At 40.4% G+C, this 1,153,433-nt stretch overlaps 2 protein-coding genes and 2 long non-coding RNA genes across 23 annotated transcripts; all 4 read right to left on the minus strand.

Moving 5' to 3' along the window:
• Window positions 1-97,481: 97,481 nt before the first annotated feature.
• Window positions 97,482-436,938, minus strand: ADGRL3 (adhesion G protein-coupled receptor L3). Of its 20 annotated transcripts, none has more exons than XR_008972358.1 (25): window positions 436,739-436,938; window positions 378,552-378,572; window positions 377,619-377,832; window positions 322,013-322,122; window positions 281,541-282,341; window positions 249,319-249,399; window positions 206,162-206,467; window positions 203,942-204,045; window positions 195,494-195,679; window positions 191,652-191,690; window positions 178,672-178,855; window positions 177,729-177,851; window positions 175,521-175,729; window positions 174,676-174,852; window positions 163,861-164,070; window positions 163,127-163,347; window positions 155,655-155,721; window positions 154,182-154,273; window positions 139,888-139,914; window positions 136,439-136,607; window positions 133,492-133,617; window positions 130,822-130,918; window positions 115,034-115,107; window positions 113,037-113,165; window positions 97,482-99,226 (listed from the first exon to the last, which is right to left on the minus strand). XR_008972358.1 is itself a non-coding variant. In XM_057411061.1 (25 exons), exons 1-25 carry the CDS (start codon window positions 436,791-436,793, stop codon window positions 106,853-106,855), a joined length of 4,569 nt encoding a protein of 1,522 aa, XP_057267044.1. In that variant the 5' UTR covers window positions 436,794-436,938; the 3' UTR covers window positions 104,782-106,852. The 20 variants fall into 20 exon arrangements, 18 of the variants coding, with proteins under 18 accessions (XP_057267058.1, XP_057267061.1, XP_057267044.1 ...); XM_057411061.1 differs by lacking the exons at window positions 97,482-99,226; window positions 115,034-115,107 and adding exons at window positions 104,782-107,658; window positions 109,556-109,573 and having other exon boundaries at window positions 174,676-174,849; XM_057411060.1 differs by lacking the exons at window positions 97,482-99,226; window positions 115,034-115,107 and adding exons at window positions 104,782-107,658; window positions 109,556-109,573.
• Window positions 436,939-436,941: 3 nt separating this feature from the next.
• On the minus strand, window positions 436,942-613,052 carry LOC130600069 (uncharacterized). The gene is made up of 3 exons (XR_008972360.1): window positions 612,156-613,052; window positions 525,486-525,552; window positions 436,942-436,997 (listed from the first exon to the last, which is right to left on the minus strand). It is a non-coding gene; the product is annotated as an uncharacterized LOC130600069 (long non-coding RNA).
• Window positions 467,896-470,283, minus strand: LOC130600070 (uncharacterized). The gene is made up of 3 exons (XR_008972361.1): window positions 470,183-470,283; window positions 468,833-468,927; window positions 467,896-468,166 (listed from the first exon to the last, which is right to left on the minus strand). It is a non-coding gene; the product is annotated as an uncharacterized LOC130600070 (long non-coding RNA).
• Window positions 613,053-997,564: 384,512 nt separating the features above from the next.
• LOC130600089 (uncharacterized) lies at window positions 997,565-1,004,747 on the minus strand. The gene is made up of 15 exons (XM_057411118.1): window positions 1,004,520-1,004,747; window positions 1,004,184-1,004,309; window positions 1,003,806-1,003,903; window positions 1,003,302-1,003,422; window positions 1,002,905-1,002,985; window positions 1,001,840-1,002,166; window positions 1,001,486-1,001,708; window positions 1,001,021-1,001,127; window positions 1,000,451-1,000,600; window positions 1,000,092-1,000,246; window positions 999,572-999,719; window positions 999,057-999,188; window positions 998,581-998,751; window positions 998,156-998,311; window positions 997,565-997,882 (listed from the first exon to the last, which is right to left on the minus strand). Exons 1-15 carry the CDS (start codon window positions 1,004,745-1,004,747, stop codon window positions 997,565-997,567), a joined length of 2,541 nt encoding a protein of 846 aa, XP_057267101.1.
• Between the last annotated feature and the right edge of the window lie 148,686 nt (window positions 1,004,748-1,153,433).

The following is a 1,153,433-nucleotide window of genomic DNA, read 5'->3' on the forward strand; positions in this document are numbered from 1 at the left end:
AAACCTGAATCTTACACTAGATTCAGATATATTGAGTAAATTGAGACATACCCTTCTTTGCATCAAACACAAATTTATACCTGGATTTTACCTTACCCGGTGTTTTCAAACTAAAAGCAAAGATCTTAAGTGAGTGTAATCATCTGAAAGTCTACTGGAGACACAGAGATGGTTAGAAAGCAGAGTCACATACATTATAGACCTAGGAGCTTTTTTGTGTGAACTTTGGTCTCAGCGTTAGTACAGATCTTATATTGTGTTCTAACAGTGGGAAGAGAGGGGGGAGAGCTAGTCAGCATTTTCTCCTGCCTCTGGGATAACCACAAACTCCTTATAATTGTGTAACACTTCTAAAATCATCCCATCCATCTCACCCAATGTTATTTTTGAATTTCCAGCAAAAACAAAAAAAAAAACAACAAACCAACCATAAGGACAGTTTAGCACTCCCAAATTTCACTAAAGCTAGTAGCTATATGGTGCTCTATTTAAAGGAGAAAAAACACTCAGCTGTTTCACATTGTGCTAACCATCAACATGATCACGTGGAGCAATCAGTAGGGGCAATGCTCTAGATGAATTATAGCCTTTGCCAGGTAATGCATTACCTGGCATTAAAGAGAGGTCTAGAAGGGAGCTTAATTTTATAACTCAGGGTAGCCTGAGAGGAGGTGGGGAAAAAAAAATAAATAAAAAATTAGTGTTTTACCAGTTTTGCTACTCACAAAACTGTTTATTCCAAGATGTGCATCCATAAATAAGAATTTCAATGGAAGGTCTGATGAGCTTTGCTATCTGGACAACCTTAGGCAAAATGAGCTTGGATAGATGTACTCAGTTCCTAAAGGGCTCCATTTGTTTGGTTTTAAGCTGAAATGACCTGAAATTAATTTTCTTTTTACATTACTGAAAAACTTCATTCTGTATTCCAAGAGGAAATGCTGCTCGTTTGGGAATGAGACTCTGCATCTTCCAGGCATAACAAAAAGATGAGTTGTAGGCTTTGGGAACTGAGCATACCTGCAAAAGCAGCTCTGGTAGCCTCCATGTCCATCCCCACCCTCTTTTGCTCACAGCTCTGCAGGGAAGCTTCAGAGATGTTCAAGACTGCATAAAATAAATGTTTTCCCTCCAGCTTTTTAATTCATTCATTTTATTTAATTCTTTCTATTTCATGAGGTTTATTAATTTCACTCCCGCCACTCCTCACTGGATGAATTTCTTTCAAAAGTTAAGCATTAGTAGTGTTTCTTCAGGAAGGGGGAATTTTATCAGCTATTGCAATGATTCCTAGGCCCTACTGCTCAAAACCTAGCATCAGTATTTGTATTAACAAAAACAAAACTCAGTTGGAAAGTTAGCCATTCTGTTAACAGAAATTACAACATGATTTTGACATAACTAGAACAGAACTGTAGCTAAAAAGCTTATCTATATAATGAGCAAGAATGTTATAGAATTATGCCATTGCCGTACAGAGTTGAATTTCACACTATATTGGCTGCTACGTCCAGATTAACTATTTTCTCATTTCATGTATTTTACAGGGACTCACACTGCATGTCTTAGGGCTTTACTTGGAAATAAAAGAAACCTTTATTTATATTTTAATAGAAAATATTAATAAATCTAGTTATAAGAATAAATGCTGCTAGAAATAATAGCAATTGCTAAGAGCTGGACACGACTAAAATTTTTGATCAAGAAGTAGAACTTAAATTCTTCTTCCTACCTGAGCTAGATCTAAATTACAGCATGTAAAGACAACATGTAAAATTACAATGTGGAAGAAAATAAAGGAAGAATGACCAGAAGACAAGAGAGAGCATCCTAGTAACGTATCACATTCACATACATTACGCCACATACTATTTTACTTCAAGCTCTCCCAGTAATACACACGAAAATAACTTCAGCAGAAACTCAAGATTAGAAACATGTCCCATTCCTGAGCACAGTAATATGCAGAGATCATGGCACGAAAGTTTTTGCTTGACTTTTTTTATAGATTCCGCATTGAAGTGTTCTTTTCTGTGGACTGGGTAATGGACATGGCACTGCTGCATTGATAAGCATGATACTGTGTAATGTACAGGAACTCCCAGGTTTAGCCCCCCCGGTTCAGTTTCTGAGGTCAGTATACAGAAGAGTCATCTCATTGCATCTAATTTTGGGTAGCTCCATAAGTGGATGAATAATAAGCTGGGTTTTGAAATTCTTTTGGGCTTCCAAAACTATCTGATGGATTTAGATCTCTAACTTTCCTGGATGGCTTCAATAATAACCTTCCAAAGATAGTGAAAATGAAGTCCAATTCTAATGCAGTCTACTTTATGTGAGAGCAACAAGTTAAAGCATTTTTTCTTTTGTTTGGTTGATTGTAGATTTCAACTTTGTAGAGGTGTGTCACACTTAAATGCATTTGCAAGGTCTGCTTTAGTGTATGTAACTCAGAGATGGTGTGTTAAAACATTAACAGTGGGGAAATAATTATTACTTATGAATTAAGATTGAATGATTTTGACTTCAGGGAAAAAAAATATGACCATAATAGAAAATCTGGTTCCAAATGCTGTGATATGACTATGATCTCTGAGGTTGCAGTGTGCCTTCCCAAAATAATTACTTTCATCTCTCATCTGGAGGGAAAAGTAATTGGTTTATGGTACATGATCTACAGGGTTCTACTATGTATGCTATTTCATACTGTGAGTACTTAGCAAACCTACATGGCAACTTTGTGCTCAGCAGTGAAGATATCTCTGCACATCCATGCAAAATAGCACAATTATCTTAGGAGCAAACTGTCAGGTAAAGCAGGGGAGCTGCTATTATTTTTTTATGATAGAAAAATGCTTCTCTCTACCAGTACATTTCATTTTTCAATGAAGATCGGAAATTCCTCCTTGGAAACCAGTGCTAACGGTAATCCTTTTAATTAAGCAGTATACAGAATCACATAATTTCTGCGTTCTGCACCTCAAATCAACTGAGCACTTACGTATTGCATTTCTTTCATAACATTTTCACTTTCTCGGCTGATGCTTCAAAAGAATTAATAAAAAAAGAACACTACCCTAAGAAAAGGTACCGATAACACTTTAAGGTCAGTTTTCAAGCCACAGCATGGAATGAACTTGACATCCATTGTGTCAGTGGAGGTCTGCATTTTCTCTGTACGCAGGAGAAAGATGTATGTTGTTTTAATACTAGACCTTATTGCTGATTTTATTAAGATAATTTCACAGTTTTTCAGAGGGGATGGGTCTTTCTCCAGTATTATTACTCAGTAGCTGATAGAGGGAAATGTTATCAGAAAATGTCAAATGCCAATAATGCAGAGTCAATGTCCATTATATCTCTCACTTTTTTCCACTACAGGATAGAAGTAAACAAGTTTGGTGCCCAGTCAGGACTGTGAAGTGTAGGAAATACTGAAGGTAGCTTCAGGGAAGGCAGTGGTGAGATTGGCATAACGACAGAGAGGCTTTTCAATGAAGTGGAGCAGGCTGAAGTGATGCTTGGAAACCATGAGAAGTATCATGTCTGATTAGTGTGGCTGTGCAAACGATGTAATGAGACATTTGAGAATGAAACTGAATAGGGGTTGGATAAAAGATTAGTAATCAGCATGTCTGTCATCTACCAGAGGCCCAAGAGAGTGCTGCACAAGACACTCATGTCGTATATATCAGCAATGTCCAGATATGGAAATACAAACTGACATAAGATGGTGCAGAAATGCTGAAGATGTCAGTTATAGGGAGTAGCCAAGCAGCTGGAAAGTGGAAACATGAGAATGAGGCAGGAGCCCATAGCACCTAGAAGTCCACTAGTACCCGAAACATCAGTAGTTACCGCCATGACAGAGCTCAGACGTGGACAGGAGCCTATAATGGTAAATTAAACCCCAAGACAACTTAGCCATTTAGGGGTTCAGCTGTATCAGTGTGGAATACATAAAAGGTCCCTATATCTGCATTTCACATTGGAACACACTGTTGGTGGCTTAGGAATCCAGCTGCCACTTTGATGCCAGCTTACAGCATGGAGCTTTACTTCCACTGTCTTATGTGCAATCACTTGCCCAGATTACTGTTTTCATCCCAGGTGCTAAAGACAAGAAGTTGCCTCATCTCCTCTTCCTTCCCCTCCCTATTTCCATTGTTGTTTTGAGGTGCTATTAAAAAAAGTAGAGGGAAAGTTCCACTTTCAGAGTTATGGTTTTAGGCTGTCTGCAATGTTGGGAAGTAATAGACTTATTTATGTACATGACCACTTTTTTTTTAAGATTGCCAGCACAGACATGAGAGCTGGGAACTTGCTGTATCTCCTCAAAGTCAAACAAAGAGCAGTGTAATCCCATGACTCCACCAACTGGGACTATGTACACTTGTTGTGTGGCCTGACTGTTGGAATACAGGCATGGCTCAAGGTTCAAGTTTTCACAAACTGTCTTATAAGAATACAAAATTAAAGAAGCATGAGGGATGAAGGGTGAGTTTTGCACAGAGGTTACTCAGAGAGGCAAGTGTAAATTGCTGCTCTGTTAGAAATTTCAAAGTAACAAGGATGTCATCATTCATTCACTAGCCAAAGGAAATGACCGAAAGCTGACAAAAAACATCATCCCATTGCTCTTCCAAGACTGTGAATCAAAACCGATAGTAAGTTATTTGGTGAGAGAGGGAATACCTTTATTAATATTAAAGAAATTACACTAAGACCTCTGTCAAAACTCATCTGATGAGGTATGACCAGACCTAGCTACAGTGATTCATATCTACATATCATACATATCATTCATATCTAATGATTGCACAGAGTAATAATCTCATTGTAAAAGGCAATCAGACCCTTGTTCACTCTTATCTTTTCTTCATAGTTGTACTTACTAAGAAAGGATCTGTCTTTGATCATCTTTTCCTTTGCTGCCCTTTAAGTCATTCCATTACAGGGCCAGAGTTTCCTGGCCATTTATCATTTCACCAGATCAATTTTATCTCCAGTCTCTGTTGAGATGTTACAAACATTCCGTCAAACATTTTTTTGCCATTACAGTAGTTACAATGCTGTGCATGAAGATGCTTGGGTGTTTTTTTTAAGAAACTGCTGAAACAGCTTTTTTTTTTTCTTTGCCTTTTTTTTTTTCTTAAGGTCTGGAAATCTTAATTGAATTTTTCATTAAAAAAAAAAAAGAAGGAAAAATATTGATTGAATCTAGTTTTGTCTGCATCTCCAAGAAGTCTTTTTTAGTGCAACTTTTCAACCTGATTATTTCTCCTGAATTGCCTCCAGAGCCGGGGCTCAACCCATCTGTTATTGCTGAGCTCTTTACTATCTCTATTTCATTTACCTCTCTACCTCTTCTGCTTTTCAGATTCAAGCCTGACCTGTAGACTTTTTGAAAGAGAAGCGTATTCCAATAAAATAAGTGCCATGTGTCCTGGGTTCAGCAGTAGCAGTCATTTTTCTCCTTCTTGGTAGCTGGTACAGTGCTGTGTTTTGACTTTCGGCCTGGGAACAGAGCTGATAGCAATGTTTTGGTTTGGCCAAGGACTTTGTGAGCCTCATGCTCTGTCAGGGAGGAGGGGAGGCCGGGAGGAAGCAGAGACAGGACACCTGACCCAAACTGACCAAAGAGCTATTCCATACCACAGCACGTCATGCCCAGGATGTAACTGGGAGTTAGCCGGAAGGGCTGGGGGACTGCAGGGTTGGAGGAGGTATCGGTCGGAGCTTGGTCGGGCTTGGGGGGCGAGTTATTGGTCAGCTGGTGCTGAGGTGTTGTATTCTCTTCCCTTGTTATTTCCTTTATCATTATTATCATTGGTGGTAGCAGTAGTGATTTGTGTTATACCTTAGTTACTAAACTGTTCTTATCTCAACCTGTGGGAGTTGCATTCTTTTTGATTCTCCTCTCCGTCCCTCCGGGAGTAGGGGGAGGGAAAAAAGGGGGGGAGTGAGTGAACGAGTTGCCTGACTGGGTTTAAACCTTGACACCATGATATAATAGCTTTCTTCTGGGGAAGACTGACCCCTGCGTTGTCTCAGGGAAGCACAGCTGTTCTGTTCACAAAGGAAACTCACTCCTTCATCAGTGGAGAGCTGAAGTTCAGTGGCTGAGCTTTCCTTCAGCATTCAGATTTACCTGGGAGACGGTATTACTGACATTCTGATGATGAGGGTGGATTTCAATATTTAGCAGTGATAAGTTTTGTCTGGTTGGTTGGTTTGTTTGTTTGTTTTCTCCACACAGATGTAACTTTGCGGTTCAGTGGCACAAGGGGAGGGCCACTGGTCCTTCCCCATCCTATGCCAAGACTGCTTCCCTTGCAACTTGAGCACATTTTCCAAGAGGTAAAACAAATTTAACACAAAACTTCATACAGAGGTCTCATACCTTTTTCAACCAAGCCATGTCCTCATCCAGCAGGTACAATTTATTCTACTTTTACAGTGATGGTATGGAAATGAAGAGACACTAAGCATTCACTAATTGTGCTGTAGCTCTTGGGTACCTAATAAAAGACATATGTGACCAGATAGTCACAGTGCTTTTCAGGCAGCTAATTCCCTTGCACATGGATTTGCAGTGCTGTTAATGAGTGAGTCATTAGGGCAACATCAGAGGCCTAATTGAGGATCTCCAAATGTTAATGCCAGAGCTGCTAGACTGTAACTGGTTTCAGCTAAGAGCTTTAGCAGAACTTTTTCCTCAGCAGCTGAGGTCTAGGAAGAAACACATGCTGGGCTGTCCACCTTCCAGCTGAAGCTCCTGGAAATAAGAGGTATTTCTTATATCTCCAGATCAAACACTTATTGTGTGGTTTGGACGGGGTAGGTGAAGATGTCTTGGTCTAAGTCTGGATATCATGGCAAATGATTCATGTTCCCAACGGGGTAGAACCACACGTGTTGCTGCTAGCATGCAGTCCTGGGACATCACAATTTGCCCTGTCACTAGAAGCCTTCTTTGGGGAGCTTGTGCCAGAGAGGAACCCATACATCCATCATATTCAGTGTGAACTGACCCTGTTGAAAAGTGGGGCTGTCAGTTTTACTCAGGGTCAGTCTCAGCACTGTGCAAGCCACAACACTACATTCGAGTCATCTAATTAGATACCTTTATTAAATACAACCACAATTTGTAAATGTAATTGCATTGCTTTGATTTTTACTGTTTTAATAGTAATTCACGTAAGTGACTCCTATCCAATTGACAGGTGTATAGAGGTCAAGCGTTATTCAATTCAGCCTGTTCAGTTCAATCAGCATTCAGTTCTCTTCAGTGAAACCTTCCAGTAGGCTGGCCAGGAGCTGTGAGATGAAATTGTGATATTAACTGCCAGTCTTCTTGAAAGAGGTCTGAAACACCTGATTAGCAAGACAGAAGGCAGCAGAGAGCTGAAGAATCAAAACTTGTAAAAGCTCTTCTTAAATGCACAGTGATGTAGCTACCAAGCATCTTAGTAAAACAATAAATGTTATTTTACACGGATCCAAAAATACAAAGGATCCAAGGAAATGTTTTTCCCAACTGAGTGGGCATTTCCCAGGACTTGTTGGTTTTATTACCTCATCTGTACCTTTAGCTGTCAGCAAAGTAGTGCTGAAAGCTCCCTATTTAAAGCAGGTCATAGCAAACAGAAATTTACTGTCTAGCCAAAGCTTATATAAATTTACTGTGGGCAAAAGCTCAATAAAAGCTTATAAAAGTGGTACCTGTGGCTTCCAAATTAAGACCGTTTTCTCTAACTAGCCTCTTTTTTTCCCAATTTTTCCTTTTCCCTCCATTCTTAAAAAAGTAAAAAAATAAAAAAAGCAACAATATTGTGAAGGCCATAAAATCCATGTGTCCATGTGCTTATACTGAGCAGAGATCTGACATTAAAATTTTGCTAGAAGAGAAGTACAAACTTCTAGTTCAACTGGAAACGGAAACCAAGCATTCTAGAGTTGACTTTGGTGTGATTCTGAGAAACCTTATGCATTTGCCTGGCATTAATTTCCGTATGGTTATATTCCAAAACAGTCTGTCCTCCCCTTGGAAGTTAATTCCCAGCATAATTGTTCTTTGTTTACAAGCCAGTTTCTGTTACCTCCTCCAACTAACAGAGCAAAACCTCATTTCATCTTTTCGTCTGATAGAAGTCTTACTGAAAGCAGCCAACACAGAACTTGTTTATGGCAGATGCTGTCCTTGTCATTAAATTATCATTGTAAAGAGCAGGGGCAGGCAATATGTTTGTTAATGTTAAGCCACTGCAAACAAAAGACTTCTTCTAGGACTCCTCTGTAGCAGAGGAGCTCTAAGCTAATCATTTTAATAAGTAGCTTAAGAGGAGTGAATAGCTCTAGTAATTAGAAATGGTCTGCAGAGCAAATAACATGCTGCTTCTGTGCCCTGTCCTGGGCTCAGTGTGTTATCTTGACTCTCAACAAGCCCAGTTCATCTAACCTAGCTTTAAGCTTTCTCTACAGCATAAGGAGGGCTGTGTACAGAGAATGCAAGATGAAATCCTCATTTAACTTTGGTTAAATGAGGTTCAGATTTAAGAGCTTCTCCTAGTTGGATGCATCTGGTCCCAGGAGCATCTCAACTCTCCCATTCTGTGAAAGGATACCTGCTGCAACTTCCCTTGGGAGCATGAAGAATAAGTTGGGCAGAAACCCACAGCCTGTGCCAAGCAGAAGCTCTCCCCTTTATTTTTGGCAAATTAACATGTCAAAACAGTTGTTCTGGAAGACAGCAATATCTAGGGATCAGAAAGCTAGTGGGTGGGGTAAACATCTCCTGAGAGATGAACATCCAAAACCAAGGAATTTGTAGTTTCTAAATGGGCAGTCCCATTTTCATATCCAAATTAAGGGGCCTAATAATAAACGTTTCAGATCTAAACAGTGTCCTAAGTGCTGCACTGGGAATTAATTCTTAATTTCATTTACCTGGGCAAGAGGCATGGTTTTCTGGAGACAGTGCCTTAGACAGATCCTGCTCCTAGGTAAAGATTTGTTATGGAAAGTTTCCCTTTGTCCGTTTGGCTGGCAGATTTGTATATGCTGGAATGAAAAACTGCTTTGCACTGGGCATGCACTGTTGTTTGCCTCAAAAGAAAGGTGAACTTGGCTTATGGCACTCATGGGACTTATTTGCACATCTGTTCTCAGTGGCAGCTTTGTTGTCTGAAAAGGTTACAGTCCTTCACCTACCCTCTTGCTCCCTATTGGGGCAGCCACTTCTGCTCCCTGCTGTGGATCACCCACCTCCAGATCTGTCAGCGGAGGCACTCACTCCCTGGCTTGTCTCAGACAATGCTAATACTGTACTTAAGCACAGCTTGAATAACCATGATTTGCTAATCATATTTCTCTTGGCTAAAGCAGGGCAGAGGATATAGTGATGTCCAGGAGGGAGATGGAATTGAACAGAGTAGGACTGTGATCTCTGTGTACAGTATTTGCAGCCCAGTGGGGCTTCCTGGACACACACTCCTTCAACTTACATACATTTCTCTCTACAAAGCAGTGAAAAATCACTGTGATTCCAAAATAGTCCCATACCCTGACTTAACTGCAGGAGGGGAAAAAAAAGTCTAACTATCAGGACAGGTAGCTGAATCACTCACAGCTTACAGCCTGCAGGGATGAGCATGGACAACCAGGGAGGCTCTGTCTGCTCCTAATACACATTGATCTACTCACTGCATGCTGAAAACCTTCAGGCTTTTATTCTGTACCACAAAGCAGTGCAATCATTTAAGTTGTACCAGATATTTACCCCCTCCCTGTCTCTCTTCAGTGACATGAATAGTGTTATAAATGCAAAGAAAATATCTGTGAAAACATGGTGTCTCACAATCAGTGAAACCCAAACTGAACTTAATAGAGCAGGCCTGGAAAATCTTCAGTAACCAGTACTCCATAAAGGCATCATACAGAGGCAACATACCTGTAATATAATATTTTGAGTTGGCTTGTTTATTTTAGAAAAAAAAAAATTATCATCAAATTACTTGGAAATGTTTACACTGAAGATGATTTTTCTCTCTATTTATTTGTTGTTTGCAAAATATGGTCATCTTTTCTCTTAATGTAGAGAACCTGATATGTACCTGCAGCCAAAACTAATGATGCTGACCAAAAACTATTCAGTGAAAATGTTTACAGGACAATAAACAATCAAAACTGCTGGAGAAATTCAGGACTGTTAAGCTACAGAAATTATTGATCAGCTGGGATTTAAGTAGTTGTTAAGCTTAATTTAAATACAGGAAGAATATCACATTTCATCAGCTTCCATCTTCAAATTTAAGAGCTTCTCAAGTCCTCATTTATACTTAAAATGTCACTGGCACATATATTAAAGCTGACAAAATCAATTTACCGCATCAAGATATTCAAGTTCATCTCCTTATTTTCCCCAATCATGTTAATTTTCCTTCAGCATTCTTTGTTAACAAAAAAACAAACAAACAAGCACTTTCTGTTCATTAGTCTGAAGTTCTTACACAATCATTTATGTGCACTTATGAGCATTGATGGCATTCGGTTCAATTGCACTTTAAAGTCCCCAACATATCTCATCCTCTGGACACTGTTTGTCTGTATCTCACTAAAAAGCCCCTGTAAAACAACCTGCCCTCCATAAACACATTTCCTAATAGGATGCTCAGAGTATTTTGAAATATGTAGTCATCCAAAGTTTAAATAATAATTAAAATTTAAAAAATAGATGTGAGCTTTGTCTGAGACTCCTGGGCTTTAGTGTTCAAGGTAAGTCATACGTCCTTTCCCACCTTCCCTTAGCCATAAGTAGAAACTCTGGGGAAGATGACTCACATATTTTCCAGCATTCTCATTTTAATCCTGATCTTTTCCCTAAGGAAAAAGGAACTCCCTCCACTTGTGTCTGCTAAAGAGAGACAGCAGACTTTACCTCATGGTTTAATTCTTTTGGAATGCTCCAAAGAAAGCTTAACACTGGTCTTCTCCTTCTTCTCGTGGCCCAGGGTTTCTTGAAACCAGTATCCTAAAGGCATCTGCCACCTCCCTCAAATGTGTCTGAAACTGGCCAGTTCAGACAGATTCCTGTGAAAATACAGGAAAGATTCAGGCATAGAAAGCAATTTCACACCAGCCATCTAAGAAAAAAAACAAAAAAGGTCTCTTTTTCAGAGTCCTTATCTTTAGGGAAATATTATTTTTCCCACAAGCATATCCTCAGACCAGACCAGCCATCCCAACAGATGTCCTAAGAAAAGCAAAGAAACCTTTAAAATAGTGTCATTTCATCACCAAGTCTTTCCCTCTCCACACACACTAGAACAATCACAGCACCTTGCAACAGCTGAAATGCTGGACTGTGTCCCTTACTATTGTTAAATGGCTGCCCTCTGTTGATTTTAACTTGCTGTCATCTGCTTTAGTCTAGTCTTATTTTCAGCGCTGCTAAGAACACAGTCTGGTAAAAAGCTTTGGAAATTCCCTATGGTAACACAGCACTTTTCCATTCAGCTATCATATCTGCAGGTATAAATCCCAAAGTTTCTACACTGGCAGTCATGAGCACTCCACAGCCATGCCTGGCATCCCAGTGCCCCCTCAATACCTTTTCAGGAGGCTGCTCACTTTCTTCTGTTCCTTTCTGCCTGTACCCCTACCTTTGCCAAGACTCACCTGGCTAGTGCAGGGACCCCTGCTCATCAATTCTGAGGTTTTCTTTGGCTTTTCCTCCTTCAGGAAAAAGGGGCAGTTGCAAAGGCAGCAATCAGATGGACTTGAAAATAGGTTGTTCTTGGAATTTTTCACCCTCAAAGATGTGTAAAGTAGGTTAAGCCTACTTACGCATAGATTAAGGCATACAGGGGACCAGTGGGCATCTGTACCTTCCATACCTCATACCATGCATTGCTTTGAGCATAGACCTAATTCTAAAGCCTTACATTCCATCCTGTGTCCTATTAACCATGCCCATCAATCCCTATAGCTCAAAACACTAGTGCATTCCCATCTTTTTCTATCACCTCTCAAGTGTGGCTCCTCCATCATAGACTATGGCTCTCCAAAAAATTCACTCCTGTCTCAACCATGAGTCTGCCCCTTCCCCTTACTTCACAAGCCTTGCCAGGACCTCTCAGTCACACATTTAGTCTGATGGCAGTGTACAGGTATGTGCAGGCTCCATGCTTCATAGTTCCATGCTGATGGGCTGCTTTGGCCTTCTGGATGATTCCCAAGCAAGTGAGAGAACACAAAGGGCACAGTTTGCTTGCAAAGCTGCTGCTAGTACGCTAGTACAGGCCAGTACGTTTCATTTACAAGGGGAAAAAAAAACTAAACAAAACAAAACCAAAAAAAAAAAACACACAAAAAAAAAAGAGGATCTTTTCCTCCTTTTTGCTAATATCAATTCTCTGCTACTCCCTCCCACATTTATTCAGGGCTTTTCCTGCTGTCTCAGAAACTGAAGCTCATTATGTTTGGTAGATCTATCTACATGTGTAAAGATAAGCACCAACAGAGCTGCTCATACAATCAGCACCCTGAAGAGATGAGATCATTTCACACTTGGTGTTTGCTTCCTGTTATACTCAGGAATTTACAGTGGCTGCTGGCCACTATAAATACTGAATGACAAGAGGTGTTCCTCATATTTTACTGCAATAGCCACTGCCATGTTTTTGTCCTAAAAGTAATTTGATTTGTTGCATTGACTTCAGTGGGTTTTCACTTCTAATTAAATGTTCTTATGATGGAATGATGCAATTTTTTTTGTTCAGAAACTGGAGCTGAAAAATTTAATTCAGAACAGTTCTGCTGAAAAAAACCTCAAACTCCAAAACATGCACTTTTTCACTCAGTCCCAGCAACTAAATCAGGGCACAATCTTTCCTTATCTAGAATGAACAATATTATGGAAGATCTTTTTCCTTTACTTTTAAACAGATAAGATGAACTGAGCTAAACCAGTAGTAAGCTTTCTTCAAATCTCAGCCTCCATGTTATTATCCATTTTTCCACTTCTATGCAGATATCCAGGTGAGGCAAAAATAGTTGTCTTTATCTGAAGTACAAATGGAGTTGCAAGGAAGAAGTAGTAATATTAACAAACTATTCAAGCCATGAATAATAAGCAGCATAAATGATACTTTCCTGTTGGCAAAATAATGTTTCTGATCTTGGTTTTCAGAATGTGGCATGCTAGTGGAAGAGGCACATAGTAAGTAAACGTGGACACACTTGTTCCGTTTTGGACCTGAAAAAATGCTGTTTAATTAAATAAGAGGAAACTATTTCATCTCTAGTGAGTGGCTGTCACTCCCTCTCTTGTGGTCGTTCTTATTTCCTTTTGCCCTTCCGATTCCTTAATAACATGATCGTGCCGGTGTTAGCAATATTCCCAGTATATTCAATGGAAATACTAAGGAGGTCTATATGTTGCTATTAAGATTAATTGACAACATTGCCCCTGATGGGCAAGTAATTATCTTCTTAAGGTTTAGTTGTCTCAGTCTGAATACTTATCTTTATCCAACCAGTAAAATCAAGGTCCCACTCTATTGTTTTCTCCCACAGAGAGTGATTATTTGATAATACGGTTTCAAACACAATTTCTTCCTAAATTATCCTATCCATTCCATTATTTATTTTCTATTATCTTGAAACTCCAAAAGCCTAACTAAAAACATTAAGTGCCAAATTCACTGTAAGTTTAGAAACTCTGACTGACATCTTTAAATCCCTTTGATGAGATTCTGTGATGTTCTTCTGTCTTTTCCATTAACTTGGAGTGGTATAGTGGTGATAAAAAAATCTGGTCAGTATTTGTCTTCCAGATGTTGTGTAAATACAAGCATCTGTATTTCATCTATACTACTTTTTTCTCTCAGTAACAATGCACATTTTTCTTTAATTTTGTAAAGGCCATGCTTACTTCCTTTCCATGCCACAAAGACCCAATCTGTATACGTAGAGAATTCACAATTAAACAAAAAATAAAATAGTCTGGAACAGGTACTAGCCAAAGATCCTCTTGGGGAATTAGTTATAGTTATATTATCAGGACAGTCAGGTCTCTAATGCTGCGATACTGTCATAGTAATTCAAAGCTAAGCTACTTTATAAATATTAAATTCTTAAGCAAATAGAAATTCACAGTATACTAGTTTTGAAACATTACTTCCACCTGTCACTTTGATCCTGAATGCACAATCTGAATGGCAAAGGACTTTTCCAATATGAAGGTGCAAGTGTCAGGATTTTCATTGTAGCTCTGTATAAGAACAATTTTTGTTGCTCTGTTTTTCTTCTAGAAGATATGTAAAATGCTTTCCTCTGAGAAACATCTTCTGCTCACAGGAAGAGATCTGCAGCCCTGTTCTGTTGTTGCACGTCATAATTAACATCTAGCATGTAAGTGCTAACAAAAATAAGCAAGAAACATTTCCTTATTGTCCAAGAAGGTCCCATTTGAAGCCAACACTCTCTGTTGGCCAAAGCTCATTATCTGACAAGGCCAAAAAGAAAATCCGTTATGTCTGGCTAGCATAACAGCAAGGAGGCTAGAGTATGCATCCTGCAAGAGTGCACCCTTGGCCCTGTTCATTAGACTTTGCTTAAGACAAGCCATTGCACAACAGGCATAAAGACTGGCATATCGGCAGTTTGAGAGCTTTACAAAAAAACCTACAGCACCATCCCAAAAACAGAAAAAGGAACATTCCTGTGGAAATGTACTTTCAGCCTTCATATGCATAATTACTCATAAAGGGACCTCTGACTTCACTGACTAGTGCATGAGTACCTGCCTGCAGGCCAGCTCTTAAAACCCGCATAGCACATGTGCATTTCTCTAACAGAACACCTGGGTGTAGATAGTTTCTTCTTGTCCATATATTCATCCTGAAGGGCTGAGTATATTTAGCTAGGTTGTGCTGAGTGAAATTGTTTGTTGGTGTATTAAAAGCTGTGAAATAATGCCTTACAATTTCTTCTTCTAAGGGGTGAGAGCCCTCCTCATCTTGCAAATGACATCTTGCAGAGAGCCAAGAAGAGATCTGTGTGTTCAACATCTTGTAATAACTTGAAATCTTTGCATCAAACTAGCAGCTTTCTCAAGAGCAGGGTCATTGTACTGACACAGAAGAGAGCAAAGCTCCAAGCTATCAAGCAGAATACAAGCAGATTAGGAAGAAATTAAATTAATCAATATGGTGCCTTCTTGGTCAAAAGTTCACTAAGAGAGAATGGAGCTGTATGATGCACCCATCTCCTTTTAATTGGCTTGGAGCTGGTTCCTACCACACTCAAGCAGATGTGGTGTCAATAGAAGTCATGCAAAGGCAGAAACTTTTAATTATTTTAAAACATCTTGCTTCATCTTGAGGAGCTGTGGTTAGGACTTGTCAGGGAGAGAGACTTAAAAAAAAAAAAAAAGAAAAAGAGAGAATGGGCTAATATTTGCTGGAATAAATCTCTGAGTTTGCTTCTAAAACATTTGTGTACAGTGTTTATTAATGCAAAAGGTTAGCTGTGCAGCAGCACATAAGAAATAAAAATGCTGTAAACATTTTTGTAACCATGGGGTTTTGCAGAAGCATTATGGATTACATGGGATTTATTTACATCCTTTTCTTAGCTCAAAAAATTACATCTGTCTAGAGAGGGAAGAAAAGAGGCATTATACAACTTATTACAAACCATGAAACAGCTAGCTGTGTATTGGATATTTGAACCATTAGTTATAAGGCAGAAGTAGAACTGGAATACCTTCACATATATATGACAACCCCTAGCTCTTGAGCAGTCATCACCTCTCCTAGATAACTGATAAAGAAAGAGCAGCTGAGAGAGTTAAATCTGTTTCTCACAGTAAGTAGAGGCTGTGATGGATAACATTGCTTAGGATCATTTTCATTACACTGAATCTTCAAAAAAAACATCAGCTTTTGGGAAGAGAGGGACATGCACTTTTGCTCAGATGCAATTCTGCTCTCTGATCCTTTGCACCCCACCTGAAAAGGGCTGAGCGTGGCTAGCAACTTAGGGCAGTTACTGTTACTTAGGGCAAAGAGGTATTAGTAGGCTGAGTCCTTCACGGCAGGGAAAGTCCAGGAGGCAGAAAGGGACTTTGGTTCTTTTTGTGACCAAAAAGTAACAAAAAGTTGCTAGGCAGAAATGAAACCCTCTTCAACACCCTATACATGGCAGGAATATTTGTATAAACCTTGTTTATTGAATTTTAAAATGTTACAGTTGTAGCTCCATGTCTAGCAAAGCCTAAATGCTGAGAGTAAAAGCCCTGTGATGTGTCTGGTATCTGCGCCTTTAAAGTCATAGTGCAGTAAATCAAATCTTAGAGATGATTCTGCCATGGAACTGAGCACAGCTCATGATATAATGATGAGCATCTTTAGGTATTAGCATGAACCAAAATGTGCCTCAAGTGCATAATTAAAGAACAACCTTCACTCTACCATTCTATTAAAAGTGCTTCCTATCACTGATTTGATATTTCTCTCAAATATTTTACCAACCCAATTGTGAAATTAAGCCATAACTGATTCTCTCTGGTAAAACCCAGCTCCAAATCCTACCCTGTCCTAATATCTATAACCAATAGGCTGTAAAGAGTGTTTATTGTTGGCATAACTCAATTCCCACTGGTGTTAACAGGGAACTTTACCATTGTGTTCAAAAAGAGATCAATGAAGCTAGTGCAGTAAACTTTGACAAGTACCATCTTACTTTTGTTTTCAGTCTTATGAAGCGAGAGAGAGAGAGAGAGCAGAGGAAATATTTATTGCTTATCAAATATTGATTTATTACAATACAAATTCTGGCCAGTTATAACTATTTGCCTACTGTGTTTTTTCAGAGCTCTTTTTGGTACCTGTTCCTGCTGGGATTTAGATTAGCACATAGAAGTGTTTGTTAGCATCAGTATTTCTTCATAGCGCTAACAGGATCAGTTCAACACATTTCAGTACACGTGTGAAGAGCTGCTGAAAATCATCCTAGCAAAACATTTCTTGAAAAAAAAAAAAACCACAAAAAACCCACAAAACAAATAAAAAACAAACAAACAGAAACAAACAAAAATAAAAACAAAAAAAAAACCCAAGTTTGTGCAGGAATGGGGAATAACAGATACAAATTCTCTGATAGATAGAGCCTAAGTAACTTTGCATAATTAATGAGCACTTGCTGAAAAGTCAGTAGACTTTTTCTTATGACAAACACCCTCTTTTCAAAACTCAGAAGTTATCTGTAATTTTTTTCTTTTTGGTAGAATGATTTAGACCTGTATCCCACAGCTAAGTCTCAATTCTGCAAACATCCATACAGACACTTTTAGGCAACATGGACAGTCTTTCTGCAGTCTGTGGACTGTCTTGCCTATCCAGATTGTGTAGAAGATGCTCTCTCTTCCCTATGGGCTCACCATCTCGGCACCATATGAAGTTGCCAGCTGTGCTGATGCATCCAGATGGTTCTTAGATGATTTGGAGATACACCCAGCAATTTCCAAGTCAAGGCTGGTAGCTCTCACATCTGTCCAGAACACAAGTGTCCTTCCGAAGATGACCCTGATGACATGCCTCAACCTGGGCCAAGAGTATCCCTTGCCTTATGTGTTGAGTCTTAGGATGCCCTTAAATGCTTGCAGAATTAGGGTGCTGCTTGCTAAAAAAACATAACTATTCTGAAGGCTTAACTGCTTCATACTATAAATAACTGGTTTCCTTTTTCCTCTGTGACTGGTTTTGCATTTCCTTAAGCTTCTCATTTTAAAACAAATACAGAGGAAAACAGTGTGTTTGAAGGTGACAAACTGTACATAAGGGAAAGGCATGTGCAAAGGCATGTGCAGTAGCACAAGCTATTCCTGAAATGCTTTTCTTAGTTTAATAATAAATAATCACAGCAGTCAAAGCACACAGATTGCATTAACAAGCACAGGATGACATGGAAGAATGCTCAGGTTTTTGGCTGCTGAGACTCAGTTACACAAACTATTTGCCAGAACTGACAGCTAGAGGGAAGATGGGGAGGGGCCCTCTTGGGTCTTGTGGGTCATTCACCTAATTCCTAACTACTGCAGGTGCCCCTATTTTTAATGCTCTCTTGTTTTGACCCATTTTAGTTGATATGGATTCTGGAATTTTGTGGTAAAGATCATTGTCAGGCAGACAGAGAGAGAAAAGTCCAGTGACTGGAGCCAAGTGAGGATTTTTTAACCCAGAGAAGGACACAGTACCTTGACCAAAGTGCAGCTGAGACCAAGAGTTTGAGCAAGACGGATGGCCTGAAGGTAGTCCAGTGGTCAGGAACATTTGAAGACCATCAAGCAAGAAGCAAGGCGAACACTCAGAAGCAAGTCTAGATGGAAAGAAACCATGGAGTATACAATATAACCAAGTCCAAAATAGCAGACAGGTAAGCCAGTCATGAGAGAGATCGAGCCTCCAGTAGCAAAAGCAAGAATAAAGAGGGATCAACAGAAATGCAGCTGCAACCAAGTAGTCAGTTGAGCAGCCAAGAGAAATTGTGCTTGACTCTTGATAAAGGAAATTTGGTCAGACTTCCAAAGGACAAGAAAGAGAGTATTTTAGGTTCCCAGATTCTTTGTTTCCTCAAGTCTTGAAGTTTTGTAGGTCAGGGCATAAGTGGACAGCTTCAGGCCACTTTGGACAGAATGTCTGTTATTCATGACAGCAAAGGAATTGACCCATAAGGACCAGGCTGTATCACTCTGGTTAAATTTTAATCCACAGAATTACATTGCTGTTCCTCTGAGTTTTCACTGAAGGCAAACACACCAGAATGCACTTTTATTCTGATCCCACACCTTCTCACAGCCTTTCCGGTCTGAAAGAGCTTGACAGCACCCTGTAGCTTCTGCTCCTAACTTGTCTCCTTTTCCTCCTTTCTTTCTTTCCTTTCTTCCAGCTCTGGAATGCAGTGATGCCATTTTCTTTCACTCCACACATATGCCTTCACATTTTGTTGGGCAGAAAACTGTGCTGGCATTCACATTGAGTTTGTTTTATTCAGCTGTTTTCCAGCCCCATATGTATGAAAGCTGTTTTTCTCTCTCACCTCTCATTCTGATGCTTATGTATGCCTCTGCTCTTCTGAGCTGTGCTTCCTTTATGACCTGCTGTTCAGTCGGAAAGTTGGCAGGTGTTTGCTGTGTTCATATGAGGAATATGTCTCTTATCTTCAGCAAAACTGCCCTGGAGATATTTGTTTAGATAGCTACTTTTGCATGGTTTTATCTATCGTTTGGGTTTATTCAGGAAATACAGATTATAGCAACGGCGCACACTGCATTATAGTATAGTTAAAACAATATTGTAGGTGTGTGGAATACCTATGAACTTGTTTCATTCCCATGAAGGCAAAGGGAGGATTTTCACTAGTGCTGGACTGCCTTCTGGGTCTGGATTTCTCAGCCTGTTAGAGGAGCTAAGGGGCAATGAAGGGTACTCACCTCAAACAACAGAGCCCCTCAGATAAGGAGGGGAACACCTTGGAGAGGGAGTGAGAAAGGCAGGAATTTTTTGCCTCCAGGAATAAATGCTCAGAGTGATATCATATTCTGACATTGTGATAGCTGCAGCTGGAAAACATTCTGTTGCTTTTTAAATGTGAAAGTCATTGTACAGTTATATTTTATAATCATGTACACCTTACATTTTTAACATTGCCAGGAAGACTGTTTAAATATCTTAGTGCAGAGGGAGTGTCTGCAATAATCCTGTCTCCTGAAGAGACACAGCCCGCATAACTCAGGATGGTCTTTGCTGCCAATTCTCCTTTTAACAAATGAATTCTCATCTGCGGGGGGTGGGGGCTGTGCTGGAGAAACTTCAGAGAGGGATAAGAAGATGTATCTCCACCAGCGTTACAGCTAAATAAAATTTGGTACAAACTCAGTCTAACTTAACAAATACGAGTTCCTTAGTTTTGTTAACTAGTTTGTCAGTTATCATAGTCACACATACACGTGTATGCACACATGGTGCTTTGTGTATTTTCTTACATTTTTAATTACTGAGAACAGAAATAGTACATTGAAGTTCAGATTCTGCAATCAGTGCCTTTTGCAGTGATGTTTCCCCCTACTGATTTCATACTGTTAATGTTCAGTTGTAGCTTCATGTGTATATGAAATAATGTATCTGCACTATTGTAAATCAGATTTAGGAAAGGCTTTGAATATAAAGTTGACCAGACAACAAGCCTGTTTGTATTTCATGGTAGCTCTGGAAGTTTTGAGCCAGGGTAGAGCATAACCAGACCCCACTGGATACTTCCTGCAAAAACTGAATCCCGTAGTTTTGACTTCACCACCACCCTGAATGAAATTAAAGATTTTCTGGCATGCAGCCTTATGGCTACAGCATTCATCTAAGCTGCACATAATCTTTCTGTTTCTTAGTCTGAATCAATGCAATTTTTCACCCTGGATGACTGCAACCCAGAGGACAAGGGTAGAAACCTGCAAATATTTATTTATTTATTTATTTGAAGACAAGGCAAGTGTGCCACAAGTTTAAGAAAACAGAAAGATGCCGAAATATCACTAAGAGCAATACACAACTCGGAAAGTTTGTGGTGTGACCTGACATCATATTCTGGCTGTGATCAACTCAATCAGGAATGTTCTTACCATGGAATCTGTAGTCCTTGTACAATTTAGCTGAAGGCACCTCCTGTAAGCACCAAGGGTGGTTATAGGGTTGCAGACCATAAAATAATTTCTATGATATAATGCAGGCACCAGCTTCTCAGCTGCAGTAAACCAGCATAGCTCCATGCATTTATACCAACTAAGTATCCAGCCCAAGGTGTTCACCTGTTTCCATTGTTTACAAAGCTAGAGGATGAGATGCAGATATCTTGAGGATGGGGTAATACATGCTATATTAAGTATGAGTAGTCCACAAATGCTTGTTTGTATCCCTTGTGTATTCACTTAATGGCAGATCTACAGTGTCTATTCTGGAGAGGACCCAACTTTGACAAATTTCCCTGGCCATGACTCTCAGCTGTGTTCATCATTTCAGTCAAAAGCAACTATGCTCTAAAAGCTGCCAAAGTTTGTTGGGAAAAAGATGCCACATTCCGCCTTAAAATAAGTTACACAGAATGAAAATACAGCTCAGAGATTTCATCATTTGTTCATGTTGTACAGACAGGAGTTCTTAGCATGCTGGAACAGAGCTTAAAGTAACACAGTTTTACAAAGAGTAAATTAGAAGAAAATGGATAAAATTCTCTCATAGTTCACTGTTAGAGAATAATCATACAGCATCTGCCTTCATGTCTACAGCTGCATCACAATGAAGGACACAATCAATCTCTCAAGTGTACATTGCTGGCATGGCTTATAATCTCCTACCTCTCAAGCTGATCCTTCTGCCTCTGTTAAGTAGTTTTCAATTGACATTGCCTGTTCTTTTTCAACACTGTAGGAGCTTTTGATGACATTGGCTGTTATGTGACTTCAAAATCCAGATCTTGTTTAATATGAGGACAATCTGATTTTTTGATATATTTTCTTTCGCACTTGTCCTTAAATTGTACAGGCTTTTAAAAATGACTTAGACCCCCTTAATGGAGATGGATTTCTCTGGAGTTCCAGTCTGTTCCTTTAAAGTTTAGAAAGCATGGGCCAAGAGAAAAAGGAGGATATTGCACTACCGAATATCTACCATTTCTGAAATTCACCCTCTCATTTACTTATATAGAAGTGAGGTGATACTGCCAAATAGTTTCCAAATCTCATTAATTCAAAACTTTGCACTTTAATCTCATTTTTAATGGGCTCTTCTGTCTGTGAAGCACCAGTAATCTTCCCTCACAATTTAACCCTTATTTTACCTCACACATTTATTTATTTAATCTAGCTGGTTTCTTTTGAATGCCACCTGTTTGAGGAAGGTTGTTAACCTAATACAGTTAATATATACAGTTAATACAGGTAATATTGCAACTCTGGAATTGGTAGTAAGTCTTTACAGACTTTTGCCAAATATTTGCTTTTGTTGTGACTCTGTTACAAAGCTCCCTGGCAGCTTTCAAGCAGCCTTCATTTATATGTTGGGTCACAAAAACAAAAGGCAGTTTCTATAGGAACATCCTTCAGCTCCTAAATATGACAAAGCCTTGGCTGAAGGATGCAGAAGGTAACATCTCCCTACCATCTGTGCAAAACCAATTTTGTCAAAGACAGCAGACCTAATCATCTGTTCATGCTCCTCTGTTTGCATGCACCACAGCATGCATGGGTGTGAATGGCCGCAGGATCTGGCATGTGACTACAAGTACAGGTATGTATACAAGCATCTGTCAGAAGCCACCCTACTCCTCTTTAAGGTTATAATAGCCCTGAAAGAAAAATATACAAGGGATATTGAAAGGCTCCTTTCTTCACCCCCATGCCTACTGTTCACAACCGCAATCTTGCAACTCTCAACAAGTAGTGTTACCAGCAAGGGTTAACTGGTGTTCAGGAACGTTCAGCTGTTGTCCGGCTGGTGTAGCAGAATAAGGTAAAGTACGGTCACTTAATCTTCAAAGGCCTTTTTCTACTGGTCATCACAAAAATATTTAAAGTGTTGACAAGCAGGAATCAAAAGACTGATTCAGAACGGTGGGACAACCATAGGCATATGTTTAAATGTCCTCCTGAACCTGGGCCTAAATATTTGCAGATTCAATCTGAGCTGATTAGTACCAATAGCCATGTTAAGTATCTTCTGAGCCCATAATAAGTTCCTCCTTAATAGTGTGGCAAGGGACTAGCGTACACTCACTCCTTATTCAAACATTTATGAAATTATTTTGATTCCAGAACTAATTAACTGGACTGTATCTTAATCATTCCTACTAGTATCATACAGACGTAAGCAAACTATCATATGATTCCCTAACAGCCTGATATATTTCAATTTTAACATAACTTAATAATTACAGTACCAATTAGTTAAAATGTAAGTAGGAAAAAACATTGGATGGAGACATCTTAATTTAAATATAATCCATTAAGTAAAAACTGTTATTCTAATTAGCGATAATGTAGTACAATTAGGAAATAAAATTTGATTGGTACATTGGAATTTAAACTTAATTAGCAACTGCTATTCTAATTAGTAAATGCAATAGGTTTCATGCAGTGTGTTGTATGGGTGAAATGCATGTACAGTAGAGATGATAGCGAGAAGAAAGGCACAAGGACTGCTGAGGTGAGTAGTCTGAAGCAGAGGAGTTCAGCCAAAGTCAAGACCAACCTGAACTAGCTCTGACCTTAAAGCAGGAGAGGTTCAGTCTCGCTTGAAAATCTTGACATGAAGGACAATTCGCCGTCACCTTCAGGCAATCTCTTCCTGTCAATAATTACTTAGAGTGCCCAGATGGAGTGCTTCTCTTTGACATCAATAATTTGCTGTTTCTAGATCTGGACCAGTAAATTTTGACAACCTAGGGAAAATAACTGTGGAAGTCAGCTGCTTTGGAGAGCTCAACATTTTGAATTAGGAAGATGCAAAGCTGTCCTAGACACATAGGCATGAAAAATACCACAGGTCTACATTCTTATAAAGGGGAGAAAATTGGAGGAAGGTGCTTGAGACCAAGCTCAAAAAAGATATTACATTTCTTTCAACAGGGGAAGAAAGGGAAAATAAAGAATTGTCTGTTCTTTTTGCTGAACTAACCAGCTAATTCCAGCATCTCTTTCATGAAAAAGAGTTCATTTAAACCCCTTGTTATGTATGCATACTTAATACCATTCTCCATTGTATTACTTTGCATTTATTGACACTGAATTCTGTCAGCTATTTTATCAGCCAGTCACTTTGCATCTTTAACACTTCAGTGGTAATTTTAGTTTTGTGTTTCTGGAATAGCATATAACTGCCAGGGAGTTTTATTGTTTCCCAATCACCCCTTTTGCAATCACATGTGACTATACACAGCATACCAGGTCCTAACACTGATTGCTACTGGGTGTCCATTGTATAGACTGGCCATTTATTCTTCACTTCATTACTTATCTTTTAAGGAAATTAATTAAAATAATACACAATAACAATATAAATTAATAAACCTTTTCTCTTGTCCCATTAAAGCTTTAAAAGACTTTGGTGAAAGAGTCTTCATCAAAAGATTTTCAAAATCCAGTGCTTTGTATTGATTGGATTCCCTTTATTAATATATATGTTGCCACAGAGAGCTTCAATAGATTTGTATGATAACAGCTTTCTTTTATAAAAATTACACAGATTTTTTTTCTCCCACTTTATCATATTTATCCAAAATCTACTCATTCAATTCTTACTTACAGTTTACACCAGATGCTCCCAGACTTTACTTCAAAAACATGTATTTGCCACTTTCCATTCTCTGGTACCAAGGCCTATTCACGGAGTACATGAAAAAGACATAGCTGGTAGGTCAGCACTTCCATAGTTGAATTCTTTTACAACTCTTGTGTGAATATTAGTTAGCTTTTTTAATTGATATCTGTTCTTCTTGATAATTTATTTGGAAACCTTTTCTGTCAGAAATTTAATTTTGTCAGAAAAACACCCCAGAAAGAGACGTTGCGATGTGGGAAAGCTCTCTAGGTTCCATCAAATGATTTTTTTTAAATGTCTTTTTATTACATAGTCTGACCTTTTCTTAGTGCCCTTGATTGTGCCTCAACATTTATTATCCCTGCAGAGTAGATGGATATTCTTTTATTTCTGATACATTTGGGAGGTAGAAATTATTCTTTTGCATTTAGCAACATTATCTCCCCAGCCAGCCTTCCTTTTTTTATGAAGGGTGGGGGAAATTCTGCTTATTACAGTTTATCATTTAAGTTTCCAGAATTTGGGCATGTCTTTTGCATGTGTGTTGATTTCTGTCTTTCTCTAGTGGCTTCTTTTACTACATTGTTTAACTGTAATCCCCGCCCTTTTTTTTCTCTTGTTGCTAACACACATTTACTCTGAGCTCCTACCTAAAGCATTTATGTTCTAATCCAATAATTTTATCCTTTTGACTGCTCCCTTTAAGCATTTGTTTCTGTAAGGTTTGCCTAGATGGCTAGAGTATAAGCTTTATCATCCTTCCTCATTTTTTAATTCCCCCCTTTGAAGTTAAAAATGAAGAAGCACGTTTTCTGTTCATGGATACAAAGGTGGAGAAGCAAAACACTAGCATAGATCTGCCATGGTCAGTGTGGATGTTTTCACTGCTCAATGTATTCACAAATGGGTTACACCAATATAAATCAGGTAATTCAATCAAGATAGGTTTGAGAAAATGACGGGCAAGTTAACCACAAATGGCTCCCTGCAATGCTGTTTTCAATTTTACAAAAATGTATGAGGATAAAAAAAACACCAGAGGGAAAGAAAAACCTCTCAAGTTGAGGGCTAAGTCTGGTACGAGAATAAATATATTTAACTAAGTAATGAATAAATTAAGGCTGGCGATTAGAAGGTAGTTTATGTCTGTCAATGACAGATTTTCAGCCAGAAGTGTAGGCAGGAAAACATTAACTGGCTTTAATAGAGGGATCTGTAAATCCATGGGAAAGATCATAACACTCACTTTCTTTGATAGCAAGGACTTAATTTTCTGAGAAAGACCTTTCATAGGTGCCTCAGGATGTTTTGGTGTCCTTTTCTGTTGGATTAAAGGATCTTGAAAAACTTTTGTGCTTGTTTCCCAACTTGAAAGGTGATTCAAGAAGAGAGTCCATTTTGGTAATGATCTTGGCAGCATTATTCACCACTGTGAGGAAAAAAAAAATAATTAGAAAGACTGCCTCTGTTCGTACAAAATCTGCCACTTGAAAATTTCATTTGATGTTCCTGGTTCGCTCCAGCGTTATAAGAGCAATCCACTTCCCCCTCTCCACCAAACTCACATTTCTATAGATTTCTCACATACGTCCCCCCAGACACCTCTTTTTCCACACCAAAGACCCTTAGGCCATTTAGTCAACCCTTACAGAAAGCTGTTCTATACTACTGATAATCCTTATTGCCTTGCTTTGGATGCTGCCCAGCTCTGCTAGGTCATTTTTGAGCTAGACAAACAGGAATTGCACACAGTGCTCAAGATGTAAAACCACCATGCATTTAAACAGCAGCCTGGGGGTATTTTCTGTTCTCTTTCCCTAATAATTTTTAACATAACAACTAACAAGGACTGAGCAGATGTTGAAGCTCTAAGACCTCTTTCCTTACTGGCAGCAGTCACTTTAAAGCCCATAACTACACATGCAAATGTTTGAAGGTTTTTTTTACCCCGTGCGGGGCTGTTGTTTCCAATATGATTTTCACATCCTGCAGAAAAAAATGGCTTTGAGTCACTCCAATCTGCAGAATATATTTTCCTGCCTAATACGTACCAGAAACCACCCACAGAGACATCCAACCAGTACTCCAGAGATCTCATCAACCTCAATTTGGGATATTTCCCTCACAGGTTTCCATTCAAGAAAGTCATGCAAGCATATGCTTAATACCATTCCTGTTAGCTAAATATTTGAGCACAAAGGTACCATTACACACCTAACAAATCCTTTTAACTTCAGCAGGACTTCAGCGTTTGCTTGAACTTACATATAAACTTTGGTATTTTGCCAAGTGAAGATTTCTTCTCTAACAAAGTTTTTATTGAATAAATTAGTTAAACAAACCCACATTTCCTAAACTCTAGGCTTTCACGTACTGGAAATAGGTTGACTAGGTGCGTGACTTATGGATGCTGAAGTTGCCCATCAGAATTATTTTATGACAGCCAGTGCAAAGACCGCCTTCTTTGTCCTACAGCTTCTCAAGACACGAGTGCCTCACCTCAGCCAAACTTTGCTAAACAGGAGACAAAGTCCAAAGGGAGTTCTTGAAAACAAATGCAGTAGTGGCAGGCCACTGGCACACACGTTGCTTTTGCCCTATTTGAATTGAGATAAGACATTAGCCTCTCTCTTGTAAAAGCCTCTCTAGCTTAATGCCATGGGAGTCCTGTGAGGTGCATGCACATAAGATTAAATGCACTTGTTGTTTTGAAAATGTAATTATTGAGGTTTGGATTTTCTCTGATAAATCAGTCTGAATGCTGCCAACAGTTCTGCCTGCCCTTTACCTGGGAGAAGCAAGAGCCATTTCATATGACACTTTGTGTTTTACTGGGGAAGTATTTCTTCCTAATCTTTCACTGCCCAGGATGTGGAAAACTGCACCCTGCCTCGGGACTTGTAGTACAAAGCAGGGAGGGGGTCTTCCTGCAGGGTGTCTGAGTGGTGACAGGAGGTAGGCATAGAAAGCACAAAAACATCACCAAGCAGGAAGGTGTTGCTATGACTGTCAGCTGGCAGCCTGCATTGGGTTACACATGCTTGTATTTGAACAAGCATTGCCCTGTCTTACCAGTTTTGCACAGTGCCTTCATTTCCAAAGTCCTCTCCAAACACTCATTTTGTTGTTTTTGTTTTTTTTTTTTCCTACTATATATTTTTACAGCCTCTAATACAATAGGGTTTGAGCCACTGACTTCAGCTTTTAGGTAAAAATCATGATCCAAAGACCTAATGGGTGATCAATATGTCCCTGCCAAACTAATAAAGCTTTTCTGCAAAGCAGGGGCAAAGGTAAGCAGGGGGTAAGGAACTTGGTTAGAGTCACATTACCTGACTGTTCTGAGCTATACAAATTTCATTTCTCCTCCATTTGCACTTTGTCTGCAGATGGACCTGAAATACTCAGTGTTCACAGTGAAAGGCTTGTACCATTAGGGCCTAGTGGATAAGTAGTGTTTGTTCCTAGAAAATGATGGTCATGTCCTCCAAATGCCCTTTGCTGCAATATATTTTGATTAAGCATCCTGAAGAGGCCCGTGATGAAAAGTCAGCCTGTCCTCATGCTGCTCTAAACACTACAAGAACATCTCAGCTAATTTCAGCTGTCAAAGAATTAACTACCTAGTCACAGCAGTCACTCAGGTACGTTGTGCTCAAGGGAGATTCGGGGCTCAGGCAGACTTCATTTTCCCCCAGAGCTACCTGCCTTTCTGCAGGAGAGGGTGATTCATCCTATCCTAAAATTGGCACATAAACCAGAGATTTGCATCACCCCCTGGTAATACTCTTCTCTCCTCCTCAGCTCTTGATGGCTCTCAAGGGAGCCCATACACCTAGCACTGACCGGTCCTGGAGCCAGGTAGCTAAAGTCATTTAAGATAAATCCCAAGCAATGAGATTTTTCCCTTCCCCAAGCAGCCAACCATCTAAATTGGGAAGTACTTCAGAAGAAAGCTTTGCTGCTGTCAGGTCTGCTCCTCTGTGCAAGACAAATGTCATGCTTTCCTACAGAAAGGGCTTGCAAAGTAATTGCATTTCACACAAGATTTTCTGTCGTTGTCCCTGCTGAGCCGTGAGGGGATGTTCTCATTTTAACATATGACAGAGAGTGGCTTTGGCATGTTCTGTGCAGAGTATATTTGACATTTTAATTGATGCCATTTGTTAATTAAGGAGGATAAATGATGACAGGGAGAGGGGAGGAGATCTGATAAAGAATGAATAATAGCCTTGTTCAAAAGCAGGTAATGAGATACCGAGTTAAAAATATGTGAAAACTTGCAAACATGTCTAAATATTTTTTCAGACATCAGGTACTCTCTGTCTTTTTCTTATCTCAGAAATGTCAGGGAATTAAATTCATTGGTGACTTACAACACACACTCTTTACCCAAGGATTTATTAGCAGAAAAGGCCATGCATCCCTGGGTTAACCAACATCTGGTCTCCTGCCATGGAGTGGTTTAGTGCTTACCATTCCCTTTGTCTTTACTCACTGTTACCACAGCTACCACCAAGGCAGAGGACCCGGCTGTGTCGCTGCCAGACTCAGCCTGCCCAGATGGGTCTGGAACTCAGCTTTGCCAGGCAACAATGACTTCCCTTGGTGGTAAGGAAGAAGAAAGTAGAGTCAGTGACATGATGCTCAACACTGATCTCTGTTTCACAAGCACACCAGCTGTGTTTGGGGCTTGTTTTCCCTAAATACTGTCTGTGTGCTATGCAAAGCCCCTTAATAGAGAAGAAAAGAGCAGCGTCTGGAGGGTGGCTCTGCAGAAAAACAGATCCAAAAAAGCCCTGGGTTTAGCTACTTTCCACACAGATGTACATTTAAGCATAGACTGGAGGAAAAGTCAAGCAGAGATTGGAGAGGAAGAAAATCAGTTTGCTCCAACTGATGCAGTGAGTAGGGAGAAAAGGCTGTCACATCAAAATTCCCAGTGCCAGTCCCTGGCGAGCAGAGACTTTCCAACCTTGCTTTTCACCAAGCAGGGCTTTTAACACCTATAAAGAGGCAGGCTGTCCTTCCTTCCCGGGTTCACCTAGGCTTTCCTGCCCAGTTTGAAATGCACATCTGTCTCTACCTCCTTGGGACCAGGTTTGACCCAAGGATTGTTCCACTGCCATATTGCATTGCCCAGGCTCACCTCCGTCTTTCTGATTTCACCCTTCCCCCTCCTCCTCTGCACAACCTAGGAGAAGCACTGATACCTATGTCTTTATTTGTACAAAATATAGCATAAGTCCTTGTATCTGGTACAGCCTACGCATTTTACAGAAGTATGAGAGTTATTTTCTATGGTCTGTAATAGGTACAAGATATATGTCTCCTAGGATAAAAGGTGAGAGTTTGCAGAGGGTCTCCACATTCAGGAGAGTAGCATTTTTGGAGAAACTAGCAGAGCACCCAAAAAATCTTGAGCTCCTGCTCTGGCTGTTCTAGGGAGTCTGGTCTACACATTCAGTGTACCTCCTTCCTTTTCCAGCTCTCAGTTTCCCTTGGTAGAGGCAGGGGAGAAGGCAACAGTGAGCATCACTGCAAACCTGGGGCTCTGAGATGAGCATCAGCAGTGGGGCAGTGGCAGGGATTTCCACATGCCAGTATACTGCAATATTGCTAGAAAAGTTCACTTTCAGCTTCCACTAAAAAAAACAAAACAAAAAACAGTCTGTGAAAAGTTTGGGGAGATGAGTAATCCCAGCTCCAGATTGGTGCAGGCCGACTGTTTGTGGGGCTTTTTCTTCTATTTGCTTTAGGTTATTTACTCAAAGTATTCATTTGTTTACCCTGTTGTTTTCCACTCCCTACATCTGTTCATTTGTTTAAGTATGAGCCTCCTCATTTTCTACTTCTATTTCCTCTCATTACAGTGGAGCATCTGCTTAGCACTTACAAAAAAAAAAGAAGAAAGAAAATCAATCAAAAATAATCTTCTACCATGGAGTAGAAAGTTTTCAGAAAGTATGAGTGAAAAATGATAATTGTCTGCATAACCTCTTATTATTACTATTTCTTTAGGCTCTAGTTTAAACACAATTCTGGCTGCCCTTAACAAAAATTTTTGTCAGGAAAAAACAGGGACAATAGCCTAAGAGAATACCAAAGAATCAGCCTTCCCTGAAAATCAAATAAATAAGACTATTGTCTTTCTTGCCCTTCTGCAAGTCATTTCAAAACCACTTTTGAGATGGGGATAGTCTGCAAAAGTTTAGGGGTTTTCCTGCTAGCTAGAAATCCCATGACACGGTGAGCCTGGCTAGCTGTGACCCAACTGCAAAACCTCTGCAGAAAGCTTTAATTGGAACGTTTCTGCACTGCTCTGTGAAATGCAACATCACTGTCACCTCCTTCAGCTCCCCTTCCTTGCCAAATCCTCTCTCTCCTTCGTTGATCAGCAGCTGCTATGGGCTCTTCCAGGCTGTGCCCCTTTCCCTCCCAGCAGGAGGGGAACCAGGGAAAACATCCCCGCACCCCTCTGTCTCCCTGCCTGTGCAGCAACTGCAGCTGTCACCCTTTCCACTCTTTGTGCTGAGGAATCTCATCTGACCGAGTGACATTCAGAGGAAATTGTCTTGCTAATTAAAAGAAACACATGGTATCTGAGGAAAAGATATCAAGAGTGCATAAAGGGGTGACATGAGGCCGAGTGTCCTCTGGCTGACTAAAGGCTGCAGGCAAGAGTGATTCATTAATATAATCAAGTCACACAAAGTTTCATCATAACATTGGGGAGCTTTGCACGAACAATTAAACTGAGTAGTAGCTAGATGAACCTGTCAGCTTCTCCAGCCACTGCTTAACTTGCCTCCATGTCCAAGTGCAGGTCTAGGAGGTGATCCTATTGACAGCAATCTGTCACGACTGACTGTTGCACACAACACATCCCCGGCTCAGTCTGACCCTCCTCCAGCTTGTGTATTTTATTCTGCATCTGCTGCTTTCAAGGAATTTTGAACAGCAGCTCATTAGAGATTTCACCATGCAGAGGTGTACGGAGTGAATTATTATTGGTATTCTAAAATAATAAACCCACAATATTCTATTTGTTCCCTAGGATGCAATCACAGTCTGCACTAAGTACATATTTATTACTGACATACTTAATGATACAAGTTTAGAGAAAAGCACCTGCTCTAAGCTGCACCTTCTGAAGTTCAGGACAGTGGGACCTTGGAAGGATATGCAACTACATAGCTCACCCCTCCCCTCCTACCCATTTGGGTCACCACAGGCACAGGCTGGCTCGTGCTGGCACAACCCTGCCCCTAGCAGCTTTTGCAAGTTGCAACATGCTCATGTTGGCTCCAGAAAGCCCTCAATATGTTTCTTCACACGAGCAAGGCATCACTAAACAGGACTGAAGAGGGAACCCTCAGAACTACATCTTTGTGTGTTTTATTGCACCAAGTGGGACAGTTTTGGCCTTTTAGTTTTCAGCAGTCTGGAAAAGCACAAGCTCCCTTTTACTGTCTCTCACCAGTGCTACTGCTATCTGATAGATCTTTAAAAAAAGATTTTAAAGAAACCTGCTCCCCAGCAACATTGCTCAGACATCGTGGAGTTAGGAAACCCTAGTGCCTACATATGAGTAGTCAGAGAGCATTCGAGTTGAGTTGCAGGGTGGATCAACACCTTGTGAATCAAAATAAACAGCAGTTGATCCTCTATGCCTGTTCCTGCCTGTTTATTCAGATGTTTTTCTCCTCTCACTAGACATAAGAGGGGAAAGAGTTTTTACAACACAAGATAATATTTGCTACATTAAAGTACTATTCCTCTAATTAGCGGAAATATTCACAGCAGTGAATAGAGGAAAGCTTTCCCCCCCGCCCTATTCTGCTGTAAAGATATGCTATCATTTAGAACATCACTTAATTAAATACTAGAAATGAGGACACTTTGGGATTGAATAATTTTTTTTATCCAACAATTCTTCCTAGTGTTTCAATATTGGCCAGAAAAAAAATCTATCCTTGCCACAGTCATCAGGTACTTAAGTGATTTTTTATTTAGTTAAGTATTAAAGATGAACTTTGAGGAAAAAATTAATTCGTTGCTCTCCAGTGTGGGAAGCTCACAATGAATAATTGTTCAGAAAAAAAGGAAACAATGACAAGTCTTTGTAAAGCCCAACATCTGATCTTGATATCGTCTATCATCCTTTACAAAACCCTAGCTGACACAGGAGGTATATCTTCTCTATGTTAGCATTGAAAAGCAAGCTGAAAGTAGGATTTTCAAAGGCACTTACTTCTTGCTTCTCTCTCTTGATTTCCACTGAAACCACTGGTAAAAATCTTTATTCCTTTCCGGGGCATATCAAGCACATCCTAGCACCCCACTTACATAAAAATCAATAAATGCTTGTTTGTAATGTCTCTACTATGTCAGGTCAATGATGGGGAGACCTAAAGGTCATCTTGATCAGTTCAATCCACTGGGCATATTCCTCCCTTCAAGCTGCCTCTTTAGCCCACAGAACAGCTCTTCTCATAGTGCCATTTGCTTAGGAAGCAGAGGAAATCCTGCTGGTGTCTTTTTCTCCTTTAAGCTTTGCTCCAACTTAGACAGCTATAGAAGAGGACAACCAGGATCCTCCAGGGCAAGAGAAAGGACCAGTGGGATTGCTTTGGCCTGCTGCACAGCATGAGGCAGCACCAACTTCCATGCCACGGGCTTGGCAGAACTATCAGGGCCAAGTTGGGATACTGCTGGGAGTCAGCTGCAGGAGTTGGCAGAACATTTGATGGCTGGCCCATGGGGCCATCACTACACTTTTTTAGACAGCAGGGGCATGAGCCAGATCTGTTGAAAACTGATAACAAGACTTGTATTGACGTGAGGAATAGAGGATTTAATACACACCTGGAACATTAGAAACCAGGGGATAAAAAACAAAGACCATCTCAGGCATCCGTTCAACCTTCGTTTTAGACAGCAGCTACTTGTCCTCATCCTCCCCTTGCAAGTGTTTTATATGGATCTGGCACAAGGATGCTGGGCCCCATCCCTGCTCCTGCATCAGCAATGTCCTGCAAGAAAGAATGACTGAAGGAAAGAAACACACGTGAGACCACCTTAGCTGGAAAAAACTCTGGTAGCACACCACTATGAAAGTGCTTTTAGGAGAAAGTTGTGGCTTTGGCCAAGTGCTGAAACCAGGTTAAGCAAAGATGAGGCTGTTCTGCATCCAGGAGATCATTATGTCTATTAAAACCTAGATTATCTTGTTTTGCTCAGTGGCTGTCTTACAGTAGCTAGCATGCTCTGGGGACAGCACTTTTCCTACCAAGAAGGAGAAAGGAGGAGAGAAGGGCACAAAAGAATCAGTGGAGAGTTAACACACAAGGAGATCACAGTTTCATCTTTAGCACCAAATAAGAGCAGTTTTGAAACACATGAAACATTTTGAGCCTTTTGCTACACCATCTGTTCTGTCCAGCTAAGTTCTCACATTAATTATCTTTATTCCTTGTAATTCCCTTAGGGAAAATCTAATGAGCATGTTTAAATTTATTAAAACCATCACAGGTTTTCAAGAGTCTGTACCAAACATTTTCTGCTTTATGCACCTGATGATGGGGAGAGAAAATCAGTGGTAATTGCAAAATATTTTTTCTCATCTCTGTACACATGGCAGTAGTGGGTATTGGTGTTGCAGTGGTGTCTCGTGCATGTCCACTGCAGTGTGCCAAGCACTGTACTAGCACAACATATTTCTCCAGAGAGCTTGTGTCAAAAGATTAAGAGATGCAGATGGGGTTACAGCTGGTTTAAAGGCGAAAAGGATGTGAGAGAAGAACAGCATCCATGGAAGTTCTCAGCTGCTCTCCCATTAACTAAAGTATATAAGCCTGTTCCTAATTTTTAGCACAGACAAATTTACCAGGCAGCCTACGAAGGCTTCAGCCATTTGGACCACATCTCTCAAGATGACAGAAAAGATTTTTTGGACTGTACAGATAAACAGAGGGAAGCAGAGAACAAGGCTAACATCATAAGGAGCCAGGGGATCCACGATAGATGTCAGAAGGACTTTGTATTCCAGGAGTTTTCAAGTTGTTGATCTTTGACAGCAGCGCAAGAAAATAATGAGATTATTTCCATCAAGTTTGTGTTGTGTTCTTCAACTGCATCAAAAGACTGGATTTTTAATTATAGAAGAATGACTCATTTGTCCAGTCTGAATTATCACTTTCTGCCTCAGTTTCCCTATTTTATTTAAGGAATACCAAAATTACTTTTTTTTTAATCAACAATGGAGATTACTTAATGTGTATAAAAGGGCTGTATGCTTTATTAGAGCTATCTCAGTCTTGGTTTCTATGGGGCAGAGGCATAGGAAAGCTGAGCAGAGCCAGGTTTTTCCAGCCAAAAGCAAACATAGAGACGATTTCTCCTGCAAAACTCCTTTGCAAGGTTAACATACTCCATCGAGGCAACCACTCTGTACTGGCTGGTGACACTTCTGAATAAGCTTACTTCTCCTTGAAGGGCTTGCCAGCCTAATTCATGTGCCTAAACTGGCAAAACCCACTGAAGTGTAAGCAGGCCACCTAGGGTGTTCAGAAACCCATTCCTATATAACTGGTTTCCGTAATGACTCACACACACACAAGCGCAGAGCATGGGAAAGCTTCACCCTCAGGTTTGTTTGAGTGCCTATAGTTTTTACCTATGAACAATAAAACACCTCTTCATTTTATATTTTTTTTTCCTTCATCCTCCTCCCTCTTTTGAATTATTCAGGCAGGGAAAAAGAGGGATCTGGTGGAGTGCCATGGGCTAGAGGATAAAAATCACATGCAGAGAGAGCAGGGACATGCAGAAATGCCATATGGAGAGTAATCAAGCTGTAGTGACCTTCTCGGGCTTTATCAAATATTCATGGGAAGCAGGCTCATGGGGATACAAAACTAATAATAATGAACCTACTAACATCCCAGCACCTTCAGCATCCTGGAACATTCTGGTTCCCTGTTCCAACAGCATTGCCTCCCCCCTTACATGCCAGATGCCTGTCAGCCCAGCAGATCAGACCCAAACCAGGCCACCTGGGGGGCTTCAGCCCTTTGTTAATACTTGGAGATAAAGCAAAGAAAGAGGGTGCAATGCAGTAGGGGATTTCTTTGCATCCAGGCCTTTTTAAATAGAGGGAAGCAGACAATGTCAGACCTTCAGGGAGGCCTGGAGATCTGTGGATTCCACCTAATTAAAAGATAGAGGCTAGCATCTTGCAAAACCAGTGTCACATTTTTTACTCTTGCACCTTGAACACAGACCTTGGGTATTTTCCAGCCTCCGAGGATCATGTTCATTAGGTTCTTTCTGGAGATCAGGAATGGAAGGTGTTACCAAGTTACCGACCTCAGACATGAAAGAAGTCATCTTATTAGAAGCCAGCCATTCAGCCATAGCAAATTACATTTCTTGAAGGATTTCAGCCTTGAATTTTTGTTCCATAATGTATTTCAAAGGAAAAATGAGACCTCCTATAGAGATAGGTTGAAGAATGAACTATGCAAGACACAATGATTTTTCCAAAGGACAATGATCTACTACATTGCATTGATGTGATTACTTAGGAAAGCTAAACACACACAAGTCTTTGCATCATCTCTGCTTTCAGCTTTAATCTTTTAAAAATGAAGGAAAAATGGCAATGTTGTCACTGCTTGAAAGACAACAGCAGTATCTTGATTTTGGTATTCTTTGCTTCTCTTTGAACTGTTTTTTCTTTCTCCTAGATGCTTCAGATCTAAAAAAAATATGTCTTAAAATAATAGATGTAATTAAACAGAAGTGAAATAGAAAAGAAAGAGGCAAAAGGAAAGTTGTGTAAAGACTGAGGGTAAGGATAGCTGGACATCAACTATTAAAAAACCACCTGGTTCCCAATAAAAACAGAGTTGGCAGCTTTAAGAAAAGGCTTAAATGTTGCAAAAAAACCCCAAAACAAAACCAAACAAAAAAAACAACCAAACTTGGATCACTTGCAGTGACTATCTGAAAGTGAACATTACAGCCATTTCCAAGAGGTTTGGAGAGCACCACGAATATTTACAGCTATGTAGTGGCTGAGCCAGATGGCTTGAGCCATTGTCCCCCAGCCTTGTCCCACTGGGGATTGGACTTTTTCCAGGGTGGGAAAAATTATCTAGCAGATCTGATGCTCCTATTTCCCCCTATACTTTCAAGTGGCTCTTGTATCTCTCACTTTCTCAGGCTATAATATGTTCCTGCATAACTTGAACAGTAGTGCTTTTTAGCACAGAGATCCATACCTTGTGCTTGGGAGGCTGGGGCTAAATATGTGCCATGGATAAGCTGCATTTCTCCTGTACTTTCAACCACCTTGTTTATGCTTAGCCCATTATTCTAGTATATATGGACATACTTCTAATATTCCAGACATTTGAACAGGTCCTGCTGCTAATAGAAACCCCAAACAAAATAAAGCAACAGGGATAAAAGCAGAAAAGGCTTGTTTTCTTTGCCCACATATGTAATTGCTCCAAAAAACCCACGTTCATTTGTGATTTATTGGTGAGTAAATTGGTATTACAGTGCTGGGAAACATTGAGCAAGGAAGGCAAAGAGAAGGCAAAACAAAGCTCAGCTCTTTGGCTACATGAGAAGGAAGGCTTGAGGAGAGGGCAGATGCAAAGGGAAGATAGTAGGAGAGGATGGGGATCTATGAGGTACCAGAAATGAATAGAAAAACAGAAGCAAGAAGGTAGTTGGGTAACAGGGACAATGCAATAACACATCATTGTTGATCATGATGTTGTTTTAACCCATGGGGTGTTTCGTGCTTTCTCATTACCCAGAGCAATTTTTCCTCACAAGCAAGTACAGGCATTTAGGCACACATGTACGTCCTAACTCAAGAGCAGCATCCACGTTATTAGAAGTGGTCTGTATCTTTGGACCAGCACATCAGCAGCCATGTTATAACATCATGCTATAATTCCTTACTTTACTCTAGCCAGCTTGTCTTCCCTCTCTCCCTACCTTGAGGTCTCCCAAGCGTAGCATATATGCTATATATACATATATATATATACACACACACCCCCCACCATCTGGCCTCTGGAAACACCATGCGCTTTGGTTTTAATTCAATCCAAACTTTCCACTTGCTTTGGTGTTCTTTGCTCAATGACACAGTAAGAGTAGCTTCCTGATTACCTTGCTACATTGTTTGTAATTAATTTCTCTCAGGAGGATTAGAGCCAATATTATTACCAAATGCATTTCTTAAGTATTGACTCAGCATAGGTTCCAAAAAATACATGCGATTTATTTTCTCCCTAGGGAGTAGACATTTGTAAGTAGCAGATTACTGACATGCTGCAACCAGAAAGCAAAACATAATAGCAATTAATACAGCGTTGTGAATGAAAGCCCACTTGCTGCAGAAACCTATCAATGGCAGCAATACAACAGCACCCATGTCATGAAATCTGCCGGAGGACTCAAAATACCAAGTAAGATTAAGACTAAGAGTGTGGGATTTAAACTTGCTGCAGCAGAGGCTATCCTTTTATTCCGCCTTTGAATAGCACTCAGCAGACAGAGGTCCTGCCCTACAACGGGTGCTTTGAGCACCAGCAGTAGGGATGAAGCATAATGCACAGACATGAGAAAGCTTTGTGGGTATTTCAGAGGAACTGAGGCCTCTTGATGGGATAACCCTCAGAATAAATTTCATTTTTTCTTTAAGCCCTCATTATTTCAGAGGAAAAAAATGAGAGGTGTCTCCTGTCCTGCCCCCTAAAAATCGTAAGATTTCCCTTTCCCCCTGCTGTTTATATTCTTTCCCTTAAAATTCCATCAAATCTGTGAGATTGTACCTTCTGTTGAGATTGTCCTTTGGCAAAAGTAGCTTTTCCTAGGAAAACTAGCTTCTGGAGAAGGCGTATTTTTTACCAGCTCTGAAGTAGTAAAGCCAATGTCTACTGCATAATCTAATATACCTTATAAGTCACTAATCTCTTACTATAAAGTGCAAAAAACTGTCTTACAGCCCTCTTTCAGTTCAATAGCAACTCAGCCATGTCCTTCCCTGCTGAGCCATTCTGTGAAAGGAGTAAAAGGTCTTGGTTAATCAAAAAATACTCACTGAATTTTCAACCCAAGCCACAAGTGTTTGCCAGAAACATCTTTGTGAGTACAGAAACAACCATAGCATCACAGCAAAGCTTCAGCTTACCTTGCCTCACACCGAAGTCTTCTTCAGCTGCAGCATGCCCACAAAGAAGCCTATACTACTTCAGCCCTTGCTATGACTACCCTCAAAGCTAGTTGCACTATACAGGTTTGGCTTTCCATGCTCCCCTTCAACACAGCACTAGGTCACATCCCAGGCTCTTTTGTAGGGGTCCTCAAGGAGCTAGTTTGTGCATAGCACATCTTCCTCCAGTTTTACCCTTGCACACAGGCAATATAGGGAGAAAAGGGCATTGCAAGATGCCTGCCAGCTGACTCAGTGGACTTGAGTCCTGTAACCCTCAAGCCTCTCTCCCTCATTAGCTCCAAAGACAATAAAAGTGAATGGTGGCAGATCATGGGGATGGACAGGTCACCCTGAAACCCAGGAGCTCAGCAGTGCTGGGAAAAGCCATGTTAATGAAGGTTGGCAAGTCCCTGCTTGTGGATTATTTGAAGATCAATTTCTAATTGCCAGTGCAAGTGTGACCTCAATTGCTTCTCAGACAAAAACAAGATATTGTGCAAGAAAAACTGCTTTCACTGAGAAGCTATCAGACAATGCTTCAGCTCTTCACAGCAGCACATGGACAGCAGGGCTGAAAAAGGATAAAACAGATCTGCAAGAAGATGGGAAGCATCCCTCCATCCCTCTCCTTTATTTACCCAGCCGTAAAACAGCACTTAAAACTTAACTATATGAACAAGATAATTTTCAGATGTCCGTAAAAGATTTTACAAGCCAGCCGCACATGGGAGAGAGGAGCTGGAAAAAATGCATGATTTTTTGTTATCCCATTGTAGCTCTTACAATTGTTTCTAAGGGTTAGCACAGAGCTGGTGGTAATCAAAGGCTCTGCATGTGGGAAGTCTGAACTTTGCTGAGATTTCCCTATGGATATCCCAGTTGTTGCAGCATCCAAACTTTCACTTAAGGAAAGCTTTTCTGCCTTGTGAAGATAACTCAGCATAAATTGCTAACTTTCTGAGTCCACGGCAGAGCTGAAATAACCATGCTAAGAGACATAGGGATTTTCTAATTCCTATCCAGCATAATGAACTACAAAGTTTTTGAAACCTAATTAATAGCATCAAAATGTCAACAGCCTTAACCTTTTCAGTACTGTTTGCTGAAGTAGAACATCCCACTCCAATACTTGCAGCCTGCAATTGCCAGTTTCCTTTGATAAACCATGCATTTGTGAAAGGAAGACGCACTAAACTACGTGGGCTTGGATTATGAAAAAAAAAAAAAAAGTAGTGCTTGGATGGCAGGGATAAGTGAACTATTCACCTTGAAATTATAACAGTAAGGTTGATTATGGTAGTGCCAATTTAGAAATAAAACAGGAAGCTTCTTCTTCCCCTTTCCTGATCCAAAAGCCCACTTTTCTTCAAGCTGTCTTTCTTCTGGTAGCAGGATTGGAGTCTGTCTCACAATCAGATTTGTGAAGTTCTTCTACTTTCTTTTTAAAAAAAAAAAAAATATCTTTAGTAAAAGTAATGAAAAAAGCTCTTTGAAATACTCACCTAAAACCACCCAGCTTTTGTTAGATTACACTGACTACCATCAAATTATAGTTATTAAATCAGGAGCTCTCAGAAAAACTTCTGGCTTTTGGTCTTAACTGTTAGTGCACTACCTGGAACACACCTCTGTATGCAAGCCTCTTTTCCTGTCACCTTAGACATTGGGATTTTGGGCCAGGTAACCCTGTGGTCTGTCCCAATAGGATCATTTTTCAAGACATATTGAAAAAAAAAATAAAATTAAAAAAAAAAAGTCAATGCTAATTTGGCTCAAAGACTTTACCAAAATGCTTAAAATTGTTATTTTCCACTTGCTTTAACTGAGTAGATTTTCCATTTTATGATGTCTTGGCTATGGCACATTCATTCACTTTGTACTGCTTGGTAACAACTGTAGCTTATTAGAAGCGCACAAATATAAATGCTTCTCAAAGTGTAAACTGCAAAGAAGAGTGAACATGGGGTCCTTATGAACAGTTTAAATGAAGTGTTATTTATTGCCAAACAACTTGGCTGCTTGCTTGAAAGTCTTTGCAAGATGAATTTCTGTATTATTAACGCAGAGCAAGAGAGTTTCACTTGCTTCCACAGAACTGTAACCCTGAATATCTCCCAGCATCAACAGCACATTTTAAACTGTAATTTGTACTTGTGAATGGCTAACGCTTGAAACAACAAGTTGGTCTTCGTAGAATCAGGAAAACAAGGCAAAAATTACATGGTTTCAGAAATAGTGGATTTTGGGTTCTCTGTGTAATTGATCTTTGATGCCAGCAGTTGGAGTCATGCTCTTGAGTTTCCTCCCTACAGTTTAAAAGCATCTTCCTGGCTAGGAGGACCCCAAAGCTTTGGGCCTCTGTGGTCCTAGCTCCTGACCATACTTGCTGCATTTCTAAATGACTATAGAAATACATGGGGATCCTTGTGGGGATGTAGGTTTCTAAAGGATACCTGTGGTTGGTATTACTGTAGATCTCTGCTCTCCAAGTGGTAAAGCTATTTCTACACTGGGTTCCTCTGACTTAGATGGAACTTGATGGTTCATAATTCTAATTTTTTAGTTTTTCTTTTTCTTACCCCTCTAGCAAGTAGCTATGAGGAGGGGAAAATGACTCATGCTTTGTGATGCATACTTCTCATCTTATCCTAGAGAGATACCCACATTCTTTTGCAGAAACAGTTTGACACTAATAATGTCCAGCTTGTAACGTCCAGTTTATTCCCTCATTCATAACTGAAAGAAGGCACATTTCTCCATGCATTCACTAGGAGATGCATGCTATTGTATCAATTCCAGGTCAATTTTATATACTGGTGCCTAAAATTTCTTCCAATTAGTCTCAGTTTTAATAAGGAAATGAGTAAAAATTCAGCATACTAAGACAAAAAAAGAACTTGTATCAGATGCAATCTATGTCAAATATGTAAGTTACCCCATATAGCCCCATTTAATAAATATAACTGTATAATCTGATTGCTCAAGTCCAATTATTTTAAATACTCCTAGCAATCAATAGAGATTCATGTCTATAAACCTATTTGACCCCTTTGCTCAATGAGGTACGATTACACACGTAACAGCTTTCCATTAACCTTTAACATCAGTAGGAATTAGTGATCAAATCTGACATTCAAGTGATGGAAAGTTGCCAAGCCTCAAAACAACAACAGAAAAAAACAAAAATGAAAAACAAACAAAACAAAAAAAAAACCACACCAAAAACCCTAAAATAAAAACAAACACAAAAATAAACACCAACCCCCCCCAAATAAACAAACAAACAAAAAAAATCAAAACTCCCCCAAAATCCATATTCAGAATGAACCTAGCACAGCAGCCCTTTTAAAGAAGAAAAATTTACCTGACAAGGTGGTTATTAAAAGATAAGAGAGGCTTTATTGATCTCTCATTTCTCCCTACTGAACCGTTGTTAATTACAAATGTTAAGAGGAAAAGTATTCAAAGTAAGCAAAGCTTTTCAATATTAACCTCAATAAGGGAATTAAGCAGCAATACTTTGCATGAAATTGAAGATCACTAATGGGTCAAAAAATGCAATTCATTCTTGCTCTGAGCAATCAAGACTCTCACATGACAGACTGCTACAACTTACTACAAGCCTAGTAATTGCGATCCATTAACTGCGATAATCAGAGTCTGACCCCAGGGACTAGCAATACCACAATCCCATTGGATTGCAGTGGCACCAGGGCAGCACCCTCCACCAACCAATCTGTCCTTTAACAAATCCAAGCCAACGATTCATCCTACACACTTGAACAAGGCTAAGTCATTTAAACTGCTTCTAGAAGAGCAAGGGGTTAAATTCATCCTGAGGCTATCCTGTTGAAATAATGATAAAGTTGAAGCAGTGTTAATTAACAACTACAAGAGATTCTTTTCCTATTAGCAGTAAAAAAAGCTATGACCATGAACAAGCAGCTGTATTTCAGTAGTATAACTGATACTGAAAGTTCCCAGTTTAGCCTCTGAAATCCTCCTTAGGCATTGCAAAGCCCAAAAGAAAGTGAAAAAGAGTAATTATATTCCTACAGGGATAGGTATCAAGAGCAGCTGCTCAGGGAACAATGAAATAAAATTGGTGAAGAGATGCAAAGCCTGGAGTAACAAATATAATCTTATTCCCTACCACAGGGCAGTTAGCTTTTACATCATACAGAATTTATCATACCTGATTCAAAGGTGCAGTGATGCCAATAATCTGCCTTAAAACAGAATCCAGAACTATATGGCTTGAAAGAAGACAGAAACACACAGAAGCTATGAAATTACAAAAAAAAAAATAAAATTCCTAACATCTGGAAAGAAGAGAAAGAACAAATCTGTAAAAGCACACTGCAACGTAGGAATACTTCTACAATTCTTCATACTCACTCCTGAGTTCACTGCATGAAGCTAACTCACCCTCTCTCTGAGGACTACAGCAGATGCCAGAACTGGGTTCAGTGTGAAGAAATAGGTGTCTGACCTCAGCAGAAGGGAAGCTCTAATCAGTGATTATTGAAAATGCCAAAGCAGCACTTGTGACCACTAAAGGCTTCTGCTAGTGCCTTTTCTCTGTATGACCATGAGTAAACAGAAACATGAGGGAAACAGAAAGGTTTTTCTTTTTAGGTTGGTGATGACACCTGGTGAAGGACTTCAGTGACACACATGGGGTGAATCTGGAATGATTTTGTGCTTGGTTTGACTGTCAGAGATGAAGGACAGATGCAATATACATTTTAAAGAGTTTTACGTTTTGAGGGTACTTACAAACTGGCATGTTATCACACCAAAACAGCAGGGTGAGTTCTATGAATATAAACCATATAAGAAATGTTAACCTCTAAATTAAGAACAAATTAACAGCAGCTACCTCATATTTGAGTGCATACTTTACGTTTCGGGTTGAGCTGTGTACACCAGATGAACATTTCTTGTAACTTGATCCAATTACTTTCCTCATATTGCACACAGATTAAACCCTTAGGTTTCTGTCTTAAAACCAGCTTGACAGCTCACTCACTAGCTGATGTGCAATGAGCTTGCTCTGTCCATTCCTCAGCGCCCTAACAAAGCCTCACAGTCTTTAATACTTTTATCCTCACGTCACCCTTATAAAGAGAAGCTATTATTCTCTCTTTGCACAGGTGAAATAAAATAAAAAAATAAAATAAAATTAAATTAAAAATTTAATTTTGAAGAGATAAAGGGTAGCCTGTCAAGTCTTTTTAAATTAATGGGAGTTAGACATGCAAATAAATGGGTGAATTTGGACATTAAAGAGTCATCTGCTGTCAGGTAGTAATTCCTACTGCTGTGTAGCCCACAGCCACAATGAGACTACAAAGTGCACGCTGCCACGTTGTAACTGGTGATGGTGAATTCCTGGAGCAGTTGTCCATGACCATGGGAAGTCAGGGACATCCTGGAATAGCTTGTACCATTTCCAAGTAGTCCAGGAGAAATAGATCAGGGAAAATCTAGACTTTTTCTCTGTGCAAACCTAAGTATTTCTGAGGTGCTTTATCTCAGGTTTTAATTCTGTATTTTGCTTTCTTGAAGCTGTTGTTTAAAACATGAAACGCTGCTTAAAATATGCACACGCATGTTGTGTTTGCAGCAGCTTACAATAAAACCAATGGTGCCCTTGAAGACCACATCTAAAGATTTCTTGCCAGTGGTACTTTAAAAGAAGACAACAAGGCAACAGTACTGGAATTCTGCTGTGAAACAATTATATATCTAGTATCTTTTGTCTTCCTCTGACCCTGATATTATGGGCTTCAATATACTGGAGATCTCTACAATTCAGTGACATGAATAAGTAAGCACTATTTCTATCCAGCTCCAAACAGGTAGATTATATAACCTGCAAGCCAGCGTCAACCTGTATTTGAGACGATCATCAGTAGGCTTTGGTCATGGAGGTATTCTTGTTGATGTTCAGAAAAGGTGCAGCTCACTACAGTAAACTGTGCGTGAAATCAAAGAGCTGTTTTACATCTCCCTAGCTCAGTGCTGTTTTGTGTATGTGACTAACTCCCTTATTAATTTCTTATCTCCAGTGCCCCAGTTTCATCTCCCACTACTTAATTGTCTCCCTGCCAGTCAGTTATGATTTCAGAGAAGTCTTTCTTAATAGTGTTTTCTCTTTTGAGATCAACCATTTTACAATGGGACAAGTGGGGAAACAGACACAGGGTGACAGGAAGTCTCAAGGGAAAAACAACTGAAAGATCACATTAAAAAAAGTTGTTTAAATCATTCATTCATTTCATACCTGACTGCTTCTCTTCCAATAAGCAATCCTGACATGCCAGAGATGGGAAAAGTTCTCATTAGGTCTCATGTCCCTTCAAAACATAAAACCTGTGTCACTCAGACATGATTTATAAAGAGCTATAAGACAGTGTAAATGCCTTGGCACAACAGGATGCTCAGCTACATGGATAGAAGCACGTGTAGAAATCATGATGAAAGGACATATTGAAACCTTCCCAGAATTGTCTTCCTCCCCCCCGCCCCTTTCCCTTCCCCCGTTGCTCGTAAGTATAATGAATTCCTTCTACAAGATCTGTGCTCTTCCTTCTTGCAGTGTCTGTAAGGGTACCTTGTTCTCTCTCTTCCTCATTGCTTTTCTTGGAAAGGACAGAAATTTATTGTGCACAGGCAAGAACAAAGGTGCCTAAGGAAACCTTTCATACACATTTGTGCTATTTTGTTTCTCCCAGTTCTGCATGTTTGTTTGCAGATTCCAGAGGGCTGCATTCATAGTTTATTTTTATCTTGTTTCCATGGCTTGTAAAGCCACAGTACCTCATCCTGCCAGGTAATGCAGAAACAGTTCTTTAAGGCATTTTGCTTCCAATCTGCTTTGTTCTTTCTTTGTGCTGTGCCCTTCATCCCCTACCAAACTGGTTTCTGGCTCATAGGTAGTCAGATTCAAGTACTGGGCACAACACCTTGGGAAGTCCCAAGATTTACACTCCTTATTATCTGCCTTTTGTGGCTTGTGATGCTGTGGAACTGCAATAGGGCAACCCAAGCTGTCTAAGGCATTTCACCTCCCCATCTATCTCTACTAACTTACCCCTTCCTAGCCTGACTGATGGGTGTCATTCCTGCTTTGCATCAGTGTAAGGGAAAAGAGAATCAGGCTCCAAATCCAATGGAGGCTTTGGGGTCTTCCAAAAAGTACTAACTGCACAGCGATTTTATTTGCAAATCAGTCACACAAGTCTAACCAGCTTCTAATTAAATAGTTGCTTTAGTATGTTTTGTCCCACCTAAATATGTATTATAATTAGGGAAATGACCAACTGAAGTGCAGGAGTAAGTGTCTCTGCTTGTTTTTATCCATGCTGCATGACATTTAGGTGGGAAACAGCAAATACATGTGTGGTGCAGCCTGCAACAGCTCCAACCTCACCATGGAGGAAAATATCCTCCTCAAAAACAACACACAGGGGCAGGTTTGCCCCACTCTCTGCAGTCTCTTTTTTGTCTTAGGGATCCAGTGCCCCAAGGACAGCATTTCCACTTCTCTCATTGTGTTTTATAATAGGGAAAACAGATGAGATTAATCTTTTGTGCATGATGAAAACAGTGTCTTGGGTCCTTGCCAGCATCTACCAAGGACGCTCCAGGAACAGCAGTTCAGCACTTGGGCAATGGGGTCAGGACATGCTTACGTAGTTCTGCCAATGCTGAAATCTGTCCTGCAGTTACACTGTGACTGCTGCTGGCTCACCTTGACTGGGAATAACTGGTCACTGTGCTTATAGGGGTGGAGAAATGCTACTGTAGCTCCCCTATATCTCCAAAAGTACAGGTCTCCAGGGCTGGGAGCAATTCTTTATGACTAGTAGCAGAGCAAAGAAAAACAAACTAGTTTTAATCTAACTGCATTAACTATAACAGGGAGCTGCTTAGATGACTTCTGGACCACACAGTCCTACTAGTTTCTTCCTGCTTTCTTCTCAAAATCTTATGCCATAAAAGCTTAACCCCTGAGGGGTTGTCCATTACCCTGTATTTTAAAGAGCAGAGCCTATTTGCGTGAAGATCCCAGCAGGATAGGAAGTCACAATTTCCTGTGACTTGCCCCTGTTTAAGTACCCAAAGAAATTCTATCTAATCTCATGAAGCAGTACTAAGTGAGTCAGAGGCCATGACATGGGTCATGGACTCTGATCCAAGGATGTAAGTTGAGGTCCCTTCTCAAACCTGCTGCTAACAAGGGAAATGAAGGTGCAAGAAATAAGACCCAGTAGAAACTCTGGACTGCCCCTGACATGGCCAGTGCAACTTCTATTAAATCAAGGATGCACCCACTTACTTCAGAATCTGGCCAGCACTCTTTGATAGCCCTGCTCTCAAGAGAAGGCATTTATTTCACCTTTGTTTTTGTCTCCTTAAAGGTACCAGCAGTGTTTTTCAGTCTGCAGAAAGGTGTCTGCACAGAGTAGAGAGGCAGTATTTTGTTCTGCTGGCCACTAACTACAAAAAGGAGGGATGGTTGCAGCTTGAATGGAAGACAAAAAGCAGGAGGTGACAGCTGCGCCAGCCTCTCTTCCTGGGCTCCATGCCTCTGTGGTATTTGTTGTCAGTGTGCAGCATCAGCAGCTGTGATGAGGAGTAATATGGGAGAGACTTCATTCTTATCCACTGTCATATATTTGAATGGGAAATTGAGTCTCTTCCTTTCATCTCCATTACCAGAAGGATTTTTGTTAAGCTGGCTATGAATTTCAGACAGCTCATTTAACATTCTCCATGCGGGTATTTCAGTCCCTCTTGCCCTTGGTCCCTCATTTACCTCCATCTTCTACTTAGTGTTTTGAAAAAAAAAAAAAAAATCAGATGCAGAAGCTCATATATTGGAGCTAACCTACTTGGCTGATGTCCTGAGGCCACAATGGATGACAGTGGTCCAACAACAGGGAAGCTGAGGATCAGCTCTGAGATCCATCTTCAGCCAGTTTGAACCATACAAACCCCCTTTGATGTCCCACAAATGCTTTCCCCAGGGGCAGTTTTGTTCTCCAGTGCACTACCAAGACACTTTGCTATTTTCCTTGCAATGCCATGTCCCTTTAGGAAGCTGCTCTCTATCAAAGACATCTCTTTCTTCCCTTGCTAATTTGTATTTAGAAGCTGGTTGAAGGGGCAGAAAGACTGGGTTTGGGAACAGGGACCTGGAATGTCTGGCTTCCTGGTCTCAAGCCCTGCAGCGTCTGGACAGAACAGGAAGAGTAGGTTCTTAATGGCAGCTCATCTCTTTGAGAAGCTTTGTACCTGCTCTCCTCAGGAACGGTAGCTCCCAAATGCTCTTCTCCAGTCTTCACCACAAAGCTGGAACTCTCCATGTCTCCATACTAGTGAGCCATTTTAGAATGAGCAATTCAGTAACTTACACCTGAAAAATCTCTGACTGATTTATTTTGGATTAAAACGTTAAAGAAAACTTTGATGCAGTTTTAAAGGTAATTTTATTTATATGAATGCATAAAACATTTGAAATAGCAACCTCCAGGAACTGGGATCTCCAGTAACTGTATGCAACACTTCTAGTAAGAAATGCATTGGTTCCATACAGTTTACACTACAATACAGCATTAAATCAAATCACATTTGCTAAAAAGATCACAATCTCAGAAATGAGCTGTTGAGTGGACTGCAGGAACAACCCTTGCTCAGGAAAGAATAGACCAAACCTTTGAAAACTGGGCCCTGATGTTTTCTATTGGCATTGCAAATGCGACTGTAATTGGAAGCTGTCAGCTCCCAGGTAACAGTGGCAAATTAGGGTGATGAACCAAGGTAAGAAAGTGAGGCACACTGAAATGGAGACACACTTTGCCGCCTGCAGGCAGACACAGTTGTATATTAAGGCTGCAATGCAGAACACTATTTATAACAACACTCATTTGGAAAAATGCGTAATACTACCCCAGGTAGCTTTATGTTAAAAAAAAAAAAAAAGAAGAAATAAAAAGTGTGAGTGGTATATTTAGCTGTTGAGTTCCCTTAAAGTTTCTTCTCCTCCTTTCCACCCCCAATGAATTTTCCCTGCTGCTCTGCTGTGCCTTGCTCTATGGTGCTGAGCAGGTACCTTCACATCCAGTTTTACTTTTTGCCCTCCGTCCTTTGTTTGTGCAGTGCATAATGCAGGCCCTATATTTTTTCTTTGCCAAGTTAAGAACTTGCATCGGGATGATGGCTCATTTTCCTCCAAAATCTGTTTTGAATCCATACTCACACACATATAGAAGCTTGTAGTTTAGGCTAGTGTATATCTCACTAGGATCCTGGTTTTCTGAAGGAGGATCTGAGGGTTTTGATGAGACGTAGCTCTATAGAAATAAAATAGGTATACTTTATTATGCTGCTTGAAGCATTTTCTTTCAGTACTTGCTCCAAAAGGAGTCTGCCCATTGTATGATAACTGTGCTATGGATGGATCACCTCTGATTCCTGCTGCAGGTGAAAAAACAAGTCAGCAGACAAGAGAGATCAGAATGGGCCAGTCACACTACACATATTACCACACAGACCAAGACATCTGTTTTGGAGTCCAAATTGTGCCTCTGTTGATATACAACACACCTTTGATATATACCCACTTCTCTGTAGAGGTGCCTTGCCCTTTGCATTAACCATAGAGGGAGACTAAACGACCAGGGGCTAGAGTATTATTGAATAGCTAATACCAGGGGAGATGGCTCCTACTGTTTTGGCCAGGTCCAAGGACTCCTAAACCTAAATGGGATCTTTTCTCTGGCAGTTTGGGCTCACACACTAGTAACATAGTGCAGTCCCATCTGTTTAGTACTAGCTTTGCATTGCAGCAAGTGCTTATGTGTGGAATGAAGCAATGGAGTCAGGATTTAATAGGGGAACTGATTGCCTGGGCAAAAATGCTTTCCTTCTTCTTGGGTGACACCCAATGGCATGTTCAGCCTGTTTTTTTTTTCTGGCTGGAAAAGCCCCTCAACATGGTAAGGCTATATTTACAGAGCAAAGCTAATCAAAGTGTACTTTATTAGCAACAATAATTACTAATCACTTAATTTGTTATTTACTATCACAGGACCTGTATCTACCAGCCACTGTCATCTTCTCCCTAAGGCTGGCATAGGTCAGGGATGTGACTCTCATTTTATATGGTGGTGCTCTAATACACTTCTCCTTACTTACACTGATTACAACTAATTAAAAGCTTGTATCATAGAAAAACCAGATAAAATACACTTTAAAGTTATTCCAGAGCTTATGCCAGCAGTACAATAAAAGCCTTCCTTCCAGACCATGTTTTAAATTTAGAATGAAGAGTATTTCCTGCAATATGTTACTATACCAGAAATATTTTTGCGCTTCCCTGTTTTAAAGGGATTTATTAAGCTCAGGAAGATGTCCAGCATTTAGTCAGTTTTATCTCACGTTGGTTACATATAGCTGTTACTGGGTTTTATCGCTGTACACCAATTTCCTGTTTAATTTAAAATATATTTTCTTTAGCATGTTTTATTTTAAAGATGACATAAACTTCCCATAATAGAGCATGCTGGTTGTGAAATAAATTAATAAATATATTTAAATAAAGTCAAAACATCCTCCCAAATGCATAAAACCACAATAACTTCTACCATTACTGATTTAAACATCAAAAGTTACAGAGATTTCTGACAGCTTTCCTCGATTCACTGACATTATTTATGTAGTGCATATTTTATAGCACTTGCTGCTACTGAACTGAGTTTCAAAGCATTCAGCATGAGCCACATCTGCCTGCTTGTGAGAGGAAAGCGCAGCCTATACAAAGCTTGGTTTATGGGTATTTTCCACCATAGCTCTCATCAGGTTCATGGTTGATGATATAGCCAAGGGCAAGCACAAGCTAAAGAAATAAGTTGCTCAGTCTCTGATCAACACCATTCAGAGTTGTTCCACTTTTTTCTTGCTGGACAGAACTGAGGCAGGAGGAGGTACTCCTTTTATACCACTACACTAAGAGTCCCAGGAAAAAATCAACCTGTGGCATCTTCCTGCCACGTATCCACAACGGCAGTAAAACCCTCCAGACTTATCTGAGATGGACATCCAACTTGTATGCGCTTTGGAGGCTGCTGACCTTATCTACAGATCACTGAAATCAGTATGATGCTTCTTATCATCTCCAGTGATGCTTCCATCAAGTTACAATACAGAAGAGTGGTGCTGATTAAGGAAAAGTAACAAAAGCAGCAATTCAAATGGCATAATCTACACAGCTCCCACTGCATGAACATACTGCACCCAAGAGATCCGTTGTGTAGATTTTGTGGGTGGGCATAATTCATACAATTTTTTCCTTTAGAATTTGTGTTTGGTTTTAGTTCTGTATCTTTTTCTTGAATGTCTGAAAAGTTTTGAGGTGATGTATACCGGGTGGATGTACACATGTGGGTAGACTGGCAATGCTGGCACAATACCATCTTGAAGATGTACTTCATGATTGTATTCTTTCCAGGACCCCCACATGGTCAGTCCATACCATCAGAAAACACATCACCAGCAGCTTCCACTAGAAAAGAGTCATCTTTCTGCCTTGCACTATCATTGTGATACTGAAAACTATGGCACTGAGACAGTGCAGTTCTGAAGGATATTTAACAGACTCCAACAAGTACTAATTAAAATTACTAATTGTTGTCGTATAGAAGAGGATCAAAAGCCATGGATGGCAGTACACAAAAGAAACCCCCAAACCAGCCTCAAATTCCTCCTTTGCTTTAGTAGTTTGATACAGCAGAGCTCATGCCCATCCCTGATGCCTTGCAAAGCAATTCATGTTCCTTCAGAAAGGCTTCCTCCCCCTGGGAGGCACCTGTCTTCACTCCTGCTACAGATGATACAGCAGACCTTGTCAGACTGGGGAACAACCAAAATCATCTGAAACAGATGTAAGGATCCACCCCTGTGTCTATTCACAATGAAGAGGAAACAACTAAAACCAGGTTTTTCAAGTGTCTTATATGCCATTTTTTAAGCATAAGTGCAAAACATGCTGTGGGCTGCCCATTTTGACAAGGGTGAATGTACCTTTGCAAGAGCAGCTAGGAGCCTTGCCAGCTCTCTGGTGTTTCTCACAGCAAAAAGCGATTGCACTGACCCTCCTGTGCTACTTCCTGCAGAGCATCCCACTGGGAAATATCGTTAATGTAGCAGTCCTGCTGAGAGAGAAACCAGTGCTGATTCACCACACAGGAGCAGTGCCTTAGTGTCAGGCACTTCTATCAATGGCTGCAAACTACCCCTTCCAGTCTGATTTTTCCCTGGAAGGGGTAGTTATAGGCTCTTGCTGTGCGTACCCTTACCTTTCCACCCAAAGTCCACTTTTCACCCTCTTGTAATTTTTATCTAAACACAACAGATTGAGCTCTCAACAGGCACTTAGATCCTATGAGTGTGTGACTGAGTTAGGTTGTAGATAACGAAAAATTCCTCTCTCTCCTTAGCCCCTGGGGAAATGTCTAATGAGCTTTATTAAGCATCAGCATGAAAAGAAAAAGGCACTGGAAAGCAGGTTTTATTACTTCCAGCATGTGCAAAAATCCTAGTTTAAAATACTTATTTGCAATGATCTGGCTGAGCAGCCCACTCTTAGAGGGACTGCAATGTCAGTGGATTAACTGTCACAGGTCCTATGGATTATAGAGATTCTCTGCCTCAGTGAATGGAAATTCTTTTGCATGCGAACCTTGTCTTGCCTTTCTCCATGCAGAAGTAAGAGGCTGGGATTTGCAATGTGATGACAACTAAGAGATGTTTCTAAGAAATCCCTGATGGAATTCATGGCTTGTGTTCATTTGTTCTGATCCAGCAAAGGTCTTTACCTGGATAAAAGGCTGATTGGGCCTGATGGACCATCTGCACATATCTAAATAAAAGCAGGGGTCCAAGGTGGTTGTTCTGCACACAAGACATTTCTGTGCACATTAGAAACTCCAATGCTGCCTGCATCTGTAACATGTCTGTGAGTGGAAAATAAGACACCTAGTCATACACAAGATATCTAAATATTAGAATATGATGATGAAATGAATGTAAGGCTGGGTTTATCAAAAGTCTATTACAGGCAGATGCTCTGCAGACTTCAATAAATACTTTGCATTTCACTTCTTTTCAAATGCAGCTCTGTAAACACTGAATAGTCCCACTGTTACTGACTGGCTCACTGTATTTATAGAAAGCCAGATGTTATTTAGCTGTGCTGGGATTTACTGAGGCAGTCTAAGAACCAAGTGGGCTGTTCTGGTTTTGGGCTTTCGGTTTGTGTTTTTTTTCGTAATTCCTAACAACTAGATAATTTAAGTTTAGTTGCATCAACAACCCCAAATAAAAGGGCATCTACTCAAGGCTCAGCAGCACCAGTAAGACACAGAACAAGGAGGTGATGCTTTTTCTAGCATTTTTTTTTCTTTAAGTTATGTGATTTGGAAAACAGAGACTGGAGTTAAAACAGGAACAAATACTCTAGCCCTACAATGATTCCTCATAAGTCAATCTACCTCCTCTCCCAGTCTTTCCTGCTTTAAGCACAAACTCTGAATAGAGCATGTGCCCCCTCAACAGATACATAGCAGTGTCAGGCATGTTGGTGCTCTATTGTTGTCAATGCTGGTTTTGACATTGCTAAGATACTGATAATAATCATAGACTTCTTTCTACCAATATAACTGGCTGTGCTTGCTCTCCATATATTCGCTGAGAACAGGGTTTTGGTCCTCATTAGCTTTGGGTGCTTGTTGTCATGTCTCTCTCGTATTCTTCCAAGCAGCTAGTGCCAAGACTTAGAGCAGAGGCAAGGAAGAGACAAGAGAATATGGAAGAATAAGCAAATGAACAGCAAAGAAGAGGTAAGGCTCCTGTTTAATTTTCTCCCAACTGCAAGAGAAAAGACTTGCTAAACAAAAACAAAAGTCTGCTAGCTCTGGCGTGGGCTGGTTCTCCATTTTAGGTGTTGCTTTGATAAATGCTGATGACAGACTGATGAATACCAGCTTTAAATCTCTAAATCTTGACTGTACAGGACACTGGTATTCACCTTTACAATCCTCAGAATGGATGGTAAGGCTCCATGCTGCTGGATCTGCAGCCACACACAGTGGTCAAACAGCATTTTCTTTGAGATGCTGCAGTCTTCCTAGCACACCACGGCTGAACTAACTCTGCTGAGGCTACGGCTAATCTAGGCAGCTTCCAAAAAATGCCTCTTCAGCCTGAAATGCTCTGTTATCTGGGAGGTAAAGTTGCTCCCGTTGATAGTGGGAAGCCCATTAGCTCTCCTCATCCTTCTCACACCCATGGGGAGCAAGAGGCTAAGGTTTTGTTACTTTTGACAATGTTCTGCCAAAGCTCTTTCTCTCCCATTCAAAACTGTAGCAAATTTGGCTTTTCAGGCAAAAACCTCCAGACTTTTGTTCATCCCGATGAGGAACTCTGATCTGGTTGAGAAGGGGCTTTCATTTTGAGAGAGATACATTTTCTGTGGAAAGGAATTATCACCACTTACAGTTTTTTGTGGGGCTCTTTACAGCAGGTTGTACTCTTTTGTTTGTTGGTATTTCTTTTGCCTCCTCTAAGAGGTCCCACACAAATATGCTTATGGCATTTCATCCCTTCCCTCAGCCTTACTGTCAATATTACTGCTTTTTCTCAGTTAGTGTCTGGCTAGGTATGTGCAGAAATACAGCCCGCCTCCCTCTGCCTTCCACAACCTAAAGTTGATTTCTTTCTTTCACCTAAGAAATGTTCCAGCAGATATTAGCATGAGGTTGACAAGGCTGCCTTTCTTTTGTGTTTACATTGAATAAGGCAGAAATCCATACCTCGGTTCTGTGATATATGTAGCTCACACTATCAGTGTGTCAGCCTGAATTTAAAGAAAATACATGATTACATCTCCTAGGGGATTTTGAAGCTAGAAAACGGAAGGCCATCTGTTCCCAAATCAAGGAGAAACCTGATGACAGGAGCAGTGTTTGCCCTGCTGCCTTCAGTGTCTCATTTTGCAGCCTGTCTTTTCTAACATGCTTTTTCTCTGTTCCTTCAGACTGTGGCATTCAGGATTTTTGCTCACTCCTCCTTTGGTAGTCAAAGTACATTGGCACCTCTTAACACACTGTGTCTACCCCATGGGAGAAGGGTGTCAAACAGTAGCCATTCTCTTTGGGTTCAGAAGGTGCCATACTCTGTTAAATGACATGCTCACTCTGCAGGTGAAGACACCAAAAAAATAGTTCAGAAACCAAGAAGAAGCAAGGCGAGAAAATACCATAAATTCAGAGCTAAAGAGCCTGCTGCCCTGTTCAGCAGAATAGTATTTTCCTTGTCAGGCAGCAAGTCATCATCTGACAGTTTCATAACAGCAGCTATCAATGGTTCATGCTCCTTATTCCTTGCCTTCTCCCCATTTATGATCAGCTGATTTTTCTGTGCCGTGCAAAAGAGTCTTAGGCAGATGAACCTGTTTTAAAGAGCCTGGTTTCCAAATTTGAAACACTCTGTTCATGCCCCTATGTCTGCACTTAGACCTAAAACTGGCACTTAACACCCACTGAAAGGTAAGTGCCAATAGGCTTTCTGAATAACTAATCAATGTGCAGGTGTTTAATTGCTGAATTAAGAACCTGATTTTGAAAACTGAGCTCTAACTGACTGTATTTCTGTAACCAACTTTAGTACTGCCTTTGGAGGTTCAGAGTGGGAAAAGCGTCTAGCTACACAGGACAATTTCCGAGCTTTTTTAAGTGCTCAGTCCCATTGCTGTGCCTCTACCTACCCCCAAATTCCCATCCCATTTTCTCCAGATGCTCTCCTTTCTATCTGCTCAATTCCAGAGGTGAAAATGGCAAAGGGAATAACAAAGTGCAGCTTAAGCCACTCATAACTTCTGCTCCTGAAAGCCTTCTTGTGGGTTCCTGTGCTTCCGAGATTACAGGAAAGTTGGGTAAGATGTATACTTAGAAGTGCTGCAGGTGACTAGCCAGGGTTCATACCTCTGTTACCATTTCAGGGTTGCTGTTCACTTGCTCCAAGTGACTCGTTTTTGCAGTAAGAGTACTCATGATCGAAATCAAAGCTGGAAAAGGTCAACTGAGAAGAAGAAGATTTTTTCATGGCAAGAACCAATGAGCAAGAGACATGTAAGAAAACATTGTGACTTCCCTCCTTTTAAATTCATATAATCAAGACTATTGCTCTTCATGGAAATTATGTTTTAAGTAAAGGAAGGATGCCAGGATCAGATATACGAGCAGCAGGATGAAATTTTCTGCCCTATGTTTCAAAAGGGCCTCAGTGGATGATACTAACCCTACTCTGGCTTTCAGATTAATCGTGTTAGCACTCCGCTGTAAAGGACAAATGATTCTGACCCCAAATGGTTAACAATTTCAACATTAAATAGCACAAGACTTCTGATGCCTTTGTGTAACAAAACTTAGTGATCTGCCTATGGAAGTTGGTTTGTCCAAAGATAAACTCTTTCTGGAGACATTTAATGTTAACAGGAAGTTTTGAGAGAAATATTAATTCTTGTGGTCCAAGAGCTAATACAAATAGATTAAGGGAAAGGAAGGAAGTTTTTAGAGAGAAAAATGGTGATGTAGGTAAGAGTTCGTACTCTACAACAAAACTTTTAAAACAGCTGTACAGCTGAATACAATCTCAGGATACAGATAAAAAGGCTGGGTTTTGGATTTGTTTTTTTTTAATATCTTTTTTAAGGAAATGAACTGGAACAGGTTTTTTTGGCATGGAGTAAACACGTTAGGAGAAAACTAAACTCCAAGTACCAGAGATGGAAGTTCAAAAATCCCTGTGCATCTTTTCTACACATTCCTACAGCAGACTGTATTTTCCATGTTGATGAGCATCATAAGTGTGGTTTGAGAGTTGTCGGGTGTATATGTTTGCTTTTGTTTGTGGGGCTTTTTTCCTATTTAAGTACTGATCAAATATTGGCCGTTGCTGGCTCATAATGCAAATCAGCAGCTGAAAAACATTACCTTTCCAACTCAGCATTTTCCTTTCCACCCACATTCATAAGCCTAAATTTGTCAGCATCTATGTCGGTAAATGTCCAGACTTCAAAGGGTGGAGGTCAGAAGCATTCTTAGATTTGTTACACAATAAGAACAAATGGGGTAATTTGCATACTTAGATTTACGAATGCACTTAGATATACCTGAGTGAAGCAAGACCTCTGCTCAAGTTCAGGGCAGTACAAGCCAGATGTTAGAAATGTTTTCTTTGTGCCTAACCTGAATGCCTCCTGTTTCAGTATAAAACTAGCACTTCTTGTCCCATCCACCATACACAGGAAACTGATCTCCCTCTTCACAATGGCCTTCATATCTGATCACACAGCATAACACATATACAAGGCATGAAAAAAGAAATATGGGTCCAAACTAAGTTCTCAGTCACCTCTTTAAGCAACACAATTAACACATGTAATACTTCTTATAGTAGAGGATCTTTCTCCATCAGAGCCTGTGAGAGTATCCACATTTGGCTCTGTATTTATATTATTTTCTTCTAACCTTCTGTTTTCAAACATGAGTCCTCTTTTCCCTTTTTAAGTCATTCTTTTCAAAGGCCACTGTCTCATGCTTTACTGTTTTGTACAATTGCCTTTCTAAGGAACAGTCAATAAATCTGCAGTGCTGTTACAGATAATTTTTCCCATTCTATACAGCTCCGACTCAACATCCCAAAGGATTGCCTTACCCTGCAACTTGGCTCATCCTTCCAGCAAACCACAGCTCCCTCCTTTTTTTCTTTTCTTCTCATGTTGAGACTGCACTCCAATTCTCCCCAAGAAATGACTTCCTGAGATCTCCTGAATGGAAAAATTATGCATTGGCTCACCAGGAGGTGGTAGATGTATCTGAAAGAGAAACTGAAGAAAACATCTAGCCGTATACGGCACAGGTCCAAAAAATTGGTACCTGTCTTCCATGACTTCTGGTGAACCCTTAGGATATAATCCCAATTTCAACCACTAGACCCAAAATTTTGTACAAAATGACCCCTTAGCACACAAAATAGAATAAATTATGCAGGTATTAGAGGTACATCTTCACAGAGGACATGTGGGGTGTTATCCTGGATAGCAACAGCAAAACCCTGCCCAGCCCACTGGCTATTGTCACAACTGTAATGAGAATGGCATGAGACCAAATCAGGTTCAGTTATCACTGACTCGTGCTCCTCATCTAGTGAGCAGTCTATGTAGCCTCCTAATATCCTTGGGGATGAGGTTAGATGAAGGGGCACCGTTATGGTACAGTTCTTCTGCTGGGCTGGTGAGGTCACACCAGTCTTGCACACAGACAAGCCTTTTATCTTTGGGTCCCAAAGGGCTAAATCCTCATTCCTTTGTTCTATGTAAACTGTTCCTCTCAAGCATCAGCTGCATGCTTTCCACACTGCTGCATGCTTTTGGCAGTTGCTTAGCTCCCTGGTACAGACTTAAGAAAATGTTTGCCCCTTTGCTTTAAAGGTAAGTAATGATCATAATAGCAATGAAAAAAGTGTATAGTTTTTACAGTGCCTTGTAGATCCTCCCTGCTTTTCTAAGTTTTTATTTTATTTATTTATTTTATTTGTATATCATACAAATAACAAGTCCATTACATTTAGTAACATAACATTTCCCATCTTGCTGAAATATATGCTGAAATATATACTGAAATTATTCAAAGTTATTCTATATTTTTGCTGCTATTTATTTTCTAGCAATTTTCTATAAAGTATACAACTTCTCTTTATTTTCTGTAACTCACTTTCTGCACAGTACTTATTGTTTTAAGTTTAGCTCAGTCTTACCTCACATCCATTTAACTTTTCCGCAAGTTTCAGAGCAGAGATATCATCTATTCCCTTTATTCCTTACACAGATACATCTCTCTGAGCAGCTCAGTGAAGACTCAGACAGTAGCTAATTCAACCTTCTGGGTCCTCTGGAGCTTTGATGTGCTGTCAGAGCAATGGGAAAGCCATGGCTAATCTGAATTTGATAAGGGATTTAATATCAAGCTCAGATGAAATAAATCAAATGAAAAAAAGATGGCATCAAACACACATGGTAGAGAGATCATGGGGGGTTAATTGGCAACCTTTCCCTTTGATCATGATCCAAGCATCACTGAACCTAAAAGCCAGATGTTTGGTTTGTTACCTTTGGAAGAGGCAAGGGGTATGTGCAGTCATTAAAAAATAAGTCATGATTTTTTAAGTGCTACCTATAATGTAAGAACTTTTAAAACTTTCTTTGTAAAAGTCTACTCAAAGGCTTTTGAAATCAAGCAGGCCACAGATGAGATGAATTTAATGGATGATTTGGGTTGTATGCAACTTCTACATCAAAGTTCTCTTCAGATAATAAAACATTGACTACTTTCATTCTTTTTGGTTCATATTTTTTTAATTTTGAAACCCAACTATTCTTGCCAGTAAGAAAATTTTTAAAGCATACATGTGGTAGCATGCACCTAGTTATATTCTGAAGACAGACATGGAGGAAGAAAATCTGCTTTGTGGTCCACCAGCAACACTTCTGTGCCACACACAGTGACATGCTTCCCTTTAAATGACTCACCTGCTGCTCAGTTCTGGTTTTCACCCCTTCTTACAGTTGACAGTTATTAATACAGTGACTGGCACTCCTCTATAGGAAGAATAGATGTTTATGATTGTAGATGGGACCTAAAATACTGCTGGATATATAAACAGATCTAGTCCAATGAAGCAAGATGCAAAGAAAGGAGCAGTGCTGGAGAAGTATATTAGATATCCCACTTAGCTTTTTTAAGTATCTCCAATCTGAAGAAACCAAACACACTTCTCAGGTTAAATATAAGCAGATAACACAATATTTTGCTCTCCAGTTTTCAAAGTACCCAAGCCCTTCAACATGCAAGTCCTGCAACCTAAATGAGCCTGTGGCAGATGGAACTTAACAAGGGCCAGAAGTTCTCTAAGTCCTGCAGCTGGAGGTAGACAAGTGACAGTCAAAGCATCTAGTTCCAGTGCTGACCACTGACATATATCACTTAAATATGACCACTCCATATTTAAGCAATATATGCTTGTTTTCTCTGGACATTTTAGTTGCAGGTGTTTCTCTGAATCACAAAAAAAAAAAAAAAAGCAGTTACTATTGAGGCAGGCTCAATAGCCATAATTCTAGAAAATATATAGGTTAATTCTGTCCTCAGTGTATGAAATAGGGGAATTGAGAGGCTGCCTTGGATTGCAAGTTCGACTTGTGGCATCACTGCCAACCTCCTCCCATGTATTTTTGCCTGCTCTGGAGATCACCCTAAAAAGAATTCAACCATTACCTTAAAAATTCAGAACATGTAGCTGATAACTTCTTGTAAATAAACACATGCAGTGCATCTCAGACTGAACAATCACAAGTTTTTTGATGAGACAGTTACAAAACAGCTCATATTAAATGGAAGAGTCATGCTTATCCTCCATAAAAACATCTCCTAGATCTTTTTAGAGGTCTGAATACATGAAACTTGGAGTGGAAGCCCCAGTCTTTTCATGGTTTGCAGCAGCAAAACACCGGTTATAAGATATACCCAGACAACTCCTAGACAAGCCTGGATAACAATCTGAGCTTCTGGTGTTCATCTGAACTGAAGCACCCAAACTCTTTGATGTTTTCTCAGCAGTAATTATTTAAACATCAATGTTAATTGCCTACACAACACATGGAACTGACACTACATCAAGGACTCAGCCTGCCTGCTTTGTAGCTGGATAACTGGGATACAACTGCTTTGCCATTCTCCTTACTATTGTCATCAGGCCAGACATGAAATAAAAGCAGTGACACCACTATCTCTCCTCCCCCCACCAAACAGTCTGTTGCGGGTGCAAGTCAGATTACATACTTACCAAAGAGAGAAAATGGACTCAACTGGCATCATGACAGAAATCCACAGACAGTAGTTTGTTCCTTTTAATTATTAGCTTCAAAAGATAAATGCAGGGACATTAAGGGAGGCTTAGAAGGTGTGGCACAAAACCTTTATACAGGCTTTCACTGCAGGGACCAACTTACAGAAATTAATACAAACTGGAAACAAAATAGTACTTAACAGATACAAAGCAAAATAGCCAGGAATCAGGTTAGGAAAATTAAAGCCCTGACAGAACTCAATCTGGGCAGGGATATTAAGATCAACAATAAAAACTTCTGTAAGTACATTGGGAATAAAAGGAAGGCAAGTGAAACATGGGCCCCCTCCAGAAGGAAATGGGAGACCTGGTCATGTGGAACATGGAGGAGGCTGAGGTGCTCAGTAACTTTTTTGCCTCAGTCTTCACTGGCCAGAGCTACAACCACACTGCCCAAGTCACAGAAGACAAAGGCAGGGACTATGGGAATGAAGGACCATCTGCTGTAGGAGATCAGGTTCAAGATCATCTAAGGAACCTGAATGCACATGTCCATGGGACATGATGAGATGCATCTGTGGGTCCTGAGGGAACTGATGGGTGTAGGTGCTAAAGCATTATCCATCATATTTCAGAAGTTGTGGCAATTCGGTGAAGGTCCTGCTGATGGAAAGGGGGAAGTATAACCCCCATTTTTTAAAAAAAGGGAAAAAGGAAGACTTGGGGAACTACTGGCCAGTCAGTCTCACCTTGCTGCCTGACAAGATCATGGAGCAGATCCTCCTGAAAAGTATACTAAGGCACATGGACAACAGGGAGGTGACTGGTGACTGCCAACACAGATTCACTAAGGGCAAACCATGCCTGAGAAATTTAATGGCCTCCCACAATGGAATGTAAGTGGATAAGGGAAAAACCACTGATGTCATCTACCTGGACTTGTGCAAAGCATTTGATACTGTCCTTCATTACATCCTTGTCTCTAAACTAGAGAGGCATGGATCTGACACATGGACCACTTTGTGGATAAGGAATTGGCTAGATGGATGCACTCAGAGTTTTGGTCAATTGTTTGATGTCCAAGTGGAGATCAGTAACGAGTGGTTTCCCTCAGGGGTCAGTGTGGGGACCAGTCTTGTTCAACATCTTTTTTTGCAACATGGACAGTGGGATTGAGTGCACCCTCAGCAAGTTTGCCGATGACACCAAGCTGTGTGGTGTGGCTGGCATACTTGGAGGGAAGGGATGTCATCCAGAGGGACCTTGACAGGCTCAAGATATGGGCCAGTACAAACTTCATGAAGCTCAACAAGGCCAAGCGCAAGGTCCTACACTTGGGTCGGGGCATTCCCAAGCACAAATATAGGCTGGCTGGAGAACGGATTGAGAGCAGCCCTATGGAGAAGGACTTGGGAGTGGCAGTTGATGAAAAGCTTAATATGATCCTTCAGTGTGTAGTTGCAGCCCAGAAAGCCAACTGTATGCTGGGCTGCATCAAAAGGAACTTGGCCCCCAGGTTGAGGGAGAAGATTCTCTTCCTTTACTTCACAGTACTGAAAAAAAGATGAAAGGACAATAGGATTCTTCCTTCCCTGCAAAGTAATTACAGCATTAACACCATGAATCACACCAAAGCTAGATCAAGCTCAACCAACTCTAACAGCTCAGCAGCCAGCACAGTAACCTGGTGTGCCACATACCTACAGAGAGAGACTCCACAGCTCCGACAGGTTCCAGGTATGCATGCTTTATATGTGCTTCTGGGTGAGATGAGAGCATTTTAACCCACAACATACTTATGGTTCATGTTCTTCATGTGTCTTCCCTGTGTTAACTTGATGGAGGATGTGAATCCACAATAGCTCCCAGTCTGAAACCTCTTCAGCAGCTCAGAATGAAGGGATGCTCTGCTCACATCAAGGCCTGGCCAGTATTTGATTACCCCCACATGCGTTTTGTCCCTTTGTTCATTTACTTTTGCCAGTCTCAAGTCATCATTCCCCAAACCAGAGCACGGCTGTGGTAGCAGAGATCAGATAAATGGTTTAATCTTGATCTGTTTGTTTTAATAAACCAGACTGGGTACAATTACAGTGTGGTTGTGTTGGTTCTATGAAAAGAATGATGCCTGGCAGCAAGAGGTGAAGAGATGGGAGGGAGCCCAGGATATGGAAATAACCAGCTTTATCCATAAAGCTGCAGCATCCACAAGCACAGCCTGGATCCTGCCTTGCAAGCCCTGTGCTCAGCCCTGCCTAGCTCAACATGGCAGATGAATAAAGCAAGGAATATTGAAGCTATTTCACCTCTTCTGCAGGGATTGCAGGAGGCTGGCAGTTTGACTCTCTTCAAATAACCAAGTTGATCTTTTGCACAGGGATACAAGGTTTTGACTCTCTGGGATTTAGGAGTCTAAAATCCCAGTAATTTATGTGTGCCCATGAAGCAGGGGGATGCAAGCCTCAGGAGATTTTTACGTTTCCCTTAGACTGCAAGGAGGATGGCAGAGATCCTTTACGGTGTAATCAGCTTCCCACTTCTAGGAGAAGGGCATGGAGGAACCGGTCCAAGATGCCCAAAGGTCATCAGAAAGGGTAGTTTCAACAGCCAGACAAGCCAGCAAACTGTACCTCTAGACTCTGCTTAAATATAGCCTAATAAACTACAGCAGCTAGCACTGGAACTTCTCAAAGGCCTCATTTTCCTGCAGAAAGGCAATGTTTCATTTAATCAGCTAGTGCACCAGCAACATTACCCCCACTCCAGAGCACTCCAAAGACAGTTTTAATTTCGAATAAGAACAGCATATACTAGACCTACACAACTACCTCTGGCCAGCCTTCTTCCAGCTTGAGTTTGGATTTTGGTTTTTTGAGGCTTCATTGTAGTATATCCCTGTTTCTGCCCCCATGTCTTCCTTAATGCACAGCTAAGGAAAAGCAAACACATGCTGATTGCCATGCTAGCTTTCTTCCAACACAATATTTGTTGTGAGCCAGATCTGGACTGTTGCAGGATGGCAAAGCAAACTCCAGACAGCTGCTACTCATACCATTCCAGAAGCATGGGGAAGGTTTCCAAGGGACAACAAGGACCTTGCCAGGAATGGCCTGAACACCTTGACACAATTTTGTGGTGATACAGATGAAACCCCTTTAACATTGGACTGGCTGTTGTAAAGTTTCAGGTTTGTGTCACTTTTTCATATACCTTTTCTCCTGTTACTAAATCAAATTTCCAGGTCATGGTGGCAGCCTCTATTTAGATGCTTAAAACGCTTTGAAGTTCTATTTCTTTTTTTTTTTTTATCAAGCTCCAATTTGGGAGGATTTATCTCATCTGCTAAGGTCTAATAGCAAGGCAGCAAACCCTCCAGCCCTGAAGCTGGCCTTACTTTGATGTCTCACCTATAGTGCCAGTGGCTGTTTAGCAAGTAGCCAGTAACTAACTGCATTCATTTTCCGCAGCCTAGGAGAAATCCCAGCTTCACTTTACCATGGAAGCATAGGTTTTAGGCATATCTTTTGTCTCTCTTTAGTTTCTGGTGTTTAGCACTGCAAAGCCACTTAGTTCTTCTGCCAATTGACTTGTGTCTTCCGGCTGCAAACAAAAGGGGAGATAATTTAAAGTGTTAGCACTTAATTTGCTACCTGTAATGGTGTTTGCATCACTGGAAGCCAGTGCCACAATGTGGCTTCAGTTTCTCTGCCCATGATAAATACGAACCACATGCACACTGAAAGGAATACCTGTGTGTGTTTTAGCAGAAAATGGTATCTCAGCCCTTTGTTATTCTCCTCATGCTTTCCCAGTACACTCAGTACATGTTTCTCCAGTACACTCACTGAGTAATTACAGCTATACTACCAGGCTGCAATCCCTAGAAGTTTCAGCTCTAGGAAAAGAACTGCAGCTAGAGGCATGACAGGTAACCTGCACATCTGGTCCTGGAGAGTCGCTCCAGGAGGGGGTGCAGGGGACACAGAAAGCCATTACTGCTTCTGGCACGCAGGCTGAAGGGAGTCTGGAAACTTGTCCCCAGGCAGAGTGGGTGAAAAAAGGAAAGCCTGGGAAGCGCCTGAGGTCTCAAGTAAGGTCAGAAGAAAGTCATGTATAAAATACGCAGTTTTCGAGCCCTAAAATTTCGAGCCCTAAAATTTCGAGCCCTAAATTCACCCACTCATCCTATTTAGGAGCAGGAAACCGCCATCTGCATTTGCTATGAGAAATCTGTTCACTAGACCTCTGCCTCTGTAAGAGGAAAAACTTTTATTTACTACTCGGCCAAAAATGACACTAAGCCCAGAGTCATTAATTGCCTACTTGCTGGTCCATGCTTGCAAAAACAAAGCAACCTTCTACCCAAAAGGACCAAAATCCCAGACAGGGATAGCTCTGACTTATGCAACTATTTGCTGGATCAGGTGCTCATAAAACCAGCATAAACACATCCTCACGTCCCCCAGATGATTAAAGCGAAATGTAATTCCATATATGGCAAAGAGATCCTACAGCACACAGATATGGTACGAACTAGTGAAGTCACGACCACATTTATCTGCCAAAGTTTGCTTATAGTCAGGGAAATGGACAATTTAGATTTCCAGAAGGATGAATCTGCTTCCTTCTTTTGGTTAAATATCTCATATATTACATGCCTAAAGTTTGCTGTTAATATCTCCTTTGGAGAGATACAGTCCCTGACAGGAAGATAGCACCATCTGAAATAAAAAAACAAAACCCCAAGCTTGAAAAGCTAAAGGTAAGTGGAGAGGGTGTCACAGAAAGGTAAAATGCCCTCTCCAAGATATCCAAGAAACTGGTAACTGTGCCCATTTATTGCCTGTCTGCTCTACTCCCTCATGCTGCCTTTCAGTATGAATCAGCCATCTGGCTTTACCTTTGCTTGTGCTTTGCTATGTCAGAGGAGCTCAACTCTACCGCGTGTGCAGAGCTATATTTAGAAAGGAAATTACTTCAGCCCTGTCCAGCCAAACAGGCAGGAGAACGGTTTCTGAAGACATCGCTCCCGCACAATGGGATAGGGATGGCAGAACTGACACTACTGCTGGGCATGCTCCATCTGTGACCTCCAGCCCTGCCAATGCCTCACCTGCAGTGTTGTGGGATGGAAACCCAACTGTAACAAAAAGCAGAAAAAAATGGCAAGAAAGGGCAGGTATTGCTGTGTGCTTTTCCAGAACACTCAAGGGAAGAGGCAACTGCTCTGCATCTTGCTGCAGCCCTCACTGTCTAACAAGCAGACCATCCTGCTTACTCTCTGCAGTTCAGCACATTCAAAGTCTTTTCTTAACAGTGGCTACCTGCTGGGACTATATCTTGTGGTGTCACTACACATGCCCTGTCTTATGAAGGTTTTCCCATTCCCTCAAACGCTTTTGGGCCCCATCACTCTCCATCTCCTTTTTAATCTATGCAGTATAAGCACCATTTACCTGCACCTCACTCTTAAAGGGGGTTGAAGTATTGTTTTGGAGCAAGAGGGGAAGAGGAATAGGGAAGAACAGCAAAGCAAACTCCTGCCAAGACAAGCACAATGCCAACAAACAAAAAAGTTGTAGATGTCAGGGTGTATTTGCCTGTGAGACTTCACTAAAGATTACCTTTTCTTGTAATCTTCCTGTTACAGTGAAATAGCAACTGAAGAGGATTGTCCTGCAAGTTTTTCTGTCTTTGCCAACAGCTAGATGATGTCTTGAGTCTGAAACCCAAAAATCACATCAAACAGGATCTGAAAGTCTTTTTCTCCCATTATATGGAACAAGTTCTTTACTTTGAAAAAGATATGCAATCAAGAAGGCAACTGTCAGTAGACATCAGATCAGGTGATAAACTAGGGTCAGCAGCCTATGTCCTTGTAGATACTTGCCCTTCCTCCTGATGGAGGGGACAAGCAGGGTATGATCATGGCACACCCTTGATACCCTGCCAGAGCCCAGAGACAGAGTCTTACGTGAGTCTTTCGAGAGTGAATTGCCCAGTTTATGTGTGCAAGACTTGAAACAAGAGGAATTTCGTGATCAGGGAAAGAACAATGTGATATTAAAGGCAAGGTGAGGATCATCCCCACTGGGGATTTTAGAAACTCCCTCATTTGGGGTCAGTAGGAACTGCTACTTGGGACTGTATTCCCCACACACTGTCTCTATTTTCCTTCTGACTCTGAGGTGGTTTTTCCTGTCTGCTTGGGTTGTAAATGCTCTGGGACAGGCTAATCTCTGCATCTTCTTTTTCCAGAGATGGTGCTAGAGGTCCATTACCTTAGTGCAAGCGACACCTAGACCCTTCTTTACAGGAAGCAGAAAATGCCACACTTCAATAAAGTAACAATAGAATAATACTCCCTGGTTCTTATTATTTTGTGTGCAGACTCTGGCCATCAAAACCTATTAGTGTGAAGTGCGTTAGCCTCGAAAGTCATAGCAGACCAGACTAAGCAGATGGCCAATAGCCTCACTGCACTAATTCAGCCTTGTCTAGTATCTGCCAAAGAACTGTCAAGTCCTCTTTCCCTTAATGCCTAAAAAAAAAAAAAAAAAATTCAAAACCATACCAAAATAACAGGTACAAAGAGGTATTTATCTTTTTCTTAAGCACAAGGAACGTCATTTTCCCTCTCCTTTTAATCTCTTAAATTCACCTGACTGCAAAACTGAAAAGGCTACAGTAGCCTCAATCATGTAACTCTTCCTATAGTTTCTCCTCCTCTCCTCAAACAGCAGATGTCACTTTCCTGTGGAACAACAAAGCTTACCAGATTTTGAAAAATAATTATTCATAAGGACAAATGAATATTTGCTCTTTTGTTTTTTTTCCTTTAAGTGGTTCCCAATGTGTCTCCAGACAAACTATTGTAGGTCTGAACTCAAGAAAACACCATGCCCTCTGCAATGACTCCTCTCAGGACCCTGCTGCAGACCAAGTGTGACCATAGAGTACATGATATCCTTGAGGCTCAGTTTTCATCCATAACCCTTAAGTACCCACTCAAAGTCATCAGGACCCATAAACTTTGCCTAAATTTCTCTCTTATGAAGGGAACTTGGCCTCGGGCACTTCTCTCCAGAAACTCCTGCCTGTGAATGGACTTCAATTCTTTATATCGTTGCCCAAAGCTATTGTGTTTGTTTTAAAAGCTGACAGAGAATCTCCTTTGTATTATTAAGGTATATTAACCAATGTCAGGACTTGAAAGGTGCCATCTAGTTTGTGAGTGATTATTTTGTTGGTTTTGTTTTGTGTTGGGATTTGTTGGTGGTGGGGGTGGTGTTAATATGTCTGGGTTTTTTTGTTTGTTTGTTTTTTTTCTTGGAAACCCAGCCAAAGATGAGTTTAATGGGAATGCAACCCAGAAGGCACTATACCTTTAGTGGGCTGACATTAAAGCTTCTCCTGCATCACCCTTAGGGTTTCTGATGGGGGTTGATACTCAAACACAGATCCTCAGATGTGTGGCCTGCTCTCAAATACGAGGATCACTTCATAACTTTAATATTAGCCAGCTGTTCAAAGCATGATGCAGATATCCAGCTTCATGTCTCCTTTCTGCTTTCTTGGTGACCATCACAGCTTGTCTGAGAAGATGGGTAGCAAATTCTAAGCCACCAGCATTCAAGGTTAGTGTCATGCAAAACCACACCTCAAGATGCTTGGAAGTGAAAGCTGCCAGTCTGAAGAACTAGTTTAATTATTTAATCAAGTTGAAAGAAGTTCACAGGGTTTTTTCCCCACTGAATTATACATGCATGCTTATATTTTAAGAATATATTTGTTACTAAAAGATTATTTATTTTTTTTAAAAATCACATCTACCTGTTATCATAGTATACCATTACAGAAAGTATGTCTGCAGGGTCAATTGGCATCTGAAGTCTAACAAAACCCCACATTGTCAGTCATTTTCATTGAGCTCTAAATTGATTGACAAATTGTTCATTGCACACAGACATATCTACCTTTCAGAAAAGAGAAGCAAGTGTAAGATGGTCTCTGCTGATTTTTATGCCCAGATCATTTTCCTCCCCAAAAATGTATTGCATTCAAAGAATCCCACACAAAGAAACGTAATAAAACGCTACTTCTGCTGACTTGTATAAAAAGCCTTTTAAAAGGTTCAAATTGTGATTATAGAGCTGAAATGTTGCTAGCCCACAAGTAGTTGGGAAAAATATATATAAATTGCAGTTCAATGTTTTACAACAATTATATATTAGCTCTTGAACTGACTTGCAATACTGACAGATTTATTGCAGATTCAAATTAATATACCATAGCTGAATCTTACTGTTGCCATAACTTTTATTCAAAAGTCATATTTCCAATGGCAGCAACTATACTTTCACTGTTGGATAATTTCTGCTAAGTAAAATAAATACCCTGTTAGATTCAATGTTTTTCCTATAATTCAGCTAAGAACACTACTACTCAGCACTGAAAGTTAAATTGATCTTAGAAAGAAATTGTGCTACCATGTATTTTTGCCCTTCGGGGGCTGGAGGTAGTAGTAACTTCATAACAGAAAGAGGGCTGGAAGATAAAAACAATATATTTTTTCTGGGCTGGCAGCTGTTGCCTGTTAACATAAATATAGATCATGTTTCTGGGTCACCTCTGTAGGATCCTACAGGTTTTGGAGCAGCTCAGCATAGGCAGGCAGTGCCACCTACTAGCCTCCTGGTGCTGCTGGTTGTCCTTTGGTCAAGCTTTGGGTGTAAGCACACTGTTGAATGCAACTTCAATACACGAAGTTACTCTCAGCCAGTTACACCTCTATAACCAACCATGCACATATTTGCACTTGATCCCAATGTTAAAGGTAAAATGAAGGGCATTGTGTGAGTCATGTCAGCAACTCTGGGGTCCTAGTGATCATTGCACTTTGTGTGCAGATGGAATCCCTTGTGATCATTGTGCTATGTGCAAAGGGTATGTATGATAAGTGTCCCTGTCAATACCACAGTGAGGAGGAAGAAGAAACAAGGGAATAACTCCCCTTGGTCAACCGCAATATTATGCAAAGAAATGTTTTGTTCATTGTTTAAATTGCATGAATGTTCTTAGAAAATGGGGGGGTAGGTAACTTAGAGATATGTCCTGTTACAGAATGTTGTGAAATCCGTGCACTGAACAAATAAACACATAAGGAGTGGAATTTATGGGGGCTAAGATGGCAGTCAGACTTGTGATAGACATAATGTTTCTTCAGCCAGAGACAAGACCCCAACAACAGGTGGAGAAGCCCAGGAAAAGAAGACAACAGGAATGGCTGAAGAAGCCCGGGAAAAGAAGACAACAGGATTGGCTGAAGAAGCCTGGGAAAAGAAGACAACAGGATTGGCTGAAGAAGCCTGGGAAAAGAAGACAACAGGATTGGCTGAAGCCCAAGAAGCCCAGGAAACCAAAAAGTATAAGAGACTATCCCCAGAAGTTCCCGGTGTGCATCTCCAGCCCTCCAGAGACTCCCTGGCGCACCCAGTGCTGCTTGCTTATTGTCTCTCGATATTAATTATAATAAAAATCAGCTTAAACAGATTGGCTAGCTTTTTATAAAAATTTGTCGTGGTTTAAACCCAGTCAGGTAATTCGTTCGCTCACTTCCCCCCCTTTCTTGCCCTCCCCCTGCTCCCGGAGGGACGGAGAGGAGAATCGAAAAGAATGCAACTCCCACGGGTTGAGATAAGAACAGTTTAGTAACTAAGGTATAACACAGATCACTACTGCTACCACCAATGATAATAATGATAAAGGAAATAACAAGGGAATACAACACCTCACCACCAGCCGACCGATAACTCGCTCCCCCCCCGAGCCCGACCAAGCTCCGACCAATACCTCCTCCAACCCTGCAGTCCCCCAGCCCTTCCGGCTAACTCCCAGTTACATCCTGGGCATGACATGCTGTGGTATGGAATACCTCTTTGGTCAGTTTGGGTCAGGTGTCCTGTCTCTGCTTCCTCCCGGCTTCCCCTCCTCCCTGGCAGAGCATGAGGCTCACAAAGTCCTTGGCCAAACCAAAACATCTCTATCAGCTCTGTTCCTGAGCCGAAAGTCAAAACACTGCACTGCACCAGCTACCAAGGAGGAGAAACATGACTGCTACTGCTGAACCCAGGACACAATTTTACCTGGGTGGAGGTAAGAGCACAAGTATGAAGAGTGATTACTGTTATATATCATGCAGTGACATGAGTTTACTGCATTTAAATGTGTTTCTATTTAATTTTCCTCTGAACATCTTAGTGTCTTTTTGTAGCTAACATAAGCTCACCTTCTTATTTGCTTTTTGCCCTCTGTCCCTGACAAGCAACTTTGGCTTTAGGATTTGGCTGCTTTTGGTCTGCAAACTAATACTTGGAGCTCAAGATAATTCCCATGGTAAAGACTCACTTCATTGAGTCTTTATCATGAAGTGTATTGAGGCGTGACAATGCCTATTTATTTCTAAAAGGAAACAAAACTTAAACTTTGAAAGGTACATCATACTCATGAGAAGCTAAAGCCTTCTAAGGACCCAGGTTAACACAGGGTTAAAAACTGATGTTAGAGTTCACCTAACCACAGCTGTTACATCGTGATATGCATCATACAAAGGCTAGCAATTTGACAGAAGACGCACTGAAGTCATAGTTTACAAGGCAAAGTCCACTCTCCTCTCAATAAGCCAGCTCATCCACGCCTTGCATCACTTGCACCCTGCAAAGGAAGTATTTGGAAAAGTATCTAAAGATCTCATTTTTCTCTACGTAACACACAAATTCCAGATGACATTCAAGTCTCACTGTTTAAGCCCTCAGAAACTAAAATACTCGAAGTCATCAGTTGTTCAATAAGATTGATTTGTTCTGAATGGAGGGAGATGGTTTTGGGGTTTTGGGTCAGGTTCAAATGCATCCAGCTTCTCCATAAACATAAAATAATGCTATCAGCATTTGACAGTATTTCCAAGCCTGCAATTAAAATAGGTGCTTTGTCAGGAATGTTTTCCTTTGTTTTCACTGTTAACATCATTACCTTGGACCAATGCTGACAAAGGGAAATTTATTATTAAATTTGGAAGATGACTTCATTATAACCTTGTTGGTCTGTAGATAGTTTATACATAAGTTACCACACACATATATCAGCCACTCTTTACAATTTGTCAACTTCTATGTCCCATATATCAGTACAGATGGGAGAAAAGAGTTATGTCAAATGTCCCTTGCTTACACAAAAAGTTCATACTGAATTTGATGTTTCAAATCACATACTTGACAATTTTATTGTTGTCAGTGATAAGGGAAAAACCTCAAATGAAACCAGTGTCCTTTTCTGTCAAAGACAAGGGTATCTTGTGTCTTAAATGCCATCACAGGCAGGAAATTGCCTGCCCTGGTTTCAAAGAGAGATTTCTGGAAGAAAAAGGGAATGACTTCTTGACAAACTGCACTCTTTTTGAAAATTGTCTGTCAATCAAAGAAACCAAATCTATGATTAGATTTTAACTCTTTCAAGTTAACCTATTATTGTCCACCGCATATTTTGGCACTTTCTTTAGGACAAACAATGTTATTTATCAAAGAGTAGTTTAGGCTGGTTACGAAAGTTTTTTGACTGATGCCACTGATTTGCCAAAAGCCTTTTTGATTGTTTATTCACCACTTCATTATCTCTCACTCCAAACGTGCTCATTCCTCTCAATGCTCAAATAAACCTTTGAATTGATTCAGAAGCCTGGAAAGAGGAAACAGCAGTGTTCACAGCTCTTCGTAGAGATATGGAATTACAGGATGCAGAGCCAGCTGGTGAAGGCAAAACTCAATAGCATAAGCCTGGACAACAGGAATGCTCAGCAGGGAGGCCATGCACTAGTATCTTCTATTATAAAAAACAAAAAAGAAGGATCCCAGTACAGGGGAATAAGATGATGCGTGTTTGCTTTGTGATTTGCAAGAGTATAGGTCTCCCATTGACACCTGCAGGAGCAGCTTTAGTGCGGTCCTTCTCTGAACATTTGCCCCTTCTGTTTAGGAGTTTCACAACTCTTGTTCCCATAGACATGGGTTTCAATATTTGTGTTTGTACAGTACCTAACACTTTCACAGGGGTCATCCCTGGGCATGACTGCAAAATAGGTTTAAACACTGAAGGTGGAAACTGTGAAGGTGCAGAAAAGATAACAGGGAACTTCACATCAGCCCTTTCCACTGGAGACTGACAAAACTACATACCAAGGAAGATAGCCAGGAGATTTTTTTTCCAAAATGACACAAAATAAGATTAGGAAATTCTAAAATCAAAGGTAACCCAAGAAAGTGGCATGTCATACAGTGCAATGTAAGACTTTAACAAAGCGAAACTAAGATCACCGAGGCCTGGGATAAAACACTTGTGCAGCCCTCCAGAGTTGCAACAGTAAATGCATTATATAATCTCCTGCTTTGGGATTTAAAGTAATCACTGTGATAAAATTAGTATAAAGATCAGGTTCTCCAGTTTCAGCCCACTTCTCTGTCTCCCAAGGCAGCTGCGTAAACCATTCAGAAGACATTCAAACTGCTGGGAGGTAGGTAACTTAAACCTTTGCACAGCACATTCTGGGCCTGATTGGAAGTAGAATTCCAGCCCATGCATCATTTAGCTACTCTTGCAATTTTTATCTCAGTTGCTCTCCACTCTGAGACCACATCTGGCAATATCTACAAATGTTCTCCAGTCATGAAAATGTGATGAATACCAGGGATTGCCAAGATGATTCATATTAAATCTAACAGCTTTATAATAGTCAATAACCTACCTGTCAGGTCAGGATATTTTATTAAAGACCATACTAAAAGCTTTTCCCTAATATTACATTATCAAATATTGTAGGTGGGCCACACTATGGAAAAAAAGAATGTCACTTCTTCTGTCTTCGTACTGAAGTAAATACATATATATGTAGGGGAAATGTGCATTAGTTAGAGCTGCATACTTCTGAAACCACAACACTCTCCTGGCACACACATTTGCATTTCCCCTGCTTCATGCACTTTGATTTCTGGGCTGTGCTGCTGCTTACACCTCTGTGCCAGACCTGGTCTGGGACTACCTGCTGCATAAGTTCCTCTATTTCACCCTCTGCCAAGTAGATTTCCCCACCACTACCACCTCCCTATAGGGTCCGATTAATCTCAACCAACACCAGCTGCTGACTATATGCTACCCTGAAGCATCTTAAGCTAGTGGTAGTCAGAGAGACAAGCATGGAAAGACAGTTAACTCCTTCCACTTCAGAATCTGCATGATAAAACCCATCTTCTCCTCCCTTGAGACTGCATTGCAGACTTGAACAATGTAAGGAGCAATTATCCCAAGGGAGCCTGGCAGCCAATTAACCTGGGTGGAAGAACTGGACATTATTTCAGGAGAATGGAAATCAGGTACACTGACATTAAGAGTAATAAATACAAAACAGAGACTAGGCTTAGGAGAGGAGGGTGCACATTTTCAGCTTTGTAGAGTAATGCAATGCAGATGCAAGCAAAGCAATGAGCTGCCCCAGCTCCTTGCTCCTTTCCTTCAGGAATTGCCTGAGATATCTCCCTCCAAAGTGTTTTAAAGAACAGAGGCAAACTGGGGGACCAGGAGGCAACTGAGAGAGGAAAAAACAACTTCCCCAAGGGGCTCAAATTCTCCCCCTGCCAACAAGCATGCTGGAGCAGTGAGCAAACACCTGCAAATCATTCATGGGTCATACAAACACCACAATATATTACATTATACTCACAACGAAACAACTGTACACTACAAACCCAGGACAAAGAAACTGCTACTTCTTACTTTGCAAGCAGCAGACCATAGGCTTAGGCACTATGGTTATCAATCAGCTTTGACTTGCAGGTTTTGATACCACTACAAGGAGGAGCAAAGGCAGATGCTATTTAACACCACTCACTAACATAAAGGTTCACTCAACCTGCATAATGCCTGGAGGAGAAAAGTACTCACCCCCACAGACTCATCCAGCACATAAACCATTTCCCAGCACACCCATACAGCTAGGACCGGGGTCAGAGCTTAAATGAATGCTGTGGGTGGGTGGTGTAAGTGAGAACCCAGGTGAAGTTGAAATGGGCAATTAGGGGTTATTGATGCCATAGGACCTTAATTGCTTTCTGTATATGGTGTTGGGGCTTCGTACAGCTTGGCTGTTTGAGGCCAAAATATGGCATGAGAAGCTGCAGAATCCAGCATTTCAGGAGGGAGCGGCAACGTTGTTGCTGAGATTTAGCCGTCATGGTGAGCTCTTTCAGTGTCCCAGAGCACGTAACTTGCTGCAGATTGGCACCTAGAGCAACGTGTGTGGCTCTTCCTGTCAACAACTGTATTATTTCCATTTAATAAAAGCATTGTTTCTGATTTTTCCTGATGGCCAGAGAAGGATAGCCCATTTCCCTCCACCAGACACAGACAGCATGTAGGGATAGGCAACAGCAAATGCACCTGCAGAAATTAGACACGGGATACAAATAGTAAAGTGACAAACAAAAAGAAAATCCCAAAGCTGTTTTCAGTACCACTAAGCTGTGGCTTCTGCCCCTCCCTTCTTGTTTGGTCTCTGCAGATCTCTTTCACGTGCTTTGCAGAAATGCTGTGTTTTGAGGGCTAAGACTGTAAGGAAGAAAGGAGAAAGGAATGTCTTTCATTGAAAGCTGCAGCTGGGTTCTGTTATATATTGCAGGCCATGGCACCAAATTGTCTTCCTGACTGACCCCAATGTGAGAGCTTGCCTGGCCCAAATAACACTGGGCATGAAGCAGCACAAAGCTCATTTGGAAATGCAGGTGTTGAAACCGGGCAGGAATGGAAAAGGTTACGGCTCCCAAGCCAACAAGTAAAAGAGAAAGTGCCACCTGACGCAGCTCCTCAGGATGCTACCTGAAAGCTGGCATATGGAAGCCTGCAACTCTTTCTGTAGGTACACACATATGAGCATACGCACACAAAATCCCCTTTGTGTCATTGTGAGCAGGATGGGAAACACTAAGCAGAAACACTAAGCTTCTGTCTGAAAGGACAGAGCTGTTAACTCTGCAAGTGCTGAGGGTGGGACATAGGGGACAGAGTAGCTATTTCACAACAGTATTAAGGGGTCTTGCTTTGCTGCAGACCCATCCCACATTGTGTTGGGATCATGAGCATCCAGGCTTTTTGTAGAGGACTGATGTCCTGCCAATGTGTTGCCACTGCCACAGTGCCAAGGGACACCTACATCTGCGGAGAGAGGCAGTATGGGGAGATGCAGAGGTCTACATGTACTTGCTGATGTCACCTAGAGATTTCAAAGGACAGGTATCACTGCAGAGATCTGCAGAGGGTCCTCACTGCAGAGGATAGGACACGAATTCATGGCTATGGCAGTTGCCTATTGGAGTGTGGTGTAAGGTGTTTCCTTTGCTGACACAAAACTGAGATACTTGTGCTTCCAACCCTACGTGCATAACTCAACCTCTGTAAAAGTCCATCTCCCAGGGTGCCCTCTTCAGTAAACACGGAAAGAAATACCCCTCTATGGAGAGGCTTCAAGCAGAAGCTGGAAATACATGAACTAAATACAATCTAAAGATCATTTTCCACTCCATCCCCCAAATGTAACAGCAGAAGGCTTGGCTTAGGGCAAGGCTCCTCTTTATTGAGCAAACTAGACCCCAAAAGAAGCTGTGTCTGGATGAAAGGCAGATGTTTGCTCCAGCCATCTGGGGCCACTGATTCAAAATGACTGTCCATTGCTAGCAGAGCAAATCTCCACAGCAAGAAACCTGCAAACGATTCTAATGGGTAGACTTTCAGAAGCACCCAGCAAGTCTGGATGCTATGCTGGGTCTGCCCTGCTCTTGGTGGAGCAGTGCACTTGATTGCACTTCTTCAGTCTTTAACAAGGGGAAGTAGTAAGAGTTGATTTTCTCATTTGAACTCCTTCTCAAAAGGAAGAAGCAAATATGTTCTGAATTTACACCATGTATGCAGCCAAGCTACAGTATGCTCTTTGTCTGGATTAATCTACCTGTTCCTACCTTTGCTCTCCAATTCCTTCTCTCCCTGAGCTGCTATATGGTATTCCTCATCATGCCTCAGAAGCTATGTTCCCATCTCCTCTCTTGTCCAAACCCTTTTGTAGCATTGCTGGACACATGACCACAAATACAAGAAGCTGTGCTGGTGCTGGAGGCCCCATCTCTCATTTAGCCAGCAAGATTTATTTGCAGTATGTTCACAGACCACCCACCCCTATGCAAAACAGCATGGCATGCTCCTTCCAAATGAGCCATCAGAACTCACAGGAAAACAGTGATTTTAGTTTGCCAGCAGCTTAATTTTCCCTTGTTTCAACAGTATATATGGAGAGTAATTATTTCTGGAAAGCCTTTTCATAGTCCATGGAGTATTAAATAGGCAACACTGGATTCCCTTAGTTTAGATTGCTTTCTCTGTCAAGATAAAATCCTGTGCTCAGTCTCCCTCTACCTCTTATTCATTTCGCTGGCTTTAGCAAACTGCTTCTCCCTAATTGACCAATTATGACTACTGTAAGTAAATCAATCATCCCTCTAGAGGTGGATGCCTGCATTTATTTATCTGGATCAGGAATGCTGCAGATAATGGGTCATTAAAAATTACGCTTTCCAAGCCACAGATATCATGCACCTGACTGGCAAAGTATGAGCTTTTAGATAAGAAAGAAGGCTTAGGAGGGTCAATTAGGTTATAATTGGCTTGGATCCTAGCCCTATCATACACTGGCTTTATTAAAACCGTATAGCTGGAGACAACATCTTATCTTTGTTTCAGCACAATTATTTTTAAAATGGGGCTGCAGAATCTGGGGATTGCCGACACATGATATCCACTACCAAGAAATCTGAGATTATCAAACCCTTAAACCCATCAGATTATAAAGCTAAAGGTCATCGTGGAGAGAAGATAGAGAAGACAAAAAGCATTCTTCTTCTGCCAAACTAAGCTCAAGCCTTTGCATAACGCGATTGACTTCTGAAATAAAACACCACAGGTCTGAAAGGAGCCAGCCAGCCCCAAGTTACATGAGCCCTGCAGCTGAGCCATTCCTCTTGGTACTCAGATGGGGTTTCCCTAGCCTGGAAATGTACTGGCAACTCCAGGAGTTTCCCAGAGCAATCTCCTGTTATGAGTGTTTGTTCTGGGGAAGGACAGAGAAGCCCCTCTTAAGTCTTTCTCAGGCTGATTTTATCAGCTCTCTCTCTAGACATCTGTTTTCAAGCTAGTGAAAGTGAAAAATGTGGCTGTAATGAAATTGGCCAGCAAGCCCAAAGGCAAGGAGCTGTTCATACAGTTCTGTGGTCCCCAGTGCAGACCTACAGGACTTTCTTTGACAAGACCTCCAGGAGCAAGTTTCCTACTTGTTTCCTTACTGCCCAACATCTGGTTTTGCTGAAGGGTAACTTTGCCCCCCCCCCCCCTCCCCCCCCAAGAATGAATCAAGCATCCTTGATCTGTGGGATCTGGCAAGAGCATTACTCTTGATTTCTTCTGCAAGTTGCTTTGCAGATGTCAAGGTCAACCCTTAGGTATTTCAGATAACAGGGAAGCCAGATTGCTTGAAGGGAGGCATCCAGAATAACATCAGAATGAGTGCACAGCACCTGGTGATCAGCAGCATCATCTTTTTTATTGTGCTGTTGCTCTCACACCTCATCTTTCTATGACAGGATTTGTATGAAAGGCATGGGAACTGGGAGCTCTTGAATCCCAGCCTCATTTCTGCTCCTCACCTGCCATTTGGCTTGGAACAAGGTATTCATAACTTTATATATCGACTTTTGAAGGTATCATGAGGACTCATCAGACACATGTTCATAAACAATGGCTTCTACATGCAGTGTTATGTGGTTTACAGCCAGCATAATGCTAAGCTTTGAGAGCAACAGCAACACAGCTCTTTTGATGCACCCAAAAAGTCCCGATGGCCACTGCAGGGATGACTTTTGAGATGGCTGATGATCAAGATGCCTTCCAAATAAATCCTCCCCTTGGAAATTAGCTCTAGGATGGATTTGGAGGGTTGCCTATGTTGCTTTTACTCATAAGCCTCCCTCACCTGCCCCATTTCTTACAGGCTCTTTTCATACTGGGGAAAGGAAGGGAAAAAAATTGCAAAAATTTATCAGCTTTTTGTCCCTATAAAGTGCAAAAATTTGTTGAGATCTTGTCCCCATTTAATTTACCCTGAATACAAATGCATGCCTTAGAAATCAGAGCAGTGAGGAAAAGAAATCCCTCCTTTACAGGGCAAGCAGCTATTTTGGTAAAGCATGCATTCATTGAATAAATTTTCTGTAATAAATGTCTACCTTTTACCATATATTTTATAATCTGCCAGCTACATCTTACATGTATGTGCAATAGCCACATAGTTAAAAAGAGAGAAAATGCATACATTTTTCACTCACATTTAGCCTGAAGAGGCTTCGTAATTTATTACTTCAGTTCACTGCTGCTGTGACTGAGAGCTGGAGAAAGGGAAGCCTCCAAGCAGGGATCATGGGAATATAAAGGGAATTGGCACTCAGAAGGAGCTGAGAAAGTCTTGAGCTTGTGGCCTCATTTTGACTCCTATCAATGCCAAGCGTAAAATAATAGTCTGATTCAGAGCTAAATGCCATCTAGATTTCCCACTGAGTCCATTAATTCTCTTCTTTTATTGTGGCAGAAAGTATTAAATACCTCATGCTAGAATCAGGGTTTCATGCAGGATCTGTATTCCAATTACACAGTATCCCTTCCCAGTTCAAGACACTGTATTGATTTGTTTGGGGGTAGGGGAGATTTTTTTCTTTTCTTTCTTTTTCTTTTTCTTTTTCAAGTTAAAAGAGTAATTTATTGCTTTCTTTACCCTGTAATTCAAATTGCAGATGTTTTTCTCAAGCCATTTCCTATCAGAGCTGGTGCATTAGCAAGGAGAGTGGCTGCTTGCAAAGGAAATATGTAAATAGTGGACCTGTTTTGTCCAGTCAGATCACCTCTCTGCAATCTTTGAGGATTATCATCAATGATGGATTCTGAAGTGACACCTGCTAGAGGTAGCCTAGCTAATTATTTGCAAGCTTTCCCGTTTCTGCTGAAGTTCTGGCAACCAGCCTGCCTGTAAAGAATGACTCCGAGCTGTGTTTCTGCAATAAAATGCTTCTAGGAATGACATAAACTGCTTTTTCTAGCCAATGCAAAAGACATTTGCCTCCCTATCACCACAAAAACAATATTAAGCAGCTGACCAGCACTCCTTTCTCAAGGCACTTCTGTCACTGATCAGCAGAATTTAATAACATACAGATTTAATCCCATGGACTGGAGCTGAGCTCCCAGCAGAGACACAGGGTGTACGGAGGGAGTGTTTTAAAATTCAAGTTCTCTCACAGGCAAGGGAGCAGCTGCAGATGATATTCTGGGTTGAAACATTTAGTCAGGACCAAATAAGCAGATTTGAAAGGATAGTGGCAAATTATGCTTTAAATTTTATTTTTCACTCAGTGCTGGAATCATTCTTGTAAGCAGCCCAGGTAAGAGTTCCCCTACCAATATTTTTTTTTTCCATTTGCCAAAGACAAGAGTCTTGGATGTGCATTTGAGACGTGCAATGAGAAGGAATAATCTGGCTGAAAGGATAAGCAGTTTATCTGATATCCAAAAAGTCAAGAAAAAGCATCTTTGGGCTGCGCATCACCAGCTCCTGTCAGAGTAGGGCAGAGTACATTGGTCTGGGACATCAATGAGTTACCCACCAAACGGACTTTTCCCATTGCATTGGGTTGTGTAAAACAGCAGCTTCACCGTCCCAGGCTTCATGTTCCCTATTGGGAAGGGAGGATACCCTTTCGGTGGTCCCGTTGTCCCAGGCTCTTAAACTGTATGCTTCCAATGATGATGGGAATCCTCCATGTCTCTTGTGTTCCACATCATTTTTTTTCTGCACACCATAAAAAAAGGTCATACTGACACTACAGTAATTCAAAACAACAACCAACCACTAACCATTCTCCATAAAATTGTTTTTTGGCTTGTCATGGAGGGTGCTTGCTAAGCTGGGAAGAAGTATGTGGTTATTCTGCAGTATTAATATATATGTACATAAAACCCAAAAGTTGATCCTATAGGACAAGTTTCCTCAGTTGCTATTTTATTGTTTTTCCCTGTCACTTTGGGAGAAAGATTTAGTTAAAATTATAAAATCTGCATAGAAAAGGAGTAGTAAACAAGTCCCAGATGTCAAATTGAACAGCTGGGTATAGGAAAACACTGAAAGCTTAGAGTCAAGGGCAGGCAACCTAAAACCCCAAACAAGCAAACCCTATTGTGACCATGCTTCTGGGTCTTGGGAAATTCAGGTGCTGAATAAAAATAGAAGAGAGGGCTAAGAAAATTTACTCCCAGTAGAAATCAAATATATACAGTCAGGTGAGAGTACAGTCAGGTTCAGGCACGTTTCCAGGAGACAATACACAGTTTTAGGGCACTTCATAGCAGCCTGCAAACAGTGCAGCCCCCCCTCATGAAACAAAGTGATCTACTGTAAATGGCATCTGTCGTGACATATTAAATAAAAAAGCCCAAATGACAAAACCAACCAGAGATAGTGGCAATGACCGTGGTGAGCTGCAGTAACCTGTAACCCTTCTGAGTCATGTATCTTTCACAAGAAAATACTTCACTAAAAAAGTCACCAGGTGATGAGCCAGTCCAGGGAGATCCCACAGTGGTGATCCGCAGGATTATGCTAGGAACACCAATCAACAGGCCAACTGAAAGCAGAAGGGAGCATGCAACCAGTTCTATGCTGGACCTTTCCAGCACCACCCGTGTAAGCAAGGCAGGGCCCAGCCCTCAGAATCATGGCTTGGTTGGATTAAGGTAGTCAGCGTGTTTTAGCAGCATTTGGCTATATCTAATGACAGTAACTGCTGTCTCCATTGCAAGATTTCCACCATTTATCTTAGAGAAAAAACAACACCTCTTCACAACCCTTAGCTAAAAGTGGATGCCTCCTTCTTCTGCATGCACACCTGCTGTGCAATCACCTCTAGTCCCCCTTGCTTATACCTCATGTCTGCCTTCAGCACCCTCTAAAAAGGGAGAGGGCTTCACTGAAGGTGCTTGGCCATCTCCATCCCTTCTTGTGCTTTTCTTTCTGTAACAGGCAATAGGGATACTTTAGGGAGGAAAAACACAGGTTTCTGAAAACTTTCAAGATTTTCTTCACTGAGCCCTTCACCCCACAGGATCCTCTCTCAGGACTTCATCTTGTAGTCAGGCTATCTGTGCTCTTCTTACTGCTTCCAAAGTTTTGTTGGTCTCTTCTCAGTCTCCATCTGCTTGCAAATACTGCAGCTCTGCCAAATACTAACCACACCCCAGTATTCGCTGCCAGAACCCAGCTGACCCTCTTCACCCAAATAACTTACCATCTCTCCAGCCTTTCAGGTGACCTTGTTTGAGGTCACAGACTTGTTCTTACAGACATCTTATTGCAAAATACAGCTGACGTCCTCCTACCTAAATAAGGGTTCAGTGGGACTTCACCTTACCTGTAGCACACAGGAGAAACATCTCTTTTCACTTACATGAATACATAAATAAATTCCAGAGTGATGCTATTTTAAAGTTTGTTTTAATGGCAAAACAGTTTGCAAAACTGACATTCTCAACCAAGAAATGCTTGGTCCCTTCTCCTCCTTACCCTGTAACAAATGTTATGTCAGAAGCAACACTAAGCCTCCAGCGTTAGGTACAGCACAGTGTTTTGTACCCTTCTTTCCCACAGCTGAAGCTCCTTGGCCAGACTGAACTTCCCGGAGCAGAACCAAATGTCCTTTTTTGGCTTGGAAACAGGCATCCTGGAGGAAGTAGACCAGCCCACAGTCTATATTTATAGGAAGGAGATGTGCACTAGAGAAGAGTGAGACAAAAGCATTCCAAGGTACCACCAAGGATCTGTTTTAACCTGAAAAAAAAAAAAATTAAACCTCAGATTGTTTCCGAACTAACACAATTTTGGTATTTTTTCCTTCTTTTCAGGATCTTAAAGCCTATCCTTATTACCTCTTCCCTTTCTGGGAGCAGTCTGCTAAAGCTGTACCAGAACTTCCACATCCCTTGCACTTACACAGATGTTGAAAGATCGCTGATCTTTTGCAACCATTTTTGGTTTTCGTATGAGCTTGTGTTCTAACAGCATATAATGGTCTCTGATAATTTCTCCCCAAAGAAATAACAAATTCAGCTTTCTTAGTTATTTCAGCAGTAGGTGGCACTGCTGGGACTGAAACCTGAAAGGAAAAAAACAGGATGCAAAGTTTGCTCTCAGAAAGGACTGTCAGGATCATAATTGTTATAAAATATACCATACATGCAGGTTACCCTAATAACCACGTATTGATTAAAAATTGTTTCCATAATTGGACTTTTAGTGCATGGAGTTCTAAAAGCTTTGCACGTGCTCTGTCGGGGAAGAAAGGGGAGGTTGCATGACTGCAAGCAAATGGGCATGGTACTAGCAATTAAATTTTGATTTATATATTATTTATGACAACATATACCTTACAATTAAGCTTTTTTTTTGGAGTTTCTAACTGTATTACAAGGTAATGAAGGAGCTTTCCATTGTGGGAAGCATTTGATATATGGCCTGAAAAATATCCTTGCTCTTACATAACAGGATTACACTAAATTCTTTTCTAGTCCTAATCTCTATTAGATATTGTTATAAAATGCTGTTACACATTCTTTAAGGCATGAACATGTGTAATGCTCAGAGGGACTGAAGCTGTTAACTGAATGTGCTGTATTTCTTTGAGGAAAGCTGTGGGAAAGCAGGATTCCTATGATCAACACCATCAGAAAGTGAGGTGGCTTCTCATTATGAAAGTGGGCTCATCCCAAACATCACAGGAGGCCTGCCTTTAATTTCATATTCAAGTGATTCATCATTGCCTGGTCTTTAAAGCAAGCCTTTCCAGCAGCTTAGTTCCAAAGCTGCAAGGCCCTCTTTCATTGTTGCTGGTAATTTTAGGGTGATCTCAGTGATACTGATGTGCTTGCTGGTGTGCTAGCAAACCAGGCTCTACATCTCATAAGAGCATTTCCTTCTTTGCTACTTCAGCACTGCAACCTGGACTTGAAATTAGAGAATGAATTGTATATCTGAGAGGGGGTGGGCTCTCTGCTGGAAGGGCAAGAGCTAGATTTTGAGTTTAGCGGAGATGTGGAGACTGTCATGGCCAAGGGAGGCTCCATGCAAGTGCAGCTCCTCTGTCACAGGCAAACCCTAAGGGTGTGTGGTGGGTTCACATCAAAAACCCAAAGCAGTGTCATTGCCTCCTGCATCTTCCATTTGCATACGCAAGAATACCACAACCAGCCAAATCTGTGAAGTCCCAGGGATGAACTCATACATGCTTGTAGCTGAAGAAACTTGGAAACTGCAGCTGCCATTAAGAAAAATGCTCTAGCATGTCTCACTTCAATGATGCTTGTCTGTTCTTTTGATTCCTGTGGGATTTGGGCTTTGGGGCAGTCAACCAAGACCTCTGGTCGCACATAACAACCTCAAGCTCGTGGAGATGTGTATGCTTGCTTTGCAAAACTATACACCAAAGCAGAAGAAAGTACAATTGTATTTCTTGGGTGACATGGTCTAGTGTGAGGCGTCTCTGCCCATGTCAGGGGGGGTGAAATTAGATGATCTTAATGTCCTTTCCAACCCTAATGATTCTAGGATTCTCTGTGGCACAGTTGTCTATAAGTATCTATGCTAGTTCTTGGTAAGCAAGCATTTGCTTAGAAGAGATGATGAAAAAGATTAAAAAGCTGGGAGAAAGAAAATTAAAAAATACTGCAGAACATTTCTTCCACAGCACAACTCTGCCTACATTTTCAGCTGCAACATGTGTGAAAACAAGAGGCATCATGTTACGGGTATTAATCCTGCACTGATCAGGGTTTTAGCCAGATATACCATATGCACTCACAAGCACAAGGCTGAGCAGCTTGATCGATTTTGGGATTGCTCATTTCATATCTGTACCAATATTATTCCACTGCTTCTGGTGCTTGTCCTGTTTCTGAGGCAAGCCAGGCTGCTCAAGAAGGCTCGACACTTTGTACCAGCTAGGAAATCCAAGGTGTCATTCTTGTGTTATGAATATTACTCTTATTTGACTTAAAATTAAAAAAAAAACCAAAAAAACAAAAAACCAAAAACCACCCACCTCTCAGAAAGAAAACCCACAAAAAAACCCAACCAACCACTAAACCAAATCACAAATATAATTTCGGGCACACCCTGGTATCTTATGTCACCATGCCAGCACGAGTAAAAAACGACAACAAAAAAATCCTACAGAAATTACCTTTGAAAATAACTTACCATTCCCTCTTCAACCTTTTAGTCTCACTTTGTTTTGGTTGAAAAGCAGTAATAGAAAGTCAGAGGTGGGAGGAAAGACATTTTTGTGACAGGATTGTGAAATATGCAACGGCTTGGGGAAAAACACTTCTTGCCAGTCTCATTGGTATTCAATAACTCGGTGGGTTTTTCCTCTTTTATGTACACATATACATGTACAAACACGCAGGTAGTGCCAGGACAATGTTTTTTTTTTCTGAATTTACAGCACATTTCTTACTTTGCCTTTGTCATCCTTGTTGTTTTTAAATAAAAATCATTATCCTGACTTTTCAGTTGCGAAGCAGATCATGCCAGGAATGTAAAGATGATGGCACCTCTTTTCCTGTGATCTTAAAATCAAAAGTTAAGTGTTATGCCCTTGAATTTTGTTGTGCTGTAAGAAAATAAAGAGTGTAGTGTTGTTGCCTTGTTCTGGTTTGGATTTCCCCTGCTTCTAAAGGAATAAAGGGACTGAAGCTTTAAAGGCAGTTGAGTATTGCGGAATGGTATTATTGTTGTTCTTATAGAACTTTTAAAATCTTTTAAAAGATTTTAATGTGGTTTACTTACTTCCATCCATCTCCCACTCTCCTGCTCTTCTGGCTACCCTATAATTTCAGGACATTACCTTAGGCAAGGCAGAGATAGCTTCACTAACTGTTGTTCGTTTTGTTCAGAGGTGATAAACTAAATAGAGACCTGAAGCAGCAGACAGGGTTTCTGGGTGTGGAGATTCAATCACTTCTTTTGCTCCCATTTATCAGACTGAAACCAAATCAGGCCACTTAACTGGCTGCCAAAACATGAACTTGTGAGTCTATATGTATATATGTATTTTTAATATTGGGAGACAGCTTAATTTTTAGCAGCATTTTAAATTAAACAAATATTAATTTCATGGTACCCTGGAGAGGAGAAAATGAGAGTAAAACCTTTCTTTTTTAATTTACAAAATTATATCCTAGAAATCACTGATTTTAATGGGGTTATTCCTGTTTTCAGGAGGAGAGGGAAGTGGTAGGATGCCCAGAGTAGATATCCCTAATGGGATTTTTCTTACTGTCCACAGCATGTGCTCTCTATGAAGCAATAGGGAGGTGGGAGGGAACTGTTGACTATATGGGGAAATAAATGTAGCTACAGATTTTGAATTTGATGACAGATATCACGGTGATCTCATCTTCACTTTTAGAGGATATCCTTTTATGCACCTACTCCTTCCTATCAGTAAGTGTGATTTAGGGTGACTTCAGCACAAATCAAACCCACTTTTGCAGCATGGTTCAGGAGTCTAGCAATGATGAGCCAGATGTTGCTGTAGGTATGAGACTAATGGTTGTGAAATCTTTGAATCTACCAGTGGATTTGCACAGGAGCACCAGGAAAAGTACTGCAATCTTGGGATGAATGCTGGAGCACAGACCAAAAGATATTTGTGTTACTCAACTACTCTATCCCCAGAACTCATCATTTTACCCCCTCTACGTTAACTGTTCAGGAAGAGCCAAGACAAATGAAGATCTAATTCCTTGAAACAATTCTACAGTGATGTGATCTGCAGTGCTAAAATGCTTCTTAATGTTTTTTTTTTCAAATTCATACATGAACACTACCTAGCTCCAGAGTCATAATTAAGCTAACGGCCAAGCAGAGCTTGGCTAGGTCATAGATTCATTACTGAAAGATCAAAACTGGGAGTAGCACACTCAAAGGAGATGCCATATGGCATCTGAACCCACAGCTTTGCATATGTTGGGCAGTAGATGGTCAGAGTGCAGTCATCACACTGATGGAGAGGTAGGTACCAGCTGAACCAGTCCATCCCAGATCTGGAAAGCTTTCCTATGTACCCATATCTCCTCTTTGCCTGAAAGGATGTGACAACATTTTTAACATATCTACATAAATATATGGATAATAGATTTATTAATTTTGGTATAAGCAACAATTCACGGAGAAGATCTAAGCAAAGCAGGTACTAGGCTTTTGCTGTCCACAGCTAATGATCTTCTCCCACAGACACAGTTATAAAACCAGATGGACCCCCCACTGCCTTGACCCAATTCAGCTTTTACTATCAGTGGGGATTTTATCACTGATGGCAAACAAGAATACAGCTACATCAGTGCCATGAGTTTTTACAAATCTTACTCATGCTAAACTCAGGCACAAGTCCTCTCCATCTTATTTTCACAGGCACTGGGAGATATTCAAGAGGCTGAAGGTCAGGGATGTTTTTTTTCTTTTTTGCCCTGAACCACTATTAAAGAACCTAACCATTATACTCACAGAAGACCGAGTATCTGATTTTGCTTAAGATGAATAGCAAAACTTTGAGCCTTTGGTTTATCAGTTTGTCTCATTTCCACATGCCCCCACATCTGTAATGAAGCACAGGATAATACACCATTTGCATCCATCACCTGCTGGCTGTTATGGCTCTTGCCCAACCTATCTAATGATCCTGGCACCCAGCCTCCCCTTCACTACAGTAGGCTCTTTTGTCACTTGTCAGCTAATTAGATCTTGCAGACAACAAGGACTAAAACAATTATAGTTTTTATTTTTTTTTTTAAAAGGCACCAGATGTTGACTGCATCATATCCAAAGGGATTTTATGGCATCCTCGGCATGCTCCCAACGGAACGGCATCTGCAGGCCTCCAAGTGATGAGATTTCATTAATTCTTCAATAGGCTCACATTTCTTGCAGGGGTTGGATTTTTCTTAATTTCCTCCACACAGTGCAACAGATATCAACAGAAGAGGATTGCTGTTCATGCTACATCACAGCATTTCTCAGCAATTAGGGCAAGCTTGAAGCAGCATCAATCAACACGTGATTAAAAGAAAGAGGGACACCTGCCTGTAATGTATTACCATTGAACACCAACCATACACCAAGGCAGTGATCCCAGGTCTCCTGATCTTTCCCAGCTCCCCTGGAGCTCAGCAGCTTCTGTGCTCTGCATAGAATAGTTGGTTTATCTGCAACTCAGACCAAACGGCATTGGCTACCATGTCCCAGTCCAAATTATTTATTAAGTTAAACAGGTTGGTCCTCAAGCAGTATTCACACCTCTGTTTCAGGCCAGGGGAGACTGAGACCAGACTCCTTCCCACAATACCTGCTTCAGTAGGACCTGAAAAGCCAACATTGCTCACAATTCACTCCAGTGGTGAAGAGGCCTTTAGCAAGGAAGCCCTTTAAGTCTGTTCTGTATCCAGTGGCCATGATTCTGCAATGAAGGCAGCAATATTGTTGGCTTCCACAAAAAAAGCCACAATCAAACAAAAAAAGTCCCCCAAAAACCAGAATGAAAACAAGTAGTAGGTTCAATACAAACTTTGGATGTCTTATGGTGTTTTCGTCCTATTTGCCTCCCAATTTCCCTTTGACTTTACATATATGGGTTTTCGTACTTCTGCCTAGACTTTTGTCCAAGAGAAGGATGGAAAAAAATGTAACCAGAGGATAAACACCTCCTGATGGATGGATTGCCAGACAGCTCCCAGAGATAGAGATCTGTGTTTCCTGAGAGTGGCAAGAAACAGAAAAAAGAGTGATGGCATCCTTAACGTGAAACATGTATACAGAACGGGAATTGAGGGATCCAAGAGGATACAGTTAGGTTCACACACACCTTCCCAGTGGAGGACTGCTGACTAGTTAACTAAGATTTTTAATTAACTTATTACAAACTCATAGTGATTAAAAAAGATATTTGGTGGCTGGAAGAATTAAAGCTTACCTGCCCACATTTCTTTTTCCTGATGCAGTCTGACAACTGATGGGACTCCTACAGTAGAGATAAATATTTTCCTCTCCCTCTATAGTTCCCAGCAATCTCCTTCATTTCAGCACCTTCTTTCCATCTGCCTCTGACTCCAGCCAAGCTATGTCCACGAGGATCCTGTAGCAGTGTAGAAAGCCTAGAAATGTAATATCTATATTTAGTCAGAATGCTACCATTGCCTACCATAAAGAGCATTTTTTTCCAACACATCTGTAGACAGACTTTGTGGAGTTAAAGAGAGAGCTGTTATACATTTGATCCACAGGTTCTCCATAGACATAAGCGTCTCCTAGCAGATTTTCCTTGAGCAAGACAGACAGACAAAAGCTAATACATGAGCCACTTCCAGGCAGGCTGTGAGTAGTCTAGATGAATCACTGTTGTTTTAGAAGATGCTTCAGTGGTAAATGTAGTTGGATGTGCCTGAAGGAGGGGCAGCATAGCATCTGGGACTTGGCATGGTGCATTTTATGCTTTGTACATTGGACTAGGAGAGAGATGATCCTATGTAGGCAAGTTCCAGGAGAGCAATGTAAAATAAGATCTATATTGTGAAAAAGCTAAAACTCTGCGCAACTCATGCCAGGGACCAAGCTCACATAGAGCTGCCTTGGCACATTAAGAGAAGCAATGAACCAGCTATGCTTGGCTTCCAGAACCAGGACCCTAGACAACCTTTGCTCAGCAGATGGATATTTCAGGAGACTCAAGCACTACCAAGTTTTCCCCTGTAAATGTTTAGTTGGTGTTCAGGGCTAACTCCTGGCACCCTATTTCATTTAGAAGTAAAAGACTACTGAAACACTGTGGGCTCATGCACTTTTCTTCTGAAGAGGCTGTGATGGGAACAAGCCGGAAAGCATCTTCCAGAGCTTGTATTTCATTTGTGTGACAGCTTGCAAGGAAAGCAGAGGGCAAGAGACCAGCAGCTTACCACCAGCAGCTTGTGTTCACCAGGCAAGCTTTACAATGAGAAGTTAATAGTGGGGAAACGGAGAACTAAAAATACTCTGAGATGCAAATCCCTCTCAGCTCAACATGAGAGGCAAATCCCTCTTAGCTCAGCACTTCAGATGTCAGTTCTGCTGCTTTTCCTCCTCCTTTTTTAAACCTTATCATTGGTCTAATTGGGAAGTTATCTTGTGTCCTCAGCTGATTCCAGGTCCCATTACCTAGGCTTCAGTGTGGTGAGGAACACCTCAGTGTGAGCAAATTCACAGTCACATGCAAATATGTATCTGTGAAGCAAGCCCAAGGACCATCTATCCTCTTCTTCCTGAACACCACAACGCCATAGGGGTGGAGGCATTTGAGATGATCTGGTTTCAGACACTTAAAAGCACAGGTGCCCAAAGATCTACAGTAAGTAGATATAAAAGGCTCTTTCAAGAGCAATTGAACCCAGCTGGTTTCAAACCCATCTCAAGACAGCATTGCTAGCCCTCAGGAGTTGTACCACTGAGTAACAGAGTAGGGGCATGGTAGTCCTCATCCCCCACCTTACATGCTCCCAAGTTCAGTAGGATCTGCAGGATGCTGTGACTCTCCTAAGGTCTTGCCACTTCATCCACCTGCCAAAGCAAGCAAGCAAAATCCTATTCTTCAGGGTAAATCAAGAAAAAATGAAAGTAAAATTAACAGCAATAGTGATTTTGATGGAACGGTGCATTGCTAGCAGTGTTATTGCATCCACTGAGTTTTACAATGTATACACAGTGTGCAATAATGTAATTAGATTTCACAATGTGTAATAAGGATTTTTAGGCAACTTGATGCCTGAGAATTAGAGAAAGGAATTGGTTCCCACTACAGACCTGGCAAAAATCTTGGACCAATACTTCATACCTGACAGTGCATCCATGGGGTCTCAGGCCTGGGCTATAATTCAGTAAGGATTATAGGCTGGAGAGCAGCCTAGGGAAGGGATTTTATTCCTTGTGTCCCCAAAGATACCCCTGTACTGCCTTCTGCCTCATGATTTTCTGTGTGGACAGCATTACCAGATCTCAAGGGAACCCAGTGCACAGCTCCTCCCTACACCTAAACAGCCCCAAATGCACATAGGAGAAGAAAACCCTTTTTCTGAGTAGGGAACATCTCTGTCTCTCTTGGAGGAGACCATTTAGGAGCTCATGAACTCATGAACTTGCCCAAGTAGGAAGTACAGGACCAGCGCATCCTAAGATTGAAGAGGGAAGGTGAGTAACCATGAAGCCAGGGGCTAAATAGGAGCTTTGCTGGCCCTTATTAAGGAAGCAGAAGAGAGAGGGATCTTGTAAGTCCTCTTTGACCATCCAAATATCCTCTCCCTAGAGGAACTGCACTCTCAGAGACACTCATTATGCTTGAGTTCAGCCACTGATATGCAAGTCAGGTGATTCAGAGCCTGGCTGTTTACCCCTTAGAATAGATGTGGACAAATATATCCAGCATCATGTCTCCTATTTTTAGCTTTGAAGACCTCATCAAAACACACATGGCACAAACAGAAAAAAGGGCACAGCATCGTCCAGTTCACATGTTCAGCAATGCAGCAGAGAGCTGCAGCAGTAATGCAGCCAAACTGCCAGCTCTGGCACATCCAGCATAGGTTTAACCCTGCCTGGCTGATGGCATCACACAGCACTGCAACTTGCTCTTGAAAAGCTAATTGTGAGAACAAATATTTTATGGCTTCACAATAAATCATTATTTAATTTTCCCTCTGTGCGGGCTTGTTTTAAATGCCACTTGCTCTGTCTCCACTGTTAATGGGCACGAGTTGACCCATTTATTCTCTGTTGCACTTTCTGCAGAAAATCATGGCTTTACTGCTAAGGTACAGAATATTAGAGCCACAATTTCATTGGCAAATTTTTTGGTTTTTTGTTTTTTTTTTGTGAATCCATTAGTATTTTCCCCAAACGGTTTTTCCTCTCTCATCTTGGTAGATTAGAGAATTGCTCCTTAGAGCTCCATCCTCAGCAATGTTTGAGGCCAGGTTGGACAGAGCCTTGGGTGACATGGTATAGTGTGAGGCGTCCCTGCCCATGGCAGGGGGGGTGGAAAAAGATGACCTTGAGGTCCTTTCCAGTCCTAGCCATTCTATGATTTTATCCTGTCTGATATTCCCTTGGCTTGAGTGAAATATATATGAGATGATTCAGGAGTTTGAACTCTCAGTTCCTAATACAAAGTCTCTGCATGTCTGGGGACCTAAGACAGATATTTAATTTTAGATAAGAAATACTGGTGACATCTTTGATTTCTTTGACACCTTTGATTTCTTTGCTGGATGCCTGTGCAGCTGGCACATGGTGAAGCTGTTCAGCCATAACAGCCTGATCACATTTAGGAAACTGCTTAATATTTAGGTATAGAGCAGTGGGCTGCCGCTGGTCCTCCTGGGTGGTGCTTAGCAGGAGTGCACACTGGAACTTTTAACCCTGGCAAAACCATACAATAATGTATAAGAAAGGGTAAAAGATCTTGAAACTAAAACTAGGTCTTCTAAAACAGTTTTGTGCAGCTGCTGCATCCCCTGGGCAGCAAAGCTCTAAGCAGAGTGTGTCAGCATGAGGGTCAGCTACCCTTGGTCCACATGCTACCTTGCACATGTTGATTTATATCCTGTCAATACACATACTGGAGAGGTTGAATTTAGACTCGCCATCAGTGACTTCAGCTTCCCAGGGCAGCAGATGCCAGCAAGTTCATCCAAGCAGAACGAAGCATGCACACGACAGCTTCATTTCTAACTTTACAGCTTTAAAAAAAAAAAAAAAAAAAAAAAAAGCATGCCTTCATTTTATTTTGAAACATGACTAAGTAAAAGCTCATATGCATGAAGGGGAGCTTGCTTGGGGGAAAAAAATCATATTCCTACAGCAAAACCTTTTAGTCAAGGCTATTTTGATGACATTATAGTGACAAATTTTCAGCCTTTCCTACAATTTTATACCTTCCTACACAGCAGTTGTTATCCAAAAAGATCTAGGAGAGATATTAGCATGGATAAATAGGGCATAAGATAGGAAATAAAATCTAATTGCTGAAATGTGAGGCAAAATGCAGTACTCACGTGTCAGCAGAAACAGCACACAGGGTGACGCACCAAAGGGTACAACAGGTTCTTCATCCTTCAAAAACTGTAGTCAGTCCTAAAACATGTCCTAAAGGTTAGTTCAGCCTTTCTCTAGTTCAGCCAGGAGTTATAAATTTGCTGCAATCTATGCAATCTATTGCTTTGGTCCGCATAGAGGAAACTATTCTAGCATCCTCTGAGCCTACTAAGGGGCATCTACCACCTCATAACACCCAGACATGTTGCTGTTACTCCTTCAGTTAGGGACTACAGTTAACATCCAGGTGGGCACAGAGCTCATGAAAGCAGCCCCTAACCTTCACACAACACACTTACGCTCTTATTTTGTTTTTGTTTTTTTTTAGCCCCTGTCAGCTGCATCTCCTAATTGCCCTAAATGATTAATGAACTGCAGATTGTGGAAGTCACAGTCAATAGACAGAAGCTGGATGAGAAGAAATAGTGTGAGCCTAGTTGTGAGCATCCCAAATGCATGTCTAACCCAACAGCTATAGCCTTTCTCAAAGAAGGTAAAGCCTCTCAGCTCCAGGGCTGTGGTTTGATGCATCACCACCGCCTCAGGTCAGAATCAGTACACAGCATACTTGAGGATGGTGGGTTTTAACATCTGTCTTCAAGCCTGAAAGCTGCAAAATCGGTGCATATATGAGCTTCCACTTATATAAATAGCTCATAAAGCATCCCTAACTTTTCAGTTTGTACTGATGTTTTTGATTTGTTTTGAGTAACTGTGTATAAAAAAAAACAAAACCAAACCCACAAAACACAGTTTAGGGCCCTTCACATTAGATCACAATCACAGGCTGTTCAACAAAAGTGACTAATAATGTAGTTCTGTGCCCCAAGAAAGGATGAGTGCTAGTCCTAGGTGAAATGAGGTTGCTGAGGCTCAGCTGCACTCATCACATTTCCACATCACTGACCAAGACAGCATCATTTGATCTCATGCCCCTACCTAAGAAGTTTCATATTGAAAAACCCAAACAAATAACAAAATAACCCATAAATCTCTTTACTTTGAGTGTGAATTTGCATTATGGGGGATGTGCTTGGCTTTAAATATTAACCAGCCGGAGTACAAGATGGATTCAAGGCAGAATGGTGGTAGCCCTTCTTGGTTTGCTCATGGGAGACAAGAGGGGTTTGCTCTTACAAGCCATGCACTGGCCACAGAGATAGCATCAGCAACGTTACCCATGTGCTGTGAGTGAAGTCGTAACACCTCTAGAGCGATGGGTTCAGTGGTTGTGAGGCACATGCAACCCCCAGTACCCACCTCTTGTGAGCTCCCACCCTTGAAGCTATAGCCCAGGGTGCTGACATGCAAGTTTTACTCCCCTTTAGCACTGCCAGCTGGTAAGTGATTTCCTGCTCATACCTAACACTAACGCAATATTTTACCTAAAAGAAAAAAAAAAAGTTTAAAAAAATCACAATGACATGAAATATAAGTATGGCTGAAGACTCAACAGGGATGTTTCTTTGGTTCCTCAGCGAGCCAGCAATTATTTTTGACCCTGTAACAAGAGCCTGTAGATATAAGGCTTTTTTGTTGTTGTTAAAATGGTATAATATTTTACTGAGGTTTGTTGTACATCATCTTACTGGTGTATTGCATCAGAGTCCGTGGGTTAATCCTTTGCTGGGTAATGAGGCATTGCCTTTAACTACATTTAAGACTTTACCTCTTCATTTCACCTCATAACACCACCTGCAGTATTATCTATGGTGAAGTGCAGCACTCAACTCATCTTCTCTGGACACTACTTATTATTTTATGTGCCTTCAACATGTCACTTCTTACGTGCCTCTGCACTAAAAATATTTCTAAATGGCTCCTAACAGGAAAGTCTCCTCTTTCATTTAATTAATCTTTTTAGTCTATCTATTCCCTGGTCTCCAGGAGAAGCAGCATGGTCCAAAGCAACCTTAAATTGGGAACCTGGGATTAGGCCTCCCTGGATTGTTATTCTCTTAAGTCCACATTGTAGCCCGGCTACTTTTCCAGCTGCAATGCATGGTGAACAGTGCTTCCCTTGCACCTTTGAGCAGGTTTTCCTCAATCTATTGCAGGGTGTAAGGGCCAAGCAACCAAGTTACAGCTTCACTTATTTTACCTGGAATTGGGATTTCCTCATAAAGGAAGGAAGCAGAACTCCCCATACTGGCATATCCATGCACCAGGCCTTGCAGACTGGCATCACTTGGTCCCTAGGCATTGGCCGATGGAGTTCTCCTGCCCCTCGATCCAGCGCAGAGCCACAGACGGAAGGTGATGACACCTGCCACATCATAAACCATGGTGCTCCTGCTCTTGTGCTGGGTGGTGGCTTCTTGTTGCTTTGTTCAACTTGCAACAATGTCTCTATATGTTAGGATATTTGTGTTGACTTTGACACACTCCCACCCAGATCTCCTGTATTTGGGTTATATTATTTTTTATAGTAAATATTGAAGGAGCTAATTGCAATTACCAGAAAGCATATACAAGAGAGCTTGTTGATTGCCAGTAGACAAAGACACTTCGGAAATCTTGGATTTTGCTATAGATGACAGCCTATAAATTTTAAAATAGAAACCACGTTATCGTTTACAATTTCCGTTTGCTAACAAATTCTGCTAAACAAAATTGGTGGCTGATTAAGTAAACATTTATACATAAATAAACCAGTGAAGATCTCTTCAGTTATTGAGATGCAGCCAGTTCAGTCTCTTGTAAATAATACAGTGATGAATTCTGGCATTACAGTGCATGATAAAGATACCTAGGCTCAAAGTCTTAGGCAAACTAATCCATACGCATGAATCAATCAGTTCATTTTAGTTATACCAGTGTTATATAAACGCCACTAAAATCAATGCCTGAAAGACGTAACAGATTAATAAGTCTTATGCGGTACATCTGACTGGGATGCAAATCTACAGCACATAACTTCATACTGAACACAGCTATAGGAGTAGTTTGGATAAGTCATTTTAATAGAAAACTCAAGGGCAGGCATGTAATGAGGAGACATGGATGAGAAAAATCTGATGCGTTATTAATTTCAGACAATGCTGATTTCTTTTTCATAATGTACATTTTATTAATGCTCTCCGTGATAGCTTTTCATACGGGTTCATCACCAGGAGTACAGTAATTACATTGTATTAAGATTTGTTCCATGCCTGAGGAGTAAGGAAGTCCAGTTAAGATACGGAAAGCAGGTGAAACGTCAATCACTATTGATTTGGGGCTGGATTAAACCTGGGAACAGATGGGGAACACAGCAACTGGGTGGGTTTTGTAACCTGGCACCTGCCAGACCTGCTCTTCTGTGACTATCTCCCTCCCCCTCTTTACTGGCACACTTCTGCACGTAACCTGTGCACCATCAATACTGAGGCAGTGGACAAGATTCATCATTTTTATTAGGACTTGGGGTCAGCCTGTCTCATCTTTGCAGCCATCACCATTAGTTACTGGGTGTCAGCCTCTCTGGCAATGGGGAGAGAGAGAGACATTGAAGATTGTCATAAATGCCTCCAAGAATAACTCTTCTAGTCATACAGCAAGGGTTTAAGGTGCGGAATGATGGGATTGTCCGGAGAGAGAAACTAGTAGTGACCCTCTAATGAAAAACAAACAAAACCCAGGGGATTTCTGCTTTTCTGCGACCTAGTGAAAAACCAGGGAATTTCTGCTTTCCTGCAATTGTAGCCCCCCTTTTAATCCCCTGCAGCTCCCCAGACCTCCCCAGGGTCAGGCATCCTCGGGCTCAGGACTCAGCACTGCTCACTGGGGCTCTAGAAACTGTAAGGATGGTTCCCTTGAGACTTTAAAAGATCGTGAGCTTTCAGAATTTTTGGAGGTATTTATTTTGCTTAATATACTGCCTGATTTTCAGAACATTTCTGGCACAAAGATGGGGAGGGTTGTTCATATTTTTCATTATTTTTCTCCCTGTTAAAAAAGGATGACAGCCTGTAGTGGGCAGAAACCTGAATCTCCCCAGAATGATGGCCACTTTGTCTGGGGACACCATACAAGCCTGAAGAAGTGGGCAAAGAAAAAGGTGTCTACCTGTGGCAGACGAAAGCACTGTGTCTCCTGAGCACCAATTTGATAAATAAATAAATAAATGGTTTGCTAAATAAATAAATCACTTGGCAGTGGCAATTGTTAGGTGTTAATGGTAGCAGCAGCCCCACAAAGCCAGATGACAGAGGAGGTATTCAAGTACACAAGAGGAAAAGACTATCCCTGCACCTCACCTTGAACCACTCACTGCAAGTGAATCAGCACTCTGGATGCCCAAACGTCTCTGGGGCAGCTTTCAATTTCTGTTTATCTCCCATTTCTTTGCAAAGGTATAGGGCACAGTATTATGTTAAATATGTGCAACAGCTGGTTTATGCTATCTGACTTTTTAATAGGGAGGGGTCACTTCCACCTTGGCCCTTCTTTCTTGCAAAATGCCAGGCCGAAGAGAGGCTTTTATGTCTAGAGAAAATTATTATGTGTTGTTTTCAAAAATACCCTTTTCTTTCTTAATTCCCCCCCCCCCCCCCCCCAAATTTCCCTCTGCTGCATGAATCCACAGGGTCAGACTCAGAGTAAATAAAGCATAAGTAAGCTTTGAATTGAGAAGGATAAAGGGGAAACCCCAAAGTTCTTTTCCTGCTTCCACCAGGTACCAGGCTGTGGCTACCAGCATCCAACTTAGCCCTGCTCTGTCAGGAGCATTTGCAGATGCCCACTGTCATGTCATGGTGGGACAGCGGATGATGAATCAGTGTGAAGCAGAGATTTATCAGCTTTTGCTCATCTAACACTGTCTTCCCAGCCTAGCCCGCCTTGCTCCCCAGATTGATGCAAACACTACTCTGCACTCATGCTAATAAAGCTGGACCTGGCAGTGTTACTTGTGACTTCTGAAATGTGTCTAGGCATATAAGACATACACATCCATACCATCTCTTCTTCTCTCATGGACACAGGTACACAGACACAGGGACCTGTGCTGGCTGGCAGCCACCCAAGCAGGGCATGATCTTGCACGCTCATTTGCACATATGCCAAGGAGAACTGCATATAGAGGCTGACATGACAGATGTCTTCCATTTATCCTGCCCAATAGCTGGCCCAACACCATTAACAAGTCTTCAGGGTTTCTTTCTCTTTTTCTTTCTTTTTTTTTTAAATTAATGCTAAAACCCTGAGGGGACCCACACCGATGGGGTTTGCATCCCTCTGGTGATTTCTGCCCATCCCACTTCCCCCACCCCTGCATCAAGTGGCCCATGACCACTGTGGGCTGTAGCTGAGTATTTACACCAGTGGAGATCGTGGGTGCAGCGAGTCTACCCTGTTTACAGGAACAAAGGAGAAACATCTGCTGAGTCCTCTCCTGGATGTGTCTGTCGTCTTTCAGGTGCCTCCTGCGCCAGCCACGGCGGCACAGCTTAGCTCCAAAACGCCATGACAGCCTCCACTATGCAAATGCCATGGTTTCCCATATATCCATCCCAGCTGAGCTGATTGAGAAACGCTATCTTCAATATACTAAGGCTCATTTTTTCAAAAAAATATCTCTATTTACACAAGACAATAAAATCTGAACAGCTTCCCCCACAAGAAGTTTTGCAATGAGGAGCCACTGCTGGACATGTGCGCCGGTCCCCACTTAAAAGTGACAGCTCCACTCAACAGTACTCTGCTGACAAGTTCAGCTTCTTCTGGTATAAGGATTATTTCTTTGTCCCTGTTTTCCTTCCCTCATTACCTCTCCACACAGACAGGTTTGTATTTACAACAGGGACCTGGATCCGTCAGGGTTGCCTTTATACAGCCCAGGTTGTGAACATGGAGAGGGGCTCAGGATGGGGGGGTTGTGCATGCTCAGCCATATTTAAAAGTTTTCAAGTTGCAAAGCCAATGTTTGGAGTAGACGAAACCAATTTCTTATTACAAAAGACATTTTTCGCCTGTTCTGCTCATCTTAACAAAAAAGCGAGTGACCAAGCAGTGAGGGCACTTCCCAAGGTGCTGCCATGCATGAGGCATTGGGAATCCCAGATGGACTGTCTTCTCCTCGGGGATGTAAGGGTTTGCTGAAGGTTTTGGTTGAGGCTAGTTTCTCCGGTCTCTCTCATTACATGATCCCAATAAGGGAGGGGTAAACTGAGGCACAGAGGAGCTGAGGAGGTGCACTGTCATGGGCTTGCTGAGGCAGGCTCGTTGGGTGTCATCCCTAGATGACACTGTCTTCCATGGTCACTCGCCTGAAGACTGGTTCCTGCTTGGGCGTCCTTCCGCTTTCTGTGAAAAACAAGGGGAGAGCAAGTAAAGCCCCAAAGCAGGACCCTGCAGCAGCCACCAGCTATTTTTAAGATCATTTCCACCCTCAAAGCATAGGAAGCCTGCTCTTGCCTTGAGAAGGAAGGCTTGTACAGAGCAGGAGAATGCATTTATGGGCCAACATCTCATCAGGAACCTCCTCCCACCCTTTTTGCTGAAGCCAGTGGTACAGATTTGCCTGGCTGTGGCCCCACATCAGCCAGTTATTTATTAAATGGTGTGAGGACTAGCAGCATTGGCCACTGGTGCCCACTGCTCTCCAGACGAAGGGCAATGCCGAGGCGACTCTGCTTCTCTGGGTTTGACCCAGCTCAAGCAAGGACATGTCAGAGTCAAGCTGCAACCACCAGCTTGTACCAGCTTATTTGAGCAACTGCATTCTTTGTGATCCCCCCACCCGTTTATAATAAATAGTTAGTATAAATGCAAAGTAAACAGATTTGTTTTGCTATCACACATTATCTGAAGGGCACTTCACATCCTGAGTGCTCTGCTTTACAGCTGCCTCTATAATCACTGCAGCCCTGGGGAGGAAAACGCCTCCTTTTACACGCGCAGGTCGGGAAGAGGCAGCCATGTGCAATCTGGGGTGAACACATGCAGGCTTTTTTATAAATAGTATTTGAGGGAGAGGTTAAGATAAGCTGGACACATTCAAAAAGAATTAAGAGCTGTCCTGGTGCCATTTTCTAAGCATAAATAATTTCACCCCATCTCCTACCCACCCAAAGGCCAGCAAATCTGTGTTGCTCTGCACATCAGCATAGAAAGAGCACCTTCCAGCTTGGCTATTTCGGCTTTTTTTTTTTTTCCTGAAAAAGAGGGACTTTCATCCTTGCTGCTCATCTCTCCTTTTTTTTTTTTTCCCCAAGCAGCGGGATGCATTTTCTCCTTTCATTTCCACTGCTGGTAGCTTGGCGGGCTGCTTTGCATTGCAGCACAAACTGCTAGCAGCTAAAAATGCCTGGGTACACAGTGTGTCTTGGGGAAAAATACTCAAAAATCCCACCTATTTAACATGAAGCACTCTTTCTGGCTGATAGGAACATCAACTTGAGCAATGAGGCCTTTCGTCTTTATGTACGAATGGTTGCAACGCAAGCAAGGAGAGTGAGGTGAAAGTGACCAAAGGGCAGAGCTGAGGCACTTGCACCAAAAGAAGCTCATCTATTTAGCAGGGAGGGAGCTTCTCAAAAAAAGGGCTGCTGAAGTCCTCGGTGGCAAACCATAAAATCATCTTTCCTGTTTTTTTAAGGTGAGGAAACTAGGAGCTGGCCAGAGCTGCAGCAAGAGCTGCATCTGACAGCTGCAGCAAGGCTTTAGCCTGCCTCAAATTGGCCTCCCATTACAGGCTAATCCAGTACAACCTCATGCTTTTCTCTGGCTGCCTATGGAAAACACCTGAGAAATTGCTTTTGGCACATTTCAGCCAAAGGATGAAGCCTTGCCAGAAATTAGGGGCTTTTTCCTTTTAACTTCCCCCTGCCCAACGTCCGTTTTCCCACCCCTTTCTTGCATTTGTACAACTAAGTGCTAAGAGATGCCTGGGGTGAGGTGCTGCTGCTTCCCGAGTGGCGTACGCAGGAATCCTCCACCCAGTTTGTTGAGAGCTTGCTTATTAACATTCATCTCTCAAAAACATATATCAGTGGATGTTACTGCAGGCCTGTGCATGCTGCAAGGTGAAGCCTTTACTGTCCATGGGACACAAAGACTGCAGGGCTTATGCCTGTACTGAGCCGTCTTGCCATGAGGACTTGAATTAAACTGCCTGAGATGCCTCAGAGAGAAGTGGGAGAAGACACGCTGAAAACATTTTTATTACGGATGTAATTTACCCATCGAGCATAGTGCTGCTGGAAACAACCTTTCCAAAGTTGTAACATAAGATGCAGTTGATTACAAGCGGCAGTTGGAGATACTGGGTCATCTGTACAAGTACTCCCATGCACACTAGCTGAGAAGGTTGTGAGCAACTGTGTTTTTGTCTTTCAAGTTGTAGTTTGGGGTTTTAAGCAACACTGTCAAAATATCAAGCATTTGCTTCCAGCACGCAATAACCGCTCTGCATACCAGTATTTTTGGTTTTATTTATTGAGGTTTTAGCTTGGTTTTTTACATGTGTACAGTGTATTTAAGGAGTAGAAAGATAAGAAAATATGTGGAAGGTGAAGAAATAAAAAAACCCCAGCAAATAGGTTGATTGTTTTTGTTGGCATTTTGCTGGAGAAGGCTATCATCATCTGTCTGGTGCACCAAATGCAATCAACAGTAAGCACCTGTAAAAAGCTAATCCAATGCGAAAAAGGTAGATTTCCAAGCTGTCCTGGCTAGTCTCAGCATCAGACAGACCATCCCAGCTGATCTGGGATGACATATGATCTGGTATATGATCCATGCATACCTAGGACTTCCCAAAGCCTCTGGAAGAGAAAAACTGACCCTAAACCAGCTGCCTGCACCCGGCAGTATGACTCTTGGTGCAGAGCAGGAGATGCTGCCGCTCTCCCGTGGGTGCTCCTTCAGGTACTCTCCCCTGACCACACTGCTAATGTCCCTGCTGAGGACAGCTATGCTGCCTTCCCTGGGAGTATTAACCACCAATTTCATCTGGTTTCAGCTTTATGCTGCAGGATGTTCTCCATGCCTTTACTGGAGAGCCAGAAACAACATGACATTTATATAATGTTAATGAGCACAGACTATTTAAACCCTAAAATATTCATTAAATAAAATTTGCATAGAGTCTAGCTGAATGCAGCAGGTAGCTAAAAATAAAGTACTTCTAAACATATGAAGGAAATCAGGGTGCGACAGATGACCAAGCCAGTGCTCTTAGACTTTCCTGAGATAGCTTTCTAATAAGATGAGCTATATTTTTATCCCCGTCGTCTAGCCAAGTCTATGGGGCATTACATTCTTTATAAACTAGTGAGATCAAGAGCATAGGGGTATGTGTGAGAGAGGCAAGGTGGCTACAGAAGAAGGAAGGGGGATACAAGCAATAAGGACACACATAGAGATACACAAGAACTCCCTAGAGATTGGTGCCTCCTACCGCCACCAATCTTTCCCCCAGCCCTCTGAAGCATCTCATTGCTCATTACCTGGTGGCAGGGAGGAAGTAAAAAGATTGGTTAACAACCACAGATTTCATGGAAGTAAACGTAATCAATAGTCAGAAAGGAGCAGCACCATGATAAGTAATATTGCTACACAGTGCCTCTAAAGCTGTGATGAATACCCCCATCCCCAGCTACCGTCCAGCCTACGTAGTCTTTCTTTGCATGTCTTTTCCCCTGCAGTTCTCCTTCACATGTTTTGGGAAAAATTTTACAGTCTCTTATGGCCATTACTGCATTCAGGTCTGGAGTCTCCAACATATGAATGGCATGGACTGGCTGGAGGGAGTCCAAAGAAGAGCCATGAAGCTCCTCAGAGGGCTGGAACAGTTCTCCTATGAAGACAGGCTGAGAGTTGGGTTTGTTCAGTTTGGAGAAGAGAAGGCTCCAGGAAGACCTTATAGCAGCCTTCCAAAACCTAAAAGGGGTCTACAAGAAACCTGGAGAGGGCATGTAGTGACAGGATAGGGATAATGGCTTGACACTGAAAGAGGACAGATTTATACTGAGACATTAGGAAGAAATTCTTTACTGTGAGGGTGGTGAGGCACTGGAACAGGTTGCCCAGAGAAGTTTTGAATGCACTGTCTCTGGAAGTGTTCAAGGCCAGATTGAATGAGGCTTTGAGCAACCTGATCTAGTGGAAGGTGTCCCTATGATTCTATGGTTCTTATAGAAAATGGGCAAGCACAGAAGACACCACTATATTGCCAGTTACTTAAGAATTTTATCTATAGAGCTACTTATCAACAAACAGAAACCTTCACCATGCCCATAATTAACTCTCTGACACAACAAAAGTCTGTTTTCAAGGGGAAAAAAAGTGACAAAAATAATCTTGATCTTGCTTCCTGCCTTCCTCCCCAACTAAATTACAGTCTTAAACCATTTTTGGCTTAATATAATTAATAATATATATTTTCCTTCTATTTTGTGATTCCACTGTTTCCAAAACTGTAAGAAGCACCAACAGTGAATCCTGCGGTGCCAGAACAGCTTGGGGACAGAAATAATCAGCTTGAAAATAAACAGGTTTTTTTTTTGCAATCAAAGCACTAATAGGCATGTTAGGCTGGCAGAGACAAGCTCGAGCAAAAAGGGATGGAGAAGAGCAGAAAAATATCCTGTTTACTGATAAATCTGAAATACATAGAAATGCTGGGGAAGAACGACCAGAGTAAAAAAAGTCAAAGATTTTTCAATAGGACACAATCATCTCAAATCATCCCAGCAAATCCACCACTAGTTTATTCTTGCATAGTTTCGGGCACTCTGGTAAATGCCATGTTGATCACCTGCCTCCCATTTTATCACAGCAATGTTTGATATGGTGTCTCTCACCCTCTGCATGAATTCAATCCTGCCATAACCCTGGAAAACTTTTTTTTGGGGTCTAATACAGTAGAAGAGTTTTAACTTTCTCCACAATAAGAAGTACTTCATATGTCAAGTCTTAAGAGCCTCCTTTGGGAGGCTACATAGACTGGTATGGCCACATGGGACTGAATCATGCTTTGCCTGCATGCATAAGTCTACCATGCACTACCCAGCTCCATCCCTGCTGGCATGGAAAATAAAATGAAATGACGAGACAGTATCAAGAGCAAGAACACGACCTGGCTGGCCAGTGGATGTTTTGCTATGAAGCTATGTGATTCCCAGTCTCCTGATGGGAAATAACTCCTTTCACAAAACCTAGACCTGGGAAGAGGCACAACTGTAGGATTTCTGACCAAGCTGTAATCAGTGCTTGGTCAGAAATGAAGTTTTCTTCCCAAGATGTTTTGGTCTGACTGCCTGTCTGCAGGAAGGACTCAAGTGACTCAACCAGACTCTTCTGTAGGCCACGAATACCACCAAATACCACCAACCCCTGGGTTTTACCCGCACCAAGTCCCTGCTGAGCAGAACTGAGCAGCATCACTCTGTGTGAGGACAACCCTGGGACAGAGGTGCTCTGCTGCTACATTTATTCTCAGTACTGGGAATATCTTGTCTAACACAGGCATCACCTGCCTCTTCCAAATGTTCTGGCTTTTACCCAGCTTGATGGGAGTCGGATAGAAGCAGTTTGGACAGAGGCAGCACCAGACGCCAAAGGCCAAGTCACGGGAGGGTTTTGTGAAAAATCACGGGCTGAAAAATCAGGAAAAAGCGTGTCCGGAGGTGATTATTTTCACTGTCAATCTTTCTAGTCTATTTTGTGGCCTTCTATATCCTGACGATGAATCCTAATTGCTCCCAAGGGATTTGAAAGGGGAAGCTAAATGAGAGTGGCAAAGTGCCAGCGGGCAATCGGCAGTCATGGGATTGGGAAGGGTTATGTAGCCTAGGACAATGATGGTGCTTTGCATATGCTCGGAGCAAGAAAATAAAGAGACAGCAAACAATGACTGAGGAGGCCTAACGGGGACTTGTTTTACTCTTTGACATGCTACCAGCAGTTTTTTAATCTCAGAAAAAACAAACTTAAAAAAAAAAAAAATTAAAACATTACAATGATTAAAAGGTACGACACATGAAATACTATACTCAATCCGCGTGTCGTTGGCTAGTTTATACAGTAGGCACAAAACAGACCTAGAATCACCTGCAACAAGTATCGATCAGTGTTGTTCTCACCCCTAAACAAGTACTGTTAGCCTGATATTTCTAGTCAGCCGCAGCTGTGTAACCTTTGTGCTTAAATTGCTCAGCTTAGGCCTCCTTTCTTTGGCATTGCTCACCCATGCCATAAAGGAGTGGAGACTTGTACTGAAGACAGTAATGGAGAGATGAACAACAACAACAACAAAAAAGGAGAGATTAATTGTACAGTACATACATACAGTATCTTCTAAATCGTGATCAGTTGTTTATTGGTTGGCAAACAAGCTTCACTTTTACAACAAATATTAGTAATGAGGTCATTCAACTGTTGAGACCGTACAAAATGGATCATAAATTAAAAAAAAATAAAAAATAAAAAAAGAAAAAATAATTATTCATACTCCGTGCTGCTAATTTACCTCCAGAAAGCCTATGTTAATTAAAAATCCTGTCAAATAAATAAATTTCCTGTTAGGAAAAATAATGAACAGAAGACTTTTTTTTTAATCACTGCAAAGTACTTTTTAGCTCACTACACATCAATCAGTTTTCTTAACCACTGCAGTACAAGTGCCTAAACCGGGGACCAGATTGAGCCGTGAAGGCTCTTTGCTCCTCCAGGGAAATGGCCATCTCCTGTGGAAGCCCTGCTATGACAATAAGATGAACCTCTCAGCTCCTGGATGCAACCCTACGGCCTGGCTGAGGGGCTGCTTGCCAAAGACGCTTCACAGGATTATGTCACGATCGGTTGTGCACTGTCAATGGGGAAGTTTGCCCTGGTCTAGTCTGCCAAGAGGTCTGCCAGCAATACGCTGGCTGTAGAAAGTTGTACAGCGAGGAAATAAAAAGACTGCCTTGGCTGAAAAGAAATGGTGATGGTGTTACTAAAAATAGTCCTTATAAAGTGATGTTTGTTTTTTTTTTTTCCCAGAGATTTTTTTTTTTTTACTGGGATGGGGACAGGATGAAGGTGAGGAACAGTGGAAGAGGCAAAACAAAACCGAAAAAAAAAGGAGGAGTTATGAAAAACCTTGCTCCTACTGGTAGACAAACTTACAAGACCAGCACAACAGAAAAAAGTTATTTTTTTTTTTTTCCACTACATTAACAGGGACGCAAGTTCTGGAGGAACAGAAAGCAGACTATATGTGCAATGCTAGTATCTGTACATTACATAGAAATTGTTCTCTTCTCTTTATCTGCCATTAGTTTTTATCATCCGTTAATACAGCAAAACATAAAATATGCCTTTAGCACAGAATTCTAGGATTCCCTTCCATCTCATTAAATTTTTGTTTTGTTTGCTCCCACAGCAAAGGGCGCTGCAGTGAAACCAAGTTGTGAGTGACCAAAACCCATGAGGTGATCTGGATTGGTAAGAAAGAGTTTTGCTAGCTTGTTTTTGTGCAGCGCTCCCACCTAGATGAGTCATCGCTACTAGTTTTAAATGCACATTTTTGGCCTTTTATTTTTTCTTTACTTTTGTTTGTTTGTTTTTGCCTTTTTTAATTTTTTTCCTCTTAAATCAGGTCCTTGGTATTAAGAGCAACACAGCATCAAGGATTGTTTAAACAAACACGGCATAACTTGAGAAGGCCACAAAGCGTGCCGTTATCTATCTCTTTCATTAACATAATGAAGTCTATCTGGAGGGAAGGAGGATGGGGGGAGGGGGGGGGGGGGGCAGCAGTTACTGTCCTCTCCGGGCCGGCCTAAAAATTCCAGTAAAAAAAGTCCAAGAGTTTCCTTTCGAACAGCATGAAGATTTAGGAGTACACACAATATTACCACTGTTTGGATTAACTCAGAACAGTAAACCGAGCGTTACGGAGGGGCTTTTTGTTGTCTCTTTGCTTAATTTTTGCTGAATCTTCTATAGACTAGTGACCAAGTGAGCAGGTCCTTTTGCATTGCCGTCCGGGGGGGTTCCCTCTTTGTTTGGTGGGACTATAAAACCGTCGCTGCTGCCTCGACCTAGCTGGTAGTAAGTGTGTAGCTGATGGACGTGGTTCCTGGAGCCAAGGTTGGGCATACTTTTGTAGTAAACATCATCAGCGTCGCCACCATTGCTTTTGGCTGGTGGGGGATCGGTCTGGGTGCTGGCGGTGACACTTTCCGTCATGGGCATGCCGGCCAGCGCGGGCATACTGGTATAGAGAGAATCCCTGTTGGGTGACTGGAGGTCGTCCGTGTGCTCGTTGGTCAGCAAGGGGAAAAAACTCTCACTGTTGTCTTGCGGGATGCACCGCCGGCTGTAGAGGTGGGGCTGGTGGTTGTCCGCAGAGTATACCCGGGGGGGCAGCAGCGGGGCATCCGACTCCTCATGGATGAGCTCCAGGCCCAGGCTCTCCTCGTGGGTGAAGGAGGTGGCGTCGTCCAGCACAATGGCGTCATCCTCACTCCCGCCGCCCACGCTGTTGACAAGTTTGTTCATCAGGTTGCGGCTCTGCTCGCTGGAGCGCTCATGGTTGTTCAGGTAGGAAGGGATGTAGTTGGAGGTGAGTTCCTTCAGAATCTTTTTCTCGAGGGCGTTCTCGGTGTGGTTGTACCCACGATCAAGGATTTGCACGCAGTTGCTGAGGTACTCGCCGCTGGCGATGCTGTAGCTGTTGCTGTGATTACCATTCAGTGGTAGAGTATCCGTGACACTTGTATCCCTGGCATTGTTCAGAAGCCCCTCTGAAAAACATTACACAAGAGAGGGTGACTTGTACAAACAGGACACTCACGTGGGATGTGCACACTCAAACCCCCTTCCTAGGCTGCCATGGCTGCAGGGGCTCGGCAGCAAGAAGAGTGTTGCAGCCAAAATAGTAGGGCACAGCTCCAGCTAACCAGCTTAAGGTCTTCCCACCGAAAAAATGGAAAGAGCTGTCAAGTGTGTGACTTGGTGTAGCAACAGCCAGCAGGAAGGAATCGCCTGTCCTGGCCAGTACCTCCTGTGGCTCTTGCACTTTGCTCTGTGTATTCCTGAGGGAGCTGAGGAATAGGTGACTCTGGACTGGTCTAAATCACCCTTGCTGGGCAGGCTGCCAGAGGAAAGGCGTAAGGCCTGAATGGTGGGATTCAGAGATGAGCAAGGTGGTGGCACAAAGTGCTTCCCGGCCCAGGCTTTTTTAGGACAAGGCTAAATGCCCTACCTCTCCTGTAACAAGGGCATGGCCAAAATTATTTTTCCACACTGGCTGGGTGGGGATTTTATAACACAATCTATGTTGGAGGCAGCTGCTGTGGGGTCCTGCAAAAAATGTTTGAAATAGCTCTCATTTGACTTGCAAAACAGTGGAAGGTACAGCAAGTACCATCACTGTCACAGTACAGCGATCTTGGGGGAAACTGCAAGGAGTAACAGAGTCTTGGTGTGCCCTCCAACTAAATGCCTATTGCATCTCCATAGGTGTCTCAACACTGTCAACATAAGGCTGTAGCTTGGCTCTTTCCCAGCACGCTATGGGACAAGGTGGGGAAGCATTCTGAGAGCAATGCAGCATGAGTGGACAAGGGAGAAGAAAATCAGGCCCAGCAGTTAAGTCACCATGCTTTCTTTTTTGGGATTATTGGCCTCATTGGAAGGAGTACAGGCGCGGGGATTCATGAAATAATGCATCGACCTTTCAGCTAAAGGCTTTGGTCGTTGCCAAAAAATGGCAAATAACTCCCAGCAAGCTGTGATGGATTAGAGGAGCCATTAGCTGACAATTTCAGATGAACAGTTGCTCATACCATGCTGGTACATGGCATGTGTACCTTCTGAAAATACAGGATTCGGTCTATATCTGCGATGGATTAGTTGCTGCATGTCAAGGGCTGGAATGCACTGCTGCAGGCTTTCTTCTTGCTTTTGAGTGAAATGCCCTGAATGTGTCTGTCACCTTTTAGGTTTCTGAAGCTTAGAGGGTGCTGCTATATATTGAGTTTTTCAGCAAATGAGGGAGCTATGCCAAAAAATAAACTAGCCATCACAGACATAGAGCAAAGCTGCTGATTTTCACGGTGGAAACTCTCCAACTGTGTCACAATGCTTGAAGAAAAATGAAAAGTGTGCACCTGGGGGGGAACTGTAGGTAATGGGTGATGGGTACAATAGCATTTGTCTGATGGTCATGTTGAGTGACATATGCATTGAGGTGCTGAGTGCTGTGCTTCTGCTGCCAATGCATAGATCTGGGGATTGGTGGAGAAATAAAATGGAGGCATCACAAGTAAGAAGAGAGTGAGGTCCGCAATGAAACACACCATATAAAAATGCCATGACCTTGCAAATAAAAATGTGAAGTGTAAAAAAAAGCATACACAAAATTATATGAGAAATTACACTGGGTAAACTATACCACAAAAATGAGAAATAAACAAAGAAAGCATCATCTAATCTCATATATATATGTATATGCATACATATATATATACACACATACATACACACACATACACGTATATATACATGTATATTCATATTCTTTTGATTTCAAAACTGAGATGAATTTCCTTTATTAGCTACATCATCTATATGTGATGCAATAAAAGTGAACTAAAAAAAATTACATTTGATATGCAATGTTTAGCTTTACTCCCATACTTGTCTCTCTGTAGGGCTCTAAACGACAGCATGAAGAAAAGGAAAGAAAAAACAACAAGTAAGCTTACAGCGACAGTAGGAGAAACATGAGTAAAAAGCAAATTGATGATGTGCAGAAAAAAGAGTTAACAGAAATAATTTCCACTGCCCAGAATACACGAATTTGTTACATGGTTTATTTCAGGTAAAAAATATTGACATTTTAGACAGAAAATTATTTTACGCGCAATATTCAATAGACTACATTTTTATTTAAAAAAAAATCACATTTAAAACGTTTTCCAATGCCATTATAAAACATTCATTGTGCAACACAAATCAAGAAATAATGCCTGGAAATTTAACAAAAGTCTAAAGCTGGTAACGGTCATGCTTGAAAAGACAGGCACTGTCAACATCACTTCCAAAGTCTTAAAATGAATGGGTTTACTTACTGTTAGTTATAACAACCCTTGGAATTTGAAAACTAAATCCTTTTCCTTACTAAAAATGTTTTGCCGTCCATCCTTCGCAACAGTGCTTTGTAAGAGTATGACTTTGCTCATCACAGGGCTGCTGGCATTTTATAGACTTTGATAAGTCTGCTCTTTTTTTTTAATTGAACACATGGCAAACTACATAGACTTTGCAGAAAAAAAAGAGGAATAGTAGTTTGAATAATGGCATTGCTAAATGAAGATATTGAGAAGAAAAGGTTAAAACATGAAGAGCCAGGGATGAAGATGAAGAGCCAGTGAAAACTCTTAGCTTCCCACTTTGCAATGATCTGTGGCACGTTGGGGTTTAAGCAGAGCCCTCTAACAGGATTGACGTTTTCTCTTAAAATTAAATCTCATGAAAGCAGTTAGGCCATTTCAAGAAACTCCTGTGTTTGAGAGACCGAGCCAGCGGACATCCATCAGCTGCCAACAGCAGTGAGTGTTTGGTACGTTCTGCAGAGTGTCAGACTCCTCACCTAACATTGCCTTCAACCTCTACACTCTGTGTCTATCGAAGAATCTCTTTTGCCACTGGAAAATGGGACTTTGGCCTTTTAAGGTCTGATTCCCTGTGTGTTCCCAAGGTTTATTCTTAGGGCTCCACAGGCAGCTTCAGCTTGAGCAGAAGGTATCTTAAAACACGTAACTGGGGAGGGAGAAAAGGAAGGGCTGGATCAGATCAGGCCCCAGATTTCTTATAGTGTCTTGTCTTGTCAGTGGCCATCACCAGAACTGGTAGATGCAGGTACAAAAAAAAATCATAGCCTTAGTGATGTGGAAATGAGTTAGTTGGATGATGTTAGCTAGCGATGACCTCACCACATGCTGATCCCAGCCAAGGCACACCCAGAGGTGGTGACAGCATCTGCTTTTACAATGAACTATCATTGCTTTAGCATGCCTGCTGATGCAGCATCCTTAAAGCCCAAAGAACTTCTGTGAGGCCATTAGGACCCGGTTGGTTTTGCTAACTTTCATTTCTGCTTCAGGATTTCCTCTGTTCAGTGTTTGTAGCTGTCCAGGGACAGTAACTAGTTTGCAAAGCAATAGCTATACCAGTTCTGTGGTAATTATTTAGCTTGCAGCCTCCTAAAAAGAATGGGTTGGGTTCTGCTCCCTCTGAAGTCAATAGAAAAGCTCCAGAGGATCAGTCAATGGGATCAGTACTGGTCCCACTCTTTCTTCATCTCCTAAGGATGAAGCCTTGGTAGGTTTCTTGGTTATCCATCTGGCTGTGTTCCACTGAATAGCACTTGCAAAACAATTACACTACATTGTGGAATAAAATGTTAGCTCAGGTAACTGTATCAGAATCTATCCTTAAAAATTAGAAAAACACAAGATTATTAAAATGCACATTCAATATTTTTGTCACATTTTTTACCCAAATCACGCGGGCTTGGTTGAGGCACCCAGACCTGAAAATCAGGACTTCTCTTAAGCCTAAATTCTGACTCAGCATTACCTGTTGCCACCTGATTTAAAAGCCCCCCAAACCTCAATGTTATCATGCAAGAAACTATGCAGAACATCAAAGCTTATTTCAACATCTGCGGTACACTGAAGTTCTTAAAATTCAGAGCATTTTGTGTTTAACAGTAGCCCTTTTTAAAAAAGTGTTCTTGGAAGCAAATTTATTGCACCAAGGTACCATAGTTTAGGAAATTAATGAACAGTAAAAAGGTCAAACACATGTGCTTTCCTTGTGCTTTGAATGAAAATAACCAGGTGATACAGTTCAGTATCTATTTCTACTGTAAACAATATGCTGCCATAAAATACAAAGGGCGTTTTCCTGCTTGCGTTGTAACCATCATTATTTTCCCTTCCTTAGAGATCCTTTACTGGAAAGGGATGCCTTCACTGGAAGCTGACAGCTGACAGAGTACTGACATACTTGCGCTTGAAAGCAGTGTTACTCTGTAACGATTCAGCCACCTTGCAAGTAAGCCAAAAAAAAAAATTTAGCAATCCCATGGAAGTGGCAGAGCAAGACGGAGTCACCAAGAGACAGGAGCTGGCAGAGTTCCACACTCCCCAGCTCCTCCTCAGGTCCTGCTTAAATGCATCTGCCTCTCCTTCACAGAAGCATTAGGACATCAGCTTACAAACATGGTCCCTTCCCACAGCCTGAGCAGAGACAAACATGTAGGTGACAAGAGACTGATTTCTACAACAGAAACCTGCATTAGCTACAACTGACTCTGTTTATTTTCCATTGCTGAAAGGAAGATATGCAAGAGCTTCTAGTCTCCCTCTGTCTCTTCTACTCTCTTCCTTTTTTTTTAAATTTGTTTCTAGTAGCACATATAAAATGTATTAATGCAAACGGCAAAATATTTCTTACAATAACTAAGCTCTGCTCTTTGGAGGTGACCCATGTTTCTCACTTCAGCTATTATTTTTCTTAGAGAGCAAGGGCAGTTTTGCTTTATTTTGCTTTTTTTTTTTTTTTCCTGTACAAGCCAGTGTGCAGCTGACCACATTTCTTTATGCCATTTCAAATGAGAGTAGCTTTGGTGGCAAAGGCCATTTTAGCTTCACTTACCTTCAAAGGTGTTCCTGTTTCTGAAATGAATGGTTTAACAGGGAAATGTGCTGATAACAAAGAGTGGAATGGATACATCCAAGAAAATACACACACAAGACCAAAACAACACAAAAGAGAGGAGATTGAGGGAAAAAAAACCCAAAAAACAAAATCAAAACCACTATGAATTCTTTGAGTAGAACTGACGAGGGTCTCTCAAAGTGAATTTGATTGCTCATGGAAAAAAAGCCTCCAAAATACGGAAAGATGCATCGAAATGAAAAGAAGGGGAGGGGATCTTTTTTTGTGCCCAGTTCCAAAAAAAAAAAAAAACCAAAACAAAACAACAGTGTGTGTGCATGGGAGGGAAAAAAAAAAAAAAAAGGAAGGAAAAAAAAGAAAGAAATGGGCCAAAAGAAGCCACAGAAAATGGAATTCTCACTAGAAAAATTAGAGAGAAACTCCAGCACACCTTGTGCGTTGTACATGCTGACAGAAGGGTTGTTATAGACCGCCGTTTCCCCGAGCAATGTATTATAAGGGTTGTTAGTGCCATGAGGACGAAGCAGAGCATTGGTTATAAGATGATTAGCCATGGCTCCTGGAGCAGCCCAATAGAAAGAAAGAGAAAAAAAAACAAAACAAAACAACAAAAACGGTCAATCAGGCAAATGTGGTATTAAAAAAAAGGGAAAAAGAACATTCAGAATGACAACAGTTGAAATAGTCCTGATTACAAGCAGCCAGCTAATTAGACTTGGAAAACTGTATGCCACTAAAGCAGAACAGATGTTACTGACAATGCACAAATCCAAACCAATGCAAAAGAAAATGTATTAGAAAGCAGATAAGCTACATTTATGGTGGTTCCTCAGTTGCTTGGAGTGTAAGCAAGGCTATGCTCACATGCTTGCTACAAAAAAAGAAAGTAAGACAGCAGCCTACACAATGTGGGGGCAAAAACTCTCTGCAAAGTGCCAGATGAATGAGAAAAAATAATGACTAACAGAAACCAGCACATTCGACTCCCACTATTGGCTAGGATAACTTATATTGGCCCTTTGCAACATATCTACAGTCAAAAAGCAGAATTAAAAAGAAAAGATGGAGAATGCAGACGCTCTGAAGGCTCTTGGCACTTATCAGAGGGTAGCATATTTTCATGTTTAAGAGGACAAGTTTCACTTCAGCTACTGCTCAGGTATCACCATCAAGCAGATCCACAAACACTCAAATCCATCCTTGAAGGCAAGAGTACCACCGCTCTATCAGGCACTTTGAACAGGAGCAAGAGCAGCCACACACATTTGAAGACTCTCCATTTCCCTGTAACCACCCTGTTTCCCCACTCCTCGACCTCTCTGCTGTCATTTCCAAGCACTCAGCCAGCAGTTGTCCTCCTGCTTCAGTTTATCCCTTGGAGCTGCAGCCTTTGGACTTGTGTTTTTCAGGATCATCACAGCTTGGCAGGTGGCTGCCAAGACATACCTTGATTCCTTTGCAAGCATCAACCCATGAAGGAAAGCCTTCTCCCCACCTTTTACATGACCCATTAAGCCTTTGCTCCAAATCTCCTCTGGGAACCAAAGAGATGACCGAATCAAAAACCAAGACCATTCCCACTATCATTTGTAGAGACCTAGAGCAGCAATACTTAAGGGCACACCATGGCTTTTACTTCCAGTGTTAAACTGTTAAGACAAAAACTTTCCACCAGGAAAGTAAGTCTTTGGCAGGGCAACTAGAGATAGTCACCACAGGGGTGTCAGAGGGCTCATGATACCTGGCTGTCACTAACGCCTTATATCCTCAGCCCAAACAACCAACCAAAAAAGCCAGTCCCCATATGCAGCAATCCTGGCAGGGATGCCTTCACCAATGGCTGTGGTCTGGAGACCCTATTTACCTCTTTTAGGGGTAGAGGTGGCCCTGTGGAATGGCACTCAGTCTTTCCAAGGCATGTGGGAGTCTGGGTACAATCTCTTCTCTGCAACTCATTACCTGATTTTTATTTCAAGGCAAACTCCATTTGTTTGCCTTGAATGGAGTTGCTGAGGATATATAAGCCCCAAGGGTCTCTGGATGGTACAAATCCCCTTAGTGACAAGCTCTCTGAAAGCTCACACCTACTAATTATTTAAAAAAAAACAACAAAATAATCTGGCCAAACCTAAGGCTAGATGGAGGCCTCTGGAGCTGCCTCCGGTGGTGCTTGAATGTTGGCCTGGTTCCATTTCCTGGGATGGTGTTTCTCCATGTCTGTGCAGGCAGAGGAGAGGGTAAACTGCTCTCCTGCCTCTCCCTCATCCTCCCCCAGCCTTTCTCAGCCCCAGGCATATGGCCTTACTGGATCACTTAATCAGGCTTTTGAGCACAGAACAAAATAGAAGGCCGTACTGTATGGGGGCTGCATGCCAGGGAGGCTCCTCAATACATGCAGCTGGGAAAAAAAGACTTGTTTTCTCTCACCTGATATTTTTGTTTATGCTGATGGAAAGCAAGATGAGCTGCTGTGTTTGGAAATAAGGAAACAAAGCTGTCTCCTGTAAGAAAACATTATATGAATGCTTAACTAGGCAAACTTGAATTTAACTAATAGGTTTTAATCAAGCCAGGTTATAAAAGATTCAAAAAGGGACTCACTTTTATTCAGGTAACAGGAATGTCCAGAGTTAATGTCAGCCATAAATTCAGAAGTGATATAATCCTTCCATTTGAGATTTAACCCAATCTCCAACTAAGTCCCTTTGAGATTGAATATGGAGAAGAATATACCTGCCCACATGGTCCTGAATGCTTTAGCTTGAGGCATTTTTAAATGGCAACTGCCAGAAAGAGCATCTCACTCAATATATCCCTGGCCTGATCTTGTATAGTGATCCCTAGCAGGCGGGAACAAGCTGATTCTACCACAGCTGGGCAGGTTGAGCTGTTTCACATAGGAAATGCTTTCACAGCAAGACAAGAGAGGAGAAGGGACCAATCTGTGTCAGCACTTAATGCTTTGCTTGCCCATGTTCACCAGGGTGATGGGCTTTGAAATTCGCACAAAGCTGGCTCTTTCTGGCTGTTAGAAACTAAACTGTTTCTGACAACTTTTTTTCACAGATCTATGATCCTGACTATAAACTTGGAAAAAAAGTTGGAAATACAGAGTAAGTAATTTTTTGCTCTCTCAGGTATGTAAAAGAGGAGGCTTGGTAGAACTAAACAGTCACTCATTCCTATATGCAGCTACTAAGCAAAAGCACGGCATCTTCTGCTGCCTTCTCTCTGGATTGCTAAGGGTGTTAAAATTTTTAAATTTAATTATCAAAATACCACTTTTGATGGTAGTGCTGAGTAATTCTCCTGATGCAAACTCAAACCAAACCCACAGCTAACATATTCAGATATCTTTCAATACTTTCAGAAACCAAACAGGACCCTAAGCGCTCTGCAGCACGTTCCCATTATGGTGGGGTGGCCATGGCAAACTTCACACTCTTTTCAGGTCACAATAAATATTACCTTTGGCATCTTAAAACCAAAAGGATATGTACCTTGTTTTCATTAATTTGGGTCCTTGCTCTTCCCTAACTGCTTTGGAGCTGCAACATTCCCAGGCTCAAAGGATGCTGAGAGAGAAGGACTGCATTCAGGCTCCAAAAAGCCTACAGTTAAAGCTTTAGGTAAAACAGTAACACACCAAACAAATCTCCATTATTGGGTTTCTCCTTCCCAGGAGGGAGAAAAAACACCAGCCATCCACTTAAGAATTATTCTGCCTTTTTCATAACATTTTATCATTGCTATAGCAACCAACAGGATTATTAGGATGAGCAGATTAGGTCTGCAGACGAGGCATAAGCAGAAGGAGCAGGTAGACTACCAGACTATGACCCTCTTTGCATGAAACGGCATTGGTAATAAACAGCCAACACAAACCCAGTAAAGCAAGCATGGGATCAAAGCAGCATGCTTTCCCAAAATACCACATGAGAAAGAAGAGAGGTGTATCCTGCAGTCCCACATGTGGGGGTGCAGCAAAGGCTGGATGCTCAAGTTCTGAATCCAAGGGTAAATAGGTATCTGAGGACCCAAAAAGCAGAAAGAGCAGCACTGCAGGTGCCCATCAACTACCCTGAATCTCCTCTCCAGCAGAGTACTCTCAAGATGTGACCCTTGGCAGCTGCCTGGCTCAGTGCTGGTGATGTGCTTGATATCCTCAGCAAGCAGCAGTTGTTCATCACTTATTTTTATTTATTCACTTATGGCTGGATCTTTGGCTCTCAGCATCTGTGGTGAGACACATATTTATCCCAGCAAATCTCACAACCCTGTGGCATCCTTGATTCCCTATATTTCAGCAATAATACTCCCAACACAAATCCTTCCTTTTCCACCTCCTGAAGCATCCGAGCTCAGCACACAGCCACCACTCTATTTGCTTTAGTTAGGATGACTGCCTTCAATTTGGCTGTGTTGAAACACCTTCAGTTCTGCTAGTTGAAGATACCCTCCTGACAGCAAATGCTCTCCATTTCTACATCCCTATCGTGTTGTGTACATGTGGGAGCATGAATTTGGAGCTGGAAAAAAATTGAGGCTTCAGACCCACAGGTTCACCTGGGCATCTCCTTCTTCTGTGTGATGAGATCATCACAACCAGCAAACATTTAAGAGAAGAAATCACAGTTATAAAAAAATATTCCCTACAAGCACACCAGTATAATTACAGTTTCAAGTCCCCTTGTTTCCCCTGATATTTAACCACAGCAACCAGGCCAGCTCTGATACCCAAAATTACATTCAAATTTAGGTTTCTGGCAATGCCAGTGCTCAGTTCAAGGTTTCCTGATGCTGGATTTCCTCAAGTGAAGGATTTACAGATTGTGATCATGAGAAGAAAGAAACGATGCTTTAACAGAAGGCAAGTATTAGCTGGGTAACATGCATATCATCCTGTCCCTTTCACAGCACAGGGGATCCTCATGATCCAGTTACCAAAGATCTGTCCTTTCTTACTGGGTTTGAAAGGCTATGAGAAGCCTGTGCATCCTCAGGATGCATAGGATCTCAGGGGAAGATCTAGAGAGTTGCACTTTTGACTTGCAAACTGAGAAAATCTGACAGGGAAACCAATCACGGCAAAGAAAACAAAAATCCCACATTTTGACCATTACTGTAACCACACAGAGAAGATTCAGATAACTACAGTTAGCTGCTTTGTGTGCCTGTGAAAGTAGGCATAGTTTTAATGACAGCATGCAACCAAATGGTACCTTTTTCTTCTCTTTCTAACACAGAAATTGATGTCCTTGATGCAGGACAACACTGAACATAGAAATAATTTTTGGGAGAATTTGCTATTATGACTGTAAGGGAAAACTGCACCTTGTTAAACAAAAGTGTGATTTATCCACTCACTGAAAGCAAATGATAAAAATGATGATGACAAGCACATGTTGCCAGACCCTGGACTACATCATTCAGGAAAAAAATGCAATTAATCTTTTGTGGGCAGTTGGCTGACAAAGCCACACAAAGGCATTTAGGTTAACTTGAATCATCTGCATGGTCTACTGAACAAGGTGGGAAATGGATCCAACTGCTCCTCCAGACCTTCTGAAAAATGATGTCATTTAGTCTGGCTCTACCAGGCTGAAATGGCTTGAGCAGTGCTCCTTTAGCTGGCATCATCTGTCCACATAGGTAATAACATCCTCGTGTATCCTCTTCTTTGAATTTGGGTCTTTGCAATTGTATGCCAAAATTAGCTCTATCCTGCTACATGCATTTTAGCAAGGTGGAAACTCACTGAGGATGAGGAGATTTGCCCTATTTCCCAGCGGATGTGCTAGATGTACAGTTTTGCTGAGAAAGGGGACCAAACCAGCTAACGTTACACTGAATGGACTAGTGAATCAGCTGAATGCTTTAAAAATGTCCATACAAAAATCAGTATTTTCCAAATGAAATGTTTTCGCTTTTTGTTCCAAAAGGGCACTATCTGTAGGAAAGCTGACTTTGACTTTTTCATATGATGTCATCTTTTCACTAGAGTAGAAATAAAAATAAATCACTTAGAAAAAGCACATCTGAGTTGCAACAAAATATTTTATTGCCTTTGACCCAGCAGTCCCAAAATGTAGGTGTCGGTGTGATTTTTTTTGCTTTTTTTTTTTTTTTTTTGCTTTCAGAAGAAACAACCAATACCAAAAGCATGTACTGCTGTGTTTTCGGTCAACCTTCATCTATGTGTCTTCTCCCCATTTTGCCAAGCATGCAGCTCTCTTCTCACAGGAATAGGGCACAGTGCTATACTCCTGCCTGCTCTTCTTCCCGAATCACCCAACTTATCTTACTGTTCACAGCCATCATAAATCAAGTCCCTCAGCTTCTCACGCTTCATATACTTGAATTCAGACCACCCTGCAGAGACAAGCTACAGCCAGAGAGAACATGGACCATTCCCTAAAGGTACTGCGATGTCTATCAAGGAATACAGTTTAGCTCAGACATCAATGGTATGGTTAGCAACGAATTCTCTCTTAAGTGTCCGTTAAAAAAACTCCACAACACATGCTGCCTTACTCTAACAAATAACCCATCTGAACTCAAATGTTACTGGAGAAGCCCCTCTGCCCTGATTTCAGTTTGCATATTCTGTCTGGTTCTGTGTATCACTTAGCATTAGCTTACTTATTCACTTTACTCCCAGGGAAAGAAAATACATTCAAAGTAGGTTTGTAGGAGTCTAAGCTCTAATGTTCTTTGTGATTTTCCTTACAGTGTCCTTTTCTGTGTTACACGCAGAGTTTTCAAGCATTTAAAAAATTCTGGTCTTCCATGTTCACTTGCAATTTATTTCAACAATCAATTCAATTATGAAAAGTGAAATCACACATATTTGCTGGAGGACAACAGGTATTTTCAGATCTTTTCCTAGTTCCCTCCAACAAATGCTCTGACGCTTAGATTTATTGAGCTGTGTTCCTATAATAGCCAACAGGATTCAGTTAATAAACTTCAATAAACCTCCCTATTAAATTTCTTTCAAATAGGTTTGTTGTCACTTGCAGCATCTAATCTATTCATTGAGAAGCTATTAATACTGACTTCAGTGAAATGGAGTTTCAGCAAATGAGGTTGTTAAGCTCTGGGCTATCTTCTGCCAAATGAAACACTCCATGCTTTTATGTAGAGACAGGGGAGGGAAAGAATTTCTTTGCCCCTTTTTTCCTTCCTTTTTTCTGCAATGATTTCAGATGACAAACCTCTCTGGATTACAATCTAAAAACTACGTTCAAAACACACAGCTAGTCTACACCAATTTATAAATATTTGCCTACTCACTGATTCCCTCTCAACTGCCTGGAGCAGAAACATTGGCCCAGGATGTGATATTTCTTTTTACCAACACTACCCCCTTCCAAGGATTTATATCTCACAGTACCTTCACTATACAAACATGCATGATCCCTAATTTTTTCTGCTTATGTTTATTTCTCATTAGATCTTTTATCCAAGATGTGGAGAGCTCTGCCTCTGGTAGAAATCAGACCATACTTAATAGGAATCTATACAAGCAGCCATGCCTTCTTTCTTCCTCCTTCACAGTCATCATATTACAATTGCTCTGCAGCAATACTCTGCTGGATCTAATACTCCCCAAAGCCTGCTCTGATTTCAGAAATTGCCTTGCCCTTACTTTTCTTCTTTAAATCTGATCCACCTAATGACTGAACTTCCAATTATATGGCTGTCAATCCTAAAATCAAAGCCAGTTCATAATATCTCCCAAAGGAAGAATGTCACGTCACTCACTGAAATCGCTGCAACAAATCTCAGCTAACTCAGTTCTAGTCTGCAGAGAGGCAAAATAAACTAGAAGACAATCGACAATGGGATTCATTTTGCATGTAGGCAAAAATAGGAATTAAATTCCCTAAGTTTTGATCCTCAATGCAGAAAATTGTAATTTTCCTGGCATCAAATGTATGGCTGATTTAAGAAAAAAAAAAAGTAAGGAAAAAGAAAAAAAAAAAGGCTGCTGAATTTCCCTTACAAACAGAAAATACTCTGCTGTCATCCCCCTGAAATTTCTCTCTACTTCACATGTGATTATCAGGATGGCCCATTTTGAGGCTAGATGCTGATATTTAGCCAAACCAGAAGCTGCTTAAGATGGTTGCAAATATTTATGGATTGCAAACAGCGATCCCTCACAGCTGATCATGTGCAATTGCATGTGGACTATTCCCTCCAAATATGCCCTCCATCTGGACAAGTGACCCCAGGAAGGGGTATCCATAGGGTTAGGGGAGAATATGTGTAGTCTGTAGGGTTACAAGAGGGAACAGAAGAAGCAGAAGGGCATGGTGGATGAATTCAAATAGCTTCATCAGGAAAATGCCAGTGGTGGTGAGATGGAGAGTGGAAGGAACAACCTCCTGCATTTGGTAAAGTGGAAATTTCAAAGTTCTGATATAAATTGTCCACACTACTTCTTCTGCAGGCTCTCCCTAATGTTGTGAGCACTGCTACAAGCATCTGTGGTGCTGGGACAGCAAGCACTCTTGAACACTGATCTCCCTGGTAAAGAGCAGAAGCCACAGCATTCAAGAAACTGTGACTGAAGGAGATGCTAGAAAATAGCCGGCATGCTAGCTCTGGATGATGCCACACAGATGCTGCCAGGGACTCCTACCCTACTTCTCGACCACTGATTTCCACTAAACATATAGGAGGCACTTACCTCTAAAAACTATTATCACCCTCTAAAGAGGCAGCCTGGACTGAAATGGAATAGAAACCAAACTTCTAAATGTACTCTAGAGGCCTGAGGAAATTGGCATTGCTCTTGCTGTTTGTGGCTAAACCGGAGGCCTGCAGGTTCCAGGACTGAATTCCTTGAAACAAAAACTAAATTTCTCAGGACTGAATGCTTTGCTTGCCACTGGGAAAGGAGATGCTTGAAGCAGAGATTGCTACATCCCTCAGGTTCATGCAACACCTTGCCCCTAGTGACTTTGCAATGGTAGCAAGGACAGTGTTAAGCATCAACACCTCTCAGCAGTCTTCAAAAGTATAGGTTCTGGGGGAAAGTGCTGTGTCTTAGATTTAGATCATAGATTTAAAGCAATGATGATGAAGAAACAAGATTTGCATATTGGCATATGATGGTCTCTGGACGTCCACAGGCTGCTGCCCTTATAGGAGCCACGGGCTCAACTTTGAGAAGTCCTCTGCATTTATTGTCCAAAACTCACTTTTTCTGAAAATAGACCACAAAGGATTTAAAGCATCTCCAGGAGGAACTCAGATTTAAACAGACACACCGCTTGCTCCACACCACATATGCAGTCACACAGTGATGGTACCCACAAGAGCAAAGCGTCTGAAGGAAACAGCCAACTGCAGGCACCTTGGAGTATGTTGCACTAACCCCGCACAGTACCAAACCCAGTACCACAGCAGGAACAAGAATATAAGAAAAAAAAGTGATCTGACAAACTTGAAAACATGTTTAAAAATGTCAGTGGTCATCACTAATGCCATCTCCCAACTTGCACAGCCAAAACTTGCAAAGCTAAAATGGAAAAATCCTCACACCCTAAAACCATCTCTGAAAGACATGACACAAAAACTGACTGACATCACAAGAGAAACTGGGGCACTGTTTGCTGGAACTATAAAACCAAAACAAATGGAAGGAAAACAGAGAAAATATTTACTATTCAATATCTTTAAACCACAAGAGCCATAGGTGTTACTCAAAGCTGGTAAGAAGTGTTTAGACAGATTGTGATAGATCAGTTGATGGCGCCCTTTGAATATCTTATCTAGATGAGTAGAGGCGTTTCCACCTCTCCCAGATATTGGCTGCTTGTTTATTTGTTTTATATGCAACATAAATTCAGCAGAAATCTGACTGGTCATATCAATCCATCAATGACTGAACAAGCACCTTAAGAAAGACTGACACATGACAATGGTAGCACTTCCATGGTCCAAATTTCCACCTGCTTTCTGCTTTACCTAGTTATTGGCAGCAAAGGGTCAGCATCACAAATGGGCTATAATGAGCAGCAATCACTCTTTGAAGTGTACCAGGGATGGGGTTTGAGATTCCCAGGGGAATCTTGACTTGATTTTACTTTTTCCATTTTGTTCTTTCCTTTTCTTTCTCTTTTCACCTCCTCTGCTTGTCTGTCCTTTTAGTCACACCAAACTGTACCCCATTTTCACGGATGTATTGCCAAGTTATGTCCAGATCATGACACCCACCACCCCTGCAGAGAGCTAAACCAAAGCATCTTCATCTTGCAATATCGAGATGCAGCCCCTGTCTCTGAGCCCTAAGGGAAGATTTGGGGAGAGTGACCCAAACCTGACTCACTGCACTGCTCCAGCACTAACCTGCAGCTCCCATCTTCTGGAGTGGCAGTCTTCTACCAAAGGAGGAATTTCACCTTCTACCGTGTTTTCTAAATAACTGCTTCCTGAAAATGTAAGATAATATGGCCACCTGAAGATAATTTAAAACTTCACCCACCCTTCCTGCAACACACACAGTTGTTCCTGCTGAGTTAACAGCACAGATACAATTTCAGCCTGGAAATCACAGCTTAATTATATTTTTGAGTGGGTGGGAGGAATTTGAGGGAAGATTTCATTTAGGAAACAATCAGGTCTCGGTTGGGTTAGAAATCAGGATATTAATGTTCTTCATTTTAATTTTCCTCTCTGACTCAGATTCCCACTGTTTGAATTTGAGCTCAATTTGTTCCGTTCATTATGAAGAAATCCACATGAATTTGACATTAAACTGATTATCTCTGAAAACAGTAGCAATAATTTCCCTTTTTCCTGTGTACGTTTCAGATTAAATCTTTGTGGTTGATATAAAAACGCAAGGGAGAAATAATAAAGCAAAGGGAAATCAAGTATTTATTCTGGAATGCTACTTAGAAGCTGAGGCGTGCAATGGCACTTGTGCATTTGGGAAGGAAAAAGCAAGTGGCAGGGGCAAACTATATCCCCATTTCCATTTCCCATTTCAGCTCATTTGCATGGGAACAAACAGGGAATGAATATGGCTTTCCTAGCCAGGAATAATATCTGTTGTGCCAATACTGGGGATCTTAGAGCTCTGTGATAACTTTATGATGGGGTTTACTGGCAAAGGCAGGCCCCCTCATGAACAGACCCTCAGGGCCACAAGGATGAATTCATATTTAAGACTCACTGTCCTGTAGTAAGAACTGCCAGAGGTCCTAGGCTCCAATCCTGCATCAGCTGTTGGGATCATGATGACCCGTGATAGGCCTTAATAGCCCTGATGAACCCCTGGGGACCTACAACCCCTGCTTGGTCCTGAGCACCCAGTCCTTGCCTTGTGTCTGTCTCCTGGGTGGAGCTTGGACCTGGATTATAACCCATTTTCCAGCCCTGTCTCTGCCAACATCTCCTACTGCTCTGGGCTGGACCCTAGACATGGTTCATCTCTTTATCTTGTCTGCGGCTGTGGATGGACCCTGCAACCAGCATCCAGCTCTGTTTGCTGGCTTAAGCTACTGTGGGACCACACCCCATTAGTGAGGGCATGGCTTGTGCTTGATTTCCCCTCAGCTCCCAACTCTTCTCCCTCATTAAACAGAGGGAGTAAGCTGCTCTTACAGCTCCCTGCTGTTTCTCGTCCTTCAGACAAGAAGGTCCCTCCAGGAGGCCTCTGTGGTTGAGCATGGTGGGGATGATCTGCAGTACTTTGGGTGTGATGGGACATAGAGCATATATGTGCATAGCCAAGACAAGAGGCACACATACTCCTGTTTGTATAGCAAGACTGCTAATGGAATAAACTATTAAACTTGCTGTCCAGTTTGCAAGCCATGACTCTGAGCATTACAGTGGGAGTACAGCACTTGAGGCACAAGGCAACAGAATTCTGGAGTAGTTTCTATTTTCAAAGAAATCTGGTGGCTTTAGTCCTAGTCTCTTTATCTCCTCAAAGAGGAAAAAAAAACCCTAAAACCCCAAACATTAAGACACAGTAAGCTTCACCACAAATTAAGATAATGTTCCCTTATCTGTTAACTTGAATGGCTATACATAGCTCTATCAGTGCATTTTCCTATAACAAAGCACTGCCTCATACTAGTGACAAACTTTCTTTGTTTCTGCTGCTCCCAAGCCCCAACAAAACCAGGAACACTCCTTTCTTTAACAGATAACTTCCATTTTTTTTCTCTGGAAAAAAATATCACACCCTGCCCCAACTTGAAAACCTGAAGACTAACAAAGTACCATATAGCTCATGATGATTTCTTTTTTCTCTCCCAGTTGTCTCACATCGAAAGACAGTAATTACTGTATTATCTCTCACTTAAAAATAGGCTGAAGTCACATTGCTGTTTCTGCTATTACTGCTTGCTTACAAGGCTGTCTCAGCTGAGCGCTTTTGACAATCATGGTCTGAAGGTGCCAACAAACCTGTCCCTCATGTTCCTGAGGTGGCCACTTGGACATACTCAAAGCTCAGGCCTGTGCTGCACCATCAGAACCAGCAGTGCTCATGCTTACAGTGGTCCCTTGCAATCAACTCTTGCCATTATCACCATTCTGAGAGACACCCTGTTTTCCCTTGCTGCCTCCATCCACAGGTACAGCACAGGTCCATGATTAAATTACCAAAGCACAGCAGAACTAGAATAACAGTAATGCTGTTAACTGCTTTTAATCGCTAGCTCTTTTCCAAAACTGTCCTTAGCTTAAGTACCAAGACTGCTGCTACAACTAAGCAGTCATCTTTTCCACATTTCCCTCATGAGCCTAACACAAAGGAAAATTGTCTGTTGCTTTCTCTTTGTACCTTCTACTTTTCAGCCTTCAAAATAGTGTTTTAGCAAACAGTCCATCCTACATCCATCCCTTGTGGTCCAGTTCTTCAGCACTGCATCTGAGCGACTTTATCAAGACCACTTTACACCAAACACCCTATAGGCAAAGGGAGACTTCTTTTTTCTATTCACGAGGTAATCAGCTTGGTTCAGCTTCTACACCCTTGCAGATTTTCAGCTCTGGGAAAAGATGCAGAGAACAGGGTGGACGTGAAATAGACAGCAGAAACACCCAGCCAGACCCACAGTGGGAAAAAATTGGGCAGGGCTGTGGAGTAGGAGTGCAAGGAATTACCTGTGATTGTGAAAAAGGTCCACCAAGGTGCTTGGTGGCAGTCAGCACTAAGGGGAAATCCTGCCTGACCACTTTGGTGGCCTTCTATGATGGGGCTATGAAACTGACGGACAGGGGTAGAGCACTTGACATCATCTACCTGGACTTGTGCAAAGCATTCAACACTGTCCCACACGACATCCTTGTCTCTAAATTGAAGAGACATCAATTTGATGGATGGACCACTCTGTGGATAAAGAACTGGCTGGGTGGCCACACACAAACAGTTGTGGTCAATGGCTCAATGTCCAGCTGGAGACCAGTAATGAGTGGTGTCCCTCAGGGATCAGTGTTGGGACTGGTCTTGTTCAACATCTTTGTGGGTGACATGGACACTAGGATTGAGTGTGCCCTCAGCAAGTTTGCTGATGACACCAAGCTGTGTGGTTCGGTTGATACTCTGGAGGGAAGGAATGCCATCCAGAGGGACCTTGACACGCTTGTGAGATGGGCTGATGCCAACATCATGAAGTTTAACCATGACAAGTGCAAGGTCCTACACCTGGGTTGGGGCAATCCGAGGCACAGCTATAGGTTGGGCAGAGAAGAGATTCAGAACAGCCCTATGGAGAAGGACTTGGGGGTGCTGGTCAATGAGAAAATGAACATGAGCAGGCAGTGTGCGCTTGCAGCCCAGAAAGCCAACCGTATGCTGGGCTACATCAAAAGGAGTGTGACCAGCAGGTCAAAGGAGGTGATCCTGCCCCTCTACTCTGCTCTTGTGAGACCTCACCTGGAGTATTGTGTGCAGTTCTGGTGTCCTCAACATCAAAAGGACATGGAACTGTTGGAACAAGTCCAGAGGAGGGCCACGAGGATGATCAGGGGACTGGATCACCTCCCATATGAAGACAGGCCGAGAAAGCATAGCAGCCTTCCAGTATCTGAAGGGGGCCTACAAGCGTGCTGGAGTCGGACTCTTCATTAGGGATTGTAGTGATAGGACAAGGGGTAACAGGTTCAAACTTAAACAGGGGAAGTTTAGATTGGATATAAGGAAGAAATTTTTTCCTGTAAGGGTGGTGAGGCACTGGAATGGGTTGCCCAAGGAACCTGTGAATGCTTGTCGTGGTTTAAACCCAGTCCGGTAACTCGTTCACTCACTCCCCCCCTTCTTTCTCTCCCCCTACTCCCGGAGGGACGGAGAGGAGAATTGAAAAGAATGCAACTCCCACGGGTTGAGATAAGAGCAGTTTAGTAACTAAGGTATAACATAGATCACTACTGCTAGCACCAATAATAACAATGATAAAGGAAATAACAAGGGAAGAGAATACAACATCTCACCACCAGCCGACCGATAACTCACCCCCCAAGCCCGACCCTCCTCCAACCCTGCAGTCTCCCAGCCCTTCCGGCTAACTCCCAGTTACATCCTGGACATGACGTGCTGTGGTATGGAATACCTCTTTGGCTAGCTTGGGTCAGGTGTCCTGTCTCTGCTTCCTCCTGGCTTCCCCTCCTCCCTGGCAGAGCATGAGGCTCACAAAGTCCTTGGCCAAACCAAAACATCGCTATCAGCTCTGTTCCCAGGCTGAAAGTCAAAACACTGCACTGCACCAGCTACCAAGAAGGAGAAACATGACTGCTACTGCTGAACCCAGGACAATGCTCCATCCCTGGCAGTGCTCACGGCCAGATCAGACAGAGCCTTGGGTGACATGGTTGAGGTGTCCCCGCCCATGGCAGGGGGGTTGGAACTAGATGATCTTAAGGTCCTTTCTAACCCTAACTTTTCTATGATTCTATTCTATGATCATGGGGTGGACTGACATGCTGCTCATTTGACAGTAGAAGAGGAAATCCACAGCTGTTTTCTGTTCCCTTCCTCCTGATTTCAGTGGTATAATAACCCCAAATCCACATCATTAGCAAGCTATAATGAGCAGCAAGGGGAAACAGAGCCTGAAACAAACATTTTGGACTAAGCTGTAATTAGATGTTACCTTAAGGAAATATCTGAAATGGTCCTGTAAGTCTTTGGAATCAAGTGTGAGTACAGTTTTCATTACAGAACACATTACATCAAGCAAGTTTGGGGTCATGCCCAAAATTCCAGGTATAATAAATGAGAATAACAAAAATAACATTATGGCCAGTTACTTTGGGGGTGGGGGGAAGGGATGGGGAGTAGGTAACAGAGGATCTGGTGCTGAAAAAAAGCCATAAGCAGTGTGGTATCTGCTAAATTGGAAAAATTCATATTACACGTATAAAGGAGGGATGCACTAACACAGGTAACATATTCCCGACCGACACTCAGGAGCTTCATAGAAGAAGAAGAGCGGATGGGATGCTGGTTATCATATAGTAATAAGGATAGGTAGAACAGTCTTGCCTGGGACCTTATCAAGCAGCAGGGGACCAAGAACACTGTAAATGATATAAGGGAAAAAAAGGCTTAAATTGGAAAGAACCTCACTTGGAGCATGTCTCATTGCTTTCTGCTTTCATGACAGAAAAAAAAACAACACCTCAGCACTGGCCCAAGTCATTGTTGGGCCAGGACCTGAAGGATGAGATAATTCCATGGAGGAAGGATCATTTTCTCCCTGTTTTATAAAGGGGGTTAATGTCTAAAGGCTCTTGGAAAAATACCAGTGCAAAAAGAATGTTTTATGTGGGGTAATACAGATACTTGCATGTGAAAGGTGCCTAGGCTGGGAGGTCTGCAGAGGGACTTTTGAACAGGTATGTGAGCCTGTTGTGTCATCCTTGGACAGGAAAGCTACTAACCGCATAATTCAAGGCTCATGCTAGACTCTTTTGAGTTTTTACCGCACACTTGTAAATAAAATATTAATGAAACAGATACTTTAAAGCTTGATATGTATTAAAAATTAAGAGAAAGACAGGAACTGTGAAAACTGCAATGCCCCATTGGTCTGTTCAGGCTCCAGCTCTCTCTGGAGAGATTGAAGAAACAACGTGTGCTCTATGTAAAGCCCTAAGACAATGAACTTTTCAAATGAAATAAACAGGATAAGGTGTGAAATATCTGGGACCCCATGCAGTTGGGATTACTGTAGGTGTCAGGTGTATTTTCCTACCAGAACTGACCACTTGTTGCTTTGGAGATACTAACTCCCAATGTTTTAACCTCCATTTTGTAAGAAATGAAAAAAAATGACAAATCTTGTGCCTGCCTGTGTGAAAAAGAGGGAGGATGCCCCTGTATAATAGTACAACTTATTCAAGTAAGTTAAGCGTCCCACCTACAAAGGCTTTCCTTCCAAGACAGTCAACAGGCTGCTTCTGTAGTCAGTGGAGAGATTAAGACCCTTTGGGTGATTCATCTCATCCAACGGTACAAAAGGAAAATAGCTAGATGAAATCCACTTTGAAATTGCTTCCCCCAGCAGCTCTTTTCCCAACGGATCTTTAAATAACAGGCACATCTAGTAACAGGCTCTCACCACATTGAAATGAAGATTGCCCACTTGAAACCTCTTCACAGCTTTCCCAATTTATGGTCACACTTGCTTCTGCACATGGAAAAAAAACCCTTAAACTGAAATAGGAGAGATGCCTCTCTCTTGCTGATGAGTCCAGAAGATCCTGTTTTGACCCCCTTTGTAGCCTCAGCTGCATTGGAGAGCAAGTCAACTTCTGAGCTAACTAAAGGAGTGAATGTTTCATGCATGACACATTTTGGTTTGCCACCAAAATGGAGTTTATAGATGGCCAAGAGAAACAAGGGTTCTTGCTGTAACCTTTGTGCAACAACCGATCCCCCTCTAAATTAGCCCTGGCTGTAGCTGTCCAGTCTCTGATGCAAAGACAGAGAGAAATACAAAGGCAATGCATGTGGATAAATCAGCCTTTTTGCAGTAATGGCATCTTCCAGCCCTCTTTATTAATGAATCTTCAATACAAGGTGAAAAACCACCAGAGTGAGTTGAGGGAGTTAACATCTCCACTGCCTTCCCCTTTTCACTGATTCAGGAGATGTATATAGTGTTCAGAGAACTGAATCGTATACCCCCAGTTACCCAGTACTCAGTATTACTAACAGCACAGTCAAAATTAATAAAGCCTATCCATAGGCAAAACTCATCCTAAAATCAGTGTGAATTCTGAGTGAATAAAGACTGAATAAAAACCAAAATTCCAACTCAATTCTCAGTTGAGCTTTGCAGTCCAACCATCAGGACTGGAAATATTTTTGATTTTCACCATCATGAGAGAACACCTGGGCCCAGTAATCCCAACTCTATTCACTCTTCATTCCAGCATCAACTGAGTATATACACAGAACAGAATTTGGCATCTGGCTGCTCAAAGCTAAGCCATAAAGTAATTGTACTGGAGGGGAAAGAAACCAATCCCTGAGGCTCTTTTCTGGTATTCCTTTACAGTTGTTTTCCTGCAACTCCCTGGACAAAGACGGGTTTTAAAAAACCTGTTCAGATTTCCTTCTGTTCCAGGCACCACATTTTGTTTGGCATATATGTTTCTGATAGCCTTCCTTCTGCAGATGTCTATAAAGTTCACATCAGTCAGTTCTGCAAACTAGATACATTAACATCAACACAGGCAATTTTCTTCCAAGCACAGTTTTTTCTCACATCTATGCTCTGCTGCTCATTTTTGGTTCCATAAAGATGACACTATTGCTACATATCCAGGACACTCAGGATTCCTGTGATGCTTAACACAGTCTGTACAATGCTGTAACAGCCCATTTTCACTATTAGCAACAAGGCCTGACACCTCAGCAGCTTCTGGCTGTAGCAGTTTGCTGACGAAAAAGGGAGATTTCTTTTTCATTTTATTTCATTTATCCTTTTTTGCTTTTCCTAACTCCCTTCCAGAAATTAGGATTCTTGAAAATGCATGTGTAAAAGTAAAGAAAAGGGAAAAAAGCAACAATCACCAAAATCCCTCCTCCCAGTTATCACTGTGACTTTTCTTATGTGGGAGAATGGGGTCCAGTGCAATTTGAGGTAAGGAGGAAGGGGCGGGGAGAGAAGCAACACATTTCCTACTCCTTAAAGCCAACACAAGAGTTAGAGATATGAAAAATTATTTATAATTACCTCTGTTGAGTGAAGCTGAACTGTTTATATCTCCAGTAATAAAGGAAGACTCGGACTGCTTTCGAACTGTGTCATTCCACATCCTACGAATCCGGCTCTGAAGAGGGATTGAACCACAGCAGGTAATGAAATTTTAGCAGCTGCACATAGGTTTCTTTCTGGCTCACTAAAGTTGTCTATTGGCATGTCTAGCTCAGGATGAGACTTGTTTCTAGCCAGCTGTAAGCAAGCAGTTGCTATTTGTTATAACACACCTTGTACATGCCAGACCATACCTGCCTAACTTCATGACACAAGCTCCTGGCTCAAAGATGCACATAATTGAATTGCATACATCTAAACTAAAAAAAAAAAAGGCAATAGAAATCATATACAAGATAAACCCAGATGCATGCAACCTATAGATTTACCAATACAGTACCAAAGAATGGGAAAATAACTGAGACACAGGAACATTCATGCTTCCTATTCTATCTCAGATAGCTTGTGTCTTTATTTTTCATGAAGTGTAACAGAAGCCTTCATCTGTGTCTTGGTGTCCTTGAATTAACAGAAGTTTTCTATAGGTACTATCCATCTTGGGGAATATCAGGAGAAAAAAAATCCCCACGAATGACTTCTGTTCCCCTGCTGAAAAATCTGGACTGGTTTTACCATCTGTGGCATAGTTTCTGCTGCTGGGGAAGCAGCGTCCTGAATATGTTTGCCTTCTGCTTTGTTTCTCAAATACACTGTGAAGTATCTACCTCTGTGGCTTTTATGCCACTGTCTTGCTTCTTGCTTATTCTTGCAAAAGATCATAAATTCAGTCAATACGCATCTTGCAGGCGGTTCAACCATGTGTCCAGGGAAAACTCTCTCTCACTTAATCTCTCAGAGTATGATGGATGTGTCCCACAGCTGTGTTAAAGTAGTGTTAGTGGTCTAGGGGATTGGGACGGCTGGTTTCCACTGTGACAGACCATGTCTTTCCTATTTGCTAAAAATCCAGTGCTTCCCATACTGGGATCCTAACCACGCAAGATCTTCCAGTGCTTATTCATGTTGTCACAGCTGAAAAGTGCCCGCTAGTCTACTCATTAACCATGTAGTAATGGCTTTTCCTAATCATGCATTAGCCTTCTACAAATGGAAACACAATGTAACATGAGGCCCATGGACTTTTACAGCAATTATTTTTACCTGGACATTTAATCTATTGTATTTCTCTGACATGACCCACTGTGGATTAATTATTATGTTTCCTAAGTGCTTTTCAGAGAAAAAATGGATCTTAGGAGTTTTCCTCTTCATGGACTTCTCTACTCAAAAGCTTGGAGTCAGATGTTTTTAACAACTCAGAATGATTTCCATCCACTCTCCATCACCTGTGTGAGGTTTCTCCTGCTTATGATAGGTCTCAGGCACTTCCATCCTTCCAAGAACAAGGCTCTGCAGGCAAAATAATCTGCCTTGGTACCTCAAACCTCACCTGCCATGAAAGGATTGCTGCCAGGAGACTCAGCCCACCCTTAAAAGGGCTTGTTTTCTTGTGCTGAGACTGCCAAAAGGGAGGGCCTATTAAAATCAACTCCTCTTAGAGAAGAGAGCACCTAACCCAGTAGCTACGTTAGGTAAGCCAAAAATGTTCAGTGCTGCTAATGTTACTGGATATAGTGAGTTTTAAACATTATTGATTACTGTGGGATGTGATGGCCTCCTGGTGAGAGGCTCCATATTTTTTGCTGGCTTTTTTTGCCCTGCATAGCATCCACACCTATGTAAATGCCAAAGTGGAGCTCTTGGACGACATCTTGGAAAATGCTGAAAATAAATAATAATTTGCTCCAAGACATAAATCACAAATTAGGTTTTCCTGGGAGGTTATAAACTGTTACTCGCTGCATGTCTTTCATAATTTAATAGTGGAACTGCCATGTATAATTACTTTCATTAGTAATAGTGAATAAATTTGTGTTTGGTTTCTATTGATTAAGAAGTAAGCTTCTTCATTTTATATGAACTGTTCATCCATAAATCTGCATCTGTATGTTCAAGCTTCAAAATTGCTAAGTGCACAAACTACATAAAACCTGAAATTTCAGGTGACCAAGGCATAACAAATAGAGTAACTTAATAAAATAATCTGACCACAATGGCTTCTCCTAAGATGTCTATAAACAAAGGCAAATTGAGTGAGGCAAGGAATTGATCAAATCACTGATCGCCAGAAAGCAAGCCTTTTCACTGTAAGGACCATTGCAATTCTCTTGTAGTCTTCTTTTAGCAAGAAAAATACTTGGTTGTTACACCATCATTCCTGTACGCAGCAAAAGCAGTGACAACCTTCAGCTCATGATTAAAGGATGCACTGTGATGCAGCATAGCAGACAAAACGCTCCCAGTTCCTGATTCCCATAGAGAGCAGGCAGAACAGCTCAGATGATGACCACCCACCTGCCTCTAGAAGGCAAATTTGGACTTTTTATTCTCATCACAATTATTTAGAAGGTTTCTGGAGAGGCACTAACTGCCACCAGATCCTAAGGGAAGTTACTGTGTTGAATTCAGGTCCAGGAAGGAGGGCAATCTCTGTGGATGCACTGGGGAGAGGCCAAAGGCAGCATAGCCACGAAGGATATCGGCATGGTGGTGCGAAGGATCAGGGTGTGAACAAGAAAGGTGAATTACCTGTGAACCTGTGGAATATCTTCCAGGTGTCCGTGACCCTGAGGTCTTTCCTGAGCCGATAGAGCTCTCTGTACTTTTCCCACTACAGCAATGTGTGCGCAGGCATTTTCCATACTCTTTACGTACCTAGCCAAAGAAAGAGCAAAGACAGTTAGGTCCTCCTCCAGCCCACTGCCTTCCAATTTTTAACACAGCCCTTGATTTTTCCTCAGTGGTTCATTAAAACAATAGCTGTTGCAGTGTGTGGGGAAGAATTACACCTTGCAACTGAAAGATCTTGATACATGAGCTACACCACTTATGATGGTGTAAGGGACAGCTTTTATGCAAGCAAAGCTGTTTGTTGACACCAGTCAGTTGTAGCTTCCTCTGAGGCACATCAAAGGAGCATAGGAGATACTACAGATACACTATTTATGACTGAAAATTAATATCCTCATAGATTTGATATAAACTAGCATATTGGCTCATCAAGGTACTAAAAGTTATTGCTTCTGGCAGGGGACTGAGAAGAAGAATTCCAAGAGAAACATATAAAAACTATTGATTTTTTTTTTTTTATTTTATATTATATCTTGCAGTCAAATTTAAACTCCAGGAAACTATAGAGCTAACAGCCCTAGAGATTACATTCCCAGTGCACAGGGGTGGTTGGAGCCTGCTTTCCCACATTAAAGTGCAAGCCAGTCATGTTTTGAATGGGCATTGCAGTCAACCCAGGCCAACTCCTTGTTTGGAGTAAAGCTGTACCACATTCTTTGCTTTAGGGGAACTTCACTGATTTGTGCCAGGGCAGGATCTAAGCTTTGACTGAGCTTCAGGTGCAACTTCTTATGGGCAGCAATACCCAGAAACCAGATGGGCCAAGACTAAAAATGAGCAGCCTGTAATGAAAAGCTAAAAGCAGGTCACATTGGCTATTGTAAAAAAAGCCCACAAAAAAAGCCCCTCAAATCCATGCATGTCCAAAACACCAGTTGACATTCCTTGGAGCATGCAGTTAGCTGTGAAATTCTGCCAGACTATCTACGAGCATTTCAAAACTGTGTGGAACAACTGTTTAAATAGGAAATTACAGCTTTTTCATTAGGCTCTTCCTTAAGCGCCTGAGACAAACACAATACCATGAGCGTCCAATATGCTCGAGTGCCTCATCAATCCTTTGCTGAGAGAAAATAATTCAATTGCTTTAATTAGCCACCCACTGTTTGCCTCTCTGTAGCTTTTTGGTGATTTTCTAGTCCATGATAGATAGGAAAGGAAGGGATTTTTTTTCTCCCTTTCTCCTCTCATATAATTCCTCCCTCAGCTCTTAGGTCAGAGAGATGCATCTACCCTACAGCAAGGAATCAGCTGCGTTCTTCTTCCCTCCATGGAGCCATATATCAGAAGTGATCCCACAGTCACCAGGGATGGTTTAAGGATGTAGACTGGCTTGAGACAGAAAAGAGAATGGTTCTTCCATGCCATGTGAGCACCCAGATAACCAAGGAGCCTGCAGTACTGTGTTGAGATGCTGGGTTATGGACTGATTCTTTGAGAAGTGCACTGGAGACAAGAGCATGGATCAAGGAGAAGGAATAAAGATTTCTTGTCAAAGAGGCACCTGCAGGTTTAACTAGTGATGGTGTTGCTTCCTACATTCTTATTATCATGTTGCCTGCAAAATTTCTTGCTGAAGGTTTTGGAAACATCATGCTGTTGCACCTTGATATAGTTTTTAAGCAGTTGCATCTAGATAAAGCTTTATGATGCACAAATTTGAGATGAAATGACAGGACAAAACTCTAAAACCCAAAAGTCTTCCTTTGGTTTCAAGAATGACATCTTTGCACAGCTCTGCAAATCCTTCTATAGGCATCGCTCACAGAGCTCACCTGCTACAACTAATTTTGCTTATGTTTTCACAGGTCAGCTCTCCCCTCCCTGTATACGAAAGCATGCAGCAAGCCTGGGGCTCCTGGATGGAGAACAGACCTCAGCATGGCCCTGACTTTATCCAGTAAGCTACTTCATCAAGTAGCTACTGGTTACACTGAGAAACTGCGTACCATATGTATCCACTTATAAACTCTTCCCTCTGTTTATATCAGATAAAGAAACTGCCCTTTAAAACAAAGATGTACATAAAAAATTATCAGCAGATATGCACAGAACTGAAGAGCTCTGTATTGCCTAATTTTAGTGAAGAATAAAATGGTTCTTAAAAATATTAATTACTGATTGTCAGAGACTGTAAGTTTGATGTGCATATACACAGATTTTATTTTTATTTTTTTACCCCAGAGTTTAACTAATTTACTCCACTATTATCTTGCAAATGTTAATTGGGGCATACTTCAAGTTCCACAAAGAAGCACTTACTGTGCTTGCTTTGAGGAAGATTTCCAAAAGTTCACATTAGGACCAAGTAATAAAAAAGCTCTTGCAGAGCACAGGTCCTTCAGTTCTTACAAAAGTGGTAGAAGCAGCCCCTGTTACATACTATCAGCCCATATATGCTGCTGTAGAGAAGAGTGATTTCCCACAGGGATGAAAATGAGGACGTAAAGCTCCATTTTGCTGTGAGCACTCAGCCACATGAGGATTTTCCGGATGCTTGTGGAGTGCTCCCATCTCAAATTAGAATATGGGAGAGGAAATCTGGCTTATAGCAGGTAAAGCCCTTATACGGGTTTGCTACTGTAAAGCCCTACAAATTGTCAGCTGCCTTTTCCCTTGCTCATCGCCAATGCCCAGGCTGCTGAAATACCACTGCCACATATCTTTGTTATCACTTCATTCCCTTGCATCTTGCTGGTTTCCAGTCTAAATACCACGCTTATTAAATATATGGAGATAAATCTGTGTAAGATGAATTCAGGGCACACGGATGATGTTACACTGTGGTTGTTAGGCAACAAAAACACCCCATTACCACCTCTTCTGCTGCTGGGAACTGTCTTACCTTTTTCTGGAGGACACAATGGAAAATGAATATAAACATTCCCTGCAGAGAATTGAATATGGTGAAGAGATACGCCATGATGACTGTGCTTTCATTAATATACATGAGTCCAAATGCCCAGGTGAGTCCTAATAGGCAGAGCAGGGCTATGGCACCTATAACCCAGGACCTGTTAGGAAAAACAAGAAAAAGAAAAGAAAGTGTTTGGTTTTTCATCTACAAAAGAAGGCACATGTCTACAGGCAGGAAGACTTTGCCCACGGTTTTAGCAAAAAGCAAAGAGCACATTAAAATGTAGTGAATTTTGTCTTCAAGCTGGATACAGTTTACAAATCTTCAAGCTTGGAGAAATATACAGAAATGGAAGTGTTATGAGCATAGATATTTATCATAACCAAAGCATATTTGTAACCACAATGTTTCTATTCTTCCCCCATCCCCTGCCTTTTTAAATGCAAAAGCAGTGTGTATGTAAATGACATGTAGATGCTATTTCTGCAAATGGCAGGAAAAGAAAATAAACCAACCAAAACAACTCTAAATGTCACTTTTTTAGTGTCCACTGGTTTCACTGGGGCAGGAATGCCAGCTGGATTAGCTTCTTTATGCTTAACACCAAGACACACGTATTGCTGCATTTTAGCTAGTCTCCCATATGCCTTTAAGCCAGATAAACAACTACAAGCAGGTGGGCAAGCCCTCACCACTTGCCAGATCGGCTCTGCACAAGGAGGCTCTGTGTGATGCTGCTTCACACTTCTTCCACCCTGTGATGAGGGGAAATATATATACACATCTAGGCACTCGCACACCACATTTGCTAAAACAGTAGCTGCTACCACACTTCTGCTCAGAGAAAAAGAAAGGCAATCCTTCTTCACATCAGTTGCAAAACTAACATTATCTCTTGCTCCACCCCAGAAGGAATGAGGGAGTAGGGGTGCCGCCACTACTTGGCCCCAAAAGTTGTTCAAGCGAACATGGGTAGCCTGCAATTTCTACTTTCTTTCTTTCAGGAACTTTCTGGTTGGAGTAACAGTGCTGGGGGCATGGGATGGCTGTGCACTTTCAGGAAAGCTGGAAGATCTTCCAGGATGGCAGGAGAAGTATCCCATGCTACTCTGCTAAATAACTCATCTGCTAAATTAACATCTCACAAATGGATCTTCCAATACCAGGGCATGAGATGAAGTGTGACAAGCAGGGAAGGAACTGGGTCATTCTTCTAGCCATCTCCCTAGTTTCCACACGCTACATTACCTATAACTTTAAAGGAACTGCTGCTGCACAGGGGAGGAAATCAGCTTCTAGCTGGGAAGCACAGCGGGAAGCGCGCAGCAAGCAGCACCATGAGCATCCCTTTACCCTTTCCCTTAAGGCCTTGATTTTCTTGTCTTCCCCTGGTAATGTTAGGTGCAACATAAAAAGGAATACAACTATATCCAATCTTTGCACCACTTCCTCACTGTTTAACTCTGTTTAATTCTTTGGTTCCCCAAAGCAGACGAGCCTGCAGCCAGTCAGCACCTCTCCCTCCTTGTCCATCCCACAGCAGCATGAGGTGCTGCAGGAGGGCTCATAGGAACAAGGACCTACCTACATTTATTTCCAAGCCACTTCAGCCTTGAAGAAACTTGTCCAGGGTTATGGCATATTTGGGCTTCCATCTGCTAAGCAGAGCATGGAGCGAGGGGAAGAAAGATGAAGCAGTAGCAGCTTAAGGGAAAAGTAAGTCCTGCAGAGGTCAGGCTCCACTATGGGGACTCCATGGCAGCTGCAGCCTTGAATCCTTGTCCTTTTAGCAAGGCTTGCCACAAACAGAAGCACACCAATGTTGCATTTATGTTGTTTTGTGCTTTTTTTTTTGGTCTGGATTTTTTTTTTTTTTTAAGGTATCAGAATGAAAATACAGCATTAAGTCTTCACTGAAGTTTATAAAACATAGGTTATTTAACTACACAACCAGAAGAGCTCCCTAAGGTAACCATTTAAAAATCACTATTATGTAGCTAGCAGACCAGAACCGCTCCTCTGAAGCATTTCCAGTCAATCCCGCTAATAAATATTTAGCATGAGGCAAACTAAAAATGCACTTTCAAAACCCTTTAGAAAAGTAGCCACTAGTTAAAGTACACAACTTTAGCTGCTTGTTATATTTTTTCCCCAAGATCCCACCATCAGTGAGAGCACATTATCATCTTAATTGCACACCAATTTAAAATATACAATATTTTACGCCTAAAAAAGAACAACAAATTAAGTGAAAAACATTTTTTTTTTAAACTCCCCTTGCTTTTAGAGCCTTTTCAAAAGGACCCCCAGAATATCAGAAAACTATTCTGCTCTGAAGCACAGCCAGTTCTTGAACCTGATTAAAGAACCTTTGGCTGCAGAGGTGTGCAGGAGTGAAACAGTTATTTAGTGGAAATATGCTACCTTCAGTGATGGAAAGGTATCTGTGGGTTTGAAGACCCTCAGCAGTGCAAACTGCACGCGTTACAGTGTTGTGCTTCAGAAAACAAGACCTGGAGATAAAGAGGGCATGGAGATTACTATGAATAGCTCCATCCCGTATCCGCAGAAATGAAAAGAACCAAGCGATGAAAGAGAACATGGGAATGGTGCCGCAAGAATGAACACAAAGGACTCTTCACCAGAAGAACAAACTGAAAGTCTACTGCAAAGTTGATTTGCTTTTATTTGTGCTACTGTGCATTACTTTTTGATTGCAGGAGAAAAAACATGGATGCCCTAAGGTGCGTAATTTCTAGGCATTTTTGGCTTTCTTCTCAGTTTTTATTGGTGCAACTTGTGGTTTTTGTTTTGTTCTTTGTACAGACTTGCTGTTGCTTTTCATAGTTTTTCTTTCCTGTAGTGCAATTTTATAGCAATAAAGAAACAAAACCATCCATATTTTGGTGTAATTGAAAATCAGAGATTTACAATTAGGGACAATTAGGTACTCCCAATAAGTGCAGACAGAGTCTCCAATGCACAGAATAAGATTTACTTGCAGTGCTCCCGTTAACTAGAATTGGAATCATGGGGATTACCATCCATGTCATGTACCTTTCTGGAAATTTACTTATGTATTTATGTTACTATAAAGCACTCTCAGTAACAAGAGCACAGTGGACCAGAGGGTTGGTATTGGTATAACAAGTCTGTACTACACAGGATTAACTTGGGAACATTCACCTTGAGTTTATGTCCAATCAAAGAATATAAAGCCAATAAGGTGACAACTGGTTGGCAATACACATGCAGCACATTTACTCTGCATGTTAGCTGTATGCCTGACCAGTTTCCCTGTATTTCCTGCACAGTTTGCTCTTCTGCCTCAAATGCGAATGACAGAAGCTTTAATGATTTTTCAATATTGATCTGACAGCTGGTTCATGAGACCACACTGATAAATGAAATTTATCAGCCATTCAGGTCATTCTTACTTGATGAAGGGTCTGTTATCCTCATAGCTAAAGAATGCATAGACATAAAGACAAGAACACCAACATTAGAAATATAACGACATAGAGAATATAGCTTACTGCTAGTTCCCCTCCCTTCTCCCACCAGCCATCACCAAAAACAAAGGCAGACTGTCATCAAGTGCCCCTGGTACAAACCAGCCAGCCTGGCTTGCTGCCCCAGGGAATTGAAACATGACCATGGACACTGGCTTCATACACAGAAACAAGCATCATTAGCTGCAAGCTGCAGCTACCCCTCATGGTTCTGATCACGCAACTGACAACTGACTTTGAAATCTGTTTTAAAAACTATGGGTATCTCTGGAGAAGATGAAGTTTGAAATTCCAACATAGACACCACAGAAGGCTTTCACGCATTCAGGTAGCAAAACTTCACCATGCCTCCAGCACTCTCCACCTGTGCTGCTGTAGTGTATCACAGAAACCTCTTTATTGCTGCTTACTTTTTCTTAAGTGTAACTCCCAAGTTACTAACTCCTGAGCCAGACTGCAGCATTACCTTCTTTTTGAGATAACGGCATTAGGATCTTCTAAAGCCCTGGGTGACAGAAAGCATTAGTCTATTTACTCCCATTTCACAGGGAAGGACAAAGAAAGGACTCTGCCAAGCAACAGTGCAAAGCAGCCTGCTGCAGTGAAGAAGCAGCCATGATGAACCACTCAAAATATGCTTTGCACTTTTTGCACAAAAAGTCCCATCTTGACCCCTGGCATGGTCACAGTGGGTCTTTAGGAAAGGGAGGGAACAGTTGTCAAATGCATTGGATTTGGCCACGCTCGTAACACTTGCCCTGACCTCACCCTGAGCAGCAAGATACAAGTAGAAGACAGACCATGGGGGACAAGGTAGCCATCCCCACATCACTCACAAATAAGCAGCGCTATCTGAGGATAGTGGTCAGTGGCTCAGTATCTGGGTGGACACCAGAGACAAGTGCATCTCTCAGGGGTCCATACTGGGCCAGTACTGTTTAATATCTTCATCAATGATATAGACAGCAAGACTGAGTGTGCCATCAGCAAGTTTGCAAATGACACAAAGCTGAGTGGTGCAGCTGACACGCCGGAAGGAAGGGATGCCAGCCCAAGTGACTTGGACAGGCTCAAGAAATGGGCCCATGCAAACCTTATGCTGAAATTCAACAGGGCCAAGTGCAAGGTCCTGGACTTGCATTGGGACAACCCCTGGTATCAATACAGGCTGGGGATGAAGAAGTTGAGAGTACCCCTGAGGAGAAGGACTTGGGGGTACTGGTGGAGAAAGATTGGACATGAGCTGGCAATGTGAACTTGCAGCCCAGAAGGCCAATCACATGTTGGGCTGCATCCAAAGGAGTGTGGCCAGCAGGTTGAGGGAGGTGATTCTGCCCCTCTACTATGCTCTGGTGAGACCCCACCTGCAGTACTGGAGTCCTCAGTACAGGAAAGACATGCACATGTTGGAGAGGGTCCAGAGGATGGCCACATAAATCATCAGAGGGCTGGAATACCTCTCCTATGGGGAAAAGCTGAGAGAGTTGGTCTTCTCAGCCTGAAGAAGACTCCAGGGACACCTTACTGCAGCCTTTCAGTTCTTATTAAAAAGGGCCTATAAGAAAGACGGGAGAAACTTTTTAGCAGGGCCTGTTGTAATAAGATGAGGTGTAATACTGCTAAACTAAAAGAGGGAAGATTCAGGCTGGACGTGGAGAAGAAATTTTTTACAATGAGGGTGGTGAAACACTGACACAGGCTGCCCAGAGAGGTGGTGGATGAGCCATCCCTGGAGGCATTCAAGGTCAAGCTGTATGTGTCTCTGACGAACCTAATTAGGTTGAAGATGTCCCTGCTCATTGTAGGGGGGCTGGACTAGATGACCTTTAAAGGTTCCTTCCAATCCAATATAAACTATTATATGATTCTATAATCTCAGCTTGAGCACCTACAACATCCTTGGGCCATAGTCCTCCCTGCCTCCACCCCCTTCTCTCTTCCTCTTTTTCCCCCTCCCGCCACTAACAGCTCCCTGCAGCTCCTCTTCAGCATCCCTTCAACTTCCCTGGCTGCCACCGCTGCAGGGATATCCCCTGGTTATCAGCTGCCACATGACAGCTGCTTGCCTTAGATCTTGTGCCACATCTGCTAGCCACATGAGGACATCTGAGCTACCCTAGGGCACTCAACGGCAGTAACACAAATGCAAAGCACATCAGCATTAGGAAGGAAAGAGGAAGCAAGTGTAGAGAGCAGCTGGCTCTACTGAGTTCCTGCTTCCAAGACACAGCAAGGAAAGCTTAGATCCTTTGGCTTATCAAAACACAGGCTAAGGCATTGTAACCTCGACATCTACAGTGTATCTGGGGAGCCACCATGAACACAGAAAGCCGTTGGTATCCCACGTAGCTGCACTAGCAGGGACCTCCAGCCCACCACAGCTGTGTAGCATGATGCTGGTCAAATCGCTCTTCTTCTCTTTGCCCTCTCATCCACTCAGCCTGCAAGATCACCAGGGCAAGCTCCCGTTATGCTTCCGGCACATCTAGCACTGCAGGACCAGCAGCTCCCTCAGGATGCAACAAAATTAAACGAAGACATGAGACAGTCTGGAGTTCTCAGCTCAGCAATGTGGGCAGGAGCAGGACATGAATTTCTATTACTGTGTTCACAGGCACTGAGATTTTATGGTGAAGACTTTACTGTTGAAATGTCACCAGTGGTAGCTTATAAAAAGAGAGAATTAGGGAAATTTTTTACTCTGTAGCTGCTATCCAGGCTCTCAGAAAGTTTTTCAGTGATCTGTAATAGCCTTTCTTCAAGGCAGCTGAAGGCTCTGTTTCATCTTTCTACAGACAAAATGTAAAATTGGCAAACTCGGATTACCTTTTAGCTTGAGGCTAACACTTCAAAGAAGCTCATGAGAAAACCGTCAAAAAGACCAGTGCAGTTTTTACCCCCTTTTCAACCTGGATGTGCATAGGACCCACCAACCAAACAAGCAGGTGCCTATGAAGTGAGATTTTCAAAGATGCCTAACTCCCAAACACTTCAAAACCTTACATATAGGGCCAGTAGGACATAGTCTTTTATATCCCTCATGAAATACAGATCATTCCTTTTCATTTTAACAACTCAAGTGTTGTAAGAAGCTTAACTCTTGTGCTAGCCACGCAATTCGTGCCTGACAAAAATTATTCAGAATGGGGTTTTCCTTCCCCTTGTAAAGTCTGTGAAACCTATCAGTGCTACAGTAATACTGTGTCATTCTCTGTAATACATAAAAAAAAACATCACTTAGACAAGAGAAAAGCCTTGGAAGAGCCTTAGCTCACAGGAAAATAGAGCTACTAACTGGAAAACTGAGATTATATTCACGAGTGGTTGAAGCAGAAATCTTTGGAAAATCTAGTCTAGCACAGCTTGAGATGCTACATCTGAAGTGCTTTCTCCAGATGTGGATATATTTTTCCAATTCCTAACAGTAAGGGATACAGCCCATTGAATTTAAACTACATGACTGTGATCCCTCCATAGTTAATGTGAGTCTGGTACCCTCAAAGAGCAATTTATTCCCTAAAAGAACAGGTATTTAAGGTAGCTGAGGCTTCGCCATTCCCTGAAGAAATTCCGTTCTCTACTGTCTGCTGAGGAAATCTGAATGATGGCTTCGGTGAGGGCTCCGCTTTCAAATACCTGAAGTTAAAAAGCCCGTCTTTTTAATGTGGTTGCATTATTCCTTTAACCGGCAAAATGTTACCTCACCTCCCTTGTGTTTCTTCAGAGCCCAGATGATGAATAGTGAATGGTCTACCAATCCATATAAATACCTAATTCATTTTCTAATCTTAAAAAAGCCCTGACTTTACCTTGGGGCAAAGACTTCTTAAGGTTAATTACACATCATGTAAAACTATTTCAAAATCTTATTTTAGATGTCTTTCAATTTCCCAGAGTACTTTCTCCTTCAGTGATGAGAAAGCATCGTTCGTATTACCTTCTATATTCCTGTGACATTTCCAGACCAATACATTTTTAAAATTTGTTAACATTACCCTCTGACCTTATTTAGATGCTTAGGGAACTTCAAATCCAATGCACCCTAAGCTCATGAACTCCTTTCATGCTGCCTATTCTTTTAAAACCACAACATGTGCCTTTTTGAAACAAGGCAGCCAAATTGCCAGAATTTACATGGTGCAAACTACTTCCATGTATGTAGATCAGCAATATCCTGGGTTGCTAAAGCCTTCTTTCTTTTTTTTTTTTCCTTCGGCCGGAAAAGTTGAAATTTAAGGTGAATTTAAGGCAAGAATTCACCTTTACACACAGATCGGTCCTAAAATGCTGCTGAACAAAGAAAGCCTGTTATCAAAAAGCAGCTATTCAGGTCTCATTTAAAAAGAATACTGTCTGGTAGCCTTACATTTTGAAAAGAGGGTTCTTTGGCTTTTTTTATATTTAAAAAAGTGTGGGTTTTGAGCCACATTTCAGAGTAAAACTAGGCCTTTAGTAAAACTCTTCATAGCTAATCAACTTCAGGAGTTATCATTTTATTCAACCTTTTATGGTTTAACTTTATCTAACTTGAATTTATCATTCTTTTGACAACTAAAAGTATTTTCCCATCCCTCCAGCAGCAAGAAAAGGCTCAAGTAAGCACATGAACTTAGTGCTCAGGCCCCAAAATAGCACAGTTTAGCTAGTAAGCAAAAATGCCAAACTGAGTACACAGGACCTTTAGTAGATGTTACAGGTGATGAAACCCAAATAAAAATAGATGGATGATGTGCCCCCTAGAAAGCATTTGGAAAGACCCATGGAATTCATTTTAATATGGCACAAATAAAGCTGAGAGACAGACATTTCCTGCACGCAAGCACAAGAGAGAGACAAAATAAAGCGTGCTATTGTGTCTCCCCGCTGCCTGCCAATATAAGGCAGCACGGATGTTTGTTTTCTTTTCCCTTTTTTTTTTTTTTAATTTCCAGGATTAGAAAAGATTGATTTATTGAACTGCTGAAAATCTACAGGAAGGAGTTGGAAAGTCCAGCACTCCCCTCATAAAGCAAACGAGTTCATCGCTAATTAGTGAAGGAGCATCTTCATGGTGAGAAAAATCAATTGTAAGCAATAAAGGAGTGCTTAAGGGATTTTGCCTTCTCATTTTGTGACAAAGTTACCACCTTGATGGCATGAAGCCAAATGTATTCCTAATAGTCTTCCTTAGGCTGCTAGTATTTATCCTGCACCTCTTCAAGCTATCCTTTCCAAGTCTTAAGTTCTGACCCGCACCATCTTTGACAGGAGGTGACCAGTCCCCTGGAGACCTCTGTAACCACTGTGGGAGGCAGCAGGCCTGTCACAGCTTCATTTGCAAGAAGAAACCCCTGACTTTGCATGTCTCAGCTGGCGTCCTACCTCTAGCATAAGGGAAACTTTATAGACTGAAAGCCACTTTTGAATTCCACCAGTAGCTCTGAAAATTTTATTCAGATAAATGAGGCCAAACCTTCCTTGGCCCTATGTGATGCCCAAGCCCAGGATTTGGGGCAACCTATGCCTGATTTTTTTCTGCCAAAGGCAATCCCCCTCAAGTCATCCAGGGAAGTTTTGGCCTGCTTTTTTTTGAGATTTGTTCTTAATTACTGAAATTGGAAAGAGCAATTCTTTTAAGCTCATCCCATTTTCTGTAAGTAAATAATTGCACTCAGAATTACTTACTCTATTTCATTCCTCCTAACTTTGCAAAGGCATGGCATGATTATTCAAGCCACACTGATGTGTAACCACATCAGTCTGTTTCCACATGATACAGAGTCAGGAAAATCTTTAGTCACATTTGTGCTATCCCAATAGCACCAGCAGGGCTTATTGGCAAAATACTTTAAATGTATGGCCTTTTAAAACAATAATAATGATTTATGGGATCACAGGAAGACCTTAGGTATTTAATATCTTCCAGGATACTCTCTCAAAGCAATAACGGCTGATTGATAGTTGTTGTTTTTTTTTTAATTCAGAAAGGATGACACCTGTCAGTGGGAAGATTACTGCTTTATAATCACCATTCAACATTACCACAGTCATCACAAACCCCATAGATAAACAAGCAAAATCCAAAGCCAAAACAGATATTAACCAAACCCTTCTGTGAAAAATTCAAAGAGCAGCAGATTACAACGAACAAAATTGGGTACTGCTGTCAACATCACTGGGTGAAAAAGGCACCCAGAAAGAAGTGCTATCTCAGATGTTTTTGCAGCATCGGGAGGGTTTCTGCCTCAGAGATGCTTACAGACTGCACTCTGGCAAAATATAAATGTGCCATATCTTTTCTTGGTAGGAAGCATGTAAGTCATTTTGTGCCAATTCCAGGTGATTTTTCTGGGTATGTTTTAGGCTTCCTGTTCAAAGTTTGTTCATGCAGAGATGCAGATGAAGGCTACACAGGAGCAGTGGCAAGCTACCCAAGGACTAGGAAGCATGACACTTTCTTACACAGGATCTAGGGAGGTGCTAAGCTGACCATCAGGCTTGTGAAGGCATAGTACTCTCAAGGTCGTATAAATCACAAAGATCACAGCCTGAGCTCCCGTACAAGGAAAGTGAGGCAGGCAGTTTCTAATGCCCAGCTCAGTACTCCATGGGTAACATTTGAACTTTGCACAGGGGGAGGTTTTCCAAGGGATAGAAAAAGCTATGCCTCACTTTCAGAAGTGCCCAGATTATTGGTCATTGTTGCAAAACACTCCTGTCAAATTTTCTGGTGACAGAGAACACACTGCCTTCATGTCCCAAGCAGCAATAAAACACACAATTTCTTATCCAAACCTGGCTAAATTTAGAAATTTATCCAGACCCAGCTAAATGGCTAACCTGCTGTCTTGGCCTCTCTTTCTCTTCCCTAGGATGAGATTGTCCTTTCCTGAAAAGGGAATCCAGGGATGATTCCTCTCCAAAAGGCATTCCTGGATCTGCTGTTCCCAGAAGCCAGGGGAGTCAAAAAAACACTGCATATAACACAGCTGGTGGGGAAGGAGAGAATTTCAACACCTTATTCTTGAACAGCCCACTCAGTCTTTCTATTTTGTTAGTAAGGCTGTAAGAAAATCTTAACAGAAAGCTCATTCTTTACAGGCACTGCTATTTTATTTAACATTATAAGTAATGGCCAGTCAGGATTTAAGGTAATGTTTAACAGAGGTTCAGTGTGGCTCCTGTAAGTGTTTGCATTCACTAGCTTTTGTTTCAAACCCTTTGTACCTCATCCTTTACATCTCTCTTGCCAATACACACAAAGCTGCATGGGTGCACCTCCTCTCCCTGCTTGCTGCTCTGAAGAAGGAGTCTGCCTTTACTTCACCAGGACCTGAGAAAGTAGAAGGCCAGGATTGGGCCTTCTGCACCAAGATGCTGCACTGGACATGCTTCAAGAACTGGACCCCTTCATTTTATCATGTCCTTGCTGTGCACTCCCAAGCAGCTGCAAACCCAGAAGTAATGAAGATTAAAGTGCTGCTGTTCTGCAAGTCAAGTCCCCAGGGTGAACCCAATGAAATACTCAATTCCAGACCCTCTGGCATCACAAACTATTTTAAAGTTGCAGTGTCTTATGCTTAAGCAAAAAAAAAAAATCTGGAAACCAACAGATGAGTTGAAATCCCACCAGAAAAAGATGAAATAATCCTTATTGTCTCCCTACTTTCACTTGTTTCTAAAATGACTATAATAAAGCACAAATTAATCTTCCTTTAGTAAAAGGATACCTGTTACAAATTATTGTTCCCCATTGGTAATGTAAGATTTTCCTACCAAAAGAGAAGAAATCTTGCATTTTCCAAAGCCTAACTCGTTCTTCACTGCTCCAAACCTAGGATGTTTACTTTTTCGGCATTTCAATCAGCTGAGTAAATAAAAGTAGACTGGTAAACCTCTGTTCCTGCCAGCACAATACTGCTGTGTTCAATCAAGGATTTAATTTAAGCATTTCCGCAGATGATTTTTGGAAGTTCTATTTAACCTTTGTTTTCAATTTTCTACCTAACTTTGAAGGCTTTTTTATGACTTAAGAAACCCACAGGACTGAAACAACAAGCTTATCTGGGGGCTGGGATTAGTCACGTCTCTTTAAATAAAATACGTATGTTGAAGCAAGAAAATGAGCAGATAATCACTTACACCCATACAACATATGGGAAGAGTGGGATATGGCAATGGTTTGCAAAGGACGCATAGTTTCAAAAAGGGTTTCTCAGTTTTGGGCCTGATCCTCCTTGCCCCTTGCTTTCCCCAGCCTAGGTCACACTCCCTAGAAGAGCCCGGACTGGGCTTTGTGAGATTTTATATAGTAATAATTAAAGTTAAGTCTTTGCATTTGGCTCCAACTTTTGGCTCTTAGGTTGCACATTCTCAGATTTATTTCTGTAAGCCTGTGAGCAAGAGACTCCTATGGAAAAAAAAAAAACCAAACCAAACGTAAAAATTAAAGGAGAATGGTGTAAGCTTTGTTTCAAGTCAGAAACTTGAGAGAACATATACTTTTTAATTTATCCATTAAATCAAGGCCATGTGCCTTTAGCCCCAGACCTTTTGCAGGTCCCAGCAAGAAGGGACCATTTGTAAGTAGCAGCCAGCAAGCTGAGGAAGGCTCATTTTGGTCATCTCGGGATTGATTTATGAAGGCCGCAGTGCAGGACATTTCTGCATCATCCCCATTAATGGGATTTCAGTGTGTGTTCTTATGACTCTGACCACAACACTTAAACATGTTTTCTCCCGTGTGTTTGAAATAAATACGTTTTTTCCAGGGAATTTCAGGTTTTTGATATAGTGCTTATTCTATTGTTGTAGAAGATGGCATGGGAGCATATTTCTACAGGAGGGAAGAAAGCTGCAACAGTGATTAATGCCAAAGAGTGCCTCTTTAGCAACAAAAGCTGCTCCCAGCTAAGACTCTTGGTCTTCCTTTCTGAAAGAAAGAAAATTAGATTTCCAAGATGACTTTCCAGTGGGTTTCTACTGCACTGGATGAGCTATTCCAACAAAACTCAGACTACAGCCCAACATGCTCCTTTCTGAAGAGGTCCCCAAGAGTTGTGCTTTCTGAAGAGCATCCAGGTGGCTTGTGGCATGAGTCAAGCTGCACCCTGGCTAAAAGAATAATGTAGTAAAATGGGATAAAAAGAGAAGCAAGCTGACAGAGACCTTTGCCTCCTGCCTTCTTTCTATTGGGTTCACACCTGTAGTTGGCAGCCACAGCCAAAATGTTGCCCTTCCAAAGTAAATAAAATAAAATCTCATTTCCACATACTGCAGTGCAGAAGAAAGTCAGGAAGTCTGGTCTGGCTGGGGGAAATGCTAACAGAACCCACCACAGTCAGACAGCACTTGGGTGCCCACAGGAACTTCAAAGGAATGGTTCTCCCTGTAAGGAAGAGAAAGGATGGCTTCTGGTCTCTGCTAGGAGAAATCAGGTTTCACCCTCTGCCTTCCAGCCATTTGGAGATGCCTTTTCTAACTTTAGGCACACCAGCTGCTCGGCCCCATTAATGGATCCTTTCAATCTGCTTGTAAGACTTGCCTTTTGTTCACCAAATAAGTGCTCTACCCACCCAACTTTCTACCAGTTTTCCACGTAAGTAACTAATGCATTCTACATTGCGCATGATAACAACGTACAGCAAAGACAGGACCTCAGACTTCAGCAGACATGGTGGAGAGCACACCTGGATTATGATAAGTTTAGTCCCTCTTTTTTTCCTTTTGAAAACATCACAATGGCATGAACAAGCAGTATTTGAATGTCTGCAGAGAAGCACCGCACTGTCACACCACACAAAGGCATTTGGGGAGGGGGTTCATCTGAAACCCTCCATTTTACACAGAGAATGGGGACTAAGCATCTGGAAACATGTAGATGGTTTGTCTTGCTGCGGCATCTGGCATGGGTAGGATGAAAACCTGGTGTGTAGGGACGACAAGCAGCCACAGTACATGCCTGACCACCCAGAAAGGAGTTGATGGATGGAAAACTGAAGAACTATTTTGGACTATTCGTATATAGATGTATTTTCCTTTGTCACATAAGGCTTCCTACAGGAATGTGAATATAAAAAAGATTCAGTGTAGTCCTGTCTAAGACAGTCTGAGACATTTCACACATCTAACATCTACCCAGCACAATGGAAAAGCGTGAAGGAGAGACTGAGCTGCTCAGCTTCTAAAATCACTCCACATGGCAGCAACCTCCGGTAAAACAGTCTCACAGCTGCTCTAAAGTATTCCAGCTAGTAACGAGTCCTTGCAAGTAGCCATCTGCTAGCAAGAGTGCATCAATATCACATTGATACGCCTATACTCTCCAGCTTGCAGGCTACAGATGCAAACAGCACAGCAGGCTTCTGCCATCCAAAAAGCTTGTGTAGTCCCTGGCTTGAAAGATCTGTCTTCCCTGCAAGCTTGTAAGAGCTGGGGGAATCAATACTCCAAAAAGATGTCTTCTCAGTTACATTTGTTGACAGTTAATCAGTTTGTGCTCACGAACAATTCTGTGCAACCTCTGCATCCCACTTACGCTCTCCTAGACCATGAGTGAGATACAAGTGATGTGGGCAGAGCTACTAAAGGCTAAACAATGTTCCTCACTGCCCACCTCTGCTTACTTATGTTTGCCAACAAGGCATGAAGAGATGAAAGAGAAATGACCAGAGTGGACGTCAAGCACCTGGAAATGGCCATTGGAAAAGGCTGCAAAGGAAAATCCCCTCCCGCCCGGTGTTTATGGGAGGAATATGGGCACACGCCACTCAAGAGGCAGCCATTTCAGCATCCTTGTCTGTGTAGCTTCATATTAAAGATGGATTTAAAAGTCAGAAGAGATTCCCACCCTGACTGAATGCTTGAAATTTCTTTTTTAATGTATTGAAGGAAGGAGAGAAACTGAACTTTTTCAGGGCCCTAGATAAAAGTGTGCTACTTTTGGTGATGGTACGTGCTGTGAAATGGGAGCTAGTCTGCCCTCCTGGCATCAGCAGCAGGCACAGAAACTTTTGCATCTCTGAACAACATATCCCGTGTATATAAGCTCATATCTTCTGTCCACATGTCTCAAATCAGGACAAGAGCATGAACCTCACTGTCAGCAGGAGGCAAGCCACTGAATCGGCTCGATATCAACCTGCCATACAAGGAGGATGCTCTTGGCATAAGGGGAAGGACCCACCCTACTTCCCGCTTGAAAGTGCTGGGCTATGCTGGACAAGTTAATATGGGTAAAGAATAAACCAGCTCTGTACCAGAACATCAAATCTCTTGTTCAGTAACCCCTGGCTAACCAGTGCTCCATCATGGAATGTCAGATTCTCCCATTCTGGCACAGTAACCAGGGACTGTTCCTGAAGGTTAGAGAAGTTATTTTTACAACTTTGCACAGTGCATACAAATCTTTCAGCCACACAGCATCTGGTTCAGGCACTGCCCTTTGAATGGCTTTTCTGTTGGTGCAGTAATTAAAGGTATCCCAGGTGACACCTGATCCCTTATCAAGTTCATTAATTTAAGTGGAGTTATTTGTTTCTCTATTTTCTATACTTCATAATGTATTTCTAACCTTTAAAGTGACATAGGCAAGCACCAGATTGCAGGGGAGCTTATTAACAGCCTATTAAAATATTTTATGGTCTTTATTTTTACGTTGCCATAGGGAATCAAGTATTTTGCTGTTGTTGAACAGGCTCAGGATTTATGTTGCGAGAGCTTCACCACAGCCTAACACAGAACAGTGCTAGGAAATTAACTGGGAGAACAAATTCCCATTCAGCTCTCTGTTGCCGTAAAACTGTCATATGCAGATGGCACCAAGGGGCCCTGCAATGCAGGCCCTTGGTTTGGTTTAGTCTTTTAAATATAAACTGATAAGACAAGATGCAAGGCTCTGGGGCCATGCTGAGAGCCAGCAAAGGCAGTGCATGTCTCGAGAAACAGACCTGGGTGTCTTTTCACCAACTGTATAGACCCATGGAGGTAAGCTCAAAAGGACCTTGCGGTTCACCTGTGAAATAATGTGGTCTGTGGCTTTTTATTCTAGAGCTGCTGAACGTCATTCACATTTTGCAACTGAGTTAGAACCAATGACTTTGGAAGAAGACCAAGATCTTACCTAGAACAAGACTACAATTCTACCCAGAAGACGACTGCAATCTTACCGAAGAGTTTTCCAGAGACTGCAAACCCCTCACATCCCTAGAAAAACTCCCTCAAAGCTCCCTTCTCTATTAAAGATCTACGCTTTCTCCTAGCTCAAGCATAACTGATACTGAGACAACACAGAGATTTAGGCTGCTTAGGTACTCAGAAATTACAGTCAAGTCCCTTCTGAAATTATTGCTTTGAGGAACTTCCTAGGGTGAGCTTGGGGTCTTCCTGAGTTTATATTAGAATTTTCATACTTTTTCAAGCATAAAAAGTCATTTGCAATGAAGCAACACATTTGGAAGGGTATCAGCAACATACTTAGAAGTATTTAAATTGCTTGTGTTTTCAAAATGTTTTAATGAAGTCAAATCAGAAATAGACACTCATCTGCCAAAGGAGCTATAAATTATTTCACAATGACATTAGAATTAATGTAACTAGCTGTATAAATTCCTGGCATTTTAAACAACAATTCTAGAGATTAATGCAAGCAAGATTATACTGTAGGCAATTATTATTTCTGTGTTTAATTATGTGGGCTTTGTTGTTATCGTCACACATTTTCCCCCCTTTTTTTTTAATTTCAATGTCATACTGCAAAGCTTTCCAGACAGATTTTGATGGGTAACCTTATAAAGGCTGTTCTCAGCAAGGAATCCCATAACACTAATGCATGATGGGTAGTCACATTAATAAGTGTTATTAAATGTACCATTTCTTTAACACCTCATCCAAGACCAAATGAAAGACTATCATGCTGGCATCAGTACTGGACATCCAGGAGAAACTGCTCCTCTAATTTCATCTATTAGCTTATTTATGGCAGGAGAAACAGAGGCACACTGCAGAGCAGCCTGGCCACAACCTTGGCAGGGACAAACATGGCGAACGAACACCCTGCAGTTCCCTGACCTCACTGAGGTCTCCTGTGCTTGTGCAGGCTCTGGTTCCCTTTCCTCCCAAACCTTGAAGAAGTAGCTACAATTAAGAAACTAAACTTTCACCCAAAGGCCCATGGCAGGCTGTGGCATGCCAGTGGCACTGCATTCTTTGCCTGCTGGGTAAATTTTAAGGGGGGATGGTGTAATTTAAATTAAAGACACATCTGCGAGAGCAGCTCTGCTGTAAGAACAATAACCTTGCTGAGAACTGCCTTGCAATTCTGCAATTCAGTCATTGCAACAGCTTGTTTGTTAGGCAAGCTCCCCTTGTGCCTCTTCAAAAGGAAGAGAAGGGAGAACCAACTTTCAACCATGTCGTACAACACTCCTCTTTCCTGGGTGGGCAAGTAAAGCACTGACTTCCAGCAATTTCCTCCTCCTGAAGTTCATTAGATGGTTTTATTAATTAGCAGGCTCCCCATCTTATCATGCGTTGCACCTGAAATCCCACTTGTATTTTTGAAGTGAGTAATTAAAGCCAGAGGTACTTGAATAAACAGGCACTGTGGAGACTAATATTCTATCAATATAATGAAGTAGCTTGCTACACAGTAAGATGCCCAAGCTCAGATATTTAGCAAGTCCAAGGGCAATACATGCCTTGCCTAGCAAGCACATCCTCTGATGTGGGCACCCCCAGGTAAACTCCCAGCAACCTGTTGAAACTAATCAGATTCTGGAGAGAATTTGGATCATTAAATCTGTCAGGGGCCAAAACAGAAAATAAGTAAGGCTGCCACCCTCAGAGCACAGAGAAATAGTAATGATCAACAATTTCAACACCTTCCCTGTAAAGACTGAAATAATTAGCCAGTAATTATCAGGCAAAATTTCCTTCTACACAGAGGGACTAGGAGGTTACCTGCTTCAAGGACAGCAAATACAACTTTGCTTCCTTCATGGAAAATTGAATGGAAAATGCCACCACTGGTGGCCAAGTCCCAATAAAAACAGTGCTTCATTATCAGTCACTTGTTGGTACCTATTAAAAAACACTCTGTAGTACCATAAAAACACATATTGTTTCTGTTATCACTGCTGCCAGCAGAGTTGGTTCCCTGTATGATCCTCAGAAAAGAACAGGGGCATAAACAGCAGAAGACTGAAACAGGAATAGAGAAATTAAAAAACCCACCAACTTACTTTATATTGTCAAGACATCCAGATTCGGGTTTCAGTATGGCAGTATGATGAAACATTTTATAGAGAGCAATCCCAAGGAAGATGACATTAAGCTGCAATATGGGGTAAAGGAAAAAAAACTGGTTACATGACACGACACAACATGATGGGGAGAAAGTCAGTTTCTTCTCTGTAACAGATGAATCGCTGTAGGAAATTAGCTCTCACTGCAGTTTTATAGCAACTGAATTACAGAAAATTGCCGAGCATTTTATAAGGTGAGCTGGCCTGTAGACTGCAGGACTGGTGATGCCACAACATTATGAAAGCTGTGGTGCTGCATATGCTACTGATACGAGGCTGGTTCCAACATCAACTGTAGTGCTTCAATGTTACAGACAATGAAAAATATTTGCTGTAACTATTTTTCTGTGTCTTAGAGATGGACAGTTGTGAAAAGTCATTTCAAGCATCTTGCTTAGCTAGCCCCCTGGTAATGAAGCACAAAAGCATCTTTTTCTGTGAATATATGGTGTAACAGGGAAGATGGGCAGGGAAATCATGATATTTGAAGATACTTAGCACAATGCAAAGTTGAAAAATTAAAAGGAAAAAGAGTTTGATTTGTTCTGTGAAAGATGCGACAGTGTTTCAATGCCTCAATGTTAAACAAGTCTGCTAGCTCTTGGAAAGGAGTTCCCCCAAAAGCCCAGGCCAGGGTTTGAGACATATCAGAAAGGGAAGATACCTTTTTATGAATGAATTGCTTAAGGGGAAAAAAAACCAACAGCTGCAGCTGGTGGCATTGCACCCCTCATCTCACACCCTACACCGCCCCCTTATGTGAAGGGCTGCTGAAATAGCTCCCAGTTGCAGAAGAAGCAAGGACAATGTCTGCATTGACATGAGAGTGCCTGGTTTGCTGTGTTAGCCAACCTGCAGTCTATCCAAAACAAAGGATGGTTTATTTAAGCCATATTGCAACGATTAAAGTATAAGAAAACTCCAGCTGCCTCTAAAGTTGGGTTGTCTACCTTGTTGCTGTGTTAGCTGATATACTAGCAATATGCTAACAATGAAGTTAGATGAGCTTCAACTTCTGCCAGGAAGGAAAAACCCCCATCAAACCCCTCTTCCAGTTATATTTCGTTTCCCCAAACCCAGATTATTGCATGTTCAGTACAAAGCTTTGCTCTGGAATGCAAAAGCAGGGCAGCGAGGGACATCAAAATAGTTTGGCAATTCTAAGTGCTCAGCAGTAGAAACAGAACTCTGCAAAAGCCCGCTCTGAAGCTCCCCAGCCCATTTTGATCAAGTATTTTGCAATGCCAAGAGCCTCTCCTAATGAGGGTCTAATTGCTTGTGCCAGGTGGGGTCAAAGAAGAACATGCCTTTCTCAAATTAATCTGTGTAAATTAAAGATAAAGCGTGAAAGGACAGCAAAAGTTTTATTTCTTGACCTGAGAGATGGAGTAGTTAATTAGGAGTTCTTACCATAATTATCAAGGTCGCTGGTCCTATAAAGCTCCAAATGAAGTAGGTGTCAAGTCGGAGCCAACATCTGTAATGAAACACAGGGGAAAAAAAGCATTCAAGGACTGCACCCAGGACATACATCAAGAGTGAGAGAGTGACAGAGAAGAATGTGAGCAGCAAAACACACCGGTGGGAGACAGGAAATATTACATTGCTTGTTCATTTAAATGCTGAATTATGTGCCCAATTTCTGACAGCGCTATTGATGGAATAAGATAATTACCTCTGGAGGAAGCAGGGAGAAAATGGCACAAGGCATGGCTGCAAAGGCTTTCTGCATCTGTCAGAAAAAAATACTTAGAACTGTGGGGATTTTTAAGGAAGAGGTCTGATAAGGATCCATGGAGCTTCTTCTTTGCTTTATGCACCTCTTTTCTCTCCAGCTCTGATGCAACACAAGCTGTCTGTCAACTGTCAAACAAGATGGCATTTCTCGAGCAAGCAGATCAGAGCAAATTTGGTGAAATAGGAAGCACGATTTGGGTAACAGAAGGCTGAGGTTTAATTAGGTTCAGCAACTTCCCCTTTAGAGCGTTTTATTTCCCTGAACCTCCGGAGCATTTTGTTTCCACTAATGTTTCGAGGGTTGCATATGGTCTGCGCTATCACATGAAGTTGATTCATGGCCTAAAACTAAATTATTAATCACTTAATTTCAACCGCATTTAATACTCCCCACATTTTTTAAGGCCCCTGGGAAATTACATTTCCATTCCTAGTTCATTGCAGGCGACAGGAAGATAAAATGGAAGTGACTGGTTACAAGACAGACGAATATAAATTCCAAGAAACTTTTGCACGATGTTTAAAATAATAATATCTTGTCGTGTTTGCAGTGCTGCAAATCACAGCTCCATTTATACACAGAGGACTGAGAAAGCACAAAACCACTCTTATACTAAACATCAGATGGAATTTCAGAATTAGGCAAGAGAAAGGACCTGTATATATGAATTTATCATGGTGGAAGAGATAGCAGCTCTCACAAATGTCAGTTCTAGCGCAAGAGCTGGTATTTTTTTTTCCCTTGCAATGGACTTTGCAGAAGGCAGAATGGTCTGTGCCCCACAGAAGAGATCAGCTTGCTGAGAGAATAAAACATGTCCGGAACCTCTCTGACTGGGAGCTGCCAAAATATGAATAAACTAAAAAATGTAGAGAAAGCTTCTCACTTGCCTCCCTGACCATACAAATTTCAGGTCTCATCAGTGTTGGAGACCTATCAATCTATATATAATAGTTGTGCCACTATTTGTCACAAATTAAAATGCCATCACTTCCGCAACCATCAGTCCTGAACTGCCTCTGCAGCTGTTCGTCCAAAATCATCATGTAACAGAATCAAAATCTTAATGCAAGAGGCAAACAGGCTTTCAGAGCAACTGCAGGGAAATCTTGTTTCCTCTTCAGCTGCTGAAGTTCAAGGTGATTCAGATGAAACTGGTATTGGAACCACATGAGTGTCTAGAAGCTATTTGAGTCTGATCTATTACAGGAAAGGGTTTATGCAACCATGACATCTGTGTATCACCCATAATAACACCTGAAAAGTTGCCCAATTGCAACTAGATTTTACAGAGGAATAGAGGTTTCAAGGGTAATAAAGTCCCAGTAAAAAGTCCTTCCCTCCACCCCTGAAAGAAGACATCTGCATAGCAGCAGTTCACACAATTACATGGAATTTCAGATTTTATTCCTCCCTTATTCCATAGGAAAAAAAAAAAAAAAAGTGTAATGGGTTCTTATGCCTCAGTTGACACTTACAAATCAGGGAATACCCAGACCCACAACTTTTTTCTACTGATAATAAGAGTGCTGATGTTTGGGAGAGGACTCAGAGGTGGGGTTTTGTTTGTTTGTTTGTTTGTGGTTTTTTAATTAAAATAAATTGAACTTTTTTGCCAGTTTAACTTCCAAAACATCCCGTGCCCATACTTCCACAGGTGTCAGGAGCAGACTGTATTTTAATTGCCAAGAAACTTGGTTTTCCTTCAGCACAAAGAGTGAGCCAGCTCTTGGAAAGCCCAGTGAAAAGGAAAGACATAAACCTACTCTTTACTCCTTGAAGCATGACGGCCAGCCATATGGTCACATCTGATGCAGCTGTTTCTGAATGCATATAGATTGGGATACAGGGAAAATCAGTGAAAACTGAAATACAGCATGAGGGAAAAGCTGTGCTAGGCTGAGCAAAAGAAGAGTGAAGCAACTGGTTTCCTTCTCAGACAGCTAAATGGATAAAATTTTCCACCCCATTCCCCTAAAAAATCTCTTTGGTTTTAAAGCACAATTCAGGGCAAGAGATGGATGCTGTGTATGGGAAACACTGGAGGAACCAGGTCCTGCCCTCAGAATAAGCAGGGGACAGGCACAGAGCAAAAGGTCCCCTTCCAACAAGAGATGGCTTCATCTAAGGAAAAGTAGAGCTTGCAAAAAAACGGAGAAAACCTTTTTTTTTTTTCTCCCTCCGCACACTTTAAAGAATGTGATGTCATTTCTATTTGAATAGAAAAATCACCTTCCCATAAAACTGTCTATGAGAGTCTTAGGTGACTAAGAGGAAAGCTGCCTCTAGTCCTCAGAAGGACTTAAAAAAGCTGGGTTTTGTGGTCATCAGTGAGACAACTTTGAACACATTTAAATCATACCTCATTAAAAATGCAAACTAAGACCAAAACATCAAAACACAGGCATCTCACCAATTGTGTTGAGGAGATGTAAATTACTAATCAGACAAGTGCCACACTGAGCTTTTCTTCCCTTAAAAGACAAAAAAACACATGCACAATGAGCTGAATAAATGAGCTTCTCAAAACAAGGAAGCAATCAGGCAACTCACTTCCCAAAGTTGCTAATCTCGGGCTGAGTTACTTCTGACCCCCCATGCACAGCTGCACCACGAACATGGACTTACCACATTACAAGTTTAGACTCTGCTGCCACTAAGCGAACGAGCTGCTTCAGGGCAGAGTGGATTATCTGGAAATCTGTGGGTGAAGGGAATGCTGTTCAAAACCCCATTGCTTATTCCAAGAGAAAAGCATATTCAGTGCTCATAACAAGCTCTGTGGTGCTGCTTTCCTCTACTTTTTAATTTCCTCTTCCACAGTGACAAGTTGCCATATTCACTTAAAGCTTTTCTCAAGTAATAAAGGCTACAAAGGGTTTACTCTATTTTCTGCATGAAGAGAAATCAAATACTAAACTATCCCTGGTGTGCATTAAATATAACCAATAAACAATCATTAGCTGCCATTGGACCGTAAAATTTGAAGACCCCTAAACACATCATGTTGTTCATGGGAGCTCAGCAGTTTGTTTCACATGGCTATGCAGCCTCCTTGTCTGGGTGCTGTAATGGAATATGTATGCACGATGCCTTTCAAGGGTGCAATATAGTTTCTGCTTTAAGCAGTCCAGGGTCTACATTGCTCATGCTTCCTCCTCCAAATAAGCAGCACAAATACTGAAAATAAAACAAGTTCAGTGGAGCCACCCAAGACAGACCATATTGTTAGAACCTATTTTCCAAGCGACATTAACATGCATAAAATGTCGGCAGCTGGCTGATGGACTTGGACGCTGTGCACATTCACCAGGCTTTCATTTTGCTTTCTGACAGGTGGATTGCTTACCATGTATATCCTGCTTTATAGCATACCAAAAGGGCAGAGGGGGGGGAACAATAAAGAGATTCCTGTCACGATGAATTTGATCACCAGTGGATGAATATACCTATGTTTTCTAAAATATATTGAGCCATTCAAAGCATAGATGCTTTCCTCTGAGATTTGTAAGAGGCACTGAGATGAATCCCAGGACAGTACAGGAATATGGAATGGATTCTTGCTGTAGATTTTGGATAGTCTGCTACCTGAGTGAGTCCTTTCAAAGGGAGGCTGCTAAAACCTTAATCCAGCTTTTACTGAATTTTAGACACAAGTTATTTCCAAACACTAACAACAACTGCAAATGCTATTTCCCCTCTGCATTTCACAGCACTGCTCATCGCAGTGCTTGACATCAGATCTGACCAGGAGATGGATGGATTTGGTTAACACACAGGACTAGGCAAGTGTAACTGTCTAAAACTGCAATTCCAGTATCATCTTTTTTTTTTTTTTGCATGTCTAAAACTGCAATTCCAGTATCATCTTTTTTTTTTTTTTGCAGCAAAACTTGAGATGTCATTTAAGACTCAGCATCTGAAGACCTGGCCTGTAAGAAACGGTCACTTGAAAGTTCACATGAGCATTAACAGAATTGCTCAGGCAGTGCTGGGGGTCCACACTGTCTACAGTGGGGCTTTCTGCTTTTCACCTCTATTTTAGAAATTACAACCAGAACAAGGTGAGATGCAATATTTCTAATTTATTTGGGGGAAAAGGGCCAAACAGCTTGCTCACATGAATAGTCCATACTGGCCTGAACGGGATGATCTCTTAATGGAATCACTACACTGCTATTTGGTTACAAAAGGAAATCAGTCACCTAATATGAATGGTTTGAATTGCTTTTAAACAAAAAGTAGTAAAAGGATCAATTCCAATCATTAGAATATTTAAGTGTAAGAGAGTATCTTTACTGTACAGCTACTCCAAAATGCCAATGTGAATACTAGGATGGGATGCTTCAGAAAATCACAAGCACCAAGTAATGAGCAAAGAAACAGACAGAGGAACAGCTGCTTGTTCCTGGCTATGTAATGGGGACATGTGTTACAGGAGGGTTGGATTTAAAAGGAAAATGAAATCAACAAAACCTACATTGGGTGTCTAAGCAAATCATTCTGAGATGTATGAATGGTGGCACCAAATGCCAGGCAAAAAACAAATAACACTAACAGCTCCATAAGTCCTGCTTAAACAAATGCAATAAATAATGGAGGAAGGCAAGTAATATATTCCAGAGGATGTTTTACAAAACCTGGCAAAACCAAGCAACTTCTTGCAATCAAATTATGTATGCCTGGCATATAGTTCACTACAAATTCTAATCAGTTCTACCCTTCTAATAACATTACACAGAAAAATACATCATCATCCATCAACCAGATGGAGCATGATAGTTATACAAAACATATTGTATGTTTTTTATTTTCCACTAGAGGAACACGATAAAATTTTGCACTCTGGAATTAGAGATTATAAATAAATATTTTTGGTTCTGCAAATCTCTGTAAATATTTATCTGCAAAGTATTATACATACATGTTTAATAATGAAAAATACTACTTTATACTGTGGGAAGGGAGAGATTTTACTGGCACACACATGGGACTGATGCCTCCTCAATACAAAGATAGCAAAGTTTTGTTGTTTACCTCCAGCAAATTTCAGCCAAAGTTTCTGCCTCTATCTCCCATACCATGGAAACATTTAGACACCCAAAGCCTGAAAGTAAAAGGCAGTGTATCCCATGGAATATGTTTATTTTGCTGTTCTTCAGAAAGGTCCATATATTCATTTAACAGGAACAGAAACATTTCAGCACTGCAAAGCTGCCATGATGCTTTGCAGGAGCTGCGGTTAGGTGTGATGTGTTCCCACTCTCTACATCCACCTGCTGTGTGCCACTATCTCCCACAATCTACACTGGTATGTCAGCTGTCCATACAGAGCATCAAGAGGGACTTTGCAAAGATGAGGGTGGATGCAAATCAGCTGCTGTCTCATGTCCAAAGTAATACCCTGGACTTGTGGATGTCCTTTTACTATAAGAGAATGAAGTAAGACATTTTCAACACTCAACAGTTATAGTGTACTGGAAGAGAATGCAGTTAGTGCTAGCTTTCATTGCAAACTAGCTGCAATGTTGGCTTTTTTTTGGTAGGCAGCCCAAAACATTAAAAGAGAAGTAAAAAAGATCACTCTGGTCCTACAAGCCCTGCAACGGTAACATTGGAGAAGTTACAGGGTGAACAGCAGGGAAAGAAGCCACTGAAACACCAGACTGTGAACCAGACCGGGGTGGACACAGCTCCAGTGATGGCAAATCTGCAAGAGCATCCTATCTGGATTTCCAGAGAGCTGGACTCATGGTTCTTCAGCTGTAACATGTTTAAGGCTCAGTGTGCCCCACACAGGCCACTGTGAAAAGATAGGTCTTCCACAGAAACACCACTGTAAGAATAAATTTCTCTAATGGTATAAGACAGGATGTTTGAAGATCTGATTCAGTGGAAGCCTATATATGGCTTAAGAGGGGATGTGAATGAAAGAGTTGGTTGGGTCAGAAAGCGGGCAGCAGCTGATGAGAACAGTCTTCTCCAAAAACTGTAATCAGCTGTTGTGTTACTTTTTCTTTGCCCCTTAAGCCTGACAAAGTCAGTAAAAGTACTTTGTATAAACTAGTAGAGATCCTTGAAAACTTACTGTCTTTAACTGTGTGTGCCATTTCCTTTCCACAAACTATGACATTTATACAAATTCAGGTTGCTATTCACCTACTCATGGGAGGAACATGAGGCAAATATCCAGCTGGGATGCAAGCCTACCAGCTGGCACAGTAATGGGTCATGAGCAGTTCCACTGCTCTACAGATTTGCTTCTGCAAGGGATCAGGTTGATATATATCAATAAAGTTTCAGGCAAAAAATTTGCAGTTGAATTTAAGAGAATATCAACTAGAGCCATGGGCTGACCAAACCTATGCTTAAAAAGATCTTTAAAAACACCATCAGCTCATTGCTATGCATTCCTTCAGATTGAGCCCTTAATTCAATTAAAATGACAGGGGAAAGGCAGCCCAACAACAGAAAGAGGAAAAAAAAGTAAATAAAAAACTCCACATTGTTATAAAAAAGTAAATAAAACACATTGTTAGTGCTATTGTAACAAAGCTGGCAAAGAAAATCAAAGGCTTGATTTTCACTGTGTTTTCCATTAGACACTGTTGCATGATCATCTGAGCTGTGCTTTGATACCAGCTTCAGCAATGTTGAAAACATTTAAGAATATTCATAATGATAAATGATGTAACTTCCAATTTGCAAAGAGTCTAATGCACTCCATGGTCATCACCTATTTTGTGTGCAGGCTTGGTTAATTTGACACAACACTTAAAAAAAAGAGGAAGAAGAAAGCAATGTTTCATTATCTAAATGAAAAATACTCTTTGGTTAGAGAAGAAGGACGACCTTGCTGATTCAGTACCAAATTGAGACTTAGGACAGCCACCTCTGCTGATCTTATGCAATGATGTGATAAAATTTTCCCCAATTGACATCCCCAAGAAAATACCTTTGCAAATGTTTTCATAATGAGGAATTTGTCCTCTATTATCATGGAGTGTGTTAGAGACACAAAGATAAAGCAAGGCATGCCTCCTGGCTGAGCTGTCTGCACAAGCTTCCTTTGTCTGCCAGGTCTCTGGGCTCTTTGCTTTCCTTCTCCTCCCATCTCTCCTGACAAGTGCCAAATCCCACTCACACTTTGTCTGTGCCATAGCTCCTGTAGTCCACCGCTGCTGATACAGCCACAATCAGTGCAGGCATGCCATAGCCAACCAAATAGAAGTACTTCCTCCGGGAGTGTTCACTCTCAAAAACCTCCACGAGCATGATGTAGAGCTGCACCCCCTCCAGGAACATCCAGGTGAAAGCTGCCAGGAAGAAGAAGTGCAGGAGGGCAGCAAAGACGGCACAGGCAATCTGCATGCGGATTGAAAAGAGCAAGGGAAGGTGTTTGTACCATGCTGAATTAATGCAACAGTCAGGATTACTCTTACCGGGAAGTTTAATAAGAATGAGGGAGTTCTTCTCCAAAGGAAGAACTTTTTTTTTCACTTGGAAAATGTTTGTGAACTACTTTAAAATAAACACATATCTGCATCTATAAATTACATTCAAAGATAGAAAGGCACGTATGTACACAATCTGGCAAATCAAAATGCAAAGATGTACATAGTATAAATGCACTTTTGCAACCTTAATAAACATAACACCTATTTTACAAATAATGCACATACAGCCTCTGAAATAATAGTAGGCACCATGTATGGTGGGGAGTATATGACTCCCCACTAACAGCCAGGGGCCCGACCCTTCAAGAAGTCATGTACTGAATTAAGGCAGTGCTGGAATACATCTCACTGCATGGTCAAACATCCCATACGCACTGAGATGAGAGCCTATGGCAGGAGCAGAAAGTGCTTTGGCTCTTACCGGTTGGTCAGTCCGGTTAATGCCAATGAGGAAGAGGAGTTCTGCCACAAAGAGGCTGATGCACAAGTTTTTGTGAATCGTGTTGCGGTCACTCTGAAGTCCACGGAAGAAGCAGAAGGTGAAGATGCAGATCAGGAGGCAGACCAGTGACAGCAGGATGCCAACCCATGTGATGAAGTCCAGGAGCAGGTCATGGACTGCATCGCTGTGCTGGAAATAAAACAAACAAACAAATCATCAGTCGCATGCGATTTCTAATCCATCCCAGACACAGAGTGAGGTTTTGTCTGAGGCCCTTTCCCAAATATTTGTATCCAGTCACCAAACTGTGGCAAAGGGGTCCAGTAGCAAAAAGACTAAATGGACCTACACTTGAATCCCTCATCAAGAAAGCTGCAACCTGAAACACAGATTCCAAAGCATCTGGCAAACTGCAGGTACTCTGAGCAGACTCAGACCCCAAAATATCACAGAAACAATTATGCTGCTGTTGAAAATACCAAGATGTCACAGCTAGCCTTATGTGCAGCTCCAACTTTAGCAAATATGGCAAAGGAGTGTGCACGCATAGTATAAAGAATCATCGAACACTGTGATTCCAGTGTAAAAATGTTTCCTGCTAACAACATCGTGCAGATTAGAACCACAAGTCCATTACAACCATTTACCAGCAGTGAAAAAAGACTCTCTTTAAATGTTCACAGAGACATATAAGCTTAGAGCCTTTGGACAGAAAAAGATCACTTAAATGTCTTGAGGTTTTTTTGTGTTTTGTTTTGGTTTGGTTTTTTTCCACTAGGGAAGGCGAAAGAAAGTTGAATTTTTTTTTTTTTTTTCAAACCCTAGAGCTGTATTTTAAAACTCCTGGGAAGTCAGCCTGATCTATGGAATGCTACCCAGAAAAAAAGACAGACCTTTTAACATCAATTTCCTTTTAAATTGTAACAGAATGGAGATTTTAAGACAGCCCCAAAAGTGAGATTCCCTGTGATGAACTTGTAACATGGTTTTACCCCAAAGCCATGCAAATATGGCCACTGCAGTGACAACATCAAACAACCCAGCAACAAAGTTTTGCAAGGGGCAGCATAGGTGTGCCTTAGTTCTGCTGATAAAACACCACTGGATTGCTCCTGGGCTTACAACGCACATCTCTCCCAGAAAAGAGGAGGGCATTCTGGGACCCTGACACCAATGGTATCCCACCTCTTTATTCCTTATTCAGGCTGTAAAGCTTGCCCATAACCCTCCATGTTTCCACCAGATGCAGTGAAATTAGAGATATCATTACTTATTAAATGTAAATGAGAAATACGTCGTGATATGTGAGACGGCTGCTCAGAGCTAAGCAGTTAGAGTCAGTGAGCTGAGGAAAAGATTGGCTGGAAATCTCTGGGGGCTTTTCAAATAGACTGGACAGGCTTGAAACCCAGCTTTGTGGTCTTCCAGGCTGTGCTATAAGTGGTATTCACATTCCTCTCCACCTCTGGTATTTTGATGACTTAGGCATTATGTAGGCTGGCAAATACAATAGTGCCACACTTCAAAAAGCCAGGACAAACTGGAAACATTTTCCTCCTTGTGGGATAAAAGCTTATGACAGACGGAGGGAAAAGGTGATTAATTTATCCATTTTATTTGCCTGCTTGCCAATGATAAAGCCACATCAAATGTCAGTCCTTTCCTGATATACACTCTGCTATGTCAGCACCCGCGAGAAACAGCTCAAACCTTTCAGCTCTTTGGCTTTATCAGCATGAGTGATAGGCATCAAATAATAATGAAAGATGGGGAGTGACTTTCCATTCCATCTCTTCCATGCTGGAAGTTTTCTCTCCAGGGAGACTTGGAGGTGGAGAGATGAGGGCTCCTTTCCTCAAATGCTCTTGCAGCTCTTCCTGAGTATTTCAAATATCTAAGGAACTAGGGATCACAAGGCCAACAGAGAGGCAAGAAATCATTGTGTGCTTACTGTAGATCATGACAGAAATGCCTGTTCTAGCCAGCTCCTTCAGCATCACCCAGAAAACTGAGAAGAGGAAGCACACGTCATTTTCCTGGCAGCCACACATCTGTGTCATTCCAGCTCATCCATCCCTCTTAACTCAGTGCAAAAAAATGTTAATGCAAAACTTGCACCTTGCAAATCATTCTTTCTTTTGTCTGATGCTGCTGGGGAACAGCAGGAGAACATCTCCCTGAACAACCCTGCCAGCTCACCTGATTAGATCACCCTGACAGGCTGAAGTGACCAAAAGCTCTTGGGCTGGGTGAGTCAGGCAAGGCAGCTAATGTGAGTTGACGCAAGGAAAAAGAAACCAGGCAGACTTTGGCCAGATGGATCCATCCCATCCAGATGTGGCCAACAGCACAGATTCATCTATCACAAAACAAAGTCAGCTTGGCATAGGGTCTTATTCCCCTACATGAGATGAATCTCTCAAGTCTCAGCTCCTGTAATATGTCCCTGCTGACCTTAACACACAATGCAGGAATTAGGGGTTGTTTTGCTCCTGGAGAGGTATCCTGCCATCTAGGTTCATGGTCTTTCTCAGGGAAAGGCCATTTGCCCACAAAGCTCAACATGCTTAGAAAGAAACAGAGTCTTCACTGCTGTATTATTATTCACTCTTACTACTCCTCTTTTTAATATTAATTGCAATGATAATACTTATTTTATGTACATAATACCCATCCCTGGGGTGCTGGGAAACAACCATAAAAACAACTTCTCTCTAATTACAACCTCCCTCCCAAAACTCAACAAACTCACAAAAGAACAAACAAAACAGAATAATAACAATAAACTGGGAACAAGAGCAATTTAAAAAACACCTCAGGGGAAAAATATGAATTTGTAGCTTTTCTAGTAAAGCCCAAGACTGAGCTGGATTTCAAAGGCTGAGTGTGCTCCATCCTGTTTGAGATGCCCTATTTCAGTTGCCACAGCAGAGACGATGGCTCAGGGAGGAGTTGATAAACACTGGCATTCTTCCCATGGCAGTGCCAGCTGTCCCCAGGCCAGGCACATCCAGAGCTTTAACACCAAGAAGTCCAACAAAAGGGAATTCGCCTGTTGCTGAAGACTGAAACTACACTGCCATAGGCCACAAAGCAGAATATTATGGGAAAAGGAGGAATTGTGGTAATCACTTCTCAATGACGCGAGAGTATCCTTCCCATCACCTGGTTGCCATCACAAACAAGGGAGCAACGTACCTGGTTTACACAGTTGGTATATTCCAGGGTCAAGTATGATAAACAAGATTTCATACCTGGGTTGCAAACTCCAAGCGTGGTCCCCCATCTGCAGAGACATGCAAGAGGTGCATATTCCGTGCTCTGACCAGTAGTGTTCAAGTACTCCCTGACTAAGGATAAAATAACTGATGCACATACCAGCAATATCCTTCCAGCACCCTGCAACCCTAGGGTCCCTAAGGCATGCAAAATACATCTGAGACCACCAGTGTATTGATAACAGTCAACTCTTGCTTCTTCATAACCTCCCCAAACATCTGGGCAACTAGAAAAGCCCATGGGAGATACCAGACATCAGTCTAAGGGACAATTTCCTGAGAGCATCAATCAAACACCTCCCTGCCCAAAATCACCGTGGCTGTCAAGACCATGAAATGTCATGGTCTTGTCATGGTCAAGAATGCAAGCCAATGAGTTTTGTTACCACTAAGTTACACTAGCTTTAGAGGTAAACTGACATGCAGATTACTTGCAGCACAGGAATGACTTATTGAGTAATTGAAAGAAAGAATCCACTTCAATGGATGGGTTTCTATATTAAATACCCTTTACATTTATGATTTAGGCATGAGCCTGACTCCAAAGCCCAATTAAAGAAGATTTCTCCAGTTTTGGAAAAAAACCCTACTTTTGCTCCAGTGGGGCCAAGAGCTGCAGGAGGAGAGCACCGATGGAAACCTGTGCAGGAGGACTTATGGGAGCCCTGGTCACAACCACAGCAGGGTGGGCAGGCAGCCTAGATATTATTTGGGCTGAGAAAATCAATGAGCAGCTCTGTCAGTGCCTGTAAACCAGAGCAGAGCTAATAAAAACAAGTCCCAGGGAATGTCAGCTTATGACAGAATGGCTCTCCCTGAGATGAACAACCATTTCCTTCCTTATTAAAAACATCAGTAGAAGAAAACAGCAGCCAAACCGAGCTGCCAGCAGCCTAGGACCTTTGCCTAATCTGTCCCTCCAGGAACGGAAAGAGTAGTATGTTTGGGAGTGAAAGAATAAGCTAGCAGTAAATAAAAACACAGTGCCATCAACTAGCTCAGATATGACCATTCAGTCCCTGGTGGGAGCTGGCAGTGTGCTGGGCTGGGCAGAGACCCAAGTGGGACACGTTTGAACTCCTGCATGTTGCTGATTCTACTCCTTAGATTTGTAGCTGTCTGGGGCCATGCAGGCTCCCTCTGCCCTTTTTCCCCCACTGCTGTTCTTGAGGGAGGATTACTGCAACAATCTGGCTGCAATGCTTCATGGCTAATTGCAAAGGGCTGCTTAAGAGGTAAATGTTTTTGCAGATATGCCAACATCAGCTGGACTACAGGGACCAGGAAGAAACCCCAAGGGCTCCTGCAGAATGTCTGGGCTGGATGTGGCTATGCAGGCATGACAGGTTTTGAGGGGGCTTTCTCTTCCCTGTGGTCAAGAGGGATATGTGCTGGGGAGATCCCACTCATCATCTCCCTCCTCTCAAGGATTCACTGAGGGAGGCAGGCAGCTCTGCTCCACAGCAGACACAGCATCTACAGATCTGGTACATTTCCCCTCTATGTTCTGCAAAGGTGATTCTATCATAAAGAGAGCTTAATTCCAACATGAAGCCATTTCAGCCACACCTGAAGAGTCTGCAGCATCACACTCTTCAAACTATGACCATCTGATATAAGGCTTAGATCCCTGAGCACTCCTGCAAGGTGGTTTAACCACCTTTTCTCTCCTTGCCTTAGTCTTCAGAGCTGTCTTCTTAGTCTGCACAGGTCACACAGACCAACTTCCTCCTCCTCTGTCTTTGTCAGCAAGATGAAGGCCTCCTAGCAGAACCCTTTCTCTCAAGCTTCTCCCCTAAATGCAACAGCCTTCCAGTGACTGTTAAAAGCAGCAGCCAGCAGAAGCCACAGAAATTTCCATAGCCATAATAAAGTGGTATGGGGGTAGGTGCATACAGAGAAATGGGTACAGACCTTACCTTGCTATGTCTTACAAACTCTGTGTTAGAGTGTAGAGTTTGCAATACATAGTGAGGTGAGGGCATGTAGCAAGAGCCCAGCATTTCTCTCATAATCACCTATACCCAAGGATATCACTGCAACTGAGGTGTAGTTGAGGACAGACTCAGCTGTGGACAGGAGGAAAGGCTTGAGACAATAACTGCATCAATCATCCTGCCCTCCTATGCTGCCTGGATTTAGCAAGGCAGCGCAGCTCTGCTTACTCATAAGACATCTCTGACCCAAGACATGAGCTATGGCAGCTGTGCAAAACTCAGTGTAGACATCTACCCAGCCAAGCTGCCAGCTTGTTAATTTGAGTTCCGGGAAAAAATCTGGTCACAGCATTGTCAGTTTCTGCTGTTGCATGGATGGTTTTACCCAGCCTGGTGCCAGGAGACAGCTGGTTCATTGGCTCCACCACACCACGGCCTCTACCTTCACTTTGGTTCTCACACTCACTCTGCTGTCAGCCAGAAAGGAAAAGGGTAGCAACAAGATACGAGGCAAGGCTAAGCACTTGCAATAGGAGCTACTTGAATTGTTCATTTTGGGGCAGAGGATCAGAAAATACTGCAGGGTGATGCTGTCCCCATGCTCTGTGGCACAGCTCCTTATGGTGCAACTAGATCTGGCTTGCAGATTGGAGAGTCGAAAAGGGCAATGCTAAGCAAATATGTACCCTTTAGACTAGGGGGAATGAATGGGTTCACAGTTCTCTTTCTGAAGCCAGGCTCTAGATGTTTTCAGGTTGGACACCCAAAAATGGCCACCTGAGAAGATCTGGGTCAATGCTTTGAGAAACACATGTACAAGGACCAGCAAGACATCCAGCCCTGCAGAGCTAGCAACAGTAAGACACAACTAGGGCTCAACCAAAACCAGCGTGTGTCAAACTAAGGGTGGGCAAGTCAAGGAAGCCCCCTGAGTGACTTCCTGCCCACCTAGACAAAAAGCTTAAGCACTGCTAGTAGGTACAACACTGAACCAACCTTTGTAATGGTTTAAGCCCAGCCAGTAACTCAGAACCTTGTAGGCATAGATTACTTGACCTAATAGGTATATTTGACCTAAGGTACAATTAAATGTGCTGTTTACAACTCCTTATTCTTGGAGTTCACAAAATCTCATATTTCTGTTTCTAACACAAGCTCCATTACTGCTGTATTTTGAATTTTAAAATCTGACTGAAGACAAGCATATTTAATAACTTTTACGCTTAATTAAAATAATTCTTATTAAAACCACATTAGAATAAGTTACTTTTTGCAATGTGCAATATATCTCTTTTTTGTTTGTTTATTTTTTTTTTTAGTGTTAACCTCTTTGATTGTACAAAACAATTTGTCTTCCAAAATTCATTATATGGCAGTTTCAGTAATTTAATTCTGCAGTTAGGGTGGTTTTGCAATCCTGCACCTACTTCTGGTTTCATCCACTATTGGCCAATCCCACAGTGCTAATATATGGATAAGCCAGCACTGCAACAGCTTCAGCTTGCTCTTTATATCTGAAATGGCTGTATTGCTTTAGGCAACAGACCATTGCATTCTATTTAGACTTCATATATTTTTATTCCCTTCTCACCTTACTTTGCCTTATGCTTCCTTTCCCCAAATAATTAGCAAGGTGTAATGTGTTTATGGTATAGAATAACATCTGAAAGCTTCCAGTTAATTGCTACAGTTAAAACACACACACAGCCCCTCCTTGTTTTACTTATTTTTAAAAGAAGAGTAAGCTCTGGCATTCACTACATACTGATAAGCAACATTTATCTACCCTGAGGTACCTTTGCTTATTCTGTTTTGGATGATTTTTTTAATTGTATTTTTCTCACCAGCTCTGAACTTGTTTTCTGTCTGCGTATTTTTCCCCATGGTACATTTAAGATGCATCTGCTATAACTAATATGATGTAAAGAGCAAGCTTATATGAAAAACAGCTTATAAATTTAGAATAATTCTGCAGCAATCACATAGGTAGAATGGCTTTTTTAAGAATGGCTTTGTCCAACAGCATGGAAACCATTATATTTTTATAGCATTTAAGGATTTTACCTAATATCCTCCTGATTCAAACAAAAGATAGATATTTAACATAGATCTCATCTATGTTAAATATACCTCATAATATAACAAAATATCGGTAAGATCATAATAATTTTCCTGTAACACAAGCCAAACAAACTTCTTAGCTGAACAGTGATTTGATTCCGAGTCTTAAAATTTGTTTCCAAAGAGAGGTTCTCATTTTCCCTTGTAAATTGTCCAAAAGGACAACAAATGCTGCAGTTCTGTAACGAAAGCCAGCCCTTGCCAGGAAGATGCATCAGCAAGATCCAGCTCACAGGTCATTATGGTCCTGCTGTCTTCTTCCCATGCTAACTGGAGCTCTGACAGCAGCCAAAGGGGTACCTTCAGGTGCGGGTCCATCGCTTTTCCCAACACCTATACATCCCGCCCATTTGCACAACAGGCTTTTTATCTTGGGCACCATTATTTACACCACTGAAATACGTAACTGAATAGGAAACTCTAGGCCCAACTAATTTAAACAGGCAGGAAGCATATTCAAATTAAAATCTCCTCCTCTTAAGACTGGCATTGAACCCAGAAAATTCTGCTCTTGAAGCACACCAATAAATCCCTGCCACCATGGTAAGGTAATGTAATTTTTTGCCCCTTTGGACAAAGACATATTGCTGTTTCATGCTAAAGAGCCAGATGACCTTCAATCACCTCCTCAGCAGTGCTACATTCCAGCTCCACCTTGCCACAAAGGTTCTGCTAATAATTAATTAAATCCGAGGTCATACCAACACAGAGCAGCCACCAGGGTCTCCTCCAAAGAACACAGTCTTTGCTATCCTGCCAAGGAGGGAGATCATTCATGACCAGATGTGACATTTGTCAAATTGGTGCTGGCTTTTGATTAAGAAGCAGGACACCAATGTCCACTTCTCACAATGCCTGGTGTTTGGTCTCATTAGGTAGGGTGCTTACACCAAAGGATGCTCCCTCTATCCAAAAATCCAACAAACTGAAGTCAGTAAACTACAAATCTTAATAACAAGAGAAAATTGTTTCTGTTGCAAAAGTACCATAATATTATTAATTATTATGTGTACAACAGTCCTCCTTAAAGATCCTAGTCACTGGCTGGAACACTGCTTTAAGAGGTCCTGCACCAGCATGCAACATTCTTTCCTCATGGATCTTTCCACCTCCAAGAAGGCAAAAAGATCTTTGAGGCTAGAAATGCCTTTTTGTACAGGACACAAAACAACAAAATGGCTCAAAAGCACGCTTACAAGAGATGAGAGGGAGTCAATAAATGACAACAACCACCATTTATTTTTAAACCTCCACCTTTCCAAAACAGCAGGTATTCTGCTGCCAAGACTTCAAAATCAACTCATTGCAACAGCAGAAGGAATGTCATACAAGCCACTTCCTAGATTTGCCAAGCCATACGGCCAGTTCCACGAGCAAAACAGAGTAGGATGATGCTACTAGGAAGAGCAAGGTGATGAGCAGCTGGAGGGAGGAGTTGCAGATGTTTGCAGGATACACAGGTACCTTTGTCCTCAGACCAGGATGATTGCTAAAGCAGACATGCCAGAAAGCTATCCAGTTGCATCACAACAGTCAACAAAGTGGAGGCAATTTGGCTCTTAGAACAATGATACTTTGGCTGCATCCAGATGATAAAACATGACCTGAAAGTCTTGAGGACACTCATTAACACCCAGGAACACCCACCAGCTAACAGCACACTGGCTCAGCATTTGAAAAGCTTCCAGCTGCAGCTCTTTCAAACCTGCTGGCTGAGCACGGACAAGCAAGGATCTCACATTCTCTTTCTGCAAGATAAGATAACACCAGCACTACTAGTCTAATGAAGTTTGAGTGAAATGCCATGCAGACAAGGCTGACCTGGTTGCGGTTTGAGAAGAGGCTTGTTCCGTGCTAGCCTGTATCTGCACCCTGCAGTAGGGATCGCCCTCATTCACATCAGTGGAGTGGAAAGCTACCTGCATTTCCCAGGTACAACCTCCGACTTCAGTGACTCAGGTATATCTGTTAACTCCAGGCAGCTGATAATAAGCCAAACACACATTTCTTTTGAAAATTCAAGCAGTTTTAGGAAACTGACAAAACCAGACCTTGACTGCATAATGCCATTAACATGTAAACTTGTGCTCTGAATAAAACATTTCTTCAGACATCTCCCAGGATAATGCCACAGTCATTTAATGGTATGTCTCCTGGACTGATAGTCCTGCAGAATGGAATGGATACATCATCCCACAGCAGCAGCAGATCTATCCTGCCCCTCTCCACTGGACACAGCTGCTGTGGCAAATGTGCTGCCAGGCTCCCATTTCTTTGTTTTTTTTTTTTTTTTCCTAAGCTTTGGTCACGCATGATGGTTCTTTAATATATACATTTTATTGCAACCCTTCACATTCCTCTTCAGATTATCATGTGAAAGAAAAATATACGAAGGAGTGACACTGGAAGAATAGTTGAGAAAAGATCTTTTAAAAACATAATAGCTGCTGCAGTTATGCAGCCATGAAAGTAGCTCCGAAACCTTCTGTCTGCATGGAAGACACTAGATCTATATTTGATCTATATTTAGCTCAGAGCCACGCATCCTGCTGTAGTGCCAGGCACGTGAAAGGGAGATACTGCAACACAGAAAATCACTAGGGCAAAATGTTTTGGTCATCAGGGCCTTCTCTTTTCTACAGCAGCTGAGACTGTTCTCAACCAAAGACAGCAAAGACAGCTCAGGAAATGGAGGATCATCCCAACCGTTCTCCTATTGAATAAAATCCCACATGTGCACGTCACTCCCCAAGCCACTACTACCTGAACTTCTTTCAGGAGTACATTCTTTAGCTCCAGTGGGGATAGTCATGTCAGAAGCCAGAATTACACCATGGACCTAAATGCAGGCAACAGAACTAGCTAACCATTTAACTTTGGGTAGATGTACAGGACGGTATAAGGGGTTCCCTTTTATGTGTAGCTTGCTGTCCCATAATGAGATACAGAGAATGTACTTTTTGTCCCTAGCTGGAATCTGGAAAATACTTTTGGTTCCACACATGCACCTCGCACAAACATGTACAGCAGTATATCTGCACCTGTTGCTAGCAGGACACACAGATTGCACCTCACGAGGCAGGCTCTGCACACTTCTGTCCCAGCATTCAGGTGCCCTCTACTCCCTGGTGCCACAGTGAGGGACCCACGAGCAAAGACCCAGCTAGGACATGTTCTGCACCAGTAAGCAAAGGATGTGGTAACAGCTAATTCTGCTCACTTATCATCCTCAGCTTAGAGCCGACCATGGCAGTAGCTCAAGACAGGCTTTGCATTGGTGTGACTATCTCCTGTTTCACCATATAGCAGAAGGATGCTTTATACCAGATGGTTTCTACTGTTAGTTACAGTCACACAGCAAATTCCCTGCTCAGCTTCATTTGCAGTAACAAAATGATGTTACATTGGCCACTTTTCCTGCCCAGTACACTGGCAGCCTGGGAATTGACAATGCCTACCTTAACTTCCACATGTGCCATCAGGACCGCAAAGTTCGTTAGGTGATTGCAGGAGCATGTGGTGTGTGTCTTGTTAGTTGTCAGGAGGCGACACCCCTGGGTGGACCAGTACCCTGTCATTGTACGCTTTGTATAGCTCCAGAATGAACAGTTTGGATTGAAATTTTCTTCTGACTGCTGCAGGGAAGAAATGAATAAATGCAGTAAAAATGATAGGGTTTCATAGATTTCTAAATGCACTATTTATTTTTTTCCAGAGGCACTCGGTAAATCTCACCCTTTAATTTTGGATAAACAGTCAGCAGTGGTTTTATACGTCAAGTACTACTTGCTGATACCAACAAGTTAGATTGTTGCTGCTCTCTTTGCTAATGCAAACTTAGTTCTTTGTTCTTGATTAATTTCAGCCATAGACTAAATCCAGCTCTTCAAAACCAGATTGATTCATTTGCATTGCAGAACAGAGAAATTAATTGCTTTAAGCAATCAACTTTTGCAATGACTGCGCTTGGCTAACAGGAGGACTAGCTGTCCTCTTTCACTGTAATTCCACTTTCCTCTAATATCCCCTGCCACCATGATAAAATAATATTATGGTCTAATATATTGGTAGTTTTTAATTACAGAATGACGTGTGTCAGCATCTGAGCAATGGGCATCAGTTTGAAGGAGGCTCTACTTTTATTAATGCAGCATAAAAGAGATTCTTCATAAATAACACAAAGTGCAAAGGAACAAATGTATAATTCAAAATCTAATCAAGGACTACTTGGGGCCTCACATGAGCCAACTTTTGCATCACTCTGTTTTAGGAAAAGAAAAAAGTACTTTTCAAACTCACTCACCTTGATGTGCTTGACAGTAAACACCACGGGATCAGCTAGGTAAACCTTATTGCTGAACTCTCTGTTTATTGCTGCCGTGATGACAGGGGAGTTGACAATGACGGAGTGATTAGTCGACATTGCTTCTGTTCCCAGCTTCATGCTGGCATTCTCCGTGGAGAGGTAAGTGCCCAGGTTATTGTACAGCACAAAAGCTACCCTGATTTCACCTAGAAGAGTAGAGGTTAGACATCCAGGTCAGTGCACTGGTTTGGTGGTTTTTTTTTTTTTTGGGATGAAAAATATCTCTCTTAACCAACTTCAAAACTTTTATGAGAAAATGTGAAAGGACCAAGATGTGGCATATGGAAACTCACCTCCTGTCAATCCTAACGAGCACCATGAGGTGCAACAAGTGGTTCATGGATAATAAGGGCAAGAGCTGCCCCTCTTAAACTTCTATAAGCAAATAGAACAGCAGAAGACAGACAGAGAAGGTGGGCTTGTTTTTTGCATTAGTAGGTGTAATTAGCTCCAGAGAAGAGAGGCCAGGTGGCCCATTTCCCACCTGACATAATACTTTGGTCTCCAGGCTATGTTTGGGAAACATGTTTCATTCTGGCCTGCTGCACAGAGGCATTATAAAACTATAATTTAGTTTGTTAATTAAGACTACCTCAGAAATGTGTGGGTACAAATCTGGGAGAAGGAATCCAAAATTTTCCAACAACTCCAATCTCATATGAAGGATAAAACAAAATTGCAGAAATTTCATTTAGAAATGTACTTTTTTTGTTAATTGGCCTATCAGATATCCCCTCTTCCACAAAAAAAAAAAAAAAAATCTTCAGTGAACCTGCAGAAAACCCAGGCTACCAGCCAACTGTTTTTAACTGAAATCATCCAGTTTGCCTTCTGTTTTGTATATTATTTCACAAGCTATAAATAAGAATTGAATGTGATTAGTTTGCCTTTATATGTATCAGCTGGGGGGAGGGATTTTTTTGTTTCTACAGGAATCACCCCAGCTTCTGAGGAAAGTAAAGCACTGATGACTCCAAAGGTTCCTCCCAACCTAAATCCTTCTATGATAATTTTATTTCTAGCTCTTTGACAACCTCCAGGTGGGTGCCAAGCTGGTGAAAATGGATGGGGCTCTCCTGATATGACTACATATCCAGTGACACCATGCTTAGAAATACAGACTTCCCCTTCCTCACTGCCATCACTGTTTCTCTTTCTGTAAAACTCTCCAAAGCCTGCTAGTGGCTCCTTTCCCACTGGAGTTTTGCTACGTATCTTGGATTTTACACTGTCTCTAAAGAAGCACTTCTCTTTAAATTCTACATGCAAAAGTACCAAATTCCAAGAAAGCCGATGGCAGAATTTTCTTTCTGAACCACCAAACTTTTTTCTCAACAGTTGTCAGAAATTATTGGCAGTTTTAGTGTACCTGGTCTGACTATAATACTGCCCAATCATTCCAAGTTTTGCCTGCAGTGACCAAAGCCCCTGCTAGAGTGCCTTCCCCTGGTACACAGGTTGAATTTTAAAGGAACTCAGAAAAAGGGGCATGCTAGGCCCATTAGTAGAAAGCCTGGGAATTTGATTTTGGTCTGCAGCAGAGCTGTAGAGATCAACAAATGTGTACAAATTCCTGGTCTGGAAATAACGACTTGGCAGCATGAAGACCATTCACATGCAACATCAGCTTTAATTTATGCTATATCAGGAGGTTCATAAGATTCAGAGAGAAAAGCACTGAAGATTTAGACTCATAACTGTTAATCAACCTCTTCTGACATTTTGGCTCATTATTAATATTTGCTACTATTGTTTCTTCCCTCTACCTTTTTCAGATATTTGTATAGTGCCCCACTGTGAAGCAGTTTACTCAGACAAGCCTCTTAGCCCATCTGAAGCTTCCTACTGCCACAATAGCAGTTAAAAGCACTTCTCTGGACTCAGCACTGTGCCCCAAGCACATTTAAGGATCTGATGCGTTTTTACCAGCACATAATACTTTTGAAGGCTGTGATTCACTTAGTAATATAATACACCCCAAATCAGTCAACTTAATTTGCAGTCAAGGCATTAGCAACTGGTGCTACCCATTAACTTAAATATTAACATAGCAATTAGTACCATTTTTGAGACTGGCTAAAAACAAAACAATGCCTAAAGTATAGCTGACTCATGAGGCTGGAATGGCTGGAGGTGGTGACCTACCGTTTCGACCATTTTGTTTCAAGGTATTTGCTGACAGCTGAATGGCACTCCCATGGCCCATGTTCTGGGGAAACTTCAGATCCTCCAGATTCCCATCTGTGCTTAGTCTTGCAACTTCCAGCTCTGTTTGCAAGAGAGATCAACACTAAGAAAAATCTCTACTGAAATAATCTTTGACAAGATACTTCAAAGCTACAAAATGATGTTCCAGACCATCTGAGAACAGAAGATTCTATTTCCAATACTTCAAGCTAGATTTGGTTTGGGCTTCTATTGCTTTTTAAATCTTTGCCCTGAAGAAATTTTAAATTTAATTAAAAGAAAAAAAAAAAAGTGCAAATAAATTCTACTCTCTGTGGAAGACAAAAGACAACCAGTTCTTGTAAACAAGAACCTCAGGATATTGAGGACAATGGTTAAAATGAAAATCTGAAAACGCTAGTTCTTTGCCACTGGCGATTGGTACTTTCAGTAAATGTTATCAGTGCTCAGGATCTGTATTCATTGAAATAGAAAGAAGAGTTGTTCTCATTTAACATATGCACAGTGGGAGTGCTGTTGCTTTCCATCATGCTTATTTTTTAATTAAAATCAACCATCAGCTGAATAAAGACACAAATTTGTAAGAAAGAAACACAATCACATTATGTTGAAGAATCTTCCTGTGAAGCAGTGCTCTCATTGCTCTAGTGCAGACTTTGCCCTCAAAGCCAGGGGTAATAGGGTCAGGTTAGGTGCCCATTTTGCATGGGATTTCAAGGGCAGAGAGCTGCTTATTCCTTTAGGCTCTTTTGGAAAGACTTTAAAGTCCTTCAGAAAGCGGGCCAAGGCATATCTAGCAAAACTGCTCTCCAGTTAATCGAGGGTCCAAGACTGAAGCCAGGTTTCCCAGCCTTTACTCTCCTTCCATCTGCTGTCAGTATTTATAGGATCTGTCCCTTACGGATGTTGTCAGTGTTTTCCCGGACGATGTCGGTCTTCAGCAGGTTATCAGCCAGCACAAAGGCACTGTCCTCCACAGTGTCGAGTAACTTGGTGGCTGCGCGCTGCTGTTCACTTGCATTCAGGTCCCTCCATGCATTCAGAGCCTGTGGCTGCAGGAGGTTGTTCACTGTCTCCACCATGGCCTGCAAGGGAGAGAGGTCAACTGCGAAAGAGTTCTAGCAAACCTGAAGCACCACTGAGACCACTGACATATGCTCAGTCCCATCCTCCACACACATCAGTTTATAGGGAGAGGACAGCATCTCATTTCCCCACTCACTGGGGCAGCCTGCAAAGGAGCTAGGTATCATTTGTCCCATCAGATGGGAGAGGGAGGAAATACTAATTTTATTCTAATTGCAGGCTGGGAATAGTGCTTTTCTGCTTCTGTGATCAGTAGCTCTGGGCTTGGAATAAGAAGGAATTAAGGGTTTGGGTGGGGGAACAAAGGGGAGATGATGAAACCATTAAAGAAACATGAAGGAAAATAGATTTCAAAACCTATCTGTGAAGCAGGTTGCTGCTTCCTGCAGCAGCAGAATTCAAGAGTAGATCAGGAGCACCTAAGGAAGATATCTAGTATCTGCAAGGGCTATGCTCCTTGGAGCATTTCCCACCACATAACCTCTGGCAGGCAGTCATGGAGATAGAGAGATAGCTGAGCTCATCCCGAGAAGCAGCAGGTGACCATAGAGATTAAGTTAAGACACTACATTTCAAATTGCTCCATTCAGAAAGGAGTCAGTCCTGCACTAACAACTTCAGTCCCTCCTGCAGTGCACCTCCTGCCCTGGGCTGCCACGCACAAAGAGCTCTCCCATGGAGAACTTCCCACAGGTTAATTTGGATGCATATCCAGGATCACATGAAACCATGCTGGCCCCATGATGGCAAAATTACAGCAGCAGAGCCTACCCAACCTGAAGGTTTTGCTCAGCCTAAAACCCCCGCTTAGTTACTAACCAGAGCTGACTCAACTACCTTCCAGCTATCACTTTAATGAGACCAGCTGTACCAGTTGGTAGAAATGACTGCAGAAGAAAACGAAAAATAAAAGGTACTGATCATGCTTTCTTCTGCTGGTTAGTGTCTAGCCACCAGGCAGGCCTGCCCCATGAACAAACACCTCCACTCCTCCACTGCCAGCTAATACAGGATTTCAACATGCTGCAAGCCTAAACAATGCCCCATGGTTTCACTTTCATGGAAGTACTTCAGTATTTATTCCTGACAGTATTTCTGAACCCACCTGTACAACATGACATATGAAAAGAAGATATGGCATAGCACGTTCTCCAGCAGCCCTCAGGAGAAGTGTCACAATGGCAACACATGGCACGGAGGGCATCCTGACTCACTCACCAGTCATGGTCAGATACAAATGTGCAATGGGAGAATATAATCACATTCAACAAGAATTTGATTTTATTGCTAAATCAAGGTGACCTTACAAATTTTTCAATTACAGCAAGGTTCAAGAAGAAGCAAAGACAGCTAGACCTGCCACTGCTGGTGCTTTTAATCCCCAGCAGACATTTCATTTAGACATTGCAATGTGCATCTTTATCCTAACTATATTTGAGGTCGGAAGGTTTCTTATACTACCATGGTTCTTATTGGAAGGCTGAACCAGAATTGGGCTCCTCTGACAGTACAAAGCTCCTATTCTCCAAACTACATTTACTCATGATCAATTAACTCAACTGTTCTTGTGCCATAGGTCTCCTGTACCTTAAAGAGAGCTTCCCTTCCCTGGCACCTACTGCCCTGGTCCTTTCATTAATATACAACATTTCTCCTGAGCTTCACAGCTTGGTTTTCCAAGGTATGGAGTAACCCATGCTTCAACCAGTGAAGCAGACCAAACAGGCTGAAAATCTTGCCCTCTAATGCTACTGCAAAAATATTTTTGCTGTCAAGCCTTTACAATCCAGGACTGGAATCCCTTTCTCATTTGCTGTAAGTGGAACTTATTAAGCATAAATCAATTTCTTGAACTGATTATTAAACTGATTTTCCTAAATAGACTATAAATCATCTTAACACATTTAATATGTGCACATGAAAAGCTGACTGACTTTAACAGTGAAGATGCAATACTAAAAATTCACAGCATTTAAGTGAATTTTCTTTTTTTTTCTTTTTTTTTTTTTTTTTTCCCCCAGTGTTTTAAAATCTGAAAGCTTGATCTCTGTAGCTCTTAATAAAAAAATTCTGTAGTTCACTTTGGTAGCTTATCTCATAACAAGCAAAAGGAGGTAGTATTCTTTTCCAGTGATCAAACAACTTGACTATTTTGCTGTGCAGGTTCTACACAACATGGTGTTTTCTTGCAAATATCTTTTATCCACAGAAAGCAGAAAATGCGGATTTTTATTTTCCTCCCCTTTCAATGTTATCCTGCAGACTATGATTTGCCTTACATTCATTTAGGTCAGCTGTTACTGGCGTCTTTAAATCTCCTAAAACAACTTCCTGGATACTTTTATCAGTATTCGAATGGTGGAAAGAGTGTTTGCAGCATATCCATCTCCTGGCTCTGGATAGAAAGGTAATGCCTATTTGTCAAAACATGAAACAGATACTGAAATATTTGTGTTATGCTGAAACATCTGCTGCAAAGTTTTCTTCCCCAGAAAAATTATTCTAAATTATCAAATGCATTTTTTATTTTCTAATGTGTGTGCATGTATGCCTGCATAATTTGGGCCAATTAGGCCTAATGTGCCACTTTCCACAAAATATGTGTTCCCCACCCAACAGACAGTGGTGCTGGTAAGCCTTCATCCTCTTGAAGTGACTAACCTGAAGCCAGCCACTCCACATCACTTTGGATGTGGGATGTGGGGTGTGGGGTCTGATGCAAAAGCTCCAGAAAGATTTCCAAGGACTTTGGGTCAGGTCCTTAGCACATATCTGAACAAAGCTAGTAGAATGTCTTCATTGGCATTATATTCAAGATGAATTTAGTCCGTAGCTTTTCCCAGAGGGTCACTTCCCTCACCTGTCTCAGTGCATTAATCAAGTGTTCCCCACACTTCATTATGGCTGAGTGCTGCCGGCTAAAGCCAAGGAGATGAGGTGCTAATGAAATGTTTGCATTTTGGACAGGAGCTGAGGTAGGTGTTTAAATGAAACAAAACAGCTCTTAAAGCAACAATGTCTCTTGAGACAGAGATGTCAGCTGGGAAAAGCTGGGCAAGGAAGCGGGAACCATGGGAAGGCAGGCACACAGGACAAGGATCAACCTGTGTCTGCATTTAAGCTGAACCACAGTGGTTTAGGTGGGTTTGTCACATGCTCCAAGGACACTGTGGTCTGATCAAGCTCTAGAATAGAAGAAACAGTGTCAAGCTCCCAGGAAAGCCTTCTCAATGACCAGTGGTAGAAGGGTTAGGCCCAACAGAAGCCCTTTGAAATGAAGAAGGCGTGAGATAGGTGTGCTTGGGAGCCGATGGCATGACAGATTTTTCCTGAGATCCCTGGTGATTCTGATAAAGACGGGGACTTTCAGAGGAAGCTAGGAAAGTTCTGACCTGGTTGCATCCCACCTCACTTCAAAAAATTAATACAGCCAAGTCAGGAGCTCAGACACCCTCTAGTTTCCTTGCCCCACTGAAAGTATAAAGAACTACAGTATTATCCCCATTTACCTGTCCAAAGGCACATGAGATTACTCATCTCTGAAGATCCCAACATCTAATAAAGGGTATTGCTTGTCTATGTCACTGAAGACCCCATCCTTGCTTACCAAACTAAAGGACTTCCTCTGCTGTAATTTTCTTCTCTTCCTCTGCCTGATTCCTCCCCTTTTCTTAATGCAGCTCAACAGGGTAAACAATTTCCAAAGCAGCCTTGTGAGCCTCACCCAAAACAAAAATGTGGGGTTTGGAGCACAAACGTATCTTAACATCATTCACAGCATAGCACTACTCATAGCACCTTGCTGGGCCTTAACAGATAGGCAGCACAAGCACCCATATGCCCAGAGAGGAGGACAACAGTAACTCAAATTACATCGAGGGAAAGCTTTCACAAGATATAGCTTGCTTGTTTGTAACCTAAGATCAAAGGAGGGAAGAAGGGTATGGCAGAAGGGAGCCAAGAAGAAAGATTTTCCATCTCCCTTTCTATCCTGAGATATGTAGATGTAGCTGTGTGATGTCAGGGTATCTATACATGCAAAGCCAAGCCCCCTAAATACAAGACTGTAAAGACCAATCATCCTGGGTCAGAGAATATTAGACTCAGTGGACCTTTTATGTATCTAGCAGTAGCTACAATTGGACATTGAGAGAAGAGCAAGAACATGCCAAGCATAGAAGACAAATCCCATGATAGTGATCCCTTTCACATTATGCAATTATATAGCACCAGAGAGTGTGCATTCAATGTAAATAAACGTTAATAAATTGCAGAGGGAGACATTTTTTCCCAAATAAGGGCATATGCTCGTAGTTTCTTGATTCTGTCCTGAGGTTACAAAACAGAAACAAAATGTAAACCTTCCTTCACAGACACACAAATTGGTATTAAAAGATGTATTGTCAAAAGGCAACTAATTAGGAGCCTTACAGTAATTATATATTACTAAAAGGCCAGTTGTACAGATCTCATAGATTTCCTTTGTGACAGCTGCTTCATTCCATAAAACTAAATTTTGCTTGGTCATTTATTTTTATTTTCTCCCCCTCTAGAAACAGTTGGTGAGAATATCCAGCTATGTGACACACAGTTTAAACCCGGGAGGGAAGTATATATCCAGTGACACCACATCCTCTTATTTCTTTCACTGTATCAACATACAAGGCACTGCTCTTTGACAGAAGCAGATTCTGTAATGTAAGACCTGTCTTTAACTGGGAATCAATGCTGGAAATCACTAAGAGATATTAGATGTACTCACTGCCAAATTTGGGACCAGACTGCATTGTGCTATAGTGCTTAAGCACTGTAACCCTAACCTTAGAAAACTAGCAGGTCTCCTGGAGTTAGGACCTCTCTAAACCTTTATTGTTCATTTTGGCTTCTCACCAAGCAGCTGATGGAAGAACAAAACCCCTCAAAAACTTATTAGAGGAGAAAATACTGCTTCATGACAAGTGAATACCAGCAGGCCCTACAGGTAATATTGATTGAATCCTTCTGCTGTGTAATTTTCAAATATGCAGTTTGTCCTTCCTCACAAAGGAGCACCTCCTTAACAAGAAATTGAACACACGGTATATATTATTTTGCATGGAATCTGCATCAAGGTCTTATGTCCTGTAGAGCTTTGGGAGAATGAGGACAGTGGCACAGGGCATTAAAACATCACTTTTGCAAATATATGTCTAATTAAAAAAATCTGCATTTTATAATTTTTAAAGCCCTGTCTCATGCTGCTAACACTTGTGTTCCTTGATCTCACAGGAATATTTCATGCAATGCACTTTCAAAAACTAGGATAGAAGGAGCTACAGCAACAAGGCTGTGCTTTGCATCAGTAGACTAAAATCATGGCTGGTGCTCACACATCTACCCCTGTACCAAAGGTATTTGCTGGCACAGCCTTATTAAAAAAGGTTTGCCCTCCATTTCTGAGAACAGCAGCGCTACGACTTTAGAGTGCAATCACACAGACACAAACTCAGGCCGTGATTACCATCTGAGGCTCTGGTCCTGCCTGAGGTCTCAATTACTTCCCCAAAAAAGCGCACCGTTATCTTTATTAGAAGTATGTAAAAACAGTACTAGCCCACTTTTTTATAGCAGCTTGAGGTTTTACAGAAAATCAGCAGAGGAAAAAAATCTTGAAAACCCTTTTGGTTCCACAGTGCAGTGAAAATGAAAAACTCACCATAGAACGGAGGCACTGAAATGTGGATATGGTTCAATGATCACATCATGCTCCTTTTTCCTACTCAAAAGCAGTGCTACTTTAAAAAAGTTTACCTGCTTCTTTGCTTAAGAACAGCTGGTTTTGTTCTGTATTCATATGAAACCCTCACTGCCAAAACAAAACCTTTTTTTAAGCTATCAATATTTGCAAGCCTCCAAACTAATTGAGTTAAAGGCACAATCAACACCACTGCTGCCAAGTTCTGCTGGAAGTTGTGTGATTCTTGCCTCTGGCCAGAAAAGGAACCAGTACAAGAGAAAGTTCCATTAACTCCAAATGTACCTGTTGGACTCAGAATAAGCCCTTTAGAGGAGAGGACCAGCATGAAAGCATGGACCTGGGCATGCAAGCTGCTGCTTCTAGCAGAGTTATTGCATTGAAAGGGCCCACCAAGCTCAGGAAATGACATTTCTTGTTAGAGTGACAAATGAACAGCACCCCTATTCCACTACACAAGGGTCACCAATCAAACTGGAACAGTCATGCACTCTCTGAAACTTCAGGTCAAAAATAGATGTGCATGCCATTTCTTCAGCTTCCTAAACAGGGAAAATGTCAATTTGGCTAAAAGATGCCATTAAATCCTACTTCTTAGCTGAGAAGTGCCTTCAAATCTCTATGACAAGGCTCTTTACCCTCGGATAGCTTTTCACCTTGTCATTTATTCTTTTAATTCCAGATAAAAATATGTCTCTGGTCAAAGCATAAGTGGAGACAATTTTTTACAAGGAAGCCCAGCCACTGTCTAAGGCTTTTTACAAAGCAATAAGGTCATCACAAAACAATTATAATATTCAATGAAATGGACAAACACATGTTTAGAGTGAAACTATCTGAACTGCAGTGAGTGCTTAAAAATAACATTAGAGTATCTACTGCCAATCTCTGCTTCTGCCCTAAAAACCAAGACAGAAGCGCTAGCCTATATCTAGTACCAGAGTGGTTATTGGAAACTGCTGGTATCACTTTTGGTGAACTGAACCAAAACCTACTACTGATGGCAAACACAACAAAAGGGAGAACTTCCCTCAAACTTGCAGAGGAATTTCTAAAATTGCCCCACAGATTGAGAGCAAAGATTCTCAAGAAAGAACATGCAACCTTCTCAACTCTTCTCAACTCTAGCTGTAGCTACAGGGACTGTACTGACTCAGAAATGGCCTGAATTTCAGTAGCACTGAGAAATCACTGCAGTGAGAAGAAAGGCACTGACCTTTATTAAAATTATGCCACCTACAAAAATTTTAACTATGGAATTAATGGTCTTGCACTAGGTATGCAAGATTTGCGATCTTGGCCTTGAACTACCAATAATCTCCTAATTGGAGCACACAGAAAAATAGGAGGTTTGAGAAAGAGAACAAGGTTACAAATTACAGGTTATGGTTTTGCTTTGCTTAGTATAAAAGGAAGAATATTTTAAGGTCGGAAGGCATCTGTAGGACTGGAATAAAAGGAATTGATTGGGAAGAAGGAAATAACATATTATCTATTTCATCTAATGAGATCCTCCCCGCAGAATAAGCTGAAAACTGCATTTATGAATCATCTGTATTTGCTGTCCTACTGTTTGGGATTTGAGAAGATACAAGAAACTGCTAGAGTAATTACTCTGGGGAAGTGAGCAAAGCTGTAGTAAGAAAGGAAAATGGCTTGCAAATGAGAAATGCCCCTTTGACAGAATATCCATAGCCTTTAAAGGAACTTCTAGGGAGTCCATGAGACCCAACCTTTCCTCCAACATTCCAAATCAAAGGGAACATCTCCACTGACCTCTACTGCAATTTATACTGAGACTTTATACCAGTGACACCAGATTCCAGGACTGACTCAGCCTAAAGCAGAGAGCTTACTCACATAGCAACACAGAAAATGCTAGATTTTTTTCCCAAGTTTTGCTATGTTACATGTGGGCACACAACCACAGCTGTAGCTCAGTTGTAGCAGAGGAGCAGGCTGCCACCTTCATTTTTAGTATTTTTGTGAAGAATTTCAGAGCCTGGTGAAAACCCAAGGCTGCTGCTTTGATCCTATTCTTCTTTAACAACAGGCTCACTGTGGTAGAAACATGCAGGGTGGGGATTTCAAGTTTTGCTCCTGCTGACACAAATCAAGGGCAGGTTTCTCAAACTGTGAAGTATATTAAATTCAGAGTTTTAACAAAGGGCTACCAAACCATAGAATCCCACTGTGAGTCACACTTCTTTCAGCTGTCCTTTTAATTATATTAAGTGAAGGTTTTGGGCACATTGATGCTGATGGGCAAACATCTCAATCTCTTGAAAAAGCTGCTAGAAGTACTCCCTGTAGCTATAGTTAATATATGACATTGTATGTGCACTGCTAGCCAATTTATTCCAGCCACTTTAACAACGATACCTGGCCTGACAGGCTGTGCAGAATAGCACCAGGAGTCAAGCAATGCGCAAATCATTAGAAGACCCTGAAAGTTGTTTGACATGCACTGCAGAGATCTTTGTCATAGAGCCAATTAAGTGACCAAACAAGGAACTTGAAATTCCTCATTAATTTGGCCCTTTCTATATAAATGGATGTTAGTTTTTCATGTCACGGGCACAACAAGAACACAAGCAAATGCAGCATCATTCAATTTATGCTCCCTTTCAGAGCTAAAAGTTTCTTTCATTTAGTCTTCACAAAGTTGGGACCAGCCATGCAAACAAGAGAGAAGTGGGACAAACAGAATTAATCCATTTTAAACAGTACTGCCTAAGTCCCAGATGCACCTTTTATCTGCTGAGAGCTACTAGGTTAGCAAAGAAAAAACAAAGTCTCTCCTACTCAGCGCTAAACTTAATGCCTTGAATCCTCTGAGGAAAGCCTTTTATTTTTTGCTTAGTACAGCAATTCAAACAGCCCATGTTACAAGTGTGAAACATTAGAAAACTTCCAAGAGAACCAGAATGACAACTCTGACTGCAGACACCCACCACTGTCTGCTACCTGGAACCTGCCAGCAACTCAGCACTGGCTTCACTGGCGGCTCCGATAACACCTACATCCAGAAGCTCTTGTGATCTTCATGGAGCAGATGGCACATCCATATCTTGGTCATTTGCTGTACAGGCAAGCCCAGAATCACAAAAGAGGGCAAGCTGATTTACAGGACAGCCTGGAGGATGGCAGGAACAAGAGCAGCAAACACCAGTAGTCCAGGAAAACACTGCAAAAGCAACACTTTGCTGCCTCCTTCCACCCTTACCACAAAGCTGCTGAGCTGCTGCTCAGGCTATCTATTGTATCCACCAGCCTTCAGCTTTGAAGTCACCAAGACTGGGTTCAAAAAATAAAATTAAAAGAAACAAAAAAAATAATCCCAACCTCCCCCCTTCCCCCCCCCCCCCCAAAAAAAAAAAAAACACAACCCAACAAACAAACAAATCAAAAATAATGGGAATCCTGTGAAGTTTTTGTCTTCTGAGATCTGCATCCAAAATGCAGCATGAAATTTCAATTGGGAAGAGGCCGTGGGCTGGCACCACAGTGAAATTCATTGGCCTCAAAGCTCCAGCCCACAAATCCAAGCAAAGCAAGGAGGTGAGCTCAGATTTCACAATCAGGTGCACATATGTGATAAAAAGTCTCTACGTGGCTGTATGTGGTATGAGCCTTTATTAATGCTTGTGTTTTCAGCTACTAAATCTTACAGCAATATTCTCTTATGTTAAAGTTTTCTGTGTTAATATGGCCTCACTGTCTGAAATATCTGAGTACTCAGACTTTTTCATTTTTTCTTTACTATCCCATCTCCATTCCCAGAGGGCAGGATAATTGTACCCACGGCATTTTAAACTGGGGAGCTGAGAAACAGTGAGTACATGCCACTTGCTGAAGGGTATGGAGAAAATTTGTGACACCAAACCCAGTTTTACAGCTCCCCAGAAAGACAAACATTTTGTGTTTCCTACACCTTCAGTGCTTCAGTTTAAAGATAAACTCCTTTGGAAAATGAGCAAATATCAATTCTGAAAAAGTTACAGAATATTCATTCTGGCTTTCACCACATACCAGTCACTAAACGAAGCTATGCTAATCAAATGCGTCACCCATTGTGACTCATTCTCCCACACGATGACTTTTCTATCCCTTTCCCAAAATAGAGTGTAAGAACAGTACACTGCAGAAAGGTAGGCATGAGAGATGTATATCACTGCTGTCCAAAAGGTCACACATATCGAATCCAACCTCTCCTTAGCTAACGAAGCATCTTTCTAAGGCCACTCAGTCCAACTTGGATATCCACCTTGGTCAGCCCAGACTAAGTTGACTCTTAGCATCATGAATTAAAGTCCACGTAGCTTTTCTTACATACCACAGTGATTGAAAAAATCTCCCATCAATTGCCTGGTAATATATTAATATCTATTTATCACATCACCTGTCAGGTTGATTTGTGTTGGATTTTTGAGGCAAAAAAGATCATTTACCATACTTGCAACACTAAAGGAGCAGCATTTGTAACCTCTACCTCCTATAAGTAAAATCCCTGCGTTTTTAACTCAACCAATACTGTGACACTGCACAAATTAAATCAATATTTGTTTTAATTATACACTTACACAGAGAGATGAGATGGTAATCTGATATGGCATTCCCAGCCTCATATTTGAATAATTCACGAAATTTCCAGATCCGTTTTACATATTTATTTATATTCATTTATTTTATGCTTAAGAGGACTTTAGACCCCAAACACTACAGGGGCTGTCATGACTACATGAATTTGTCATCCCACAGAAAACAGTAAGACTGCTTTTAGCAATTATTATCTTCTCAAATCACCCTCCTCCTCCCAAAACCCCCACCTTTTCTCAATTGCATTTTTGATATTTACAAATGATGGACATCTCTCATGTAAATTTTGTACTGCACTATCCTTTGTCTAGGGAACGCAGAACTGAAAGTACGTGTCCAGCCCCATGAGAAAAAAATCAGCCATGGATGCTCGTCACAATAATGGGATACGCACAAGGAGATCGTGTCAGCAAGGTTGAAATCTCTGTTTCTCTGCCGACAGTGGCATATATCCCTGTTAATTCCCATTTCACATTGACATGAAGTCCAGGATTTCACCATTTAAAATCTGTTGAGAAATCTCTGCCAAACTGCCTTAGCCAGCCCAGACATTCCACTGACTGGTAAAAGGACAAGTGGCCTGTAACAAGAATATTTGCAGTTACATTTAATTGCTATTACAAAGTCTCCCTTACGAGATTTTTAGATGACTTTAGCTAGATGAGTATCCAAAAGGAAATACCCTGTATGAAAATATGTCCAGATATACAACTTTACCTCCATGTAATACAAAGCAAAGCTGGAAAGGTTTAATTAGATCATCTAAATCATTCTTCAAACCCTCTGTTACACGACTGTCCTCTTCAATAAATATATTTACTAGCTTTGTCCATATTTATACTAAACATTTCAGGCAATGAGCTTTCATCAGTTTTGTCTACTAAAGAGGTAGGTGCATGATTAATGTTCAAACACACAAGTAGCCTTTCCAAGTGAAAAGCTAGAAGTCCTTGAAATTAAGGGTAAGCTGAAGTTTGTGAAGAATATACAGGACTTATTCTACCAATGCCAAGCCTTTTGTAGAGTGTATGAAATTCACTATTCACTATTGCTTGAAAGAAGACAAAAAGACCAGGAGCATGTGTTGACTCTTTAAAGTATGCCCGTGAAGCTAAACCTATGGGTCAGGTAGCACCAAAGGTCCCCAGCTGGACTGTAGGGTTCATGGTCCAACCAGCCTCACATTTCCAGTTTTACCAGTAGACAAGATAGCTAGCTTGGGAGTGAGTGTTGCACTGTAAAATTTCCTACGTTCCTTCAAATGCTAGTTACTTTCTTTGGGATCTTAAGAGAAGTCACTCCAGACAAGGGATGTGCAATTCCTTATCTTTATCCATTAACGTATATGAAGGGAAAAGGTGAACTTCTCTCATGACCATAATAAAAGGGATGACAGACAGCCTGCTAGAACAGAAGGTTACTGTTTTTTAATGTCCTAGAAACCAAAAACATCTAATCCCCCTCCACTAAATGAAATATTGACTGAAAAAAATAAAGTCAATACCAACTGTAGGAAGTTGAATTTTTCAGGAAAATACGGGTATAGACAGCTCCCTCCAGAAACGTGTGGTTCATTTTTACATCTCTGCATGTTATACATACACACATAAATAACAATCAACCACCCATAAGTAAAACATCAGTGTTCATAAGCACAAGACTGAAATTAGAAAGTAAAACGTTCACATTTCTTAAGCAGCATTAACTTACCGATAGTATACAAACAGGCTTATATAAAAGTCTGGAGCAAATGCTCTAAGGCAAGGTGACAGGATAGATAACATAATCCAAGGCCCCACTTTTGAAAAGCCTACAATCAGGTCTTTCCAAAGTGCTGGAGCTTGACTTTGTTCATGTTTTCACAAAGTAAGCCTACAAAAGTTGGGCCACAGCTGGGTGAACATTATGGGACACTATGTTCCTAATCCTATATTTAGTTTGCAGCACTCTCTTCCTTCCCACATCCCTCTTTGAGGACACCCTGCATTTCATTATGATCCTACCTCCTCCCTCATGCTGAGTGTTACCATTTCAAATTGTTTCTAAATTTGCAAGTGTAAGAGGGGAAGAAAGAAAACTAAGGAAATGCAGGTGGCAATGGTATGAGTGATATGTCGTAAGCAAAACCTAGCTGGTCTGGAGACACCTCTTTCAGCTGGAGTTTTGCATTCTTTACTTCCATGCATCCATACTGTTCTGCATATTCCTATGGCTGGATAAGTCTTGTCAGATCTCTCCTGTGCTTTTTCCCACTTTCTGGTTCAAAGGTTTTGCCCAAAATTTTGTCAAGTCTGAGAGAAAATGGGCAGGTGGGAGGATATGAAGAATGAAATTATTATCCTGCAACCTTAACCTTAGAACTTGCTGCCACAAAGATGGTAATAGACAGATTATTCACAGAGACAAGACCCATTTCACAATCATTCAAACAACTGGACACGTATTAAAACCACAAGAAATACCTGGACATAGGCCCTGCAAGAGCGCTCCCTTTTCTGAAGCTGAGTCCATAAAGACAGCAGATTAAAGACGGAATAGAAAAAACAAGTTAGTGACAGAACAAGGGAAAAAAAAAATTGAAGAAAACGCCTATGAAAAAAAACCGCATTTGTCTCTTAAACAGCTCCTGAAAACCAACCATACCAAAGGAAGCATGCAAATTAGACAGCAGTGCAAGGCTGGAAGGACTGGCTCCAGAAATATGTGTTAGTCCTTTTTTTCAGTGAAGTAAAGCACAAACCGGCAACTTTTCAAGAGCAGCTGTTAGATGGTAGGAGACACTGAAGTCAAGTAGAGATGTTCAAGAGATGATGTTTTCCTTAACAGCTTGGAGATCACACATGATATTTCCAGGTCAAAAAAAGGCTGGAAAGGATGGGGCTGATGGTGTTTTACATAAGGAGTGGGGGCTCTGCAGTCAGACAGGTGCTGATGGCACAGTGAGGTATAACCAAGCTTTGGATGAGCAGGATCAATTCCAGTGAACAAAATGTATGCAGGACTGCATCCTGACACAGGATGGACTTCTATGGACCCATCCTGACACACCTTCTCAGGTCTGTGGCTTAAGGCAAAACCTATAGCACTCCAGCTTCACTGCTGTGAGCTGCTTAAAGCCAGCTCAGGCAAATACCAAGTGTGGTAACATGCTGCACCAGAGGACAGAGCATTGCACAGGCCTCCTGATAGCATAAAAGGTCACTGAAGAGGATGGAACAATGACATGGGAATCTGATCTAGTATTTCTTATTGAGGATATTCTTTCCCCTTTGGATTAAACTGCTTCTCCAGGAATGAATTTTCCAATCCTCTCATGCCAGTTGTGCTTTCTTTTGCAATTCCTGGGCCTAAATGGTTTATATGCTGAGCAGCTTTTCCACAAAGAATACCACCTTTTTCATAGGAGCACGGTTAGGACTGTACTTTGATGTGCACTTGCAAGCCTCCTGCCTGGCAAATGCACTTCAGTGGGTCACGGAATCCAACAATCATTTATTTATCTCTCCAGGACTTTGCAGGCAGTCTGCAGCAATGAGCTAGAATTGGTGAGCTCTGCATTGGTACAACTAAACCTTGCATAATCAGGCTGCTTAGAGCCACTGGCCTGGCTATGTTTGTTTCTGCTGACATGCCTGGGTTGGAAATTGCACATCAACAGAGATTCAGGGTAACTTCTGTTCTCAACTCACAGCAGTGCAATCTCTTTAGTACAGCTGAGAAACAAATTTGTCCCTAAGAGTTTTGAGGCTCTGAAATAAACAAAATACACCCAGGTATCACACAATGCCTAATTTCAATTTCTAATTCATCAATTTGTAACAGTAGAAACCTTCCTTTGGGTAAACCTGGCCAGTACTAAGACTTTACAGAAACAAATGGAGATCAAAGAAAACCTTGCTGAAAATTATAGAGGTATTCACTTGGGGGTCTTGCCATTCTGCAATAGAACAATTATTACCTTAATTAAGCCTGATCCAGTGGAAAGCATAAAGCTTTTAGTGACAGAAAAGTGGCTCCTGCAAGATGATGGCTTTCAAAAATTCTGATTATGCCAGTTTATTTCAATTCATTGTACATCAGCTTAAAAAAAAAAAAAGCAAAAAAAAAAAAGCAGTACAAACCAGCACAGGTGATTACTTTCAGATTCCCAGCACATTTCGTTTAATGATTAAAAGAATATTTAATGGTTAGTGCTTACTTTATTTCTTCTTTCTGACTCAACAACACTCTTTGCAAATGACTTTTTCGCTTTTATTTTGAAAATACTCTTGATCAGTGAAGAGGAAAATGGAGGAGTAACTCTGCTGCCTTTTGTTTGCCCAATAGTACTTCCAAGTTGAATTCATGCATTCTTAAATGAACACAGCGCAGTTGCTCTTCTAAAGAATTAAGTGGGGAATGAGAGCAAGTAAATTACTGAGCCTGTCATTTGGATCACTGACTCGCATCGCTGTTTTGCAGGACTCCACACGGTCCAGAATTTTAATGCGGAGTGCAATTGATTTGTATGAGCTGCTTGTGCAAAGCTGATGGGGGGGGGGGGGGGGAGGGAACCTGCAAGGGGGATTCCAGGAGTGACAGCCGAGCTGATGAATGCTCTCCTTTGTCCAGACTTCCCCTCCCCTCATTAACTTATACCTGCCCCTGTGATACAACCCCATTTCATATAATCAAAACAAATACTGGAAGGTGGGATATAAAAAGATGAAAAACATGTGCTTGCAAAGCTGAAGTGACAAAATGTTGGGTGTGGCTGAGGCATATTCAGAAGAGCAAGCAGACTAGAACAGTGAAACCCATTAGTAGGTGACATTAATTGCTGGTTTTACCTGATATTGTCAGACATCACCATCATTTCAAACAAAGAACCATGGGATGATTATAACAAATAATGTTATGCTGATGTAACAGTTAATACAATTATTACCTACATTGTTATAAAATAGCTGGAAGCAGCACTAATTAAAAGCATCAGGATAACCCAGTTCACAGCACATGCAAAGCACATGAGATGCAGGACTTCAGTTCCCAAGCGGCTGTTATCTTAAACAATCCAGAAGCCCTTTGCATTTAAAACAGCATAGGTCTACAATAATAACTTACGAGAAAAAAAAACACTTTATGACTCTAAAAAGTATTTTTCTTCAGAAGATACACAAGAAATTTCAGGTTTAGCTGGGATAATTTATTTCCTGTATAACCTTGGGAGCAAGTTCTGATCTTACATGAATGCCAGGGCTGTCGGAGCCAACTATGAAGCTGAAAACAGTATTTTGTGTCTTATTTTAACTGGGTGGCCAATATAACCATGTGCTCATAGCCACAGGGTTCAGTTGCTCTTTGTTCTGATGACTAGGCCTTTACTATTCACTATCTCAATCATATATAAGTCCTATCCCATGCATTTACATGAGATTCTGTGATGAAGAGGGCCTTGAACCAAGGAAACCCTGAACTTTAAACGCATTCTTACAGACTCCACAGCCTGTATTTCCTCCCAGTATGGGAAACTTCTAATACCTTTAGTGTGGAACCATTCCATTTAACTCTGGAAATGTCAAAAGGACTAATAATAGTTCTTCTCAAACAGGGCACAGAAAACACACCATCATCATGCAGTAAGGTGCTTCTGGGTTAAGTCACAGGTCATCACTAAAAGGCCCTCTAATATTAAACCATCCAGAAGACCTTAGGTGTAATCATGATGGTATCTTATGTGCCGTTGGTAAATGGTTCTCCAGCGTAAATAAATGCTTCTTTCTGCTTTTATTTCTTTATATTAATGCATAAAAGTGTTCATTTGACCTTCACATCAGCATCTTATAATGTTATGGGATGAAAAAAAAAATTTAGACTGTCTCATGAGGCTTTAAATATTCAGATTTTGTGGATCTTATTATATGGCATTTCACAGACAGATTCAGTACTGGAAATGCTGGACAAAATTCTGATCTTATTCACACTGGCACATGTCCAAAATAACTGCTGTGGCATCACCTGAGTCATTTTCATACTGAGCTATGAAAGCTGAGACCACAATGAAGTACCTGGAGTTCATACATGTACACATTTAAGGGTACATATTTCCCAGGAACAGTAGTACACTTGGCATTTACAACCTTTTTGTTTCTCAGCAAAATAAAATACACTGTAAACAAAAACCTGCCAGGTACTCTTTTGTCTACTAAGAAAGAATCACTGCCCTAAAATGGCAGTCATTCAGCAAGACATTTATAATAGCTCTCCAGGGAGAGCCAAACCCTTCTTCAGCCTCCTGGCCCTTCCCAAGACCATTTGTCTTTACCTTATTTAAGCTGCGTGCAGCACTGTCCTTCCCACCCGGAGTCAGGTTTCGAAGCTGCACGTCAAGCAAGTTCACCAGCTGGACCATGGCAGACACAGAGTATGCGATGTCACCAGCATACAAGTGGTTTTTTGTGTGCTCTGCAAGCTCTCGGGCAATGTTGGCAGCCATCTCCCCCGACTTCATCTGCAGTTAAGAAAGCAGAAGAAAAGGTTGTCCCTGGCTGTTAGTATGATGTTATTCCAGTCCCTTCCAGCTCCAGAATGTTACACAAATCAACTCCCCAGAAGAAGAAGAGAAGAGAGAAAGAAAAGAAGTTTCCAAGAAGAAAACTACAGCAAGGCTCTCCATGGTTTGATCATGTAATTGTAGAATCATAGAACTGTTTGGGTTGGAAGGGACTGTCATGGTTTAAACTCAACTGGTAACTAAGTACCATGCAGTGGCTCACTCACCCCCTTACCCCTTCCACAGGAGGGGGTAAGGAGAATCAAAAGAAGGTAAAACCCACAGATTAAGATAAAAACAATTTAATAACTGAATCCAACTATGTTGAACTATATAGAATCATAGAATCGTTAGGGTTGGAAAGGACCTTAAGATTATCTAGTTTCAACCCCCCTGCCGTGGGCAGGGACACCTTACGCTAAATCTGAAACACAGTATAATACTACTACTACTACTACTAATGACAAGGGAAATAAGAAGTGGAGATAATATAAAACTAAAAACAGAAAAGGAAAAAACCCAAAACCCAATAAGCACAAGTGATGAACAATACAATTGCTCATCACCTGCTGGTCTATACCCAGCCCAACCTAAGCAGCGATTAGTCCTTTCTGGGTGACTCCCCCTCGTTTATATACTGAGCACAACATGCTGTGGTATGGAAAACCGCTTTGGCTAGTTTGGGTCAGGTGTCCTGTCTCTGCTACCTCCTGGCTTCTTGTGCGCCGCCTCATGGTAGAGCATGAGAGAGTGAAAGACCTGGATCAGGGTAAGTGCTACTGAGCAACAACTAAAACATCGGTGTGTTATCAGCATTGCCTCCGGACTCAAGCAGAAACACAGCACTGCACCAGCTACTAGGAAGAAAAGTAACTCTATCCTAGCTGGAACCAGGACAATAACTTGAAAGATCATCTAATTCCAACCTCCCTGCAGGGACATCTTTTTTGAGTATGGTTTAAACACAGGTGGCTTTTCCAGCTATGGTCACCACATGGGCTTCAACACAACAACTGATTTTCTTACAGGGCATTGCTGGAATTGAGGGGCTGCTGCTTCTTTGCACCACAACAGATGTAAGTAAAGATGACACTGCATTTCACAAGAAGCCCATGCTAAGGAAGGCTTCAGTTAGCTTGTCCCCTTATCCTACCTAATGCCACTTGAAAAAAAAAACAAACAACCAAACATGTAAATAGTCTCTTCTGTTAAGAAAGAGAAGTTTCTGATTCCAGAAGATTATTTCATAGTGAGAAGATGACTTTTGCTACAACGGCTGTGCGAAAAAAAAGCTATTTGTAAAAGGAACAAAAACAGATGATAACCCAGATGAGCAAGATAAAAATATTCACAATTCCCATCATACGGATTTAATAATCAGGTGCTAACTTACCACTTTGCATTTCTTCGTATTTGCATGCTCCTTAACCCACTAGCCACTACATCTATAACAAGGCTAGTGATTCTCAGCACATAAAAGCATGTTAACTCAGGAGCAAAAGGCTTAAGACTTCAAAGGTCTGCTGTAAGGGAAAACCAAGTAGGCTGTTTGGCTGAATCTATTAAACCGCTTTTATTGTTTAGTTGAGTCATAAAACTTACAAATCACCTGCAGAGAAATTCACTGCACAATTATTTGGGAAACTCTCCCCTTGTGACTTTACCCCCTTTCTTGCTCTGTTTTGCTCTCCTTTTCTGGTGGCCTTCTCTTCTTCTGTGCCATGGAGACTGAGAACAAGGCAGCTTGTTCCATCTCCTTTCTACAAGCAGCCCACTACGAAAACACTATTGCAGGTTGCTGGGCTTTTTTTGTTATATACCACTCTGTGATCTGGAATGAGTATCCATAGGGAATATGTCAAGGATAAGGAGAAATTGCACAGGATGACATTTAAATGGAGCTCCCACTTCTTTTTCAGGCTCAGTGGCCAGCTCTGCTGGGTTCTTCATATGAAATTTCCAATTGTCTTATTTTCCAACAGTTAGAGATCAGATGTTTCTCATGTTCCCTCAATTTCTGGTGCTTATTATACAGCAAGATTCTAGGGAAAGATTGCAAGCTGAGTTTCTACCTCTCTGTAAATCAATTAGCTGAGTTATAAATGAATAACTTACTTTCATCGATTTGACAGCGACAGCCAATCTGATTTAATGAAATATAAGTGAAGATGTTCATATGCTCATCTTCAGAGAATTAAAGCATATGATGATATAGAGGAGATAAATAAAAGAGATAATGTGTTGTTCTTCCCATTAGAGCAATGATAACATATTCAAAACTTGAATTATTTCTTCCTTGTTACACACAAGGCTAATGCCATAGAAACCAGATCTTATTCTTACAGCTGCCTGCTCTCATAAGCAGCTGAACAAAGCCACATATCAGCATAGAAGCTGAATTTTGACCTCTTCTATTGGCACTCAGAACATTAAAGAATGACTGCATCAAATCCCTTTATGTAAAGAAATCAATTTCAACATTTTCCTGCAGTTCATCACTGGAGCTTAGCATGTATGTAACATGGTGTTTCTGTAAGCCTTATAGAAAAGTGCAGGAATGCAATGGTTTATTACAGATACATTAGAAAAAAAACACCTTCTACCCAATATTTGATGCATACATATTCTCTTGGACCATGCACCTAGGCAAACTAGCATACTCAGAGCAAATTCGTCAGCTGCTACAAAGACAAAACCAAGAGTTCCCTGCAATAAGTTCTTGGTGGCATTTAACTGCAGGCTGCCATTCTTCCTACCTGTCAGCAAAAGTGGTGTGGATTCGTCACTAATAAACTCTTTTCCTTTTACCCTGAACTGATCCTAAGACCTGCAAATCAGAGGAATTATAGTGTGACCGAATAAACACCCCAAATATAGGCAACAATGGAAGAAATGCCTGAGAAAAGGCACATTAAAGCTCAAAATCTGTGAACCCCAGGGACACAGAAGTGTTTACCCAAGCTCATTTAATGCACCCAGGTTTCCTGAAAACAGAGATGTGCCAGTCCCTTGGGACAATGTGTCTGGTTGACAGATGATGAAGCTACTTCCTAGCACTGACATTCATTTCCACACTTATTCATTATCACCAGAAAAAGCAGTTACAAGTCTCAACAGTGTTGAGACACTCTTTCCATTCTGCCTGTGTGGATAATGAGAGGGGCATCCAAAATGATGGTCATATGACATGTTAATGCTAATTTCCCCAATTCTTTTGAGCATTTACCACCAATATTGAAGCATCTCCCATGCAGACCTATCAAATCCAACTTCTGTTACAAGTCCCAAATGTTGGCTGAATAGTCCAGGCCTAAGATGTATGTCTGGTCTGTCATAACACTAGGACTGAGCACCTTTTTTGATTAATTCTACATAATGCTCAGCAAAACTCACTGGTGCCCAAGAGGATGTATTGCTAACTTCCTTCCCTTCTAATAAAACACCTCTCCACATCTTCCTCATCACCATTGCTGCATGGAAGACAAGCCCTTCATAAGGTTTTTCTTCCAAAACGTAATACTCTTTAACTCAAACAGTGACAGAGTCAGACAGGAACACAGGCACAATCCTTGGAGGTTCTTCAAGGGTCACACTGTCACTGAGAGGTCAGCAAGAAGTAGGGAAAAAATGTACAATTAACTGAGCTTTCTACTCAGAGGTTCAGAAACAAAGGGAGCTAAAAATAATACATCTCTTTCTGATTTGAGTTTTTTTGTTGTTTTTTTATTATTTTCTATCTTGATTATGAAAAAAAGATTTAAAAACAAACAAGAAAAAGTATTCTGGGATAAAATAAAACAATCTGTTCAAAATAAATTGGATTTCTGGTTATTTTGGATGATTTCTCCTCCCCCTTTTACAAATTGATTAAATCTAGTCTTGGAATGCTAATTTGAAGGAAAGAAAAAAATGTTCCTTGCCAAAAATGCCAACACACAAAATATAGTTTTCTAGCTCTGTCAAAAAATTTGCTCATCTCTTCCATTTGAACAGAATTCAGGCCAGACTTACAAATCAGCATTGGCATACCTGAAACCACGCTGTGCAGCACTTTGCTAATATTTTCACAGTTTGTACCACTATCTTGTGTCTTCTTATGAATGAAAAGACTGTGAAATAATAGTTGTTGAAGAGGGCATACATTTCTGCCTGTTTCATATATGCCAAAGAACAGAAGCAGGGAACCTTTTCTGGGAATACTAACAATGACCTCCCCCATATTGCATTGCTCCCTGTTTCAGCCCTACCTTTCTCAGAAGCAAATGACTGTGGAAGAAGACGGTAGAATAAAAATGAGAAAAAAATGAAGGAAAAAAAAGTATTTACTGAAGAAAATTCAGAAGAAACAAGAAAGATACTGGGAAGGGAGCAAATGTGGTCATAAAGGCAAAAATATTTTCCTGCAGCCTGAGGCTGACTGATACGAAAAAAAAACAAAAAGATGTCATGAAAGATTGAACCAGGATTTTTAAAAACAGTGATATACAAAGTGGACCAGTCAGCTGGAAAGGCCATGGAGTCGACGCTATTTTCTGGAGGTACAAACATCTGACAGGTTTTATCAGGCACCAGCAGCTGCCAGCAGCTGGGAGCAAGGCTGAAAGAGGGGCCGTGGGCTAACTTCTGACACTGTAAAGCCTTCATGGCCATTTTCTTTCCCTGGCAGAGGTTTCATTGCACATGTGTACATTCATAGAAAAGAGTCAGAACATATCTACCATCCTCTTTTTTGGACGATGAACATCCTGTTCCATTTAACTTTGTTTTTTTCTCTTATCGGATGATACCTAAGGCTATAACTAACTAGTTATAAACGCTAGTTATCCAACAGGGTTTGGCTGCTGCTCTTCCTACAGTACAGCTGAGCTAGAGAACACTGAAAAAGTGGGTTTGAAACTATGGTATTCAAACAACTTAAACTGCATTTAATGTCCCTCTAATAACTCATCAACTATAGCATCTGCTTCATCTAGTACATGATGGCACTGTGGAAACATACTGTCAAAATCAGCCTGGATGAAGGATTTCACTATGGTGTCATCAGGACTGCAACTTCACCCTCAGGCCTCGACATGATCATGTGGTGATGTTCTCCACAAAACCCTACTCCCTCTGTCAGACACAATCTAGCAAATCTACAAGACCTGATGAAGGTACTTTGTACTTTGACCCCTAAGGTTTATCTGCTCTTTGTGACTATATCATCTATGCTGTTCAGGAGGGCAACATGAATACGGTTGGCATGTGCTTTATGGATGTTTGAGGCTTTTCATGCATTCATTAAGGACAAAACACTTTCTGTTCTGCCTTCTCTCGTTTAGAGGCTTGAAGCATAGCACAGTGGTGCCTCTCCTCCTAGGAAGCACCCACAACTGAAAGCTGCAGCATGGAAAAGATATTTTCATGCAAGTCATACCCTGCGCCAATGACCATAGTGATGAAAGGAAGAGGTAAAACAAAGAAGCTGAGACCGAATGTATGACCTCATGATCAGGACAAAGCAATGTATCCAAAACTGACCTTTTTGCTTCCTTTTACTGCTTGACTCTAGAAATAACCCAGGCAGCAGTGCATTAATTCAATCGCACTGGTAAGTTTATTCTCCTGCTATGTTACAAGGGCACGATAGGCACCAACAATAAAGTTAAAGTAAATGTCAGGAGGCCAATGAATTGCTGAAGCAGACATTTGTTCTGATCTTCCATCAAGCACAATAACTCTAATGGAAGCTAATAGAGGGTTGTAAAACCTAATACCATGATGCAAGCAGGCAAACACCCAATGTACGGTTTGAACACAGCAGGAGACAGAAAAGCAGCAAGTAATAATCCTTACTTCACTTAGAGAGACATGAAAGCAAGCACAGCATTTTCCTTCCATCCTCTCTGGCTTGGCTGAAATCTCTCCAGGGGACTCATCACCCTTCTTTCTGAGTAGCTTGGTCCCAGCAGGTGATAGAAGAGGGTATTTTTGGGAGACAAAGCAGATTAGGAATGAAGACAGGTATGAACCCTGGCTGACGAAGTAGCATTTCCAGCCATTTTGTAAGCTGTGCTGCAGCCGTGAATGCTGTGGGATAGACGGCCAAGGAGGACCCAGACACTGAGGATACAGGAGAGCTGAGCTGCAGGGTGTGATCACCCCCGAAGTATGGATGGCTTTATGCTTCTTCTAGCAAGAAGTGGAGCTGGCTTTGCTGAGAGGAGGAAGGCTTTTCAGCTTTAGATAGGTGCTGGAAAAAGTCTACAAGCTCGGGGCAGGGAAGCGTCCCATCAACAGCAAGGATGTGAGAAACCAGTGCCTGATTTATGTGTGGATCAGTCTTCAACTCTAAGCACAGTGACGATTTCCAAGCCTCTTGCTTGGGCAGGGAAACCAAGTGGTTATTGATTATTTCATTAGTAATTTAGAATGTGTTTGCTCTAAGTATCTTATTGAATGCAAACCCCAGCACATGCCCATAGGCAAGCCTGGCAGAACTTTCCTCTCAAAAATCACTCCTGGAAAGTCTTCATGTTTTTCTAGCAGCTCTCAATAGAGGTTGGGACATGTATTCCAAGATCCTAGTGGATTACTACTTAGGCATCAAATATTGGATCCAGAGTCATTTGACAGTTTCCTATAGTCTTCCCACCAACTGGTGGAAGCTTTCCAAAGCTGAACATAACTAAATTCCTCCACAAAAATAATAACAATTAAAACAAACTGACTATCTCCAGTCCCAATTTTAACCTGCTGGGCATTTCTGTAAACCTGGCATTTCTGTAAACCCAATTGTAGCCTGCTTTGAAAGCACATAGCAAATTAAATGGGGGTCATTTCTTACACAAATGATAGCTGGGGTTTCAAATAAAATAAGCCTAACCTTGATGGAGATTTCATCAGTGCAAGCTATTATTTCCCTCTGCTAATGGCTAACTGCCTAGACATCTTCACCGAGCAGCAAAAGGTCTCCCAGCTGCCTTCGTGAATTATAGCTAGCGTAAGTAATATTAACCCCTCCAGGATAAGTACGTGGGTCATAAAACAAGAGCTGCACAGCTGCTAATATCAGAAAAGGCAATTTTTATTAACCAGCTAGCTGAGTGCATGGCAGGAAAGCTGCCCACCCTCCCACATGGGACAGAAGGACCACAGGCTTTTTAATGGCTGTGCCATGTCACAGCAGCCCCATGTTAATGAATATCTTCCTTCGCCTTTGGGGAGGGAAAGGTATAAATATATATGGTGCGATATAGTGATGATCAGGGGTGTATGTGCTAGTGATTCACAGGTTGTTGTACCTCAGTTAAGATGGGAAACAGGCAGGAGAAAGCCAGAGAGTCTTGTCTGTAGGGTCACCCCGTCCTGTTCACCAGCAAGCACTGGCTCTCTGGGAGTGTTGTGTTGCTCCCACACAGCAGCACAGCTAGCCTGCAATGCTGGGACTCACTCACTCTGGCTAAAGGAGCGAATAAATCCCCACAGATTGCAATAATAAGGATTCAGCCCACAGACTCTGTGGCATAAACACACATCTGGTCTTCTTTTGTAATAAAATCAGCTGAAAGCACCACTGTGCATTAATAACAAAAACGTTCAACATATTGATATCAAATAAGCTCTGCTTGTCTTGAACTTCTATTGTCACATGTTAATGCACTTTAACACTGAAAAATGATGAAGTGTTATAAAATATTTATCAAGGGACTTAAGAGTCAAAAGATATGCATTACTGCAGCACTGCTTTTTATTCCATCCGTTCCTTTACAGGAACTAAAAACAGAAAGTCAGAAGTGCAATGCAAACATTTCATATTGAGCCTGCCTTTCTTTGGTAAAGATTTCTCAACTATAGGGTTTATCCTGTGCTTGCATGGCATGAGAAAATCCTTGGGGATGCGTGAAAGGGAAAGCTTCCTTCTGCAATAAGTTGGTATTTTCCACATGACCACCCACCTCCTCCCCTCTTTTCCTCCTTTTCTTGACACAAACAAGAACCACTGTTCACTCTAGTTAAATTCTGCTCTACAGTCCCTCTCCTTTGCCTTTCCTCACTCTCTTTGAATTAATTTCCATCACATATTTACAGTCTTGCTTTCTTCTTACAATTCTTCATTAGTTCGCATGGCTCATGCTTTATGTGTTTGTCACTTTGGGTTCCCTGTTGTGAAAACAACCAGGGAGCTCAGGAAGGTTAGTGCGTAGGCTCAGTGTAGTCAACGCATAGGAAGGGTTTTACCTTCTGAGTGATGTGGTTGATCCAGGGAGAAGAACAGTTGCTGAGATCAGGTCCTTGGGGCTCCCAAATCCCATCTGGCGCAAGACACCGGAAGGTTGCAACACCTGGAAAAGGAAAGCCATTGCGTTCAGTGTTACCAGTTGCATTTTGCACCCAAACCCCATGTTACAGGCTTCATTTCACAATGATAGACACCTCATGCAAAGCATGGGAGCTTAGTAGTGCTTAGAATCTCAATAGGATCCTTACGACTCATTTCAGTGTCCTAGTCTCCCATCACCTTAGCCTTAAAAGACCCATGAGGTAGCGCAAGGACATTATCTCCATTTTGCTGGAGACTACGGACAGAGGTTTTTGCCTTAGGCCAGGCAGGAAAGATGCCAGGGGCTAACAAATCAAAGCTGCATCTCAAACACTGAGCCAGCACCTTAAGTGCTCTGTTCCACCGCTGGTGCCCTGGGCTCAGATCCTGTACCTCAACTTCCATGCTGCTTTATGTAGGTTTTACTGCTCTGAATCATCATTGAACCATTTGAGTGGAAACACACAAAAATTTAAACACTGTGAATGCCAAGATGTAACATTGTGCTTTACTGTCCACCTGCTGCTGTCAAGAGGGACTTCATAGGAGAGTTTTGTTTGGCAAGGGCCCCCCCCCAGATTCCTGCTGCAAAAGACAGCAAAGGACCTCGGGCCTTTCCAGACAAAGAGAAATACATCTGAAATGGTGCAGTTAAAGATCTTTAAAAAGCAAGAAAGTCTGAATACGTAGATTAGAGTCTGCGTTATTCAAAGTGCAGAGCCAAACTTTTCAGCAGAGGAGTGAATTACAAGGCTAGATCTGATGGTAGCACCGACTGAAATCAGTGAGAGTTTGCTTATGCCTTCCAAGGGAGCTGGAAGAAGCTCACTGCTAATATACCACAGCTTTTAACAAGTTGCATGAATCACTGAAATTAGAGATGGGGAAGGCTTCTTGCCATCCTCTATCAAAAAGCTGGGTTATCCTCTTTTTTCCTGAGCTATTTTCATCCAGCTCTCGTGCCTAGAAAAGGGCTCCCTGCATCCAGCCTTCCTTTTCCTCTTCTCCTCTCCATTCCTTTCCACACTTTCAGTGCAGACTCTCCTTTCCCCTCTCTGGAAACCACATAACATTTTTGGCATTATTTTTACCAAATGGGTCTGGAAAGGTAGCAAAATTGGTGTTTACCTATTCTCACGACTGCTATCTTTCCATGCCCATCATACTTTAACATGTATTTTTATCAGTGTGACCTCTCCAAATTCAGCAGGGAGTCAGTATTCATATACACAGGTGTAAATTTAACAGAGTCTCCTCTGCAAGCCAGATCCTTTCATCTTTTATTTTCATGCAATTTTCTCCAACTTATGATTCCTTCTTGGCAAGCAGCTTTTCAGCTGGACACCAAGACTCACTTGAAAAACAAATACTTTTAGAAACCTGCATTTGTTAAAATACAGCAAACTGAGCCATATGCCAAACCCCATTCTTTATTCGACTATGTTTTCAGTTGGACAGAAAATTTCAAAAAGCAATCTTTTGGAAGAAAACAACTGAGGGGGAAGAGTGAAGAAAAAGACAAAAATCCAATAAGCAATAAACCATTTTGAAAGATTTGGCTTTGTTTCCCCCCCTGCTTTCCCTGCTGATCACATTGTCTGCAGGCTGAAAAATCACTCATGCTGGTTCAGGAGTGCTCCAAAATGCTGGCCACAACCTTTGAAATGAAAACAGTGCAGCAAATAGCTTCAAAATGTAAGTTTTGTTTATTTCTTCCTTCCCTTCCCTCCTCCACTCTCAATCAAGCAAGGCATTGGACATCAACACATCAGCCAATGAGCCCAGGATCTACAAATAAAGGCAAAACCAGAGATAGCAGGCACATTGCACATAACTTCTGGAAACAGAAGCTTTTATAGCAAAACAAGCTCAACCCTACAAGGTCATTGGCTTGCACTCTCTTTTGGCCAGAGCCTGGGATGCTAAAGATCCTGCACAATGTCCCCAGCACATTTGGGGCCCAGCCAGCTGCTTCCCATAATTCACCAAAGCAATGCAGACCTAACAGAAGGCATCAGTGTGATCTACTGAGGGAAGCATGTGTGCCAGAGGGGCCTGTGAGTGATCCTACTCCACACTCACAATATCCCATGGGCAAACAGAGGCAGCTTGCTGTGTTCTCCCATCCCTCAACTCACCTATAGAGCCCATAGGACATGGCTGCTTTGCCACCTGTCCCTGCCGAGTTCGAGACCACGTAATATCACGGGCTTCCATGGGGTCGCAGCTCTCTGCGCCAGCCGGCGGCAGCTGGGAGGAGGCAGGCGGGAGGTGAGTGGTCATTTCATTGGGGACATCAGCCATGGGTGATGGCGTGCTGGTGCTCCTGTTCCTCCTGCCTGAGGCCGAGGTCGTGGTGGGGCGGCTGCTGCTGCTGGTGACCATCCGTGCTGTAGTGCTGGCAGTGGTGCTCCCTGGGCTTAGAGCCCCTGATGTTGACACTCCTGGAACAAAGGTGTAGTTGATTAAAAAAAAAAAGAAGGAAAACAGAGATTCAAGCCTAGGTCCCAGGGATGTCCCCTCCACCTCTGTGGGGTGTAGTTGGAACTACAGCTAATGCAAGGCTTGCTTCACAGACACCTTTCAGATCGAAGCTGGAACACAAAGCAAGAGATGCACACAGGGGGATAATGACTGCTGGAGCACAACCGATTTTCCAAAAGCACTAGCATCTGATGAAAATAAAGCAGAACTTTATGCCCTCACCATTTTTCTTCCTGGCATTTTAATGTAAAAATCTTATTTTCTATCTTTTAGGGAACACCTATCACAGAAATGCTTTTAATTTTTTAGTGTTACTGAAGACCCAGGTGGTTTGGATAGAAAAATATTTTCCATGGTGTAATAAAAAAAGCACCACGTCACAAATCCATTCCCAAAACAGCAGTGCACAACAGGATGAACATAAGACTGTTCTCCAGAGCAAGCCGTTCATTTTCCCTCAGGTTCATGCCTTGCTGCCTCATCCCAACAGCAGCGCTTGGTCCCTTGAGCTGTAGGCCATGTGGCAGTTGCAAAGGTGCATGTCAGCCTAGCCAAATCCTCCAGTTTAATGCTCAACAGGCTATTTAATTTAAAACCTGTGATGAGCAGTCAAGCAGCAAAAGGTGGGGAACCTGCTTTAGAAATGCATTAACCCATCCTACAGTACATGCTACAAATACATCCTACATCCTATAACCTACAAACATCCTGCAATAGCTCCCCTAAATACTGCAAGTAGTGAACACTGAAGGATGCCTACCTTACAATTACCTTAATTTGCCTCCTATTTAGACCAAGGTGCTTGCACAGACTGGAGCTTCCTGGGGATTTCTTTATGCCTTGAGCTAAAATCTCAGGTGGGGAAACGGAGGTTGGCTACCTCCAATTGCTCCTCCATTGCCCAAGCTGTGTACAGCTTGTGAAGAAGCCTGCTTCTCCCATCTCTTTTGCCTCTCCCAAAGATAAGCACCTTCCTGCTTCTCTCAACATAATGCTTTTGCTCCAATTAAATGCCAGATATTCACAAATGGCCCCTCAATCCCTGCCTGGGGAAACACTGGGCCTGTCTGGGAAAGACAGGTAAGGAAGCCATATGAATAGGCTTTTCTGATCCTTGTCTGATACTATTCTCTCCTTAATTCCCTTACCACAACATTTCCCTACCATCCCACCTCTTTGAGCATCAAAAATCCTTCAGAGTCACAGTTGCTCCATGCACAGTAACACGAACTGGAGTTTCTATATTAAATACAGGCAAGTGTGAACTCCAGCCTAGCCAGAAATTAAAATGTGAAAATCACCCTGTCACCCCAAGAACCAGCCTCTTAACTATCCAGCTGTGTAAGCAGGCTCATTCTGCAATCTCCTGAGAATGGAGATTGTCCTCTCTTCTAGGTCCAGTGAAGACAACCACAGTCACTATTTGTGCAATACTAGTAAAATATTATAATGTTATTAGTATATTATAATGCATGTATATAATGACATTCCTGTCACTGGAGTTCATTCAAACCAATTCATTTCAAACACAGAGAGGCCTGCCTTTAATGTAAAATAGAGGGTTTTGTTATTTAAGTAATCTAAGTCCATGGTGCTGTGAGTAATTCTGCCCCAGAGTAATCAATAACGCAGCAGTTGAAACACACACTTACTCTGGTTTTAGGTAATTTTACTCCAAGCCTGAGACAATCTCCCTCAAACTTTAAAATTCAGCAGCATCATACACACGATTTTCTGAGGGATCAGTATTTTTTAAGAAAACATTCAGTTTAAAAATCTGATCTTTACTCTCCTTGGGAAAACCCCAGCCTCAAAAAGGTGAGCAACAGCGCAACTCCAACAAGTACAATGCAAACCCCTGCAGACATTGACAGATCCCTTCTAGGTTTTTCTCAAAGTTGTGCTAGATCAACAAGAAGTTGTGGAGAACTTTTGCAGATATTGTTTTTGCAGATATTTTACAACAGCAGGTACATGAGTATGTATTTTATTTCTTCATAGTAATGATTAGCCCAGTAGATAGCAACCTGCAAATTCTCCCATTCACTCATGCAGTAAGTTCTTTTCCATTTGCAAAACAACCTATGCTTGTACACTACAGGCAGAGGTACTAAGCAGATACAGCAGATTTAGTTGCAAAGCCAAAACTAGCAAACCTCCCCTTAAAATAATTCTTACAGTCATTTGAGAGCATATAGAAACATATCCTGAACACCCTGGAGTTCCCTTTGATCCACACACAGGGAGGCTGCATTTTTGAGTCTAGTTTTCATTGACAATCATTGAATATCTCTTGGCATGTTGTTTTTGGAATAGCTCTGGCAAGTTTACTGTAGCAGCAAGACAAAGGGATTTAATGGCATTTTCCTTCAGTCACAAAAAGAGAGTTGTTCTATCTTTGATAAACTCCTTGGCACTAGAGTTAAAATCTCTTTGAGGGCTTGTTCTTCCAGGTTTTCTCTTGTTCAACTGGGCTTTCTTGCTGCTTTTAATAATAAATACCTTAGCTATTTACATAGGACAAATTATAAGAAGACATAAAAGAGCTGCCATGAAGTGGCCTAACAGAGTGAGATGAATGGGGTACCACTGAACTCAGTTCAAAGGTCTGATTATTCAGCAAGTCAGTTTGGTAATGAGCTCCAGCAAACATGATCACCATGCGAACACCACCCAGTTTCACCTGCCCCAGGCAGCACTGTTGCCGATTTTGCTCACAGAACTGTGTGCTTTAAAGCAAAGTTAATTGGTAAGAAGGGAAAGAACAAGACATCAGGATCATTTACATATAAATGATTCTCAAATCCAAGCAAAACCATGAAAAGACGACTGCAATCTGTGAAAAATTACCTAAATCTGACAGCACAGAACAGAGATCAAACCTCCAGCTTAACTCAGGCTGCCAATAAACTGTGAATTTTTAACTCAGGTAAAACAGCATTGCAGCAGCGCTTTAGCAGAAGGATTCTTCAGATAATACTTCATAACACAATCTTTGCTCATAGGCAAGTGCTAACCTTTAAAAATCATCAACACTATTACAACTAAAAATGTATAATCTCACTAGTACAACTAAAAATGTAAAATCATCAACACTATTGCAACTGAAATATACAGTAAATAAATTCTATTTTTACTACTTGTTTTTACCATGCATTGCCATAACAAGACTTCTAAGACAGCTTTTGGATAAGACTCAGTTTTTACTCCTAGGCTTCAAATCCAAGACATTGCAGACTTCCATTCCATGATGCACAGTACTGCTATAGGTGTTTCCACAGGCTGTGGAAACACCTCTTCCCCAGAAACACCCCAAAGTGGTATTTCACTTTTTTTCTTCCCTGTTCTATCTAGAGAGCTGGCACTAATAGCAGAAGGTTAAGTTTTGCCATCATTCAGCCTAGAGCTGCAGCTATAAGAAAAAAGAAACAAAACCCAAAGCATTTCCAGCATTCCCAGGGGAGTAATTGCAACTCCCAGAGAAGCCTCTCTACTCCCAACACATTGACTAGCAAGAAAATGAAATCATTATTTTTCTTTTTTTCCTTTTACTTCCCAACCTTTACACAGAGCTCAGGCTTCTGGAGGAGGAATTTGGGTGGAAGGAAAATCATAGGAGAGATTCACTCATAGGGAAAAATCTGTCCTCCTCACCCCCTTACCCATGTCCTTGTTTTCCTCTTTCCTGGCCTAACATGACAAGTGCACTACTGACCTAAGACCAGCGCTTCAAATCTGCTACCAGGAAAATCCAGCCCACGTATCATCTTACCTTCTACTTTGCCTACCTCTTCCTGGTGCTCCCAGACATGGGAGACTGCTTTCCCAGATGACTTTGACTAGTGTTTTCCTATTGCAAAAGCAGCTTTGATTTCAAGCAAGGCTACTTGTGATCACTACTAAGCTACCTTGTCTCTCATAGTTTTCTTCTGGCACCTAAGTATCCAGCCTATGATCCAGTGTATTCAATAACTGAAAACCCTTTTTAAGAGATGTCATGTGTTTTCTGCCCCGTGAATGAAGATAACTGGCTGCCCCTGGAGCACAAATTGCAGACAAGATTTCCTGAGTGAGGTTCACTGGCTTTTGCTAGGTAACAGGTGACAGAAGACACCTGTCAGGCTCTCCCCTGGGGGTTGCAATCCAACGGTTTTGCCTGATGGCTATGAGCCAGTGTTTGCTCACATAACTGGAAAGAGAGGCAACGCTCCAAGTTTCATGCAAAAGGACCAAGCAAACCATGATGACTTCACTGTCCAGAGAGTTCTGCGCTCCTGAGCCTGACACTTAAGCAGATGTGCTGAGGTGCCAGTGGCCAAGAGTCTATGCTGCAGGTGGTGCAATGCTTGAGCAACTGAGGAGTTCAGCATCTCAATCATTTGGATACAGCAATCCCTCTTGAGCACATCTAGGCTGCATTCACAATTATTTACACACATTGCTGCTGTACTAAGACAAACGAACATTGCTGGTTCCAGTAAGGCTGTGAGAAACACAGAACCTGAAGATGCCTCCCTACCGCTCTGCTAGTTTTGCCCTTTTCATATCTGTCAATCACATCCTTTGCTTACAGGGAAAAAGCACCCCCTTTTATCGCTTTTTCTTCTACTGAAAGAAGGTACAAGTTGTATTTACATAGCAAATAAGAAGGTTTAGGCACCTCTTGAAAGAAACAGCACAAAAAAACCAAAACCCTAATACAGTTGGAGGATTATATCACAGCTGTTTTTCTTTTCCCTGCCACATAAACATACCTCATGGGAATTAGCTTTCTACAAGCATTTTCAAAAGCATTTCAGAACATTTTGTGAAACTCCATAGAAAAGAATTACTATTTGAAAATAAATATACTCCAATTTTCATTTCCTCTTTTTTGGGGGAGTGACTTTTCACTAAACTCACAGCAAGGTGACAGAAAAGGATGACTGAAGTCAAGAAGCATGTATGTTGAACCCTGCACACCCGGTACCGTCCCTAAGAGCTGCATAAACAGGTATCCATCAACACAGCTGTTAAAACACTGGTGGACTGCAACATTATACTGAGTCTACACTACAAAAGACATCACCCTGCAAAAACGTTTCATGATGGCTGTCTGGAGAAGACCAAAAGCCACATGCTAGTGCCACCCAGGAACTGTGGGCCAGAGAATCAACAAGGTAAGATTAACCCCTAAATTATGTACAGCTCCTTCCATGTGTTTGAGAGAAACTGATTTATTTTTACTGCAGGGGAAGGCCAATCAGGCTTCACATCAAACAGCTCTCCCCTGTGCTCACACACGCCATTATCTGGGGAAGCTGAATCAGAATTGTGTGCGAACGTAGAAGTTCACACAGTGATTCTGGAGAGGCTGGAGTTGTGGTTTTTGTTGCTGCAGCTTTATTGATTGAGACTGACAAAAGACTCACAAAAAACATTGGTGGGAAGAAAAAGTTAGGTAAGCGCTGGCCCCAGAGTGTTCAACATGGCATGTTGTTTTCAACAATGGAATAGATATGTAGCTCTTCTTTTTTCTCTCTCTTACCCATGTCTGAAATAGCAGAGGAGGAGGATGCTGCATCTGAGAGAAGAAAGATCCATCCCCTTGTGGACTGCTGCCAAATGGAAAAACCCTTTCTGTTTTTTTTTTTCCAACCTCTTTCAATAGCGGATCAGTTTTTATGCCCAAAGCTACTCTGCCCACACGTGACTACACTGTTTGGCCTGGGCAGATGGTGTGGTGGATTTGATGAAATGTTGAATTCCCTGTACTAGGGGAAAACCTACAGCGGTGGTCCAAGACATCATGTAAACTCAGCTATTTCAATGCACTTCAAGCTGGAATCACTTAAGACTCTGAGTTTTTCCTCTGAATCTCAGTTTGAGTATTTAACATAAAACAACAAAGAATGAGAACTGAAGTGTCCATAATCATTGCAACTGGCTCAAGTCCAATCAATCTGCCCCCAACTCTTCCTTTCTCATTGCACTACAACTCTCAGCAAGATAATTAACACATTCAAAGCAGCCACCACATGGGACCAATTTCCAACAGCCAAAAAATATGTCTAGCAGAGCTCCTTTGAATTAAAACTCTATAGTTCTGACAATGATCAACTGTTTATTACACGTGCCAGTTTGCTATGGAAAGGTCATTCTGTCAAAAACATTCTTGCTATTATTGCAAACTTCCAGGTTTTACCTGAAAAAAAAGAAGAACCCAAGCAGCAGCCTGTTTGTGTGGTTTTTTTGGTTTGGTTTTTTGTTTTGTTTGGTTTTGTTGTTTTTTTTTTTTTTCTGAAATATCAACTTTTATGCTTTTGTGGGACTTCTGTGTGTGTGTGTGTGTGTGTGTGTGTGTGTGTGTGTGCGTGTTTAAGCACTTCATACATTTTTTGGCTGTTAGTGTCAGGTCCCCAGTTTCAATGTCATTTGAATAAAAGAAGCTACTTTTTTCTTTTATGCTTTTCTTCTCTGACCCATTCTTCTCCAAGAAATTACTGTATCACTCATAAAATAGCTTACTTCAGAGACATCAGACCATGTTTTGCAGGTTGAAAGAAGTGATCCTGCCCCTCTACTCTCTTCTTGTGAAACCCCACTTGGAGTAGTGTGTACAGTTCTGGTATCCACAACATCAAAAGGACATGGAACTGTTGGAACAAGTCCAGAGGAGGGCCACAAGGATCATCAGGGGGCCAAAGCACCTCCCGTATGAAGACAGGCTGAGAAAGTTGGGGCTGTTCAGCCTGGAGAAAAGAAGGCTGCATGAAGACCTCATAGCAGCCTTCCAGTATCTGAAGGGAGCCTATAAGGATGCTGGAGAGGGACTCTTCATTAGGGATTACAGTGACAGGACAAGGGGTAATGGGTTCAAACTTAAATAGGGGAAGTTTAGATTGGATATAAGGAAGTTCTTTACTATAACGGTGGTGAGGCATTGGAATGGGTTGCCCATGGAGGCTGTGAATGCTCCATCCCTGGCGGTGTTCAAGGCCAGGTTGGACAGAGCCTTGGGTGACATGGTTTAGTGTGAGGTGTCCCTGCCCATGGCAGGGGGATTGGAACTAGATGACCTTAAGGTCCTTTCCAACCCTAACTATTCTATGATTCTATATTTCAAATGTCACTGGCATGGGGTTACAGCACATTACTATATCTAGCAATACCAGGAAATTAAGAGGTACAGCACAGGAGCGTCAGTTGTTGTCTTCACTATGGTCATCTTCTATGAGAAGACAGTTCCTAAAATCTTCAGTTTTCCTACTCGGGACCTCTCACAAATCCACCTTTGTGAAACGCTCATACCCTCTGGTGCCCATTCAATGAGGGCACTAATGCCACATTGCTCTTTCCAGGCTTTGCAACTGATTCTGAATGTTCAGTCAGAAGTTTAACTGGACCATCATGCACAAGACATAAAAACTGAGCATTTTATTCAGTATCATGCTGTAATGCTTTTAGCAATGCAGAAGAACCATGCCCATAGGAGGCATGGTAAACAGGAAAAGATTACAGAAGAGCTGATCTAATAGACAGTAGATCAGGATTTATTACAAATGGAGTAATCTAATACATTTGAGAGTTCAGTTCAAGAGCTATATTTAGGCAATCTTGCTTCAAATAGCTCTAGTTCTCAAAAAATGCTGTCATACATTGTTACTTTGACTTTCTGGATTTGGATGTATAAAATCTGACTACTACAATTTTTTTCTCTTTAATGCACATGTTATTTCATAAAGAAAAAAAGAAATCTTACAATCTCTTTTTAAGGGCACACCAGCTGCATATTATTACTGAATGTATGGAGTGAACTTCTAACCTCCTAAACAATCTCTGTCCCCTGGCATGGTTCATATCTATCAGAACCAGTGGTGCAGATCTTATACACTGTCTTCCAACCTGAATCCTTCAAACTCTATTAAAGAGAAGCCTGTTAGGAATTCCCCAGTATCCCATTGTTAGAGAAATCATTTTTGATTTCAATAACAGCTGCTGTCAGTTTTTTATTCAGAACATGTTGGAGTGCAGACACATTAGCACTACACTTAACGATTTTAAGAGATTTACTGGAGGCTGAGATTGCCAGGTTTGTATTTATTTTTTAACCTTTTAATTAAACCACATATATGTTTTATCCATGCAAGCTGAAACATACATTTTAGTTTCTATGGAGAACAAGCACATGTGTAGCTGCTAGGAGGGGAAACCAAATTTTCCTATCTGTAGCTTCATCTAATGTATGTTTTCTGCCTTTTGCCTGCACTTTGCATCTTTAATTGTATAACTTGCATGTGCTCTGTTGAGGCAGTGCCAGATGGAGCCAGTACTTCTCCAGCAGTTCTCCATCTCTGCATTTGCAATGAATGGGAGCAAGTTCAGGAGTCATAAAATGATTATTCACACCCTAGCATTTTCTGAGGGCCACAGACAGCTTATACAAATATCCAAAACATTTCTTCAGTTGTGAGCTACAAACACAAGTTTAATAACAGAAAACTATCATCTTCAAATAGCCTCTGTTCATCTGTCTGTGTAATATCTCCAATCTAGATGTTAGTCAGCAAGATGGCCAATTGCATTTGGATAAATGCCTTGGACTCTTAAACATATCATAATCTGCCTGTGAAATGGCTGGATAGTTGCTTTCCAATTTGTGAAATGGTTCAAATGCTGTAAATAAAAAAGAAATTGGACAGCTTTCAAAAGGACAGATTAGACTTTCCAATTCTCAATGATTCGGTGCTTCTAAGCTACACTCCTGTGATCTCTATTAATATTTAACACCTGATTGTGTTATGCTGTTATCCTGAGGAAGAGGGCATAGTACAACTGAACCTAAAACCACAACCCACTGGAACTACAAGAAGTCAGCTCCCTGGCCCCACAACACGAGTGTGCAAGAGGTATAGGTGGAGAGGCGGGTGGTAAGCTTCCTGTCCCTGCTTTCTCCTGTCTAGTTTGGAAGATTAAAATCACACAGGCTGCTTTTTGCATTTAATACGCATCTCCCTTACACCATGTGTACCACACCTTGATCTCAGATGCTATGAGGCTTGGGATTTGAGGTCCCTCCCAGTTTTGTATACCATTGTTGGGCTTCCAAAACATCCCCAATACCCACTGTTTTACATGCAAACACATTCTGGGGGTCGGCTGGTCAGCTAAAATAAAAAAAGGGGAAAAGGAATAAACCACAAAAATTGAAGGTGGAGCTAAGGTTACTTATACCCTTCTTTCTCTAACATGTTAGGATTGATTTCATCAGCATGCAGGTGGTACAGCATTCCCAGACATGAATTGGAGACCTGAAAGCAGAGTTTGCTGTCTATACAGTAGATGTTATACCCATACTGTACTTTTAGCATCCTCTAGAGCAACAAGAATGATAAACCTGCCAGCAAAAGATCATCTTTTGTTTTTCACCAAACCCATCTATTTTCTCCTCTTGCTCAATCCACTGGTTATTTCAAACCTCATTCAAAAAACTAAATCCTTCTCCAAAGCTGCCAAAGTGATCTCTCTCCAGACCACCTGCTTCACTCAGTCTCTGACTGCACTGGATTCTATGTTATTTATTTCTTCTATTTATTCTTGCTCCTACAAGAAAACCAGCCTGAACTATGCAGAGAGCTGACCACTAAAACCAGCAGAAATAGGGAGATGCTGAGAACAGATGTTTATTCTCATCTTTTGAGCATGCTCTGGTGCATCTCAATGTGTATGTGCAGATGTTGAGACCCCTCCTGTAAATCAGATGGCAGGCACATCTTGTTTTGGAGCTTGGATCAGGTCAACCCTCTCCACAGACGTGCCAGTGATTTGCCTTCTGCCCCTGGAAGGGAGGAAGGGAACAAGCCTGTGCTAAAAAAAAAAAAATCTTTCATGTAAGCCAATCCTAAGAAGCTGACAAAACTCCATTGTGAGTATATCAATATTGAGCTACTTTCAGAAATAAAGCCGTTTTCCTAACAAACCATAAAACACTGTTTAGCTCCCTTCCAAAACTCTTTATTACTTATGGAGAAATGTCAATACTTTGTAAAGCTCAATTCTAATAGCTGTATTCATGTTGGCTCAGGGATCTGCCTAAACAATACTTAACTACAGAACTGGTGTCTAAATTTGTTTTATAAATATCTGATGCTCTGCGGAAGGCTTTAGCAATGAGAGCACCATTAATATTACGAAAAACACATTTGCTTCAACAAAGCGGATTTATAACAAATAAACTGTGAAACATACAGGGCTTTTTAAGGTGAAAAGAACTGGGTAACATTTTCAAGGTTCTCTGGTCTTCACAGTACACTTCAGTACTTACGGACACAGGCAATTTGGTATACTCTTAAGTCCACACTAATGTCCTAAAAAGCCTGGCATGCAAGCATCCCTCACCTGTGTCCCAAAGGCTAGTTTTTTGTTGAGGGAGGACACTGGGGTGCTAGCAGTGATGTTGAATATGCATTCATATACCTCAGCATCTCAAGGAGATGGCAAAGATCTCCAGCCTGAAGATATTGCCATGGTTAGTCATCTCGGCTGAAAAGTCACAGCAGAAAGCTCAGAAGTAGGAAGGAACAGCATCCAAAAATCAGAAAAGGATTCAACCTAACTTGCTTGGCTGTGCATCATTAAGGGATACCAGCTCCCATGCAGTCAGCTTTGGCTGAGACAGAGTTTCAAACTCTATGCAAGGGGTTGATGACTGTATGACAGTACATAAGTCTAAGGTGGAAAATTCTTCAACACTTATTTCTAGCATTACATTTGTCAGCTTTCAGATTATTCTTGTCAATGGCTAGTTCAGACCACCACATTGCTATGTAAGCATGTTTTCATTGTGAAGCAGAGGAATATATCCACTGACCTTGTAGGACCTCGAAATGGGCCCACAGAAAACAAAAACATAAGAAAAACTTGCAAGAAAGTTAATAGTAGCACTGAAAAGCAAAATATTTTAGGTCAAAGCTGTATGATTGCCTCCCCAGGTTTGGCATGTGGTTTTGCATGCAGTCAGGCACTGAAGTTTACATGCCCAGTGGAATTACTGGTCCAAACCAGAGTCACCAAATGTACAAAGGAAAATCCAGTTGCTGCTGTGCCAGAGCAGGGATTTTTCATTATGTACTCTTGGCCTGGAAGCCTAAAAGGCACCAAATCCACTTGGGCTACCAACAAAGGCATTGAAGATCCTCAGAAGCATCAGCAGAATCTGAGAAGTTGGAAACTGGCAAAGAAAAGCAGATAGGATGACAGAGAAATGAAAAAAAGTAAATTGTACCATTTAGAGATTTTTAAATGATGCAGTCTCTGTGCCTTTGTATATATACACCTATACAATTCAATACCCAGTATAGCTGAAAAGCCTCTATGTGGTACTTTGAACAAAAAAATCATGTCTCTTGTAAAGAAAAAAAAAAAACAAACCAAAAAAAAAGTATATTCAATATATGAAAAAAAAGAGGAAAAAGAGGAGAGACAAGAAAAAGTCTGGCCTAGTCCAGTGTACATACTTTAAAAAATACACCTGCTGTCTAGCTAAATATGAATGTATCTTCATATGACTATAAGCTTCAAAAGCATAACAGAAGACTGGGAGGGAAAAGAAGAAAAAGAGCAATCTGTACCTGACTTTAAAATACAGCATAGATCCTTACATACTTACAGATATTTAAGTATCAGATAAAACTACTGCTACAATGCAGGGCTAAAGAGCTGCTGTATACTTCTAGCACATGGCCTAAACCTCATTTTACAATTCTCAAACGTAACATAAAATAAATACATCAGTCTACGAGTCTGTTTCTCCTCTCTTCAGCAACAAATATGTTGAAATGTTTTTGTTTTGTACAAAGCAGATACTTTAGTACACATGTTGAGACCTGTAACGTTATTAGCCATGAGCCTTTCACATGCATGCATCAAGTGTTTCATCAACTTGCAAGGAAGAAGTATATTAGTTTTTCCAGTCATTCCAGCACTTTACAGGTACTAAACCCCTTAAAACCCTAATATTTTATATTATGCAGCCAGAACTCATTTTACACTAATGCTGACCCAAAATCTAGCTCACTTATGTAATCAAAAGCAACTCTTCTTCCATTAGCTTAAATGTAAATGAGAAAAAGCATGCAGCTGAAGCAGACAGAATAATTTATAATGAGAGGAGATGTCAGGCCAGGAATACTAAAAAAAAAACAGAGCATAGCACTGAACTCATTTGGAATTGAAGGAAGTAACAGACTTTCTATTATGGTGGTCAGGCTTGAGATGGGAAGGAAAGAAGACGGTCTCTTATGATAGACTGTTGTGGTCAGCAGTAACCAAGTCAAGAAATACTGAAACCTTCAAATAAATCATAGACACATAGAATCATGGAATGGTCTGGGTTGGAAAGGACCTTCTAGTTCCACCCCCCCTGCCTTGGGCAGGGACATCTCACCCTACACAAGGTTGCTTAAGGCCCTGACAACCTGGCTTTGAACACTGCCAGGGATGGGGCAGCCACAGCTTTCTTGGGCAACCTCTTCCAGTGCCTCACCACCCTCACAGTAAAGAATGCTAGAGCCTGACTGACCACTGATTAGAAACACAGAGTTGATTGGCATGCCAACCTGGAGCTGCTCAGCAAAATAGAAATTACAAGTGTATGCACTGCAGCGGTAAGCAGCTTGCTTGCTCTGTTCAGCTGCCATTGAGATTGTTCCAAGGCAGAGAAAAATGTGACTTTGCTTGAAGAGAGAGAAAAAAGAGAGATTAGATTTAAAAATCTGAGTCAACCAGCCTATGGGCAGAAAAAAAGTTAATCTCAAAAGCTGTTCAATCTGCCCAAGACCAGAGGTGCTCTTTGTAAGTGGGTCACAACACTGATGACAGCAGGAGCCTACAGGTTCCTGGAGGGCCACTGCATTCACTGTATCAACACTTCCACGCTCAAGCCTTGGCTGAAAATGCCACCCAACAGCAAGCAATTTATGACTTTGTCTCCTGAAAAACAGTGTCTCTTACAGCAGATCTCTGGGGCACAAAAGAAACTGCAAGCCTCTCAACTATTTGCTCACCTTTCCTTGACGTGTTTAGTTGGTGCTTGGAAAGATTTAAGCCTTTCCATGGATAACTAGAAAATCCACAGCTACAGTATAGATGCTAAGAACAAATTGGTGGGGAGAAGTGGAGGAAAATTCCACCCTAACCAGATAACCCGATGTCCTTGTTTGCTTCTCATCATCATCACAGCCCACAACACACTCCTGGGAAGTGCTGAGATGTGCCAAGGATTAACAGTAAAACAAGAGAAGGACAGGGAAGGCTTTGATCCTCCTGTGCTATTGTATGAGGAAATTACAGGGTAATGCAAAAGAATGAGCCCTTCTTTTGATTCACATTATTCCCAGAGGAATTTCCTGCAAAGTCTGAAGCTCAGACAAGGTATTGAACTGAAGGGACCACTCTTCCCATCTTCTATCCCAAGCTCAGCATGTCCACACTACATTTCTGAGTACAACATACAACTCTAATCCTCTTGGCAGCAGTCACTCATACAAGGTCAGTCCCCCTGCTACAAGATGTCTTTCCAAATTAAGCTATTATTTTTCCTTATTAAACTTCATATTTGAGCTAAAACAGTGACACTGATTCAGTTAATCTATTGCTGTCTGTAGCTCTGTTCAGAGCAGAGCTCACAGAAATCTCATAAGAATCTGAGATGTCCGGTCAAACAGACTCCAATGAGGCAACAGCTTGTAACTAAGGGAGATACAACTTTATTTCAACAACATGCATCATTTCAGCTCCAGGGGCAGCAATGTGAATTATGCTTCCCAGGTGAGATTTCCTCTTCAGTAATAGCAATATGCATCCTGTATGAAGAGACTCAAGAGCATCTCTAAGAGCAGCCTACTAATACACTGTTTACAATACAACACTGAGACATGCTGACCCAACACTTATTTGCCACACACAGTTTTCAGCCCACCAGTGGCTGCTGTTCTGGTTGGGGATGGGGATGTTCTTCCCCAAAAAGAGCTATTATTTATTTCCATTCCCCACCACTGAGGGAAAGGGGTGGAGATAAGGAGAAAAATCAGCTCTCGATCCAGTCAGCTTTTAAACATGAGCAAGGACTCACTGGACAACAAGTCTCACTAAGCAACTTAGGCTGAATATGGTCTAATAAAAAGGAAATTTTAAATGTGCGCAAATAAAACACAAAAGGAAAGAACTGATTCTAAAAGCAGGCATTAGATTTCTTTTCTCTCTTGCATTCTGAGCAAATATTGTTCAAGGATGTTTGACAATCTGTTTGCCAGCTGAAGCATGCATGACTCCAATAAGAACATAACAGAAAATTTTGTGCCCCTTTCTGTCAAGCTGAGGCAACTCCACACTGTGGTGTTTGTCTAAATGAAAAACAAAATAATGGCAGAGCTGACTCAGGCCAGCTTAAGAGCATGTTGAATGAGATGGGATGGAGCTGGGGAACAAGGGAAAGAGGATGCAGAAGGTGTAAAATGGGAATGAAGTCACACACAAGGACCAACCTGGTATAACAATTCCTTCCTCCTATGATTAATATTAACTTGGGCCTTTCTAGGTTTCTTTTTCCTTTTTGATAGCATCTAAATCTTAGCCTGGGTGGATGAAAGCAGTATAAACTAAGCCAGTATCACTGAACATTTTTCTTTTGGAGACGATTTCCCTGCAGGGATCCTCCAAGTGGGAAATGCGGTGTTAGATTGCCTTCATCAGCCAACAGGAACATTGCGCCATCGAGGCCAAGCCCTCACAGGTGATTGAATACCTGCTGAAATTTCAGCCTAACATTCAGAAATCTCCCACTCTCCCTGTTATCCAGATTTCTCTCCCTGCACATTGAATAAAATCTCATTCATGTGGAACGTGCATTACAGCTTTCTGGGCACAGTGCTGGCTTACCTCCACTAAAGGGGACATTAAATCACTATTTTTAGCTCTTTTCCTCAAGCCAGGACAGATCCAAAACTTAATCCTGCCTCTCATTGCCTACAAACCATTTATATATCTGCCCCTTCAATAACAAGCTGCTCCTTCCAGTTTCATTTCTCCATTATTTTCCATTTGCTTTCCTTTCCCAGAAGAGCTTCTACTGGCAAACACAACCTGACCTGGAGCTTTCCTCAGCCTCACATCCACCTCTAAGCTCCCTTATCTCCCTTATCCAGAAAGCAAGGCTACTGCCAATGATACCTTCTTTACTTGACATCTGACACCTTCCTTACCCCCAGGTCCAGTGGCCATAACTTACAGTGTGAGGTGGTGCCTTCAGTTTTCATTTATAATTTATTTTAAGGATTACTTTGGAATGAAAGGTACCTGGAGATGCAGCATGCTACCACTTAGGGATATTCTATCAGAGAGAAGAAAAATCAGACCTGGAAGAAGTGGGAGATCACCGCTTGCTAATCCTGCAGCGACCATGTCCAGAGGATAAGACAACAATGGATTAGACCTGCAACAGCTCCATGCTTTACCATGGCAGGAGCTCACTGCCACCATCACCAACCCTTTCCTGATTGCTACTGACGGGACAGTCATGGAAACTAGGACAGCCCAACAAAGTTCCAGATTAGCTTCAGTGGTATTTTCTGCTCGAGCCAAGCCTTGCCCCTTGTCTGCTTGTAGGTTCCCCAGGAACACTGAGTCTTGGCTCTGTCAGAGCTATAGGCCTTTATAAATTGCCTTCTTTAGGTACATCTGTGAAGGAGGGGCACCTATGGGGCCTGTCTGTTCAGGGCTGTGGATCCAAGCACAAGTCCCAAATAGTCCTGACAAACCTTTCATATTCCAGGTAGGGTTCTAATGGACGGAAGGAAGCCCACCTGCGCACTGAACACAAATTAAGCTCTTAACACCCCCAGCATTTTCTAACATTTATAAACATCTTTCCTTCTACAGAACCCAATGCAGCAAAGTATAGGGAGGGGAGATATAAAGCCTTCTTTCTGGCTGATGTGCTACATCCCAGAGGTAATATTTGTTGAATTACCACTTTCTCCACCTTTGGGGAGTCATAACCAGTGGAGTATCGCTAAAGTCTGATTGCAGGGTGGAAACAACATCCATTTTCCCACTCCCAGAACCACGAGATGAACTAGCTGTGTTTGTGTGTATGTATTTGTCCATACCCTTCTTTCTCCACAAAACAAATTACAATTTGGGTTAACTGATCAAACACCACATGAAAGAGGATATTATAGAAGATTTGCACTTGAAACACCTGTCTCAATATAATCTGTATTGTTTAAAAAGTGCTTTTTTAAAAAGTAGACAAGCAAAACCAAAACTGATACCCTTAAAAACATTTGTGATTTGAGCTTCTCTAAGTTAGGTGTGCTCTCTCAGGACTGTAGGTAAAGATCTGGTTTTGCCAACAATAACCAAGAGTACTAGAAAAGAGAAAAGTAAATTATGAGACACTCAATCCTCTAATAACCCAGACTGAAGCCAAGGGCATCCTTGATAGTGGAATACATTTAATCGAAGAACAAAACTTTCCAATTGACTGCTGACAATGTAACAGTTGTGTCAGCAAAATTTCCCCTGCTGCCTCTCTCTCCATACCACCCTGCCATGCAGAAAGATGGGAACACAACAGAGTCCTGTTCAAACCTTCGTTGTTGCAGGGCATCCTCAGTTTTCTCTGAAATATGCATTCAGTCCACACCATCAGTGGTGACCAATGTTATTCAAGCTGCTGCAGACATGCAGCTGGCATTTGGCAATGGTGCAAATGATGATAAGTAATGATTTTATGAACACAGCCCATTATCTGGGCAGACAGTGGGAGACGAGGATAAGGATTTGTCTTACCTCATCCATGCAGAGAAGTTTTAGGTTTCAGGAAAAGCAGCTGGATATTTATTCCAGGTCTACAATTCTGGCAGTAGGAAGAAGTATTAGGGAAGACAACACCATTGCACACCCCACATATCACAGCATCTTCCACGAGCTCTCAGATAAAGAAAGGTCCATTTTATTCCCAGGCAGGTAGGCCAAGGATGTAAAGAGCTATGGAGAGCTAGAAAAATACTTCAGCCATTGAAAAGTGGGGCAGCTACCGAAATGCTGTCCTGAGAGCATCAAGAAGTTGTGACAGAGATGTGCCAAGAGAGAGTCAAGTGTGTGCTCCTTGGGGAACTCCTGCATCATGGGTCAGTGAAGGAGCTTGTGAAGCAGTCACAAGTTGAGGCTCTTTTGTTGTCTGAAATTAGTCCCTTTGAAATGTTCTTGTCCTAACTAAATAAAGAAAATTCTTCGGGCTGAATATTTAGAAAACCATTGTCTCATTGAGAGCAAAATCCAGGGGAGCTGCAAGAAGAATGGGCTGTCCCCAGTAGTATGGATAGAGTCCTTTGCAGCCACTGCCCTTAGTAGTGAGTCAAGTATGACCTTGCAGACTTCTCTTTCCCTCAGTTTTTGCACTTCATTATTTTTCCCATTGGAAAAAAGAAAAAATGCAAATACAATGGATGAGACATTTAGGTCAAAACTTTCAGAAACAGGATCCCAGTGTCAGTCTCTAACAAGTGGCCTGAGAAAGCAGTATCTCCCACTCCCTTCGAAAAGCACTGGCCTTTTGAGTATCAGATTATTTAGGGTGATCGATCCTTTCCTCAAAGTTTTATTTTCTCATAGCACAAACCTCAGGAGTCCAACCTAATGAAGTTGTACATGTGGCCAGAACTAAGAAAACCCTACAAGAATAAGGCCCCCATTTCACTCAGGCTAACTGTGAAATCCTGAGTGCACCCTGATGAGCACTGAATTCTCTATTTACATCACACCTCAAATAACTATAATTTCCAGGAAACCACAAACATCCTTTTCACACATCTACATGAATAAGCAATTCTGGCATGTGCTCTTCCAAATCTCAATCTGGAGATGCCCCTCTACTTGACAGCAGAGGGAATCCAATGGATGGTTTAGCCCATCACACTTCAAATAGCTCAAGCTGGTTGAGATCCCTCACATGGTCTGCTACCTCCATACACATCTCTGTATCTGCTGGACAGAATTAGAAGCTGGGCCAGTTGCTATTACAGCCAGGTTAGATTAGCACTCATGGATAGAGCAGTGTTGCAGGACTAAACAACTGCTTCAGATTTGCTCTGAAAAACCTGAAGAACACCTGCACTGCCTTATTTCTCCCCTCTCACTGTCAAAGAGCCCCATGCCAGCCTACATGTACCTTCCGCCTCCCATTTCACTGTTAAAGTTCCAAATCGATTGCCTTGGTGCTCAAAAAAAAAAAAAAATCTCCTTTCTTATCAGCTTTTGAACAAATTTCACTGCTGGAGATAGAATTTCTATCCAGGTATTTCTGAATTGCTCTGAACAGTATATTCTATACGTCTTCAGAAAATGATATGTAAAATGGAGCACTGATGCATTTTGCATTTGGAACTGAAAGAGATTGATACTTATTGAAGTATTTTGATTTGCCTTTTTTTCTATAAAAACTGTATTAATTATTAGCAATAATACCAGACATTACTTAAGGAAACAGACTACCACATACCAAACTTATTAACCTGGTAGTGCAGAGCACGGCAGCACACAGTTCCCAGTTAAGTATAGCTTTAAAGCTTAGGCTTAAGGTTATTTAAACCAATGCTTAAGAGCGTAGGCTGAATTAATTTCTCACAGTATCACAGTATGCTAGAGATTGGAAGGGACCTCGAAAGATCATCTAGTCCAATCTCCCTGCCAGAGCAGGAACACCTAGATAATGTTACACAGGAATGTGTCCAGGCAGGTTTTGAATGTCTCCAGGGAAGGAGACTCCACAGCCTCCCTGGGCAGCCTGTTCCAGTGTTCCGTCACCCTCACCGAGAAGAAGTTTCTTCTCAAGTTTAAGTGGAACCTCTTGTGTTCCAGTTTGTACCCATTACCCCTTGTCCTATCATTGTTTGCCACTGAGTAGAGCCTGGCTCCATCCTCGTGACACTCCCCCTTTATATATTCTCAGCCACACTCAAACTTTTAAACTCTCATTCACTCACATCCTCCCCAGGAGATAAGAAAAAGCCAGATCAGCACCAAAAGATGAGGCAAGATTAACACAGGGATCCAGCATACCTCCCAAGTAGCATCTACCTAGGAACAGAGATCTGCTGACCCCAGGTCTCACTATAGAGGACAAGAGCATATGAAATGCATTTTGCTATACACCACAGAACAAATGAAATCATATGTAAGGGATCAAATGTTGCAATAGCACAAGGCAGGTCCTGCTCTATTTTTGTGCCCATCAGCTCAGTCCCAGCAAGGAGTGAATCAGACTTAATCTTTTGTACAAACTCCACCAAACACTGTTTCAATTGAAAAAGGCTTAAGGTGAGATCTACTTTTCTCCATACAAGCTCCTGTCACAACCACTGTCAAGATACCGGCATACATTTAAACGTGAGACTAAACATGAAGTGTGTTGTATTTCTTTTTAAACACAATGAAATATTCCTTCAAAAAGGAATTGTGCCATCCTACATTTTAATTCAGCTCCGGTTCATCTACAAGAGGCATCTTCTTCCTCTGCAATCTCACTGTGCTACAGCTGTTAAGGCTACCATAACACTACACACTGATACTTCAATATAAAGCTAAGTCACAGAAAGCAATAAGAAGGAAATAAGTAATAGAAATAGTCTCTTAGTGAACAAGGACCCTGTTCCTGAATAAATGTCCTCAGGAGCAAGGACAATATGTGATGAAAACCTAAGTTGTATAAAACACAGCTAATTTGCTAAACTGCCTCAGAACAGACTGGTGTGAGTTTTTTGTCTTTTTTTTTTTCCTAAGGATTTCCATGGAGATACCGATGTCTCTCACATAAAGCACTCTAAAAACTAATAATATAATATCTGCTGCTTTTACACCTTCCCAAAACACCTGACACACAGCACTTCATCACCTGTGCTGGTCTTCCAGGTGCTGGAGGTGACAGTGCAACCTTTTGGCTATTTGATGCAATCTGTGTCCAGTTTTTGCTATTTCCAGGTTTGTGATTTTTCTCTCAGCTGCCAACAAATTTTCAAACATGCGATATGCTACAGATCTTGTGGTCTGGATTTCTTCCAGCACTCCACTAACATCTGCCAAATTCCTGTTAAATCCAGCACTGGTGGATGAGCACTTACCAATGGTGTGAAACTTAATGCAAGTAACTAGTGGAAGCTTGGGAGCAATTAAATTTTAATCAGAGATAAGTTCAGTTTTCAGCATTGTGTGTTATCTCTAGTGTCTAAATAGGTAATATCTATAATAATCCTCTCTTCTTGTAATCAGCAGCATCGAGCAGCAGAAAGAGAGAAAAGTAACTGCTTCAGAAGTCCCCTTCCCAAGAAAGCCGCCCACCATATTAATAATTTCTGCAGCCTTTCTCTCTGACATGCCATCTGTATCCCAAATGACTAAGTTGTGTTTTCTAGGCAGATCCAAACATCTGCCCTTCTCCTGGCTGTATCTCCTCAGTCTCCTGCTTGAGATGGCCCCTTAAGACTGGCTCTGCTGGCAGGGCTGCTCATCTCACTGCTCTCCAGTGTTTCTAGGCCAAAAGAGCAAGGCTAATGCTTCCTTTTGAAAGCATGTACAGGTTCCTTCCACCCTCCCAACAGGTCACTGAGTGAGAGCTGGTTTTCGCCTGGGTTCTTGGCTTCTTCCTCCCGCTGTGCCTAGGGCAGTGGGACACCCCCAAACCTGCTCCAAATCTTTTCTCTCCATGGGCTATGAATTTACAGATCTCTTGCCAAAGGCTGCCTAATCCACAGCCTTTCCCATCCTTGTAAACATGCAGGATGAACACAACAGCTTCTCATAAAATAAATCAAGCCTTTCTACTTCTTAGTAAGTGACAGATGCAAGTCACGGTCCTTTTACTATGCTGCCACTGTGGGATCAAAGCTTTCCCACTGTTCATTCAAGTTCAGAAGTCCCCTCTCATGAATCTAAAGACTGTTTTTGCATGCAAAAAAATAGGACCAACATAGCAAGCAGAGCTCAGCACCCCTCAGGCTGTTCTTAACGAAAAATGTACAGCCCAACACAAGAGTTGGTGGCTGAGGTCTGGGAGCCATTCAGGGAAATGCAAGGATCCCTCCAAAAAACATTTTCAGTACAAAATCTTTCTTTGAAGGCAGCCATGTGATCAGAGCCAGGCTTCAGGAAAATATAAAAGGCAGCAGCAGGCTCCTTGGCCTCAGAAGGCTACAGAGAAAGCAGAAGACATAACAGAAGCTGGGGATTTTTTTTTTTTTTTTTACTGCTTTGCAAGTGAAAATATCCTAAACACACTCAGCAAGTGTGTTTAGGATATTTAGTAAGCAGCTTGGGGAAGTTAGATGAACAGCTGCCTGGAACTAATTCATCCATTTTCCTTTCTGTTAATGAATACAGACAATGGAAAATCAGTAGATGCAGAAACCCCACAATTTTTATGGATTTATAGACTGATTTTCTGTACCTCATCTAGTCATTTTTATGCCTGTGCAAAGTGATGCTACAGTTGGTGTAAAGTACTACTGGATTATCATAGGGATATTTTTACCCTCCATTTTTACTGGTGCGGCAAATGGCTACAGGTGTCAAAGGCAAAAGCAAATGTGCAAAATGTGTCCTTTAGCAGAGAAAAGGAATATTCAGCAAAACTAAAAATGAAATGAATTTGCTATCCCCACTGCTGTCTCCAGTTCAAATAACATGCAGGGATATGTACTACTTTGTCTCCAGTAAACTGTTTTCCTCTTCACCTCTGCCCCAGATTTTTCCCATTTAAAGTGGTGTGCAACAATCAGGATCTCTTTAGAGAAAGGCAGAAGAAGCATCAGTCCCAGTTGCAATTCTGCGCTGAAAAGCTTCATTCTCTCATATTTCTCACCCAGTAAGACCTGTACCACACTATACATTTCTCTTGGTACATTACAGTTTGCAGGGCAAATCCAGCTGGATTAATGATAAAGTGCACTGGGCTCAAGGAGAGATTGAACACAGAATGAACAAACGGTCTTCTGAATTGCACAGCCTCTCCTGAATCCTAGTTAAAGCTTTTTTTCCCTAAAAAACACTGTGTAGGCTATGAGGAATATCTTCATAAAATGTGTGTGCAGCTATGAAACAATGTCCTTTCTTCAGTTAATGCAAATTTTAAGGCCATGGTCATAACGACAAGACAGCTATTCCCATGTGCAAATGCAAAATCCTTTTGAAGCTGGATATATCCACAGTTCAAAAATACACCAAATCCCAAGTACCACTAAGAGAAAGAAAAGGGAAATTTAATTTCCAACCAAACCAGCAAGGATAATGCAGCCCAGTACGATGCCATAACATTATACACATTTGAATAAACCACCTCTCTTCAAAAATGCAAATAGAGACTCTACGTCTTCCACTGGCTCACAGACTTTCAGAACAGGAAGGCATCACGGCATCATCTGCTTTGATCAGCCAGTACTGTTACAACCCACATGCCAAAAACTCAGGCACTGTCCAATCAGTTTCCTTGTGTCACTGCTGAATCTGCCTGCTGAGAAAGCAGCAACTCTTAGCAAAAAAATGGCTCACAAACTTTTATCTTTGATATAGGCTTTCACTGCACTGAGTTACCACAAAGCTACTCTAGCTAAACCTCAGAATTATTAAGCAGAGCACAGGCTCATTACTGATCTTATTCAGTGTCATTTCGGCATGCATGCAGACAAAACCCATAAACAAAAAAAAAGCCCCCCAGAAACTGTAGGTCAAGAATAAACAGACAAAATCTTCACTTGAAAAAGAAGAGAAAATCCCACCAATTTTCCAGGTGAAATTATCTATGTCTGTATTTGCTATCTAGAATGCAGTGAATACCAGAGTCTCCAAAAACCATGGCAACCAAAATATGTGAGCAACTTTTTTCTTTCTTTTTTTTTCTTTTCTTTCTTTTTTTTTTTTTTTTCTTTCTTAAATAGTTTTTTCACATGGCTGAGACTCCTGCTTTGGTTTTTAAAATAAAAGGGTGGTGACTAGAAGGCTCCAGCCTGGAGTGCGCTTGCTGGATGAGCCATGCATGACTTCAGGGCTTTGGGAGATTTTGCACCATGTTACTTTGTCTTTTTTCTACCAATTGCATTCAATTCAATCAAAGACTTCAGCTATCCCTCACTCTCAGCCAGTATGATCATCTGTGTGCATCCACCCTTAGAAAAAGTTTTCCTATCTGAGAAGTAGCCATATCCAACAATGTAAGGTATTTGGAAAGACCTTCTCCCCACTCCCCATTCCCCTCCCCCCCCCCCCGTATAACTTTCTTTTACTTACAATTTTTTACCTTTGTCCACTTAAAGAAAAGGTACAATACTGTAAAAGAAAAGCAGAGCAACAACCTGCATTAGGGCAAGAGACAAGAGAGAGTAGCAATTTATAGCTCTCTCCCTGAAGCAAGGGTAGATATTGCTGCCGTTTAAACCCACTTCCACCTTGCACTTTCCACCATTTCCTGTTACTTTACAGCCCAGTACCTGACTTGAAGAGAAGCCTGTCTCCTGCTGCCTGGGAACTGCCTCATACTTCAAGGCAATGTACATCTTGCTATGGACTAAATTAAGTTGAATAAAACCAATTTCCACCCTGACATTATTCAAACATTGCCACAACCAAATAGAGTAGAAAGCCAAATGAAAAAAACAAATGCTCAAGTGATTTCATAGATTAAAATCTCCACAGATTTGAACTCCTCCTACTGAAGACGGATGCCCTATAGTGCATTATGGTCTGTGCACTGTAAAATTCTGCAAGTTTTAGCGATATTTATGATTTTAATTATCATGTACTATACTTCCTTATGCAACAGCTTAAATCCCACAATGTGACTATTTTTTTCCTGTAATACCATACTTCGGGAACAGACCTGGCTAAAAGAAGCATTAAGAGTTACAGCTTCAGTAACCATGCTGCAGATGGCTATGGTTCACCATTGCTTGGTGCTTTTACTGTAAGTGTGTGAAGCACCTTTGCCTTTTGAAAGGTGCTGTACAGAAATGTCTCAACTATCCAGTCAGCAATAGCAGCTTCTTTAAAGATTTCTGATAAACTGCATTCATCAGCCTTTAAGTGAACACCAGAAAAGAAAAAAAATCTTAGTATCTTTGGACCTAGTAAAAGGTCCTCATATTTTATTTTATTTTATTTTTATTGTATTTATTCTTCACTTGTGTGGCTTTTGGCCAGCTGCCCACAGAAGTCCTTCCCTGTCTCCTGAGGTGGCAATTGAGTGGCAGAAGAGGTTTTTTTGCTAAATTCTTGCTGATCTGACAAGCGACTTGCAGTCCCTGACTCTGACCCTCCTCATCTAGCATAGGATCACAAAAAGCCCCCTTTGCAACTCACCCCAACAGCCCTGACACAGCTTCAGGAAACAAAGCATATGAGCAGATGCATCCGTGTCATGTAAATACAGAGATGCAGGTTAAAACAAACCTCTAAGCAGCAAAGTAAATGTACGATGTGCCTCCTCCTCCCCACTAACAGCAAGGCGCGGGGAAGCAGTAGCTGCAGTACCACCCTGAGGACACAAAGAGCAGAGCCAAGGCTGCATCTCAGCCCTGTCTGTAAACTGCAGGGGGTAGTCCCCATCCTTTTCCTTCCCCCCCCCCCCCGGACGCCCGCTTTTTTTTTTTTTTTTTTTTTTTTTTTTGGGGGGTGTGTGTGAACAAATGGTAAGTCTGTGGAAATCAGAGAGCAAAGGGAAGATCAAAGAGTGCAGGTAGCTAGATCATTATGTTTCCCAGCTGGGGCAAGAGTTTAAGCCTCCAGGGCTTACTTGCCAAGTTATTTTAGAGTTGTGCCAAGAGAGCTGTGTCCTCTGTAGCTTCCTGGCATAGGAACTGTTGCGAAGCAAAGCAATGAGGTTTCCAGTGCTGCAGGAGGGTTGTCAGGCTGCAGGACCCACCAACTACACAGACATCTAGTTAATTCAAGTGCAATTACAGTCAATAAATCTGCTCATTACTTATACCTCTTTAGCACTGGAATCTGAAGGATGTTGGTTTATATATCCTATGGGGGAATGTGAGGATTTAGGGGCAGAAGCTGGATTTACTATCCAAATAATAACTTGGAGGCTGAGGCGCTCACAGACCACTCTCTCTCATGTGGCATCACTCCAGAGGTGGTCAACGCCTCTGGGATGAAGTTCTACATGGGCTTATGCTGGGGATTGGGCTGGAAGAGTGAATCAGAAAACCAGCCTAGAAATACCACCACATCCCTGGTGGGATTTGGCTAGAGAAAATAACAGGACTGTAACTGTAGCTTGGACTCTTCACTAGAAGCCCTTTTTGCTCTGCCTTTTCTAGCAAGCTGTAGATGGATGCTTTGTCTTACCTCATCCTGCCATCCTTGAAATAGGGAGGTACCAGGTGGTGAATACACTTCAAATGCTGCCAGGTAGCCAAAAAACTAAAGCTCAGTCCCTTCACAAGATGCAGTGGCCAAACACCCGGAGTTGAAACTCGTTAATGCAACCTGTCCTCATCTTACATTGACCACTATGCCCTAAAGCCATCAGGAGACAGGTATTTGACAAGTGTTTCTGACCTAGCACTACCTGGTTAAATGTGAGCCCTTTCCAGGCATGCTGGGTGTGAGTCTGTACAACTGTTCAAGTCCACTCAGAGTCTCAAACAGCAGTGCTTGCAGCAGCACAGGCACTTCGCTGTTTGGACTGAACCTACCAGAGAGGGATGCTGCCATGCTGACCTGACAAGGCAGGGGGGACAGGTACTACTATCTCTTAAAGCACTAAAAAAGCATTTTGGATAAAAAGTCACCTCAGAAAAGTAACCTTTATGTCTGGATATGCTCAAAGATGCAATTTTGGTTTGGGGGGGGGGGGGGGAAGAACTTACCTTGCTCAGCATGCACCTCTCTTTCTCCATCCTCACTACTCACATAATATGGTCAAGAGGTTTCCCAGAACCTCTTGCACTGCTGGATGCAAGTTGTACTATGTAGCTGTTCACACAGCTCTGCTTTTTCCTATGTTTCCTTTCCTCACACATTTTTCTTCTATTGAATTTTTGCAAGACTTGTAGCTTTGAGCTAGCTACAAATGAGGGTAAAATGCTTTGTGCTAACACTCTTTCCTTCCTTGCCATAGAATCATAGAATAGTTAGGGTTGGAAAGGACTTTAAGATCATCTAGTTCCAACCCCCCTGCTATTGGCAGGGACACCTTACGCTAAATCATATCACCCAAGGCCTCGTCCAGCCTGGTCTTGAACACTGTCAGGGATGGAGCATTCACAACCTCCATGGGCAACCTATTCCAGTGCCTCACCACCCTAACAGGAAAGAACTTCCTTCTTATATCCAATCTAAACTTCCCCTGTTTAAGTTTGAATCTGTTACCCCTTGTCCTGTCACTACAGTCCCTAATGAAGAGTCCATCCCCAGCATCCCTATAGCCCCCTTCAGATACTGGAAGGCTGCTATGAGGTCTCCATGCAACCTTCTCTTCTCCAAGCTGAACAGCCCCAACTTTCTCAGCCTGTCTTCATACGGGAGGTGCTCCAGTCCCCTGATCATCCTCGTGGCCCTTCTCTGAACTTGTTCCAACAGTTCCATGTCCTTTTGATGTTGAGGACACCAGAACTGCACACAATACTCCAGGTGAGATCCACAAGAGCAGAGTAGAGGGGCAGGATCACCTCCTTCGACCTGCTGGTCACGCTCCTTTTGATGCAGCCCAGCATACGGTTGGCTTTCTGGGCTGCAAGTGCACACTGAAGCCAGCCCATGTTCATTTTGTCATCAACCAACAGCCCCAAGTCCTTCTCCGCAAGGCTGCTCTGAATCTCTTCTCTGCCCAACCTGTAGCTGTGCCTGGGATTGCTCCGAGCCAGGTGTAGGACCTTCCACTTGGCATGGTTAAACTTCATGAGGTTGGCATCAGCCCACCTCATAAGTGTGTCAAGGTCCCTCTGGATGGCATTCCTTCCCTCCAGCCTATCAACCGAACCACACAGCTTGGTGTCATCGGCAAACTTGCTGAGGGCACACTAAAACTCACTGTCCATGTCAGCGACGAAGATGTTGAACAAGACTGGTCCCAACACCGATCCCTGAGGGACACCACTCGTTACGGGTCTCCAGCCTGGCATTGAGCCATTGACCACAACTCTTTGTGTGTGGTCATCCAGCCAGTTCTTTATCCACCGAGTGGTCCATCCATCAAATTGATGTCGCTCCAATTTAGAGACAAGGATGTCATGTGGGACAGTGTCGAATGCTTTGCACAAGTCCAGGTAGATGACATCAACTGATTGACCCCTGTCCATCAGTTCTGTAGCCCCATCACAGAAGGCCACTAAATTGGTCAGGCAGGATTGCCCCTTCGTGAAGCCATGCTGGCTGTCACCAAGCACCTTGTTGATTTTCATGTGCCTTAGCATGCCTTCCAGGAGAATCTGCTCCAAGATTTTGCCAGGCACACAGGTGAGACTGACTGGTCTGTAATTCCCCGGGTCATCCATTTTCCCCTTCTTGAAAATGGGGGTTATATTTCCCTTTTTCCAGTCGTCGGGAACTTCACCTGACTGCCATGATTTTTTAAATATGATGGCCAGTGGCTTCGCAACTTCATTTGCCAGCTCCTTCAGGACCCACAGATGGATCTCATCAGGACCCATGGACTTGTGCACATTCAGATTTTTAAGATGGTCTCGAACCAGTTCTTCTCCTACAGTGGGCTCAAGGTCTTCGTTCTCACAGTCCCTGTATCTTTCTTCCAAGACTTGGGTCGTGTGGTCAGAGCCTTTGGCAGTGAAGACCGAGGCAAAGAAGTCATTAAGAACCTCAGCTTTCTCCAAATCCTGTGTAGCCAGTTCTCCTGAGAGCTTCCTGAGGGGGCCTACATTCTCCCTAGTCTGTTTTTTATTTGCTATGTACTTGTAGAATCCCTTCCTGTTATCTTTAATACCTCTAGCTAAGTTTAATTCTAACTGGGCCTTAGCTTTCCTAACCTGGTCCCTAGCTTCCCGGACAACATCCCTGTACTCTTCCCATGCCACTTGTCCTTGCTTCCACTTATTATAAGCCTCTTTTTTCATTTGAATTTTCCTCAGTAGCTCCTTATCCATCCAAGCAGGTCTCCTGGCCCTCCTGCTGCACTTCCTTCTGGTTGGGATGCAACACTCCTGAGCTTGTACCAGGTGATCCTTGAATATCAACCAACAGTCTTGGGCCCCTCTGCCCTCTAGGGCTGTATCCCATGGAACCTTCCTAAGCAGGTTCCTGAAGAGGCCAAGGTCTGATCTTTTGAAGTTCAGGGCAGTGAGCTTGCTGCACGCTCTTCTCACTGTCCTGAGGATCTCAAATTCGAGCATCTCATGATCGCTGCATCCAAGGCTGCCCTGGAGAGTCACATTTCCAACGAGCCCTTCCCTGTTGGTGAGCACAAGGTCAAGCACGGCACCTCTCCTTGTCGGCTCCTCTATTACTTGCAGAAGGAAGTTGTCTTCCACACAATCGAGGAACCTCCTGGATTGCTTGTGCCGGGCCGTACCGTCCTTCCAACAGATGTCAGGGTGGTTGAAGTCACCCATGAGAACAAGGGCCTGCGAGCGTGAGGCTTTTCCTATCTGTCTATAGAGTGCTTCATCTGCAGGTTCTCCTTGATCAGGCAGTCTGTAACAGATCCCCACAGTAATGTCTCCCATAGCTATATTCCCTTTAACCCTGACCCACAAACTCTCTGTGGACTGCTCACCTGTCCCTAGACAGAGTTCCATCCTTCCAGCCTACCCCTAACATAAAGGGCAACTCCCCTTCCGCGCCTGCCAGGCCTGTCTTTCCTAAAGAGCCTGTAACCTTCCATCCCACCATGTTTCTGCGATGCCTATTACATCATACCCCCATAGATGTGCACACATCTCTAATTCCTCTTGTTTGTTCCCCATGCTATGGGCATTTGTATAGAGGCATCTGAGCCGAGCTCCAACTGAAGCCATCTCATTGGCTGGAGCGGCTGGGATATCTCTAAGTTGCTCCGAGCATTTATTATAGGTTCTGGCAACTGACTGGGTGTGTTGGAATGGAATGATGCTCCCCTCCCCCAACACATCTAGTTTAAAGCCTCCTTGACCAGTCTGGCAAGCCTCCTACCAAAACTGCTCTTTCCCTCCCAGTGTTCTTTTAAAACCCCAAAACACACCTCTGGGAGCATGTTTTCTGGATGTAATTTGTAATCGTCTGTGCAAACAGAACAGAAGGAATATGCTAATTTCATTAGCTACTGATTGCAAAAGTCAATACTCCTTGATCCATTTGTGCTATTTCTCATCTTGCCAATTCTTCTTGGGAAAAAAAAAAAGTCAAAAACTATAAAATGTTTTATCCATTTGTGCAGGTTACCAACAATGATGTCCAGAGAGCAAAACTAACAAAAGTAGTTTAGATTACAATCACATTTCTTTTCTGCATGGAAATGATAGGACGTGTATTGGTTGCTGATTTCAGAAATACGTGAATATGAATTATGCTGTGTCAGTAATATTTGACCAGTTCCACAACTACCTCTTTTCCTGCAAACCTAGAGCTTCTACAAACCCAAAAAGACCATTTGCCATTTCTAAGAATAGTATGTGAAAGAAACAGCCACAAGTTTAGAGAGTGCCACAGTTAAAATATCCCTTTCTACAGAAAATAGATATAGGTCTGAATGCATGAAATGACTAACCACACAACCAGAACAAAGAAACAACAATAAAATCTGGCCTCTGGGTGACAAGCAATGGCTCCTAGGTCATGCCCAACATTTCCAATTGTTTAGAAGGAGTAACCCTTTATTAATACCATACCACAGGACAGTGAAGGACCACATGGGAAGAGCAATGCCTGGAGGTACGGCCCACCCCATTGCTCCTAACAGAATTACGCTGAGTAAGGGGGTCTTCATTTAACTATTCATTCACTATGTCATTATTTTAGGTTTTCCACAAAAGCTGTTTCAGTTCTTGCTCTTGTGTTCACTTCCATTTGCCAGGGCAAGCATGACATTCAAGTGAGACAGACTGGCAACCCTGATCTGAGCCAGCTTCTGTGCCATCAAATGCTGCCTGCTCCCCAATACTGCATCTCAGCAGCAAAATTTAACATTGCTATCCTAGTTTATTGCAATATATATACTTCTATACAATTAACATGTGCTCTGCATGTTCTACAGACACTACAGCAAAACGTCAGAGACTTCAGGCACTCTGAGAAATCACTATGCCAGCAAGTAGGAGAACCTACCTCCAGTGACGAGGGCACACTGTGACTGCGTGTGCAGGAGCTCACTGCTTCATGGGGACTCACAAAGATCAATTCGGACCTCATTAAATATTTAGGATTTTAATTTCTCAGTGATTTCAATAGGTAGGCAAGTATCAAGAGAGAAACCACAGATCTCTGTGTAGAGTCAGATGGGAGTTTTAAGGGTCTACACAGCACGAATGGCTCTAAGCAATTGCATTAAGTGAGCACAGTCCCAGTGCTACAGCAGAAACTTCAGGTCTCTCCAAGGAGCCATTTCACTGAAAGCAGAGGAGAGTTGACACAGCAGCCCTGCATCTGAAAGGAGGGCCTCGAGATTTCACTGTGAGCAAAAAAATCCCTTCTCAGTAGATGAGGATCAGCACCTGTCATTCTCTAGTCAGCAGCCTTTGTTCTCTCCAGTAATGAACACCTTTGTAAAAAAAGCTGTAGATTAGAAAAGGAATTAACCTCCAAACAAAGGAGAGGCTTAATTAAGCATTGAACTAAAAGGAAACAGAAGGGAAGTATAATAAAAAAAAAAAAAGGGAAAAAGACAAGATAGCTGCACAGACTTAATTCCAATTTCCCCTCTTGTAGGTCATTTTAACCAATGTAATTTCCTTTCTGCATTTTAGCAAGTTTGTTACTGTGGCACTGCCCATTACAGAAGGGTTTTTGTTGCTTTCTACTCGCTTGTACCTTTTTTAATGCTTTGCATTACAAGCCCTCCATAAAAAAAAAAAAAAAAAAAAAAGGCAAACCAGATTTAAATTAGACTTTGGGAGTACGCCATTTCATAAACTTCTCCCCAGAGAGCTTCAGCTAATTAAACAAATGATTGCAAAATACTCACAATGTCAACCCTGTCAGCTTATATGCAAAATATCTACACCAAGCTGTAGTTATTTAACCAAACACAATGTAGAAGAGCAATGTGCTTTAAAGATAAGCACAAACTTAAGGGGGTACACACTTTTTAAAACTATGGGTAGATTACGGAGAGGCCAAAGACTTTGAACATCCCTGCCTATGACCTTGGAAGCCAGCAGGTACAGCTATGATGATCTGGAAAGAACAGGACCTTAAAATCTGGGTGGATAGCCTGAGGAGACTTCCACAGATTAAAAAAATGGATGAATGTACTGGGCTGTTCTCAACATTTGGGTTGAGCTCTGAGCTACTGCCCAAAAGGGCAGGTTATGAGTGGCTAATAATGCTGAAAGAAATCTCTGATTTTTTGCTGTTAAATTGCAGCATCTTGGTGCAAAAGCTGGAAAGAAGCAAGCAAGTAGGAATTGGTGCCTGGGGTAGGAAACTAGTAATATAAACGTTATGTGATTAGTCCATGCATAGTTCCTGGAGGTAGTGAAAGTCTCAACTGTCCAAAGCTAAATGATTTTAAATCTCTATATACATTACATAAAAGCATAGCTTAAAAACATCATTTTTCCCTTCCCATCATTTCCGTCTCATTTTGCCGCCTTCTAAACTATGTGGCTTGCCCAGCATGCCCTCTATGCCCATCATCTTTGAACAAACCATGCAAGCTGTATTTATTTTCTGGTACTCCTCTCCCATCGACCTCATCCCCAATCCACATCCTGGTAGCCCATCACTCTTCCCATTTTCTCTTTACAACACACACCTCAAGTATGAAGTACTCACTCCCTCCCAGGGCCAACTACTCCTTTCCCTCACACTATATTTAATTTGCCCAAGCGAGTGACACTTCCCAGGCCTTAGCTTCTCAATGGATTTTATGATCAGGTGCACACAATGAGGTATAACATAAATTATTACAGTCTTGTCTAGGAAAATGTAGTATTAAACTTTTCTAAAGCCCTGTTAAGGGTCAAAGAACCCATTGTACAAGGTTTGAGCAAAACTGAAAATGAGGAGGGAAGAGACAGAAGGCAAAAAAGGTGGCTCTGCTCATCATGGCAAGGTCAGAGACTGAAGCTGATGTTAAAAAAAATGTAACAGGGTTAGGATGCTGGCAAGCCCCTGATGGGTTTCCCAGCTCTGCTTGAGAGATGCTGCTTGCTGGGGATCTGGCAAACAAGACTGACATCAGCTTGCTCAGTGCCCCCTGATTTAGAAGCTGAGATTAAGAGGGGATAATTCTTACTGTACCAATCCAGGTGCAAAACCAGCTCTGGTATACTGCATGTTTGAAAATGAGAGACACAGTAGTAGGAGGCAAAAACTACCTATTCTCACGCGCCATGGCCATGATAACCCTGGATACTCCTGAGGACACCGTCCTGGTAAAATCAGCTAGGAGCAAGGCATGCCAGAATTGAGATGAGCTCCCACCCATCCAGACGTCCCTCTTCAAGGCTGCTTCATGCCTTGGCAGACGTATTAATGAGAAAACAGTTTTGAAAGGGGAAACTCAGTTCAGAACATTCCTTTAGGAGGAATGCCAAGATCCTTCTTTGTTTATTTTACTTGCTGTGTAAACATTTTTTTTAAATACTAATCAATACAGTCTGTAGAGCGTAGTTTTTTAAATAACCAGTATGGACGTATCTTGCTCATGACTCTGGCCTTTTCTTTAACTCCAAGCACGTTGCCATTTTATTTTATATATTTTGCTGGCTACTTCCTGATCATAAACTCTTAGTCAATCAGCTTGGATGAATCAGAATGTCTAAAATCACGTAATAGACACCAGCATTGGAAATGGTCAGAAAATGGGAATTAAGGCTGAATGCTCTGTTTAAATTATCAAAACACATTAAGGCATGAGAAAGCTGAGAAATATCTCACTGAATGTGTCTGGTAAGAGCATTCAGTTTGCTTCTTCCAGGCTCCCTCTTAGCAGCACTGGTTCCAGATCTGCTGAACGATTTTAAAGTTCAGTGAACAAATTCTTTCATTTGTTTGGTTTTCTCCCATTTTCTGTGTGAATTCTTCTCAAATTCAAGCTTGCTTTTTGCCTCTAAATATGAGTGGCAATCTGCAGATACTCTAATCAAAATGGTGCATTAACTTCACTCCCCTGCCCCTTAACTTCTTCAATGTACAGAACCCAGTTTACATAGTTATGATTACAAAATATTAACATAATGTACCTCTTCCTTAGCAACAGCTATAGTGTCAGAGGAATGCAGCCCATAATGCAGCTTGATCTAGAAGCACAATAAAATATAAATAAGCTTGTTACACTTCAGTAGCACACAGGATTCCGCTGTGAAGGGCTTTCATGATTTTAGAATCCTCATCTTCTTTTTACTCTCCACCACAGATTATTTAGAAGAAGATTTATGGACACACATTCACTTTTATTCCAGAAAATGAAACGTAATTGTTTACTCAGTAACAGCACTATTTTGTTGCATGTCTACTACTAAATTTCTGGGCATAATACAGACAAGGACACACACACACATCTGTGCAAAGCAGTGCTCATAATGAAATAAAGATGAAAAAGGGACTTAGAGACAATCTCAAGTCTCTAAGACTGCCATGAAAGCATCCTTAATTGTGGTCATTCTTTAATGAAGAAAGCACGAGCAATTTTCTCCAAAATATACTTGCTGCAAATTAACTCTTTATCTAGAGCCCTCTGTAACACCTCCTGTGTACCATATCTGCAAAAAGAACAGCGTCCTCAGCTGGGTAAGGGCAAAGTTTTCTCCTTACCCCAAGACCAGCTGGTACTCTCTATCCTTGAAAGCTCCCTGGCCAACAGCCCATGTCTGTTGCACCCTCATGCATGCTCACCTGCTAACCTGTATAATTATATTTAAGCAACCTTAATATCTCTTCTCAAAGGCAATCAAGGTCTTTTAAATACTGCTTCTTGTGAGTTTTCAAGGAGAATGAACTTCTTCAAACCAATCTGAAGGCAATAAAAACATATTTGGAGCTAGAGGATAGCAATCCTTGTCTTCAGAGCAAATATTCCAGTTATCCAGCCAAATTTACTTGGCTGAAAGACTTAAATCATGATGTCTTTTATAGGGAGCCAAGATATAATCTTAGCAACAGGGATCCATAATATTTATCTATAAATCAGTGTTTGGTATGCATTATTAAGGCTGGAATTTCCAAAAGCATCTTTCAAGAGTGAGGTACCTAATTCATGGGCATAAATTTCCCTCTGAATGGATTATATCACACCAGTAGAATTCCTCTGTAATAACATACAAAGGGAAGGACCAAAATTCAACAGTCCACCTTAAGGAAATTCAAGAGCCAAAGCAATCTCTAAACTCAAACATTTTAGAAAGCACTATACCACTGACTGGTGGAAATCTCCCATTTCCAGCAATTTCTGATTCAATCCAAGATGATTCCAAGAGCCAACTGCTGCAAAAAAACTGCCTGCCTACAGAAAATCCCACTGCAAAGCTGAAGAGTCATCAAGTGAACACAAAACTCTTCTACTCACTGCTGTCAACAGCAGTATGTCTGAGCCTAACCTTATTTGCTTGTATGGGAAATGAGCTGCTTGCCTTTCTAGAGAGGCATGGCTTGAGTCTGATGAACTTCAATGACAGCACACTAAGCTTACTCATTGACTAGTAAGATATTTCTACATTCTATTGGAAGGCAGTGAAACTACACCACTGAATAGCACAGGCCTCTATCAGTTGCTTTTCCCAACTTGTCTTAAACCACAACTTACATTTCTTTCTTAATGTTGATCTGCACCATACACACAGTAAAAAATAACAAGTATGAAAAGAATTAAAGAATTACAACAATTTTTTCAAGAAGAAGATGCTATAGATGTAACATGATATTCCACCACTGCAAATACTTTAGCATACATGCCACTTAGAAAGCCAAGTCAAAAGTCTATTAAACTTAAATATTTTGTTGGGCAAACATACCATTCATTCTCTAGCCTTAAAACAAATTGGTACTGGCATAAGAAACACTATAAATGGTATCAGCTGGATAATTTTTCATCCAGATTTATACCTATGGAAGAATAAAACAAATATTACCCCTGTAGTTACAATAAAATAAAATAGGTTTTCTCATTAAGTAACAATATACCAATAATATACCAATAGTGCAATATCAGAGGTGGCTTCCTAGCGGCATTACAAATAAATCGTCTTCCCAAATTTAGAACATCCACTTCTCTACCAGGTTTTAAACCCAAAAGAAGGCCATATATTAAAAAAAAAAAATTAAATAATAAAAATGTATAAAATGTATCTTTTAAACAGACCCACAACAACCTGATCTTTTGAATTTGTCCTTATTGCATTTGTGAATCCCCACAGACTCTGCATAGAACAACTGGGATCCTATGTCCTGCTCTAACACACACGTTTCCAAAGGACTCCTCTAGAAAAACACCATTGTCCTATCCTCCATCCTTTCAGGTGATGATGACACACTTCATCACATATATCATGGAGCACTTCTATAAATTGGCACCATAGGACATAACACAAGAAAAGATGCAACATACAGTAAAGGATGCAAGCAGCATGGCTGCAGTGGCAGATAAAGACTTTCCAAGGGCTAAGCTCTTCAACTGTGGCAGAGGGCTCTCATAGGAAGTGTTACCTCACATAGTAAGCCTTTTTAATGTCTCTAACAGGTAAAATTAAGACCGGTTATGCCTCTCAATCAAAACACTGCAGACCAATCCTATTAACTTTTAAACCAGAATATATCTTAGGAAATCAGTAGACCTGAAATTTGATCTCTCCTATGATTTATTTGCCATCTTCTCCCATTACACAAATATAAATATAACAGGCATTTTTCTGCAGCCCTGAAATGATCCAGAATTAACAACAGATGACAAAATGGACCATGTACCAGGAGGGGGAAAAGTTACAGTAAAAGCTTCTTCCCATTAATGGGGCCATTCATTCATATGGCCACTATTCCACAGGGGAGCTGGACATAAATTATGTATTTGACATCTAGTTATAGACGATTATATCTGACATAATGAAGTTATAATGGAAGGAGTTTGCACATTGTTTGGTTATTAAGTGCCCATTTCTTGTCCCTGCACCAGGTGCAATGGTGATAGGCCATACAAATCATCCAGAAGAAATGCCAAAATGGGCTCCCTTACTGATAAAGCACCACACATGTTTATTAATTTAACAGCTTGTCTTATGTCTCCCCCATCTGCTCATTTAAAACAGTTATTTGCCCTATAAATATTTCAGGAAAAGAAGTGTAGCCAAAAATTAGTCTGGCAGAAAAGAGGGAAAAAAAATGAGTTTGAGAAGGGTCTCATGCTGTATTAGGCACTGTGCTCTTTTTTCCACATTGAATTGGTTCAGCAGCTTTTTTTCAAGCTGGTAATAGGACATTCAATTTAGATTAGTGATGCTTGAGGGTGCTCCCACCACAGCTGACTCTGCTTTCCAGCTGTTGTCACTGTCAGGTGGGTGAAAACTTCCACCACTGATGGCAAGTGGTACAAGCCAGCGCAGTGGAAAATGAAACCCACTGTCAAAAGAATCTCCTAGGTGGATGTTTACGTCCATTTTGAGCTTATCAAGTTGTATGACTGCTTCAGACAGACTACAAAGAATAACATTTCAAGGTATCTTTAAATCAGTTCAAGACAATCTCCCACAGCAAAACTCCTTTACAAGGCACCAGCTAGCTGTTAAAAAAAGCCAGCTAAAAAGTGGTTTGGCTTGGTTTTAGATGATTAGGAATAATAGGAAAGGTGTTAAACAATGCTCAGACTGTGTTGTGTCATGCCCTTCTCCCCAAATCCTTAAATATTTCCAAGTTTAAATACTTTGAACAGTTCCCACCAGCATACAGGATTAGCACTCCTTTTTGAAAGACTGTTAGCTCCAGCTTTCTGCTAGCGCAAGCACTGTTATCTTATAAATAAACAGCAATGCCCCAAGGTGCCCCTCTGCAACAAAAACACACATTCCAAAGAAATAAGAGCAACAGTTCAACACCATAGTAAAAAAGGAAAACAGCAAATGGCATGCAATTAACTCTTTCTGCCTATGCGTAGCTACAGGATGCAAAATGGTACCTTGCTGATGATAACCAGCAAACAGGTGGACTGCAGTCTGGCTGCAAGATTTGTAGGAGCTCTGGCTACTTCAATTACGATACTAGTTATCACCGCCCATAATACCTAATGAGAAATTAATAAATACAGAGCGTGGCCAATGTTCAAAGCTGCTGCGTCACATGTTTATATCAGAGTTCACCCCTCCACCGTCTTTACAACCCAAACAAGCTCCATAGATAGCAATATATTCCTGCATCCACATCTACCACACTGCTCAAAACTCACCCTGTCACTACACTGAGCTGTTGGAAGACTCATCTCAGGCCTGGAAACTAAGGGCTTGAGATGAATCTGCCCATCATAACAGAAAGCAGAGTTCAAATGAAAAAAAAACAAAACAGCAGAGCGACCCAACAAAGAAATCTGTACAGATTTCTTCAAAACACGACAGCTGAAAATTCACAGTGCACATGAAACTTGTAGTCATTGGCCAACCTTTCTATTGACTGTGCATGTATGTTGAATAGTTATCTTTCACCCAACTGGCGCAACATCATTTACCTGTGTGCCTCATATACTGTGCTTGCCATGTGGGATGAGAAAATGGTGTGTGTGTGTTGCTGGCTTGCTGCAATGAGCACTCACACCTCATGGCAGAGGGAGTGAAATCCTCTGGTGGGCAGTCATGAAGAGGAGTCCCTGAAAGCAGTCATACTTGGAGAAAAGGCTGAGCAAAAGCACAGAAGAAAACCCTGTACACTACGAAGGAAGAGAGAAACACTACACAGTACCCCAACATTGCACAGAGAAAAACGGAATAAGGGTTCCTGAGCATGGGGGACCCCAACAGACCTCTGGTGCATGGTCCTCTCTTGGTTCAAAGGCACTGAATTGGCCACTCCTCTGGACTCTCTTGTCCAGAGACAATAATATTGCCGTAAGAAGCTGGAAATATATAGATGTAACTAACATTAAAAGGAAGCAGCAGGATGAATAAAAGCAGGACCTCAGAGAGAAGCAAAAGGACACTCTAAAGGAGTCTTGAGCTGAGGGAATGGCTTTCCCAGGGGTACTAAAGCAGAAAATGAAAAAGCCTGGAAAGAGGAGGTTCCTAGTCAGCATCAGTCCAGAGCAGGAGCTCCTCAACAGCACGCACCTCTCTTGTAGCATCGGGGCGAAGGAGAGACAAGAGAGCTGGAGTCTTAGGGCCTGGCAAGCATGGGGTGTGTGTCCCTGTGTGTCAGCTTGAATTAAGGCAAGGAGTGCCATTGGGCCTCATTGCCCAGCGCTGTCCTTTCTCTGGACCTGGGAAGGAGGACTGGGCCTGTGTAATGAGACCAGCTGTCAGATCCTCCCACATCATCATCTGCAAAGCCATCAACCCTCTCTGGGACCTCCGGGAGGAAGAAAAAAATAAGAAGACCCAGAATGTGTGCATCCAAACCCCTGCTCTATTTCTGGTAATAAGATTTCACAGTCTTTCTAACATCCACAAACAGTTCTCCTTCAGATGTTGCAAATGCAAGGAGAGAGAAAAATTGCAGAATGGATCTAGCTTTTGACTGAAAACACAAAGGAACATACCACTGAGCTGGAGAAGAAAGGGGGGGAAATCCATAAAGACCTCTGTCTCTCTCCCTGACATGCTGCCCAAGGGGTAGGGAGAGATTCTGTGTCTATGGAAGCTGAAGCTCACAGCTGTGATTAACAGGAGAAAAAACTCCACAGTGCCTTAACTGGGGCCGAAATAACCCCCTGTTTACAGAAATTTGCACATAAGGGTAAGAACCTTCCACCCCTCCTTTACTATTTATTTCTAGAACTGGGGAACAATACATGGCTTTGCTTGCCAATTCATGTTTTGGAAATGTACTGACTTCAAGCATATCAATCTCCAAGACAACTACTCCTTGAGCTTCAACTTTGAAGGAAACCTTTGCAAATAGCTAGCTCAACATGAGAGGAGAGCTCCTCAGACTGTCTAAACACTAGGTATATATTTCATGTTCAATATGATTCCACATATATACTGAAATCTGATTCTATAAAGCTTTATAAATAGCGTTAGTGTGTGGATTCAATGAGTTTAATTCACTTATTTGCTGTGCTTTAGTACCTGGCAGAATTAGAGTCCAAACGCTAAATTTAATTTATTGCTATGCATGATAATTCCATAAAATCCCTTTCTAAGCAAGAGTATCAGCATTTCCCTCTTCTATAAAACTCCTTGCTATTGTCAGTAACCACTGGTCCATTTTTAAACACAGGTTTAATCTTCAGTCTATGAGATCACCACTTGAGGTCTCAGCTACCCCTGCAATTATTTTGCATGCAGATGGTGTAAACAGTTGCATAAAAATCATGTAATCACATCCAGATTGTTAGACTGAGAGGAGGTGTAAAAATAATGGTTAACAGTGCTTCATATATGGAACTAATTTTAAAACACCCTCAAATTAAAAAGGGACTAGGGAATAAGAAGAGTCTTGATAAAAAATGCTGATTCAGGGCCTCATTTCTATCAAGTGATTTACAGCGTCATTACTGCATTACTGTACAGAGCAGTGGTTCAGAGTAATTACCCCGTAATGCACGATGACACTAATGTACTAGCAAACTACTGAGGTTTATACTCTCTTCACTACCAGCATCAGGGCTCTGAAAAGCAGGTAAAAATGCCCTGCATGCATAAACGATGTGTGTAAATGTCACCAGTGATAAAATTTTTAAAAAGGAGAAGGAAGAGGCAGTTACAAGTAAATCTGCCAGCTGAGCATTGCAACTGCACAGACCCACAGGAGCACTAAAGCTCTATCGTTTTTTGATAAGCCGGGAAGGAAAGATGCTTTCATATCCTTACCCCTTTTATATCTCAGGTTTTCAAGTGGTTTAGAATGAAGGTGAATGGAAGTCGTGGACTGCCAGGAGATTGTATGTGACCAACTCAGTTCACGACAAGACCAGATTTGGAGAGAGGACTGTGAATCCTACCCTGGCTCTATTTCCATTTACTACAATTAAAATTATATGGTGGCTTCTTTTTTTTTGCCACTCCAACTGCAACATTGACCTGCATCTGGTGCTCATCTCTGTGTAAGGGGCGATGCAGAAGGGAAATGAAGAGCATCAAAGCAACAGCCAAAAGCATTAGTGATGCATGATGACTGTCATAATGCTGCTCTTTTTTTAGAGTTCCAGCTGTTGGAAATGTGAAGAATCAACGAGAGCTTCAGGACAGAGATGGTTTTCCCTCCTTTGCTTAAAACAGCTCTTGCGGTTTTGGAATGAAGCTCTGAACATGACCTGAGCATGTCGTAAGGTGTCAGAAAATTCAGACAAACCCTTCATCACCCTCACAGACTTAGGAAAGAAAAAGAAAACACCCATAATTATTACAACATTCCAATGGATTTTAGGCACTGAGGTTGGAAATGAGGCAGCAGATGCAGAAGTATTGCTACACGTGCCAGCTCTTAGGGCTAGAGGAAACGCTTGCTCTTTCCCCAGAAGACAGTAACGATTAATACATTTTTAACACCCCCTAGTCACCACCTGATAGATAGATGCCTTCAGAGCTGACTGCCTCCCTGGACTTCCCCTATTAAGTTACACAACAGGATCCGAGTCCTTTTACCAGCACGTAGCAGCAGTAATATCAGCCCTTCCACTCTGAGCAGCCCTTTCTTTAAGAATCCTCATGGGGAGGTGATGGCCCTGGTGGAAGCAGTTAATGTAGCAGTTTACATCGGATAAATTCCATTTTACCTTCTCTGTACATGCTGCAACTGTTCTGCCTGACCCACTTTGCCCTACTTCTGGTGTCAGCACCATTCATCTTGCAGAGGTAGCTATGCACTCATACAATGGCTCTTTTATCTTGGAGACAGCAAAGCACAGCTTTCTTGGCTGCTGCAGTTCCACCATCCTTGAGTCTTCCATTGGCTGGCTCCAGATCCCACAGCAAAGATTTGCCTATTCTAAATAAGCTCTGAATCATCACATCCAACATCAAAGACAGACTTGAGCAAGAAGGTCCTGGAAGTCATAACTGTCTATGCCTTAATGGAGTGTTCTGCTAAAAAAGCAAGGTAGCAAACTCTACTACAGAACTGGAAGTTATCAAGTGGTCTAGAAGAATCTGAATGGAGGTTGTGGACTGCCAGGAGATTGTTTGTGACCAGCATGACTCACAAGAAGACCAAATTTGGAGAGAGGACTGTTAATCCAGCATTCTCACACTGAATCTCCACCACCCAACACCTGGTTCAACCTTGCAGAGGTGCAAGGGGAATCTCCAAGGAATAATAGTGCTGAGGCTTCTTCTGTACAAGAGTCAGTTCCTTAGGTTTTGTTACTGCATCAGCTAAGAAAGCACATTCACACTTACAAAGGGAAAAAGCCCAGTAAATGTTTACTCAATCAAGGTACAGATCTAGAGCATCCACATGGATGCTGGTGGAAAAGCTCACTCAGAACTAAGGGAGTCTTTCATGCCAGAAACATTAACTTTATGCTTCAATTAGCCCACAAAGCCCTTGGGCTATTTGGAGGAGCAGGGTTTACAGTTGCAGCTGCAATTCACCAACACAAAGGTTTTTGTCTCCCAGAATGTAAAAAACGGATAAAGAAGTGAGATTTGGAAAACAGCTTTCTTCAGTGCCTATCCTGATTAATCTTGCATTAACATGCTGTATTTTTGATCATGAACACTTAGAGAAACGTGCACACAAAAACATACTTGCAGCCTTATAGTGTTAGGGCAGAATGACAATAATCACTGCAAAGATGTCCTGGTTTCAGCTGGGACAGAGTTAATTTTCTTCCTAGTAGCTGGTGCAGTGATGGTTTTTGGCTTTAGTCTGAGAACAATGCTGATAACACACTGATGTTTTAGCTATTGCTCCATAGCACTTACCCTGATGAAACACCTTTCAGTTTCCCACACTCTGCCAGTGAGGAGGGGCACAAGAACCCAGGAGGGAGCAGACACAGGACACCTGACCCAAACCAGCCAAAGGAGTATTCCATACCACAGCACGTCACGTATATAAACTGGGTGGAGTTACCTGGAAGGGACTGATCGCTATTCGGGGCATCTGAGTATCAGTTAGTGGGTGGGTGAGCAACTGTACTGTGCAACACTGGTGTTTGTTGTTTTTCGTTTGTTTGCTTGGTTGGTTTGGTTTGGTTTTTTTTAGTTCTCCTGCCACCAGTCCCCTGTGCCTGTGCACTGTCATTAGGAAGGAAAAGAGGAAGGCAGAGGGCAGGTCCAAAGGTATACCTATACCTGTCCCTCCAGAAGCAATGGGAACAGCAAAATAGCTTGTGAACAAGCTGATATGTTCAAAGCTATGTAATGGGGCACATGAGACATAGTCATCTCTCATACAGTCCTCTTGCAGGAATTAATTTGCTCCTAAGAGTGTCCCTGGATGGAGGGTGATAACTTTACCATGGAGGCTCTGTGGAAAAGTGAGGCACACTCATGCTTATGGCAGGTTTTTGCAATGCATGTGCATGGAGACTGTGTCACCGACTCACCCTTGGATGGCGGCCTCTCCAGATCCGAATCGAGGTGGATCGGTGGGGCAATGTAGGAGACCTGCCCATGGTGAGCCTGCCCTGTGGACAAATAAGTGTTTTAGTTTCACTGTTTCCTATCTATCAGGGCTATAATGAAACATAAAGGATTTCAATGGCATTGGATTCAAAGCAGATTTGCAAGTATTTTGTTTGGTTGTGTACTTTTCACAATGAGCTTCCATTTTGGAGATCCCTGATGAAAGGCTGAAAACACTCCCCTTTCTTTTGTTATTTCCATGAAGACATGGGTACTATGCTGACCTTTAGTTATACCTCCTTTACAACTACCACATATATTTTGCATGATGTTCTCTCAAAAGGCCATATGCTACAGAAGACAACCAATTTCACACAAGGACATTCAATCTGTTAATCTCACTCTAAGAGGGAAGCATTTCTGTGTCACAGCAATTTTTGAAGGAAGCATGGTATGAAGTACAAATGCTTTTTTTTTTCCCACCTGCAGAAGACACAGATATCAGTTTCAGAGCTTGCATTGCTTTCACCTGGGTGGAAGCTTTTTGGTTCCCAAAACCACCATGCAGTTTCCCAGTTGCTAAGGACTTAATTCTTCTCCAGTAATTTAGAGGTAACTATATTAAGAAACTTCTAAATATAAACTTATAAATAAACTTTTTCTTTACAATAAAATGTTGTTATAATTCATCTATTTACTGTAACAATTTACAGGGTTGTTAATCTCTTTTTCTAAACACAGAAAGTTAATGACACATAGATTACGATAACAGTTAGAGTAACCTTCCCATTTCAAGTAATATTCGTGCTGCAATAAAAACAGTTGATTCCTCTTACGAGACACATTCCAAATAATTAATACGGCTCCCTGTTGACACTTGCTGTTGTTGCTCCAAGCAATTTCGAAGCTAGCGTCAAGGCAGCACAGCAGCGGTACAGTCTTCGGGCTTCTTTGTAAATGACGCCCAGGAATACCACAAGTGCAGTATGCTGGTGCACATAATACATTGAAAACATCTCTTCAGGGGGATGAAATATTAATGGAAAAGGGGGAAAAAAAAAAGTGTGTCTAGGCAGGATATAATTACTGCTTTACTCTGAGGCTGACTCAGATAATTTACATTATTAGCCATTACAACAACTGGACGCTATTCAAATTTAAAATCTACCAACACATCATAAATTCTGTATTTGCTTTTAAGTGCTTTAACATGGGAAATCGGCTTCAGACGAACCCATAGCTAATAGTGAGTTACAGTGCATTCTCCTTCTCTTTTACATGTTAAAAATCCATCTGATGTCATTAGTGAGCACAGGTCATCATTTAATAGCTGCCCAGTTCTGCAGTAGAAACAGACAGATGGCCTGCTCTCACTTTAAGCTGCTCAATGTGCAGGATCAGTGCCTTATAACCATAAGACAGGCTGTATCAAAAATACTACTGAACTGCAAAATAGCTGAGGTTTGCATGGAACTTTGGTAATCACCCAGTCCAGCCCAAGGGCAACAAGAGCCTATGGCACATGTCCAGGCTGATTTTTAGTATCAACATGCATACAGACTCTACAACCTCTCTTGGCAGCCTGTACTGGTGCTTGGCCACTCTCACAGGAAACAAACAAACAAATAAACAACTTTTTCTTACATTTAAGTACAATTTCCTGTATTTCAAATTGTTCCTCTTGTACTGTCAGTGGCTGCCTCTCAGAAGAGGCTGGCTCCATCTTCTTTATTTCCCCCCACATCAGGTACTTACATATATCAGTAAGATCCCCTGGACCACATCTGGTCCTGGCTGGACAGTCCCAGCTCTCTCAGCCTCTCCCCACATAAAGGTGCATCAATTCCTTATTCATCATTGTGGCCTTTTGCTAGATTTGCTCCAGTAAGCCCCTATCTCTCTTGTACTGGGTAGCCCAGCACTGGACCCAGCACCCAGATATGTCTCATCAGTGCTGAGCAGAGGGGCAGGATTACCTCACTCGACCTGCTGGCAATGCTTTGTCTAATACAGCTTAAACAGCCTCTTTTTCTCTATGGGCCCATTGCTAGCAAACGGGTTTGGTTTGGGATTTTTAGGCTCTTTTGTTTATTTGGTTTTTATCACCTTGTCTTCATGGGACCAAGTGATCTCAAATACAAAAAGGAATTGGGTTAGGCTGGAGTAAAGAATATACATACACAGTATATAATACTACAAAACATCTATGAGTTTCTCTAGACATTCAGTAATAACTATGGAAATTTATGAATGTTTTATTAAAGCTTTTACCTAATATGGAGAAAGCAGGAGCATCAAATGCTCTCTTCTGATAAACGAAACAAGTTGCAGAAAGCTTTTATCCACTTGCTGCTGATGTAAAACACATTACTTCCAAGAGAATATTAAACTTGACTTTGGTTAGACTGTACACTTCTCACAATGCTAATCAATCAGATTTTGGGTTTAGTATTTTGTCTATAATAAAGCAATGCAAACAACTGCTGTGTTTCATTTTCTGGGCATGAATGCCAGCTTAGTTGCTCTTCAGACTCATCACAGTCTTACTGTACAAGGAACAAAGGCTCTCATGGCCCCAGTTATACATTCAGGATCAAGATACCTTGTAAACCTTCTTGTTAATCAACAGAATCACATTATTTCTTTGGTTTTATTATTACTGGCAACGCTGACACCTGAGAGGGTTGAGGGAAGAGAAGCAAGGGGGGTGCTGTGCTTGAAGCAAGACCTAGCAGTGGGACTGATACACAAGCACACAAAGAAAACTCCGAGTCAGGAGGCCAAACTTTAAGATCAGAGCACTGGTCCTTCTGATTTTAATGGTATTACAAGTTTTGCCACTGACTCCATTAAAAAACAAAAAATTTTACCAAAGGGACCTATGCTAGATTTTGAGGCTGATAATCACTGGTGCAACTCAAGTTGGTCACAAAGACTGACAGAAGAAGTTTTGCCAAGTAATGCCAACTCCCAGTCTCTTGCAGTTTCGCCCTTTTGCTTACTGCAAGCCCCAGGTCTAGGAATGAGTGACTCCAATGTCACCCTCTCCAGTTCCAGCAACTGTAGAAAAACACTTGAAAAGAGGAATGTGAAAGCCTTAAAGAAAAAAAGATGGTAGAAACACTCAACATCTCCCTTTCCAAACTGTCCTGTCCTTCAGCTGCTTTTTCTGCATGCTGGGTCTGAGCTGTCAATGGTGCAGCACTGGAAGGTGGGGCATGGCCTCCCTTGCCTGAGTGACCCTCTCTCCAGCTGCCAGGCTTTCATTTCTACCCGCACATCTATATATCCATTAGCCTATTTGACTGACCGCTCTTCAACCTGAAGAGCTGCCCACACACTAAGCAATGCTGGCCAGGTATAAGTGCGTATAGAAGAGGAAACGGCTGGTGTCAGGTCCTTTCATAATTTTGCAGGACACTCCAAAAATAACTGCATCTCTTTAAATAAGTGGCTCAGATTTAGTTATTAAAAAAATAAACAAAAACATCTTCTGACAAAATACCAAAGGTCAAGATGTCTCTGTTGCTAATGGGAAGTTGAGCATGCCTTGTCTCATAACAGCTTGCACAGGCTTCTCCAAATCCCACCCTGACTGTAGCCATCTGGTGTTTCTGCGGCCGGCTCTCAGGTAAAAAAGTAAAAGAGCAATGAACGTAATCATCAAAGTAATGTGTGATAAAGTTGCCAGTTTCATATCTAATTGCTAAGGTTGGGCTGTTTCCCTTACTGTTCTTGCTGGCAAGGTCTGGCCATCAACATGGCCAATGCCCACTGACATGGCCATGGCCCCCTGTGATTGTCAGGAGTAGTGCAGAGAGGGCCAGAGGCAACAAGGACTAATAGTGGAAGACAATCGTGGGTCAGTTCTTGTCTGCTTTTTTTGTATCATACCAAAAAGATTCAGATCTGGCCAACACTACATAAATGTCAAAACCAACTCGGGTGAGACAGGGCAAACAACAAATATGAAGTGGTTAGCCACAAACTGCCCATCTTCTGCTCATATCACCTCTCTCAACAAGGACAGTGTAAAACATCCATAGTAGTCAGGCAATATGCACATACTGCAGCAACGTGAAAAGAATCATGTTTGGTAGTAGCAGTTTTTTGAACAATAGGTATGACCTTGAAAGACTACTTGGTAACATGCTCTTCCTTGGGTAAGGATGTTTGCGGATTAGAAAAAGTGCCTGGCTGGCCATTAATTTCAAGCCTGACATGAGAGATACAATGCACTTTTAAAAGCTAATAACTTAGAAGAACAAAGATAATGTTTTGTGAAGATTGAAGGAAACATAATAGCTTGGCCTAAGGGATTTTTTTAAAGGGATCTGGATGCTCATAGATAGAAAATAAGCAACCACACATCTTCAAAAAATTGCCCCTAAGTGATTTAGCCATCTATAGATGCCATGATATAAAACTGCAGGAAAAAAAAAAAAAAAAAGTGAATACATGGACTAACCAAGGAAATTAGCAACAAAGCAGTCTCATCTGTTCATCTATTAAAAGCACTTCCCCCTGATTCTTTCCAGAAACATACACACTGTTAGTAGCATCTAACTGGGGAAACCTCCCTCTTGAACCTATGCTGAGTTTCCAGTGTCCATGACATTTGTCTTTCCTAAAGCACAACTTCTATCTTCATGTGTGCACGTGAGAAATCTTTCTGCCTGACCCTTGCTCATTTTCTCCCTGAGATTTTACTGTGCATTACAGAGAAAACCTGAATAGATTGGACACCCACAGCAAAAAAGACACTAACATCTTGTAGGCAAAAAATAAGCCTTTTTTAAACATTTGATGAGAGACCTCCTCAACATCTTGTGAACTGTCTTCTAAAGCTCTGGTGCTGACAATGCCACCAAAATACCTAAAGCCACCAGAACAGTTGGTCCTTTCTTTCCCCCACTGCTCCTTTGTTCATTGTCGAGGGTACTGTGGTGGGCATGGACAGTTGTGCACCTAAATCGCAGTTCTCCCCTGTGCCAGACCCCCCTGAGAAACCACCAGGAGATACATTTTGAAACAAACATGCTTTAAACTCTTTGCCTCGAGTGGTGAGAGTCTCCTTTCTTTACTGTCCTCACGTGGCGATGATCACTGCAACACATTTTTTTCTGCCACATTATACTGCATCTCTTACTCAGTTTTCCACTCATTTTCCAGCCTCTTTTGGTATGTTTTTGTCTTCCACGGGCTCACCAGTTCTAAAGCTCCTTCTTAGACGGTCTAGCTAGCATTTCATGCAGGTAATTTAATTTCATTTTGTGCTGGTACCTCTGACCATTCACTGACCTTTATCAGCACCTCCGAATACAGCCACCTCCACAGACTCAATCCCACATTCTGTTTGCCCACACGCTTGGATCACTAATGAGTTAATAACCGTGACACCGCACATCAATTTCCGAGACTTTGATTTCAGTTCTCAACATATCTTTGTTTTTCTCTATAACAATGGGATGGGCACACATGAGGTACGCTGAATATATATTCCAAGGAAAAGTTCTGGGGAACATACGTATTTTACCAATATCTTTACAGATCAAATATAAATTGAATGCTGTGGCCTTTTATCCCATGTAACTGAAAAAATCATTTTAAAAGCAGTCCGGTTTGTGATGATCTGATATGTAAAACAACACTACTTTGTGGCCACATTTCTGTAATCCTCTGTTAACAGGATATTTGCAAAAAAAAATCTAATTTATTATCTAACTGAAGACTACATTCCACTTTGTTGGATTGCAATTTCCAGGATCATTACTCTCATCCTTTTCAATTTCCAAAGTTAGCACATTTTTCTTGTCCTTTTTTCTCCACTCACGAGTCTTTTTGAACTCCATAATATGTAGGGATATATAAAAACATATGGAAAGAGAAATTAAAAAGCTGGTAGGTTTCCTAACAAATTCTTTTGACATGCCATTAAACAAATTTAATTCAGACCTATTAGTCGGCATTTATTCAGACTTCTTCTGGCAGGCTTTTTTTCTGCCTTTCACCAGTGACTACCTTTACAAACATAATTTCATCACTGCCCACCCTTTTCCATTTTGCATTAAAAGCTTTTTTTTATTTTTTAAATAAAGCTTTTATAAAGCCATTCCCTACCTCAGACATGTTAGAGTTAGCACTGATTCTGTCCACCACTTCATTTATTCATGGACTTTTATGGAGTACCTCTCTTTCTTTTGTGCATCTCTCTTTCATCTTTCATTGCCCTTTTAACTCCTTCAGGTAGCAGCAACTCTCCCACTCCCTCTCCTTCTCTCCCTCCCAAGGTTATTTTGATGTCCTTCCCTTGAATCTGTGCATGCCTCTGAATACAAGAAAACCCTCTTTCACAAAGGGCACTCTCTGACTACATTATCACTGCTTTCTTGTCATTTTGCCACCTGTACTTCATACCAGAAAACATTGCAAGCTTAAAGTAACTAAAGAAGGAAATATAGGGTACTGCAAGCATGACTGAGCATGGAGGGACTGCTGGCTCCTGGTCATGGCTGCCTTCTGAAAATGGAGGTCACAGAAACCAGCAGCCTCAATGGGCATTGACAGAGAGACTACAGTTCTGAGCAAAGCCATCATAACAAGCAAATGTTTCTTCTCCCATACTATTCTTGACAGCGGTAAAGTTGTAATATTGGAACTCTATACATTGTTTAGCTATACACTGCTTTTGAAGCTGTCATAAAATGTAAATAATAGCAGGTCTTTCAAATGCCCATAGTGTGTGCTCATGCATGCCATCTTACAGGTGTAATTTAAAGTCAGAGTGTGGAAGATTCAGGACTGCTCTTGGCAGAAAACTCATTAAAGGATGCAGGGAGAGGGGTGAGCTGAAGAGATGTTTGGCTAAATCCTTGTCACACATGCATCTCGTGTTTTAAAGTAAATGCAAATCCAAAAGCAGCAACTGGCAGCATGCTTGTGTGAGCAGAAAGCGTGATAAAATGAACCAGTCTTTTTCAAGGACGTACTATTCCTGCTTTGACTCTGTCACAACAAACAACAGCCTTAACTGCGAGAGGAAGGAAATCAAAATGGCCTTTTCGATGACCAAACTGTTCCTTATGTGACAGCCATTACCTGGGAAGGCCTAAGATAGGTTTCAAGTACAGGCAAAAATAAGGACAAAAATAATGTCAAAGGAACGGGTTAAAAACTGCCTGAGTACTACAGCAGCTGAAGCAATCGGAGGCTTTTCATTAGTGGCAGCTGCATATTTTCAAAGGAGCATTCAGGACTCAGAAACTCACATCCCAGCTGAAGTCAGGGGTGAAGAAGCTTCTTCAAGTCACACAGAGATTTCTCGTTTTGCTGTGCAAACATTGTAATTTGTGTTTTGTGTTTGGATGAACCTCACCCCTCTGTTAAGGACTTAAAACATTTGATTTAGCAGCACCTTGGCTCCAGCAATGCTCTGCATCCTCCAGCACACGGCTCAGAATTTACCCTGCGGTACGAGAGCCTGGTATTAGGGCTGAGGAGGAATAAGAAAGAGGGAAAAAAAAACAGGAAATATTTCACACATGCCATTATAATTAAATAATGTTAAAGACCTCCTATCTTTCCCCCACATGCCAGCACATACAGTGAGGCCATACCCAGGTCTGGCTTTCCCCTGTGCCTAAGGCAGGGTGCTGACCTGCAGGGCTGCACATTTTTTGAGCTTTGCTCCCTGAAAACCTGCCTGGCAGGCTAAAGAAACATGACACATCGTATTATTCTCACCCTCCCAGATGTGCTTGCTGTGCTATGAAATACAATTTACCAGTCACCTGCGCTGGAAAACAGTGGGGAGGAGGATAGCAATTTTGGTGCAGATGAGACGGGTATTCAGAGCAATGCTGTCCTCAGAGCCCCGCAGCAGATGACAATTATTGGTAGCCACAAACCACCCAGAGTGAGTTTAGCAACGGTGAATACAGTAAACCACGGAGGTTTTCTTGGCCACCTCTCAAAGATTTAATCTGATAAGAGCAGCTCTGTGCCAGCTCCTGCCGTCCTTATTCTGCTCTTGTCCCAGAAGTCAAACAGGATGTTTCCAAGTGCCCTAGTGGGTCAAGCCCAGACTGTTCTGCCTCAGACAAGGCTGAAAAGACTTGGGATGGAGAAGTCAGGAAGGGTTTTTTGGGGGGAAACCTAGCCAAAGGCATTCAATCCATCTCTCACAGATGGAAAATGGTTCCTTACATTGTTTTGAAAGGTATCTCCTCAGAGTCACTCACCGCTCCCTCCCAGAAGCTGAGCAGCAGATGTCATCATCGAAACGTTTGATCTGTTTTCCCTTTCTGGGTGGGTGGTGGTGGAATCCTGCTGCCTCCCTGCCTTGAGATGTTTATGCCTTATTTTTTTTTCTGTATTGCTTGCTCTTTTCTTTATGCTTGTGCTCCTTTAGGGCCTGCCCTTTGCTGCTGTGCTCTCACTATCACCCATGTTTCTTGTCTCCCCCATCTCTTTAGCTGGGCATTCTCAACCAAGGGTGCAGAATAATATTATAGCTAACCCATTTCACAGCACTCTTCGTTCCCATGGGACATGGACAGGCATTTTCATCCCCTTCTGTGCAGCAGATTTGTCAAGTGACGCACACACAAGGCAAGCTGGAGCTGATCTGATGGAAAATGACCCACCAAACCCAGTAATTACTTGTTTTCCACTGGCTCGATGAGCAGAAACAATTCAGGCTGCCATGGCAGCAGTGCCAGATCTGATGCACAGGGAAGGGTAAGAATAAAAGAGCCAGGGGTGGGATACGGACAGCTATCAGTTTAGCTGTAACTTAAAACTTTAGCTGGGAATAGTAGTGGCATTGTATCTGGACATCCCCTTCATCTCCACACCAGACTCTCTCCCTACCTCAGGGAGACTTGCACCAATTACAGCCTTTCTTCACTGCCTTTCAGACAGCTTTTAATCCACCTGCCAGCATAATTTAGAGAGCTACATCTCGCAGCTCCAGGTCAAGGGTTTTAATGAGAGCCAAATGCATTACAGCATGCTTGCTCCTCACAGGCAGAGCCTGGGACACAACCCTGTCTTTCTGTTACTTGTGCCACTTTTGTTCATGTAGAAAGGGAAGCAGTGGGGAAAACAAGAAATCAGCCAGTAGCTCTTGCCATGCTTAGCTTAAATTTCAATGTCAAAGCATCTGAAGAGGTTGTCAGAGAAATCAGCTGAGATACTGGGTTATGTGGTAGGAGACACATCTGAAGCAGACAGGTAGATCAGTAAGTCATACATCTGGAGATGGTAATTGAAGTGTTTTGTGGTTTCAAATATTGTGAGATGAGGTCCAAGTATTTGTCACTCTCACTTTCCTCCATTTGTGAGAGCCTATAGCAGATGTCCCCTCCAGTTCTGCCTTTAATTTCCAGCCTGTCTCTACATGGGTAGCATGGTCTCCATCCTCATGTCATACTGATACCTCTGCTGTCATCTTCTCTCCTTCTCCTCTGACAAGAAGGTGAAACTCCACCTCCACTCACCTTCTACGTGAGAGTCTCTCTCCAGGAGCTTGTGATTGCAAGCCTCCAAAACCCAATTTCACCACATGGGCCTTCTTCTCTGGCTCCTGACACAAATCCTCTTGTCCAACTCAATGAATTGCATATTCCACAGCTGCATGACAACATACCACACACCACACAAACCTTAACTCCCGTCTTCCATGGGTTTCGCTGACTATTCCTCACTGTGACTGCAACCCAGACAATAAAGCATTAAAGCAGTCTTCTTTGTTACAGGTATTTTTTTTCAACTGCTCTCATTAAGGAAGTACAAAGAGATGAGTAATTTGTTTTCCAAGTGGGTCAGTGCACCCTAACTTCATTAATCACTTCTTTTAATGTGCAATGGGAGCCTTGAGACAGGCAGTACAGCCTGCCCGGCTCTGCTTCCAGCTTGCAGCCAAGCTTCAGCTACAGTGCAGAGTCCCTGCAAGAGGGGATAGACTCCATCCCAAAGCGAGTGATCAAGCAGTAAATGAGATTAACATTATGTTATTTGATAAAGAAATGAAACAAGGGTTGGTATTTTCTCCATGCCTTAAAAGAACAGTAACCTAAGCCACCTCATCTTCTTTCTTTTTTTCTTTATTTCTTTCTTTCTTTTTGAGATACTATAAGGTATGTCTCAGCATGAAGGACAAGGCCGCCTGTAGAGAGATTTTGACAACTCCCCTCTGAGTGCTAAAATGCTGCCAGCTGAAAAACTGAGCTGTTTGGGCAAACTGATCCAACTCTGACAGACTTCCTCTCTGTTTTCATGTTTTCTCTCTCAATCAAAAGCCCCCTAAAGAATCCATGTTTTCAGTTCAATCTCAGAAAAGGAGAAGATGGGACATCACCTACTTTTGACATGCTGTACGTACATCATTAACCTAGCTGAAACGGAGAAACTTGAGAGAAGGAGATGAAGGTCTCAAAAGTCTCTTGCATCTCCCCACTGCATGCGGATAGAGGATCTGAATACAGCAGTTTCCCTAACCCATATATAGAAATTGCAATATGGACTTTCTGACTGCCAGCGAGGACAGAGTCAATACATTTTCCATGCAGACAGCAATAGTATAGGAAACAAAGCTTTTAGGCCTGAGTTTATCTCCAATGCCAATAACAGACAAGCTGCTAGAACAGTCATCCAAAGAAAACCTTACTGGGATTTTTTTTTTTTTCTTCAATAATCATTAAGAATTATCTCCCCCTTCCTCAGCCCAAAGAAAATGAAATCTAAGCGTTTTTAAACCTTGTCCCTAGATATGAATATATCTGTAACCTTTCCACATCAGCGACAATTTTGAATACAATTTTTGATGGTCAAATCCTGGGAGCACTCTTACAGCTTTATAGCAAAGATTAAGCATGCTCCTGTCACAGTAAAAAGAGCATAGATTTCTATCACCTTGATCGGGAACTCCAGAAATCCCTAGTACTATAAGGTGAGGCAGTGCCGAGCAGCCCAACAGTGCCTTGCAAAGCCAATTTGGGGGTGAGTTAGTTTTGCTCTCTTTTCACCTTTGTGTGTAACACAGCTTTACAACTCAATGACCGATGTCATGCTTGTTGGATCTTTCTCCACAGCTTTTCTAGCCAAGAGTCAAAACATGGTGATGTTTTTTTTATTTTTCCTCTTTACCTATCCGCTGTAGACTGAGCTGTGGGAACCTATGCTCAATTCAGCCAGCTTAAACAAGCTTGTTTTGCGTTTTTTTAGAGTCATGCAGAATTGCTGATTATAGATTTAAAGAGATTTTAAGTCTGTAGCTTACCAATTTTTGTTTTGGTGAAATCAACTGTGGGCTTTATAAACTTCATCATATCCCTTTTCATTGCTTCACAAAGACAGGAATGACACAGGAGGTTTCACCATCCGTTCCCTTCATGATGCTGTCCTACACTTACTTCTTTCTACAAAGTGAGGGACTGAAGTATTTTTTGCAATGGGTCAGAAACTGCATAAGCTCACTGACTCCAAAATAACTGTGTGCAGAGCACAGATCCATACATTAAGCACCATTCTACAGACCAGATGTTTCATACAAGATCAAATATAATTTTTTGGTATCAGATATTCTGCATTTGGAACCTAAATTCTTTAAGGACCTTCAAGCATATCTCTGGATTATCTTAGTTCCCACAATTGGTTACTGTAGGCTTTTGGATGACAGTTTTGATTATAAGTCTGCACGCTGCCTAGAACAATAAGATCCTGATTGGTACTTCTTGAATAATACATATTAATTCTCACCCAAGCCTCCTTCGCACTGTATGAGTCATGCTGGGTGTCTGTCCTCTGCAAGGGCAGCAGACAGGTCTGCAAAAGCACTGCTCTGTCTTGCTAGTGCTGGGGCAAGGGTCCTGAAGCATTGCCAAATTTCCTGATCCTACTGATCTAGCTGCATACATGTAGAGGGAAGAGGCATGTTACACTACATCATTTCTGATGCCTGGCCCCCAAAAGGATTATGGGAGACATACAGCACAACTAAAAATGAGACTGTGGGGTCTAAAAAGTACACATAAAGGTGGTGTGTTTCAGCCCAGTTGAAAACTCTTTCAGTTCCTTCTGCCTCATGGCAGTGAAACATGATGCTATAAAATTAATAGACAGCTTTAGCTGCTGAATATTTTCCTCTGCAACAGACAATATCCAAACTGTCCTTAGTCATACATTCCATCGTCTCTGAAACACAATCACCCAATACCTCAATACAAGAGAAATATTTTTTCTCTTTAGATCTACAACCCCTTAGTTGCTTTAATGAACATACAGATTTACATACTCATATATGTTAGCCCTGACTACCATCTCAACCTAAACTTCCTCTAACAGACTAGCCCTTAACCTTGCATTTGGATTTCTTAAATGATCTTTCAATTAAGGAACTAACAAGCTACAACTCTCTGACCAACCTAGCCTCCGTCAGCGACATGAAGCTCTTCCTTCACCCTCCTCCAACTCAAGCAAGGAAGAACACCTGAGTGACATGGGATTCACAACAGTTCAGAATTAGCTTCATAGTGAGAAATGGTAATGACTACCTTACTGCTGAGGAGCCCGGAATGGATACATGCTAGTCTTTCCTGGATCAGGGAAAGGACAGAGCAACTCTCTTTAATCCTTCCTGTTTAAAGTTATATTTAATAGCATTTAGTGGCTTTAGTGTCACTCAAAGAGAGGTATCATTTATGGGTTAGTTTCTTGGGATTGAATAGGCAGTCTCAATAATATTGGCCATTCTAGCTCTGACTGACACGATAGTTCCAACTGAAGTAACACTGGCTGAACGGCTCAGTGACCACTACAGCAAGAATTTCATGACAGAAGATAGTATTTTGCTTTCAGCAAGCTGTACTACAAATGAGCCCACTTGCTGCAGAGGGGTTCCTGGAGCAGCAAGATCTACTTAAAGAATAAGAAAAGAGATTAAAAAATCTTTCTGGTGTAGAAGTAGTTGTGACCTCACTGTAGCAGTGCCGCCTTCAGAGCAGCATAAACTCACCTTTCTAAAAGCAAACAACAGCTGAACCCTGGGCAGGCTTCATCCAAAAGTCCACCTCCTTTCTACATCCCCTGCAGATGGAGGGGGAACACCACTGAGGAAGGTAGCTGTGCTGCTCTCTACGCCAGTCTACTATTTCAAAGTGAGTTAAAGCTCCTTTGTACAGGCAATTTCTTTGTGAAGGAATTCAAGCTTTCATTGTCCTTCCCTCCAGGGATAACTTAATTACAGATGAGGTTTCCTTCCTGAGTCACTGGATTTTAGGAATTGTGCTGTTGTTCTTTCGAGGCAAGTCAAACAGAAGCAAAAAGGGACAGTAAATATGGGGGAAAAAGTCCCTAAAAAGAAGAGATAAACCCTGATTTATCTACGAAAAGGACAAGTGTGCTCACCTTCACAGCAGGTTGGAGACCCTGTCAAATCCTTTATTACTATGTTCAGGGAGCAAGTCCTCTGAAAGCTCTTCCTTTGCAATGAGCCAGCCAAAACAGTCCAGTTAGTTTCATACAGATGAGAGGCCAGATTGCAAATTACCTGTAGCTTAACACAAAGGTGGCTTTCTGCTGAGGATAAGCAGAGGTTTAAAAAACACTGCAAAACCTAATTAAAGGGTGAGACCAAAAGAAAGGGGTGATTGCAAGAAAAAGCGGGGGCAACAAAATACTTATGGTGTGGACTGAGGCTTAATACACTTCCTGCTTTACAAGCTGGATGAGAAGGGAAGGAGGTTTTCCCCAGGTACCTCCGTCAATCTGATTACAAAGGTTACAAGTGACTGGAACAAGCTTAGAGTTCCCAGGACAATCAGAAAAAAAGAACCTGAAAAATCCTGTTTGTCAGGTGTCTGAAATGAAATGACATTGCTCAAAAGCTGGGAAAACATTTCAAAGTCAACCTCAAGCACGTACAAGTCAGCAGAGACACTCCAAATTCTGAGATCCTAATATTTTTAACCCCAAAACAAATAAAACCCACAAGAAATAATAAATATTATGGATTTAGGCTTTTCCTCACTGTGCCTCAAGGTCTTCAGGAACAGTGTTTTAAAGCTTCTTTTTCTACTTAGAAATGCAAAATATTTATACTTTTAACTAGAACTGAAAATCCTGCAATCAGAGGATTGCAATGCAGAGGCTGAGGCTTTGGAAAAAAAAAAACATCACTGAGCTCAAGAACAAAGTCCCTAGAGTTGACAGCCCTGAAGGCAAAACGTAGAGTGGAAGCAAAAAAAAGTGAAAAATTGTACTGGGGGGGGGGGGGGGGGCATTTATAAAATGAAGTAGAATATATCCCATATATCCCCAGACACCCACTTCCCCAGTGATCTGGTAACAAAGTCAGGCTGCTGGACTTAACACTGGAGCAGATGAGCACTCATGCTCTCTTCCACTAGCTCTGCTGGGGATAACCTCCAACAAGAAAGTTAATGATGAGTTGGGAATGGGAAACATCATTAAACAGTCACGAGCACTTGGGCAGCTCAAGTCTGCTATGATTCAAGTAGTCAGTCATAGATTTTAGCTGTTCATGGTGTACACCAAACACATGCACAGGAATACTGTGACAGCTTGAGTTTTCAGTAGGAGAAATCATATTTGAAATAGCATGGCAGGCTTTGATTAAACTGGCAATTAAGCAAGCAAGGAGCAACATGCCCTGGGGTTGCAGAGATGACAAACCAGTTTCAAGACAAACAGCCAAATCTTTAGGTTGTGCAAATGGCTGCAACTTCACAGCATTCAGCAAGGCTGCACCTTTCCATAACAGCTGTGTATCTGGCCCTCTTCAGCCTAGGAGAGGACCGTAAACATAAATGGTAATGAACTGTATTCAGCTGGGAAGAAGCCATTGTGCCGGAAGGACAAACCTGACACTTCACAGTGATTTCTAATACAACACATTTGGGATTTGAAATACAATGAAGGGCCATCAGCAACAACCCTTATCCATGTCAGCCTCCTCTCGCAGTTGTTGGTAGTCTTCTTTACTAGGGACAGCCAGGCAAAAAGGGAGAGATGGGAAGACAAGCAGATACCTGGTATTACCCTTACCAGAAGCTGGTAAGGGTCTTCAACCCTGTTTATAAAGTCTGGCTCATTTAGATGCTTTTCTGAACTAAAATAATATGATTTAGTGAACTGATGTGTCTGACATTTTCAATGGGTGCAGGGCAAAGGAGAGCATAGCGATTCTATCGTAATCTCTCAAAGTTGATGGTCATCTACCAGAATTTCATCAATAGCGACCTCCTGTTGAGCAGGAGGTCTCTAAGATTATAAATTAGGGTCGTCTGAGGTCAGCAGTCTTACTGCTCAAATTTTAACTAAGAAAATTGTCACAGACAAATTAATGCACTGGAAACAGCAGAACTTATCAGTATGTATAACTAAAGGATAGGCTGCTGTCAGAGATTATGCAGACACACTTTCATGTCAGCAAACCTTTTTTCATCTGATCCACATCTCCCAGTTTCAGACCAAAGGTCCGGAATTCAATTTAAAATACTATCAATACAGCAATAACATGGGCAGAAAAGAGCAGGTGATAAACTTACTGTGGGGTGCAATGAAATGAGAAAATACCATGACCGTCTGAGGGTGCAAACTATGACTTAGCTAGAAAATGGTAAGCATCCAAGCATTCAGGAGAGACTGGTTGGAGAAGGAGTGCCAAATGACGTCAAGCAGAAAAATAAGCTTATACTTATAGGAAAGCAGGAAATTCAGAAAGAAATTCAGTACAGTTCAGGAAGATGCAGGGCCTGGATCCATCCCTGCCTCTCATTCAGAGAGACACCCTGTAAGGCACTAAGGCTAATATTTAACCAAAGTAATCTCTGCTTAACTTAATGGCCTCGTAAAAAAGACCATACTCAGTTCTGCTAGCCACATCTTTGTCATGTCTCTACTTCTGGCATTTGACATTTTCATGCATGTCTCAGCTCCCCTTGCTGGTTTGTCGTTAGCATGATGCACCTAACCATCACAAAATCTGGCACAAGATTCACCCCCTGCTAAATGCCAATCCCTCCATGCAAGCCTGAAGCTGAATCTCAGCCCTTCCATCTAGCAATAGAGATGAAATATGTAGCTTCACATTAGTATGTAATTAAACACTGGACAATCCTAATTAACTGCGGGTATCAAATGCAGCTAGGGTGAAACATGAAGGTTTGCTCCCTGTGCACAGTTAAGGTATTGGTTTTTCTATAGACAAATATATCACCTAACACTGAGATTCACGAAGATAAAAGATTTCATCCCAGAAGTGCAAATAAATAAATCACCCACTAATTTGCTTGTCGTGCTTGCTCCTTTTCCTCCACAGCAAAATGCAGGAGTATTATACCCTGCCCAGTAACCGGCAAACTTAAGACTCTCCCTTGTCAGTTCAGCAAGGACTGCTGAGATTTTCCAACAATTGCCACATGCAGAGGAAAGTTATGAGCTATGGAAAAGGGCAGAGTATTAAACTGCCACAAAATAGGTATAGTTCCAGCTTGAAAAGATGAGGAACATTCCTTGTTAAACCCCCTTTAGGTAGCTAAACCACATTTTCTTTGCTTAGTCTAAAAATTCAGTGAGTGCAGGGTACAGGGCTCAAATCAACAAGAGCTTTATGTTGCTCTGCAGGGCTGAGGGGCCATAACATGAGGCCAGACCAGTATTAGTCAGAAAATCCACCCTCCTCAGAAGGAAATTGTAATGTTAGAGGATCTATTTTTAAGATGACCTGGAACAAATCTTCCTTTTTCAAATACATTAAAACAATGTGCAAAATCTATCTATATATATACATACACACATGTATTTCTCTAAAATGTGCACAACTTACTGTCAACTTACTTCTTCCAGCAGTAGCTTCAGATGACTGTAAGCTCAGTGCGTGATTTCAGCTGCTAAAAGATTAAGACTGAATAAATAAACATCTCAGAGATGCAAATATGGCTTTTACCAAACCAGTAACCATCTCATAGTCCAGAGAAGGCCACATGAGAAGTGAGACGAGGTCTTTCTGGAGAAGAGTCACTTCCATGGGACATGACCATTGACTTCAAGTAGGGTTTTTAATCTGTGGAAATTCAGAATTGGGGCCAACTTTGACCTTGAAGTACTGCTCATACAAAAGGCACCAGTGTTTTTCATTAGATAATGAAACCAGGTATATCAATCCAGGCAGGCAAGATGAATTTTTACTTTAATGCTTTGAAATTGCTTTAAAGATTTTCTTTTCTAATAACTGGATCCGGTTTTTAGGCATTCAGTACAACAATCTTTATGCTGTTAATAAACATGTTTTTCTAATGAATATCTCTTGGTAATCTTGCCTGTAATTCAGGAAACCCAAGCGAAGCCGAGATAAAAATATGCACATACTAAAAGCTCATATTGAAAAAAAAAAAAAAAATCAATTCAAAGTTAAATTACCCATTTTAAATTTCAGTATAAAAGCAACTAAAAATACTGAGTTCTTGAACTTCAATTAATCTTTAGCTATTAAGCCAGAAGGGAAAAAGATTCTTTGGAGTATCAGATAGGAATCTGCAAAGAGCTCAGATCACTTTGCAGACGAACTTCACCATCACTGAAACTCCCCATTCACAGCTCCACTGGGCTGGTTAACTCATGCTTGTCTTAGACTCCTTTGGGTTTCTTTTTTCCAGGAATGTGTGTGTGACTGCCTGCATGCATGTGGCATACATTTTCCAGCTTCTCAGGGATTAATTGGCAGAAGTGCTTGTCATGGTTAAATAATTTTATTTAATTTGCACCGTGTGAAGATATTTGGATAAAAGGAAAAATAATTAAAATTTAATTACTTTTCCCCCCCTTTATAATGAGAAACAGTTGCATTCCTTGGAGGCTCAGCTGGGAATAGAACATCACTCAACTTTATTGTTAAATATGCAATAATAATAATAATTAAAAAAATAAAAATCAATGATCAATTTCTTCTAGTAGAAGAGTGACAAGCCCAGGATAGGCAAAAATACTGTATTGTTTTCTAGAATCAACAAAAACTAAAGTTTATAAAGGTACTGAGGGAACAAAATAACCTCAACATCTAAAGCACTTTCTTACAGGTTTCTAAATAAACAAATAATGTTTTTACTAAAAGGCTGGAAGTCTAGAAGATGTCTCTTCAATGAATCACTCCAGCTATGGAAAGGGCCACCTTTAATGATAGGCCAGAGCCTCTGCCATGCATGTTAAGGAATTTCATAAAACTTGACAACCTCTCCTTTTTAATAATTTCAGGCAAAAGTACTGGATTGTTTTATGTGGTTTCCAAGCAGAAAGAAAGGCTAAGTCCTCCTCTCCCCTTGATGCCATCTGTCCTTAAAACACGGCCATCGAAAAAGCAATTGGTTTCATTAAAAAAAAAAAAAGAATACCTTGAAGGGGGCAGAGGAGATAAATCAAAGATCTGGAGATGTATTATCATCTTTATTGGCAGCTCTGTGCTACACAGAGCTTCTTCTCTTGGAGCCCCTGGCCCTTTGTTAGCTCCATCTTCAAACTACAACTGTTTAAAGACCACACCTGCAGCCAGCCAGAAGCCTCAAATTTCCCTGTCTCCCTGTTTGGTGTCAACAGCCTCAATCACTTTTTGACTTGACCTACAATGGCTAACAGGCAACTTCTGTGTCAAGATACACCCACAGAAGTGCGTGGTAATTCTTGGCCAGCCTGAAGCTGCATGATAGTAGATAACCTTCCAAAAGACCAGTGACTCTGCTCCTTCCAAAGATCTCACCTCTGTGGCAAAGAGGTTCAACAGGCTCCTCTAAGCTTCTTGAGGCTCCTCTAAGCTTAGGTTGTGTTGCAAAGTGACTTTGGAAGAATCAGGTTAGCACCATAATGCTAAACCAGTCTCTGCAGTCCATGCACAGAAGCATTAAACATCATATCAGCAAGTTGTGGATAAACCTCAGGCATGCACACGCTCATGTCTGCTGCTTCTGTATCCCACAAGGTTTCCAGGGAAGATGACTTAAAGTAATGCACCTATGCATGCTGTATTTTTAAAGATTATTCCTTCTGCAGATTAAAATCAGCTTTCAAATCAGAGTAGGAAGAGGACAGTAAGGTCACTGTAACAAAACCCTTATCTGGAGAGGACCAGCTTTTACAGCTTTATATCTACTCACTAAGGCATTCATTACTGCTAAATGTCAACTAACTGTAGAAAGAAACTTTTTATATAAATTCTCTCAAACTAGAAGTCATCGGGGGGGGGGGGGGGGGGAGGGGATTAAATAAAACAGATAAAGACCATGGTTCATCAAGGTAATGCTTACTACCTTCAATGTGCAAATAAGGTGGCATAGAAATCTGTAGCTCAAAACTTCCATTTGTACTACCCTACACCATCTGTCCCCAAAGACATTGGCAGAGTCATTTTGGATAATTTGAATCTTTTTTCTTTGGTTACAACTGATGCATATGCTGCCTACTATGTTGGGGTGATGACTTCCAAATATGCACAAGATCATTGTGGTCACAAATTATACTGTAAATGCAAGAGAGGACTTCCCTAGCCTTCCTTGATAAGTGCCCATTTTAAGCTTTTTTCTCTCCAATGAAAAAGTGATAAAAAGGGAGTAATAACATGTCTGCTACCCACAGTGCATAATCTAATGAAGCTATAGACTTCATAAAACCTCTCTCGGATGGTCAATAACAATAAATAAATGCCTGAAGGTGAAGTTTACCCAAAATATCATAAAACATGCTGCTAGAAGGAACAAAACAAATTTTGACAGCATAGTATTTCAATTCAAATTAAGACATTATATAGTGCAGCCAATTTATATTTGCATATCAAGAAAATGACAACCTCTTTCTACCAGATTTTGCCAGTACATTTTGACATGAAAAATCTGGTGTAACAACACTCTTAACACAATTAATGGTTATTTACACAATTAATGGTTATTTACAAAAGCACTTCTTGTATCCTCTAAAGTTCGCTTCCTTGCAGCATCATCTTTTTTTTTACCCAGTGTAAATACAGGCTCCTATAAAAAGATGGTGGGAAATAAAAGGCAAAAAACCCCAAACAAACAAGCAATCATTTGGAATTAAATCTTCCAATACTTTATGGAAAAAAAAAACAACCTGCTGGAATGAGTTTTTGCCCTTTCCAATGGACAGATGTTCTCATCAATGAGAAAATTAGAACTTGATGACAAACTCTGAGGTTTAAATGTCACTCCCTACCACTCTGGTTCAAATAAAAATGGAAGTGGCATTAAGAGAGCAGTGTGCAAGCTCTGCAGACTGGCAATTTCTCCTAATTAAAAAGCAGAGTTTATAGACACTTTTAGTGACACTCATAAAGTATGCATCTGAAAGCAGAATACTTTATTGGGTTTACTGCCCAGAAAGCTATTTTCTCATTGCTAGTGAATTATTTGCTTTCCCAGCTTATTCAGGAGTTTCACATTCCCTGTAACAAGTTTCTAACAGTTTAAAATTAAAAAAAAAACAAAACCAAACCTAACAAAAAACCCTCAGACCCATCAGTAACTCCCTCAGAAGGCAACCTCCTGAGCACTGTCTGAGTAAAGTGCAAAGCACATCCAAGAAGCACATATTGACTTTTACACATGTTGCAAAAGAGGCACAAAAAGGACTCGCTGACCAGGCAGCACAATTTATAATGTGGGTATTATTTTTACCTCTTTAACACCGGGAGAGAATGCCCACCCAAGAAAAGCACTCTGTGAAGTGACACACTGATTGTCTGGGTGCCTTTCTGAAAGGTACACTTCAGTTAAAAGTCAAGTCATTAGGCTCCATACAAGAGGAAGCAGATGAAATCCAATCGAACGCATTACAGAGGTCAGGCTAAATGAGCTAATGGTCCCTTCTGGTCTTAAAAAATCTATTAATCTAATTTAATTCTCTGTTCTACTCTTCATACCAGAGTCAATTTAAACTCATTTATATGAAAAGAACACATTACAGCAGCCCTACACAACACACCATGTTCTGACTATGCAGTTTTAGGTTACTCTAAAGCTTCATTTACTTCCCACAGAGCTTGGGAGGAGGCTTTGTTTATACATTAGAGCTTATATTTACAAGCAAGGCACCAGACAGAGGCACCTTTCCTAACTCAACACTGGATGAATCTGCACCTTAAACTACATCAGTTAACTAGAAACTTGCTAGGGAACTTTCCACCTTGGCTTGATTTTCAGGTACTGGTGTTCCTCACTCATCCCAATACCTGCCTGGTGAGGAGCACAACATTTTTATTGATAGAATCTGTTCCTGTCACTCCAAGGATATTTCTTGTGAATAACTTGTAACATGCTCAATATCGCACCAAGAAAACACTTGGCAGTCACTGTCCAGAGAGAAAAGCAAGCACTTACATGGAGAAGGCCAGAAATACTTACTCCTATTAGACCCTCTAGTGTATACATAAACTCCCGCCAAGCAAATATATTTTACAACCTTTCCCTCACAGAAATATAATAATAATTAAAAAAAAACAACCCACCCTTCTTTTCTATGCAGCCTTCCCTCAATATTTCCCTCCTTCTGAAGCCTTAGTGTTCACATAAACATTACCTGCCATTTGCTTAATTCACTAATATCAGAGAGCAAAACATCACGTGAATTCAGGCTGACCAACCTTAGCAAGCCACAGCATCCTTCATGCACGCTTTGGGCAGAGGAAATAATTTAACACAAAGAGGCAAGTGAATGAGAGGCCAATACACAGGGCTCACAGGAGCTCTTCTTCACATGGTGTGTTGGAAAGACCCTATGAATGGACAGGTGGCATGTCTGTACTCGATACCTTTACTTTTTATCTTTGCTTGCAGCACACAGACATTCCTTTTCATTTCTCCATCCCAAATATCAACAGATGAAAAAGAATTGTAGAGCTACCTAATGCCCCATCTCTCCACTGGCTGTGTTAATTTATTCCAGCTATCTGAAGGAAGTATGAATGGCAGCCCAGTAAGGCAGCTCAGACTGGCACAAAGGCACCTGATTTTCCATCTTCTGTCATGGCCAGCGTATAATTTCCATAGTTTTCAGCTCTGACATTTCATTGGTTTTTCCCCCTCCTCCCTTTTGAGTCTCAAGCAGCTGGTACTTTGTGAGAACACAGAACTGAGGAGCTATGTAACACAAAACACCCAGTTTGCTTATTCAGTGCCAGTCTTTTTAAACTGAATCCCATGTTTTGGTGCCTTAAGACCTGTTTCCTCTCAGCACATTTTAATCACGCAAAAATCCTATTTACAGTGAAAACATCCCATTACAGCAAACGAGCACTACACTGTTTTAATGGACACGTCATTCACCTAAGCCTTCATCATCTGCTTTGCTCTCTAATCATGAACACACCCTTAAAAAGTCTTTTCAACATAAAAATGTAGGGCAGATACTGCAACTCAAATTCACATGGATATTCGCTGTTTATTCCAGCTTACAATTTATATCTCATCTGCAGATGCTTTAGACATAAAACAGGAGGTCAAAAAGCCTCTCGCTGGCAAAATGCAATTCCTTCTAGGGGCAAACGTAAATTCACTGTAGACTCACTCCTGAAAACCCTGAGTCTAAACCCCTATCAACTTCAGAGGATTTGTCTGAATAATGGCTGAGCTGAAACTCACCAGGAACTTTGAGATTTTATTCCAGAAACCTTTTAATTAGATCAACCTTTACTCATGCACACCTGACACACACAAAAGAAATGGACACTGGTTTAGTCTTGCTTTTTTTCAGAACACAACTTTCTTGATTTAGCATAGGTACAAATGCCAAAATGCACTTGAGAAGGTGTTATTCAAAGTACCTATTATTCTCTGTTTTTTCTGGGATCTACTTAGTTTCCCCTGTCAGGCTGTTGACAATATTACCAACTAGCATTTCCCAGCCTTTCATGGCTGGTATCACTTCTCTCCACAATGTGGAGATCTTCAAAGTAGCTACCAAGATTCTTTTTGTACCTTCAACATAAATTTCCTTCCTATCAGCAACCCATCAAATCCAACCCTACCATGAGTGTTCAGCTGGACTTGTGAAGATAAGGTTGACCTTTTCATTCCTGATGTATACCTTGGATACTTTTTGATCAGCACAGTCATACCTTAGGTGTCTGGAAAATTGACTTGCTGCCACATCTGAAGGATGGGGAGATGCTAAAGGCATCATCACACCTGCCTGAAGTCAAGGCAAGGCTCTTCATAAGGGTTCAATAATTTTGTAACTTACTCCTGAAGAGCTTTTTACTCCTCTTTAACCTAAGTATAAAGGCCAGCTGTATGAAGAGCATCCAATACATCTTCTGCTTGCTTTGACACTAAAGAAGAATATGGCAGGGCATCCACATCTGCTCTCTTGGTTAAAAGAAAGAAAGAAAGAAAGAAAACCTGGCATAGCAGCACTGGAGAGTGAGGGCGGCATCAAAAAAGTTAATTAGCAACACTGAGCTAGACTTTAGGAGACGAATCTTAATAAGTGCTGCTAAAAATATTACAGTAGTCATTTCTAGAACAAACACAATCAGTGACAGACGAGAGAGGAGAGCAATACAGACCCATGAGCTGCCATAGTGGAGATATTTTCAGTGGGAAGCAGGAATAAAGGCTTCTCATTTAAAAAATACATTAGCAGAAAAACCAAGCTGGAGCGTGAAGAAAGCATCTGGGAGCCCACGTCCCAAGCCAGACTAGTGGCTCTGCTGCCAGGCCAGAGCAGAATTGCAGAGAACAGAAGGTGTTTGCACCATATGTGACCAGCATTGAGGAATCAGGTACACAAATATAATGTAAGCTGAGAGGGTAATGCCTTGAGAAAAAACCTGGCAGGTTATGCTCCTGCTTTTGGGTGGGAGAAGAGGAGCTGGCAGAGCCAACAGCTCAAAAATGGAACAATCCTGGATTCTCTCAAGGTTTATGCCCCTAAGCCTGTGCAGACTCCCATCACTGCAAAAAAGCCAGCAAAATCCACTTGTCAAGCGATAAACAGTGCACTCATTACTAAAAAACATGTTTAAAAATACAATGCTAAAAGCTGTCTATGGTACATGATGCAGTCACTTCCTCCTGTGAAAAGTGCCCTTGCACATTTGCTATGTGTCGCCTCTCGCTCTCTGCCTCTGGCAAACAGCTCAAACCAAAGGGCTGGCACACTCATGGCTGGGTTTGGTGCAAAGTATGTGCATCAGACTGATAAGCTGCGTGGATGTCAGTGTGACAACTCTGGTGGTCTTGAACTTAATGAAACAACAATTAATAGCAACTTCAGGCTGATTCCTGAAGTTGAAGATCTCGCTGGAGAAGAGGAAAAGACTATCCTTCATATGCACTTAATGCTTTTATCCACATGCAATCACTGTTATCTTCAGCCATACATCTCATGCTTGCTGCCAGGAACAGCCGCCTCAGCTTTTCCGACATGTTCTTGGCAAGGTGCTTTCCCCCTCCTGGCATCTGACAGGATTATGAAGTGCTGAAGTCTCTGGCCTCCTTTTGTTTTGAAGCTTGAAGTGAAATTTAGCTTAATCATTTTGTCTCTTGCTGCCCTTCCCCTGCTTCAAGCATCCTGGCTGCCCACCAGCCCAGTTCCCAAGCACTCCAGCTTGTAAGTCTGTGCGAACAGGACTCCAGCCCATGGCACGCAGGGTCTTAGAGCAAATTCCTGTTTGGTTTGCTATGGTAACAACTGATTCTAAAGAGGATATAACACTATCTCAGTTTAGCTCCCAGGTGTGTTAGGCATGCTGTACACGGAAGTGGTGGAGTCACCATCCCTGAGAGTGTTTAAAAAGAATGAACGAGGTTTTAAGTGACATGGTTTAGTGGTGGTCTTGGCAGTCCTGGGGTAATTGGCTTCATGATTCTAAAGATCTTTTCTGACCTAGCTGATTCTATGATTTTCTCAAGCTGGCTCGAACAGGTGCCTTATAGTTGGAGGAGTGACTTGAGGAAAAGAAAGGCTCCTCCGCCTTCATTCGGTGAGGCTACCTCCTGTTCTATAGTCCTACTGAAAGAAGTACATTTTCATTTAGGAAGATGGAACAACCACATATTTATTCATACTGGAGAGGCACTGAAGATACTCATGCTGCGCTAAGCAAACAGTATTACTATTCATTAAATGCTCCACAAAGGGAATGTTTTTAAGCTAAGGAATCTTGCACTTTTAAAGGATTTTTTTGTGAGAAGGTAGAAGAGCTCAAACTCCACCTTTCCTGACCAAAAAAAGGCAGAAATACCTAATTTCAGAAAAGTGTCCAGTAATATGACACTTTTTAATATTTTTTTTTTTAATCAAACACTGCTTTAGAAAGAGGGAAAAAATAAAACAGGATAAAAATAAAGAGGCTCAAAAGATAAGACATCAAAATGGGGAACAAACACAATGCTGGATCCCAGCATGCTCCAGGGTAGGTGAAATATCCTCCCTTTCTTCTAAGATTAAGGTACTGGCTGAACAGAAAATTTGGCTGAGATGCCAGCTTTGCTATAAAAGATGTGCCAGGGACCCAGTCATGATACGTGTTCAGCAGAGGCTGCTGAGAGCACACGCTGATCTCTCTGAAAACCTCCAGCAACACTGCGCAACCAGCAGCTGTCACTGTAAGCAATGAAGAGGAACAGGAGCGAGAGAGCTAGGGATGCTCCTAGATGGGAGGAAAGCAACTAGAAACTAAAAAGCACAGGAGAAGCTGCAATTAAACACTCAGCACCCTCCTAAAGAAGGCCCTCGTCAGACCAGAGAAGCAGCTCATGCAAAAAGCTCAGCTGGCCTTTTAAAATGCAGCCAAATTTAACTTCAGGTACTAAGCATGGCTTATTGCAATGGGATCTTGAAGCAGTGTCAATTCATATCCTGTGCACAAGTGGGATTTAAGATTTGGCAGCCCTTTTGATGCATTTCCCAAGGATATAGGGCGCTAAGGGCGAGCAGAGCAGGAAGCTGCTTTCAGCTACCTATTGGCACGTGACAACTTTGAAATGTTCATGATTCTCTGCCCACTATCCACATTACTCAGCTGTCAAAGAGAAGGCCTCAGATTTATGATGTGAAAATTACATTTTAACGAGGTGTCATATGTGTTTAAAGTTCTTATTCATCACCATACTGCCACATCTTTTACCCAAGACACAAATGCTCTTAATTAGCATATTATAAGGACAGAAGGTTCACCTTATCTGCATCGTAAAACTGTTCTAGAAAAAAAAAACAAAACGACAAAAAAAAACAAACAAAACCCAACAACCCAACCACCTTTATCGAATAAAATGGTTGCAATCACATGTCAAGAGAGCATCCCACAATATTTAACAGAATCCAGAGAATAAAAGTTTGACATATGCCCTTCATACCACATTTGCTTACTAGACTGGCAGTCCACTGTTAATATGCAATTTATTGACACTTAAGCACAATGAGGCTGTTTTAGAAGCTTTATATCATATCACTGTCTTCCTTATGTATTTGGCATATTTATTTATTAACTTCATACATCTATTAAACACCTCAAATTGTAATACCTTGGTCTCTCGGACATAATTTAAAACACCTCCTTGAAAATAGGAGCTCTGTATTTCCCATGCCACTGGGAACAGCTGTCAGGACATACAAGTCCCAAAGATGAACAGAGGGATCTTTATCCTGGTTCAAGTCCTTCACTGATAAGCTATGGGACAGTCACTAGTCCCTCCTCCTGGTCTAAACGTTCAGCTAGCACAACCCAAGCTCCTACAGAAGAGCTGCTGGCCCTGGCATAGGGAGCCTAAGGCATTTAAAAGACAAAACTTTCTTCTTCTTCTGGTCTTTCTGCTGATCAGTAACATCCACCTGGTGCCCATCCAGGAGTCATCACTGCCCAGGGAGGTGCAGAAATGCAAAGCCAGGAGATATGTGTTTGTGTGCAAGCATGGTGCTGGGAAATGGGATGGGAGCACTTTACCTTTTAGGAGATGAAGATTTGTTGATGTTTGTCTTGAATTTGTTTACACAGACTTTATCACAAGTGGATGATGATTAAAACAGGTAACTCTGGTGAATATTAAGACTGATTAAGTCGTGGAAAATTCTGTTAATAGACTTTTGTTTCCCTCTCTGCACATATCTACTGGGACACAAAAAAAACAAACTGAGCACTTTTGTGGGTTCAAATTATTGAAGAATGTAATGCAAAACACTACTAGAGTTGCAGAGCTATTCTCACTATCACTTCAAATTCGCAAACCATTAGCAAATCTTTCTCCCCATTTTTATAAAGGGAGAAAAGGAAGACCCAGGGAAATACATGTCAGTCAGTTCCACCTTGGTGCCTGGCAAGATCATGAAGGAGATCCTCCTGGAAATTATGCTAAGGCACATGGACAATAAGGGGATGACTGGTGACAGCCAACATGGCTTCACTAAAGGCAAATCATGCCTGACAAATGTGATGGCCTTCTATGATGGGGCTTTGATAAGGAAAGAGCAACTGACACCATCTACGTGGACTTGTGCAAAGTGTTTGACACTGTCCTGCATGGCACCCTTGTCTACAAATTGAAGACACGTGGATTTGATGATGGATGATGGACCACACAGTGGATAAGGAACTGGCTGGACGGTTACACTTACAGAGTTGTGGTCAACAGCTCAATGACCAAGGTGGAGACCAGTGATGATGGTGTCTCTCGGGGGTCGGTGTTGGGACTGGCACTGTTTTGTCAGTGACATGGACAGTGGGATTGAGTGCACCCTCAGCAAGTTTGGAAATGACACCAAGCTGTGTGGTGCAGTCAACATGCTGGAGGGAAGGGATGCCATCCAGAAGGACCTTTGACAGGCTCGAGAGGTGGGCCTGTGTGAACTTCATGAAGTACAACAAGGCCAAGTGCAAGTCCTGCAACTGGGTTGGGGCAATCCCAGGCACAGCTACAGGCTGGGCAGAGACTGAATTGAGAGCAGCCCTGAGAAGGAATTGGGGGTGTTGGCTGACAGCTGTATGCTGGGCTGCATGAAAAGGAGCATGGCCAGGAGGTCGAGGGAGGTGACTGTCCCCCTCTGCTCTTGCAAGACCCTACCTGGAGTTCTGTATTCAGCAGTGGCATCTCCAAGACACAAGAGGGACACAGACCTGCTTGAGCAAATCCAGAGGAGGCCATGAAGATGATCAGAGGGCTGGAGCACCTCTCCTATGAAGACAGGCAGAGAGAGTTGGGCTTGTTCAGCCTGGACAAGAGAAAACTCCAGGGAGACCTTAGGGAAGCCTTTCAGTAATTAAAGAAGGCCTACATGAAATCTGGAATCAAGGATATATAGTGATAGGACAAGGGGGAATGGTTTTGAACCGAAATAGGGTAGGTTTAGATCAGATATTAGGAATAAATTATTTACTCAGAGGGCAGTGTGGCACTGGCACAGGTTGCCCAGAGAAGTTTTGGCTGTCCCATCCCTGGAAGTGTTTATTAAGGCCAGGATGGATGGGGATTGGAGCAATCTGGTCTAATGGTAGGTGTCCGTGATTATGGCAGGGGAGTTGGAACTAGATGATCTTTAAGGTCCATTCAACCCTGACTATTCTTCAGTTCCATGAAACTCAAAAGCATCTACAAATAAATAGCACAAAAGCTCAGGAGTATTTATGGAAAAGCATCCTCAAAAAAACCCTACTTTTAAGGCCAAACAGCATAAACAAAGAAAATATGCTTTGAAAGCTTTTGGTATCTTCAGGTTCACTTGAAGGTAGACATTAATGACAGGTTTCCTGGAATTTGCAGGCACTGAGGACTGCTTGCTTTCAAAACTGGTTTTGGGATAAATGAAAACAACCTCAGACAAGAGAAAGAAAAAAAAAGAGAGCGTGTCAAATCCTTAAAATGCAGCTTTTCCCGTTTCTGAGAAAAATGAACAATTACTTTTAATTCAGTCAAGAGAGCTAAATTGCTTTTAGGTCAGTTGACTCCAGCATTGTGCTTCACTTACGACTTCAGAACATTTTGTCTTCCCTGGTACCTTCAGCTGCTACAGAAGTTGAGCACGGAAACTCCAGGGTTTGACACTCACTTACTCTGAGCAGTAAAAGCTGACTTTTTTAAACAGTGGGTGAGAGAAGTTCTGAGATAGCGCAGGTTGCAAATATGTTCCAAACCTACACACACAAACAGACCTTTAATTAAAACTCACAGAAAATGTTTCATTACTGTGAAGAGCAAGAGGATGGGATCCCTGCCCTTCCTATAAGCTAAGTGATTTCTGCTTCCTTCCATTTTCCCTGGATAGTTTGGAAAATGACTGAAAATGCTTGATTCTAAGTGAACTGGAGGCCCCAGCACCTGTTTTTCTTTTTATTTTAGATAGCCCTGAAATGTATGATACTTGAGATTTGAAAAATGTTTCAAACATGTTACTGCCTATTTAGATAGAAAAATATATTACTTCTTTTGTTAAGATCAATGTTTGGTTTTTAGAGCTCTTCTCCTAAAACTTCACACTTAATTGTCTTTTAACAGCCAATTTGTTCAACCTATCAATTTTATAATCTTTCTTTTATTTTCTAATTAAGCAAATATTTTTTTATATATTTTACTACTCAAACTGTAACCCTATGGAAAATGGCCACACTGAACATTGCCACGCTCTAAACAAACACTGGTAACTTTTGGAAGGGGAGAGGGGAAACACATACCCACACTCCACTCTGTAAAAAAATAACTAAATAAATAACTAAATAAAATATCCTGGTCCTTCACTGCTTTCCTAGTGTTTCATTGGCTCCTGTTCTGCTCTTTGGTGCATGAGCTGGGCTTATGCCAGCCATGCATTTAGAATTATATAGAAGTCAATGCAGCATGAAATTTGGTGCTAACCAGAAAATGTGTTGCACTGAACTTGGAAAAGAAAGAGTCACACAGACCTGGTCTCCTGGCTCCTTTCTGAAAGAAATGAAACCAACAAAAAAACAAAATACAAAACCCCAAAACAAACACCCAACTACAATCAAACAGGCGTTATTCACTTATACAATTCAAAATCAGTGTTCCTGTTTGACTGACTCATAACGTTCCCCCTAATCAGGCTGTGAAGGTAATGGAGCAATAAACTCCCTTTGTAAAGGTATTTTTCTTCACTTCGAAATACCTCGGCCCATTTGAGATGTCTCATCAAAAATTTCACTTGCTCTCAGAGCAGTCCTCTCAAAAGTCCTCTAAACCCATAAAATAGTGAGGTAATGGGATCCTTATAAATTTCTGCCAAAAAGGAAATCTTGGCAATTTTCAGAGAAGAGAAATGCATGTAGAATTCAGCTTTGTCCCCACATTACAAAGCTATCAAAAATTGCATGAAAGAAACATCAGAGAAGGCTAACCAGATTCTCTGACACCAAATTAACCCCCTTATGTCCACCACTCAAAGCCAAAAACAGCTTCAGCTTTCCATCTGAGGCACTGGGGGATTTTAAATTCTCATCCAAACATGAATGAAATGCAGGGGCTTCAAACAGTGACAAATCAAATCCTTGCACATCAGCCCTCTTCCAGGTTTTCACCTGCTTTCCCATCAAACCAGCTTAGACTGGGAAAAGGGGGAAAAACATTTCCTTTTTTACAGGAAAGCATAAAATTCGGGGTTTTCACCAATTATGGCTTTTTTTTTTTTTTATCTTAAAGAGGATATTACTGACAAGAGTCACCACAGGAAAAAGCAGCAGTAGAGATTCTGATGTAATACCTAGAAATATTTCACTGAAAATGAGAGAAACTCCATGAAATAGAAGGGATGCAATTGATTTTCACTCCTCAGGGATAGCTCACAAATTGCTCTGCTTCACTCCAGTACTCAGAAAGTACGTGCTCATCATTAAGTTGGGAGAATGAGTATTACTTCATTTTTTGCTCATTTGAGATCTTGAAGAGGTCAACATCATTGAAAATGTCCCTGCTCTTCTCTTAACACTCACTCAGTTTTGTTCATCTGCCTCTTCAAGATTTCCTTCTCTTCTTCCTCACACTTTTGCATAAAAATGAGAAAGTCACTGCCATTTTATTACTTTTATTCCACCCCTCCCCTGGATTTCATATCCACAGTTTCTTTCAGCATCTCTTGATCCATTTTTATACACATAACAGGCTGCACACAGGAAAAAAAAAAAAAAATTCAGCACCAGAAACCTCTCAACTTCTCTTTTGCAACTTGAAGCCCTGAATCGATTCATCCACTTCTGAGTTTCTGGATGAACAAAAAGAATGTTTTGGGAATTGTCATTAAGAACCAAATAGCTTACGGTACAAATGACCTTAATTCTTCATTTCCTTTTACTTCTTCAGCTTTTCTGAAGTGCACAGTCCAGCATAGAAACTACCTGATAACTGAGCAAATGCTGTTTAGAAATTCTTGTACTGTCATATGAATTTGACCAGAATATAGATTAAGTCATGTTACTAATACAATGCCAACTGTGAACATAATACTGGCAAAACAATGAAGAAGTTGGTGAAGATAAAGGAATATAACTGAACTAAGCAATTACCAGCATAATTTCTAACAGGAAAAAGGGTGGAAAAGCTGGGAATCCTCTAGGGAACGTTCTCTTACAGAAAGTATAGTGAGTCATAGTAAGCCATCAAATGCTTTGAAAAAGAAAGAGAAATTTTAAATAACCCAACAATCTGGAAGTTTTTGTTCTCAATTCCTCACTCAACTCTAGACACACACTACTGGGTGCATGCCCACATATGCAATTAGCTTTGGCTTCCCTGAACACCTGAACTTGCTCAGCTTAATAGAATGAAGTCATTTAAACTGGCTGGCATTTTTCCCCTGTCTGCAGTGATAGTATCTTCCATGCTTTGTTTTGCCAAAATTCCTGCAGAAGGGAAAACAATCTGATATACAGAGGATAATTCCGTTGAGGAGAAAAGACTGCTATCCCTGTGATGCAAACAACAGCATGGACATTTGAAGACTGTTTCAGCTTGTTTACAGGTAACGCATAGCAAACTCTCCATTTCATTTCAAACTAAGTTAAAAAAAAATATTCTGCACATGTTAATGTCTTAATATCCATAATAGGCATTGTGGTGGGATTTAACTTACAGAAACGTAGACGTACCAGTGAGACAGAAGTCTAATTCAATTTTACACCCTATTTGCAAGAAAGATAGAAAGCCCGATTCAGATTGTGGCTCAGTATTAAAGGACTTACCTGCTCTGCTGTCCAGTGGGCCAAAATCCAAGGAATATTTCACAACATGATAGTTGTTCCATACATAAAGGAGGTTGTCCCGGGGATTATAATCCACAGCAGCAATATACTGGTAGGAGTTTGGAAAGGGTACATCCACCATGCTATCCTTGCTTTGGTCAGTGTTATATATGTAGTCTATTTTATTCCCTGTGGCTTCATTGTCATCATCTTCATACACAGATTTCACCACATACAAAATCCCACAGATCATGAAGGCGTTAGAAGCTGACCTCTTGTCATAGGCAGTATCCCACGTCCCTTCAATCCTTAATGTGTAAGGGTTTAACTGGCTAATGACTATTTTGCCATTATTTTGTTCTGTTGCATAGATTACCCACAGCCCGTTTTCATCCACAGCCAAGTCTATATCAGACTTGCCTCCCCAGCGGTAGGGAGAGGTGTCATGATAATTTGCATTAGCTATGATAGCCTCCCCGCTTTTTATCCTTGTCCGCAAGTCAAACTTGACTATGTTCCTGGTTCGTTCCTTGTTGAAGAACAAAGCCCCATCATACACCACGAACCCTGTGCCATCCACCCGGTGAGGGAGTTTGTAGGTAGTAGTTGGTCTCCCAGCAATGAAGTCATCCTTGGAGGAGTACTCCGTCAGTGTGTCCGTCCGGTACGGTGTCCAGGGCATGTAGTAGATCTTGTCAGATGCCTGCAGAGGGTCCTTGCACCAGGCACCAGATTGGTGGTCAGATTCAAATAAGTGTTCGCTCTGGTATACTCCTTTCAGCAGTCCAGGGCAAAGAAAAACTGTTGGAGGGGAAAAGAATTTAAAACAAAAGAAACCAAAGTTACTGAGTGGTTGGCTCAAACATCTCAACAGCTTCTAGCTCTGGAGCAGAGGATACTTGAGATCAGAGAAAACCCAAAAGCAATGCCTTGTAGCTGGAGACTAGCCGTCCCACTGGCCATGTCTCTAGAACAAGATTTGCTCCATCAAACTGATTTTTTTTCTCCCTGCTTTTTCTATCTGCTGTGGCTCATTTTCTTATTGCTTTTCAAATCTGTTTTTACAGGTGCACTTACTTGGACCACTTGCCTTTGTAAACTCTGAAATTAATATGTGCCCCCAAAGAATTTCTGGCTTTGTATTTCCATTATATTCTGCAGTGAATTTGTACCTACTAGGTGAAGGGGTAAACTCCCAAGGAATTGATCCACATATTTATTTGAACAATCCACAGAAAAATGGCCTAGAAATGAAAATAAGAGAGAGAAATTCCCATCTTTACAGCCCAAGCCATATGAAATATTTAAAGGGTACCAATAGCAAAGCAGAGGCGAATCCCTTAGCAACTCAGAAGAGCATTTAAAGCAAAGGGAGTGGGGAGAGTGGGGAGGAGGGAAACATCCGTCTACAGATCTGTAGTATAACTAGAAATGAGGCTTTCAAAGCTGCTACAGGACACACAAAACATGCAGTCCACGCAATTAAAAATGAATGACGTATGGATGCTGAAAAGAAAAGACAAGGAAGGAAGGAAGAAAGGAAAGAAGGAAGGAAAAGAATAAAGTTCACCGGAGAGGAACCCAAGGTCTAGATTTTAATCAGTTAAAAAATGTCCTGTTAAATATAGTAGTAATTCAAACTTAAAAACATATACCTTCTATTGTTACATGAGAGGAGCACAGAGGAGCAGTTTGACTAACCGGAGTGCTTTGCTGCTCAGACTTCAGGGGGGCTGAGTGGAGCCAGGGCATGCCCAGCACCTGGGAGGAGGCTCAGACGGTGCCCAGCTAACCTTGGCATCGCGGGAATGCCAACGCCAAGAGGTCAGCCAGCTGGACGGGGAGACAAAAGGAAGGACGCTGTGGAGCAAAACTGGCTCGCTCAGCCCTTGTCATCCCCAGTAGCATCCTCCTGACCTGAGGTGCTTCACACGCTTCAGGAGGAGAATAGTGGCTGGTTATTTGTCATGCTAATCTCCATGAGCATGAGTAGTACAATAACCATGACGATGGAATGGGCAGCAGGGAGGCATGAAGAGGCATCCCACCACAGGCTTCTGGTAGCACAGGGCTGGCAGATGGGATCCTGTGTTCGTGCTCCCTGGTTGGAGCGTAACCAATTATTTTCAGAAATGCAGAAATTGGTAATATCCTCTGGAGAGTGAGACAGGAGGAAAATAAGATTTAGTAACTGGTGTGAAAGCATATTGCTCTATTGGAGTCTAAGTAATCACCCAGAGTTGCTGATAAAGCGGTGCTGTTTCCAAGAAGCTTTTATGGCATAATTAGATATACTTATGCACATACATATGTATGCACACTTTCCAAATTCTTTGGGGCAGGAAAAGAGTGAGTTATCTAAACCTTTGAACAGAAATTTAATGGAAAAAATGTGGCACTGGTAAAAAAAATTCATCAAAAATGAGTTATCTGGTGAAGTTGAGCAGCAGAGATACTAAATAAACTTTAACAAAAAAGTAGTGAGAATTAATGACAAAGTATTTCAACTAAAACGTTAAACTGTTAAATAACAGCCTATACATAAGTAATATATATAATTTGAAAGGTATTTAATTACCTTTTTGTTCCACTTCTATTGTAGAGAGAGAGGTAAAGAGAGAAAGGAGAAAAGAGAATAGATTAATGGTACTGTATTGGCCAGGTACTTTTCTTCACCTCTTTCATATGAAAAGGAAGCTTTATTAATTTACTTTAGTATGTGAACATTTTACATATATGTATAGATAAAGCCTTTCCTCTGATATACACTGGATAATATGCAGACAAGCTGAACAAAATACATATAAATTTTAACTTTACAAAAATCTTTCAGAAGAAAAAAAAAAACAACACCTGGGACATATCAAGCCCCAAAATGAACTTTTTGAGATACTTGTCAGCAGCAGCCTTGGACTGGTTTCATAAAGCAAAATGAAATACCCATACACTGAAATATGACTGATACAGATTTATGTATAGAATAAAAACTCTAGAGAGAAACTTTATAGAATATACATCTTCATATATTTCACCAAAATCCTGTAAAATAGAGATCCCTACTTTAAGCAGGAGAATATTGTCTTCAGACATTAATATATTCCCTTATGACACAAACAGACAATTTAGAGTAGTTAAATGAAGCACATTGTTAGGTTTTTGTAGAGTCTTGCTTATGTTTCAGAGAAACAACCTTCAGTAGGAATTGGGAAAAAATAAAATTAAATACTGTCATATGATTTACAAGATCCCAAAGACTCGCATGTTAACAAGTTAAAAATACCTAAGCACTATTTAAAAAGCCCAACCCCATAACTTGCTGGATATTTTTATGTGAATTATTCACCATGCATAATAATGCTGCTGAAGAGGCTGCATCCCTTTGAACAAAGACCTTTGCAGTCAGAATAAATAAATTTAATGCACTTACTAATTGCTAAATGCTCAGTAACAGTTTCTGCAGCTAACAACCTCCTGCAAGAGGCCTTGGAGCCATCATCCAAAAGTCCCCTGCAGTTGTGCACAGACTCTTTCTTCTTACAGCATCATGGGGCACCAAACAGTTTCTGCACTCCCAGCCTTGGGGTTTGCTATTTCTGCAGGGCCTCTTCTCCAAGACTGTAGGAGAAGGCAGGCCTCATAAAATATCACTGAGGGAGAAGCAAGAACTTGCCAGCAAAACAGTATGGTTTTGACAGCTGAGAGATCTCTGCTCAGAGAAGCGAGACAGGAATGCAAAGGTATGCACATGCATTTTGTTTTTACTTGCACAGAGTTCACCCTGGCCTCTTCCAGACTGAGGCAGTTGCCAAATGACTGTCCTCCGGTGCTGGGACTGCAAATCCCTTTGCATTCAAAAGTCTCATTCATTTGGATGGGAAACTGCAAGCTCAATGGAAGAATGATTTCAGGCTAAGACTGCAAATGCATTGACTAGACATGTAGATCTGCACTTTGCCGTGCAGGGAGGCACACATCCGGAGCCAACTGCAGCTCCCAAAATGAATGTTTCCAAACTTTAACAGTCTTTTTTATTTGGGCTTTGAGTCTACCTCATAACAAGTTAAGGTTAAAGGCAAATGTTTTCACCATGTGGCTGTCAGGGCTCTAAGGAGCAGAAATGACACATTTCAGTGCAAGCACCTGGTTTTGCGAGGGAAAGAACCAGCAAGATTAAAAAGCACCAGACCCAGAAAATGAAGAAATCCACACAGAAATTGCTCTCCCCATTCCAGGCTGTGGCTGGCCACAGTTAAGTAAGGTATGCAGAAAAAATTAAATGTCCTTGGCAAAAGCAAGAAAGCAACATGACAGATCCCCAAATGCATGGCTTCACACTGATTCTTCTGGCTGATGGTATACTGTACCTCTGGCAGCCTAGAAGGTAGTAATTTATGTTTCCAAACGAGCAAAAGCTTTTGTAATACACTAGAACAACAGTGTGATATTGTAAAGCAGGAAGAGAGGAGCTTTTGCAGGAGATAATATATTTGCGACCAGCTGAGCTGAGTGACCTGAAGCACTGATTACCGTTCTCCTGAATAGCTCATATGTGTTATTAGCAGTCAGTGCCATATCCAGCTCTCTTACAATTCCAGACATGGTATGTGTTTTGGTGACCTCCTGCACGGTGCTTTCTATTATATGTATCACAAATACGTATTTCGCTCCTGCTGATTTAAGACTTAATGCTTTTGAATTTCAATAATTATTCAGCTTTTATCGGGATGTCATATTATTCAAACAGGTTGCATGGGAAGCATAGAGGATTTGGCTCATTGAGCAGTATTACAAGGAAGGGTCTAATTAGGGTCTGACTATCCCTTCAGTTCTGCAATATCACTGCAAAACCATCTTCATAAAGTACTGGAATTTCTTTTTTTTTTTTTTTAATTATGCCCAATTACAGACAATTGTACATCTCTGCAATGCCTGTGCCAGTCTATAGAATTTAAATACTGCTTATAACACAGAAGGCATCTTACCTTCCTGCAGGGATCTACAGAAAAAGCAGACATACACATTTATTTCTCTTACAATGACATCTTCCACTCCTGCTATCGCTGCACTGGAGCAGAACAATGGTATTTTACCTCAATTTCCTATGCCAGCTGCAGGCCAGTGCCATTGGCTTCAACAGCACCAGAGGCCCAATGGAAGTCAAGAAACATTTGCCAGGTTTGAGGGGAGTTACAAACAAGACTTTCCACGTAACCTGATTTTCTGCTGTTTCTTTGTACAGAAGAAAAACCAACACCAATGTGCGATCATAAGCCATTAAGCCTACTCCTGAGCAATCAGGCAGATTTCTGTCAGCCATTCAGAGAAATCACACAAACAAATGAATTACATACTCTTAGTACTGATGGACTAAGCCTCTGAAAATACACTTTAAATTTTTGGCACAATTAACACTTGAACAACATTAACTGCTCATTTTCTTACCACCACATTGAGTTGCACTCAACTGTTTAAGGCATAAGCATGGAGTGGCAGAGTCCTATAGAGAGCTCTCTCCCCGACACTGCTTCAAACCCACAACAGCAGCACAAAACTACTGGCAAAAAAAAATTGTCTTAAGGTCCTTTCCAACCCTAACTATTCTATAATTCTATGATCTGAGTAGGGGTGATGTTAAAATTGTGAAAGTAAGTAAAAAGTTGTGCCCTGTACTTTGACAGCTGTTCGTTTTGTGGACAAACATTTAATAGCAGAATAAATGACATCCACTCTGTTCCTGTCCTTCAGAGGTCAAACTGATTTAATATTCAGAGACTCAGTGTTAAACACATGGTTAATGACAGTACAGAAGGACCAAGAAAACAAGGTTTTGAGGCTGACCTTAGCAGACCAAGACACAGTCCCTCAGCCATGCTGAGGGTGCTTCATGCCAGATGTCATTTACCACAGCATCTCGCCTCCACCAACCAGCTGGACCAGAATGCATGGGGAGGCAAAGCTGAAAAGATTCATGGCACTAGGGAACCAACTAGGGAGAAACATTCCCAAAAGGCACAGTACTGGCCTTGTGCCCTGCCTGGATAAATGACCCATGGTGCAAGATGGTGACCATTGTATAGCCGACCCACTACTTGGCTCTGAGCCCTGTTGTTCCAGGCTCAAGCACTGAGCTCCCTTTAATAATTAAATGAAGTCTGGAAATTGCCTTGGCACCAGGGCTCCTCATATAAGGATAGTCTGGGATCTAGAGCTTTTCTTTTTCTCTCTAATCCTTAGACCCCAATCTCCTTGGCCAGCCTTGTGCTAACAGGAAATCACAACTCTCTCAACCTTTGACTTGAGGGCCTCCTTATAGTATCCACAGAGAGCTCTTCCAATTTGCATGTTTATTTCCAATACACGCACCCCCACTTACCATCTGTGGGTTTTAGGTTGAATAGGAACATGTTTTGGAAGCCACAAACCTAGCAAGGCACCCCAAAGCACACCCATATAAAGTCTGCTTGGAAATGAAGGCACTCTTTCAAAGACAAGGACTGGTTGCTGAAGACTCAGTGTTCCCCTACTAAAAGAAGGTTAAAGTAAACAAGAGGCATGGTCAAAATTCAGGGCACCAAAGCACATGTTGACAACATACTTCCTTTTAGCTATTAAATGAGAAGGCAGTAGTCTAGGCAACTAGGCAATACACAGGAAAGGGTGGCATCAGCTTCACAGCATGTCCAGCATGGTGGATCACTGACGACAGGACTCCATAGTCAGTGCTAGAGAAACTGTCCTCTAGGGTGTGGGAAAATCTGCTGTTGGGCAGGATGCATTCCCAGCCACGCTAATAGTAATAGAAGTCCTGAGCAGTTTCTCTTTTCAGCACCTAGAATTTAAGAAAGTTGTTGAGGTCTCTGAGAAAATACAGCAGTTGACAGATCAGAGGCAACATCAGAATGGAGCACAGGTACCGTTGGAGTGTCATCAGATTCTCATTTGTCCCTCTGGCTCCCCATCCCAGGACCCATCCTGTATGCATTTCAAACCCATGGTGCTCTATTATCATGAAACTCAACTGTCAGAAAACAGAGGTGGTATGTAGACAGATCTGAATTGGGAAACACAGTTTAAGGAAAGCTGAACTCTGTAGCAGCCTGACCTAAGAGAAATTTATCTAAACCCAAGGAATGAATCACAGAATGGTTTGGGTGCTAGTTCTAACTTCCCTGCCATAGACAGGAACACCTTCCACTAGACCAGGCTGCTCAAAGCCATGCTAAAATACGAAAAAAATCTGAGAATACTCTTCTTTTATTAATTTGAACTTAAACGGCACTCAAACTCCCACATACAATTTGCTAGAAGCACAGTTAGCTAGCTTGGCATTTATATGACACATGCTGTTTTGGCAGCCTAAAGTTCAAAATGCTACAGAAGTACCCATCTCTGCTTAATTTTCTTCTTTTGACATATAATTAAAATGACAAAAGAGACCACATAGCCAAGCTCAGCATTCACTCTGTGCAGCACAGATGCAAACCAAAGAATATACCACCGTTTCTCTCATCCCCATGGTCCTTCTAGGAAAGCCTGGAGCCCTTCTGTTGCACAGGTGGGTGGTCACTGGACCCTGAATGCCCTAATAACAGAAACACAGTCACATCCACTGAAGCAAGCTGTAGCCAGGAGAAGGTCAGATGACATTTTGCCTCTAGACAAAGGAAAAGCAACAGCAACATGACGGTCTTTGGTCTCAGTCACTTCATTGCAGCTATTCTTGCTTACAGAAGACATGGTGACCAGCCCCCATCCCCATCCTCCACACCAAGATGCCCCCAAGCCAGAATTTACCACTAGTCGTGCTAGCCTCAGTGAAACACTCATTACATGAGCTTTTCATGTGAAAAAAAAATTAACATGCAATAGGGGAAGCCTTCTTGGGCCTTGGCTCAGTAGTAAACAGAGAATGAAAGAAGTAGGTTTTCTAAGACTACTTTGAAAATACATACTGTTGCTATCTTCCCATTTGTGCCACCTAATCCCACTTTACTATGATTTTTAAGTATTTGTTCCCTCCTCAACATGACAAGTTTTCTAGAAATCATTTCCCTTCCTTTACAGAGTAAGAACAAATACGTAACAGACTGCACTTTGTGCCACTGCTTTACCTGGGGGATCTTCACCTGTAGCAATGTCAAGTGTGTACATGCACTTAAATAGGGAACAGAGCCCTGGCTTTGCAGTCCAAGAGCAATCTGACACTTGAATATAAAGCACTCAGAGCTTCATTCTCCAGCCAAAGGAATGAAGAAATTATTTTTATCAATTATATTGCACTGAATTAGCTTTCTCATGGCTGCCAAATTTCTGTTAGGAAAGAACTACACACATTTCGAGACTCTCCATGGCAGTTCTCCACCAGACCAAAACTATTCTGAAAACTAAGTTTTAAAGTTTATTTAGGCTTAAATGATTATAATGGTGGGACCCACTCAGTCTGTAACATTATTTATATTTCCAAGAAAATTTAAGGTTTCAATAAAAAGTGTATTTCCCTCTTCTTGACTGTACATACCTCTGTGTGCACATTATACTCCCTCACATAAAGCTGGGAGAAAGAAAAAAAAACAAACTTTATTTATTGCACAGGAAAAATGCTTGCCTTTTACAGCATATGAAGTGCTAATCCTTTATTTAATAAAAGGGAGGAATAATCTCACTTGCTCCATTTCCAAATTCCATTTTACATATAATACCCAGGCACCAGCAAATTAAGGTGCTCTACAAGTAACCTGCATTACAATTGCTTCATGTAACACATTCCCAAAATTATCACCTCTTAATTAATTTCACTGTGAAGTACGGATACTGGAAATGTCAATAATCCATAAATGCTTTCACGAACCACAGCCTAAATTAAATCCTTAAGTATGGTATCTATAGATCTGCAGAAATCAAAGCTGTCGTTTTTCGTAAGTGGATTTTTTTTTTCCTTACATTTCCATTCATCTGATAAATTCATGAAACCTTTCAAACCATTAATTTGGGCTTCCTTAAAATGTCAGTGCTTTCAATCTGCTTTTTAATACATAATAACTAAATGTAATAGATGTTCGCTAAAATAATACTAAAGATTATTAATGTTAAAACACCTGTCAGTGTAACTTACAGTCATCAGGACCCAGGAAACCACTAATATACATTAACTCTTGTCCACTGGAGGTTTCTCCGAGATGAAAAAAGCTAGTTTCCTATAAAATTGCCCAGTGTATTACAGATCAAACTTCAGGTTATTTGGGAGGAGGCCATCTTTTTCTTAAACATTCATATAATGGATGACAGGCATCAGAGGCCTGAGCCATCAAATGGGCTCTTCCTCAAACCCAAGAAATAACAAATGCTTTTCCATGACGCTGTCCCCTCAAGGTCAATTTTCTAAGAACTTAAATACTGTGATCTCATTTTCTAATTTTAGGTATCAAAGCGCAAACACACAAAAATATGCCTTTAAATATTTTGTTAAGAGAAAAAAGAAAAATCGGTCCTGCAGAAGGCCAGTGAAACTTTGGGATTCTGAGTTTTGGGGTTAAATCCCTTTCATGTGTCCAGCCCTGCAGAAGCTGCTGCTATTCTGCAGAGCAGAGATCAGTGAGAGAGTTTTTAGCTTTGAATGGTTCTGCAAACATTCAGATTTCCTGAATTTCCACAAAAAAAAAAAAATCTATTCTTTCTTTGCCTCTTTCCTCTTCTTATTATTCCAGGTAGCAGTCACAGTGACTGGCTTCTCTGAAGAAGCAGACACTTCATCAACTTCAGCAGATACTGAATGTGATTGTGCTGCACTTCTGAATGTATTATTCCACGAGGTAAATATGTTTTTCTCAAGTAAAGATAATTCACTTAAGATATAATGAGTCCTGAAATATACAGCACTGAGGGAAGGGGGGGAGGAAGTAGCAGCAAACATTGTTATATTCTAAGTTCATCTTCAGAAGAAATATCTGACATTTTAATGTGCATAAATCTCTTCTGTACTTGAGATTTTAATTTCAGAGAAGAGGTGTTGGTTGACAGAAAGCTCATTATAACCCGGCAGTGTGTGCTCACAGCTCAGAAAGCCAACTGTATATCGGTCTGCATCAAAAGAAGCGTGGTCAGCAGGTTGAAGGAGGTGATTCCACTCTCATGAGACCCCACCTGCAGTGTCCTGTTCAGCTTTGGTCCCCCCAACATGAGAGCGATGTGGACCGGCTTGAGTGAGTCCAGAGGAGGGCCACAAAGATGATCAGAGGGCTGCAGCACCTCTTCTATGAAGACAGGCTGAGAGAGTTGGGCTTGTTCAGCCTGGAGAAGAGAAGGCTCCAGGGAGAGTTTTAGGAAGCCTTACAGTACCTAAAGGGGGCGTACAAGAAATATGGACAAGGACTTTTTAACAAGGGCATGTAGTGACAGGACTAGGAGGAATGGCTTTAAGCTGAAAAAGAATAGATTTAAGTTAGACCATGCAGGTGGTGAGACACTGCAACAGTTCTCACCAGAAGTGTTCAAGGCCAGGATGGATAGGACTTTGAGCAACCTGGTCTAGTGGAATCTGTCCCTGCCCACGGTAGGGAGGTTGGAACTAGGTATCTTTAAGGTGTCTTACCAACCCAAATCATTCTATGATTCCAGAGATAAAGGAACATGAAAAAACAGTTCATCCCTGTATCTGGGAAACAAAAAGGTTGTTTATGCTAGTCAAAGTGTGTTTGCCAGAGCACTGGCTCACCACAATCACAAGCAGAAAAATAAGCCGGACAGAATTCCACTGTGACCCTGTAGCTAGTAACATATACCCCTGCTGTCACCAGTTTATACAGAAACCAGCAGTAACTTCTTAATACACTGCAACTCTCGCAACTTGTTATGCACCAGAATTTTTCTTTTAAATTTGTCAACTAAAAAGAAGCAGCAAGATGAGTTAGCATGAGAGAGGAAAAAAAGGACCATACAAGTACTGTGTGAAATTCAATTACAGCTACAAGTCATCCAGCCAAACTTTCCTTGGCAGTTGGCCTCTTATTGTTTCCAGCACAACAGCAGAAGAGTGAGCTGCCTTTAAATTATAGCAGAATCAGCCACCTGAACATCATTCTCCCATAATGAAGAAAAGAAAGGAAGAAGTGAAAGCCCAGATCCAGTAAGGCAGGTAAGGGCTGCAGGGCTGACCCTCTGCAGTGCTTTTTCTTTAGCAATACAGCCCTATGGCTGGGATGAGCAAGATGCAGAGATCTGGTGCCTCCAATGGAGGTGTGAATTAAACTTCAGCCAGGCTGTGAGTGAGCTTCATTATAAAAGGGGAGAGAGGCATTACTGTTCATTACTTACAGCTCCAGGTCTAAAAAGGTTAAAAGAAAAAAAAAAAAAAAAGGAGAGCCAAGCATTTTCCAAGAATGCTTATTTAATGGTGCCTCTCTGGAAAAGGTCTGGGCATAAAATAACTACTAAGATGCGTCTCCTCTCCATCAAGGCAGGATTCTGTGCACACAAAGGCGGGCAAAAAGGTGCTGGCACCAGGGCTTGATCCTCAAGAGCTGTTGAGTGTAGCTTTCCAGGGCAGGAACCTAATTCCTGGTGCTGCAAGCTCGGTCTGGGAGGACTCAAGACATGGGGCATGGAAGGACAGACCGACAGAATGGTTAAAATACTCGCAACGAAACAGGTGTTTTGGAAGTGACTTTGTCTGGTAAAATCTAATCCCAGAGAGCTCTTGTGAGTACGTTTGAGTCTAGGTTTTACTGCCCTTGGTCATTTAGTTCATGTGTAACTGGGTTGGGTAAACGGACCCAGGCAACCACCCTACTTTCTCCTCCTGGAACATAAAATACATGGAAAGATGACATGGCAAATAGGCAAATCTAGCTAATTAAGAATTACTATTATTTGCACAGCTCTTTACATCTTCCTTGCCAAATGAACTGTAAACCTTCCTTGCCTGAATTAAAAAGGAACAAAAGCCTGAAGTTCATTAAAGAGTCGTCCTCGTTCAGGCACGAGATAAATCTGAGATGTCAAAAGCCTGACAGAGCCATCAAGGCAAACATTAGGTGTCTTGCCTTAAGCAATAAGCAGGAAGGGAAAAAATGTCTTAGGTGAGGGTATGCTGAACTAAAGCTCTGTGTCTTTTTGTCCAATTTCTCTCCAACGAGGAATAAGCTGTTTGTCATCCTGCCAGCTATGAGACTAGCTATAAAATAATGGATTCCACAGGCCCAAATGAGGCTAATCATGATTGCCAAGGCATGTCTGTGCTGTGAGAAGTGAGTGAAAGTTGATACTCTTCAGAGAAAACATTTTTTGAAAAGCTCTTTGCTCTGGAATAAGCCTTGGCACTTATCTCATCTCGGAGTATCTACCATATTTCTTGTTTGATTCCAAGGCATATTGATGACACCAGCTGCTATGGCTGAGTTTCCTTTAATAATGCTTTGGTAGGTAAAACACTGCTTCTTTTAAACCACTGAGAAAACAGCAAGGGCAGGATTTTGTCTCAACTGACTCTCTCAATAGTACTTATTCTTAAGTGTCTCCAACTGGATGCTGTAGTAAAATGCCCATCAAAATATAAAAAGGATTTTCACAAAGCCAAACAACAAATCAACGCTTCTTTTTCTTCCTCCTCTCTGAAGTGGGGGAACACATTTAAAGTAGCTGGAAAGGTGGGATTTTACCACAACCACTTTGGAGAGCAAGTGAAGTCTAAGAGCTGTTAGACTTCTTCAGGAACTGGTCCTTTAGAACAAGATTTTAAAACCTGATGTAAATTTTAAAAAAGTCTTCTATCTAAAGGAAGAAGAAGAAATAAAAAAAAAAAATAAAAAATAATCAAGGTGTGACTTATAGCATCTTTAGGTTTAAGTAATTAATGCAAGTGTGCTGTATATGTGCGTGGGCACATATGCACACTCACATGCAGAGGAGTGACTTCCAACATTTTAAGATTTAAATAATTAACCCAAGTGTGTGACACACGCACATACACTCACATGTGTAATGTACAGGTACTGGCATAGTTTACACTGTCAGGCACATTCCCGAGTCACTCTAATAAAAAAATGATTCTGCAGTAATCTGACACTCGCATCCCATCTATAACCCACTAAAGCAAGCATTGCAAAAAACTGCTTAGGAGTCTTCATTTCATCTTCTCCTTTACTCCACCTTGCAGTACTCAGAGTCAACAAAATCTCAACTGCAAGGCAGATGTTTCAGAGAAGATCATGCCTTGCTGAATTGTGAAAGGCTCCCAGGTCTTTTCTCCAGTTCATGCTCCAGACATCCTGGGGAAATGGGAGAGATTGTGTGCATGCCTATGCAGTGCAAGACAGGCATAGCTGCTTCCTCAAGAGGGACAGACAAGAAGGCAACATGAAATGTGCTGGTTCTGATGAATGTTAGAGTGTCCTCAAATCACAGCTGAGCAAATTTCTCTCTGCTATGCACAAGCATCCTCCTTTGCCTCTGTTTCACACATTTCCCTTCCATGCCAAGCACCCATTAATCACTACCTACCTAACAGCACAGAAAACCCTCACATATATGCAGAGCTGACCAAGAAGCAGAAATGAAGCTGGGAGTCCCTGCAGTGCTCTTGACAAGACTGCGGCAAGCAAACCTGCCACCAGCTGAGGCTGCCACACAAGCAGACCCTTGACAGGTTGGTTCTGGGTGTATTTATTTAACCAAGCACGCAGGTAAAAGCATTGAGGGAGAGCTTTTAACAAATGCATGCTCTGAACGTAAGTGTAATTAGAGAACGCTTTACAGATTTCAGGATTTGGCTCGCCACTGTTTGAAACTCAGACTAAGAATCATAGAATCATAGAATAATAACAATATAATTTATACTTATTTTTTAATGACTAAGTACTGATATAAAGCAGGGACCTAGCTGGAATGAACTATCACTTTAAAGGAATACATCCGAGACCTTTAATTTGCATTGGTATATTCAGTGAAGTAAAAATATTATTCTGCTTGGGAGAACCACAAATTACAGCACTAAAATATATGTGGTGAATACATAGAAATTTGGTACTATTTGCAATGAACTGAATATTAGGCACCACTAAGATCTATCTCTTTCATCATTAATGAAAAAAAGACTATTTCTAATGTAAAGTGCAAGAATTTATGAAGGTCCAGAGAAATTTTTGTGTGCTTTTGCGACAGCTTAACTTCTAATACGTTATAATAAAAAAAAATAGGATCCTGAAGCTCTCACACAATATTTACTGGTGCACATTATTGGAGCGGTCAGTGTGTGGTGCCCTCTCTCTATTTCATAGCCAATGCAGCATTTTCCCCATGGCATCAATATATTTAAAAAATAAAATCTTGCTAGAGTAAAAAAAAAAAAAAAAAAAAAGGTGACAATATAACACACTCATTTTGCTATAAGGTAATTCAATCTGTCTACTTTGGTGAGGCTTAGTTTTTACATTGAACAACGCTTATTTACCTTGCTTACTTCAAAATGGAAAAAGAATTAAGGGCAAGGTTCAGTTTCCAGCTCAGCTTTTAGTAATCTGAAAATAAGAAATAGAGCTAAGAGACTCTAGAGATCTAGGGCACAGAGCTAGATGCCAAGGCTATGCTTCACATAAATGCTCTTTATTTTGAAATCTCTTAACAATTTAGATGAGGTAGAACTGCAAGAAGCAAATGATAACATTGCCAGAGGTTCCCATAGGAACATCAGTGGGGCCATGCTGGTATGGTGGCATAGAGGGCAGCCCTTTCCTTTCATTGCGTGCTGCTCTCTTCTGCATTCAAGACCTGCTCAACACATCTGATGGGAGTGTGCCATGGCCTGAGCCCATGAACAGCACAAGCATACCTTATAGCATCTCCTAAGAGAGGCTTTTGAAGATTCAGGTTCGCACCAAGTTAATAAATAACCTTGGGGGTGGGAGGGAAGGGCTTCTGAGAGTTAGACCGAAAGTGAGCACAATTAGGTGACCTAAGGCTGGTGAGTTGAGGCTGCACTCAGAAGTGAGTTGAAGTGGAACAGTTCAAGAAGCATCACCATTAAGAAAGACTGGTATGGAAACACAACCTAGAGACCACACAACAGAATACATCTCAACTAGTAGCCACCACAGCTCATTGCTAACACAGCCTGCATTTTCCACTTTCACCTCTTAGAGAGAGGCAACAGTTTCTGATGACTAGCAAAACACCAACATGATAACACATGTTCCTGGCAGTAACACAACATTAAAAATTCAGTTCATACTTAGGCAAACCCAACAAAAGTTTAATCAACTGTTTGACCTCAACAGGTGCAGGAAAGCCTAAGATGTTGTGCATCTCCATCACAACTTGAAGGCAAGAGCAGTGCTTCAAGCAAGTGGGGTAGCCTGCTCTACTGCTAGAAGGAGATTCTGTGGCATGGTATTTCACAAAGGCATACTTCTATAAAAATTTAAACTTCCGATGCATTACCACATTCTCATTGAGCTAACGCACAAAACAGAAGGAAGAAGAATAAGGTCCCCATGATGGCTCTACCTAGGTTGACTGAAGTGGAAGGCCTTATCTTTAGCTCTAAAGACAGTCTAAATTAGCAGGTGACCAACCCTGATTTAAAGAGAACAGATAGCAGTTTCAGAAAGACAATAACCCATACCTTGGTTCAGCACCAATGTTCTTAATGGCTGATAGTGCATGTGACCTGAGACATGGAGAAAGGATGGAAATGTAAGTATTACTTTGGCTGAGAGACTGATCTTCTCTGAAAGCTAAAGGATGGGGTGCCAGGGGCTCTCATCAGCTGGTGCTGCCTGTTCTGGTGAAACACTCAAATAGGGGAAGGGAAAAGGTAGATGGATTGGATGGCTCCAGCGCTGCATGCTCTCAGGCAACTGGGAGACACAGCTGGCATGGGGGGGCGCGGGGGGGAAGAGAAGGAAGCAGCAGCAGGGCTATCCTGTCCTTTGGTGCGCACTGAGGTTTTGATGATCTCAGGCCAGATCACAGTAAAGGAGCTCACTGTTGGGCTGTGCATCCAGGCTGGTTTGGCTCACAGACTAGGACTTTTCTTGTGATTCACGATTTCAAACATCAGAACACATACCCTTGAAACACACCACTGGAGAGGAATACAAAATAGGCACAGAAATGCCACTTCACATAGTATTACGGGGTGCCTCAGAACAAAGGAAAAACATCCCTACTCCTGAAAGAATCCCCAAATCCCTCCTCTGAAGGCATATCCAGAAGACGCCATGCTTTTTTGTCCTCTCCTTATGTGACCACATGTCCATCTCTTCCAGCCAGAATTTCTGCCACTCTCATTCCCACAGCTGTGCAGCAAAGACTGAATTCCTCACGACAGCTGTGAAATCTATAGGTAATGACAGACCTGATCGATTTACAGGAACCCCTGCTGCTGAGCTGAGCTGCTAAGCAGTTTATAACCCCAGCAGATGCCTCTGTTTTTAAGCCATGGGGAAGCTTCTAGGCAAGACTATGGCATTGCTCTTGTTATTGCCAAGAGGCAAGAAATGTAAGCTGGAAGCTTTTATCTTTCAGAGGACCTCTTTGACAGTTTGTAAAATACACCTCCAATTGACGGCTCCTGGACTCTCCAGTTAATGCTATGAGTAGGTGTTACACTACTCCCTCCAAACCACACCTGATCAAGTAATATCTGTTTTACAGGTAAGGAAGCCAACACAAATACCAACACCCTGAAGCCCTGGCACAGCAAGGATCAGTGACCTGGCACAGCTGGCCAGATATTTAATTCACTGCCCATTAGCTTACAGCAATTCTCAGATCACAAAGTCTCTGGAATACCCCAGCTTTCAGGATGGCAAAATGGAAAAACAAACAAACAAACAAACAAACAGGGATTTTACAGCTTACTCCAGCTCATACAGTGAAGTCAGAGGAAAATTGAACCAGGTACTCATGGCACAATCTGTAGAAAATTAAGTGAAATGAAACTGTGTTTGACATATGCACAGCCATGCATGAATGCAAGGACAGGAGAAATATGTTCAATGAATAACTGAGATGACAAGTCTAGTATGTTACAACTCTTCAGAGATCTGGATGCCCCACAATATATTTTTACTTGCTAAACAAGTCTCATTCCTTCCTGAAGCACGAGTGTAGCCAGGAGAATGCATCCATAGCATAAACAGCAACAGAACATTAAAAACTCCTCTTATTTTCTCTATATGTATTTTGAGGTGAAGAAGGAGCTGTAAACTATTTGTAATTTTTAAAATAAACTCAAACACCACCAAAATAGGCATTTTAAAATTATCTATAATTTCCATCCAAAGCAACATGCCACTTTGGGTTAGAATTGCAATTTTAAGTTCTTCTCAGAAAATGTATTTCACTGCTTACAATTCTGGTCATCTCTGCATCACAACCAAATATAGAGAGACAATACCACCAGGCTCATTTTCCTAAAGAAAGGGATGAAACAATCACTTTGCAACTCACATCCAAGGAAAAGAAATACTAATTTTAAAACTATATATTCTCAACTTTTCACGCTGATGCCATTAAGAAAAGACCTTCAAAAATGAAAAGCATTTTTTATACTTTCTCAAAGTTAGAAAAATAATATGAAGACTAGATGAAATGCAAAAGAAACCCTAAAACACTTGGTTTGCCATGAAGAAAGCTGGCTTTTTCACGGATGTACATAATTCCGTTCCTCTTAATCCTATTGTAGACACAAGTCTCACAGATGTTGCAAAACTAATTCTCTGCACACTCCTGTTATGCATACTGGGATTCAAAACTTAGACAAAATTGTGGATCAACAAGCCAGTGGCAGTATTTCCACTGTGGGTGTGACTGCCACAACAGCAAAGATACCAACTGAGAAAATGTCCTGTTATTTCTCATGGTACTTATCCTATAGCAATATCCCAGGGCCAGAGCAGAAATAGGCAGCAGACCACTGCTAATGTGAGAAAAAAACTGTTCTCCCAATAGCCTGCAAGCTAAGCAAACAAAACAGTCAGAGTTAATTAAAGATTGATTAAGATTCCCATTTGGGAACAGTGGCAGGAAACTATTACCTGCTTTGCCCAAGCAAGCCGTGGCAGAGCTGGGAAATGGTGCCAAATCAGGATTTCAGCACGTTAACCATAGTCCAAAATCAAATATGAAAACCTGCAAGCATAACGAATGAAAAAGATGCTTTCCTCAAGGGATGATGACTCCAAATGCAGCTGTCGGCATCCTTCCAGTGTGCTGTGTGTAGCTTGGCAAGGACACCTTGCCTGGCTCTTTTTAAGGATGGTTGGGGGATCACAAGATGGTAGCCTCACTTTAGAGAGATAATTTTTCTGTTTCTCTAGTCCCACAGGTTCAATGTTGTGAACTTCTATGGATCGTGTTTGCACAGGAGAGGATGCAGTGGTCAGATTTGGATGTTGACGTCTTTTCAGTGAACTCAAAGCTATTTTCTCTCTGTCTTGCTACCTGCTTGGATGCCTGTCAGCGGCTGTCAGCAGTCTAGTTGAGAGTGAGGAATGTCTGCTCATGGGGAGATCTGCTTTAAAAAACTGAAAAGGTTTGCTATGTTATAGCATTGTTTTCAGGTGTTGACTTGCCAACTGGCCAAGCATTCCCTAGTGACAACCTCTTCATAGCTCCAATTCTATGGCTGGGTTCATCAAGCAGCAGGAGGGAGAAAAGCCTGAAAGTAATGCTCCTCTGTCTTCCTCAGCTTGTCAAAAGCCTGTTTCTCTTCCTCTGAGCTGGGTCTGGCCTCAGTCATTACAAGGTTAAACACCCAGAATGGGCTGCACTTTGGCAAGCCACTAGGAGATTAAAGCTGGTGCACAACACAGCTGCTCCTCTTTTACACAAGTCCGCTCCAAAGAGCAAAGGCCATGGTCTGTGCTCTGGACAAAGTGCCAATTGCCTTCTGGATGCACTTCAACCCATCATGATGTTGGCAACAGCTTGGAAGCAGATCCCCTCAGCACCCTGTTGTCAGGGCAGCTGTCTTTGCATGAACCTGCTGGCAGTGCCTATCCCTGGAGTGGGGAGGCGACAGCCATCATCTCCAACAGCCAAAGCTGCTGTGATGCCACCAGCACGGTAACCAATCATGAATGAGATCTGAGGCAGAAGGGAACAGGCATGCTGCTCAATCGGCACCAAACACAGGGAAACAGTGTGGGGCTGGAACCACAGCCCCTATGGCAAATGGTCCAAGGGTGCTGACATCCTTCCCTTCTTTAACAACAGAGTACCAGGGCATATGGCACTCTCACTGATGCTCCTTCTCCCACATTCCTGATATCTGCACAGTATAAGGCTCTTAGACTGCAGGGTGAAGTCAATCTGGAAGTGGCTTTGCACATACATACATGCTGTGTAGGTATGCGAGACTGACAGATGTCAATTTGGCCACAGGGAAGGATACTTCCTTAATACCAACCACCAGAGCTGCACCATTTTGCATTTTTGCAGGCTCTTAATTTAGGTCTTACTCTTTTCTTTCCTAGCAATGCCAGAAGAGGCCAAGGATCACCAAGATGCCACCTTCAAAAACATGGACCAGAACCATGAGACAATGGAAAACACAACAGTAAAAGCTGGAGCTCAGAATCACTGCAAGACTGTGTAGGGCTGGCATTGACAGTAGGGGAAAGCAAAATGAGATGTTTAGGTGTTTCAGGAAAATAAATGCCAAGAAAAACAAGTATCAGTGGGGCACAGCTAGTTAGGCCCTCTGTTATGTTCTCAGCTGTGCCTGGCCACAACTGCAAGGGTAGCCTATTACAGTGACACGTGTGATATGTACACAGTGGCCTGGGAGTCACAGGACCTTTGAATTTCCTTACTGTAACGGCAAGAATCTGCCTATTAGATTACACAAGAAGTCAGTGAATACAGGCTGTGAAGACCGAGATAAAAGGAAACACCAACCCTTACCTGCCCTTCCTCCCCCAAGAGACAGTATGAGATACAATTCCTTTCAGGAAAGGGTTAAGCAGGTCTGCAAAGCACATCTTGCTACCCTTACTTGCATGGAGGATAAATGGAAAGCATATGGTGTTTGGAAAGGACTTTATGTCTGAACAGTGCAGTCCTTGGGGAGAAGCCCTGGAAGCAGCTCAGCATGCTATTTTTTGTTGCTTTCTTTGTTAATAAATCTAAAGGGGACTGGGCTTTGTATGCAACATAGTCTTTATTTATAGAGCAGGTCAGGGAAGGCTCCTGCTCACAAAGTCAGTAGTGGAAAATGGCATTGCTGTACACAATATCATCACGCCAGGGACCTGAGTGTGTAGAATGCTGAGCTTGTTGACTGTAATCAGAATTTCTGCTTTGTCTTCCAATCTTTAGCCATATAATGGGTATGTTTCACAAGAGGAAAACTGGGATGGAAAATAGCAGCCAACAGGTTAGGGCACAACCAGTTTTCCTCCTGGACCATCAAGATTCACCCAAGTCACACCCAGCCAAACACTGCATTTACAATCATGACCTTCTCTGGCAATTACAGCTTGCTTCTGTGTTAAAATGTTTCATCCAGCAATGATTTCACAGGTCCATGAAGCATTCCTGATTAGATTTGCAACACTGTTACACATGAGGTCCCTTGTACAGAACAGTTTCCACACAGAGAATGTGAGAATCGCTACTCAGCAGTTCTCAGAAAACGTTTCAAAGGAAAATAAAAAGACAAAAATCTTATTTTATATGAAAAAAACCCTAATTTTAAAGTGCTTGGAAATTCTTTTTTATAAAGGGTTTTATTTTTTTCACATTTGTGCATTTAAGCAAACGTGTAGAAATGCAGCTTTGTTAAGAGTAAAAAAAAAAAAGAAAAAACACAATTCCCAGCACCATGCACATTCAGGAACGGTAAGCTAAAATTAAATTCATCTATAGCACCATCCTAGGCTAATACCCTGCAGTTTGAGGGGAAACAAAGGAGGAGTTGAGAGAGTTTTCAACTTCTCCAGGATTAATTCTATATATTAGAGCTGGAGAAGGGAAAGATGGGTGGGATATATGTAAAAAACCTTCAGTTCATGTCAAAGTCCTATATGTAATATTTTAAAGAAAGAAGGGGAAAGGGGAAAGACATACATTATGACCAACCTGATTAAAATAGGAAAAAATGTTCACTGCATCCGTTAGTTTTTCTAAAAGTAATACCCAGGAAACAGAAGAATGGAGATCTCATACCTATGGAATAGAAATGCAACTTGCCGCACCAACACCACACTCTAAGGCCAGGACTCTGTTTCCTACCAGACAACAGAAATATAACACAAAGGACTCAGGGCATTAGCAAGAACTGAACAGGAATGTCAAAAAAACCCTGCATGTCTTGTCCCCTCCACACCTGATGTTGCAACACTTCCAACTGAAATATAAAACACCTAGACACAACTGGCCCAAACAATCCTATTATGAAGAACTCATCTTCCCCTAGAATGCTGTATGGCAAGTCACGGCATTCATTGTAGTGGGATCATCAGTATCAACTGAGTGATCTGGAGTGCTTTGGAGTGACCCAGAGCAAAGGTTTTGCTTTGGAACACTGACAAACAGCATTCAGATCCAATCTGGTTACTCTATTTCTATGTCTTTCAGCTGATATAATTCAATTCTTTAAAAATAATTTACCACTAAAAGTTTGGAAAAGCATATATCTTACTGTCAAAGATGCAGAGGACCCAAATCAGTGGGACTTTTATTATTTTATTTGGTCAATTTGCTTAAGGACAATGAAATCCTAACATGAATACCTTTGGTAAAATTCTACCCGAAACACATAGACATAGGATTTGTAAATGTTGCACCATTAGCAGCTAAACAGTCAAGGATAAGCTCTTCTGGATAAAAAGAAAATGTGTTTCTGAAAGTTCTAAATAATGATTACTTCACACTAAATGGAAGAAGATTTTTATTTTTTTTAATCTGTTACTTCACTTGCAAGGTTTACCTGCCAAGCTTGCTATCTTTCTCACTCCCATTTTTACAATTACTCAGTCGCCTGAGCAGCCAGGAATGGTGCAAGGCAGTATACAATGTCCACTGCAAAGCACCTTCAGTAGGGTAACCATCAAGCAAGGCTGCATTAATCACCTCTTGAAGACTAAACCCTACAGAGACACAATTGGGGTTTTAAAACACTTAACTATTTCCATGTGCCTAGCCCAAAGTATTCAGAGCTTTTAGTTCAATTGCAGGCTGCAGGTACACAAAACAGAGTATTTATATTTCCAGCAATTCCTTGGTATCAAATATTTTTGAGTCCAGGACAATCACATTTGGAGTCTGGTGGACCATGAAGTTGGCAGAGCTCTTCCACTAGGTACTGGACTAGTAAGAAAGCTTTGCCTCTGCACAAGCATAACAGATAAGCAATCTTTCTGAGAAACTAAACAAAGTTTTCTTTGGATTTAAGCTAAAAGGATAGCTCTAAGGTTGAAACAACAGTGCTAAAATTCTGTTTTCTGCTCCACCCCCATACGAGGGCAGGCAAAAGCCTGCCCAAATACCCAATGCCAGCATCCAGCACTCCCAAATTCACGCCCACATATTGCACTTTTTCTCAACTAGAAAGGTGAGCAAAACCAGTTTTCTTTGTATGTTGTCCAGAGCATCCCACAGTTTGCCATGCATTCCTGGAGACATTGAAAGCCAGACTTGATGTGGTTCTGAACAACCTGACCTAGTTGAAGATGTCCCTACTCATTGCAGGGGGGTTGGACCAGATGATCTTTGAATGTACCTTCCAACCCAAACTACTCTATGATTCTCTATAGAGCTGCCATATCACTACAAATGTTTCTGCTGCAGCACTGGGTGAAGAGAAACATGGGGATGCTGCTACATTTTAATTAACATGTGAAAGAATTTCTGTTTTTTCAAACAAAATGTGTTTTATACAAGAAATATTTGCATCTTCATTTCTTTAAATGGAACTAACAAGCTACATACATAATAAAACCTAAAATCAAAGGGAAAAAGTATCAATTTTCTCCTAGGTACCTCCAATTCAATATTTTCTGTAGCACATTGTTCTCTGGAGCTTTAATGCCTATGCTTTTAGAGACCAAAACCAATCACTGCTATGTTGCTTGAAAGAAAACCTGCAGGCTGTAAAAAGAATGCTCTAATTGACTTATTTTGTTTTATGAAAAACTGTCCCAAAATTCTTTATGAAATAAATTGAATTTTCAAACTGTCTATCGTATGTGCAATTGTTTCCAGAAATTAATTTTTACAACAGTGATACTGCACAGAGAACTCAGATACAGAGCTTGCTTGATGTTTTAAAACTAATAGTGGCAGTAAAAATGTCAGTCTGAAGAGGAAATAACAATCTTGGCTTTTATTGCTAATTTTTCAAAATTGTATTAGGACATTCATTTATGGACAGAGTTAATCAGGAATCATATAGCTGTAGGTCAGAGCAATTATGTGCATCTAGAAGCAAGTCCATAATTTCTTAGTATAGGTTAAGAATAGTTTTACAGAAAGTATATACTGTTAGTCTCTAAGAAAACCATATTTCTGTTTATTTTTAGATCCATTCCACATACGCTTTTCATACTGGAAGTCTCTGAAATTCATCACTACGGGCTTTATTTAGAAACAGAAGTTACTTTCACTTTGATGCTTTCTTACCGATCATTAACTACCACACAGCTGGCAAAGAAATCAACCCCCTAATTGTCTTTTAAATGCAATAAACACATAACTGGGTCATATTATTGCTGTGAATCATCTTTAGCCACTTTTACATCATGTAATTTCTAGAAGAACTGACACTACCACTCTCTCCTCATTCAATATTGGAAACTGTAATTGGCTACTTATTTGACTTCAAGCAAACAGTGATATAAACCAGACAAACTCTCACCTCTTGACCCTATTGATTAACCAAGGTGAAACACACTGTAAAAAAACCCAACAACCAAAGAGTACTACAAAAGCCATGTTGACATTAAGTATGGATAATTCCTGGGAGGGAACTGCTTTTGCTGGTGTGATAAGAAAAACTTAAAAAAAGGCTGAGTTGATTGATTAATAGTAAATCCAATGATCTACAAGCCAGTATCCTCCCAGAGACTCTGCTTCTGAAAGGTGAGATCTACTGGTCAACAGCAAAGAGCAGCATTTGGATTCAAGAGGCTGGATCTTGTAAAACCTCAGTTACAGCTGTGCAGATGTATTTGTTAGACTAAGTGGGAATGCAAGAAACAAAGTGAAAAGAGAATAGAACGGGAGAGGAAAGGTGAACTTTCTATTTCTCTATCCTTGAAATCAGGCAAAGAGAAAGGAGAACAGTAAATCTGCAGATATCTCACATCTCTACACTGTTTAACGGCATTTATACACTTAACTTCCATGGACTCTGATACATGAGAAAGACAGCAAACCTTGGGTACCTGGGTCTTCTTCCCATACATCCTGATTTGCAAGAGGTCTGTCAACCTGCTTAGATATATGCAGCCTGCAAAGTGCATGGCAAAGATAACTGACTTTATATTAAATACAGTAGCTGAGTGCTGGACAAAAAGCATCATGACAAGGATGATCACAAGCGGTAGAGAAGGAGAATGAAAATGCACATCTTGTGCATCTTTAAGCAGCAGGACTTGGGTAGCAGGAGGGTCCCTCCTACCAAGGTTGTCATTGGTATCTAAGTCTGTTTCTCCTTGCTCTGAGCTCTAGGGAAGATATATTCTTTAGATCTTGTGTGACTCCCACCACATGAAGAGGATCAGGCATGACCCACAAAGCATTGAACCCCACCACAAAAAGAAAAAAAAAAGGCTTTAAAATGGAAACTTTCTGCATCAAGATCTGACCAACTTCAAGATACAAGGAATTTGTCCCACTTGGCAAAGAGCTCTGCAGAATTCCTCTAGTTTAGTCTGATAAAAGTGAAATAAAACTATTTCTTTTTCCATTAAAATAAATATCAAAACTAGAGCTTGAGAAACTTCTTGGTTAACTTTGGAGCTTTGTTTTGATTTATTTATTTTCTTTGCCTGAAGAGAGGGCTGTGTAAACGCTGTACTGTTAAGGGAAACAAGTTCAAACTTTACATAAGGGCTTTTTGCCCAGTGTCTCTTGGCATGCTTCCTTGGGTTTTAGATTGCTTTGTATGGTGAAGCATTACAGAATAAGATAACACTGTTATCTAGGCACTAAGGAAGGGCTTTGCACTAAAGAAATAGAGCCAACATTTCTTTTCAAGGAGAGCAGAGAATGCATTTGAATAAGCACTAAATTCAGCAGGGGAATAACTAATATGATTGGTTATAAGGACACAGAAATGAATATTTTGCTGCGTTATGAACGCTAAGTGTGAATTTTAAAAAGCCAGAGGAAGAACATACATGCTTTCTACTCCCAGTTTCAGCCAAGAAGCTGTAGCAGTTTTATAAATCAGAAAGTAAGCAAATGGCTATGATTTTATTTTTAAATGGCTGCTATCACAAAATACCTTTGGCTCATTTATTCTGGCACTATGTGCCTTAATGATGTATTTTGCATCATAGCCAAATATTTTTGCAGCATATTTCGTAAAAGCAATGAAGATTTTTAACGGACTGTTCTCTACCAAATTAAGCACTGATCCTGCAGATGCTTATACAGTTTATTTGTTTCCAGATATGGCATGTCCATAGACTTTCATGTCTATAAGTAAAAATAGGCACACACTCAGAGAATGTAGCCTCTGAGATTGTTGGTCCAGTTTCTGAGGACTGCTGGGCTGCAGTCATTTAGATGCAAATGAATTACAGCATTGCTGTCATCTGAATTGCTCTTCAAGATCCAGGCTTCTATTCCACAACAACCTTTCACTTGCTGTATTTAGAGCAATTGTTTTATTTTTAAAAGAAGCAATGCAACAGATGTAGATTGAAAGGAAAATGGTCTTACTGAAGGAACACACAGTATTTTTTTTTGCGAAGCCAGGCACCTGAAAAAACATCCATCAATGTCATCATGATACACCTTGATTTCAGGTTATCAGCCAGGTCCTTGCAGTAACACTGTACAAACTTGAAACTTCAGGTAAGAAGCTTTGCAAAACTTCACTGTCCCACATCCTCTTGGGAAAGGCTGATTGATAGCTGTGTTGCAAACATGAATTACACCATTGCCAAGACAGGTGCAACTCCCACCAAGCTGAGAAAGAGCAGGATTCTCTTACACCGGAATTGATGTCTGCTCACAGTTTTCCATCATGTAGTATTTCATGGTCTTCATTTTCAGGTTATTAAAATAGGATGTTATCCAGCAAGTGGAAGGGAAAAAGGGGTCAGGGAGCTGGTTCCTGTCTCAGAAGGGACAGCTAAAGCTGCTGAGCAACATGTGTTTCTCATTTGAAACATATCACTCATTCTTAAAAACAATAATACATACCATCTGTTGTAGCCATTCATAATTGATAAGTTTTGGGCTGAGTTTGACTGTGAAAACCCATTTCAACATGAGTATCGATATACAGATGAAGAAGTGTTGCAAAGCAATTCATCGGAGATTTTCTTTCCATACATTATAGCCAACAATGGCCAGCTGTCTCTGGGCACACAAATGAGACCCATTCATTGAGTCATTGCAAAGCATCAGCATCTTCCTGTGGCAAAGACAGTTTAATAATCTGGCACTGTTTCCCTCAAAGTTAATAAACAAATTATTAGATCTTTCAGTGAGTATGAAGAGCAGTTGACTATGTTAGCAGAGCTATTAAAATGCAAGGATACACAAGGCATATTTTAGGATGAAATGTTTTCATTTGGAAGTGACCTACAAGAACCAATCTAGTCCAACTGCAGGACCAGTTCAGAGCTGATCAAAAGTTAAGGCATGTTACTAAGGGCATTGCCCAAACACCTCAAACACTACAGGCTTAGGGCATTGACCACCTCTCTAGAAAGCCTCTTCCACTGTTTGACCATCCTGTCAGTAACATTTCCTAATGTCCAGTCTAAATCTCCCCGGCATAGCTTTGAACCATTCCCATATGTCCTATGGCTCTCAGTGAGAAGAGATAGCACCTCCCTCTCCACTCTCCTCAGGGAGCTGTAAAGAGCCACGAGGTCACCTGTCAGCCTCCTTTTCTCCAAATCAGACAAGCCCAGTGTTCTTAGCCACTCCTCATAGGACATGGCTTCCAGCCCTTTCACCAGCTTTGTTGCCATCCTCCAGACAAACTCAAAAACCTCCACATCCTTCTGAGATTGTGTAGCTCAGAACTCCATACAGTACCAAAACTCTGGCACACAAACCTAGTACAGTTAGCATCATCAGTAAATTTACTAATAGTGCATTCAACTCCTCCATCAAGATCTCTGATAAATATATTAAACAGAACTGGCCCTAAATTTGGGCCCTGAAGAATACTGTTCATTGCCAGTCACCAGACAAATGTAGCCCATTCACTACAGACCTTTGATCCCTGCCTTTTTCACCCAGTGCACTGAGAACCTGCTCTTCTCACATTTGGACAACTTGTCCAGAAAGATGCTGTGAGGGACAGTATCAAAAGCCTTACTAAAATCCAGAAAAAAAACTACATCTATGACCTTCCCTTCGTCCACTAGGTGGATGACTTTACTGTGGAAGGATACCAAATTAGTTAAACAGGACTTTCCTTTTGTGAACCCACGTTAACCGTGCTTGATGATTGCACTGTCCTTTTTCCAGGTACAGAAGTTAAGAGTAACAGTTCTGTAGTCTTCTGTGTCTTCCCTCACACTCTTGTAAACTGGAATAATATTGGCTGGTTTCTAGTCAGCAGGGACCTCTCCAGACTCCCAAGACCTTTGGTAGGTGACCGAGAGGGGTCCTGCTGTAATGTCCACTAGTTCCTTCAGTGTTCGGGAATGAATCCCATGAGGCCCCATGGACTAGTGAACAGTTGATACAGCTGATCCATTACAATTGCAGTGTCCGCAAGTGGAAAGTCACTGTCCCCACACTCATGGTCCTCTGACTCAGAGAAGCCCAAGATCTATCAGTATTATTAAAGACCAAGTCAAAAATAGCATTGAAGGTCTCTGCGTTCTCTTTGTCTCTATTAGTCAGGTGACCATCTTCAAAAATTATTGGTCAAATATTTTCTTTAGACTTGTTATCTGACACAACACGGGCCATTTTGAACCCTAACTGAGGTTTAGCATTTCATGCTTTCTTCTGCATATACAAACCACAGCTCTGTAATCTTTCTTGTATCAAGGAAAAATATGAATGACTGCTTTGTGTACTCTAGAACTGGTTTGAGACTTTGATAAGCATTTAATTTTTTCTCTGAAAGGACATGAGAAAACAAAGCAGCCCTTTTGGAGAAAGAAATGCCTTTCCTTTGCACTGGAAATATGTCTCCCTATTATCATCACTGCACCACAAACGTCTCAACTCACAAATCCGAAGGCACAGACCCAATAACCAAAGCTGCATTGATTCTAGCACTGCCCGATTTCATTCTGTGTATCCAAATTCCCTCCAAGTCAACATGAAAATTCCCAAATGTTTCAGTGGGCTTTCATCAAAAGAATATGCAGAAAGAAAACTACTAGACCTTTATTTAGACTGTGTAAAACAAACAAAAACACAAGGAAAAAAAAAAAAAACAACAAAAACACAAAACTTCAAACCTTAAGACATTACTTCATTACTTTAGCTTAAACGTGACAATTGAACCAGGACATATTTTTTGAAACACTGACTTTTTGTTTTCAAAGTACTAGCAACAGAATGTAGATTTGTCACTTTATGGTAATTACTAATATCCTCCCCACCGGAGTCATCTGGAACATATTTAATTATTGACTTCATTGAAAATGTAAATGGCACATGCTCACTCTTCTGAGCAAGTCTTTAAATGGACAAAAGCCCATTTGTTCCTTCTTTGAAAATCCAGCCTTAGCACATAAAATGACCCCTAAATTAAGCTTCTGTTATTTGTGTAGAGCATACATAAAATGTAAACATGCAAGCTGACATTCATCAAGCATTTAGGCACATGCTTTGGTATAAGTGCCCCAGCAGTCTAAATGGGAAAAACCCTAGTGAAACCAGGGGTACAACTGCGTCTCGTACAAATATTAATATGGCAAATTTATACCTCTGTTACAGCTCGTGCCTCTGCATCTCATCTCCTAGACAGCATCAAAGCTGGCTCAGGTGTGCCTGTATGGACTGCAGGCAATCCCCGCACACACACCCCACCATGTCAAACTTGTGGCAGTACTTGGATACCATGATATTTTCCCTGCTACATTTTAATACTCGATGCCTCCATATTTTCAGCTTTATACTGAGTATTGACTAACAAGTCTTTCCCTTTTCAGGTAGTGCCAACCCAAGCATGAATACCTAAAGCAGCAACATGATACAAATGCAATTATACTTGAAGCAGGACTAATTTCAGCCTATGATAAAAAAAAAAAAATAAAGACCAGCAGGAATGATATAGTGTAATTTCATAATGAAGAGAGCCACTTGCCACTCCTTTCTGCTCTCCCAAGCAAGGCTGGAATATCTTTCATCTTACATTTTCACTGGTTTGTGCCAAGTCTTACCAACAACAATAGTAAAAAATATACCTCCAACTTCACCTATGAATTCTTTCCTGATTTTTCTTCTCCTTAGGGTCAAATTTTCAAACACAAGTCTGCACGTGCTATGTGGACTTTACATTCCCCCGACCCTTTCAGTTTTGCCACAGAAAAGTTGAACCTATGTTACTTTTAAGGTCACACCCAGAATAACAGTTATATGCAAAATTTGTTGCTTTAAATAGGAACATAGGTGGAATAACTCCAAAGTGTTTCATATATAGACATTAAAGGCAGATTTCCAGGGGAGCTTAGCTTTCATGAGGGCACCTAATGGGCTCATTTTCAAAATCCCACAGAGCACAGTATCTCCCGTTCTGTTTAGCAGAACCATTATTTTGCAAGTCTGAACATCTGAGGTTTTGGAAGCTTTCAGGTGTGTGAGTGTGTGTCTGTGTGGTCCCGCAAGCCTCTGCAAAAGCTTAAATTGAAAAAATGCACGATTATTAATTTTTAAAGCAAAAATGACAAAGGCTCTCCAGGGATAAAAAGAAAGGACTCAGCTGGATTCCATAGTGACGTGCTGGCCCCAGCCTCTGCTAAACTAGTGTGCGCTCCCCAGAAAAGGAAAAGACAATAGTTTCACTCACAGAGACCATTCAACACACACAAGAGAGAAACCAGGTAATGAGGTGCAGCTGAATAATACCTTCATAAAGCTGAGAGAGAAACCAGGTAGATGTCATCTGCAACGTAAATTAAAATTATACATCTCTGAGGATTATCAGTGAAAATTGAGATCTGGAAGGGAATTTGCTTTTGATATTGGAAGGGATAAATACCCAATGTAAATCCTTTTATGTGGGCCTGTAGAGCGGAACAGAGAAATTAAAGGTAAATGAGATTAAGGCATTTTTTAAAACTACATTAGACATATTTAAGTTACCCATGGAGGGGAAAAATACTTTGGAGGAGGAGATTAGTTTAGACCCTCAGCAATACATTCATCTGCAAAATCAACTGGAATAAATCTTTTATAACCTGAATTGGTTGTCACGCCCCAAAAGCAAAACATACCCCCCCCCAAAATCCTTAAGAATATTTCTGCATAGCCTGGCAATCAGCCCAGGCAAGTGACACGCCATGTCACTTTTTTGGTGAGGTTTGGGGTAGGAAATATGCAGGGTATAAGTTGATTTTTTTATTGTTGTTGCAAAAGGATGCACTGGGGAGAACCCCTTATCCTTGGCCTCCTACGAATCCTGCTCCTATTTAATTCCTCTTGGAAACAGAGACAGAAGCTAACCAAAATCAAATGCTACATGCTCTGTGTTTCTTTCTCCATTGCCAGAGACTGAGGTATATACAACTGCTGTGGTTTCATGCAGGCCTATATTGTTATTAAAAGTCGACTGGAAATGTTGTTAGGAAGGAAAGTGGAGGAAATGAGTAAAAAAGTAATACATTCAGATGCATTTGGCTCTCTTCCTGGGAGCCCTTTTAATATAAAGAAACTCAACAAAGTTGTATTTTTAGATCTGGAAAGATGTGTTTTCATATTTCACACACTAAAGGGATTTGCCTTAGTACACTCAAATTCCCCCATCCTCCTCCCCTCATGTGCTAGAAGAAATGAACTTCAATCCTCAACTTAACCACTGGATACACATATTCTCTTCTCCCCATTGGCCAGAATAAAAACCAATAAATGTATTTCATTTCTTTTGTGGATTTATAATAGCACCTGGCAAGGATGGTCTTAATCTCCTTACACTGCTTGCACCAATGAAAGAAAACTTTGTAGTGTTTCTTGCAAGAGAAATGAAAGTATAATAGGAATAAAATATGGAAATATAAATATTACCTCCACGTAGATGTGTTATAAAATGTATAAAATCCATATCAATGTCTCCAGAGGGTACTTGGCATAATAGCACAATTTAGACAATGGGTTATTAAAGACGGAAAGAAAAACATTCCTCTTAATGATGACAGAACTGTTCAGAGACAATTGGGAAGTATGGGGTTATGTTTAGAAAGAAAATAGGCGGCAAATATCTAGCAGTAGACCTGTTAGAAAGAGAAAAATATATGACTTGTTATAAACGACCTAAAGCCAGTGGTATCTTCCCATCGGTACTGCAGACAAGCATGTTTGCAGGGGTCAAGCTGCTTTGTTTTATCAATGTCTTTATTAAGCAAACACAGATCTATTTCAGACATTAGAAAGATGCTCTGCTATTTGGATCTGGAACCATCAGCTGCTGAGGTGGGAGGATTGCAGCTTATTAATATATTGAGGAAATCACCAGAACTTTATTCTTCTTTCTTCCCTTGATTTATTAAAATTTCCATTTTAGCTCAGACAATATCAGTTATTTACTACGCTAGAATTGGGTGCAACAAAAATGAGTTTCTCAAAAAAAAATAATGACTTCAGATAGCCTCAAGTTACTGGGAACCTTACCCAAAGTTTGCTGATGCCGAAAGTTTCCCTGTGATTTAATTACCTTTGATTTACACTCAAAGAATGAAGGCATTCAAGCAACAGATCGAAAGATTCTAAGCAACTTTTAGTTTAAATGGCTAAATCCAAACCGACAATGCACTAAAAGTTCAGCTGCTGTGGGACAAGACTGGAAAGGAATAAACAATGTACAGAAGTCACACAAGGAAACAAGTTACTCTCTTATATTCATAATCTTCATGAAATAGGTTATACTACTCACCGCAGTTTTCCACCTTCAGCTTCCATAATAAACCAATTATAGAGGCCCTAGGAAGAAATGACGGGGCTCTACATGAAGGAAAACATCGAATGTGAGAAACACATATCTATGGTAAAGTCTTTGATCCTTAGTCTGGATCTCTGCCCTGAAAACTTTGTGAGTGTGATGTGGGGGTAGAGATGTGAATTTTAACTCTTGCTCTGCCACAGAGACCTTTTCTGTTCTCTAAGAAAAAAAAAAAGACACCTTCTCCCAGCTGTACTTGCTTCAAAAAATAAGAATAGAATTCAACATTAAACTACAATCATGTATTCCATGCTTCCCATATTCCCCTCATATTCAGCCTATGTATTTTACTCTTGCAAACTTGTCACTGGCACCCATTTAACTATCCACCTACTTATTAATTAGAAGAGAAAAAACCTAATCTACTCAATTACATCTATCAACAGAATACTCAGACTTTCACACCAGAACCAGTCTATTCTGGCTGTTTCTCTCATCTACGTTCAATGTGTCCAACATGTCCAAAAGACGCTCAATTAACAAGAAATTATGTTCTGAATTTTAGAAAATAAAATAAATAAGTAAATAAGAAATAAGTAAAATAAAAATACATCTTTTTCACCCTAAGACTTGGTGTTCAGACCATGAGTGTTTGATTTGTACCTAACGTAGCCCACCACCATGCCATTCAGATGCCTGTCAATAGAGCACGCTGCTGGCTGCTCCACTCGTAGTTCATCATATAACGAGTTAATGCAGCCTCCAGTTAAAAAGCACCACTTTGTGATGTTACAAAAAATTATTTTTCTTCAGAGTGAAAACCAGAAAAGTCTGGAGTTAATGAAATTCTTACAATAGGATCAAGAAAAAGGCATAGAGGAGTATTCAGAGGTGCAGGGCATCTTTCTGTTTACTTGTAAAGAAGTTAACATCTACCCTGCCACCTCCTGCAACACTTGATTTTCACTGTCTTTGATGCAAGTTCTTCACAAACTATGAAGCTTGTAGATGTCCACCTTAAAGGTCAGAGCTCATTTTAAGGCTTACCTCACTTCCATAATTAATTAGGAGTGCAATTTTAAAATAAGATCGTCAGAAAAGTGATTTTCAAACTTTCATATGACTGAAGTTACACTTACTCACTGCAATGAATCTTCCATATCAATCTGTGAGCGACCAAGTTACTTTTCTAAGTGGTATTTATACATGTCCATCAAATCATGTCCTTACAGACTTTGACAGCAAATGTGCAATAAAACACCCCATGATTAGCTGACAAGTTCATAGGTGTCCAGGCTATGAACAGATTTCAACTCTTCCATTGCAACATTTCAGATCTAATATAATTAGGTAGAAGCACTGCGGTGACTTTTATGATAAAGATAGCATGTACACCAAAGATACATGGGAACATAATCTGTTGTGTGTGAAGACACAATTTTCCCAAGCAATGTGTGCTGTAAAGACTGAATGCATCAGTGAACAGAGGCACTTTGATATTTTAAGCCTGGGACTGGGGAGCTGTGAGCAGCAAGCTAGTTCAGCAGGTGATCAACTGAACACTCATAAGAGAGCAACAGAGAAAAGATTAATATTCACACAAAGGCTCATATTGGCACAAGTGGGAGACATGAAGAAGTTTCCCACACCTAGAGGAAAAGACCAAGATAATGGGAGCAAGGAGGAGCTGGCTTTTCACAGAAGCAGGCTGGAAATCATTGATGGAACAGGTAGTGGTGGCCTTCATACTATGGAGGTTGCCTAACATTTATCTAAGTCTTCCTCAGAGGAAAATCCAGTGTTTTTGTTGACAGCAGACCTTTAAACCATACTGGCACACACGCTTGAAACCACCTTGTTCCTTTCATTTAAACCAAATTAATCTCAGATTCAAAAATTAATCACGTTGTCATGTATCTCACTGTGTCTCATAAAAATAGCATTTTTCCCTTATCTCAGGCTACTTTGAAGTTTTCAAACACCTTTATTACCCTGAGCTCTCAACACTTAGTTTTGATTCCTTCTAGAAAACTATGCACACACCTACACGGATAGCTCAGCCTCCAGGTTCACAAAGCACCATAGGATCAAGTTGTTTTAGTTAAGAGTGTTTTCCAACTGGCTGTTGTATAGATGCACTCTCCTTACAAGCACACCGTGACAGAGGAAGTAACATGTCCTTCATTTCTGCCTACGTGGATAAACAATCCACAAGCAAAGGTAGGAATTTCAGCAAATACAAAAAAAGTGGGTCTTTTGTAATGCCCAGGAAATTGTATGCCTTGGAAGAAAGGCAATTTGTCAGCAGGATACAAAGTAAAGATTCCTTACTAAGAAATAATCATAATGGCCAGTTAGGTCTAGTGGGTTGTTGCTTTTTTGGGGTTGTTTTGCGGGGTTTTTTTGTTGGTTTGGGATTTATTTCTTGTTTTGTGATTTGTTGGGTTTTGTTTGTTTGTTTTGTTTGCTTGTTTAATTACTGTTCCTGGCCCATGCACACGAACCATTTATTTGACTAAATAAAACAAAGGATGCCTCCCTTCAGGGAGAAATTCATTCATTACTGATCAAAGTGCCAACAGCCAGGTTTAACCCCTTGGGAGCACTTGACATTTTCAATGGTGGGCCTCAGGGGACCAAGTTCTCTTCGGTAAAGAAATGAAAAAAACACAAACAAAACCCACAAAAACCCAGAATGAAAGAAAACTGGAGAAGCCACAAGCCCATTTGTTTAACAAAACACAGCACTGCTCTCTGTGGGCAAACACTGCTTCACAACCTACATGGAAGGCGACAAGAAAAGGCACACAGGGAAAGCCTGTAAGCCACATAATGGTCTTACAGCACTCCAGAAATAATTAAGAACCATATTCATGGGAAAAGTGGTCTCATTAAATTGTTTTCAGATTGCAATTTTCTCCTAGCTTTTACCCCCTCTTTCCCTTTCCACCAGCAACGTTGGAGCAATGAAAATATCAGTTTGCTGTCTAGTGCTTGTATTCTCTTAAAAATGTCATTATTCAATTATCTGTCTATTCACTGGCCCTAAGGTCCAGCAGAGCAGATATTGTGAGCCTTCATTTAATGTTTTTAAATGCACTTCAGCCCACTTGTGATACAATAAAACTTTATTGAATTCTGTTCCCACATCACACTTACCATCCCTCACTTTTATTGATATGTGAGCCCTTCTACTCTTCTGTCAGCAATAAAAGGAGTATTTCTAGCAAAAAAAAAAAAAAATGACCTTTCCTTCCATCAATACAGCAATTTGAAAATGTGATTTCAGGTTCAATGTTTAAGAAGAAAAAAACAAATCTTAGGAAAAGAAAAGATGAACCATGCTCAAGTGTTGTTTTCCTTCTCTTTTTTAGTATTAAGGAAGGAGGAAAATCTCTTTAAGGAAAGAAGCAGGAAAATCTTTGTAACATTTATTAGCCTGTTTACCCAGAAGAATGGAAAGGAAGGATGATTCACCCTTCCTCAGAAGCCAGGAACATTTTTCCCTTGCAGGAAACAGCCCTTTGAAGAGATCTCAGATTAAAAGCTGATGGAAGACTTGTCGCCTGGGTGCGAGGCAAGTTATCATCACAGTGAGATATATGCCATGCCTGAAGCACCCATCTCACTCCCTCCTGCTGCTGCCATCCTTTCTGTCAATGCAGCAATGGGCTTCTCCTCCTTGAGCCCCTACCTTTTTTCTACTTTGTCTTGCCCTAAACTTTAAATTAAACTCTCTATTAAAAAACAGAGTGTTTCTGAAGGACACAACGCACAAGTTACTCCCTGAACTCTAAAACCTACAACCTAAGGGAATTGAGAGCTCAGGAAAAACTGAAGGTAAACTTGACTCAGCTAGCTAAATCCTCTTTCCAACATTATACTTGGATCCTCGTGAGCCTGAACGGTTGTCTCTAGGGAGAAATGAAAAGAAAAAGCACTCTAAAATACCTCTGTATTTTCAACTCACATATTTTTTTTATAACCAAAATAAAATCTAAGTGCAGACAATCCCTAAATTTCAGTCAAAGCCAGTGGGAGATTGTTGATCATCTATTGGAAAAATCTCCCCCGTTCTGACTTAGGGTGTCACCCATGAAGGGCAGTGCTGCTGCCACAGCCCATAAAGGGCGTGTGCTCAGGAGAGTGAAGGAGGCTCATCAGCTTTTAGTGGGTTGCTATTTCTCTTTATACACATCAGAAATGCATGAAGGACCACTAAAACAGGGACAGTTTGAGCTGTAAAGTGTTGTGTGCATACCAAAGCTGTATTTGCATTGCAAAAACCCATATGTTAGTTCACATTTATCAGATTATCAATATAAAATCCTGTTGCTTACAGTAACATTACAAAGGTGAATAATTACACTCCTAGATGCACTGGCACCATGACAACAGGACTGTACAAGCACCTTAGAAGATACTGAAGTGTTCTGCAATGAGTGTTGACCTAGCTTCACAAAATGACCTCCACCACTGCTGTTCTCATTACCCTGTTCCTTTACTGCTCCATAAAGGAAGAAGGGAAGAGGGGAAGGATGCACTAGGAAACAAAAACTGCATACTGGGTCAAAGGAATACTTACAAAGTGGGGTTTGTCACACTTACTCACAGTGCAACACAGCCTAAAATGCAGTTTCAGACATCTCTCTGTAACATGGCATGTGTCCAGAGCTCTGGCAATGGCAAACTGCAGGTTTGCAGTAGTACATATTTAATATAAAACCACAGAAAAGCTTTCTTGGCCAGTAATGATTAAAAGAAAATATAGCTCAATAAAATGGGAGTAATAATTTCAGAAGAAAAGGGACAGTATTTAAAGCAGGTGTCGGAAAAATAAACACCACATACCAAGGCCTGCTTTGATAAAGACAACATTAATTTGACTTTTCCTGATACCAGAAAAACAGGACAACTGATGCCACTGAAGCCTGTCAAATTAAGCCCTGTACCTTTTCACCTGCTGAAATCACCTGCTTTTCACTTCCTTTTCATTGTCAGAGAGCAGGAAAAGAAGTCCATAGGTCTTAAATAACTGTCCATTTTTGTAGACAGCATCTGCCATCACATAAACTGCCTAGAAGATAAAGAAAATGAGGAGAGGACCAGGCTACCTGCATAATCATTTGCTGTCTTCCCCACATGTCCAGAGTAACTGTAGCCTCATGAAACTCCTTGTCAGGGGTATCTCTATTGAACAGACAAGAATGCAGCGTGAAGGGTGATATAAAGGACATTTTAAAATATATGAGCTACTGAGGTTTGGTTTTCCCCCTCCTGAGAGGAAAGGGGGATGCTTTCCTCTTGAAAATGATATGAGTTAGTGGTGTAAGAGTTAATAAGTGAATCCAATCACAAGAGGAGCAGGCTACCTAATGGAGTTTTAAATCTTCCATAATTTTTCTCCAAGGGAGTGTATACACTAGCACTGCATTGAGCGTTAAGTGCCTAAGGTTAGTCATAACAACATCTGTTAAAGATGACTCCTAAATGCTGCTCTCTTGAGATGCGCACTCACTCCCTACTGCTGCTGAGCCAGCAACTGTCTCTCTCTGTCCATAAGGAATAATTTGAAACCGTAAGGAGTAACCCATCCGACCAGATGAAGCAAGCTGGAATTGCACACAAGTACAAGTGCCTGCTGAAATATTAATTCCTTTGTTATGCAACTGCTGTGTTTCTTCAGGAGATGGCCATATGGCAGACACCACCATTCACTAAGGGCTCAGTGCACACAGCCATTGAGGAAATGCCAGCAGCTAAGGAAGGTTTCCCCCAGCAGTGAGAAGTGCTAGGGAGCCATTAGAGCCCACTCCCCTCCCCCAGCAAAGCACCACGTAAGGCAGCTTTGTGTGGGCAGCAACGCTAAGAAAGCTGAACCTGGAAGGACTTACACTGAAGGCATCAAGGGGGAAAGAGATTTCATACACCAGGCATAGCTTTGGTCCGACCATACCCTTGCTGACCTCCTTTTCCAAAGCTGACATGTTCCCCATTGCTTGGATGGCTTTTGTTTGTGAGGCACTCCTGGGGAACACCTGCAAAGCTGAGCTGACCATTTTCAGTGGGAAGAAAACGAGGTGGTAACAAAGCCAGGCAGAGACTGAGGTAGGAGAAGAATATAAAGGAGCCCTAGGTTTCATGCTCCACGTTTGCAGATAAAGGGGCACAGTTTGCCTGAACACAACCAACCTTCCTGGTGCTACACTGAATAATAATACGCTTGTGCTTAACAAATTGTTGACCCTAAATTTCATAGCCAATGCAGATCAACAATCCCTGGAGATGGGATCCTACTTTACAAGGTGCTCACCCCTTGGTCCACTCCCCTCTTCCATCCTTCCACCCCCACCTCAATTCTATTCACAGAGGCACTACATTTAATTCATCAACAAATAGAAAAAACAGACATCAAAGCTACTAACTTAATAGCAAAAGCAATGTGGCTTCTTGTTGTTTTCCCCTCCACATTCAGATCATTAAAACATACAGAATCCCTACTGTTCATTTGGTACTGAGCAGCCTCTCACAAGAGTTATTTTACATCTTGTACGCTGGACCGATTAACACCTCAGGGCATAATATTCACATATTACCTTTCTCACAAGGCACCACTATTTCTCTTTATTTTATATGCAACAAAAGCTATGGAGGGGTACTAGGTAATGATTATTGCTTTACCAGCCCAGTCTCAGGAGGGAACAGAATATCTCATGCACATTAAAAAACACAAGGAAATACAACCTGCTGTGATGAGCAGAAACCGATCTCCCCTCACATTCCCCACAAGCAGTCTTGCTTGTAAAATGAAAGACCTAATTTAGAGTGGAATACCTCCACATGGGTAACTGGGCATGAGCTCAGTAGGGTAGACCCTGAGCCCCTGATATCACTTTTTCCATGGTCATGATGTCACTGATGTCACTCTTTCATAGCAGGCACCCCATAAAAAATATTCTATCACTGCATTTAGAACGATCACATTTTTTGTTTAGAAAATTCAAATATGGACACACCGAGCACCCCACCAGCAGAGAGAAAGAGTCCCTCAGTAGAGAAGGTCCTCCTTTTTCAGACAGGTAGTCTTAGCTGCACCCATCACCATGCAGTTCCACAAACGCAAAGCCCCACACAGACTTTCCACATTGCAGCAGCAGGCAGGCAGCCACCTTCTGCATGAGAGATGGGGACCACCCAAGGGGTTCTCAGTTCTCACTTCCCCTCCAGACAGCATGCTTGTCATTTCTCAGCCACATCTGCTCTCCTGCAGCTCATGCTTGAGGCAATGAAGAAGATGGTCCTAGCCCTTGAGCCAAACCTTGCGTTTCAGCAAATTGAAGTCTCCTGCTGCTCTCTCAATACAACTCTGTGGTACAAACATGTCCGTTCCTATACCTGCTTTATTATTTTAGAGGTGTGCTATGAGCTTTGGCCTACCTACACATACTGTTATTCACTGCTCAGCACTTCATAGCTGCTAAATAAAATGTGCACTCCTAGTATTACTGTTGTTATTTCTTTTTTGAGGTATGCCATTTTTGACAGTAGGACCATAACTACATCTAACAAATTCAGTTCCTATAGAAAGCAAATTCTGAGGTACGCTTGACTTTTTGTAGCTCTGACATTTCCTGTTTAGTGTATATTGCTGTAATCCCACATGACTGTCTGTCTACCCTCAAAACTTCAGGCTAAATGACTTGCCTGTGATTTGCCTTCATAACTTTGGTAGCTTATAAATTAGTATTTTCTATCAGCAAACATCAGATTTCCCAAAACACTAGCTTTCTACCTCCTCAGAGGTACAATACAGTATTTAAGGCACTTATTAAATGTCACCAATTTCATGGATATCGGTCAGTCAAAGCATGTCAAAGCTATATGATTACAAACATAAAACTCTGTAAAGAGAATCTATAAGCCAGCAATAGTGCTTCATTGTTCTGGTCGGCTTTCACTAACAGGGCTTACCAAGTATTTTCCAAAAGGCAGTATGTCACTGTTAAACTGTATAACAAGGAAAGCATGGAACACTATGAGCATATTTCTAACCTAAGCACAAACCTTGCATAGAGAACAATTTTTCAGTTTCATACGACACAAGTGGATTGTCAACGAGCGTTTACTTGCCCTTGGGCAACAAGAGACAAGCTCAAGGCTGGCCCAGTCTCCACAATAACTCAGATCTCTATTAAAGAAACAAATGCAAATGTATCAAGATACATACTGTAAGGGACACATTCATACTGCACTTCCAGGTACTTGTATGTCCCAGGGCAAGGGTCTGGAAACACATCAGGGCCAGCGACAACTGCACATTGGGTCCGATTACTGCATCTGAAAAGCAAGACAAAAAGAGAGTCAGAAAACAGTCCAGACAGAAGGACAGGTCAAGAGGTTGAGCAGCCCCTCCAGCATCAACAGGACTGAAGATGCAGAAGCCAGGACTTTAGCATCAGCTGGGGAAGCTCGGCAAAAGCGGTAGCAAATACTAATGTGTTCATCAGCTTCTTGCCAAAAGAGAAGAGACATAGTGGCACAACCCCTTCCCCTCCAAGCCGTCCTTATATACCAGGAGATTATTTCCAAACTGAAAGGAATGTTTAAAAAAAAAAAAAAAAAGAAGAAAAAACCCCAAACAACCAACAACAAAAAATAAACAAACAAAAAACCCAAACAAAAACGTTATTATAGGTATGTGGTTCTCAAAAGTTTTGAAACACTAACTCCATAAAAGTGACCTCAACTAACCTTAAATAACAGCATCCCACCAAACAAAATGCAAAGACTAAATCAATGACATTTATGGCAAAAAAAAATATTGTATATTTTATAGCAAGTATAATAAATGCATGCTATAAAATATTTCTAAAGGTGTTCCCACAAAAAAGTCATCTTGAATAATCTTGTTTAATGAAAAGCAAAGATAAGAAACAGCTACACTTAAGTGGGGAAAAAAAATACAGTCAAAACCAAATAAGCTGTCTAAACCACAAAATAGTAGTTTTACATACACAGCCAACACACATTAGTTATAAATGTCTAAGTCTTATTCCATCATTCTGCCCAGCAAAGATGCATCTCCTGAGATGATGTATTTTTTCCAGTAGGCAACATTATTTTCTCTGGAGGTCTTGCCATGCAACACACAGAGAAGGAAGTTATTCTGCCCACTCAATGAGTATCTTTCAGTTTAATAGCACACACACTGAGGTTGGACCCTCCAAGGTGCTTTCCCCCTGTGGCACATGTGACTCATAGCCATGGGTGATTGATCTGCTTGTACACAGAAAACCACATTTGCCTTGCTTTCATGTTACAAGCACCTCTCTATAAAATGTTTGTGTATTTTGGGAATGCAAAAGCGCTTAGTAAAGTGAAGTTCTATGGGGAGAAATTCTCTGCTTGTTTGTTGCGAGCTGGGATGGGCTGGGAGAGTGGACAGGGGGAAGGAGACAAAAAGTGTTTGAATTGTATGCTTTTGCATGCCAGGAAAGGCTAAACCATTAAGGGCTAGACAACTGCATTAACTTTCTCTAAGGTACTTCCTCCTGTAACCCTGACCCTCCTCTTCTTCTGGAAAAAAATTGTGACAGCCAGTGCAGAACTCACTTAGGTTTGCAGTGGAAATGCTTTATGTTTACCTGAGGCTACAGTCTGTCAGCCTTAATGCAGATTTTATTTGAGCCCATAAATTAAAATTGATTCATTACTGAATGCCTTAAGCTTCATAATTTCTTTAATTTTATGGGAAGATTAATAAGAGCTGATAACACTTACTCACTGGGCTGCTTTGCTGGATAACAGATAATCCAGAGGGCTGCGACATTCTCATATTTTCTAGTCAAAAATGACAGTTATCACAAGTGACTAGTTTTATAATATACACAGAAAAACAATTTCATTAACAGAAATGATAACTTTTGTCCTCACCCTTGCTACTTACAGACAGGTGGCTTGGCTGGGATATCACAGGTAGCTTAGACTTTGCAAGTGGGCAGTCTTCCAGGAGAGGCTTTGAACATCATCCAAAACTTTACTTTCAACAAAAATCCTTTACTGGGCTCAATGGGCCTTTCCAAAAGCAACTGCACTGGCCTACTCAATTGTACGGACAGCCCTGGCTGGCTTGTAAGGGATAGCTCTGGCCACATTACATAGAATAAGAGCAGTGAATCAAAGAGTCATTTAAAAATTACGAGTCTGGATCCAAAATTATGAGGAACTGTGAGGGAGGGGAGAAACAGACACATTTAGGGCTCATCTGCATGTGTTTTCAATCTCCTCTCTTTTTCACACTCATTTCATATGGGCAGCAAAACTGTTTCTGGCACTTGGCATTTTGAGCTTCCTTTTACCACACCAGGGTGAAACATGCAGGTTCCAGCACACTTAAGGGAATTTCAACTAAAAATCTTAGGAAAAAAAACCCTACACCTGTTCAACTAATTGTTACTGTCAGACATTAAGCTACAAAAATTTTAAGGGGGGAAAGTGATTAAAAAACCCCACTCATTAAAACTGTTTGCTGTGCTTTTGCTCATACTTCTTTTCCCCACTTTCACAACAGCTTCCCGATCCCTTCCGTTTTGTCATATTAATTTCTAGACAGATTAAAGGCCCAGGTGACATGAAGTCACTCAGAAGAAGTGACATAGACAAGGAGATATGTAAAAGAAGATTCATTTGCAGCCTTGAAAAGGGAAGGAAAAAAAGAAACATGTAATTATACCTTATTCCATTCCAGAAAACCAACCCACAAGCTCTGCTTTGCAAATAATGTGCTTAAGCATTAAAGCTTGGGATTTCTTGGTGCCTGGGTCTTAGTAATACTTGCACCAAACCTTTTTTTTTTTTTTTTTTTTTTTTTTTGGGGGGGGGGGTTATTTAGTTTTTTGTGTTTTTTTGTGGGAACAGGGTTGTTTTGTTTGATTGCGTCTGTTTTCCTTTTTCTCTTGTTTGTTGAAGGAAGACCTTTACTAACTACTGGAGTTATAATCTGCAGTGAGAAACAGCACTACACTGACTCAAGTATAAATCTGTCTCTTCTATAGGAAAGTTGCAGAAACACTACTAAGGTCCCTTAACTTTACACTAGAAACACAGCCCTGCATCTTACTAGATTCCCCTCCAACAGGGCAGGAAATGTTTGCATCACTGGCTCTAGCATAACTGTACTCCAAAAAATCTACACTCACCATTTTTACATCCATCTATACCTGTTATTGCCTTTTGACAAGTGTTTCTTATTTCAGGCACTGACTCATCAGCTCCTTCAAACAAAACTGCTTCTCTTTTCCCTGTTTTGCTCTCATGCTGCAACCTTCCAAAGTGACCAGTGGCCTTTCAGGGTACTTTCTCATTCGCCATATGCTCCGACACCAAGAAAACAGGAGAACTGTGGGAGGAATCTGTGAACCTGGGGGACCTGCTAGATAATTTTATGCCTATTAAAGAAGTATCTTCCATTTTATTGAGTTTGCACAACATTTTAAGTGCATTCCAGAGACAGAGGAATTAAAGGAGCCTCTCAAGTAGTTTTAGTTCCCCTTATTTATCATGAAATCTGATGAGGAATTTATAGAAATCCTGTTGTTTGGGCTTGATTTTATTTATTTATTTATTTTTAACTTTGAAGTTCTTATTTGTATCTGCAATAATTCCTCTCTCTCTATTGCTTCCTAAAGTGCAAGGTGGCACATGAAGATAGAACCTGCTTCTCAGAGACCCTGCACACCTCAAGCTACCTCCCTAATTGCTCCTGGGATTTGTGGACACTTTGCCTGGACCAGGAGTGTCCACACAACTCATCAGAAATAATCTGTTATGCTGCCACAGCATTCAGTCTGATAAAGCAAAAAGACTGCTGCATTTCCCATTTCCTAAGGTATGGAAAATGCAACTTGACAGTACCCAGGTTCCTCTGTAAACGCTTGCACTGTTGCAAAGTGTGCTCAGTTAAAAAGCCAGTATCTCACATTCATTTTGCCAAGGTATAGATGCCTAACAAGGCTAAGAAAGAGATCAGAAACCAAAACATAACCCAAGATCTGCGTTATCACCACAACCTGAGACAGTGACAGCAACATGCATTCCTGTATGTTCAGGAAAAGAGAACACCCCAAACCCTGCTAAAAAGCAGTCTGAGGTACTTAACAGAGTTTAAGAACACAACATCTCATAAATATAAGTTCACATTAGTCATGTATGTGTTTTGGAGAGGAAAAAAAAACTACCTCCTGGCAAAAGCATAAATTGTCCCAGTCACAAGGAAAAGAAAAAAAAAAGGGGGGGGGGGGGGGAAGGAGGGTGAAGAAACAAACAAAAAAAGGGGTTCTTTATGCTTTCTTTGCAGCTACATTTATTCCCACTTATTAAGGTACCTGTTTTTTCATTAAGATTTAGAAAAATATTTATCCTAGAAGAGAGGTGTCAATCCAGTGTAGCACAGGCACTGTAACAGCAAACATGGATTGTTTCAGCAGAACTTCTCCCAGTTCCAGTGGAAAATGACTTTTAGGAGTTTTAACGCAAAACACTAGTAATAATTCATGTGGCATTTGTTTTGCATTTATACCAGTGGAGCTGAAGGAAGCATTTGAGTTCTGAATGAGCTGCAGGGCTCCATTCTGCTTGTAAATCTCAGTTCAGACTTGAAAAAAAAAAAAACAAAAAACACCCAACAAAACAAAAAGAAACCCAAATCAACCACAAAAAAAATACAAGAAACAACAAAACAACAACCCGAAACTTCATTTCCCTTCAGCAAACTTCCGTTCCTTCAAACAAGCAACATTTTTATGATTTTTAAGTGACAAGGTCATCCTGTGATAGTGAATGAGAAAAACTTGAAGACATAAACAACTGCTTATTCCTGCTCTGATATCTTTGAGTTTTTTGAGTGCTGACATTGTTGATATATTTAACAAAAGGGAAATAAAGGCAAAGTAATAATTTGGCAGGTGATGTTTATTTTAAGTCTTTCCAGGAACTTTGATAGCACAGACATATCAACAGCATCAGGCTAGACATGTCTGGGGCAATATGTTTGCCAGGACAAAAATGCAAAGGCATCACACAATAAGAGATCAATTCCAAATAAAAGCCTTTCACAGCATTAATAATCACAGATGCAATACCAGCAATCACCATCCAGCTCCCCCTCCAGGTGGGACAATTTCCCCAGAGAAGAAAAATGGGTGCCAAAATCATGGGGGTAGGTGTTCTTTGTGCTATGGACACCAGAAAAGCAACCAGAAATCCATGCACAAGAAGCCTACAGTCTCAAACATCCATTTCAGCCCCAATGCACCCTCTTTCTCCTGGTCCTTATCCTGTAGAGACAAGCCCTTCTGAGGTGGAGCGGTACTTTCTGTGACACCATGGATGGAAACTCCTTCAAAAAGGATGTACTGGAAACAACTATAAACGGGAATGCCACCTGCTCCCTTTGAATAGGCAATCAGACCATGAGCTTGGACTTGTGCAGAAAGCACTGAGCTGCCATATCCATCCCTCACTGCTGATAAAAAGCCCTGCTCGTAGCTGATGCTACCCTCCACCTACAGCAGCTTATAACAAGGGGTTCTTAATTAATAACTCTTAATGCCAACTAAACCAGCTCACCCGTATTTATGGGCATCAGCGGCCAAAACCCAAAGATACTCCTTCCCTCTCCCCTCAACTGAAATACCTACTTTACATAGACTATTTTTCTTTTATGCAAAGAAAAGGCAGCTATCATGTGCCTAGGCATGTTAACCTAGCCAAGACATCAATATCTAAGCCTCTTTCTCAAGGTCTATTATACTTTCCTAATGATTTTACAGTAAGAGACAGACTTAATTCATTATCCTTCATGGCAACGCTGCAAGACATCCTTTTCCTTCTCTGGAACACAAAAATCTCTTCTCTGAATGACTGCTTTAAGAAAGAAGCTGTCACAGCAAATAAGTCAGCCAGGAGTATGTTCTCCCCTGTCAATATGTGATATTTCCAAATCAACCCTTTAGGAAGGGCCAAGAAGAAAAAAAAAAATAAAATTAATGCCCTGGAGAAAGTAAACAGGAAGCAAAGAGAAACTTCATTCATGAGCATAGTTAATGTGATGGGTTGCAAATAAGGGGAGCAAGAAGGAAAAAAAAAATAAAAAAAAACAAGCAGAGAAGAGAAGCAGTGAAGGGTGGAGAGAACAAAACTGCAAGCCATGAGAAAAGCCTTAGGTTCACCACATTTGCTTTCAATAATGTACTGAACAGAAGCAAATCTAAATCCTCTACCTGTTTAGCTTCCAGAAACAAAGATTTCCTCAACAGAATCTTTTTCTGCCTCTGCAAAACCTTAAAAGCAAAGGATCTAATGACAGGGAGAGGAAAATCCAGTTTCTCTAACATTCTCTTCATTATGAATGGGCCTTTTTATTGATCTTTCAGAGCATGGAGAAGCTGGCTTTCCAACCTCTGCCACAATATAATTATCTGTAGTGTTTAATGCTAGCACAGACAAGTCCCACTACACACTGCATTTTGTTGTTTTATTGACAGGTTTTAATTATTTATCCAGGTGCTAGAGCTGTCAGATAGGCTGCTTCTTGTGTGATCAAACTAATACAAGGAGAGGCAGAGCATTCTAATTGCAGTTTCAACAAGTACCTTTACAGAGATATGCCAATGAGATACATATAAACTGCTATGGTTATTCTAATACCATAGGATGCTTGATGGGAAAAAAGTCCTCTTTCTATAGTCTCAACCCAACTCACTCCTCCAATTATTACTTTATATTGAGCAAAGCAAAACTGAAGAAAAACAAACCACCAAAACCACACTAAAACCCCAGCCAGCAAAACAGCAGGAAAATCCTGCAGAGCCAAACCAAATCTGCGCTGTAAAGGTCACAGAGGGGACTACCTTGATATATTATGGAAAGCCTGGGAGCAAGATGGAAAACAGGCCCTGGAAATAATTTAAATACTAGTTTTACATATGAAAGAAGAAAAAAAGAAAAAGTAATTACATTGTTTCAACACATTGATAAGGCCCTTAAAATTTAACAACAAGAATTTAACAGCCAATTAGCAAGATTTAAGATTAGTGGGCCCCAGATGTGTAGGGTGTCTGAGAAGCAGGTTCTGTCTTCACATGCCCACCTTGCACTTCAGGGAGCACTACAGAGAAAGGCATTACTGCAGACAGAAATAAGGAATTCAAAGTTAAAAAAAACACAAAAAACAAAACCCAAACATATTTAACGACAACTTGGGGCACCACTGCATGTGGTGCATCTCCTTCACTGTCAGGGACTCCCGTTGCTCAGGAATCTGAGGTCTCGGGCAGAATCTGCCAGCTGGGCTGGTCATCATCCTCCAAAGGAGTGTGTCCCCCTAAGCAGTGAAAGCTCTTTTCTCTGTGCTTTGCTATGTACTGTGTCTTACATTTTATAATTTCCTTGGATTTCTTTCTGCCCTATCTATTTGTGATTAACACAATGAGGAGGGGAGATTAAATCCCCAAAGGCAATGAATGTGTACCCCAACAGGAGAACCTGTCAAAGTGCCTTGGGCTAATGTGCCTGGCTACATCATCCTTGCGGCAGCAGGGAACCCAAACGCAAGCTTGGTGAAAGAAACACTCACTGTTAGCACAAGAACAGTACAATGATGGTCTGTCCAAGCATTTGGATATATTTGGACAAAAGGTTTGAGTCAGCATGGAAAGCAAATTTGTAGTGAGCGTATCTAAGCAGTCACAGCGTCGCTCCTGCTGCAAGACAAAAGCAAGGCCAGTTTTGCATTGTAGGCTAACGTCTTTTACTGGATGCTGGTCTGTAGGGCTGAAAACCAAACCAGGGAAGCCTTAAGGCTGTAAAGCTCATCTTTTAAAGATCTACAGAACTACCCTTTTACAGGTACTCTACTTCTTCCAACTCTATAAACTTCTGTAGCACCCTAATAAAAATCCACTTTAAAAAACACTGACAGGATATCTGGAGAGGAGAGTAAACACCTAAAGCAAACCAACCAATAAAAGACTCGTCGGTTTAGCCAGAGTTAGCACTAGTTAAAATAACAGTGAACAGAAAACAATCTGGCTTTTAATTTGGGTTAGAAGGTCAAATTAAAGCCTAGAGGAGGTCTGGGCTGAATTTCAGCTGGCGCTCCATATTACTTTGTCTTCATTGACATTTTAACAAGTCAAGGCAAGTTAGAGCCCATTTTTCCTTCTTTAGTGCAGCTACCCTGAGCTGGGATAGCCACAGCAAGTGGCAAAACATTATTTTCCCTACAGTACCTCTGATGAATGTTCAAGACCCTTGGTTTACCATCACTTACCCATCCACCAACTCCACAATACCTGGAGCCCATGCTGTGGCAGACACCAAGGCTCTGTAGCCCTGTAGCACTGTGAGGTACAAATATGCTTCTCATCACTGGCTGAGCAAAAACCAAATCTGAACGTGAACATTTAGAAACATTTAAAATGTGTTAACAAAAAAAGAATAAAAAAAGATCTTATGTCCTGTTGTTAAAGGAAAATCAGTATTATTTCCACTCCATCCCCCTGCCACATTTTCTTAAAGTAGAAAGAATTATGTTGCCCATAAGACCCACAGTGCTGCCATTTACTGTCACCACTCAATACCCACGTCCCAGCCACTGACTGATTCCTCAAAAAGGAAAAACTGACATCAGAGAATATTGTCTTTAAAAGGGTAATCTGTATTCATGGGCTGTAGGTTTAATATATTAGCTTTTCACCTCTGTGACTAAGGTTAAAGAAAAGTTTTGGGCCAAAATAATTTGTACTGCACTCCATCTCAAATTTGACATAATAATTGAATGACTGAATGAAACAAAAGTGAATATATCCAAACACCATGGGAGGTTAAAGCTGGGGAACTTCCTGATGAACTCAGGAGTGAACCAAAGGCATCCACGCAGCACTACTAAAACCCAGAGCAACCTCTCTCTTCATCACTCTTGCCAATGGCATGATACTGAGGTGATTTTTAGTAGAGGTCCATAGAGTTTAATTAAGGAAGCAATTACCCCTCAGCCTCCTAGTGTTGGTGTGCAGGGGTAGCTTCCCAATTAAGTGAGACATAGGATCAACATGTGACAAGTTATGCCTTTAGCATCATGGCTAAAGCAGTTCAGACAAAAGGATAATATTAGAGAGGAAAACAAACAGCATGCCAGAGTAGCATGTTATTAATACAGCATCTGATAATGATGTCTGACTTTGCATAGCACCTTGTGAAAAGGAGTCCTGGTCCCTGTCTGTGTCTCAGGCATTAAAACAGTACATAAAATAATCAGAAACAAACCAAACTTTCCCCAAAAAAGTAATCCTGAAATGAACTAAATATGGGTTTGATATTCAGAAGGTATTTTATTTATTTTATTCCAACATAGCCAACTCTGCCTCTTTGATCTTCATCCCAAAGTTTGAATAAAGGCAGCCTGCACTTTGATTCTAAGCTCAAGAGAAAGCAGTGTCACAAACCCTTCATGCATGCACCAGCCCAGCACTGCCCAGCCAAAGCTTATTTGGAAGTAAATGGTAATGAAAAAAAAACATAAAACAAACAAAACAAATTCAAAAAACACCCCTAGTTTAGACGTATTATGTGACATTTCCATTATTAATTTCCTCAAAATGTCTAACCCTAGCACTGAACTTTCTTGGCTGCATACAGCAACACGGGAGGGGTTGGAGAGATGCATTTTTGAGAACATCTGTCCAGCAGCTCCAGTAAGGCCTGCTCACACTCTGCTCAACACTTAGCTGACTTCTCACCACCCCATTCCCTCCTCACTTCTGGTGCAGTTTTCAACATATCTATGTATATATCAATCTCAGTTTTCAGCTATATATGTCCACTAGCTCTTTTCCTGCCTCACCCTTATTTGATCACCATACTGAAAGGGACATTACTTGTTCATTACATACCTTATCTGCCTTTAAAATATACGGTTAAAATATATACAGTTTTGGCCAAAATTACTATCCTGAGAAAAAGTCTGATAGGAAAGCAGCCTTTGAACATCTGTGGGACAACAACTGACAGAAACAGAGCAACAAGGCTTCCACAAATCCTAGCTATCTTTGTGAAGATGTAGAAAATACTTTTGTTAGTGGAGGATTGCCTATTTCATACTACAGAGCCTGCCTAATGCTGTACTCACAGAATCAAGTTTGTTGCATACAAGAAAGCTTCCTATGATGATGCTAAGCTCAAAGGCCAAGTTTTCCAGAAAGGCTCTGCCTCCTACCACAGCTGAATTTTTCTGAAGAGCTCGGTTCTTCTTGGAGGAACTACAGAAAGGGCCAGCTGTTTCAGCATGGCTTGCTATTCCTCTGTTCTTATGGACAGCAGTGAAGCTGCTGGCTGTTAAGCATTTTCAGGCAGCAGGCTGTATTACAGTGCCTAACCACTTTGGTAATCCAACCCAGATAGATCTGCAGGAAAAAAAAAAAAAAAAAAAACAACCCCAAAAAAACATGCCTGCACAGGAGCCTTAGGCAGGGCAAAAACTGGGAAATCCACATTCCAGAGCATGGAGCATGTCTCCGGCAAATCAGCTTTAAAATATGTGACTTATGCTGCTCAGACATACCAGCTGAAGTCCAGGGAGATGGATGAAAGGGTAAAGATGCAGGATAAATTCATCAGATGTCTCCATAAATCATTTCTATAGTTCACATTTGTTCTCTGTCTTTCATTACTTACATTTCTAAAGCCACTGGGTGCCCTGGTGCAGTGGATCTAATAAAAAGGAAGATAAATTTTAACATCCATTTTTGAAACATCTTAAAATGATCTAGCTTTCTTCTGAATGTTAATGGCAAGCATTAAAAGAAACACACTGTCTCAAAACAATTCACTGGGCTGGAAGCAAAAGCAGAGTTCCACTGTAGCCTGGAAATTCACAGTCCTGGTCCCCCCCACACCCAGCTGGTATAAAAGATCTTATTTCTGGCCCTAATGTTTTGGCAGCCCTAACTTTGTCACCAAATCCAGCCATCGCTTTGTGCAGACCCTCTGACTCAGGAGCAAAATTCCATACTTGAGAAGAGGAGGAAATATTTTTGGAGATTGACAGTTTGGAAAAGAATCTGAGCTGTGTGACAGCTGTTTGGAGACGTGGGATGCCAGAGGGGTCCCAGTAGAGCATACAGTATTACACGCATGCACACGCACAGAAAATCATTAAAGTTTCTGTCTCTAAAGTTTCACATTTAATGAAAGAAAGAGAGGGAACTATCTGGAGAATTCTTGGGTTATATTAACAGCTAATGATACTCCCTTTGCCAAGAGCGCAGCCCTGGGAAACTCACCGACAGCCATGGGGGAAACCGCGAAAAAGTCAGTGGGTCCAGGCAGCATGGCGAGAGAAGTGGGGAGGAACGTCCTTCCCTTTCTCCCTGCCATGTCCCTAGGGGGGCTGGGAATCAAGCAGGGAGCCTGCTGTTGCACGGCTGGAGTGAACATGACAGAAGCAAGGACCTTTATAGCAGAGTTTAATCCATCGCAGGTTAAACAAAACAAATGACTGCACAAGTGAGCAATTAAAGAGCATTCTATGGCCAGCACTCAGAGACCCTCACCATTGATTAATTAGGTTCAAAGGGCCAAGACTAACCTCAGAGTCCCCTGAGAAAAGAGACCACTTAGCCCCATTAAAAGAAAATAAAAAAAAAAAAAAAAAGAAAAGAAAACCAGCATTCTTATTTAACACTTGAGCATTAAACAGCTGCTAAAGCAGTGAAACAATTACTTGGGAGTGACCTACATTCAACTGTATTGCTTTATTACATTCAGGAGAAACTTAATTAAGCCTCTGTTACTTAATAAAGCAAACAAAGTCCTCCATTTTATGACAAGGAGCTGCACTGCTACAACCACGTGAAGCTTTTGCATTGGGCAACGCGGTTTTCCAAGAGAACCTGGAACTATCACATTTCTCCTCTATTGCATTTGAGGGATAAGAAGATACAGGATACTTTTATGCATTAATGCTCCTCGAGGCAGGCTAGCTTGCTCTTGCTAACACCAGTGGAGAGGACTATACCTGATCTGTGATGAAACACTACTGTACCTGTGCAATATGGTCTACTCCCAACCATATCACAAGCTAGCTTATTAGTACTTCAGCTTTGCCAGGAGGAAGGCATCAACTATTCATTTTACTGCAAGAAGCAAAAAAGCAACCTGTTCCGGGGGAAAAAGCCAAAACAAACCAAAACACCACAAACATACTGCTGGCTGTATAGTTGTTCTTGCTTATGGGCCTGATCCACGCCCCTGAGAATTCAATGGGTGAAGAGTTATTTATAGTCCCCACTGACCATTAACAGGGTCTGAGCTGGGTAGTGGGAGTGTACAATTGAGGATACACCTGTTAAGAAAACATACAAAAAGTTTTGCTCATTCATTGCACCAAAGAGATTTCCAAAATGTTTCACCCAAAGTCTCCCTCGAATCCGAAGATTTTCAAAAATTGTTAATAAAAACAACCACCCCATACACGTGACTCTCACTCAGCTACACTAATTCATTGTGACTGTGCCAAACTTCTCTACAGGATTGTCAACCACACACTATATCCTCACCACCCTCCTCCCTAAAATGCTTGTCTTGCCCACCTCTTCTCCTGCCTTTATACAAACAGCTCCTCTGCTCTGACTTATCAAAAGATCCAGTTTTGGGAAGAAAATCTGTCCTCAGCCTTGTACAAGCAATGAAAGCAAACACTCACAGCTGGATGGAAACAAACATCGGCTGCCCAGAACCTCTGGACTTTAATTGAACTGGCTGTGAATGCTCAAACACTGGAAGCTCTGATGAGATCATGGGAAAATTTCTTTTCCATGAGGGAGAAAAACCCCAAAAGTGTCCCTTGCTGAGCAGAGGCAGTGGACAAGCAACTCTTCAGCACTGACATCACTGCCAGAGCATGACTTCTGAATGTACCCTGGCTCCTGCTGTATTTTCCCAGCTAAGCCAACTGGCTTTTGGTCCTACAGTACTCTGCGCTGGATGCAGAGGTCCTTGCATCAGCTCAACAACTCAGAGAAATTAACTGTTGATAACCCTGTGACATGTCCCAGGCTTAAAAGTCACAAGAAGATCTGATGTCCTGAACCCTACCAGTACTATTAGTAAGAAGCATATTGGCCTGATGATGCCTTGTTCCTTGCACCTACTTCATTCCTGCTCTCTGCAGTAGTTCAGCACCACAGATTTTGTTCAGGATCTGAAGAGATTAATTTAATTCTATGGGTGGCTGTATGCCCCTAGTTCACATCCTATGGCAAAATGCCCTTATGACGGTGAAGTCCAACCTCTTCTCTTTGCAATGGGCTCCACTTTTTCTGAGTAATTGGGGAAGCATTTTGGTAGTTGATGAAAATGGCATTCTAGTTTTCTAGTGTACATTGGACTGCTAGAATAAAATATTAGGCAGGCTCTGCTGTTATCTGGCTTGGTGAATAACTGATCAATTAATGTACAGGCAACAGCAGCAACAGAAAAAAAAAAAAAAAAAACAAAAAACCCCACATTCAGTTCCATGTAATTCCATTAAAATTGTGGTGACTTCAAAACCTGCAACACTCTGGTAACCCATTTTGCAGTCTGGCTATAATAGGGAGCAGTGGTGAAAGGTATTTCAGATGCTGGAGAGTAAGCAGCCAGGGGTGAGGACATCTCAGCTCAGCTTCAGAGTTAAAGAAACTCTTCACCTAGCCACTACTGCTAACACTGAAGGCAGGAAAAATAACACATGACTAAGAGCATTTTATTTTCTTTGTATGTAAACAAGCTTGTTAAGTCACATGTGGCATCCAAATTCTTCCTCCTTTTTCTCAGTGCACCTATGGAAAGTTGTATCTTCTTCAAACATCGAGATGATGCTTTTACTTTACGTCGTAAGTGCTTTAACACCATTCATCTCACCACAGCCTTTTTGACATGTGTGTATAAATAGCCAGTGCCTCTCAGTGTACTAAATTAGCTGGTATAGGCATATGGATGGTGCTGAGAAACAGCTTAGGGCAAACAGATTGACAGGCAAACCACCCTGAGATATTGACCGACTAGGACATTCCCTCTGTCCCAATCACCTCATCCTACCTGTCACTCCCTGCAACCATACAGCCTGGGAAAGAGACACTTGAGTTTTGCAGCTAACAGGCACCTATCTGCTAGTGCCAGAGCTTGGGCTTGATCCTGAAGCCTCTGCCTTTACAAATACTCTGACAACTCCTTCAAAAAGCCAGCGAGCCTCATCTCACTTATTCCAACATGACTGAGTAAATAAATAATGCTATTTATGCACTGCATATCGTTTGTCAACCCATTTGTCATATCCAATCTTTCATTGCTCATGCAGTAAAACTATGTGGGATTTTATTCCAACCTCCCTTGCAGGTGTGATGAATGCTTTATTTATACAGCAGCATTTCATCTCACAGAACTGTTACTATGCATATACAGGCCTTTAAGTCCCTGTGTGGTGTAAGAAGAAAGTGTAAAGAGAAATGAAAACTAGAGGCAGCACTGTAATTAAAGCCAAGGTGAGAATCACGGATGGCTCAGCTAAAACTGGGAAATACCTACCACTTCAGAAGAGGCATTCACTCCCCATCATTAGGCAAGATAAAAAAAAAAAATAGATCCATTCTCAAATACCTTCGTAAAGGGTTGATCCCTGCTCAGTTTATCAGAGCACCCATGACATCAGTACTCTATCTAGTGAGCACATTACTTCCAGGCAAATCACCTCCCATTGACTTCCACTGATCAAAATTTTGGTCAAGGACTGAAACGCCTGGGAGCAGATGTTGCTACCAATAACTACAGCTGAGCAAGCCATGAATAAATTCCCTTTGGCCAGTGTCTTCTAGTGGCCAGAACAGAAGACAGGGAGCAGCAAAGAGGCCTCTACTGTGATTTCTGCTGTGAGGCAAAGTGACCTTGAGAGGGGAATCTCTGCTCTTTTGAGATGACCTCTCTGAAAAGTCTTTTGAGAACCACAGATTTAAAAAAAAAATAATTACTTTTGCTACTATTCACTGATGTATGAAATCTGCTACCCAAATTTGCTGAGACCTACAGGATTTCCTCTGGAAGTAAAGCACCATTACAACGGAAGGCATCAGAATCTGCCTCTGGTTGCTACTTCGCTTCACAGCCACCACAGTAATGCTTGAGTTTTACTCACCCATCCCACCCCACAGAGCACACCAAATGCTTCCCTGGTTTACAGGAGCTTCACAACCATTTGACTCAAGACAGTTTGCAATAAAAAAAGCCCCAAACCAATCCTGCTGTTTCCTGGAAGAAACTGCCTTAACAGTTTTTGCCATGAGGGCAAAATCTCATCAACTGCTGAATGATCTTCCTAGCAACTTCGAGTTTCTTCAGGTAAGTCTGCAAGAGCTAGCATCAAGTCTCGTATTTTTGAGAATGCAGGGCAAGGAAAAGGTAAGAGAAACAAGAGAAACAGCTGTAGACCAATTTTGTATACCTTGATATCAAACCTTGCCTTCCTCCACTTCTTAAATTTAAAGGACCGGGAGGGGGGGGGTGGGGGCAAGTTGGGGGTTGGAGCTGGATGCATAAAGAACTTTGTAAACAGACATCAGACTCATGTTTATTGCCTAAGCAATAAAAGATTAGAATTGACAAATGGAGAGGTTTTTGGAGACACAGATGCTACAATCATTTTAATATAATTTGGATTTCCAAATCAGTAATTACTCTATCACATATTTATAATTTTGTAGATGCTACTAGAAATGCTGATGTCTTTTTCTATGCATAGCAATGAGCAACAACAAGGGCTGTTAATATAAAGCCTGTAATGTTTGTATTCATATGTAAATAGGCTATGTAAACGTTTTAGACATTTCTCACTAAAACACTGAGTTCTAATCTAAGTGGCTCCATTCCTAAACTAGAAAATCGCACTCTGCATAGAAACTGTTTACTAGTCTGTCAGCAAAGCCGCCAAAGCAGTGAGCTGAATTTATAGGGGGATTTGCATCTCTCCGTTAGGCACAATACTAGAGTAATTGGAAACCTATAAATGGCCAGATATGCAGGTTGATATTTTGAAAATTCCTTGCTTACACATGGAGGCACACACACACACAGCATACGCACCTGCTGTGTATACATACGCACAAGCACAGGTACCTTTTGGGGAGACTGAGAAATGCAGTACTGTGATTTAATTAAACTGATGCAAACCCCTGTTTAAGCATGGCAGAATCAGTTTAGCTTCTACCTGCTCCTAACTGACTTATGATAAAACTGAATAAGGCACATTAAGACACCAACACGTTTCCAAGCAGGAGTAAGTTACAGAAACTCCAAATGATGCTGGGGATGGAAGAGCAATAAAAAAAATAAGAGGGCTAAAATGCTCCAGGGTCACCCTTTTCACCTTAAGAAGTTACTGTTTTTCTTCCCTCCCCTTCCACTCAAGCTCCCATAATGGCAGCCTTCATGTCCCACCTGCTGCATGAAAAGCTCAGTGGAGTGGTCCTTGAGGCTTACACAGGCCATTTCTAGCTCAGCTGGAACGTGGATACACCATCACGGTACTGTCCTTTACAGGACCCAGGGTCATAGAATCATAGAATAATTTGGGTTGGAAGGGACGGTCAAAGGTCATCTAGTCCAACCCCTGCAATGAGCAGGTACATCTTCAACTACATCAGGTTGCTCAGAGACACATCCAGACTGGCCTTGCATGTCTCCAGAGATGGAATATCCACCACTTTTCTGGGCAACATGTTCTAGTGTTTTACCACTGGATGTGACCAACCAGCCAATTCCTCATCCACCAAACTGTGTTAGTCTATATGATTAACTTGCATTAACTTCAGTGAGATCCATTCTCAACCCTAATGCAGAGACTCACATCTTGAGTGTGATTTTTCTCTTAGTGTCTCTGACAAATCACATCCAGCCTCAGCTGTTGTCTTCTTCCTGAACGTATACATTCACAAAGATTATTTAGTGCCAGTGAAGGCTTTGGAAAGACAGCTCAGAGACCCTCACAGCTCCACTAGAGCACATGAGTAACTCCCATTTGTATAGGAGACAATAGAAGTCTTCTCTTCATCAGCAAAAATGAAATGGAAATGACAAGAGAGCAAACATCCTGCTGTTGCTCCAGCAGCTTTCAGCATCTTCTACCATCTAGGGATAGTATTTTCAAGATCTATTCAGTCCTTCAGTTTTGATGAGGCTGCCAAAAGCTGCCAGGAATAACCACCATTTTGACCTTGCTCTCTCCTGCCTTCCCTGCTTCTTCCTCCCTACTTTGAAGCACTCCCATGCTGCTCCGGGAACATCATTAACACCTAAAGAGCCAAGGTACATTTACAGCTCGTGCATTTGTAGCTTTACTCATCCTGCCTTCTCACCCACTGCCTTAAAACAAAGCAAAGTTACATCAGTCAAGTTACAAAACAACAGAAAAAGCTTGACATCCATAGCCAAGCAGTTGAATTATTGCCATTTCCCTGGTGAGCAGCAGTGATGTGGGATGACCAGTGACAAACAAGACAGTTTCCACTAGAAACAGGACAGGGGGAAGGAAAGTAGACAGCTCTGCAGAAAAAGCGTAATAAATTTCCCCAGGCCACACCTTTGTCAAGAACAGTTATTGACACATGTAAAATTAAGAGGACTACCAACTAAGTGAGTAAATCTATCCCCACTTTGTTTGCAAGGGAAGAAATTCACCCCAGAGAGGCTCTGTACACTGGAACAACAATACTGGTTTCAGCAGTTATTTCAGTTCACCAGTGCAGGAACACTGCAGTCAATCAAACCCACTGTGGTTTTGCACCTGCTATTATCTTTGTGCTAAGGAGTGCTGGGATGGCCAGCGCTAAGAAACTGGGTCATAGGCTGCTTTAGGTTTTCTTTCCCTTTTAAAGGGGACACTCTTGAATGTGATAAATGGTTAGCACTCTCTTGTGATGATGTCAGTGTTAAAATCTGGTTGCATCTAAAAAAGAAACTAGGGGAGTGAAAGTAATTTACCTGTTTACCTGAAACTTTTTATGTCAAGTCAAATAACAGACAAGCACTTATAGCCAAATGAAAGCTATTTCCTCCTGTTTGATGAGCCTTCACCTATACATTTTAGGAGGAAAAAGTAAATAATAAGCCATATGGCACATGAGTTCAGCAGCACTGATTGTCTTACACCAGTATGTTACTTTATTACAGTGGTACACTTATCAAATCTGTCTTGATTTCTCATTATCTGTGTCCAACAAGAACAATTACTTTTACTACATCAGACCAATGAGACACACCCACTGTGGAACCAAAGTGCCTCCTTTGCTCTGAAACACAACTCCTGACCTGATGAGTTTGCAGTCTAGCCTTGTTGTGGTTTAAGCTCAGCCATAAATCAGAACCATGCAGTCTACTCCCCCCCACCCCTTTCTTCCCCCCGCTCCCAGAGGGATGGGAAGGAGAACCAAAAGAATGTAACTCCCATGAGTTGAGATAAGAACAGCCCAGTAACTAAGGTATAACACAAACCACTGCTGCTACCACTAATAATAATAATGTTAAGGGAAATAATAAGGGAAGAGAGTACAATACCACCCGTCGATACACAGCCCGACCGAGCAGTGAACCATCCCTTCCGGGTAACTCTCACTTACATCCTGAGCATGACATGCTGTGGTATGGAATACCTCTTTGGCTAGTTTGGGTCAGGTGTCCTGTCTCTGCTTCCTCCCAGCTGCCCCTCCTCCCTGGGAGAACATGAGAGTCAGAAAGTCCTTGGTCAGAGTAAACATTTGAGCAACAACTGACAACATCGGTGTCATCAGCGCTGCTCCCAGGCCGAAAGTCAAAAACACAGCACTGCACCAGCTACTAAGAAGGAGAAAAAAAAGACTGCTACTGCTGAACCCAGGACAAGCCTGCAGACTCTGCAATAGCCTTGATGATCAAAATGATGCTCTGAAATCAGAACAGCATCCAGGACCCATGTGCCATCCAAGAAAGAGGACTTTGTCTGGAGGAGCCAGCCTCTGTCCAAGGTCTGCACAAGGATCAAAGTCAGCAAACTGCTTTAACTGTCCTGTTAAAATTATTACAAATGATGATCAATTTGGTTTAACATCTGCATTTAATAAATATAATGTTTGCTTCATAAAAACCTCTTTTTGGCATAGCCATATCCAAACTAACTCAACAACACTGTGAAGTTAACAAGGCTGATAAGAGAAAGTGTTTGCTTGCACAGCTTGTCTTATTTTCTCTGTAAAACCAGCTACACTGGCCAAAAAGATCATTTGCTAACAAGTCTGTGATCAAATTATGAACCCTAGTGGAATGGCACAGTTTCTTCCTATGCTATTCACCACGTTGGCAAAATGGTCCAGTGCAGACCAGACTGCAGATCAGTGTTGAGTTGTTTTTAGAGACTTTCCCTCATATCAGGAAATTCTTATTCAGTCTTTGACTCCTCTGGTACCAATATACCCTTAAACATCCACTCTTAAGACTATCCCTCCACATTACTTCATGGCATAATTACAAGGGCACAGAGCTGGAGTCTCCCTTAGCATCCACTCCTAATCCTCTCACACTGTCTGCCTCTTTCTCCATTGCCCTCCATTTCAGGCAAATCCCAATTACAACAACGCAAAGGGAACCAGACATCTTTGTTCAGATGCAGCCTGAACTTCATCAACATAGAGACTGAGTGCTTTTATTTGTCAAGGCCTCTGCTTGATTTTTTTTACTATTGAAGTTAAAAAAGGACCTAAAATGTCTGTAAGTACTTCACCAACTAAAAAAAATTAAAATGGCCTTCTGCAAAAGGTACTAAGAAACTCCATTCTCTCCATCTTTCAGTTATAGCTGATATGCTTTCTTGCATATGAGATACTGCTCCAAAAGAAGTTTAGGTCCCCATTGATTCATCCTAAATCAACTTGGCCACGGGTGGGAGAGAAAGCAGGAGTGAAAACTGAAGCAGGAAAAGGTTCATAATTTTGCACCATGCTTCAGAGGGCTGCGAAGGAACATTTGTCTTGTCAACTCATCTGTTTAATCAAAGAATTTTAATCAAAGTGCAGTTCTAGAAACCACAGGCTAATGTGGAGAAATGATAAGAATAATTAAACCATTCAAATAATCTGTAGCTCGTCTGTCATCGGCTCCTAAGTATGCTAGGGGGGGTGAGATAGTTTTTATCTTGCATATTTAGTGAGCTGGATCCTTAGCAGGTCTCAGCCAATAAAGAACCCATGGAGCTACCACTGATCCCTGAGGAATGCAGAGCTATTAGCTCCAAAGGCTGTGCCACTCCAGTTTCCATGTGTATTCAGACACTTGCACGCTTCCACAGGAACAACCACCATGTTGTTTCTTATCAATGTAGCTGAATCTAAATAGTTGCCAGAGCTAAATATATTTTAGGGACTGTTTTCCCTTGGAAAATTACGAATTATCAAACTAAAATGTTGTGTGGGAATGTGTTGCTTCATGTTGTCATTTAGGAAAAAAAGCTTTTTAGTTTAAAATTTATTTTACATATTTTCATTCAGATTCATTATGGAGCTTTTAAAAGCAAATATTCTGATTCAATAATCATTTATTTAAAAAAAAAAAAAAAAAAACAACAAACACCTCCAAACAGTTTTTTTGGACAATTTTAAAATATTTGATGTTGTGTTGGTTCAGAATTGCTTTATATTGTCACCGCAATGGCAGAAGCTCATGCAACACAGAATAATCAGTCTCCATTAACTCCAAGAGTTGGTTCTACTTCTTCACATCTTTCAACTTCACGTGTAAATATGTAGCTGCTCTCCAGCAGCTAAATGCATTCTCAGGAAATATAATACAGCCCTTTTCCACCAGCTTACAAGCTACCTCGAATTGACATGAGATTACTATATGGGTCCCTCAGAATACATGTATAGACATTTTTTAGTCACTGCAGAGGCACTGATCTTCAGTACCTCACTAGCCAGCCAAAGACCTTCCTTGGTCCCTAATTCTGGACATTTACAGTGTTTCAGAGGATTGGACAAGCGTGAGCATTAAAAAGCAAAACCAAGCACATACAAGATGCTGACTGTACCACAGTCAAGGAGGAATTACTCAGCAAGAGACAACCCAGCCTTCTTCATGAAGCAGATTCATGAGAAAGGAAAGGGACTACTGGTTGGCTCAACTGCATTGTAACGTCTTTTAAGATGAGCAGTTTGTATACAACTATGCAGTTAGTTCACATAACATCACTCCTCTTTTGAAATAAGAAGTTTCACAGAGTGATTTTGTCCTCTAAGAAGACCCTACACTCCTCAGCTGCAGAAGTACTAGGGTTCCAGCAGTCAATGGGACAGCCATTGCTGTTCAGACCTTGCTTGCGTTGGTATTGCAATAGCTACTTCTGAGGCTTACAATGCTGCTTCCTGTTGACATTGCTGATCTTCATTCAGCTGCTTTTTGAGGAAGGGCCCTTGATCAGAACATAGCACTTGAATTCTGCAGGGCTGAAGGGAGCTAAGTATTTGCCTGTGAGCAGTGAAAGAAAATGGGAGCAAAAGGAACTTTGCTGCAAAGGACCTAAACTTACACATGCTCATGAGGCTGAGAAAGGATGGAAAAGTCCAAGCTTCAGGGCATTGCTACAGTGTAAGAGATGTCCTCTGTAAAGTAACCTTCAGAAAAACCTATGAGGAAGGGTAAAGTACATTTGTTGAGCACAGAAAGCTAGGCGATGTTATTACAAAGAAAAAAAAAATACATATAAAAGAGGTTAAAGTGTTGTTCCCCAAAAAGTATTTCCCAACATTGTCAAGGAAGATTTGGAAACTACACAAGTGGCCACAGGAAAGGTAAAATGATGACCAAGGGCATTTCTCCTACACTGTTTAAAGCAAGAATTGTAGCTGCAGAAAATTAAGCTCTGCCAGTAATTCAGGAGATCCAGAAAAAGAAAAAAAAAACACTTCAAACAACGAGGTGCCCCCTTTGAGATACTGGAGGGCTGCAGCAGTCACAAGAGGACACAGAAATCTTTATTATTTTGTCCAAAACTGTACTCATAATCAATGGGATGGACATTTGAACTTACGCCTCCAAACAGCAAAGCTATGAACCAGTGGGAAAACCAAAGTATAGCCAAAGGCAGATTGTTACCTTTTTAAAAGCCAGTGCTGCAACTGTTTGATTACAATGGGATTCATTTTTGCATCTCAAGTCTATCCTTCAGTCATCCTTGTGAATTGGAAATGTGCTGCCAGGACCAATTTATTATCTAATAAGTTGCAACAGCTGCTGCTGTTTATTATGAGAGGCTACAGCAATGTTTACTCAAACATTCAAGAAGAGCAATTTCACTTCCCACCTTAGAGTGCTCAGGCACACACTGATATTGATGCTACCCAGCATCAAGTTAAAAATTGCACATTAGAAACATGAGCTTCCATTTGTTTTCCCCCTATGCTTTATCACCAAGGATCAGATAAATCAAAGCAATGACTTTTTTTTCTTTCATCTGCTTTTAAACATATTCTACTGTATGTTGTTTTTTACTTGGGTCAGGAGATGGCTATATAATACATTAGACATTTGCTTCTGCAGACTTGGAAAGGGATTTAATCAGTACATGAATGAGGCTTAAAGAAACAGAAAGCTTCCTAATGCAAATGCAGCTGTGACTGATAAGAAGGACAATGGACAGAAATCCTTGACTTGATTAACTTAGTGACCTAGAAAGAGGGATGTGTCTCATTCCAGCAGGGCAGAACAGAGAAACACTCATTAACTGTTCCCTTCGTCTGAAAGGATCCGCAGTGCTCACTTCCGCACCCAAAGGAGCCATTCACCAGGAACTTGGACACACTAGGGAAGCCTTTCTTTCAGTTTCTGGCTGTACAAAGTCGAACAGTGGGACAGACTTCACATAAATAAGTGTCTTTTTCTCTCCCCCTCTCCCTCTCTTGCTCCCTGTTTTGGCTTTTCAGAGGTTTCAGCTGGTCCTAAACCGCATACAGTAAGAAAGATTATTTCAAAAGGACTTAATTCACTTTGATGTGTTGTTTTGATGTGATGTCTTTTCTAAGGACACATAAGAACTCTTAACTATTTCATATCTGCAGACATACTGTGTACATCCGCATTGTAATTGTATGGGAAAGAGAGCAAAACTCAGCAATACTAATCTTAGACCTTTAAAAATATTTCTGATCTACCTTACACCTCCAAAGCTCTGTGGACAGCAGCTTATTAAATCTCTCAACACTGTTCTGACAGAGATGGGTTAAAAGTAGTTATCACCACTTTTCACAGGTGGAAAGAGAAACATGATATGCTGCAAAATTTAGAGGATACAAGCATTTCTTTCTCATGGCTTCACATGTACACCCCAAAGCCCCAAAAAGCAGCTTCGCTGCATGGGCAGAAGGGGTCACAGACTGAAACAGGGGAGTTGGGGCACCGAGAGAGATGACATGAACACAGAGCCTGTCTCCTGACCCCAAGTGCTTGTGCCACATAACAATAATGCCAAACAACACTGACATTTTTACGCAGAAAGAAATGGAGCACAGAGGCCTTATAAAGAATCAATTAGATATTGCAAGAGAATGCAAAATAAAGGCAGGGCACACATAGAGAATATCAAATGAAGAGCAGAAAGGAGCATTTTGTTCCAGGGCTGGCTGACATCCCCACCTGAGCTATCACAGGGCTGATCAGCACACAGGAAGATGGGAATACAGAAGCTAACAGAACTGGAAAAGAAGCCAGATCTTTCTTACCTTGCCACTGTGGTCCCATTCCTCAACATAACAGAGGTTTAGAAAACTAATTAACATTCTGAAAGGAAAACTTGACTAAAACAGCAGATTTCCAATTAGCTACAGATAGTGCCAGCAAGCTGCTTAAGAATCAAGGCTAATTCCACTGGTTGCACACAGGGTGTGGGCCCTGGCTGAGTAAAAAGCAAAGATAGCTGGACTCTTCTTACTATTTTTCTTACTACCCTTACTTTTGTGGATAAGAGGGCAAAAAGAGTGCATTAGCACTGGCTTAGATGGTGGGTTTGCAGCATATCTCTCCAAGGATCCTAACAGCGTTTCTTGAGAATTAAGATATGCATGTCTCTGAATGCCTATATGAGCCTAATCCTTTTTCCTTCTCTCATCTCAAAACAGCAATGTACAAAAATAGCATACAAAGTCATGAGAGCTTACCTGAGCCTCAGCCCTGTTTGGCTAATATCAATAAGCACAACTGACGCTTGGCTAAGGATTGCAGCAGCAGTAAGATAAAGCTATGGGAAGGCACTTGCAATGCCAGGACTCTTCAATTCATGGAGCTCATCCACAGTCCTAGGCAGGCAGAGTGAGAGTTAAACATCTTTGATAATCAAAAGGGCAACAGAGACCTTCAGAAGTGTCACCACTGTGCCCTATCTCAAAGAATTGGCTGAGATTTCCAAAGCAATTTCAACTTCCTTTCTCCCACTACAGCCTACCATCCTCTCCCTTCAAATTACTTCTCATAATGGAAGTCTTCTCTTCGGGGTGTGTGTCAAAATTTCCCTCTGAAGCTTAGATGTATTTTTTTCCAACCATATCTGAATCAGAATAACATTCATAAGAAGTGAGGGCATAGGATATATTTAATGGAGAACTAGAGCAGGAAATAAGAGTCAGTCAATAAAAAGTAGAAGGCACTAAAACTCAGCAGAGAGACTGAAGACCACCTAAGCACAGCTCAACGCAGTTAACAGGGAAGGAACATCTCAGCTGCTGGGTAGGATGATGCATCAAGGGCAGAATGAGATCTGTGAAGGAGAGGGCGAGCTCTGCAGAGAACAAAGCACACAAAAAACCACAAGTCCTGTCGACAGGGATAAAGGAATGGTCCAGAAGCGGGGTCCCAGGAGGAGGGGGGAAGCAGGAGATGCCAGCTTCTCCTGCCAGCCTTTGAGGTTGGCACAAAGTGATTGATGGTGGACATATGAGATATATAAAGCAAAGGAACTGCAAGGAGAAGAAAGAACCAGCTAATTTACCCATAAGCAACTTAAGAAACTTAAAATTGTGCTAGGCTCAGGAGCCAGACAAAAATAAGGAGCTTTGACTTCACAGGAAGATGCTCAGGCAAAGACAACCTAGTTTCTTCACAAAAAGACTCTGGAAATGGAGGCTGCTAGGAGGAACACAAGGAGTGGTAAAAAACACCAAGACAAAACAAAAACCTACAAGCAAAACAAACAAAGAAAACAAACAACCCCAAACCAAAACCAAACAAAAAAACCACGCACAAAGTGTAAGAAGAAAGCAGACAATGAAGGAAACATGATCTAAAAAGGGAGCAGGGAGTGGAATGCCTGAGATGAAGCTGAAAGCAAGAAGTGGCAAAAGAAAAAGGGAGGAGAGATTCATAAGTTTGGAACAAATCACTTAATTACAGATGGAATGAATAAAGCTTTCACCTGAGCCCCACTTCTTAATGCAACTCCCAGATAGTTTGATCTGTGCCGGCCAATAAGGAGCTAGCTAGCTCAAAATAAAAGGAAAAGACAAATTTTCAAGGGCTTAAAAAAAGTCAGTATGTGGGTCTATTCCCACTGGTAAAATTCATGTGACTACATCTAGGCAGGTCCAAGGCATGCACAGTTAGCAGGCAGGAGAGGCATATCGGACCTTGGGAGGAACAAGTCTGTAATTCCAGGGAAGCAGCTGACAAGAGAACATGGAGACAAACACCAAAACACACTGCCAGAAATAGAATCTACAAAAAGTGGCTTCTACAGGCCAAATTAGGGACACAGGGCCAGGCCTGATCAGAAAAGAAGTCTAGAACTATAGCCCGAAACTAAGGAGAAGAAGCAATTGTATCCCAAAAGAAAGCTCAACTGTTGCTTAATTCAAATGATGGAAAAATTGTAGGAACCTCTCTAAGATCACCTTGTCTATTTTTTTTTCCTTTTTTTTTCAGCAGGAAGGCAGAAAATACGTTATTAATTGAATTAATAAAATCCTTTCTTGACTCTAGTCAACAAATTTCCATTTAATTTTTCTGCCAGTCTGCAACCCACAAGGCATGAGAACTCATTTCTGGACTTGGCTTGGCACTAGATGTCAGAAGTAACTGCAACAGCCTTTTAAATTACTTTAATCTGTTTTGAGACCACATTCAAAATCAGTTTCCTTTAGTATCCCCACACAGATAAAATAGTGAATCAGGCTTCAGCCTTCAGTCATATCTGTGAAAACCTCTCTTCCAGGATCTGCTAACATAAGCCTAATTCAAAGTCTGGAGGCTTAAGATTTGAAAATGTGCTGAACGTTCGGGTTCATCCTCTGCCCATTTACCATTACAAATCATGCTTGTAGTGTTGCTCAATATTGTCATGAGTGTGAGTGTGCATTGCTAAATTACTGACTGCAGCAGCTTTCACACATAATTTAGGATGCTGTATTAATAGCATAATTGAAGCTTGCAGGAAGCATGTGAGAAGTGCCATCTTTCTTATAATAAGAAAAAGAAAACATCAACAAAGCACTGGACAATCAAGAGCAAAAAAAATCTTACTTTAGCACTGCAACTCTGTGTGTGCAGAGCATTAATTAACCTCTTTGTCCATCATGGGATTCTGCCCTTCAACTAGGCCATTAACCAAGCTCCAAAAAGGATGCTAGCAGTTCTCCCTTCCCCTCCTTTTCCTTGCCCCTCATATGAAGACCCCTATACACAAAGCAGGAGTGAAGGCTCTTCCAAAGCCCATCATGGGTAACAAAAGGTGGGAAGAGCAATAGACAGCAGCTTTTCTCAGCCATTTTAAAACAATATAACCTTTTTTTCATCACTACTTCCCTATGTCAACCTGAAATAAGAAGCTCCCTCCCTGTTCAATGACGGCTATGGGATTAAAACAGAATTAGAATTACCTTGATGTGACTGTCACACACCATTCAAATTCCTTAACCTGAAGTAAACTCAAAGAAAACATTTCTTTAAAAATAAAAAGATGGTCAGGAGGGGGAGACACTGAAAATCAGTGCCCAAAAAGAATCTCAAAGCTGTTGAAAACAAACCAATAACAACTTACAATTTGCATGAAGGAACACACTGTCAAACATCAGCCCAAATTTCCAAGAGCTACAAAGGGACTCGGGAGTCCTGATAGCATGGGCTGGAGAGATAACTTCGCAGCTGCACAGACATGGGCAGGCTGCCCGTTCTGGCCAACTGGCCACTCTAAAAAGGGGATGACACAGCAAAATGATGGTGAGGGGGTCTCAAAGACTGATGCAAATAGCTAGAAAAAGCATGAAGATTGTCTTAACCTTGCATTTTGTACAAGCTAGCAATTTAGTAGTGTACTTTTTGCAGCTGGGCCTCTACGGTACAAGGAGATGCAAATTCAAAGGAACTGCCAGAACCATGAGCCTGCATGAAATGCTGCACTTTGTTAGACTTAGGTCTAGGTTTCCATCCAAAAAGAGAAAACCTGATGTTCAGGGAAGTCCAAACAGGAAGCTATCTCTTTCCATTTGGTACAACCATTACAACATTTCCATTAATTTACCTATGTTAAACGGGTGTGTTCACATAAAAGCAAGTAACAGCAGCATTGAAAACCACACTGAACATTAAAGGACTCCTCTCTTTAGTGGTCACTTAACTCCGCAGTCCAATTATAATAATTGTTTATTTTAAGAACTAAAAAGAATAGCATTAGTAAAATAAATCAGGTTTCTTTTCACATAATTATTTTTCTGTTTTCTTCAATGACTTATATGCTTATTGAAATACCGTTCCTAACTACCTATGGGTAGATAGTTAATGATTTTAATAGGAACAAGGCTCCAACCACTATGTTCAGATGTTAATCACATCTGTATAAAACCATATTCCTAATAACAGAATTTAATACTGTACATATTCACACAGAGCAATATGTACAGGGATATGTTAATACTAAGTTCCTAGTTTGAAGTACAACTTTACTTACTCTAGAGGCATATATATATAAATGTGTCCACCTTTTTTTTTTAATACACTTATGAAAGTACACACACATATATAAACACACAGTATACATACACATATACACATCTAATGCACAGATATAACATATTTAAAATGATGCCATTCAGCAAATGAAAGAAAAGAAGATTCTGAGTATGACTGAAAATAGGGTAATAGCACATTTTAAGACCTGCTTTTTGCTTAGTTTTCCTAGAAATTTTGTGTGGATGACTGAGGACGGCCTGTACATAGACAACACTGAATGCAGGCATGTCTGGATATCTGGTAGCCCAGCTAAAGCTACTGTATGTCCAGAAATCATGGCTGTGCACACTGTCAGGCACTGATGAAACCTCAACGCATATGCACAAAGGGCCCAGTAATTTAAGAAGACGTTAGGTTTAAGGTACAGCCAGCAAGGCAATCCATGTACATTTAAATGCTCTCTTCCACAGAGATTCCAGTTGAATTTCTGAGCAGGAAAGAATCAAGCAGACAGCCATGGACCTGAAGCTAGAAGCACTGCTTCAAAGACACCGCTGACAGAAATACAGTAACTCTAAGATTCAAGGCAAGGAAATCCTTGGTGCTACAAATACTGACATTTGTGTTCATTTTCAATCAAAAAAATACCTCTTTGTGCAAAAAGTAAAAACAGAACCAAATACAACATCAATTTAAAAGTATATAAATCAATAATTTTAAAAATTAAAAGAATTATCAGATTTACTAAGTTAAAATAGACTGGAACACATATACTAGGATATTTCTGAGGCAAAGCATCTGAACAGACTATACCACAACAAAAAAATCCCATATATTTCTTTAATGTGGAAAAAACTCAGCTAAAAAAAAAAATCATATGCTCTCAATATTGGACATTCTGTGCAAAGTATTTCTCATTTCCCTCTCCTCCTTTGCCTGTCAAAATGAGGAATTGGGAAGCGTTTACCCAAAGACTGGCAGAGTCTGTCAAAGATTTAACAGTGTAATTGATGAGAAATCTAGTGTGTTTAGACAGCACTGACTGAAATCAGACTCTACAACATAGCATGCCAAAACTCTTAGGCCATTACAAAACATTCCCAACAAAAGCAGTCCAAGTTCTGGCAGCTTGTAATGACAGCTTGCTTGGATACAACCAAAAGCATCTTCTTCCCAAAGATACAGAACATTGATTCATTCTGTAAAGTATTAAAAATGGGTGCATGGCCAGTAAGATATCAACGACATGGAAAAGGAGACTGTTAAGCAACAGAGGCATATGGGACAGTACCGTCACTATCACCAAACAAAGTGGAAAATACCATGGTTCTTCTGATGGAAAAAATAACAAGGAGGTAGAATTAATAATGGCATTACTATCTATAAAGCTTTCCAACTACAACAGATGTCAGATCGTTAGTATTCTTGATTTAGACAGCTTTGATGGTAAGGAGAAAACTGGAAGCTGTGAGCAGAGCAACAAGCAGTAGTAAGATCAGGTGTATGCAAATAAGTAGTTCTCCCAAAATGAAATTTTAGTCAAGTAACACAAAACACACCAGAAATATTGTGAATATTGTAGAAAGTGTAACTCTTCACAAGGGCATCTGCACACTGCTCTCTTGCACTGTATTGACAATTTGAGTTACTCAAAGTACAATTGCTAACTCTATTGATATGTCCACCCAGACATTCCTCAGTGTTCAGGAGCTCTAACAAGACGCAGCAATTCCTGAGAAATATGGATTAATACCATCACCAGTTAGTAGGAAGATTTCAAAATAAAAAGTATATTCGTTAACACAAGAGGCTACTAGCATGGGTAATATATAAAATGTGGTATCAACAAATGCTTGTGATTGAACTGTCTAAAAATGTTTAGATTAAATTTCCTTTTACCATGAATGCCTGGCTTTTGCATGCTAAGCTATGTTATATTTTTCCTGTTTTTTTTTTTTGTTTCGGTTTGTTGTTTTTTTTTGTTGTTGTTTGGTTGTTTTTTTGTTTGTTTTTGTTTTGTTTATTTCTTTTCCTTAAGACATCTCTAGACAGAAAAAAGGTTTACAACTCCAAGCTCCCCAGAAGGCAGCTGAGACTATTTACTGGGAGACAAGCTATCAAAGAAAAGAAACACCCTAGCCTCCAAAACAAAAAGAGTACAGAAAGTAATTATTTCATCATCCTGACTTTTTTATTAAATGGCTGAAAAGGATACAGAATTTACCTGAATCATGTTTTCCTTACAATGAACCTAAACTGACTGCTGAGTAGTACCGCCAAACACAGACGCTTAAACATCACACATTAACCCCTTTAAAAATATTACATTGATTTAAGAAAGACAAAAATCAAAAAAAAAACCCCAAAACATAAAAAGAAGCTATATCTTCCTGACATTTTTAAGCACAATTTTTTCCCACAAAAATAAATACTTTTAATTAGCCAGTGTAAAAATATTGTTTTAAAAATCAGAATAGTCAAATATTACATGTCTTCATCAGCTAGAGATTAAGGAGAAAAAATTACCAGTTTGCTAACAGTGAAAACAAAATCACTGGTACTGGAAAATTCAGAAAGCTGCTAGACGTGTTTCTCTCTTTTCTGCAAAACTGGGGTATCATTAAAGCTGCCCTTCTACAAGCGATGGCACTGATCCTGCAAATAGCTTGCAAGGGCTTCCAGGACTAGGGTGGATGAATTGAAATAATTTCCTTTCTACAGCTTGTAATAGCAGGATCATCTGTATTCTGCACAGAAGACAATCCACTGCAGGCAGGCAAACAAATTAGATATTCTTGGGGTTTACAAGCTGAGCCTGTTATTTATCATTAGCAACTGCAGTAATTATGCTGCAAATGGCCACCTGCTTAAATTACCCAGGTATTTGTGTTCCAGTCTGACTACCGGGAAACCTAGCCACATGAGGTTTTAAGGAAGGAAATCCACAGTTCAATAATTGAGTTTGATCTTATGAAAAAGAGGAATCCTTGGGAAAAAAAACTCAAATACATGCAGACTGAGGAACAACTCTGCATACAAACCGCTACCACATACGCACTTGCAGAGAATGGCCACATTCTACATACTTCTCTGTGGATTAACAATTTTGTGTTAACTCCTCATTTAACTCCTGATCTTCCTTCTGCTTCCCATCCCTAGCTGCTCTCCTCCATGCCCAGCACATCTGCCTTAATTCAGAGCCACTCCATGATGTGCTACGGCTTCCTTGCCTAAGCTTAAACATTACCATTCTGTCACACACTTATTTTTGCAATGCACTGAGGATTTACCTATCCCACTCCTGCTCCCAAAAAGACCCTGTCAGATTTCATGCAGAAGTCATCTGCACACATGTCATTCAGACCACGTGGCATCTCTGCTCAGAGAGCTGACTTCTAGAAATGGATTCTAGGAAGGCTGTGATTCAAAAGTTTTTAAATGCACACTTGTTAAATAGCTATTTCAAAAACATCAACAAAAGCAAAGGATATTGAAATTAACTTACTAACTTAGAGTACAGGCCACATTTACCATTTCAGCAATTCACACATGCCTTCAAAATGTGAAGCTGGAGGATTCCGAGCTCACTGACAGGTGACAGTGGAAAGACTTCAGGTTTTCAGTTGGTTTTGGAGAGCGATGGATTTTCCTTTTGGATCAGAGTAGCTTGTTGATTATGCTTTGTATATTAGCATCAAAATACTGCAGATATTTCAAAACTGTACTGTGCTAGTCCATTTGACAGCATTGACAGTCTGCAATATTTTGGCTGTTAAATGAACTACATTTCTTCTACTATGTATCTCACGGAAGGGAAATAAAATACCACACTGACTTAAAAAAAGAGGGGCATGAATTTTTGGCACAGACGGCAGCCTGATAGGCTATTAATAGGAAATGCAGCCTTAAATAAACAGTTAAGATTAGCGAAGAGCTTCTTGCCATATTAACAACTTTCATTTTCTTAAGGCATTGCTGTGGTATCTCCAAAGAAGTTCTTGTCTATAGAACTGAAGTGTTAAGCCTTTACTCTTGTTACTACTAGCCAGTTTTCTTGGACAAAAGCTTTAGGGCAAACTCCCTTCCACTGCTGGAAAATACCCATATTTAAAGGGTTAGCGATTTTATAGCATGTATTTGTTGCCAACTCTGTGTCAATTTGCTTTCCAACTAATTTAACACATCTTGACTCTGAAGTGTTTTTTATTTTCTCCCCTGCTGATATCACAGTATCAGAGATCAAAGGCTTGTTCCCATCTTCCAGCTCATGCTACATTCAAGTAAATTGCCAGATATGTTACAGAAAATTTGCAGCACTCACCCAAACATGGTCACAGGCAACCCAACAAAGCTCTGAACATAACACTAACTCAGGGGTACTGACAAGCTGGGGTTGGAAAGGCAAGCTAATGAACTATGAAAATGTGTCTCCTGTACCAAGCAGGCACTTAGACATGTGTGGGCTGAAAAGGAAAACCCAAAGTCCTATGGGGGTAGGGAGACAGGTTGCGAGGGAATAAAAGGGGAAAAAGAAAACAAACAACAAAAAACAAAAACACAACAACAATATACAGAGGGCTTCTTTTAACTTGTTTTAATAAAGCTAGTAAAGAGATTTGTAAAACTTTGGCAGGTCTACATGGTTTTTTAACCTGTTGTTGCCCACACGTGTAAAGAAGGACTTGCAGAATGCACAGAATAGTAAGCAAATAACTAGTACAGATCAGGTCAAGCATTTCTAGCTCACCTTTCTACCCCTTATCAGCACAAGCTAATCCTCCTTTGGCACTGAAATAAAGAAATACAAACAGAAATCCTTTTTGCGTTGGCTGCCTGCCTGGACTATAGTGTCTGTAAATTTTCATTGAAAACCCTGTTGGAGTGAAAAAGAATACAGTGAAGACAATTCACTGCTACAACAAGTGACTTTTGTTACAAAACATACCTGACAGTTCAGCTTTATAAGCTACATCGGAGTTAAAAAACATATGTATATACAACAAATGGTAATCAAGCACAGAAAACAGGGAATAGTTGGGTTCTTACTTGGAGTTTTCAAGAGCACTGAAACTAAAAGACCTGTGATAGCAGTGAAATTGCACATGGACAATGAAAGAAGGGAGAAGTTTCTTCAACTCCATTTTAAGTGTTTTCTGGTGCACACCAAAACCATGCCCTCTCCTCAGCATTCTGAGTAACTAGCTCTGATATCTTGAAAACATAAATAAATTAGCTGTGCTGTGGGATTAAATCAAGCCAGCACCATGGGCTGGATCACAGTGTGGATCCCATGATACAGAGAGTTCCGCACCAAGATAACAAACAATTAGCAAGAAGTATCTAAACCTCTAACAAGAACAAAAAACCCTCAATGGAGAAAGCATACACTACATACATCAGAAAACAAAACAGGCTGAAAGCACTAACTGAAAAAGCTTCAACATCTGTTTATTTTAATTTAAAGCATCACAGAAATTAAAAAGTTGCTAGTTTAAGATTGCTGTCTTATTAAGTGCCATTGGAAGACTATTCAGGACCTTCCAAGTGCCCTCCCTTCTTCCACCCCCACCATGCAATTAGTGTGTCAAAGCAATTTCAGTAATACTTCTGCAAGCCAAAAACTGGTTAACATGCAAGAAGGAAAGAAAATGTTCCAAAATCATCATGGCAAACTCAAATGGACTACACCTAAAAATCCTAGGTGGCAAACCACCAAATGCAATTTTTGACCACTTCCCACTGATTTTCATGCCCTACAGCTTCAAGCTATTCAAGATATGTACTACCTATCATATGAATTGGCTAGATGAGTGGGAAATGATCAGTGTCAGCAAAATTCCTGGTTAGGGGCTGAACTACCCAGGACATTAAAGAGGCAGGACAAAAGTAGAGTGAATCATATAGGGTGACTGATAATTTATTACAAGCTGTTTCTTCCACTTTTTTGGGAAGGCTGAAGTGACAAGCATCAATGATGAAAGAGAAACAACTCCAGAGACAAATCTCGACTGTTACTGGAGTTACAAAGACAACAGCTTGAAGACAAAGACACAGAATGAAAACTGCCAGAAAACAACAGCTAAGCAAGGGATAAATTCAGGTATTTAAATTAGGTAGTGAAGTAATATTTTTTTCCCCTTCCTCCTTTCTTACCCCCATTTTTACTAGCATAACTATGTTGGCATCATTAACCATCCTTCCTGTTGTCTACTGTCCCTGGCAGATTTACCAGTTGTACTGAATTTGAAAAGGTGACCAGCAGACAGTTGTTTTCAATTAAGTTTATAAGGGTTTTTTAAGTCTTTTCCCAATAAATAGCAATTGCATGCATCTTTCTTATATAAATCTGAAATATCCAGCTTGAGGTTATATATGACAGCGGTTGTGTTTCCTGGACCAAACCCTCCAAGCCCATCTTTAAAGGGCTCAGTAGGCAGAAAATAATCAGGTCTCACTGGTATTCCCCAACAAATCTCCTTTGCAAAATGACATGCCTTCTCCCTTCCAGTTATTAATCCAGAGACAAAAACTGCGCCACCATTCTTCTAGAGTTAAGGTTGTACAAACAGTAAATGCCAAATCCCTCAAAACATTGGAGAGTCCCAAGTATCATTGCTAGAAGCACACAGTAAAAACAAGTTGGTTTCAGCTGCATTAGTCACCTACTCAGCCTCATTTAAATAACATCATCAGACAAGTCTGTCTTCCAGACAATTCTTGAACATACACTTAAATTATGTGTGGGTCCATTCCACAGCTAACTGCATCCTTACTTACTCCAGTGTTCTCATAAGTCCACTTTTCCCAGTGCTGGGTCTACAAAAACAAGGGACCACTAGTGGTTGTATTAAGCAGTAGCAAAGATTTAGAATTAATCTTATAAACATGAATAAAACATAGCTCCTACTGTATTTTATATAGTTCCTACTAATGTTGAGAGCAGTCTACCCAAACAGAGCCAGCCAACTCAGGCCATAAAATCCACCTGAAATTCTGTCATCAGTAAAGCAGGAGGTTGTTTGAACTCACAACGATGCCATCTGACCAATTTTAATTGCTGCTGTTCTTTCATCTATTTGCTCCCTTGATAGTCTTTATTCTTTTAAATCCACACACAATCTTCCTACAGCTTCGAAGTCAGGCATTTCAAAGCCTCCTCCCCAAGTTTAGCATGTGCCAGAGCTGACCCTGTGCATTTTAGCGCTGAACACTGATGCAATGAGAAAGGTTATTTTACCCACACATCGAGCATGTGAGGGAGCTTTCTTTTACTGGGAATGGCCTGTTGTCACCTTGGCTACAAACCTCCATTAACCTGACTTGGGAGATGGTGCTAAGCTGCAGTCCCTGCTTCTTAAGCTTTTCTTCAAGAACTGGGAGCTCTGCATCTTGATAAAATGACACAATACCTTCCTCAAGAATGAAAGTGATTTTCTAGCCTTTGATTGCCAAAAGCATACTTGATAAATTGAATGGGAAGGCTTAAAAAAAAAAAAAAAGAAAGGAAAAAAAAAGGAAGGGTGGTGACTGAGAATAAGAGATGTTAACAATGAAGCTCTTATGTGAGGAGGATTCAGGTCATCAATTTTCCTTCACTATGAATCAAATACTGTTAACAACATGGAAGCAGCCCCACGATAAGACACACAGACACGCTTGAGAAATTTAATGCTTTGCCCCTCACTGCAGAATTTACAGCATTTAATCAACCAAATGGAAAGGCAGAGGCTCTTATCAACTGGAAAGTGGGAGGCATGATAGGAGAGCGGGCTGGGATAACGAATGCGCAGTGAAGTCATAGGGATGCTTGTGAAGCCACTCCAGTATCCAGGAGACGCTGAGGTTTTCTGAGATAATTAAATTACAGCTCCCCCATGGGCACAATCTAATTTGGAATGTGATGGAAGTAAGGGACTGCCTTCATTTTCTTTCATGCCCCAGGACACTATCAGTGAGCCGGATGCCTGACGATCCGAACCAAGGTTTGCATCAGTATCCATGAGCTTTTATGTCTTCACCCAAAAGATACCCCCCTCTTCTTACTCAGGTCCTCTCTCCAATTTCCTTTCCAAAATACTTTCCTAGAAATTCTCTCTTGACCATCACACAGACTTCCATCCCTGCTATCACCCCATGTTATACTGACCAAATTTGTCCACTTCCAGGATGAGCCTGCTGCATGCCTTGCGCTCTCAGCTTTTCCTACATTCAGTTTGCTAGTACACAGCACATAGCAAGTAACACCAGGAACAACCTCCCGATAGACCCACAAAACACCCCATGCCAACTAAACTGAACCATCCAGCATTGTAAATGATTTCACCAGGATTTCAGGCACATCTCCCTCTAAGGTGCTTACAGCATCTTGGAAGCATTTTTCAGTCAAAATTTCTCTAAGAGGCAAAAGTTCTTGTCAGGCAACAGAGCTATCTGATACAGAAGCAAACCTTTATGCACAGAGACATCTTCATTAAACAATATGAAGTACTTCATTAAAATTTAGACTTTGCTAATACAGACACTGACATTTTTCCCTGTTACCCTTTTAATGGTGGTGGAAAGGATTCCAAGTGAGCATTACAGATTACCCAATATATTTTTTTGTCATTTATTGAAGTAACCATGTATTTTAATACACAAGAATGTCACAAACACAGTTTTCTAATATTTCTCAGAAACAGGATTTTACTTACTGTTCACAAGCAACCTGCCCCATATAAATTAATGCTAAAGTTAATATATGACACCCATTTCCACATCAAGTAAGCTGTAAGCAGAAAGCTGAACAGAAATGACAGGTTATTGGCAGTAATAGCCGCAAACGGCTATACAGGGGACTTCTCCCTGCTCACAACACTCATCTAAACATTGATTCAGCACACAAAAGCATTCTTCAGTAACCTGAATGGGACCTGCTAGTACATAATTTTATTACGTTAGTTGAATCATACCATCTTTTAGCTTCTGAAGAGCCAAGAGACAAATATATTCCTCTGGAATCTACAGTGTCAGTCTCCCCAACACATTCTTTCCAGAATTTGTGTTGACAAGCATTTCATTATTTCTGTTGATCCGAAGCATACATAAAAATGGCTTGCAGAGGAGGAAATTCTTTGTCCTTACTTTATGCAACAGTTGCCATTCTATAAGATCAAAAACCTGGTGACTTTAAACTACAGAGAAAAGGGACAAATTACAACTTTTCATAAAATGTAGCAGACTCCTGTCACACCCATCTTTTCTATCCAGTTTAGTCTTAGTAACTCTCCTTGAAGATGCCAAGCTCTGCTGCTACCTTGCTACAGTCAGGCGACCCAGCCAAGGATCTGGGAGAGGTTCCCTTCCCACTGTGCCACATGTGAGCAGCTGTTGTCAGCGACATCAATGTCCCACCTTGTGATCGCCTAGTACAAATTCATCATCTCTAGCATAGGAAGGATCCATGCTTTTCCCACAAATGCATGCATTAACTTGTGAAGAAAGGGCAATGCTGGACAAAATCTCAGCCCACAGTCTTTGTATTTCATGACTACAAACACAGTCCTCCCTTAACCCTGGCGGGAACTGCCCACAGGGCTATGATCTCAAGGTGTCATTTCTCTCTTGACAAACTGAAAGAACAGTTTTTATCAAGGAATAGCATAAGCAAGCAAACAAAGATTAAAAATAATTCTTATGCTGCATTCACATGTCAATCAATCTACTGTATCTACGTATAGATCTAGACACACTAACAGGCAATCAACTTTGCCATCACAGGAAAGACTTCTAAAAGCATTACTTCTTGTTTCAGAAAACAGAATTGACTGCACACCTCAACTGAGGGAAAGTCTGTTTTCTTCAGGTTGCTTCTGAGAAAGCATAAAAGTAACAAAATTGTAGGAACATAAGAAATGCCAGAGGCATAGACCATACAACTCAGCTCCTACTGCCCTGCTGGAATTCTTATTTGTCTGTCACCAATACAAGCAACAGGGGTACATTGAAATACAATTATTACAACTTAGTTCTTCACATAGATATATGCTTTCCATTTTAGGACAACAGAGAATAAGAATTTTCCCAACAGTCCACCCATTGCATGTTTCAGGGTGGAATCAGGATGAGGAGTGGAGGGTGTGAGAAGCTGCGTCCTTTTCCTCTCTCTTGAATTTGACAACAGTGTGTCTGCACTGGAGAAGGGATCAGAGCTTTCAACCATGCCATTGTCCGTCAGCATTTCTGCCTGTGTGCCTACCAAACTGCTTAATTTTACTGTGTAAGAGCAACTTGAGAGACAGCTTTGGGACTATATGCAAAAGAATAGTTTTGACTTGCTCACAAGTATCACAAAATACTTGAGAGCAAACTGCACATTTTATGATTTTCAGAACCAAAGAGAAAATCTTTACCATATTATTATTAGTAATCTGCAAGTGTCAAAGGTAATTAAGCAATCACTCAGAGACATAGACTATCAGACAATCCTGCTGTCATCAGCAAAGGCATCAAATACTTCTGCTACAAAAAGGATCAGCAGAAACAGAAGGATCAGTGACACCAATTCATTCCAAACAACTTTCAGGAAAGTAAATGCCACGGACAGGCAGAAAACGAGAGATCTCTCTACACTGAACCAATATATAAACCTTAAAACAGCCAGAAGGTGTTCATACTGAGAAAAGCAAAAGCATAGCACTGACAAAGCAGCTGGTTAGGAGAACAGAAACCGCCGCTACTTGCTCCAAGACTGCCTAAGACCCCTAACACAATACGAAGATGCAAATAAAAGAAAATAAAAAATAAAGAAAAAAGAGTGAGAGAATGGAGAACAACATGCATAATATTATATCTAATGAAGCCTACTAAGTCAGTGATGGCAAGGATCAGAGAGGAGAGAAGGCAAGAATTTGCCCTGAAGGCAAATTTTACCACAATTGACTGGTTCAGGACTACTTGTGTCCTAAGCACTACTCTGGTTTAATCTCCATATAATCAATATGGACTGCTGAATACTCCAGATTTTGAAAAGAAATTCTTTATAAAGATTAAAATGTGTAGTGATAGCATGTATTTGCACACAGCGTAAGTGGAAAAGTCACAAGCAAATAGTAGAGATGACTTCTGATGTGACTCAGTCTAACAAATGCAGAAGAAATCATTCCTTCCCTCATGGTATAAATCCTTAGTCCTCAGTGTTGCTGAGGACACATTAACAAAGCACTATACAATCATAACCAGAGGATCAACTCTACCCCCACCAACCATCTGAAGGCTTCTTTTGGAAATGGCCCTGTTTCTCCCCACTTACTTAATGCAACTTAAGTACTCCTTTGTAGATGTTTTGACTTCATAGCAACTTAGAGTAGAAAGCCTTCCCACACCTACAGCTTTGGCCTCCTGAAAGGTACAAGCAATAAAATACAGTTTGAGATACAGCCATTCAGGATAAATTCTCCTTTGGAAGAGATAAAAAAATTCATTCTCTTTCCAGAGTCAAGCTGGAGCAGCCAGGAGTATTCACATCTTTCTGCTATTAAGTCAATTAAGCAGGCAGTAGGGATTGCTGGGTAAAACGCAGCAATAAGGATTGCTGGCTAAAATGCAGCATGTATTTGCGTGCATGTAAAATGCAGACTCAACGAGTCTTAAAATGTCCTTACAAATACAGCAAAAATAGACCAATAAAGTATTTTGTAATGACTATTTATGTGTGTACAGCAACTCATTATTTCAATTCTACGCATCAGGGATTTCTTGTTTCTTTGCTCTACCCCTTAAATAAATCTAAATAAATCATACATTTAAAAAAAAGTTTATGCATCTATAACAACAGAAACAAATTCCATTTAACATCCAGCTGTCAAAGCCAGCCCTTCTGTCACTCTTTATTCAAGTCTGCTTTACATAATTCATGTCATCTTAATTATTTCCTTCTCTTTCTGGGTAGGATACACTTAAGGATGAGCCACTTGCAGCACAGTCATTTCCTTTGGAGATGATACGACTGCATGACATGAACACTCCCAAAAAAATACACCAACGTTTTAAGGTCTCCAGGTGGGGAATTATGTATATGCAGAGCCTATCATGATGGGACAGCACTTGATCAACATAGTACAGCAATAAAAATAGCAGTATATACGCATAATACTGTGTTTTTATCTAGACATACTGTGCTATTAATAGCCTCGCTTTTTGCTCCTTTAACTCCTTTACAAACAGATGCTGTCAGACATTATGGGAAGCAGAAGAACAGAGCATTAGCTCAAACCATACAGACATACATTTTTTTTCTTTCTCCAAAGTCCCCAAAATTAAAAATTCTTAAGCCTCAACCAAGGTCCTTCTAATCCTCCACCATTCCATGCCACTAGTCAGTTAGAAGAAATTACAGAGTTTTAATCACACGTATACTAAAATATGTCTAAAGCAATACAAGCATCACTCTAGAAATATCCTATCCTTTTTGCACAGGATAAATAATTTAATCGTTTTAAGAGGTCTAATCTATTAATGCCTGGAGAGGCTTTAATTTGGCCACGAAATTTCAAGAAGTTATGTTTGTCAACTCAATATAGTTAACAGCCATAAATCAGCTTCCTCGCTCTACATGACTAATGAATTTAATACATGGTGAAAAAAGCCAATTCATCGAATTACTCTAAAACATCCCTCATTCTATCACCCAGCGTGTTACTCTTCCTTCGTTATCTTCTCTGTGGCCTCCTGAAATCCACAGCAAGGGACCTCCAAAAGTGATAGGCTGGATACTGCAAACATTTACTCACAAGGATGACCACTGTGACTCAGGAAATGTTCTTGGTTGAACTGAGCCACTAGTGAACAGCAGTGCTTTGAATTACCCCAGAACCTCCAGAATCAGGCTCTTGATGCTTCAAAACACCATTAGAACATTACTGACCACAACCAATGCTTTCTAGGCTATGGATTTATCCAGCTGTGTGCCCTGTGCATACAGTCCTGTACCTTCCACCCTGTTACGCTGTTCAGACTGCTTTGCACACCACCTCAAGTTAATCAGAGCCTTAGCGAAGCATGACCGCTTACTTAAAACTGAGCTGAAATGGCAGGAAATCCTCCATGCTCAGGGTTTTTGCCATCTCAGAGAGCAGACAAGGCCAGGAATACAAACATGGATTTACCTGCTAACGCTGGCAGAGCCACACGCACAGCCCAGCAAAAGCCAGGGACTCCACCTCATAAGGAGCTAGGAAGACCAGAGGGATTTAAGACAGCCACAGAACAAAAGCCTTGTAAAAATATTAACTTAATTTTGCGCTGGCTGACTGTGCAACCTGAATAAAATTCTTCTCCAGTTATGTGGCATACACACTGAGATACAGATTTCTTATTCAGTGCAAAACCTGAATGTGAAGGTAGCCTATCCATCCACTTCCCATTCAGGTAGTAGGGAGTCAGTGAAAACAGAAATTGCCCTTCCTGGTGGTGATACCCCCAGAGAAGGCATTTGCTGTATTAAACACAGCGGATCCTCAGCACTTGCAAAATCAGGGTGATCCAACTGCAGTAGTCAAAGTGCAGCTCACCTAGAAAATTTCAGGACCTAGACTTCCACATAGTCTAATAAAAGTCCCTGCAGCCACATGAAAAAAATAAAAAAGATACAAGGATTACTTAGAAATAAGCAACAACAGCACAGGTTTCACAATTACAGAGAAAACACAGTGATTACCTAGGAGCAAAAGGTAACTGAGAAGCTCCTATGGAGAAAGAAAAAATCTAGCAGATGTAAAGCCAGGAGAAAATAGAAGTTATTAAAGCAAGAGTTACAGCTTTCTCCACTGCCTAATGATGAGAGGATAATAAGATGATAATAAAGCTTGGATAAGGAAAAAAATAAGCAGTTTGAAGTCAGAGGCTAAATGTCATATTATGGAGAGGCTTCCCTTGGACCCTTTGCCTACCACAGCCTTACACACCATGGGAAAAAGTGGGATATATGGTCACAGCACAAGTTCATTGATTAGGAATCATTGAAGTTTGGAGGTGCCAAGCTGAAAGTCACACCTGTGTGGCATATTAAGACAGCAGTTTTTCAGCATTATGCATGGTGGAGCAGCACAGACTTAACAGACATCTGAGGCAGTGCAACTTTCTTGTTTGTTTTGCAGTTTCAAAAAGAAACAAATGACCAACAAATATATACACACACACACACACATATACCCCATTAACAACCTGGATTTGCTAGGATACTGGAACACCTTTGGGGGCTTCTGGATGTTGATACTGGGTTTAATTCTCTGAAGAAATGATTAGTTACTTCTACTTTCTTTCTTGATTTTAGATCAGTTCTACTCTGTACACGCAAGGCAAGAATTGTGATGCTTTCTTTTTATAAAAGGTTGTCCTTTGCTATATTTCTGGGCACATGTTGCTGTACTTTCTCATATGCACATCCCTCTCTGCATATATGCAAACCTATATGTATATACGAACATGCCAAATATTGTGCATTAAAGAAATGTATGTATTTAAAACATCCTACTGTATTCTGTCTGTTTTGGCAATAGCCATCTGGAAGAAGAAAAAAACGTACAGAAGAAATGCTTAATATAACCAAACTACATTTTGTACACTTTTGTCAACCTACAGAAAGTTTACCTGCTACTTTTTGTTCTGCAAGCAAATTAACCATTACTGCACTAGCTTTATCCAGAGACACCCAGGCTAAATCACATAGGAATGTAGCAAGACCATCTTGCTTTTCAGTATATTTTTAACTGTCATAGAAGACAGGACAGGTATACTTTTATCACTGTTACAATGACATACCCCTGCAAATCTCAGTCTCTCAAAATCTTTTATTTTCCAATGTAGTCAAAACATTTTTGTACCATTTTGTTCTAGTTAAGCCTTCCCCTGGACAAGGTCTGGGCAACCAATGGCTGACAGTGGCTCCTCTTGCAGCGCAGGGATGTCAAAATTACCCAGTGTTTACCTCAGGACCTCATATTCACAAATAACTACACCAGCCATTCCTGTTGCCAATGCTAAACACATCTTTAAATTAGCACCCCAGCCACTGTGGCTTTGTTTCTCTTCTAGATGAGCAACACTGTACTGGGACCAAAGCCTTATCTGTCCTATAGATGTCTTCCTTTCCAGAACAGACTTAATAAAATCTGAGATAGTCAAAAAGAGATGAGCTCTTGATTTCACATTCCTCTTTCACAGCTGTCTTATTCCTGCTGAAACAGTAGAATTAAATGCATGGAAACACTTTTAAGAATTCTCTCCTTCATGGAAGAAGAAAAAATGCCCAACATACTCAGAATTGAAATCAGAACCAGAAGGGCCTTGATTCCATATACATGTTATCAGTATGGTACACATTTGAAAATCGTGTGGTACATGCCAAACTTGAGGTTGTTCTCCTGGGAAGAAAAAGATTAAGATGTAACCTTGGGTCATAAGAGGTTACACAATCAGGATTTCCCATAGCAACACTGAGGAAATTAAATTAATGGTGAAGATGCTCAGCTGCTGAAACACAAGGAAACCCTGGAAGAAACTAACATGATTAAAAAACCTGAATTAATTCTTTTATGCAGAGCCTCAAAACACAGATTTGGCAGGTATACTCCTCAAACTCATTTATTCATTCATTTTAGTGGCCATGCTTTTCTTAGTGAATTGTTCTTTACAAGTCAAGCAGGCATGTAAGAAAATGCCCAGTTCTCACATATTTTAATACCCATTCTACAGTCTCAAAAATGAAAGTTTTGAACTATGTATCTGTTTCTATGTGTGTGCATCTGTGTACATTTCCAAAGATGACAGCTGAAAAAGGGAATATTTGTTTTTAATCTCTTAATTATGCTTCCCCCCCACACACCTTGATGCATTAATTTGACAGCTAAATGTTTCTGCTCTTGCTGACGGGTGACACAACAGAGCCTATCAGAGTCCCAATTTTTTGGCACCACCTCACTCCTACTTTATGCTTGAGGCTACTTCCCTTCTGACTGATTCTTAATTTGAATAAGCTTTCACTGAAGACTGTATCAGAACAGCAGCAAGTTAATCTTATTAAACCATGCTAGTTTAAAAAAATCAGAGCTTGATGTCAGGCAGGCTGTTTTCAAATTGGTATACTTAAGATCCAAATTAGATCATGAGCAAAACATTAAAAGGCACTAGAGCCACTTAAGAGCGAACTTCCATTTCCAAAAGAAATTTCTGGACATTGGGAACCTAGGACGTATGCCAGTTCAGTGGGAGTAAGGCTCCTGACTGTAGTGAGTGCTTTCCAGTGTTTTAAATGCTCAAAATGTTAAGCTACAGAGAAAGGCTGTAAAGACATAAGCATTTACCACACCTATTGTCAATACTAGCACAAATACACTGGCCCTACTGAATCATAGAATCATAGAATAGTTAGGGTTGGAAAGGACCTTAAGATCATCAAGTTCCAAACCCCCCTGCCACGGGCAGAGACACCTCACACTAAATCGTATCACCCAAGGCTCTGTCCAACCTGGTCTTGAACACTGTCAGGGATGGAGCATTCACAACTTCCCTGGGCAACCCATTCCAGTGCTGCCTCACCACCCTAACAGGAAAGAATTTCCTCCTTATATCCAATCTAAACTTCCCCTGTTTAAGTTTTAAACCTTTACCCCTTGTCCTATCACTACAGTCCCCAGTGAAGAGTCCCTCCCCAGCATCCATAAAGGCCCCCTTCAGATACTGGAAGGCTGCTATGAGGTCTCCACACAGCCTTCTCTTCTCCAGGCTGAACAGCCCCAACCCTCTCAGCCTGTCTTCATACAGGAGGTGCTCCAGCCCCCTGGTCATCCTCGTGGCCCTTCTCTGGACTTGTTCCAACAGTTCCATGTCCTTTTGATGTTGAGGACACCAGAACTGCACACAATACTCCAGGTGAGGTCTCACAAGAGCAGAGTAGAGGGGCAGGATCACCTCCTTCGACCTGCTGGTCACGCTCCTTTTGATGCAGCCCAGGATACGGTTGGCTTTCTGGGCTTGCAAGCCCACACTGAAGCCGGCTCATGTTCATTTTCTCATCAACCAACACTCCCAAGTCCTTCTCCATAGAGCTGCTCTGAATCTCTTCTTTGCACAACCTGTAGCTGTGCCTGGGATTGCTCCGACACAGGTGTAGGACCTTGCACTTGTTAAGTTTCAGGAGGTTTCTACTCCCACCCAAAGTCTCCTGACAAAAAACACCTTTGGGAGAAGCTGGGTCAACACTCACTGAATCTGCAAGCTGATGCAATGAGATGCCTTTTAAGCACTATAAAAGAAAATTTCCATCCTCTTCCTCTCCTTTCACTCTATAAAGAGTACTTTTGGTTTTTAAATAATTAACAAATGTTTACAACTTCAGTTTCACTTTAGCCACCTCTTAGCATAGAAGACTGAAGTCATTAGATATGAGGAAAGGGATGCAATTCACCCTTTGCTTGTCAATCCACTCACATGAGCAGTTTGCAGCGAAGTAGGTGGCTGCTTAGTTGTCCTTAGGCCCCCTTGACTTCCAGCAACTTAGTGAGATGACCCACCTGGTACTTTTGCCATCTGGATGCCACCCAGGCCATAAAAACAAAGTTTGTGGACATCTACTGGAACGCTTGTCCCTGTGCTGGCTTCAGACAGCCCCTGCCACATATAGGGTGTTACACAAGCAACAAAGTGTTTCCTGGATTGCAGCCCAACACCAGAGACATTAGCTTCATTGTTTAGTGCCTGGCTTTAACTCTTTACATCCAGCTACCAGAGCAACTAATCAACCAAATCTGATTTTCCAGAGCTCAGTCTAATCCACTGCATTGAAGGTGACCTATGTTCTTTGTGTGTATGTATAGTTAAGGGGGTTGGTTTGTTTGGTTTTTTTTTAAGGTATCTTGGTTACGACATGCCTGTGGTCAGCTGCCAACAACCTTGCCAGTTATTCAAAAGGGTGCCAAGGATCACTTCTGACACACGCAGATTTTAGAGAGATCCTAAAGATTTCTCCCGTGCTCCCCCAAATATCAATAGTGGATATTACTCATCTGCCTTTGTACATGCAATTCTCTATTACCCATGGGAAAATAACTCACAATACCAACTTGAGCACATTTTCAGTCCACCAACATGCCTGAGGATGGTGAGTGATTCAGATCCAGCCACCTGCAACAAGCACTGTGTTCTTTGCAGAACTAACCTTGCTCCCTCTAACCCGATGGTTGCTTTTGTATTTTACTCCACATATTTGCTAGTATGTCAAGGACATCAAGGACCAAACTTTACTTTCTGTCAGTGTTAGCTGGGCACCGCTGTAATCATTTAAGTGGAACAATCTGTTCCAAGTGACCAAGAGAACCAATAATTTATCAGGAACAGAATAGGCATTTTGGGGAAGGACATAATTATATTTGTGTGGTTTGTAATACTCTTGAGTCAAATAGGGACATTTCACATAATTCAAAGCCACTTGGGGAAGGGAAGAGAGAAAGCAAGCTTTCCAAAGCAGAAATAGCCTCAAACTCTCAAATTTATCACAGACATTTTTTTTTCTGCCTCCTCTGTTATTTGATTTTACTTAAAATAAAGAAAACCTTCAGCAATTGAGTAGGCTTCCCAAAAAGGGATGGGGAGGGGGGGGAAGAAAAGAGCAAATAATAATCAGAAGATAACATCTTGCCTTGATATAGGTAGATGATGCAGCCTGAAATAGAATGCTGTACTGTTCATCTTGTCTCAAACATGGCAATGCCAAATTAAAGGGTATTCAGAGAAAACAAACAAAAAACCTTCACACACTTTTAGCAAGAACCCAAACCAACTCCTATAAGAAATATTTGAAAGATCATAACTTCCTCTCCTAAAGGACAGATAAGTTAGAAACAATATAAGAAACACATATAAGCTAATGAACAGAAATGGAAAAAAAAAAAAAAAAAGTAGCTTGGATGCCTCTGTTCTCATAGTCTGAGGAGGGATGGCAATAAAACTAAAATCTGACAAAAAGAAATAGTTTTTCACATGATAAGCTACTATCGTACTGGACTTAGAGCTCCTAAAAGTCATCATGATCAGAGACTTGATGAGATTCAGAAAGGATTTGGCCATTTATATCTATAAAAATATCCAGCAACTGCAATTAATGCTAACAAAGAAAATCTGGACAGAATATGAAAGAACTTGGGCATTGCAGCGAAAGCCCATCTATGTAAGGAATCAGGATGAAAAAAAGCATGGGGTAGCAGGGATGCCACATCCTGCCCTGAGGCAGGCAGGATAGGGCACAGGGACAGACTAGTGACTGCATGGGTAAACTCTATTTCCATTCCAGCATCTTTTCTTCTGGACAACTCCAAATCCTCCCTTCTTCCCTTGCATTAGTTGTATGGCTTTCTATGGTTCTCTTGCCCATAACTCCATCTCCATTCCTCACTGTGTCTCTGCAATAAAGTTTTTCCTTCCTTGTCACAAGTCCTACTCTGGGTAACAGCATGTAATATACTGCCTACTAGGAACTGAGTGCTACGGCTGTAATTCAGTCTGGAGGTTCTACTATTGCCTGTAAACTACTCACTGTCTCCCAGTTTACGATGTCAGCAGGACTCCACCAGAATGAAGGGTTCTACTGTAAATAACTGACACCAATGTATTATCTTATACATAATGCATAGAAGATGGCTCCAATAATAAATTCCATATCCTGCCTTTCCTTTCCATTACAGTTGTGACCGGCCATCTTTTATGCATTCTGCTTACTGATACATAAAATCCTTCTCCTGAATCATAATGGCAGCAAAACCTTTCCTTGGGTCACTGCTTCTGATAAAAGCTATTCATTCCCTCTTTTCCCCAAAGAGATTGAAATAAACTTCAGCTCGACCCACTAACAAAGCTCACACTTAAATTTAAGGACCATGTTGATGATCCAGGAACATTGCATGTGTCAGTCCATATTTTTGACACTGGCAAGTGAATGATTTGTGCCTAATGCCCATCTTTTGCCTGTCTGCAAGCTGGTATCAGCAGGGTCATTACGTAAAACTGCACTGTGGATGCCAAACTGCAAGCATACAAAGATAAGTGAGGCCTGCAGACAACGCTTCCAGCCCCAAAGAGGAGTACAGAAAATCCAGGCATACACACAGAATGAGTGTGGTTTAAGCCAGCAGCAGCTTTACACATCTTGGAACTGAATATGGAGTTCAAGGTCCAAAGATTCCACAAATGATGTAGTCAAAACTGCTGAATGAAAGCTTTGAAATATCCCAGAGAATAGACAATCCCCTGTGTACAAACCCAATTTTGACCTCAGGCACAGACTAAATGAGCTCTTTTGTACAAGAATAAAAAAGAAGCAAAAGAAACTGATATAGATGCACTACTTCAAAGTCATCTTACCTCACAGCATTTTAGCCATTATTTCTAGCCAGAAGACTAACTGGAGAAGGATCATGCATGTATCTTCTTACTCAAACCAAATTATTCCTTTGTTATCTTAAGATAGTATAAATCCATTTAACCTGAATAAACCTTATACACCATCTTGCAATTCTCTAAATCACTTTAAGCCTCATGACAAAAAGAGAGACTGAAGACCAAACCCTGTGATGTCCTCATAAGGCTGTTATTTTCAGGCAGACTGAAGATGTAGTAAGACTGAGTAGAAGAATCTTCTATGTTCATCGCTTCAGCAATTTAGGCATTGAGCAGGAGTTGCCACAGGCAGAATGCAGATACCTGGATTTAAATTTTGCTCTTTGGGCACCTCAGATAATGGTTTTCATGGTACAAACCCATGTTTCAGCAAAAACAGAGAGCAGTACCAAAGGAGCTAGAGCTGCATCTTCTCTGATCGCCTTCCTTGCAGTTACAGGAAAGCTTCCTATGTGCTTGCACTCACCCCCTGCAACATGGTAATAAATGCAGTATTAATGCCAGCGGACATCTCTATCAGCAATGTCTCCATCTTTGTTTAACACTTCTTCTCTGTGTACAAATTAGTAGCTGCTATTCTCAACAAGCTGCAAAAGTTCAGAAAAAATAATAACAGAAGTATGTTTCACATAGGTCTTCTCCCACTGGCAAAAGCAAACAATGCAGCAGGTTGCCAGGAGCTGGCCAGTCCCTTCTCTCTGACAGGCTGGAGCCAGCCACTTTCACACTAGTAAAGTAATAGATGGAGTAATAAACCTGAATTTTCCCTGCATGGTTTTCAGCACATCATGTGTTCAGCACTTCTGAGGCCACTTCAAGACATGATTTATCCAAGAGATTATCCCATGTCTTCTCTTTTTCAGTTAAGGCCAGTGAGGGGGAAAAAATGAAGCTGTCTTAGAGTACAGTCATGAATAATACCTCCAGCTTCCTCCAGCCTGAGTACTACAGGAAGGCCTTTCCCTTTGGCCATGAAGGCCACTGGTTGCCCATTGCTTTCTCAGCTTAAGCCTGGATTTTCTCAAATGACAGCACATTGAGTTTGCATGCTAAAAGGGAACAAAAACCAGCAGCCACAGCAAAACATAACTGTCCATTTATTTATTTAAGTGTGGTGCTTTATAGCTGGCCACAGGTACTAATTGGTACCCAGAGAAGCCTAAAGCATTATTTTTGGTCTGCAGAGCCTTCCATAGTTTGGAACCTAATTGCCTTCAGAAACTACCGTCTCCCCTTCATCTGTTACCATGGTAGCTGCAATCAGCTGAGATGCTTGGGCTGACAAGCCCTGATTTACTAGGGTACCAAAGCAATTCCAGGGGGCTGTCCCTCTTAGAATTTACTCCTCTGCTTGGGTCTGAGAGCATTTTCAGGAAAGGAAGAGTTAGGATAAATTAAGACTGTACAGGCTCGGAAATAGCAACCTTTTTTAGAGTGACTCAAAAGCTCAGTGCACATTGCTCCACTAGCACTTACTGGTGTTTTTGGTGTTGTTTGTTACTAATAGTACATGTGCCCTTGTCGCAGGGTCAAGCTGCCGATGAGATTAGTAGACTTTGTTTCATTTTAAAATATCTTTCTGCATGGTGAGAAAATAGACTGTTTAACCAGGTGATAAGACTTGTTTTCTAGCCTCTAAAATCAGAATTCAGGGAATGTGAACTACAGTATTTCCTGTTTATTTCTCCTGGTTACACATTAGTATTTTTCCATATTGATGTTTTTCATATGGAGATCTCAAAAGTGCCAGACTTACGCTTCCCAGAAAGAGAAAATCCTAGCTTCCCATTGCAACATCTCAGTCTTTTCAGAAATGCATTTTCCATGCCATCTCTGTGATAACATATTTAGAAAAATTAGTACTATCTTGGCACTTTTCACAAAATGTACTCGGAATGTAAGGGAAGGTGGAGCGGTTCTTATCAAATGGGGCATTCAGCATCCAAGTCAGAGGTGATGGCAACTTATCAGCAGAGGGCTGTTTCCTGAGAAATATGCCATTAATTTTGCAGACACAACTGTGCTGCAATTCAGCTGAAGCCTGCTCATCCAGTCCTACTGACAGCCTTGTTATTACAGAGCTTCCAGGTCTGCAGCTCTCCTTGTCCTGCACATCCTCCCACATGCACCAGGACAAGCTACTTAATATAAAAAACACTATGAGAACATCCCAGAATTGGTATGATCAAAATCAGTGGCCACTTAAAAATGGTTAACGTGAATTACCCTATCTCTAAAATACAGATAACCCTGCCTCTCCATTTCCCAGCGCAAGAGCAGATCACTGGCATTTGAAAAGTGCCTTGAAAATCACAGGTGCTGATAAGCATCAATAACAGCACACCATGAGATGCAATATTATTACAATAATAATGGCACTCATTTTGCAGACCTGCATTTTTCAGGTTATCATCCAAAAACATTGATGAAACACAGCCCTTCAGGAGATTAAAAAAATCTTTGCAGTGTAATGCAAGCTGGTTCATAGGATCTCTATATTTTAACCAGCACTGTGCAAAGTGCCTGCTGCCGTCCTTCTGACTACCAGGACAGTTGCGACTGCTCCTCCTCACATTAAAGGATCAAGCCCTCTGAATCATGAAACTAAATGGAAAGCAGCTGACAACAGTCTTACACTCTTAACTACTCTTTTTTTTTTTTTTTAACTCTAGGTTTCATCAATGATGTCAATACTGAAACCACAGGGACAAACCACACAAATTATACTCAAAGGAAACTAGCTCAGCTAAGTAACTGCAGTCCAACATGATGGCATCTAGTAACTCCCAGCTGTGCCTCCCAGAGCTACTAGAAATTCTGTATCTGCTCAGTCAGCAGAGCAGTCCAGCAGAGCTGCAGCATCCACCTGCCAGGTCCTGAGGTGTGCCACACAAGGGTGCTTTGTGTGGGGCAGACACCACCATAACCGGCTGCAGCAGAGCAGAGGGTACAAGTCCCGATGCACTGTGCAGGCTACACATCCTCCTCTGGAGGAGCCACAGCTTCTCTGTCCTGGAAGCAGCAGGAAGCTCTGGGCAAGAGGTGTCTTTCCTGTGGGACACAAAATAGGTCCAGTGCTTTCTTGAGGGAAAAAGAGCTGAGCAGTTTTCAGCCCTCATCTCCAGGCCAGAAGTGGCAACAATAGCACATGAGCTATGCAACACTCCACTGTGGCAAGAGGCAAAATTTGCCCCCTTTGCAAATTGAGCTGAGTTGTTGAGATATGAGTTCCCAAGCAAGAACTTTCTACATTTTCTACCTTTCAAATGTTGAAAAGGCAGAAAGATTTTTGTTTGGATTTTAGAAACAGCTGCTGAGACCTGTGAACACTTCCCCCCTTGCTCCTCTGTTACACCTGCTAGTTTCCTCTTACTATTCCATCCCTCCTTTCCTTCCTCCAGCTTAAGAGTAGCAGACTACGGCTGGGGTAGATGACAATACCTTTACTGCTGACATTGGGAAAGCAAAAGGAAAGCCTTGATCTCACATTTAAGGCAAAAAGATGTGCCTGTTCTGTGTAGGTGTACCTATATGCCAGCCATTCTACTCGAACTCTTCCCCCCCCCGCCCCCCTCATTTTAACATTCAAGGTTAAAGCCTACAGGAAAGGATAAGGAGCTTAGTAAAACAGGCTGTTGCAAACTATGAAGTTAAGCACAAAGGCGGTTCTGACAGCAGACAGATCTGTGAACAAACATGTTCCACCTGATCCACCCATCTTCTTTCCATTGGCTTCATTCAACCCAGGAAAACTCTGTCTTCATTCCACAAAATGCTGGAGCGTGAGCTTCAAAAAGCAGCACGTGCTGGCATGTTTGTCTGAATCAAGGAGGAAGCAACTAAATGCTTAATTCCCTCACTCACACCGCAACCTTAAATTTGGGTGGCAGTTTTACGAGGCGACTAGCTCCACCAAATTGTAGTGAAAACACCAGCACGCAAAATGTAATACACAGATTTTGTCTTCCTGAGCTGGGCATCTTCTTGGTAGAAAGCATCCACAAGAAATTCAAGGGAGCACGCTGAAAACTATTTTTTGTTCAGGGTGCTTTTTAATAGACTAAACGACAGTGTTAGCACTATGAAAACAAAGGCAACTCTTATGGGAATAAGGAGGCTGTTCTTATTGTTCACCAAGAGCCCTGGCTGCTTGAATGGATGATATGTTAATTTTGTGGCACAGTTTCTCAGGGGAGGACATAGTGAAGTCTTCCATGGTACAGTGCACACAGATTACAACAGGCATGGTTAGAATTGCTTGTTAAGGCCCTCGAAAAGAGGCTTCTCCAAAGCAAACATGCTATGAAATGCATATTTCTCTAACCATATCAGAAAAAATTCAGCCCATAAAGCACTCTGAGTTTTTATAGGCAGCTGCTGCTCAAATGCTTGAAGGAAGAAATGGCAAGTAAGAAACAAAACAGGCCACAGCAATATAATTTCCTATAAAATAGGCTCTACAAGTTGTTTAAATGTTTTTTTTACTTCAAGCAATATTCTCAAGATTTGTGAGATTTTTCAGGGCAACATTTGCATTAACTCCTTTTGTCCCCCTTTGCTCAGGAGGCTCCGCAACCACACCATCAGATTTATGCCTTTCCCTTTCAAAATAACCCCATGTATTCATCCACAAAATTAATTTAACCAAACATACTGAAGAAAGAAACACACTAACTCACCTGTTCAATTTTCGTTTTTATTTTGGGGTGGGGAGGTTTGTGTGTGCCCACTGAGGGAGTAACTGCTAATAACTATTATAAATGCGCTCACTCACAGCCTCAGCTCACATACTGACAACATCTCTGTCTTTTCTTCCCATCTTTCCCTCTCCCCCGCCCCAACCCATGCCAAAGTGTGTCTAAGTCAGCTGTACAGCGTAGCTGATTAAAAAATGCCAACAGTTAGACAACTTACTCTAAAATCTACAAGGCAACTGTGCATCTACAAATGCAATAATTAATCAATGCATAGTAAGAATTTACTGTACATATTGTTTTTATTTGCATGGGCAGACAGCTTCAATTGCCATGCAGGTTACACTGTCATGAGACTCTTTAGTTCCCAGTAGCTGCTTTCCCAACCTGCAGCATTAGCAAAGACGAGCTCATTGTATTAAAGCTTTAATTCATCTGCAAAACCACCCAAATACTGCTGAATTTATTAATTTCACAGGTAGAGGCTTTTAGAAAAAAATGCCACAGTTAGTGCCACAATTACTAGCCTGTCAAAATTCTCCTTTTAAAGTACTTTTTTTCTGATGCTCAGCTATAAGGCATACTTCGAGCTGGCAGACAGGTTTGCATCTGAAGAACATATTTCATTTTAATGGTTTTATTTTTAAATTGTTTCAACTCTTTGAATTAATGGAGATTAAAAAAAAAGAGATGAGATTGACATAAAATGCAAAGTAGAGTATTTTTCTTCTTTTAACCTGCTTTTTAACTAAAATCAAGTTATATTTATTTTCAAGAAACTCAATAGTACCCAATTAATAACACGACTGCACTCTTTGTGAAAATTGATAATCAAATAGCTTAAATGGAAAAAGCCACCACCCTTTCTTGAGCCTGGCCACTGATAAACAGCACCAGGCAAGGACTCACAGATATGAATATTCAGTCAGTAGGGATTTGCTTTTCCCTTGCAAGAAATTTCTCCTTCAGTGGCCATCCTCTACAGCACCATTTCTGCCCAAATGGGAAAACAGAGATGCTTTAACCCACAGAAGCACTTCCCTGCTAACTCTCTGCTAAGCCATTTGAGCCTGCAGTGATGGTATCTGGAGCTGAGCAATCAACGTGAGTTTTCATCCTAGCACCATGGGCACACGCATGATTATGTGCCCTTCCTGACAAAAGGACTAATGTTTGTTGCAGACTTGCTACATGTGGTGACAGATCAGAAGATTGCAGAGCTCTGCATTTGGCTTGGAAGAGAGTGCCTGGAGGACATTACTGCATACATATAAAAATATTAATACTTTGTTCTCTGTAATGGCCCACAAAGGGGATGACATAGTTTTATTCTGCCAATATGCAGAGGATTAAGGGTTTCTGCTTGAAGCCACTAACAACCTGAACAGAAGAATTACAGTAATTCCACTAAAACCATGCCAAATCCAAGGGACTGGCTGATGGCGTGTTCATTTGTCTTGAAAAATGCAACCAGTACAATCCTACAAGCGGGACTTCAACCAGATAGTCAAGGAGGTTCAACTTAAATAATGGCCTTATAAGAACCATTTTTCACAATACCTCTCAGCATTTTGAGATCTAAATCCTTGACACAGAGCAGTTCTAAAGGGAGCTCAAAGAATAGCTGTTAGCATGTCAAATATAGATGAAACTCATGCTTTCTTTTGTGTTGCTCCCAGAACTCCATTTTTAGTGCAAAGTGTCTCACAGCAAACAATAGCAAGATACTCCACTGAAACCTTGCACTGCTTCAGCCATTAGGTCACCATGCAAACACTGTTGTCATGAGTTCAATTAGCAACAGTTTGTCTATGTCAATACAATTATTAATACTCCGAAATACTCATTTTGATTACTATTTAATTAAAAGCCAAATGTACTGAATAATTATTCATGTGTAGTTATTAGGAGTAATGCACTGAATGCAATTACATGTCAAGCACTTGACTTGTTCTTCCCACAACACCTCTTGTGCCAGAAAATACCCTGAAAAATTCAGCAACAGTTAAAGGCTTTCCATAACCACGATACCTCTAGGTTGGAATAAATTCTTAGGCCCTGGCTCTGCAACACAGGAATCTGTCCACATGGCATATGTCTTCGTTACCATTTCCAGATGCAGCAGTCACAGTTAGTAGTAATGGTCATTATAGAGAAATTAAGCAAGTCTTCTGCAAAACCAGTGTGAATGCAAATTCTTGACTGGGAATTCAGATCCTCCCTAAAACTAAACCTGGCACCACAAGGAATGATGGAAACTATTTTTATTTTTTTGTATTTTGATAAATGTAAATTAGTCTGAACAAATTATTAATTGTTTAAAGGCGATTACTGGCCATCTGTTTGAACACAGTACAGAAAACAGTGAATATGTATTTGAGAGACTCCACTTACAAGTTCACTAGGGGTTTTGATATTTAGGTATTTCAGAGGTAAAACTGGGATGCAGTGAGTATCAAGATAACTGATTAGTAGTACTTACAGCAGTTATTATTTATATTGCATGACGCTAACCCAACTCTTTTAAACCCACAGTCAAGCAACGACAGCTTTAATTCCATGCACATACACAGGGACTAAGTACCTGCATTTTCTCATGCACACACACAAACTGGTGTGTACATACCAGATTAAAAAAACAAGTCAGCAAACAAAGAATATTAAATACTATACCTTTGAGTCATAATCTTATAGGCATCTGGCAGATAACAGCGGATATTCTCCATCTGAGCAGGATCAGAGTCACAGATTTTATCATCAGTCCTCCCATAGTTGGCACTTTCAATCATGATAACATCTGTTCCCGGGCAGCGAAGCTCTATGGGGTAACTCTCACAGGACAGCTCCCTTCGGACCACAGCCATGGGGACCGGGGCACGGCTGAAAGCTGCAAAGATTAACACAGAAAGACAGCAAACATTTACTTTCCACACTGAAGCAAGAATTAAAAGCAGAATGACATTTAGCAGCATGTTTTATCCATATGCTGTACTAAGATAGTTTTGGTATCTTTGAGATATATGGTCTGCAGAAATGAGGTCCTGGGCTTGCTGGCGGCCCAGAGAAATCACTTCTCCACATAGCAACTTGATTTGTTCATCTCAAAAATAAGCTAATGATCCCTTTTAAACAGAGCTTTAGAAATCAGCAGCAACTATGGCATTGTTATTACTTCTACTTACCAGGTGAAAAAGCTAGTTGGCTTTGATAATACAAAATTACAGTCCTGTGTTGTACCTGATCCACCGGGAGAAATTTTCTGACAACAAGCAATCCAAGCACCAGGATCCCACCTGCTCAGCAAGACTGCATCTGCCCTACTACAGATGTAATAACATCTGCATTGCTCCTGCACCTTTTTCTTGATCCTTAGAAAGCACGAGACTAATGGCTTTTGCTGTAGCCTGCAGCATGCCGGCAAATGGCCTGCAGGTTCTGGCAACTATCCCAAAGTTTGGGCCCTGCAGTGATATTTTCTATGGAAAGGCCAATATATAGGACACTGAGTGATTAAAGTTCAGTCTCAGCTTTGTGTCGGATCTGCCTGGATGTTCAATAGTGTCACATACTTGTAAAGTTAATTTAAAGAGCTCTCAGAAATCTTACCTGTTTTAAAAGAAATCCAGGCTACAGTTTGCAAAAGAAAAAAGAAACACACTTTGAGAAACCTTAAAAACAAAGCCCTAAAGTATTAATGAATAAACTCATCACATGACAAAATGCAATAATATTTCCGATCTTTACAGCCTCTTTGATCTAAAGGTCTTCAATAGCTTAAAAACTCGAATGCATTAATCCCCCAAATATCCATATGAAGTATAGATTGTCATCTCAACAACAGAAAATTTCACAGGAAATGCACGGTGAACCTGGGCACCAAATACTTTGATTTACCAGCTGAGCATATCAGCCACGAGCTGAAACAACAGCCCACCCTTTTCCTTTCCTTATTGCCCAAGAATGAAAAATCACCCACATCAAAAATGTTTCCAGCTGTAGGGACAATGTGCTCTTTCAGCTCCATTTCGTACTCCTTACAACCATAAAACTAAACATAAACTAAGCCTGTATCCATGTGATGGTCACAGAGCAGTCAGGGAAGGTTCAACCCTGTAACAGATCAAGGGTCCATCTGACACCAAGCATCTTTCAAGAACTCACTACCTCCCAGCCCCACTATAAAACCACCAAAGTACGCTCCCCAAAACCAAAAATCCCTTCCATTGTGTTTTTGTTCTGTCACATAAAACTTCCCCATGTCATATGCACACTGGGTTTGCTTATGGAAATAAAAGCATACTGATGTTTCTCAGTATACCCCTTAACTGTATCAATGCCGCTCTGTCTAGCAGACAGCAATCCGACATCTACTCAAACTTCCATGAAGCTTTCTATTATTGTCAGTTGTCTCATTTAGATATATATTATTGAAAGATAAACACTCTCATTTTTGTAAATTTGCAGGGATCACTCTAATATCAATCAGATCCTTGCCAATGTGCCAGAGTTCTGGACTAATCACAAAAACCCCAAGACAGATATGCAATTATTCCTGAATAACAGCTTCTAAAATTACATAGCTTTAGGGTTTGGATCATATAAGATGTCCTCCTTCCCCAAGATCAGAGAAACAGCTTTGCCCCGAGCTCATATTGCACCATACATTTTTGTAATGCAGTAAATTATTACTGTGCCCACATTCTCCTGTTACAGAAGGCAGGAAGCCAGGATGACAAGTGCAAATCTCTGAAATGCAATACCTCATTCTTACCCTTGGTTTAATGTCACTAATAACGACAAGGTGAGTGAAGGAAGAAGGAAGCAAAGTTAGAAACAATAGCTGATCAAAGTGAAGATCATCAGAAAAGCAGTCACTAGGCCCAGCAAATTTAGTCTCCCCTACAAACACTATCAAGAGGTTTTAAGTCTGTTTAAAAGACTCTGTCCACAACAGCCCCTGCTCTGCAAAACAACAGACTCTACAGCAATGGGGGGTAGTTTACATTTGCCTGCATTATCTTTAGCATTCACAAGCCCAGTTAGGAGTTGAACTCTAAAAAGTAATTTCAAGAGAAACAAAGTTTGTCCAAAATGAACACTGAAGTCAAAGCAAAGGATCTGATTCTACTCTCAGATACTCATCTGAACTAAGATTCACACTCTGATGCAGTTACTTTGAATTTACTGAAATGTGATTGGAACCAAAGCTTCTAAAATATCTTCATATGTAGGCCTGTATGAATTAGTAACACATTTTTCAGAAGAATTTAGAGTTGAAAAATGCAACCATAAACAAACATCTGATGCCAGGCTGTTGATTTGGAAAAGAGCTTTGGTGAGCTCTCTTTCTGAGCCTCTACTGTACTAAACCTGAGCAGACTGGTGACACAGGAGGCAGAAGGTTTCTAGCAGCTTTTGGCACAAAACTGATGACAAGTGCCTTCCCTCCTCCTGCTATATGCATAGATGACTTTTATTTACTGCCAAGAAAATGGCAAAATGAGGTTTACAGTCAATACTAGCTGTTTGGGGTTATTGTTTGGACCAGTCCTTGGACAATTTGGATACTTTTCTCTAGAAGGCTAATGTAGACTACAGAAATGGTAAAGCCAATTTCTAACACTACCTTACTTTTTACCATACAAAACTTAAGCCTCTGACTCACATGCCTCAGAAAATATTTTTATGTTAATTCCTATACATTTTTTGCAGTAACTATTCTATATTTTCAAAGAAAGCAGACATTAAATGTGGTGGTTAAGGAAAACCTCACTTAAAATCACAGAAACTAACTTTCTGAGAATTGACTCATACAACCTATTTAATTGTATTTATCAAAAGCAATCCTGTACATATGCAGCTAATCTTAGCTCTGGTGTTTTGTTGGAAATAAGACATTAGGAAGTCCTACCAGCAATATGATTTTATTAAAATAGAAGTTTATCTGAGGAGAAAGATAGCTGCCTAATCTCACAGTAGCTCTGCCAACAATGACGATATGTTACTTCAGGCTTCTGGTGGAGGATTTCACAGTTAATACAAAAAAACAAAGGTTTAGTAAAAACTGTTATATGTTTCTTAACCAGGTGTGAGAACACATTTCTTGTATCTTGGGCAGCTCTTACTGTACATGAGACTTTATAGCACTGATTTACTAAAATTGCATGAATGTCAGCCCCCAGTACTCCCCAGAAAAAAAAAAAAAAACAAAACAAACCCAAACCAAATACTCCTCCCCCAAAATAAGAGCTCATATACTGCTTCTCATTAAAGAATCTCTGAACAGATGCAAATATTTCCCGATGTGGCTTTACTGGTATTCACCTTTTTGTTTCTCACATAATCACTCAATTGTTTTCCATCAGAAGGACAGCTTTGTTTTACAGACACCTTACTACAGTATAGAATAACAGAATAGTTAGGGTTGGAAAGGGCCTTAAGAACATCAAGTTCCACGCCCTCTACCATGTGCAGGCACACCTCACACTAAACCATGCTGCCCAAGGCTCTGTCCAACCTGGCCTTGAACACTGCCAGGGATGAAGCATTCACAACTTCCTTGGGGAACCTGTTCCAGTGCCTCAACACCCTCACAGTAAAGAACTTCTTCCTTACCTAACCTGAATGTCCCCTGTTTAAGTTTGAAGCTGTTACCCCTTGTCCTATCACTACAGTCCCTGAATCATGTATCACGGAGTCAACATTTATTTGCTGGTTATATGGCATAAAAGAAATGTGACACCCTGGACAAACTGTAGGAATAGTTAAATACTGTAATACGACAGGAGAAAGCAATGGTGTGCTTTCCATTCTGCCATCCTTGACCAAGTTCAGTTGCTGTGCATGGCTTTTTTCTACACATATCTGCAGTAAATATTCTGAAGGGAGATTAGAGGTTGAATCTTTATCTCCTTGTAAGCACATTTCTTGACATCGCATCTCTATATGATAATCTTAAACAAAGATTTGTTTGCCTTTTGTTATGAAATAATATACATCAAAGCCCATCCATGACATACACAGCACAATTATATTAATTCATTAATACACTTCCCTCTCCTTTGGGCAGCTCCCTACCTTTGCAGTTTTTTGATGAACTCCTTATTTAATCTCCTAAATAAGTGACCTAATTGTTGGCTTTAAGTCAAGAGGAGCTGATGGCTGCTCACTACTTTGGAAAACAGGTGTCTTTTTCCAGGATCCTATGTGCAGACAGCCATCTAAATGCATATGGCAGAACTTAAAAGATTTCGAAAAGTGCTCTTTTTAACATTTAAATGTGTGCCAATTTGAATTTTCTAAGTGCAGCCATTTGGTGGAAAATCTTCCTTCTGAGCTTTTGCAGGGCAAAGTGAGAGCAGAGGGTGAAACAGCAACAGATAATGACAGTATTTTATCTGGGTGATTTAGAACTTCTTTGTCTCTGCTAATTTCAGGAGCTGGAAAATTAAGTAAGTCATCAAAATCTTGTGCTTTTTCCCCCCTCCCTTTTGACCTCAGAACATAATTGCCTCTTGTCATGCCTGCAGGGCATGAGCTTGTAGTTATCACTGTGTGCTTAATCAAATGCTGAAATAGCCTTTAAATTATGTGTCTTCTTGGCTGCTAGACACTTGTTGAGCACTGTTACATTTAGAGGCATGATGGTAGTAGATGTACTTTTAAAAGAAAAGTGTGGGATGATGCTTTTAATTAGGTTTTATATGCAATTTTCCCAGAAAAAAAAATCATGTTCTGGCTCACAATTTTCAGGGTGAAATTTCAGTGCATGTTTGAAGGTGGTGAAACAAAAGCTGGAAATAGAGAGATAATTATTTTCACAAGCTCTGCACATGATTGGTCTGCCCAGCTAACTATGTGATTTACTATTCCCAAAGACAAGTACAATATGCTGGGGGAAAAGGTTTGCTACTAATTTGGAGGAATGTTTCTGTGTTTGTAATTTTGCAGCACTTAATATTCCCACAGTTCACCTTGACTCTGTGGGGAAAAAAAATAACAGAAAGTAACAATAATCCCTTCCTCCCCTTATTCTAAAGCTTGCTCAGATATGAGTACAAGCTGAAATCTCTTTCAGTTGTTGAATCAATAGGCCTTATACGATTCTGTCACTCCCTGAAAAGAAGCACAGGCTTAAGTGCTTTTCTAAATCAGGGCTCTACTTTTCCCTATTAAGATACAAAGTCTCATTAGTGCATTCATTTACAGTGTGCAAACACTGCTCAGTGCTTCTTTTCTGTCTCCGTTTTCCTTAATCCAAATTATACCTGGTCTCTGATCTCCACAACAGTATCAGTAACAAACAGAACTCAGGTTAAAGATAGCGACAACAAACATTTATCCAATGTACGATACTCCCATTCCCCAGTATTTTCACTGCTAACAAACATCACTCTTGTCCTGACAAGCTTAAAAAAATATCTTTGCTGGTTCAAAGTTCTCTGAAAAACTGTAATTAGTATACAAATATGGAAATACTATTCTCTCTCCCACTTTCTCTACATATGCTGACAGCAAATTAAATAGCAAAGAACTCTGTGTCTTTTCTAGGGTGACGGGGTGGAAAAGCCTTTCTTCTGCTCTTAGCCTGCAGAGAAACTAAAGATGCATTCTATAGACAACAGCTAGTGCCAAGACATTGCAGCAAATGCTTGCAACATCCATACCCAGCTCCCCTGGGGCAGAAATGAAGAGTGAAGCAGACTGTGGCCAAATGGCTGGAATCATCAGCAGTACAAGGATGGAGCTGGACAATGCTGGTCTCCACTCCCAGCTTTCCCCTCTGTGCCTCGGTCAATTGCTGTCTCATCTATAAAAATTGGAAAATTATCTCATCTCCTCCATTAAGCACTCCAAAATCTGCTAGGGAAAGCAAGACAACTAGGTAAGTTCCTCCAAAAGTGAAGAATTAGGCTTCAGAATGGGTTTTCCCATGTGACTCAAATACCCACATTTCCCCAGCCTATCTTGGTCTCTCTTATTTTATAGAAGTTATGAAAAAAGAGATAGTAATTGCAACCTTCCTTTGGGCACTTTCGTCAGAAGCAGTGATTCTCCTTACCTGGCAAACAGCTACCCATGAACAGACTTCACAAATGGCAAGAGTATGCCCTTACCGGATGGGATGGAGTACACAAAAAAGACAGAAAAGAGACACTCTGCTGTGCAACACCCCAGCCATGGCAATCAAATTAAAGCTAAAACACCCTTTATGCCCTTCCTTGTACATTTTATGTAGAGATTTAGGTCAACTACCTTATGGTTCCATAAATTGCTTAATCTACCTCCATTATAACACTGAAGTGACACTTGCTGGGGATCTGCTCCCAGGTTATGTGAGTGAAAATACAATAGATATTCAGCAGCATGTTTATATCGGACACCTTCCCCCATGATGAAGATGATACACAAGAGAAGGGTGTAGCAAACAGAGTAGGTTTGTCTATATGGGCTCCCAAACCCCCACACAGACATGTCCATTTTCCAAGGTGACATAGCCAAGGATGCCAATAGGAGCATAACAAAAAAGCCTAGCCAAGTCTAAATGGCACATCTCTGAAGTAAGCCTTTGACCTTAAACACCAGCCTCCCAGAAAGTATCTTTTATTTCCATGCAGATCTCCTTCTTCCACATTTCTAGATACCCTAGAGGTCAGCTCTAAAAAGGGCAATGCAGGAACAACTGGCTTTTTCCACCACCCATAGGCAGCCCAGAAAGCCAGACGATTAAGCACCAGACAGCTACATCCTGGGACACTTCTGCTGCTCTCACTCACTGATATTCCTCAGTTCCATGCCATGCTCAGATGGTAAATACCCTTCTTCTCTCCCTTCACTTTCCCAAACCTTAATTCAAAGTATGGAGAGCTATTCTCATTAGTAAGAAATAACAGATTTTCTTATGCTCGTTAAGTATTAGATCGGCTCTTCCTATAGCAGTAAAGAGAAAATAAATTCACTAGAAGAAAGAGGAAGTAGATACATTTGCACATAAGGATGGGTGTTTTCAAGGGAAATGGGTCATTGTGAAGAAAAGAAGTGAAATGATAAAAGAGCAAGACCACAGAAACCAGATGGTAACTATGAATGGAATAATCCAACAGTAGGAATTGAGAAACAAGAAGGCAGACTGGCCCAGGGAGATGCGGGGTTGAACTGAACTAGACTGGGGGGGAAGCAAGCAGTACAACAAGCAGTACCATGCTCTCTTTCTGTTTCCCCATTCCCATCCTCATTAGCGAGTGATAGGAAATAACTCAGAGAATTGCAAGAAATGTTCTTTCGACAAGCCTTCTTACAAATCTCTCACTTACAGAGAGGTGAGTACCTCTGCAGCTAATATTTACGCTGGAGCTCACTGCAAGGCAAGGCATCACTACGGGTTGCCATTACCCTCCATACTTTTAAGGAGGCAGTGGTCTACGAGAAGCCAAATCTACCAAGTCACTGTTGTTGAAAGGAGAGTGGGTCTTGCTTCCATCTGCCAAGCCTATATCCAGTCATGGTTAAGTTGCTGGACCTGCACCCAGTTCTGGTGCTTGCTGGACCGGCACCCAGTTCTGGTGCTCGTTGGACCACTTTCATGAGGCAGGTAAACTCAGTGGTCCACAAAGAAACTAAATGAGGGAGGAAGAGGGGAGAAGAGAGATTTCCACTGGGCTGGCAGAGTCTAAACAGCTCAGAAAAAAGGTTAGCTAAGGTCATAGAAAAGAAGCAAAAGATTTTAGAATAAAAGAAGTAAGGCTGAATTTAATGTGCTTTTCAAAAAATACATGATGACCGATCTTCAAATCAGAGGTCAGAAGCACAGTCCCAAGCTCAAGCTAAATGTTACTTAATTTAATTAAAAGCAGAGGCAACAGGTTAAGAACAACAGAGATAAAACGTTATCTCTAAGGGGAAAGTTGAATACAAGTGCATTAATATTAGGCCCCATCATAGGAAAAAGGTATTCCCAAGTATCTTTCCCTTCACAGTGTATCATCTAATTTGTAACAACATGCACGCACAAGAAGATACTCAGGTACAATTGCTCTTGAAATTCACAGGCTTCCTTCACATGAATTAACTTTCAAGTACAGGAAAATGGTGCACAGATAGGGAAAGCACCTGAGGTTAAATCCCTGCACTTCAGTGCATAAGATATATAATCAACCCCTATGCTAAACTTGCCCTCCAGCCTAACAGTGATGTTACTTAAAACATCAAGGTTTCAGAACCTAGTTCTTAACACCAAGACATTTGTGTTCTCAATAAAAGAAGCTTTAGGTTCTGTGTCACAAATCTGCATATCGTAAATGACACCAGCGTCTTCAATAAGGAAGGCCATGCCATTTATTACTTGCCTGAGTTACTGCTGTTACAACAGAAACTTAACTGGCTCAAAGAAGAAAACCAAACCAACCCCAAAACCCAAATGTGAAACAGTGAAGCTTTGATATTGCTGAACAACCTTGAAGTCTCAAATTCAATGCAACACAAAATAATACGGTGAAGCAAGTAGAATTTGAGTAATAAGAAAATTCACCCAATTTTAAATTACTCTGCTGTAGCTTTTTATTGTAGCCATTAAGATCAGTTTTATTAGCCAGTAAGGTTATTTTTTTTCCTCAGATAAAAACTTTTATAAACTACTATAGTAGATAAAATTATAGAGGCAGTTAGATAAACAAGTATGAGATCATTAAGTAAAAAGAATCTATTTGGTTTTGGACTTCATATTAGATCGCAAGTTCATTTAATATTACACTTTATTATTGTTTCCATTTAAAACAGCAGCTTAATTTTTTACCCTTGCTAAAATAAGGCAAATCTGGAATAGCTTTCCTGTTACCAGCAGAGCTTTTTTAGGTATGTCAACAGATTGGGCTTCGGTAGGATTGAGTGGTATCCCCAGACAGGTAACACTTAAGTACTGAAGACATGCTCTTCTCCATCGTTTGCACCACTGTGTACTGGGAGGTGGCAGCCCTGAGATACAAGCAAGCAGGATGAGGATAAACTGGAGGAGACCAAGACCCAAATGCATCTTCAGAAGTCAGAAATGGTCTGACATGGAGGATGGCTGCATACAACAGAGCCCAGATCTGACTTCTACTTCACCATAGGAGAAAAAAAAACAACCAACGAACAACCACCACAAAACACAAACAAAGAAACCCCCCCCCCCCAACCACCAAAACCCAACCACCACCCCAAAAAAAAAAACAGCAAAAAAACAAAAAAATCCTACCAAACACCTAAAAAAATCCAAACCAACCAAACAAGAAGGAGCTCAATTGAGCTCAGCAGATTCAGAAATCCTTTTTAAGGTTGACACAAATCAGACAGGTTGTATGTATTTGGAGCTTTGCTGAAAAGCAGAGTGACAGCAAACAGTAGATTCCTACTAACACCTCCTCAAAGCTGAAGTTTAATTTTGATTTATAGTTCCCTGAACAGCCTCTGAAGGAGAACGCTTCTGCTCTGGCAGAAATATCTGAATTATTACAGGAACTTATAAACAGCAGAGTGAGGATTACTTTGTGTTGTTTATTGATTTGTTTATTACAGCAGTAAAGCTACTTTAAGTTTGTAATGCCCAGAAAGATAAACTGTGTGAAATCTGAAGAACTGTCCAGAGAAAAAGACAAGCAGAAAAAACAGAAGAATTTTGCCTTAAGTATTAGAGCCTGTCATTCAAATACCTGTATAATTGTCTGTGGACTCAAATGTTTATCATTTAAACCAATTGCTTTACATCACTGAAGGCCAAGAATGACTCCTTTACAGTTAATTTTACAAAAAATTACCCAAACCTCGAAGAAGCCATCTTCAGGAAGTAATCTGGCTAAACTGTAGGTTGTTAAATAACTAACTGTGATTTTTCTTGGTGTTTCAGCCATCACAGCTCCTTTGAATTTCTGCCGTAAATAAAAACAGATAATTTGTTATTTTCACTAGCCATAACTCTGTGAAAGTTTTGTAAAAACTCTGTGAAAGCTTTATAAAAAAGCCTGAGACTGCTTTCAGATCTTGACTGCTCCCAGAATTGCAGACCATCATATATATATATATATATATATATATATATATATATATATATATGTGTGTGTTTTATATATATACACACACTTCTATAATTGCATGATGTATATGTATCAGGCAAAATGAAAGGTGCAGTTTTCTACACAGAAAGATGAAATTTGGGGTCCCCTACGCAACACATCTTAAAGGTCACTGATTTTTTAGAAACCAGTGGGTGCTTATCGGCACGATCTGCAAGTAATCTATGAAGACAACCCAGTCTCCAACTGCTGGATGGCAATTTCCATAGCATGACACCTATGAGCTCCATCTCAGAAGCAGAGGCATGGAGATCTAATTTCCCTTTTGCTGATGTGTAACAGTAGGCTGTGGCAAGCCATTTTTTGCAGCCCTCTGAATCACGACTCTCCCCAAAGCCCGCAACGTAACTCTCCTCTGACCTCAAAAGACCAGAGGTTCCACCTCATATATGCTGACAGCTAAAACGAAATTTGCAGAAGCATATGCCTTCATGTGATCAGTGGCCAGCTTTATTCACTTCCCCCCAGTCTTGAAATATAGAACAACATGAGAATTAAATTTGTGGGATGAGCTCGAACGCACACACTTCCTCGAAGTGGAAACAGATTTCAAGTAAGAGCAGATTTTTAGAGAAATCACATATGTTTTTGCTTCCAGATACACCTTCCCCTCAGTGGAAAATAACTAAACATTAAAACTAATGAATTAAATTAATTCCACAAAATGATTCACTTACTAGGAAACAACTAAAATTCTGAATGAAGTTTCGTATTGCAATGACCTGCTCGCAGTGAACACCATGATTATTTTTCCATCTAATGCAGCCTGTGCAAACATTGTTCCAGAAACACTATATACATACATCTGTGTATATATACACATCTAAAATACACATGCACACACAATACTACTCATTTCAAGGTGAGCCACAAAAAAAAAAAAAAAGAAATAATGCTCACCTGTAAGCTCCTAGAAACACTCTGAATGGATTAACTGTTCCCAGAAAAGTCAGGTGAACAGTTTCAAGAGCTCCTGGGATTCACAGCAGGGAGGCGGTATTTAACCCACAGCAGCACCAGGACTGCCATTGCAAGCCAAGACAGCTGGAGCAAAGCAGCATGGCCAAACTTGCCTTACAACATTTTTATCTGGAAAAAAAATGCTCTTAATCCTGCCCTCCACACCCCACAATTTCAGTTTAAAGTAATGAGGGAACACCAGGATACACATTTCCACTAATTTTCCACTCCAGCCTTCAAAAGCTGTTAACAATAGTCTACAAAGCATTTTAAAAAGCAACAGTAATAAGTATGAATAGTCACAGAGACATTGTGCTCAGTAAAACAACCACCCAGTATGGGTTAAAAGGCAACCCTGTTTTATGAAAGTCCCTACAGTGCTGGATATTATGATTTATTACTTGTCCTGTGGGAAAGCGTAGGGCTCCTTCACAGTCAATCCTTGTGCACGAATGAACAAAAAGAGGGTCTGTGCCCCAAAGGACATTTTAAGGAGAAGAGGAAATTCATGCAGATTAGAGACAGGAGCTACAGTAGCACAGAAAAAGATAGTCATCCACCATGGGTAACAAACATATGCAGATACTATATTTGAGAACACAATGCTCACCAGTTCAATGAAAATATGCATTTTTAAAAAACAACCTAACTTGCTTCAGGGGAAAATAAAAACCAAACAACCCACTGCAAAGAACTATGATGAGTGGAAGGCTTTTTTCTTTTTTTTTCCTTCCTCTTTTATTTTTTCCATTTTTTTTTTTGTTTGTTTGTTTCAAACACAATCACTAATCTTGTTCCAAATTCTCCTCCTCGAAGAGGTAGATGAAAGAAGTAAATCTTTTGCTGATCTCTCTGGCAACAAAACCCTGGATCCAATTGCCCAGCAAAACCAGTGAGAGGTATCAGGGCTAAAGGCAAAGAAAGGTTTTCATCAAAATAACTTGATGAAAGGCTCCATTCTTCCTTCCCCTCTAGATATAGGGTCATAAAGAGCAGGTCTTTTTCAAGCCCCAGACAAGGCAATGCTGTGTGGACACCAGAGGATGCCCAGAGGAGGCCTTTGGAGAATCAGAATGCCAGTTATTTCAGGCACACCTGAGCACTGCAGCTCAGCCACATAACAGCACCTGAGGCACACAGTTTCCCTGAGCAGTGAGAAGAGATGCAGGATCCAGAACCCCAAACAAAGCAGTGCCTGTAGGCCAGGGCAGATTTAGGAGACCTTGAATAACACTGACCTTCGGCTTGCAGGGTCCTGGCTTTGACCTCCCAGGACAGAAGATGGTCTAGCCAGCTTCACTCAAATTGTTTGAGTTTGGCTGATGGACAATGCTGAGGATGCCATCACATCCAGGGCAGGAATCCTCAGGACCCCAGCCTAGGGTTAGGAGTACCTTCCAACGAGACTGGTAGGCAGACAGCCTGCAGGCACCAAGACCCCCACTCAGCACTAACCGATGGGATGACACTTACCAAACCCTTCTATACTGTTTCTCCTGAAAGATTTCTGAAGGATTCTTCCAAGTTGAAAAAAGCACCATGGAGAGGTTTCCAGAGAACTGCTTCTAGGAGATTATTAGCTAAATTTTTAATGTAATTATGATACAGTACATTAAGGTGCACTTCCTAAATAGCAACATACTATCATCTAACAAAGGATCCATTTCAGTCCCTTTTTCCTATACCTGTAATACCCATTTCCTTCTGTACTTATTTCAAGCATTGTTCCTATAGTTAGTTATATTTCACATCTAGAATTTTCTGCCTTTTCCAAGAAAAAAATACTGCATATTTCCATCCTCTCGTGTTTGCTGTTCATATTCCAGGAAAGCATCCTGCTGTCACTGTCCTCCAAGGGTACTTTTGGAACACAAGTTAAAACTTTCATGAAAGAAATTGGACTTTTCTACTTATGGTTTTCTCATTCTCCTCATTATTATGTCATAAAGCATGTGTAGGATTAAAAAACTGTTTTTCAGGAGCTGCGGGAAATACCTGGGCAAAAAATCAAAGGTCACTGAGCAAGCCGGTTCTTGAGCCCATCCTCTCATGTAGTTTTTCATGCAATATTTTTCCTTACTGCTTTTGACAGAGATGCTAACACATGGGATGTTGTGCTTGTAATGGGTTACCATAAAGCTCCTAAATCAGATAAGAAATGAGGAAGACCTACTCCTAAATATGTCTCAGCAAATTTTTCATTGCATTACTATTAGAATCATAGACTCATAGAACAGTTAAGGTTGGAAAGGACCCTAAGATCATCTAGTTCCAACCCCCCTGCTGTGGGCAGGGACACCTCACACTAAACCATCTCAGCCAAGGCTTCGACCAGCCTGGCCTTGAACTCTGCCAGGGATGGAGCATTCGCAACCTCCTTGGGCAACCTATTCCAGTGCTGCCTCACCACCCTAACAGGAAAGAATTTCCTCCTTATATCCAATCTAAACTTCCCCTGTTTAAGTTTTAACCCTTTACCCCTTTGTCCTGTCACTACAGTCCCCAACGAAGAGTCCCTCCCCAGCATCCCTATAGGCCCCATTCAGATACTGGAAGGCTGCTAGGAGGTCTCCACGCAGCCTTCTCTTCTCCAGGCTGAACAGCCCCAACTTCCTCAGCCTGTCTTCATACGGGAGGTGCTCCAGCCCCCTGATCATCCTCGTGGCCCTCCTCTGGATTTGTTCCAACAGTTCCATGTCCTTTTTATTTTGAGGACACCAGAACTGCACACAATACTCCAGGTGAGGTCTCACGAGAGCAGAGTAGAGGGGCAGGATCACCTCTTTCGACCTGCTGGTCACGCTCCTTTTGATGCAGCCCAGGATACGGTTGGCTTTCGGGCCTGCAAGCGCACACTGAAGCTGGCTCACGTTCATTTTCCTCATCAACCAACACCGCCAAGTCCTTCTCCGCAGGACTGCTCTGAATCTCTTCTCTGCCCAACCTGTAGCTGTGCCTGGGATTGCTCCAACCCAGGTGCAGGACCTCGCACTTGCCATGGTTAAAGTTCATGAGGTTGGCATCAGCCCACCTCACAAGTGTGTCAAGGTCCCTCTGGATGGCATTCCTTCCCTCCAGTGTATCAACTAAACCACACAGCTTGGCGTCACTGGCAAACTTGCTGAGGGCACACTCAATCCCACTGTCCATGTCACCGACGAAGATGTTGAACAAGACCAGTCCCAACACTGATCCCTGAGGGACACCACTCATTACTGGTCTCCAGCCGGACACTGAGCCATTGACCACAACTCTTTTGTGTGCGGCCATCCAGCCAGTTCTTTATCCACTGCGTGGTCCATCCATCAAATTGATGTCCCTCCAATTTAGAGACAAGGATGTCACATGGGACAGTGTCAAACGCATTGCACAAGTCCAGGTAGAAGACATCAACTGATCTACCCCTGTCCATCAGTTCTGTAGCCCCATCATAGAAGGCCACCAAATTGGTCAGGCAGGATTTCCCCTTAGTGAAGCCATGCTGGCTGTCACCAAGCACCTTGTTGATTTTCACGTGCCTTAGCATGCCTTCCAGGAGAATCTGCTCCAAGATTTTGCCAGGCACTGAGGTGAGACTGACTGGTCTGTAATTCCCCGGGTCATCCATTTTCCCCTTCTTGAAAATGGGGGTTATATTTCCCTTTTTCCAGTCATTGGGAACTTCACCTGACTACCATGATTTCTCAAATATGATGGCCAGTGGCTTAGCAACTTCATTCGCTGGCTCCTTCAGGACCCGTGGATGGATTTCATCAGGTCCCATGAACTTGTGCACATTCAGGTTTTTAAGATGGTCTCGAACCAGATCCTCTTCTACAGTGGGCCCAAGGTCCTGCTGGAAAGCTCATACTGTGAGGGCACCAATAATACATTGATGCCTTGGAAAGTAATATAAGATCATAGTCCTGACTGGTAACGTGCACATTTGAAGGTTTTACTCAGGATAGCTCCTTGTAGATGAAAATAACTCACACAAAATTAAACAGAAACAAAGATTTAAGCTTAAGAACACAGGCAGTAAACTGAGAAGTTTGTTTCCAGATGACAAAATCCCCAACTCTCCAATCATGAAAAAAAAAGCTTATTTTGTTAAACAGTCTGCCCTCGCTTAAAAAAAAAAAACCACAAACATGCATGAGTAAAATCTCAAAATACAAATGAAATAAGAGTGAATTATGAAACTAAGAAAACTCCTGCAAAAATTTTAAAGCAGCAGCAGTATTTTTTCAATAGTAAGGTGTACAAGCCAATGAAATCAACCCCCTACAAATATTTCATAACGCACTCTTATCTGTACTTGGAAAGAAGCAGACAGATGTATCTATAAATTCACTGTGATAAAGAAATGCTTTTTATTCTATCAGATATTGAGAAAGATATAATATCAAACAGCTCAGTATTTTTCATTCTGCGGAATTAGATATCTTCTACCTGGAAGTTCAGAATAAAACCCCACAACGCTCTTTGGAAGCCCTTGCTGGCTTTCAACTTGATCTGGGATACTGGCACATTGCTACTAGAAAGCCTCGGGGGGGAGGAGGTTGGGAGGTGGGAAATCAAGGCTATAAAACCATTAAAAGTCCAGCTGCACACAGAAGAAAAATTCTGTCTGCTGTTGCTTCTTAAAAAGTATTGTAAATATGGAATTGCCATCCCAGTTGGACCAGTTTTGAAAGTTCATCTAGAACCTCATCAGTTCAGTATGAGTCAAGACACTTCTTGATGATCTGAAAGAAAGTAAACTCAAAGCTTGCCAAATTTGCAGTCAGTACAAAAATTGATGAAATGTTAAGTAATGACATGGACCTTGTGGTTTTGTGGATTGATCTATACACCGAACAGAACGTGCATTAACACGGACAAATACAAGTCCACATAGGAATACAAAAAGTGTTCATTATGTGAGACCAGAGCTTCACAAGCAGTCACTCTGAAACAAGACTGTTTTCATAATTGATAAGAATTTTAACGCTACACAGTGGCTCAAAGGGCAAACATCATCTCTGTGAGTATTAGGAGGTGAATAACAAGCAGAAGTGGGAAGATGAAATCACCCTGCACATGGTATTAATGTGTCCATTACTGAAACATGTACACTGTGGTGTCTAAATTTCAAAAATATTATCAGAAACTTTGCAAGGGTTTGTAAAATAAGTTAAGAAAATTAAAAGAAAATAAATAAATAAATAAAAAATCAAGTACAGCCTGGAAAGCCAGTTTTACAAGAAACCAAAGCTACTTAGTCTAACTAGTCTGAAAGACCATTACAGTCTGCAGGTATCTACAGAGGAAAGATATTTCTGACAGTAGGGAGCTCTTCAATCTATCAGAGAAAGGCAAGCAAGATGCAAGAGCTGGAAGCTGAAGCCAGATAAATTCAGGCTAGAAATAAGGTACATACTTTTAACAGTGTAATTTATCATGAAACAGTTTACTTAGGTATATGATGCATTCCTTATCAGCTGAAGTCCCTAAATCACGACTAAGTATTTTTCTGGAAGATATGTTACAGCTCATACAGAAGATACGGGAGCCTGATTCACAAATTACTGGGCAAGTTATCTATTGTGCAAACAGTCTGGACTGTTGATCATAGGACTCTCTTTACTTTAAAGATCTATGAAGATTTGGGAGAAAAAAATAAACAAGAAGAGAGCGGGACATTTGGCAGCATGGAACCTGCTGAATCTATCTTAGAATAAAAAAAGAAACAAAATAACAATGAAAAACCCTCAGTCTGCTTTTATGCGGATACCTGCTGTGCTCATCCATGCAAAGAATGTTTGTATCTTATCTTTATCTACTGGTCATGAATAGACATTAAATGTTCCAGGACAGTTTCTCTGAATTCCTAGGAATAAAAAACGGCAAGGAGGAGTAAGGGAATTGCTTAATGCAAACCAACAGATGGGATTTCAGTCAGAGGCTTGCTTTTTTTTTTTCATAATGAACCATAATCTCTGTAATCTAAAATATTTTTATTTGCTGCAGTGAGACAAAAAGACTGTAGGCACGGCATGTGAATTGTTTTCAGCCATTCATTGTTAGAAAATGTACTTCTTCATTGCTGAAGACTCATTGCTGGACCCTGGACCAGTCAGCCACATTTAGGAGGATAGATGAAGGAACAGGTAAGACACTACATTTTGTTGCGTTTATGTCATTTTTGTTGTTTTTTTGTTTGTTTTTTTTTTTTTTTAATTCAACCTTCCAATATGGTTATCTACTAAATTATTATAATTCTGCAAAGCCTATTCACTGCTCTCTAGGAAGTATTTAGCTACATAAAGTCTTTGCTGTGGACACCCCACAGTACAAACCAAAGGCAGAGGTGTTAAGGCTTCTGGTATGATGTAACTGGGATGAGTTGGGGGCATTATTTTTCAAACCCTACTTCCCAGTCATGGTGCTGCAAGTGTCCCCAAGCCTAGCATGGTCCCATAAGCCCTCTTTGACTGCGCAGGTAGCCACATTAGATATGGGGAGTTGCAGAGAGCCAGCAGCATTGCATAGAAGCAGGGGCTCCATTCTGCTTGCAGCTCTGTACCACAAACTTGTCCACACCACACAGGCAAAGCACATGGACACAGTATTACTATACAACACCATGTTACATTATACGATATACCACAACATGGAAAGGTGAGCAATTCAACATTAAGGCACAAAGCCAAGAAAAATGTAAGCTACCTGGAAGCCTGGAGCTCCCAACAGTAACTGCCTCATATATTGCTTATTATTTTGCTCAGGTATGTCAACCCAACATGCAGGTTTCGGCAAAATCAGAATCAGACATCTACTTGTGACTTCTCAGCATGCTTATATTCCCATAATATTTTGCAATATAAAACAGTGACTTCTATTCATACATATTTCCATTTGCTATTTAGGTTTATTGCATATTTAAAATAGATGGATTTAAAATGTAGGCAGCTACATATATAAGCACTCTACTTCAAAGATGTACTTCATCTTTAAATAGAAGCAATCAATACACACAGTATATAACCTAAACAAATTTCTATTATGAATCCTTAATGGATGCATGCTTTGGTCATTTTTATTACTAATATATTATTGATTTACAGCATACATTACCACCTTAGGCACTGAGATTTGCTGGAGTTCTTACATCCTGTAAGTAGTTTTAGTCAAAATAAAAGCCAAAAGTCAATAACCCATTTACTACCAGCATAGCACCTCTATAGAGCTAGATATTTTAATAATGGTCTGACTCTCACACTGGAATAACTTGTCTTAGAGTGGCATCTATAAGTCATCATTATTAATGTAAAATTATCCACAAGGCCTGCCTGCTTATCTTTCACTCTTCTTTATTGCCAAAATGCTTCAGAGTCATAATTTGGAAGAACACTGACAGACTAACCTTGCAGATCCCTCACAGGGCAGAGTTTCTCTGAAATCAAAGCACCCACTTAGGCTCTTCTGCTCTGAATCAAGGAACAGTTTCTCTTCATTGCCATTCACACCAGGGAGTGGTGACTGACTCCTGCAGTTGCCCAGGAGAAAGGGAACCAAACAGCTTTCTTTGATATTAATATTAATATCAGCAGGCAGGGAGAAGACAGCATGCCAATCAGTCCCTCCACTATCACGATCAACAGGCTGCAGAGAGCACATCAACTGTGACTCGGTGAGACTTTAGGAGAAACCTACAATAAGATGGGTACATCATAATATTGCCACACAAATCAAATCCAAATGTTTGTTTACTGCTATAGAGATAAATGAAGGGGAAAAAAAGGGCTTTGGGTTATAGTTGCTTGGGCGAAACAATCCTACATTGTTAACTTACAGATCTACATTACACAGACACAAGAGCATACACATGCCTTGCCAGGATATTATCAATCCTTGAGCAAGTTGAGCTTTATGTCAAAAGCCAAGCACAGGAATGGCAGAGATGCAGTATCACTCGCATCATCAGTTCTTCAGCAGCTCAATGAGATGACTCTCCTATAATCTCAAAATCATCTATTTCCAGAGTAAATCCAAAATAATACATTACTTTTTTGCTTTTAATGTCTGTTAAAAGATGGCAGTTAAAAGGTGGTATTAAAAAGAGATTTTTTTTTTTAACTATTTCATATGAGGACAAAGGAATAAAACACAGACAGAGTATGAATGTTTTGCCCCCTTTTTACAGAAGAAGAAATAACTGCAATAGAGACAACAGTAATCAAAAACACGCCTGAGAAAATAACAGCCACAAAAAGCAAAAATCATATCAATTGCTTAGGCCTCTCTGCACACAGAAGTTAAGTGAGGTGAAGCGAAACAGTTTAATTCACTGAACTGACTAGAATTAAACAAATAAGCCATCTAAAAAGTGGGAGATAAACTCAAACCTTGGCTTTAATGCACACTGTCACAACTTTAAACTGACCTTTTTCATCCACTATCCTGTTTCTAACCTAAAGACAAAGTGCTTACCCCCTCCTCTTTCATTTCTTTCCCATGTAGGGATGGCTCCCAGCACATGATTTGCAGGGGATGCTCAGCATGAGCAAATTTAGAAGTTGGCTCAGTCCTGGTCCTTGCTCCAACACAAAAGAAGACAGGAGAGCTTCATCAGCATGTTGAGATATCCCTGAACATAATAAGAGCATGAGGAGAAAACATCACATCAGCCTTCCCTGCCTTGACACCACCTGATTGTGTCTCTCTTTGAAGAGAAAACTTTGAGAACCAGCCATAGGGCTGTGCACAAGGCCATCCTAGCAGATACAAAGCCTGAGAGATCCAAAACAGACCCAGTGGAGGCTCCTCCAGGCTATGGTAGGGCCCTTGAGAGTCCCGAAACAAGGCTGTCCTTTTAAGCAGTACAGGAAAAAGCTCTCAAAGGCTCAGATGACATCCATAAGGCATTTGTACTTCCATCCTCATTCACTAGAGACAACAAGAAAATAAGAGCAAACAAAATTATTCTGACTGATGTATGTTAATAGATCTGTCACACATGGAGACAGTTCTGGAAATTATCCCTTCCTGACAGAGGCAACCCCCATCTGGTATGGCTTGGGTCCAGCACCCTTAAGTTAGAGGGCAATTCCCATTAATGTTTACTGCACCACCATCCCTGTTCAGCACAATCACACAGAGCACAGTAAATCCAGTAAACAGAGTTTATTTCCATATATCTTGTGCCAGGCAAGAACACAATAAAATATCATGCTTCTAAAATTAAACTCTCTTTATTAGCAGAATTAAATAAAGAGGTGTCACAACTTCGCTTAACTTCAAAGCCATAGGCAGAAGTTTGCAGCAGTTGTTTCAATTAAATGCGTTATTTACCCAGATTCACACTGAACAACAGTCTGTAAGGCATACCAGAACTGGAAAGTAATACTCAAACAATATCTCCCTCTCAGATTGTTAAACACACAGGCAACACTGTTCCATTAAAATATCTTCCAAACAACATAAATACCTTGCAAAGATATTTTTTCTTTTTTTTTTTAAATGCAATTTAAAACAGCTATGCAAAACAAACAAACAGAACCGATAGAAAACCTTTCCTTTCAGCCCAACCAAAAAAGCTTAGCTGGATCCCACACAGTGTTTCTGAGGCTTTTTTATTTCCTTCCCCCCCCCCTCCCCCCCAGTTGATTCAGCCAGCAAACCAGGGCAGAGAGATGGTGGGTAAGAGATGAGGAGGCTGGAGGCTATCAGCAGTGGAAAACAGGGTGAGCCTGCCCATACTCTGCATCATCCCCTCTTTAGGAGCACACAGACCTTGACATAGTACTTGCCAGAGATCATTTTCTGCAGCATCTTTGTGCTTCTACATTATGAATGCCATCAACAACCACCTTAGAATCACAGAATAGTTAAGGTTGGAAAGGACCTTAAGACCATCTAAGTTCCAACCCCTCTGCCATGGGCAGGGACACCACACTAAACCATCTCAGCCAAGGCTCTGTCCAACCTGGCCTTGAACACTGCCAGGGATGAAGCATTCACAACCTCCCTGGGCAACCTATTCCAGTGCTGCCTCACCACCCTAACAGGAAAGAATTTTCTCTTTATATCCAATCTAAACTTCCCCTGTTTATGATTTAACCCTTTACCCCTCGTCCTGTCACTACAGTCCCTAATGAAGAGTGCCTCCCCAGCATCCCTATAGGCCCCATTCAGATACTGGAAGGCTGCTAGGAGGTCTCCACGCAGCCTTCGGTTCTCCAGGATGAACAGCCCCAACTTTCTCAGCCTGTCTTCATACGGGAGGTGCTCCAGCCCCCTGATCATCCTCATGGCCCTCCCCGGACTCATTCCAACAGTTCCATGTCCTTTTGATGTTGAGGACACCAGAACTGCACACGATACTCCGGGTGAGGTCTCATGAGAGCAGAGTAGAGGGGCAGGATCACCTCCTTTGACCTGCTGGTCACGCTCCTTTTGATGCAGCCCAGGATACGGTTGGCTTTCTGGGCTGCAAGCGCACACTGAAGCCAGCTCATGTTCATTTTCTCATCGACCAACACCGCCAAGTCCTTCTCCGCAGGGCTGCTCTGAATCTCTTCTCTACCCAACCTGTAGCTGTGCCTGGGATTGCTCCAACCCAGGTGTAGGACCTCGCACCTGCCATGGTTAAACTTCATGATGTTGGCATCAGCCCACCTCACAAACGTGTCAAGGTCCCTCTGGATGGCATTCCTTCCCTCCAGGGTATCAACCGAACCACACAGCTTGGTGTCATCAGCAAACTTGCTGAGGGCGCACATCTTCATGCATGGAAGCCTTTCCAGTGCAAAAAAGTGCTCTCAGAAATACCGTAGCAACTTCATGAGGTCAGGAAGCTGAGGAACTCATCCAGGTCAGGTTGACATAACCCAGATCAATAACCATTTTTGTCACTAGATAAGCAGGGAAGTATCTTTTTTCCCCTTAGTAACAGCAACAGCTTCTTTTCTGCATCCTCATTAATACTTTTGGACTAGACCAACTCCTCAGTTTTCTTAAGGGTTCTCTTGATGCCACCCACCACCCATCAATGATGAGCATTTTCATGCGATACAAGAATTTCTCTATCAGCATTAGCAGTTCATCAGGCTACATGCTTCAGAAGCCACACAGACATTTCACAGATGGAAGGAGTAGGAGACAAGGCTGAGAGAAAAGGCTTCTTTTTATTTTTATCCTTACCTCGCCCTGTAGACATTCCTCTCCTTCAGTTGCACCCTCACATTACATTCAAATACTGGACAGGGCCCAGATATCTGCTTTGTCCCCCTGCTTCGTGGTATTCTCTGGTGTTGTCCCAGGATTAGACCCATGCCACACTACAAGTGGTATTGCTGTATGTCAGCTGCACAAGCCTCCAAGCAAAAACCTCTCTTCTTGCATGGGTTTGTTATCACAACATCCCTGCAATTTGTCTGCTATCCACAGAATGATTGCACTGTATCTCACTAAGGCTTGGTCATGTTTCCCTAGGCTTATATTTTCCACTTATCCGCGTGGCTGGGATTACACAACAGCTGTTTTGGCAATCCAGAGCAGACTAAATGGGTTGTTGACTCACAGCATAGCTGCAAATATGGCAGTTGAATGCTTGGCAACCTCCTGTACAAAGACAGTAAGTCCGTACCTTCCACCCTCCAGGTTCTTGCATCCCACATGTGGGGATTTGCATTAGGTTTTCAGCCCTCCACTGGGTCTTTCAGTTAGCTTTCTCTACAACCTCCCTCATCAACCAGCATGCATCATGTGGATTCACTGCCAGCAAGTCTCTAATGTCTCCAGAAATTATGTGCTGGAGCCAGAGTTGGCAGCTGTCTAGTGGAGTAAACTCTGCCTTTTCCTGTATCTTGGTTCTGGGCAACGAGAAGCAGTATTGCTCTGCCTTTGGAAAGACACTTGCAAACCCCAGGCAGCTTTGCAGTGTTACAAGCAACAGCTTCTCAGTCATACCTTTGTGTCAATTGTTCTCCCATAAGTCAGTAAACAAATTCTACAGTTGTTTTTTCATCTTTATCCATCAAGTAAGACTATGCACAGACTCATATCTTCTTCTCTCTCCACACTGCTCCTGCAAGGATTTTTTTTTTTTCTTTTTTCCAAAATGCCTCAAGAATGTTTGAGATCTTGCATACAGTGCTTTAATTTAGTTTGATGGTGACAGTAGTTTTCTTTTTCTTCTCCTTTTAATCACACTCATGTTGATATATGGTTGGCAGCAGTCCTGCTGTGAGCAGGAAGTTGGACTACAGATCTCCAGTGGTCCCTTCTAACCAGCACTGCTGCAAATTCATGCCCATTGTGGGTCTCACTGGCACCACCATACTTTATACTTATATTAGATAATACCCCAAATTGAACAATTAGTTTAGGAACAGAATTAGCAAAGGTAGAGCTACAAATATAGCACACATCCTGACTGCCTCTCTCTTGCTTCTCCTAGCCTGGCTTCTTTCCTCCCTGGCTTCTTTCCTCCCATCACCAGGGAGGTTGCTATGGAGATTCCTTCAGAAACAAAGAGAAAAAGGGATGCAAGAAATACAAAGCACTGAGAAGGACATGGAAGAGAAAACAAACATATCTTTCATGTTAATAAATCAATTTTCCCCAAGTCTTCACCTAGAAACTCACTGATGAAGAGCCCAGACCCTCAAATGCTCCTGCTCTGCAGGCACATTCCACATTCCATCATGCTGCTTGGGGTCTTTCCAGTGCTGGGAGACTCCATGAACAACACCCCAGCAATACACAATCCCTAAGCAGGCAGAATTGGTACATACATGCGTGCACACATGCAAAAAAAGTTGGCAGATGACTTGGTGCCAATGAGATGAAACACAGAGACAGCATTTCTGCACATAACCTCTCCCCATACAGAGAGCTCGCAACCCACAATATCCCACTGGCACTGCTTTTATGCAAGGCCTGTCTTTGATACAAGCCAGCTACCCAAAGCGAGGGAAACATCAGGTCAGGATCCTGCATGGGGATGGCTGGAGAGTACATCAACACTAATGCAGCATAGCACCGCACTACATAATGGGGACTTCTGCAACTCATAGGGCCGCATAAAGCTGGGGAAGCTGAAATCAGCCAGTTGTTGCTATTGAGAAGCAAAATATATGCCTGCCCTGATCTTACAGCTTCTCTTACATGTCAAATGTGATCCTGTGGCCTCACTGCAAGTGCTCCTACATACTTACAGAGGCTGCCATAAAAATAGCTCCTGCAATCTTGTCAAAAAGTCTGCAATACAACTTTCATATGTATGTGCTAGGTGGCTTATGGCTCTAGGTGGGTGTTCTTTTAGTTGTGGCTGTAAACCTGTTCTGTCTCAAAGAGACTTTTTACCCCCGCTTTGAGCTGTTGAGAGTGCCTTAAGTGATCAGTACTGCCTTTCAATATTGTTCTCTGGAATTCCCATGTGGCTCTCTTAGTAGGCAAGAGAGAGGGAAGTGGGCAAAGCAAGGAAAGCGAAGAAATAATACAGAAAAAAAGCAACCACACAGAAAATACAGTGACAAATTACAGCAGCTCCATTCACAGCAGTATTCAGGGATATTCAATGATCCTGCAGTCATCTATCACCAACACATTAACAGGACAGAGAGAAGCAAGGTCTAAAAGAGATTAGAAAATAGGTACTTGTAACTAAAATGACTGTTCCAGTTTTCCAGATTATGCCTTACTTTAGCTCCTCAAAACAAATGCCACAACCTGGTGGTTGTTAGGTGTTTTCAGTTTCTCTGGATATTGACCTTGTTATCTTGACTTATTCCCATCATACATGTTGATAGAGCAACATAAGGACTTAACTAGAGTCTGAAAAATGCAGTCTCCAGTCCAGGCTATTTTACACACTAATGCAGGCTCAGCTCCTTGAGTGTATTTGACATTTTTCTGCCTGCCATATAATAAGTGACAGAACAGTACTCCTGCCCTCATTTTATACACCAAGGACTGAACGGATTACAGACCAGATCCCCAAGAACTCATTATCTCATTCTACTTAGCACTTGGCAGGCCACACCTGGAATACCGTGTTCAAGTTTTGGTCCCCAATATGCCAAAAAGATGTGGCAGGCTGAAGAGGGTCCAGAGAAGGGGCACAAACATAATCAAAAGATTCAGCAGCCATGTGCGGAAAGGCTGAGAGAGTTGGGTTTGTTCAGGCTGGAGACAAAAAGCTCAAGGGAAGACCTTATCACCATGTTCCAGCATTTAAAGGGTGGCTAGGAAGAAGATGGACACTCCCTTTTTACAAGGAAACACCCAGAAAAGATGAAAGGTAATGGGCATAAGTTACTACTGGGAAATTCTGACTGGACACTAGAAGAAAGTTTTTCATAGTGAGAACAATCAGCCATTGGAATAATCTCTCCAGGGAAGTGTGGATTCCCCAGCGCTGGGCACTGGTAAGATTTGGCTGGACAGGGGGATGAGACATGTCTAGGTCATGCTTTGCCAAGACAGGCCGGACCACAGGATCCCCGAGATCCCTTCCAACCTTGTATTCTATGACATGATTCTATGGTATGATCGCTCTAATAAAAATTAGTATGAAAGTGAAAAACGGGGGGAAATTAGAGCTAATTAACATAAGTCAACTTCCACTCAGCTGCTGTTCAGAGAAAATCTGAAGTTACATGTGTTACTGTCTTCTCCCCTGCATCCTGTTGTTCTATTAAGATATCATTACACCAGCATAAAAGTTATTTTCCAAACCAAAGCTTCCACAGGCTTAATGCCACTTTCCCTGAATTCTGTGTTAAAAGTCTCATTAACTTCAATGGTAGCATTGAAGGGAGGTGGTAATGGCAGCAAGGGAGAACACATCTCACATGCTAACCTTCCAACTAAAGCTAAAAATCACTGAGGGAAACTTTTCAACAGGAACAAAATACATTACCTGCCTCCATCACTAAAGCCTAAGGATTCAAACAGAACAAACAGCTCTTCAACACCAATATGCAATCACAGTCAAGTGCAATCACAGCAGCATGGCCTGGCTTGTCATTAGCACAAAAGCAGTGGAAATGAGGGCTGGCTGAAGACCTCAGCTCCAGTATATCCTTATACTCTGCTCTGGCACAGTGTTAATGCTGTTTCACATAGGAACATGACGTGTACAATATTGTTGCATACAGGTCTGTATTTCTGCATCCCTCCAAGTTACTGACTTTTGAATCAAGGAAAAGAAATTTTGCTGATCGTTAATTTCCTACATGTTTAGTAAGAATAGTAACAAAGCAAAGAGAGAAACCCTATGAGCACAGAAGAAGCTGCAGTTTTAGCTCAGCCGATACCAAACATCACAGCAATCCTTTTCTAAGGTACCATCTTCTAGCTCCCACAGGTGGGTACATATGGCAATAAGCAATACCCAGTTAACACAAAGACTGTATTCATATCTCAGAATATTCCATCACATCAGAAGAGCCAGTCCACACGAGAATGGGACCTTGTTCTGCTTTCCAGTCACCCAGAAAATCTTTCACAATCCACTTCCTGCTTCCAACCCTGCAAGAACCAAAACCCTCTAAATCCCTTCTTCCTGTATGTCAGCCAGCATCCTAGGGGTTAATTATGAAATAAATATTGATCAAATCCTGTCTATCCCACACCCAGACAGATGGTGCAGCTGTCAAACAGCTCTGTCAGTGCATAAGAAGAATTAATTGTGCTACTGGTCCTGCTGTAAGCTCACAGCAAACCTACATTTTAAGTCAAATGAATTTCAAGACTTCATTTTCTTCTTGCCATTTTAAATCACCATTAAAAAAAAAAAAGATACAATATTTCTGGAATATAATAAAGCACTATCCCATGATCTCTAGCATGGCTCTATTAATACACATCACTCAGCTTTTATACCTTCTCCCATCAAGCCTCACGCAAGACCCACACAATGATTCAAGATAGGTTTGCCCTCACTCCATCACACACGCCAAAAGTTCTTTTCTACCACATTTTAATCGAATCTATAGGCTGCATAAAACTAATAAGGTATTACCTTACACAGTAGACTGCCATTTAAGATTTGCCTAATAAAAGACACAAAAAGCTTAGCAAGTACCATGATTTATAATGACATTTTACAAGCATTTTAAAAATGTATATAAAGTATATATACAATAAACTGAAAATAAAAAGCTGTAGTGAAACATAGTAACAGCCTGGACAAATGCAATCACAGGGCTATTTCAGAAAGTAGCTGCAGAGGTCCTCAAATAATAGTCAATAAAGAACCATCGAAGGAGGAAAGTCACTGAAACTAATCATTATTGGACTAAGATGACTTCACTGCAGTTAGGAAATAAAGCCAAAAAGAAACCTCAAAAGTCACTTTGCTTAGCAGAAGTTGCCAAAATCATGTGACATAGCGCAGCATCCAGCTGAAAATAATGTCTAGGCCTGAATAACCCATTACTCTTTCTCCCTCTCTCCTATCCTAAGAAACATGGGAATTGCAGCTTTCAGGCTGCTTAAAGATTCTTTACAGTTGTATTTTAGGGTGTTACACCTTCTAAAAATTAACAAAGATGATCTTTCAAAACTGGGAGATGGAAGGAGGAGAGGAGAATAAAAATTAAAAAAAAAAAAAAAAACAAGAAGGAAAAGCAAGAGAACCACTACTTTCCAGCCTAGTCCAGGATATCATTCCCTAGTCCAGGAACCCCAGATTATCAGAACATTTCTGCCTACACCTCCATTTGGGCATGAAAGTTACATGAATTACACTTACCTCCTTACTGTCTGCAGGACAGGCACACAGGAGGTTCCTCCACTGTGTGAAGGTGAGGGCAAAATGACTTAGGGGCTAAAATCCTAGCCTACAAGTCAACTGAAGCTTTAAAAGCTATGCCCCAGTTGTTCCAAGCCAGTGAACTGCTGACCCACAGAACAACAAGACTTGGAGGGTGCACAGGACCTGCAACTTCTGCGCTGCAGAAATTTTCATGGCAGGGTTATTGCATTCTGACATGAAGAGAAGCAACACACATTTGAAAAACAAAAAGCAAACAAACAAAAATAACAAAAAAAAAAAAGAAAGAAAAGAAAAGAGAGGTTTCTTCCTTCTATTACTGTCTAGTGTCCATTTCACAATCTGGTTTAAAAAAATGTAGGAATGATGATTAAAACCTATCATGTTTCCACTAAAGTGAAAACTGGAGGATCTACATCCGTGCTGCTGTCTCCTGTGTCCATTAGCACAAAGGGGTAGCTTCAAGGCTAGTGAGCTGTGGAAGGCCAGAAACTACCTCACACAGCAGGACAGCCCAGCATGAGCAGAAAGCACCATCAGTGGCAGAACAGCACTTTTTGGAATAGCAACTGCTGTCTAGCTCTGGAGATCACACCAAGAAGATGAACCAGAGAGCAAGGGTTTGAGGAAATCAGCCTTCCCCTATATCCCTGCTTGTAAATGGGAGAAAACAGCTGAGGCCAGCCTGCCAGAGACCTAAAGATTACTGCATCTGGCTATATTTCAGCTATCTTTACCTGTAGACCCACCTGAACACCACATGCAAGGTGGTGGTGTCTTTGTAAAGCCTTTTTTACATTTCTTAAAAGGAACATGTTCTATCTACTTCTGGATGGAAAAAACAAGTTTCTTTCTATGAAAAACATAAGCATGCATCCTACAAAGCCTGCCATGTGTACAAGTGCTTTCCCCACACAGGAACAATTTGCAATTTACCCAATGTAGTATAAGTGTGTTCAATGACAGACAACACAATATTGCAACAAAAAAGTTCGCTGCTACTTCCCCAGATTTAATTTTTTTCCCACTACAAAGAAAGTGTGCAATCCTACCTATTTTTATGTTTTATTTAAATGATAAGTTAAGCCATCAGCATCTTCAAGTCACACTATTACTTGGTAATACTAAGAAATTAGAAAACCCCCACAGAATCTAAATTTTTTGTTCTAGCATAACATGCACCTGTTTCTATGCTTTCCTTGACACACACGTGGATTAAGAAAGTATGCTTGTCAAGCTGGTGTTGTTCAGTATATATAGACCCCAGAAGAGCTGGCTGAGAAAGTTCTGATGAAACTTGTTCTTTCATCAGAAAATAGTAACCTGTCAAAACTAAATCTGTTCATGGGAAGAGGGGAAACGCTGAGAAATCTTTTTGGGAAAAGAAAAATACATTTAAAATAAAAAAATCCAAATTGCCAAAATGTCCAACTTACACATCTTCTAAATGCAGAGATTAAACTAATCTTGAATGTCATTTCATTTCCAAGCACGTATTAATCTTTTTCCAATCAAAAAAAAAAAAGCTGATATTAAAATGTGATGCTTCCAAATACCATAAATTCAATATTTTCACCGACGAGTTCTCATGCTGTTTTCCCCACTCCCAAATTATACACTGATTAAATGTGAGAGACTAACATTTCAGTCAGGATGGGAAAATTTTCCTTTCTTTTTCCCTCAAAATCATTTTGGCATGATCAATAAAGTTGTTTTTTTTTTTCTTTTGCTCTTCTTAGCAGGTAAGGAGTCTATACTGTCACAGTCACAGCTACAACCATACTCTACTGAGATCCTTTGGGATTAGGATTTTACAGAAAAAAAAACAAACAAAACAATCGACAATAAAGGCCAAATACGAGAAATAGAAGATAATATAAGGAAAACCAATCATATTTATCATAAATTATAATTTCTTAGAGAGCAACAAGAAAAGAAACCCCATTGCCTATGGCAAAATCTTGCTGAAAATCATACATTTTAGGAACTAGCTGCAACACTGGAAGGTAAATCTCAAAATTTCAATTTTTTTTTCTTGTTTTGTGGTTATTTTTTCTTTTGTTTCTGTAACCTTTTTGACAACAACTGCAACACAAAACAAATAAGGATTCAGGTGAAGCAGCTTTAGCAGCAAAACCATCAAAATCTTTTTCCTCTGATCTAAAATTAGCACTGCCATTTTCACCCCATGCTTCTGACATTTGAGACATCTGAAAAAAAAAAAAAAAATAAAAACCTTTCCAGCTCCAGCTTTGAGTCAAACTCTGACTCCAATGGGAAAATCTGAAATGCAAGCATCTACCTGGTCATTCCCCATCAGGACCAAATGGAGAAAAGATAGCACTATTAGGAGCTCGCAGAATTTTATTCCCTTACCTGAAAGTTCTTGTCAGGTCAAATGGTTTCATAATTTCTTCCTGCATTGGGATCTCACCTAGTTGCAAAGTTGTAAGTTAGGGCACACTGTAACTCCATCATTCAAAAGTTTGCCAGTATGCGGAGAATGAGCTAGTAAAAGTGTAGTGATCATCACACCCATTAAAGCTTAGCTGAATAGCTGGATTTATGATAGCCATATTAACAACTTACTGTCTTTTTTAACAGAAGGCTGGATTTATGATAGCCATATTAACAACTTACTTTTTCAACAGAAGAACATGTGACGTGGCATAAGCAGAGCTGACGTTGAGTATCTAAAGACTAGTTTCTGTGGGTGACCTTTGAGGTGGACAACATCAGCGAGCTGTGGCATGGGAACCAGCTCCTAAGATTGACAGCAATGGGCAACTCCAGCAGGTCACAGCTGCTGCTCACTCAATTGCTAATGAAAACCTGAGTCCTGGGTTATTAATGTTACTGTTGATAAACTCTTCCCTATGCTTCCCCCCACAGCCATTATTGCTTTTGTGATAGCTTTGAAGTTACAGTCAGTGCTATTTATGTGATGAGCACCACATTAAAGCTGTTTTTAATAAAGGCATAGCTCTATATTCCTGCTGGTTACCTCTGTATTGGCTCAGCAACACCCCCTCCAGCTCTAAGACTACTGTGACTCTATAATACCAGCTGTGCCAACGCATTTGGTTTAAGCTAATTACTCTGTACTAGCAAGTCTTCTGCTTCTGTCAAGAGAAAAGACAAAGTTTCAAACTCATCAGAAGAATGAGATCACCCATTACTTCAAGCTTTGCCTAATACATACACAATGCCCTTGCTGCTTTGTGCTTTGCCTCGGGCAAAGTCCAGAGGCTTTCTTTTAGCTAAGCACAGGGCAGAATCACTGAAAACTCCTGGTTTTATTAATAGCAGCCTATTAACTAATCAACACCATAAAATAAAAAGTAAGCAGATTTCAAACTTTATTGAAGACATATTTGGCATGTAAAATCATCTGAAGCACAGATACTAGTTAAAATGAGTATATCCTAACTTCCACTTGTGGAAAATCACATAGGCCATAGGTGTCTCCTTAACATCATTTACCTCTGAAAACCTGCACATCTCCAGAGCCAGCTGCAATTTCAATTCTTCACCAATTGCACTCCCTGGCTGCAACAGAAGCCTGCAAGTGTGATTCCACTCTGACAAGCAGCTTTCTTTTTTTTGTTTGTGGCTTTGTGTTGCTTTCCTTGTTTGGTTGTTTTTTTTTTTTAATATGTATTTTGTGTTGTTTTGTGTTTATTTGGGACTGCGGGTTTTTTGTTTGGTTGGTTGGTTTTGTTTGGGGCTTTTTTTGTTTGCTTTGTTACCTTTTTTTTTCTTTCTTTTAGGAAAGGCATTACAGAGCTCTAATTTTACCATCTCTGTAAGTTCCATATTAAATGTGCACAGCATACACACACAAAGGCTGCAGGTTTTCAGGGTTTCTTCAAAAATGAAAACAGAAAACAACAATGCCTCACTGCCAGACCCCAGAAAAATTAGCCTGGAATGTGAAATCAGCCCAGGATACATCTTTTTTGGCATATCATCATAAGTAACAGAAATTCTTCAGGCAAATTAAACCACAGTTGTTGCTGTGCAATTTGATGGCATTTGTTCAAGCTGCACAAATGTAACTCATTATCTATGTAGAAAAAAAATTAGTAAGCCATGTTTTTTTTCCAACACAGCAGAGTTTCTTAACTCTAATTTGCCAGCAGGAATTTTAAAAATAGAAATATAGCAATATTGTTGTCACCAGGAAAGTGACATTAAAACACAATAACTTAGTCAAGGCAGGTGAACACTTTGCCATCAAAAAGGCCCTTTTTGTTCAATGAATTACTGAGCAAATGAATAGTGAAGCCTCTAAGAGCTGGGCAGCTGGTACAGAGAATGCATTTTCTTCCTCCTTGCCTCTGGAGGCAGAGCCCACCATCTCTGTCATCTGCCGAGACTACTGAGCTCAAAGGAAAACATCTCCATCATGACCTCTGGTACAATACTGACATTACAGGAAAACCCAAACCCATACATAGTTTAGAGCTGGTATTTTTAAAATGTAGTTGCTTTGTTGAATGTCAAACATAGATATCCACAAGAGTACTAAATTTTCTGATATCTTATTTACTTCCTAACTTCCCACAGATTTCAATGTCAGTTGAAGTGCTTAATTACTTTTCTGGATTCAGCTGTAGCTCCCTTAAACCTCCCTAAAAATCCCCACCTGAGTACGAGTGGTGTGACTGATCAGTAGGCAGCTCATATTGCCTGTGTACAGCTGCCCTTGTGCTAAGGGATTGCTGCTGAAAAAAAACAACTGATAGATGCAGGGAGTCTATCTCCTTTCAGGCTATGTGCACAGCATCCCCAAACTCCCTCTCCAGCAATGCAAGCCTTTGCAGACAGAGCAATGCTTGTGTTCACATTAACATACCTAGCAGTTAATATCAGAGCCCAGTAACTTTTCCGCACACTACCCTCCTGTTGCCCCAAGCACACCTATAAAAAAACGTTAGGCTCAAGTTGAGGCCAAATGCCTACCCAGTTAATGTAGCTGTCATTTATCTTAATGCTTTTGACATTAATATGGCACTCCAGCATTCTGCCAGTGATATAATGCCAATAGGATCAGATCTTGTTAAGCAGGGATACAAGGACCACTGTTTCACGATTTTTTTAATGACTTTCAGTATTTCCCCACAATTCAGGCTGTTTCATCAAAACTATACAAAAACTAACAGTTTCAACAAAGGCAGAGTTTAGACACTCTGCTGTTCTCTTCCCCCATTACCATCACAACTGCATTGCCATAAATGTCCATGGCGCCTTCCCAAGTGAATAAAGATGACACAGATGACATACTCTATGCCCCGGAGAACTTAAGTTCTGACACATCTTGAGACAAATGGCAACAGTTCAAGCATGAGAGGGCAAGGGGTCATCCTGAAGATGAAGGCAAAGAGTGATGATAGAGCAAAAGGGTAGAGAGAAAAATAAGTTGGGGGAGGAAGCTTGGTTGGATGGGGTTTTTTGGTTGGTTGGTGTGTGTTTTTTTTTAACTCCTCACAAAAGGTGGCTTGGAAAGAGGAGGTGAGTTGGTAAGGAAGAAGGAAGAATGATTCAGTGATATATAAAGGAGGAGTGAACAAGAATCGCTACCAAAATGCAGGAAGAAAAAAAAAAAAAACAAAAACAAACAAACAAAAAAAAAAAAAACAACAACTAGTGAAGAGATTGATGAGAAGAAACAACTGTTGTGAACGTGGAGAGCATCCTCATGTGTCTCACTCAAAATGTAAAGACAGTTTCAGAGAATCCACAGTACATTTAACTCCTGGCACAAACGGTTTACAGTGACCTTGCGTGTGAAGATTTGTTTAAAGGACCATGAGCTTCTAACATTTAGAAGACAAAAAAATCTTTTGGAAACAATATAACTGAAGTCCATTGCATTCCCCTTCCAGTTAACTCCAAGCCTCATTACTTCAGTTCTTTCTTTACCAAAATATTTACTAAGTGCATCAACACAGATGGAACCAGAAGATTTATTTTAATTAAAAAAAAGAGCAAAAGAGACCTAAGCACACTGTTAAAAGCCAATGCTTTTCATGGCTTCATTAAAAAATAAATTTTAAAAATTCACTTTTAGTAGCTATTGTAATAGAGCTATTTTTCATTGACTCGGTGAAATTTCTTTCACGTTCCTTTTACTATGAGAGTGAAATGTAAAAGCAGGTCTAATTTTTCTAAAGCAGAGATTTCCTCCAATAAGGAAGCAAAACAACTAAATTATTTAACTTCCATGTATAGGAACATTGAAAGGAAAATTAAATCATTAGCCTTCTTCAGAACAGGAAAAAAAGCAATCTCTAATCAAATACTTGCTTCTTCAACTATGAATGTTGACTAATTATATTCAGAAATACCCAGCAAGATTATTAGGAGAATAGGAGGCATTTTCTAACACTTTCAAAATTGAACTTGTATGTCTTCCAGGTCTTTCTGCACTGCCCAGTTCCTTCCAACAACTAATACCTCCCTGGCTCTTAGAGGGCATCAAATCACCATGACCTTTAGTCCTAAGGGATGAGGTCAGATGCAAGCTACTGGTGAGTCCCCCCACCCAGGAATCTGAACCAGGTACTAAAGAGAAAAGAGCCACAGCATGTGAAAGAAGCTAAACCAGAGAGTACCAAAGATGCACATTTTATTTTCCCTTCTGTTATCTCCCTTCACGCCTGACATTCAAGAAAAGAAGCCAACATGATGCACATGATACACCACCAACACAACATGGGCCGTCTACCGCAAAGCTCGAATAAAACACGTTTCAGAAGCTGCTTCCCAGGAATCCAGGCTTCCCGACACTTACCATGCATATAAGCTGCTGTTTACACCTATTCATAGAGTGTTTCCTTGTCCCAAAGTTCCAAACAATGAAGCCCAAAGCTTTGAGCTAATCTGACACTTGCTGTACAAAGGAGTGCTAAACTGTAACTGCAAAAACCTAAGCAGAATTAAAACCTGTTTTCCCCCCGAAGGAAGAGTAAGTAACACAAACAAAAGGCTATTATACTTTAGATAAATATATGAGGGATTATGATTTTCTTTTAGATATAAAACAGAATGAAAACATAATTTGTTTCAAGGACAATAATTCAAATAAGCAAAATTAGAGATTCTGTTTCATTAGATATCCATGTCTACATTTCACTGCAACCTATTACACACAGAAGTCTAAAGCCTTCTATTTTTCAAGGAAGTGTGAAAACATGCAAGTTGTATTTCCAAGAAATTATAAAAATATTCTCATATTAGCATTTTCATCCCATCCTCCTTCCAGTCCATATCTCAGAACAGTACCAGCTACCTAAACAATGAGCAGAAATTTTCTAAGAGCAAATTCATCTGTGCATTTCAACCCAGGTATGCTGATGTGGAAGACAGTAGGAACTGTCATTGGGAAAGTTTTGCTGGGAAGGCCAAAGGGTGACAGGGCCCTAACAAAGGGAGTCCTTTAGAGGGATGCCAAGAGGGCATGGAGACACAGCACCCTACCTCCATGGTACTTGTAGCTCTGTAGGAGATATAGACCAGACAACTAGTTGCTCTCCAGATCATCTTCCCTTGTATCCTTCAGGGATTCTGGTTTGGTGCCACTCGGTGTAATGTCAACTGTCACACCAAGGCCTGAGAGCAGCTGTCAATCAGCAGCTGCAGGGCACAACTCAGGCAGAGCACAGCAAAGCAGAGCCAGCTCCACATACCACTGGTGACACAGGTTTTTTTTTGAGTGAAAAACAAGTATCTCCTAAGTACTGTGTGTGCAGCACTGGGACCTCCTCCAAACCAACACAGGATTGCCTACCTGGGCAAATATACAGTCTGTGCAAGCCAAGGCACACTCCTCTAAAGTATGGATGCAGGGCAGTGTGAGAATAAAATGTATGCAAGACAGCAAACTGGGGAGGAGAAAATAAAACAAAAACAAAAAAAACAAAAAAAAAAAATCAATCCCAATGCTAAGATTACAGTCATACTAGAGGATTAAACAAGGCCAGGACACTACCACAAACACTAGTACATAATCATCCACATACAAACTCTTCCTGGCATGGTTTTCAAGGTCCAGCAACAACTTTCTTCCAACATCTAGGTAAAGCAACAGGCTTAGGGCATACCAAGGACCATATTCTGCAAGTCAACTGGAGGCAGGGACGCTGTCTTGGAGGGTTACTTTTGTATGTACAGCTCAGCCAAACCATCCATCTCAGAGATACAGAAAACACTAGCATAACCAAACTGGGGCAAAGCTTCTAGTCACAATTCACGTGCTGGGCAAAGAACAGAACACACCTGAATCTCATACTAGTCCCCACAGTTCTGCTAAGTGCTTGGATACTACCATAGCAAAGACAACATAAGACCCTGAAGAGCACAAAATAGGTTTGTTGTCCTTAAAAAGGGGTGATCCAATCATTCGTGCCCAAGAATGAACAAAGCAATTTCTGAGATTAAAGGATCTAAGAGATACACTGTGGAGGGTCTGGTTGAACACAGCTCTCAGTCAAGCAAGAAGACAAGCTAAAGCAGCCTCAAGATTATACCAGCCATGCACTTACAGCATTTATATTCCGCTTATACAAGGGAATTGTTTTCAACAGGTCCTTCAATTATCCTTCAAACACCCCCATGTAATGGAGCGAGAAAGGTTAAAGTTTCATTCCCCCAGTGAATTCTCAATGTAATTTGACAACAGTAAAGCACTGTTCTTGTTCATCAGGTTAAATACAGGCCCTGCCACATAACCGGAGATGCTGGGGACATCAGGCTCCCTAACAGTCCCCCACACATATTTTGACATTACCTCTCTTTGTGCACGTGTTTCTTGCAAGAGATGGTTTGCAACAGCTTTTATAAGACAGTAGCAGAGTTAACGCTTGTCTCCGCTTCCCCAAGCATGAATTATACCCATTGCCCCATCACATATAGATAATGTGACCCAGAGCAATGCTTTGAAAATTTGGAATAATGGCTGTAATCCTCACAGTTTGATCTTGTGAGACTTGAGCTGCCCAGAGCTCCCATATAAGCCATCCAGCAATGAGATTACTCTGTTTCTGGCAAAAGACGTTTTATAGCACCTCACAGTACTGAGCTCTGCCGGGTCTTTTGTATCAGTAGCCATGCGATGTTGCTTGTCTAAATCACTAGCCAAAATCAAATCATACCAAATCATGCACTGTGTGACAGCCAAACAGAGCCCTTCATCTCAAATAATATGACAGCAGTGCATAAAAAGCAGGAGTGCCAGTGAAGCATTTTAAAGCACATTTTCACATTGTACAACAGCCACAGGTTAGGAAGCCCTCACCAAGGGCTCATTTCTGCAGACTTCTGCAGCATACCATGGTACCAACAAGGAGGAAAGTCTGCATGACTGATTGCTTGCCTGTTTCCTGCCACCCTATGCATATATCTTCACAGAGCTGACGTAAGTGGAGAGTCCCCTATGCAGTTCCAAGAAGTGCCGGAAACAATGCTATCAAGAAGAAAGTAGATCAGCACTTAATCAGTTGCCTTCATCCCAAAATTTCAGCTTCTCCTGCAGACCCTCTGCTCTTCTGAGTAGCCTGACTGCAAAGAAGCACCCTTATTAGTGTGCAGAAGAGGGTCTGAGCCCAGCTTCTGCAGGATAATCTTCTCTGTACTTGGAAGTAGCAAAAAAACACATAAATGCATAGACAAAAGCAAAGTTGCATTTTCAAACAGAAATAGCAAATCTGAGACTTCTAAAACAAGAGGTGGAAGAAAGTGTCATCAAGGACACATCAAGGCTCAAATCAGCACATAAAAGCAGCTTTAACCTGACAATTAGCCTGAAATAGCACAAGATCCAGCCACAAAAACCACAGATGTCATACTGAGTATCTGATGTTGCAGCTCCTTTACCCCCTTTGCTACCTGACCGAACAAAGATAAAGCTCAGCTGGGCATTTGCACTCACACAGTGACTGCCTCTCCAAAATGCATGGCAGGCACACAGCCAGGTCTCTTTCATTCCTGGGTGAGACAGGTGAGACAAAGGCTGCCGCCCTCTATTATTCGATACTAGAGACACAAGGCTTAAGGCTGTGTGTTTCTGAAGAGTTATTCATATGTGAGTACAGTAACTGTGTATAATCTTCCATAATAATATCCACAATCAGCAGTAGCATTGATATTAATTACTTAAGTTCAAATGCAAAACATAACGAGATGCTGTAATTCCATTTTCTGACAGCTTTACCTTGAACATTAAATATTACTCAGCTTACAAAAAAAAAAAAAAAAAAAAAAGAAAATCACTTTAGCACAGTCATCTTAAGGGACTTGCATGTTTTAATCATCAGTTTTAATTAGGCTAAAAAGTAGAGGATAAATCAAGGCCCTTTTTGAGGCACTCTCAAAAGGCACAAAAAAAGGTTCCTGTCTTTGACTGAACTGCACATTATGCTAAAGTGTTAATGAGAACAAACGAGAGTAACTGAAATCAGTCTCCTGCTAATTTTCATAATTTGTAGTGGAACATTTTTCTAATTAATAATAGACTTCTAGAGACATCTATGTTGACAAATACACACATGCCACACTCCTTTACCTTTCTGGCATTTCTCCTCAGTGCTGATGTACATGTAAAGATGTTTTCATACCTTTTTTCCTACAAGCTGGTTAGCACAGAAAGCTTGCATTTTCCCATGAGCCTTCTAATTGCACCGCACTGTCCCAGTGTTTGGGAGTCTGCATTAGAAGATAGTGATATTTCAAGACTGAGGAAGTTAGTAACAACAACACAGTTCTGAATTCAGTTACACACTCAAACAAGTGTATTTTGCAGCTGGGTGTACTATAGAATTTTTAGGAAATACTACATTAAAAAAAAAAGTATATTATTCAAGTTTGAATTTCTCTGTCTTTAAAGTCTACAGCTTCATTGTGTTGCTTACATGCCAGTGGCCATCAGTTGACACGCAAGTTAGAGTCAGACAAAGCTATCAAGTGTTATCATGGAAGGGTGTGTTTGTGTGCCTTTGGCACCCAGGGACACTGGAGATCATTGCTTGGACACTGCAGGTCATGAAAGCTTTTGGGGCCTTCTGCTGCTGCCCATCCATTCTTCTGGCTAAGTCATTCCAGCCAACTTTATCTTACAATAGGACTATAAGAATGTTAAGAAGTAAAGGGCAAATCACTTCATAAAATGGAAAACCCACCAAGGCAAGGCACCTGAGCACTTGCCATCTTTCTTTCCCATGAGTCTGACATGACACGAGTAGTTGTTCTGCTTGTAAAAGCTGTCTTCCTGCACACACCAGCCTTACCTTACCATTTAAAAGTAACTTACATAATAAGCAAAGAAAAAAATTTACCTTTGCTCCTCAGATGTATTTGATTCTAGCTACCACCAAATTATAATCTGCTTACTGTGTTCTAGCACGTAGCATAAAGAAAAAGTTGCCTTTTATCCACTACTTGTTATTTATACATTCTGCATACCTTTGCTCTGGCTCCCCAAAACCTCCTATACACTGACATTAAGAAATGGCATCAAACACTAGTAGGGCGCGGCATTCATTTACTAAACTACCCCATGGTGTCAAATCCATTGAATATTCCTCAAGTGTTACTCACATCAGCACAGGCCTAAATTTGAAAGCCACTGCCTCACCCTTCTAAGACAGGCAATTTCATTTCATTTTAATTTATTTTAAACCCCTGTAATCTCTCTCAAAGCTCATCACTTTTCCTAGTTGTTCCAGCCCCCTGACCCAGCTCATATTATTGCCACATGTACCAACAGCACTTCGAGGAGCAGCAAGAGTGACAAGCAGTTAGCATGAGAGGAAGGAGCATTCTGAAGATGAGTAGGAAGGCAGCAATGGAAGAAAAGGCAAAGAGCGTGGAAAGTAACTGAAGGCTTAGGACTTATGCATGCAACAGCCTAAGTCTTACTAGCTCTGTAAGGGAGAATTCCCTATTACTTAATGGTATCCCTACTGTCAACCTCACATGTCCTTTACAGCCTAAACCATTATTCATGTAACTCAGGTTAAAAAAGATGTAGGCAGTGCCTTCAGAGAAGTAAAGCTCTCTCCATTAACCACAACCCCTAGCACACAACCTTCATTTTTATTAAGTTAAAGAGCAGGATAAATCTCACAAGATGCAAACAGAAAGCAAAACAAACTCTACCACGAGAACTGCATAGATACACACATCGCTATTTGTAGTCACCTAAGACAAACTCTTACTTGTCTGAGAGGCAGCAACTTTTAAGTCATGTCCTCAAAAGGCTCCCTGCACTACACTGAGGGCAAACCAGCTTTTTTTTTGTTATTATTTTTAAACAGAAGTTAAAAGCCTAAGGTGATAACTTATTCCCACACAGTAGATCTTTTAAGAAAAAAACCCTAAGTATCACAAGGCACACAAAATAATATCACAAGATATAAGTCAACGATGCCAACTTCAGTGATACAGGATGAGTTTTTTCTACCTAACACATGGTAAGCTTTTTTTCATTTAAATAGTCTAGTCACAAAAAAGGACTTCTAAAGTCAAGTACCTTCCTGAGTTTATTTTGAAGGAATCTAGGAAATGATAGACTAAAACATTATTAAATAAAAGAAAAAAACAACCAACCAAAAACACTAAAAAAGGAAAAAACAAAACATTTAATTTGGACTCATAATGCATTATAGTTTCTTTCAAGCTGGTTTTAGTCAAGAGTTTTCCTCCTGGTTAGAAGTTTCCCCTTATTTAGAAAATCAATACCCTTTCCCCCAGATGACTTAAAAGAAATTTTTATTCTTATACTGCTCAAATTTCTGGTCTGGACATCTAATATAAAAATCACATTTTTCACATGGGTTTGTTTTACTCCATCCACTGAGGACAAATGAAATGTAAGAGGTTTCCTGGAGTCCTTACAATGATGAGCTTTCTTAACAAGAACATATTGGGTAAGTCTCCACCAAAACTCAGCCAACAGCTGGCTCGAATGGGAAAAATCATGCTGCAGTAGGAAAAATGTCAAGCCTTAAAATAGGATTATTTTTTTTTAAATCGTGAGTCAAGTGAATTATTTCCACTGTGAAAGTTTTTAGCATTTTTGTAGAGTGTCTTTAACATCAAGAATTTAAAAAAACTATTTGCATCTTAGTAGGAATCCCATTTGTGTAGACTGTTTCCAATGATGACCCTCCTTGATGATCCAAAATTAAGCAAATACTTGATAAGAACCATTGAGGGCAGAATTTATTTAAATATTTTTCCTGGATGAGGAAATATATTGAACATATTCAAAGATCATTCAAGGCTGGACAAGGCTTTGAGCAACCTGGTTTAGTGGAAGGTGTCCCTGCCCATACCAGGGGTTTGGAACTAGGTGATCTTTAAGGTCTCTTCCTACCCAAACCATTCCGTGATTATATGATTATAATTCTCCACAAAGGTGGGAAGGGAGCAGGTGATAAATTAGACTTTAGTAAGCACTAGGATGCAATGAATAACAAGGTAGGGTTTAGCCATTTTTGTCTCAATTCCTCGAGAAAGACTGTCCCGATACCATGCGCCTCTCCCATCTTAAAGAACAGCTGTTGCTCCTCTTTAGATACCATTCTGTAGCAACACTCTATTCACCAGGCACAAAAGTATCACCTCAGGCAAGGAATGATGCCAAAGTGTTATTCCGAGAAGTACTGCCTCCTCAATTTACCATCATCCAAGACCAGTCAGAGAAAGTAGGCAGTCCATTTTGAAAATAGATAGATTAATCAATGAATGAATAAACCCTCTTAGCCCAGGTGAAAAGGGGGAGAGTTTGCCAGGTCATTGAGAGTTTTACAGCTGCTGACTTCACCCCTCCCTGGAGAAAGTACACAGTGACCAAGAAATGTCCCCATTATGTGTTCAGAAATCTATCCCCATCCAGCACATGGTGTCGTGCCCATTCATGTTGCTGCCATGCAGTATCTCCAAAGGCAGATTTACAGCATCACTGTGATAATTCCTTGCTTCCTGCTCACAGCTAAGTGACCTTTGAGAGAGATTGTAGCTGTAACAACAGTTGCAAAAAAAATTACTCTGTGATAGTAGTGTTACGAAACACAGATGATTATTCCCTCCTTGAATTCTTCACTCTAACTTCTGCTTTTCACTTACTAAAATACTGCTTGCATCTACAAGAGCCAACTCTGAGGTTTCAGTACATACCATGTAAGAGTAGTACATTGTTACCAAAAAAGGAGAGCTACCCACATTTCAGACACATTCACTCACATTCCTTATGTGAAGCGGCCAAGTGGAAACCACAGCATCGATAAAAATACAGTGGAGAAATGTTTGCAGGAAAGACAAAACAGTTGATCACACTACCACCACAAAGCAGATGGAAATAACAGCAAATTGCAGAGAGGAATAGATGTTGGCATGAGGAAAATTAAATTAAATGAAAAATGAAATGTACTTAGTACCTAGCCTGCAAAGATATTGTGCTAGATACTCTGCAATTACCCCGCAAGCAGTCTTTGGCTCTTAAGACTTCAGAGTACAAGTTGTGCTAAAGTTATAGCACCTCAGCAGTGGGGACCATTTAGTCAGATTCATCATACTAAGGACACTTGGCTTTTAACATTTCCTAAATTCTCATTATTGCCGTTGCAGATTTAAGCTTGTACTAGCAGCAGAATTAAAGGTGGAATAAAATGAAAATAGCACAGGATACAAATACTAACAGTACCAAGCTACATCCATAAGGTACACAGCCTACCAAGTGTCTGCATTGCAAATCAATGTTGATAACGTTGTACACCTGTGAAATTTAAGGCATTCAAGTTATAATCCAAAAGGAATACAAAAGCAGTCTCAACATTATAAACCAAAACCAAACAACAACATTATAAACCAAACATTATAAACCAAACCAAACAACAACAATGACAACAACAAACAAAAGTGTATAAATACATTATGGTGTTTAAATTAAAAGAAAAAAAGAAATACAAAGAAAAATCAAAGCCTGGGAGGAATTATTTTTTGGAAAACACAAGAAGTATCAGTTTACTGCTAATTCACTGCGCTGTAAACTCCTGCCCAAATGCAAATAAACTCTGGGTCCTTTAGGTCAGATAATTGAATTTAGTACTTATAACCTTCTACCAATAAAAGGCATCTGTCACATTTGCAATATGGAGATGAAAAGCATTTGAAAGTTAAATCTGAAACCCCAGACTGAAACAACACTGCACTTTAATTTAAACACGTTACACTGCACGGTTATTATTAAGCTCTTCACTCACAGCGCAATTTAAGTGCCATTTTGATATTCTGTTTGAACAAAGAGGTGTCAAATTAAGGAAACTGGTGTCAAGTCCAGAAACTTTGTGAAAATGAAACCCTATCTATAATTATCACCCTATAGAGTTTCATTTCAACAGCATCATTACCTGATTTTAATGGTGCCATAGCATTTGCTTCTTAGACCCCCATCTCTACAAAAAGACTTCTACAGCATCCTTTTTCTGCTCAGCCACGAGTCTTATTGACAGATTGCATGCAATCAGCAGCTAATACCATAAAACAACTCATGCTTTCATGGTCATGTGGAGCACATGCCTGTATGAGGTCCGTGCAGTGCTAGACTGAAACTGCATGGATATACCAACAGCCCGCATCTCCCTTAATGCTCGCTTTCCACATTCAAGGCCAGAGGTGACTACGACCCCTACAGTTCTCCTCCTTGCTAATGCAGAGAAGAAGTTGGCCCAGCAGTTGCCATCCACACAAGGAAGCAGCAGGCAGTGATGAAACAATTATATACCAGACAGGATGACATTTTTTGCTTGTTTTGGCTTGTTCTCCAAGGGTATCAAAGCTAATATGAGCTTGCAGAGCATATCTGCTGGACAGTATCCCCTAACCACTTTTAGACTGTTGTCCATTTGTCTGTCTGGAAAAAAGGACAGAGAGGATAAATAATTCAGCTTCAGAGTTTCATGGAAGCTAGCAGCCTGGCAGTGGAGACAGACCCTACTACGTTGACCCTACTAGCTTCTCCATTGAAGGAAAGAAACCAAAATAGAAATCAGTCTCTATTATTTCCTTTGCCCGTGAAACAAACAATCTATCTTTTCAGAATGGTAAAGTTCAACTAGCAACTCCCCCAAGGACTCCACAGAAATTTCTTCAGATTATTTCCTATTTCCACACAGGGACAGAAAATTTTCTGACTTTTAAGGTCTTTTTGCACTGGACACATCAGAAAAAAATCCTGATGTCACTGAAGCTGCAGGAGAAGAGATAAGATGCTTTCTTATGTTCCTTTCTTCCTGCTGAAGGGACAGACTGTGTGTGCCATGTCAACAATCTTATTGTCACATAACCTCCTAGTGAAGAAATAAATTATTTACTACAGCTCTCAATTTGAAAAGGAGTCAATTACTTAACTGGCCATTAATTAATATTCAGCAAGGACCTACATGAAGCAAGGTACTGTTCTGAACAGCACAGCTCTTGAAACAAAGAGCATGCTTTTAAACCAGGTATGTCCGTATTCAAGCCAGTACCTTGCTTCACTGAACATCTATTTTAATACATAAGCAGTTACATTTGCTAGCAAGACATCCTGTTGACACCTATTCAATCCTGCCCCACTTTGGCATGACAGCCTTGTACATTCTGCAGGGTTCGAGTGCTCAGATTTATTCAAACAATTATAATACACTGTATTACAGGGCATAAGGCAAAAGCTTTGTTTCCCAGAACAAGGTCTGAGAATGCATTCTATTAAGGTCTTCGCAAACAAAGTTACCCTGGAGACCGCCTCTGAGGAACAGTGGCAATTCTCCACAGATCTTCTGGATCTGGTATCTTAAGGTGGGACAAGTGTTGGGTTCTCTGTTCCTTGTTTGGGAAGTGGGAAGAGAATGAAGGTGAGGGAGGGAAAAAGAAAGTCAATTATAATGCAAGTTATTTAAGGACCTTTATAATGAGAAGAGTCTTCACTCCCCCTACTATACAATAACACCATTTTACTGGCATGAAATACACAGCTTTCACAGTTCATTCATTTTCTTTGCATGATTTTCTCCTAAGCTTTGCTTAGAACTCCATAATCTAATAAAGGCAAAACTTGATTAACCTCTCTGCTCAAGAACTGAGAAACTTGTAGTCTCTGCATACACGGTCTTGATTTTGCACAGCTTAAGTGATCAAGTCTGGCACCTCCTTCCTTTGCCTGCTGAGGAAAGGTGGGTCACCCCAGAAAAAGCATTTCTGACAAAGAGTGCAACCAGGAGAAAAGAACACACACCTGAAGCCATGGGATTTGCAACTCACCTGGGACATCACAGGAAAGTTGACTCAAAAGACCTTTTTTTTTTTCAATATCAAAGCTACATATTCAGCTTTATAAACAAAGGTTCCCCCAGGCTTCCCCAGAAAAATATCTTTGCTGTAACTCTTCCGAGAGCTCTAACTAGCATTACTATTACTTCCTGACTCTAACTAGCTCTCTACCCACAACTTTAATTACCGTTTCTATTACTTTCCAGCTAATGTATCTGGCTACTATATATCTTACATATGTATTTGGCTTCACACATAATGCTGTAGCAGTTTAAGCATTATTATTGTATAAACACCAATTAATATATTTATAAAAAACTGAAGAACATTTAGCAGCTCTGCATTTACCATCTCCATAAGATGTTCAGATTGTTATATCCTAGTGTAAATCATTTAAAAAGAAAAATCACACACTGAGGTGAAGTGCACTAAAATGGTCTCAGCACCTAAACTGGTTGTGAGTCTAAGTCTCACAGAGGTTTGTATCTCACAGGTCTCACTGACTTCAAAGTTTACCCTTTTTAGTGCATTTCATGAGTGCTAGACAGATTGATCCTGTCTCCTTATATCCACTTTTTTGTGCCCTAAGCTGGCCCTTCTTTAAGCTTCTCACTGTAATAGCTTTCTAGGGCAATACTGGATATGCCAGCTATCCTCAGAAGTTATTCTTGATTGCATTTTGCCAACTGGCCAACGAGGGGTAATGAAGTTCACCATGTCGGCACTCTCCCAAGAGCTGGAGAATTTACATCTGTCAAATATTTACTATCCAAAAAGAAAGAGGCTCTGTTTGTGCAATGAGTAAGGCATGAGAAACAGGGTTGTCACCAGATGTTCCATAGCTGCATAACTTCAAGATGTGAGTCTAATCAATGTAGACCCTACATAATTAAGTTACTATACTGTGCAAGAACTGCTGGCTGGTTAGAGGAGAAGGACCACAATAAAACACCTCAGTAAGAGAAAAGCAGGAAAAGCTCAGATATTATATAGTTAAACAGGGAACAGTCAGAATTACCAGGGCAAAGAGTGCACAGGACAAAGCATAAATCCACATCAAGACAGGCATCAAAATAGAGCAGTCCCTCCTTCTGGAGTATGCTAGGAAGTTTTTGTCACCAACGTTACAAGTCACAGCAGATAGCAAATAGTCTAAACCATTTGGGTTTCTACTAAACAGGATCCCCGTCCCCATTTTTAATTCAGTTCCCCAAGGACACTAAACAGAACATACAGGTTCATCCATTTTGTTCCTCATCTCTTTCATTTTACTGCCTTACACCCCTTTAAGTCTCCTGTGAATTCAGGTACCCAGGTACTGCAATAAGGACTGCAGGTGTCAGGATGCGCTTGCCAGTGCCTCATGGCAGCTGCTCTGTGTCCAGAGAATTAGAAATGCTAAGGACTCGCACAAATACCTTCTCAAATAACAGCCCATCAGCTCCCAAAATATGCCTACAGACCTGTTTTGTCAGACCAAACATTAAGGTATGCAAGCACTTTTTATTGGTTATCTGATATTGTAACACATGACTTCCAAGCACTTTCGTCAGCAGGGCTTTGAGACACTAAGGTGTCTGATGATGATACAGACTCATTACATATTTGGCAACAGACCAAGAGGCTTATCCCCCCCCCCATTAAATTAAGGAAAACAACTAAACATTATTAGATTTCTTAATCCTCAGAATTTCCCCAGAGTAATATCTAATAGTAAGATTTTTAATTTTTGTGCAATAAGATTACGAACTGTGATGCCAGGCCAAATTTCGAGCCGCATCAATGAAATGAAGGCATGTTAAAAGCTCCTTGCTTCATTCCAAGATTAGATAGACCAGCTCCCTATAGGTTTAAATACACAGCGTGAAAAATACATTTAAAGCATACACACATATGCATATATATATATATACACACAAAAATAAACTCAGTGACCTGCATTTTCTTACAACTATTACAAGTAGGCATCTTCCTTAAAACATGTTACAAATTACAGACAAATAGAAGTCAGCAGCGATGCTAGCAAAATACTCTTTTAAGTAATAAATAGAATTTAGCCATGAATCTGTCTTAAAAAGTACAGCCATGCCTCCACTGGAGGAATAAAGGGGATTCCTGCTTACAGTAACACCTGTCAGCACCAGTACTGAATGCTCTCTTCCAGCCAAGGAGCAGACATGTTAGGGGAAGGGAGATAATGTATTTTGAGACATACATGGCAAGCAGCAGCTGGTTACTACTAGCCCCTGGCTTTGTGAAGCACCACTATGGTGCTCCCTGCCTGCAGAGACACTGCCATGCAGGTTAATTGATCCACAGCTTGAACTGTGGAGCTAAACTCCCAGCCCCACTCCAATTCAACACAACTAGCACAGCTAGTTTAACTACCTTGCTTATAAACTGACATGCGCATTTTCCCCTTCATCCCTCAAGAATGAGAGGTATTACACAAGACTGACATACAAAAGCAAGTTTTGGTTTTGTCGTCTGCTCTTTTGATACTAAATCAACCCTTACTGCAGCCTCCAGCATTTCAGTAACAGAAACAAAACAGTGCAAATTAAAAACTGGAGACAGATCTTCAGCAACAAGAGCTGCAGACAGGGAGAAGGAAAAAAATAGCCCTCATTTAAATCAGCAGTGTTGGTGACTGCTAATTGTTCCTAGAAAAGCTTGAAGGAGAACAGTGTCTCAAGAGAATAATGGAATAAGGACCGAGCACAACCCCGCAGGTCTTGGGGCAGGGGAGCAGCCCACAATCTGGTCAACTCACTGTAAGCACTAAAATCTGAGAGAAGGTTATACAAAGACAAGCCCAAGCTACAATCACTTCCACATTACAGTCCAGCTTTCCCCAAAATAACCCCTCTGGGCTGAGCAGAACAGATTCAAAATGCATTTATACGGAACCACTGACTTGCCATGGGATTTGGATCATACCCTAAAAACTCAGTATTAAAATGCAATTTATTTATGGCTCCATGTTCTGGAGATTTAAGAACAACTGACAATTTGACTGAGCTATTAAAATCCATCAGGTATCTCAGTTTCTACAGATTACAGCATAGGAGGGAGTGATGATACACAAATTGCATCTTTCCAGGCTCTTCCTCTGCCTACTGTAACTTACAGACTGTCTGGGGAGGATTTTTAGCATCCATGAATCCTACATGAAACTCACACCTCAAGATGAATAACAAGACACTCAAACCTAACAGGCACTGCAGAAAACAGCCCAACACAGAAAAGCACAAGTAGATATATAAAAGTAGATGTTCCTCTAATTATGATTCCTTGAGTTTAAAGTATGCATTCAATACTGCAAAGTAACTAAAACCCCACCAGTCCAGACCTACACTCTGTGGCAAGCAGATTGCAGCATCTGTGTGGTGCTGGCTAAAAACCCATTGAGCATCCCACAGCTTTGAGTGGATTCATGAGAGAACAGAGATATTCCTGCTAGGCACTGGGAGGGATATTCAGGGTAGGGCTGCCCAACATCAAACAATCTCCTAGAATCGGGGAAATTCAAAGTGGGAAAAAGCTTCTGAACTCTTTGACATGCTTTTAATTTCTTCCTTTCCCTGAGCATCTTTCGCAGATGAGTTCCTTACTGAGCAGCAGGAAATCTCTTCCAAATTCAACTAAGACCACATTACCAAACAACCAAGTCAAGAAATCACGATCACTAAAGGAACCAAGTGAACATCAGTGAATATGCCATGCGGTAATAAACATCAGATGGCTCCAGGATTCATTTAACATGACTGTGGAGTTCATAAAATGGATGTTAGAGATTTCTTTTAGGGTATCAGCAACTTCATTTGCAATAAAGAGCTTCTGCTTTCTGTTCTTGCAGGGCAAAGGGTGCTCTTCCTAACAGAGGAAGACAGCAGATTTGCCCAATTATTCTGGAAGCAGCTTAGCAGCTACCTGGAGGAGGTAGTGCGAGATTGAAAGTGGCCTTAATTCACTCCCTCAATCTCACTCTTTTGTCATTTTAACTTAAAGTACTTCAACATGCCCAAATTAAATGGATGAGAAAATGAGAGAACCCTCAGAAGTAGTTTGGTGTCCCTCACCCCCCCCCCCCCCCCCCCCCCCCCCGCTCCAATGGTTTAATCTTAGCTAAACTTATTAAGAAAAGAAATAGAAGTGACATCCCATTTGTGGGTATTTCCACATCCAGAAAAGAAATGCAGTAGCTGCATTGGAAGAATGGGCACATACAGCTTTTGTGCTTTTGAAACCTGGCCATGGCTTCCCATCTGCATTGCTGGAAAGGGTGGTTCTGCTGTAACAGTACACAGCTACTTTGCCTGTGAAGCTGTCTTCAGGTCCTGCACTGCTCCAAGGACTGGCAAAAAGATGCACAGCCCCATTTATCAAACCACATTACACAGCCCAGAACAGAAGGCTCTCTCCAACCCCTGGTATCTGTCTGTCAGCTTCATCCCATGGAAGCTTTATCTAAATGCTTAGCATTACAAAGTGTTAGATGAGATTAATAATCAGCCAAATAGAGCTTCATTTTCCCACTCAGGTAATAACACAATATGTGAAAACAAACAGGGAATGGGTAGGCAATCATCTCCCCTTTTCACTGGGATGAGGAAAAGGAAGCTGCTCACTTCCACTTCTCTACTGCACCAGAATCATTCAACCTCACCTTGCTCCACACCAGTCCCTTTGGAGTATCCTGCATGTCCAAGAAGACAAGGTACAAGCTATCTTCTCACATGCAGAGATAGCTGCAAACGTGAAAATATTCCTGGTGCTCTGTGGTAGCTCTGGGTATTGGCTAAGGGACACCTGTACCCATATTAGTCAGCTTTGTCCCACTATGTTTTCCAGTCCTCGTTGCTTGGTATTAACTCCAAAATGATTTATTAAAAGATTATTTTGATGTGTTTATTCAGAAAGTCAGGCAGGGTTGTTTCTGTTTGTTTTCCATTTGTTTGCTTGTTTTTTAAAAAACATCTACATCTAAAGCCAAACTATAGAAATTGTTTCACAGACACTTACCGCTTATATGGAAAATTATCATGTTTTTCGCTTGGGCGGCTATAATATTCTATAACCCCAGGTATCCACCAAAAGTGAAATAGCCCTGGCCCCATCAACACAGTGATCAGTTAGAAGCTGATAAGCACATGAGTAAAGCTTATTTAGATAGTAAGTACCTTGGAAAAGCCCACTTTTAATAACTGCTACTTACTTGTTCTGCACTTAGCTATAACAAGGACTAGTTGGGGGATAGGATCAGCTAACTGTGTTTGCTAGCCAGGGACTACTGCAGGAGAGACACACCAGGATTGGTTTGGATGAATAAACTCGACATCATCCTCAATCCCAAGAGGAAGAAGCAGTGCCCCAGAAATCCTGTCATGTCAATGAACAGCATGCCAAGCATACAGCTGCTCCTCATACATGTCTTTAAAAACAAATCACTGGGAAGAAGGCTCTATCCTGTTAACCCTTAAGCAACTTTAAGTGGATGGGCTTTGCCTTTTGTCTTCACCAAAAGAGTATTAGAGGTTTGTATAAAGACAAAGAAATACTGAGAAAGATTTAAGGCATTCATGACCCTTTTGTTTTTCCTCTCCAGTACCACCTAGGCCACTTTCCAGGTTAGCTTATTTTTCCCAACATGCCAGCAAAGCAGGTACACTAGCTTGGTTCCTCTGGTGCTCTTCCACACTGCCACAGACAACCTATCTTCTCTATTCACCCAGCACTCACTAGGACTGAAAACAAACACACCGGCTTCAAAAAGAATGCTTGACATCCGCATCTGTATAACCTGACCTGGAAAAATATTAGATGTCTCACAAGACTGCTTGGGAGCTAATGTTTCCAGATCAAATCAAGACTAGGTCAGGAACAAATAAACCTAGTCATGCTACCTAGCAAGTGCTTGGTAGCTGATACGAAATGAATAGTTAGAGCTCGGTCAGTTTATCAGACAGCATGTCTGCACTACAATACCCATTCATTACCTAGGGTTAATAACTGCACAAATGCAAGATTTTTGTATTGAGCAAAACTCCTTATCTCCCATGGCGATTTATCCCTCTTCGTGACAAGATTTGTGTTGTACTTTTCCATTCTGTTTTTCAAAAAAGTAACTTTTCTGAAACAAGTTCACTAACAAAAACATTTTTAGAACCACAGTAAAATATAATGGGAATTAAATTATGGGTAATAATTCACACCTAGCTGCAGAGAAGCCAATTTGGCCTTCATCTTTGTGCCTGGATGTACTGGGCGTGAATTACTACACTGTAATTCACATGCTGTCAGGTCTCATGAATTAATTAATGCCACCAAAGAAAGAAAAATTTTAAAAAAAAAAAAGAGAAAAAAAGAATCAGAGCATACAGAATTGGTCAGAGAACATAAACTGTCTTTTCAGGAAACTGGTTACAAATGAAACAAGCACTGAGGGTTATAAGCCTGCAGGGTAACACAACTCCCCATTCCTATTGCTGTGAGAGCAAGCACATTTTCTACTGCTGTAGCTCAGAAAAAAATCCGGATACCTGCCACTGTATGTCATACATGTTAAGAAGCCTACAGGAAAGAATAACTTCCATGCAATTATTTGGGCCCTAGTCACCTTCTAGCTACCTTCTATAGTTCAAATCTTTTAGCTCCATCTTCATTTCAACTACAGCTGTGCTCAGAGCAAAGGGTTCCATGCTCCAAGGAAAGCGTGCTTTGGTACAAATGGCAAATAAAAACAGTAGATGATCTTGTTTCCCTCCATAATGCAGGAAGGTGCTATGAGCAGACACACTAGCCAAATACTGAAAGAAAAAAAAAAAAAAATAAATGCAAACCAACAACAGAAAAGCAACACCATTACCAGAAAATCTCCTTAAAATCTCCTTCCTTAATTAGTGTGAAATTTAGACATTCAAGAAGTGGGTCCCCACACAGACCTCTGCACTGCTTAATGGCTTAAGTGAGAATTTAATGGTGTATAGAGTCTTTGCAAGGTTGAATTTCACCCTCTATCAGCTTATAGATTGGTCAGTCATCAGATGGGGAACTTAGTACTCCTGATTTTAGCACATTGCTAGTAATGAAAGCACTGTAGTATATACCCAGTACAGCTACCCTCTTTTATCACAGAAAAGCCTTCCTCATTCAGTAGTTCCACTACAGAAAAGGTGGCACAGGTGCAGGTAATACAAATTGCCAAGAATAGCAAATATAAATATTTCAAGGATGATTAATCTTATAAAACAATGAAGTTAGGCAGAAGCCTGGAAGTCAGCTTGCCTATTTCACAACTAATAAAACACGTTTCTTGTATTTCATTGTGACTTTATAAAGAGTATTGTAGTAAAAGACAATCATCCACCATTCACTAGCTAACATAACACTTGTACAAGTATAAAAGAAACACAGTATGTATTTTAAGCAGCGACAGCATTTCCACAGTATTAAAATAGTAGTGAGGCAAATGTTCAGCTCACATTAAGCAGCACTCTGTCACTGAGGACCAGCTTGCTCACATCATATATTCCCGCCTGTAAAGATAATGCTGCTTGCTTTAACAGAATCATTATCACCAGGCAACTACCAGCACTGTTCAGTAACAAATATTTCCACTGTTCCCACAGAAACTGGCTCAGAACCTGGAGCTGCTAATGTCTAGAGAAATCAGCTTGACCTTCGAGCACTACCTTTTAACAAAGACACAGCCCTCCCTCACCACAGTTGTCTCCCAGAAATATCAGGAAGATGGTGCAGAAGAGCAGAGGGTGAGAACAGGACAGCAGACGAGGCTCTCTTCCTTGCAGCTGCAATGACTTGAAAGGACTTCAAATTTCATTTTCTACTCTGCAAATGATAAAGTAGTTCAGCCTCATCTTGAACTAATTCTCATACAGAGAGACAAGACAGCATCTGTCCCTAAATGCAGGAAGGTCACTTCACAGCTATGCTGCATAAATTCTTGGAGTCAGCTTGGGTTCTGGAAGTTCTGATTTAGGCCAGCAGCAGCTGTAGCCCTGACAGTTTGGTGCTGTCAAGCATCAGTAGGAGGCCTTAAGCTTCATAATAATACTAGGCTCCAGGACTTGTCAGGCTTTGTATGAACTCAACCTACTGTAGCTTAAACTTAGCTCTGTGTCCAAAGTTATTTAAGAAACCTTTACTACACCTGCAACTTCTCTAGGATCAGATATCTTTCATCTAGCCTGTACTAGCTGTAATAACAAACCTACCCTAATGTCAGATACCTACTGTTTGTCCTGTTCAGCCAGGTTTTAGTTCTATTTCCCACCTTGTTCTGGCTTCACTCTTGCTTAGCTTTGGGCACGTGGTCGTAGCCCAAAAAAAAAAATCACATTGTATATCCAGAAAAAGATTAAGAAACCTAAGTAATCATAGCAATGACAAACTAACCCCATAGATCATCAGGAGGGCACAGTCTGCAATCAATTATCAGATATAGGGTTAAAATAGATGGAAAATAATGCCAAGCAGAAACAATACCAAGGAGGAACCAATCTCAGTAACTGACATGACACTTTGCCCAAGTGGGAACCAGGACGATGAGAGCTCACTCTCACAACACAACTACAGGCTGAGAGCTTAGGATCAGATAAAACAGATAGATCACTGTCTCTGTTGATTTTATTGCATTTGTAATCATCTCCAACAGAAACTGGGCAATTTGGATTACTGCTCTGAGTAGTAAGTGGTTGTCCATTTTTGGATTAGACTGCTAAAACATTAGAGTAACAACAACAAAATAATTCTTTGCTGCCTGTCATGAAATTATGCATACAATGGAATATTAAAAAAAATAAGCTTCAAACAAAAAGTGATAAACTGATCTGATAGGATGATAAAGATCTTTGCATACAACAGGGTTTCAGCTCTCTTCCAAAGCTTAAAATTGGTTACTTGGAGACATGCAAAACCTCACCCCACAGTGATCACTATGGTATCCTTCCTACGCTCCTCTTAAGAGCATGTATTTTTGAAGCCTCTTATTCCTATTATTATTTTTGTCCAGCAGTCTGTGAGTTTTAAATCTCAACTCTCAGACACATACGAGCATGACAGTAATGTGACAGACAGAGCAGGTGTATGTCTCTCCAGGCTCACAAACTGAGCTACTGCCTGTCATGTCAGTCTCATTTCGGGTGAACTTTGACAGTATTCATTTGTGGGTAACAAGAAATCTGCTTTGTTTGGGGTCAAGGGGAGGAAGACTGAGGAAGATGAGAACAGCTGCTCATTCCAGAAAATGCCTCTGGGAAATCCACCCATTACAGGCAGAGAGGATCAGGTTTCTCAGGTGTACATGGGGGAGCCCAAGCCAAGGAACACTTTCCTTCAGACGCTTTGGGAAAAACTTCCAAACAGGAGCAAAAAGGAAGTAGCAGTGCAAAAGCCCTGCTCGTAGGCCCGTAGGCCAAGGATGCCAAAACCTTTGGGTTTGTTCCTGTTGATGTTTTGATTGTGAGTTTTATTTTTTTAATTCCCTGGTATTGTTGCTTTCTATCTTGACTAATCTGATCTCTTTCTATGACAAGGTGACCCACCTGGTTGATGAGGGAAAGGTTGTAGACACAGTCTATCTGGACTTTAGTGAAGCATCTGACATTCTCTCCCACCGCATTCTCCCAGATAAACTGGCTGCTCATGGTCTGGATAGGGTTAAAAATTGGCTGGATGGCCAAGCCCAAAGAGTGGTGGTAAATGGTATCACATCTAGTTGGTGACCAGTCAGTAGAGGTTTCCTTCAGGGCTCTGTGTTACAGCCAGTGTTGTTTAATATCTTTCTTGATGATCTGGATGAAGGGATCAACAGGCTTGGGGAAGAATGGCTGGAAAGCTGCTCAACAGAAAAGGACCTCGGGGTGCTGACTGACGGCCAATGGCATCCTGGCCTGTATCATAAATTGTGTGACCAGCAGAGCAAGGGCAGCGATCAGCCCAGTGTACCGCACCGGTGAGGCTGCACCCCAAATCCTGTGTTGAGTTCTGGGCCCCTCACTACAAGAGAGACATTTTGTTGCTGGAGCAGGTGCAGAGGACAATGAAGCTGGTGAAGGGTCTGGAGCACAAGTCTGATGAGGAGCAGCTGAGGAAACTGGGCTTGTTTAGTCTGGACAAGGGATCTTATAATTTTCTACAACTACCTGAAAGGAAGATTGAGAAAGTGGCTGGTCTGTTCTCCCAAGTAAGTGACAGGACAAGAGGCAAGGGCCTTAAGCTGCACCAGGGAAAGTTTAGACTGGATATTGGGAAAAATTTATTCACTGATAGGTGATTAAAAATTAGATCAGGCTTCCCAGGAAAGTAGTTACAGTCACTGGAAGTGTTCAAAACAAACATGTAGATGACTCCTTTAGTGACCTGGTTTAGTGGTGGATTCAGTAGTCCTGGGACAAAGGTTGGACTTGATGATCTTAAAGGTCTTTTCCAACCAAGTTGATGGTATGATTCTATGATTAATTCTAAAATTTTGTATAATAGGTTTACATTTTTCCAGCAGATGGATTTACGGGCTTTGCCAGAACGTAGAAGAAGGGATAGCTTTCTGAGGGCTTCCCCACTGGTTCAAGTCATATTTTCTATGCAAGCTGTAAGCTATTTTCCATTTAATTGAAAGGCAACAGTAAATAAACCATCCACTACCTGAATCTGCTGTTACTTCAAGTATTTTCATGTGGTTTCAGGGGTTTTTGTGAGCTATGATTCAGAGCAGTCCAAGCAAAACCAGAGTACACTGCTTGTGCATCTGGAGTACAGCAGATTAACATCATCACCAAGAAATTGCAAGGATTTGTGACTTTTTCCCCTTTCATTATTTCTACAGCTTATCAACAAGATGACATTGTACCAGGGCAGTATCCTGAAAGATTACTTTTCATCTTGCAGATCAGTCTTTGACTCCATACCTGTCATCGCAACCTAAGATATAGAATATACCCCAAGAAATCAGATAGCTTAAAAAAAAAAAAAAACACACAACAAAAGAACAAGCAAAACTACAAAAACAAAAAAAAAACAAACAAAAAAACACAAACAGACAAACAAAAAAACACAGCAAATTTATGAGATCACTGGCCTAAAAATCTGTCTATAATGTAGCTACCACTACAGATGAAGCGACTGTGTCAGGAAACTCAAAAAGGGAATAAGACGCACTAATGTCAGTCTGTACAAGTAGATTGTATCAACTCTGGCAATCACTACAGTGAAGGAGGATTATTAGAAGGGGAAAACAAAAATAGGGCTTAACTGGACTACTTTTGTATGCAAGGTGAGGATGCGGCATGTGTTTAAACACACATATACTGTCTTCAGAATAGCAGGAACCTCTGCATTGATATCAGCTTAAAATTCACTTTATGCAACCTTCTGTGGAACTTGCAGGAAGAGGGGCAGCAAGGAAGAGCACCTGAAAGCCATCATATATTCAATCTCTGATTTCAAAGCCTTGGAAGCCCCATTAGACTATTTATTCTGACCTTTGATTCAATTTTGATTTTTATGCGCATGTCCTTCAGTCTCCATGGGAGATTGGATGGGTTTAACTGTCCAGTGGTAGCTGGTAGGAACCATACTCATCAAACATCACACAGCTAAATCCCTTCATTTAGTGTCAAGAACATATCACCCTCAAACAAGATACATGCTCAGTACCTACTTCCCCCCAGAAAGGTAACAGGCCAAGATTTTGAGATAATAGTTGCATCCTGGCCAATCTTGAGATCAAAACAGGGAGAATCAAACCAAGACCTTTGGCTCTGACCAAAGACCCTTACTCTCCACCGTCCAAAGGTGATCTTCTACTACACTATGATTAGCAATTTACGGGATCAGATAACACATGCATTGGTTATACGTCTGGTGGTCAGATTTACCACTACTTACTGCTACAACCACCACAACAGCTACCTTGTAGATTTACTTTGCAGAAGAACATACAGGGTAGAAATATTTCCAGGCACCTAGTTTCTGCAGCTCTGGTGTTTGCTCATCTGTAGCATAATACAACTCCTAGGATACTTGTGACATTTTCATTTACTGCAACTATCAGGCAGGCTCTTCCAGCTACAGCAGCATTGTGAAATTAAAACAGAACTGCCAGAGGCATAGTTAAATTGTTAATTGCTTTAACTGTTGATATTGTTTAATTATAAAGATTTACAAAACATTTGCCATCATCCTTTCCTGAAGAAGAATGGAGAGCACCTTTCCTAATAGCTTTTTCATTCCACCCCAATTGTTTGGCTCAGTTTAAACATTAATTCTTATTTTCAAGTCGCCGAGGAATTTTACTTGAAGAATAATAGTACAGATAACCTTTGTGCCCAAAGGTGTTAAATGATACAAGCAGATAGGTTGTACTCTATAGATACATTCAACTAATTACGTGTATCTAATTTTTTAACGTCCTCCTTTGCTGTAAAATATTGCTTTAGTATGCCTTAGAAGATACACAGTGCATGTAAAGCAGAAAAAATCTGATGAATATTTTAAAAGCAGGGGCCCACAGCCTATGTACAAGGAGTCATGTTATTTATAAACATGCTCCCACTGACCTGTAATTAAAAGATTCTTGGTGAAGCTCACCTTACATTTAAGCATCAGAAAAATCAGGCAGCTGGATTTTCCAAACCTATACTCTGAACATTGAGCAACCATCACTCTGTACATAGGATCTCCTGAACCCTTCATCACTTATGAAACCTGACAACTTACTTCTGGGGCCTACATTTCCCATATAAAAATCCCACCACCCTGGGCCTCAAAATCTTACTCCAAAAAATAAACACATCTAATTTCATTTAACACTTTCCTGGCTACTAAGATCACCACTTTTTATTCTTTAATTTTTCTCCTAGAGCTCTGGACTAGGTTTGAGCGGCAAGGTTTTGGTATTGGCTGGGAGGAACAGAGGGTGCTACAGGGGACGCTTCTGTGAGAAGCTGCTGGAAGCTTCCCCTATGTCTGACAGAGCCAATGCCATCGGTTCCAAGATGGACTGGCTGCTGGCCAAGGCCAAGCCCATCAGCAATGGTGGTAGAGTCTCTAGGACTGCAGCCTAGCAGTGCAGCATGGGGCTACATCTAATGACTCCGCATTGCTGATCGGTTACACAGCGTGCCAGGCTAAGGCAACTCTACTGGGTTTGGTTCTTCTCAGCTCAAGGTCACCGAGGTTTTGGGATTCTGTCTTTCAGCAGGGCATGGAAAAATTCACTCCAATGCTTGAAATCAGAGTCTAATGTGATAGTAAGATCCCACGCTGGAACTGTGGCTAAAGGGGGTAGGCAGCCCCTTACTGAATGGCACTCACAAAAGGGAAATCCATTTTGATGTAGAGGCCAGGAGAGACAATCTCAGTGACACACAGCCAACAGAATAGGTCTGAGCATGAGGAAGAAAGTCTGCCTTAACACAGCAGCTACACTTGGTAACAGAAATTTTTGTTGTGTGACCAGTCCATTGTTTCAGGATGTAACTGATAATAATGTAGCCTGGGAATTCAAAGACCTGGTATAGAAGCAGCGAGAGAAATCAACATCCTAGAAAAAAGCTACACCATTAGATAAAAGAGACAGGCAAAAATCATTACTATTTTTTATATTCTCTTCCCTTCCCAGAGACAAATTTACATCATTTCTCACTCACCATGGGATAACGGTGTTAAGAGCATTGTGAAGAACAGCAGCTGTGATGACCACATGACTGTGAAGGAGGGCTTGAAAGTATAGCAGCAAACAAGGGTTCAAATAAAACAAGGTGAATGTCCTCCTGCACTTGCTTCCAACACTTCAACTGTTGGCCTTCAATTCACATCCAAAAAGGAAGAAAAAAAAAAATCCCCCCCCCCCCCCCCCCCCCCCCCGAATAAAAAAAAATCCCACAGCCAGTATCCAGAGTCTGAGACCTACAAAAAAGAAAGGAAAAAAAAAATGCGGTTAGTAAAACAATATGATACTAGTTTTCAATCAAGTATTGCTGCATTTCTTTGCTGCCAGCAGCTGTAAAGGCAAACATGTCTTCCTCCCCCATGCTATTCCTACAGACGTAGGCATATTCCTACCTATAAGAGGGATTAAAACTTGTCACTGTGCAGAGAGACAGTCTGCGCACCACTGAGGTTCTCCCTCTCTCAAAACAGGGCTTAAGACAGCAGAACAATGATGCACACAAGTTGAGAGTCCCCAGGCTCAAAAGCTGATTAGTAAAACCAAGTCCATAGCTACTGCATCGTGCGCAATCATGAGACTTCTAAAAGAGGCTGCAACTCTCCTGAAAATGTTTGTGTGTCTATAAATCACAAGTCAACGTAAATTCCAGTGCTGAAATAGGTTTAACTGGTGCCTAAGCTTTGTGTTGATCTCAAACACAAGTAAGTTTCCACCCCAGCCACTTCTTTTCCAACCAAACCCTTTGTATACAGAGAGAGGGGTGGCAGTGTAAAGAGTAAATGCAAGCTCCTGAAAAAGCACACTTGTCATCCCACTGGTAAGTGAACAGACTGCCAACAAGAGGTTGTTTTTCCACTCGGTCTAGGCCATAACTGTGAGCACCTACAGGAAGCGCAGTACTTTAGGAGAAAATTTGACTTGTGGCAGAGCTGCACTCCATGGCCTACCTCTTCCTTCCCCTCAAACAGAACCCTTTTTCCAATGTAAGTACACACATCCACACCAAAATGACAATCCCACTTTTTCTTTAACTTCCAGCACAACAGGCAATGCAGGTGGACACACAAGCCAAAAACTATCTATGCAAACATCGATTACATATCCTGAATGACTTGAGCAGAAGTTAAGCCAATGCTTCCACAGAGTGGCTGGGCACTACTGCACATTTCTGCTAAGACCTTTCATTCCCTTTATGTATTTCCCTCATGCCTCTGCTGAGGCTGACACTGAGATGCCAGGCAGTGGAATTCGTAATGTGGTTTGGGAGTATGTCTGTCAATGATATGCCTAAAAGCCTCTCTTTTTCTTTTTTTTTTTTTTTTTTTTTGAGTCCAGTATGGCTTTCAATCACAGTCTGGACCAGTTTTTGAACCCAGTAGAGCCCAAAAGTCACCCTTACCCTATAGCTACCCTATAGACTGGTGACTGTCTGTGATTCACTCAGCCACTCCTAGTCAATTTCCTCAGTTACTCACTGTGGAATTAAAAATAATGGTCTTGTCCATCCCACACACTGATAGAAAAGCAAAAGGAAATCTGAACAGATGCTTGAATAGAAACATTCACTCATTTAATTGGAGAAAGTATACCAGCCTCCCATCATTTTAATCTCTCAAGAAGGGGCTAGGTGGCCACAGTGACTCAAACTTGGCAGGAAAAAGAAATAACTATACAGAGTTAAACCACGGCATCAGTTTGAGACTTAGCTCCCTACTGGCTTTGAAATGATGATGAAATATGAGGAATTGAAAAGTACTTTGCATATCTGTTTTGAACTCCCTAGACTCTGCAGCCTTCACAGCACTGGTCTAATTAAAAATCTCTCCAAAAATCTCTGATCAACAGAAGTTATTCTTCTCTGAGCAAAGAAGCCGGTTTTGCCAACTTTCATTCTTACCCAAAACCCAGCTTGAGCCAAAAAGCTATACGAAAAAACTGTGCTGCATGTCATTGTGATGTGGGTATAACTCCAAAACTCTGGAATGACAAAGTGGCCTTTGTCTTACTTCCTATCTTTGCAAATCAGCAAAATCAAACCCCACACTTTTCAGAACCAAAGTCTATAAGGAAGCTTCATTTTTTTTTTCAATAAATATGTCTGCTTGCACTGCCAAGATTTTATTCTCCCACTCTCCTCCCCAGTCTATCCCTGCGATTTTTTTCATTCAAATATAGCAGTTTCCAGAGGTTTTTCTCAGCTCTGTAACAGGAGTAACTAAAGAGCCTGAGGTCAAGTGACTTCTTTATAGACATCCTAGAAAGTAAAACTTTGTTTGAGCTGGGACTAATCAGAATGGTCACCGATAATATTTAAAGCCTGTTTTCCAAGGGGAACAAGATTCATTAATATTTTAAATTATACATTCTAAACAGCAATTTTTTTTTTTTAGGCTACAAGTACACATCAAAGTACACCACTGGCCATTATTTATGCATGCTTTTTCTACAACATCACCTGTAAAGTTTTAAAAGTGAGAAGCTTTTTGTTCTACAAAAACACAGACAGAGACAGGGGAAACCCATCCAAGTTTAGGTACACTGCCCTGAAGCAGGAGCTCAGCCAGGCAGTGAAGGAAGAGAGGTTTGTTTTCTGATTTTTATTTGTTTAAAGTTCTCAATAACCTAAATCTGTTTGAAAGAGATAACATTATGTTGCAGTAAAAAGGTTTTTGGGTGTAAACTGAAGAAGTCAGAAATTAATTATACTATCTATCCCAGAGAAGGGATAATTGTTAGCAAAATATTTACATAGTGGCCTTTAAAATTATTTTTATCTGTCTGTGTATCCCTACATGATAGGATTCAATGATTTTTACGTTTGTTTGTTTTTGTTTTTGTTTTTTTTCCCCCTATCATCTCATGGCCTGGGCTGAATGAGCAAAAGAATTTACCTGCCCTCTGCAAAGTCCAAATACCAATTTTGGGAACTAATGTCTTGTAACCACCAGAATCATAATTAAACAAACATTTTCTCCTACTGGAAAGAGCATCATCCAATCACAACGCTTCTGTGCAAAACAGAGACAGTAAGAGTAGCTCCACATTATGCACCATTTATTCTGGCTGCACATCTGGCCCAGTATTCCCAGCCCTACTTTCCTTCCTGACAGAGTAGAAAAAGCCACCTATACAGCCTGTCAGGTTGTGCCTGCACACCCTGGCTGGCACAACCTTACGCTTAAGCCTGTTCTACAAAGACTTCAACCACGCAGGCTTAAGCTCATGCACAAATCTTAACAACTCCACAAGGTGCGTGGAGAAATGCCAAAGTTGTTTAACAACATGGGGCACTACTATATTAACCAAACACTCTGTAATGCTACAGAAGTCTGGGTGGTTTCGCATTTCATGTAATCAAATAATCACAGCGTGTTTATGAACTGTGTACCGTCAGGGGGACAGCTAGATAGGAAACGAACGGAGCAACCCTTTTTCTTAATGGTCACATGACCCCTCTCAAGCAGCACTATAAGATGCAGAAAGGGGCCTTCAAAACAGAATTCACTTAATCTTTGGGCTACCTCCAGGTAAAGTACAGCTAAAGAGAGAAACTAGAGTACGTATTTGTGAACTGTTCTGTGCAGAGTGTTACATTTTTTGATGCAAGAAGGAAATATAACATCACAGTGAAAAATTTAAGGGCTACACTCGACCTAAGGGGTTTGGGCTCCAACCAGAAAACAATGCAGCCTGCACTGATTTAAAAGAAAGTTCTGCTTTACTGACCTTTCTGCCCAGAGGGCTGCCCTGACACCCTCATGACCTGATCTGCTGCCAAGTATCACCCAAACCACATTTGCATGGTGGCCGTACCAAAAAAATCCAACTCAAAGTAGTACTGACAGAATAGAAGGAAGCCAAAGGAAACTAGAGCCTTGTGGTGAAGAGATTAGCTACTGAAGTATTCATCAAGGCACTGTGCATAATACAGCATTTTAGATACACTGACAAACTCAACATCTACCCAAGCCTGTTCTTCAGCAGTTGATGTCAAGAAGCACAAAGAGCATTTTCTGAGCTCATCTGTTGACAGTCTACAGGGAGGGTGAAAAAAACAGTTCATCTGGCGAGTGAACAGATAGGCTGAATTGAAAGTAGAATTTACAGCAGCACAAGCCAAACCTATCAGAAATCTATTTAACTACTGTCTTCCTGCAAACATCAGCATTTGCACCTGCACAAAGCTGGACATTACCATTTTCACATGGCAAAAGCTACCTGCCTTCTTCAGGTATCTAGTATTTTCTAGAAAGTTAGAGCATAGCCACAGGAAGGGCAAGAATGTTTTACAAGGGGGTTCATTAGCAAAAGCCAGATAGAAATTCCCCGGTTTTCTTTTCTAGTTTTAGTTGCAGCAGTTTTCTACCCACCCCTGGAAACGCACATTGTAAGACTAGCTTAAACAAATAATTGATGCAAGGATTACTTTGTATTTAACAAAAAACTTATCTCCTCCTTTGGCAGAAATTGCTTACTAAGTAGAATATAAGTATGATGTTTCTAACAAACACTGATTAAATCCACTATTTACAAGGGAAAAGTTCGGAAGTAATTAAACTCCTTGAAGCTGATGGCTCAAGCTGGAACCATGGATGTAATTCCCCATTCTCAGCATCTGCTACTTGAGACAATTTATTCCAGACAACATTTTCAGAATTTCTCTAAGAGGGGGAAGATAAACAACCCCAGAAAGGAAAAAGTTAACATGAAATCTCTGCAAGTGTAAATTAACTGCAATTTAATGTTAGAAAATTTCTCTAATGTTAGAAGACGTCTTTAAAAGAATGAGCTGTATTGCTACTCCCATCATGAATGGCTAAACAAAATAGTTGCTGCAATACATTTGATCATGAGTTGTCGACAAAATCATTTTTTTGCTGTTTTTGGTTTTCCCCAACATTATTAAAGAAAAGCTTTGCCTCTTCCACCTCCACCCTATTTCAAATCCTTTCCCTGTTAGGTATTCAGTATGTGGTTCCACAGTCACTTTGCAGTGGCACACACAGTGCAGCAACACAACCTGCCATGTAAAAGGTCATGCAGACATTACTGACAGTGTAATGCAGGGGGAGCAGGGCAGGAGCAGACTGCACTCCTGGTATTTCAAGAGAACCACATGCACTTTCACTCCTAGCCCCTCACTGAAGTTACTGCTACAGGGACATGGTTATTTATGAGCAGATTTTTCCATAAGCGTATTTATGAAGTCAGGAACATGGTTTTGAGACACAAACTGAATTGTCTGTAAATTTTTTATCTGTGCCTGCATTTAGCCCAGGAGAAGGTTCATTCTATACTGCAAATGCTTATAAAGTCAGAGTTCTAACAGAGTTCAGGAAAATAGGCTTTTCAATTCTCAGTATATCAAGCGGTGGGCATGGCTTTTGACTCTTCGTTTCAAGTTTTAATTTTGCTAGATGCAGTGTACTGGGAGAGATCCAGTGAGCCTTCTTAAGGTGAGTGGACTTGCCAACTTGTGGTTCAACCTCCTCTCATGTATGTCCAATTTCTGTACTGCAGACCCTGCTCCCATCCTCTGCTGGGGCTGTGAACTCAGAAGGAAATTCCTCTACCCTCTCACCCCATATGCACAAAACTACAAAGTATTTCTAAGTCCCTATATCCAAACAAGGTTCAAAATGAGCACTTGCACCTCTGCCCCTGTATTCCTGTATATTAACACTCATTTCATCCATATTGTTTGATAATCTAAGACCATTCTGCCCATTTTTCCTCCTTTATATCTTACCTAGCAGTCTGAAAAGTAATTTTAGAAATCTTAAAAGCAAGCAGCAACAGCAGCAATAAGTTTTCATTCACCCTAGATTCTTAGGTATCACTGCAGTGCTACTTAAGCTCCCCTGAGAGAAGCAGCCAAGGAAGCAAGGAACCACTGCCAGCTCAAACCAAGTCTCATCAACCACTAGTTCTGGCTATAATTCAAAGTGACAAAGAACTCTTTAGATGCACTACAGGATTTGCTGAAAAATAACTCTCAAGTGTTAACTGAGTTAATTCATTTCAGATTAATCAAGGCTTTGATAAGAGCATACCCAAATACAGACCAGCTGAATATAGTAGTTAGTTCTTTTTTCCTGTGTAGGTGAAATGGAGGCTTTTGTGCTTTTCCAAAGGTCAAAGAGGGGGATGAAGCTATCGGCTGCTTGTTGGTTTTCCCATTCAATCCATGATTAAAGCAATTTAAGCAGAAAATGGTAACCAAACTAGAACTGAAGCTTTCACACATCTTGGGACTTTACATGGGACGATGGGTTGAAGAAACACCTTCGTATACAGCAATGATAACAGTGTTCTGCAATTATACCTATTTAATATGCCATCTTTCTCAAGCATTTTAGTTTGCAGCATATCCTTACAAAGAGAAAATAATACATAGGCAAATGCTTCACACAGTATTGCCAATACTTATCATTCCATTGCAAAACTCTCAGGATGTAGCAGCTCCTTGCAATAATAAAATTTCAGCTTTCTTTTCAAGTAAGTTTTTCCTTACAGAGAGATGCTGAAGACCCATATGCAGCTCAGTCTTAGTAAACTGGTGGTAAATAAACATAACTCAACATATTTATTTGATTTGGAATTTGCATGACTTTTAATCAAATCTCATAATTTTTTCTGTGAATGATTCATGATGTTGAAAGCCTGGGTTTGACAATACTCTCATAATGCTTATTTGCATTCCACAGAGCCTTTGGCAATTCTCTGTGACAAACAAAACGTGTGGTGCATGCATTGAAAGTGCAGACAAGCATATCACCAGGGTCAGCATAATTTTAACTTCTCTTTGCTATCATTAGCAGAGCTTATATTTTGAGGTATCACCTCTCTCACCCGTACCAGCCCCATTTATTAAAGTGTCTTACCATGGCTGCAACTGTGACAGCACACATTATGCATTGGGTCTTACTTCAGCGTGAGGAAGTGACAGCACCCCAAGGAGAAAATTAGCAAAAAGGATGCGACATAAAATTCCAGGAGAGTTCAAACTACTACATCTTTAAGTGAAGTGTGATACTGGGACCAGAGGAGGAGAACTGGTTGCAGCTTTTAAAATAATTTTCAATATTCATTTATCCACCTCATTTGTCCCTTCACACTCTGTCTCCTTCATACCACCTCTAATTTTCCCTCCTTTTCTCTTTCTGGCAAGAAAGAATCTCCTTAAGTTCCATTACCCAAAATTGTCCAGCAGCTGCAGATATAGAGGGAGAGAAGCGTTTAGTGCCATTTGCCATCACAGCACATTGGATTTTGAGGGTGGGTTTTCTTCCTGGAGGGTGTAGGGGAGATCAGGTGGGGGCCATTCCTTATCTGCCTGCAGCTCATCAGAAGAGACCCCAAAGCCCAGATGGGTGGGTTACATCTCCCCACATACCAGTCAGGAACCGGAAGATGGTACACAAGCTTTCAGAGTTGTTTGCTCCTGAGAAGCAGCATACGCCAGAGAAGACACTGAAAATCACAGAATTAGCTAGACTGGAAAAGACCTTTAAGATCAAGCACAACCATTATCCCAGGACTGCCAAGTCTTATGCCCACCTCTTGCCATACTCCTCCATGGGCCAGATGGTCCCAAAGCTGTTTGGACATGAATATTTAACAGCAGTTAAAGACAACAACAACAGAAAATTGAGCACCTTTGAGCTGAAGTGGAAAGCCTGGTCTTTCTATAATGGCTTGTTTCATGGCACCCACAGCAGCTGCGACCCAACAGAAAGCAATGCATGAACCAAAATACCAGCGTCGCAACTGCATTTGTCACAGGAAGTGGTACTTTTGAAAATGCTGGATTTCATCAGCCCTTGACTTACTCCAGCTCTAGTCACTACTAGCATGTATAACTATATGCAGAAATAAAACAGGGGAAGAGTACCACTTGAATGAGCAATTGCATTGAAAATAGCAGCAAAGTTGTAATCTATTTCCTGTCTGCAGACTGTGTCTCCAGTGCCTTTTTATTCTGCTCTTGATTACTGTTCTTTTCTCAAACGGATAGTAACAGGTATTACTTGTTTTGTACTCAGAAAGTGTAATTTCCTTCACTTTTTGTGCTGATTAGGAAATTAACAGGCAGTATAAGCAAGGTTAATTGCCTTTTCCATTTAAAATGTACTGCTCTTGAAAGAATTACAGTAACAGGAGATCACCTATACACAAGAGTAATGACAAGAGATCACCTATACATACAACTCTATGCACACACACACACTACTAAATGAAACAAATTTTTGATGAATTACATTAATGACAAAAGCCAGGTGAATAATCCATTTTTACAAGAAAGTTATTCAGGAAAAAGTTAAGTTTAATTGTCTTTCAGATCTGTTATGATGTAATAAATGTCTATTAATGTTTAGCAGCAAATTGGGTTTTAATGATCATTGCTATTTTTGGCTGGTGGGTGACATGTAGTTTAAATATAAATCAGATTTATGTTTTACACCAGGATGACTTTCTTGGACGACTCTCCTTGACTTAACCTCTTCACACCCCACAAGACATTTAATATAATTCTATTTCTAATAGACTAGGAGCCAATAGGATCGTATTTGCTACTACTGATGTTTTCAATGAGAAATAAAATCAATGAGGTTTATGCTGAAGATAAGTGTGATTAGTTAAATGTAAGTGGCTTGGAAAATATTAGGAAGGTTACATTATTTAACCAAATGATGCAAATTAAGAAAGAGTCTGAACAGTAGTAAAATCTATGAAAAATGCCTGACCTCTCTGTATTGGAGAAATCTTAGAATTTGTTGGTTTGTAGGCACTCTCAGAAATGAGTATTACTAGGTAAGAAACTTTGTCTCATTTTTCAACACAAGCAGTCAACTTTAAGTAGTCATGCAAAAAAATAATCAAACACCTAGAGATAAACAAACAGAAATTGAGGTAGTATGAAAAGCCCAGGTACATGAGGCAAAGCTAGTACACAGACCGACTGAGAAAGCAAGAAAGCACATTCTGCATCATAACAAACAAAAAAAACAGCATTCTGCATCCTAACAAACAAAAAAACAAAAAACAAACAAAACAAACAAACAAAAAAAAACTAACAAACCAAAACAACCAAAAAAAAGACAACCAACCAACCAAACAAAAAAGATGTTCATGCAGAAAAATAAATGTTGCACCTAATTTTTTAGGTGTGGTATTTTCCAATGAGCTACACACATAGAAATAATAGAAAAAGCAACAGGCCAAATAACAGAACAGGAAGTATTTACAGTTCCCTACAACACATGCCTGTGTAATAAGAAGAAAAAGACTGTTTTTCCACATTTTATGATATTAATGACTTCTGTTGCACTTTAATCGAGAGTCTAACGTCTTTGATCTTGGGGGGGTGGGGAGGAGGGGAAGGAGGAACGGGCTGGAAAAAGAAAGAGATTTAATCATCACACTCATTTTCCTCATAGATACTTCTGTTATTATTTATACTCTGCTAACAGAGGTCACCATCTGACCCAAAGCTTAGCTATGAAAGGTCCTGGACATTCTCACAGTAAAACACAGGTTTCCCTCCACCTTCCCCTTTCCTCCCTCATATTATCCAACCAATAATGGAGAAAACCACACGTGCAGAGAACAGAAGTGCTGAGAGGTAGCAACTGCTGCTTTCCACGTGCCTGTCAAACCTGAAGTTAAGCATCAGCCAGTAAGCGGACTATTTTCCTGCTGACTTTGATAACAAGTAGTAAATACTCAACATTTCCTTAATCCCTGCAGAAGCAGCCCTTCCAACGAGGAACTGAACACAGACCAATCTCCGACAAAAATATTTTCCACCCCCACTTCCTCTCCCCCCTTCCCCAATAATTTGCACTTGACTTAGTTTTGTCCCTGTCCAAAGGAGTATTTTGGACATCTTTTAGGTGAGCAATGAACCCAGTCTATTCTCAAGCTACTACTTCAGCACTGAAGCTCCATTACAAGTCAGATAGCTAAGCTCCCATCAAACCTTATGGAAATGAGGACATCCCTCTTATTGCACTCACAACACTGAAGGGTAAGATTACAGCCAGTCTTGTATAAAATGCTGCTGAGCTCCTTTCTGTTGAAAGCATAAGGGCTCAGCTGTATGTGAAGGTACTCTGGTGGCACCTCAAGCCAGCAGTCCTCCCTGAAATGTAAACTGAAAGACTGCAAGTTCTTTGGTGTCCTCCCTAATGAGAAGCATCATACAACTATGCACAAGAGCTATTGGCAATCCAAAAAGGACACTGTGCTACACTCTCTTGGTACTACAAAGGAAATATTTCATACTAGAAACTCTGGATGGCTAAAGTATTTATATACTGCAGATAACACACACTTCTATTTTGCCTTTTGAAGTGAAACAAATGCCAGCTATGTCCAGCTGAAAGTACAAGAATTAGTTAAGATCTTTCTTGTAAAGGATCTAAACAGAACATTTAAGCTGCACTGAAATTTCAACAGGACTGCCAGCTGAAGCCTCTGCTCTCACATCAAAACCTGGCATCATCAAGATTCATGTGGTGACCAGTTCTTCTCCAAAGAGACTGGACACTAACTCTTGCAAGAGGTATTTTTAGAGGCAGAACACTTTGTTTTTGCAAAAGGAAAGGTTTTCAGCAGAACGGTTTATCCAGTAAGCGTGTGTACTTTTTAAAGGGTACTACAAAGTTTCTGAACGACAAAATATTTGAGTGGCTTAAAAGGCTACAATTAATTCTGAGTGCTTTCTTGCAGAAATTAATTGTGAGGACAATCAGGACAAACATACTTTTAAAAATAATTGTCTTGGGCAGCTGAGTAAGGAATAAGACACACTTCACTTATTTTCATGCCTCAGCTGAGGATCAGTAGCAAGCAGCCAAAAGAGAAAATACACTTATTTTGAAATTTGCCAATCTAAAATGTGCCTGCCTTGGTAAACTTCAAATTAAACACATTCCTTAATGGCTTATTACATAGGTACAGTCAGTAAAAGATCCATGGGAAAATTGAAGGCATTTTTTTACCACAGAATGTTACATACAGTCCAAGAAAATAATGCAGTATCATGCAAGGGAGCAGGGTAACCACAAAGTAAACTTAAACTTTCTCAGTGCCTTTTTCTCTCAAGTAAACCTACTCCTACTTGACTCACACTGAAATTAAGGGATTGAAAATAATATTTTAGATAAATTATTGCAGGACTGGCACAACTGTATTCAACACTCTCATTTGCAGTTTGCCAGACTTAAGCAGTGAACTTCTACAATATTTCACATTTTTAAGTACACACTAAGCTTACAAGAGAACAATGCAAACACAGTCACAGGCATCTGAAAATCAAATTCAGACAGACTGAAATGGGTTGACTGTACCACTGAGACTCTGCAATGATCTTACTCAGTATCCACTGTTACTAAGAAAACAGTAAAAAGTCTCATTTCCATATACCTTAATTGTAATAGTTGTCGAATTTGCAATAACACCTTTATTTATGGTGGCACATACAAAGTACAGAAATCCTCTTCTGATTTTCTTCTTAATGCAGTGCTTCCACCTAGAAAAAGCAAGATGTCTCAGTAGCTGAGGAGAAACATTTAATTGTAGAAGTCACATTCAATTCCAAAGAAGAAATTAAACACCTCTGGCAACTATAAGGCAAGATAATTAATCTGATGTATGGGCTTGTCTCTTGTGGCATTTTTCAAGGGACTCTATAAATACCCAAATATAGCTATGTTTGATATGCAAGATTAATGGGGGGGGGGGGGGGGGGGGAGGGGGGGGGGGGAAAGGGAGGAGGAAGAAGGAGAATTCTGGTATCTCCCGGAGTGTTTCCTGTGAAAGGAAGACCACATTTCTCATCCTCTGCAGAAGCGAGTTTCAAAAGCATTGCTCTAATGCTAGCTCATTTGAGCTCACTGGCAAAATCCTACTGATTTCTGTAGGAAGGACACCACCTTAACCCTAGCAAGGAGCAAGTAAAAACTTCCTAAGATAAAGTCATGGCTGGAAGTGGAACTGCAATAAAGTATTTCATTTGATTAGCTGAAAAGCCATTCACAGTAAGCAACAAATTACATTTTACTCTGACTTATTTTACTGTAAGAGGAGTAAGCACTCTATAAACTAGATAAATAACAAAGAAATCAGCCCTAAACATTTTGCTAAAGCAATTGCTCCTTTGTTCAGTTTGTCCTCCCTATAAGGGAGATTCACAAGGGTAAAGCAGAACACTGGGCTTCAAAAGTAACCAAAATTGGCAAATTGTGAAGAAAGATAGACAGTGTCATTGTTTAGCACTTGGCACCAGTGTGGATCTGAGCAAGCAAGAACACAGATTGCCTGTGATGGGAAATCTATCAGACCTAACAGAGCCAACTGATGGCTAAAACTCTAACATTAAGATCCTTTCATTCACTGCTTACCTTACATTTACATAGAGTTTTACTTCCAAAACAAAGAGACTCCAAATAGGCAATGGCTGAACTGAAAGAAAACTGTATTTCAACTAAGAGAAGGTCAAGACTTTCTGCTAATCCAAACTGCCTAGCAACCAAAAAAAAAACAAAACAAAAAAAAAACACAACAACAAAAACAAACAAACAAAAAACAACAACCAAAAAAAACAAACAAAACAAAAACCAAGAAAAAAAGAAAATAAAAGGAAAGCAATACTAAGCACTTTTCCATTCACGCTTTGACTGGACTGTAATAGAAACAGGGATAGAAGATGGGAGCATGTATCCTAGGGTCAAGAAGGGGTAGGCTGCTTCCTGGCATTGGTGTCCTTTCCAGCCACATAATTTACAATGCCTATAGCCAAAGCATATATTCTGTTCAGATGCAGCCAGTATAATTCAGCAGCATATTATACACAAGCCCACAGAGCAAGATCTCAGCCAGGCCTGTCTCATTATGGAATAAAACAGAAATAGCATTTGTAAATTGGATGCGATCACCAGGAACAGTTTAGCATCAAATGTTTCAGAAATCTATGTGTATAAAGCCAAAGCATGGCACGCTAGTAGATTTCAGGCTGTAGAAAGCTTTAGGGTGAGGAGTAGGGAGAGACCAAGTGGAGCACAGTTTGCCATCAGAACTTTATTAAGGAATTTATGCATGATTTCTTCCTCAGGAATTAAAACCACTGATGTGGGTCTCAGATCAGCTAAGTGAAGGGGGGGATGGACAGGGACCCAAACAAGCTGGAGGGAAGCAGCAATGCTTGGCAAAGAAGTCCGCTAATTTTAGAGGTTGAGACTTTACCCGCAAGCAATCTTGTTGAATACCATAGTCACATATTGACAGCAGACAATCAAAACACCTTTTTATGGAAATTAGACTGGGAAGCTTCTAGGAATTTTCTTCCCTTTCTCAACAGCCCTTCAAAAAAAAAAAAAAATAATTTTGAGATAAACTTTGTTCACTCCAAACACAAGAAAATTAGGTGCTTTTACAAGCCTGAAGTCCTTACAAGCCACACCACCTGAAGAGGAAGGAGTTAACCATCTCAGAGGAAGGGAATCACCCTGGGTTGCCCAGAGGCAGAGCCTGATTTGATCCTGAGGCATTAGAGGCCTTTGGATCACATAACTGAGGTACAGCTGGAACTTCTCAACCAACCTGCATGTATTAGGGATATCCTGGAAAAGTTGCCTTCATCTCTACCTTGAGAATCAGGATTATGTACAGAACAATAGAAGATACAGATTTGCTGTTACCCCAGCACTGCTTGTCCAAATGACATTTTTCTGATTTTTGTTAATGTTTTCCTGAAAATAATCAAATTATCAATATTTTTTAAAACATTTTTTCCTATTACCCAGTTAGAAATTTCTTTTCTGATAATGTTCCATTTTGTGGCATTTCATTTTAAGAAACTATGGTGCTCTTAGCAGATTTCAGTTGCGTTGAAACATTCTGGGCTGGTACACAATTTTTAGTTTAAAAAAGTCAATTTGCTGGAAAAAATAGTACTTCCTGGATTATATTTTTTTTCCTCTTCAAATTTGCCAATAATTTAAAGTAATTTTCTCTTTACTCATTGGAGATGTGTCCAGTGTGATGACTCAGATCACTGTTGCATAAAACAGTCATACCATTAGGCAGTCTACTATGAGCTCAGAGGAGAACCAGGAGGAATCACCATTCTCTGCTGAAAGGCCCTTCCTGACCCGGATTACCCCATGATATTTCTATCACGCTTCGCTCAGTAGAAGGGCAAGTCCTTTCTGCCCCATCCTCCTCCAATGCAAAAGCCACATACATTTTCAAGTGCACTTTTTCCACCTATCAATTATATTTCAGCACATATACCCTTCACCTCCTAAATACCCAGAACCTCCACCCCACTGGGCTCAGTCCCAAGCCCACTGTCTTTTTGTCCAGAAACACTGCATGAGTTCAAGCCTTTCATTACTTTAGACCAGCACACCACTGAAAGCTAATGGGTCGAGAGTAGTTGAGAACACAGATTTCCCTGGCATTATATGCTCTTTATTGAGTAATTAGAAGTCAACCACAATTAAACTGTAACAGCTAGCCAAACAGTGGGTCTGCTCCCTGTTGGCAAACTCAGCAGTACCAGAAGTACAGATGAACACAATGTGCTCTTTCGTCCATCACTACCAACTTCAGCATTACCCAGGCAAAAAGGTGGGGAGTAGGGAAGAGAGTGAGAGAGCGAAGGTTCCAGCATTGCCATCCTCAAGCACCACACAATCAGTTCAAGCACTTTCCTCTGCAAGACTTGCATTTCAGCTCCCTCTATGTACTTCAGTTTCCCACCTAGTGCCTTGAAACACATTCACTAATGTTTAGGTTTCAAAGAAGTGAGGCAGAGACTGAAGTGTTTTTTCGCTGATCTTTCTCTGACCTAATCTGGGTCTAGCTATTCTCATCTAGAAATGACTGGTACTGGAAAGGCAGCATCAGAGTCTCCCCTACCAGGCATGACAGAATTATACAAGCAAACACTCTAGACCTAAAAAGCTCATGTCAGGAATAACTGGAATTAAGGACTGTCTGTTAAAAAATAAAAAGGAGGAAAAAGTGGGGGAAAAAAAAAGAAAATAAAAGTAAAAAAGAAAAAAAAAGTATGACGGTGTAGTACTTGTGATCCATAGGACCTCCTTGTTCCTTTTTTCCCCAGAAAAACACTGCCTTTCCTTGCAAAAATAGCTAGAATCTTTGATTAATTTCTGAATACTAATCTTTCAGTCAGGAGCAGGATTTTATCCAGTTTAAGTGAAAGTGTCAGTCAGACTTGTTCACCATACCTAATGAAGCCATTGTCACATATATATAGTTTCAGGGAATGCCTGCAATGCACACTTCAAGACTATACCAGGACTAAGCCTTCCTCATAGCCCTCCAGCATCTCTATCTCTCATCACTTAATTTAAATTGGCAAAGTTCCTGCGAAATGCAGCAAGCTCCAACACTTAAAACATGTTCCTCTATCTTCTTAACCAAGCAATGCCTGAAGAGGTTTTCCCAAGTTAAGAAAAAGGACAGAGAGGAATATTCAGAAATACCACAGCATGGTTATCAGAGGCAGGACAGAAACAATTGCAGAGATAATCAGCAAAGCAAGAGCTCATCTGCACAAAGCCAATAATTGTGTCTGTGAGGCTAGCAATTCCAAAGGCAGTCTGCATGAAAATCAAGTGAACTAAAAACACGCAACTTGTACCTCAGTGGTGTAAAGCAAAGCTATCCTGTAGCAACAGTGAGAAAGCTCAATCAATACTGTTCAGGGCCAATACTGGTAACCCACTAACTGAACGAGCAGCAGTGTGAACCTATTGATTCCGTAGAGCTATACTTCCCTACTGTTTTCTTCACCTTCTGAAACATTCATACTGCCTTGCAAAATGAAAACTGAAGACTGAAATGCATAATTAATACTTCCTAAAAACCTGAAGTCACACTTGGATAATTACAAAAACCCTGGTAGCATGTTCTTCATTACACGTTTGTCAAAATAATTTATGTTAAGAACAAAAATTATTTTTTAAATTATTCTGCTACAGATTTATCGGGCTTAACACTTACGACAACCTCGGGCAACTCAGCAAGGCTACCTACATTGGTTCCTGACATGCTCTGCCCAACTGAAAACTTCTCCTGCTGAGCACATGGAATCGAAGACAAAGCACATCACTATGCAGAGACAAAACCAGCTGAAATTAATGTATGAGCTTATTTTAACGTGCACCCAGAGATAGAAAAGCCTGTCAACTACTGAAGGCTTGCATATCCTTCTTCCTTCCCAGCCAGGTGAAAGGCTTCTGGGGATACACTTACATTCCCCTCCTTTCCTGCTGCTCCCCTGGTCTCTGGGTGAAAACTGGGGCAGGATTAGAAAACAGCTAGGGGATAAGCACATCAGTAAAACAATAAATACCAGCTAGACAGCTCGGAGGGTCAGGAGATGTTTAGGAAGATTACAAGTTCAAAGACCACAGCAGCAGCAAGTACTGACAGAACTTCTGTCAGTACATCTCCTTCTGTAAAAGATATGCAAATTGCATATGCATATATTGTACATTTATACAATTTTCCATACAAAATTTTAATAATCTTTACACTTTATTTTATTTTTTAAAAACACCTGGACTTTGAAGACATGAAGAGTTCCTTACTTACTAGTGTTTTCCTACCACAGAGTGCAACCCCAGAAAGTGCTGCGGTCAACAGCTTCAGTGTTCTGTCAGAGACCTCCAAAGGGACTGCTTTAACAAGTCAGAGATTTGGGGAGGTTGGTAGAAGTGGCAGGGGTAGGAAGGGGCTGTACAGGTCCCACACACCTGAGTGGCATCTCAGGGCAAGTCCTGCCTGGTCACTGTGGCTGCCCACAGCCCTGCTCCCCTCTAGGTCCTGGCAAGGGTGGCACCCTCAGGACACTTGGAGCTGCTCTCTGTGGCACACCATGCCCAGGTGGAAGCCCATGGCTTCCTCCCCAGGCCCCATGGCAGCCCCTTACCACAAGGTTTCCCTTTGATGACCCCCAAGCAGCAATTCCCTAACACCCCCAACCTCCCCCAGCTCAAGCCCCACAGTGACCTACTGGAAGGGCCAAGTAGTCCCACAGCAATCAGGCATGATTTCTCCAGCAGCCCCACCTATGCCCACAGCACAAAACAGTCATCCTTACTGGTGCCCCTACATGGAACCCACTGTCAAAGCTCCCAGTCACCCAGGAGAGGAGACACAGGTTCCTAATGCTGCTTTCAGACCCCAATCTAGGTCATATTAAGTGCATCATTAAATTGCTAACACAGATTTAATGTCAGTCAGTCAGGAATAATAGTTTGCAGAAGACTCATTATCTGAGACTGAGTACCTTGAAGCAAACAGGGAGTCTCAAAGTGCCCCAGTAGGTCAAAAAGTGAGCTGAGAACATGGCTGTTGTCCTTCACCAGGTGGACCCCAGGCTGCATTTAAGCAGTCAACCAACACCTACAGAAATAGTCTAAAAACAATGCAGCCTTTTCAAAAGGTAGCCCAAGGTCTACAACGCTTCCCCCTCTCCTCCAAAATAATCAGATTTATACACACCCTTCACAGAAATGGTCCAGCCATTAAAAGTAACTTTCTTAATGTGCATCAGTAAAAGATGTAGTGCTACAGAGACTAAATAGGACTTGCAGAAAAGAAGCCATAAATCTCTGTCAGCCTCTCAGAAGTGAACACTTAATACAACTGGCTTGGAGTACTTCACTTCTCGCTCAGCCGAGGTACCAATTATGGTACCACTATGATAAATTTTAATCGTTGTTAATGGCTCCCCCAATTTATTTTATCCCCTCTCTGCACTAATAAGCTGTATGCAAAGTCTCATGATTCAAATACTTCCCCCTTCCAGCTGAATAAAAAAGTCTTTTGGATTTGAACCTGTAATACTGCTTGCTGACCTATTCAAAGGCATATGGAAAGGACTCCAGATGCTTGGACATAAACAAAGTTTAGGTCGGAAAGTACAGTTACAACGCATCCAGCAGTCATTTGGTTCTCTTTTACTGACCTGTCTCTACTCCTGTGCTTCCTTGCTTCTCCCCTGCTTCATCACCACCCTCAGAGCTTTAATTTCCTTAGCAGCAAATGAATACTTCCTTTACATATTATAAAAGATGGTGTAAAACCAACCCATTGTTTAGGACCACAAACGCAAAGTTGCCTACTAAGCATCCACCACCCCTTTAGTTACTAGGTTGGCAGTAATTTAACAAGCAGTTTTACAATCTCAAAAGGGGAAACATGCCTCATGCTAGCGAGAAACCTCCTTACTTCTACAAAACTAAGCACAAATCCAGTCTCCTTATCCCAGCAGGGCAAAGGAAACCAATAACTCAGGCTCAGCAAAGCAGGACTAGAGATACTCCACATCCATACATCCTGCAGACAACAGAAGCATATCTCTTAGAATAAACACCACTTCTAAAGCAACAGTGAAGGGGCTCAGTGACAATATGCAAAAGAGATTCAGGTAGCCTGGGCAGATAAGAGTTCCCCCAGATGAGATCAAGGGTCATGCAGAAGTGTTAAAAAGAAAAATCAAAACATCTTGAAGAAATTCCTCCTGTCCACCTAAGTCAGGGAACTCACTGCCATAAAAGGGTGATGAAGCCAATTCACAAAAGCATCAAACGTTTTTACCTTAGCCCCTAATCCTCAAAAGCACACAAAATCTTTGTGACCAGGTTATCCTGAAGCCATCTATCAAGCAATCTGCAATCTACAATCTTTTTGCTGCTCAAGATCTAAGGAAATGAGAAAGTAAGTCACACAGAGAAAACTCTCACATTTGCAAGTAACTTGGAAGCAAACATATTTTGACTAAATTTTGCCATCATCCCCAAAAAAAAAACTTGCGACAGAAATCATCTAAGCAAGACATCAGATACAAGTTCTCTTCTACGTTAATGACTAATGATAAACAAATAAGCAAGCTTTTATTTATTTGTTTTTCTCTTCTCCCTCCTCTCCATCCTATCCACTACCTACATTCTTTCCTGGCTAGTTCTAGATTATTTCTTCCTGCTGTATACCAAAACTAAGGGAATTTAAAGCAAAAGCCACTTTGAAAACTGTTTGAATTCCTGAAGGTACAATGGATTTGAGGTACAGTATATTCCTTATCAGTCTTTGGACTATCTGTCTTTCCGATCTCCAAAACTACAAAGAAAATGCATTGCTAAATAACCCCAGTGCCCTTTCTGCAGGAGAACGCTACACAGCCACTCAGTTACTCCTCACCCCCTCTCCCCTTCCCCCGTGGGGTGAGGGAATGGGGGAGATAATCAGAAGGGCAAAGGTAAGAAAACTTGTGGGTTGAAAGACAGTTTAATAAGTAAAGCAAAGTCTGCATATGCAAATAAAGCTATATAAGGAATTCCTTCACTGCTTCCCACTGGCAGGCAGGTGTTCAGTCATTCCAATCACGCATCACAGCTACTCGGAAAGACAAACACCATCACTCCCAATGCATGTCCATCCGCGTTGCTTCCCCCACTCCCTTTCCTTCTTCCCCCAGTTTTATATGCTGGGCATGATGCCATATGGTATGGAATATCCCTTTGGGCAGTTGGGGTCAACTGTCCCAGCTGTGCCCCCTCCCAACTTCTTGTGCACGCCCAGCCTACTCACTGGTGGGGCGTTGTAAGAAACGGAAGTAGCCTTGAATCTGTAAGCATTGTTTACCAATAATGAAAACATCATCCCTCGTATTTTCAGCACAAATTCAGAAAATAGCCCTTACACCAGCTCCTATGAAGAAAATTACCCCAGAAGATCCTGTCATCCACAACATACCCTCCCTCCATGACTGGCAAAATCTTCCCCATGACAAAGTTTGATTCCTGAGCAGTTTAATCTTTCACAGAGTGTTAGAGGCCACCATGACAGTGGGTACCTTCTGGGCCCTGAAGCCCTGCAGGGTTTTGGTTATGAAGCAGCACCACCTTATTCTGCATGTATAGGGGTCAATTTCAGGGTTGGATCATGGCAGTGGCTGGGAAGGGAATGGTCCCATAAAACACAGCAACACATTCCCTGGGGGATTTTCTTTTCACTCTCTGCCTACAAATTGTGCCATATGGATAGCTGGCAAAAAGGGGAGGACAGATGTCTGGAGACACTGTAGTTACTATGTTAACTGCCTGTGAGCTTATTCATCAAAAGGTGATCACCCTTTGTTCTGGTAAGAATTTATTTTAACTTTCTTTGCAGCTTTGAGAGGTTGACAGCAAAACACTATTACACAGTTCTCAAAAAGTACCAAGTGATTTGCAGCCTGATTAAAAGACATGGCTCTTGGCCTGAAATACTAAACATTAAGCAAAACCTACAAAGGCAGAACAAAACTAAATTGTGACAGCAGCAGAAAGGGAGATGAATGGAAGCCCTCTCTGTAGCCATGCAGGCTCTGTTCGGGTTTGCATACCCATGTACTACACTGGACCAGGCTGGATGTCACAAGTATTCACAGCTACACAAGCAAGAAAGTGCTGTTACACCAAAAAGAAGCTTCTTTCTCTGCCTTCAGAGAAAGGGGATGTTTGGAGCATCTGAACAAGCACAACAAAACCACTCACCATTTTTAAAAGAGAGACTTGGATGTGCAGGCTTTAAGACAGAAAACAAAACCCAACGAACACAGAAGCTATTTGCTTTCCAGCAGTGTTTCACAGAGAGAGAGCTCCCATGAGATGTCCCTTGATTCAACCTGGAGTTAATTTCCTGTGGACTAGGGAGAACATTAAATTCCTATGTGGTTCTTGGTTATAAGAAAACAAAACTGGAAAACTCAATCATTTAGAGACTCTCTTTCAACAGTAAATCTGATCTTGGGGATCGCATCCTATGCGTAACACTTCCTGTGGAGGATTAGCCATCATCTCTACAAATCTGAAGTCTCACAAGCTGAAGATGGAAATTCAAGTGAGACTTAGGCTCACACAGAGGTTCGCAGCCCAGAAAGTATCACCCTGTTTGGAGGGGAGTCAGAGATACAAAGCAAAGTCAGCTTCATCCAATTCATAAAATGTGAAGCAGAAAACAATCTACCTTGGCATCACCTTCACCAGAACATTGGATGGACTGCAATAGTAAATCAGTCGTCCAGTCAGAGAAAAGGGAGAAAGGAGAAATTAACTATCCCTTTTCCCTGGAAGGCATGTTCTAGAGGGAACCCTGAAACACTACTCACAACAGAGAAATCTCAGAAAACAGCTGATCGAGTAAGTTGGCAAAAAGGAATGGAGCTGGTAGTATTTTTCTCAGGTTTGCTACCAAGCATACACATGACCTGGACAGGCTGGACTGATGGACAAAGACCAATTCTATAGGAGTCAACAAGACGAAGTGCCAGGTCCTGCACTTGGACCATAACAATCCCATGCAATGCTGCAGGCTTGAGGAAAAGTGGGTGGAAAGCTGCCTAAAGGAGGAGGACCTGGGGGTGCTCAGACCATGGCTGAACATGAGCAGCTTGTGCCCAGGCACCCAAGAAGGCCAACAGCATCCTGGCCTGTATCATAAATTGTGTGACCAGCAGGGCAAGGGCAGTCATCATCTCCCTATACTCAGCACTGGTGAGGCTGCACCTTGAATCCTGTGTTCAGTTCTGGGTCCCTCACTACAAGAGAGACATTGAGGTGCTGGAGGTTCAAAGAAATTCAACAGAGCTGGTGAAGGGTCTAGGGAAAAAAGTCCTGCAAGGAACAGCTGAGGGAACTGGAGTTGCTTAGTCTGAAGAAAAGGAGGCTGAGGGGAGACTTTATCACTCCCTAGAACTACCTGAAAGAAGGTTGTGCCAAGGTGGGTGTTGATCTCTTCTCTCAAGCATCAAGCAATAGGACAAGAGGAAGTAGCCTCAAATTGTGCCAGCTGAGGTTCAAACTGGGTATTAGGAAAGATTTCTTCACTGAAAGGGTTATCAAGCTTTGGAACAGGTTGCCCAAAGAAGTGGTGGAGTCACCATTCCTGGGGTAGATGTGATGCTTAGGGCTATAGTTTAGTGGAGGTCTTGCTAGCATTAGGTTGGACTTGATGATCTTAAAGGCCTTTTCCAACCTAAATGATTCTATGTAGAAAGGCTGTTCTTCAGTATAGCACACCTACCCAGTATCTTCACCCAACTGCTGTTAAAGGGCTATGAACTTTTACCCACCCAAGTATGGCTGTAGAAAGCAGTGCAACAAGAAGGCTGCCTCTGTAGAAACAACCTTCATTAAGTCAGAGGGGTAGAAAGACCAAAGGAAAATAAAAAAGGCGGGCAGGGGGCATGAAGCAGCCATTGTTTACATAAGTACCATTATTTCTTGAATGCTTTCTACAAAGTTCTTTCTATTACCCTCCTCCTTGGAAGAGTTTATAATTTACATTGTAAGGGGAAAACAACTGGAAAGTACACTAGCAGTTCAGGGAAAAAAAAAGGCTGTAAAGTTCTCAAGATAAAACATAATTTGCCAGTCTGACATCTCTTTCTTGTTGATGAAACTGCATGCCTGCTTTTAACACCAAAAATTCAGGTCAGTCACTGTCCCTCATTCAGTGCCACAGCCGCTCTGAAAATACACATCAAAGCACTAGCTTAAAAAGCAAACTGTCAGGCACCACTGCAATGCAGGTCAAGCACATGAACAATTTTCTTTTTTGCCTGTGCAAAAGGCCACACTTATTCCCCCAAGAACACAAATCCCAGGCACCTGTGAGGAGGCAGATAGAGCAGGCAAGCAAAAGCTGCCATCCCACTGCCCCACATAGTGATGCTCTCAGCACGGAAGTGGGAAACATGTCACCTCCCACAGTAGCTCATTTCAACAGGCAGAGGGAATGACCAGCGACATGCTGAGCAACAGCACTCACATGCCGACCGTTCTCTCTCCTCCTGACTGCCAGCCTGCACAGCCCATGAACATGCAGTGATCTTCCCAAGACCCTTGACACGAGAGAGCTGTTAAATAGGTGCTTTTCTGAAGGAAAGGAGAACTTACGAGCAAAACAGAGAATATGATAATGAACTGTTCACAAGGGCTTTATCTCCACAGGGGAGGGATTTGTTGGCTTTAAACTCTCAGCTAGTGGATGATGAAACACCTTTCCCTGGAGTTTACTGGACCAGCAGCAAATAGTGTGCATGTACACATGTGTGTTTTTAGTGTGCATGTACACATGTGTGTTTTTTGTTTGTTTTTTGTTTTTTTTTTTCCCGAAGCTTCTATTCTTTTACACAGGTTTAAAGGTACCCAATATATATTGCACCTAATGCAGGAACAGCTGAGTATCAAATTCAAGACCAAATTTCATGTCTTAGCCTTTTTTTTTTTTTTTTTTTAAAACCATCCAGCACCTCCATTTATCTGCTCATAACATATACCATCAGAGAAGCATGAACACAGGACAGGAACAAAAAGAATTTGTAGTTATCAAAGGATCAGGTTCCAGGAGCTGGCAACTTCATGCCTGATGCTGTAAAAAAAATACAAAATTGGTGGGATAAATACAGCCTATGCTGCCTTCACACTTTGTTCCTTCTCCACAGCACTATACCCTAACACACCAGAGTTGCTTCTGTTTTTCAGACCACTACTCTCCAATATTACTGCCTCAAAAATTGGGAATTATTTTGATATTTATTATTTAATAATACTAAAAATATTATTAAATACAATAATGTTATATTTAATTTAACAGTATAATTATTTTAAAAGGAGAAAAAAATACATACACATGCATACTTTAAGGACTGACTGGACTGTCTTTTTTTCCTTTTAGGCTTACCATGTGTGGAGAAGGGGAGGTGTTTCCTCTTACCAGAGTGGTCTGATCTTTTTTTTTCTTGTTCACTCCATAGGTCAAAGACCAAATCTGAAGCTGCAGTTCTCATGTAATAATGGGACTAAAGGAGATGAGATATTTCAAAGACAACAAAAGAGAGTTTCACAATGAAACTGATGGAAGAGGCAATTCCGAAACAGTTGTTTTCAGCATCTCCTGCCACCAGCAGACACTGCTTCTCTACTCTTGTTGTGCATGTAGAGGCACAAAACCCTTTACCCAGCCACCATCCTTTTTAGTGAGCATATGACAGAGACTCGGCTTCCACAACAAAGCTGGAAGAACCCTCCGCTCTCTTAAGAAGCTGCTCATTAAACTGTTCAAGGACAAAACAGCCAATACACCCAAGTACCAAAAAATTGCCTTAGACAGACAAGGATTTAGCCTGAGTAGATCTTCTTTCATCATTTTCAAGTGCTGTGTTACAGCCTCATTCAAACTGCATTCTGCCACAATAGAAAAATACTGATAGATATGAATAAATGGGGAACTGATACCTAGCTGAAAACAATTTTTTTTTTTATCTTGGCCATCATAATTTGTAAATTATAATAATACAATTTAACAATAAAAAGCCCTATTTCTTGAGACTCAATTGCTTCTATTATGACTGAAGGAAGAGTGTGGGAATTGGGCCAAAAGAACACTAGAAATGGCCTGCAAACAGAAGAACAATTCTGCCTGTTGTGACAGCTACATGTTCCGGCCCATGTCAGGGGTTTGGAACTATATGATCTTAAGGTCCTTTCCAACCCAAACCATTCTATGATTCTATGATGCAGAGTTAGCCTGCACTGCCCAAAATACTGTATTCTGAAACAAGTTATCTTGTATTTCATTCCTTAGTAAATCTGTGCACATACTTAATTCCATGCTAAGCAGGATGTAACTGCTACAGGTGAGTAAATTATCTCAAATTATTTCATATTCCCTGCAGGAAAACTGTAAATGTGTGCCCGTAGACCACAATGTACGGGTACAGCATTATCTCAAAGTAATTTGCCCATGAATCAGGTATCTATCTGCAGGTACAGCCTCCATGAGAAAGCACACCTTAAGTTTCTGAATCAAGAACTGCCCTCATCAGGAGTGGTGCAAAATGTAAAATCAGTGCAGAAATGTTGCATTTTGCTGCAATAGGACCAAAAGCAGCCTTTTCCAATTAGTGAGCAAAGCACTTTAATTATGGCACTACAGTTTCAACACCAGATGAAGGGAGAAGAAAAGAAAATAAAGAAAAAAAAAACAAAAAACAAAACCTGAAACATATACAGTACAATTATTAGTAAGAAGTACAGTGATGCTAGCCAGAGAAGCAAGACCCCAACAATGTCCATCTTGAGACATGCTGCTTACACATGGACTGTTGGCAGCCACACTAAGGAGAGGAGAGGGAAGAGTGCCTTGACATAGTTTTGTTCAGACCTAATTGTTATAACAACATATTCCTGAGTACAAGCAAGGGTGAGGATAACAGCAATACTGATAACTACCTACAACTCAGACAACAGGAATACAGAGAAGCATCTTGAAAAATAAAAAAAAATTGTGACATGCTGGATGTTAAAATGGATGAGCTAATAATCTCTCCTAGCTGTAACAACCTTTAATTGCCACATCCAAAACACCAGGCAAGTAATTCTCCATCAATTACATATGATCAAACAAGCCAACAAGGCACACAATGGTTTTAAAGATGGAAACACAGGAAGTTATGAGACTTGTGCCAGGCAACAGAAGAAGTCACCATCTCTCAAGCAATCCTCTAGAATACAGTTCCCCTTATTCCACAGGCAACTTACTTTGAGTTTATTCCTCATTCAGATTACCTTCCAGTATTTCTGCTCCATTTTTTACCCCTTGCAACACACATGCTACCAAGATCCTAACAATTTTAACAAAATGGTCCGAGGAACAAAAGGGGAAGGTCAGTGTCACCTGACCCATCGCTTTGGGAACTTTTCAGGGGGAAGCACAACTACACCAAATTTCATCCTACCTGTGTCAGTCAGGTTGTTTGCATTGCCTTTGCTTGTGCCATGTTATAAGGCACCTCTGAGAAGGGTAAAGACAGGTCAATAGGACTGTTCAGTTTGGACTCAGTAGCTGCAGAAGAGAGCAGCCCTTCTGGAACTGGTTCATTCTTGGGGGCTAAGTTACAGTCACCATTATTTCAGCCTCCCGGACAGCTCAGCAGGCCAGAATGTAAATTAAAAGATTAGAAATAGCGCTAAGCAAGGGTTTTTGTTACTGCCTCTGAGGCAGCACTGTGCTGACCTGCATTCAGGTTTCACTACCAATCTCGAATTCAGCTCAAGCACCCAAGTTCAGGGAAATGTCAGCACCACCCCAGTGAGGGCTGTGACTTGGGATAACCATTTTGCCTTTCTCACGCTACCAGGGAAGTATTTACGACTTCAACTTGAAGCCAGATATAAATGGATTATTTTGTACAGTCTTAACCCAAGACCTAACGTTCATGCAAAGCATTCAGAGCAGCAAATCAGCATTCTCTGAGGGAAGAGAGGGGTACATGATCACAAACCAGTTAGCACATGCAAGCTTCAAAATTGTTTTCTTCAAGTTAAACTTCATGTCAAATTGTGCTGCTTGTTATATTGCGATGAAGTAAAGCTTTCTTCTTACCCTGCTTGGTGATGAGAAGTTGTATGGGCTGTGGGGCAAGGCAAGGAGCTGGGATTTGGGAATCTACATTCTGTAATTCATGGTATGGCCTTGCCCAACCAGTCTGACATGCTTGTGCTTTTCACTACTTCAGCTGATAAAATTTATATGTTTACTATAAACTAGACTTTTACTAAGTTTACTAGTAAAGTTATAAAAGTTTACTTTTAAACTTCAAACTGATTCCCTGATTTTTCAGAAAAGTTCTCTCAAAAGAGAACTGGCTTACCATGATTAAAAGATTCTCCCCTCCGCCCCCCTTCTTTTTTTGGGTCTTCCAGTTGCAGACCAAAATGTTTTCTCTGGAATAATTTCAGCTGAATGAAGACTTCAGTTCTGGCTGAAAGTCTTCTTGCCCTAGGTGGTATAACTTCAAGTAGGAAGAATGGCACTTTCTACCCCGAAGAGCTCACCATTTCCATGTAAAACACGTCACAGCTGACAGCAGGACACCAAATAAACTACAGTGACTAATCCTGCCTTCCTACAGAGACAGGTCATCAGAATAATAGATCATTTTGCAGGACAGGGCTCTTCACAGTCCTGACTGTCTTAAAGTATGGCGAGCATCAGTACAGCAGCTTTGAATTCCCGGTCATGAACCCACCAGTTTCTGGCAAAAATAAAAGAAAACAAGCAAGACAGCTGAAACCTTATCAGTTTTGCAATAAGACAAATGCTAAAAAACAGACGTCTTAATGCAGTGTTTCTCAGACCAGAGGGGAGGGTTTCTTGCTCTTGATCCTCCCCTCAGGATTTTTTTTTACAGAAGAGCTGTGAAAAGTGGCTGGTTTGAACAAAGGAATACTTCACAATTATCCAGAAGCCTTTAGAAAAGGCTGATGTTAAATGTCACATTTTATGCTACTATCTCACAGGCCTCAAGGAAGAATGGGGCTTATGTCAGAGCCGGTATTTGTTTTTCCTTCCGCAGAGATGCACGCTTCAGTGCAAAGGCTTCTCTCCGAAAGATACATTTGAGTGAGACAGTGATATGAAAAGGAGAATTCCTTGAAGATCCCTCTCCCCCTTTTAATTACAGAGTTTTAATATAACACTGAGGGTAATAAAACCAGATTATTTCACCAATACTCAAGCTGAGCAGGGTTTAGCACAAAACAGCTCTCAGCAAGACCCATGGGATTCAGAAAACTAAGTTGCTGAATGCAAGGGAAGACTGCAGGATCTGGCTCAAAGTGAATTTGTAGAAATAACAGCCTCATCTCTTCAGAGATCATTTAATAATAACACCACCACCGCCTCACTGCTTGAAGGTGGCCAATCTCTGCTTAATAACACTGATGTTCTGGGAGGCAACCTCTGCTGAGCAAGGATTCAAAACCTCCTAATTCTTTGGCACTCACCGCCTCTCTTTCCCCACCACCTCCAAAGAGTTGGGATTAGCCCCCCCACACTCTCTGTACCTGCCCTGCTCCTACTGCTGTCTTTCCACCTAGGCTGCCAACATCTAACCTTGCAGACAGGACCAACGACTAACATACCAGTTTGCAAACACAACCAGACTTGCAGCTCTTCCCACAGGCATTTACCAATGTATTTTAGGAAATGGCTTGCACAGATGGCAGCAGGTTGCTGGAAAGCCGTTTAATCCTCCTCCATGTGCTTTGGAGACAGCATTATTCTTAGATTGCGCAGCATTGCCTTGATCTGTTGTACCAAACTACAGATATATCAGCCTTGGTATTATTAGATACTGGCAGTTTGCTCAACAATAACAACAACAAAAAAAAAAAACAAAAAAAAACAACCACACAAAAAAAAAACACCATCAAACAAGGGCACTTTTCCTAAGCATTGGTCAGTATGAGTGTGCACCCCTTATCAGGAACACCAGCAGAAAAGCTCTGGGACGACCGAGCAGGGATTGCACCAAAATGGCAAGGGTTGGCCTGCAGTGATCTCTTCCAGACACACTCCCATAGAAAGCAAAGAACACAATGGCCACTCAAGTAATGATGATCATATGGCTGCAGCTCATGGCTGGCCCTGCAGTAAAGTGCCACTGCTCATCTAGGGACAAGCTCCATGGGACAATCCCCATTCTGCCATCACCCTAGCTGGTTTGGGAATAACATAAGCTTCATCCGCTCCCTGAATCACCTAAAATCTACTTGCAGGCCATTAGCTGAACCTCAGTAAGGGACTGGACTTCCCCTGCAACAGAAGCACCTACAATCCTCCAAAGGTCAATTTCTTCCACTGCTTGGACAACATGCAACCTGGTTAGCAATACTGTTGCTACCCAGGAATGTGTCTCAACACTCAAAACCAGAAGGAGCCGATAGCAAGATACTGATGCCCTTTCAAGTTACACTGCATCTCTTCCTCCGGGGGATTCAACCTGCACTGTACAAGTCTACAAAATCACCCATAAAACAACCCCCACCCCCCAAAAAAATCTCCTTCCAAGCAAGACATTTACCACAAAGCCTCCTTTAACAACCTGAATTCAGAAACACATAATAAGCACTGGAGATGGGTCAGGAAAAGGACAGGAGCACAATATTTTAAAGAGTGGGTTAAGTACAGTTGAGATAAGTACAGTATATTCAACACTGCAAAAAACATATTTCTTCCAAGAGGATCCTTAAGACAGCTACCTGAGATGTTACACCTGGGCAGAGCCACCTGCGGCAGTCTGCCTTGAAAAGATGAGATGGTCAGAAACCAACAGCATGAGGAAGCAGTTATGACAGAATAGGATGTCATAGCACAAACCCTGGACATCTCCTAAATGCCATCTGGAAACAGCCATTTTTTATTTTTTTAATTTAACAAAAAAGCCTTCCTGCCCTAAAAGTCAGAGGAACCAACACAGACAAAGGCATGCACTAGGCACTCAAATGACTCAAACGATCTAGCTAGAAGGGTATATTCATATGACAGCACATCTGGTTAAACTTCTTCTCCAAAAAACTTTTGCAAATTTTAATGTAATTACAGAACAAAAATTTCTAAGAGAAGATAAAAGGAAAAACAGAGCAAAGGCTAAATTGAAAGCACTACTTTAGAAGAAGCCGTTCCCTCTCCAGAGTCAGGCTGTTTCCCATCACTGCCCATACTTGGTGTGGCATCCATTGTTGGCCGAGGGTTTAGGTCAGGGCCCATATATTGGGCTGATTTTGTCAGCTTGTAACTGGGAAAAAAAAATGCACATAATTTTAAGTAAGATAAGCCACATATTTTCAAAAATGCCAAAACCTCAAGGTACAGTCATATTTCTATCAAAGGTGCAACTAACATGTGCCAACATACCAGCAGCACGTTTGATCAACCTGACTCAAGTGCCAGAAAGAGTGACAAAGGATCCTTCTTCTGCCACAACTTCACTGGTATTGCTATCATGACAGACTTGATCAAAAGTAGGTATCACACTGCAGTTATAATTACAATTTTCAGGACTAGCATGTTTCTGCCCCACAGACTTTCAATGCAATTTAAGATGCCACAGGAACAATTTTCCTAACTAATCCCACCTTTGAAGGTGTTCAAGTTATGGAGAAGCCAAACTTCTGATTATTTTTAGTGGAGCAACCAGCCCTGATGGGTATGCAGCCACAAACTGAAGGTCTGAGGGACTCTGCTAACTCTGAAGGAAAAGATATCAGATCCTTTCCTGAATTGTCTGCAGCCACTGGAGTTTTCTGCTCAAGGCTCGCCTCCATGTGCTGGTCCAAGAGCTGTAGTGCCCCTGGAACTGGCTTGCAGGCAGACCTGGCACTCTGAATTCACAGGCAGCAGTGCCATCAAAAGGATAAGAAAAAAGAGCATCTCCTTTATAGCTCAGAAATGCTCCACATAAAGAAAACACAAAAGAGAAACCCCCACCACACCAACCAACCAACCAAACAGGCTGGCTTCTAGATTACCTAGGCAGCATCCAGAAAGCTGGCTTGAATACCCTAGTGATGTGTCACTGGTAACCAATCATCTTCTGCAATTTCCTGCTTTCTTAGCTATTGAGTCAAAAGAGCATTTCACTTTGGGCTAACAACGTGACATTGACATCTGCAGTAAGATCGTCTTGTTACATAGCTGGCAGTCACAAATCTAAACACTGCCACCCAGTACCTCTGCTTGCGTGTGGTACCTCAAGCTCATCTCCTGCTGCAACACTTGCTCTTTATTGGAAGCTTCTTGCATTTTTCTGCTGGCAGTCTTTAAGACATAGCCAGGACACAAAGATTAATCTCATCATTTGATTTTTTTTATTATTAATTATCTCCTGATAAGCAGTTTTACCCCCAGCTCCTTTCATAAGATTAGTTATTGCCCAGCCCTGCCCTTAATTCATCACATCAAATGTGATTTCTCATATCACGTTCTGACAAGTTGAAGATAAATTCACAAACGAGTACTGCCTCACTGCACATCTGCTAAGCTTGAGGACAGCAATCAAGATGGAGAACTGACAGTCTGACTTGAAATTAGCTCCAGAGTTAGCCCATTGTCACAGGAAGGAATTCTGTGCTACAGGAAGAGATGCTCACATAAACTGGCTGTGCTGAGCCCCTTGTAATGGCACTGGTGAAACGATGAGGTAAAGTGCAACCTCCTGATCTCTGAGGAGAGAAAGTCCTCTTCTTTATCTTTCCACTGCCTTGCTTCAGAGCCCAAAAGAGTGCTGCTTCAACTATCACCTTGCTATGCTTCAAAGTGACACTGAACCCTCACTCTGGTGACAAAAGAGGAATTTGCCAGCAGGGATTATAATGCAAGCAGCAATGGCCACAAACAACCTAATTTTCCCAAGAGACAGGCCGTGTATGTTTTTTGTTGTTCAGAGCCATCTGTGAGGAACTGGATATTTGCAAATAAAAGGAGATTAGGACAAGGCATTAATCCAGCGTCTGCTGCTCATTCATGCTGTCCCCTGAAAGAGAGCCCAGATACAACATTTAAGTAATAATGCTCAGTTCTGAGCTGCTAGTAAATTAAAAAATTAAGATGATAATTAACAAACACAAAAAGTTAGGATATTGTTTTTTATAAAAGGCCTCAGGAAGACCATAAGACATGGAGCTGTTAAGGAAAGACCAAGATTCCCTTTAGGGAAGGGCAGCTCACCCTCTCTTTTGCCCATCTGTGCACTAACCACCAGCAGAGAAGGCATGATTTGGCCAGGAACAGGGTGGAAACAAAAATAGCAGTATCTTATCCAGAAACCCTTGCTTTTAGGAGGCATAACTTTTTGAACCCTACTACAGCAAAAAATGGCATCCACAGCTTTTACAAAAAGCTCTGCTCTATGTACCACAATATGAGAAAGCAAGGGCATCAACCAGCAAGCTCACTACTTTTTATAGGCGTTTTCTTAATATCCACAGTAACTATGCAGCTGTCAGTGCTGCTTTTCTGAAAGAAAAAAAGAAAGAAAGAAAGAAGGAAGAAAAAAAAAAAGGCAAAAAAGCAGCTTGAGGAAAAACATCCAGTTCAGTAACACAGATGAAAAGCATTTCATCTCTAGGTATTGTCTGTTATTCTACTAGCAGCCACTTTTCACAGAAGATTTTGCTTGACAGAGCTGATAGGCACTCACCGCTGCTCAGATCTGGGGGTTGATACCTTTCAGATGTAGCTGGTGCATTTGGTGTTCAAAGGCATCAAACACGTGGCACCACCTGCATCCTCTGCCTTGGGAAATCGAGAGCACGTTTCACATTGCAAACACTGACTGTCGACCAGTGCCATCTGATTCTTTCTATTCAGTGTTTTTTCAGCTTAATTTTGTTTACTTAGATGAGAAAAAAAGACGGTTCACGAGAGGCACTTCTCACAGCCTGCTTAAAGCATTGATGAGTTGACATACATTTTCATCAACCCAGGTCTCATCGCTTTATCTTGTGTTGCACTTCTTTAGCACATAGCAACAACCTAGCTCAGTAAGTGCTGCCTCACAGTGCTTCGTGGATCCCTGTTCACAGCACCCCTGCAACCTGGACTAATTCCACCTTACTAATACAGGAACACCTTATGCTCAGCAAACCAAACTTCCCTGCAACCAGCATTCATTTCACTAACATCTTGGAAAACACAAGTTTGTTTTTCAGGTGAAAATTCAGTTCAGATTTCAGGCAAAAACCTGGAGAGTTGGGAAGGACACTCAGGTAGCACCTCAGAGAAAAAAAAAAATGCTCTTTACTAATTTCTGTAGGAGACTTGAAGGGGTTTTAAGAACACGAGTTTCAAGTATCTGGAAGAGCTGATAGCTGGTGTCATCAGCCCCATCACTCCATACTCACCAGGGGTAAGGGGACAGAGACCCAGCATAATAGGGTGACTGCAGCTGATGAAACATGGTGGGGAGACAACATGATAGCCATAGAAGAAACTTGGGACAAGGGATAGTTCTGACCAAGTGACCCCCTTTTTCCAAGAGGTGTCTCACAGACACATATATGACAGGCTTCCCCGCAAGCCAAGGGGGCTGTCCACTGTCAAGCCAGGCACTGAGGACACATGTCACTACCCACCCTTATCCCAGGAACCATTTTGGCCCACCATCACTCAGCTCTACTCCTCCTCTATGATCTTCAATTACAGTCCCCAGCTCCAGCCCTCCTGGCCTCCATAATCCAGCCATGATCTCCCTTCTAGAAGGGCAGCACTTCTTTCTTTTCCCCAGACCCATCCCCCAGCTGAAAAACCCTTTAATTCCCATTCACAACCAAGTCCAAACAGTGTAACTGCCACACTGGATGGGGCTTTGAGCAATCTGGTCCAGTGGAAGGTGTCCCTGCCCATGGCAGGGGGTTGGAACTAGATGATCTTTAAGATCACTTCCAACCCAAACCATTCTATCATTCTATGTCAGCACTCAAAGAAAAGTAATTATCTACAACAGAGCACATCTCTCATAGATAAAAAGACTGCAAGGAGGTAAACTTACTCCAACAGAGTATGACCACCTCCTCTGAGATAGAGTTGATTGCAATTCCTGGAGAAGCTGTCCTTAAGACATAACAGCCATTTATCACCTCCCTCTTCAAGTGTTGGTGAAACCAGCCCAAGTATCACTCAACAGAAGCAGTCTTTTAGCATCCAAGTAACATTAAACCCACCCCTGCGTTGTCATGTCATTAGCTTAAATCAGTTTTACAGCCAGTTCCTCGATCAATAAAATGCAGAAACATGACTGCAAAAAGGAATTAGCATCTGTAATCCCATGATTACATAAATCCCTTTGGTCAATCAGTTATTAATGGCTGTTATATTTATTGGGGTTTATAGCAGGCCTACAAACCTAAGCCATTAGAAGTAGGCACCAAAGAAGGCACTGTAAAAACAGCTATTTCATTACTTACTTTTCACAGCAAGTGCTGACAGAATACAAATCTGGCTTGCTCTTCCTCCTGTTAGCAAGCCTACTAATGAGCTTGCCAATTAAGAGCCAATCTGAAGACCTTGGAGGGGAAGCTGTCAAGAACATGAACTCCCATGCCTCTGAGGAGCAGCTGCAGGACTCATGACTACAGCCATAGCCAATACTTCTCACTGACACCACCCACTGACCCCTTTATCTCCCACAGCTCATTCTTCTCACCTAGGGAATACTAACACTTGTCACACATGCATATTATGTCTTCTAAGGCACGGACATTGAAAATAAACACACACCAAAGAGCAATAAAACCTCCCTTGTTTCTCAGTATTTTAGAGGCCTTACTGGAACGTGCACAAGCTTTAAAGTAATAATAAGAAAAGAGTCACTAATTACATACTATCATGTCTACCTAATTATTTTGGGATACATTTTGTATTTTTGGATGTGTTTCTATTTAAGGAATCAAGGCCAGTTTAGATAAGAGAATCTGAGCTCCTAACTCCCTTTGGATATTTTTGTGCATGTTCCTCCCCTCACGAGCAATCAACTTAACGTAGTTTAGGAAAGGGAAGGCAAAATCATAAATACTACATCAGGCAAAAATCTCCTGTAACAAAAGCTTTATGGCTTTCAGTGCATCTAGCACCACAGACACATTCAAACTGATGCCAGCCACAGTACACACCACTGCGACAAATGGACAGGGCGCAAGCATAGAAGGGCCACAAGAATCTGTCACAGCAGTCAAATCTTTAAGCAGCTATTTCCAGTACAGCCATCTGACTACCTTGCCCTGTCATGTAAGCAGACAGTTTCTTTTCAGAATGACTCCACACCTCATTTCTTTGCTCTTTTCTTCCTGTCCAGTCATTCAGCAGGTAACTAACAGTGGCATTTCCAACAGAGAACTGCAACCAACACACTTCACCCCTGAAGAACCCCAGAGGCTGCACACAGAAGTTAAATTTTATTGCAATGCTCATGTCCAGGGGACTGTCAGGGGAGAACAAGAACTGGGCTCCTGGTCTAGGTTTTCTTCCAGATTTATTAATCTCCCATTTATTTCATCACACCACAAAATCTAGAAATAACCCTTAGCAGAAAGCTCTGTTACCAAAATAAAGCCTCTAACAAATGTTAGCCATAGTTGCTCTGAAACTGTATCATTGTGCTGAAACTAATTATGAGAAAACTGTAGCTTAATGAAAGTTTGCTTTAATATGACTTACGTTATTCATAAGTTTGCTTTGGACAGCTTCCAAGTTTTTTAAATTAAATATTAGCAGTCTGTTAGCCTATCAAACAAACCTAAGAATGTCAAGTTAGTATTTTAATAGCATTTTTTCTTCTCCTCCCAGCCTAGGTTTGGCTTCCTAATTGACTTGCTGCTTTAAAGTCAGTAAACTCAAAAGTCTGAGGAGATGTCACACTTTAATGGTTTAGGAGTATGCACTTTGGGTGATTGATGGATCAAACGTGTGCTGAGGAATGCTGCAATGTTTCTTTCATCATTTCTGCTTCTTACAGGGCTGAGAACTGGACTATCTCTAAACCTCTTTGCTGCTAGCAACAATAATAAAATTATCTCATTCATTATAAATGTAAAATCCATCTTCATGTCCTGAAGGGATGTTATTGAACTGACATTACTGCACGAGCACTGACAAAGGTATACATGCAAATTTAGCACTTAGGATGCTGTTGAATACATGCAGCAGGCATGCTGGGTTCTCTCTGGCTCATTACACTTCTTTCTGGTTATTGCCAGCCCCAACCTGCTTGGCGAATGAGATATGGAAGAGCTGCATAGATACAGCAGTGACAGGTCCTTCAAAAATGTAGGCAAAAAATGGGATAACATTCACAGATGAATGAAAAAGTCTGATGCATCAATTAAGGATTGCACATCTGACAAAAGGCACAAACGTAGATGGAGAGCCCTTATAAAGCAATATTTAATATTTTTTAGACTGCTTTTCAACTATAATTATTTACTTCCAGTGCTGCCTAATCAAGTAAACGACTGCAATGTTTCTGATGTCAAGATGAGGGTCGAAAGGTAGGAAACATTTCAAAATAATACATACGCTCTCCAAACTGTCTAATAATAATAGGCTATGCATAGGCTCATGTGCCTATACCAAATTTGCTAGTTCAAGAACAGTATTTCTGACTGTAGGCCCTGCCAGTGGGATGTGAAAGTCAGGTTCTCTATAGCACTGACATCACATTTGTTAGAGGCTTTACATATAAAGCTTACCTAACAAATCCACTGATGATGCACAAGCCAGAATAAAAGCCTTCTTCTCCAGAGCAGGGAGATTCTCCCAGATTAAAAGGCAAGCAGAAAAGGCACTGAAACTCACTGAGGTCAGGTAAGGGGCTGACACAAGTATACACACCTTTAGGGCAAATCTGCCCAGTGGCTCCCAGAAAGAGAGGACTGCAAGAAACCCTTGGAATGCAGAGTCTAACACAGAGAAACATAATAATCAGAGGAAGAATGGGGCAGGAGGGATCAAGAGCACTTCCAGTACCCTTGGGGCCTAAAATAGTAGAGGATTTGTTAAATCCCAGGGAGTGGCCTTGGCTGTATTGGGCAAAGAAGGATTAAAGCAAAGCCCTGGTGGTGCTGGTAAGTCTGGAGGGGGTGGTAGTCCCCTTCCTTTCCCCAGATGTGGGGAACACAACTTATGGTGACAAGCAGGTACCCCAAACACGTTCATGCTACCACTAGGAGCTGCCAGCATGTGCCAACCAGAGAGGGTTTCAGCAACTTGCATTTTGGTTACTGCATAAGTATCTGTTATTGGTGTTGGCTGGGCATCTGTCTTTGCTCTTCACCCCCACAGCTCCTTCAAAGTCCCCTGCAGGCCTAAAAGGAGACATTGGGTGCTTTATTCTATAAAGACCATCCTCATATTAGGATATGAAAGAATGCATGCCTCAAACATGCATTCTTTCATATCCTGATAATTGTTTTTGCATATCACCCATGGCAAAAAAAAGAAGGAAAATGTGCTGTGTTACATCCAGTCTTGTGCTGTATCTGTCCTATGTATCAGTGGCAAGGTGAAATCACAGGTGCCAGCTGTCATTTTTTGTCTGCTTTCCTCACTTCTAACTTTTGCCATCTGTCTTGCATAGCTTTGAATTTTAGACATCTCTCGGACTGCGCATTTATCCTCACTGTAATAAGAAGTCAGCAACACTGAATCCCCGCCTTGCTCTATAGGGGCAGAGAAAACTAAGCAGTGGTAATACAAGTATTGCCTGAATAGGTAGGTACATGCTTCAACTTTTGCTTTAGTAAGGAATCAACATCAGAGCCACCCAAAAGCATAGTATTTCCTCTTATTTTTGGGTGGGGAGATCGATTCCATCTGTGTCCACACTGAAGTACTGATGACATTTCACAGGACAGCCTGCAAGTACAGCAGGAATTCAGTCACATCCAAGGAGAGCTTTGATGGCTCACCCTAGCCAGGGCCATTTGCAAGACAGTCATGCAGTCCTTTGTTCCTCATCTCTTTTCTTCAAACCTTCCTGTTATTGTGTCCCTTCCCCCTCCCATCCTCTGGCAGGGATGCTGAATGCTGATGAGACAATACTTGATCCATCTTCAAGCACTTATTTTCAGGCAATTAACTTGGCATCATAGAAGCACTTAAGAAACCTAGCTTTCCGGAGTGGGAGACAACTGACTAAAAAGCTAAGCAAGGTAGTAAATTATTGTCAAATGACTAAAAGAGAACAGGAAGGGGGAAATATAAAGAGAAGCTAAATTGATAGAAGACATTTGCCGGTGTCAGACCAAATCTGAGATCTGACAAAAAGCTAATCTAACAGTTTGAGCAACCATTAGCATGAGTTCAATACTGGCCACTACCGTTTGTGTCTATAACAATTGAGCTTTGCCATTCAATGGTGGATGCTTTCTTTTCTAACATCTGATTGTATGTCACCAATTCATCCTTTAAATAATTAGCCAAGGCAAACCATCCATAGGTTTAGCTGGTCAGAAAGACTTTGAACATTAATGTACGCTATCAGTGGTCTTTCATCACTATGCTATAATACTTCTTTTCTACTTCTAGAGGCAATAGTTTACACATTATCAACACTGTACTTATTTATGGGGTCTTAAATTCAATACAGGGGAGCAGCACCAGATTCAGTAAACCAGAGATTCCTGGTCTTCCCTGTGGCAGTATTTTCCTGTCCCCAAAATGACACTTCAAAGATGCATTTGCATTTCTTCCCCCCAGTGCCAACATCAGGGCTGTCTGTAGCACTCAGGAACCCACAAGAAAAGCCAGTCTGGTACTGCCCAAGTAGTTCCTTACTGCTGGGCACCTGGGTCTTCCCTCCCATTCCCTACTCGGATTTGGCAAGCATGGGGATTTTTTGGAGATCAGAAGCATGTTAATTTTGCAGGCACAGCTTCAGATCTGAAGTGAATAAATAAATATCAGTCTTTCCACACATAGCTTACAGCTACTTCCAACATTTTTCAGTGGATCTCACTGCAGACACGGCCATAAGAAATTTACAGACACTTTCATCGTAAATTGCCCTTTAAGTGGGCAAAAAAGAAAAAAAAATAATTCTTCAACTTGCAATTTATCCTACTGGCCTCCTCACCTTGTACTGCTGCTGTCAGCAAGTAGAGCTGTAGCTCCAGGACATCAGTGCAGCACTCTGTAGGCATACGTACTTTCAGAAAAAAGGAAGAAGAAGGTAGGGACAGACAGAGAAGTAAAGAAATTACCTCATTCCCCATGTCTTCAAAACCTACAAGATTGTTTCTTTTGCCTCAATGAATTGACAAAGCTATTTAAAACCAGTGTATGAAAGCCCACAAGGTGCATATAGAAGAAACCTTCAATCCTCTATTCACTAACTCACACAAAGCAGGGATCCCAAATGCCCAGTAAGCTTAGAGTTGTAATTTATGACTTATTCACATTAACTATTCTGTGTTATAAATCAAGCTCTCCATGTTCTAATACTTTATAGAAATACATCAACTCATGCACAACAGCAACTTACTTGCATACATTTACATAATTCCTTCAAACAAAATGTATATAGGAAAAAAAATAAAACCATGCAACACTGCAATCCTTTCAGAAAAGGAGTTTAAATGCAGCAAACCCCAAAATAAAGGCAGGCAGTACTCTTAAGAGAAAATACTTTTAAGGCAGAAGGTCCAAGTTGGGAATACAGCAGTTCCAAGGCACAAGGGCAAACTGCAAGCCACACCCTTTATGTATTGTAACATACAACAAACCCAGAGTTAGGCACATAAGAGATGAAGTCCAAGCCAAACAGTCCTCCTTTCCCAACCTGGTTGTTTTCTTTCTACAAATAAACACCCTACTGCCACCTGATACGAGCTGGTATCACTTCAGAGATACAAGCACAAATTCTGAAGAAGTACCTGGGTTAGCTGTTTTCACTGAGAAATTAACTTTTAGGGGTAAATATTATTGGCTGCATGCTAAGCAGCTAAATAGTATTCAGGAGAAATTATTACACGTTTCCCTCTAACACCACCAGCCCCATCATGCACACCTGTATGAACTGGCCTTCAAGGATACCAAGTCATGACATGGATCATCCATTGCCTAGCCCAGAGCATTAGGATAGGACAGCAATTTAGCCATAGCCCTTCACACACTCTCCCAGACTTCAGCAATCCAAGAACCTGAAATTAAGCAACACAAAGTTCTGCAAGCAGACCCTTGCAAAACTAACAGTTTTCATTAGCACTAATCCAGCTGCAAAAATATTTATCAATGCTCCATTAATGTCAAATGAGCCCTGCAAGCAGGTTTTGTTAAGAGATCATGAGATACTTGAAAGGTAGGGTAGTTTTTTTTCCTCTCCTGTTTTGGTTTTCTTGGTCCTTCTGTCCTCCCCTTAAGTACAAAAGCTGGTAGCAATTTGCAACAATTTACAAGGTACGCACATACTTACGTGCCCGTGCTCACACACAAACCATAGAAGTCAGTGAGTCTCCTTCACCCACCACAAGAATCTCGACTTGATCCTTTATGGTCAAAATGGGATATTTGCTGACTAATCCTAATGAAAGCCTCAAGCAAAATATTTTATACAGGCAGATGTTTCTCCAGAAAGGACACAGCAGTCATTATATACAAAAACAGAATCAAGTTCGGAAACGTTTAAATCTCCCTGCCCTGGAGTCCCAAGTAGTACCCACCTACAGACTAGATCCCCTCTGTGTACCAAGTCTACTTTGCCATTGCCCCAGACAGGAAGCAAGGTATTTCAGGCCCATTCTTTAGCTCTTAGGGACTCACATAAGGCCCCATTCAGGAAAGCATCATGAATGTCACAAGGTGAGCTACCTTACATAATTCAAGCCTCCAAACTCCCCTACCTACATGAACTAAAAAGGACAGAGCTCTCTGCTTCTTATCATGGGCTCCCTGCAGGGCAAACCAAGCATTTCCTCACCTTTCTTCGAGACAAATGGATCACATAAAGCCTCTGTTCACACCTCTCTCTCCTCCACTCTCACATACATCATGGTGCTGGATGCACCAGCACCACAGTCTGTTCTTACCTATGTGATATTCAAACATGTTTTACCGAGAAGAAAAAACATGCACCTTCACCCCGTTCATTTGGGGTTTCTACCTTCTCAGAGATGCATTTTGCCAAGGAGCAGACTTAAGTCACCCACCCAACAGGAAGAAAGACTTTGCTAGGGAAACCAAACAAAATGGAGCAGAAGATGGCAGTCGCACATGGACTTAAACCCACAAAGCCTCAGAGCAGGACTGAAAACACCATTTGTCTTCAACACAGGCTTTGTAGTCCTCATGAGCCCAAGAAGAATGGATTTCAGCATGTTAAGACCCTAACAGAATACCAAAAGAAATGGCATGCCATGTGTGGTACTATGATCTTCTGGTTTACCAGAGGATTTTGCAAACTGTCCCAACCCTTTCATGGCAGATTTATGAAGATTATAATGGACATCTACACTCTGTTGGGAATTTTCAAGTCTCTCAACCTGCAAAGACAGACTCATAGGCTTTACAAGTACTGCCAACTGGCCTCCCTAGCTTTTAAATTTCATGAGCCCTGAAATGAACAACTAACTCATGAAGATTATAAAACATATCATTTTGCTAAAGCAGTTTGTCAGCTCAATAAAACCTGAAACAAAGGGCTCATGGAGTATTTAAATTTCCATTGGAGGTGATGCTTGCAGAGTTTACAAGGTGTATCGACAAGCTCAGACCTAGACACATTTTGTAGTCTCAGATTTGCAGAGGTTAGGAAGAGCCCATCATGACCAGCACAGAGTTTATAGCCTGCAAAACTTACAACATCAGCAGGGAAACCAAACAAAAAATCCCTAAACTATGAAGTTTGTGTATTGCTTCTGTAATGACAGGGGACCTCAAACTCACCAAAGAACATTCTGAGCTGATACACAAACAGAAGATAGGGCCTTTGCCTTCTCCTTAGATGGTGCAACCCAGCACTTTGCAAACTCTGGCACCCAACCCCTAAAAGTAGTTTCCATGTACTCTTGCTCAATGAGAAAAACAGCAGTAGATTAATGTACACTTAAATAGACCTGGGCCTCTTGTGACTATTAGAAGACATTTTACATATAAAAGAAACTTTCCTGAAAAGGGCTTCAAAACCTCCATCAGAGCAGCACTCTCTTTTCCCCAGGCTATTGCCTTGGTCAAGAAAGAAACACGTCATACCTTCAAGGGAAAGCCTTCTAATTCCAGTCTCCTTCCTCCAGGAATTGGGGGCAGTGAAAGAAAATTCAAATTGTTTTGTGGTTTTCCTGCAAAGTTTTAATGGCTTCCTCCAGGTTGTCCACTCGGTATATAATACTCAGAGCTACCCAGGTGAAATTCCCAAGAGTTCAACAGGATTTATAATTGCATTGCTAAAATGGTTGGTTCTGCTTAAAGGGCCCATGCCAAAAGCAAGTTAGAGGTTTTCTGATTAAAGATATTTCAATCGGTAGATAGAAATTTAGAGATTAAAAGGCAAAGTGAGGAAGTACACAGCATTTCCACATACTGTGGCTAGTTAGCGTCTAAATGAACACCTGGGCACAATATAGGGTTTAATTTTTAATATCCTCACTGTCATGCTTCTCAAGAGTTTTCAAAATACCACCTATACATCTTTGTGGAACAGGCAGGCTGGGGTGACTCACATCTTTGTAAACACACATTTTAAGAGACCATGATTCAACATAGCTCAAATGTGTCAAAGGAAGAAAGAAATAGACTACTATCTAATGAAGTTCAAATAAGGAAAGCATTTAATTATGCATACTTCTTCAATGGTTTGGACACTGCTTTTAAAGAAAAAAAAAAAGGGTCATAACTCAGAAGTTATTTACTCTTAATGAAAAACCACAATTGTTGAAGCTGTTTCCAATATGTTTAAATAAAAGAAGATGAGCTGAGATTTTTCCCTTCAAGAATAACACTCAGGAAATTACATCCCATGCAACCCTTCCCCCTCATCTTTTTGTCAGCAAATCCTATAAACCTACAAAATGCCAGGAATTAAAGCTAAGGTTGGCAATCTGTCATTGACATATGTTCCTGCCGTTTCCCCCCACACACACACCAAGTCCTGAGATCAGACTACAGTTTTAGCCTTAGTGTGGAATTTCTTGGCACCAGTTAGTATTTGGTGACTTTCGCTCTCCCTCTTCCTTTTTTTCCCCTTCCCCTACTCTAACCAACAGCCACAAGCCAATTTTTCAGGAACCCTTGGGGAAAAAAATAACATGACCCAACTTGCAGGAACTTGGAAGCACTCTGCTCACGTAACATCATGCTCTGAAGCAACACCATCAGCTTCCAGCACGACACCAGGCAGCCCCATGATTCACTGCCATGACAGAATAGTTTCTTCCCTTTGGGAAGCCCTCAGCTCAAGCTATTCAAGCATTATTTACAGTTTCAAGTGTTGCTTTATTTATGGCTTAAATTCTCCCTGTTGAAAAGACAGAGAGACTGAGTAACTTATTAGGAATGTTCCTGGGAAATGGGAGAAAGGGGGAAAATGAGATCATTCATAACTCCAGAAACATTTACAGCTTTTATGCAAAATTTAAAATTGGAGCATCATCCAAAAAAAAAAAAAAAAAAAAAATCAAACCCAACTGAAACAACCTTAAACTGGTAGTTTGCCAAGCTACAGGTGGGTTTTGTAAGGAGGGAGACGATTCCAGCTTTCTTGTTTGGAGAAAAGAGGAAAGCATGACTTCTGGGAAGATTAAATACTTGAAGTAGATATATTTACACAATATGTGGGAAGTGTGAACAGATGCTACCTAGGAGGCCTCTCTCATGACAGCATCTCCAGAACACAAGAGGGTTTTTCATTTAGATTCTGTTTGTATGAGGTTTTGGTTGGTATTTTTTTCACAAGAAATAAAAATATTTTTTAAAAGCTGATTTGCAGTCAGAAATATTGGCTTTTAAGGCTTTCCAAATACATCCATTAAAACTTTCTTGGAAAATTAATTGAAATAATCAGTATTGTTTTCTTACCTGTAAATTTCCAATACTGACTGACTTGTTTTGAGTATTGAACTTAAAACCACTGGGTGCCATTTCAAGCAGTGGTAAATACAACTGCTCTCACTGACATCTATCTCAGTTACAGGTGCTCCCCATTGCTGCAAACTCAGTCCAAACACTGGCCTGCAATTTTGCCTGCAGCAGAGGTTTTCAAATCAATGGTAGGGAGATCATTTCTTGCAAAGATACCCTAGGATAGGAAAGGCATGATGAGACTCACATGAGACCAGAAGGGCAATAAAATAACTGGAAGAATTAGTAAGAACAAACAGGATGCACACCACAAATTCTTGTATTTAGGTCATGATAAAGCAGGGCCCACATCAGTGACAAAGAAAAATAAAAAAGACAAATTATATCATTATTTGTTTGGTTATAGAATCACAGAATGGTTTGGGTTGGAAGGGACCTCAGAGATCATTTAATCCCAACCCCACTGCCATACGCAGGAACACCTTCCACTAGACCAGGTTGCTCAAAGCCCCATCCCACTTGGCCTTGAAAACTTACAGGGATGGAGCAGCCACAGCTTCTCTGAGCAACCTGTGCCAGTGTCTCACCACCCTCACAGTGAAGAATTTCTTCCTAATGTCTGATCTAAATCTCGCCTTTTTTAGTGTAACGTCATTTCCCCTTGTCCTGTCACTACATGCTCTTGTAAAAAGCCCCTCTCCTGCATTCTTGTCAGTCCCTTTAGACACTGGAAGGCTGCTATAAGGTATTCCCAGAGCCTTCCCTTCTCCAGGCTGAACAAGCCCAACTCTCTCAGCCTGTCTTTATATGATGGGTGCTCCAGCCATCTGTACAGATTTGTGACCCTCCTCTGGAATCACTCAAGCAGGTCCATGTCCCTCTTGTGTTGGGAGCACCAGAGCTGGAATCAGTGCTGCAGGTAGGGTCTCACAAGAGCACAGTAGAGGGGCAGAATCACCTCCCCTGACCTGCTGGTCATGCTCCTTTTAATGCAGTCCAGCATATATTTGGCTTTCTAGGATGCAAGTGCACATTGCTAGGTCATGTTGAGCTTCTCATCCAAACCAGCTCCAAATCAATCCATCATTCCCATCTGTCCCCAGTCTATTTTTAAAGAATCAAAGCAGGCATCTCCCCTTATATGCTTCCATTAAGACAACTTTTAGGCACACTGGCAGCTCATATTGACCTTTTCATCAACCAACATCCCCAAGTCCTTCTCAGGGCTGCTCTGAATCCATTCTCTGCCCAGCCTGTATTTATGTTTGGGATTGCCCTGACCCACACACAGGACCTTGCACTCTGCCTTGTTGGCACATTCCAGCCAGTTATTAACATAAGAGCGACACCCCCTCCTCGTCTCCCCAGCCTGTCTTTCCTGAAAAGCCTGTACCCTTCCATTCCAACACTCCAGTCATAGGAGGCATCCCACCAGTCTCTGTGATGCCAGTGAGGTTGTAGACCTTTAGGCGTGCCCACATCTCTAACTTCTCTTGCTTGTTTCCCATGTTGCGTGCCTTAGCATAAAGGCATTTCAGTTGGGCTCCCGATGATGCTGGTTACAGCTATAGGCATCATCATTTCGTGAAGAGTTAGCAGCTTTCAAGTAGTTGACTTCCAGAGAGTCCAGTTAAACATAACCTTCTCTGCCTGAGAAATAAGGCAGAGAAGAGTAAGATCTATTTCATTTAATGTGATTTCAGCTAAATCTGAAGAGTTAACAGCCAAAGAGCTACATATTGATTATACCATTTCCATTCTGATGGAGGACTTCAAAATAGCACCCAGAATCCAATATTTTCCTTGATTGCATTAAGTTCTTTTACCAAAGGTTTTCTGTTTATTTTTATTATAAAGTAGCGTACTCACAGATATGCCTTCCAGGTTATCCCAGGCATTTATCTGCCCACACAACAAATACACATGCACAACCATATTCCCATGAACACAAACATTCATTCGTCCATATATGCTCCCCTTTCATACCCTTACATTAGGAAAAAAAAAAAAAAAAGAAGAAAAAAAGAAAGAAATAAAGAAGACTGAATTTGTTTCAGTGTCTCAAACCAGCAAGGAAATCGGACATGCTATGCTGTTTTCAGGTGCTCAGCTAGACAAGAGTTACTCAAGGCAACTGATCAGAACAGTCATTCATGCTGCTTTGCGAGAAAATAGAGAAATAAAAGAGTACGATATGCACACACATGAATACCATATACACCAAGGAAAATGCCTGGTTAGATAGCCTCTTCTACTTCTGATGCTTCACAGTGATTTAGCTCTTGAACCCTGAGGGCTTGTAGGTAGATACGCAGTTTTAATACTCTCCCTTAGCTCATTAAAAACATCAATCAGAGGAACTCTCTTCTGAAGTTGAGTGAGCATCATCCACATTTAAGTAATCAAAACTGCTTCCCACAAAGGTCCATGTGGCATCTATCCTTGTGCATGGCCAATGCAAATGCTCATTCATCATAACTAACTCTAAGAATTTGAAAGGTATTTTCTTCCATCTTACATCACTGCAGAAAAACTGTAAGGGGAGAAAGAACATCCCAGGATGCTCATAAATCAGACTGTTTTACTTGCCATCTTTGTAAAAAAGAAAAAAAAAAAAAAAACAAAATTAAAGAAAAACCACACCAGAAATAGCATGCTATTCTTCTAGATACCCATAAGCTGACTATGGGTATCACAGTCATATGCGTATAAGGTTGAGCCACGGACAGAGGGAAGGAAAAAAAGAAAAATTGAAAAAAAAAAAAAAAAAAAACAACAAACCATGCAGCAAATTCACAACTGAGGCCCACAGCTTAGCTTCTCAGCTGCAATAGTAGTTTTTGATAGGTGAAGTTTTCTTGTACTTGATATGGCTCCTTAGAGTAACAAGCAGTAAAGGGTAAAAAAAAAAAAAGTAAAAGAAAAAAAATAAAAATCAAAGAAACCTTCTTTTGGATTCATGAAAACAGCTAAGTGATAAGGACTCATAAATATACTCCTGTCCACTTCTTCCATCAGACTGTCAGCCATGAGATGCCTGGAATATCTGTTTGCTCTTTGCTCTTTCAGTGGTTTTCTGCAATGCAAAACTCAGACCAAGAACCATGCTCATGACAAAATAATATAATTATGAAAGCTACAAACATGGATAAGCACCTACACGCAGTTCCCAACTAAAATGCTTAAGGCAATGCCCAAACCTATTTGAGCCAAAGTTCCAAGCAAAATTTTGGAAAAGCAAGAGGAGAAACTGTTATGAGAAAAATGCCTCCTCCCTCTTTTTACCCTTAGTCAACAGAGCATGGCAGCACTACCTGCTCCAGAAATACCCCTCAATCCTGCAATTTGAAACATCAATATTTAGGTCAAATTTTCATCACTCTGCTATACATACTCTACACCCTATAATGCGAGGTACCTCAACGGTACAGCACAAGTCAAAGCTAAGAGCAGAAATAGCAAGACAAAAGCAATAAATTATCAATCATCAAATCCAGCTCATTGTTTAACACTGTTTTTTAAAAAAGTGTTCTGAAACCCGCATGACCTAACTCTGGTTTGGCACAAGGATAGAAGCCTAATTTCTAGCCACTTGAGCAACATGTTCCTAAGATCCAGGCTTGCTCTCAACATCACGTTGTCTCCGTCTCTCAGCTTACACAACTTTAACTCAATGCACAGTTCCAGCCCTCAGCAAACAGATGCCAAAGACTAGGGATTAATCTCAGCTTTCATTCAGTCTCCAGGTTCTCTTAGGGGAACCGCTACAAGGAAAGCCGAGTGGGTGTTAGGGAACAGCACACCTGAGCTACCATGACCTGCATCTGGCTTACTACTCCTTGACATGCTTTTGCTCCTTCCTAATTTGATTTTAAAAGTTCTTACTTAGGGATCCTTAAAGAATTAACAACATGGGGGAGAGAAGGGTGGGTAAGGATTTTAAGAACTAGCATATTTCCTCCATAAGAATTTTCAGCTGTCTCTCAACTTCAGTGGGGCTAGGTTTTAAAGACAAACACAAGTTACTTATAATTCACTGGGAAAGCCCCTAAGAGAAAAGATCTTAAAGGCACTCATTAACTCAAAATAAAACATTAACCTGCTCTGCATGGGCAGACCAGAGCACATGAATTGTGGAAGGAGTCCAGTGAAAAGGTGGCACAGAAGCTGCTGTTCAGCAAAGACAAGGGAAGGAACATTGTAAGCTACATAAGTATCACTAAAGAGACAACGTCTGTCACGTACTGCTTTACTTCTCCCCTGGCCTTTTAAGAGTAATTTTTCTTTTGTTTAAAAGAACTCATCATTCACTTGGCATATTAACATCACCACTTGTTAGAGCTCCCACCTATGGCTATAAATCAGATTTTCTCTGACCTTAGAAACAGAGAAGACCTGGGCTTTGCTACTGCTCAGACAGAAGAATAAATCAGAACCCTAAGCACCAAAGGCAAAAACCACTGTTGGTCAACTAAGGTTTGCTCAACTGTGGAAAGGGTGGGCAAAGTCTAACAGTGAGCAGCAGCCAAAGACTGGATGAGAAATGGTATTGCAAACACCATTAGTCTCCAGGTTTTTATTACAGACGTGTCACTAATTAAGCGATTAATGCCGTTAGAGTTACATCAGCAGCAAATCACCACAAAGACAGGCTTGTAACATGAGTTTCATCTGTGCATCTCAGTTTCAAACTTTGACTCACCACAAAGTTGCCATTTGAAGGCGATAACCCCACAGTGCATGAATGCCAAGCACCAGCTCAACCTCAAGCATGAATTCAGAGTCCCTAAGCCAGCCTCTTTAAATAAATCACACACAAACTCATGCCCAGTCACCTCCCTGTTTCAGAGCCTAAACAAGACACCAGTTTGTTTAATGTGTAAAAATTAAGCCACTCCAAAATTAATTATAAACATTCGCCTCAGCTGAAATTTGGCACAACAGTCAAGAGTCAGATTAAAACTCCAGCCTGTCCAGATCATTTCTCCAACTTAAGAGGTTAATACCTTGGCATATTACAGGTGATATGCTCATCTCATTCCACTTTGCGTTATGTAAATTGCCGATTTTATTCAGTGTCTTGGCTGGGAGCAAAATGCCATACATACACTTTTGCTACTGTACAGCACCACACAGAACCCAAACCTAAGCATCCTCATATGGATAAGCATGCAAAAATGGGATAAGAATTTTCTTATTTTAATACGTATGTGTATGACTATACACATATAGAGAGTAGTTTTTGCAGATTGTGTTATTTTAGGCAATTCCTTGTCCTGGCTTCTTATGTATCAGGAACATAAGCTAAAAATGTTTTTGGACCTTTCCCTTAGAGAAATAAGAGGAAATTTCACTCCTGTATTCCACTGTGTTTCTCCAAATGAGAATACTTTGTAGACTTAGGAGTCTACAAAACCAGGGATCTGTCTTTTAAGTTTCTGCCGTGACAGAGTTCTGTCAAATAAGGTAACTCTTCTCCCACCTTTTGTCATCTTGCCTGCTGAGAGCTGTAAGTTTTTCAGGATGGAAACAGTGTTTATAACCAAAACAGGGGTACTCACCTTCACCAAAGTAACAATCACTAGCTACTTTGAGTACACTTTGAGCTATGGATATAACTTTCATAAAAATTTAGAAAGAATTAAAATATTCTACTAAAGACAGTGTATTGCACAATGGCCTTGGGAAAAGGAAAGGGAGTGCTCATAGAGGACTTGTCTATACTAAAAAGTAACGTGTTAGAACATGATGCTTAACGAGCACTATTAACAGCTGGAATCAGCTTTCCACACATGGTATCATCTGGCACTGCTCCTACAATTTTTTTCCCCCATGATACTTGCACAGATTTACACCAGACATTGACCTCCCTATAGGGAGCAGCTGGCTGAAATCATTAGTGCCATCTGAGAGTACAGTACTTCAGGACAGTTGAAACAAAACTAACCTTCGCATATTTCCTCAGAAAAAAAAAAAAACATGAAATAATTTTCAAACACTCTTCTAGACCTAAAGTTTTGCCAAGCTAAACCAAGAACTACAGAAGAAAAATTCACACTACACCTGCAGGAGTACTGGCTCTTAAAAAAAATGAAGTGCTACAGAAAACTAATCAAGCCAACATACGGTTTTACAATCAATGGCTTAGGCTTATATAGAGAGGATATACGGTGGCACCACCTAAAGACTGTCCCATTCTGCCAAGCATTAACCCTAGGTATAGTATTTCCAGCTCTTTGCAATCCACAACCACGTGTATTCCATCCTACCTCCTTCCCAACATATCCAAGACAGAGTGGGGTATAAGGAAGAGGAGGCATAGTCACCACCTTTGCAATTCTTGTTAAATTAGACAAAACCACCGCAGGACTCACTACAGGAAAGACATTGAAGTGCTGGAGTGGGTCCAGAAAAGGCCAACAAAGCTGGTAAAGGGTCTGGAGAACAAGATTGTGTTGTCTAGTCTGGAGAAGAGAAGGCTCAGGGCGGACCTTATCACCCTCTAAAGCCATCTGAAAGGACGCTGTAGTGAGGTGGGGAGTTGGTCTCTTCTCCCAAGTAAGAAGAGATAGGACAAGAGGTAATGGCCTCAAGTTTCTCCAGGGGAGGTTTAGACTGGATATTAGGAAAAATTTCTTAACAGAGAAGGTTAGGTATTGGAACAGACTGCCCAGGGAAGTGGTGGAGTCACTGTCCCTAGAAGTGTTCCAAAACCATGTAGATGAGGCTCTGTGTAATATGGTTTAGTGGTGGACTTGGCAGTCCTGGGGTAATGGTTGGACTTGATCTTACAGGTCTTTTCCAACCTAGTTGATTCTATGATTCTGATGTGCTTCCTCAAGAAGCAAGTTGAGGACAATAAAAATAATAGCATAATGTTGCTTGTTCTTTCCCCTCTTCCCCCTCCTCTCCAAAATTTTCCTCAAATTAGATAAGAAGCTTCTATACAAGAATTTTTGCTGGAAGAAAAAAAAAAGAAAAAATTTTGCCAGCATTCTTATTTTCAAGAACAAGTTTATCCACTCCTTGCAAGTGCTGCAGAGAGGTCATGACACAAGACTTCAGCCTGAGGGCCAAGCCAAGCAAACAATAACAGTCAGGGAAGGTCTGACATGTGCTGTTCACAAGCAGGGAGCTACAGAATTTCCCTCCTCCTCCTCCATCAAAACCCTGTCCTACATTTCCCTATGCCTTGTGAGTCAAAACCACTTTCTCAAGGCAACAGAAAAAAAATCACCCAAAGCAAGGAAAGTCCTGCTACGTGCAAAAGAACAACCACTGTAGATATTCAGGTTAGTTAAGATGGACACGTTTTTCTTTTCCTTGTGGCAAAACTGTTTAAATGTGTATGGCAGGGTGGCTGGAACTAGATGATCTTAAGGTTCTTTCCAACCCAAACCATTCTGCCATTCTATGAATGGTAGACTGATAGTCACAGGAAAAAAACATTATTCCTTTTACTTTTCATGCACTACCTTACAAGTCATAAAGAATAATAAATTCAGACTTATGTCCTGATAAACAAAACCACAGCAGAGTGCAACATGATTTCTCCTCTTTTGCTGCTGTTTACCTCAGCTTTCTTAATTCATGCCACATTTAATCTACATATAGGAAGTCCACATTTGTTTCTAATAAGAGAATGAAAGTAATGAGATGCCAAGAAACAGTTTCCTTAAGCCAGAGACTTCAAAGGTGAGTCTGGCAGCTTGTCCCACATTTATTGTTTGCATCAACCTTAAGAGTTTCTAAAGAACAACTGCCCATTTAGAATAATTATAAACTGCAACTTAAACTGGATGACATATGAATGTATGATAAAACACCTACACCATCGTCCAAATTTCAGTGTCAGCCCTATATCAGAGAACACATAGCTCCAGATGCTGGATTAAAACTATAAACTGAAAATGAGCATATAATTCTTTCAGCTAATGCAGAAGGGTCACACTGCTTAATGCAAAAGCGACATTAAATGAAAGTATGGACTACATTATCTTAACATACAAGCTTCAGCAACAGGTATTTCTAGTGTGCCTATCAGCTACATCTATTCTGGAGCAAGAGATAGCGTACCCAGTAAAAAAGTAATTCCACTGAGGAATTATTCCCCCTCCCCTTCCCCAAGTATTCTTCTGAATTACAGCAGAGGTGGGAAAAAAAAGGAATACATAAGGGAAAAGAAACAAAAACACCCTGTTTGTTGCTTGTCTTGCAGAATTGTACTGCTTTTTCATAACTTAGTCCTGCTGCTTTGGAATCCAGCACAAACACTCAGGTAGGGGAAGCCCTTAAAACAAGGACCATAGTGGCAGATAAGTATCAGGGCCCAGATTCAATACTAAAAATAAAATGAAAAGACACTACCTCCACACCAATAAGCACAACACAAAAAACCTGCAAAGTCCACAAAGTGCAAACATTGAGGCAAGCAAAACATAATAGGCAGCTAATTTGTGTACCACAGGCACCATTGCTAAACACAGAGTATACCTTCTAATTGATACAATTTTTTAATGTGTCTGTGTGCATGTATTTACGAACATACACACAATTTATTGTTTATCATCTTTCAGCACACACTCTGAGTCAGGAGATACAGGGAAATATGTTTGAGCAGTGTTTAAAATGACACCCTTTACAAATGAAACCATCTAAATCCGGTGTTAGAGAATTAATGAGCTTCTCATGTAAATCACGCATAATTTACAGTGGAATTTGTCCTTGTGCCAACAACCACTTGTGCTGCATTATAATGAAAGCAGGGCTTCAGATACATGACGCTATCTGCAGCCTCCTTGCGTCCTGCCTCTGCTTTTGCCTGAATATCCAAAAGACTATAAACCCTTTCAAAGTGCAGTGACATGAGGCAGCAAATAATACAGTCTTCATCTCCCGTTTCTCCTTTCCACCTCAGGCTGAAGAATATTACAACCACCATCCAGAGACACACATTTTAAGAGCTATTAATTTTCATTTAAGAGCACTTTAAGTTCAGGCACAGCCCAGTTCAGGGTTGCATATCTGAGATGAGCATTAAGCCTTTGTAACACTATTGAAGGCATTACCTGTGTTCTAGGCAAAAGAAGGGGCAATGACAACTTCAAGGAACAGAGGAGAGCAGAGGGGACTATGATATACCACTCAGGCATGCATGAGAGACGCTGCCAACAGGCATAGACCCAAGGCCATGACGCAGACACACCAGTCTTCACTCAAACCCCATTTCTGTCAAGTAATAAAGTCTGAAAGACCTCACAAACACCAACTAACAAAAAAAAAAAAAATTTTTTTTATCTTTTAGCAACCACTAAGCCACTGCCTCCCATACCCCCACCCCTTCCAACATCTTCCCCTTATCACCAGGAGAATCTTAACAAACCACTGCAAAACAGAACTCACACTAGCACCCAACCTGCCTGTCCCCTACCAGGAGAAGAGCTAAATACCTCCCTGTGCACAGATGGGGCCACAGCTGGGATCCATAATCCATCAGGGAACAAGGCAGGGCTGGGGGCCCAAATTCAGAGCACATGGGCAGCCCAGCCAGTGAAATCCCACTCACCTCCTGCAGCGCCAAAGTAAATCAACTTCTTGTCCCCTTCCCCTTCCCCTTCCCCTTCCCCTTCCCCTTCCCCTTCCCCTTCCCCTTCCCCTTCCCCTTCCCCTGGACTACAGCCTGCATGTACTGTTTGAGGTGTGCATGGAGACCCAGCAAGGCTCCCAGGATGCAGGAATGGGAGCAGCAGTGTGGGGTGCATATGGAAATGCTTAATTGTCCTTCCATCCCAAAGCCACAAATACAAACCTGCTTCTGTATCACCTTCACAATCTCTTCTAAATGTATTTACAAGGGCTCCCCTGTCTGTTCCTTTCTGTTACTACAAAGCATTCATATTTGATGCTTGTTCAACACAAAAAGATATTTGCCTATCTTTTCCTACCACTTTGCTTAGTAGCCACGCAGAAGAGCTCGTTAATAAATCCCCCAGATCTCCAGGAAGGAAGCCCATATTATAAAACCTGGAGGGATCACACTGGCTGCATTGTGCAAGGCTGTGCAGATGAAGCAATAAAACCAGTTTACATTTTTAAAACAAAGGACACATTCTGCTCATGCATGCTTATGGCTCTCAGTAGGGGTGACCATCAATGCTGATGGAAGTAGAAGAGCAGCATGTGGAGGAACATCCCCAGTAGCACAAGTGAGGTATCTGGGGTGTCAACAGTCCAGTCCCAGCAGCTGTAAGAGCCTTCTCAGTTGCTGCATTTCCCCTGACTTGTGCTGTTGCTGATGAAGCTCCCATCCACAACTGCTGGTTGGGTCATTTATTATTATCAAACAAGGCAACTAGATTTAGTGGCATCATATCTGGATCCCTCATTGCTAGTGCCATCACCTTACCAGTCCAATCCAATCACCTTTACTCTTTCAAGATTTTCTTGCCTCCTTTTCTCCTTTCAAGCCTTTTACTCTGCCAGCCTGACTGGTCAGTAACTTTTATTAGTACCAGTCATTAAAACATCCAGCTCTGAGACAAGACCATGTGCCTAGTAAAGCCAAAAAACCTCTATGCATGGAGTGCAACATATGCCCTAGGGACATTAAATGATAGTGTACCCACAGCTTAAGTAGAGGTAGGATTTCACCTGAAGTCCCTGCCCCTCAGATTTAATTGTTAAAGTAAATGAGAATTTCCCATTTCACTATTAGTTTTAATACCTGATATTCAACAGACATGAGAGTACACCTCTTCTGCCACTTTCTTCTCTATTTCTTTGTTTTTCTCTCTGAGTTGGCCCAGCAAAACCTATGGGGGTTTTCAATGGTGAACTTGACTGTGGGAATGAAGATGGCATGATCTGTGCTTCACTTTGCACAGCAAATTCAACATAAGCAGATGCACACCTTGAAATTCATTGTTGATGGGCTGATGAGCATCAACATCAAAGCTGGTGCCAAGTCCTCTCAGAAATCCTACCAGCCTGTCCTAACTGAGCAATGGCTGAACAAACTTCTTCCATCCACCACTGCGACGTGGGATTTTCTTCCAGTTATGTGATATATAAAGGTATCGTGCAGGCTGGAAGCAAAATGTCCAGACACCCCCCTGGGTGTGAAGTGAGTCCTGTAGTCATTCAAAATACTCATTAAATAAAACTATAGAAATAATGGCCTCTTTGTCTATGGGTGGTCAGAAAATAATGAATTAAAGCTCTTAGTAGCCCTGACTTCTCCTTAGCTCATCTCAGTGGTCATTAATTGGTCATTACTGGTGGAGATAGAGGCCTCTAATGCTTCCCTGTAATGCAGCATTGCCTGCACATCTCCACATTGTTCTACCCTTAGGGGGGATTCATGGCAGACAATAAAAGTGTAATATCATGCCAGATATTCACAGACATCCCCCTGTAAAATAAAACCAAAAAGGAAGAGAATCCCTGTGAAATGGTATCTCAAAAACAGAGCTGGTAAAGGTGGAGCAAGCACCTCCTTCCTCCACTTTGCAGCCTTTCTTCAGGACCTGTCCACTCTTCATTACACATAAGCATAATTAACTCCTGCTCTGGTATTCCTCCTAATGAAAATTGTTTGGGCAGCCCAGAATTGCAAACATTTACATAATGACTTAATTTTTAGAATCAATTAGAAATTTTTTAGCAGTCTTTCCATCGCCAAAGTTCTGCACCATGCCAGGTACTTCGTACAGCTTGTACAGGTGCCTCCTTGCCAGCTCTAAGCAAGCTTCTTGGGACTTGCAGAAGGTGGGTAACGCTCCTTCAGCTTTAAAACCAACCAAATTACAAATATTGTGGCTGCATAAGAAAATTAATTACCCTGCAGCTTCAGCAGAAAATTACCACATTTAAATTAAATGGGGGAAAAAACAACCACCTAACCAAAGAGACACAGCCCACACCACAGCAAGTTATGTCTGTTAAAACAAAAAGCAGCTCTCCAGCTCACCCAGATTCTGAAGTGTAACCTTTTTTGCACATTTCCCAAGGAAGTGAGAGCAATGCTTTTTTCGGCTCTCCTATTTGTTTTCCCTCCCCACCCTGTACCTCTGAACCCACCGGTTGCTTTCAATCATGTTTGAAAGAAGGGTAGAAAGATGAATGATATCTTTTTTTATGATTTGTGAACACTGGCAGCTGGACAGAGGCAGAGATGCCAATCAGCCCTCTGCCTTGGGAAAGGCAGGTAAAATTCAACTGTTACACAGAACTTGAAAGTGAATGGGTGACTAATTAGTAAATGCAAGCAAGAAAAATTAAAAGCTAATGTTTCACTCAAAAATGAAAACAACAAGGTTAAACAAAACAGGAACTACGACACGCTGCACACAAGACCTCATGTTAGAATCAGTCTGAGTGCAATAATGCAACTCAGAAAACCAGACTCCCTGCAGCTCAAAATGATGCTGCTCCTGCACTGGGAAGCCCAGCAATGCAGCTCTCCTTCCCTCCAGTAATGTTTTATGACAAAGATATTAACCAGCTTGTGAGAAGCAGCCTGGAGGGCATTTTGTCCCCCACCTATTTCCTACCTCCCCCGATTTTTTCTTTCCCCCTCCACTCCTCAGGGACACCGCTGGACCCTTTGCTATGGGTGGCCCTGCTTATTCTCTGCTGCGGTTCTGCTTTACATGTGGTCCCAGAAGGTTATTCAAGCTCACTAAACCCAGGGTACAGTTGGATTACTAAGGCTGTGCTGTACATGCACAGATTTTCCTTGCTGTGCCCAAGAAGGCACTCACAGCTTTTTTAATGGAGCTCACAGCTCTGTAAAAAGTTTGAGCCCTTCCTCTCCAAGGACTCACAACTGGGTTACTGCAACATCTTCTCCTGTGGGCTGGCAGAAAACCATCTTGATGTATTTGGGTTTATAAAAAGCTGCCATGAAGATCCTTTCCACACTTTGTTGCTTTGACCACATCCCACTTTTATGTTTTTCTTCCGTGGTTACCTCTACATCACACATCCAGAATAAATGCTGTGCTTCTAGCTGAAAGGTTTTTCTTTACGTTTTTCTCCAACTTGAACATCACCTCTCCTGCTACCAAGACATAGTTCTACTCTGCCACTACTACAACTATTTTCCCTGAATTTCTGTATCCAAAACCCAAACAAACATGCTTTCTCTTACACTGGCATGCAAAGAAGTTCCACTCATTGCTGAAAACTTCTCTCTGATCCTTCTCTGCAGCCCTCCCTTGCTGCAAGGCAGAAGATAGACTCCACATCTGTTTTTATTATATGCACTGAGTGTGGCACAAAAACACCCCTGGCCTCGTAACTGCCACTAAAAACAACACATGCAGCAATATTTGCAGCCATAGTGCGTTTATATGGTAGATTTTTAATTGATCTTGCTTTCTGGCATGCTGAAGCAGACAGCTGATGTGGGTCACTGTCCACAGCCTCCCTACACCCTGTCTATAATGGCACCCTACAGTGAGGGGGCTCCAGAGCAGGTGCCCCTCTCTGCTCTGCAGTCATACAGCACCTACTACATCTGGTCCTGGCCAACACCTGGGGCTCCCAGATGTTACAGGAACTGGATAATATTTGGATAATAACAATAACATGCTCTGTTGTTTGTATTGCAGCAGCATTGTGGTCATCAGCATTCCTTACGTGTTACTTCAACTTGCCCCTTGCTATTTCTACTTAGCAATTTTTTTGTTAGAGTCCTAGAAAACCTGACTTCCCTTAAAACCATTGACAATCCAGAGGAAAGGCTTGAGGTGGGAGCCAGTTGCCATTCCCAGCAGTTCTCAACCTTCTTCCCTCCAACACATTTTCACATCCTTGCCCTCTTCCAGCTGGGTCACCTCCTGCCCATCAGAGCACTGTTTATTTTCAGCAGAAGGCAGAAGAGTCCAAATTAATAGAAAACAGGTAGGTTTCTGGTTTTCATCAAAATCTGCAAGGTTCTGGATAGTGTGGACGAAAGAAACCACTAGAAAAGGAGTTGGCAGTACAGCAAAGCAAAATTGTAGTGATGCTCGCAGGAGTGAACCCATGAGACTCAAGTGCTGCTTCAAAGAGGGAAGTATCCCTGCATCCTCAGGGAGCAAGCAGCCAGTTGAGGGGAAAACTGGGGCTTCCCCGTGTCCCTCAGCTGAGCCTGCTGGTGATCAGTGCATTCAGTTTTGGAACTTAGAAATCTGCAATTCAGCAATGAGTGTGAACTCATGAACCAGGATCCAGATGTGTGCTGAGTGAGTAGAAATGCACTGTTTTTTTCCAAAAGACGCTTAACTTCATTGAGGCTTTTTTAATTATGTCTTCTTAGAAGACTACTGTAATTTCTTTATATGTTTATCAGCAGGGATGAGATACGTTGGATGGCTCTATCAAATTTGGTATTGAATTTGTAGGTATTATTTGAAAGCAAAAAGAAACATTAGGTTTGATATACTGCGTTCCTTCAGCTCCTTTGAAAGCATTGTAAGGAAGATTTAAAAAAAAAAAAAAAATAAGCCCAGAAATTGAAATTATTTTTTCCCTGCACACTGTATATCTTGATGCGCTATTTGGCATTCCAAACCTCGCGTCTGCAAAGAGAATAAAAGAAGACAAAATGTTCTGCAAATGCAAATATACAACTCTACATTAAGCTGAGTATCTCGTGATATCTCTATATAAAATGAAAGCAGTGCTTCAATTCCAGCTCTGGAGTATCTGAACGACACAGAGGAAAAGCAGTTCTTAAAAAGATCTATTATTGAGCAGTCTGCAGGATGACACACCTGCTTGTTAATATATAGGAAGCTAGGAAGGATGTGGCTGTGAGTGATGGATTCTGAAGTATTGCCTATGTACACCAAATCACATCGCTCTTTGGCAACAGAAAAACAAAGGTCTCAGAAATCGAATGCAGGAGAGAGAAGTTTTAACAACAAAAATATAACAGTAATAATTATTAGCTTCCATTGTTTCTGCAGACAAAAGGGCAATCACTTTAATTCCTCAGCATCTTGCCAAGTCTCTTAACTCTAACAATTAGCACGCCAAATGAATATGAACCAGGATGCAATTACTGAAGAGACAGGGAAAGGAGGGGGAGACAAGGGCAGAACGATTGCTCAAATTATTCCACTTTAAGGAACATCTCAGTGAAACCAGCTCAAGCACACTATTAACTGAAGTAAAATGAGAAGAAAAACACTGTGGAAGAAGATATGTGAAACTAGATCCTTCCCGTTCTCTTTCCTATATGGGCTATGTGTGGGAGAGAACTATTCCTACACCCCTACCGAGGATCTTGTGTTTTCCACTACTGCACACACATTTCCTCACTGCAATGTTGATGGGAACTGATAAAAAACAAAGTGTTTCTTCTTTTTTCTTCCCCGCTGACGTCTATCTAAGACATACGTATATCTCACGTCACCAGCATCCTCAAATCTTAACAATTTCTTTCAACCCCAGCTCAGGGTTTAAGAGTAATTTTGTACTTCCCTTTTCTAATACAGCACGTACATATACATTACACACATAAGCATGTGCGTGATTATATAAACCTTCCCAACCAAAACATTCAATACACATTCTTCTTTCTCTGGGGAGCAGATGAAAGAACACCTACAGATGTGCACCGCTGGAAGCTATTTGGAAACTGCAGCAATAAGAGTAATACCAAGAAACGACTGAGAGAAAAATAAAACCACACGAAACCAAGGCAAAGTGGTATGTCCACCCAACACAGCCAGACTGATGAAATAGATTTGCTTTCAGTTAAAAATTACCTCAGAGGGAGTGCTATCAGTCCATATATGTGGACACATAATACACTTTTTTTATAGTGTAAAAACATAAGGAATTAAAAACACAAGGAATTAAAAACACAATGCGGTTCCTCTAGAAACCCTAACTGTGAACTTCCTGGCATAGCTGCAGCCAAGTCCCTGCCTTAATCATGCATGTGTTTTGCATTATTTTTTATTGACTTTTCAAACTCAGGAGAAATTAAAAGAAAATCTCAGTGACTAGTCACACGACTGATCTTTCTGGGCTCATAATCCCACAGACCTTTACAAAACAGTCTTATTTTAAACACCTGGGTAATCTTGTTGAAGTCAGGGAGATTACTCACAGACATGAAGTCAAAGATGTGAATCACCAGGTATCCCTACTGATAAACAAGGCAGGACTCCCTTAGAGACATTCTTTAAATGCAGAGCCATAATGGTGACTTTTTTCTTTTCCTTTTTTCACATTTTTTTTTCAAGAGGAAAGCTAAAATAAGAAGTGATGCAAGCACAGGATGCATCGGCTGCTAATCTCAAGTCTGCAGAAAATCAGGAATACCTCAAAGGCAACTGGGGAGCCTGGGATGGGATGAAATGTTAATGCAACCCTTGCTTGACCCACAGTTGCAGTGTAACTGCTAAAGCTATAATGGATTCTAGCAAATCATTAATATAACCTGCAGCGTCTTTATGGAGACTCAAGCAAAATACAGGAAGGACACCAACTAAGTAAGCATCAAATGAAGGATTAATTTATAAGGAAGCCATTCTAGGAGGAACCAGACCAGGCTATTTCCATCTCCAGTGGGATCATGTCTACCTGTTTCAGCTGAAGGGAATAAACTCCAGCAATAATAATTCTGTTTAAGGTCAGTAAATACCAGTCTGCTGCCCTGGAAGAGACACATGTTCTACAGAAACCGTTTTTTTGCTGATCTCCAATTCAAGTGTGGCCCACTTCCAGCCCTGATTCCTGTTTAAAGTCACATGAGCCTGGTTATAATATTTCAAGCATCCAGGTTTGGGTTCTTTAATTGCAACTTTCTGTGACTTCATGATTTATTCATGTCAGGATGTACTCAAAAGTCTAGCATATCGCTGTGATCCCTGCACAGCATACTGTTAGCTTTAAAATTTCATAAACCACCACATACTTGACAAGTTGAAAAGTTAACAAGGGTTATAAGGCGGGGGGGGGGGAAACATGCTGAGCTCTGATCAGCTAAGCCCCCAGAACTCCAGGCTTTTCAGAAGTGCAGCACACAGCTTGCTATTAAAAAGGGAGACTATTACAATATTGGCTTTATGGACTGTTTCCCCATTCTTCAGCTAAGATAAAATACATGTCTCCTTTTTAATGAATGCCATACTTACTTCATACATACTGGCTGTAAACTATCAAATAGGATCTCTGTCTAACGAATAAATGAAGTCTTGCTCACAGCTTTTCCCAAAGACCTCTGAAAAGAAAATGGCTTGTGAGGCCACTCACTCCTACATAGGCATATGAGCAGTTAGGAGCTACCAAAACCTGTACTTCAGCCCCACACAAATCAACTGTCATCTCCACACTGAATTCAGGGTACTCTGGGGGAAGAGAAGAACCTTACACTTTTGGAAATGAAGGATCCCTTACCTAAAAGGACTATTTGAGATATTTTATTTAAAAGAAGCTGCCCCTTTGTAGAAAAGAAATGCCAGAAAATTCAGCCTGGAAAAGTTTCTACAAGGGTAAATCAACGTTCTCAGCCTACAACCAGTAGAAAAACATTACAGGCAGGCACAGACAATGTCAGCAGAACAAAAATAAATACACAAATATGACCAAGATACCTTGGCAACATTATGCACATTAAAGTTGTACCTAGATGGACAGAGACTATTGTTGTATTGGGTTTTTTTTTACATGTCTACTCAATTATCCCAGCCAGTTTTTGCGCATTCCCCCTGATTCCCATCAGTGATGATGCAGTTCTCACATGCATGCTTAGGCTCAGTGTCAACTACCGCAGGTCTCCCTCAGAGACAAAGGGGATTTGGCTGTACACATGAATGGCCAGATGAAGTTTGGAGGATGACAAAATTGCCTTTCAACTGTTTTTTAAGCCAATAAACAGCACTTTCAGAGCAGCTTACCATTTCAGTTGTCCTGTGAATGGACTTCTTCAATGGGCAAGCAACAACAGTAATTCGCTTTCATCCCAAATGAAACAAAAGGATCAAAGCGAAACCAGAAACTATGTGTGTACGGCACCAGAATATTTGATTACTCCTTCGGAAAATATACCTGCATTGCATGAAAAATCTCCCAGCAGACCGTTCTGCTCCGTGTTTTTATTTTCCAAATGCAAATTGAATTTAAGCGGCTTTGCAAAGCCTGTTTTGTTAACAAAATCAGAAAGCCGTGTGATGCAGCCCTGCCTCTCTTTTGCCTGCACCAGCAAGGATGGCTCAAATCTGCAGGATGGGGCAGGGGGGTACACACAGGCAGGGGGTGATTTGGTTTCTGCACCGAACTCAGAACTTACACAGGCCAATGAGAAATTTCAAGCTTACCTGGTGAACACTGAGCTTACAAGCAAACGCAGATTACTGCAAGTTGGGCTGCAGTGGGCTCTCCTTGAAGAAGAGCTTCTGCAAACTCAGAAGCATAATTTAATAAAATGCAATGGGTTTCAGGCTAATCATAAAACTTGCCGTGATCAGAAGACTGAACAAAATTGCTTCTTCTCGTCCATTATGTCTTTATTTTTGATTAGGGAAACAAAAGCTGGGAATCAAAATGTCAGGCTTTTTCATCCCTGACGGGTTCCTATGGATACTGAAAAGGAAGAAAGTGCCTTGATTCTTGTAGAAATAATTAGCATACCTTCAGGGTGTAAAATAGGTAGAGCCATTAGCGGCAGTCAGACAGCCCACACTTGGATGCAGACTTCTGGAAAGACCCTTTAATAAAAAGCTGAATCTTATCACTGCATTGATTTCTAAGATGAGTACATAAAAATGCATTTATTTCATGCACTTGCCATGACATTTCATTACTTTCCAGAAAATGATAAGCACTGGCTCTTGTTTCTTACATGCTAAAATGTACACCACACTGCACACTGGCTCTTGTTTCTTACAGGCTGCATTTTGAAATATGGATTAAAAACCTCCCCAGGCAGAAAGGGTAAAGGAAATACATGACTCAATGTGGAGCTTTATAAAGCTAACTGGCATTACATGTAAATTTTCCTCATGCTACACTCCCCAAACTCTTGCCCTCTTTCTGCTGAGGTCATTAAAGCTGATGAGTTTAGTTTCTGGTAATTTCTATTCCCATATTTCTAATCCAAAAAATAAAAGGCTGATTAAAAATCTCTGATCCTTTCTGAAACAATACTCACTTGCATCAGCCCCTGTGTTTCAGCAGCAAGCCCGCTGTCATGAATACTCTCACCATAAATCTGTCATCACTGGTTGACTCTCTCCAAGTGCCATTTGCATGCAGAAATAAAGCCACGACATTGGTTTACTCATTTAATTACTTTAATTTGGATGTCAGTGACATCCAAAAGGCCAAAACCCCATCTTTGTTGGGTATTCCTTTAGACATCTGTATATGAAGTTCACTAGAGTAAGACAGTCTGATTTCTCCTTATCCAAGTCAAAACGTGATTGTGGTGGTGGTGGTGGTGTTTAAGGACAAAACAAGCAGTTAGATCACTCTCTAAATTGTCAATACAGCTGCCTTTCACTGGGACTACTGCAGCCTATATGGATAAGATGATTAATCACTTCAACTCTACCAGCTATTATTTCTAATTAAAAACTAACCCATAAAACCCTATTTTATCACTAGGTCTGTGTGGTAAATAAATTTAAGCGGCCAGTAAAACACGAAGGAAATTACCTTTAAAAAATTACTTTTCATTTCCAAGTGTATCTTCCTAATTAAAATGGCAGTTTCCCATACGTGTCCCAGCAGCACAGTATGCAATAATTTAAAAGTCTTTGAAAGCACAATTCTCAACAAACCCATTAAAATAACTTCTTGCCATCATCTGTTCAATGGAAACTATAGCATTTTAATATTATACCATGCTTCTCAATGTTGACAACTTTACTGCTTCTCTCTTTCCCAGCCAGGCAGTGAAGATTAAAGCACAAGTAAAAAGAAAAAGCACACACTTCCTAAACAGGCAACTTTATACATATAGATTAAATCCCCACCCAGTGCTGGTGACAGATGTGAATCTCTATGGGTAATTATATCACCCTTGCCTTCCAGGCCATCTCAAACCTAAGAGTGGTACACTGGGGCTTCCCCAGCAGGAAAAAAAGCCCCTTTTTTTTTTGTAGTGCAGAGAAGCTGCTTCGAAGCAGCCTCTTAGGGTGGGACTGCCAGGCCAAGATACTGTGTGTGGTCAGCATGAAAATGCAGATGTTAACAGCCTTCAAATCATCACTTCACATCTAGCATAGCCATAACTTACTTTCTGTATAGAAGGAGCTGTTAAATAAACTCCTCTCCCTTAGGAGCCCCAGAAGGGCACACTCCAGAGAAAGCAAAGCAAACTCTTCCATTCCTGATGGAGCACATGGCAGAGAAATGCAGCCCTGCTCTTTAGTATGGTTTCAGTTGACCAGGACAGAAAATGGAACCCCAGATCCTGAGATGTATTTTTCGCGGTTTGACTTTCCAAAGGATGAAGCAGAAGGACAGTGCTGGGCACAGGCAATGTTTTCAGTGCAAAGGAAGGAAGGAAGGAAGGAAGAACAGCTCAACTGAGACATGAAAAAAGGCAAATGCTGCAAGCAAAGCACCAGCTGAACTACCATCTATAAATATTTGAATTATTCTATGCAACATTTCAGAACATAACAAACAGAGAGCACTGGGATTTATATTAAAATTATCCCTCTGTGCTGGTTCCTGTATGTGTATATGAATCATACATATTCTTCTTCAGATGCACTTCATATAAAATTATAGATCATATAAAAAGCTAAGGACCAGTGTTTCAAAAGTACTCAGCATCAGTTTAGATACTGTCAGCAGAGAGGCTGCCGGAGAAATCAGTGATATTTTTTGAGGACAGCAAGGATGGCAGAAACCACCACCACACTTTTGAATTTTGCTGATACACAGCCTGGGTGTTAATACTTTTCCAAAATCAGGCCACCTTACTTAGACTCTTAAGTGTGTGCTAAATGCACTTGAGAAAACCTGACCCTACATGGCCAGTCATACCTACACTGACTGTTCAAAACCACAACAAAGCCATAGCTTAAGATCTAGCCCAACTACAATGCAGTTGAAACATTTATAATGTGCCATATGTATTACTAGTTATTTATTCTTTAGTACAAACACTTAAAAAATTAATTACATGCTCTGTCAGAGCTGTCTAATATATAGGCAATCTCAACTATAAAACACTCCTGTGCTCTTTTCTCTAGCCTCCCCCACCCTTTGAAATTACCTTCAGATGTTTATTAACGGACATTAATGCCTCTGAAATCTAGCAACAGCAAGAGGTAAAGTGTTGCACTCAGTTCAGTGCCATGTATTTAATTCTTGCATCATTAACCAGTGGCCACTAATTCTACCCTTAAAAGACAATGCAATTTTATGGGACTTTTCCAGAGACTAATTCTTCTAACTCTTACCACTTTGGGAGGACAAAAAAAAAACAAACCCATCCAAACAAATCTATCCTGAATTGCAATTCTCCAACTTGTGGTTTTACAAGGCTGCAAGTGCACTGCTATGAGAGTTTACAGCGTGATACTGAACAGACACACAGGAAGAACAGCTTTGGAAGTCTCATCTAACAGTATCACTTCCACTGAGCTGCAGAGATCTCCTTGGAGGTAACCAGCAGTCAAATGCTAGAGCATATTCACAAAACCACACTGGACAACAGGGCATGGGAAAACTGGTTTGGAGATATATACATATATATATATACACACACATATATATATATGAACTAAGAAAGGAAAATAAGACCATAAATATAAGTAAAACTTAACAGATGACCTTTCTAGCATAAGATTTGTCGAAAATGATCTCTACACCTTGGAAATTATGCAGGAGAAAATGAAGACAATGCATTTAGCAAGAGGTGTTTTCCCTGTTTCATTAACTGCAGGGTGATTACCAATCAGTTGTGAAAGTTATTAAAGCAATTTGTAACTTTAGGCATCTAATGGCATTTATGTAGGAGGGAACTGGCAATCAGCAGCACCACCTAATGCAGCTTGAGGTGTTTCTGGTTTTTAATATATCATAAGCAAATTACAGCTGTGCCTCTAACAATACACCGCATCTGAATCTGGCTTTTAGTTTGTGCTATTAATTTGCACATTTTAAGCTGGCTGGAACTAACAGCCAAGGATGGTATAAGACCATTTCTCACCCTCCTTGCTTGCGCTTTTTTTCTTTTGATACAGAGACAAGAAATTCCTCAACAACTTGTTTTGCTCTAGAATAAATAAAATTACTCTTGAACATGCAGAACTTCTTTTAATGAAGATCTCTACTTCATTTACAAAAATATCTTACTCATACTAAAGTAAGTGAGACTCCTTAATTCTCTCATTTGGAACAAGATGTAGTAGAAACAAGACCTGCATCATAACCAGATGAAGGGTTGCTGTAACAAGAATGCATGCTTTATTCCACAACCAAGTCACTGAATCCACATCACCCAGATATTCCTCTAGCTACTTTTTATTCCCCCCCCCCCCCCCCGACAGACTTTTCATCCTCATTAATCTCATGAGTTACTGAAGACTATTGCAAATATGGACATAACCAGCCAAACAGTCACCTTTGATGCCAGCTATTTCATGGTTTCAGCAGACAATTTTAATGACTCAAAATACTTTATGGTATCTTCTTCAATTTCCTTGGTAAAATGTTTGCAGTGACTTTAAACTTCACTATGCAGGGAAATGAAAGGCTAACATTTCCTTAATAAGCAAACTTCACCAGAAACAGAAAGAGCGCTTCACCATACACTGTCTTAGTATCATAGCTGATCAATGTAGCAAACACAAAATGTTTATAGAAATCAGTTACCCAAGAAGAGTTTTTTTATTACTTTTTAAGTATTGAATATTTCTGAATACAAAAATAAAATAAACACCACATAAACCTGCCCATAATTGCCCATTACAAACTATTCCCACCTATGAGACTATAGGCCAATATGTTCTCAGTTCAAGCCCTTTTGCTAAGAAATAACTGAAATCTCAGTTGTCTGACATTTAAATATAATACTGACTTTTGAATTGCTATTTTAATGGTGCGTTTAAGCAATGTGATACATACGTATTGTACAGAAATTAATTATTTCTGCCATAAAAAAGAAAAAAAAAAAAACAAAGCCAAAAAAAAAACATTATTGCCTTCCCCATTTTCTAATATTTTTATTTTTTTTTTAAACTTCCAGGTGTGAAAGTAAATCTGTCTTCCTGTCTTCATTTTTACAGACTCCAGCCTATGGGCATTTGCTAAGATATGTGTCTTCATTTTTGATACCAAGTACTGCTTCATTTCTGAAGAAGGTTTGGAGAAAGAGTCAATCAGTTCTACATGACTCTGAATCCTCAGAGAGATGACTTAGGTATTCAAATAAAATATGATCAACTGAATCAAATCAACTGAAATAAAACCTTCAAACAATTACTTTTTTTCATCAACTTGCCACCAACCAAGGAGATCTGCTAGCTTTTGATACCTTTGTAAAATGATATCGGCTTTGGAATATGGCTTCTATGATTTAAATCCTGAGACCCTCAACTCTCCCCTCTTTATATTCAGCAGGTTTAGGTGCCCAATCTAAAAGTAAGGTGAAATTACTGACTGCAAGATGCTGGTTAGGATCAGGGTCCACACGAGCATTTAATCATGCAGGAGACTGAAAAGTCCTCCTTGTATCCTGGCATTTCTAGATTTCTCCATCTCTCCATGTCCTGCAAGGATAAGCAAGATTTTTCCCTTCAAGGGCTTTCATTCTACATTCACCAAAATAACCCCCCAGTTTTACTGCAGGAGGTGCAGAAGAAGGTATAGTGGGACAGATACTAAGTTGATTTGAAAATTACTGAGAAAGGCTTTTTCTCCCTACTTAAAACTTACTTCAGTAAGTTTAAAATTTGAAATGTTCAGGTCAGCTAATCCCCTCTGGGGCTTTGCATTACTAGTGAAAGTTATGACAGCAAAAAGACCTGGATTTCAAGCAGTTACAGACTCATTTGTCTGGAAGATGAAATGGATGGGACAGCACACAGGAGAAAGACATTTCAGAAAAAAATCAGTTTTAATACCATGACACAGGTAATATTGCAAATCCACTCTGCTGTTTCAGCCTCCTTTTTTTTTGGTTTACATGTGCACTGAAACATACTTGAAACATTTCATGAGTATGTATGTGTAGGTAGAAGATACCCACAGAGTATCTCAGTCCACTGGCCACAGAGGGAAGTTGTATTGGGATTTTAAAGAAAATTGGTGGCCATCCCTACACAGGCAGAGCGACAACTGCACCGCAGGAGAGAAAATAAGGGAAGCATCCTCCCAGCTGTAACTCCAATGAACCAGGACATGACTGAAGGGAAAAAAACACTCCAAACAGTTCAGGGGTTTTCAGCTGTTGTGACATGCAGCAAGCCTGGTCTGTAACCCACCACCGTGTACTGCCTTTCTCCTCCTTGCAATTGCTTCCCATCATGAAAACCGCTGAACCGAGCTCACAGCCTAACATGTACAGTTCCAGTTATCTAACAAGCCCGTCCTCTGGGACAGAAAAAAGGAAAAAAAAAAAAACAAAATGAAACAAAACCAGAGGCATATGAAAAAATATTGTGAAAACTAAGAAATAATTAGTCAATTTTCAAAGAGCTATGCATACAGCACTTACGTATGCATTCCTGGGAAGAAACACATACATAGATACAGATATATGCAAAAAACTGTAAGACTTTCATTCTGGGCATTTTCTAACATGCCTTTTACCTGTCTTATACAGCAGTCTTTTTATTTGTACATTGTGCTTATTTATAGCCTTCCCTTCTGAAAAAGGAAAAAAAACCTGCCTGTTCTCTGCAAGAAGGGTTAATTGTTTAAACTTGTCACTTTTTCAGAAAAATTACAAATCGGGCTATGAAGCCAGCAAGAAATAAAAGGAAGCAAAAAAAACAAACCAAAACAAAAAGTCTTACATGGGTAGGCCATTCCAGCAACCTCTGTCACACTCAAAGTACTATCTCTTTTTCACATTACATGAGAAATCTAATTAAATGCATCAAGGGGGAAAGGCAAGAAGCTCTCAGGCTGACTATGTATGACCTTTCTTCCTTCAAGGTGACAAATAAACAAACAAGTTGCTAATCATTGTCTCAGCTTAAATTTGCACTTGGAAAAAAAAGAAAATATCAAGTTTTGCTTAGTTTAGATTACGGGGAAAGCTGTGAACTCACAGGAACTATATAGCTTGGCCTGACTTTGTTTTGGCTTTTCATGTGCAGAAGAGCATTCTCTCAGAACACTTTCACCAAGCCCACAGTTTGAGCATTGCTGTGAGAGCATAAGCATCCAGCTCTGACCACCTCCACTCTAACCTGCCCATCTGAAAATCACTTGATACATGATTCAGCTCGATTAAGACAGGGTAAATATTGAACAACTGTTGAACATCACTTTGATCTGATGGGATAAAATTGGACTTGTCTTATCACCAAAGGAAATTTAGGGAAATAGAATAATTCAATTTAAATTTTGGAAGAACCCATCAGAAGACGTGCCTTTTGGTTTGGTAATGCTCCTGCATGCAAACATTTGGGAATGTTCCCCTGATACAAAGCACAGATTATGGTCACCTAAATGACTGCTTAGACCATCCTCTCTTGTTAAAAACCTCTTCTGAGGTTGCCTCAACCATGCCTCCTGAACATTTCCATATGCGCATGTGAGGACTGGGGCAGCAGAAATTGCTCATCCTTACAAGCCAGCGCCCTCTTTCACAGGACTGTGTGGGTCTTGTCAGTTGAGGTGACATCAGGCAGGCCATGCAAGAGCTCCTGCCCTGAGAGCTTAAGGCTGCTTTTACTCTAAAGTTAGGATGTTTTCTTTCTCAGTCTAAACATGAACACTATCAGGGCACTTACTTTTAATCCTATTCAGGGAAATTCTCAGCTTGATCAAGATGATGGCAAACCTCCCACCATCAGCTTGAAAGAGGGACAAGATTTACCCTTAAAGAATTCAGCAAAATTAAAACCACCATGGGAAACTCTGAAAACCTTCAGGAATTAGAAGCACAAATCCCAGGCTCTTCCCCTGCATAGGTGTGCTTCAACATTTCATGTACTCAATCTAATAGATAAATTAATCAAGGAAATGGTATTAAGCCACGGGAGCTGCTGAAGTATTCTATTCATCTAGGAAAATAAAATACCTTCCTTATTCAAATGGCTTTTTTGGACTTCTGGTTTCATAAAACCTAAGCTTTGATGACAGCATGTAGCTTAAGCAAAGCTCCTGGGAGCCTCTACCCTTCTTCCCACGCCAGAGCTGGCTCCCCACAGCACAGACACATGATTTTTGGTGCAAAGTAGCATGAAGATTTGCTGAGGCAGGAAATCTAAAGCAAAGAAAGGGAAGTGTTCCCTTAATAGCTATTGATGTCTATATGGTGCAAGTCATTGGTCACTGTCATGATTTTTTTTCTAACATGAGCTGCAGCATCAAAAGGAGATTCATTTAATACAAATGGCGTGATCCACCTGTTCACCCTTTGGCTGCAGTCAATATGCAGCTTTCAGGAGCCATGTTATGGGTTTTGAAGAAGGACATCCCACTGGAATGAGCATGGATGTCCTGCTCAGAAGAACACCTGCACCAACACGGCCCATGCCCAGGCTATCTGAGTATTGACTGAAAATTAATCAAAAGCAACATGTGAAGGCACAGTGAGAAACATGTGGGAGGAAATGCAAATAGGAAGCTATTAAAAGAAATCAATGCCACAAACACATGTGAAATTATTAATGTTTCTTGCACTGCCACCAGTTGTTTGCTGGCTTTATACAAGCTCACAAGCTCTATTTTGACTGGTAAGACAGGTTCCAGCAGCCCCTTTAAAAAAGTCAAGTCCAGGGTCACGAAATAGTTGCTCAAAATATAATCTGTCAGCTGCAGCCTAGAAGGTGCTTTTAGAGCCATTAAAAAAAAAAAAGAAAAAAGAAAAAAAAAAGTTATATTGCAGGTTCTTTACAAGAAGTTGGGAAGGAGCTTTTGTTTGGCAAGACTGTATCAAATTATTTCTTTCTTCCTTAAACTATGCGGTGGTACTTAAGCTACAATGAGAAACAACCCCATGCACCTTTAAATATTTTATTGTTTGAATCAAAATGGCTCTTCTGTGCCTAAAATGGACTGAGGTTTATTTTTATTGGGAGATACTGCAACAAATCTTTCAGAAATCTTTTATCAGCATTCCACTTTGCAACATCCCCACCGTAAATTTTACCGTGAGGAATTCATTACATAATTGGATGTGGCTCTACTCAATTTATTTTCTCTTCCTGAGGATCCAAACGTAATTCATGATTCATGTATAAATTATACACGGGAGCAAGTGATCTGAGTGCAAACTGCATATTGCATTAAAGAAGACTGCACTGCTCAACTTCAGCATGTAACATTTTCATTTTAAAATGGAGAATAAGTATGGGAAAGACCTTTGAGCTTTCTTCAATACATAAGAGAGTGAAACACTGCAAGCCCAGAGGGTTCAGACTCTGTCAATCCAAAGCAATGGAAAAGAAAAATGTACATTAGTAAATATGTAATTTATATGCAAACTTCAGTTAGATCAATCCAGAAAATAAGTTAATCAAGACAACCAGCCAGCATGAGCTGGCACTGCAGAGTTATATAGCTGGGGGAAGGAAGGTGGGGAGATATTTTCTATTTTTTCTTTCTCTCTATCTCTCTTAGCAGGTTGGTGCATTGTCCAAGAAAGCAAGTCCAGGCTTCTAAAATGGGTAGAGTAATTCAGGGATAAGTTTTTAGAAGTTGTCAGCTTCAATAGCCAGGGACAATTTTTGAAAATGTGCCACATATGGCAAGAATAATGGGACTTCCTGAATCCTGAGCTCTTCTGAAAAACTTTTACACCCTTAATCTTCTAGCTAGAAACAATGTCTTCAGCCTGCAAAAAGGCAAGAAAGGTCCTCTGACTTTTTATCTCTACCCTGGTCTTTCCAGAAGGGCAAAAACTGAGCTAGCTGGAAAAGCTCCACAAATTTCAGCATTTCATCAAAATTCCAAGAAGAGAAATTATTAAGCAAAACCAAAATTCCCCAACAAGAATCTTAAAGGGATTATTTCAAAGAGATTGAAAACAAGTCAAAACTCTTGGAAAGAGTTTTTCATCAGTTTGCCCACTACAATGGACATTGAAATGATTCATTTTCTCCTCTAGCCTATGCTTTCTTGATAAAATATCTCTGTGCATTTACCAGCGAATAGCATGGAAGTCACACAGCTGTAAAGTATCTTGGGGAAAGCAGTCAGGTAGGGAGCTCACCCGGCTGGGGAAAAGCCACACTACCTGGGAAGGACCACCTAGCTCAGGATAGAGTAATCCAGGCTTGGAGTGATGATATTAAATTTTTCTGCATGGTCTATACAATGAGTGGTATTTCTTTTCTTGATTTTTCCTACCTCCAAAAAAACAATTTGACATTTTCTGCAGCAGCCAAATCCTCTTCCCTTTCTACCTTTCAACTACCAGAAAACAGTTTCAGCTCACAAGCCTTAGCATTGTCTCAATGGGAAATGGCTGGAGCTGAGGCAGAAATGGACATCTCCTCACAGAGATACCTCATCTCATTGCCAGTGAGCACTTTCCTCACCAGGGCCAGGGAATCCTCCTGGTGGGATAGGGACCTACAGGCTCCTGGGGTGACATGGTGCCATTTGGCACAGCTAGAGGGACTCAGACCTGAGAGACAGACAAAAAGAAAGCCAGAAGAATATAATGACCACATATTTGCTGAAGCACTGAAAAACACCTAAGAGGGCTTTAAAGCAGGCAAGTAGTAATCGGCAATGGTTTTGCTCAAACAAAACCCATACAAACCCTTCATTTTCTCACAGAGCTGCCTATCAGTCTCACAGGGGACTCTAGAAGGAGACAGATTTGAAGAGACAGAAGTTAGGGATGGGAAAGGAGAAGCCAGAAGACAGTGACCCAAATACCTACACTGATGGAAAACAAGAGACTGGGAAGATGGGAAAGTCTCAGTATAGAAAAACTCATGGAGGATGCTCCATCCACCTACAGCAGGGGAAAAATAGGTTTTGGTGGTTTAGGAATTCATTCCAAAGCATCCTTTCAGGGCCTGATTCATCACTTACTGAACTCGATTTAACCATGTTAAGTGTAGAAACATATAGCAGAAAATAGTTACTTATGGCTTTGTAAGACCGAAAGAGAGCATCAGGTTTCTTTTACCTGTACAAACTTTTACCTACCCTTCTCAGAGAAAGTCACAAACTGAAATATTAACCAGTCTTTCCATAAGAAAAGATATTTATCACTTAACAATCCTGACCTATTTAGCTTCCAGCATCCAACACTAAAATCTACGAAGGTTCTGACAGTCAGAAAACAACTCAATGCTACCAGGTACCTCTTCAATAGCAAATAATTTCAAACATGGGTCATGCTGTTCTCCAGACTCCAGTCTGGAGCAGAAATGAGCTTGTAGAGTCATTAAAATGCCAATGACCTGCCATTGAAATGCTAAAAGTGCCATTACAACTACCAGGGGCATAACTTACTATTTTGTGAGTGAAACACCAATATAGAAATGTTTTGAGAAACCAGCTGGGGGCTACTGAAATACCAAAGTCTAATCAAGGTAAAAAAACATCCACAGTATTATGGCCATGGGCTGACTGCAAGGTTCTCTGCTGCAAACCAAAATCAGAAACATTCTGCGATAAAGGAGAATAGAGATCTCATCTTTCAGAGTAACTTTTGGAAAGTAATGACTATTGATAAAAGCCACTCCTTCCTACTTCATAAATGAAAAAAAAAAAAATCTGGTTAAATATACACACACACACTCACCATAAAAAATACTCCAATTTCTTATCTACAAGCACTGGGCATAATCTCTATTATAAATCAGACCTTTATAAATAAATGTAGAATTACAGAGTGTTGATAGGAACACCAGCAAGCAGTTTGACTTAGAAGATTTCAAATGAACCAAACCATGGCACTCAGATCGTATTAAAGCAATTTTTCTATAGAAAATTGGGCTTGCAATTCTCAAGCTCTGCTGTAATAAACCACCATATACTATATTTGTATGTCAGCTGATTCCAGGGACTGATTTGCTGTATATGTTTGCAATTAATTGGTAATGATATGCCAGTGACATAACTCTATGAGTACACAGGCTAAGCTTACCTCTTAGAGAACAGCATTTAAAGTGTTCTTCTTTTCATATTAATCCTACATGAACTTTACGTGATTTATGGTTACTTAAAGTTTTAGAATTCTAAAAATTCTTTGTAGAGTGAACAAGATGTTAAATCTTCATTAAAAAAAAAAAAACCAACACAAAAACCCTGTTCTTAAGCCAGAGAGACAGCACTGTTGATTAATAAACAAATTTTCCATCATGTCATCTTTGAAGGATAGTTAAGGAAAACTCTCTTAAGAAACATACTTTTGAAATATTACTGATGCCTGAATTTCTTTGATTTTCCTCGCTCTCCTTTCACTGCTTCCACTCCATAAAAGCTTCTTTACATGTTTCAGAAACTGTCTTATTAAAGAAAAAAAAAATGACATCAAGCTGCTAAGTAAATCTGTCCCTTTCACTAAAATTACAATTAACAAGCTATGGGACTGAAATCTGTCCCTAAGGCAGACACATGAGCCCAACAAAGTTAACTGAAATAGCTGCTGTTGATCTCAAAAGCACCAGAATTTGGCCCACTGTGAACTGTACAAGAATTATTTAAGAAGTAAGTCAAGTAAGTCACTAGACACCCATCCAGAAATCAACCATGCTATTCAAGGTTTACTCATGCTATATCTTTTAGATAATATGAGAACAACTTTAGCTATTCTTAGATTGGGAATTTTTATGGCTTCAACAGTATCACCTTATGCAAAGCCAACTATTAAGAAAAGAGCATTAAATATTTAGACAGCTTTGCTGGCTTGCAAAATAAGCCAAAATTAGTGCCTCACAGTATTGCATTCCACTAACATATTATTTTAAAGGTCACTATGCATAGCAGCAACCCCTACATCTGGTATGCGGGCAAGTCGTACATTCAGTTTGGTGGAAGAACAAGCAGTTTTGGCTACTGACATGAATTTACGTTCTAGAATCTGACACTCCCTGTTGAATTACTCAATTGTTTACCCTCCTCTTTGTCATCTTCCCTAAATCCTGGTAGACACGAAGCATCTGCCAGGAGATTATGCTGAAATTAGCAGGCAAGTCCCATGGAGGAGCTAGCTCTCACCTACAATGGCTCCAGCTACACAGTACAACCACCACCTTCACCAGCTTTATTTGCTCATCAGCCAAAGAAGAATATACAGTCTGATTAGAGGTTGCTTTATAAGAGAGTGTCAAAATATAACTTTTGCCTTCCAGACAGACAGAGATTATTTATTAGCATTATTTCTCTCAAAAACTATCTTCTCTAGGAAATAATCTCTTCTCTCTTCACTTCAGAGAGTTTACACGCAGCTTTCCAGGATGTCTCTAAAGTGCAAGCAAACTATTTACATTCCTGCCATATGTCTATCAATATCCTGCAGCTGTCTATCTAATTTTCAATTAGATACCAAAATTCTGCTTGCGCAACCATTTGCATGCTTCCCTGACTGCATGTTTTTAACACAGATAAGTAGATTGTTTATTTTTTTTTTTTATTTTATTTTTTTAATTGGGCCTTATTTTTTCTCTCCCAAAACCCATATAAGTCTACCATAATTCTCATATTTTAAGCAGTCAATGCCTTCGGACAGGTCATCAGATTACATCATACCCTACTTCTTTCTGAACAAACTGGTAAGACACAAGCCACACAGCAAGAAAGACAGCCCTCATCCATAAGACACTAAGTAAAGTTGTAGTTTCAGAGGTCTATAGACACTATAGACATCAAAACTTCTTAAGTTCAGGCATGTGTCATGAGTTGACCACCTAAATGCAACAGCAGCACTCCTCAATTAGAGCCATGCATGAACAAGCCTACCCCATTGTAATAGGGCCTGCACTTCCACTGCCTCCGTGGCACTTCTGGAGTTAGATTCAAGACTTAGTCTCCAAATTCCCCAAATAGAAACCTTTTTATAGCTCAAAATCAAGCTATAACTAAGCCAATATGTAAACTCCATCCATGCATTTGTGTGTAGGCTGAAAGGCACTTGCAGCATAGAAAAACCTCTTGGGAAAGTCTGTGGATGAGCACTGGAGTTTGTATGTGTGTCTTTTGTGTTATGAGTGGATGATATAAAGGACAGACAAGTTTTTAACTCACATGGTACCCCTCAGCATTGCCTTGCAATTGTCATGCAAAGGGGGATGCATTTCTGCAAGGCCTGGGAAAAACCTCAGTATATTTGTCTCAGAGATGTATGGCTGACAAGTATTTTTCCAGAGCTCCAGGGGAAAGTAGGGGAAAAATTAATTTCCTAATCCAAAGAACTGTAACCTGAATTAGTATTACAATTAAATATAGTTATCAGGAAAAAAGCTAATCAAGTTTTCTTTTTGGTGAAACAATATTCTAGAAAGTCATTTTATGTTACTTAAAATAAGTTCAATGAAAAGAAAAATCCTCACTTCCCTCTTATTAAAACAGAGTAAGAATTACAGTACTAAATGGAAGTCATTTTACACTAAAAAAAAATTATCAATTCTGCAAATATCAAGATGACATCCTGGCATTTTCCAAATTATTTTTGTCTTACATCCACTCAAAAGAAAATGCCATTAAAATTGACAAGGTTTAACAAGCAATTTTGTTTTGAAGAAACAGCCCTCTCCAAGAGAAAATGGTTTGAATGGAATCTTTGGGTTTGTTTTTTTTTTCCTGTTTTGATCACTAGCTAATTATTCAAAGACATAGGAGTTCTCTCATTCTGGACATATGACATGGATTATAGTGGAACCAGCTGGAGATTAGATTTCTAACTCACATATGGAGCTCATGACCCTCTTTATGAATCATCACACCATTTGTTTAATATTTAATGCAACTCTTAGTTACACTGAAGAAAACACTGAACAACGGGGGCCCATAAAATTAAAATCACATAGCAAAATCACAGCTACTTGCAAATCCTCTCTTCGTTGGGAGTTCATCACAAATCTGTCTGATCTAGGTTCATTAAGTTTATTTTTTCACTCCTGAGATGGTATGATATGATGGAACACTAAAATCTCATATAAACATCTCCGATTACAGCTTGTGAGCCTCAAGAGATCCAGCCTTGCCTTTCATGCAAGCCTAGGCATGGTAATATCTTGAGATTAAAAAGAAATATTTCTGAGCATGTTAATCTACTAAAGTCTTAAGAAGAGTGGGAAATTAAAACTCTGCAGCTCTAGATAAAATTTTACTATCTTAAGTGCATAGACCATGGTCCATGGAAAAGTAACTGCCTTGGTCACGATCGCTCTTTCCCTGGCTGGTTAACTCACCAACTTGAAAAATAAATTTGGAAAACTATCAGTAGATACCTATGGATCTCAATGAACACAAACCCACAGTCAGGGACATTTTAGCCTTCTATTTTGCAAAAGCAAAAAGAAATTTATTTTTTCTAAATGCATTTGCACAGCTTCTAAAAATTATCATTGTGTTAAGTGCTATTGAGTTGTGCAAGCAGTTTAAAGCTTCCCCCCCCCCCCTTCTCATCCGAGCAAGGTCAGCAAAGTCAAGCCAAAACCCAGCTCCCATCCTGTCAACCTGAATCTGTCTTTTGTTCAGAGACCTGTTTCTACTCAATAGGAAGACATGTCTCGCCTCCAATTGCCTTTCAGGACAAAGCACAGATTCGTGTCCAGTCCCTGACAGACATCCAACAAGCAAAAGATCTTTACAGACACATTATTTTCTGGTATAACACATCCCTCTGCCTTCCCTTTTGGCCCCACCAAAACTCACACCAACTTACCCTCACAATACCAACTAATCACATACCTCCTTGCCCCTAGATGCCTATTTTGACCTGGAATTAGTCGATACAACATTACTCAAGTCATATAAGTCTTGTGTGGTTCACTGCTAATAATTCAGCATCTGTCAATGTGATCATTTAAAGGTCCCTTTTAATAAGGACTGGTTGAGCGGATCCAGTGTTAGAATATTGTGAAGAATATTGTATTCGCTCAAAAGAGGTGCTCTAGGCAAGTCTCAAAGTGTTGCTCACCTTATGCCAGGCAGAGTTAGGTGTGCAGCTGGAAGATGTTGCCAACCATGCCAACGTGAAACATGCTGCTGCTGCTCCTCAGCTGCCACTCTCTTCCTGACTGTGCAGAGCCAGTGGCAGGGGATGTGCAAGCACTCCTCGTCCACTCTGGCACAGGTTATTGTTGCCCACACTGAAGGCTCCTGAGAATGTCCTTAAGGACAGATGAAAGGCTTGCAACTTTCATAGTCCTTTTTGCAGCTCCACTGTCCTTTTTCACTCCTGTCAAAGCCAACATCCACATGGGCAAAATGGTTTTGCATATTTGCAGAACAGAGCACTCTGCATCTCCAAATGTGCATGTGCCACAAGCAGTTTACACAAGTGAAAAGCATGCTACTGCAGCCCTGACTTCTGCACAGCCTCTCTCTACCTCAGCACTGAGCATCTGCAGAGCATTTGCCTGGCTGTTGACGTTATTGTCTCTGCCAGCTTGAACCAATCTGAAAGGGTGGCTGTGGGCACAGGAATCCCAGGTCACCCATCTCCATAAACAGGCAGCAGCTGCAGAGAGGTACCCTCTCCCCTTGGAAACACCAAGTACCTGATCAGCGGAAAAAGCAGGCTCCTAAAGAAGATTTTTCTCCTATGAAACCACTTGTGGTGGGCCTCTTTGCCAAATTATCTATGTATGCATAAACCTCCCAAGCCCAGCAACATTGTCCTTGCCATCTCTCCCTGCTTTGCAGTCTGCATAACTATTCCAGCAGCACTTTCTTGTGTGCTCCCCAGCAGAATTAATTAATGTTTGCACAGTACTTTGAAGATGAAAGTACTAAGTGATTGCTAAATATCAGACCAGATTCCTAGCTGGTTTAAAAAAATGACATTTGCAGCATCTGGCATCTGGGCCCACGATCAACCTGTCTCATTGGAGAGACTCTGTAGAGAATGTGAAGAAAAAAGAATTACAAAAACGAAAAAAAAAAAAAAAATTAGAAAAAGAACATATAAAAGAATGTAGAAAAACAGACTGAAGTAATAGCCTTTACACTCTTCTCAGAGTTCCTATTTCTGCAGGTGAAGAGTACAAATCTGTAGAGCCATGACACCGTTCTCCTCCAAACCTCCTTAAAACTCACCTCTGCTGAGAAGCCTACAAATCATTCGGCGCTGATTAGCCAGCTGATGTACTGTGACTTCTGCACACTGCACTTACCATAACCATCCTGCCCTTAATGCTGGCCCACCCCATCTGTTTACTCAATGTGCTGCTTTTTTCCTATCCTCTACCTTAAGCATTTGAAGGGCATTTTTCTTATATATAGCTGTCAGGCCCAGCCCAGGGATATACAGATGCCAACGACATGTCTTTCCAGTCTTTTACAGGCTCTGTATAAAATGGATGTGCAAAAGTCAGTCTCAAAGGATAAGCCTCAATAGGTTTAGATCCACTTACTGAGATGTGTGTGTTCCCGTATAAAACCATTGATCACGGAAAGCAACCCAGGAGGTTTAACTCATACACGTTATACATAAAGCGGTTGTGTACCTTTCCAAAAGGCACTGTGCTCCTGCAGTTTAAGGGCTAAACTTACTGATTATACTAGATTTTTTTTTTATTTTATAGCAGGAATGGATATTAAAATTGCACAAATGTGGTCCAAGAGAATGTTTCATCATAAAATCAGTCTGTTACCTGAATAAACTGCAACAGTCAGAAGGGGACACAAAGTGACTCTTTAAATATTATAAAGACTGTCATGAATGCTGTCCTCTGGGGGCTTGCAGTAACACAGCTGGTGCTGAGAGAAGAGGAGGCAACAGAAGACTGCATGCACCTCATGCTGGGACAGCATGGCTGATAGGAGAAGCACCTCCATTGGCTGGATGTGTGCAGGATGAAGCACTAGCAATGAGCAAGATCATCTGATGGTGAGGTATTAGAATGAGTCACCTCACTGACTACAAAGGGGCCAATGCTGCATGGCTTGGACGCAGCCAAATCTCTCATCACATCTACATGATCTAGGAGTCAAACTCAGATTCACTTCAAAAAAACACAACTCCAGTTATTTCAGTAGGAAGCCATGCATGCAAAGGGTGTCAATACTCTTTCCACTGCCTCACTAGACCTTATGTTTTCAACTCCTTAACTAAATCAGTTGCATGAGCTATTCACAGATATACAAGAGGAAAGCCCTCTAGCCTCTTCCCAGTACAACAGCAAAACTACTCACTCGAATGCCTAAAATAGTACTTGACTTTTAAGTATTGAAACAAAAATGTTACACCAAAAATATGTTCTCATGCTGTGAGACTCCAGTGAACGTTACAAATCCCAAGGATGCTGCCTTTGCAGCAAGCTTTTTTTTAAAGAAACTCATCGGTAAAACCGATGAGAAATTTGGGCCAGCAACCTTAAGGTTTTCATCTGCACTCTCTCAGTGCAGCAGTACTGCTCAAAACTTGAGAAGATGCTCCTACCTACCCAAACACAGGGAGTCTGCTCATATACGCACACTGCCAGTAGCGGAGAGTCATGAATGCAACCACGGGGGTTAACTTGCAAGCCTCATGCCTTGGGCACAGCTGGGTATTTCCCCATCTGGCTGCAGATATTTTTTACCCTTCCAGTCTGTCTTGTTCTCCTGCTTTCCAACAGAAGCCTCTCTCCACTGAAAAACATCCCTTCCGCCTCTTCGGCACGACTTAGGCTGATGCTTTGCACTCATAGCCTTTAATCTCTAGAGAACTGGGATGAGATTTTCAAAAGCACTTAGTGTTGACCTACCTCTGCTCCAAATCAGTCTGATCATATTAGGTTAACTATATTTAAGTTTGGCCGTGTATATTTTGTCATAATAAACTTACCTCGAAGGAATGTTGCTGCTCTAAAACAAGATTACTAGACCTGTGACTATACTTATGCATCTCAATCAGGAATCTGATTTTCCAGTTACAGTTCTGTGGAATTATTTTGAAGCATACTGAATATTTAGTACTAGCAGAACAGAGGTCAAGGCAATTACATCCTGTATCTTAAAACTAAACAGTCCCCTCTAAATTCAGTGTTAAAGAAGTGCTGCACTGGAGACCTTAAAGTTTAAAACTCCAAAAACTAATGCATAAAATTCATAGAAATCTCAAGCCAGCCAAAATGTGCTTCCTCCCCTCCCCCAGCATCTGTGACCACCTCTGGACAATCAAGACCCAAATACCAGTATAGGACTTCATATTTTACCTCATCTCTTTTTTTTTTTTTCTTTCTTTAAATGTTAGTCAGAGAGTGTTTCTCAACAGTCCAAGAAGTGCCTGGCAGCTGTCACCAGTTCTTTTCCAACACACAAATACTGGAAAACCACTTCTCAACTTAGTCCATATGGCACCTCCAGAAAGACAAGAGTAATAGTTGGAATGTTTTGGCCATGAAGCTCATACAACATAGGACTAAATGTATCTTTACAGACCTGTTTTTTGTTAGGGTTGTTTCTTTTTAATTAGTATGTTGAACCTGCTTTTGCTGCATTTTCTCTTTTGATATATATATATTTTTAACTGAATCCATAATTAGCCTATCTAAATGATTGACAGCGAAGGTGAAGGAACAGCCTGTTAGTCTTGACTGCTGGAGTAATGAATAGCGAAGCTGACATGTTAAATTTCTTCACCTCCAATTGGAATTCCAAATTATAGACTTCTTTTACATTATCATAATACCAAGTTCATCTTAAAAATAGAATGATTCCTTGGGGGTGTATTTATAGTGAAAAAATACATATCTAATGCTGTACTTAGCATATCTTCATATTTTAATATAATTGGATTGATTGTTCCAATTTTGTTCTTATTTTTGGAAATTAAAAAGCAGAATCAGATTATCTTGTATTTTTCAAAGGGTCCATCATTTTGCTTCCATAGGACATTCTGAAAATTTGAAAAGCTGTTTGTAATTTAACGTATCCTCCTGTTCTCCCTACAGCTACTTGCAGGTTTCATCTTCCCAGCTTGGCTAAGGGCCACTTTGTCAGTCTCTACAAACTTTGCAGGGAGTAGAAACGAGATCTGATGAAGTCTATGAAACTGAAGTTTCTACCCCATAAAAAACCCTTAATTTGGCCTTCATCCCTAAGCAAACAAGTCCTGAGAAACAAATCATCAAGTTCAAATTAATCAGTTTTTGTGAGAGCAAACGCAGCCCATCAATAAAAGCAAAGCAATAAAACACAGGGAAATGCCTCCAAGCCAGACACAGTGCTTTTAAACTCTCCAATTTATTTTGCATGGTAGTGAGAGAAAAGAGTCCTTAAAACTTTCAACTAAATGAGACTTAATTCAAATCATGCTGTTACTAAACCTCAAGGCCCAGCTTCTAATAGTGGGTGCAACTGTCTGTGGAACTGCATCATGGGATGCCAAGAGAAGGGGGCTGCTGGGGAAGGGGTAGATACAGTCACCCTACCACTGGTCCTCTCCTCCATCCCAAGGTAAACCCAGGCAACAAATCCCTTGATCTGCCCAAACACCTTGGTAGCATCTGGGGTGGTTGCTAAAGCCACGATGGAGCAGGGTCAAAGGGAGATACCTCAGCCACAGTGCTTTTCATCGTCTATATCTTTAATATATACAGCCCTGTCAGCAATGCTCCTTCCTACTGACTATCCCTCTGGAAAAAAAAAAAAAAAAAGCAAACAGCCTCAAGCCATCTGCACAAGGAATTCCCCTAGAGCTCAGTTAAATGCTGCTTGCCTTCAGTTACATTGGTGTGCCTCAATCTTATGAAATATTTTCAATTTCCAGAACAAATTTGACACAGGGAAAGACGAAGGGACAGGGAAGAACAATACATTTCTAATAGAAATTGGCACCATTTCAGATTTCTTTCACCTCAGCAAAAAATCCTCAAGACATAAATACATGTATCTTGTTAAGTTAGGAGGATCTCCTAGCAGTGCAATTAGCTTTCATAGGAAATAAGGACATGTACTGTCTTGAGAACAGACTCTCGGGCATATATAAGCATGTAATATTGGGCACACTTATCTCAAATGAAGGAAAGCATTTTCATTCCCAGTGTTGACACTGAAAAAGTGGTGGTTTAAATGCTATATTAGTACTGTATTCCAAGGGACCTTAGTACCTTCTCTCAAGAAGCAAGCCCTTGCATCAACTCCCGCAACTCCCATTTCACTGCTGAAGAAGAAGTGCTGCTGGGGAATGTCACTTGCAAGGAAGGAGGCAGCAAGACCCACAATAGTGCAACGAGCTCATTAACGAGCTGTGCAGCAGTCCCATCCCATCGCTACATACTAGAGGTCTGGAGATCACCCTTTACTTTGCAGCCCTACTCGGTAGGATGTATGTGGATATACCTGCACATTGCCTACTGCTCTGTGGATCAGGCAAAACCAGCTTTGTTTTATTTCAGTTACTGCGGGGTTGGTACATTGTAACACATCAATCAGTAGGATGGTCTTCATTAGTCTGTTCCCCATCATTTAACATGACTATAAGCCATTGCCAAACAGATTATACTGACTATTCCATTAATATCCTGTGTTCAGCAAACGGGGAGGAAATTTTATTATTCTGGTAACTGTTTAATGTTTGCCACCAGACACACAAGGCAAATGTGTCCAGGAAATGCTTACTTGCCCAGTGTCACCCTATTCATTTGCAAGGAAGCCACAAGAACTAACTGCAAAGAAAGCAGAACCACTGCACAGAGTAAGAATAAGCTAATAAATACTGCCGCCACCATATCCTAGTATGCAAAGCAATGTTTTATTACATGCTTTAAAATTAATACATACTGTTTTGTTGGCATCAACACACACTCAAAAGGCCTGATCCTTCACACTCCACAAAGCCTACACATCAACAAAATCAAATCCCTCCATTGGCACTTCATCACTCTCATGAAGGCACACAATGAAGCACCTAAGCACCCACCATTCATGCACAGCCAATATTAAAAGTGGTATGAGTCATTTTTTTTCCTGTCAAGAACAGTTTCCTCAACCGGCTCCCAGAAGCCATGTTTAATTTCCCTACAACAGTTTTTCCCTGTCTCCTGTTTCACATAAATGTAAGGCCTCAACCATGTTACTGGTCTTAATTTAAACAAACACAACCCAACAATAAAAAATACACACACACACACAAAAAAATAAAATAGCCACTTTAAAAAAAAACCCTGACCCTAATATTTGGATTGCAGCCTTTATGTTTCCTGTTGGCTTCTTCTGCAGCCCAAGAAGAAGCATCATTTTCAGAGCATGACTTGCATCACGGATGGGCAAAATCACCTTCTGAGTGTGTCCACGTTACTCAACCAACCAGAAGAACAAGGCTCTTCCTGCAGATGCCTGCAGAGAGATGCATCCTCACCATCTGGGACTCATTTGTGACTTCCCTGCTTTAGGCTGCAGGTGGAGTACAGAAGAATAGCAATGGCAACACTCAGATCTACACAATTTCCAGCTTCTCTTCAACCTACCCTGTTTAATATCTGGAACATCTAATAATTATTATTAAACTGTAAACTATAAAATACATGGGAAAATGCACAAATAAACTGACACATCTGTAGCTTAGCCCCTGGTCTTCAGCTGAGTTCAGCTTTACCATGCAAAGTTCGACCCATTCAATATATACATGCTATAACTGAGCTTTGCAAAATCCATCAAGCTGCAAGCCTTGGCAACAAAAACAGCTCAAGAGATGTAAGCGCCAATCTGAGAAGATACTCCCCAGGAATTAGATTTTGTAAACAAACATTTCAGCTAATTGCATTCTTGTTCTCAGTGCATTGAAGGCCCCATTTAGCCAAAGCATTTGTCTACAGAGTTTAGTTTCTTCCACTTAATGAACCCTGATCCTGTCTTAGCCTTGGCTGGTATATCATCAGGATCAACATGAAATGCTAATGGAGAAAAATGCTTAATATCACTTCAAGTGTTTAAGTTACAACCACAGCTATTAAAGCAAATCTATTTTACCTGTTCCTCCTCTCCGGTGAGACAGATTTAAAAGTTTCCGTGGGGAGAAGCGATTCATAAAGGGCTACACAGATCAGAGAAGAAAGCCTTTCACCATTAATTACAAGCAGCATTTTCCGAACTAAAGCTGGTCATTTTGCCAGCACAACACATAATTAGTGAGGCTCGTTTTATTTTGCCACCTTCACAAATTAGTTCACTTTTTAAAAAGCAATGTGGCTGCCTCCAGCAGCAGGGATAACCACACCAGCCAGCCACAAAAATAAGGCTTCATGCTCTGCTTGTCATCCATGGCAGAAAAATCCAACAGGTTTCCCAGTTTTCAGACCCCTTGCTGATTCAATGCAGAAATCAGTGTTGCTTGCTGTGACATCTGTAACATAAGTTTTTGCAACACACCATGTAAGATGATCTCTGCAGTCCCATGAATCTTAATTTTTCACAGTGAGAAAAGCTTCCTCATTTTCAAACTTTCCCACTGCTAAGCCAAATCACAGGATATGAAAAAGCCACAGCAACAAGGAGGAAAAGGAAGCTTCCTGCCCCTCATCCCTGCAGAGGGTCCAGCCCCAATTTCATCTGTGGCATCCTTGCTTCGGGTCATCACAGAAATAGCAGGAGGGGATGATGCGCTATAAGAGATGCTGGCCTTCACTCACCAAGAGAGAACACTCTCAGACACTATCTGCATTTTAAAGCAGGACTGCTTCTTTCTTCCCATGGCTCAGACAGCCCCTCAACTTCTTTGAGGAGCAAATCTTTGCAGCAGAGGCTTCCAGTGGACACACCTGACAAGATCCTGGTTTTGAACTAGGTACCCGAAATACCGACTGGAGCCCCCAGCACTTGCTAGACAGAGCATGCTGCTTGCAGCTATCATTGGAAATGCTGAAGTTATCCTTATGCAGATTTTAAAGGCCACTGTTTATGCATGTAAATTCTGAAGGGCATTAGCGGCATCACTGACACACACTGACAGCCAGTCCAGCTCCGGGAAGGGAATAAGCAGCAGCGACTGCCTGAATAATTGATGTGCTTTTACTCTGCCCCATGGCCCTGTTATTACATTGCTCACTCTCTTCAACTGCCTGTGGTTTCTAAATTAATTAGAAATCTTAATGTCATGGCCAGCCAGTTTAAAAAAAAAAACAAAACACCAAAGATACCAAGAACAAAAGAAGAGAGTGCTTCTTGTGCCCTTGAGCCTTGGGATATCTCACTTTGGCCTGGCCATGCAGGTAATAAAAGCGCAGTCTCGGTTTCTGAAGCTTGGACCCCATTTACTGATGCTAACAGCAGCACAGCATGAAATCCACTCCACCTGCAGAAAACCCCTATTTCATGGGGGTGAATACCTCCATCAAGGTCACTTCTCCCATAAGGTGGGGCAAAGCCTTTTCAAGGGGATGGCATGTGTGCAGACCAGCTAGCGTCTCTTCAATACAATGAAATACATCTGATACATTCCCAGCCCAGCCATTGCAACCTAGTACCGTGCAGTACCATATGAAAGGATGCCGCTGAAGTCCAGAGGAATTACAGTCAACAGAGCTAAATTACTCTTTGGGATCTCTTTCACAGGCTGAAAAAAAGTTGCATGCAACCCCTTGACCTCAGAGAACAGGAAAAGCTGATAAATATGACATATTAATCAAAAATAACAATGAGTGGCCATTTTTTGCTACATACATACCCTTAAATTCTTACAATACTGTGTATGCTTAAACTTTAGAGCAATGTCTGTAGGTTTTAAGAAACCCAGTGGGAATAATTCCCCTGTTTGAACCACATTGCATTAAAGTGTGGGTAGTTTCGTTTCAAGTCCTTGGAAAGCACTTAGCCATGATAAATCCGGAGGTACTTTTACTTTCTTACTTAAAAAAGAAATACTGATTTTTTTTTTTTAAATCACCTTAGAAGTGTACCAAAAGCATAAATAAACACAGTTGGATTCATTGAGATAATTTTAAATTGCACAGGTAACTGAGACTACTATTTCACCCTCTTATATAGAGCAGTGAAATACCAATGAAACTCAATATTGCAGCACAGTGTCTCTTTGCCAGCACATTTCATCATACTGTAATCTCCAGGATGCTGAGGGGGAAACCAACTTCTGTTATTCACCTTGGGAAATTCATGATTTTTAAGAAATCGGATTTTTCAATCTTCTTGAAATGACCAACCGAACTTAAAGCGATATTTGACTCCCTAGTAAAGTTATCCTACATCTCCCATACATGTTAAGTGCCCAAACATGAGAGTCCCAGGGTAGAGATGAGATGGTGATGGTGACACAAGGCTTTACAGAGTATTAAATGACACCATAAATTCAACAAAATGAATCCCATTTGTTAGTACAAATGGAAGGTAATTCAAAACACTGTGAGCCCAAACTGCAACTGAGTGTGGTCCTCTAAAAAGGTATTTTGATCAAGTATTTATTTGCTCCTAGAACTTCTCCCTCTATCTACTAATTTTCCTCTCCTATCATAATTTCGCATTAAACTGATACATGCACAGTCCACCACAAAAAATAAAAATACAGAAGAATCAAAGCAAGTTGCAAATTTAAGCCCTCTCAGTGTATTTCCACATCCCTCCCAAGAACTGAGGTGGAACTTCCATTTGTGGGGTGGGAAGATGGGCTTCCAGCAAATTTTAATGCTGATACATGAAGAAGGCAGCACTGGTCTACCCGATGATTTGTTTGCATTTGTCATCTTGGGTTTACATACTGCCTCTAAAATGCACATGCTAATCGTTGGCAGTATGGCACCGCAGATGCAGAGAACAGAAGACGTCACTCACATGCATTTTTCAATCCCAATCAACGAAACAGACTGTCTTGTAAGAACATCTTACATGGTCACACAAAAGCTTTCCTGACCCCTGCAACATCCCCTACCTGTATCTTTTACATCTGTGTTTTAAATCTCACTATGCTTGCTTTGCTATACTCAAATGTACAGTCCTTCACATTATGTATTTCCTTCCATAGTCCATACTGCGACATCCATATACATCTTCTCTCACTTTGAAGTTATTATATTAAATATTACAAAAAAAAACAACTGAAAGGCTCAGCTCATGTAGGTTCCTCTAGGTTATCCAGAGTAATAATGAAGCCACACAGCCTTTAAGGCAGACATGGGGTCCTGATCCCTCTTCTGGATCACCATATAGCTGGAAGGACATACCAGCTGAAGCAGGACTGCCAGCCTTCAACATGACCATGCCCTCCTAAATTCTACATTGTTTCCAGAAAGAAGCAAAGTGCAAAACCACAGAAGGTTCTCCCACAGGGGTGCACGCCTCTCAGCCTTGGAAAAAAGGCGGAAAAAAATACAGGAGACGGGAGCAGTACAGAGCAGCACTACTTGCTTTCGTTGCTGCTTTTTGGAGCCTAGTCTTTCAAGATGCAGCCCCTGGCAATGTGGCTCATGAAAGTTTGATGAACAGCATTTTGTTTAACACCAGCAACTGAGCCACAGCCCTTTTGAGCTGCATTGCCCAAGCAAAATGTCATGACCCAAGAGGATCAAGAAACTTGATTGCAAGGAGCAGGCTCGCAGGCAGCAGAGGAGCTCATGACCTCTGAGGCAGGGTGCACTAACCAACAAGCTACTATGGAACTGAAACATGAGGAGGCTGCTGTAGCACTGATAAACACTGAACTTCATTCAGTACTTGACCACCTGCTGCAAGGAAGTGCTAAGCCATTTTGCAAATGTAGGGAAGTCCATAGCTTTTTCCATTGGCACATATAAACCTTGATTTTCCTTTTTCCCCTCTTTTACCTTTTTCACTTCTACATGCACAGCAAAAACTCACAGTGTGTTATTCCCTAACATTTTGCTCCATCATTTTTATGTTCTGCTGCTTTTGTTCCCCTGCTCCCTTTTCCATGAAGGAATATTCTCAAAAACAACCATGCCTGAGTAACCGAAAATACACACTCATACGCAGAGATGGTGCTGTAGGCTCACACAGTGTCAGCAGGTTTAGCAGTTTAATATTTTAGCATAGCTAAGAAATGAGGCTAGACTATATGGTCCAGTAATTACCTTTTCTTGTTCTTCAGGTGCTAAAAATCCACACGCTATTTTTTGCAGAGTACTGAATTCAGCATTTCTGGAAACAAAGATAAAAAGAAAAAAATTAAAAAACATTTACACTTGCCCCTGAGGACTTCTAGGCACTCATGAACTTTCTGCTATACATGCATTTGAGGATACAGCAATGAAAAAATGGTTTTGCTCAACAGATCCGAGTTTTAAAAGCCTGTAAGAATTTTTAATCTCTATGAAACACATCTCTGTATGGGAAGACTGAACTAGCACATAGCTAACAATGGCTGGATGAAAAATCAGTGGAAGCTATCACTGCCAACTATAAAAAAAACTTACCTTAGAGATACAAGTAGTTATCAAACAAATGTGAAGGTACATGAGTATCTTCTTCACCATAAGAGAGTCTGATGTGATCTGGAAAAACGACTGTTATACTAGAGGATCTACCAGAGATTTTAGAGGTTGCTGCACCAGAATAATAAAGAAACACCTACTTTGAAAAGAATGTAAGGTTGTTAATTCCTATTCCTCAGCAGTTACATCTTAAATTTCCTCCATCCCCTTATATCTTCAGTATTTTCTTCTAACTTTAGTGTTAGATGCTAAATGTAATTGGAAAAAACATGAAATGCATAGATATTGGTCTACTTCCTGGAATTGCTGGTTTTCTTAGGATTAATTACACATAAAAAATTGCTCCTCACAGTTGGGATTTCTACAGGTAGATAGAACTTTGGTGGGAATCAGTTTTGTCTGAGTGAAGCTGGGTGGCACAGGACTTTGGAGCCATGGGCCACCCCAATTAAACATTTAGAAAACAGAATTTAAAAATATAAAGTTCAAAGGAAATAGCAATGAGTCCTCCTGCCTAAATTTTGCTCTGAAGATTAATTATAAACCCAGATTATTTTCTGCAGCCTACAAGGGAGAACACAGGTCATTTCATTTGGAAGAACTGTATTAAAACAAAAAATTATAAAGCCTGATTAAAATAGGATTCAGTGTTAAACTGGGGACAGTTGCTTCACTTGCAGCAGTGAGCTTCTCCCTAGGCCTTTCCCAGCTGGGGGCTGGGGCTGCAGCACAGTTTCCCAATACTGCTATGGTTCCATAGCATCCCTGGACCATCCTATAACTTAAAAACTTTGCAGAGCCAAAAAGTGGTCCTAGGGCTCTGGTTTCACAGCTCATCTGATCCATAATGGTCCTACTTCAATTTTTGATGGCAAAAAAGGAAAGTTTTACCCCAGCCTCTGTGCACTCCTTGACACATACTCCCTTTAGAGTACGAAAAGAAGGAGGCTGAGGCATTGGTCCCAAACACATAATTCATCTTATTTATGTACTAAAGGAGCAATCACTTGCATTCAGTAACCTTGGAAGTCAGACGAGTAAATTAAAACTTAAAACAAGGCTTGAGAGTCCAGCACACATGGTGCTTTTTGAGTGATTTCTCTGTAATAGGCAAGTATGGATGTTCTGGAAGAAAAAGAGACCTATTCCAGGTTGCCTGTCAGCAGAATTGCCTCTGTACCAGCTATTATTTCTCACTGTACAAATGAAAAAGTCCCCAGATGTTAACGGCTTTCAGCCTTGGATTTTGATCAAATATACACAGTTTCAGTAGGAAAAAACATTTTTACAAGTGCAGAGCAGATGAGGCAACACCTCATGAGGGCATCCATATACTTTATTTCTAGGAAAAATGCCATTTGTTTAGACTAATCTACCTTCCTCCAAGAAGCTTTTGGAGAATAACTGTGATCTGGCGGCAGCAATATAGAGCACAGAAATTGTGGTTTGCCTAGTCTGAAGAAGTTAATGTTTGTTACCCCATTACCTTGCAATGGCTTTTTAAATGAAATTAAATCAAGATCTTTGTTTCATTTATGATACCCCAGATTTCACTTCTGCTTGGAGTATAAAGGGCTAGAGATAGCACAACATATAGTGGTTTATGGCTCTTCTGTGCCATTTTAGGATTCAGCATATGCTCTCCTCCCCATTCACCTTTATCATAATGTGAGTGTACTGACTGGTAAATCTTTCTTTTTTCTTGCCTTCCTTCCCCAGATGCCAAATGTATAACCTTGAGTTGGCCTCTGCCATATGCTATTTCTATGCAGATTTCAAATATAGTTTGGGGAATTCTTGTTCTTATTAAAATCAGAAGGGAACAATACAGGGATTCTTGTACAGCAAAGATCTTGAAAATACTTGCTAGACAGTCAGTGCTCACTGGCAATGGGTGCACTACAGGAACTATAGCCATTTGGTGTTAGCCCTAAAAGATACAATAAACACACTAAAGAAAGGGACGTTGCTTTACTTCTGACTCCTGGGTAATACAGCAGTACAACACCTACCCCATATACAAGGGAAGATTATTTTCGATTTTTCTACTGATTTCCTCACCACTTGACTAACCCACTCCTGTCTAAACCCTACAGTACTTCCTCTCAGAAAACATTTATCAGTTCTTATCTAGTTCTGCCCCAGTTGTACTGTGCCTGGACAATCTGGCAAGTGGTTTCACGTGAGATTCTAACAGAGAAGGGAAATCACCTTCTCTCCTTTGCTCCACCTGGAGTTCTATCTATCTGCAGTGTTTACCTCAAAATGGATAACATAGATAGTTCAACACAGTTCACCTGTACTAATATGACTGCTGGCATTCATACGGCTAAATATTTCTGAACTGTCTTCTATGGTGAGTAATGCATCCACCCAAATAGGACAAGGGCATACTGTTGTGCATCAGCAGATGCCAGAAGAAGGGCAATTAATCTGCAAATTGGTGTCATGTTGCACCTCCATCCCAAAAAGGAAGCTGTTATTAGGGAGAGCAACAATAAACACTTTCTGTTCAGCAACAGCAAAGGTTGAGAGGAGGATCCAATAAGATGGGACAGCTCACCCTTAAGCAACTGTCTCCACTTCAAAAAGCCAAGCAGTTCAACTTCAGCCATTAATAATCACGGCAGAGTGACCCAAAAAAAAAAAACCAAAAGGTTTAAGCAGGAAGCTTGTGAAAAAGCCTTGTTTGCATCAAGCATATAGTTTCTGGTTATGTTCAAGTAGAAAAGTGCCCAGCATTGTGCTTTTGGAAATGAAAACCCATATGGTGCAGCACAGCATCACTCCTGGGTGTTAGCAACTCTGCATCAGCCCTATGAAACCAAATCAGCAACTTTCACCTACAGTGACTTAATTAACATGTACGCTACAGGTCTCTTCAAATCCTGCACATTGCCATCCTCCACTACCAGGCTCTTTTGATGAAAGTGACTAAAGCTAGCAATTATAATTTAGAGATGCCCCTAGAGGCTTTGGCTAGGCTCAGACTTCATTGTTCACGGAACACAATGCAAAGAAATCTCTCTGCCGAAGAACTCCAAGACAAGGCAATCAAGGAATAGCAGAAGAAAAGGCACAGAGACAAAAAAATAGTTATTCAAGGTCAAACAGCAGGCCACTAATGGAGCTAGAACAAAACTCACCTCTTCTGTGGAGAACTCATGAGGCCATGTTGGTTTTCCATTACTAAGCTGATCAACTAATAAACTTTATCAATTGTCAAAAGCAGATTAAGTAGTTCATAGTGTTACCTGCTGTTCTGTGGTTGATCATGTGTTTCAGTGGTGGCTTTCCAAACAAAGCTAACTATGACAGCAAAAATGTTACTTTCCCTTCACCTCCCAAGGAAATGCTTCCTATACTCTTTTGTGCACATTACTGACAAATCAATTTTTTTATTCTTCCATCAATGCTTTCAACAAAGAGTGATTGCTCAAGCGCCCTTCTCCACCTTGCAGTTCCAGTTTTTTAAGGAATGGTCAATCTTGATATGCATAATTATAATTGCAAATGGATCGTTTTATCTTGTACTCTTCCATTTTAATGGGATTATATACCGTCAGATCTCTACAGTAACATTTAAAGCCAAAACCTCCTGTGACATTCATATGTGATTCGGATATTTAAAAATATTTATATGCAACTAGTGATATTACAAAAGGTTAGATTTCAAACTACCTGGCCCACTTATGACACCATAAATCTGACATAGTTTTCACTGATTACTAGTAAAATCTTTCCAAGGCAGTACAATTGGAATTTAATAAATTCCTGCCATATAGTTCATCAGCAAGAGAGTGCTTCTGTTGTGCTTTGTACAGGAAAAGAACAAAGCACGAGTGTGCAAGGTGAATGAAGCTTTTAGTCTTTGCAAACAACTTCAGTGCATAAAATATTAAAAGCAATGCTAAACTAATCTCTGGCAAGAACTGCAAGCAATTCACTGCAACTCGTATTACGAATGTCTTTGGTTTACCATTTAAAAAACATTAGAGTCTACCATTAGGGTTGTGTATCACAGAGCTGTACATTAACCTCTGTAATTTTCCAACATGGTATATTGCAGTAACACAAATTAGGCTATCTGGCAAAAAAAAAAAAAAAAAAAAAAACCAAAAAAAAAACACACACAAAAAAAAACCAACCAACCCTTAAAAAGATGCATTATTCAAACAGAGCAGACAGCAAAGCTCCTCACTCCTTCCTGCCAAAGACAGCAGGAGAAAGTCCAGGCCTCTTTTCCTCAAAGCAAATGGTAAAGTCCCATTAATTTCCCCTTGAACCGACAGATCTGTAGCATCTGGGAAAGGATTCAATCTAAATACATTGCAGACAAAACAGATGAATGATCTGGGGGAGAGGGGTGGCCTGTTCCCATTTTAACACTTCTGCGTAACAGGAACGGAGCAGGTCATTTCTGTACACTTGAAAATGCTTTGTGGCCTTTCAGCAGGATTTTCCCTTCAGCAGTTTTTTGCCTTCTGTTTCCATTTTCTTTTTGTTCATGGGTCTAATGGCTTTCAGATCTGTTGAGTGTACAAAAAGCTTAAAGCCTACCCTTGCCACCAACAAATGGCAAGCTAAATTTCCACCTACACTCTATATGGAAGTTTTCACAGAAAGAAAGACATCTATTCTAGGTACAGAAAAACAATCATAATAAAATGCTCATCATGTTTGCAAATTATTCTAATTTCCAAGATGAAATTTTTCCACTCATAAATACATCTAGCAACTAAACCAGAAAGATTAATTTAGTTTTGTAACAGTTTTCATTTTTTTTATTTTTTTTCTCAGTATGATGAGAAAGAGACTTTTAAAAAGATGCAAAAAAACAGGGAGTCAAGAAAAAAAAAAAAGGAAGAAAAAGAGGACATAGCCCAGCACTAAGCCAGCAACACTCACCTAAGGCGTGTTGCAGTCATGCTTCTGCTCTGCATCATGCAGAACACGCACTTAAACCTCTCCACTTCCCCTACGAGGCCACTGGGATGCTGCTCCTATATAACTACCTGGCTCCCTTCCCTCATTTTCCACTTCTAACGTATCAAACAGAACCTCTGAAACTCCAACCAAACCCATACACTCTGTGAAATATATTGAGTTTAAGGAGAAAAAGGTCAGCTTCAACTGGCTCTAGCTCCCAGTTTGCTTAGGTTAAGCAAGACATTTTGTTCCTCTCTTTGGAGCAGAAAGCAGCCATTATTTCAAGCTGGCATCCTAGGGATTTTTTTTCCAAGCAATATACTGGTCCCAAGTGGTTTTAGAAGCAAGCAACCACGCAGCTACGTGAAGCCCAGGCCCTGGTACTGGAAGACTCAGAGGGTTCCCCGCAACAGCAAGGCATTTAACGTGAAAGGAGAAGGGAGCCTGGAGTCCTGCCAAACGTAATACTGGTTACATGTGCCACAGCAGGATTTCTTCAAGTAGGGGCTATTACACTGGCACACCGCTGACCAAAGTCTTCTGTTTCATGTAAATTCTCCCAAAGACCTCAGGAGATAAAACTGATTAATCCTAATTAAAATTAAAATCAAGGAAAAGACACAGTCTGTTGAATCTACTTGATGAATCAAAAGCCTCCCTCATTTCTATGTTAATTGTCTTTTTACAAATGTGTAGTACTGTCATACACACAGAATAATGTTTTCTTATTTTTCTTCACTTGGAACATCACAGGCCAGACATTAGAAAGCACCCAGAGAGCCCTCCTGCATTACACAGCCCCTGCAGAAGTGCTTAAATGGATGCTGAGTCCTTTCTCAGACTTCTCATGTCTTTAATAAAAAAATCACAGCCTGCAGCAATGCGACAGCCCAGACACTGCAGCTAGGAAAGACCAGCACTGGGCAGCACACAGCACCTCCCGAGCATGCTGAACAGTATAAAATGCCCCTTAATACTGGGCAGGGAATATGCAAAGAGTTAAATTCAACCAACATAAACCCACCAAATCGCTGCTCTCAGTTCACATGAGTCCGATAACACTTTGATGAAATAACACAGTTTGAATTTCTTATCAAAAGGCTACTTGCACATAACACTGTACCACAGTAAGGACATTTGGGAAAGCAATCAACCTGCAAAAACATTCTTGAAGTGCAGAAATGCAGAAAAGACCCTTTCAAGGACAGTTCAAATTAGGATGTGAGTGATTTAAAGATGAATGAACCAGTACACTGCTAACATCATCTGATTAACAGGTGGGATGCATCTGGCACAGGAGGGTCTCTTTCTTTATATATACGTATGCAACACACTAAAAAGATCCGGACTCAATTTTTATCCAGTCAAAATAGTATGCTACCTATAGCTGGAGGTGGAGGCAAAGCTAACCTAAGATAAGTTGTAAAGACACACTGGACAAAATCCAGAATTGGCTGCATTACTTGCTTAGACACCATTTATTGTGGTTACATTTTATTATACAGTAGTAAAAAATTACAAGGCAACATCCTGTGTTATTTCCCACTGGGGTAAATGATACAGATGTACTATTAAATCTCAAAACCAGCACCAGTCTGCCAGGCTACATTCCATTTGTGTCTTTATAATGTGTCAATAGGCTGACATTTATACCTTCTGATGGTAAAGCTATTTATGTTATAGACATTTAAATGTGCCATAAAACGCATAGCACTACACAACCCTAGAGCTCTTCCAGTCTTTACCAAAACAACACACACAAAGCAAAAATCCCACCAGACACCAGCATCCAAACCTAGGGCATATTGGCTCTAGTTTTTCCATGCTAAGTCAATGTTATGAGTGGTTTTCAAAATACCCTTATAAAAGAGGGTTAACACAACCTTTCTCCTGCGCATTCAACCCATAGTTAGTTTTAATTTTAAAACCTAAATAATAGGTTTGTGTTTGGTGTGTAAAATGATGTGTTTGGTGATGGGTTATGCCCAACCCTCAAGCTGAACCGAAGGCCACCAGACAGCCCTATCCTGACACTTGCAACTAAAAACAGGAGTTGCAAGATGTCTACCCCAGGTCTGCAACAAGTGTCAACCACAGCTGAGGAGGCACTTATGAAGGTCCACCACAGCCTGCAGCCCAAGGGCATGCTGAACCATGTAAACATATTGGCAAAGGAATGGTCCTACAGGGATCTCACTGAACTTCATGGAGACCAGCTAGGGATGGTCACTGGGAGTCACAGACTATATGTGAACTAAGACATGATCTCAACATTGCCACTGACACCAAGGGTTTGAGAGGCATCAAGTCCAATAACGCTGTGTTAAAATGAGCTTTCTCTGCTTAGCCCTCACCAGTTCCTTTGAAAAGGCCAACCTCGTGAGAAATCAAGACAAAAAACTCACAAATCTGCTATTAAATGTCCTGCTTGTGGGAAACGTCAAGATAAAAATGTGGAAATTAGCATACAGTAATTATCTTAGCCTCATTGATAGTCTTCCTTAATGCCATCCCCCAGATTTTGTTAATGTGAAATGAAGTAAATGGCTCTTAGAAACACAGGGAGGAGAAACAGACTGGGGGACACAGAAATTCATCTTTGGTGCTAGACGGTCACAGTTAAAAAGTCCATCCATGTTCTGATTACAGTGGTAGTGTGAGCCAGAAGCAGCCTGGGGTCACTGGAAGTGGTGACTGGGGATTCGTAAACAGCAAAATATAATGATTTTGGTCTAAAACCAAGGAAGCCCCAAGGCTGCTGTTGAGGCACTTCTTGCACGTATCAAGTTCCTTAATAATGTAAAAGATAAGCAGGTAAAAGCAAAGGAGCTCAAAATTATACAGCTTGGAAGAGGATGCTGAAAGGAAGGCTACATGCTCCAGTTACTATCCCCTAAGCAACTGGCATGTGAGGATAAGGAAAAGTTGCAAACATGCCATGTCAATAGTTTTCTGCAGGGATCACATCTTGAAACTATTAGTTGAAATAAGAGCCACTGATACTTCAGGGACTTGCTTAAAAAAAGTCCTTAAAAGAAAATTACCATAGAAAACAAGTTTGTGTTGTTTTTTTTCCAAAAACAATGTCAGAGCATAATGCATTAGAAACACAACTGCATCAGAAAAGGCACTAGGACTGCCCATGCTTAAGCTGCAGGCAAGAAAATGCCAGGCTGAGACACTTCATTACAGTGCTTGCAATCAAAGTAAGACAGAAAGTGGCTGCTTCTCCACTCTGACAAGTTTTTAATTGCATCTAGAAATTACCTCCTAATTTAAATTTTATTCTGAGATTGTGTCTAATAGAGGCTGCTCAAGATGAGTTTGTCACACTTTCAAATAATTATTATTAATGTGGCACTAACATCCTTCACTGGAGTTTATGCTACCTAAAGTGTCTTTCAAAAAATGTCCTTATCATTAAACTTAGCATTCAATATGACTGAAATGCATAATTATCTTGACCTTTTAATTCCAAGTGTCTCACCAGTCACAGTTCCTCCTTCATAAGGAAGCCCATATTTTTTTCTATTCCAGTGATATTAGTAAACACCTTTACAACTGCAGAGGAATACCTTCCCATTTTAGAGCATGATTAACACACATGCACAACCTTAGATTATATTCATATACAATGCAGGACTCAAAGTTATTAACAGGCTGCACTGTCTCAAGGCAACACAATCTGATCTACAAGTCCCAGGATGAACACATTTTCTTAAGCATCCTCCATGACTTTTAAATGAGCTTCTACAAGCTCATTTTGTGAACTCTGCAACCTGTCAAGGAAAATACCACACACAGTCCTGATGCACTGAAGGATCATCAACATTGGTGGCACTGGCAAAGCATGGGCTTTGGAAATCCTGTGCTGACAGGATATGAAGTCACCAAGGAAGCAGGGAGTCTTTATACAGACACACTCACAAATTCAACTATCCAATGATCTGCTATCCAAATTCAGTGAGAATCCCTCTAGAGAAAGATGAAAATGTAAAAAAAGGGGGTTAAAAATCCTCCTGCTCCCTCTAACACATGTAATAAAACTTTCCCAAAAGAAGAGGCTCCAAGGAAGATGCACAGTAATGCCCTGCCTGAATTTTCTCTTGTTTTCTGAAGGGGCAAAGCAACCCACAAGTTTTAAACATGGATAAATGCAGCTAATCCAGACACTAAAGAATTTCTGTAAATAATTCTGGAAAAAAAAATAAAAAAGAAAGAAAAACTGAAATGTAGCATGAAAAAATACATGAGAGGAAAAGTCTTACCAGTGTCTCCCCATACAGTTTGTATGCAATACTAGTGTTCAGTATCTTTTTCCTAAGAAGTGAAATACATATAAAGACAGGCATATAAAGACATCTCTGGCTACAGCTCTTTTGGAACTGACTTCAACCATCTTTGGTTTATTACCCGAGATAGCATGATGTCATCAGAAGACTTTGAACGTTTTTTAAGACCTTTTCCAGTTATTCTTAAATTATTAGGTGTGAATATGTGCATGTGTGTGGTATTTCTTTATTTCTGCAACCAAGTGATAAACTGCAGTGCCACAAGATAAATTGCATTCAGTTTACACATTTGACCTCCTCACTTGAACTCTGTCTGCTAATCCATTTCAGCTGGGGCTATTTCTAATATGCCATACTTCCAAACAGCTTTCAAACAGCTGTAGGGGCTTTTCTTGTGTGTGTTTTAACATGGATTTCACATTAAAAATATTTTCTTCTTTGCACCAGAAAGCGGAACAGATTACAAACAGAAAGACCATGGCTCCTAGCAGCTCCAGCACTGAGAGTCTGACAATGTCCCAAGCCAAAAGTGAGCGAGAACTGCTTTAGGCATGCAGCAAACTTTTCTGATGTGCGGCACTTGCACCTTTAATGGTGTTCCAAACAACATCTGTCACACACCTGCAATCCCATTAAAATCTTCAGGAGCTTTCCTCCTCCAGCACTCTGCAAGAGTTTTAATGAAAGTTTAGACACTCAAGCCTGGCCTTCATGTGCATCACCCCATCTCATGCAGGTGAAGCATCACCCCACCAAAGAGGTCTCCTCATAGGCACACAATTAAAACAGGTGCTGTGCCACTACCTGCTCCAATCCAGTCGATTTGTATAATCCTCCCTTTTCAGTAAAAATTCTGGAAATAATAACAAATGCCTCAACTTGTGCATTGTGGTATAAAAAGGGTAACCAAGAATCAAATCAATTCTGGTTTTTCCTTTCAGGACAGATATATGTGTTTTAATTGCTGTTGATGTTAGCTTCCCAGAGGCAGCACATAACCAGCTCTCACTAACACACGTTTTCTCTGTGTGTTTGAGAGGGTCACTGCTTTTCAACAGCTTTTTATTTTTTCTTTACTTTTTACATTTTCTTGCTTAGTTTCACCCTAATTTTTTTTTAAAGGCAAAGTTTTGTTTTCAGTTAGCCAGCATAAGCAAATCATCTCTCAACTACTCACCACAGTTTTTCACAGAAAAGACAAGAATAAGTGTTTTAATAACTTAACTTGCTTAAATATCCATGACAAAAGAGTTCTGTTGCAAAGCTGCCGCTTGCATTTGACACACCTGACCAAATAGCAAAACCATTGTTTTCTCAGCTTCTTCGTGAATCTCAGGCGATATGGATGCTCCTGGTAGCACTCCTTTTGCATTCAGTTGACAGGTACATTTCCTGAGTATTGCAAAGCATCCAACTGCCCAGTTTAACCATGTGCTAACTGCACACATGCTTTAAAATATCAGGATTCACTGGTGCATGCCTCCACAGCCATACTTAATACAGGGCTTAAACCTTAGCATTACTGCTGCAGAAGGAAAATAAGCCAGCCCCCTTTTACCTTCAAATAATTGAAGAGTCTCAGCAGCATTCAAAAAACTAATGTGGATGAAAATTAAGGATGTGGTGAAGAGCTCTCCCAGACTGGGATCTTGCTGTATTTTTCCAAAAGAAGTTTGATGGCATCAGATATATAAACATGACTGGCTTAAGCAATTAGACCTGCATTTGCTATAAACTCCACAATCAAATATTCATTCCATTTTGCAATGTCACCAGTAGCCTGTCACAAGCAAAGACAAGTTAAAAATGCAGAAAAGCATTCCAGGAAAGCTTTTTTTTTTTTTTTAAATGAGTACATATTTCAGTTACAGAGATACTCTGAATGAGATGGCTAGGGAAAACTTATTGCAGGAACTGGCAGATCTCTTGTGTAGTGGTCCCTTGATAACAAGTGCATCAGCCCCCAGGATGACAATTCTGTACCCCCTCTAAGCCCATGTTATAGATACTTCCAATTTCTAGAAAACTGTACTTATTTGGAGCTAATAGTTAGAATTTGACTATCTTCTAGGCGTATTGATTTTGGCTGATATTTTTTCCATGAGTCAAAAAAATTATTAGTCACTTCTGAATTAAAAACAAACAAAAGCATTAAGAAAAAGCGCACTTTACTCAGACGCTCCTTTAAAGAAGTTCAGCACAAGGAAGTCTCAATGAATACCACAGTTTTATTCACAGTTGGCTTGGTTTTTGATATAAGAGAGGAATCATCAACTCTTAAAATCATGAGATTCTACTAATGGTTTGTATCTGATACAAAGAAGACAGACCTCTAGTAATTAGAACAAAAAAATTGTTTTAAATTCCCCTTCTTTTTGCATGAATTGTTACAGAGGTCATTTGGCCAAAAAGCATCAGCTGCTGAACATTACAGAGAAATCTGTCTATCCCTGTTCCTGCTGGTGCTTCTTCATTGATATGGAGAAGTATATACAGAGAAATAGAGATCAAAACATTCTAACAGAGTAAGAATAATGGTTGAAAAGACATCAACCATTTGACAAAGGATGGCTATAATTGTTTAAACACTATGAAAACAGAAACAAAAGCAGAAATAAAACCAAAACCAATGCTAGCCATTTATCAGACTATTGAGAGGCAGTGTGTTTTCATCCAGTATAAGATTAACCAGTAAAAACTCCAAACAGAAAAATGTAGCAATGTTTGTAGACTTAGGACTGGGGAATACCCTTGTCTTGACTAACTGGAATAGCTGGAGAGACACTAATGACCTAAAAAAATAAGAATGGGCAAACCCATCACAATTTCCAGATGCCAAACACTGCTCCATGCCAGACATCTGGGGGAAACTGTGACAACTGAAGCAAGAACCACCCTGAAAGGCAATCTGTATGCATACCTGACCAGCATCACAAGTCATGTTCAACATCCTCAAATTCTAATTTATTAAATATTTGCCAGGTGGAATCTCCTAGAACTTATCGAAGATTTTCACACCTATTCCCACATCTGGAACAAGTGACTCAAGTAAGCATCACATTAGGGCAATAAAAATTGTAGCAACTGGTCTGAACTATGATACCAGCAATATGCGATGGCTGATGCATATTTCTCAGGTTCGTTTTGAAACACTGTAAGAGGTCCTGCTGCCCTCGGTGCTAAGCAAATCCTAAGCCATGGGTAGACCCAGGTGAGAAATGTGAGAAGCTGCTTGCAGAAGCCCTTTGCTCAGTGCCAGCAACACAAGGATTTCTTTCTAACTCCTATCTTCACAACCTCTAGATTATATCTCTATTATTCACATAGCACAAGCAGAGAGAGCATGGCAAGAAATTTGGGCTTGCAGTGCTAAACAAAATGTGTACAAACAGAGTTGCCAGGAAGGTGCATTTTTGCTAAGCAGTGTCTGAGAAATAAATTATAAAGAACTGTAACTACTGCCTATTAAGAGACAGATTTATATGATAGCTAAAGCTTTCATAGTTTATGAAACAACATCTAATAAAATGGCACAGCTGTGATTTAGTAAGGTGTTTAAATTCATCATTGCATATATTTTGTATTTCAGACTGGTCTTCACTACCAAGTCATATATTGTCTTTGCCTGATATATGCATCCTTTTTTGCATATGTAATGAGCTTATCAGTTTCCAGTCGAAAAGAAAATTTTAGAGCTATCTTCTTCTAAGGTTTGCACTTAAATATGCCAGATGACTTGTTCACTGTACTAATATACACAATGAATTCAACAAGGTGAAAAACGTTAAAGGCTGATATTCGGTGCAGCAGAGTAGGAAGATGAAGAGCACAAAGAAATTTGGGACTGTCTCACCCAGCAAGGCTTACTGGGGCTAGAGAAGCACCCCATCACTCCAAAAAAAAATAAAACTCCTTATATATTTTTATCATTTGCTAGAACCATATAGGTGATTGCACATGAGACCTTGATCAGGCAGGCAGCATCCTCACTGCTGCGAACACACATCTGGGCTCCTGCAGCCCAGAAACCCCCGAGAAACAAGGCTGAGGTTCCCAAACCAATCCTAAAGCCAACTGTCTTCAGACACCTGGATAAAGCAGTCTCATCTTCTGGTATGCCAAGGCTCCCAAACCAGCTTTCAACATCTGCAGGTGGCCATTGGAGACTTACAATGTCTGAGATTCAGGAAGCTGCATTTTAAAGCCTAACTTTGGGCAGCATTCCCCTGAATCCTGGCCCAGATTCTCCCATTTCCAGGCTGGAAGGGACTGATGGCTCACCTGCTCTGGGTTTCTGTGTAATACCATCCATAGTATTTCAGCTCTCTGCATACTGAGTGCAGACTTGTTGGTCAGTCTGTGCCCTGCTCCAGAAAGTGGAAAACTAGAGGTAACTCCTGTTGCAAACAAAACTCTTAAGGTTCAGGCAAGAGCTACATCTAACTCTGATTACCTTTCTCAGTCTCATCATACACATGTTTTACTGTAGCTACAAAAGGAAAGGAATCTGCACGATTTGCTGCTGTAGTCAAAATTGGATATTAAGACAGTCAGTTGAACTGCAAGATTTCTTTATTAATGGAATCTGTCCCCCTATTTTTCATGAATATTTAAATGAAGAAAAACAGGAAAACACTGCAAAAACTGTCCAGTTGTGACATTTCAAAAACAAAGCCCAAACCAAATTTCCATTGGATTTAATTCCTGGTGAAATCCAAGTAAACATTTGGACAGCATCTCTCACTTTCAGAGAACTGTGCAAAGCTAATGTATAATTTGTGGTTCTGCTCAGCACATCTGCAATCCCCTGCTTCCCAAGCATTCAAATGCTTCAGCCTGACTTGGATCCTGCACCCAAGGTTTGCTGAGAGCCACCCATCACCTGAGCAGTGAAAAAACACAAGCTTTTCAGAACAATGACAGCATGACAGCTCTGGACACTGTGCAGTAAGATCCCATTTTGGGTCATCTCTGTGTTTCACAGAAGTTTCCAAGTCAGAGTCAATTCACAGCCGAGATTTAAATAGCATGGCTCATAAAATACTATTCAACCCAGCTAACCAGGAAAAAAAAGGAGAAAAGGGAAGGAAGGAAAAGAGGGAAGGAAGGGAAGGGCACATAAATTAAAAAGCTTTACAGATAACATCTCCTGGACCATTTTTGCAGCTCCTCCTTTTTCCCCAAAATAACAGAAGACTTACTATGCTTATCCTCAAAGATGCTTACAAGTCAGCTCGCTTTTAGTTATAGCACTTTGCAGAGTAAATAATCTTAATTGTCTTGCACGTTGCTGACTACATCAACAGGAAAACAGCAAGGGATACATCACAGAAAGCAGCTGGTATATCTTTCATCATAAGGGATGAATGAAATTCAGTGGCTACATTACAAGGAAAGAGGATCTAGTAACACTGTAACACAGGAAACAGTTTCTGATGCTTGGGCAATTATTTTCCTTTCCTATCTATGTAGCACATAAATCTGTGTCCAACTGGGTACCCAATCCAGTTGCTTAAGATGGGACATTGGATCATAAAATCAACCACTATTGACCCTAGAGAAGTCATATGTATTTACATTAACTTTATCATGCCAAACGGTACACCTGCCTTTCTGAAAGCTGCAGTGCTGCTGGTGTTTCCTGTGGGACTTAAATTAGGGACTGGAGGGGATGGCAGGTGAAGCACAGGCCCGTGTTTCTAGAAAAAGAGTGAAAGAAAAAAATAATCAAACCATGAGAGAAACCGTTTGATAGCCTTGTACTGCAATCAGAATCAAACAGCTCTGAGGCTGTCACTGGAATATTAAGCAATAGACTTTGACAGTGGGGAAAGTCTGAATGTGCTGCAAGGCCTCCAAGTGTCCGATGGCAATCAAGAAGTCTGGCATTTTTGACAGCAGGCAGGAAAACTTCTGAGCAATGCCCTGTGCTCACCATAACTTTCTGCAAACATCAACCCTCAGAGTGGAGTACAGGCACAAACATCTTTCCAGGAACTCCAAATGTCAAACAAGCAATTGTGAGCGTGAGAGGTAATGCTGCTGGGTGTGCTCAGTGCTCCTCCTGCAGCTTTCTTCCTTTTGGCCAATGCAGTGGTTTCCCCTTCTTTTGGGGAATGGGAGATGAAGGCAGCCTACTTGGCTGAAAGCTCAAAAGGGAAAACAAAATTCTCAGAATTGATCTGCAGTTATCACACAGCAACACTCCTTTTTCTCCCATTTCCTCTCCTGACCTGAACCACATCTTGCGCATTCTCATCTACCACGGGTTCTCATTCTGAAGTCAAGAGCAGAGGTTCTCACTCATCGCCATGAAAGCAAAGTCTAAGATGGGAGTCTATAGCTATCGGTCAGTACTTTTCCTGTTATAAAAACTAAAAAAAACACTGAATATGTGTATACACAAGCAATGGGAAGAAAAATGCCATTTTTACTTCTCATGAAATGGAAAATAACACTTTGCTTCACAAGGACGTAATAACAGGATGCCTGTAAGGTAAGGTACAAACATAAGCAACAAACAAATCAACACTATAGATCTCCAAATGAGCTGAAGTCTTCTTCTAATAAAGCTTTAAAACATGATGCCTTCCTGCAAACTAACCAATAAGCCACTTCTTAAGAGAGGATAATAATGTTCTTCTGCACTGACAGCCTCCTTCCTGTCAGAGGGGAGGCTGGCAGAGAAGGGACACTTGGTAGTGTGTTCAAGGGCCACAACAGGTCACCTTCTGGCAGGGAGCCATGAGCCGTGAGCCATCCACAGATAACAAGACCTTTTAGCCTCCTAGACTGGAGAAGAGAGGATGCTTCACTTCTAAAAACATTGCTCTTGGTTAGTATTTCTCAGCCTGAGGCACCTGCACACTTGCTCTTGGTCCGCAAGCTGCTCCTGGCTCAGCTTCAGCTTCCCACTTCTCATTGCCAGACGGCAGAGGCAGAACTAAGAACACGTTCACTACTTCCCCATACCACAGCTTCCTAGGATGTTGCACCATCTTGAAAAGAAGCAGTTGGCACAAGGCACAGATTAATGGAAAGTGAGGCTTATGTATCAGACGCGTACCCATGGCGGCACTTTTTCAGTACAAGGACAACTAGCTTCAGCTTATCATCTGTTCCCCTTGCTTAAGGGCAAAAATATGCTACACTGCATGACAAGGCCAAGCGGGTGTCTTTGATAGCTACATTATGCCTAAGCCTGGAAATGAGGCAATACAAGGAACACATATTTAAGAGGAAAGACTGAGTGTTTTTTGGAATGTTCCTCTCCTTTCCACCACCTCTACAACGACAAAAATCTCCATAAATACTAGTAAGGCAGGAAAAAGGAAAAACAAAAGGACCTTGAACCAGACGCTTGCTTCCAAAGTCGACAGAAACTTTTTGTTCCTTTTAGCTATTTCATTTCCTACGGAGGAAGAATTTACTGGAACAGGGAGTGGGTGGCATTGTACTCCTCTGCAGTGAAATTGCACCAGGTTGGATGGGACTTTAAGCAACCTGGTCTAGTAGAAGGTGCCCAACCCACCTGTCCATGGCAGGTGGGTTGGAGACAGATGATCTTTAAGATCCCTTCCAACCCAAACCATTCTGGGATTCTATGATTCAATTTTTGAATCCCACAGGCAGCTTTTCCTGAATTGGATTCAGACTGATGGCTGAATTCCTGAGGCAGAGAACCTCACAAGGGACTCCACTGCAGGAAAATGAACTTGGCTGTGCAAAGAAAAAGCATACTCAGCATAATACTGTGGAGCTAGGAAGCACGGAGAGCCCAGAAGGCAGATATAGCAGCACCCAGCGAGGTGACAATAGGCGAGTGCTGGGAGACACTGAGTGCTCAGCAATATTTCAGTGGGGAGCTACCAGTTTCTCTATTTCAGCCCCCAGGAAGGGGAATTAATTCTTATCTCTGACTTTCGCAAACCGGACACTGGATGCTGGCTATTTCTCATGCTGCCAGATGCCTTTTGTTCTTCCCTTCCAGTCCTTTGCATCACACTCTCATGTGCTCAATGCACACACTTCAAGACCTTTCTGTCTTTCTGTAAAGATCTGAGCTGTCTTGAGGCAGGAGACGCTGTCAGTATTCAAGCCTTCCCAGTCACTAACAGCATCCTTGTCTGGTTTGGGCTTCCCCATTGAACAGAAGTGAATCTGAGAAGCTGAAGTGTGAGTTGAACTTCCAGAAAGATAAATATTGTCAGAAAGCTGAAATGAGAACCCAGGATGTCCACTGCAGAAGTTTAATGCACATAAAACCACGACTGAAGTCAGGGGAGCCCATGCTTTGAATAAACAGAGTACAATACACCCTCTCTATGTAGGCAAGTCTAACCCCAAACCTCCAGCCAGCAGGGAGAGTTCTCCAACCTTGACTTCCCAATTTGCAGAGCCACCCAAGTAAATAGATCAGACAAATATTTTGCAATGGTAAGAAGAAAACATATTAATCACTGCTTCTGGAGCACAGCGATACATCTGCAACAAACAGCACAAAGGAGTCACAAGGATGTTAATAACCATCATCTTCAGCATTTCAATATTTTGCAGGAAATAAAATATGAGGCCAGCAGCTGAGAGAATTCAGAATGCTATGAAGCTGCTCACTGAACATCTGTTGTCCCTCTGCAGACTGGTGGGACGGGGTTCAGGAGATGAGGTTACACAGCAATGCAGAAGTACTAAGGAACAGGGTTGAGATGCCCAAAGGACACTGATTTCAGCCTTTCTTAAACTTGAGCACTGGCCTTTCAGGAAGCATTTCAGAGAACATTTACGCTCTGCTACCAAGCAGGTTAACCTTGCTGAGGGGGACTGGCTTCAGGGGAGGGGAGCCCTGGTGTCTCCTTTCTGCAAGCATTGGAACAGATAGGAATCCCTTTTAATCCTCTCCTTGGATGTTACAGCAAGACACAGGTTTCCACTTAACCCCTTACGCTATTTGGAAATACTGCAAACAGAAGCTGGAATGCAGTACTGATGTACAACCCAAAACTCTAATGTCTTCAAAGCAGTAACTTCCTTGGAGGAGAAAGACGGCTACAGGTGGCCCCATTCCATGAAAAGCAGGAAGAAAACATGAAACTTCACTCCTTTACTCTAGGTCAGACCCCTAAACCAGGCTCTGGGTGCCTGCTCCTGCACCCCCACTAGTACTAGCAGGGGCATGTGGTGTTCCCCAAAGTGAGCTTGTAAAATACAGCAACTGGCAAAACCAGCAGATCACTTTTCAAAGCTCAAACAGTGCCGCAGAGGTGTCTGCTTATTTCTTGCCCTCTTGTAACTGTGCCAAGGAGGGTGCAGTGAATGTCAGCTACATGATACCATTGCAAGCTAAGGAATTTGTAAATAGTTTACTCAAATTTCCTAGCTGATATATGCACACACACACATACACACACATATATATATACACACGTATATGTATGTATGTACATACATATTATGTATAGATATGGCATGAAATGTGCTTAGGACTAGGATACATAATTGCACAACAGGAGGCATCGCTGATTTTGTAAGTACCATCCTACAAAACTAAATCAAAAGATTTTGATATTCTCCTGTCAAGTCTGCAACTTGACCCTGATATTTTCATGCCATTGACAAAATGGCTTGGTTTGGGGGTGTTTGTTTGTTTAGTGTGGGGAAAGGCAGAGTCAAAAAACAAACCCACAAACAGCAAATCTTTGAAGAACAGAGGGGAAATGCAAGGTGAGCAATGTAAAACCAGATACACTTTCAACCCTTCCAGTCCATATGAAGCTGCTATTTATAACAACAGCTGGTTAGGGGAAAAGAAAAAAATAAATTAGGCAATCAGGTCATTTTTAGGATAAAGGGTGGCCCTTTAACTACAAACAAATCCTCTTTCCACCAGTCATTTCACTTGTCTTCGAAGACTGCAGGGAGTGCACTAAAGAGAAACACAGCATTTCACCATTCACTCAAAATTATGTTTGTTTGCTTGTTTACTGGATTATTTTCAAGGGCTGAAATAAATGCATAGACTGGCTAAAGATTTACAATGAATTTCTTTGCCATCTTGCCACATTTAAGGCCAGAAAAAAAAGAAGGGGGGTTTTCCTTCTTTTTTTGGGGGGTACAACTCTACTCTGACAATCTGATAGCATGTTGTATTGCCTCAGGCAAGGATACACTGTAGTAGTTTAGGAGAAATAAACTGCACAGTATCATCTTACAACCACCTAGGGTCAGTCTTCTTATTCAGAACTGATAAAAAAGATACTGTAAAAAAAAAGATACTGTAAAAATTGAGATCAGCACAAGGATGCTGATCTGCTACATCATAAGATTGCAGACAACTTCCCATCAAGAGCTCTCCACCTTATTTCCTGCAGGATTTCCAATAGGCCTGGGGGAAGACTGGCTACCTCACCTCCTTGCCCAAGGAGAAGGGATACACCCTGAAGGAAGTGACAACTTGATGAAGAAGCCTTCTCAATGCAGCTGGTGGGATGCATTGACATGAGACAGTGCTTCACACGGCACTCGGGTATCCAAAGGAGAGGCGGCATCACTCAAGATAGTAAGCAGCATGGTATGCAGTGTTTGACTACACGTAGCATCTTCATGGGCTTCAGAAATAACAAGCCAGCCAAAGTGAAGAGTATCAGCAAGAATGCACCAAGAATGTTGGCTTTTCAGTGCAGAGCTACATCCAGCCTGTCTCAGCACACAATTTGCAAACAACATGCATGCAGCATCCTGCTGGTTTTCCTGCACTTACAAAACCTCCTCTGCTTCTGTCCTTTAAATCCTGCAATTGCTTCCTGCAGCCAAAAAGTGAAGATACACTAGGATCAGAAAAGTTGAGCCTCCAAAATTCTGACATGGATATCAGAGTAAGATTCAAAACATAAAAATCATTGCTGAAGGATATTTTGACCTGAATAGCCATGCATTTTCTCACGCATTTATAATCCTTCCAACGAGACTGAGGGGGAAATAAAAAGAAAGCATGAATTGGAACCATTGAAAAATTTCATGTGATTTTTCATTACTGGAATTACCTTGATCACTGATGACAAAGACGTTGTTTCCAGAAGGTGAAATAGGAATATCTACTAAAAAGAAAAAAAAAAAAAAACAAAAAAAAAAAAAACAGAAAAAGAAGGTGTGTGCGCTAAAGCACCATTCTGGATTTGAGCCATAAAAACTTTGAATCAAGTAAGCTCACAGGATCTTACAGTTATGCTCATCCTTTACAGGTAAACAACAGGGATTTTCAAACTATTTCTAATAGGTTAAAGAAAAAGCAGTTGTGATTCAAAATAGAGAGTGGGGGGACACACACGAGATTTACTTGATGTTTGGAGAACATCATGTGTTTACAACACTGCTCTCCACCCCCAACAAGCACACATTTTAGCACCGAACAGTTGGAGAAGAAAAAGTTGTCAGTGAAAGTCAAACACAGACATGCAGAAGGCTTCTTTTTTCTCTCTCTTTCTTCTTCTCTGTTAATTTGGGAAAGAAAGGATTCATCTTTTAGACCCTGGGATTAAATAGTCAGATCCAAGCTCCTCTTTATCAAAAAAGCTGCTACCCAAGGAAATCACAAATCATCAAAGAGAAAATACTTGGCTGTTTCTCAGAAGGGGACCATGATCATTTCCCTTGTCCTGAATAAAAGGTCCCTGATCCCCTAGGCAATACCAGCCATGCTGTGCTCCTACATCACCACCAAAGTCATGAAAAGAAAAACTGAAGAATCTGCCAAAGAGTTAACAGGGCGGCACACTACCTCCACAATATTAGGCAGCGCCTTTGGCCACCAAGAATATGTACATCCTTTTTATTGCCAACTTATGATAAAGCAAACGTATATTTTAGCCATTCCATCAGATGATGGAGCTCTGTTTAATTAATCTCTAATCACTTTTAAACTGATACATTCCTGAGAGTCACTGGGGCCCTGCTGGTTGTGGCAACTGGCATTTCTACAGAAAGCAATTCTGAGAAACAGATTAATTTCCTTTAAAAAAAAATTAAGAGCCACTCAGTCTAATATATTTTATAACCATTCCCCAGAAAGTCTAATTATAGATTTTCAAGCAAGTATTTTACGGTTTTGTTCCAGTATATCCGTTCAAGGATGCAACTGAGTTTTGCAGAAGCTTCAACAATGATTCCTGATGGCAGAGTAACAGCTTAAACTTCTCAAGGGCATGCCAGGTTACTCTTCTTTCAGTTTTTTTGCTACTCCACTAAATTTTTAATACAGCTTCAGCAAATAATGAGTTTACAGACTGGGACTGTTCCCAAGTCAAGGTACCTGAAACTGGTAATGAAATAAAAATGCAAAATGCCCATTGGCTGCATAAGTTATGTATCACCTGTCAGTTGTTGCACAGACTAGCAGTCACGGGAGACAATTTCAAAGCTGATATGGTAGCTTTACAGGCAGAAAAAGGGTCAGCATGGCAATGGAGATAAAGTAGGAGGAAAGCAGCGTGCAAGGTATCATTCATTATTTTACTATTACCATAGTACTCAAAAATCTCAATGGAGTCCTAAGCTCCCACCCGCTAAGTACTACATACACATCTAGTAAAACCCCTTCTGCCCTGAACAATATATATTCAATATGTCTGAAGACAAAGACCAAGCAAGAGGCAGTAGCACTGTCCCTGTGGTGCAGATGGCCGATCAGGGCAGGAGGAGGTCATACACCTTGCGCAAGGTCAGATGAAAAATCAATGGCAAGCGATCACAGGTCACTTGAATTGTAGTCTGGAGCCCACTGTAAGGCCAGCCCTCCCCTCTCTGATGTCTAGGCCAGCACTGCTAAATACTATGGTTAAGTACTTTGTGCATCCTCCTGGAACGCTGCCCTCTGCTATCATGAGTTGGTAATTCAGAAAGAAAAAGGAAATCATCCCTCCAAATGCCTTGAAAAAAGGGAATTTCAGAGCCATACTCTGATCCCCTTCAAGGATTTTAGGGCCCCACAAATCTACCAGATAATCAGATACCAAGCACAAAGAAAATATGTCCCTTAAGGGATGCAAAACCTTGTAATAACCTCCATCATCAATACCTCTCTAGTTTGTAAACTGCAATTACAAAACTCCATGCAGCACTCATAATTCACTCTTCCCCCCCCCAATTACATAAAATCAGGAAGGGCCCTGTTTGTAAGGGCACAAGCCATTAAAACCAATGATCTGTGACAGAAGGAGAAAGAAACTCTATGTGCAGTGCTCCCTGGAGAAGTTTATACCAGCTCAGCAGGATGGCTTGCTAGAGGAAGAGCAGAATTACGCCTAGCAGCATTATCCCTGGCCCCTACATGCAAGACCAAGCTACATTCTCTAGTCCCATCAACTTTATAACTATTGCTACCCTGCTCCCCTCTGGAACAGTGGAAGATGGTAAGTCCTTATACTTTATGGATTTGAAAATGGACACAAAATCAGTTAAGTTAAAGCCTTACCTGCTGGAAATATGTTTTGCTGGAAATATTAAGATTTGACTGGCACCTCTATAGCAGTTTTCTGTGCTCACTGTAGATCAACTGGGCGTTTCATTTACTCTAGTGAAAAGGTTTTTCAGAACTACACACCGCTTGTTTATTAGGATCATCATAGCAGAGAGTACATCTCATCATTTTGCTTTTCTGTCAATCAAACCTATCTAACACAGAGGTTAACAGCTGACCCATTAATGGGATAAGAATTCCTAATCTATCAAGAATATATGCCAAAATCTATTCATTAGATCCTCTGCAAGCCTATATATTATTTACATTTGACATAACACACCATACAGCTTTCTTTTACTCAAAATCATTTCTAGACTCACATTGCTCTTGAATGGATGAAGATAGCTACAAAGGCACCACCAGAGGAACCAGAGAGTCTGTTATCAGCTCCTCATGAGATAAATCAACACAGCCACTGACCTGATTTCAGCAGTGCTCAGCTAATTTTCATCAGCTGAGCACCAGGCCCATCATCAATAGCTTTAGAAATGAGCAAGCAGATGCAAAAACTCATTTGGCTTTGACAAAATGACAGCAAGAGGCTATTATGAAGGCTTCTTACTGAGGGTTTAAATTTGAAACCCCACAATGGGTACCAGGCTTCTGCACAGGGTCTGTGGACCAAGGTCTTGTGTACACTATGGCACAGGGGTCTTCCAAAGCATGGTTACCAGTATGGAAAGGGTTTGTCACATAGGTAATTTTCATGTGCATCCCAAGGGACCAAGCTGGGTGGACAAAGGACAGAAAGGGGTTAAAGTGATAACGTACTCCTCTCCCTTCACTCAGGTTACCTATTTTCCACCCCAACACCCATCCTACAGAGTTTCAGCCCAGAAAGGAACATGGTCATCCACGCTTGTTTGTTTTCATAGTTCTGGAAAAGGGAAAACAATCCAGATTCAAGTAAGAAAATAACTTCCATATTTAAACAGCTACACATATTTTCAGCCTATTTCAGGAGCACAGGGAAGATAATAAGGAGCTCCACTTTCCAGGCTTACCATGCTAAGAGGATAAAAAGAGAACTCTTGTTAATGCCTGTGCCTAGATAGTAGAGCATTATGGCTTGGATTCACAAAGGGATTTAGGACTCTTAAGTCCCACTGAAATCAGGAAATGAATGGGACTTAGGCTCCTCAGGGCTTCTGTGAGTCCCAGTCCAAGTGCCTCCTCCTTTTGAAGCCAGTGCGAACAATGCCATGGCATTAAGCAAGGGCAGAGACTGCCCACAAAGCTTTAACTCTATTAATAAAGACTAGAGGTTAACTGGTAACAAACAGGCACAACACCCCTGGTGAAGAGACTTTGGCCTGAATGTCTTTAAAGCTTCCAGAGCACTCCATCAAACAGAGCTGAAGCAAACTCCATACCTGTCAATGAGAGCTTTGCAGTGAATTAAGATTTCAGCCCAAGTCCTTGAGTCAGAGGCAAAAGAGCTGCTGCTGAGGAGACAAACTGTGCCATTAGCAAGCTTGGGCCATGTACTGTTACTGCCTAAAGCTCTTCAGGTAGGCAGGCAACAGTGCACAGTGATGTGTTTTCACCAACAAGCCTTACTTTAGTTTTCTCTGATTAAAACTTGGCATCCCCTAATCCATACTAAATTTAAAAATTAATTGTGAAGTTAATACAGTTATGGTACTTGCGCCTCATTCTATATTGCTATTTTAAATACACTTTAATAAAGATCAGTGGCATGCACTCTTGTAGCAGGAAACAGGGTTTCCCAATACAGGTGTTATCAGTGTAAGTGAAATTTCCACACTGGTGAAGTGAGAAAAAAAAAAAAATCTGCCCCACTTTCTGTACTCCTGTACATGGGTTAAGACAAAAAAAAAAACTCCCAACAACAACAACAACAAAAGGCATTATCTAAGCAAGTGTAAAGTGTTTAAATATTATTAACTGCTAATAAGCCCTCCATTGTGCCAGTGCAATATGTCCTTTTTGCTTTTACAGCTCCAGAAAGCTTCATAATGTAAGACAAAGGCATCCCAACTGGTGACCCAATGGAAACCACATTTACACAGTGATTCCCTTTCTAATCAGGCACTCAAAGTCTTCAGCTCCTCTTCCCTGTATTCACAGATCAAGAGCTTGTATATTAAGCCTAATACAGACCAACGAGCGCTCAGCCCCACCTGTGGCACTCTTCTGTTTTACCTTGACCACAGTAGGTATCCAAGAGGACCATGCCACAGCATTTTTGACAAATGGTCTTTCCTTAAAGAGCAGCTCTGAAATCTTCCAGTGCATGCTGCAGAATATTTGATGTGGGGTCAGAAAAGATTCATCTTTGCTGCAGCAATGCTATCTCAACCCCCAGAGCACTCAGCTGAAGCTGCCTCTACCTAGTCAGGAGGAGTGGAGGAAAAAAAAGTAAAAAGGTGTTAGGTTTGGGTTGTTTTTTTTTTAAGGAATCAATAAACACCAGCACTTCATCTCTGCTCAATTTAGCCCTTTCTGGGAGCATAGATAATTCCTGATGGCAATTGTCGAAAGTGTCCAAATTCAGACAGTCTGATAGCCCTTTCAGTCGGGTCAGTCCTGGCAGAGACAATAATCAGGCCTCCCACGACGAATTTCATTCAACGAGCAGTGCTGATTACGGGAGTGGTTTGAATCATCGCACAGTATTGACTGAAGATCAATTTTCAGCTTGAGGTATTGTGGAGAACATAGAGAACATATAGTACACAGCTAAGCTAAGGCAGGGAGTAGGAATTCAATAGCCTACCCAACCATGTCAAATAAAAGCCTGCACAGATAGATGCTACAATTCCTACCCCCTGAAGTCCATGTTTTTAAAGGTACATGCTATGATGAAACAGCACCCCTGAGGAACTATATTTCATCACTATATTTTGCTACATCATTAAAATTATCATTTCATTCCTCCCCCAAATTTATTTCGAGCAACGTGCTTTGCATTACAAAAAAAAAAAGACAACTTGTCCAAACAGCTCTTCTTTTGATTCCATCTTCCCTTCAATAAAATTTTCTGAGCCAGGTAACAACTGCCCTTCCTGCTGCAGGTGCCTTGTCTCCCAGCGCTCCTCTGCTCTTCTTCACCTCCACCCATGTCAGGCACCACAGCTTTTAGCTCTGACCCCACACCAGAACTACCTTTGAGAAAGGAGAACAGTTGGTGATGCTATGGTCCTTGTAGACCCCATGTTGCCATGTGTTGCTGATCACTCTAATCCTTCATGCTTTTAAGAAAAAATTCCTAGCTTTGAGATGAGGAAATACAACATGTCCTAAAAATAGTCAAAGGTTAAAAAAAAGCTTTTGAGGAGGGATTCCTTTCCTGGTAAGGCTCACTGATACAGGTATTACAGGATCACCAGTTCTTCAGAGCCCTAAAACTGGGGCTTCATCCATCCATCCATCCATCCATCCATCCATCCATCCATCCATCCATCCAAATTAGGCTTTGCTTTGCTTCTCTGACCCATAATGCCTAGTTGTGTTCCTCAGTACACAAGAGCAGATGCTGAGATCCAGCATCACTGCCATTGTGGAGGGAGGAAGCAAGGTGGGAAGAGAGATGTGGAGCTTTGCACACATGTTCCCAAAACTCCACAAGCACCTTCTGGACAGGACAATTTGCTGCAGAAGGAATGCCTGTACAAACACATGACTTGACAAGCAGGCTTGCTAATAGGAGGCTTCAACCTGAACAACACATCTATTTTACTTGTAGGGGAAGAAACTGAGAACCAAGCACATGTGGGATTTGGTCTGTTTGCACTGAAAAGTTACAGTGACTGCTTAGAGTGACCATTTTTCAGGTGAGCAACAATAGAGAGTTTTATCTTGTAGAGATCAAGAATTCTTGACTTTTCACTGAAGATTTTTTTATGCATCTATGATTTACAAAATCTATTTTGCAATTTCCACAGAGCTCAAAGAACAGCAATACAATGTATCTTAAAAAGAAAGACAAACATGAAAATGGTTAATCTAAAAATCACATCCAGTCACAGAAATGTAAATTCAGTGACAATGATGAAACTGCTCACATTGAATAACACACATTGTAACAAGCTGTAGTGTAGCAAGGAAGCACGGATTTCCATATATCTGCTTTCCCACCGAACGATCCAGCCTAACACAGAAAATAATAAACCAAAAGAAATTCCCAGCTATAACAGGTGAAATTCTGATCCTTCACAAATCAACATCTGACTTGACTTCCCACATCACAGGTAAAAAGCAGGAGTTTATGCACATGGGAGCATTTCAGCATCCTGCGTAAGATGCTGATGCTTCTCTTTATTCTCTCATCCTCTCATTTATGCTTGTTTTCTTTAAGCTATTTAAGTTCTCTTACTTACACGCATATTTTTTTCCAACTGCAACGTCTCTCAAGTCCTCTTTGTGCTCTCTCCAACCTTTTTCCTCTGTCTTAGTAAGTTAAATATCAAATCAAACCTAATTTGGTCATCAACGGGTAAAGAAATATCCCAAACAAATCTAACTATATGACAAGAACTACCAACAGCGTTTAAAAATAGGGAAATGACAGAAGATTTTTATTTATTTTTTTTATTTCTATTTCAATCTGTCAAAAAGAAGATATAAGGCAAGGACCAAAATAAAGTAACCACAGTAAAAATAGTGCTGAATGATTGAAACAAGACAGTGAATTCACTCTTTAGAAATTCAGCTTAGAGATACCTCATCTACATAAGTCCTCAAACGATGTATGCTAACAAGATAAAGTGTTAAAATGCATCTGAGTTGCAAACAGGTGTAGGCATCCTGCAGTAACAAAAAATTACTGCGGGATGACAGGGCCCGCAAAGTTGAATTCTATTGCTTTAAAGGAGAAGAAGATAAGAGTGCTGCTAGGAAATTCAGGTTGCTATACAGTAAAGTATAATGTCTGCCCACCAGGATCAGAGGTCCCTCTTATTATTCTGCTATTGTCGTGGCCACGGCATGCCAAATGAATTAAGGAACTTCACAGCAGCTTAGAAGTGGAAATAATTTCAGTTTAATAATAATAAAAAAAATATTAAAAAAAGACATGCCCAGGAGCTTTACAAATCACAAAATTCCTGGTAAGTATGAGAATTTTACCTCCTAGTTTTACAAGTTGCCTTCTGCCCTCAAGAAAAACAGGTAAGATGTTCCTCTTTTTCTAACCTCCGTCAACTATACCAGGCTTTTGCAAAGATATGTCCCTGCCTTTGCTTCCAGCTCCTCCATTCTGCAATGTTTTATGTTATAGTATAGCACTTTTCCCAAGGTTTCCCCATGGTACTGTAATGCACCACAATTCGTGATTTTTATACTTCTCTCTAGTATAACAAGTATCTTTAATCATCCAGTTGTTTGCTACAAAAACAACTATTCCTTTCAGCATGCACAGGAATTTGCCATCACAGTATTTTTTTTAAAAATGCTACATATTTGCCCTCTAAAAATGAAACCTCTTAAAAGAAGCCCCAAGTTGGACTTCTAATAAGTGTGACCCATAAGATCTCCAGTCCCCTGGAAAAATCACAGCCATGACTCCTAACTTTAATCCTTCTGAATAATAGCTTTTATCTTCTGCAAATTTCATCCCCAGCTGGTCAGTTCCACTATCCAGCAATAAAATACTAAAAATATGATTTTTCATTTCTGAAACATGAAAGTCTCTGCTAATTGAACAAACCCAATCAGCAATCCTACAGACTGGCCAAAGTTCATTAAAATGACAAGGGGTGAGATAAGAGGAAAAACTCAACAAGGCCCTGTTTCTATGTGGAAAACTTGGTGCCAGTCAAAACATCAGCACTCAAGGGCACTTAGAGACTGCGAAAAAGCTGTGGTAGCTCCAGATGTACAATTTAAGCAAGTTGTTCTTCCTGCCTTTACCTCTGCACCTTCTCTGTGACATGATTAACAGCTAGTCTGACAAAGCTCAGCCAGCCACAGTTAAAATACCAAAACCATTTGGCCCGTCACTGAGGAGCACTGAGCACCTCCAAAACCTGTTCTGTGTTAACATCCATGCCTACTGATGGATGTCAGTGCTCTAGGCTTCAACCAATCAAGGGTCCATCAATACTTCCCTGGAAAAAGCCTTCTATCCTGCAGCACAAGAGTTCATTTGAAAGATTTTGTGTTGATTGCTAACATGTGTCCTCACTTACAATATTTTATTTCACGGTGAAATTCAGATGCAGCTATGATTTCAAGTTTTAAAACACTGTAGTGGTGGATTTGAGTGGATAAACAGACTAAGCATAGTTAAGAGTCCCACTGGGAAGTCTTAAAAAGACTGATTTATGAATATGCAAACACTTCCATGTCACTCAATCCTGATAAACGCCAGTTGCACAAGCTCACAAGATGAAGGCAATCTGATACTAAAAAACAAAGCCACAAACTACAAGAAGAGTAATTTACAAAAAGGAATTCTATCCTGTGCAGAAATAAGCTTCCTTTCAAACATGTTGCTGCTTGGGTTCTCCCGCTTTTTTTAAGACCTCGTATATCATTATTTTGCGACCAGTTTTCTCCTTATAGTAGTTTCAGACATCTGCAATTTTGACATCTGCAATAAACTGACCTATGTACTCCCATCCTTTCCACACTAAGTGGCATAAGTAGAAGAAATGGGAATTCTTTTCTTTCCTGACATACACAAAGTCACACAAATAAAAATACTACTATAACTGAAAGCAAGGACTCACTGCTTGCTTTGTTTGCATGTAGAAAGCTTATCACAACTAAAAATACACCTCGCTTAGTAACACTAAAGATATGTTGCTGGTGAGCATGGGGTTTGCAAAATTATCTTGCTGCAGCTTAATGCTGAACTCAGCAGTAAAAGTGACATCGTTACCTTGGTGGGTGTGGGTGATTCCAGGTGTAGCCTTCATTGGGAATGCACGCTAACAGGGAGCATTCGGAGCAATCACCTCTCTTACAGAAATATATCACTAGAAGCTTCAAATGCAAAACAACTTTAGTTATTGACAGCCAGGGTGCGTGTTCTCTGTGACAGGAGCTTCTCATGGTAAGAGATGCCAGAAAACCCCACTACGCATGCCAGCCACCAGGAGAGGGGATGCGCCATCAGCGTCTCATCAGGGCAAGAGACAGGGCTAATTGGAAAGCTAAAGATCACAGAGTCCCTGTCAGCACATCTGCTCCTGGAAGCAAACAGACTAAATAAATGTAGCCATACTGGTCTGTGAGTAAAATTAAGGCTCTTAAGTGCCCTGGACTGTGAGAATAGGGTGGGTTTGCTCCTTTGAAATCTACACATTTAATTTCTACATCCTCTCTCATTAGCCTGGTTTGAGACCACCACCGCAGGGGTATTCCCTCACTTGGACAAATGTGCATAGGCCATTTTCAGAACTGCTTTTTGGTTTGCAGAACAAACACAGAGCATCATTCTGTAATACCTGGCAGCTTGAGGAAATCAGAAACAGGTTTGGGAACAACTCAAACCAACAGGTTAAAAGAAAAGCAAGCAGTCTACGGAGCCATGGCTCAGTGAAGGGTGGCCCAACATTGACACCCTGAGATCACTGGTGACAGACAAGGAAGCAGCAAAAGGAATCTAGTCAAACCAAGAATACTGCCAAAATTAAAACCTCCATTATTGAGTTCTGCTGGTGAAAACTGAACCAAATGCTTTCCAGGTGATTTATGGCCAAAGCTTGTCCTCTCTGGTCTGAGAAAAAAAAAGCAGTCTGAACAAGGTTTTAGTTCAGTTTTGTTCTTTTCTGAAAACAAAAATAGTGCTTGAACTTAAACAGCTTCTTGAATTGAAAGAAGGGGTGTGATCCGTCAGGCATCTCCGAAGGATGATGGGCTAACAAACAGGAGCAAGAGTGAAACAGCCCTAGAAGCAAGTGCTACAGGATGCAAAAAAGGGAAATTTGAATTTTTTTCAGTTATTATTTAAAATATATTAGCTCAAACAATTACTTCCTTCTTGATTATTGAAAGACTATTATTTTGTGAAGTTGGAACAATAAAATATTATGATGATGTTTTAGACAATGTGAAACAATTATCTTTCCTGATTTAAAACATAAGCACCTTTTTCTCAGGAAAATAACTTTCTCTCTGGAAAATAAATAAGTAAGTAAATACATAAATAAATAAATCTACCACCTGAAAACATAACTTTATGATCAGGAGAAGTATGTATGATGTGAGGACCAGAACCTATAAAAACAGTGACGATGGGTGAGCTCAAGTACTTGAATGTGAATGTACCAAAAGTGCAGACCCTAGAAAAGTAGGGGTTTGTGACCTGAAAGCACAACCCCTGCCGAACAGCTTCTAGACCACAATACAGGAGGTGCTACACTAAAATAGTGCCTTCTGTCAAAACAGAATTATAGCCAAGATGCTTTATTAACAGAGACACTAACAGACGTATGCCTTTCCTCCCGGAATGAAACAAGTTAGCAAAGACCACTAGTTGTGCTAAGAAAAGGTGTTTCGTAATGGCCAAGAAGCAGAAATATAGAAAACGAAATCCACACCTGCACTACAGTGAACTTTCTTAGCAACAGCTGAGACAGAGGAGGCACATATAAATCCAATGTAAAAGCAGATGTAGGAAACCAAAGAGAGGATCAAAGTCTATATGACCAAATTGCAAAAGTCAAGAAGTCAAACCAGCACCTTTTGATTCAGCTGGTATCTAAATCTAAGGCAGGTAATGGAAAACTATTGACTTCGGTAAGTAAAGTGCAAAATACAAGATTAAAAGGAATTTTTTTCCCCTCTAACATGAAAACTCATGCCCTGAAGTAATCAAAATGCATTTAGATGCAGGAGATCTGGAGAGACAACTTAAAGCTTGTGCGTGAAGGGGGCGGTCAGGGGAAGAAAGGAGAATACCTGCTTTTGTGAGTATCTTTTGCACACAAAAGACTAATTAAACTGGATGTAAACATTCAGAGATGCTCCTGAAAATAAGAGCAAGGCCTTCATTTCTCACCGCTTTAACGGAGAAGAAAATAGACACGACACCCTGACAAGCATACTTTTTGCTGATACGGCTGGAAGAGGCAGACACCGTACCAGGAAGTGAGATTCAGAGCTGGGGGAAACAGCAGAGGAAAATAACAATTTAGGAGCAGCTGCTCCTCAGAGTGGCAGCTCTCCCCTACCTGAAGGACTCGGCCACATCTGTGCACAGCAGCAACAGCTGCTGTCTTTGTCAGGGAAAACGGATGGTGAAGCGCAGGTAAACCAGGGGACTTGCTACCAATCGCTCTCGCTCCTTCTTCCCTCCTCCCCACACCCCCTGCCCTGTGCTCAACTATTTCTCTGGCAGCTCTCAGCTTTCTGAAATTCAAAGGATTGCTCATATGCTGTGCTGTCACCCAACAGGTATGGATTTTAACACAGTCCTCTTTATATGCCTTTAAAGAGTTTATTTCTTGCATGCTTATGGCATGTCCATTCTAGTAATGTGACTGGCAGATATGTTCTTTACTCCTGCACTGATAATAAGTTTAATTCATGGGAAAGTTGCTGCACACTTTCCCACTCTTATATTTTGTGTGATACGCCACTGTAACCCTGGATCGTCTCAAAGAACCCCAGGAAGCGGACCTTGGAGGGCATGTGAATGGAGAAACTTTTTTACACGATCTGTGAGCACGGTCCTGACTGACAGGTAGGTTTGCCAAGGGGAAACCAAATTCGGGGATATGCTAAAAAGGTTTCAGGGTCAGGATTCCATGGGCAGGTTAAATGCTGAAGGAGGGAGCTTGGCTCCACACAGGCCCCTCAAGGAGGGATGGGGGGTTCTCCAATCCCCACACCTACTGCCTCTCCACCTCCTGGGGTGGAAGAGCTGCAGGCTGTTGCAGCAGTTGCCTCTTTTCCTGGTGTTCCAGGGACAACGAGTCAAAAGATTCAGTTGCACCAAGGGCTCGTGGCTAAAACAAAGCTATCAGCAGCCTAAATAATCAGCAAGCTCCTTTTATAGTCAGCAGAGATTGAGCCAATGTAGTAAGAGGAATCAGGAAATTATTCATCTGATCCAAACAGAGGTGTCCACCAGCAGGTACAAGAAGCAAATTGCTTGCCAAGAGGACAGGCCAGCAGAAATTATGCTTGTCCTCAGCCTCTACATAACTTGTGTAACTACTGCATATAGATGTACTTATGTTTCTTCTCGGACTTGTGTTTAATTTTGCAAAGAGGGCCTCAGCAGCTGAGGAACTCAGACTAAGAGGATCAGGCATTACTCTTCATGCCCAGCCTGCACTCCCAGCTTTGAAAATGTGAACTGAACACTCAGCATAAAAGTACCCCTCTGCCTTTGCAGACAGTGTATGCATGAGGCTCCGCCAAGCCAACACAATACTGAAACTGCACCAGGGTGCTGGACAAGGTCTAGGAAGCTATGGCACAAACAGGCATTGCTTCCATTTTTTAGGGAGCTCATATCCAAAACCTGAAAAAAAAAAAAAAAATAGCTGGAAAACTTGCAAAGGAACTTTTCCTCATCAGAATCTATTACCTTTTTCCTTTTTGTACAGAACATATCTAGCTGTAGTGCAAGACACGTTTAGATTTGGACACGCAGACTACAGCCCATCTCACTTTGCAATGTTCCTTTAGTGTCCTGGAGAAGATAGGAGGCGATTTTTACGTAGACTCACAAAGGCTTCCCAAAAGAAGAACTGCTGGAAGAGCCTTTTGCCTATCTCTACTGGTGAAGCCCAGCACTGACTTCAACCAAGAGGAAGCATTACTCACACTACCTCTCCAACTCTCCTCCAGGCAAGTGCCAGGGGAAAAAGGGGCTTTTCCCACCTCATATGCAAGCACCATGGTAAAAGGCACAAACCCAGAGAACAGAAAAACACTCATAAAAGTAAAGATTGAGCAGACAAATGAGTATGAGGTGAAGAAGCCAGGGGGTGATTAAGAGCTACTTGACCAGTATCCAGGCTGGAGCTGCTGGACATGGGGGCTGGGGCCAGAGCCATCTCAAAATCACCAAACCATACCCTTTTGAGATGCTTCAGCGGAGAGCATCCTCTGCAGATAGGGAGTAGGGAGGTGTGGAAATGGAAGGAATAAGTGTGAGAGCCAAACTGGCATGTACAGAGGGTGTGGAAGGCGGAAGGAGAAGGCTCTTTGCTATGTGACAATTTAGGAATGTGGTTCATGAGGCTGGAACAAGCCTGTCATTTGGGCTTAGAGTTCCACAAGAGCTTACAAAGCTCAGATCTCCAGCACCACTACCACCACCAAAATAAAAAAAAAAATAACCTGCCAAATCATGTGGGTAAATAACTGGTAGCTCTATTTAACAGGATGCACAGGCTAGGGCTAAGAAAGGGCTCGACCATAACTATGAAGCGGCCACAGCATGGTCATGGTAAGAAATGGTGGAGACTCTGTGGATCAAAGCTTAGCTTCAGGTTGGAAAGGCAATGTCTCCATCTGCAAGGGACAGAGGAGATGGCAGGTTACAAGGGACTTCTTTTGCTGGCCTACTATTTAAAAACAAATTATGTCATTTGAAAATACAAGCTTTTTGTGCTTCACCAAAAAGAACAGCAACCACAAACACAATTTAAATGCTTTTCTTCTCCCTTTCATTTTTGTTACCCAGTGTAAGGAGTGAGGCCAGCTGGGTAGGACAACGAGAAACCTTTGTCCAGACCTTGTATTCGTGCCCAGAGAGAAAATCCTTACAGAACCTTTTCAGACCCAATCTTAAAATTGGCTTATATCATCCTTTGGGGAACATGCATTTGCTTTCATATAGTCCTCATGCTCACCTAAATAAATGAATAAATAAATAGGCAAATGAACAAGTAAATTTTCTTACTCACATCTCCCATAAACATCTAAATTACTTCCCCTAACAGAGTGAGCTGCTTCCACACAATCAATAGCGTTTTTCAGTTGCATGTGGCACTGTCTGCGTAGGCAGGAAGAGTTCATCAAAAGGTGGCAACCTCATGCACAGTCTGGCTGATGCATAAAAAGCTATACAAGCTATATATACAAAGCTATATAAAAAGGTTCCTGAAAAGCCATAGGCAGTTTTCCTTTGCTCAGCTGAATCAGCACGTAAATTCCACTTAGATGAACGAGGCAATGAACAGGCATGGTATATCATCACTTCAGATTGTGGGACAGCATGACATCTACATAAAGCCAGCTTGGATTAGCCAGCTGCCAGGGAGATTGCAGCACTGATACCTTACACTCAGATGGGACATTTACATTTGCATACATCTGCACAGGAAGCTAAAGCAAACTGTTTGCACAGGAGATAGACGGAATAATCCCGCTTTATTTTGTAAATTACATTCCTTATCCTAATTAAAGTGGAAGAATGAAACATCACATTATTATTAGCTCCTTGGACGCACTCACTAGGAAAAATAAAATGGTTGCATCAAAAAACATAAACTCACAGTGCTGGTCACTTATTTGCAATCCTGCTTCCACATCACGAATAACCACTTTACTTGCTGGGCTGTGTTATCTCCAAAAGTCTACACATATATGCTAATATACCTGCAAAGGCATGACAGGTTAGCACCTCAAATCCTCCTGTCAAATGACTGGAATACAAATAAGATGCCTGAGAAGTAAGAGAACATGTTTAAAACATGTCCAGAAATTGGTCAGAACCTAAGTGTTTGGCTGTATCGAAACATCCTTCAGAAGAACATAATTTCCTGAATGCCCAGGTTCATTTCAACACAGATGCTGAGCTACACTGATCACTGACTTCCAGGCAGGGATGTGTCAAAAAGCAGAAGATAGGCATATTGTTCTGCACATGCAAAGACCTCTATTTATTATTTTATTATTATTTTAATGCAGAAGCAGTTGTCCCAGTGCTTATTATTTGGCTGAATGAGCTGAAGTGAGACTCCCCGGGCAGCTGCTGACATAATGAATGATTGTGTGGTGAAGCCCAGAATGTGAATGATGAAGAATTTTGAAAGGCTCTGGAATTTGTGAATAACAAAAGTAGCTACAGTCCCCAAAATCTCACCATTTGTTCTCTGCAACAAAGGAGGACTCAAAGGCCTTTGTTTAACAAAATGATTCAAAAACAGGATATGAAAGGAATTAAGGGTTATCTCTACCGGCATAATACAGCAAGCAAATTGTGTCCCCAAGTAGAAAGAGTTATGAATGTATTCTGTCAAACATATTGTTAACTGAATTACTACAGTCCTGTTTCTTTTATCCCTTTCCAGTACTGTTACCATGTTTCCTGTGTCAGTAATTCTCAAGGTCTTAAGACCTTTCAACCCAGACTCTGTGAGGGGGAACTGCTTATTCCATGGGAGACTGGTCCTCTGACATGCAAAGTGGATACACCCAACCATGCAACCCCCTTTCCTCCCAGGGTTTCCACCAGCCATTGTCCCTTTGCTTATCTCACTTCTTCGAGAGTATTAAAAACAACTACAGCTAGATTTCCCTTATGTAAATATTCCATTTACACACAAAAAAAAAAAAAAAGATATCACAACCCTATTATTGGTGTCTCCCGTATAGGTCAAGATCTTGATGATGCAAGGCATTGGATGGGCATAAGAAAAAAGACAACCATACCCCAAAGCAGCTGCCCTTCCCCTCAAGGGGAAACCAGCTTCCAGTTTCAGACCACTTACTTTGGGGATTGTATATGAACTCTGCAAAAGACAAGCAAACGTGACGAAGATTCATGCTGCACTAACAAGTGCTATCCAAACAAATATAAGTTCAATTAAAAGACTGTTATGCAAGCAATAAACCAAGAAGTCTGCTGGATAAAGAAGTGGAAAGCCAGCTCACACATGAAAGCTGTCAAGCATGAGAAATTAGATAGCAGACACAAGCAATGCTGATGCTGAACTCAAGAGGTGGGCATCATAAATCAGAAGGACAGCATTCCCGGTCGAGGGGAGGAGGGAGAGACACCCATTGGGGGATGCATCTGGCTTCGCTCCCTTCTCCAGCTGTTTGGACCCTCACATGAAGTGCTGGGAAAGGGTTTAGCACACTGCAAGCTCCATTGCCCACAGGACAAGCTATGCCTAAAACTGGCCATGACGTACTTGTAGGGTAAAGGGCACCTCTGCAGAACCATTATGTCAGTTATCTTTTCTAGCATTTAGTATTCATTCTACTAAACCATGTATTTCCTACTCTAGCAGTCGAATTCAGTACTGCCTGTGGCGTCTCTCCTGTCAATCGCTATAATGCTGTACCTGCAAGCAGTGCAACAAAAACTGTTCGTGCTACTCTTAACTGCCTCAAGTCATTCTGAATTTGGCAATCCTTTCAAAGAAACCAGGGTTTCACCTTGGGATGCAACTCAGACCTGGAAGAAAAAGTTGTCTTGACATTAATTTCTACAGGTGCCTCATCATGTCTCTCTGAGGAAACACTGATTAGACTACAACAAAATTGAAGCAGGAACCTGTGACTAAAAAGCATCTTCAGCTCCTGGCCCCCTTCACTCCCCTGGACAGTATTATTACTTGGAGAACAAGAGAGATTCATCAGCATATCTTTACAAAGACTTTAGTGCACCTTTGCTGACATTGGGTTCTGGGTTTTCATGCTGAAAGTTATTTTTTTAATGAATGCTGAAATTAGAACTAAATATTCTAATTCCAGGAGCTGCACCAGAACTATTAAAAAAACCAAACGTAATTCATGATAAAAAAAAAAACCGCAAGATGTGACAGCAACACTGAGAAGTTGCCTAGAGAATACAGGATGAAGAAATCTGCTATCAAATTGTCATGCCCAACATGAAATAAAGCCCCTACAAAACAATACAGGCTTGAAGAGGTTGGAGAAATATGCTTTCCGAGTAGTGACGTCTCTTGAAATATGGTTTAACACCAGTTATTAATTCTGCTGCCTGGCATATTTGCACCATTACTTCTTCTGTCTTGGCTACAAATTCAAAAGATCGCGCTCAAGCCTGACATCAAACTATAGAAACACTGCAGTCAGAGTTCACCCGTCCTGCACGTTCAAAGGAAAGCCTTCTGATGTCTACTTCTGTGTTACACTAAAGAAAACTCCTAATTCCAGTCCCAGGCCTATTATCCCTCTTTGTCAAACCCATTTTACCCTTTTGCTTTTAGAAATGGTAAATTATGGATAAACATATATGGCATAGCAGTGACTGTATTTTAGCTGCTGATTTCCATTGCTCTTACGCATTGAGCTTCCAAAAAGGCTCACTGGCTCCAGTGGAGAAGCAAATTTTTCACTCTTTGCTTTCTAATATTGTCAGAATGGTAAATAACAACACTAGAAATACTGAAAATGCAGGAACCTGACAGCAAGCAAAATAATAAAACACAGGAGCAGATGCCCACACACAGGGCCACTCCCCCCAGCTAGGGTAAATCACTACACTGGCACAATCTGACACTGGATACACTTGGACCACACCACCATGTTAAGATCTCATGGCATATCCACCCCCAAATTTGGCAGAAATACTTCAGTGTGCTGAAGCAAAGGCATCTCTCCACTTGGTTCTGCCACATTTAAAATTAAGACCATAATAGCTCATCCAACAAGGGCACCACAACCTTCAAACTGTGACTGCTTTTAAAGCCCTTTGACATCCTTCAAAGGAATGTTTTGTAGGAAGAAACCGTTGGGGTTCCATGCTATTGGCAAGTGGGTCTGCTCTTATTATCCCAGCACCTTCAGGATCTCATTGGCACAGCAATACCAACAGGAAGATGGGGTCCCTGCACCAAAGAGCATCTCCTTGATGAGATACAAAGGAATGGAATAGAGGTAGTGGTAGCTTAGGGAAAATTCAAGCAGAGTTAGGCTGCCATGCATCGTTAGGCAGGAATGCTCGTGTGCCTTTCCCAGCATCACCCTGCCCTCATCCTGCCAGCATACAAGAACTAAGTTTGGCCCCCAAATTTTCCAGCTGCCTCTGATCTCAGTGGACATTAATGTGTGGACAATAGGCTTAGCCCCTGTGTCCCCACTGCGGTGCCCTGCAAATGACCTTTAATTGGCAAGGGACACAATGGGAGACAAGGGCCGATTCAGAGCCACTTCTGCCGAACATGTCACTTCTTATTTACACTTGCCAAAGCACAATCGCTGCTTCTTCTGAGCAAAAGAAAAGGTTATGAATTTACTTCATCAGGGGTCCATAAGAAGATGTGGATGGTTTTCAGGGGCAAAACGAAGCTCCAATTAATCTGTGTAACTTCAGTACACAAACATAGCACCCATGGGGTAGGGGGGAAATAGATGCTTGGCACAGAAGAATACCCTGGCAATATGATTTTATTTCTCCCAAGATATCCAAGGATGGCATTTTACATTATGCACTACAAGTCTATCAAATTTTGTGTTATAAGTTAGAACTCTCAGTAGTTTTCAGGAACACTAAAAAAAAAAAAAGCAGAATCTTATGTTTTTAACCCTCTGTCTTCTAAAATTTTACAGCTAAATAAAAAATGGCAACAAAATTAACTCTGCTCCCTGCTGAAAACAGTCGACTTTGCTGTACTTCCTTCTATTGGAAGCGCTATTCCCCAAGCCCCCTGGACCTTTCTAGGTCTATTTCCCTAGCATCTCCAGAGACTTTCTCTCTCCTCCCTCCATATCTCAGGTTGAAAATATTAAACTCTATTTAAAAAAAGTTTAAAAAACCCTATTTAAAATTCAGCTCCTAAGTGATGGCCATGAATAGTCTAACCTCAACATTGTGTGACTGCATCTCCTTTAAAACAGCCATAGCCTAAATGAATGAGAAGCAGCAATGCTCCCCCTGGGAGAAGCAGCAAGCATCTTTTCCGCAGCCCAATCACCATTTAATTATGGCGGCTGCAGAACACATTTTGAGGTTTGGTGCATGCTCTGAAAAACTGCAACATTTGCTCACACATAAAACTTTCCCAGAAGTAATACAATGCTAAATTAACTATCATTTCTTCAAGTGGGCTGTTTTTTCTTTTCTGCTGATGATTTTTATGTTCGTGGCACATGTTAAAGGTAGCCTCACCATCAGGTATAGTGCATCAAAATGGAAATGTCAATATGGTGAAACAGGATATGTCACATTAAACAACATCATTATGTGCATTTATACTGCAGGAGGCAGTGACCACAAGATGCAATTCAACTGCAACTTTATCTGCACATTAAAAACTTCTAGCAAGTCAGGTATCATGGCAATGTTCTGCATAAGACAGCAGCACACTGGCAACAGGATTATTGTTGCCAATTACTGGCAATTAGAATGATAATTTCTAAAAATGTTATATTTCAAACTGCAAGTTATATTTACACAGCAGACCAAGAACAAGATAAATTCTGGAAATAGCTTTTGCCTTAAAACATTGGTGTTTAAAGTTGCCCAACTTGTACAAATACATGCTTCATGCTTATTAAAGTTTCAAGATTCTTATCATAATTATGCCTCAGCTATGTGCACATGGGACTTTAAAATTATCAAGTAAACATTCCTTTCCTGCATGTCATCTCTAGTATCCACCAAAAAAGGCTACCTTGTAGTCTACACCAGTGTCAGTCTATGTACAGCTCCAAGATATGAAACATTTTGGTTTCTTGTCCAGTACAACACAATCAGTATTTTTCACTGGTATCTGACTTAAATACATGCATTTCTAGACTACTTGCTCCCTGGATACAAATCATTCCTAATTAAGGCTTTAAAAAGCAGACTTCTATAACTCAGATTTAGTCATCTGATCTTAGAATTTGGGGAATTACAGCTTTGTTCAATACACAAAACTACCTTCAAAATGGGCTTGAACAAACAAGTTTTGATGAGAAATGTCTCAGCCTTTCAGATCTGCAAAGCAGGGAAGGGTTTATTTAACCCTCCACCAGTACCCACCAGCTCAACCACCACCAAGATGGGAAAAAATACAGCATATTTCACAGGTAGTCCTGAAAACAAGAAGCCCTCACTTAGTGCCAAGGTTTTTGCTGGGAGCTGGTAAAGTGGCAGTGACCTTAAAATCTTGTTTCTTTGATCTTCCCTTTACCAACACTGCTCACCCACACAACATCATTAGCCAGCAATTAAGTTGACCTGCCATGGGAACAAGCCTTCTCTGTCCTCGTCCCTGTCCTCCTGGCTCACAGTAGTTTGTTCATGTCCTAGATATCTGCAAAAGCTGTTTTCCTAGCAGAGCAAGGTTAGCAACAAGCTTCACTGGGAAGTTCTGCTCAACAGTTCAGCAGGTTTCAGGTCATGGCACTTCCCTCCCGTGCCTCCGTAATTTTCTCCTTTCCTTAAGGACTCTGAGGGCTACTGAAATCCCAGTGACCTGTTTATCTTTTCCGAGTGTAGGAACAAAAGTATCTAAAGGAAAACAAAAAACTATTTTATTGCACAGTTGTGTGAAGAGATCCAACAGGACTTCTATTGTACATAGATACTCCAGTCCAGCTTAAGCAGCTTTTCACTTGCTTTCATGAGTAACATAAAACAACAACAAAATCATGCTACCAAGAAACATGCATCTTGCAACAACATTACCTTTTAACATTTGCAAATAAATAGAATTTTCTAAAAGAAATTACCAGATCCTGCAGGTATAACATCTAAGTGGGAAAGAAAATTCTGAGAAAACTTCACACACAGACAACTGTGATTATGCCTTAAGAGGGGGAGGCTTAAGGATAGGAGTACCACTTGCTAACCTGCATACTAACAAAAAGATTCCTAGAAAGCCAAGGGCACTAAAAACCAGTGAGAAGGTGGCAACATTTTTCAGTATTTTATTAGCCCTGGGGAAGCACAAAGACACTCTTTCTCATTCATGTTTTTTAATCCTTGTACCCCAAGCCTTGGGAGGAAGGCAAGTCCTCGGTTTCTCTTCATTCAACTGAAGTAATTAAGCTAAAATTGTGCAGGGCTCTTGCATTGCTTGGCAATTGTGCTTCCCACCAGGCGCACCACATTACATTAATGTTACGACTATATACATAATTTCCATGGCTCAGGAGGTGCACAGCCAAGTGAGAAAATCCTCTGATGTACTCAGGGCACCTACATGACTTGGTGTATCACCTTGCCCCAACTCCTCACCTGTAAACCAGCATAACAGGAAGATTTCCATGCCAAAATTTGTGAGGTGCTCAGCTGTGAAAGCAAGCAGGTCAAAATAAGCAAGTAGACAAGAAACGGCTCCTCCTATATCTAGAGATGCTCAAATTTCTATTTCAGAGCAATATGATTTCCTCATTGGTTATAAGTTAAATTTTCTGTTGACACTTCATGAGTCATGTCAGGCCATTCAGAAACATGAATAGAACACTAAACTAAAATTAAGAAATAATAATTACTATGATTATTATTATAGAAGACAAATAATCATATATTTTGACAGTGATCATAACAAACCCATCTCTTTAAATATTGGCCAAGACATGAACAAGAAAAGAGCAGCTGTCCATATCTCATTTTGAGGAACAAATAAGTTTTAATAGCATCTAACAGAACCATTACCATCTTCCATGCAAAAGCAAAGCAGCTTCAAACCCAAGACATGCCAAAATTCAGGTGTCCATCTCTTTTCACAGTAAACCAGAGGGCAGTAATAAAAACAGGGCCAGCTGATACTCAAATTACTCACAAAAAGAGAACTGTATTTAAACCAAAGAGGTTTATTACTTCTTAGGAGGGAAAATTACAATATGAATTGTTATTTATCCACCCAGATGGTTAAAATCAATGCAAAATATATTAAAATACTGCACTTTATTTGATGGTGGAGACAAATAAAAAAAGCATACCTGCACAGCAAGCACCCTTTTACAGATTGCTCTAGCATCATCCTCATGATGCATCACACACGTGTTTAGGAAACTACAGACCTAAGCAAAGATTTACTGTATCAACTCTTGGGGAGCAGAGTGCCATCCAAGTTGAATAGCAAAAATGAAAAGCCATCTCAGTGCAAGCATCTCTTGATTCCAAATGGAGCAGAAAGCACAGCCGGTGATCTGCCAAGGCCTCCAACTCCTTCATTCACACAGATGGGATAACAACAACCAGAAGAATCATTAGAAAGGTCAAAAGCAACCTCACTCAATAAAGCTCATGCTACTACAGGCAAGGTACCAGTACATCAAAATTAATAGATTGATTCAAAACTCTCACTGCTGTAGAAAAGCTGGAGGAATGACCAAGTGATACTTTTTGAGACATGAGTCTGATTTAGCTAGAATCATACCCATCCCAACTCAGGAAAGATCTCAGGTCTGTGCTCAGCTCCAAAGCCTTACGGCAGGGAAGGAAGAGCTGAAGCCAGCCCTTGAGGGACACATTGTCTTTGGCTCCCAGGGTAAGACAGATAACACATAAACTCATCACCCACCTTAGCAATAAACACAATAGTAATAGTTACCCTTGGGAATTTTACCATCTTGGGATCAGTTCAGACCAGAACAGACATCTGCCCTGTTTTTTAAAGCCAGCATGTAGTTTAGCCTTCAGCTATACAGCTTCATATTCCTATTGAATTCAATCGCAGTTTACTACTTTAAAACACACTTTTGCTATCCATTGAGATTTCACAGCAATCAAACTGATGCCACCAGTCTGGAAGATAAACCAGAAGTGCTATAAAGTCACTCACTGAACATTTACTTGAGACTTAAAAATGGCTAAGAGAAATCAGGACCCACAGCACAGCAGCAAACAGCCTCTTCACAGAGATGCTGGCAGCATCCCATGGTGAAACATCAAGCCAGCGAATCCTTCCTGAACTAATTGTAGTTTTTTCCACCTTCAGAGCCCCTTCTTTGGGGCTGGCAAGACTCCTTCCCCACACTTCAAAGCTGCAAGACCTCACAGATGCTGTATTGGGTTTACACTGGCCAGCAGACCTAATGTATTGGATTGACACTGGCCAGCAGCCCACAGATTCTCACACCTGCCCAACAGACTCCTGCAAAAGCTGGGCTTTGCTCCAGAAGCTGCTATCTTTAAAACCATTTCAAAGAAAGTATTTATTTAAGTATCTGAAAGTTTTCCCCTTTGAAGAAACCCCACGGAGGGGCCAGCAAGGTCTGGAGGATCTCTCTAAATAGTGTTGGTGAGAGGTGGTATAAGTGTGTATGTGTGCTTAAGAGGTTTGTTATCTCTTTTACATCACCCTGTATTTTAAGACAGGAAAAATTGCACAGAGATGCTTTGAGAAAGAAGCAAAGCAAAAGTCTTGAGGAGCAGAGAAAGCTAAATTTAGCAGGTGAATCCCTAAGCTTTCCTACGGCATCTCCACACATGCTAGCTGGCAGCAGTATTCAGAAAACAAATTCTTAATTCCTAAATTTAAGATGTAAAAGTTGTTTCTCAATTTAACGTGTAACAACTGTAAAATTCTCCTAGGAGCCAAAGCAGGCTTTCTAGGTCGAATTTCTTTCACTACTTTTATGGTTTTTTTTTGTCTTTTAGATTGTTCCAGCTTTTATTATTATAATGTTCTTTTAATTGCAAACCACCAGGGAATTTCAGCCCCTCTCTGGATGCACCACATGAAGCCAACTGCATTATCTCCTTGGTGCACCTCTATTCCAGGAAAGCAATGCTTTAGAAATATTTTTACAGAGCTTTTTAGTAAGTTTAAAATCACTGTCACTAAGACTGTGATTCAAGGAGATGGTGTAATCCAGGGTTGGCACATGCTTAGCTTTAACCCTGTCTTGAGGTATCCAGCGAACCCAATGGAAGATTAATGGAGGTGGAAAATGATAGTCATTATCTATATCACCACTTACAGCTGGTAAATTTTCTCAGGCATATTTCTTTAAATGCTTTAATATTAGGGGCAGATTTTCAAAAGACGCATCTCCCATCTAGACTATTTTTAATGGTTTCTCTGGCTGGACCCTGTCAGCAGCCAGGAAAGCAGGTTATACACAGAAAACAGACAGGAGAGGATAAATAAGGATTGGTTTAGGAAGGAATAACTTTCACGCAAGACAACTCTTAAGCAGAAAAAATTCCCCACGAGGCACCATTCCTTCTTCCAAAAGTACGTCCAGTATTTTGCTAAATAAACCCTTCTCAAACATACTTCTATGAGATTTACCACTGTTCCTACCCCAGAAGTACTGGTCCATGCAAATAAAAAAATAATAATTAAAAAAAAATGGATGGAAAAAGTGCATATCAAGCTGGCAGCTGCACCCAAAATTGAAACCAGAGAACTTTCTACATTAATGGCTTTGCAGACACAAACCTTGACCTGGGCATTCAACAGTAGCCTCTGTACATTTAAACAGCTGAACACGAGGCAGGATCACACCTTCACAGCAAACAGGCTGCAACCAGCCTCAGAGAAGAGCCTTGGATCAATCTGAGTGCAAAAGTCAGATAAGAATTGATCTGCCTGCTTGCCTAAGGAGTGGTAATACACACTTTATTAACAGTAATGCTTTTCTTCTCTTTGGTCTTTGTCATTAAGATTTCTATATCACTTCAGGTAAAAGCAGCTTCTTCTGTCATGGTTTCTACCACAAAACAGAAAAGGCAGTGAAAAATGATTCTCAGACAAAGAAAGGGGACTTTAATTTGTTTTAAATAGGAAACCCACAATCATTTCAGGTTATCAGCAGCACCTAAGCAACTTAGTAAAACAAATCCCCATAGCTTCCAAAGGTGGGTCTGCCTTCAAAGCTGTTAAATGTGATTGTCAAAAGTACTGCAATGACATAAGCACACAAATCCCACTAACTTGTAAAGTGCACTAAGTGCTACCAAAAAGATTTTTAAAAGGCATGTAAGCTCCTATTTCCCACTGAAATCAACAAGAATTAGCCACAGACTTTAAAAAAATATTCCCCAAAGGCAATGCAGAATTAAACTTCCATGTTACTTGAAAAAGGCTTTTTCAAAATTCATAAATTATTGGACCTTTCAGCTCCTATCATTTAATGGATGATAAAAAACAGAAAGAGATGGAAATAACAAAACAAAACAAAAAACCTCCAACATTTTCTTTTTTTCTAGCAATGCTTTTCTTTGCATTCCTGATTTTCAGAATGGCACTGAATATAACAAGGAAGCAGAAAGTAAAGATAAATAAGTAGAAGCATTGATAAAGCAGCTCACTAAGATACTTAGTAAAGTATCTAAATTTATAATTGCTGCTAACATGTTTTACCCGTATATTCCAGGGTTTCCTTATTCAATCTCATTAACCCAGAAACTCACAATGCAAAGACTCCTATTGAAACATCCCCTTTCATAGTCAGTAAAGAAAGAATGGAAACTTTCAAAAGAGGTTTGTGCTCCGTGTTTTTTTTTTTTCTTTGATATAAAAAGAAATACACCTATGCAAGATTTCAGGACGTCATAACACGTAGGGTTTAAATGGGGCATACTGTCTACAGCTGAGAGGATCTAAATACCTGGTTGGGCAGCACAACCTACATGGTTAAGTCTGTGATTTACACAGAGGATGGAAAATCAGTGTATGGCATCTACTGAGTTTTTCCCAACCTTCAGGAGTGTCTGCAAATCCTGCCTAACAACTGATTGCAACAAGAAATGAATACCTCAGTAACTAGTAAGATAAAGTGTTTCAGCTCCTGGAAAACTGGTTTGGTGATTGTGTGATACTGATGCAAAGGAACTTGGTGCTCTTGATATTGCAGCAGTAAATATGGGGGTGGGGGCTTTGTCTCTAAAACGGGACGCATTCCTGGCTAAATGCTTGCCCTGTGGATATGCAGGGAGATGAATAAAGTCAAAAGTCCACCAAAGCTCAACTGGCCCAGACCAGCACAACTAACATCCCTGAGTCAATCTGGGAATGGCATGGATGAGCTTGCACCCAGCCTCCTTAGGTTTAGTGCAATAAAGTACAGACCTGGAGAAAATGGAAATCTACCTCTTGTGGGAAATGACTACATTTGCTGGATTTTGAAGAAAACCCAGTCTAATGTTTTAAAATACAGTGATACCTGTATGAAAGCATGAAACAGTTTACTGAACCAGTTGTAAAATCTTTCTCCACTTAAAACACAAAATAGGAAGATTTTCCATAAGTACTCTGGAAAAACAGAAAACTAAACCAAACAAAAAAAAACAACAAACAAAAAAAAACAACCAACCAACCAAAAAAACTAACACAAAGCTATCTTGGAAAAATTGAAATCTACGTTGTACTGCCAACATTTCTGATTTACTCAAAAAGACTATTTTATGATAAAAGAAAACTTAAAGACCCACAGCACTTTTGCAAAACAGATGCCTTCTTTAACAATATTAGATGCTAGGTAGTAAATTTGTGCTCCGTTTTATTACTTTTAAGGTTAAACAACAGTTATTACTTTTAAGGTTAAACTTGCTTTTTAAGTCTAAACTGAGACTTGAAGTCCAAAATTACTGCTTTTAAAGTCCAAGAGTACAATAGTTTGAGATCAAAGTCCCTGCATCAATTTGTTCAGAATATTCTTTTTTACTCTGAACCTATCAAGACTGAGTAGTTTTACATATTTGCGTTCCATACTAGGCAAGAATACAGATCTTGCAGGAGGACCAGTCTGGGCAGAAAGGCAGAATGGTTTACCGTGTTAAAGTGAAAACGAGGAAGAGAATGTGCCCTGGTCAGGATTTGCTGCATAAGCCCTGGTCCCAGTTAGCAAGGGATATTGCTTTATTTCTTCTTTCCCCTCATATTCCACTTTTTTTGCTTCTTGTGCACACAAATGCTTGGGTTTATTTTTTCTTTAAAAAGAAATGCGGCTTTCTCCCCATTTCTTCTCAGCTTTAAACCATTTCAACTGGACCAGCACCCAGAAGTGCACAAATGCTAGCCAATGCAAGACATTTCCAGGGCAAGAGAGCTCACATCAGCTTCTCTGCTAGTTCATGCAAAGCACTGCTGGTGTGCAAAATGCAATGGCTTTCCACTATGCAGTACATGACCTTGTGGGGCGGTAAACATGGCTAGCCTAATGGCTTAATGGTTAATGTTTTATATTCACCCATGTGGTATTTAAATGTAAGGAAAGCAATGCGCTGGAAGAACTGGAAGAATGAATAAAAGGCTTTTTGGCAGAGCAAGAAGGAATGATCCCAAAGCTACACAAGAAAAGGCTTTGAGGTTTTGCACCTACTGCTGTCCAGGAAATACACAATTAGAGAGCCAATGTCATACTAAATGCACCTGCGACACCAGCCTGCGTGAAGGACACCAAGGCAGATATTCCTTACTGTGGAGGACCTCTACTTCTGTGCAACCTAGCAGCAAGCTCTCTGGAAAGCCAACCCCAGCGTGCGACCACACCAGCAAGGAGGAAGCAGTCAATTCAGCAGCATTCATCTCTCACAAACAAAGAAATCTGATCATCCCCAGTAATTTCCTTAGGATAGATTGCTGTAGAAGCCTAGTGCAAAATTAACTGGTTGTTCTGTCAAAGCCATTAGGCAAAGACTGAACTCAAAGAAAATTATGTTCACTGATGTCTTCATATTTACTTTAAAATGCAGTCATTTTGACAGGCTCATGAGGTAGAAGATCTCATTTTATGAAGGTCTTAAGGGACAAGAGGAGCAGAAATATAACATGCCGCTGTCTCAGTCAGCAGAATGATCACAAAATTACTTTAGAACTGACTTTCAAAACTACAAATCTAGTTATTTTGAGTAATTTCAGCCTTTAAAAAAAAAATACATGGTGCTTCAGGTTGACCAAAAAAGCAACAAACTTGATAAGTATGATTTGGACAATTTTCCTTACTCATAAAATAATGTTTCTGCTCACAGCCACCTTCATTTCTTTTTATTCAAGGGCGACTTGAGGAGAACAGCCTACTGACTAGACAACAGAGCACAGACTTCATTTTTAATCAATCCACCCACATTGCCTATCTCAGAGTCTTTAGCTGGAGCAAAACCCAGGAAACTGAGAAGCAAGATAGAGAAATAACCTTCTTTTGATGCTACAAGTGAGCTCCATGTCCTCAGTGCCCCCAGCGCAGCGCACAGCACAGCAGAGAGTTCTCCTGTGATATGACTTAGGGTACTACCTACCATCGACAGTATATGACATGTAATGCTACTATAAAGCATGAACAAATTAAAAATTGAGAAGGAACTGGCATAACTTTTTTCTAACTTGAAAAAAATCAGGTTTTGGATTGTCAGGAGAAAGCAAGAATGAAGGACAGCCACAGCATCAACTGCATCACCTTGTAACATGGGGTATCTAAAAGCTGCTCTGCATTACTCTAGAAAATGAGCTACGTCTGCCCAAAAGGCTGCAAAGAGTCTTGCTGAAATCAAGATTCACCACCAAATCTGGTTAAGACTCACTGGGCACCAGTCTAGGTTTCTTTAACCTCTCTACTCATGATTTTTATCCAGAATAAGCTAGACATCTAAATTTCCAAAATTTACAAATACTCCACTTGTAGTTAATTGCCTGCCTGTCATCAAAGGCATGCAGCAGCACCTTTGTGGGATAACACAGTAAAAAGCTGAAATGACGACAGGCCAACATAAAAAGATAAAAAAAGGAGAGACCAACATTCATACCAGTGAAAGGCATAAGTGATTTTCAGAGCTGCTCCATGAAAGCACCTTGCTAATGATGCCAGGATAGAGCTTGAGAAAGGTTCACCTTCCCTGTGGAGCCAACGCTCCTGCAAAAGGCATGTTTCTCATACAGAAGATGGGAAATACACAGTTGACTGCCAAACACACAAACAAGGGCTTAGAGAAAGCTTCTTGAAGTAACTGGCTTGGAAATAATCTCTACTCTGCAACTCCCATAAAGTACAATTAGAAAATAACTTGGTGCAATACCAATTCCCTGACTGTAATTACCACATTCCTCAGCCCTGAAATTACCATAGAGCTAAGAGTCTTGTTTGCACACAGGTGCTCTGATAGGGGCCAACACAATAATGACAACAAAACAACACTCTCTACAGTGAGGGTGGAAAAAATACTGGCACAGGCTGCCCAGAGAGGTGTTGGATGCGCCATCACTGGAGGCATTCAAGGCCAGGCTGGATGCAGTTCTGAGCAATCTGACCTAGTTGAAGATGCTCCTGCTCATTGCAGGGCGGTTGAAGTAGATGAGCTTCGAAGGTACCTTCCAACCCAAACTATTCCATGACTCTATGAAAACCAGGCTGCCCTATGCTGTGACTTTCCACACAGATTTTACTCCTGCAGAAAAACTTGTCATGAGCACAGCACTGGCTTCACTGATAAGAAGAGGCTTTTTTCTTTTTTTTTTTTTTTTTAGTGATTTTTACTGTCCTGGGTTCAGCAGTAGCAGTCATTTTTTTCTCCTTCTTAGTAGCTGGTGCAGCGCTGTGGTTTTGACTTTCGGCCTGGGAACAGCGCTGATAACACCGATGTTTTTACTTGCTGCTTAGTAATGTTTACTCTGACCAAGGACTTTCTGAGCCTCATGCTCTGCCAGGGAGGAGGAGAAGCCAGGAGGAAGCAGAGACAGGACACCTGACCCAAAATAACCAAAGAGGTATTCCATACCACAGCACATCATGCCCGGGATGTAACTGGGAGTTACCCAGAAGGGCTGGCTTACTGCTCGGTCAGGCTAGTTATCGGTTGGCGGGTAGTATTGTATTCTCTACCCTTGTTCTTTCCTTTATCATTATTATTATTGGTGGTAGCAGTAGTGGTTTGTGTTACACCTTAGTTATTAAACTGTTCTTATCTCAACCCGTGGGAGTTACATTCTTTCAATTCTCCTTCCCATCCCTCTGGGAGCGGGGGGTTGGGGAGAGACTGTATGGTTCTGATTTATGGCCTGGCCTTAAACCACGACATTACCTATTTCCATTTTCAATATTTAAAATCTAATTACTTTAAAAAGAAAAAAAATAAAAACCAAACAAAATTCCACCTTTTTCCTTCATTAAATTCATTAGTTTCTTAGCTTCTGCTTCCACAGCATTTTCATTTCATTTTCTACTCTTTACTTGTTTCTGATGGTATTTTTAAATAACATAGTCTCAAATACAAAAAAAACAGCCTACAAAAAAAGAGGCATTTAAGGACTTCCACTGTGCTTGCTAACATTAAACAAGAACCATTCAACTAATGCAACAAAAGCAATACTGCCCGACTGCCGATTGCCTTTAACACATCAAATCCACAAGAACGGCTACTTTTTCAGTCTGTCCACAACATTTTTCCTTCCTCAAGCCCTTTCAAGGGAAATCCCACAGCATTACAAGCTGAGGATTTACCCCAGGAGAGAGGGGTGGGACTAGAGAGGGGTGGTACTAGAGAAGGTCACTGCCTGGGGTCACCCATGGTTGGCAGGGACAGCAAGAGCCACTGTCCCAACAGGGCCAGGAAGAGCTGGGGGGAAGCAGAAGCCAAGGACCCCTGGACAAGTTTAGTTGTGGACAACAGAGATGCTGCTGGTTTATATTTGAGGCAAGAAAGAGCTATTTCTGCAAGCCCCAGCAAGCCCCGGAATTTAAATCCCTTCCCAGGAATCCACAGCACGTGCACCCCGCGCTGCCATGACGTCAAGTACAGCCTGAATTAATTAGGGACGAAATAATTAGACAAAACACATCTTGTAAAATTATCAAAGGACATCTGATATCTGAAGCACGCAAAATGTTACAATAACTGCAACATCTGCATAACCTGTCAGAAGCAATAGAAATAAATGAACACTGCTGTTATTAATGCTGAAATTGTCTTTAAACCCATTAAAATCACTGTAGCCTCAGACCCAGAGAGGAGAAAGGTGGTGTACGACATCTGTGCTGATTACAAGGAAGAGGAATCTGGTCAAGCTGGTAGATACAACATTTCTAGCAGGCAGAGTGCTCTAAAAATGATACTATTTCTGGGTGAAAATGAATAGGATTGGGCTGTACCACAAAGCTAAAAACAAATTGAGGGAGAAAAAAAAGTCTTGAATCTGGATTTCCATTTTGATCAAACCTAAATCCCCCCCTCTGAAAAAAGAAAGGTTTGTTTGAGGTTTTTTTAAATCTGATTTCTAATAAACATGTGAGTGTGGTTTGCTATAAAGACATGATTGGCAAAAAAAATAAAAAGGAAACCCAATGTAAAGCTTGTGGTCAGAACATACTTGGTCTTGTAATTAAGATTGACTTTAGTGGCTAAATCTTGATTTCGGCATCCTGCTTCTTACCAGAAGCAACCACTTAAACCTGCTGATTAACATCAGCACTTCTAATTGCCCAGAAAGTGAGCCTGTCTTAAGTTATCACCCTGGGACCTACAAAACAAATACACAAATCTGGGTTATTACAGAGAAGACAATGTCCTGGGAGGGGAGAATGTTGTGCTGGTTTTGGTCACACCCAGATTTTGCAAACACATATATGCAATGCACATACCCAGGTATGTAAACAATAATTTGGAAATGAAGAGTGTGTACATATTCTGTACATTGAGTATAGGCACTAAGCTATCAAGTAAAGGTCCACCCTCACACCCCAAATGACAGTCTAGTCTGACCATCCACCAAACACTGAGATAGGGGGAGATGCTGCCGCTTTACCCAATTGAAGCGAGCGCTTCAGGAGGCTTCCTCAGAGCACAGCAAATCCATTCTCTAAGAGTCATGTTTTGATGAATGCTGAACAACAGGGTAAAAATGTGACCAGCCAGGAGTGCAGAACACATGGTGGGATGATTTGGATGGCCCCTATCTCCTGCTTTGAAGACAAACAGTGGTTGCAATGCCCCACACTGGGATCTGAGCTGACTCTCTCCCTGCCAGCAGGGCAGCAAAGCATTAGAAGTTGCTAGTTCATGAAATTTTTCCTTCCATCAGAGGAGTCAAACCCAGGTAAATCCTCTTGCAGACAAAAGTGCCCCAAAATATTTGAGGAAGAATTGCAGCCCCATGAGACTGACAGAGCTGCACCTGTCCATAAAGCAGGTACCCACAGAGCTTTGTATAGGCTACACCTGAAGCTGAGCTCCCATATGGGTGTTTAAAAAACTGTAAAGGAAAGAAAAAAAAAAAGCCCAATAAAACAGGTCTGAAAAAAGAATTGTGTTTTCATTATTGTGAATTTTCTCTCTCCCCCATAGAGGGGGTCTTGTTTCAGACAAAACAAAATGGGGAAAGGAGGCAGGGGGCAAAAGCGGCTTTGCAAGTAACCCAGCTTGGACAGGAGAAAAGGTGATTTTTTTCAGAGTTCAAATCTTTGCAGTGATTCACAGCACTGCTTTCTTCACAGTCAGCAGCAGGCTGCTTGCTCACCAGCTCTTGCAAGCAAATCGGTTTGCTTCTGGAGCAAAAGCAACTGCGGGTTCTATTCTGTAGGAATCCCCAGGACTCAATTTTTGAGGCTGATTCTCTGTACAGGAACTGTTTATTATCTAAATAATCTTCAGGGGCCTACACATCCATCCTCACTTCAATGACACAACTGTATTTCCACCTGCAGCCAGGATGTTTGGGATACATGTGTGGCAAGAGAGCTTGGCAAAGACAAGTCGTCACCCAATATTTTACAGCTATCACTCCTGATTAGTAGCTTATGCCACTGCCAAGCTCTTCCTTTTAATAACATATTTACCATTTGATACTGTGAAGATCCTCTAGCATGTAATTAAGTCCAGGAAAGTCTTGCAGGCAGCAGTAGGATCAAACTGATACAGTGCTATGTAAAGTCTAGCATGTAGATTATACAGTTTGTGTGTATATATAAATATATATATGCATATAACATCTTCATTCCTTTGCACACCCATGCTTTCTGAACATATTATAAATAGCAGCAGATCTTGAAGCACTGCATACATAGAAACACTATTGATGTAACATTTTGCATGTTTATTTTCCATGGATGTTTGTGATAAACTCTGCAGGGCATTTCTTTTGTACCACTGTTGAGAAAATATTATTAAATGGAAATAACACCCCCTCTTGCAGGTGGCCTGCAGATTTCGTATTCTGTTAAAAGATTATTTACAAGTTAATTTAGAAAACAGGGTAGGAAGGACAGATTTTAGTAATTTAATTAGAGCTCTGATATAGCACAGTCCTCCTTTTGAAGTTTTCCTCTTTTCTAAAGAGCTTGCTGACACTAGAGGACAGGAATGGGCAGAGACTGCAAAATCATTCACAAAAATCCCAGTGACTTCTGTGAGGTCAGTAATTCATTTATAGCCTAAGCAGCAAAATATTCAGTTCCTGTCAATTGCAAACATGATCCTGGACACAAAGAAATGCTTGTGCATATCATTTTTAATAAGAATTCTCCCAAACTGAGTTTACAGGATCAAAAGTTAAAGGCCAAAATATCACTTATACGGTACTGCAATTAATTATGCTGCAAAGAATAAAATCACAGTCCTTATTACCACTTGATGAGACCAGTGAAGTTGACTCACCAGTGTTTATTTAAAGTTGAACACTAGCTTCTGATTAAAAATAATATAATATGAAGTGAGCTGAAATGTCAGTCATCATCCCACACCTCATCTACAGCATCACGGATTAGAATTTTAAAATGGGACACAAAGATTTATCTCCCTGCACACAGTGTGGCTGTGGAATGCGTTTGGATACCAAATCAGCATTCATGGCCTTTCCTCCAAAATTCTGTAGCTTTTTATTTATCAAACAAAAAAACAGGTGAAAGAGCCACACTGTGCTCTGGCAATGAAGTGACCCATGGCCACCCACATAAATGCATCTACACACACCTTTTCCTCCCTCCTGAAAACAGTTATACCCTCTTTCACTGACTCAATGAGAATAAATTCAAACTCCTGCCTCTTATTGAGGGCCAACCATCACATAGCCAGAAATGCCAGTTTTCAACTCTGTGCCATCACCCAGAATGCCCAACCCTGCCCATTGCAGCACCTCCACCTAGAACAGCACCCCTCCTTATCTTCCCTAAAGCTTAGGCAAGAAAAGACACAGCCATTTTCCTTCCAAGATAACTGTGATCTCAGCCTTGTATGAAGAGAAAAACACACTTTACCACCACTCTGCAGGGAAACTCTCAGCTGCACGTGGACTTGGACTGCCCAACACATCCTCAGCCAGCCTAGACAGCTGCCAGGTTTCAGGGTTCATGCCGTTTGCTTCGTCTTTGCTCTACGGCGTGCTCTCAATAGAACAGACTGGATCCACCCCATTTTGGGGCCTGTCCTTCCCTTAATCAGTATACAATCTTGCACTATTAAGACTGTGGTGACACCCACCACCGACTTCATCGGCCATGTGATCAACACATTCAGCAGCGTTGTAGGTCAGCCCATAAGTAACTGTCAAGTTGGCATGCAAACCCAAAACCTGTCATCAAAAACTCCCTGGGAACCACCCACAGGGATTTAGGAGTACATCTGTGATCCACTCATACAACTATGTTATCCTGAAACTGGTGCTCCTGAGGGCCTCCTGCTAGGAGAAATCAAGCTACGTGCAGGAACGCCACCCCAGTTGTGCTATGTACACATGCAAATCAGATGTGTTAGCCCTGCAGATGACCTAACACAGTCCATTTTAGGGCTTGCTTAGGTCCATGTCCACCTCCTGGTTCTGCAGGTCCACATATTGATCTATCTCCCTCCACATCAAGTCCAATGAACAGATGAGCCTCTGCTGCTCTTAGGGCATGACCTCAAATCTTCTGTGTGTTGGAACAGACAATCCACTGGGAAACAAGGATTCCAAAAGTAGTTTATATGTAAGGCAAATCAGTCTCAGAGTTTTTAAAAAGCATTTGTAATGAAAGTTAAAAGTCTTCAGCCAAAACCTGTTTCTCATACATTTTTATCTGTTATCAGTATTCACCATTTACTGGAAGTTTATACTGGGCTGCATTTGCTTCCCTTCGAAAGCCAATGGCAGCACATTTAATGATCTGTCATAATTTCAGCTAAGCATGACTTACAAACCATAACTGTAAATTTACTCCTTTTTTCACCTAAGAGGCAAAATGAAGTTTTAAAGAATCTGTTAAGAAAAAGGCAGACCTTTATGCAGCTCTGAAGTTCACTGAATTTTGTTACCAAAATAGGGCTAAACAATAAAGGTTGTCATTTTAGTAAATTAAGCCCTATGAGTTTTCTGCACATTTAAATTGATATAAAGACAGTCCTGACTTCCCACTACTCTGATGACATCTCAGGTATTCAGTGCCTGACGATCACAAATCAGCCCACAATCAAGCAAGGGATTCACAGAATAACAGATAATTAAAGACAAGTCACTTTGGGATTCTTTCCACCTGTATTTGGGTGCCATCATTTTTAAGATTCATAAGTAAAAGTTTTCCAGGTAGTTATGAGGTGAAGCAGTCAATGTGCTGATACTCACCTAGGACCACACAAATCTTAGGGATGGGGCCTGATGAGAAAGAGTATATTCGAAGACACACAATAAAAATGACAATAAATCAGCAACAAGGGGATTTTCACCTGATGCAACAGCATAGTATGAAATCATTACTTCATAATTTGCCTTTTCCTTCATTCCAACTCTATCCCAGAAGAGGATGTATTCAAAGTATAAAGCTAGGTGGTAAAACAGGCTTCCTCAGTATTTCAGGGAGCTCCTTTCTTACAGTGGGTCTGTAAAGAACCAGGATTAATGTGGTCCTGATTTGGGTTCAGATTCTGGGAATCAGCACACTATGAATAAATAACAACTAGTGTGAGAGAAAGAGGAATTTATGGCCTGTCACTGCATAGAAGGAAGCAAAAAACTAATAATAATTTAAAAATATAATGAATACTGCTTTAAGGATAAAAGCATCACTGCTGATAAAGCTGAGATCTGCTGGCTGTCAAAGATGAGGTTTGTTCTTTGATTTGTATCGCTGTTGCTCACACCAAGATATTTAGGGTGCTGGGTAGGCTTTTGAAACGCACGGCTTTTGGTAAGCTTCATAATAAATTCTAAATAAACACAGAGTGCAATGTATCTCCATTCACAGTACGATGACGTTATCAGAACTGGAGCTGGATGGGCAGATCTTGACTACATTGCACTATGCACAGGCAAATACTAACTGCTCAGAAAGGCAATGCCCAGTACCCACTATTGTCTTAAACCAGCTCAGCTCTTAAGCAAAAGTGAGTCAGAGCCCAGTGTCACTAAACTAGGACGCCTCCTGTGAAACTGCTGCTTTCGATACATTATTTTTAGCTTTCTAATTATACAGTTACCAAACATATCAGTAGGGCTGAGAAGGCCCCTCCTTAACAGGAAAAAAAAAAGGAGTGGCAGCATATGAACAAATTGAGATAGTTTCAATAAAGCCAAAAAAAACCCAAACACGTGACTACTAGCATAGGAGACCGTAACACACTAAACACCACCAGTGTGATGAAGCAATGAGGTTTGCAAGAGCGCCTTTCAGGTAGGCTGAAGAAAACATTGAGAAATACAAGGTGGATGCAAGACTCCGGGGGCCATCCCCCTGCTACTCTCCACCCACAGAGAGCATGGAAGACCTAAAAATTAAACCATAACCTCTCCATATATCCTGGGGCAATAGCTGACATTTCCAAGCACCTAGTGAGCTGTCAGTAGACAGAAGGAATTGTTATAATAGACTGTCCATCAGCAGCTGAGTTGCATCATAAGCTAGTAATAATATCCTACAATGGAGCCTTTTAATTTATTTTTAGTGCTGTAACACCCAACAACAGAGAAAGAATTCACTTCCAAATGGGTCTGCTGGCTCCCAACCTTGTAGCATTTCATCTCTAAAAGGGTTACAGGCTGCTGGCTTCAGAATAAGGAGACGGACTGAATATTTACAACAAGGCAATTGCTGGGGTAACCTGAGCCTCTAATCACTCTTGACAGTGTATCCACGCTTTGCATCATAATATGAAATCTGATCATTCTTCCCTTGCAAAGTTCAGCCACATCCCTAGAAAAAGTTAAGCCACGTCCCTACCCCATCCCTGGCAGCGTTCAAGGCCAGGTTGGACAGGGCTTTGACTAACCTGTCCTAATGGAAGGTGTCCCTGCCCATGTCAGGGGGCTGGAACTGGATGAGCTTTAAGGTCCCCTCCAACCTAAACCATTCTATGATACGATTCTATGAAATCTTAAAAAATGGATATAGCACCAGTTCAGACACCAGATCGAGAAGGAAGTTGCTGTCTGATTTTCAGATTTCTGCTGCAACGGGTTATTTCAACTTCTACATGGCAATGCATGCCTCCCTGAAGCCTAACAAACTGCTGGGATTAATTGCTGCAGTTTGCAACATATTCCTTTCACTGGCTGCTGCATGAGTCCAAAGCCCACGGCTGTCTAGAGTTCACACTACATAAAGTTATCTTTATATCAACCAAAAGCACAGAAAAACATCGAGTGCTAAGACATCCAGGTTTTTTGGTTAAACCTCTATCATACGAGTGAATTAAAAATTCACACCTATGCTGCTACCCTCTCTCCTTTAAGAGGCTCCTTCCAAAACAGAGCAATTTGTATTAAAAACAAAAACAAGCAAACAAAAAGCAGAGACCATCCCACCACAGGCTGCCTCTGGTCTGAGATCCCTCCTCTCCCACCAAAGCCCCATAGCCTTTTTCTTACCACCAGCTCTGTGTGAGAAGGGGGATAGGCTATTATCACCATTAGTAATATTACTATTCACCATTCCCAGCATTTACAAGACATTTCACCCACCACAGTGCACTGATGCACTGCCTTCAGGTGAAAGGTTTGTCTATTCATAGCCCTCTGGGAAGAGGAGGAAAGACACCGGTCAAGTTTACCTCACTTCTTTTTTAAATGCTAAGGGTGCGTTTCAAGTCTTCTGCTCCAAACACGCAGGTCCCAGTCCTGCAAAACTCTGGATGCTCCTTTTCTGGCCCTGCCTAAGAAAAGCATTTCTCTCTACCTGCTTCCCAGATGTGCTTTTGCAAGCAGCTGCCAGCACCTTAGAAGCACTAACACAGGGTCTGACTTCTCACATAGCTGTGATGTCCAAGCAGCCTCTTTCTATAGCTTTAGGACAGTTAGACTCCCACATATTTCCTCTCCACGGGTTTTGTCAACAGGAAAGAAAAAAAACACATGGTTGCAGAAGGGCTCATCTTTGGAGTGCAGAGGTGAAAGGCATAGACCATCAAAACATCCAGACAACACAGCAGCTCCTCCACCCACGCTATCACCTTCCTCACCTGAAGCTCCAATTTCTTCTCTTTTTTTTTTTTTCTCCCCTCCACTTGAAGGTTTCTGTCTCTGCAGGCCATTGATCCCTGCTCTGAGAAAAGGACTTTACAACACAGAAAGAGAAAACTAGAGCTGGAAAAAGGTCACATTATTACACGTCAGGAAGCTTGTTTGGTCCAGTTAGATTTTCTCTGACTGCAGGAAGTGATTTTACCCTTCCAGACAGCAGTTTACCTTAAAAGAAAATACAGCAGGTGTCACCCCAAACTGCAAATTGTCAGAGATCCCATTCAGGCAGCTTCTGCAAGCAAAGGCACCATATGGGAGCCTGAATTTCTTAAAGTAATCGCATCATTGGCAACATCCTTAAAATGCTAGATTGCATCCCACTATGGTACTGAAGTTATAGGCCATCTATTTGCTAGAGAATATGTTTCTGAAACTATTCTGATTATATTTATTTGTGTAACTTATAGCCAATTCAATGACATAAGAACACTCTCTAGTGCAAACATTTATTCTGCTCCCAGTTCTAACCAGATTTAGTACTAGCTGGCTTGAAATGGGATGTAAAAGACATGGCTGCCATTCCTAGAAACCATAAACCAATTAGACATGGGTTCCTGGGAAGCTGGTGGGATTTTATCCTTCTACCCACTTCACTGGACCAGATTTTCAGGGGCTGGGGAGATATTAACAACCAAATGTTTTGTGCCAGCTCTGCTCTAAAATCTTGCAAGATATCACAGGTAATTCAGGTATTAGATTTGCAATAGAAATCAAAGAACTGACAGATCAGATTTCCATCCATGTCCTCCATGGATCCATGACTTCTCTCAAGGAATCACTCCTCAAAGACACCACCAGTTAGTGCACCACTCAAAGACACCACTATCAGGGCAAGGGAGGTCAAAATCCTATAAATGGGTTAGCAGAGATGAGCAGGGTAGGAAAGCTGCTCTGAATGGCAGGTGCTCTAAGGGAAAATACAGGAATTCTGAATGCACTTCAGTGGCAATAGGAAGCATCTCAAGAGGACTGGCACAGGAAATCTGCCAAGCTTCTCTGTCAAGAGATTTCATCTTATTTCTTGAGGGGTCTATTTTAAGACAATTTCAGTGACCTTACTTAACAGAGATTATGCTGTGTTTCAATTAATTTTTACAGCATTATAATTAATATTTTGGTGTCTGCTGGAAAGCATGCTGAACTGTGTAAAAATCCACATGCACAGCAAGATGACAAGTGCTATTATCGAGGCGGAAGGAAGAAGATAAGAGCCCTCCAGCCTTGCTTGGCAGGGCAGAGTAGCACCCCTTCAGATGACTGCTCCTCTGAGGGCCCAACACACTGAAAGGTGGAAAAGGTCAGTGTTCTTCCCCAAATAACTGATCTGATACAATTAGGGTGGGGATATTTTCTCAGGCTAATGAATTTGTACATGCACCCACACCACACGCAGAGCTTCTTTTCACCACCTGCACATATAACTGAGCCCCAGGAGGTGAAAATGGCCAAACCATCACATGTAGTTTATACCAGTGCAGGGGATTTTTAACCCTCAGAGAGCTAAACCTTAGCTCATCTCATCCAGTATTATAATTCCTATGCACATTGATCACCTCTCAAGTAAACTATTCTTACATCCAAATATAGGTTTCTTTTTGGAGGGCTTATTTCTGCTCCGGTTTCATCTCTGGGTTTGCAGAATGCTTGAAGCCATTAGATGACACCATCCCTCCAGTACCATAGTACCTGCAGGCTCGCCGGTCTCAACACATCACATCTCCAAGAAAAGAGAGATCTGGCAGCTTCATTGCCCTGATTTACTGAAAGCAAAAGATTACACTCACATTAATAAACAAGACCAAATTGATGGGACATTGAAATAACCCATTTAAATCCCTGGGTATGCTGTTACTTCCACAGCACTGTTTCCCCTCAATGCAACTTCAAACATTCTGTTTTTATTTCTATTGCTACCATTTTTTGCTGTCATTCCCCAGCTTCTGACTGCTTTTACAGACCAGAATCATGACACAACTGTGCAAAGAGGCTCACAAAGATACTGCTAGACAGGCATTGATGCTTCCAATTGTACAATTGTCAGGGCTCAGTATATGTGAGCACATCAGCTGTACTTTTAAAATTTCAATTTCAAAACAAAAAATCTTCATAAAAACTCCAAATGACATGACACCAAGTGAACTGTGCTCTATGAAACTCAGCAACTTTGCAACATTTCAGCATAGTCGCAATTGAGGTTTTCTATCATTATTATAATTTTATCATTTTAATCACCTAAATCTTTGTGAGAGATTGCTGTAGGATGATGAATAGGTAAGCAGCACTAGCAGAGGCTGTCCAAAGTGTCCTTCCTGAGTTTGCAACAAATCCTAAATCAAGAATAAGTGAGGGGAGGTCATACAGTGGAGAAAACCAAAACAAGGCAAACATACTCATGACATAGCATGGAGTAGAGTCTCCCCCATTAAGCTCAATATTGTGCAAGCCTTGCTTTTGAAGAGGAAATTCTAGGTGGTAATTTGTGATGGGGGAATGATCTGTCACAGAGGGCAAGAAGGCCGAAATACAAGAAAGCGTTGAACTGACTTGAAGCAGGAATGCCAGGGACAGAGGACTCCTTGCAAGGGACTGAAGTTTCTCTTGGTGATGTGATAAGGAACAGCCTCAGCATTGTCCCATAGCTACCCTAGAAAAGGAGTAATTGGGGCAGCAGGAGCTCAGGGGCCACCTTTGGGCAGCAGAGCTGGACTGGGGGGTGGACCCAAGGCCATGCTGATGTACCCCATGCAAACACTCTTGAGACTGGTGCCTGTGCCAGTGCATATAAGGAATTTATTTGTGATGCATCTTTGCAGACTTCATGTAGAACCACATACTGCAGTAGGATCCTCTCCATTACACTGGTTATTCTTTTTTTTTTTTTCATATTTAAGCACAAATGTGAGTTAAATTCACCTTAACAAGTACCATAAAATTCCACAATACTTTTTGCACAGATCCCTAGTGTAAAAAAAAACCATAACAACCTCTGACAGCATGTAGGAAATTAGAAATTCTCTTCCAAAACAGCCTTATCAAAGATACCATTAACAACAAACTCAAGGTTACACTCCTAACCTCAAGATAGTAACATCTGTGGGCGGCAGAGTTAACTATGTCAGCTGTGGTCTTGAACCCCTAATATCACCAACCAAGAGCCACTTCCAGGACAACCTTTATCTTGTTGTTTGAATTCTCCTTCCCCAAGACATTTAGAGCATTACCTGACCTACGCAAAGCAAATGAAGCAGGGCAGCAGCTATATTTGGCACAGGTAAGGTACCATCAACCCAAGCAGCTTGGTATTTATGCAATGACAAATAAAAGAAAATGAGGTGCAGCCTGATGAACAAGGTCTTGCCATGAGCAGATGCAGACATGGTTCATTTCTTGTCATTTTTTTTTCCCAAGTACAGCCCTCCTGTTAACTGAAATGGTATAATACACTGAAATACGCAGAACATTCAAAGGGGGAATAACCTTCATCATGAGCTACATCTTTATTTTCTTCCTCACTCTGAAGTCAATTAGATGTGCTGCTGAAAGAAACAAATTGTTTGCATCTCTATGAATAAGCCAAACAGGAAAGAATAAAGTTTAGTCAAATGCAAAGACCCTAATGTAAAGTTTTTGGAAAGGGTCAAGCACAATTCTTGAAATAAGGAGTGAAGGGGGCACACTGGATCCTCTTTTCTTTGATGTGTGAATTTTTGTCAAAGACTTTCTTCTATAGGAAAAGCAGTGTCAGTATGCATCAGTTGACAGCTACTCTTGACAGTTGAGTCTAAGACAGAACTAACAAACTAGTGGACTTACTGCAAGATTTAAATCCTCAAAGCATTGATCACTGTGCTGCCCTCTTAAAGGTGGATTTAAAACAGGAAGGAAAAAAGAAACGGAAGAAGACAGGAAAGAAAAAGAAGGGCAATGTTGACCTTGGGATTGCAGGATTTATCTTACCACAAGGAAGAAACAAATACCAATCCTACATATTTTCATCTCCCCTCACATGAAATGGATCTGTGCTGTTGCATCCTCATGTTTCAACAGACTCACAGAACTATAGAACCATTTAGGTTGGAAAAAACCCTTAAGATCATCGACTCCAAGTGTAAACCCAGCACTGCCAAGTCCAGCACTAAACCACACTCCCAACTGCTACATTTACATGTCTTAAATAACTCCATGAATGGTCACTCAACCACTTCCCCAGGCAGCCTGTTCCAATGCTTAATAAACTAATAACCATTTCAGTGAATAAATTTTTCCTAATATCAGATCTAAACCACCCCAACACAATTTGAGGCCATTTCTTCTTGTCCTATCACTTGCTATCTGGGAAAAGAGACAGACACCCACCTCAGCACAACCTCCTTTCTGATAGTTGTAGAGGGTGATAAGGTCTCCTCTGAGTACCCTCAGCTGTTTCTCATAGGACTTTTTCTCTAGACCCTTCACTAGTTCCCCTGCTCTTTTTTAGAGACTATTTTTTAGAGACTAAGCTAGGAAGAAATAGCCTTGAGAGCCAGTGTATGCAAAAGGCTTTCCTGCAATACCACTTAAAAAAGGGCAATGTTGCTTTACAATTCACTAAACATATTTACCCGCATGTTGACTACATATGTTGTACTTAGATGTCAGAGCAGATTACTTGCTAATTACACAAGAAAAAACCCAACTAATTACCGCAGACTCTTTCCTCTGGTTCAGACGAAGTCAGCGCCATATATTTACATGACAAATAATCATGCCTACAGCTGGCAGTGGATGCTTTGAGCAAAAAAGGACCCCTCACCTTGGACATGTGTTATTAAATAACCCCCATGAGGATGCACCTAAAATACATACACTGGAAAAAATGAAGTGCTCTCACTGCTAAGGAGACAGTCTGTTCAGGCCAATGGAGCAAATATCAAATTCTGTCTTAACATTTTTTCTGATCATTCAGACTGATAAAAACTTCTTTTCTGCTATTGAATGAAGGAAATCACATTACCATTCCTGATATTCATCAGAAATTTTTTTAACTAAATATGTAAACTGCTTTTAACTGAGTTTAAATCGATAACTGCACTACTGTGGTTAGTTTTTATTGAATTGTACACTGGAATAATACCATTCCAATTTTGTCATGATGACAGTATTGCCCTCCTCTATGAGCTGTATGTTTCATCTGGAAGGTGAGATTGTACTACTCCTTCATTTGACAAATCAGACACACCGTCACTTTTAATGATGTTTTATTGAAGGATCATTGAAGGTTTATACTGCTATGCATACACCACACTCTTCCCTCAAAAGGTCAACACCTTGAAAAGCCTTCACCTTTAGTAGTATTTATTTTTCCTTTCAGAAATAAAGCAGGGGAGGGAAGTTAAAATGCAACCTTATAAACCCACCCAAAACAGCATATGTTAAATGCCTAGGATCACTTTTGGCAGTTTCCCTAGATTGGAGCAGGGATTTGGATGCAAGAGAACACTGGTTTGGGGGGAGTGGTTCTGCATACAGGCATTATTTATACATGTAAGATGATAGCTCAGTCTTTATCGCTTTATGATCTCAATATTATAGATCAATTATAGATCAATCTTTATCTTTGTGGTGTGGAAATGCAAGAGGGGAGCAGCTTGTAATCTGCTATGAGATTTTGAAATTTTTGTTACATGTAAACAATTCAGCTCTAAAGTGGGAGAGGAAAAAAAAATATGGATTTGAGGCTCAGTTCTATGATTTTTCACAAAATATTTTAATTTTTAAACCATCATTTCATAGCTTCACATACTCAACATGTCTCTCTCTTTGTCCTGTTTACCTCCAATAGAGTTTAAAACCACAAAAAAAAAAAGTGCAACCAGAAACAACTAGGCATCCTAATATGGCACTTGTCAACAAGGAATTTCAGAGCAATTGACAAAGGTGGTCAGAATCATCAACCCCATTTCAGTGAGGTTTAGATGCAATGAGGAAACCAAAATCAGAAAGAATGACCCACGCACACAAGACAAATAAGATCCTGTTGTTCTATCCAGCCCTGGGAACACTGCAAACTCATTTTATATTGCAATGTTATGACCATTATTGTAGATATGTGCGAGACAGAAGGCTCCTTCTCCTCCAAGCACCAAAACTGCAAACTCTAAACCTCCATTCCCAAACTGCCCATAATCAAGTAGCTTTGCTTTTTTTTCTTTTTTCTTTTTGGTGTATCAAGAGCAGAGCTGCGAAGTTTTGTTTGTTTGATTAATGGTCACAGAAATCACCATTGTTTCAACTACTCTGGCAGCATTAAAAAGGACTATTTTTCTTTTACATGGATAAAATGCTACTGAATAGATTTCCCCGCAATAACCAATAATCAGCTTTTAAGTCCCACATTACTCAATGGTGTTCTCTTTCCATCAGCTTGGGATAATGCTGTTTTTCATCAGCAGAAGTTTCCTTCCTTGGACGGAAATCCAGATTTCACTACTTTCTGTACCTGGGTCCCTCTGTATAAAACACATTGCCTCTTGCTAACCCCTATGCTCACACATAGCCCCATTCCCATAAACACTCACTTCTGCAAATAGGAGCATAAAGTCAACATAGATTTGCTCCTTAAATTAATCTTAAGTGGAACTTTAAGAACCCTGAATGTCACCCGCTTCAGTTAGCCCTCCTCTACTCACAAAATACATTCCCAGAGGCATCCATATCTACGTAACACTGCTGCTGCGGTCTAACCAAGCAACTATTACCACTTTACAGCCTTCAATTTAAGAGCATCAGTGTGTGACAACTGGATATATTAAATTCTGTTAGGCCAACAAAATTTATGATTTAACTAGCAGAACATATACTAATAATTTATATGCAATTTTTCTATCAGCAATTAATCCATTAGATTTCATGCCTCTACCACGATACTTGTAGGTTTCACATTAAAAAAAAAAAAAAGAACATTAAAGATATGCAGGGAAAGTGCCAAGTTACACCACTACCTATAATTTCTTTCTCCTTGCTGCCAAGCTGAGCCCAGGTCTTTTGCTATGCGTACAAATGCTAATTACAGCTCAATACTAATGCTAATCTTGACATCTGCTAATTAAAAGATCACATCTTCTGCAGAGTCAGCAGCGCTATTCAAATGAAAACATTAATCAGTTTAAAATAAAAAAAAATAAATAAATCAATCAACAAAGCAGGAATTTTAGTTCTTGCTTCAATTAATAGCAAAGTGCAAACTGGGAGTACTCAAGAGCAAGTGTCAGAATGTTCTCTGAGAATATCAGATACTCAGTAAACAGGGAAATTTTCAGCACCATGTGATTTCTCTGCTCTTAGTAATTGCCCATGTTCTCTCTTCTTCTTCTTTAATCCTTGCTTCTCTATAATCATAACACCAGAAACTTGAGACCAGCCCTAAACAACATCTCAGGGAATAACCACACTAATCTACACATGTACATTTAAATAGCTAAGATATCCCACATAAGTTTAGTGAGACTGCTCTTTTCTACAACTAACACATGCACCTACAGGATCAGGACTCTCATGGGCAATTACAATCTATTTATATCCTTTACTATCAACCACCTCTTAGAAAGGACAGCACACACAGTAGGTAGGGAAGGAGGATCAAAAGCAGGATGCAAACCTGGATGCAAAACATATACACCCTGTGAACTCAATATTGAGATCATAAAACCCCACCCAACTGCCTGCAAATGCCTGGACCTAAAACACATGGTTCTCGTTTCACCCATTCCTAGCTCAACCCCTGTTGCTTCAAATTTTGCCCCAGATCTTTTCTTCTTTTTGCACATTAAAATTTCCACTCTGGGGAAGCCTTACACCATAATATATCTCTGGCTAATAATACACTGCAGACAGTTATAAATTAGTCATGTTGATAAAAGGTCTAACAAAGTTACCGGTATCGTTCTGTAAGGCACAAGCAATATTACCAAGTCTGATTTAAATAGAATAAGCAATTCAATCAAGCAAAAAATGTGACAGAGCCTTCCAACTGCAAAAGAATCTTAAATCATTAATGAAACTAAGAATTTAATGTATGCAAATTAAATTATATATGCATATTTCAATGGGCTAAAAGTTTACGTGCATACTTTACTCAGGAATCTGTCTTGTGAGACAATTACAAAGAAATGGTGACAATTCAGATATTTTATTACTTTGGACTGTGAAGCATTCATAAAATTTATGTTCACTTTAAAAGGTACAAAAATCCATCAATTAAAGCCAGACTTCAGATGACATAAATAGACGACAGCCCTGTTAAAGGTGCTATCAGCACCATCTCAATACATCTTTTGAGGATCAGGTCTCACTAGTCTCCACTTGTAGAAAACCAACAAAACAAAACCTGAGGTTATGAAAACCTGGGCACCAGCATTCACAGAATTTGAAGAAAATAATTTGAGACCTCTCCTCCTCTGATAATCAAATTTGGTAACAGGTTCAAAAATTACAAGGGCATGACACAGGGCACACTGGCCTGCACAATCATCTTTCCTGGCAAAACTCTGTTTAAGGTGGAAAGGGAATATGTGATAAAATATTTATCTTACTGACTGTGTTCTAAGAAAAAGTTACAATCCAATTGCAGAGCATATGACATTTCATGGCTACTAAACATCTCTTAAAAGTTAGTATGTTGAAGCTCTTCCCTGTTTAGTAAAGCAGGCTAAAGAAACATCCTCCTCCTCCCCCCAGCAAATGTCAAGGATTATTTTACTTCTGAAATCAAACCAAATATTTCCTGCTATAAGCCATTTACTAGAAAGACATGAAAATCCAGGCAGTCAATGGGCCTTTTAGGAAACTAATTTATTTTTTTCCTCCAGCACAAAGAATTGCTCTATTATATTGATAAAAATACACACATTGCCACAGTGAAAGCATCCACTGAAGCTCAGGGAGTAAATGAGAAACAAGATGTCATTTTCCAGTCTGAGGTAGAATTTACTAATTTACCACCTGCCCTCTCCCCTCCCCTCTCCCCATAGATTAACAACACTCCCAGTAAAGAAATCACAGCAAAGGAGAAGTACCAAAGCAGACATTCCCAACATGCAGAACCACTTACAGTTAAGGCAGCAGTGGTGCCCTCAGAGCCACAACACACCAACCTCACCAGCTGCACCACACCACCAACTTCTGCCAAGATGCTGAGCCCTACACATCTGAGGTGGAAATTTGTTTTAGGTTCAAACCCAGCAAAGCCTATGCTCAGTTGCAAGAGAGGATTTAAGTCCTATTAGTGCATCTGCATAGCGCTTTGTTGAATTAAGACTTTGCTTGTTTACACCTCTTCTGTTACCTTTTCTCTCTGGGAAATCACTAAATCACATAGGATCTAATGACCTAATTAAAACACTTCTTAATGCTCATAGCATTTGTGATGCCAGCTTTCAACAACTAATGGCAAACGAAGATTTTTTACTAATGGTAATTCTGATACACCTTTTAAGATTTTGTTTTTAAACAAATGAGTGAAAATAGGAAAAATAAGGACTGCAAGAAAAGAGCAAGCACATATGCCATTCCAGAACAGTGTTAAACACTATTCACAAGAATGCATAAGCTATAAAGGCCAAATATTAAAACCAGTTAAAGTATTCTAGCAGTATGAATCTTAGAGACCACATATACTCAGACTCAGCTTTAAAAACAGAGCCACCTGTAGAAAAAGCTATCAAAATACTACCTTACCAGTCTAGAGAAATTGGACTGATGTCTTGTTAGAACTCTTGAAGTGCATCCTCTAACTTTTCATTGCTCTGTACACAAGTTTGATCTTTGCTGCAACTGTCCTTTCACAATATGTATGATAACCAGTCCTCATGCTCCATTTTTACTAATGGAGCTTCAAATTTCCATACTTTCTTTAAAAACAAACAAACAAACAAAAAAAAAACAAAAAAAAAACAAAAAAAAACAAAACCAGCAATACTACAGAAGTCGGAGCAGCTCCAAGAACAGCTTGTATTAACAGCTGCTACAAAAAATAGAAGGAACAAAAACCTATATTAAAATATTTAAGATTCTCACAACAAGAGACTAGCAAATTTTCAGAAAACCAGGATGATATTCAGAAAGAAACAAGTGCTTGGACTTGTCTATTCAAGTGTGTCCTTTCTATTCAAGTGTGTCATTCAGTAGGAAAGGCTGGACATAATGCAACGCCTCAGGGCTATTCAAACTCAATCATCTCTTTCTTATAGAGGCAGATGCTAAAGCTGTATTGACCAGAGTCCCTACATCTAACCAGAAACCTAGTTTTCTCCGATAAAAGGAGACTTCAAATTTGCAAATATGAGGAAAATTAATGAAAAAGAGATTCAACTAAGATATCATTAAAATACCATGCTTAAATCCCTTGGTCCCTGGTTTTGTCTACAAGTGTTGCCCTGGAGAGGAACGGAGACAGATTTTGAACTCACACTTAGAAGCTTTACAAAGTTATAACCTTTACAGTGTTCAAAGGGGGTTTTATGCAAATTAATTTTATTCAAAACTAGCACATGTGTCCTCATGATCTCAAGAAATTTTCCGTAACGGGTCTGTGCTAAACCACTTCGCTTGCCCACTGTACTAGGTGACAATGCTGACCTGACAATAAGTAAAGATGTCTGAAGCGTGGTAGATCCCCAGCAATTGGAACAAATCAACAAGGCTATGCTTTAAAGAGACAGAAACAAATAACAAAAAATGCCCTAAATTTGAGCAGGGCCACTGTAATAAACATAAGACTATGGAAGGCACAATTATGCTTCATAATCAATGACTTGATGCAAAATTACCAAGTCCAAGGGCTACCAAAAAACTCTGAAGAGAGAACATTCTCAGTATTCTGAATCAGAATTGGTCATCTTCAGTAAAAGCAGCTAAAATTTTCAAGTTTTTCAATATTATCCTTGTTTTTTTTTTTTTTTTAGTCAATGAGTCATACAAAGTCCTTCATTGGATGTAACCCCATTTGGCTTCCCTTCGAATTTTTTAATTTGATCTGACAGTTATGACTGCAAAGCACAAATTAAGTTTTTAAGCCACACTGAAGTAAACACTCAGCAACATTTGCTTTGCTTTCATTGTTCATTTAAAACTTATTCAGAACAATAGAAATTTTAAATGTTCCTCCATCATTAGCTGACATTCTGTATTGAAATACTTCTATCAGCTCTCTTTTTGTTTATAGAAAGTAACATATGCCATTTTACATCCAGACTAAAGAACAAAGAAATCTTCCCTTAGTCCTCTAATAAGGGCAAAATCATCCAAATAACAGCATCACAGAAAAGATAGCAGCTGTTAAAAAAAAAAACAAACCAACAACAAATCAACTACCACTGTGTTACTACTGTAGTACAGTCCTAAAAATCTCCAACTCCATCCAATTCAAAACGAAGGGCTGTTCAAGGATTCAGTCACCTGCTTAAAAAATTAAAAGCAACAGTGCAGAGAAGAAATCAGCATCAAATAATTAGGAACAAGGTGACTGAATTTAGTGCTACATATTTGCAATATTGATGGATTTGGGCATGTGCTATGCATATATAGCTCTGTTTCTAAGATGCAAGATGCAGTTTGTTCTCGTGCCTTTCTCCAAAGTTCTGTGCAAGTTGTAAAATGAGTCTGCATCATGATTAGGTTCAATTCTGTTTGGTTTTACTGGCATATATTAGAAACAGTGAAAAGAAAGAGAACAGAACACACTTTGCTTAGCAATTTGCTACACACATATACATACATATATCTGTATGTATATACTCATATACATATGTACATATTCCTACAAACACACACATATACATCTGTAGTATATATATGCAATGCTCAGTGTTCCCTAGAGCAAGAGATACAGCCGAGACATCAGGAACTTACTTTCAGGGCACCTATGACCGGAAACAGGAATGTTGGGAGAGCAACCAACACCCCAGAGAATACCTCATACACATTTGGAGCAGCTCTGCGCTCCCCATTCCACTCTGCAGCTTGTGCTGCTACCAGGCAGCTACACAAAAATCAGCTGTAAAACAGCCAGGACATCAATCCCAGGCGAAAACAACCCAGCAACAGCTACAAACCCAATGCAGATTTTTAAAATTAGTGCTTTATTTCCCAGCCTGGTTCCCCATACAGCCACAGAAACAGATGGCAAAATGAAAGTGCTTGATTTGAGGGTAGAGGGGAAGAAGCCAAAACTTGCACTGGAGCTCACATTCCAAACTGCAGCTCTCAGAGGACTCAAGAAAGGAGGGTAGAAATTGGATTTTTTCCTTTTTATTTTCTTTTTTCCTTTCTCCTTTTTCAGCCTTAGGAGACTAATAGGACACTATATTCATAGGACTTGACTTCATTTGATAAACCCTTAGCCAGGGACCAGGAGCTTAGGGCTGCAACCTGGGAATCTCCCCTCTGACCAACTGGCACAGCATCCCAGGTCACATACCCAACAGATGCCTTCCCACATGACTCAAAGCAGACACTTCTCCCAGTATCTGCCTTTTCAGCAACTTCACACACTTTTATGTTTCAGTCCTTGAAAGAAAATAGGAAAGCGGTGGTGTAATTGCTCAGGTTTGCAGGTTACTACATGTTCCTGGGGAAAAAGAAGCCACAGAGGTACAAAAGAACACGATGGGAGTCCCACTCTCAACATTCAGGACTGCACAAAAACTAACAGAAGGGAATCACTCATACTTCACCATACTTGTATTTATTTTTGTGATATTGAAGGTACACGCCTTATACCAATTCAACTCTTGCCAGTCTTCTTTTGAGTGAGAGCTCCTCCTGGGCATTACTTTTGTGAAGACCAGGACCGTATCAATTCCTCTCCACCTCCTGCTGGATCAGCTTTGTGGCACCAGGTACTAGCTTATCACACAGATTCAAATTTAAATAGGAAACACACTGCAAGCCAAGGAGAGTCATTTCTTGGGGTGGGATTCACCCCTTCACCTTGAGGTATCTGCAATGTAAAATGTCTCTGATCTTGTCACCTTTGACTTCCTTTATAGTCAGTGGAGAGAAATAAGCTTTTTAGGGTGCAATTCATCTAACCTATTTCAAATGTCTACACGAGAGGGAAAGGAATCATGCCTCAGAAGTGGCTGCCTCTTTCCACTAGCCAGAAAACCAGTTTAAATGATCAGTTTGCATACAGACACCTCTGTTCAGCCAGATAAAAGTAAACCTACCTTAACCTTCTTAAAAACCAAAAACACACCCAAAAGAACCCACAAAATCAAAACACCACAAAAGCCACACACACAAATACCACAGCGAAACTGGGGTGCAGAATAAAAGAATAAAATTATAAAAGTATCAATTAGCTAAACAAACAAGCCAGAACAATGCCTGCTTCCTGTGCACCACACTTCAGCAGTGCAGTAAAAGCTTGCTAATGAGCCTGTAAACCATTCGAAGCTTATCCATTAGCAGCCTACAACAGCAACCAGCCAGGCAACCAGCAAATGCGGCTCTGTGGATACTCTGCGGATACTCTGCAATCAGCATGGGGACTGAAGGAAGTCCAGCAGACAGATCATGTGGCAAAAGGGGATCACACCGTGCCACACTTGTACAACTGAATTCAATACTGCTGCTGCTGGTACCTGCAGGCAATGGCCCTGTTAACCATATGAAGTGATAACCTGTGACTTATTACTTATAGGTAAAGTGACAAGACATAGCACTTTTCAAAGAAACTTCAATTTCCCACATATTTTAGCAGTATTATAAGTTGCCACTAAATTACTTCTCAACAGCATCTCCAAATTGAACAAAGCAGATTTTTGCAAGCCTCTTCAAGTAGTTTTGCTCTTTACATTTCCAGCAAAACTCTTATCTGAGCTAATGTGCAGCAAAATTCAAGTCCACAACATTCGGCTCTCAATTAGCGGCTATTTTTAATTAGCTGCAAACACTATATCCAAACATTGTATCAGCAGCAACTGGCCTGAATCAACACACAGCTTTTGAGGAAAACAAACAAAGCAAGCCCACACAAGAAAACCTTTGCTGGCCTCCATCCAAGCATGCAAATTAAGGGACATTTCCATATCACTTCAAAGATCTCAGAGCATTGGCTCAAGCCAAATTAGTACGGGAAAGATACCTTCTTCTAAGTTTAAAGTGAAAACTGACTCTTCACTATACATGTATCTGACAAGAGCAGTACAGAGACAAGAAGAAAAGAAAATCATACCAGTATGAAAAACAAGGAAACATGTTTTTCATTGGCCTGATATCCTAAAATGTAAATAAGATGAGAACCAGTGTGCAAGGTGGTGAGAAAAGGAAAGGCAAAAGGGAAGGGAAAAAAAAGTCCCCTCCATAAGCTCAATGGAGGCAACCACGTGGCTACCTGCTCATGCTCCTCTATAGGCATACGCCAGCATCTTTTTTGCTACATGTAACACCAGCAACTACAGCTGAACACCACAGCACAAACATTGTAAGGCAACGTCAAGATATCTCAGTATGATTAACTTGTGGCTCAAACCAGGTCTTCCCAAATGATGAAGTTTCTTGCCAGCTCCTGGTATCTCAGCCCTGAGACCTCAGGCCTGCATTAAACAAAGCAGTGACTCTGCTATTATTTTATCTCACCCTTTTGATCAAAGATGTCCTCTTGTTTAATTTAAATCTTTTTTCTCCATGTTACAATAGCATCAGTAGATACACATCGATCATCGCTACATATCCTGGATGTCTGACGGAGTAAGTCTGGAAATGGAGGTGGAGAAACTATAAGAAAATAGAGTAGGCATCTGACTTAGAAAAGGATGGGGTAGCCAGGCATCAGCTCTGATTTGCTGGAAGGGAAGACACTTGTCAGGGCACAAACGGATCCTCATTCCATAATTACGCAGCAACCTTTGAACCTTTTACTGCGCACACACGCACACAAGTTTAACTGCATGGTTGTGATTAGTCCCTTACTCCCTAACAAAAATCAGGCATCTTAGGCAAAATCAGGCAAAAATTCAACATCAGTAGAAAGTACACCTACACAAATGTCTATTGCCAAGTGGAACAATTAGGATGCACTACAGCAAGACACCCTGTGCTGTTTCCAGCATGAGCATTATCCCCTTCTCATAGGTTTTGTGTAACGCATGGCTGGGTGCGTTCCCTTGAGTCCTAGGGTGATGTTGTAAGGAGGAACTTTACCTTTTGATAGTATTTGCATAGCATTAGCTTTTGCCACTGAGAGAGATGAACCATGTGGGACCTTCAGCAGGAACTGAAACTCCAAAGCCCATACAACTGCACAGATTCCTCAAGTTGTGTACAGGTGACTTCCAGACAGGTAAATGGGACTGTAAAATACCTCTTGGTACAGGAGTAACACTGCTGCTTTGCCATGGACCACCATTTCTCTCAGGAAGGGATGCACGGACCAAACCAACCAGCACACCCAGCATGTGCAACAAATTTTTTGCTGTTTTAGTTTTTTGTTGTTGTTGTTGTTGTTTTGGGGTTTTGCTTTTTATGTAAAACACTGGCTTAGCTTTAGGAGTAACAGGATGTCAGTAAAAGATGGCACCTCCCTCTTTAAACAGCCACCCTAGAAATCTATCTGTGATGGACTTTTCTTATTTTAGAGCCCCATGAAGTGTTTGAAATTAGATGAAATGCTACAGCTCTGCAGCATTAACATATGAAAAGAAAGAAAAAAAAAATTAGACCAGGTTACCATTCCCAGTTCAGACAAAAAATTACCAAACTCAGCTCAGAAACCCCTGCGTATGGAGCCACTTAGACCTTCTACTTTTGTAGAAGAGTAGCTGTCAAGTAGACTTCAATCCAGTGAATTTGCCAACTTCATTTTCCTGACCAACTTGTAGTTTAAGCAGATCCTAATGGGACCACTACGTTTTCTAGCAGGCTGTACTTTCATGTGCAAGTTTCATATACATAAAGGACTATTTTAAAATGTTTGTTGCTGTCTGGGGCTTTTTTAAAGGCTGGATTATTACCTGGTTTCCATGCAGGTACCCAGATGAGACATAACCTGTCTGAGCACCTCACTGAGCTCACGCCAGGGTCAAATACACCTGTCATTCTCACACAACCAACAAACCAGTTATAAATGTGGCTGCCCTTGCCCCAACTCTTCCCCACTGCCTACCAGCATCCCAGAGGGATGACTTCATGGCAGGCAGCTTCACTACCCTCAGCACCAAACCAGCACTGGGGACACCATCTAGAATGATGCTTGATGGTCTTCAACCCATGGGTCTGTGTTTGTTGTCTCTGATACAAGACAGCTCCTATCCAGCTGCAGATCTATGGAAAGCCCCTTAAAATATGCCTGTAAGCTACATGTTCACAGGCTGTACACCACTTACATAAATCACTTGCATACAGAAACTATCCCTCAAGCTCAGGAAAGCATCATGGCAAAATGTACAGGGCTACCAGACACGTGAATTCCGGTACTTTACATCCAGCTTCATGAACCTGCATTTGGCATCTGGTGGGATTAGCTGTGCACCAGGAAAGAAAAATATATCTGTAATTAAAAGTTATCAAAAAGTCCTGAAAGCTGTACCACTTCTGACAAAAACTACCACATTAACCAAAGAGCAAAGATGATGAACAGCCAGAGCATCATATGCTGGAGAACTTCTAAGTTGGCACCTCAGCACATCATTAAAGCATGGAGCTCACATCTCCTAACATCTGTAAGGGAAGGTTTTGGTTTTACCTGTAAAAGAAGAAAGCACTTAATCACCATCTAACCTGATGTAAAGACAGCTGCTATACAATGCAGGAGAGCAGCAGGGTGGATGGGGATTGATCAAAACACAATTTTACATCAGAGGCACTCTGGGACTCCTTTTATGCAAAAGCAAACTTTCTATATAAAAAAGGCCCTTTTGTACAGGAAGACTTAATTGCTCAGAAAACTTACGTCTCTTACCCTCAGAGATCACCACAGTATATTCTTATAAGTCCACTACTGGGGAAAAAAAATAACTAAAAAAGATATTTCCAGGTACCCATGTTCCTTCCCAGCTGCATGTTGGGAAAAGCAAGGTGTGTAATCATGTGTCAACAGCTGAAAATCTTGGGCAGCCCATACATTCAATGAAATCTTACCCCTGTGAGCTGTATGGAAAATGATAATGAAGTTGCCTGTTTTGCTGGAAAAACAGATATATTCCATTGTATCTCTGATTACGCTTAAAAACTGAAAGCCCCAATTAGGTAATTTTTTCCCTGATGGAGGGTCCCATAATAGCTGTGCCTAATAAGTACTGTCTTACCAATGAAAAAGAAATAAAAAAAGAAGATGAGAACATTTGCCTACAATTCACATTCTGCCATCACTGGACACGACAGAAGCCTTCCTTACGCATAAACTAGACTTATTCCCTTAGTCTCACTGACTTGATGGGACTATTATAAACCAAAGAACTACTTAAGAACATCAGCACTGACCCCATGAGTCAATTACCAGACCTTCTCTGGTTTGTTGTTTGTGAATGTTTGTGGGATTTTGTTTCTTACTGACAGAAATTTAAGCATCTTTAAAGTTCTAGCTAAAAGATAAGAGTATCGATATACAGAGCTAGATATGTGTATGCATCACTTGATATGCCAACAGGGAGGTGCTGAAGTGTGCAAAGCTTGGCTCAGAGGTTAAGTCTTGGGATAACTGGGGCCTGATTCTGCAATATATGATAATATCCCTTCATATATATCATATTCTCACTCCTATGTATTTGTGTTATCTTCTGAGATTGTAACTCCCTACACCAAAAAAATAAAAAAGCCCCAGTCCCCAAAACACATTGCACAGCTATCTCACTGTCACATCTATTATTCAAGAAAGGTCTCATTGAATAAATGTCTGTACAGAGGCTCTAAACAAATTTCATTTCTGAACACCACTGTCTGAAGCCCAGCGGGCCATTTTGCCAAGATAAGATCGCACATTTAATCAAATGCTTCAAAAAAGAAATACACACCAAGTTTGCTTAATAACGTCAAATAATAAAAGTGCAGCACTGGCAGCATACTAATTTTTAGTGCTCTTTCTTCTTTGAGGGTTGTCTCAATAGTCAAGGTCAACCGTACATGGGATTTCTTCTAATTAGGGCTTCTGGTAAAGGCTAAACCTGCTTACTCTCACCACTTAGCCATGCTTTTCCTTAAAATGAAGACATCTCTCTCATTTTAAATTAAATCACTGCAGTATCCCACCCAAGCGTGATAGACAAAACCACGTAATTCTGCTAATTCAATAGGGAATGTAAATGAAAGACAACAAAACCCGTATCTTTACGGTCAACAAGGAATCACCTGCACAAATGTCCATGGCATAAAAGGAAAAGTGATTTACAGAGAAAAAATCTCAAACATGACTATCTCCTTGGTGTCTGGCAATAGCTCCTACTGCAGCCCAGCAGAGAACTATTTGACTAGAAATTAGGAGTAGACTTGGCACCCCTAGGTCAACATACACTTTGCCATTTGCTTTACTGCAGTAATAAGAGGAGAAAGCAGCTCAAAAAAACCCTGCATTATGTTACTACAGCTGCAAAATACATCTATATTACCACAGACCAGACTTCCATGATATTCTTCACTAACAACTTACCTATTACTTTGGCTATAAATTTTTATTTATCTATTTATTTAACTTGCAGCTTTACGACAATGACTACTGCTGGAATAGGCTTTGCCCCCAAATTATACGAACTTGGGAGGAATCCTGGACCCTTGCTGTGCTCAAGTCCACAGCTTGAAAAGGGTCAAACAAAAGGTGGCATCCTAACCCTTAGAGCCTGGCCCATGGGTTATGCTGATCTGCCCTTCACGCTCATGGGGTGAGAGAGCAGTCAAGTGTAAAGGCATTGAAGAAGACATCCCCCCATCTGCTGTTCCCAAAGCTGGAAGATACAAACAGCAAGACAGCTCTTAGATACATTTCCCACCAAATCCTGTTCTACCTGCTGCAAACATCCCTAACAGACACTGCAGAGGTCCAAATTCTCCCCTTGAATGGAAAGACTGTAACTTCTCAGTTTAGGCTGACATAAACAACTCCTTAAGTCTACTGGCCAACGTTGTTCTACAGGTGCTTGAGTTTTACGCAACCCAGCCCCACTGCAAACACAGGCTGCCCAGGTGGGTATATGTTCATGAGCTCAATGATATGTGCCTGTATTTCTCACCAAAAGAAGGACACTTGCATAGGTATAATTTCCTACAATTTCAGCCTTCCTTTGGAAAATTATCAATGTTATACTGCGAAGCGCTCCCCACTCCCACAACTGAAATTGCATCACACCGTCTTTAGCAACAAGACTTGTTCAAAATTGGTGACCTACTTAAGGAGATCTATAAAGTACATTATGATTGTAATTGTGGATTGCTTGTCAAAAGGTCAAAAGTTATCACTCTATGCAGCATAATCCCTTTATTTCAAATACCTATCAGGATGAGTTTTACACAAGGAGACACACATCATTTTGGAGCTATACCAGATGAAGCAGCAATTGCAATATTACTGTCCTTCTTAAAAATGAGATAATCCAAAATGACATTTTCTCAAAGAAGTCTGTGCAAATTGCAAGTGTGGGAGTTGCAAGTGCAGTTGTCGCATCATAATTTCCCTCAGAAGGAAGTGGGCTATATACACCACATTTCCAAATGATTAGAGGCCTTGATTGCAATATCCTAAATCCAAAGAAGTAACATTTTAGATCACACACACAGTTCCGACAAAGTTGAGCTGAGTTGCAGTGTCCAATATAGCAGTCTGTGGTGTGCTGGAAACAAGAACGGCTGTTCTCTGGATATGACATCTACTACAGGAATGCAGACCAGTTTTCTGTACCTCCAGATAGCCTTAATATAAAAAGTGATCCAGGACAGTATCCAAAAGACTTTTGTTACTGTGGAGGAAAGGGGCGGGAGGGGATAGAACACAAATGACAAAAAAAACCACAAAAAAACAAACAAATCCAAAAGATGCAAAAGAACACAGAGACAAAAGTGGCCAAGAAGGATTCACATTACACAGTAGATATTTCTTGATACAAAACCTGCAGCATACATTTTGATGGGAAAAAAAAAAAAGAAAAAGGCAACAAAAAAAAAAACAACAAAAACCTGTCCTCTTTCAAGTGTGTGATGGGAATTTGAACCGTTTGGAAAGGATGATGTGTCCTTCAATAACACATACACAAGGGCAGCATGAAAGAAAAGGAGTTAACATGACCCCTGAAATTCCCCTCAACTCTCTCCAGAGGTGAAACCTATTCAAGGGGATACCATGACAAGTGCTTTTTTTTTTGTCCTTTCCTCCAGCAGTCAAGAAAAAAAAAAAAAAAAGAAGAAAGAAGGGAGGAAAGGTGAAAGGGAAAAGAAAAAAGAAAAAAAGAAAGGAAAAAAGGAGGAAAAGAAAAACCAAAAACCACAGAGAGCTACTGAAAATCCCTTTAGAGAGTCAGCTGTCACTGGAATGCATTTGAGTATTCAGGGTACCCACCCATGCAGAACATCAAAAACTGGGCTTGCGTCCCTCCCCTATTCTCACGAGCTTACGCCAAGACTTGGTTTATGACACAGCAGTGAATGGCAAGGCAGCGCAGTGCCTCTGCAGGATTTGTAAACAGCAAGACTCACCGATCAAACAGAACCGCGGTGTTGCTGCCGCTTAATACTTCCCTTTTCTTCTGGTGTCCTCCCAACACAACATACCGCTTATGTTAAAAACAAACAAACAACAAACAAAAACCCCAAACAAACAAAAAAAACACAACAGTTAACAGCTTGGCAGCTCATTCACCATCTAAGACCAGTCCAAAGTTAGCTAGCATACTTAGCTCTAACATACCCTTGTCCTTGCTTGAAGGAAAATGCTGACATCCCCAAGAAAGCCCCAAACAGCAATTCTACAATACAATGACACTTCTCTTCTGCACTGGTAGGGCAGTGAAAAAAACTTTCATTAGCAGGCTTGGGATCAGCAACTTCATAATGGGAACAGGCTGCTACAACAAATAAGCAAGGATCAGCATCAACTCTGATAAAATGTGTGGAAGCTCATTATATCTGAAAATGTAACTGTTTTATTTTGGTGTCAGACTACTAACTGAGCAGTAGGTCAGTTAAAATTTTAAAATTCCAGGCTCATGCACAGGTATTTTGTTGCTACTGTCCATCACTGCACCTACATGTCAAGAACTCGAAAAACAATCAGAAAAATCAATTGGGAGAGAAGTTTTTCCAGCAACAAAAATAAAAATAATCTGTGCATCAGCAGCATGATTTCACAAAACCTGTGTATGTGCACACACAGAGATGCAGGTACATGTGTTTTGGGTATAGGTGCAATTCTTAAATACATCTTTTTCACTTCAAGTATGACCAAAAAAAATCAGATCTGCATTTTTTCCCCAAATCTTGATATTTATAAGTCTGTATATGTGTCTATAATATAGTAAATGGATGAGCTAAGACTGCATTGCTCAGAATGTTTCTATCCCTCTAATTTTAAACAGTGCCCATTCACGCAATGTCCTCACCTCTGTAATTACATTCTTGGTTCCCACAGTGTGGGAAAGGGGCTTATTGTAAAAACTAATATGCATTGTATGTAATGTCTGTTACAAGCAAACTACTTGTTGTTGGTATAAAACCACTCAGAGTCTTATCTGAAAGCGCCAGGTTAAAACCAGACCTCTTTTCAGAGCAGTGCTGTTCAGCGCCAACACCTTTGCACAGGATTTTATAGTAGGGCAATTTGTGATTACATTTTGAGCACCACTTCTACAGAAGTGCAGAGTCCTATTTCACTTTGTTTTAACTTTGCATTGTTGTAAGGAAACATTCATGTTGATCCTTTGTATTTATGATATTTCCCTGTATGTTTTAGAAATGCATAGCTCCGCTGCAAAGTTCAAAATTGATGATCTTACCTGGTATAAATCAATGCAATTGCAATCAAGTCAGCAAAGCCATTACAATTAATATGATCCAACCTACACAAAATATTGTGCAAAATATTTCAAAGCTGTTCCCTGTCAGCTATCTAATGCAAAGAACCTGAGCTGTGCTTCAGACTGCTGAAGCAATTACATTTGTAACCAGTGAAATAATTCCTGTGTAATTACTCACATGCTGAATAAGGTACTTTAAAAAAAATAAAAAATCCTGGTAGTGTGAGGCCATATATCAATGGATGCTGTGTAAAAGTACTGTGAGGCATTGAAATGAAATATATAACTTCATATTGCCTAATTAGGACAGATTCCAAACTCTTATTTGCTTTCTTTAGAATCCGTATCTATTTCATGATTCTTGAAACTGAAAGTGGTCAAGTCTCAAATGGAAGTGTCTTGATTTTAATTTTTGACTGTTTTCATAAGCAGATTTTAGAAGTTTTTACAGATTTCAAGACTTCCGCAGCATACACAGCTTTGTTCAGCCTGAAATGTCACTTCCGGCAAAGATATAACAACACAATTAGTAGAAACATGATGCTGAAGTGGGGAAACGTTTCTGAAATGAAAAGATGCCACATCTGAGATTCTGAAGCATCTTTTGAGACCACATCTGAGATTCTTGAGCATCTTTCCCTCACAGGGAAGCCAAGAGAAGTGCCCAACTGACTACAGCAGGAACCCCACTGCAAACTCATTGATACCTCCCTTGGATGGGAGTAGGCCTGAAGAAGTAGAGATTAAAAGTGTAAAAAGGGAAGAAAAAATATAGAAAAAAAAAGCCATTTAAAAAATGGTTTGGTCCTCATTTCTCTCCCAGAGTAAAAAGATGTTTCAGACAGGCTAGGAAAAAATCCCACATTGAGCACTGCTTAGTAAGTAAAACAGTGGGCCAGAACACAATTAAAATAAAGTCTTTATTGAATGAAAGGACTAGTTACCTTGCTACAGATACAGATGCTTGTTGCAATAACTGGTAAACACAAAATCAGAAGGCTCTCTGAAAAGACTGCTTAAGTAAAAGTTAGTGTTGAAATGAACACTCAGCTTGCACACAGGAGACATACGCATTTTGGACTACGCTGTAGAGATTATCTAATGAGGAACGTAAAGCAAGCATTACACCGCAAACTCAGAGGCTAAAAACAGGCAATGTGATAACATCTTAGATAGAATCACATCACAGGTTTGAGTAGGAGGTGGTTTCCTTGCCATTAAAGTAGCCAAGAATTAAAAGCAGATGCTCAAAAGCAAACTCCTCCTTCTATCTGCTTCAGCAGCCTTCTCTGGGAGCTTCCACTGCCTGCAGGCACCAGGATGAGATCAGGAAGTGCTGGAGCACCTCAGGACCTTCAAAAATAAGGACATATTCACACGCATCCCGATAAGGGATTAAAGAGACTGATATTAAGTGATGGTGTGGATCGTGACAAAGATTTGCCAAGGCAGACATGATTCTGGGAGATGACACAGTCCCAGGTAAGCATGCCACACTGCCTTGCCTGAGACAGTGACATTCCTACAAATACCCCGGGGCAGAGTGAACTATTACAAATTACACATTTTCTAGCTCTCCATCCTAACTATCTACAGATAGTTACTAACTATCTACAGATAGCACAGGCTGAAGTGTGTACATACACTTGAAATTTGGCATCATGGTGCATTTCTAGTATTCACATCTGAGCAGGAGGACGTCTATTGAACAAGAAAGGGACCAGCAGGAATGAACTGCAAGTCTGCATGAACTACAGAAAACATCTCTCTTTAAAACTTCAATGCTCACCAAGTACATCTCACCCCAATAAGCAGCCTATCATCAAATGTGGTAGGAAAACATGTTTAATTTCGCAGGGCTCTCCTGGTGTCTCAATATTGTCCCAAGCAATATATCAATATTGTCATGCCTGCTTTTAGATCATGAATGCTCCAAAATAATAATTCTTTAGCTGTTCTTCCAAACATCTCATGATATACAAGAATGCTCTAAGGAATACGAAGTTCTGTCAAAATCCCTCCGAACACAGCCTTAGGCTGTTTCCACATCCACCACATAACATAATGAAAAAAAAAACCCAAAAAGTATAAGAAGCCTTGTGCCCATCCTCCATGTTTTAGCTTTTCCCTGATCCATTCTTGCTCCCTGAATTCCATCTCTTTCAGCAATCTTCAGCCCATCCTTTACAGCATGTGATGCATGAAGTAGTTTCCTAGTCAATCTACACCAGTCCCAACACTATTAGTATTAAAATCTGTAATAATAAATCAGCCATTCCCACAGCTTCTCCTCTTACAATGACTTCACCCTCCTGTGTGCATCTCATTTACTGGTGTTGATGATGCATACGCTCATGCTCTGAATGCGAAAACCCTGATGGCAGCATCACACCCTCCAACTGACTGTTGACCAAAGCTAAAGGTCATGCATATTCCTCTCCAGTCCTGGAGGATCATTTGGTCTACCTGCCTCTTAATATTTATTTGTTTTTATAACAACCCTGCAGTACTAGGTGTCACGCAGGCATCCAGCTCATCAGCCAGCCAGCTCAATGCATGTGCCTACATCTTCACCTACAAAACCTGCTTGCATTGCTCTCCCAGTCAGCACAGGGCACCGGCGTCATTTTCACACCAGCAGACAGGACAATTTGTTTTCTACTGCAGGAGGAAAAAGTCTCTTCTGCAGTTAACACTAGGATAGGCAAGCTGAGCACCTCCACCACATCACAGTCTCCAAGGCGTCCCAACCTGTGGGACATGTGGTTGAGCACCAGCTGCAGCAAACAAAGGAGGAGAATCAACCCAGCAGGCACCCAGGAAGAAATTTCCTAGGCTGAAACAAGCTGTTCCACTGTCTCTGGAAGGCACCAAGAAACCAAAAGCCAGCTCCTGTTTTTGTCACAAACTATTGAGGCAAAGACTTGCTAGCCTTAAACTTAATAAATACCATTAAAATCGCATTGCCCCACAAAACAGGACTAGGTGTTCTCACTGTCATCAATCTGCAGTGCCATTTAGCTTGCTCTGGAATTAAATGCAAAATTAAACATACCTTCTCCTTACAGGCCCCAGAAGAAATGAGAGAAGTTATATTTTATTGAATAATAAAAATCACACAGAACTCACAGGGCAACATTAGCTTTATAGATACTTCAGTCTTTTGGAAACTGGTACACCAGAAAACTTTATCCACTTTATGTTTTGCTAGCATGTAACAAGACAACAGTCACTTCATAGTAAACCAAGCCTAAAAAGGGAAATAGTACTCTTGATGTGCTGGAAAAAGAGCAGCCTCAACCACAACAAGGGGACTACAAGCAGTTGTTTTACCTTTAGAAAAAAAAAAACAAACAGCTTTACAGTGGAGCCCCAATCTGAACTTTGTTACACAGCATTAGCACAGGTGAGCAGATTTTCTCCCTTCCCAGTCTGGTACACTTAAGTGACAACTGCAAAGTTTTTGACAGCTGCCCATTTTAACCTGCAACACCTGGTTTATCCCCATAAAAAACTCAATGGAAGGATTTTTCCTAATGAATGCACAGTAGAAGCCTGTTCATATCTCAAACCCCTGGCAACGATGATAAATGAGCTCTGCACAGCACATGCTACTACTCCATACCAAGCAGGAAGCATTGGCTGCGCTCTTTAAGAGATGGCATTCCACAACAAAAATGGAATTTATTTATTTTTTTTACTCCATCAAAGATTTGAAGGGAAAGGGGAAGGGAGGGAAGGGGGGGGGGGGGGGGGGGCTAGCTTTGAAAATCCAGTGCTCTGGAATAATCAATCAGTGGTGTAATACAGAAAAAAAAAAAAAAAAAAAAACACCAAAAGACTGCAACTAGCAGACTACCTCTCTGCCTTATATCCAGACACAGATGGCATTTTCATCCTTTTTAATTTCTGCATCTCATCTTCCTCCTAAGCAGCTAGCTGCCTATAACCAGGACTGAGGGAGTGGAAATGCTAATGACCCCTAATAAGTGATCTAAATACAAGGAAAGTAAACACAATAGACATGGGCTGGTTTGGCTGAAGTGATGGATGTTACAGTGACAGACAACAATCCGTTGCTTTTCACCTTATACAAGTTGTTTTAACTACCGCAGAGAAGAATTACATGCCTATCTGGAAAGGGAGAGCAAAAGAGGCACCTTTCCTACATTGCCACCCCTCTCACAAAACTAAACATCTGCCTGTTTATAGGGTAAAGGGGGGGGGGGGGCTATGTTGTTTCTATGGACAACCCTAGACACCCAATTGCTGATCAAACTCAGCCCTTTAAGGCAATTCCCCAGATACCCAAGGCACTGTACCTACATCTTCATTAGCAATAAAGGGCACCAGCTTGAGGTAGACTGTAGACTGGGAAACAGAAAAGGACTGTTTTCTAGCTCATGGCAGGGAACAATCATCAGCCTCACAACCATACTTCCAAGTTAAACAGTCAAAAGATGATTGTGAGGGGAACAAAAATAAATTATTAACCAAGCAAATAAACCAAGAGTTTATGGGGGGAAAAAAAAAAAAGGCATTAAAAAAAAAAAGGCAATTTTCTTACTCCAGCCATAAACACCAGCCCTCTTGCTCAAAAATCCTTCTGATGAATGCCAGCCCTATACTGTCGGAGCTGGCAATGCAATCTCACAGTCAGGAGGTGGGAAGCACTGACATCTCTAGCATTCTATCTACCTGGACCGTACATTTTGCTCTCTGGCTTCAAGAGAAACAGAAGCTTGCACCTACCTGTAAACCAGGGCCACTGGTCTGGATATAGACTTCTGCCTTACCACCCCATATCCACACCTCCCACCCCTAGCTCAGCAACATCCCCACCCATGCATGCCCCCTGCTCATTCACTGCCTCCTGCTATCCAGGAAAACAAGCATTTACCTCTCAAGGTTCCCTTCAGCAATTAAATAGAAACGTAGATACATGAAGGGGCGAGAGACACATGAAACTCTGGAATTTCTCAGTGTAACACTAGCAAATTCACCGGTCCAATGTGGTGCCTTTCACAGAGAAGCAGAAGGGAGAAGAAGAAGAAAACCTACCAGATCTCCTCCATCTACCCACTGTATTCACCACCCTAGTTGTCCACGGCCAAATCCAGCTTGAGCCTACAAGGCATTTCTTAACTAGAAGCACACCCCATGTCCTCACTGTCTTCCCAGCATCCAGACCCAGAGAGATGTTCCCCCGTTACCTGAAGGATCCAGCCCCACCCCCCCACCCCCACCCCCCCCCCCGAAGGCAAAACTATCCTTATTATGAAATAATTCAATCCAAGCGTGCACCCAGGGCAGCTGGCATCCTTCAGCCCAATGCAACCGGGCAAGGGTGCAACTGACGGCCAGGCAATGGCTGGTGAGCATCCATCCGTTGGGTGGTTAGTTACCTTTAGTCACCTCCGGCTCCTGAGATGCAAGTCTCCATCAGTTCCTCAACAACCTGCAGCAGGGAGCTGCTGCCACAATCCAGCCATTAAAACCAGGGGTGGGGGTAGGAAGCAGACCTGACCACAGTACCAAAGCCCCCAACCAGGAGGAAAAGGGGGGATGAGAAGCAAGGAACGTCCCTCAAGGAAGGAAAAAAAAAAAAAAGAAAAGAAAAAAAAAAGGAAGAAGAGAAAGTCTCTCCTTTTCTGCCGTGTTCTTCTGCTACACAGGCTTCCTCCCGGAGGACGGAGGGTGTGTGGAGATGGGGGGAGGCGATCGCTCCCTTCTCTCCCCCGTCGCCGCCGACCCTTCTGGACCGAAGCCCGGCTCCGATTTACCTCCTCCAGGTGGGCAACTTCAGAGCAAGGTGATGTGTCCAGAGCCGGCACCACCGGCCAGGCGATTCGTATGCGGCAGAGTCATTGCCTCTGCTTTTTTTGCTGCTGCTGCTGCTGCCGCTGCTGGAGAAGAACAGCCGCTGCCGAAGAGACCACCGAAAAAAAAAATAAAAAAAAAAAAAAAGGGAGAGAAATCTTCCACCATCCCCCTTTTTCTCTTCCCCCTCCAGCACCAGCCGCTCTTTGCATCCGCTCCCCTGCCCGCGGCCCCTCGCTCCACCGGGGCTGGGGGACACAAAGGCGCCCGCGCAAACGGAGGCGGGTGGTCCTCAGCCCCCCGCGTTCCGCCGGCACCCCAGATCTTTCCTCCTCTTCTTCCTCCTCCTTCTCCCGCTGCGGAGACCGCCAGCCCCGGCGCGGCTCGGCGCGGACAGGCGGGCGGGGGGCGGCTCCGCCGGCGCGCCCCGCGCGGTGCCTAACGGGCACGGGGGGGGCCCATGGCCGCGGGCGGGAGGCCCCGCCGGCACGGCTTGGTTCAGCTCTGCACAGCGCACGCACACACACGCACCGCACACGTACAAACACGGGGAGTGGGCTCCGAGGCGGCGGGACCCGCAGCACCAGCGTCCCCCGCAGGGCTGGGCCGGCAGCGGGAATGGGGACCCGGGGAGGAGGACGAGGAGGAGGAAGCAGCGGCGGGAAGCTCAGCGATGCTGCCCTGCCCGGAGGCGACTGCACGGAGCCGGGCGAGCGACGAGCCGAGAGGCGGGGGAGCGGCGAGGGCCCGGATCTGAGTTGCGCGGACGCGGGCTCCACCTAGCAGCCAGACGGCCGGCACGGCACGGCACGGCTCCGCACCACCGGGGGCTACCGCCGAGCTGCGCTCCGCTGCGCTGTGCTACCAGCACGGCACGCTCTTCCCGCAAGCTATCTACTGCCCCTACACCTACTCCCAAAAGTAACTGCCATCGCCCAGTTGGCCACTCTACCAGTTGCTCCCCTCCCAGACAGCCAATCGTAGTCTGCCTACCAGGCATGGAACCATTCCATGCTAGATTCCCTGCCTCCTGATTGGCCACTTAGACTTTTGGCCACAGCCGAAGAGCCAATCGCAGCCTGTCTTTCCAGCAAAGAACCATCACCTGCTGGTTTCCCCACCTCCCAATTGGCTGCTCTGCCTATTGCTCTCCCAACACACACACACACCCCACACCCCCCCCCCCCAAAAGCCAATCACAGCCTGTCTTCCTGGCACAGAACCATTCCCCACCTTCTAGATGGCCCCTCAGCCTTTTGTTGCCAGCCAAGCAGTCAGTCATAGAATCATAGAATAGTTTGGGTTGGAAAAGACCTGCAAAGCTCATCTAGTTCAACCCCCCTTCAAAGAGCAGGGATATTTTCAACTAGATCAGGTTGCTCAGAACCACATCGTCTTGAATGTCTCCAGGGATGGCACATCCACCACCTCTCTGAGCAACCTGTGCCAGTGTTGTACCACCCTCACTGTAAAACATTTCTTCCTCACATCCAGCCTCATCTCCCCTCTTTTAGTTTAACACCACTGCCCCTCATTCTATTGAGGGGTAAAACAGGCCCTGCTAAAAAGTCTCTCCCCAGCTTTCATTTAGGCCCCTTTTAAGTACTGAAAGGCTGCAGTAAGGTCTTCCTGGAGTCTCCATCAGGCTGAACAACACCAACTCTCTTCAGCCTTTCCTCACAGGAGAGTTGCTCCAGCCCTCTGATCACTTTTGTGGCCCTCAGCAGCCTACCTGCTGATCACAGACCCTCTTCCTGCTCAGGGCAGCCCCACAGCAAACTGGGGCCAGGGGAACACCCGCTGACCCTGCCTTAGGGCTCCCAGGAGGTAGAATACACAAATCCCCTGATCTCTGGAGAAAAAACGACACCCAGGTCAGAGGACAAGAAGTCTACCTTTGTTTTAAGGTTTGTTACCTTAAATGCTCACAAGTGACCTCTGAAAATAATGGTGCTTGACTGGAACATTGGACCACATTGGTTTTAGTTTTGGAGAGAAGGACCTAAACCAACCAAACTCTTTTAACAATAAAGGACAAAAAAATGAGCCAAAAAGTTTTCTAATTGCCTGAGTGCTGACACATACAACACGCCATACCTTAACCCAGTAACCCAACCTACCTGGGGGAACACTGCTGCACTCCTGGCTTTAAACATAAGAAAACTATGGCCAAGAGAGCTGGAAGGGCCCAAATAACACCACTAAGTCCACCCCAATAGAAGATCCACTCCATTTATTATCCTGACCATCCATTTCTTTAACAAGCCCTTGAGGATATCCAAAGACAGAGACCTTACAAGACTGTCCAGTTCAGCAGGATAAAGGAATTAATTAATTTTGTTTGTTAAGTCAGACCATGAGTCAGGAAGATGCTGACATGTGTTCCCAGCTGCATCACTAGTTAGACAGGCATAGAAATGTGTATTTTAGGTTAAGAACTGCTATTCTGGATGCATTGATGTGCTGTGGAAAATTAAGACCAATAAACATAAATGCTGTTTTCCCAATAATAAAATCATGGCCTATCTCACTGCCACTGCAAAAATAAAGGAAGAATGTCAACTGTGGTGAAATTTTGAGGGAGGGGAGTGGAAATCTAAAAGTTATAACAGATCAATTTTTGTTTCCAGTACATATCTGCAAAGTCAGGTTAGAGAACACCTGGCTTTTCCCACAAGACTGCATAATACCCCCAGAAGCCCTAGTGAATGAGGCACAGCCTTTTACAAAGGTTTATTTTCAGAAGCAGCATATTTTAAAGCAATAAAATAGTCATTGTGTTTGGGGCCTCACATTTGGCTTACCAAAATCATCCTCCCCAGTGGGAAAAGCCCTGAGGGAATCTACCACTCCATCCTTGGGAAGGTCCTTGTCTGTAACAGCCCTTTTTCCAGGGGCAACATGGAGAAAAAGAAATAACGAAACCACCAAAACCCCCAAATCTTTAATACTTCCTCTACTGGGATGCTCAGGGATACGACATTTTCCAAGATACGATTATATCTCTGATGATATTCATCACACATGCTCTGGGAATTAAACAAAGCCCTACAAGTTGAAATTAGATTTGCTATATATCTTTGAGCTCTATTTTAATGCACAGGTGAGAATGAAATCAACATTTAGTCAGTGAGTGGGGAAAAGACAGAGTACCACCAGGCTTAAAGTGTGGTAGTTTGTTTGTTTTGGTTTGTTTTTTTTCTCTTATGGCATTGCATATAATGAAGATGATAAAACCGATGAGTTGTGGGGGGAGGCAAGGAAAAGCTTCAGAAGACCACTGAAGTGGCACAATCATTGCTCATTAAAATAGTGTCTCAGGATTAATACTGCAAGCCAGCCCAGAAAAAGTTAGAGACAGAAAAGTTGCATTAGGTCTTGCAATTGTGGTCTCTAGAGGCAACAGCAAGATCATTCCCCAGAGGCGATTTTCCCAGTACTTATCTAGCAAAACTTGAAAGGTGTCCAGGGCTGAGGTTTCCACCAATTCCCTTGAGTGATTACTCCCCAGTCTCATATATTTCACTGTTTGGAAGATCTTCCTGCTGTTCAGCTTACATTTTTCCATTTCTTAATTTTGTACTATTACTTGCGGTTATGGCCCCAATTAATCAAAGTACTTCAATGAATGTTTAAATTTAGGGATGTGCTTAAGCTCCATTGAAATCACACGCATGTGTTTTGCAGGGCTGATGGATATGCACATGTGTTTAAGCGCTGTGCTGAATTGGGACTATGCATCATCCAAAATAATTATCCTTCTCTTACATATTTTTAACTCATTGTCCTTCCCTTGCTTAATTATTGATTAGATAAGCTATATATTTAAGCTGCTTAATCTCTCATTGTGTATCAGTCTGTCCAAGAATATAATAGTTTTTCTTGTTCAGAACTGAATTCTCTCGAATTCTTTCATGTTTTGTAAGGATAGGTAATGAGGTATTGCAAGTTAATGCCGTATCCCAGGTGTGATTACATAAAGAGTAGTTATTCCCTGCAGTCGAAAAATATAACTTACTTACACAAGAAACCCCAAAGTGCATTGATTTGTTGTGCTTATCTATCATTTTGTAAGGCTCTCTATAATCTACTCCCATTCTTTTCCATATCCATCACCCTGGCATTCAGGTTTTTTTGCTTGCAGAGGCCGTCGGCCCTTTGGCCTTCAAATTCAGTGCAGTGTTTTACACCGGAAAACCTGTAACAGAACCAAATTGCAGCCTTAAATGCTTCCAGAATGTTTTCTCCTGTGTAAAAAAAGCAAACAAAAAAACCAAAAACTACCAAACCCAGACTATTTCAAGTTGTATTATTTAAACATGTTCACCCAGTATTCTGGGTTCCAAATCATCTTCTTATTCACAAGATGCCACACATATCACCTTGGCACCGCATCGCTTTCTGCTCATTATTCCATTATCCACCAGGTAGATGCAGAGCTTTATTGATTATTTCATTATTTTACAATGGATTAAAATTAGGTTTAGTGAACTGTTTTTGCTTGTGATTCTGACACTTTTTCTATTTTTCCTCCCCCCCCCCCCTTCTTTTTCTGAAGATCTGTGTCCTATTTTCTCTCTAGCTTTCTCTCAGATTTCCATGAACTTCCATAAACAGCTGTCACTAAGCCATTACAGTCAGTAATGAATTACCTTATTCTCAGAGATGCATGTCATCTGGACCACTTCACTGGTACATATTTATGCTTTTTTGGCTTGCTTTTATATTGTTATTATTTTTTAAACCAGTTCTTCTGCACGAAATATATCTCATAGTGTTTTCTTTACTTCATAATCAAGTATTATGAGGCTTGCTTGGTTTACACCTTTTTTTTTCATATGTGATGTATTGTCATGCATCAACTGTAAAAAGCAAATGCCATAGAGTGACACAAATAAACACCATGGGCTTCCTGCTATAGATCCAGAACAACTCAACTCATCCCTCATAAACCCGTATTTCCATCATAAAATCTCCACATTTGAAGCTCACCAATTTCTTTAACAGTAGATAGTAGCACTGAATTAGACTCTTTTAAGACTGCATATTTTGTGTTTTATTCTTCTTACTCCTCACATCCTCTGCAGCCCTGGTTTAGTAAAGCAGTCTTCAATCCCTCCCTACTGGGGGAGCTCTTCATGTAATTGCCTTTTTCCATGCCCATTTTTAGGCACAAGCCTCAGTGAGATTGTTTGCACTGGACTTATAACAAATTCCAAAATAAGGAGTAATTCACAGGCAGAAATCAGCATTGAGATGCATGCTTAGCCTGCCTTCTGGATATCTACCCCTACATGTGTCTGAAAGTTAGCAGTTTCCACAGTTTCCATTGATAAAACCCCTAGTTGAATAAATTCACAGAGCGTGCCATGTTGCTCAGGGACAGACATATGTTACTCCCACCACTTGCTCTGGCTACAAACCTGTTAGAGAATTTAGCCACCAGGGATTTTACCATGGGAAACTTCAGCACTGCTAGTTTTAAGACACATGTAGAGGTAGCTATCCAAAAAGTCAGGTTGTGTGTTGCTTCTCTCATCTGAGCATCATCACAAGCTCTATGGTTCATGCCAGCAGCCATGCTGGGTGGGCTGAGCATGCTAAAGTCCTCTGCTTCAACCCCAGTTCGTGGCAGAAGATCCCACCCCATCCCGCTTCTCCCTGCACATGCTTCATGGCCTAGCACTCAGCTCCAATTAGGGGAGTTAGACATCTGTGGCTTAGGTAGTCAGGCCAGCAGTTATGTTGCCATCTTACACAAAACCTTGAAGACCCTTTGGCAATCAAAGAAAAAAAAAGATATTTTTTATGTTCAAAAGAGCCATGGTGATAATGCTTTTCAGTTGCTGCGGAAAGATGTCTGGCCATACCTATATAATTTGCTTAAAGTATTTTCGTCTTTGCAGATTCAGTTGGAGTTAAACTGATTTTAGAGGACATCTTGCATTTTCTCATGAATTTTTGCTTTCCGAAGGGTCAAAAAAAAGGTCAGAGGTAAGACAGTTTCAGTACTTTAATGGTGCATTTCTCACATAACATTCAGTTCAGTTAATTCTGACTGGTTTGTGGACAATTAGTATATAATTATTTTTTCTTCTTTTGTAGTTTCTCCCTCTGATATGTACCTTCACCTTCATTTGAATACCATTTTTCAAGGAGTAAGAATAGTATTAAGAAACTAACAGAAGATCCCCTCCCATATTACATGGAAAATTCAATCAACTTCTTTTTTTTTATTATTTTGAAAACATGGAATGTCAAAAAAATACTTTTCCACTTAAGGGGTAGCACACTGGCCAATTACAGCACCATCAGACCATCATGAAGGAGGGAAAGGGCCATGGGGCATCTGGTCCGTGAGTTGTGGGTGACACATTTCCTTGTAGCCTGTATAATCCAGTCCGATGCTTTGCACAGCAAATGAGTTCTCAGTATCTCAATAGCAGAAATACTCATGCTGCAATCTTCTTTTGGTAGGTGGTGGCGCTGTTTCAATTCTTGTTGAAGCATAGGCAGTGTATTTCAGGGCCATGGGAAGACTTCCTGGCACGGATGCTCAAGATAGCATGTTCCCCTGAAAAGCACGGTATTCAGTCCAAGCAAACTGCTGTTCCTGACTTGCATGCCCAGATCTATCCCACTCACAATGCCATTGCAGCTGGAAAGACTGTGCAAACCCGCTATGAAAGACTGGTAGTGACTGATGACTTAGACATAGGTTGCAAAATGGCTCAGCATAAGAATTATTTGAACTGCTGATCTGAATCTGTCTGTAGTCGAGATCATAAGGCTATTAGACACAACACTCATTAATAATTTAGCTTAATTGAAACTTAACAATACAGCAATACAGCCTTCTTTTATGACGCCAAGTGACTTCAACTGTTTGGAAAGCATGACCTGTCTCTGTTGTTCAAGTACTTAAATAAACTGGGAGAAAATAAAAAATGTCACTAGAATGTCACTTTTAAGAACTTGGATTAATTTTTTTTTTTTTTTTCTCATTAATTTGAACTCATGAATTCTCATAGCTGGCTCTGGTTATATTTTCAAATACATGCTTGAAGCCTCTCTTTGTGTATGGATAAGTTAGGCTGGAAGATGCAACTGGATGTTGTAAAAGAGGGGCTTTGATCTAGAAGCTACATTAAAGCAGATGGGTGTGCTGAGTATGCTTCAGCCAGGCTAAATGGAAAGAGCAATTTAATGGCCTTCTACATAGTTATTGCTGAAACAACAGGAAGCAGAAATAGCAGAGTAAAATAAGCTGTGCCGCCAGAAAGGTTTCCCTGGGACTGGCAGCAGATTTGGAGGCAAGGGGGTTTATTGGTTGCAGCTGCTGGTAAAAGTCAGAAATGTTCAGGGAAACCAGGAGAAATCCAATAAATAGCAAAACCAGTGGCTGGGGTTGAGAAGGGGAGGCAGAATGACTTTTAGGACTAAAAAGGTGGACAGTAAATTTCTGGGCTGCTTCTTGATTTACTCTTGTAGCCTTCAGGAAAACAAGATGTTTTTTCATAAATGAGCAACACAATACCACATGGATAATTGGTGCCCATAGTCCCTAGGAAACCAGTGTGTTTTCCTTAATCTATAGGGTATCTGAAGCCATACGCTGCATGCTGTAACTGAGCATGACTCCATCAGCCAGGACCACGGAGTCTTTACCAGCTATGAGAAAACAAAATCTCCCACAAAGAAGAGGAGGAAATCCACCCCTGGCATCCACTGCATAGTTAGCATGCAGTTTGAATTACGCTGATGTCCAGAAAAGTAAAGTTCCAGTTCACATTGCTTACTGGGCTTGAGAGAAATTTGAGTTACTGGCAGAAATATTGTATTGCCCCTTGAGGACTGTTGGGCACAGTGTTTCTTCAGTACTCTTAGCCATCTATCCTGTAATGCTCATATCATCTGTAACTACTTATCTCACCTATCTTCTGGCAGCCAGGGTTGAAAGAAGAAACCAAGGGAAAATACCATTCTTCTTGCAACACTATGAGAGGATTTAAAGCCATTTGTGAAACAAAAGTAGGAAATGATCACAGCTAAGAAGCTGGTGTTTTAAAGGCACTCTCTGAGGATTTCAACCACAGTGGTATGAATTTAGTATTCATGGTATTAATGGCAAAATTCTAAACTGAATAGGAAATTAACTTTCTCACTTGAGGTTATACTGCAGTGGTAAAGTGATCCTAATTAATCTGAAAACTAAATGCTATGGTTAGGGGCAAATCAGGTTCCAAAATGAAATAAATCAATAATGCAAAGACAGATTTCAATGATTTCAAATAATAAAATGAGGTAGAGTGGTTGGTACCATATAAAACAGAAGCTCCCTTTGTGGTACATATGTAAGGTGAAATTGTGAGTGGATACTCGTGTACAATTTAATGACAATTTAAAAAAAAAAAAACATAACTCAAATAAGGCTGGGTCAAAACATAGCCAAAGGGATTACACCAAAAATCTGGGCTTTAAGAAATGGGTTGTTGAGCAGAGACATGCAATTGATCTTTTTAGTCTCCTTCATGGTCTTTCTGCCTCCTGGGCTCCATTTCAGAAATCAGTAGAATGATTTGTTATTAAGTTCAGTTTCATTTTAACTCGTATCTGCAGTCACTGAAATAATGTTTTTACCCCCTTCTGTACAGTTGATTGGCACATCCTTGTTTTACACATTAATTTCGTAAACCTTTCAATGCTTCTTCTGATTGGGTCACAGGAAAATAATCCAAGACAAATGGGAGAACTAATCTTCAGATAGCAATGTCTGGCAGCCAGAGAAAAAGCAAACAAAACACTGAGATGTACCAGCAAAGGCACAGAAGAAGTTGGAAGAGATGATTGAAATGCAAGTGGACCCACCCTGATGGCTGTGTAAAATTCTGAGTGCCCCATTACCAAGGTTCTGAGTGCCCCATTACCAAGTAACAGTGCAAAAAGGGCAACTCAAATGCTGGGCAGTCTTGGATGTTCAGAAGTACAGTTGCAGATGAACCCAATTAGTTTTGTTCACATTAGGGCTGGCAAAGAAAGAAGCTGAGAAACGCTCGCTGAAACAAATTCTGACAGGGAAAAGAGAGTGAGCAAGATATACCTAATGTCTTGTATGAAGGATAACAGGCTGGACTATAAAAATGTTATCAACCAACACACAAGAAAAGGGGGTCAGCAACCTATCAGAACACCTATTCAGCCAAATGGAAATCTGACAGCAATCGATGTCTGGAGCAGCTTTCAAAGGAGTTTTTCAGGCGCATAATCTTACCACAGGCCAGTGGGAATTGTGCTCCTAAATCCCTTACACACTAATCCTTACTTCTGCATGGCTATTAAGAAAAATAACAAACATGTAGGAAGGACTCTAGGTAGCCTGAGATTTAGCAGATAGAAAATGTGTAGTGGTAGCATCTCTCTGAGCTTGAAATCATCCCTCAGTAGCTTTGGCTGAGCAGGAGTTTATTATTTGTAACTCTAAAGTCTACCCCACCTCATTTCATCTTCTGAGCTGTACAATCAATAATTCAAGTGTGCATTTTAAGAAGATTTCCAAATTAAGCCTAACATATAGGACATACCACACAGATTAGTATACACAACAACTTCTTGGTGAGCCAAGGTGAGAGTAGCATAGTGATTTGGAGAATATGATATTATTATACTGAAGAGATGCTTAGAGTAATAGTCAGGGAATAAGGTGCAAGCACTGGAATTGCTTTTCAGATGTGACATTCAATATATTTTGGAGATTTGTATCCCATACCAGGGCCTTGTAAATTGACTGGCAATTGATGTGTCCTGTTTCACCAGGCTCTTTCACTGGCGATAGCCAAACCCCCAAATGGCATTAACAATGACAGAAGTTAAGTATGACTTTTCAAACTAACTGCAATGGGAATTTCACCTTTTATTAATCTTCTATGCTCTTCCACACAACACAGAGAATTGAAGTCTATGAAGACAATCAGATGAAGGGACAGACGCAGCAAATTCCTGTTTCAATACTCGACTGCTGAGCTACAAATGGGTTGGAGATGGTGTCAGTTCTGTCTTCAAAGCAAAACCTAAGCAGTTTTTACTTCTTTAAGAGCACAGTTGCTTCTAAAAACTGAGGACAATGGCCAAGATGATCCTTCCAAAACAACGTGCTATTGGGCTCAGTCCTCAGCTAACTTCAGCTTATCTATCTGCAGTGGTTTGAGCTCAGAACAACAATGTATGCAAGAGCATCCAGCTACTTGTGTTACCCAGTACACCCTTTTCCTTTGATACATCCTACTCAGCTTCAACTTGCTCAAGTAATCTGTGTATCAAGGGAGCTACAGTACAGCTGTTTTTTCCATTGTTGCTTACCTGGTGCCATATGATTGTTCATGACAGTTTTTGGGAACTAGATACCTTACATGTGGCAGTGGAGAGCAGCATCAAGTATGATGCAAAAAACATTTACTTTTTTGATGTTCCATCCAGGATGCCCATCATATATTTAAACATAGATAAAAAATAAGTTAGTTGCCTTCTGCTTTTTGAAGCTCTGTTATAGAAGAGCCCTTTTAAATACAGCCCACAAGCCTCCTTGTAGTTTGTCTACTTGTATGTTGAAGAAGATAAATATTTGTGTGTAAAGAAGGGAGGAACCAGCTGTACCCATGAAATTTGTGATCAGCCTAAGGGCAGTCCATCACTAGACCCTGCTGCAGTGTTCCAAGTCAAAGCACAACTGCATTGTGATGTGTGTGTTTTATTGGGATTTGTTTTGTTCTATTTGGAGGGGTTTGTGTTTTGTTTGTTTGTTTGAGTTTTTTTTATTTGTTGGGGGTGAGCAAGTGTTGTTTCTTTTTTCTGTAATTACTTCCACTGCTTGCCTTGCTATCTATGTTAATTACCAGCTGTTCACACTCATGTTCTTCTGTATTAAAGGTCTTGGACTAAGGATTTCTGCTAGGACTGCTGACCTTACTGATGGGCTAGTTGGAGGCATTGTTTTTCCTTTTTTAAATGTGAAACTTCACTAGCTCAGAGGGTACATAGTTCTAGTGCTGATTGCTCCTTTGTGTCCTTCCAAGGACTGGCATACAAGTGGATATGTTGTAGGTTGGCTCTGTGACCAAACACCTGAGACCTGCTGGCTTTTTTTTGTTTTACTTTGTTTTTTTTTTTCTGACCTCGAGCATCCCCCTCTTACAAATCCCTGGGTCTTATTTATACTTTTGAAGAAAAGCGTGTTTACTTTTACACCTGAATTGAAAGGTAAGGGTCTTCCACAAAGAAATAAAGCTATTGTTTAATTCAGAGGGGGCAATAAGATATTGTCTATTGTGAGGGCCCTCATTTGTCTCTTTGGCAACCTGAGACTGTGTATCCCAGCCCCTGGATTAAAGAGAGTTTGAAGCTGAATTGTCCATTCTGAACATGTCCATTCTGGCTGGAGATCTGATCGGATGCACAGAAACTGAAGCGAACAGAGTGTGCAAGGCAGAAATGTGCATTTCAAGCCATACCCATACTTAGCTGCCCTTCATGCAGAGTTTTCCTGTACAAAGAATACTGGGCAAGGAGAGGCCATCTGCTTCATCAGGTTGAATCTCTTTCTGTTGCAGACAGCTACATTTCAGTGTTCACCAAAACCAGTCAGGTTTTTATCCATAGCTAAATGGCTAAATGCTAAACATGAGTACGCATTTCAATAGATGTGTTAGTAATAACCACTGGACACTGTTACTGCTGTTGTTGTGATTGTTTTTCCACTCCACCATCCAAGTTTTCAGGGGATCCAATTCAGATCCAGCTATCAATGAGTTTTGAATGTCATTACTATGTTTTATACCTGTTTTTGGGAAGGTACATGGTTTATGCTTCCAACATGCACAGTACTGTATTAGTTTTCCCAAGTAATTTTTAAGTAATTGCAATTATGCTTTCTGTGTCATTGCTGATCATTAGTTTATCTTTTGCATTCTTAGTCTGGCATTCTTATAAAGTCAAAAAGCAGTGTTCGAGATTGTATAGTCTCCTTCCTTCCTTTCTAAGGCCACAATGCTGGATCTTCTAGTGTATACATTATAGCTACTAACAGCAAAAAAAAAAAATAAAAAAAATAAAAGGAAAAAATCTCAGGGGGATTTTTATGCATTAGTGTTTCTCACTTGGACTAAGATTGCAACACATCCTCTACTACTATTCTATGCTGCACCTTTTAAAAATCTCTAGGTATATTGGCATGATCATAAGCAGAACCGCTAACAGTCTACAAAACCTGACTGCAGTTCCTAAGCTCTGTACTTCCTTCATTCTTTATCATTGCTCACACAAAGAGCCCATTCTTTTGTGGCCATAATTAAGCTCTCAGTTTCTCTTTCCAGACTTTCTCTGATAGTGATTATCATGTCTTTTTTTTTTTTTTTTCCAGTTGCTGAAGCTATCAATCCACAATGCTTCTTCCCAAGAGTCATGTTCAGGTTTGCAGAAGCAGAAAGCAAGTACAGAAGGAAGTCCCAGAAGTCAGTCATCATTTTAAAGATAAGGTCTGATCAGGAAGACTAGTCTGCTCAGTTTTCAGAAGATTTAAAAGCAGCATGTGGTTCATGTTCTGGATGAAAACAGCTGGCACACATGCTCACTACCACCACACATGCGCTCCAGCTGTGGCCCTAAGCACACTTCCCAGGAGGAGCAAGAACAGCACAGTCACTCATGGTACTTTCTCCCAGGTACTCTCAATTACACGTGGAGGTCTTTTTCCACATTTAGTAATGCTCTCTGGATTTCTGCCACACAATCTGATGCTTTTTCTCCCTTGAGGTCATACAGATACTGAACACCCATAAAAGCAGCCCTGACAAAGCCTCAGGGAGGCTGTAGCTCACCACCCCCATGAGTTCCTTCTTCATCAGGTGCTTTCTAGCATTGTGGCTCCAGAGACTACCCCCATCCCCTCTCAGTCAAGTCTGACCCATAGCAAGAGTCATGGCCTGCTTGCACATCACAGAGAAACTACATACACCTTTTGTCATCTTTGTCACTCTCTCTTGTATTTTTCATGTTTTGCTTGTGGGTGAAGGGTCCAGAGCAGCACAAGGTGTTCAAAATGGAAGTGAACTATCGTTTTGTTTGTACTAGGATTTAAAAGTGTGTTCTGTTTGTTCCCTGTGTGTTCCCTAAAACCTCCTACAATTTTATTCAGCATATTCAAGCACTAAGTTGATGTTTTCATGGTCTTGGTTCTGACCATTAAACCCATCACATTTTGCTCATGAGCTTTGAATCATATTTTCTGAGGTGCATTGCTTTACATTTTCTTCCACTGGGTTTTACCTGATGTTTTTATTATCCAGCCTCTCCATCTTCAAAAACAATTTGATAAATCTTTGGTCAATACTTGTTTTCACTAAACTGAACAACTTTTTGTAGTTATCAGACCTTTCAATTGTAACAATTGGTCTTTTTCAGACTGTTTATAAACATTTTGAACAGCACAGCTCCTAGCACACAGCTTTGCAGAACTCCATCCGTGAGCTCCATCCACATTGAGAATAGCCTACTCCTACTACTTGCTTTCTATCATTGAATAATAACATATCTAGGCACCTTCCCTTAGCAAAGCAGGTATGTCTAGCTAAATCATAGAATCACGTAATGGTTTGGGTTGGAAGGCACCTAAAGATAATTTAGTTCAAACCCCCCTGCCGTGGGCAGGGATACCTTCCACTAGACCAGGTTGCTTAAAGCCCCATCCAACCTGGTCTTGAACACTTCCAAGGATGGGGCAGCCACAGCTTCTCTCAGCAACCTGTACCAGTGCCTCACCATGCTCATAGTGAAGAATTTTTTCTAATATCTAATCTAAATCTGCCCTATTTCAGTTTAAAGCCATGTCCCCTTGTCCTGTCGCTATATGCCCTTGTAAACAGCTCCTCTCCAAATTTCTTCTGGGCCCCTTTTAGGCTTTGGAAGGCTGCTATGAGGTCTTCCTGGAGCCTTCTCTTCTCCAGGCTGAACAACCCCAACTCTCTCAGCTTGTCTTCATAGGAGAGGTGCTTCAGCCGTCTGATCATCCTTATGGCCCTCCTCTGGACTCAGATTGGTCTCCTCTTGTGCTGGGGACCCCAGAGCTGGATGCAGTACTCCAGGTGGGGTCTCACAAGAGCAAAGTCCCTCAACCTGCTGGCCAAGCTCCTTTTGAGACTGCCCAGCATACGGTTGCATCATTGCTGGTTCATGTTGAGCTTCTCATCAAACACAGACCCAAATTGATCCATCTTCCCCAGTTCCCCAAAAAGTAGATTTATCTCCAGTCTACATTTAAAGCAGCAAAGCAGGCATCTCCCCCTCTAAGTTTCCCCCACTAAGACAACCTGTTAGGCACCACACAGCAAAAATACCAAAACCAACTGTGTGAGATGAATTCTGTATTCAGAATAAACACAGCACCATTGCACTGTCAAATAAATGATTACTCTGCTACTAAGAAATATTTTCCTGTTCTCTAAGAACAATTAACAACACAAAGTTTACAATACTGGAAGGCAGTCACTTACTGACAATGCAGAACAATTTGCAGACGAGGTTGATTATGTTGGCAGGATTTAACTGAAAAATAAAACGGAGACACATTGATTGAAGCTATCTAAATAAAACATGAATGGCTTCTAATGAAAACAGCAGGCAAAACAGCACTTTGAGGCCTCAGCAACAACATCTTCCTTGGTATGGGGTGTAGGACGGCCATGGCAAGTAATGTTCCGCAAGTCATTTACTAATTTACCACTTTTAGGTGCATCATTTAGAGTCTAAAGATTTATGAAAATACTGTTGGTATTATTCACCCCTCATCTCTAAGCATTTCAAATGCTAATTTTACAGATTTTTAAAAGTACGAATAGTATAATCAATGGGGTGGCTTACAGAGGATGATGACTTCTTGTAGATTATGTCAGAAGACCTGCTGCCTCTCTGCAACACAAACAATGCACCTCACTGTAGAGCACCAAAGACCTTTTTGCTCTCTCTGCCACTCTCCTTGAGAAGAGGGAGCTTATCAGCTAGGGCAAACAGGTTCATGCTTCCTTCAGTCTTCATTGATGGTTCCACTCACTTCTATGGAACCACTCTGATTATTACCTGGTTACCAGTGCTTGGTGATTGATGGAAAATTAATCCGAGACATGCCTGTGGTTCTCCTCCTAAGTATGCATGGAATATTTTTCTTTATTTGATTTTTAGCGTGCAGTGTTATTTTATTTGACATCTGTTTCTTCTGTATTATTCCCCTTTCTTTCATGCTGGCATACACAGTTCCTCACAGCTATCCACAGATTTTGTTACGTTTCTGTTTACTTCTGCTTTACAATCATTAATAAAGGTGTTGACTAAGTCAAGACCTGCCACTAATCTCTACTTTATGCTACCTCATAGTGCCACTCCATTTTATGCGCTATTGCTTAGCATTACCCTTTGTCATGGACTTTTTGCAAGCTCTCACTACACTTGAAAGCAGAGCTGGTGAATAATTTATTGATGAATTTACATTGTATTTTCCTTCATGAACTATGGTACAAATAGTCTGATTGCTACTGATATGTTTTTTACTTGAAATTTTCAAGAAATGCTTAATGCAAACATGTTTTAGTATGCGGGTTGCTGGCAAATTTCATTAATATGTTCTAGACTAATGCTTTCTGTGATGTGATTGGTTATTTAAATAGTACAGTAGTTTCACCTTCTTTATGTACTAAGTGAATATTTTAAGAATGCCAAAAATAAAACCATAAAATGGCAAAAGCATAGCATTTATGAGACTGTTACTAATTTTAACCAGGAAAAGTATCTTGCAGAAAAATTTCAGGAGAACAAAAAAGAGTTGGTCAATGCATGAGAGCCAGTTTCCTTCTAATGAATGATCACAAGCACCTGCCTTCTGTATTATGCATAACTCTACTTCAGTGGTCGTGAATCAGTTTATATTTTTAAAATATGTGTATTAATATATATATCCATGGAGATTTATTCCTCATGACATGTACCAGAGATGCTACAGTTCTTTTACCTTTATGTGTTCAGTGATAACTCCTTTGATATTGGCTCTTTCATTTTTTTGTGAGGATTTATTTCACTATGAAGAACTACCACCTCTTACTTTTGTTTTCCTTCTGAAAATCAATACCATACTCACCTTTCAGTAATATATTGATGGGTCCCTGGTTGTTCTCAAGTTTTCAGCAGTAATTATTGTGCTACAGTAGAAAATCAGGGTGATTTTTTTCTTTGAAATGCTTCTCATTGAGAAATTGATTTTGATTACGTAATTTTTTTTTTTAAGAAAATATCTATTCTGTCATTAATTGTTTGTCCTTCTCAGAAAGCTGATTTTACCTGATCAAACAAAAGGTATTTTTAAGGACTCTTGTGAAAAAAATTACATTATTAGCTGTTTTTTACCCTTTTACATTAATTGGGTGGGAGGTAGGAGGGAAGACAGTTGAATACCTTGAGATCATTCAGAATCAGTGATTTCTATATGCCCATATTTCTCTACTATTAATACATGCATTTCTTTGTTCCCAGGACTCCTCCTGGAAACCTTTCTTCTCCTTCCTGTTTCTGATAAATCTATGCCCTACCAGCAAAAAACCAAGACTTTTCAGCAGATTTTCTGCTCCATCTCTGCCTGATTCCCCTTTTCTGTGTAACCAAGGTGCAGTTCCCCTATATATATGTGCATATATATGTACACACATGCACACACATACACATTTATAGGTACATGTATACATATATTTATACGCACACATACACATGCATACATGCCTATATATATATATACATTTGGAACTTGTTATTCTCCTACTTGCTCCATGCACTTACTGGAGCTAAGAGGACGGAAACATACCATCATGACTGCATGTTGTATAGGCCTCTGCTATATGCAACATCTGGGATGCTTTCATACCTCTTTTTGGGATGGAGCTTTAATGGTGCATAGGTGGTGGACTGGTTTATTTTTGTAGCAGAAGAAGTGATACGAAGCCACGCACACCATGATAACAGTTGAATGTGGCTGTAGAGCAGTCATGCTTGTAGCAAAACAATTCACCATTTCCAAAGGGAATCCCTGTTTCTACAGCAATACAGATACAAAAATTAAAAGTTAAACTGGAAGCCAGAGCCTCAGTGATACACGGAGGTAAAAATAAGTCTCAGTTTGAACTGTATTGCAGTCAGCCCATCTGGACTTACCCTGCACTTTCTGCTTGATATAAAATTTTTATTTCAATGCCCTAGTGTCACATGCTGCTAAACAGTAGCCCTGCTATGCCCCAGAAAGAGATGCCTCTCAGAGGTAGGTGAAACGCTTCCTGTATGCCAGCTGATAGCTGAAATCCAGACTTCTGCTAAGAAGAGGATGTTTCATTTCAACTGCCTAAGAAACACCAACATCAGTGCAAAAGATTGCTATACTGTGAGAGATGCTTCACCACCAGATCATTGAAAGAGGACGAAAATAGTGGGGGGAAAAAAAAACCCACAAAAAATCTTAACTGAAAAAAACTCACCAAGAGCCAGACGCAACATTACACAACTTCACTGGATGTTTTATTTTCAGAATATGCTGAAGGATCTAACACACAATGGGCAATGATTTTTACATTGTTCACAACAGAAAGTATTTGTGCAGTAATGCAAATACATGGTGGCAGCCTGCAGGGCCGTTGTTGAAGGGAAATGTTTACAGGGATGCTGGGTGTGATTCACTGAAGCTTTGCAGCAGACCGTGCTGGGATGCAGCTGGGGATCTGGACTACAAGTGAAGCACAAATAACTGGTCTCCTGCTCTGCTGACAAGTTGGTGGGGGGGTGCTTAACTAGGCACGTGGAAGACCACAACCGCCCTCGTCCCTCCCGATGCAGCTGCATGAAGACTTTTCTTCACATTGTCCTCTATTCTTACTCTGGAAAGCAAGTATTTCGATGTGGCTACCTACAGCCCTGCTTGAAGCCATTGAATCCCAAACTGTGAATGGTTGTGTCAAAACCCTGGAACCACGTGCCCAGCTAGAAAAGCAATAAAGTCTAAGGATTTAGCCCTCTTACATTTACATGTGAAGATAATGCTGAGTAATAAAATTCTGCAGGTGAGACTTGGGTGAATTTGTCGATTTTGATTCTGAGATAAACTTCTACTAAAAAGAGTGCATATAAATGATTTAGGTGTAAAAACATGCAAGACCTATTGCCTTTCAGTTCAGCTGGACTCATCACATATCATTGGTAATCATGAAAAAAAACCTTCCCAGCTGCTGTAAAGCCCTCCGTATGTGCAGCCCTTATACTGTAGCTATGGGTAAAAAAAGTATCCTAGCTGTCGTGGTTTAAACCCAGTCAGGTAATTCGTTCGCTCACTTCCCCCCCCTTTCTTGCCCTCCCCCTGCTCTCGGAGGGACGGAGAGGAGAATCAAAAGAATGCAACTCCCACGGGTTGAGATAAGAACAGTTTAGTAACTAAGGTATAACACAAATCACTACTGCTACCACCAATGATAATAATGATAAAGGAAATAACAAGGGAACAGAATACAACACCTCACCACCCGCTGACCGATAACTCGCCCCCCAAGCCCGACCAAGCTCCGACCGATACCTCCTCCAACCCTGCAGTCTCCCAGCCCTTCCGGCTCACTCCCAGTTACATCCTGGGCATGACGTGCTGTGGTATGGAATACCTCTTTGGTCAGTTTGGGTCAGGTGTCCTGTCTCTGCTTCCTCCCAGCTTCCCTCCTCCCTGGCAGAGCATGAGGCTCACAAAGTCCTTGGCCAAACCAAAACATCTCTATCAGCTCTGTTCCCGAGCCGAAAGTCAAAACACTGCACTGCACCAGCTACCAAGGAGGAGAAACATGACTGCTACTGCTGAACCCAGGACACTAGCAAAGGGCATCTTTTTGGTCTTCTGATTTGGGTTTGGACCATAAAACCAGCAGAAGGCATGGAGAACCCTGTGTCTTCCAATTTGAAAATTAGAAGACATCAAATGAAACTAGGCAAGACTAGGTTCAAAACAGAGAAAACAAGTATTACTTCATGACAAGCGGCATTAGACTGGGGGACTCATGGCCACAGAGCAGTATAGCTGCTGACGACTTAAGTGCATGTGAAAAAGCCATAAGGCACATTCCAAGAAAATAAATGCTTGAAGAGTTATTAAATGCCAAGTTACCCACCCCAGACCTGGGAATGCACCCTGCAGCATCTATGAGAGCACTCTGGGGAAGCACCACATTGTGCTTGCACTACACATATTTCATTGGGAAGTGTCTGGAGGGATGGACAGATTCACTACAGCAATTTCTTGTACTCTGGTTCTTCTGCACTATAGTTCTAGCACATGATTCATACATTCTTACAAATTGGTGGATTGTTTGTATGGTGGACGGACCAAAACACTGGTTTCTCTGAGCACTGAACTATAAAACATACCTTCACCATCTTCTTCTAGTTCTCTAGCTTGGTGTTAAGTTTTTCTTCTTTGCTTTCTGTTGTCTCTGTTCAGTGAATTTATGCAGACTCATGAATAGCTTTGGGTTGATGGAACCTGCAATTTTCCATTAATAAATTATTTAGGGGAGGAGAGGAAACCCTTCATACTGTTCTAATTTGAGTACTTTCTAAAAATAGATAGAAAGAAAAATATGTCAAGAGTTAGCCTAACAGCAAAGGACTCATCAATATAAAGACACCTAAAGGAATGAGACATTAGAAATGCATCCATAAGCATACCTATATTAGTAAATTTGAGACCATATATTTCTGTAGGAGGCTAATGTAAATATGTTACCGCTGTGAAAAAAAATCTCTGGTAATGCCTGCTTGTTTTACCATTTTGTAATCAATCACTTTTTAAAACATATAATTCCTTATCTATATAGTTTATTCAGGTCTATATCTAGTCTTTATTCATGCTTCATTCCCATGGCAGTCAAAAAAATTGGAGCATTATCTGATTATGTCCTAAGTTGGGAATTCAGGTTTCAACTTGTTTTGTTGTTAGAAAAATATCTTTTCTTCTTCTTCTTTCCCTTTCTGAGAAGCCTGCTCATTGCCACAGGCTTGCAACAGAATAGATTCATTCTGGATGGGAGAAATCGGTTCTGTTACAATGGCAAGGGAAAGAATAAGCTTGGGTTAGTATAAGAACTATATCTTGCAGGAATTATATTTTTATTATATTTTTAATCATATATAAATGTATGATATAATCAAGCAGGAATGCCAATAATCTTGCCAATGGTTCCTGAGCTTATGACGGTCCCAAAGAATTGCAGGGCTGAATTATATCACCTGATGTGTGAAGCCATTGCTTAGGTCATAACAGAGACTTTGACAACTTCTGTTTCAGCCTCAATGGCCTGTCTGGCTTGTGTTATGCAATACAACTTTTACTTATAGGCGTTACATCTTTTTTTTCCCTAGTTCAAATAGCTCTTCATCCTCAAGTAATCCTGCAAACTTTCCCATTCACCTGCACTTACCCAAAATTGTCACAGCATGTAGAAGGAGCCACAGTTTCTCAGACAGGGAAATTAATTCTCCATGTCGCCCATTTCTAGGCTTTCTGATGAGAAATTTGACCTAAGGCCAAGTAGGGGTCAAGCAGTACTTCATTTGTTCTCTTCAAAATAAAGTAAACACTTGCCTGGTAAGGGTGATCAGATTGACAAGTAGTGGACTGTAAATGTGGCAAATAGGAAAAATAACGGGAGATGATCACTATGACCTCAGTTTTGTAAGAATTATAAGGGGAGTGGGGGGCTGTGTCATATCAGCTTTTGGTTTAACTCTTTCCTTTTCTGAAGGTAGGCTGGGATGGCTTAAGTGGGAATCGAGAAAATCCACGACAGTACTTTACAGAAATCTGAGGAGCAATACACACAAGCGGAATTTCACAGTACCAGCTCTATAGCTAAAATGAGGCATTACATCATGCCCAGCTTCACTCTTCAGGTAGCCTTGGAAAGCTGACTGTTCTCAGCAGATTAAAGTTCCAAGAAGACATGGGACCAGGATTATTTTTGTTTTGCAACATATCTGGAACTCATCCTCTTCCTTGCACTTTGGGCTATGAGTGTTGAAGGATTTTGGAGGTCCTTTCACTAGGATTCAGAGCCCCATTTGTCCCATGCTCTCTGTTAGCCCTTGCTTTCAAATGCTATGGCAATCTCCGAACACAGCTGCCTACACTATTTACTATGCAGAGAATATGTTGGTTTACCTTGTTTCCTAGTTTTTAGAATACATCTTTGATCAACTTGGCCAGCAAGCTGCTTTTATTTTATTTTGAGTAAAAGCCTGCCTGTTTCTATTCTTGCCTTTAAGTAATACTTAAGCTAACACCACTGGTTAGCAGTGACCAGAGTGAGCCTGTATTACGGTCCATGTATTTTTCAAGAAGCTGACAAGGAACATCTGTCCAGGAAGGAAAAAACCTGTGGAAAGTAGTGGAGATTAAGTTTTCTGCATTTTACATTATAATGACATTTCCAATCACTTGAGAACCGCATGATTGCTTTTCATAGCTCCTGGGAATCTTGACTCAGTGAGTGAGAAATGTACTCTGAAATAATGGCACTTGTTCTAGATTTTCTCCTTAAGAATGCACTGGACCCTGATGAATCAGCTTCTCTGCACAATCCCAATCATTGTGTAAGTCTGCCCTCTGACACTGCCTGCATGCAAATACTGCACGCACTATTTGTAGAAAACCAAAAGCTCTTGGTGAAAAGACTGCAGGTAGTTGCCATTTGCAGTCGCTGTCCTACTGCCATTCCTTTTTTTTTTTTTTAATTTTTTTTTTTAATCTTTTTTTTTTTTTAATCTTGTTCCTGGTTTCTTTTTTGTTCTTTTTTGTTTGTTTGTTTGTGTTTGTTTGTTTTTTGTTTTTATCTTTCTGACACCATATCCTTCTTACTCAACCGTCAGCAACTATTTTCCTTCCAACCCTGGGAAAACCAGCCGCTGAAACTTGGGAGAGGAAACATTACAATAATCATGCAAAGTCTTCTGTCCTGTACTTTAAAAAAGTTAATTTACATTAACATATATGATTCTACAGGCAGGTATGAGCCTTATGAACCCTATGGTTGACCATGACTCTTACTAGAGTCAGGACTACGTAGCTGAAGCATGGCTTTGTAAGAGTATTTGGAGCAAAGGGGCTTCTTCTTTCTCTGCTGTAAGGGAAACTGCCAGGGATAAGCTACTTTGGAAAATTGATTGTCTAGAGGCTGAGAGACCAGGTTTTTGGAAAATCTAAACCCAGTTATTGTGTCCTGGAGAGGAGCAAAAAGCTAGCATTACATTAGTATTTAAATCATCTATAAAATCACAGAAACACCAGGTGTATTATTTGAAGTTTAATGATGAGAAACATCAGATTCCTACTTTTATTTCTGGATTGTTTTTTGTTTTTTTTTTTTTTTATAGGAGGTTTAATTTTTATATGAGGTTGTTATCCCGTTATATGTTATTGTTACTACACATCCCCTACCTCCCCAAGCAGTGCTGGTACCCCTGCACTGCTAAACCCACCAGACTATTGAGAGCATGTGTCTGGAACTCAGAATAATCTGCTTTAATTATTTTTACAAACAATTGTACTTAAGAAGAACATGTGTTTATTATGGATTTTTATGTTTTCCTTTATCCATACATAATGAATTTATTATAGTTGGGCAATTTATTACACCCTTGTTTTCAGTTTTAATTGAATTCTTTTTAATGTCCATACTTAACCCTCCAGCTAAAGGGTTTGATATTCCTCTGAGAGTTTTATTTTTTGTCTTCCATTTAACACCTTTATATCTCTATTTTTGATGTGAAAGATTTAGATGTTCCAGGTGGCTATGAGGTTAAAAAGCAACTAATGTTTGCATGTAATAAGATAATTTATTATACAAACTTATGAAAAACATTGAACTAGAGTCAATATATTTTTGAACTTTGAAAGCTGCTTTCATGTGAAAAAGATTTTTTTTTTTTACTTTAGATAAATGCAAAGTATTTTCAAAATATAAGTCAATTTTAAAGATGTCAAATTCTACATTTTTTTTCCTAAAAAGAAGGAATTGTTGATATTAACTTTCTAAAGAGAAGAATATAGCAATTTGAGATAAAGACAGAAATGCTTAGATCAAAATTTTAAGGGGAAGTAGAATTACTGTTAAAGTGCTGAACCAAATGTTTTAAAAAATAATTATAACCTGTTAGCAAATTGTGTATATGTAATTAAAATTACTGTTTTTTTCTTTTAACTACATATCTTTTAATCTTTAAGAATTTATCAAATTTATAAATGCCAGATTCATACACACTGAATGGAACAATAAATTATCCCATTGTTTCAATGCCTTTATATAGGCTTAACTATATCCCCATAGCTAAGGTGATGGGAACTTGTTCCCACACCCTCAACTACACTTGGGTGAAGTGTAGTCATCAGGAGCCGGTTACCAAAATTCTTTGGACAATGTGGTCCTTAGTCATGAAAAGGTGTTCACATCAAGCAGCACCAAGAAGATTACTGTGGTGCCTTGCTGGAGGCAAGGCTTCCTTTATTTCCTCTGCAGCTACTTGAGAGAGACCTACCTCCAAAGAGCAATATGATTATGCTATTTTAAGTCCAACTTCTAGTTAATGGTGATTTCTACATAGCTCCCTGGAGATGACCCTCTTCCCACCACATGAGACCAGTTTCTATAGTGTTAACATGGCCATTCCCCTGTGCCTACTCGGGAGAGTAAACATTGTGGTGTCAGAAGCCCTGAATGCTGTGGTGTGACCCTCCTCACTAGTGAACCTTCTCCTTGAATGCAGCAAAACCACAAGCAGCAAAGCCCCATGCTTTGCAGCATCAGTGATTAACTTAACGGACCTGCTGATGCACCTCAGCAGCAGGAAGGGCATTAGGGTCTGTGCCTTGAAATCAGGGATAAATTCTACTGTATCCCATTGTCAGAGCAAATCTGTTTTGAATGTTTCTGACATCTACCTTCAGATCTCTACATTGTTTGGCTGCTTTATTAAGAAAAAATAAAAAGTCTCTTAGATATTATATTCCTGTCATCTCTTTGGAGATTCTTTCATGCATCCTGTAGCTTTGTTTTGATAGGAATATTAAATAGTTTTGTTTTATGCAATTTTTAATGTAATTTAGATACAAGGAGCATAATATATGAAAATGGTCATAAAACTATATCAAAAGATCCATAAGATCTTGTTGATGTTGTGTTTCTTCTCTTTTCAAGATTAAGCCTACAGCATTTCAGACAGGAAACCTACCAGCTGTTGTTCATATTTTCACCAAGTGATTTTCACAGAGCTGAAAATTTTAAGAGTTTAAGAGGTGGCAAACCTATTCAGCTTAGCTGTGTCATTAAATACAAATGCCTACATTTGTACAGCAGTAAGGTTCAGAATTCAAACACACATAATTCATGGAAACTGAAAGCTAAGGTTCCTGCATGGATATTAAATCAATCCAACTGCTCAGATTATGCACATTAAAGTGTGCATTTAATTGCACAAACCAAGCAGTTGAAATAACATCTGCACACCATGGCCAACTTAACTTCAGCATAGAGCTTTAGCAGTTGGATGGACCATCCAACTTTTTTGGACCATCCAGCTCTTTGACAAATGAGCCTGGACATGGGGAAGAAGGATGCACAGATGTATAGGGCTAGGGGCTACATCTACGTCTTGGGTTCCATCTTTCCTGAAAACACAAAGAAATGTTCCCAATATATCTCTCCACACCTTTGCTGAAAGGTTATGTCTTCCCTTCCATTAAGGTAAGAAGTAGTTCAGAGAAACAAACAAGCTCGTTGTAACAAAATGCCTGAGAGATGCATTTTAAGGCAGGAGTTTTATTTCCTTGGTCTTGAGCAGGCAACCTAAGTATGTCTCAGCATTTTAATACATGACCTCTACTAGGGCCTGAGAGTACTAACAGACTGACTTCTACTGCTAATTTAAATCACATTAGAAAGCAGATAGAGTTAAGGCTCTGACATCATCTGGGGGTAATGCTATTTTGAGTACCTCAATTTTATCGCAGCCTGTCATGTCTATTTATTACTACTACTTTCTTTGCCCTCTAGTCCTGGAGCTTTCTCCACAGTTTTAATATGATGAGTTCTGCATACAAACAAGAAGAAATACAATGTTTTATTTTCTTAACAGAAATTGGCATTTTTGGTGGGAGGATTAACAAAACCTTGGCCAACTTCTACTGCCAAACCAAAGACTCTGTCTTTTGCTTAGATGCTGTGCAAAAGCCTACCAAGCTTTTGGCTTGTACCAAGGATTTATTATGCTCTCATTTTTACCTGCATAAGCCTACTGTTGTAAGGAAGGCAAGACTTGTTTTGTGAAACTGCTTTCTCATGACAAAGCATGGGCAGGAAGAAATGGTCTCATTTTGCAAGCATCCCATGAAACACAACATGGAAATGGGTAACTCTCAGTAAAAACCCACTTACTGTCATCTTTTCCCAAGGTAAACTTGGCCTTTGTGTCTTTGTCTGTTCTGGGCATCCTGGAGGGGTAACACACATGAAACACCCCCAGTTACAGCTTTCAACCCTACAAAGGCTTGAGTACAAGTGAATAGAAGAGTATTCACAAGCCATTTAGTACTTGTGAGACTTGAACTGCACAGGATGAAGAGAAAAGCAACAAACCAGACAAGCCTGTAATGCAATATTACCCAAGAGATGGTGATGTCAGCTTGTTTAGCTTCTCGCACAGTTTTTTAAGTGGACATTTTTGCCCTTTTCAAACTGGGTGAATTATTTTCTGGATTACACATTCCTCAATCCTTTTTATAAAGACATTCATTTTGGGGGCTGATTTCTGACTATCCAGGCTTTGGTTTAAGCCACATCAATCCAAGGACTATTCTTGTTTGACAAATTCTTATTTTGTTTCAGATTTACTAGAATGGAGCTTTCCTTGAAAATTATTTTACATTATGAAACATTAAACAAATGTAAAGGTAAGAATTGATACACACTTGCCACACATTAACAAAACAAAATCTCAAATTATTATAAACTCAATAGCTCTATATTTTATTTTGTAAAATATGTCTTGTTTTTACGTGTATTCCCTCCCCCCAGTGTCAAAATGCCATAAATTCCAGTGGAAAGGAGATGTATTAAATCTACGTTTTTTAACTGACTTACAATATATAAAAAAAAAAAATAGAATCATCTGTGAATAAGACTGCTAGTTGTGCAAAAGTTAAATTTAACATATTTAACTTACAATTTTCTACTTATGCTTAGAAATATTCTGTTTGGTTACCTATGCAAATTTATATTACACGACTGCTATCAAATCTGTGGCCAATGTTCATATATACAATGTCAAATGAGGCTCAGTTTAGGCTGCAGTTTTCTCTTCTTGAATATTCTCTTAAAATTGAACGCAAATTTGTTTGTCTTATTTGAAGTTTGCTTTTCACTACTTCAATACCCTCTGGAAGAGCACATACATTTGCATGGATGTAAATATAATTTTGCATTTCAACGTGCATTTTCCAAAACTAATATTTGCAGTTTGCCCCATGACTGGGATAATATACTCAGTGATTTGGCTGTTCACCTTTGATGGCTGCCCTAGACAGCCCTTCCTGTCCTGGGGAGCTGAAGAGCTGTGATACCCTTAGTGTTGCTGAAGGCTGGCGAGAGGAGTACCCTGAAACACAGCCACAACCACATCACAAGGTACAGGAGTATTCACTAACATCACACAACCTAATTACAAGGAGGAGAAAAGAGCAATTATAATGCCCTATGCAACTTGGATTGAAATTGTGCAAGCTGCCTTGTTACTCTAGTTGCCCCCTCTGCTTCAAGCCATAGAGGAGGATGCGCTGGGAAGTCAAAGTGATTAATTTTATAGAGAAATCCACTCCTTCCTGCCTCCAGCCCAATCTCCAAAGAGATTCAAAGAGTCAGAAAATTAGGCAAACAAAAGCTCTTTAAAGAAACTACACATTTGTTGAATGATCAGCCTACACAACTTGTTGACACAACACCCTAGCAAAAAAGAGGATGAGATAGTGACACAAGATGTCAAACCAGAAAAAGTAACCTAAACCAAACCCAAAGCCCAGAATCTGAAAAACACTTGAAGCCTTTCTGCTTGGGGGTATGAATCCATGCTTAATGAATGAGAAAAATTTTCCTAGGTACAAATTATCCTCTAACACTTTCACCATGCATGTTCTTCTATCATCCTCATATGCATCTGATTCTGACTGCAGTTGGAGATGGGAATATGGGACAGATAAACATTAATCTGACCTAGTCTAGTAATTTACAACATTATTTCAGCTGAAATTCTTTCCTCTGTTAGCTTTCTAAAAAGTGCCTATGATCGTCTATACCTTGGTATATCCCAGGAGGTAATTCTCAAGCACATGTTTCTGTACATTCTTGTTTCAGGGAGGCCATACAGCAACAATGTTCTTGGGATTATATAAAAATAGCAGTCTCATACAAAAAGGTGGGATATACATTTCAGGAAGTCACTTTTTGGAGTGAGAAGAGAAATGTTGAATGGGGAATAAACAAATATTTGAGCAAAACAGTACATTGAGGGCTTCACAACAACATGGACAGTAAAACCCCTTAAGCTCTTCCAGAAAGTATTTATAGACAATTTAGGCAAGAGCGCTTTTCTGTTTTGCATTCAAGTTCAACAGCAGTGTTCCATAAATAGGTTATATACACAAAAGAAAAGCATAGCTGAATTCTAAAGATAGAAAGCTGTTCTTTCAGAGTTGCAGATTTATCATTAGCTCACTTGCAGGAAAGCTTTTTTGGGTGACTTGCAGTGGCAGAGAGGTGACAAAAGCAAACTACTTGATGCTCGATGCCTCCAGTGCACTTATGTAGGTAACCCATTTTAATTCTCTACTTTATGTCATGTTTATTGGAGTTTATAAAATAGATGCTGTTAAAGATGAATTGATGCTAGCATTTTGCAAAGAAATTTCATAAAAATACCTCTGCATTAAGATAAAATGCAGCAATCATAAAAGCTCAATAGGCCATGTCCTCCTTTCAGCTCAGCAGTATTAATGTGGCATACAAAAGTTAATTCAACTAATTTAATCTTTGCGCAGAGAAGAACAAACATTGGCACATATACCCGTAGCACCTCTATGGAACAATGCAGACAGTTTCACCAAAACAGGTTACACTGATAATTCTATTGTGGTGGGTTGACCTTGGCTGACTGTCAGGTATCCACCAAATCATTCTATCACTCCCTATCCTCAACTGGACAGGGGGAGAAAGTATGACTAAAAGCTCATGGGTTGAGATAAGGACAGGAATAACACTCAGCAGTTAAAGACTTACCTGCACATGGTGTGCTCAGGTGGAGGACATCCTGCTGAGGTGCAGGTGGCAGTGAGGAGGCTGAGAAGGAGTTAGATGCTTGGTTCCAAGCACAGTCTGCAGTGGACCTGCAGCCTGCAGCCAAGAACTCCCCCAGCAACACACACAGAAGGCTGGGGAGCAATAATGAGGAATGGGAGCTTGCAATGCAAGGACTCACAGCAGGAAGAGTGAGTCCCCTAAAGCCAGAGGTAGCCCTTGCAGAACTGACTCATTGCTCTGCAGGCCACTGATGAAAAACCCATCGCAGCATGAGAGACACTAGAGATAAGTATGGCAGCCCAGTCTGCACCATATGAAAATCCAGCTGGTCCTAGTCAAAATAATATCCAACTTGTATCATAACTCACCTGGATATCTTTTGGTAATTTTTTAGAATGGCCAACATGTTTAGTGGGGAGGATAAGGGAACCCCAGGCATTAAATTTTCCAGGAGATGTCCAGAAAAGATGCTCTGTAAGAGTCAGGCAGGGCTTTGACAGCAGCAGACTGAAGTGTCTGATGTGTCTGGTGCTGGAAGTAGCATGCTGGTGTGTGAAAGACTTGGGTTTAAGTCCTTAATCTTCCACAAGCAGTCACGTTTGACCTTAAGCAAGTTTCTGTATCTTAGTTGTCTATCTGGATAGGAGGTATCACACTTTTTTTTTGACATTGGTGCACTAAGAATCGATGTATTAAAAATCAGGCGTGCTGACACTAAGGTAAAACGGGACCTAAATATAGAAGACTAGAAAAACTGAAGGTAAGAAAGAGTTTCCCTGCAACATATTTCCTCTCTCATGCAAGAGTTAGAATAAGATTTTAGCTGACATTTATTTTAGGAGAAAAAGCAGAGAAAGGAGGGTGATACGTGCTGCAGAGGAAATGCAGTGGATGGTGGCATCAAGAAAGTACTATTGTCTCAGTGATTTTTCTCCAGACTCAAACTCTTTTCAAAGAATCTTTATATATTCATATATCAGAATACTAGAAAAGAAATACAAAAGAATGGAGAATACAGCAAAAGAAATGCAATAATCACACAATAACAAATAGTAAATAAAGAATAGAATAAGCAAATGTCTGTTTTATTAAAAGAGACTGATAAATAACCAGCTGAAACCTAGCCTTTGTTAATAAGATATTAGAAAAGGTCTGTAAAATGACTTCTACCTGGGATTCCTGAGCGTGTATACTGGAACTAGTGTACTTCATATATAAATTAGTGCTGAAAAACAAGCATGATTTTTTCTTTATTTCTTGGCAATCATTAAAATCTAAGATGTGGAAAAATGGGAGTCCAAGTGCCTAAACTTTACTCCCTGATGCTATTTCAGCAACTAGCTTCATTTCGCTCTATCGTACCATATAGAACTGTAAAAAACCCACGATGGTGATCTCTCTCACAAGAAAGACTGTGGCTCTGAGTTAAATAGCTATGGACTCTGTGGGTAAAGGCACTTTTTTCATACAAGAATGAATGTTCTTAAAACAGAGCTATCCAAATTCAAGACTTCTTTCTTTTTTCTTAAGAGAACTTTAAGGTGGCAACTTGTATTTCTCTGCATCAGTGGGAGTTTTGTTAGGCTTTGGTGAGGCTAAGGTTATGGCTACAATGTACCTGCATTATTATTCTTCACTGCTCATTCAGATAGTGCTGAGGGCAAACGTTTGTATCATAAGCTTCAGAGATGGAAAGCAAAGAAAAAACAACTGACACTATAACCCTATGATGTAGATCAACCACTAGTCCTTGGAAAGGACATAGTACCTGTGGGGAAAACCAGATGCAAGTACCAGCAGCTGTCCCCAGGCTGCCCTTCTGTAGGTGGGCTGGAAGAAGGCTGGGCAGCAAATATCCCTACTGTAATTCACAACTGCCTCCAATCCCAATGTTCCTCCTTTCACTGCACTCTTGATCTAATTAAACTGTCATCACACTGTTAAAGTAACGATTCCTGGGCTTTTTATGGATCTTGGACGAAGTAGAAAGGTGGAATATGAAGGATTCATTGAGTTCACAGCAAAAGGCATCAAACACGTGAGTGCTGGTATCTAATCCCTCTGTAAATGTGAAATAGATTTAGAACAAGATGAGAAGAGGGGAAGAAAAAAGAATGTTTTTCATGATGAGTTAGATGCCTGACCTGCTTTCATAAGGAGTCACTGTCAAGCTTGAAATCACAGCTTTGAACCTTTATGTGCTTAAAAAGGAATAGGTGTATCAGCTCAGAGAGAAAGGAGCTGTGAGCCTGGGACCCAGGATTGCTGTAGGGCTGTTCCCCTCATGGGCATCAGGACTGAGTGGTTTTGTCTGGGAGAAATGAATGTGCAGAACAGCCATGGCAGTGCTCACCTCCCAGGCTCTCCTCTATCTTTACCATTGGAAAGGGTATGCATGCATGCGAAAGTATATGAGACAGCTTGCTCTCCCCCATTCTGAAAGGAATACAGAAAAAAACCATGAATTTTACATCTTTTCCCCTTGGCTGTATTGTTTTCCACCTGCTACCTGTAATTTCCTTATTTTTTTCCTGGCTCAGTGCAAAGAACTTGTGTGCAAACACCTCAGTGCTAGCCTAAACTACTTGGTTTGCTGTTTTCCTACCCCAGTGACTTCATCTGTGATATTTTTTTGTTTAAGGCTTTGAAGATTCAAGCTGTTTTCAGTGCTTAGTGTGTAAGCACCAGGAGCCAGTTTTCATCACTATCTTTGTCTTTTATTTCCATTCATGTCCTTCTGTTCATTTCAGCATACATGATTGTACTGTGTGCTGGTACAGCAGGAAGCACCCAGCAGTTGCACGGCAGAGAGCAAGGCTTGCAACTGCATTTTCATAAAGCTGTTTTCATGATCACAAGGGTTTTCTAACTGTACAGATAGAAAATATCTGCCATTATGTTCCCAGGAACAATGCTTATTTCTGCTAAAGGCCCAGCATCTCCTGAATTGAGTGGGGAGCCCAGCGATGCTTAATTAGTTCTCTAGTTTGTGTTTTGCATGTAGCAAAACTCCCTCCTTTCATCAGCTTCATCTGTGGCACCAGACGTCAGACATAGCTCAAACCCCAGGGCAACAAACCACGTGCAGCCAGTTCCTGTGATTGTAAAGGACAGGGCTCCACCACCCATGTAACAACATGTGTCCTGAAAAATCCCTTGTGTGTATGCCATGGGGAAAGAAAAGTTTCTGAGAAGTCATCACACATCTTTGAAGATGGGGTTGAGATAACGGTCAGAGCTCTGATTGCTGCCATCATTTAGTTATCTATTTTTACATCTCAGACTGTTATTAATTACTACATTTTCTAAGCAGTAGCTCTGTGAAGCTTTTAAACATGTAAAATGTGGTAGCTGAAGAACTATTCTCACACAAGTATAAATAAAAGCACCAAGAAAGAAGCAAAACAAAAAGCAAACCCACTCCCATTCACAGGAACAAAGGTATTTTCCATCAGGTATTTTTGAAAAAGCTGATATGATCTCTTGTGAACCAAGTAGAATACATCTTTAAGGAACTGTAAATGCACATGTATATTCACTTTCAGTCTCATGTGACGGTGCCGGTTAACAAGCTACCCGTTGTTAACTGCCACTCCTGTAAATCATCAGAGCCACCTGATGTGCCTATGTGTAGTCTTTTAATTTATACTGCTGTGGTGTCTTGTTACTTAAAAGAAAGCTACTGAAGAGAATATAACTGATGGAAGAATAACACATGCTTCCTTCTAGTCCAATTACACGGTGCACAAAAAAAATCATGGTATTAAAAAAGACAAGAAGAAAAAACTAATAACGTGAAGCAAAACTGGAAGATTTCCAGCAAAACCTTTGTCAGAAGATAAGGCTTAGCTAAAATCAGAATGCACTTTGGAAATGTGTCAATCCTGATAACATTTTTTTTTCAGAGGTTGGTTAACTCTCCAGTAATTGTTGGAATTGAAATAGCATGGATTTTTTCCATACTCTGTTACTATTGATTTCAAAAGTATATTGAGCCAGTGTAACTTGTTTATAAACATGCCTCTGGTAAGAAATGCTTCTGAATTATTGTTGTTGAACACAAACAGAAATATAGCCTATCTTCCCTATATGCTCTTCTATTAACTATTCTGCTCCAGTGCTTTGCATCTTGTATACGTATTTAGGCTGAAATAAAACAAATTAGTAACAAAAGCCCAATTTAGTTAATTAGCTTGTTTACTAACAATTGTCTTGTTGACTAAAGTTTGCAGAGGGAGAAGGAGCTCCTGTTCAAGTCACTCTGGAATTAGAGAGGAGCAAGTCAGAGCAGAGCCTGTCCTCTGAGGGCTAATCCAGAGATTCTTGAACCTAATGGGAGGCTTTAAAAACTTCTGTTTTCTTTCTTTTTTTTTTTTTTTTGGATGGGATTTTTAATTGTCTTTTCTGACTTCTGTCACTCAGAGAAAAAGACTTTTAAAAATAATTATTCTCTCCTTGCTGCTTCAAATAAATGCAAGTCTGAAATTTTGGGGTGAATTTTCATTTCAGTGAAAATTATTGCTCTACATCAAAGATATGAAAATGATGCAAGAGAGGAAAAAAATCGGCTCAATCAATGACCTAACATAAAATATACATATTGTTTTCAGTTCACTCTCACATACTCTTTTAGGAAGAAACGTATGGTCTTAGTTTAGATAATTCTCTTAAGTTCCAAAAAAAAAAAAAGAAAATCCTGTTGGAGTCAGATGTTTACCTAAATACAGTAGTATCAATGATTATGACATTATTGTAAGACAAAGGAGGGGATTTGTGTTCATGTAGCTAGACTGCTTTATAGGAAAACCTGATGCTATCTTGTTTTCTTACTTAGTAAATGCATGAAATAGTATTCTTAATACTTATCTAATAGCTTTTATAACCTTTTGCAGAGTAACTGGTAAACAACCTTTAGATGGGCTTACACAGTCATAATCAAGCTGGTGAAAGGCAGGTGTGCACTAACTGTAATCAGGTCATTATGTATTGTCTTCTGACATTGAGATGTTTGCTTTTTCTCTTCTACTTTGTGCTTTTGTTGTCTATTGTAGGATGAGCAGTGCAAGGTATTGATGCTGATCCCACTTCAACTGAGCAAGCCCAATCTCCAAGCAGAAAAAGCTTTCAGTTGCCAGCCCCACTGAGGCCTCAGAACAGCAAACCCTTTGGCCAATACACAGAACTAAATACAACAGGGTGGAAATTGTCCTTAGGATCAGAATTAAGCGTACACTAGCTGCTCATGGAGCCATGCACATGGTTTGCTCTCTACGGAAAATTGGATGCCATCCATGTGAATCAAAACCAAGTTTGTCAAAGGGTAATTACTGTCATATGTTATTTAAAATAATTACAATATTGGCTAATAAATCTTAGTAATTAATACATATTATGCAATAAGAAAATAATACATTAATTATTAATTAATTGTTTAGTTAATTTAAATATTTCAGTAAATTAGTATATATTAAAATTATTATCTGCCATTTAAATACATTCTGATCTATCATTTAAATAAGCAGGTATTCAGAAAATATTTCTAGCAGTTGATGCTATGGCTGCATCAGTAGCATCCATCAGGGTAGGCCAAAGGCTGTTTTTTTCCTGGGTGCTGTGTCTGCATGGCTCAGTGGCACACTAACCCATGCTGACCCACATACAAGATTGAGGAAAGACACTTGAGGATTGTTTGGCCGTGGATGCCTTTCTGAACGCTTCTGCGAATGTATAGTCCGCAGGCGGCGAATAGACAGCGCTCCCTCTGCTCCCTCTGCTGGGCAATGCGTTTGAGCATCTGGAAATAATCACCTAGTCCAAACTTGGCCTCATTGTAAAAGAGTCATTAAAAGCACACATTAAAACTACCTTCCTTTAAATTCAAAAGGAAGTCTGCCAAAACATTTCTGGTGATGGGAGAGAAAATTTTCGGCTGCCAGGAGACACACAGGCATAGGAAACTGCTCTTGAGTTTTCAACACGCAGGAAAAGGAGAGCGCTGAGCCACCACCTTTCAAGAACAGCTGTTGCTCGGATCCTATTTCCATGGTCTGAGGGTAACTTTAAGTTTTTCTGCTATCCTCATTAGCGGAAGGATGCAAAACGCAGCCCACTCGGTGTGCACAGGGGATGTAATTGAGTTTAGGCTGCAAAACTGCCTGTGAAACTGGGAAAAAGCGGCTGGTTGGAGGAAGTAGAGAAGGGTCCTTCTCTTCCCTGCCAAATTTCTTCCCTCTGCTGTGGCTGACAATAGGACTCAAAAGTTGCATTGAAAACCTCAGCTGTAATCTGCCTGGTAAAATTAGGGACTAGGGTAAAATGGTGAAGGCAATCTACCTTAAAAGTGAATGCAAGCATAAGAAGGTAGGGAGCCACTTAAATTCTTCCCAGGGGCATTAGGGTTTAAACAGTGCTATTAAGAATAAAAATAACACTTTACATTGTCTCATAATCTGGCAAGTGTATAATTAATCTTTGCACCCCAGGCAGGCAAGAAGCTGTTACCAGTCCAGGGCTACAGAAAAGTGACATAGGGATTTTAAAAAGTGGATGCTGTGATTTCAGCCATCCATCCTCAACTGCTACAAACTTTCCAAAAGCCAGGTGACAGCTTTTTGTGTCTTTATTTATGAGGGCTACAATATTTTCCCAAGTGCTAAGACCACATAGCAGTGAGTGCCCTTTGTCGAGCAGTTTAGGTTGTAGCATTATTAAAAAGACTTACTGCCCTTTAAAACCAGACAGCTGAGGGGTAGCATTAAAGCAACGCCAACAGTATTAAGTTGAAGTCAAAGCCTTGCAGCCTCCCTGTAACCCATCTTCCTGCTCAGTTGCAGCCCATCTGGTCCATCTATCACACATTAATGGGAGACCTACTGGTGCCTGGGAGAAACAGGACACATTAAAGGCAAGGTGACATCTCTGATTCAGAATTTCCTCTCTGAGTTTCAAGACATGTCGTTTGACAGGGGCTATCACAAATTACTTTTCTCACTTTCCTTTCCAAGCAAACCACAAATATTTTAGTGATCCAGTTTGGGGTTTTAAGCTATGGTATGTCTAAATCTTAAACTGATTTTTGAGTTGCAAGCTTAATCTCACCAAGAGGGGCAGCAGACCAAGAGGCACACAGCAATCTATGTATTCAAGCCTCAGTTTCAGAGGGAAGGGATGCAGCAGGATCATATACTCACTGGAGGCTGCTGTGACTTCCATTAGATGCAGGTCTGGCCCCGCAGCTGTGCTCCTTTAGTGCACTGTGCTCTCTTTATAGAGTCAGTCAGCCCCATATCCTATTTTAATAATTATAGGTAGAAGATACCTAAAGTGTATTATTATCTCTACTGCAGTGACAATGAAGTCCTGTTATGACCAAATGATGCAATCAAAACTACTGTCTGAAAAACAAATGGAGACACTGAAGAGAAGTATCAGTGTAGGAGCAGGAGGGTGACTAGAAATGTAAACAGCAAAGAAAATGCTGAGAATTTCAGCAACAAAGTGACAGCATCACTTAGGTGAGAAGAAGCTAAATTACCAAATGGGTGGAAAGAGATGGAGAGAGGTGCATTACCCCAGAGCTTCCCACTGGGGCAGGATTCCCCATCCCATGGTAAGACACAGCCACTGCTTCTCCCAGTGCCACCATCAAACTAGTTCTTTATCAGCTCAAAGTTGTGTCACATCTGCCCAGCAGGTTTTGCAGTCTTGTTGCAGGCATTTTATCAGGACAAGATTTGCTTCAAAAGCAGGACCCAGTGCTGGGTTCTCCTGAAAAGAGATTAGAAGATAGGTGCCCACTTTATACCTTGGAAGTGCCACTCCTCAAGACCTTAGGAGTACCGAGAGGGCTCCTGTAAAGACCTCCTCCTGAGATTGATATCACGATATATAACTGCAGTCCTTCATTGCACTTCTCCCACTTAACTCCTTAAATCTTGCCACTCAAGGAAAAAGTAATCCCTTTAATAACTGTGATGGTTGTGGCACAGATATGGTAGGAGACCTGCATATATCTCACAAACAAGATGATACAAATAAAATTTATAAGCATGAAAATGCTGTCTTTGAAAGCCTCACTCTGCCTTTCCAATAATTCAGTGAAAACTCCAAGCTATATGCACAGCAGTGATTATGAAGAAAAGGCTTTGTATCAGAGGAATGGAGGAAGACAAAAACTGTACAAGCAGTTAAAGTGCTTGGACAATCTCATGGAGATATCTGCTTTGCAATATACCTGATTTACAAGAAACTGGAGACAGCCCACAGTAGTGATTTACAAGAATTTTAGATGATTGATAAAGCTACAGTATTCTGAGCTGCTGAACACAAGAGCAGTTTTTGAGAAAGACAGAGGATTACAAGCAGGTTTTAATGAGCTGTTTAAGCATCTCAGTATTTTCCTTTTTTTATTTCATGGACATAATGCAATAAAAAAAAAAGAGATAAATATAAAATCTTAAAAAGAAGCAAACAGTATGAAAAGGAAAATAAATTAAAGGTAAATAAGTAATAGCATAAATAATGGCCAGAGCAAAACAATTCCTATACAACAGATAAACTATCTGGTGTATTTAATGTTTGTACTTGCAGACTATCTGTGATTGGATCATGACTTCTTCAGAGTTAATAACACTTTGAGCTCCTTTAATGAATTACAGATCACTTTCTAAGCTTCAGAAATTGGCCTCTTTTTTCTCTGTGCATGGAAGGCATTTGCTCTTTCAACTGTAGCCCAAGAAAACCCCAAAACCCTGCGCAACACATTTTCCTGTGGACTGCATACTGTAAGCATTTGCGGTGCTCTCCATGGGCTCTGAAGTTGCCCATGCCTGGTCTAACGCTTCTGTACCTGAGAGCAGACTGGGTTCGGTACACTAGAATATACAAGCTGTAACTGCAGCTTTTTGTATAGCTAGATTATTTATAATGGCTCCTTCCTGTGACATGACCCTGATGACTGGTAGTTTTGGCTTATCTTCAAATCACCTTCATTTAGCCATATCCAGCAAGACCTGTTGCCTCCTTCGATCTGCAGAAATTTAAAAGCCTGCCCTTTGTCAGATTTGCTTTAGAGGTGGCAAAAGGTTCAGAAATTTTTGAAAGTAAGGAAACACAGATGAATGGCATGATCTAGCCTTTCTTTCCACAGGAAAATATTAAATAAGAAAATAAAAAGAATTATCAGATTATTGCTAACCACTTATGAAGGAATAGTTAAAAGGAAGAGGCTGAAACACAGATGTTATATGGAAATTTTCTCCTACGTCTAGCACAATAATCAAATAAAACTCCTCATAACTTTTGTGGAAGTTAGTTGGCAAGGCAAGCAGAAAGTGTCCCTTGGTACAGCACAAGATGCAATTACCGTGCACAGTAAAACTGGTATAGAAGAAAACCAAATATTTTTTGTATCCCAGTATTAACTTGTGTGCAAAAGGCTGTGGTGTATTTCTCTTCTCTAGATATAATAATTTAAAAATCTACAGTGAAATTTTGTCAAAAAGAATTTTTTTTTCCCACCAGATCCACTAAAATGTGTGTTTGGTGCTTGGTACCTTTCTACAGAACCAAGTGGGCTCTTTTTCAGTGATTTTTTTTCTATTACCTAAGAAGACAGTGCTTTAGTTCTCAGTATCATAACATTCTTGAGCCATCTTTTTGCCTAATTGGACACTGATCTTATAATCATTCTTGCTGTCAAATGTGCTCTGCTCCATTGATTCCAACACAGCTTTGCTAGGGTGCAAAAATATGGGTTAATAGCCTCAGCTGCAGGATTAGCATTTGTAGGACTTTCATATGTTGGCAGTTGAAAACACCAATTATTTTTCACGGGATTTTTTTCATTGAAAAAAAATGCCAGTGAAAACAGCCTCTGTTGTTACCAATTAAAAATGAAACTGAAAACAGCAAATACTGACCAAAGCAATAAAAAAGAGCATTTCCTCCTATTTTGTTTTTCTGTAAGATTTTCTTTTACCAAAAAAAAAAACCTAACCAAGGGAACAAGAATGATGCCCTTCCCATGAAAGCCCATTTTGCACAGAAAGTCTTGTTTTGAGTGAAAAGATACCGTTTAGGTCTTCCAAATTAGGCCATGGGACTGCTGTAAGGCACAAATGGTCTAGGCCACTGTTATATGCAGCAGTGGAACAGGTAATCCCTTTAGCTCTGCAGTTACTAAACCAAACAGCAGTGCTATGACTATGAAAAGCCCTTGCGAAAAACAATAGTTCCTGAAATACCTCTCTCATGTCTTGCAAGTCTTTTTTTGGAGGCCTGTCATTAAGACCTGCCCTGGCCCTTTCTTGCTTAGGTTGCAGTTTGGAAGAGTTCATAGTCAATGCTTGCTGCAATTTTATCTGAGGACTATCAGGCTTATAGTAATTCTTTCAGTGACACTCTCAAACCTTAGAGATCAAAGGTGCTGACTGAAGTTGGTTTTCACATCGAGATTACAACATTATTTGATTTCATAGCAGTGTAGTCCTCAGAGAAGACATAAGTTGATTATGCAGTAATTCCAGGAGTGCCTCAAATCTCCCTGGGAAAGATTAATTCCATGAAACCAATTTTAAAGAAAGGACAATTGACCCTAATGTAATTTTTTGCTGTTGGTGCTTTGGTTTGTTTAATTTTTTTAAAAAACGACAAGTCCTATTAAGATCCTTTGTAAATAATTGCATTTTACAGCCCAGGGCTTCAACAAGCTCTCTGTTGGGGGTGGAAGGCACCCTTGCACTTTAATTTAAAAGGTACACTACAGAAACAGGCAACAAGCATCTCAGGAGACTCCACTGAGCACCATACAGCATTTCTATGGACAAGCTCATGCCACTGCATGTGGCATGGGATATAGGAGCAAGTTTACAAATGGAGAAAACTAGAAGTGGGACTCTGAGTTGTTTGATAACTAGTTCACAACCTAGAAAGCCATGTACTTTTGCAAATAGCTTTAGGTCAAGTTAAAGACTTGGAAAAGATACAGGCAAGCAATGAAGATTCCACACTAAGAGCTGCTGTGCTACATGGCAAAAATTACACTTACATGCTTTGCATTGTAAGGTTTTCCTCCCCTGAGGAACAGAAATAACATTTCCCCAGCCTGTTGTTGTGCAAGCATGTAGGCACAACTTTACAGAAAAAGGTAGGTAAGAGAGAAAGAATATCTAGCCCACAACCAGACTTTGTTTATGGATCTACAGATTTCTGACTGGGCAGGCAGTCATGGAACAGTATCTCCCATTAGCAGAGACATTGCTGCTTATGAATCTGTATATTCTGTTTTGTTTATAAATGGTATTTAGAATTCATTGTTAAAAAACAAGTATTTAATCCATTTCTGCATTATTCCTGAAGTTGCTTTTATCATATATTGGTTTTAGAACAGGAAGACAGATATACATCAGGCCTGGGGGAGGAAAACTGTATAAACAATTTTTTGAAGTAAAAAAAACACAGTAAAATATCTAAGGAAGAAAAGTGTGTCAAATGCATTAGTCATTGTTATTCCAGGGTAGAGTGTTGTGTATTTACAGCTACCAATGTTAAAAAAAAGAACAAGTTATCAATGTTAAAAAGAACAAATGCTAAATCTTTCTGAGATGCTGGGTCTAAAATTAAACCATAGGCAGAGACTTTGCATGACAGAATGCCAGGTCAACTGGTCTGTAACGGCATGCAAAGCAATGACCAACTTTCCTGTTACCGGCTCATGAACTGGAAAGAGATCTGTTTTCTCAAAGGATGGTCTGAGGCTACTGAAATACTTTTTTCTCCAAGCAACATATGATATGAGAGACCTAACATCTATAGAGACTATAAGGAAAAAAGCTAATTCAATGCTTCCCAGCACACCCACAGAGCCAGCATCTCAGGGTTTTGTAGAAATAACTGGAAAATGCAAATTGTGAATTTCTGAAACACATTAATTACATGTTATACAATCTCAAATTTCCTTTTGAGAAACAAACATTATACTTTGAAAGAAATCAGGTGTTGCCTCTGAGGGAAAAGGAATATAAAAAGCATCAGGTGCTTTTGTACTTTAATGTGCAGCTTCCAAAGCCAAAACCTACCAACTCTATTTTCCAAAAAGCGAGAACACTTCAACATCCTGGTCAATAAGCTACTAAAACTAAAGGGAGTTTGAGAAGTCTGGTGACTGAGTTGTTAGCACTCTTAGGTAAATGTGGCCAATAATGAGAACAAGGACCTAGTCTCTGATTTTACGCACAGGTGGACCCTGACACCATCACCATACAATCCAGTTCTGCAGAACTAACTATGGACATGAAGTCAGGAAAAAAAACCTCCTTAATTTTCATGGTTTGTTTGTTTGTTTTTTCCAGCGACAAAATGCTACAAGAACAAACTTAAACCTTTTATTTTTGCAGCAGTTGACAAAATGCGCTGTCTTGTGAGACCCCAGACAGAAGATATCAGACATAGTTTCTTCAGGATGTATGACAGAAATCAAGTAGCAGAAAAAATAGAAACTAATTTCTTACATTATATTGCAGAGAAATCTGTCTTTTGCACATAGCTTTGAAAATTAACAATTCCTTAATAAGAAAGGCAATTGTGAGCAAGAAAGCTCTAATACTGAAGAGGAGACTATTGGGAAGGACGGATGAAAACCCAGAGAAATACCTCCAAATAACAACGTCTGGTGGAATATTAGGGAAAGACAAGACAGCAGAATCACCACTAGAATCACCACTAGAACAAAATGGGGCACTGCAACAAGATGAACCAACTGTGATAAGCAGCACACATGAACACCCAAGTGAAGCTATCAGGAAAAAATTACCAGGTAGTAAAGGCAGCAGAAGCAGATGGAAGGATCAACAATCCCAAGACTTTTAATTGACAGGTGAGGTGTCAAGGTTGACAGTGAGCCAGGACACCATTTGAGGAGACAATAATTATACTGGTAACACATTGTGACACTTAGTAGGACAGAGGAATGTCCCTAAAACCTATGGGGAAAAGGATGGGCTCACACTCCCCACCCAAAGGCATATGATGTCCACCAGGTTTGAAAACACGAGCAATTGTGGTCGTGTACTTAAACTGGGTAAGCCTATGGAGATGGGAAATCTCCACTAAAGACACTACCCCCACCACATCGTTTAAAAAAAGATGTAGTGGTCAATAAAAAATTTAGCTAAAGCAGCACTGGCCACCAACCAGAAGTCTGGAGAAAGCACCAAGTAATGAGTGTAGGAGCACAGGGCTGAAGTACAGTTGCATTTATAAGAGCCTCGGGACTCATCTTTTCTTAACCAAAAGGGATTTGTTTAATCTAGTTGATTTTGTTTCAAAAACAATGGAGCCCTTTTCTACTATTACCCAGTGTGTGGCATATGAAACAATCATTAAAGAAATTTAAAGATAAGCATTTTGAACAATACATGCACTTTGTTATACCAAAACTGGCAGTCTGTCAATGTGTTGATTTCAATGCAGCTATCGGGGAGTATCAGAATGTACTCACAATGTGTCTTTGGAAGCAACTTGAGCAAAAGGAAAAAAAGGTTTTAGGGGTCATTTTACTCCTGCCCCAAACAGCCTATCAATGTTTACATTTATTGTATTCAGTCTTCAGATGAGTTGCCTGCTTCCTTTCTGGACACCAAGGCCTGCCTTTGTCATCAAAATAATTCAGAACTGTGGACAAATTCTTTTCTTGGCCATTTTTCTACAGAAATCTATTGGGGTGAAAGAAAAAGAAAAAAAGAGAAAGAAAAATTGACTTTGCCTGTCTTATTAAATTGTGCTTTCACATCTCAGATCTCAGTCTTTTTCTGTGGCCCCCTTATTTCTCCCAAGCTGCCCACCCTTATGTGGTTTCTTTCTTGGAGATGGCATTATGGAAGCAAAGCACTGAATAATTCACTAATTCACTTTTCCCCGAGAATTTCTAAAGTCAGGTTTTGAGACATGTACTGTGCAATAAAAATCACATATTACTGATGTGGAAATTTTTTACTAGGTGTAAAATAATGCACCAGGAGATGTTTGCAGAGACTGACAATGTCAGAATAGTTATATTTTACTGCAGGTATTGCCTTGAAAAATCTTGATTTTGTGTCAGCTTTGCTTAAGCATGTCCTGTCTCTCTTACACGAGACTTTGTGACAGATTTTCTATCTTTCTACCATTCTTGTTGTAGGTGTTCTCAAAACCTGGTAGCTCCAATCACCTCGTCCTTTATTCTCACTGGTAACTGGGATGAAAATGTCCCTTTCAGATTTTGCAAGGCATTAAAGAAAACAATCATGTTCTGCTTAATGATTGCTGACGGAAACAGAATACTCTACACTGAAGAAATCTCAGTCCCTTGCTTCCAATACATTTTCTTGCTATGTTCCCACACAACTCTTTCCTCTTGTCCAAGAAAGAGCAATGCTCAGGAGAAAATCTCTCATCAGCTTGCCTTTAACAGCACCCACTAAGTTAACTCGTCAAAGCAATTTCCCCGAAAAGTGCTGGGAGTGATGACTGTCGTTGGATGTGGCTAAACATCTCCTGTTTACCTTTCTAGCTACTTTTTTCTTGTTATGAAGATAGCAGCAATATTGTTAGTTTAAATGTCTGTTGAGAGCAGCTAGAGGCAGGGGTTTCCCAGAGGTGTGTCAATACCAGTCAAGAAATAATCAATATCCAGTTTTGCCTCAGAACTAAGATGTACAGCACAAGAATAAAACTCATGTGATGTGCTGCAGGTCTGATCATTCAACCCAGATTTTCAGCTTTACGTATGAACACCTTTGTTTACATCACTGCTCCAGAAATGAAATGGGTGAGAGGGTTGGTAATTGAATACCTCTGTGCGCTGCCTAGAGTGGCCTGGTGGCCAAATTGCTTGTAAGATCATGTGGCTGTGAAAGCTTCCCAAGTGGATTGCAAGACTTTAGTTTAATCTCAGCTCTGACCAGATAACTAATAGAAAGTGATCAGCTAGTTAAGGGTGCTTAAACAGATGGGATACTATAAAATTATTTACAGCTTCACAGCACTGAGCTTCCTGCCCTGGCATTTAAACATGTCCGAATCACCTAGCTGCAGCTAATGGGTAAAACTGCCTTGGTGAGGCTGTGCCCATCAATGACTCTGAAAAGAAACCTAGTCAAAAGAGCTGTCTACCTTTGATCATTTTGACTAAGGTTAGTTTACTTTAACCCACTTACTACCTTGACCACTTTCAGCATTATGAAAAACAGAACATTAATGTGGAGGCACTTAATCCATAATACAGAATATTCTGCTCTAACCCCCCAAACAGCCCCAGAGATGCATGTAATAGTGTATAAGTGGCAATAAACAAACATACATTATATGGAACTGCTCTGCAAATGACCCATGGCAGCCTGCCTCTCCCTACCACACCCCTGCTCTTGTAGATGTTTGATTGCTGACCATTACCTTGAGAAGATATTTTCATCTGACAAAAGTCTAAGTGAGCCAAAGGCTATGCAGTCCTTGAATTCCCTGCATGCCCCAAATTCAAGAGGCTATCCTGAAATTACTGGGTGGCTTTTTAGCTAAAGTTGCTTCCAAAACAGAAGCACCTTCCCCTAAATACTGCTGTTCTTGCCACCATCCAACATGAAACCATGCAGCTATATCAGTTCCTTCTAATATTACCTCCCTCCTCCCTACACAAAAAGGTGGATAGAACATTTATCTTGTTCAGAGAGGCAATACTGATAACTCCTTGTATCACACAGCACCAGCCCTACACCAAACCTCCTGCACTGCTGCTGCATGGTGACAGACACCATTTGAACTCATTATTCCGTGTTTTTTACATACTGTCAGCCAGGTATTCAGAAGTATAGAGATTTGCACCAGGCTGAGAGGTGTTTGCCCTCCCTAGTATAATTGTGGCAGATCAGATGTGAAGACTCAGCAGCCTCTTCTGCTTTCTAAATGAATTCTCCAGAAACCACACTGATGATTCAATGTGAACATTATGCAAACTATATCCTCAATGCGAGCAACATGCAATCTATATCCTGAGACTGTTTGACCTGAAAGGTAATTAGCAAGCACCTCTATGAAGAATGATTGAAATGCTTGTTTCCAAGAACAAGGGATTAACCTGCACTTTGGTTAGTGAACAAAAAGGAAGTTGAGAGATAAGATGCTATTAGAAAATGGAGAAGGTAAGCTCTTCCTTTGGAGAGTTGAGATAGGAGCAAGCTTGAGATTTTGAAAAGGAAGTAAGTGATGTAGGAAAAGAGAAAACAATCAACAGAGAGGATTTAATTTTGGTATTGTAAATTCCTTCTGTACATGAAGAAAGGTGGTGACTTCTGAAGAAAGGGGAAAAAAGCTAAACCCAGGAATAACCAAAAGGGACAAAGACAAATACTTGAAAACTTACCAGTGTAAATGCATAAAAAAGCCAGGTTAAAAGAAGAAAAAAAGTAAAAATTTACTTGTCCAGGTTAGATTTTTATGGAGTTTAAAATACACAATTGGAGAAAAGATTGGATTGCCACTCAGGGAGTCTCATCTCTGTCTTCAAAAGCCCTCCTTCCCCATTACCAAATCTCTCAAAAGTGCATGCCTGCGTGTTTAGGTAAACACTTTTTAAATGTGCAGCACAGCCTCTTCCAAGCCTCACATTCAACTTCCTAAAGAGTTGTACTGCAGCTGAATGCAGTATCTGTTTTTCCATTAAACTCTGCACTATGGGCTCCCCCTTCCTCACGGGGAGTTTTTTGTAATATATGGCTTCGATTCCAAAACAACATAATTTCAGAGACCTATTCTACCTTTATGCAGCCCAAAAGATGATACATCTCTCTACCGGTAGCAGGTTTAATAAAAAAAAAGGATATTTTCAATACAAGACAACAATTAATTGGACACTTTTGAGAACAGGTACATTACACCCTCGTCATAGGTCTTGGGAGCTACTTGGCTTTAAAGCTGATAAATAGGGTGTCCTTGTATTCTTTAACCATCCCCCAGAGAAAGTAGTTTGTAAAATAGTAAAATTGTTCAGGCACAAATATTTATCACAGATCCAATAAGATTTTATGTGCTTTGTAACTACAATATTACATGTTTTATGCTTCTTCAATCTTTGCTTTAGAGTACATCCAGTTTCATCAGTACAGATAATTTCACAAGCAGTGGAGATCTCTAAACAATATTTTGTTACAGCCCCATGAATACTAGGTGCCATTACTTCCCCTGTTGTTTCAATGAAGCTTTATTCTTCCTGAACACCTATTGTTCGTGTTGTCAGAATACCTGGTACAGAAAGCATAATTATCTTTATTCTCTTGGATTTGTCAGGTTTACACAGTTTTCGTTTCCCTTATAGGTTAGCCACCATTATGCAAGCATACACACTTAATTGTAAGTACCTGGCTATTTTGTCTCATTCAGTGGGTGCTGCTTTGTAGAACAGAACAGCTTGTCATTCTTTAAAAATACAGTACAGTGTCATAAAGGCAAGACACGCATGAAGGTACACACCATCCTGCCCCTTTGATATAAATGGAGATACTGAATATTGCAGTTTTAGGCATACAACTGGCCAGGAGCCAAGTTGCTCCCTGCAAATCAGTGCAAACCACTCGTTGGCTGGCATGCACAGCTTGAATAATAGCATAGCTATTGTAGTTAGGAGCCCTGGTCTTGGCTGGGACACAGAGGCTGTACAACCACCATGCCAAAGCTGTGTCCCTGCTGAGAGCAATGTCAGCCCTGTAAAGCTACTGTGGGTTCTCAGCCTCAACGCAGGCTGGAGGTATCTGAAAAGAACAGTGTGGCACTAAGCAGCCACCGCTGGACTCTTTTGTCTCTGCTCTACTGGCGTGAGCAGGGTGCTGGAGATGGGAACTAATCTGATTGCAATACACAAACAGTGCAGGCAGGACAGTGGGGTAGGCGAATGAAGAAACCTTTGCTGCTGGTTGTTCGACATTGGCTAAGAAGGGCACATTCACTACCCCAACAAGGCAGCCACTACATCCCTTCTAGCACAGTGGGTGTCTCTTTTGCTACATGAGAACAGGCTGATGTTCGACATTCCCAAATTGCCATCTTCTTCCTTGCTTAATTTTTTTTTCTTCCTTAGAGCTTTACACCTTTGTCAAGGCTGTATTTCTCCTGTTGAATTCTTGGACCTGCTGACAATCCCTCTCTCTCATTTGCAAGTACTTTAGCTCCTGGATTTTCTCACATCTTAATGACAATTAATGAAATAAGGCAAGGTCACACTGTTGCACTGCACTAAATGGATCCTTGGATCAGCCAGCTGAAACACTGGCTAAGGGCTGGAAAACTATGCTGTTTGATTTATCCATGCAAACTCAGTCATCATCATCTGTGCTGTGGCACTTTCCAGCTTTTGATCCCTCTCTGCTCTGATGTGCTGCTTCAGCAGACAGTTGTTCAGAACCCTCCCCCACTTTGGCTAGGAAAAGAGGTATTTTTCAGTCCAAATGACCTTTTTTTTTTTTTTTTTCTTTAAACAAGGGAGTAACAAGTAGCATTTCCTTGGGTGAAGGTATCTTAACTGCCTCTGACAGGGTGTGCTGAGCAGATCATAAATAGGCCTGCCACAGCCCATATGCAAAGGCACCATCTCTATCTGACAAAGAGGCAGTACACAAGCCAAGGCTGAGGCAGACAATGTATTGCCCTGTTTTTGACGAAAGCAAAGCGCTAGCAGAGCCTTAATCGATGTACACTGCTTGTTACTGAGCTGAAAAGCATCTCTGCTTTGGTAACGCACACAGCAGCCTCGGGCTCCTGCTCCCAGCCCCGTGGCAAGAGATATTATTCCTTAATGGACGCTTGACTTTCTGAGAAGCAAGTATGGCTTTTGAACAGAGGTCAGCATGCCTTGATAGCAGGGTGCCCTGACATGGCAATCTACAACTTATTTAAACATCCTATGGAAATGGTCTGCATTATTATTTAAAAAGATTGCATTCAGGGTATTTCTAAAATAATTTAGAGTCATTAATTCCCTTGTATAACATCCATTAACTGTATGCTATTATAATAAATAAGTGGCATAATTATCAGGCTAATTGTCTGAAGAGCTAAAACAGTCATTCTAATGAATGACTCTGCTGCTGTCTTAGCCATTACGCTTTGTTTGGAAGCACAGCAGCACACAGCTCCTTGGCAGAATCATTTTTGCTTTGGTCTCTTTCCCCAAGCCTACCATCTCAGCACACCTTTCCCTCTCCACTTTTCACCATGTTTGCTGTACCTTGAACTCCATGCTTCAACAGTCCAGCATCAATAACTCAGTAGCAGCATTAGCTGCAGCAAGTGCATTTATTCCGGTGGTACTCTGCTTCCAACATGCCCTGCTATGATCTCCATGGCTTCTTCCATCTTATCAGAGGGGAGGGGCAGCCATTTCAAGCCAAGGAAAACTCATGGAATGGCTGTACTCTTGTCTGAAATGGGTAGAAAGAACAAGAAAGCTTTCTTACTCTATTTTTATGGCCTTAATCACTAGGCAGTGCAGCTGCTATCTTGGTATATGCTGCTAGATGAACTCAAATGACTTGAGAGGTGATTTTGGCTTGTAGAGTGCTCCAGCATAAAGGAAATCAAACCACTGCTTCCTACCTTCTGTGGTACTTGATTATCCTTTTCTTCCAAGTGTGCCCAACAGTCTTGTGCCCAGATTTTTTGGATGGAAAAAAAACCCAAACTAACTCCGCATAAATCCAAAAGAACATGCTAACTTGTAGAAGATACAGACAGGAGGAATTAAGTCTTTTGAAGTCTGACAAAAAGTTAGACAACTCAGTGTGGCGTGAGAAGGACCAGAGGGAAAGAACAAAAACTAGAAGTGACCAGCTGAAAAGCTGGCAGCCTACCATAACGATAGCTAAGCAGAGGAGATGAAGAAGAGAAACAGGCTTCAGACTGAAGTGATCATGTAGCTGCAGGTGTCCTGAATTTTTCATCAGATGCTATCACTTGGCAAAGAAGATTGGTGCTCCTAAGTTTCTTGCGCAAATATTGTTTAAGGAGAGATTGAGAGATTAGACTGGATAACCTTGACATGTCCCTTCCACTCAGCATTTCTGTGGTTTGGAGAGCTGGATCACAGAGGATCAAAGACCTGTAGTCATATATAGCTATGTGAGTAAAGGGTGGGGATGGGAATGGTACAGGATAGAGAGCAGTCAAGAAATTGGTGGGTGGTATTTCTAAGCAAAGAAGAAAAGAAGCAAAACAAGAACAGCCAAGAAAACTTATTGCAAGTTTCCCCTGTTTTCAGAAGCATGTCTAGAAGGGACCTTTTATGTGATCTATTTAAAGATAGCAAAATACTTTCAAACTGTCAACAGATGAGCAATCGTGGAGGTACTCAGCTCCCTGTCTGATGTCAGCTGGCAAGGATTGCTCACCTTCCCCCTCCTTACTAAAATTAGTCATGAAGCTCTCAGTGACTTCAGTGAAAGTAGTCTTAGCCCTAAAACACTTGAAAGTCTCCATTTTTCAGTATTCTATTAATCTTTAAGGGATATCAGGAGGGAAAAAAAAAAGAAAGAAAATTTTTAGATCTAAAAAGTCTGAGTTTTTTTAAAGAAAATATAACAAAAAAGAAGTTTCCTTTCTTTGGGGAGCTGGGGGGAGAGGAGGGAAATCTTAAACCCCCCTCTGTCCATTGACCACTTTTTCTTCTTGTCTTAAAAGCAGTGCCCCCTACCATCTGAACGCAAATAGAATAAATACTTTATGTGAATACTGACACCAGATCCATAAGAAAAATTAATGTGAAAACAACAATCTTCTGTTGGACATGTTCTGTGAGAAATTATGATGTTTGTTGAACCTTCTATTCAGGCAGGAACAAAACACTAAAGGACTGCCATAGCAGCCTCAATCTATGCCATCTACTCCATCTCTACATCTACTCTATTTATGCCAAGTACAGAGGTAACTCCATTGTTGACAGATCAGGCACACATTAGGTCAAAGGTGTGTCTAGAAGGGTGCCAGTGTTACAATTAGTAAAGCAGATGAGATTATCAACCCATCAAATTCAATTCACTGCAAATTCAAGAGGCTGAACCTCGATAACTCCTGTGTATGAAGACTTCTTCAGACCTGCTAGTTGAATTAGACATAGCCTACACATACTGACTGGCATAATAGAGCTGATTTCCATTTCTCTTCACCTCTGATGTTTCAAAACCATACACATTTATATAGCCAAGTCCTCTAGTGTATCATTAGGCAGAAACCCAAGACTGATAGGTTTTGCAAAGCCTGTTTTCACCATTGTGTTCTTTCCTCAACGCAGACATGAAGATGGCCAAATTGAAACTGAAGACGTGAAAGGAACTCCCAGGTCAAAAGAGTAAAATCTATGTATTAAAACAAAACTTCATAATGAGTGTTAACAACAAATGCATTATATAAATAAAAAGGTTTTAAAAAATCTAGGTAACTTACAGTCAATTAAAATTTGTTTCTTGCTTGACTCAAAAAATGAAAATAGTTGGGTTGTACTCCATTGTTTCAGGTCATTTTCCCTTTTCAAGTTTCAGAGTATTGGTAACACCAGCTGTATTTTAAAAAGAAAAAAAAAAAAAGAAAACCCAAACAAAACCAAACCACAACTAGGCCTCCTCAAAAAAAAAAAAAAAAGAACATATAAACCCAAAACTTTAATCTCATGCTTAAAATCATTCATTTCCATTACTCAGGGAGAGGGATTATATCTATATATTTTCTACTACAAAAAATCATACTAACATACAGTATAAAGCTTTAGGTTACACATTGACTGACGTCACTGTTGATGTCTGTATCTAGGTCTAGGAAGCTCAACTCTAAATATTTGTGCTATACCAACTAAATTTTCTTAACATTTCCCAGTGTAATATCTGGGTTTCCTTTAGAGCTTGTCCTCGTTTAAAGGCTCAGATAGTGTTCATATTTTAAATATATATGTGTTCAATGAGATAAATGGTTTCAGTAGTGTCTTATCATCAGTAAGGGCACTGGAGTAACAGGCAAATTCCCTGCTTGCCCTGCTCATATTTTTAGCAGGTCAGACTTAGTTTGACAGCACATAATGCTGTTGTTCCCAGCTCTTTGGCTGATTGCTTCACTCAGTTTCTAACTCACGTAACTTTCATGTGTCTCTCTCAAGCTAAACAATGAGGACAGTATGCTCTGTGCCATCTACTCACACCCTGTGGTCCATTTTATCAGGCGTATACTTTGTAATCAGAGGATTTACTGCAGAGATTTAACCAGAAACTGCTTGCATTTGTTTTCATATTGACCAGTATTAAAACTGCTTTATTGGAGACATTATGAACATCACATTCATAATTTTTGTGCCATTTGGGAAAAACTTATCACCATTGACTTTTGCTATAGGCTTGCGATACTGGTGGATTGCACTGGTGATTCATCAAGTGGTATTTGGCTGCATTTGCCAAATATATTGCACTAAATTTTACATCATGTCTTGTTCAGAGGCAGAAATTTAGATCAACGCGTGTCTTGGGATGAATGTGTGAGCATCTTTGAATGAGCATAGTCTGTACATAAGCTCATGTATAATCACGTTTCTCTGCATGACAGGAGCATTGCATGGGGAACTCAAGCAATTTCCCCACACTTTCAGGCTGGGTTATAATATTATTTTTTCTTTGCCTTCTCCCCATTTTACCAGAAGTCAGGATACTGTGGGTAATGTTGGAGATTGAGGCTGAGGCCGAGACAATCCAAGAGGACAAATTAGTAGTGAGTTGGGGTAGATGAGAGGATTAACTGTCAGAGCAGACAGTTACTGAAGCTTTCATAGATGATGTTAATGGAAACAGCATCATAACTGTTAAGCTGAATATTACTCATTTTTATATGCTGTTAGTGGTTACACTGAGACCTTCTCATCACCCTTTATACTTTTAATACCTTCTGTCAATGTGATAACTCCTGATCACTCCCTCAACTTTTGCAGACCGAGAAAACAATATTCAGAATATGAAACCATTACACAGTTTTCAACAGGCATTGCTAAAAATAAGGTACTTACTTACTTACAAAACAAAGGTGTTAAGATGTTCCTGACATTTTCTCCAAGGAAAGAAGAATTCTTTTAACAGGAGAGGAATTTCCATTTCACAAACTCCCTGAGCCTGCAAGAACTTTGCTGTAACATCTAACATAGTAAGCTCAGGTATCTTGGCCTAAACAAATAAATGGCAATATTGAATAGATGTGTCAAAGAATCACAGCTCCCAGGGAAAAATCCAGTGTCTCAGATAATAAAACACAGGAAAAAAAGGTTAAAAATAAATAAGGATAATATCACATCTTTAATCTTCCACTTTCTTGCTATCCCAAGAAAATCATGAGGAAGTTATCCCTCTGAAAACTAATTTAAGGTAGCAATGGCACCCATAGTTTAACCAGCAATGTAATCTATGGAGCAGTGCAGAGATGAATGCTACAGACCCCAAGTTTTTGCTAATTCATTGCTGCATTATTTTTTTTTATCCTGTGTGGCCCCATTGATTTCAGCATGAAATTGGAATACTGCAAGGATGACCCAGACCCACTGCTTTTGTTTCAGAGGAGATAGCATGGAGACATCTAGGAACAGTAGAGCATTCATTTATTTAAACTCCTCCTGTCCTTGGAGCAAAACAGTGATTAAAAAATAAGACTCCTGAAGAATTCCTATCAGAGAACATAGCTAAATGAATGAAAAAAGTATACTTTTCATAAAAAGCTTAAATGCAGTCTTTAGAAGGAAATGTGCTATATCTCCTCTCAGAGATGATGACATGGCACAATCACAGCAAGATGATGGCAAGAACCCATGGCCTGCAGAGGAAAGGCATTGAGATGCTCTTAGCACTGGCAATAACTGGATCTCACTGAACTGATGAGGAGTTTCACTCTGATTTGGGAAAGGAAGAACTAGAAGAGTTGCACCCAGTAGGACTAGATGACTTCCACTCTTGGTTGAAATGCCAGCCTAAATGTCCCAGCAGAAGGGTCACCTGCCTTGCACACCACTTCTTTGCTGTGTTTGACAAAAACAGAAGAGAAAAAGGGGGAGAGGAAGAAGGAGCTACAGCAGAGGTCTTCCTGAGATCCTCTGGATAAGAAGGAATATGACAGAGGCTGAGCACCTGTTACCATATAAGCCATAGAATAGCCTCCTTCAGGACCCCCTGTGCAGTCAAGATGGTGGGAGTACAGCTGTGTCAAGGAATAAAAGGTAGATTAATGAGGAACCCACAGATCTCTTCCCTCCTATCATCATCCTTTGTTACCCCTTGCTTCCTCATTTCATCTGGACTTAAAAAAAGATCACGAACCCAAACTTGAATGGCTGTTCTTCCCTTCTGTGCACTCCCTACTTTTTTTCCTTCTCCTAGCTCTGTTCTGCCCCACTGTAAGAAAGCAAAAAATAAACCAACACCACATTTAACCAACGCTGATATGTTTTAACACCTGGATCATGCTGTAAGCTCACATGCAACACTTGTCCACCATTCCCCATAAAATAAAACACACATTTTATTTGATCAGAGCAGGAGGTTACAGAGTAATGTATTAGACCAAGAAATCTTGCATGTCGGAGACAAGCTTCCTGGTGAAGTCTATTGCCAAATATGCTGAAGAAGTAGTCTGGGAGGATCTAATCTAGAGTTCAATTTACTAGCCATTAACAGGACACCATGTATGGGCAGAGCTGCAGAGAAAACCACGTGCGTACATTTTTCGCCCATGGCTGACACAAAGCCATTAGCTAGCAAGGAATGAGAATTAAGTAACATTATGTTTCTTTTGGCAGGGTCTATGGGTGTTGCATAAGCAGCTACCACACATCAGCTGACTCACAGTATCTTGATAAACTGCATTATCTGGGTTATCTGGCTCAGCCCTGAGATCGCAAATGTGCAATTAGTTCTGCTGGGAATCCACATTCCTCTCCAAGGGCATGATGAGATTAAGCAGGATGGTGATTCCCATGTAACCACTTGAGATTTATTGCAAAACCAGCTTATTCTCTGGTGACTGTTCTCCAGCTAGTTTCTCCCTGAGGAAAAACACTTGAAGGAACCCATTTTCTGCATCAGAGCCATTACTAAGTTGCAAGGAATACAGAAGGCCCTTCATATAAATTGTGGGTAATTTGTCAAAAGCCTGAACTGAGGAACCAGCCTCTATTTCCTGAAGGACAAAGCATCCTTTTGCTCCCACAGTTCTCGAAGTAGCACAATCAAAATCCTATAGCTGGAATGAACTATTAATTTGTCAGTGACCTAAGTGATCAGATATTATAGACAACTGAAATCCCACTGATAATTGATTCTTTAACAGCAAGAAACAAGTGATGAGAAACTGATAATAAATGAACACATTTTCATTTCTGCCTGAAAAACAGCTCAGCAGAGAAAGACCAACAGCAACTGCCTACATGCAACCTGTGTTCTGACCATGGTGGAAATCCATGGGGTGGAGGATGGCTGGAAAAGGAATGAATGGCACAGCAGGTCTGTATCTCCACTATATCTCCTTAACAGACCTGCTTGGATAACTCAGGGGTTTGACTTGCTATAGAGACTTCACGGCAGATTTCTCTGAGTTGATAGTTTAGTCTATGCGTAGATCATGCTGAAGTAAATCAATTACAGAGCTAACGATTATTGGCAAGAATGAACATAAGCTAGCATTCTATCTGTGTGACTTGCTGATTCATTACTAGCTCATATGCTATGTTTTAGGCCCAGGGAAAGAGCTGGTAGAAACAACTTGGTAGAGCTGAGTGGGATTTTGATGTATTTAGAGCCCTCCATGCTGGGCATGGACATTTGGTAAGGACAATGAATCCCATAATTAGGGTTTAAAAGACAGTGTGTACTCAACTGCAGGGTGGTCTGATTGGTCACAGCAAACACAAGGCACTGCACACCTACTTTTTAAAGTAGTTGATGCCTTTATATTTTATGTGTTGCTCTGTCCTTTGGTGATGGCCCAGCTTGAGCCTTTCCCTGCAGAGTTAACAGACTGAGGGCTTTTTAAGGTCATATGGTCCCAGTCTGTGATCCAAAATAATGTTGAGTATGTTTCAGCCAGCTCTCAACATAACCAACATAAAACAAAGGTTTCTTTACGACACCAAATATCAAACATCAGTCTTTAATTATCGGCACCATTCCTTGCCCTCTTTTCCTATAAATCTGAAAAAAATGCTAACCAATTTCATTAGTTCTGGGGTCATGAACATTTACTCCATTTATAACTACCTCCTCTACAAAAAAAGGAGGACAGAGGTTTAAAAGCATATTGGCCAGATGAGTTGTAGGCTCTGTTGTCCCCAGTGCAAATAATAAATTTTTAAAGGGGCAGTTTTCATCTCCAAATTCCCCACAGTTAAAAAAAAAAAAAGGAAGAAAAATCCACCACCACTCTAAAGATGCGATTAAGAATGCACCAATGTATGTAGTTCTTAGCTCCAAAGTGTATACGCTTTGATTATGACCTTTTAAAACTCCATTAAGCTATGCAAATATTACAAAAGAATGTGTACTGTTCATAGTTTGCTAGCATCATTCAGAAGAGTACTTGCACTCCTCTCTCATGCAATACCACCAGTGATCAAACACTGATGAATCTTCTTTATTGATCTTCACAGAAGAGACCCACCAGGAAAGTTGTGATGTGGCCCCCTTCCCCTTTATTCTAATATCTCTGACTTCATCTTGATTTTGGTGAAGCCACCTAACAATGCAAGACCTCTTCCCAAATAGCTATTTTAGAAACGGAATTAACACATTTACTATAAGGCTTGTTTGTTTTTTTTTCCCCACAATAGGCAGAAGGATAAAGGAACAAAGGATTGCTTTTGTACATCCCTCATGACATTGCAGCTTTTCCATGTTTAAATTATCTGCCTTCTGCTTTACTGTAACATCTCTTTATTTTGTTTCTTCAAATAAGTATTTCTCTGTTGCATTAGAAAGAATGAATAGTTTGGCAATCAAAGGGCCAGATGCAGAAGTGGTTTTATGAAGCAGCTAAATTATTTGCTGCAGATAAATCACCTGGAACATGACCTTTTCAACCCACATTCACCCATCTAATTTCTGTTGAAAGTGTTCACTGTTTCCAAATATTTGCAAGATAATTGATGGTGAGGAAGTAAGCCAACATTGCTCTCAGACTACAGTTCTACCCCTTATGTAACACAGCAGTATCAGAATGATCGATCTATGCACATGGATTAAAAAAAAACAAACAAAAAAGTTCTTTTCAAGCTTATCTATACAGAAACACTAACAGGAAGCCAAGGGTTCCAGGGTATATGGGTTTCTTCACTCACTTTCGCTGTTCACTCACCATATGTTACAACCTGCTCCTTCTTAGATCTTACTTGTAGTGTCTTAAGTTTTCAACATCCTTCCCGGGACAATAAATGAGTGAATAATTTAAGCATCAAATACAAAAAAGATGGATTTCCAGATCAATAGTTCTGTGACAAAATTGGACCCATGGCATTAACAAAAAAAAAAAAAAAAAGAAAAAAGAAGTTTATTTAAAAAAAACCCAAACCAAAGCCAACCCTCTTCTCACAAGTATAATGAGCTCACCATATTTGTTAGACAAAAATATTTGAGCATCTTTTTTTTTGCTTTAGGCAACATGCTTTGATGAAGCCTTGGGGGGGTATGAATATATTTAGGCAGTCCCCTTTAGAAATACACTTAGCATGCAATGGATGCAAAACTGGAAAAACAAAAGTCCCATTAGGAACTGCTTGCATAGCAGAGAATGAACTCAGCCTTTCTAGCAGAGAATGAACTCAGCCTTTCTTCAAATCATACCTGAGAAGCCAGGACCAAGAAATGTGAGAGCTGAACTACTTTTCCTGGCCTTACATTCAGCACAAAGCTGGCAGCGCAGGTGAAGCATAAATGATGATGCTTAGATATTATCAGATTATACTTGGATAGGAGGGAATTGGTAAGGAAACAATAAACATTCATCCAGGCATATATATATATATTAAGTGTGATTTTTGCTGATCTCTTCGGGATAATAAACACTGTATACAGTCTTTGTATTTGTTTGTAGTAGACCCAAGAATCCACCAGCACAGCACACATTCACCCTTTCTTGATCTGACAGTTAGGAAAACATCAGCAGAATAATCCTAGAGGGAACCTTGATTGGAGCAGTATGCATATTTAAGGGAGTGGAAGAAATAAAAGCCAAATACACATGGAAATCAGTGTTCAAAACAAGGTGGCATCAAAAACTTGTACATCTCAGGAAAAGCCCAACCTACCTGCAGCTAGCACAGCTGGGAGGACACATGAGTGGAAGCAGTTCCAGTTTGAATATGCTCCTCCAATTTTAAGTCACAATATATGCAGCTAGCCAAAAGTGCTCAGAGCACAGCTAAAGGGCTAAAGAAGAGGTAGGTGAATCAGTTTAGACTTTTTTTTGCATTATTTAGGCTCACATCTGAATTTGGTTCAAGTTCTTGAGCCTGAAAGGTAGAAGACACACTACTAACAATGCTGCTGTAGCCATAAAGACAATAAAGCCCATCCAAGGTCCATCCAAATCTAGCTCAGTCATGTGGAGGCATTTACACAACGCTCTGTTTTCCAAGACTGCCAAAACATGATCCAAACTGCACCACAGAGGTGGGAGCTGAGAAATGTTCTATAAAATGCTCTGTTACATCTTCACCACTCAAGTCTACTAAAGCATTTCCACTAGCATTACATCTCCCCACTATGGGTTTTGCAGAGCGCTTTGCTGACTACAAAGGCCACTGTAGTCTTAGGCACACATTTCACAGCTGCCCTAAAACAACTGATGCCCTTTGTCTACTCCATACAGCCTATGGCAGAGAGCCACCAGGTTGTTTTCATCTCTCCCACTCAGAATGAGATGCAGCACATGCCCTTGCTACTGCAGAGAAGACAGACTTAACTTGTCTAAGCATTCTTCTTCCACTTGCATACTCCTGTAGAGCCCATACCAGAGCTGGCCTTGATTTAAGGACTGTATTTCCCCATACTGCTAAAACTGTTGCTTACCTATGGTAGTTCCTTCTGCACCCCCCTAGTGATCTTGCTGGGCTAGATTCTTTACTAATGCAAACCAAAGGAGACACATTGATTTTGACAGAGCTTTGCTGGTTTTGCCTCCTGAAGACATATTTCCTCTGGTTACACATTGCTCAGTGGCCTCCCTTTTTTATACTGGCAAGTTACAAAATGCTGTTTGCAGCTGTGCATTTCTATCACAACATGCAGGTAGGAAATTAGTCTTCTGAGGCCCACATTTAGTCTCCCCCACCCTCTACTCAGCCCTTGAAAAGGCCATTTGAGCATGCAATATTAATTATCTGCTGTGCAATAATCTTGGAAAAATAATATATTCTGGCAAATCACAGGGTCTCCAGAGAACCTGCCTGTCTCTAAATGAACAGGTCTCATCCATTATCAGGTTGCAGCAAATGCAGCTCCCCACTTGCTTGCCCCATCAGTATGCAAACAGCAGCACAATTCAGCTGTGAGAAATGGGAGGAAATGATCTGTATTAATAAATGGAGAGACCGTGAGATTGCCTGAGTTCAGAAAATAAGATCAAAACTACTGAACTCTCTTCATTGTCTCATTTGATACCTTCCCTTTGCTGTAAAGGCAGCACTAGGAGTAATTAAGCTTCTGAAAGATGTTTCATAGTGAAGCCATATCATCCCAAACAGCTAAGACAAACATTTTGTGCTCATTGTCATCTGCCTTCATTAATGTTTAAAGGTCAAAGAAATATTTCATTAGGAAAAAAAAAAGGGAGAGGAAGGGAAACATAAGTAAACTGTAGTACACTGACTGGGTATGTCTGAGAAAAATGTATACGAAGAATAAGTGTTTACACAAATGAACATGCAGAATACCATCCATCTGGATGGCAAATACTGTGCAAATTACTTATCATACTCTGACAGTATCTGAAAAACTCAGGCGTTCAAGACATCATATTCTATGTGCTATAGGACAAAGAGGAGGCATGCTGCCCTAGTCTCAAACTGCTCATGATCTGATCACACTAGTGGACATAAAAGATCAAAGAAAGATTCAATGGTAGTAATCAGATGAGGATTAGCACACAATGAATTCAGTTAGTCCCTACTGAGAGTGTTGTACAAATGCAAACTATTGTTGCTAAAATGAAAAAGCTCGTTAACTGAGAAAAGCAACCCAAAACCATAAGCAAAGCAAACCAACCAATCAACAAACAAAAAATTGTAAAAAGTAAAACTTCAATTGCAAAAAAATACATTTAAAATTCTGCTTGCTTCTCTGCTCTTCCCCCTATCACATTTTCTACTGGAAAGAACAGTAAAAATGCTACCATGTGAGATCTGGTTTCACCAGATTTTGTTTGTTTGGTGGCTAGTTATAATGTGGATAAACCAGTCAGTAGTGGAACCAAGTATTAAAACAGTTCTTTGTGTGCCCTTACCAGAACACCTTAAAGAATGTAATTAGACTTCAGCAATAATAACCTCTTAATTATAGCTACAAACCCCCTCAGACATATTGGAAAGCACATTTGTCTTTCCTGTTCCTGAAGTGCACTAAGTGATGTAAAATAAATGAATTTAGGGAACGCATACAAAGAACTGTCAGATGCACACCTACTTCTTTTTATTCAGTTGACTTTGTTTCTCTGTATGAATTTGGGAGAAATTAACCCTTGAGGGAAGCAAATTGACTTCCAGACATTCAGCCTAGGTATTTGAGCAGGTGTAGTTATCACCTGGTTTTAGCAGGCCAAAGGGAGAGGGTAAATGTACAGTTGGCAGTGTGCATTTGTAGCTCAGGCTAGGCTGGATGTGGCTCTGAGCAACCTGATTGAGTTGAAGATGTCCCTGATCATTGAAGGGAGGTCAGACTTTGTGACCTTTGAAGATCCCTTCCAACCCAAACTATTCTACGATTCTGTGATTCTATGATGTGACTTGGGAAGACCAGTTTCAGGGGAGCAGGAGGCTGAATAAGCCTCACATAAAGAAAATTGTTTTCTTAGGGTGCTAAGTCCTTTCAAGTCAGGAAATGGAAACCAGCACACCAAGGGCTTCGAATCAGGACATTGAGCCTTTCCATAACTTGAAAGCAATGTGTTTCAAAGTGGATGTGAAAACGTTTGGCACACTACTGTCAGGTAGTTTCAGAGCAGCTAAATTGATTTCACCTGCAGTCATTTTAATTTACCATTGCATTATGCTTGGATCGTTTCTTCTACTATTTGCAAAGGACCTGCTGGGTGCACAGCCTGATTAGTCCAGATGTACCATTTTAAGAGTCACCTCTTACAAGGACGCTACTGACATCTCAACCTGCGTCTCCAAATTGGAGTAAAGAGACTTAGAACAAGCCCTGTCCATCAGGACTGATCTCTACTTTAGAAAACATTGTAATAAACGTGACACTGCATGTATCTGGCGATGAAAGCAGGCAGACATTTTTTTTTGCAGAATACTTTTTCCCAGCAGAGAAGGAAAATCAAAACATTTCACGGGAGGATGTCATTTTCGGCTTATTTTTTTGACAGGAAAATGTTTAAATGAGCCATTTCTATTTTCTTGATTTGTTTTGATAAGACATGAATGTTTCATTCCAATAATGTGTATGTGTTTTGTTTCTACTTTTCCAATTCTGTTCATTTCAGCTTGCATGGCATAATAAAATATGCATGACAATGTTGAATTTACACACCTCCTTTATTACATGTATCCATCATATAATCTTGATAATAAATTATGTGTTCACCTATTATCAAAATGAAACATTTTTACCTTACTGAATGAGATATTTTTGTACTACTTGAGGGAACAGAGAGAACCCATCTAGACAATTTCTGGAAGGTTAGAATTCATTTTCCCAGCATTTTTGCTCTATGACATTTATTTTGCTGGCAATATACGAAAACCACTGATTCTGACGATGGAAAGTGGACCAACTTTCTCAGGCAAGTTTGAACCACCTCTTTGCCCTTGTTTGAACCCAATAGGATGTAACATGGCTTATGCTTTTCCCATCATTTTTCCTATAATGGGTTAAATCCTGGGAGCCCCTTATCACAGGACATGCATTCTCCTCCTCAGTGAGTAAATATGATCTCTGAAATGCCAGCTGAAATTCTGAGTACATAAGCACAGCTACAGAAATGGGTTGAATGCGGATCCATCCTGTTTGATGCTGTTCTTGTGCCCCTGCAAATCACAGCTGCCTTCACTGAGGCACCTGTTGGGTGGATTTGTAACTTGGGAAATATACCAGATTTGGGCTATTAATTATTCAAAATTAACATGACTGTTCAATACAAGATATGATGAAACAGAGTTTATCACCTCTCTAGTAAAATGAAATCAGAAAAATATTTAAGATGGTAGCATGAAATTCCACAGTTGTATGAACAGAAATACACACAGAAGGAGGGAGAAGTGTACAGCTCTTGGTGGTTTGTATAAATTATCTTAATTTTGCTAACTTAAAATTAAGGGAAAGTAGTGGCCTGTGTTTAGGAAAAGATGCTTGATTTTGAAGTTTTCTTTGCTAACTACTGTCACCTTTCTCAGTAACATCTTAACCTTTTCTTTATGTCTGCATTTTGATTCTACATAATATTGTCTTATAAAATCACATTTCCTAAGCAAAAAGAACCACTAAAATAATTTCAAAGCACTATTTTAATCCTGTCTTAATTTGATTTTGCTCAGCATCCGCTTTAGCATGCCACATAGACTGTGATTTTGTTCAAAAAAATTGCTCTGTCAAAATGTCATTTTGGAGTGGTATGTTTATTGTACCTTACTAATCCTGCATCAAAAGTGTTTCTTTACAAGTAAAAGGGTTCGTTTTCCTTAGCTGTTTGCCTTGCTAACAGTCTGTTCCCAGTGAATCATTTGTTTGTTCCTTTTCACACATCATTGTGAGTAATGAATTTCTAACATGTCTCACAGACTGCTTCTAATTGTGCTGTGAATACAATCCTAGGACGCTGTTTCCCTCCACCTAAGGTCAGGGATACCCCATGGTTTCCTTAACAATCACACTTTTTAGCTTCCTTGCACTTACTTTCAGAGCTTGCAAGGGAGGCTATTGCCATCCACATCTCTTTAGGGATGGGAGCTGCTGGTCCTGTGTTTTTGGTATGGCTTTTGGTTCCTGAGGCACATTAATGCCATCCTCAGTAAATCTTCACTGAGGTAACAGCCATCAGTCTGGCAATTCTGCTGGTGATGTGTGATAGTTGGTGTCTCAGCTTATGCTAAGGGCAGGACCAGAAGCCTCCAGCAGTCGAACGCAGAAGTAGTTCATCTGTTTTGCAGGGTCCTCAGTAGATAGCATACACAAAAAGCCAGTGCACTCTCCTGCTGCTTTGTTGATGCTCTGGAGCTAACGGGAGCTGTAAAAGGCCTCTGATTTTAACTGATTATGCACCAAGGACAGATATACTGAGCAAGAAGCTGGCTCAGGTTGTCAGGGGAGACTAACTATTCTGAGCACCTCAAGTTTTGGCTATCAGACTTGATGCTACCCTTGAAGGCTGTGGAAATAAGAAAGAACAGAGCCCACACCTCCGAACATTAGAACAATTCAAGGAAGCTTGTGTTGTGTCTCCACAACCACTTCTCACTTTAACTACTCACTTCAACTACATTTTCAACAAGTCATTTTTCAGAGTAGCACTGCATTAAAAGAGCAGAAGAAAAATATGAACATCCAGAATATTGAAAAGCTTTTTATAATGTCTAATAATAAACCAAGGATTAGTTTTCTTGTCATTCAGCAAAATATTTTGAATTGCAAAAAGTTCTAGCTGAGTTTCTTTTCATGTAGCTTTAGAAGCACAACCCAGACACTTCTTTAGGATGCATAGGTGAGCAACTGACATTTTCTAACTTGATTGCAATTATTTTGGAACACACTTTATACTGCAGTTATTTATAGAATGGGTCAAAATGAGAGAAACTCTAGAGAATCCTTCACTCCTCTAAATTCTCCAATGTGCCAGTATTATTTTTTGTGTTTGCTTTTTTAATTTTTTTTAATTTTTTTTTTGTGTGTGTTTTTTTTTTTGTGTTTTTTTTTTTTTTTTAAGGGAGGTGTGAGTTGTTTGGTTGTTTGATTACTCTGTTATTGTATTAAGCAGCTTGGAAGAATGGCTGAATGCAAAAAAAGCTTTTAAAGGGAATATACGCTTTCCACATATACAGAAAACCCTGTGCAGGAGAGGTGCACATTTCAGTATGTAACCATGATCTCATTCAAGAGGATTGGGAGTTAAAACCCCCTTAGTTATTCTCCTGCGTAGTACAGTAGCTAGCAGCATGGGCAATCCTCATTTGTTTATGTGGAAAGTAAAACAAGTTATCTTTTTTAGCTTTCCTGATGCAAATAGCTCTTCCTGAGATATCCTGCTCACAGAACTGGTCCTTAACTGACCTGGAATTCAGTGTTGTGATTCTCGACTCTGCTTGCCAGCACCTGCTGCTGCAGCTTTCTCTGTGAATTCAACAGCCTTCCTATCCATCAGTTACCTCCACAACTTTCTGGATGGGTTATTGCAGCAACCAGTCTTCAACAGATGGGGGAAAAACACCCCAAACCCATACCCTCCATACCAGGAATTCTGCACCATCCTGAAACTATATTCCCTGACTCAACATGGCATAGCCTCAGAAACAACACAGTGCAAAACCCAGCCATTAACAAAACCATTTCCACAGCAAGTTTGTGCTGTTGTCTACTATCTTCTCAACCACTTGCAAGAAATCACCTGTGCTACCCTTGAGATGGGGCCTGCATACTTCTGCATGAAACCTCCTTTAAAGGTATTTTTTCTTCTTAGAAAGCCTGCAGAAGTTGGATATAATTGTGTCCCTTTTTTGGTTAGTTTTTTGATCCATTTGATCTCTTGGAGTGCTTCCTAAGCACTTGGTTCATAATCTTTCAGTGTCATGCTGAGAATATGGTGAAATCTTTATCTGTTGATGCTTTTCTGCCTTGATCATATATCTTTCTAAAAAGTCTACATTTGCACAGCCAGAAAATTTGAACTTTGGGCAGCATTGTCTAGATTGACCTATGTGGGATAAAGGTTGGCCTAGAAGAATCTGAGTATCACCTTTCTTCATAGGGAAATATATTCTCACAAGAATCAAAGTGCTCTGCAAAGAAGCTAATTTCAAACATGTTTTCTGACAGAAAAAGACCCCTCCCATAACTCTGAAATTTATTATTTAATACTTTCAAAGCCAAATGTCAGTTTTTCATTCTCAAAAACATTTCATGCTACTTTCTATGACATCTTTTTTTTTCCCTTTTATCGTAAATAAAATTTGTGAATCAAAACCAGTTTCTACTCTTTTATTATTTTACTTTTTTATCCATTTTCTTGAGTTCAGACAAGCCTTTTTAGCATTTTCTCTCATGAAGAATTTTCAAAGAGTAAACTTTAAGTCTTAACTGAAAAAAAAGTGAATGTCAAAAATCTCAAAATCCCATACTCCTCACAGCTCTAATGCAGGACATTGCATTAGATAATTATTTGGTCTCTCTTGGCTTTAAAAGATATTTGTCTATTAATTATAGATCAGCACCAACATTTTTCCTGTAGACATTAGCTTCAACTTAATTTACTTTCTTTTTTACTATTTAGTTGAGTCATCCTTCTAAAATTGACTAAAGCTCTATCCACTTACTTTCCTATTCCTTCTATTGCAAGTAACTTTCCTCATAATTATTTGTGTGACAGCACTCCATCCACTTTGAGTACTAGCTCCTTGTCCAGAGAAATAAGTGTCCAAGCCATGTTTTTTCTTGCTGGACTTTTATTTCAGATTGATTTTGGGCTAGTCATTCTTTTCATTGTTACTTCTGTTTTGTAAAATTATCAAAATCATCCTGCTTGATGGTTGTTTGTTGCTTTTAGAGCAAATCTACAAGGTCAGGGAAGGTAGGGTGGAGAGTCTTACAAGGCAGCTGTCATAAGAGTAACACATAAGTCATTTTGTGTGCAGTGAAACAGAAAGTCCTCGTTACTGCAGTGCCTAATCATAAGGCCGAGGTCATGTTGTGGCCCTCAGCAGAGGCCACTTAGGGGGTTGCTCTATCTGCATGAAAAAAAGACATTTAATATCTTTTTTTCACTTCTGCAGGCTTGCTTGAAAACAGCTCTCATGTTCAAATGTTACAACTACAAGGCTGGAGATGGCAGACATAAAAAGGACAGCAGGATAAAGCTGAACAGGATGCTCATAGAAATTAAGCAGGTCATCATGAAATGGCTTTTCTTGCTTTAAAGGCATTGAAGCTTCAGTGCTTTGAGCTTCATTCCCATTAGGAAATTATTTAAATGTCTGTATTACCCAATGTAGGATCATGAAGAAGCCCTTGAGCTGGCCAGTGCCAGTCTGGTAGTGCTGCTTGATGGGACCCAGTTTTCACACTGTACCAACACAGCCGTCCTGCTTCTGACACCTGCTCTAATTACCTTTGGCCAACTTTGTTGTGTAGGCATGTCGACTTATTTGCCACTAGTATCAGTATCCCTAATGTGATTCTGGTAGGGATTTTCTTAGTCTCTATCCTCTTCCCCATCTGTCAATGGGTATTCATATTTTCTTTGTCTCTGTCCAGTGTTCTGTGAATACTTTAGGTCATGCACAGCCTCCATTTGCATTAGAAGAACCAGGTCTCAATCTTGTAGCAAAGTCACCTGCAGAGAGCTATGTCACAGCTATTGTTGTGTGTTACTGCTGATAGCTCCTTACAATATTAGGGTGTTCTCAATAAGAATAATGTCCATTCAAAACCTGAAAACATTTCATTGTACTAGTTGGTTGCAGCTCTCATCTGTCAGATGCTGCAAACTTGTCCTACCATAACAACGTATGGTCACAAGTACTTTAAAACAACTGTGAAAGCCAACTGCCTTGTGTATGGGAAGTTATAATATTGTTTAGAAACACAGTGATTTTCTAGTGCCAGAGAGAACAGCAGTGTGCTTAAATGTTTCTGGTTGCATTGGTTGAATTTCAGATCATATAACTATCAGTATAATCTTTACATATCTAAGTGACCTGCTAAAACAAAATTATGCCATGTCTTCCTGCTTAGATTATTTTATTTCCTCTAGTAATATATCATTCCCAATTCATTTAGATTCTCTGGAGTATGCAGCCGGGAGTTCTAATTAGGTGTGCCTACAGCTCTGGAACGTAAGTCTTCCATCTTATTTTCATGTTTGGATTCAATTTACTATATTAAAACAATTGCTTTGCACTGGAATCTATCAATGTTTTCTCTTCCAAGGTAAGAATTGAACTTGGATCAGTCACAAAAACTAAATTACTGTGAGCATCTTGCATGAAACCTATAGTTTGCTTGGTGATTCTCATGTTTGTCAAATGCAAGTGAACTCACATAGAGTAATGGCATCACATGTATTGTATGGGCTTATTTTTAAACATGATTTTTTTTTCAGGATGTGAAGTATTTTACACAGGAATTTAAAAGCTCCCAGCAGGACTTAATCTTTAATTTTGAGGTCACCTGGGATTTCTTTTTTGTCTCTCTTTTTGCCAAAATACACACATACATTGAGATATCATTCTGCCTGTGTTCATGTGCATATCTAGTCATATTAAGAGTTTTACTTCTAACTTCTAGAAAAACAACACAATGCCGTTTACAGATGTTGTAGGTGACTTTCCATTTGTTTTTCCCTGCCCTGTCCTGCTCATGGCTGGACAGGTGAAAGCAGAATTGAGCCTGAAGCAGCTCAGCATTTAGAGGTCAAAAGACCATCGCCAGCATCGCCAGTGATGAGGAGCACAGTAGGCTGAAGCTATGCCTCTATTTCCATGTATCCCAAAATTACTTTCAATGCAGCAGTCAGGTTTATTTTTTGTTGTGGTCAGTCTCAGGGAGAGCTGTTTGTTACGGATGTGTCCAAATGAAGGATGACTCCTGCCAGGCCTTTGACAGAGGGAAAAAAGCCTCATTTCCTGGCTAACCAGAAAAGACGGAAGGCTCTTCTGAATACATTTGCTGTTAAAACAACTTATTACTTGGGTTATGAGCTTATTTGTGCATGAACTGCCATTTAGTTTTGTAACCATGCAGTGACTAGGGAACTGAACCAGGAATGGGTCTCTGTTGACAGTGATACAATATGAAAACAAATAATAATAATAGCCACTATTGCTTTGAGTTGTCCACTTAGTCTCTGAGTGACCCAGAGCTGCGTTCTTGGACCAATAGAGATAATGCTTACCTATATATGGAAAATTCTTGGAAATCAACAGAAGTAGATCACAGTAAGTGTGCTGTCTTTGAGTATTTAATATCCATTTTATCTTGCTTGGTCAGGATGTGTGTGAAAGCCTGGGATAAGTTAGGAAAATTACCTCCAAATATACTGATTCTTCATCCTTTTCTGAGTCCTAGCACTGACAGGTGTTGCCACATGTTGGAAAGCAAATGGGGTCAGTTAATAGGTCATTCTGGTGTTCCTTGGCATGAAAAAGATGTAGTGCTCAAAACTTCAATTATACCTAATCAGGGATGTGGGTGCCCAAGAAGTCTTTAGGAACAATAAAATCCTAGCAGCTTTAAGTGGTCACATACAAAGCATCTACAAGACCTAGAGCACCTTCCCATGGAAATCATCCATCTCTTCCTATTCCCCCACACAGATGTTCTCTGCAGCCTGGCCATTGAAAACCAGTCAGGTGCAAAGCAGCCAGTGCGGACATTTCAAACTGGGCATAAAAGTGGGAAGTATCAATTTTTTGAACCCTTCAACTGATACAGAATCAGTGTGTGAGTTGAGAATTTGGCTGCTGAACTCTGATGTGAGAAGTTGTACCAAGCACCTGCTTTTCCTTAAAAATTACATCTTGACAAATTACATAATCAAGAACACAGTGATCCAGAATTAATCTGACAAGGATCAAGTCATATTCCAGTACACCCAGCACAGAACTAGGAAAAAAAAACATCAGTCTTTTTAGCACAAAGGCCATGGCAAGATATCGAAGTCTTCTACACATGACAATCTCAGCAATCCACAAGGAAAATCCAGATAGTGACTGTGTTCATACCTGAATCCTGTGATATGTGATCTTGAGGCCAGATTTTGGGCATTCCTGGTATTTTCTGCTTTTAAAGAGGAGGATGATTCTCACCTCCTGCTGCGTTGGTATGGGGTGCCTGCAGGCTTACATTTAGCAGATTTGGAGAGAAAACAGCAGGGCCTTCTATAGTTTCTGGGTCTGTAGCAACCTCTAAATCACCACTGTGCTCCCCTCATGCTTGCTTAACCTCATTTTTCAATCATTTCATGAGTCCAAGTGGAGCAAAATGGCTCTTTATGTGCATTTTATTAAACGGTGAATAAAGGAAGAATGCAATTTGTTCAGCATGTACCTCAGAAGACATGAAACTCCAGCCTGCCTGTCAGTTAGCTTCTCATGTGTGCAGAGAACAGCTTATTTTCATTCCTAATGCTTTTGTTATATTAAAAATATATAAAATTGCCACAAGTATGCAAAATCCTGTTATTAAACACTCATCATTTTGCCAAAACTGAGCTCATTTTCATCAGACCACTCACAGGGGTTTCTTGGGAAGGCCTGCCTCCCTTGCCAAGTGGGTTCTGCCAGTACCCAGCTTTTGCAAACTATTAAAATTACAAAGATTATTTGAAGAACCAGGAGAACTGCCTTCTTTCTCTCTCAAGCACAGCATGCATTCATGTTTGCAATAGGAATTGTATTTGCTCTGCGTTTGCTCTAGCTTTCCGGAAAATTTCAGTTCAGTGGGAAATAACAAAAGTGCTAATACAGGGAAAATATAATTCAAATGCTCTAGTGATCTTCACTCTGGGTGCTGGTAACATTTTAGCTGTGATAAATACATCTTTTCCTATCTGTTGTATAAAATGGTTAATGCAAAACGTCCGGCTGATTTATAGTGATTAATGCATCTTTCAAGCATACTGCCCTGTCCTGAATCACAAGGCAGGTGCATAAGAACATTTTTATAGTGCTACCATCCCTTTTGCAACAGCAAATTAATCCCCACCTTCCATGGGCCTAGGATACCAGGAGGGAGATATCCGCCCACCTTGGCACACCTAAGCCTGTTTGCCGAGGCTTGCCTTTGGCTGGGGACTTCAGTGCTCCTGTTCTGGGGAGTCAGCCACATCCCATCAATGGATATTTCACCTCACCTACTTCATGTTAAAAATCACATGCAGTCAGGTAGCCTCTCAGATGCTTCCTTTGTCCAGGCTTCAGATGATTTTTTTCCATGGAAATAGTTTGTTTCTCTTTATTCATGCCTGTATTCTGCTGGAAAACCTTATTCTACCATCATTTCTTTCTAGAAATGGATGAAACAGGCATCTCGAGGCTTCCTGATTTCTTATATTTTATTTTTTTAACATAATTTTATATAAAAAAGGTTATACATATCCAATGATCCACAGAAATTATTTGCAATGAGTGTACATGTTCATAGCAAGCAGTTTTAGAAACACATACCGCTAATTTTAATAGCAGTACATATATGGTCAGCAAAGCAGATTAAACTTTCTTGTCTGCTTCTTTTTTTAAATTTATTTTCAAAGCCCTGTGAAGAGAAAACCCTTTTTAAGAAAAAGATTGCAAGTTCATAGAAAAATAAAGTGCTTTGGTATGAATGTATTAAGAGCATTTCAATGTGCTTATCCAAAAGCTAAATATATATATTAAAAAAAAAAAAAAATAAAGATGTCAGCTTTTTCCTTTTCCTTCTTCTTTCTTGTTTCTCCCAGTAAGAATAAAGCAATCTTTGAAGAGTTGCTATAAGAGAGGGGAAAAAATTTCCATTGGAATATATGGCAAAAAGGAAGGTATTTTCAACAACCTCTCTTCACTGCTGAAGTAACGTCGCAGGACTGTAACGACAGGCATGCTGCTATGTATCTAGCAGAGACAGGACTAGTTATAGAACATATATCTCATTAAAAAAAAAAAAGGTGCCAGAGAAAAGTATATTGTATCTCGCTTACTTCTTCAGTATCTGTGTTATGACTGCATGTAATTTCTTGATAAGGGTGAAATAATATGTTTCTACTTTTCTACTTTAATCTAGGGAGTCCCTTAGAGGAAACTCGTGAGCTGGGTCTAATGAAGGCATCTGATGAATTGTCTTTATTTTACACACAATGAAAGTGATAGATGAAGCATTTAAATGATAGAAGTGGAAATCCAGCTTCTCCCTTCACTGAGGAGGTTTGACATTAAGTATCTCAACTAAGATAACTTTGAAATACATGAAGAACCTGCATTTGGGGAAGAAATATTATGCCTACTTGCAGGACATCCTCCATAGGTCTCCCTAAGAAAAGTTAACAAACTGGGAAAGCTCCTGATTTTGGGGGTTCAGATATGAAAGGGAGCCAAAACCAAACATTGTGCTACAGCCACAGCTGTCCAAAACTGCAGATTCTTGACATAATGACAGGAGATGGAATGCAGGTTTTGGCATGAAATAAATGGATTTGGGAATCTGTGTGCTTCTATTCAAATAAAGGTATTTGTTCCAGAGTAACAGAGGTGGTGTGATGATACATTGTGGGAAAAAAAAAAAGTACACTGCAATAACTTTGTAATCTCTCACCACAGTCATTATGTACGCAGATTATCTTCACTGTCTCTCTGAATTGCATCAATTAGAGCTGTACATTCATTTCTGGGGGGTAATTTTCTCAATTTAGCATGATAAAATGGAGCTTTTACCTTCCTTATGTTACACAGGTCTTTGCATCTTTCTCAGATTATTCTAAAGCATGTTTGCATTGCCTCCTTTTATTAGTTATAGTCATTATCATTACTATTGCCCAAACTTTGTCCATGTTACAACCACATTCCTTTGCCTCCTTCCACTGTGCAATGAGCAAGCCCTTGATATTTGATGCAGGATTTGGCATGATTTCTCTTTAATGTGTACTTCATGGCCCCCGCTTTGTGGAGATTTCTTCAGCCACATCTGAGCACCCCCGGAATAAAAGTGAAATGTTTTGACTGCTTGAATACATAGAATCATAGAATAATTGGGTTGGAAAGGACCTTAAGATCTTCAAGTTCCAACCCCCCTGCCATGGGCATGAACACATCACACTAAACCATCTCAGCCAAGGCTCTGCCCAGCCTGGTCTTGAACACTGTCAGGGATGGAGCATTCACATGCTGTGAATTTATCAACTCTTCTCTGCTAAACTTCTTGAGGTAAAACTTATCCTACATGTGCAGGATAAACTTTCCTTGTTGACATAGTAGATTAGCAAACCTACTGAATTATCCTGGATTACAGACTACACAGCCATTGCCTTCCTTATCTCTATAGGTGGAGATCTGGGTATGCATTTGGCACCATATCTTTAGCCTTCTCAAATTTGCCATTGGTCTGCTAAATATTCTGGTTTTACAACACAAAAAACAATGAAAAAATGCACACAGACCTTCCCCCCCCCACCACAAACTACCTGGACACCTCTCTGTGAAACAAAGACTGTGAAGCTTTGCATTCTTCTGTAGCATGCACACAAAGAGGTTTCCACATTCATAAATCAAAATGGCACTATTTGTAGCATCTGCTTGACTGGTTTAGACATCATTACAACAAATGACCATCTGATCAATACTAAATATCAAGAATTGTCAGCTCAGCTGCAGAACAACTTTCTATCCCACAGATTAAAATGGTTAGCTTTTCAATCCTTTGTACTAAGAATTTGAGGTTTGTTTAGGAAGCTGTTTTGGGGTGTGGGGCTACTGCAGGGCGGATGCCAGAATGCTGAGCCCCATCTCTGCTTTTGATTACATGGGGAAGGACTCCAGAGACAACACAGCTCCTCCTGCCTTAAGTTGCTGTAACTTGGAAGCATCCTGCAATTGTACACAGGATCTGTCTTTGCCTGTTGCTCAAAGTAAGCCATCCATCTGAAGAAATGTGGCATGTCTTTATGGGAGCTTTAGTCCAGCACAGGTATGAAAATTCAGCATAGACAAACCCGTGCTTGATGCAGTTGGCCCCTGGATCCATAATAAAATGGGACACATTTTCCTGTGATGTGCAACCTTTTAATGCAGCCATTTGCAGAACTTTGTCTGCCCTTGTTACATTTTCTGTTTGTACGCTGATGAACTTCTATCTATTTGAGCATGCTGAAGACAGAAAAATACGTAGTGAACTAGCTTTGTTATATATAGCACTGATTTCCCTGTAGGGAGCAGTCTGGAGATCATTACTTTAAGTTCATGTTATGTACCTGACCTCTAATATGTACCTCCAAACCTGACTGAAAATGCACTGCCTTCTGTCCAAAACATGTTTCTATTTTATTCATTCATTTACATTCACAAGAACTTTTAAAGTTAGGATATGAAAGGAAAAAACTAAAAGATTCTTCATCTCATTTCTTCTTTGTTTTTTTTTTTTTTCATTGTGATATTCAGATTCCGTCAACAATAAAAAAACGCGAACATGTGAAAGAATAACTTTGTGAAGATGCCTGACAGGATTTGAAAAGAAAGAGCCCTTTTTTGCTTTTCTCTTCTCTTTGATTTAGCTTCAACACTGATATGACAAAGTTCCCCAAGTCACTTCATTTTTCTATAGGAAAAGTGAGAGAAGCGTACATGCAATTTTTTCTCCCCTAGGATAAAACCAAAGACCTGCCGCAGCTAAAGACCATTTTGCCATTGACTTCAGTGAAGTCACGATATCAGCATTAGATACCCCTGCTCCTAGTCAGTAAAGAGAAGAGTGGGATACTAACACTGGTCTGGTCCTTTCCCTCTATCATGGATCTAACTTGCGGAGCAGGTGAGCCAGAATACCCTGAACTGGGATATGTGTTTAGCCTTTGCACATGTTGAGTCAGGTTCTTGCAAGCCAGTCACACAGTGTTTCCCAGTATCCTTTTTTGTTTTCCTACGTGGTAGACCAGGACAAAGCAGAATTTAAGTCTAGTGTTTGAGATGTCTTATAGCCTTATGGCGGGCTCATGAGTAATCTGAGCAAACTGAAAATGGACCATTTAAAATGTTGCTCTTAGCAGATATTATTTACAGTCAGTCTGACAAGATGAATCCAAAGTATAAATCAAACTTTGGAGCACAAATCTTGTTAGTTGCTGTGTTAGTAAATCAGCTCACCTAAATAATCTTGAGCTTTTGACAATGATGCAGACTTCTGGATTGAAAATTCAGCTCCTGCTTGTGCAGTGGACTTGATCTGCTGATATGTCAAAGGACTGAGATCCTATTTCTGATGGTTCAGTTTATACTCAACTATAAACTGTTTTGAGCAGCACTGAGCTGAATACAAACAACTGAGGTTCAGGTCTGCCTCCTCTAAGTACAGTAGGCTAGGGAAAGCGCATAAGTTGTACACATTTTCCGACAGAAAATAACACGCAAACACAGGAATGTGGGGAGACAAATACCATAGCTCATATAAAGAATGTTCCCATGAACTGCTTATTGTTTATTTTAACTTTTCAATTTGAAAAGAAAATCCGATGTTTTCAATCCATACTTCTAAGCTTTTCCTCAGAATAAAAAGCCCAAATTAGAGAGATGTAATTTCTGCTTTTCACTGAAGGTCTTGTATTGTTTGGCAATATATCGTATTCTATACAGCTCCAATTACTAGCTCGCTCAGGTCTGACAGCCATTAATTATTCAAGACATGATCTACTAAACTCTACATCTGGAAAAGATGTCACTTTCTGCTTTTGGCATTAGAAAATCTGCCTTACTCTTAAACACATAGTCTTAAATGCAAAGCTTTGAGAGAAATAAGTACATCTGAACACTCTTTTTACAGATTAAATTTTAAAATAAATTGCACATGCGTTTTATTTAATAGTTACACTGTTTCATCACATTTCAGTGTACTGTATTCTGTCCCTGTATCTATTGGTTGATTTTATTTCACCCTCAGATCTGATGCTTGATCTTATGTGGTCCTTTCAGCATAGCCTCAATAGAGTGGTACTCTCCAGATCCAAACCCTGCTATTATGTCGTTGCTGGATGGACCAGTTGTAGTTTCAGATTGATTTGCATGATCGTTTTTGCATCTCTTTCAAAGCTTGTCAAGATGGTTACTCTTCAAGTAGTCTTGGAGAACAGAAAGCAAGGAGTTTCTGTTACTGTTTCATGTAGCCAACAACATTGTAAAACTAGTACACTTTTGGATTTTGACTTCAACAAATCTAAGCTACTAGCTGAGCCAATAATTAATAGATTTGAGGGCTAATAATAAATTTTCTAAACATGATTAAAAAAAAATTAAAAATGAACACTGAGGTAAACCTGTCTCAGCTCAATAGTGTTCATGGCACATGAAATGAAGTTTTATACTCCTTTTGCTTTCTGGGCATTTTTTTAGTAAAATGATTGACAACGGGAATATGCTCCTGGCATATTCACCAATGGCATAGTTGGCAGAACTGGCAACTTCAGATGTTTTCATAATGAGTTTGTTTTTTTTCCCCATACTTAAACTGATAAACAAGTCTAATAAGTTTAGAAAATATCTTTCTGCTGCAGCTCAATTAGACTTGCATTTTGTAACAGCTTGCTAAAGTACATCATTCGCTGCCTTGATTAGAATCCATATACATGGAATAAGGTGGAGTCCTTTCGAAAACTGCATTTTTACGGACACACTAGGGTGTGCTTGGAGATCACACAACCATCTGCTATCCTGATTAGACCAGCTACTGGTATGGAGAGGTCCAAACCCAACTGGCCAATAGTATCTGACAGTGCAGCACTATCAGTGCTGCTGGCAAGGAAATGAAGAACAGCTATCATATAAATGAAAACAACTAAGGCCTGGCACTGGGTGCTTTGTCCAGCCTATTGAAAACCACAGGGTTTTACTGCTGAAGTCTTTGAGATCCTGGTTGGAAAAATATTTCAGAAGGAAGGATGGGGCTCTGTGTGTGATGTAGTTACGACAGATGATAGCTTTTGTCTTGCTTACCAAATTCTTACCGAAGCTCCTGAAAGGCTTTAAATATTTAAAAGGGAGCAGCAGCATTTAGAACCCAGAAACTGTTTTTCTCAGAGGGCTATTTATGGCAACACAGTGTTTCTGAAAGTAAACCTTCAGAAAAGGTCTCTTCTATCATTATAAAGGGGATGAAGGATTTGTTGGGAGTGGTAGGAACATTGGTCTTGAAAAAGTGAAAATTCTCATGGTCATTTTAGCTCCACAATGAAGCTGTAATGAAATAATAACTCTTTCCACTCCAACATTCTTTAAAGCTTTTCAGGGAGAGTTCCTCAACCTGCCCTAAATCCAGGGTAGAAATGGTAGAAATGATATGGTGGGATGTACAGCACCCTGTTTCTGAGCATTGTGAGGCCATCAGAGCAGGCATTGCAGAAGATGATAGCTTCTTGCAGTGCTGCAGAGATTCTGGATGTTGCTAATTATACAAAGCAACCAGAGGAAGCCACTGCAATTCTGAAGGGGTCTTATGGCTATGCAAATTACTCTGGCTTGTCTTTGCTTCTCTGTCAGTCCCCAAAATTTGGAAGGTGCAAATGTATCTTAAATGACATCACTTCAATCCACAGGTGATCTCTGTTGTATTTTTCAAGCTTTTTTGCAGTGGGCAGAAAAGCTCATGTAGATGGTTTTTAGCTCACTAAGGTGTCAAGTAAAGTACTGCTTGTTGCTCAGTGGTCTACCAAGTTGATCTTTTTCTTCTTTTGGTTTATACATCTGTTTTTACGTATAATGTAAACCCACTGAGGTTAGAGCAGTCACACAGCAGGACAAAACCAAGCAACAGAGTTGTGTGCAGCAATTAGAGCAACTGTGTTGAAAAGCATCAGCTTCTATCTTTGGTAACTTAAGCAGAACAGTTATGTTATTTGCAATGTTCAAGTTCTATTTCATATGAATTCATACAGGAAGTTTTGCTAACAGCAAACAGAAAAACGCCAGAATCCAGACCTTTTGGATGAAAATGAGGTTGAATTAAAAAACAAAGGAGTTCTCTCTCAAAAAAAAAAAAATTGAAAGCTTTTATTATTATTATACACTACTTTCCTTCAGGGCATATTTGGTTCATATTTTAAAATTTGTCCTCATCGGTGTGCTTTAAGCGAAAACTATGGTGCTGATATAAAACTATGTATTTCCTGGAACTGAATCTTGAAGTAAAATCTCACGTATTGTAACATAAATGTAAAAACCTGGCATCAATGTGTCAGAAGCAATATCTGATCTTAGATCTGATGTGCAAAACACATAACACATTCTCCTTCCCAAGTTTGATGATATTCATGTTCCCCAGAAAAGAAACAAACCAGGTCTCTGTCATGTTTCACAGGGAGTTACTACATTTTAGTGAGGCATCAGAATTAAAAACATCTAAGTTTCTCCAATTAACAGAGACGGTGTTATCTTTCAACTACTTTCCAGCAAAGGGCATGCTTTCAAGTAAAACTTGGCACTTCCACGGCTTTTCTTGCCCTCTTCTGAATCTTGGTGAAATACTAACATTGAAACATGACATGATTATTATTTCCACAGCAACAATTTGATGTTATCATCACAGATTTGTGACTTCACTGCAGTCTCCAACTGAAAGCAGGGTTGGACCATGAGAACATTTATTAAAGGCCATGTTTTTGAAATAACAGCAGATAGGCAGTTGAGGAAAAAAAAAATGAAATAGAACTTTATTTGAATCTAAAACTTCTATTCTTTTGAGCTTTGTTGTGATGGAATTTATTTTTTTTTAAGGAACAAAAGTAAAAAATTAAGTCTTCGTTTCATTAATCAATATATTCTGTTAGATTCCCACCCAGCTGATAGAAAAATCAAATAATTATTTCACTAGAAAACATCTGTTAACCTTTTTGTAAAGGGCTGTATTTTCATGATTCCTCCTTCATTATCATCCTAAGTAAGCGGGTGTCAGATTTGTTTCTTTCTAGACCCTAACTAACACCTCTGAAAATATCACAAATGTCTGCAAATGGTTTGTTTCTAATTTCATCTGAGATCCTTTTCTGTTAAGTCCTGGAGCTATCTGAAGCTTTTTTGACTGGTCTAATTCTTTTCTGAGTCTTCCTGTACCTTCCTCATTTGTTATTTTTCTCCTTCCCTGTCTACGTGCAGCAAAATTATTCCTGCTTCCTCACATCTCCCCAGTGAGCACAGATGCGAGGAAGCCGTTGAGATTCCTGGTTCTGTATGCTTGCCCTGTCTTTCAAAGCCTACAGTGCTCACTCAGCAAGATTACTACTTTATAAGACTGAAAAAGCTTCTATTTGTCTTCAGTTTGTGCAGCTCTGGTTTCATTTTCAGTAGCGTTTTTCTAAGGCTGTACCTTATGTTCCCTTATTGACACACGGTTAGTGTTTCATCTACAAGGTTACTGTCTTCATACACACCTCTTTTCTTTATCAATTTCTGCATTTCCCTGATTGTCCGTGTTTATTGTTTACTGACCCTAGTAAAAGTTTAGTTTTTAATGTATTTTGTGCACTGGGCTCTTGGAAAGCTGCTTCTCAGGACTCAGCTTTCCTTTCCTCTGTCTTGCTCCTCTTTTCTTTAGCAGATGATTTTTAGCAATATAAACTTTTCCGCTTTTCTGTCAGATTTTAATGGCCAAATTTGTCACTGGCTTTTCATTCTGGGGATTCTCCTGTTCTTTGTTTCTGTGAAGCACAGGCTAATGTGAAATCCTCATTAAGTAACTGTTCAGTTCCAGTGGTGCCTGATCTGTAAAATATAAGCCTGATTCCATTTTCCTTGTAGCTGTATATCCATATAGTGGTTGGATACGTATATGTATACGTTTACGTTTACCTTTACGTATACGTATACGTATACGCATACATATACATATACATATACATATACATAGTGGTTGTTGTGGACAAAAATTAAGAAACCTGGTCATGATTAGAGACAGCAGTGCTATTTTCCGTCCTCCTACTAGGTCTTCCCTCACAGCCAACAGCACTTCACACTCAAAAGTGCCAGAGATATCGCAAAGTCCAGAGATCATTCTGGGGCTATTCACTGCCACGGGTGGACAGGACTCCCCCCTGTGTGGTTTGATATAGTTCAGTTAGAACCATATGAGATTATCTACAGGGTACTCTGGTTGTTGCACACATGCACTGAGGAAGAGCTGTGGCTTTGTTGGGACCATGAAGGCAATAGGATTTGTTGTAGGTAGGTAGCTGGGGATCATGTGTTGGATCCTCAGCTGGTCCAGGCAGATATCATCTGGTGTCTTCACATTCCACAGGAGGTGCTTGTTCATTGTCATTCATAAGAGAAGACTTTTCACAGGATGGTGTAGTGTGAAGATACAATAAACCCTCTCTGAGAGTTTAAAGAAGCATGACCCTGGAGAAGGATAGAACAAACAAAGTAGTTGCAATTTTGCATTGCAAAATTGAATTAAAGTAAATCAGAGTTTAATAACCAGACCCCAGCAACAGATGCCCACAGTGCTGAGAAGGGAACCAGAGACAAGGCCTCTGAATGTCTCAGTACAGGTTTTTCAACAGAGTGTAATGACAAATGCTTACACCACCTAGTAGTACCAAATACGGGAGAGAGGGGACTGGCAGGAAAATACATTTTTTAATCAGGTACATCTTAAAAGCTAGAAAGAGAGACTAGAAAGCTATCATATGCTTAGGATAAGATGCTGGGTTCCATCTTTTTCTTCAAAAGCTGAATGTACACCATAATTTCTGTAATAGCATACAGGTTAGTTGTTGACAAAGGTATGCAGCAAAGGGTGGAAGAGAAAGGTCCATCTTATGGTAAATTCATTTGACAAGAGACTATTTGAGCTGGAGTAGCTGAGCTGCTGAAAATTTCCATCTAGCAGAAGGAAATTCAAGTCTTGGGGACTTTCAATAGCAGAAGAGGGAGCAGAAAAGGGTGGCATAACAGTCAGAGAGCTTAGGTGGCAAAGAAGTCCTGCCTATCCTCATGGAGTTATTTCTAAGTTTTACATGAAGGAGTAACTGGAACAAACCCAGGCACTTTTTCCCAATAGCTAATTCTAAACAGCTTGTTTTAATGTTGTGGGGGATTTTTTTGTGTTTTTTTTGTTTATTTGTTTGTTTTTTTACTGCTTCCGATTTTATGACTTCTTCCTGCACTGTTTAGGTAGCATAGATTCAGATGCCTGGGACCTCAAATTCTTCTTGGGGTGGAGGGGAAAGTCAACAGAAAACAAGACCACCACCTGTGCATCTAGTGGATTTCATGCTTCCTGTCCACACTTAAAGGAAGCTAGCGCACAAGACTGGTGAAAGTTTATTAAATACTTGTGGTTTGTTAAAGAACTGTTTATTGTGGATTGCCTTTCAAGGTTTTTTGGGTTTTGTTTTTTTGGGGTTGCGTTTTCTTTTTTGTTTGTTTTTTGGTTTTTTTTTGTTTTGTTTTGTTTTGTTTTTCATTAGAGTAAGGTATAATAAATAACAACCCAAAGAACCCTTTGATTTTAAATCCTCTCATAAGTGGTTTGTTAATCATAAGCTATTTATCATTAGTGGCTCACTGCTATGTTCAAACCCTTTGGCTCTGGAGTGATAGGGAAACTTTTGACGTATGGGTCAAAATAGGCTTCAGAAAGCCATTTTATTTCAAACTTTGGACATGTTTTCACTCAAACTCACTGATCTTTTGCTTGTCCCCACAACAGGACAATGTAGAGATCATGTTCTCTCCCCAACTCAGGAGCAAAACACCCCAACACAAAGAAATCTCTGGAAGAGTAAGCCATAGTGGGCCCATAGAGACTATGGCTGGGTATATAGCAAATGTTCACATCAAACTCACTCCTCATGTGACGGTTCATTTCTGTACCTGTGCCAAGCACTCACTTTCACTGGAAAGAGTGTTTGAAAATGGTGACTTCAATCTGTAGCTGTAGGCATAAGCAAGCCATGTGCTTACTCTGTGTGAATAATCTGACCTAGCGACTGGAATGTTTTTTCAATTAGATGAACTCAAAGTTTAGCTTCTGGGCAGTTCATTTTTGATTTACTCTGAATCCACAGACAAATTGATCTGTGAACAGCCATTGCTTTCACAGGGGGATTTGGTTTGAGGAATTATGGGCTAGATTCATCATACTGATGACAGATAGATTTTCATACTTTGGATTTTATTAATGGCATGTTCTTTGCTTGTTAACATTCAAAGGAGATCAATCACAAGGTGTTCTGCTGCTATTGAGTTTCTCTTGAAAAAAGAAGACCATATGTGGAGACAGGAGTACAGGTCACTGTGTACCAGCCTCAGAGAAATAAAATACCTTTTCTAGTAGGAATAATTGGGAAATGGGTTCACATTTCAGCCATTATGAGAACATTGTGATATCTTGGAAAATTCTTAAGAGAACTGAAATGCATTATTCTCAGTTATCACTCACCACCAATTAAGGGACAAAATGTATAGTAGTATACAGTTATCACCCACCCCAATTAAGGGACAAAATGTATAGCAGTATACAGTTATCACCCACCCCCAATTAAGGGACAAAATGCAAGTAGTATACATTTATCAAGTGATCCTGGTGACCAGTTCTGTACTCAGGTTGCTAACCCCTGGTGCTTTTTTGCAATTATAGACTTACTTACTTACTTAAGTGAAGTTTCCAGTCTTAAAAGCCTAGGATCTTGCTTATTCTCTGGAAAAATAGGCTGCCACTTCTTCAAGCATGCATTACTTAGCTCCTTGAATATGTGCCACAGTGATTATCACTACATGGGGGAATCATGCTATCTTTAACCCTTTAATACATACCATGTTGTCATTCTCTTTTCAACAGTTTTGGCATTTGATACTGTGGTTTAAAAAGTTTAATTCTTTATTAAATTAGCTGATTAAATGAGCTGTATAGAACTCTGTCCAGCTACAGACAAGCAACACTTAAGTTCTGCAGGACTGTTTTGTGTAATATCACTGAATACCTAGCATAAATACCTAGTATTTTTCAATTCAGTCCACTTTGGGTTAAACACCTTTTTATAAGCAGCCAAAGCTTTACTTCACTAACCCAGTCAGTCCCCTTCTTGGGACCTTGCAAAGAGGTGAAATGGTTAGTCTGCTGTTTGCAACCACATCAAAGCATGGAACCAGCTTATTAAGTTCAACCTCCAGCCAACTCACAAAAACACAGAAGGCACAGGACGCTGGGAGGATGCCTTAACAAATGCAGGAGCCTGATGAATGCATTGTTCTGGCTTTAATGTTGGCAAGTTTCTTAGCAACAGAAATGCTTTAGATGATCACATCCCTCATTTGGGAAGGCTGAAGTATTTAGCTGTCCAAAGGACACTTAAAATAGACTACTTTTTTTCTTTTTTTTTTTTCCTTTTTTTAGGGGATGGCAAAAAATTAGATGTCTCAAAGACTGCAACTAGTTCCTCTGTGCAGTGTTGTCTTAACTGTGCCACTGGTTTCCCTTTTGACCTTTCTGAGAAACAAAGTTTTCCCATCAGACTGTTTGTTCCTGCTTGAAGCTGATGCGTTTTCCTTGCCCATTAATTCCCATTGAGCTAATAGTTTTCTCTTGTATTACTCGGGAATTGCATGCATAATTTTGAGGGCAAAGCTGGAACCAAAGAATAGCCTGGTACACACAGAAAGTGGAAATTCATAATAGGTATTCTGTGCTTGACCAGAAGCAAAGGAACAGCTTTTATTCCTTGGAATTTTTCTCTACCTCTATTTTTGTACTGAAATAAATGTTATTGCGTATTGTATACTTTACAGGGAGAATGGAGCTACCTGAGCAAGTGCTGTGAAAAAATAGAAAAAAAAAAAAGTAGAACATCTTTTTTTCAAATACATTAGGCTGTCAATTTGAAAAAATGAGTTATGAAAATAAAAATGCATTGGGCTCCATCTGAGAGTCACTTTTGTTAGAAGCAAGAAACAGACTCAAGCTTCTTGGGCAAGGACCCTGAAAAGCTGGCTTGATGGGTTTTAGCTGTGTGGATATACATGCAAATGAGTGTTTGAATTTGTGAGCCTGACCACCTAGCAGTTCACTGTCCAGGCAAATAGAAATTGGTAGTATCATTAAGTTTAGATATACTACATTTTGGTAGGTTTCTTTCCCATGCTGGAAAACACAAGTCAGCCTTTTCTAATAGTAAACATCTGATCATTCTGCAAAGGCTCTGAAACAACACGTAGAATATAAATAAAGGCAATTATTTTGTAAAGAGATGATTGAAAACAGCAGGGAACTGTTTTCTAAGCCCTCAAATGCAGATGCAACTCTACTGCTTTCCAAAAATCATAGGTAAGGCTTCTATTTGCCTCAGCAGGATAAGACATAAGCCCATGCTGGCTGTTTTCAAAATATCATCCTGGGAATCTCTAATTCCCTTTCTCTACAGGAAAAAAAAAAAAGCATAAAAGATGCAAGAAGCAGCCAGTCACACCACAGAAGGCAAGTTTTCCACAGATATACAGTAGCTGTAATGAATTTATCTTCCAGGAGTCAGGTTTAAAACTTTTCAACAGGGTTAGGGTTATGCTTAGTGTTAGGTATAAGGTTAGGGTTTGGGTGCTGCCAAAATTTCAGTCTCAGTGAGCTTCTCTGAACTGCCATTTATCAAGCAGTACCCATATTTTTTCAGATTTTTTTCCTACCTTTTATTTTGTCCTAAACAATATGTTTACTATTCATATTTCTATTTAGAGATGTACATATTTATAACTGTATGCAACTGGCTTAGCATCTGTCTTCAATTGAAGGTGATATATGTGTATTATTCTAATCTACCTCTATTGGGGAAAAAAAATTACCATAGCAAAGACTGTCTTTGACTAGAGTGGTGTGCCTATAGCCTCAGGAGTGCATTAGGCAGCAACAAAAATGCAGATCACAACTGTTCAATTTGAGCCCTTCTCTCAGGCTCACATCAGTCTCATAGTACATAGTTCTGAGGGTGTACTGCAGGACTTGGGATCTCCTGAACATAATATGTACCTTATTTCATAAGTTAACATCTGGCTTTTGATCAAATGATAACTTCGTTTACCTGTAAGTGGAAAACACTCAATTAAGTGAATATAAATCTTAATGAACTGCCTGCTGCACAACAACACTTGGAAAATTGTAAAATAAATACCTGTTAAAAATATAGTTTAGTATGTGAGAACTTAAAAAATGATCTTTTGCCCTGCAGTGTGAAATGGTTGAGTTATTACACGCACTCATTTTCTTGAGCATTAGCTATAACTGCAGAGGACACACGTAAACAAGCTGAAGATAAGATGACCAACTCTTCTGCATTATCCCACATTAGCCTTTGCCCTCACTATTGATGCAGATCAGGAAAAGGGCACAGTAGGCTGTGGCAGACATATTCATTGCCCCCAGCCCCAAGATTTACAGCAGTGGGGGAAAATCTCTTGTTACTCCCAATCCCTTCAGTTTCCGAGACTTTGATAAAATCTATAGGGGTGGATTGCCTTATCCTGTACATAGAACTGCCTCTGCCAGTCCAGTGTAGTCTGCAAGCACAGTGAGGCAAACAAATGTTCTATCCTTTTGTCAATTGCATTCTCAATTCAGATTACGTCAGTATGTGATTCATTCAAAAGCAGACAGTGGAGGCAAAGCTAGTAAAAGAAATCCATTCCTCCTCCTCTGCTAAGACGTAGTAGTAACCTTTATGAACTTAATGTTTTACTCCCTTTATAATGTGGAAGAAGACAGTTACTGGTATCTTCTTTCATATCTAGTTTTGAAAGAAAATGTTTATAATGGAAGTGAAGAATAATTATAAGCAGCAACCCCCAGACTTTCCAGATCAGGTCAGCTCCCTCTCCAAATCACAAGACTGACTTAAAGATTGTGAAAACTGTTGTTTTCTTTACTTGAATAGATGCCGCATTCGTATTTGTCCCTTCCATTTCAAGGGATTCATGCTTCCAATGTGCTATCCTAACCCATTTATTCAAAGCTTCTTAGTACAGTTCAGGAGCTGCCTTGCCTGTTCCTGATCTCAGTGATCTGTATCTAGAGGGAATGGAAGGTCTTGTATCTCTACCAAAAAAAAAAAGAGGAGGAAAAAGAATGAGGAAGAGGAAGGATTTTGACATGTTTCAAGTGACAGTGCCAGCAGCTCTGTCAGTGGTTTTGACGTTGTCTCCCACTAGCTGGGTTGCAGAAGAGCTCATGTCAGGGCACAGCAGATATTGGTCCCTGAAGTCCAACAACAGAGGCACTTTCAGATCAGAAGGCATAAAGTTTGCTGATTGTTGTCTGGTGCCAAAACTAAAGCAATCTTTTCACACTGTACATGTGGCAATGAGTATTAGTAAGAATGCAGAATGTTGCAAGCCATCACTGCAATGGCAGGACCTGGATGAATGGGAGGGAGGAAGCTGCTGCATGTCATTATGGGCTGCCTGCACACTGCTTCAAAGAGCAAAGGTTCTGTAGAAGCACAAGTCTTAGCCAAGAATGACTGGGAAAAAAAAAATTGCCTATAATATTGGAGCTCAGAAAGGAGTGCATTGATGGACCACATTGATAAATAATAGAATGCAGAAAGCCCCCAATGCTACACCAAGCAAGCTACAATGCAGTGTTTCCAGTCTTTTCCATAACATGGGATGTAGGAAAAGAACAACATTTTGAATCACATTATACAAATAGGTGTCAAGGTACAGTTTTTCAAATCTACCTGTACAATGACACCATATTCAAAATATTATTCCCTTTCGTTTTTGTTCTGCCATCCACAAGTTTTCATGCTTCCTCCTATTGTACAGCATATTGCTGGTTTGTCATCTCCAAAACTCTGTGTCCTTCAAGTACTATTGTCCCATTCATATTTTCTCAAAAAAAAAAAACAAAACAAAAAGATATCTCATGGGCATTTGGGTTGTTTCTTCATTTAGCATACTAACAAGGAGGAATTCATGTGTTTATTAGGTCGACTGGTTTAGATAATCATTTCTCCCTAAAAAGAGGTATTACAGACAAGATTAAAAAAGAGAGTTAAAATGTTGGTCTCTCTGAGCTCCTTTAAATGCTTTAGGTGGCTGCTTTCATAAGCACCTGAGTGAATTTTAATTCCATGTTGTACCACTAGACTGAAATATCCCTTCTAGAAACCTGGAGGAATCTTGGGTTTGTTGATAGAAGCCACAGCTAAGACATAGGGCCCAGAGGTTTTCCATGCTAAAAGTGGAAAGTCAAGATTTAACTTAATTGTTCAACTTCATGTAGCCTCAGCTTCTTATCTCTTGATTGTGTGCCTTGATCTAACTGTCAGACCCAGTCTTCATGCCAACTCATTTTACCTAGGGACGGAAGAAGCCACAGCAGCAATGGATTAACAGTGCCCTTATCTTGTACTGTTAGAACTGACACCAATTCCTCCTGTAGCTTTGCCAGACTTCTGTAGACCTGAGCAGAATATGCAAGTGCACATGGGAATATGTAGATATAATATTAACTGTCTGAATTTTAAATCATTCAAATAATTAGCTCAACCAGCTACTTGGTGATCTACCTTGAATGATTAAATCTCTGGAGATGCATGAGAAATCAGATCTAAAATAACAGACATGACTAATTACAATAACTGCAAGCAGAGTATATTATCACAGACTTTTGTGGATTATTAAATGACTGGTTTAAGTGATAAACTAGTTAATCAGTGGAAAGCAGCTTGGGTGAAGTTCTGTAAATGACATTAGATTGGAAGGGGTTGATGGTTTGAAGCTTGTGGCTTTGCCATTGAGGCTTCCGGAGGGTGTTGATGAGATTTACTGCATATAGTGTCAAAGGAAACTTATAACAAGAAGGCAGATAGGTGTTCCCTGTGCATTTATGTGCTCAAACTCACATTGATTGCAGTGATACTCCCAGTTTCTGATACTTGATTTCTCTCAATACCTGCATAAGCAACTTTTTGCTTATAAAGCTGTTGTCGAAAACAAAATGCATGAAATAATAAGTCTGACCATTGTAGCTCTTGAGACACAAGAGACTTTTGCAGTCAGGTAGAAAAGCGGTAGATGATTTGGGGTTAGCAATTTTTGGAATTAATTAATGATTTTGGTAGGATACCTGAAGATCTTCTGCAGTGTGCCTTGCTTCTACCATTGCTATCTGTGTGTCCAGCTCTGAAAGATACTGATGGAAATCTGAATCATGTTTGGCAATGAAAGAGTAGAAAATACCACCGTATGCTAGCAGATAAGTAGCACAATATAAATAGCAATTCATTACAGAAAAAAGGTCTGCTAACAAACTGAGAAAGAGATGTATGTGCATCAGGCACATACATAAGCACTTTCATGGCATTGCTTCCTATACAGAATCTTGATAATGGTATCTTTAAACCACAAATTAGGATAGCCGGCTGAAAGACCAGGGGAGAGATACTAATATTTTCAGAAGGATTGAGCACAAGATCTTTTTATCATCTACCATATCTCCTCTTTATCCATGCGTAGTTTATTTAGTAAGATTCAATAAGTATTTTCAGGTTTTTGTATATTGAGTTTTTCAATTTCAAGTTTTCAATTCAAATTTTCAATTCAAGTTTTTAATTTCAAATTTTCAGTTTCAAGTTTTTCAGTATGTTGAGATTTCCAATTTAAACTAATAGAAATAAATATAATCTGGAATGCAACAGAGACTGTAAGGGATTCCATGGTCTTAACTTTGTGATTCTTGAAATTTATAATGTGAATAATAAATCAACTAATTATGCTACAATATGGATTGTCAACATCTGCAAAATCAGTCAGTATAAAATTAGAATACTCCACTTACTATAGACCAGTCAGTCTCACCTCTGTGACTGGTAAAATCTTGGAGCAGCTTCTCCTAGAAGGCATGCTAAGGCACATGAAAAACAGCAAGGTGCTTGGTGACAGCCTGCATGGCTTCACTAAGGGGAAATCCTGCCTGACCAATTTGGTGGCCTTCTATGATGGGGTTATGGAACTGATGGACAGGGGTAGAGCAGTGGATGTCATCTGCCTGGACTTGTGCAAAGCGTTCGACACTGTCCCACATGACATCCTTGTCTCTAAATTGGAGAGGCATCAATTTGATGGATGGACCACTTGGTGGATAAAGAACTGGCTGGATGGCTGCACACAAAGACATGACCCCATTTAAGACATGGGGTCACCGGCTCAATGTCCGGCTGGAGACCAGTAACAAGTGGTGTCTCTCAGGGATTGGTGTTGGGACAGGTCTTGTTCAACATCTTCATCGCTGACATGGACAGTGGGATTGAGTGCGCCCTCAGCAAGTTTGCCAATGACACCAAGCTGTGTGGTTCGGTTGATACGCTGGAGGGAAGGAATGCCATCCAGAGGGACCTTGACACGCTTGTGAGGTGGGCTGATGCCAACCTCATGAAGTTTAACAATGCCAAGTGCAAGGTCCTACACCTGGGTCGGAGCAATCCCAGGCACAGCTACAGGTTGGGCAGAGAAGAGATTCAGAGCAGTCCTGTGGAGAAGGACTTGGGGACATTGGTTGATGAGAAAATGAACATGAGACAGCAGTGTGCACCAACAGTATCCTGGGCTGCATCAAAAGAAGCGTGACCAGCAGGTTGAGGGAGGTGATCCTGCCCCTCTACTCTGCTCTTGTGAGACCTCACCTGGAGTATCATGTGCAGTTCTGGTGTCCTCAACGTAAAAAAGACAGGGAGCTGTTGGAGCAAGCTCAGAAGAGTGCCACAAGGATGATCAGGGGACTGGAGCACCTCCCATATGAAGACAGGCTGAGAAAGTTGAGGTTGTTCAGCCTGAAGAAGAGAAGGCTGCACGAAGACCTCCTAGCAGCCTTCCAGTATCTGAAGGGGGCTGATAAGGATGCTGGAGAGGTACTCTTCATCAGGGACGGTAGTGCTAGGACAAGGTCAAAACTTAAACAGGGGAAGTATAAATTAGATATAAGGAGGAAGTTCTTTACTGTGAGGGTTGTGGGGCCCTGGAATGGGTTGCCCAGGGAAGTTGTCAGTGCTCCATCCCTGGTGGTGTTCCAGGCCAGGTTGGACAGAGCCTTGGGTGACATGGTTTAATGTGAGGTGTCCCTGCCCATAGCAGGAGGGTTGCAACTAGATGATCTTAAAGCCTTTTCCAACCCTAACTAATTCTACAATTCTATGATTCTATGACTTAATTTATTTTCTATTTTTTTTTTACAGAATCTTAAAAGTATTTATTTGAAGATTATGTTAATGTATTTCATCAAGCTCTCAAGTTAAAACTCATCTGACTTTTCCTTTTTAGAAGTAAGACGAAAGGGTATTTTCTACGCAAGAGTTACAATGATGGGTCAAATTGCATTCTCCTACATAGCAAAATAAGTAGCATGCAGAGCTAGTCTGAAGGTCAGCAACATGTCTGTTGGGGAGAAAAATCTATGCGAGAAGTACCATTCAAGGCATTTCCATGTATGTATGTTTTGGAAGATCTGTTTAACTGATTTTATTCTTGAGTGAATTCCCAGAACAGGGAAAAGTGATGAGTTCTGCCTCCCTTGATGATTCTAATTAATAGCTCAACTGTGACTACAGAAGCAACTCCAATAAGTGGGCAGAGAGTGATAAATGTGGACTTATGGGAACTCAGCCACTGCAGCTGACCATGAACTGTGGCATGAGCTGTGAGGAAGCCGGGGGTAGAAAGGCACAGAGAAGAAATCAGTGCAATGAATGTTTCCAGCCTGAATACGCAAGAGAATATTGGTGAGTGAAAACCCCTTCACCTACAGCTGGTGGTGAATAAGCTTGGATGTGGGGATGATCATCCTATTTTCCTTTGTCAATGGATTTGCTGCATTTTAATCGTGCCTGAAAACATCTTAAAATTATTGTTAGCATTAACACATTTGACTTTTGTTTTGACTTGATAAGTTTTGTAACTAATAATAAAACTGGTTGCAGTATTAAGACAGTGGAAATGAATTAAAGGAAAAGACTAGAGAGTGAAAAAGTTGTCGGTGGTGTTGAATTAAAAAAGCTCTGTTTCAGGCAGATAGAAACCAAACTTTTATTAAACCAAAAATACAACAAGAAACAGTGGAGTATATTGCAACATGTTGGCATGTCTCAAAGTAAATAAGTTCTCCTAGGACCTGAGACAGATGATTATTTTTTTTTCACTTTGAATTATGAACAGTATTCCCAAATAAAAAATGGAAAACTCCATTTTAGAAAACATTGAAATGCTTTGATGTTACAGCCTACAATTTTTTTTCCTCAAAACTTTTGTCAAATTCAGCCACAAAATCCATGAAACCACATTTTTGAGCTTACTATCTTCTGAAAAGAATTTGGCCAGCTGTATTTTCAGACTTCAGTGAGAAATACATCCCTCAAATCTTGATGCATGTTTGCTGAACTGGTGTCTTAAACATTATTAGAGCACTGCCCAAGCAGCAAGTTTCAGGTATCCTCCACACTGTGTTGTAATTCAGAAAACACTTCTGCTTATAGCTGTTTCTAGGGATAGAAAACCTGGAAGAGAACCATACTGAATTAGAGATGTAGTTTATATCCATCTCTGAGTTACAATTTTTCAGTGGAGATGTAGGTTGCTCTTAAATCAATTTAATTTGTTGAGAACCAGCTAATTTTTAATTGCCTTTTCCAAGGCTTACAAATAGTCTGTAGATTTCCCAATGGCTGCAGTACAATGGACCACTGAGTTAGGCAGAAAAAGAAGTCTGAGCTTTGACCAGCTGGGTTAAGTTGCAGTTATATTTAAACATGTAATGTAGGAACTATTGGAATGGAGCCCTTATCTGTCTCTTCCAATGTATATCCTACCACTTCTAGCATAAAGAGAGGAGACCAATATTAGCTTTCCCAGCATGCATGGTGAATGTGATCATGCTATTGCAAATTATAGCGACTGTTGAGGATACAGCAAACACACAGCCAGGAAACCTCAATGGACAAGACTGTTGAAGTTTTACTCATGTCCCATAGTTGGCTGGAGCAGATTTAGATAGATCAAGACAGAGCACTACAGAGAATCCCACCTATTGTATTTCATCACTGAAATAAGAGCAGAGTATCTTCTTTTTTCACTTCAGACCTAGGAATTTGAAAAACGTAGTGGGTGTTGACACATTGTACTTCTGAACAGTTCTTGTGCTGTTCTTGTTTTTTTAAAAACAAAATGCTATTTGCTTTGGCTCCACCTCTGTGCTCTAAGATAACATCAGAATCTGCTAATTGTTTCAGAACCTGTTCTTCCTCTTTCATTACCCTAGAAAAATGTCTTTCTTTGTAAATTTTTAGAATGGATGAAATGATATACACATGATTTTTACTAATACTCAATACCTGTATTTTATCTGCTAATTACAGCAAATAGAAAATCTAGATGGGCATGAATACAATGAGATGTCTTTAACTGTAACTAATTAAACTATAAAACAAGAGCTACTATTTAAGGGATAATGTTCATGGCACTTGAACACATCATGCGATAAGCTGTGTTTGTAGTTGATTAAATGCCAGAAGGAATTTGAAGCATCTGATAATTGCAAAAATAATTTCCTGCAGGTGTACTAGTAATACAAAAAGGCAAAGCTTCACAATGTGTGACATATGAATGGAAACGCCTTAGAGTTACAAGGAAAAGGAAAGGTTTGATCCATTTTATCCATAGCCTATAGTATGTTGGTAAGCTGTGTGGGTCAGGACAAGCACCAGTTGAGCAAGTGGTGTTGTGCACACCCATGACAGCATTATTTCATTCCTGTACTGTGCAAGTGCTTTCACATGGCAAAAGCCATGCTGATTTCATCATGGATAGCTTTAGTTTTGAGAAATGAGAAATGAGAGTGTACGTTAAGCACTTCTGATATTTCTGAAATGAGGACATGAAGAACATTTTAATGAAGTATTGAGAGGTCAAGTTAATAGCTCCCTGCATCTTGAATTTCTTCTCATGATTGCAATCTGTTTTCAAAATGGTTACAAAAGTTAATCTTTGAGTCTTTCCTTGCCTCAGTCTCTAGTGCTGCTGAGAAAGTTCACCACATAAAGATGAATTTTAATCCCAAGCTAAAAAAAAAAGTTCTTGTTACATGTAGCATTAGTTTAGAAAGGCCTGCAGGCTATGCATTTTTATATATAATTGTTTCTTGTCAGACACCACAGAAACATAGAAAGATAGAATGGTTATGGTTGGAAAGGACTTTAAGATCATCTAGTTCTAATCACCCTGCCATGGGCAGGCATGCCTCACCCTAGACTATGTTGCCCAAGGCTCTGTCCAACCTGGCCTTGAACACTGCCAGGGATGGAGGAGCATTTCCCACTTCTTTGGGCAGCCTGTTCCAGTGCCTCACCACCCTCACAGTAAAGAATCATGTGTGTAAAGAAGGCATTTCATTTACTTTTCTTTTGAAGAACTATAAATAACACTTCTCACTGATTAATAATAAGTTTGCTGTCCTTCCTTGAGTCACAGATTTCAGGTTTCAATGTATAAATATTAATGGTAGCATTTTGTTTCGTGAAATGTGTAAGCTCTTAGATCACACAGGCTCATATTTTCTGGACTGAACCCTATTTGCTCACACTTAAAATTCTGCACCCTGTTGCCTTGCCACTATGTGTCAGACTCATTTTACAGGGTATGTTATGCACTCTCTGGCCCATGATTGGCTGCAGTCCCTCGCCTGTCATCACACAGCTCTATAAAGTGCCTTGAAATTAGACAAATCTGGCTAACAACGTCTCAATGCTATATAATTATCAGACAGTAACTACCCACGCTGATTACTAGTCAAATTAAAGAGGGAGTTTAAAGATGGATAGATGTGTGTATGTGTGGGTGGAGCTGGTGGCTAGTCTCTACCTAGGCTCTTCAGCAGTGGGAAATGCAGGTCCTGTATTTCTTCTAGAAAGAATGTTAACTGAGAATTCCTAGCTGGAGCACAGAAAAAGAAAATGGGTCTCAGTCCAAACTGTTTTAAGAGGCAGGGGAGAGAAAAAGGTTTTTTATAATTTGGCTTTGGCTCTCATTTAACATTAAGGGGAACTATTGCTTCTGGAGGCTCTGTACTGAAAGTTATTGCATTCATGCAAGTTGCTCTGTCTCCCTTCAGTTGCCTCTTGGCCAAGTGATGGCTCATTTCTGGGCTTGTGGCAAATCGATACACATTACTCGGGAGAAAGTCAGGTCACAAAACCTATCCTGGTGATTTTTGTTCACATTGTGAGCAGATGCCCTGACTGGAGGAGAGAAATGAGAGCTACAGTCAGAGAGTCAGATAGTAAAAACAACAGCCAACTCGCCGTTTAGCCCTTTGAGGATATCCAGCTGCCCAGTGCATTACATAGTAGAAGAAAATATCAAAAGGCCTTGAATATCTTTGTAGGTGAACTCCTCACAAGTATGAATGACACTATATTTCAGTTATCCTTCTGATCTAGGGCATAGATTTTAAACTGAGACTTGTACTGATATTTTACCAGGCTGTTGCATCTATCTAAGTAAATCAGAATATTACTCACATTGGTGCTAATTTTACACCTGGGATTTTTAACTACATGAACCTGTATTCAAGGTGGATTCTTTCAATCAAAGCATTTTTCAAATAGGGAATCTGTAGACAGATGCAGAAGGTAGAGCCACCACTGTGCATTAGTCTATTTAAAAGGGCATTATTTCATAGCTAACTAAGAGCATCCAAGCTTTTCTGAGAGGCAAACCAGCTTCACTCCAAAGCACACTTGCAGTAGACATATCTATTTCCAGACTTCAGAGAGAACAGTTAGAGGACAGTAATCCCTACCTATAAATATGCACTTTGTTGTGAGTGTTTTCCAACAGTATTCTCTAAAACCTATTCTCAGGACTGATGATGACATTAGAGACTGCATCTCGTGAACTTGGATGCTTTCATGAGTAGGCAGGGGTATATTTGGATGTTGCCCTGTCAAACAAAATCCAACTGTTTTAATAAATGGTATGGTCATGGACAAGTAGAACAGAAGTTAAAGGACTAAGGGAAAAGCATGGTAAACACCACAGTCATGGTCATTGACAGGCAGAGGAGAAAAAAGCAACAAAAAAACAAACAAACAAACAAAAAAAAACCAAAAAAAAACTTTAGTGGTGGTTCAAGATGATTGCCTGCATTATCACAATCTAAAATCCAAATTTTAGTTGGAAAGATGAGACTGGGGACTTATTAGGGCCAATTTGCCTCAACGTAGTTGGAACAGGGATACAGAGCATGTGATTTGTAGATGAGTACTAAAGAAATACAGCTGGTAGAGTGCAATGAAATATCGTGCTGGCTAAACTGAAACAGGACTATTTTATTATGATGATATGTGGGTGCCTGTGTCTAAAGATTATTAAAGTCACCACGTCTCATTCCAGGGTGTGTGATGGTACTTATTCAGGTCAGATTTCCAGCTCACATTAGAAGAAATTCCCTGCTAATTAGGAAAAGTTATAAAATTTTCTTTATGCAGCAGTTATAATCCTGGAGTGTTGCTTCAAGTTATGAATTTAGGATTTTTAATTTTTTTTAAGAACTTCTGCTGGCATAACTTAGTTTATTGCCCCATTAGTTTGGATTGTTAAACTGTTACACAGAGTAACAGTAACATTCAGACAGATTTCTAAGGTGCAGAGCCATAAATTTTGACAATGTTTTATTTGATGAAAGTAAATAGTGTCATTTTCCACTTTATGAACTCCATTTGACATACACTCTGATCTTAAAAAATTTATTACATTTGTAGAATGGAGAAGATGGGCTGTTCAAATTCTTCATGACCAATAATTTATCAAATCTGTCTCCCGTTTTGATTTCACATACAAAAGACTGTTCTGCTAATGTCCTCCAGTACTTAAATTTAATGGGCTATATTTGGGGTATTCTATTATCTAAGATATGTGACAAATATAAAACATTAAAGATGTCTTCTGAAAAGGCAACATGATTTATTATTAATCAAAAGAACAAATCATGTTTCTCTCCTATGGCAATCCCTGTATATTTAAAAGGGCTGCTAATATTCTAGTTCTCACATCTTATTGTTAGTGGAGCTCCAGATGCTTCTGCTCCTGGGGGCCTTCAGAGAATTTTCACCAATTCCTCATCTAGCCCCTAGAAAAAGGAAAGATACTTTCTTTGGTTCAGGGCTGAAAGTTTCATGATGATAACATAATATCAGGCTTCGATGTCAATGTTGCACTTTTTGCTGTTAAAAAAAAAGCAACAACAAACATTTTGGCCAGGCAAGCCATACTCTTTTGTACCTCAATGAGCCACCTAGAACTGCAATGAGGTAGCTGAGTGCAGGTCAAACATAGGACTTAACAAAAATGTGAGTTCCAGTGCTAAAGGTCTGTCTTCTCTCTCAAACTGTAGTTGTTCCTATCACACACAGTTCATGGTGAGCACACTGTGTTGCAGCATATCCCAGAGGAACACTGCTGTTCAATAAACTGATGTCTCTCTAGCCTTTAAGGACTGGAAAGAAAGAGGTACTAGATCTTCATGATAAGACTAACCTAGAATTCAGCCATTGCCACTGCCCTATCTGCTAATTTTTTCTTCTTGACATGATGATAGCATACAGATTCCCATCATAAGCAGAGGCAGCCCTCATTCCATGAATTCACATTCCCCTGATGGGCAGAACACGAAGCTATCTAGTCACAAGATGGCTCTTCTTGCATTGTAGGTAAAATCACACCAGAAAAAGCTTTCAGGTGTAAGAATGGTGTGGTTTGTAGAATGTGACTGCTGGGAAACGTTATCAAAAGCAACAGAAGATTTTCAGCTGGAAAGACCTAGTGCCTGTTGTTGCTGAAAAGCAACTTGAAAATATCACTATTGCTCAACATCCTATGCTCCCCCTTAAGCATCCAGTTAGAGGGTACAAGACACAATAGACCTCTCATAGAGGTCAATATAGCAACAGTAACATGACACAATGCTTTGTGTTGATGATACTTTTGCAAATAAACTAACAGTGTCAGATGGTGAGGACTGCTGTGGAAATCAGACTCCTAGTCCATTACCTTTTTCTGGGAAGCGTTAACCATACTTGGTGCTTCCAGCTATTTCAAAGAGAAATGCACATCCTGCTAGCTGGGCGTGGGGTGGGAACAGAGAATAAGGCACTTCAAAAACAAAAGGCTTTTGACAAAGTTATTTTCTGATTCTCAGTGTGTTTCCTCTGTTCCTTAGTGTCCTACTCCTCCCTAGGAACTGCAATTTGATTAATGACACCATGACTGCTCTAAGTCAACAAAAAGTAGATAGAAGAATAAACACAAAGTGCTACTGAACATTCCAGCTCAACCTGCAGCTACTATGCCAAAAGGGCTAATGGTACTTCTATCCAAGCACAAGAAATCACTTCCCCGCAAGTCACCAACCCCCACACTCCCCATGAGACATGGGCAAGACACATCAGTGGGAGCTCTTTAAGGAAAAGAAGACTTTCTCCATCTCATCTTTCTCCCTCTCACGCACCCTCACACTACAATCCCACACCACTCAAGGGATAGGCTAAAATTCCCAAAGAAAAGGAAAATAAATTTGTTTCTGGTTAGTCCACAGATATTCAAAGTGATATTGCAACATCATTCACCTTCACCATCCAACCCAAGTTTCTGGAATTACACTTAGGAGATGCCTACTTTGACCACCTGAAATTCTCACATGACTAGATTTAGATACTCTGATGTAGCTGAAGCCACTGACACCATATAGGGAATTTAATCCTCATTCCTGCCTGTGGCTTACAGAGTGTATTTCCATCTGTATTGTTGAATTAAGATAGCATTAGGAAGGGTAGAAACTGAGAGGAAGAAAACATCAGGAGGATTTTTTCAAATATAATCTCAAGTATGATGCAAAGACCTCTCAGCAGAGATAAGCCACTTGTTATTCTACAGTATATTTTAGGGGAGAATAATGCCTAAATTCTGGGCCTGTAATCATTTGCCTTTGAGATGTTTAGAAACTTTGCTCCCTGCCATAAGATAATTATGAAACACAGAATTATTTTACAGTTAATTAAGTGTACTAAATATGCATATTTAAGAAACCTGATTTAAAGGTCATCTCTACCATGCTGCATAGAATACTGCAATTCTTCTATCTGAACCAGGGACCAATTACACTTCTAATGAAGATCAGTGGTTCAGCCAACTCCTGAAAGTAGTGCTTGAAACTTTGCTTTGTCATGAAGCTAATGTATGCCAGCCATCATAACATAGTTTGACTCTAGGTTTCTGCTGATTCCATAAGCATAAAAGAAAATTCTTCTATAAAGTTATATTTTATTAGCACTGCTGCTCAAGCTTTATGCCTCCAAAGAGGGACCTCGAACAAAGAAATCCCTGGGAAACTATACCTTTATGATCTAAGTTCTCTATTTCTCACACGACAGTTCAGACTGATAGTAATATTAAAGTGTGAGGTCTTCCCATTCTTCATTGGGTCTTTTCATTGTCTCTAGATGGCCTGTTTCTTTTTTTATATCTAAGGCTGCTGCTTCTGCTGATGATTGTATCTTCATTCCGTCTTGAACTGGCTCTGGGGGCTTCTTTTACTTAACTACATAGAAGTTCAGCATAACTAGGTGAAAGCTCACAGCTTGTGGCATGAAGCCTCAGCAAATTCAGCTACTAAGGCTAAGCAAGCTAAACAATATCTATAAAAATAATATACCAAATCACATAATGGTTTTCAAGCACCTGCCTCAGAAACGGTTCTGCTGAGCATATTGCCAAAATCAAAGCTATGGAGAAGCGTCATAAAACTTATTGCTTCAGTGCACAGAATAATTTTGCTTATGGCAAAGAAGAAGTGCATTTTTCAATCATGTATCTTATTCATCAATGAAAACTAACGTTTTTGTAGCAGACCAAATTCATGGCATGCACAAGTACTCAGATTTTGTTTATGGTTGTACAATGGCTCATGAAAGCTCTTCTTAAGAAAAATAACAGTCATTTATGTGGCCCAAGGTTATGGGACTTTCTCCAAATGTTGTTATAACATTAGAAGGATGATTAATATTGTAGCACACATGCAATTCTTTCATCTTTTCTGAAACACAAGTTCTTTCCAGTCTATAGAATAACTGATATGCATGTGAGGAGGAGAAAGATATCAAGACAAGAAGGAAACATTTTTAGCAGAACAAGAACAAACCAAAACACTGAAATTTCTACTACTACTACTACTACTACTATTATTACTACTACTAGCAAAAATATCTCCCAAATAACACTAAATCCTTTCAGGTATAGATTTTTTTTTGAGACATTGCCTGAACCAAGTCCCAAACTATCTTAGTCACACGGAGGACCTGGCTCTTCGGCATTTCATCCAAGAGAAAAGTAATAAGATTAAAGAAACATTTTTTCAAATTATAATTTCACCTTAATTTCTTAATATTTACTAGGTTTTTACCCTTATCACTTACAGTAGGCAAACACAAAAGTGAAGAACATGATGAAAAAGGTCATCAATGACTTGAGGCTTTAATATTTAGTAAGGCAGATGTTCTGTTAATAGCACCTGGCTCCACTTAACATTGAGAATATAGCTGTATTATGGGAGAGGAGTAGGAAATATTGTAATACTGCAAGGTTCCTACCCTGTTCTGCGATTAGTCCCAGTAAATCTCTCCCTGACAATCTCTGTCACATTAGATATTTGTAAAAACATGGGTATCACTCTGTCTGGAAAGTCGATGATAAATGGCAAGGGTGATGTCTCCTGCTTTCACTGGGATGTTTCCAGCTCACATAACCAAAGCCTGGTAACTTCTTTTATGATGCCTGGAATGTTCCCTCACTTTTTAGCTCCTCAAACAAAACACCATTTTCTTCATTCAAGTAAGAAACTGATTTTCCTGAAGCAACCTGAGCTGTCCCTGTTTTTTATCAGGAACTAGCAGCCTAGTAGAATGAGTATTCAGTGTGATGAATTGGGTGTGGGGTAAAGGAAAAAGATGAATGAGGGTAGACACTGTCAAGGCTTTTCTGGTAGAAAATGTTAACAATGTGCTTGGAGTTTTCTGATATCTCTGTCAGATGGCCCATTACTGGGAAAAAAAATCTTCCCAACCAACACCATTGTGAAGTCAGCATCAAGAAGTAGTGCCACTTACAAAATACAGAGTGAGAGTAGTTTTGTGCTCTGCAGTTCAGAAAAAGCATTGAAACAAAAGTTTCTCTGTTTTGACTGTCAGAAATACCATCACAGTATCTAAGCACAAACAAGGTGGATGGGGCTTGTACAGCAATTCAGCACATTTTGCAGGAGTGCACATTCAGTAGGTTGTTTTCCTGGCGGTACAAATAGATTTTTCTTAAGCTGCTATATAGGGGAAACAAGATGAGCAGCCAACTCAACTCATTGGACTTACTGAAAACATTTCACCAATTACTTGCAAATCTTTTTAATATAACTTATGTTAAGAGAGGCTTTGAATACAACTGCTCAGAGCAGATATCTCCCAAAACTGATCAAAAAAGGGGAAAGGGAGCAACCCTATTTCCTGATTCAGGTGTCAAATTATTTCTAAACTCTTTTGAATTTAGGGAAAAGATCAACAAAATCTGTTACAGGTTGCTGAGCCAAACTGCAGAGGTCAAAGCATTTTTGCTTTGAATGGATATGTTATTTGTGCCCTGTAACATTATTTCTCTACTCAAATGAAATAAAATTCCTTTAGCTAACCTTGAAATAAACCCAGATTGATTAATTCTGACATGTGGTATTGAAATCAACAACCTGCAGTGGGAAGGGTGCTCAAGAAAGACCTCTATCTTAAATGAAATATTGTTTCCCTGGTGTAGGGAAGAGATTAAAATCCTTGAAATGCAAACTCTAGCAAATTGATCATCAAGACAAAGAGATAGCAGATGCTTGCCCTTTCAGCCAAGCACAACATCTTTCCCAACACTTGCATTTGTTGAATGCTGCCGATTACTGAAGACTAGCCATTGCTTTAATCTATCTGCCTTCCTATCATTCAGTAGCAGTAGTGTAAATCCTGACTGGAAGGAGAAGAGCTGAACTGAAGATGGATGATTGCTATAACCTCTGCTCCACACTTGAAGAGTCTCTTACACCTTTGCACAAGTGCAAGAGTGCCTCAGTTTATGGGTGGCTCCAGTTCTCAGGCAAGAGTCTAGCGGCACCAACATTACAGCATGAAAACAGACTATGCCCATTCAGATGAAGGAACACAGCATTCCCATTGCAGCTCGACAGCTAGCAATAGCAGAAAAAAAATCCAGACACTTGCCTGTGTGAGCACAGGAGCAGCTATGGAGGGCTTAGTAACTCCAGAGTGTACTATAATTCTCTCTCAAAGTTGAGTTGGGCAATGTGAGCATCTTTGCAACTGTGAATCTATAATATTCCCCATAAAAGTCTTAGTCTTGGGAAAAGAGTCAGAATAGTCTAAATGTGAGCTGTTTAAAGGTAATTTTTACAACATAAGGCCTTGATGTCAGTGTACATAATCACTGTATCTTTTCCATCTGCGACAGCCTGATCCAAACAGAATCAAAATTATTCTTTTTCTCTGGTACTGTAAAAGAAACTCTATCAAAGGAAGACTTTGTCTGTAAAAATTCATATTCCAAATCTAAATAGTTGATATTCACCTAGAAACTCATTGGACAAGAATTTAAAATGCAAGTACACTGCAGAAAATCAGTATTGAAATAAAACCGGTGTAATGTTTGGCAATTACAGTTACACACACACAAAATCCAACCGAACAGAAAACCAACCGACAACTGTATAGAATATTGAGAAGTTTTCAGAATCAAGAACTGTGAGCTGAGAAATGCTAGAAATACAAGTACAGGTGAAATTTACTCTGCTCCCCAGAATAGTGGTTGTAAAATCAGAAAGTATGATTTTTAACAAAACAGTTACACACTGAAGGTTGTTGATTTGGGTTTTGTGGGTTCCCCCCCACCCCCACCCCCCAGGACACCTGCCTCCTCCAGAGCACAGGAGGGATGGTGTCTGTGGATGAATCAGGCTTGTGGAGTGAAGGAGACTGTTTGTGGGTTTGCCTCCATCAGTTTGATTAAAACCTTGCCAAGTAAATTCTGGCATATCTGTACTTTTTAAAAAATTGCTCCACCAGATGGTTATTATTCAGTTTATGAGGGAGGCACTGGGGGAGTTGTTTAGGAATCCAGAACTTTTATGTGCACATGTCATCAAATTAATAAGGACTCTTTCTCTCAAAGGAGAGCTTGATTTGATCTGCTACAATGTAGGAGCCTCAAGACAGGGATGGAAATTGTGCGATGACAGTATCTGCTGCTTTCCTTTTGTTATAGTTACCTTGCATTGGCTGTATTCAGTCAGTAATGTGGGATATGCCACAGAGGCATCTGATAAGAGTTGAAGATGTAGAACATAAAAACTGTACTAAGGGGTCACACCAGTCATCCAGGTAGGGCAGGACCCCCTGGTGGTCTTGATTGAGGACTCCTGTGGGGAGAGCAACATATTCACAGTGACTACTAGTATACAGTGTCTGTCAGCACTGTGGTCTGTGGAAAGAGATGAATATTTCTGTCAAGGGCAGATGAGACCAAGTTCATACCTCATCTGCCCTGAACTTCCCTTCAGGGGACCCTCTTTCCCCCTGTTGCCAGCACAGGGGTGACAGGAAAGGTATTCTCAGTAGATGCACCAAGAGCTACTCACCTGCATGAACTCCGTACTTCTTGCCAACGTTCTCTTCCCCTGCCTCCACTGATCCTGATTCTGAATGACAATGAAAGCAGATATATTTCTAAATTTCCTTTCACAAGAGAAGAGCTCAAGCACATTTCTAGAGTTGGACCAGAAGTCAAACTGTTCCACCTGAGTCCAATAAGGGACTTGAAAGTGTGTGTTATCATTCAGATGGGGAAAATAACAGGAGCCAGTTTCTGTGTTTAGGTTTTCATAGCAAACCTGTCTACCTGAGAAATTCCCTAGCGCCAGATTTATTTTTTCCTCTTGTAGTTCACACTCAGGCTTTAATTTTGGTATCTGTCTTTACTTAGAAATTATTTTTTTAAAAGTGAAGGAGCAGAGGGAGAGGAAGTGAAAAATTAGAAAGAGTTTTCTTATCAAGGTTTGAAAAGGCTGAACATCTCTGTGTATAAGGGGAATCCATAGTTGGTTTTTTGCTCCATGACTATTGTTTCCTCAGCAAGACATGGTTCATTTAGAAGTTCAAATGTGGCATGTTCTGTATCACCTATATCTGTATCAGATACGTCACCTGATGAAGAAAACCTTCTTGGCCAAGATTTAAATAAAACTATTAAGAAGTAAAGTGTTCCAATAAAAGACAGTGGTATTTTGGAAGTATCCAGCACATTACTTTTAATAGATTGTGATGGGTGCAGATTCCTATTCTCATATCCCCATGACAAAGGCATGCAATACTTTTGGACCTCTGCACAGAAAAACAGTGACTAAGGATTCATATAAACTGCCAAGTGCTTACATCTTTATTCAGCTAGCCAGGTAGTCACATCAGAGCCCTGTTTTAGCTTGGATCAGTGAACAGAAGCCAGCAGGTGTTGAGTGTTTGTGCAAGTTTGACAGATTTGTTTTCAGACATGCTTTGTCTGTCTTGTTTATTTAGAAGATAAGATTTTTTGAGTCACAGACTGTCTCTTTCTCTGTGTCCAGTTCTGAGCCACTGAAGCTAGGAGATTTATCTTAACTGGGGCTCAGGCAGAGACTATTGTGTAGGACTCTGTTGGAAAGAACATCTAGGTACTCCAGTATGACTAATAATTATTATTGATGATAATTCATTTCTGTAGACAAGGACTGTATTCTATAAAGAAGCTGCCTTCAATTATCAGTGCTGGTATGTGTAGCTTTAATTTAACCTTACAAAAAAGATTTGAATAAACTTGTGTGTACGTGGGGCCTTTCAAAGCACTGATCATTGTCCTCAATCTGTTGACACTGATGTCAATAAACGACTCTCCCTGGAGTTCAAATAGCTGATACAGGCCAACACTAAGTGTTATAACACCTAGCTTTACAAGCCATTCATTTAAATGAAACCATTTCCTTCCAAAGTGGAAAACTAAACTGGAATTTTAAAGGTGTAATGCCTTCATCATAATGCCATCATCATAAATGTGTATTTGATTAAATTAAAGGTGTAATGCCATCATCATAAATGTTGGACATTCACCTAACATCTTCCACCCCAAAGAGCATTCAGGCTATACATGGAGAACTGGATATGCTGATGAGCAAGTGAATGCATCAGAAAAATTCCACTTGGCAGAAAATAGATAGGCAACTTAGGTATGCCAGTTGCTGAGTTGCCGAACCGTTGTTGCAATTGAGACTTTTGAGCAAGAATATCAAAACAAATTCCCATTCTTAGCTATTTTGAGATTAATATTCATGCAAAGAGACTAGGGTATCTGGCAGATCCTCAATCACTGTTTACCTACTTCTGAGGAATGAAGGAATAAATTGACCCTGCCAGAATAGGTAGCCGTGGATTTTAGGGATTGCTAAGCATTTGTTCCCAGACCTGATAAGGCACAAATTTTCCTCTTTGAGCAGTGGAGGAAAATCAAAAATTTGTATGCATGGAAATATGGAGAATTGTTATCATTGTGCCATCATATCCTCTTACTATGTAGCAGAAGAGTATAGCCACAAATATGATACAGATGAACAAAGTAGATATGAATGAAAGTACACATCAGGGTAGGAACAACAACAGTAGTACTGACTGCATAAAAATATGTGATACCTCCATAATATATGCCACAGACATTGCCATGCATCTGTTTTACCATGCAGTGTATAGGCTCCTGAACTCAAGCAATACCTGGAAAGAAAAAGCTGCCAAAACAAGCGTTACCTGCCAGAGGAAAGGGGGAAAAGGTTACTAGTGGATAGCTGCAGGTGTTTGTCTGAAACTGGAGGAGGCAAAGATCAGCAAAGGATAGAGATTCACATTCTATGACCTACTGCAGTAGAGAGAGAAAATTGACCTAAAATGTGAAAAAGAGGAATATATTTGGTGATGGGAAAATAGCTGCCAGCTGGAGACTTTCAAAGTGAGTTTTAAATATTGCTGAGACTACATTGCACAAAAGTTAACGGAATCTTCTGAGCATAAAATTTCATTTAGCACATTGCATTAAACTGCTGCAGCTGTTTGCAAGGGTGGCAAAGTTTCTTACACAAGGCTTGTATGTTACACCCATTGTTGTGATATCCGGCAAGTTTGTGCGTAATGTAATCCGGCATGCATCTCTCAGGTTATTCCTCCTTCCAGAGGGGCAATTGTGTATACATTATTAATGGTGAAATTTTATATTCTCTTTGCTTTTATTTCTTTTGTACTTCCCTTATTAGATCAGGAGCAAATTTAGAAATAGCTAGGAAGCGATGAGTTTCCTCTACAAAAGTATTAAGCAAAAGGAGTTTATTTTGTTTTCATAGCCAATTGCAATTGAAGTGTGAAGCTTTTAGCATAAACCTGATGTATTTTGATTAAAAATATAATTAGTACAAGTTTCCATTTTACTGGAGATCTATTTTTTTTGTATTTATTTTTTACTGTAACACAGATGTACCACAGCACTTGTCACCCTGAAGGTCCTCAGACTTAGAAATCAGGCATTACTGGGAAGCAGCTTGGGAAATCTTTAGCAACATACAAAAGGCAGTGGTTGGATTCATGTCAGAAATATAATCTTTCATATGGTATAAAAAAGGATATTTAAATATAGGAATATTATTTAAATAGGCACCTCAACCTTGGCACAGGCTCCTATCTTGACTGAAGGTAAACTCTAATAGTTTAACATCCCAAAATCCTTTTGTATCTGAGAAGTCAACAAGTAGATGTGAAGATGAGCATTAATAGGGCTGCTCCCCTGTCCCTCAGAAATGCCCCAAATTTTGATAATTCATCCTTTTAAATGTGTATCAGAAGGGTCAAATACCAATGAAATACCTTTGAGATAGTCAGGATGATTGCCAGAACAAAACCTGTTTGGATCTGTATTGTAAATACATGACAATACACTGATGGATATTTTATTTTTTTGGTAACAGAGAAAATCTGTCAAGAATTTTTGTTGAGAAGTTTTCAGAAGCCTGTTAATTCAGTGCTCAGTTTATCTGTGGCTTCTGTGTGCAGCTGCAGAGCATTATTGTGTCAAATGTATTAAAATGAGGCACTGATTTTGTTAGAAAGAACTGATGAAAGCGATCTCTTGAAAAAGAGGGAAATACAGTTCTTCAGAGCTCTTAAAAGGGACACTTTGGCAATACACCAAGCAGTTTAGAAACCCAAATGAATCCCCACAAAGTCCACAACAGGTAGTTAACCTTCTGTGACGGCATAACTCAGTACTCTGTCTCAGAATAGATTAGCATGTGTTTGACCTTAGGTCTGAGTTTAGGCCCTTAGAACAGCCTTCCAATAGCTTAAGGGGGCCTATGAGAAATCTGAAGAGAAACTTTTTGCAGGGGCACATAATCACAAGACAAGGGGTAATGTCTTGAAACTGACAAAGGGTAGATTTTGATTAGATACTAAGAGGAAAATCTTTACTATGAGGGTGGTGAGGCACTGGAACAGGGTGCCCAGAGGAGCTGTGGGTGCCCCAGCCCTGGCAGTGTTCAAGGCCAGGTTGGATGGGGCTTGGAGCAACCTGGTCTAGTGGAAGGTGTCCCTGCCAATGGGAGGGGGGCTGACACTAGATATTCTTTAAGGTGCATTCCAGCCCTAACCATTCTATGATTCCACTGAGACTTAAATCCACACCTAAACTAACAGCAAATATGGGAAATACAAAAGCCATTATGAGGTGCAGCAGATATGGAAGAGCAAAGATTTTTACAAGGGTGTATGCAATAAGTATGCCTCTTGGGCTTGAAAGTGTTACCCTTATGCTATAGGAATCACAGAATCACAGAATCACAGGTACATGGACATCTTGGTCCTAGTTATGTCAGTGGGAAGCAGAATAACATAGTGCAAAGGAGTTTAGGTAGTTAATGTTGTATAACACATCATATAGTAGGATTTCCAGACTTGGTAATGTACTTAGTTTCAGCTGTTTAAAAAAAAAAAATACAACGCATTTCAATAAGTCACATTCCTCATAACAACATAGTGTGTTATAAATTCTTGCTTGTTGGAAGTGTCCCATTCAAGTAAGTGTCTTATGACTTGTATAATACTATGCTGTGCATCAGTTCACTATAGCTTCAGTTGGATTAATGGAATGTGAGACAGTGTGCAATACTTTGATTTTCCTTTTCTCATAATTGTTGATTTGCAAAAGCTAAACAATATAACCCTGAATAAAACCACATTAAAATAGATTATGTATCAGGTGTAATATAAATAATATGACAAGACGAGCCAATACTTTGCCATTTCAATAATATGGAAACAATTTCAATAGAAGAGGAGCATGTTGCCACCCACACCATCTATTTTCCCTTCCTTTCTCTCTTTTTTTTTTTTTTAAATCAGCTACAGAATTATGATGATGGAGATACTGTTGTGTTTCCATAAAGCAAAGCCACACATGCAACCAGGCTTGTACTGATTCATAGAGTTTATCACCTTAGGAATCAAAAAGTGGTCAGCATTCACCTTTCAACTGTGTTTTAAAATGTGCAAATGTATTAACTTTTGGAGACCTGGTAGACTAGGAGCAGTATCAAATGAAACAGATCTTATAGAAATAAAGCCAGTAACAAAACCAAACCAACCAACCAACCAAACAAGAAAACCCCCAAAAAGACTACCAAACAAAAAGCCCACGTAAAACCCATCCACAACCAAAAAAAAAAAACCAAAACCAAACAAACCTCCCAAACTAGAAGCTAAAATAAACTAAAACACGAGAAGTTTCTTTCACCTTAACAGGAGGAAGAACTTTTTCACTTTGAGGGTGGTAGAGCACTGGAATGGCCTGTTCAGGTGGGTGGTGGAGTCTCCCTCTCTAGAGACATTCAAAATCCGCCTGTGCATCTTTCTGTGTAACCTGCTCTAGGTGGCCCTGCCTTGGCAGGGGGGATGGAGGCTGTACTAGATGATCTTCCAACCCTAATGATTCTGTGAAAGGAAAAGAAAGAAGCAGCTTGCCAAGCAAGCCATCTGTGCAGGCCTCCTAATTTGTAATTTAAGTCTTGTGGCCTCAGCTGAAAGATGCCGAAACATTAGGTTGATTTACTATGACAGTGTCTCATATACATCCTAAGTGGCATAGGGAAGATCCACATGCACATGTTTAAGAGCAGACAAAGCAACAGTCTTGACATTTTGACAAAACAAAATCTAGGCTCTCCCATGCTTGTCCCAAATTTTTGAAAGTGCAGTTCAAAATACCCAGATCTATCATTTAATGTGTCCTATAAAGAATGCAGCCTAGCCACCAAGCCACATAAGCAGCCTTGCCAATTGACCCTTTTCCACTTGTAAAGATTGATTGAGCCACCCAGGAAGCAAGCATATCTCTATGGACTCTGATAAGGCCACCTCCCTAAGATAAAGAAGACACCCCAGAACAGCATTTGAACTTCCTACCGCTCACTCAAATGGGCTAGCCAACAGGATATAGGCCAACTCTTTTCACCGACAGGGACATGGGTGGACGGTGAGTTGCTTTTTCTTGCATTTTTTCTCAAAGACAGTCATTTTCTATAAAAGATTTAAAATCCTCTGCCCTATGTTATCCTCCTTCCCGCTTCTGCATGGGAGTGGGAGAGTCTTCAGCTCTTCTCCCTGCCCTGTATAGTTTTGGTTAATTGTTAGGGCCTTTTAGAACTGGCTTGTTCTTTTAAATGAACTAAAAGGGCCCTGGTTTACTATTTCCCTTCTACTTTATGTGCTTGTATTAGACAACACAATGATGTTTGTTTATTTTATACCAGCATTTATAGCTTCTTTTTGTTGTTTTTTTTTATGTTTTTATGTTTTTTGTTTTTTATTTTTTATTTCTTTTACCATTTTACAATACAAATTTATGGATAAACTATGACAGCAGAACAGTTAGAAGAAGTGAAGGCCACAATGGATTAAAATCCCAAACTAGATAGACATTCTCAAGTATTTATGCTCAGAAGTTGTACCAGTTTCCTCATCATCTGTCTGAACGGTGGTGTGAGTGAGTTGAGCTGTATTTCCTCCAGAGCCAGACACTGTGGCCAATGAGGCATTAAACCACGTGGACAGTATGAAAGCCTGGTAGAACATATCAAGACCTGGGCATCAAGACCAATGTGCTAGCAGAGTTGCCTACTTATTTTAAAGGAAATCTGTGGGCTCCTTCTGAGGGTCCAGTTTAAAGGTGCTGAAAAAGTGTGGTTTACCAAAAGAATCAACATCATGCTGCTTTTGTTGTTCAGGACAAAGTCCTATAATGCGGAAAACACATTGTTTTAATTTTGGAGTTTAGAGGATTTCATTCAGTTTTCTTGATCTCTCAGTGGTGTTGTGTGACCTGGCAAAATCATATTTTGTGTGCAAGTGTCTACCCAACTCTTGCAGATCATGTTAAAAATAATAATAATTCAAGTGTCTAGTCTGCAGAGGTTTCTTTGTGTTACAGCTGAGCATACATGGTTATACTTGAGGAAGTGTGGTCTGGATGATCAGGTAGTGAGGTGGACTGTGAACTGGCTGAAGGAGAGAAGCCAGAGAGTTGTAGTCTATGGGGCGGAGTCTAGTTGGAGGCCTGTAACTAGTGGAGTGCCTCAAGGGTCAGTACTGGGACCGGTATTATTTAATATATTCATCAACGATTTAGATGAGGGAATTGAGTGTACTATCAGCAAGTTTGCTGATGACACTAAGCTGGGAGGAGTGGCTGACACGCCAGAAGGCTGTGCTGCCATCCAGCGAGACCTGGACAGGCTGGAGAGTTGGGCAGGGAATAACTTGATGAAATATAACAAGGGAAAGTGCAGAGTCCTGCATCTGGGCAGGAACAACCCCAGGTTCCAGTATAGGTTGGGAAACGACCTGTTAGAGAGCAGTGTAGGGGAGAGGGACCTGGGGGTCCTAGTGGACGACAGGATGACCATGAGCCAACACTGTGCCCTTGTGGCTAAGAAGGCCAATGGCATCCTGGGGTGTATTAGAAGGGCGGTGGTTAGTAGGTCGAGAGAGGTCCTCCTTCCCCTCTACTCTGCCCTGGTGAGACCGCATCTGGAGTATTGTGTCCAGTTCTGGGCCCCTCAGTCCAAGAAGGACAGGGAGCTGCTGGAGAGAGTCCAGCGCAGGGCAACAAAGATGATTAAGGGAGTGGAGCATCTCCCTTATGAGGAAAGACTGAGGGAGCTGGGTCTCTATAGTTTGGAGAAGAGGAGACTGAGGGGTGACCTTATAAGTGTCTATAAATATATAAAGGGGGAGTGTCACGAGGATGGAGCCAGGCTCTACTCAGTGGCAAACAATGATAGGACAAGGGGTAATGGGTACAAACTGGAACACAAGAGGTTCCACTTAAACTTGAGAAGAAACTTCTTCTCAGTGACGGTGACAGAGCACTGGAACAGGCTGCCCAGGGAGGTTGTGGAGTCTCCTTCCCTGGAGACATTCAAAACCCGCCTGGACACATTCCTGTGTAACATTATCTAGGTGTTCCTGCTCCGGCAGGGGGATTGGACTAGATGATCTTTTGAGGTCCCTTCCAATCTCTAACATACTGTGATACTGTGATACTTTGAGGAAACAGCAGGAAGGGACAGCATTGCCAGCTAGCAGCTGCTTAGCTTTTACTCACAAGAACCTGGTGTCCAGTGAGTTTTGGTTCATGTGTACTGAATTAGTATTAAGATCTGAACAAAGTGCCAAGTTGTTCTATTCTCTCCTGCTTCCTTCCTCAGCAGCTCCTGAGAGCCACAAATGTGAAAGTTGCTCTAACAGGCAGTCTGGCATCTGCCATCCCTGAAGTTTAAACGAAGGCAGAATTCCCCTTAACATCCAGATGCCTCCCTGCCAAACCCTACCTACAGCTTCCTTCCTCATGAAGAGTTTAAGTTGCTTATGTTTTTGACCTAACTTCATGTAGACAAAAAAGTTTTACTTCTCAGTATAAACAACCCTCTTAAAATCCTGCTAAACTCTTCCTCAAGAATTTCCTGTGTCATTGAATTCCATGCCCTAATAATGTGCTTCTTTAAGACACTAAATAGTTTTAGTTATTATAATAATTCTCAACAGTTAATCTCTCTTCCACTCTTATACCCTGTCAATGTAAAGCTTTACTGTCTGTGACACATTGGAATACGGAGTTGAGACAGACTACCCTGTGTATAGTACTAGGAGGAAAAGAATGTATCACCAAATTATAAAATTGTAGTCTGTTCCAATCTTTCCTTTAGCAATCCTTGCCAGTTTTATTATTTTGCCCAATGATTTCTTTGTTCTAACCTCTCAGCAGCACATCAGCTTACTAATAATGAATGTTAGATCCTATTCCTGAAATACTCTAGGTAATTTAGATCTCAAGGTAATTTAGATCCCAGCAGCGTGTGAAAATTACTTAGGCTCTTCCCTCACTCCATATCACTTCACATTTATCTAATTTAAATTGTAGCTTCCACATAACTGCATTGCTGATAGGTTTGTTCAGTCTTGTTTAAGCTCAGTTACCAGCTAGCCTAATTGCTCTCTTTTGTTAATAATGAATTAACAGTGCCTTTCTTCAGTCCCTAGAGGTAGAGTGAAGCAAAAGGGATAAAAGGGGTAGTTTCAGAGCCTAGGTAGGGTGCTAGAGGATTATTCAACCTGTTATTTGTCTCATACAAAACATATATGATATGTATAACTCTTACATTGCTCCACATGATACTTGTTACTGTCAATGTACCTAGGGAAGAACAGTTCTTAGGTCTCCAAGACCTGCTTAGCTTAATCTTGGAATCATGTTTTCTTTCACACTTGATAATCAAAACCTTTCATGAGGATTCTTTGAAGCTGCAAAAAAGTTGTGTTTGGGTTAGAGGACAAAGGGATGATAGCTAGTGAGATCTAATGCATGGATTAAAAGCGTATGCTGCATTTGTGTATTAATAGAGTGAAACACAGATGTTTTAGATAAGATTTCTTTTGGATTATGAATTCATTGGAACTTGAATCTAAAAAATCACTAGGTGCATAGGAATCAACAGTAATGGTCAAATGAAGAAAAGTGATGTAAAACTATCTGTCTCAATGTTTTTGATAGTGTCTGTTACCATAGCATCTAAACAATTATGACATAGCAACACCTGCAGCTGATGCTGGCTTTGGGAATGCTTCTGAATTCTTTAATAAAAACATCTGGATTTTAGATTAACAGAGTTTCAATCCATTCTTATTAACACCCACCTGCCTTTTTTTTTTCTTGTATTCAGCAGGTTTTTACACAGACCTAACAGGATTTTGTGGACAACAAAACAAGCAGCACCAAATATGTATCCAGTTTTCATTCTGGGGTTATTGCCACCACTGCTTGGGCTGCATGAAATTTATGCTCACCACCTTGTTCAAAGTGCCAATTGCAAGTAACTTATTACAATATACCACTTGTTTTAATTGCCTGAGGTACTTATAACATTTACTGCTAATGAATTAAAGTGCCATGCTATATTAGCAGCTTGATCACCAATAGTGAGATAAACTGGCAAAATTTGCTTGTGGTTGGCCATTTGTTTACATGTCATTTTTCACCACCAAGCAGAACTTTGACAAGAATACCAAGTTAGTCAAGAGCTCATCAGCCACTTACATGTTTTCTTTCCTACTAAATGCTGATGTATGCAAGTAATATGGTGGGATATTTTTACAAAATATTAGATATGGAACAGTATAGTACACTTTTTCTGCTTTGGAAATTATTGGTATTTAGTAAGCACTTGATGCAGATTAGGTTGAGGTTACTTTGACATTCTTACCTTTTGAGCATCTCAGGTTTTTAAAGGAATAGTGATTGTTGATTATAAAAGAGAGAATGGTCTGCAGAGATTGATTAAGGTAGACTATAGTGCCTTCAGAAGCCTTCAAGTTCCAGGATTACATGGCTTTCTTCATCTCAGCTTCCATTGAAATGAAGCCATTATTTTTTTTGCATTTATGGAAGGAAAGTCTAAAAGTAGTTTAGGTATATGTGATACTGTCTGAATCTGCAGTGGGCCTGAAATGATGGCTGAAAAGGGCTGCTGGAAAATGCTTCAGTCAGTCAAACTGTATGTACAGACAAGATAACAAGGCCGAGCTAGACATAGTATGCTGTAGTATTTCATAGGAATAAGACTGCTGTAACCTGTCATGGATAGCAGCATGGTGATTGAGCTGTTTATTCTTAGATGCCCATTCCTTTTTTCCCTTACCCCAGATGAATTTTACTCTGCCCTGAAAGACCATCAGAAGAGGAAGCTCTTGGCTGGAAAGCTGCTGAAAAAAAATAAAAAATTGAGCCAACACTGTAAGACCAGGAAGTGACAGCCTGGGTGTAATATTGAGCAGAAACCTTATGTTGTCTTAGCTCAGCTCTAGTTGCTGCAAATTCAGAGAAATTCAACAGTCCTGGTCCAGTCACTGAATCAAGACCATCTGGATAGAGACTGACTACCAAACACCAGTGCCAGCTTACACCTCTTTTGTACATGTCTGTGGATGAATTTCCCAACACATCAAAGAGTTCTCCTGGAAAAAAAAAGAAAAAAGTTCTCCAACATAAAAAAAAAAAAAAAGTAGTATCACAACCACTTTTGAAAACAATCCTGAGCAGTGCTTAAAACACCATTTGTACACAGCGATTAAGCCAACAGGCGGACAAAGATCTATAAAGTCTTGATCCTCAAAGACTACAGAGAGGCTAGTGGAACTTGAAGATGCTGCATCTCCTGTCATCTTATGTAGCAACTCCTCCTGTGCTTAAGACTTCCTATACTGCCCCCATACTTTATCAAGGGAAACCTTGCATTGCATTCATTCCACTCTTACTGTCCTCCTCCAGTCTGTGCTCATCAAAGGGGCATGCCTGCTGCAAGACAAAGCAGTCCTCCTTCATAAACCACACAACATAACCAACTTTGCTGGGATCAGCCTCATTGTGACAGTTGTTACCTGTTCACATACCAACACTCCACACCATGGGAGCCCCTAAGACTACACTGAATATGCACAATGTGGACACTGACCCTCAGAAATTCATGTCAGCTGACTTCTTTTCATTCTCACACATAACTTCACGTTTTGTATCTGACAGTAAGAGCACACGTACATCATATAGAGAGTTTTGCAATGTGGCAGAATTTAATGGGTCACCTTGAAAACATATTTCAAATATCTATTCTACCATGTGTATGCTTATATTTATGCTTTACCTAAGACTGCATAAATGACACCTTTATCACCTGGAGTCTTTTACTGAAATCTACTACAAATGCAATGTGTCCATCTTGTCTACAGGCATCACCTTCAACAACTCTCCAGCCCTCAGTGTGGATCTTTTCTGAACTTACCTGTACAGCGGCTCCCTTATGGACCAACATACACTAAACAAAGCCATTATAACAGCTGAACATCAAATGTAAAAACTGTCAGCACATGTTACTCTCAGCTGCTACAATACCTTGTCCACTACTGGATCATTATAAGATCAGGAGCTTCCACATCCTATATATGACATACTTTAGAAAGTACATAAACTTTTCTCAAGGAAATTACGTGTGTGAAACCAAAAACTTAACACCAGAATGAGTGTGAAATTGGTGAAAAAATTGGTGAAAAAAAGAAGGCAACTCAAAGACCTGAGAAATAATATTTCTCACAAAACAATTTCATTTTTGCCTTTTCAGTTCTTACCCTCAAGGGAAACCTGCAAAATACTTACAAAGTAAGTACCTGGGAACTAAAATTCATAACACTATTGGATACCAGAAATCATAAACTGAGGAGAGACATACTAGTTCTATAGAGCATTATACTTTCTTTTACCCATACCCATTAATTTCCACAAGTTCAACTGATGATAAATTGCCTATCTCTTTTCCTCCCTCCTTCTTCCCTCACAGAACATACCTATCTTATCATCTCTTCTGTTGCAGGTATCATTCCTCAGTTTCTGAGATACCAACTGCCTTTTCTCTCAAATGATCTGCATGACTAAAGAATTCAAAATTGTTGTTCTCAGTTTGTATTTAACTCCAAAGGTCTCTGCTTCTCTTTCAAGCCTAAAGAAGAGCTTGTATGCTTGAAAACTTCTCTCTTTTGCCAATAGCAGTAGTGAAAAAGAACAAAAAGCAAACCAACAAATTATCAACCGAACAAAAAAGCCAACCAAAAAAAAAAAAGCCAAACTTTCTTTCCTTCAAATCTTACCTAGTTTAAGAAACATACCTTCTTTTTTAGACAAAGTCAATTATATAAGGTAAATCCTATATGACAAAAGACTGGAGATTTTTATTCTGCTTAGATACACAATAGAAAAGAAGAAATATTCTATCTTTGAAGTAGGGACATCTAAACTCATATCTTCCCCCACTAGTTGAAACAGGGTGCAAAGATATTTATTAAGTTGATGTTTATACCACTCTCCAAAAGGATAAAGGAAATAAAATTCTCTTATGATTGTCTCTTGTTGTCTTTACATGGGTTCTATAAACCACACGGGGCCATGCTTGAATGATGCAATTTAACACAGTCAAGTCTTAAATGCTCAAATATATGCAAAAAATTTTGTGTGTTACACAATATTAACCAGTCAACCATTCAAACAGTTTTTGTTCATTAGGAAATAGCTTACTTTGTGAATATTTTTTAACATGAAAACTTGTTAAATTAGATAAAACATTCTGTGGCCTATGATTTTAAAAAGTGAAAATACACATTATTTTTCCAGAAGTTGCACTTATTTGTTTAGTTCTCATTCAGCTTACTCTTTCTTCTCTGTGATTTGTTTAGTGACTGGTCAAAACTGTACACAGATGTGTACACATTTGTCTGAAGAAACTGTGGATACAAAGGTAGGCCTACCTACTAGCTACTGTTTACATGGGAGATATGGGCTTCAAGATTTCAGTCTTGGCAGAGTATTGTTATCATGCCTCTGGGGCATAGGCAAAGTATGAATATCAGGGTTCCATAGCAGGAACACATTGTCTTGTGCCTTTATAAAAATGCTTTTCCTGCATCCATTTCCCTTTGTAGAGCTATTTGTTTGAATGATTTGTTAGCACTTACAGAATGGGCCAGTGTGCAACGATGTCTAATATCATCTATCTTCTATGTTTTAAAACACATTTAGATAAACTTTTCTATGAATAAATATAACACCAAACCACAGCAGTTGTTGCCTAAATCTCTTGTGTGCAACACAGTCTATTCTTTCAGCTGCATTTGCTGGGAGGGAATTAGGTTAAATTTGCAACAGAGAGAGTATGCTGCATTATATTTACAGGTCTCTCAGCCTTGGGCATAGGAGAATTGGAATTAAAATACTTTTACAAAAACAACCTAAGGATAAGTGCTTGCCTATTTTCTCCTTCACACCTTCTATATCAACAGCTCTTCTGATAGAAAAAGAAATAATATTAATTCAGACAGTAATGAGTCTTGTTAGTTGGTGTATCCAAATCCAGAAATTCAAAAAGATGAGCAACATATAAATCCTCCTGCCCTTAAATATGGTAAAGCTTAAAACATCCCTGAACTGTGCACTGCACCAGCTGATGGCTGGGATGAATCAGAGCAACCATATGCCAGGGAGAGAGTTGAATGATGAAGCAAGAGGCTTTTCTAAGCTTAAGTAGGGATGTCAAATAGCCACCAAAATAAATAAATAAGTAGATAAATAAGTAATGAAAACTGCCTGAGTTCAAGTGAAGAAGAGTGTTTTGAGTTGGCTGCATATCCATATAAACACACCCAATGTTTTTCTGTACTCATCTGCTCTTCTGAGCAGCCGGTCGAACACACTGGATATAAAAATATCCCGCTCTGTGAAGCATTCTGTGTCTTGTGCTTATGATTAAGGCAACAATAACATGCTAGTTTGTTGTGTTAGGGTCACCTTGGGTGCAGTGATAAATCAAATGGATTTTGTGGCCCTTTTGGGATTTTTGTGCATAGAGAGGAATCGCTGATCTAATTTCATTGAGGCACTAGTGTAGAATATGACTAGGACTCTTTAGTTAGACACAGTTTTAAGATGACAGTGTCCCTTTCAGAGTGCTTTACTGATGGCAGCAATATCTGGGCTGCTGTTGTCAGGTAACTAGTAAAAACACTAGGGAAAGACTTTAAAAATTTCTTTTATAAAGAAGAGACAGACGTTTCCAGCTTGCAAGAATAAGCAGGAAGAAAAGACTAGTCTAACTTTTTTTGATGGTTTAAAGCTTCCTGATTTGAACTTTAAAGAGTCCTGTCCATTCAATATCCGTTTAAAGAAATATTACTGGAGTTATTTCTAAACTCATGAGGAGCTACTGTACTTTTCTTTTTTTTAATTTTGACAAATATTAGTTTATTTTTAATTTTTATGTGATTCAATATCAACTACATCTTCTCACCCAAGTTATAATGTACTGCTTGTCAATATAAATTAAATTTATATGGCTACACAGGAAAGCCACATTGAAAATATTTTCTTTTCTCATCCAGCAGTACTTTTTGATTTATTGTAGCACGATTGCTTGTCAGTTATCACAGTAAGACCACATCCATCCAAAAAATAACAAGAACCTGAAAAGCAAAACATGTGGTGTTTAATTAAATAACCCCACCCTTTTAAGAGGAAAAAATAATCCAGGAAATTTTAAAAAATATTTTTCAAAACTATTGGATTTTAAATTGAATGGCTAGTTAGTGTTGATTAAAAGTCTCCTGTGGTAGGTTGACTTTGTTGTGTTACGCTTTCAAGAGGAAATAAGAATCTGAAAGTCAAATAAGAAGTGAAAAAAAGAGGTAACATTTCTATAATACTGCAGGGATTTTGCAAAACTTTCTCTTGTTCCATAGAATAGGATCCAGCCAGAATTAACATGTTCTAAAAATAATAAGAAATTCTCTTAATTATTTATATCTGCTTACTTGATTACTCATTAGTATCTCTTTGTTCTTACTGTAAAGACAAAACCTGAAAAATATATTGCTACTAAACCAGTTTCAGTATTTCAGTTTGTTGAAGCAAAAAAGGACTAAAGCATGCACAAGCTGTAGGGGAATATCTTTTTCTGCATGCAGAAGACAGTATAGAAAAGAAACAGAGGGTAGACAAAGATGTAATAAACAGAATTTATGAACCAATACATGTACATCAGTTGTGTTTGTTAAGACTCTGAGCCTTCAAGGATTTATGCCAAAGGACTACTTGGAGTACATAAAGTCTTTCAGTATCACCACCTGTGTTACTGCTGGGTGCTGAATTTAAACATTTAGGTGTCAGTTGCAGAAATGAAAGAACAGCTAGGTAACAAATTCCTTTTTTTCTGAAAAGAGTGCCTGCTGTCAACTTACACTTCTTAAGAAGTAGGTCAGGTCCTCAGCTGATATAAACCAGTACAGCTCTGCTGAGGTAAATGAGTTTTCCAATGTATACAGGACAAACTTTTAGCCCTCAAGGAAGATTCAGGACAATGGAGAATACAGCAATTGAAATTCTCATACTGGAAATTATTAATCACCAGGGAAAGAAAGGAAGAAAACTGGGACTCTGGAGAACTAATTTAGGACTAAAAAAAAAAAAAAATACAATAATACATGGAAAGTGAAAATAGATTTGTTTGAATAAGGAGCTTATCTTATAAATAAACCTGATCTAGAAGTCAGGTACTCATCTGTATATGTTCCACAAGGGTTCACATAGGGAGGTCTACCAGGAAACGCCCTAGTACATAAGAGGATTGTAAGTACGTGAAGTTTGTACATTCCCACAAAGTGTAGAAGATGCAGATGGATACGCCTACAAGATTACTCTGACCAGAAAAGGAGAGTAAAGATGGGCATGACCTTCCCTTCTAATGGTTTGAGCAGTCACCCTGGATAGTTAATGCTAAGTAATGTAAAGCAGCTGGGGAGCAGGCACAGGCTTTCTGTGTAAGGATGTTTTCTTTTTTACATTAAAAAATTACTAGATAAAACTGTGAAAGTTAAAGATTTTATAAAGTACACTACCATGCATGACTTCATCTAATGGCTCATTCAGGCAGTGGAGCAGTTTGTAAAACGTAATATTTAATCTGTTGATTACTAGAAAGTACTCAGTTAAATTCTGGACAATATTTATGAATTAATACTCTTTTTAAAATCTTACTTAATATTTACTCATCAGGTAGTGGAGCTTTGCTTTGAGTGTATGTTTTATATGAGCCTGGACTTCAGACTTACTTTGGATTATGTCATTAATAGTTTTTATTTATTCAATCAAGTGTGCTCAACTGGAGAATAGGGTCTTAATAGAGGGCATATGGCAATTCAAGTTCTAGGCCCTATTTAGGTTCACCTACTGGTTGAAAAAAATTATTATTTTTTGTTTTAAAAAGAACTACCTCACATAACATGAAATAATTTTTTGTTTTCCCTCCAATCTGACTATCCATATTTCACCATTTCTGATGATCAGTCTCCAATAAATTCACGGTAGAAAACAATTAGAAGACATTTTTTCAAATGCTAAATATTCACCTGAAATATTTTGTCACATTTAACCAGACCTCATAATTGATAACAAAAAAAAAAAGGTGTCATCTTAGAACTTAAGTTTCTGATAAAGATCCTGGGGCTGACAATGCATTAGCGTAAGGTATTTGCTACTAGAGGGAATGAATTAAAATACATCAGGTGTTTTCTGACCAACTGGATTATGCCTGTGATTTACTGTGATTGTCATTTATTGATGTCAGAAATCCCTTACTAGCATATTCAATATGAAATGAAGGCTGAGTGATAACAGCAGCCCAGAAAGCAGAGGCTGAAAATCGGAGTTGCTGAAGGAAAGGCTGTCAGCAGCACCTCTAAAATCCCAAATTTTAAGGGCTGAATGTTTCAATGACTTCTATGTATATGGCCAGACCTGCATTTTAACTTCTATATTTTTATGAAAAGTATTGCAATGAGAGGTAAAAGTTGATATAAATAATTGCTCATAGTTTTTCATTCTGCATTTCTCATACGTAGTCTTGCTCAGAAAGGAGTGTATACACCTTATACACAGAGTGCACACAGCCACAAGTGTTCACTGCATTATCAGGTCTGTTGTGTGGAGCAAAGTAGAATCTAAGAAGGATCCAGTCTTAAAACAATCTAACAGCATTTGCCCTTTGCCATATAGTTCACTAGAGTCTACTTTCCTAATTTTTGTGCTGCATTTTTTTTGTATTACCTACGTATAGTTTTATATAATTATGTATAGCTTTACATATTCTCTGTTATCTAAAGCTATAGTGTAAAGAAAACAGAGTGATAGAGTGATAGAGCACTAAAACAGTGAATGACAACTAATAGCTCCCAGAGAAAACAGGCAGAGTTTTTACAAGAAAGTGGAGACAAAGACATAAAACAGAAAACAAATGAAAGATTTTTATGATGTTTTTTAAAGGAAGAATCATAAAAGTGATGATGGGATCAAGGAAGTCAAAAAAGGAACCTGAAAGAGAAAACAATATTTTGGAATTGCAGCAGAGAAGAAAATATGCCAAGGTCAAATGAAAAATATGAACTGAAAAAAGGAAAAAGGAAGAGTTTGTTTGATTGCAGCAATTTCTATCACATTGGGGGCAGACATGCAACGAAAAGGGAAGACATGGAGGAACAAAACAAATAAATACAGTGACTAGAAGAGCACAGATGCACATTCAGAAACATACATAGGCACAGTTGTTTTATCTCCACTGAAACTACAAAGCAAAAAGAGAGTTTTGAAGAATAGCTTAAAAAAAACCCAAACCAAACCCAAAACCAAACAAAATCCCAACTGCCTGCCAATTCATCTAACTTGGAGAAAGTTCAGAAAAGATGGTAAAAAAATACTAATGTGTTTATGACCAAGCTTGATCTCTGTCAAGAATGTATGGCTACTGTTTTTGTTTGAAAATGTTGTCTGGTTAAATCCTTACACAATAGTAATATTCTGTACATGTGAATAGAAGACTGATTTGATATACAAATGGAAGCTTGCTGTTATTTATCAGTTGCTCCAGCAAAACCAAGCAAGCAAATATTTCATGTAGCCCTGTTTATTATACTCAATACAAGCAAGGTTTCTACACAAATCTCTGCGTATTTCCAGACTACAGGAAACAGATTCCAAAACTGTGTGGATACACTGCCATAGATTTGGAGCTTATGATCACTGTATAAGAATGTCGTTTCCAGATTATGACACAAAGAACAAGCTTTTTCCTTTTCTTTAAGAGTACTATTTATGTGTCCTGGGTTCAGCAGTAGCAGTCAATTTTTCTCCTTCTTGGTAGCTGGTGCAGCGTTGTGTTCTGACTTTCAGCCTGGGAACAGTGCTGATAATACTGATGTTTTCAGTTGTTGCTAAGTAATGTTTACCCTGACCAAGGACTTTGTGAGGCTCATGCTCTGCCAGGGAGGAGGGGAAGCCGGGAGGAAGCAGAGACAGGACACCTGACCCAAGCTAGCCAAAGAGGTATTCCATACCACAGCACGTCATGCTCAGGATGTAACTGGGAGACTGCGGGGTTGGAGGAGGTATCGGTCAGAGCTTGGTCAGGCTGGGGGGGGCGAGTTATCGGTCGGGTGGTGGTGAGATGTTGTATTCTCTTCCCTTGTTATTTCCTTTGACATTATTATTACTGGTGGTAGCAGTAGTGATCTGTGTTATACCTTAGTTACTAAACTGTTCTTATCTCAACCCGTGGGAGTTGCATTCTTTTTGATTCTCCTTTCCATTCCTCCAGGAGTAGGGGGAGGGAAAGAAGGGGGGGAGTGAGTGAACGGGTTGCCTGACTGGTTTTAAACCATGACATTATGCCAAACCTCCTAGTAATTTTGGACAATTGTCTTAGAATACTCTCTAGTGTAGTGCCTAGCACGTTATTGGTTTTACATCTGTTGGAATAATAACATGGAGAACTCATAATAGGCTTTCTAAGTGAAATGATAGCTTCAGCCATCTGGAAATAGTTACAAAGTTTATATTTGCACTTCTGATTTTCCTAGAGTATTCCTATCAAGCTTTCAGTGCAAAACTTGAGAGTACAAGTATAGTCCATGCATTCTTGCTTCTCTGTAAGTGTGACATGTACAGGAACTTCTACATCCTCTTTTTTTTCAAAGAGAAGAAATGTCAGTGGCAGTCAATGGCATCCTAAGTAGTCTGTCTGTGTTACTGCACAGGGCATCTCTTTAGCACTTCATATAAAAAGTTTCATTCACATCTCAGTGTGGTGACTCATATCCTGCAGCATCACTCAGTAGGCACTGCTTCTACCTTAACAATTTTCCAAGCTTGTTGCAACAAAGACTATATCTTAAAATATTGAGTTCTCATTTAAACAAGTCATAATGGTTACTTCTGTTTTGATAAGATCCTTTCACTTTGTACCAAAAACCTGCCCATCTGTATTTGCCCTAACTATTATTTACTTTATGTCTGAGCAGTAAGGTTCTTCCCTCCTCCAGAACTATTGGTGGGATGGTTGTCTGCTCCTGAACACCTTAAGGTCCAATGTAGTCAAGGCATTCCTCTAGGAAGTTGAACACATGTCTGAGAGGGTCTGATTCAGGCCAGAGCCTTAGACTTCAGTCTCACCTGTCCCAGGGGAGAGTAGGAAACACCAGTCTTTGGCTTCCTGAGTACAGGAGTGATGCTTTGGTTTATTCTAATATTGAACCACATAATCAGTTGTTGAGAATTTTTCAAAAGAAGTAAAAATCATTTCACAGTTGTATTAAAGCATTTAGGCTAATTGCTGCTTAATTTAGTGGCAAAGTTTATGCTGATGTTTTTCATTCTGGCCAGTTGTCCCTTGACAGCTCTTCTAGAGTGATGAACTTGTAGCTATATCTGCTTCAGTCTTTCTGATTAATCCACCCATATCTGTTTTAAGACAGGATTAGGCTGTAAAAGATGGGTAGACAGTGACAATTTAGCCTCTCAGACATGGAATCCATGTGCTCCTGTCCCCAGCACAGTCATTTGCTCCCCTCTGAACATACTTCCCTTGAAGTTAGATCGGATTTGCTACACTGCACAGTGTCGAATCTGGATTTCTTGTATCCATTTCCATTTGAATCAGCAATCCTGACAATGAGGTTACCCAGAACACTCAAGGGGACAGACCAGGGTGAGATACAAAACCTCATTGAGAAGGAGCTATCAATTAGCAGCCCTACATTAACTATTCAAGATGAATTAGAAAGTAATTAAATTTAAGCAGTCCTTCATTCAAAGCTGCAGGGGTAAGTAAATAAACTTAACAGAAGCCACAGCTATTAATGAAGACATATGACACAGGCAGTCAATAGCAGTAAAAGACTTCTAGAAAAGAAACTCTTTCAGATTAAGTCTGGGGAGGGAGCATAGCTGTGGACTCTGACCACAGAAGCCTTGCTCTAGACTTCAGAGGCACTTCCTCATGGCATTGTAAAGTTGAGTTTTGTTCTTAACAAAGGGCTGAGGTAATAAAACCACAGTGTAACCTCTGCAAGCTGACAGCATTTGTTCTCTGTGCACAGGATGAATTTTTCAAAGCATTGCAAGTAAACCATTAATTTACATGTGCCAACTAATCAAACTGAACTCATTAAAACACAGGTGAAATTTCATGGTGTGAACATACATGATTAGAGCAGCCATGCAAGATAATTTCTCTTTGCCGGTGCCAGTGGAAGGCAAAGAAATCAATCATGGTGTGTTTAACAAAATGGTTTTGTTTTATCTGGGTCAAAGGTATTCAAGTGCTTTTGTTGAAATTACATTGGTATTGCATGATATTCCAAAGGGACAGGTTAAAAATTCATTGGTGCCAAAAGCAGGCACTTTCAAGTCCTAATGTGTTTGAGTTTTTTTCATGTTTAACACTGAGTTTGCCGGGTTTGAAGATATTCGTTGTTCATGATAATTAAGCAGTACTATGTGTTTCTCTGTTTATTCTAGAACTTGTAAAAGGAGTTGGAGCTTCTACAGCTACTGGCTCAAATAAAAATTTTCATACCATTAATGGAGTAAGTATTTTACAGTTACCTCTTGCAATGAAAGCTAGTGCAGGCACTACGAATTCTTGGGTACATCTCTATAGGTCTCTTTTATCACACAGATACCTGAGGCACCATGTGGGGTTTAGTCCCACACTGATCTGACCAACAACCTCCGTTTGATACTTTGGCTCCCTTTATGAGATTTGAATCTTCAAAACTCTACATGGGATCCAACCCAGCTAATTTTATCCATCTTCATTTTAGATTTACAGTCTGAGCTGTCCTCTAAGCTCCCTTTATTGACAAGGAAGTTTGGTAGGTACCTCTCTTCAAAGATTATTTAGTACCTCCCAGCTAGGACTGACTGTAGAGGAATCCCTTCTCTTTCAGGATAGACAACCTATTTTGGGGCTGGCAAAAACTGGGCCAGATGAAACACCCCCTTGCAGCCCATCTCTCTTTGTGTACTATGGTGGAAGAAGCTTGAAGGTTTTATCATCAATGCATTATGTTCTCTTGGTCATAGTTACATGTAGGAAATTGTATTGTGTTCTTCAGTCTACCTTTTCTCAAACTTTTAATTACACTGAAAATTTTATATTAGAGCTTTGCATATCTATTGGAAGATTGCTTTTTCTTTATTATTTCCAGATTTATATTTAGTTCTGCTTTCCTTTGTCTATTTTTTTTCATGTGGACTCCTGTCCCTCCATAGTACAGTTTATCTCTGTAAAACCTGGTTTCAGGTATATTTTCATAATTCATCAATTTTCTACAAAAAAAAACACCTACCTTTTTTTTTTCAAGATGTGTTTTTATCTCTGTTTCAAGCTTGGATGATGCCTGTGTTTGTGCTCAAAATAGGAAGAAAGCAATCTCTTATGCTCTGTATTCTAGTTCAGTCTTGGATGAATTTTTAAGGCTCTTTATGTTACCTCAGTTTTGCTTTGACTGTGTGATTTGTGGTTTGGTAACCTAGTCCACTGAGCAGTGAGCTTTCTCTCCAACATGCTGAGACTGATGTCTCTATTCTGTAGGCTGACACCATTTTATGGTGCTTTATTTTTTTCCTAAGCTTCAGTCAAGAACTTCTAAATGACTCCTCAGAAATCCCCCAGAAACTAACATAAAATTATGAGTGCTGAAAACTCTCCCTCCCCTTAAAAACATTGCTTGTGTGAGTCAAAAGTCCCAGAACTTCTATAAGGCTTGAGGAGTTCCTTCCTTTTGGTTTCATGTGTGAAACTTATCTCTCAAAGCTGGTATTCTTTCTGGTCATACAGGAAGTTTTGGGATTCATATCTGACAAAAGGAACTGCTTTTTTTAACCTAACTTTGTTAAACAAATCTAGTGGCACTGCATTGGCAATGGTAAACTTAACAAGTCCTCTATGTTTATCTCTCAAACGTTAATTAATCTACATACTTAAACAGACACTGTATTTCTGTGGCTGTGCTGGAGTCTCCTCTCATTGCATTCTTCCCAGTGGTTCTCTTTCTTATGTTTAGGCAGTGGTCTTTGATAGTTAATTTTATGCTTCAGCGCAAAATAAGTCTTCATCAGAGTAACTGATTTAAAAACATGAAAATCAGGAAAAAAATTGTAAAGGTATGAGAATGTGGCTCTGTCTCCTAGTTAGTCTAATTAACATTAGTACTGTCGTAAGTACAGTACAGAAATGTATTCTGGAAATAAATTTCCTGGCAAAAAGAAAGAAGAGAGGTGGAAGGTTTCTGACCTATCCTTGTGACTTAATAGCTCATCACATGGCATTTGACCTTCATGCCTCTGCATGAATTTGGATTAAAACCTCTAGGTGGTACCACTGTAGTTTTCCAGTGCCCCTCTGTACACCAGCCCTCAGCACTGTGTCCAGCTGCCACACATCATCATATACGACAAAAACAGGGAAGCCATGAAGCTAAAGCAACATGAAAATTGAATAAAATCCTACTTCACTGTCACTTGGCATAGAGTTAATTACCAGAGGATATTGATATCTTTTGGCTCAATTCTGCTGCCATCTTCAATGTCCATAGGAAAAAAAACAAAGTAAAAAAGATCCCCAAAACACACAACTTTAAGGCTGATCTTTCAAAACAACGCTCTTGAAAAGCTGTTGACAATTACAGCCTTAACATTACAGCCAAATGTGCGTGACTCTACATTAAGCAGAAAACAGGCACTTCTAAAGCTTAGGTATAACTACCAAATCCCATGTGGATTTTTATAACTTTGTTGGGGGAGTCAAAAAATTGTTTCTTTTTGTGTGAAATCTTCCAGGGCTGAGATGCCTTAAAGTGCTTAATATATTTGACATGACACATTGCGCTGCGTCGCTCTGCATTACAAAAGCTGTGTCTTCAACTTGTTTGACACAGTGTCACAGGGGGAAACATTCTGACAAAATACAGTAGCCAACATGTGAAGCAAGGACAGGTGTATGTGTGGTAGTCTGCAGAGTAAGGTCCTTGGACTAGACAGGAAAAGGGACAATTCAGGGTGACAGTTTCACTGTCTGAGACATCTGGCTTTAAATTATACAGGACCAGAATGTCTAAAATTATTATTCTTCACAGGAAGGACTCAATTTTTTATGGGTGTTTAATACAGACCGGTGGAAGTTATTAGGAGCCAAATTCTCTCAGAAAATGCACTGTATCTAGAGGCTTAAACATATGCTGAGTGCCTTTTAAAACATTGCTTATTTTTCCTTGCCTTGCCTTGCCTTTCGCCTTGCCTTGCCTTTCCTTACCTTTCCTTTCCTTTCCCTGCTTTGCCTTGCCTTGCCTTTCCCTTCCTTTCCCCTTTCCTTCATTTTTTTTTTAACCACTTCCATGCATGCATACAAGGGCAAGGCAAGTAGACCAGGCAATGTGGGTGACTTGTAATGAAGTATAAATCTGGTGTCCAGTGCATCTATATGTCTTTCATGAAATTAAGTTGGCAACAAGATGGAAGATACAGAATGTGAAACTGGAAATCATCAGCAGGTTTTGTTCTGTGATTTGCTTCAGCAATACTGAGACAATATTAACTGTGTTCCCACAGAGCACAAGTAATGCAGCAGTTCAGGAAGCCTGACATTTGTCCACTGAAATCTGATGATACCTGTCGAATTTCTCAGTGTTTTGATAACATAGCTTCAGCCAGCTGCTCAATTTACTTCTTGTAAATCCCTTTCAAAGTATAAGGGAAAAAAAAATCTTTGGTGGACAGTGTCTAAATCTGACCAGTTTATCCCATTTTTTGCCCTGTAACATATTCAGCTGGGCTTTGGAGGTGAGACTGAAGAAGCTATGACTTGTCCAAACTTTAGTATTCCCTTGTCAACCACTTGTAGAGACCTAGAGTGCCTTCATGCTTTCAACACCTCTCAGAGGCAGATATTGGCCCAAGCAGCCACCAGAGCAAGGGTGGTGCTGCCAATTTGTATAAGCTCTGCCATATCAACCAAAAGCATACCAAATATCCATTGCCAGATTTTTTTGGGGAAATGCATGAAGAAATCAGTAGGTATTTACTGTCTAGGTGCTTGTAGCCCCACACTTTGAGTATAGGCATTCACAGGCACTGTAAGTGTACAACTGTGCACTACAAATAAGTGGGTTAAGCTTGAAATTGTATGTGATTGAGAAAAAAAGAATTACTCTTACAAGAGTCTGAATGGAGTTTGCTTTAGATTTCTAGTCTCTGGGTAACTTTATAATGCTCCCCTCCCCCTTCTTCATCAGGGTTTGTTTTTTTCCCCAGTTTACTGTAATATAACTAAAATTCTTTGCTTCCTGCATATACTACACTTCATGACTTGAGTCAAATCCTTCAAGAATGTTGCTGACATAAGAAAAAAGAGTTGCTGAATAGTACAAACTAATCAATTTAAGGAATGTAGGCACATGCTTGGGATTGCTGGCATCCCATTAACCCGTCCGATTAGCAGAGCTTTGGTGTGACTCCAGACATGAGAAGTGCCAGTCCAGTGTTAATTGCAGCATTCTCAATAAATCTGATCTCTTGGGACTTCCTGAGAAGGCACTGCTTGCATGCAAATCAGACACTTCACAACACATTGGACTCGGAAGTATGAAGTACAAGGACACATTTCTAGCCAAGAAAACACAGGAAGAAAATGTGTGGCTCCAATACTACTGCACCAGACTCTAGAACCATCAACATTTTGCAGTCTGTATGAAGCAATTTTGTTATCTTTGGCAATGCACAGGAACATCGCAGTCAAGTTACTGAAAGAGAGGAGTTGTGAATTGGTTATACCTTTTGTCAGGTGTGAGTACAGCAATGTGTTCGCAGATGGCAGAGCACTATTAAGAGAACCATACATCTGAAAAGAGCCCTAAATCCCTTAATGGGTCTTAGATTATCCACGTGCTTTGCCCTAAATGTTTATGTTTTCTCTGTGGGAATACCACTTGATACATGCAATTTTGTTACGTTTTCCTACTTGGTATAGCAAACTAGTATCAAGCTTTGTAAAAATACAGATTTATGACATTTAATACATGCTAGTTCAGCTTGAAAATAAAACTATTACCATTACATTGATATTTTCTCAAGCTGATTCTTAAATCTGAGCTAGAAAAACTCATTCTAGTTTGAAATTATGCATGCCAAAATCTCAGGCAAAATAAAACTATCAAAAGTCAAAAGAAACAGGCTATTTTTGAATGATAAAACTAAAGTCAGAACAAATGTGTCAGTTTCAGGTATCAATGAGAAAAAAAAAAAATATAACTTGGCAAGGGAGCGGCTCATCATATTGTTTTATTAGGCTTTTCAGTCAGCTTTCTATTTTTAATATTCAGAAAACTACTTCTTAGAGAGCACAGTAATGTTATACAGATCACTTTGTACTATCTTGTCTACTGTCATCAAAATGTATAGCCAAAGAAAGCTACTTCATACTGCAGGTGCAAAAACTCTTTGCAAAACTCTCTCCATCTTCTCCATCTGTTAAATGAAAACAATGCTGAATGAAATGGATTAGAATGTAAATTCTTAAATACCTATATAACTAAGTTCTTCCATACTCTTGGGACTATGCTGATTATTCAGAGGAAACCTCCTTGTCTTGTAAAGTGGGGTGTCTTTTTTTTTTATAACTTAATATGTCCTGTTTTCTAGGTGGGACCTTTTGAGATGGATTTGAATTACTACATTTAATTAAAGAATGGAGAGATGTGCAGAAGATGTACCCTAGACTACATCTGCAGACTAAGACTAGACTATAGTTTAAATCAACTTAGATTGTCACATGACTATAGTGTACTCTGTGTCTTCACAAGCTTAAAACCAAGGTAGGCATCATATACATGCTTTGAAATTTTGCCCCTGAAATCACTGGCCAACTCCTCCAAAAGATCCCATACTAATACAATTTAATTATTTAAATATAAGCTCTATATTCTAAATACATCCCCATCATCCCAAGGTGATAGAACTGAAAATTTGAAAGAACTGAAGAAAAGATTATTAAAATCAGGGCACAATTTGTTCTAATAATTCCAGAATAATCCTAAATATCTTTCCACAAAATTTGCAGAAATATCTTCATTCATTTTCAGCATGATCAGGACAATTTTCAGTGTAAGAGTATCTTTCCAATAGAAATGAAAAAAAAAGCCATTGGGTAAAGTTAGAATAGGATTTAATGATCAGGAAAGCTGTCTATAACCATATTGTGGAAGAATCATTTAGTGTTTCTTCAAAATACACACCAATCTCTTTGCCAACTCCCTAAACATAGAATATATATAAATTTGAGTATTAAAAAGAAGTACCTAAGGTTTTGTTTCTGACAGGTGCTGAGTGCCTGACAGAACAAGCTCAGAAGCTGTCAGGATCCTACTCAAAATACATGATTTTCACAGTCAGCAGACTAAGTGTGAAAGAACATTTCTAACTTCAAATAAATACTAGTTTATCAACTTCACTTTCAGATCTATGTTGAAACCAAACAACATTGTTTATATATAAGAGATTTCCTTTCTTTTTTCTTTTCTTTTTTTTCTTTTTTTTTTCTTTTTAATTTAAACTTTGAATTTATCGATAGATATTTAAGGTTAAATAACATTTTTTCTTGCTTGCTTCCTTGCTTTTATATCAAGCAAGATGATATATATTATATATTTTTACATATTCTTTTGTATATTCTTGCTTTCTTGCTTGCTTGTTTTCAGCTTCCCATCACTGAAACCAGGGGAATGGAAAAATTTTCATAAAATGCTTATTAATTTGCATCTTTTCAATACAGAATCAGGATTTGATTCAGATGCAATGGGAATATTTCTTTTAACATCAAACCAATTCAGAGGAAGTACAGCTAACCAGGGATGTGGCTCCAAACTTCTGCTGGCCCTCTATATGGGCCATTATATTTAAATGCCAGACTTGGGAACTTCTACTTTTGCCATATCATCAGCTAAAGCATTGACAAAACATTAGTAAATAAAGCTGAAAAATCTCAGTCATGAAAACCAAATTATTAGTGTTACTTATGAAAATCAGTGAATTAATGATGTTTCCAAGGTTCAGCTTTTATGCTTCTGGGTGATTTGGACTGCAACCTTACTATGACTGAAATCATGCAATTATAGAATAGATTGGGTTGGAAGGGACCTTTAAAGGTCATCTAGTCCAACCCCCTGCAATGAGCAGGCACATCTTCAACTAGATCAGGTTGCTGAGAGGCTCATCCAAGTGATCTTGATCATTTCCAGGGATGGGGCATCTACTGCATCTCTGGGAAACCTGTTCCAGCACCCTCATCGTAGAGTTTCTTCCTTTTATCTAGTTTGAATCTACATTCTTTTTGTTTAAAACCATTGCCCCTTGTCCATTGTTACAAGATCTATTAAACAGCCTTTCCCTGTTTTTGTTATTCACTTTCAGTAGTGAAAGGCTGCAAGAAGGTCTCTCTCCCCTGAGCCTTCTCTTCTCCAGGCTGAATAAGCCCCTCTCCCAGCCTTTCTTCACAGAAGCACTCCAGGCCTTGGATCATCTTTGCTGCCCTCCTCTGGATTCACTCCAACAGGTCCATGTTTTTCCTGTACAGAGGACTCCAGACTGAATGCAGTACTTCAGGAAGGATCTCAGAAGAGGTGGGGTAAGGGGGCAAAATCATCTCCCCCTACCTGCTGGCTGTGCTCTTTTAGATGTAGCTCAGCATGTAGTTAGCTTTCTGGGCTGTGAGCGTACACTGCCAGCTCATGTCCAGCTTTTCATCCACCTGTATTACTAAAGTCCTTCTCCTCAGGACTGCTCTTAATACATTCATCCCCCAGCCCGTATTGATACTGGAGGTTGTCCCAGCCTAGGTGTGTGACCTTGCACTTGGATTTGTTGAACCTCATGATGTTCACATGGGCTCACCTCTCAAGAACTTGAGGTCTTAATACAGAACCCTGAGGGATGCCACTTCTCACAGATTTCTATCTCGACATTGAGCTGCTGATCACTACTCTCTGGATTCAAACATCTAGCTAATTCCTTATCCACTGAACTATTCACCCATCACGCCCTTCTCTCTCCAATTTAGAGAGGACATTGCGGGGGACTCGGTGAAGCCATGCTGGATGTCTAGAATCATCTCCCTGTCCCCATGTGCCTTAGCATAATTTTTAGGAGGATCTATGAGGATCCGTTACATATAATTGCTTTAAAGTTGCCTTTACAGTCATTTTACATGTTTAAGAAGTCAATTTCCAAATCCAAAATAGGTTTCTGTGTGCATTATGCTGGTTTGTTTGACTGTTTTTTGTAATCTGTAGGAAATAAACTTCAGGTTGCACTGACAGATCATAACATATCATTTATGCAGAGGAAGGTGTTCAAATTTTTTTTTTTTTTTTTTTCAGATTAGATATATGCCTATTACAAGGTCTTGAACTGTCCATGTGTGAGATAAGGTACGAAAGAAAATTCAGACAGTTTAGCACATTCCATTTAAATCTTAGTGCATAATTTTATGAAGATTAGCATGAAAACATAAATAAGTATAATAGGCCACACCATTGCTGAAGGCTAGTAACATTTTTGTGAATATGACAAAATTAAGTGGCACTACAATAACTTTGTTGGGGAACTATGCCCAAGTAAATGGCTTCATATATGATTCTGAAATAAAAGTGACTTTATTGTGGAATAATTATTCCCCCTTGGAAGCAAAGTAATTATTCTGGAATAAAATCACTTTTATTCTGGAACTGGATGTCTGCACTGGGGAGTTATTCCAGAATAATTGAATTTATATCAAAATAGCAATAACGGAAGTTATTACCAAATAGCTCTGCTTGTTAATTTCCCCCGTGTAGTGCAGACCAAAGTTTGAGTTACTCTAGAACGTATTACACATAATTATGTGATCAATTGATGTAGAGTAAGGGGGCCTTTAAAAAGGGAATGACACTCATTTAAGGCAATTCCTCATACTCCTCCTCCCCCAAAATAAAATCCTGGTTAATTAAGCCCTGCAGCTGAGAAATCTTTAATAGAAAACTGAAAAAATTCCAGAGCAGGACATTAAATTAGCATAGCAAATCCCATCCAAATTAGATGAAACATCTAAGGTTGACATTACCCTTTTTTACTGTTTCATACATGTGCTATCTGTATTGGGACTCTCTGTTCAGTGACAGGTGTCATTGTACTTGGGAAACAAAAACTTCTTGTGTCTGTTCTTACGAAGCTATGGCTGCTTCAATAGGTTTACTTTGTGTCATGCAAAGTGTGGAAAACCAAGGAAGTCCATGGGAACCTGCCATTCTGAAACAAGCCTTCCACTTGTTTCCTTATCTAGCTAATGAGAAATATGTGAGGGAGGAAAAAGAGAACATTCAGAGCATAAGATTAGGTACTTAGGGGTAATTAAATGGAATAACTGAAGGTCTGTAGATATGACAAATCTCAGGTTTGTAGTGAGGCAACATGAATAAGGGTAAGTTCGAGGAGTTTTATCAAGCCTCTACCTAAGTCTTTTCTTTTTCTTTCAATCATAGGAGCTGGATAGTTGGGTGAAGTCCAGGTTTTGGACTTCATTAAAACTAAGGCTGTCCCACACAACTAGGGGTGGGTGGAGAGTTTTAAAATAAGAAACACCCACTTGCTCTCCAAGAGCTCTCTCCATGTTGCTGTGATGTAGACCAGCTTCAGCTTAGCCCCCTAGACATCCCAGAAGTATTAAATGAGCAGCACTGTCAGGAGCACAGTCCCACTCTGCAGAGCTCTGGCATGGCTCTGGAAGCCTCTGAAAGTTTTATGTTAGCTACACAGAAAAACAAGTCGGAGAAAAAGTGTATGAGGGGGGAGGTGAGTGGCAGCTTGGTGGCATCTGTGTGTATCACACCAGAAAAAACAACCCGGTTGCAATGGATTGCTCCTGGGTCTGAGATTAGGTGTTTTGAATGCCGTGTCTAGGTGTCATTCCTGATCGTGTTCTAACATTGAAGCTCTCCTTCCAGTGCCAGGTACTCTAATCCTTGCAGACTATCTGGCCTTAATCTCTTATTTTATTTGCTTTGCAACCTATTTGCAGTGTGGTAATGTTTTGTTGACATTGAGTCTTCACTGTCTGTCATTACTTCTGGTGGGAATTAACACCATGAAGGGATGAAATCTCACTTTCAAGAGATAGACAGTTGCATACCCACAAACATGATTCATGTTTTATTTTGGAAGTCACATTCTCACTGGGTCTCAGGTGTTTTTCAAGTAATTGCATTAATTCTGAAAGACCCAAGAACCCAGAGCTCTTATGATGTCTGTAGCTAGCTGTGTGTTTAACAGATGAACCCTGGAAAAGTGCTTTGTCATTTGGAGGCCTCTGATTTTCAGTGGTGAATTAAGTGCTCCTATGTGCTGCATTGTAAAAGTTCAGAATAGCTAAGAAAAAAAGTAGAAAAAGTTAATCATATTTGTCATCTATAGTTCTCAAAACATCCCTTTGATCAGTTAGCAGGATACATAGTTTTCTAGCTTTCAGCAGCCTGACTTCAATTCTGTGACCTGTCAGCCTATGGAAACAAGACTTGGGTGATCACACTGCTGGCCCATGTTTATTTGCCTATTGTCTTCTGCTAACTTTTGTACACTTTTACTGATGTAAACAAAATGAGACTGAGGAAGCCAAAGTCTCCAGTAGGATAGTGTTCCTATGACGCCTCTAGAAGTAGGAGCTCATTGAAGGATACAGACCTCATCTGACAACAGTATTAGTTGAAGCCCTAGAGAACACAAGCAGAAGAGATTCATGCTACAGGCTTGAGAAAGACCTCAGGAAGAGGTTGTGCTTACTTCACCCAAGTAAATCAGTTATGACACAGACATACAGACAATCGTATTTCACCTGAACTATATATATTCTGTTTTATTTCTATGCATCTTTGGTCTGCTTTTTTTTTAAAAGGCAACAAAAATTAATCTAATTATCAGCAACAGGATGTGTCATCTTGTTGCTACAGTGGCCACTGCTTTTGCTAAAGCCTTCAAGGCCGTAGGAACCCATGTGGCACCCAGGATGGGCTGGTCTGTCAATCTGTGGTACCATTTAAAAAGCATGCTAAGGATCATCTGTGCTCTTCAGGAACTTTTGAAGAGTTAAGATCAAGTGAATCAAGCAAAATCTTCAAGAACTTAATCATGTTATCTGACACCAGAGCAAAGTGGTCCAGTTATTCTAAATGGGAGGTACTGAGTGCTGAGCCCTTTGGAAATCCTGCCCATCAAGAAGCCTCATAAATGGGCAAGTACTCTCCATAGCATATGGTAAATTTCACTTCTGTTTTTGTCCCTCTTATATTTGTCTCAGCAACTTTGTGTGTGCAAAATATCGGGAGTGAACATTCTTTTCTCCATCCCTCCTCCCAGAATGTCAAGCAAATTGCACATGGGCATTCTCAGCAATATTCAAGCATAACATTTATCAAAAATAGATGATCTGTGTTACAGCTTTGTCCATTATTTCTCGTGTGCTTACCATCTCAGGATGATGGTAAGAGAGGAAAATGCCATTTACTGTGGAAAACACTGTTTTCTGTGGAAAAAACCCCCGATGTTTGGCTTTTCCAGTAATCTAAATTAAAGAATTTTCATAGTACTATGTGTTCTGAACAGGTAACAAAGGCTGTATTTAATTAGAATATAGTTTCTTAATTTTAAGACTTTGATAAAACTGTATTTACGGAGTTTACAATTCTAGTCTTATATTAAGACTCTGAAAATTTAGTGTGGTTACACCATCTTCAGCTTGCTAAATGTCCTTGTTATTTATATGTACTAATTTTGGGTGCTGAGGCAGTGATAATAGGTGGGAATCCATACTACTGCAGTCATATATTAACTGATCACCAGACTAAAAAATTACATAGCAACAGGTAATACACATCAGATGAAGTAAATGGCTTCCAGCTCATGACCTTACTGGCTAGCCTTCCTATCACAAGAGAAAGGGGATTCCTGTAACTTATGCAGTGGTTATCCAGTCCCTACTCCCCATCTTCTTCGTGCTCTCAGACTTTTTTTTTTTTGCTGCTTTTTTTTTCTTCTAAATTAAAATAATATTAACACTGAATAAGGGCTTTTGAATTGACTTTAAATCAATTAGCTAGTAGATATGTTGCCTATACTTAAACATCCTTGTCATGGAAGAATTCAAGTGAGACTCTTCTGTTTCATTTTTAGTATCTCTTCTGAGAAAATCCAGGCCTTGGATGCCTTGTCCTTTCTTTGCCACAGTGTCATTCATGACATTGTTTTACATGATCTCACGTCATTAAGTTTACTATATCCCATCCACAGTAATTGAGAGTCTGATCTGTCAGCTCTCTGTACTGACACAGAAGGGGTAACAAAAAGAAAATGCTGTATGCATGTGTTCTGCTGGTGAGCAAAATGGGTTCTATAGACACAGTATAGTGGCACTGATGCTGCAGACTGAAAAAAATCAATGCTTCCCTACTGTGGCAGACTACCTATTATTGGGTCCCCTTCAGCTTTGGGGTAGCACTGAAGTTACTTTACCTTTTTATACCTACCTAACATACTAATGCCAGTTCTGCTATAATAACTGGGTTACCCTCTTACTCCAAAATCTGCCACTGACAAGTGACCCACCAGTTTTCATAAATTTAAAGATTTTTAGATTATAGGCTCTGCTACAAACTTTTCATACGACCTCCAGCACAAAACAGCCCATATTGCTCATGGTTTTTCTCCCTGGACTATGAATTTGCAAAGACCAAGCAACTGCCAGGAAAATAAAACAAGGTACTACATGCTAGGTATTCTGCAATTGACTCAACTACCTCTTTACCCATAAGCCATAAGTCTGAGGACATTTGGTTTCTGCCCTTTCATAGCTTCTCAGTTAGCAAAAACAGATTTAAGGACAGTGCTCTTTTCAGCACAGATTTTGATGGATACAAGCACATTAAATTTCCAACAGAAAATATTTTTTCTTTTGGGGTCATTTGCTATTGTATTGTATTGTGCAATGTGACTGCTTATCTCAGGTTGCAGAGGTTATTTGCTGCAGGGAAGGCTGGGAATGTCATTAGTGCACTGTGCCCTGAGATAACTTGCAGCATATCATTAAACCATCTAATGACTGTATGGCCCATTGACCTCCATCACTCATTTGTTAACAATGTTTGTTATTTACAAGCACTAGGGAAATTACTGTTGAGTTATTACTCACACTTCTCTTGTTGCTGCCATCACAATATTCGGTGATATCCAACAGGAAAAATTAGAAAGCCAGTAAACTGGCTTTAATGATATGATCTGGTGTGCATAGGAATGAAGTCTGTGTGTGTGTTTACTGTGGACCCCTTGTTGTCATCCGACCCTCCCCCTCAATATTCTGTTATATCACTTTTGTCACTGAAATAATATTTCACTTAGCCATGTCTTTCCATCCAGCTTTGGGTTTCACTAGCTGCAGTTTTCTTGTAAAAACATGTTATGCAACAATTGGGATTGGAGATGAATCCAGTGAAGGAAGAAGCTGAATCATAAATAATTAGCAGCTGTATTGAAAATGTCATTTTACCCCAAGACTGTTAAAATAGAGCAACTGGAATTCTTAAATTACCATCTTTTTCTGCTGGTGTGAAGTATTTGCTACTCTTCCTATTAAATCACTTCTTCCATTAAACAAGGTATTTTTGAAGGCACTTATGACTATTAGGCAGTTAGAAATTACTGGAACTGAAAGGTATTGGCTTTGATTTTTCTTCATTTGTGAGGTTTTGGAACAGAGGCGGGTGTCAAGAAAGTAACGATAAGGTAGTTGTTTATTTAAAATACTTTGTAGTTGATTTGCAATAAGCAAAATTAGTGGTGTTCTTAGTAAATATTAAGCTTTCCTTGTGGTTAAAGGTCTATTCAGCAAACTAAGTTAACCTGGTGTTTATCCCAGTTATGAGTAATTGAACTTCTCTTTGAGGTAAATTGAGGCTAAAGAAGAATGCGAAATACATATGGGGTAATATTCCAATCACTTGCTTGCTTGTAACTTCACAGAGAGAAGTATAGCTCTCACTGCCTTCAGTGAATTATGGCAGTACAGAACAAGGCATTGTGTCTTGCTAGAATTTAGCATTGCTGCCTCCATCTGAGGGTGACCAGATGTCCACAGCCAAAGCAGGACACCTACCTCTGCCTGCCAGATTTCAAAATTGATAGGACAATAATATGCAAATAAAGCCAGATTATGTTGGTATTGCAAATATTGCTTCAGATTTGGGTATTTTCCTGTGCGAAAGGGAGTAGTAAAATAAACAGGAGTATTTATATCAGTGGTGGTTTGCCTTGAGAGAGTTTCACTCTATTACCAGACCCTTTGCAGTTTTCCTTTATGAAGCCGGAGTAAGTATACTGACTTCTTCAAAGTCCCAATCACTATCGCTTAATTACTTTAGTTCACCATCTGCAAAGTGGGGTTAATAGATAACAATATTGTAAAGGTAATAGTGTGCAATACACACGAATGTATGTCTGGGTTACAGGTTCAGCAAGAATAAATAATTAGGCCAGCTAAAGACATTCTGGGTATCAGCTCAAATAAGCCTACAGGGTACTATATTTTAAGGATGGTATTAACAAGACATGGTATTAAAAAAACAAATAGCATTTTACAAAGTCAAATAAAGTTGTAACCAAATAGGAGGTCAGTTGTTGCAGTATAACAATACAAAGTTGATCATAATCCAGGATATACCAACAGCTGGGAAAAGCTTAGCATGAAGATGCACAAATGAATTGCCACAGCTTAACGACATATTGTGCATCAGCTACAGGAACTGACCATAGCAGTATCCTTCGCCACTAGCAAATGTTGTCTAAAACACATTAATCTAAACCAGAGTGAACTTGCTATGCTGCAGTAATTTCATTCTATTTAGTGTCACAACGCTTAAAACTTTTCACCAGGTTTCATTTAAGCCAATGCGTATTTAGTCAATGACTTCAAAACTCTGGATCCCCAATATGGGATTCAGTGAAGACACTCAATTTAACACTGTCTTCGTTAAATTCCAGAGTGAAGACCTTAACACCTAAATATCCAGACTCTTGAAAAATAGTGACCCAAGGCAATTCCCTTTATTTTCTTTCAGTCAGGTCAGTCATTTCATGGAAAAGCTCTCTATGGTTTTCTATATTTTACTGTTGATTTTCTTCAAGGTTATAACACAATGCACTACCACCAAGTTCCTCTGAAATAGCTTTGCAGTGAAACTACCACCATACATAAAGTAAAGCTATTTTTTTTAAGCCAGGAAACATTCTGATAATCAGTCCAGCCTGCTTCCTAATACAAGCTTGGGAAAAGGCCCCAACACAGATCATTTAAGACATGTAAGTTTACCATGAAGAGTCCAAATGACACAGAAATCATAGCCTCTGCCAAATCATTTAAATGGTTAACTTTCTTGTTGTAAAAAGGTTTTCTTTTAATCTGCAATAGTCTTGCTTCAGCTCTCAGCCATAGTTCATGATAACTCCTCCTGATCTGTTAATATACCACTTATTCAGATCTCTTTATGCTTCCTATGTGAAACCGTAAACTCTCTTTTTGAATGGAACACTGCTGCTTTCTTTGCTATCTTTTACTTTGGTGGTTAATGAAATTTTACCAAGAGTTGGCATGTAATTAACATGAAGAATATGAGAATAAATGACAGCAAATATGAAAGAATATGAGATTAAATGACTCTCATCCAAGCAGAAGTCCAGTGAAACAGTGAGATAGTAACAACAGAGAGTAAGCCCGTCACTGCAACAGAAGAGGTTTACAACTCTAGAATTTCCTTGTAAATAGACATTGGTGTAACACCTTAAAACTGTACTGGCAAAGGAGTGATAACGGGTGTCAGTCTTCTGAGAAGGAGAGCAAGGCATGTTTTTATTGCAAATGAATCTGACTTAACTAGTGAATAAGATAAGCAGGATTCTTGGCAAAGAGAGCTCACGTGGTGCAAAGAAGCGATGTCATAGTGAATGATCCTAGGCTCCTTCCAAAATCCTCACTTATCTTCAAAAAAAGGACAAGAATGATGCAGAAACTGAGTTAGGGAAAGAGGACAGCACTATATAAGTCTTATACTATCAGATTTCAGATCAACCATGTATAGAATGCTTATGTTGGCTTTGTGCCTGTTTAACTGCCAGATGTCCTTGAAAGGTCAACTTATAAACCTGGAGAACCTGCAAGATTTGGAACCTGAGAAAGATGTGTTTAAATTACTAGACAATCAGGGATCAATATCCCTATACTTGCGGGACAGCACTGCAATATAATCTTGTGTCTACCAGGAAATAATTGGGTGAAGGGATCATAAACCACGTGGAAGCGAAAGATTACATTGTAGTGTTCTCAGACCAAAGGAGGGCATCGGACTGTCTTCCTGGAACTCGAACACATAAATCTGGCAAGCTTTTAGGTAGGAAAGGCTCACCCAAAGAAATGTGTGAGAAATCTCTTCTTGTATAATTACTTGCAGACTGTGGCAAGACTACTTTTTGCTTTTTTCTCAGCTTAACCAAGGAGGCTAATGAGTATGAGGCTTACAAGTCAGGAGTCCAGTGAGGGATCCAAATCCAAGCCGAAAAAATGTGAGAAAACAAATGAGGACCTTTTACCTGCGATTTTATTTTTTGAATGCTACCCCCTCTGGTTTCCATCATTAAAGGTACAACAGTCTGCTTTTCAATGGTATTTACACGTAATAATTGGGGCTCTGCTAATATTAATTACATTAGATATGGCATTTCTCTTTTTGGTATCCTTCAGTAATTTACTGCTTCCTTGGCAGTCTGCAGAGGTGATAACTGCGTGTGGAGTGGGTTTGCTGAGGGTTTTATTTTGTAAAAACCTAGTAGCTGCTGTGTATTTCTGTCACAGATTTTATTATGTTCCAGTGATGGTTTGACAATTTTTATTTTCAAATTGACAGTTCCCATAATAATGTACTACTTCAGAAATCTGTATAAATCTTCTGGTAGATAAATCCTCTGCATATTTTTGTTTAATGTATTTGGCAGCATTGTAATGGATTTAAAATTACATTTATTGTGCACGTTACTGTGTGACAAGGGATGGATTTCAACCACTCCTTTCCCAGGTAACAGAACGTTATTACTTGATGCAGAAATATGGCTTTTACATATAGGCTACTATCACAATTTAAACTTGCCCTCTGACAGTGATTCACATAAACCTCACATGCTCTGTGGCCAAACTGGAAATCTCAGCAAGCACTGAGTATTATCAGATTCTCATGCTTCAAATGAAAACATACAGATTATGATTACATTAAAGATACTGTTCTTGTTTCGTGCTGTACTACCTCAATATTGCCCAGTCCAAGCGCATCTTGCATGGTGACCCACATGGAGACTCTAACAGTGTTTACTCTTCATATGCATCTGATTGGAACAGGAGAGGAGGGAAATGGGAGGAGAAGAGCAGGACACTGTCATGGTTTAAACTCAGCCACGCAGTCTCTCACTCACCCCCCCTTCCTCCCCCCCTCCCAGAGGGATGAGGAGGAGAATTGAAGGAATGTAACTCCCGCAGGTTGAGAAAAGAACAGTCCAGTAACTAAGGTATAACACAAATCACTACTGCTACCACCAATAATAATAATGATAACAGAAATAATAAGGGGCGAGAATACAACCGCTCACAACCCGCCAGCCAATACCCAGCCTGATTGAGCAGTGATCTAGCCCTTCCAGGTAGCTGCCCCCAGTTTATATACCGGGCATGACGTGCTGTGGTATGGAATACCTCTTTGGTTAGTTTGGGTCAGGTGTCCTGTCTCCGCTTCCTCCCGCCTTCCCCTCCTCCCTGGCAGAGCATGAGACTCAGAAAATCCTTGGTCAGAATAAACATTACTAAGCAGCAACTAAAAACATCGGTGTTATCTGCACTGTTCCCAGGCTGAAAGTCAAAAACACAGCACTGCACCAGCTACTAAGAAGGAGAAAAATGACTGCTACTGCTGAACCCAGGACAGACACCCAGCACCTTTTTGCTCTTGGCCATGTCAAAGGATGATTTCTTAAATGAGCCTTCATCACTCTGAATTGTTGTTCAGTTCTGGATTTGCATCTAAAAGCATACCATATCCTAATCTGCTCAAGCAGACTTAGCAAACAAGCTAATCTCACTGACAGATGTCATGGGAAAGGTAATGATATTACCAACCACAGAACTGCACAGGAGCACTTTTCACCAAGTTCCCAATCAGGTCCCTTTGGAATCATTCTCTGTCTTTCATCTCTTCATGCTGAGAGACTTCTGTGAGATACCTTCTGTGAGAGGATTTGAATACACTAGGAGTCTAGAGATAGCCCACAGGACTTTTGAATAACATTCATAAATTAATTATGAATCATGTTCAACCCACACATACCTATTCCTGGCAGAGCTCTTCTTAACAGCAGCTACTCTTAGCAGCAGCTTGGTGTTTTTCTAGCCTCTCACCAAATTCTACTGTCATCAGGGAAACTTATTGTCCTTAAACAGACCCTTTTCTCAATAAATGTCCTTAACCTCATTACCACAATTGCATTCACTTCACAAATCTTCTTCATAATTTATGTTTTGTCAGACTGCGGTTTTGTCAGTTAATTAGCCAGCATGGCTAGTCAACAGTCTTTAGACAGGCTTCCATGCTCTCCCCTCTCATATTTCCCCCTCACAAACTGCACATCCAAAAGGCACTGTCGGCATATAACTGTAGATGCTATTCATGTGTATGGTGGCACCTGTTAAACGTGGGGCATCTGCGTTAAATCTTCATCCTGAGTTAAACCTCTTCTCCCTTCCTGTGGTTGCCCCATAGCTCCCACTGTCCCACCAAGGGAAGAATGCTCCATCCCACATTCCTGTGCTTTTTTGTTCCTTTAAAAAAAACATCCAAACCAGCAACAAACAAACCAAAATGAAACAAAAAACCCAAACCCCAAAAGAAACAAAACAACCCTAAATCCAAAACAAACCACAACCAAAATACCCAAACAAGTTAATGAACCATTTCCATTCAAAGATGTTCCAGAAAAGGCATGGGAAGTGGCAACATTACGATTCAATCAGAAGACTTTGTTACTTTATTTTGTCTTTGATGTTTTTCCCGTGTGATTTAGGCTTTTCATCAGTATTCCCTTATTTAGTGTTTGGGTGTGAGAGCAAAAACACAGAAAAAAATTGCTTTTCTCTTTTATTCTTTTATTCACTTTGGTGAAAAAGTAAGCAGCAAGAAAATTCCCTCACTCTCTAATTTGAGAAAATCAGGTTTCATTTCAACATGATTTGAGAAAATCATGTTTTTACTTTAGTGAGGTAAAATGTTGTTACTGTCAAACAGAGTTACTTTTTCTCAAGAATAGTACTCTCAGATGCAGATATTATACTGCCATAACTAAAATAAAATCACTTTTGTTTTTTCCTCATTCACAGTAGCTATACATGACAATGCTTTTTATCTTTGCAGACAAGCCATCCTAATGTCACACCTGGATTGTAGTTTTACAGAAATCTTTGAGAGAGTTATTCTTGCCTACTAGTTTCAAAACGTTTCTGTGGTTACATAGCTAAACATACAGGGGGTGATTAATGTAGTCTGATTTGGCTATAGTGCCCCATCACCACTAAAAAGGGGAAGTTACACAGTCTGAAAGACCTCTGCCTTGTAAATACTGAAACAGAGACCCCACTGAATGTGAACTTGTGTGATTAATTTCAATGTACTAGTGAAGTCTCCATAATGCCAGAAAAGCTGCCACCTGCCTGGGATAGAAGTAGAATTGCCTGGATGTTCCCAGTTTTATCTGCTCTTCCTTTCTCAGAATTTTCTTTATTAGCTTGTCTAGGTGAGATGATAACTTACTAGAGAATTGTTAATGTGAAGGAAGGTAGTATATACACCCTCACTCTACTTATTCCAGGGACTAGGGCTCATTGTAAACTATCTAGTTTAAATGTACTTTTTTTCTCAAGCTCATTTGCTTTTTTAAGAAAAAAAAATAAATTTACATTTCACTTCAAAATTCAAACTACCAATCACAATTTCCCAGACAGAAGTTAGCAGAGAGGATATATTAGAAACTAAATCAAAATTCAAATAGAAGCATCAAGCATGGTAAAATTCACTAGAACACAATCATCATTAAATCATCTGTGAAGCTACAAAAATGTTTTAGAAAATGTTAACTTTGATATTACTCATTGGAACTTTAAAGAGAGTAACAAGCAATTTTTCTCCTTTGACACCATGACTGATACCCTTTTGTCTTGCCAAAGAATCTTTTCTAAGAAACAACAAAATATTATAAAGAAAGAATAAGAAATGAAATGTAACTGAGTAATATCAACAAAGCCAAGTGTTGTGATATAATTTCACTCTCCCATCAGCAAATGCTTACACAAGTCACATTTAGGAAGGTTATGATCAAGTGATTTGTTCCACTGAACACAAATCTTTGACTTTCTGTTGCATGCTATCCATGAATTCCTTTACCTTGCATTTAGTTTAGGGTTGTGAGCACTTCACTTCTAGAGCAGACTGTGAGGGTTGAAGAGGTTCATATTTCTTGCTAGCAGACACCCATTCCATTGCTAGAGGTTACCATCCTTCCAGGTTTCCTAAGGAACCAGCAGCATTAAACATCTGGGAGATTTAAATCTTTTCTCTGGTATGGATGGAAAGAGAAGTTTGTTCCTAGCAGGACTCTCCTCCCAGAGTTCAAATTAATCTCCCTTCCCATAAAAAGCTTTTGCCTTTATGTCTACAAATGAAAGTAGTCTCAAATTGAGGAAGACCATTATCTAATGAGATCAGAAGAAGACACTTCCACCTATGCTTGTAACCTTCAATTCAGCCTCCCACTAGCTATTTTTAAGGTGTGTGTTCGCATGACCCAAGGCAATCCGTAAATTGTACATTACTAAAAGCCTTGAAATGGCTAGAGATAAGACTTTCCTGTAACAAGAACAGACTGAAAAATGATTTCCAAGAACTTTTATAAGTTCCTGTATTATTATTTGATTATTCTATTTCCTCTATAACTGCAAAACTAAAAGACAGTACTGCAGTTGTAAAGGTTTGGCACCTTAAAGCAGGCTTTTCTCATCTGTATGAAGATGGGTTCTTTTTGCTTAACAAGATTAGTTTAAAATATTAGGCATCTTATCCAAACTATTTCCTTCTGTTTGTTCCCTTTACAGTCTCTGGACAAAACAATCGATCGTACCTCAGAAGGCTGCACTGACTTTATGATTTCCAGAATTCCTTCAAGAAGTGTCCAAAGAGTGTCTAGCTGAGACAAAATACCAGTTTTCATATGATGAAACTTATATGAGATGAATCCTACCTTAAAAGAACAAAAATCACATTAAGAATCTTCCAAAATATTTTTAACTGTTATTTTTAAAAGGTATTATTTACTTTTGTGTAATAAACAGAGCGATTACTTGACAGTGTTTCATAAAATCTGGATTTATATGAAGAGAGCATTCATTCATATGTATTATTCTAACACTGGTGAGATCTTTGAAAAAGCTTTTGGTTGCCTTTTAGTTCCCCTCCTTCCTGCTGTTTAAAATAGTGGTGAAAAATGCACTCACTTGGACAAAGATAGTGCAACCTAATTCTATGATTTCTTTCCAAGTAGCCTGATCCAAAAGTCCATTGAGGTAATTGTTTTTTAATATTGTTTTTTGGGACTCCAATGAAAACATACAGCAACTCATTTTGTAGCTTCATGCCATTTGCTGGTACTAGGCAAGCACAAGTGTTATTTACCTTCTGCATGGGCTAAAAGAGGCAGCCAAGTAATTTGGTCCAATTTTCCATGGTCTTCATGAAAATGAAAGAAGAGAACAAAATCCACTTATTAAAACTGGCCCATTTCCATTTAATTCAAATGGGTCACAGTTCATTTCATACATTCCTAAAAAGATATACTTCTGCTAGCAATAATTCCAAAAGTTATTTAAATGAGCAGAGATAAGATTTATTCTTATCCACAGTGACTAACTTGTGAATGGACACCAGCTTATAATGTACTTTTAGAATATTTTTATTTTAAAATATCCAGTATTTTTCTTTTAAAATATCCATAAATGTGTTTAAATTGAACTCTTACTGTTTCATCCTCTTCTTGGACTGTAACAGCATTTTCAACATGACTAATACCTTCCTAACTCAGTTCTGTATTACTCAGTGAAACACATCCAATTAAAATATTCAGTAGCAGAACATAAAATAAGTTAAAAGACAAAGAAATAATCACACTTTGTCCTCTAAGATTAGCCATATGAGAAATGGTTTCATAAACAAAATCCAATTAGTGACACAGGAAAACATTAAAAATACAATCTCTGAACATATCTAAGCTCAATGTACAGACCTTGCTATAGATGAGTAGATGTACTACTCTCCATGGGTTTCAAAATGTGACTACAAATGTCAGTGAGGGGGAGTCTGCATGTTTTAATACCTAAACTTTTCACTGTTTCTCTTCCTCTTTTTCTCTCTCCTTGTTTCATTTTATTTATTTTTTATCTCCAAAGATCTTGTTAAGTAAGGGTTTTGAGTTTTTGAACCTATCGGTCTGATCATGGTATTGAAAACCTAATGACCTCTGCTCATCATAAGAACAAACCCCTTTAAAATGTTAACAATTGTACAGATTTTGCACACCCGAATCTCTTGCCTAACTTTATCCTTTTCCTAGACTCTCCATTTCCCTATTAGAATGAGAGCTGTGTGTCTGTTTCTTCCAAAAACAAAGTAAATATGAAGAGGTCTAATCCAAAACTTTACAAAAAGCCTTGAAAACCTTGGCCTTGTAAGTGCATTTGTGTATTTAGCCAGATGTTTTTAAGTGTATGTGTGCTGTTAATACCTTTGAGACAAATTATTTTCTTTCTTGGACATGAATTTAAGCTGAATTTATTTTGAGATTAAAGCTGGCCAGAGAATGAGAACTACTTTTTGTGGCAGTTTTGGAAGCTTCCAAATTTGTCCTTGTTCTTCATTAGAATAAAATTCTAATTAGAGAATTAGAAAGGTGTTTGGAATTGAGGAACTTCAGGAAAATGTCTGCCCACATGCAAAGTGTGTGTAAATGCACATACTCTGTATATAGAATGCAAACTTTTCTATTCAAGAAAAGGAATTAATGAAGAAGGTTATATCTGAAGGTAGTTTGTGCAACACTTTCCATGAAGTACTATGTTCTTAGCATTTTTAGTACTTTTCCCCAAATCAGTGAGATTTATATGTAGAAACTGGAACTGTGACTTTTTTTAGCTTTGAAAAACAGTGCAAATATTCTTTTATGAACATTGTTGCTTATTTTACATTTCACTGCATAAATAGAATAATGTTGTCTAACATTATCAAAAAGTTGTATAGGCAGGGTATTATTTTAGTGTTGTGTTTCTAAACTGAGCTACATGTCAGAAGCTGTGCAGACCTTGTTAATGATGACTGTAATTACCATGATGAAATTTGTGTCTATGTCCTTTGATGTAGGATGGCTTCCAAAAGAAAAGCAATGATTGCCTACTGATTTAGGAAACCACAAGCAAATATTATTGTGATGTACAGCCATTATTGCTGACTATCTGCATCACTGTCCTCTCCCCCCATGGCAGTGCTATATTCATAATGAGTTTCTGTCCTTTAAATCTCAAAAATACACCCTTGTGAAATTTCACAACAGGACATTTGGTCAGAATTTGCAGAGATTAAATCTGGCTAGATGTAACTTAATCTGGTTAGATCTGCAACAGCAACCTCAAGCTCGGTATCATAGCTGGACCGCATTTTTATTACTCTTAGACATAGCTGCAGGCATCTTGGTGAAGTTTTTCAACTAAGCTGAGCTGTGTAGGGACCTTTCAGCTCCCTTTTCACCCATCAGTGAAAGGCTAGAAAACTGGTAAACAGGACAACTGCATTCCTAAGGAGCTGATTATTATTTCATATATATTTTTATTCCACATTAGAATTGAAGTGAGACCTTTCAATGCTTTTCATCAATGGCCCAGTAAAAGTGGTGTGTCCACTTCTCTCTTCCCAGGGACTAGAAGGGGATTAGATCAGTCCTCTCTTCCACCCTTTCTTCTGGTGGAAAATAATTTGGGTTTGCCTCTCAGTACTGCTCTCCTTCTAAAATATTGTTAATATCATTGGAGGACCTTTTTTTGTGGTATATAAATAATTTTTCCAAGGTTTGATGACTTGTTTGTTTGTTTGTTTTCAGATATGTGTGACTGTTCTTTTGTAGGCAGACTTCTTTCTCCTAGGATGATACTACATTGCCTCCTTTCCTTGTGTTCTTTTCACATAAATATCAACAGAGCTAAGCCATTGTAAACAAGAGTGTAGTAGCAAGTGCCTTGAAGAACCACTGAAGAGGAAAGATTTACCGCTGAATAGATGTGCTGGCTGCAGCACCAGGTCTCATTTTTCAGCTCTTCTTCAGACTATTAAGTTATCAACAGGTGTTCACTAATGAGGAAAGTCATATGGTGTCGATGCTGCAGCGCTGATTCATTCTAACCCTGGGTGCACCAACACATTCAAGAGGAGACACTGTGTCAACAAGGTTGTGGCAAGCAACCTGCAATGATTTTTTTCCTTCCAGGTACTGCAGTGTTGTGCTCCATGTCATGCCTTCTCCCAGGAGCCCCACTTTAATGGCAGCTTAGTAGTTTTGTGCAGGTATTGATGTTCAGCTAAGAGACCGGTAAAAAGCCATCACTGAGAGACTGGGTATTTGCCTTGGAGTTAGTCTAAAAATTTCAGAGGATCCATGCTCTGAGGCAGATTTCCTGAGGATTAGGTGAACATATTAGCATAACTCTGAGCTCAAACTGAGAAATGTGATTTCATTTAAAGCACAGAATTGAACCCAAGTTTCCCATTTTACAAACAAATGCCTATTCTTATGGTCATTTAAGTTTCTTTCTCATATAACATTGAAAGTTCTATTAAATTCTTCACCACAAACAACCTCCAAATGCGGACATATGTTTTGTAGCAAAGTTATTACTTTCAGAATAGCCTTGGTCAAGAGATATCTAAAAAAAAAAAAAAAAAGAAGAAAAAAAGCACTGTCCAAACATGCTTATTACTAATACAAGCTAACTTTATGAATATGTGAAACAGTTGTCCAAAACAGCTGTCCAAAACAGTGAAAAGTAAAAAGACAACTGGACAATAGCAAAATAAGCTCTTTCTGGTACTATATACCTTTACAATATGTTAAGTTACCTCTAATGGTCTTTTCTGTTTATAATAAACAGATCTGTGATTAGGATGTACTTTAAGAAAAAGATAGCATCATCCCCTGTTTTAGATGGAAGATGATTACAAAAGATTTGTTGCCTTCACATCCAAAATCCAAGAAATCAATATGAGAAATTAGACTCGTGTAAAGTATATTTGGATATGTGGATGGTGAGAAGGTTAATATGCTTCAACAAAAAGGTTTTAAAAAACAGTCACAGGTGGCTATGCCATAGAAAAAGAGCAGAGAAGCAGTGGCAGGGCAAGTGTCATTTTGTGGAGCTGAATCTGATGACTGGTCTATCCAGGCCTGTATTTCCCTCAGCAGCAGCTTTTAATTGACATTTCAGAGGGGAGTAAGGTTAATGACAAGATAGTCAGGCCTATAACCTTACTAAAACTCTTTGTTGTTGATATAGTATAAAACCCATGTGAGAAATTTCCATATCCACCTCTTACCCAGAGTGCTTCCAAGCTCCTGATTTTACCAACACAGTAGCAATGAGTTTCACAAGGGAATGTGTAAGGTGGGAAAGTTTTTCTCATAATTAGCTTTCAGATTTCTATATTCAGATTAATTCCTGCTTGTGAAGAAGAGTTGTTTCCCTTTACAGCATATTTGAATATTGTGGGTGCCTTTATCATGGCAGGTCCTGAATTTTTGTTCTCTAAAATTAATAACTTGGGCATTTGGCTTTTCTTAAAGAGACACTTCCTTACACTCAACTAATTCCCATCATCAATTTCTGTCTATGACATACAGTTCTTTGTGACCCCTTTGATGAAGAACCACCACTAGTATAGCATTTTCAGAACAAGTTTCCTTTAGAATCTTAACATTTTTGTAACTGTGCTTCTTTTGGGTAGGAGAAATAGTCTAGCTTAGACTAGTTTTTTTGTTTTTTTTCCAGGTTTAAATAGCTAAATTAAAACTTGGTAGGAATATAAATTATTCTTACTGAATGCATTACTTTGTCAACATTAAATTTCACCTGCCATTACATCTCCTGTTCTTTTAGTTTACATATGTCTCTTTGAAACTGCTGATAAGGTCTGATTTAGACAGGGGAAGGTGAATCCCTCTTTTCTTCATGTGAGTTCATCCCCTTTCTCAAATTTTACAGAAGTTCTTGTTCTTCGTTAGAGCGAGATGAGTTTGCATGTAAAGCAGTGATTTGGTCTCTTCACTACAGATATCTTATAACTTGCTTCTTTGGAATTAAGCACAGACTGGTCGAAGAATGAATTTTACATGAAATTCTAAGTAAATATATTAACATATTTATAAGGTGAAACTAACTTAAAATTGGATTCTTCTATAGCTATAGTACTAAGCATCAGTACTTTAGCCATGTTTTATGTATGCAACTCCATTGAAAGCTCTAGAGTCAAAATGGGGCAAAATGACAATTTTTCTTTTTAAATTTAATGTATCATTTAAAGTAATTGTATTCTGATCTGTACTCACAGTATCTATTACACATTAATCACCACTGCATTATTATTGCATAGCTTCTTCAGTAAAAGCAGTCAGCTTCTATGTTGGTGGTGTAGGGCATTTCCACACTTCAGGATTCTTATTTTAAATTAAACTTTATCTCTGAATTTTCTGGACTTATAATGTTGAAGTTGGAGATAATTACATGACTTTCTGATGTTTGTTTGGTCTCTTTCTTGAATTGCTTCAGCATGCTTTTAACCTTCTTGTCACTTTAGCACAGTTTGTGTAAGAAAATCAACAAATGCACTGTTAGGCTGATCCTGGCACAGCACCTCAGCATTCCGCTCTGTTAGCTCTCTGCCCCAAGGAAACCATTTATTCCATCCCTTTGCTTTATGTTTCACTGCCAGCTCTCAGCACTGGTGTCATCCAGACCACAAGCACCAAGATGGGATGACCGTGAGCACAGCAGGAACCTGGCACAACTGCCCTAATGTGCAACTCTGCTTTGATGGGTTAAAAACACCAGAGGCCTTCTTCACTGCACAGCCTTCTCCTGCTGACTTCTGTGTGCTTGTTTTGAGATGCAGCTGGCCTGCACCCTGTGATAGGCTGCCAGATGGGGCATCTTGGGGCACTTGGGATGGCTGAGGGCAGGGCTGGCACAGCTGGAGTGGCCAGGGGGCAGCAGCTGGGGCAGGTGCTGATGTTGGGGTAGGTGCAGCAGTTGAGGCAGGGGCAGCAGTTGGGGCAGAGGTTGGAAGCTGGGGTAGATGCAGCAGTTGGGGTAGGAGTAACAGTTGGGGCAGGGGTGGCAGTTGTGGGGTTTAGGTTGTTTAGCTGGGGATATTTAACATCCTTAGATGTTAAAAATGTGTTTTGAGGAGTTGGATCTGTACCTCAATGAGAATTCCCATGTTTTCAGATTGCTGCACTGCTGGTGTAAGCAGGTTTGTCACTGTGTAGTTATTTTTAATCAGCCTTTAACTCACAATAATATATTTGCTCCATGGGAACTGTTGTTAAGAGATTTCAGGACTGCAAAGGCTGCAGGTGCCCACATAGTCATGGCACAGCTTTTAGAAAATCAGAGCTTGCCTATGAGGCCTCCAGAAACTGAGGGTGCTGTCGATAACAGTGCAGAATAAACAGTTACTTAAAATGCTTGTAACACAAGGCAGAATGTATGGCAGTGGTGCCATAAAAAGGCAGAGCAAGTACAGCAACAGTCCTTCAGTTTACCTTACAGTTTCCCCTATAGGAGACTATATTCAGCCACATGAAACTTTGCCATATTTTAATACTTGCAGCCAACACCTCCCACGGCAGTTTGTCTCAGCCTGCTCTTTTTATTACATTTTCATTATTTTAAAGTCTCAGTTAAAATGATTAAATAAAATAAGGAACCATTCATTTTTTGTTTTGTGGTTTAAGGTTTCGCTTGGTTTGGGGTTGGGGTTTTTGTTTGGTATTGTTATTGTTGGTGGTGGTTTTTCAGTTTTGGTTTGGCTTTCTTTTCTGGGAAGTCACAACTTTCTTGGAAAGTTTCTGGAAAGGCTGCTGTTTTCCTCTGAAGGGAACTTGCAGCATGGTTGTCTGGTCTCAGAGAGTTGTGTTCTGTAATCCCTAGACAAATTTTAAATTTTGTCCAAGTTTAAAGTCTCTGACAAATCATTCTTTGCATGAGCATAATAGGTTTGCTAGTGTGCCGCACTGAAAATCTGTGAGGACTTTCACTGCTCTGAGCATGAGATGGGCACTAAAAGGGCAGTGCTCCAAGAACACGTAAGAGTGGGGTAAGAGCCCCCTTCAAGTGGCCCAAAACAGGCCTGTTGACACTGGAGGCTTGAACAAAACTTTCATGGTTATTCCTCTGCAGTGCTGCAAGGGGATGCTGTGGCAATGGCCATGTTAACCAGAAAGATTCATCCTCACTTTTATAATTTGATTGCGGGGAGGAAAAACTGGGAGATGCAGAACTTAAGAAATAAATTATATCTGTCTTCTTTAATGGTTGAGCACAAAGAGGATGGTGGAAACATCTACTAATCCCTTGTGCAGTAATACATTTCCAAAATGTGGTGATTTTTCCCCAAGTGGTCTAAAAAACTTGAGAGCATCAGATTGCTAAGCGAAGTTTAGGAGCCAGCACGCTGTTTTAGCAAAATTTGTAATTGCTGTGTATTAAGCTCTGGACTGTACTGCTCGTGTGTAAAATGAATCCCAGTGATTTCTGTCATTTCTGAATTGCCTAATGCACTGCTTTACAATCCTTACCACATTAATATTTCGAACATAATTTTGGAACTGAGAATAATGTTAATTATGCAGAACTTTAGCATTTTTACATTTATGGTTTAGGGTGTGTGCATGTGTCTCTAAGAGTATGTTGCAGTGATGTGCTGTAAGGTCGGACTAAGTATTGAACTTAACATTTTGCGTTAAACTGTACCCAGACTACTTCCCTCCCAGCAACTTTAACTGCAGTTTTCTAATTGATTCTATTTCCCTCCTTTCTCTCCAACCAAAGCTCACTGAGGCCCAGGATAGGCAGGATCCGCTCCTTGCCCAGTAACAGAGCAAATGTCAAAAATCCTAAATGCAGGAATTTCTGACAGGTGGTGGAAGTGTGTACTACACATCAGTACACTATATATGACTTAGGTCATGTCAAGGTATTGCTTATGGTATGCTTCCGTCGTTACCCTTTGGAAAGATGTCAAAAAGTTAAAGATGTCTAAAACATTTGTGATACATGTATTTCTGAGGCTGCAGTCAATGTATCTAAGCTGATACTATCAAAGGCACTTGCTGATCAGGTAAAAGGACACATAACAGCTAGAATTTCTTGAAAATCTTCAAAATAGATGAAGTTAAATAGATGACATGCAGAATTCAGAATGAGGCTTGGGTAAAATAAGCAATTTGTGCACATGTGTTTGGAATATTATGGCCACTTTTTGCTGTCTGCCTCTTGGGAGTAGCATATGAATTCAAGTCTTTATATCACACCACTTCATCGCATGTTTTCTCTGCACATTCCTTTCTCCAGCTCTCTCAGGCTTTTCTCATGAGAGATGCTCCAGTCCTTTAATCATCTATGTGGCCCTTTGCTAGACTGTCTCAAGTAGCTCCATGTCTCTCTTGTGGTGGGGAGCCCTAAATACTCCAGATGTGGACTTACCAGTGAGGGTAAAGATCATGTAGTAGAGGGGAAGGAAAATATAGTGGTTTGGTTTTTAGTGTCAATTTCAACCTTATAAAAGTAAATAAATTTAAAAAGATATCTACCTGTGACCTTCATGGGTAACATGGCCTTCAGCAATGATATCTATGTGTCAGCCTTGAATTACTTATTTTTCTCTCCTTATACCTCCTGTTTTCTTTCATTCTAGCTATTGTCTTTTGTTACTTCTATAGAAGCTGATCTCCTGCAGCTTTTTTCTCTCTCTGCCCTCAGCATTACAGATGCCTGGCAGCATACTGGTTGCTCTTTTCTTTCAAAACTCTTTTCTTTTCTTTAGTATTGCTTTCCTATTATTCTCATTTTGTTCTAACTTGTACCATGCTTGGCTGTGTTTCTTACTACAGTCCTGATTTTCTTGTCCACTGGAGTTTGTAGGATGTAACCTGGGGCTCCTGTCTGAGCTTCTTAGAAAGCAGCTGTTAGCATTCAGCTAAAACAAGACCTGAGCTTCCTCTAGATTTTCTTTCAGCAGAATGCTGAAAACACATTTCTGCCACTAGTCTTGTCATAGATGAGACCATGTTCTCTCTATGGCTGGCTGAGCCTATGCAGAGTAAAGCAGTTTCTCTCTGGAAGTACCAGAAATTATTTTTGTAAGGAAAAAAAATCTCCTGTTCTGATATTTCTTTTTCCTCTCCTTTCCATTAATAGTTTTATCCTCTTCTGACACTATCTGAAACCTCTGCTTCTGCTTGCCCTGTCCTCTGAATTGTTTCTCTCATTTAAATATAATTTGTGGGACAAATGCTGTAAATCTACTCTATACCTTCATTTCTATTTCTGTGCTACTTTGGTAGGGACAGAGTACTGGAAAACGGTAAGAGTGAGGTCCATGTTACATTAGCTTTCTAATATTCTCCCACATGTTCTTCTACTTTTCCCATTCCATCCATCCATTCCATCCCATTGGGGTCTACAAGGATGCTGGGGAGAGACTCTTCATTAGGGACTGTAGTGTTAGGACAAAGGGTAATGCGTTCAAACTTAAGCAAGGGAAGTTCAGATTGATATGAGGAGAAGTTCTTTACTGTAAGGGTGGTAAGGCACTGTAATGGGTTCCCAAGGAAGTTATGAATGCTTCATCCCTGGCAGTGTTCAAGGCCAGGTTGGATGGAATCTTGGGTGACATGGTTTCAACATAAAAAGGACATGAAACTGTTGAAACAAGTCCAGAGGAGGGCCACAAGGATGATCAGGGGACTGGAGCACCTCCCGTATGAAGACAGGCTGAGGAAGTTGGGGCTGTTCAGCCTGGAGAAGAGAAGCTGCATGGAGACCTCCTAGGAACCTTCCAGTATCTGAAGGGGGCCTATAAGGATGCTGGGGAAGAACTCTTCATTAGGGTCTGTAGTGATAGGACAAGGGGTAAGGGGTTCAAAATTAAACAGGGGAAGTTTCGATTGGATATAAGGAAGAAGTTCTTTACTGTAAGGGTGGTGAGGCACTAGAATGTGTTGCCCAGGGAAGTTGTGAATGCTCCATCCCTGGCAGTGTTCAAGTCCAGGCTGGACAGAGCCTTGGGTGACATGGTTTAGTGTGAGGTGTCCCTGACCATAGCAGGAGGGTTGTAACTATATGATTTTAAAGCCTTTTCCAACTATTCTATCTGTTGTTTGTTATCATTCTAGGGTGTTTCAGTTTGTGTTTCAGCTGTATAGAGCCCCAGGCTGATGATCTCCAACACCTGTTTGAAATCTGTGAGTTCTGCTATTAAACTTAAATAATTAAAAACTTAAATATTAAAATGCTTTGCATAGCTCTGAGTGGGAGTGCTGATTCATAAGAAGAGTACCACAGCAATCTAACCATAGCCAGATGATGTTGGGCGAAATACTTGTCTAATCAGGTCTGGATATTAATACATGTCCTACTGTAAAAGGGCATTATTAATACATGTTCTACTGTAAAGAGACATTATTAATACACATCCTACTGTAAAGAGAAAAAAAATGCCTCTCTACAGTAGGGCACGTATTAATATCAAGAAAACAGAGTGGAAAACAGAGTGACAAACAGCCTTCTGCTCTCAATACAGAAGAGGGAGAAAAAAAGGAAGATTTATTTTATTTCATTCTATTTTATATTTTATTATTTTATTTTATTTTATTTTAATGTAATTTTATTTTAATCTTGGGTCCATTCATTTCTTGTTTGTTTGTGTTTGGCTTTTTTAAAGTTTATAACTTGATTTTCATTCTTTCTTCTCATATTTATTCCCCTCAGCCCAAAAGCATTGATGGAGATTCTTGATATTTCCAGTTCCATTTCAATGGGTAGACTTGGAGGAACAAAGTATTATTCAAAATAATCAGGATGGACAGAATCTGCCCTGGCACTTTTCAAAGGACCCTTTCTCAGTGTTAAAGAAAGATAAATATTTTGGCTGACTGCCTTCTTTAACTTCTGCCTGCTTTGCAGTCATTGATGTTTGGGAACTATCCCAAATGCTGTCCATTTGTCTAAGGGGCTGCCTGAATAGGAAACGTCTCCTACACAAAACAGTGTTGCTTTAGGGGAAGAATTGTTGCTTGGCATATTGATGTAGTGGGATTCAGTACTTTATAATTGTCACTTTGAAATTTTTCTAAGGAATACTAATAGAAATAGGGATTAGAGAATACTGCTGATCTCACTCCAAAATAAGTATTACTACAAAGAGAATGAATATGGAGTTTGTTTGTATCTGCTTGGAATATAAAAAGGTGAGCTGCGAAGAAGGTGGTAGTGGATTTATTTTTTATTTTTCTTTTTTTTTTTTACTTCAGTTTTGCCCTAGCCCTTCAGCTAGGAGTACTAGATCTGCAGTTGTTCCAAACCCTGCACATACTGATGCTGTTAACTAGACTGACCTCCTTGACATGCAACGAACATATTTTTCATTGCCCAAGTCAGTGATTTCCATTTTTACATTTTATTTCTTCCCTTTTCACTTTGAAATTCCCTCTCTTCCCTCTTCTGGAACTAAATATTAGTTCTATAAGGTTAAAAGAGTCAAACACATGCATCAGAATAGGTCGGTTTCTTTGCAATGCTAGAAACTTCTTGCAGTTTGTCTATTCTGTTCAAAAAATATTGATTAAAATTAGGCTCAGAGTTCACTGGCAACCACTGTTTCTGTAGCCAAGGATGTATTTCAAGATTAAATATTAGACTTCATTATATAATTTAATTCTAGCAAAGAATTTGATATTAGAGCCCACTTCCATAGATGTTGTACAATAACTCAGACCCCAGCCCACAGTATCATCAGCTCTCCAGCTGTGTCTCTTGACTTTGTCCCTGCTCTCACCCTTCTCCTATGAAACTGGTGCTGTCTTTGGCTCATACAACATCACACATTTGCCCAATGCCATCAACATCACTTGCATCTTGAAATGCAGCTGTCTTTCTCCCACTCTGAGTCCAGATAGACTGGCCATAGCTCAGCCATTCTAGAACCTCTCTATAATATCATTTTTAAAAATAAAGTTAAGCTACAATTGAGGGGCTTAAGTTTGAGGTGATGGACTTCAGATGTAGAAGAGTTAAATTTCAAAAATAATTTCATTATCCAAGTTAAAGTGGGTGAGAACTACAGTGCATATCAACTCAAACAATTAGGACTTGCCACTGGCTTTCCAAACATATTGAATGACCAAGGTCTCTTACACAAGCATTAAGGAGTGGCTTTCAAAGGGTTTCAGTGACGTTTCAGATTCATATTGCTACCATTGGACTTGCTGGGATCGCTAACCTTTTTCTAAAATCTGCTTTTCACAGAGCTTTTTCAGAAGCATTACGTTATTTTTTTTCTGCCATAGATAGCAACATGATTGATTTGCTGTTGTTCCAAGCCAGGGAAAGCATGTTGCGGGCTGTTTTTAAACAACGTTGTTGCTTCGAGATTCGTAATATGACTTCCGATCTGGTTTACTGGTTCTACTGCCCTCCAAGGAAGAAAGAGTTCCCTTTGTTCCCTTGAGAGTCTGTTTAATTGGTATGTTTTAGAAAATTTAACGTATAACAATAATGGCTGTTTACAGAACATAGTGTATTCACAAGAATGAAAGAAACCTACTATTGTCTTAATAGTAATAATACAAAATATTTTTAACTTGAGGACATATGTCGGGCTACTTTTTTTTTTATGGTAGGGATGTCTTTGTTTATTTGTGAGGGGTTTTGTTGGGTTATTTTGGTTCTTTTAGGGATTGTCTTCCTTTCTGTTTTATAAAACATCCTCCAGATAGGTGGAACTGTACATGGATTACCTAAATTAATTACCTAAACAGGGTCTACAAGAAATCTGGAGAGGGACTTTTAAAAAGGACATGTAGTGACAGGACAAGGGAGAATGGCTTTAAACTGGAAAAGGGTAGATTTAGAATAGATATTAGGAAGAAATTCTTTACTATGAGGGTGGCGAAGAACTGGAACATTTTTCCCAGAGAAGATGTGGATGTCTTATCCCTGGGCAAGGTTGCGCTGGACGGGACTTCAAGCAGCCTGATCAAGTGTAAGTGTTCCTGCCCATGGCAGGGGAGTTGGAAACAGACAATATTTAAGGTCCCTTCAAACTCAAAATAGTTTATGATTGATTCTATGATTCTACGATTCTGTGATTCTATGATTCAGGTAACTGTTGTATCATCCAAGCTCCCTATAAAATTTCATTTTCATCTGAACTTTCACCAAGTAATGGGCAACTATTTTCTCAGGGAAGGAGATGGTAAAGAAATGAACGGATAGTAATTAATAACAACTACAGTAGGAAGCACCTCAGGATTCTTATCAAGATTGAGGGCTAAAAGCTGCTTTGAAGGAAAATATTGTAGCCAGAGCCCCTAAACCCCAAAGCCATTGCTTCCAAGCAGCCACTTCTGAAGCCAAAATATTTTACATTGTCAATAATAAAATATTTGCAAGCCATTTAGACTCCCTGTATGCAATGCTCTCTTCAGCCTTCCTTGGCCAAGTGCGCCAGACATGGTAAATGGTGGCTTTCCAACACAGAGATTTTGAACAACAGGAATTTAAATATCACTTCAGCAATTTAATTTTAAGAATATAGATTTTCACAGCATATACGTACTTTTAGATTGATTTGCTCTTTCTAGGAAGCCAGAAACCATCCTGCAGGATCCTGTTGTTCAACACAGAGAGAAGAGGGGAGCTGGACAATGACTTGTTGTTGGGGAGCCAGGGAACAAAAAGGGTCCTGGAAGAGGAAAAAGAACAATTTTATGGGTTTCTCACAGTGTTTCCTAACACTTTTAACCATTTTGCTTACTGGTATCTGAACAAACTGATGCCATGGGTGCAGAGGAACAGCGGATGCATAGGCAGCTGGGACAGAGCAGACGTCAGGGTCAGTAGATGGCTGTGGTGGAAATCAGGTTGCATTCTGTTCCTACCCTCTCTGATAACTGAATGCCAAGAATGTGTGTTAACATTGTTAAGTTAATTATCTCTTGGCACTACAATAGCAACCCTTTCCAACCTCCCTCATTCTGGACTAGGGGGGTTTGCCACATCCATACAGTTCATATCAGACAAAAGGAAATTCACACTTCCAGGAAAATCAAGTGTGCATACAAAACTAAACCCCAGCAGGGCTGGCCAAAGGTCTGGTCTTTTCTAAAGCTAGCCACAGGTACAGAAATGTTTACATCACTTGGATTTATTCAGCTTGAATATGAACCAATTGAAAGTGAAACAAACTGGAAGGAATACTTGAAGGATTCCTTTCCATAGAGAAGGTTGTGGTTGGCTTGTATAACCCTACTGACATCTTCTGAATGAAAGTTGCAATATTGAATGTGAGGGGCTTCTAAGAATTCAGAATCTTAAAAAATTTGTCTTAGGGTATGAGGCAAAGTTGCAAGAATGGGATCTTAAAACAATGTGACAAAAGATTTTTTGGCAGATCAATACAGTCTTCTGTTTGATCCGCAGCTCTGTTGAGATAAGGCAACAAAATAGCAGGATGCTAGAACATAAACAATAATATAGAAACAATTATAAATGCCTTTCTTTATATCAATAGCTCATCCATACTTTAAAAGCTATGTTCAGTTCTGGGCACTTGATCTGAAAAAAGAAAATGTAAAATTAATTGAGGTTCATCAAGAATGAATAGGGTTATGGAAAAAAGCTTTGAAAAGGGAGGTTGAATTAGTTGAGGCTTACAGATCAGGTGTATCACTGCTGCAGTTCAAAGTAATGCTGAAATTGCAATTGATGTTAATTGAACAACATCAACGACTGAGCCAATCAAAGGTGACACAATAAACTTGGAAAATAAAAAAAAGAATATTATGAAAGGCAACCTGCAACTGCTGTACAGAAGAGGAACTAGCAATTCTTGACAGTAGAAAATAAACCCTTTGATGAAAAGAATGTTTTTGCACACTATGAACAATTAGATTATACTTCTCATGACCTCCAGAAGCTTAAAGGCTAGAATCCTTAGTAGGGGCTAGAAGGAGAATGGCCACTTTATTAAGAAGGCAAAGATCCTGACTTACAGTGGCACTTCTAAAGTAACACTAAAATTTAAAGGCTTTGGGACTCTTCTAAACACTCAGACCTTGAGGCATTTAACATCTTACCTGACAGATGAGTATAAACATTATGGAGGTTCAAATAGTATCTGTTGCTTTATAGATTCTGACATGTAAGAGGATAGCCCCTCTCCCAGAACAGAAGTTTGTGCTGGGTGTGCTGGATCTGCTAGGCAGCTCTGTAGTTTCTACAGCTTGGCAGAACAAAACTTTCCAAGAGTCTGTTTCTGCTGAAACCATTGCCATTCAACTGAGGACACTGTACATGTGCATTTACTGATTTCAAATATAGTTTAAAAAATTCCTCAAGAGGCTTTGTTTATTCAGTAGGGATGGAAGGAAGTTCTGACTGCCTGAATGGTTGTTTGGTCAGGGAAATGAGTCAGGGAAATGAGGCGGTGTTTGTTCCCATGACTCTCCTTATTTTGATCATAGAATCAATGAAGTTGGAAAAGACCTCTAAGATCATCTAGTGCAGCCACTACCCCAGGACTGCCAAATCCACCACTGATAGTTCGCTTCAACTCCTCATCCCTTAGCCCCTCCCCACAGTCAGTCTGTAACTCTGTCTTCACAGGGTCGTTCAGTGTCATTCGTATTTTTTTCAGTCACATGGCACCATTCTCAAAAGGGGCCCTGTTAAAGCTTCCATTTGTGTTTTCAATTACACATGTATTAAATCACCACTGACATTAACAGAACTGACCTCTGTTTGCACCTTTCAGACATGGGTGAGTCATTCTTTGATGGGAGCTTTACAGACTCCTGTTCTTGGCATCACATGGGAACTCTGATGCCTATGGCCATGATTGGAGACTAATGTCTATTTCCTATTCAGTGATCCCAAGACAATGTATAGTAGAGGGTATTGTTTTAGTTACCTGACTTTCCAGGGGTTTTATTCATTTTTAACTGATAGGTTGCCACTGCTCCTGTGGTAGTGATAGGACAAGGGGTAAGTTCTTTAAGCTGAAACAGGGTAGACTTACATTAGACGGAACAAAGTTCTTTACTGTGTGGGTGGTGAGACACTGGAACAGGTTGTCCAGAGAAGCTGTGGATGTCCCATCCCTGGAAACGTTCAAGGCCAGGCTGGATGGGGCTTTGAGAATTCTGATCTAGTCAAGGTGTCCTGCCATTGGCAGGGGCTTTGGAACTAGATGATCTTTAATCCTTTCCATCCCAAACCATTCTATGATTTTATGATCATGTCACCCAGCTATTGCATGAGCATTAGGGCAGTAAAATTACTACAAGGCCAGGAGGACAAGGATTTATTTTTCACATTGTCTTTGCATTTTACCCGATTTAACACATTTCAAGTTTTAAACTTAACCTTGCTCATGAATCTGTAAGCCTTCCCTGAGATTACAGCAGCAATATCATGCTACTGTAACTGATGTGAATGAGCTCCAGTTTAGCATATTCTTCTTTCCCTTATTTTCACACTTCAGAAGAATATAGAATATCAATATATTTTTAAGAGCTCAAGATTAGTATCAAATTTGTAAATTATAAGTGCTCAGCATATTTTGATCATAATGAGAAAATTCATTGCTGCTCCTGTCACTTCTGCAATAGATCAATTGATCTGACAGATGTACAGACTTGAAAACTAGAAGGAATGAAAATGTTACTAACATTAATTAAGCAATGAGTGTATTTCACCATAGGTGGATCTAAAAAAAACCAGAGCTGCTTATGCTGAACTGTCTTTTATTTTCCCTTAAGAATTATTCCTTTTTAGCCCATAAAAGGCAGGATGATGCATTTGATTTGTAGCAAGGACTTAAGTTTATGACTGCTACTTGTAATCAGAAACAGTGTTTTGGTTTGGTTTTCTTTTTTTAAAACAATGTTCTCTGCTAGGATCAGGTGATTGATTTGATTCCAGTTTAGTTTTACTTGTCAGATTGTATAATGTAACCATAAGATGAGTGTAGGAGATGCATGACTAACTTTGGCTGACTCAGAAGCTGACCATGCCAAGAGAATTTTATAACCTGCTACTAGAAGAAAATGAATTTTAAAAAGTATTGTCCAAATTTTTACTCAGGTCTTACGCAAACACCTGTATTTACATAGTCATCTTTTTGCCTTTAAGTCAGTTATGTGAACACACTAATTTCATTTCCCATCTACTATAATTTTTCAGGAAGCATTCACAAAGATATCAAGTTTATTTTATTGCTAGATATTGCTAGAAATATCAAGTCGTCTGACAACGAATTCCAAAGGTTAGGAAATAATTGTGTTTAAAATAAACAAAAGATAAGTAGCTAGACCTCCCCTACTTTATCTGTGTAAAATGTACTGCCTGATAATTTTTTGGTATTTCTTCTAGTTTGGAGGATACAAGCAAAAGGTCTCTTGATTTTGCCATTTATAGATTTAGCTCAGTTTTTTTATGTAACTCCCAAGTTCTAAATTAAACACTTGCAGTCTTTTCCCTTTCAATGATATATCGAGCATCTCTCACTTTGTCGATGGTTTTCTGCTTGGTTTTTTTGAAACCCTATGGCAGGGTGTGCCCTGTTACTTTTCCCCTGATCTGGTCTGCTTTACTTGCAGTCAACGGAGTGAAGTGTAGGGTTTTTCTGCCACCATTAGGATGGGAGACATACTGCAGCAGCTCAGAAGCAGTACTGGAGGTGCCCTTGAAAAGGCAGAATAGGCACGGAAGTACATTCTTGTACCTGAAAAGCCTTTCAAATAAAAAGGGTTAAAGTCCTTTGTTCTTGTCCTGAAGTCCAGGGCAAAACAAAATCACTGCAGGTGAATTAACAGCGGGTACAGTGAGTGAAAACTTAGATACCCACTTACTATAAGTGAAAATTTTAAGAACACTGCATTTACTTCTATCTGAAACTAGTGAGTGGCATGAGAGCAGATTATCAGCTGAGATTCATGGCAAAGAAAGCACTTTGCTGTGACTAGTTAGGAAACATTGTATAGATAAGTTAGATGTGATATCATATCCAATCACTGAACAGAAGTTGAGCTCCCCATCTGTCTAAATTATCTGCCAGGAATATCCTTCCTCATTCTCAGTCCTCTGAGTCCATGGTTTGTCTTAATGCATCAGTAAAGCTTGCTGCAAGACCAGCCACTCTCTGAATGGAGTTCAGGTCTATCAGTGACTCTTTGGCTTGTCAACCAAAAACTGTGAGCTAGTAAAACCATGAGAAATATCTCCAGTGTCCTGTCTTCACCAAAGACCAAATTGATTGGCATGCCACTTACTCGTCAGAATCACCAGTGTTAATGCTTCACTTATCCCACAGTAAGAAGTGACATGTCTACTCAAGTTCATGACATAAAATGGAGTCATAAAAGAAAATAAAATGGTTTTGTTGGAGTACCTTCAGTAAATAGAGAAGGGTATAATAAATGGAAAATACTTCTGTTATATTTTACATATTATCTGATAGAAAATGGGTACACAGAATCATAGAATGGTTAGGTTTGAAAGAGACCTTAAAGTTCATCTTGTTCCAACACCCTGCCATGGGCAGGGGCACCTTCCACTAGACTAGAAATATGTTTCTGGGAAGGGGCTGTTCTTTTAGGAACTTATATTGCATGACATATAAAATATACAGTATATAACCTGCGGGACTTCAGTGCTGAAATAAATGCAAAGTGCTGCATTTCCTTGAAAGAAGGCATAGATGTGCACTTGCCTGCAGCAATTAAAGACTTGAGCTAAATTTTTAAAATTATTTCAAGGTTTCAGGAAAGTGTGATCTCTTCAGAAGAAATCAGTGGTATTCAGTAGTGCATGGTTTGCATGGAGAAATCAGATTCTCAGATCAATACATCACCAGGAATGCTTCCATGCCCTCTTCCCTCCTCCCCAGTGTCCTACTTCTGTCAAACTGGCTTTGAAAAAGATGACCAAAAGTACTACTGACACTAAGGAGGGTGTTCCATAGCCTTTGGTCAGCTTTGCATGAGGCCAGAGAGATTACCCAGTTGTTTGAGAGCCTGATAATGAGCTACATCTGCTGCCCCAGATAATGGGAGTGAAGGCTGGCAGTGTTGATATGAGAATATTGTGCCTCAACGCTTTGCTGTCTGGTGTACTTTTTGTTTCACAATCAGTCTTTCTTTTTTTTTTTTTTGAGGTGATTGAAAAAAGATAGAAGTTATTTGCCTTTACTTATGTATAGGATGTAAACAGCCACAGGTAGAAATGTCACATTATTGAAATTGATTTTTGTAAATTTTCATTATATTTGCTTTCATTGCAATGAGGAGTTTGTTTTGATATTTCCCTCAGGCTGATTACTGGCATTTTACCAGAAATTGGTATAGATGGATCTCAAGGTCCTGAGATATGTGGTTATTAAAATATGAAGTAATCAAACATTGTCTTCTCAAAATTTTAAGGAAGATATATTTGTGAGAAATCCTTCCCATTTCTCAAAGCATCAGACAAATGGGCCTTTATCTTCATACAGCCCAAGAGAAGCTGGGTCAGATCAAATTGCTGTTTAGCTCTGTATCTTGTGTTTTCTGGGATCAGTGAGAAATGTTCAGGGAAAGAGCATTGAGATATAGGACTATGTGGTAGGGTCAAGTCATATGCCACACATATTCATCCCACAGCTAGTCCTGAAGAGGACTGTAGCTCTCCCTATGCTCTTCCTCCACGGCTGCAGAAGGATGAGACAGGGAGCTCTATACCTCACTTCTGCCCCAGCTGTTTATCAGATCTTGGTAAGTCACCTCACATTGCTCTACCTTAGTTTGCCCACCTGCAAAATGGCAGTAATGATGCTTTTGCCATCGAAAAAAACATTCTGGGGTCTGCAATATAAGGAAAACAGTATGGATACTTACAGCTGGAGCATTCTTCTTTGTTTCATTGGCCACCTCTAACAGTCTTCTTAGCTGTATCTTTCTGACCATCTATCTTCATTAAATCTAATCTGAAAATATATTTTTTGCTCTTTTTCACATGTTTATAGCTCTTTTTCCTCCTGGCTTTTTTTTTCATTGTTTATCTCTGTAATTGTATTATTGAACAGTTCTAAAGATTTCTCAAAGAATACTGCTATTCTGTATCCAAAAAGTCTTTCTTGTATGGCATACTGAAGAAGCCTCACACCTTTATTGTCCCATAGGGTCAGATTTATTCACACCACAGCAAGCAACAAAAATTGCACCTACTTCTTTTGTTGAAATGTATTTACTCCTTGATAGTTTTGCCACTACCGTAAGAAAATGCATAACAGTCCCTTAGCTCTTCAATTATTCTAGGAAAATAAGTTCAAATTTTCTCTAGAAACTGTTGAAATACATCTTGCTATGGCTTGCTATGTGTGAATTGTGCAGGATCTTTCCAATCAATTTTTTGCCACCTTGCTCATCATTCCTTTAGCTTCCTTCATTAGAAGGAACCACAACCTCAACATGATGCTGAAGTAAGGCTGAGGTATTCATTGACTTTTTTGTCTCAGTCTTCACTGGCAAGAGCTCCAACCACACTGCCCAAGTCACAGAAGGCAAAGTCAGAGACAGGGAGAATGAAGAACTGCCTCCTCCAGAAGATCAAGCTCAAGATCATCTAAGTAACCTGAAAGTGCAGAAGTCCATGGGACCTCATAAGATACACCTGCAGGTCCTTAGGGAACTGGTGGATGAAGTTTCCAAGCCATTATCTGTCATATTTGTGAAGTCATGGCAGTTACTTCTGCACCCTGCTTTTGGGAGATCAGCATCTTTCCATCTTTACATCTATGAAAGAGGATGCAGAGTTACAAATACAGGAAGGACCACATTATAGGAATGGGACCTTCATTCTTGGCTACACAGTGTAACTGGGTGAGTATCATGCTCCTAGCACACTGGACTGTGTTGTGCTTGGCAATAGATATGTCTCTGCTCCTTTTCTCATTTTGTTGAAATTACTGCCATTTACATGATCTTGCTGATCCATCTCCGTTTACTCCAACACCCTTGCTCAGGATCTCTGTGGATTCAACATCTTCACAGCACAATTTGCTTGAAAAAAATAGATTTTTTTTTTTTTTTTAAGAGCTGGTTCCCAATAGGAAAATCACAGGCCAGCTACTCGTGCCTGATGATTATGAAGGAAACATATGGCCTTTACTGTTGCACCCTATTGAAGCTCAGAACTATATATACATTATTTTTATATATATAGTGTATCTAAAATTATTGCATCATACGTCTCTCTCCCTTTCCATGCCTTCTGCAGAGATACTAAGATTTTATGGCATAAAAAAGTTTGAAAAAGTGACTGGTCCTTTGTAAGTGTTGTTTCCTTGCCCAATTAGCACTAGTTGGCCTTTGCTTGTAATCACTGTGATGATTAGACTTCTTGCATAATGTATAGTGAATCCTGGGCTTACATAAAAACATGCATAAAAGTCATGGAAAATGTCTTGCAGGAGTTATCTTTCTTAGATAATGGCAGGAACGTGACACCAGTGATGAACTTTACAGCACTGCTTTAATCAGTAAAATGAAACAAGTTTTGGGAACTATTCCTCTTCCAGGAGAAAGCAAAATAGCAGACACAATCGATTGGGTTTTGTTGTTTTTTTTGGTACTTGGAAGGTTTCATTGGTCTTGTTTTTGTTTTTTGCTTTTTCATCTAGCACTGAATTGTAAAGGATAACATGGGAATACAAACAAATCTTTATTGTAGTACTAATGGTATTGCATCCACCAACTAAACTGTCTGGTCCCTTCCAACCCAAAACATTCCATGAATACCAAATTTGGCACATGAAACAGTGTATGTAAAGAGGAACTGTATCTTCATAAGGCCTTGCTATTTGGGAGAATTTCCTTAATTGTCTTGGCTGTCAATATTCACAACCCAAAAAGCCCTCACTCCTTTCCTATACCCACAGTCCAGTGGGAGTAAGGAATACAAAGGTCACCTGCCGAAGCATAAGACAATGCAGTCATACAAAGTCTATATGGCTCTGAGAGAGCAAGGCTAAAAGGGAAACAGAGACAGAATCAAAGGCATTGTTTCAGCAGCACTAAGATGGCAGTTATGGGAGTTGTACGTTGCACTCATGAGAACCTGGCAATTGCTAGAGAAACTGTGTTCTCCATTTCCATTTTCTTTGATGTTTTTCAGGATTTTGTCAAAATACAGCTGGTTTTGATATGTATAGTATTGTTGGATGTGAAGTAGAAAAGTTAATTAAATAAAGATTTTTAAGAAACCATTTTCCTCTGGAAAGATATTTTAATTAAACATCTTGTTCTACCTCTATCCACCAAATAGGTAGTGTAACAGAGAAGCTGTTCTTGGCAGGAAATATTAAGAGAGAAAGTTGAAAGCACCTAGCTGTGTCATCATAACTACTTCCCCAGAAAATGATAGGAGACTACAGTATAAAGATTCTGCTTTCAGTTTTCTTTCTTAGAGATATATATATTCTGCTTTGGAAGCTATGCATTTTATAGGAATTGTTTTCAGAACAGGCAGGGGACTAGGTTAGGGAGCAGAACTTCCCTTGTATGAAATTAAACTCAGGGCTTTCTCTGTTGCAGCTGTATAAAAAATGTTCAGAGTATGCATGAATATCATGACTAGAAAAATGTTATTGAAATATTTCTCCCCACAAATAAATTCAAACTTTTTAAAGTGGTTTATGATTGAAGGAGAAACTCCTCCACCTCTAATTCAAGTGTGTGTGTGGGGGGAAGATACTTCAAAGTAGAAAATTAGCACAGTTTATGATTCACAGGAAACCACCCAATCAAAAATTAATTTATCTCAAGTGAACTAGATGAGTCTAGATAGATTCTTACCCATTTGAGGTAGCAATGCCAGCAGCAAGTCTGAATTAATTCTAAGGTCATTCTGACAGAGCTTCAAGTTTTGCAACAAACAGTCCAGAGTGAAGAAACAGGAAAAACTTTCAAGAACTTCCAAGGATGGGGAAGTTGGGGTTTAGTCAGAGACAGTAGGAAAAAGGGAATGCTTTTCCATTTTATGTCCTCATGGGTTAGCGCAGTTTTGAGCAACTATTCTGAAATCATCAGGCAATCTCATTAACATTCCTTTGCCTCTGAAGTAACTTACAGAATCAATCCTCAAGTAGATATGCATAGTTTAGATTGTATATAGTGAATAATATGATGTTATGTGATTTTTGATACTGCAAATACTCAACAGCTTGTAGGAACTTGTCTCATTTTTGATTCTTTTGGGCTTAATGGGAGATAGCCTAGCAAACCATATAGCTCATACTAACTACAACACATTAATAGTGTCATTCATAAATTGCAGCAATCTATCCAAACAATATTTCATAACTTGTGCTTATCCCCAAGGCACTACTGGCTAAACTATGTGCATTGAAGAACAGCATAATGGCATTGCTTAGCCAGCCTGAATAATGAATTCCTAGGGGCCAAATTCAATATAGCAGAAACTCCAGGGAAGTAATGGCATTACACCAGGGTGAATTTCTCCCCATTCAACTAAATGCATCTGCTGATTGAAAAAATTTATATATGAAGGCAGGCAGAGCTTTTGTTGTCTAACAAGGGGAAAGGTGTCATATTTGTTTTCTCCTTTAAATATTTGAAGTGTTCAGAAAAAGAAGACTGCTTCCAGGGGAAAATTGCATCACAAAATGCAAGCCAAATTTGTGTGAGACATACACTTATATTTTAATTGAAGAAAATTTCAAAAGAATAGAGAGTTTAATTTTAATTTACTGCTTTCTCAATCTTTACCAGGCAATAAAATTCATGGACAAATTCCAAAAAACTGAATCCTGACTTTTATGCTACTTCATATGCATTTTTCTATCTTCTCCTGGAAACTACAAGCAAACTAGATAGAGAATACATGCACAAACTTTCCAGGATTCTGTCTACCCACAAAAATGTAGAAACAATCAAGTTTGCAGGTAGCAACCTTTAAGTTTTGATTTTTCCAGAACAGCTACAGTGTTCCAGTGAAAACATTTAAACTTGTTAGAAGGGAACTTTTAATTTTGGCCTACACATGCACAGAAATATCAGAGGAACTGTAATGCCCATTCTCAGCAACTAAGGAGATTTAAACCAAGATGAAACAAGAGAAAAACTTCACACAAAACAAACAAAAACCCCAAATGCCAAGGATTAAAACTGTATTTGCTTTCCTAAGTGTTCTTCCTCTATTCTTTCAACTACACTCCACATCTGGAAAAAATTATATCTTATGCAAGTTCAAAATTGTCCAAGTAGAGGAATCCAAGAGGATGTAAGGGCAGAAAAAAAGAGAAGAAACTGCCTAGTTCCCTGAGTACAAACTCTCACACTATTGCTTAACAAGAACAGCTGCCTACATAAGTGACCATCTTCCAGGCCATGTGAATTTAACAAGACTCAGTTTTTTTCAGTATGTGACTTTAGTTTCAGAACAGGTACAAGATTTTTCCCTAAATAGTTACATGTCAGGACGTCTCACAGAATAGCAATTACATAAGAGCTTTCGATGAATGACTTGTTTTTTAAAAAGCCTTGTTAGTGGAAAAGTTTCAGAGATGATGAATCTGTTTTGTAAAAAGCACTAAATAATAGTAATGGAGCAGAAGACCCACCTTTTGTCAAAGAATTAGAGGGATCCAAAAGGAGATATAGCAAAGAGACTTTAAATATTGTGTTGAATTTTCTCACTATGATGTCTCACATTTCCATTGCAATAGGTGCAGCTGAAGTGGAAAAATAAGTTAGGACAAAGGGATAACAAATGTCATCTATTTTGAATAACTGCATCCTAAACTACAAGAGAAAGATGGAAATAACTAGAAGCTAGTACATGAGTATGTTCACAATAAGGAGATGATTCTTTTATATAAAGCACATGATAAAAATCAGCAATGCTTTAAACCATGAAAAAAGAACCATGCTCTGCTCAGTATAACTGGTTTGTCAACCATATATCTGGATAAAGTAAGACTTGATTGAATAAATATAGAAAATATTGAGATACAAACAATTTTTTCAGAAGAAAAAACTTGACAAAATTGGAAAAGCATGTTCCAATGGTTGCTGCTTAGGTAAAAAAGTTTTTTTTTCTCAAAGTCACAATTTTCCTACTAATTGCATTGATTAATACAGGTGACTTCCTAGGGTTGTGCTAGCCAGCTTCCTACAGGAAGTGTTTCTATTGACTCCTATTTGAACTCTGAATTTGAAATGGGCAGAAGAGGATGGACTCCAGAAAGACAGCAACTGTGGCTGCTAATGAAGCACCTTTCTTGTTCCTCGTATTCACTGTGGGGATGAAACACTATGGAATTGACGGCCTAACTATTCTATGATTCTACTTCAGCAGTCAGTGATCCCAGGCCAAAAATATTAACTGTTGGAACCACTGAGATAAAGTCATCATGATGCCTTCAAAGGCTTTGTGTATTTTAGCTGTTACTAGAGTAAACTTTGTAGAATAATAGATTAGGAGAGACAATCTTTAGATACCTATTTTTATCGGTAAAAATCTATTTATCTTTTTTGGTAATAAATTTATTTATTTATTTGCTGCTTGACATGGATATTTATTAACCTGAAGAAGTTCTGTACAGCAGTAGGTAGATAACATTTATATCAATTAAGAGTACTTTTCTATTATGAAAAAAAATTATGGATGAACTGTATGGCATCTGGAACACAGATTGGGTAGAATCCATCTCATCTAATTTTACCTGTGATTAAAATAGTGGTAAATATAAGCTAATCATCTAAACCCTCTCTGTAATCAGCAGAGAGAACTCTAAAACCAGAGGTTGATTCATTCCTTCCCAACAGAGATGGAATGAATCACCATCTGGAGTCCTGATGTCTCATTCTGTCTGTAAAGAAACTATAAAGTTAAAGTTCAGGGAGGTAAATTCCAGCCTATCTGGATTATTTTAAATTACATAATAATTCATTTCTCCCTGAAAACATTTATTGAAATGACCTTACACATTATGGCAAAAAGTTAACCTCAATGTTTTGGTGAGCACTATTTTGTAACTTTCACAGTGCATGCATGAGCCCTTTCCTAAAATATGCACATTCATTGCTTCAACAGGAATTGCATCTGTTAAGCTTTGGGTGTAGGCTGTAGGTGCTAGGGGTCCCTGACTGCTGATAATTCAGTCTTTTTGGCAACAATCACCCAGCCACAGCTTGTTAGATAGAGCATGGCGGAGCATCCTTGCTGAATGACTTGCATGCAGCATGTGTGGTATGTGCTAGGATATGCAACCTTTGCAAGATGGAAGATGTTCAGAGCCAACTTCCTCATCTTTGCTGCAGAACTGATGTCATTCTTGTATGGAATTAGAGATTGCATCTCTAGTCCTGCAATGTGTTCTTATAAAAGTCTTATTGTTTTCTCAGTTTGGGCAAGATCTGGTACATATGATTTCTTTGCAAGAGTTCTAAGGTTAATACCTTTCACTTGTCTTCAAAACTGGTATTCTGTACCTCAAAAAAGTATGGTAGTCATACCACATGTACGTTCTTCTCAGTGAATGACTACCTCAGTGGTAGACTTAAAAGAACCTATTTGATAACTAAAGGGAGGCAGGGGGAATAAAACAAGAAGAGAGAAGGAATTGATCAGAGCATAAAACTAAAAATTAATAATTAAGTGTAAATAGTGTATAAGATAAAAGAAGGATTGTATGCAGAAGACCTGTTCATGACTCCAGTTGAACACAAATTATTTTGAATAGTTTATCAGGCATAAAGAGGATGTGAAGATCATCCAGAGAATGAAAGGATGTATCGCAATGGGAAGAGTTATGCTAAAGTCACTATTCTTCCAAGATAACACAGATGATTTTTTAGGAGTTTTGGCCTTTCTTGATTGATGCCTAGGAAACTTGTAATTTTCAGTCTCACGCACTCTTACCTGGCAGATCTTGAGTTCTGTAGCAGATGGTACAGATACTTCTGCAACAGATGCATGCTTCTACTCCATATGCAGAATCAGCAACTGGGTACATTGCTAAACTGGCCAGAATTATTTCAATTCTTTTCACTGAAAATCTTAAAAGGAAAAAACAAAACTGTTGCTTCTAGCAATGTCCCAGCTTGTGGATCAAAAAGAAAGTAATCTTTCAACAACGAAACCATTTACTCTTTTATTGTTTTACCAAGCCATTCAACCTTAATTTTGAACCCCCATAACATTTATCAAGAATTATTGGTTAAGGAGGAAAGGGACAAATAAAACCAAACCACAGCTGTTTTAGCAAACTATTTCCCCTGCCACATTATTTTTACAATTCTCTACTGAAGTCAGAAAGTTTAAAAAATCTCCCCACAACAGTTTTGTCAAAAAGAGAAAACATGCTTCCAGCTGTATAGTCAGATGGACAGCAGCCTCCTATAAAGGGCTCAACAACTTTACTTTTTGTGCAGCAAAAAATCCCAGGAAGACAGTAGGTAAAATGGGAGTTTTACTTCACTGTTGTATTTGTTTCCCCAAATCCAGACAGCAATAGCTTATGCATTGAGTAAACTTCTTCTCAGTATAGAAGGGCATCTATAACAATCTGAAATTTCCTCCTGCTGGAAATGTCCAATTTATGGTCACCGTTTTCACTAAACCTGAAAACTGGTAATATAATTTAGGTGCATCTGGTGAATACCTCAGCAGTGGAAGGATCCACTTGCTCAGACTTCTGGGATTTTGCCTCCACACAGTTTAGGCCACATTTTCTCTTCACTAGGACTTGGTATGCTTTCAAGTCCAGTAAGCAGGCCTAGTAGAGATAGTATTTTCAAGAACAGATATGTGTCTGATTTTTAAGGCCTGATGTGACTGGTCTGTCTTTGCACCTCATGCCATGGCACAGATGACACATTGTCTGTGGCTTATCATTTCATAGGACTGAACCCAGTGTCTCTGATTACAACGGCAGGCCTGTCCATGCAGGGCTGTGACTCTGTGAGGTTGTCTTTGGTTCCTCATGACTGGCACTTATGCGTAAATACACATCATTCTTCCTTAGTAGTTCTTTATCAGTGCTTTGCATGAACACATATCATAAACACAAGTTGGGAGACTAAGGAAAATTAAATATTGGGCCCTTACAGATTCCTTACCTTGATAGGGGAAAGCTGAGTGCGGAGTTTGAAAATGTGGTCTTTGAATAATGTTTCTGAACTGATGGTTCATAGAACCACAGAAAATAATGTGTAGAAGGTGTTGCCAGTTGGATATCATGGTAGAATTATCAGGAACCAAGTAATGGTACCTGACCTGGCCACCCTTTTCCCAAAACCTCTGTGCACTGCTCAGGAATAGGACTTTCTGTTTCACCACACTGGCAGGCATAACCTTCCTCCTTGTCATGTCAGTGACAAGGCAGCAGGGACTAACTCCATCCTCCGCTGTGTTCAACACTAGTGGAGGTAAGGCTCAGTGGCTGTAAATGAATAATATTTTATAAGCAAAAGTGGACAGCAGTTTGGACTAGGATGTATCTGCAGCTTGCACTTTTGTCTCTCTGTATCCTGAGTATTTGGATGATAGGAGAGAGAGACCTGAGAGACCTCATTAGATGACACCAAACCAAAAAATTCCTAGAGGGGATTTCTTTATTTCCATACCATGTTCCTTAGGAGGATGTGATTGGCTGTGGAGTAAGATGATGGAGAGAATGGCAGACTCACCTGAAAAATACCAAAGCACAAACCTCCCTGGGATTGTTGAACTGCTGGGCTGCTGACTGCTTTTGGTTGATTTTTTCTGTCTCCGTTTTTCAGATGTGCTTTACGTCAAAGTAATTAATAATAATTAATACAGCAAGAGTGATACTATTTCTAGTGCCTGGTATATTCAATAGGGGTGAAGGACAGTGTCAACTTTTTCCCCTGCCTGATTCATTAAAGAGATCTCAGTGGGGGTTTCCTTCATTTCTAGGTACTTACTGGTTTTTCTGTTCCTTTTGATTGATAGCCTTGAGCAAATGCAACTGGATTTGGAACTGTTTTGTTCCTTCATATACAATCTTACATGCCAAACAGATACTTCAAAAAATATCACAAAGTGTCTGGAGAATGTGATGGTAGGTATTATTACTGTAAATCAGTATATAATATACATAAAGATACAAACTTTTTCATACAGTGTCTGGATTTACAGATTTAAAGAGGATTTTAAATTCATTTGCTTATCATAATTTAAAAGACGAACATCAAAAATAAAAAGTGGTTGTATCAAATTGATTTGGATGGTCATACTGAACAGAAGGATATCTTCTCAATAAATGAATTCTGTTCTAGTAGAAAGTAGTATACAAAATAGATTAATGCAAAGAACAGTGGCTCAAAACAAAAATGAAAACAAGTATATATAAATATTTTATGGAAGGGTCTGGGTTTGTGTGTTTTCAAAGATGATCTATTCCTTGGATTAGTACAGTGGTGTTTATTAAAATGCTTATGGAGTGGGAATCTTAGCATTTCCCAAAATGCTGCTGCAAAGGACATCTTTGTCTATACTGGAAGTGTGGCTCATAAGGGACAATGGTAATGATCTACCCTTTTGTTATGTTTATGAACATTTTATTAATATTTTATTTGCCATTAATTGATGTTCCACAAAATTTTCCTTATGTGTTAATAAGGATTTGATAAATTTTTAATACCAATGACTGCAAACTGATAGATTGTTTCTAATAAAACCTTTAAAAAATATCCTTTATTATCTTTCACAGGCTTCAAATACATTTTTACACACATGGATTTTTTACCATAGAACATTTTCAAGTTGTTCTTCACTTTTTTATAGTTATCATTTTAGAGGTGAAGTATCACCCTTCCTAGAAGAATTGTTTCACTGGGTTAGATCAGTGGCCCATATAGCACAGAGATGTTATTTAAGGTGGACACTTGATCCTAACTACTACTGGTGTGTGCACCATCTTCAGTCTCACAGGCAAGGTCTTCCTTTGACTTCTGGAGACATTTTAGCTTTCAGACTTCCCACTTTGTGCTCTGGTCTGTTCCTCATTGCGGAACCAGGTTGCACACCCCCATATATTTGCAGAATTTATATTGTAAGTACTGGAAGCTGAAAGAAACAGAGGAGAAAGATCACACTGTCTGAATTTAGTTATCCAATTTTGAAAACTTAGAAATGTTTTCTGGAAGCTTCTTTGCAATACCATAGGGAATACTTACCAGGAAATTCACATATGGGAAGTGGCCCATGGTAGATGTCTTTGTAGTCTAAAATACATGTTAAATATTTTGCTGATCTAAAAGAATTCATTTTGGAAGTGGAAACTTTTATGCTCTTTCCAAGAAGAAAGCCAGTAGAAAATATCTACAATATGCTGTGAAGGGCTGACAAAGATTTTAAAATAGAGGGTTGTTTGCCAATTCATCCAAATTATTTGTTATGATATTGCAGTGAGACATGAGGGCAGAGCTCAGAGTAATGTTGGCTTTAATTTTTCTCATGTCTTCACCTAGCCTAGAAAAAAAATTGTGAGGCATTAGAAAAAAGGCTGACCAACAGACTGCCAAAACATACTACTATCCTTTTGCATGAAATTTATTTCAAATAATTCCATTTCAATGTATTGATGCTTGTGTATTTAATACCACTTGGAAAACCTATGTTTTGTCCATGCCAGACAAACTAAACTTTTTCTGTTCATACTGAATTTGAATTGGTAATGATTGCTTACATATGGTATCACAACCTGAAAGTCTATGCCAGCAACGGTATTAACCTTAGCTTAGCAACACTAGTAGAAATCTATGGCTGATGCAGAAGTCTATCTACTTGCTGTGATTTTTTTGTAAGTTGGTAAGACTTTTGGTGCCTGAAAGGTGTAGGTCATGAGTTCAGAAGGATAGCAGAGAGCCCAAAGTCGTACATGGTGGTTTTCCAGTGGAGACAGAATCATCACTTTTCCTGTTTTTACTTTAATAGGCTTCAGTTAAAGCCATACTACTAATTCAGGAAGAAGAAGGGTCCAATTACATGGAGGTTAATATTTTTCTCTAGGAATTTTAGATCTGTGCTAACAACAGCTTCTCAAGAATAACTCAACCTTGAGTATTAGCTAATCAGAGCTTGGAGAAAAGTCCACTGACTGTGTTGTCCCTCTCTTCTAAAAGATTTGTCTCATCTCAAAAATGTAGTGCAGCAAGTCTCCTGAAAAATCAAAACTTGACAGCATGCTAGGAATAAGAATCAAGAATTTTTTTTTCAACACTTTCAGCTGATAGCTCCTTTAACAACCACAATTGAAAATCTCCCATCCAAATAAATGCATTTAATTATACACAGTGAATGCTAGCTGGCCAAATAATCTGTTTGAAGTGTGTTGGGCAAAGATACTTCTTATGTGTGTTCATATGCACAAACCTGTGCACACACAGTTAATGGATGTTCTTTGATTTCCTAGAACAAGGCTTTCTGAGCACACTGAGTTTCTTGTGTCAAAGTGAATTTTCAAGTACTACTGGTTTAGGTAGGACTGACCTTATCAAATGATGTTGTTTGATCTTGTCCATTCTGAAATCTTTAACATCTACCACCAAAGCCAGCTTTCTTCCTTCCCTTGTGCAGCCTTCATCCCTTCACACGTTTGTAATGAACTTATTTGGACACATTCCAGCACCTCAGAATCAAGGGGAAAAAACCCAAACCAAAACAAACCTGTGCCTGAAGAAGACCAACAAAGCTGGTGTATTATTTAAAGAACGAGCCTAATAAGGAACAGCTAGAGGAAACTAGGGTTGTTTATTCTGGAAGAAAGGACATTCAGAGGAGACCTTACCACTCTCTACAAATATCTGAGAGGGGGTTATAGCAAGGTGGGTATTGGTCTGTTCTCTCAAGTAGCAAGTGATAAGACATAAGGAAATGGCCTCAAATTGTGCTGGGGAAGGATTAGATTGAATAATAAGAAATATCTATTCACTTGAAAGGTTATTAAGCATTGGAACAGGTTGCCTAGGGAAGCGGTTGAGTCACCATCCCTGGAGTTATCTAGAAGATGTGTAGATGTGGTGCTTGGGACATGGTTCAGTGGTGTGCTAACTGGCAGTGTTAAGTTTGACTTGATATGAAAGGTCTTTTCTGACCTATATGATTCTTTGATTAGTTTTAAATCAGTCAATTATATTTTCTGTATTGCTTAAAAGACAAATATGAGCTATAGCAGATTCAATTTCTCACCTATTTTCCGGTTCAAATGCCCTTTGAAAGGGCCAGCATCAAAGAAAGGCAAGTGTGTGTGTCTGTGTCTAAGTCCATGTCCCTCTGTGACGCTAGTGAGTAAAATAGAGGTGAGCCACCTTGCACCTTGATGATGGACGCAGAAAATGACAGAAAGGTGAAAAGTTTTGGACTTCCCAAGGAAGCTTTTGAAAACCAGGACCTGATGAAAGGTGTTGGGCGACAGCACTAGAGTGAATCCTCAGTGCAGGAGTCCCCAGAGCCACTAAGTTTATCTGGCAAATGGGAAGAGAAGAGGATATTCAATCCTGAGTGATTGTCAAGAACAGGAAAATGCAAATGTTACATCAAGTTACCATTGCACTCTCTCTGTGTTTTTCTTCTCTTACAGCAGGACAGAAGAAACATTACTTTCACTCCTGTAGCAATCCATACTTGTACACCCTTACTTCTCCTCAGGCTCTTGCGCTTGAGGCAGTTGAATTGAGTGAACTCCTACTAAATAGCACAGATTGTTTGGACTTATGTGGATGCAACCATTATTGAATGTAACTTTTATGGAAAAAACAGAGCATTTTTGTGAAATATTTTCATCTTGTTAGTTCTCTTGTTACATTGCATTTTTCTCCAGGAACTGCAGTGAGTATATTCTAATACCGTTGTTGATGAGCACATACACTACATGTAATTTAATGTTGCAACACACCCTTTTTCAGGATGATTGTCCCTTTTATTTAGGGAAGAATTCTAGCTGCTGTCGCTCATGATCCCTGCCATGGCCATGCATGCCACTAAACAGGCCAAGAGATTCAAGTACTCGAAGTAGTAACTAAGCAGTAAGCACTAAGCTAAACCTGACACAAGGATAGTTGGTGGTCACTGCCAGGGAGGAAAAGCATATGATTAATAATCACATATCAAATGAAAAGTGTGTTCAAGGAATAATAACAGAGCATGCACTGCTAGTTCCTGTGGCCCTATCATCATGACAAGAGTACATGAAAAATTACTCAAATCTTAACAGGACCAATAGCTAGTCAGAATAACCTCTGTCAGACTTCTATTCTCCCTATATTTTTAGCTGTATGATCTAATGATATTTCAATAACATGGCTAAGCATGGGAGTAAAATGGATTCCCTTCCCAATGAAGACATGCTTCTTTAAATAGCCGGTCAATTTACACTAGCTTCTTTTCCATGTGCTAGGGCTGCTTATTCATTTGTTTCATCTGGGCTCCTTCCTCTGTTCCTGTTTCCTTCCTACCCTTGGGAAAAGTACACTGTAGTCCTGACTACCTTCTAGCAAATTTTGTAATATTAATGTTTGCATAACTGGGAAAAAAGTCAATGTTTTTATTGTCTTCTCTGCACAAAATTAAAAATATTTCATTTTCTTTTGTCCCTTACATCTCTTTCCATGGCATATTTCAATACCATATTTTGCATTCTAGAAATGAACGTGTTTGTTTGAATTCAACTGGAAACTATCTCATAGCCTAGCAAGTTGTTTCTGATATCACTTTAAAACCTATGAATATAAAGGTATAGAATTCAAGCTTGATTCACAGAATCCTGATTTGTATCTTAATACATTCTGAGATGCATTAAGGCTTCGGATGTACTTGCCAAATGACGGTTGGAATTTATTTTAGCGGATTCTTTATTTCATTATATGTATTTTGTATTCTTATATATTTATATAAACATTTTATATGTAGTTAAAATTTTGTTCCAAAAAGTTCATTTGATTTGTAGACTGCATTCTGCATTTCAGAAATAAACCCTGTAGTATGCTAAATAGTATTTAAGATTCAGGCAGAACCTTCTAGGTGAAAGAATAAATATGCTTATTGAAATATATGGGTGAACAGCATCTTCTTGAGTGTGTAGCAGCAACAGCAACACTTTGGGTTTGTAGTACTTTAATACTCATACTGGGAGCCTAATTTTGTAGTCTGGTCTATAGGCATTCTGTGTGAAGGGCTGCTTCGTTGTAGTTCTGGAATTGCTTTGTCAAAAGGACTAGAGATTGCAAGGAATCCTCCCCAGCAGACAAACAATCAAAATTCTTAAAAAAAAAAAAAAAAGACTTTGATCAGCATCTGCATGAGGATTTGGCTCAATATAATAGCTGGATTGTCAGCTAGTACAAGAGAAGAACACTTATATACCACTCCTCAATGCCCTTTATCTTAAGGAGTAAATATGACCAGACTGTGATGATGATTTGTCCTCGAAACTGTACGGTCCACTCAGGTCACTGCTCATGTGAAGGTTAGTCTACTCTGCTGAGCTCTGAAAGAATACAATTGGCCTTAAATTGAAGGAGAACTACCCTGATCTTCTTCCTCCACTCTGACACACAGGCTAGGAGAGGACATTTGACAATCTAGTCTCACCCTATTTAATCACCTTTCTCTGCAGGGAAAGTCAGGCAAGTTTTTGTAGTTGTAAGTCAAAGTTGACACCCACTATCTGGCTCCCTAGCTCTTTCTCATTCAATGGCACATGCCTTCCAGCAACTGTTCCAAGGCCATTTCTATTTTTCATTAGCTGCTGCTCTTAAGCAGGTGGTTTGAAACAAATCTATTCAAGAATATGTATGAATTTTCATGCAAACAAGGGCTATGAGAATGGCTGAAACTACCAAAGGGAACGGTCAACTTCACTCTGATCTAGGCATTAATATTTCTGTCCCTTCGGACAGGACTGTTTTTTTTGTTCGCTAGTGGCTTTGGTATATTGACCTGCCAGAAGGACTTAACTTGTGTGCTGGGCTGAATTATTCCCTGTTTTGAATATTAACAGACCTAAATCAATTCCTTACTCAGTACCTGAACTTGCTTGATTTTGACAGAAACCTCAATCACTGATTTAACATCCAATCCCCCTTTCAAATAATGGTAAGTAGAGGTGATAGGAAGCATTAACTTTTAAAGTATTACTGTTATTTTCAGAGAGTGGGCAGCAAGAAAATATTTTCACTTGCCTTTTTTTTTTCCTACAGTCATGACTATTTATACCAGCTTTGTAAACCACTACTGGATTTGTCTCAGTGTTTCTTCATAAACCAAAACAGAGATCAACTGGAAATAGGACATAGTTAAACTGAAGGTAACAAATTTCTTGGTGCAGTAGCAGATGGTTAATCAGGTGATATTACTGCAGGAGTGAATTATGTGCCACTGGTATTAACACCTGTAGCTTTGTATCCAAGCTTTGGATAAGAAATGCCATGCTGTGTGCTTTCATGCTTATCTTCTGACTGTAAGCACAAGATTGGCATTTGCAGGTGTAAGTTCTGCTTTGAACCTGTGATTCAATACTGGGTAAAAAGGTTGAAGTGCAAATATTGCCAGTGTGTGACTTTATTTTTTTATTTTTTTTAGAGAATTTGGACTGTGTGACTTGTACTGATATTGGGGTAAGGGAGCAGGAAGATCATTGAGAACAGGTTTGCTACAGAAATCCATGATTAAAAAAAGCTGAGCTTGTGCTCAATGTACTCATCCTGGTTCTAAAATTAGAGTACTTCTATAGTTATGACTCTGCACTTGAGTAGAAGCGTGATGATCTTACTAACACATGAGAGTAGCTTTACAGTAGAAGATCCATCCAGACTAGTAACCTCGTTTTCATTCCAGATGCTGTTGCTCAGAAGCAGATATTTAAGAATATGAAAAAGGATAGGAAAGGAGTGATTCTTGCTAGTATCTGGTGAAAAGCTGCACTACTTCTACTGTTTAACACAATTTCCATGTGTAGCACTATACTGTCCTGCGTTGCATGAAGAGGGTTATTATAACTTATTTCTGCTTGCTACTTATTTGTAATTTCTTTGTCTCTAAAGTTTCACTTGGATTGTGTTTAACACAACAGGGAAATGTTTACCATCAAGATCTGATGAAAATATAATTGTCTTTTGGAAGAACTCTGTATTCTATTTCTTCAGCTAGGTGTGCTGTTGCATCTTTCTCCTCTTTACTAGTCCAGCTGAGATCCAGGAATGTACATGGGGTTCTTTTCAACACAGAAGAGGGAAATTAATTTTCTGCTACAGGAATCCAAATTATTGGTGCAGAAAAGTCATTCAAATACTGTCTCCATCTCAGTTGTGGAGGAGGAGTGGTTAGGGCAAACCATGTATATCTGTTTCATTTTCATTAAAGATCCTGTTCCTTAGGATACATTTGAGTGAAGCAGATGATAGGAGTTTTCCAGAAAAAGATAAATCAAACTTTGGGCTAGATAAAACTTGAGCAAATTGAATCATAGAATTGTTTGGGTTGGAAAGAACCTTCAAAGTTCCACTTTTTGGTGTGTTTACAAGTTGGCAGAGCCAGACACAGCTCACTGCTGCTTCCTTAACTCTGCTCTTGTTTAACTCTCAGCTTACATTCTAGTGCCTAATGGATTATGAAGTAAAATCACTACCATATAGAATATCATCAGAACCAATGCTCCCTATATTCTCCATGTATATATGTACCCACCCACAGACAAGTCTCTGTGGATGCAGATGTATCTTTGCAGAAGGGCATGAAGTTTCATTGCCATTTGACATCAAAACCTTTGAAAACAGCCATCCAAACAAGTGAGCTCTGATCAATCTTAACCACTGGTTTCGTTGTCTGTACCCACAATGAATTTTGGACTTAGTTGGAGCCTTTAATTCTCTATGACAACAATAGAAATAATGTGTGATATAGTTTGTGTTGCTGGGCACTCTGCTGTTACTACACCTAAAGTGTGATGAATCTACCTTAGAATGAACAAATTTCTTCCTTCAGGAAGGACAAAGATGTCTGTGATGGGTGACATGTATTTGTGCATTGACTAAGCTGTGTCTCATTATAACATTATGAGGGGTGACTCAGCTTAAAAAGTGATTCATGCTGCTTTAGATGCAACTTCTACTCAACTTTCCATATATTTTCAGAAAACTGATATCCTCCACATCTTGTAGATGTGTGAAAGTATGGATACATGCTGATATCATAACTCCTTCATGAGCCAGAGCAACAGGTGAGTATTCAACCTGTTTGAAGGCTCTCAATCTTGGTTCTCCTATTGCAAAAGGCATTCAATACTTCCAGGAAGGCTCATCATATAGACAACATTCTCAGTAAATCTTCCATTCTTGGTAGCAACAAGGTCCCAGTTTAAATGCTCTTCTTGTTTTTGGCTTTGCCCTTCAAAAAAAGCACATGATGGAATAGAGCATGACAGGAGTTCTTCAAAAACATTCCAGGAGCATGATAGTACTAAGGTGATAATGTCTAAATTCTGTAGATAGAGGAGTACTGATAGTTGCCTTCAAAATCTGTAAAAGAACAAAAGAATAGACTTTTCTTTGTTCATTAGGGATGGTACAAGGATTTGCAGGCTGCAATTACAGTAATGTAAATGTCACTTGAATATCAGCAAAAAACTTAGGTTCCAGGAACATGAAACAGCAATAAATTATAAGATGTAGGAGGGTTTTTTAGTTTAGTTAATAGTTTTTAGTTGATAGTAGACATGCACCTGTCAGGAGGGATGGCTCTAAAGATACCAAGGAATTCTTCATGGTTCAGATTTATTTTTGTGGACTCCTTTGTCCAATTTTTGATTAAGTCAATAGCATAATAAATCTTCTCACCTCTGAGATCTCCTCCCAAGACCCTAGTGTTTTGACATTCTTTGGTTTCCCTGAACCTACATGACAACTAGTCTTCTGGAAACATGCTAGGTGCTATTCAGACAAGACAGATGTGAGGCAAATACTGTTCAGTACTTTTCAGTGCTGATCTCAAAGCATTTAATCCTCAGACTGCAGAAATGGAAAGCAAAGAATGTTGCGATGGAGTCAATCACCCAGCATGATCCACAATCTATAAATGGAAGCAAGAACCGATTTTAGTCTGCTACAATGTAGCCTTGCCAGTTAGACCTTCATGTAGTGTAGCCTGAGGATATGGTTATAGTACAAAAGAGGAAGACAAATTGATTACATAGCTATCAAGATCTATTCCCAGGGGAATCTTACCAATGTGTATAAATACCTGAGTGGGGGATGGAGAGGGAACTAGGGACTGAAGGCTAAAGAGGATGGAGCCAGACTCAGAGGTATTCAATAACAGGACACAAGGAAATGGGGACAAACCTAAATATAGAAATTTCTGTGTAAGCAGAATTAAAAAAAAATCCTAAGGTTGATCAAACAGGGTGCATAGACAGATTGTGAAGTCTCCATCTTTGGAGATATTCAAAACCTAATTGTATGTAGTCTTGGGAAACCTGCTTTAGCTGACCCCAATTTGTACAGCTGGGGTTGACCAGAGGTCCCTTCCTGCCTCAGTTAACCTTTGATTATGCAAAGCATTTTGGGCACTGCTTTTTTGCAAATGCAGGTGTTAGGGACATTTTAATTCTCTCTGCATTTCCTATACATATTTTTTTATGATCATCCAGGTATGGTAGATGTTTATATGTATTCTGGTGAATTTTCCTACCCTTTGTACCCAGAAGTTCCTCTGGATTGTCTGTTGTAGAGACTTATTCTGAGGCAGTGGAATTTATGACATGAAATGCGTGCTTTTAGTTGCCTGTTTCATCACAAGGAAATTGCTAAGCAGGAACAAATATCCTGTATTTAGTGAGAAAGCTGTACATGTTGACTATGCCCTGAGCTCACTGTCTTTGTTAGTAACACTAACTGAAAGTGATCAATGGCATATGCATCTTAGCATAAGGAGGAAGCACTTTTCTGTCTTCCATGAATCAGTGTCTAGCACTCAGCAGGAACAAATATCAGCCTCCACAGTCTCAAATGCAATTCCAGGTTAGCTCTTTGTGATAGTTTATCTCCAGCTGACAGCCTTTAGCACAGAGAATAGTATTAGTACACGAAAGAGATGAAACTTTTGTCATATTCAAATCTAAGGTAGTTGAAACAATCAGGGTCAATCCAGCCAGGTGACTGGAATGGCATATTTGTTCATCGGAGATGGTTTCCAGCAGACTGCTAACTTTAGCTGATGCTACAGGAAAAGTATGGAAATGGGGTTTATTTGTTGTCAGCAATAAAGCTGAGAGGTCACCATGTTGACTGGAAACCAGCACTTGTGAGGTACTAAGCCCATGAGCAAGGGGGCCCAAGTTAATCTCAGGATGGAACTGTAGCATGTGGAGTTGTTGAGTCCTTGAAAAACCACATTTTCCACTCTTCTGCTTTGGAATTTAAGGAATTGACTGGAATCAGCATTATTTTGCAAGTGCTGTGGAAAGTGTCTTTTATCTGACATTGTTTTTACCATTGGAGGGGAAGTAAACTGAGGTCATTGAGTCATTTGGCTTCCATGACCATGCCTACTACTGAAGAAGACTCCCTAGCCTGAGAAACAGGAGCGCACATCCAAATTATTTTTCTAGTTCTAGGAAGCAATTGACATCTCTTTCCTGACTTGCATTCCTGCATGTCTTCCTGTTTGAAATGCCTTGTACTTGTGGTTTCATTAAAGATTGTACACAAGCCTTTTCACATTTGGAAACCTAAATTGTTATCTCAGTCTCCTCATTAGAGAACTTAATCTATAACATCAGGTTGGCAGTAAGTAAAATTAAGTTGTTGGGTATATTATATTCACATCAAAAGCCCATTGTGATCAACTGAAAGATTTGTGTTGATTTTGGTACACTTTGGATCACACCCTTTAAACTGTAGCACACTAATCCAAACACCAGGGACTCATTCAGGCATTTATCTAGTGGAAACAAAAGAAAACAAACCATCTGATTTTATTATAAATCACACCTAAAAGGATGAAGTCATTTGTTACTGATCTAAAAGTACTCATCTAGTTTTGATCAAGATTTTGTATGTAAGAGAGAAAATATATTCACATGCTTGTGGAAAGAAGTTGCTGAACTAAAAACTGCTACTGAAAAACGATGTCCTTGAAAATGTTATGAAGACTGCATGTATGCTGCATGGCAAACAACCTCCTCCAAATTATTTTGGAGTGTGTAGCTGGATAACAAGGGAAAGTAAAATATTCTTAATTCTTTCCAAGACCCACATCTTACTACATATCAGATAAAAGGGAGATAAGGTGGAAGGATACCAGCCTATGCTACAACCTGCTAGATACTTCAGGGTATGCTACATGTGAATCCTGCTCATAAATTTAGAAGAAGGGAAGAAAAAGACGGGAAGCTAAAGTTAAATATATCCAAAAGGTCTCAAAGAAATGTGGATTCACTGTGAAATGTTAAGAACTATAAAATTCAGTTGTGATACTTAGGAACTTAGTCAGGGATTTCTATGAATTGCACAGATTTGATTTCCACTGAAATAAGCAGTAGTTGGATTTTTATGGCTAAGCATTATATTTGGCACCTAATAAAACCTCATTAATATAGTTTGTGGGAGCTCAAATCTAATCAAAAATTCAAATAAAACCTGTGGAAAAATAAACAAGAAGTATTTTATTGAATATCTAACACTTTTCAGGCTTTACAAAATAATTTTTGATTTCCAAAATATTTGAATTTGATACTCTTGAAATGAAAATTTTCAGACTTCATTTTAAAAACATTATTCTTGAAAATTACCTTTGTATGAAACAAAAATTCCAGATAACAAAGAAATGCATAGGTTAAAAAAAAAAAAAAAAAATCACCCTGGATAAGGAGAGGCAAACAATGCACGATGCCCAAAAGATACTTTTTTTTCAGTTTTGCCAAAGAATGACATATATTTTTGTTTGTTTGTTTCAGAAAGAGCTACACTAAATTAAATGTACTTACGGGTTTACCACAGACTGATCTGAAGAACTTCTCTGAAGAAGACGTCCTATGACTGTGAATAGCTTCCCTTACACCTTCTTTCCCTACTATATCAAATTTTATCCAGTACAAAAGTCTTGCAAAGAAAATACTGTGGGCCTAATGCAAAGTCCTTTGAAGTCAGTGAGAGTCTTTTCATTGACTTCAAAGGGCTTCAGAACAGGCCCTATTACAACAGTTTAAATAATGCATGAGCACAGCAAATTGGGGCTTGCCACATGGATGTTTTGAAATCTGACATATATAGTGGTTCTGCATAAGATTGGTCATAATAACAGAGGTCTGGAAGAACAAAACTTGGATCCAATTAATTCAAGTAACTAAATTACTGGAATTGTTAACCTTAGAGTTAATAATTTTGATTGGGCTGTTAACTTTGATGGTAGGAGTTTAGTAGGCAAATAAAAGATTTCATTTTTGAGTACCTAAAGTTTCCATACTGCTACCAATGTTCTCATTAAAAAAAAAAAAAAAATTAAAAAAAACACGGGAAGTTTGGGCTAGATTTTTACATGCTTTTCTTATACATTTGACTTGCAATTCATTTTAGACCTCATCTAAGATTAATCAGGTTTCATGGGACATTCATAGAAGGAGCTGACCCTCTAGATGAATATGAAGTGTCATACTACAGAAATTAACATTTTTGTCTTATGCTTTTACACTAATATTTTTGATAAATTCTTTCAAATCCACGTGTTTAGTTTTCAGCCACTACTTTATATTTCTCTTCTTCTCATATTTTTAATAGTAACTAAGTTTATTTCTAGCTTTGTAGTCACTATTACATTTCAGAAAATGCTGTGTTATTTTCTGTTTGTATCAAGTCAACACAAATTCCATCAACTCGTAAAGGAGCTATGATTAAATAATAACTGAGAACTGAGAGTCTCATGAAGTATTCATTAGTTCTCTCTGTGTTGGAGTTAGTTACTCTATAGTACTCCCACAGATGATAATTGAGAGGTAGAGAATGGAGGTAACCTGCATTCTACTCATAATCAAATTTGCTAAGCACAGAGAGCGCAGAACCACAGTTCCTTCACACCTGAACTGCACCTTGATTCAGAATTTAAACTGATGTTCTATTGAAACTAAACTAAACTTTGGTTCTATTAAATTGGTATGTAGCAAAGATTTAATTTTTGTAATGAATATAGTATATATGTATGCTTTAATGCATGTGTGTTAAGTTCATTTATTGAATCTGTTTTCCACAGTGATCTATCTCCTGGATAAGCCTTTCTCAACTTTTCCTTTTGGAAGTTCTTCGTTATGTTGCCTTTATTTTTTTTTTTCAGCCTTCTCACTTTTACTATCAGAATAGAAATTGTAAGAGATAAATGGTGTCTACTTGATTTGTACATTTCAATAGTTTTGTAAAGAAAGCCTGACCTTTACTCTTAAGTTATGCAGGAAGATTCTCTCAGCTTATACTGTAATAAAACTTTCAGCCCCTTATGACTTTTTTTATTACCTTTCTTGTTCTTTTGGGACTCATGTCCTTGTGCTTCATAAAATCTTCTGCACTCTAGATGACTCACTGGATATCACAGTTTGACTGTATGCTGAGAATGTTCTTGATCACTGTCCCTCAGTGTATCCTGTCTTGGCTGGATGGACACTTATTTCCTCTGAGTCTACCTATTTCCCAGGCAAGTGGACTTCTGTGCATTTCTGGTGCCACTGGTTTGAAACAGCTGGTGAGAATCGCCATCTACACTTGCCAGTGCCACTTCACGAGCCAGTGCTGACTTGCTAGAGAGAAGAGACAAATAAATACTTATTTTATTTCCCATTTAGTGATCTTGATGCTGTTTTGTCAAATGAGTAACTGAATACACATTTATCAATGGGTAATTTAATTTCACTGTGCACATTACCACCTGAAATGCCAGAGCTGTTACGTTGCTGTTCGAAAGGTGAAAGTACCTGGATGGATATAGTCCTAGTTTAGAGTCCCTGAACACGCATGTGAATTTGGATTGTATTTGACTTATATGTTTGCAATTTAAGATACTTTGTGTACTTTTCTTTTTGCTCTGAGAAAGACCAGGATTATTTGTGAAATAGTTGTGATGATCTAATTTGTATACTCCTTTTTTAGAAAATAATCCCATGGCTCCTATCAGTCCCCTGGGGTGGAAGAAAGATCTCCGCCCTCCCTCAAACAAAACCAGAAAACCCAGACTCTGAGAAATAAAAGGCTTTTAGTTTGGACCATATTTTTTTCTAGGTATTTCCAATACTACTTCTCTTTTTAACTTTTGCAGGTGCATTCATCTTTCACATGAACTACTAGAAAACATCTTCCCACACTGATTTCACATTGTAAATAACTGATAATTTCAGTCAAATCTGATTGATTGTAAATGTAAGGTCAATACTTGGCTCATGCAGATTCCCCTTCTGTTTTTCTGTTTACCTTCTCATTCACTTGTGTTGTGTTTGGGATTTTCTGTTTTTGTTTTTGTTTTTTTTTCTCTCTCTGGTCTTTTCTTGTGTCTTTTTGAATAAGCATTGTCTGCCCTTCCTTATCCTTTGCTTTCCCCAATTTCATTTCTCTCCCTTCCACCTCATCTCCTCTAACTTCACAATCTCATTTCAGTAATGACTAGTATGCTGCTTTCACCCTCTGCCCATGTAAAACAATGTAATCAATTCATCAGTTTTCTTGATTGAAGACTCTTCCATCTACCTCAAAAAAAAACTTTGGCTTGAAAGTGGTACTATGCTATATCAGCTTTAGTTGTCAGATCCTGGCACTTTGACAACTGGTGCCACATCTATCTTATTCAAAGTTTCTGTCCAAAGGAAGTAATCTCTGCTGAAAATACTGTGTGTAGGTATCAGAAAAAAAAATCTCTGTAACGGTTTGTGCAAAAAACTTAAGTGCAAATTTATCCGCATCAGATGTTCAGAAAACAACAGATTAGAGTACTTCAAATTGAAAGAATATGTAAATTTTGGGGACATTTTACAAAAGATAGCTGCCATGTTTCCTGTCAGCTTTCTGCATAGTAGTGCTCAGGGACTCTATTTTCTCTATATTCAGATTTTAAGAGTGCAGTGTGTTTTTTTGGTGACAGCAGGGTGGTTGTATTTTTCTTTTTTAATCCTGTCACCAGAATACAAAATAAACTCTACTGATAAAGCAAAAGATATTCAGCTAATCACATGAATCCAGGAGCTGAGATAAGAAGACAAGGATGAACATCTTGATAAAAGGAGGAGTTATCATGGCTGTTAATTTTCCCCTAGAATCAGTTCTGAAACCTCGTGAGGTAAATAGATAAATAAAAAAGAAAACTATAAAGCAGCAAGGTAAAAGATTCGACATATTTTTCAGTAGAGCTTAACAACATTAACCTTTATGTCACCAGAAGTATGTGTCATACAGCAGTTTAATTAAATCTGTCACAGTGAATATTTCAATCCCCTGTGTTCCACGTGTGATTTATGTGTTCCACAAGTGATTTCACAGATCACTCAAACTTCTCAGAAATACCAAGTTCACGCTATTCCTTTCAGCTGAAATCCATGAGTAGATGATCAAGAAGGCATTCTGTGTCCCTCCTCAGAGGAGTAAGCTAGAACACTGTGACAAAACAGCTGAATTTGAAAACTAAGAAAGAGTATGGCTTGTAGCTTTTTTTTTTTTTTTTTTTTTTTTAGGGGAGATCCTCTTTGAACTCTCCGTAAGTGTGCAGTGTGACTGTACGGAGAGAAATATATACAGAGAAATGAAAAATTGGAAAGCACTGAGAAGAGCAGCTGGACTAGTTCAACTCACAGGCCCCATCTAGTATAATTTTCTGTCTCCAGCAGAGTATATATGATACTTTCCTGCTCTTAGACCACTTGCAGAACAAGGCATTTCCTGACATGGTTCATCTGTTTGTCTGTTTAGAAATGCCTTCATGGCTCTTTCCTCCAAGGCTTTCATCCAGTCTCCCCTTGAACTCATGCAAAATTCTTTCATCTACAAGGTGGATGGGTGTTGAACAGGTAGTTCTATTACCTGTTGCATGAAGAACCATGTCCTTTAATTTGTGCTACAGGTGGGTTTTGCTATCCTCATTTGATTACTTTTGATGTTTGTGCTGGAAGAAAGTGAACAGTCAATCCCTCTCCATCCCCTGTGTGTTATTCATGGTTTTGTAACCACTAACATATCTACCTTCAGTAGTCTCTTGCCCAGGCTAACTAATCAGTTAGTCATTCCTTATTTGGGAGCTGATTCAGAGTTTCAATATTGCTTTCTGCCTTTCTCAGACTTAATTCCATTTTCAAGTTGCATGCAGTATTAAAAGAGCTTGACAACCATGCATACATATGGTGGCATAATTATCTTTCATGTTTTACTCCTTTCCTAAAATATACTAAAACCTTATATGTTCTTTTGACTGCTGCTGAGCTTGTCTGCTATTTTCATGGAAGAATGGAATACCAAACTAATATATTAATGGAAAAATCCAGGTGGTACAAGCCCGAGGTCTTGTTTCTGGTGGGTGTCAGCCTAGAGCAATCATTTCCAGTGTGACGCGAAGACTGTTACACTTTAAATGTATCTACAGCAAATTTCATTTTGCTATCCCTTTCATTTCACTGAGCTCATCTGTAGACTGGCTGGGCTGGCCAGTTTAGGTGCAATTTGCAGAGGATTTTGTTTGCTTTGCTTTGTTAAGAGTAAATTTTAAAGTAATAAGACTGAAAATGAACAAGTTAAAGAAAACTTACCAATCAGTTGTAGATCTCAAAGTTTTCTGGTCTTTTAGCTCAGCTACAAACAGAAATATGTTCAATGAACTGCAAGCACATTCAAAACTTATTGTATAGTTTAACATTATGTTTCTCTTATAACACTTCTGAAATACTTTAAGTAGTGGCATACGGTCTGTGTGCAAAAAATTATGTGTTTTCCTTTTCTATTTAACTTACTCCCAAGAAGGTGTTTGCGCAGACTCATACACTCAAAAGTATATGAAAGTGCTCAGTCACAAATGGGAAACAAATTTTAATTGAGAAATGGAGGGAGGAACTGAATGTCATAAATTGGGAGAATATAATTTTAATGCAATTACCACATAGAATTCCTCAAAGCATCTGCTGAATTCATAATTCATAAATACTCTTGCTGACTGACAGGAAAACTAAGACGAGGATTGTCAAGACCTATGGAAAACTATGCAAGAGACATACATGAGAAAAGAAACAAAAAGTATCTTTTGATGGAGCTTGGTTCAGTAAATACTAGATTGTAAAGAGTATTCTCATAATTTAAGTATTTCTGAAAATTAGCAGAATTTTCACTTCAAAACTCCCATTTGCTAAGCAAACAACATCAGATGTCTAATGCTGCGCCTATTGTTACCCAGATACATGGATGTTATAATTGAAGCTCATCCTCAGAGGTCTCAAAAATGTGCACTGCCAGCAATGAAAAATGGGATTTTAAATGCACCAGAACAAAACAACATGTTTTAGATGCTACTCCATAACAAATAATTGTTTTCATGTGAATGTGATATTTTATTTTTTTCTTTTGGCTCTCAAAGTTACATGGTCCTTTATTAGACGTATATAAATATCCAACTCTCATCTGAAAGTGACAATGATGGACATCAGATGGGTTTGGTGGATAGACCTGTATATAACTCACTCTCAAGTATCTCTAACACATGTATAGTTTGGACCTCTTTGAACCAGCCAGGCAGTCCCAGCAAATTTCCAGTTCCATCTTTCAGTTTCTTTCTTCAGATTTCCAAAACAGATGACGTTAACTAACGATCTCCAGGATCTAAACCAGAGACTACAATGCCCATGAACAACATTAGTCTGACAGTATCTTTCAGTGGCAGCACAGGGTTTTGTATCCTATTCAAATTTTTCTCCTTCCAATTATCTTTCCAATCAGCCTTTCTCTAGAGCATAAATTCTTCCCAGGTCACTAATACTGTTCTGCAGACAGAAGTACAGAAAAAAGATGGTACTTTGTCTGTTGGTAATCGATTACTACAAGAATTTACATGATCGGTGCCGTAATCATTCTAATTTACACTTTCTACTAGCTCCTGATTGCTTGTAAAATCTCCAGTCATATTATTCAACCACTTTAAATAACTTAATTTCAGCCTGCAGAAGCAAAGGTGTCATGGCTGGAATAGAGGTTTGAGATTTTTAATGAAAATGCTTCTTGACATGAAGACAATGTGTGGTTTTGGATGAGTAGCAGGCATATAAAGATCAGAAGTGTTTCTGTGGAGTCAGAAATGTACAGGACATATAGGTGTCATGCCATATTTTTGAACTTTGAATTTAGTCAGATTGGTCAGGTGCTAACTCCCTTGAGGATGAAATAGTTTCAAACTTTGATTTGCCCTTGGGTTGAAAGATGCAATTGGAATTTGTTGCCATGAAGAAACTCATTATATGTCGGAAGAAACTTAAAGAATTAAAGCTCCAAATCTGAAAAGTGGATATGGAAGTGAAGTTTCTTCTGATTTCTGTTTCTTTTGATTTTTAGTAAGTAGAAATGTTGTTTTTATATTAAAGAGTTTAATTTCCTCATAGTAGCTTATGAGAGGCTATGTTTAAGATTTATGCTGAAAACGGCATTGGTAATAAGTGGTTTAGTTATTGCTAAGCAGCACTTACAGAGTCAAGGCCTTTTCTGCTTCTCACTTTCCATTTCCATTGGACTGAGAAGACAGACACAAGGCCAGTCAGCACTTGTAGGAACCCGGGGGGTGTTGAGATACCACAAAAAGAGAATGCTGCCACAAATTATGGTAGAAGCATTTGTTCTATTTGAAATGACTTTGTGGTCCAATTCCTGCTTGAGAAGATGATCCTTGCGACTCTTTGAACAGAAGAAAAAGAAAATAACACCAAGTGGCTATTTATATTTTGCCAAGTTTATTAACTTTATCCACTCTGTCACCTGCAATCTCCAAATCAAAATGGCCTGTATGGAGCAGTGCTAGAATTTCTATTTGAAATCAGAGTTTGGATGAGGGTTGTTAACAATTTAAGCAGAGAGAAAGGTAGAAATGAGTAACCTAAAGAAATTCACATCATTAAAGTGGTTTGACTTTTGGTCACAGTAAGTTTATCTCTGAATAGCTCTGTTGGCAATGGAAAGAATCGATCGCATGAAACATTTTTTATCTGAGGGGAGATCACTCTTTATTTTATTTTAATAAAACAATGGGTTAAGACAATCATGGGGCTGTGACTGAAGACTTGGTCTTGACCCTACTTTCAACCTTCTAGCTGGCACCTCACAAGTTAGGCCTCTGAAGTTCAGTTTGTCCCTCTGTAGAAGAAAATTTCTTAGCTTCAGTTGCATTTTAAGGCTTGATGTCCCCAGATGAGAAATGCTATTGGGTCCCCTATAACAGTGTCTATAAATTTAAGCATCCCTCTTGATGGTCTTAATGCTTTCAAAGCACAAAAAGGTTCTGATGACTTCTGCTTGTCTCTGGTGGGCAAGAACTCACTCAGTGAGTTTATGAAAGATTTCCCCTTGTTCCATAACAGCAAAAGATGTCTTTACAGCACTTTTCTTAGAGACCTATCCTGAGATCAACCCCATCCCTTACTCATGAGGAAAAATAGTTTGCCTTCTTCCTTTCATTAGATGGCCTACAACAACATAACTTTTTATCTGAGAGACCAGACAGTAAAATTTAAATGGTTGGGAAGGAAGAGCATGCAGTTTTGCACAGGAGCTGATTTGCTAATGCTCCTATCCTTCAGCACATCTGGCACAGCTGTTGAAGGAAGCAGGCTGGGCTGACTCCAGAGCTGATAATGGTCTATTCAGATCCTTGGCCTTCATGCTCTGTGAGCCTCTAAGACAAGATTTGCTTCCACAGTCCAGCATATAGATATGAACTGTCCTGGAGTCTCTGGACCCAGTGAGAGTCCAAGTAAAACGTTTTTTCTTCCCTGAACTGTCATGGGGAAAAGGAGACATGTGAAGCTCCAGGAGAGCATACTTTGAGTTACTGAGGCAGAGGAGATGGGTATGAAAGGGAAGTTTCCTCTGTCCAAACCGCTTGGTGGTCATACTTTTAACAAACTCAATTACTTTTAGTGCCATTGTGTGGAATAGTAATATGGGAGCAGAAATAAAAAAATGCTGATCAGCTGCTCCTAGTCTCCTAGCTCATTATAATACTGCAGCAAAAACAAGGAATGTGCTTATATTTGTCACTAGCTTCCTGTCATGCCGGTTCATTACAATTACCTAAATGCAATAATTTTCCAAATATAGAGCATTGACACTCAATAAAATAATTAAGTTGCAACTTGTGAGTGCAGTTGTGCTGGTAATTGCTGACATATCCACTCAAATTGGCCTAATTATACAATGAATTACCAGAAATTCCTTACTAATGTAATTAAATTGTGTCATTTTGAACATGATGAGCTTTATAACCTGGGGATTTTGCTGTTGTTTCTCTCATCTCAGGCTATTTCTTCCCAACATGAATGATATTATCAAGGTGGAATCTGCCATGCATTATGTATCTGATTTTGATCTTTTTACAATCAATTTCTCTGCAGTTTACTTAGCAGAAACTATAGGTGCTTCCTGTATTTTAAACAGGCTCTTATTCAAAAACAGGGTTAGCCTAGCAGTTTTCCATATTCCACATTATGCTTTTCCCATACAGGATGGCATGATTGTTTAGTTTATGTTCTGGAAATTAATACAGCCTGGTCTGAAGGTGCCATGGTCAAGATTAAGTTAGGACCTTAACAGTAGATGCCATACAAATGGACTTTTTAGTGGTATGCTGGGGGGAGGTGTGGTGATGTTTGTTGTGTTTTTTGTTTTTCTACATAAGTTTCTGATGTCCTTGGCAAATTTCAGTCTGAAAAATGCTGTTCAGTGTGTATTTAACTTATTCCTTTGGTTTAATTCACAGGAGATCCAAACCTGTGATAATCTAGGCTACAAATTCTGGCTCTTTATTTCAGACTGCAGAGTTCTGCTAGAGATGCACACTTTCAGATTTTTGCAAGTATGAAGTATCTGATCAGAAAGGGCTACATGGCTTTCCTGAAACTGAAATATGAGACTCTAAAGCGGTCGCTTTGACAACTCAATCAGCAAGAGTCACATTTTGTGCTTGGAAAAGCTGAGAAGCAGCAACCATGACTCCAAATTTTATGACAGATAATGCTGAGAAACATTACTCAGAATCCTGGAAGGGAAATGGAGCTGGTATTGGCATCGGTATTTAGTTACCTGTAAACAGCTCACACCCATCCTTTAGTGGTACTGTCACTGTAGTTGGATTATAGGAGAGGCAACTCTTGACTAGTCACAGGTTCAGGTACACTAGCTTTTCTGCACATCCCTCTGTCTGGAGATGATTTTGAAGGTGAAACAATGGGAAACTTAAAACTGCCACAAGGTATGCTGACACAAAATAATCTTGGAGGCTCTCTATGAATTAATTAACAAAATAGCAGTCAAATCTTCTTTTATTAAGCAAGTATAATCCTGCAAAAGCTAGTGTGACCTTAAGAATTTGCTAACTCTATTTAACACCTTCTTGGAGGAGTTTAAATAATTCTTACTCTAATAGAGGCCCTTTTCTTATAGTTTTTTTCTCTGAAAGTCACACAGGACTAATGTCGTGGGCAAAAAAACCCAAGCTGCTACAGAATATTCTATTTCCTTTGTTATTCTACGTCTTTTCCATTTCCAGTGAAATCTCCTTCTGTTTAAGTTATCTACAAAACTATTTACAACACATCTGGTTTGTAGGGCTACCCCTATCCCCTGCACTGAGTGCCTGAAGCCAGACCACAGTCCACACAGTCAGTAAAGTCAGAGATAAATAGGAAAGGACAAACTGTAACAAGTGACTAATGCTTCTCTCCACCTATCCCTGCATTTTATACATTACCTACAACCTCTGGTTTCTCCTGTTTTCTTTACTATGTGAAATTCTCTCGTGTAGCTGACTGATTCACCCATGCTGATTTAGCAGTTCACAAAAAAAGCTTACTCTGCAGTTTGCTTCTTCTATTCACTCCATCTCTCTTTCTGCCTTTCAGAATGCCTTTGGGAGACTTCTGCTACCATTACAAAATATCCGCTTTTTCCTGTATTGTTAGTGGAGCTATCTGCTGCGTTAGGTGAATGGTTTTCCTCTGTTTTGTACCAAGTACCTTTTGCATTTTGCTTTCTGAGGTTGGCAGTAAGCAGGGTTTAACTCATAGCTAACCACTAGTGAGACAAAATATAAGATACTCTTTGTCCAACTAGAGGTCAAAGCTGCTTGTCAGACCTCACCGACAGCAACAGATTACGTAAGTTGGCTGTGAAAGAATGAAATACAAGTTTCTAGTCAGAAAGCACATAGGCTGAATGGGCAGTCCAAAGACTACTTTAAGTTTTCAGCATTTGGGACTCTTTAACAGGCTCTAAAGCACCACTGCATGGAACACACTGCAAAAGGACTACAGAGACAGACTGCACCACACAGATTCTCTGTCAGGCTGGAAGCAAGATCTCAAGGTGACTTGAATTAATGCATTTGATGTTAGTATTTTTTAACTTAAATAGATAAGAGACCTAGAGCTTTTGACATTTATAGGAAGAAGGACAACTATATTCGTTGGTTTACATTAAAAGAAACAGGAACACTTTTTTTGTTTCTTTTCAAGACAGATATAAAATTTCAGGAAATTCAGTCATAAAAGACTAAAATGAACTCACAGAAGAGCTATGTCTGGAATTTGTAAAGTACAAAGGAAAAGGCAATTAGCTACCCAAATCCTATTGAAAGTCAATAGCCTTAAGCCACTTTGAAAATCCCAGCACATAAAACTCACCAAAAGCAAACTCTGCAGCAAATGCAAGTGAGGTAAGGGAGCCAAGAAAAGAACAAAGAGCAGAAGATATCTATTAGACAGAAATAGGTGTGAAACTACAACGTACATGCTGCAGATACAACTATGATGGAAGTTGCACATACATTCAGTTGTTCTTCACTGTTGCATAACATATATATTAACTCCTGTTGCAAATGAATTTATCACCTTCTCTTCTTTCTTCTGAGTTGTCTTTAAGTCTATTCCAGTCACCAAAAGTGTGTCTCTATGGGCAGCTTGCTAACAACTCCACTGATTGTTAGTGGAGATACAAGGCATAAAGCTGCTTTTGTAAGACGCTAAGGAAGCAAGCAGGAGTGTTTTTAACCTCACTGTCCTGAAAGGTAGTGACAAGGGGGCCAGAGTTTATCAAAGCATGTGAATTTGTCTAGCTGCCCTTTCTTCTCAGCAGTATGCGTGTTTCAAAACCTGAGCTGTTTTGTTTTGTTTTTTAAAAGGGGTACGTCTTTGCTTTGCTTTAAGAGGTAGCAGTGTCTGCTACTACGTTTTTACCTCCACAGGTAGTGCCAGGAGAGTTTCTTTGCACCCTTTGTTGAAAATTGTGGACTTTGCTATGGGAGATGGCAGCTGATGAGGGTTTGGAACAATGCAGGTTTTGACAGGAGAGACTAAATCCTGCATAATCCCTACTTGAGTCACATATGATTTTCAGTGGAGCTGAGCACACAGGCTTTATTTCTGAATGATGTGCAACCCTCTATTAATTAAATAAGAAAACATTGTCCGCAATCACTTGCCAAAGCATCGTATTATTGCAAGGGGTGTAGAATGTCACTTTCATGAAGACAATCTGGAAATGTGAGCTGCTGCTTCAGCAGTTATCAGAATCTTTTCTCCTGAATTTTAATTTCATTAATAAGTGTCACCAAGTAATCACAAAAAAGGGTTTGCTATGATTTGTCTGCTGTTTCCTTAGATGTAAGACAATCATTTCCTAATAGGATGCCTTTCCACTAAATAAATAGCAGTCCAGTCATAAATCAGAACAATAGTGCAGAAATTGTTTGGGTTAAGATACAGTCATAAACCTAAATCCTATATAAAATGAGTGGCATTTCAGGCTTTTAGTTGATACATTCACTTTATATTGGAGGGGTGAGGGGTAATTTTATTATGGGGCACTGCAAGAAGGGTGAATCTACATTCTATTTCACTGACTAGGTGATTTATGTCCTGCTTTTCCTCTTTAGTTTTTTTCCTTACATGGCTATTCTGTGAGGACAATTTGCATTTCGACCAGTTTGCTTTTTATAAGACTAGGTAGATATGATTTTGTAATTAACCAGAATGTGAGGAAATCTGGCTTACTGTTTATTATTATTAGTTTAATATTTCATTTAATGAGTTTTAAAATGCTGCCAGAAACCAGAATGGACATCCAGTGAATGGTAGAGACATCTGTGAATCCCAATTGCTAATAACTGGAGTAATAATATTGTCTTGACTTGATTTATCAGTTTGGATGCTATTATACTTTACATGTTACTTCCAGTAATCACATCACTAACCCTAGCACTTGTATTTTATTTATGTATGCCATCTCAGCACTTACAGCAATGGTTGTTTTCTTCCTGTATCTTAGTGCAGGGACTGACTCGTGCCCCTCTGAGGCCATTAGAAAGCTTTCCATTGAATGTCCTGGGCTTTGGATCAGGCTCACAACTTATTGCTATCAAGATAACAAGTATTCCTAAATTACTGAACAATCATTTTGACAATTATGGTAATATTTTTGTTATTTTCAAAGCAAGTGATTTTCACTGATTATGACAGTGATGACAGTATTTAGCTCCTAGCCGGGAAGTTGTTCCTGCAAAAGAAAAATGCTAGAAAATATCTGATAAGCAACTAACAAGCATCCTGATATACAACCAAATTAGTTTTTATAAGTCTGTTGAGAGCTTTGCCCTGTTACCCAGGCAAGTTTTAAGCAGGCTGGGTGGCAATGGAAACACACAAGAAAATATATAGAGCTGTCTAGTTTGGCTTCCTTGTCCTGTGAGACAAGTTTTGCTGAGGTGGCCTATTTCAGTGTAATTGAACTACCAGAGGTTTTTAGGTGGGTCACCTCAGGGTCTGACAATCTGAGACTCCAGACTACAGAGACTGACCACAGGGACCATAAGCCAGGTCAGCTTTTAGATGCAGGTCACTTCGAGTTTACCCTTCTAACAAGACCTGGGGAAGGGGATTGAAGAGTGAGAGAAAGGGGCTCATTGTCTCCTCAAAGCAAAAACTGCAAGAATGTTAAAAATGTGGTGATAATGCTTAGCAGTGATAGACACACACAGGACAATGCTTATCCCACCACAAAAGAATACACTGAATCTTATCATGCTCTAAATATTAATAGTAAATCATGAAATGAGCTCCCTTGTGTGGAACCAAATCATGACTGCCAACTGTTTCACAGCACTATTGTTATGTATGACCTGATTGCAAACGATAATGGCATAGAATCATAGAATCATAGAATAGTTAGGGTTGGAAAGGACCTTAAGATCATGTAGTCCCAACCCCCCTGCCATGAGCAGGGACACCTCACATTAAACCATGCCACCCAAGGCTCTGTCCAACCTGGACTTGACCACCGCCAGGGATGGAGCTTCACGACTTCCTTGGACAACCCATTCCAGTGCCTCGCCACCCTTACAGTAAAGAATTTCATCCTTATATCCAAACTAAACTTCCCCTCTTTAAGTTTTAGCCTATTAACCCTCCTCCTATCACTACAATCCCTAATGAAGAGTTCCTCCCAACATCCCTATAGGCCCCCTTCAGATACTGGAAGGCTCCTAGGAGGTCTCCATGCAGCTTCTCTTCTCCAGGCTGAACAGCCCCAACTTTCTCAACCTGTCTTCATATGGGACGTGCTCCAGTTCCCTGATCATCCTCATGGCCCTCCTCTGGACTTGTTCCAACAGTTCCATGTCCTTTTGATGTTGAGAACACCAGAACTGCACACAATACTCCAGGTGAGGCCTCACAAGAGCAGAGTAGAGGGGCAGGATCACCTCTTTCGACCTGATGGTCACATTCTTTTTGATGCAGCCCCGGATACGGTTGGTTTTCTGGGATGCGAATGTGCACTGCAGCTGGTTCATGTTCATTTTCTCATCAACCAACACCGCCAAGTCCTTCTCTGCAGGGCTGCTCTGAATCTCTTCTCTGTCCAATGTGTTGCTCTGCCTGGGATTGCTCCGACCCAGCTGTAGGACCTTGCACTTGGATGGTTAAACTTCGTGAGGTTGGCATCTGCCCACCTCACAAGCGTGTCAAGGTCCCTCTGGATGGCATTCCTTCCCTCCAGGGTATCAACCGAACCACACAGCTTGGTGTCATCAGCAAACTTGCTGAGGGTGCACTCAATCCCACTGTCCATGTCACTGACGAAGATGTTGAACAAGACTGGTCCCAACACCGATCCCTGAATGACACAAATGTTACTGGTCTCCAGCTGGACATTGAGCCACTGACCACAGCTCTTTGCATGCAGCCATCCAGCCAGTTCTTTATCCACTGAGTGGTCCACCTATCAAATTGATGTCTCTCCAATTCAGAGACAAGGATGTCATTCAGGACAGTGTCGAACGCTTCGCACAAGTCCAGGTAGATGACGTCAACTGCTCTACCCTGTCCATCAGTTCTGTAGCCCCATCATAGAAGGCCACCAAATTGGTCAGGCAGGATTTCCCCTTAGTGAAGCCATGCTGGCTGTCACAAAGCACCTTGCTTTTTTTCATGTGTCTTAGCGTGCCTTCCAGGAGAATCTGCTCCAAGATTTTGCCAGGCACAGAGGTGAGACTGACTGGTCTGTAATTCCCCGGGTTATCCATCTTCCCCTTCTTGAAAATGGGGCTATATTTCCCTTTTTCCTGTCATAGGGAACTTCACCCGACTGCTATGATTTTTCAAATATGATGGCCAGTGGCTTAGCAACTTCATTCACCAGCTCCTTCATAACTCACAGATGGATTTCATCAGGTCCCATGGACTTCTGCTTGTCCAGGTTCTTAAGATGGTCTCAAACCAGATCTTTTCCTACAGTGGACCTAAGGTCTTCATTCTCACAGTCCCTGTGTCTGCCTTCCAAGACTTGGGTGGTGTGGTCACAGCAATTGTCAGTGAAGACTGAGGCAAAGAAGTCATTCAGAACCTCAGCCTTCTCCAAATCCAGAGTAGCAAGCTCTCCTGAGAGCTTCCAGAGAGGGCCCACTTTGTCCCTAGTCTGTCTTTTATCTGCAATGTAATTATAGTATCCCTTCCTATTATCTTTTACATCCCTAGCCAAGCTTAATTCTAACTGGGCCTTAGCTTTCCTAACCTGGTCCCTAGCTTCCCGGACAACATCCCTGTATTCTTCCCAGGCTGCTTGTCCTTGCTTCCACTTTTATAAGCCTCTTTTTTCATTTGAATTTTCCTCAGGAGCTCCTTATCCATCCAAGGAGTTCTCCTGGCCCTCCTGCTGCTCTTCCTTCCAGTTGGGATGCAACACTCCTGAGCTTGTAGCAGGTGATCCTTGAATATCAACCAAGAGTCTTGGGCCCCCCTGCCCTCTAGGGCTATATCTCATGGAACCTTCCTAAGCAGGTTCCTGAAGAGGCCAAAGTCTGCTCTTTTGAAGTCCAGGGCAGTGAGCTTGCTGCATGCTCTTCTCACTGTCCTGAGGATCTCAAATTCGACCATCTCGTGACCGCTGCATCCAAGGCTGCCCTGGAACATCACATTTCCAACGAGCCCTTCCCTGTTGGTGAGCACAAGGTCAAGCATGGCACCTTTCCTGTCAGCTCCTTTATTACTCACAGAAGGAAGTTGTCTTCCACATAATCAAGGAACCTCATGGATTTTCTGTGCCACGCCATACCGTCCCTCCAGCAGATGTCAGGGTGGTTGAAGTCCCCCATGAGGACAAGGGTCTGTGAGAGTGAGGCTGTTCCTATCTGTCTACAGAGTGCTTAATCCATAGAGTCCTCTTGATCAGGTGGTCTGTAACAGACCCCCACAGTAATGTCTCCCATAGCTATATTCCCTTTAACCCTGACCCACAAACTCTCTATTGATTGATCACCTGTCCCCAGACAGAGTTCCATACTCTCCAGCCTATCCCTAACATAAAGGGCAACTCCCCCTCCCCGCCTGCCAGGCCTGTCTTTCCTAAAGAGCCTGTAACCTTCCATTCCAACACTCCAGTCATAGGAGCCATCCCACCATGTTTCTGTGATACCAATGATATCACATCCCCGTAGACGTGCACACATCTCTAATTCCTCTTGTTTGTTCCCCATACTACGGGTGTTTGCATAGAGGCATCTGAATCCAGCTCCAAATGAAGCCAGCTCATTGGCTGGAGCGGCTGGGATATCTCTACATTGCTCCGAGCATTCATTATAGGTGTTGGCAACTGACTGGAAGTATTGGAATGCAGTGATGCCCCTCTCCCCCAACACAGCTAGTTTAAAGCTTTCTTGACCAGCCTGTCAAGTTTCCTACCAAAACTGCTCTTCCCCTTCGTTGTCAGACCAGCTCCACCAGCCTCCAGTAAACCTGACCTACCAAATTGAGTCCCATGTTCTAAATACCCAGTCTCCTGACTATGGCACCACTGTTCTAACCATTTATTAACCTGGCCAATCCTCCCAGCCTTTTTAAGGTCCTCCCCTTTATCCTGGAGAATTGATGAAAAGACTATCTGAGCTCCAGAGCCCCTAACCACCTCCCCCAGGGCTCTGTAGTCCTTCTTTACGTTCTCTGGACTACTGCTATCTATATCACTAGCACCCATGTGGATCACTAGAAGTGGGCAATAGTCAGTGCCTACTAGAGCAGGCAGCCTCTCTGCCACATCCCTGATCCAAGCCCTTGGTAGGCAACAAACTTCCCTTGAGACTGGGTCTGGCCAACAGATGGGTGACTCAGTGCCTCTCAGAGTAGAGTCCCCTACTGCTATGACCCGCCACTTTTTCCTGGCAGCACCAGTAGTGATCTTCTTTACCAGCGCATCAAGCCGGTTGTTCATCTTGTGAGTGTGTTTCCCCATTAGCCCCCTGCAGAACTGCAAAACAGTTCTGGGTGGGGACATCAGATTTAGGAGGAAGCTCCTTGCTTTTAATTGTCCTCTTCCTCCTTTTTTGTTGTTTTTTTTTTTTTTTTTTTTTTGTTACTGTTTCCCAGCTTCCTGGGTTAGTGGCCTCCTTCTTTTGCCCATGAGCTACAATGGATGTTTGAGGCCCCTGCACGGTTTGGGCCTGCAGCAAGCAGTCCTGCTTCCTCTCAGATTCTCTGACATCTTTCAGCCTGTTGACAGCGTCTCACAGCTCAGCCCCTGCTGCAGGAGGACCTCCACCAGGGAGCACCGAGTGCAGCCCTGCCCATTGAGCACCCTCCCCTCACCAGACCAGTGCAGGCACTCTCTACACCCCGAGCTCTGCACTGCAGCCTCCTCTCTCATCGGCTCTGGGTGGCTACGCTGGGCACCGCCTGGGCAGCCAGAGCAGAGCTGCCAGACAGGACCCTGCTCACACGCCGAGTGCTCACCATCCCGCTCCCCTGCCCGCGCTAACTGCCTCACTGCGGTTTTGGTCGCCGCGCTCCCTGGGGCAGGTTTTCACCCAGCCAGGGCTGGTGCCGCTGCTCCTGGCTCCGCCCCCTGTGAGTCAGCTGCTCGCTCTCGCCAGCTGAGCTGCCGGCTCCTGGGCAGCTCCTGTCGAGGACTTGAGGCTCCCTCGGTGGTTCTCGTCGCTCTGACCTGAGGTTCCTGGACGCTGAGCTTCCCTCCACTCAGGTGTTGAAGGCGTCCTCTCTCGAGCTACTCACCTCAGCAATTCATGCATGATTAGCACAGGTCTCTAGTGTTTTCATATTAGTAATTTTACTATGGCTATGCTGCACTTCCTGTTTAACCTCTTTTCTCCTTTGTCACTGGAAGAAATTGTCTGAAGCTACAAAAAATAATTCTTCATGTAGCAAAATACAGAAGTATGAGGCTGTGTCCTAACAGAAACCAAACTTTTCAGTTCACCACACATTATTGCTCTTAATTGATATTACTATCCCATGTCGTGCTGAAGGACTAGCAGTCATTTCCTCAAGTTTTTAGATCTCCTACATATCTTAAGACCAAGATATTATCACAGTGTAGGAGAAGGCTTCAAAGTGGTTTTGAAAATCTTTGCACTCATCCCATGGATAGTGACCAAGACTTCTTTTTTAATATGATTTGAAACTTTCTAAGTCATTGTAGCTTTCACAGGTTTCCGTAGTGGAACTGTGAAGGATTTCCTTTTTATTCTTTTTTTGACATTTGAGACAGATATATACTATACATATAATAATATCAATAATGATCAAAAATATTACTAGCAATAAATTGATTCATACATTCATATTGTAGTAATGCATGTGGTCCTTTTGTACTAAGTAACGGACTACTACCATTAAGATTGTTTGTTGCCCTGAAGCCTCTCTTCTCCAAATAATCTAGTTAATGTCAGAACCTCAGTGAATCGGGGAAGTTTACTTATGTAAGGACACTAAAGTTTGCTAGTTTCTCTAAATTCTAGCTCAATAAATTTTCTGAATTTATAAAAATGAATTCATAATTAGTTATGTTGATACTTCATTCAAAATGTTAACCTGGCAAAAAACATTTTTTCTGAAGTGTTTGGCATTGTGTTCTCCTGCTCTTCTTCAGGCTTAGCAGGTCCTGAGATATGATTAGTACACTTGGTGGCAAGCATGAAAGTGAACATTTAAACAAATGATATTTGGGTTTGATTGTCTTGTTTTGAGGCAGAGATTTGTTCCCTTATTTTTCCATAAGTTTTTTTATAATGTCAAATGTCATGTTAGAGAAGCAGTGTCCAGAGAAATAGATAATAATGGTTCAGAAATTTTAGAGAAAAAATTAATGTTGACATTGCATGTAAGATGTGAAGAATCTTGTCTTGACAAGAGTCAAGGTGAGTATAAGAATAAGCTTTTCAAACATCTTTTAAATTTGTTCAAATTCCATCTGATAGGAGACAAAAATCACTGAAATATTTTTCTCTTAAGACTTCACACTTCACTTGGATTAAGAGAACTGTTTCTTTGAGTGGCTTTGTGTTTTCAAAAGTGTTTATTTTTAGATGAAGCAACACTTGTGACTCTGCTGAAACCTTTTGTGATGAGGAACAGAGGTTTGTTGGCAGGGATACCTTGCAATAGGATTTTCTTTGCAAACTCTGAGAACATGGAGATCTCTGGATTGAGAGTTAGACAAGGCCATCTTGGAGCTAGGGTTGTGGAGCATGTGGGGCTTGCTAGGGAGTAAGCCACCTAGCCTCCTGCTTAGCTGCTCATTCACAAGGACTGTCATCCAACATTCCTAGCTGCAAGCTCCGTCTCACAGATGGCACCACCCCATATTGTACAGAGGCCAAGGAGCATAACAATAACTTCATTACATTGGCTGCAGCAGCTTAGCTAGTACTGCTGCTCTTCTCCATATAGTTCTATCCACCTGATATCATATGGATGGAACAAATTCTTACATAATCATCCCTAGCAACTTCATCTTGAATTAACCAGAGTGAAATCTACTTGAGTCACTTTCATACAAGCTCATGTTATGCAAATTTCCAGCCACCATTTATTCTATGAATTTCCTCAGGGATCAGGCAGAATGGCACAATGTTTTGATGGAGGTCAGGGCAAAGCTGAAGCTATGGCTATGCATCTGTTAAGACATAACATTAAAGGTTGAGCATCTCACAAAACTTGCAGCCTGGATTGACCCATTTCATTAGGCACTTGTTTTGGCTAGCTCTACAGTAGCCAGGCTTATCAAACATTCCCACTGTCTGACTACATGAAGTTGTTCATATAACAGTGCAGTACACAGGGCAGTGTTTTCTTAGAATTACAAGAACAACTGTATTTGCAATGGACCAAATTGTGATGGCAGTTGTCCTGCAAGATTGTGTTAGTAGCATCCTGTCAGTTGAAGTAAAACACCTTGGATCAGGCTTCACAGACTGAAAGAGAATTGTGGCCTCACTTCTCCCAGCTGGCAAACATAAAGCTGAGCAGCCTTGGCATGTTACATATGGGGAAGATTGAACCATGACAAAAGAGGAGGAGAGTTTCCAGCTTGGCAAGCCCTGAAGGCATGCATCTGTTCTCATCATGAGCCATCCAGGACCATCTCAAGCTTTGAATCCTTTTCCCCTGGCATCACAGGAGCAGCTCATTATGCAATACTATCCCTTTCCTCAACATCCCTCCCAAGGTATAGAATCAAATGGCCAAGTTACTTTCATAGCAGGGATAATTATCTGTATGTCATCCAGCAATGATGCATAGCAGAATTACAAATGGAACAGATTTGATCTACTGGGCAGAAAAGAGAATGGGATGAAATGTAACAGCTCAGTTTTGTGTGATGCCCTGCTGTTTTTCCTCTATCAAAGTTCAATTCAAAGCTAAGTATCCCAACTCTATAGTAATACTCTTATTATCAGCTCTGTGGTTTTGCTGCAAGCAGAGTCTTTCCTGGTATACTCAGTACCCTGGAGCTCAGGTGTCAGAGGCCTTTCTTTCCTCATCCTCCCTAATATTTCCAGAAGGTAATGTAGACCCAGAAAGATGCAAGCAATATCCAAATTGTCAATGATATTGATGTCCTGCCAGCTGACCTCAGTCAAATACACTGCAATGATACTGTAAACCCCTACAGCTGATGTAGAACATGGCACAAGGGTTGTTATGTAATTTCACAAGCTCTGACCCTCATTAACACAGTCCTCATTGCACTCAAGACAACAACAAAGGCATAACTTCAATCTACATTTTAAACACACTTTCGTAATTCTCATTGCCGTGTTTTCCTCTTCAGTGTCAAGCACTCAGGAAAGATAGAAGATGCATACCCTGCCTCTTGTGCTCCTCCTTCTTTGTGCAGCATCCTTCAGTGGGAAAGGCTTCCTGTTGAATGAGCCACTGACATTCAGGCACATCTATATTACATTTCGGGGATAATTTTAATCCTGCTATAAAGACCAGACCATGAAAACTAATTCTCCAGATGTAGGTGGCAGTTGGTGTTGGAAATATATCTTGCATTTGATATCTTTATTTGGCATGCCCAGAGGGGCCTTCATGTACAGGTTTGGAGTACATCAAGTGGGAAGGGTTTCTTGTACCTGTCAACCACACTATAGACACACTGTAGACAGTCTCCCTGGCAACAGCCATGTGCCAGAAAGATGCCCATGATACTCTCTTGCTTGAACTCTTCCTTCATTCATTCTTGTTGCCCCCTCAAGCCCATCCACAGGAGCATGCTTTGTGAGCACAAAAACTAATGACTTGTGCCTTTTTATGCCTGTTATTTATTTTAGACTACCTTCTTTTGAAGAGCAGACAGAAAAATACCGGCTCAGAAAGCTTTCTTTAGTCATAAATCATTCCTTTGAGAGTATAATGAAATTTGAGTTTATCAAAATCAGAATTAAAGTTTAGTAGCAAATAACATTTAATTTTTAAAGTGTATTTTATAATCAGGGTTTTTTGGCTCTGCTATGTGCCAGGAAGCACAAAGAAGTATTTGTTAAGCTCCCAGTATTTGTTAAGCTCCCATGCTTCCCTATAACAGGGGCCTACAAGGAAGATGGTGGGGGACTCTATCAGGGAGTGTAGTAGTAGGACAAGGGATAATAGCTTTAAACTGAAAAAGGGTAGATTTAGGTTACATATAGAAAGAAATTCTTCACTATGACAGCGGTGAGGCCCAGAGAAGTTGGGGAACGATGCTCCACTTCTGCACACAGAAGTCTGCTTTTGGCTGAAGTTCTTAATAATGAAACTTTATCTTTTCCAGGGTGATGTGGTAGTCACCAGGCAATCATGTAAACTGATTACTGGACTGGGCTTTGAGTAATCTGGTCTTGTGGAAGGTGTCCCTGCCTAAGAGCAAGGGGGTTGGAACTAAACGACCTTCAGAGGTCCCTTCCGAACCAAACCGTTCTGTGATGATTCTGTGATGATGATTCTTCCTGGATCTCAGTAAGAAAGGTCCAGCAACATCTAGCTTATTAAAATAGCTGTTTTAGTAAGACAGAATAAAAAGAGAAATATAGGTATATGTAGGAGTATAGGAGAAAAACTTACTGCCTTTCAGCTACTGGGAACTCCACTTTTATGTGGCATCAGGCAGATGCTGGATGGATTTGTCCACAGGGCAATGTGTAGGTGTCGTGGTTTAAACCCAGTCAGGTAACTTGTTCACTCACTCCCAGTGAGTGGTGCCGAGCTGACAACAATCAAGGTCCGTGTCCGTCTCCCCCCCCCCCCCCCCCCCCCCCCGCACCGGGGCTCTCCCCTTCCCCGCTCCCGGAGGAACGGGGAGGAGGATCGAGAGAGTGCAACTCCTACGGGTTGAGACAAGAACAGTCCAGCAACAAATCACCACCGCTACTATCAGCTAAAACAATGATAAGGGAAAATAACAAGGGAAGAGAATACAATACCACCGGCCAAGAAAATGAGTTCCACCCGGAAACTCCTGTCCTTCCGGGTAACTCCCAGTTACCCCCCACCCCGGGCATGACGTGCTGTGGTATGGAATACATCCCCGGCTAGCCCGGGTCAGGCGCCCCGTCTCTGCTTCCCCACAGCCTCCCCTCCTCCCTGGCAGAGCATGAGCCTCACAGAGTCCTTGGTCAGGGTAAACATCACTTAGCAACAACCGACAACATCGGCTTCACCCACACTGTTCTCAAACCAGAAGTCAAAACACAGCACTGCACCAGCTAACACAAAGGAAAAAACATGACTGCTACTGCTGAACCCAGGACAGTAGGGCAGACCATTTTTGTTCATGGAGGAAGATGTTCTTCCTTTCACAGAACCTTACGATCATCTAGTTCCAACCCACCTTTCTGGTCCTTTGGGCTGTTGTATTTGGTCCTTTGGCTATATTGTATAGTTTACCAATTATGATATAATTTCTTACAAGAAAACTTTATTCCTAAAGGATGTTCACATGAGAATTTCTTGTTGTATTGTGAGATTAAGTCCCAATTTGAACCACTTATACTAGCAATATTAGTAGCAAGTGCATAACTCCCTCAGAGAAACAGTTAATCAACAAGCCAGCACTGAAGAAGGTCTGATGATGAAAAATTGACACTTTAGTATTGAGATAGAGCCCTAAGCTTCTGCTCAGCTGCACTAATTCTTGGCACCTCCTTTCCCTGACTGTTTTTTAGTGATGATTCACGTTTCATTGAATAGAGAATGTCATTGTATCTACACTCCTTAAACTGTAATCCAACAAGGTAACCCAATGTCAGATATGCACATAACTACATACTTAAAGTACTCACCTTAAAGCTGGTCTGTACTGATGTGAGTGCATATATATCCCTGAATCAGGACATAGAGGACAGATCCAACTCTCAGTGGTGACACTGCACGGTTTCCAATGACCACAGTGGGTAATGTGCAATAAGAGCTGTTAGTAAGGCCTCAAAAAGAATAAGGGATAAGATCACAGAAAAGTTTGAAGTAACTTAGTGGGGAGAAACACGATAAACACCAGGTCCTCCTGCAGTAATCACCATTTATTGAATTCTTAACATTTTATTGGAGTCACAGTAGGTAAAATATTGAAAGATTTTTAAAAGTAAGATTTTTATTCTATCTGTAATCCTTTTTTATGCTTCCTTTTCTTATGCATTATTTCACAAGCAAGACTCACAGTTTGTCTTTCCACAGTTTCCCCTTCTTCTGGGAAAGAGTCAAAGACAGGTCAGATAGTTTAGGATCACAGTAACTAGAATGCAGTCTTTTTTGGGGGATGGAGGGAACCACAGACACAACAGGGGTAAAGAAAGGAAAGAATGCTTCTATTCATGTGCAAGCTCTTATCTGCAAAACCATACTGAGCTCTCTAACAGACATAGAACCAAAATCTGGAGGCCAAAGGTGTTAATAATGTATTAATAAAGAAATAAGTAGCTTAATCTTGACACCTCTTCTAATATATCTTTCTGAAAATCTGCTTTCAGAAATTACCATCAGAGCTGTGAAGACGGGAGAGAATATTTCAGTACTAAAGAAAATGCACATCTTATCTACACATCTCACTGACCATGCTGTGATAACTTTAAATCATAGAACATCGTGTGCTATGGAATTGAAATATAAATCTGATTGGATACATGCAACAGCTTTGTCTTATCAGTATCCAGTCTGAGAAAGTAGTGGTCATTCTGCAAGCTGGTTCTGTTCCAGCAGTGGGAGTTTTCAATTATTTGATCCAGATCAGATCCAGGGATAATTTAGTCTCAGCACATTTCTGATTGAAGACTTTGCCCCACAGAGCATCTGATGAGGCTAAGAGGTTCTTTCCTTATGCTGTTTCCTTACAATTGATTTTTCTGTGCTTTGCATTTTCCCATATTTTACCTTTGCTAATTCAATGCCATTTCTTTCTCCTGTGTTTATAGAATTTCTTTTCTCTTAAGAAAGAAAAAAAAACCCAACCAAAAACTCCCTTGTCCAAGCTACATAGAAGAAGGTCAACACTGAAAAGGAGGATAGCAGAAAAAGATACTTTTTCTTATAATTCCTGATTGTTCTCAAACCACTCACATTTCAAGTACATCTCTTCCCCATTTTACCAATCTTCCTAACTCTGTGACTGCAGTTAGAATCTTCACATAGTCAAGAGTTCAAAAACATAAACCAAGTATCTCAGGTAGCAAAGAGTTCACACCTGCCACCAGTTGTTTCTTATGTTTCCATTGCTCTGTCAGAGGGCGGAATTGCAATTACAGAGCCTTGTCAACAGCACAGCCTTACTGCTAGTAATATACTCTTTAACAGCAGCTGCACCAGAACTTAGCCTTCATAGCCATAGCAACATAACTGCTGAAAGTAGTGTGATCCTTTTAAAAGACTTGTGTTGTTGCTCACTTGTTTTGTTGCTCCCAGTTCTTCTGTCTGACAAGAAGAAGATGTCCTCCCAGATTTCCCAAGTACATTTACTCAAGTCACTAAGGACACAAGCAAAGTCATTGACACGAGAAGCAAGAGAACATAACAATCATCAACCCAACTTTAGTAGTTGCCTATTTCCATGCTGTTAGCTTAGGGTAGCATTTAGCAAGGATCTTGTGCATGAGATGTTCAAATGATGACTTGCCCTTCAAACTGATTCATCCCCCATTATTCTACGCAGCCAGTGCAAGGAAATACTGCATAGTGGTGTTGTGTGGACACTAGTCTTTCTTTGCTGCCCAGCTTTGGTTTTCCAGCTACTTTCTTGGCAGTGTAGCCCAGTCTACTGCGGGGCTTTGCAGAAAACAACCTACCAAACAGTCTTCAAACACAGGAACATTTTACCATGCTGCCAGCCCCTACCAGCCAATGTAGCTCTGCCACATAACAGATATTAATGGTACATTGCAGACATTTTTTAATAGAAATAGGAACAGGGGGTGAGGGCTGGGAGTTTAACCTTGGGAGCACCTGCAAGGAAAATGGTGAATGCTGAAGGGAAGAATGAATGAAGAATGCAGAGGGAAGCAAAATACTTAGGCAAGCAAATGATTGAATCAGTGACTGAAACAATGATGTCTCTGCTGGAGATTAATATGAATGAGATGCAATGCTTCACTAAGTTTACCTAATTTCTTTAAACATTAGTATTGGTTTTATGTTGCACTTGCCTAACTAAGATGCAACTTGCTATTTAATATATAAAGCCATTATTAGCTGCATGGTGATTGGAAAGCAGGAAGATACTGTGATTTTGTCTTAATTATTATCCTGCCTCTGATTTTCACAAAGAGGATGTATGGTCCTACCCTCTCCTGTTGCTTTCAACATCTTGTATCTAAGCCATAACTAACATTGTTGGGTCTGTTTAAGAACAGGACTAAATGTGTTTCCACTGATTTCTAGAATAAACTGTAAGCCTACAAAGCTTTGTTTGCCTTCCCCTCCTTCCTGGTCCCAAGCATCAAAAGGAGATATTTGGTTAATGGCTAATTAAACACTTCCACTGAGCAAGCCAGAGCTTTGTAAATCCAGATCTTCCTCACTGTATACCATTTGGAATCAGCTGAAAGGTTTGAATTTGCATTTTGCTAAGTTGGAGGCTACATGCATACAACTGGAAATTCTGAAGTAAGCAGAGACAAAGCAAGCCAGCAGGCTCTTAAACCAAGGTATATGAGGTGGAAAAAATGTCACAACTCGCCCTTCATGTAGAGACCTGAAGACACAACCTTGATGAGATGCCATGCTGGTTTATTAGATTCCTGATCATTTAAAATGTAAATCCTAATAAAGGTACAAAGAGCTACAGAAAATAGAAGGAGTGGGTTGGATTTTAATAAATGAACATGCCATCTGCCTCTCTTATATCTCAACAAATCAAGCATTGCTATCTTTGTAATTAGGATTGACAAATAGCACATTGTAAGACTCTAAGTCTTTTTGAAAATCTAAGGTAAATAGTGAAAACATGAGTTTTCTTTATTTAGCATTAAAAAAAAAAATAAAAAAGATTTACCAGTGTGTGTTCACTGACTGTAGAAAAGATAGTCAAAAGGACAATTTCTATAGGAAAATTAACAGATCAATGATTTTCAATGTTGGAAGCCCTTCAGAGACTGTTTTAGTTTACAGAATTCTTTAAATATGTCTCACATTGTTTTGATGGGCAAGACCTACTTATTCTTGTGTGTCCTGGGTTCAGCAGTGGCAGTCACATTTTCTCCTTCTTGGTAGCTGGTGCAGTTCTGTTTTTTTTGACTTTCAGCCTGGGAATGATGCTAATAACACTGATGTTTTCAGTTGTTGCTAAGTAATGTTTACTCCAACCAAGGACTTTCTCAGTCTCATGCTCTGCCATAAGAAAAACCAGCTTGGTTTCTTACATGACCCAAATAAATCTAGAATCATAGAATGATTTGGGTTGAAAGGGACCTCTGAAGATCACTCAGTTCCAACTCACCTGCCACTGGGCAGGGACACCTTCCACTAGACCAGGTTGCTCAAAGCCCAGTCCAATAATCAGTTTATGTGATTCCTTGGTGGCCACCACACTACCCTGGAAAAGATTAATATTCATTATTAAGAACCTCAGCCGAAAGCAGACTTCTCACTGGATATGATTCTCTGTGCAGAAGTGGAGTATCATTCCTGACAGTTGGGTTAGTTAAGCTTCCAGGCAAGTGTTTGAACACTTGGAAAGAACATAGATTAAAAAAGAAAAGCAATGAAAGTAAAATGGGTCTCTAAACCCTGCAAAGAGGCAGAAACACTGCCAGTAAGAATATGAAAGGAACATTCAGTAAGTCAATGTAAGCATGGGAAGAGCCATGAAGCAACAGTATCGTAAAACACAGACATGACTAGGAAAGTTGTGAGATTAAAGGATGCTACAGTGATCTTCTGATGTCTTTCATGAGGGGTCGTCCACATTTGGTTGTTTGCTTTTTGTGCTGTGCAAAGCCAAATGTGGTTCAAAATAAACAGATAATTAGGTCAGTGGGGGAATCTTAGCTGCAGAGTTCTGTGCCAGAGTGAAAGGGACAGAAAAAGTTTTACATGGAAACATTTTCTGTTCCTTGCTACAGCAAGGAGCCAAAGCACTTGTGCCTTGTAAACAAGAGACTCTTAGAACTCAAAGAGAAACCAGAATTTTCTGTTCTTCCTGAACAGAGACTAGAGTAAAAGTATGGTTTCCTTCTCTTGCAAAAATACAGTGGTCATTAAGAACAGCTGACTTTCTCAGTTAACTGCTTTCTTTCTTACTCTCCCTAAACAAATGAAGGAACCCACACCTTTTATTTGGTAGCCAGATGATCAAGGGACAAAGGTATTAATGAATCCAAGGGAAAGAACAACAATGATGAAGATAATAGCTATAATAATTAATTATTCTGATACCAACAGACAGCATAACCTCCAACAGTATTCCTGATGCACAGTGAAATTTCTGGGCCAAGCAGAGGGAGACAATTTCAGTTGCAAGAGCTGACAGAGAACAAGACACTGTGTCAGGTGAGAGATGGTATTGCTTCTTTCTGCTCTCATCAAGGGCAAGATTTAGCTTGCTTACGGTAGATGTCTGGGATGGGTCAGGCAACAAATGCCTCAGAAAATCTATCTGTCCAAACCAGTCCAATAACAGGAGGCTTCTAGCATCATTCATTTGTGAAGTAACCCTGAAGCTTCCCCCTCAGATCCCTGAGGAAAATATTAGGGTCCAGAGACTCTCAAATGTGTGGTAAGTGGAGATGGGGTATGCAGCTTGTAAAGTGTATAGGTCATCTGCTCTAGTGTTAAAACATAACCACAAAAAAAGAACACTGTATAAAGGGCCAGAGTGGCATGAAGCTGAGTGAGAGGGTATTAACAAGAAGAATAGAGCAAAATTATGTGGAATGGATGTAGTATTTCTTAGAGGTATTTAGGTTTCTTAGAAGTCTAAACGGGTTTCGATTTATACAAAAGTAGAGGAGGAATGGGTGGATTCTTGTAACTCTTTTCTCATTATCTGCCACAGCAGGAGATCTGCTACTTCCAACCCCACCACAGTTAGCAGGTACAGAGGAAACTGAAAGCTAGGAACCATCTCAGAGTTGGCAGTCAAAGTAAGTGAGACTTCCAGTCATCTCAGTGGACATTATTTTGACTTGCAAATGAGATTATCTACAACAAGATTCATTATTTCAGAGTAGTGAATTCATTAGAATATTCACCAGACAGAGATGGAGTCTTATAGAATGGGTTTGCTTCAAAAATTCGCAGTGTCTCACAGATTTTATGGGATAAAAGAATATGCCATTTGATAGGTGTGTCCAGTCAAAATTGCTCTGTTTTCTGTGATTTATGATTTGCAAGTATTTGTTCACAGGTAAACTAAAGACTAAGGATTATTTACCAACACCATTCAGTGGGCAATTCTGAGTACTTTTGAAAAATTTGTTATCATGTTGTGAGCACTTCACTAATGGAAAATCACCAAAATCTATCAAAGAAAGATATTAATCAGAAATTACTGAGTTTTAGTAACAGTTTTCTTGGTGGAGAGAAAAAGATTGTCTTCAGTGCTGTTTGTTCTCTCCTCTTTTGTAATATGAGTGGTTTACTGCAGAAATGGTTGTATAGTTAAGGTAATGGGCATGGGACCACTTTTAGATCACTATCCTTGGAGGACTCTTTTAGCAAGTCTTTGGGCAAATCAGTTAGGGTCAGTCCCATGTAAGATCTTGTACCAAATTATTGGCTAGCTGTACAAACCCCCTTCTTCTTCCAGCACTGAATTATGGCGTCTGAATTGAGGGCCCAAAATCCATGCCTTATTAACTGTATAAAGCTTCTTTGCCTAGTTAGACTGAATGTTTTTCTGGGACAGCACCACTGCTAGCTATAGCTAATCAGGTACAGGTCTCAGATGGCGTATTCATGGCCACACAAAGACAGATTATAAAGAGCTCCTTGATAAGCAGCTCTCCTCTGCTCTAAATCTACTTCCATCTTCCTGAAAAGAGAATCCGAGCTGTGATATTTACTGTTGTCCAACTCAAGGCAAAAGGGCAAAAGTGCTGTCCTTGGACTGTGCACAAGTGTCTGTACTCCAGCCAAATAGGCTGAGGTGGTTAGTCAGGCTCCTGTGGGCCTTAAAAGGGCACTTTGCTGCTCAGCCTTCACCTGTCTTGACCATAAGTTTCTTTTCTTTACCACCAAGAGCTTAGGGGGAGCAAATGAATGTACTGAGTGTTACGGCATAATGCCACGTCTGTGTGTGGAAGAGTGAGAATGGAGAGCACAGCTGAGAAAAATTCCCAGAAACAGGTAAAAGCAACAGCCAGAGTGACCTCGTTTTGCAAAAGTCCTCCCTCTCACTGGAATGCCAGCTGTGCCATGGCGTGCCAGGGCAGCTTCTGCACCACAAGCTGGTGCTCATATGAGGTCTAGATTTCCCCAAAGTACATATAGACCCTCCCAAATCTCTCTGCTCTTTCCTGTTAACTGACTCAAATGAAATTCATTAAGAAAAGCTGGGGGTGGACGGAAGACATTAATTTGATCCAGATAAGGAATTTTATAACCACAAATTTTGCTGAAAATTACCAGCCTGACAAGGATTAAGTGTTCTATCCTCTGAGCTCACCTGACAGCTGTGCCTTACTCAGGACTGGATGTCCAGGATGTGCATCTCCTCATTCCCATCACCTGCATGGAGCTGCAAATTTGTTAAAGCACACCCAGCTAATTATTTCTTCCACTGAATTGCCCTCTCTGGGATCTGCAGGTAGGGACACCAATCATAGCTCAGTTTGGTTCAGAAAGGAAAGATTGGATTTTCCACTCACTAGAAACAGTGTATGTTTAGCTCAATCTCCATACAAAAATTCTCAAAACTCTCTTATCCAAACTCAGCCTAAAATATTGTGCCACAAGTGTTATGACCTGACATGACATGGCAAAACACTTAAACATGTGCAGACTTCAATGGAAATCAAGTGTAACGTTAAAATAAAACCCAATTATATCGATATTACCTGAAAAACTAAAATAGCTTTCAGTGAACATTCTTTACTCAAAAGCATAGGATTTTAAGGTTTCATATCCAAGGATACTCACTCCTGGCAGTTCTATTGCACTATTGGGAATTAGTTCACAGAGGCTTTTCCCAAAGTTTTAACATTCTGTTTTAGTCTTGAAAGCTGACATATATTAAGCCTGTGAAAACCTTCCTAGCACTGAACTCAACATTGCTGAAGCCGGGTCTCTGGGGAATGATACTTCTGAGAAAAGAGCATGTATTTTGCTAGCAGATTGAATCCCCACCTGTCCCTCCAGTGGTTTTTTGAAGTTATACAAAAGAACAAGGATGGCTGGAACAATGTAATTCAGTAATTCCTCTCTGTCCCTCATGTGCTTAGTGCTGGCCACACAAAGAAAAGGAACTCGGGGTAACTTACAGCATACTGCTTTAATGCTGCTCTGTTATTGCCATAGAGAAGACATGTTACAGTATACGCACATTTGTCCTATGCACAGAAAATCCCTGGGTTGTATAGTCCTTCTGCAGATCAGCTAGTGAGAAGCTGGGTGAGAAAGTGTGCTTCCCACCTGTTATACTGTGGCATAAACACTGGTCGTTTGCTAAGGCAGCACATACTATATAGTCATGATCCATGGCACTATGATGGTAGGCACTATCAAGGTGTATAATAAAAAAATACATCGACAGCAGGATAAAGGATAGTTTTGAGTGTTTTATGGCCAAATGATAGCAAAGACACATTAAAAAAATAATTAGTACAATGAAGGATTTCATTGAGGCTGCTTCATTATTAAAACAGACTCATATGCACAGAAAAACAGCAAAACTAATTGGCCTATTTGATGCCAGTATAGAAAAACTAATACCTATGCAGGGAACGTAGCAGTGTCCATGTCTACCTACTCATTAGAGGATATGAAACCTTTATTGGCAGAAAGATTCTAATTACAGTTTCCCCACCTTTGGTCTGGAAACAATTATCTGCTAATGAATGTTAACTAAGGCACAAGAATGACTACTGAGTGAAATAGGCTGGGTGAGTGACCAGGATGACAGTGTTGAAATTTCTCTCTCAGTCTTGGCCGGTAACAGAGGATAATTATGGGGAACACAAGAGGCACAAAGTAGAAAGGTCCCATTTCACTGACAGGAAAACATTTAAAAATATTTTCATAATGGTGATCAATGCTAGTTTTTGCCACCAAAGTGGTAATTTGAGACAAGCTGGACTCAATGGCATAATAAATTGGCTTCAATACCAAGACCAGCCATGCAAAGCTACAGCAGAAAGGACAGAACAGAAGAGAGCTTTAAGAAATAACCAATTGCTTGGAATTATTCCTTCCAGAACTTTTTCAAATGAGAGTTCCTTCCAAAGGAGCAGTTCTTATTCAGATCTCATCTCATCTCCGAAGAATCTACCTTAACATTTTGTTAGGAATGCAATTTGAGACATTAAAAAAAAAAAAAAGTGCCCCAAAGAGTACAGAAGACGATGAGTTTCTGGGAGGTTCTCCCTTCAAGTGAAGACAGATTTTTTCTGCCAGGATTTTCAGCTCCATAGTGCATCCTAACTGCTACTTTTCAAGTTGTATACCAACTCTCTGGCCTTTTGATTCAATGTCAGCCTGTCAGCCCCAAGGGATGGGAAGTGTTTTTGTAAAGCGCCTTTCAACTCACAAGAAGCTGAGCAGCTGATGTGAGCTTTTGAAAAAGTCTGGAGGCCTGGCCGTGCATACTTATCTCTGTCTAATTTAAGGAGCTCAGTGCACTAGATTACAGAGGTAAGCTGATTTGATTCTCAGCTAGAAACAGGTGCTTGTTTAGAGCAAAACTACTGACATAAAATTACTCCTTTTTAGTAGTGTGAGCAATATGGCTATACCATTTGCCTGTATGTTACTAATACAGATTGAAACACAATAGAATAAAAATCTGAGCTCCAGTAAATCTAGATGGGATACCTTGAAACCTCAGGGAAGAATATGAGTTTCTCAGCTTTTATTCTTAAACCTTAAATACAAACGAATGTGTTTCAAGCTTAACTTTTTCCCTGATATAACATTCACATCTTTATATGTGCTTCTGTGTTTTATAGTACAACATTTTGTAGCAGTAATCTCCTCTGTGACATTACTAAATACAGGACTAAGCAAGTTACATATAAATATATATAAACATATATATATAAGAACACGTGCAAGTATAACAGAACCCAAAGATTTAGAATCTCATTCACAAATATTTAACTTCAGTAACTTAAGTTACAATAGAATATGGTTTTCCCTTTGAAAATTATTTTAAAAGCACAAAATGGTAAAATGATCACTCAATATAGCTAACTTTTCCAATAATTTATTAGAAAACCTCTTAGAGAAGTCATTAGTACTACATTATCAACAGATCAGTTTATGGCAACCTGCTACCCAGCACAGCACATAAATAAGGTAAATTTTAATTTAATGTATTTCTGTCTTTAATACCTGATTTCCTGAAAACATTGTGAGGAACTGAGAATGATATAAATAAGAAGGTGGCCTTAGCAGAAGGTATCAGCTGTTTGGACTTCCCCAGAGGAGCCCAAACCTGCCACTCTGTCATTGGGATCCTAGAGCTACCTATTTGCAGTGATGGTGGTGGGATATTTTGCATCAGTGTGCCACACAAGGCCAATCTGCCAGTTAGAACATGGGGAACAATTACTTGTTACCCTACTCATTTCCTAACCTTTTTACTTCCAAACCTGATTTGTTGATTCCTGGACAACTGTGTATTTGGAAAACTAATGATGAAAGTACTGCTGCATCCTGCTTGCTATCCAGAAAATCAGAAATGGGAAGTTTAGGTGGAGTGACTCTAGGTCATAGCCTCAGATCACTCACGCAGTATTGTAATGTTGTTATGAACAGAGAGGAAAAAGAAAATCAAGGCGAATTGGGGATACCATTTGAAGCAATAAGTAGTTGATTGCTTGCTAATGCATGTGCCTTTTTTTTTAGTGAAACATCACAGAACAATGTTCCCCTAGTAAATACCAGGGATTTAAGATGTCTCCTGCATTTCTTTTTAGATCATCTGGGGTGAAGGGGATACTAATCTTCATGGAGCATTCTGCACCTGATTAATAGGCTGCATTGGGTAATGGTAAATTTATTTTCTGGTTTATATACAAATTTTAATGAAATTTGTGTTATCTGCTAGCTTGGGGACACAGGGTGCCATTTTATTGGTATCTATAATTCACTTCCATCTTTTTCATACTCCAGTAAAACATTCTGGCATAGCTACAACATCCTGTTCCCTTGCAACTGAACAGACAAAAAGTGCTTAAGGAAGCATGGAACATTATTAAACTCACAAATATAAACAAGTAAGGTTTTCAGATCTGCTTATTTCTGAGGGAAAATACACCTTGTCTTTACATTTTGGTTTTGACATGTAGGACAATGAAGGACTTCAGAAACTGAGATTGCAAAAGGAAAATAACTAAACAAAACCCAAGTGCTTTTAATAGCTAGTGATTTAAACATCAATTTGCTGGTACTATTAAATCTCCAAGGTTGAGGAACAGGAAGTTACTGACTAATAGCTTTATAGTAGTGACCTGCAATGTTACATGAAGATTAGTAAAAGGGGAATTTGTCTTTTTCTCTCTCATTAGAGCTGGTAAAGATGCTAGGAACCACTGAAAATGCACTGAGCATTACAGATATCAAAAGAAGGAAGCAAAAGCCCTGCATTAGAGTTTTAGGTAAGTTCTGCTTTCATGTTTTTTTCTAATGTTTTTGGGTTTGTTTTTTGTGATTTGGATTGCCTGGAGCTTCCACAGTAGGACAGTATAGTTATACCAGAAAGCATTCCTTTGCTGTAAAGGTGGTAGTTGTTGATTGTTTGCTAATGTTCAGTGGAGTGCCCAGCATAACATGCATGCCTATATGGATACTTTATTTGTATGAAATCCATTGGTATTTTGGAGATGTGTAAGAGGAAAGTGGTAGCAGTCCTGAAAGCCTGAGCAGCTGGTGTTAGTTTAACATATCAATGAAGGTGAGGACCACTGCAAGCTACAGATCTGGAGCAGCAACATGAACTTGATCATTTTAGCCTAGCTGACCATGAGCTTTGTGACAGCAAAGCCAGACCAGCTCATTCACTTGGAGAGTGCCTATACATATTCCTTCCATCCAGGTGTGAAACTTAGAAAAGGAAAACTTATTTGGGTAGAACACCAGATATCCTGGGACCTACCTCAGCCTTTGGAAACAGACTAACATAGAAACCACCATAACTCCTGATATTTTCACCTCCAGCTTTCGTTGCAAGAAACCTTCCTTTGACCATGCCGTTGCTCATATAATAGCATGTGTACACAGATACCCACCAGGGGAGCACACTGCTATTGTTTATTATTCTCTCTCAAAGAAAATTGGGAGAACTAGAGGATGTGACCACCAGAAGGCTTAGCTGTAGAAAGTGTTTAGGTTCAAGTAACTATTTCCCCTCAAAGGACTCAAACATCATGGTGATGAAGCAATAGGAAAAGCTGCTCAAGTGTCTTGCACATAAGTCCATGAAGAAAGCTCAAGCCAGAAATGAAACTGGCCCTCCAGCTAATGCTGGATCTCACTGAAGAAAAGCAGGTTTCAGCTAGGGAGATTAAATATATTAGAGAAAAATCCCAGTTATAGACAGTGACATACTGCTAGGATATTTCAAGTGTTTCCTGGTGGGAACTTACAAGGTGGAGAAAACTTCCTCAGATGCATGACTTCTGTGAGACGCTGCAGACATGATAATTCTGTTAAACTTGCTCACATAGTTTTGTTTTCCAGCTAGAAATGATTGTGAGAATGGGGTTATCCTTGCCACACATGTATCTCATTAAATTGCATTAAATTTTTTCCACTGACTTCACCTAATGGCATACAAAGTATAAAAGATGTAATTTTTATGGGCCTGTAAGTGATCTTGTATTTTTGGTGTCCATTGTTCTAAGCCCTCAAAGGAGAAACTGGGTACTCATTTAATCTCTCCTATTTTATTTTATCCACTGTACTGTGTGATACAATAATATCCAGAGAACCAGTTGTGTATATTCCTTCTGCTACAGCTGGCAACAGTCAGAAAAGTGCCCTCTCGCTTAAGTTCTTACTTCTGCGGGAAGAGTTGACTTCAAAAGAGGATCCTTAGGGACACACAAACATAGAACCATGGAATGGTTTAGGCTGGAAGAGATCTTAAAGATCATCTAGTTCACCCCCTCCTCCTGCTGCTCCCCTTGACGTGGGCAGGGACACTTTTTACAAACCAGCTTGCCCAAAGCCAAAGCCAAAGCCCTGCCCAACCTGACCTTGAACGCTTCTAGGGATGGGGCATCCACAACTTTTCTGGGCAACCTTTTCCAATATCTCACAATCCTGCAAAACAGGGTTACAAAAGACTTTCAAGCTCTGCCTCTGATACATATGCATAACTCCCTGTGAAACTGCTGTAGCTGTCTAGCATGAGCATTGCTAGACAGAGTATTGCTAGAACAGGACCCTAGTGTAGAAAGACTATGCAAGGGAGTTTATTTGCAGAATAGCACAAGTAATTTCACTGGACCTACAAAGTCCAAAAGCAAAGCTATGTATGCTTTGCTACTTTCTATCAACTACTGTTTACACAAGAAATGGAGAAAAAAGAAACTCCTTCATTCCTGTAACCAGTGACTTATCCTGCTCCTACATAAACCTTCTGTAATTTTACACATCAAAAGTTGTTGGTGGGAGGTCCACAATGCTTTATAGCATGTGTTTATACGATTATCTCTAACCCTTTTTGTCTAAGCTGCCCAACACTAAAACTGCCCTGTTGTGCTCCTTTTTCTCCCGATTATTTTTTGAAACGTCTGGATTTTTTTTACCCTCTCAGTCAGGCTTGAATGATGCAATACATTTAATCATAATTTCAATTAAGGTCAAAAGTTAATAAATATATGCAGAAACAAAGCTTACTAAGAAAAACGGGGTTACTATGGGAACATACATTACAATTGAATAACCTGTGACATCTAAAGGACGTCTAGGAAATACATGAAGACAATCTTTCATGTCAGAATTGCTTGAATTGCTCTTTACTTCTTATTTAAGATTCGGATTTGAACCCAATTAATTTCTGCATCCATTCTGTGGGTAGAAAAGTAGAAGACATCAAAAAGAACTTTAGAAATTCATTGAAAACTTGAAAGAATTTGAATTTGTACAATTAAAGACAAAATCCCTTACTAACATATTAACGCATGATAAATACTCTGGGTAAGGCAGAGATCTGCAAAATGCATTAAAGCAACTAACATGGAGAGCTCCCAGGCTCACTGTATGGGGAAGGGGAATCCTGATTTAGTTTCTGCTTTTTCCTGAGCTGCTTAATTACTCCTGATCCACTTCTTTCTCAGATAACACTTAAAATTTCACTGTTACCTAGACCTATGAGATTAAGTTTCTCTCTTCATCAGTACTAGTGCTTATGTCAACTTTAGACAATGAAATAAGAAGGGGAGGAGCATTCAGGAGAAAGGGATTATTTTACACAGAGCTAGGCTGTGAACCAGTCCTCACAAAGGTGTAATTTTAACAAAAGGCAGTTCCATTTAAAACCCACTAAGATTTTTTTAATATGAATAGATGTTACAATGCTACAAGCAGAACCATGAGTGTAACTTTTTTTAAGGGATTTTTTTGTGTGTGAGAAAATAAGGGGGAAACCAACCCATTTCTTGCATACCTTGTGCTGATGAAATGTTTCAGATTTTCAAGGAGAAAAATAGTTTTTTGAACTCCTGAAGCAATATTTGACAGATTACTTGCTTCACAAGAAAAGCAGAATTTTCATCTTAATTTGAGGTGAAATTTAGAGGTTAAGTCTGAGAAGAATTAATTGTAAAGGGTTCACAAATTGACTTGTCAGAATCTTTGAACCTTCTAAATTTTCATTACTCCACTTTAGGCATAAAGATGGTGCTGCTACGTATAAGATTTGATTCTTCATGGGTTTTATTCTCAATTTTGTACTCTGCAAAGCAATATTCATTTAATAAGAAAAATAGTAACATTAAAACCTTACCCTGTAATAATGATGATTGGAAAAATTTTTGATCTCCTGAGATTATTAGAGAAGCCACATTTTTAAGCTTTTGAAAAATTACTGAATTATACATGTCTACTTTTTCTTGGTTTCCTCTAGGAAAGAGAGACAAAATTGTACTTCCTGTTGCGTTGCTGGATCTAGTGTTAACTACAGTTCCAAGAAAAAGTGTTAATAGCCATGAAGATTTACCTTTTATTTTGGAGAGTACTTTTACAATAAGGTTTTCTGTATCTATATGGTCTTTATGTCTGAATGGGTAATCCTTAAAATGCTATCAACAAAAGTTAAATGTGTGAGGTTTGGCAGGGAAGTATTCAAAAGCCCACCGCTAGGGTGTATCCAAGATGATCTTTTGCTTTCTTCAGAGTTCTAATCGAATGCAACATAATTTTGTCCCTTAGTCTGTTCCTGGGCTGGATCTCTCTGCTCTGGCACTGCAACTATGCCTTCAGCATGCTGCAATCTTACTTCACTGATTTAATTCCATCATCCCCAAATTCTGCTCTGAGCTGGAGTTTTCTTCTGTTTCTATTTCCTGAAGGTTTCTTAATGTGCTTGTTCTCAAAGAGTGAAGAAATAAAGGTTTGAGGGAAAAAAATCAAAAAGGAATTTACTATTCCCAGCAATGACCTCTCTGACAGGATGGCTGCTTTCCTGGCAGCCAGTTTGTCCCACATAGAGAGATGTCTCCAATGTGTTTGGACTGATCGAAGAAGGAAAGCAGCTCCAGATTGTTTGGTTTTCTTTTGTTGGGCTCTTTTTTTGTTTGGTTGGGTTTTTTGGTTGATTTTTTTTTGTTTGTTTGTTGGTTGGTTGGTTGATTGATTGGGTGTTTTTTTCCCCCCCAGATATTGCTATGTAACAGATCCATTGTCTTGACCACATGCCTAAGCACTGACCGAGGCTCCTACTGCTATTTTCAGATGCAGAGTGCATCTATTCCCTGTTACTGGTAGGGTTAGAAACACACATTTACTTGCAGACTCCAGACATAACGACTTTTAATGTGTATGTCACTGGTTGCTTCTCTCTCCAGGATACTATAAGTATGGCAAATCTTCACAAACAGAAAGATTGACATAGTTTCCCCCTCTGATCAGAAGAATAAAGAGCATAAGGAAAAGGCCCTGAAAACACATTCTTAGCTGTTTTCCTATGGATGTCACTGTCTCATGTGTACCAATGCAATACTAATGGATTGAATTCTCTTCCTTGCTAATGTGGTGTTGAAGACTCTTTACAATCCATTGACATTACTTTAGCCTTAATAGATACCTTATGAGTTATTTCAGTCTTTTAATGCTCTATCAGGATCAAGAAAATTTTCATTCTCTATCTAGTGTTTTCCCTTCAGATCCCTACCAAAGCAATGGTTATGATTACATCATTAAGACATGTTGCGTGTCTGCATGTGTAAAAAAACAAACTACCCCCAAATGAACAAGCAAATAAAAAAAACAAAATGAAACAAAAAAAAACACAAGCACACTCTGTACCCCAAACAATAGCCATTTATGAGTGTCTCAATAATGATATGTTTTTATGGAAAGCTGTAGAGCATTTATTGTTACCAAGAATATAAGAGTTGATATGTGTTTGTGTTTGGAGGAGCATTTTTCTGGGTACATGAAAAGCTATCTTCAATTTTTATAAAAGCAATGAAAATTGGTACCATTGCAATTGCCTGATTGTGGTCCATTACAACAGAATTAACATCAAACATGTAGAGAAGCATTACAAAGTACATTTTTATACAATAATCTGATTTGGAGCTATCACTAGCTGAGGAAGAACTACAAGAAGATTAACATGACACCCTGTGTCAATGCAGAGATAAACACTGTCGTGGTCTGACTGGGAACAGTCAGTTAAATGCTCTTGTCTCAATGCATTCCTACAGATCTGAGGGAAGCCAGGACAGCAAAGAGGAAGACAGCCTGGGGGATGACACTGTCCCATGACTGAAGTCAGTGAAATTTAATCTGTTGTCACAGATTGGATCCACATCTAGCACGAATAATAATTTCTTCTGAAATGGTATAGCATATATTTTTAAAGATGAAGACACGAGATGCTTCAAGGAACCATGGTTTTGGAAGCTTTCGGTCTATGTGGCTGCCCTCATGTTAGTTTTGGATTTCACAGCCTGATAGAATGCAAAATTTCATTTTCCCTGTCTTTGTTAGGTCATTCCTGTACCACATCTAGGATCTATAAAGGCAATGTGATTAAGAGCTTACAAACCTTAGGCTCAGTATTACAACTGATCACCAGAGGATGCAGGGAGTCAGCCCACAACAGGGGTAGATCAGTTGATGTTATCTACCTCGACTTGTGCAAAACTGCCCTGCATGACATACTTATTTCTAAATTGGAGAGACATCAATTTGATAGGTGAACCACTCAGTCGATAAAGAACTGGCTGGATGGCCACACACAAAAAGTTGTGGTCAATGTCTCAGTGTCTGGCTGGAGACCAGTAACGAGTGTTGTCCCTCAGGGATCGGTGTTGGGACCGGTCTTGTTCAACATCTTCATCGGTGACATGGACAGTGGGATTGAGTGTGCCCTCAGCAAGTTTGCCGGTGACACCAAGCTGTGTGGTTTGGCTGATACGCTGAAGGGATGGAATGCCATTCAGAGGGACCTCAACAGGCTTGTAAGGTGGGTTTAACCCACAAACGAAGTTTAACCATGCCAAGTGCAAGGTCCTACACCTGGGTCAGAGCAGTCCCAGGCACAGCTACAGGTTGGACAGAGAAGAGATTCAGAGCAGCCCTGCAGAGAAGGACTTGGGGTTGTTGATGGATGAGAAACTTAACATGAACCAGCTGCAGTGCACATTTGCATCCCAGAAAACCAATCATATTCTGTGCTGCATCAAAAGGAGCGTGACCAGCAGGTTGAAGGAGGTGATCCTGCCCCTCTATTCTGATCTCGTGAGACCTCACCTGGAGTATTGTGTGCAGTTCTGGTGTCCTTAACATCAAAAGGACATGGAACTGTTGGAATAAGTCCAGAGGAGGGCCACAAGGATGATCAGGGAACTGGAGCACCTTTTGTATGAAGGTAGGCTGAGAAAGCTGGGACTGTTCATCCTGGAGAAGAGAAGGCTGCGTGGAGACCTCATAGCAGCCTTCCAGGATCTGAAGGGGCCTATAGGGATGCTGGGGAGGGACTCTTTGTTAGGGACTGTAGTGATAAGACAAGGGATAACAGGCTAAAACTTTAACAGGGAAAGTTTAGATTGGATATAGGAAGGAAGTTCCTTACTGGAAAGGTGGTGAGACACTGGAATGAGTTATCCAAGGAAGCTGTGAATGCTCCATCCCTGGCGGTGTTTAAATCCAGGTTGGGCAGAACCTTGAGTGAAATGGTTTAGTGTGAGGTATCCCTGCCAATGACAGGGGGGTTGAAACTAGATGATTTTAAAGTCCTTTCCAACCCTAACTATTCTATGATTCTATGATAGCCTAACTGCCTGAAACAGAGCACAGCAAACTGTTTACAGCATAAAAGATGCCAAAGAATCATGCCTTAGGGAAAAAAAAAAAAATAAAAATCCAAAATAGTAGCAATGGCAACATTTTAAAAAACAGGAACAACATTTCTATACTTAACCAATTTGGTTGCCTCACATCTGCTCCCTAAAGTTTGTAAACCCATAATCTATTTACCAGCAACAAGCTTCAAACCTCTGCATAGTAGTCACCTGATTCACATGGTGCCTGATCCTCTTGGGTTCTGCCTGCATGCAGGAGTGAAGCTTCCCACAGGGTGATGTTGTATGACCTGCACCAGCTTCTGAATCACACTGAAAAACTCAAGACTCTGAAACTAAAGGAAAGAATATCCTTCCTGTTCTGCATTTGATTCAGAGACTTTCATTCAAACCGCAAAGACTATGCCTAGAACAAGGACCAAACCTAGGTTTCAACCCTTCCAGATTATCTCCTCACCTTGTGTGTTCCTACTTGCTTGATCTTTGTTTCCTTGGTTCCTCAAATGATAACCATGCAGGACAAATATTCCTCAAAGATTAAAATTATATCAGGGCCATCGCAATTTATAGTTGTTTTTAAGGCAAACAACCTCCCTACAAAAGTTTTTTTGTGAACTTTATTTGGTCATGTGTCAAAACGTGAGAAGTGGAATCCCTTCTTTGAAGTATCATAATGGAACATCTGTGATATCAATGGGTGGTGGCAAGAGCAATCATTTTTCAAACAGACAGCAAAGAAGAGAACACCAAGAGCCAGAGCCACATGAAGTGACAGACTTTAATATCAGCACACTCCTGGTTTAATGCAAACATGTTCCCTGTTTCTGGATGTCACCAGTTCTTGCAGGAACAGGCTGGTATTATTAGACACAATATATAAAATCACATGGCTGGCCACAGCAGCTATAAAGATAACACACCATCGGCATATCAGAGAAATTCATCAGCACACAAGATTGCAGACACATTGTTTACATTAAGGGCAACTCAACAGTGAATCACTGCGAGTGTGCTGAACGAGGCAAAGATGAGCAGCACCAGAAATTGACGGATTTGCCTCAACAGGCAAAATATCAGTTGTACAGTGTCAGTAGGGATAAACAAGATTATGAGGAGATATGCAATTTAAATTGAAAATAAATGATTTATCAAGCTTAAGAAGGCTTGGCATACTCTTACTCATGAGTTTGAGTTACCAAATGGTTAATTTAGTGTTTTGGGCTGTGTGGGTAGTTCTGCTACTGGCTGATGGGTTCTTTGAAGAAGAGATTTTGAAAAGAATACATTTCCATATGCCTCAGAAATCAGCCAGATATAACAATTTTTTGGCAGATATGCTTGGCAGAAACAGTTTTGGAAAAAATTGACCTGTGATATTTTTCAGTACTTTTGAACATAGTACTCAGATGACAGAGTGAGAGGCTTTTGCATATTTATATCATCACAGAAAAAAAACTATAAAAATGTTAGTCTTCGAGTTAGTTTTGCTTGCCTCCTTCCTTCTTTGAAGGACACCTACCTCCTGGTCCTACATATAGGACTTTACATTTAAGTTTTTTTTCTCCTCCTCTATGACACAGTCATTTTTGATAGAGAAATAAATACACTAACCTTAAAAATGCCAAAATAAGGATTGGTTCAAAAATTTTTTCTACTTTTTTTTTTTTAGAAATCTGAGACAATTTTGGAAACTTTTCAGTATTGGCAAATAGATTATTTTATCTTTTTTTTTTCCAAATGAAAACAACTTCTGAAAAACTGAGCCAAGGTCTAGCACTCTGCTGCATCAAGGCCAGTAAGGTATAATGCCCAAGAGCACATAGAAAGGGGTTGCACTGGAGCTGAGTAAGGAACAAGATATATCCTGGTTGTCTGACTGCATGGACTTCCCTAAACCATCCCCTTTTGTTAATTGCCTTTGCAGAGACATAGGCTGTCAGGCTACATTGTGGTTATACTGAAAGCCTGGACACAGCAATCAAGATCAGGAGAAGCCAGAAGAAAGCCAGAAGATTGCAAAGTTGACCACAGCAAGGAAATGGAGGAAAGAACTTGCACCTATATCCTCAGTTTTTACCAGATCTTCACAGAAATACTTAATTCAGAGCCTAATTGCTATTACAGCAGTTGGATTAGGGATATAAGTGACAGGAGCAGTATTGAGCACATAGCAGTGACTCCCTAATATGCATGTGGTGCTCAGCAAGGGAAGGTTTCATGCTGGCTGGACAACAGTAGCACATATGGGTGCTCAGCTGTAGCCACACATATTCATGTATAGAAATTTGGACATCTATTTTTCACCAATGCGGTAAATTAAGAAATATGTTGAACCCTTCTGGTGGCTTGCTGATACTCCAGTGATGTTCCATGTTTTTCCTTGCCCATGGGAGGGTGGTTGGAACTAGATGATCTTAAGGTCCTTTCCACCCCTAACTATTCTATGATTGTATATTTTGATACATCCATGAGGCTTGGAGCTTTGGAGATTGAATGAGATATAGTGCAAAGACAAAATAATTGCAAAGTTATGGTCTTGATTACACTTTTTCCTTGTAATTTCGTAGCACCATAATAGTTATCTGTCATACCTTTAAAATGTAGAATGAAAGAAAGGGCTTGCAAGGGGCTATAAGGTGTCATGGTACCTTCTGGCAAGATTGGTTTCTGTTGACATGTGTGCGTCTTTATCCACTATTCCAGCTCTTCTCATCACAGTTGTCATTCAGAATTAGAACAGATGCCCCTCAGCTACTCAACTATCAAGGCAATATAATTTATGCAGTTTAACCTAAACCAAACCTTTACAACCTTTAAAGTATCCAACCTGCCTATAGTGGCACTGTATATCACTTTCTGAAGGACTCAGGTTTTAAAGGAGAACAATATCCCAGTGTAGAGCCCTGTTGGTCATTTTTTCTATTGAAAGACTTGTGTAGTGTGAAGCAGGTATAAAACAATTATTTAAACACAGTTCATAGTATCTTACATTCATGATAGATTTAAAACAAAGTAATCACTGTTGTCAAACTAGATGCTTAAATTTAGATAGCAAAGCCTCTATTTTAGTTACCTTAAAAAGTAGCGCTTCAGGGAACTATCGCCTTACTGAAATCAATGGAACAGTATTTGTTGTGCACATGGAAACCTATGGCATTTCTAGAAAAACAAATACAGGTGCACTATCTTGGGAAAGACTGCTTGATTTAAAGAGACACCAGATAGCTTTTTCTAGTAGAATAACAGTTACACAGTGACTAGGTGTGAATGTCAAATCCTACTCGAGGTCAAGGCTGCAGTCCCCAGAGCACCCAGGAAACACATATGGAAGGAAAACCCTTGCCCTTAATAGAAACTGTTCAAAGCTAAGAGGTGAAAATTGTTGCTGAAGGTTTCATAGCTGCCAAACACAGGACCTGGTCTTCAAAATACATTTGCCTGTACTTCCAGGTATTAAACACAGAACTAAAAAAATACTTTTGAAATAATTTGTGCCAGGTTATGTATTTTACAACCACTCAATCTGAGCCAAAATATATAAAAGGCCTTTTTTCATGTAACTTCCTTTTTCATTATAATTTTACTATGCTAGTGTCTGTGTTCAGAAAGGCGTGGAGTGTATGAATTGTATATATTGTACCCAATATGATTTGTAATTGGGTAGAGCTTCCTGAATCATTGCCTAAAATAGACAAGATGGAAGGCAGTGTTAGAGGAAACCAGCTTGCTTTCTTGGACCTGTCTTCCCTTTAGGGCTTTATGCCAAAGCACTGCACCAAGCATGCACGTCGAGAGGCCAAAGTCTGCCCTCCTGAAGCCTAGGGTAGCAAGCTTGCTGCACACCCTCCTTGCCATCCTCAGGATCTCAAACCCCACCATTTCACGGTTACTGCAGCCAAGGCTGCCCTTGAGCTTTACATTACTCACTAGCCCCTCTCTGTTGGTGAGGACAAGAGCCAGCAAAGCCCCTCTCCTTGCTGGTTTCTCCTTCACTTGGAGAAAGAAATTATTATCAGCACATTCCAGGAACCTCCGAGATGGCTTGTGCCCTGTTCCTCCAACAAATACTGGGGTGGTTGAGGTCTCCTATGAGGAATAGGGCTTGTGAACACAAGGCTGTTCTTATCTGTCTACAGAAAGCCTTCTCCACTTGGTCTTCTTGGTCAGGTAGCCTGTAACAGACCCCCACTGTAACATCCCCTGTCCCTTTACTCTCTTACATGCTGATCCATATGCTCTTGGTCAGCTTTTCATCCATCCCCAGGCACAGCTCTGCACACTCCAGCTGGTCATTGACATACAGGGTGAGACCCTCTCCTCATCTCCCCAGCCTGTCTTTCCTGAAAAGCCTGTATCCTTCTATTCCAACAGTCCAGGCCAGGCCAGGATGCCCTTGTGGCAGGTGATGCTGTGGTTCTTCAAGGGCTCCAGGCTAATTCATCAACTGTTGGGATACATAAACCTGATGGACTAAACACAGAGTTCCAATACGGACCAAAAAGAGGATAAAGGTATTCTTGAATATATACATGGCTTCCTCTCTGGTAACACCAACTCTGTTTTTAGACAGGGTGTTTATCTTGGTAGCATGCTTGACCTGAAGCCTATCCTGTCTCCCAGGACTTTGCAGTACAGGGGTTAGAGCTCCAGAGAAAGCATCTCCGATCAGGCTCTGATCCTGCTTTTAAGCAGCAGTGGTGCTCTCTGCTACCTGGTTTGTCACTTAGATGAGCAGAATTTCAATCTCAGTACTCTATCTTCATGTTTCAGATCATGACTACTTCATCTAGGTATACAGATTTGGTAAGAATCTTCCTGTTCTCAAAGACAATGAGATTTCTACAGACTTCAGTATGGTCCTTCTCACCATTGCTAGATGACAGGGATAAGTACTAGGGTCAGGGCAAATAAGTTGGAGGAAGGACTGCTGTAACGGACAGAAAAAAAAAAAAAAAGGAAGAAAATTTGCTCACAGACAAATAAAAGCAGGGAGATGTTTGGGAATTGAATTTTTTGTCTCCTCTCTGGATAATACTGCCATTCTCTCTTGGAACACACATTGATTTTGGTTGTCAAACAACCTTTAGCAAGTATTATTCCGGAGTCAGTAAATTCTACTAGGAGCTATGCACCTGTTCTCTCATTTTTATCTCCAAAATCTACTGACAGTTTCTTTCAGGTGCCAGAATACATAAAACCCCATACGTAGGATACATCATCTCACACTGGCAGGGAGTAAGATATTGGCACAACACACGATTTGGAATTACAGTATAGATTTTGTGTGCCATTCCTTTGCATTCCACTTGTAATTAATTATGTCCAAGGCTATCAGATGTGATGCGGAGTACACTTTAAAAGAGTAGCATGGGCTTTCTATTGGCATATTTATAGTAAAATGAAATACTTCCCTTTTTTAAACAGGAAAGAAGATGTTTGTTTGGGCCACAAATGATGTGAAGAGTCTTTCAAAATGTGATATTTCCAAATGTGTAGTCAAACAATGAGAACAGTAACCACAGTAACACAGTTCAGCTTCTATTTCCCCAAGTGGATGATGAAATAATGATTAATTATCCTCATGTTGATATGGTTACTAAGCCAAATGCATTTATTTAAAAACCTGCTTTTCATGGACATCTGTATACATTTAATCTATGACTGAGAAGCAGATGAAAAGGCATGTGAACAAGGTCAAAGCAAAATTTTACTCTCAATTTTTCAGAAATATCCACATTTTTTTCTGCATCAGTCCACCAGTAGCAGTTGATTCAAAAATAGATGCTTCAAGTGGGATTCTCAAAATAATTTGCTGCCATTACTCAGCCTGTTAAAAGCAGTTTTACAACTTTTTTTTTTCTCTTCAATCAGATTTAGGCCATTCCTAAAATAATTTCAGAATGATCCTGGAAGACACATTTGTAGACTGTGAAAGTTTGCTCTATACTCATCCTGAAAGCCACTTTTAGTTTTATTGTGTGATCACAATTCATTACTTCTACACTAAGTTATGCTTTCTCAGTACATGAGCCTAAAAGCAACTCAGACTCCAACAGACTTAGGCCCAAAGAATTTGAGATGCCTACACTATCTGTCTGGATATCCTGAAGGTCATAATGTGTGAGGCAACCACTGAAATAAAAAATTCTGAAGCATCATATTCTGTTAAAGGCCCCATATCCTTCGCAGAGACACAAAAACCTCCACAAATGTGACTTTTTAACAGAGAGGGCAGAACTCGTACCCACATGCCAGAATTTTCCAAAGGATTTGGCTTGCCATGTCAGTCCTAAACTTTTTATCCCTCAGATGAGATGAAGTTGAACTTCATCTACTTGGAGTAGACTACTTCAAGAAAGATAAGAAATTGTAGGTAAGGAGGTGTTATATTTGAAAGCTCAGATTTTCCACAGAAATATTCTTTAGAGAATGATGTGTTTGATTAAAAAAATCCAATGATTTTTTAGGAAAAATTTTCATCTAGACCAACGTAGCTGTCTTGGGATATAAAATAATGGGATTAATGCTTCCAAATGAGCTTTTTTTCCAGAGGATAGTCAGTATGATTGGAAAGGCTGATGACTTTTTAAAATGCAGTTGCTTCCCTCAGGTCTCTGCATGAATAATGAATCCCAAATATGTTTAAAGGCATTCAAAATGCCCTCAAATGCAGAGGGGCCCCTTGGCCTGAATTCCAGCAACAGACATCTAAGCATTGCAGAAAATCCTACTTGGCACATACTGCACAGTTCAGGAGCCTAAAGTCTTCACAAAGTTCTCTCTGATAATTTCAGTATCTTAAGCTCCCCTCAATAAAGAAGTCAATGCATAACCTTCACAGCAACTCATCCTTGGAAAGAAAATAGTTTTAGCAGGCATTTAAGTTGTTATCAATATGAAATATATGGACCGTATTTACATTAAATTTGTCTAACTGATGTAGTCATACATACAGAATTTCATATATGAGTACCTGTCTAGGTTTTTTCATACTGTTTCTGATGTATTAGAAATTATCTTCAGAGAGAAGCAATATGTCACACTTAACCTACGTTCCATCTAATGGGCAGCCGGACATATAGACAAGAAAGGATATTTAGTGTGCTCCAGCCAAACCCGCAGTCTGGACAACCAGTGGACTAAGACCTCACACGTATTTCTTGCAAGGCACCCAAAAGAGTTAATGATGTTCTCCACCCTGTGAAGCTGGATGCTTTCTGAATTATATCTGTTTCCTACCTCTAAGGGCTAAAAGCATCAGCTAAACATATATCATCATCATCCAAGAGAGGTTTCAAAAAAGGACTCTTGCTTGGTAGATATGTTTTCTGGATAGCAGTTGCAAGAGAGACTTAAGAAAAGAGTCCTACTCCACTGGACTTATAAATGCATTCTTAAATATTTTTGAGTGCAGTAACAATATGAATGGTTTTAGGACAGTGCTTCTTATTATGTTTGTAGTGGAATCAGTCATGAGAAAATCTTGGTGCTTCTCAGAGTGGGTGTGAGGTGGCTGCTCAAAATTTATAGCTTCACACTTGGAACAGTATTTAGAGAATCATTTCTTTACACCAAAAAGGACTGTCTTAAATTTCGAATTCTGATTCTTGAAGAGAAAAAAGAGACAATGTTAAAGTTACCTTAGCCCCTTACCTCAGTTAAAAAAAAAAAAGAAAGAAAAAGAGGAGACAGAATTAAATGCCAGAGAATAATTCAGGAGCGTAAGAAGATTTTAGTATATGAACCAAGAACTGAAACCAGATGATATTTTGCACCATTTATGTCAAACAGACCACAGAGAGGAGTAATTTTAGGAGCGTAAGTAGAAGGTGAGGATATGTTCAATTGAAAAGGTGAGGTGCAATATTAAAGAACAACTATTTTTGGATAGGTGCAATACGAATTCTAAGTGATTACTTGTGACTCAGTGCACTGAAAGAGATATGCAAGGCAGAACAATTTCCTTTCTATTTATCCATTCAACCTGTTTCTTTCTTATATCCTCAACTTTGGGAAAGTGGTGCTTTAATGTTAGTCCTGATTGTTCTGGTTCTTTTCCTAGGTAAAATCATTAATCTCCTTAGGAAAACAAAACAAAACAAAACCTAAAACCACTGCTAGTGAGCTGCTGAATCATCTGTCTGGATTTTTTTTTTTAAATGGAGTGTGAAATTTTAATTGAGGTAGGAAAAAGAAATCAGACTATCAGCATACAAAAGATAAATGAGAGTAAGATTACACATCTGTCATGCTTTTATATGGTTATCTACTACTTTTTGTTTTGAGACATATTTTATTGTTCAACACCTCTATTTCTGAACAGCATGGAGCCCAGGGACAGCATAATATTGAAACAGCTGACTCAGCTGGTGTCTGACATGAATAGAAATCTAGTTCTTCTCCCATCCTCTCCAGCCCTCAACTGCAAACAGACTCACTTCAAAACGGACTTCAGATTTTGCTGTTGATCATAAATAAATCAGTCTCTAGACCTGGTCCCTAACAGGAATGAACTGGGTTAACCAGACAGACTGAAGGATGCTTGATTTGCAGACAACTATATATCTGGTCTTTTCTGCTTAGAAGTGAGGAAAGATATATCCTCTTCCCAAAAGAGAAACCCAGCAAATTAAGATGTAGACACTAGGCTGACCAAAACAGTATGTCTTGGAAAGCTTCTTTAGGAAAAACAGTATGTCTTGGAAAGCTTTAGGAAATTTGGAGTCCCAAACTGAGCAAAATTAACTTTCCATTTTTTTAAACAGAAATGGATAATATTCAAAGTTTGAGTCATACAATCAAAGAATGGGTTGGGTTGGAAGGGACCATAAAGATCATTTAATTCCAAAACCCCTATCATGGGACATCTTCCTTTAGACTAGGTTGCTCAAAGCCCCATCCAACCTGTTCTTGAACACTTCCAGGGATGGGACAATCACAGCTTCTTTGAGCAATCTGTTCAGGTGCCTCACCACCCTCACAGTAAAAAACTTCTTCCCTATATCTAATATTCTTCCCTATATCTAATATCCTATCCTCTTTCAGTTTAAAGCCATTACAGTTGTCCTGTAAAAAGTTTCTTTCCAGATTTCTGGTAGGCCCCCTTTATGTGCTGGAAGGCTACTCTCCTGAGCCTTCTCTTCTCCAGGCTGAACAAATCCAACTCTCTCAGCTTGTCTTCATAGGAGAGATGCTCCAGCCCTCAGATCATCTTCATGACCCTCCCTGAACTCACTCCCACAGGTCCATGTCTTTCTTATGTACTGAACACAGTATTTCAGGTGAGGTCTCATGAGAGCAAAGCGGAGGGGCAGAATCACCTCTTTTGACCTGCTGGCTAAGCTTCTTTTGAATGGCACCTCCAATAAACCAAGGCAAGTTCTCTACCTATATAGGCAGTCTCATTTTCCCACAGTGTGTTTTCAGTTGGGTTGGGAAACTTCATATCAACATCATATTCTTTCAGGATCTCTACAGGAATAGTTCTAGGAACTGCACCAATTTCTCCTCTACATGCTATGCGTCACTGATAGCAGTACATCTTCAAGCACCTTAAGTGAGGAGAAAATTAAGAAACAGGAGGAGGGGGCAGGTAGAAATATTCTCTTCTATGAACATGTGTGGTAGACCAGCCTTTTCAAAATGTTAGCCTAGTGCACTGATTTGTTACTGCCTTCTCTGAAGTGATGTAATCAAGGCATCAATTCATGTAATCACCACATAAAACACCATTACCTTATCTTTGGAAAATGAATACGCCCCTGAGAGTCCCTTATTTTGTGCTGTTAATTATTGTTAACAGTGATCTTGAATGCAATTGCAGATGACTCTCCCTTTATACAATTTCTTTCTTTATATCCTTTTTTTGGAAGCTGTCAGAAGCATTTGGTTTGGAACTGATACATATTCCAATACTGATCAAACACAGCTTTGATTTACTTTTGTTCCCTCCTTTTATCTATCACTGGTTCAGTTACATTTCACAAATCAGGAATGATGAAAAAGACAGACTAGGAACTAATTCTCAAAGTGCAACTTGGAAGAAATACAATTTGAGCCATTGTCCTTTATCTTTCAAGCACCTAAAATGATCATTAATATTTCATAGATGAAAGGGAAAAATTCAGATGCAACCGTTACAATTGGACTGCATTATAAATAACAGTTACTAGAGAGATTTCAAGAGAGCTTAATTTGGGAGTAAAAGAGCCTTTGAGAAGAACTGAGATGTGTGCTTCTTATCCCTCAATGAGAGCTTTTGAAAAATGTTTCATTATGTCATTAGATCACTTTAAAAAGTATAGCAGAAACATAGAGGGCAGTAGCTCGTAAAGCCATAAATCTGACCTGATTCCTGAGTGACAAGAGCTTGCAGGCTGTGGCCTTTTTATTTCATCACAGTGGAACGTACTATGGACTGGTCTGCCTCCTCCCTTATACAGATATTTTTCCAGGACATCTTTTTTCTTAACTGGCATGATTTCTGGAGACCTTTCTGTTCCTCTGTAGATTTCTAGACAGTGCTCCTCTTGCTTCCTGTCTTCCATCCTAGCTTCTGCCCTTGTCTCCCAACTTGCCTCCTACTCAGTACAGCTGCCTCTGTCCACCTTCTTTACTCATGTCTTTTCCAGCTGTACTGGTGGGAAGCTCAACCTAAGAAGCCCAGAAAAATCAGTACATGTGGGACTTGCTCTGAGGTCTTTTACCTGCTGCTGGAGTCCTTCAGACTGTGAGTCTATCTCTGCTAAAATCCAGCACCACCAGGAAACAGCATTCCTACAGATTTTAGCTTTTATGACGCACCATTATTGATTTCTCTGTTGCTTCACACTGATTCATCTCAATTTAAATGAGTATTTTTAATATAAAGTAATTCACTGTTGCTTCCATTTTAGATCTGTAATTTGAGAAAAATGTCCTGAAGTAATGACAGGCACTTTTGAAAGCCAACACCACTTTCAGTCAAAGAAGACTTGGAGAGGATTTCTTTGTCCCATGACAGTCACTGTCAGTTCATAAGCAGGAAAATTTTATTCTGCAGACGATAGCATAGCCTAGTGCAGTCCATGTCCACAGTAGCAGCAACAATGCCTGCCCTCTATGCTGTAGCCAACAGAGATGTTCGCAGCCCATCCACAAGCATAGTTAATCATGTGCCTCACCCTTCATCCCATCCTGCATCCCTAGCCTGTGCTATCCCTGACCAAAGGGCTCTGGATCCTGGGAGTGCCCAAAAGACATATTCTAGGAAGGAATCAATTTTCTCATCAATTCTCCAGGATACAGGGAAGGACCTAAAAAAAGCTAGGAAAATTAGCCAGGTTAATAAATGGTTAAAAGGGTGGTGTCATAGTCAGGGGTTTGGGTGTCTTGAACACGGGAACCAAGTTTGTAGGCCAGGTCTAGTGGGGGCTGGTGGAGCTGATGGTAAAGAGCATGTTTGGTAGGAGGCTTGCCAAACTGGTCAAGGAGGCTTTAAACTAGATGTGTTGGGGGAGGGGGGCATCATTCCATCCCAATACTTCCAGTCAGTTGTCAGCACCTATAATAAATGCTCGGAGCAATGTAGAGGTATCCCAGCCACTCCAGCCAATGAGCCGGCTTCATTTGGAGCTCGGCTCAGATGCCTCTATACAAATCCAAGTATCATGGGGAACAAACAAGAGGAATTAGAGATGTGTGCACATCTATGGGGGTATGATATAATAGGCATCGCAGAAACATGGTGGGATGGCTCCTACGACTGGAGTGTTGGAATGGAAGGTTACAGGCTCTTTAGGAAAGACAGGCCTGGCAGGCGGGGAGGGGGAGTTGCCCTTTATGTTAGGGATAGGCTGGAAGGATGGAACTCTGTCTGGGGACAGGTGAGCAGTCCACAGGGAGTTTGTGGGTCAGGGATAAAGGGAATATAGCTATGGGAGACATTACTGTGGAGGTCTGTTACAGACGGCCTGATCTAGGAGAACCTGTGGATGAAGCACTCTATAGATAGATAGGAAAAGCCTCACGCTCACAGGCCCTTGTTCTCATGGGTGACTTCAACCACCCTGACATCTGTTGGAAGGACTGTACGGCCCGGCACAAGCAATCCAGGAGGTTCCTTGATTGTGTGGAAGACAACTTCCTTCTGCAAGTTATAAAGGAGCCGACAAGGAGAGGTGCCATGCTTGACCTCATGCTCACCAAAAGGGAAGGGCTTGTTGGAAATGTGATGCTCCAGGGCAGCCTGGGATGCAGCGATCATGAGATGCTCAAATTTGAGATCCTCAGGACAGTGAGAAGAGCGTGCAGCAAGCTCACTGCCCTGGACTTCAAAAGAGCAGACTTTGGCCTCTTCAGGAACCTGCTTAGGAAGGTTCCATGGGATACAGCCCTAGAGGGCACGGGGGCCCAAGACTGTTGGTTGATATTCAAGGATCACCTGCTACAAGCTCAGGAGTGTTGCATGCCAACTAGAAGGAAGTGCAACAGGAGGGCCAGGAGACCTCCTTGGATGGATAAGGAGCTCCTGAGGAAAATTCAAGTGAAAAAAGAGGCTTATAAAAGTGGAAGCAAGGACAAGCGACCTGGGAAGAATACAGGGATGTTGTCCGGGAAGCTAGGGACTAGGTTAGGAAAGCTAAGGCACAGTTAGAATTAAACTTGGCTAGGGGTGTTAAGGATAAGAGGAAGGGATTCTACAGGTACATAGCAAATAAAAAAAACAGACAAGGGAGAACATAGGCCCCCTCAGGAAGCTCTCAGGGGAACTGGCTACCCTGGATTTGGAGAAGGCTGAGGTTCTGAATGACTTCTTTGCCTTGGTCTTCATGGGCAAAGTCTCCGACCAAACCACCCAAGTCTTGGAAAGCAGACACAGGGACTGTGAGAATGAAGACCTTTGGCCCACTGTAGGAAAGGATCTGGTTTGAGACCATCTTAAGAACCTGAACGTGCATAAGTCCATGGGTCCTGATGAAATCCATCCGTGGGTCCTGAAGGAGCTGGCAAATGAAGTTGCTAAGCCACTGGCCATCATATTTGAGAAATCATGGCAGTCAGGTGAAGTTCCCAACAACTGGAAAAAGGGAAATATATCCCGCATTTTCAAGAAGGGGAAAATGGATGACCCAGGGAGCTACAGACCAGTTAGTCTCACCTCTGTGCCTGGCAAAATCTTGGAGCAGATTCTTCTGGATGGCATGCTAAGGCACATGAAAATCAACAAGGTGCTTGGTGACAGCCAGCATGGCTTCACTGAGGGGAAATCCTTCTTGACCAATTTAGTGGCCTTCTATGATGGGGCTACAGAACTGAGGGACAGGGGTAGAGCAGTTGATGTCATCTACCTGGACTTGCGTAAAGCGTTTGACACTGTCCCACACAACATCCTTGTCTCTAAATTGGAGAGACATCAATTTGATGGATGGACCACTCGGTGGATAAAGAACTGGCTGGATGGCTGCATGCAAAGAGTTGTGGTCAATGGCTCAATGTCTGCCTGGAGACCAGTAACAAGTGGTGTCTGTCAGGGATCGGTGTTGGGAGCGGTCTTGTTCAACATCTTCGTCGGTGACATGGACAGTGGGATTGAGTGCGCCCTCAGCAAGTTAGCTGATGACACCAAGCTGTGTGGTTTGGTTGATACCCTGGAAGGAAGGAATGCCATTCAGAGGGACCTCTACACACTTGAGAGGTGGGCTGATGCCAACCTTATGAGGTTTAACCATGCCAAGTGCAAGGTCCTACAGCTGGGTCGGAGCAATCCCAGGCAATGCAACACATTGGAGAGAGAAGAGATTCAGAGCAGCCCTGCAGAGAAAGACTTGGGGTTGTTGGTCGATGAGAAACTTAACATGAACCAGCTGCAGTGCACATTTGCATCCCAGAAAACCAACCATATGCTGGGCTGCATCAAAAGGAGCGTGACCAGCAGGTCGAAGGAGGTGATCCTACCCCTCTACTCTGCTCTCGTGAGACCTCACCTGGAGTATTGTGTGCAGTTTTGGGAAGAAGTGCCATATACAAGAACTGCCTCTATTTGCTTGTTTTCAACCTGCCTCCTACTAATTTCACCTTATAACCCTCATTTCTCTTGTAAGAGACAGAGGGTGCAGTTATTTCTATTCATGCAAGGGCAACTAAGGAACATCAAAGAGCATAAGAACAGACATTTTAAAGACACAAATTAAGACATCTGAGAATCTTTTTGAACAATAAAACAGGTCTTTCTTTAACAGTTTCATGCATACTTTAAATGAACAGTGGTGGTGATGAAAAACCAGTCTCTTGAACTGGAGAGGAGCTGTAATCCTGCACATCTCACCTAGGAGCTGGCTGCACTTAGCTTAACATAAGAATTTCTGGAAAGATCTATGTATGAAGACCATTAGCAAAGCCCCTGCACACTGTCTGTGAGTTTCATTTTCATTAAATAGAGATAAGCTGGCCACCTACTGTTCATATTCTCATATCAATCAGATGGGTTTCTCTCACATCAAGAGAAACTAAATGGTTTTAGTTTAAAACAGATGGCAAACTGTTGGCAGGAGCTTTCAGAGACATCAACAATTGTACAGTAAAGGACTCATAGGACAGATAAGAAATGAAATACCCAGTGCTAGAAGTGACCTGAAATTAAATCCAAGGTATAGTACATCACACAGCAGGATGTTGAAAACTTTCCTACAGATCTGCATTCTGCAACTAGCTCCTGTCTCTTTCAAGGACAGAGCAAAAGCCCCAGTTTAAAAGGACATTGCCTTTTGGAGCAATGAAAATTCACATCCAAGTAAGTCTGGATCAGACTATTTGCATGTTTCTCACAGATTGTTTCAAACAGAGTTCCTGTCTCTCCTGAGCCAGGTGAGAAAAACTTCTTGGTAAGACAGAACAGCTGAAACAAAACACTGCAAAAGCAATTTATAGTAATAAAAAACAGTCTGTCAGCCTATCAAACATAAGCATGTAAAAGATATTCCTGGAAAACACATACACAATTACCCTACCATCTAGGTTGTCACCTGCCTGAAATCCTGATTTAAACACCTGGCTGGGGAAATATTGCTGTTGCGATACACAGGCAGGTCAGTAAGCACAAATATGCTGAGAGCTGGAAATATGGCAAGGTTGGAAAGACTTGCATTTCACCTTGCAGAGTCCTGAACATGGGAGACTGCTTTTCTTTGGGTGCAGTGCTAGTGCTGGAATGAAGAGCACTCGCCCATAACAGGCAACCTGACTACGGGCTATCCTTGTTACAGGAGAAGTGTCTGCCAGCTTCCACATAAATATTCTTGGTGATTAGAAATGGAAACACAGGCCAAGGGCTTTTTATTTCAGTCTTGGGAAAGTGAGTCAGTCAGACATGTGGAGTGACAGCTGTTATGTGGCATTTAGTTGAAGCTGGACCCACAAGCTGTTGCCACAGCTCAGGATGCTGTTTCTGCAAGTCAGCTAGTGCATCCCCTAACATTATCGTCATTGCAAATCAGCCAACATCCCTAATCATCCTTCTAGCATCCCTATTCATCACCTCATGATACCCTGAACTTTTGATCATCCTGAACTTTGGATCTCATCCTGCTGAGAGCTCTGAATGACTGCAAGAAGACAGTTTTTTTGAGGAAATCCAAAGAAAAGCTGGAAGTTTACACCTTCTGTATACACTGACAAGTAAAAAATTGTTTTGGATCCTATGGAAGGTTGCTTAATACTTTCAAAAATGCATTAAATGTCCTTTTCTGGGGTTTCAAAGCTTCTCTTATTATGGGAAGATAGAGGCTTTCTTATGCATAGATGTATTTTAATTACCACCTAGGCATGCATTCAGTTTCTCTCAGGATCACACAGTCTCTTTTCCTTACACTTTCTCATAACTGTTTAGTGAGTCAAAACTCTTCTGCAGATGAGTCCAAGCTGAACCAAATGCTTTTGGAGCCTGGTATGTTTTTCTTAAGCTGTTTGTCTCTCCCTCAGAACTCTTTTCACAGCCTGGCTCTCCTGGGCTCCTTTGTACAGCCCCCAGGCCTTCCAAGATTCCCCAAAGAAGAGTCATACTTCAGTGGAATCAGTGGGTTTCCATTTTTATTAGAATGGTTATGTGCCAGTGGTTTAACGGATTTGTTTGGGTTTTTTTTTTAATTTTTCTGAATCATCAGAACAAAACTCTATTATGACTCAAAAAGTTGCACTTAAACCAATACTGACATAATATTTTATTTTCCAAAACATAAGACCACTTATCTCTGCATCTCCAGTATTCTACTACTAGAAGTCATTTCATGTAGTAAATACCAGCTTTTTTTCCTTGTACAGAAATGACATCTGTTAAAAACACACACATTTTTACAATGAGAAGACAAGCACACCAGTGTAAAACCTTCTGATATAATAAAAACAAATTAAAAAAGTTAATAAAAACAATCACCTCCCCCATGTTGTTCCTGAGATGGACTTCTTCTTTTCATCTGTCTTTCCTCTTTGGTCTCAAACTGACTCGATTGAGCACCAATCAGCTCAACCCATCCAGCACATTTTTCAACCAGTTCCAGAATGTTTTTTTCTAAATTATTGTGTGCTTGGGAGCCTTTCCGTAATCAGTGAGATTATAGGACAGATGTTCTTACCTCCCAAAATGCATAATCTTCTCTCCCTGTCAAGAAAGGGAGAAAGTAGGACTTCAGAAGTCAGTGCTTACTGTTGATAAGAGAACTTCCTTTGCAGTAACTAAGAGCAGCAGCAAGACTGCAACTTGCAAAATGGTTATATCCATGGAGGACTGAAGGCTGTCTACCACTCTTTACAACAGGCAAAGCTGCAGAGCCAGGACCTAGAGAGAAATCACAAGTGAATTCACAAGGGTTTTTTTCTTTCTTTTTTTCTTTCTCTTCTTTAAATCTGGAGGAGGAGGTTGCTCTCACAGTGCAAACAAAATAAAGACTCTTGATATGGCCTATGCTACATGCGTGCTTCATAGTTCCCAAACTCACTTGGGACACCAAAACTCAAGCAAGCGCTCTAACCAAACATCAGATTGAGGCAACATAAAGATGTAGATCCTGCACAGTTTCCACATCAACCTCACTTAACCCTGGCATTGCTTAAAACACTTTGGAACTTCAATGATCTTGACCTGAGCTTCCAGAGTACAAAAAGAACTTAGGAGAGATCCAGTTTGCAGAGTGAATTTTGATGCAATGATAACTTTGTCCAGTTCTGCTCACGCATTCAGGATGCAGACTGGGCTGCAGGCTCTCTCCTTGATTTTCTGACATAGGGAGAAAGGCAGGCTCAGGATAAATTACAGTGAACAGAGAAGTCTGGGACAGGGGAACACCAAGAGGATCAGTATAGGTACACTCTCCCTACAATTAAAAGCAGCCATCTTCCTCCAGAATACATGAGCAGCTAGTTCTGGCATCAGAGGATCCTTCAGAAGAATCATCACCCTTCTTTTTGCAGGAGATTGGTGTAAGCACTGATATGGATACATACCAGGTTCATATGGTATGCATCTGAGTCAGAGTGGTGTAAACAGTGCTAAAACCTCACAGGAAGTCAGGAAAGGTGGAATTTTCTCTCTAATTTTTATGGTGCTCATATCACAACATACTGAAGGACGCTGGATGTACACAGCAAAACATGCCTTCTTTAACCACTATCAAGTGTTCTTTTTCTTTTCATGTGTCATCTTCAGGATTCTGGTATATCGACTGCAAACAATTTTGAGTTTATCTGAATCTTTTGTTTTTTCACAAATACCTGGAGACAACCTGGCATAGACACCCTGTGGTATAACTTAACATCTATTATCTCTACCACTCTATTTGATTCAGCCAGCAGAACATTTAAGTAAAAAGGTTTCTTTGGAGTTTCAAGCCTGTCTAAATGCCTCAGGTGTTTTCAATATTTATTCTCTATGAAAAATGCATCCCAAAATGATAAATCATTGTGAAAAGAGAACAAACAGCAAATCCAGCTTTGTTCATTAGCAGTCAGTGCTGGCTGGGAACACAGGACATGCTAGGCTGCATTTATTAACTTGGTCCCTTCTTTTCAAGAACAGCCAACACCAGATGCTTCAGACAGAGGTGGGAAGAACTAATGCAGACAGAGGCAGGCAAATTTGCCTTTACCTGGGTCCTGCCCTGATCCCACAGATCTTCTATGGTGCCTCACACTGATAACCTTACTCAGTCTTACCACGTGGGAGGGATAGCGTGGGAAGCATGGCACAAAGGTAAGTACTCCCACCAGGAGGACAAGGCATGCCATGAGGAAAGAGGGACCACAGTATATTAACCCCACACAGCCAATCTGCCAAAGAACCCAGAGTGTGGTTGTTAGATTTCAATCATACAATGAGAACTACCAGAACATTGCCCACTGCTGCTGGGTGATCTGGTTTGCTTCTTGGTTGTAACCACGTTGTTCCATTCCTGAGCCAGAGTAGGCTGAGCATCATCCTATGAATTGCAGTCTTTCTGCTTCAGCAACAGAGACTGAAAAACTGAACTGTATAGGTTTATTACTGGCAGAGAGAGCAGGAATGATCTGTAAAGAAACATTTAAAGGATCAGTGAATAGTACTGAAGCTTACATGCTCATCATATATTAAAGGAGCAGTTCTGCACAAGAATAATTATGGCATGAAGAAATTGGCGAGATGGATGAGAGAGGGATTAAAAACCAGGCTACCAGAAATCCTGAGACTGCTGAAAAATCAGTCCTTCTGGGATTAAAGAAAAAAAATAAAAGAAGAAAAAGAAAAAAGAAGAAAAAAAAACAACCAAACAAAACCACAGGATTTTTCTTCATTTCATGGCTTTAGAAGTTCAAGTTGTCCAGTTTTTCCTGATTATAATTAAATATTACAACTTCCCAGACACTGGAATTGACTCTTTATCCAAAAATTCAAACATAAAACAAGGAGGCTGTATCACATTCTGAAAAAATGCAGAGCAAAAGACTATTCTCTTGTTCTTTTAGATGAGAAAACATTCTGAAAATTTGTTCACTGTAACATTGATTTTTCAGTCTGAAGACGTTTCTCATTTAAATTCCTTTGTTGGACATGAACTAGTTATCAAGTCAACATTGACCTGACACCACTAGCATGACTTTTTAAGACAAGCTTAAATAATTAATTTTTTCCACCAAAAAAATACCTTCTGTAGAAAATTGTCAGGCCACATTCTCAGCTTTTCAGTGAACTCAAATTTCACAACCCAGTGTAAAATGCAATTTTTTCCCTCTGCTCAGAAACAACAGCCCATCTCTTGGACAGCACAAAGCAGAATAACCGGACTGCAGGAGGACCATGCTCACTTTTGCACTAGCTGAGGCCTGGGCTGAAAATAATTGCACATCTCTGAGAATAACTCAATTTATAGATCAAATCAACATATAGATGGAATAAACACACACAAAAGAAAGCATTATACCTAAGGCCTATAGGATTTTCTAGCAAAAAGATCAATATCATATACCCTATCTCTTTAAGAAACACAACTGATTTTGAAAATATGCTATAGAAACTGTTCTTTACATTGTTACCTTTCAGGTGTTTGCTCCAGTGTATATTTTTGCTCCAGTAAAACTGTAAGGAAACTTGCAATGTAGAGCAACATCAAGAGACACTCCTCTCTGCATGTGGTTCACACTTTGCTGGAAGAGAGAGCCTCTCTCATGTCAGGAAAGGGTATTCAATCAGCCCCAACATCATTTAAGAAGGCAGGGCACAGAAATAGCTGGGATCTCACAACTTTAGGCCCTGGCAGCATTTTTTATCAATAGAGAATATGTGATAATATATGAGGTTGCAGTGTGCAAATGACCTCTATTTTCTTGATTGTAGTCTTTGTTAAAATACTTGGGTAAAGCAAGGGGCAATGGAAGTTGAGCTAGTACTCACTCTGAAAAGACTCTTCAGCTTTCTTATACTCTGTGAAAATAAAATTTGAAGGAAAATGCTAAGATACAGAAGTCTGCAACTTATCTTGATTTCACCAACTCCAACTGACCAGCAATTGCTTAAGAAGCACATTACCTATACTCTCATAAGTCAGTGCTGGAACTTGAACTTTACACCACTGCAAGATTTACTTATCTATGGGATGCACCAAAGATGCATCACAATATACAAGTTCTCAGGACTGCAGTTTTTCACTTGACCGCAGAATCAGAACAAATACACACAAGACACCTGTGGCGAAAAAGCTTATTAATGGAAAATTGTCATCAACTGTTATTTACCTGGGAATTTGCCTTGAGCTTTCTATTGTTTGCATGAGCTCACCTTTCCCACTTAGCTGTTCTCCCTATAACTCAGAGGTCTCAAGACCCAGTGATCTGGTAAATGCCAGGGAAATGAAACAAGGAGCTGATATAAACCAAAACAGTTTAATGGCTGGGAAAAAAATCACTTTTGAATGGTTTTAGAAAAATCTGAACAGGGTAAATCTGAGCAGAAACATTCTCCAGCTGACCTCAAAGAAGGTTGTTTTTTTTTTTTTTTTAAAAAAAAAAAGCAATTAAAAAAAAAACACCAAAACAAACAAAAAAACATTATGAAATAGTGATTTCTGCATATATTTTACATTTAAAATTATATATGCACCATGCAGCCAGCAGTGGATTTAGAATTACAATCTTATTCCTGGCACAAAATCCTTGGCATCAGGACAAGATCTTGATGGGTCACACAGCAGCACCCCAGTGCTCCCCCTCCCCTGAGGGAACCTCATCTGGCATTACACCTGTGCATACACTGTCATATTATTTGGACAAATACAGGCACTTTAGCCCTTAGCTAAACCTTGCGCAAGCTTTCCATCAGACATGAGGAGCTCGAGGAGTACCCTGCTCATGTGGCACAGCTGAAGATGAGAGATTATATTTGCTTACAGCATTATGCTTTGGCAAAACATGAGCAGAAGGGATAAGATCATGGCTACTGTGGGAAAGCTGTTGAGGATCTCCTTCTGTCTCCATAGAGCTAAGAGCCAGGCAGTCCCTTGTGGCCATTTCAGCTGCTTAACACAGTACTGCTGCATCAATTAAATTCCCTGTCATGAGATGCTTAAAAAGTCTAGTCAGCATCATAGTAGTGATATTAAAGTGGTGATAATGGTGGTTGAAGGAGCAGCTTTTCTTGGCAGAATGGGTCCATCAGAAACAGGGAGACACTTCTGCTCTCCAAGACACCAAAAGGCCTGCATGTAAAAGGGGTTATTTCTTTCCCTTTTTTGAGCAGCTTGAAGCTACAAACAGAATCCACAAAAGCCTTGGCAGACCAAATATTGCAGGATAGAATATACTCAAAGCATTTCTAATCTACAATAGTTATGCCTGTGGGTAATGGTACATTAGCTGAGTGCATTCAGAGAGACTCTTACTGCTCATCTAAGCGGTTTGAAAGTAGGAAAAAGGTTTTACAGGACTGGATGTGCCAAGCACAGAGTAAAACAACAGAGCTGGGACCCCCCCAGGAACCACAGGCCTTCCTTTAGTGAAAACAAGTAAAAAGGCTGTCATTTGAAAGACTGGAAACTCTTGGATTTTGAGGGGTTGGTTTGTTTGTTTACAGTTTGGCAAAAATATTTCTTAAGGGAGCACAACTGTCCTCTGTCATGGTTTGGAACGGAAAAGAAGTTCTTTTTATTATAAAATGGCTCAAAAATTTTGAGCTTAGTACTGTTAATGCTTGGAGACATTTAAGCAACCTTTTAACATGAGCTGTTTCAAAGCAGCAGTTCTGTTTAGAAACAACCTGAGTAAAGCACTTTGGAGATAAAAAACATTGCAGGTCTGTAAGAGTGCTATCAAGTAATTTAGTGCCAGCAATTTTATTTTTCTGACACTTTCTTCATACAGTAACCCTACTGATGATGTGTTGTTGCAATAGTAATCCTGCTCAGTGTGATAGGAACCGCAGGTTCTGACCCCTGGTGTGTGCGCTTGGCTGAGGAGCCACTGGCATGAGGCTACCATCTACAGACTTATGACTGAGCGCCTCTAAGTCAGAATCCCGCCTAGATGCTTGATGCGTCCTCCGCTCAAGATGGACGCAGGAGATGACAGTCTTGTTCAGAATGTGTGGGTTAAAGCCCTTCCTGAATCTTCGTTAGCGAAGACAGGCCTTCCTCACAGGAGAAGGAAAACTCCTATCTTCAAACCCGGGCAGATGGAGCTTGTCTAGCCTTGTATGGTCTTCCATCAAAGAGAAGGACACTCTAACCAAACCTACTACCTGTGGACCTTGCTGTCACCGTCCTAGCTAGCTAGGCCGTGGCAGTTAAACCTCAGGTGTAAAAGGTGGGGCCAGTTCTGCTCAAGCTGCGCCTCACCTAAAACATCCACTGCGCAGGCCGGAAGAGCTTACTCTCACTTGTCTGCATGGGCGGGCGAGGGTCTAAACGGTAGGTGACAAGGTGCATGGGAAGCTGCAGATCCAACCTTGCATGGGGGGGGACCAGAGCATGGGTAGCTCGAGATTGCTCAGGAGATGACAGTCCTGGTCGGACACTTCCTGATTGCCTAAGCAGCCTTTTTTACAACCACATTTGCATATCCCACTTGCCCTTGGTCATCGTGCTTGTAATAAGCGTGGTTAAAGCCCTTCAGAAATTTTTGCTCACGAAACCAAACCATCAAACATTATTGTTTAAGGTCCTGTTTCTGAAATAGACATGACAATTTTTCTCCATTCACTTGAGTATCACTGGGTGCCTCATAAGCCTTTTTTCAGGTGGAAACTCCTGGGTTGGATCCTGATGTTCTGGGCTTGCTGGACAGATGCTATGGGAAAAAAGGGAGACCTGAAATACCCAGATCAAAGGCAACATGGTGGGGGACAACAAAAAAAGCATTCCCATCCACCTGGTTAAGACAAAGCTGTGTGATAATGTTAAGATGAAGTTTATGACCCATTTCAGAAGCAAAATGTGTTTAAATATGTTACACACTCATTACTCTCTATTATGAACTGATGTTATATGGATAATACTGAGTTTTATGACAGTGCATCATTTGATGAAACCAGTGTTTTGTTATTATATCATCCCCTTAGATAAGAAGTACTCCACTGCACTACACAACACTGTTCCAGTGCCAGCACACTCTTGTACCCGCACTTAGATTACTGGCAAAAAGATTAAGCATTTTATTATAACTTACTCAATCACTGAAAAAAAAACCCTTAACATTATGTTCGCTTAAAAATCACATTCTCTCCTTTTTTTTTTTTTATTTTCCTCAACTACATTTTTCCATTTAAAAGAAAAAAGAATTAATAAAAAAGTGTCAAAAGCAAATAACAGACAAATATGAAAGAAGAAAATACTGAGCAAAACTGCATTTTGGCACAAATTCTGTTTGCTTGGCTTTCATGAGACAAGATTGGACATGGCAGTATTCCTGTGAGAGCACATGGTCAGAAAACTTGGTTCAAAGAGAAGGGGTGACAGTATAAGCATTACAGCTCAGCTGAAATATGAGATCAAACCTGTCCTCTCTAGGTTAGTAACAACCAACATGAAACCAGTGTCATTTAGAAAACATTTCCCTCCGCCCCATTAGTATTTATACCACCATTTTCAACATTTCAATATTTCTGCTATCTCTCTCTTACATGTAGGATGAAAACAAGCACTGAAAAATTTGTTCACAGAACAGAAATGCAGTTTTTCCAGTCAGCCTTCTCTGAAGATCTCACTGTAAAGACATGTATTTCCTGATTCATCATTTATATACAAGAATCCTTTCAAAGCTTTTTGTGTCTTCCCGACTATACTTAAATACAGACAGCAATGCTGAGTCATTTCTCAGCAGTTTAATTGTACTTTTTCCATCATGCAGGAGAAAGGCAGGAAGATTTCATTTTAACAAATGTTTGTATTAATTGAAAGACTGGGAGCAACATTTTCACTAACAATTTTGATTAACTTCTTATTTTTTTTTTTAAATGGGGCAATTTTTATTTCCCAAAGTTCACATTCTTTTTCTTTTTTCTCTACAAAAAATGCACCAAAGTTGTTTAATGAAAAAATATTTCATTTAGCACGATATTTTTAAGTATAAAACATGCATCCTACATGAAAAACCAATGAATCACTAACACCTTGAACCAGCCATACTGAATGCACAAATTTTAGCATTCCTCTCCACTTATGCAGAGAAATAAACACAATGTTCTTTGAAAACTGATCAATACTTCCAGGATCCCTTTAGAATCTTTCCTTACTTATTCATCTTAGTATAGTAGCCAGACTTTTTCAAACTCAGCACACAGCAGCCAAAGTCTCCAAAACCTAAGAGCACTTAAGCAAACAGAATAGGTGTCAGTCACATTTCATGTATGCACTTTTCCATTGGGGTGTTATTTCTCTTCTGTGGAGATTTGTTATAACTAACAAATCTTTCTCTCTTCAGCCATTCATTAGTCAGGAGAAGTAAGGTTGCATAATCAAAATGCTAATTCTTTCTGCAATTTGTTCACAACTTGAAGGAGAGAAAATAATAGCAAGCACATCACCTGTAGAAAATTCCTTCTCATTTATTCACACTAATGAATGGACCACACAGATATGAGTTTCTCCCACTTCAGTAACAACTGAACCAAGAACAAAAAAATTACTGGGCTAATGCAAAGCAATTGTAGGAAGTAGAGTGACTTTTAGAAGGGAGAATTACAAACTGGGGGAAATTAAATTGGATAGGAAAGGTTCAACAAGATGTATTCAATAAGAAGTAGATAAAGAAGAAGTAGCTTGTAAAAGCTGTGGGAAAGTGATTTAGATATTTGTGTCAATACCCTCATTGCCTAGATGCTTGCAAATAATCTAAATTTGCAGTCTACTTTAAAGAAATTTTACTAGAAAGACCTTGCTTTGTTTATCTTGTTTTCTTGCTCTGTCATTGTCAATTTTTTTTTTTTTTTTCTATTTTTCCTATTAGAACTGGGAAGTGTAACTTCAAAGCACAATCACAAACGCCAATACATATCCAGTTATTAAATATTTTTCTCCCCACCATTTTTCCCCCCTGTGTTAATCAGTGTGCAGGTATGTATCCTCTTAATTTAAATTCACTCAACGTTATTTTCCTGGCTAAACAACAAAGTCTAAACAAAAATAAAGAAAACCACAAGCAATATAACAATGCCAAACTTCAAGTACAAAATTACACATAAAATTTACATTAAGTTGACCTGAAATCATAATCTGATAACAGCATAAGAAATATTAAATCTGTAAATATTTAGAATTTCACTCCCCAGAAAAATGTTCAGTGTATTTACCAGATGCCAAAAAGTCAGCTACAAGCTTTGAAAAACTGCTGCTCTTTTGGTGATGAAGAGTGCCTTCGTTCAACATTTCTCTCCCCCTTTCCCAAGAGAGGAATCATTTTTTGCATACATTTACACATGCACCTCCAGCTTTTTGTAAAAGCTGTTTTTCTCTGGGGAGAATCCCTCAACATTCCAATGGAAAGTTTTCAGCCAGTCTTACTTCAAATGCAGTGACACACTCCTGGCCACTGATGCTGGGAAGCCTCAGCTCCAAGATGTTCCAAGATGAAGAGCACACAGTACCATTGTGCTGTGTTTCTTAACCCTCTGACACATTCAGAACTTCTTGTTCTGATATAAACAAGGACTTATCTCAATCTCTGTACTATGTTATAAAGCTGTACCTATGTAATATGATTGGATACCAAAAAAGAAGTCTTAAAACCTTTATGCCTATTGAGGTAAATTCTACAGCAAACACTAACTGCTCTTGGAAGAAGTAATCATGACAAAAAGGTATTACATCTATATAAGGCTGGTACTGTCCACTTGTTTAAGCATTTTGTGATATTTTTTGGGCCACTGACTCCTAATCATTTTATTCAATGAATGACAGCCTCCATTAACTCAGTCAACTACAATTAAAGCTCAATTTTTAGTCCTGCCTTGGGCGAATCTAAAATCACCAGGTGAAATTTCTTTTTCTTCAGTTAAGCAGACTCAAAAAAACAACAAACCAAAACAAAACCACAAAAACATTGGAGGTCACTTTTGCAATTTTACTTACACAAAAGCAGAATGGTGACTATTTTCTCTCTGGAAAGAACCACTTGTTTAGTATTTTATCTAGCTTGAGTTCAGACTATGAATTTATTCAGCATTTCTGCTGCCTTTCAGCAGTGAGACTTTCTGAACTCATGATCCTGTACTTCTCTGCAGAATTACAAATGACTTTTGACCCCCCTGAATTGAATTCAGAATGTTTCTCTGGATCAAATTATACAGTAACAAACTGTTTTGACACTGCCTTATCAGTATTGTAATTTTCTTGTCATTGAAGCTTCTTTATATATCTGCAAGCAAGAAGTGTACGTGGAGGAGCCAGAGGCTAACATAGAAAAAGGTCTTTTATTTATTTTTAACCCCAAGTCCTAATAACAATAACTACTAGGACTTCTTTCCAATTGCCATATGAGAATTTCCTTCCAATTGTTGTGTGCTGTGCCCCGTTTTATTACAGTTATGGACACTTCTGAACAACTTAAGCTCTTCACTGTTTATATTGGTGCCACAGTGAGACTAGCTTCTAGCATCCAAAATTGAAGTATTTTATTTTTCGAAATGGACAAACCTTTTCCATTCGGGTAGTACTTCATGGGACTTCTTGAAAATCTTAGGCTGAAATTTTTGGTAGTAAGAAGACACATCCTGGTGAGTAAACCCTGTCTCAGACGTTGTACTGACCTATATATTCAAGAGACACGTATAGCTGCTGAAAAAGAAGCTATGCATTTCACATAAACTAAAAAATTGACATCTAGAATACAGATAATGAAGTATATCAGATAGGAAAATGATAGTAAAAGAGGAAACAATGTGTACAGAGTTATTCTAACATTTTGCACTACTGTTGGAAAGTCTGTATAAATAATCTCAGCATCATAATTTTGCAACTGAATTACTCTATGCCTGGGAATAAGTGGACTCAGAACTACACCAAGTTTGCCTTGTGGCCCCTCACCAATTAGGTTTTCTGATCCTTCTGATAGTGGGAGGAAAACATTTTCTTATAAATGATATCTAGTGTTTATAAAGAACTCACATATAATTTTTAGTTATTCAGTGATATTTTTTTTCCCCAAGCATCATGAATATCAGAAAATTAAAATGAAATCACTGTTTCTTTGTAGTAGTCTAAATTTTGCTTGTGGTTTTGTGTTCAGGTACTGGATGCTTGCATTAAAATGTGACATTTACACTGTTTTTTGTGAGTGTTGCTTTAATTAGTTCTGTTTCCCTGGGATCTTAAGTATCGTGAGATATGGTTAAATGGGCAAGGGCAATATTCATAAAAGAAGTGAGGCCACTTCTGTAAATATTTGAACAGCTTTTCAATATAGAAACTGATGCTGTCAGATGGCTTATACTGAAGATGTTTTCCCTCAAGCCCTTCCAAGAAATAAGGTGTATCCATCTTCCATTCACCTTCTTTAGATGGTAATTCACTGGGGCAGTGGGAGAAAACTATAGAGAGCTATACAGATTTTTCGTCTTTGTTCTCCCATGTGCCAGCAGAAAAAGAAAGTCTGTGGTCTTGCACCAAAATAAACACCTGCCTGACAAGTGTATTTACGGTAAGGGCAAATGGTCCTGGATACCTGATGAGATATGAGGACAAGAGAAATGCACAGACTGCTACTTCCTAGTCATGTTAAAAGAAGCTGTAAAATATTAAGTGGCGGAGAGGAAAATGAAAGGCTTGTTAGATGCAGCCCCCTTCACCTCACAGTGACATTCCCAGGCATCGGCAAGGGAACTGCAGTGATTGCAGGCAGCAAAGAAGCAGGGGGATTGATGACTCTACAAACTCCAGCACAGCAGTCCTTGGGGGGGAATAGGAGGAGTTGTAGACAGGCAATATATACCAAAGACCACACATGCACAAACATACCAAATGTCATTGGAAGGAACAAAAATACAAGCTGAACTCATCACCACCTGATCCTAGATAAACTAAACTGTCTTAATAGAGGCAGCCCAAAAATAATGATGTTTCAGTGGATTTTTGTTTATCGACACCATCTGATGCCCTGTGATGTTGCTACGGTAACTGGGTAAAATACCCAGCTACAGGCATTTCATGTTAAATGACTGCAGTTAATGATGAGCCTGTGTTAAAGGTTACATTCTCAGGGAAAAAAAAAAAAGACAAAAAAAAAAGACCCACAACAAAAAACCTCTTTGGAAAATGCCTGCTGGCACTTTTCCATGGCCATGAGTCTGGTCCAGCCAGACTGCAGCAGACTGTTATGGACATCTTCTAAAAGGTAAAAAAAAAAAAAAAAAAAAGGGGGCCTACAATAATCAATAATAGCAATAAGAACTCAGGGCTTTCTAAAATTTACAGCAGTTATGACCAAAATTTATTTTAAAGCTTTCATACCACTAAAACTATTCAGAAAAAATAATTATTGCTTCTCCATATACAGAACTGAGATTTTTTTTTTTCCAGTGACAATTCGAAACACCAAATAGTTTGAGAATTGGAACAGCCATTTCAGAAAGCTGCCACATGGCATCTGAAGAAGCAAGATGCGTCAAGTGTCTTCTGCCCTGTTGACCCTTGCAGGCAGAGTCCCAGCCATAGCAATGGGACATTTGCATCAAAGTTAGACACAGAAAAAGCAGTGTCATGGGGAAGCCTGAATCAGAAAAGAAGATGAGGAATATAAAAGAACTATAGTTCCCAGGAAACATTATAGTACAAGGATGCCACATTTGGGTGAAATAATTATTTTATTGGATAATTTAAGGAAGCATTCTGCAAAACACAAACATAAGCTCAAAAAAACTCCACCTCAGAAATATTTTTCTCAAGTACAAATAATTTGTTGTTTGTATATCAGTATTTCAAATGAAAACTGGTTTGCAAAATGTAGAAACCTTTCAGCCATATTTATTCCAGTGTCTTGACTCCTCCTCTGGACTCACTTGAGCAAGTCCACATCCATCTTGTTTTAGGGGCCCTAGAGCTGGATGCAGTACTGCATTTGGGGTCTCAGAAGAGCAGAGTAAAGGGGGAGAATCACCTCCTTCGACCTGCTGGTCACACTCCTTTTGATGAAGCCCAGCATATGGCTGGCTTTCTGGGCTACAAGCACACACTGGCAGGTCATCAAGATGACCTTCCCCTCCCCACTATCCCTACGATAATGAACTGTCATTCCCCCTCCCTGCCCTAGCTCTGTAGGTGGGTAGCGCATTCATAAACAATTCAGGTACTTACACAAAGGCCAAACACAAGAAACAAAAATGGTGTTTCCACCCTCCCAGGGCACTCTGTATATCTTCATGGGTGAGATGGTAAATGGGTAAACATCTTTAAATTTCCCCTATGGAGCCACATTTCCAGCAGTAGTCAATAATTGTTAAGGTCTCTGAAGAAGAAATTCATTTTTGCTCTGTTTTGTACTCAGGCACAATGTTATTTTATCACTGTGCACTTAAACATATGGCTCTAAAATACTGACACTCAGCTTTGATCAAAGTTGCATTCATTGTCAAAGTTTTCAGACACCTAAGCAACAATTTATCATTTCCTCTGAAACAGGGGCCTTTATATTTTTATTACTGGATTAGCAGTACTAAACAGTATTAAGAAAACATCACTTTGTGGAAAGGTTTTCTTCAAATTGTGTGACAAATTTCTGTATGCTTTCCTTTGTTGTGCCAAGGTAAAGCCATTTAGAAGAGGCATGAGTCTTTGCACGTGAGACCTTTAATTCCTGATTCAGAAGTATAAGAATTTTCTTTCTTAACCAAAAGGAAAACACAGGAAAATCTATCAAAATACCTGTTCTTATTAGTAGCACTGAATGAAACCTTTCTGCACTATCAAGCCAAGTTGCTGCTGTGCTTGGAAAAATCACCACCAAGTACATCAGCTTTTATGAGCTTGGTTGGACATTTCGGTAGAAAGCCCTGGATCTGGACCATAAGCAAAGTAATGACTGTATTAGCAGTCAGCTATAAAATACACTCTGAAGAGACCCAGAGTTCAATATGAAAGGTTTGGCAGTGACAATATTCAGTAGACTAGTAGTCATTAGTTCCAGATGATCTACTTTTCTGGACATAGAAGAGGTTCATTTCAAACTATTTTAATTGAAGGGGTCTCCTTATAATGAAAATGAAAAGCCTGAGGTGACAGCTATAGAGTTTATGACTTAATTCTTCAGTTGTTATGGTGTCACAGCCATTTCAGTATCACAACTGTGTTAATGCTTCATGTTACATTGAAGACTTATTGTGGAAGACCCTTCTAGGTTGTAAGTGGCTGCCACTTATAGACTGCCATGTCTTGTGCTCACAGCAATGAAAATGTTACTTCAGCACCCTCAGGAGTTAGCCAGAGCTCTGGTGCGGTAACTACTTATTAAAATTACCAAGTTATTTACACTTTAGACTACAATACTTAGAACAGTGCAGTACAGGTTCCACATGCCAGAGGGCAATAGTGAATTTGCTACTGCCTTCAAATTATGTAAGCAGATTGCCTTCAATCCTCTCTATATTCTTATAATTTTACCATTAAGTTTTCTTTCATTTAGAAGTATTTGTCAGACTCCAAAGAACTAACTTTATGCCTAGCAAATAGACGTCATTTTGCAAATTAATGTAACAGCCTAATGTTTTACCATCTGATTAAAAAATGGTAAATGGGTTAGAATAGTGCCCAATTTATATAGCAGCATAAGAAGTGTCATAAGCTTACTTGAGTTAATCTTTATTAATCAGATACAAACACATATACCTTAATTTTTACCCCTATTTACTTTAAATAAAGTGAAAAAGTACCCTTGTCACTGTGCAAATCCTGCCATACTGGAACCCAAGCTCTGTAAAACAGCACAACTTATTACAATGCAACTAGCAGCATACACAGGCAAAGGTTATAAACATGGAAGTGCTAAAGTTGGGAAATTTTAGGTTTACCAGTTGATCAGTTCTGAAAAAAAAGAAGTTAATTAATCAGTAGGTCTTTTGTTAAACATCTTGTATTGTCCTGTTTCAACCAATATGACATACTTGTACACAAGCTCTTCTTCAAAGATGCTAGTTAGTGAGACTACTCTAATTTCTCTTACGTATCTTACTGAACTCTTTAGAAAGCTGGTAGATAAACAAAAATCCCAAAGAAGCTCTTTGTTTAATATTACAGAATCCTTTTAAGTTTAAGAAAGTAGCAAGCATCGCCTTAAATAACCATCTGTACTGAAGGATAATGTAAATTTGGACATGAGCTAATTTCATGACTGTCTAAAAAGTTCATAGGTAGACAATCTATTTCCTTTAAAATCAGTACAAAAATCCAAGCTATATTTGCATCATTTGACAGCTAGGAGAGGAAATGAACTGTGTTCTTATTTATTCTCTAGAAGTATCAACGCTATTAACCTCCTTGAAGTTCTAAACATTCAACATCTGTTTCAAATAAATACATGTGAGACATGTTTTCTTACTGAAAATATTGGCTCAACTAAGCAAATTGGCTCAAAGAAGCATTTTTAGCATAGACAGTTTCTGCTGCACAGGGAAATGAATTGCAATAGGAGCACCTGCTATACATCTCTAACTTCAGGTATCTATAAAATACTAGTGAATTTTGCTGAATCATTAAGCTATGATACCATTTCAAAAACTATTAACACCCACGGAAGACCATAATAATGGAAGTGTCGTTACACTGGCAGTCAATCAGTAATCTGAAGGCTGCAATATGACTTCTGGAGATGTGCAACATTGAAGCAAAACAATGAGAAAGCTGCTAACAACAGCAAAGATGTAGTAGAAATGTAGCTACTCTCTCTTAGGCTTCAATCTGGAGTCGCATTAAGATTTCACTGTGAGCAAATGAACAAAATTGCCTTGAACACACCCTGAACACGCCAGATTTTAGGCCAAAAAGTCATGACTATAGAGAATGTGAACTTGAAAGAGACTTTCATTTGAAGGGACAACACCCTTCTACTAATAGCCCTACCTCAAAGGATTTTCATCAAAGGTCTAAAAAGCTCCCCCCTTGAGCTGTCTTTTTTTCTTTTCCCTAAGCATTTGCACTTGGTGGCCATTTCTGAAAGTTGCCGCCCAGGTAACGGAAACATCCTCCTAATTTCTGCTACAAAAATTCATGGTAACCTTCCTGGTTCAGTCACAGCTTGGCCCTTTGGCTTCAGTAGCTTTTCTCATGCTCTGGTGCTGCTCCATCTCAGATGTTTAAAAAATTAGATGGTGTTTCCTCAGTCTTTGTTTTGCCAGACTAAACTGGTGAGGCTCTTGTTGTTTCCCGTCAGGGAATCCTCTACTGCTCCCCATCATCCACAGTCCCTCTTTCATCAACTCCTCTCCAAGATCATCTTTAAACACAGTTCTCCACAGAGTACTAGATGCTCTTGCCACAAATGTCACCAGTACTTACTGGTCTGCCATAAATGCTGTAATGAGCAGATTTTAACATCTGAACTGCCGTTTTCATGGTCACACAATGCTAGGGGCCTGAAAATCAACAGCCTCCCTGCTTGGTAAAGTCCATGCAACATTCATTCTGTGAATGCTCTGTGAGGCTATCATCTCTCTTTTATGAAGACATCCTGATCAGCATAAATGACTGTGACAAAGAACCCACCCCACAACATCACAACCAAGTTCCACCAGTGACAAGTTTCCCTTAGCACATGAGAACATGTACTTATTTCTTACCCTAGACTTTGTTCTGGCTGCCTATAAAGACTTTCCAAAGAAGTGACCCAGAAGCTCAAGGAGGCCAAAAAAGTGTTTAAAATACTCTGACTGGACCAGAGCATTGTTTCTTTCCAAGACATTATTTTCTTTCTACATGCTGCAGGAAAAGAGGAGAGTTTTGGTGATATCAGATGTTTTCTTTTTATTCCAGATACATTAGTGTCCTCCTCCTCTGAAAATCCCACTGTAAAGAATCATTTTAGTATGTTGATCACTACTGTGGTTTAAACCCAGCTGGTAACTCAGTACCATGCAGCCGCTCACTTACACCCTTCCCTTCCCACCTCCCTGTGTGGGATGGGAAAGAGTATCAAAGGAATGTAAAATCCACAGGTTGAGATAAAAGCAGTTTAATAATCAAAATTATGTACACTACAATACCAATACCATTAATAATAGTGATAAGGGAAATAACAAGGTGAGAGAATATAAAACTAAAAGGAGAAAGGAAAAATAGATAAAAAGCTGTCACGCACAATATAATTGCTTACCATCCACTGACTGATACCTAGGCCGACCAGAGCAGCGATTGATCCTTTCCAGGTAACTCCATCTAGTTTATATACTGGGCACAAAGTGCTGTGGTATGGAATACCCCTTTGGCTAGTTTGAGTCAGGTGTCCTGTGTCTGCTCCCTCCCGGCTTCTTGTATCCCTCCTCACTGGCAGAGAATGAGAGACTGGAAAGTTCTTGATCAGGGTAAGCGCTACTGAGCAACAACTCAAACTTGTGTGTGTTATCAGTATTGTTCTCAGACTAAAGCCAAACCACAGCACTGCATGAGCTACTGGAAAGAAAACTAACTCTATCCCAGCTGGAACCAAGATAATCACAAAACCTTAGCATTAATTAATACAAGAAAAGTAGGCATGACTCCTTTTCCCCACTTATCCAATCTGGAAAGATCCACAGACACAATTGGAGTCTGAGCAATGACAGGAACAGGACACTAAAGTTTTTCGTTTTTGTTTTCCCTCTGAAGATTCTGCCAGCCACAAAGTGAGACTCAAATGAAAGATAAAACCAAGCAATTAATTGAATATGAGGGAACCCACTAAAATCTTGAAGGGCCTTTAAGAATCCAGCTCAAAATTATACAGTAAGCAATATAACATTATATATTACAGGGAGCAAGTTAGAACTGAATTATTTAAAATTTAGGTAACTTCCCTTTCTTCATCAACAAATGTTATTAAATTTTAATGAGTAAAAATGGTGCAATAAAACTAATGAAGTTTAGTTTACTAGGAAAATGCAATGAAGAACAGTACCTTTTATTTTAGATGAAATATGTGTTTAGTACAGTTTGGTTTACAATAATAATAAAATTAATATTATTGGTTTTCATAGATTTGGCATAAGCTTCCAGTTTGCAGTGAGGTCTACAAGTAGAATGACAATATCCTGAGGCAGCTATCACATGAACACTTGCCCACATAAGCAACCTTTCCCAGCAGAACCTCAGTGGAAAGAAAATCAGTGCAAAAAAAGCAAAGCACCTTTTTGTGTTTATGGGCCCAACTTACTGTGTAGTGCCACCCTTAGAAATAAAATCTGATCACAAGATAACTGGCATGATATTAAGCTATCTGTGGTGTAGAAATGGACCAGATCTTTATATCCTGCTCTAAATTATGGCAGCTTTGGAACCAGGGTGTGAGATAATCTGTAACACAAACCTATAACTATGGGACTTGATGTCAAATGGCACCATTGTTTTATAGGCCCTCCAGGTGTCCCCTTGGCTATTATTGCATAAAGGAAGCAGAAATGTTATGTCAGTTTTCTGGCAACCCTCCTAGGCTGGTCCATTTTTCTTAGAAGGATCACTTAAAATAAAGGCATTAAATATCTCAGAGGCATTTGTGTGGAGGGATGTTTATGCCTTCTTTGGACCATACCAAGCTCTTCATAGCTTTTGATATTGGCTATTTCAGGCCAACAGCCAATTGCCTGTGCTGGCCACCTTGTGCATTCTTTGGCTTGTGTTGGCCAGTCTCAGAGACTAGACTCATTTTCAGCCTGACTTCCCCTTAGCTATGGATGTCAACGAATGCTTTGACACCTGCTATAGAACACCTGACAAGAGCCTTTATTTGGAGGAAAGCTGATAGCAAGGGGGCATTGCATTTCCTGAAAGTAGCAATCCCCTTGTACAAGAATGCAGAAGCTTTGTAGAAGTGGATGCTCACTACACAATGTTAGCTTCTTGAGGACCTGCTGAGTCTTGTGGGGGCAGCTTTTCTGGGCAAGAGCAGAGTGCTGCAGAACACTCTTCTAGAGTAGCTGCCAAAGCTCCATCAGAAACATTGAGCACTGTGCTCCTCATTTGACAAGAGGCATTGTAGCAGCCTAATCACACCGACTGCTGTGTGCCAGTAAACTCACATTCGGTAAGCCCAGGCACCTTATGGAATGAGAATAAGAACATTTAACAATATTACCAAAATCATTCAGGCACTTCAACTTCACCAAGATTTCTAAAAGGAGTGGGCCCTTAGCCCATTCTGGAAATCTTTTTTTATACCTTAAAATCCTGTAGAAATCCAACCCCAAATTTTAAATTCAAATTTTAGCTATTGCGTCTAGAATTCCCTGCTAGGGACAGGCCTAGTATACCTTCCAAAGAATGTGGGTTGAGTTCAGATTTTTATAACTGTATGAAAGCATACAAGAGTCATGATGCCTTGAGATCAAAAAGTCAGCTAACATCATTGTTCAATACGAAGTTGTATTTCCTGACTTGGGAAAATAACTGCTTAGGCACAAGGGTTGTCCAAAACTTCCTTGTATTCTGGTTGGTGTTAGGAAGCAGCTGCCTCTTAAGTTATGAATGTGATATGAAATGTTAAAAACCATTACGAAATTGTTTCCTGTTTGGACAGCAGTTTTAAGTTAAATGCTTAGAGAATTAGAGCTTAAGAGCTTAAAATGTTCAACACACACCTTCACGGAGTGCATAGACGTGGACACTAAGAGCAAAAAAGGCTTCTGTATGACCTTTTTTCCCCTGTCTGAGGGTTATAGTTTGCATCTTAAGGTCAAGGTGCTCAAACCATGAATTGCTACAGGAAAAGCTGAATTAGTCCTTGTGGTTTGTGACACGTTTTCTTCATCTTGTAATTCTTTATCTTATTATTTTCTTTATCAGTAAGTGAGACTATTCTGAAATTGCATATACAAGAACAAGCATAATGTGTACATCTAGGGGTGTGTGTATTCGTAGACATGTACATGAAGATGTACTATACATTGAACAAATATATGCTACATTTAAATTAGTGACTAATCAGAGCCATATACTAAATGATATTGTGAAGTTACAGTTGCCATTCCTGTAAAACCATCAAGAGAACAGAAGGACAACACAGATCACAGTTTGAGGGCAAACATCTAATGCAAATCCCTTATTTCCTGTCATTTCCTTTTGTCCAGATCTTGAGAGTTAACTATTTTCCGGACCACACAGTGTTCTCACAAAACAAAAGTGATTTTTTTCAGTATGAATAAGCAAAATTGTATAGCAAACTTGAAGGCAGTTTTCAAGTTTTATACAAACTTGGAAGCCAGTTTTTCTTCAATTAGAAGTACCAGCTCAAACATTTGAGATTTTAGAGGCAATTATCTGAAGCTGGACTTTGATACTTTTTGAAGGGAGAATATACGTCAGTTTAGAAGTACTATTATCTAGTAATATGCTCACTATTGCAAATGAAGCTCCAGAGCCCAATCTCACTTGCAGGTAAGAATTGTGTCAAGTCAGGTCACGAACTGTTTTAAGTAAATACTGTAAAGGTTCTGTAAAGACTAACAATGCATAAAGCAAACCAACTAACCAACCAACCAACCAACCGCATACACACACCCCTTGAGTAATACTGGCTGATGTGTCTTTGACAGAGATCTCACAAACTAGGAGATACTACAGCCACATAGTACTTACTTATTTTTATCTAGCACAACACAGAAAAGGTACAGACTTCCTCTGAAGCTGGAAGGAGGGTTTCTCTTTACTTGAGGGGAGAATAACTCCTACAGAGAATAATTTAGATGGTCTCCAAGTTAGGCTTCTATTAAGGTCTCTGAGTTAGGTTCAGCTTGCAAAAGGCTTATTTTGGCATAGAAGTCACCGGTGGGTTGTGCAACTGAATTCAGAATATTAATAGTAGGCACTGTGGGCTAACAGATAATTGTGCCCAGTGGAAACTGGGGATCTGCTCTTCTTCAGCCTTCTATCTGGTCAGGGCACACAGGTGATTTTTGAGCCATCTGATGACAAAACAACTGGGAATACTAGCCAGAGCCCTCTTTCTTGTTGACCCTGCCTCACAGCTTACCTTGACAGCAATTACTTTGAGAAAATTTACTACAATAATACACTGAGGAGTGGGGGACATGTCATGTGGTGGTGTGGGAGAACCATTCTTTGCTCATCAAGATTTGCCAGTATTTAAGAATGTATTTTCCCCTATGGCTGGGAATGAAATAACTTTCTTCATAGCAGTCCATATGGTGCTGTGTCATAACGTTGTGACTAAAGCAGTATTGATAACGCACTAGTGGTTTGGTTATTGCTGAAAAACGTTTGCACAGTGTAGAGGTTTTCTATTTGTCTTGTTATGCCCATCCAGTGAGGAGGCTGGGAGTGGGCAAGAAGTAGAAGGGGACACAACCAGGACAACTGACCAAATTAATATCCCATGCCATATGACATTGTGCTCAGAGAAAGAAGGGGAAGGAATGGGGACAGTCCTGGTTCTGGTAATTGTTTCCCAATTAACAGATGAGTATACCGACATCCAGCTTTCCAGAAAGTAACTAAACATTTGCCAGATGAAGGGAAATACCAAATAAATTCCTTATTTTGCTTTGTCTGTGCATACAGCTTTCACTTTCCCTATTAACCTGTCTTGATATCACACCATGAATCTTCTCACCTTCCTTCTGTTTTCTGTCCATCCAGTTGGTCAAGGGAGCTAGTGACCAGCTCTGTGAGGTGTTTGGCTGCTGGCCGGTGTCAACCCACAACAGCATCCCAGCAATTTTAAGAATTCCATTAAAAAGTTTAATGGCAAATGCATATTCCTTGTAATTTTTACTTTTTAATAATAAAACACACATTTTACCTTACATTAAATATTAATAGTCTTTTGTCTTTTTATTTCCCCTGTATTTTCTCTGTCTTGTTATTGGTATATCAATTAGCTGCATGGAAACTCAATTCAGCTTCCTTAATATCTCTCTAGCACCCTACAGATTTTCCTCCAGTCTCTGACTGGAGCTTGGCAGCTTTGATCACATTAATACAAAGTGATTATCAACACACAGAGAGGTAATATACTAACATGCATGCATAAATACAGTGGCTGATCTAGAAAGGGAAATTTCACAGAAACATATAGATTAAGCTTGTATCTATCACATCTAGAGAAAGAGAAAATAACAGTTCCATATATCTAATACATAGTTCAATTTAATTACAGGATCCTAGTTACCTTTTTTTTTTTACACACAATAGCTGCCAATACTATAGGTTAGTTATAAGCTTTTTATCCATCAGTGCATTTTCCCATCAGTCTGTTTTCATGTCTTCCTTCTCTACCCCCAGTTTTCCATGCCAAGTCCCATCCTTCTGAGACTCTGACAACAAACAGCCTTATCAAGCTTCCCACAGTTTATCATGCTTTGCTGGACTTACTGACTGTTTCTCATTCAGAGTAATCAAGTGTGCATACAAGTGTCTTAAAGCTGAAAATGCACAACAGGTTTTGGAGCAACTCAGCTGCCACAGCACTCTAACAGCTGTGAGCCACAGAGCTGTGCGCACCACTGCTTTTCTCCTCCCTCTCCAAAAAGCTTCAGTGTTTAAGTTATAAATGTGAGTGATGTGTTCCCTTATTCATTATCAGCAATATACTTTGCTATGATCAGGTTTTGTTAACTAAAGACCATTGCATGATTGCATAAAAGTACAAGAAGCATCCCAGAACCACACTAACAGCACAGGTTGGTTTGCTGCAGTTACCATTTTTACCAGACACAGATTGGCTGCTTTTCTGAAAGAGGGAAAGAGTTTCTACAACAAATTTCAAAGAAGTAGAGCAAATGGATGGGAAGAGGAAGGGACAGAAAGGGCCAAACCCAGGATCACAACTGTGACCTGAACATCAGAGCTACATTAAGTTGCAACACTGCTCTCAACATACAGACAGAAATATGTCAGACCCTAAACTTGTTCATTGTGCATGCTTCTCTTCTGTAACCTGTCATCCACTTATGTACTTACTGCCTTCAGTAACACCATCTTCCCACCTTATTTGTCCTCATTTCTTTGCTGTTAACATGCCAGACAAATATTCATCCTGAGCTGGACAGGTATCCGGCAAGACCCACAGCCACACAGATCATTACATCTCTTGTAATGATCATCATCCCATGTCTTGTGACACCCCACCTGTAGGACTGCATTCAGCTCTGGTATGTGGACCTGCTGCAGCGAGTCCAAAAGAGGGCTATGAAGATGACCCAAGAGATGGAACACCTCTCCTATGAAGACAGGCTGAGAGATCTGGGCTTGGTCAGCCTGGAGAAGAAAAGGCTTAGGGGAGACCTTAGAGCAACCTTCCAGTACCTAAAGGGGGCCTAGAAGAAATATTGAGAGGGAATTTTACAAGGGCATGTAGTAACAGGACAAGGGTAACAGCTTTAAACTAACAGAAGACTGATTTAGAATAGGCATAATGAAAAGAACCTTCACTGTGAGGGTGGTGAGACAGTGACACAGATTGCCCAGAGAAGTTGTGGCTACCCCATCCTTTGCAGTGTTCAAGGCCAGGCTGGACAGGGCTTTGAGCAACCTGGCCTAGTTGAAGCTGTCCATGCCTATGGCAGGGTGTTGGAACTAGATGATCTTTAAGGCCCCTTCCAATCCAAACCATTCTGTGATTCTGTGATTCTATGACTGGAAAAATTAAGAACAAGGCAAGCTGTAGCAATACTTCCTCAGGGTACTCCCTTCACTTTCAGAAATTTGCAGCTGAAAGATTTCCTATTCTTTACCTCTTTCCCTTACCCCATGCCTGCCCAGCCTTTATTTCTCTTATACTATGAGCTCTCTACACCATGTCCCTGGAAAAGTTATTTGCTCTGCAAACCTTTCACAGCTTCCTCATATGTAATTCCCTCTTTGAAATTGGGTCTTCAGGCCCCATCACACCTTTTCACAATAGGGTCCTAAGTTGTTTTTCTCTTTCTTTTAGTGTTACTAAGTTCTTTTTGTGCCCTCTCAGTTCTTTTCTCTATCATCCCTTGCCTGTTCTTCGGGATAAGATAATAAGCTTCAGAGTTGAGTCTTTCACCCCTCCTTTCACAATACCTAGCAACAAATGCTGTCCAAACTCAGCATGGAATAACAGAGGCAGGAACATGGATGTGTCACTCAAGTGACACCCTCATTTACCAAAGAGAGATGTGGCACTTCAGACAACAGTTCAAGCTGTGTCTTGTGGGTAGAGCAAGCAAACCCTCATGGGATAGCTTTCCTTGAGAGAGCTCCAAACCACATGTGTTGAGTCAGGATGTTTGGACCCTTGAACCAGGCAAAAAGTAGCCTGAAATAAATCCCATGGGGTATGTGTAATGGGAATGTGAAAACCCTTAGGGTTTATTGTTTCACTTCATGCATCTACTTCTATCATGCCCAAGGCAAATGCAACCAAGAGTCAGTGGTATTAGTAGCCTAAGTAGGGCCATTCCCAGGGTCAGATGTCAGAAGTGTTAAATTCCAAGTCCTCAGCAAGTCACACCTATAAGCTTTAAAGATATGAACAGGGCTATGTCCATTCAGGACAAGGGGAATAATACTGAGTGCATATAAAAAGACAGGATTTTTATTTATTGCACAGCTGAAGGACCACTGCATTTCTATTTGTCCTTGGTTCAGCAGTAGCAGTCATTTTTACTCCTTCTTGGTAGCTGGTGCAGCGCTGTGTTTTGACTTTCGGCCTGGGAACAGTGCTGATAGCACCGATGTTTTTAGTTACTGCTCAAATGTTTTGGTCTGGCCAAGGACTTTGTGAGCCTCATGCTCTGCCAGGGAGGAGGGGAAGCTGGGAGGAAGCAGAGACAGGACACCTGACCCAAACTGACCAAAGAGGTATTCCATACCACAGCACATCATGCCCAGGATGTAACTGAGAGTTACCAGGGAGGGCTGGGACTGTGGAGTTGGACGAAGTATTGGTCGGTGCTCGGTCTGGTGGGGTAGGGTGAGTTATCAGTTGGCTGGTGGTGAAGTGTTGTATTCTCTTCCCTTGTTATTTCCTTTATCATTATTATTATTGGTGGTAGCAGTAGTGATTTGTGTTATACCTTAGTTACTAAACTGTTCTTATCTCAACCTGTGCGAGTTTCATTCCTTCAATTCTCCTTCCTATCCCTCCAGGAGCAGGGGGAGGCCAAAGGGGGGGGGGGGGGGGGAGTGAGGGAGCAACTGCTTGATTTATGGCTGACTTTGTTTAAACCATGACAACATGGAATACAGATCAGAATAGCTCTGTTAATGCTACTGTCTTACCAGACAACTGAGAGTACTCAACAGATGTGAATGTATTCAGTATTCTCCCCCTCTCATAAGTTGTGATGGTACTAAGGAAGGCATATCTCTTACACAGCAATCAAAAAATTGAGTCAAGAGAATTTTAATGTGTTTTAATTAATTTGAATAACAAAACTCATAGCCTACTCTAATTTCAAAATTAATATCATATAAAATTAACTCATGTTAATGTTTCATATATTACTTTATATAATTTATTTATTAACTTTTTTAAAAAAGTAATGTAATTTGAAATAATTTCTAACAACACTGAGAGATTTTTGCTTGGATGGACTTGATATGCACTATGAATATACTTCTTTCCCCTTGTGGGACATAGTAACAATATCTCTCACCTGCAAATTCCTCGTAGATGCAATATCTTAATGGTAAACTTTAGAAGATACTAGTGAAACCAGTAAAAACAAACAAGCCAACCCACCCTTCAGTGGATAGTAAAGAAAGCCAGAAAGCAGTAATTAATTTTCATAAAGAGAGAAAAAAAATGATTAATTATTTTCTTGGAGAGTAAGATCTGGAAGTTTATAAGTATTAAACACCAAGGAATTCTACTTCACCCTTATGAGGAGCTGGCCCTGAGATCACACCTATGGCAGGTTTGCCCAGGAAGATACCCTGGCCAGAATTTCCATTACCTGCCCCAGAAAAGTCATTCACTCTGGTGCAAATGGAGCCGAGGCAAAGGCAACAGAGAACTAAACTCATCTGCAGCCTGAGAAGTAAAAGACTTCCACACACAGAACCAAGAACAGAGCTGCTGAAAGTCAAAAGTTCTGATTGAAGCTATGTGAGATTCCCTTCCAATAACCTGCATAGTATTGGCTGAAAAGCCACCTATGCTGAAAGAAAAAGTGTCAGCGAAATATGTCAAATAGGTCTTTTAGTCCCACAGGCCAGATGATGTACTCTGTGACAGGGTGAGATTTATTTCCTCACGGCCTCTTCACAGAAAGAGAAATTCCACTTTTTTTAGCCAAACAAGTTTTGTTATGGGGACTGTGTCTGAAAGAAAAGCAGTGACAGCCTGACCAATTTTTACAGGAATGAGACCTAGAAGTTACTCGAGGGATATGCAGCAAAGCCAGCTCAGGAGGCTGAGCTGCTCTAAGTAGGGCAATGAGCTAAGCCACTGATAGTCTCTGCAGAAACCTTAAGAACCAACAGACCATCACAGGACCACCAGAGCACTTTGAAATTTCATTTGCCAAATGACCTTCTAACTCCTCCTGTGAAAGAGGCATGAAACCCCCAGACAATACCTTGTTTCAAAGCAATGTCATGTATTTCCCCCCCCCCCCCCCCCACGGCCAACAATATAAGTGAAGGATGATTATTTCCAGCTCCACTTTTCCTTTGGTTAGTATCTAGCAAGCAGACTTGAAAACAAGATTATTTATTTAGGAACTTAACTTCAAGCCAGTGTGTACAAGATACATCCTAACATTTTCTCCATTTCTGTGCACAGAGTGAGACAAGCAACTGCGTATGGTGGTGTGTTATAGTCATTTACAAAAGCAGATCACCTCACAGCCTACACTGCTGGTAGCACTGTCATCACACCCCTCTTCCAGCAGACTGTATCTCAGCTGGAAATGTCTAGAAAGAGACAGGTGGAGGGTGAAGGCAGAAAATCCAAGACATATTCATGCTGTGTTTGTATCATCTCAGTTTTCCCTCCCTATAAATGGCAGTATGAGATACTTAAATTTTTTGTGCAGCAAACAAATCACCTTAATTGAACATGGTTTTCATTTGAAAACAAGCTGTGGAGCTTAAGGCTGAAGTCCTCCAGAGAAAATAGCCCTATGATTTATATCAGTGCTGCAAGAACAAGAAGTAATTTGCAAGGTTGCAAATGAATAATGCAGGGTGAGAACAGCGGAGGATGAAACCACTGAAAGTAAGTAAGTGAAGTCCCCTTAATACTGGTATGTATAGAAGAAAGTACTTTAATTTGAATTATTTACCATTGACTGTAGAACCAGCTCAGATCACCAAGTATTTCAAGTCCTGGGACAGCTCTTACCACCAGTTCCATAAAAATCCTAATCTCCCTAAAAAGGCGTTAAGACCTATGAATATGCAAGGCATCATGGTGACACATGGCATGGTGTGCAAACTCTGCAACATATAGCATCAATCTTACTGAGCCAAAGCTTGGATGCAAAGTATAATCCTATTCCTGGGACATCAGGAGAAATTGCCTTGTGTGAACCTACTTGAAGAGCAATCAAACAGCAACACAGAAATGGGCAATTACCAGTAGTGCTATAGAGACTCTGGATTCAAGCATACTTTCAGCGCTATGTGTTGGACTGTATTTTTCCACTCCAAGTAAATTTACTTTAAATAAACATTTAAGTGTCAGATATTTTAGCAGAAAGTATTAGCACTAAATCAAAATTAAATGTTTGTACTACATAGGTTGGTGTATTGTAATAGACTATGAAGCCTTTCATCTTTGGCTGAAATTTAGGTATGGTTATTAAGTGAGGGGAAGTCATTATCATCCAACTGCTTTTTTGAAGACTCTGGTGGGGCAAGAGGGGTGCTGGTGGCTCCAAAGTCCCAGTGAGCAGTTCTCTGTTCACTCACAACCTGTCCTAATTACCTCACTGTAATTTACAAAAGTGGACCAAGTCCCACAGCCTGGCGGGTGTGTGGTCATACAGACAGATAACTCAATACAGCTGAAGTCCTCTTCCCCAAGGCTCCAACTGCCTCCAGGCAGACTCAGTTGGTTCCACACAACATTCACAAAGGGTGAGTGACGAATCTGTTTCTGCGACTATACCATATGCTGAAAACGTAGCTCAGCCCTCAGGCAAGTCTGCCTGAGAAGTGAAGTACAGGTCCATGGCTGTCCAGACTTAGATCAGCATCAGTAGCTGGTACAAGGAGTAAGTCCTGGTGGCAGGAGATACTGTTTTTGCATAAGTCTGTGTTTGGGGGAAAGCACGAGGCACTTGTGTTCATCCCAACAAGGATGTGACTGGCAACTAAATGTGTAGAACAAAATTATTCTCACCATCATCAAACAGAGCTATAGAATTTTAAGGACCTGACCACTGCTTTTGTCAGAATGGGAAATTTCACGCAGTCATCCCAGTGACAGAAGAGAGGCCATTCTGCTCCCCAGCATGGAATACGTAAGCAGGGTAGCTGGGATGAAATAGTGCTCATATTCCCTCTCAGATTTCCAGACATAGGAAGTTGTGGCATTTTCATTCCAAATTCCATTAGGTGAAGACATATTGGAAAAGTTTTGTTGTATTATTATTCTTACAGTCAACACACAGAAAGGAGTGTCACGCACTTTCTACGCTGCCTTTTCATGCAGTTGTCTACTGAAATCTTCTTAGAGAAATAGGTCATAGTCCGCGCAGACACCTCAGAAGACATGAGCTGAATGGAGCAGAAGATTAGAGTGGAGAATTCCAAACCGATTTTATTTTTTTATTTTTCTGCAGGTATTGTTTTATTGTCTAATAATAACCCAGTGAGGCAGCTTTCACTCAATTCCATACCACACTAATCATTTGCAGATTATATATTTTCATAAGAGGCAGCCACTGCATCTGGAACTAGTCAAGTAGTCTGAATATTTACTTGCATATGTCATATAACAGTCAAAGCTAAATCAACATGCATTTGTGTCTTGTCCTCCTTGGGGAGGCTGTAGGAGTGAAGGCATAGTAGATATCAAAGGGAACAGGAAAAAGCAGTCTCCAGTAACATTAGTTACTGTCTGTTGGCAAGCAGAAATGAATTACAAATGTTGTGAGTCTTCCTGAGTGAAAAGCTTCTAGTTTGCAGTGATTACACTTGTGATAGCAAGAATTGCATAACCTGTATCAGGGAGGTAAAGGGAGACAATAGCTGTTTTTGCCCTTGTGCAAGTTGGAGACAGAGTGGATGAAGACAAGCTCAGATTCTTCCAAACTTCCAAGCAAGTCCTCAAAACCATATTTGGTTCTCAAAGACAGGCCTAAGGCAACAGAGGATGTTTGGGACAAACCTAGAAGGTTAGGCGGCATTCCTAGACTCTCCATCAGAGCTGGAGCCACTGGATGCAGTTTGCAAGAGCTGATTGAAAAAAAGCAACACAGAAACATACCTGGCTATTAGTACTGCACAGCTGCTATGTGTGGGAGGCACAGACACAAGTGTCAGTATTTGGGATGTCCTCCTCATAGGTGCATCAGTTGGACCTGCAGTAACAGACATACCAGGCTCCCACATCAGGATAGTGATATGCTTGGTTCTCTTAATGCCTGGCCTCTTCTACATGAACTGTCAGAGCATATAGACTATTCCCCACATCTCAGATTGGCAGAGCTATTTGAGCAGATGGAACCTTACTGCGAAGTGTACCATGTAGGCTCACCTGATGTGATGGGGACATTTTAATATGCATGGTAACAAAGGAGAGAAATAAGAACACATTTTGTGCCCATGTTTTGGGGTACATGCAAAGAAACACCTTGGGGATTTTCTCCCTGTTGCATTATTCAGCAGCTGTTTTCATGTATTTGGTTATCTTTCCACTCAACTCTTCTGCAGGCTGGCATCCCACAAGGCAGTATGCTTTTTAGGGAGTGCAGCAACATCTCTGCTACTATTTAATGGTTTGTGTGCTAGGTCCAGCTCATTTACAAGTAACCTGGCATCAGAGAGTACTACAGCTACTATTGCTTCACTGTCAGAAAAGGGCTTTGAATAACACTAGTGGTAATGGACAGCTGTTCCATAAAGAAGAAAAGGGACATCAAACCTGATTAATTCACCTAAACATTGGGTAGATTTTGGGGGGGGAAAATGCAGAAGTTCCTGTTTTGATGACATGTTTATAGTCATTTTCTGTGTTTCAGTTGAGCATCAAAGACTCCAAAACACTTTCACATCAATTCTATGGTGCCTTAAAACAAGATGCTGTGAAATAGGCAGGCAGTGTAAAGAGAGAGCATCAAAGTCAGTGTGTTATAGTATTGCAGCCAGGTATCAGTAACTTATTGTTGAATATGTAGTTGTTACACTTTCAAAGAATACATATCCAGAAATTTGGTTTTCCAAATAGGCAACATTTCATTTACACGAAATGAAATTTCTTTTGGCAAGCAATATTTGAGTACGGGTCCACTTATAAACCTATTACTCAAAAGCACAGTTCAGTTAATCAGATAAGAAGTGGAGAGGAGGGGAAAAAAAACCTCTAATTAGCTGAAATGGCACAGCCTCTCTAATGATTATACCTTCTGAAGCTTTCTCTGGGTTTCCTTTAAATCCAATCTGATTTTACATTTGGCTATGCTAGTTAGGAAGGAAGACATATTTGGAAACACAATAAAAATTCATTTTACTTCACTCCCAAATCTCTTACATATTAAGTTAAGTACAGCCCATATCTGCCCGAGAATATCCAAATGCATGCACACCTAATAGTTGGAGTCAGGTGTAGATTAAAGTAAAACCTGTGCTTCTTTAGTTGATCATTTACAGCAGCAATGAAGGGATCAAACATGCGATTTAACATCAAAACACAAGTTTTCCCACACTGACTATATTCAACAGTGTAGGATGGCAGAGCTCAGAATCTACCCCTTAAAAATGTTGTGAATTCAGCAATAAAATTGCAAGTATTGAGCAGTGTTTTCTAAAGAGAGAACAATAACTAGGAAAGCAGCTTTTAATGCTGATTAGAAAGCTGTTTGATATAGAAGGGTACCTAACTTCCTTCCCTAATTCCTTCAATGAACAGTGTGAAATGACATTATCCAGCCTACTGAGCAGAGTTTTCCCCAGTGGCCAGAACTCATTTTGACTCAGAGAGGCCTGGGATGATTTTATTCATGCTGCTGTTTTAGAAGCAATTTGCCAAACATAACAGTCTGGGCTTCAGGACTCGTCCAAGCACAGTATAGTGACAAAGCAAAAACCAGAGCAAATCTACAATTTATTGCATGTTTTACTCTCATCCCAAGTTATCCAGCAAGACAGCATTTGATTGTATAGAGCCATTGTATCAATCTAACATTATCATACACTTCAGTTAGCAAGATTCCTAAAAACAACCCAAAGAAAAAACAAACCCTTCTGGGTTATACTTGTATACAGCAATGAAAAATCTTTATCACCTAAAATCAGGATAGCTCAGGAACCACAGAAGTCAAGATTGTAAAACACAGTAGAATGAAATTAAGATTTTAAATCTGTATGTCGTAGAGTTGCTTCAAAAAATTTTCATCAAAAATTTCTGTTCAAAAGCTCACCTTAAAGCAGTCCTTCTTTTGCAAGATTCTCATCCATATGGAAAAAAGCATGTTTTCACAAACGGCTCTACAGAATCCAAGCTTAATTTATTTTCCTTTCCCTTTTTTATTATTTTCTTAAGGCAGTGATGCTTCATGTCTATTCTAATGAATCCATGGTTCTTTCCCTAAAACTGAGAGGTCAAAAAAAGTGGTCTCATTTCTAAACTCTAGAGCAACTAGCACCTCCTGCTGTAGTTAACATCTCTGAGAGCACAGCAGCATTTTGCACAAAAATCAGTCTAGGCTCATTTCGAACTTGCAGGCAGTTAAAGAACTTCACTCTTTTTAGCTCACTGAATGAATAACAACAATAGGGGCGAGCTCTGACCATGACCCAGCAATCAGCAAGTACAGGCATTTCTTTGGGGAAATAAAAAGATAAATTCCAGAATCAAGGCTTTTTGCAAATACCTCTTTCCAAATAACTGCATAAAATCTACGTATGCTGAGAGACTCACGGTTAAAATAATGTGGTTTCTTTCTTTGCCAATTAATGCCAGAATCACTGCAAAAAAAACAAACAACAACAACAAAAAAAACAAACCGTCAAATACGACCTTCTTAACACCTGCAAAGCAAGTAATTCCTAATGTAGAATTGGCATTTAGCTATTTCACACACCACTATTAACATTATTTCTTATTCTACAGCAGTGCTCTGGAGACTGACTCTCCCCTCCCACTGTACTACAGCAATTAGCAGTTGCTGATGAATTTAAGCTAACAGCCTTTAGGCTCACAGGAGCAAGGGCTCACTGATGGGTATTTCCAAGGAAACAGTCCCCACCTTGGAATCTTGCTCCTCTCCTAAATGAAATATGCTTCACACCTGAGCTCAGAATAAGTCTAAAATATAGTGACACATTTATTCTGGACTTTCTCCAAGAAAGGTGATGTTAAGAACCATTACTGGGTCTGTATGTCCAATATGAGATTTTAAAGCAATTGTCAATCTTGTAAGGCTCTTTCAAGACACTAAGTTGATGAAATATATTTGCTATTCTAATTGCAAGGTGGCTTATATTTTAACCTTTAGATGATAATGTGCTAAAACATCCTTGCCAATCATTGTAAATGACAGACTGTGATTAAATCCACTAACTGCAATAAGGTCTTATCTCACTGATAGAAGTATGCCTCTTTAAGGACTAGAACAACCAGGAGCTTACCCCTTGACTTCCCTGTATAGCTACAATGGAAAAAATGAAATCTTTTTCTATTTCCTTTCAAGCAGCACAGAAAGATCACTTGTCCTGTCCCAGGAGTGTGAAGGATTCCTATGTTGAGAGGAATGCAGGGATCTACTTGGGAGGCAGGCAAGGCTGGAGTAAATTCTTGGCACTTGCATGTACACTGCAATTCACACTAACCCGAGGGACCAGTCAGAGTTCAAATAGGAGAATGCCTCGCTGTGGCAGCTGGGGGCACAGGGCTTGCTTCCTGCAAACACTTGCTGACTGCTACTGATGCTGTGGCAATTCCATGTCAAAAGCTACAGCAAGGCATGTCAGAAGCAAGATGCACCAGCATTTCAAACAGCAGCTTCAAAAAAAGGGGAGGGGAAGAAAAGAATAATTTAGTCTATTCCATGCCAGAGAGAAAACATGACTGCTTTCAGGTTTAGGAGAAAAGTAGTTTCTATGTTTATCATTAACAATGGAAGCTTGACTAGTTTTGTCCACGTGCACCATAGGACCCTGCCTGTGTCTTTGCCAAGATTGGGATCTCTGTTTTCCTTTGTTTTTTAACAAATCATTAGTTCAGTTTTACCGTAAGGAAGAAGTGACTTATGTGACAGATAATTTCCAGAGCTGAATTTTATTTTTCAACTTTTTTCCAAAGTTCCTACTGCTTCCTATGGCATTGGCAGCCAAGCATATATTGCCTAAGGTGCTCTGACTCTGATACTCAGCATACATCAAAATGGAGAAACAATAAAGCAGGCTGGCATTCAGGAAAAAGGACAAGGAGCAGCATGGTGGAAAAAAATTATCTGTTCAAAGTCTCTATAAGGGCACACCTTTCCAGGGATAAAAAATGTCCTCAATTGTGGATAGGAGCAGTGCTCTACCATTTGCTCTTTCCCCCCGTTGTGCACCCAGCCTTCAAAATTCCACTGCCAGTTGGTACTTTTAATTTAAAACATATTCATAAGTAAAGAAGTCTCTCCCCCCTGCTCAGGTTCATTAAAGTCCCAGGGTATTTGGCAAGCCTTGCAGCAAGAATTAAATTGCAAATATGCCTTTGTATCTGAGCTCTCAAGCCACAAATAAATCAAGCTAAACAGGCTTCCAAAATTACCTCTTCCCCCCTCAAGTTAAAACTGAGCTTTTAACAGTACAGAGAAAGTAAAATGTGCTCTTTTGTGTGTGTGTGTGTGTGTGTGTGTGTGTGTTCCTGGTAACTGCAGGTTACTTAGATTGCCTTCAAATGGTCCTTTTCATTGTGCAAATGCTGTATGAGCTGTCATTACCCCCTGATAATGAGGAACAGAAGGAATTTAAAAGATCTCCCCTATACACTTGCTGTAAACAGCTTCATTTATGTGTACGTCAACATCTTATTTTTTAGTGTCACTAAAATGTACCTGGTCACTCATCTGCTTTGAAGTTAATAATAATCCTTAATGCTTTAGAGGCAAAGTGTGTTTAACAATCGGAGTTTGCAGATGAGAGAGTGTAAGTCATCTTCAACTTCTAGATCATCAAACAGCATTTAGGACACCCATTTCTCATTCTCTTTGCTGGTAAAGCTCAGGTCTCAGACACTTGCACATTTTGTAGGGGATCTTCTGAAGTTTATCAAAGCAGAGTCGATTTAAAACAGACAAAAACCACCCAGTCACAGGCTTTGCTCACACTGCTTCATTGAGATCCATTTTCTGGGTTTAATTTTTCATACAGATGCGCAAACAGTTGTACCAGTATAATCAAGAAAACACAGGACAAAGTATTAAACAGAGAAGGGGCTGGGAAAGAGAAGGAGGAGAGCTGCTGGCATGTTCAGTGCAGAATGTAGTAATTTAGGAATACACAGGAAACTGCTCTGATTTCCTTCATCATCTTGCAGGTCAGCATGTTCTTGGAGCTTAGTACTTTGAAAAGATTATGAAACAAAACTACTTGACCCACCCTGAAGCAGTCCCTGGACAGAATGGGAATAATTCAAGGACTTTAAAGGTGGGCATGTCGTAACTCTTCTACAACCTGGCATAAACCCATCATCAGACACTTCTGAGTCATTTAATCACCTGCTTATTTGATTTAGAAAAGGGCTGATATTGCCAACAAGCAGTTTTATCCTTTCCATTCCTAGGTTGTTCCTTTATAATTGTGACTATCCAATAAGTGTATTTTTCAATATGCATTTGATTTAGATCTGACGTATTCAACACAAGTGTGACATTAGCTAGCCAAACCAGTAATTCAAAGTTTATGCCAAGTTTACACTAGCTGAAAGATAGACAGAAACCGGTTCAGGATAAGTAAGGTGGTGTGGAAAGACAATACTGTGTTTCATGAAAAAAAAAAAAAATCAAAACCAAAAACCCCACCTTTTACTATTTTTGGAACGGTAAATTTATCGAAGGTCAGTGATGGGCATTTTTGTTAGAGTTCTTGAAGCCTGAACTCAGATTCAGCGTGATCCCAATTTTAGCCAGATGGTGATTTTGTCAACACTCATTCCCCCACTCCATTTTGAATTTAATACTGATAAGGAAATAAGGAGCAGACACAAAATCAAGTATATTATCAACGTAACTCTTATACTGAGCATAATGTACCTGATAAAGGAAAAGCATTTTTTCCAGAAGCTTCCAATTTTATCATCCCATTAAAGATGCTACTGAAGGCAAACATATCCATGCATCTTGAGATTTTACTCTGTATTGACAGGAAAACAAGATGTCTTGAAGTGTATGTTACACTGAAACAGCAAACATCTATTGTTTTAGGATTTTAATAATACCTCAATGTTTTCATGGAGGAAGTTTTCTATCTCAGGGAGTTCTTGCGTTCAGTGGCTAAGAAAATATCAAATCAAAGTTTGATTGACCTTTCAAGCCTTAATATATCAGACTAAACAAATGGCAGTCCATCAGGCATAAGGCAGATGACTATTTCCCCTGCTTTAGTGGCAGGATTTTGTTGACAGAATTAAATATCCATCCCTTGACAAACTCGATAACTCTTGAATGTGATGAGTGCACAAGAAGAGTATCAACTAAACAGTGTTGTTTCACAACAAACCTGTAGCTCTTGTGCACCTGCCACTCTACTTGGATCTAAAAAAGCTCATATTACCTGCAGCTTCATCAGCTGGAGCTGAACAAAATGACACTAGTTGCAGAGATATCTAATCATAGTCTAAATCATGCTAACGCTCAGACGGGCACTACCATACTCCTGTGCATAGGCCCCTTGAAATCAGTTTACTTATGTAAGTAAGTTTAAGTGTGCCTGAAAGCCTGGAGCTGCAATGTGCAGTGAGAAAATAACAGTCTTGGCTTCTGTCATTTTAAGGAAGCAGTAGCTTTTGCATGATATTTTCTGACAGCAAGATGAACCTGTGACAGATATTAAACACTCGGTATTGAGGAAGTAGCAGTAAAGTGCCAGAAAAGGGTTCATTTAAACAATAAGTAGCTTATTTGTAAGCAAACAAGCAAAATTAACAGTTTAAGCAGCAGATTTGGAATACAAACTAAAGAGAACTCATAAAGTTGTCGGCACCTGGTAAAATAGAGCTCTATAACACTGTTGAACTTTGAGTATAAACTATGTAGGAAACTCAGCCCTGGAATGCATTACATATGCAAATTAGTATCTGCCTCAAGGTAAAACAGCAGTTTAGTGGCAAGGGTGGGTAAACAGCTGTACGTTTTTTGGTTTTGAGAAAAAACAATGAAGGTCAAAATGTAAGGATGGGAGGACAACTGCGAAGTAGCAAAAAACAGAAGACAGCCTGAGAACATAAGGAGCACAGCAGCTGAATGTGGATGATGCAATGGTATATGAGCTCCAAATTGCATATTAAAGAATGTGTTCACTGTATTTTTAAACTAAAGGAGTGTAAATATGCACCTGCTGGCAAGATACCCATAGGACAGCAAGGCCAGTAATAGTTTTGTTGTGTACAAGGTTTGAAACATGACAGCCAGTTTGTATTATGATCTCCAGCCTTCCTAGTTCTGGCAGACAAGTAAAGTAATTAGTTTTCTTCACGTTGTCATTGCCATGCTGCCATTTATTTACTGAAGGAGGAAAAGGGAGAAGAAAAATTCAGGGTAGATGGTTTCATATCAAACACTGGTTCTTCACTCAATCCAGAAATCTTAAACCTGGCAGTTAGTGCTGCTGAGCAGTTTAAGCTACTTGCAGAACAAACCTAGTGGCATCTAAAGGACAACTTATTTCTTTTAGTATATTGGGAAGTATCTGACTTACCACAACAAGGAGCTGGTTACAGTCCAGCTTACTGAGAATTAAAGACCGTAAATCATTTATGCAGCTAACAAACATCATGTCATGTTAGTCACATATTTTCCACATTGTGTTAATAACATCCTTGCATTCCTGACAGGTTTTCTATGCCACTAAAGAGTTCTTCAGCTGGAAATCAGATTCTGCTTGGCCCCTTCATATTGACAGGGTGACCTGGAGAAGGATGTGATGTTATGCAAAACAATTTAATCTTGGAACCCAAGCAAGGCATTGTCTCCAGGCATGGTGTCCTTGATGGCAGCATTAGAGACAAGTCTGAATAGTACACTAATAGTCATTGAAACTGGGCTCCTGAGACAGAAACTTTGGCTTTTCTACCTTCAGAATTAGTAATGTAGGACCAGAGACTGACAGTATTTCCTGGAGCATTAAATCTTGCCTCCTAAGATACAGGGCAAGTCAGATCACATAACTCCTTTCCAAAACTATTGTTTTCATATCAGATATTTATCAAGCTCTAGCTGGCCTTGTTCTGAGCAGCAGAGTGGGAATAGAAAATATCCAGAGGACCCTTTCAACTCCAACTATTTTGTGACTCTGTGATCAGAGTTTGGCCCTGAGAGATGAACCCTCAGCTTCTTCATAAGCAATAATAATGTTTTACTCAAATATAAGATCTTGGATGGTAAGAAGCTTTCAGAAGTGCCCCGAATTCCTCTTTATTTTGAACAGATGCCATAACATATTCAGAATTGCTAGGATATTCACCAGTTTCTTGTCCACTTGGACAATAACAGCTGCAGATCTCAATTTCATAGAAATACTGAAAATAGCACTCCTAAAGTTAAGACTTTTCTTTTTTGGCATTTGCTTTGGGAGATGAGGTGGTGGTGATAGTTTTTTAGTTTTACAGTTATTCTATTAGTCCTTAATTGCACAGAGATTCAAGAGTAATTCTAAGATCACATGTTCTCCATGTGATGGTCTTATAGTGTTAGGAAAGACACAACAATCCCAAAAGAAGATAATCAACCCCACCAAACCCTCTTAGCGTTGTTGACTGGACTTGGGTAACACACCAGGAGGTGGTTAATATAAGAGAGGTCACCAGTAACTGCATGGTAGCTTGTGGTATCTGGTTAGTTGCTCTTGCATAGAACCATGGAGGCACATATTTCACTGCTTAGGCTCATGGGGAAAGCAGAGGTCAAGGGAAGTCAATAAGGTGGGGTGAAGAATGCTTTATGATTTTTATAATCAAAAGCTGGAGACGTTCATGTGGGATATTATAGAAGTTATTTCTGCTGTAATTTCAGATTCCAGAAAAGTTTTGATATTCATAGATATTTATTCTAGACTATACTAGATTTACTTTGTTACAAAAGACAATCACTGACTATGTGTGTGATTTATAAATCCCATGCATGTAATTCTTGAAGCACCTATCCAGCAGTATATATGAAAAAAATCTCCTTGTACAGGTAGCAGCTATGCAGACTGCTAATAAGTAAAAGGATGGCATATGCTATTCACTCTCTTCAGTCTCTGATTCAATAAATCATGCAAACAAACAAGAAGTCATTGTTTATGAGAACTTTTAATAATTCAGAGCACACAATAGGTTTTCCCCTCAGTGATGAAGGCAGCACAAGATTAATGTCTATGTCCTTACCAAACTTTTTAGGACCCGAGACCCAATGAGGATCTTACAGTGAACTTGTACTCCTACACCCAGCAGAGAGAGTAAGTGACTGGATCCCTGCTCTGTGGCTTAGCATCCCATAAGTATGGTGTGTTTACCTCTGCAGTTCAGCAGGCCTTTCATTCTATCCTGGTCTACTCAGCTGTCATACGAAAAATCCCTCAGGATACAGGTAGCTGTCCATACTCACAAAAGGGAGGAAATAGCAGTCTACATCAAGTCTACATTTATCTCAAAAAAACAGTGATGTCATTAGAACTAACAATATTGTTATTCTGGACTTGGAGCAAAGTCTGAATAATCACACAGCTGGTTACCAAAGCTCAGCAGACATTTCTAAAGGCACGATAACTCAATTATGTTCAGTTGAGAACTCATCTACATACTTTTAGGAAAAGAGTTGTAAAGGAGATGAAAAAGAGTATTTGTAAGGAATAAGCCAACCTTTCTAGCCAGAGATCAAAGTTAACAGTGAATCAACGTTCATCTCATAGGGCCCCTGGAGCAGACTTCTTTCCACCCTGCTTACAGCATACCAAAAACCCTACAGATTTCCATGCAAGCTGGAATCATTTTGACTTTCACCAACTTGATTAGTAATCCAGGGTAGAAGAAAATGTGCTGGATTTTACATAGTATGGAGGGAATCTCTAAGGTTATTAGGATATAGGAAACATTTAATTCAGCCTCCTAACATCAGCAGTTAGCTGGGGTATTGCAAAAACCTTAGAAAGAAGGAGGTCTCATTAGTATGCAAAGAACAGTGACTAAAAGATGTAAGACAGTTTCAGGTACAGATTTATACAGCTGAAGCAAAAAAACACCATCAATCTTACCTGAATGCTGCAACCAAGTACACTCCCTTATTCTGTGATGGGATTCATCCCCTAAACCAGAAAAAGCTATTGAGTCCTGTCAAAACCTCCCACTAACACGCATAAGTGAAGTCTGATAATTTGGATTCCAAAAATTACAAATACAATATATTGAGTTCAGAATTAAATCTCAGCATAATTCATTCAAATTCTCCTAGACAGACATTGCCATTTAGAAATTAAGGTCAGTAACTGAGCCTACTTTTCACCTTTTGTTGTTTCTTTGCTTTGTAATGTTACAGTTTAACTGGCTTTTCTACATCAATCCTTCAACATGACACACTGTGATCACTGAAATGATGATGCCTTAGAGGAAAAATGTACTTCTGGCATAAAAGTCAATTTCAGAGATGTATACATAGCATGCACAAACACAGACACAGACCCCTTAGCTGTCTTTCAAATTATTTCTCTTCACAGATGTGCATTTTCTTAGCATATAATATGCAGCCAGTTGCAAAGCATGGACAGATATCTCTTCGCATCTCCAAATGGGATTACAAACACCCTTTTTATTTCTTTAAATAATTAAGACTACATGGTCCCAGATAATTAGGTGAAAAGGCAGTCATGAGTACTCTCTAGCAAATTGTAAGTCTTGCAATATTGATTTCCACTGCTCCTGCTTCTACCAAAATTAAGCACTACCATATAGACAGCATCATGCAATATGTAAAAAAAGATTGTAAGTGCTTCCTTTCCAGAAAAAAAAAAACAACAAAACAACGAAACACGTGTAAAAACTATGCAAATAAACAAACCACAGGAAGTTTTGTATGAGATCTGAACTTTTAAGATAACAAGTTTTTCCTATGCACATGGGCACTGTAGTTCAGAGGCCTTATGTCTCCAGGCATTGCTCCATCTTCTACCTTGTCAATACTTCTGAAAAGAAAAACCAGCTTGTGGGGAGCTAAGTGTACCATAGCTCAGACTCCAGAGGAGAAATTGGCATCTGTGGTGGGTTGACCTTGGTTGGCCAAGTTGACCATCAAGCCACTCTATCACTCCCTCTCCATCAACAAGATGGGGAGAAAAATACAACAGAAAGCTTGTGGGTTGAAATAAGGACAGGGAGATCACTTTCCAATTACCATCATGGGCAAACCAGAATTGACTTGAGGAAATTATTTTAATTTATTGCCATTCAAACAAATTAGGGTAATGAGAACTGAGAACTAAAAACTAATCCAAAAATGCCTTCCCCTTATTGCTCTCTTCACAGGCTTAGCTTTACTCCTGACTTTACCTCCTCCCGCTGAGTGGCACAGGGGAACAGCAGCTAGGGCTACAGTCAGTTTAGCAAGCATTGTCTCTGCTGCTCCTTCCTCCTCAGATTCTTCTCCTTCTCCAGTGTAGTGTTCCTCCCATGGGATACCATCCCTCATGAACTTCTCCAAAGTTCATCTTTCCCACTGTCTGCAATTCTTCAAGAACTGCTCCAGCATGAGTCTTTTCCACAGCGTGCAGCCCTCCAAGAACAGGCTGTTCCAGTGTGAGTGCCTCATGGGGTCACAAGTCCTACCAGAAAACCTGCACTGGCATGGACTTCTCTCTACATGAACCACAGCTCCTGCTAGGACCCTGCTCCACAAGCCACAGGGTAATGTCTGCTCCAGCACCTGAAGCACCTTCTCCTCTTCCTTCACTGTCCTTGGTCTGCATAGTTGTTTCTCCCCCATTTTCTCATTCCTCTCTCCCAGATGCTGCTGCACAGTGGTTTTTACCTTTTCTTGAATGTTATGCCAGAGGTGCTACCAAAGTTGCTGTTGTTAGAGCCACCTGAAATTGGCTTTGTCAAACATGAGGGGAACTTCTGGTGTCTTCCAACAGTATCCACTCCTGCAGCTCCCTCCTGTTAAGAAACCCTTGCCACATAAACCCAATACAGCATCTTAACTAAAAATATTACGAAGAGAAACCACAGCAAAATTTCCTAAAATTCAAGTTTTACAGTAAAGATTAATGAAACAGAAGCTTTGTCCCATCCAAGGAAGAGGGAAAAGGAAGAACATTCACCTTAAATTTTACTCTGCTGAGCTACAGACACACAGGTGAGCACAAGGAAAGGCAAATCTGGCATGACAAATATGTCATTCTGCTTCTGGCAGTCACAGGATGCATCAAACAGTGCCACAAATACTGATTGCCTAAAGCAAAGGAAATGGGAGGACAAAGAAATGAACAATAGGAGAGGGATGACAAACTACGAAGCAGATGAGTATATGGTAACCTCATAAGACACAAAGCAGAACTCACTGAGTACAAATCTTCTTGCATCTACCTTCCTAAACCCCAACACAGCAGCAGAGTGAAACACAGAACATCCCTTAGTTAAAATACTTAACAGCAAACTAAATCAAATGCTGTCAAATATCAGAGACCTGTAAAGCTGGTGGCTGGTGTTTCATTGTTGTTTTATATTCTTCAAGATTTCAATTATTTGCTAATTCCTCCTGGGAAATCTTTGTCCTAGTTTCCTTAGAAAACACAGGACTTCATAATTACATAAACCGCTGACTACTTCACGGTTAAAGAAGCAAACCTTACAAAAAAAAACCCCTGTGAAGTACAAACTAGTAAACAAGTAAGAGCTAACGGCATAAAGATTAAAAGGAGGGATTTATTATTCAGAGCATTCATAAAAATGAGTACAAAATAAAATTTAAAATGTTTTTACATAATTTTAGGTCCACCCTAAATTTAGTTGATTTGGAAGGATGCCTTACTACTCAAACTGGGAGACAGGACACTTCTCCACATAGACTATTGTGGATTTTAATTTAAATTCTGTCATGCTTTTATACGTCTTTCTCTACCGGCTGGGTTTTTATAAGTAAAACCAAAGTGATGGAAAAGTTTGTAAACTGCTTTAAGATGCAGGAATCTGCCATTCATTACACAGTGGTCCCTTTCCATTGTCCAGAACAAGGTCAATATAACACAAAGACACATAGAATAATAGAATGGTTAGGGTTGGAAAGGACCTTATGAACATCCAGTTCCAATCCCCCTGGCAGGTGACACCTCACACTAGACCAAGTCACCCAAGGTTCTGTCCAACCTGGCTTTGAATATGCCAGGGATCAAGCGTTTACATGGCAGCCTGTTTGCCCTCTGAACAAGCACCTAACAAACAGCAATGTGTTGTGTAAAGTGATCTGTCCTTTGAAGCCTACAGTATTTGAATTCGTCACTTAGTACCACCTCTCCTCTTCCTTCCTCTTAGCTTCACCAAGAGCAGGTAGAGGGAGGCAACAAGAGTTAATGCACTGTTTCACTCTCACATTTATTTTATTTTGTGGAATTCTTCAGTCTCCATTCACTTCAGGATAACTCCACATTTTCTTCTATATCAAATACCTGTGGTTTTAGTAAAGGATAGATGACATTTTATGATACTCTGGTCTTTAACATGTGTCGTGGTTTAAACCCAGTCAGGTAACTTGTTCACTCACTCCCAGTGAGTGGTGCCGAGCTGACAACAATCAAGGTCCGTGTCCGTCTCCCCCCCCTCCCTGCACCGGGGCTCTCCCCTTCCCCGCTCCCGGAGGAACGGGGAGGAGGATCGAGAGAGTGCAACTCCTACGGGTTGAGACAAGAACAGTCCAGCAACAAATCACCACCGCTACTATCAGCTAAAACAATGATAAGGGAAAATAACAAGGGAAGAGAATACGATACCACCAGCCAAGAAAACGAGTTCCACCCGGAAGCTCCTGTCCTTCCGGGTAACTCCCAGTTACCCCCCACCCCGGGCATGACGTGCTGTGGTATGGAATACCTCCCCGGCTAGCCCGGGTCAGGCGCCCCGTCTCTGCTTCCTCACAGCTTCCCCTCTTCCCTGGCAGAGCATGAGCCTCACAGAGTCCTTGGTCAGGGTAAACATCACTTAGCAACAACCGACAACATCAGCTTCACCAACGCTGTTCTCAAAACTAGAAGTCAAAACACAGCACTGCACCAGTTAACACAAAGGAAAAAACATGACTGCTACTGCTGAACCCAGGACAACATGTTTCCTTGTCATTTTGCATGAATAAAAAATGGGCTTTACAAAGAAAGGTCTTCAGGACCATATTTCAAATCTGTTTCTGTCCTAAGCCCCCCTCAGAAAAAGGAACAAAGATTGGGGAAGGGAGAAAGCGAGAGAAAGAAGACATAGAGAGAAGAGCTGCCTTGCTATCTTGTGCTTTTCTGTGTGTTTGTTTGTTTCTTAAACCATCATAAAGGAAATAAACAGTGGATACTGAATACTTTCCTCTCTGCTCTAAGCAGACAAAGAGGTTTTTGAAGCATCCTCTTTGATTTTGAAGGTTAACAGATCTGGCCTCAGAAGAATAGCCTGTGAAAGACAGCCGGACATCTCTTACAGAGGTTCTTTTCTGGAGAGTCATTGCTCTTCCCATCAAAAAAAAACCAAAACAACACTGCCATGGGCAGTATATTATCAGCAGTTGTGGTGAGTATATAAGCAAAGCCGTCATTCAACCCCCCTGAAATAAAAAGGCAATAATAATACACCTGTCTCCTGGATACCTTTGTCTGTTGGATAGGTTCTCCCTGTCATGTGACTGGAAATGGCTTGCTCCCATGCCACACTTATAACAACAAAATCTGTCTCCGTGGTAACGGATAAACGTCTGTCCCCTGTTAGGTTTTAATCTTTCAGTTTCCATTACAAAATGGCATGTAACAGACGCATGCTCTGGCTAGGAGCACTAAGGGTGGGGTGGGTCATGGAGAGCTGAGAATGCGGGGTTGGGTGAGGTTTTGTGTTTATTTTGTTTGATTTCAAACTTGCATTTCCGGTTCAGTGTGCTGGAGATTTAAGAAAAAAAAATGGCCATTTTTGTCAGAAACTGCACTATTCCATCCTGTAAGTCTATGCTGTTATCCAGGAGAGTCCACAAAAGGCTGGCACAACAACCATGAATTTTAACTAGTGAAGAATCTTTTCAGTCTTGCAAGAAACAGCACATTTCAAGGTTCAGTGTAGAGAAAATGCTCTCTGAACCCACAAAGCTATTAAAATCTAGAGGCTTTTAGAGCAAAGGATGCTAGTTTTCAGTTTGTAACTTGTCCCTTTATAATCCGGTACAGTTATATGTGTACAAAGAGGCAGGGAGCTTGAATTTTTAATCTTACCGTGTAAAAACAAAATGTTCAGAGTATACTAGTGACCATTCACCCAAAGGCCAAGACTCCCCAGCCCTTATGAACAAAATCCCTTTCCCCTCCTCTCTCAACTCCTCAATTACTTCTCTCTCTTCAATGGCATCTCTGTATAGCGGGCAGTTTGTGAGCCTGAATGTACACAACAACCTCTAGTGATCAAAGATGTAACTACACATCATATTGGCAACAGTAACTTCTCTTAGCCAGACCACAAGACCTCTTTCCTCAAGGAAAAACACCAGGACTGCAACACTTGTGGCAAAAATCGAAAGCTTTTACAATATCTAGGAAGGAGAAAAAGTGCTGACAAGCGCACACAGTAAATTGCAGTAAAAATCTTCAGTGATTTTTAAAAAATGAGTATTTATTCAATGAGAGAACCCCGTGGACCTCCCCATTAATGAAGGAATGAAAGCCTGAAAACTGTCCCCATCCAAAGAGATATTTTTGTTGCTAGCAGGGGAATAGAAGATAAATTTGAAAGGCCACAGGTCAGTAAGCACTTCATTACTTCTTAGGAAGCAGAACATGAACAGATTTCTAAAGAAATCTTTGACGAGCACAGGGAATAAGCCGAAACCCCTAATCATTTCGCTGAAGTGCCCCGGTGGGAAATACACTTTCCAGGGACTGTGGCCCCAGACATCCCATCAAAGGTGATGGCAAAAATTTGTGACAGAACTGATAACAAGATCTTGATCTCCAATTTAATAGACAGGTTTTATCCACTATAACACAGCTTTTATATAAATTTAAAAATTGCTTATAGTTTCTCTACACACATTGAATGTTACAAAATAATCACATGATTTTGTAAAGTGCTTTTAGCTTTATAGATAACAAAGGACTCATTAAGTGAAAAATTTTGTTCTTGAACAAATTTTTCCTCCATTCTCCCACTTTACAAGAGTGCTTTCCAAGTTAGTGGCACAACCTGCCTGTTCCTGAACTTCAGCTTTTAGATTTCCTTCAATTAGTAGAAAAGGAAGTTTCTTGACATGGTTAGGAGGAATTGCACTCTGGGCAGAACTTGTCCTAATTCATTGGCTATAGAGGAAACCTAAACACTGTGGGAGGTGGCTGACTGGTAGGGTTAATCTCAGCTAGGGGTGGAAGAAAGTCCCAGTTCTGTCTATGATTAAGCCAGCACTCTCTCCAGCCACCTTATTCCCTGTTTAGAAGTACTACATGGGCTTACAAAGCCTGACCCCAGAACGAGAATCATTAGCAGACGATGGGGATGGCAGGAAACTCATGATTCTTAACAAATCCTGAATACTGTTGTCATCACATCGGTTCAACAAAAGTCTTTTACATTTCTCTTAACCTTAATATTATTTGTACTTTATTTTTTTATATATATTTTTTTATATTTTTAATATATTTTTATATTTTTAAAACTACATTTTCATGTATTTAGACAAAGGAAACCAAGGCAAGGAAAGATACTGATTAAATTTAAAAAAAAAAAAAGAAAAAAGTTTTAATCTTGGCAAATTTATAGAGTTAAATGGCTACAAGTCAAAAATAAAAGTAGCATCTCAATTCTACTGCTTCAATTGCAACCCTTAGCTAACTTTAAAAAGATAAATTCATTAATTTCCTCAGAACATACACATTATTTAAACAGAGAGCAAGACACTCATTTTACAGAAACATTAACACAGACTCAGAAGAAACCTTACATGTGCTCAAGTAATTTTAAAATATAAATGTGTGACCAGGTGTGACCATGTTTGAGCACATATTCAAATAAAGTTTTCTGAAAGCTCTACACACATCTCCGGCCCCAGAAAACATCCTTACCCCATGCACCAGTGCAAATGGCAGTGGTTTTGCTATACTTCCCCTCCCTGGGAAGAGGGAAAAGACCGCAATATCCCACTCACTGGGCCACAACCACCTGACGAACGAAAGGAATGCACAATCCCTCATATCAAAGAGCAAGTAAAAAGAGGAAAGCCTTCTGCAGGCCCCAACAAAAGAGAGGGACAGTTGATTCCCTCAAAGACAACAGGAGATGTCCAGCCCCACTCTTTAGGGATAGCTTCCCTAAGTATTCCTGCTGCCGCTGCATCTGAGGCATCTCCGATTGTGAGGTTTTGTCTTAAACAGCTAAGAGGTGAAGCACAAGCTCCAGGGAAACAGTCTTCTTTATGTTATTTTAGATATAGCTTACATCTAATGCAACCATTTGGGGAATAAGACCTTTCCCTACTATGTCCCAATGGGTGCACAACAAATGCTTCATTCTTTCAACAGCTTCCCTTCCCTGTTCTTGACATCTTGAGGAAATTTCCAAATTATGATAACTGCTTTTTTGCTAGATGTTGAAGAGCTGATCATTGGACTACTCCCATTTTAGAAAATGGGTCTTTACAGACCAAGCTGCTCTTTACTTGTGACAGCTTATGCAAAAGAGTATTACTGGAACTATAATAATTTCACATTTGGGGAATATAAATCAGATACATTCCAATTGTAATCATCTCCTTTTTGAACATCTTTTTTGTTCATGCTTGAGTATCATTAGACAGTAAGGAGAGGCTGTGTGTGGATTTTAGACAGCAAGTAAATATTAATATATTGTGCTTTAATATGTAAGCTTGTCAAGGTGCTCCAATAGTAAAGTGATTTATAAAATGAAAAATCAATATGAATAAACTCTAGTGAATATGCATTGTGGATTTATCTGTAGAAAAGGATAATGAGAGACTGCCTTTTTGCTGTCTCTTATAGCTACAAAATATAGCTTTTCTAATAGAAAAAAATGTTTTCTATTACAGTCCATCTAATGGCACTGAAATCTGAAATCTGGCATCCCATCAACCCAGAGAATGAAACAAAACTAACCCTTATTGCAAATTCACTTTTGCTGTGACTTCGCAAGAATTAGGACTGCTACAGAACAAGCATCATGCTAACAAATTGTATTGGGTCATCTAACACTCAAATGTAGATGCTAATTCTCTGAAGAACAGATTCCAACCAGCTGTGATATACATGTTTTTTTCATTCAAATTCCTCTTGGAGGTCAACGTATTCAATGCACTCAAAATTGGAAGGCTCATTTACAAGAAGTATATTGAAATACCAAATATCTACAGTATTGAGGAAATAGCTGGATCTGGGATTAAACTTTGGATGTGCTTCTGGTTAGAAAGACATTGCTTTTTAAGTAGAAAACTGACAGGCCTCCAATGAAAGCAAGCAGTCTTGGAAAATACATTTCAAAAAGCACAAGGACACAAACTAATGACACAAAAAAGGTAACACCTCTCCAAAAAAAAAAAGAATAATAATAATAAAAAAAAAACCACAAACATAGAAGTCAGAACGGTCTTTAAAGAAAATGTTCTTTTAGTAATGAGTTTCATCTCTTTTTTCTATCTCTCTAGGTTACTTTATTGCACTGGAAAGCAAACATTGAGAATTCCCAGGATAGAAGATACACTACCTACATGCCTATCCTTAATTTAAGCTCCTGCCAAAGTAAACTACAATCTATGTTGTGGTTGAAAGTAAAATTAAGGAGAAAAGTAACCTTATGATTGTTAGAATGACATTCCACTAAAACACTTCTCTCTTTAACAGGAACACACGTATTGAAACTCTGCCAGCATCCGAACTACATATCAGTAAATTTACCTGAATTCATAGTGACTTTTGATTCTGTTTAATGGCAAAGCCCATTTCTTTCACACCATAACTGTTGCAGGTTCTTATTGTTTGTTTCAGTCCATGCAGATTTTTGGTTTTCAAGCATGTCTGGACCAAGAAAGGTACTGTAAGTAGAGAGAGACAGTGTGGGAGGAGAAGAGGTAAAGATGAGGTTGTCATAGTCTTTGAGATGATTAATTCATAGCAAAAACTAAGCATATGATTGCCTTGCCCTGATTTGCAGAGTGTTTAGCACAACTCTCCAGGCACATTAAACAAATTGGAAATACAAAGATGTTACATCAGTAAGGATAATAAACCTTTCTAACCCACAACCCTTAAGCAGAATCAGTTAACAACTTCTCTTCATCTACTAGAAAAATTACTCCTGAGCACATCCCGAAAGCTAGAAGATCTGACAGACATTCAGGAAATTGCTTTTGGAATTGCCCAAGGAAAACACTGTATTTTCTTTGGTCTCCCTGGCAGACCAAGGGTTATTGCCATGTTCCAGAGTTGGTCTGAATAGCTGCAGAAAAATGTGGCCATAGAGATAGTGACTTGGATTTAACAAATCAAAACCTTATCACCAGCTTCAACTGTACACTTCTTGGCTTTTTCACTTGGCTTGAAGTTTGAGCTCCAGGTAACACTGGGAGGCTCTAATCCCAACTGAAACTTCTGGATGCTGTTCTAACTTAAAAACCCAACAACTTATATAAGCAATATCAAAGTCAGCTGCAAATCCAAAATTCAAACCACAGCTTAGGAAATTGTGCACTTCTGCACTGTGTCCATTCTGTACTCTGACAGCTAGGACAGTCCTATCGTTCACCTGCATCAGGTTTTTCTCCCTTGACAGTGATGTTCCCCATATCAGGCTTAGGCTGAAAAGCAAGTGAGAAATGACCCTAAAAACAGATTCTTGGTAAGCAGGAGAATCCAAACAGGCTAAAGATTGTCAGCACTACCATGTCATGACCTGTGATTTCCACAATTGACCGCACCACATGAAGCTGAAGTCCTCATGAAGAAAAGGTTTTTAGCAGGATCTAAACATCTAGCCCAGTGAATGATGCACCCTCTGCCCCCACCAAAGGCAGAGAGTGACAATATTCCCTCATACTTTCCAGAAATAATTAGAAGTGATGCAAATGTCTGTGTATACCACCAGTACCAAGGCCTGCAACAGAGAAGCTTGTACCATTCCTTCAGTCAGCCACCTCCCACATTGGCAAACAGCCCTGGCTCAGCAAGAAGGTACTAGAAAGCCAAGGGGGTTCCTCCTTCCAAGTATGATAGGGAATTAGACCCCTCCATGACTGCCCCCTGCAGAGTAGGAGGTTGAACTAGTCTAGACAACAGAGTAGTTAATGCCTCATGGAATATAACTCATTGCAGGAAAATTCACAATTATCTATCATCTGGCAGGGAACAGGATAGGGTTTTATTCTTTGGGAAGACTGTCACTTCATACCAAACCTGTTAATTTTCAAGAATAATGGACAAGAATTTGCCTGATTAGCAGTTTTTTTGAATGCATAGGTATTTTTAGATTATTAAAATAATATTATATATATGTCTTCTTAAGTGCTGAATAGAAAGTGACAGTTTTCATGCCATAGCTGTTGGCTACCAGAACTCAGTGTGGGTTCTACACATAGAAGCAGAGGTATTGCGTAGGAAAGGGCACTGCTGTCTCCTTTTCTCTTTCTTCTCATAAAGAAACCATCTCTGCCTCCTACCTCTTTCCTCTCTAAAAGAAGGTTTGTGTCTCTCCTTCCTTGTTTCCTATGTAAAAGGAAAAAAACAGGCCGCATCAAACCAGCATTAATATGTGCTTTTCAGTGTGAGTTCCTTTGGCTACAGAACATAATACCCAAATTTACCCAGATGTTGTCAATCAGCAGATGTTTCCATATTATTTAAAAGTCACACATAATTTGCATAGCAATGCCTTTCCCTGCTTTCTCAATGTGTACTGCTCTGTAAACTAGTGTGAAAATATCAGACTAATATATTAAATTTTACATTAGCAATTAAATGGGAAGATTTCACTCTTTCAATTTATTAAGGAAACTGATTTTAATCGTGATACGTACCCACTCTTTTCCTAGCATTTTTGTTTTCTAAACAGCTTCTCTTTTTTTCCAAAAACATTCTGGAGCATGCAACTCGCATTAAGATTAGAGGGTGTCATAACAAATAATTTAGATTTCCTAGATCAGAATAAATCTCACACAGGTTCACATCTGCATAAGCACTGTGTTGTGTGAGGCAGGTCCAGATGAAGATTACAAAGTTCATTCTCCATGCAGTACCTGGTGGTGGAATATGCAGTGCCTTTAAAAATACTAGGCATCATTATACCAGCAGCAAATACATTTCTACTGACACATTTTTTTTTGTATGAAAAAATCACAATTTCTCATTCATGTTAAACTTTTCATCTTACTCATGGGCACTTGCTAAAACACCTTGTCCTTATCATTCTCCAGGGGCATTCACCTCTGTGCCTTTCCAAATGAGGAAACCAGGGTCAAGAATGAGTAGGACAGACTTAAGCCCATGTTTCTCTTTTTCTAGGAATAGTGTTCCATTCCTCCAACAGAAATTCAAAGGAGATAACCAAAGCACCTCATATATCGACAGGAAGCACAAAAAGAAATTGGTTTATTTTTTTTTTATCCCAGGTGGAGGCATTTTCTACGTCCCAATTCTGCCACTTTTTTTACTGGAATCCATGATAACTGTTTTGTCTTCTCCATGGCAGGATGGGAGGATTATCAGTTCTTCTCAGAACTGTGAGTATTCAGAAGTACAGGCAAAACCCACAAATACATATACTTATTTGGCCTGTCTGTACAAATTCCTATTGTAGAGAACATAGCCTTCACAAGAGTGCAGTAATGATTTTGAAGTAGAACTGACAACTGGGAAGGTCTTCAGCTGCTAAAAATGTGCAACAAAATTAGTTTTCGAAATCCTGATAGAAAACGCTGATCTCAGAGTCCAACAATTGGGAAGACATAGTCCAAGGAAATAACATGGTCAGAGAAAACAGCAAAGGACTAGTTCTGCTCTCCAGTGTGTTGGAGTAAATCCAGAACAATTCCACAAAAGTTAGTGTGTTTTTCTGGATTTAAACTACCAATGCTTAGAGAAGAACTTGACCACAAATTCCTGACCTGCAGCGTAATGTCCCCAAAGCATAGAATTTCCTACACTGATATTCTTATGATAACAAGGGTGAGGGGGAAAAAAAAAAAAGAAAAAAGAGTATACCAGAGTGGATCTGCATATCTGCATCAGTCAAGGAAGGGGGAATTTTGCTTCCAGATCTTTATATACATCTAGCAGTATAGGAGGTGCAACTAAGACAAACATTCTGGACTTCAAAGTATAGAATCATAGAATCATAGAATAATTAGGGTTGGAAGGGACTTTAAGATCATCAAGTTCCAACCCCACTGCCATGGGCAGGGACACCTCACACTAAACTATGTCACCCAAGGCTCTGTACAACCTGGCCTTGAGCACCACCGGGGATGGAGCATCAACAACTTCCTTGGGCAACCCGTTCCACTGCCTTAGTTATAGTCATGAGTACTGATGGTAAATAATACTGAAAGGAGAATTATGTGAATGTAACCAACCTTCCTTGCCTACATTACGTGCAATGCACACTTAAGACTTCATCTATTAAAATTACTTCACTAACTTCTATGATATCACCATACTTAGCATGATGCCTATATATTATACAAACACTGCATCTGTCAAGGAGATGGTATGTAAGAATCTCAACTTTCATCAAAACAAAAAAGTTCCCAGTACTGCTACCCTTTGGAAAGATGAAGAAAAGCTTGAAATACAATCACAGTTCATTACAAATACCAAGAAAACAAAGAACTAATAAAGAAATACCCTAATATAGTGATAACATTTTAATGCTCTGGTAGGATTTTTTTTAAAATAGTCTATGTTAATGAATTTGGGTTCATAACTTCTAAGAATACCTAGAATCAAAGCATGGTTTGTGTTGTAAGGGACCTTAATGATCATCTGGTTCCAACCCCCCCGCCATGGGCAAGGACACCTTCCACTAGGCCAGGTTTTGCAAAGCCCCATCCAGCCAGGCTTTGAACACTTCCAAGGATGGGACATCCATGGCTTCTCAGGGCAACCTGCTTCTAGTATGTCACCACTCTTACTGTTACTGATGGTACTAAGCCCAACACATTTTAAAGCATAACCCATTTTTCTAACCCAGGTATGCTTCCACACATCATGAGAAGGAAGTATACTTGTTTTTCAGTGGATAGTCTGAGATTATTAGTGTTATAGTAGTTGGGCTTCCCTGACAAAGTACTCTTCTGAATAAATTAATGTCATAATGAACAAACGTGCCATTTTCTGACACACTAAATTAAAACAAGGTCTGGATTTATGAGCTGTGGCACTCAAGGTGACATTCTCCTTTAAAAACAATTTCTGTTCCTTTTTAATGGAAAAACACAAAACTGGCCAAAGTCACCAAACACTATGAATTTCAGATCTATATTTTGGATATGCTAGTTCCTTAAAAGACTCAATGGAATTACAGACTAGCTTCCTTATGCTGCTTAGAAAGTTTTTAGCAAAGAAACATTTTACAGAAAATGTTGAACAAAAATAAATGAGCATATATTTACTACCTTTCTACTCTGATTTCAGAACAGTTCATAAATTCCCTCAATATATTGTGAGCTGAGATAAACAAAATTTACCAATAAATATATATATATTTTTTTCTCCATTAATTGTTCAAAGACAAGACATCATACTGAAAAAAAATCTCACCTTAGTATTCAAAGTTGTATGAATATCTTTGGAGCCAAACGGCAAGCCAGCTTTTGGAAACAGTCATTTGTTTTCTTGGTTAATTACTTCTTTTACTTCACATACAATTCCTTGATTATGTGGCTTATATGAGTAATGAGCATGACACAAATGGTAATTTCACAAACCCGGCTTCAAAGCAAACTTTTGTTGGTGAATATTTAAGCATAACAGCCTCACTATTTGATATACACCACTATATATATACCCAGACAGAGCTGCCACAAAAAAAACCAAGAAAACGGCAAACTTGCTATAAGTACACTCTGTCTTAGTGTCTGTGTCACCCACAAAGATGTTAAACAGCATCAGTCCCAGTACTGACCCCTGAAGTGCCACTGATCTCCACTTGAACATTGAGCCATTGACCATGACCCTTTGAGTGTGACCACCTAACCAGTTTCTTATTCACTGAGCAGTCCATCTGTCGAATCCATGCCTCTCCAATTTAGAGACAAGTATGTCATGTGGGATAGTGGCAAATGCCTTGCACAAGTCCAAGTAGATGTCAGGTGCTCTTCCCTTATCCATCAACATTATGGCTCCAGTGTAGAAAGTCACCAGATTTGTCAGGCTTTTGTAGTTCCCTGCATCTTCCTTATTTCCCTTTTTTTAAATTTGGGGTTATATTTCCCCTTTTCCAGTCAGCAGTAACTTCACTGGACTGCCATGCCTATTTCTCTATATTGTTCCCAGGCTTCCCATCCTTGCTTCCACCTTCTGTAGGCCTCCTTTTTATGCTGGAGTGTGTTCAGGAGCTCCTTACTCACCCATCCATGGAGGCCTCCTGGTGGTCTTGCTTGACTTCCTCTTTGCCAGGATGCATCGCTCATGAGCCTGGAGGAGGTGATCCTTGAATATTGTACAGGTTTCTTGGGCTCTTCTTCCCTCCAGGGCTTTATCTCATGGTACTCCACCAAGCAGATACCTCAAGAAGCCAAAGTCTATTCTCCTGAAGACCAGAGTAGTAAGCTTGCTGCTCACCCTCCTCATTGCCATAAGGATCGCAATCGCCACAATTTGGACCCCAAAGTGGTCACTGCAGTGAAGGCTGCCCTTGATCTTCACATTCCTCACCAACCCCTCCCTGATTTGAGGTCAAGGTCCAGCAGAGCCCCTCTCCTCATAGATAGGTAAAAACATTTTATTTTGACCTCTGTGAAACAAAACAATCTAATCCTCTATCCTGAAATTACTTTTCATTTCAGTAATTTCTTTACTCCATATTTATAAAACAATGCAAAGAAAAAACTCAAAAATTAAATATATTGATTTTTCATCCCTAAGTGCATTACTTGAGGGACATTTCAGTTAACAAAACATTTACATGAAAAGCTACTGTTCTGCTACAGAAGGAAAGGCATTTCAAAATTCTGAAGTTCAGCTAAAAGCATGGCTCCCACTTAGTTTTAGTGCATAGAAAAAAATGCATGTTGTAGTCATAGGAGATTTCACTGAATGCTGTTAGTTAAAAACTGATGGCTATTTAACGCTTAATGTACCAACGACAAAGCAGTACATTTGTGTTTCCAAATTAATTGACCATCCTCTATAGGTATACCAGTTTTAACAATTTAAGAGTTTTAAGGATTTAAGTTATACATTTGGTGGTTTCTGCGAACTGATATACAGTCTATGATCAACTGCAGATTTTGAAATGGCTGCCATAAAGCAATGCCATCACAGTTCCTTTCAACCAGTAATGAAATAGAAAAAATTCCAACAAATACTTACATGTTCAAGTTTATTATTATTCTATAAAGTGTTCATCTTCCTCTAAGTTTTAGGAAACGGTGATTTTTCCAGTCTCAAACAAACTATGAAGAGAAATACATGTGTGCAAACTTCTCTTATACCCATGAATGAGATACCATCCACGCCAAAATTTGACACACAGGTTGACAGATCTGAACAACTTACACAGAATGGAGAGCATCAGCTTGCTGTTCTAGCTAGAAACAAAAATAAGAAAAATAAGCATCCTGTTTTTTAAAACACATTGCTGACTAGCTCTGCATATACAAAAATCTGAGCATATGCATAATCCTGTAACACAGATGACATGTAATATTATCTTCATCTTGAATGCTGGGGTCTAGATATTTGGGTATAAGTCACATTTGAGGAGCAGAGGACTATGCTATGAAGTATGACCTAAACCTAAACACCAGAATACTGTATTCTTAAAAAAAAGAAAAAGAACAAACAACCACCTAAATTTGATGGATCCAAAAATGTCTTATGTTCAGGGGTGGAGTGAACAAGCATTGAGAAAGAGCAACCTCTTTTACAGCATCTGAAGTTGAGAATTCAGAAATAAGTGTATGGAAAATTGTTATTTTGTTCAGAACTGACATGAAAATTTGCTCATATTTTAAACAACATAAAACTTGATTCTTCTTGAGGAAGAAGAATTCCTTAAAAAAAGGAGAATAGTAAAAGTAGACAGAAAGGCCCATGGAGTGTAGGAATAAAGACTGCAAGTAGCAACAACTCATATTTAAGATAAAGTATCAATATGTGTCAACTTGAGACATATACTGAAAAGGTAAGCATTCTCTGAATTTCTGAGTGATAAGGGAAATGCTCAGGGCCTTCACAGTGTTTTCAATGCAATTAAATACTCCTTTTATTTTTTTTAATCAAGTTGAAAGCACCAGCAGGCTAGGAAAAGAGTTGGGAGCAGAAAGCTGGTTTATCTTGTCACAGTAACTGAAATTTAACAGTAACCAGATTTGCCAGAAATTTGTGAAACTTTGCCCTGGGAAAATTTACATGAAACAAACTTCTAATTTATTGTATAAATATAATTCAAATATCATGAATAATGCAATCCTCATTCATATTTACCAAAGACTTTACTCGTAATCATTCTTATCAGTCTGGACAGTTTGCTTTTTGAGGCAGACAAGTAAGGATTTATCCAAGCTTTTGTTTGAAGTGTTTTACCTTCTGGAATTCAGGGAAAAGAAAGATGATGAGAGTCTGTGATATCATGAAAGTGAGTAGCAGAAGCCTAGGCAACAGAGTTCATAATTCATAATCACAGCCTATTATTTATGATAATGTTTTTATTAGGATTTCATTAGGATAACCTCTCTAAAAGCAAAAATAATGACAAGGGCATTTAGTCATAAAGAGGACAGACAGCCTGTATAAACAGTCCTTCCAATATCCCAGTAGGAAGAGAAAAAGAATAAAATTCTGGTTCAAAAGAATCCAGTTAAGTTAAATAAGACCAAGATTAGTCCTCATAACCTCCTTTTCTGTTCACAACATAGAAAGCTATTTCTCACCAGTCCAGAGACATTTACCTGTTCTAATACTGCTGTTTACTGCCATGCCAACACTCTCCTATCAGCAGATCAGCTTTTTTTTCACCTTTGTGGACCTCTGTTTGTAGTGATATTATTTCATTTCCTCCTGCTAGCTGAATCTTGATTTCCAGATATCATTTTGTACAACTGACAAACCTGTAACATGGTATTCTGCCAAACAGAGGCATATCAAGTGTTTCTGTCATAAAAACATGTGTGCACATTTTCTGGGTGCATTTCCTGGGTATAAGAAAACTGAGACATACTTTCCTCCTCACAGATAACAGTGCTGGGCTTTAGTGGGTAAAAGAAAAGCAAAGAGAAGTAAGGGAGCCTTTAACTTATCTAGATGCATGTGCTCTCAACTTAGAACTTATGGAAAGACATGGCCACTTGCTTTCTACCTACCCATGTGAGGTGAGGCTACAAATAACTGAAAATATGATCTTAGGGCTGTAACTGAGTCAGGTAACCATTGGACATGTGCAAACATTCTGGAAAATGCATATTACAAATACAAGCTCAGAGGCACAACCATCCTAAGTGGTCCAGAAGTATAGAGAAACCTGTTATCTTCACCTGCTTTCCTTGATTTAAGTTCACCCACAGAAGAAAAAAAACACCAAAAACCTAAGAGTAATTTCCATATCTCATTCCTTGCTCTTGTAGCAAGAACTTCTGTGGTCTGAGCTAAAAAACAGATTGCTTTTATACAGCATCTCGCACCTTGATGATCCCTCCCTAGTGTCTTGCAATTCAAAGGTGTCATTGATGTTAGCCTAGCTCAGTTTTCTCAGTGTTCCTTTACTCCATCCTCCCTCCCCTCCCTTGAAAATGAGTGACATGAAAAAAGAATAGAAAACATCACCAGTGAAAGAAGTCAGCATACCAATGAAATTCTAGGGAAAAACAGTTCAGACCCCAGCATTTGAAGGACTCTGCATAATTTTTTGTGTGTGTGCTGCCCAGCAGTTTTTTTGTTGCACACTGACTCCTTATTTAGTTTTGAAAAGAATGAGAGGCTATAGCAATGTAGCCCAAATCACCTTGTACTTTACAGTACAAGGATCATGTACCTACCCTTCAAATCTCATATCTTTATGTAGAAACAGGCTGTCCCTTGAGCCCTTGCTACTCTACATCATGATTAAGTTTTGAAAGGGAGAAATTAAGAACATCTTCTTCAACTAGGTCTCTCTAGTAAAAATAAGAGGCATACAAAAATCTCCTCAAAGCTTTTTAAACTAGTTAACACTCTCTAGACATCATTGCCTGTAATTCAGTCACCATATATAACAGTTCTTAGTGAATACTCTGTTCCCTCTACAATGGGAAAAGCTGGACATGGAGCATGTCAAAGAAATTTCTGCATCTACTTACAGATTTTTAAAAATATTTTTATTTGTTCTTCGCAGTTTATTTTAATTTTCCTTGTCAACATTGCATTTATAGAAAATCAATGGCATTCAGCACATTATAGTCAACATTGTAGCAATTCCCCTTTAAGCTTACAATAAATTACTTAATCATCCTTTCTATTAATAATCCTTATACAGATACAGTTACTTAATATTTAAAACTAAAACTGCAAATGCAGTGTCGTGCCTTGCATCAGCTTACAACTTGTGTAAAAACAAAGCCTTTTAAAAATCAGTCCGCTCTTTCAGAAAACATTAAAAAGTATCATTTAATAGAAAACCTTCATTTTAAGTTTTAGTTGTGCAATATTATATTTCTTTACATTAAACTTTGAAAGGGCAAACCTGTAAAATAAAAGTCTCTTTTGTTTTTATAATTTATATCATTTATAAATGATAAAAAATATCCCCTTTATGATAACTCCTTGAAAACCAAAACGTAATCAGCATTTTTGTTCTAGTTAAAGAGGACAAACTTACCTCTCTCTTACATTATATATGTTGCAAGTGTATGATCAGTAGAAAGATAAGTTCTTATCTTTCCCCCTAACGAGGGAAATCTCGTTAGCTCTTCCCTTATCTTCAGGGGGCTGTCCTCTTTGTACAACTGCTATCCAAGTTCTGCCCTTAAAAGATAGGTACATACAATTTGTACATCAAAATTTCCCTAGTTTATTTCACATTGTGTGAAATATGTCATTAATTGCATGGCTTTGTATCTTTTAATTAAAAAAAAAAAAAAATCAAACCAAAAATTGCTTTAAAATTTCTACTTCGCAATATATCTGCCTAATTTTATTATACTACTGAAAGAAAGCATGGAGCAATGTGACAAAATGCAGCATGACAGTGGAGGCCCAGACCCAAGATAGATCTCTTGTGACATACTGCTTTCACTCTATTCAGCACTGGTTAAGGCCTCACCTAAAATACTGCCACCAATTTTTAGCATGATACTTTGGTGAAGTATATGAAAAAACTAGAAACACAAAGTATAAATCTGTAGATCTGTGGGATGCGTTTGAAAGACCTGGAGCTCTGATTTACTTTTCCCTTCGTGAATGTTACTGGCTAAGTATAAAGAGGCACTGCTACATGTTAGCCAGGTCTAAAGAGCAGAGTTACCAGCAGGCCATGGGTTTCATGGTCTGGGCTTCAAGTGAGGTAGAACATGGAACACAGGAGGAATGGTGTCTCCAAAGACACTAAGGGTCTGTGTGCTTCAGGTTGGATAAGACTACCACTTCATGCCTACAAAACTCATAGTCTCTTGAGGCACTTTACTAGTGGATGCTCTGGGAAAGCAGGGCTGAAGAACAGCAATAAACCAATCTCATGGGAGGTGAGCAACCTCAAAGTATCTTTTACAGGGAGACTTACCTCACTAAAGGGCAAAACTGCATGCTAAAAAGCCTGTCTTATTCCGCTATCTCAGCTCCTAACTGGTGTTGGGTTTGTTGCAGATTCAACAGAAAGAATTAACAGCTGGCAAAATATATGGGAGGGGGAGTAATAATCACAGAATCACAGAATGGTTTGGAAGGGACATCTGGAGGTCAACTTTTCCAACCCCACTGCTCAAGCAGGACCATCTAAGTCGGTTGCCTAGGACCATACCCAGACAGCTTTTATATATCTCCAAGGGTGGATACTCTACAGCTTCTTTGGACAACCCATGATAGTGACTGATCATCCCCACAGTGAAGATGTTTTTCCTGATGTTCAGGAGGAACCTCCTGTGTTTCAGTCTGTGCCCATAGTTTCTGGTCCTGTCACTGAGCGCCACTGAAAAGAGGCTGGCTCCATCTGCTTTACACAATATCATCATGTATTTGCATACATTGATAAGATCCCCTCCAAAACATTCCCTTTTCCAGGATGAACAGTCCCAACTTTCTCAATTTTCCTCATATGAGAGATGCTGCAGTCCTTTCATCATTTTTATTTAGCTCCACTGGACTCTCTCCAGTTTGCCCATGTCTGTATTGCACTGGGGAGTTCAGAACTGGACACAGTATTCTAGGTGTGATGGTAAGGATTACATAGCAGAGGGGAAGGAAAGCATAGTATCTGAGATTTTTAACACCTGAATTAGATTAAAGGAAGGATTCTTTTCATCAAAACTTTTTCAAGTTTCCATTTTGTCCTGGGTTCAGCAGTAGCAGTCATGTTTCTCCTCCTTGGTAGCTGGTGCAGTGCAGTGTTTTGACTTTCATCTCAGGAACAGAGCTGATAGCGATGTTTTGGTTTGGCCAAGGACTTTGTGAGCCTCATGCTCTGCCAGGGAGGAGGGGAAGCCAGGAGGAAGCAGAGACAGGACACCTGACCCAAACTGACCAAAGAGGTATTCCATACCACAGCACGTCATGCCCAGGATGTAACTGGGAGTTAGACGGAAGTGCTGGGAGACTGCAGGGTTGGAGGAGGTATCGGTCAGAGCTTGGTCGGGCTTGGGGGGCGAGTTATCGGTCAGCTGGTGCTGAGGTGTTGTATTCTCTTCCCTTGTTATTTCCTTTATCGTTGTTATCATTGGTGGTAGCAATAGTGATTTGTGTTATACCTTAGTTACTAAACTGTTCTTATCTCAACCCGTGGGAGTTGCATTCTTTTCGATTCTCCTCTCCATCCCTCTGGGAGTAGGGGGAGGGCAAAGGGGGGGGGGGGGGGGGGGGGGGTGTGTGTGAGTGAACGAGTTACCTGACTGGGTTTAAACCACGACACTTTTTTTTGGCGCCCAACGTGGGGCATGAAGGGTTGAGATAACGACAGATCTGACTGGATTAATAGTCATTTGTCACAATGCTGATTTATTGGGTATCAGAGTTGTTTTTGTTGATCTCACAGCTTCAGAATGTTGTAACTTACTTAGAGCCGGTATTTGCTGTGTTAGTGTTTATCAAGTGTGGGGCCTGGGCTAAGGTTCTTGTCTCACTGTGCTTTATGGCAATGGCTTGTAATACGGGCGGGCTCCAGCAGCAGGGCGGGACGGACGTGGCCGTGGACTTGTACCTGGCCGTCCGGCTGCTCTTCACCGTCTTGGCCCTCGCCCTACTCTCCATCTTCGTGAGGCTGCGGGGAGCCGAGGGGGAGCGGCCCCGGGAGCCGGCGGCAGCCGAACCGGCCCGGGAGAGCGGCCCCGGGGACCAAGCGGCGGCGGGAGCGGGGCCGGAGGCCGCCAGGGGACGGCTGCCGGTGGAGGAGGCCGGGGCGGTCGAGGAGCAGAAGGAAGCGGCTGCCGAGCAGCGGGAGAAGGCGGTGGAGGAGCCGAGCCCCGCGGAAGAGCCGAGCCCCGCGACGGCCGAGAGCATTCCCCGGAAGCCGCCCGCCGAGCCCCAGGAGGATGCAGGAGACCACGCAGCATTTCCCAGCAAGGCGGAGGAGGAAGAGCTGGACTCAGAAAAAGAGAAGCTGGTGGTGGGAGAGCCGGCAAGCACAGCAGCTACACCAGCCCCAGTGACAAGTACAGCAGCATCCACTGAGAGTTCTGAAGGTTTTGAATGGCCTTTGGGTATCCTTGGGACTTGCCTGCTGATTGTAATGGGGATCAGCATGTTGGCACACATACAGAGTGTGTGCTACCCACAACCATTTTGTCTGATCTCGAAAGTTAAGCAGAGTCAGGTTTGGGTCTTGTCTGGGGTTAGACGACAATATAGGGGGACCAAGAGGTTTTCCCCAAGGCTGGACAGTCATGAGTGGCAGGGTGTGTGGGACAGTATGGGCAAGTATCTAGTGCACTGGGCCCCTCCAGTGCTTTGGAAGCGTTGGAGATGGAAGGCAGCTGTATGGAGTGCCCGGCAACAAGCTGCAGAAACTGCTGAAGGGGACAGTGAATTATTTTAAGCCTGGTGGGCCCATGGCACTTCAGGCCATCAGAGCAAAGATGCAACACAGAGATGGACTCATGATCGAGGGGTGGACTTAGCAATGGACACTATTGCCCAGGTTATTCACGAGTGTGAACACTACACACAGTCTCTCCTGCTCTGGAAGACTGTTACAAGAGATGGAGCCTGACATGGACCAGATGGACGCAGCAGCTTTATAGCTACTGGTCCATGCACTTAGATAAGAGTGGAGTGATGGGTGTATTGAAAATGTGGGATCTGAGCATGACGTGAATGGTATGGAATAAGGGGTGGATAATGTCCTGGGTTCAGCAGTAGCAGTCATGTTTCTCCTCCTTGGTAGCTGGTGCAGTGCAGTGTTTTGACTTTCATCTCAGGAACAGAGCTGATAGCGATGTTTTGGTTTGGCCAAGGACTTTGTGAGCCTCATGCTCTGCCAGGGAGGAGGGGAAGCCAGGAGGAAGCAGAGACAGGACACCTGACCCAAACTGACCAAAGAGGTATTCCATACCACAGCACGTCATGCCCAGGATGTAACTGGGAGTTAGACGGAAGTGCTGGGAGACTGCAGGGTTGGAGGAGGTATCGGTCAGAGCTTGGTGGGGCTTGGGGGGCGAGTTATCGGTCAGCTGGTGCTGAGGTGTTGTATTCTCTTCCCTTGTTATTTCCTTTATCGTTGTTATCATTGGTGGTAGCAATAGTGATTTGTGTTATACCTTAGTTACTAAACTGTTCTTATCTCAACCCGTGGGAGTTGCATTCTTTTCGATTCTCCTCTCCATCCCTCTGGGAGTAGGGGGAGGGAAAGAAGGGGGGGGGGGGGTGTGTGTGAGTGAACGAGTTACCTGACTGGGTTTAAACCACGACACATTTAAAATCAAGGGACATTTTCTTTCATTTCTTTGGCTTTTAATAATTAGAAAAAAAAGCTGTTACTTTTTTTCAGTGAATAGAACATCTTCATCAAACACTCTTTCTAAGCTTCTTCTTTTCATCAAACCCTCCTTCCTAAGCTCCATACTGGAAAAAAAAAAACAAAAACTCTTAATCCTTAAAAATACCTCTTTAAGTAGTTGAAGCACAGCCTTCTTCCAAGACGTTCACCCAAGATGATCAACAACTTCTGGAAGCCAGACACTATGTACATGTTAATCTACCATGTGCTGTTGGCATCAAGGGAATAAAGCTGGCTTATGCCAGCTGGGACGCTGGCACGCTCTTATTTCCTAGCAGCTGCATGATTGCTGTCCAAATTCACAGGCAAAAGGAGACAAAGAACACAGCAGAAAGTGGGGATATTTAACTCATCTGGCTTAATGTGTCCTTGCTGACAATGTCAGTCATCAGAAGAACATACAGGAATGCACTTCCATCCTGTCAGGCTAACAGGGATCATAGGCAAAACTCACTCATACTTCAGAGCTGCCATTTCTGGCTTGACAGGCAAAGTTGATGGATACAAGACTTGCTAACTTCTTGGACTGATAAATTTTCAACCCCAGAGCACAACAATTTAGCTAAAGAATTTCTGCACAGTTATGAAATTTATAACACCTCATTTCTTTATCTATAACACTGCTTCAGAATATCCTCCTTACATATATATTCCCAGGCATCATCTTCCCTTCTTTTCTCCTGGTCATTCAGTAAATTTTCAGACATTCTGTTCTGACCCCAAATCTGTACTTCTGTCTGTTATACACCTGAAGTATGCTTTGTTCCTCAGAGAATACAGACAACACAGGAACCAAAGTGAAATTCTTTTCCAACTTAACCTGACCCATGGCAGCAAACTGCGGAAGTAAGCACTTCTAGGAGGGTTGCTCTTGTTTTGTAGCTGAGCCACAACATAAATAATTCCCCAGGTACCATGTGCTTGTGAATATCAGGGCACGGCCTATTTTGCCTTGTCCCTTTGAGGTGGATTTGGCAGACTGTGTATGGGCTCCCTGAAGCAATCAAGATTTTCTCAGGTCAAGACAAGAACCAGTAGAGAAGACCCTTGTCACTGCAGGCAGAGAAATGGGACCAGTGTGGAGGTGCAGTTATGCAGAACTATCAATATTCCTGTCAAGAGCATGGTGAGATGGACACAGTTTGTCTGAGATGTCCCAGGGGTGCTTGTGGTGCACTCAAGATATTTGGAACCTTACAATGCCACTCATGGAAAAAATGATGGCAGCCAGGAAAGAGGTTGAATGAATGTTCTAAACCTGAGTGATTGCTTCTTGATAATTTGGGCTTTGTTCCAGTACTGATGTGGGCCGTTTCATTTTGTCACTAAGCTATTTTTTTGAGACTTTGGTTTCAAAAAGCATGCCTTTTTCATTATAAAGCCACTGGGTTTTGGTGGGTTTTTTTTTTTGAACTTGAAAATATTTTTGTTTGGGTCAAATGCAGCTTTCCAGATTGATGCATGTTTTATTTTGTCATTGGTCTGTTACTCCAGTTTCCCCCAGAATAGCTGTTACAGTCCAAGTAAAACTGATTTCCATCTCTCAGGCTGATGGTTGGTTAGTTGGTTGGTCACCAAATCAAAAAAAAAGAAAGGAAAAAAACCCCACTGCTCACTGTATTTGTCTCTGCATTGCTGCACTTCCACCTTCCTTTCATGGCCCCAAGACATATACCACATCATCCTGTCTTCTGCATGGGCACTGTGTCAGCTGTATCACGTGAATGGTATATGTGTTTATCTTTTTCCCCCAAGGTCAAGAACAAGAGATGGTTTCTAAGGCAGGTTTACAATGTCCTTTGTGAAAAACAGAGCCACTTAATCTCCCTAATGGTGACTCTAATTAAGGATACAAATATTCAATTACTCTGGAATACGCAGCGGGCTTCACAATTGAGTGAAATAATGTGAATGAAGTAATTGGCCTGGGACCACAGTTTATCTTTAAACTTTCTCAATTTCACAAAAGCATTACTTCACTAGGAGTTATGCTTTATTCACATACTTGGGTACCAAAGCCCTGGGGATCTAGGATATTTAACTACATCAGGTCCCCTCTGAAGCAGCATGCAAAATGGTGGCAACTCACAGGACACTTTTTGTACATTCCCAGCACTGTTAGCACACTACTGCCCCCTTTTCTGTCCTGGAAAAGAGGTTTATGGAAGGAAATGAAGGAATACGTATTTACAAAGTGCGCAGAAGTTTCTATCTCAAAGCAACTGTTTTGCCTGAGTGAGACTGATAAATTATTATTACTAACATCTTGTAGTAAAGAAATTCCACAATGTGCTATGGTGGAGAAAAGCAAAAGAAGAAGCAACTTTTTAATGGTGGGAAGATGCATAGCATCATGCAAAAGGTCAAGACCTATTGGCTGGGACTCAGGAGATATGAATGTGTGCTCCATTTCTGCTCCAGATGTTCTGTGAGCTGTTAAATGAATCTACTTGCAACTTTGTAGTCTCTCAGTGATGGGTAGAGCATTTCCCTTTCCCTCTATAGCTCATTAATGCTAATGATAGGCTTTCAGCCCATTATCTGGGTGCTGTCCAGGGCTCAGCGGAGACAGATCATTCCAGGTGTAATACAAAAAAAAAACAACCTTGGCAACCAGGACAGCTCCTTTAACTCACTTCTATCCTGGCCCCTACCATGGAGAAAAATCTTGCAAAATGTTCCTCTCTCCTGGGAAGGAATTTTTTGTATATGTCTACTACTTTAGGAGCCTTTTTCCAAACAAACAGGCAGTCATCTTCAACTGGGATACCAGGTTGAACTCTCAAAGTATCCCACCTCACTGCTTACTGATACAAGTTTAAAGGAATGTCTTGTCTCACAAGAGCTGCTCAGATGGGACAGCCTTTTTTTCCAAGCAAATGAAGAAAATATCTGGGGAGTTCTCAGCCAGAGGACTATTCTGCCTGTCTGGAGTACAAAACCAAAAATCTGCCTATAATGCTCAGGAACAAGCACATTAAAATGATTGGCAATTGATAAATCTCAAGTTCCAGAACATCTATCACTCCATTAATGTCCTTCCATCTTCAGTGAACTGCAAAGCCTTTGTATATATAAATGATAATATTGCATGAAAGCAGTCAGGTGATGAGTGCCCTCATTTTCTCTTAAGAAGACACAGATTCATCATGCCAGGTTCTACATAAGGAATCAACTCCCACAACTCCCATCAACTTCACGCCAGCAAAAAGGAAGCATAGTTAATGGCGCAGGTATGTAAACACAGTAAAAACTGTACAGAAATTTAGCACACTCGTAATACAAAAGATAAAAAGATTTTAAAGGATTAAATTATTCTGTGCAGAGAAGCAGCATAAAGTCCATGCAACATGAATGTCACACAGTCAGAAAATTCACAACCAATATAAATCTGTGCTTTCCTCCAGGAACACATTCCTATTCCTATTTACCACACAGCCTCTCACTCTTCCTATTTCCACAGTGTGATAGGGAGGAGAATTGGAAAAGAAGTAAAAAAAGAAACACAGGTTGAGATATGGACAGTTTAATAATTGAAATAAGGTAAAATATAATAATAATAAAATAATTTTAAAATTAAATAGGGACAGAGGAAGGAATAAACCCCATCTCCACTCATGTTCCCCCCAAAAAACCCAAAGTGATGCACAATACAATTACTCACCATCTATTGACCAATGCCTAGCTCGTTCCTGAGCACTGATCAGTCCCTTCTGGATAACTGCCCCCAGTTTATAATCTGAGCATGATGCGCTGTGGTATGGAATACCCCTTTGGTTAGTTTGGGTCAGGTGTCCTGTCTCTGCTCCCTCTCAATTTCTTGTGCCCCTCCATACTGGCAGTGCATGAGAGACTGAAATGTCCTTGATCAGCGTAAGCACTACTTACAACAACTCAAACTTCAGTGTGTTATTAGTATTGTTTTCAAACTAAAGCCAAAACACAGTACTGCACCAGCTAATAGGAAGAAAACTTACTATCCCAGCTGAAACCAGGACAATGTACAATTTCCCTTCTGAGCTTCATCAAAACCCATGCCATCTCGTTGACATACAGAACCTTGGGATATGAGTAATTTGATTAGAAAACTTCATGGATTAACGTGAATCCACAGCTGCAGATGTAAACCTAAAATACTCCAGATATTTGAACATAGGTATCACATGCTATTACATGAATTACACACAAATCTCAAACCCTCATTATAATTTAAAAAAAGGTTTAAAATACAAATTCTAAGACATCCATATGATGCAAAAAATACCATTTTTATGGTCCCAATCAAGTGACTAAATGTATATATATTTTATTCTTTCAGAAGGCATATGTTTTCAAAAGTACCTTCTTCTTGATTGTAACCTTTTAGTTAATTTTTTCCCACTTATTTACCCCAACTTACTAAGAAGAAAGTAGGAAATGCTGATTATTTTCCAAAAGGACAAATGTAAGGGAACTGTGTGACAGTGAGTGATTGAGAACCATGAGAGTGCTACAAACACAAAACAGTACTACAAGGGCAGAAAAACAGAAAGGAATACTCTTTCATGATGCCCATTTTACAAATGATGGCATCATGATAAACATGGCCCTCTTTTGTCCATATATATTTACTTCCTTTTTCTCAATAATACAAACTCAAAATCTATTTCAAAACTACCTTTGCTGCAGAACTAAGTTCAATTTTAAAATACTTGTAATAGGATTAGCATTCAACTCTGTCAGAGCAGAGTCTGTACCTTTTTATTTTGTCTCAAAGCTGACATAGGCATTGCTTGTAAAGTCTTTATGCTGTACTTCCTTCTTTGGAAAGCCAAACATGTTCCTCGTAACTCTTCTTGCCCCCTAAAAAAACCTAGTGAAATTGCAGTCAGATGCTTGGCACATTTGAAGAAATACTGTACCAACAAGCAAATATGTGTCTAAAAAAAGCTGAAGAAAAATCCATTTCAATAATAAAACAACATTTATTTTCAAGTTCTTGAGATATTATTAAAAAGAAGGAGCAGAACAAATACGCAAGCAAACATAAAAGATACACTGACAAGAGTTCTAGTAAACATTCAGCAGGAAATTTAAAGTTAAGGCTTTTGTAATAATATCCATTGAGGATTCCCTGGACAGGTTTTCATTTCATCTTGAAAGCTAAAGATTGCTATAATCTTAATTTGATATGTGCTCTCTCTAGCTGTAATATCTGCTTAGAATGTGAAAAGTCTTTACATGGTTACTGCCCTTTTTATTTACCATTGTATCAAACAATCGAACAAACAGAAAAATAATCTTAAACAAAATTAAGCTTGCAAAATCAAGCACTCATAAGTCAAAAATGTTATAACTTATTTCACGCCCACTATGTGTTAAGCTATAGGAGGATAATGGCAATGCCCAGGTTTATCTGGCTGCTTTATCTAAGGCTGCCTCTGCGGTTCCTGCATAGTCATCCCAGGAAATAACAGGACTGAAGTAATTGTATAGACAATCTGGGTCATCTGGAATGGCATTTCAGAAAAGATGTTCTTTCTTCATTTGCCAGAGAAGCAGCCTAAGAAGACTGTTCAGCTACTTTAGACAGCTAAGGTAATTCTTTGAAGCCACATGAATACACTCCCTATCTGAAGTAGTGACATACAGCTGTAAAGCACATTTCTGTGCTGAAAATTTTCTGAAGTTCAAGTTGTTGTCTTGTCTTTGATCCCATTTGAGTTCCTGCCATGCATTATGGAAGGAAAGCAAAGTTATTCTCCTGGTTTAACCACAACTATCAACTAAGTACCACTCAGTTGCTCACTTACTCTCCTCCCCCCCCCCCCCCCCCCCAGTGGGATGGGAAGGAGAATTAGAAAAGGTAAAAATGCATGGGTTGAGATAAGAACAGTTTAATAATTTAAATAAAGTAAAATATAATGATAATAATAGTAACAATTATTATTATGAGAAGGAGAAAGAGAGAGGCAGGGAATAAAATCCAAGAAAAAAAACAAATAATGCATAATACAATTGCTCACCACTTGCTAACTGAGCAGCAATCATTACCTCCAGGCCAAATGCCCCCCCAGTTTATATACTGGGCGTGACACTTTCTGGCATGGAACATCCCTCTGGCTATCTTGGGTCAGGTGTTCTGTCTCTGTTCTGTCCAAGCTTCTTGTGCCTGTTCTCACTGGCAGAGCATGAGAGACTGAGAAGTTGTTGATCAGGGTAAGTGCTATTGAGCAACAACTAAAACATCAGTGTGGTATCAGCATTATACAGAAAGCCTAAGTAAAATAACGATCCTAGCTGAAACCAGGAGTTATCATCATAAGCCGTGCCTAAATCACAAAGTTTTATTGATTCAGCTCTATTGATTCATGACTCTATTCTTTTTCAAGCAAACTCTAAGTTTGAGAGAAACCCTCATTACCATTGCTTTTTGCAATACCTTTCTTTTTGCATGAATATTTTTAAACTTAGGATTTACTTCTTTTCATTTGCTTCCTTATTTCACCCACAAGTATTACCCTTAGTTTATAGTTCAGCCCCAATAAGAACAGCTAGAGTGCTTACTCATGCTTTATATCTTTAACTGTCATAGAGTCTTCAAAGACAACTGAGAAGAGAAGCTTAATTCAGGTACTCTCGACTGCCACTGATATCAACTCTGTCTCTGTGGTGTATAGAGGAAGACAATTCCCAGTTTTTGGGCCCCAGTGAAGTGCTAGTTAAGCACAAAGAATACCCCTCAGTCTTGATATAGAACTAAGTTTTTCCAATATGAAAGGTGAAATTTCGGTCCTGAAATCCTGGGTTGCAGCTTTTTAAAAGAGGATTTAAGAGCTTCTTGATTTGCAAGCTACATTTCCCTTCCTTTCAGAATCACAGAATGGTTGAGTTTGGAAATGATCACTGGATATTATCTAGCCCAACCTCCCTGCTCAAGCAGGGTCACCTAGAGCACATTACTCATGGATTTTGTCCAGACGGTTCTTGAATTTCTCCAGGGAAGGAGACACCACAACCTCTCTGGATAACTTATTCCAATGGTCACAGTAAAAGAAGTTCTTTCTCATGTTTAGGTGGAACTTCCTGCATTTTAATTTATACCCTTTGCCTCTCATCCTATCACCTGGCACACTGAGAAGAGTCTCAACCTATCCTCTTAACACCCTTCTTTAGGTACTTATACACACTGATCAGATCCCCTCCCCCAAAGCCTTTTTTCTCCAGACTGAACAGGTTGGCTTTCTGGGCTGCAGGTGCACACTGCTGGGTCATGTTGAGCTTTTCATCAACCAGCATAGCCAGCAGTGTGGCCTGTACCTACTTCATAGGAACAAACCAATACCTTCTCTATTTGAAAGTTAGAAATTGTTACTGGAAAATACATAGAATCATAATCAACCTGGTTGGAAAAGATCTTTAAGATCATCAAGTCCATGAACTCATTAAATAACTTTTTTAAGTTGCAACTGATTTGCTATGCCAAGTCCATGCTGTGGAGGGAGGAAGGAAGAGGAGGTGACATACACTGTATCTGTACACCACTTTCTAGGCAAAGAATGGTCTGTCACTTTGCCTGCCTGGTAGTGAATGGTCCTGACTTTTGATAAAGCTGCCACTTTTATATATCCCCGCAAACTGATCACCTTCCCTCTGCATATTCTGAGTTTTTCACTGGCAGAGATCTTCAGGTCAGTTTACAAAGATGCACAGCTTTGTATTGTGCCTTGACAAAATGAGCAAAAGCGCAAGTCCATAGTGTTTCAGTATTGCCAGAAACTTTGTAAGACAATGTTGACATCAGCTGGCTGACAGCAGCAAAAGCAGGTGGAGGAGTTTCACCCAAAACTTCCAGGAATGATCACAGTCAGCATCATCCATCAAAGCTGCATGGAAACTAGCTTGTGCTCAAGCAGAGTTCTAAGAAAAGTAGAACACCCTCCAACTGGGAAAGCTTTGAAGACCAAAAATACTCCTGCCTTGCAGGAAGTATTGCAGCGGTACAAGATGCTCATTACTGGATGATTTGCCATTGTTAAGCGATTACCATTATTAAACCATTGACTTAGCTGTGTCTGTAGGTTCCCTACATTCCCAGAGCATGCCCATACCTCAGCTTTGGTAGTATGCTTTTACCAAGCTCAACTCACCCATGGACTTCCAAGAGTAGGGCGTTTTCTGTACTGGAGGTGAAGGCTGTGCTCTGAAACTCAAGAAGATTGTGTCTAATCATAGCTTGCTATCTTCTGAGCTGCAGGAGAAAGGAAAAGGTGAGTGGACATGGGATCTTATTTCAAATATGCTGAATAAGGTTGAAGACACAGCCCTGTAGCTATTTAATCATTTTTGTCTCTGAACGTATCTTTTCTCCTCTGTAATTCCTTGCTTATTTTTAGTATCAATAATTTTATAGCAGCATGCAGTCTGTATGTGCAAATCAGGAATAGTTTAAAATGCAAACATTCACATTTTAACAAGCCAAACAAGGGCCAGAAGGTTACTTCTGCATAGGATTTCTGGGTGAGCTATCCTCAAAGGACCATCCAACCATTAAAACAAAGAGGTTTGAAAATTGAAATTAGTATTGCACTTCAGCATGTCAGAGAAGTCTTTCTTGGCATCATACCTTTCTCCTAATTCAAATACCCTTGCTCACTTTCTTATGAGTGTAACCACTTCACCTATTATTTGTGTGGAAGGGTGGAAGGGAATACTGTATTACTCACGCTTTGGTAATTACTTGAAGATTTTGCTTTAGAGTTATGGGGAGCTTCAGGTGAAGTAGAAGAAAGATCAGACAACTCAAAGGAAAAAAAGAGACAAGAATAGTCATACTGGCAAATTTCTAAATATAACCTCTGATGCCAATAACTCCACTTCAGGTATCTGAAAGATTAGTGTGTTTTGCAGTTTCATTTACCATGAAAACCAGATATATTTGAGTGGGACAGTGAAAGACCTCTAGGGGAATTAGATACTGAAATTCCATTAAAAAGTTAGGTGCTTTGGAAAATCCTGTCTTCCAGGCTTAAAATTAAATGTTTCTATCTGGCTTTCCTCCTGCTAAGTCCTGCAAAATATTGTATTCAGGACATTGTAACTAAATCATATAAATTAAAAAAAAAAAGTGAATAAAAGATCACTTATATCTCTGGAAAGGCCAAAAGGGGTCAATTTTCCATCTTCAGTTTGCATTGAACTGCAGTCACCAAAATGCAGCTCATCAGTACAATCTCTACTTTCATGTTCCAGACTTCCCCGGATTTTTCAGTAGCCCCTTCAAGCTAAGAAGTAGCAAGCAGTTCATCCCCCATCATGAGGACAACTAAATGCAACTGTCTCACTTGGAAAAAAAAGTTTATTCTTATTATTATTTCAATAGATATTGCTGGAGATATAAATTTAAAAGGTTGATTTTTTTCAAAATTGCTGTACATGGGAATTTATTTTAGGCAAAGAGAATTAGTTTTTGAAATTTATTTGCCAGGGAGACTGTCCTCAGGCTACTCATGACAACCCCTGACTGCAAATGAATATTGCTCATTTTTCAGGTCAGCATCCAAAGAGCACTGAACATAATTGTTTGATCATCTATGTATAAGAGCTGCAAGAAAGTGTGGGGATGAAAGTGAGAGAAGAGAGGTGGAGCCAAGTCCTCTCTAGACAATAAAGCTGTAAGGCTTCCTGCTACAAGAGGGGTGAGCTTGTTTTTTATGTAAAATGTGAAAGTCAAATAAAACCAAGCAAATTTATGCATATTATGGTCAGTAATATTTTCCAGACTGATCTTGACAAATTTCTGTGATCAGACATACAAGAGGAATAGGACAGCTGTTAGACTGCTCCTTAGATGGTATTTTCAGTAAACTATAAATATTTCATCAACGGTCACCATTATGGAATCAGAGAAGTTGTATGGGGATATTTGCAGAAAACCAAATGGTCAGCCATAAATCTGACTGTTGCATTTGAACAGAATTCAGGCTACGATTATGCAGATAGAACAGTTAAAGTCTGAACACTTGCATTCACTTATTTCTGAGCCGTGGCTCAAGAAAAGTTCAACGAAATTTTTAGATTTTGATCAACAACCTTCAGCACAATCAGTCCATTTACCAAAGGAAAGAATATGAGACTGAAGTGTACCATAATATGCATTGTTCAAACAGCTGACTCTCATTAAAAAACTGGTGTCTTTTGATTGTCCTCAAAAGGGCAGTCATATCTCATAACTTCTAACTTAATATGACTCAGTTTACTACCAATGGCTTTGGCAATGGAGGAGATAGGGCTATTTTTATTAAATCCTCTAAGTTTTAACACCAGCTCCAGCAACAGCTACAGATTCCTTAGGCTTGCTGTTTGATTGAAAAGAAAGTTCTACTCTCCTTATCTTCCTTACTTAATATATATCTATCCTTCTATCACTACATGACAAGATAAAAAGAAAGAACCAGCAATTTTCATTATTTACTGAAGTTTTTACCATCTCAGTCCAGTTACTTTTTGCTCCCCCTTTTTTCCCTTCCCTGAAACTTTTCAATATTTGTACTGTTCCTTTTTCTCCAGCTATTTTCATCATCCTTCTGTTGACTGAGCTACATTTTGCCTAATTGGACTAGACCAAAACTACATATAAATGTCCTGTTCTTGTTTCATGTCTTTTCTAGACATGCATCTTCAAAAAGCCTTTGTAAAATACCACCCAGATGCAACAGTGAGGAGTTTACTCATTTTATACTTCTTAACACAGATATAGAGGGCTATGCAAATGACAAGAAAGACTATAAATCTTGTATCATTGTAAAAAAAAATATATGTAGATCTATATCTCAGGCTACAAATTTATAATCTGACTTATTCTAGCATTTGTCAAGTGTGTCTGAGTAGAAAACTACAAAGAATTGTGCTCCAGAATTTTAGCTTTGTTTGGGGAAGACAAAACCCAACACAAAGAAGCCAAAAATATGAACAAACCCTGTTACATGCTTTTCTATTTATAGTAATAATCTTGAAAGCACAGAGCAAATATAGGCTGACTAATGCTTGCCTGAATCCTACAGGGACTTGAACTTCACTGCTCAGATGCAAGACAGACTTTGCAGCTATGATGTCTAATGTGTTTTCAGGCTGCCACAAAACTAAGCATTTTTCACAGCATCACTTGAAGTTTTGTACTCTGTGCAGTGGAAACACCTATTGTTTTTCCACATTTCCCATTTAGTTCCTCATGTATCAACTGAAGGCTCTCCCTGCACACAACCAGCCCAAGCCATCCAATACAACAGTACAAGATCTCCTTGAGCCATTCTAGCTGAAAACTGGGCTAGCAAAGACCTACTATTTTAAAGAGTGCAAACACTGGTTTATGCAGAAACAATTTAGGCAGCAACAGCAACACCAGATCTTAACAAAGTTAGTAGATTAAGTTCTTGCAAATAGGAACAGTGATCTTTTTCAGTTGGCTGCCACTGATTAAGGATTTGTGAATAAGGTCTTGTGTGGAAGAACTGTGGTTCCCACACTATTCCTCTCACATGTGAGGGGTCAAGAGTGTTGATTTATTAGCTGAGCAGCTCAGTAATTAAAGCCTAGGGAACTGTGGAGATACTAGCCTCTAGAGCAGGCTGCAAGTCTCTTGGGTTTATGGAATGTATGGAAGAAAGGACCTTCTGATGTAGTTTTGCATCATTCTTGTACTTCATTAACTTAACTAAATTCATCTAGGTTTCTATTCCAGGTCATTAATCAGTCTTCAGTAGGATTTTTATTTATATTGTCCCTGTTGATCACTGTTAAGGAACCTGTATTTCTATTTCTGGTATTCTTATGATGTAGGAAGTCTTTGCCTGTAAGGCCACAAATATTTATTGTGCTTATTTGCTTACTAATGCATACTTTTTCTGCTTTTGGGTTAGAAAAACCATTCTGCTCCTTCTTACAGCCTCACAGAAGAACTTCTGCTCTTCTGTGTAGAAGTGTAGAATGTGCTCTGCTTGTCTTGGACTTTCAGACTCTGTACGTAGGTCCTGGACTTAGGTAACACACCACTGAGATTTTGAGCCTCCCTGAAATATCTGCAGTGCTACAGGAGTCACCACATCACAGCATCAACCTGGCAGCCTGGCTGTGTCATCCTCACAGGGGAAGGGTAAGTAGAATGAGCTCTTGGCTTCTCTTGCTCTCAATGGTTTGGCAGACATCTGCCCTTGGCAGCAGTCACGCAGTAAGAACACGCTAACTTGCCTTGCTTGTGTCTCACATGTGGCCGGTGCTGAGGCCTGTATGCCAAATGATGTCTGGCTGCTTGCTGCTCCTGTCTCCTGCCATCTGCACTCTGTGGCAAGCCTGGCTTGGAATGAGCAACTTCAAGCTGCTTGCAGTGGCTGGTATACAACAGGTGGGTACTGCATGCTGCCTATATGTTAGATACCAGCTTCTTGCCCTAGGCATCTGCTGAAACATTTGGGCTGGTACAAGAACCTGAAACAATGAAATGTTTCACACACAAAAGATGCATTTGGTCTACTGACCACGCACAGTAAAATTTTGTCTTCTTGTGCTGGCATGATTAATGAGATGAAATTTAACAAGTCCAAATGCTGGATTCTGCATGTGGGACAGAGTAATGCCAGGCACAAGTATAAACTGGAAGAGGAGTGGCTAAAGAGCAGCCTTGCAGAACCACATCTGGGGGTGCTGGATGACAGCAGGCTCAAGGTGAGTCAGCAATGTGCCCTGGCACCCAAGAGGGCAAACCGCATCTTGGGGTTCATCAAGCACAGCATAACAAGCCAGACAAAATGGGTGATTATCCTGCTGTATTCTGCATCAATGTGGCCTTGTCTTCAGTACTGTGTGCAGTTCTGGGACCCATGACTTAAGAAGGATGTTAAGGTCCTTAAATGTGTCCAGGGGAAGGCAACAAAACTGGTGATAAGGCTGGGAGGCATGTCCTATGAGGAGCCACTAAGGATGTTGGGTTTTTCTAGCTGGGAGAAAAGGAGGCTGAGGGGTGACCTCATGGTTTTCTACAGCTTCCTGAGGAGGGGAAGTGGGGAAAAAGGTGCTGATCTCTTCTCCCTTGGAGCCAGTGATAGGACACATAGGAATGGTTCAAAGCTGCATCACAGGGCATTTAGACTGGACATGGGACACATTTCATTACTGAGAGGGTGTTCAAAAAGTGGCACAGGCTTCCTAGAGGGGTTGTCAGCGCCCCAGGCCTGTCAGTATTTAAAAGGCATTTGTACAATGCTCTTAATAATGTTATAACTTCCAGTCAGCCATATATTGGTAAGGCACTTGGACTAGATGATCCTTATAGGTCCTTTCCAAATGAAATATGCTGTGCTACACTATGTTATGCTGTGCTATGCTATACTTCCCTATTGTATTTTTAAAAGGTTGATTTCTTTTATCTTAAATAAACCCATTAGTTGTGGTGGATTTTAGCTATGTAAATGCACCGCACTCCATTTTAATGTGCTTCCATTAGGGTGCTCTTAAAGTTTCCTGCCATCTTGCCTTTTCTGTAACCACTTTCTTCTTTGTTCTGCTCTTAACTATTTCCTTCATATTGATAATCCTTTGAAACGTTTTTTGAAACTGAACTTTTCTTAAGGAAGTCACCTGCTCCTCTGCTTGAAATCTAATTGCAGTTATCACAATTCTCTACCTCAGTGGAGATCCTAGACTCCCTGCCTCTATTAAATCCTGAATTCTATGCAGAAGTTGAGTCATCTCCTACCCTATAAGTATCAAAAATAAAGTTAGAAAAACAATTTCAAACTGATGTGTTTGCATTTTTCCAGTGCTGTTTGATTTGATCAAAATCTACCCTTTTTGTATGCTGAATCTTTCTGAAGCCTGTAACTTAAATTCCCTGAAAGCAGCAATAGAACTGAGAGCAATGACTATAATTAGCACTTCACTCCTCAAAAATAGTCTGTCGTTAAAATAGAAAAGTAGCAGTTGGGGGCTGGGGGGAGTGTTGTTATTTTTGCTAGGTCTAAAATATAATCAACTTTGAATAAAAGGTGAAAGGAAAAAAATTAAATACTGGAAAAATCTGAGAGCAGTTACTAAGATGACGAAATATGCCAATACCTGCTCAGAGAAGTTATTTAAGGATTTGAACTTGAGAAAAAGAAATTCCCTTTGGAGAAAGAAGGAAAAGAAGGACGCGTAGCTGCCAAAGAAAAAGAATGTTACCTCTGACAAACAGTCTCTTTGATGCTTGGGTACTCTCCTAACTAACCATCAGGGAATGAGGCCAAAAAGAGACTCCATCATGTTAGAAGACTATCAACAGCCTCTGGGGAGTTCACAAAATGCAAAGTGCTCTTCAATTAAGCTAGTAACCTGGGCACCTAGATCCCACTGCTAAGCTGTCACCAGTATTTGGATGCAGTTATATTTGTTATCACATTATTTCTGATTCATGAATTCATCTGACTACAGTTTTGCATCAAATACATTTACTAACTTCTGTGAATGTTTTACCTCTAGGATCTTGCCATTTATAGAAAGGTTGCCTTCTGCGACTGGAGTGTTGGAATGGAAGAATATAGGCTCTTTAGGAAACACAGGCAGGAAAGACAAGGAGAGGGTGTTATCCTCCATGTCAAAGACAGCTGCTGGGCACAGAGCTCTGCCTGAAGACAGATGAGAAGCTGACTGAGAGCTTATGGATCAGGATTAAAAGAAGGGCAGGGACAGGGGACATTACAGTAGGCGTCTGCTCCAGGCCACCTGAACAGGAAGACCAAGAGGATCCCTCTTCAGAGAGATAAGTACTGCCTCACATTCACAACACCTAGTCCTCATGGGGGACTTCAACTACCTCGGTATCTGTTGGAGGTACAACACAGAAGGGAACAAGCTATCCAAGATGTTCCTGGAATGTGTTGATAAAAAAAAAACAACTTCCTTCTCGAAGTGACAGAAGAACCAATGAGGAGAGGGGCTATTCTGGACCTTGTTCTCACCAGTAAGGAGGGGCTGGTGGGGAATGTGAGGCTGGAGGGCAGCGTTACAATCATAGAACAGAATCATAGAATAGTTAGGGTTGGAAAGGACCTTAAGATCATCTAGTTCCAACCCCCCTGACATGGGCAGGGACACCTCACACGAAACCATATCACTCAAGGCCTGGTCCAACCTGGTTTTGAACACTGCCAGGGATGGAGCATTCACAACTTCCCTGGGCAACCCATTCCAGTGCCTCACCACCCTAACAGGAAAGAATTTCATCCTTATATACAATCTGAATTTCCCCTGTTCAAGTTTTAACCTGTTACCCCTTGTCCTGTCACTACAGTCTCTAATGAAGAGTCTCTCCCCAGCATCCCTATAGCCCCCCTTCAGATACTGGAAGGCTGCTAGGAGGTCTCCACGCAGCCTTCTCTTCTCCAGGCTGAACAGCCCCAACTTTCTCAGTCTGTCTTCATACGGGAGGTGCTCCAGTCCCCTGATCATCCTCGTGGCCCTCCTCTGGATTTGTTCCAACAGTTCCATGTCCTTTTTATGCAGAGGACGCCAAAACTGCACACAATACTCCAGGTGAGATCTCACAAGAGCAGAGTAGAGGGGCAGGATCACGTCCTTGGAACTGCTGGTCACGCTACTTTCGATGCAGCCCAGCATATGGTTGGCTTTATGGACTGCAAGCGCACACTGCTGCCTCATGTTCATTTTCTCATCAAACAACATCCCCAAGATTTTGCTGCAGTGCTGCTCTGAATCTCTTCTCTGCCCAACCTGTAGCTGTGCCTGGGATTACTCTGACCCAGCTGTAGGACCTCACACTTGGCATGGTTAAACTTCATGAGGTTGCCATCAGCCACAACTCTTTGCATGTGGCCGTCCAGCCAGTTCTTTATCCACCAAGTGGTCCATCCCTCAAATTGATGTCTCTCCAATTTAGAGACAAGGATTTCGTGTGGGACAGTGTCAAACACTTTGCACAAGTCCAGGTAGATGACATCAACTGATTGACCCCTGTCCATCAGTTCTGTAGCCCCATCATAGGAGGCCACCAAATTGGTCAGGCAGGATTTCCCCTTAGTGAAGCCATACTGGCTGTCACCAAGCACCTTGTTGTTTTTCATGTGCCTTAGCATGCCATCCAGGAGAATCTGCTCCAAGATTTTGCCAGGCACAGAGGTGAGACTGACTGGTCTGTAATTCCCCGGGTCATTCATTTTCCCCCTCTTGAGAATGGGGGTTATATTTCCCTTTTTCCAGTCATCGGGAACTTCACCCGACTGCTATGATTTTTCAAATATGATGGACAGTGGCTTTGCAACTTCATTTGCCAGCTCCTTCAGGACCCGCAGATGGATTTCATCAGGACCCATGGACTTGTGCATGTTCAGATTTTTAAGATGGTCTCGAACCAGATCCTCTCCTACAGTGGGCAAAAGGTCTTCATTCTCACAGTCCCTGTATCTGCCTTCCAAGACTTGGGTGGTTTGGTCAGAGACTTTGCCCATGAAGACCGAGGCAAAGAAGTCATTCAGAACCTCAGCCTTCTCCAAATCCTGTGTTGCTAGTTCTCCTGAGAGCTTCCTGAGGGGGCCTACATTCTCCCTAGTCTGTTTTTTATTTGCTACGTATCTATAGAATCCCTTCCTGTTATATTTCACATCCCTAGCCAAGTTGAATTCTAACTGGGCCTTAGCTTTCCTAACCTGGTCCCTAGCTTCCCGGACAACATCCCTGTATTCTTCCCAGGCCGCTTGTCCTTGCTTCCACTTTTATAAGCCTTTTTTTTCACTTGAATTTTCCTCAGGAGCTCCTTATCCATCCAAGGAGTTCTCCTGGCCCTCCTGCTGCACTTCCTTCTAGTTGGGATGCAACACTCCTGAGCTTGTAGCAAGTGATCCTTGAATATCAACCAAGAGTCCTGGGCCCCTCTGCCCTCTAGGGCTATATCCCATGGAACCTTCCTAATCATGTTCCTGAAGAGGCCAAAGTCTGCTCTTTTGAAGTCCAGGGCAGTGAGCTTGCTGCATGCTCTTCTCGCTGTCCTGAGGATCTCAAATTCGACCATCTCATGATCGCTGCATCCAAGGCTGCCCCAGAGAGTCACATTTCCAACGAGCCCTTCCCTGTTGGTGAGCACAAGGTCAAGCATGGCACCTCGCCTTGTCGGCTCCTCTATTACTTGCAGAAGGAAGTTGTCTTTCACACAAGCAAGGAACCTCCTGGATTGCTTGTGCCGGGCCGTACAGTCCTTCCAACAGATGTCAGGATGGTTGAAGTCACCCATGAGAACAAGGGCCTGCGAGCGTGAGGCTTTTCCTATCTATCTATGGAATGCTTCATCCACAGGTTCTCCTTGATCAGGCCGTCTGTAACAGATCCCCACAGTAATGTCTCCATAGCTATATTCCCTTTAACCCTGTCCCACAAACTCTGTTAACTGCTCACCTGTCCCCAGACAGAGTTCCATACTCTCCAGCCTGTCCCTAACATAAAGGGCAACTCCCCCTCCCCGCCTGCCAGGCCTGTCCTTCCTAAAGAGCCTGTAACCTTCCATTCCAACACTCCAGTCATAGGAGCCATCCCACCATGTTTCTGCGATGCCTATTATATCATACCCCCGTAGATGTGCACACATCTCTAATTCCTCTCATTTATTCCCCATGCTACGGGCATTTGTATAGAGGCATCTGAGCCGAGCTCCAAATGAAGCCAGCTCATTGGCTGGAGTGGCTGGGATATCTCTACGTTGCTCTGAGCATTTATTATAGGTTCTGGCAACTGACTGGGTGTGTTGGAATGGAATGATGCCCTCCTCCCCCAACACATCTAGTTTAAAGCCTCCTTGACCAGTCTGGCAAGCCTCCTACCAAAACTGCTCTTACCCTTAGACCAGCTCCACCAGCCCCCACTAGACCTGGCCTACAAACTTGGGTGCCGTGCTCAAGACACCCAAACCCCTGACTATGACAGCACCCTTTTAACCATTTATTAACCTGGCTGATCATCCTAGCTTTTTTTAGGTCCTCCCCTGTATCCTGGAGAATTGACAAAAAGACCATCTGAGCTCCAGAGCCCCTAACCACCTCCCCCAGGGCTCTGTAGTCCTTCTTTATGTTCCCCAGGCTACTACTATCTATGTCCCTAGCACCCACATGGATCACCAGGAGTGGGTAATAGTCCGTGGGACTTACTAGAGCAGGCAGCCTCTCTGCCACATACCTGATCCGTGCCCCCAGTAGGCAACACACCTCCCTTGAGACAGGGTCAGGCTGACAGACGAGTCCTTCTGTCCCTTTCAGTGTAGAGTCCCCTACTTCTATGACCCACTGCTTTTTCCTAGCGGCACCAGTAAAGATCTTTACCGCTGCATCAGCCAGCTGTTTCTGGATCGAGTGCATTTCCTCATTAGCCCCCTGCAGGACAGCAAAGTGGTTCTGCGTGGGGACAGGGGATTTAGGGGGAAGCCCCTTGCTTTTGACTGTCCTTCTCCTCCTTTTTTTGTTGTTGCTTTTTTTTGTCACTAATTCCCAGCTTCCCAGGTTAACGGCCTCCTTCTTTCCTTCATGAGCTAGAGGTGAAGCTTGAGGCCCCTGCACAGTTTGGGCCTGCAGCAAGCAGTCCTGCTTCCTCTCAGCTACCCTGACATCTCGCAGTCTATTAACAGCATCCCGCAGCTCAGCCCCTGCTGCAGGAGGACCTCCATTAGGAAGCACCGAGCACAGCCCTGCCCATTGTGCACCCTCCCCTCACCAGACCAGTGCAGGCACTCTCTGCACCCCGAGCTCTGCACTGCAGCCTACCCTCTCATCGGCTCTGTCTGGGTGCCTGAGCTGGCCACCACTGAGGCAGCCAGAGCAGAGCTCCCGGACCAGGCCCTGATCATAAGGCGAGTGCTCACCATCCCGCTCGCCTGCCCACGAGCAGTGGAGTGAAATGGTGGAGTTTGAGACTCAAATGGGAAAGACAGCCACTGAAGAATTATGAACTTTTTTTTTTTTCATAAAGAGAAAGGATTTTGTTGACAGCAAAAATAAATATGTTCACCCCACATCTTCTGAGGATGCCTATGGTACTGAGGGAAACGGTTGTGATAAATGTATTCAGACACCACTGCTCAAACCAGCATAGGGAATATTAGTCCCTGTGGAAATCGACTAAATTCAAGAAAAGTCATGCAAAAGCTTCCATAATATTTTCAGCTGGAAGGAGAAAGGATAAGGCAGCTGACTTGTTCACAACATGGCAACTAACATGCAGGCAATAACAATAAAAAATAGTGAATGAGACCAGAGGGCCTGGCAATAGAAAGAGCTCTGGATCAGCCATTGCCTGAGGGCTGTCCCGCTGCAGATCACATGAAAGGGGCTCAAAGCTGTCCTACTGATTTGGCTGGATGCCTTAAAAGATGAGAAGTATTAACAGAAAGGAGGAAAGCACAGTTGTAAAGATTTAATGTATAGGTAAGTATACATCAAGTAATGTATAGCATCAAATTAAACATTCAGGCTTATGTAAGTAACATAAGCTCAGTCTTATATAAAACCCATCGCTAGATCCTCACCTTCACTAGTGCTTCTCTAAAAAGTGTGCAAAGCATTGACTTACATCAGACAGCAACTCAAAGCAAGGAACTGCTGGGAAATCTGTCCACTATCTCTTTACTGCCAAGCACTATGTTGGGGTGAGTAAAGGGGTTCCTTGTGGTATTGCCACGCATGAGTTTCCACATATTGGTTGCAAAACCAACAGTTGCTTAACGTTTTCCTCCAGAACTGCTATTTTGGTTTAATTTAAAATATATTTTTAAAGTAAAAACACAATTTAAAAGTTCATCTTAAAATATAATTTAGTAAAGTAGTTGTTTGTGTGACTAAAAAGATAATATTAGATTTTACTGAGAACTTTCACTACAAAAAATACACTTTCTGACCAGCTTAGGAGCCCATCCTTGGGTCAGATCATACTTCCACATATTTGTGAGACTGAATCTCCCAGGTGACAGAGTAGGAGTCTTATTTTGTTATTTTCTTTTCACATGTTGCTAACTCCATAGGAGGTATTGCCTCTCACTGTCCCCACAAAACAAGCCACAATTTAAAAAAAGCCTGAGACTTTCTTATTCCTAAGCTTTTCTATCTACTCTGTTAGTACAAGTGCATCTTATCATGGTTGGAAGCATATGTCTTATGTTAAGGAATCCCTACAATGCTGCAGAGGTATAAAATTGTTCAACATAAATAAGGATCAAACCTTCCTGTGTTCAATATTAATTACCACTGCTACTTTCCTCGTTAAAAAGGAACTCCATTAAAGATCCATTACAGTGTGCATTTTTTAATCAAGGCTTAAATTATAGTGCATGCTGCAATCAGAAGACCTATTGTGTGGCAGCACGAACAGCAAAAGCTGTGTACAAAGTTGCAAAGAGCCAAAATGAGAATACATTGCTATGCTAGACACAGTGTTAGGAGACAAATCTGCATAATATTTGGGTACCAACCAGAGCCATAAATGCATAAACAAACTTCATACTGTTTATTATTCATCAAGTTATGTAATGTATTTGCTTAATCTTCTACATTTTTTCTCACTGCTTTTCTAATATAATGTCAGATTTCTCATATGAATTCTCATATGCTTCAGATATTCATCTTAAATTTGTAGGCATATACAGATAAATATTTGTATTTCCCATTGAACTTAATAGAAGATACACAGGCACATACCTTCTTTTGAAATCTTGTCTTTCAAAAAGCATCACAGCTTCTCTCCTCACGAAAATCCCCTGCCTGCTTACATGCAGATGTTGCAGCCTTGCTCACTTTTCACATTTTATCAAGATCTTTAACAGTATTTTTAGCCCTATTGATTGCAGGAAAGAAAACTTCACAACAGAAACCCTCAAAATGCTAGCTTGTAAGTGTCAAAGTAAAGAACTCTCTTCTTTGTTCTCAACATTCATTATATCTAATCTAAATCAATCCTGACTACTCAGGTTTTTTATTTTGTACCCTACTCAGTTCCCATTGGGTTGATTTCTTTTCTGGAGGATCACACTATCCTGCTACTTCCTTCACAAACTTTCTTCTCTGAAGCAGGTTCCTTCGGTCTCTGCCTTAGCAGTTCTTTCGTAGGTCCATAGTTCATAATTCAGCCAGAAAACATTTATGTTCTTCTGTACCTGTGTTACAACCCAGTTATACCATTGAGATGACACATTGTGATATGCTTAGCATTGGAAAACAATACAAAAATAACATACAATCAAAGATTTAGCATGTCAAACTCACTAACCAATGAAATACATAATGAAATCAGTAATATGCCCATTCAAGTTCATTTTGCTGCTCTTTCCTGAGATAACTAAAGTCATAGCTACCAAGATTTCACTCCACTTCTTGGTATTTCCTCAAAATCTAAAAATGCAGTAGCATCTTAGTTCTAGACTCACAGGTAAAGAAATTATTCATTTGTCCTTTCAAAGAAAAAGCTGAGTTCTGAGTGTTTGATGCCCCATGCCTTCTCCATCATTGCTTGCAACGTAGACAGGCAGTACAAAACGACAGCACAACACGACAGCTTCAGTTTCTACTACAGACACTCCTTCTTCAGCAAGGAGCAGTGAAGCTTTTCCACAACATGCCCAGCCACAGAGCGTACTGTCAAGTTTAGGAGTAGAGAGAACACATATACAGGAGCATTGTCTTCGGTCTGACCATACTTTGACTACTGGGATGTCTTATCCCCATAGGAACTTAGCATAAATTATTCTCCTGTACAGCAAATGCAGAATCTAGCTTTATGCTCTTAGGGGTGGTACCAGGCATGAGCAACCATCAGAAACAGGCCACACCAGAACTGAGCCAGGCAGCCATTTTTCTAAGTGTTGAGGCTGTTTTCCGAACTAAAAAAAATACAGATTTCTTTATGTGAAGTTCCAAGGGCTGTTTCATTAAAATATTAATTTTAGTTTTTGCACAGTTGCTATTGACTATTTGCTTGGGTATAAGACAACTGCCAAAACCATAGAATCATAGAATAGTTAGGGTTGGAAAGGACCTTAAGATCATCTAGTTCCAACTGCCCTGACATGGGCAGGGACACCCTACGCTAAATCATATCACCCACGGCCTTGTCCAACCTGGTCTTGAAAACTGCCAGGGATGGAGCATTCACAACCTCCATGGGCAACCTATTCCAGTGCCTCACCACCCTAACAGGAAAGAATTTCCTCCTTATATCCAATCTAAACTTCCCCTGTTTAAGTTTTAACCCTTTACCCCTTTGTCCTGTCACTACAGTCCCTATTGAAGAGTCCCTCCCCAGCATCCCTATAGCCCCCCTCCAGATACTGGAAGGCTGCTATGAGGTCTCCACGCAGCCTTCTCTTCTCCAGGCTGAACAGCCCCAACTTTCTCAGTCTGTCTTCATACGGGAGGTGCTCCAGTCCCCTGATCATCCTTGTGGCCCTCCTTTGGACTTGTTCCAACAGTTCCATGTCTTTTTTATGCAGAGGACACCAGAACTGCACACAATACTCCAGGTGAGATCTCACAAGAGCAGAGTAGAGGGGCAGGATCACGTCCTTTGAACTGCTGGTCACGCTACTTTCGATGCAGCCCAGCATATGGTTGGTTTTATGGACTGCAAGCACACACTGCTGCCTCATGTTCATTTTCTCATCAACCAACACCCCCAAGTCCTTCTCTGCAGTGCTGCTCTGAATCTCTTCTCCTCCCAACCTGTAGCTGTGACTGGGATAGCTCCAACCCAGGTTTAGGACCTTGCACTTGCAATGGTTAAACTTCATGAGGTTGACATCAGCCCCCATCACAAGCATGTCGAGGTCCCTCAGGATGGCATTCCTTCCCTCCAGCCTATCAACCAAACCACACAGCTTGGTGTCATCGGCAAACTTGCTGAGGGCGCACTCAATCCCACTGTCCATGTCACTGACGAAGATTCTAAAAAAGACAGGTCCCAACACTGATCCCTGAGGGACATCACTCATTACTGGTCTCCAGCTGGACATTGACTCATTGACCACAACTCTTTGTGTGCAGCCATCCAGCCAGTTCTTTATCCACCAAGTGGTCCATCCATCAAATTGATGTCTCTCCAATTTAGAGACAAGGATGTCGTGTGGGACAGTGTCGAACGCTTTGCACAAGTCCAGGTAGATGACATCAGCTGCTCTACCCCTGTCCATCAGTTCTGTACCCCCATCACAGAAGGCCACCAAATTGGTCAGGTAGGATTGCCCCTTAGTGAAGCCATGCTGGCTGTCACCAAGCAGCTTGTTGATTTTCATGTGCCTTAGCATGCCTTCCAGGAGAATCTGCTCCAAGATTTTGCCAGGCACAGAGGTAAGACTGACTGGTCTGTAATTCCCCGGGTCATCCATTTTCCCCTTCTTGAAAATGGGGGTTATATTTCCCTTTTTCCAGTTGTTGGGAACTTCACCTGACTGCCATGATTTTTCAAATATGATGGACAGTGGCTTTGCAACTTCATTTGCCAGCTCCTTCAGGACTCGCAGATGGATTTCATCAGGTCCCATGGACTTGTGCATGTTCAGTTTTTTAAGATGGTCTCGAACCAGATCCTCTCCTACAGTGGGCACAAGGTCTTCATTCTCACAGTCCCTGTATCTGCCTTCCAAGACTTGGGTGGTTTGGTCAGAGCCTTTGCCAGTGAAGACTGAGGCAAAGAAGTCATTCAGAACCTCAGCCTTCTCCAAATCCTATGTAGCCAGTTCTCCTGAGAGCTTCCTGAGGGGGCCTACATTCTCCCTTGTCTGTTTTTTATTTGCTATGTACCTGTAGAATCCCTTCCTGTAATCCTTAATACCCCTAGCCCAGTTTAATTCTAACTGGGCTTTAGCTTGCTTACCCTGGTCCCTAGCTTCTCGGACAACATCCCTGTATTCTTCCCAGGACACCTGTCCTTGCTTCCACTTAATATAAGCCTCTTTTTTCATTTGAATTTTCCTCAGGAGCTCCTTATCCATCCAAGGAGGTCTCCTGGCCCTCCTGCTGCACTTCCTTCTAGCTGGCATGCAACACTCCTGAGCTTGTAGCAGGTGATCCTTGAATATCAACCAAGAGCCTTGGGCCCCTCTGCCCTCTAGGGCTGTATCCCATGGAACCTCGCTAATCATGTTCCTGAAGAGGCCAAAGTCTGCTCTTTTGAAGTCCAGGGCAGTGAGCTTGCTGCACGCTCTTCTCACTGTCCTGACGATCTCAAATTCAAGCATCTCATGATCGCTGCATCCAAGGCTGCCCTGGAGAGTCACATTTCCAACGAGCCCTTCTCTGTTGGTGAGCACGAGTTCAAGCATGGTGCCTCTCCTTGTCAGCTCCTCTATTACTTGCAGAATGTTGTTTATTCTTTAATGCTGTTAAGTGCAGCTGTTCCTTCACACCAATTCAGACATGATCTCTTTTGTAGATCTGCTGGAGAAAAATCCTAGAAAAGAGAAGGTCTTCTAGCTTGCACATTAAATATTGGCACTTTTGCTGGGTCATCACCAAGTGACATAAAATACTCAAAAACATTTTTCCCTGAAGCTGCATTGCTTCTGAACTTCTTTGACATGAAAAAGGTGTGGGGTTTTTGTTAATTTTCTGGCATTTTAGGGATTATTTTTTTTGATGGGATTTTATTTGGTGGGTTTGGGGGGGGTGTGGTTTTTTTTCGCTTTTTTTTTTTAAACATTTCTAAAAGTCTCTATTGCCCTTGGAACAGCGGCTTCAAGCTTTTCCAGATTGTAAGGTCAACCTGCTGAATGTGTTTGTCATGTGGAAGCCACACAGTTGTGGGATGAGGTTTCTCTGTGAGGGGGTCACTAATGCACCCCCATGAATCAGTGCATTCAACATATGCACTGATGCCATTGCCCTGCATTCAGCTCCTCATCTTTCTTTGACAGGTCTCTGTCAGCAATATCTTGGGATGTTCTCACTCAGATGTGCTTTCTGATGTTCTCCCAATTCCCAACATCTTCTCATAACCCATCATGTGAAAAGGATTTTGTGCAATTCAGGGGTGTACCACAGGTTAAATGTGCATCCAGAGATCAAAAGGCACCTCTGGCCTTTACAGGGAAACCTCACAAATGACTATGATGGTACTGAAACAACAAAGACCAACTTATACCATCATGTAATGCATTTTCCTCACCTAGCAGCATCTCAGCATAAACTCTCATATTAGATACTCTGCTGTAAAGACCCATACTGAGGGAGAGGGTAAGGAGATTGCTCATGTGCGCCCATCTACCATGAAGCAAATGTGTCCATGATTCTCCAGCTGCTATTTCCACACAGTAAAGCCTTTTTACCAGTAGGACCAGTGTGAGCAGGAGTGAGCCAGTGATCTAAGTCTGCCTCTTATTCTGCACATGGCACTCAGGATAGAGTGTGAGTTGTTGAGTCCCACCAAGCTGGTTAGTAGTTCTGTAGTAAGGCATGGATTTTTAATCTTTATGCAGCCAAGGACAGGATTTACAGATGCCAGAATGATTTCACTGGAGAAGGAAACCACAGAGAATAGATAGGAGAGCAGGCACACAAAGGTTCTCCCTTTAAAGGATTCAGCGCCATATGTTGCTTTTTCAGTGCACTCCTTCCATTTTCTAGAAACATTATATGTATTACTCTTAGCAGTTAATTACTTGCTATTATGCTTCTTCAGTAATGTCTGGTTTTATGATGGCCTGGTTTTCACTAGATGGGTTGAAATTGTACCGGGAAATCCTCTTATCAGCAGTACAAGTTATGCCAGTGAAAGAGGACTTCCCCTTTATAGCTCGTGATTCTATGAAATAAGTTAACTTTACTGCCAAAAAATGTTCTCATATGCCTGCAATTACAGCATTTCTACTAGGGCTATTGTCAATACAGAAGCATAGTTTAAAGTATCCTCATCCCTGACAGTTATTAGAGTATGACATGTTCCTATAGCAAACCTCACCTACCTGATTGTGAGTCCGTTTCCCTGTCACCAAGAGATGGAACAGTGAAATCTCTCCCATTCTGGGGCAGCTGGCATGAAACCAGCCCCTCTGACTGACAATATTTACATATTTGAATTTTGATGCAATGTAACACCAGTATTTATAGCAGAAAAGATCAAAAAGCAACAAGTCTTACATAACTGCCACAGGAGGTTTTAAATGGAAAGCATAAACAATTCCCAAGGTGTGCAAATCAGCTCCCCACAAATAACTAATCTTCTGTAAGCTATCCATGTCTGAGATCCAGAAGAATGTACTGGAACATATAGTCTGCCTTTTTCAAATGTAACCAATATTCTCCCCACAAACTCAAGGTTCATGAAAGATCCTGTGGCACAGAAAGAGAGCAGGAGAAACTGAGGAGGAAAACCCCAAACCTACTGAAGTCTCTTAGTGTCCAGCTGCTCCTAGTCCATCATGTCTAATACTGATGAGAAGCAACACAGCTACATTTGCCAGCCTGACCCAGATGAAACCTCCTGACTCCATCTAGAGGTGTATAGCTTTTACACAAGGAGCCCTCACAGCAATCAACACCCATTTCTGTGGGAGGCTGATAAGTATATCCAATAACTTGCAAATCTAATTATATATTGAGGAATGAATGAGCACAGGAAGAAGACTGAGTGATTGGGCATTAAAATTGCAGATAACATTCACTGTGAAGTAAAACAAGAAAACCCAATCCCAACATAAGTGCATAAAGGAGGTTTCTGAGCTGTTACTGCTCAGGAAAGAATCATAATGTAGTAACAGTTAATCACATTATAATTTCAGTTCACTGATCAGCAATAGTCACAAACAAGGGAAAAAGTTCAGAATTATTAGGAAAGAAGTAAAGAGTAGATTATGGCATTAAATCTCTGCAATATCTACATAATTATCATGGTACAAAGCTCTGATCTTTTCAGAAAAGACACGACAGCAATGCTAAAAAGGGTCTGAAGATGGCGACAAGATGAACAAAGACTTTAGCAACAGGAACAGCTTAAGGGTGAGGTTCATCAGCCTGGAGAAAGGGTGTAACTACACACACACAGAGGCCTGACTGTTCTTCTGTGCCATCACTGAGAAAAAAACATATATGAAAGAAGAAAGGATACAGTTCTTTCGGTCTTGATAATTTTGAGAATAGCTATAGTTTGCTTCTTACAGGTAGGATGTAGAAATTTTAGATTCTAAGGCTCTTTGAAGACATAGCACTCTTTGAAGCTTAAACTCTGTATTTTGGATTAGATCACAAGCAGTGTAAGTGTAATGATATTTTTAAATTGAAAAACTGGATACTCACACTAGAAAATTTAATGTGCAAATTAAATTTCAGACTTTCCTTCTTGAAAAACTAACTTTGCATGTGTTTAAGCATCGTGCCTGCTTACTCTGCTATATCAATATCAAAAAATAATACTTACAGTTAGGTAATTACACTCAGTTTAGTATGCACACAATGTTTTCAGAGCCTCAAACTTCAAATATCCTTGAATGTTTTGATAGGATACTTGGGCATTTTTTTAAATTCCTTTCCCGTTTTTTATTTCAAACAGCATCTATAGAAAAGTCCAAATATGTATCTAGTAAGTACAGATGTTTGCTCAAAATAGGCAAGAAGAGTCGGCACTCATATGAATACCAAGCCCCTGAAATCTTTCCCTTCTCACCGAGCCCCTTATTTACATCAGTATTAGAGCACCTTTTATTAAGTGCTGTGGTTAACCGTAAGCTGGAGGAGGGTATCAGTGCAAGATGGGATGGGATGGGATGGGGTAAGGAATGTCAAGGGATGGAGTGGTGACATGGGGCAGGGAAGGCATGAGATGCATGCTCAGGTGTAACGTTTTGATTGGGCTTGAAGTATTTCTAGGCCATATTTTGCTAAGCTTATACGAAAAATGATCAGGCTTGTGTGGAGAGAAAGGGGGTGGGAAGTTCAGCTATCCTGAAGTCAGGAGTACTAAAAGTGTTAAGAAGCAGACAAAAATTTTCAGGTTATAAACAAAGTCTTTGCTCAGATTACATACTCATACAAAACACCAAGCTTGCCCCATATCTCTTGTTTTTTTTCCTCGTAGGATTTTTTCAAAAATATGAATTAAAGTTTTCTTTAAAATGTTGTCAAAATTTAAAAACTTATATATAATGAAATTACACTTGTACTGGAACAAGCAAAGCAAAAGATCTGCCAACACTTCTTACCAGACAGATTATATGTGAAAGATGTTTACCAATTAGCTTATTGTGAACTAACTCTATGTATTACATAGTTATTCTCATTTCTCTGAATCCACTTTTTGATGCTTTTAAAATGTCAATATTTGAAAGAAAATACTAACTGATCATTTAGAACAGGCTGTTTGAAACTGTACTAGAGTTCCCTTTCCTCATGCTGTATAATAAAATATAAGATTTAGGCACAGTATCAAGAAAGGCAAGTATAGTCATGACCAATTTCAGACAGAGAAGTAACATGCTGTTAACAAGCCTCTTTTGGACTGCATAATATGGATAAAGCAAGTCAAATAGTTTAGTAACAAACAACTAGAATCAGCTCAATTACACTTCTCTTTACTTTGGAGAAAAAGAACATGATTTTTAGCACTGCAATTTCCAGCACAACTATTCAGGATATTTTTTTCAGTATGGAAATGCCTACTGCAAACTGTTGCAGCATAGCTAACATGACAGATCAGTTTCTGTATTTCACGTATTTTGTTAACTTCTTGAAAGTTATTGGTAAAAAAAAATCCCAACTTTTAAGTATTCCAGAAATCCATAACCAAGGGCTCTTTTACAAAGCACTGTATTTTAATTCTGCTCCATCAGTACTGAGACGATGGAGTATTCCCCCAGTAATTCAGAACATATTGCTGCATTATTCACATAGTTTTGCTTAAGGAATCCTGTATTCTGAAGTGACAGGAGTCAAGCTAGGAGAAAGAAAGTGTTAGCTGAATACATAGATGAACTGTCCAATCTTCTCCATCAATGCTTAGCCATGAAGTTTATTTCAAATTAATTTCTTTTGTGGTATAATCAAGTCTTCTCCATAATTACATAACTTCATAACATCAACATATTATGGAAGATAGAAGTATGCCATAACCCAATTCTGTTTCCAGCATGATATGCAATAGTCCTGTACTAATATATTCAAATTGTACCTTTTCTTAAATGTCTAGCAATGAAAAGCATGTTAGCAAATTATACTGTATATTTTCTTAATTAAAAACAATAATTCTATATTTAAGTACTTAAATCTTGTGGGTGAAGCAAACATACATATCCATGGATTTTAAAGAGTTTCCTCCACCTGTGGAATAACAGTGACACATTGCCCGCCATTGACTGTTGGCATAATGGAGAAGTGGTATATAACTGGGACAAGTCTCTGTTACAATTGGTTCTCAGAATCACTTTTACAACCTGGTCATATTTTCTGTAGCTTTGCTATTAGCCATTAGTGCAAATGCATAAATAATATTTAATCGTATGAAGCCTTTCTCTCTTCCCCAACCACAGGGCACATTTTATTCTCAGTGCCTGGACTGCAATGTCTATAAGGGAAACATGCCTTCTTTTCTACTTTCTTTTCCCCTCTTCAATTCATCACAGTGACATCCTGGAAAGTGTCACCATTAACAAATGTTAGAATCATAGAATCATAGAATAACTGGGGTTGGAAAGGACCTTAAGATCATCTAGTTCCAATTGCCCTGCCATGGGCAGGGACACCCCACACTAAACTATCTCACCCAAGGCTTCATCCAACCTGGTCTTGAACACTGCCAGGGATGGAGCATTCACAACCTCCATGGGCAACCCATTCCAGTGCCTCACCACCCTAACAGGAAAGAATTTCCTCCTCATATCCAATCTAAACATCCCCTGTTTAAGTTTTAACCTGTTACCCCTTGTCCTGTCACTACAGTCCCTAATGAAGAGTTCATCCCCAGCATCCCTATAGCCCCCCTCCAGATACTGGAAGGCTGCTAGGAGGTCTCCACGCAGCCTTCTCTTCTCCAGGCTGAACAGCCCCAACTTTCTCACCCTGTCTTCATACAGGAGGTGCTCCAGTCCCCTGATCATCCTTGTGTCCCTACTCTGGACTTGTTCCAACAGTTCCATGTCCTTTTTATGTTGAGGACGCCAGAACTGCACACAATACTCCAGGTGAGGTCTCACAAGAGCAGAGTAGAGGGGCAGGATCACCTCCTTCGACCTGCTGGTCACGCTCAGAATCACTTCATGTCTGGATAGGCCTGAACTTGAAGAAATTAAAAGGCTGAGCAACTACATCCATAAATCACCACCCTGTCTTTTACTTCCTCATTCAGGGACTGAAATGAGCTTGTACTAATTTGCACAGTTAGTGATATGGCAATTCAACTCACATTCTTCCATCAAGCATGGAATAAGCCTCTCAGACCTTTTTACAGATGATTCAACAAGTTGTTGTCTAAGGAAATGCCAGTAACTTGTGTGTCAAGGACTGCAAATACCAGTATGGGGAGCTTCATTAAGCCTCCATGGAAGAAATATGAAATAGGAATGGCATTTTATATTCAGCCACTTCTGACCATTTAATAAAATGGTACTGTGGTGTATCTCCAGTCCTATAACCCTGCTGATTAGCCTTGACTTCAAAAAGCTTGATCCCTTTTGTAGCTGTAGAACCTAGATCATGCCAGGCTTTTCTCAAAAACCACCGTTTTTTAATATTTTTGTGTGTGTGTTGGGCTGTATCATTAGTCAGTACTACCCATTACACATGCATACTGGTTTAGGTTGTTGAGGTTTTTTTTCTCTGACTCTCCAGCATACATTTACCCTGAAATATCTGCTTTTATTGGACTCTATGTACACATCATTCTTCTGTGCGATAACTTGCTTTGGTGAAACTTACTTAGCTGGAGAACAAACTTGATCTTAAAGGAATCTGAAGTTTTCAAATAATCTACCTAAAGATATATGCGCTTTTGGGCTTATAGAAGAACCTGAAAACTTGTATCAGAAATTATGTAGTTTATTTGAATCTGTTGGTTTTTAATTGTGAGTTACTGCACTGTGGTGCCTTAGAGATGATATATAGTGAGGCTGTATTGTAACAGACACACCCCTTTAGGGGTTAGAACTAGGTGATCTTAAGATCCTTTCCAACACTAACTATTCTATAATTCTATGATTTTAATATATTTCATATCGTATTTTTGAAGCTGTGCAGCTTCCATAAAGTATATTTGGAGATGCAATGTTAATGTAAACAAACTACACTGTTCTGTTTAAGACTGTAAGGCCTTGTGGAAACTCCAAAAAGCAGAAGATTAAGGTGTCTACCAACCACTGACTAATTTTCACATAGCTGATAACAAGGCAAGATACTATTAAGCTAGCTCTTCATGATTCACATACCTAATGATATTCTATTGCTGTTTATAAATTTGCAGCAGTTATAATTAGCAATGCTATTAGTTGATACCTATCATAACATTAACTATAGTGCTTTTACTCCACAGAAATTATGCCATTAACTTTGCTAATATAAATCAGTTTTTCTTGTCATCTCGTAATCTTAATAGGAAATGCTCCTCAGTAAGAAAAATAAATTGATTAAAAATTTGTCCCACACAGAGCTGGTGGTCAGGAAGTGCTGAGTTAAATATACATCTTCCTTAAAGGGCAGAAGCAGAACACCTTGACATGTCTCAGTGTTACTATACCAAACTGTCACAAGGTGTAAGAGGGAGTATGCATGCCAGGCTTGAAAAGGATGGAACAGATCCTGCGACCCTACAGCCATGAATATTAAATTCTCTATTGAGAATCTCTTTAAAACCTCAAACAACCAAGACAATTTGTTGAAAGTTTTCCTTGGCTTATGATCATAGAGAGGATGGAGTCATTCCAGTAGAGACACACCCAAGTGGGATTTATTTTTTATTTTTCTCTTTCTTGAACCTTATAGTATTCAGGGCCATAGCACAACATGCCAGGGGACTGGACAGCTGTGGTGTCAGGATGTCCTGGGTTCAGGTATAATGTTATTTTTCTCGTTCTTAGAAGCTGGTGCAGTGCTGAGTTTTTGACTTTCAGCTTGGGAACAGCACTGATAACACCAAAGTTTTCAGTTGTTGCTAAGTAATGTTTACTCTGACCAAGGACTTTCTGAGCCTCATGCTCTTCAAGGGAGGAGGGGAAGTCAAGAGGAAGCAGAGACAGGATACCTGACCCAAACTAGCCAAAGCAGTATTCCATACCACAGCACGTCATGCCCAGTATATAAATTGGGGGCAGTTACCCGAAAGGGCTAGATCACTGCTCGGGTCGGGCTGGGTATCGGCTGGCGAGTGGTGAGCAGCTGTGTTCTCTCCCCTTGTTATTTCCCGTATCAGTATTATTATTGGTGGTAGCAGTAGTGGTTTTGTATTATACCTTAGTTACTGGGTTGTTCTTATCTCAACCCGTGGGAATTACATTATTTCTGTTCTCCTCCCCATCCCTCCAAGAGCAGTAGGGAGTGAGAGGAAGGAGTGAGCAAGCAGCTGCATGATTCTGCGTTACCAGCTGGGCTTAAACCATGACAAAGAGAGCAAAACACAGCCAGCTGTGATGCTTGTCTAAGATAATTGCAAGTTTATACTAGACAAGGCAGAGAGATTTAGAAAAAAGAGCAACGGGTGTGGTTTGGGACAGCAAAGATGAAATCCTGAGATTTTCCTATCATCTCTGTCTCACAACTTGACATATGTTAGAAGATGGTAGAAAAATTCTAAGCACACCCCTTTTCTGGTCCCTCTTCTTCGAGCTCACAAGTTCAGGGTAGAAGCTGGTATGTTGGGCATGCATTCTCCATGAGGAAGCATAACCTGTCTGGCTAGCAAAGTCACTTTTCTGCTTTAGGCTAGTATAAAGCAAAAAACTTGCCATACTGAGACATTGGGACAAGAAGCAAAGAAACCCAGTAGAGTTCTAGTGCACAAGCAACTACCTGAGCAGAGAAAAGTACTTAGCTTTATTTGTTGACTGACTTACTACTAATGAAGAAGCTCATGAACCTTTCTGTTGCAACACATCAAAAAATATTATTATCAGGGTCTCATAACATCATCTAGATTTATTGATTTCAGCTAGACATTCAGCCAAATTAATAGCTCTGTGAACAATTTAGCTGTAGCTATAATTTAGTATTTAAGTGATATGTTGCAAAAGCATTTCTCAAGGAAAAGGTCAGGTCATGCTCTGAAGAACAGCCTTTGTAACAACTTACACTTGTCATGAGAAAGCTGTAACATTATGCACATTCAAAGGTCAGAATTCTGATTTCACCTGTTTAATATCATGTCCCTTAATTTACAGCAACATAAACAAGACAGAAACAATTTATTTTTCAAGGCTAGTTTAGGAATTGAGAGCCCTAAAGTAAATGCCCTTATATCTTGCATAATTCATTACAGGTCATCTGAAAAACTCCTTGCCCTGCAAAAGACTGGGGCAACATGGCAACCAAGGCTCAGGAGAAGCTCCAATGTTCATGTTGCCTTTGGTGTTTAATATTACACTTATGCCATGTGACAGCCAACTAGAAACTCAAATGTAAGTGATGAATTGAAATTTTACTGCTATTCCACCCAAAGCCTGAACCCTAACTTGAGACGCTGACATTTGCCATAATTGAAAGGTAATGCCACAATTTCTAATAAAAACAAATTTTAATCCTCTAAGGAGTTGTCATAAGGGGAAAAAACAAAAGCAGTAATTATGTGAGGCTCAGGCAATCAAATACATCATCTTTTATTAATTTTACTACATATATAAGAATTTAGCAAAGCACTCCAGTTTCCATGCCTTCAGTGTTGTGTGAAGTTTTTTATCTTTGAAAAAAGAGAATGCTTTACATTTTACTCTAGGAGAAAAGAAAAACAACAACAAAGCAAGGAACCTAAATATTGAACAATGAAGTATTGAACAATTCAGACACAGCCTGAATGTTGAAGGGTTCAAAGAATGCTCTGAAATATTATTTGCTAATTTTGGAGTCCTTGTTTAGCCAGTAAAGTAGGAATTGCAACTTTCTGGTAAGGTTGATCATTACGTGTGGCTGCTCCTGTGACAGATTTTTTCTGTGACATTTTTCAATTTCCTTCCCTCTGCTTTCAAACTGTAATATATTTGAAAATTCAAAATGCTGCTTCAAAAGTTTGCTCATTCTTTATGAAGACACATCTCTGAAGTAAGAAGGGAGATAGAGTAAAACCCATCTCTAAATTTTAGTCTGATTCACATGAAAATTCTAAGACAAAATCATGCCTGATTCTATGATTCTACATACATACAGTAATGTACAGAGTGATGCCATAATGCATGACACCACTTATCTGAAATGTAATTGACTTAGTACACACATGCTGAGTTCTTAGCATGCCTCCAAAGCCTGCAGTGAAGGTAGTCCTCCTGCACTGGGAAAGTGGAATCAGGTGAACCCCACTGAACTCACACTCTGATGTGTGATTGTAAAAAGGAAGAGCTACTGGATAACAGCAAACAGGCTTAAATAGTGAAGGCTAAAATAAAATTTGGATTTCTCTACACTTTCACTGTAACCATGAAGAGTGTACTTTCAACCCATTAACATGCAGTGCTGTCTTGTAGCTCTTTAGTTGTAGGTACGCGAAGTCGTATCACCAATTCATAGAACCATAGAATCATAGAATAGCTAAGGTTGGAAAGAACCTTAAGATCATTTCGTTCCAACCCCCCTGCCATGGGAACGGATGCCTCACGCTGGACTGTGTCACCCTGTCCAATGCTGCACACATTTGAAATAATTATTTTGATGCAGAATGTTGGATGAAAATAAAATTACAATGACCTTGAAGGCCAAAGTAGTTTGTTTTAATTCCCTTTCCACCTCAGGATTAATTTTATTCATTTTTAAATCCTGTCCATTAACACTGAAGTAATTTAAAATTTAGCAGAACACCACAGAGGCTTCTTCAGGAATGTCTGAGATGGCATGTGTCACAGATTACTTAAACTTTTACTGTCTGTGAGGTAAAGTTTTAGCCCTTCATTTAACCCTTCCTACAGGCATTTTTCAGACCAAAATTAAAAATTCATTAAGAATTCCAATTCAAAACCATCAGTCCGAACTTCCAGAGCCCAGAGTTTTCAAAGAGACAGTCTGCATTATTAACGGAGAGAACATGAAGAAATCCACATCCATTTGGGAAGGTGCAGGAGGACCCAATGTGGATTCCACCATTTTTTCCTCTTTCTGACTGCTGTTACACATTTAGATTGCACACAGAGCAGCCTGTACTGACTAGAAGGATTTTCAATACTAGCATGGGACCCATCCCAAGATTTTACAGTGCTTCTCTTTTGTGGCAGCTGACATTCTCACATTCAGTATGTGTTGGACAGGGCAGGGCAGTTGGTTGTAAGAAAGAGATAAATTTAATTATCCCTCACTGAGTTTTACTTTACTTGTTGGATTTGATTAAGAACTGACACTGAAAAAGCCACTGGTAGATGGTATCCTCAGGAAGTTAATCAGATCATGCATGGCTGTTACTATCCAAGTTTCAGAAGCAGATAAATGGAAGTAAAACAGCTGAGATTATCTTTGCTCTGGAACTTTGGTGAGACCATTTCACAGAGAAACAAAAGGAGGTTATGGATGTGTATCTGTATTGCGTTACATCTTACTGTCAGAGTGCAATTATACTGGGCATAAGTGTCTGCAAACACAATTTCATGCACTTTAACAAGACATAATGAAGTTCCTAATTTTCAGATTCAGTGAGAAGGATAGCATTGGATCAGAGGAGTACTAGCAGACATGTAAACATAATGGTATGCATAGCTTTTCCCTATCATAAGAAGCAGTATGCAATTGTAAACCTTTCCAACATTTCTGCTGTAGTACCCTTTGAAGTTATTTCTGCATGTCAGCTATACTGTCTCTTATAAAACAACCTCTTGATTCAAAAGCCTGTGTTATCCCACCAGCACTTACAGCATCAGGGTCCTCGCAGCATTAACCAGTACTTTTGAGTCCTCTCAATGTAACTGAGATATTTGACTTAAAAGTCCAAACTCAGTAATCTAGTGCCTTGAAACAACATGGAACCATATGGATTTCTACTGTCTTGTATCTGTATACCTCCCAAAGCAACTAAGAAAACAGTTGCTGGATCTGTGTTCTTTGGTAGCAGACTAGATCTCTATCACTGTTTTCTCAATTGCTCAGTCCCCCAAGATCTACATTGCTACTAAAATCCTTCACATTTGAAGACCATACAGTAATTTTGGTGTGTGCACAGTGATGATAGTTGCACTACATGATCAGAAAGGCCATTATTACCATATCCTCACTCACTGACCCTGCCAGTGGGTTTGTAATTTAGCTCACCATACTACATGTTTTGTAGTGATTTAGCTCATCATACTTTGTAGTATAGCTCTATGCCACCTTTCTGTCTAAAACCAGCTAAACTAAGGTTTTGTGTTGGATGCGACATCTCTCACCCAAGACAGATCTGTACCTCTCTTTTTAGCATAATTGTACCTGCACTCTACTAACCCAGGTTCTGGTAGACCATCCTGCCTGAATTTCTGCTAGAAAAGGCCCCAAAGGCTTCAGTTGCTAAAGCTATCATCAACCTATGTTATTTCTAGGACTGTTACACTTAGGTTTATCAGGACCCAGTCTTTTGAAGGGGCAAAGAAGAAAAACTACTACCACCAAAATCAAGGATCTGGCTCTACTCTGTACAGTGCTTAAGGTACTTCCTTCCATGAAATTAATCCATTTCTACAATGCCTCATAAAGCTGAACTCTCTACCCATTAGATCTTTACTATGTTCACTATGCATCCTCTCTCCCCTGTATGACACAGAATGTTGTACTGTTTTTAACAAGCAGATTTAATACCTCAAGCTATCAATTTACAGGAAAAGTAACAGTTGAGGCAGGACAGAGCTATCAACGATCCAAAAAAAAGGAAAAGAGGAGATAAGGTTTAATGGTGTTTCACCCCTTGAAAAAATAAACTGACAAAAATTTGACAGGAAAAAACAGAAAAAGGGGGGTTTGAAAACTAACTTCTGGTATCTCTGGTCTCTTTCCACTTCACAAAACTCTGAAAATGAATGATAAATTATCTTGTTCAGTGAAAAAAATAATTGCTTATTATTGGTAAGCATCTGTAGAAGTCCACAATTTGATAAATCTTTAGGTTGAAATGAATTCTCAACTCTAAATTGGAGCTTGGAGTAAAAGTCAGAGGCAAACATCAACTGCAGGCTATCCAGGGGTTAGAGTAACCCGTTGTTAGACAGAGGGTTAAGGCACTTGGTTTGTCTGATCAACTTGTGGTTTTAAATCAAGTCTCCTACAAGGCAAGCAGCTAACCATGCTAATCCCTGAGCTTCTGGCACTCCAAGCAGAAATCTTCCCCTGCATTTTGGCAATTGCTGACTCCTTCCTTCAGACACACACTCCAGAGAGGAAAGACATTTCCCAACTCACTTCTGCTCCAGGTTCATCCAAGGCTTTTTCTTCACAATATTTTATAATAAAGACCTTAAGTGAATCCAGTTTAACACATACATCAGAACCTTAAATAATATGCTGTAATATCACTATTGATGTTAAATATGCATAATCTAGGAACAAGTCTGCATATTGTGCGCTATTTTTGCCAATAACATGGCATAAATTACTCAATTGTCTTGATATAACTTTCCACTATTTGTAGTAATGCGGCATTTGATTGGTAATTTTGTCAACACTCCTTTCAGGAAACTGGATGGGAATAAAGTTTCATTTCTACTTTATCTGTACAGGAAAACAGGTCTTACACCTCCACTGTCTGTAATGAGTTACCTGAATTCAAATACTGGAGGGTATTTAAAATGAACAGTTACTGAAGTTAAAACACATGCTGTTTAAATGCTTCAATGGAGTCTGCTTAACATTCACTGCCAGAGAGTACCTGGGCATTCACAGAAAAACAATGGAATATCTTTAAACACATGTAACATTTGCTGACAACCTCGATGAATATCACAGTACCTGTGGGTTAACAAGTCCCTAATAACCTTCAAGTAAAATATATCAGCTGCCTGTGGCTCTAGTCCCACAGGGTACCTCCAATTAGGGCATCTATTTTTTAGTTAGCCGTCACCCCAATTTGTTACTATCTCAAGTGTACCCAAAAATCCCTGCAAGGAGGCCACAATCAATACTGTCTCTCCCTTTATTGCATTAAGGATTCAGACTAGCAATTCATAAATTATAGTCAGAGACAGGTGCAAAACTTTTAAATCTAAGGTTTTAAATCTGAGGTTTTAAATCTAACCTCAGAACTTGTCTATGGTTTGAAGTACAGTAGCACTCTGAGAAGGCAAGAAAGCAAAGTCTATAGGACTTTCAGAATGAGCATTCATTTTATGTAGTGATTGCTTTTGCTGCATATAGGAAGCATTATGAGCCACCTCCTAAGGGAAATCTGCCGTTGCAGTATTCTGAGTTTGTTAGCCCCAGTAAAAGCCCAGGAACACAGAACACCAGTCTGCCATGGCAGCTTTTTTGTAGGATGTAATGGTATTAACTTATGTATCAGGATGATAATTAACTAAACTTATGATAATTAATCAGAAAAAAAATCAAACAAACAAAAAACCCAATACACTTGTAATACATGTTGTGATAAGGCCATCAGTAATTTTGCTTAAGTAACAGAACTTGTTGAAGTTACCTTCAAAAATGGCATTGCCACAGAACACAACTGAACCTCAGAAAAATGTCAATTTGGTCTCATTTGCTTTACGCCTGGTAACTTCTGGTCATTCTTGGGATGTTTTTGCTGCTAGCTTCCAATTATAGAATACCATGATAACACAGGTTATTAGCATCCTGTAATATTTGCTATGGCTCTCACTCTAACAAGGACTGCACACAACAGCTCAAATGCCAACTTCTAACTGTAACTATAAGTCTATCCTCTGAAGACAGTGACTGGAACTATGTTATAACCTACATTTTCAGGTAGACTTTAATTAGGTAAGTTTCAGTATATGATTGCCACCATCTATGATAAGGCAAATATTTTAGTTATTCTAGATTACAGACTAATGATGAATTTGACAAATTATTCAAACACCATCTAAACTGGCAATGCTGTATTATCTTTCTTGAAAAAAAAAAAGAGAAAGACATCTAGAAACTATTTCTTTCCTGGATTTTTTTTGTAACAAGGGATCTCCAAGGTTTTTGCCAGTAGAACAGTATAAATGCAGTCTCTGCAGTTTCAGGAAATGTTTTCTCTTCAAGCTTATGAGTAGCTGTTAAGTTACAAATTTTTGCTACTCACTCTAATCAATAAAACAGCAACCTTTCTTACTACTTACACTATTAATGGCTAACAGTGTTCAAAGACTTATTGTATTATATATTTCAGCAGGGGATGGATCCACCGTAAGTCTATTTTCCCCAAGCAGTCAGGCATTTTGTATTCCTACCCTTCCCAAAAATGAGCAATTTCCTGCATCCCCAGTAGGTGCAGGCAGTAATTCTATTTTCATAAGACCACTGGATCTGTTTTACTTCCAGTTGTTTTGTTAAACACAACAGAAGAATGACCCTAACACAGATAAATCCCAAATAACATTGTTAATTAAATACACATGGACATGCTGTTCCTAAGACACAGCAACTGGCACTACCTGGCTTAAGGTGTTCGAAATAATACTACCTTATTCCTGCTCATTTCAACCTACAGAATATTTAACCTTCACTGATGGAGTTGTAAACAGAACTATCTAAATACACTGCACAAGAACAAAGCTAGCAACAAAGCAACAGGATTTGTCTGAAAGATTAGCACAACCTAAGCCATTGCATATCAAGTACATGTTTGCCAGATCAGCGGATTGATGTATCAATAATCAGAATATGAGAGTGATGCTTATCTGGGAGAACTGCAATAGCTGCAGATTTTGCACTTATCCTCATAGTTTAATAGCATGAAATTACATTATGGTGAAAACTTAGGCTACAGTCCTGCAAACTCTTAAGCATATGTTCTATTTCATTAATTTCTTGCAGTCTAAATGATATCTGAGATCAATTGCACATACAGGTGATCCTCTCCAGGAACAAGGATTTCCTTTATTAACCTTCTGCAGATACTGAAAACATAGTTTATCTTTTTACTGAGTTTGATCTATGTTTTTTGTACGGTATAAAAAAAAGCTTCAACAGAAATCTAAATCAATTACGAGTTATGAAAATGCTTACATTTTTACTTCAGCACATGTTTAATATTTGATCCTCTATGTGCAAGAAATTACTTTTATTTCATGCAGTAATTAATTTTGTTCACAGGTATTTATGCATGCAATTAAATATTTCATACATTCATTAATTTTATAATTTTAGAAGCTAGCAACTCTGAGGTGCAACAATCAACTTTTCCATTTTGTGTGAAAGGCAATTCTTTAATGGTCAGTAATAATATTCCCTGCATAATAAGTAAGTCACAAAACGTGTCCTGAATCCTGATATATTTAAATATAGACACATCTTTATCAACTTCAGCAATATTGTCATGCATATTCACTGAAATGGATTAGTCCCTTCAGCATCCTCCTCTTCCTTCAATATTTACCTAAATTAATTAGACCCTTAAATAGTTTTGCCCTAATAAGTTCCTTGGTTTTATAATGCATTCATCCCAAAGTGCACCTGTTCATCAATACTGCAGAAACATGTTTTTGAGAATTAGCAGTAGATATCTTTCTGTCAGGACAGCATTGTGGACTGAAGCATGAAACATCCAGTCAGAAGGTCATCAGTGAAAAGGTATTTACTGCCTTATTCCTACAAGACCTTCTGTGAGCTACCTTTGGTGTGACTCACTTCCTCTCAGTTTATCCACCTACAAACTCATGTAGATGACACAGATAGTCTGTTTATTTTACTCTCACATACGTAAAACACTGAATAGAATAGCAAGTCTTTTCTTTCAAACTTCATTGGCCAAGCTTTTTGGAATGAGGTAGTTTTAAACTAGAGGTTTTTTCTGTCCTCTAATACAAAAGAGACCATCATACTGCAAAAATACCTAGCAAAAATATTTTGCAGCATTCCAGTATTTAACAATCCTGTGCTTTGAGAAAAATAAAACAAAATGTTAGATACTCACTGTTTAATTGGTTACCGAGACAGTTTTAAAACCCAACACTCTGAAAACAAAATGACGACAAGTTGTTTACATCTAGACATTTTAGTTGTTTACATTGAGACACTTTATTCCAATATGACTAAATAAGTGAGGAAAGATGTATAGGTAAAAAAATGGGTGAGCTGATCTTGCGTAAAGCTAAAAAAAGTCTGGTGATTCCAGCTATGTCATGGCTAATTACGTTGCCTCCTCAATCACACTGCAAAAGTGTCACAGAGGAGAGGCTGCTCACTCAAAGCAAAAATGGCTTTTCTAGTGGGAACTGTATTCCAGATAGCTCACAGACTGCTTGACAGAAGAATAAATAAATAAATAATGATGCAGTTATGTCCTTCCCCACTCACAGTAAATTTAGGGAAAGATAAGGCAACTGAAAGGGCACTTCAAGAAAGCCAGATGTTTTTTCATGAAACTAGGAAGACATTTTATAGCTGTTTAGCTTCTCACTACAGTGAAGCAGCAGCCTTCAAGATATTTCAGTAAATGAGGAATTGGTAAACATAGTCATATATATACAGACATCTGGGGACACCTCGCCACCAGGAAAGCAATAGCATGAGAGGAAAATGGCTTAATCCAGACCCTAAGAGCCAAGCCATTTTCCAGAAGCAGCAGCACAGTTCCCAGCCTTCTGCATTTCAGTTTTAACTGTAGATATGGTACGTTTTGGAATCAATACCCAGCTTCTGGGAAGCACAAGGAGTATAACAATACTGCTGTAGTGTCAGAGAAGATGCATAAGATAGTACCTTCCTCTTCAATAAGCAGACAAAAAGGCTCACTGGACAGGCTATATTGACCAGTTTTGTTTTAGTAGCAAATTTGTTTATTCATAAAACAATCCCAGGGATTAAAAGAAGATTGTGGCTTCCCTCCTGTCCTTCTTTTCAAAGCATTCCCGCAAAGGCTTTGTGAGGATCAGTAGCTTTACTGAATGTTTTATGCTGCACAATTAGCAAGTGTATATTCACATCTAGTTTTGTGCATCTCTTTGTAGGCTGAAGCAATTTATGAGACCCAGAATACCTCAGGATCAGGATAATGTGAATTGTCTATATTTCAGTTCCAAAAGTTTGTGTGGATTTCAGCGTCAGGGTCAGGAAACATTATTAATCATGTACCTATCAGTTTTGCATTTGTAATTCTTGCTTTGAGTTTCTTTTGCTGAATCATCAATTAAAAACATGCTGAATTCCACTTTCATACAATTTCCTCTTTAGCAATACACCAATGTAAAGCTCCTTAAAATAGCTAGGCTTTACACCTTTCAAAATGGGGAGGTTTTCTCCTCATTTTGAACATGGGTATTTCTTACAACATGGAACACATGCAAAAGCCTGAGAGAATTTTAAATGTTCTTGAAAAATTAATCTACTCATTGGTGTTTCTTGTGTGACAATGGGTGAATAAAATATGTTTCTTGATTATCAGTAAGAAGTTACAACTTAAGACAGAAAAGAGTATTTACAAAAGTAGCTGTGTCTTTATTTTTAGTTTTAAATACTGATTGCAAGAATTGCCTGGGAGGAAGGTCACATCATTTGGTGGCCTAATTAGTAGAAATGCTGTCTTCTGAGAGAAAGAGAGAGCATTATCTGCAAGATAATAAGTTCAAAGATGGCTGTTTGCATTCTGCTCTCTGACTGCCCTCCATCTCAGCAACCCAGGGAAAATAATCCAATGACAGGTGCTAATTACAATACTTCATTGCTCAATTTCTTTAAAAGCCCTGCTCTGTTCTGCTCTAAGGCACACTCTTCTGTCCACATCTCTGCACTAAATATATCAAATAGCCCAGCAGTATATGTTTAGCTTGTGGACTACATTGGCACCCATGTAAAACGCAGTGATCTCACAGGAACTGTTCAGCTCTGGAAAACTAATGGTGAAGAATTTCTTGGGTTGTTCTCACTGCATGACATTGAAGACCAGCCCAAGCCTGAGCAGGTTAACAGGTTGTTCTACTGGGAACCAGCCATTATATCAGTTTCCATTTTAGTAAGCCTTCCTAGCAGCTAGTTCACTCATTGTGAACTAGACAAGCAAGAAATGAAAATAAAATATATATATATATATGTGTAAAAAGCATGGGACAGAAAACCGATCTGTCTTTTAGAAACTGTACACCTTGAAGTATCGTAGTTAGACCTAGATTTTAAACATGAAGATTCTTCTGACTCCTTAGAAGATGGCAATTCCCAAGGAAAACAGAAAGCATCACAAATATAATTTGCTTTTGAAATCTTGACAGCCTTACGCAGGCATCAGATGGGAAGACAGACACCTATAAGAAAAGACTCTACTCTCACTTCACTCAGGGGAGCTGTCCATGCTGAAGAGGATCTCTCATCTTACACCACCTATAAACCTGTAAGGGACAAAGGAACCATTTCTGACTAAATGAACAAAAAACCAAACCAATCTGGCCATATATATGCTCCTTAAATTGTGCTTCCATCTGTAGAAGAATTTGGTCTGCAGCATGAGTTTTGTCTCATGAGAGAAAACCTACTTTTGTTGTCTATGCCCAAAGGCGTATTATTAGCATGGCTTCTCCATATAAATTACTCAAGTAGTTTGCAATTTGATTGCAATCACACAGTACAACCTATTTAAGTGGTTGAAGTTTCTCCTGTAAATGCAGGTAACCAGCAGGAGACTGAAACAGGAATAATAGTCCTGTTGTGAAGTTCTACTTATTTTCTTTCTAGTTGAGCTGAATTATTATTTCATACCATTTAATAGAGAAAATATGGAACACATCTTCTAGTTTAAAAGTGAAAAATACGTCAAAATGAGCCAAAATACAGAAGGAAGGAAAGCTCTTCCTTTATCACCCTGGTATGCACTTCTTACCTCCATTCAGATTCTTTCCTCATCCTCTGCCTCCTTTTTCTTTTTCTGGCTTTCTCAAAATTCAGGTATTTATCCTTTTGCATTCAAACTTGTAAGCAGTGAGGACTATCTCAAAATAGCTGTCTTACCAACAGGAAATTGCTTTTCATAAAACATCTCAAAATTCTAAGGAGAATTTTTATAAAGGAGAATTTATAAGCTTTTTGGCTGCGAATGAAAGCTTCATTATCCAATAAAAATGAATGTTTCCAATGGAAACTTAAATGACAACTTACTTCTCTCTTAAAAGAAACATGTTCCTACAAGACTGCATTATGTCAGTCTCGTCCTTTTGGCCTGGCATCTCTTGGCTGAATTCTGTGTTATGTAATAGAGCCATTGAAGCTTTTTTGATATTTAAAATATTCATAACATCTCTGCCCTACTTAAATCCATTGGCATCTGTAAAAATTGAACACACTCTTCATTTGCACCCTTGTATCATTAATTGGGTATCCCTCTACAACCTCGCCACTTATCCCCATAAAAGTAGATACAAGATTAACATAGAGATATTCACCTCATAATCAAATTTAACCAACAGCCTGAAATGCAATTCTGTGTGAAGCCACCATGCTTAGAAAGCTCAGGCAATACACAAACCCCATAATTTTTTAGAGCATTACAATTTATACTATTCCAAGAAGCACTAAGCCAGAGTCAGCTAAAGAGTGACATTTGATAGCCCAAGGGACAACTATAAATGGAAAAATAGAGGGAGAACTCCCTTCCATTAAGGCATATGACTTGTGTGTTCTGGAAAATAATTTAAATGGGAAAAAATTAACTAAAAGCTTAATATTAAGAAGGTGGTACTTTTGAAAACATATTCCTTCTGAAAGAACAAGATATATTTTTTAGTCACTTGATTGACTTTAAATCTTCTTTAGCTGTAATGAGGGTTTGGGATTTGCAGTGTAGTTCATGGAATATCTATGTTCAAATATCTAGAGAATCTTAGGTTCACATCCACAGCTGTAGATTCAGATTAATTCTGAAGTTTTCTAAACAAATTACATCTTAAGGTGCTGTATATCAATGAGATGGCATTGGCCTTGACGAAGAGCAGAAGGGAAATTGTTCATCGTCCTGGTGTCAGCTGGGATAGTGTTAATTTTCTTCCGAGTAGCTGGTGCTGTGTTCTGGTTTTATTCTGAGAATAATTCTGATAACATGCTGTTGTTTTAGCTGTTGCTCAATAGCGCTTACCCTGACCAAGGACTTTTCAGTCTCTCATGCTCTGCCATGAGGAGGGGTGCAAGAAGCTGGGAGGAAGAAAACAGAGGACACCTGACCCAAACTAGCCAAAAAAATATTCCATACCACAGCACATCATGCCCAATATATAAACTGGGGGGAGTTACTTGGGAGGGTTCGGTCACTGCTCAGGGACAAAGTTGGGTATCAGTCAGTGGGTGGTGAGCAATTATATTGTGCATCACTTGTTTTCTTTTGGGTTTTATTCCTCTTTTTGTTTCCTATTCTAACAATTACTGTTATTGTGTTATTATTATGTTTTACTTTTATTTCATTTATTACACTGTTCTCACCTCAACCCATGTTTTTTTTACCTTTTTTCCCAGTTCTTCTCCCCTTCCCACTGTGGGGGTTGAAGAGTGATCCAGCGGCAATGTGGTACTTAGTTGCCACTGGGGTTAAACCACGAGAGGTGCTGTAGCAGAGGTTCCCCTGCAGCCAGTGGTGAAGATCATGATGATGAAGGTTGTACCCGTGAAGACAGTGAAGGACCATGGTGGAAAAGACATCCACAGTGCATACCATAGAGGATCCCATACTGAAGTAGGTAGAGTAGATAGAGTAGTTAGTGTAGATGGATAAGCAACCCAGGAGATACCTGAAATGCACTGATAACTTCCCTCTCCAAGTAATAGAGGAATCTGTGAGGAAAGGGGCTATGCTGGACCTTGTTCTCACAAACAGGGAGGGTCTGTCAGGAATTAAGTTGAGCCTGGGTAGAATGCATTTGCCTCATGGTGGGGGGGAGGGGGGTGTGGGGAGTTGGGGGGAATATATTTTTATTTTTTATTTCATGCTATTTTACTCTGTTATGAATTGGCAGTAAATTAAATTAATTTCCCGTAATAGTCTGTTTTCCCATAATGTTAATTGGTGAGTGATCTCCCTGACCTTGTCTCAACCCACAAATTTTTCCCATCGTATTTTCTCTTCTGTCTTGCTCAGGAGGAGGAGTGAGAGAGCAGCTTGGTGGTCATCTAGCAGCCACCCAGAGTTAACCCACCACATTGGTGAAAATTACTAACTGCACAGGTCCACCTCTGCATTTCTATGACATATGAACACATCCCAACTTCTACTGTGGTGACATCCTCTAAAATTTCAGAACAAACAAGAAGAAAGTTGCTAGACTTCTGTTTGCATTTCTGGGTGCGTATATTTGCTATAATGTACTTCAATTTTACTTTGCAGATTTTTCTACTCCATTATTTTTAATACTTTTGACACATGAACCTACAGGAGACCTGTAGAAAATTCACAACAAAAAAATTGAGAAAAGCAAACCCAATGATGTATCTGAACTGAGAATAGACTATAAAAGAACAAAGACAAGAGAAGGGGGACTGGCAGTATTCATTCTATAATCAATTTAGCATCCTGTCCAAGTGTTCTAGGTACAGAGGGTCCCATCTAAAATTACAGTGTACACATTCAATCATATCTTACGGACATTTAATCTAACATTGTGCAATTTATTTTCCTCAAGTGCACTAAGAAGCATAGTATAACGTCTTCCATTTTCCCTTCAAACTTTTTTCAGTACCACATGTCAGTAAGTTCACCCTGAACATCCCACAAAATTCATACATCTGGGAACATCCAGATCAAACATCTTTAATAATCTCAATTTCCCAAGTGAGGCACTTTGGGCTAGCATATCTTTTTAGATATTTGGAAACTCAAACCTGCAAGAGTCTGATGGAAAAGATCAGACCTCTCCTCTGTGTTCAAGTCCCAGGAGGTATGGCTAGAATAGCCGAAACATATGAGCATAGAGCAGTTCTGTAGACAGCTACTTTTACACTTCCTAGCTTTTCTAAATAACTCCCATTACCACTCTAGCAGTCTAAAAAAAAATAATCCATGGACACCTGCTCTCAAAAGAAAATGAGAAACATCCTTATAGCATACAGACTCAGTATATTTGTCCTTTGCCACTCTTCCTCTCTAGGAATATGGGAAACAGCAGGCAATACAATAGAAACCCCAATGAGCTAGGGAATAATGGAATAACTTTCAAATGAAGGGGGGGGGGGGGGGGAAGGAAAATGTTGGGTTTTTTTTCCTCATCCCATTCATGGTTATTTACTTTGATTCCAGACACAAAATACAATGTTCATCACTTGAGAAACAGCTAAGAAAAGCCTACATTAACCAGTTATGTGATTCATGACACCACTTCGCTAAGCTTGTAGGACTTTACATATCCTGCTTAGTAAGGATCAGTGGGATATAGCCCTAGAAGGCAGGGGGGCCCAAGACTCTTGGTTGATACTCAAGGATCACCTACTACAGGCTCAGGAGTGTTGCATCCCAACTAGAAGGAAGTGCAGCAGGAGGGCCAGGAGACCTCCTTGGATGGATAAGGAGCTCCTGAGGAAAATTCAAATGAAAAAAAAGGCTTATAAAAGGTGGAAGCAAGGACAAGCAGCCTGGGAAGAATACAGGGATGTTGTCTGGGAAGCTAGGGACCAGGTTAGGAAAGCTAAGGCACAGTTAGAATTAAACCTGGCTAGGGATGTAAAAGATAACAGGAAGGGATTCTATAGGTACATTGCAGATAAAAGGCAGACTAGAGACAATGTGGGCTCTCTCTGGAAGCTATTAGAACTGACTACCCTGGATTCGGAGAAGGCTGAGGTTCTTAATGACTTCTTTGCCTCAGTCCTCACTGGCAAATGCTCTGGCCACACCACCCAAGTCTTGGAAGGCAGACACAGGGACTGTGAGAATGAAGACCTTAGGCCCACTGTGGGAAAGGATCTGGTTCAAGACCATCTTAAGAACCTGAACATGCACAAGTCCATGGGACCTGATGAAATCCATCTGTGAGTCCTGAAGGAGCTGGTGAATGAAGTGCTAAGCCACTGTCCATCATACTTGAAAAATCATGGCAGCCAGGTGAAGTTCCTGACGACTGGAAAAAGGGAACTATAGCCCCATTTTCAAGAAGGGGAAAATGGATGATCCAGGGAATTACAGAGCAGTCAGTCTCACCTCTGTGCCTGGCAAAATCTTGGAGCAGATTCTCCTGGAAGGCATGCTAAGGCGCATGAAAATCAACAAGGTGCTTGGTGACAGCCAGCATGGCTTCACTAAGGGGAAATCCTGCCTGACCAATTTGGTGGCCTTCTATGATGGGGCTACAGAACTGATGGACGGGGTAGAGCAGTTGATGTCATCTACCCGGACTTGCTGTAAATCCAGACTGGCAAGCATATGAGCCAAAAGATATTTATCATAATTGCATAGATACACTTAGAGCAGTGCAACAGGCAAAAAATTATCTAAATTAGCAATACCAGGACGTTTTCATTGGTATGTCTAAATTAATTGTTCTGCATCATGCCTGAACAGGGTCACTTAGCCATACAAAAAGAAAAAAGAGTTTAAATTTCTAGTGTCAGAGTTAAACATTAAATTAATTAGTATCTGAGTTTACTGGAATCTGGCTGCTAATACACACATTCTCTGGACTATATTTGTAAATTAAATGTGCCTAATTCACAGTGTCACTGATAAGTCTGAGAACTGCTTTATTCTTGAAGACTTGAAGAGAAAAACAATTACAAGTCAGTATAAGAGAAAGCCTGGTGAGCTCTCTTGAGATTATGGATGAAACATACGCTAAAGCTGGCCCACCAGTCACAGTCACAGTCACAGTATGCTAGATATTGGAAGGGACCTTGAAAGATCATCTAGTCCAATCCCCCTGCCGGAGCAGGAACACCTAGATAATGTTACACAGGAATGTGTCCAGGCGGGTTTTGAATGTCTCCAGGGAAGGAGACTCCACAACCTCCCTGGGCAGCCTGTTCCAGTGTTCTGTCACCCTCACTGAGAAGAAGTGTCTTCTCAAGTTTAAGCGGAACCTCTTGTGTTCCAGTTTGTACCCATTACCCCTTGTCCTATCATTGTTTGCCACTGAGTAGAGCCTGGCTCCATCCTCGTGACACTCCCCCTTTATATATTTATAGATACTAATAAGGTCACCCCTCAGTCTCCTCTTCTCCAAACTATAGAGACCCAGCTCCCTCAGTCTTTCCTCACAAGGGAGATGCTCCACTCCCTTAATCATCTTTGTTGCCCTGCGCTGGACTCTTTCCAGCAGCTCCCTGTCCTTGAACTGAGGGGCCCAGAACTGGACACAATATTCCAGATGGGGTCTCACCAGGGCAGAGTAGAGGGGAAGGAGGACCTCTCTCGACCTACTAACCACCCCCCTTCTAATACACCCCAGGATGCCATTGGCCTTCTTGGCCACAAGGGCACAGTGTCGGCTCATGGTCATCCTGTCGTCCCCTAGGACCCCCAGGTCCCTCTCCCCTACACTGCTCTCTAACAGGTCGTTCCCCAACCTATACTGGAACCTGGGGTTGTTCCTGCCCAGATGCAGGACTCTACACTTTCCCTTGTTATATTTCATCAAGTTATTCCTTGCCCAACTCTCCAGCCTGTCCAGGTCTCGCTGGATGGCAGCACAGCCTTCTGGCGTGTCAGCCACTCCTCCCAGCTTAGTGTCATCAGCAAACTTGCTGATAGTACACTCAATTCCCTCATCTAAATCGTTGATGAATATATTAAATAATACCGGTCCCAGTACTGACCCTTGAGGCACTCCACTAGTTACAGGCCTCCAAGTAGACTCCACCCCATAGACTACAACTCTCTGGCTTCTGTCCTTCAGCCAGTTCGCAGTCCACCTCACTACCTGATCATCCAGACCACACTTCCTCAATTTAGCTGTGAGGATGCTGTGGGAGACTGTGTCAAATGCTTTGCTGAAGTCAAGGTAGACCACATCCACCGCTCTGCCATCATCCATCCACCATGTTATTTCCTCATAAAAGGCTAAGAGATTGGTCAAACATGATTTCCCCTTGGTGAAGCCATGTTGACTGCCCCTCATAACCCTCATATCCTTGATATGCCTGCACAACAGCCCTGCTTCTGTTTCTTGCTAATTAAAAAAAAAGTTTTAGCATTATTCTATGATTGTTGAGACAAGGAGCAGCCTTCCATAGGCAATGCACAGGGAAAACTGGTGCACAAAGCTGTCCTTTTACTCACTTATCCACTGAGAAGTGTTGACCGATATCATTTGGATGTGCATATTTCAGGAGGGCATGTGAGCATCTGACAGTCCTAGCCAAATACTTCATCTCATTTAGAAATAAACCAATGTGAGGCCTAGGAATGAGACACTCAGAAGTTTGTTTCCCAGTAGGCAAGCATGCAATAGCTTCACAGCTAATATACCAACACCAGAGGCTCATGCTTATCAGGAAATGAATGACTTTTCTGAGAAGGCGCTTTTCATGTTGACTCACTGGAAGGACACTGAAACATAAGTGGGCTGTGTTATTCCATTCCTTTTGTTTGAAATGACTTCTGAGTAAGACATTTCAGTCAAAACAGTTTTGTCAATTAGTTGTTCTTGGCTGACAGGAAGAAATACCAGCATGCTGTACAGATGTGTATAGCATCTTAACAACTCTCTCTACATGAAAGTACATTCCATTACATCACATCCCTAAAACAGATTGGTACGTCCCAAAAATAGACTTCAGAAAAAAAAAACATGTTGAGGCTATGTATCAGTAAAGTGGACAAACAGCTCCGTTTGATTCACCTGAATCTATAACAAAAAAATTTTGTGCTGTTTTGCTAGACGCCAATAAGTTAAAGCTCATTCTTCATCTCTTGCTGTATATTTGTGTTTTGAGTAAAGAGCACTGAGACACAATCAGGATTACATTTAAATTACTTTGTTCTATCTTAAAATTATTCAGTGCTTAAGATGGAAGTGTTCTCTTATGTCCAAATGAAGAATAGTAATAAAAAAAAGAACAACATGATTAGTGTTTCTACAATCAATACCAAGTGAAGTGCAAGTAATTTGCCACTTGTTGTAAAGTGTTCTTAGATTATCCCTCAGCAATATTGTCATCATATATATACACACCATTACTTTCTGCAACATCAGTACAAATGGAGTGATAAAATCCAAGGGGAAAGTAAGAACAAGAAAGGCATACCTTATAAACAGAACTGCCCTTGTCTAAACTGGAGAGATAAATTTAATGGACGGACCACCTGGTGAATAAAGAAGTGGCTGGATGGCCACATGAAAAGAGTTGTGGTCAATGGCTCAATGTCTGTCTCGAGACCAGTAACGTGTGGTGTCCCTCAGGGATCGCTTTTGGGACAGATCCTGTGCAACATTTTTGTTAGCAACATGGACAGTGGGATTGAGTGCGCCCTCAAGCAAGTTTTCCGATGACACCAAGCTGTGTGGTTTGGTTGATAATGCTGGAGGGAAGGAATGACGTCCAGAGGGACCTTGACATGCTTAGGTGGGTCAATGCCAACCTTATGAAGCTCAACAAAGTGAAGTGCAAGGTCCTACACCTGGGTCAGAGCAATCCCAGGCACAGCTACAGGCTGGACAGAGAAGAGATTCAGAGCAGCCCTGAGGGGAAGCACTTGAGGGTGTTGATTGACGAGAAACTTAACGTGAGCCAGCAATGTGTGTTCGCAGCCCAGAAAGCCAACCATATCCTGGGCTGAATCAAAAGAAGCGTGACCAGCAGGTCGAAGGAGGTGATCCTGCCCCTCTACTCTGCTCTCGTGAGACCTCACCTGGAGTATTGTGTGCAGTTCTGGTGTCCTCAACATCAAAAGGACATGGAACTGAGTCCAGAGGAGGGCCATGAGGGTGATCAGGGGACTGGAGCACCTCCCATATGAAAATTGGCAGAGAAAGTTGGGGCTGTTCATCCTGGAGAAGAAAAGGCTGCATGGAGACCTCCTGGCAGCCTTCCAGTACCTGAAGAGGGGCTATAGGGATGCTAGGGAGGGACTCTTCATTAGGGACTGTAGCGATAGGACAAGGGGTAATGGGTTCAAACTTCACAGGGGAAGTTTAGATTGGATATAAGGAAGAAGTTCTTTACTGTGAGGGTGGTGAGGCACTGGAACAGGTTGCCCAAGGAAGTTGTGAATGCTCCATCCTTGGCAGTGTTCAAGTCCAGGTTGAACAGAGCCTTGAGCAACATGGTCTAGTGTGAGGTTTTCCTGCCCATGTCAGGGGGTTTGGAACTAGATGATCTTAAGATCCTTTCCAACCCAAACCATTGTGTGATTCTATGATTCGAATGATCTGAATATTTTCTTTCTCTAAAATGTCCCTAAGTCTAAACGAAAAAAGAATAAGGAACATCATAAAACCAAAAATCTTACTTAGCATTTTCCATTGCTAGTGTTTTAATACTCTCTCTCTTTATCTTCAGTACAAGAATAAAAAAGGTTTTAATGGGAGCTGTTAGCTGCCAGAAATAAACCCCAAACCAAAAAGAAAAAATACACCAAACACCACTAAAAAAAAGAGAAAGAAACAAACCACACTTTTAGCTTGTGCCTTTGTTCACATTGTAACATAGGTTTGTAACTGTTTATACCTGCCTTTCAACACAGCAGGAACCAGATTTCTGATCTGGCACAACTCTCATGCGGCAAGCCCAAAAGAAGAGGCCAAGCAGCAGTATCAGATGCTTCTGTTATTGTTAAGGGGAGAAATTAGATACCAACACCTTCTGAGGGTCTAGCCTTAAAAGTCTGAGTTTAGGTAAGTTCTTCTAAACCTTTGCCATAAAAGCAGAGGCAATCTGGCCCCTTGTTACAGGCTGCAGCAGGCAGTTCAACCATACTGTCAAACTCTGAAGACCCAAATAGATGACTGGGTAACCAAGTAATTTACATGATACATATATTTTAGAGTTTCATGCAGAGAGAGAGATTTCCATGATATTAATATGAGATTTTAACCATCTGAATACACTTCAAAAATGTTAATGACACAGATTCCATTATATGTACCAGAGGCAATACTTTGCCTCAGCTTTGCTGTCCAACAAACAATTTAAGTGAGGAGCTACCTGTGGACAATACTATTTAGAGACAGATAATATATTGAACAATACATGTTTATTATGTTCTTCATGGTTCTTAAGAAAATGCTCAAGCATGTGCATGGAGCTTTAGGACATGATTTTCTCAACTCCTTAAGCAGTTTAATAGTATTTGTTTCAGATAACTACCTGATATCACACAGTGATACTGTGACGTTTCATGCACCTTGCTATGAATTCTCTGCTATCAAACACTGCCAGGCAGAGGATCAGAGCAATGGTGGAACTTTCTGTGTTCCCAGAAAAGTACATGAAATAAAGCTCTTTTAGTGAAGCAATCCCTTATGTCAGCTGGGGTTCTACAACAAGAAGCATTAATCAAGTTCCAGACAATCCATTAAGATGGGACTTCACAGGGGGTCTGAAACTGACACAACACAGCTCCAAAACCCAAACTGCTAGATTTCCCAGTGTTGCATTAGTGCTCTCACATTGCAGCTCAGAACCGTTTCTGAGTGTTAAAGAAAGAATCAATATCAGCCTCATGTCAGAATTGATAAAGAAAAACAAAATGAGAAGAATCACAGATAGTGCAATGACTGCCATGACAATTCCATTCTGGTACTTAGCACTCAATACTCTGCCCACTTCCCAGCAAATTGAAAACAATGCTTAACGTGTATTGTCTGTTAACCAACAGATCCAGACCAAGTCCTGTTACAGCCCTGAAACCCCTACTAGCACAAAGCAAATGAGAAGCACCAACAATACCAAAATATTCACTGGAAGCAGGCACATCAGTATACACCACTGCTTCACCTCCAAGTGCCCAATCTCCTGACATCCTCAGGTATTTAACCAGCACACCCATCCAATTCAGTAAAAGAAAGCAGCATCCAGGCCTCTAGGACCAGATTTAGGGTTTCAGAATTTCTTTTTAAATTGTGACTGAGAGAGAATCCTGACATTATGCTGGATAACTTCTGCAGTCATTTTAACCATAATGATTTGCTAATCCTTTTGCACAGGTATGTTCTGCATTTTACACAGCTGCCAATAAAACGGTAATGATTTCAGAGCCTATGAGCAATAAAACTTCAACCATTCAAATTATATAAAATGTTAACTCCTTCTGTAAACAGAAACATTTTTTAAAAAATCCTTAGCACTGGCAAAGCATAAAACCCAAAACCAATTCATCTTTTCATCTACTTAGTAAAATTAACTTTGACATTAATAAATAATTGACATAGTATATTATTCAGAACTTTACATACAGAATTAAGTAGGATGTAAAGTGAAGGTTATTTATTTAAAAGGAAGTAATATATATGAAAAAGTGCTGTCATTCTAAAATAGCAACAAAAAAGTTGCAGATATATTGAACTTTATATAGCCCTGTTCTTGGCAGGAAGCCAGCTTTCCTGCTTTTTCTTGTTCTGCTTGTTAAAGACTTAACTGAGAAAAGAAAATCTTAGCTCAAACATGTTGAAATACACAAGTTTAACTCCCAAAAATTCCTCAGTTGTGTGAATCCTTTCAAGAGTCATATGCCACACAGCCATCATTAGGGTTTTTTTAGATCAGAGAAGACTCACAGACAACATAAAGGAGGAAGGATTCTGACAGTCCATGGGTTGCAGAGCTGAATGCTGGACCAGCCTTTCAAGTCATCCAGAACCCATAGGCATGAGCCACCAAATCACAACCCACTTGAAAAACTGACCAAATTAAAACCTAATGTTTCCTGAGTTTCTCACACTCCATCTCTCATATGAGGAAGATGACCCAGAACTTCTTATCTGGTATTCACTACTCTTGATACCTGCTAGAGTTTGGGCTCAGGTTCTTGACTTCACTATTTATGTGTTGATGATAAAATATGACCCTTCTGGCCCAGCCCTGTGACCAGGTTTCCTGGTCTGGATGAACACTCCCATTAAATGACCCAGGTCATAAACCAAACAAGTAACAGCGATAACATGCGAGTCTGGACTACCATCCAAGCTCAAGCCCTAAAATTACACAGTTTAATAGATATAGGTGTAGTATCCTGCATGTCAAGGTAGGCTCCTGTCCTGGGTTCAGCAGTAGCAGTCATTTTTTCTGCTTCTTGGTAGCTGGTGCAGTGCTGTGTTTTGACTTCCAGCCTGGGAACAGTGCTGGTGATACCGATGTTTTCGGTTGTTGATAAGTGATGCTTTCCCTGACCAAGGACTTTATGAGGCTCATGATCTGCCAGGGAGGAGGGGAAGCTGTGAGGAAGCAGAGACAGGACGCCTGACCCAGGCTAGCCAAGGAGGTATTCCATACCACGGCACGTCATGCCCGGGGTGGGGGGTAACTGGGAATTACCCGGAAGGACACAGGCTTCTGGGTCAGACTCGTTTCTTGGCCAGTGGTATCGTATTCTCTTCCCTTGTTATTTTCTCTTAGCATTGTTGGTGGTGGTGGTAGAGGTGGTGATTTATGTTGTACATTGGTTGCTGGACTGTTCTTGTCTCAACCTGTAGGAGTTGCACTCTTTTGATCCTCCCCCCCATCCCTCGGGGAGTGGGGAAGGGGAGAGCCCCGGGGGGGTGGGGGGTAGCTCGATTGCTCTCATCCCGGCACCACTCACTGGGAGTGAGTGAACAAGCTGTCTGGCTAGGGTTTAAACCACGACAGCTCCCCATTCACAAAGTCACCCTCAGAACTATCCTCTGTACTTGTGTAGTCATTTATTTCAATGACAAGTAGCTGAATGACCTGTGGCTTAGACACAGCCCTATAAAATTGTTTCATATTCCCAAGGATATTTAAGTGATTGAAATGAATATGTTTGTTTATTTATCTTAGATTCACCCCAGTGAAGAGAAAACTGGATTCAGCCTCCTGTGAATCCTTCACAGTCACGTGGGATGCATGCCCTGTGTTCCTCCCTCAGCACTGTGAGCAGAACAAGAAACTCTCAGTGGGAAGATACTTTCCTGAGCCTGCACCCTTAACCTGTAAGTCAGCTGCTTAAATTTGTGCAGGGTAGTGTCTTCTTTTTCAATCTCACATAAGCACATACAAGGGAAACAATAGTAGAGTAACAGCAGGACAAATAAATGAATGCGATCACTTGAAAAGAATAAATGCAAGCTGGCCTAACCTAGTAAATTACATCCCACAGGTGCACTGTAAAAAGAGAAGTACAAAACCTTAGAAATTCCAAACAGGTGTGCACTGAGATTTGCTGACAGGAAAAAAAAAAAAAGAAAAGTGATCTCGAGGAAAAATATTAAACATTAGTCCCAGAAAATAATTTCATCTTCTGAAATTGAATGTAGAACAATTAATCTGATTGGACATATAGTGACAATGAACAGGTAAGACACCTGTAGTCAATGTGTCACAGATATAAAGTTGGCTTTAAACTTACCCTAAACCTGTAAGAGCTCATTGCCTGTGCTGAAGTGAGGTTAGACTGCCATCACTACCTGAGACTGAACCAGAGTAAGGGATTGCTCCCAATCATCTTTACTAAAGGCCGTACGTACCAGCTTGTGCTAAAACAAAGCAGAAAGCCATGGCAAGATGTGCTGGATGGGCAGCATCAGGCTGCTACACTCCCATGGTATAAATGCAACAGCACGTTCAGCCAGCCAGCTGGATGCAGCATTCAGCCAGCTGGATACAACACATTGTTTCATTAACATGCAATAGCTGCTAATATACCATGTGTATGGGATTTAAAAAAACAAAACAAAACTTCTATACAACTGTTTGTTTTACATGGCACAACCAGAAGAGGCTGTAAGGCTCACACAAAACCAGTTACGCACCATCCCCAGCCTTGCTCACTGCTTTGCAGCATTCAGGACAGTCTCCCTTGGGTCCACAGTCCTGCTCAGGCTTGAGAGATCTTTCTTCCATATAGTCATCCCTGCTATATATGGATATGTATTCAAACCAATGGTTTATTCTGTGCAGCACAGACGCCTGTTTGCCTTTTTGCGGCTGCTGTTGCTGGAGGGCGACTTGCCCTACGTGAGAGCACCAGTACCACGGTTTAGTGGTGAAAAGCAGGGATGAGCCAACTGAGAGACCCCTAGGTAAGCTTCAAGGAGGAAATGCCCAGACAGTTCTGTGAGGAAGAAAATTGCTAGAGGCTCTGAGTGCACTCTGTGGAATTTGTTCTGCCCAGGAAGCTGCTGTAATGGACTTGAACCATGAAGGAAAGACCTCTTTCCATAAAGAACAGAGGACAAGTTTGTTTATATCACAATGCATATATGAATTTTCCCTATTTCTTGTTCCAATAAGACAACTATAGAGTTTAAAGTCCTTTCTGTGTACTGTCTTTATGGAATATATGCATGCAGTCTAGTCAACTTTGGGTCCCAGAACAGATGACATCTGCTGTTTTCCACATTCTGGGTCATGTCCCGCTTTGCTTTACCTTCTTAAATTTCCAAATTCCTTTATCTCACTTAGCCATTCTCCTCACTTACAAGGAAAACTGAAGACCTGTTTTCTCCCACCTCTAAGCAGCCCTGTTGGTATCTCATCTGTGAGTAGGAGTGAAATCAGTAAAGTGTACAACTCAGGGCCTTGTTATGAAATTATACGCTTTCCTTTGTATAGAAACATTTAATAAAAGCACAGGAACTTTATGCTAACAACTTGACAAATAGGTCCAGCAGATACTATGCACAGATTTTGGTTGAACGGAGGGTTTGCACCTGCTCTTTGTCAAAAGGAAGAGTGGGAACAGGATTTCCTAGACAGCATGGAGGATACCTGAAACGGGGTGATGAGAAGTTTAAGAGGAAAAGAACTGTCACAACTCTATCAGCGCAGATATAGGATTCATCAGCCAAAGACTGTCACTGCACAAGAGGCAGTTTTCTAATGTGACACCCTTGCCTAGCCCAGGTGCAAAGCAGGTGTAATTAGAAACATGCAAGTCTTTCAGCAAAAGGAAACATTAAACAGCATGCAGCACTCAGTGGCAGTCACACATAAAGGACAGAATACAGCTTTCACCTGGTGCTGTGTGGCTCCTCGGTATGCCATTTACCCTCCTTTCCTTCAGCAAAATAAGAAACTGTACACACTTCCCTACTTTCCTTTCATTGCCCCTTCATCTCATGTCTTTATTCTTCTCAGGCTACAGCTGTGGCTCAGAATGCTAATGAGGGAAAGGAAGACTCTTCCCTGGGTAGGCAGATTTAAGTAATTAGATTGGCTGCTCCACAACTCTCTTTTATTTGCTGGGCACTGAGTATATCATGTTATGTGCAGGTATTTCCTAGTTACTGAGAGCTATTAAGTATTAAATTAATGATCTAGCTGGGAGTACTTCTTCCTTGTGTTACTTTGAAATTAAATTATCTATCCAAATAGGTGAGGTGCAGGTTAGAATAACCAGTATCTATTTTTTTCAGATAAATTCCTGTTGTTTCTCAGCACTGAGAAAGAACAGAACATGGTCATTATTTTTATTACTGGTTACAATAATTTTAATTATACTAATCTATTATAAATCCTTTAAAGATTAATACTGAAATGACACTTGCACTTCCTCTTGCTCTCATTTAAAAGATTTTCTCTCTAAAAGGATCCAAACTCTCTTGCTGTCATTTGACCACAAAAATAATTGTCATACTGATCACAGAACTGGCTTGAATTATGAGAAAATATGTACCTTGTTTCCACTATATACATTTCTCACACCTTTTGCATAACCAAACATATTGCAACCAGGAAAAAGAAATGCAAGACAATTTGCAACTATGTCTAATATGGCAAAGTACATTGTTGATTACACTGAATTTTCAAACTATGCAGTAAACACGTTCCTCTCAGGTGACAAAAAGCAGTATTGAAATGATCTACAGGATCCTGAGCCTTTGCATTTCCTTTTCTGTTTGGGGTTTATAACTTTTATACAGGACAAACTTGTAATTATTAAGATGTTCAACTGGAACCTAGACCTTCTTAGTGCTCATTGTACATCACTTTGAGAAAGATGCTAGTGTCTCTGCCAGCAAAACACCTAACTTAGCATTTGCAAAGCATACTGTAGGAGTTAATTACATCTGGATAATGTTCAAAACAGCCAACATATTGGCATGCTCTGGGTAACTTGTTGCTTAGCCTCAGTGAGGGCAGAGGTCAACCTCATGCTCCCTCACCTCCTCTGTTTTTTAATGTACAGATCAGAAACCTTTCCAGAAAGGTAGGCAGCACAGCTCTTTGACCTTTACTCAGCAGGAGATCACTAAACTATTACAAAAAACTAGTATCCATCTCCTGCAAAAATGAATGGTCAGAAACACATTTGGGAAACATACAGAGATTTATTTTCCCTCTCATCTTCCAGGAGAGGGCTCTGGTCACCAGAGCTTAATTTGGTTCATTGTGCAAAACTATTCATATAGCCAAGGAAATCATAAGGGAAACCTTCCTCATAAGACTGTTCACCCTCCTGCCTACACATCTACAGTTACTAACCACAGTCATTAGTAAGCACATATCCGAGTTCTCAGAAAAAAAAAAAACCACTGGAAGAGGCTTTTTAGTCTAGAATAGTCTATGCTATGCTATGCTATCCTAATTTTCCTATTCCTATTATATTCTGATTTCTATTACTATTCTACTCTACTCTGCTCTGACAGCTGGCAGGAAACTAGATGCTGTGGGACCAAATAAACTCTCTGAGCATCTTACTTGGGGCACACACTCCATTTTATTCTAAAAATCATATGCCTAAACTTTTCAGATTTCTTTAACATGGATCTTTTTTTCCTTTCATTGTCTTTTTCAGTGTAAAACATAACAGTTCTTTCCACTTGCAATTTACTATGGAGAAGAGCTTTCCTCTTATGGTCAGTGCAAGGGCCCAACAGCATTGCAGTTTTAAGAATGTCTCTTACATAAGGATCTCTTTCTCAGCAGTGGCTTGATAACATTCAGAAATCAAGAAAAAAGGCTGCCTTGTTTTGTAAACTTTTGAGAATCCAGCTCATGATTTGTCAAGCTGAAATGCGTTTCAAATGAAATGGTTGTCATATACTCACAAATAAAATGCAAAGTAAAGCTTCTGCATAATGAGAAAAAAGTATAAAAGTATTTGAATATATTGGTATTGACAGAATGGTTCCACCATCTTTGTTCTTAAGATGAAAGAACATTTTCTCTATTTTTTCCTCAATTGTTTTCTAAAGCCATTAAGCTCTTGTTCCACATGTCGTGGCATAACAGTGTCTGGTTCAAAACAAAGCGTTCTTGTGCCTCAGTTTCATTCTTCAGCCAGAGCCTCATATAACAGAAATAACTGGAAAGGGTTGAAATATGCTTATTCATAACTTATTTATATGCATTTTTTTGTTTACCAAGTGGCATACCTAGTGTTGTCTGAAAGCACTTCAGTATTGTGCCATGGCTGGGCTGTACTGAGTTTCAAAACAACCTCTTTGGGGAAGTTTTGCGTGGCCTCATTCAGAGTATGACACCTGCCTCCCACTTACCAGTTGTAATAATCTTGTGTTAATTGCTATTTGTGCCTATTGCTAGAGTGTCATAGAAGCTGACATGAAGCAGCTCTACTTAACTTATCCACTTTCCTGCTTTTTGCACAAAATGCTTCATCTGTTCTTTGGAAGAAAAATCCCCCTGTTAGGCTTTTTGTTCATTGGTAACTGCAGAAGAAAACCCATCTTTGCTGCCCCACATAAAAAGCTCATTTTGTCATGCACTGGTTGCTCTGCTCCTACGACTCATGCAGCAGAGAAATACTTGTGCTGCTTCTAAATTCCTTGTCCACCATCCCTAGCTACTGCCCTTTGTACTATGCCTGCAATCTCTGAAGTTGCCTAGAGGAGCTGGCAGTCCAGTTCTCATTAGTTTTAATAGGAGATGAGCATCTAACCCTGGTGGACACTTCTGAAATGGCCAGTCTATTAATTCACACTGTACAGCATGCCATACCCTTATCTTCCTGTTTTTACGAAGCTGTCCAGAATGTAGACCTGACTGGTGCTAACTAAAATCAGGAGACAAAGTCTTGAGAGAAAATAGCAAGTAATAATAAAAGAAATTTGATCTCATCAGTTTTTAAAGCAGCCCAGACAGCTTCCAGCATTCAGCACTGGTGCACTGAGTAAGTTATATCCAGAACTTTCAAGACCAGTTGTTAAAGCTGTCCAATTATCCCACAGCTTACTTTGGTTAGGCTTGCTTGTCTGTTTAGTCATAGGAAGCCAAAAGAAAAGCCAAGAGGTTTGTTTAAAAAATCTGTGTTTAGACATTAAGATAACTGATAGGATTTGAAAAACCATTAACCCTCCAGCAGCTCTCGGGGTAAGTCTTGGCTTTGTTTGTGTCCTATGGGACTCTCTCATGTAGCATGTGAATATCTTTACTTTTAGGGGAAGAATGTTTTCTCTCCAGCAGAGAACCAGAGGTGCAAGATTCTGCCAGGAAATCTTTGCAAAAGTTTTCACCTCTTTCAGCATGACTTAGTAGGCATATAATAACAGCCAAAGTACAGCTGAATGGGTGCTCTGCTCTAAGTTGAAAGTTGTTTGTTCTTTTCTCTATTGCACAATACAAAAGGCATCAGAAACTAGCAGTGCTATCCAGAGCCAGAAATAGTGGTGAATCAGGCCCTTTAATAAGAAAGAATATTGTTATTCATTAAATAAATCCTGTCTCATTATGAGCGTAGCATTTCCAGCTCAATCAAAGTCAATTAAGTTTTCCTTTCAGCCTCAGCAGCCATCTTTCTTTGCTTTCCAACTAAAAAATAACTAACATCGACACAGCCATTCCATTTTTCCCCATCCCTTCCTTCCCCCTCTAAAGGAAAAAGTAGGTACTAGTTAGTTCAGAAACTGGTTTGAGCTCATCCATCAAAAGGTGCATTTAATGTTTAAGCCAGTGGTGCAACATATACTAATCCCTGTCATCTATGGCTGGTAAAATCTTGTACAAGAAAAGAATACTACATAGCTAAAGAAAGCACAAGTTAACCACCTCTGAAAGTATTTTATATGCAGTTATTCTTTCCCTATGTCCAATCCCACTGGAAGGTCATTTGCAAAACAAGTTTTAGTAATAGTTTTTGTAGCCAGATTATAGAAAGCCACTAACCCTAGGTAATGAAAATAGTCTATGTCATCACAAATGGATGATAACATAAATATAAGTTCTGGTGTGTAACTGTACCTCAGCTGACGCTGAGATGCTGCTGTGTTACCTCCTGACAGTTATAATTCAGCCACCAAATGGTCCCTGTTTCATTTAATGACCTCACCTCCTGATCTGAACCACCTTTCCCATCAGGTCCCACATTCCAGATGACTGCTGAAATACATCAAGGGATTCTGACCTATTGAAAAGAAGATTAAGAGATATCTTAACAGGAGGAGGAAGCAGTATCTTATTTTGCACCATATGTCCAGTTATATTAGTATTGGAGTCTTCATGGTTAAAGGAATCCAAGGTGTTATGCATTTTCCTCCAAACAGGGAGCTTCCTCTGACCATAGTAGATAAAAAGTCTAAATAAATAAGACAGTAGGAGGCATTCTAGCATTGCACTCAGGCTTGGTCTTGCAGAGTGTGGACAAGTACTGAGATTAAAAATCATGTCTGAGTTCACCAGAAAATGGTGTCTGCGCTAAGGATAGCCTCTAGGAATCAGGGAAGAGTACCTGGTGTAAGCAAACCTAGAATGTCAAAGCCAGACTGAGAAAGGAGAAATGCTGATGAAAGAGAATTACTCACTGTGCACAAAGTCAGAGAACGCATTCAGCTCACCTGAAACAAGTGTGAAAAGAGGTTAAAGTTAACATTTGTATTCTAATATAGGGGGTCATAAGTATACCTGAAAACTGACTACTTTTTTTTATATATTTTTTTTTTGTATTTTGGTTGTGAATATTTCACAAGTTTTCCAAACAACATGAGGGAAGAAAAGTGTTTTCTGTTTCACCAGTGGAGGGGAAATGGACCTTACTTCTGACGACTTCCCCAGCAGCAGGATTTTCTAGCTGTGTAGATTTAAGAGTGACCTTGACTCAAGATGAAAGAATAGACCAGTATTTGAATTCCACCCATCTTTAATTAGTACAAAAAAAGTGTGCTTCTGAAGACTTTCAACTTTCTTTTCACCTTAGAACCAAAATCAGACAGAAAATCAGAAATGTCTCCTAGGCAACACTGTCAAACAAAATAGGAAGTAGTAAGGAATCAGCAGTACAGGCAATAACAGTCAATAGGCTGTTGCAATACAAATGTAGATATAGCACATATGCTAAAGCTTTTTAACTTTATCCTTGACAAACAAACTAGTTTCAGGTTTTTAAATAGGGTTTTTTAACACAATTTCCATTTAAGGCACTAGGAAAGCCATTATGAAAACCTCAACCTCAAGGGGTGACATTTTGGTAGTAAATGCTTACTAAAATGCTACTATGGTATTCTCAGAAAACTTAACAACTTGAAGCAATGAATAATTTATTCTTTTCTCCATATCTAGTGAAGTAAAACCTTGATCTTTCTAGTCATAATTATTTCTACTAAATATTTTTAGTGAGAAATTACCAGGAAAAAAACAAAAATGCTAAGTAAAGTAAGTGAGCATCAGAAGTCTGTGTCACCTGATTGCCAAGATGGTGTATAATAGTTAACCGGTACATCACAGTTGCAGAAAATCCCTGTGAAACATTTTAAAAAGCACACATTTGAAATCATTTTGACAACCTTCCTCCATTTCCTGTGCCTTCTCTGTGTAAGAATGCCCAAACATCCAACACATTGGTGTGCATCTGTTTGAAGTCTGGCTTAGGTTCTGAAGTTTCATTTCCAGGGAAGAACTTTGTTGTATAACATAGACTTTGAGTAGCCAGGCTGCGTTCAAAAAGAACTGCCTGCAGACAAAGGCACACACCTAAGAAGTGGAACTATAAAAGTTTCAGAAGGGATATTTGCTCAGAGGAAAAAAAAAAAAAAGGTAAAATCTAGCAACTCATGAATATTAACTATTTTTTTCTTTTTTCCCAATTAGTCTATTGTTCATGGAGAACTTTGGGGAGCTACTTTGCTTATATTATTTTCTGCCTGCAGATTCTATATTCTGCCAATCTTTCACTGTAGTATTTGTATTATGACAATGGGGGTATTTGCTTGCAAGCAGTACATTCATGAGTTCAGAGAAGAGCTCCTTCTTTTCATTCCTCCCCTGAAGTTATAATGTGCTCTCCTTAACATCATAATCACCTACACAGCAACTCATGTTGATGTCACAAGCAAAGGGTTATGACTTCAGCTGATGGATCAGTAGGAACAGAAGGGCTCACACGGAGACAGATACAGTCTGCATGCAAATATGTCTGTGTAAGTGGAAAAAACAAGTGAGAGCCATTAATTACAAAGTACTATGTTAGCTGAATTGCACTCTCGTGGAATATTTTTCAGAGACTATGAAGAATTTAAAAAAAAATGCCCACAAGCTTGCTCCAAATCTCTCCTGTTACCAATTGGCACAGGTCACTGGATTCTAGCTCACCTGCAATCTGTATCAAGTTATGGTTTGCCTTTCGCTTACTGTATGAGGAGGCTGTTGATTCATTGTATCTGTTTTTATTAGCCAGACCCAATTTCAATTCTTTTCTTTATCTGAAACCCCCTGTGCTCAAAGGCTGAGTATGCCAGAGAGTTGCACTAGAGCTTGGCATCAGCTGTTATCAAATAAAGTAACTGAACAGCAGATAGACATTAGAAACCTTGGTTGCTTACACAGCAGGTGACAGCTGAACCTTAATACCACTAAACACGCAAATAACCTGCAATGAAGTTGGTGGTCAGGCTGGTTTTATTCAAAGGCAAGGAGCACGAAAGCATGCCTACACACCAAGGGATGCAATCTCTTTTTCTGCTAGGAGATCTTCTTGCGCTGGCCTTTTCTCCATGTGATCACATTGCACTTTGAGGCTGCTTGGACAGTCTTAAAACAAGCATGTAGAAGCCAAAATTTAATGGCAGCGCTGAGACAAAGAGGGAATGTTTACACCCTACTTAGGACTCTCCAGTTTAGCAACTACATGGGAATCTGCTTGTAAGCTGTTGACTAAAGCATCTTGACTTAACCTGAAACACAAAGAACATTGCTTCCTTCTTTTAGTTTAAAACCATCACCCCTCATTCTATTGCAATAGGCCCTGCTAAAAAGTCTCTCCCCATCATCACCCCTTCTAAGTACTGAAAGGCCACAATAAGATTTCATGGCAGTCTTACCGTATGCCATAGAGGAAACTGTTTTTGGGCTATTCAGGAGGGATTTAACAGTGGAATATTTTCTTTTTTTTTTATACTTAAGGCTGATTCTGAAGTTGCTGCAAGTCAGAAGCATCTTCTGGCATTTTCTTTAAATGCCCAGCCTAAGAAATGGTATACCCCAAGGTTAAAGTCTTTCTTAACAGTGCTGTAAGAAATAAAACACTGCACCATGACATGCAAGCAAGAATGCGTGCACTACCCCCGTGTAAGATAATGTGATGGGGAAGGAGGACAGCACAGAGTCTTCCTTCTGAAGCTGAGCAGAGAGAGACATTCCTTGTCCAACTGTTTCTGGACAAGTCTACCTGTTCTAGGCAAATTGATTCAAACTAGGCAGAAGACAAGCATTTTTATCTGAAAGTTTCTATACAGGCAGTTACTCTGAAAGAACACCTTTACCATAATGGGTAGGTGGCCAGCTGAATATGTATTATTTTCTCTGGTATGTGCCATTCTTTATTTAAAAAGGGGTCAATTTAGACAAAATAGTAAAAGGTAATGCATCTGTGAAATCATTTAGAATACATTCTCAGCCTCAGTCACAAAACACGGATAATTACTTCTGTTAAGTATTAAAGGATCTTTTCTTTCCAAATATATGAAATATTCAAATGCCTTGCAAATCAAGTTCTTTGTACATCATCTATTGTTTTATTGGGTATGCCAGTAATTCAAAAATTCCTCCCTGCCTTTCCTTGGTAACTGAAGCGCTTGACATGATTGTGCACTCTGGTAAAGACTTGGCATCAGTTTTGCCTGCAATAATGTAGTAGAGATTGCCACTGTAGCATTGAACAGCTAACAGCTTCCTCAGCACATCCTGAGCCACCATTATTTTCAGGATAGCAATTCCATCCCTGTCCAGGTAGGACCAAGTGTGCTTTAGAGCTTAGCTGTAAAGGCTCAGGAAACATTGTATGAACTATTCAGCTATTCTTGTCCCAGATATAGTAACGCACAGTCCACTCTTGCGCTTGGGCTAGAGCTCTAATGGCAGTGAGGGGACTCAGATCATGTCTCAAGGAGGAGCAAGATGAAAACCATTACTTTCCTTAGATAAACGTGATCACTTAACTGGTCTGTCAGCTGATCAGATTAGTGGACTATTAATATTTAAACAGAAGCACTTGCTGAGAAGGAACCTCAGTCCAAACACAGGGAGTTACTTGTGCTGCAATTTACATTCTCAGCTTCTTTACGCTAGGGTTGTAAGTACTTTTGATCTTAAGCCCTGAAAATGATTGTTAGCATAGTACAACAGGCCTGATACTTCACTAATTCATCAAAAGTTTCATTTAGTTGTGTTCTCACCTATTCCTTTAGCAAATTCTTGTGAGAACTGACTTATAGCATTGGGAAAAAATGCATTGAAAAAGAGCAGATAACTACAACTGGAAGAAAGCTTTTTTCTAAAAAAAACAATAAATGCAGAATCAGGAAAGGCCGAGCAGCAGTAGTTAATAGTAAGACAGCGTAGAGGAGATGTACTATAAAGCTGTACTCTAAATGAAATACACTGAGAGACAGTAAACACTAGTCTATGTAATGGACACTGCAGATGCACTGCCCATGAAAGTAATAAAGAAGTGGTGTGTGCGTGGAAGAAGACTTGAACACAAGAGATACTGTTAAAAAATATATGTACCTCAGAGCTGATATGCAACGTGCAGGATATATGCCTTCAGAGGCATAAAGGGTTTCCTCTGTGGTACATTATCTAGAGACAATTTGTAAAGCAGAAATACATTATTCAAACCACCCTGGGAGAACTATGCTTTAAGGATATGTATTTTCATACTTTCTAAAAGCAATAAGGGAGCTGTCACTGTAACTGATCTTCAGATTCATTTAAAAGACATTGCTTAGAGAGGAAGGAAGTCTTGTCATGGCATGCAGTAAAGCAAGAATTCTTCAGAACTTAGATCCTACTGTCATTTCCTCAGAAGAGGCAATGGAAAACCTCTGAAGGACTCCACTGCTAGTTGTCTCCACTCAAAGAGGCTACACAGCTTTTCAGCATTCTAGGCTGCAGCTCACTCTCTGAAAATGTTGCACTTGAACTAATCAAAAAGAAACAGGATTTTCCAACAAGATGAAACACTTCAAAAATCTGCGTTTGTTTAAAAAGTCTAGTGGCTGCCTTGCCAAGTTTTGTCAATAAACAAAGCAATGTGATGACACTCCAGCTTTTGTCCTATTTACGTTTTCCAGTTCATCATCCCACAAAATCCTTCAGAAAATATAATAACCAAAGGATAAGATGAACTGTCCAAAAAAGCTAGTTCATATCCATACTACTTTCATTAATTTAAAAGGAACGTAAGACAATGGCTTTAGGGATAAATTATATTTCCTCTCATCAATTAAAAAAATAATTTAAGTCAAAATTCTTTTCTGGAAAAATAATATTAATGATTGTTGAAGGAGCAAAGCAACAGGGATTGTCAATAAGTAGAAGATGAAACCAAAGTAAAATCGAAACTGAATGAGTCTAACACAAAAGCTGTATGTGTGGTAAGTAATACCTAGATACATAAATTGAAGCACAGGTGCAGCACAGAGTTCAGCCAAGGGTCTGAACTGACTCATGGCAACACATGGAAGTATGACAAAGTTAGTGAAGAGAGCAAAGGTGTGGTCACACTATAAAAATAAAGCAACTAGTCAACTGTGCAAGGAAAGGCTATAAAATCACTGCAATCTCTTCCATATATAGTCTCAGGTGTGCTGGAACCAGCAGCCTCTATATTGCTCATTGCATTTCTGCTCTGCTTTATGTTCCATAGTTTACCTACCAGGGAAAATGACTTTGGGCAGTGTTGCTGTACTGCAGTTGCACTGGGATTATAGTAAGAAGGTTCTGTGCTGTGCTGTGCCACAAAGCTCTTCTAGTTATCTCCCAGCTACCTTGAGGATCCATAATAGCATACTGCAGTACACTAAGGGATGGACCTGTTATTAATCTTCTCCCTTGCTATGAATTCTGTCAGTTGTGGAATCCTGTGCAGGACCTCCTCCCCAGTCCTTCAGCTGCACAAGAGACACAGAAAAGCAGGTGATTTTCTGATGATTACCATGAGGAAAAAAATAAGAATTACTGCCTAACACTCCACACTACAACGCATCCTCATATTCAGCCTCCAGATCCAACTACAAATCTCCAAAGATGCACTGAGGTGGCACCTTGTCTGAGAATGCCTCACTCTTTCCTTGTATACGCTGTTGAAGTAGGCAACATGAGTGGAAACACTGCAGTTGATAGTCTAAATAGCAACTCTTAGAAGACCCATGGCAGAAGCAGGTTCCTGAGTTTGCACTATGTTGTCCTGCTGTATATCCACCACCATCTCAAAAGTAGAATCAAGCTTAAGATCTGTCATGCTTTGTTGACTACCAGTTAGGTTAAAAGAGTTCAAAAGTGAACCTTCTTCTGCTGTAGGCAATTTGTAGCATGCATCAAGAAGGTGAAACTGCTTTTTTTGCTTAGCTTTCTAGCAGGATGAGGCAGTTATAAAATAGTTCATCTAAAAAGGTATCAATCAAGAAGCACACAGGCATTGGTTAGTCAGTGAGAAATTCTGCTTCCTCAGATGAAGAGGATGATGAACACCATAGATGAACTATGATACCACTGGAGACCACAACAGCTAGCAATGAACTGTTTGTAGTAATCTCCACCACAAGGTAGGGAAAGATGTTAACTTTGGCTGGCGTATCATTTCTTCAAGTTGTGTCTGCATCACTAAATTAACTGTCCTGATGGATGCATTAAAGTAAATTACACCAAATAGAAAACATCCCAGAAAGTTAATTAATCACCTTTCAGTGGGTAAATGTTTAAGTGCTTGCATTTCATTTTCCAGAAAGACCTAGCAAGTCTTTTCCCAAGGTTGGCTCAGAAGTAATGCAAATAGCCACTGAAGTGTTTTGAGAGACCTATGCCTGATGTTTCAAATGCCTAATTATACCACATGATTTCTGACTGCAAAAATAGTGAAACCAGGTCTCACAGAGATTCTTTTCTCCAGAGGAACTCCCCTCTGGTATATTCTCTAAGCAGAAAATGTTCTTCTCTGTTTCCCTCCTGCAAGTTTTAAGAAGTTCTTTCTTGACTGCCTAAGCCCATAATTTAATGAAAGTTTTCAAATGCAATGTTTTTTACTCTGCTATTCTGTCAAATAGCCTGAAACAGGCTAGTTTAAAAGCTAGAGCTTGGGATAGACAGATGTAAATTCACACAGCTACGCTAACTTCATGACTGTATTGACCAGGTTTGTTAAGTTAGCCAAATATCTGTCCTACGGGTGCTGAGCCACAAATTCTTAAAAGTATGTAAGCTCTTTTCTTAGAGCTTGAAAGTCAACATCTAGTTACATAATTTCTGTTGCTTTTAAAAGGATTTACCACTTCAGTAACATGGGAGATCTGTGTAGTAGAAGCCCTGCTGATACTGAGAGAAAGCAGAACTCCAGCTTATTTCTCACTTTAAAACTCCAGTGTGGAGAGCCAAGTCCCACAGCCTTTCAGTTAGGCTTGGTTTCCAGCTTTCAGAGTTTCTGGTTCCAGATTAAATTAAAATTCAAATTAAGCTTCTTTCTGAGTCATCTACACATGGAAGCAGTATTTCTATTTTATCATTTTAAGAGTGGGAATTAGACATTCCCTTTGTGCTTACATAGAATCATATGTCTATACTACTCAGGAGTCTGAAGAGGTGATAAGGATAGATGTTTCTTCATTACTTGCATGTAAGAGATTTTCCAGAGGCTTGTAGGGGAAAAGCAGGAAGAAAAACACTGGACCAGGCTTTCATCTGGTGTAAGCTAACAGAAATGTGGTGAAATCAGTGAGTTTACACAAACCTCCAGGCTTTACATTAATGAAGAAGTGCTATTCAGCAGTCACATGCACTCTTACCTGTATGAACATTATTGCAGAGGAAGGCAGGGGTGCTCATCTACCAGACAGAGTAGATGGCAAATGAAGACAAGTGACGACCACGATCATCAGACATGCAGTAGAATGACAGCCCATCCTAAATACAAACATGACTAATTTAATGGAAGGGAATACTTTTAATTTGGAGTTACTCTGAGACAGGAAACTGAGCCAGGGGGCTGAATAAAGACAAATATGGGCAAAAAGACCAAGGGAACAAAATCATGCTAGCCAGGTCACATTACCTGAAAGATGAATAGGTTTAGACACTCACACCTTTCCAAAGACTAGCTGTCATGGCTTGAGACCTCAAATGCTATCAGTTTATTACTTTTGGTAGAGACAAACTAGAGATGTTTTGGAGTAACTCAGGACACAGAGGTAACCAGGTAGCACTAGGAATGACTTCAGCAATGAACTGGCAGATATAAAGACAACAATAACTTCTCTGTTTTTTTCCATTGCCCGTTTTTCATCCTTGAATGGTTTAACGTTTCTCTGCTCTTGCAATTCATCAGAAAGAAAGGGATTCCTGCAGAGGATTCCTGCAGGTTACTTGTAACTGGATAAAGTCAAGTTTAACCCTGGCCTGAAATATATCCCTTTTCTCTAAAAAAAATCAGACAGCATGAGGTGCCTCAGAGGCACAAGCAGGTGTTCAAGTTGCCTAAGGTTTTTTCAGCATTTCAGAAGAGTCCAGTGTATCAAATATTGTGTGAAGAGTCTAATTTCAGATCCACCTCCACAGGAAACCAAGAACATAATTCAAGCATATGCAGCATAGTAAAATATATGCCTTACATGACCACTCCTCCCATGTGATTACACGTGTCCCAGGAAAAGGAAGTGGGCAGGATGGAATTATCTCAGCATAGATACAGCTTTCAGGCTGTTTGGAAAACAGTGCCTTTGGATTCACTGAGTCTCAGGGGAAGAAGGAATTCCTATTTATTGGGAATTAGAGGTCTCACTGATAATAACCACTGTACTGTTTTAGTTTTCTTACAACTAGCTAACTGAAAGCAAAGAAAGTAATAATGCTCTGAAACTGGTGCGTGTCACCCCTCAAGTCCATTTTCTCCTAGTTGTAGTCATTCAGCAGGATTAATCCAGTAATGGGTAAGACCATAGCTCTGTAGGAACAAGGACTGTGCATGGTTCTTATGCCCTTGAGTTTCCTCAAGCATGAAATTACTATTCCTATGTGATACCTCATGGCCCCTTGAGTCATCTGGGTGGAAGACAGACAGAAACAGAGCATGCTGTTGGCAAAATTCAACATTGTTCCCAATGGCATTGAGCATAGGATATGAAGGCACTTCCCTGTCCAGAACCATCTTTCTCCTGTACTGCCTTCTGCACATACTGTGCAGCTGATACAAGTCTTTCATCAGTAGACAAATGGCTCTCCAACTCCAAAAGCTTTGAGGCAAAATGGACCCCACATATAGACAATCACAGTGGAGAAAAAATAATATTTTTTCATCATATGTTAACACTTCCCTAAGAAAGCCCAAAAGCTACATCAGGAAAGCAAAAGGTGGAGGAACATAAATCTGCTAGATAGAAGTATGCTATGTAAGCTAGAGTGCTATTTCTTACCTCATTGAAAGGGGTTGAATGTTTGACCTTCACTAAAACCCAGCAATTGAATCAAAAAAGAAATGTAAGGCAGCCAGTGATTTTTAGGAAGAGCGAAGCTTCATTTCTTACTAGAGTTGATTCTTTAAAACTTTTCTGTGTTGGGTAATCTAAGCACTCTTGTTAACAAGCAGAAAACCCTACATAACAGAATGCCTTACATTTTTTCAGAACAGGTTGAATTTTCCTGAGGTTTTCCCTGTAACTACCTCAGTCTAAGACTACTTTTTTCTCTTTTTTTCCACATATGCAAGCATTTTTCATGAATGCATTTACTACAGAAAACTGTCAACGACAAAAATAGTTATATATGAGTGGGCATATTTTATGGATCCATTTTGGATGAAACATGTTTTTTACTGTTTATATGTTGCCCTCCAAGACTGAAATTAATATGAAGTAATGCAGGTGATTTGTGGTAGACAGTATATTAAAGAAGAGAATTCCTTCTTATAAGGACTGTAAACTGCTGCCATGAGTGATTACACACTAAGCTTTCCATTAATTATCTTCATTTAATAGTCAAAGAGGGCTCATGTCCTTTTGACACCCTGGGAAAAGCAGAAGAAAACTGTAGCACTTTCATCCCTTTCTCCAAACATCCCCCAGAAAAGAAAACAATTTTTTTTCTTCTTTTTTTTTTTCCTCCCTCAAATCCTCAGACAAAATTTAAACTATAATAAATAGGTTGCAGAGCTAACTGGCTTACAACATCAGAGTTTCTGGATAAATCATGTGTCTTTATGTCAGGCAAAGTTGAACCCTGTATTAAATCACCACCTCAGTTCAGCTTTAACTGCAGGCAGGAACTTGCTCCTTTTGTCTCGATATGTGGGGAAAAGGAGATTCTTTTTATAGGCTGAACAACTTCCCTTCAGGGGTAATAGGGAATTTATTAACATCATTTATAGAAACCCTCAAAAAGCTGGGGGCCTTTATGTTATAGATGCTATAGGGTATAGAGGAAAATAGCTCTGACCTTAAATTTAAAAAAAAAAAAAATAAATAATTTTAAAACACCATTAATATCCTTCAGGTATCTGTAAGTTTTCTAACTGGCCTTAAATGAGAGGTATGATTTGCCCTATGTTTGCATGACTGAAAGCCCATTCAAAAGAAATAAATCAAAAAAGTAGTACTATCAAGAAATATCTTTTGGGGTATGCAAACTCAGTTCTTCATACAAGCATTTAAATCAAGGATGCAGAGCCCTAGACACAAGTACCAGGCATTTGGGCAGAGCTCTGACAACAGGAATAATCACAATTATTTGAAAGGAGACAAAAGCAAGAAGAATGGTAGCTCCACACTACAGTCCTCAGTATAAGAAAAACACAGACCGATTGGAGAGGGTCAGAGGAACCTAACACCTCTTCTGTAAGGAAACGTTGAGACAATTGGGCTTGTTCTGCCTGGAGAAGAGAAGACTCTATGGAGACCTTAATGCAACCTCCCAGTACTTAAAAGGGGACTATAAGAAAGATGGGGAGACTTTTTAGCAAGCCTGGTTGCGACAGGACAAGTGGTAATGGTGTTAAACTAAAAGAGGAGAGATTCAGGCTGGATTTGAGAAGAAATTTTTTACAATGAAAGTGGCAAATACTGAAGCAGATTGCCCACAGAGGTGGTGGATGCACCATTCCTGTAGAAATTCAAGGACAGGCTGGATGTGGTTCTCAGCAATCTGATCTAGCTGAAGGTGTTCCTGTTCATTGCAGAGGGGTTGGAACTAGACCTTTGAAAGACCCTTCCAACCCAAACAATTCTGTGATTCTATTACTTTGAGCATGAGGAAAAATAGCCTGCTCCTATGAAATAGGTCCTGTTTTACTAGATGCCGCACAGTGAAAGTGTAGGAAAACACCCTGCCTAGGGACGAAAAAACATTCTATGCAAATACACTAATATTTCATGAGATACAAAAAATCAGTTTGTAAGAACAATACTAACGTCATACAAGATAGTTTCAGGTGTCATGGTTTAAGCCCAACAGGCAACCCAGAGCCACGCAGCAGCTCGCTCACTCCCCCACCCCTTCCTCCCCCAGCTCCTGCAGGGATGGGGAGGAGAATCGAAAGAACTCCCACAGGTTGAGATAAGAACAGTCCAGTAACTAAGGTACAACACAAAACCACTACTGCTACCACCAGTAATAATAATGATAAGGGAAATAACAAGGGAAAAGAATACAACTGCTCACCACTAGCCAGCTGCTTCCCAGCCCAACCTGAGCAGTGATCTAGCCCTTCCAGGTAACTGCCCCCAGTTTATATAGTGGGCATGCTTGCTGTGGTATGGAATACCGCTTTGGCTAGTTTGGGTCAGGTGTCCTCTCTCTGCTTCCTCCTGGCTTCCCCTCCTCCCCTACAGAGCATGAGAGACTGAATGTCCTCGATTGGAGTAAACATTACTTATCAACAACTAAAATAATCGGTGTTATCAGCGCTGTTCCCAGGCTGAAAGTCAAAAACACAGCACTGCACAAGTTACTAAGAAGGAGAAAAATGACTGCTACTGCTGAACCCAGGACATCAGGGTAGATGGCAATGTACAGATGAATGAGGATATGACGCATTAAAGAGAAGTGGCCTTGCCACTCTGTATCAGGAGGAGTATTTTCATTACAAGAAGATCAGTATAGAAGTAAGTCAGAAGACCCACAGCTGCCTCTACTGCTTTCTGCTGTTTTATGCTGGCCAGAAAAATTCTGGTAGAAAATTGGAGAAGACAGACACTTCTAAGATGGGTGGAGAAAATTTAATTTCCTAAGATATACATCAGTTTAGGACATAAGATAGGACATAGACCCTAAATAATCTGAAGCGAACATCTCCAGTTCTTTAGTGGATCAGGGGATCACAGCAGACAGCGGCATACAGTGGAGTTTCTCAGTGTCTGTCTGGAGACCAGTAATGAGTGGTGTCCCTCAGGGATTGGTGTTGGGACCAGTCTTGTTCAACATCTTTGTCAGTGACACGGACAGTGGGATTGAGATTGAGTGCACCTTCAGCATGTTTGCTGATGACACCAAGATGTGTGGTCTGGTTGATACGTTGGAGGGAAGGAATGCCATCCAGAGGGACCTTGACATGCTTGTGAGATGGGCCGATGCCAACCTTATGAAGTTTAACCATGGCAAGTGCAAGGTCCTACACCTGGGTCGGAGCAATCCCAGGCAGAGCTACAGATTGGGCAAAGAAGAGATTCAGAGCAGCCCTGCAGAGAACGTCTTAGGGGTGTTGGTTGATGAGAAAATGAACATGAGCCGGCTTCAGTGTGCGCTCGCAGCCCAGAAAGACAACTGTATCCTGGGCTGCATCAGAAGGGGCGTGACCAGCAGGTCGAAAGAGGTGATCCTGCCCCTCCACTCTGCTCTCATGAGACCTCACCTGCAGTATTGTGTGCAGTTCTGGTGTCCTCAACATAAAAAGGACATGGAGCTGTTGGAACAAGTCCAGAGGAGGGCCACGAGGATGATCAGGGGACTGGAGCACCTCCCGTTTGAAGATAGGCTGAGAAAGTTGGGGCTGTTCAGCCTGGAGAAGAGAAGGCTACGTGGAGACCTCATAGCAGCCTTCCAGGATCTGAAGAGGGGTCTATAAAGATTCTGGGAAGGGACTCTTCATTATCTAAGGTGATACGACAAGGGGTAATGGGTTAAAACAGGGGATTTTTAGATTGGATATAAGGAGGAAGTTCTTTACTGTAAGGGTGGTGAGGCACTGGAATGGGTTGCCCAGGGAAGCTGTGAATGCTCCATCCCTGTCAGTGTTCAAGTCCAGGTTGGACAAAGCCTTGGGTGACATAGTTTAGTGTGAGGTGTCCCTGCCCATGGCAGGGGGGTTGGAACATGATGATCTTAAGGTCCTTTCCAACCCTAACTATTCTATGATTCTAAAACCCCATTGTCCTTATGCAGAGTAAGTGACAGGAACAGATAGTGATGTTCAGAAAAACACAAGCTGTGAAATGGCAGGTCTAGGAAAAACTCAGAAATAATAAGGAGCAACCCGCGCTCAGTGGCTCTATGAGCTCTTGGAGCACGAGCAGGCATAGAGATGACTACAGCAAAGTTCAGTCCAGGCTTAGAGACCAGGAACCGTACCTTCATGGAGCTCATGGGCCCAGGAGTAAAGCATGTGTGCGGAAGGCCCAGGTGTGAGGCTCTTCAGGGCAGATGGAGCTTATTGGTTCAGGGCACTCAGGTCCCAGAAAACTCCTTTTAAGACATCCCTTGACACTTGGTTTTCATTCTTTGTGTGCAAGGGCTGCAGTCTCTGTTCTCAGTGTGATGATACAGACCTTGGTGGAGCTGGGAAGTCTAAGAGTTACTTTTCACCAAGGAATAACAGAAAGCAGCTCCATTCATGAGCTCTCTGCTGTGTAACCAGTTGCTCAGAACAGGATAAATCTCTACTGAAAACCCAGCTGGTGAGGTGTGAATTGCACAGCTCTGAGAAATACATCTGAGAGAAGGAGCAACAATGAGACAAATAATGATACATGTTTAAAGAAAGGATCCCAAGTAAGAAGCTTATGGATGTGAACAAAGGAGTCATCTTCCAGTACTTGACTTCTTCCATCCCAAGGAACCAGAAACACATACATACACAATAGCACATTTGAAACAGAACTTGCTTTCTGCTGCTAACAGGTGAAACATGTAAAGAACCATACTTTGTCTCATGATATGAGTGAAATAAGGGTTTGCTGTATTTAGCACCTGCGTATCTTTGACTGATAAGTAGACTGATGCCCACAGTCTTGCAGACCTGCCCTGAGCTATTTTACCGGAAAGTTCTGAGCACACATTGTCCAGAAAATAGGAATCTTCAAGATATCTTAAACTGGACACCCAAAATCATTGAATAACCATAGGTTCCAGTGGATACTTTCAATGCTGCAGATCTGAGAATAACAATCTTCAACGGGCTTTGATTTCTTGTTCATTATCTTATAGGTGTATTGCTTCCCATAGGAGATGTAAGCGTTAGAAGTGCATGTACGTGTCTAATCTCTCAGAGGAGAGCATCAGGTGTGGGGCAAGAGCAGACAAGCCCTTTGCAATATTTACACAGCAGAGGCAGCCACAAAAGTCAGCCTGATAGTTTACACTGAAGTTCAAGTTAATTCCAAGGTTGGATTTTGAATGCCCCTTAAGGAAAGTAGGAGATTTTAATAATATGCAAGTATTAATTAGAAAATCTTAACATGAACACCAATAGTGATTGGCATATGTTCCTTTGTAAGATCAGATGGCATATTAATATAGGTAGCTAAAATCTTTAGTTACAAAAGACCACAGTGAGTCTCATTTCCATACAACTGGCATCATGTTTTAGAGGATAATCTACACATTTCTTACCTTTTGCAGATGATGAGGATGACTGTGTCTAAACTTTTTATATAAAAGCAACTAAAAGGTGGTATTCTTGTCCACCTGAGCTCCCTACACCTTCCCACAGCTACAAATACTTTTAAAAGGCTTTTGCAACAGGAGAGCTGACCTAAAGCTTTCAGCAGGTTTAATAGATTTTATTTAAAGTTCAGAACAAGATGAGACTGATATCATTCTGTTAGATAAGTTACAGTGATGATATTTCAATACAATCACACAATCACTTCTACATCGCAACTATGGTGTGAAAACAGGGCTACAACTTAAAGGGGGGGAGACAAATCACAGTGTGAAGATCTGGGGTAAGAAAAATAATGTTTTTCTGTGAAAGACCACTAAATAGCTGGTCTGGACAAGATAAGCAGATAGGGGATCTACAATTCTGGCTACTCAGGACTGCCTCAGGCAAGCAAGGACTTACACTTGCATTTCAAGTGATCTCACAAAGGACTCCTTGAGTTTGGCTAGAGTTAAGGTACAGTACATTAAAGCCTACTCACCTTTCTGATCTAGTCCTAGTTCCAGTTAGAATATTTTTGAATGCTTCCAGCTCTTTAAGCCCCTAATGTATTCACATTTTGAACTAATACAGAGGAGAAAAAATCCATATATCATGCTGGGAAAACACACAGCTTGCATGCATATTTGTATTAATTTTTCAAAGTATTTGTATTTCCATTCACCCAGTGAGGGCTTAATGGTTTCACCATGAATACTTGTCCATTCACATGCAAATTTAGCATGCAGATAAAATATGACAAAATTTTCCACAAAGAAGAGATTGTATTTTATGCTGTGACATTTCTGTTCTTTATTTCCTGGGATGTTAGACACTTTTAAAAGATAGAATAGATAAATTTGGTATGGAAACTTTCAGAGGGATACGTGCATAGACTCCACAACTCGTTAGAGTTGTAAAGTAGGTATGCTTTTATTCAGCGCTGAGGCGCATGGGGATTGCTCCTCCAAAAGCATGCGCACCTTTTCTTTGCCACTCAGTTCATTTATATTACATATAATGATTGCCTAAACATGAGATTGCTTCACGCCTAATACATATTCCTGTCTAGTATTATAATTAGTTTTCTGGCATTCGTTCCATTGGTGCACCTGCACAGTGCCTCCTGGTTGTGGTCCCTAGAGGATCGTGAGGATGAAGGCCTGTAGTTCCTCTTCATCACCGCAAGTAACCTCTTGCTTTCATGCAGACTCAATAGGGTTTTGGCTCCTATCCAAAACTCAGGTTCGGTGCAAGCCGGTTTTATGTATCTTAAAGCAGAAACTTGTCAAGTTTGTAAATTTTGTTACTCTGGCTATCTTTTGTTCCCTTTCTTTCTAAATATATTATTTAAAGAAGAATGTCTTAAATATTAAGTTATGAATCTTATCTACTACAATTCTGCTTAGTAGCTGTAACTCCTACAATTCTGCTTCACCAAGCACAGCGACTGCTTAAGCAAGCAGGAACACTTTTAACCCTTTATTTCCCGGTATCAAGAGGGAAGTGTGCCTTTTTCAAAGCAAAGGGAAAATATTACAATAACTGAGAAAATAATTAATAATACTTAGCATTTTTAAACTGTCTTTCCTCCAAGTGTCTCAAAAGCGTATTGCAAAGAGTAGCCAACACTGTGTCTCTAACCCGCCCCACCCAAAAAAAGGATTTTCTGTAGCAAAGGGAAAGCCGGTGCCCATAAGAGCATGTACTTTGATGTAAATGTGAGAGATAGAAGCACACAGAAGCACTGAAAGCACAGAGAAGAACTGAAAGGGTGCCTAAGCATCTGAGAGACCCTTGAACAAGATCTGCCTAAGCGAACATCTTCAGGGGAGGCACGTTCCTCAGTGGATCAGGGGCTCACGGCAGACAGTGCCATACAGTGGAGTTTTCTTGAGCCAGGGAAACCCACACGAGCTCCAAGACCTGCTGGGAACTGGGTGGGGCCACTCTAAGATCCTGCAAAAGGCAGTGCTGGGAACACAGAGAACAGGGCATAGAAGGGTGTGCAGGGAGGGCAGGCACCTCTTGGAAGGAGAGACATTCCAAGGCTGCCTACACAGGTCAGGGCACACATGCCATGTAACCCTCAAGGAAGAAAGGTGGGCACTTATCAGAGAGCAAAGGCTGCAGCTCCAGCAGGGGTGACCTACACCATCTATGTTGGTGGTGGCCAATGCCTTCACTCAGATGGAGTGGCTGAAGGGGGTGCCTGCAGTGGAGGGGGTTGTGAGGCAATGGAACAGGATGCTCAGAGAAACTGTGGAGGTGTGGCCCTGACTTTTGTGCACCCTGGCAGTGGTCCTCCCAGTGACCATGGCTGGGCAGATGAGGGCAGTTGGGGCGCAACCGCTGTCCAGCAGCTCCTGACTGGCCTTTCCGCGCTGAGTGTGAAGGACACCATGGCCTTGGAATTGTGGTTAGAACTTTAATCAAAAAGACCCATTTTCTTAAGCAGGGCTTAACTGCTGCCTAGCTTTTCAGAGGCAGCAGCACAGCGTCCGCCGGATCCATCCCTGTCTTGCCTGCATTCGGGAACAGGTGAGGATGTGTATTGTCTGAGATGCCAGGCATGAGACCTGGGATTCCTCATCTCTTCTCAAATGATGGAGGGCTGCAACAGAAGGAAAGAGAGCAGAGCTGAAACCCACCAATCTGCAGAGATCAGCAGGCATCCCTTCCAGACCATGCCAGCCCAAGCCATCCCTTTCCCTGGTCAGGAGGTGCAGGTGGGGCAAACAGATCACCTCGAAGCTGCTTCTCAGGAATGCAACAAATGCCCCCGAGATGTTCCCTGAAGCAGGACAGGGCATGGCAGCACGCTGCCCAGGCTCTGTCCCCTGCCCAACCAGCCCCAGCACACACAGTACTGTCTCTGCTTACCTTTGCAGACATCCTGCAGCGTGGTCTCACTGTTGTCCTTCAGGCACCGCGCGGCCAGCCCTGTGCAGAGAGCTCTGTCAGACCTGCTGCTGCCCAGCACACTCTCAGCAGCATGGGCCCACCTCTGCACTGGTTTCTCTGCACCGCTTCCTCCCCTCAGCAGGGTGACCCCAGGGAAGGACAGCATGCGAGGGGAGGTGGCACTGAGCAAGGTGCCACTGAGCCCCACTGCGAGGGCAGGGGTTGGAGGGGGAAGCACAGAGCCCCTGGCTGCACAGTCCTTGCATGGTGCAGTCGATGCTCTGGCAGCCGCAGGGCTGCTCCTCGCTGCCAGTGCAGCAGATGTGACTGGGGCCAGGCTGCCAAAAGAGGGACTCCAGGGGCTGCAGCTTACCGATGAACCTCACGGCTGCCAGGCGCACGCTGACCTGAGTGTGCTGCAGGTAAAGCAGGCTCTGACACACATATTCTTCAGCTCTGCTCTGCTCCTGCTTCAGCTGGAAAGAGCACAAAGGCCCAGGGCTGACACAGACCTTCCCCAGTCGCCTGGGTCGGGTCCTCCTACCAGCACCCCACACCTTGTTCCTCAGGCCATGTGCGTCTCCCAGCCAGAAGCCCCGTGGGGCTGAGGTTCAGAGACAGCTGAAGGCAGAGCAGGGTCTGGAGCTCCTGAGAGCTCCCTGTGCCACTGCCAGGGCCCAGATGGGCCTCCTGCAACATCCTGAGGGTGGGGAGGTGAGAGGACCACCCCGTGTCCAGCCTGGGACTTGTCCTTACCAAGCGCTCCACAGTTTTCCATCTCTCGAGTGTCTGCGTGTGGTGACTGAGCCATTTCCATTTGAGCACCTTCACAGCTGCACAGAAGGCTTCCTGAGAGGCCTGCAGAGGGGGACAAGGATTGGGGAGATTGTGAACAGGGCTTGGGACCCAAAGGCCTGGCCCCCAGCACTTGCAGGGACAGCTGGGAAGCCCCTGCAGAGTCCGCTCTTCAGGCCTTGGTGGTCACAGACTGCTGCTAAGCCCTGCTGGACCATGTAGGGCAGGTGTGGGAAATGTCCATGTCAGCTGCTCCTGACCTCCGTGATGTCCAGGCAACCCCTGCGGGCTCAGCATGCCCTGCCCTGAACCACTGCTTAGGTTTGGAATCTGTACCTTGGCCACGCTCTCGATCTCGTCACTCATGTGCAACATGAGTGGGACCAGGCTCCTCCGCACCTTCTTCTGCATCTGCCGCTTGTCCTTCCAATTCGCCATCTGTATTATGTCTTTGAAGAGGCAGATGGAGAGCTCTTGCACCTGGCTGCACTCCTGGTAGGGACAGGAGGACTTCAGTAACAGCTGCTCCCTGAGCCAGGGCATCAGCGTGGCTGAGGGGAGCGCCTCAGGTTTTCCAGAGCCATCAGCCTGTCAGGAAGAAGCTGGGCTGGGCTGCAGAGACCAGAGGCCATCCCCACGAGAGCGCAGGTGCATGAGGAGGGGCATAGGCCTGGGCAAGCGCTGCCGCCAGGCTGTGATGCCGGGCAGTTGCTCTTGCAAAGGGCCCATCAATGGGACTCAGGTTTCCACAGCAGCCTTACATCATCAAAGAGTTGAAGGAGCTTCTCGGCCAGCTCCAGAGCGATGGAGCTGACCTTCTTCTTCAAATGACCCATTACATTTCTGAATATGAGCAGGGCCCTCATCTTGTCGCTGTGGGTACTCTGCAGGGTCTTCATCAAATCTGGCAGCATGACCAGTATTTTCTTTGCCTGTAAGAAGCACAGAATTTCTTTCTTTTGAAGTAGTAAAAGACCACCCAGGCCAAAAAGCTCTGGCCATTAAGCACCAGCCTCCCATTGGGCTGCATGGGCCATGGCACAGGAATTCCTGCAGCAGCCTCCTGGCAGGCCTTGCCCATGAGTGCACTGAGGGGATCGGGGCACATGAGTGGACTTTGAGGGCATTTGGAGCCACCACCCCAGCTCCCGACTCCCAGCCCGGGTCAAGCCACTGCATTCCCCACTGCCCAGCCCCAGTCAGCCAGCACTGCTTCACTTGATTATGCCCTGCTCACCGTGTCAGGTGACTGTGACAGTGTGACCAGGCCTTGGAGCACCAGCAAGAACAGCCTTGGAGACATCAGTGACTTCCGGATTTTGTACACCCCAGCAAACATTTTTGGTGTCACATGGCTGGAGTCCAGCAGCTGAAACAAAGATGGCAGTGAGAGACCAGCCGAGCCTGCAGGGCTCTCCGCACAGTACAGCCCCTGGGTCCCACTGGCAGCTCAGGGCAAGGGCACTGGGGATGGAGAGCCTGTCCTGGGGGACACTCAGCGTTTGTGGGACACACCACACACTTGTCTGTGCTGGCTCTGCCTGTGCAAGCAGAGCACTACCTGGGCAGACAGGGTGCACTTTGTGCACCTGCACCCAGACAGCGTGGCCCTGCATGGCTGGCCTACGGGAACCTGGTGCTGGGCTAGCCCTAAGGGGTTTGGGGCAGATAGCAGGGGAGAGGGCTGTGCCTGTTTTCCTGGAGAGGCAGGCAGAGCCCTGAGCACGAGCAAGGACTGGTCTGGTTACTCACAGCCAAGAGCTGGATGCAGGCCTCCACTTTGTGGGAGCTGAATCTCCATCGCATACTCAGGTAGTGGAACCTGATGCTCAGCTCCCTCAGGACGTTCTCCAAGACGAGGCGCTGGGACAGCAGCACTTCCCACATGGACATAGCAACACTGCAGACGCAGAGCACTCTGTTGGCAGGGCCACCTCAGGACCACACAGTGCCTGGGCCAGTCCTGCAGCAGCCAGGCTGTCCTGCAGTCCTGGCCCTTCCCAACCCCTTGTTTGGAGTGCCCAGGTCCCAGCCTGGGCAGGCAAGAGGAGGCTGAGACAGTGTTCCCAATGGGGTAGGGAGGAACCTCGTGCAGGGATTCAGATCTGGCTTGGCCATTTTTGGCTACTGCAGGCCTAGCCGACCCAGCAGGGCTGGAGAGAGTGGTGGGGTGCAGGGCCCTGCTTCTCAGGGGTGCCCTGTAGTTTTCTGTGGGCCTCCAGGCCCCTCTCCCCACATGGAACAAACCCACAAGGGCTGTGGCGGTCAGTACCTGTCACATGTTGGAGAGAGGCGCACAAGTCTCAGGATCACATCCGCTGGCTGCAGCTCTACCATCATTAGAAGCAGCATGTCCAGGATGTGCCAGACTGACGGTGTGTTGATGTGCTCCAGGTTGTTATAGATGCAGCTAACGATGATTGGCACCTGGAGGGCACACGAGTGAGGGTGGTGCTGCCACCAGACTGCAGCCATTTCCTCAACTGCCACTGAAATGGCCGCCCTTCCCATCCTACTCTGCTTGCATGAAATGGTTTCAAGGTGCCTGAGGCACCTGGGTGAGGGAAGGCCCATGTAGGGAGGAACAGTGCCTGAAAGGGCTCAAGGGCAGGGCAGCCACAGGCTGCTTACCTCCGTCAGCCAGGAGGCAGGTTCTGTCATGGCCACATCCACAATGCTGATCAGTTCCTCCTTGTCGCATGTGCATGAGTCTCTCATGGCCTCGATGGCCTTGACAAGGATGACCGTCTTATCAGGGGGGTGGAGGTCTTCCCCAAATGCCTGCGGGAGGAAGGAAGGCAGGGAAGGCGTCTCACACCGAGTGCCCTGATAGTGCTGCTCAGCTGAGCAGCGAGAGCAGCTCTGGCGAGAGTACCCACAGGAAAGCTGGCAGCAGGGGCTGCAGTCGCTGCAGGGTGGAGGATGAGAAGAGAGGGGCCCAGGGTGAGGGAGGAGGGCTGGGGCCGTGGGCACGGTGTGCTGACCCTACAGAGAAGCAGGGCTTCCTGGTGGCCAGGAGAGCTGGAGCTGCTGCTGGGACACCGGGGTGCAGCCCTCTGGAGTCCCTGCTCCAGAGCAGCAGCAACCCTCTCACCAGGGACAGTGAGAACATGCCAAGCCTGCTGGTTCTGGACCCCTTTGCTCACACCAGTCTCCTGATGATGCCCTGGGACAAGGCCCAGCAAGGGAGAAGCTCATTACCTTTACAATGCTCCTGGTGCTGCACAGGGGAAGCCAGGAGGGTTTCCCAGATTTCCTTTTGCCTCCACACTGGGGATGCTTTAGATTATCCTCTGGTGATGTCATGCCTAAACAAGAGGGGATCACAGAATAGTCATTAGGACACAGCATTGCTTAGCATCAAGGATGGCTTTGGCTATGGGGACCATGGAACAGCTGGGTTCTGAGAGGTCCTGAGAAGAGTGGGAATGAGAGCAGCACAGTGCTGCACTTGTGGTGAGCATTCAGCTTCTGCAGCAAAACAATAGCTGGGGTGCTGTGGGAGAGCAGTTGTGAGGGGCAAAGGAGGTGAGGGAAGAGGGCAGGCTTTCCTGGACAGCCTCCAGCAAGCACAAAAAGAATCCACTGCAATGCTTGGGGAAACAAGCAGGACTACGAGGATATATCTGTGTGTGGAGGGATGCAGCCTGACACAGCTTCTCTTACATTTATGCTGCTGGATGAATCTGCAGAGGTAATGAAGAGTATCCAAAGCCGCACGCTGGATCTCCCAGATCTTGCTAGTCCAGCAAACAATGAGATGTCCCAGCAGCTGTCCCAGGAGGCGGTCATGGATAGTGTCGTCGTGGGAAGAGCTGTTGTCGGCTGCAAGCAAGTTCCAGACCTGAGCAAGGGAGGCAGAACAGGTAGAAGGGCTGAGAGGCAGCAGCTGCGACAAAAGCAATGAACCCAAGAGTCTGCCCCAGGGAAGGATCCTGGCATGCCAGAGCTCTGCAGGGCCCTCCAAATGCAGCAAGCTGGGCAGCAGGGCAGGGAGAGCTGCCAGGCCTGGCCTCCCACCATGCTGCTTGGGCAGTGCTGTCCTGCACAGAACTGGGAACTGAGATGGCTCGTGGCAGAAAGGGCGCTGGCAAGGAAAGACCGTGGGAAAAAAAAAGGAGTCGAGACCCTCGCCCAGGGCAGAGCCGTGCTGAATGCCTCAGGCATCTCGAGCTGCAGGCTGCTGCCCACGGTGGGCAGGGAATGGGAGACAGCCTGGCTGGAGGGTGCCTGCCTCCTTACCTGCACTGAGGAAGAGCTGTCCATCCAATTGGCCAGCTTCCCAATCCTCACCATGGCCCTTTCACACGCAGCTGCATTCTTAGTGTCGGTGAAAGGCAGCAGCATCTGTAAGGAGAGAAAGTGCTGCTGTGCCCTGGGAACTGGTGCCTTTGCCAGCAGCAGCAGCAGCACTGCTCAAGTCCTGACTGGACCCATGCAGTCTTTGTGGCCCTGAAGGGAGGCAGATGCCACCCCAGGGTAGAGTCTGCTTCTTTCTGCCCCCTCCCCAAAAGCACAGGCCTGTGTTCCCTCTCCATGAAGGCTGGGCTTTTGGGCAGCACCCAGCCAAGGGGTGGTGGGGCTGCAATGGGGGAATGGGAATATGGCTCTCCGGGAAGCCAGGAGTGCAGAGCGTCCGGGCTGGGCTCCCTGTGCAGGAGAGGCAGGTTCCAGTGGGTCTCTGCCCCAGTCAGACCTGGGCAGAGAAGCAGGAGGGACTGAGAGGCAGCAGCACCCGCAGCCACTGCTGCGGTGCCTGAGGAGAGGGGTCAGTGCTTCCCACTCCTTTGGTGCAAGTAAAGCTCTGGCGATGGAGCTGGCCCAAAAGTGCCATGGGCCGGGGTTTGCCATGGCACAGAAGGAGGCTGCAGTGGGGAAATGACGCTGACTGCAGCCAGGGGACACACTGCTCCTGGAAGAGCATGATGGGCCATGTCTGGGTCCCCCAAAGGAGCTGAGCACCCTCCCTGCGGTGTGCTGTGTGCATGGTGCTGGGGAGGACACGATCCACTCCAGAGTGGACACTCCTGTGTCTCCAGGGTGAGGAACAGCCCCTGCGAACTTCACTCTCTGCCAGTGCCGCACCTGCAAGATAATCCTCAGGTCCCCGTAGCCAGGGGAGCTGAGCACCAAGCTCTTCAGCAGGATGTCCATGGCATCCAGGGTCTGCAAGGAGGAGAAAGGTTGTGTCAGTCTTTCTGCAGTCCCTCTCCTCCTGGGGACAGGTCTAACTCCCCATGCCAGGGGAGGACACCCCTGCCACCTCTGGTTGGCCAGGGGAGGCCTTGGGGCAGACAAGCTGCGGTGGGCAGAGGAGCCAGTCCAGAGGCACTGGACATGGCAAGGCCCAGGGGAAGGAGATGAAGGGATGAGGGTGGGAAAGCAAAGCTGACACCCTGCTGTGCCTTGAATGTCTGGCTGTCTCAGCACATGGCAGCCAGGGAGCAGCTCTGAGTGCTCCTGACAGCACAACAGCACTTACCTTAAAGTAGAGGAAATTGTCTAGGCCCTGCATGTCTGTTTTAGGAGGAAGCAAGAAGACACTCCTGAAACAGGCCTCTAAAAGGCTTTTCCTCTTGCCCCGCAGTGCCATCTCCACTTTGCTGAAAAGAGAGAGAGAGGGACCTGTGAGATGCGGGCGCTGGGAGCGCTGCCTCCTTGCCTTGGGCAGATGAACACAGACCTCTGGAGCAGAGGCCCCCAAGAGGGATGGAGCCCTGATGTGCAGGCAGCATTGCCAGGAGGCATCTCCTCCCTCCTTGACAGGGACCAGGCTGAAGGACAGTCCTGGCAGGAAAGCCTCCTGCCTCCCACTTTCAGAAGGAGGGGACCTGCAGGGATCCCTCTGCTTTCCCCTCCATCTCTCTACAAGCCACGAGCAGGGCAAAGAGCAGGCCCTCTGAGGGCACCACTGGACTCTGCCTGGATGGGAGATGCCCATGGGCAGGCCCAGGGCCATGGACTGTGCAGAGGTGTCAGCCTAAACCAGGGGCTGTGCACATACCTCATGCGGGCAAGGGCAAGCATGGCTTGCTGCCGCACGGCTGTGTGCAGGTGATCCATGGGCTCCTCTTCCACCAGCGCCTGCAGAACACAACCGGGATGGGACCTGGTGGCTGCCAGCACCCACTGCCAGCACCAGGCAGCAGGGCTGGAGGAGACCCTCTGCCCCCAGCCCAGCACCGGCCCCCAGCACAGCCCTGCTGCAGGGCTGCTCAGCGACACCCGCATCCCCTCAGGCAGCTCAGTGTCTGTACCGCACGCTGGTCCCTGCCCTCCCCCTGCATGGTCCCCGTGTGTCCTCACAGTGTGCCGGCGCCTGGCAACTTGCCCCCTTCCCCAGAGCAGCCGGGGGTCCCCTCACCTCGATGTTCTTTGCCACCTGAAATCGGTGGTAGAACTCCTTCAGTTCCTGTGAGAAGCCCTCTTCTCTGGCAGCCTTGCTCAGGGTGGAAATGGTCTGCAGGAACCGAATCTTCTGAGCCTCCTCCTGGGCAGCCAGGGAACAAGAGACACAAACGGGCAGTGTGAGAAGGGGCCAGCAGGACTGGAGCACTGGGGCTGCAGTGCTGTGCAAGAACCTGGTGGAGCAACCCCGCCAAGCCAGCAGCCCCCAGCAGCCTCCAGCAGCCCTGGCAGCAGAGCCGGTGGCCCTGTCAGGAAACGCAGGCACTGCTACCCTGGAAATGGCTGCAATTACCTTCACTGAGCTCTTCAGAAAAGTCTGGATGAACTGCATGGATGCAGCGTGTCCCTCCACCATCCTCGTCAGACAAAGGTATAGGGTGGGGAACGAAGAATGTTCCAAAAGTGTCTCAGCACCGTGGGACTGCTGGGGCAGCGGGGAACAACGTGGGCTGTGCTCAGGGGTCTGCACCAGCCTTGCGCTCCCACTCTGTCCCGTCACCGTCCTGCTGGACACTGGCATGAGGGGTATGACCCAGGCCTTTTACACAGTGGCCTGGGGGGGTCACAAAGGCACGTCACTGGGGGCACCACGGTGGGTCAGAGAGAGGATGCCACTGGTGGGTCAGGAAGAGAACGTCACTAAGGGCACCATGGTGGGTCACAAAGGGCACATCACAAAGGGATGCTCACAGAGGGCACCATGGTAACCCACCACTCAGACCGTGAGGGACAGAGTGTTCCTGTGAGGGGCATAAGGCCTGTTCTCCCCTGGTCACTTGAGTCCCTTTGGGGTGCCCTGAGCCCCATGTTTCGCTCATGTCATATGGAGTCTTGTTATGGCAAGATAACTGGCATGTGTCATGATGTTCACAGCCAGACTAGTCAAGAGGCCTCAAAAAGACCATGAGTAGAACTGCACCTGCACGATTCAGTTTAACGTGTGTTAAACTGAAAGAGCAAATGTTCTAAAGCAAATTTTTCCACTTGCTTTTTCTGTTTTTCAGTTACAAAAAAGCAATGGTTAGGCTGCATTTTTAAGAAGAAAATAACTACCAAAAGCTTCAACTAGATTTTGAAAATATTCTGTTTCTCTGGATGATAACCAGCAAGTTTTCTGCAGCAATGAGCTCTGCCATTTAGACTCGAGGAAAACTGTTGCTTGATACTAAGCTTTTCTGGACTAGTGGGTGTCAATTCAATGTGATTTTTGAAAGCATAAGGAGTCTTTTTTGAAAGTGTTTTATGAGCCTGTCCTCCCAACATGGTATTCCCTCATCACTGGTACCCTGACAATTTTTATCAGGCAGATGTTTCTTTGGGAAAAATCCATTTTTTTTTTTTATAATGTTATGTTTCAGAGAGTATGTTCTGGCATCTGCTGAGCCCTGGGGAGGAACAGCTTAATACTGGTTGATAGGCGAGTTTTGATGGGATCCTGTGATTTCAGATTTCCTGAAGCAGTGACCCTAAGTGCCTCAAAAAGCAGCAAGCAGGGATTTCTGCTTGTACCTATCTCTTCTGGAAAGCCCCAGTTATAATCATCGCTGCTCTGCCACAAAGCTGCTTGATCTTTGGGAAATCACTAAGCCTGTATGTGCTGCTAGGACCTGTCAGCCCATTGGAGATTATTCTTCCTTGTTTCACAGAGCTGCATATTAAAGTCTAGGAGATATGTAGACATCATAACAGCATCCAAGGAAAACCAATTAAATGACTGGATCAGCTGCTGAGGTGAGGGTCAATTGCTGAGGTGGGGTCAGTTGCTGAGGTGAGTAGCTCGATAGGGGACGCCTTCAACACCTGAGCAGGGGAAAGCTCAGCATCCAGGAGCCTCAACCCAGAGCAACAACAACCACCCGGGGAGCCTCAAGTCCTCCGCAGGCCCTGACCAGGAGCCGGCAGCTCAGCTGACGCGAGAGAGCAGCTGACTCACAGGGGGCGGAGCCAGGAGCAGCGGCACCAGCCCAGATGGGTAAAAACCTGCCCCAGTGAGCGCGGCGGACAGAGCGGGTGGAGGCAGCTCGGGCGGGCAGGGGAGCGGGGTGGTGAGCGCTCGGCGTGGGAGCAGGGCCCGGTCCGGGAGCTCTGCTCTGGCTGCCCCAGCGGTGACCAGCTCAGGCACCCAGACAGAGCCGGTGAGAGGGGAGGCTGCAGTGCAGAACTCTGGGTGTAGAGAGTGCCTGCACTGGTCTGGTGAGGGGAGGGTGCTCAATGGGCCGGGCTGCACTCGGTGCTTCCTAATGGAGGTCCTCCTGCAGCAGGGGCTGAGCTGCGGGATGCTGTTAATAGGCTGCGAGATGTCAGGGTAGCTGAGAGGAAGCAGGACTGCTTGCTGCAGGCCCAAACTGTGCAGGGGCCTCAAGCGTCCCCTGTACTTAGGGTAAAGAGCTGCTGATGAAACTTCGAAGGAAAAAAGAGGCTTATAAAAGGTGGAAGCAAGGACAGGCAGCCTGGGAAGAATACAGGGATGTTGTCCGGGAAGCTAGGGACCAGGTTAGGAAAGCTAAGGCACAGTTAGAATTAAGCTTGGCTAGGGATGTGAAAGATAACAGGAAGGGATTCTATAGGTACATTGCAGATAAAAGGCAGACTAGAGACCATGTGGGCTCTCTCTGGAAGCTATTAGAACTGGCTGCCCTGGATTTGGAGAAGGCTGAGGTTCTTAATGACTTCTTTGCCTCAGTCCTCACTGGCAAATGCTCTGACAACACCACTCAAGTGTTGGAAGGCAGACACAGGGACTGTGAGAATGAAGACCTTTGGCCCACTGTAGGAAAGAATCTGGTTTGAGACCATCTTAAGAACCTGAACAAGCACAAGTCCATGGGACCTGATGAAATCCATCCGGGGGTCCTGAAGAGGATGATGAATGAAGTTGCTAAGCCACTGGCCATCATATTTGAAAAATCATAGGAGTCGGGTGAAGTTCCTGATGATGGGAAAAAAGGAAATATAACCCCGTTTTCAAGAAGGAGAAAATGGATGACCCAGGGAATTACAGACCAGTCAGTCTCACCTCTGTGCCTGGCAAAATCTTGGAGCAGATTCTCCTGGAAGGCTTGTTAAGGCACATGAAAAACAACAAGGTGCTTGGTGACAGCCAGTATGGCTTCACTAAGGGGAAATCCTGCCTGACCAATTTGGTGGCCTTCTATGATTGGGCTATGGAACTGATGGACAGGGGTAGAGCAGTTGATGTCATCTACCTGGACTTGTGCAAAGCATTTGACACTGTCCCACATGATATCCTTGTCTCTAAATTGGAGGGACATCAATTTGATGGATGGACCACTCGGTGGATAAAGAACTGGCTGGATGGCTGCACACAAAGAGTTGTGGTCAATGGCTCAATGTCTGGCTGGAGACCAGTAACGAGTGGTGTCCCTCAGGGATCAGTGTTGGGACCGGTCTTGTTCAACATATTTACCGGTGACATGGACAGTGGGATTGAGTGCACCTTCAGCAAGTTTGCCAATGACACCAAGCTGTGTGGTTCAGTTGATAGGTTGGAGGGAAGGGATGCCATCCAGAGGGACCTTGACACGCTTGTGAGATGGGCCGATGCCAACCTTATGAAGTTTAACCATGCCAAGTGCAAGGTCCTACACCTGGGTTGGAGCAATCCCAGGCAGAGCTGCAGGTTGGGCAGAGAAGAGATTCAGAGCAGCCCTGCGGAGAAGGACTTGGGGGTGTTGGTCATTGAGAAACTGAACATGAGCCAGCTTCAGTGTGCACTTGCAGCCCAGAAAGCCAACCATATCCTGGACTGCATCAAAAGGAGCGTGACCAGCAGGTCGAAAGAGGTGATCCTGCCCCTCTACTCTGCTTTCGTGAGACCTCAGTTGGAGTACCGTGTAGAGTTCTGGTGTCCTCAAGGACAAGGACATAGAACTATTGGAACAAGTCCAGAGGAGGGCCACGAGGATAATCAGGGGACTCTAGAAATATGTGGTTTTTATTTTTTTTTACTCTGATATATATTTTATCTTTGGTCCCCTGGCAGCATGCAGCAACAGCCAAATCTTGTAAGCTGCCTTACTGTGTTATGTCCCAGTTCTTAAAGAGCATGAAAACAGCTTTCATAAAAGTTTGCAATTCAACAGAACTTCTCATTATTTTTTTCATAACCTTTTTTTTTATTATTATTAGAATGTTCTTGCTAAATTTTAGAATGCTTCAAATACATAAAGGATTAGACCAGGAAAGGCACCATCTTCTCTGAGAAGGTTTAAGGTCCCTTCCAACTCTAACCATTCTATGATTCTGTTTCTCTCCCTGTTGTGGAACTTAGCAGCAAGAATGGAAGACTTCAAATGAAATTTCCCTCTTTGAATGGCACTGCAGTTCTCTGGATTTTAGAGTGTTTCTAAGGTAATGACAAAGCTTCTGTGTCTAAAAAACATAAATGATGAAAAATCACTATAAGCCCAATTTCTTCCAATGGTCTTGTGTCCCAGAAGCTGTCTCAAATTTTTCTGAAATGTGCTGGCTTTTTTAGTCAGTTAGTCCAGGTGTCCAAAAGTCACATTTATTGCTGAAATACAAACTGTGTAGCCATCCATCTAGACAAGAGTGTTAAATTCTTCTTGTCTTCAGTGTCCTTAAGAGCAAAAGAATTTGGCATAGATGATGAGCATAGTGCCTAACCCACATTTAGGTGTGAGAGATCTTTGGGGTTAGCTATTTTCTTAGCTCTCATTTAGTAAAGCAGACACTGAACCCAGATGGAGAAGATACTTATCTTCTCTAACCACTAGCTTTGTTGCATAAAACTTGCTGCAGAAGAGAAGACCACAATAAAAGTGTGTATGGAAGAGGAATCGTGTCTTATGAGTAAGTGTAAATGGCTCCAGACTAGTGGCTGAAGTTCTTCTTTCATGTTCTGTGTAGGACCACAGAAAGAACAGGGAACATCTCTTATTCTTGCCTTGACTGAGCAAAGGGGAATCTAAACCTACATTTCTGCCCCCTGGACTGGTATTTGTTGCTAGGTTATTCTAAAAAGGGTGGTGGTTTGTTTCTTTGGTACCCCCATAGGTTTGGTTCATAAATGAAATACCTCTAGTGTATTTGGGTGCTAAAGAAACATGATGAATCATGAGCAGGGTGCAAAAGTGTATGGTAGCACCCAGTGTGTGGATTATGCAGAAAAGCAGGTGTTTTCTTCAGAAAACTGTTGGGAAAAAACATTGGTGCATGTTTATCTGAGTCTGGTTCTTGAACCTGTCATATGTCAGCTAACATAAGTTTTGCAAAACAGCATGAATACTGTTGAAAGAAGTCAAATCAGGTGCTATGTCAGAGTCACCAGCAGGCACAGTGAGGCATAGATAATGAAACCAGAGTACTTGTTGCCTGATGTAATGAAAAATACTGCAGGGCTGGGCTGTAGTTAGCAGTAGTTTATGCTAAACTGTGAGATTGGACACAGAGGTATATGTGAAGATGTCCAGTTATCAGAGGTTTTTTTTTTTCCCAGATTTCATGACACTCAAATTTCAAACTTGTTTGTAGGCTTTCAGCTCATGCTCATTTTCTCACAGGCTGGACCTCTTAACGCATGGTTATGTAACATTGTGGAGTGGGCTGTCCTCAGTCAGTCTGTTTCGAAGTTTGTTTTTTTTTTTTTCTAAAATTAGTGTCTTCAGTATGGATTGGGATACAGCTTTCCCCAGTGTCCTGGGTTCAGCAGTAGCAGTCATGTTTCTCCTCCTTGGTAGCTGGTGCAGTGCTGTGTTTTGACTTTCGGCTCGGGAACAGAGCTGATAGAGATGTTTTGGTTTGGCCAAGGACTTTGTGAGCCTCATGCTCTGCCAGGGAGGAGGGGAAGCTGGGAGGAAGCAGAGACAGGACACCTGACCCAAACTGACCAAAGAGGTATTCCATACCACAGCACGTCATGCCCAGGATGTAACTGGGAGTTAGCCGGAAGAGCTGGGAGATGGCAGGGTTGGAGGAGGTATTGGTCGGAGCTTGGTCGGGCTGGGGGGGCAAGTTATCGGTCAGCTGGTGCTGAGGTATTGTATTCTCTTCCCTTGTTATTTCCTTTATCATTATTATCATTGGTGGTAGCAGTAGTGATTTGTGTTATACCTTAGTTACTAAACTGTTCTTATCTCAACCCGTGGGAGTTGCATTCTTTTTGATTCTCCTCTCCGTCCCTCCGGGAGTAGGGGGAGGGAAAGAAGGCGGGGGGGGTGAGTGAACGAGTTACCTGACTGGGTTTAAACTACGACACCCAGTCAGCATTTTGTGTACTAGATTTAAGGAGCTGACGAATGATTAAATATTCTGTACAGTATGGAATATTCATCAGAGGCCTCCTCCACAGTTTTGAAAGTGATAGCAGCAATGTCATTCACTGGGGCTTTAAAATTTCTGAATTCAAATCCCACATGACAGAAAAAGGATTTGAAACATGGGCCGCCAGCTTTCTATATGGATGGCCTGTCTGCTGGGAAATGGGTAGCAGCCACCTTTACTTTTACTGGTTTTTATGTGTCCCATATGGTAAGTGTGTGTTAAACTTAAGTATCGGATGAGATTTCATCCTATAGCTAGGAGAAACCTTTGCCAGTTATGGTGACATGTAATGAAGTGGTTGGTCAGAACTTTAACATAAGTCATGGCTTAAGCAGTTCTGGTTTGGCTTGACAGGAGTCATTGAGGGTGCTTCAAGAGTATCATTACACAAACTGCAGTTACTTGCCTGTAAGTTGTAGAGAAACTTGGTGGCAGAGAAGGAAAATGAACTGAATGGTCTTTCTGATCATCTATGATACCAATCTGCCTTATTAATTGTAAGCTCTTTCTTTCTGTACCTACTGCTGTCTATAACTTTTAATTGGAAAGAAGCAGCTTTCCTGCCAGCTGAAAACCTCTGTGCCTATTCTTCCTAAGAAGTAGTGAAAAATCAGGATTAGAGGTCAAGGGATCTTATCTCAATGGACACCCAGGTGATTGATTTTTACATCAGTGCTAGCTGGTAATCCAAAACCCCAATGTTTAAATACCTGCAGAAACAGAAGTTCTAATTTATTACTTAGCTGCTCTGGAAGGAGGAGGGAGACATGGGGGTTTGTTGCTTTCCACAGCCAATGACAACATTTAAGATAGCCTTTGTTTCTTTCTAGAAATGCTGAGATTCTGCTTGGTTGTATGTCAAGAGAAACAATCATCCACGACAAGGCAGCTGTTTGAATAATTTAACTACATTGGCACTGGTATTATTGATCGAACTGAGACCTAAAGTACAGCTTCAGTGTCACTAGAAAGACAGGCTATACTAAGACAGAGTAACATGTGAATGGTGAAGGTTGGGTATAACATGAGAGGAAAAACCAAGGTACTCTGTGAGAAGTCATTCAGGTTCATTAAAAATTACTCTGCATCTCTTGGCCTTCTTTTACTCACTTTCATGGTGAAGGTCAGTCATTTACAGAGGTGGTTTACTTAATGTCGTTTGCCTTTCTGAAAGCTTAGAAAGAATCTTAAATGTTAGGCAGGCAATCACCATTGGACCTTTGGATTAGGGAGGTTATTGGTGGAAGCTCTTAGCTCATGCTTGGTGATGTTTGTGAGATTAGTCCCTTCTTCTATAGGGGCCTAGCAACTGATGCAGAGAATCTAAGAGAAGGAGGAGGAGGGCTGGCAAATGTTAAGGGGGCTGTCTATGGTTTCCCTATTGTAAAAGGGCAGTCCCAGTAGCAGTAGCTACTTCTGTGCTGTTATAGTACAGGAGGTTGATCTGGTTGCTGGAGCAGGTTTCCTGAAAACGCAGAAGAATTGCCAAACCTCTCTCCCAGTGCTTAACTGTCTGCTAAGCTTTACAAGTCAGGCCCTTTCAGAGGCTATATGGCACTCTTGGAATCTAGTCTTTAGTGTGATTGGCAACTGTTTTGTCAAGTGAAAATATACTTGGGCTATGGGAAACCCTGCTTTTAGTTAGATGTCGATTACATGAGTCAGCCTCAGCTGAGAACTTTGCTTAAAGGAAGAACTACTTTAGTAGTTATTTGAGGAATTGGGAGGCAGAGAGAGTTTGTGGACAACTGAATAAAGAGTCTCCCACTTAAGAACATTAACTATGTTTTCAAAGAAATCTTGATGGTCTAATGATTCCTATCCAAATACTTTTGAAACTTGTAGTCTGTGCCTTAAGCTGTCTCCAGAAGTGAGCTTTTAGCAAGCAGCAATGAGAAAGAGTAGGAGGGTATGCTGTTGAAAGCTGGGGTGTCAAACACTGTACTGCTTCAGAACCTGCAGGCCTGGCAGTTGGGGAGCAGTAAAAGGAGGAATCCTTGTCTTTTAGTGACAGTTGCTGCTTACGTTCTTCAGTTGCCAACATTACAGCAAGCACTTTGCAGCATTTAATATGTAGGTACCTTTGGTTTCTCTCTGAAATTTGTTAGAGTTTTTCTAACACTTCAAACAAATTTGACACTGAGCGTATTCTTCAGGTGGATTGATATCTGTCTGCTTTTGTGGCCATTCTTTCAGAAGAATTGAAAGGGCAAGATAAATTCCTGTTTCTAGGTAAGTTCCACATTCTTTCTGAATCTCTGAATATTATCTGGCATGCTACCCCGGTTTGCGCAGACTAGGTGAAAAAAAACACAACCCAAAACTAAATATGTACAGTAAAGTACTGATACTTGGGCACAGTCTGTCACTTATCAAAAAGATGTACTGTTTTTCTCCAAACAATTGCAAAACTAAGTTGGCATTTGGAGAACATGCACTGTATAACAACTAAATAAATTGGGTTGCTTGGCTATCCAGGAGAAAGATAAGAGGTAACTTGATTATTGCCCAAAGAACTGATGTGTTGGAGATTTACGACAGTAAAAGGCTCTGTAATTTGACAGAAAAGGCATAATGAACTCCAGGGTTGCCTTTGGAGTTCTGTGCTCACCTTTCAAGGGCATAACTGTTCCTGTGTGACAGTCTACAGCTCATTAGTATAGCCTGTGTTGCTTTGCTTTTTCTAGCTACTACATTCACCTGAAACCGTCCTTGGAAGGCTTTATTACCATCCTTGGATGTCCTCCTTGTATGCCTAGTTCTTTTTGTCTTTTTTTTTTTTTTCCTGAAAAAAAATCAGTATTATGTGTAAAATATAATATTGGTTTCATTTTTCTCTATAGGGAATAAAAGACTGATCTTGAAGTGCCTTTGGCTTTCTAAATGATGTGTAATGTTTCTTTTGAAAATCATGAGTGAGACTCAGTTGTGCAGTCCCAGTCTGAAAATAGTTCCTCTATTGGATGTTGTTTCTTATACAGCTGGAACAACAGCTGCTGATGTTTGGGAGCACCTGCTGGGGGGACATCACAGTAGGGGTCCTTCTTTTACTTCTTCCTGAAGGCATTTATTCATCATTGCAGAGACAGGCTACTGAAGTACACCTACCATGGAAAACTTCCGTTTGAGGAATTTGTTTGACATGTGGTACTAATATTTAGAGGGCATATGTGGAGCAGGGTGGAGTAACCGGTTATTTGTGCTGCTTTGATTGAACAAGTGTCTTGGAAAAAGCAAAAAGAACACATTTTGCCCTGAGCTTGCATTGGAAACCATTTTAAAATGCAGAAATTTCTAGAAGCAAGAAGCAATTAGTTATTAGATGCATTGCAATTTATTATCAAGCTCTGGCACCCTGAGAACATTCTCCTGCTTAATCATGTGTCCAACTGAACTTGTAATTTAATTTGTTTAATTTTACTCTGTACATAGACAAGTGTTTAGTAAATTTATTAGGATTCTTTTGCACTTTGCCCTCTTTATACTAAAAATGTGATAGATTATTTAGTCATTCTGAATAAGCAATTTGTCAAGCCTGTAAACTGTATAAAACTAAATGCATAAATAATTTATTGCCTGCTCTAGTAGTAAAAATAATGTACATTTGGCAAATTCTAATGAACATAATAAAAAAAATAATCTGATAGAAAGTTATGTATTAAACAGTATTCCTTTAAAGGTGTGTTTTAATCTTGGATTCCTAATGTGTGCTTACCTGGAACAGTAAATTAGAAGTGTTTTCTTATTAAATCAGTAGCTTCTTGAAGTGTGGCAAGTTAATAAAATGGCCATAAGGATGTTTTTTTTTTTGTCAGACTTCATGATGTTATATAGGAAAAAGTCATTTAAGAGGATATTCCTTAACTGAAGTTGTCAGATTGATTTCTTATACTGTACTTGGGGTTTAAATTAAGGTATATTTAATGAAACAAGTCTGCAGCATAACTCTCACTCCAAACTACTTTTCTTAAGATGCAGCTCATCTTGGTTGTTATAACCTAATTTACATGTATGCACAAATGCAGAAAGAAAATAATTTTATTTGAAGCCTTATGGACACAAGAGTTTTTTGAACTTTATAAGCATTAAACATTAAGCCAGATTCAGACCCAGCCTGAGTCTGTGCAATGTAATGCTTCTTGTTGCAGTGATCCAATGGCAGATCATTAATTTTAGCTCTAATCTTGCAGTTCTATATTTAAATAAAGGTCTGTCTTTTTTGGAGGGCCTGTGCAGCAGCTTGTGCACACCAAATATACTACATGATTGCTGCTCTATTCTGTACCTTGTATATGTGGGTAAATTTACTTCTGTCACCAACCTCATTGAGAGGGAATGGATTTTTTTTATGACCTGTTCACTTGAAGTTAAGAAAACTGGAGGATGAAAATGAAGTTTGTTTCATAGAAAGCTTTGGTATTTCGCAAGTATTTCAATGACTTTTAGGTAGCAATCTCTTTCTACTAATGCTGTGGCAGGACCTGAGGCAATTCAAACATATTACTGGAGAGATACTGTTTTCTGCTCATAAACCAATGCTCTATTCTGGTCACCACAGTGCATTTTTTGCTATACAGAGCAAAGAAATTGATGCTTAAATCCTAGCAACACAATCATCTGCTATTTGGATATTTGTTTGGATTGGTTTTCTGATTTGTTGGGCTTCTTTTTCTGCAGTCAGTCCAGCAGACATTTTCCTGTGTAGCCTGGTTCCATAAATGTTCATCTTCAATATTGTCTTTTCCTGAATGAAGCCTGGGTCATTATATGGTTTCAGTTTAAATCTAGTTATTGTACTGATTAGCGCATAAGTTATTATTCCAGTACAACAAGATTTAACTAGTTCTATTTAGTATGTGGTTATGAGTCTTCAAAACTCCATAGTGGAGCAGAGGCAGTGGGAAGAAGTCTATGAAGAGACAAAATCAGTAACTCCCACTTCAGATCAACTGGATTGTTGCTATCAATTGTTTATGCACAGAATCAAGAAACTGACAAAAAGTGGATACATATTTTTATATGCAGCTGATAGATCTTCATGTGCTCTGTCTGTATTTGAATGATGCTAGCTTGAATTTTTGTATGTATGAATGGAAACTGCTTTAAAGACGGATTTTTGAAAGTGTTTGGAAAGGTAAGGTGTCCTTGCCCATAGCAGGGAGGTTGGAACGAGATGATCTTAAGGTCCTGTCCAATACTAACCATTCTGTGATTTTATGCTTATAATGAGCTGCCATCATAAACTATAAATTACACTTTTACAAGTGTCTAACCCAAGTGAACACAATGTAAAGAGATGTAAATCCCAAAGATTACTGTGTTAATTTCTATAGAAGCTGAACAGACCATAGTGGAGTAGGGGTAGGAAAGGAAAACTGTGAGAGCAGAGAATATGCCATCAATCATAGAAGAGAGGTTGAAGGCTATCAGAAGTTTGGTAAGAACTTAAAACTGTAAGTTTGTGCAATAAAGAGCTTTTATGAAGGAGTTAACCTTGTTTGTGCATGTGGTTTGTGGTAGCATGTTTTGGGAAATGTTACCGTGGCTCAAAGTAGACAAAGTAGTGCAAAATATGGACCCCAAAATGAATTTAAATCCGTCTCTAATCAGTTATGAAGTTACTGGCATAAGCATAATTCTCCTTTAGGGTCTTAAAATTTGAGTGCAGATCTCTGCTTAGGTGCTCTAACTATATTCTGAATGATTCCTAAATTACTCTGATAAACTTGAACACGACTTTCTTTACAATGCTTTTTCTAGCAAGAAGCATTTGCATTTGGGTTCAGTGTCATGTTGTTAATTTGTTAGTATGCTAGGGAAAAGGTTGAGGCTGGAACAATCATAAATATTTGCAAAGATAATTAAGCTGTATCTAGCATATTTTTATTGAATAAAAGGTGAAAATGAAAATCTTGTGAAGCCTGCAACTGCTTGCCAAGTGTGAAACCTGAGGAAGAAAAGAATCTCTGGATGTTAAAAGCTTTTTAAAAAAATAAAGATGCACACACCACTTCCCAAACTTCTTTCAATGGATCTAAGTCCCATTTGAAATGTAAATGAAAGCATCAACTGCAGGAATTCAGTATGAGGTTAATTTTCAACAAGTTCAGCCAAGGCAACATTTTAAACAAAGTTTCATGTTGTATTAATTATGCTCTTTCCAAATAAGTGAGTGTTAAACTCTGCATTCTGATCAGCGTATGGAGATGTACCAGCCGTATTCAGGGTAAGGCTGGCTAGGCACCTGCATATGTGGGTAAACAGGTATCTAAATATCCTTGGAATGTGAAACCAGACAAGAAAGCGTCTCTTATTTCCTCTTTCCTGTGCAACCATAAGTACCCTTAGAGAAGAGATGTCAGTGCTTCTGCTTTCAATCATACACAAAGCATGGAGTTAAAGAAGCAATTCCGTAGAAGTTAACTGATTTATTCAAAGCAGATAGGAAGCACCTGTGGTACTTGGAAATAACATTATGCATGCCTTAGGTGCTTGAAATAAGTGGTCTTTATTAGATGACTCTTCCCAAAGACCTCTGCTTAAGAGAACATATGCTTCTGATGCGGCCTTCCCCCTGAATCCCTCTGTCTGGGAAACTGAATTGCTGGCAGGTACAGTTTACAGTGCAAAAAAAAACCCAAACAACATGATTTTGCAGTTAAGACCTTTCAACCCGTTTTCAATTTCTGTGACTGCAACAGAATTCAGTGACTTTTCCAAGTTTTAGATACTCTTCTTTTCTTTGTTGTTTGTTTTTTTTTTTTTCCCTCCCACAGAAGTTTTATTCAAAAGCAACTTTGGGACACTCTTACTAGTCATGATTTCATTTTCCAGTACAGTGGTGAGATGACTGCATATGTGGTTTATAGCTGTGCTATGGGAGAACTCAATGCTCCTGGAAACTTCAGGGAAAAGCTTGTTTTGATTTTTAGCTGAAGGATACAAGCTGAAGTATTCCTGCTTTGTCTGAAACTTTATTGGAAATGTGTATTTTGATACATCACTTTGAAATTAAATGTATATCAACCTCTATCATATATAGATATCAACATATTATTAAATATTAAGGAAACTTCAGTAAATCCAGATGAGCCCCTAATTTGATAAATGATCATCTTATTGTTGAAAAATAGATTCTGTAAGTTTTTATCTAGTGGTATATACTTCTGATTCTTACAATATTTTCAGTTCTTCTAGCAACAGAAATTTACCTGTGCAGTGAATTACTAAGATTATTTTCTGTCTTATGCATTGTTATCTGTCTTAAAATATTTGGACTATAGTAATCTTGCACAGCTAGAAAAAAAAGATTACTATAGCAATCTTATTACATGTTTATAATAACATTTGAAACTGGGTGTCATGGTTTAAGCCCAGCTGGCAACCCAGAACCATGCAGCCGCTCGCTCACTTCCCCCCCCTCTTCCTTCTCCAGCTCCCGGAGGAATGGGGAAGAGAATCGAAAGAATGTAACTCCCACGGGTTGAGATAAGAACAGTCCAGTAACTAAGGTATAACACAAAACTACTGCTGCTACCACCAATAATAATAATAAGGGAAATAACTACGGAAGAGAATGCAGCTGCTCACCACCTGCTGACCAATACTCAGCCCGACCCAAGCAGCAATCAAGCCCTTCCAGGTAACTGCCCCCCATTTATATATTGGGCATGACGTACTGTGATATGGAATACCTCTTTGGCTAGTTTGGGTCAGGTGTTCTGTCTCTACTTCCTCCCAGCTTCCCCTCCTCTCTGGCAGAGCATGAGACTCAGAAAAGTCCTCAGTCAGGGGAAATATTACTTAGCAACAACTAAAATCATCGGTGTTATCAGTGCTGTTCCCAGGCCGAAAGTTAAAAACACAGCACTGCACCAGCTACCAAGAAGGAGGAAAATGACTGCTACTGCTGAACCCAGGACAGTATCCACCCCTTATTCCATACCATTCATGTCATGCTCAGATCCCACAATTTTCAATATACCATCACTCGTCTCATATATATATATATATATATACACACATCCACACACACAGAAAGAGAGAGATATAGAATAGTCAGGGTTGGAAAGGGCCTCAAGATCATCTAGTTCCAATCCCCCTGCCATGGGCAGGGACACCTCCCACTAAACCATGTCACCCAAGGCTCTGTCCAACCTGGACTTGAACACCACCAGGGTTGGAGCATTCACAACTTCCCTGGGCAACCCATTCCAGTGCCTCACCACCCTAACAGTAAAGAACTTCTTCCTTATATCCAATCTAAACTTCCCCTGTTTAAGTTTTAACCCGTTACCCCTTGTCCTATCACTACAGTCCCTAGTGAAGAGTCCCTCCCCAGCATCCCTATAGGCCCCCTTCAGATACTGGAAGGCTGCTATGAGGTCTCCACACAGCCTTCTCTTCTCCAGGCTCAGCAGCCCCAACTTGCTCAGCCTATCTTCATACAAGAGGTGCTCCAGTGTTGCAGAATGACTCTAAGAGCAGGACCATAGAGCCCTGGAGGACTGTGCCAGCAAGGCAGGGGGTGGCCCCCACAGGTAACCGGAGACCAGACATGGGAGGAGAATGTGGAGGAAGCTGTGTGGGGCTAACCAATACTGTTGTGCCAAGGAGGAGTGGCTGAATACCACTCCTATATATATGTGAACTGTGTCACAAATAAAGTAGAAGTTTGCTTATCACCCATATTGGGTTGGCCTGTCTGCTTCTCCTCGCCACTTACACTCCAGTCCCCTGATCATCCTTGTGGCCCTCCTCTGGACTTGTTCCAACAGTTCCATGTCCTTTTTATGCTGAGGACACCAGAACTGCACACAATACTCCAGGTGAGGTCTCACAAGAGCAGAGGAGAGGGGCAGGATCACCTCTTTTGACCTGCTGGTCACGCTCCTTTTGATGCAGCCCATGATATGGTTGGCTTTCTGGGCTACAAGTGCACACTGCCGACTTACGTTAAGTTTCCTCATCAACCAACACCCCCAAGTCCTCCGCAGGGCTGCTCTGAATCTCTTCTCTGCCCAACCTGTAGCTGTGCCTGGGATTGCTCCAACCCAGGTGTAGGACCTTGCACTTGTCATGGTTAAACTTCATAAGGTTGGCATCAGCCCACCTCACAAGCGTGTCAAGGTCCCTCTGGATGGCATTCCTTCCCTCCAACGTATCCACCAAATCACACAGCTTGGTGTCATCAGCAAACTTGCTGAGAGCACACTCAATCCTGCTGTCCATGTCATCGACAAAGATGTTGAACAAGACCGGTCCCAACACCGATCCCTGAGGGACACCACTTGTTACTGGTCTCCAGCTGGGCATTAAACCGTTGACAATGACTCTTTGCGTGCAGCTATCCAGCCAGTTCTTTATCCACCAAAGCCAGTTCTTTATTCACCAATAAAGATATCATTCCTTAGTCCATGTATAAATCCCTGTAAAGCTGCTGAGTTCATCCAGTCCATGATGTCAGGCTCCATCTCTTGCAACGTTCTTTCAGAGCAGGAGGGACAGTGTGCAGTGTTGGGTTGTTTCCTGCTGATGACACCGCAGAACTCATCTGGTCGCTGCTAAGCTCGTCTGATTTTCTCATTCTTTGTTGGGATGATAGTTGGAGGAAAGTCAGGGCCCCTCGCTGGTGACCTGAAGACATCTAGTTGGTTGGCTATAAAAGTGAGCAAAAGCAATCCCATGAATGGGTTTGCCTTTACCTGAAGCAGGAATAACCCAGACTGTCTTCCCCAGCAAATTCTGCATCTGCACAACAGGAACTTTATCCCCTTCTATAGTATGTAAAAGTTCTGACTGGGCTGGGCCAGCCCTGTTGGCAGATCCTCTGGTGTTGACCAACCAGGTGGCCTTTGTTAAGTGTGTATCCCAATGCTTGAAAGTTCCCCCACCCGTTGCTCTCAGTGTAGTTTTTAACAGCCCATTTTCCCAGAGGCTGGTGCATGCTAGGGGATGTGATATACCCACTCAATGCCATGCTCTTTGGCCCAACTGTCTATAAGGCTGTTCCAGAAATGAGTCCCATTGTCTGACTAAGTTCCCTCTGGGGTGCCGAATTGCCACAGAATCTGTCTCAAGGCCCAGGATAGTGTTTCAGGAAGTGGTGTGTGGCACAGGGTGTGTTTCCAGCCATCCGGTGGTTGCTTCCACCATGGTAAGCATGTGGCACTTGCCTTGGTGGGCTGGTGGGAGTGTGATATAATCAACCTGCCAGGCCTCTCCGTATTTGTACTTCAGCCATCGTCCTCCATACCAGTGAGACTTTAACCATTTAGCTTGCTTAATTGCAACACGTTTCATGTGCTTGCTTAAATGCAGCACAGTCGTCAGTAACCTGGGCAATGACTGCTACTGCTGAACCCAGAACACTGGGTTTATTGAGTGTGATTTTTTTCTCACTTAAAGACCTGAGTTGACTTCTTTTTGTATGTGTCTCTGAAGCAATATCAGAAGACCAATGAAATACCTTTAACATGCTTCTACTGTATTCATGAGAGGTTTTCTTCCTTCAACTGCATCGTATGTTTGGAGACAGACTTGGCTGAGGACAACGGTACTGTCATGTTTCAGAACCTTAAAATAGGTGTGTAACACACAGAAAATAGGTGTGTAAATAAAATATATGATGATTTATAGAGGTGTTGAATCTTGTACCTGTCTCATGTCAAAGCCTGTAATAGCTGTGGGTGATGAAATAAAGCCACTTCGACTTAAGTGACAAAATATAGATTTATGCCAATGACAACTCACAGCATATAAGTTGAAACACACAGGCCTAAGTTTCAAACCCTCTTTTTTTTTTTTCCTTTTCTTTTTGTGGAGACAGACTTGACAAAATAAAACAACTGCTAGGCTTGAAATACTGCCAGCAGTTTTCATGGAGATGATAGGTTATTCATGTTTGTCCCTCCTGGTGCCTTGAAATGTAATTCTTTCTAATAAGTCAGCAGTTACTCTATCCATGGATGCCGCTTTCTGTGGGATGGGTAACCATCTGACTGCATTTCAGAGTACCACAGTTATGACAGTGAGCTGTTTCTGCATGGCCACAAAAGGCAACACAAAGAGCCACAAGAATCAGGCAAGTGAGAATTGAAATTTTAAGTCCTATCAGAGCACTGCTGCTACAGCTGAGGGTGCATTTCCTTTGTAGGCATTTGATGCTGATCATGAGTGGACAGGGTGTGAACAGATTGCCCAAAGAAGTTGTGGAGGCCCCATCCCTGTCAGTGTTCAAGGCCAGGTTGGATGGGACTTTGAGCAACCTGGTCTAGTGGAAGGTGTGTCTGCCCATGGCAGGGGTTGGAACCAGCTGATCTTTAAGGTCTTTCCAACCCAAACCATTCTATGATTCTATGTGTATTCAACAAAGTCCAGGTAAGTCAATAGAGTAGGTATTGCTTCCTATTATATTTCAGAGCTGACTGTCCAGACCAAAGGGATATTAAGTGGTGTCCTAGCAGGTGGCAGTGCCAATGTCATAATCTGACTGTTTACAAACTTTTAAGAGGTGTCTCATTCCCATCAACCTTAAGGCAGTTCTGCAGTCAGTCTATGACAGTTTGGATTGGTCTCAACATGAATTAGATGAAGCTGCTAAGAAAAGTTAGGTAAGTGAACTTTCTATTTCACCAGCAGTGAATACATGATCTTCAAGGACTTAAAATCATAGAATTTGAATGTTTTTTACCTTTTTTCACTATCAAAACAGTCTACCATTAATTTTATTTCTTAGCAGTGTTTGCCAGTTTTACCAAGTACACAATTTAACTTCACTGGCCTTTTGCTTGACAAGCTCTATAGGGCTACTAAAACTGGGCATGCTTCAGCTTTTGAACTTTTTATCTAGTTAACTAGTTGCTAGTAAATTATGCTACTGGCAGTCTGACTTTCTCCTCAGCTCTTGTGTCCACACAGTGGGAGTGTTTCCCTCTATTCTGGGTTATGAATGAAAAAATATTATCACTTGCATACAGAAAAGCCTAGTGTCAAGTGTGGCTGGTTTCTTTAACCACCTCTGCTGCATGTTGCATCTGCTTAACTAGGGCCTTGTTTGCATGTAAAAAGGAAACAAGCTGTGCTCTGTTGTACTTGATTCATACAATGGATCCTGCTAACTGCCTGGTTTTTGACCAGCCTGTCACTATTATCTTACCTACAGTATCATGCTTTGTGTGCTGTGTTTACAACTCCAAAGATGAATGCCATGTGGACATCTCCAAGATGGGAACAACATTTCTTGTATATCTCTTTAATACATGTCTAAGGTGGTTGTGCAATTTTGTAGCTTTTTACTTTTGTCACTGACCATGAGTTTCTAGAGTCAAAATATTAGGCTCTTTGGTACTGAAATGATGTGCATAGTGTTTATAACTGAGTACTTCAGATCATTTTCCTAATCCAGTCACTGAACTCTTCAGTGAAACAAGGTAGTAGGGCTTAAAAGGATATAGTGTCTTGATTTCCACAGGCTTGTGAGCCTAGATTGAAGTGTCTGGATTTCAGGCCCTGAATCTGGCCTCTGAACATTTAAGTCCAAGCTCTTTTCAGTTGGGTCAGTGTCAGTCAAAGTACTGAAAATGAGTGGAGTCCAAAAACTAGGGCTGTATTTTCAGATATGTTTATGACTATATAAAATGGGCAGCCATTTAAGTCTGACAAAACCAATGTCACACCTGTGTCACAATAAGGGTAACAACACTTGCCTTGGAAAGTTACATTAATTTATTTTCTTTCCCAGATTCTTGGATACAGATCACTCCTATTATAATATTACACAGTCTAAATCATAAAAGGTTAGTAACTGTGAGCCTTCATCTTGTATTCAGAATAATCCTTTTGTCTTGAAGTGTATTGCTTATGGTTCATTTTGTTTGCTGTCACTACATTAATTTTCCTTTCAAAAAAAAACCCTGAAGAACCACACATACCAACTTATTTACTAATTCCAACACTTTTATAATGCATGGAGTTTCTTGTGCCCTTCTGTCCTCCCTTTGTTTTCTCTGTGTCCACATGCTCTCCTCCTGCCCCCAGGGTTAATATTTTGGAATGTAGGTGTGAAATGATTACAAGCTGAGACCTTCCTCTAGAGAAATAGCCACTGCCCCACCCCAAGGTGTTTAGCAGGGTCTGATTGCTGTTAACGCTGCCAGTTGGTAATCTACAGTCTGTTATTCCTCTGCCCCTGCAGAACTGAACTGTTGCAGCTACTTAATGCTTACTGATTCCTGGAGGGGGGTTTAACTCCATTTGGGAAGTGCTGGTTTAGTAATTCATGTGTATCAGGACATCAGGAGCTTGAATTTTCCACTTTTATCTTCTCTAGAGAAGTTGTTCTCATGGTATAGAAAAGAGCTGAAGTGGATGTGGGCTGGAGGACTCATTTTAGGAGAAATGAGCACTAGACTCTTCCCAAAAACCAAAAGGTAAGTCAGGCACGTTTCTAACCAGGCATGGTCACATGGCCAATTTAGAATCATAGAATCATAGAATGGTTTAGGTTGGAAGGGACCTTCATAGGTCATCTAGTCCAACCTCCCTGCAATGAGCAGGGACATAGAGCTGGTAAACTCTGTAAAGTTGGATGTTAACTGACTATGGTCCTTGCTGTCTTAGGAGCACTGAGCCTGTGCTTTGCTGCAGGTCATGGGACTAAATTCTACACAGATACCATGTTGATTGCGTAGGACCTTTTCAAAATTGCTGTTGGGTGCTTAATGGTACACAGAGGACAACAAAACCTTGGTTTCCAGTCTGCTTCCAAGTTAGCTAAGGAGCTATCCTTATTTTATAGCGTAACAGCCAAAAAGTCTTAAAGAAAAATCTGGTTGCATAAATGCTATTGTAGTTTAGCTCATGCTCAACTTCTTAACTTCCAGGAATTTCTCAGTATTTAGTCAACAACAATATAAATCTTTCCTTGAAATCCTTGCCTTTCAGAGTTGATTACCCATAACCATGAATACATTATTTTCTCCTGAGCTACCTGAAGGAGCTGTCAGTAGCAATGAAACATTGATTGTTCAGTCATCTGTTTATCATTGATTAAATGTTACATTCAAAAGAGCAATAGGCTGAGGGATTACAGCAGTATGGGCTTCTGGCACATAGTAGTATCACTTTAAGACTGAATCAAAATGTAAATAACTTGACTGCAGGTGTGGAGTTAAAGGCTGCAGGTGCACAGCATAATTTTGGAATTATAAGCCACTTCTTCTGGAGGCAGCTGATAAGACTGTATACTGGACTTTGACTGATGGGTATCACAGAGCACTGACCTGGAGGGACAGAAAAATGGAGGGTTTTGGTATATGTTACCGAAGCAGTGATTCTAACCAAAATGAAAACTTTTACCAGGCTCTTTTGTTCCAAGCTCACTAGGAGAATCTGTTTCAGAAAATTAACCATGTTCTTCATTTCCTGTGATCGTTTTTTTAATTAAAATTAACGTCTAGACTGTTGCCGAAAGATCTTGGTGATCACGTTAAACAAGAGAGTGACTTGTAAGTATGCCTGTACAGTGCCAGTAAGCACAACTGTACTGGTTCTATCTGTGTTGACCTCTAAGATGGAAGCAGAAATAATGTGGGCTAGATGTGTAACCAGTTAGCTTAAGTCTACCAGCAGTGTATGGGGGAGAGAGGAGAGTGTGTTAGTGCTGATTCTGGTAAGGCTATGTATTGCTGGAGATGACAGCTCTGCTTTGTTTAGGTCTCTCTCTCTCCCTAACTGTAAGACTGAATGAAGCATTACGATGTCTAATGTATCCTGTCCTACTTCCCTTCCATTTCTAGATCTGTAACAGGTGGCAGGGCTTAGGTATGTTTGCTTCAATTTGAGTGGTGTTTGTCCTGCTTTCTTTTCAAATTTCTGTGCAGGCAAAATATTTGTCACCCATCTCCTAAGCATCCTCTTAAAGCACATATCAATGAAATCTGATGTACAGGGGGGAAAGTACATGCTAACTGTTAGTAGGTGAGACCCAAAAGATCTTCAGCATCCCCAAAAGATGTTGTATTGAATAAAGTTATTTCCATTATTTATCTAACAGAAAGCCATCCTTCCACAATAAGCCAAGAGCCATTAAAAAATGTTTCTTGTCCTGGGTTCAACAGTAGCAGCCTTTTTTCTCCTTCTTCGTAGCTAGTGAGTGCTGAATTTTTAACTTTCAGCCTGGGAACAGCACTGATAACACCAATGTTTTTAGTTGCTGCTCAGTAATGTTTACTCTGACCAAGGACTTTCTGAGTCTCATGCTCTGCCGGGGAGGAGGAGAAGCCAGGAGGAAGCAGAGACAGGACACCTGACTAAACTAGCCAAAGTGGTATTCCATACCACAGCACGTCATGCCCAGTATATAAACTGGGGGGAGTTACCTAGAAGGGCTAGGTCACTGCTTGGGTCGAACTGGGTATTGGTCAACAGGTGGTGAGCAGTAGTATTCTCTTCTGTTGTTATTTCTCTTATCATTATTATTACTGGTGGTAGCAGCAGTGGTTTTGTGTTATACCTTAGTTACTGGACTGTTCTTATCTCAACCTGCGGGAGTACATTCTCTCGATTCACCTCCCTATCCCCCTGGGAGCAGGGGTAGGAAGAAGTCGGGGGAGTGAGGGAATGGCTGTGTGGTTCTGAGTTGCCGGCTGTGCTTAAACCTTGACAGTACATTGTGGTGCCCAATGCATGGCATGAAGGGTTGAGGTAACGCCAGATCTGACCAGAGTGTGTCTAATTGTATTTGTGATAAGCATTCATTGTTTCGGATTAACAGTCACTTGTCACAGTGCTGATTTATTGGCTTTCAAAGTTGTTACTCTTGATCTGAGAGTGTCAGCATGTGTACCTTACTTACAGCCGGTATTTGCTGTCTTAGTGTTGGGAGCCCTGGGCTAAGGTTCTTGTTTCGCTGTAATTTATGGTAATAATTTGTAATACAGTAGACTCATTGATAATGAAACTGGTCTGGCTTGCTCTCCCAGTGTGGTCATCACCTCTACACTTTGGGAGGTATATAATGGAGGTGTTTAGCAATTACACTTTTTTTTTTAACTCCTTGGGTGGTCAACCTATGAAGGAGATATTCCTTTCCACCTCCAGCTCCCCCACCAGACTATTTACAGCATAACTTGAGAGTTCTGAAGGTTTTGAACGGCCTTGAGTACCCTTGAGACCTGCCTACTGATTGTGATGGGGATTACCATGTTGGCACATGTACAGAGTGTGTTTTACCCATGACCATTTCATCTGATCTCGAAAGTTAAGCAGTCGGGTTTGGGTCTTTTCTAGTGTTAGATGACTATATAGGAGGACCAAGAGATTTTCCCCGAGGCTGGGCATTCATGAGTGGCAGAGTGTGTAGGATAGTATGGGCAAGTATCTAGGCCAGTGGGCCCCTACAGTGCTTTGGATCTTCACCACTGAACAAGTGCAAAATCCAGAAAAACTATTAAAACACTTAATGGAGGTGTGTTGTTATCTTGGTCATACCAGAGAGGTACAAATAATGGCAACGTGCTGGGGCTTGGCCTACATCTACAGCACCCTGTTAAACACTATCCAGAAACTTCAAAGGGAAAAAAGTGTCTCTGTATCTGATGGCAAAGCAACAGACAATGCAGCTACTCCAACTTCAAGTACATCAGCTACACCAACTCCAGTAACGAGTACAGCAGCTACTCAAATTCTGACTACAACAGACAGCGCAGCTACTCCAACTCCAAGTACAGCAACTACACCAACCCAATGACAAGTACAGCAGCTACTCAAACCCCAACAGCAATAGACAGTACAGCTGCTCGTGCTACTCAGCCCCCAAGCATAGTAACTGCACCAACCCTAGTGGTATACACTGCAGACACTCCACCACAGTGATAGGCACTGAAGGTAAACCAAAGGACCAGTTTGTGGCAATATTGGTTGCCCATGTACACAAGAGGAAAAGCAAACATGAGGCACAAAGAGCAACCTGTACAGTGAAGAAAGATGAAGAACCAATGCACTTGCTACACAGGACAGCATCTGAACAAGAGTTATTATTACATGGATCAGAGGAAGAGGAAGAAGAGGTGACTTCTTGACTCTGGACCTCAACCAAGCTACGGAATATGCAAAAATATTTCACTCATCAACCAGGGAAGCATATCATCACCTAGTTGCCCTGATGCTGGGACAATGAGGCTGATGGTCATGAACTAGAAGGTAGGGAAGCCAAGCAGCTGAGATTACTTGCTAGAGAAGGGGAAATTGAAAAAGCAATTGCAAAAGAGAAACGGTCCCTCGGCCTTTGGAGGAGGGTCTTGGCAGCTCTGAAGGAAAGGTTTCCCTACAAAGATGATGATGTAAGTCGTTCAGCCAACTGGACCACGATAGAGAAAGGCATCCAATCTCTCAGGGAATCAGCCATTGTAGATATGATCTATTTTAGGCCAGATGCCGGTAATGCATCCATAGATCCAGATGAAGTCGAATGTATATGAACAATGTGGTGGAAATTTACACGGAGTGCACCACCATCATATGCCCACTCATTGGCATCAACAACCTGGCATGACATAACACCACCAACAGTGGATGAAAAGATTCATCAGCTCCAAGAGTTTGAAGACAATCTCATCCCTTCCATTATTTCAGCTGTGGAAAAACTGTCCCAGGAGTTCAGACAATTGAGAGATGATCTATGCAATCTGTCCAGCTCTCCACGTGTACCAACCCACGTCTCAACTACTAACAACAGGTGTTCTCCTGCTCGAGAGAGAACATATAGGAGGTATACGCCATGGGCCACCCTATAGTTTTACCTGCAGGATCCCAGAGAATACATGAGGAAGTTGGAAGGAAAACCTACCTCAGCTCTGGAGGAATGGGTGCATGAATTGAAGAGGAGAACAAAGGTTAAGGATGATCATCACATGAAAGTGGTGGCTTCAGTCTCTGGTGAGCGGGTTCCCAAACAGAGTGGAAGAGGTGATTTTACTCCAGCTCCTGTGATAACGAAGAATAATCCCTGTCAACAAGACGTAAGTGACCAATGTTGTGATCACTGTTAGAGGGGCCCTGCCTCTAGCCAGGTGGAGGTAAGGGACAATCGGATTTACTGGGCTGTGTGGATCAGATGGCCTGGCACATCAGTCCCACAGAAGTATAAGGCTCTGGTGGATACTGGTGTGCAGTGTACCCTGATGCCATCAAGCTGTCAAAGGGTGGAACCCATTTATATTTCTGGAGTGACAGGAGGATCCCAAGAGTTGACTGTACTGGAGGCTGAAATCAGCCTGACTGGGAAGAAGTGGCAAAAGCACCCCATTGTGACTGGTCCAGAGGCTCCATGCATCCTTGGCATAGACTATGTCAAGAGAGTGTACTTCAAAGACCCAAAATGGTACCGATGGGCTTTTGGTGTTGCTACTTTGGAGAGAGAGGAAATTGAGCAGCTGTCCACCTTGCCTGGTCTCTCAGAGGATCCTTCTGTTGTGGGGTTGCTGAAGGTTGAAGAACAGCAAGTGCCAATCATGACCAAAACAGTGCACTGGCGGCAATTTCTCACCAACCGAGACTCCCTGATTCCCATCCATAAGCTGATCCATAGACTGGAGAGTCAGGGAGTAATCAGTAGGACCTGCTCACCCTTTAATAGCCCCATATGAAAGTCTTATGGAGACTAAGAGTAGACTACTGGGGCCTGAATGAAGTCACACCACCATTGAGTGCTGCCGTACCAGACATGCTAGAACTTCAGTATGAATTAGAGTCAAAGGCAGCCAAGTGGTATGCCATGATTGATATTGCCAATGCATTTTTCTCATTTCCTTTGGCACTTGAACAAGGGCAAGCTCCAGAACACCTGCAATATGTTGATGACATTATTGTGTGGGGCAATACAGCAGAAGTCTTTGAGAAAGGGAAGAAAATAATCCAAATCCTGCTGAAAGCTGGTTTTGCCATAAAACGGAGTAAGGTCAAGGGACCTGCACAAAACATTCCATTTTGGGGAATTAAATGGCAAGATGGATGTAGACAGATCCCCACAGATGTGATCAACAAGATAACAGCAATGTCTCCACCAACTAATAAGAAAGAAACGCAAGCTTTCTTGGGTGCACTGGGGTTCTGGAGAATTCACATCCCAAATTACAGTTCAATTGTAAGCCCTCTCTATCATGTGACCCAGACGAAAAATGATTTTAAATGGGGCCTTGAGCAACAACAAGCCTTTGAGCAAATTAAACGCAAAATAGTTCATGCAGTAGCCCTTGGACAAGTCCGGACCGGGCCAGATGTACAAAATGCACTCTACACCACAGCCGGAGAGAATGGTCCTACCTGGAGCCTCTGGCAGAAAGCTTCAGGGAAGACTTGAGGTCGACCCCTTAGCTTTTGGAGTCAGGGATACAGAGGATCTGTGGCCAGCTATGCCCCAGCTGAGAAAGAGATACTGGAAGCCTATGAAGGGGTTTGAGCTGCTTCAGAAGTGACTGGCACTAAAGCACTGCTCCTCCTGGCACCCCGGTTGCCTGTGCTGGGCTGGATGTTCAAAGGCAGGGTCTCCTCTACACATCCTGCATGGAGTAAGTGGGCTGCACTAATTACACAACAAGCTCGAAGAGGAAACTCCAATCTTCCAGGTATTCTAGAAATCATCATGGACTGCCCAGAGGGCAAAGATTTTGGAATGTCACCAGAGGAGGAGGTGATGTGTGCTGAAGAGGCCCCACCACATAATAAACTGTCAGAAAGTGAAAAGCAGAATGCCTTGTTTACTGATGGCTCTTGCCATATTGTGGGAAAGCATCGGAGATAGAAGGCAGCTGTATGGAGTCCTGGACGACAAGTTGCAGAAACTGCTGAAGGAGAGGGTGAATCGAGTCAGTTTGCCGAGGTGAAAGCCATCCAGCTGGCCCTGAACATTGCTGAATGAGAAAAGTGGCCAGTACTTTATCTCTATACTGACTCATGGATGGTGGCAAATACTCTGTGGGGGTGGTTGCAGCAATGGAAGCAGAGCAACTGACAATGCAGAGGTAAACCCATCTGGGCTGCTGCACTGTGGAAAGATATCGCTGCCTGGGTGCAGAACCTGGTGGTGAAGGTACGCCATGTAGCTGCTCATGTATCCAAGGGTCGGGCCACTGAGGAGCACCAGAACAACCAACAAGTGGATAAAGCGGCTAAGATTGAAGTGGCTCAGATGGACTTAGATTGGCAACATAAGGGTGAAATATTTTTGGCCCGGTGGGCCCATGACGCTTCAGGCCATCAGGGCAGAAATGCAACATACAGATGGGCTTATGATAGAGGGGGAGGTTTAACAGTGGATGCTACTGCCCAGGTTATACATGAATGTGAAACATGTACTGCAATTAAGCCAAATGGTTAAAGCCTCTCTGGTATGAAGGATGATAGCTGAAGTACAATATGGGGAGGCCTGGCAGATTGATTATATCACACTCCCACCAACACGCCAAGGCAAGTGCCACATGCTTCCCATGGTGGAAGCAACCACCGGATGGCTGGAAACATACGCTGTGCCCTATGCCACTGCCCAAAACACTATCCTGGGCCTTGAGAAACAGATTTTGTGGCGATTCGGCACCCCAGAGGGAATTGAGTCAGACAATGGGACTCATTTCCGGCACAGCCTTATAGACAGTTGGGCCAAAGAGCATGGCATTGAGTGGGTATATCACATCCCCTAGCATGCACCAGCCTCTGGGAAAATCGAGCGGTACAATGGGCTGTTAAAAACTACACTGAGAGCAATGGGTGGGGGAACTTTCAAAAACTGGGATACGCACTTACCAAAGGCCACCTGGCTGGATCTGCCAACAGGCTGGTCCAGCCCAGCTGGAACTTTTACCTACTGTAGAGGTGGACAAAGTTCCTGTGGTGCACATAAAAGAATTCACTGGGGAAGACAGTCTGGGTTATTTCTGCTTCAGGTAAAGGCAAACCCATTCATGGGATTGCTTTTGCTCAGGGACCTGGATATACTTGGTGGGTAATGCAGGAAGATGGGGAAATCTGATGTGTACCTCAAGGGGATTTGATTTTAGGGGAAACAGCCAATGAATTCAATTGTATACTGTTGCCTGCTATGTAGCACTTTTATAGCCCACCAAATAGATGTCTTCAGGTCACCAGCAAGGGATCCTGACTTTCTTCTGACCATCATCCCAACAAGGAATGAACTTTGACAAAATCAGACGAGCTCAGCAGTGACCAGACGAGTTCCACGGTGTCATGAGCAGGCAACAATCCAACATTGCACACTGTCTCTCCTGCTCTGAAAAACTGTTACAAGAGATGGAGCCTGACATCATGGACTGGATGAACTCAGCAGCTTTATGGGGATTGGTCCATGCACTAAGGAATGATATCTCTCTCTTTTTGTGTGCTATGGATGTGTATATTTGTATATATATATGTATATATGAGACAAGGGTGATGGTATATTGAAAATTGTGAGATCTGAGCATGACATGAATGGCATGGAATAAGGAGTGGATACTGTCCTGGGTTCAGCAGTATCAGTCATTTTCCTCCTTCTTAGTAGCTGGTGCAGTGCTGTGTTTTTAACTTTCAGCCTGGGAACAGCGCTGATAACACCAATGTTTTTAGTTGCTGCTTACTAATCTTTACTCTGACCAAGGACTTTCTGAGCCTCATGCTCTGCCAGGGACGAGGGGAAGCCGGGAGGAAGTAGAGACAGGACACCTCACCCAAACTAGCCAAAGTGGTATTCCATACCACAGCACGTCATGCCCAGGATGTAAAACTCGGGGGAGTTACCCGGAAGGGCTAGATCACTGCTCGGGTTGGGCTGGGTATCAGTCGGCAGGTGGTGAGCGGTTGTATTCTCTTCCATTGTTATTTCCCTTATCATTATTATTATTGGTGGTAGCAGTAGTGGTTTTGTGTTATACCTTAGTTACTGGACTGTTGTTATCTCAACCTGTAGGAGTTAGTTACACTCTTTCCATTCTCCTCCCTATCCCTCTGAGAGTGGGGTGAAGAGTGAGAAAGCAGCTGTGTAGTTCTGAGTTACTGTCTGGGCTTAAACCACGACATTCTGTATTTCTACAGGAGATTAAAATACTTTGTCTTTTAGTTCATGTGTCAATAAAGGCCTTTAAAGGAGGTGGATCAAATATTTTCAGATGAAAAAAAAACCACATAATTGCTTGAATTTTAATGCTCATCAGGAGACATAGCTTAAATTAATGGGATACCGTCTCGGAAAACTTCAACCAGTGGAAAAAATGTATTAATTATTACAATTTCTTATTCCTTCCTCTACTGAAAACGTTATAGTTTAGTTCAAAAAGTTATAAAAATGAAACAAATTATTTTCTAATGACATGTTTGCACAAAAATCAGAACACTGTTTCTGTGACACTATTTGCTTCTGTTTTCAGATGCATGCTCACTTTTAAGAGTGTCATAAGAACTTTGCTGTATTTGTAGGAAATACTGTTTTCTTAGTCCAGCATTTTCAGAAAAGGCTTGTTGTTAGTATGCTTTACAGGTTTGCAACAATTACATGAAAATAAGTTTTGATTGTTGCTGTCTGCTCCCACACTCATAATATTTTAATTAAATATATCAAAAAGTCTGTGTGTGTTAGCATTAATGGATGAGACCTTTGGGGCACTTGAAATGGTTCCTTCACAGTATTAAATTTTTCAGATGTTCAGTCTCTTTGTCATCTGCCTGACAACATGCTTACCTCTGCTGTTAAATACTTGTGCAGTATGGAACTTAAATAACTTGTGCAGTATGGAAAAAGACAGGATGTGGGAAGAGTTCTGAGCTGAGCCTTGGACGGACCCTTTAGGTTTTGTTTTACTTTGATAATTGCCTCCAGGTATTTTCCAAAGATGCATTATATTGAATTCTGAAACCTGTTCCAAACCGTCTGGTGTATAGACAGAGCTTTTACTTCTTGGTTGGTTTGGGTTTTTGCTTTAATACTGAAAAGCCCTCTAAAATTTGTCTTTAAAAAATCAGCAGTGAAGGATGAATTGATGGTATGCTATCTAACTGCTGTGAAAAAAAGTATTCAACTATTTCATTAGAAGTGAATTTATGTTATTAAGTTTATGTTATTTCATTACTTCATACTGAAATTTGGAAGGATCTCTTCATGTTTGTGTTGTGGTTTTTGGTTGTTTTTAGTCTTAAACCAAGATATAGATAATATTTAATTCTTATTAAATTTAAAACTTACTAAATCATGCATCATTTTTATTAAAGCTCTCTCTATAATCACATATATTTAAGCAAGGCTACATTCTGAAGTGAAACTTATAATCTTTTTTTTGTCATTAAAGACCAGAAAATGTATTTCCTGCAATCTTCTAAGGAAACCCACTCGATCATTTTGCCTTAACTTTTTTGAAGGTATAGATATCTGCCCTGCAAAATTGCTTCAGGGGCATATTATTGCCCTATTGCCACAGGTGTGAACCACTCTTGTATCTCGGCAATTCAGATTGAATGTTGGCTCCAGAATGAAGAAGGTCATTTCGTTGTTCCTAGCCTCTTACAGTGCATCAGGGTAAGAAGAAGATGTTGGAAAGACCTCCTGGCAATGCAAGTCCATTTACATATTAGACCTATATTCTTGTGTTGCTGATTCCAGATCTGACTGCAGGCTGCTGCTTCTCCAGTTGACCAAGAAAGCCTCTGCCATATTTGCAGAAATCAAGTGCCTGGGTTGTATATCTGATTCAAGTGATTTTAGAGCAGTCATTAGCAAGCACAGGCTTGCAGAACTTCTAAGCCTTTCTTCTCTGCCGAGAATTGCTGCAATTGTTCTGAACTTAGTCCTCTTAAGGAAAGGAATGTTCTGTACAGTGAATGAGAGGTGAAACAATCAGTGATGGGGACCCCTGCTTCTGTTTGGAAATAGGAAGAGAAATGACCTGAAAGTTGGCATTGTGTAGTCACAGGTCCTTTATTTAACATCTCTGGTAGAGGCGTCTTTAAATATGGAAGCACCTTTATTTGGCATTTCTGAATATCTTGCACACATTTGTTCTGGATGTTTTATGGGAGAGCCTAATCACCACAGTCACAGTCTTCTGTTGCAGGCAGGGAGTTGTCATGTGGGATTACCCTCATAACAACAGCCTTCTGGCTTTTTTCGTTGCAGTCATGACATCCAAGTGCAGTATGCTGTCTCACTGTGTATCAGAATGGAAATGGCAGAAGTAGACGGAAGGCACACATATAGGGCACAGTGTTTAAACTTGTCATTGCTTTTCTATTATGCTACAAGGATCCCTGACCAGATGAAAATGATGTTCTATGTGCCTTTCTAACTTATACTAGTACCTCCTTGAAGGACTGAAGACATCTGATTCACTTTGAGATAGAAATGGTGTTCAAAGCTTGCAGGTGGCCCACTTCATAGAGCCAGCCTTTCTTCTCTGCTGAAAACTGCTGCAGCTATTCTGAATTCGGGAGTACTGCAACTACTGCAGTATAGAGGAATGGAAACAGCACAGGTGATGGCAGGGAATTTGTTCCATTGCTGCATTTATTATCTTGAGGTTTTATTCTTCCTACCATTGTGAAGCAGAATTCACCAAGTGTTGGATTGTTCACCCACTAATAGGGAACGTGAGCTGGGTTTAGACCGTCGTGAGACAGGTTAGTTTTACCCTACTGATGATGTGTTGTTGCAATAGTAATCCTGCTCAGTACGAGAGGAGCCACAGATTCAGACCCCTGGTGCGTGCGCTTGGCTGAGGAGCCACTGGCACGTGGCTACCATCTGCAGGCTTATGACTGAATGCCTGTAAGTATCCTGCTTAAATGCTTGATGTTGTGCTATTGCATCATCGGCCACTCGAGATGGATGCAGGAGATGACAGTCTTGCTCAGAATGTGTGGGTTAAAGCCCTTCCTGAATCTTCATTAGCGAAGACAGGCCTTCCTCACAGGAGAAGGAAAACTCCTATCTTCAAATCCGGGCAGATGGAGCTCGTCTAGCCTTGTATGGACTTCTATCAAAGAGAAGGACACTCTTACAAAGCCTACGACCTGTGGACTTTGCTGTCACCGTCCTAGCTAGCTAGGCCGTGGCAGTTAAACTTCAGGTGTAAAAGGTGAGGCCAGTTCTGCGCAAGCTGCGCCTCACCTAAAACATCCACTGCGCAGGCCGGAAGAGCTTACTGTCACTTGTCTGCATGAGCGGGCAAGGGTCTAAACGGTAGGTGACAAGGTGCATGGGAAGCTGCAGATCCAACCTTGCATGCAGGCAGACCAGCGCATGGGTAGCTCGAGATTGCTCAGGAGATGACAGTCGTGGTCGGACACTTCCTGATTGCCTAAGCACCCTTTTTTCCAACCAGATTTGCATATCCCACATGCCCTTGGTCATCGTGCTTGTAGTAAGAGCGGTTAAAGCCCTTCCCAAATCTTCGCTCAAGAAGCCAAGCCATCAATATCAATAGTCAAAAAAATACTTCCTGCTATGATCTCAAATCTGAGGTCTGAAGCCAGTCATTTAGGAAGGATGTTCTCAATCAACTTCTGAGTCAGCAATCAGCTCCTCAGTGTAACAAATATGCACATCAATTACAGGTGTTTTCTATTTCAATTACAATTTTCCATAAACAGACATAAAATCACCCATAACTGCAGGGAAAATGCAAAAGAAAGGCCAGTTTTTACCAGTCATCATGCAAATACAATCCTAAAATGAATGACAGAGCCATTATACAAAGTGCTTTTTCAAAGCAATTCTATCTATGCAAGTTCAGCAATAAACAATGTGCTAGATCTGTAGCTGAGTTATAGATCTATTGAACTATTTCAGTTGAAGCAAAGTCAATGATTTACTGCAGCTGAGGATATGACCCAATATTCTTTCTTATAGTATAGCTATTTGAGACTTGGCATGTTAACAAGATACCATCTTTAATGTGGTATGCCTACAGAATATTTAACATTTAGAATATGGAATCATTTGCTTGTTGTCTCGCATACAGAGATTTGGCTACAGAGGAAATCGTTATCCTATTTATAAAATGGTGATTACTGTTAAAATCTAAGTTGTATTTTAATGTTCTAATTTAGCTGATCGCAGCCTCCACTGAGGGTTGCAGCTTCAAAAAGCAGTTCAGGATAGTTTGGTTTAGCAGAGAAAGGTGGCTACCTTCCATTTTCTCCATAACAAAATAAGGGATTGTTTGTTGAATTGCATCAATAGGTGCTTCATCTTAAGAATGAAATAGCCTATGTCATGGCTATGATTTCCTCCTCCTTTCTCAGGTGCTGATTAAATGTTATATGTCATTTGCAGGTAGGACCTTCAGACCGTCTCAAGAGGGCATCTGTGGTGTTAAGTGATGTGCTACATTTACCAAATACATTCCAGCTAGAGATCAAAAACCTGCCTGTCAGCAGATGAATACACAGGTCTTTTGTTGCAGCATATGTCTCCAGCCTCTAAACTGCTGCAAAATATGCACCAGTAAGGCAAAGGCAATGCTACTGGAGGCATAGTGCTGCCATATACTGTGCCATCTTCACTTAAAGGATCAGCTCAGGATTTTCATTAGAAGAGGACTAAAGAAGTTCTTGCCAGTGCTCAGGTATTCTGTTGCTCCATGCTAGACATAATGCCTTGTAATTATTGGTGGAAGAACTGCTTATGAAAAAGGAGCAGTTGGTGGAAATTCAATTTAAAATAGTTAATAAAGTGGCTGTTCTTTTTCTATTTTTTTTTTTTAATTTCTTCATAGTATGAAGCACCAATAGTACTGGTAGTAAAGAGGAATTGCTACCCTAAACTCTTGGGTTTGGAATTAACTTTTTCTACAAAAATGATAATGGCAAACATTACAAATTTTTTTTAATTATTATTTAATTTTTCAGTAAAAAAAAATTTGATATTCAGTAGACTCATTATGTCAAAGCCCTGTTCCTTGAAAGTCTATTTTCTCTCAACCTCTGAGCTTTTAGACTTTTGATGCAAAAATCTATTCGGGTTTTGTTGTTGTTGTTGACTCCTATTGACACTTCATAGCAGCTGGTGAATTTTTGTAGTCTCTGACAATGTGTGCTGGTGGAAGTAGCTGGTCTTTTACTCATTCCAAAGTCCTCTTACTCATTATGCAGACAATGCAGTTCCACCTCTCCAAATGTTTTTCTTACTCAACATGTTTTGAATATGAAGATTTTCTGAGGAAATAGTTTCTTCTGCCATCCTGAATTCCACAAATTAACAATCATTTATTACAGCAAATGACTTACCTCCTTCAATATGGTATACCATTAAATAATTATTTAAGTTTGCTATAAAGAATCTGCAAAGGTGCAACTGATTAATGGTAAGAAACTTCTAGAATTGGCTTCTTTTCCCCCGCCTTATGGTGTTGAAGATTACTTGTTTACTTCCTTTACTGTTACATGCATGTAACTTTAAAGATCTAGAAATTGTAAAAGAACTCAAATGCATAAAAATGTTTCAGCATTTAAAAATGAAACATTCAAAAAGTTAGAGATTTCTGTATTTTATAGTAAACAATTAGTGAAAACAGTTTCTGAGCAAGGATTCTGAATGTGACTCCATCTTTCCCAGTTGTCTAGATGTCTAGCTACTAAATTTGGGGTTTGGGATACTGCTGCAGTGTGGTCTCCAGGAAGCTAACTTCCTGAATCTGTTTTTACTTCCCTTCTGTCATGGTTTAAGCCCAGCCAGCAACTCAGAACCATGCAGCTGCTCGTTCACTCCCCTTTTTTTATCTTCCCCCACTCCTGAAAGGATGGGGAGGAGAACAGAAATAATGTAACTCCCACAGGTTGAGATAAGAACAATCCAGTTACTAAGGTAAAATACAAAACTACTACTGCTGCCACTAATAATAACAATGATAAGGGGAATAACGAGGGAAGAGAATACAGTTGCTCACCACCTGCTGACTGATACCCTGCCTGACTCGAGGAGCAATTTGGGCCTTCTGGGTAACTCCCCCCAGTTTATATACCGGGCATGATGTGCTGTGGTATGGAATACCCCTTTGGCTAGTTTGGGTTAGGTGTTTTGTCTCCCCTTCCTCTTGGCTTCCCCTCCTCCCTGGCAGAGCATGAGGCGGAGAAAGTGTTTGGTTAGAGTAAACATTACTTAGCAATAATTGAAAACATCAGCGTTGCTCCCAGCCTGAAAGTCAAAAATACAGCTCTGCACCAGCTACTGAGAAGGAGAAAAATGATTCCTATAGCTGAACCCAGGACACTTTCCATGGCGAAGTTATTTTGACATCCTTGCCATAAAAGTGGGTGAGAGGGAAGGACATCAGTTATTGAATAGAATAGAGAAGAAAATGATCATCTCCCTAAACCGTTTAAGAAAAAAAAAAAGGGGGGGGGGAGGTTACAGGGAAGAGAAACACAGCAACAATAAAAGACCCCCGCAAAACCAAACCTCCTTTTGATTAGCTTGAACTCTGCAAGAATATGTCACTCGTCTCTTGCTTATGACAAAGGGATTTTCATATTCTTTGCTTGACAACCTAAAGGTAGAGGGGGGTTTTGTTCGAGAAATAAAAACCTGCAAGGGCTGATGATCCTGTCTGGCAATTCCTCCCTTGCCACTGGTGAAGTAATTTGCATAGTTATGCCACATGAGCATGGCTCATGTGAAAGGTGAAGTAGTACTGTTTGAATTAAGCCCCACTAGGTGTGAAACCTTTATTGCTAAACTGGTTGTTATTCCTATATGACAAATCTCACCTTTCAGCATCTTGCTCTCCCCATCTGTAAAATAGAGTATTGGTACTTATACAGTGATTTGAGAACTCCTGGTGAAAAATGTGGATGCACTTGAATGGCAAATAGAGTAAGCATGTCTGCCTATAATTTCATGCTTCATTTAGTTCAGCTTTTATGCCAACATCAAACTAGAATATTCATTTCAGGATGCAAACTAAATCTAATGATACTGATTATGAAAATATCTTGGTATCATAAAACAATATCTTTCTTTATATTTTTGCTTCCAGAAAGCTTTCCATCTGTCTGTTTTGAGATTTTATTTTTCTTTTGCTGCATTGTGCCCAGTGAATGATCAACATGTCCTAAGACTTCACTAGTTTATGCTGAATGTTTTGTTTCTTAAAACATTTGTTTCTTAAAACAGAAGCTCTACTTTGAAATACATGTGCCTACTTGCTCATATTTACACAATACATATCTTAGTATAATAAAAAAAGATTTTATTTATTGTCATACAAGTTACTACAAAACAGGAGTGTTACTATTTCTGGACCCCTTTTTTTCCTGGAGAGCAGAGAAAGAAGCAATTATTTTACAAAGTCAGTCACTGAAGATGGTGGCAGCTTCCTACTGAGCGTTGCTGGCTTTACATTTGCCAGGTGAGTTCTTGCAAATTTAAACTGAAGCACTGGAATGAATCACTTTTCTGGGCAATTTTACAACAGGAAGGCTCAGGTGGTACTTGTGGTACTACTATTTGAACATATACCTAATGTTTTGGCTTCGCGAGCGAAGATTTGGGAAGGGCTTTATATTTACCACATATGTCATTGCTGTGTCTTCTGCTAGGGGTGAAAAAGGAGCAGCCCTCAAAGGCAGCAACATGAGGGAGCTCAAGGGCTAACTTCAGTGGATTAATTGCTCTTTTGCAGTGTTCTTCAGAGGAATCCAACCCTTTTTACAGTGAGGGTGACTGAGCACCCTCACTGTAAGTCACCGAAAAGTTGTGGAGTCTCCTTCCCTGGAAATATTCAAGGCCCATCTGGAAACAATCCTGAGTAACGTGCTCTAGGTGACCCTTCTTGAGCAGGGATTTAGTGAGCTCTGTGATAGTCCCTTCCAACCTCATCCATTCTGTGACTATAAATGAAGACAAGATCCCAGTATTCTCTGTAGTCAGGTTAATTCATCCTTAAGATGCCAAGGTGATAAAAGTATCTTTATATAGCCTGCTGAAATTCTTACAACTGAATATTCAGAAAGTTATTTACAACCAATGAGCAAACCTGAATGTAGGATTTATTCCAGAACAAGTTCCTTTACAGGTCACCTAGTAGCTATAAACATTAATTTTTTCTTAAATAGATTGATTTTTATATTGGACAAACTGCCTATTACAGTCCTACTGGGAGTGCAAAGGACATGTCTCACATATGATTTGTTTTGCGTAAGCAGAATTTACAAGAATTGTTGCAGGGAAAAAAAAACAAAAAGGCATAAGTTGTACATCAGTTATGCTCACGCGAAATGTTGGCAAATTGGGTATCAGGAGTGTAATAATATTCATGTCCTTATAGTTCTATTTTATTCTGGTTTATTGCATAGGCTTTATTGCAATGGTATGATGTTGGCATTACAGCATGTTTTATTTTGATTTCTTCCTTGTGATCTGAATATAAATAAATTATAAATTCCTTGTATGATCTGGCTTATTTATTCCAAATGAATACTTTGTATATGACTTGGAAAGGAGAAGACAAGCCTAAAACTGATTTTATTTATATGATGAAACTTTCAGAAAATGCTAACTTCTTCCCTTACAAATATTGGCATCCAAATCCCTTTGACTAAGTAAATGGGAAATTACCCCAGCATTATTATACTTTTAGGCTGAGCCGAATCATTGCTACTGTTGCTTTTTTTTTAGACAACAGATAAGCAGGATGAAAAATGAAAATATATGGGTAATGAGGCAAAAAGGAGGTAAAAGGGAAAGCAAGCAGAGGTAAAACTATGTTGAATTTTAATATAGTGATTGGGAATAATTTTTTTCATGCTTAAGAGACGCCATTTGTAACTGGCCCAGATGGCATTGTCTCTATTAAGCAGCTCTTCATAAACTGGTAACTTAGTTGGCTAGAAAATCCAGCTGTGTTGTTTTGCTTGTGTTTCCTGAAGTGCTATTGGATGTTGCTAGCAATATATTAAGCACAAGCACTTTCCTTTCACACCACTGTATCTTGGTTTCTTAGGTTTGCTTCTTCCGATATATAATCTGGGTATTTGCCACTTTAAGGGAAATATTTAATGAGGTTTGGTTTTTCAGGTTTTGTTTGTTTGGGTTGGTTTTTTGTTGTTGTTTTGTTGTTGTTGCTGTTTTTCTGATCTGTACATAAGTTTCTGTTTGTTTTTTTTTTTTCTGTTATTTTGGCAGTGCATCAGCTAAAATCCACAGCTCTGGGGTACCCTGTAGCTTTAATGCTATAATATTTGGTCAATAATGGTTGAGTTTTACATAACGGCTCTGCTTGGTGCCTCCCTTATTTTCTATTTTCTGCGAGCTGCTGCTCCTACTTCAGAATATCCTTGCTTCTTGTTTCTCTTTAGGTTGTGCTGGCTGTCTGAGCATATCTGCCATCTGAAAGGCAGGTTGCTTGTGTAAAAATGTGATGCTTCTAGTTATGGTTGTGATTTTTCTGTTAAACCAGTGCAGTCTTGCTAGGCTTATTGAATTTATGTTGCTTTCAGGATCTCTTATCCTTGCGTGGCTTTATGTCAGTCTTTGTGCTTCTGGAACCACATGTATGCCGTGGACTGGATCACAGAGCTCTGACAATACCACTGCAGTTGAGCCAGTACAATTTGTGTTGGCAGGATAGCTGTGAGGGAATTGAGGACATGCTTTCACATGTAAATCATTAAGAGCCTGTAGTGTTGTGTGGTAGCTGTGTTTATCTGTTCTGTCAGTGCTGATATGTAAACATTCTTTGCTCTTCTGCTTTTGTCTGGTGAAGTAATTGCTGTCTGTCTTGGAGTTTTTACCCTTCTCATATCCCTTTAATAAAAAAACATAGGGGAAACAACCAATATGACTTGCTGCATGCAGCTTTCCTCATTCTTAGACAGTTAATTATTTTGGGGTGGCAGATGCTATGCAAGTACTTTAGGGAATGCCATGCATGGCAAGCAGCGCCACTGTGGAATTTTTAAATGAGGACGTCTTAGGAGCTGTAATTCAGCATGAATCACTTCTGCTTTGGATTCTGTGCTGTGCTTTTTTGTGCCTGCCACCCACCACAGAGTCCCAGCAGCATCCAGAGGCCCCACCTGAATTCAGAACTCTCTGCAGGGAGGCTTGGTAATGCACATAAGTCACTGACCTCAGGAAATTAAAATCTTAGTTGACAAAGCAGAGGAAGGAAGGATGTTCCAACTGAAGTGTTGTGAACTGATGTACAAAGAGAAACATGCTTCAAAAAGTGCCTATGACGCTTAGGAGCTACATGTTTTCTTCAAGAGAAGTATAGGTTGACTTCCAAACTGGAGCTGGTCAGTCATGAAAGCTCTCTTGATAAAAATTGGCTTAACACACAACTAAAATTTTGTCTGAGTTAAACTGAAGTTTGTCTGACTGGATGTGACTAGTTTAAAAAAGGGCAAAGCTAGCCTGGCATTAGGGAATTTTGCTGCCCAGGTTGGCCCAGGTCACATTGAGTGTGACACTGCAAAATATTAATTTCTAATTTTTTCTATATTACCCTTTTATTACCTTTATTATGAAGTAATTTTCCTAGCAGTAGCTTATGCTAAAGCTGTTTAGATTTATAAAGAAGTAGAGAGACAAGTGGTGAGAAGGTGCTGACAGTGTCATCTTGGAAATACAGTTTCTCTTAATCCCTAATATATGTAATGCTCACAGGTATGTGAGCTGTATGTACTCATTATGTACTTGCACTTGTGTACTAGGTGTACTCTGTTCTGCTGGGTAACGTTTTCATCGCTAATGTGGTTAAGTATAAACTTTCTTACAAATATACTGAAAAATACAATCAGACCTCAGCAATGTCACATAAGAACAGTTGATGCTTAAATATTTACTACTTAACCTGCTTTGAGATACTTGCAAATTATAAATGCACTACAAGCTCTACTACAAGTTCTTATTAAGGGGAATAAGGTGATCATTGCTTAATGAAATGAAAGCCCTATATATTTTTTAATTCAAGTCTAAAGTTCAGGCCTCTTTATGGCTGCTGTAGAAATCAGTAGTGTTTAGTGAGGCTTCAGACAGGTACAATAATTTCTCTCTGTGTCTGTCCATTGCTCTATTAAGTATAAGCCCAAAATACGTTATAACCATTAGGACTTTTGTGTATGTTTTGATACCATTCTTGCATGGCCTTAGCATAGTGAGTTGAAATTTTGAAATCTGAACTTCATAGTCAGGTTCCTTGGGAAACTTAGTTAAGCATCAAATCTGCCATAATTGCTGAGCCTGGGCATGTTTAATGTTTTAGGGTTTTAATACTAGCAGTTGGCATGCAAGGAGACAAAATAAAGAGTTTATAGAAGTGCAGTGGTGCTGTTCATATGCAATGTCATTTGCAGCTATATTACTTCATATTTGCTAAATATTTTTTAAAAGAATCTACACTCAATATGATCTGGACAGTTCAGAAAAACTCAGATTTGGGATAGTAAGGGTGTCACAGTTGTAGTGATCTGGGATTATAAGCAAGATGAAGCTCTGTTGGAAGAGCAGTACTGGATATAACTGGAGAGAAAGCAGACAAGCTTTTGAGCACACAAAACCTTTTAGGTCAGAAACAGCTGTAAACCAGTAATACCTTGTTGAAAGTTATAGTTTTATTTCTGTTTTGCTTTGTTTCTAAGCTGCTGTTATGTTTAAGGTGTCATGCTAGGTGTTTAAGCTAGGGTTATGTAAAGGTTGGGGCATGGTTCTTCTAAAGTAAAAGCCTGGTTTCACCTCACTCTTCCCTGTATGCTTGCTGCAAGTCTACATCACTATTTTTCTCTCTGATAAACTAAATGTCTGCCCCCTCTCAATGTAAAATAAATATATCTGCAACAGTCACCCCCTGGAGCATGCTGGTTTGTGAGTTGTTAAATTAGCTGCTCCATCTGACCCGAGACTTGGGCCTTATTTATAAATGTGAGCTTTTGTTCTGATTTCATGGAATCATTGCTGTTATGAAAAGAAAAAATAACAATTGGTTTCATTCTCTTTGTATTCTTGTTTTCAAGATGGTTTTTTATGTCATGTTAAAGGGCTTTTTTGGCATCTACACTTACCTATATACTTTCACTTTGATATGCTGTGGGGGTCGTTCAACAAACTTTGGATGTTAATGGTGTGTACTCTCAAGAAGCACAGATGTGAAGTTGAATTCTGCTTTCAGTAACACCCCTGCCTTGCCCTCTCTGCAGACAGACTCATTTGCATGTACTGTAAGCATTTCTAGTATTCTGGATTTTTTTTTTTTTTTTTTACATCAGAGAGAACATTTCTAATGCTGTGATAGTAAAAGCTATTAAGGTGGTGACATGATCATGTAAGTTAAAAGGCTGTTTCCTTTCACTACCATGATGTTGTTTGTTATCTTGGTCACAGACCAAAGTAATTTCTCTTGAAAAGCCTTAAGTTGTTTTCTTGTGGCAAACATTTCCTGTAAAGAGACAGATTCAACTTTTAATATATTTTTTCTTGAAATAGCATCAATACTAAAATTATTTAAAAGTGTAATTGAGTTCAGAGTAAGCTTTACGCAATTAGTAATTTGTTAGTAAAATACACATAAGCAAGTTCAGCAGGCTTTTATTAAAGTGTGCTGAATCTGAGAATAATTGTCATAAGTGACTGGGCTAAACAACACATGTAAGGAAAACCTATTTTTTTCTGATTATCTGTGTCTCCTTGCTTTGGCTGGACCCCCAACGTAGATCATGAGTATAATTAGGATGTTAGCTCTAGTGTGATGGAGCTGCATTTTCTTTCCAGATCTTAAAGCAATTTGAAGATAGAGCTTAAAAAATAGTTAAAAGAACACTAGTGGCAAGATCTCATTATTTAACAATGAATGAAAGGCAGGAAAAGAGGGAGGAGTGCTCAGCCAAATAGAGACATCTGGTCTTCTGTATTCTTATATGTAGAAATGCATTGAGCATATTATCAACTCTACTTTCTGTTGTACAAGGTGCTTTGCTGCTTGGCCAAGGTGATGTGGCTAAGAGAAGATTGTCATCTCTGGTGACAGAATTTTCTAATCTGACTGGTTTGAACATCTAAGCTTGTAGTGCTGTTTATCTATAGTATTGCTAAAGGGTTAATTGTCTGGGAGTATCTTTTTCAGCTTAAGATTTAAGTGCAAAGAAATCATGTTGATCTTGCTGTACTGTTGTTATGGAACTGTTTAGATATCATGCTTCAGTGGTATGCTCTTGGGCTGAAGTTTTCTAATGTTCATGCCTGGATTTCGAAATTAGAATCTGATGTCTGGCCTTCAATAAGTACAGGCTTTTCCATTAGTCTTGTTTGTTTTCATTACCATGTAGACATGGTACATGTGGCACAGACTACTGTTTTGCTAATGCAAGTGGTGATCACAGCAGACAGCAATCCCAGAAGAGATGTGGATGTGGCAGGGCTGCAAAGTGCTCTTAGAGGAAAAACTGACATTTGCAGGAATGTGGGAGGAGAGCATGGGTGCTGGGACTTGTCTACTTCTTTCTCATCATACCCAAACATGTATGGTGGGCTGGCACACTGGGGAAAAGGACATGTCTCCATCTTGACATAGATTCGATGGACTATTCCTACTCATATGAAAAAGACAAGGAGGGATGAGAGAGGACAGAATAGCTTGCTGAGAATCACCACAGATACAGGGACTTCTGGAAGAAGCAGTGTATGACAGGGAGCGTGGCAAGCCAGCAATAGCATTTTTAGCAGTTGCTTTGCCCAAACCAGATTCAGTTGCATCTGAAATTGCTCCAAGCTGGCAATAACAAACTTGAAGATTATGACAACATTGAAGTGCATAAAGGCTATTGCTATTTTTAGGAAATGTCATGTCTCCTTTGCTGTTATTTGTTTTGACTTGTTACTATAAAAATGCCACTATAACTTATGAAACAACCCCTCTCCTCCTCTAAAACTTGGTAACTCCCTGTTTTCTGTGCTAAATTTATGCATACCCAGTGCATGCTTGTATGAAAGAGATATTTCTCTGAACAGCTGTTAGAACTTGTGTTGTTAATTGCAAGTGCTTATGACAGTGCAGATGGGAAAGCTCTATTGAGGGTAGACACCATTCTGTGTTCGTTGCTGTACAAGCAGAGGAGAAAAAAGCCTGGTTTGTCAGAGCCAAAAACCCTGCAAGCATCACTTTGTATGTATTTTCACTGATAAGTCTGCAATTTAATTCATGGTGCTAACCTCTCAAAGCTCTGCAATAATTTGTACATATGTGTTTCTTGCACAGTCCTGGTGTAACGTGGTATATGACCATTATAGTCAATGGATATGCAAGTGTGGCAGATAAGAATATTTTTATTAGTAGGGACCAGTTCTAAAATTTAAATCCAGATCCACCCCTTGTTTCTCTAGAACCTTTTTAAAGGATCTCCAACTTCTGTTGTGGGCAGGGGAGTGAGCAAGCAACTGAGTAATAGCCTCTGATGCTGGCTAGGGACATGATGGCTAGATCCCATGACAGATGGGAGTGTGCTGGATAAATGACTTGTACTTAAAACCTCAAGGGAATCTTGATAGGTTTTAACTACTTTGGGAGAAGCAGAATATTTTCTTTGAGATTTTCTTTTCTTGAGGGTTTTTTATATAAAAGAAAGGGGTTTACATGCAAAATATATTATCTTTCAGAACAATTTTTTTAAGCATTTTCATGTGATTTGAGACAGTAACATCCAAATGGTATTTGAATATAAATCAAGTTGTAACAAAAAAAACACAGGGAATCAGCAAGTTTACTGTATATGTAGCTTTTAACATTGCTTATGACTTCATCCTCATATTCAAACAAACTGAACTATTCCATAGCAGAACAAAATCCTAGCTCAATGGGGATCAAAAAGAAGCTAGAAAGGGCTATATTAAATTATGAATGAAATGAAATAATTGTATTCACTGAAAGCAGTTTACAACCATAGTGAGGAGAAATGTAATAAATTTTAAGCCTTTATTATCGCTTAAACAGTCAGAAACCCTGGGCATTTATTTTTCATTTCCTCATAGTGGGGTAAAAATTTTGTGTCAAAACTAAGGCTGCTGCCAGACATACATACTGGGTTCTTTCAGAAAATAGAAAAAAAAAACCAACCCAAAGTTTATTATTTTTGTCTGACTCAAGTGGTAACACCTGATAGAGTGCAAAAGGGAAGGAATATGGCTAACAAGATAATTTGCAAAAGGCGGCTCATCTAGTTGAGGTGTCCTTGGACTTCAAGCACACTTTCTGAAGTATGAACTCTTATGTCTTCCATATTTTGAGTTGCAATTAAAACTAATGGAATATTTTTTACTGATCAGCCTTTAAAATCTCATCAGGCTAATGTGATTTGTATATTTGATGTGTGCATTTCATCTACATTTATGTTAACTGCCAAAGTGAAAGCTGTGTAATAAACTGGAATGTTATGTTCTAACCTCCTAGATAAATCATCATCATTTCAGTCATCATCATGGTAATATTGCTAATAAGTCTGTGGGAAATTGTTTTGACTTTGGTACTAGGAGGGCTTGGGCTTTAGGAATAAGTGGTTAAGAAACCAAGGCTTTTAGTCTCACTTGTTGCAGAGTGAAGAGGAAAGGAAAAATGGAATATTTTTACTTTTTTGAAAAACCTTGCTAGGATTGGCATAAAACTGAACAAATGGAGCAGACAGTTCCAGTTAATGGAAAGAAACCTTGAGCTTCTTATTGTAAGATCTCTTTGAAAGCAGTAGCAGGAGCTTTGCTCTATTTCCCATAAACCAACAAGGACTACATAAACATGTGAGCTTGAAGAAGTAGCTGGTTGTTCATCAATCAAAATCTGACTGGTTTATTACCTGTGAGGTGCAGGGGGGTGTGCATGAATGTGTGCTGGTAATAAGCAGGAAACAAAATGCTTGTAACCCCTAGATGCCTTCAGCTACCTGAAACTGAAGTGAGTTCAGATGATACTTTTATAACCATGATATCAGTCAATTTGTTATGGAGACCTGATTGTATACAGTGATACCCATTAGACATGATGGCACTGGATGCCAGAAAACATCACTATCTGGTTGTGTAAATCAGGATGATAGTGTTATTCACTATTGTAGCAGCTGCTTTTAGGTTAGAAGTCCTTTAAACATTCTTAACTAAGTCAATGACCCCTTAGTAAAGGAAGGTTTTAAGAGCGTTGACATTCCCACCTAGATGTGAATTTTGAGTAGTGTGATGTTGAAAGAGAACACAAACTGAAAATGAATGAGGCAAAACAATATTTATTGTTCACTGAGTGGCATAATGACAACTTGAACTGAAATTAGATAAGTATTTTTCAGATGAGCAAGTGAAGAGGTTGAGGAGGACTGCAAAACTCAGCAATTACATCCAAAAGCCAACTGTCAACACTCGCTGTTATATGCATTGAACTGAAAAGAACTCTTTGGGTGATTGGTTTTGACTATTATTTTTAGTAGTTGAAGAAAGGCACCACTGTTAATTCAGCCCAGTGTTGCTGCTTGCAAGACAGGCTCTTAATCTGCTGGAACAAGTGTTTGGCTGCTTCTATTTGTAAACTTAATATTAGTTTATCCACCCTTGTTTAATGCTAAAGTACAGCTTGGTGTCTCCCATCTTTAGACAGATACTTCTGTAACACTGACATCCACAGTACTAGATGTAAACTCTTTTATTAATTCTTTTAATTATGTTTTTACTTTTGTGTGTTCTGTGAGGAATACATGAATACATTGTAAAAATCATATTCTCATAAACTTGTTGTAGCCACTGTAATGGTTTATTATTTGTCACTAAACATAGTGTTTATGGTAATTTTGTCATTGTTCCTTCCCAATCAGGAGGATATGCTGTAAGTAAACATAATTTATGTTAGCATTCTGTATTGCTTTAATATATATTTATTCAGATTCTTAATTTTTACATTTCCCCATTAGGTTAAGAAATGGAGAGTGATTTATTTTGTATTTATGTGATAATTACCTTTTTATTCATGGTCTGTGTCAAACTAAATTTGCATGAAAATTGATATTCAATTAATACAAAATCACAGCTTAAAACCATTTCTGGTACTTGATTAGAATTAACATTTTTCTTTACAGATGCTGACACCTTAACTTGAAAGTTGTTAGATATCTCTAATGATAAACTAGTGAGGGGAAGAAACCAAGCATTTTATATTTCAACTTAACACACTTAAGGCCTTTCACGTCTCACAGAAACTGAAAGACTTTGGGGTTTTTTGTTTGTTTGGTTGTGTTTGTTTGTTTTTGAGGTAATAAAACAAATATAAGCTTGATCAAGCTTCATGTCTCAGGTCCTCAGACATGAAGTTTTTGCACCCTATCAGTCCTAGTGGTGGGAACTTATGTCTGTGGGCTGTGCGCTAGTGCACTCCACAGTTCTGGGGCTCTGTAATACACATAGTATGGTCCTGTTCAGAAAGTTTCATTTCTTATGTTCTACATTGCTGTCTGTATATTTGGTTTGGTCTTTTCTGGTTAGGTGGTCTTTGCCTTAGGATACATAAGAAGATTCATTTGGTTCTGTTTCTCTTTAAATAAATGTAGCAGATTTAACCTGTAGATGGTCATACATTCATCTCTGACTATTTGAAGGGGTTTTTTTGTTTGTTTTTGTCTTTTTAACTGTTTTAATAAAAAAAAAATAGACTTTCTTTATTTTGGGGGTTTTGCACCTTCCTAGGCAGAACCCAAATAGTTCAATCATTAACTCTTAAGAAGTCAATGGAAGATCAGAATTTGCTAGACTTTAATAAGAAGGCCATTTAAATGACCTATGAGTTGGTATAATTCCTGGGATTAAAAATTTCCACCCTGAAATGTCTGTCTTATTCTTTTCTTCTATAATATCAAATTGATTCTCTTTTGTGCGTAGTCCTTTTTCCAAAATAAGTTATTTTGAATGGTTGGGTTTAGCAAACTTTTAAAAATAATGCATCTTGTTTTAAATCCATTTTGTATTTATAAATGACTGAAACATAGCTGAAGGCCTACAAAACAAATGCCAGACAAACCTGACATATCTCATAGATCTAAGATGTGGAGGAAATGAATTGCATATCTGAAGGCACGAATAATGTCACCCTTTCTATAGTTGTACATTGTGGCTTGCAGTCACATTTCCTTGTTCAGTTTATGGCGTAAAAGCTGATGTGTGTATGTTTAAGTGCTGTATTTTATTTCAGATTTTCTGGGCTTCCACATTTGCTTATGACTGCTCATTTGTCTATTCCTTCTACAGCACCTTGGAATGTTACAGAAACTGAGATTTAAATTAGCATCAAGTCTAATGACTAGAAATGCAGTTCTAAATCTACAGTGCCTAAACATTTAAGAGGAAACTAGGATCTGTTGACAGAAAGTAGCAATAGGGGTTTATGTGTTTGGGGGCAGATTCACTGAAGATCAGAATTTAGTTCTGAATCTGTTGATTCTGTGGAACTGGAAGTTAAAGCACGTTCCCCTTGGATACATGTATACAACCACACATATTTCCCTTATCTCTCACTGATGCAAACCACAAAAGCCTTGGGCAAGGTCCTAACTAATCACATATATGCCTTTTATGAAACAAACTGTGTGTCTGTCATGCAGGGAAATAAGTATATGCATTATACTATTCCTCACTGTGATTAGAATGGAAAGATCAACAGGAACTGTCACTGCTGCATGTGAAGTGAAGTATCCGTCGTTGCAGAAAAGCAGTTTTTTAGTTGAATGGGAGAAAGAGGGAATGGGTATTATTATGGCTATTGATGTAGCAATTATACGTGCATTAATGGCCACCAAGTAATACTACTGTACAGAAGTTCGCAGCAGGGCAAGGACAGAGGTGTCAATCTTTAGTTATAGAATAAGAGGATTGTTTGAAAACTTGAATGTGCTGCCTTTCAATTCGTTTACCACATTTGATCACAGACCTAAAAGAGGAATAATATTAGACTGTCTGAAATCTAATTGTGTTGGGGTACAGTTAACCAGAACACTTACTGCTAGCTTGATGCCAAGAAACTCATACAGCAAATACTTACCCATGCAATTCCCAAAGGAAAAAAAAAAATCAGCTTTTTATCAGGTGCAAGGATTTAATGGCAGCCAAAAGGAGGAGGTGAATTTCTTAAGAAAACTCTTTTCTAAGTAGTTTTTAGAGTGGTTATGCAGATGTCTCCTGCCATCTATGACCCTGAAGTAGTCAACTGCTTTTCCTGGTTCATATATCTATCTTATTGAGAAAAACACTTAAGCACAAACTTCAAACCTCTCCTTTCTGGAAAAGTTATCAGATTTGATTTTCAAGGGAATCTCACCCTAGCAGACCACATGTACTTCATGTCTGTAGAAGGCTTCATAAATACTTTACTATTTCTATGCATTAAGTTCTTTTCAGGAAAGAGGGGAAATGATAAGAGTGAATAAAGTGAAGAAGAGGAATGAAAATAAGGTTGTAGGCTACTGATGTTTTTGCTCATAGGAAGAATCTCAGTCTCATGCTAGACTGGCACACATGTTTTGGAAGAGTGAAAACCTGCTTTTCTTTTTTATTTTTTTTTTTATTTATTCTGTAGAGGAACTGCTAGTAACAAACCTACATACCAGCATTTGTCAGGCTGTAATACCATGGTCTATTTCACTATGGAATATGTTGCGTGACTGCAAACAGCATACTAAGCAAGTTGTGAAAAGATTTGCAATGTGAAGTGTCTGGGATATGAAAGCAAAATTTAATCTTTGTGGTATAAACAGTGTCACAACCCTTATTATAATAATGCACTGAAGCAGACTGAGATGAAGATTTTACTAACACATCTAAACTGATCTTTATTTGCTGATTTAGATGAGCAACAAAAATCGTTCACAGGTTCACACCTTTGTGCTAACTAGCACTAAATCAAAAAAAAAAAAAAAAAGAAGAAAAAAAGGCATCAATAATAAAAAGATTGTTCCTTGGGTTTATGTGACTCTTTTATCCTCTGTCCATGGTATTGCCAAATAAATAAAACTAATAAGTAGATAGCCTGCTCTTGGACAAGTTACTGTTTAGCCACTATCCTGTGAGAAACTTCAGCATAGAAAGCATTATTTTTAAAGCTAGGGCAGATGAACTTTGATTTACCAATCATCCATGTGGAGAAATGGCAAAGTACCTGTGACCTTGTCTGAAGCTGAGAGAAGCACATGTTACATTCCTGAGTCTCTTGTCAGTGGGTTGTTTATTCAGACCCAGAGACATGTATTATCCTGAAGAGCTAGTTTGCCTGCCTTAACCTTTTGTGGCCCTTAGATAGGATTTTCTAGAATTCTGAATTTAGCCTCATATCCATCACAAAAACCTTGAAGTTCCCACATGTAGCCTCTGAAAATTTCTTAATACAGATAGATGTGCTTACATATATTTAAATTTTATTAACTTAACTGTTACAGTGATTTGTCATAGTACTTGGCCCAAGTGGCCGTGATCTAAATTTGCATACTGAATGGTTTATGAATGTTGCAGCACTCCCATGGAATACTAAGGAATGCTAGCAAGAGGCTTACAATACTTGATTTCTTGTTTGAAGACCAGGTAATTGTCAGAGGTAATAATTACACAGAATCTACAGGTTTAAAACATCCACCCTGTGGGAGGGCAAAGACATAAAACTACTTCTTGGAAGACACAATACTAATTTTAGAAAAGGAGTGATATAGTAAGTTCAGAGGGGTTTAAATTCAGTGAGCTTCAGAGGCTTCATCTAGTGTGTTATTCCTCACCTTCATACATGCAGGGAGAAACCTAGAAATACTGCCTGAATTAATATGACTGAGTCAAAAAGCCAAATGGCAAATGAACTTGGTGTATTGATATAGGTCATACATTATTTACTTGGAACAGTCTTGGTGCTTTTTTGTATCTTCCACATGAATTTTTAACTCAGGACCAGTGGTATTGTGTGAATTAAAAAAAATAATAAAATTCATTATTAGTCATTCTAGTGGTGTTAATGTACTCCTAGTTACTGTTTCTTTATTTTAATAATAGTAGTAAAATAATGACAGCTATTACTTTATGAGAGTAAAATATATTGACAGATTGTCCTGGGTTTCAGAGGTAGGGTCATGACTGAAACACTAAGAAATAAAACAATGTTTGAGGTTCTTAGTCTCTGAGTCTTTTTTTCCCCACAACGGAAAGATACTTGCTTGAGAATCTAAAATCAGACAAGGAAATAACTGCACTGGCTTTGTGCAAATCGTCACCTGGGCTTATTGCATACATAAATCAAGTCTTCTAAATGAAACTTCTTAGACGTTAATAAATTCAATTTTGTATCAGCTCAAAATCTTTTCAGTTTAATCTTTCAAGTGGAAAAACTTTTTAAAACCAAACTAAATACAAAAGGGAAAAAAAAAACAAAAACCACAACACTTCTGACAAGCTCTTTGTAATTACAATGTCAATACTTTTTTTTAAGTGTAAAATTTATATTCGTCCAGACACATTTTCAGAGCCTCAAATTAGAGGGTGCTGCATACCATTATTTGATCTGAATAAAAGGTGACATATTTCAATAAATACGTCATGAACATTTCCTCATGTCCATGGGTGTTCCCATGGCAGTTTAATGAGCTGCGGTATATACATTTTCTTAAAAAATATTAAAGATACGTTTCCTACTGATATATTTCACTAAATTCTCTGCACGCAATGTCGTGCACCAGCATCTGTCCAACATTGAGTTTCCCAACTGATTAATAATGAGCATCTTTCCAACCTCTTTTCCCTTTGCAGTTTAATGTTTTTTTCCTCTTATTTTTCAATGTGGTTGCGACTTTATCTAGGCTGCTAATGTATATTCTACAGCCAGAATATTATGAACTTACTCTGGACAGGAACATGATGTTTTTGTTCATACTGAACTTTGTAATCTCACTAACTGTAGCACATTATATACTTATGGGACAATTTCTGTTTTATAAAATTTAAGAGTGATTTAATGTCTTAAACTCAGCCTATTAATTTCCAAAGCTGTTTGTTCTACATATTAAAGTAATAACAATTATATCTATTGCATAATGGAAAGCACAGGGAAAAGAAAAAATTCTTTCCCATAAAGATTTATTCCCATAAAGAACAATTAAGCTGTTGAGGTTTCACTGTCTGTTGAAGAAGTAAAGTACCTTGAGGAGAGATCAATGCATAAGAGGAACAACATGCCTAAAAGCACTGGACAACATCAGCCTGTATTTCTGGAGCTGTTCCAAACTTGGCAAAGTCTTACCCCATGTATTGTACACGTTTTGTTTTACAGAGAGTGTGAATTTAACTTTGAAACAGAAAAGGGCAGCTTCTTTTTTGCTTGGAGACTTTGAGTCATTTGGTACCTTTTTTGACAGAAATGTTACAGCTGTTATGTTCATGCAAACTGCAGTAGCAGGTCATGTTAGTGAGCATAAGAAGGGCTTTTCTGGGGACATCCCAGTTTTTACTGTGTTTAGTGGTGGCGTCTGAAATCTCAAGCGTGTGTTGAGTTACCTTGTGTTTGAAGTGGTGGATAGGTACTGTGTTGTCATTGCAGAATAGCACTGATAAGCTTTTCTCCTTGCTGCAAAATCTGTTTTCTCTTTTTTAAAAAGAAAGATGGTTTATGACACTTTTTCTTCAGTGGATTTTTCATAATGTTATATTGAGAGGATAGATTCCATCAACTTTTATAGAGTTGCCAGGCTTATAGAATCCTGTTAGATTTTTCCTAAATGTGATGCAAGAAATAACAAATGAAAACTAGTCAGTAGGTCTTTTCTAAAAACCATGATTGATATTTCCAACTGTACTGAGACCATTTTTATAATTACAATTGTAGAAAAATCCTGATTCTTTTTTTAAATTATTTATTTACTTTTTATTCCCTTCCTTCCCAAATATTACCTGTAAGACTGTGATAATTCTTTTAAATGGAAATGTAAAAAAGCATTTAACTTAAAGAATAATATCATCAGTAGGAAAAAGTGGAAAGGCAAAAATTTACTTAAGCAGGAAATTAGAAGGAGATTTCAAACAGTTAATCTTAAAGCTATCTTACAGTGGGAGCAACAGGCAGTAAAACCTCCCTGATCTAGAGATTAAATAGATGAGTTTGCAAAAATTAGTCTGTGTTTTCAGGAGGATTCTAAGTTGCTGGCACTTTAGGTTCTTACTGGTGCCTTTAAACAGAGTTCAGATCAAAATGTTACTAACTAAAAGAAATTCCAAAATTGTCAAAGTAGCTCAGCACTACACTTTCTAGAAAAGCAAACCCTACCGAAGACCCACAGCCCTTGAGCAGCCTGACTAAATGTAATTGTTATTCCTTATTTATGTATAAAAAATCCAAAGTAGGAAAGCAGCTGCCCCACACACAGTCTATGACAGCAGCAACAGGTTATTTGACTACAGTCTTTCAGAAGTAGAAATTTGGCATTTGAACTTCTCCATGGCAGAGCATGAGAAAAACAACAAATTCATTTCAATAATTTAATTTTAATCACCATATTTCAATACTCTTGGCACAAGAGATGGACTTTAGTCTTCCAACATAGGATTCAATGTATCTTCCAGATATACAAACCGTGAAGCTCTGACAGACTAGAGAACACCTCTATGGTGTTCCCTGGTTCTGTCATGTTTATGTGTATGATGATCACAATGTTGCTGTGCATTCTAATTAGTGCTGTTCTCCACTTGAAGAAAGTTAACTACTACCAGAAATGTGTCCTCTTGGAGAAGGGTGGCTAGTGTTGTAAGGACATGGCTATACTCTGAGCCCTTGTTCTGGTCTCTCTTGGGAACTTGACTCTTGTTACTTGTGCTGTGCCTTTTTCTAGGGGAGCTATTTAACTTAGGCTGCCACTTACCATTATGTTGAAGGTATCTTCGCGTTTAAGATATCTGGAGTGCATGGCAGCATGAGGTTTTGCTCTTTCACATGCTACATTTACTGTAATTTCCTGTTGTGAAGCAAATATTATAAACGGGAGAATTCTGCTTTCACTTTATTAGGGGTCAGATTTCACTTGCTTGTCACAAAAGATATAAGAATCTGATCTCGAGTGACTGCTATGTAGCAGGCAATTTGCAAAATATTCCTTTGAACACCATGATCCAGAAAAAATGGACGTAATTCCATAAAGACTTCAGAAGTCACTCAAATGGATTTTGATCTGATAAGAAAGACAGGCAAATACCAAGAGAAAACGGCTAGCAGAAGGTGACATGAAGGAATGTATCAAGGAAAGTCCTGCTTCAGCGCAACTCATATTACATCATCTGGCCCTCTGTCTACATTGTACAAATTTAAACCAAATTCTTCTAGGAGCCTCTAGTGTGATCCAGGTCATGCTCACAGTGAAGATGATGCAGAATTTCCTTTATTCAGTTCAAACATATTTGTCTTTCAAATATTCTAAGCATCAATAGCTTCATTTCAGTTATCTGCTTTCAACCCACCATCTGAAAGCTGCTTCTACTGAAACTCGCTAAACAGGAACTGGATGCAAATAATTAATTTTCTGACAAATGGAGGAAAAAAAAAACAATATGGCATCTGTCTTCTACCCTCATGAACTCCATCAGTTCTGGCTGAGGGTGACACTGTGCCCACAGTCACTGTGAAGTGTAAGGATATCCTGTCTCACAGAGGGAAAAGTTAATACAATTCAAATTAGTTCAAACCATCTTCTTTCTTTAAATAATGTTGCTCAGTCTATTATGTTTGCAGGCATAAGGCATTTGTTTAAATAACCATCAAAGTCTGCTTTTTTATCTGTATTCATTTAACATTAGTTTCTTCTTTTCCCATGCTCCCCATGGGTTACAACTAATTCAGGGAGATACTATGTCTTAAAAGTCTTAATAATTCAACCTGAGATAGACTACCATCATCAACAGAATGTTCTTAAGGAAGGCAAACCTGTCAGAGAAAATATTATATGCCTTTTTATCCCACCTCCCTTGGCAGGTGTGGGGGGAGGTGATCTTTTACAATACTCTGTCCACTTCACAGGAAAAATCACAGGCCCTCCAGAGGTGGAAAATGAAACAACAATTAATTTTGTTGTAAACTTCCTTAAAGCTCTGTCGGGAGCAACAGAAGTCTTGGCAAGTTCTTAATCTTATAAAAGATATGAAGCAGAGTGAGAAAAGGAGAAAGGAAAGAAGGAAGGAAAGGAAACAAATTAAAATAGGATCACTACCCCACAGATCTAGTGACATCTCAGTCAGGGAGTTGTAGTCCTCTCTGCTGTAGTCCTTCAAGGTCCTTGGTGAAGTTCTTTTGGTGAGTGTGTCCACTGGGGCCCAGGGTGGAGGAATGTGTGCCACAGGGCTGAAGAATGGCTTACAGAGTCAGGCTCTCTTGGATTTTTCCCACAGGTGGAGACTCATTTGTATGTTTGCACGTGCATCCTGAGCCATTCTGGAATGTTCCATGTGGTGGCAGGGGTATCACCCCCAGACCCAGTTAAAACTGTGCCCTGATGAGCACGGATGTTGCAGTGTTACAGTGTGGTGTAGCACTGTAGGCAGTTTGGGGTTTTGTGGGGATTTCCAGGGTTGTGATGGTGGTGGTGTTTTTTTCTCTAATGTGAGCTTCTTATTTAGATTTTAATAGTGTTCTTGTGACATTTTGATGTCTATAAAGAATATAAAATTATACACATGGCTCAAAGCATGACACCTAGTCTGCTTTGTGTGTTGTAGCAGCTGGACATAGAATTCTACAGCTCCTGAGGAAAAGGAAGGAAGCAGACACAAACTGACAGATCTGAAATTGCTTTGAGAACTCAAATGCATAAGCCACTATTGCAAGAGCCTATATTTCCTTGCAGTGAAGTGTGTCTCTCAAGTTAATTACATGACCTTAATGATCATGTGCTATGTCATTTGGCAGATAGGATGTTGTTACTACTGAATAGCTGATCACTTGAAAAAAAGAGGTATAATTTCTTAGTATGATTATCAGTATTTGTAACTTACCAGTGTTCTGAAGCTGCTTGAATATATGTCAGCATGTGGCTTCATGACATGTATCTTCAGGTCTGCTGGTTGCCGGTGTGTGGCTGAGAACAAATGCTATTCCAGCCGTGTAAGAAGGGGGTGTGTGGGTGAAAATTACCAACATGACTAAGTGGAAGATGTGAAGCAAGATCTTATGTGCCAGTGTAGCATTCTTCTTGAACTACAAAGTATGCTGTAGAGCAGTTGAACTGTTCTCTATTATGTCTAATCTAGATCACTGTTGCCAACGCTCTCAAGTAGGTAAAACCATATAATTGATTTTCCCCAACATTATTCCATCGATAAGTATACCATGAAGCTACACCAAACTGGATTTTGGCCTGCTGTTCTTCCTCACTCTTTCTGTCCCTCCTCTGTTTCCTGAGTGTTTACCTACTATGTCATTTTTACATCCATCAGCTCAATAAAAGAAAATTACTTGTCAGAGTGAATATTGGTCTAGTGGCATAGTAAAATTGTGGACATCATAGCAAATGCTCAACCAACATCTAGTGAAAATCATATCCTTTGAAACTCCAAAAACACCCAAGAAAGCCTTTTAAATCACCATCTTCAGTAACAACAGGACAGAAATTCCAGAGAGAAGGACATTAAGTATTCTAAACTAAAGTCTCATTTAATGCTACAGTATCCATATACTTCATCCTTCTGGAAAAGTGACAAGGAAAGGCCCAGCCATGAAATGCGAGGCTATTCTTTCAAGTATTGCATAAAAACTGGTGTAAAATTCTGCCGTGTTGTTAAGAGTGCTGTATGGTCTTTAAGATAGGGAGGTATGCTGATCTTATCTATGGCAGTGGGTATCACAGAGATAGAGTGTGCTCACACCTGTGTAATCAGAAGCAGAACTGAAGGGTTAGTTGACCAACATTTTATTAAGTTTTGGGTTTTCTTGGTGATGTCTTGAAGAAAAAAACTGTAACCTGGATGTGGTCATCAGCTGCCAGTTAGAGTGCAAGCCAAATAGAAAAATAGCAGCAAGATGACCTGCTCACAATAAGCAGAACAAAGAGCTCTTGATCCTTGTGTAGCCAGCTTAATCTATTCAATACTGCACTTTCCCATCGATAAATGTGGATAATTGCACTCCCCATTTTAGGGGGGATGCTGTGAGGGTAAATACATTACCCAGTGTTTAGATGCATTGGACAAGACAGCTGTAAAAATATTGGGAAAGAGAATATTTTGTATGGCAAATAGACAAATCTGAAGGAGAGACAGGAATGTGCTAGTAAGAGGCTTTGAAATTCAGTTCTCACCCTACACTCATACTGAGTGTGCAATTAACAATAAGAAAGACAAATTTAGCAGAAAATCAGGTTTTGTTGGTTTTTTTTTGTTTTGTACTGGCTGCTGGAGATGATACTGACATTGTCTTGATGTCAAAATGATTACAATCCTGCAGCAGCAGAGAAGCTGTCCATGGTTGAGCTCCCCTGGATTATTCTAACACCCGTTAGTGCCTTGAAGCTGCAATATGGGTCTTTAGCATAATTGAATCTTATGCTTTGTGGGGTTGGGAAGGGTTCTTGGCTGTGTTTGCCTAGCTGGGGGACACAGTATGAGTTCCTTGAAGTCTTTATTTCTGAGAGAAAATGTCAGATCATTAGACACCAAGATACTGCAACGATACTGACACACTTATACCCGTTTTTTCCTTGTCAGGCAACAGACAATTTTAAAAGTTCTAGGGCAAAGAGGTTCCCAGCTTCAGTGATTTTTAGGGAAATTCACAAAAGGCAATGTTATCTTCTATGAATATATTTCAGGACACAGAAAGAAGCCTTTCTATTATTTTCAGTGAATGTTACTGCAGAGTGCAAGTAAAAGAAGAATGTGGCCAGCTTTTCACAGAAAGTGTTCAGTGCCCTTCTGACAGAATTTGCAACTGATAGTGTTTTCTTACCTGTAAACCCTGGCTGTATTGGCAGGCTTGCTGGGGAATGCTTCGCACACTAGGTCAAGGTGAAATCAAGAGAAGAAATCTTTACAGTCGCTATTGTGAGAGGGTCATCTTGCTACTATTTTTACTTTTGGCAGGAGCTTGGAACCCACTATATCCAACAAAGGCAAATGATGTTGCAAATTTAATTAAGCAAGCCACATAAAATCAGGAAAATTGCAGTGCATGGTCAAGAGTAGTTTTTTATATATTGGAATTGCATCAATAGCTAATTGAAAAGGTTTTTCATAATTAGTTTTGGTCACGGTTTAAACCTAATAGGCAGTATAGCCCCACACAGCAGCTCGCTCACTCTCCCCTTGCCCCCAGGGAATAGGGTAGAGGATCAGAGGGTAAAAATACAAAAACTCATGGGTTGGGATAAAGACAGCTTAACAGAGAGAACAAAAGAATGTGCACACAAGGAGAGAAAAAGAAGGAATTCATGCAATCCTAGAATACCAGGTTGAAAGGGTCCTCAAGGATCATCTGGTCCAACCTTTCTAGGCAAAGCATGACCTCGACAAAATGTCCCAGCATCCTGTCCAGCCAGATCTTAACAGCTTCCAATGCTGGGGAGTCTACCACTTCTTTGGGGATATTATTCCAGGGGCTGGTTGTTCTTATTTGAAAAATTTTCCTCTTATGTCTGGTTGGAATCTCCCCAGTAGTAACTTGTGCCTATTACCACTCATCTTTTCTATGTGACTGCTTGTAAGAAGGGAGTCTCCTTCTAAGATTTTGCCCTCTTCACTGTTGTGTATCCCTGGCAGCCCGGCCTTGGGCTTCCTGCAGCAGTCTTTCTGGGCTCACCATGCTCTGATCTCCCTTCCAGTGAGGAGGACATTGTCATAGAGGAATTTGCTCACCAAAAGCTCGGGGGGGAGAAAGCCAGCAAAAATGAGAAGGAGGCTGACACTTCATTCACTGCTTCCCATCACAGGCAGGTTTTCAGCTATCTCCAGGAAATCAGGGCTCTATCATATGTAATGGTTACTTGGGAAGGCAAACACCATAACTCCAAACATGCCCCCTTCCTCCTTCTTCCCCTGGCCATTTGGGTCTAGCTGTCCTAGCTGTGCACTCCTAGTCTACTCTCTAGCAGATCAGTGTGAAATGCAGAAAAGCCTTGATGCTGTGTAAGCATTGGTCAGCAGTAACTAAAACATCCCAACGTTATTAACACTTTTCAGCACAAATCAAAAGAGTCCTACTCAAGCAACTCAGAAGAAAGCTAACAATATTCCAGAAAAAAAAAAAAAAAACAACCCCCCCCCAAAAAAAAAAAAAAAAAATCAACCCACTGTAAAACAGAAGAAACAAATATGATGTCTGCAAATCTATTTATATGATTTGTATTATGGCGGAATCTGAGTATTTGATGAACTTTCATATGCTTATTGTCAGAGCATCCCAGTGACAGAGGAAATACTCTATTTGGCCACTGCTAATCTGAAGGATAATGAGGATAAGAGTCAGAACTTTTCCAGTGTCATCACAGGAAACATGTGGCCGCTAGCTGACTGGTGCTCAAGTTATGACCATAATACAAGGCTTTTGAACTACTATCACATTTATTATGCAAGTCAATATAAGGTTTAATGGAAAAAGTTAAATCTGAAAAATCTTGTGACAAAGTGGAAAGTGTCTTTCACTCCAAACTTGAGATGATGTGAGACTTGTTATTTCCTGCAGTACAGTTTTGTTTTTTCTCTAGTGAGTTCCTAGCTTCTAATGATCTGTTGTGTGTTTCCTTTCTTTGCCTTTTCTTACCCAACAATAAAACATGGGAAGGTGAAGAAAGGATCAAAAAAACAGAGACACCTTCTCTCTCTCTTCAGGAGTAATTTTCTCCAGTTTATGCTATATTTGTCATGCTGTACATTAACCTGTTAAACCATGACACCTGTGATGCTTCACAGGTTAATGTACAGATGTATAGCATCTCTGCATTAGAGATGGAGGAATGCAAGGTAGATAGTTCTGAAGTATTGACAATAGGCACAAATGTAAATAAACTTAAGCTTCTTGTGGTTGTGTGTGCATGTGGTGGACTTCAGCATAGCTGAAACATCTGGCCACATAGGTGGGAGCTTCTGAAGAAAAAACATGAGATGCTAGTTCTTGTTCTGAAATCATAAGATACTCCAATTTGGTACTGAGATAGACTTAGTTCCTCATCAATGAGTCCTAAATGGGGACATATAAGAACGTGCTCAGGTGTTATGTAGGCACTACCAGCACTTAAAGAATTTCTCTGGTCTGCACCACAGGATGCAGGAGAATGTTTCTGGCACCTGAGGCACTTCCATCCTCTCCTTCTTCATTACTATCCTGTCTGCAGAGCCTTTTCATTCACATTTTCTCACTCCTCTCTACCAACTGCTGTTGCACAGCATTTTGTTTTTACCTTTTCTTAAATATGTTGTTATAGAGGCACTACTGGTTTTGACTGACTTAGCCTTGGCAGTAGTGAGTCTGGCTTGGAGGCAGCTGGAATTGCCTCTGTCTTGTATGGCTTTTGGTGTCTGCTCATAGGAGCCACCCTTGCAGCCCCCTCGTGCTACCAAAATCTTGCCACATGAACCAAATAAATTTTAGGCAATGTGGCTGGATTGAGAGGGATTATTTTGTCAGTCCTTTAACTTTTGTGCATCTCATGGTTCATAGTTTTGAGCTCTAATATGCGTGTTATTGCAGGACTTTGAGAACTGGAGATTTGAGAAAGAATAACAGAAATAACCATACTACTGTCAGTTGTCGTGTTGTAAGACATCAGAGTTGATACTGTAATAGTGTGGAATGAAGTAAATCACAATGCTACTTTTTCAGCAGTACTGGAAAAAGTAGAGTGGGAATAAAGGATCTAACTGCCCTGTCACAGATACTGTCCTGGTCTGTCTACTGGTTTCACTGGCATAAGCAGGTATGAGTCAGTTTGGAATAATGCATGAGATGAATAAAGGAATGTGGCAAAGAGAAATTACATTTCAAGTTAAACATCTGCTTCAAATATTGCTTCTCTGCCATCCATCCTAATATGAGCTGATTTAGGACTGGAACAGTTTACAAATATAGGTGTTTCTGTTTGATTGCTTGGGGTTTTTTGATTCTTTCCTTTGGTTTTTGGAAGCTGAGTTCACAATGTCTCTAATGCCTGAATTCAGTGTAAGCAGCAACTCCGTCGATTAGTATCCCCATAGAAATCAGGTGAGTTCACTTGAGGGTAGCAGTGGGTCACCAAGGTGAAAGAAACCCTTACTGGAGTGTGTTTGGAAGTCTATGCTGCTGATCTTGTAAATGAGCTTTCTTTACAGCCGTACTATGGAAACTGAGGTTAATTTATAAAGTGTAGTGTTTCCAACTGAAAAAATACCAGACAGAGTTTTACATGTCATTTAAAAACACACATTGAAAGACAAGAGCAACTGGCAACAGCACGGCAGTTTGATGACAGTTATTTTGATCTTTTATATTCTTAGAACCTATTACAGGTAGACTCCTGAAGATGCATCTGTGAAGTTTGTAATTGGTATGCAATAGTGATACTGTGGGGTAGGGAGGAGAATTCTGTTTTTTTTTCACAATGCTTTTTGCATGTGCTTGTTTTCAAGCATGTTTTCTGTAAAGAAGAAGATTTTATTTATTGGATGGTAGAAATCCACACATGAATTTACGATGGCATATTCTAGTTTACTCATAAGACATATAAGTATTCAAATCATTTAAGGAGGTATCAGATATACAGAAAATATTACACTTTGAAATATGAAACAATATAGAGGATTTCCTAGAGTGTTGAAGGTGATATTTAATTTTGTGCTTAAAATGAAATACGCAAATAGTACACATGATTAAGAATTTTCAGCTGTATTTCAAACCTGCTTAATGGAAATGGATGCTTAAATCTTATTAATTGAGTGGGAATTTTGTGTCCATATCACTAAGCAAGCTTTGAAGTTTAAGTCTTTATAAACCTTAAATGAGTTGGCCCGTTCGTGCTGGGCAATAACATTCTGCTACTTGATTGAACGGAAACTATTTGGGAGATTTCAGGAAATGGAATTTCTTTCTTTTGCAAACTCCAGGTCATGTTCTATTATGTAAGTGTTGCAGCTGGATGAAAACATAATTTTTTTTTATTTCAATGGAAATTTAATTTCATATTTTCCTTAATAGAGTGAAACAAAAATAAAAAAAATGCTACTTTAAACTGAGTTGATACTTTGGAGGAGTAATTCTTCTGTTGTACTTCTATCTCTTTCTTTTCCCCATTCCTCTTCCATATCCAGTGTAGAAAGGGGGCCCACAAGAGCTAGAGGTTTAGAAAGAAATGAAGAGCACTGTAGGCAGTTCTATCTGATCTGAATGGAGGGGTTTTAAGATGTTAAAAAAAAGATGAGACAATGAAAGTTTTTATTGTGACATTGTTGCTATAATTTGAAAACCACCTTCTTAGTCTCCTAAGAAATAAAAACTAATAGAAATAAAACTCCCACGCACTCCTAGCTAGAACTTTTGGAAGAAGAAAAATGTTTGCAGGCCCTGCTGTACTGTGACACTTTATCTGTATAAAACTCAGTCTTATCCATTTGTTGAGATATGGTGAGCTTCCCATGACAGTATTCCAGAAATATAGTTCAGTAACTTGTGCAATTGCACATTTAGCAGGTTGAAGTTAGGCATTTAAATCTTTTTAATATTTGAAATGTTAACTTCAATTTACCATCATTGTGCTTTTCATTGCAGCATTCTGACTTCCTTAGGTATCACGTTATATTTTATTTAGGCTATTCTAACAACATAGACATGTAGCATCATTGTGCAAGCAAATGGTAGCTTTCTGCTCTAGGCTGATCTCTTTCTCCTTGTTCTTTTTTCTACTTTCAACCTCTGTGTCTTGGTTTTCTATGCTCTCTTGCGAAGCCCTGTGGCATGCTTTCAGAAAAGACCTGATGAAGTAATCTTTCTAAGTTTATTAAAAGTTCTTCCAAAGTAAGAAATCTGGTTACCACAGACTGAAGAAAATATGTCCTTCCGTTAAGTCAACAAGTGTTGCTTTTTCAGTGGGTTTATTTAACTGTATCACTTCTTTCTCTTTTTTCAAATCTTCGTCCATACTTTTTCTATTCCTTGACAACACAGCATCTCAGCCCCTTATTTTTAATTAAAGCTATCCACCTTTATCCAGTGTCCTTTTTATATGGATTTGCACTTTCTTTCCCTTATTTTGTATGCAAGTGCTTCCTCTGCTTCTGTTTCTGAAACCATATTTTATTACCTCTATGCCTATACTAAACAGGTGTTCTTGTTACTAATGATTCCATCTATTATCATTGCTTTCTTCACCCTCTAAGGATTAATATAGGGCTAAAGTGATAGCCAGCATCCCTAAGAGCTCAAAATTTTTTGTCGTGTATTATTTATTGATAGATATAAACAATATTAGTTTGATGATTCTGTGGAAAAAAAAAAAAAACACAACAAAAACCAAACCAAAAACAAACAAACAAACAACCCCAACATATTCACCCTTTGTATTAATTAGCTAATGCAGAGTTGAAGGTTGTCCAGCAGACACACAAGAAAGAGGTACCATCCTTCTTTAAATTAAAGAGCTGTGGGAGTAGGTAAACTGAAATTTGTTTACGATAAGTAATCACTCTTATTCTAATATATCAACTGTGAAGCTGTCACTTTATTTGGAAAACAGCTGAGGTTGTTTCAAAGTTAGCAATTAATTTATTTATTAGTTGATGAAATGTTGGCTGTGGATTGCTAACCAAATAGCATTTTTATTATTTATTTTCAATCTTTCTGTTCTGTTTGTATGGTTAGCTCAAATGAGCTAACTGTTGCCTGGTTATATGAAGACATGTAAGCAGTGAAAAAGTTGTATGTAGCTTCATTGGATATTGTTGCTATCCTGAGGCCCTTTTGTCACCCTTTTGATGGGTCATATGTCTGAATTTCTCATACAGTTTGTAGCAAGGGTCTTAGAGGATCCAATTTTGAGTCCAAGTGTCCAAGAATATACTTAAAATGATGGTAACAGAAAGCTTATGATTTTTCTCTCTTTCACTTCATTTTCCTACTCACAGAAGCAAATCAATGGGAAATAATGTGCAAAATCATCTCTAGTGTAATTTTATCCCTTAAAAATCAAGACATGCCAGATGGGCCAGGCAATCCATTGAAGACCTTGCTGGGACTACTGAGGGACTGTATTGCTTAAATGATGCTGCTGTGATGGGTAATATCTAAGGCAACCATCAAGATCATTAAAAGTGGTGGAAGTGGTCCCTTAAGAGTGCTGTTTAATCATCAACTTCCGTCTTATGGCTCACCAGCAGTCTTGCCAAAAGTTTTTTATATAGGGCATTGTGGTGATGTGCATGTCAAAACACCAGCAATGAATTTTTGTAGCTAATTTAGAAGTCTGGGTACTTTGCAGGACTTTTGGATATTCAATTTCAGCACATCCTTCATAGGGAGAGCTTGCTTGTCATTCACTTCTTAAAGAAAAACATGGCAAAACTCAATAAAAGAATAGAATGTCTTTAGGGAATGAAGACTCAGAGAGAGAAAAAAAAAATCAAACAAAATGTAATTTATCTGCAAATAAGATTGACAGGAAATAAACCATCATTTGGAGCCTTGGCACTTATAGGTTTACTGAAGGCCACTGTGGTTGTTTATTTTCTTACATTTGCTTCTTGCATATAGTGTAATTTAGTTTTCATTGTGAAATGATTATGCCTTACGCTTTTATTTAAAATATCTCGGAAACCAAGATGAAAAATCAATAATACATAAAAAGCTGATCAAGATAAAATGTTTAAATAAAACACCTGTCAACAAAGACGAATGTTAGCTGATAGTTAACATAATAAAGGTAAACTATGTTTCTGCTTTAATAGTATTTTTCAAATCGGTTTCTGTCCTGTATTCCTGTTGATCAAACTCTGGCTTTGCCACGGGGCTTTGGTGAGTTCAAGTATGGCATTAGAAATGTGGATAAATAATTTTTTTCTTGACATCTCTTGTGTATTTGAATCATTGACAGGATTTTCATCTTCTGTGCACTGTAATCCCCAAAGAACAATGGATTTATGTATATGCTAAGAATGACCAAGTTTAATGAGATCATTACATTACTTCTGATGTTACATCCAAATGGAAAGCATTTTTCCACAGTGACTTACCACATTTCACACACTTTCCTAATGAGTCTTCAGACTGGATAACAGTACAAACAAAAAAGGCCTACCATGTATTTAGACATTGTCAAAACTGTTGAGTATTTCCTGATGGAATTCATACATGTGCCTAAATAGGCAGATGGATTTTTAAGAACCCACTCCCTGCGCTGTCCGAAAAGCGGATTTTGCCTGGAGTGCAGTAAACCAGTTCCACATGCTCAGGAGAGATACTGTTTATTCAGGCCTGGATGCTTGGTGGACTGTTCCACAAATGAAGCACACCAATGTTGGCTTTTTTCATTACATTTTATGGCAATATTTGCTGTGTCATTCCTTCTAATCACTATGCATACTCAGGGAACGTTCTTCACTTGGGATGGGGTCTTTTCAAGCTGTGGGTGTGATTTTTAGTGTTATAATGAAAGCTGTTCACTTTCGGACACCTTAGAAGTTAGTTCTTTTGCCAAGTTAGGTAACTGAATAGTCACTTTGTCAAGATTTCAAATAACTCATCCGTTAGTACTACCAGTCTTGACTGTTCTCCTTTGTTGCTTCAAATACAGCCAATATCTGGTTGTGCCTATGAGTTCCTTATTTTTTTAAAAGGGTCGCATCATCCCAGACCCAAGATGCAGTGACTATGTAACTATGGGTATGAATTGCACATACACAATATAGCAAGCAATATATCACCTGCAGCCCCTATGGAGAATGAAAGAAAATGACCACTTCTTTCAGCAGAACATTTTGAAAACCTGTCACCTTCATTCTGTTGGTTAAGTAAGAGTAGAGCTTCTTTGGAGATTTGTCCAATGTGAGTATTGAACACTTCGGAAAATTTGGCTGTCTTTAAAGCTCCACTTAATTTTTGGCAAATGTGCCAGTTATTCTTTGTTTTGTTTTCCAAACTTAAGAAATAATTCTCAAGCATAGGTGGAAGTTTTCAGTGTTGGTATTTAGTGAGTGAGTAGCGGCATAAAAGATTGGAGAGCCTTGTTGCACACATTAGTATTTAAACCATTGTCAGCACAGTGACATTAGTTCTCAAATTTGCATGTAAATACACATTGCCAATCATGACAAGGTATGTTTGAAGCAATGAGCAGCTGCAAGGGTGAAATAAGTAGGGTGCAGGCACGCTAAATATTTTGTGTTGATGGCGAAACATAAAAGTCTGGTGATGGTGACTGCTATCTCAGAAAAACCACTCTTTAGGAGGATTTGAGGTTTCATTTTCAAGGGTAAATATTCCTCTCTGCAGAAACACCGTTTTGCCATGTCAAAGTATTTACACCTTCCACTAAGCAGAATTTCCAAATTATGTCATTACTATATGCATATCCCATTAGCACAGTCACCATGTCATTCATATCCCTGTAATGATCACTTCTGAAGCATTTGCACCCAGTGTTTGGCTGGCTGGTTGCCACTTACTCAGTGGTAAGATTATTGATTGCAGGCGCCTATTAGGAAAGTATGAAGCAATAAGCTATGAGAGCTGTTGATAATTTAAAAGGTGAAGCTGGCAGTTATATAGGGATCGGGGGGATTATTATATACGGGGCCTGAGTAAATATGACTGATTGCTGTGGCACTGCTGTGATGACTGTTTGAATTAAAATGTATCATTATTGTTTATTTTTTTTGTTTGGGTATTTTTTACTGCATTTTAAATCTGCATCTTTTTAATGCAAGCAGCCTATTCTACACTAGAGCTAGAAGATGCTACTATAATTTACTGATTTATGAATATATCCCTCTGTTACATTATTTTCATCTCTTAGTACAGGCTTTTTTTTCTTATTTTTCATTCTGCTAACAATATTTGAATGAGACACAAATCATGTACCTGATTTTGAATTCTGCCTCTTCCTCTGCTGCTGCTGTTACATTGTCTACAAGGATTTTTATTCTAATTATGAAAAGGCAATGAAGAGTGTTTGAAGGAATACATTTAAAAAAAGACCTATTTTGGTCTCTTTCTGGTTTGACTTTTAGATCTCACATGAATTGAGCCTCATTTTAAATTTAAATAAAACAGACATACAAACAAAAGAACTCATCAAAACAGGTTACTTTAACATTGAATCAGTTTGTTTCAAGTTGCTTTCTGATAGTTTGAGCTTTCATGAGAGCTTACCTGCAAATATTAAATGTATGGCCTTATTTTAGATCTTTTTTTTCTGCGATGAATAGTGCTGTTCTGTGATCTTAAGAAGCTATCTATCTAAAGAAGAGAACAGAAAAATGCTGTAGTTCATAAAAAGGCCCCAAATGTGGCAACTGCTTGTGTTTAGTGTGAGGAGGTCTGTGATGTCTAGGATTCAGGTTTAAAAACAATCATTTTTCATTAGTTTCAGATCAGCTGCTTAGCAACAGCAGGTAGAAGAAAAGCATCTAACATTCAGATTGCTGTATATTCAGTGCTTGTGATGCATGGACCAATAAGACTTTAAGTGTGCTTACAAGTGCACTGAACTTGTCGAGGTAGTTTAACACAAGTGCAGAATTGACACTTTTTAAATTGGAATCTGTTTAAAGAGAAGGAGCTGAAATTCACCTATGGAATAATTTCATAGTGATGATGAAACTTCACTTCCCAGAGTACTCTTTTCTATAAGATTTGCAGATGTCTTGAATAAAGGATGTTTCTCAAGCACACAGAAAATCCTTACTTCCAATGCCTCTCCTGTCTCCCATTTCTAAGAGCAACACACTTGGCCCCTCAGATTATGTCTGGAAAAACTTGATTCAGTCTGCATTGCAGAGAAATAAGTTTCTTTCTATTCAATGAAAAAATTTCCTGTAAATTCAAGAGACTTGTGAAATCCCTTTTGTTTCATACAACCAGTGCTTGCTTGTATTCAGATCCACCTCTTTGCATTTCTTCTGCAGAAGGAAAGTTAATGGAGGTGTTTGGAATAAAGTGTTCTCACCTCCTCCTTCTTCACATCCCTATGAACTTCACCAACATGTTCTTGGCTCTGTGGTATGTCTTACCATGACCCTGGGGATTTGCTTGGTTACAAGAATAACAAGCCCTGTTGTAGTATTTGGGCCTCTCACTGATTATAGCTAGAGTATGAATTCCATAGTAATATTCTGATAAAAGACTTCCTAAGTCCAAACCAAGGACCTGTGCTCCCTTTTCAAACCTACATCTACATTTTCCTCCTCAGGAACAAATGGTCTGTATGGTGAAGGCACTAGATAAATATACAAGGTGTATTCTGGAAAAGCTGAAAGGACTATGAATCAGTGAACACCTTCCCTCTTTCAGCCCTGCAGGAACAGATGGACTGGAGGATTCAAGGCATCAGTAATTTATGAATGGCTGGGACAGTGCTTCGCTTAAATAAAACAACACACAGCATGAAAAATATAGCTTGAGCCTTGTTGCCAGGCCTCCACTACTGAACTCTTCCATGGAGTGTATAAAGGAGTCACTTCTGAGTCTCTGCTTCTAGACTCTGATGAATAATACATTTAAATTCTTTAAGCGTCATATCTATGCATAGACAGTGGATAGGCCTAAAGAAATTAGTCCCTTAGATGTGATCTCCAGACTAAGTTCAGTTTGTTGGAAGAGTGTAGCATGTAGTACTGTTTTGAATGCTATAGCTTGGCAATTTCAGGAAATTGTTTGGATTTTAATATTAACTTTGGCCAAAGTTACTTTGGTATATGCTCTTGCTTCTCATTTTTTCATCTGGATACAGCAAAATACATACTTTTATATTTTATTTGGGTATTTCAGTATCTAATTTATTGCAATATATCCATTTAAGTGCTGCAATTGAATAGATTTCTACATAGTTTCCTGGGCTGAAATTTTCAGCACTTCTGTTATATACTTTTTCATATTCTTGCTTCCCAAAAGCTCAATGTAACAAAATGTAGGTTATATAAAAAGCTCATTGTAACAAAATGTAGGCTACGCAGAAAGCTGATGCTGCAGTTCCATGTTCACCTTAATCTACAGAAGTCCAAGCTCTTACTGAACAAGGTGGTGCCTCACTGACTGGCCTTTTGTTTCATTTCTTACCTTCCTTTTAGGTCTTTAAGGACCTTTCCAACCCAAACCATTCTATGATTCTATACTGTTCTGCATTGTAACATGTTATGTACCAGTTAAAAATGTTTGTTTATTGCATGTATCATTACCCTGGGTAGATCATATCTACTTCTGTCAGAACCAAAACAGAGAAGAATTTCATTGAGGTCAAGATGAAGTCTTGGTAACTGTGGATTTTGTTGTCCTTAGGAGTATCAAATATATAGCTAAAAATTAAATTTTTAATTGTTAACTTTTGCCTTTCATCAGACGGCATGTCCATCCCCTCAACATTCTTCCTTATTTTAACTAACTCCTTTAGTTTTACATTCCCTTTATGTTCCTCCAGCTCATTGCTTAAGTCATGCAAGGTCTTAAATGGCTATATTAAGTAACACCAGACTTATGGCAAGCCATGGAAAAGTCTTCATCTTTTGAGAAAGGAAAATGTCCACTGCCACAGCTTATTTTTGTCACTTCATGACTACCTCCTCTGTTGGAAAGAATTAAATTATTTCAATTCCTAAGATTTGTTAACCACTGAAGAAGCCAGAGCTGAAGGTTTGATTTCCATTGTGCTCTGCAAAAGAATGAGCAACTTGAAGCTTTCTTTGAAAGCAAAATGCCAGATACTCAGGTGTTCCCTCTGTCTGGGGAAATGCTGTCATATATCTTTTATGCAGTATTATTGTCCACTCTTAATTTTGCCTAATGAATAAGGTTTTCACATTCAGTGTGATTCATGTTAATGGCAGGAGGCAGGGATGATGGCACGAAAATTTTATGCAGTTGCATGACTTATTCTGCATAATACTAATATTCTGTGAGACTGATCTACATAAAACATTACATCCACCCTACTCATTGTGTATGTTTTTGCATACAAGGTCTGCTTATCACTGGAAAAAATCTCTTCATTTGTTATTTGTGTAGAGTTGACTTTGCTTCCTTTTAGCCAAATCCAGACTGAATCCTACGAGCCTGATCAATACCACACTAACTGCTCCATTAATCCTCTTTTGCTGCTATTTCTCTCTCATCTTTCCAGGAGACTGTTTTTACCTCAGAGCAGATAATTGATTTTTCTAGTTAATAAATGCAGCATCTTATCAGTGATATTTCCCACATATCCCTGTACTGCAGGTCCCTATCAGGGTCTGATAGATCAGAGCTACTTTTTGATTATTCCAAAGCAGTGACTGTACGTTCAACCTAATGCAAAAAGTCAGTGATATAACTGTCAAATAAGCCTAACTGGCTTGTACTTAGACCTTTTCACTTAGATGCTGCAGTAAGACAAGTAAATTTGCATGTTCCCATTTGGCAGGGAATTTTGCACAAATCATCGCACATATAAAGTGCCTAGGGAAAAAAAAAAAAAGACTACATAAATAAATGTGGGGCTGTAAGAGTTCTTGGACTTAAGGTTTTTAATTCAGGATCTCATTGTATTTATTCTGATTTGTAACTTAAGTAGATGACAAGAAGTGCAGAGCCTCATCAGCCTTCTTTTCACCATGCTTGGCTATTCATGGGGACTGCAGAAATCTGTTTCCTCAGAGGAAACTAAACCACTTGCACATTAGAAATGCTCATGATATTCAAGAGTAATCATGCTGCCAGTTTGGAAATCAGTATCATTTTGTCCTTAAACCAGTGCCCAACCCAGAATTTTCCCGAGGGCTATGATGGAGTTTAGACCAGGTTCAGCACTGTAGCAGGAATTTAGGGTGGACAAGGAGATGAGGTGTTTGTGCTGAAGAAAGTAAAAGTTGCGTGGTCTTCCTCACGCAGGCAGTGGACCGCATTCAATTCCTTCATCAGTGTACACTGTTTGTGCTCCTTGTGCCTTTTGCCCTAGGAATGTGATAGCTCTGTTGCAGATCTTTGATGGGCTGGATCTTTAATTGTGGCTTGCTGACTTGGAGATCTCTGTGCAGATAGGATTTGTCAGGGTAATATATAGCCCACAAAAATAATAGCTACTGTGTTCTGAACAAATTTGATGTGTACTGAGCATGGATTTCTATGTGAAATTAAGGAGGTGGGCATCTGTCAGAAATACCTGTGATAAACAAAGAAACCCACCATCTCCAGTGGTGTTGCAGTCCCACTGAACATGAAAAACAGCATAGTCAGCATTGAGAAAAAAAGACAGTTAACCTTTTAGTTTGTCAAGTCAGATCCTGAACATAAAGAGAAAATAGAACTGCAGAAGAGCACTGAGCAAAATGTTTGTCAAGGAGTTTTACATGCAGTCATAATGCAGTATTGCATTAATTGTGGTATTTTGCTGAATTGTATCATTATGAAATACTGAACAAAAAGATTGCTAGGTGTGTTTTCACATGACGTGATATTATTTGAATAGTTGTATATAATTTAATTTGTCCAGTAAGTCCAGATATCAGGTTCTGTTTCTGACTAAATTTCTTATGAATTATGTTTTTGTCACTGAGTCTCATTAAACTCAATAGATTTATTTTACATCTGTACTGATAGGCGCAGGGCAGTAAAATCATATGCACTTTTTATGCAGTGGCAGTATGTGCAAGGAACGAAACAAAGTGGGCAAGGGCAAAGTTACTTGCTGCTTCTTAGCTTTACAGATAGACACTTAGTTTCAAGATTCACCAGGACCTCCTTTTTGAGCAGAGAAAACCAGTTTATGGTTAACTGCTCTTTTTATCACTAAATTGCATGAGAAGTTGTTTGATCTTTAAAAAGTTTCTTGAGCATATAATAATCTATAAATAACTATTTCCTAGGGCCTGTTCCAGCAATGGTTAAAGCCATTATGAACAACATGGCCTTAAAAAAAGAAAGCTTTTCTTTTTCTTTATTTTTTGTTTGTTTGGGTTTGGTTGTTTTTTGTTTGGGGGTTTTTTTTGGTTGGTTGGGGTTTTTTGTGTGGTTTTGTTGGTGTTTTTTTCATTAGTTTGTGGGTTTTTTTCATTTTGTTTTTGTTTTGTTAGGTTTCATTCCATATTTGTTCCCCTAATTGCACAGAAAAGAGGTACAGAAGGTACCTCTGGTAAGGAAAAAAATCCAACTCATTGTTCTTGCTCCAATAAGTTTATTGTAATACTAAATTAAGGTTTGTCTTGATGCCGTATGTAAACGTGTGGGAAAGGATAATTAGTGCCTACTCTTTTCTCCTCAAGAGGTCCAAGTGAAATACACTGATGGAAGAAAAGTGGTTGGTTAGCTTTGGGGGATTTTTTTAAATGATTTCATTCATGAGATTCTCTTCCAGAAAACGTGACCCTCACTTCATCTGTTGTGTCACTTGAGGTAGTCCTTATCTATTGGCAAAAGAAAAAGCCTGTCTTGCAGGTGCTCAATGAGCATATATTTGAAGTGCAAGGCTCAAACAACACTGCACTTTTTTCTACCTAGAAGTGGCAGAAACTTTGACAGGTGCTCCAGGTATGCTTTTTGGTATAAAGAAGACAAGCTATGTTTTGTGAGGGAGACTATAGTCGGCATGAAAGCTGCTTAAAGCCTTGTTTTGTTGCTTTCCCCTTGAAAATGGAACATGGAGGTATGAAAGATGGGGCAAATACAGTTTTCTTACTCCTTGGTCTATTGAAATTTGATTGTACATTATGCAATGGAAATCCAGCTTATTCTTGTGAAAACTGGATGTTTCTGTGGGTGTTGTGGAACTGTAATAGTCAGAGTACATCTCAGCCAAGCATGAGGCAGTCAATCAGGTGAGCAAACTCAGGTGTTTGAGCAACCTGGTCTAATGGAATGTGTCCCTGCCCATGGCAGGGCATTTGGAGCTAGATCATCTTAAAGGTCCCTTGCAACCTAAACCATTCTATCATTATATGATTTATTAAAAAAAATCTGTTTCTCTCCATTGCCTGTAATTTTTAGGTACTTTAAACTTCTTGCACCTCTGGCAGAAGTAACAGGATTTTTCTATTGCTGATGTTCTATGTTCCCTCAAATTGGGGAATGATTTTGTTTGTACTTATTTATATGTTTAGTAATTTTCTTCAAAAAACTTATGTGTGTTACTGGCCATTAAAGTTAGGACCAGAAAGCATTTGCTAGGGCTGTGCTAAGGCTGTGCGTTCTATAAAATTTGGAGAGACTGAAATTGCCAGATTGAATCAGGCCACAAATCAGTCTTTTACTGCCCTCTTGCCTGTCAGTGACCTGTGCCAGATGCCTCTGGGAATGGAAAAACTGCAGAGATAAGGCTGCCCTGGGGCTCTGCTATATACTTTTGCCACAGTAGGTTTCACCTGTCTCTATTTATTAGGGTTGTTACCCTCAAAATGCTGAGGTGTTTACCCTTCCTAAAAATTGTAACTGTAATAATAAATCTGGATGGTTTTGCTATGCATAGAAACATTACCCTCTGCTAAGTTCTTTGCTTCATAGATATCCTTTGGCAAAATTTCATGTTCTGTTGACATTCTGGGAGAAAAAATATTCTTCTTTGTTGTCTACATTTGTCAGACTTGGCTTTCATTGCAAGTTCTTTTGGTCTTTTCTGAGATGTCCAGATGTGATGCGTTTTGAATATTTATTATGATGTTCATTCTTACTCATTCTCATTTTTAAGGCAAAATACCCAGGTCTTTTCTGCCTCTCTTCCACTCTACTTTGGGGCATTTTCCTGACATGTAGTGACATTTTGTGAACAGTTTCAGGTATACTTACACCAAGTGTGAATTCTCTCTTCACTGCAGAATAACCTTCCTTAGGCATTGGATCTAAGGCAAGCAAAACTTAGGATGCTGTTTCTGTACAAGTGCCTGAATTACAGCATGTAACGATGACTACTCAAAACTCTCATGTCTAAGGCACTAATTTCACAGTATCACAGTATGCTAGAGATTGGAAGGGACCTCGAAAGATCATCTAGTCCAATCCCCCTGCCGGAGCAGGAACACCTAGATGATGTTACACAGGAATGTGTCCAGGCGGGTTTTGAATGTCTCCAGGGAAGGAGACTCCACAACCTCCCTGGGCAGCCTGTTCCAGTGCTCTGTCACCCTCACCGAGAAGAAGTTTCTTCTCAAGTTTAAGTGGAACCTCTTGTGTTCCAGTTTGTACCCATTACCCCTTGTCCTATCATTGTTTGCCACTGAGTAGAGCCTGGCTCCATCCTCGTGACACTCCCCCTTTATATATTTATAGACACTTATAAGTTTACCCCTCAGACTCCTCTTCTCCAAACTATAGAGACCCAGCTCCCTTAGTCTTTCCTCATAAGGGAGATGCTCCACTCCCTTAATCATCTTTGTTGCCCTTCGCTGGACTCTCTCCAGCAGGTCCCTGTCCTTCTTGAACTGAGGGGCCCAGAACTGGACACAATATTCCAGATGCGGTCTCACCAGGGCAGAGTAGAGGGGAAGGAGGACCTCTCTCGACCTACTAACCACCCCCTTCTAATACACCCCAGGATGCCATTGGCCTTCTTGGCCACAAGGGCACAGTGTTGGCTCATGGTCATCCTGTCGTCCACTAGGACCCCCAGGTCCCTCTCCCCTACACTGCTCTCTAACAGGTCGTTCCCCAACCTATACTGGAACCTGGGGTTGTTCCTGCCCAGATGCAGGACTCTACACTTTCCCTTGTTAGATTTCATCAAGTTATTCCCTGCCCAACTCTCCAGCCTGTCCAGGTCTCGCTGGATGGCAGCACAGCCTTCTGGCGTGTCAGCCACTCCTCCCAGCTTAGTGTCATCAGCAAACTTGCTGATAGTACACTCAATTCCCTCATCTAAATCGTTGATGAATATATTAAATAATACCGGTCCCAGTACTGACCCTTGAGGCACTCCACTAGTTACAGGCCTCCAACTAGACTCAGCCCCGTAGACTACAACTCTCTGGCTTCTCTCCTCCAGCCAGTTCGCAGTCCACCTCACTACCTGATCATCCAGTCCACACTTCCTCAATTTAGCTGTGAGGATGCTGTGGGAGACTGTGTCAAATGCTTTGCTGAAGTCAAGGTAGACCACATCCACCGCTCTGCCATCATCCGTCCACCGTGTTATTTCCTCATAAAAGGCTAAGAGATTGGTCAAACATGATTTCCCCTTGGTGAAGCCATGTTGGCTGCCCCTCATAACCCTCTTATCCTTAAATTTCCATTCTGGGAAGTGTCTGATGTGTTGTGGATTGGATCCTTCACTGGGTAATGTGAAAAGTATTTAAGTGCTTTTTAAGTGACAGCCATTTTTACCGTGGGATTGAATTAGATGTGAGGACAAAGATCAAAAGATTCATTCTGCAGCCTGGAAACTTCCTTTCCCTCTTAAACTGGCCTGCATTTTGCTTAAAATTACAGGGACGATGTAACCGCCAAGGACAACCCAAAACACAAATAGTAATGATGCTACAATTCACCTTAAGGATGCATTAGAACACTTCAGGTAGGGCTCTTTAGTGTAGCTGGTTGTGTTATTGACTTTAAAACAAAGTTGTGGCCAATGGTTAACATAAAATCTAAGTGTCTCACCTGATAAAACTGAAATAACCAAAGGTGCCTGAAAACAACAAAGACAACATTTAAGTTCACTGAAAATATTCCCACACTGCCCCTTGGAGAACCTGTAAAGTAATGCAATCTTTGAGAACATAGCCATTCATAAATTAAAAACAATATCATAAAAATTATTTCTTATTTTAGCAACCTGCTTGCATAAAAAAAAATAACAAAAGTTAATTAATTTGCAAAATGAAGCACTGGGCACTGGACCAAAAGATGGATTTATGCTAATATTTATGCTCTGGGACAGTATCATTAAGCCAGAGTTCTGCACAACAGCCAAAGTAAACAAATATATAAACAAATGAAACAAAACTTCAGGACATACTTCAATCTGAGATCAGTGCTGTGGGCCCAAGTGGAAGAGTTTGACTGAAGATCGGGACTCGTTACATTTCTCTTCTCAAATACACAGTGTTCATACTGCTTTTCAGATTTTCAAATACATTTCCCAGGGCTGTGCAATAAACCTGTTTTAACAATTACAAAATACAATTACAAGAATGTAATGAGTCAGAACAGCTTCAGTCAGACTATTCTGAACGAAAATTAAGTAAACAAATCAAGAAAATGTTAAAAGCTTGAATGAAAATAAATTTCCTCTCTTTGATCGGTGCATTTCAATAAATGGAGAGGACCGAACATTTGAACAGCCTGTGCTTGGCATTCTTTCGGGGGAAAAAACAAATGACAACAACAGCAAAACACAAAATTCTGTTTTGCAATATTTTAAATTTGGATCAAGCAAGCACACATAAACCATAGGGACTAGGAGGAATTTACATTACTTTAGTTTCACTTTTGGGAACTCAAAGTAATCCTTTTTTCATGGTGTGTGAAGCAGTATCCTGTTTCATCTGGCAAAAAATCATAACTTTACATTCACATAAGAACATCCTTCTAGAAGAGCCTGCAAATATCTCAGAGACCAATCAGGGTTGCTTTCACCAGAAAGAAGAAACATGATATTCAGGTTTTGTCCTGAAAGCCTAATGCTAAGTGCCTTTGATATGGTCCCCCACAGCATTCTTACCTCTAAATTTGAGAGATATGGATTTGATGGATGAACTATTTGGTGGTTAAGGAATTGCTGAATGGCTGCATGCACAGAATTAGAGTCAATGGATCAATATCCAGTAACAAGTGGTGTTCCTCAAGGGTCAGCAATGGGACCTGTACTATTGAGTATCTTCATCAGTGACACAGACTGAGGAGTGCACCTCCAGCAAGCATTTTGTGAATGACAAGCAGTCACACAGTTGTTACACTTGAGTGAAGTGCTGAAATCACTTTCTGGGCTGCAAGCACACATTGACAGTTCATGTTCCAGTTTTCATCCACCAGTACCGATGAGATAATGCTAAGTGGTAAAATGAAAATGCTGTATAAACTTAGAACAATTCTGTTTCAACAAAACACCTCTGAAATTTGTTATATGTTACTGTTTTTTTGAAAAATCAAGTACATTTACCTGATTTAATAAAAAGTGTCTAAATTAATGAGTAAAACCTTGAAAAATTTTTCTGGTACAGGTTACCTGTCCACAGGTTGTGACACCTTCCATTTGTCTGTAACAAAGAGAACCTCAGGGCTTTTGAAGAAATATCTTTTTGTACTTTTTGTATAGAGTGAGAACACGGAAACCACAGCAGAACTGAGAGGACACTGGAAAAAAAAAAAAAAGAGGTGTAAATAATTTACAGTAAAAAGAAATATTAATAAAAATAGCTAAAAGGTAAATAACCCCAGCAGAACAAGAATTGGAAGCAACAGATAGAAAAAGATTAAGCAAGAGATAAAAGGTAAATAAACAGTGTGGAAAAGAGATAAGAAGAGAGAATCAATCTCAGAATGTGTTTTAGTCAAACACCTAAGGCAATGTAGGAAAAAAAAAGTGTACATAAATATGCCCTTTTTATGTTTCCAAATACACTAATCGATCAGACCTGATAATGATCTGATCCAAATTCTCCAGTCACAGGACTCATAAGTGTGGAGAATGTAGTCATGGTAGTCTGCCATGACATGATTTGATAGTTACAGTTTTACATATAAACAAATTCCTCAGATTAAGAAACAAGTCTGTTACTCTTAGAAGTAGCATGCATTGGAGAGCTTAGAAAAGCATGCACTGGAGTACTCTGACTAAGCATGTGATCTAATAATTTACATTCTTCATTAATGATTTACTTGCAGAAATAGTTTGAGGAGTTTTAACAGAATGCGCCCTTAGCTCTTCTCAGAAGGATATGCTGTCATCTTGGTGCATGTGATATTTCAGCTGAACACACCTATAACCCCTTGCATCTATAGACAGGATTTTGTATTTATTGTAGGTAAAATTAATCTACATTGGGAGGAGAATAAACAGAAGACAAAGTAATATTTTACTTCCCCTGGGGCAAAAGAGCTTAACTCACTAGTGCAAATGTCAGGATCTACAAGATGAGTGAATGAGGCTAGGCAAGGAGAAATCAATTCTTTGTCACACTGTCTTCTAATGCACAACTGAAGTCTTACTAAACATATACTCTCATAGAAAAAAGGATGCCAAAACAACAGGAAAAAAACAGGAGTGAAGTAACATCTTTGTCCATTATATTTGCAAACATAATTCTTTCAAAAAAGTTTTGGCCTGGAATCTCATTAAGAGCCATGTGAGAAATCATAGGAATGTGTTTCTGTTTTTCAGTAAATATTTGGGAGGAAGAGGTTAAAAATCACTATAAGCATTTGCAATGCAACTTTTAATTTCTTAGAGTGTACTTTTTTTACACTTAAAAAAAAACCACCTGTTGACTTGGGGACAGAAACTTGGTTTTAGTGATGGGTGTTGGGTTGTCTCTGTAATCAATTAGCATGAGAAAATGAAGCTTTAAGTAAAATATCAAATATTATGAGTTTCATGATAAAAAGGATAAGAATTCACCACAATGAATTTTTGAGGGTGCCAAAAATGCCTGAATCAACTCTTGCTGTTTTTTTCAGATATACCACGTTCAGAAGATGGAACAAAGTGTAATGGCGCACTATGATTAAGATAAACATCTGATTTGTGCTCTTTCTGTGCAGTTACTGCTTATATTGTGCATTTTAAATTAATTACCAAAATATAAGTATATTTGCTTATAACAGAAGACAATTGTGACCTTTTGCTTGGAGGGTGATCCTGATACACCAGCCCCTTTCTATAACTACTCAGTCTGAACAACGTGCAGGCAACTTCATGCTTCTCTCCAGGGCTTGGCAGACTTTTTGTTTTCACAGAGGGGTTCTGGTGTGCAGGGGGTGGAGGTCTGAATACTTCAACACAGATGTTACTTGCTATCTCCTTTTTCCATGTGGTTGTTAATATCACTGAAGTGAAAAAAAAAAAGAAAACCCCAAAGATAAACCAACAAAAAGACAAAGCCCAACAACCACAAAAAACCCATCTAATTTTAATTGGCTTTGATATTTATAATATTGCCCAAGTATTCAACGTACTTTTCCTCGTGTAGAATAAGGAATACTACTTGCAACAAACACTGTTTAGTCTGAAGCAACACTTTCACAATCCGTATTAAAAGCTCTTATGTAGAGCTAGCAACAAGTCTGTTGCAGCAGCAAATTTGTCCAGATTCCAAGATCCTGAAAAGACTCATAGAGCTAAAAAAGAAATTTTGAGCAGTCTCTGTAGACAAGGATTTTCTTTTGAAGTGTAACAGATATCAAGCCTGCATTTGGTTACTTTCTGCATTACTGCATCCTTGGTTCTCCCAAATGAAAGCGACACATGATGATGGAAGAATTTGATGTGCAGGTCTTTCTGGACCCGTTAGCATATTACTAGCATATTGAACTTTCCAGGTAGATTATGATATTTTATTAATTTATATTAAAAATAGGGACACAACAGGTCTTTTATTAACTATTGCAATCATGGTTTTTTTTGACAAACACCGCAAGTATCAGTAAGCCAGCAACTAGTGCTGCGTGGAACGGAGATTTCAGAAGACCACAGTGTCAACTTGCTGTCTTGCTGCTGACTTTTTAAAAACACCTACCTTTTTTGGCAAAGGGAGTTGAATACAAAATATTCAGCCAAGAGAAAGATAGGTATCATATTTTTACTGTCAGTTTAAGCATTTAACCTGCTGCCTTTTCCTCATTATTGGACTATCTTCCATGGTTTAGTCAATGGAAAAAATGAGGGAATGAGGATTTTTATGGCTGCTGTCAGGTGGTCCTCAGAATCATAATTGTCTTTGCCTTAAAACTTGCCAAGTATAGCAGACAGTTTTGCCTTAGGTGCTCCTCAAGGGTCTTGTACCCTTAGAAATTATCCTCAAGAGAGCAGATAAGCAGATTCAAATGTCCAAGTTTTTCCTTCCATCACTTTTTTATACACTGGAGTAGGTGGAATTAAGTATATATATGGTGCAAGGAAATTGTAAATTCACAACATTTCATCTTTAACAGAGAAGAAAATATTGAAGATTAAAAAAAATAGAAAATTAATATGAAAGCACTCTAAAAGCAAGTTGTCTGATAGGAAATAATTCTTAATGTTTTGGATTAGTCTGGATGATGTAATGTGACAGTCAGTCACTGCACTATATAATTATAAATGAAAAAACCAACCCAAACATATAAACTAATTTTACTCTTAAACCTACACATTGGAGTGCAGTCAGCAACACATTGTTAAGTTAATGTGTTCATAATTTATTCCTTGACGAGGTGCTGGATGGTTTCTGATCTCTACAAAGTTTCTAACAAGCAGGGGTGCTACTGGAAAAGGAAAATCAAAACAGTGAATAATAGTCATTTTATCCACAATGGTGGATCAGAACTGCCCTCACAACTGCTTTCTTCTAAGGTGAAAGTCTAGTTTGAGTTCTCCTGCTTTGAAAAGACATGGTCATTCTTTATACTGTGCCCAGCTACCTCAGCCCCAGGAAGACAATGTTCTTCGGAGGTCTTCCATAGCTAGAGTGAATGAATTTTATAACAAATTCTTCCATTTAAGACTATTAAAAAAATCAAAAAGGGTGTTTTTTAATAGTTTTAGTTCTCTAAAAGTCTTCTGGTTTAATTCTCTCATAAGAAATCTTTTCTTCAGGATGCAGGGGAGAAAGAGAGCAAAACCTTGGTTTTCAGCATTTTTTAACAATTCAGAATATTTTATCTAAAGATAATTTGCTTTAAAGAATCTTGTTAGATTCTACCCACTCATTTTTAAACAGTGCTTTGGAAAAATATATCATACTTTCCCCTTGTATTTTATTTAGGACAACTGCAGTAACTCAGTGGCAGCCAACTGAATTTAATCAAATATGGCTTATTTTGTGGAATTTGAGGGAGCTTCTAGATGACACATCAGTTTTCAAAGGTTAGATCTTGCTGAAAAACAATAACCTTCTGTGAGAACAGGTAATCTGGTAGCAATTTCTTAGGCATCGGTACTATAAGATACTTTAAAATATTTAGTACTTTAGAATATTTAGTTATTAACACTTTTTTAATATTTTGAAGCAACAGCAGATCACCAGCCAGATTATTGTGAATATTTCACTGATGATTTTAGGGTAGGATTTTAACCTGCTATTGGCTACATCTACTTTTCTTTTGAATGAAAGGTAGAAATCACAGTTCTATCAGCTGCAAACAGAATAAGGCCCCTCTGAGCAGCTGATTTTCTGTATCATGCTGTTTACACAGCAGGTGTGGGATGAATGGTCTGTCATTTCTCACCTTTCTTTCATCTTCCTGATATTTCTCTCAATCTAAACATGTTTTCATTCACTAATGCTGAGAGCAGGCACTTTTTCATTTCAAGATAACACTGGACAATATTAGAACTAATTGCCACAAAGGGTTTTTTCCACCTCCCCCTGCCTCTATTTGATTCATATTCAGATCTCATAAGCATCAGGACCAAAGTTATCAATCTGTCAAGAGGAAAATATATAGCCTGATCCTAATTTATGTGGTAGAGCTCAAGGCAGCCAACATGAGGCTTATAATACTATATTTCAGAAGTATTTTAATTTCTTCTAGAATATAGAAAATAAAGAGCTACTGAGAATTTTAGTCCTTTGAAGTAGGATTTCTGCTAAGTATAATTTTACTTTTGTTTAATGAAGAATTCTTAGCAATAAAATATATTAAATGCTTGGCATGAGAAATGCATATGCGGTTTTGGTTTGGATTTTCTTTTTCCTTCAGTTTAGGGATATCCTTGTATGAGTCTTACATTTGTTTTGATCTGAGAGTTTTCACTATGGACAAACAACAAAAAAAACCCAAATGACACTGCCACAAAGAGTTAGGCTTCGGTTTAATGAGTTTAACAGAAGAAACTACCTCTAAGGATTACTTGTTGTTATGTTTGATTTTTAGCCAACAGAAAACTTTTTCACTGGGAGATAAGTCTGAGATTTAACTGTAGAGGAGGAGAAAAAAAACTATTAATTTTGCCTCAGGAAATCAATGATTCAAGTTACAATCTTTTTTAGGTGCCTCTTTATTCTTTATCTCCCTGTCTGGCCTCAGAAATAAACTCCCCATATACTTTGTCATATGATTTACAGGTTGTTGATTTGAGACACAGGGACAGTAAGTCAATAGTCTCTCTCAGAAAATCCTGCTGAGATTTCGGATTGTCTAATATGGGATGTATAATCAGAATCAATCTGTTGTCAAGGAGTAGTGTTCTCTACTTTGTATAGAAACACCGACTGGAATAATTTCCCTGGAGTGTTCTGAAGGCTTGTCAATGAAAGGCACAAGGGAATTTGGATGAAGTCCTGGAAAGTCATCAAGGGCATAAGAGTATGACCTTGGTAAATCTTCATTTTTAGTTTCATTGCAGAAGCTGGCTGAGTTGATTTTAAAAAGGAGAAAAAAAAAAGCATGATATACTTGTATGTTCAATGTCTATGTGAGAATATTTACTATAAATGCCTTCTTATAAAAATATGCCATTCCAATTGAAAATAACAGTTTAATACTAACTTCTTGTTTCAGGTTTTATTTCATTTTTCATAAAAGAAGATGCAGAATCTCTTGCCCTGCTTTCACTTATTTGACTGTATTGTTACATATAGCAAATTCGCTTCAATGTAAAACCCTATGATGCTTTCTTCACAAGGTGTTGTTGGGTTAGCCTGACAATATCTCCTGAATTGTACAGCAGGGAAGAATTTAAATAAAACTAAAAAAAAAGAAAAAAAAAATATACACTTGACTTCTTGGGTTTTTTTGGTGCACAAACTAAAACACTTTTACTGAAGTGAGTAGCTTCACTCTCCCTGAGAATACAGCTAAATTAGTAAGCTGTAAGTTTCTGAAGATGATTTCTGAAGATATAGAGCATTTATATAGCTTTTTCTTTCTCGTGAAATGTTTTCAGGACTTTGACAAGCTTCAACACAGGAAACTAAATGAATGAGAGCAGTTTATTCATTCTTGTTCCTTTTCTATGTGTGATTTTCTTGTATAGAAGAGAATCATGTAGAGGATTTTGAATGCAGTAAGGTTAATGTGGGCTTTAAAGAGTTTGAGTTTTGAAAACAAATCATGTAGACTTAGAGAAATGAACAGGAAGTGATGTATGACTGCAAGAAATATTTGCTTTTTGTGGGAAAAAAATACTGACGGTGTTTTTTTGGTGAAAAATATGATAGATTTGATCTGTCAAAATTTTTCGGCACTTTTGAAGAAGGTGGTGTGTGAGAAGGAATGACAGAGAACTCACAAGCTCATGCTATTAGCAGCATTAGCTGTGTGTATGTTTTATTTCTTGCCAAAGAGAGTATTTTTGAGAAAGCTATTTCTCATTCTATGATTCCAGTAGGAAAGTATCAATAACAAAACATAACAATGCAAGTTGCTGTTGTGATAGAAGTCTTGAGCTTGTCATAAAAAAATGGAGCTTGGTGCCCGGAGTACGCAGTGAGCCATTGGAAAGGATAACTTTTCACTTCCCAGGAACACAGTGCTATCCTATGTATGAAAATAGTATCAGTATGATGTTTCACAGAAACAGAAAGGATATGTCTCAAGCTCAGCATAAAAAATGTTAGGAGTTAAAATATTTCTTTTCTAAGGTGACCTGAAGTTGTCAGCCTAACGTCCGTTGGTTGTGATTTTATGGATCAAGGAACCTTATAGTCAGTTATGTATTGTTCAGAACCCTAACTCTCTTGGCCACTAGAAAATAATGCATCAGATGCCTAAACTAAATTTCATCAACAAGCCCTTTAGCTAACTTGTTTTGAAGAAGTTTATTGTGATTGACCTGATTAAAATGAATAATCCTTTGGAAATCCTGGTTGTACCTTTGGCATGTTGCTGTAGCAAAGATTTGTAAAGTCAGTTCAACATGGCAATGTAATAGGAGATTATAATCATCAGTTGTTTCTTTCTATTTTGCTTTACAGCATGCAATGTAATACTATTTTCAAGTCATTCCAGTAGCCCCATGCCTAATCTGTAATTACAAGTCTAAACCAATTGTTCTTTAGTGGATTGACTGCCTCTCATAACAACTGAATTAGGATAAATAAAGATTAAAAAGTACTTTGTATTCCCGAAAAGGCTTTAAAAAGTTTCATGGAACTAGTAAGAATCTTAGAGGTGTTTTAGCAAAACTGCAGTGGACCTATTTATTTGAGACCAAGCTGTTCTGCCAGCCTCATCATTGGGAGTTGCCAAAGGTAAATCTAGCCTTCATAGATCAAAAGCAGTGATGGGTCCTCCAACAGTTTTATCTGGATTGCAAGTCCATGATTAATCTCTTTGCTTTGATATTAGTGAGCTAGCAAAGAGTTTGATCCCTCATAATCAATGATTCTTTGGCAGCTACTGATGTGAGCCTCGCTGGCTTCAGTTCCTGAGCCAAATGGGAGTTCATTCTGTCATTTATTTACCGTTTGCTGAAGGAAACATTTTAATCAATGACCACATCATATTTTTGATATTTCATTGGCTCACAACACTTGTCTGCTAGTTTCTGGATTTTAAATTCTTTGTTTGTTTTAGCCACTGTACAGATTAAATAATAAGTTTTGAGTAATTTAAATGGTATGAAAGTGAGGTGTACAAAAGAACAGCTGAGTTTTAGCTCTAGATTTTCAACACAAATATACATTTTTTCAGAGTCAAGTTTCAGGTTTATTTAAATGTAAGGAAAGAGTCCATTCTGGAGATTGCATGCAGAGTTGGGACTGAGGTTTATAAAATTAAACTGTCCCTGGAAAGATAACATGGTTGAAAAGCTTTTCCGTGCTTCTTGGCGTCCAACCCAAACTATTCTATGATTCTATGATTTTCAACCGTGTCAACAAAACCGGAACTGATGGCTACTGAGAAGGCTGAGCCTCAGAAGGGTAGAAAAATCTTGCTAAAACTCACAGTTCAGGTCAGCTTCAGAGAATTAATGTCCGTGTTCCAAGTCAAATGATGGACATGCCTTTTCCCGTTGTTACTCCTGATGTCTGAGCTTTGAATGCAAGTGAATCCAGATGCAAAGAGCTGTCTGATGAAGTAAGTTTGTCTGTATCTCTAGAAATGGCTCACCTGATTGAGTCAACAGCATTGTCATGATGCAGTGGTAATTAATAGTGTGCTTTGAGATGAGAAGCCTAGTCTCTGTTTTGTGATACTCTTTAATGTTATAATTAATAGAATAAAACCTTAATTTATGTCTCCTTAGCAACTCTGCCTTTTAAATTAAGTGCCCTGTGGAATTCTTTACAAATTAATGTTTTGCAGAGCTTCTTGTCTTACGAAATACCAGAATACCAGTCTGTAAAAAATGAATGATGTGAAGCATGAAATAGTACCTAAAGAATTGTCTTTATTGCACCTTGAGATCTTTCTCTGTGTATTTAATTCAATCTGTGCATTAGTTTGTGACCTTTAGCGTCCACTAGAAGAAACATATGTAACCTTCCTGAACTGTTCCGTTTGCATTTGGAACTCAAATTTTGCTGAAAGATGTGTAAAATCCCAGTAGCCAGAAAATTCTCTGGTGAACACACAGCTGATAATACTGAAAATCTGAAGCTATTCAGCCAAGTGCTGGCATTTATTTATGCTTGCAGCTTTCCCTCTCAATGCAGCTCTTTGTGATGTGGCAATATATTTTAGGTGTGTGATTATAGAAATTTTATTTGCATTTTCTGAAATCATGCCTTCTAGATAAAAAAGGGGACTTTTCAAGCAGTTACAAAGGAAGAAGAACAACAAAAGATTCTTGGGTAGGTGTGCCTTTACTACCAAATTATATAATTCAGGGGAGAAAATAATCAACTTTTATTCTGTATCTATTTAAAATAAAGCAAAGAAAATACTTTTTTCTTTCCCTTATCTGACATTCCTTATCTCTTGGATCTGTCTCGGTGAAAGGTTCCCAGCTGTAGATTACTTGAGAATAGCCAATGGCACCAGGAATGGTTATCTGTTACCTCATGTCCTCTTTTCCTCTGTCTTGCCATATCTCATTATCCTTTTCCAAAGTAGGCATACTTCAATTTCGTACTACCCATTTCCTTAATCTCCTCTAATATCCCTACATATTCTTAAACCTAGTACCAAAATGTTGGCCAGTTCAGGATCAAACGCATTTTGGGACCATCTGATTTAGTTTGAAATCTTTTTTGTTACCTTCAGAAAGGCCTATTGTAAAATTACTCAGTCTCAATTATATTTGAAACCGTGAAGTAAATTTTGTGGGGTCACTGGGAGAAAAAAATGTGTAATATATTTTGGCAGACTATTCAGTTCCAAGCTCAGTAAAAACATTCCCAGCTTGAAACACAGATCATTTGCTCTTCTACCAAGCGCATGTGTTCTTCTAGAATTAGATTACCTGATTCCTGTGCTGGTTTAGTTCCTTTTTCCTGTTACTTTGTCTGCATCTTGAAAATGAATACAAGAGGAAATTTAAGTAACCTAAGTCATAAGAGAAGACCATTTCAGAACAACTGCAATCAGACCATGATTAGGAACTTGGGAGCTGTTTTCAGATTTCTGAAAAAAATTAAAAAAAACACAAAAGCAGAACACCATGAATAAATTCAAAATATGAATGGAAGGAAATTAAGGGCCAGAAGAATATAGTTTTCATATGACGTGGACTTTAATTACATATATTTCTATAAAGGAAGGAAATATGTAATACCTTTTCTTCAATGTGAATGGAAATAAGGACTGCTCTTTGTTGCATAAACAGATCTTCAGAGAACTTCAAACTTCAGAGACTTTTATAAGTAGTACATATGTTATCTTTTATACTTGAGGATTTGAGCAATTTTATATCTGTGGTTCATATGCTTTTGTTGTGCTGCACTACCTGGAGTGGAGGAGGACTCAGGAGATATCAGCTTGCTCTACTCTGTTGGACCATGCTCAGTGAGAAAGAGCTTTCTCCCAAGCCTTTACTTCCTGACAGATCACAGAACAGATTCCCTTTTGCTATCTAACAAAATCTTCTTAGTATCTGTACTTAGAGAAGGTTAACTTTTCTCACCTTTTATGAAAATTTCAGCATATTGAGTCATTTTATCTGACACATCTGAACCCCTCCATTATATTGTCTATCGTATGTTGTGTGAAGAGATTTCGTTGTACAGAGAATGGAAACCAAGCTGTTCATCTGTCTTTTTCCTGTGGAATCTTACTGTATTTTAAAGCATTCAAAATATTCATGTGCGCAGAAGCACATTAGTTGTTGGTTGGTTCCATGTCTGTAGGAAGCTACGGAAGGTTATTTACATGCTGTGACCTAATTAATATGTTACTGTCTCTATCTTACTCTGTCTCTTTTTATGATCAAGGGATCTGCTGGATCTGATTTCATTGCATGTAGTTGCTGAAGCACTGCCATGGGACGGCAGCAGTAACTACTGTGTGGTATTTAAAAGTGTGAATATGCTTTGCAGCCTTCCACTACAGTTTGTTTTTCGATTTATAAAGGTCAAATAGTGACTGCATAGATCAAAATTTGACTTGTTTTCAATAATAATCTAGCTTAGTCAATCAATAGGTTGCCACCTTTAGTAAAAAAAAAAAAAAAAATTCCCTTGGAAAAGCTTTCTTCCATAGCCATCTCACATCCCTATTTGAGTATAATTAAAGAGCATGGTTCTTTCTCTATAACAAAATAAGAAACATTTAAAAATACTTTTATTCTGGAACATCTCACAGTTTAGATTAAATCCCCAAATGTGAAGACCATTTGTATTAACTGGCTTTTTTAGTGTTGTCCAGAGCATCCTACAAATTAGTACATGATATACTACCTGCTGAAGTACAGGCCATAATCATAGATCACTCACAGAAAATTTGTTTCCTTTCAAATCTTATTCTAAGCAGTTTTTCTTGCTTAGGGCCTCAAAGCACTCTTGTCCACTGTTCCTGGTTTTACAGCTGCGTAAATTCATCACCTGGTCATACAATGTCAGCTTTCCTTTATGTAGTTGGAACAAACTTATATGACATCATAAAATGAATAATTTACATTATATTCAAATATTTTTTTATGAAACTTCCAGGAATGAGTAAGAGTTGATTCCTCTGAACTAAAGTAAGTTAAAAAATCAGGGCAGGAAACTATAGGCAATTGTTTTTCTCTTTATTCACTCAGTTATTCTCCCAAATAAGCTTGCCCTTTCTTCTATGAACAATTCAGAGTATAAAACAGTGCAATCTCAATTAATTGCTGAGTATTTTTAAACCATGAAACGCATCCTATCAACCTTCTCCTTTTTCCTTACCTATGTAATAGGTCTTATTGGTATAATTTCTGACTTGGTTCAAAAGCAAAGTTAAATCCAGAAAATAGTGCTTCATTGTTTGGGAGATAGCATAAGAAATCCCAAACAAGTTTATGCTCTTAATGTGTTCTGTGTGACTTAAATAAATGACACAAAACCCTATATATTAATTTTGTTGGAAGCCAAGTGTTTTTAGAACAAATTCTACTCATCCAGTGGACCTGGAATAGGTTTCACCTACGTATCTGAGTGTTATAATTTCCAGCTCCAGCATTTCAGGGATGATGATCTTCAAATTACTAGTCTATGAACTACTTGGAAAAGGAGCTAGAAGCCTGCTTACTGAAAAATGCATCTGTCCTTCTTATGTGTGGAAAGTGTTTAGCATGGCTCGTGTCTTCAAGAGTCTTCCCTGAAATTCAGTACCAGTTAAAACTTGCAGTCACCTTGAGCTTGTGAAGCCAACTGGTGCTTAATATTCTGAGTCCCTAAATGAAAATTTTTTGAAGTACCTGCTCAACCATGAGTTAAGAATAGAGGTACACGAAGTCCAATTTCTAAGGCTGAAGGGTTGATATTGAAATATTTTAGGGTTGATACTGAAATCCACACTTTAGCACATCAGCAGATGCATCTTTGTTGCAGGGGCTGAGTAGGCTGTCTCTTGACATGTGCTGTTGAGATTTGGAAGCTAGACATCTACTCCATCTGTTTTGTCTGAGAGACTTGATCCTGTCATTTTTTCTAATGCATAGCTAGTTTGGACTCTGTCCAAAGAAGTGATTGCTGTAGGTACTTTCATTGAAATTGCAGAGGACTTTTATATTGCAGGACAAGGAAGATAATGGTGCCTCTTTTTCTAGATGGGAAGCTGAGAGTGTCATACGCCAGCTTAGTAGGTACTGGGCACTTATCTGTGGACCTATGACATAAAATTAACTAGTTTTGGTACAAGGAAGTAACTGTACCACATGAAGTGTGTGGTGTTGATGCGCCAGTTCACTTGGGATCGGTTTCTAAATCTCTCAAATACAGAAGTCCATGTAGATGGATTTTTCTTGCACCAGGCTATCATCATCAACAGATGTCACAGAGTTTGGGTACTGTTCAGCGTAGGCACTTGCATCCTCAGTTTTGATTTTGTGGAAATGCTACCAAACCATGGCCATTAATGGAATGTGAGAAAAAAAAAGAAAACAAACAAAACAAACTCAAATATTTCTTCTGACACCTACTGTCAAATTCAGGGGACTGAGATACACTGTACATAGAGGGATGTATTTTAACGAACTGAGACCTCCAGAGTGATTTTACCCTGTATTTTTGTTTGACAGCTTTTCAAAGTTGAAACTCTTGGATGCAGTTGAAAGTGATAAAATTCAGTTTTCCAAATCTGAGGTGGTCTTTGAAAATGTAATATTTAACCTAGCGAGGCTCTAGCACTTTAGATCTGTTGTTTTGTAGAGAACTGCTTATGAGGGGGATACTTTAACATGCACTGCTCAACAAGGATGTACAGAATGCTGATCTGACAGGGAAACATGAATTCATGGTGTCAGGGTGCTAGGTGGCAAAATAGGAGACCTGGCATTTCTTTAGTTCCTCTTGCTTTTTGCCCAGGAAATCCCTAGTTTATCGTGATTTCATTGACTTCCACTTCCATCTAAAATGTTCAGTCTATTAGTTGATTTTGTATTGGCATGCCTTTAAAAATTAGTTATTTGATTATTTGCTACCAAGTAGCCTATGTAATACTAGTGGGGGAGAATTAATTTTGTACCATTGTTTTAGGCAGAGTGAGTTTTTAAAAAAAGATATAAAGCAGAGAGATTTTTAAACTGAGTGAAACTAATATTAATGGATGCAGTATTTAACTGGACATTTTGTATATGTCTGTTTCTTTTTTTTTTAAAGAATCCCATTTCAATCAGTTACTTGAAAGGTCATGTTTAATGTCACATCAAAACTCTCCTAGAGAGATTTATTATTGTTCTGGTGCTGCTGATGTTAAGCAAACATCCAGGGTCTGTCTTCAATTCATTCTCTGTTTAAACATTACATTCAAGCTTATTAAGATATTTCAATTTATGTTTTAAGGGACCACTCCAGTTCTCGTACCACTGAAAAAGCGCCATAATGATATGAAAAGGCTTCAGTTATACATGTGAAGCACACATACCGTAGTAGTAGTACAATGGTACTCACAAAGTTTAGGGACAGACAGCATGCCTTCCACAAACATGTTGGTAAATCCATCATTCAGTTATGTGTAACTTTCTGTGAGAATTATTAATTAGATCTTTGATGTCTCTCTCCAATCCTAGTTTTGAGTGGTTTTGCCTACCTGTTCCTTCTGTAGAAACCAGAGATAACTTTGCTTTCAAATCTGAAGTCTTTGGCTATTTCATAAGCAACACCACTGTTCTTTTGATTATTCCATTCATCTTAAAGGTAAATAAAAAGCAGTAATTTGTGTGTTAAAATCTCCAGACACTGCAATCATACAGAATAACATTTATCCTTATTCTGGAGGGAGGTAGGGAGGCTTGAGTAAATGAGTAACTAAAGCAGAATGAAAAGCAGTGCATCATAACACTTTTCTCCTTAGCAGTGAAATTGGACTAACAAAGAAAGTTTTTAAACACAAAAAATATAGATAAAAGAAAGCTAAGGCAAGGAGGTGTCCCTACCCATGGCAGGGGGTCTGGAACTAGATGATCTAAAGGTCCTTTCCAACCCTAACTATTCTATGGTTGTATGATTAAGACAATACAGATAAGACAGCTTCTGCACTGAAATTCAGTTTAAATTAAGTGGAAAAGATCATTAAGTTTGTTAACTTAAATACAATCAGATCCTAACAGGTGGCATAAAATAGGTTGGGAAGCAGCTTGTGAAATGCATAGATATATTTTTTTTCACTATATTAATCCCATAAAACATATCAGGACTCTGTAGATTAGACAACAGGAGTGATGAACAAAGGGAAGACTAAAAAAAAAGATAAAGCCATGTTAAAGCAGAAATTATTTATTATTAATGTTTGTTAGGAAGGGTTCTGTCAGCCTTTTTACAGTGGCCTGAGACATTGCCTGAAATTGAAGTGTCATTGTACACAACACTGGAAACATTTGGTAAAATAGGGAATAATCAATTGCCAGATTCAGGTGGTATTTACTGAAAACTGGAAGTAGAATTTCCCAAAGGAAATGTTAATGATGATATGAAACATATTGTCCTAATCAGCTTATGTCACGAAAATAGAAAGCAGAAAATGTGATGAAATTTTAAAGAAGGGGTCCAAACAGATTTAGAGCACTATGAATGAAGTCTGACTTCCATCACTGGTGGCAGATATGATGGAACAACTATAATAAAGAGAATAAAAAAACATATCAATATATTTAGCAGATGAAGAATCAGTGTGGCCTTTTCAGAGGTAATAATGCCTCTCAAATCCAAGTGTTTTTTTTCTTGAAAATAATCAGTAAACCTGAGGCAGGGCCATTGGTGCTCTGCACTCAGGTTTCCAAGCAACTGCCATGAAAGTCCTTCACTAAGTATTTTTAAGACTAAGTATTCTTAGAGAATAAACATCTTCTTCTGGATAAATGGTGACTAAAAAGCTATGAGATAAAAGGTTGATTCTACATCAGATATATCACAGAATCATAGAATGTCTTGGGATGCAAGGGACCTTAAAGTTATGTAGATCCAACAGCCAAATATGCATCTGTATCCTGTAAAGATTTTGCTGTTCATTATATTAATAAGTGATCTGTAAAGCAATGTAAGTACTATGATGACAGCATTAATTCATAATTATTCAAACTTAAACTGTGAAGATTAGGGTAGTGGGTAATGAAACGGCAAATGAATTTCAGCGCTGATGGGTACAAAGTGATGTATATGCAAAACAGTTTCAGAAGTATATGTGCATAGTAGGGTGCTCTAAGTGAGCTACTCAATAAAGACATCACAGAGTTTCATATCTAGAATCTTCTAAAACCTCATATATTTATCACTGTTCAGAATGTTAGAGATTTGGGGGGAAAATTAAGGGAAAAATAGAATACATCTTTGTGTCACTTTAATTTATTGTGCCTACCTCATCACAGTATGATATTTTCTTTGCCTTGTCTAAGAAAGGAATTTCTAGAGCTAGGGAAGGTAGACAGAAGAACAAGAGTGGTCAACAACATGAAACAGACTTTGTATGAGAGCTGGTTAAATAGACATGTTCTCATTCACCTGGAAAAATGAAAGCTGAAGAAGGGTATTACAGAGCACATATATAAAAAATGTGGGGTTTGAAAGGGAAATAAGGATCTTTGCTCTTCTTCCATTACAAGCAGCAGATTTCCAGTACACACAGTGAATCCCTTTCTTAAATAAAGTAAGTTAAACCATGGAATTTTATGTTGCACAAAGGTTTTTTCCATTCTATCCTAAATGCAATAATGATCTTACATAATGCGAGGGAAAAAATTATGAATAGCATTAAACATGATTTTGAAACTAAGATGTTGCCTCTAGAGATTTGTAGCATGCAGATACTTGGAACGATGTACACAGGTGAAGCATCACTGTATACTTCCCATGTTCCTTGTATGCTCTCCTTAGCCATGAAGTGTCTGCTGAAGAACATCTCTGCTCTGTCGCAGCACAGTTCCCCTTTTGTTCTAAAAGTTTAATTACATTATTAGTAATTATAAAAATATTGTGCTTTGATTCTTACGTCATCACTGCTGGAAGAGTATAAATTTTCCAACTGGCAATGTTCTGAAAGTAAAAGCAGTTCTGTAGCATGCTGCTTTGTCTCAGGACTGCCACACCTATCTCCTAATATAATTGAAAAATCTCAGTTCCTAGGCAGATTCAAAAGTTCTGGAATACTTTTGAACTTCATGGGACTTATTTACAGCAGACAGGAAGCGTTGCAGTGAGGATGTTAGCAAGCATGTGGACAAAATATATACAGATTTTCAAAAAGCCTTTGACAAGTTTCCATGCCAAAGCTCATTAAAGGAACATTGCCATGAGAGTGAAGGAAAGGTTCATTTATAGACTGAAAAGATATAAATGGATAAAGGATATCCCGTTAAAGGATAGGAAGCAAAGTTCATTGATGACATGGTTGTTTTAGGGTCATTGGTCCTTTTCATTTTTGAAAGTAATTTTGAGGAATCGTTTGTCCCTCATTCATTATTACTGCTGCTTCTGGTCCCTCTGGGATCTATAGGGAAGGTGAGGACAAGAGCAGCGCAACAATTTTCTTCATTTTTGAAACAGGTAGTGTAGAACTTTTCTAATTTTCCCTGCCCAGCCTGAGGTGAGTGAAAGCACTTATATTTACTGCTAATACAAATAATTTAAATAGGCTCTGCTCATTTACTAGCAGAGAAGTCTGGTCCATCATCTTTTTCATAGGGAACAGCAGTCTCAGCATATGGTATGTGCTCGCTCCTATTGTGTAGAATAAAAGAGGACTTCTGAGGCTTAAGTCCCAGTCTGAAATGTAACATAAAACCTGGGCTTTTCTTTCATTCTTTCTTGAGTTTTTTTAAACACTAAGTGGTGGTGGAGAATTCTCAGAATGGTAATGTCCTACTTCCTTGAGATTTCCCAGTTTGCCAAGAAACTCTGTTTTGTCATCTTTCCCACTGCACCTTGCTATGAAACAACTGAAATACTCAGCTATGCATTGGTTCAAACTCCAAATAAGCTCTTTGCAAATATATAGAAAGTGTTAGAAAATTTTTTGTTAGAAATATTACTTACAGCACTGTCCTTTGCTAAACTTGCCTGACATTTTTTGTTTTGAGACCCAGACCCACTTAAACCTCGCAAAAGTTTAACTTTAGGTGGTCTATAATTTCCCTTACTGGTATCTTCCAGAGTCTTGAATTTTTTGATAACTGGGAGGCAAAATTCATTATATTGCTCATGTTAAAAAGCATGAATGCAATTTTTCAGGCTTATTACTGTGAACATGCAGTTTAGAAAAAAACAGTTTGCAATATTATATTTTCATGAATTATTCTATGATGTATCTTTATATACTTACCATAATATAAAAGAACACAGAATAAACATCATGTGATTAGATTTCATGAGAGATCCGAAGCAAAATCACCTGGACTACTTTATTTTGCCTTTTTCCTATTGTAAAGTTACATGGCTACAGTAACTTTAAATTTCAGACTTTCAAAAAGACACATCTGTGCATAGGTGAACAAAGCGGTCTCTCTTGGGTTTCTAGTTCAAAATACAGAGTAGAAACCCTGCCAGTGGAATGCTAAGACTCTGTAGGCAGCTAAATTGCTATGATCAAAACCCAGAGTCATCACATCATTAAACTCGTGTGAATTTTCATCTTCTAAGATTGTTCTTTCTTTTTGTGTAAAATCAGTGTGAAAGGACTAGATCATAAAGCAGCAAGTGTCCTTTCTAGAGGAACTGCATATTTAGGACTAGATTGTGCTGGTTTCATGCAGCATAGCATGTTTGCATAGTTTCAGAATCAGAGCAAAGATGTGTTGCCCCAGGGAAGCATCAAGAGCAAAACCAACTCAGATGCCCCATTTAAGATGTACTCTGTAAGTAAGTCAGTTTCGATGAAGCACACCCTCATCAATGCCCCCATAGAGATGTTAGAATGTATTTTTTAGTCAGGGTAGTAAAGCGTCTGGAGAAGGTGCACACCAGTCCAGGCAAGCACTTTTTCTATTGGAAGGTAATAAATGTTTGTGATTGCCTGCACTGCAGGATTTCTAAGGGCAAAATATCAGGGTTATTCTAACAGCAAGTTCCTACTGCCCTGGGAAAATGATATATTTCAGGAGGCTACCTAGTCTGTACCAAACAGACCTCCTTATTCCTAAATTTCTCATGCCCTTTATCATGCTTAACAAAAGTATGTTCAGCTGCATCTTGCCTGATAGTTATGATACATACAATGCTAATTTTGTTCAAACTAATGGCAGTAACCTTTATTCTGAACAAATTGCTAGTCCACCAGGGGAAATGCAGCATTGTCTGCAGTTTCTCTGTGTTAAATCCTCATCAGTTATGGCTGAGCAACAATCATATTTTCCTCCTCTCCATTTTGCCAACACTGATTCCTATCTCTGCATGTGATCACTGTACAGTTCATTAGTTTTTTGTACATATAAACTGATATTTTAAGAGTTGTTATTAAGATCAATAACAGATGGGCTCTGGCCAAATTTCTTGTACTGCTTTGCTGAAAGTGTGTTTCCCCATGGTAGTATTGTGTGAAATTACACTATATTGGATGGTAATTCCATATGTAGAAAGCAAGCTTCTTTTTCTGAATTTTCAAAATTATGCTGAATTGTTGCAAAAAAACATGGTAAATTGTGAAAGACAGGATTTTCTAGGCAGTGTGAGGTTGATTTATCTTTGCTGTTGCCAAATTGCATGAGTCTTATATGTATACCATAGCAGATAGAAATGCAATGGGATGAAAATGGTTTTATTTTTCTTCATGTTTTATTGTTTTCAGTTGAACCATAGTTAAAAATTAAGGCAACTTTATAAGCAGAATTATAGGGCTATGGGAATATGTAATCTGGTAATCTAGAAGACATAACAAATATGCACCTTTGTACATTTTCACCATGTGCTTAAATTGAAACATAGATATGGACTGTTTTGATGGGTGAACCTCTGAGTAAATATTTATAGGACAAAATCATAAGACTACTTTGCTGAAGAACGTTGTTTTACCTTTTGTTAAAGACTGGCACAAGGAAGTAGAGCAGAGAGAAGGTTTATTTCTGCATCTGTCAGATACACTCACAAGCCCAGCTAGTGGGGTAATAGAGCCCTTACCCCTTCCTCAGCTTTTCACCTGTATATCTGGCCAGGTGCTGGCAATTCCTTTCTAGGGTATACAGATACTTGTTACTAGAGCCAGAAGCTCTGCCTGGGCAAATTTGCCCTATGATTTTCATATATACTTAGTGTGGCGGTGTGTGAATATCACTGAGCAAGCCTCTGAGGTGGACTGGATTTCTGAACTATGATTCAATGTGCTTTGTCAGCATGTTCTTCAGCGTCTTGAAGCAAGGTGCTGTAGCTGTGGTTGAAGGACTTCCTGCAATTAAGACTAAAAAAGCCATTAATGGTAAGACCACTTCTTTAGCATCAGCAGCCAGAATCTTCTAGAAGGTCTATCATTTTGGTTATTCAAAGCCTATATCATTTCAGGAGAAAAAAAAATAAAAAAAGAAAACTTTAGCTATGATATTAATGCATTTAAAAATTGTACCTACTTTGATAAAGACTTTAACTGATGGTAATCAAAACCCTGCCTACATGCGTTCAGTAAATACATAAGCTAAGAGTTCTCATTCTTTTTAAATTATTGTGTGTGAAATGTTAATTACTTCTGCCATGCATCAGTATTTCAGGGGTTTATGCTATAGAAGATGCATCATTTGAATATTTACTTATAGTCTATTGTTCAGAATACTGGAAATGCACAAAGACAGATGACTCTCAATTTGGCAGATGGAGTTCATGAAGCTAATTAACAGAAGATATTTGATTAAAATAAAGACCCATTTAGGATGAAGATTTGCATAGATGGAATACCCTGAATTTTCATGGTCTAAGACTATGGACCTTCTAATTATGTTAAATTTTACTCTAAACTTGGTTAACATGTAAGTACCCAAAGTACTGCTTTTTTTATAACTACAGCATGATGCTAACTGAGGGTTCCTGAAGTGAAATTAACATTGCACAAAACTGTGAGCTGTTCCCTGTGGCTGAAGTCCTAATTTCTGGTAATATGTTTCCCTTGATATCTGTGCTGGTTTTGGCTGGGGTAGAAGTAACTTTACACACAGTAGCTGGTATGGGGTTATGTTTTGGATTTGTGCTGAAAACAGACTTGATTACACAGGGATATTTTAATTATCTATGAGCAGTGTTTACACAGAGTCAAGGCCTTTTCTGCTCCTCACACTGCCCAGCCAACAAGTAGGCTGCAGGTGCATAAGAAGCTAGGGTGAGACACAGCTGGGATAGCTGACCCCAACTGACCAAATGGATATTCCCCCACCATATGAGGTCATGCTCAGCCCATAAAGTTGGGGGAAGAAGAAGGGAAGGTGGGTAGTGTTTGAAGTGGTGCTGTCTTCTCAAGTAACTGTTATGGATGGTGGATCTCTGCCTTCTTGGAGATGGCTGCACGCCTGCCTGCCAGTGGTGAATGAGTTCTTTGCTTTGCTTGTGCACACAGCTTTTGCTTTACCTGTTAAACTGTTTTTATTTCAACCCATGAGTTTTCTCACTTTTACTCTTCCAGTTCTCTCCCCCATCCCACTGTGGAAGCTGAAATAGCAGCTGTGTGGGGTTTAGTTGTTGGCAGTGTTAAACCACAGCAGTATCTTTGTTTGCTTCTGAAAGTGGAGTTTTTCTGAGTTTGTTGTCACCTCAGAGAGCTCTAATAATACCCTTAAGTTATATTATATTTTTCATCTTGCTTCACTAAATGCATAAAATGCATTTCATGTGATGCTCTGTGTTTGTTAATAGACATAAATAACCAATTTTCACTTGTGTTAACGTCTCCCAGATCTGAATCAGGATACTAATTTGTTTGAGACTCCTCAGCAATGCTTTTGGGAGAGTAAGACAGTTTTGCCTCTATCACCTTTGTTCTGACAAGTTGTGACACAATGTGAACTGACAACCACAAGAATAGAGCAGCACTTGGGCTGCCTACTCTAATACTACTCTGAGATAACTCAGTTCCCGATTGCAGATGCCAAGCTTCTGTTGGAGAAAAAAGGATTGGGAGAACTTCTTTAGTAACTTCTTGTACTGTTCTGTCACAGTAGGTTCCTTTGATTCTTCTCTTCACTTGTTCTCCTGAAGGGATTCAGGTTTGATGACTTTTTAAGATCTGTCTCCCATTCTTTTCCCTTGGGCTGCTTGGTATGTATAGGTATGTATAGGACCAGGTTCTCAACACTGTAGCATTTTTGGACGTAATTTAATAAGCTCAGATAATGTGTTCCCACACAAGCTGACCCTACTTTAGCGGTGGCAGGGGGAAAGAGACCTTGTGAACTGGCAGCAAGATTCATATGTAGGTGGGAATGTGGAGGCTTGAAGTGGGGAAGAACTGGGCTGTAGTTATAGCAGCAGATTGTTTGGCCATGGGTTGGCAGTTTCCAGCATATGTGAGTGGGTGGCTGCTGCATTTGCTGTTGCTGTATGTGTATGAGTGTCCTGTGTAGCTGGTACTGTGTCTGTAGGCGAGCACCTATTGTTGTGTCAGAGGACATAACCTGCAGTAAGGTATTATATATGATGGTAAGACCTATATGGATTTTGGCACCTGTTGGAGCAGCCTCATGGGTCTGACAGCTTCCCCCACAGAAGCATGTAAGCACATGCAACACCCTCTACTGGTGTCCTAGGCTCTGCAGGGGGAAGTTTCTGGGCATATTGAATAACCAGGATGGTATCTGACATACGGTTCAGATTCTGGGACCTAATTCCCAGCAGAAAATTCAGAATGGAAGACTTGTTAATTCTGAACCTCCATTAAACCACAAAGTCTTTGCACAGCAAAGAACAGGCCAAGTGTAGAGCAGTGCTCACTCGATTTGTGGATTGATGTACAAATGAATTATCTCTCTATAATGTCTTTTGTTTGCCGCATTCAGTTGTGTAGTCTGTTAAAAAAAAACAAGACACAGAAACAAACAAAACTAAACCTTTTGCCAACTTTTTTTTTTCCTTTCATTTGTCCCCTTTATTTTAATACTCCAAAAGTTGAATACTTCAGCCAAAGATGTGGTAAGAGGTAGTTGCTTGCAAAGGGAGATGCTGAAAGTTACACTTTTGAGTATGTGGGTCTAAGGAGTAGCCTACCTTCCTAATAAACCATTTCACTTTTGCATGTCTCCATCAGCATTGTAAATAAATGTAGAGCACTTCTGTCCTGGGTTCAGCAGCAGCAGTCATGTTTTTTCCTTTGTGTTGGCTGGTGCAGTGCTGTGTTTTGATTTCCAGCCTGAGAATAGTGTTGGTGAAGCCGATGTTTTCAGTTGTTGCTAAGTGATGTTTACCCTGACCAAGGACTTTGTGAGGCTCATGCTCTGCCAGGGAGGAGGGGAAGCTGTGAGGAAGCAGAGACGGGGCGCCTGACCCGGGCTAGCCGGGGAGGTATTCCATACCACAGCACGTCATGCCCGGGGTGGGGGGTAACTGGGAGTTACCCGGAAGGACAGGGGCTTCCAGGTGGAACTCATTTTCTTGGCTGGGAGGGTAAAAGGATGTCTCCTTCACAGGTTGAGCACCTGAGAAGGAGAAAAAAGATGTGTAATTGCTAAGCACCTCCATCATATACCTCCCAGAGTATAAAGGTGGTGACCACACTGGGAACATAAGCCAGATCAGTTTCATGATCAATGATTCTATTGTATTACAAGTCATTACCATAAAGTACAATGGGACAAAAACCTTAGCCCAAGCCCCACACTTGAAAAACACTAATACAGCCAATACCGGATGGACGTAAGATACGATATACTGAAACTGTGAGATCAAGAGGAAAAACCTTGAGAGCCAATAAATCAGCATTGTGACGAGTGACTATCAATCCAGTCAGATCTGTTCTTATCTCAACCCCTCGTGCCCCACGTTGGGCGCCAAAAAAGGACTGTCATGGTTTAAACCCAGTCAGGTAACTTGTTCACTCACTCTCAGTGAGTGGTGCCGAGCTGACAACAATCGAGGTCCGTGTCGTCCCCCCCCCCCGCACCGGGGCTCTCCCCTTCCCCGCTCCCGGAGGAACGGGGGGGAGGATCGAAAGAGTGCAACTCCTACGGGTTGAGACAAGAACAGTCCAGCAACAAATCACCACCGCTACTATCAACTGCAACAGTGATAAGGGAAAATAACAAGGGAAGAGAATACGATACCACCGGCCAAGAAAACGAGTTCCACCTGGAAGCCCGTGTCCTTCCGGGTAACTCCCAGTTACCCCTCACCCCGGGCATGACGTGCTGTGGTATGGAATACCTCCCCGGCTAGCCCGGGTCAGGCGCCCCGTCTCTGCTTCCTCACAGCTTCCCCTCCTCTCTGGCAGAGCATGAGCCTCACAGAGTCCTTGGTCAGGGTAAACATCACTTAGCAACAACCGAAAACATCGGCTTCACCAACACTGTTCTCAGGCTGGAAGTCAAAACACAGCACTGCACCAGCTAACATAAAGGAAAAAACATGACTGCTACTGCTGAACCCAGGACAACTTCCCTGCAGCTTATCCTGCTATGTGGAACTGAATTTCAGTAACAGCCCACCATAAGGAGTAAGTAATGAATGAATGCGAGTCAGCACTGTTGTTAAGAAATACAGCTTCACAAGTTCATGTTGTGAATTTTACAGAATTTTTCCTCTCTTCTGAATTAGAGATCTGCCAAATTATCATGGAACAATTTGGATAGTCTGCAAACAGAGCTGCTTTCTGGACAGCGTAGTGAAATTTCTAGTAATTGAAAGCCCTTCTGTCTACAGAAACTTTTGCTTGTTTATTTTAATAACATGGGAGGCAGGAGATAAGAGCACAAGCTGTCATTGGAGCTCTGCAGATACCAAAATGGCCTCTAGCTGTATGAAGACCAGCATACAAAAGTACTTCCATAAGGATCACAGCAAAAATATGTTGCTCTTACGAAGTCACTTTTCAAGTGCAAAATATTTCATAACCACTAACCGCTTGGCTGTGTTTCCAAACCAGCAGTGTCTGGGAAGCCATCTCAGCTACACCAGTAGGTGAAAAGCTGGAGTTAATTGCATAAGTAAGTAAGTTGACACATTGTATTGTTGGGTTTTTTTTAATCTTATGCAAATCAGTATGTCATAAGCTACTGGGGGCTAATAGAAATAGGGTTAGGTCTAACAAACAGAGTTTTTGATGGTAATTTGGCTGTGATATGAAGGGCTAAATGCAGCTGTGGATGGGGAAGGGAAAAAAGAACTAGTGGCTGTGCGGCCTTGTAGAATGAGTGGAAGAACATGCTGCAACAGACTATCAAGGGGTGGCTGAAGCCCTTGAGCTTTCTTCCTAAAGCTCTCATTAATTGTAGTGAGATATATTAGCTGAGCTTGACCTTTGGTAGCTGACATGGAATTCTGCAAGTTTTTTTAGACTGTCCAGGCTGTGAGAGGAAGCTTATGACTTCTTTAATGCAGTGTCTCCCACACCTCCATTGATATGCTGTGTAACTGGCAAAATCTCAGTATTTGGCAAAACATTTGCATATCAGTTACACGCGGCCAGGAGAGAAGAGAGCAAGAGAGAAGCATCCAATTGTATGAAGCAAGGTACCAGTGCAAATTCAAAGTGCAGAGTTCAAGAACTGATACAGCACCAACAGAAATGGTGCTGGTGCTATCCCTTTGGTCAAGTACTCAATAACCAATTTGCAAAAACCCCTCTTGGACTCTACTTCCTTTCACTTCCCATTTAGAAAGCACTGACACTATTGCCAGTTGGTATTATTTATGCTAGGTTACTAGTATGAGTCCTTTCTTTATAGGGAGGAAAAACAAGGCTATTACCATTATTTCACAAGGCCATGCAATATCCATTAACAGAAAGAGTTTTGTTCATTACCGGATATCACTTAATTAAAACTGTGATTTAAGATGTTTGGACTTTCATTTCATTTCCAAACCAAGCTTGCTCACATAAAGAAATTTAGGTAGTCTTTTACAAATATATCAGCATAACATTCTTCTCTGTGTATTTTAAAGAGGACTTTTTCTTATGCTAATAATATGTGTGGGTTGCCATAGTACTTGCACTTTCTAAACGTTAACTTCCTTCAAAAGAAAATTTTTTTTCAAAAATCTCAGCCTAAAGAGACTGACATGGTCCAAAATTACTGTATTTAAATTTTTTTTTTTCCTGGAAAAATAAACCATGCTACCACATGTGATCTCATGGAAAACGTGACATGCCTGTTTCACCACTTGTTCAACAATATAAATGTGTGACTTTCTTAATCTGGGTTTCAGTTTTCCTGAGTCCACAGAGGCATAAATTGTAGATCTTTTTTTAATGTCTGCCACCTTGCCCAGACACCAAGTTAAAGCTGTGACCATTTTTGCCTGATACACTGTTAAATTTATGTGTGCTTCTATGTGTTTACTTACATGTGTGTACTTCTAATGCATACCCTCTGAGCTCGTAGAAACAGTGTCTAAAATACCGGAGACATACACATTTTAGCAGAAAACCCTCTTCAAAGTTCTGAGATGTGTCATATGTGTTAACTCTGCATTGTATCTTTATTTCTTAGTATGTGTGCTTTTTTCCAGAAGGTTTTCCCAGAATCATAGAATAGTTTGGGTTGGAAGTGACCTTCAAAGCTCATCTTGTCCAATGCCCTTGCAATGAGCAGAGACATCTTCAACTAGATCAGGTTGCTCAGAACCACAGCCAGCCTGGCTTCGAATCTCCCCAGAGATGGCGCATCCACCACCACTCTGGGCAACCTATGCGTATATTTTACCACCTTATTGCAAAAAACTTTTCGTACACCCAGCCTGAATCTCACCTCTTTTAGTTTAAAACCATTATCCCTCATCCTATTGCAACAGCCCGTGCTAAAAGTTCTCTCCCCATCTTTCTTATAGGTCACTTTTAAGAACTGAATGTCTGCAGTAAGGTCTCCCCAGAGAGAAGATTCACTTAAAAGTAGAAATTATAATATCTTACTATTTATCATTCTGGTCCATATTTTAGTCTAAAAATCAGTTGTCCTCCATGGTAAAGTGACTGCTAATCTGAAGACTCTTTCAGTGGAGGAAAAGGGAGCAAAAAAATGAGATAACGAGAGCTTAGGGCATGATAAATTGGTATGATGACAAGGGAGAGAGACATCTTCCAGTGGAATGCCTCCATCTAAAGAATGGTTAAAGTTTCAAAGTAAGAGGAGCAAACATGGATAATATGATATCAAATATTTCTCTTGCACAAGAAAGGTAGAAACATAAATGTAAGCAGAAATAAAATGGATGACAGTTGAGTGCCTTGAGTGTCTCCAGCTGTGTGGTATTTCTTGGCTTGTGCGCTGTATTCCTCAGAAGGGTTACAGACAGCAAAAAGAAAGCAGAGTTGAGATCCAAACATTTAATGACAGTCTAGAAGAAAAATACCAAATTTGTAAAACAACTTTGAAATAGGCAAAAACTGGGAAAGGAGGGAAAGACAACAGTCTTTAGTAGTTGTGAAGAAGCTCTGTACAAGTGATATATGAAGAAAAGCTCTTGATGGTAACTGCATGACTGCAGAACATGTAGAAATGTTTGTTATGTACAGATTATAGCATGGTCTGAAGTGATGGATCTGGCTTTGAAGCAGAGTCAAAGTATTTGTATGTGGTCAGGCTGAATGCTTCAGCAAGGGTGCAGCAGACTATAGGAACAAGAATCAGGAGCAACTGTAACAAATAGCTTCAGCCACTTCAACCATGACTGCTCAATCAAATGCAACTGTGGTGATTATGAGTTGAAGAAAAAATTTCTCCTAAGTCATGCAGGCACCTCTGGATAGTCTTACTGCTAGGAAATTCAGCTTAGTCTCTTATTTCAGGGCTTTTTCCTTTTGGTTTACATGTTTCCTCCAGTAGAGAGGAAGCATGACAGTTTTGTGTTCATAGCAATGGAAAAGCAGAGAGTTTTTTCTCAATTTCAAGTTCACAATATGGAATAACGAGGTATTTCCTTTCTGTAAACAGTGATGCAAGGTAATGTTGCAAGAACATTTTGCTTGAGTATATTTTGTAGTTGTCTGTGTTTATCATAGCCAGACAAGCTCTGAGGCTTACTCCAAAATGAGGAAATTTGACCTGTATGTTATTTGACAGATGAATTCGCAAATTATTTAGCAATTTCCAGCTGTGAGTTACTCATGAAGAATAATGTCAGATGTATTGAATAGGATGTGTGACAGCTGAATGCCAGGTTTCTTACATACTAACTGAAAATTTCAGACTTGAAAGATCTGTAGTGTTGTAAGATTGTAGCAACCCAGAGGACTGATTTTCTTGCAACTGTCTCCTCTAACTCCACATGCTAAAATCCTTCTGGGTTTTGGTATAGATTTTTAGACCATGCTGTCTCCTTAATATTCTAGCAAAGGCAAGGCTGAGACTAGGAGAAGGCAAAGTTGGGGTATAACAATTTTGTTGCTATAATTGCTCAAGAACATGCTTGGGATGGTGAAGATATGGGACATAGCTCTGGAATTGATAATGATTTGGAGTGATATTTCTGAATGAATTGCTTTCCTTCATTTCTGATATAGACTAGTTGACATGCCTCATACTTGCTCACAAGTAAGGTATCAGCCCAATTCAATCTTTTAATTACCCTTTTCAGAATAGTGCTGTGCAAATATCTGGCTTGATAATTAAAAATCCATCCTCACTAAAATCAGGAGTAAGGCAGCTGCATTCTGGATTTATTCTACTATGGTTCTTGTGAGCTTGTTAGCTGCCTCAGCCACCAAAAAAAAAAAAAAAGAACCGAAGCCTAAACCAAATGCTTAATATTAAATATGAGTTGTTTTAGTATAAGAATGTTGAATCTGTGGGAGAGTGATATTGTCCATCTGATTAGGCTAAAGGATGGAAAAATACAACAGGTTCTTCCCATAATGCTGTATCTGCACCAAAAAAAAAAGAAAGGAGGCAAGTTTTCCCTGGATTGATGCTATTCTGTTACACTGAGGTCAACCCATCCTTGAGCTTGCTCAGTACATCTTTATATTCTGCTGGAGAAGATAAAAATTAGGAGATTTTACTATCCTGTGAACTCTCTGAATTCTCTTGTGGAATTGTAAAATTAACAATTTTTTTTGTGTGTTTATCATGTCAGGTAGGTGCTTAAAGTCAGATGGGTTCTCCTACTGAGAACTTGCCAGTGTGTTATTACGCTTTACTTTGTCATTCCATCACTGGTTTCTTCATTTCTTCAAAACTGTGATCTACAGCGAGCCACAATTCATACAAAAAACTTTCAAGTTCTTTTAATGCTACCACACAGCAAAATTGGCCAGAATCCCATGCAGAGGAAGGTGAAACAGCCAAGATCGCTCCATCCGTGAAGGTAGCTCAGGTCCTTTGAAATTAATCATTACATTTCAGACAGCCCTGAGCCAGAGACAGCTGTTAAATTTGGATCTGTCCTGCAATCCTGTCAAAGTAAACCTCATGCCCCACCTACAGGAAAGGTGTCTTCTTGAACACTACAGGACTAGACTCCAAACCAGCTCATCATCAGAGTGCTTTTTCAATATGTTCCAAAGTTACTTTATAAGAGGAGAGGAAGATTGAAATATGCAATATTTCAAAGTAGTGTATGAGAGCTCTAATTTCTTCTGAAAAGCTTAACTGGGGATCAGGAGCACGTGTTTTTGAGTTTTTTGTCCTCCTTCATTCAAACAACTGAGTATTTTGAAGGATGGGGGTCAGCTGAACAGTGACAGAAGGGTAATCGGACAGTTTGAGGGATAGTGGGTACATGTGAGAGTTCAGATTTCATAACCAAAAGGCAAGATCTGAACAGTTTCTACTGAGAATAATTAAGAAGTGGGCTCCTTTTCACCTCAGATGGTTTCTGAGGTTGAACTCCTTGGGTAATCTAGTTCTCAGCAGCTACCAATGCATCATGTGATCCTTCTGGACCCTTTCTCAAGCCATCTGTATTTCATGTATCGTATTTTACTTGTTTTTTTCATTTTCTCAATTGATTGCAGTGATGGTGTGAACCTTTGTTTCACACCACTTTTGATAAGATTTGTCACCTAGTCTCAAATGGCCATAGAGCAGATGTCTGTCTCATAGGTAATTATCAAGTCATACTTAATATTTAGTGAAAAGTTACAAAGCATCTGAAAAAGCAGTTCAGCTGGTCTATTTTTGATGTCTTTCTGGGAAGTGAAGGTATTAAGAAATATATCTCTCCATTGACTAGGAAAGTAGATAATGCAATACCAGGTATATGTATTGTAAAACTCTGCACTAGATCAGATAAATTCTACTTTTGCAGGATCCTATAAAAATTTCAGTTTGCTCTTTGGCCTTCAGCAAAGCAATGGCTTCCCAAGATTTTCTTATAGATATCTTTAACTGTTAAATTAAAAGGTACATGCTCCATCTCTGGCAGTGTTCAAGGCCAGCTTGGACAAAGCTTTGGGTGGCATGGTTTAGTGTGAGGTGTCCCTGCCCATGGTAGGGGGGTTGGAACTAGATGATCTTAAGGTCCTTTCCAACCCTAACTATTCTATGATTCTATGATTCAATAATTTCCCAAGTAGTGAGATTGTTCAGGAGCAGTGTTCCTTAGTGGTTAGAGCACTAGATAAGTTTTTTGCTCCCAGGTCTCTTCCTGGCTTGCTGGGGACCTCTCTGTTCCACAGTTTATATTTTGTAAAGGAAGCACTAAAAAATCATACTCAGGTCCACTGAGACTAACTGGACTGTATGAATTCTTATTAAATTTATTGTTATCTTTTGAATCAGGCTTATCAGACTTATCAAAAAGTGCAGTTTTATTAAAATAAAAATGGTTCACAGAAATATGCAACCTTCTACGGGAGTTTTGATGAGTAAAAATTTCAAGCAAATTGCTTCAATTTCCTATTTCATTTCATTAATATCAAGCAGCTGGCTTTCTGAGAGAGGCAAGAGTCATTTCGATAAAGGTAAGCTGCTTAAATATTATTATTCCAAATAATTTTATTTGGACTGTAATGTTAACATTTATTTTCATGGACTTTCATGCATTCTGTTTAATATGTCAATTAAAATCTAAGCTAACCAAGCAATAAATCAAATCCAATAATTAATTACAGTGGAACATTTTGACATTTTAGAAATAAATTAGGTCAACCTTGCGTAAATTAAATTTTTGCTAGTCACAGCTGGAAATATGTCACAGTTTTTATTTTGCAGTGTATTTTCAATTGTTTATGTTTTACTTCTAATTGAAATAGATTTCTGACCTCTTCCAGTGGCATATTTTCTACTGCCATTACTGCTCAGGATCTTGATCAATGAAGCAATTTAGTTCTGGTGACAGTGGTGCTACAAAGCCAAATGCTGTGTGGCAATTAGTGCAACTGCTGCTATCTAGATAGAAAGAGATAATTTGATCATCCCTAAAGAGTGCTAAATATTTCCATCTCTACATTAATTTCCACTCAACCACATATTGGCCAAAGAATAAATTTAAACAGCTTCTTCCCATTATCCTAATACTCCCTAATAATCCTAATATTGCCATCCAGAGGGACCTTGACACACTTGTGAGGTGGGCTGATGCCAACCTCATGAAGTTTAACCATGACAAGTGCAAGGTCCTACACCTGGGTCGGAGCAATCCCAGGCACAGCTACAGGTTGGGCAGAGAAGAGATTCAGAGCAGCCCTGCAGAGAAGGACTTGGGGCTGTTGGTTGATGAGAAAATGAACAGGAGCCGGCTTCAGTGTGCGCTCGCAGCCCCGAAAGCCAACCGTATCCTGGCCTGCATCAAGAGGAGCGTGAAGAGCAGGTCGAAGGAGGTGATCCTGCCCCTCTACTCTGCTCTTGTGAGACCTCACCTGGAGTATTGTGTGCGGTTCTCGTGTCCTCAACATCAAAAGGACACGGAACTGTTGGAACAAGTCCAGAAGAGGGCCACGAGGATGATCAGGGGACTGGAGCACCTCCTGTATGAAGACAGGCTGAGAAAGTTGGGGCTGTTCAGTCTGGAGAATAAAAGACTGCGTGGAGACCTCATAGCAGCCTTCCAGTATCTGAAGGGGGCCTATAGGGATGCTGGGGAGGGGCTATTCATTAGAAACTGTAGTGATAGGACAAGGGGTAACGGGTTAAAACTTAAACAGGGGATGTTTAGATTGGATATAAGGAGGAAGTTCTTTACTGTAAAGGGGGTGAGGCACTGGAATGGGTTGCCCAAGGAAGTTGTGAATGCTCCATCCCTGGCGGTGTTCAAGTCCAGGTTGGACAAAAACTTGGGTGATATAGTTTAGTGTGAGCCGTCCCTGCCCATGGCAGGGAGGTTAGACCCAGATGATCTTAAGGTCCTTTCCAACCATAACTATTTTTGTCATCCTCAGGGATTTTGAGAGCAATGCAGCTTCACTTCTTGAAAGCAGAAACTCTCCAGCTGACAAATATGTAACCCTGGAGACAAAATCTCTGAGACAACTGATGGGAATTCCTTCTCTGTCAGATTATCAGGCATTGTAATTCAGCCTGAGCTCCAGTGCACATAAAGTGAGATGGTATAGATTAGTCAGTGTTCCGTGCAAGGGAGTCACACTGCTTAACAGTGCTGAATATCCCATCTCTATGTACTGTTGTGGAGGTCAGTAGGTACTCCTTGAGTGATTTAGTAGCACAACAAGGTGGACAGATCAAGGAAATACTTTTACCCTGAGGCTAAAGAATTGGCACTCAGAGGCAGTAACGCTTGCCAAGACCATAATCAGTCTATGGCAAAGCCCTGGACTACCACCATTTGTCAGATCATCTGGGAAAAAGAAATTGGGTAATTTTCTATTTTTCACCTAAAAATTAAATTGATGAATGGAAATTTATAATAAATTTACATTAAAATTATTAATTTCACATTTTAGTGTTCAGGTTTATTTTTGTATGCTATAACCTGAGCTGTCACTTACATTTCTGTTTCTTGTTGAAGTCAACACATAACCACATCAATTTGCGTGCAAGGCGATATCTGACCTTTTCCCATCTGACCTCTAATAGGTGAGTTTCCTCTAACTCCAGTGAGAACCAGTTTGAGAACAACTGAACGTGGCTGTTTTGATTCACAAAACTTCTACCTTAGGGATGGAATCAGGAAACCTAATGCTTTGGCAATGTTTTTAACTATCTCATACCTCAGATAAAAATAGATGTGTTGGTAAAACAGGCAAGAAAATAGGATTACAAGTGGACTGTTGCATTTGAAAGGTTTCATCCAAAACTACTACTAAACCCAAGAATTTAACATTAAAAATATTACTTCAACTCTTCAACAATCACATTCATTGCCCTACTTACAAAGAACTAAGGCTCTTATATTTGGAGTGAGAACTTTTAATTCCAATTTATCCAGTTTAAATAGATCTTATACTCAGTATTTTACTCATATGTTCAACTGTATTTGTCATTTGCCTCTTTCTGCCTCCTAGTATAGTATGTGACATTGTAAGTACTAGGTGACACACACCTGTATGCTAATTAATGTTTCTTTGGCAAAACAGAAATACAGTGTGTTTACCATATTTCAAATAGGAATGCAGCACTTGCAGTAATATAGTGAAAAGAATAAGAGTTTTAAACACTTCACATCTTAAAACACCCATAAAAAAAATGGCTGTAATGACTCATCATCTCACTGTCTCTGACAGTGGCCAAATGCTTAGGAACACAGAGAATAGGGTGAGGCTTCTTCCTTTATATCCTACATCTTCCCACAGTCTATGGCTTAGGAAACACATATAGTATTGTTTCCAGCATGTGTTTTCTATTAGCCTTTGGTAACATTTTTGTCCATTATTGTTTCTTGAATTCTTTGTATTGAGTCTCAACAACTTCCTGTGATAAGGAGTTTCCTGCTTTAACACAATGTTGTATGAAACAGTATTCCCTGAAAATCTCATTTGTTTCCCCATAGCTCTTGTATTGCAAGACATAATAAAAGATTGTTCCTAATTCTCATTCCTCATATTGCTCATAATTTCAAGTACTCTTGTTATATACCTGTTGAATTGCTTTCCAAACTGCAGTGTTCTGTCTAATTTTTTTCTCAGAAAGGAGCTGTTCCTTGCATTAGGTAATAATTTTCTTTCTGTATCTTTTCCAATAAGTAAGTTAGGGAAACAAATATTAATTACACTAGATACAAAAAGACAAGATGGCTGAAGCAGAAAAAAAATGTTGCTGCATATATAGTGTGTGATTTGAAACTAGCTTATGGGTAGCTAAAAATAATAGGTCAGCAAAATAACACACAGATGCAATTTCAATGAGGGTGAGCAAAATGATCTGAATTACGTTATTGAAAACAAAGTTAGCAGTACTTACAAAGTCATTTGGCCTTAATTTAGTGCTGAAGTCAATAGGAACAGCAGTAGACCAGTGTTACTGGTGTATATGAAAATACTGGTCCTAAAGACACTGCTATACTTTGAGCTCCCCTGGCTGGTTTGTTCTGGATATTGAACACAACAGACAAAATGGAACTCTAATTTTGCTGGGTTTTGCAAACATAGAATATATGTGCTTTCAGAAAGATCCACAAGAAATAAAGCAGTGCCATCAGTGTAATGCATAGAATGTAGACCTGAAAGAATTCTGCAAGAAAAAAAAAATGATTAATTTAAATTAGTTGTAAAGCAGGCACCTGAACTTTGAAAACCTGTTGCAAGCCTGGGACACATTTAGGCCCTACTCTGGGCAATAGTGCAATGCTTCTTTTCCCTCTTTTCCTTCCCTAAAATTTTATTTTGTTCATATTTTCTATGTAGGGCTTCTAAATCTTGACAATTGTCACAGCTGGGAAAAAAGCTTTCCACCTGTATTCCTGAGCAAAGAAGACAGTGAGATTACTCTGGAGGTGGGAAAGCTTGAAGCAATGGCTTTTATAACAGGGATAGTAAAAGGCCAGATTTGAGTATTTGTGAGTAGAGGCAGGGTAGTTTGAATACAGTTAGGTGAGAATGTGGAGGAAAAATAAGATAGGAAGAGTGGAATGCATTTTGAGAGGGGGGGAAGTCACCACTGTAGCCTTCTTCCCTCCCACACTCGTGTGTGCAGTGTTGCAAAGGGTCATGCTGTATACTGAGGAAATACTTGGGTCACCTTCAAGGAGAAAGCCCTTAAACATGGTAGTAGACACACAGTGATTGAAGGACATATGAGTTATTCCAAATAAATCTTGTTACATAGACACTGATATTTAAAAGACACACGTTTGTAGGCAGTGGAAGCTAAATATCTGAGGGCTACTAGAAAAATTTCAGGAAGAATATGAGACTGACTGAAAGGGTTGGAGTAATGCATAATATTTTCTAATATTAAAATATTGGTACCAAACCAGAAATATGCAGAGGGGTACAGAAGTGCAGTGTCTTTGCCTGGACTAAGAAATATCTAATCCTTCAGACCAAGTATCTCCTTACATTTCGTTGCTTTTTAGCCAATTTTGAACAGGTGGGTTAATGCTGTGTGTAATTTTGCCAGGAAGAGAAAATCTGAGCCCATAGTCTGTTATATGTTGTAAGAAAAAAACAACTTGTGCAGAGTTCTAAGAATGAAACACAGCAAACCCAAAAAGCCTAAATATCACATGAAAGTCAGTTAAAGAGAGCGCATAATGTACTTACGTATATACAAGGTCATCAGCTGCCTGAATTCAGTCAGCCTACAGCTGAATCCCCTTCCAGCAGCCCCTGAGGTGCTTAGAAACACTGAAGTTGCCAGTAAAAACTTATTTTTATATTGTATTCTGAGAAAGGTCCTAAATCTACAGTTAACTAAAAATGTTGAGTGCTTTTTTTACTTTTTTTTTTACTTTTTTTTTTTTTTCCTTAGAAACATCCCTTTTGTCTCTTCCCTTTCCCCTACCAATAAAGAAGAAGGAGTAGGGGACAAAAGAGAAATAAAGGGTATTTCTGCATGTTGCTTAATTGAAGTCAAGACTGCTATAATTATTTTGTATATATTCCTCCAAAAGTCCTCCTACAAACACAAATGCCATTAAAGCAATGTTTCTTCCCCCCCAGACAACCACTTGAGATCTAATAGAAACACTGTTGACAAGTCCTGACTTTAGTCTGAGTGTCTCACTTTGAGGGGCCAAAACCACCATGGGCCAGAAGAGGTTGACCCAGAAAAGAAAAAAGGTGGCAAGCAGTAAATGAGACTCCAACTGAAAAAGGATGTAAACCTGTGTTTATGACGGCATGACAGGGAAAAAAAAAACTAAATGGGCAAAAGATGGCTTTGCTAATAAATAAGGAATGGTGTAGTTCTGGACATTTCGCAGATCTGAAATGATGTTATGGAAGTAATTACTAAACCAACCTATGCAAAGAAATATTTGCAAAATTTGCTCTAACCTAACTATGAGGCATGTGGCTGGGGGCAATGGCTGTTGTTGCTCTCAGGCTGGACAATTGAGTGCTCTACTTGCACTTTTATTGTGAATTTGCTCTAAGTCAGCCACAGAATTTCTCTAGGACCCATGCTCTTACACTTATACTTGGCTTAGGGAAGTGAGCAGTAGTCCCCAGGATAAACTCCCTTCACATGCGCCCTGAGCTGGTCTTTGATGTTTGTTGTAATCCAGTGAAGTGTCACCACAGGGCATGCAATAACAGGAACTTCTCAAAGGTGTCTGCAAACTCTTAAACAAGACTAGCTGGTTGCTGGTTTCAATGTGGTGCACGTTTAACTTACTGAAAATCTTACAAATGAAACAAAAAGTACCAACAAAACTTCAGGGAAAAAATCTTGTACTTCCAGAGAGGCTGGAAGTCAGCTGCTTGGCTTGGGATCTCAATTCTGCTTTTGTAATATCAGGAGAGATGTTTGCAATGCAAACCACCCACAAAGGAAATTGGATGATCCACTTTCCTCAAGCAACAAATCCTATCAAAATCTTACAAACACCATATAACCCAGTTTACTCAAGCACTTGATGCATTTTTGTCCCCGTGTTAGGCTGACAAGGCAGGATTTACAAAATGTTCCTTGTGGGATGGGACAAAAAGGAAGGAAAAATTGTAGAAGCAAGTAATGCTTTAACTAGGCCTTTGTATAGCACTCTAGTAATGAGGTCATTGCCTTTTCTCTTCTGTTTGTTACTAAAGACTTGCTTTCAATCCTTTTCCAGACTCCCTTTAGCCGAAGTTACTGGGAAAATGTTGCTCTTACATACTGGATTAGCAACATTCCTCCATACCATGCAGTTCGTGGAAAAATTTTAGTTTAGGAATTTGGTGATTTCATTTATTTCTGAGGAGCCATTCCAATGAGGAGAGTTTGCGTTTCTCCCTTGATCTTTCCCAGTGTGTCCCTTACCCCCTTGGAAAGCCCATCACATCTCTCCTTTTATCTTCTTGCACCTAGGTGGGCCTGTTTTAACCTGCAAGTAGATTTGAGATTGAAAGTAAAGTCACATCCCAAATAAAAATAAAAGACTGAAATGTTGTCAGCTTTTGTGACTCAAATAGTTGAAAGGAAGAAAACAAAACATTTGTAAGAATAAAATTACCATAATAATTATGGTAACTTTTCATCGTCTTACTCTGCATTAATTTAAAGTTCTAATCAAAATGCTTCCAACTGAAAAATATTACTTGTTTTAGGAAATGCTAAAATGTGATATTTCTGAGGATATACTTTGAAATATTCATAGAAAATTTCATAGAAAACCATTAATGAAAATTTCAAAGAACTGTCAGCATCCAATAGCAATCTGGATTTTTTTTTAGTAAAAATTCCCTATTACATGTGCGTGCAGGTACCTCAGAAAAATAATTTTTTATGGTCTTTGGGTGTTAAAACCTCTGCACGACAATTCAAATAAAATAACATTAAATCAAGGTTCTTTCAAAAACAGTTTCTGTATCTCTCATACGCAAAATATTACATCCCATATGTCCATCTCATCCTAAATAAAATTATTAGCAGTCAGTGTTCTAATGAAAGAGTAAGATTTTTCCCATTTTACAGAGTATCAATTATTTTACCAGATCTATAAAGCAAAAATAACTTATCTGGAAAATGATAGCTAGCAAAAGAAGGTTTTGTTTCTAGCAGGGGTGCACACATAACAGAAGGAACACATAGTACCTTCCAGGGCGTGTGGATAATAATAGCCTAAGAATAGAGGGCATACCTAAAGGCAACAGAAGGATGATTAACTGTTATCAAGTAATAGCAAGTATACCCAAGAGGTGTATAGGGATAAAATTTGTGATTTTTCACAAGCTGTGACTGGAAAACAATAATAACCTGGAACAGAGAGAAACACTATAGGCAGTATAGTGGATATAAGACATGCATCTTTTTGTACTACTTCTTTAACTAGGCATGTAAAAGCTAGCACAGGTAGGAAAATAAAGAAAGTTGTGTTATCTTGAGATCCTGGTATGAAAGTAATAATCCTTCCTATGATATTAAAGTGTTTTTAAAAAAAAACAAACAAATACACAAAACAATTGTTATTGTGTTGGTTTTAATAGCTTTGCTCTGAGGATTTTTATCAGCAAGTATAATCAGAAAAAAAAAAGTAATCATTGGTTTAGAGTATCCTGATGTGGTAAGAGTGTTCTTAATTTGTTTCTTTCCTGTACATGTTATGGAAGGCAAAAGCTTCCAGATATCTCCTGCTCCAGTCATGTTCTGTCTAGAGAAAGGATTATCAAGAGGTTGATTTATGCATTGTTTGAAATCTTTCTTGGAAAGGTCAGCACCTTGGAGAATTGATATTAACAATTTGTTCAGAAGCATAACTAGCTATTTGCATCATCTTTTTTTCTAGTTGTGCAAGTTCTTGGAAAGAGAAGTGTCTGAGTTGTGTCTTCTCTCTGAAAGAGAAGTGTCTGAGTTGATGTCTCTATTCAAGACATTTTCTTTTAGAAAGGAGACAATTGCACCTGCTTTGCTCAGCACAGTTATCTCAAAAGTTTTTTTTTGTGGGTGAAAGGAAGTGTCTCCTACTTTTGCATGAACTATGAATTTCTCTTTTGTCAGTTCAAGTTAAAATTGCCATTTTTTTTATAAGAGCTTGATAGTTAGTCCCCCCTGGCAGCTGCCATATTCTGAGTATAGTGGCATTTGCTATCACATCTGATGCTCTCTGCAGGGCTCCTTGTCATTATGTGCTGGACTACATCAATTGAATTGGAAACAATGCTTTGTAGAACATTACAAAAACATGTGCATAGTCCTTACATCTGGGGTGATGTGAAAGCTGCAGAATAGGAGACAGGTGAATTTGAAAAATAAAAGGGTTATGAACGTAAGGCTATTAACTCCCTACCAGAGATGTGTTTTAATTAGCATAGGCAGGACTACGCTCAAGGAAGAATGCAAGGTGATTCAGATGTCCCTTCCACAACCTTAAATTTGATAAGTTTCTGATAGTGTTGCTACAGCTTAGTCTGATATTATAGAGTAGATGCAATGTGTTTCTGGGTCAGGTGCTACAGCATTTGCAGACACGATAATCTGAAATCTGTGAAACTTTTTTTGGGAAGGATGTTCTGCTAGGTCCTGGGGGCAGGAATGGACTGAATATGTTGTTAACTCATTACTATATATCCCCCTTCCCTGCCTTGACAGATCATCTATGCTTACATGAAAAAGGGTGTCCGGCTTTTCCAGATTCCTATTTCATACTGAGGAGAACAGTTTGTTCTATTCTGGAGCTTCCTGGGGTGCTTATCCTGTCCAAGGGATCAAAAAATAAAAAATATCCTGGAGGCAAGACAAATATATGATAGCAAATTGCTCAATTTGTAACCTCCTCACAGAAACTGCAGTGTACCCTATGCAGCATATGTGGTTCCTCGCAACTTGCTCTCACTTTCTGTCATTCTATAAAACATCTTTTTCTTTATTATTGAGCCATGGATGTGAAATAATCCAGTGTAGGTTTTCCTAAATCCACAATACCGTGAAAATTTGTTTTAGTAGCTGTGAAGTTCCTTGCCACAGGATATGCATGATAAGTGTTAAGAATGATTGCTTGCTCACAGCAGTGGGCCACACAGTCTCCCAAAGATGGAAGTGATTCTCGTTAACCTGATCTAAAGATGATCAACAGTAGTTATGTGCTGGCAGATATCTTTAGGAAGGGCAAGTATCTGACAAAACAATGGAACAATTCAGTTCCTAGAACAAAAAATGAAGGGCACCTGTCACTTCAGGAAAATAGCATATGACTTGCATTTTGAACCCTTGGATTACAAAAAGCATGGTTTTTTAGCCTTAGTAAATGCAAAATTGCTTGTCTGTTAAAACGTTCAAGAGCTAATATGCTTCTGACTGTATACTGTATGTTCAAGACATCTTCTGAAAATTGATAGATGGCGTCTTTTTATTGCTTGGCTAGTAAGAGCATATGCACAAAAGCATTAACATTATCAACTCTTTCTAACAAGAGTTCACATTATTAGAAATGTCCATGCTTTTTCATTTTAGATTTGTGATTTGTCCATGTTTCCCAGTAGTCTGTCTTACAGTTGCAGGATCTCTTCGTATCTGTTAAGCCCCAGAAGTAACTACAGTTAAGAAGTTCTTATTCTTGCTGGTACAATGGTACAAAAAGGTCGTCTTAATGAAGCCTCGTACTTTTTCTTTCTTCTTTTTTTTATTTTTCTCCCTGATTTTTTTTCTCCCCATAACTGCCAAAGCCCCCAAATGACCATTTCTTTTTCACAGCTTTTCAAATTAATGACCATCAGTTTCAGAGGAAGTCGTAGATATTTAATTACTGAGATTGCATGAATGGCGTTCTAGTGTATCTGTGTTAGTGATCAGGTTTAGTATCTGATCCTTTAACTCTTGTTGATTATATAAAAATGTAGTGGTGGTTAGGTCTTCTTCAAAGATATGAATTAGATTTTCAAGATTTGTAGAATTAGGTTTTCAAGGTATAAAGTGTTTCAACAGAGTTTGGACTGAAGAATCTATTTCCTATACTTTTGAAAACTGCCTGGGTTTGGCATTGTGGTTTCTTTAAAGAATTGTTCCCAGATGTAAGCATGGAACCCATTTAAAAACTTCTTTTGGTGCATAATTCTCTAATTTAAAATATACGTATAATTACTGAATGGGATACTTACATCCTCAACATTTTATATATTGAGCTGTTAATCTACTTGTATTGATTGCACCTTTCTTTAATCAAGATACAAGAAACAGGCTATAAAAATGACTGCATTTATAGTCCATATTTAAATGGTTTATTCACAGGCACAGGAAATCTTATGCTCTTTGAATATGCTTTCTCTTGGTGAGGAATTATACTGTTATGGAAAAAGGATATTTATAGCTATGTTTAGGCAAAAAGTAGACCTGGTTGAATAATTTATTGCAAGGAGTATTAGCTGTGAATTCAGTTCTATTTTCTGTTCACAAATCATTCATGAAATGACTTGATTCTTTTTGTGAATGAAAAATGTCAGCCTGCGGGTTTGAACTATTTGCATGATTCCTTCTGGGCATAAAAAAGTTTACATCTGTAGGTAGTTTCATCCAACAGCTTCTTTTCCATGGAACTTAATTGGATGCTGAAACCAACCTCATCTCTTTTACTTCAGTAGAAAACCAAACTTGGAAAATCACAGATATATTTCTGCAATAACAGTAGTACTTATCTGTAGAGAAAGGTCTACAGGTCAATCTGAAGAATAGCACTACCTCTGTCTTCAAAACAAAATTGCTTCCCTGAAATTTGGCAGAAATAGCTGACAGTACATGGCAGAAAATCTGTAACTAAAGGATAGTCTAGTTTTGATTTATATGCTTAATTTGAAATTAATGCACTATGTTCATTTTTCACCTATGTCTGGCAAGAAGTCATTTATCCCATGCAAATGACATTGCATGAGGAATTCTGAAACGTGGCTACAAACAGCCTATGCGTGTCACCCACACGCATCTGAGTGTGTTTATGAAAAACTCATACATACAGGAGTGAAGGTTCAGAGCAATGGGAAAAAAATTGAAAATGTCAATTTTACCTGGGGCCCAGAATCCCATTTCTGTAAGTGAAATAGACTCTTAACACTTAAATCCTTAAAGATATTTAGGTGTTGCATTCAGTATTAAGTAATTACATAATGCTTCAAGGACCCGAGCCCTAATTAACCTAAGTCTCTATAAAAGCAAAAGGTAATCAGATTCCAAAGTGTTAGGCCTCAGTTGGAGGCTTATATATTATTATGAGTTATCTCGGAGCCAAACCCAAAGCAAACATGCATAGAGGAAGGAATGTTTCTCCTTTTTAAAAGTCTTCAGGTAGAAAAAGAAATTCAGGAAAATAATCTGGTTTGAAATGCTTTCTATGAGGATTGAATGGTGCTGGCATGGAATAGGCTATTTTTGTTTTCTTAAACTCTTAAAAATTATTTTGTTCAGTTCTTTTGTTGATGGTCTTTTCTTAGAATCTGGTTATTTGCAGCAGTGTTAACAGCAGGTTCAGTTCAAACTATGCTAATATGATCAAAATTGAAAAGCAATATAAATATTTCTGAGGATAATCTTAATACTACATTGTGATTTACATGGTGCTCTATGTTCCCAACCTCTTAGCAAGATCTCTTTGAATAGTTTGCCCTAAATCAACTGTAAAGCAAATATTTTCCTGCTAATAATTTCCATGTCATAACATGAGTCCCAGAAGTTGCATTTGCCTCTCTGAAATTACTCAAGTTAAAAAACTGTTAATAAACCCATAATGCATGATGATTCTCAGTATTGTACAATTAACATTGTAGTTTAAACTTTAATTAGATTTTGCCTTTGAAAGCAGTGGATTTCAATGCAACTTAATGGTTTGTTTGTTCAGTGGCTCTCTCCTTCCATTTAATTATGGCTCTTTGAAACATAATTTTCCTTACTAAAACAGCAAGGAGAGGCTGAGAAAGGTATTACTGCTGCTTGGAATGAGAAAAGGTAGGTGGGAAGATTCTTAAAAAGGATGTTGAGATGCTTGAGAGGAATTGTGTTGATAATACACAATCCTACAACACAGCAGTGTGGTTTTTTTTTTCCCCTGATTGTTTATTGCAACTCTAGCTCTGCGGTAGTGTTTCTGTTCCTTGGTCCTTGGTAAAAGCTGCTAATAAATGTGCTGAGGTGAGCTGCTTGTATCTGCATGTAACTTTGTGACTGCATTATCTTCTTTATGGTGGTTTAAATGTTATAACCTAAGGAAGGTGGGAGCAGTGCTTCTGGGAGCAATGCAATCTGACTGAAAGAAAATACCTTCTTTCTTTGCATCCTTATTTGGGAAAGCTACAAGTAGAAGTGTGATGTGTGTTGACCTTTTCGTTTTGCTGCTGCCCCTGCTGCTTGTTCTTTTGTCACTGGGGCAGAAATATAGGTTGCTCTTTGAACTGGACAAGAAATATGTGTAATCCTAGTATGGCTGACTGTAGAGATTCTGCAAAACTTTTACACTCAGTTCCATCCAAGGCTTCTCGTAGCCAAGATAAAGAAATGCTGAGTTGAATACTTTCCTTTAAATGGGAGGTGGGCTGGGAAATATTCTACTTTGAGGTGTAGCTCAGGAATGGTCATAGAAGCATAGTAGCTTTAAACTGCTCACTTCAATTCCCCTTCAGTAATATTTCTATTGAAGTGGTATCCGTGGAAAATCCTGTGATTTTTGGTTTACAGTCCTGATGGGTCAAGTTGTCAAGTTCCAGCCTCAAAGTTGTAAGGTGAAACACATGACACTAGTCGTACAAAGTAATGGCATCACAGACAGAAATTAAAGGAATGAGTTGAACTGTCTGCATGGCTTTCATCTAGACTAAAACCATTTTATTTTTTGCAGTATTACTTTAAAGAAGAGTTCTGATTTTATAAATTAATTTTCTAAAAAGGTGTCATTAAAAAAAAAAAAGAGAAAAGACAGAGGAAGAGATTAAAATATGAGACCATAACATATCTCAAGAAAATCAATACAGTGGTGAAATGAATTGTGAAGAGGTGAATAAAAATACTGGAACAAGCAGCTGGAACCTGTGGTAAATTGTTCTTTTGGCAATGTCTTTGCATAGGGAGAACATTTTTTGTATCAAAATAAACGCACTGGAACACTACTGAAGTTCAGACTCCAAAGATGAGTGAAGTAGGCTTCCTAATTTGAAGTTGTAGAAGCAACCTGATAGGGGAGATCATAGCCTAGACTGTCATCTCAGACCCTGTGGGAGTCATTCCAAAGTTCTGAATACCGTAATGGTGTGTCATGCTTCAGAGCAAGATGTGGTGGATGTAGCTATCATGCTTTGTGGGTTGTCTCTGGCATAAAAATTACATGTGCTGGATCATGTTGGGACTGCATGATATGTGAAGCAGAAGCAGAACACAGATGAAACAGTAATTGGGGGAAAATGGAAAAGATGATGTGGGGTGAGGGAGATGGAAAGCAACAAAAAGTAATAAACTAGAGGGAATCCTTACCATGGAACAAGTGGATCTAATCAGCTAGGGAAAGGAGTTGTTCTGCTTTTTCATCAGTAGGATTTTGGTCCAAAGACAATGCATGAAAAAATGAAGAGCAATAATGTAGAGATTCCACTGTCATTTTGTTGTGTTACTTAGAAATAAAGTATTTAGGAGCTCTACAACTATTGCTCCTGAATACAAAAAATTGTATGATTAAAAATAGGTCTCAAGGTACATATAATTTTTCTGCAAGTCATCAGGCAGTTTCTCTGCTACATCAGAGACTGCTACATCATTTTCTGTTACATGGGGAGCATGAATAACTTGGGTGCAAAACCAGATAGTTCAAGTCGTTGACCTCTGATAGATTTTGTATAACTTGGAGGAAAAAAGAGAATCAAAGGAGAGCACACTTTTCATATTTATTAACTCACTCAGTTTAAAAACCCACCCCAAACAGCAGAAAAACAAGTGTGAAAAATGGATTGCTCTTCAGGTAGTTGCACTGGTTAGTCTAACTTGTGATATCCATAGTTTTGGTTGGTTGGTTGTTTGTTTTCCTCTGTGGATAATTTCATAAGGTTGTCTAACACATCTGTGTTTATTTTATTTTTTTAAGTTTAAAAATACACTTAAATGCTTTGAATGACATCCCTTCCTCTAGTGTATCAACTGCAGCATATCCTGACTGTAAGTAGGTTCTAACTTTATTCCAAGGCTTTTAGAGTTTTCCAATGCAGTTTTTATTCAATAATAATACAGAAACTGAATAATCCATCTTTGTTCTCAGGATAGCCTGAAATGGACATGGGTTGGGCTAGGTAGGTGTGGACAACAGGAAGAAGATTCCATGTACTTTTCTGTTTGCAAATGTTTTCAAACATTTGCATATTTTAGTTTCTTGCTAACATACTGAAAATATTTTTTAAATATTCATTAATTTGGTAACTGTTTATTAAGCATTTTGCTAGTTGTATTCATGCAATATACTGCCTCTAATGTAACAGTTTCATTTTGATTGATGTAAGTAGTTTAGCCAACTGGCTCTTCTGGATTCCCATCTCAGGAGCTGCTGGGGTGTCTGCCTGTGGGTTGAGGATTTAATGCGGCAGTTGGAAGGTCAGGAACTGAGAGCAGGTTGAATGGATTTGCTTACTTGGTATTCTTTTTGTTTGTGTGATTAACCTGTGTTAGCATGATGTGGATTTATCTTTTATCACACTTACTGGGGCACATTTCTTGTGACGATTTGCAATCCAAAGATTTTCCTGTGCTCTGATTTTTAGATAAGCTATTTCTTACTTAACACAGGAACAGAGGTGACTGATGATGTACACATTATTTCCAAAGTAACAACCACACGTGTAGGTGTTTTCAGAACTGAAACTGTAATACTTCAGCATGTTCCTGTGTAGAAAAAGTCACTAATATTGAGAGCAACTTTACAGGTGCTGTGAAATACTTTCTTAGCATAAGGCACATGTTTGTCTTGAAGTTAAGGTTTATATTACAGCTAGTCCTTTCTGCTGGACTAATAGCTAATGGATATCAATGGATATACCTATTTCTGCTTCATGTTGAGAGGAGGGTGAGGGCATCCTTCTGAATATCAGATCATGCATCAAACACCATAAACTGTTTTCTTCCTATAACTGTCTCTAGCACAGGATGCTGACATTCCCTCTGATGCCTCTAGCACTGAAATTATTTTGGATCTAAAGTACAAGAAACTGCTAGAGCTGTAACTTGTGTTTCTTTCTCCCAAATGGCACTTAATCCGTAACACTTGACATCCTGTTTTGACCTGTCATGTTATGTAACTTCAAATCCCCAAATTGCCTCCCTGGGCATCAACATTATGTAACAGTGAGGAAGATTGCAGGGTGATTTAGAATCATAAAATCATAGAATAGTTAGGGTTGGAAAGGACCTTAAGACAATATAGGTTCAACGCCCCTCCCATGGGCAGGGACACCTCACACTAACCCATGTCACTCAAGGCTCTGTCCAACCTGGCCTTGAATACTAGCAGGGGTGGAGTATTCACAACTTCCCTGGGAAGCCCATTCCAGAGCCTCACCACCCTTACAGTAAAATTCTTCCTCCTTATATTCAATCTAAACTCCATGCAGCCTTTTCTTCTCCAGGCTGAACAGCCCCAACTTTCTCAGCCTGTCTTCATACGGGAGGTGCTCCAGTCCCCTGATCATCCTTGTGGCCCTTCACTGGACTTGTTCCAACAGTTCCATGTCCTTTTGCTGTTGAGGACACCAGAACTGCACACAATACTCTAGGTGAGGTCTCACAAGAGCAGAGTAGAGGGGCAGGATCACCTCCTTCAACCTGCTGGTCACACTCCTCTTGATGCAGGCCAGGATACGGTTGGCTTTCTGGGCTGCGAGTGCACACTGCCGGCTCCTGTTCATTTTCTCATCAACCAACAGCCCCAAGTCCTTCTCTGCAGGGCTGCTCTGAATCTCTTCTCTGCCCAACCTGTAGCTGTGCCTGGGATTGCTCCGACCCAGGTGTAGGACCTTGCACTTGTCATGGTTAAACTTCTTAAGGTTGGCATCAGCCCACCTCACAAATGTGTCAAGGTCCCTCTGGATGGCATTCCTTCCCTCCAGCGTATCGACCGAACCACACAGCTTGGTGTCATCAGCAAACTTGCTGAGGGCGCACTCAATCCCACTGTCCATGTCACCGACAAAGATGTTGAACAAGACTGGTCCCAACACTGATCCCTGAGGGACACCACTCGTTACTGGTCTCCAGCCAGACATTGAGCCACTGACCACAACTCTTTGTGTGCAACCATCCAGCCAGTTCTTCATCCACCGAGTGGTCCATCTATCAAATTGATGTCCCTCCGATTTAGAGACAAGGATGTCATGCAGGACAATGTCGAATGCTTTGCACAAGTCCAGATGGTGACATCAACTGCTCTACCCCTGTCCATCAGTTCTGTAGCCCCATCACAGAAGGCCACCAAATTGGTCAGGCAGGATTTCCCCTTAGTGAAGCCATGCTGGCTGTCGCCAAGCACCTTGTTGTTTTTCATGTGCCTAAACATGCCATCCAGGAGAATCTGCTCCAAGATTTTGACAGGCACAGAGGTGAGACTGACTGGTCTGTAATTCCCTGGGTTATACATTTTCCCCTTCTTGAAAATGGGGGATATATTTCCCTTTTTCCAGTCTTCGGGAACTTCACCTGACTGTCATGACTTTTCAAATATGATGGCCAGTGGCTTAGCAACTTCATTCACCAGCTCCTTCAGGACCCGCAGATAGATTTCATCAGGTCCCATGGACTTGTGCATGTTCAGGTTCTTAAGATGGTCTCGAACCAGATCCTTTCCTACAGTGGGCCAAAGGTCTTCATTCTCACAGTCCCTGTGTCAGCCTTCCAAGACTTGGGTGGTGTGGTCAGAGCCTTTGCCAGTGAAGACCGAGGCAAAGAAATCATTCAGAACCTCAGCCTTCTCCAAATCCAGGGTAGCCAGTTCTCCTGATAGCTCCCGGAGAGGGCCCATGTTGTCCCCAGTCTGTCTTTTATTTGCAATGTACCTAAAGAATCCCTTCCTGTTATTTTTCACAACCCTAGCCAAGTTTAATTCTAACTGAGCCTTAGCTTTCCTAACCTGGTCCCCAGCTTCTTGGACAATATCCCTGTATTCTTCCCAGGCAGCCTGTCTTTGCTTACACCTTTTATAAATCTCTTTTTTCCTTCGAAGTTTCCTCAACAGCTCCTTTTCCATCCAAGGAGGTCTCCTGGCCCTCCTGCTGCACTTTCTTCTAGTTGGGATGCAACACTCCTGAGCTTGTAGCAGGTGATCCTTGAATATCAACCAAGAGTCTTGGGCCCCCGTGCCCTCTAGGGCTGTATCCCATGGAACCTTACTAAGCAGGTTCCTGAAGAGGCCAAAATCTGCTTTCTTGAAGTCCAGAGTAGTGAGCTTGCTGCACGCTCTTCTCACTGTCCTGAGGATCTCCAAACTGACCATCTCATGATCGCTGCAACCAAGGCTGCCCTGGAGCATCACATTTCCAATGAGCCCTTCCCTGTTGGTGAGCATGAGGTCAAGCATGGCGCCTCTCCTTGTCAGCTCCTCTATTACTTGCAGAAGGAAGTTGTCTTCCACATAGTCGAGGAATGTCCTGGATTGCTTGTGCCAGGCTGTACCATCCCTCCAACAGGTATCAGGATGGTTGAAGTCCCCCATGAAGGTGAGGGCCTACGAACATGAGGATGTTCCTATCTGTCTATAGATCGCTTCATCCACAGAGTCCTCGTCATCAGGCGGTCTATTGATTTAGGCCTGTCTTGCAACAGATTCAATAGTCATACCAATTTTTGCCTGTCCTTTTTGCGGCACTGCCAGTTGCTTTTAAGAGGACCTTTACTGAGAATGGAATATATGATGTAGGACTGCTCCATACTACACTCTTCACATTATGTGTTTCCCTTGCATTATGTATATAAACCTAGAAAGTTTGAAATAGCACTTTCATTTACTTGCAGCTGTGTCAAGTCTTACAGTAGAATTAAGGTCCCTAGCATGTTAGTTGTATGTAAATGAATCACCTTCTGTGTATTTATATTATCTATATTGTTTCAAAGGCTAAACATCTCATTAGTCTCACTTTGCATTTTTCCCAGTCCCACTAGGATATGCTGTCTTGAACTTGCTGCATCTTCTGGATTCATGACATCGAGATGCAGAGACTTTCAATGGAGCTCTCCTTCATTAGAAAAATGCATCCTCACAACTTGAAAATCACTGAGAGAAGAGACAAAAGCTTTCATTCGCATTTATAGGTAAAAGAAAATGTTTTTTTCCAGATGAGTTACAGAAAACTACAGCTATCTCTATTCAAAAAAAAAAGCCTTAATCACTTCCTAAAACATATGCTAGCTGTGGCTGTTCTGCCAGTGAAGGCCATTCTGGGCTTAAAGTTTCATTAGCATTTCAAACCACTACCAAGGAAACTTCAAAATCCAGAAAAAAATAGAACTGCATTTTGTGCCTTTGTCTTGTGGTTTATTACCATTTTCGATACAGACCTTAACTTCATTGGACTGACAGTGACCTAAGCTTTTTCAGTAAACCACAATTGCTGCCAATTTGCTGTGACTGCTCAAACACATTTGCTAGGTAGACAGATCTATTATTAAATTGAAAACTGTCATCTAAACCGGGATAAAGCATGACATGCTGCATATAGCAGGGGAAAGAATAGAATGATAAATAGAACAGTTGTAAAAGATAAAAGAACAGTATATCAAATTGTGAAAGTATGACTTGGTAAAGAGAAAGCTTTTCAAATCATGCACTGACTACTGTAAAATGACTACAAATGACAAATTAAATTATGATGAAGGGATACTCTTGCAACAAGCAGAAGATATTATACAAATATGTGATAGAAAACATAATGGAAACAAGACAGCAGCACAATGCAGAAGAAAATTAATATGCATCAGAAATATCTGGTGATTAAGGCTTTTGATCCCACTAACAAGTATACATGTATTTAGCTTTCTCAATGGTTTCGGTGATGTTTTTCACTTGTGTTCAGAACACACAAAACCAGTAGAAAATAGAAGAAATGCTTATGCTAAAGGTGCTGATGAGACTTTACACCCAGAAGCTGTTTTCTCAGTCAGTTCTATGGGAATAACAAATTAATCAAAACCGTACACTGGACATTTGAAATCTAGAGTATCAAGCACATCAAATGTCTTTAATCGTCAGCTAAATTTTTTGGCAGAGTAAAGAATGTTTCAGTAAAATTTTAATCCCTTGAACAAAAGTAACTCTTCTAGAAGACTAAAACAGAAGAGGGTGCTGGGAATAATTTAGGGCTTAAAACTAAGCAGAAAAAGACACACATGTCATTGAAAGCTCATTGCATTTAATGGTTTCTGAACGTCAGAGGCTCATGTTGGAGGAAGCAAGAGCAAATGTTATGGGAGAAGTTTTCAAAAGGCTGGTTCAAAAGTTCTTATTATAGCAGAATCCTAAGCCTGACTGCAATTTCCTAACATTATTTGGAATATATGCTCCCACACTTCTGAAAATCCTTGCGTAGTCTTACGCTCAGCTTTTAATTTGTGAGTCTAGTCTCACTGAAAGGAAGTAACTTTTGTAGGTTTTCATGGAGTTCTTGTACTTGGAAATTTTTTGGTTTATCTGGCAGAGACCTGCTCCTTCCCTTACAAGGAGATTCCAGAGGCCCTTGCAGCCAGAAGCAGACCTACATACTGATGGACTGGGTTTCCCTGCAAACAGAAAACAGTGTCACTACAGGATTTATGTTGTAAATAACTTCTCGTTGAAATTAATGTCTCTGAACTCCTATTTCTATAAAGATGATAAAGCTAACTTTGATTTTCTCATCATTCGTTTTAGTTTATGTATCAGAATCCTTGAAGGCTTCCCTTTTTTTTTAGCAAAAATCCTGTCAAAATCCTCTGGGCAAAGTCATCCTTTGCTGGTAAAATCCTGCAGTGGCTTCGGGTAGAAGAACACACAAATCTATTCCTGCTTTTTAAGGGAACCCTTCATATATCCCCACTGAATTGCATGAAGATCCAGAATTTGACCATCCTGAAAATTAGCTTGGCAGATTTCTGGACCTGTCCATACATCCTTTCCTAGTGTGTCACAGTTCTTTTCCTTTATGCCTGGACAATGATTTAGAGCTTCTCAAGGCTTCTGTGGCCCATTTTGGTATCTCCAGAACTCCAGGCATGCTGAAAATTTTCAGTTTTTTTTACCAGAGTGCTAATTCTAGTTTAGGAAATCAAACTGCTGTGGAGTCCTGGAATGAATAGTGAGCAATGAGATTATCAAAATCCTGCAGCTTTCTGCTACAGGTTCAAAGCAATTGGAAAAGACACATGACAATTAAAGAGACACTAGTGGGTAGAGAGACAACAAATCACAGAAGACACAGGTTGACACTGGAAATCCAACAGGAAGACAGATGGGTAGCTGTTGTCAACTCTCAACAGGTGTTTTCTCTTAAGCACAGTGATGGAACAGCATTGAAAGCAGTCATAGCAACCTGAAAAAAAAAAATGTTTTTACACTTGTCTCCCATAGAAGCCATCTAAACTGCAAGGAAATATTGATGTCATTAAGAATGGTAACAGTAAGAGGTGTACAAATGATGGCATATCCTGTGCTACACACAGGAGCTAGGATAGGCACTTGAGTAAAACACCTTATAATAGTACCTGTGTAAATCAGATTCTGATACCTGTAAGGGAAAAAGTAGTTTGTTGCAGAGTAATGAGATCTTAAAGGTTTGATATCACTAACGTAGAAGTATATTTCTTTTTTCAGCAAGGCAAATTTAGGGTGTGTCCTCCATGACATGCTTAATACTTGATTCATATTCTGCTTTAAATGCCAGCAAAGACAACTGGCTGAGTTTTACTTCTTAATTAGCTTCTTTCCTTCCATTTGCAAAGATTATATGTGATCTAATGTGCTGGGTTTAGTCTCACCAGAGAAGTTGCATACTCATAAGCAGAATATTCAAGCTGTTTGTAGCTGGAATAATTGATTTTAAGGGAATTTCCACTGTAACGGAGCCAAAGCATCATTTAAAAAAAAAAAAAAAAAAGGCACTCTTCTGTTTTAAAGCCACAAGAAAAAGTTACATTTATTACAAGAAAATTGTGTGAAATATCGGACCTCATATATAAGCTTTAATATAGAAAGCACATTAATAACATAAAGGGACGGAAGACTGGCAAAAGAAAAAGTACTCCAAAGTGTTAACGTGAAGGAGTGCCACAAAAGCTGGCAGAAGTCTTTTCTTCAAGAATAAAAATTAAGATAAATGATGAAACAAACTACAGAGTTTAGTGTATGTGAGTATAATAGGAAATGTCATAATCTCATTTAAACTTGTCCCTCATCCCACATGTGAAAACTGTAATGAAAACTCACAACTTTTTGTTGGCTTACTAAATATCTGTTTCTGGTTTTGACTCAGCAGGCCTGCATGGAAGGGGATCTAAGCTGGTATAGTTTAATAATTGATCTAGTAAAATCATCTTTCTGTGGTAAAATCAGAAATTTCATGATTTGCTCAAAAATTTAGAATATTTTGTGAAACCAAATCAAGAGTGGTGGGTTCTGCATCAAAAAAGATGGAGCATTTGGAATTTCAGATTTACTGGTAAACATGGGTAAATAGAAACACTGTTGGGTTTTTGAGCTGTGTGTGATTTTTAATTTCTACATTGTTTCCTGTAAGGAATTACTACAAAGGAAAAACAAATTCTGAGTGCAAAGTTTGCTGACATTATAATTATAGAATCAACGAGGTTGGAAAAGACCCTTAAGATCATCAAGTCAAACCATTACCCCAGGATTGCCAAGGCCATCACTAAACCATGTCACCAAGGGCCTCATCTACACAGATTTGGAACACTTCCAGGGATGATGATTCCACCACTTCCCTGGGAGGTTGTTCCGGTGCCCGATCACCCTTTCTTGAAGAAATTTTCCCTAATATCCAATTGTCGTGGTTTAAACCCAGTCAGGTAACTCGTTCGCTCACTTCCAGTGAGTGGTGCCGAGCTGACAACAATCAAGGTCCGTGTCCGTCTCCCCCGCCCCCCCCCCCCCGCACCGGGGCTCTCCCCTTCCCCGCTCCCGGAGGAACGGGGAGGAGGATCGAGAGAGTGCAACTCCTACGGGTTGAGACAAGAACAGTCCAGCAACAAATCACCACCGCTACTATCAGTTAAAACAATGATAAGGGAAAATAACAAGAGAAGAGAATACGATACCACCGGCCAAGAAACGAGTTCCACCCGGAAGCCCCTGTCCTTCCGGGTAACTCCCAGTTCTCCCCCACCCCGGCCATGACGTGCTGTGGTATGGAATACCTCCCCGGCTAGCCCGGGTCAGGCGCCCCGTCTCTGCTTCCTCACAGCTTCCCCTCCTCCCTGGCAGAGCATGAGCCTCACAGAGTCCTTGGTCAGGGTAAACATCACTTAGCAACAACCGAAAACATCGGCTTCACCAACACTGTTCTCAAACTAGAAGTCAAAACACAGCACTGCACCAGTTAACACAAAGGAAAAAACATGACTGCTACTGCTGAACCCAGGACACCAATGTAAACCCCTCCTGGTGCAGCTTAGGCCATTACCTCTTGTCCTATTGCTTGTTACTCAGTATATTACTTGTAATGTAATATATATGGTTACTTGGGTATATTACTTGTAATACACTATAACAGACAAATTAATAAACTGTGTCAAAAAGGCAAAAAAATAAAGTGAAATCTTTATCAGTATGAAGTATTTCTTGTAGAACATATTGATTTGATTGAATCAGCATTTTCTAATAGTAAATTATTCTGTTGGAAGAACTTTTAAGCAGTTTTTCTGTAGACGCTTCCAAATAAAACAGTCTAAAATGTATTTATTTTTTAAAATGTAGTAAATATTTCTCTTTTTATCCAGTTGACCTGGATAAATAAGATCTCTATCTCAATATTTGGAAATATTTCTAATTGAAGTAGAATATATATCCTAAAATAATTATCTGCAGCTGGTAGACAACGGAGAAAATTTGTTCTTTGTACTAAATTACTTGACATGGCAATATGAAATATTCTGGAAACTGCTGGAAAATACTGAAGTGAGAAAAATTCAGTCAGACATTTATCAGCCCATGTCTCAGGAGCAGAGTAGAGAATGAGCTTTTTTCCTCAAAAAAAATAAGCTTTTTTCCTCAAAATCACTTACACATTGTGCTTCTGAAACACACTTGGTAGCAGCAGTGTTAATTTTTAGAAAGCATTTGTAACTCTTTGCTCTCTTCCTAACAGAGGTCTTGGCAGTCTTACCACCAGCACACCCATGAACTTTCTTTTCCCTCCTTTATCTATAAATCTGTTTATGACTCAGAATATTGCTAGAATTTTTCCTTGTCTTTACTTTGCTTTTGTGAAATCTGTAGTCATGCTTTAATTTTTGTGTCTTAGTCCCTGTCTATAATTCTCTCTTTTATGGCCTTTTAAAACTCCAAGGTTGAAAATCTGGCCTTTGGAAATCAATTAGAGTTTTGCTGTTGACCTCAATTGAGCTTCGGCTCTAGGGTTTTTTATCCTCTAAATTATGTTGTCCTGAATGCTGAGATCCCATGTAGCAGTCAGTATGAGAGAGGTATTGGTGTTCCCAAATGTCATCTCTGGGTTTCATGTGAAAATGATGAGCAATCATTACCCAACAAGGCTTCCAAAGTGTTACCCTTTAGCAAAAGGAGCATCAGAGATAACATTAGTCTGTTACTTGATGAGGTGGGTCACCCCAGAAATAGGGGCAAAATGGTGAAGTTCAGTGTTTTCTTTGCCTCTGTCTTCAACACCAGTTATGTGCCCTGGGACATCCAGAGCCCTGTGTTGGAAGATTATGACTGGAGAGGTTATAAACTCCAATCCAGCTCTGAGCTTGTTCAAGATTTGTTGCCTCAGCTGAATGCACATAAATCTATGGGGCCCAATGGGATTCACCCCAGAGTGATGGCTAAAAGAGCTGGCCAATGTCATTGTGGAACCTCTCGTCATTATTTTTCAATGATCTTGGGAGTCTGGAAAGGTCCCAGTTGACTGGAAGCTGGCAAATGTTGTCTCAGTTTGCAAGAAGGATAAGAAGGAAGACTGTGGTAATTCCAGGGCTGTCAGTCTTGCTTCTGTGCCTGGTAAAATTATGGAGCAGGTTATTCTGGGAGTTACTGAAAAACACTTGAGAGACAATGCAGTAAGTGGTCATAGCCAGCCTGGGTTTCACGAGGGGAAAATCTTACTTAAGCAAATTAATTTCCTTTTATGGCAACTTCAGCCAGTAGATGTGGTTTTGAATGTTAACAAAACCTTTGATATTGTCTCTCATGGACTCCATCTGGATAAAATGTCCAGCACATAGCTAGATAAATGCATAGTACATTGGGTGAACAATTGGCTGATGGGTCAGGCTCAAAGAGTTATGGTAAATGGGGTTACATCAGTCTAACAGTCAGTTTTCAGTGGGATTCCTCAGTGCTCAGTTTTAGACCTAATGCTCTTAAATATTTTTATAAATGATCTGGTCATGGGAATCATGTACATTAAGTGAGTTTGCTGCTGTTACTAAACTAGGAGGATCTGTGGTCTCCCTTGAGGGTAGAGAGGCCTTACAGAGAGATCTGGATAGTTAAGAGAGCTGGGCAGTCACCAGCCATATGAAAGTTAATAAGAGCAAGTGCTGGATTCTCCACTTGGAACAGGGTAATCCTGGCTACAAATTAGGGGAAGAGAGCCTGGAGAACAGCCCTGTAGAAAGAGATCTAGGGGGTTGGGTTGATGACAATTTGAAAATGAGTAAACACTGTGCAAAAAGGACCAACTGTGTCCTGGGGTGCATCAAGGACAGCATAGCCAGCTAGTGAAGGAAAGTGGTTGTCATACTCTACACTGCAGTGGTGTCCTACCTCAAGTATTGTGTGCAGGTTTGGACAACTCATTATAAGAAGGATATCATATTATTTAGAGCATGTCCAGAGGAGGGAGACCATGGCTGTGAAAGGACTCAAGGGCAAGATTTAGGAGGAGTGGCTGAAGTCACTTGGTTTGTTCAACTCAGAAAATTGAAGGCTAAGGGGTGATCTCATTGCAGTATACAGCTTCCTTAAGAAGGGCAGCAGAGAGGAAGGTGCTTATCTCTTTTCTCTGGTGACCGCTGATAGGACAAGAATAAATGGAATGAAGCTGGCAGGAGATATCTGCACTGGGTTGTGGTGCTGGTAGCCTTCACGCCAGTAATGTAAAGAATGCCATGGTGACTTTATCATCTTTAATAACATCTTTCTTTCTTCAGTACTGAGAATGTATCTTTCCTTGACTTCAGTAAGGATCCTCTGAACAGCTGACTAATTTGCCTGTAGCATACTTCTGTACTCTATTCAACTTCTGCAGTAATTTTTAATGGAATAATTACTTAATAGGGGAATGTTATAGCTGCCGCTTTTTTTTTTTCTAAATCAGTTAACATGAATGATACAAAAGCAGAAACTTAACTTTTAGTTGAAGAATTATTCAGTATTACTACTTATGTATAAAATAGCTGTGGGCAGATTAGCTGCACGTTAGTTGGGATTTAATCTTCAGGCATGCTTTCATAAGAAAGCTTAGGTTGCTGTGGATTAACTTGGAGATAGAAATCTGATAGCATAAGATATTCATAGAGTCAAATAACAGCCCAAGTTGGAAGGGACCTTGAAAAATCATCTCATCCAATCTTTTATAGGAAAGAAAGCCTACTGAGATTATCTAGAACCTGCACAATCACTTTTGAAAACCTCCTGTTTACTATCACACTGGATTTTATTTCAAGATAAAGGCTGTATTAATACAACACCTTTCCTCTTCCAGTGTACCTGTCATCTGCTGAAAGTGCATAGGTTGCTATTGATCATGCTTTGGTCAGGCCGAAGAGAGCAGTGTGCTTTCCAAAAAAGAGGTACTGCAAAGACAAAGGAGCATAGACTGAGCACAAAACTCCCTTCCTTTCATGTACCATACCTTTCATGTGTATCAGAAAAGCGGCAGTGTCTGACCTCTGGAAAGAGCTGTCCTTTCTGTTAAGGGACAAAGAAGTGAGCATTCTCCTCCTTGCCCTATAAGATGAATAAAAAATTGGGGAGAAGAAGCTACTTTGCATTTTGTCCCTGTCTAGAGCTTATAGGAAGCCAATGAGAAATACCATGTTTGATTCCACTAGGCAAGATCTTCTTCAGATGTAAACTGATATAAGTCACTGAAGGTAAACTGATGTACCCTAGTAAAGAATCAGGCAGGCGATGATGCACTAGAAATGCTTTAGAGTAGTGTAGTTCCTTTACAGTTCATGACTACCAGGGAAAACACATGTTGACTCATCAGAACTCATTTTCAAACTCAAGAATTTATGCTTCACTCTGTTTTTTCAGACTCTATGGATTTCAAACAGTACCACAAACCATTTGCAGAATATTTGTGTAGACTGTTCCTACACTTTAAACACATGGTCAGTCTTGTTGCTTAATGGTACTGACAAAGCTTCAAAGATGGAAGAGAAGGTAACTGTAAGGAGCCAGGATTATTCTTTAAGAAACTTTTTTATAAAGCCTGAAATGTACAATGCAACACAAATTACATAATGAGCAGAAGGCTGTAGATGCAAAAAGACAAAGTAAGTAATTTTTAAAAGAGCTTATTTAAGAACTTATTTAAATTTTGGTCATAATTAGTTTGAAAAAAGGTTTTTATTTATTGTAAAAGACAGCAAGAAGCATTTCCAAGATGCTTAGTCATAAATGATCTTCACAGGGTGTATGTAAAATATTGACACTGGTGAGTGTTAATGGGGCTTTGGGCATGACAACTAAAACAGGCCATGAAAATTTAATCTCTTAGAAGTCTTGAAAAAAATAACTTCACTCTGCTCAACAGGTAAAGGATTACATTCCAGCTCATAAGTAAGAATATGAAAGTTCAGATACAGTTTTGATAACGTATCAAATCTACAAAAAAACAAACCCCCAAATCTCTTCAAAGCTCCCATCCACCCTGGCTCATTAGATGATGGGGCTTTTCTATCACAAACTTCTGTGCCAGAAGAGCTTTCTCATATTCACTACATTCATACATAAAGGAAGAAATTCTTCTGGATCAATACCTTGAAGCTGAGGCCAGACATCTGAATATATGCAAGCCCTAAACCATCCGTTTTTTCACATTAAGTCAACCAAAATCTTAAATATCCTAAATCAAGCTGCTTTAAATGGAGAACTTAAAAGGTGGATGTAGGGACTTTTAGACACATACCTGAAAGCTTGGCCAATTTAGGAATGAAGTTATCTGGAAAATCAGATGAAATTCTCAAGGCTGAGTGGGACCCCGCTCTACTTAAATTCATAGCCCTAAACCTTTTCCTAGTGATCAGAAAAAATACCCACAGGAAAAAATATAGAAGATCCTCACAGATTATCGACCCCAAAAAGGCACTGAATTATAAGACTTCAAGGTAGAGGCATCTGTGGACAGTCTCTCACAGTCAGTGAATCTTCTGTTTGGATCATCACAAACTGAAATCTTTCAGAGTGTTTTCTATAGGTGAATGCCAGTTCATATTACTTGGTGCAGATCCCAGTTACTAGAGGGCATCATGTACATGAGGTGAGGTACTCCCATCTCTTGATTTTTTTATAGTATGTCTTTTTGTTTTACTGTCTGATGTGTTTGATATTTGGCAACATTACAACCCATTTCCACTTCATAATTACATTGCAGTGGGAGGAAGGCTATCTTTTTGCATGTGGAAGAAGAGAAAGCTGAGGATTTTCCACGTGCCTTTCCATGAATGGGTAGGAAGCACAAGTGAATATCTTTTTCAGTCCTTCCTCTTTTCCTTCTATATATATTTATTTCTCTGCGTCTTCTAGGAAAATAGAGTCTGTGAAAATGGATGGAACTGAACTCAAATCATGTCTAGCTCTTACTTTTCCCATAGCAATGATTGCTACCATGTCTGTGGTAAGTAAAGTTTTGGTTTGTACCAAGTGATGGGGGCTATTATTTCATGAAAAAAAAAAAAGGATCTTTCCTTAATGCATTCATATCTTCAACATGTTTTCTAAGTATTTTCTTCTGAACAGGATTGTAGTAGGGAAGCTGTTGAGTTTCTGACATTGTCTCCTCTTACTGATGTTTTATGAACATGGGAAAGCTTTGTTTGCTTTTGAAAAAGCTATACTCGAGTCTCTTCAAAAATCACAACCCTCAAATTAACTGTCTAAAGATTTGAAAGGAAAGTGGGTTCTAATAATACACTGAGAACTCAATATCTAATCACTGGAACAGTGGGGAAGGCAAAGGATCCATTAATGACAGCTTCTATTTTTCATTACTTTGATCAAAACAAACCATTTAAACTGACAGCTGATGTTTCACAAAATGGACTGGGAGCTTCTCTGTTACAGCATAAATCATGAATCGCTGATGCTTGGAGATCAGTAAAAGCTCTCTGTTTGTATGGACACAGAATAGCTAAACACAGGATGTGTGAAACTGGAGTTTTACCACATCTAATTGCAGCAAAGTAGCCTGGATTTGACCATAGGGGGCTTTTTATATCCATTGTGAAAAATAGCCTTCAATGGTGCCATTTACAAGGTTGTAAAAATACTTCTTGAGAAGGTGAAAGGCTGATGTGTTAGAACTGAGAGACTGGGATTCATGGTAGTATAGAAGGTCCCTGGGCAGCCTTGGGTACAGGGAACATGAGCACACAGTGCTGGGCTGTTGCCCAGTCCTCCTCTGTATTATACAGGTAGTAAATTGCCTAGCAAGCTTATTGTTGAATACAAATATTTCAGTAATGATAATTTTTATTTTAGTTTCTTTTCTTTTCACACGTTTGTCAATTTTTCATTTTCATTCCTCTCTACTATCCTTGTGCACCGATGCTTTGGCTAGAAAGAATTTCTGTGTATCCTCTTTGTCCTTATAACTGCAAAGGTGACTACTACTGCTATAGAACCCACTATGATTTACAGACAGCAATAAGAAGCTGCATTCACCCACAGAGTTTTCAGGCATTATAGGTTCCATCAGCTGCTGGATGCTACCAGTCAGGACTTCATGAAGCAGCAGCTGGTGTCTAGGCTAATGGAAGCCTTTGCTATGGCAGATGTGCTCCTGGATGCTCTGAAACGATCTGTAGCTTGTTCTCTTACCAACCTCTCTGAGACTAGCCAGCAAAATAAAATTTAATTGGTTGAGGATTTCCTCTAATGAATGCTGAAGTAAATTCTGCAAATTCAGTCTGATTTGACTTACAGCAAAGAATCATCATGTGATTTTTAATGGGAGCTCCTGTGTACAGATTTTGCCCAGGAGTACAGACTAAAAACTTTATTTTTCTATAGTATGCACTCTTCTGATTACACGAGCGTGCTTCTTTTGGCTATACTGGATTTCTAACAATTTTACTACCAGATTCTAAATGACAAGTGCAAAAATCTCAAGGGTCACTTTTTATAGAGGAGTTGCAGTCTACACTGAAGTCTCCACAATCTCAGATAAAGCACATTAAATAGGCATATGCATGCATTAGGGGAGCAGTTGCCTCTTTGTGTATTCAGAGCAATTCAGTGTTTACAATTCTGGACTCATAAAAGAAACAAGGCAATTTTTCAGATAAAAATAGTGGAAACTCTCATGTCTACTTAGCCTTTTGAACACTTCTCAGGTATACACTTGGGATAACATTTGTAAAGACATAAAATGCCCATTGAAAAGTGTTAGGAATTTGACATCCGGATACTTCCAACCGCATCTAAAAATCCATCCCTTTTTTTCTTGCCACATGTTAGTCCCAAGTACCGACGGGTTTAGATGAGCGGTCATTCTGAAAAAAAATACAGGAATGTGGGATTAGGTGCCCAGTAGTAGGAGTCTAGGAGAAGATGCAAATTCTGGAGTGGCTTACGAGGATAAATTCAGTATATGGAAAGAAGATGGTGGATATTTTGAAGAGATGTTTTCTAACACACAGTAGCACAGGAAAACTGCTGATCTCAGCAGTCTTCTGTGGAGTTTTTTAAGAATTTCATGTAATCAGGTAGAAGCAGAATTTTATAATTAGTAATAAGGTTAAATCAATAAAAGAGCTACAGTACACTTGCTACTCAGCACACTCTAATATGTAGTAATAATAATGGGGTGGACATGAAGAGTTTTTAATCAGGCCCTACAGCAAGGGTTTTTATTGGGTTTTGGGTTTTTTTTTTTGTGTGTGTGTGTGTGTGCACTGTATTTGGTGTATGACGTGTTACTTTCCTCTTAAACATGTTTTTATATGCTTCTAATTCCTGGAAAATACAAGTCTTTCTAACCTCTGGAGCTTTATCTGTTCCTGAATCCTTTTACACGTTATACAGTTTAGAGAGTAATACTGTGTATAATATATTTCTGCTTAAATGATAGTGCTTATTAATTAGTATTTAGTGAACAGGTTGTTGGTTGGAAACTCAACAAAACTAGTCTGATGGCTCAGAATTCGCTGTTGATGAACTCCCTCAGTTTAGTTGAGAAAAAAATAATGAAAATAAATGAAGGATAATTTAAGTTCTTGAAATAGTGTTATGCAGGACGTCAGGATAAATAGTACATTGGAATTTAACATCTGTCTGTCTGATAGGTCCAGGTTAATGAAAAAATGCAAAGTAAGTCTTTCTTGTCAATGTTTTATCCTGAGAGTAGATAATTTTACAGATAAGCTTTTGAAAGATATCAGCATTGTGGCTGGGGTACTCATGCAGCTTAGAGCAGGTAATCATAATTCTGAACTTTATAATGAGCACAGGAAGACATTAGCTAGAAACAAATGTTGTTTCAACTATTTTGCAAGTGGGAAACCAAGGCATGGAAAAAACAGTATACTGTAGCAGTATATATATAATACTGTACTACAGTACTATACTGGACTATAATGCTAAAACTATGCATTGTAGTTTATAGCTTAAAAGGAAATTATTCCCAGATTCTGTTTTTCCAAATTTAGGAACTCTGTCCAAAAATGCAGCAGAGTTTATCTCGCAATATTTGCTGTTATTGTAAACAAGTTGTGCAGTTGTCAGCTGATATCCTCTAGGTCACCTGTGATTTGATTCTCTCAGTAAAGTGCCATTAATGCACTAAAGACAGAACTCAGAAATATGAGATGATAATTGCTATGCTTTTCTTTCTCCATTCTCCTTTGTTGTTTTTAAGTCTTGGTACAATTAGACAGCAAAGAGAAGACAAGCTATGACATCGATTCTAAATGTAATTTTTTTCTTTTTTCCTGTGAATTCATGAGTATATTACCTACCTATCAACTACATGAAAAAAATGACAAATTTATTGGTCACGCTTCTGCATTATCTATACCAGCAGAGAGAAAAAAAGATTATTTTCTAGGTTTACAATTAAAATTAATGAGATGCTGTAAACAAAAACACGTGTTTCAGGATAAGAATTAACAGGAAGGGATTCTTTAGGTACATTGCAAATAAAAGACAGACTGGGGACAACATGGGCCCTCTCCGGAAGCTATCAGGAGAACTGGCTGCCCCAGATTTGGAGAAGGCTGAGGCTCTTAATGACTTCTTTGCCTCAGTCTTCACTGGCAAATGCTCTGACCACACCACCCAAGTCTTGGAAGGGACTGTGAGAATGAAGACCTTTGGCCCACTGTAGGAAAGGATCTGGTTCGAGACCATCTTAAGAACCTGAACATGCACAAGTCCATGGGACCTGATGAAATCTATCTGCGGGTCCTGAAGGAGCTGGTGAATGAAGTTGCTAAGCCACTGTCCATCATATTTGAAAAGTCATGACAGTCAGGTGAAGTTCCCGACAACTAGAAAAAGGGAAATATATCCCCCATTTTCAAGAAGGGGAAAATGGATGACCCGGGGAATTACAGACCAGTCAGTCTCACCTCTGTGCCTGGCAAAATCTTGGAGCAGATTCTCCTGGAAGGCATGTTTAGGCACATGAAAAACAACAAGGTGCTTGGTGACAGCCAGCATGGCTTCACTAAGGGGAAATCCTGCCTGACCACCTGACCTTCGTGGCCTTTTACGATGGTTCTACAGAACTGATGGACAGGGGTAGAGCAGTTAACGTCATCTACCTGGACTTGTGCAAAGTGTTCGACACTGTCCCGCACAACGTCCTTGTCTCTAAATTGGAGAGACATCAATTTGAGGGATGGACCACTCGGTGGCTAAAGAACTGGCTGGATGGTTGCACACAAAGAGTTGTGGTCAATGGCTCAATGTCTGGCTGGAGACCAGTAACGAGTGGTGTCCCACAGGGATCGGTGTTGAGACCAGTCTTGTTCAACATCTTTGTCAGTGACATGGACAGTGGGATTGAGTGCACCCTCAGCAAGTTTGCTGATGACACCAAGCTGTGTGGTTCGGTTGGTACCCTGGAGGGAAGAAATGACATCCAGAGGGACATTGACACACTTGTGAGGTTTGCTGATGCCAACCTCATGAAGTTTAACCATGACAAGTGCAAGGTCCTACAGCTGGGTCGGAACAATCCCAGGCAGAGCTACAGGTTGGGCAGAGAAGAGATTCAGAGCAGCCCTGCAGAGAAGGATTTGGGGTGTTGTTTGATGAGAAAATGAACAGGAGCTGGCAGTGTGTGCTTGCAGCCCAGAAAGCCAACCGTATCCTGGCCTGCATCAAAAGGAGTGTGACCAGCAGGTCAAAGGAGGTGATCCTGCCCCTCTACTCTGCTCTCGTGAGACCTCACCTGGAGTATTGTGTGCAGTTCTCGTGTCCTCAACATCAAAAGGACACGGAACTTTTGGAATGAGTCCAGAGGAGGGCCACAAGGATGATCAGGGGACTGGAGCACCTCTTGTCTGAAGACAGGCTGAGAAAGTTGGGAAGGCTGTGTGAAGACATCCTAGCAGCCTTCCAGTATCTGGAGTGGGCCTACAACGATGCTGGAAAGAGACTCTTCATTAGGGACTGTAGTGACAGGACAAGGAGTAATGGGTTAAAACTTAAACAGAGGAAATTTAGATTGGATATAAGGAGGAAGATTTTTACTGTTAGGGTGGTGAGGCATTGGAATGGGATGCCCAGGAAAGTTGTGAATGCTCCATCACTGGTGGTGTTCAAGTCCAGGTTGGACAGAGCCTTGGGTGACATGGTTTAGGGTGACGTGTCCCTGCTCATGGCAGGAGGTTAGAACTAGACGATCTTAAGGTCCTTTCCAACCCTAACTGTTCTATGATTCTATGATTCTAAGAAGTCATAGGTTGTAATCTATTTCTATGTATGTATGAAAATTAAAATGAATCCATTGAATTCCTTTATAGTCATGTTATTGATGGTTTCTCTGCTTTCCGCTGCATTTTAAATTCACTGAATTCAGTACCTTCAACAGTGCAAATGCTTATTCCTAGAGAAGAAGGAATCATTTTCTATTCCATTTAATTGAAAATGAAAGAAAAGCTTACTGATCATGAGTTTGAGGGTGCTCATGTAATATCCTTAAGCAGATGTGTCTTCATGTAAGACTTGCTTGTTCAGGGAATGATCGTGCAAGGAATTCAGTGAATTTGCAGTGTGTTTGCAGCTTCTTACTAATTTCCTCTGGACACAACCTTGGGATGCTGTAAGTCTGAAGTTGCTCACTCTTTCCAGGACAAATCTGGCTGCATACACCTGGAGAAAGAAAAGCAGGTATTGTGCTCCAATCCTCATTCTATTTCACTGTGAGATGACTGATCACTAGCTCTAAATAACTTTTAACAAATTTTCTATAAATTATGATGCAGTTTCATTCATGGGTGATACTGAATGTTTTAGATTGGTTTTCAAAGAAAAAATGACAGCAATTGTAATTATCTTTAAAAGGTCCCAAAATAATAAAGAGGCCTTGGCCTTCTCTCCATCATAAGGCATTTAGACTATGTCTTTAATTTTTCTTGGACAATATTGCATAATTGCAAAATAGTGGACATTGGAAGGGACCATCTCCAGTCCAACCCCTGTTTCAGCTAGAGTAGGTTGCCCAGGAGCATCTGGGCTTTGAATACTTCCAAACAGGGAGAGTCTACAGCCTCTCTGAGCACCCAGTGCCATTACATGTTCACTGTCATAATGAAAAATGTTTTCTTATGTTCAGGTGGAATTTTATCTGGTTCAGTTTGATTCCTTTCCTCTCACTAGGTACCCCTGAGAAGAGGCCAGGTTCGTTCTTTGCTCAGCTGTGTACTTCTATCTATATACTCCATATAATTTATATCTACTTCAGTCAACCATATACTACAGTGATCCAGAGATTCAGATCCATTAGCCACCACTTTGAAAGATGGTTGTTACCCATTTATTAAAGGTCAGGATAAGACACAAATAGAGAGTTAGTTCTCCAGCAGCAGTCGACAGCCTTAGAATTCGAGATCATGCAGGGGCCAGCTGCTTCAAAAAGCTCTACACAGAGTTGTTCAATGTTCTCCTTTAACCCATCCCTGCTAAGGTGAGCATGTGCAGATGAGAACGCTTCACTGATAATTGTTTTGAAGGGCTTTTTTAAGCTGCGTTGCTAGCTTCTGCAGCACCTCATCATGCTCTTCATACAAAGAGCCAATTAATATCAGTGACCAAACCAGAGAGCACTGAATTACTTTTTTTAAAGATGCTTAAGCACTTTGCTGTTTCTTCCACCATTGTAGCACTCTTATGCTCCCGTTGAAGAAATTTGGTAGCATTTGCTGCCTCTAGGTTGTTCTGGTTTTCTAGCCGAGTTGAGGATAAAAGCTAGTATCTCGTAATCCTCATAGCTGTACACAAGGGATGGGGGTTATCATCTACCAATATCTATATCAGAAGTATTTGTATTAATCGACTTTGTAGTTGGTACAGAGAACAATTCTTGAACCCTAAACTTTTAGACATCTATTTTGAGATAGAATGCATGGCACCCAGGAAGTACCTGTTTTCCTTTGTAAAAGGAAGTTATAGACAGATATTTCAAAGATAAAGACCTGTTTCAGGTGCAGACATATGGAGCACACATTTCACGTTAGACAGATGAATCCCAAACAAAGCTTTCTGCTATGAAGTTGAAGTAGTAACCCTGGTAACGGAGGAACACTCATTTGACTTTCCATGTAAAATGAAGTCAGTGTAGGTAATAGCTATCCAAACAGTGTGCCAAGAAGAATTTCCAAAGGTTATAGAACCTCTGTCTGGTTTAATGCCAGAACAAGCACTGTAGAAAGTGGAATTAGCAGCTATGAAGCTGCTTTACAAGTCTCTAAAGAGATAATGAAACACATAAAAACTTTTGTGATTTGTTTAAAAATGTTGTCCTGGTTTCAGCTGGGGTAGAGTTAATTTTCTACATCATCTATGTAGAGGTGAGTGCCAGAGGAATACCTATTACAAGCTCACCTAGCAGGTCTCTAGCTGACTGCAGCTCACACACCTGCATGCTCACTTGTTGGGAGAGTGAGACACTGTTGTGTAACTGAAACACTTTAACATTAAGGTAAATTTTGGTGAAGATGATGGTTCTGGTTGTTTTCACTGTTAAGGTAGAACACTTTCTGCTACCGTATTTAGTCCAGTTGGAGTGCATACGAGGCAAATGTGGGCTTATGAGTGCTTTTCTGTCACAGATGCCAAATCCCTTCTTAAATGAAGGAGTGTTCAACATCTTGGCACACTAACTGGGTGCACCATGATGACAGATTGCTTTAATCTACATATGTTGTTGAATTTATTTAGATTTATTAAGAAAAAGTATGAATTATGTGCTTTTTCATTTTGCTTCTTTCTATTATAGTATACTGTAGAGCCTGAGCAACCATAGAAGTCACACTAAGTGATAAAAAATGGGGCATAGTCTATCCATAATACACACACTCAACCTGTATCAGATAGCAGAAAATAATAATTTCTCATTCATAGCTCATAACTGTAAAGGGTTTAATACCTGTTGCTTCAGTGGGATTAGGGCTGCTTTTCTGAAACAGGAGCTCATGTATTTAGTAAAATGGTAAAAGGCAGAACCTCTTTAGGTGTAAATTAGTTTAAAATTAATGAAAACCGAATAGTGCAATGCTGTATACAGCAAAAGGAAGAAAGTTCTGTGCTTGTAGCATCCTAAACTTTAGCTACTCCCAAAATAATATTACAGAAGGCTAACTGGCACTTCTATGCAATTGCTATACTAAATTATGTCTAAAAGATAAAGACTTGTTAATAGCCATAGTGTTTGAGAGTTTAAGTATTAATATATGGGAATTAAAACCAATAATAATTTTGTTCTAATTGGTCTTATTTCATATTAAGTCCTACCATTTGTCTCCTGCTCCTAATAGTATGAATAGAACTATATTGAAAAACACATGATCTTAAATAATTTTTGTTTTCATCTTCTACAGTTCTTTTTCTTTCTAACACTTATATTTTCTACCAGCAGACACTGGAATCTCTGACAAGATTTATAAATATTTTCATATAAATATTTTGGGGTGACTGACTCACAGCAAACTGGTTAGTCATAACACAGCTCATACAACAGTTACTTGTATAAATTGTTCTTGTATTTTTCACAGTGAAGGAAGAAAACAAGACTAAGGATTCCAATGAGTTTTGTCTAACTTGCTGCTGCAATAGTTTTTGCGCTTTTGCTATTGTGTGTCTTTTGCCATCATATGTTGCTGCCTTCTAACTCTTCTATAAGTTGTTTGCCCAGCTTCACTTTGTTTTCTCCTTGTAGCTGCTAAAAGTGTTTATGGGTTTATTTTTTTGTTTGCAGTGATGTTAGAAAGAATGTGTATATCACTGAGGAAGAACATTGTTACTTCAGGCAGACTGGATTAGATTTTTATCATACTTACAGAGATGCAAAATATCGAATTATGCCTATAAGTGGAGGGCATAATTGTTTAAGTCAGCAGCAGAATATAAAAAATACTGATATTTAACATTGACAAAAACAACTTTAATTATAGGAACACTAGATTATATTTCTTCTCTGCAGATAGCAAAGCTAAAGTTCTTAGCTCAAAGTAAAGCTTTGCCAAGCGAAGGGAAATCAAACTCAGTTCCCTGCAGCGCTACATCAATTCAAAACCATCATTTCCACATAAAACATGTTAGGTAGAACACTTTTTAAATCACATCTAAATGCCAAAATAAGTACAGAAAGGCACCATCTTATAATTTTATTAACAATAATCATTTAATTCTCTATTATGCCATATTGGAATAGTTTTACATATCCTTGAATGGGTGTAGGAAGTGTGTAAAACAAGGCTGTGTACCAGCTGTTTTAACAGCAAGTTGTTTTGCTTTATTTTTCACAAGCCACTAATCCTCCCATCATCACTAAAAGGGTTTACTTGAAATAGGCCCTAGATGTGCTTCTTTTTCATTTCCTCATATTTGCTGCAAATGTTTCTTTAATGTTCAAGCTTAGCAATTAATGTGAGGTGAGACATGAAAATGTCTGAGTGAGATTTTTAATGGTACTTCAGAATTTAAAGAATGTTGAAGGATTTTCAAAAGCACAGACACTCCCAATCTCCTATCAATTCAGTCCTTGACTTCAGAGTGTACATTCCTATGACCTTTGCCAGCCCTACCCTTAGGTGATTGAGAGCTTTGAAAATCTTTCTCCTAGCTTTGCAATTGATTCACTAAGAGTTTTGTCATAGAAATGAACTCTTCAGACCATGTACAGCTTTTATATGTAGATGCTGTTGTTAAACACTCATAGCACACAGAGTGCACTTACATTGTTGCTCCATCTGCCTCTTGGTTTGGGCTGGTCATTCCCACCAGCTACCTATGCCAGTACTGGCAATGGTTAGTTTCTGGCTGGATCAGTTCTTATTAGCCCTTGTGTAAAACCAAGGGGCAGGGCTTAGCTGCTGCAGTAGAGAGGGAAAGGCATCTGTGTTCTTCTCAGTAGTGGAGTGGACTTCTGCTAGGTTAAAGCAAGCATTTAACCATAGCCTAAGCAAATTACGATGCTCTGGTAAAGATAAGGCTTTCAGTGCTGTTCCTACTTAATACAAGCAACTTTCTGGGTCTTGAATCAGTTTTACATTATTATTGCTTTTACAAAAATTACGTCTAACCTTTGAACACTGAGAAGTGAACAGGGTTAGTAAGATGGAAAGCAGTCATTTCAGCCTGGAAATTAATTTGGAAACTGTAAATTAAGCTTCAGTTTAATGTTCCCAGTCATCTGACCTGCAAACTAACAGGAAGAGTCAAGATATACAGCAAGAGAGACATTTAAAGGATATGTCAGCTGGTTCTTGACATATGGTATGAGAGAATTACTGTACAAGAATGTCAGCAGTGTTCAAAAGGTTAATGGAAGTGGGATTTGCTGAGACATGACTGATTCTTCTAGAAGAGGTGAGGAAAAAAAGACTATCTGGACAAAGACTTTTAAAGCCCTTTTTCATTTGCATTTTTTCATCTGAAGAAAAGCACTAGTACCTTTTAAATCACTTTCATTTTTTGGAGGGATCCAAAACTTATCAAACATTTCAAGTCTCAGATCAGACTGGATGAAATACTGAGTGATAAGCTTATGAAAATGTACCTGACATGGTATGGAAGAGTGCCTTATAGTATCAACAGACTTAAGGTTAAATGTTTTGAACTTACTGTGTGTTGCCCTTTCTCACACACATATGTACATGCCTGCATATGTATGTTTCTGACTCATCTTTATCACATCTAGTAGAATTGTAGGTCCTTTTTTCTTTTTAAATAGGATAAATTAAAATACCTTTATGCAAGAAAAGCAACTCACAAAAGAGAATTATTCTGTTATCAGGCCACTTGTGATTTAAATTCCTCACTTAGATTAAAATAACAATAAATAACAGTCCTGTTGCATGTTAAATGTAAGACACATTCTCCTTGCTTTATATGAGTTTACACCAAGCCAACAATTAAATTAAAATGTAATAAGAGAATTGTTAATTTTGCTGGCTGGCAGCAGGGCTGGGAAATCTAGAAAACAACCTCAAGCAAAGTCTTATGACAGTAGCTGTACTAAGCATTAGTCTTCTTACTCATTTTAATTCCTAAGTCTTTGATCTTGACCCTGCAGCCCAACATCACTGATCGGGTTGCAAATGCCTCTGCTGAGTAATGCTGGCCAGAACGCTGCATACATGACACTGTCTTTGGCTTGGCAGGGCAGAACCAAACCCATTTAAAGACAGGACCGGTTGACCAAAGCTGCAAACTACTCTACATTTGTAATGGACACTACCCAACTTAGATGAGTTCTTTAATATTCCCAGTGTCTCAGCTTAGCAGGATGCGGCCCTGGGGACTTTACTTGTCTTGTGGTTTGAGCTGTAACTGCTTCAATATGGCTTGGCTGTAAAAGAGAATGAATATTAAGCTACAGGGAATAGAAATAATCTTTTCCTATAAAGAAGACATAACTATTTCCTTTTGTATGTGTATATTCATGTCTTCCTGTACTACACATGAAATTAGGAGATGGCAGGCCATCTGCTCTGTATCCTGAAGTCATTTGACAAAGCCTACCTCTGCATCTGTGCTCTTTTCTTGTGGCCCTTTTCTTATGGCCTGATGCAGGTAATTTTCACTTACTTCAAGACAGAAGGAAGGCCAAGAGTTAAAACTGGTTCATCCCTGCTCTGACGTTTTGCCGTGTAATACTGGAAGATCTTTCACCAGAGCCTTTTTCTTCTGTCATGGGAAGGGTCTAAGCTGGAAATGCCACTAGACTCCTATCACTATGCACAAGAAATGTATCGATGCAAATGAAAGATGTGTCAGATAAGTTGTGAGCTTTGAAAAGCCAGCTGGAGAGTGAGCAAAGTCAAGAACACAGTGTTTATTATAATAATGGTTGCAGATAGTCTAGTAGACTAAGGTATTGAAACCTAAATTCATTCTGGAACTAATACAATGAGCATTATTATTGTAGCATTATCAAAAATGAGAATAATTCATCACTAGAATGTTGTGTCTGTGGGTGTTTTCTTCTAGCAATGCTTTGAGTTTCAGCAAACTTGGTTTGGATTTCCAAGTCACAGGAGGAACAGAATACACAATCTCAGTTGTTCTTTCTAGCCCTTGCAATGCATGAATGCATTCTTTCCTTGGTAGGCCATGACTTTCTGTTGAAGAATAAAACATCTCTTATCTCTGTGATGACCTACAGGGTGTCATTTCAAGAATTTTTAGATGAACATTGCTCTTCAGGCTAAAACATTCCTGTAGCCTTTTCCCCGTTTCTGTTCTGGTTTATGTAACATAAAGTAAAATGGATAAAATTGATTGCTTAGTAGGTGGTGGCAACCGTAAAATAGTCCCTTTTCATATATAAAACATAATTCACTTATCAACTTTGTCAACATGTTAGCACTGTAAGTTTAAAGTATTTGTTGTTAGCTTATTTTTTAAAAAATCTGTAAATGCTAAAAATAACATGAAACTGTGTTATCCTCAACATTAATTTGTCTGACAAGGGAGGACAGCATCATATAACCTGATTTGATGCCCAGCAAAATAATGCAATTTGACAGAATGCACTGTTCAGGGTATTGATTGACAGATCTTGGCTGATGTAACTGTTGGGCTGACAGCCTGAATTTTGAGAGAATATTTGATGAGATAAAGGACTGACTAAAAGAGGATAAGTTTAATTGCATGAAAGTCACATCTCTAGCTCATCCAGTAATCTTCCAGCCCTAACCATGGACTGGAGAGTTCATATGGCTTAATGTGCCTTTCTGCTTTTTTTCTGGTTGTGGTTTTCATACATTTTCTGCCTTGTATGTTTGTTGTAGAGCTGGGGCAACGCTGCAGTATTTTCCCTCTACTTTGTATGTTTTCCAGGGCTTACAAAACTCATTCTGATTTGATTTCTCTCAGGAGTTTAGCCTCGTACAGTTTCCCGTTTGTCCAGTTTCCCACCAATGTGGCTATGTGCTAGCCAGAGAGAAGTCTGGGCTTCTGAATGAAGACTATTTACTGCATGGTATGAGTAGAAGTGGTATTGGTGATGCACATACACATGCATACATTCCTGACTAGCAGGAATAAAACTTTCTCCTCCATGACATTTTTCCTCAATCCCTGGGCAAAATATTTTGGTTTCGTTGGTTTGATACAGCTTTCATTCCTGTTCCTAATTCACTCTGGCATATGCTAGAAAAAATGAAGCCCTTGGCCACTTGGGAGTTTTTTCTTTCTGCTTTTTCTTGGCAAAATATGTCAGCTTACACCTTTCTTAAGTTTTCTATCTCTGTGTTCCTGGTGCTGCTCATTCAAATATTCTTTTTCAGGCCTAATCCAAACAGTACTTCTGTGATTCTTTACAGTGCAGATTGCTTGTTATGCTTGTAACAAAACTGTATTGTTTAGTTAGATTTGTTTGGTTTTATTTGAGTTTTCATTTTTGTTTTGAGAAACTTAACAATTCTTTGAAATGTGGTATCCACATGCCTACTTAACAGCTGCTACTGATTATCTTCATAAGTGTGAATATGCATGTATGCAAACTATGTTTTTCTTAATTTTATACTGATGCAAGAAGATCCATTTATTTATCTATTTTAAATCAATGTATACCTTCCTATGGATTCCATAGACCCAAGGTTTTGTTAGCAATGGAGCAAGTGGACCCCACTAAGAGGATCTTTGCTCACAACATCAGTAGTCAAACATTTTTCATACTAACTGCAGTGGTTGAAAAATAAAAGAAAAAAAATCTTTATAGCATAAATTTTAGGCAGATTTTCAGTCTCAAAATTAGCCTAACTTTTTGCAGGCATTTTCCATGCACCTGTAGGCCATGCAAACACAAAAAACATCAGGAAATATAGTTTCATATTGCCAGAGTAAGCTATAATGGATATTGCATCTGTAAGGTTCCTACATGTTTTCATTTTAAAATTTCCAATTACATGAAAATTCTGACAATTAAATAGAATCTGCATGTACTTTATTTCACTATAATTATTACTTTCCATCTTGCCAGACCTGGCATATAATGCCAGGGGTAATTTTGCTAATCTCCTGTAGGTGCAATTGAAATCAAGGACCTGTCTTCTGCTGTGTCTGAGTGGCACACATATTTTAGGAAATATCTGAGGATAGAGTTAATCAAATGCTCTAAAAATATACTGTGTCATTGTACTTAAAAGAACATTTCCACTTAAAGAACTTCAGAAGTCATCTCATCTAAATGTAACCCTCTAAATTTAACCCTTTAACCTAGGCTAGCTTTTGAGACTTTCTGTGTTGTCCATGGAGGACCTACTGGTCTTAATTAAAGAGCAACTTCGAAGTGTATCTCAATACCAAGTTTTTTTGGTCAGAGGAGGAATGGGACTTATGTTCAGTTAGTTTAGGTAGGAGTCGGGTTCCCAAATTGATCACTGTAGGACTGAAATAAAGATGCTTTGTTAACAGTAAGGCTTTTTGCTAACTGCTGGAGCTTGCATGGGGGAAAAGATTTGAGGCATTGAAAGAGGTGATCTGCTGCACCAGACAACTTCCTTTAAAAAGTTAAAAGTTTAAACCCATATGTCAGGATGCCTGATAAAAGGGTAAAGTCAAAAATCTTTTCTAGGGAAGTACAAGTTTATTTCTTTTTTTTCCTAAACTAAAACCTTTATTTTTTTAATTTACTATTTCCTCCCCCCTCCCACTAATTAATAAAAAGACTCATTTTTTAAAAGAATGGAAATATACATGCTTTATTATGAAGCTTCAAACTAGCCCTATTCACCATATCACTGTTTGTTTTCTCCAAATGCTATCTTAGAAACACAGGCAGGATGCAAGACAACATCTGCAAGCTTTTGAGGTTGTGTCGCTTGTGCTGTTCTTTCCCTTGTTGATACGTTTGGATGAAGTCCTACTGGCTTTCTGTGGCCTCTGAAATAGCCATTTCATACACTGCCAAGTTTACAGAGTCTATGGAACCTTTTATGGTTGTGTTTTATTTTTGCATTTTTCTTAAAGTGGTACATGAATGAAGGAAGACAGATGTGACAAACTCATTATTCACATTAGGTGGATGCATCAGAAAATGTTGGTACAGCCCAAGGGAAGTACCTAAGGCCCTGGATAATCTGGCGGTATTTCCATCTCTTGTTGGAGGCAGTTAAAAGGAATTTTGTAATTACTGAGATAGTTGCAGAGCATTAGCAGCTTCCAGAATGGATATTACAGTTGTCTCAACAGCGCATGATGGTAACAGTTTATGCATTCATATACAGAGCATATTCTTTAAATATAGACCCTCTTATTAATTACTTTTGAAACTACCAGAGTATACACTGAGGCTTCTCCCACTATATGACAGTGTCAAGTCCACAGGAGAGTGGAGAAACACTAGGTGAGGGAAAAGGTGTACTTTGTTCTTAACAGAGAAAGGAAAAAAGAAACTGGATGAAAGGGGGATGGAGGCATGATAAATGTAACTTAAGTAGATAAAAGCTAATGCAAGATTAAGGAAATAAACAGCCTACCTCTATTCCCAGA

The sequence above is a fragment of the Pezoporus wallicus genome, unplaced genomic scaffold, assembly GCF_028554395.1.
Source record: "Pezoporus wallicus isolate ANWC-B61680 ecotype Strahan unplaced genomic scaffold, APGP_CSIRO_Pwel_v1 contig_2439, whole genome shotgun sequence".
Taxonomy (NCBI): Eukaryota; Metazoa; Chordata; class Aves; order Psittaciformes; family Psittacidae; genus Pezoporus; species Pezoporus wallicus.

Excerpts from the sequence above, each read along its gene's own strand:
- LOC130600089 (XM_057411118.1), bottom strand. The coding sequence starts at position 1,004,747 with ATGCCAGTGTCCAGCAGGACGGTGACGGGACAGAGTGGGAGCGCAAGG. Across the intron at positions 1,003,904-1,004,183 it reads AGGTGGCAAAGAACATCGAG|GCGCTGGTGGAAGAGGAGCC; the intron begins GTGAGGGGACCC and ends TGTGTTCTGCAG. Across the intron at positions 999,189-999,571 it reads CCTGCATCCAGCTCTTGGCT|CTGCTGGACTCCAGCCATGT; the intron begins GTGAGTAACCAG and ends TCTTTGTTTCAG.
- ADGRL3 (XM_057411060.1), bottom strand. The coding sequence starts at position 436,793 with ATGTGGTCATCACAGCTGCTGTTCTTCACAATGCTCTTAACACCGTTA. Across the intron at positions 204,046-206,161 it reads ATGTCCTATGGGCTCTATAG|GTGTTGCAACCTTCCGGTGT; the intron begins GTGAGTTGAGGG and ends TTCCTTTTCCAG. Across the intron at positions 113,166-130,821 it reads TTCAGCTTCACTCAACAGAG|GAGCCATGGCTAATCATCTT; the intron begins GTAATTATAAAT and ends GGGCTGCTCCAG.